The sequence below is a fragment of the Muscardinus avellanarius genome (genome assembly GCF_963383645.1).
Source record: "Muscardinus avellanarius genome assembly, chromosome: 5".
NCBI classification, from domain to species: Eukaryota; Metazoa; Chordata; class Mammalia; order Rodentia; family Gliridae; genus Muscardinus; species Muscardinus avellanarius.
Genome location: NC_137790.1, coordinates 52,809,025 through 53,962,457, shown reverse-complemented (window position 1 = coordinate 53,962,457; position 1,153,433 = coordinate 52,809,025).

Below are 1,153,433 nucleotides of genomic sequence, written 5' to 3'. Positions count from 1 at the left end.
AGCCAGAACGACCTTGGGTTCTGCTCATTGGGAGCAGCCCCTTATTATCTTTTAGAAATATCATAAGGGAGCCGGGCGTAGTGGCGCACGATTGTAATCCCCGCGCTTGGGAGGCAGAGACAGGAGGATCGCGCAGGTTCGAAGCTAGCCCCACGCGCTGGTTTAGGAGACCCTGTTTCCAAATAAAAATGCAAAAATAGGTCTGGGAGTGTAGCCCGGAGGTAGAAGGGCTTCCAGGAACCCCAGTACCACCAAAAAAAAAAAAAAAAAAAAAAAAAGAAATATCATAAGGGAGCTGGGCATGGTGGGACACGCTTGTAATCCCAGCATTTGGGAGGCTGAGACCTGGAGGATCGTGGTTCGCGGACAGCCTCAGCTACTTAGTGAGGCCCCCTGCAACTCAGTGAGACCCGGTTTCAAAATAAAGAATAAAAAATAGGCCAGGGGGTGTAGCTCAGAGGTCCAATGCCCCTGGGTTCCATCCCCAGACCCGCAAAAAAAAAAAAAAAAAAAAAAAAAAAATCATAAGGGCAGGATGATGGATCTACCCCAATGACCGACTCATTTTTTATTCTTTTGAAAATTGATGCTCTGCATTCCCATATTTTTAAAACTGTTCAATCATTGATAGTTGCATGGCCACAACAGATATATAGGGATATTGAGACACTTCTGTTTTTCATTATTCTCTGCTTCTAATGCTTTCTACCAAATTAACCAAGTTTTATGGTCTGGAGTTCTTTACTGATTAAAATGCAGAAACACTTTCTGTGCTCTTAATCAATAACCAATTTGTTATTACTACTAGTAAAAACCACTTCTACTACTATTGACTAAGACTATGACAACCCTTTGCCCTTTCAGTCCTCCTGGTATTCACTGGGAGGAAGCCAGTGATCTGGACTTAATTAGAGCCTGCTGTTCTTTACTCTGTCTTCTTCCCTGCAGTCATCACACGAAGGAGCTAATCTGAAGACAGAGCTGCTTGCTATTTCTGGTTGAGTTAGCATTCTGCCAGTGTAGTCATGACAAAAACAATAATACAGCAAATGCTGATAACAGCCATCTTCTTAGAATTTTCAACTAAAAATTAAAAGGAAAAATTCTCACCAAGATAATCTGTTGGATGATTATCATCAGGGAGAGGAAAACAATGAGTAAGGTCAATCAAATTTTCTTCAAAATAAATGTAAAGACTTAGAAACTGATAAAAGGAAACAACTCAGCTGGTCTTCATTACTTTCTTGATATAATTTATTTTATTTATTTTTTATCGTGATACTGGGGATGGAACTCAGGGGCATTCTACTTCCAACCTACACTCCCAGCCCTATTTTTAAAATTTTTATTTTGAAACAGTCTCCCTGAGTTGCAAAGGGGCCTCACTAAGTGGCTGAAGCTGGCCACAAAGTGTGATCCTTCTGTCTCAGCCTCCCAGATGCTGGGATTACAAATGTGCACCACCACTCCGGCTGATGTATTTTAAAGAAATATTGTTTCCTCTCTGTCATCTAACTTTGTGAACTCTGGCTAGAATAAGATTGCGCATGAGAGACTCTATTAGTAACAAGGCAAGATAAATACTTTTATAAAGGTCAAGCTTTTTATATAATCTTTATTAGGAGTAATAATACTCAACTCTAATATTTGTATCTAAGGTGTTAGTAAAATTTTTAGAATTTTCTGTTTTATTATGTCCTAAGAAATAAACACTATTCCATGCAATATTTTTAACAAAGACCCTTTTCTGAAATTATCTTTTTATAGAGCTATATATTCATTTCCATAAATGCTTTGCAGTTTATAAAATGTTAACTAGCATGCTAACATGTCAGTAGAATTACTAATGAGCATAAGTTAAGACAGGGTTTGTAAAACATATCCCATGGGGATTAAGTTAGTCACATATATCTCTACATATCACTCTAATACTCTCATGTGAATATTTGTATCTCTGTTTCTCCCCCCAAAATCCAGTATAGTAGAAAACTTAAAAACATAATAATAATGTTAGAAATTCATCAGCAAATTAGATGTGCCATGAGAAAAACAACCTATGGTTTTCCGTGTGCTTTCATTGAATACATTTATTACTTTAGTTCAATTTTCATGATACAGCTTGCTAAGTCTTCATAGTTAGAATTCTAATTCATTCAGCATACTGAGAAAATGGGCTAATTTCAGAATTAGACTTACATTCACTAAAGTCACAGAGGATGGTGAATAAAACCAGGATTTCAAAGTCTTATTATACAAAGAGAACTCAAGCAATAATATAGGTTTGATAATACCTTTAACAGCATGACATATTTATTTCCTTGAAAGCAGATCCCATACAAAAGCAAGCACATTCAGAAATTTGTGTGATGTGTTATAGTAGGAAACCCATTGACCCTTAATATCATCAGATATAAGTTCTGGTTTGAAGGAAACATTATGACACTCCTTCTTCTAGATCAGAATGGAATGTAGATTGGGAAGATCAATGTTATCACAAGTGTTTTTCTTTGCTTTGCTTCCTAGAATGATGATCTCCTGAATGACACTTTATTTTTCCGAAGTGTTAATATATTCCAATCAAGTTATAGTTTGTCTTAAATGTTTCAGAGGCTTTTTGTTATTGCTATTGTTGTTATTTTAGTGATATTGGGAGTTGAACCCAAATGCATTCTATCTTGGAGATATATCCCAAATCCTTTTTCTCCTTTTTTTTTGAAACAGGGTCTCCCTAGGTTTCAGATAGTCTCATTCTATTGCTGAGGATGGTCTTAAACCTGTGATTGTCCTGTCTCATCCTCCCAATTACTGGTATTACAGGCATGTGGTGCCATGCTTGGCTAGAAACATTTTCAAAAATTTCAGATGACTTTGCTGATCTTTTTCGATTACAGAATGCTCTGTCTTTAATTAAGTTTTAATTTATAGGGAATTCTCCATATTCTTATTTTAAGGTTCATATACATATATAGTAACTAATAGCTAAAACTAAAACAAAATGTTTTTTTCAATAAACATATAAAACCATCTATTTATTGCCTTTTTATAAACACTTTCTTTAAAATAATACCACTTTGTGGGGTTAAAAAAAATCCAGGATGGCTCTAACCTTGCTCATTACCATCTCGACAATGCCCACTCTTTAAAAGGTTGACTCACCATAGACACTGAATTAAAATGTATTGAATAAAATTAATTTCAATACAATTTTGATAAGATATTTGACTCTATCCATCACAGTTAATAACTAAAATGCAAGCATATTCAAATAGACCTAGGAAAACAGACCCATTCATAAATGTAGCCTGATATAAATATAATACTATTTTTCCGTGTGGCACATTTTTTTTTAGGTATTTGTCAAGTTGCTAAGAAAGAAAATATCCTCAAATAGCACATACAAAATCAGTGCAAAATTTTGTATTAAAAATAATTCATTTGTTTATAGTAGCTAAATCCTAACATTAAATTTGTTGCCTTTACCTTATTTAGACCATCTAGATTTAAGTTTCTTTAACATATGAATGAAGGTTTTCTTTTAAAATATTTGAGTTTGTCAGTGTTCCAAATGTATTACTGGGACACAGGGCATTGACATATAGTTACTTAAAGCTAAAACTCAAGCAAAATGGTCTTTTCAATAACAGTTTCTTATTTAACTGAAACTGGATAATAATTTCTATATGGGTTCTAAAATATCAATCCTTTGTGATAGCAAAATTAGCTGAATGAATCCATTTCTGCACACTATTTAAAAGAAACCACAACATAGTTTTTTTTTCTTCCTTTTTATTGTTGTAGTACTGGGGATTAAACCCAAGGGCATTCTTTCTCCAATATATACTCCCAGTATTATTTGATTTCTTATTTTGAAACAGTCTCTCACTAAGTTGTGGAAGGCCTTACAAGTTGCTGAGTCTGGCAAGGAAACTGTGACCCTCCTGTCTCAGTCTCCGAAAAACTGATATTACAAGTGTGGGCCACCAGACCCAGCTCTCCAAAACTAGTTTCTTCAGGAATAAAAATTATGATATTCTTAAAAAGTTTTAATATAATTGATAAGAGCTTAAATTTGTCTAACAATTCACTTGTGAAATACACTCAGAAATACATTTTTGGAGACTTGTATTCTATGTAGATTTTTTTAGTGTATTACATCTGGTAACTGTTCTCTAAAAATAGGAAATTATATGTATTATTTTCATTATTCTAAATCTCTTATATGTCTTTACTGATGTATGTACATTATATAGTCAATTGGCTTGTCCATAATTTTTATAACTGACTTAGTTCCAGATGACTCTTCAGACAAACATATGCCATGGCCATTATCAACTAAATATTTCTTCTGATTTCAGCAAAGGGGTCTGTGAAGATCTGTGGTGATACCTTTATAGATGCAAAACAAATCATAAAATTATGAATATACTAATTTCATATTAAAATTAATGCTCAGAGTAAAGATATTTTAAAAATTTAACAAATTCTGTTTAAAATATAACTTGTCTCAAGAGCAATATTTTCTATAAATCAGTTTACACATAGAAACTTTAAGAAAGTAGATTATAATCTTATTTAATAATGATATTCTTAGAGTAAAATAATAGATTAGTGGTTAAGATGTAGATGAGAGAGCAGGGGATGGTGTTGCACACCTATAATCATAGTAATTGAAAAACTGAGAAAGGAGGATCGAAGTTTTGAGGTCATGCTCAGCAAATTATAAGGAAAGACCCTCAGAAATGTAGTGAGACCATTTCAAAATAAAAAAGAATAAAATACAGCAATATACTATAGTAACATATGCATACCCATGTTTATAGCAGCACAATTCATAACAGCCAAAATATGGAACCAACCTAGGTGTTCATCAACAGATGAATGGATTGAAAAATTATGGGAGATACACACATGGAATTCTTCTCAGCAATAAAGAATAACAAGTGGAGGAGCTACATCCAAATATGTGTGAAAGTATAAATATAGCATGGTTATCCTAGACGCTTATGGTTGGGAGGGGGGAAGGAGAAGCAGTGAGGGGGGGTGGCCCCAAGCACAGTCTAAATGTATGCCATTTTCAATATGTTCCACATAAAAATAAAAACTGGAAAAAAAATCATGTCATTCACAAGAAGATGGAAAGACCGGGAGAACATTATGTTAATTGACATCAGCCAAGCACAGGAAGAAAAGGGACATATGTTTTCTCTAATATGCCCAAACTAGGGAGTATTATGGATACCAGAAGAACTCCAGATAATGGAGGGAAAATCTCAGCAAAGCTAGAAAGGAACGGTAGGAGAGGAAGAAGGCTGAGGTTGACCAACTGAAGGAGCTACATTTGAGTATATGTATAAGTGTGAATGTAGCATGGTCAACCTGGACACTCATTGTTGGGAGGTGGGGAACAGGAAATGGGGGGGCACCAAGCACTGTGTGAATGTATACCATTTTCACAATATGATCCACATAAAAAAAAGGAATAAAATATGGCTGGGAGTGTAGCTCAGAGATACAATACTTGGGTTCAATTCCCAGTAAAACACACACACACACACACACACACACACACACACACATACACACACTCACACACACACACTTATATATGTATGTATATCTGTGTATATATATATATATATGAATTTTATTACCTACATTTTTACTATGAAGATGTAAATAGTAAAACCTTAAATACATTCTGACTTGTATATAAAGATTCATTCCTTTATTTTCTTCATTCTTTCTGTTCTTTCTTTTTCTCTTCCTATTCCTTCTTTTGTAAAGTTTTCTTGCATAAGAGTACAGATATAAAAGAGATAATTGAGAAACTGCTTGACAGAGTTTTATTACAACTTATGGGATTTATACTAATCTTAGTAATATATTGTAATTTATTTTTTTGAGGTCCTGGGTATAGAATGCAGTGACACTCTACCTCCAAACTACACCTCCAGCCCTATTTTTTATTCTTTATTTGGAGAGTCTCACTGAGTTGTAAAGGACCTCTCTAAGCAGCTGAGGCTGTCCATGAACTGTGATCTTCCTGTCTCAGCCTCCCAAATGCTGGAAGTAGAAGCATGTGCCACAATGCTTGACTGTAATTTAGTTTTACTTTAATGAAATATACATGTTAGAAAAAGAATGGTCCCATAACTAGGTAAATTTATATAAATTATACTAATAATGTCAAGGTCATGCATTGATCTCTGTGTTAATCAAGCAACTTTATTCTTTTCTCTTTCATAGATTATACACATAATTTGATTCTTCATGTTCTGGAAATGTATTATTTTGTTTAAAGAATGACCAACTGACATATTATGACATTAATAAAAAAAGTAAATGCAATGTTCACTTGTGATATAAAGCACCATGTTTATTCAAAATGCAGAAAACATTGAGATAAGAAATTAAGATATTTATATTAAAACATAAATGTTTATTTAAATGTTATCAGATTATCTTACAGAAAACCCAATGATGTAATTTCTACTTCAGATAATTTTGCTCTTGCAGGACACCATAAAATGTGCCTGACATTCATTAAATTGCCAGTCATATATTGATTACTGGTTGTATTTGTTATTTATTGTCAATAACAAATATATAATATTATAATATAGTAATAACTATTGTACTAATCACAGAGGCTGTAGCATTGTCAGTAAATTTAACTGATCAGCAAGACTAAAAGATTAATAATTAAATTCCTTTGATTTTAGAAAATGCCATTGATAGGTCCATATTAAGACCTGCACAAAAACAGACTCATAGATTAATGGAGCAGAATAGAAGACTCAGAAACAAATTCTCATATGTACAGCCATTGGTTTATGACAAAGAATCCAAAAACACACTAGAAAAAAGATAATCTCTGCAACAAATAATGTTGGCAAAACTGGTTAGCCCCATGCAGAAAAATGGAAATAAATCCCACTTGGAAATTAGACGAGATATTTTGCAGCTTCTTGAAGAGGGCATAGGTCCAACACTTAAACACATAAGGACAAGTAAAACTTTCTCAACAAGACCTCAAAGACAAAAGAAACTAATAGGTGGATCAATATGTGGTACTGCATGAAACTGAAGAGTTTCTGTATAGAAAAATAACTATCAAGATCCTCAACAGAGAGCTAACAGAATGAGAGAAAAAATTTCCAACTATTCTTCTGATACAGTAATAATATCTAGAATATACAGAGAACTTAAAAAACTCAAAGATAACAAATAACCCAAATCAAAAAATGGGCAAGGTAACTAAATAGACACTTCACAAAAGAAGAAATTCAAATGGCCAAAAAATGTATAAAAAAAAGCTCGACATCATTAGCTATCAGAGAGATACAAATCAAAATTACTCTGAAATTTCACCTAACTCCAACCAGAATGGCAATCATTCAAAATACAAACAACAACAAATGCTAGTGAGGATGTGGAGAAATGGGAACAAATACATTGTTTGCGAGATTGTAAATTAGTGCAACAAATTTGGAAAATAGTATGGAGGATCCTCAAAAGAATGGGAACAAACTTACCATATGATTCAGCAATACCACTTCTGGGTATCTATCCAAAAGAATAGAAACCAAATTACCAAACCTATCTATGCCTATCTATGTTTATAGCCACATAAATCACCATTGCCAAACTATGAAACCAGCGAAGATGTCCATCAGCAGATAAATGGATTACAAAACTATGAAATATGTACACAATGGAATTTTACTCAGCCATAAAGAAGAACAAAATTGTGTCATTCATGGAGCAATTAATCGAACTGAAGAACATTATGCTAAGTGGGATTAGTCTTTCACAAAAAGTAAGAAATGGGATGTTCTCCTTAATATGTGGAGGCTAGGAAGAAAAAGAGTCATAGGAGCAACTCTTGATAAAGAAGGTGAAACCATAGATGAATAAATAACTGAGGGGGATTGGAGGAGGAAGAGATAATTCCCTAATGTACATGATATACATTCACAAACATATCAATCACAAAGTCAAACATGAGATGAAGGCAGGAGGGAAAGATTGGGGTGAGAACAGGGGAAGGGCTAAGTGAATGATGTGTGCAAATATGACTCTACCATCTTGTACCCCCTTAAGATGTATTATTATAATACACCAATAAAAAAATTAAAAAATAAGTTAGTTTCGATGGACTAGATAAACCAATCTTGAAACTAGTTTTTTCAATAATACATAAAAACTCAAAAAACAAGTAATATTAAAGTATGTACTTTAAAAATTGTCTATTTTGATGAGACTATTATTCACTTGTTTATGAAGGAAGGTTTTGAAACAAACACCAGAGGATTTGAATTCAAGGAGCATAGAAAAACAGGCCAGGAATGGGGCTGTTGTCAGCAATGTACACATTTTCTCTGCGTCTTAAATTCACAGAAAGCAATCTGGTGATTTTGAGTAGAAACAATTTCCCTTAAATTCAGTTATATACTTTGTATTGATATACATATATATATATATATATATATATATATATATATATATAATTTTGGCCTGCTATAGAATAAATGACATCAGTTTGTCAAAAAATTGTATTTTTGCCATTTTTAATCTTCATTTAAACTCCTTCAAAAAATAAGTGTTATTTCTTTTTGTATAATTCTTAGAAAATAGCAGTAGAATTGCTGCCTATTCATTAAACATGCACATTTTATATAAACTTCATTACTGTAAATTTCAGATGCCAAGAATAAATTTATAAAAACTACAATCATCATTTGTAATAAATTATCTCTAAGTATTTCAAGCAAGTCAATTAAATTCAATTAAGCAAGCACTCAATGAACACTTTACTCCATCTGTGCCAGGCACTGCATTTATAAATATAACTAACATATACTTTCCTAAGTTCCAGCCTAAGGGAGAGTTTCAAAGTATTTCAAATAAAAAGTGTTCAAAATAAACATAAAAAATAAGAGTAGAAGAGCATACTGACCTTTTCATGGATTCATCTTAGAATGTTCTACCAGCTAACTAATTCCTGTGAACATTAAGAAGTTTTTTTTTTTTTAAAGTTAGTATTGGCTATCTTATCTACAGAGTTCAACGTCATATATCAATGTGGCCCACAGTTATAAAATGTTGAATGGCCAGCACAAGTTTCAGAGTGTGTGTTCCTGGCTAACTTCCCACAGCATGTTTCCCTGGAGCAAAGCCTCAGGTTAGAATTGCTCTTCCTAATTTTTTGTTCCTTTTAGGATGCTTTAATTGCCTGGTGTACTAATTTGATAAAAGTAGCTCGTTGTCTCTGTACTGTAAAAAGCACAGACAAAATCAATATGGTTTTCAACAAATTTTTAGTTATAGATAGCATTACCTGGAAAATATTATGACATAAAAATAAGACCCCTAAGCTGCCTAGAGATTTACATTTTATAAAAACTCACTGTAGACAGAGATCTTAATATAACCTAAGTGCTTTATTTTATCAGTCTGTCATTTGATGAGTAGTAAAGCATAGTGTGCTCTCCTGTGTACAAGAAATAAAATTGGAATATGAAAAATATATCAGAAATACTTAACAAAGCTTATTTGCTGTCCTGTCAGTGGAAACACTAATAGATAAAACAATAGGGGAAATATGCTTTAGAATTTTTTTACACATAAAAAAACATACACCTACATTTTACCATCATTCATTACGATGACGACAATGATATGTTCTGTGTGTGTGTGTGTGTGTGTGTGTGTGTGTGTGTGTGTGTGTGTGTAGAACTCTGGATTGGACCCAAGGGCATTCTACCTCTGAGCTACACCCTCAGCTTTATTTTTTATTCTTTATTTTTGAAACAGGATGTCACTAAATTACAAAGGGCCTCACTAATTATTTGAGGCTGGATGTAAACCTGTCATCCTCCTGCCTCTACCTCCTAAGTACTAGGATTACAAGCATGAGCCACCATGCCCAGCCAATATGTTGCTTTTTATACTTGCTTGCAACCAATATTTTTCCATAGGTGTTAAGAGGAGTAAAAAATTCCATCTTTACCTTGTGCTCTGTATGCATATTCACTTGTGTATATATGCAAACTTAGAGACAGATACCTACACTCAGGTAAATATATATGGTATACTAATAAGCCTTGTTGGCTTTATGACTTAGGAATGACTATACTATTCACAGAAAGGGAAACCATTTAATAATAATAAACAGAACTGATTTGCTATTTGTCATTAGTATGATCATATGTTTTACACAAAAGGATGCTGTTTCTGGAGTCCAGTAAGTAACAGAAATTGATATTTAGTTACTAATCCATCTTTTTATTTATAAATGTACAAATGTACTCAAAAGAAATATTATATATATCACATGTTATACATAATTATTACATATTATATTATATAATATGATATATTACATATGCTTAAAGCCTAGTGGTTTATAAAGTTATAAAATGTGCTTCATAAATTGTTATATATTTGTGAATTTAAGCACATAGATCTGTATCTGGGTCATTTGCTATAAAACTATAATTAATAAATACATTATATATTTTAAGTTAAGGCCACAGATCTTATTTAATTGTTGAGACAGATCATGCTCTTATTCCAATGTCATAAATGTCCTGCAAAGCACTAATAAACTGCAACATGTACTGCAGATAAATTCCTCCATATAGAATAGTTAGAATTTATTGTAATCCATCATCCCAAGATCTATTGAGAGTTATATAATATAAATACACTATTTGTGACTAGGAAATAAAATGTGGATAAAAATTCATTTTGTAACAATGTGATTTGAAATCTGGCACCCAATTAACACACAGATACACACACATTTAAGTTTAGTATATATTGCCAGTAGCACTGATATTACTGGGGGTCAACTTTCTGAAAATAAGAATTCCCTTTCTGATGGTGGATATACATTTGCTCCGTAGCTGTGTGGGTATACACACAAACTCTTATAAGTCAACAATCATACAGACTGTATGTACACTGTTATCTTGACTATTGCTTTGCTTACCCAGGCTGCCTGTTTTATTCAGTTATTCATTTCTTTTATGTATAATACTGCCTGTTTTATTCAGTTACTCATTTCTTTTATCTATAATAAAAGTCATGAGATTTTGTAAAGTAGATACTCAGATTTTCCTAAATAGTTGACCCTTTCCATTTATCTTCATCTGGTTCTAAGGTGAGGTCAATTTGTTTTATAATCTGCTACTAATGAGACAATATAAAATGAATAAAAGACATAATGTTGCAGGGTAATTTGTTTATGTCACTATTGTAAATTACACTCTGAAATTACACTCTGCATCTCTTCCTCCATCTTTGAATCTAAAGGGGATGAGGATGAGGCTTGGAGCTGATGGCAAAAGGACTCACTTCAAAATGATGATGCTTCTGTCCTGGATAACACAAAGAGACATAATGTCAATGAAGAAAAATGGTTCAGAAACCAACTGTTGACAAGATAACGCAAGTGCAAACACAACCAATCTTTCAAATTTTGACCCAAATTTACTAGATTTATGACATGTTTTGAAATGTAATTACTTTTCACTTTAAAAATATTGTATTTAGAAATAGGAAATAAAGCTGGGTGTGGTGGTGCACACTTGTAAACCCACTCTTGGGAGGCGGAGACAGGAGGATGACGCAGGTTGTAGTCAGCCTCACTGGCTTAAGAGACCCTGTTTCCAAATAAATAAAAAAATATATAAAATAGGTCTGGGAGTGTAGCCCGGAGGTAGAAGGGCTTCCAGGAACCCCAGTGCCACCGAAAAAAAAAACAAAAAAGAAAGAAAGAGAGGAAGAAAGAAAGAAAGAAAGAAAGAAAGAAAGAAAGAAAGAAAGAAAGAAAGAAAGAAAGAAAGAAGAAAGAAAGAAAGAAAGAAAGAAAGAAAGAAAGAAAGAAAGAAAGAAAGAGAGGAAATAAAGCTAGGCATGGTGGCGCATGCTTATAATCTGAGCGTTTGGGAGGCTGAGACAGGAGGATCACACAGGTTCAAAGCCAGCCTCAGCTACTTAGTGAGGCTCTCAGCAACTTAGTGAGACTCTGTTTTCAAATAAAGTATAACATATGTCTGGGAGTATAACCTGGAGTTAGAAAAGCCTCTCAGCAACTTAGTGAGACACCGTTTACAAATAAATTATAAAATAGGCCTGGGGGTTTAGTTCGGAGGTAGAAAGCCCTTGTGTTTCACCCCACCAGAACCAAACACACACATACACACACACACACACACACACACACACACACACACACACACAATTAGGAAATAAATGTTAGCTTGTTTAGAAAAATTATAGGATCATGAAAATATCTACTTTATGTTTTATAATGAGTATACTTATAGCATACCAGTAATACTTTTTTGCATGTCTGTTAGCATTTTTTACTTTTTTTGTGGTACTAGGGATAGAACCCAGGGATATTCTACCTCTGAGCTACACCCCCAGACCTATTTTTTATTCTTTATTTTAAAACAGGGTCTTGCCGGGTGTGTTGGCGCACGCTTGTAATCCCCGTGATTGGGAGGTGGAGACAGGAGGTATCGCGCAGGTTCGCAGCCAGCCGCTCTGGCTTAAGAGACCCTGTTTCCAAAAAATAAAAAAGTATAAAATAGGCCTGGGAGTGTAGCCCGGAGGTAGAGGGGCTTCCAGGAACCCCAGTACCACCAATAAACAAAACAAAACAAAACAAACAAACAAAAAAACACAAAATAAAAACAAACAAACAAAAAAAAACCAGGGTCTCACTGAGTTGCAAAGGGCCTCATAAAGTAGCTAAGGCTGATCGTGAACCGTGAGCCTCCTGTCTCAGCCTCCCAAATGCTGGGATTATAAGCAAGAGCCAAAACACATGGCTCATGTTTTACATTTTATATGAATGACATTTATGTTCTGGGTTTTTTATAAATTATTTTCCAGGGATAACTATATACAAAATAAAAGTTAATACTTGATGTTTGGGATTATAGTTGAATCATGTGTATTTAAATTTATTCTTTTATAAAAACAACTTTTGTGTTAGTGAGTTTTTACATTAAAATATGATTTAGCTGAGTGTGGTGGCGCAGGCTTGTAATCCCCGTGCTTGGAGGCCGAGACAGGAGAATAGCGCAGGTTCGGAGCCAGCCTCGCTGTTTTAAGAGACTCTGCTTCCAAATAAAAATATAAAAAATAGGCGTCTGGGCATGTAGCCCAGAGGTAGAAGGGTTACCAGGAACCCCAGTACTATATATATATATATATATATATATATATATATATATATATATATATATATATATACTTTTTAAAATTTGGTAATAATTTATGTCGTTTGTAAGCAATTACCTGATACAACTGGATTGTTTCTATTTTATTTTAAATGAAGAAATTTTACTAATTCATAAACTTTTACTACTGGTGATTAAAAACAATAGTTTATCACATATATACACAAACACAAATTCACACATATATACATTTATATACATAGAAATATATACATGTAGACACATGGTTTTCTTTCAAATACATTCTGAATATAACATCATCCATATGAAAAAGTGACATGTTTTTTCTTCTTTTTGGTGGTACTGAGGTTCCTGGAAACCCTTCTCCAGGCTACACTCCCAGACACCTATTTTTTATATTTTTATTTGGAAACAGGGTCTCTTAAGCCAGCGAGGCTGGCTCCGAACCAGCGCGATCCTCCTGTCTCCGCCTCCCAAGTGCCTCGAGTACAAGCGTGCACCACCACTCCTGGCCCGTGACATTTCATTAAAAAAATTAGAATATGGGGAGGAAAATTAATGTAGTGGTTATGATGGCATTCCTCCTTTCTCTCTGCTTTTCAGCAAGAGAATGCACTCCAGTTATCGAGATAATCTCTAACTGATGAAACAATAATCATTTCTTACTAAAAGCTAACAATGTGAGATTCTAAATATTTTTGTTACTCTAGGAAATAAGTATATATCAGCTTTCGCAACAAGATAGCCAACCCTAGAAATTAAATGTAAAGATGGTAGAGTTCCCTTGGCCCAGGGTGGCAGTACGGCTTCCTATGCAATCAGTGTCACAGTCTCATTGACACTGTGTCTAGGGAAATCATCTACCATCAATGTCAGTGATATTAGCAGGACAAGCTATAGCTACTCTCCCCAGGTGTGTTGGCAGAAGTCTTCACTTAAAAAAAAAATGTGTAATTTTAGGAATAACTCCTAGTTAAAAAGCTTCCAATCCTGGTTTTCTACCCTTTACACAATATATTGCTTGCAACTGGATTGTTTCCATTTTATTTTAAATGAAGATATTTTTATTTTGAAACGGGGCTTCATCAAGTTGGAGAGAGCCTCACTAACTTGTTGCATCTGGCCTTGATCCTGTTATCCTCCTGTCTCAGCCTTTCATATACTGGAATTATAAGTGTGCTACAAAACCCCTGGCTTTTTAGCTACATTTTGATATGATATCACCTCTTTCTATATGATTTCCCATAATCAAGAATCGTTACATATCCAAATATTGTAAAAAATATTGCATTATTTACTAGCCTAAGTATGTCATTTTTTGTACAGTAAAAATGATAAAAACGAAAGAGATTTTTTATCTATAAATACATCTGGACAGTTTTCTCCCTGTAGAAAATCCTATTGAGTATGTTTCATTCTACCTCATTTCTGCTTTGAGATTTTAAATATTTCCTTCACATTTATTTATTCAATAAATATTTACCTCTGAAAACCAACTGTGTGACAAGCAGTTTTCTAAGTATGGGGAATAAATCAGCAAACAAAACAGTTCAATCTTCCTATGCTCGTGGAGCTTACAACCTAGTAGAGAGAAACAGGCAGTGAACAATCAATCTGTAGACTATTGTGTGTTAAATATTATGGGAGAGAAAAATCCAGCAGAAATTTCATTAAAGAGTGCAAAAGTCAGGGTATGCTTGTTAATAAGTTATGATTGTTGGTAAGACCTCACTGCCAAGGTGTCATTTGGGTAAAAGTTTTGAAGGGAAAGAGAGAGCAAGTCATGCAGAGAACTGGCTATATAACATTTGAGACTTAGCAAAGAACCAGTGCAGACCAAATCCATAAGGTGAATGCTTTCCTGATAAAGAAGCTTAGTGTGATATGGGTCAGAATGGAATATTTGACCAGAAAGGTAAGAAAGGGCAAAGAGCACAAATTCCTGCAGCTGACTTCTTGTAAAATTTTTAGCCTGTATTCTCACTGACATGGAAAACTCGGGGCTCTGAAGAATGGCAATTATCTTACAGCTCTAAAGAATCACTGACAATGTTCTGTTAAGAACAGATTGAAGTAGGTAAGAGGAGAAGCTGACACAGTGAAGAAACCTGGGGTTATCTCTTTGCAGCACTCCCTTACATTGCTACTTATTTAAAGTGGCATTCAATCCTGTTTCAGCGGTGTTCTCTGGTTTTCTTCTATGTTACAATGGGCAAAAGCCATTGCCCCTTTCAGGAAAGATAAATGACAAGGGTGACTATCAAGGTTATTATATTTTAAAAAGGCTCTGTTTATGTTTTACAAACTTTATTTCAGTTTTGTGACGTCTTCCTACAAGGTAAAAGTTACTAGGTCTATTTTGGCATGGGTGAAAATTAAGCAAGATGAAATCTAATCAATCAAAAGTGTTCCAAGATCAGAATGATTTTTATCTATAACAATTGTGTCTGTATTTTTTCTGCAGATTTAAAAAATAACTTTGTTTTTTTTTATCTGTATCACTTTATTCTTACTATTTTCCTGGTTTTATGTTTCTGGCTTATATACTTTTTCCTCCAGGAGAAAATTAGGACCTAGAATCTTATGATGTGCAGAATTAAGCTCTGAAGTTCATACATGGTAAGTGAACTGTTGGAGATTAATTGCTTACTGATGCTGTCACTGCTGTGCACGCAGGATGGTTTAGCTTTGCTGCTTTCATTAAACCTGGAGCAAGAAATGTGTTTGGGCTATTGAGAAATTATTCAAGCAGCTGATAGGAAGAGTAAGGATGTGAAGAACAAAGTTAGTTGCAAATCTCAGAGATTAAAAAGAGTTTCATTGTAAGGGACAATTTAAAATGTAAAAAACAATGCCTCTGGCTATTGATTTTTTCACGATTTTTTATTTTTTATGAAAAATGCCATGAATATGTCTCTTATATTAAGATCTTTGTTCTGTATAAGGAAGGAAACTAAGAGGAATGTAACCTAAAATCATAGTTAAGAAAACAAGAATGAAAATCTGACACCTGATCTTTAAATAAAACTTTCCTTATCCAATTTTCCTCATCCAATATTTGTATTCTCTTGTAGAAAAAAAGAAATTCCCTTGTGTCTCTTCATTCATCTATAAAGAAAAAATAATATTATATCATGTGCTTTGCTGAGTTTTGAAAGAGATAATACACATAGAAACATAATGGTATATGGTGGATATTTTTATTATTATTCCCTTCATATAAGGCATGTGGCTATTTCATGGAGTTAATCTTTTTAACTTCAGAAACTAAAGACTTTCAATGTAGTAATTTAATAAAATTATTTCTATAGAAGCTTATACTGGGAACAGATGAGCAATGTGGTGCAATGAATAAAGAATGGCATAGAAGACTAGGAGCCAAGTCTTAAAGAAAGGATTATATTAAAATTGAGGTGAAACAAAGTAGGGTGCCACATGCCTGTAACCCCAATACTTGAGAGGCTGAGACAAGAGGATTGATTGCAGATTTGTGGTCAGCCTCAGCTACTTAGTGAGGCCCTCTGCAACTTAATAAGACTCTGTTTCTAAATAAAGCATAAAAATAGTGCTGGGAGGGTAGTTCAGAGGTAGAATGCCCCTAGGTTCAATTCAAAGTATAGGAAAGAAAGATAAAAAGAAAGAGAAAGAGAGAAAGAAGGAAAGAAAGAAAGAAAGAAAGAAAGAAAGAAAGAAAGAAAGAAAGAAAGAAAACAGAAAAGAATTGAGGTGGAACAGATAAAATTTAAGAAAAATGGCCAATCAAAAGGCAGAAAGAACATGTATTAAATTAGAAAATCTGCAATGAGTTTGCACATTTTATAAGATAAAGAGGAAAGAATATCATATGCTAGGAAATATCATACCACTATGAGAAACATAAATAGCTATGTGGATGATTTTGAACATGACAGGAAAAATTGAGGAGGCAATTGGAAAATGTGAGAACTCACATGACATGAGAACTTACTTACAGGACAATGTGACAGCAGAGAGAAAGAGACAACTCTGGGCCATTAAAAGAGTTTCCAGGTATTAAAGAGCCAAAGCTACAAAGGCTGGAAAGAGAATAAGTATAGGAAGTTTACTCCAAATTCCATATATAGCAGGATGATTGTTAAATCAAAGAAAGGAGAAAAGGAGGAAGACTGGGATGAGTGGGCGTGACTCTAAAAGTTGCCTGGGAAATATTGGCAGAGACAGGGAAACATGAGGAGTTACCTTAAAGAGGGGAGAGAATGTTGCATTGGTGAACTAATATTGTAAATGCTGAGTGCATTACAACATCAAAGATTTAAGTGAAAAATACTTGCCACTGGTTTGAAATTCAATAAAAGTAATACAGATGTGAAATATTATTCGACAAATGCATATAGTTTCTAGCATTTTTTAAACCACAGTATTATTGGCATGCTTCCATAGAGTTGTCCTCCATATTGTAATATCAGGAGGAATGTGGAAAAACAGTTAAATATAATTATAATTATATTAGTAAATCAAAAATATTCAAAACTGCTGGGTCCGTGGTGACACATGCTTATAATCACAGCACTTATGAGGCTGAAATAGGAGGATCTGGGTTCACAGCCAGCCTAAGCTACTTAGTGAGGTCTTTTTCAACTCAGTGAGACTCTGTTTCAAAATAAAGAATAAAGAGGCCAGGTGTGGTAGCGCACACTTGTAATCGCAGTACTTGGGAGGCTGAGACAGGAGGATTGCACAGGTTTGAAGCCAGACTCGGCTAATTAGTGAGGCTCTCAGCAACTTAGTGAGATCTTGTTTTCAAAGAAAGTATAAAATAGGTCTGGGAGTATAACCTGGTAGAAAAGCCCCTCAGTTCCACTCCCAGTACCACCAAAAGAAAATTAATAATAATAGTAAAAATAAAGAACTTAGTGAGACCCTGTTTTCAAATAAAGTATAATATAGGTCTGGGAGTATAGCTCAGAGGTCGAATGCCCCTGAGTGCCACATATATATATATATATATATATATATATATATATATATATATATATTTTTTTTTTTTTTTTTTTTTGGTGGTACTGGGGTTCCTGGAAGCTCTTCCACCTCTGGGCTACACTCCCAAACCTAATTTTTTATATTTTTATTTGGAAACAGTGTCTCTTAAGCCAGCGTGGCTGGCTTCAAACCTGCGCAATCCTCCTGTCTCTGCCTTCCAAGCGTGGGGATTACAAGCTTACGCCACCATGCCCAGCTAGACTCTAACATATTAAGTACTTGATAAACATGTATTTAATAAGTGATTGAAGAAGTAATGGACGTTGAATTATTTCAGATGAAATCATCAAGTGAAAGCAATAAAACAAATCTTGAAGTTGCTTATGTGGAAAAAGAACAGAAGTATTCAATTCTAAAATACCCAAGGATCCAACAAATTCTAATTTAACTGAAGACATTTGAAATAAGTGAAAGAAGTTTATGAAAACTATTTTGATAATATGCTAAGGTCTATTGTTTTAGAGCCAACCATTTTCACACCTCTTAAAAATTTAAACAAAAATATTCTTTTAATAAATTGCAACTAAAATAAAATGTATGAATTTATTTGTAAAATTGTGACTTCATACTGATTACTTATTATATTTATATTATTATTTTATTCATATCTCTGCAGAGAGCTGAAATAATTGAATGTTTTATTATTATTTTTCTATTAACTAGTTCTGCCCTGTGGATTTTCAAAAGTGTTGGTGAATGAAGTGGATACAGTATTTGCACTGAAAGGTTCAACTAGTTATGCTTCTCAAGTTCTCCAGCTTGCTATTTATGGTTTCCCTTAAAATGGTTATATCTGCTCTGGAAAGTTAATGCCAATAGTCAAATTTATTATATGTGTTTATAATTAAAGTTAATAGTCCTTCAGTTGGTATGGAGGGTACTTTAATGAGGAAAGGGCATCAGATTTTCAGGTACAGACTTCATAAAACACTTCTGGTTACTCAGGCACATTTTGTACTTGATTAGAGGGAGAATGTGATGGTTCTTCAGATCAGCAGAGTGTTATTATGAACACATCAACAAGTTTCTTTGTTATTATTGTAGTGTGTCTTATTAATATGTCCTTTCAAATTTTCAAAATATTTCTAATTCCTATAGAAAACAAATATTTTAATTGATATTTAATTTATTAAGAATGCTAATTTCAATATTGAGTAATATTATTAATTGAAATAATAAAAGATAAAAACAGTTTTGGACATATTTTGAGGCAGTGAAAACTTTGCCAAAATTAATTTTAAACCCATTCTATAAAATTAAGAATGAATGACTTCTATATTATGCTGATAAAAATAAATGGAATTTCTCATACCAAGGTGGTAACTAATTTCACACATTTATTTGTAAAGTTTCAAACTTGATCTGCAATGTTGTCAGAAAACATTGACTTCAAACCTTGAAGTTCCCTCTCACACAGCTACATTGGACTATTAGAATATGCCAAGAGAAGATGTGCCCTAGACTTGGTTTCTTCACCTATTCCTGGGCTATGTTTGAGCAAAGGAATAATAATTTATATACCATCACACTTAGGGGTCCACAGGCATATTTATGATGCTTCATTTCCAAACCAGAGGTAATACTGAGAGGATGTATGCAATGATATATGTTAAATTGCACTACATTTGACCACCAGACACCTCTGCATGGGGAAAACAGTAAAAGTATTCATCTACCATCTCTCATGCAAAAAAATTTATTTATACATCCTATTTTCATAAGACTGATAGTTTCACATATTTATTTAATATGTTTGTCACTGCATTATTATAGGTGTTTCTGTTTAAAATATTATCCTATGACTTCATTACAGATAATAATATTTCAGAATTTATGAGAATTAGTATGATCAGATATAACCTCATTATTCATCTAGAGGCAGATTCTCTAAGTCAATAATTCTTAGCCATAGAGTTTTTATTCCATCAATGAGTATATCAGAATATCCAGAGCTATCAGTCAAAAAGTCATGCTGTAAAACATTGAGATTAATGGAGATACATTTACTATCATGAGATGTTTTTTCATTTCTTCCAATTCTTCAGAATTGCAAAGGCGCAATTAAAAAATAATATTAGAAACTCTCTATTTCTTTATCTATCATACATACATATATATGTATATATATATATATATATGTATGTGGTGTGTGTGTGTGTGTGTGTGTGTGTGCGTGTATACCTTTGTATGTCTTTTTATCTAGATACACAAGTGAGTATCGATGTATCTGTTATCTCAGAGGTAGAATGTCTTTGGGTTCCAAGGCAGTACAGAAGAAGATGACGAAGCAAAAGAAGAAGGGAGAGGAGAAGAAGGTATATGAGTACATGAACATATGTCCACGAAGAAGTATAAACACTGTTGTGAATTGTGTTTTAGTTATAAAAGTAAAATATGTCAGGAATTATGACAGACATTTTCTTTTATAAAAATTGAATACATTTGCTCATCTATAGAATCTCTTTCTTCACATAGAGTCCTGTTACCCATTTCTCCCTAGCTTTTTCATATTAGGGAAAGTATCCAATTTCTTATTTTTCTTGACTGACTAATCTCACTTAGCATAATTTCCTCCAGTTCCATCCATTTCTCTGTAAATGATGTAATTGTGTTTTTCTTTATGGTTGAGTAAAATTCCATTGTGTGTAATCCATTCATCTGTTGATGGACATCTTGGCTGCTTCCATAGTTTGGCTATGGTGAATTCAGAGGCTGTGAACATAGATACACATGTATTGGTTTGGTAGTTTGGTTTTTTTTCTTTTGGGTAGATACCCAGAAATGATATTGCTGGATCAAATGGTAAGTTTGTTCCCATTCTTCTGAGGATCCTCCATACTGTTTTCAAAAGTGGTTGCACTAATTTGCAATCCCACCAACAATGTTTTAGAGTTCCCACTTCTCCACATCCTTGCCAGCATTTGTTGCTGTTTGTGTATTGAATGATTGCAATTCTAGTTGGAGTTAGGTGGAATCTCAGGGTAGTTTTTTTTTTTTTAATTTTTATATTTTTATTTGTGTATTGTAATCATACATCACATTGGAATACAAGACTTGAAAGGATATACAAGCACACATCATCCAAACAGCCCTCATCCAATCCACATCCCATTCCCTCCCCCTCTCTCGAACCCATGCTTGATTGGTGATTATCTTTGATACATTTGTTTATGTACCTCATGAGTTTTAAAGAGGTTCCATCCTCCCACATCACATACCCTCTGATTGGTCACCTTAACTGCACCTTTCTACAACTTGACCCTCTCCTATTGCCCCTTTCTTCCTAGTTTTTGCTAATTAGGGGAACATCTCATTTTTTTTATTTTTTGTGATATTTCCTTGTGAATGTTGCATTGCACATTCCGATCCCACTCTAGACGGCCCCAGTAGTGGCCTGGCACCCAGAGGACTCTGATCCTGACCTCGTTGGCTTCAGCACTGGCCTTGTCTCATGGGAGGCCCCAATCCTGGCCTTGCTGGCCCCCACACCAGCCTAACCCCTCTGGTGGCTCCGATTCTGGCCTCGGAGGCCCAAACACTGGCCTTGCCTCAAGGCAGGCTCCAATCCCAGCCTTGCTGACCCTGGCACCGGACTAACCCCTCAGCAGGCTCCTATCCTGACCTCGGAGGCCCCAGCACAAGCCTTGCCTCATGTCAGGGTCTGATCCTGGCCTCGCTGGTTCCAGCACCGGCCTAACCCATTGGCAGGCTCTGATCCCAGCCTTGGAGCCCTTAGTGGCCTTGCCTCACGGTAGGCTCTGATCCTGGCCTCATTGGCCCCAGCACTGACCTAACCCCTCGGCAGGCTCCGATCCCAGCCTTGGAGGCCCCAGCACTGGCCTTGCCTCATGGCAGGCTCTGATCCTGGCGTCGTTGGCCCCGGCACTGGCCTAACCCCTTGGCAGGCTCTGATCCCAGCCTCGGAGGCCTCAGTAGTGGCTTTGCCTCAAGGCAGGCTTACATTCTGGCCTCGCTGTCCCCAGCACTGGCCTTACCCCTCGGCAGGCTCCAATCCAGGTCTTGGAGGCCGCAGCACAGGCTCTGCCTCATGGGAGGCTCCAATCCCAGCCTCACTGGGCCCAGCACCGGCCTAAACCCTCGCCTGGCTCCAATCCCAGCCTTGGAGGCCTCAGCATTGGCCTTGCTGGCCCCGGAACTGACCTAACCCCTCTGCAGGCTCTGATCCTGGCCTTGGAGGCCCCAACACTGGCCTTGCCTCATGGCAGGCTCCAATCCCAGCCTCACTGGCCCCAGCACCGGCCTAACCCCTTGGCACACTCCGATCCCAGCCTCGGAGGCCCCAGCACCAGCCTTGCCTCAAAGGAGGCTCTGATCCCGGCATTGCTGGCCCCGGCACCAGCCATACCACTCGGCAAGCCCCAATCCCAGCCTCTGAGGGCCCAGCACCGGCCTTGATCCACAGAAGGCTTCGATCATGGCCTTGCTGGCCCCGGCACAGGACAAACCCCTTGGAAGGATCTGATTTCAGCCTCAGAGGCCCCAGCACTAGCCTTGCCTCACGGCTGACTCCAATCCCAGCCTTGCTGGCCCTGAATCCAGCCTGACCCCTCGGCAGGCGCCGATCCCTGCCTCAGAGGCCTCAGTAGCAGCCTTTTTCACATCAGGCTCCAATTCCAGCCTTGCTAACCCTGGCACCAGCCTAACCCCTGGGTAGGCTTCTATCCTGGCCTCAGAGGCCCTAGCACCAGCCTTGCCTCACACTAGGCTCCAATCCTGGCCTCTCTGGCCCCAGCACCGGACTAACCCCTCAGCAGGCTCCTACCCTGGCCTGAGAGGCCCCAGCACTGGCCTCACCCCTCAGCAGGCTCCGATTCCTGCCTCGGAGGCCCCAGCACCTGCCTTGCCACATGGCAGGCTCCAATCCCAGCTTTGCTGTCCCCGTCACTGGCCTCACCCCTCGGCAGGCTCCAATCTGTGCACCATCTTCACCCAGCAGGTTGTCCCACGTTCCCGAGGGTGCTTGGTGGTAGCATTCTGCATCTGGGGTTATTTTTTCAAAAGTTCCAGCTGTAGTGCATCAGATCTCTGCCTCCCCCAAGTCCTGGCCACTGCCATTGCTGCTGCCTCCACCATTTTAAATCTTTCCCAAGCTCTTTTCCCACACTGAATGTTGTAGCATTTCACCTTTGGGGTAATTTCTTCAGAAGATCAGGGTGGGTTGGATCAGATCTCTGCCTCTCCCAAATATAAGCCTCCACCGCCATCGCGGCCACCACTGCCAACACCGCCTTCCTCCTATGTCTCTGCTAACCTCTCTCCTTACAGGTGCTGCCCAGGATTCTTAAGGATGTAGAGAAGAAGCAGTCCTCCTTTGTGGGAAATTTTTCCAAAAGTTCCAGTTCAGTTGGATATATTTTGTCTGCATCTCCAGTATCCTGGCTGCTGCTGCGGCCATCTTGACCCCTCTCCAATATTTTTATTTTCTTTTTTCTTTTCCTTTATTTTTAAATAAGAGAAGACAGTATGTTTGGTTTGAGGAGGTTGTGGGATCAGGCACTCGGTAGCAATGAATTTTTTCCTTTCCTCCCTTCCAATAGCGAAGTCCAATACCCTCACTGCACAGAGCAAACTCTGCTGTTCTAAGTGCACCGCGGCCTGGCGCAGCACAGTAGTGCCAGGTTCCTGTGTACCCGCGGGTTGGCCTCCTGTTTGGTACCAGATCTCCTGGAACTTGGGCTCCACCTCCTGACTTGCACTATGCCTTCCCAGGGGTAGGCCGGGCCGCCCGCCCCCCAGCCTGGAGCACAGGGCCTTGCGGCCAGGGCCCCGGATGTTCCCGGGGATTCCGGTGTGCCCCATGCACCTCCCCAGGCCTCCGGTCCTTCCGGGGGTCCGGCGTGCCCCACGCAACCCCTGCCTGGGTCCTTGGCCACAACCCGGGCCTCTGGTCCTTCTGGGGGTCTGGTGTTCCCCGTGCAACTCCCACCTGGGGCCCGGGGCTCAGGGTCGTTTTGAATTGCACATCTCTAATTGCCGATGATGTTGAGCATTTTTTCATGTATTTATTGGCCATTTGAATTTCTTCCATTGTGAAATGTCTATTTAATTCACTTGCCCACTTTTTTTTTTTTTGGTGGTACTGGGGTTCCTGGAAGCCCTTCTACCTCCAGGATACACTCCTACAGGCTACACTCCCAGACCTATTTTTTAACTTTTTTATGTGGAAACAGGGTCTCTTAAGCCAGCAAGGCTGGCTCCAAACCAGCGCTATCCTCCTGTCTCCGCCTTCCAAGCATGGGGATTACAAGCGTTCACCACCACACCCGGCCACTTTCCCACTTTTTGATTGAGTTATTTGTTTTCTTAGTCCTGAGTTTCTTGAGTTCTCTGTATATTCTAAATATTAGTCCTCTATCAGAGGAAAGATTGGAAAAAATATTCTCCTATTCTCCTGGCTCTCAAATGAGGTTCTTGATAGATTTCTGTGCTGTACAGAAGCTCTTCAGTTTACTGCAATCTATATATTGATTTGCCTTTTAGTTTCTTGTGCCTTTGGGGTTTTGTTGAGTAAGTTTTCATTTGTGCCTATGTATTGTAGTGTTGGACCTATGCCCTTTTCATGGATCCTCAAGGTCTCTGGTATAATTTCCAAGTCTTTGATCCATCTTGAATTGACTCTTGTGCAGAGTGAGAATATGGTATTTATTTTCACTTTTCTGCATATGGTTAACCAGTTTTGCCAACACCATTTGTTGAATAGGCTATCTTTTTTCAAGTGTAGATTTTTTGCCCCTTAATCAAAAACCAATTGGCTGTGTGTTGATTTGTTTCTGAGTCTTCTATTCCATTCCATTTGTCTATGCATCTGTTTTTGTGCCAGTGCTATATGCTGTTTTCATTACTATGACTTTGTAGTGTAGTTGAATTCAGGGGATGGGATAGAGGAAGAGGAGAATTGTCTATAGCATATGATGCACTTAAACAAACATACCAAAGGCAATCACTAAGCCAAGTATAAGAAGGAGGGAGGGGGAGGAAATGGGTGAGAATTAATCCTTGGGTAAGGACTAATTGGGCGATGTGTTCATGTATGTCTTCAACATCTTTTATCACATTAAGATGTATGACTACAATCCACCAATAAAAATTAAAAAATTGAAAACATTTCTTTGTATATAAATTTGACTTTAATGTCTTAGTATCCACTGATCAAACTTTTGTGTCATTTAGCCTTTATACACTTAAAAACTTTGACGAGTTCTAATATGATACATAATATAGTTAATATGTTATATATGCAATTTTGTAGGACTTTTGAGGGATTAGATTTAATTTAAATGTTTTCTCATATCTATATTGGTCTGCTACTTCTTTTTGCCCTCAATGTCCTAGAGATGCATACTTGATAATATAATGAGGTACCAATCTATATTTATTTATTTATTTATTTATTTATTTATTTATTTATTTATTTTGGTGGTACTGGGGTTCCGGGAAGCCCTTCTAATTCCGGGCTACACTCCCAGACCTATTATTTAAAATGTTTTAATTTGGAAACAGGGTCTCTTCAGCCAGCGAGACTGGCTTCGAACCTGCGCGATCCTCCTGTCTCTGCTTCCCAAGCACGGGGATTACCATGGTGTGCCACCAAGCCCAGCAAAGGAACCTATCTATTTTTAAAAACATCCACATGAAACTGAACATGGTGGTACCAACCTGTAATCACAGTATTTGGGAGGCAGAGACAAGAGAATCACTCTCCAGGCCAACCTCAGCAACTTTTAAAGACCCTCAGCAGCTTGACAAATCTCTTTTCAAAATAATACAGGATAAGGCTATAGCTCATAGATAATATTCCTCTGGGTTCAATCCCAGTTATAAAAAGAGAAAAACTCACATAGTATGCACATGCCACTGTTCAAGTATCCTTTCTCTAATATAAATGCACATTGATGACATCTTGAATATCACAACATTGCAAACAAGTATATTAGTGAATCTAGATTTAGATAACTTTATATGCATATGAGCCTTTAAAAAGTCCTAAAACTATAATTATTATTCTTAGTATGTATGTATTTTTACATTTAGTTGTATTGACAAATTGTTCTCCAAATAGACTGCACCACTTTATTTTCTCAGTATATAAGAATCACAGGCTTCCCACACTGCTAGCCATTATTTTGAATCAAAATTTAAATGTGTCAAGAGTGGGTTATCTCATTTTAATTCTTGAATTGTCATTAACAATAAATATTTACTTAAATCATTTAAAATATTTATTGACTATTTTTAAAATATACATATAATAATCTTTGACTAATGTCTTATTTTTTAGAACATGTAGTTTATTAAAAATCAAGAATTTCTTTTTCTGAATTATCTACTAAAAGTATTTTACCAAATCTGATGTTTTCTATAAGCTTATTAACACTATTTGAGAAAATTTTTATTTTAATTTATAGTTTAACTTTATACAAATTTGAATAACTTTGTGTATCTTGTCAAATATTATTTCTTTATTCCTAGGTTAAAAAAATAATTTCTAAGTACTAACCAGGCACAACCTTGCTTAGCTTCTGAGATCAGAGGAGATCTGGAGCTTTCAGTGTCACGGACTAATCTCAGTCGGTTTGTAATTGTCCGTTCCCGGTCAAAATCTCAGAAAGATGGGGCAAAAGGCAGGTGGAGTTCTGCAGCCTCTTGTCTGCAGAGATTCTTTCTCCTTTAGGGACTGAATTTTCTTTAGGTCCCTAAATGACGACGCTTTGGAAAGAATCTGAGGTGGACAAAGGCTTCTTGAGCCAATGACACTTTATTATGAAAACCCCAATAAATTTATACCCTTCCCCAGTAAAGTTAAGAGAAAAGGGGGGATGGGTGTCTTTCAGCTGGCTGTTGGCCTTTGAAGAATTAACTCCTGTTTCTCTCCAAGGACTTGCAGATAAGCAGTTCCAGGTGGCAGCCTCCCAGAATAGTCAAGGCTTGGGAGCTTCTCGGGGAATCTTCTTTAACTTTTCCTGGAACTTTTCCATCTTTTGGGCTCAGTTCATATAGCAAGTGTGGGGAAATGTGGTGATTCAGGTGGATGTGATGGAGTTTCTTCAGGTGTTGGTAGCTTATCTTCTAAGTCTGAAAGCTTAAGCATACTCACAACACAGTTTGGTAGACAAAATACCGCAAATAACACCACAAGGTTCTTAGTTCTAATTGTCAGATGTATTTTCTTAACTGCTGAGCACTCTTCTTTAGACAACAAGCCTATTAAAAGTCTACTTATCTTTAATAATCCACTTCCCTGTCACAAACTCTCTGCAGTCTGCTTCTAACTTTCTAATTTCTTTCTTTCCCAGTTGGGACTTTCTTATGATAAGCTCTTTTTCATGCAAAAATGCTTTTCTTATTCTTACGGTATTTCTTTTCCTTCATACATATATATTTAAAATGTCTGTCCTTTATTTTGTAATATTTATTTCTAATTATGCGGCCAGTTTTTCTATCTCCTGGAATGCTCACACTGAGGTAAAAGTTAACAGTCTTTTTCTTTGGGTCTATTGTATTTGGGCAGCTAAGTTGTTTCTTTAAGGTCACACACAAGGTTTTTCTCTGTCTCTAGGCAGGATTTGCCGGAGTTAACGATGAAGGTCGGAGGCCATTTGTGATTGCTGCAGCTGGGGTGTTTATCACAGTACCTGAATTCTGGCCAGTTTCTCATTGTTGTTGAGCAGAGCCAAGGACGTTTAGACAAATTATTAGAGAGTTTATTTCCACGGACTCAGTTTCTTTTTATAGTTCTAATTTCACATCACTGGAGCAATTCGTGTAGAAAGTTAAAAGGAATAATAGTGAAGGGTATCTAAAAGTGGGGGGTACTTTGGCCAGAGACGACACCTCCTTCTCTGGGCGTTTTTGCCGATTTAACTATGTGGAGTGGGGTCTCAACACATAGATGCCGAGGCAGCAGGATGTCTTGGCATTTCAGGATGGTACTCAGCCATAAACAAAAACACCATTACGTCATTTACAGGGAAATGAATAGAACTGCAGGACATTATGCCATGTGAGATTAGTCAGTCACGAAAAATAAGATATCAGATACTTTCCTTAATATGGAAAATCTAAGGAGAAATGGGTAACAGGAAGAACTCTAGATGAAGGAGATTATATAGATGAACAAATAAGGTGACCAAACTGAGGGGGATGGGTGGGGGAAAGAAGGAAATTCTCTAAATCACATGATGTACTTTGACAAACATATCAAAGTCAATCACTAAGCCAAGCTTTAGAAGGAGGGAGGGGGAGGAAAGAGGGTGGCAAATGGATAAGGGCTAATTGGGTGATGTGTGCAGGTATGTCTTCATCATCTTTTATCCCATTAAGATGTATAACTACAGTGCACCAATTAAAATAAATAAAGAAAAGATTAAAAAGAGTAAAACCACACAAAAATATAACTTCCCTGTATTATTTAGTACACATACATTCTTGATACTTAAATCCATAAGAACTATTTTATGAATTATTATTTTATTATCTTGGCCATATTTGTGCATTTGATTTGATATATTTTATATGTGAATTTTATATTTATGATTATAATCAGGAATTACTTTATTTTAATAAACTTCCCTCATCTAGTTTGGATATTGAGGACATACAGGCCTTGTAAAATAAATTGAGTCACCTCTATTAATTCACAGAGACGAATTTCATAGCATGGAGTTGTTTTGCTCCTTGAAGTTTTGGTAAAACATAACTTCAAAATTGTCCATTTATTGTTAAATATAATTTGTGAGTGTTTGTATAGAAAAGAGACAATTTAACAATAAATAATAAAACAATCTTAAAACCAAATATCAATTTAATTGCCTTGATCAATTTTACTCAACTAAGTTTTCTGTTTATTTAGGTGAATTAAATTTTGTCAAAGTTTTTATAAATTATTGTTCTATGTTCACAAATTTAATTATGGTTTTTAAAATCAGTACTGAACCTAAAATTTCTGAATGTTTATATTACAAAAGTTTTTAAATAACCAGCTTTAAGTGTTGTTTACAAAAATTAGCTTTTTATTTTTCATAAATAACACACAAACAATAAAGAACACAAACAACAATCATATAATATAATCATATGAATATAAATATCTTGATATCTTATGATTTTTATATAGATGGAAGTATATGTGCAGCAACATTAATAGCTTGTTAAAGTTATTTAATAAAGGTTATTAAAGCTAATTAATAAACAAGTCAAGATAGCAAAGAACAATCTACACAACATCCAATCAGCATCAACCTTACTGATGACATATTTTAGTTCATTTGATTATCATAACTAACCCATAGGGCAAATGCTAAAACAGTTTTTTCTTTACGTTTCTTTACACAAAGATACTGAAACACTCTAATTTAAAGCAATGATCATACAGGTAACAGTTGTGATTCTGGTATGTATGAGAGCATCTTTTTTTATATTAATGGCTCTTTTAATTTATTACTTAATTTCATCACTGCTGAGTATCTTTCATAGGTTGACTTTTTCCAAAGTTGCAGCATCCTGCTCTGGTTTCTCTGCAACTATCTCTGTTATTCCTTATTCTCAACCACGTCTCTATTCTCTGTTCTCCCCATTCCCAAAATTTCTATTGATTAATTATATAAAATTCATAATTCTATATTTTTAACTTTATAAATCAAAGATTAAGTTCACACTCAATAAGACTTAAAATTTGTTTTCTATGCAAAAATGATTTTCTGCTTATGAGGAATTCTAATACTAGTTACTAAAGTAACAGTATTATTTTACTTATAAAATGTGAATGTAAGTCACATTTCCTAAAAGAAAGAAAAATAGTTCTATGGGAGGATAAAGAAATATAGACATGATACTGTTATGACTCCACAGTTTATTTATCACCATAAAATAAATTTTGCATTTTATCCCAAATAATCTATACTTAGACTTTATGATAAATGGTAGAAACAGATTCTAATGCAAGGCAAAAAGAAACCAAGTTTATTGTTGTAGGATAATTCAGAATGGATAGCATTAAAAGTATTTTTGTTTAAAGATGCTAAGTAAAAAGTTCTTTACTTGATGAAGAAATAAAATAACACATGGAAAAATACAGAAAGAATTATGAGAAGCCAGAGCAATACATAAAATTGACCAAAACCTAATGCTATAGATTTCAAACATCTTTCCAGAAACATTATATTTTAATTGTCATTGTGTTATATAACAAATAAAATGTATTAGTAAAATTATATATGTTCAAATAGATAAGCACTTGAAAGATTTTCTTCAAGACTTTTTTTTTGGGTTATAGCATATTTTGAAAAAACTTTTGTATTTGCAAAATTTTTCTTAGCATAATATAAGTAATTATGATGCCTTAATTTTATTAGTTTTATTTCTCTTTTTCATTCATTAGAATTCTGCCTTCTTATTAAAATCCAAGACTTCACAATGTACTACAAGTTAGATTTTTTAAAACATTTTTGTTTCATGTGAAAAAATATATATATATTCAATGTAATATGCCACAGAATCAGGCAATAAGCTGACATTTTAAATGATAATCAAATTAATCACTTAACATTAATTTTCATTTTATAATCATTTTTACTTTTGAAATCTTATTGATACATAATATGGGTTTTTATGACTTATTGGTTTTATTTTGTGAAGTTATATGTGTGTGGGGATCATCTTAGATGTCAGTATTGCCATCAAAATGGTTGCATCTCATCATGGATCACTTGACACTTTCTGCCTTCACCTGCTTTTTCTCTCTTCCAACCCCCCGGATAAAATGTGTTAACAAATGAGTGGGCATTTCCCGTTAGCTTCCCCCATCTTCATAATATAGATACAGATACACATGCTATAGCTGCAGTGATATTTTTGATAATTATAATTTCAAAATAAAATCATATACTTTTCTGCATTTAGCTTTTTTAAGATACAAAGTATAACCACATCCATTGTCCATCTAATTTGAATACTTTTAATTCTTTCTTGTTGATGGCTGTATGTAACACAGTTTATGTCATGGTTTGTTACAAGCATTCACTTCATTTCAGGCTTTGCTTTTTATTTTGCCTTCAGAGAGTCATATTTTTCTTGTATGTAACAGTTTCAATCTAAAGGACTGATTTCTAGAAATGTAATCTTGTGTTGTCGTGATATGCATTGGTTCTAGAAAAGATGTGGGAAGAAAACCCTTCAAAAATTATGTAAAATTTTAGTTCTCACCAAGAGTATATAATATACTTTTCCCTACACCAACTACATGCATTTTAAGCTTTTTTCCAAACTAGAATTTATAATAAATATTTTATTATTACTTGCAATTACATTCACTTAATCCTAATGATTTTATCCATCATTCATTCTTTTGACCATTTGCTCTTCCATAATTTACTGTTGATATGTTTTGCCAGATTTACATTGATTTATTGTTTATAGATTGTAACATATACTTTTAGATCCTAAATTAAGCATCTTTTTCATTTTGGTTTCAACATTTTAAAATAATCTGCTATTTTTACTGATTCTGTATGGCATGGCTTGCCACACAAAAGATTTTTAGTTTACATAATCAAATGTATTCTTATTCTTTTAAGTCTTTGTGTTTTTAGCATTTCTACCATAAAGAATGCACCACTGATTTTTTGTTTGTTCTTGTAATGCATCTGGAACTGATTTTCTAAATGGTTTAAATGGTGCTCCAATTTTATAGTCTTTCAAATGGATAGCCTGAATTATTTTATTTCTAAATAAACCATTCTTATCTCACTGAAATGAAAGATCACAATCACCATATATTAAAATCTTATCTTAGGGGATTTATTTCTGGATTGTGTAATATGTTTCACAGTTCACTGGCCTTAGATCTATACTCTGAGCTGAAAAGTACAATAACCACTCATCACTTTATTTCTTTATATTTTTAACTATTTGTCATCATTTATCCTTCCATATGACTTTAAGATAGAATGTTATTTTAAAAAAGGATTTTAATTTGAATTGTTTTAGATTTATATATAAAATTTGCTGCATTGCCCTGTTAATATGACTATTATCTCATTCAAGAAAATGGTAAAATGAATACAGTAGCTCCCACTTTATCTATGCTTTCACTTTCTAGGGATACAGTTGCTGGTGGCGCATGGTGGTCTAAAAATGTTTATATTTATCTTTATATATACATACAACTTTTAGTGCATATATTGTTATAATTGATTTATTTTGTTATTGCTTATCATTAATCTTGTACTGTGTGTAGTTTATGAGTGAACTTTTATCATAGGTGATTCTGGAGAAGAGAAAACATAGCATATACAGAGTTCAATATTTCCCACTATTTCATGTACCCACTGGGGGGTCATGGAATGCATCCCCTGCAGATAAGGGAGATCTTATTTGTTATAACTAGTTTTCTATCTGTCAGTAAAATATATAGTTTTCTTTGTACACTGGGTTTAAGTCATTATGAAATTTCATTTTTAAAGACTACAAAATCTTCGCCATTATGACTGTAGTATTTTTCCTTTTTTTCCAGTCCTCAGTTTAGAATAAAGTGTGTGTGTGTGTGTGTGTGTGTGTGTGTGTGTGTGAGAGAGAGAGAGAGAGAGAGAGAGAGAGAGAGAGAGAGAGAGAGAGAGGAGAGGTACATTTAGTTTATATGTACCCCATTTGCTAAGTTTCTATTTGATTCAATCTAGTTGGGATAACTAGAACATCTTGGATTTTCTAGACTAAATTATTGAATAATTGAATATGCCAAGATAAAATGGCTACATAGTAAATTATTCAAATATATTATAAAGGCAAACTTTTGTATATATTTATGATGCCTGCTTTGATTTTGTATCTTATTTTTTTACTGACTTGCATCTATTCTCTCTTATAAATTGCATACATTTGCATCTTTCTGAAGTAAAATTGCATTTTTATAACTGTGTGTGTGTGTGTGTGTGTGTGTGTGTGTGTGTGTGCATGTGTGTCATTGGGATAGAACCCAGAGGCATACTACCTCCCAGTTATATCACCAGCCCAATTTATTTTTATTTTGAATCAGGGTTTTTGTAGTTTGATGAGAGTCACACTACTTGCTGAGGTTACTGAATTTATTCAGGTTACTGTATTAAGAATATGATAGATTTGGACAGGTTTGGTGGCATGTTCTTGCAATTCTAGAACTTCAGAAGTTGAGACAGAAGGATGACAGGTCCAAAGCCAGTATTAGCACCTTAGCAAGACCCTCAGCAACATAGTTAGCCCTTGTGTCCAAATAAAAACTAAGAGGAAAGAAAATGGCAACTGTGGGGCATAGCATATCTCAGTAGCTATAACAAATAAATATCAACTACCAAGAAGGCAGTACCTTCACAAAAAAACAAACAAAACAAAGCAGCAAAGATACATACAATAAAAACACACAAAAGGGAATCAAAGCCGAATAAAATTCAGTAATCAGAACGCGAGATAGCAAAGAGCTCGAGCATGAGACCAACCCGATGAATACCACCTCTGAGGAGGCACATGTCATATTGGGCCACCCACCCAAGATAAATCTCCTGGCTCTGAAGCCCCGAAAAAGCCTCAGCAGTGAATCCAAGAAATTGGGTGAAGTAAGAGCTGGCAGGGCTTCAACATCTTAAACGACTAGCACCATGCTTCAGGGATGGGGGAAAAAAAGATACAAAAGTTGGTGCACTCACCAGAATTCTGCACCTGCAGGGCACAGGACTGTAATGTAACTTTGTTTCATAGCAGACAACTGCCTAGAACAGTCACGGGACTCCAGTGGTCTAATGTTTGGCATTGTACCCCTGAAGTGGGTCAGGTTATAACCTACAGAGACAGGAGAAGCCCATTGTTTCCAGAGCACAGTACCCAAACAGGTTCACAGGGAGTTACTCTGAGATTACAGTGGACACCTTTCACAAGTATGGGCAGGGAGGGTCAGCCCTAGGACCCGAAAGCACAGAGCCCAAGGACGGAAAGCACAGAATGCTGCACTTATACAGAATTCATTTACAGTGATACCCACCTCCCTGAGACCTGAGTGCGAAGTTGTGAGAGGCAAGGCAGAGTACAGGCACTCAAAAAGTGGGTCCAAAAATGACTATAGATTCCTGAGCAGATGAGAGATATTGGAACATGCTCCAGAACCTATTATAGTGAATGAACATTGAATTACTGAAATTATCCATGCAGATCCAGGAGAACTGTAGGGGTCAAGTCGACCCTTTATGTGCATATTTGCAGTAATGCTTTTTTATTGTTGTTTATTGATTTATTTTCTTTGATTTTGGTTTTGATTAACTCTTATTATTGTTGGTTGGTTGTTTTCTTATTTTCTGTATATTTGTTTGCTCTTTCCCCTTTTTTTAAACAATTTTCTTCCTCGATCCTATTTACTCTCTTCTCTCAAAACTTTTTTCTTTATGTATCTTCTTGTTTTATATTCAAGCTATTTTATATTACTATATCCAAAAACTCTACACTGACTACAAGAAAACAAAACTGAAAATTCCAAATTTATGAAAATGAGAAACAGTGTGAAAATAAGAGAAATCATGAATATGGACTTACAAGAAATGCAAGGAGAATTTCAAATCCTGATCTTCAATATGATGAAAGGTTTCACAGTTAGTATACAATAAATGAAAGAGGTAGTGGAGACATTAAGAAAGAAAAAAAAAGGCCTGAAATGAAATAATGGAGTCAATAAATAAAATAATGATAGCAATAGAAAGAAATTTTGAAAGTTTATATGAAATAAAAAAGAGAATATCACTGTTAGAAGACAGTTTATTCAACACCAAAACACGGTCAACAGTATACAGAAGACATTACAACAACAGAACTTAAACATCCAAAAACTATAGGACAATATGAAAGGAAATGTACTAACTTATTAATAAAAGGCATTGAAAAATAGATAGAGGCACAGACCAAGGGTATCTGTAATCTCTTCAGAGAAATAATTTCAGAAAATTCTCAAACATGGATAAAGATTTGTATCCACGTACAGTAGACACAGAACACCCTTAAGACAAGATCAAAGAAGGATTTCCTAACACCATGTAATAATCAAAATGGCTAATATAGAGGCTAAATAAAGAATCTAAAAAACAGTGAAGAGAATAAGGGGGAAGAAATGCAAATAACAGGTGGCATTCAAGGGCAAAACAAAACAAAAAATCACTTCAAACTTTACAGCTTAAGTCATGAATACTATGAGAGACTGATACAATGTAATCTAAACCCTGGAAGAAAGCAACATCTAATCAAAATTTCTATATATAGCAAGGTTATTATTTAAAATTTATGAAGAAACAAAAATATTTCAAGATAAGCAGAACCTTCAAAATTTTATGAATACTAAGCCACCACTAGAGAAAATACTTAAAGAAATAAATCATAAAAAAGAAAAAAAGTAAATTTTATAACCTGAGAAGAGATTAATTTGATCAGCAAAACAACTAAGCAAAGAAAAAATAGCACTTCATCAAAAAAAAAAATGTAGCACCAAACCCCAAATGAGAGAAAACAAAAATGACAATTAATGTTAAGGGACATGCATAACTCACCAAATAAAATACAAAGATTAGCAATGTGGATTTTATTTATTTATTTTTATATGTGAATCACATTGAAAGTAGCATACATTCACACAGGGCATGGTGCTTCCCCACCCTCACTTCTACTTTTTCCCCCTTCCAACAATTAGAGTTTAGGTTGACCATGTTACATTCACACTTATACACATATTGGAATATAGCTTCTCTTTTAATCTTCTCTGTTAATCAACCTCAGCCTTCTTCCTCTTCTACCCTTCCTTTCTAGCTTTGTTGAGGTTTTCTCTCCATTACCTGGAGTATCTCTGCTATCCCTAGTAATCCCTAGTTTGGGTATATTAGAGAAAACATAAGTCCCTTCTCTTTCTGTGCTTTGCTGATCTCACTTAACATATTGTTCTCCATCTTCTTGCAAATTATGTGATTTTGTTCTTCCTTATGCTGAGTAGAATTCCATTTTGTATATTTCCCATAATTTTGCAATCCATTTATCTGTTGATGGAGACCTAGGTTCCATATTTTGGCTATTACAAATTGTGCTTCCATGAACATGGGCATGCATATGTTACTGTAGTTCTCTGATTTCAACCCCTTTGAAAAGATACCCGGGAGTGGAATAGTTGGATCATATAGTGAATCAATTCCCAAGTTTCTAAGGAATCTTCACACTGATTTTCATAGTGACTGAACTAGTTTGCACTCCCTTCAACATTGTAAAAGAGCTCCTTTTTTTCCCACATTCTCGCCAGAATTTGTTGTTATTTGACTTCTTTATGGATGCCACTCTGATTGGGATTAGATGTAATCTCAGTATAGTTTTGATTTGTATTTCCCTGATGGAAAATGAGGTTGAACATTTTTTCATGTATCTACTGGCCATTTGTGTTTCTTCTTTTGTGAAGTATTTATTTAATTCAATTTTCCAGTTCTTGGTTGGGTCATTACTTTTTCTAGTGTAGTCTTTTGTGCTCTTTGTATATATTCTGGATATTAGCCCTCTTTCAGAGTGGTGGCAGGTAAAAATCTTCTCCCATTCTGTAAGCTTTCTCCTTAGGTTTTTGATGATTTCTTTTGATGAACAGAAACTTTTTAGTTTGGTGCCATTCAACTTATTTCTTGTTTTAATTTCCTGTGTTTTGGAGGTCTTATTGACAAAGTTATTGCCTGTGTTTATATGTTGGAGTGTTCAGCCTAATATTTAAGGCTAGGGAGTAGAAGAATAGGAATATTTTATTTCTCCTTTTATTTGTTTTCCAACTTACAACTCTTTGGCAGAAACCTGACACTTGTGGCAGGAGTTCCATTAAAAGGAGTAATACAAAAATATGGGCAAGGGTTATTTTCATAATTGAGGAATGATGCTGTTTATATATTTATGGAATCCTGGTTGAAAGATATAGCATGATTAGATATTTTAGGACTCTCTACTTTAGGTTCTGCAATGACATAAAAAAAGCAGAAATTTGTGACTTGTTCACAAGAAAAGAATAGATTGTTAAATCAGACTCATAATTATTTGGTGATTAAGAGTACAGGTTAAAATCAACTAAATTTAATAATTTTTTCCTCACACTGTGTCTGTGTGCATTTAGGTATTTTATTATTTTCTTATACAAAATGATGTTAATAAAGTGACTTTCTCGAAGGTTTGGTTTTATAACTAAATGAGAATATTGGATATAAAACAATAATCTTCTCAGATCTCAGATCTTCTTCTTCTTCTTTGTTTTTTTTTTTTTTTTTTTTTTTTTTTTTTTGTTTTTTTTTTTTTTTTTGGTGGTATTGGGGGTGGAACCCAGAGGCTTTCTACCTCCCGGCTATACTACCAGAACTATTTTACCTATTTCATATTTTATTTGGAAACAGGGTCTCACTAAGTTGCTAAGAGCCTCAATAAGTAGCTGAGGCTGGCTTCAAACCTTTGTGATCCCCCTGTATCAGCCTTCCAAGCATGAGGATTACAAGCATGCACCACCACGCCCAGCAGATCTTCTATTTTTTTTTAAACAAATATATGAATTTTACTTGGAAAAATTATTTAGTTACAAATACCATAGAACTCTGTCAAAATTTTGATTTACATGATTGTTCTATATGTGTAGAACCTGATATTAAAGATAAAAAGAACTATAAGCAGTAGTCAAGTTGCATTTGCACATAAAATTTAAAAAGCTATAACTGCCATATACTAAAAAATAAAAAAAATATGTTAATTGCAAAATACTAATTTTTGAGCCTAAAAGTTAAGGTTGCAATGCATGAAGACAAATTAAATTTTAGAGAGTTCCCACCACTTAGTAAAATAAATGGAGACACTTAAAATTGTTCAATTTTGGTAGAAAATGAAAGAAAAAACAAATAAAATATTTATTAAAATTGAGTGGAAGAAGTTAAAATTATAAAAGCAGATAAAAAAATTAAAAATTCCATATATAGGCCATTGAAACAATTGAAAATCCTTAGGGTACCCAAACCAAAAAAAATAAAAAGAAAAGAAATATTTAATTCATAAAAAAAACTTTTTTCCAAAGGTTTCTGTCAGTGTTCATTAGAAATATAATGAAACTCTTCCTCAGTCACTGTTATTGAGATATAGATTACCCACTGAATTGCTCATCAAATAATGTTCAGGGTTGATATAATTAATTCATGATTGTTGTAATGTCATCAGGATGTGGATTAACTGGGTGGTAACCTAAGCAAGTGGGATGTGGCTAGAGAAGTTGGGTCCCTGAGGTTGTGGCTTTACGGACTGTTCTTTTGTCTTTGAAGCTTCTTGCTTTCTTTGCTTTCTGGCTTTTGACCTCCATAATGTGAGAATAGAGCCTTGTTTCTCCCTCTCGCTGCTTCCCTCCACCATTCACTGAGCTCTAAAGACCCTAGTCTCACAAAAACTGAACCCCAAATCTCCAAAAACTGTGAGCAAATAAATTGTCCATCCTCTAAATTGTGTGGTCAGTTATACTGTATTATACCAGTGAGAATGTTGTCTGAAACAATGGAGCTGGTGTTTGGAACATGCCAATGACTGAGGGTGCGTCAAGAGTTTTTTAAAAAGAATATTCACAATGAGTCTTGCTTGAGTCCAAGATAACAAATAGACAATATATTTTGGACAATGGGCATAAAATTTACTCATGTGCAAATTTATTCTCTATCTTGAAGCAAAATCTGTCTCTACAGGGGAGAGGAAAATCCCTCCTGTCCTTGCTCAAGGCAAAGGTTGACCGCTGAAGGAGGAATAATAAACACACCCTATCCCTACCTCTCATTTTATTATCACTGAGAAAAATGACCTGCCACTCAGGGATGGCAGAACAACTTCCCTGATTATATTTTGCAAATGTGAAAAGCAGAAGTCTTTGACCACTAGGAAAAAAGATCATAGTTACAATTCAACTCCTAAAGTCAATACAGTCCATGAGTAAATAACCATCTTTCATGTACTTAATTCAATTTTCTGTAGCTTCATGTGGCAATATTCCTAAACTCATCCACTTTTACATGAAGTTTAAATAAAATGGTATTTCCCTAGGTCTGGGGTCTGTTGCTTTGATATTAATTCCAAAGACACTTCCAGAAATTCACGTTGATCTTATACAAAAGAAGACTGCTTTTATTTTCCAATTTTCTGAGTTGGATATTTGTTATAGTTTGATATAGAATGGCCCCTCGAAGAATGCAAAAATTGGTCTTTGGAGTTGATATAATTGAGTAATCTATGCATTGGATAAATTCATTGTAATGGGTTTACCTGGATGGTAGCCTAGGCCAGTAGGGTGTGAATGGAGATGAGTCTCTGGGGATTGGCCAAAGTGATTATTTAGGCTTCTTCCTCCTCCCTGATCTTTCTTGCTTCCAGTCTCCATGAGGTGAGGAGCACAGCCCAAGAGCTCTCCTTCTTTCTGTTTCCAGCTGTCTGGCCCTGAGATCTGTGTTCCCTGGCCTCACATGCACTGAACTCAAAACCATAAGAAAATAAACCTTTCCTCTTTGTTATATGGTTAATCTTATAGAGTATAGCTGTATATATTCTAGAAATATATACTCTAAAACAGCTATAAAGAATTCTGAGCAGTATAGTCCTGACTTATAGAAATCCCCGATTTCTCTTTCCTACTGTCTATAGAATTCTGAATATATGGGAGGAATTATGGCAATTCAATTATTGAAGCTAGCCTAATTAACTGAGTCTATTATGATATTTATGAGAGAAATTTTGGTCTGCTTACTTTTTGGACTATGTTTCTCTGTTGCCTGAATTTTGACCATCACTACTAAAGTATGTTTTACTGGATATATTCATTATATATGTAGTATATATGCAAATATTATATAGTCAATATATATAATATATATTACATATTCATCATTCATGTCTATATATTATCAGGCTGAAAATGAGACTATATGAGGAGGGATTATGGAATAGTTTGTATTCTTCTTTGTATTTTCTCTAATTTTCTAATTTTCTAAGAGAAAGAATTGGTCCTGGTGTAAGTAAAAATAGGTTGAAAATTGATTACTGCTGTGGCATGATCCACACACAAAAAAGTTCATTAAACTCAACCATATATTAATTTCTTAGTATAGTAATAAAGAGCAATATAGCTTATCTTAAAAAGAGGTACAAACCAGATGGATTAAAAACAGAAATTGTCTGATAATTCTGGAAGCTATAAATTTGACCAAGAATGACTTATGCTAGATAGTGTGTCTCACACCTCTCTCCTCGTTTCTGGTGGTCTCTGGGCAGTTTGACATTCCTTGTATTATAGATTCATCACTGTGTTCTCTGTCTTCTTCATCACATGATGCTCTTCACATGTATATCTCTGTGTCCAAATTTCTCTCTTTTTCTAAGGACAAAATCATATTTGATTAGGATCCACTGCAATGAATCATCTTCCCCTAGCCAGTATAAAAAACTTATTTCTAATTAAAGTTATACTTATGATACTTTATATCACAACTTCAATGTCTTTTTATGGAAACCAATTAATCCCATAATAGAGAAAGAAACACTTATCAGAGCCATGGTTATCAGGAGCAATTCTACTTTGGGCCTTTTGCTTATGATATTTTAAATGCTGTTTTTATCAAAAATAAATAAATATCATTACTTTCCTCAAAATAAATAAAAATATAAAATAAATATCATTTCTATTGCAGGCCTGAAGTTTATTAGTACTTGCAATACTCTGTAAGAGACCATTCTTAGGCCCAGATTGAAAGAGTCACTGATATCTGAAAGAAGTTCTTCTTAAGTTAAAGGCAAAAAGAAAAGTGCATTAAATAAGCACATCTTAAGTCTCTGCTTATGCCATACCCACAACATTCCATTCAGCAAAGCAAATACTATGCCTACACACATAAGGTAGGGAAGTATGAGGGGAAGTTATGCTATTGTCCCCCAAAGAAGCTACAGATTTACATTCAAATAGAAGAGCCATAGGAAAGGAGGAAGAACTAGAAGCAACAGTTTAATATACCAGATAAGTGTTGGTGCAATTAATAAAATCAATCAAAACTTTCCATATATTATTATGGAGTTGAAAAACTTGTCCCTTACTAATACAGTAGCTGTCATAACTTTTTGTTGCAATGAATTTCTCCTATACTTTTCATTATTTTTCTGTAACAAAGAAACATGATGCTCTGCTAGTCATTTAAAAATTGTGTGGCATCCAAACACGGTGGTGCATACTTATAATCCCAGCATTTGGGAGGCTAAGAAAGGAGGATTGCGGTTCTCAGACAACGCAGCTACATAATGAGGCCCTTTGCAACTCAGTGAGACCCTGTTTCAAAATAAAGAATAAAAAATAAGGCTGAGGGTGTATCTCAGAGGTTGAATTCCCCTGGGCTCCAATCTCAGTACTTCAAAAAAATTGTGTGGCATATAGTATTATGTCCAGTACATACTACATTCTAGTAATAATAAATGACTGGTTTATGTATTTACTATATTGTATTTTTAAGTTATTTTGGAGTGTGCTCTTCTTACCTACTAAAAAATTTACTTTAAAAAGTTACTTTAGAACAGTATTTTACTATATAGGCAAAAGCCTCATATATGTATTGTTTACCACATAATCACCCATATCTTGAGATTATAGGCTTGTTCAAGTATACACAATAAATTTTTCACAGTGGCAAAATTGCCTAAAAATACATTTTTCAGAACACATCCTCATTGTATGCATGACTGTATTATTTTGATAGTTATCTAGAACCTTATACTTAAGAACTTACATATCAACTATAGTTGAATTCTTTATACTTTTTGTGTAGAAAGACTAACTTCTGCTTTGTATGTGGATTGATTAATGGATGTTTTTATTCTATCAAAAAATTACCATAAATCAAAAAACAACTGAAATTGATTTTTTTTGATAATGAAAGCAAGTGAAGTCTGCCATGCATTGGTATCACTTTTAATTCTTAATATTTAGATAATTTTATTTTACTTCAGATTTTTAGAAGATTGTAAATATAAACAAAAGTCAAACAGGAAGGAAGGGAAAGTGAGAAATTGAAAGAAAAGAAATAAATGTCCTAGAATTCTATAAATAACATATTAGCACCTAAATGCTAAATGAAAGACATGCGTATGTCTTTCATTATATACATTATATATTATATATTTCTGTATACGGAAGATAATTTCTCTAATAAAGTGAATTATTTATGTATATAGAAGATATTTTTTATCTGTTCTCAGGAGATACCTGAATTTATTGTTCTGCTTCAAAATGATAAGCATATTGAAATAAATATTTGTAAGCAGTATCTTGGCTATTGGTTTGTATGGTAAAGTACTGCTTTGGTTTGCTGATAGGAATATCTAATGAAATAATTTAACTGGAAGGAAAACCCCTTCTACTTGAATGATAGAGGTGATTAGCAGTCAAACAATTCATCTTGAGCAAATATTACTTTTTGAACATCTTGAGTGGAGGCAACAGAGCTGTTATTACCATGGGGAGCAGATGAATTATTATCTTGCATACCTCACAGCAAGAATTTAATGTACCCTTCTTTCTAATTCTACTAAAACCAACCTGGCTGTCATATATTTCCTTAGTTTCTTTTCAGATCCATATATATCTATAAAAAGTGTGATGTTTTTATCTGTAGATGCCCATATCACTTATAAAATTTAGCCCAACTAACAATTTTACTCTATTTTTGCAAGACAGGCAATGTAGATATATTTATCTCATGAGGATATAGGTTTTGACAGTAGTATCATAGAAATTCTGTCACTTTGTGATATAATAGGTATTATCTGTATTTTATCTTTAGTCTCTCTGCAAAAGTGCCTAGAAGTTTCTGTGATAGATATCTTATGGATGTAGGATAGAATAACCTAAAATATATTTTATATAAAAAAGATAAAATATCTTTTGTTGGCTGACTGATATCATTTCCCAAAGAAAATTCTTTTAGCTTTATCTTCAAAATGTATGAAGCATATGATTACTTTTCACTACTTTTCCTTCTGGTCCAAATAACCATCATCCCCTCACTTTTCACAATAAGTTTTTCTTTTTCTTTTTGCTGGTACTGGGGTTGAAATCCAGGGGCATTGTACCTCTGAACTACACCTCCAGCCCTACATTTTAGTCTTTTTAGTTTTTTGAAACAAGGCCTCATTAAGTTGCAGGGGGCCTCACTAAGTAACTGAGGCTGTCCACACACTGTTATCCTCCAGTCATCGCCTACCTAATGCTGGGATTACAATAGTGCACTGCGACGCCCAGCTTAGGTCTTCACCATAATTTCTTTTGGTAGTATTGGGGTTCTTGGAAGCCCTTCTACCTCTGGACTACACTCCCAGAAACACACACACACACACACACACACACACACACACACACACATTATTTGGAAACAGGGTTTTTTAAGCCTGGCTGGCTTCGAACCTGAGTGATCCTCCTGTCTCCACCTCCCAAGCGCAAGGATTCCAAGTGTGTGCCACCACACCTGGCTTACAATAATTTCTTAATGGAGTAAGTAGCCTTTGAAAAACAAGTCATATCACCTGAGGACTTTACTCAAAACACCTCAATGGTTTTGAATGTGGCTGAGAAACACAAAGAAAGTTCTTTTTAGAGATTTGAGACATTAAGGGATTTGTTTTGTTCCCACATCTTTCCCCCATAGTGAAGATTTTCTCTTTGAATTCTTATTATTTTCCCCCTACACTGTGTACATTGGGATCTTGTGTTTTTTTCTAGAAATGTCAGGTATGCTCCTGCCTTGGGCCATTTCATAAGCTATCCCTTCTCTGAAAAACCCTGTTCTTTATGCATATGAAGAGAGCTCCTTCACATATTATTGTCAAGTCTGATCAAAGTTACCTGTTCTTTGAGCTATGTCCTCATTTAAAGTACTTAAATATTTACTCTTTAAAATAGTAATACTCTTCAACTATCATAACACTTACAATTCTTCTTACTCTTTTCTTCCTTTCTTGTTCTCCTTTAAAAATAGCAGTTATTATCTCCTAATAAACTATAAGGATAACTCATTTATTATATCTTAGTATCTGTCTCCCTTATGGAAATATTCCCTCTCAAAGGTAGGCTTTTTGTCAGTTCTCTTTAAGTGGAGTGACTTCAGTGGCTAGAAAATTGATTGCAGGACATTTGGAGCTTCAGAAGAATTATTTGTCTAAGGACAAAATCAAGTGATTGGAAAAGAACCCAAATAAAAGAATGAGCAGTCGAAATAGTAGTTAATTAATGCTTTCAAAAAATATAAAATGTGGAATCTTTCTGGAAAAGTTAAATATAATGTTGGGTAAGGATATTTTCATCCATATTAAGAAAATTAATTAGAGTTAATATTAAATGAACCAGAAAGAGTTTTTATTTTTAGATTTGGCAGCTAAAAGTTGTTTAGTATGTCTGTCCTTTAGTGTAATGATAGAAAAAATGACTGCAAAAAAATGGAGCCCATCCAATAAAATAAATAATTATAAAAAGCAAAATATATATATTTTTTGGTGTTACTGGGGTTCCTGGAAGCCCTTCTACCTCTGGGCTACACTCCCAGACCTATTTTTACATTTTTATTTGGAAACAAACAGGGTCTCCTAAGCCAGCGCGCGTGGCTGGCTTCGAACCTACGCAATCCTCCTGTCTCTGCCTCCCAAGTACGGGGATTACAAGCGTGCGCCACCACGCCCGGCAAAAAAAAGCAAAATATTAGTAGAACATTAAGAACCAGATGACTATTTTAACATTCAAAGTAGCATATATTTTATGGCAAAATATTAAAATTTCAGAAAAATATAAAGTAATATATAAATAGTTTTATTTGCTTCTTTTTGGCAGCAGCATGAGCAATATCCTTTTCTAAAAACTTTACTTTTCATAAAGTCATTTGTACTCTATCTGCAAAGAGTTTTATTGTCAAATAAGAATAACAAGGTTATAATTATTAGAATGGAAACTGTATTATATCAGACAAGATTATTTTATTAAATGTTGGTGGCACTTTTGATGACTATAGTCTAGACTGTAGTTACAGTATGACTAGAAACTTTCAGTGGAAGGATCCAACTCAGGTGTTGAAAACTGACAAGGCAAATGTACTTGTCTTCAGAATATATAATATTCATAATGTAGACCTTTCCATGAGAGCACAAATATTCAGTGATTCATTTTTTAAAATAACTGTGTTTATTAAATTTATTTTAAGAAATATTCATAATATGTATAATGAAATTTTTTCTAAGTGATAGGAAATCATTGACATACACAGATACACACAAAATAAAGTAGGTGTGGTTTAGGTTTTTAATAAATCTTAAAATCAGAGCAGAGATACAACAACCAAATAAAAAGCAGAATGGTAAACCAAGTTAAAAGAAAGTTCATGATGTCATCACAGAGGATAACAGGCTTCACTTAAAAAGACTCTACTCAAAAAGATTAGCAGGATATGCTTCTCTAAGAAAGAGGACCTAAATTCTAAGCAAGGAGGGGGTATGTGCTATCATTAATGCAAAGAGTTTGAGAAAATATAAAATAAAAAAAGAAGTTATATGCAAAGACTCAAATAGGTAAAATAATTTGTTTAAGGAAGTGAATGTAGACAAAGTCAAAATACAAATTGATAATATGAAGAGTAGATAAGGGATTAATCTCATCAAGACTGGTTATGTGGGAATAACCAATCTTGATAACCAGTTGGTTATCATAACCAATTGGTTATGACGAGAATATGGTAAATAATTTAAGATAATATAAAAATTTGTTTTAAGGTTGAGAGTAATATGGCCTGAATAATGCTTTAAAAAGTTTACTTTCATGGAAAATAAGTAGAAGACAAGGATAGAATTAAAGAAAACAGTAAGGAATATATTGCTACTGCCTAGATTAGAAATATGGTAGCTTAATAGAAGGTAAGTAGAATAAAAACCAAGGTAATTTGATTGTTTTCTGTACTAGGGACCCAACCCAGGGTCATTCTGCCTTGGTTACCCTTTAGCCCTTTCTCTTTTTGTTTAGTTTGAGACAGAGTATCTCTACATTATTGAGGCCTTGAACCTGAGATCGTTTGTTTTTATCCTCTCAAGTACTGGAATTACAGGAGTGTTCCACCATGCAGTCTGATAATCATGGATTATGGTTAGAATTTAGAATAAGGACCAAGGAATATTGATAATTAGAAAGCTAGTAGCCAGTCAGGCATGGATAACATATACTTGTAATCCCAGTACATGGGATGCTGAGACCAAAAAAAAAAAAAAAAAAAAAAAAGAAAATTGCAGGTTTGAGGCCAGTTTCAGGAATTTAGCAAGACTCAGCAACTTAGTGACACCTTATTTCAAAATAAGAAATAAAAAAAAAAGTTAGGGTGCAGCTTGGAAGTAGAAGGCTTTGGAGTTACTCCCAAGTACAAGGGAAGAAAGAAGAAAGGAAAGAAAGAAAGAAAGAAAGAAAGAAAGAAAGAAAGAAAGAAAGAAAGAAAGAAAGAAAGAAAGAAAGAAAGAAAAGAAAAGAAGAAAAGAAGTGAATGGCAAATTAAGACTGCAGGGTGAATAGATGGAGGATAAAAACTAAATGGTACAGTTTCATGGGAGTTATGATTAATTTTATCCATCATTAATGAAAGATTGTGTAAAATTAGACAAAATCATGATAATGTTAAGGATATGCCTATGGTATTTATCTACCCAAATCCTCACTCCAACTTTTCAACATGTTTCTGATTTACAACCCTCAGTTGGCAGCCTTTTTCAGATATAGCTGGCAGGATTGCACATTTTTTCTAGGATCAGCCTCAACTCAGTGGCTGGGCTATTTGGAGTTTATTTTTCTATAATTTATTCAACTAGAAATTAGTCAAAAGAGATGCACTAGTTCTCAAGTTCTTGCTTTTGATTTCAGCTCAATAAGTTCTCTTTTATTCCAGACCTGATATCTTCCTTGTTTCCACTGAGATACAATAAAATTCCAACATGCTAATTCCTAGCTTAATATTGACTTTCAAGGTAACCCACACATAAATGAGTCATGATAATGGGTAGAGTAAGAGTGGACAGCAGGCTCAGATTTTAAAGTGCTCAGATTTAAAGCTGAGTCATGGGCTAGCCAGACGGCAAAGAGGATTTCATGTTGTGGTAGTTGAACACAGCCTGGCATTTTTCTGCCATAGAGAACTGGCATGGATTAAACTGTAAAAGAAAATCCACTGACAGGAACAATATTATCATTAATTTAACATATTGGGAAGTAGATTGATGGTTTTTGAATTGGATGCCTTTTGCTTGAAGCACTTTCATGAACTTTGTGGAGAAAGATAATGAAAGGTAGAGGATAATTAATTGGTCATTAAAGGCTAAATGTGAGTGCCAGAGAGCCTCGTTGGCAACATGCAAAGATCTCTTAGTCTCCTGCAGCTAGAGGACAAAGAAAGATGAGGAAAAGGTCCCAAATTAAGTTTTTGAGTAGCAGAACTTCAAAGGATGTTGCATTTTCAACTGGGCAGGTCTGCTGTGTCAAGGTCAGAATTCTTACTGGAAAGGAATGTAGCTGAAGTCTCTGAAAAGGAACATCTGGCTGGCCAGTTGAACTCTCAGATTCCTTTGAGTTCACGAATTTGCAGTGGAAGTAATGCTTCAGTCCTCCCTCTTAACGGATAAAAAACATCCTGCTTTTTTGAAGATTATGCAGAGCCCTCTGCTTTGTATAAAAACAATCCACCCCCACCAAAATCATCTCTACTTTCTTTTATGACCACTTGGTCAATAATTAGAATGAAATTCAATGTAAGAGATTTAGGTAAGTTTAGTATCCACTAATAAAGGATAGGGGCTATAAGTGCTGGATTGATTGCTTGATTGACAGGTACCCGGAGGAGTTGGCAGAGTGTCTAAGGGATATGAGATGCTGAGTCAGAGGGAAAAGAACATTTTATCATTATTGAAAAGCTTTTCCCTGGTACAGATTACAATACCCCTGTAAAAGCTTCTCCCCACCAAATTTTACTGAGATGCTGCTGGGATGTGTTTTAGAATCTTAGAGAAAATAGAAGCCCATACAAAATGAAGTATAAAGACCAGATCTGGCATAATAGAAATATGAGACAAAAGTTCTAGTATTTAGGCTTGGCAGAAAATAGGCAAAATGCATTAGGCCAAAATAACCACTAGATCCATTCATGTAGGAGGAGTTCTATTTGCCCCTAAAAAATCAACCAATTCATCCTATTCATATCTCATAATGAGGATTAATTTCAACATGAGATTAAGGAAGGACAAGCCATATTCCAACCACAGCAAGTTTTTTCCCCAAAATTATTAAAAATATACACTTATGCTGGGCATGGTGACACACACTTGTAATCCCTGAGCTTGGGAGTCTGAGACAGGAGAATCACACAGGTTCAAAGCCAGCCTCAGCTACTTAGTGAGGCTCTCAGCAACTTAGTGAAACCCTGTTTCCAAATAAGGTATAAAATAAGTCTGGGAGTATAGCCAAGAGGTAGAAAGCCCCTGGGTTCCATCCTCAGTACCACCAATAAATAAATAAATAAATAAATAAATAAATAAATAAATAAATACAAAAAACAAAAATATACACTTATTTGATGCAGATCAGTTTGTAAAACTTCCATTTTATTGTCAAAAAATCATTCATTCTCTCTCACTATTTTTTAATACATTAATTTCTATACATGTAGTAATTTACTACAGATTTGTCATCTTAAACACACATATATCAATTATTTCTCAATTTGGCCAGATCAGGAGTTGGGGCATAGTTTAACTGAATCCCATTAAGTCTAGAATGAGGATGATAAATAGAGTTTGGTTCTCATTCAGAGGCTTTATAACAATAGATCTACTTGCAAAATCACTGGAATGGCTGGTTGATTTCCCCAACCCCCAGGGTTATCACTCTTTGGCCTTGGATTTTTTACTGGATGTGATACAAAGCACATTCTATGTGAATCTCCCCATAAGCTTGTTCACAATATGGCCTTTTCAAAAACCAGGAAAGAGAGAATCTTCCAAGATGAAATATTATATATTAAAATATAATTATTGGATTCACAACTCATCAATTCTGCTATATTTTGTGGATTAGAAATAGTTTCACATCTTATACATACTCATGGAGAGGATATTTTACAATAGTATGACTACCAAGAGAAGAGAAGTGTAGGGATCTCATTAAAACTGTTTACCACAAACCATGTTAATAAAATCCCAAATCCTCAAACTAAACTATGAGTTACTATAACCATCTATGTTTCTCCTTCTTAATAAATAAAATGTAAATCAATAACTTCCCCAATTTTTCAATATTTAAAATTTCTGTCAAACATACTTTCTCCCAAGTTATTGGGGGGGGGGTTAATGCATATCCTTTAACCAAAAACTACAACCTATTAGACAATCTGCTAATTTTCTCATTTTTTACAGACTTTCTTCAATGTCGGGGAAAATGGTTTCAATAAGATCTTAATGTTTGTGGCTTTCTAAACATGAAGACACTATTTTTCACCCAATATTTTTAGGCTTTATTTCACTTCATATTTAACCAAACATTTTAATTACTTATTGCCCTTCACAAAATAATGTTCTGAATTCTTCTATTTGGTCAGAAGTTCTCTCTTTAAAAATTGTTCTACTCTTTATGATATATGTATCATAATGCCAGACAATCTCACTCAAGTATATTTTAATGTGTTAAACATAAAGTCTAAGTCTTGGGATTTACTAATTTGTTGGGAGGCAGGCTCCTCAGGTATACATTGCTTTCTTGCCCAGTCATGTCTAAGGCTGTGACTTGTTTTGTTTTGTCTGGATTAAACTAAGGGGCATTCTACCTTCAAACTATACATCCAGTCCTTTTTATTTTTATTTTTTTAATTAAAAAAAAAGTCTTGCCAATTTGCTGAGGATCTTACTAAGTTACTGAGGCTGACCTTAAACTTAAAATCCTCCTGTCTCAGCCTCCCAAGTACTGGGAGTAATTACAAGAGTGTACCACCACATACAGGTGAGGACATGGATTTTAATGTGAATTTTACACTCTTGACATCAGTTCCTTTATAGTACTACTCAAAAGAAATAAAATGCCTTTCTACTCAGAACCTCCTTCCTTCTCCAGAGATCTTTATTTGTACATTTTTGTTTCTATTTACTCAAAAATAGAATTAGTTTGCATTATGTAAAATAGACACATAGGAATCAAAAAGAGAGAAGAAACTAGCAACAGCCAACAAATTTTCTATAAAGTTTGTTTAATTAACCAATGGTATGCAGAGAAATTATGACTTTAGCAAGGGGTAAGAGATCTGATAGGAACTATGTTATATATTTTCATAGTTGCTATTTCATGAAATATTTGGCATAGATTTACATGTGGTGTTGAAATCGAGCTCTTTTCATGATAGTTTCAATTATAAACATTAAAAAGAATTAATTAGAATATTGTCAAAAAAGGCAAAGAAAAAAGGATGATACTGTAGTAATAAATACCTTTGACATTTAGAAGATAGTGTATAAACCTTAATTTGAAACAAGCTGAGTCTCATTTCTGACATCTATGAAATAAAAGCATGAACTGTATGATCTCCAAAGTAATTTTAATCTTTATTGAGCCTTGAAGCCATTTCTTTAAGCAGGACCATTTAAAAAATAAATATACTCAGAGATTACAATTGTCTATAATTACACAGTTGAATTCTTGGATCTTTTTGTGAAATCATGTATATTTCATTGAATAATTTTTAGTTTTTAAGTTCTTGCAACATAGAATATACTGTAATTTGAGGTTTTAATATAAATTCTGAGAAAAGTTATATTAATTTTTGACCAGTAGTGATATAACTAGGAAAAATTTAGTAACATTTGCTTTACTCAATTTACTTGTTTACTTAGGTCTAAGTTGAATTATTTTCTTCTGCAGTAGCCAGTAGGTGGTTTTACTCTCAAAGGCTAACTTCAGGAATATATCAATAATTCATCACAAAGTATACGTGTTAGTAGAATGTTTTCACAATAGTATGGATCAATATTTACTGAATATTTTTGCACAAGAAACAATATATTTGAAGGTGCTGGATGAAGTGTAGATTATAATAATTAAATCATGGAGAACAATTACAAATAAAATTTGTCTTAAAATATAAATTGCAATGGGCTCTATAGAGAACGAAAGTTGGAGAATATTCAATATATGACTGTTTTAAATATTATGACTATATAGGAGTAACTTTTTTCTGGATAGCACTTGAAATAGGTTCTAACAAAGGATAATTATGTTAATAGTGAAATATGGGAGAAAGAAATCAATATTAAAGGGCACAAGATAAAAAGCAGTGCTTAAACAAGGGTAAATTACTTTCTTCAGGCTCATTGAGACAAATGACAACTAAAAAATTAAGTCAACTCTCCATTTTAATGAAAAAAGGGAACATATAATTTGATTTTTCAAATATATTTTATCCAGAAATACTTTATGCCACTCATTTATACATGTAAATGATTTAAGGGATTATTTAGGCTAAATTGTCTCTAAAAATTTATCTCTAAAGTTAAAATTGTTGTTAAAACTATTTTGTTATAACTAGTAGAATTTTTATTACAATTTTGGCTAATTCTATTAAAGTATTTGACTGTTCTATGAGCACAGTGGACATGAGAGAAAGAATAATAAAGAAAGATATAATTTTTATCTACCATAATTGTGATATAACAAATTTATCTGTATCTGGTATGTTTATACCTAAAATATGTAGCCTAAAATAATGACATTTTGTCTCTTAGCTTTTCAATAAAAAATGGATATTAATATTGATTACACTTTGCTGCTTTATATTTGTTATAGTTGAAAATCCAAACCCAATCTATTCTGCATTAATTATCTGTTAAAATATATTATGTAGTCCTCATTGAATTAAGATATAAACTCACAGAAACTCAGGAGGTTGCCTGGATATTTAGAAGATAAATTTTGTTTTTATATGGATTTATTTAAAATAGCAAGTTTATCAAATACAACATGTAAATTCCAAAACATAAAAAAATAGCAAGTTTTGAATAATACTAGAAAGAGAGAATTTTGTCTTGTTTCTAAATTAAAGGGTGAAAGTATCACAAATAATCTACTTGATAGTTTCTAAAGGTATTTGCATATTTATTTCATTAAAAACAGCTGAGAGTGGGCAAGGCAATGTGTGCATATGTGTATGTTGGGAGTGGGGATACTGGAGATTGAATCAAGAGGCATTCTACCTCTGACCCACACTTCTAGCCTTTTAAATTATTATTATTATTATTATTATTATTATTATTATTATTATTATTTTTGTGTGTGTGTGGTACTGGGGTTCCTGGAAGCCCTTCTACCTCTGGGCTACACTCCCAGACCAATTTTATGTTTTTTTATAATTTATTTGGAAACAGGGACTCTTAAGCCAGTGGGGCTGACTACAAACCTGCGTGATCCTCCTGTCTCCTCCTCCCAAGCGCGGGGATTACAACCTTGAGCCACAACGCCTGGCTATTTTTTGTTTTAAAACAGGAACTTGGAAAGATACCCAGGAGTGGTATAGCCAGATCAAATGGTGGATCTATTCCCAGTTTTCTAAGGAATCTCCACATGGATCTCAATAGTGGCTAAACTAGTTTGCACTCCTATCAGCAGTGTAAAAGAGTTCCTCTTTCCCCACATCCTCGCCAGCATGTGTTGTAGTTTGATTTCCTTATGCTTGCCACTCTGATTAGGGTTAAATGGAATCTCAGCATAGTTTTGATTTGCATCTCCCTGATGGCTAATGATGTTGAACATCTTTTCATGTATCTATTGGCCATTTGTATCTCTTCTTTTGTGAAGTGTCTATTCAGTTCAGTTGCCCATTTCTTGATTGGATTGTTTGTTTTGGTAGTCTAGACTCTTTTGAGCTCTTTTTATATTCTGGATTAGCCCCCTATCAGAGTGGTGGCTGGTAAAGATCTCCCATTCTGTAGGCTTCCTCTTTAGGTTCTTGATGGTTTCCTTTGATAAGAAGAAACTTTAGTTTGAAGAGATCCCACTTATTAATTCTTGCTTTAATTTCCTGTGCTTTGGAAGTCTTATTGAGAAAGTTACTGCCTGTGCCTATATGTTGGAGTGTTGATCCTATGCCTTTCTCTAATAACTTCACAGTCTCTGGTCTAATTTCTAAGTCTTTGATCCATCTTGAGTTGATTCCTGTGCATGGTAAGAAGTAAGGATTTAGATCCAACTTTCTACAAATGGATAGCCAGTTCTCCCAGCACGATTTGTTGAAAAGGCTGTCTTTTCTCCAGCGTATGAGTTTGGCCCCTTTGTCAAAGATCAGTTGACTATAAATGTGTGGGTTTGTTTCTGTATCTTCTATTCTGTTCCACTGGTCAGTCTGCCTATTGTTGTGCCAATATCATGCTGTTTTTACTACTATTGCTCTATAGTATAATTTGAAGTCCGAGATTGTGATGCCTCCTGCCTGGTTCTTGTTGCTGAGAATTGCTTTGACTATTCTAGGTCTTTTCTTTCTCCATACAAAATTTTTAACTGATTTTTCCAGGTCTATGAGAAACATTGTTGGTATTTTAATGGGGATTGCATTGAATCTATAGATCACTTTTGGCAGAATGGCCGTTTTGATGATATTTATTCTGCCTATCCATGAGCAAGGGAGATCTTTCCATCTTCCAAGGTCTTCTTCAATTTCTTTCTTTAATGTTTTGTAGTTTTCTCTTGTAGAGGTCTTCGACATATTTGGTTGGGTTTATTGCTAGGTATTTTATTGGTTTAGAGGTTATAGTAAATGAAATAGTTTTCTTTATTTCTTTTGTTGTGGATTCATTGTTGGCATAAAGAAAAGCAACTGATTTCTGTAGAATCATTTTGCATCCTGCAACTTTGCTAAATTGGTTTATCAGCTCCAGAAGTCTTTTGGTTGAGTTCACTCCTGGGTATCTTTCCAAAGGGGTTAAAATCAGAGAACTACATTAACATATGCATACCTATGTTCATAGCAGCACAGTTTGTGATAGCCAAAATATGGAACGAACCTGGATATCCATCAACAGGTGAATGGATTGCAAAATTCTGGGAAATAAACACAATGGACTTCTATTCAGCTATAAAGAAGAATAAAATAATAGCATTTGCATGAAGATGGAAGGAACTGGAGAACATTATGTTAAGTGAGATTAGTGAAGCACAGAAAGAGAAGGGACATATGTTTTCTCTAATATTCCCAAGCTAGGAAATAGTGGTAATATCAGAGGAACTCCAGATGATGGAGGGGAAATCTCAGCAAAGCTTGAATGGAAGGATAGGAGAGGAAGAACGGTGAGGTTGTTCAATGGAGGAGCTACATACGAGTATGTGTAATAGTATAAATATAACCTGCTTAACCTGGACACTCTTTATTGGGAGGGGGAAAGAAAAATGGGGAAGGGCACAAAGCACAATCTAAATATACACCATTTTCAATATGTTCCACTTATAAATAAAAAAATCTATATAGAAATAGATTCTGATTTTGTAATGTTATAAAGCTAGGCAATGAAAGTTTAGAAATTGTTATGTAGGAAGGAATAGATAGCCTTTATGAAGAATGGCATAGATATAAATTAATTAACTTAATAACTCCCCATCTACAGTGAATGTATATTCATTTGGTCCAATACTTTATTCTTTTTTTAATAATAAAAAAACAAATTACAGAACAAAAAACACAGACTTGCTGGTTTGTTGACAGTATCACTAGATTGCTGAGCTGACCACTAACTTGTAGCCCTCCTGTCTCAGCCACCCAAGTACTAGAATTGCATGCATGAACTACCATGCCCTTGTGCAAGGCAAGATTTGTTACTATCAATTTTAGATGTCAGAACTGAGATTTATATAAGGTAAAATAACCTGCTTGATATAGATAGTTGGAAGATATATAAACACTGGAGTGAAAATCCAGGTATGGTGGTATATTCAGATGGGATTCTGATAGCATTCCATTTGAATATTGAGACTTTCATAGGACATTTACCAAAATATGAATCAAATTTTAGTTTCTTACATTCCCATTAATTTGATCACTTTAAGTATTTCAAACTTCTGATAGTAGTAATTTTTTAATCTTTATATTGGTATATTGCAGCCATAAAGCATACATATACCCATCACTCAATTAGCCTTTACCTAATTCTCACCCCATTTCCTCCCCCTCCCTTCTTCTCATGTTTGTCTTAGTGATTGATTTTGATATATTTGTGAACGTAGATCATGTGAATTATGGAATTTTCCTCTTTCCCCCTACCATCCCCTTTAGTTCCCATTATTTTCTCATCTATAGTTTCTTGTTCTTTGTCTAGAGTTTCTCCTATGACCCATTTTCTCGCTAGCATCCCCATATTAGGGAGAGTATTTCATACTTTTTGTGACTGACTAATCTCACTTAGTTTAATGTTCTCCACTTTCATCCATTTCTCTGTAAATTACATAATTGTGTTCTTCTTTATGGCTGAGTAAAATTTCACTGTGTACATATTCCATAGTTTCGTAATCCATTCATCTGTTGATAGACATTTTAGCTGGTTCCAAAGTTTACAACTTTAATTTGTGCAGCTGTGAACATAGATATGCATTCATTAGTTTAGTAGTTTGGTTTCCATTCTTTTGAGTAAATTCCGTCTTTTGAGTGGTATTGTTGGATTATGTGGTAGATTCATTCCCATTCTTCTGAGGATCCTCCATACTGTTTTCTAAATTGGTTGCACTAATTTGCAATCCCAACAACAATGCATTAGAGTTCCCGCTTCTCCACATTTTTGCCACCACTTGTTGTTATTTGTGTTTTTAATGACTTCTGTTCCAGTTGGAGTTAGGTAAAATCTTAGGGTTCTTTTAATTTTCATCCCTCTGATTGCTAATGATGTTGAGCATTTTTTATACATTTATTTGCCATTGAATTTCTTCATTTGTGAAGTGTCTATTTAGTTCACTTGCCCATTTTTTAATTGGTTTTAGTGCTGGATTTCTTGAGTTCTCTGTATATTCTAGATATTAGTCCTCTATCAGAGGAATAATTGGAAAAAATTTTGTTCCATTCTGTTGGCTCTCTGTTGAGATTCTTGGTAGCTTCCTTTGCTGTACAGAAGTTCTTCATTTTAATGCAGTCTCACATATTGATCTGCCTTTTACTTTTCTGTGCATTTTGGTTTCTGTGTTACAGTGTTGGACCTATGCCTTTTTTAAGGAGCTTTGAGATCTCTAATTTAATTTCTAAGTCTTTGGCCCATCTTGAGTTGATTCCTATGCAAGGTGAGAAAGTGGGGTTTATTTCCATTTTTCTGCATAAGATTAACCAGTTTTGCAAACATCATTTTTAGCCGGGCATGGTGGTGCACACTTGTAATCCCAGCATTTGGGAGGCTGAGACCTGGAGGATCATGGTTTGCGGACAGCCTCAGATACTTAGTGAGGCCCTCTTCAACTCAGTGAAACCCGGTTTCAAAATAAAGAATAAAAAATAGGGAAGGGGGTGTAGCTTGGAGGATAAATGCCCCTGGGTTCCATCCCCAGACCCACACAAAAAAAAATCATTTGTTGAAGAGGTTATGTTATTTCCAGTGTATGTTTTTGGCCCCTTTGTCAAAAATCAATTGGCTGTAAGTGTGCAGATTTTATTCTGAGTCTTCTCTTCTGCTCCATTGGTCTATGTATTTCTTTGCCAATGCCATGCTGTTTTTATTATTTTGTATTTGTAGTATAGTTTAAAATCAGATATTGTGATTCCTTCCATATGGTTTTTGTTGCTGAGAACTACTTTGGCTATTCTGGGTTTTTTGTTTTTCAAAATGAATTTAAGGATCATTTTTTTTTATGTCTGTGAGGAATGATCTTGGTAATTTAATGAGTATTTTATTGAATCTATAGATCACTCTTGGAAGTATAGCTATTGTGATGATATTCATTCTGCCTATCCAAGAACATGGATTTTTTTTTATCTTCTAGGGTCTTCTTTAATTTCTTTTTACAATGTTCTATAATATTTTATAAAGGTATTTTACTTTCTTGGTTAGGTTTTTTCCTAAGTATTTTATTTGATTTTTTTTTTTTTGTGGACAATCCTGAGTGGAAGTGTTTTCTGAATTTCTTTTTCAATGGATTTATAAATGTGATACTGGAAATGTTATAATTTTTTTTATTGATTTTGCATCCAAACACTTTGCTTCATTTGTTGATCAGTTCCATTAACCTTTTGGTTGAATTTGTTTGGTCTTATAAGTATAGTATCATGTTATGTTATCTGAAAAGAGAAATAGTTTTAGTTCTTTTACTATTTGTACTACTTTGATTTCCTTTTCTTGTTTCTTTGCTCCTGCTAGAGTATCAAGTACTATGTTGAAAAGAAATGGTGATGATGGACATGCTTGTTTTGTTTGTTCCTATTTTTAGGGGGAATTTTAGAAGTTTTCTCCAATTTAATATAATATTGGCAGTGGGTCTATTGTAGATTGCCTTTATGATCTTGAGCTATGTTCTATCTATCTCGATTCTTTGCAGTGCTTTTAGCATAAATGGGTGTTGGAGTTTTTGAATTTTTTTTTTTTAGTGTCTGTTGAAACAATCATATGATTTTTGTCTTTGTTTCTGTTAATGTAATGAATTACATAGATTGATTTTGTTATCTTAAACGAGACTTGCATCCCTAGAATAAGGCCTACTGGGTCATGATGTATACTTTTCTTTATGTGGTTTTTAATTCATTTAGCTACTGTTTTGTTTAGCAGTTTTGCTTCTAAATTCATCAACAATATAAGCCTGTAGTTTATTTTGAGCTGTCCTTATTTGGTTTGGGTATTAATATGATGTTAGATTCATAGAATGTATTTGAAAAAGTCCTGTTTCTTTCTATTTTACAAAACATATTGGGGAGTATTGGGATTAGCTCTTCTAAAAAGATTTTGTAAAATTCACTTGGGAAACCATTAGGTCCTGGGCTTTTGTTTGACTCTTCATTGCTGCTTCAATCTTTTTGATTGTTATAGGTTGGTTTAAATTTTCTGTTTTCTTTATTTAGATTACAAGGCTGGTATTTATATATAAAGTTGTTAATTTGTTTTAGAAATTTTGTTTTTTTGGAGTATAATTTTTCACAGTAGTTTTTTTATAATCCTTTAAATTTCTCCACTGTTAGTGGTAATATCTCCTTTTTATCTCTTCATAATTTGGAATGATTCTTTTTTTTGTTTAAATTGGCTAATGGCTTATCTATCTATCTATCTATCTATATATATATATATATTTTTTTTTTTTTTGAGAAACCAGTTTTTGGTTTAGTGGAATTTTTGTACTGTTGATAGTTTGTATTGATGCCTTCACTTCAATTATTTCAATTTTTAATTTTTTTCAGGATCTCTTTTTTTTCAGAAATACTGTATCATTTTTACTGTTAAATTTCTGAGTTTTGCTGTCAATCTCTACAGTTCTGTGTTGTCAGGTTCTGTTATTGTGGGGTTGTAGGAGCGCATTGCTTCCTTGTTTTCCTCCTTTTCATGATTTTATAAGTCTATATTCAGAAGTTGTTTTGATAGTTTTCTCTCAGTCTCTAAGTGTCAGCTTGTATGTCCAGGGGCAAGTTGTATTGTTCCCAACAGTGAAGGTTGAATAAGAAGGAATGTGAAGTTGTAAATAAAGATCAGAGTGAAGCCACCGATAGGATTGAATAGAATGAGAGTATGAGTTTGGGAAGGTAGTATATAATAAAGATTAGAAATAGTTAATATGTAGTAATATTCTAATAACCAATGTAGAGTATTTAGTATAGTGATATGGAGCAGATTTAATAAATACTAAGAAGAGAAATGAAAAACAAAGGGATGGAGAGAAGAAAGTAGGTATGTACAAGTAGGTATGAGGCTTGTGAAAGGGGAAGGGAAGAGAGCACACAAACAAGCACACACACACACACACACACAAGCAAACAAAAACAAAACAAAGCGCCGGGCATGGTGGCGCACGCTTGTAATCCCCGCACTTGGGAGGCAGAAACAGGCGTATTGCGCCAGCCACACGCGCTGGCTTAGGAGACCCTGTTTCCAAATAAAAATGTAAAAATAGGTCTGGGAGTGTAGCCCAGAGGTAGAAGGGCTTCCAGGGACCCCAGTACCACAAAAAAAAAAAAAAAAGCAAAAAGTTAATGCAACCTTACAAATATATGAATACTCAGCAGATGAAAGGTTTCGTTACGGTATTGTTGAGCACTTCTTTGGATCTCCAGAGAGTGTGGTGAGCACAGCCACCACTGCTGCAAGTTGTAGTCAGTGTTTGCACAGAAGAAACTGAGGCTTAAAGCTACAACCCCTTACTTTAAGTCATTTTTTTTTTTCCTGTGGGTCTTTGGCCATTGGGTGAGGTGAGGCAAGGTGGCACCTTTGTGACTGATGAAGGCAGTTGTGACACTTTTCTGCTTTCTGAGGGGGCTTCTAGCCTTTGTATTTTCCTGCCACCTTTCACTTGTTGTGATCTTTTTAAATTCGTGCTGTTTTTTTTTTTCTTTTGTCAGAATGCTGTCTTCATTGCAATAGAGACCTAGTGTCAGCAGGATTGATATGTGCTGCTTCCTTCAGTTGCCATCTTTTTGGAAGTCTCCCAGTATAAAATATTTTTGTCAAATAATTAGAAATGTTTTACTCAAATAGCCCAAAACTGTTTAAAGGGCTCTCTAAAGCTTTCAAATATGTAGAAAATTATTGGTAATTTAACAGTTTGAGAATATAGGAGCTTAGTATTACCAGATAATTTAAGGTGTACTTTTTGGGGGGGGTCTGGGGATGGAACACAGGGGTATTTGACCTCCAAGCTACACCCCCTGCCCTATTTTTTATTCTTTATTTTGAAACCAGGTCTCACTGAGTTGCCGAGGGCCTCACTAAGTAGCTGAGGCTGTCCATGAACAACAATCCTCCGGTGTCAGCCTCCTGAATGCTGGGCTGGGATTACAAGTGTGCGCCACCATGCCTGGCCTAATGTGTCCTTTTTGCCAATTTTTTTTCCCCACACACCATATCTGGCTGTATAGTTTTATTTCAAGATTTTTAAAGAAGTTTCATGTTCAGATTCTTTCCTTGTAAATTTCTACCATGGTTCACTAGAGGATGAAAAATTTTTTCCTGTTTCACTTTGGTTGTTTAATGCTCATTAGAAAATCTAAACACATCTTTTCTTTATACATCACATTGAAAAGTTTTATGTAAATCTTTTTTAATTAAGATGAGAATTCAGAAAATCTCTGTGTTATTTCAGATACTTTGATCTTCTAATTTTGTTTATGTTTGATGTTCTTATAGTTTGTTTTTGATGCAATGATATTAGGATCCATTTTCAATTCTTTAGTATTTTTCTCTGCTATACCTCAAAGTATGCATGTTTGTTTTGTATATTTCAAAGCATGTTTGTTCACAAAATTCTACTCTTCAGGGAATAATTTGATTGTGTTTTTTTTAAAAGTTGAGTTTATTGACTGGCGCTATTGACAATTTTGGCTAGAAATTCTTTGTTTTTGTTTTAGGGGCTCTCCTTAGCATTTCAGAATGGTTTGCATTATCCCTATCCTGTATCACTTTTCCCAGACTTTAATTGTGACAACCAAACATATCTCCACATGTTATCAAATGTCCCTTATCAAAAACAGAGGTTGTTTTCAGAAATAATTTTTCTCCAGAAAACATGTTTAACAACTAGAGAAAGAAATACTTCTAAACATGCATATGATAGTCCTCAAAACAATCGTGATGACCAAAATATCAATAGTTTTAAAGTTGAACAACCCAATTTCTTGTCCTGTTATGATTGAAATTACAATGCCATCCTGACTTCTTTGAGATATCAGTTTTCAGAAAATGTCACATGTGGTTCATTTTTGTAGTTAAAAGTAAAACAGGCCATGCCATTGTATCATATTTATTTATTTATTTATTTATTTATTTATGTTTAACTGGTACATTTTAATAATACATCATAGTGTGACTCAAAGTGATGCAATCATGAATGAATGCACACAGCACTTCTTATCTTTCCCTTTGCATCCCTCCCCACTCCCCATCTTCCCTCTCTGTACATGTTAGTGAGACTGAGACTGGAAGTGATACCTTCATATATAAACATAACAGTATCTGAATTGCTTTTTTCCTCAGTTTTCTCTTTTTCACTTCCCACCTCCATCTCCTAATCTCCTTTTACTATTCCACTAGTCTTTCTCATAATTTATCTGAATTTCCTTTTGCTTTTCATATTCTCTTTAATTTAAAAGTATGAGAGAAAACACATAATCTTGGACTTATTTAAAATTGAGTGATTCCACTTAGCGTAATATTGCCTAATTACATCCAATTTTTTGAAAATGACTAATTTTTTTTTGAGTGTATATATACCACTTTTTTTTTTTTGTAACAGAGTCTCACTAAGTTGCGGAGGGCCTCACTCAGTAACTGAAGCTGTCTGCAAACCAGAGTCCTCCATTCCTCTGTTGATGGAGATATAGGTTGGTTCCATATTTTGGCTATTACAAACTGTGCTGCTATGAACATGGGTATATGTATGCTAATGTAGTTCTCTGATTTCAACCCCTTTGGAAAGATACCCAAGAGTGGTATAGCCAGATCAAATGGTGGATCTATTCCCAGTTTTCTAAGGAATCTCCATACTGATCTCCATAGTGGCTGAACTATTATGCACTCCCACCAACAGTGTAAAAGAGTTCCTCTTTCCTCACATCCTTGCCAGCAGTTGTTGTTGTTTGATTTCTTTATGTTTGCCACTCTGATTGGGGTTAGATGGAATCTCCGCGTAGTTTTGATTTGCAGCTCCCTGATGGCTAGTGACCATCATAAAATTTAATTATTGGAATAGTGCTGCATCTTAGCCCTCTCTCTCCCAATAACTCTTTGAATATCTAAAATACAAGATAATAAAGCACCATGATCTGGGCCATCATGACCTGTGGAGTACTAAATCTGCTTGTCACCTGTGAGACTGAGAGGCATTTGTTGCCTTGAATTCAGACTTAGAACGACCCTCTGTTCAGTATTCCAGTAGCTAAACTGACTCTGGATTTTTCTCAGGCTGATACTGGGCAGTCTTTCATCAATGCGTGCTTTCTCTTTCTTTCCTGCCCACACAGCAGGCAATAGGTCTTAGAAATGGGCTAAAAATCTTCTCTATTACATTCTGAAAGAGCAGCTATCTCTCTACCAACACCCTCCCATTGGCCTGGCTGTGGTCGGCTATAGTCATTGCCTTCTGAGAATTTATGGGCCATGAAGTCATCACAGGCTCCTTAGCCAGCTCTCGACTGTGACTTTGCATCAAATAATCCTTCTAATCCTGCCAAGTGAAGGCAATGTATTTTTTTCCCTTGAGAATTCACAACTTTCTTTCTCACTCTTGCTTTAAATAAAATAATGTATCCTACGCTGGCCAGAGAGCCCCTGCCAATTCTCATTAGCTTTCTTTTCCCTAGATATTTTTATAATGCTTTCTCTGCCAAACTTGCCTTCCGATCTCACCTCTCTCCTGAATATCTATTATTATACTGTGATATGACTATTTTAAAAGCCTGGCTTGTTCACCTCCTATTTAAATGATGTTGAGAAAGCCATATATTAAGATATAAGAAAATATATATTTTATATAGTCTCATTGGTATATTATAGTCTGACATCATAATGTAGTTCAGAGTGATAGTGACATACATGCTCAGAGCACTTAGTCAGCTTCTCCTGGGCTCTCTCCCCACTCCCTCGTCTTCCCCATACATGATATTGAAATTGGAACAAAATACATTTAGATAAAAAAAAGGTCTACCTCATTTTCTACAATAATGCTTTTCCATCACATGTGTAGTTTCAGTTACTCAACTGCTTCATTTCTAACAAAAACATACATTGATAGGTTCTAAATTCAGTCTCTTGGTTTTTAAATACCTATATGGTTCTATTTTGTGTGTGTGTGTGTGTGTGTGTGTGTGTGTGTGTGTGTGTGTGGTACTGGGGTTCCTGGAAACCCTTCTACCTCCAGGCTATACTCCCAGACCTATTTTATATTTTTATTTGGGAACAGGGTCTCTTAAGCCAGGGAGGCTGGCTTTGAACCTGCACGATCCTCCTGTCTCTGCCTACCAAGCACGGGGATTACAAGCGTGCGCCACCATGCCCGGCTCTATATGGTTCTAAATTTAGCCATGTAGAAAATCTATTGTTTATTTCTGCTCATCTGTACTACTGTCCCTGTTGAATTAAGTCTGCTTCAAATTCCATTCCTTATGTATCTCATTCGTGTTGGCCTGCTTTCTGCTTTCTATCTTAGAGTGTGAGACAAAGTATGACAAGAAGAGACTGAAAATTTGTGACAGCTTTTGCAATAGTTTACCAGTTTTGCTCTAATAAAAATAATTTAAAATTATAAATATTTAGAAACATATTTGAAGAAAATATTGTGGAAGATGTGCCAAGCAAGGACAGTGATTCTTAAATGTTTTGGCCAAGGTTTTTGAAAATGATAAGACATTACTTTTCAGGAAAAAATACTTTAAACTTCAAAGTGTTCATTGACAATAAAGACATTCCATAGATACTTTAGTCATGGACACAGAGTTAGAAAACCCTGCCCTAGCAATATTCAATATTAAGAATCAAGTAGGAGGTTTTCTATGTTGTGTCTCATTTTATTACAGGTAACTTAATGCAGAAATTTCTCCTCACCTTCCAAAAATTCAATATAATGGCAATAATTTTCTGGATTCAACATGAACAAAATAAAAGTCATCAAGGTAATGCATACTCTTATATTTTTCATTGTGATATGCTCCTATGTCAAATTTATCTAGGAATTAGGTGAAAATTTGGAAAACAAGTTGATTTTCTTAATACAGTATATTGCAAGGACATCTGTGAGATTAGTATCCATAGCACAAATTGATATATGAAGACACGGTCATAAAATACATTGCACAATTAAATTCACTTGACTAGGGACATAACAATCTATTTAAAGTTAAAGAAGAGTAATAAAAGAGAGAATTTTTAAAATTGTGTTGGATAAGCTTACCTATAGTGTTAAAAATTATAAAAATATAAACAAGATAAGCAAGAATATAAGAAAATTCTTAGGTAAAAGAGAGTGGTAGGGCTTTAATGTGTGTCCTACAAAATTCATGCTGAAACAATCCCCATTGTGGTGGTATTAAAGGGTAGAGTTTTTGAGAAATATAATTCAGAATAAGGACTCTGCACTTATCTATGAATTGATGCATTATAAAAGGCCTAGAGAGAGATGGCTTAGTTCCTTTGGCCTAGTGATCTTTACCACGTGAGGATGCAGCAAGGTGTGACCTTCGAAGCAGAGACTAAGCCCTCACCAGCAAGTGACTCCATCCTGAACTTTTCAGCCTCCAGAACTCTGGTCAGTGAATATATGTAGTTTATATGTTACCCAGTTTCAGGCATTTTTTTTTTTAATCTGTACTGTGGGTAGAACCTGGAGCATCTTACCTCCGAGCTACATCGCCAGCCCCATTTATTTATTTATTTATTTATTTATTTATTTATTTATTTATTTATTTTTGTGGTACTGGGGTGGAAGCCAGAGACTTTCTACACTCCCACCCTATTTTATATTTTATTTGGAAACAGGTTCTCACTAAGTTACTGAAAGCCTCACTAAGTAGCTGCGGCTGGCTTCAAACCTGCGCGATCCTCCTGTCTCAGCCTCCCAAGTGCAGAGATTACAAGCGTGCGCCACCACGCCCAGCTATTCTTTATTTTGAAACAGGGTCTCACTGAGTTGTGAAGCGCCTCCCTAAGTAGCCGAGGCTGCTGGCAAACTCTGATCCTCTGGTCTCCACCTCTCGTATGCTGGGATTACAAGTGTATGCTACCATGCCTGGCCTCAGTAATTTTCTTGTAGCTGCACAAATACACTAAGACTGACAGGGAAACTAGAAATTAGAAAGTATGCTAAATCTTAGGCACTAGTATAGTTACACAAGGAAAAGTTTTGTTTTCAGAAAGGCCATAATGAGTGCCTTGTGCCAGAGATCATGGTGCAAACTCAGTGGCATCTGGGGAAGGGAATAGAGGGAACATGTGGGCTTAGGTTTTGCCCATACATCATCACTCATTGTGGAGGTGTCTAGAGCCCATGGTTTGTGAATATAGGCTGCATTGGGGAAAATCTTACATAAGTTTAATTACGGTACTATGTTTAGAATAGCTGGAGGGAAATTCCATTATGCAAAGTTCCCTCACTTAGATCAGCACTTGAAATATTGCTGCCTTCTGGCAAAGTTTAGAAATTTGTAATGGTGACAACCTCAATCATTAGGCCTTATTTGAGAAGGCTTTTTTTTTTCTCATACAGCATATTCAAACTCTTTTTTTTTTTTTTTTTACAGCACTGGGGATTGAATTTAAAGACATTCTACCTCCAAAGCACCCCCAGCCCTATTTTTTAATTCATTATTTTGAAACAGGGTCTCTCTCAGTTACAAAATCATTCACTAAGAAGTTGAGGGTGGCCACAAACCTTTGATCCTCCTGCCGCAGCCTCCCAAGTACTGGGATTACAAGCATGTGCCACCATACCTGGTTTCACTCTCAATTTAAAATTCCCCTTAGAATCCCAAAACTTTTGTTAGGAAAATATTACATGAAAGTGTGAACTTCTAGTGGCATGGCCTTGATTATCTCCTGTGAGCAGACCCCTCTGACCTGGGCCATATTGGCAGCTTAAGCCTTTTCTAGGCAAGATTCTCCCATCCCATGTGTTTTTTATCTGGAAAATAATCCACAAGGGTATGGGAGAATCTTATAACTGTCTTTCCTTTTGAATAATGCAAACATTTGGTAAAATTTTATTTGTTACATATATTATTATGGTATAAAATTTTCTATAGTGAGATTTGTCTCTGCTGTTTTTATTTCCCTTTTGTAAAAGTTGAAGTTATAACTGCTTACATCATTTGTAGAACAACTCTTTCCTTCTCGCCAATGTATGCTATTGGAATCAAATATCTTTTAAAATTTTATTTCTATTTGCTTTTTGTCTCAAATACTTGTCTACTCCAAATTTTACATTTAGAATTGTAGTGTAACCCACAACTCAAATGAGATTTTACAATTAGTATCTCTATACCTACCAGAATCATCTGCTATTAAAAAAAATCATATGTGTATTTATCAAAAAGTTCTATCCAGAAGGTGTGGATAAAACATTGGGACTTTTTTCAATAAACCAGCTCTAGTGAATCTATTCACTATTATTATCTGAATCTATCCACCTATTATTATTCTGACTCATTAAATACTCCATTTTACAGTTTTTGTTTGTTTGTTTGTTTGTTTTCTTTGTTCTTTTAGTACTGGGAATTGAATCCAATCCAGGACTTGTAAAAAGTAGGCAAATGGTCAACCACTGACCTTTTCATTTTATTTTGAGACGAAGTATTGCTAATTTGCAGAGGAAGTAAAAATTGAGATCCTTCTTCCTCAGCCTTGGAGCAGCCACAATTATAGTCCTGTATAGGCTCTGGGCTCTCTTAAATACATTTTTATTTGTTCTGTTTGTTTCTTCTTGTTGTTGTTTGTTTTAGTGGTACTAAGGATCAATTCTAGGAACATACAATTTTGAAACAGGATATCACTAAGTTACAGTGTGCTAGCCTCCAACCTAGGATCCTCTTTACTTAGCTTCCTAAGTACTAGAACTACTTCAAGCTTAAATAATATTTGTTATTTGTTAATTGTATTTCCTCAGGACACTGAGAAAACACTAGGATTCAGAAGGACAAAATTTTGTCACTTTGAATTGCACCTAACAATTCAATACATATTATATACCATTTTCTTGATCAATATTACTCAACATTGCTCAAAGTTTATATAAACACAGTAGATATATATCACAGCTGAAGAACCCTAAGTTTAGAAACCCTCCAACTTAAAAGACTAGCAGCAAAAGCATCCTTATCTTTGCCCAGAGGAGAACATTGTTTTTTGTGTCCTAGACAGCAAATAAATCTCTTTTCTCCTAGAGGAAAAACTGTCTTTATATTACAAGGCTATTTTCTACACAAACATTTTTGAATAGATTATCTGGAAGAAAAACTATCACACTTGTGCAGAAATTGAGAGACCATTGAAATACTGTCTATTGACAGTACCTAGGCATGACCATCAAAAGACATCCACAGAATTACTACACAAAAGAGGAAATCGAAGCCATTAAGTCAAGACCCTGTATGGTTTTAATTTTTTTAAACCACTAGTAAAACCACTCATTCCTTAAATTAATTGCCAAAATTATGTGCCATTTTTTTAAATCTCACTCAAGGAAACTATTAGAATATTTGTTTGAATATTAACTTTATGTCAGAAAATTGCAACACATCTGTCATGGTTAGCATGCTCCTGTCAAAACTGATGCAACAGAAGACTAGAAGAGAATTCTAAATCCATTGACAGCCTGGAACTCAAGAGAAGGAGGAAGGAAGGTGCTGGGATCAAGAATTTGGTTTTCCCTCCCCAAATTCTCAAATCACTAAGTGGCTTAGTCATACTCCTCCTTTTAATTTTTTTTAAGAATGTTTTTTCTATTGACAAAATAGAAATGAAGATAAATGGAAATTTATGGAAGAATTATGTTACTAAATATATAATAAAATATTTGCCTTTCTAGTCTATTGATCTATGAATAAAACTACTTGTTTCCCTAAATACTTGTCGAATGTGATTGTTTATTGGAATGAAGGAATTTGTCCTTTCCCCTTAAAATTGGCAGCACTTGGTATTATCTGCTTATTTATTTGTGTATACACACAAATAATGTGTGTGTGTGTGTGTGTGTGTGTGTGCGTGTGTGTGTGTGTGTGTGTGTTGACTAGGAATTGAACCAAGGGAACTTCTACTCTAAGCTACACCCCTGGTTGTTAATTCATTTTTTGCACTGAAACAGAGTCTTACTAAGTTGCTGAAAGTCTCTTCCTATGTTACTGAATTTGGACAAAAACCTGCAATCCTCCTGTCTCAGCCTTTTAAGTATTTAACCCAGGAGCATCTACCTCTGAGCTACCCCTCCAGTCCTGATATTTTTATTCTTTGTTTTTGTTACCATTTTTTTTTTGTGGGTCTGGGGGTGGAACCCAAAGGCATTCAACCTCAAAGTTACATCCCCTGCCCTATATTTTATTCTTTATTTTGAAACCGGGTCTCATTAGATAGCTGAGGCTGTCTGTGAACAGCGATCCTCTGGTCTCAGCTTCCCGAATGCTGGGATTACAAGCGTGCACCACCACACCGGCCTTTTTTTTTTTTTTTATTGGTGCATTATATTCATACATCTTAATGAGATAAAAGATGGTGAAGACATGCTTGCACACATCACCCACCCTGCCCAGTTTCCACCCATTCCCTCACCCTCTTTCCTTCTTTTGCTTGGCTTAGTGATTGAATTTGATGTTTATTTAAGTACACCATATTTTTTAGAGAGTTCTCCTCTTCATCCCTCCAATCTCCTCAGTTAGGTCACCTTATTTGCTCATCTATAAAATCTCCTTAATCTAGAGTCCCTTCTGTTACCCATTTCTCTCTACCTTTTGCATATTAAAAAAAAATCTGATTTCTTATTTTTCTTGACTGACTAATTTCACTTAGTAAAATGCCCTCCAGTTCCATCCATTTCCCTGTAAATGATGTAAATGTGTTTTTCTTGATGGCTGAGTAAAATTTTATTGTATATATATTCCACAATTTTATAATCCATTCATCTGTTGATGGACATTTTGGCTGGTCCCATAGTTTGGTAATGGTGAATTGTGCAGCTATGAACATAATTACACATAATTTAGTTTGGTAGTCTGTTTTTCTTTTGGGGGGGTAGATACCCAGAAGTGGTATCACTGGATCATATGGTAACTTTATTTCTATTCTTCTGAGGATCCTCCATACTGTTTTCCAAAGGGGTTGCACTAATATTTAATCCCATCAACAATGTTTTAGAGTTTCCACTTCTCCACATTCTCACCAGCAATTGTTGTGTTTGTGTTTTGAATGATTGTTATTTTAGTTGGAGTTAGGTGAAATTTCAGAATAGTTTTGATTTGCATCTCTCTGATTGCTAATGATGTGAGCATTTTTTCATGCATTTATTGGCCATCTGAATTTCTTCTTTTGTGAAGTATCTATTTAATTCACTTGCCATTTTTAATTGGGTTATTTGTTTTATTAGTGGTGAGTTTCTTGAGTTCTCTGTATAGTCTAGATAAGCCCACAGTTAAGATCATATTAAATGGGGAAAATTTTGATAATAACCCTAAAACCAGGAAGAAGACAAAGATGTCCATAATTGCCATTTCTCTTTAATATATACTTTAGCCAGAGCAATAAGGCAAGAAAAGGAAATAAAAGGAATACAAATAGAAAAAGAACTCAAACTTCTACTATTTGCATAAGACATGATACAATACTTAGAAGACCCAACAAACTCAACCAAAAGGCCTATATAACTGATCAATGAATTCAGCAAATTGTCTGGATACAAAATCAATCTTAAAATAGCACAAGTTTTTTTGTACACCAACCATAAATCCTCTTAAAGAAATCCAGAAGACACTACCACTAAGGATTTCCCACAAAAGATCAAACACTTAGGAATAAACTTTAACAAGGAGGTAAAAAGCTTCTACAAAAAATTATAAAACAATTCAAAAAGACATTGAAGATCTTAGAAAATGGGAAGATTTCCATGTTCATAAATAGGCAGAATAAATGTTATCAAAATTGCCACACTTCCAAACTGATCTACTGATTCAATGCAATACCCATTAAACTACCAAGATCATTCCTCACAGAAATAGAAATAAAAATCCTTAAACTGATTAGGAACAACAAAAAACCGAGTATAGCTAAAGTAGTTCTCAGCAACAAAAAAAACATGCAAGACAAATCACAATGCCTGACTCTAAACTATACTACAAAGCAATTGAAATAAAAACAGCATAGTACTGGCACAAAAACAGATACACAGACCAATGGAGTATACTTACATTTACAGCCAAATGATATTTTACACTTACACACACTTACACACTTACACACACTTACACACTTACACACAGTTATATTACACTTACACACACTTACAGCCAATTGATATTTGACAAAAGGGCCAAAATCATACACTGAAAGAAAGATAGTCTGTTCAGCAAATGCTGTTGACAAAACCGGTTAACCATATGTAGAAAAATGGAAATAAATCCCACTTTCTCACCCTGTAGAAGAGTCAATTTAAGATGGAGCAAAGACTTGGAAATTAGACCTTGAGGCTCCTTGAAGAGGGCATAGGTCCAACACTGCAAAACATAGGCACAGATAAAAACTTTCTCACCAAGACTCCAAAGGCACAACAAACTAAAATATGAATCAATATGTGGGATTGCATAAAACTGAAGAGCTTCTGTACAGCAAAGGAAACTGTCAAGAACCTAATTTGAGAGCCAACAGAATGGGAGAACATTTTTACCACTTACTCCTCTGATAAGGTTTTTTATTCTTTATTTTGAAACAGGGTCTCATTAAGTTGCACTCTCTCACTGAGTAGCTGAGGCTGGCTGTGCACTTGCAATCCTCCTGTCTCAGTCTCTCAAGTATTGGGATTACAGGCATGCATTTTTATTTATTTTACTTTATGTAACTATATATATGCTTATTGGAATTTTTCATTCTTTTAACAGCTCTTTTACTTCAAATATTATCTTAAAAATATTTCTATTTTTTTCTTTTTTAAGCATGTCTAGAATGATGTTATGCATAGATCTATCATATACATCCTTTAACATATTTTTATATTATTATGTCATGCATTTTGAGTACTTTTTTATATCTACATTTACTTTTGTGTCTTTTGAGAGATGTCTAAGTTGCTGCTTAACTCACTTAATATGTTTAATTTTAAATACTTTCATGTCCTCTTCATAATTTCCATTTGGTTCCATTTTTGATTGGTACTTTTTAGTAGACTTATTTATTATGATTTAATAGCTATATGTTTAAATATGCTATATATGATTATATTAATAACTAAAATTTCAAAAAGCCTGAAGAAGTTATAATACTATCATTACAAAGATTGGTTAATTTTCATTAATTTGATGGGCTTAGGTTTTGAACATCTAGTTCACTGGATTTATTTTATTTACTTTTATACTTTTATTAGTGCACTAGATTCTTACATTAAAATATTTGATTTGATGTATTTTAGCAAATTTAAAAGAAAAATAATAAGAATATTCAAATGGTCAATAAATATACCAAAAAAGTTCAATATCATTAGCCATCAGAGAGATGCAATTCAAAACTACCCTGAGATTTTACTTAACTCCAACTAGAATGGCAATCATTCAAAACACAAAAAACAACAAATGCTGATGAGGATATGGAGAAGTAAGAACTTTAATACATTGTTGGTGAGATTGCAAATTAGTGCAACCACTTTGGAAAACAATATGAAGGATACTCAGAAGAATGGAAATGGACCTACATATGATCCAGCAAGACCACTTCTGGATATGTACCCAAAAGAATGGAAACCAAACTACCAAACAAATGCATGCATATCTATTTTCATTGTTGCTCCATTTCAACTGCTAAATTATAGAACCAGGTAAGGTGTGCATCCACAGATGAATGGATTACAAAACTGTGAAGATATATATATATATATATATATATATATATATATATATATATACATATATAAATACATATATATTATATATGTATTTATATATAATATATACTCACAAATATATATATGAGAATTTTACTTAGGCATAAAGAACAATAAAATTATGTCATTTTCAGGGAAATGGATGGAATTGGAGAACATTTAATGAGATTAGTGAGTCACAAATGTAAAAATTCAGATGCACTCCCTAATATGTGGAAGCTAGGGAGAAAAAGTCATAGGAGGAACTCTAGAGAAAGAAGGAGAAACCATACATGAGCAAATAAGGAGGCCTAACTGAGTGGGATGAAAGGGAGAAGGAAAATTCCTTACTGTAGATGATATACATTCACAAACATATCAAAAGCAATCACTAAGCCAAACATAGAAGGAGGAAGATGGAAGGAAAGAGGTGAGAATTGAGGAATGGCTAAATGAGTTATGTCTGCAGTATGCCTATACTATCTTGTATCCCATTAAGATGTATGACTACCATGCACCAATAGAAAAATAAAAAAATAATATTTATCTCCAAGATGTTTTGTGTTTATTTCAGACATCTTCCAGAAATTCACAAAACACAGTGCCTTTAATAACATGACCTAAACTTATATGACACAATTAGAAAAGATATTACTCATAGACTCAGCATTGAGAAAAGGTCTTTGTTTCAAATTTTAGGTGCAGATAATATTATTGTTTATATCCTTTTTAAAAAAATTATTTATGCATTTTTGCATTGTAGTCATACCTCTTAATGGGCACAAGATGTTATATACTTATTTTTGTATAATTAATTTGCAATAAAATATGGCCTAACTAGTCCTTTGCTATGATTTGAAATTGGCAAAAGTGTGTTTCCCATGTGTTTACATGTTAAAATACTGCCCTGATTCTTTGGTATTAAGAGGGTAGTAAGTTAATCCAATTAAGTAGTGTAGAGGTAGAGCTTTTGCGAGTTGATTAGAACTAGATAAAGCTATCGGAATGTTACATAAGTGATGGAATTTGGTGGCTTAATAAGAAAACAAGATACCATAAGACAGACAGACAGATACACACACACACACACACACACACACACACACACACACACCCCTACCCCTAGTCTTTTGCCATGTGGTTCTCTATATTACCTTAGAATTCTACCAAAAAGAAAGCCCTCATTAGATGCAGCTGCTAAACCTTGAACTTCCAGAACCATGAGAAAAAAGTAAATCTCTCTTCATCAGATTCTATCCTGAGGTATGTGTTATGTTATGTCTGAGTTATGTGTTATTAGCACCAGAAAACATAGTAAAATAACTTCTTGCCTTTAGCCCTCCAGCATGCAACATTTTCTGAATCTTTCCTTTTTACAAAAGTATAGATCCTATAAATGTGGAGCACTCCTGTGCTGAGACACTGGCTCATCAGAGGCCTCCTGTCCAGCCTTGTTTGAGCTCAAGATCAATTCTCAGGTGTACCAATTAATTCATAAAACTTGCTTTCAAAGTGTTAGCTCAAGGCAGCACAAACTGCTTTACAATCTTCCCACCTTTGGAGTTTCAACTTACTCTCTCTGTTTTTTTCTTTCTATATTTTTCCTCATTTTTGTGAATTCAATAAAATACACACACACATAACTTTACATTGTTAGTGCATTTTTAATAGGGTCAGAGACTTTTCAAACATGCCATAGCCTTCCCTAACTTCATAAAATTATTTCATTTTTTTCTCAACTGGAAAGTACATTCACACTTTTTGACAAATGCAAGTATCTTCTATTAGGCTAGGCTTAGATTAGCTTTCAAAATCTGTCTTTTACTTCCATTCCACATACTCAGTTGATTTTTTTTTTGAATGAGCTTGATTTAATAATATCTTATAAAAAGCATGAGTGAGGTTCTCAAAAAAATTTTTACTTGTGAACTATGACATCAGCCTGTGCCGAAGATTTCTACTCTGCCCTTCGTCATGATAATAATCAATAGATTTGGAATTGGCCCTCCAGCCCCCCAAACAATGAAAGCCAATTTGCTGTAACAAATCTAATATAGACCTTTCTATAAAAAAATAAAATTAATTCTTGGTGTGGATGAGTCTCTTAAGACATATACCATATTCAGCATACAACAGATAACATATATATACACACACATACAGATAGACATAGATTTCTTAATATTGATATATCTCTCTATATAGTATTTGTACTATAAAGAACAGTTTAAAAGGGAGGAAACAAGACACAAAGAGCAAACACTACCTATAGCAGTTTTAAATACAATTGGGCATATCTATACTTTTAGTAAGGGCTCATTTCTGCCCTCTAGAAATGCTTCTTAGTTCTTTCCTCACTCTTTGGTTCCTTGCTTGTTATAAAAAGAATCCATGTAAACCCCACGTATAATACATTAATTATTAGTGAGGACAAAATCCTTTCCCTTAATATCATTAAATACAAGAATGTCTGTTCTCACAATTTTTGTACATAAATTATTTTACACATAAATTAAATAAGTGCTAAGAATTTGTTCCTTAAACAGTTAAAAAAAAGTTTAAAAGGCCCATACAATAAAAGGTGTCTCATATTCAAGAATCAGAAGGCTTAATATTCTTATGCTGGAAATACAATTCAAATTGTTTCACAAGTCCAACAAAAACTATATTAAATTCCAGTGGCTTATTTTCAGAAATTGACAAAACTTAAGTAAAACCAAATACAAATTTATGCCATTTACAATAGCCAAAATAATTTTGAAAATAAGAATGATAAATGACTTGTATTTTTCAATTTCAAAACTTCTTTCAAACTTATAGTGACCCAGACTCTGTGGTATTGATATAGGAACAAACAAGTAAATGGAATAAATTTCAAAGCCTAGAAGTAAATTCTCACATTTATAGTCAATTGATTTTTGACTAGTGTGTCAATACTATTTAATGTAGGAAGAACAGTCTTTTGAAGGAATATTTCTGGAAGAACTAGATACCTGTATGCAAAAGATTAAAGTTGGCCCTCAACTCATGGCATATATAATAATTAGGTAGAAATAGAAATAAGCTAATGAATATAAAAGACATAAGTTCTTAAAATACAAAATCATTTAGAAAAGATAAAAGTGTACATTATTTTGACTTTCTATCAGGCATTTTTTTTTTCTTATTTATGACACTAAAAGGGTAAAGACAATAATAAATTTAAAATATTAAGATTTTTTCTGCTTTAAAAGACATCATTAATAAGTGAAAACAGAAGCCACAGATTTGAATAAAATCTTGCAAATTATCTATCTGATAAAAATCCTTTATTTAAAATATATATAAATCTATTGTATTTTAATGATTTAAAGGAACAAATTTTCCAATTAAATAAATAATGATATAAGATCTTAATAGATAGTTTTCCCAAGCATTTCCAAATAAAATCTACAAATGAGCAACCAGTACATAAAGACACTCATTTAATTAGGGAAATAAAAATTAAGAGTACAATTAGATAATGCAACTCACTCAATATTATGGCCAAAATTAAAAACAAAACAAGGAAACAACAGATAAAAATAAGTGATGTTAAAGCTGTTAAGAAACTGGAACTTTCACACAAAATTGGTGAGGATATAAAATTGTGCATCCAAATTGGCAAACAGTTTGCTAGTTCCTCAAATGGTCAAGCACATTGTTAATAAGAAAAATAAAAGCACACATTCATACAAAAATGTATGCACCATTATTAACAATTGTTGTAACATTGTTCAAAATAGAAAATATGAAAATAATTAATAAAGCCATCTATGGATAAAAGGATAAATAAAACAAAATAAAATATTATTAGTAAAAAAAAAAGTAAAAATTGATATATGCTGCAAAATGGATGGGACTTGTAAACATTTCATTAAATGTTCAGTGCCAAAGACTCTATACCACATAATAAATTTATATGAAATGTTTGGTATAAGCAAATCAATAGAAACAAAAAAACAGATTTATAATTGCATAGGGCTGATGGAGGTGAGTGAGAGATTTGGTAGCTTAGTGACATGAGGGTCTGTTTTAGGTTGTTCTAAAATAGATTGTAGGAAAAGATGGCAGTGGCCGCGGTTGCAGTGGTGACCATGGCCGCCGAAAAGGACAAGCATTCCTTGGGGAAGCCCTGGACACCAGATTTTGGTTTAATATCAGATCAGGACAACTTAAGGAGACACTTACAGACATGACCTCCTATCTAGAATACAGGAGAGAGAGTGGATAACAGCGGAATTAGAAGCAAGATGACAAGGAGGCACCTCCCACACAAGAAAAGCAATTTTTGGAAGGACATCTCAGAAGGGATTAGAGAAAGGACCACTTCAGCCATGCATGCTGGAACTCTTAACAACATACCTTGTAAGAAAAATGACCCAGGCATTGTGGAGGGAGCCAAGCAATGCTGGGTGGGGAGCAGAGCTGTGCACCCTGGGGCACTCAGTGCGCCTGGCCGCTTTGTTCCTCTATGCTGGGCCAGTGACTGCGGTACACTCAGAACAGCAGATCCTGTTCAACGCAATGAGGCTGTGGGTCTCCGCTCTTGGAAGGGAGGTAAATTCATTGCTGCTGAGTGCTCAATCTCACTACCTCTTCAAAACACACATACTGTCTTCTATTATTAAATAAATATATTAGAGAGGGGCTAAGATGGTGGCAGCGGCAGCCAGGATTTAGGAGATGTAGACAAATTCTATCCAATTCACCTGGAACTTTTGGAAAAAAATCACCACAAAGGGGGACTGCCCCTGCTGCACATGCTTAAGAATTCTGGACTTCATATCAGGTAAGGAAGGAACTCAACAGAAAACTAGGAGGAACACAAAGGCAGCATGGTGGTGGGGCAGCGGGGTGGCAGCGCAGAGGCGCTGGCGCTGGTGCTTGGCTGCAGAGGTGGAGGCTATTATTTTGGAGAGTCAGAGATCTGATTCAACCTACCTTGATCTTCTGAAAAAATTGCCCCAAAGGTAGAATGCTACCACCGTGCATGCTCAGAAATTCTGGACAACATGCAATGTGGGAAAAGTGTTTGGGAAAGAACTGAGGTGGTGGAAGCAGCGGCAATGGCAGCGGTCAGTATTTAGAAGAGGCAGAGATCTGATTCAATCGACCTTCATCATTTGAAGAAATCGCCACAAAGGTAGAAGCTACTTGCACACAAGCTCAGGAATTTGGAGCAACATGCTGTGTAAACAAGGTGCCTGCAAGAGAACCAAGATGGCTGTGGCAGCGGCAGAAGTGGTCAATATTTGGTAGAGGCAGAGATTCAATCCAATCCACCTCATAATGTTAAAGAAATGTCTTTAAAGGAATATTGCTATTGCTGCACATGTTCAGGAATTCTGGAAAACAAAGTCTGTGTGCAAGGTGTTCAGGAGAGAAATGAGATGGCAATGGTGTCAGTAGCAGTGGTGGTGACCAAAATTTGGAGGAAATCTCCCCAAAAGTAGACTGACTGCTCCTACCACACATGCTCTAGAATTATGGACAACATGCTAAGTGGCAAAAGGGTTTGTGGGGTATCAGAGGTAGCCCTGCATAGCCAGGATGGGCCTACATGCCGCATGTTCTGGGAGTCAGCAGCTCTCATGGCCACTGCCCCCCTCTGTGCAGAGTGGGAGGCCAGGGTGCACATGGAACAGCAGAGCCTGCTTCCCAAAGTGAAGCTGTGGACCTCTGCCTTTGGAGGGAAGACAAAATTTATTGCCACTAGGCATTTGAGGAGTCTCAGCTTTTACAAAAGATGTTTACTGCTTTCTCATATTAAAAAAAAAAGTGGAAGGATGCTGGGTGTGCTGGCACCCACTTGTAATTCCTGTGCTTGGAAGGTTGAGACAGAAGGACTGCGCTGATTCAAAGACAGCCTCACTGGCTTAAGAGTCCCTGTTTCCAAATATATATATAAAAGAGATAAAGATAGGTCTCTGGGTCTCTGGGAGTATAGCCCAGAGGTAGAAGAGTTTCCAGGAACCCAGTACCACCAAAAAAAAAAGAAAAAAGAAAAGAAAGAGAAAGAAAATAAAGAAAAAAGGGAACATCTGTAGATGACTTGCTTATAGTGACAGAGAGCAGAGCAAGGCCTGTGCCAGGGACTCTGAGGCCAGGATAGGAGCCTGCTTGGTGGCTAGGCCAGTGCCAGGGTCAGTGAGGCCGGGATTGGAGACTGCTAATAGGCAAGGCCGGTGCTGGGGCCTCTTTCCAAGGTCAGGATCGGAGCCTGCCAAGGAATGAGGCTGGTGCTGGGGCAAGTGAGGCTGGGATTGGAGCCTGCCTTGAGGCAAGGCTGGTGCTGGGGCCTCTGAGGCCGGGATTGGAGCCTGCCAAGGGGTTAGGCCAGTGCCGGGACCAGCAAGGCTGGTATTTGGGCCTGCAATGAGTCAAGTCCGGTGCTCGGGCCTCTGAAGCTAGGATTGGAGCCTGCCAAGGTGTGAGGTGGCGCCAGGGCCAGCGAGGCCGGGATTGGAGCCTGCCATGAGGCAAGGCTATTACTGGAGCCAGAGAGGCCCGGATCAGAGTCTGCCAGGTGGTCAGGCCTGTGTCGGGGCCTTCAAGAGTGGGATCGGAACTTGCAATGTGGCATACACAGAGAAATATCACAGAAAATAAAAAGTCAGATGCTTTCTATAATATGCAAAAACTAAGAAGAAATGGATAATAGGAGGAGATTGACTTGAAGAAAGGCCCCTATGGAGGAGCAATTAAGGTGACCGACCAATCAGTGGGGATGGGATAGGGAAAGATGAAATCTCTTTAAAACACATGATGTACATAAACAAATATATCAAAGTTAATCACCAAATCAAGCATGGGATCAAGGGAGGGGGAGGGAATGGGATGGGGATTGGATAAAGATTGATTGGATAGTGTGTGCTTGTATATCCTCACAAGTCTTGTATTCCATTGTGATGTTTGACTACAATGCACCAATAAAAATATATAAAAAATAAAAATAAAATAGATTGTAGTGATATTTCATTAACACTAGGATTATCATGCTTGCAGTCCTAGCATTTGGGATTCTGAAACAGGAAGATCACAGTTTACATACAGTCTCAGCTACTTAGTGAGGCTTTTTGCAACTCAGTGAGACACTGTTTCAAAATAAAGAAGAAAAAAATTAAGGCTAGGGGTTATAGTTCAAAGGTAGAATGCCCCTTGGTTCCATCCCTAGTACCTCAAAAAATCATTAAATTTTATACCTTAAATGATTCAGTTGTCTTTGTGTATATCACATCTCAAAAACACTGATAGAAGAATAATTTTTAGACACACTTTTTGTTTAGGAGAAAGAGTCTAAAGTTCTTGCTGTTAAAATTTTTTTTTCCTCAAATCCCAGCATTAGGGAGGCTGAGACCGTGAATCATGATCCTCATGATTCACGGACAGCCTCAGCTACTTAGTGAGGTCCTCTACAACTCAGTGAAACCCAGTTTCAAAATAAAGAATAAAAAATAGGGTAGGGGTTGTAGCTCAGAGGTCGAATGATGCTCCTGGATTCCATCCCCAGAACCCCCTTCCCACACACACACACACAAAAAAAAAAAAAAAAAAAAAAAGATTTTTTTTCTCTGTGTGAATATGTGGCAATGAAATCCACAATTCTGTACAACTGACAAATAATAATAAAAAATTATGAAAGTTTGTCTTGTTATATCTTATTCTTTCTAAGGCATTATAAAGGATCTTATAGATATATTCTTAAAATTTTAATTAATGCATTCATGATAGTTTATAGAATTTTAGGACAATAACAGTTTGAAAATATTACTCCCTTCACTTCTTGTTTGAATTATTTACTATGTATGTATGTATGTATGTATGTATGTATGTATATATGTATGTATCTTTATAATCTTTTATTGGTGTAGTGTAGTCTCACATCATAATGTAGTTCTGAGTGATAGTGACATATATGTACACAATGGGTGTTCAGCTTTGCCCCAGTTCCCTCCCCACTCCTTTTCCTCCCCCATATATGATATTAAGATAGGCATTTGTATGCTCACATATGTATATAATGTCAATAGATGTATTTCCTTCATTAATTCCTCTTTCAACCACAACCCTCCACTAGATCACTTTCCTTGCTCCACTGGTGTTTCTCCTTAATTATCTAAGGTTTCTTTGTATTCCAACTACTCCCCAGTTTCCACATATGAGAAAAAAAATGACTCTTCACTTAATGTGACTGGATAATATAACTTATTATTCTCCAGTTCCATGCATTTTTCTGTAAATGATATTATTTTGTTCTTTTTTATTGATGAACAGAATTCCATTGTGGGTATTTTTTATAATTTTGAAATCCACTCATCAGTTTATGGGTACCTAGATTGGTTCTATAATTTGGCTATTGTGAATTGTTACTTCATTAACATCTATTGGAATGAAGCTTTTAACAGCTTGTAGGTAAACCATGTTTTTGTTCTGTAACCAATTTGTGGTAATTCTCTCATGTTCTCTAATCTTGTAATTTTTTCTATCATGTATTTGAGTGGACAATTATTTTTATTTGTTGTTATTGACACTTAACATTTATTTTCTACTGAAAGTTTAGATTTTGCAATCCCCAAAAAGGATAACTCAGCACAAATTCTCAAAGGTATTCACTCACACAACAGAATATCTAGATATAGCTTGGGTTTTAGGGTGAGTTGGAGTAGTCATTAATGTCTTTTTAGTGTTTTTATTGGTGCATTATAGTCTTACATCATAATGTAAGTCATGTTAACATTGACATAAATGTACACAGCACTTGGTACCCCCACTAATATCTTTTAAAGATCCAACTTTGTGTTTTCAACTTTTTTTTCTTTTTATTTTCCTATTTGCTTCATCCTAAGCCTCATTCTCTTCGCAACAAATACATAGATCTAAGTAACAGTAGGATATATATGTTTATAACATCTATCTACTTATGAATTATGGCCCATTGTTTGTTAACATGAATTTCTTTAATTAATTTCAGATGTGATTGTGATTAGCATAATGTTCTTTCTTCCTCGCACTACTGAGACTAGTTCAGAATTGAATCTGATTTTGGAGAAAAAAAAATATTTTATGAATATCAACATAATGTCCTCTCAGATTTTCAATGATTTTTGCATAAAAGATGCTGAGAAATTACTCATTTGAAGGGAACCTAAACTAATTGATACCTAAGATGAGAAGACCTTCAGGCTTAAGAAAATAAGATTATGTATGCTATTGCTACTGTTATGCAACTGAGGCTTCATTTTTACATACATGTAAGTAATTTTAAAAGACTGTGTGTGCATGCATACAATTGACTACCAATTGAATACTATTTAGTTGGCTGTCAGAGGTATTTTTAGCAGTTATTTTATTTCAGTATTCACAGTATAGTGACTGAAGTATGATTTGAGTGCTTTTACTGTGATTGACACTTGGTGCTCATAATTGTTAAATTGTGGTTTGCTGAATTAAAAGTAGATAATCACAAGTTCACATTTAAGTGAGATCAAGTTCTTTCTCTCTTTCTTTCTTTCTTTCTTTCTTTCTTTCTTTCTTTCTTTCTTTCTTTCTACTTTCTGGGTACATTGTAATCATACATCTTGTTGAAATTCAGGGTAACAGAGACATGCACACAGCATTCATTGGGTCTTCCCTCAGTTCCCACTACATTCCCTCCCCCAACCTTCATTCCCATGCTCAGCACAGTGATTGACTTTGATACGTTTATGTGCATTGTGTCCATTGAGGTATTTCCCTCTTCTCCTTTTCTATCTCCCATTAGATCCTCTTCTTCACTCAACTAAGATTTCTCTTCCTTTGTCTTGAGTTTCACCTATGTTTCACATTTCCCCTAGCTTTCAAATTCACATATAAGGAAGAACATCTGACCTTTTACTTTTTGTGACTAATCTCACTTAGCATAATGTTTTCCAGTTCCATCCATTTCCCTGCAAATTACATAATTTTCTTCTGCTTTATGGCTAAGTAGAATTTCATTCTGTATGTATCAGTAGTTTTATTATTCATACTGTTTATTTGCGAGAGTTTTATTTGAGAGAAACCAAGTTGACTCCTGTATTTTTACCTATAAATTTTCTCATGCAAATTCTTCAAAATAACTATTTCTCTGAATTTAAAATAAAACCAAATTGCCTCGAAAGGTGAATTAACCCTAATAATAACTATTCTTTCTAAATCATTAGGCTCTCAAAACCTTCATAAAACTAGTTTTTACCATCCAGGAACCATTAGATTTGCTATTATTAATTTGTGAAACATATCCATTTTCTATCTCTTATTTTATGTCTTTATCAAGGTATTCTGCTTGGTACACAAAAATCTGCCTGGGTGTATGCTATTCTAGGAGTTACTTATTGGGTGTTTTGTAGAATAACAGTATGTATTTATCATGTCTAAAATAAATATCTCTCTCCTTTCTTTCTCAGCTAGGTTCCTGAGAGTCCCACTACATTGCTGAGGCTGTTCTTGAAGCTGAATTTCTCCTGTCTCAGCCTCAGAAGTACTGTGATTCCAGCCATGCACCACCATGCCAAGCATAAGGCTGATGACATCAAGGAACTCCATGATATATTCACAACAATCCACCCAATTTTAGGTTGATGGGAATCTCACTTCTGGAAAATAGAAATAGGCATCTCAGTGATCACATGCCATTATTCTCAAGAAGTGTGGAACAGGAGCATGTAATAAGAGTTCATTGTTTCTGAATATATAAACTATGCAATTAAGGAAATTTGATGGTCAAAATATTCTCTTGGCTGGCATTGAAAGTAATCTTGATGACCAGATACCCAAAAGTGCCAAATGTTTTTCACTCTAATCCTATTCATTGTGCTTTAAAAATATGGCTACAGCTGGCACTAAGCAAGGTGTGACTAATGAATTTTCAAAAGATTATGTTTGCTTACCAGACTTTTTTCTCATTAGAGAAATTTCATGAGCTTAGGAAAAAGGTCTTTTATAAAAGTATTTGCTAACAAGTGATTGTACAATTCAAATATATATACAAATGAGTTTAATTCTCCCATAATGATGCATGAGAAGTCAATGGCTGAACCAGTTACATATATTAAATAATAATGTGGCAAAGCACCAAAAATGAATAATTCTACATTAAATTGTTTTATTTAAACAAGTTAATACATATACCCCTAGAACAATAACTAAAATTTTCATAGTTTTTATTATTTAATGATCCTAAAAGTAAAATATCAAAAACCTCTTTTGGAGATATAAATATATCCATAATTAAGAAATAGTCCAGGCCCCTGGCCCCAAACCTGGGCCGGTGGGCAGGCGCTGGCCGGGGTACCCCTAGGCAACCCCCTCCCTACCTGGAAGGACCATGTGGTCCTGGCCCCTGGCCCCGACCCTAGGCGGGTGGGCAGGCGGCGGCCGGGCACCCCTAGGCGACCCCCTCCACACCTGGAAGGACCCTGTGGTCTGGGCCCCTGGGCGGGTGGGCAGGCACTGGCAGGGCACCATTTGGCAAACCCCTCTCCACCCGGAAGGACTCTGTGGTCCGAGCCCCTGGCCCCGACCCTGGGCGGGTGGGCAGGCGCTGGCGGGGCACCCTTCGGTGACCCCTCCCCACCCGGAAGAAACCTGTGGTCCGGGCCCCTGGCCCTGATCCTGGGTGGGTGGGCAGGCGCTGGCTGGGGCACCCCTAGGCGACCCCCTCCCCACCCAGAAGGACCCTGTGGTCCGGGCCCCTGGCCCCGACCCTGGGCGGGTGGGCAGGCACTGGCAGGGCACCCTTCAGCGACCCCCTCTCCACCCATTCGGGCCTCTGGCCCCGACCCTGGGCAGGTGGGCAGGCGTTGGTGGGGCACCCCTAGGTGAACCCCTTTCCACCTGGAAGAACCCTGTAAAAAAGGAAAAGAAAAAGAAAAAAGAGGAGGTGGCAGATGCCAGGATACTGGAGATGCAGACAAAACTTATCTAAATGAACTGGAATTATTGGAAAAATTCCCCGCTAAGGAGGACTGCTTCCTCTATACATTGTTAAGAATCTTGGACATCACCTGTAAGGAGAGAGACTTGAGCAGAGACCAAGGAGAAAGGCAATGCTGAAAGTGGTCTCCGCGTTGGCAGAAATTGGAGCCTACCAACCTTTTTTTTTTTTGGAGAAATTACACCAAAGGTTGAATGCTACCGTCGCGCATGCTTAGGAAGACTGTACAACATTCAGAGTGGAAAAAGAGCTTGGGAAAGATTTGAAATGGTGGAGGCAGTGGCAATGGCAGTGGCCAGTACTCAGGGGAGGCAGAGATCTGATGCATTATACCTGGAACCTTTGAAGTAATGACCCCAGAGGCAGAATGCTACCACCACGCACCCTCGAGAACGTGGGACAAATGGTTAGGCGAAGAGAGTGCTTGGATTAGAGCCTGCCGAGGGGTGAGGCCAGTGATGGACACAGCAAAGCCGGGATGGGAGCCTGACAAGTGGTTAGGCCAGTGCTGGGGCCAGTGAAGCCGGGATCGGATCATGCCATGAGGCAAGGCCAGTGTTGGGGCCTTCGAAGCCGGGATCGGAGCCTGCCGAGGGATTAGGCCAGTGCCGGGGCCAACAGGGCCGGGATTGGAGCTTGCCGTGAGGCAAGGCAGGTGCTAGGGCCTCCGAGGCCAGAATTGGAGCCTGCCGAGGGGTTAGGCCGGTACCAGGGCCAATGGCCGGCACTTGAGCCAGCTATGAGGCAAGGCTGCTACTCGGGCCTCCGAGGCCAGGATCAGAGCCTGCCGAGGGGTTAGGGTGGTGCCGGGGCCAACGATCAGCATTGTAGCCAGCCGTGAGGCAAGGCCGGTGCTGGGGCCTCCAAGGCCGGGACCCAAGCCTGCCGAGGGGTTAGGCCGGTGCCAGGGCCACTGGCTGGCATCAGAGCCTTCCGTGAGGTAAGGCCGCTATTGAGGCCTCCGAGGCCAGGATTGGAGCCTGCCGAGGGGTTAGGCCGGTGCTGGGGCCAGCGAGGCCAGGATCTGAGACTGCCCGTGAGGCAAGGCCGGTGCTGGGGTCTTCAAGGCCAGAATCGAAGCCTGCCGAGGGGTTAGGATGGTGCCGGGGCCAATGGCCGGCATCAGAGCCCTCCGTGAGGCAAGGCCACTACTGAGGCCTCTGAGGCCGGCATCGGAGCCTGCCGAGGGGTTAGGCCAGTGCTGGGGCCAGCGAGGCCGGGATTGGAGCCTGACGCGAGGCAAGGCCGGTGCTGGGGCCTCTGAGGCTGGGATCAGAGCCTGCTGAGGGTTTAGGCCTGTGCTGGGGCCACTGGTCGGCATCGGAGCCTTCCGTGAGGTAAGGCCGCTATTGAGGCCTCTGAGGCCAGAATTGGAGCCTGCTGAGGGGTTAGGCCAGTGCTGGGGCCAGCGAGGCCGAGATCAGAGCCTGCCATGAGGCAAGGCCAGTGTTGGGGCCTCCGAGGCCGGGACCAGAGTCTGCTGAGGGGTTAGGCCGGTGCCTGAGCCAGCAGCCGGCATCGGAGTCTTCCGTGAGGCAAGGCCATTATTGAGTCCTCTGAGGCTGGGATCAGAGCCTGCTGAGGGATTAGGCTGGTGCTGGAGCTAGTGAGGCCTGCATTGGAGCCTGCCGTGAGATAAGGCCGGTGCTGGGGCCTCCGAGGCTGGGATCAGAGCCTGCTGAGGGGTTAGGCCGGTGCCGGGACCAGCGGCCGGCATCGGAGCCTTCTGTGGGGCAAGGCCGCTATTGAGGCCTCCGAGGCCTGTATCAGAGCCTGCCAAGGGGTTAGGCCAATACCGGGGCCATCAGCTAGCATTGGAGCCTGCCATGAGGAAGGCTGGTGCTGGGGCCTCTGAGGCTGGGATTGGAGCCAGCTGAGGGGTTAGGCCAGTATTGGGGCCAGCGAGATCAGAATCGGGGCCTCCCACGAGGCAAGGCCGCTGCTTGAGCCAGCGAGGTCTGGATCAGTCCACCGGGTAGCCAGGCCACAACTGGGGCCGTCAAGAATGGGATCGGTAATTGCAATGCGGCATGCACAGAGAAATATCACATAAAATTAAAACCAGATGCTTCCCCTAATCAGCGATAACTAGGAGGAAAGGGGCAACAGGAAGTGGTTGAGCTATAGAAAGGGCCCTATAGTGAAGCAATTAAGGTGACTAATCAGAGGGTATGGAATAAGGGAGGATGAAGCCTCTTTAAAAACAGGAGGTACATAAACCTATGTATCAAAGTTAATCACCAAACAAGCATGGGATCGAGGGAGGGGGAGGGAATGGGATGGGAATTGGATGATGTGTGCTTGTATATCCTCTCAAGTCTTGTATTCCAATGTGATATATGATTACAATTCACCAATAAAAATAAATTAAAAAAAGAAATAGTTAAATTTATTCTCTTATATTTTGCAACTGAAACACATAGGTTTATCTCTGGGTTGTCTGGTATTATAATTTTAAGACAGTATTCTAAATATGAAGTCAACACTTATAGGAATGTAAAATATTGTTATGGATGGAGATTGTGGATAAAATGCTGCAGAGAGAATGCAGTGTTAGGTACAAATGAGAGCTGGAGGTATAAATACTTTCCTATTTAATGTGGTTGCCTTTCCCTGTTAATGAATTTGGAATGTAAAGTGCATTGAAAGTAGTGATTGGTAGGAATGTTAAATAATCTTGTAATAGGTATATTGCATTCTTAAAAGGAAAGTAATGTTACTGCAATCAAATTTAGACTTTTTATTTAAGAATATAGTAAGAAATAGTGAGCTTTATTAAAAATGAAATTAATGTCCCACAATTCATTTTTTAAAAGATGGTTAGTAAAATGTACTCAAAGTATCAGCCTATTTTTAAAAATGTAGCCAATAACTTTGAAGCATTTAATGTTTCACTAATACACACATGTAATCTAAAAGCTTTCATTCTTGTGTAAGAATGAAACAATATCCAATACATTTTGTTTCATAACAAAAATGAATTGCACCATAGTTCGCTTGTTATCACTGAATTGAACTAAATCTCTGCTTGTTTATTCATACCATAAGAAATTATAAAAAGGAAAATGTGATTAGCTACTGAAGATAGGCTGTAGAAAATGATTTAAAAAGGGTTGAGAAAAATTATTTTCTAGCATGATAATATTATTAAAATAAAGCCTAAACATATATCTAATTAGAATGTTATAAGATTTTAAATATTATATGTTTTCTTCATTAACACATTAAAATGATGGTAGGAATCATTTTGTGGAAAATAACAAATTTCTGTGAACAACAGAGACAGTACACATTAGTAAGTTTTATAAATATGTACTTATACAGGATAAAAATCTTATATATTATGTATTTATATCACCAACTAACTTGAAGTGTTAAGGGAAATTCTTCTTCAAAAATATTTTGGTAGTTTTTTTAACTAATCCAGTCACATTTTAGTCAAAGATACCTTTTTCTGGTCTTATCTTAACATGAAGTGTTAAGGGATATTCTTCTTCAAAAATATTTTGGTAGTTTTTTTAACTAATCCAGTCACATTTTAGTCAAAGATACCTTTTTCTGGTCTTATCTGTGTTACCCTTCACCTCAATATCTATGTGGGTTGCTTCAATCTTCACTTTGTTACTTAAGTCAAGGTCATTATACCTTATTTAACTTAGGCTGCCACATACATGATTTTTCTGGCCTCTGATGCATAAATCTGAGGCTATACTGCCTACACTAATGAGAACCCCATGCATTGTGTACAGCTCCTATAAAGGATATCCATTATATCCTCACTTTAGGGTCAAATATGAATGCCTTTGCAAGGCTAGTTTGACCTGGCTCCAAAAATCTATGAAGCTTTGCCTAATGGCTCTTTCCTCTTATCTCACACACATACACCACACACACACACACACACACACACACACACACACACACACACACGATCACATGTGCATGCACACACAGACACACACACGAAGAAACTTTAGTTCTTGAAAGACCCTTGTGTTTTCACCATGCAACTTTCTCTGATCAGTAGTATTTGAAGGCACTCTTACTCCCAAATAGAATTCTTTGCTATATCATTCCCTGACCATCTCCAGTTCAGACTGTAGGTATCAAGTTAGTTATTTTTCCCTCTAAGAGGAGATCTCAATCAAAAAGCTTTAAGGAGATCCTTACGCTATATTCTTTTTCAACATCAATATATGTCTACATGTCCAACATGTCCAATATATGTCTTCAACATTAATACATGTCCAGCTCCAACACAGGATTGACAGTTGTTCTCTCCTATCCCCAAAGGTTAAAACATTGCTTAGAGTACAGAATATATTAAATGAATAGCTGTGGATAGTATGTTATAAGAACCCTTAATAGGTTGTGTCATGTGTGCATTTATAATATAATATTCACTTTTTAAAATTTTTATTGATGTATTATAGTCATACATATTAATGGGATAAAAGATGGTGGAGACATGCACATATCACCTAATTAACCTTTACCCAGTTCCCACCCATTCCCTCCCCTCCCTGCTTCTCATGTTTGGCTTAGTACATTGATATGTTTGTTAAAGTACATGGGAGGAAATCTCTAAGAAGGAGATTCTATCGATGAGAAAATAAGGTGACTAATGGAGATGATGAGAGGAGGGAAGAGGGAAATTCTACAATATTCACTTTAATGCTATTAAAATTTTTAAGACATGTATGCTTAAAATGTACTTAATCATGGAAATTATCGTGTAGAAAAGCTCTCTTGTACTTTTTCTTTTTACATATTCTTGTATATCTGTCTCAGGAAATCTAAAATGATTATTTGGCTACAAAATCAAATGAAAATTCTGTAAGCAATTGCACTCAAAATACTGAGTGATTACTAAAATATTTCCAGAAAAGCTCAGGAAATAACAAAAAAGAAAGAGGACACAAGTCAACATTTTGGTCCCTATATGTGTAAGCTTCTTACGAAAAGAGAAAGTTAAGAATATTACTAGAAAAATTTGACTTTAGAAAGCATTAACCTATTGAGTTTCTATGAATCTAGCATAGTAGAAAGCTAAACACATTTAAATAACCTGGACCACATGACATCCATGCTATTTTAATGCAAAATTTAGTAACTTAATGAACTCCTTGCAGTTAGGTGAAAATAATTGATGATGACCTTGGTTAATACCAAGATATATAAAAAGAAAAAAATCTGTAATATTTTTTAATGTTCCATAGAAAAGAATTCTTGTTGTGAAAAATCCTAAAAGGACTGAAGAAATAGATTTAGGATTGCACAAAGTAAAATTTTAGGGGCCTGACCCAAAGAAGCATGGTCAATAACAGCACCAGGACCTGTGGATTCCTGTGGTTTGGGTCAGAAAGAAAAGACTTATATAATGGTCAATATAAAAATGACTTATTCCAAGCAGAAATAGACCTGTTTGTTGTTGTTTTTAAGTTAATATTAAAGATGTCAGGAATATTCCTGGTGCTGATCACATCCAGGATCCAATTATAAAGCCCCACACACCATGATAATGGTCTTCATTATTCATAGCATGCTGGGAAATAATGTGGGGAAGACAGATCAGGGTTACTTAGGTGTGGTCATGGCGGTTATAACTCAAGATGGTTGCAGTCAGGTAAAGTTTAATCCCTATATTCTACCACTAATAATCAGTACTTTCAATTTTATATGCCCTTTTTCTTCCTTAATGTGTCCTGAGGCTTCAAAGGGATTTAGAATTGTGTAGGTAGCATGCTATTTGGCAATATGTTTGTATTTTAAGAAAAGCGTACAGGCAGAATAGAGATGCATGCATGAAAAGAGACAGGATAATTATGCAAATAGTAATAACAGGTTTTCCCATCATAAGCCACAGAAGCTAAGTCAACAACTTAGCATCTCTCTCAAGGATGAAGTAGGGTCAGAGAGAGCCTCAACTTGTTTCTTCCTATGTGGCATGATCTATGTGACATTATGGATGTACACTCAGCATTTTACCTTGATATCACCGCGCACTCCAGTCAGAACAGCAAAAGGAAGAAGCTATGAATGAAAAAATAAATGATCAGTACGGACTCAAACAAATAAATCTTTCCTATCCAGCAAGACAATATTGATGGAATTATCTCTGCTAGAAACACAGCAGTAGCAGCTGGAGGAGATATGGCAGTATATATCACACATTTTGGGCAGGGGAGGGGGATCCATGAGTGTTACACCTCATGGCAAGGTAAAATGCCAGATCAGGAAAGGTAACAATCAAGTTCTGGATTATTTTTTTTTTCCTGCCATTCAGGGCATAAGCTGTGGCTACATATTCAGAGTCTAACAACCAATGGGGAGAATATGAGGAAGGCTGAAGATTTCTCACACTATGACAATAAATGGCTGATGCATCCAGGAGGAACAAGCCAAATGAGTCCCTATTGACTTGTTCCCTCCTCTGGATTTAATGCTTGCAATGTGTAAAATACCATCACACTTTGTCCCTGTATTCACTTCAGCAATGTAGAATCTGGATATATAATGCTTTGGGAGGGAGTCAGGCATGCATAGGAGGCAGGCATGCCAGCTATGTGGGTGTATAAATATATTAACACTTCTTCAAGGACTTCATTTAGGTAGCCAAAGTGGGTTTATCTGATAGAAACCATTTCTAACAGAAAGCCATTCTTTCTGTCCAACAACTGGGCTACCTGTGGGTTAGTACTATGTTTATGGCCAATCTTGGATGTGTCCAGTAAATGAGTACCCTGGTTACTATTGAAGTGAGATAGGTTTCCATTTGTAACACTTCTTAAGACTGTTGATTTTAGCAATTTGGATTGCTCTCTTCCTAGAAAGACCTATATAAAGCCAGAAGCCTTATATATTATGCAATAGCTTTATATATTATCCAGTTGCCAGAAGCTGTATGTACACAGAATAAAACATGTTTGTGTGTTTTACTATTTCACAAAGGGACACTCTAATCAATTTTCCAGCCCTGCATGATTTGGACAGCTGAATGCCTCTATTCCTATATGTGTGTCAAATGAGGGGGTTTTGAGCAAGAGCATATCTGACATTGGGACCAAGCCACCATGAAGCCTCTATATTGTAATGACAGTCCTGTTCCCATGCTATGTTTCATCCTATGTTGGCACTTTCTCTCTTCTCTCTCTCTCTCTCTCTCTCTCTCTCTCTCTCTCTCTCTCTCTCTCTCTCTCTCTCTCTCTTTTCTTACGGTACTGGAGATGGAACCCAATGGCATTATCCTTTCCAAGCTACACCCCCAGCCCTATTTTTTTATTTTTTATTTTGAAGTCGCATCTCACTGAGTTGCAAAGGGCCTCACCAGTTAGCTGAGGCTGTCTCCAGTGATCCTCCGGTCTTAACCTCCGGGATCCTCGGGTTACAAGCATGCACCACCATGCCCAGCTTCTATGTTAGCACTTTCATACCTCTTCTTTGTAGGTATCCACCAGGCCAGAACTGCTAATAGGTCATGACCAGGCACTGCACCTTAGTCAAAGCATATGTCTTCATATTTCTAGGGTCAATGTTCTGTAATTGACATGCACAGGTATATAAAACATTGTTATCTGCGCCCTTGGTTCATACAGACATTTCCAAATTTGTTTCTTCACTGTGACTCCCTAAAAAGGTTTTCTAAATATAGGACACAGCTTTACTTGCCACCATAGCCTTCATAATGTAAGGCATAAGCACATTAGCCAATTGTCAGCACAAGAAAGCAGAAGCCAGGGTTCATGAGTTTCTACCAGCCATACCAAAACCTCTGCCTATTTGCTATTATGATTGTTTCATATCTCAAATCAGATAGTATCAGTGGCAGTACAGAAACTTGCACTTAGGAAATCATAGGAACTGGGGTGGCCATCTAAGTTGGTGAGGCATTTTTACAGACAACCACTTCCCAGCACTCTCTGCAGCTTAGAAGTCAATAAGCTATTGGAGAGGACAGTACATTTTTAAAAATATTCATGCCACATATTTAGAGATCTGTGTTATGGTTAATTTATATTGTTAGGCCAGTTTACACTATGGCTGAAAAAAATTGCTCACTGGCTCTATCTGGAGTGGGACATTGTACATTACTAGAAACTGCTGTTTTAAAGAGCTGCTTCTAGTTTCAGATCCCTTCCAGAGCTCTGAACCAAAACTTCAAGAGAAAATTTGTCTTTTTTCTGGCCAAAAAGTCCAACTTCTCTAATGGTGACATTAACTTGCATCAGCATGCCTGGTAGAGAGGTTCCAGAGGTAACCTGCTCTGAAATCTTTTCTTTTTTAAGAGCTTCCTGCTGAAGCATCTATATGGCTCCCTTCTTAATCATCCAGTATAGTAGGCATGGCCATTAAGCTAAATGAGGAATAAAAACTCACCAGTAACTCAGTCATCCCATAGAAATCAGTACATCTTTTGCAAAAGATTAGAATACACTTAATCTCATGGTGTGACAACTGGTATTCCAACATACAGTTCTAGGAAATTCATGGACAGACAGTCCAGGACCTCTTGTGTATAGGTGAGTACACTGTCCCAGTATAATCAGTAGAGTGAAGCCAGGTAATATCAGTAGAAAATAATAACAAAGTGAGATCCTGAGCCATCATGAAGAATGTGATGCCTCTAAAGTAGTACCTAAAATGCCCACTGTCATTCCTCCCGTATGAAGGTGAACTGATTCTCTGAGTGTATTTTTAAGGGAATACTGAAAGAAGGAATTATTAGATAAGTTCATGAAAGCATGCATGGAGCCAAAAGTGGGTGAGAGGGTTTTTTTTCTTTCTTTCAGCAACTGAATAATGTTATACACCACAGACTGTTTGGGGGGTATTAATTTGAACTCCCTGCAATCAACAATCATCATCTTATTTCCAGCCATTTTTATCATCAGCCAGGCAGGGCTATTTAAGGGACTGGATGCAGGTTATAAAATTTCAAAGTAAGCCAGGCGTGGTGGTGCACACTTGCAATCCCAGCATTCGGGAGGCTGAGACCTAGAGGATCAACGGTTCATGGCCAGCCTTGGCTACTTAGTGAGGCCCTCCGCAACTTAGTGAGACCCTGTTTCAAAATAAAGAATAAAAAATAGGGCAGGGGGTGTAGCTTGGAGATTGAATGCCCCTGGGTTCCATCTATAGACCTGTGAAAAATAAAATGAAATAAAATAAAATAAAATAAAATAAAATTCCAAAGTACTCTAACTACTTTCTTCAATTTCAGTATGCCCACCCAACAGCCTAAACTGCCTTGTATTTATGACTCTTCAATGGGTAGGGATGATAACAAAATTCCAATTTGCTTTCCCTCTCAATAGTGCTTTATTTATCAAAACTTTTAGTCAAGATTCCCCCACAGCAGTACCTAATGTATTTCTTCATAGAATATCCAGCTCTAAAATATTCTCAGGAGCTGATGACACTAATAACACAAATGGAGGAGTGGTACTCTCCTGATTCCTAGGCGCAACAATACTTACCCGCAGCTGGGTGTGGTGGCACATGCTTGTAATCCCCGCACTTGGGAGGCGGAGACAGGAGGATCTTGCAGGTTTGAAGCCAGCCCTGCTGGCTTAAGAGACCCTGTTTCCATTAAAAAAAAAAAAAAAGTATAAAATAGGTCTGGGAGTGTAGCCCGGAGGTAGAAGGGTTTCCAGGAACCCCAGTACCACCAAAACAAAAACAAAAACAAAACCAAAAAAAACCCACCACCACCACCACCACCACCAAGAAACCTACCTGCATAACTCAGGGTTCTGAATTAGCATATCATTTTGGTTGTGTCTACTAAGATGATGCCCTTCTTCTTGTCCTGGGAAGACCAATAAAGGGAGAGTTCCCCAGAAGCCTTTGTTGTTCTATAGTACTGCCTCTGGGAAAAACTTAGCCCCATTTCTAATAACAGGGAATAGAAGAGATTTACCCTATGCAGCCAGTAATGGCAAAACATGAAGATTTCTTATCCTCACCTTTGACAGGAGCAGATGGGAATGGTTGGAACTGTTTGTCAGGCTTAAGTTCCTTACAGAAGGCTACCAAGGCTGCATTAGGCTGTTTACCTATATTTCTTTGGGGGTAAAGGCATGGGAAAAATAATGATACATCTCTTTCCTAGTTATTTTAATAAGAGCCTGAATTCTTTTTTTCTAGCATCTGTACCTTTTTATTATGAGGCTTGTGACAAGGTAACCCTCTCCTAGACATGTTTAGTCTCTCCCAGGTCAGGAATAGCCTTGCCCAAATCATAAATATACAGTCTGAAAATGAAGAAAGAAGAAAAAGAAGGCTCATTTTCAAGGAGAATGTCATAATAGCTTGTTTTCAAATTGGCCATAAAAATACCAGAATTTACCTGGACCATATACTTGGTCTTACCAGATATTTCATATATCTGGACATAAATGGTATGTTTCATACCCAATTACTGTAGATTACTCTGGGCTTCTTATTGCTATTCCATGGTGCTCCTATCATTGCAAGTGTTCTTCATTTGCCATGCATTTTTTTATATCTAAGATGATTCAATCCATAAATCAATTGTTTTCTTGGATCTGGTGGGTGTTTTGTTGGCCTTTCAATGGGCCAGATCAATGGCAATATTGTTCATTTTTTTTCTCGGCTTCAGTTTGCACCAGAGATGCCATTTTTTTTTTTTCAACCTAGAATTTCTCCATCTAGATAGCTCAACTCTCTCAGGGCAGTTGTATAAACCTGTTTGCAATATCTAGCAATTCTTTGGTGGTATATTTAAGAACAGTCATAGTTTCTTTAACAGGAGGGGTCCCTTCCCTGTTTCTGCACATGCTGTGTTGCATCACATTGTCAAGCAGAAAAAAATAAGGCTCACGGCTATGTGCATCTCCACCCTCCATCACTTCAATCTCAGGTGTTTTCACTCCACTACCTCCCAGGAATGCTGATTTTTTGCATCCCATTCTGGCCACAAGACGATAGTTCACATTAGTTTCCATTTCCAGATATTTCCCTAACTCCATACAAAGCGAGACAAGCTTTGTTTCCTTCTAGACTTTGTTTCTAATATTAAATAAGCAACAGAATAATATGGCACTTCTCAAATTCTCAAAGTATTATTGTCTATTTTCACTTACATTACACCTTTAAAATCATTGTATGATGAAATTTTAAATGTTTTAACATTAAGATTTTATCTGAGAATTATTACTTGAATAAATGAAAATTTAAAGCTACTTTGGAACTATATTTGGAGAAAATAATTTTCCAAAATTCACAAGAAATCACTCTAACTCTATAACAAAACCCAGTATATTTCTTACTTTTTCTTCTATTAAATCTATGTGTTAGAAAATCTAGAAAACACAAAATTATCTAGTTCTCCATATCTTCTTTTATTACCATCTCCACTCAAAAAAATATTTACTATACAAGATTTAGTACATTTACTATGGATTCCATGTTATCATGTTTTGAAATTTTGTTCATTTCTTGTGACCTTAATCCTTCCTTACTGAACCTAAAATATGATCTAAAAGCAGATCCATCTGTATTTGTACAATAAAATCTATCCTTCTGTATCTTAATGAGATTATGTACCATGATTAATGACTTTCACATGTAGAGATCCCTAGAGCTGTGCATATGCTTGTATGTAATTAATTGTTATTATAGTATTTGAAAGTTTCTAAGGAGTACAAAAATCCTTGAAATATTTTTAGAACTAATTCTCAGTTTATATTATATTGCTCACAGTCATTTAATTAACATGAACTATGACATGATATTTGGTATAATATATGTATTTGAACCACACCTATAAAAATAAATGGCAGAAAAAATATAATATTTAGGTATCTATCTAGATTGACTAGGTGACTATGCATAACAGAACAATCTAAAGGACTTCTCTATGATAATAGTAATATATCATATCTATGATGTCTTATGGAAGCTTGAAAACTATTTTTTTCTATTGAATTTTATTTCATTTTTATTGTTTTGGAACTGGTGACTGGTGATTGAACCCAGAGGCATTCTATCTCCAAGCTACACTCTCAGCCCTATTTTATTTGTTATTTTGAAACAGAGTCTTGCTAGATTGCTGAGAATCTGGTTAAGTTGCTGAGTCTGATTTTGAACTTGCAATCCTTCTGTCTCAGTCTCCCAAGTACTGAAATTACAGGAATGTACCACTATGCCCAGCTTACTGAAGACTTTAAGTGAGGCAAGTAGGAATGAATGTCAAACTAAATTTTAATTTATTAGATTTTACCCAATTTAAATTCATAGTGCCTAACATAATGGACTGTGTGTATCAAATCCAAGAGGCCAAGATGACTTCATTAGATGTCATTAAATAATGAGTCTTACAAATAAAACATGTTACAAAACTTTTTTATTGATTTTATAACTTGTCTATGAGTACTATTGTGAATACCAATCTGTGCTTATATTCTCCCAAGGAAATATTTCCATAGGCTCCTTTTTCTTCCAGATTATTCTCCTTCATCAAAAAATATAGAGTAAAATTTATATTTTTTTCTAAAATTCTATGAACATTGGCAAAATATATTTGTGTGTAAACAAAACCCCAGATGTTAAATAATTATATCACTGAACAAAACTTTCTTTAAACCCTTTTTAGACAACTCCAGATAGCTTTCTATATTGAATGCAGAAAACATTATTTCACTTCCGAGAATCACATGTTCAAAAATATATTGGAATAAATCTCAAGAATTCCCTAAAGAACATAAAATACATCTTTGTAATTGATCATGAAGAAATATGAGAACACTGGCTAAGTGATATCTGAGGAGAGACTGCAAAGAAAGTGTTACTGGCAAAGTTGAAACCTCAAAGGAAGAGATGAGTGATTTATTTTGCACCAGGGGATGTGGTGAATCTGTATAATGGAGAGGAAAAGTTTCATTTAAGAGAATATAGTAGATAAGTGATGTGTGTACTCATTTAAAATTAATTTCCAGTATTTGGAAGATTCAAAAAAAGGAAATAACAGTGTATGTGTACATTTGACTTTCATTATTCTTAGGTTAATTACTTGAGCAAAATTTTAATGTAAAATAGAAATCCAGGAAAAAAAAATTCAAAATCTGCTTCAAGCATTTTAAAGTTAACATAATAGTGAAAATGCTGGACTAGGATCTGGAGGTCGAGGACTTAGTAGATAATGAAAGTCCTTGGAGATATTGTTTGCCTGGGGCTTATCAATATGACAAACTAATTGAATCTGAGAAGCTTATCAATTGTTTTGACAGCTTCCTGAAACTAAAATAATGAGAAATGGAAACCTAGAAATCAATGAATTGTAGATGAGTCTTACTGAAAATTCCTTCTTTAGATCAGGGCCAAATAAGAAGTACTTTAAGGAAGATTAAATACATTCTTGACAACTAACTCAAAAGGTGTGATTTAATATGGGATTTAATTTTACTCTTCTAACAACTTAGTAAGTTACCCTATTACTGTTTCATGTATAGATGATGCCATATTTCAAGGTCAGAGACAAAAATTAATATTTAGGGCACAGCACCCACGATGAACATCACATTTGTTCCTAATCTCCACATACCCAGAAGACCAGATGTGACATAAAAAATTAGGAGGAAGCTGTACAGACAGCAAGTTTCTATCACAATCAAGAAACACTGGTCTTATAGAACTCAGTTTTTTCTTTTTCTTTAAACTGAAAGCCTATTCTTTGTCCTAGAAAGAGTTGTTACCACACCTCTCATGATTTATCTATATACATTTAATATATTTGATGATTGCAACATAATCATGATGATGATTGCATTATGTTTTTAATTATTTCATTTTATAAATTTTGATTGAAGTGATATCAGATTCCTAATGCCTCAGGGCACGTGGCAGAAACATAATTTCTGTTGGGAGTGAGTTTACTTTACCTTGGTGCACAGATTAGCTACCAGACAGTTTTGTAAACATGATTTCTAACAGAGGATAACAAATAAATTTAGATAGAAGAAATATCCTTATAAAAACAAAATGAAACAAAGCAAAAAGGCCATGGTACACAACTGAAATGAACCCAAAGAGTATCCAAAACAAACTTTAAATAAACAGTATTTTGAGGGAAAAGCTGGGGTGGAACTCATGGGTATTTTACCTTCAAGGGACATCTCCAGCCCTATTTTTTTATTCTTTATTTTGAAACAGGGTCTCATTGAGTTGCAAATGGCCTCACTAAGTAGCTGAGGCTGTCCAAGAACTGAGACCCTCCTTTCTCAGCCTCCCAAATGCTGGGATTACAAGTGTGTGTCACCATGCCCAGCTCAATAAACAATCATTTTAACGGTGTTCTAAATGATAAAATATAGTGTTATAAATTCTATAGAATAATTCAAAAATTAAGAAAATAACTTGGGATTCAAGAAATAATAACTAGCTCTCAGAATTTCAATAATGATCCTAATATCAAACAAAACTCAGACCCAGATGATTTCCCACGTGATTTGTATAAAACCTTTACAGAAAGGTTGATTCCAATACTCCTCAATCTATTCCTTGAAATATACATGGATGAGCCAGGCGTGGTGGCGCACGCTTGTAATCCCCGCGCTTGGGAGGCAGAGACAGGAGGATCGCGCAGGTTCGAAGCCAGCCGCGCGCGCTGGTTTAGGAGACCCTGTTTCCAAATGAAAATGTAAAAATAGGTCTGGGAGTGTAGCCCGGAGGTAGAAGGGCTTCCAGGAACCCCAGTACCACCAAAAAAAAAAAAAAGAAAAAAAAGAAATATACATGGATGCTCACAAATGCATTCTATGAATCCAATATCACATCAATACCCAAAAAATAAAGACAGCTCAATAAAAGTATAGGCCTATAGCATTAATCAATTTAGACACAAAATTTTTAATCAATTATAACTTCCTGTTGATATCTGTTTTATTATCAATCACATGACTCATTAGGAGACAAATCTGAATAAATTAAAATGCATAAAAGGAGATCCTATAGAGGAGCAAATTAAGGCGACCTGAGGCGATGGGAGGGGGAAAGAGGGAAACTCTATAAAGCACATGATTTACTTAAACCAACATATCAAAGTCAATCACTAAGCCAAGCATGAGAAGGAGAGATGGGGAGGGTCTGGGGAGGGGATCAGGTAAGAGTTAGTTGGGTGATGTGTGCATGTATGTCTCCCCTAATCTTTTTATCCTATTAAGATGTATGACTACAATGCACCAATAATAATAATAATAATAATAATAATAATAATAATAGTTAAAATACGTAGAAATGGCCCACATTTTTTTATTTTAATTTTTTGTTATGGGGATGGAACCCAGGGGCATTCTACCTCCGAGCTATACCCCCAGACCTATTTTTAGTCTTTTTTTTTCAAACAGGTGCCACTGAGGTCCTAAGTAGCTGAGGCTGTTAGTGAACTGAAATTCTCTGGTCTCCATCTCCTGAATGCTGTGATTACAAGCATGCCACCACACCCGGTAGCCCACATATTTAAAAATAATAAAACATACCTTTAAGAACCTATGTATCAAAAAAGGAATATATTTTGAAATAAAAAGTACACTTAACATATTAAACTAAAATAATGGTGTATATTGAATATTAAAATTATTGGAAAATGTATAATTGCAAATATATGCTTTAAAAAGAAAATTATCAGAAAAGCTCATCAATAAATCTTCAGAATTAGTTGGGCGTGGTGGCGCACGCTTGTAATTCCCACGCTTGAGAGGCAGAGACAGGAGGATCACACAGGTTCGAAGCCAGCTGCGCTGGCTTTAGAGACCTTTTTTCCAAATAAAAGGTGTAAAATAGGTCTGGGAGTGTAGCCCGGAGGTAGAAGGGTTTCCAGGAACCCCAGTACCACAAAAAAAATCTTCAGAATTAATATGTAAATACCATATTAGGTATATTAAATTATATGTATATAATTTGTGTATAAATTATATACAAAATTATATATACGCACCTATATGTATGTAAAAGCAAAGGAAACAAAAACATTAAAAATTGGAGAAATTATACATAAAACATAAAAAGAATGTAAAAATGCAATCAAATATAAAATAGATAAAATAGCTTAACTTTTGTCTTTAAATGTATTTACTTATTTATTTATATAAAACATAGCACAAATGAAAGATACTCTGCAGATACTAGTCAAGTAAAAGATGATATGGCAATGAAACAATAAACATCAGTGAAGATTCTTATTACATCGTGTACAGGGAACTAGATGGAACTGGAGGACATTATGCAAAGTGGGATTAGTCAGTCACAAAACATAAGAAATCAGATGCTTTCCCTAATATGCAAAAGCTAGAGAGAAATGGGTAACAGGAGGAACTCTAGATGAAGAAGAAGATTCTATAGATGAGCAAATAAGAAGAAAACCTCTGGGTTTAATTCCCAGTACCACACATTGAAGATGATCAGAAAGTATGTAAAAATTTGTGAGCAAAATAGTAATAATAACCTGCCATAAGTGGAAATAAAGTTATTTTTAAGATAAATGATGCTATTGCAATTGTACACTCTCAGGTTAAAATAATAAAAAGGAAAATTAAACTAAACTTGACACCTTATAAAAGAGAGAAGATTCAGATGAATTATAAGAATTTTTTAAATAATTATGAGACAAGAAAGTTAAAAATCTATAGGGTGAACAGGCACCCCTAGGTGTTCAACCCCGCAGAAAGGAAACTATTGTTTTCTCATAAAGTCTTACACATGAAAGTTCATATTCCTTTTATTCATAATACTCTAAAGTTAGAATCTACACAAATATCGTCTATTAGGAAATGGTTGAAATATTCTATATTTATACAACAGAACATTGTGCTGCCATGTAAATGGATAAATCAATATATGCCACAATTTATATGAATCTCCCAAAACTGCAAATCGAAAATTATGCCAACTACATAGTCAGTAATTCCATTTATGTGACATTCTTTTTTTTTTTTCTCTTTGTGGTACTGGGGTTCCTGGAAGCCCTTCTACCTCAGCGCTACACTTCCATACCTATTTTTTTATATTTTTATTTTTTTGAAACAGGGTCTCTTAAACCAGCACCTTCAGGCTATCCTCCTGTCTCTGCCTCCCTAGCGTGGGGATTACAAGCCTGTGCCACCATGCCCGGCGTTTTGTAACATTCTTTAAAAAATATAATAGTGTATAAATTAGGAATATATTAGTAGTAACCAAAGTTAGAGAGAGGTGAGGAGAGATGGTGTGTGGATATAAGGAGAAAACTCAGTGTGTTGTTTTACTGTGGAACTGTTCTGTTTCTAACATATCAATGTCAATATCCTCATGTGATGTTATATGGTTTTATAAGATGCTGGCATTGTGATAAACTGGGTCAAAATTGTATATAAAATCTCTCTACATGTTACTCAAAACTGTAATTTTTAATTATCTTAAAATAAGCTTAATTAAAAGTTACATAAACTCTTGCAATAAATATAAAAAGAAACACTTTTGATTTATTTTCTTGATGTCAGATTAAATGCAAAAATAAATCCTGACACAAACGAGAATAATTATATGTTATCATTTAGTAGCCTGTGTATAAAAACACTCAAGAAAATAATGCCAAGATAAGCCTATAAATATATTTTAAGTAGCAATAACTTATTTTGTGGTTAATTCCAGAAAGTAAAATTGGTTTAATAAAGAAACAGTCATACAATTCACCTCAGTAAAAAAAAAGAAAAAAGAAAATATAAATGATCATTTTAATAACTATGACAAAATTATTTAATAAACTTCAATATTTATTAATGTTTAAATAGTCAAGTTATGCCGGGAGTGGTGGCGACACTTGTAATCCCTGTGCTTGGGAGGCTGAAACAGGAGGATCACACAGGTTCGAAGCCAGCCTCAGCTACTTAGTGAGGCTCTCAGCAACTTAGTGAGACCCTGTTTCCAAATAAAATATAAAATAGGTCTGGGAGTATAGCCCGAAGGTAGAAAGCCCCTAGGTTCTACCCCCAGTACCACCAAAAAATAAAAATAATAAAAATAAAAAGTCAAGTTATATACACAACAAACATCTTACTTGAAGGGTAAGTATAATAAGATGTAAAATAAAACAAGAACAATGGCAGCTATGGTTTGGACATGATGTGAGTGTCTCTCAAGGGACCATTGTGATGAAATATTTGGTTCCTATGCTGCTAATATTGTAAGATAAATCCTTTTCATCTTTATATGGAGCCTGTGTCAGGTATTTAGTTGTTCTCTCTCTCTGATGTGATGCTATGTTTTTTAGCCAGCAAAATTTTTCCTAAGTAAACTAATTGTAAGCATTAGAAAGGAAAAAATAATATGATTATTAGGTTAATATCATAAAATTCTGTATTTCACTTCCAAAAGAATATACAGGTTATTTATTAAAATTAATAAGTGATTTTCTGGGTCTAGTAGTGCATGTCTGTAATTACAGTATTTGGGAGGCTGACATCAGAGGACTGCAAGTTTGAGCCCAGCCTCAGTAATTTAGTAAAATTTTCAGAGACCTAGGAAAACCAATTAAAAATAAAATAGGCTGGGAGCATAGCTCATATTAAAGGCATTCTGGCCAATGTGCTTTTTAGTCATTGCCCATGGAAAGCAGGAGTCCATGATGGTAAGAAAGATTTTTTTTTTAAAGGCTAGCATATTTTCTCATATTAAAATTTTTATTTGTGAAAAATATATACAAGAGGGGGCAAATTAAAATTATGCAGTTCAATTATTTATCACAAACAGAACTTCTCTATCACAACACTTAGATCAAGAAATAAAACATTTCAGAACAAGATGATTCTGAATATCAACTTGATATTCTCAAGAAATATCTAAACTTAAAGATTTTTTAAAATTTCTCAAAGGGCCTTTTATTGAAGTATAATTTTTCATATTATTGTATTTAAACACGAATACAAAAGCATTTTAAATATTTCTATATTTATTTACTTAATAACAATATAACCTCATATTATTTATATTAAAATAAACATATAAATAGTTTTTAATTTTTTTGTGGTACTGGGAAGGGAACTCAAGGGCATTCTACCTCTGAGAGACATCTCCAGCCCTATTTTTTATTCTTTATTTTAAAACAGTGTCTCAGTGAGTTGCAAGGGGCCCCACTATGTAGCTGAGGCTGGCCACGAATTGCGATCCTCCTGTCTCAGCCTCCCAAATGCTGGGATTACAAGCGTGTGCCATCACACCCGGCTTAAATTTTTTAATGGTGCATTGTAGTCATGTTTTTAATGGAGTACAAGATAGTAGAGGTATTCATGCAAACATCACTCAATTAGCCCTTCTCCAATTCCCACCCCATTTACTCCCCTCTCCATCCTTCTCATGTTTGGTTTAGTGCTTGATTTTGATATGTTTGTGAATGTACAACATATGTATTAGGGAATTTCACTCTGTTCCTCTCTCAACATCTACAGTTAGGCCTACTTATTTGCTCATCTATGGTTTCTCCTTTCTTGTCTAGAGTTCCTACTATGACCCATTTCCCATCTAGCATCCACATGTTAGTAAGAACATTTTACTTTTTGTAACAGACTAATCTCACTTAGCATAATGTTCTCCAGTTCTGTTCATTTCACCAAAAATGACATAATTTTGTTATTCTTTATGGCTGGGTAAAGTTTTAGTGGGAACATATCCAATACTTTTGTAATCTCTTCATTTGTTGGTGGACATGCTAGCTGGTTTGGCAATTGTGAACTGTGCAACTATGAACATAAGTACACATGCATTAGTTTGGTAGTTTGCTTTTTTTTTTCTTTTGGGTAGATTGCCAGGAGTGATATTGTTGGATCATATGTTAGGTTCATTCTCTTCTTCCGAGGATCCTCCATACTGCTTTACAAAGTGGGTAAACTAGTTTGTAGTCCCACCAACAATGAATCAGAGTTTCTACTTTTCCACATCCTCACCAGAACTTATTGTTGTTTGTGTTTTCTTTTTATTTTTATGTGGATCATATTGGAAAATGTATACACTCACAAAGTGCATAGTGCCCTCCACCTTGAGCTTCCTCTTCCCCCTCCCAACATTGAGTTTCAAAGTTGACCACGCTACATGCACACTTATGTACATATTTGAATGTAGCTTCTCCGTTAATCAACCTCAGCCTTCATTGTTTCCAACCCTTCCTTTCTAGCTTTGCTGAGGTTTCACTCCCATTATCTGTAGTCCCTCTGATACCCCTCATACTCCCTAATTTGAACATATTTGACAAAACCTTATGTCCCTTCTCTTTCTGTGCTTGGCTGACCTCACTGAACATAATGTTCTCCAGGTCTTTCCATCTTCTTGCGAATGGCATGATTTTGTTCTTCTTTATTCCTGAGTAGAATTTAATTGTGTGTACCTCCTTAGTGGCTGAACTAGTTTGGATTCCCACCAACAGTGTAAAAGAGTTCCTCTTTCCCCACATCCTCACCAGCATTTGTTGATATTTGATTTCCTTATGCTTGCCACTCTGGTTAGATGGAATCTCAGTGTAGTTTTTATTTGTATCTCCCTAATGGCTAATAATGTTAAATATCTTTCATGAGTATATTGACCATTTGTATCTCTTCTCTTGTGAAGTGTCTATTCAGTTCAGTTTCCCATTCCTTGATAAAGTTGTTTTGCTAGAGTAGAGTCTTTTGAGCTCTTTGTATATTCTGGATATTAGCCCTCTATCAGAGTGGTGGCTGGTAAAGATCTCCCATTCTCTAGGCATTATCTTTAGGTTCTTAATGGTTTCCTTTTATGAGAAGAAACTATTTAGTTTGATGTCATCCCACTTGTTAATTCTTGTTTTAATTTCCTGTGCTTTGGAGGTCTTGTTGTGAACGTTATTACCTGTGCCTATTTGTTGAAGCGTTGAGCCTATGCTCTCCTTGAATAGCTTCACAGTGTCTGGTCTAATTTCCAAGTCTTTGATGCATCTCAAGTTGATTCCTGTGCACAGAGAGAGGTAAGGATTTAGTTTTATCTTTCTAAAAATGTATAGCCAGTTCTCCTAGCACCAGTTGTTGAAAGGCTGTCTTTTCTCCAGCATATGAGTTTGGCCCCTTTGTCAAAATCAATTGACTCTAAGTGTGTGGGAATGTTTATGTATCTTCTATTCCAATCCATTTTTCTGTATGTCTGTTATTGTGCCAGTGCCATGCTGTTTTTACTACTACTACTCTGTAGTATAATTTAGTAGTCAGGGATTGTGATGCCTCCTGCATGGTTCTTACTGCTGAGCATTGCTTTGGGTCTTCTGGGTTTTTTCTTTATCCTTATAAAATTCATGACTGATTTTTGTAGGTCTATAAAGAATGTCATTGGTATTTTGATAGGAATTGCATTGAATCTGTAGATCACTTTTGGCAGAATGGCCATTTTGATGATATTTATTCTGCCTATCAATGAGCAACAGAGATATTTCCATGTTCCAAGGCTTTCTTCAATTTCTTTAGTGTTTTATAGTTTTCATTATAGAAGTCTTTTACATCTTTTGTTAGGTTTATTCCTAAGTATTATATTGCTTTTGAGGTTACTGTGAATGGAGTTGTTTTATTTCTTTCATTATGGATTCATTGTTGGCATACAGAAAAGCAATTTATTTCTTTAAGTTAAATTTGTATCCTACACTTTTGCTGAATTGGTTAATCAGCTCCAGTAGTCTTTAGGTTGAGTTTTTTGGGTCTTCTAGATAAATTATCATGTCATCTGCAAACAAGAATAATTTTAATTCCTCTTTTTCTATTTGAATTCCTTTGATATTCTTCTCTTGTCTCTTGCTGTGACAAGAATCTCAAGGACTATATTGAAAAAGAGTGGGGATAATGGGAATCCTTGCCTTGTTTCTGATTCTAGAGAAAATTCTTGCAGTTTCCCCCCATATAATATGATGTTGGTTTGGGGTTTATTGAATATTGCCTTAATGATTTAGAAATATTTTCCTTCTATTACAATTTTCTGCAGTGTTTTTAACATGAATGGGTGTTGGATTTTGTTAAATGCTTTTTCAGCATCTATTGATATAATCATGTGGTTTTTGTTCTCAGTTCTATTTATGGGTGAATAACATGCATTGATTTGTGTATGTTAAACCAGCCTTGCTTTTCTGAGGTGAAAGCAACTTGTTCATGGTGTACAATTATCTTTATATGGTTTTGAATGCATATAGCTAGTATTTTGTTTAGAATTTTTGCATGTATGATCATCAAGGATATTAGTCTGCAATTTTCTTTCCTTTAGATATCTTTATTTGGTTTTGGTATTAATGTGATACTGGCCTCGTAGAAGGATTTTGGGAGAATTCTATCTCTTTCGATTTCCCGTAACATGTTGTAAAGTATTGTGATTGGTTCTTCACTGAAGGTTTTGTAGAATTCAGCTGGAAACCCATCAGGGACTGAGGTTTTCTTTGATGGGAAAATTTTTATTGTTGTTTCTATTTCTCTGTTTGATATTTGTTGGTTTAGTCTTGCTGTTTCCTCTTGGATTAATTTAGGTAGTTTATATGTGCATAGAAATCTATCAATCTTTTATGTTTTCCAGTCTATTGGAGTATAAATTTATAAAACAGTTTCTGATAAACCTTTGAATTTCCCCATTGTCTGTGGTGATGTCACATTTTTTATTTCTGATTTTAATGAATTGAGTTGATTCTCTCTTTTTGTTAGGCTGGCCAGGGGTTTACCAATCTTATTAATTTTTTCCAAGAACCTGCTTTTTGTTTTGTTGAGTCTTTGATTTTTTTTTCTATTTCATTTATTTCTCCTCTGATTTTAATTATTTCTTGGTTCTACTCATTTTGGGATTAGACTGTTGCAGTTTTCTAGGTCCTTGAGATGTTTCATTAGGTTGTATTCTTGGCGACTCTGTTCTTATGTGGGCACTCAATGCTATAAACTTTTCTCTTCACACCACCTTCAAAGTGTCCCATAGTTTTTGGTATGTTGTGTCTCTATTTTCATTTAATTCCAGAAATTTGTTTATTTTTCACTTATTTCTGATCCTATCGACTCAGTTTTTAATGGTGTATCATTCAATCTCCATGTATTTAAATAGTTTATTTTGGTCTTTATTATTATTTCAACTTTATTTCCATTATGATCTAAAAAGAAGTAGAGAATTATATCTTTTGAAATTACCTTTGCTTGCTTTATGGCCCATGATTTTGGGGAAGGTTCCATGTGCTGCTGAGAAAAATGTGTATTCTGCTATTCTGGATTAAATATTCAATATATGTCTATTAGGTCCATTTGGTTCAAAGTTTTTGTTGTTGTTGTTATGAAGAGTCTTTAATCATCTTTTGCCTTGAAAATTGAACTCGTAGCTTGAGAGGTGTGCTAAAGTCTCCCAATATTATTGTACTTGGGTCTATATAAGATCTGATGTCCAGAAGGCTTTGTTTTACAAAAATGGGTGCACCCACATTTGGGGCACAGACAGTTACTATTGTCATATTTTCTTGGTGAATTGTTTCTTTTAATATAAAGAAGTGCCCTGCTTTGTCTTTTCTGATGTGTTTTAGCTTAAAGTCTGTTTTTTTGGATATCACCATTGCTACCCTTTTTGGTCTCCATTAGCATGATATATCTTTTTCCATCCTTTCACTTTCAGCCTATGAATAACTTTAGCTATAAGGTGGGTTTTTTGCAAGCAGCATATATTTGGATTATGTTTCTTAATACACATTGCCAGTCAATGTCTTTTAATTGGTGAGTTAAGAACTTTGACATTCAGGGTTATTATTGAAATATGTTTTTTGTTACCTGGTATTTTGTGTTGTATCTTAGTTTGATAAAATGTTATTTCTTCTTTGCTTAATTGCCCTGCTGATCAATTTCATCTCTTTTCTGGTTCTGAAATTTGCTTCTTTATTCTTTATGATTTATTTCTTTAAATATTTTCCTTAGGGTTGGATTTTTATTCATGCATTTTTTTTGGCTGTAAGTGTGCAGATTTGTGCCTGAGTCTTCTATTCTGCTCCATTGGTCTATGTGTCGGTTTTTGTGCTAGCACCATGCGGTTTTTATTTCAATGGCTTTGTCGTATAGTTTAAAGTCAGATATTGTAATTCCTCCTGCATGGTTCTTATTGCTGAGAACTACTTTGACTATTCTAGGAATTTTGTTATTCCAAATTAATTTAAGGACTGATTTTTCTATGCCTGTGAGGTTTGAATTTGGTAACTTAATGAGTATCTTAATTTGTAAGAATGGCTATTTTGATGATATTTCTTTTGCCTAGCCATGAGGATGGAAGGTCATCCTATCTTCTAAAGGCTTCTTTAATTTCTTTTTTCAATGTTTTATAATTTCTCCTGTAGAGTTTTTTTTTATCTCAGTAGTTAGGTTTATTCCTAATTATTTAATTTTTGTGAGCTACCTGGGTAAGAAATGTTTTCTGGATTTCTTTTTCAGTAGATTTATGTTTGGCATATAGAAATGCTTCTCATTTTCTAAAATTTGTTTTGCATCCAGACATTGCTGAATTTGTTATTTAGTTTTATAAGCCATTTGGTTGAGTTTGTGAGGGATTTAGGTATAGTGTCATGGCATCTGCAAATAGGGTTAATGTTAGTTCTTTTTTTCCTATTTATACTACTTTATTTTCCTTTTCTTGCCTTATTGGTCTGGCTAGAGTTTCAAGTTCTATACTAAAAGAAGTGGTTATATTCTTGTTTGCTCCTGTTTTAAAGAGAGAACCCTTACAGTTTACTTCTATATAATATGATGTTTGCTATGAGCCTATTATATTTTGCCTTTGTGATTTTGATGTATGTTCTTTCTATTTCAATTCTTTGCAGTTTTTTTTTATCATGAGTGGATGTTAGTTTTTGTAGATGCTGAAAAAGCATTTGATATTACACTTTCATATTAAATTTTAATATAATAAATACTGTTAAGATATTGACATATAAAACTATTAATTTATGATAACTCATAGAATTGATAAGTGAAAAGCAGGTGAATAAAAGCTTTCTATGTACTTTAATTTGCATAATATAACTTCATTTTAAAGTATTTAAAATACATATTTATCAACATTATTTTACTTTCAGCCTCTTTATCTCTATTTTTATTTTTAAAAATGCATGTTTTTAATTTTTTGTTGATTTATACTCTCATGTCATTAATTAAGGATGGCTATTTTCATTATAAAATTGAGTTTTTTCACTTGAAATGACTAGCTAAATTTTCAGGATTCTATATTAAATTATTATAAATATATTAAAATACAGCAACACAAAGTTATTATAGTATAAAGTATGACTGAATTTACCACCATCAAATATACCACTTTTACATAAAGATTACTTCAAGCTAAAGTTACCTGAAGAACAAAAGATGAAAGAAAGCCATCCCATTTTCATTATTTTCTGCTTCAAAAAAGGAAGTAGAGCCGGGCGTGGTGCCACACGCTTGTAATTCCCACGCTTTGGAGGCTGAGACAGGAGGATCGCGCAGATTTGAAGCCAGCGCGCTGGCTTAAGAGACCCTGTTTCTAAATAAAATATAAAATAGGTCTGGGAGTATAGCCCAGAGTATAGCAGGGTTCCATCCCCAGTACCACCAAAAAAAAAAAAAAGGAAGTAGAGATGTCTATGTGCAAGACATCTTCATCTCAATAGAACAAAAAAAATATTTTTTTCATAGAAACAAGTGACAGAATTTTTCACAAATTTTGGGAAAATAACTATTTTCATTTAGCAATTCTGTACATTTGAGTTATTTGGCCACAATTGCATTATTCATTAGCTCTTAAACAAAAGCATGAATGTTTGGCTAATTCTGTGGCTCTTTAGTTCCTTACAAAGGTCATATGTCTTGTTAGACTTAAATTTTCATGTTTTCATTTTGTTGGTCTATCTTAATTTAATTCCCTGCCCTACCTTGTGACTCTAGTGGGTAGAAATAAAGTTTTTCATGTATAATAATCATAATACTGTAAGTTAATTGAATACAGAATTGTATGTATGTGTTTGTGTGGTGGTGGAAGTAATGAGGATTGCACCCAGGTGCATTTTACCTCTGAACTGTACCCCTAGTTCCATTTTTATTAGTAGTTTAAAAATTTTTTTAAACAGAGTTAACTAAATTGCAGAAGGCCTTGATAAATTGATGAGGTTGACTGAAAACCTGTAATCCTTCAGTCTTAGCCTCTCAGGTACTAGGATTATAGGCATACACCACCACATCTGGCCAACCCAGATCTTACAGGGCTAAAATATATGTGCTACCAGGTCTTTGTCTTTTTCTGGAGGCTTTAGTGTATACGTTGCGTTCTCACCTATTTCAGCTTCTAAAGTCTGTCAGTGTTCTTTGGCTGGTGACTCTCTACATTTCAAAAACCAGTAAATGATGGTTTAGTACCTCTAATATCTGACCTCTCTGATCTTGCTTCCATCTTCTTCTGAATCTAAATCTTCTACTTCCCTTGTGATCTTTGAACCATCATGTCCTACATCACAGCATTTTATTCAATGATGGACCACATATAAGATTTTGGTGTCATAAGATTAGAACAGAACTGAAAAACTATTATTGTTTGGAGACATAATAGCAATTCTAATACTATAGATAAATTCTTTACTCAAATGTTTATGGTCCAATTTGTAGATGCCATATTCAATTACTTATGGTACATACTTCATGATTATCATAATAAATAACCATGTTACTGGTTTATGTGTTGATTAAATTAAGTTTCCAGTGTCACTTCAGAGTATACTCCTTCTACTTATAAAAAAAATGCTTTTCTTAAAACAGTTTGCCATGTTATTTTGGCAGCAGGTTATGCATCTCAAGCTTACTGCATTTTTTCTTTATTTCTTTTCTTGACTACATGAATTGACTGCATCAAATAATTCTATGATACTATAAATATACTCTCCTATGTTTGTGCAATGAAGTAATTTCCTAACAATTCACTTCTCACAACATACTTTTTATCATTAAGCTATGTATAACTATGGTTGCTTTGGGCCCCACTAGATAATCCTTATTTCAGATCTTCTTATAAACATATTTAATACCATCTGCAACTTTAACTCCCTTTGCCATATTATCTAACATCCATGTTCTGTCAATTAAGACATAGAGATCTAAAGGGAAAATATATTGTATCTCATAGAAATACTCTATGTTAAGCAGTCCATTTACCTATCTGCTTCCTTCTGATTCCTTTCTCATGCAGATTCTGTGCATATGCCTTTGTTTTTACTGTTTTTAGACAAGAAATGTTACCATTCTCTCTACCATTAACTATTGTATTAGATCTTCTGCATCACATTATATCATCTTTAAGACCTCATTGTATTATTTACATCATATTTTATCATCTTTGAGACCTCATTGTACTATTCATCTACAACTGACTCTTCATTTGCTAAATTTCCAGAATATTCATGAACTTTGTGGTGCTTATATATGCTATTTTCCAATTATAATTATTACAAACATAATTATAAAAATAATTATTATTTTCTTCTGTTTCTTCCTAAAGGAACATGAATCTTGACGGAGTAATAATCACAGTATGCTACTCTTTCCTAGTTATGTGTTGTTCACAAACTTTGATGAACTGTCTTCCCATAATAGGATTCCATTTTATGGTTGAATGGAACAAGCCAATGTAGAGGAAGCCTGACCCTAGTGCTTGTATTATGTAAATATTTTTTGGTCAAGTAGAAACTTGTAAATTAAAAAATAAGATGATGTGATTCTAATCCAATAAATATAATACCAACCTTAGTTTTCACTTTTTATAATCTCAAAAGATGATTTCTCTGGTTATAATTCACATAGAAAACCAAAATCAAGCTTTTACTGTTTGCATTACAATTAAGTATTAATCTTTTATTTCACTTGCTTTTATATGTCTTCCTCATAGTGTCTGCATTGTGAGCCACAACAATTTATAACCACTTCAAGTAAAAAAAATGAAATCCAATCTTTTAAATAAAAATACTTGTTATATTAATAACATATTTCATTAGCTTTGCGGTTCCTTTAATAAGAGTGATCCCAGATGTTATTTTGCCTCCCCAAAATGGTGGTGATTAAAGTAGCCTCAGGATTCCCTAATCCTTCTGCACTAAGAAGAAAGCCCTTTCCCTTGCTGCACAGTAAATAGTTTAGGCTTATCATAACTACTTGGCAAGATGCCATGAGTCACTCACCTAACTTGTTCTTTGTCTTCCTTTCCATTGTAATTATTCACCCTCCTCTATAACAGAAACTTTGAGAGCCCTGTGGACTAAAACAAATACATGTTTTATGCTCAGTGTCTGGAGTTTTAAAAGTACTGAGTTCCTTCTGCTGCTCATTACTCATTAAGTATGAATAAACCTAAGAAGCCTGCAAACACAAGTAATTGCCTCAGTATGTGTCAAGATAATGGTGTATCAGTAATATAAACCATCCATAATGGACATCAGAGATTTGTTATGAACAGAAGTAATTAAATGCCAACAAAACATGCTTTATATGTATTTACAGTACTATTATGTGAAAGTACTTTATGCAAAAATGTGCTGATGCCTAATTTTAAACTGTGCCAAAGATTCTGAAGGCATTCCTTCTGAATTTTAAACATGGAAAACAATCTTGACTTTTCTATATGCCTACAGAAATATTAATTCTGTATCTTAGTGATTTGAGTACACTTTTTTTTGAGAATAATCCAACTAGTTTTAGGATATAATACAGTATAATTTTGAAATAGTCTTTTCTAAGTGTAAAGATCAATCTGATCCTGACCCCACACTTATTTAGTGAATATAATTTAAACTTTATTTTTTTAAAAACCTAATTACATTAAAATTAGACCTTGCATATTGCATTTGTGTGTGTTCAAGCTGGCAATAATTAGAGAAAACTTGCTGTAATTTTTTAGAGAAATAATAAGATAATTTCTTTACATTTTAGTTTTGTTTGTAAGTCATGAGAACACCTGCTAACATATTTCTGGAGAAGCAGAAACTGTGACTTATTATCGGGTTGTCAAGTAATAACTCAAACACACACAGTTTAGGTGAAAAACAGAAATTGGATTACCATTTAAGAATGAGTAAATTATGCTGGGCGTGCTGGCACATGCTTGTAATCCCAGCATTCAGGAGGATGAGACAGGAGGATTGTGGTTTGTGGACAGTCTCAGCTACTTAGTGAGGCCCTCTGCAACTTAATGAGAACCTGTTTCAAAATAAAGAACAAAAACTAGGGCAGGAGGTGTAGCTCAGAGGTCAAATGCTCCTGGGTTCCATTCCCAGACCCACAAAAAGAAATATATATATATATATATATATATATGTGTGTGTGTGTGTGTGTGTGTGTGTGTGTGTGTGTGTGTGTGTATTTATATGTATATATATATATATATATATATATATATATATATATATATATATTTGAGCAAATTAAAATGAAAAATATACTGGAAACTAGAGATTTATTAAGAAATTGATGATGTGCATAGAAAAACTACTTTAAACATCAGCAATTTAACTACTAGGTATATATCTAAAGAAAATTTGTGTGTCAAAGAGATAGCTGTGTCTCCATGTTTTTTGTAGCATAATCCAGAATAAGCAAGATACAGAATTTAATTAAGTATTCATCAACAGATGAATGGATAAGGGAAATACAGCACATATACTAGTGTCAGCTTTTCATTTAAAAATTAAATATTACTCATGACATTTGTGAAACAGGAAAACATATGTGAAGTAAAATAATTCAGAAACAGAAAAACAGTACACATGTATGTAAAATAATCTCACTTACATGTGAAATCTACAAAATTTAAACCCATAGAAGTAGATAGTAGGATGATTATTAACAAAGATTGTGGGATTGGGTAGTTGGAAAGCTGCTGGTAAATTTTTAAGAAGAATAAATTCAAGAAAGCTATTGAAAAATATGGTGACTATAATTAATAGGAATATGTTATCACTTTAAAAATTGCTAAGAAAGTAGAGTGTAAGTATTCTTAATAGTGAAAAATGTTTGAGGCAATGCACACACTAATTATTCAATTCAACCATTTGGCAATATGTACACATTTTAAAACATCATGTTGTATATGATAAAGAAATACAATTTTTGCCAATAAAAATTTCAAAAAGAAAGAAAAATCACTTGTCAAATCTCCTGCAGTAATTTAGAGTAAACCTGAAGCTAAAATAAGGCCAAGGATGCCGGGTGTGATGGTGCACACTTGTAATCCCCGCGCTTGGGAGGCTGAGACAGAAGGATCGCACAGATTCGAAGCCAGCCTCAGCTACTTAGTGAGGCGCTCAGCAACTTAGTGAGACTCTGTTTCCAAATAAAATATAAAATAGGTCTGAGAGTATAGCCTGGAGGTAGAAAGCACCTGGGTTCCACCCCCAGTACCACAAAAAAAAAAAAAAGACCAAGGCTGTTAGGATATACAAATTATATTTAATATGTTTTAATTTCTTGCTGGTATGATAAACATTTTATGTTCTTATTTTCACAAAACCTGTGATATATGTGTTATCATTTTAATTGTACTTAAACTTTGGTTCAGATGCTTTAAAATAATTATAATGACGGAAATGTTAAAATATAGTAGCTTATACTTATTTTCCTTATTAAAAAGTAGCAGAGTCAGAGGTCAGAAGTGTAAGAAAGAAAGTAAGAAAAATAACGTGTTTCAAAGATCAGGAAGTAAGAGTTAGATTTGAACTGAAGCTATAATTAACATAGCCTAGTTTCATTACACTTTTATATAGAGTGAATAAACAAAGATATTCTTTACACAAGAGAGTAATGCAAGGTTCTTCATGGCAACTTGACACAAAATGGAAAGTTCACTGTTCTAAGGGTTGTGATTTAAAAAGACTAAGAATTTGTTCTGTATTCTACCATTCTGTAAGGTGTGTGTGTGTGTGTGTGTGTGTGTGTGTGTGTGTGTGTGTGGTGGTAGTGGGGGTGGAACCCAGAGGCTTTCAACCTCCAGGCTATACTCTCAGACCTATTTTATACTTTATTTGTAAACAGGGTTTCACTAAGTTGCTGAGAGCCTCACTAAGTAGCTGATCTGGCTTTGAACCTGTGCGATCCTCCTGTCTCTGCCTCCCAACCACTGGGATTACAAGCGTGCGCCACCACTCCAGGCTCTCTGTAAGGTTTTAAAGATTACATAATCTTAAATACAATAGACTTCCTGGATGCTCTACATGCTGAATGTATGTATGTATGTATGTATGTATGTATGTATGTATGTATGTATTGGCTATTCGAATCACAAATTGAAAAGAACTATGTTTAAACAAAAATAAAAAACATCCCCACATGTATTAGATTTAAGAAAGAAAATGCTGTCAGTAACATTCAGCCTTTCTCTTGTCTTCCTCGCCTCTCTCCCTGCCCTCAGGTTACATTTTCTCATTTTTTACCCCAGAAATAACTGCTTTTCTAAATTTTTAATTTTTTGTTACTTCCTAGCATTTACTTATTATTTTATGGCTAATGAAATATTTATGCATTCCTGGACAACATATTCATACACTCAGAGTTTTATGTTGAACACATATAGAGATTCAGCTATACTGTGTGTATATTTTCATGTGTATGTTTAATATCATGTGGTTGAGATGCATTCGTTTTGTTGCACATATATATTATTTCATTATTTTTATAATTTAATTATGATAAATCAATACTAAATTATTTGACTTACTTTATGCAGCTGTTTACTTGCAATCTTGCACTTATTTTGTTGTTTTGTAGTTATTATTAGTAATGAGGCTGTCACTGACCACACATATAGTGGCTTCCTTACAAGCAAAATCTTCTGATTTGACATTTTTTATTTATTGGCATGTGTATAGGTACAATATAAGCATAATCATGTAACACATTCATCCACATCTTTTCTAAGTTATGCAAATTTTTTTCAACCCAGTTGAATCACAAAAAGAATATTTTAGTCAATGAACCTCGCTATTAATGTTATCATTTTTATTAGTTTTTGTGTCTTTAATTTTTTTTCTAATATGATACATAGAAAAAATAAACTATTGTATTTCACTTTACCTTTAAAGTATTATATGTCTTTTTTGTAACTAGGGAAGATTTGAATTTGTCTTTCTTCATTTATTCATATATGCTTGTAGCTTATACGTCTTGATAATTACTAATAATAGTTATTAGGTAGAACATTTGTAGTTTTTGATATTTCTAGAGTTGAGCAGTTGGAAAAAAACTTTTTTAAATTTATGCTGTTTTATATTATTATTATTATTATTATTTTTTTTTTTTTGGTGTTGGTGGTACTGGGGTTCCTGGAAGCCCTTCTACCGCCGGGCTATACTCCCAGACCTATCAGACCTATTTTATAATTTGGAAACAGGGTCTCTTAAGCCAGTGAGGCTGGCTCCGAACCAGCGAGATCCTCCTGTCTCCACCTCCCAAGCATGGGGATTACAAGCGTGTGCCACCACGCCTGGCTTATATTAAATTTTTAAAAAGTAAACACTTTGAAGACTTCTAAATTTGATGTGAATCTTATGTTTTCAGTCACTTCTTAAATATTTTAGGAATAGTTTCTCTCAACTTTTATAATATTTGAATGTGGTTAAAGAAAAGTTTTAAAGTGTTAGATTGGAAAAAATCCTTACTCATATTGTATCAATGATGTGTAAAGTTTTATCACAAATACACTGGCTTAGATTGTTGTTATACTGACAGTTCTGGAAAACAAAATGAGTCATTCAGGGCTAAGATTATAGTATCTCTACACTTGATTCCTTCTAGGGCTATATATATATATATATATATATATATATATATATATATTTTTTTTTTTTAGATAAATACAACCTTTATAAACTAAGAAGACAGAGATAATTTAAACTAGTCAGTAGCAATCAAAGATTGAAGAAGAAATAAAGAGTCTATCATCTAACAAATTCCAGGACCAGATGATTTCCCACATGAATTTTATAAAACCATTCCTAGAGCTAATTCCAATACTTCTTAATTTATTTCATACATAGAAAAAATAGGACTCTCTCAAATGCATTATATGAAGCCAACATCACATTAGTACCCAAAACAAATAGAGACAGCTCAAAAAAGAAAACCATAGACCTGTCTTGTTGATGAAATTAAGATGCAAAACTGATAAAAAAAATGTACTAGCAATACACATTCCAAACAACACCAAGAAAATCATACACCATGACCAAATAGGTTTCATCCCAGAGATGCAAGGCTTGTTCAACATATCAAAATAAATTCAAGTAGAGCCGGGGCCCAGGTCGCGGGACTCTGGGCCCCAGGCCGAACTGCGCGAGGCATGCCAGACCCCTAGAGAAACCGGGCCCAGTAAGACGCTGGGTTCTGGGTGGGGGTCGCGCACAGCAAACGCCAGCCGGCCGGGTCGCGGGACTCTGGGCCCCTGGCCGAACTGCGAGTAGCACGCCAGACCCCTGGAGAAACCCGGCCCAGTAAGACGCTGGGTTTTGGGCGGGGGTCGCGCGCGGGGCACGCCAGCCTGGGCCAGATCGCGGGACTCTGGGCCCCAGCCCGAAATGCTCGTAACACGCCAGACCCCTGGAGAAACCGGGCCCAGTACCCTGGGACCCGGGTGGGGGTCAGGTGGGGAATGCCAGCTAGGTCCCGGGTCGCCAGACTCTGGGCCCCAGGCCGAAATGCTCGTAACACGCCAGACCCCTGGAGAAACCGGGCTCAGTACCCTGGGTTCCGGGCAGGGGTCGCGGAGTACGCCAGCTGGGGCCCGGATCGTGGGACCCTGGGCCCCAGGCGGAGTAGAGCAGATCACTCTGGACCCATGGGGAAACCAACAGGGTTACAGTGCTACTGAGTGCCTGATCCCACTACCTCCTCAAACCACATATACTGTCTTCTCTTATTAAAAAAAAAAAAAAAAAAAAAAGGAACAGAAAAAGAAAAAGAAAAATATCAGAGAGGAGGTAAGAAAGCCGCTATGGATGCCAGGACACTGGAGATGAAGACAAAACTTATCTAAATGCACTAGAACTTATGGAAAAATTCCCCGTGAAAGAGGACTGCTATTTCTCTATATTGTTAAGAATCTCGGACATCACCTGTAAGGAGAGAGTTTAGCGGAGACCTAGGAGATAGGCGGTGTTGAAAGTGTTCTCTGCAATGGTGGATGAGACTTGTACTCAGGAGAAGCAGAAACCAGATCCTACCAACTTTATTTTTTTGGAGAAATTACACCAAATGTCGAATGCTACCATCACACATGCTTAGGAACACTGGACAACATTCAGAGTGGAAAAAGAGCCTGGGAAGGATTTGAAATGGTGGAGGCAGTGGCAATGCCAGTGGCCAGTACTCAGGGGAGGCAGAGATCTGATATATTACACCTGGAACCTTTGAAATAATAACCACAGAGACAGTGATCGGAACCTGCTGAGGGGTTAGGCAGGCGCTGGGGCCAGTGGCCGACATGGGAGCTTGCTGTGAGGCAAGGCCACTACTGAGGCCTCCGTGGCCAGGATTGGAGCCTGCCAAGGGGTTAGACCGATGCTGGGGCCAGTGAGGCCGGCTTCGGAGCCTGCCGTGAGGCAAGGCCAGTACTGGGGCCTCCGAGGCCAGGATAAAGACGTTGTATTTGCTTCCCTTTTAATGGTTTGAATAAGCACTGATTTTATTGAAGACAGATGCCATAGATTACAAATTAGAAATGCCTGATAATACTATCTTCCACTATAGAATATTTACGTGGTCTGGAAGACAGTTAAATTAATATTGCCCACTTTGTGGGTTTCTAGATTTATTTTCAGAATCAGAATGCAACTTGTTTTTGGTTGATAAAACCTCAAATATTTTCTCAGCAATGTATCTAAAATATGTTAATTCCCGGAGGTCCTCTACCAAGAAGCACATAATTTTGAGTTTTAAAGGTATAGCTCAGGATTCTTCCAAAGGCCCATATACTCTACCACACAGATTTCTGACTATCCTCTGCTATAAGCTCCTTCTACTTGGTGTTGACCCCCACAGATATCAATCACCTTGTCACATTTTCCTTTGTTTATTCTGCCCAACAAAACTCTTGCTGACTGTGAAGGCTGTTCTTCCAACATTCTAGGACATCTTATTATCAGAAAGCCCACAAGGATCAGCCCTGTGGGTTCAGAGCCCTGGACAGTTTGTTTTCTAATGCTTGAAAAAGTTCCTTTGTAGGGTTTGTCAAGTTTTACAATTGTTCAGAGCAGGACAGTATGTGTAATATTTGCTTTGTTATCACTGCCAAACTTAGAAGAATGCATGCTTCAACTTTTAAATATTGCTATATTTAGCTTTTTGAGTCTTTTAGAAAATAAAATTTGCTCTTATTTTTTATTATCTCTATATAAAATTTTTGTCATTTAGTATCACTACTAATATGTTTTTATTATTTAAAAAATGATGCTGTTATTTGTAGTTTTGATGTTTCTGTTTGTACTTTAATTGCACAAATTTTTATTTTCTGGGCATAAATTTTGTTGTTACTTGATACTTAGGAGTTAAGTTCAGTTAAAAAATGTAGTCGTATTTATAAGTATCAATAATTAAAACATATATATTTATCTTGATATTTTTGAGATATTTAGAACATGACATCTCCTATGTTTCTAAATTTATTAAAATTGTATTACCTCTAATGCCAGCATATTTTATAATTTTCCTTGAGCTTAATATTCATACTTAAATAATTATTAAGATTTAATTTTACATTGTTATTGGTTATAATATTAGGTCATTTTAATGTAAATAATATTTTTATTTCTAAATTGTATTAATTTACAATTCTGTAATTTTCTTTAAAATTCTGCTTGTGTAGAAATGTCATGTAAAAAGTTCATTTCTCAATAAATAACAAAATGCATATTTTCCCTTATCTCTGTAAACCAATCTTATTACCTAAAATATGCTTGAATAACATTTTATTAAACACTAATTTATACATTATTTTTATGACATTTATAGTTGTGAGAGCAGCTCTGACTCCAGAACTGTTCATCAAACACAAAGCAAGCCAGGTATGATGGTGCAAACCTGTAATCGTAATGCTTGGGAGGCTAAGACAGGAGAATTGCAGGTCCCAGGCCTGAGGAACTTAATTAGGCTCTCAGCAACTATAATTAAAAGAAATGGTTGTTGGTGTAGCTCATTGGTAGAAGCCCTTAGATTAACCTCCACATAGGCTTGTTTTTGTGCTTCTTAATGATTTACTTGTTTCTTTTCTTTTCATTTTGTTTGGTTATCTTTATCTTTGGAAAGCATGACTATCAACAGTCTATGTGTTTCTCTACAGTGAATAATCTAGTTACTTGTGGACCCGTTTTGTATTAAATGTTAATTTTTCTTCTATTTAGGATAATTTTAATGACAATTTTTATTAAGAAATATTATACCTTTAAGGGCTTGTTGAGAAAGGTTTTACTTGTGTCTATGTGTTTCAATACTGAACACCTCTTCACGGTGCTTCAAGGTCACTAGTCTAATTTCCAAGTCTTTGATCCATCCTTATTTGACTCTTATACAGGGTGGGAAAGTGGGGTTTATTTCCATTTTTCTGCATATGTTTAACCAGTTTTGCAAACACCATTTGTTGAACAGGCTATCTTTTTTTCATTGTATGTTTTTGGTCCATTTGTAAAACAGCAATTGGCTGAAAGTGTGTAAACTTGTTTCTGGGTCTTCTATTCTGCAAAATAAAGTACTAGAGAAGTGAATAATAATAGAGTACCTGAGATCTCTTGGAAAACATGAAACTATCAAATCTAGATGTGATTAGTATTCCAGAAGGAGAAAAGAGAACATGGAGGATAAAAACAAAATTTTCAGAACTAATGAAAAATATCAACTTAAGAATATAATAAACTACAAGCAGAAGAGAGGTAGAGAAAAACACCACTAAGCACAACATAGCTTAGCTGATAAAATATACAAATTTAAAAAAAAGAAGGCTAAACAAGGTCATGGGAAATATATACAATGCCTTATGAGGAACAAACACATAAGCATAATACTCTATTTGTGAGATACAATGGAAGTCAGAAGACAATGTACCAGCTGAAAGGAAATTAATAAAAGTACAATTCTATATACCACAATGAAAAAAGATTAGATGTGAAGCAAAAATATATTATTTTTTTATTTTATAAATTTTTATTGGTGCATTGTAGTCATACATTTCAATGGGTTTTAAACTTGTGGAGATTTACATGCACACATCACCCAATCAACCCCTACCCAATCTCTAACCCCTTTCCTTCTCCTCTCTCCTACCCATGCTTGGCTTCCTGATTGACTTTGATGGGTTTTAGTACATCATGTGCTTGAAAAAGTTTATCTTATCCTCCCTCTTATCCCCCCAGATATGTCACCTTCATTGGTCCTCTATAGGGTCCCTTCTTCATCTAGAGTTCCTCCTGTTACCCATTTCTCCCTAATATTTTGCACATTAAGAAAGCATCTGATTTCTTATTTTTGTGACATTTCACTGTAAGTGCTATAATTTTGTTCTCCCTATGGATGGACAAAATTCCATTGTGTACATATCCCATAGTTTTGAAATCCACTCATCTGTGGAAGGACATCTTGGCTGGTTCAGCAGTTTGGAAATGGTGAACTCTGCAGCTATGAACGTGGTTGTTCATGTATTAGTTTGGTATTTTGGTTTTCATTCATTTTGGTAGATTCCCAGTGGTGTTATTGCTGGATCATATGGAAAGTTCATTTTCCTTCTTCTGAGGATCTTCTATACTGTTCTTCAAAGTGGTTGCACCAACTTGCAAACCCACCAACAATGTATTAGAACTTCTATTTCTCCACACTTATTCCCACTTACTGAAAACCTGAAAGCCAGAAGGTGAGTAATTTTGACAAGATATCTACTCATAACCAATTTTTTCTAATAGAGGTCACTTGGATCTGGAAATCTGCTGAGAGATTAGGTGAATAAGCAGCAGCCCCTAGTGCTTCTTGGCCACACTGCTAAAGAAACCCACTGGCCCTTTGCTGTGGAGCAGGCCCCAGTTCCAAGCCTGCAGCAAAACAGGCTCTGGGCCAGGCCTACCTGGCTCCAGACCCAGCCTCTCCCCATGGCAGGCTCCAAGCCTGGTCTCACCCTGGGGCAGGCTCCTGGCCAGGCCTCACTGGCTCCAGATCCGGCCTCTCCCCATGGCTGGCTCTAGTCCCTGTCACTGTGGGCAGGATGTTTACAGAGGTATATATATATATATATATATATATATATATATATATATATATATATTTCTTTAAGTAGGAAAAAACAGCATATGTCATTTGCAGAATCTGGGAGTCCAGTTCCCTAGCAGCAATGGATTTTATCTCCCCACTGAAAGTAGAGGCTCACAGCCTCACCATGGAGAGCGGAATCTGCTGCTCCAAGCACACCCAGTGCAGTGCAGAGGAGAATGGCAGCCATGAGCTGAGGTCTCCAGGGACACCTAGCACAGGGAGCTGGCCCAGAAATATGGGCGGGGCTCCCTCCAACTTGCCCCAGACATTTTTCTTACATATTATGTTGTTCAGAGTTCCTGAGCATGTGGGGCAGGAACAGTCTACCTTTGGGGAGATTTCTTCAAAAATTCAAGGTGGATTTGGTTGGATCTGTCCACCTCTCTTATATACTGGCTGCCACCACCGCCTTCTTGGTCTCTCCTAGAGAATGTTGTTGTTAAGTATTCCTGTGCATGTGTGGCCAGAGCAGTCTGCTTTCTGATCTCTTGTGGGATATCCCTCCAAAAATCACTTTTCTTGCAGTGGTGGGTGACACACTGCCATCTTGCCTCTAATTCTACCATTTTCTACTCTCTCTCCTATATTTCAGATAGGAAGTCATGACTGGAAATGTTTCTGTGTGTTGTCCCAATCAGCTATTAAATCAAAATCTGTTGTCCAGGGTTTCTCAGAGGGATGCATGTCCTATTCAGCTGCTGCCAACCCACACCACTCTGGCCGTGGTCGCCGCTGCCGCCGCAGCCACTGCCATCTTCCTCCCTCTTCAATATTTTTTAATAAAAGAAAGCAGTACTTCTCCTTTGCATGACTTGGGGGCCAAAGTCCTTAGTAATAATGTATTTTATCTCCCTGCCAAGAGCGGAGGACCACAGCTTCACCACGGAGAGCGAGTTCTGCTGCTCTGCATGCACCCAGCCCCAGCACTGCACAGGAGCCTGGTGGCCAGGAGCGCCCTTGGCTCCCTGGGCATGGCGTTGGCTGGCAGGACTCTGCGGCGCTCCATCTGACATGCCCCGAACATTTTTCTTACATATTATGTTGTCCAGAGTTCCTGAGCATGTGGGGCAGGTGCAGTCTACTTTCAGGGAGATTTCCTCAAAAGTTCAGGTTGGATTAAAATGAATCTAACTGCCTCTCCCCGATACTGGCTGCTGACACAGCTGCCATCTTGGCCTTCCTCCTGAGCATGTTTCTTACATAGTATGTTGTCCAGAATTCCTGAGCAAGTGGGGCAGGAGCAGTCTTTTTGGGGGAGATTTCTCCAACAGTTCCAGGCATATTGGATTAGATTTATCTACATCTCTCAGATACTGGCTGCCACTGCCGCCATCTAGGTGTGTCTCTTCTTCTCATATTTTAGGTAGAAAGTCATGGCTATAAATAAATATCTCTATATGTTGTCCCAATCAGATATTAAACCAAAATATGATGTCTGGGTTTTCAGAGGAATACATGTTCTATTTGGCTGCTGCCAGCTATTGTCACAGGTGACTGCAGCTGCTGCCATCTTGCGTAGATTTCCCCAAAAATATTTTCAAAGAAGTATAAGCTCAGATAAAATGTACACTAAAAAAACACAAAATTTTTATTTTGATCAAAATAATTCTAGATAGAAATCTGCTTTCATAAAAAGGAATATCAATGAAAACTATAAATATGTAAATATGCACAAGAGAATATAAAAATAATTAGAATGTTATTGTTTAAAGCAAATATACTAATACATTATGTAATTTAACTAATACATTCATAATAGCATTATTAAGTGCTTGCATTATTAGTGCAATCACATATTATTTATTAATGTTAATTGTAATAAATTATAATCTATAGAGTAACTTCTGAAACTTCAATGCAAAAAAGGTAAGCTGAAAATACATATAAAGAATGTAACATGGAATTAAAAACCACCTAATTACATCAAGAAAAAACAGAAAAAGAGATTATCAAACAAGACAAATAGAAAAAGTCTTTGACTCATATTTTTTATTAAATAAATTTAGTTTCTCTTGGGTAGCCTATCTATAAAAGTTCAGTGATGTTTTAATTTTTTATTTTTTTTACTTCTTTTCAAAATTTATTTCTTCCATATATATTTATATAAATTTATAAATATATAAATTTATTTCTTCCATATATATATATATATATATATATATATATATATTCAGTGATGTTTTTATATTTCCAAATTCTAGAGTTTATTTTCCAAAAACTCTAAAAGAATCACATGTACTGAATTTTGAAAAACAATAATCTGAAGGTAATGGAATTTGAACATCAGAAAATTGAAGATTCATAATTCAATCAACATTTCTTATATAGTTGTAAACTACAGATATGTCCTTAAAAAGTAAGAAATGACCTTGCACTTGGTGGCATACACTTGTAATCCCTGCACTTGGGAGGGTGAGACTCTGTTTCCAAATACAATATAAAAATTATATCTGGGAGTATAGCCTGGAGGTAGAAAGCCCCTGGGTTCCACCTCAAGTACCACCAAAAAAAAAAAAAAAAAAGTATAAATTCACTAGCCTTACAATCCACTCATTAAAAAAAAGACCGGCATATCTGGAAGAAAGTAAAAAAGTCTTATATATTTTTTTTATTGGTGCATTATAGTCATACATCCTAATGGGATAAAAGACTCTTGTAGACATACATGCACACATCACCCAATTAGCCCTTACTCAATCCCCACTCCTTTCCCTCCCCATCTCTTCTTCCCATGCTTGGCTTAGTGGTTGACTTTGATATTTTTGTTTAAGGACATCATGTGCTTTAGAGAGTTTCCCTCTTCCCCACTCCCATCTCCTCAGTTATGTTGCCTTATTTGCTCCTCTATAGGATCTCCTTCTTCATCTAGAGTTCCTCCTGTTACTCATTTCTCCTTAGCTTTTGCATATTAGGGAAAGCATTTGATTTCTTAATTACATAGATTTCTTTTTCATTAAACCAACTTCCATGATTTATATTATCCATTGTTTGGTTTCTATGAGATATATACTTGTGATTATGAAATAAAAAAATAGTTTCACATTATAAAGTATGTATATATATATATATATATATATATATATATATATATATGACCCACTGCTAAATTTTAGTGAGTACATTATACTACTTCACATTTCTAGATCAAAGCATAAAAATTGAATGCATTTCAGTAACATTTTTTTCTAATACAAACCCAATTTCCCCCTGAGAGGAATGAAGAGCTCACGGTGGTGACTTATGTTAAATGCTTTCAAAGTTATGTATTGGATTTTATTCTTTTCACAACAGTGGAAAGGCTTTCTAGTGAGAAAATGTGGAGTTAATAAACCTCATTTCCAATACATCCTGTGTATCTGTAATTCTCTGTTCCTTTAGCCAACTTTCTTTCTAAACCAGAAGAAAATTGACTTCACAGGCACAAAGCAAGCACACATTAGACATATTGTAAGCAGAGCTGCAGACTGAGCTAACTCAGCTATTTGTGTTGTATATTTTAAGCAATATAAGAATATATATGTGTTTCTCAAAATCTGTTCAGAAGTTATTGATTTGTTTTTTTTTTTCTTCTCCTTCTTCTTCTCCTCCTCCTCTTTCTTTTTTTCCTCATCATCAATATTCTATCTCCTTATATGTAGTCAAAGCCTAGGGCCTGCCTATCCTTTAAAATCCTATGTTAGAGACTTCTAGATTTGTTTCAACTCATATGTTAAGGTATATATAGAGTCGCCTGTGAAATATTTGTTGAAGGACCTACAGGGGTTATTAAATTTTTACTCAACTTTTTTCCAAATGAGAATATAGCAGACATTTTGTTCTTTTTTCTTTCCACATGAAATTCTTTTATTTTCCTCAGACCAGAAAACCATTTCAGCACATACTCTCCCTCCACTTTCCAGATTTGCACAAACCTTTCTCTACAGTTTACTGCAGACATAGATGGGACATGATTCTGAAATCCATGTGCTCCGTGGCTTTGTTCCAGCTCTCAGAATCTTTCCCTTTGTTGTTGAATCAGTAGATGCATCTGGAGCTATGGGTAATGATCCATGGTATATCCAATGCACTGTTTGCTGAGTATCCACAGTGTCTCAGATACTGCAGTGGTCAAAAATAAATTTAAGCTTCATTTTTACCTTAAAAATCTTAGAAATGACTAAAAAGTGGACTAAAATTAAAACCAGTCTAAAGTATATAAGACAATAAACTAGAAGTACTACAGAAAAAAAAATCACATTACAGAAACAAGAACATTTACCTGGTAAAATTAGCGGCACATTTTATAATTTATGTGCAATTTTTGTTGCTGTGAATTACATTTAGCATGCAGGAATAGCTGAAAATAACATCCAGTTTTTGAAAATTTCTGTAAGGCATAGGACTTCCCTTTTTTATTCTATCTCTAGTCATAAATCATTTATAGTTCCATTAGAAAAGTTACACAAATTGAAGTACATATGTCATTTGAAATATTCAACAAAATTTTATTTTTTAGAATTTATTTGAATGATTTTTGTCAACTGAGTATGTTTCCATTCAAAAAACAACACAATGTTTAGAGTATTCTTATCATTGAGTTACCACAACTCAATGAAGGTCATAGAGCCCCTCCAAAAAGAGCAATGTTTTCATCCATCACAACTCGGAAGGAATTTACCTGCCCGAAGCTGAGAGAAACTCATTGTCATACAAATTCATCATTCTTCTACATCACCAGTAAGCCAGCACTTTAGTCTTCCCTAAAACAGTATGCTACACAAGGGGCATCAGAGTGCTGTGTGTGTCTTTGTGTGGTCATGATGTTTGTATTTCCCCACACAAAGACACACCAATTGTTTCACATAAACACTAATAAAAGGAATTATGATATCTGTAGCTGTTTTATTATTTAAAATAGTTGTACTTGTAACAGTAAGTACAAGAGTTGTGGAGGCAAAATCTCACCCTTATTCTCTTAGGGAAACATGATAAACATCAACAAGAAAAAAGCTTAAACAGTTATTAAATGAAGGTTGGAAGTGATGTGTGAGCTCTTCTGAAGAAAATAAAGACCCAAAGATGCAATTACAATTGAACACTTAAACATGGAATTGCAATTAATTGTGAAAATCTAACAGGACAAAGGAACTCAGGCCAGGGTGTTAATTGGATAGAGAAGTGGCTAGGAAGATAAGGGTCAGTATGATAAGATTTGTTTTTATACATTTCCCTTGGCCTCAGCTTCCTGTCTTTGATCATAAGTATGGCATTTTTTGTGGTCTGGAAGTAGAAGACATCATTGCATTAGAATATCATCTCCCACTTTTAAGAAACAACATGAAATGTCAGCCATATTTGTTGCTATTGCAACAAATGCAATAGCATTTGTTGTTTTTCAAGTGTTTTTTACTGAAAAAATTCATATGCTATAATGGCATATCTTAGGGTGGTATTCTTACTCCATTAAAAAATGAAATAAGAAACCCAATGTTCTCCTAATATGCAGAAGATAGGGAGAAAATGGGTCATAGGAGAAACTCTAGATGAAGAAGGAGAAACTACAGATGAGCAAATAAAGCAACCTAACTGAGGGAGATGAAAGAGAGGAAGAGGAAAACACCCCAGTGGACATAATGTACATGCACAAACATATCAAAGCCAATCACTAAGCCAAACATGAGAAAAAGGGAAGGGAGGGAATGAGGGCGGAACTGGGGAAGGCTAAAATGTGTGATGTGTACATGTATTCCTCTAACATCTTGTACTCCATTAATGTGTATGACTACAATGCACCAAGAAAAAAAAATTAAAAACTGGCTGGGCGTGGTAATGCACACTTGCAATCCCAGCATTTGGGAAGCTAAGGCCAGAGGATTGCGGTTCACAGACAGCCTCAGCTACTTAGTGAGGCCCTTCACAACTCAGTGAGACCTTGTTTCAAAAAATAAAACAAAAACTAAAAAATAGGAATCGGAGTGTGGTTCAGAGGTGCAATGCCCCTGCGTTTCATCCCCAGTACTGTAAAAAAAAAAAAAAGGAATAAATAAATAAATACATGCCTTCAGAGGAGGTCCACAAATACTCATTAAAATTCTTTTGAATTGGCTATGGTGGCTTGTACCTTTATGTCTAGAGCTTGGAAGGCTAAGACAGAAAGATCACAGGTTTATGATCAGTTTCAAAAATTCAGTGAGACCCTGAGCAATAAACCAGACCCTGTTTCAAAATTAAAAAAATTAAAAGGGTTTGGATTGTATCTTAGAGGTAGAATACCCCTGAGTTCAATCCTCCCTAAGTACCAAAAAACAAAAAAAGCCAGTAAGTCAATAATTTTTTTTAATAGTGGTTCCTATATGAGTGCATATCTTTGAAAAAGAGCTTAACTTTTTCAATGGATGGATTATTCAAGGGATACATAATTCAGTAATAAATAATCCTCATGAGATTTTTTATTATTTTAAAATTAATCCTAATTTTCTGCGGAATAAGAACTAGACTATGACTCATAAACTCAAGAGTCTGAGTACAATTACAGTATTAAAGAACTAAGATCATGAAAATAATCATTTGAGGTCATGGCCTAATGTAATCCTGGGGTCAGGGACCTCTTCCTTGAGAGAAGTCAGGGCAGCTCTGTATCTTTATTATGTGCATCCTTTCTATGCTGGCTTGTGACAGTATATTTCTCTTATTTGCAGTTTTCTAGTTGAAATTCTCCAATTAAGTAATTAGCATCCAATGCTCACCAAAGAGCATTCTACATGTAGTTATAGACAGATGTGTTATAAACAATATATGTGTATTTCCCCAAGATACCATTTATTACACTTAAAGACTAAATGAAAAGAAATCAGAGGCACATTTCTAGAATTTGATTCAAGATGAAAAGTCATGCAAAAATAAAGACAGAAGTACAGGTTTCAAAAATCAATAAAATAATGTGAAACATATTAAGAACATTATTTTATAATTACTTCTCAAATTGTTTCCAATAAAGGGACATGCCTTTCTAATAATATAAAGAACTTCTAATGAATAATCATAATAAATGGCTGGAAAGGATAGGGTGAGAACTAATGTAAACTCTTGACCTTTCAAGTCATGCTGTCATAAAGAAAGAGGAAATCCTCTGAAACAGGGCTGTGCTTTGCAGCTACACAACAGTCTTGTTGTTAGAATAAACTAGCCTTTTCTTGTAACTGGGTATGAGTCTCTGAATAGTGTCAGGACCTTTTAAATGTCAGAATATAAAAGGGGCTCTGGGTCTCTTCTGTCTGCTGTACATGGAACATTGTAACTGTATTGCAATAGATGGATAATGCCAAGTGTTAAAAAAATCTCCTGAATTCTCTCTTATTATCAGAGATGGCAATGGCTGCATTATTACAAAAAGAAAAGAGAAAAAGGTTAAGGGGAGCTTTAAATTACAGAAGAAGAACACAGTTAGACTTGAGGCTTTCTATTAACCTCATTAGTGGAAACGTGTTAAGGCCAAAACTCTACAATGAACTTCAAGTAAATACCTGAATTTTACTGAATGTCTTAGAAAATATAAGCACTTTTAAAAAACACTTCTCATTTTTAAGTATATATTAGTCTTTTTGTACCAAAATTAAATTATATAATTTTTATTTTTAAAAATTTTTATTGGTGCATTGTAGTCATACATCTTAATGGGATACAAAATGGTGGAGACATAAATGCACACATCACCCAATTATAGATATTAGTTTAATACATGTTCATTCCCAATATTGTAAAATGGCAGTAATTAAAGTCTAGCAACTTGATTACTTAAAAAGTCATTATTTTTCTGATTGAGTCTGTTAACCTTTCTCTTCTTCTCTTTCTCTTTTTTACAGTCTCAACTAGTTCACACATATTCACAGAGCCTTTATGGAATGCTGGTCTTGAGATTTAGATCATATAAATGTCTTTCTTTCAATCTAAATTTTGTTCAGGACACAGGATTCATCACTTGAGACAAAAAACAAAACTTGTAATATCATGGCTCTATAAATAACAAATTACAATAAAATATGATACATAGATTATGACAAGTGATTATAGACTCTAATTTTGCTCATAAAAGTCAATATATAGCCGGTTTGGTGGCGCACGCTTGTAATCCCTGTGCTTGGGAGGCGGAGACAGGAAGACCACACAGGTTTGAGACTCTGCTTTCAAATAAAAATATAAAAAATAGGTGTCTAGGAGTGTACCTCAGAGGTAGAAGGGTTTCCAGGAATCCCAGTACCACCAAAAAAAAAAAATGTCAATATATGGATGCATTAAGTTTATATTCTTCATAGCACCAAATGCATTTAAATTTATAGAATTTTTGTGACTGTCTTTTTCACCATTTTTGTTAAATTTCAATAATGTTGAATTGATCATACATTTGAACTTAGAGCACACAGATAAATATTCTCCACTCAGGAGTCCAGCTTCATTTTACCCAGTAGTCTATTAATGTTAGTCATATTTTTCTGCTCATATCATACAACAGTCTTATATAAAAGTATACTTTTCCATGTCCTTTCTTCTATCTAGGGTCTATTCATTCTCCCTATGCTAGTTCTTTACTTTTTTATTAGTAGAAATATTTTGCTAGTACGATAGCATGTATTGTCATCTTATATGGTAAAATGACCCTTCTCCTTTGCTGTAGTTTCTCTAATTTATGCATTTTGGACATTTTGAGAAAGTCAATTATTTTATTTATTTATTTATTTATTTATTTATTTATTTATTTATGTGGTACTGGGGTTCCTGGAAGCCCTACTACCTCCGGGCTACACTCCCAGACCTATTTTATACTTTTTTATTTTTGGAAACAGGGTCTCTTAAGCCTGCGCGGCTGGCTTCGAACCTGCACGATCCTCCTGTCTCCGCCTCCCAAGCACAGGGATTACAAGCATGCGCCACCATGCCCGGCCAGAAAGTTAATTATTTTAAAATAAATAATTTTGTCATCTTTGATATTTTGAAAAATAAGCTATTTATGCATCTAATTCTTGATATGTATTACCCTTAAGTCTTAAAACTTTGTCTTGTATTTAAGATCTTTATAATATTTTCTCCAATGTTTTTAGTACTGGGGATTGAACCTCGAGACATTATACCTTCAAGCTATACTCCCCATCCCTACTTAAAAAAAAAAAAAAATTAGTTGTAAATAAGGTCTTGCTAACTTCCTGAGAGCTCCACTAAGCATTTTTATTTTTGAATTTTTAAAGTTGGTTGTTTTGGAGAGTTCTTCAAATTGATATTCTGTGTGTTTCTTTTCTGTACCTAGCCAACATTCATCTCAGTTTCAGAGCTGTTTAAAAATGTGCAGGCTCACCTATAATTCCACTCTCTAATAATACCTATTATATTTATTTTAATTATTTGATCTTTCTCTGTATGTCTTCTAATTTTTATTGTATATGTACAAGCTAACCAGATACTTGTTTATCTACTTCATAATTTTTGTGGGTATGTACTGCCCATGAACTCCTGGTCTCCTGAGGATATCAAATACTTTGATTGAAAATACGTACTGAGGGGGCTACTTCAAAGTTTGAGTCTCTCCTTTTCCCGTGTGTGTGTGTGTGTGTGTGTGTGTGTGTGTGTGTGTGTAGGATTCTGCAAAGAACCACCTCTACTTTGTATTCCACTTTCTGATGTTAATCCATTAGTCCCCAAACTTCCCCATAATAAATCCTTGAATTGCCACTATATAATTCCCTAGCAAGAGTTGTTATTTTTATAGTCCTTGAGCACAAGTGTGTAAGGGTGTGTGAAAAAAAATAAGGAGGGCAAGCAAGGTGTGGTGGTGCATGCCTATAATCCCAGCATTTGAGTAGCTGAGACAGGAGAATTGTGGTTCGCGGACAGCCTCAGCTACTTAGTGAGGCTGCTTGCAACTCAGTGATACTCTATTTTAAAATAAAGGATAAAAAATAGGGTCGAGGATGTAGCTCAAAGGTAGAATGCCCCTGGATTCCATTTCCATTACCAAAAAAATAAATAAATAAGCAGGGCAGCATTACCCATCATTTGCTCATTTCCCCAGGGAGACCCTGTTTTCTTACTGCTGCTCTGCCCGGCATGGTGGGACAAGGGAAAATATTAGCCATAAGGCTCTGCTGAGACGACTTTTATGACTAGCCTTCACCAACTCACAAATAAATTTTATTTTCTCAGGATATTTTCAGTTTTAAATTCAGTCTATTATTTTTCTCTAATACTCTCACTTTTCTCTCATTTTGCAGATTTATTCAAGGTTTCATTGAGGAGAGAGCAGCCCGTCCCACAAAGTCTACCAGTTTTAAATACATATGCACACATAGACTTTCATTGTTGCATTCTACCTCACATCACAATATAGTTCAGAGTGATACTGACAGACATGCACACAGCACTTGGGGGGCTTAATTCCTTTTAAAATATGTATCTTCAACATCAAATGTAACCTCTGAAATAGCAGCGATTTTACTTGACTACATTATTTGATATCCTCTCCACATAGTGTGGCCTATATATGTAGTAACTTTTATGTAGTTCATAAGCTAATACCTAACTGTGTGGATGTACAAATATAAATATGTGAACATGAAGAAAGCCTCGTACTGGCTTTTGATGCTAAATTTTGTTTAATGAGATGTATGCATTTCTGCTTATGAATGAGCTATTTAGGTACATATCAGAAATACCCACAGTGATTTTTAGTTCCTGGAGAAAAGCCTCATTTTTATGAAAACAGAATGGGAATCTGAGTCTTGGTCAAACTCTGATTCATAGATTCCCTCTCTCTCTCTCTCCTCTCTCTCTCTCAAAGACAAATGAGTGGTGTTCTTGATGATATATCTCTTTTCCCAAATTTGTTTACTATGCCTGTATTTATAAAATTGATTGGAATATTTGTGAAGCCTAAAATCTTCTCTGGTCTATACTATCGTGTCATTTCAGTCACTTTTTCTCATTTGAATTGCAAATTCAGTGTAGGGAGATTGTTCTTAAATATATCACTAGTTTTACATTGTATTTACAAATAAATAGAAATAATTTGATTAAGAAAAGATTAACCTTTGAAAACCTGGTAGCTCTTTCTTGCAGATATTTATGTTAGAGCCCATAATGGTACCATATGGCATCCTGATTTTGTGCTTTCCGTGCAAAAACTTATTATTAAGGAATCTCTCTGCTTACTTGGATAGGTCTGTCTAGAAAATAAGATAGTCAGATACTAATGTGAACTTGTGGTTTATTACTGAGAAACTTTTGCTACTGTTTTCATTTTAGCTCTTAATAAGTTTGACAATTCTTGGCATCTCATTTTGCCTTTTTGTCATATTTTCCTGCTGTGAAACAGAGAGAGCTGATCTGCCTGATGGGGAAAGTCTGAGCATGATTAATGTTCAAGAAGAGTTGTGAGCACAAGCGCCACCCCAGTTCAATGCATTATTATTTTACTCAATCACAATTTTCTTAGTGTTCATATCAGTGGCCTATTCTTTATGCAGCAATAACTGATTCAGATTTTATTTATAAAAAAGAAAGAAAGGAGCAAAAGAAAGAGCATTCACTACACAGCAAAGAGAAATTACTGCAATATGAACTCTAACACTAGCATTCTTTCATGGTCTGGTACCTTTTAATCTTGAATCATAGATGAAAAAATAATGGAAAAAATTATAGCACAACCATTGTACAGTGGGCAAAACAAGCGAGACTGCTCAGATTAATCACTCTGAACTCCAGAAAGCGGAACCTCTGGATTTCCCTAGGCATCACTATTAGGGCTCCTTGTGGGGGCTCAACAGCCTTCATTATTAACTAAGTTATTTTAAAGACCACTCTTTTGTCTCAAAGCCTTTATTTTTGTGCTGTCATAAAAATAATTTATGGCAAAACTATTTATTTTGCTTCTTAAGAACTTTTATGATTTGTTTCTTATAGTATGGCCACTTGAATATGAAAATAAGAATCCTTAAATATAAGTAGTTATATTAGCTCTTTCCTATGCTTATTTATTCTCTCGGGTTTGTATAATCTAGTCTAATTTTTAGTTGTTTTGATTTTGTTTTCTTTTTTTTTTTTTTTTTTTTTTTTTTTTTTATTGGTGCACTGTATTCATACATCATAGTGGGATACAAACTTTTGTAGACATACATGCACACATCGCCCAGTCAGCCCCCACCCGATCCCCACCCCATTCTCTCCCCATCCCTCCCTCCCATGCTTGGCTTAGTGGTTGACATCTAGTATTATAGCAATTTATCCAAAATTAAAAATGATAATCTCACATAACAGTTTCATTTGTCTGATACCAAGCTTTTGATGACTTAAAGATAACATTTCAATATTTCTTTTTGCTTTCTTTCTTACCAGAGAATATTTTTTTCTTTTTTTTTTTGGTGAAACTATCATATATTTATTTTTCAGAAAAAAATCTATCCTGATATGGAATATGGACTCTAGATACCCAAAACAATCTCGAAGCAAAAACAAAGCTAGAAGATGTATATTTTCTGATTTCAAACCATATAAAGCTACAATAATTGAAACAGTGTAGTACTGTTCTAAAGGCAGATATATAGACCATTGGAGTTAAATACAAGCCTAGAGCTAACTTCTTCCCTATATTGTCAAGTTATTTTTGACAAGGTTTCCATGAACAATTGGTGGTGGAAATAATAATCTTTTAACTAAATATTGTTGAAAAATAATAATTACATGGAAAAGAATAAAATTGGACCCTTACCTAATCCCACATACAAGTATTAACTCAAAATAGATAAAAGACCGAAATATAAATCTTAAGACTATAAACTTTTAGGAGAAAATCTGGGTCATAAAACCTCACAACATTGAAATTGGCAGTGATTTCTTGGATATGATTTCAATGGCACAGGCAACAGAAGAATATACAAACTCCCTAAAAAATAAAAGAAAATATTGTATATCCAAAGACAATGTAAACAGAGTTAACAGTTACTAATAGAATGGGATAAAATATTTCCAATTGCTATATCTGAAGGTATATTAATATTCCAACTAGAAATCCTAAAAATTAACAACAATAAAGGCAAACAATACAATTTAGAGATAGGTAAAAGACTAACATAAATAATGAATCTCCACAGATAACCAATCTTAGTTGTCTGTTGGATGGAAACTCTTGTTTCTCTGGTTCTGGTGAGTGTTACCTATTTCTTCTTTGTAGTTAATCTCTTTGAGTATTTTCTCTAGCGCTGGTTTTGAAGACATAAATTCCTTCAGTTTCTGTTTGTCATGGAAGCTTCTTATTTCTCCATCTAATTTGATAGAAAGTTTTGCTGGATAGGAAATTTTTGGCTGGAAGTTGTTTTCTTTCAGAGTTTGGAATATGTTACTCCAAGCCCTTCTGGCTCTCATGACTTGGTTTGGGAAGTCTGGAGTGATTCTAATTGGTTTGCCTCTGAATGTCACTTGGCCCTTTGTTTTTGTTGCCTTTAAGATTCTCTGCTTGGCTTCCACATTGGTCATTTTGACAATTATATGGCGTGGGGATCCTCTTCTCGGATCCTGTCTAAAGGGAGTTCTATAAGTTTCCTGGATCTGTGTATCAACCTCTTGCTCTATATTTGGAAAATTTTCTGCTATTACTTCCTTGAAGAGATTGTTGATCCCTTTGGTATCACTTTCTTTTCCCTCCTCTATTCCAATTATTCTTAGGTTAGCTCTCTTAAGATGGACCCATATTTCTTCAATGTCAGATTCCTGCTGTTGGATATCTTTTTCTAGATTAGAAACTATGCATTCATTTTTGGATTGCTCATCTTCTAAGAGCGAGATTCTGTTCTCCATGTGGTCTAATCGGTTGTTTGTGCTTTGAATTGAGGCCTTTACTTCATTAATTGCATCCTTTATCTCTTTTTGGCTCTCTCTGAGTTCTTTTCGAAGCACCTCTATTATTTCTACAGTTATTTTCCTGATTTGATCTTCTAGAAATCTCTGATTTTCTGTTTTATCAGGTTCTGATGTTGTGGGGTTGTGCACATTCATTACTTCAGTGTTATTCCTCTTTCCCATGATTTCGGAAGTTTGTGCCTTCTCTGGGTTCTTCCCTTGGGTCACTATGGCTTCACTTAAGGTGCTCTGGATCTCGAGTCTGTATTATCTCAGACCCTACTACTCCTTTACTGGGTTGTATCACAGAGTCTCCGACCCAGGGAGTCGATAGAGGCTGCTTTAAACTATGGGGGGTGCCAGGTTGCACGCTCTCCTATGGTGTGATATCTCTGCCACCACCACTCCCTCACTGGGTCAAGTCCCAGGAGGCACAATACTGGGATTTCTCCTCTGTGGCCCGCAATTTGACTCACTGTTCTTGAGTACGTAGATATAGCTGTACTGGACTCGGTGAATTCACTGCTGCTGCCGCCGCCGGTGGCAATATGGCGCCTCTGCCACGCCCTCGGCCATGAGGCTGGCGTATTTTTTCTTCTCTGGTTTTGATTTCTACTCTGAATCCCTACAGCGTGTGCTGAGCTCAGCCACTGGGAGCTTTAAATGCTGTCTATGCCGAAAGATCCCGCCTGGCTGTTCCGCATCGGCTCACCTCGGCTTGCTGTAGCCGTCCGCTGAGTTCGCCGCTGCCGCCGGCAGTATGGCGCTGCTGCCGCGTCCTCGGGCTCGTGTGTCTCCTCTGTGGCCCTGAGCTCTGTTCTCAGTCCGCTTTCTCTCTGGAGCCTGGTGGTTTTTTTGTTTTTCTGGTGATGGTGTTTTCTGGCTATGAAAGGCGCTCTTTTTGTGGTAATGGAGATTGGTTGTTAGCGGGACTCTTAAGCCCCGCTTTTCTCGGTCGCCATCTTCCCGGAAGTCTGATTTTGTTTTCTTAAAACAGGGCTGGCAGCCGGTCATGATGGTGCATAGATGGAAACCCAGGGACATTCTAACTCCAAGCTACACCCCCATCCCTATTATTATTTTTCTTTTCTTAGTCTTTTATTTTATGAAACAGGGTCTCAACTGAGTTGTAAAGGGCCTAGCTAAGTAGCTGAGGCTTTTCTCCAACAGAGATCCTCCAATCTCTGCCTCCCAAATGCTAGGATTACAAGAGTGTGCCACCACACCCACCCTTGTTTTTGTTTTCTTAATGTCCCTGATTGGGATCTAGTGTTCTTATGCAATTTGGAAGAGTTTGAGCAAGAAATGACCAAAAAAATTAAATTAGGATGTGAGATATTGATATTCAACAAATTGTTCGAGTATGATCAATGATCATGATCTTTCCATAAAAGTGATGCCTCTTTCAGATCACCTAAAAGTTTTGGACACACACACTAAACTAAGTAGTATGTTCAAGAAATATTTCTTTTTTTTTTTTTTTTTTTTTTTTTTTGGTGGTACTGGGGTTCCTGGAAGCCCTTCTACCTCCGGGCTACACTCCCAGACCTATTTTTACATTTTTATTTGGAAACAGGGTCTTATCCTAAGCAAGCGCGCGGGGCTGGCTTCGAGCCTGCGCGATCCTCCTGTCTCCGCCTCCCAAGTGCGGGGATTACAAGTGTGCGCCACCACGCCCGGCCTTCAAGAAATATTTCTAAAGTTGGGCATGGTAATCCCAGCGTTCGGGAGGCTGAGACCTGAGGATCGCTGTTCGGGGACAGCCTCAGCTACTTAATGAGGCCCTCCACAACTTAGTGAGACCCTGTTTCAAAATAACGAGTAAAAAATAGGGCAGAGGGTGTTGCTCGGAGGTCAAATGCCCCTGCGTTCCATCCTCAAACCTGCAAAAAAAAGAAAGAAAGAAAGAAATATTTCTTAGTATATATAGGCAATTAATTTAAATTCTATATGCTTTTTTGATACATGAAACATTTTTAAATCTCTTTGGAATGAAAATTTTGACCTTGTTGCATATCGATGATAAAGGCATTTTAAAAACAGCTGTGCAAAGAGGCTTTTAGGCCAACATCAAGACTGTGATTTAATCAAGCCCTCATTGTGAAATATCACATCACTGTTTAAAATTGTGCTCATAACAAATATTTAAATGCATTGAAAATGTTCATAATATTAAATCATTTTTAAAAGCAGGCAAATTGAATGCTGCATGTACAATATGATATTAACTATAACTAGGTTGAAAGATGGAAAGCTAGATGAATAATAAACCATTAGAAATAGATGAAAAAGACAAGTAGAGAAAATGATAAAAAATAAATTAAAGACGAAAGAGGTACAGAAAAGGAGGGAAAGAGGAAGAAAAAGAGAAAAGAAAGAAGCCAAGAAACTAGCTGAAAGCAAATAAGAATATTAGGCATTGTAAGTCTTTGAGTGATCCAATCACAAACGATTCTTACTCTACTGTTAGGTGTCTTACACTTTATATATTTAGGTATCTTCATAGCCAGAAAATCAAAAAATTAACTTCAAACTCACAAAACCTTATTACTAATACCCTCTAGCGTTATGTCCCAATTTTAAGATTTAAATAGTAATATTACAAGCCCAAAGGTTATGAAATCAAGAGGATATTATACGGAAATGGTGTAGATATATTTCCTATCATGGCCCTCAATTTGGAAACTAAGTAAAACTGCATCAAAGTTATCTTAGTTTTGGCAGAGGTAGTTTTGAAATCAGTTTCTAGATTTTCAAAAACTGTTTTTCTGTGGAGTGCGACAGCTCGGTGATGTGGTAAAGTCAGAATTGTATAGTAATACGTGCATATCCCTTTTTATAGCAGCACAATTCCTAATCGCCAACTTACGGAACAAACCTAGGTGTCAGTCAACAGATGAACTGATAAAGAAAATGTGGTATATATACAAAGCAGGATTTTGTTCTGCCATAAAGAACAAAATATGTCATTTGCAGAAAAATAGATGAAACTAGAGAATATTATGCTGAGACCAGCCAGTTTCAATAAGTCAAAGGTTGTATGTCTTCTCTCATATGTGTAAGTAGGAAAGAAACTAGGAAACAAAAGAGATTTCAGATAAATAAGAGAGACCAGTAGAGTAGTGGAAGGAAACTGAGGGGGTAGAGGGGGGTAGGAAAAAGGAGAGTCGACGAAGGCAAACCTTTAAATAATGCCACGTCACTACCGACCCCATTAACATGTATGGGGGTGAGGAGTGGAAAACACATCAAGTGCTGTGTGCATTTGTGTTTGTTTCACTTTGAAACTCACTTTGATGTACAACTACACTGCACCAATAAAAATATAACAAAAGGTTTTACGGTTACTATTAATATTCTTCCTTGAGTCCCCCCCCCCAAACACACACTTTTAACAGTGAAGTACTCAGTAACTTATTTCACTGGGAAGCTTCTTTGACATAATTTCTACTCTTGCATCATGTATGTAGGTACATATATAATGGGAAAAGCAGGAGGACAAGATAAAAATGAATAAATAATATGTGATTAATAATATGCATTTAATAATATGTTCAGTATTGTAACTAACATTGACAGCAAAAACAAGCCTTTCACAAGTATATTAGTTTTCACATTTCAAATTGTTAAAATAACACAATTGATTAATTCCCCCCCCCCCCCCTGGAAACCCTTCTACCTCCGGTCTACACTCCCAGACACCTATCTTTTATATTTTTTAAATTTGGAAACAGGGTCTCTTAAGCCAGTGAGGCTGGCTTTAAACCTGCATGATCCTCCTGTTTCCACCTCCCAAGTGCGGGGATTACAAGCGTGCGCCACCACACCAGGCCATAATTGATTAATTTTAAGATTGTAAAAAGTTTCTAAAATCATTTATAGAGATATTTTACATATTCGTGATATAATATTAACTTTATTGGCTTCAATTGGTTTTTAGGATATTTGTTTTCTTTTTATAATTATCATATTTCTTCATATGCATTTTTTAAAATTAAGTTTGCCAAATCAAATACTTCATTTTGTACCTTATGATTATGCACAATATGATTATTTACAATATGGACTTCTTATGAACTTATAATGTTTTCTATCAAATATTTAATGTAGTTGAGATTTGGTTTGACATAAGTATAGCATAAAGTATGTATATTTTGCCAAATTAAAATGAATTCTATCTTTTAGCTTATGCTTCAAAGTAGAAGCTGAGTCTAAATGTAATGTCTTCATACTGTACTATAAAACTTGATAGTAATTGTATCAATTGATTCATTTAATGTAAAATTATAATCTATTTTATTATATGACAACTCATTGTTTTCCATCACTGTTCCTCACATGAATATTTACATTACATTCCTAGATGAATATAAGAATAACTGTTTCCCAGTTCCATAATATAATAAAAATGTTCATTATAAATTTAATAAATTAGTATGAGAAGCAATGCATCTTTCACAATATTGAGCATTCTTATCTGGAGACTTGCTATCACATTACAATTATTCAAAATTATTTAATGCAATGATAATTTTTGACCATTTTTGGCATATGTGTAAATGTGATTCTTTTATTTTTATTTTGGGTAAATTTTGATAATGAAATCACTTATTATTATATAGGTGGCTGTTTTAGGAAGTTGAAATTAAAATATTTTGAAACCGGCTAATGTTTAAATTGTGTCTGTTGAGCTGAATAGTTTGGCAGTGACAGAAGCAACAGAATTTTTTTGTTTTTCCATATTTACTTTTAATAGTTGGGTTTTTTGTATGTGTATCATTGACTTAGAATGGGAGTGGGAGTATTTCAATAGAAATAATTTTATCAGTGGAATATGTCTACATTAACCATGACTACTGCTTTTGGTCTGATATAATTTTTATTTTATTATTTGGAAAAAGAACTGGTCTGGTTTTATCTTTCTTTTTAACCTGGATGGATATTAAATTTGATCAAATCTATTTTGAACTTCTTTTACTCTAATTTATATATAATGAGTCCTCTAACTGGATAATATTTGGATTTTAGGGATAAACACTATGTAGTTGATACTGGTTTATTTAATTTTCATGATGCCTAATTTAATTCAAAATGTATTACAAAGCTTAGTTTGTGCTTTTTAAAATATTTTTCTCTGTGAGTTTATAAAAGTATGAAAAACACAATGAAAATATTTTTAACTATTTTTGTATTTGAAACAATTATAGTAAGGTACACTTCATCTATTACCTAAAAAATATCATGAAAATTGTTTCATCTTAAAACAGTTTCTATTTAGTATCATTATAACCATTTTTAATGGTCAATGTTTGCTATTCTTATCTAGTAAATGACAATTTAAATTTTATTTCACTGATTGATTTAGCTATGTTGTTATATTTTTAGTATCTTTCCATTTATTTAAATTTTAAATTTATAATATTCCATTTGTTATAATCTTCCTTTGTTGTTGAAATGTATTTGATCTATACAGCCATATACAATACTCACACATATAGCAAAGTACTTGTATTTTTTCTTGAATTGTTTTGTAAAGCATTCTTCAGATTATAAATCTGTATAAGGGTTATACTGATTTGTCTTTTGTGCTGTTTTCTTCCTTTATACTATCCATGCTTCCTAAATTGCTGTAACTATTCTACTGTATTCTTGTCTTTAATTCCTCATTCTTATTTAAAGTTATGATTTTCTTTGCATGTATATTTTAATCATATCTCAAAATTTTAAACTGATATTTTTCTTTTTTATTGTTTGATCTTATTTCTAATTAATATTCTTTTAATTTTCTTTCTTCACTTTTTTAAAAAATTTATTTTTGTTGCTTTTTCTTGTGCATTTTCTGTTGCTTTCTTTTTAATTTTGTAATTTTTTTGTGGTTTTGGGGGGTGGAACCCAGGGGCTTTTCTACCTCCCCATCCTATTTTATACTTTATTTGGAAACAGGGTCTCACTAAGTTGCTGAGAGCCTCACTCAGTAGCTGAGGCTGGCTTTGAAACTGTGTGATCATTCTGTTATAGCCTCCCAAGCTCTGGGGTTACAAGTGTTTGCCACCATGCCTGGCTTCTAATTTTGTAATTTTTTGTTGTCTTCATGTTACTGAAAACTGAGATCTTCTCTTTGGTTAATTAATTTCATTTTAAGATTTAAAGATATTTTAAATATACTTATTCACATTTATTATTTATATTACTTATACTTTAAAATAAATTTTTGGAAAAACTATGTTGTTTCGTATTTTACCTTAGGAGATTTTTATATTTTAATAAAATATTTCTTATATGTAAAATACCATAAAATTACATCAAATATGTTTATGTTTCAAAGTACTTTATGTGCTTAATTAAAATATAATAGCTTTTTTGGCCTACCCGATATATTCGACTCTTAGTTTTATGTTTAATTTGTATAATTTTACTTATGCTGTATTTTTATTCATAGCTGCCTATATGTGGCATGTCTTTGCCATCATCTCAGTATTTGCTTCTCCAAAATATATTTTTCTTGTTTTACTGTGAAGTGGTCATACGTCTTAATAGGGTACAAGATGATAGAGGTATACATGCACACCTCACTCATTTAGCCCTTCCTCAATTCTCACTCCATTCCTTCCTCCCTCCCTCCTTTTCACGTTTGGCTTAGTGATTGCCCTTGATGTTTGTGGATGTACATCCTGTACATTCAGAATTTCATTTTTCTCCCTTCTTGTCCCCCTAGATAAGTTAGGTTGCCTTATTTGCTCCGTTTTCATCTATAGTTTCTCCTATGACCCTATATCTCCCTAGCTTCCACATACTAGGGAGAGCATGCAAATTTTTACATTTTGTGGCTGACAAATCTCACCATAATGTTCTCCAATTCCATCCACTTCCCCACAAATGAAGTAAGTTTGTTCTTTATGGCTGAGTAAAATTCCACTGTGTACATATTTCATAGTTTTATAACCCATTCATCTGTTTGTGGACATCTTCACTGGTTCTATAGTTTGTCAATTGTGAATTGTGTGGCTATGAACATAGGTACACATGCATTAGTTTGGTAGTTTCATATTCATTCTTTTGGGTAGATAGCCTGAAGTGGTTTTGCTGGATCATATGGATTTCCATTCTTTTGAGAATCCTCCATACTGTTTTCCAAAGTGATTGCATTAATTTTCAATCTCACCAAAAATGTATTAGAGTTCCCACTTCTCAACATTCTGACCAGCATTTGTTCTTGTTTGTGATTTAGATAGTTACCATTCTAGTTGAAGGTAAGTAAAATCTCAGAATAGTCTGGATTTGCATCTCTCTGATTGCCAATGATGTTGAGTGTTTTTCATGCATTTATTGGCCATTTGAATTTCTTTTGTTGTGAAGTGTTTATTTAGTTCAATTGCCCATTTTTTGATTGGGTTATTTGTTTTTTTAGTGCTGAGTTTCTTGAGTTCTCTGTATATTCTAGATACCAGTCCTCTATTGGAGGAGAAGGTGGCAGAAATCTTTACCCATTGTGTTGGCTCTCAGTTGAGGTTCTCAATAGCTTCCTTTGCTATAGAGAAGCTTTTCAGTTTAATGCAATCCCACATATATCATTCTCATTTTTATATCTTGTCCTTTGGGGTCTTGTTGAAGAAGTTTTTACCTGGCTGTGTTACAGTGTTGGGCCTAGACCCTCTTTAAGATACCTTAAGGTCTCTGGTTTAATTTCCAAGTCTTTGATCCATCTTAAATTGACTCTTGTGCAAGGTGAGAAAGTGGGGTTTTGTTCCATTTTTCTACATTTAGTTAAACAGTTTTGCCAATACCATTTGTTGAAGAGCCTATCCTTTTCCAGTAAATGCTTTTGGCCCCTTTGTCAAAAACCAATTGGCTTTAATTATGCAGATTTGTTTCTGAGTCTTCTATTCTGCTCCATTGGTCTATATCTGTTTTTGTGCCAATACCATGCTGCTTTTATTACTATGGCTTCAAAGTCAGGTATTGTGATGCCTCCTGCATGGTTTTTGTTGCTGAGAACTATTTTCGCTAGTCTGGGTTATTTTTGTTATTCCAAATGAATTTATAGACTTATTTTTCTATGTCTGTGAGGAGTGACCTTTTTAATTTAATGGATATTGCATTGATTCTCTAGATCACTTTTGAAAGAATGGTCATTTTAATGATATTTATTCTGCCAATCCAAGAACATTGAAGATCTTTCCATCTCCTAAGGTCTTCCTCAATTTCTTCTTTTAATATTTCAAATTTTCTTTGTAGAGGTCTTTTACTTCCTTGGTTAGGCTTATTACTAAGTATTTTATTTTTGTGTGTGATGTCCTGAATAAAATGTTTTTCTGAATTTATTTTTAGTAGATTAAATAGTTCTGGGAGTGTAGCCCGGAGGTAGAAGGGCTTCCAGGAACCCCAGTACCACTAATAATATAATAATAATAATAATAATAATAATAATAAGAAGAAGAAGAAGAAGAAGAAGAAGAAGAAGAAGAAGAAGAATTGTCGGGAATCCAGCCCGACAGCTGGCGGGGCTTGGCGAGATGATGAGTACCAACGACTCGAACACAAACCCACGAGCCGGGAGTCAAGTCAAGCAAGATCTCACTTATCTCTCTCCAAGAAATCATATATATAGCACCAAACCACGAGGGGAATTTCCATGAGAAATAGCCTAGCCTATCCGGGATAAAGATCACTAGCATGTAGTTTACAGCCAATCCCAGGCCAGTACATGAGCCATTCACGTGTGCGGAAAGCTCCTTTAAAGGTAATAAGGGAAAAACCGCTCAGTCTCCCCACCCATAATGAATAGGGAAACCACGCCTTCCTAGCTTCCTCCAGGCGCCATCTTTGCCCCTTTTCTGCTGAATCACTTTACTTAAAGTTTTACCTTGGGCTGCAGGCCGCTCAGGCCAAGGAAGGCTGCATCTCCTTAGGCACTGTATGGACACACCCCATCAAATAATAATAAATTTGGACAAATATTTAATAAAAGTTTACTTAGGAAAATTTTCTAGATGCATCTTAAGAAGGGATTAACATTTTAGAAGTGAGGTAAGTCTTCCAAGACTAGGCTAGTTACTGCAGAAAGTATTTGTTTTAAAGCCAGAACACCCCACATTTTTGGTTTCTTTTGCTTGTACCCAGAAGCCACTCTTGCATGTGCTTCCATCACATGGTGCCATCCACAATGTTATGACACCACTCTGGTGCCACCTCACCAGAGGCGGTCACTATGCCATTTGAACTTTCCAGCCACAACAACCATGAGCCAAGGAAATCTCTTTTCTTTGTAAAGTAAGTTATATTATTACAGAAACACATAACAGCGTAAAAATCAAACAATCACTAATACAAAATAAATATGTCATATACAGAATAGAATAAAATATCATTACAAATCATAACATAAAATGTAATCCTATTAAGAGCTTAGATATTCCTTTGAAGCATAATTATTAAATACTAAGATACTTATATAGCTTTTAAGGGTAATAAATAAACTCTATATCAATCATCCTGGAGTTGTTTTTCTATGTAATTTATAGTAAAAGAATGTTGGAAAAGTGTCATCACCATAAAAGGAACTATTAAAGATGCTATCACCAATGAAAAGAAACTTCTAACCACTTTCAGGAATATTAATGAATGAATGAATTAGTTAATACTGTATCTTTAATTTGAGGTCTGATTATCATCTTGGCTAGATTGAAAGATGCCTATACAATTGTCTGGCAAACCTGTATTGTGTGCTTTGATCCCACAGAAGATTGCCGTGTGGATCAATGAACTAAGAAGGTCCTTTCTGTATGAAAATGACACCATCTCATATTCTGAAGGCCAGATAAAATAAAAGAGCAGAAAAGGAAAGCTCACTCTGATGTAAGCTTCACCGTTCTTTTTTTCATAGAAATTTTTTTTTCCTTATTTAGAAACTTAAGACTTGGATACATCAAATAAAACTAGTTTTTGGAGGGGGAAAATCAAAGCCCACAATTTCAAAAAAGTCAACAATGTCTGAATCCTACCAGAACCCTTTCAAATAAAAAATTCTAGGTGCTTCATAATTGACCTTTTAATACACAATGCCATATTATAACTGCAACTTGCAGTTTTTGATGTTGAGGTCTATAGGACAAGCTAGGAATTCATCAGGCATTCAGCTGAATTTTATAAGGGGTTTATTTGGTTTTTGGATCTGTTTTCTCTAGTCTACAAGGTAGCAACAGCAGCAAAAGTGCCCACCTTTTGGGTGGCTTCTTTCTTGGCATGATGTGCTTAAGGAGCAGCCACAGCTTCCTCCACCTTGGAGAGTAGAGACTCAGGGGGCTCTAGAATGTGCAACTGGGAGCTGTCAACCTCTACATTGACTGTAGATGACAGTGATGGGATAACCTAAAGTGAGGAAACTTTTGGGATATAAGAGAATTTATAAGAAGAGTATTGGTTATACTGGATTGGTTTAGGTCTATGCCAATTAATAAGCCCATGTTTTAAGCCAGACATGGTGACATCTGTTAACTAACTGCCTGGGCTTCTATTTCAAGATTCCAATGTACATGCAGGAATATGGGGTAGTTGTTGGCCCTTCTCTGTTAAGTGATTAACTTATATGTCTTTTCTTTCCTTCATCTTTAGAATTTCTTGATAATTAAATTTAGGACATCTCAAATTTTTCTCTTATCTTTGTCATAAGCACTATAATGAAATGTGTTATGCTTTTACATGAAAAATTTCTAACATATATGCAGTAGCCTTTCATGTCAGGAATTAAAAATGTAAATAACTTAAGATAACAATGTAATAATCAAGAATTGGAAAAATAGCAAAGCCAAAATCATTAATTAGTCTAATCACACTAAGAAAATCAAGAAGTCTTATGTAAGTAGCTGCATGCAGCTGGAAGAAAATAGTGAAACAAAAATAGACTGACTCTGACAATAAAGTGAAGATGAATGGGAAATGTTTCCTGTTTAAAAATCGTCAATGTGGCCGGGCGTGGTGGCGCACGCTTGTAATCCCCATGCTTGGGAGGCGGAGACAGGAGGATCGCGCTGGTTCGAAGCCAGCCTCGCTGGCTTAAGAGACCCTGTTTCCAAATAAAAAAGTATAAAAAATAGGTTTGGGAGTGTAGCCCGGAGGTAGAAGGGCTTCCAGGAACTCCAGTGCCACACACACACACACACACACACACACACACACTCACACACACACACACACACAAAATAAATAAATAAATAAAAATCGTCAATGTGTGTGCTTATGCACACAACATAAAAGGAAAACAAAGGCATTGGAAAAATTGTATTAAAGAAAAAGTTAGGTGGGCTATTTTTAAACAAATATATGTAGATGAAGACTCAAAATCAATAATTATCTCCATAAAATGTAAATAATCCCTGGTCTCTGGAGGACATAATTCCCAATGAAAAATATCCTACCCTTTGGGTTCTGTCCTATTAAAACAAAAGTTTTTTTTTTTTTCCTGAAGGTTATAGAAACTCTGTGAAGGTTATGTTCATGGAGGCTGCTATATATCTTTCTACCTGTATCTGCTACAGCCAGAAAGGTAAGGGAGAGAGCAAAATAGAATCACAAACCTTATACTTTTTCTCTGGCTGTTTCTGTATAAACTCAGAACAAATAACTTGAACATCTAAATCCTCTTTCACATTTTTCTAAAAGTCATAATGGATTCACTCCTCTTAATAACCATCTGGCCTTAGAAAACTGGTCTCATAGCTCACAATGCTCCTATTACCTCTGGATTTGCATCCCCTGGTTTTTGACTTTTGTCTCGGTACTCATTTGTGTAATCTACTGTGACCCAGGTATTTCTGTTGATTAATTTCTCATCCAATAATCATTTTGACACTTAGTGGATAATACAGAAAATTATATTGACCACACAATGGTACTGGTTCTATTCTTTATATCTTACAGAGATTCTAATGACACTGTTTTTCTTGTTTTTTTCCCTAACTATAATTTTTCCCTATAAGCAGTTAATAAGAAATGTGGGGAAGGTATATATAAATAAATTGCAAGTGATGAGCTCCAAAATATTTTTAATCTAAAATTTATCTTTTGCTTTTTTTTTTTTTTTTTTTTGGTGGTTCTGGGGGTGGAACCCAGGGGCTTTCTATCTCTGGGCTATACTCCCAAACCTATTTTATATTTTATTTGAAAACAGGGTCTCACTAAGTTGCTGAGAACCTCACTAAGTAGCTGAGGCTGGCTTCGAACGTGCTTGATCCTCCTGTCTCAGCCTCCCAAGTGCGGGGATTACAAGTGTGTGCCACCACGCCCGGCGTCTAAAATTTATCTTAACAGAAAAACTCTCACTTTGGTCCTTACATTATAACCACTACACTTATCACTTAAGGTGGGCTTTTTACATTCTCCTCAGCTATTCATGTATTTATTAACTTTGGTACTGTTCCAGCCACCGTCATGATACACCATACTAAGACTCATCTATCATACATTTAACCATGGGTAATGAGAATGTAGCGATATACAATAAGGGACATATTGTGGCTAAATGATCAAAAACAGACATAAGATCCATTAGAGTGTTGTCCAGAACCCCCACTACATGCTGTCCAGCCATAAGATGCAACTCAAACTAAAGATTCCAAACTTTAGACTGAAGATTTATAAGAGACAAGGCCACTTCAGCACAGGTGCAACGTTCTTGAACCTAAGACAAAGCTTATATTTACAGGATTAGGTTGAACTCCATTTACAAAGGAAACACTTGCTGACTGACCTGGAATGAATATTGGTACAAGAAAGGGGGGATAAGCAGGGCGTGGTGGCTCATGAGTAGAATCCCAATACTTGGAAGATGAAGACAGAAAGATCACAGTTTCAAGCTTAGAAATGCAGTGCAAGACAACTTAGTGAGACTCTTTTTAAAAAATTTAAAAATAAATAAAATAGAACTAAAAATGCTAAAAGGTAGAATAACCATGGTATTTAGTCCTAGTACCTCAAAAAGAAAAAAAAAATGAAATGGAAAGAACTCCCTCGAACTTTAAGAATGATAAGAATGACTGCCAGATGCAGATTGTCCTGGTCAGGCGGTCATCTATTCAGTCCTATCTTGCACAGCTGCTGCCATTATCCATTTCATGGTAGGTAGAAGTCTAAAACATCTATAAAGATGGTTGCCCCTTGATGTACATGCCTTGAGTAACTTTAGCTTTCAAATGTAGTGAGATACCTGCATAGGATGAGCTATCAGTACTATGATTATGATGATGATGAATTAATCCACAAGGTGAGCGATTTCTCAGGAACATCTGGCCAACGCAGGTGTGACCTGGAAAAAAATATTTAAAATGGCATGTTATATGGATGGACAAAAAAGCAAGAAAATGTGATTGGCCTCTGAATTGTGAAAGGTTCTCGCTGACAGTACTCTTAATCCTGCCAATACAACAAGAACTATTTCACAGCACTTTTATTATTTATTTATTTGTGGTACTGGGGATATAACTCAGGGGACTTCCAACTAAATTACACCCCAAATCTATTTTATTTATTTATTTATTTATTTATTTGTTTATTTATTTATTTAATTTTGGTGGTACTGGAGTTCCTGGAAGCCCTTCTACCTCCGGGCTACACTCCCAGACCTATTTTTACATTTTTATTTGGAAACAGGGTCTCTTAAGCCAGCGCGCCCGCAGCTGGCTTCAAACCTGTGCGATCCTCCTGTCTCTGCCTCCCAAGCGCAGGGATTACAAGTGTGCGCCACCACGCCTGGCCTTTTAATTTTTTATTTGGAATCAGGGTCTTGCTAAGATGCTGAAAGCCTAAGTTACTGAGGCTGGCTTTAAACTTGTGATCCTCTTGCCTCAGTCTCCCGAGTACTATAGTTACACGTGTGTCCATCACACCCAGCAACATTTTGCATTTTAATTGTGCCTCTTTATTTTTTAAAAGATGTTTTCATTGGTGCATTGCATTCATACATCATAATGGGGTAAAAATCTTCTGTAGACATACATGTACACATCACCCAGTTAGCCCCTACCCAGTTCCCACCCCACTCCCTCCCCATCTCTCCCTCCTATGCTTGGCTTAGTTGTTGACTACAATATGAGTAAGTAATTGTACTTCCTTAAATGACATGATGTATTAACTTATTTTGCTCCAACTAATGTATCCTTCCAAATAAGTGGATGACTTAAAACTTCCTGCAAAGAGGCTGTGGATTAAAAAGAGAATTATTAATATAATTCTTACAAAGAACAGGAAAATAAAAAGGTTCAAAACTCTATTTCATTAAATTATACAAGTTAAAACTATATTTAATGTCGTTATATGTAAAAATATACAAAAATTACACATTTTCAAGTGAATTATCAAAAAAGATTTAAATTAAAAAAATAAAAAATATTTTTGTTAATAATAAAATTTTCCAATGCCAGGCGTGGTGGCACATGCTTGTAATCCCCGAGCTTGGGAGGCGGAGACAGGAGGATCATGCAGATTCGAACCCAGCCACGCTGGCTTAAGAGACCCTGTTTCCACATAAAAAAAATATAAAAATAGGTCTGGGAGTGTAACCCAGAGGTAGAAGGGTTTCTAGGAACCCCAGTACCACCAAAAATTAATAATAATAATAATAATAATAATAAACATTTTCCAAAGTTACATGTTGCATCTTGAAAAACTGACCACTCACATAAATATATGACAAACAAACATTTCTATTTCTTTTTCAGCAAATACTAATTTTTTTTTTTTTTTTTTTTTTTTTTTTTTTGGGTGGTACTGGGGTTCCTGGAAGCCCTTTTACCTTCGGGCTACACTCCCAGACCTATTTTTTTTTTTTTTTTTTGGAAACAGGGTCTCTTAAACCAGCACAGCTGGCTTCGAACCTGTGTAATCCTCCTGTCTCCGCCTCCCAAGCGCGGGGATTACAAGCGTGCGCCACCACGCCCGGCAGCAAATACTGTTAATCAAGAATAAAAAATAGGGCTGGGGTTATAGCTCAGAGATAGAATGACCCTGGGTTCCATCCCCAATACCACAAAAAAAAAAAAAAAACCCATAAATTTTATTTAACTTTTGAAGCATCCTGTTTCAGAAAAATTTCGTGTTGTGGGAAGTTTATTATACCTTTTTTATAACATATCTCAATTTATGATATTTAATGGATTATTTTTAAGATATAAAACATGTGGAGATTTATGTTTTTGTTTAGATAATAAAAGAAAGGTGTGCTAGGATAGAATTTTTTAAAAATGTAGTTTTAAATAAAATAATACTTTATGAAAAAATTATCTACATGTAAGTAAAATTAATTTTATTATTTTAAGATATGATGGGGACTCAGAGGTAAATTTATGGCATATATACCAACTGGAAATTCATTCATTGTATCATTTAAAATCTAAATTTTGCATCAAAAATCACTTAACTATTGTTTGAAATGCATGTATTATATGTCAGACATGTGAAAAATATGAAAGAAATTCTCTGTATTTTATCAGAATAAATAATAGAAAATCAGAAAATAAAGGTAAATAATGAAACACTAATGGTGAAGGATTATATCAGATGCCATTAGTACATAATTACATTTTTTGTATTCTTAGCCACACAATGAAATTAATTTTCTTATCTTTCAATGTGACAGTAGCAATAGCAATTAGATTGGATAAAATGATGGATTTCTGATTAAAGAAATTATGGTAAGACTAATGTGGTTTTAGATAAAAAATAGTTAAGAGCAACCATACCTTCTCTAGGCTCTCTTTACTGTTAGTTATTTGTTATTTCACAGCAAACATCCTCCAAATATAATAGTGTAAAATGATATTTTTCTACTTCTGTTGTCTGTATAGAGAAATATGGACAGGGAACATGACAGATGGCCCATCTCTGGTTTTAATTATCAGTGTCTTTGCCTGGCAAGTTTTAAATCCTAAAGATGACTCTAATGCTGAAAGCTCCTTGTTTGGAGACTGCTTCACTGTCTTGCCTGGATAATGGATAATCCTCTATATAACTCTGTGTGTGTGTGTGTGTGTGTGTGTGTGTGTGTGTGTGTGTGTGTGCGCTCTGTGTGTTTTACTGGGGTTTGAACCCATGGCATTTTACCTCTTATGTATACCTCCAGCCTTATTTTTTTAAAAATTTGAAACAGGGTCTCACTAAGTTAAAGAGCACCTCACTAAATTTCAGAGGCTGAATGAAAACCTGAAATCATCCTGTCTCAGCCTCCCAAGTACTGGGGATTACAGAAGTGCACCATCATGCCCAGCTATTTTAGTTGTAATTTGAGAGCTAAGGTAAAATCACATCACAGAATATCTATACATTTTCTTTTCTGTGACCAGGACTTTCTCACAGCACAAATTTCGGAGGCTCCTAAGACAAACAGATTTAACTTCAAAAATCACATTGTATGACTTATTTTATCCTGAAAATCATGCTCAAACTCAAGGAAAAGAGACTTAGATTTACCTCTTGATTGAAGTGGGTCAGCATCACTTTGCAGGAAGAGCATTTGAGACGAGAAAGTTATTAAGATCATTTTTAGAAAATACTAGCCAGACGTGGTGGCACACGCTTGAAATCCCATTTTTAGAAAATACTAGACCAGAGGATCGTGGTTTGAGAACAGCCTCAGCTACTTAGTGAGGCCCTTTGTAACTCAGTGAGACCCTGTTTCAAAATAAAGAATAATAAAAAAAAAAAAAAAGGCTGGTGGTGTAGCTCAGAGGTAGAATGTCCTTGGGTTACATCCCTGGTACTGCAAAAAATAAATAAATAAATAAAATCTCAGGTTCAAGGCTAGCCTCAACAATTTAGAGAGACCCTCAGTAACTTTTAAAGACCCTGTTTCAAAATAAATGAATATAAATGACTGAGGGTGTAGCTCAGAGGTAGAATGCCCCTGGGTCCAATCCTCAGTACTCGAAAACAATAACAAATCAATCCTAAAACCAATAGAAGGAGAGAAATGATAAAGTTTAAAGCTAAAATTAAAGCCGGGTGTGGTGGTGCACGCTTGTAATCCCCGCACTTGGGAGGCTGAGACAGGAGGATTACGCAGGTTTGAAGCCAGCCTCAGCTACCTTAGTGAGGCTCTTAGTAACTTAGTGAGACTCTGTTTCCAAAAATAGGTCTGGGAGTATAGCCCAGAGGTAGAAAGCCTCTGAGTTCCACCCCCAGTACCACAAAAAAAGCTAAAATTAATTAAATAGAAATTGAAAGAACAATATGAAATATTAATGTAACAAAGAGTTTCCTTGTAAACAATAAACAATATTGATAAAGCCCTGGCCAAACTAATCCAAAGAGAAGACTCAAATTAATAAAATTAGAGATGAAAATGAGGATATTACTACAGACACTATTGAAATCCAGAGGATAATTATGGTCTACTGAAATTTATATTTCAATAAATTGGAAAATCCTGCTGAAATGGATATACTTCTGGACACATACAACCTATTCAAACTGAGCCAAGAGGATATAGAAAACCTTAAAGGCCAATAACAAGCAATGAGATTGAAGCAGTAATAAAGAGACACTCAACAAAGAAACATCCAAGACCATAGGGGTTCAGAATTGAATATCACAAGATCTTTAAAAATGTTGATAATTGCCGGGCGTGGTGGCGCACGCTTGTAATCCCAGCATTCGGGAGGCTGAGACCTGGAGGATCGCGGTTCACGGATAGCCTCAGCTACTTAGTGAGGCCCTCTGCAACTCAGTGAGACCCGGTTTCAAAGTAAAGAATGGCAGGGGTGTAGCTCAGAGGTCGAATGCCCCTGGGTTCCATCTTCAGACCCGCAAAAAAAAAAAAATAATAATAATATTGATAATCAGCCAGGCATGGTGGTGCATGCTTGAAATCCCAGCATTTGAGAGGCTGAGACCAAAGGATCATGGTTCGTGGACAGCCTCAGCTACTTAGTGAGGCCCTCCACAACTTAGTGAGACCCTGTTTCAAAATAATTTAAAAAAAATATGGCAGGGGATGTAGTTTGGAGGTCCAAAAATGCCCCTATGTTCCATCCCAAGACAGGAAAAAAAATACTATCTGCTAGACTATCCTCTATTACTAGGTAAATACTGTTAATAAAATTGGGAGAATTTCATCCTATGGATTAACACTGAATTTTGATATACATAGAAAATTACTTTTACTATGTTAAACCACTGCAACTCCTTGTGTTTTTTGTTTTGGATTTTAATTCTTGTTTTTTTTTTAAGATTATTTTGCTTGTAGTAGATACACATAATGTAAATGTTATACTTTAATAATTTTAAATATACACTTTAGAAATTTTAAGTACACTCACATGGATATGCAGTCAATCTCCACAAATCTTTGCAAAAACTGAAAATCTGTACCCATTAAACAACAACTTGAATATATTTTGAATTCAGAAATAATAGAATTGTTGGAATAGCAAAATAAGGGATTGGAGAAGAGAAGAAAGACAGGAATCAAATATAACACAAAAATGTTGGCCTAAATTTCTGAAGGATTCTTGCTGTTATAAACTGAAATGTATAAGACCTAAGAGAGTACTAGCTGGAACTGTAGAGGGAGAACAGAAGTTCAGTCAATTTAGTTATCCAATTTGGGGATTTGTTTTATTTATTTGTTTGGTTATTTATTTATTTATTTATTTATGGTGGTACTGGGGTTCCTGGAAACCCTTCTACTTCCGGGCTACACTCCCAGACCTCTCTCTCTCTCTCTCTCTCTCTCTCTCTCTCTCTCTCTCTCTCTCTCTCTCTCTCTCTCTCTCCATATATATATATATATACTTTTTATTTGGAAACAGGGTCTCTTAAGCCAGCACGTCTGTCTTAGAACCTGCATGATCCTCCAGTCTCTGCCTCCCAAGCGGAGATTTGTTATTACATATTGAAGCAGAAATAACATGTAGACAGTTTTGATTGCGTGTGTGTGTGTGTGTGTGTGTGTGTGTGTGTGTGTGTGTGTACATATACTGATGTTAGGAAAGAAACTGGGCTGGAGTTACACATTAAGCAGCAATAGTATGAATGGTATGAATTACCATTCATACCATTTAAAGCCATGATACTGGATGGGTTATGGAGAGTTTATAAAAGAGTATAGGAATATAGCATTGGGCATTCCAACATTTAAAGGTTTGAAAGATAAAAAATGCCTGTGAAATAGAGTGAGAATATGTAAAATATCTTATCTATTAGAAAGGAAATAGTGTTTCAAAAAGAAAGATTAGCCGGGCATGGTGACGCACACTTGTAATCCCCACGCTTGGGAGGCAGAGACAGGAGGATCGCGTAGGTTCGAAGCCAGCCGCGCACGCTGGTTTAGGAGACCCTGTTTCCAAATTAAAAAATTTTAAATAATAGGTCTGGGAGTGTAGCCCGGAGGGTCAAGGGCTTCCAGGAACCCCAGTACCACACACACACAAAAAAAGATTAATCTATTTTGTCTACAGTTTGTCAAGTAAAATGGGAACTAAAAATTACTATAGTTTAAGCACTTCAAAGTCACTGATGACCTTGAGAAAAGCATTGTTAGTGGTTTGGTGATACAAATTTACAACATAGTTTATTTCATAAAATAGATCCTTAGAACATCTTAGACTCATCATAATATTTTGGAATAAAAGAAGGACAATGATGAACAGTGTTTGCTTTGTACAGTGGCAGTTGATCCTGTGGCAAATTTTTTAAAGGAGTTATTGAATATATGATGAATTATGCATTTCTAAATTTACTGACCTTTTCTTTGATGACAATAACTGCCAGTAATTTGCTACATAGCAGTACTTTAAGAAAATAAACACGATTTTTTTTCCTTTGGGGTAAAGGTGACATTTTAACAATAAATGAGAAAGTAAATGCTTTTTAAAATTTCTCCCACTGAATAATTTCTCTCCAAGGGTGAACACAGGCCCTTCCATAATTACCATGACAGCACAGATAGTGACTGTTTACACATAAAACAACCTTACTGAGACCATGTGTGTAAGAAAAGGAGGTAAAAAACAATGAATAGTTTAACTGTGACATGATCTACACTGATCCAAGTGTTCAGATTTCTTTATACTGTGGCTATTGAAACCCTAAAAAACAGATAGTTCACCTCAGCCCACATTCTGCACCTTGAAGTTCCTCTGGGACAAACCAGTCCCAAGGAGGAAAATTTTTCTCCTTTAACTGAGCTTCAGGATCCCTTCCCTAAGCCCAACTATACAAAAACAAAATCACCTATTTGTTTCATTCTCAGAATAAAACCAGGAAAATGCCTATTTATTTCACTATAAGCCTGTAGTATGATTCATATAACACACGTTATATGAAAACCATAAACTGTTTAACACACATTTTTCACACCACCAATTTTATTTAATCTCTTTATAAAATATTTTTAGCTTGTTGAATAGCTATTGCCTGTCAAAAGAGACAAATTAAGTATTATTTAAACAATATTTTACTGGTAAAAGATTCTAATTTTCTGGCATATCTGCTAATATCGTTTTCTAAATCAATGTGTAATTAGAGCATTAGGTTATAAAATGAAGTTCTCAAACAGCTTAGTGATACAGCATATTGATTTAGAGGACACTAAAGTTAGTCATATTTGAGATAAGTCATGATTTCTTCATACATAACCTTTACCTCTTTAATCAACAAGTTGTTCAGCTTTAATGAGCTTTTAGTAAACACTACTTAGAAATATCACTTTAGTATTTAGGATTTAACCCCTAGCAAGCTAAGTAGTATCTAAGTAGTATCTACTACTGGTAATGCCATTTTTATCACATGGTATATTGTTTTCTAAGTAAGTAATAATTTCTCCTAAAGAGTTTTTAACTACAAAAGAAGTGATTTTTTTTCTATGTGTATCTGGGGATTAATATATCGCTCTTCTTAATTCTATTCATTCAGTCATAGTTATGCCATTAGTGAGGTCCCATATTATAAAAAACTTTTATTGGGATGGTTTTAGGAACTTTACGCAGGACCATTCTACCTCCAAGCTACATCCCTGCCCTTTTTTATTTATTTATTACTTTGAAACAGGATTTCACTAAATTACTGAGGTCCTCACTAAATTGCTGATGCTGGCTTCAAGTCTGCAATCCTCCTGTCTCAGCCTCCCAAGTAAAAGGATTACAAGCAAGTGCTATCACACTTGGCACCTATGTTACAGCTTTTAAATAATTATTTTAGTTGCATATCACTCATTATGTATTTTTGATTTATAAATATATTCCAACTCAATCAAATATATCATTTTTCTTCACAATTAAAAAAAAATGTAATATTACAGAAAGATAAACAAAGCTTTTCATGTATCATATAGTTTCATTCAAAGGGTTTCTATACTCTTTTGATAAGCAGGATCTTTTATAATAAAATGACATTCCCAAAAAACATAAAATTTTCAGATTTTGACACACAATTTATTTTGCTCGCTACATATTCAGATATTTCTCCTACCTCATTTTACTTTCCAGTAATGCCTAATTTCACACATATTCCTAACTCAACTCTATTTTTTTATACCTCCACAGCTTGGTTCCTACTGGTCCTTCTGCTTAGAATACTTGTCATTCTAGGCCTTCCTTAGTTGATTTATTTTATGTTAAAGGATGTATTAGTCTGAATCTACTCTTCTTCTCTAAGACAAAGGTAGTTATTTCTAATGCAAAAAATCCTCTTCCCCTTCCTATCTGACTTTGTTAATATTTGCCTGTAGTTATGTATCATAAAAGTTATAATTGTATAAAAAATAGAGACTTATAAAATTCTATAGTGAATTATAAAGAAAGGAGAAGGTAGACAATTTTTCTAGGGCTGCCATAATAAAAACAAGAATCCATTCATCTGTAGTTCTAGAGTCCAGATGTCTCAAATTATGGTTTCAGGAGGACAACACTACCTCTGGGGGCTTTAAGAGGAATCTTGTCTCTTCTACCTTCTGGTGGCTGAGACAGGAAAGTCATAGGTTTGAGATCAGCCTTTGGAATTTAGTGAAACTCTCAGCTATATAACATGACCCTGTTTCAAAAACAAACAAACAGCTGGGCATGGTGGCACACGCTTTTAATCCCCATGCTTAGGAGGCGAGACAGGAGGATTTCGTAGGTTCAAAGCCAGCTGCGCTGGCTTAGGAGACCCTGTTTCCAAATAAAAAGTATAAAATAGGTCTCCGGAGTGTAGCCCGGAGGTAGAAGGGTTTCCAGGAACCGCAGTACCAAAAAAACAAAAAACAAAACAAAAACAAAAACAAAAACAAAAACAAAAACAAAAACAAAACAAAACAAAACAAAAAACAGGGCCAGGCGTGGTGGCACAAACATGTAATTCCAGCATTTGGAAAGCAGAGACCAGAGGACTGTGGTTCATGGACAGCCTCAGCTACTTAGCAAGGCCCTTTGCAACTCAGTGAGACCCTGTTTTAAAACTAAAAAGACTAAAAAAATAGGGCTAAGTGTGTAGCTAGGAGGTAGAATGCCCCTCTGTTCCATCCCCAGTACTGCAAGGAAAAAAAAAAAAAAAAAAAAAAAAAAAGGCTGGGGATACACCTCAGAGGTAGAATGTTCCTGAGTTCAATCCCCAGCATCACATATACACAGAAGATAAAGAATGTAATGAGATTTAATGATTTAATGCTCATCTGAAAAACCTAGGATAATGTTATATTGATATTTATAACTTAGTAACTTCTGCAAAGGCTGTTTTTCCAAGCAATGTCATAAGTCCCAAAGATTAGGATATTTGCATATTGCCCTACAGCCTCTATTCAATCCACTAGACTGGGCATAGTAAATCAATCTGTATTAGATATCTAGTTATTGAAAAGTAACATAATATTTTTGAAATTTACAGACAATAATCTTAAGAAAGCAAAGCCATCACTAATCTGTTTTTTCTTGACTGATACCAATTGCAATAAAACAATTATGATAAAATATTAAAACATTTTAAATGTCAGAATAATGAAAATCCTCATATTGTATAAGGAACTTTAGAAATAAGTATTTTACATGAATTTTAAGGGGCCTGAAAAACATTAATATAGCAGTGATGAATTTTAACTTAATAATGTTGAAGTTTAACTTCAGAGGTGAACTTAATGGTGATAAAGTTTAATTTCAGAGGGTGGGATGATTTTCAAGCATGCACTATTGCTCCTGGACATTACCCTTGGGATTCACAAACTTCCAATTTTATCATTTCTGCATCCCACCCAAGACTGTATACATCTTAGTCATGAATCTAGGAGTGTGATTATCTCTCTAGTAGTCATTTTTAGGGGCCAGAAAACAGTCATTATTCCAAAAACCTGCAAATCTCAGGAATAATTCATATGTTCACATTTTATTTAGAACTCTCCTCAGCACAATTGCTTAGTTAGACTTCCAAAAGGGGTGTGTAAACTAATTTTATTGGTGGTTTGTGTGGGTTTATTTTCCATTCATAGGGAGTTTGGTTCCCAACAATAAAAAATATGTATGAGGTTGTACAGTGAATTATCATCACCCTCAGTACCACCCTCAGTACCACCAAAAAAAAAAAAAAAAAAGAAAGAAAGTAAGTATCAGAGAGTAAAAAATTAAAGCTAGAGTAAGGAAGGAAGGAGGGTGTGAGGCAGGAGAAATGAATAGAATTCAGCAAACAAAGTAAATATTCTGTGTTCAGTGGCCACTGGGCAGCATCAAGAGGGGAATTGGAAATAAATAAACACATGTTGCCATAGTTTACTTAAAACTGAAAACCTCTTCAAAGTTTATATGTATCAGGTATAACTAGTTTGCTATAGTAAAATAAGAACATAGAATACCAGGATACCAGGAAAGCCAGACTGGTCAAAAGTGAGAGCAATAAAAGAAAGAAGTGATTCTTTGGGGAATAACTGCTCTAATTCTTTCTCTTCCAGTCATCGCAATAGGAAAGAAAAAAAATTGACTTTCTTCCCACCACTTGAGCCTACTAATTAGTACATAATTCGGATCCTGATGTTTATTGCCCCAGTAAACACTTTCCTATACAAACCCTCCATATAGGCAAGAAACGTGAGATTTGGAGACATCCTAACAATTTTTTAAGGGCTTAAGAGATTTAAACTGAAACTGCCCTGCTATTGATGAATTGAAAAAAAAAAATTAAACAGAATAAAAGACCTCCAGTCAACAGGCAAAAATTATAGAAGAAGGTAAGAGGTGATAAGGGAGTGAGTGATTTAGTTTATAGACTTGACTGGTTTACTAACATGCAATTAAGGGCCCTGTTTCCACTTTGCTCTTTGTAAAAATAATTGGTGTGTGCCACAAGCTGATGTGTTTTAATAAGTGGAGCTCCTCACAATGCCGAAGAAGGATAGTGTGCAATGGCAGTGTAAATTAGCATAGTGAGTGCTTAATGTGGTCACCATTAGCTGCAGCATTTCTTATGACACACTGTACTTAGAACAACTGTTCAGTCTGATGAACATTGCTAAAGGTAAATGGAGTGGCAGCTTGTAGTGTCATGGGTTTGACTGAGCTAATTAATTAGTCTGCACTTCTGCATTAGCAATGTCCCAGCAGTGTTATGGCGCTGGGAAGACAGGGCTATCTGATGAAGGAAGTCACAACTAGACAATAGATGACTTACTGATTACAGTTCAACGGACAAAAGATAATTTGATTTTCTTTAAAAAAAAAGAGAATACATATAAAATGACCCTTCTATGTCATACTTAAAGCCATTTTATTAAAATGTTTAAGCTTGTGATGTAGTCAATAGTGTAATTTATTTTGAAATCCTAGCATAATGGAGTTAATGTAATCAGGTTAATTGTTCTTCTTTATTGCAATTGTTCTCAGATTTAAAGGCACATTGTAATCACTTGGGAAAAATTAAAACTACATATGCCTGGGTTTTACTCTAGGGAACTTAATCTAAATGGTATGGGCTGATGTCTTTTCATGAAGATTTTTAAAGAGATCCCCAAGTGGCTATAATGTATAACCAAGGTTTAGAACTACTATTCTATTATTTTCTGAAATTTTATCATATGAATGTCATCTAACTCTGACTACATGTTAAAACGACTTGGGAATCTTAGAAAACAAATCAGATTTTTTTTATAAGATTATGGTCTGAGTAATTAAAATATACAAAAACACCTACAATAAGCTTCTGGGTACCTCAGCACTAAGAAAATAAAAGTAAGGCCTGTGTTATCAGGAAATATAGATATATCCAATGGAGTTTGTGGTTAAAGAAAATGTGTCCTTGTCTAATAGATTGACTATTATTTTTATAGGCTGAACTCTGGTTTTTGCTCATGAGCTGTTTCCTTGGAAGTATTTGAATAAAAATTAAAACTAATTGGGACTGAATTATGATCAAGTGTTTTTGGCAAATTACAGTTCAGAGAAAGGATGAGAGAGCACAGAGAGCGTAGAGTAGGAAGTAAAGAGATCTGACACTGCCATGAACTTGTTCAGAAAATGCAGAACAGTTATTGGATTTTAGATTTACAAATTGAAAAAAAATGTTTGTTCAGACTGTCATGCGATATCGTTGTAGATATCAGACTGATTTAACAAAATATAATAGCTAATATTCAAATACATTGAATAGATCAAGATTTTAAGATGTGGTTCATGATTAATGAGCAAATGATAAATCAGATCAGAGTTCTTTGTTTGCTCCCAAGAAAATGTCAAAAAGAAAAAAATTTAATTTAAATGTTTATTAAATTTCTTATGTGAAATATTTTGCATCTAGGTCTAAAATATGTTTATAAATAGGCATTTCAGTAAGCCTTCTCACAGCCATAATCTAAAATATCCAACAACCACAACTTAGAGGATGATTTATTTTATTTCCGAGGTTTCAGTCCATGTTAGGCCACATGAAGTGGTGAAGTGTACAGAGCTCAGGGCATGATGTCCACAAGCGAAAGGAATCTACTTTCACATTATGAAGGGCAGAAGCAGAGAAGGGGATGTGGCTGGGGTGAGGGACACATATAGTTCCCAAGGCCAAACCCCAGGAACCTCTCCTCAGCAATGAAACCAGACTTCTAACATATCTCACGTCCTTGTCCAGGACATGAAATCTCAAGGAGATTTTAAATCCAAACCATAATAATAAGTCAAAATTCCTGTCCTTCAGGCAGTTTAGTCTAGTTGTTTGACATATCAATATAGATATAAACCTATACCTATCTTTTAATAGCATACATCTACATCATCCATCTAACTATATAATTTAAAATGTGAAAACTTGGAAATCAGTATGTATTAAAGGGTTAATGAGATGAAGGAAGTCAACCTCATTCTGTCAGGAAGTATTTTCATAGATAAAATTACATTCAAAATTGTTTTAAAACTAAATGAGAATTTGACAGACAAGAAGAGTCTTATAGTGTAAACAAATGGGAATTTATTGTGGCAATTCATCTGAGTATCTTTCAGTTTGGCCTCTTGCTTTTTAAGTTTTATCACCTTAAGGAATTCATTGTCCAAATGTTTAAGTCAACTTAACATATTATCTGAAGGTTTTATTCTTATCCAAATTTTTTTATTTTATTAAGTATACCTTGTAGGTTCAGTGTCTTGGTAACACCTTTCTAAATTATTTTTTAATTTTATTTTATTGGTGCACTATAGTCTCACATAATAATGTGGATCATGTTGACAGTTGCATATATTCATACAGTACTTGGTACCCTGCCCTCAATTTCCCATTTTCCCTCCCTCCTAATACCGAGTGTCCAGTTTAACAATGTCATATTCACATGCATACACATATTCAAATGTAGCTTTTTCATTGATTAACCTCAGCCTTTTTTCTCCCCTACTCCTATTTTTTGGCTTTTCTAATGTTCTACCTCAATTATATGGAGTCCCTCTGGTATTCCTAATACTTTCTAGCTTGAGCATATTAGAGAAAACATATGTCTCTACTCTTTCTTTCTGTGCCTGGCTAATCTCATTTAACATAATGTTTTTTCAGGTCGTTTCATCTTCTTCCGAATGGCATGATTTTGTTCTTCTTTATTGATGAGTAGAATTCCACTGTGTATATTTTCCATAATTTTGCAATCCATTAATCTGTTGATGGAGACCTAGGTTGATTCCATATTTTGGCTATTGCAAATTATGCTGCTATGAACATGAGTATGCATATATTACTGCAGTTCTCTGATTTCAATCCCTTTGGAAAGATGCCCAGTAGTAATATAACTGGATCATATGGTGGACCCATTCCCAGTTTAAAAGGAATCTCCATGCTGATCTAATTATCAGCTGAAATCATTTTCACTCCCAACAACAGTGTAAAAGAGTTACTCTTTCCCCACATCCTCACTAGCATTTGTTATTTGATGTCTTTATGCTTGCCACTCTAATTGGGGATAGATGGAATCTCAGTGTAGTTTTGATTTGCATCTCCCTGATGGCTAATGATTTTGAACATTCTTTTATGTATCTATTTGTCATTTGTATGTCTTCTTTTGTGAAATGTCTGCTCAGTTCAGTTGCCCATTTTGTAATTGGGTTGTTTTGCTAGTATAGAGTCTTTTGAGCTCTTTGTATATTCTGGATATTAGCCCTCTATCAGAGTGGTGGTGGGTAAAGATCCGGGAGACCATTCTGTAGGCTTTCTCTTTAGATTCTTGATGGTTTCCTTTGATGAGAAGAAATATTTTAGTTTGATGCCATCTCACTTGTTAAAACTTGTTTTAATTTTCTGCACTTTGGAGGTCTTGTTAAGGAAATTACTACCTGTGCCTATATGTTGAAGTGTTGAACCTACATCTTCCTCTAATAGCTTCACAGTCTTTGGTCTGATTTTCAGGTCTTTGATCTGTCTCAAGTTGATTCCTGTGCACGGTGAGAGGTAAGGATTTATTTCCATCTTTTTACAAATGGGTAGCCAGTTCTCCCAGCACCATTTGTTGAAAAGGCTCTCTTTTCTCCAGTGTATGAGTTTGGTCCCTTTGTCAAATATCAATTGACTATAAGTGTGTGGATTTGTTTATGTATCTTCTATTCTGTTCTATTGGTCTATGTGCCTGTTGTTGTGCCAAAACCATGCTGTTTAACTATTGCTCTGTAGTATAATTTGAAGTCAGAGATTGTAATGCCTCCAGCATGGTTCTTATTGCTGAGAATTGCTTTGACTATTCTGGGTCTTTTTTTTTCTCCATATGAAATTCATGACTGATTTTTCTAGGTCTGTGAAGAATGTTGTTGGTCCTTTGATAGGAATTGCATTGAATCTGTAAATCACTTTTGGCAGAATGACCATTTTAATATTTATTCTGCCTATTCATGAGTAAGGGAGATCTTTTCATCTTGCAAGATCTTCAATTTCTTTTTCTTTAATGTATTATAGTTTTAATTGTAGAGGTAATTTATGTCTTTGGTTAGGTTTGTTCCTAAGTATATTATTGGTTATGAGGTTATTATAAATGGAATTATTTTTTTATTTCTTTCTTTGTGGATTCATTGCTGGCATATAGAAAAACAACTGATTACTTTAGGTTGATTTTGTATTCCGCCACTTTGCTGAATTGGTTAATCAGCTCCAGGAGTCTTTGATTGAGTTTTTGGGTCTTCTAGATAAAGAATCATACCATTTATCAACAAGAATAATATTAGTTCCTCTTTTCTTATGTGAATTACGTTGATATCCTTCTGTCTTATTGCTGTGGCAAGAGTCTCAAGGACTATATTAAAAAAGATTGGTGATAGTAGGCATCCTTGTCTTATTCCTGATTTTAGGGGAAATTCTTGCAGTTTTCCCCCATTCAATATAATGTTGGCTTTGGGTTTATTGTATATTGACTTAATGATGTTGAGAGACATTCCTTCTACTCCAATTTTCTGCAGTGTTTTTTAACATAAATAAATGTTAGATTTTGTCAAATGTTCTTTCAGCATTTATTGATATGATCATGTGGTTTTTGTTCTCAGTTCTATTTATGTGGTGAATAACATGCATTGATTGGGGTGTGTTTAACTAGCCTTGCTTTTCAAGAATGAAACCAACTTGGTTGTTGTGTGTAATTCTCTTGATATGGTTTTGAATGCATATAGCTGGTATTTTGTTTAGATTTTTGCATCTATGTTCATCAAAGATATTGGTTTGTAGTTTTTTTTAAAGGTATCTTTATTGGTTTTGATATCACTGGCCTTGTAGTAAGAGTTTGAAAGAATTTCATTGTTTTTAATTTACCAGAAGATGTAGTGAAGTATTAGGATTAGTTCTTCTCTGAAAGTTTTGAAGAATTCTTCTGTCAATTCATCTGGGCCTGGGCTTTACTTGGATGGCAGAATTTTTTGCTGTTTCTATTTCTTGTTTGCTATTGCTTTGTTTAGGCTTGCTATGTATTCTTTGTTGAATTTAAGTTATATGTGCTTAGAAATCTATTGATTTCTTCCATGTTTTCCATTCTAATAGAGTATAAAGTTTCAAAATAGTTTCTGATAAACCTTTGGATTTTCCCACTATCTGTGGTGATGTCTCTCTTTCCATTTCTAATTTTAATGATTTGATTTGATTCTCTCTTTCTTTTGATTAGGATGGCCAGGGGTTTAATTTGATTAGGATGGCCAGGGGATTAATCTTATTAATCATTTTAAAGAACCAGCCTTTTGTCTGGTTGATCCTTTGCATTGTTTTTTTTCTCTCTATTTTATTTATTTATGGTCTGGTTTTAATTATTTTATGCCTTATGCTGACTTTGGGATTAGACTGTTACAGTTTTTTTAGGTCCTTAAGATATATCATTAGGGGTTTTTTTGTGACTCTCTGTTCTTCTTATGTCAGCACTCAATGCTCTAAACTTTTCTCTTAAAACCACCTTCAAAAAGTGCCATAGATTTTAATATGCTGTGTCTATTTTTTCATTTAATTGAAGGAATTTCTTTATTTCTTCCTTATTTCTGATCTTATCCACTCCTTATTGAATAGTACATCATTCTATCTCCATGTATTTAAATAATTTATTTTGATTTTCCTGTTGTTGGTTTCTCTTTTTATTTTCATTGTCAAAAGATGCAGATAATTATATCACATCTTTTGAATTTGTTGGTGCTTGCTTTGTGTTCCAGGATGTGATTTATTTTGGAGAAGGTTCCATGAGCTGCTGAGAAGAATGTGTATTCTGCTGTTTTTGGTTGAAATAATCTATATATGTCTATAATGTCTATTTGATTTATAGGCATTTTTAGTTCTGAATAGTATTTACTAATCTTTTGCCTTGAAGATCAATCTAGTGGCATAAGTGATGTGTTGAAGTCTCCCAATATTGTTGCATTTGGGTCTACTTATGATCTGATATCCTGAAGGGTTTTACAAATATAGGTGCACCCACATATGAGGCATAAACATTTATTATCATTAAATTTATTGATGAATTATTCCTTTTAATAAAAGGAAGTGCCCTGTTTTGTCTATTCTAATGTGTTTTAGCTTAAAGTCTGTTTTATTGGGTATCATCATTGCTAACCCTGCTCATTTTTGGTCTCCATTAGCATTATATACCTCTTTCTGTCCTTTTACTGTTAGTCTATGAATATCTTTGGTTATAAGGTGAGTTTCTTGCAAATAGCATATGTTTGGATTATGTTTTTTAATCCACACTGCCAGTCTATGTCTTTTAATTGATATCTTAAGTCCTTTGACTTGCAGTGTTATTGAAATATGATTTTTGTTTCCTTTCATTTTGTGTTCTATATTCTGTTTGGAATAATATTATTTCTTCTTTGCTTAGCCTCCATTGATCAAATTCATCTCTTCTCTGATTCTGAAATTTGCTTCTTTTTTCTTTGTTATGATTTATTTCTTTAAGTATTTTGTCTAGTGCTGGCTTACTGTCATACATTTTTTGAGATTCTGCTTATCTTGAAACACTTTTATTTCTCCATCAATTTTGAATAATAACCTTGCTGGATATAGCAGTTTTGGATGGGAGTTTGTTTTTTTTTTTTTTTTTTTTTTTTTCTAGAGTCTGGATTACACCATACCAGTCTCTCCTTACATTCATGACTTGGCTTGTAAAGTCTGGAGTGATTTTTACTGTTTTGACACTATATGTCACCCATTATTTTGTTCTCACTGCTTTTAAGATATTTTTCTTAGTTTCTATGTTGGTCATTTTGATTATTATATGGCATGGGGAGGTCCTTCTTTGGTCTTGTCTTAATGGTGTTCTATATATCTCTTGTATGTGAATGTCCACATCTCTTTCCATGTTTGAAACATTCTCTAAAATTATTTTTCTGAAGAGATTATGGGTAACATTGGTCTCTGCCTCTTTTCCCTCTTCAATGCCTTTTATTCATAAAGCAGGACATTTCATATTGTCCTACAGTTGTGTGTTTCTGTTCTGTTATTGTAATGTCTTCTATATACTGTTGACTGTGCTTTTAGTTTTGAATGAACTGTTTTCTAACAGTGGTATTCTGTTTTCCATTTCATCTAATATTCCAGCATATCTTTGGATTGCTGTCTTTATTTCACTTATTGACCTTTTCATTTCATTCTAGGCCTCTTTCGGATTCTTTTATAACATCTAAATTTCCTCTTTTATTTCCTGTATACTTATTTTGAGGCCTTTTATCACATTGAAAGTCAGAATTCAGAAATCTACTTTTTGCATTTTGTGTAGGTCAGTATTCATGATTTCCCATATTTTCTCACTGTTCCTCATTCTCATTTTCAGAATTGTGGGATTGTGTTTCTGTTTCCTTCATATCTTTTTCTTCTTATGTGTGATATGTAGATAACCTGACTGATCCAATCCTAGCAGTAGGGAATTAGAGGTGTCAGCTGGTTCATGTACACATAAGTAGTGTTTTTTTTTCAAAAAAATTTTTTTTTCTTTTGGTGGTACTGAAGTTCCTGGAAGCCCTTCTACCTCCAGGCTACACTCCCAGACCTATTTTATACTTTTTTATTTTTGGAAACAGGGTCTCTTAAGTCAGCATAGCTGGCTTCTAACCTGCGCGATCATCCTGTCTCTGCTTCCAAAGCGCAGGGATTACAAGCATGCGCCACCACACCCAGCTGTGTTTTTTTTTTTTTTTTTTTTTTTAATCATGTGGGTTAGGTGAGGGAGGAGAAGCTGAGGTGATGGTTACAGGTGTAAGGTAAAGTTGAACATGTATTTAAGTTGAGTAAGAATTTAAGTATAATAATGCCGGGCATGGTGGCGCACGCTGTAATTCCCGCACTTGGGAGGCAGAGACAGGAGAATCAGGCAGGTTCGAAGCCAGCCGTGTGCACTGGCTTAGGAGACCCTGTTTCTAAATAAAAATGTAAAAATAGGTCTGGGAGTGTAGCCTGGAGGTAGAAGGGCTTCCAGGAACCCCAGTACCACCAAAAAAAAAAAAAAAAAAAAAAAGAATTTAAGTATAATAAGTAGTATCCAGTTGATAAAGAGAGATGTTAATATAGTATGAGTCTTGTAGTTAGTGTAGAGTAATTAGGTATGGAGATATGAAATATCTTGAGTATAAAACAAGGAGATACAGCATAATAAAAAAGGTTTTTAAAGGAGAGTATCTAAGATAGAAGCTTATAAAAGAATGGGGGAGGAAGCAAACATAGATATAATAACAAAGCAAGTAACAAAAACTAACAATTGTGAAAATAAATATAAGACAAAAAACAATCAACAAAGCCAAAAAATATATATATCACTACTGCACATTTACATATACAGGGCCCGTAGTTCACTGTAGTAAATTCTGGAGTATATTCCAATATCTCCCATTTTGCTCCATAACCTATTGTCAGCTTTTGGACCCATTTTATGAGTGTCCATGCCCCTCTTTGGCCTCTGAGGGAAGTGGGTGTCACTGTAAATGAGTTCCTTGTAGTCACAGGATTCTGAGTTTCCTGTCTGTGGGCTTTGCACCCTGTCCCTAGGTTCTTTGGCTTCTGGCCCTTTGCTCCACACTCTCTGATCCTTTTATCTATGCTCTCGGGCCCTGGGCTCTTTGCTTTCTGCTCTGGATTCTGTAATCTCTAGCCCTGTGCTTTGTTCTTTCAGACCCTCAGCTCTGCGCTTTCAGGCCCTGGGCTCTGACCTTCCTGGGCAGAAGTTCTGTGCTTTTTGTACCTGGCCTCTGTGCTTTCACACCTTTGGCTCTGTGTCTTCTGTCCCTGAGCTCTGTGCCTTTAGGCCCTGGGCATGAATCCCCCTACCTAGTACAGTGTAGGGTATCCAGTATAGTCTTGGAGCAGCCCTCTGTGTGCCTATGCCAGGACTACACCTTGGGCACTATGGGCTTTTCTCATGTTTGTAGGTTATAATCCAATCACCTCAGGTGTGATCTGCCAAATTTCAGCATGGGTTCCCTGCTGCTGCTCAGGCAGTGGTTATCTTACTGTCCTGTGGGCCAGGTCTCTGGAGGGCACAGTGCTCTGCTGCAGGTGTTGCCTTCTGGTGCACACATGGGCTTTTGAATCTTCTCTGTTCCTGCAGTGTGGTGCTGGTTGCTAAAGATGTTGGAGTTCTGCCGCCACTTTTTGCACTTCAAGACCTTGGTTTACTTGCCATTATTTCTTGGGACTGCGGAGCCAGCACTCACTGTTCGATGATGCAGGCTGCCACAACAGGTCAGTCATGTGCTTGGGCTTTTTGTTGTGGATTTCATGATCTAAGTATTGAGTATTCTTCTGCCATGCTTCCCTTTTTAATATTTTCATTCATTAATATTTTCACTACTTTGTTTTTCTTGCCAAGGAACTGCCTTCTCAGTAGCTGATTTTTTTTTTTTTAACAGCTACCGAGATGTGCTGTGTCTCACAGTCACCATTTTCTTTCTCCCTCACACCATTCTAATTTAACTTAATGTTCAACTCTGCCCAGCTGGGGAATCCTTTTTAACACTCAAGTGAAATGATTTGGGAGACCAAAAGATAGAATCTCAAATGATGACTTCTCAAAAAATCATTTTTAATATTCACATATAAAGGGGTTTATTTCAGTCCATTGACTTTAAAATGGAATAATTACATAATTACCAGTTTTCTGTAGATAGGAATGTATAATATAGTTAGTCTTCAAATTTTTTTCAGAATTTGTTCAAGAGGCTCTTACATATCTACAAATTATATGATTATTCTATTTCATTTGAAAAAAGGATTTTCTCTTGAATGAAATTCTTACATGAAGAAAAGCATCAGCATTACATCCATGTCCTACTCCCTTAAGTTTTATGAAGCTAGACTTCTATAACTTATATAAATTATACAAATACATACTCTACCTATGAGGACATTTATAAGTTAGTTTTTTTCAATTTGCTGTTTTTAATTTATGGAATGCTTTGATGTCACTAAAAACTTACATAATGAAAAGCACTATTTCATCCTTTTTACCTTTCTGCCACTAATCTCAATCTCCAAATATGACTTTTTTGAAATTTCTTTGTTTCACACATTTTTAGTTGTACCAGAGACTGAACCCAGAGAAATTATATCTATAAGCTATACCCTATACCTTTTTATAGTTTTCTTGTTTTGAGACAGGTTCTCACTAGGTTGCTAACAGTCTTGCAAAATTGCTGAGGCTAGTCTTAAACCTGTGATCTCATATCTCAGCCTCCCAGGTATTGGTATTACAGAAAGTTGCCAGCATGTCTGACTCTTTTTTATTTCTTAAAGGATACCTGTCAATTGTCAGATAATTTTCTTATGCTAATATTGTATAATTTATCTAATTTAGATTTGATATAGAACTTTCACATTAAAGTACATTAATTTTGTAGCCATTTTCCCACCATTTTTCTTTGGATCCTATGAAGTAGTATATTTTAAAAAATTTTTATTTTATTTCTTATTACTATTTAATCATCAGATAATACACCATTGGGACCCAAGGTCCAGTTTTGTGTGACTCTGTGACCTAGTGTCCCATGAAGTCTCGAGCTGCCCTGCCTCATTGCTTGACTGGGTTGCAGTTTGAAACATCCAGTTTCCCCTGTCCTCATATTCTAAGCTGATTCCAGACATTCTCTAAGCTTCCTAGTGTTGTGAATGACATATATTTGGGCAATGATTTATCAGTTATCACTCTATGCTAGCATATTTTAAAATTATGTATAAATAAAATAATTTTTCTTTCTCCAAAAACATTTTTAATTTAGATTTTTTCATATTTGGTTTCTCATTTCTAGCTGAATGAATAGAACTTTTTCAACAGAGACATTCAGTTTGGCCTTTCAAATAATGAAAGGAGAAAATTATCAGTTGCTCAGTCTTTATAACAGCTCATGTGGGTTATAATCATGAGTCTAAGTAAGATATTACAAAATAAAGAAACATGCCTGAGCTTTGAAGACAGAAAGAATGGTATAAGTCAAAGGAAAGAGGTCAATCCAAAACATGAAAAATGAATAAGGAGATGTGGAGTGTGAAAGCCAAGAATAAAGAAAATTATAAGAATGAGGAATAGGTCATCAGTAATAATTCACAGGACATCAGAGAATATAAGATGTTGGAAGAAATCATAGAATTTAGTGACAAACAACTTTTATTGCATTCATGAGAATATATTAAGAATAAATGTGAGAGCAAAAGTCAGATTGCAAAATTTCTGAGAAATATATGACAGTAGGTTACGAAATAACCCTGCTATTACAAAAATAATAAATATAATAGTGTGCTGTCAAGTCAAGGCAGAATCATATTTCATTTCTCTACTGTCATTCTTGCGAAGTCTGGCAAACCAATTAACAGTTAACCCTCTAGACCTTGATCAACTTCTCAATAAAACCTGAAAAATGCCCATCAACATATAAATGCATTTAAAATATTACACACACAATAGATTTTATCCAACCATAAAGGATAAAATTATGTCATTTGTATGAAATTTGATAGAACTAGAAAATATTATGCTAAGTAAATTCAGCCAGTTATTTTCTTTCATATGGAAAAGCTAGAGTGAAAAGAGGTAACAAAGAGGAATTTAGATAAATGAGAGAGACCAGCAAGATGGGGGAAGGGTATTGAGAGAAGGATATGGGGGCATGAAAAAAGAGGACTGAGTAAAGAAACTGTTTAAAACATGCCATGTGTATAAATGAAGGTAACATTAACAATCTCATTAACATGAATAGAAAGGATGAGGGTAGAGAGAGCAGGGTGGCATGAGCACAGAAATATTTCAAGTTATGTGTACATATTTAAAGTTATGTGTACATGTGTGTTTTTATCACTTTTATACCCACCCTGATGTGTAATTACAATGTACCAATAAAAGTATGAAGAAATCTATGAAATGTAGTTGACATACTTTTATATATTTATATATTTATTTGTGCATTTATTTATGTATTTATTTATTTTTGGCATTCTGAACTACAACCTCAATCCTATTTTATTTTTTTATCTTGAAACAGATCTCTTTTGCTAAGTATCTCTAAGCTTCAATCTTACTGTCTCATATTCCAAAGATTACAAGGGTGCGCCACCACACCTGTCAGTGGTTAGTATACTTTTAATAAATAGTAGTCTTCTTTTGTAAATAGCATGATAGGACTTGTGATCAGAAATAACACAGCTATGCCTAAATATATATTTAAATATGTGTATATAATAACTATATGTGTGTGTGTGTGTGTGTGTGTGTGTGTGTGTGTGTGTTTATATGGAAGTTTGAAATTTCATGTAATGACGGAACATAAGCAGTGAATAGGAAATAAAAATGGAAGAGAATAAGAGTATGAAAACTGATAGAGCAAAGTGGTGTGTAAATGTATGGAATCAGTCAAATCTGTCAGCAGCTCTGTAAAGAAAAATTTATTTTCTTGTGATATAGAGGAAAAATATTAAGGACCTAAAGCACTGTGAGACAGGAAAAAATAAATTTAAGTAGCCTAATATTAAATAGCTTCTGTCTTGAAAAATATTTTTAAAATAACAATTATAAGAATCAAAGTACTTAAACAAACATATAAATCACTAAGCCAATCATGGAAAAAAGAGGGAGAGGGAGGAAATTGAGTAAGGGCTAATTGGGTGATATATGCATGTATGTCTCCACCATCATTTATCCCATTAAGATGTAGGAATACAATGCACCAATAAAAAATAAAAAAGAATCAAAGACTGTAATGCACTGATAAAATATAAAAAATAAGCCGGGCATGGTGGTGTGTGCTTGTAATCTCAGCATTCGGGAGGCTGAGACCGGATGATTATGGTTCATGAACAGCATCAACTACTTAGTAATGCCCTTTGAAACTCAATGAGACCTGGTTTCAAAATAAAGAATAAAAAATAGGGCTGAAGGTGCAGCTCAGAAGTAGAATGCTGCTAGGTTCCATCTCCAGCACCACAAAAAAATATGAAAATACAAAAATTAATGAAAGAATGGGGAGAAATTAGGTGAATAAAAATTCTGAAAACATTTTTACTTGAAGACTTAAGAGATGGAAACAATACAGAGCTTAGAAACATCCTCAAATATTACAATATAACATTAGAATCAATCAGCCTTCAAATAATACTTATCCATACTTATTGCACAATACTATAACAATGGAAGAAAATTGTAACGTTAATAAATATTTTCTTGTTCCAGAACATATTTTTTTATATTGGTTTGGTTTATTTTATGTTGTTTAAATTTCAAACAGCATAAAAATTTTATTCTATTGGTATCTGAAGTATATTACAAGCAGTTTGTATCTGAAGTATATTACAAGCTGGTACATATCAATACGTTCAAACAATCCAGCAGAAAAATGAATGATATTATGAATAAGCAATTAACAAATTTCACTAGCTACCAAAAAAAATCAAATTTAAACCACAACAAGGTTATATTTTCTATCCATTTGAGGGTTGAAAATTGATAAATCTGAGAACACTGAGTTTTGGTGAGAATATGGGGTAATGATAACTCAGATGTGGCCAGGGGAAATATTAGGTGCACAACTACCATGAGGAACAGTTTGGTGGTACCTTGCTGAGGTTGATGTGCACATCTTGCCCCAACATTATTGCTTCTAAGCACTATCCTTAGGGAAATTCTAAACCATGTATAGAAGAAGCCACATATAAAAATGGTCATGAAGCTCTTTTGTTAAGAACAAAGAGAGGGGAAGAGCTACTGTCACACCGTAGTCAAATTAATAATACAATAATACATAGAAAAAGTGACAGAATTCCATATAACTAGAATTACATGCATAAATCTTGAAAACATAAATTTATTGGTTTTCCAGTACAAATTTCTTATATGTTCATTTTGTTAAATGTAATGGCATTTTTAAGGAGAATACTATAAAAGTTGTCCTTAAATTTCTTAGATGGTAAAAGTAAATTTATATAGCAAATTGAATTCATATTTATCATGAAATATGTGTAATAAATAGCACTATAAAGTACAAAATTCAAAAGTTATATTTCATTTCATTTTTAATTTATAGATCTCTGGTGAATGTAAATTTCAAAGATTAATTCCAATTTCTCTTTAATTATTACATTAAGCAACATGAGCTATATTAGTTTAGTAACAGGTTTGTTTCATCATTTATAATCTTATGGCTACAAATGGAAAGAATAGGGTGACTTTTGAACTCAGTACCTTAGTACTTAGTGATGAAATGGAGAATGGGTAAAGAGCTTCAAAAATTAAATCTTATCTCTATCTATTCATCTTTGCTTTCTTTACCAACCTTTTGCCATTTCAAATATATGCAATGCTCTTTTTAATATATTATTTATTAAATATATTAATATTAATATTTATTAATATATTATTTATATTTATTGGTGCATTGTAATTATACATAATAATGTATAACGATAGAAAGACAGATGCACACAGAATGTGGTTTCGTTATTCTTACTACTATTTTTCCATTATTATTGAAGAGGGCTGCTCCTAATTGAAAGAGTGCCAATGATAAAAGGAAATGAAAAACAAAAGGATTTTTAATATGTCTCACGTTTGTCTTCAATATACTTTTCTTTTGCTTTGTATGTTTTCATGATACCCATTTCCTTTATTTCTTATTCTTGGCCTTGCAAATAAATTTTAAAAGATGCTTCCACATAAAAATAAAAAAGTATACAAAGCAAAAAAAAAAAAGGTCCTTCAGCTATTTCATTAAATTGCTTACATACAAAAGCATATTTCTAGTTATCTATATTTGGGATGTTTATTTTGTTGCATTTTCTCAACCACATGTGTAAATAGAAAGAAAAATGTATTGAGATACTTAATTCTGTTTTATACTCAAATTTTTGATTCTGGAACCTTGAATCATGGAGTAACTTGGCCTGAATAAGGAAGAAAAGGCAGATGACTACATTCTTCCCTACTCCTATGTTTTGGGGATGGCAGTCTGGAAGCAGGGATGCCTTATCAATGCTCCCGCATGATTGTGCTCTGCAACTTTTCTTCAGATGTGAGCCCACAGAGATCCAGGTTTCCATGTGCCCTAGATGCTTTTGAATTTAACCTCTTTCATTATTTATAATATGTGACTTTATAGAAGAGCTCTGTTCTAGGATCTTGCTGGTAGAGAAATTCCGAAAAAGAAAGAATGATGAATACATTGGAAATAAGGAAAAGGTGCATTAATTGGTTTTGTCAGTGATGCAGTTGGTGTCTTGCATCATTTTCTACATCTTTTCATTGTGTTTGTTATCAAAAATTATTCTCTTTAAATAAATGACAATTGATGAACTAAAATGAAACCAATTTATTTGCTTAAAAATGCCCATGTTTTTTATACATATTTAATATTGTCATTTTTTGTTAATCAGCTGTTTAGTTGCTCCTGGTTATTGATTTGTATTTTAGCATTTTCTTTCAAAGCATATAATATATGTTTTTATATATAAGTCTCTCTCTCTCTCTCTCTGTGTGTGTATATATATATATATATATATATATATATATATATATATCTTATCAATCCTCTCCCTCCTTTTTTAATTGATTGTAACGGCTCCAGTGAACATATTCCAATGATGTAAAATTTAACGTTATATAATACATTTCATCAAAAATTTTACTTTGAATTTTTAAATATAGAGTATTCGCTATAATATGCAGTTTTCAGAAACACTACTAAAGCACTTTAAATCTTATTATTTTAACTCATTAAATCTCATTTTATTTTCATGAAGGTTTTTAAATTGGTGAAATATAATTTATTGAGTTGGTCTTATGTGTAATATTTACTAATAAATATCCTCTTTAATAAGTTACATGAATATAATAGAATCATCTATTTGTTGACTCTAACTTTTTCTTTATCAATTGATACTTTATATGCAGTGTAACAGGAAGTCTTTATATTCTCAACCTATATAAATTTTAGAAAAATATATCTTTCTCTGTATTACTAATACTTTTCAAGTTTTTAGGGAATTTTGTGCTCTTAATGTGTGTTACTATGAACAGGTTGTTTTTATTCTCATCACTCCTACCTGTCCCAGGGAAGAAATCATGCTAGTGCTTTCATAACTTACTGAGTGTAGTGACTGTCCCTCTAAAACTATAGTTCTTAGAACAAGATTGTAGACTCAGTGGATATAGTGTGGAAGAGAAGTAGATAGTGTGGTGTAGACATACTAAAAGGGTAACTGGAATCTAGTATCTGACATGCTGATTTTCCACTTGAAATTTGCTAATTATTTGTCTTGATTTGTTTAAAACAAAAATTTTACACAGAAATATACTGTTTTTTCATTTTTTCTTATGTCTAATTAATTGTGTTCTTTTCTTTACTTTAAACTTTATAGGAAGGTATAGTACTTGATACTCTGTATCATTTATATCATTCTTATAATCATTATTGGAGTATAAACATTAATCTTTTAATAGCTTTTCTCCTGGCTGCTAATTGCTTGTTCTCTCCATGAAGAACTCATATCTCCACAGTTTTAAATATCTCTACTATTAAAAAACTTTTCTACATATCTATATGGTTAATTTCAATATTCTGAAAAATTGGACATGTCAAATCAAAGTGTAGCTGATTTTATTCACCTTAATGTGCATTATTACATTTAAACATTCTTAGAAAACATACCAGATTTACATAGATCTTGGATAAAAGAACTTTTCAAATTTTATTTTCGCCAGGCGTGGTGGAGCACGCTTGTAATCCCCGCGCTTGAGAGGGGGAGACAGGAGGATCGCGCAGGTTCAAAGCCAGTTGCGCTGGCTTAATAGACCCTGTTTCCAAAAATAAAAAAAAGTATAAAATAGGTCTGGGAGTGTAGCCTGGAAGTAGAAGGACTTCCAGGAACCCCAGTACCACCAAAATAAAAACAAATTTTATTTTAATACTAGAGACAAAGAATGGTAGCTAACATAAAAAGAGCAATTAAAGTATGTACATCTCCAGATAAAATAACTCATGTAACATATTAAAATATAAATATATAAAGTTAATTTATTTTCTAATTAGACATCCACTTTGGTTTAAATTTCAGGACCTCAGCAGTCACTCCTACCTCTATGTTGTCAGACTCTCCAAAAATGAATACAAATCACTGCTGTAATTTTTATCTTATATCTTAGGTTTCTAAGACATTTCTAACATTTAAATGTATCTAAAGTAATTGAAAGTTCATATCACAGTGTATCAGATAAAACATGTCTTAAAGCTCTGTAGAGCTCCTTCCAATCTGTTAAATAAAATAAGTCTGCTTCAATTTCTGATTGAGGCGGTCTAGTATGTGAAATAAGAGGGAGATTAAAAGACCCAAAGTTTGGATGTTTGGATAAAGAAATGTGCTTCGTTTGATGTTTGTGTGTGTGTGTGTGTGTGTGTGTGTGTGTGTGTGTGTGTTTTTATGGCATCTGAGGACAACTAAGTTATCTGGCCTGACTTCCAGCTGTACAAGAAGCTGTGACCTTCATAGCAGTTTCTTGCTCTGAAATCGGGAGTAAATTCCTAACCAGTAACACATAATCATACACATTCCAAGAGTTAGAATTGTTTGTTTTCCATCCTGTCAGGTTAGATTTCTTGGTCAGCTCAAAAGAGTCTAAATGTGTCTTGAAGCCATAAAACAATTGAAACTTCTAACCCATGATTGAACTCCACGGGGTAGAAAGGAAAAGATACAGTTGATAATGTGCTACTAGCAGACAGAAGGCACAGGGTACATGAACTAAGGTGATTCTGTATTCAGCTGTGATGTACAGCACATAGGAAAACTTTTACCAGACTTTAAAGGCCAGATAACATTACTGTTCAGCTCCCTGAAACTGCTTATGCTGAGAAAAAACAAGTCCTTACATTTCCCCCAAAATAATTATAACAATTTCTGCTTGGATGAGAAAAGTTGGTAAGAAGCAGAGCCACACATTTAGTTCCCAGTAAAGCTCTGTTCAAATCTGCTTTACACACTGTGCAATATATGAAGAAAACTAATGCTTCTCAGGACCTTAACAAAAGCTAGGAAAATTTTACCCTTACAAAATCTTGCACAGAGAAGTGCATTTCCAACTGCTGCTGAAACAAATTACCAGAAGTCTTGTGGCTCACAAATTAATTACCTTACAGTTCTGGGAGTCAGAAGTATGAAATGGGTTTTATTGGCCAAAGTAAAGATGTGGGCAGGATCATGCCTTTTTTCATACTTACAGGCCATTTACAACTTGGTACTGGTTCCCCTCCATCTTTAAAGCCTGAAGTGGCAAGCTGAATTATTTCAATGATACTTCTGCTATCCCATCTTCTTTTCTAACTCTATCTCTCCAGCCACCCCCTTTCACTTAAAGAGATTCTGTGAATACATAGTGCCCACTAAATAAACCAGAATAATTTTCCCTCTCAAAATCCTTAGAAACCACATATGCTATATCTCTTTTGCCATGTAAAGTAACACATTCACAGATTCTGGAAATTCAGATGTGAACATCTATGGGGCTACATAACTTTGCCTCAACAGGGATGTACCTGTTTTATATACAGTAAACCTGACTTCAGAGAGTTGAAGTGACTTATCACTCTTTAATTCTTGAAGCCAAAGATTTGCTTGACTGTATTACCTATGTTTTTTAAATTGTGTATGGTGTTCTTGTCCAACCACCTGGCAATTGTCTGTCTCTAGATTTTCTAAGTTGTCCAGATTTCTTGGGTGAATGTTAGAATTTCCACTGTGCTTGAAGTTTTATAATGAAATGAAAAGCCAGGAAAATTTGGAGTTCAGTCATGAAGATTTATGTGACATGCCATACTTTCTTTGAATTATTCTGACCATAGTGTTGAGAATATCTGATGGAATTCTAGAAACACAAAAATTGCTATCTCTTCCCCTATGAAATACATTTTATCAAAGTTAAGAGAAAACTAGATTCATGCCAAGATCATATGAGTAAAGTTGAAATTTCTTCTCAGTCTGTTAAAACATACAGTGGTTTTATACTGAAGTAAAATAACTAAAAGTGAGTGTAAAAGACATAAAATTGTTTAAGCATGAATTAATAATTTACCTCTTATTTGGGGTTTCTCTAATCAAGTTAGGAATAAAATTGAATTTGAAATATAGAAGCTGTTTTCATTCTGCCAAATTATAGAATACTAAAATTCTTCTGTTTATGGGTAACAGGAGGAACTCTAGATGAAGAAGGAGATCCCATAGAGGAACTCTAGATGAAGGAGGAGATCCTATAGAGGAGCAAATAACTGAGGGGTTGGGAGGAGGAAGAGGGAATCTCTCTAAAGCACATAATGTACTTAAGCAAACATATCAAAGTCAATCACTAAGCCAAGCATGGGAAGGAAGAATGGGGAGGAAATGGGGTGGGTATTGGGTAAAGGCTGATTGAGTGATGTGTACATGTATGTCTACACAAGTCTTTTATCCAATTTATGAGTACAACAAAAATAATTTAAAGAATATAAAGTACAATCAAAGTGCCATGTAATACTCATTTTGAACTATAAGACCTACAAAAAGTAAAATATAATGCAGCACAAGAAAGATCTATTTTCCTTCACTAAATTGTGAGTTTCCGTGATATTTTCAAAAGTATCATAATGAAAATGTATTAAATATTATAGAAACAAGCATGGGAATGAGGGAATGGGGTGGGAATTGGGTAGGGGCTAAATGGGTGATGTGTACATGTATGTCCACACAAGTTTTTTACCCCAATATGATGTATGAATATAATGCACCAATAAAATATTTTTTAAAAATCATGAAAAAATATCAAAATTATTTCTCAATTTGATCTCCCATATAGCAATCCTGTTAAAGTGTAAAAAATGTATACGGCCACTTTACTTCACATGGAAGTACAATTTTGCAAATGTCCTTTACTCAAAAAATTATTAAAGCCAAATTAATCTGAAGAAATCAGAGAAATATCTAGAAAACTCTGTTACACTATACTGAAGAATATACTTGTATTCATTATCTGAGTCTGAAAAGAATGTTTAAAAGAATGAATTGTAGTTCTTATACAACATCATTTACCTCTTCTTTACTACATTGGACTAGTGGTGGCATTTTCTAAATTTGAGAGGATTATAAAATATATTATTATTAAAATGAATAATGTCATCATATAAAAGAATTTGATGAGTAAATGTTTAAAAGGTGATGATGTTTTAAGATAGATTCTGAAAAGCTAATTAAATGAAACTCTGTATGCATCTAATGAACATGAACTACTGTGATTTCCTTCATCCTTGGTTCTAACTTATGCTGATGAACCATTTCAGAAGAAAAAAGTGACATATAAGAATCCTGATTTTGTATTAGGATGTACATCACTGGTTCTTTGGAGGATTAAGCATAAATTGAGCAGTTTTTTCTCCTGTTAACTGATGGTGTGCATTAAACTCTGACTTTGTCCATAAAGTTGTACTGAACACAAATTATAAAATAAATAAAAAAGGAAGAAAATAAAATTACATAATCTGTTACTCTCACTTAACTCTGAAATGTTTTCTTTTGTGACAGCACTATCCCAACTTCCAATAACCTTGTTGATTAGATTATATTTACCTAGAAATGAAATTTGTGATAACAATAAAATTTTTTTCTCATACTATCACCATCACAGTGGATTCCAAAATCATTATTATGTTTCTCATTTTTTATTTTTTCTTATCCTAGCAATGGCCTATTGCAAGATAATAAAATCTGACCCCTTTTGATACCAACATATCATACACATGTTCAACTCTTCCAGGTATCTTACCTCATCTCTCACCATTCATCATTTGCTTCCCTGCTCACATAATTTGAAAGAGAAAGCGGAGAGTGATAATGCGATGCCCCCTTTCTCAAAACATAATAAGAATTTTAAGACAGTGATAATAAAGCATTCAAACAAATGCATGGCTCTTGTAAGCACAGATTGCTCTGTTACCACACAGGTTGTGCGGCTGTGAAACTGGCCTTCCAGAGTGGTTATCAGTATCTGAAAGTAACCTCTTAATCTTTGTAGTTGCTCAATCTGGCCCCACTATTTTAAAATAACAGTTGTAAACGAAACTCTATAACTCTGTATCAGTTATATTTGTCATGTTTATTTCCACATATTTGGGAGAGCCCTTAATATAAAAATTAAATATTTCTTAGAACAATAGAAAAATTAACTGAATGAAAGTCTCGTTTTTCAATCCTATTCTTTCTGGCATTTCTCTCAGCTTTCATATACAGCTGCTCATTTGACAATCACTCACAACATACTAAATATAATATTTCATTTTTTTCTTCATTTCTCTTGATTTTTTTAAACTAACACTATGATCTTAAAATATTTGTATTTGGGTTTGCCTCTTATCAGTTTGCAGTCTAATTATCTTATTTCTTCCACTTTTCCTTAGTTACCAAAATTTTAGTTCTTAAGCCTGGTGTCCAAAGAAAATTAAAATAGCTTTTAAAATGTGAATAATGAGGTGGTTAGGTATTACCAAAAAGCTTATCCATAGGTTAACTATAAATTAGAAAGCAGATGCATTATGTCTGTGCTTCTATAATGATGGGATTCAGAAATTACCTTTCTAGTTTGAGCTCTTCAGAGAAATAAAACAAAACTAATATAAGTATATACTTTCAATTATTGTTATAATTGAAATAATTATTATTTCATAATAACATAAGTTATGGTATTATAATATGAAATTAGCTCATGCAATTATGGAAGCTAGAAAATTCTAATATTTGCCGTCAGTAAACCATAGAACATATATGCCAATTTTACAGGTCTACTTAGAGTCCAAAGGCCTGCAAATCAGAAGGTCAAATTATGTTAATGTCTGAATTTGAGTCTAAAGATAAGAGAAGGCCAATGTCTCATCTTGAACCTGAATAGGCAAAAATAATTCTATCATTCATCCTTTTGTTATATTCATGTCTAAAAGAGATTGAATGAAGCCCACCCACACTAGGGAGAGCCTTCTTATTTCCTCAGCATACCAATTCAAATGTCAGTCTCCTCCAAAACATCTGACATATGCATCCAGAATATTTAACAAAATATCCTGGCAAACCACAATACTATTAACTTGAAATCCATATATAACTATAAAATTAAGTCATAAAAGTCAAATTTTTATGTAATATGACACAGATATTCTTTATATAACTACATTGTTATAATGATGATACCAAATCATAAATTTTGTTTAATATGATACAGATAGTCTATGTAGAAGCAAGCACAATCTTCTTCCCCAGAAGAAAAGGAAAAGTTGTTTAATGATGTTTAATTTTGTTCTTGATACTTCATAACATTAATACATCAATACTCTAATAGGAAATTTAACAATAATACTATGATGCTAATCAGTATATCATGTCATTTAATAAAGAAATATAGAATGAAGAAAAAGATATTAGCTTAGCATGTGTATACAAATCAAAATAAGGAGGAACCATCATTATAGTTACATTGCTCATTTCTGTAACTGGATTTATGGTCATAGTTGTTATTTATGACTATGTTCTTCCAATGCCAATTCTATGTTCTCTTTAATCATTTACTCAGCTGTTGTGGATCTTTACTTGATAGAGATCTAAACCTACATTCCTGAAGGGTCTTGATCATTAGTAATACTGTCCAGATTTAGTTCTAAATTTTCACTGACCTCATTCCAAGGCATGGTAATGCTAAAAGATAATGTAACACATGTTTGTATTCTAGTCATCATCATTCTGACCTTTAATGTGGAATACTCATCCAATTTCCCCTAGGGTAGTCAGAATCTGTCATATCAGGCAGCACAGTAACTTCCTTCTTTTTTCTTTTTAGTAAGAATCATGAGGAGTCCACAGTATCTGAGCAGTGGTTTTATGTTCAGTTTAATGAAATCATTGTTACATCACCTAGTGGAAATATTCTTCACTTTGTAACTAAGACCAGATGCCAGCAGTGTATAAGAAAATGAAAAGAGAAATAGAAATGTTGTAAAGTATAATATTGCTAATTCTAGTTCTTCCCCTGGAATTCTAGCTGTCAGAGAAAGAGCAAATTTTATCTATCTAAATGCCTCTTTCTCAGTTTTTTATATAATCATTTTTCTTTTTTTTGACTCTCAAATATTTTTACTTTACTTTTACATGTATTGCCACATTACAATTTCAAATCATATTGATTTTATAATGATAGTGACATACCTGTATGAATCACTTGGTGAGTTTACTCCTGAGGCCATTCCCTCATTCCCCATATATCATATTAAGATTGACATTGATATTCTCAGATATTTTAAAAATGCCAATGGAAATGTTTATTTCATTAATTCTCTTTGACCCCCCACCCTCTACTAGGCCACCTCCCTCTCTCCACTGAAGATTCCCTTCAATTATTTAAAGTCTCTAGTATATCCTAGCATTTACATATGAGAGAAAATATATGAGACTTTACTTTCTGTGACTGGATAATCTTATTCAGCATAATGTTCCCAGCTCTATCCATTTCTTTTGCAAATTTCATAATCTTATTACTTATTACTGAGTAGAATTTCATTGTGTATAGTCTATGATTTTGTGACCCATTCATCTGTTGATGAACACCTAAGTTGGTTGTATAATTTGGGTGTTGTGAATTGTGCTACTGTAAACATGGATATTCATGTATTACTATAATACTCTAATTTCAGTACCCTTGGAAAGATATCCACGAATGTAATAAATGGCTCATCTGGTAGAACCATTCCCACTGATCTTCATAGTGGCTGCACTATGTTGCAATCCCGCTAACAGTGTAGAAGAGTTTTTATTTCTTCACATTCTAACAAGCATTTATTATCCGGCTTTTTAATGATTGCCATTCAAATTGGGGTTAGATGGAATCTCAGTGTAGTTTTGATTTTCATCTTTCTGATTAATAAAGTTGTTGGACACTTTTGTATATTTATTGGTCATTTAGACTTTTTTTGTTCAGTGTCAATTTAGTTTGATTTTCCATTTCTGCTGGAACAAGCTGGCAAAAGTACGGGTTCTGAAGAGAGGCGTGAGGATGAAGAACTCAACTCTAAGAATTTGACTCAGAATATTTAATTTATTCTAACGTTGGGGGAGTGGGGGCTGCCAGCCTACTATCTCTACTGGTTGATCCCTGATCCCGGGTCAATATTTCCTACTGGTCGACGACTACTCCTGGATCAGTATTCTCTATTGTGCCGACACTGGGTTTGTTTTTCCAGAGGTATTTATACAGTTACAGGTCAATCAAAATCCTTGTGCTACCACCACCAGAATACAATAAAGACCAATCCAATGCACATATATTATAGATAGGTTAATCAGTACCCTTGTGCCATCACCCTCTGATCCTCTCCCAGACCTTTTGCTTTGAACTTCCCATGACCCCAAAAACTTGTTGACTCTGGGCGAAGCACAGTCAGTTGAGTCAGAAACATTAATCTAGGGGAAAGCCTTAATGGCTCCCCACACATTTTGTGATTGGGTAATTTATTTCTTGAGTGTTAAGTCTGTTAAGTTATTTGTATATTCTAGGTATTAGTACTGGTTTAGAGAAATAGTTAGCAACAATCTTTTCCCATTCTGTAAATTCTCCCTCTAGACTCTTGATGACTCCCTTTGATGAAGAGAAACTTCTTAATTTAATGCCATCTCACTTTTTAACTCTCATTTTAAGTTCTTGAGCCTTGGTGGTCTTAGTGAGAAAGTATCTACCGATGCCTTTATGTTGGAGTTTTGAACCAATGCAATCCACTAGTAATTTTACGAATTGTTGAAAATGCATTATTTTCTCCAACATATGTTTATGGTAACTTTATCAAAAATCAATTGGCTATAAGTGTGTGAATTTGTTTCTACATCTTCTACTCTATTCATTTGTTCTATGTATCTGTTTTGTGATAATACCATGTTGATTTTATTAGTTTGAATCTGTAGTATAATTTGAAGTTAGGTATTCTAGTGCTCTTTGTGTGGGTCTTATTGCTGATAATTGCTTTGACTATGCTAGGATTTTGTTTTTCTATGAAGGTCAGTACTGATTTTTAGCCCTGCGAAGAATGACGAAGGTATTTTGATAGAGAATGCAGTGAATCTGTAGATCTTTTTTGATAGAATGATCATTTTGATAATATTTATTCTGCCTATCCAAGAGCCAGAGAGATATTTCTATCTTCTACTATTTTCAATTTATTTCTTTAGTGTTTTATAATTTCCATTGTAGAATTCATTTACCTCCTGAGTTAGATGTATTCCTATGCATTTCATTGATTTAAAGTTATTTTGAATGGGATTGTTTCTGGATTTTTTTCAGTGGATTCTTGTTTTCTTTATAGAAAAGCTACTGATTTTTAAAATTTTAAATATATATCCCCCTATTTTACTCAATTTGTTAATAAGCACTAGAAGTTGCTTTTAGATCTGATAAGTATAGACTCATGCAAATAAAGATAATCTGTTCTTGTTCTATTTATTTTATTTTTATTTTCTTCTCTGCCCTTATCACTCTGGATAGTCTCAAGTGCTATATTGAAAAAGAGTAGTGACAGTGAAAATCTTGGTCTTTTTGTTCCTGATTTTAACGGGAATTCTAACAGCTTTTACCTATTTAATATAGTATTGGGTTTGGGCTTAATGTATATTTTCTTTATGATGTTGAGATAAGTTCTTTCTATTTCAATTTTCTGCAATATATTTTAGCATAAATTGGTGTTGGATTTTGTCAAATAATTTTTCAGCATATATTGTGATAATTATATTATTAATTTTTAGCTTAGTTCTATTTCTGGGGTGAAGTATATGTTATGTTTTCAAAGGATGAACCACTTTTGTATCCCTGGAATGGAATAAACTTGATGAAGGGGTATAATGTTCATAATAAATTTTGAATGCATATCACTAGTATTTTGTTTAGAAGTTTTGCATCTATGTTCTATAGGATATTGATCTATAGTTTTGTTTTTTTTTTTGAGGTGTCTTAATTTGGTTTTTGCATTAGGGTGATACAACTCCTCATAGAAAAAGCTTAGAAAATATCCATGTCTTTTCATTTCATGGAATAATTTGTGAAGTACTGAGTTTAGTTTCATGAGCAGCTGAGATGAATTTGTATTCAGTTGTTGTTGTATTAGTTGTAATATTCTGGAATATATCTATTAGGTACATTTGATTTTGTAGTGTTCTTTAGATCTAAAGAGTATTTACTGATCATTTATCTGAAAGATAAATCTAGTGGTATAAGAGGTGTATTAAAGTCTATCAAAATTATTATATTTGAGTCTGAGACTTAATATTTAAGAGTTTGATGAGTGCTCCCACATGTGGAGCATAAATATTTACTATCATTATATATTATTTTCTTTTATTCCTTTTATTAGTAACAAGTGACCTTCTGTTTTGTCTCTTCTGATAAGTTTTGGCTTAACGTTTGTTTGTGATATGAGAGTTGTCACTCCTGCTTGTTTTCAATCTTTTTTGTGTGTAAAATATATTTTTTATCATTTTATTTAGCCTATAAATATTGTTTCCTGTAAGGTGAGATTTTTGCAATCAGCATATAGTTGAATATGTTTTTTAATACACTTTGTTGCAAATATATGTCTCTTAACTGGGAAGTTTAGGACTATGGTATTCAATCTTATAATTGAGAGATAATTTTGTTTTTTTATCACTTTATGTTGTATTCTTTAATTGACATAGTGGTTTTTTCCCTTCACTTACTTTCCCATCTGTGGAATTGACCCCTTTTCTGGTTCTGATATTTATTTGTTTTTTCTCATTGTATTTTCTTTCTTTAAATGTTTTCTCTAGTTCTGCCTTGGTAGTCATGAATTAATTTATGCTTATCTTGAAAGGTTTATATTTCTCCATCAATTTTGAAAGATATCTTTGCTGGATATTACAGTCTTGGTTGTAAGTTGTTTTCTTTCAGCCATTGTAGTACACCATATCAATCTGGTCTGACTTTTATGACTTAAATTGAGAAGCCCAGAATGATTGTTAAGGTTTTACTCTCTAGAATGTCACTTGTCCTTTGCTCTCAATGCACTTAAGATTCTCTCCTTGACCTATATGTTGGTCATTTTTATTTCTATTTGCTGTAGAGAAGTTTTTCTTTAATTCTGTCTAATTGTGGTTCTGAATGTCTTCTGCACATGGATATTCATTTGACTTTCTATGTTTGAGAACAGGGAAACACTGTGGAGTGCTGTCCTCTTGCCTCCATTATCACTGGGTCGTTGTTACTGGGCTCAAACTCACTGGGGCTGGAGATTATGATACTCTGAGAATGTGACCCAACTAGCAACCTTTGATACCCAAAGGCACCATCGCTGATCTGCTGGTTGCATTCATGTTACATAATCGTAGCCACTTGCCTGTGTGATCACCAGGTACAAACTTTGCTGCCCAAGGAAGTTGCATTCTCAGCCTGGGACACAGTTGAGTCAAATTGTTCCAGAGACACTGCTATTGCTCTGCCAGCTGAGATTCCATAAAACCCTGCAGGCCCCTGACCTCCCTGCTTTCAGTGCTCAAACTGTTTCAGGGAAAGATTGTATTGTTGTGAGGCTGAGGCTTGGGTGGCTACATTATTTAAACCCAGGGACACCACTGCTGCTCTGTTCAACTGTGATCATGTGAGATTTTATTGGCCATCAGCTTTGGTACTTTTGTTGCCCAAACACCACTCACCACTGGATCACAGTTTATAGCATTCTGATACAGAGGCATGGTTAGCTGAGTAATTTCACCCCAAAAACACCACTGCTCAGGATCCTGTGGTAATTTTTGGAGATCCCACAGGAGAGGGGTAAACTGTTGACTCTAGGTCCTGCCTGAGTGTTCCTAGGGACTGTCTGTTAATTCATATGTCTCTGACTTTAGCCCCTGCTTCCGCATCTGCAGGGTTGGTTTACAAACTCACAAACCCCACAGGTTTATTTGATGCCACCAAGTCCCTGTCATTGTGCAGGCTCTCGTGGACAGTTTGTAAACTCATAATTTTGATCAGCTTTATTGTAGTTCCTTGGGTTCTTGAAGAAAGATTGTAGTTTTGTGGTCCCAACAAATTCATCTTTACCCACAGTAGTTTTACTGGGTTATTTGGTTGCTCTGGAGTTTCATAGTGGGTTTGTTGAGGTGGGTTGTAGGTAGCTACTTTGGTCCTTGCTGAAAAGGCCTATCCATTTATGGTTCAAAGGAGTTTAGCTGCACCCATAGGAGTTTATTCAGCATTTTGGCTGGGTAGTCTGGAAAGTCCTTGAGTGAGAAAAGAAAAATGTCATTGCTTTCAATGTTCATTTTCCAATCGCTGGCTTTACAATTTTTATTTTATTTTTTATTTATTTTTTTGCTGGAGTTGGTCTTTGAAAGCCATTGGATTCCAGAAGCCACCAGCTTCAGTTCAGAGTTGCCAAAATGGTGCCCATTTCTGCTTTCCATTAAGCAAAATAATTCTGTGTAGCTCTATATAGCCCTTTTTTCTCTGCACTGCCTTCAATTCAACCATGTTATGCATTTTTTCTATTGAGCTCTTACTGCTTTTATTTTCTTGCCAGAAGTAGTCTTCCTGCTTGTTGATTTCTGAGTCTTATAGCTACCAAAATGTATCATCTTCTTCTATTCCTCCATGTTAAATTCCCACCATTTTTTAATCATTGAATTCCAAGATTTTGACAATCCAAACAAATCATTAGTTATAGCCCATCAACTGGCATATAATTGCGTGTCTGCTAATTTAAGCACAGTGAGCATCTCTACTAAAAATTCTGCCCACTGGGAGACATTCCTTCAACCAGTGTTCTTTAGGGATGTTCTAGACAGGAACTCTTGTGTTACAGATGCCAAGTTTCATGTAATATAGAATAAAACATATGTAACTATCAACTTTTTCCATTTTGCTCTCAACAAATTATAGAGACTCCTCATAAGGGCATAACTGTGGGAAAGAAATTTGTGTAGAAGAAAAGAGACTGAACAATTAGATCACATCTTGTAGCCTACATGTATCTTCAGTAACTTTTTGGGCTTGGCCACATATATATTACTTTTATTTTATGAGGAAGTGTTTTGATGTACATCAACTTTATGGATTTTGGGTAAAATGGCATACAGTTCATGACAGGATCTCCAGATCACATGGTAGTGTGATGATCCCTAATTACTCAATCAGTATCTACTGAGGCCATGAAACAGGCCAATAACTATTTCACAAAACAAAAGTAGTTCTCTGTAAATAATAGCTAGGCCTTGCTCCAAAGCTCTAAAAATTTGTAGGGGGCCTGCCTAGACTTTAACCAGCATTCCTTTCTTTCTCTGACATTTAAATTCTAGTGGCTATCATAGGGCCCTAGTGAAGATTTATCACAACAATCTAGACCTGATGAACAAAATTCTTTTATTCTGGCCCTACTCAAAACTACTATCTTTTAGAGTTGTTTGGTTAATAAATAGATGTGATATGTCAAAAAAAGGATTATATTTCCTTCCAGATTCAAAGAAACCCATTCGGCATTTTGCCTTTATTATTATTTAATGAGAGAGAATAAACAAGAGCTTGACATGAAAGGACTGACATGAAAGGACTCTTAGAAATTTTAATTAGGTAAGACATTCTTAAATATAAGTTGGCTTTATTGATATGACAACTCAAGCTCAACAAGACAGGTTGTATATTAAGTAGGATTCATCATATTATATGTAAACAACTTTGAAACAGGGTAATGTACAGAGACTTGAAGGGTTTTTGGTGCACACAAGAATTACACTTGTAATCCCAGCATTTGGGAGGTGGAGACCAGAGGATCCTGGTTCGCAGACAGCCTCAGCTACTTAGGCACTTCACAACTCAGGGAGACTCTGTTTTAAAAATAGAAAAGGGCTGGGGGTGTAGCTTGATGGTACAGTGCCCCTGGGTTCCAACCTTGGTATTGAAAAAAAAAAAAGAAATATATATGCTAAAATAAGTATAATAAAGGATATATTTTCAGAAAAAAGAGGGTAGATTATTTTTGCAATAAAATGACAAGAAAAGAGAAAACTCTTGACTGAAATATGTTCTACTATTTTTCGAAAATATAATCTATGTGAGATGAAACTGGATAGTTATCTATGAAGAAGTCTATGAAAATGTAAGAGAAAATATTCTTTCTCTTGTAGTAAAATATGAAAGGAGAGGGATAAATTGGTGAATAATTTATTTGAAAAAAAAACAGAACTTGAAAATTTAGACAAATCTCAGTCAATCTGTTATGGATATAAAAGAACAGGAAGAACATGACTGAACAAATATTTGATCAAGAGATTATGGGTACTACTCCTGAATTTAAGTAGCCATTTCAAGAGAAACTAAAAATAAGGATGGAGTTTTACTAGCAGAGACTGCCAAACTGAGAGAGACACACAGAGAGAGAGAGAGAGAGAGAGAGAGAGAGAGAGAGAGAGAGAGAGAGAGAGAGAGAGAGAAAGAGAATGAGAATAAAGGAGCTTGTAAGACTTTTGGATTTTAATGGGACCAAAGAGCTATCTGAGTGTGAATCTATGGTGTTACCTTTAAAAAAAAAAAAAAAAAAGGACAGATGAAGACTCCAGTAATAGCAATTCATAGATCATCAGGGCTACTGTTACCACTGCAGACTCCCAGAGAACAGGATCAGAAGTAGTGATGTCTCTACCTTTATTGTGAAAGGAAACAGATACTTGGGAGAGTCATCTGGGTCGTATTCTAATGCAGAGACATGGGGTTTTGGAGAAAATGCCTTAGGTCATACTCACTGAGGTGTAGGATGTTGTTGCTATGCCAGTGGGCTTGGAGAAAAGAGTAAAAAAAAAAAAAAAAAAAAAGAAAATCTCAAGCCATGAAGTCTTGCTTGAGAACTTCTCTTGCTCAGTTTGGATTTTCTTGTGACCCATTAACACTTCCTATAAATGTCTCACTATTGTATTTTGGAAGTACATACTTGTATGGCTTCAAGGTTTATGGCTATAAAGAAATTTTGCCTTTGGGTGATCAATGCATAATTAGAGGTATCTTACTTAGATGATATTTAGGTGATACTTTACAATTTAGATGTTAGAATAGAGGCTAGAATGAGTTAAGGCTTTTGGGATTCTTGGAATGTAATGAATGTGTTTTACATGTGAAATGGCCTGAATTTAGCAGGCCCAAGGGGATAATGCTATGGAATGAATTGTGTCTCCCTCCAAGTACACACATTGAAATGAATCAATTCTAAACTCCAGTGTAGTGATATTTGAAGATGGCTTTTGTGAGAAAATTTAATTCAGATGAAATTATGTACCATCAAGAAGAGATCAGAGTTCTTATCAGAAGAGAAAGAAGTCAAAATATGCACATCATTCAAATGTCCAAATGCATTAATTTAAGAGAAATTTTGCTTTGTTTTGTGGCACTAGGGATTGAGCTTAGAGGGATTAAACCTCTGAATTGTGCCCCTTGCTGATGCTGCTATTATTATTATTACTATTATTATTATTATTATTATTGTTATTATTATTTAATGTTATTATTATTTTGAAATGGGTCTCTGCTAAATTACCCAATTTTTATATTGAATTTGCACTCCTTCTGACTTAGCCTCGCAAATACTGGGATTACAGGTTTCTCCACATGTATTTCATGTATGAACCTCATGACTAATAATCCTTTCACCCAACAGTGACCATAATATACAAAATACAACAAACTATTTCTTCCTAGTTCATTTTTTCTTAGAGATAAGTAGAAAACAAAGATACATATGATACTAAGTTTCCTTAATGAGCTAATATTGTAAATAGAAAGAATAATTCATTTATTCAATGAGCAAATACATTTTTAGGCTAAATTCTTAAACAATAACAAATACAGACTACATCAAAGTCAAGTTCAAGATTTTGAAAAGAGAAATGAAAAGACTAATTCATGTTTTTTAAATATTTATAAGGGGATAAATAAAAATAATAAATCCAGTTCACAATGGAAAACATAGCTCTATTCCTTCTGAAGTGAAAATTATATAACTAATTTAAGAGGATGATCAAGTCAAGCTTGGTGATACAAACCTCTAAACCCACTGCTTGGTAGGCTAAGACAGGAGGATTACTAGTTCAAAGACACCCTTAGCAACTTATTGAGCTCGTCAGAAACTCAACAAGACCCTGTTTCAAAACTAAAATCTAAAAAGAGCTAGAAATGTAGGTAGGAGGTAGAATAGCATTGGGTTCAATTACTAGCACCAAAGTTCCAAGAAAAGAAGAGCAAGGATGTTTTAAAAAGGTATTTTCATCAATGTAGTGCTTCTATAACAAAATATCTGAGACTGGGACATTTGCAAAGAACAGAGATAGTGATTTAGTAACTTTAAAAAGTATATAAATAGTTATCACAAAACTAGTATTTGTATAATGGTCATCTAATACCTGAAGCCAAATATTTAACCTCTATTCTATATTACACACTAGTGTATATATGTAAAATTTGAATATAAGGGGAAAAAGGAGAATAACCAAAGGCAATAATGGGCTCAGTGTAACAAAAGCAGAGTACTCCCATTGGAAGTAACTGGAAAAAACAATTGAAAATCATACTAGAGCCAGATTGCCAGAGTAGAGCAAAATGCCCTACCTCTGCAAATGCCAAAGTTGTTCATTATGTTAGAAGTTAAGCTGCTGTATTCTGCACAGTGTGAAATGTCTGGAGGCTTTTCAAAGAAAGTGTCATGTGTACTACTTATCCAACTGGGAATTAACAAAGACCAACATACCACAGGGAAAACTATTTCTAAGACAAAGCAAAAGTGCATACCAGTGAGCTTTAAATGAAAGGAGGTACAATGAGTCCTGCCAACCTCTCAGGCATAACAACCGCAAGAAGCCAGTATAAACCAAAAGTAAATGCAAAATGGGAATTTTGACTTTGTGAATATCTTCCGGTGTCCTTGCCCACTGACTTTTTGCCATTTTCAGTTTTGTCATGCTATTTTGTCAAGAAATAGTGGAGCCTGCTGAGTAATTTGGGGGTTCTACATTAAAAGAGTCCAATTTGTACCTTGACTCTAAGATTTGCTAAATATATGATTTGGGGCAGGTTGGGGAAGCTTTTTGACTCTTGTACTTATTTTAAATTTATATCTTCAAAATGAGAAAATTTGTAAAAGTATTTTTTGCAGATGTTATATATGTAAAAGGCTGAGCACATTTATCATAATAATAGCAATAAATATTTTCTTTTGACTTTCAGTTTTATTAAGCTATAAAATCTAATAAAGGATTAGCAACTAATAGACAAGTTTTGGTATTAAGTGAAAGATGTTGAAAAGTAAATCATAAAAAGATTTTAGTCTCAAGAGTTAAATATATTGGAACACAATATTAGTTTTCTCAAGAAAGTAGTATCTCCACTTTAATCATATACTTAAAAGATGAATAAATTTGTCTGACAGTATCATCCTAAAATCTTATTATAAATATTTTACATGTAACTTCACTATGAAGTGGTTAAAGAAATCATGAAATCGAGGCCAGTATCCTTTATTATATAACTTAATATGATTTTATAATTTAGTACATTAAAAAGACTTATATGCAAGGTCCTAGAAAAGCTATCAGGAGGCAGGCACTAGAATTTCAATCTTCAGCTGCCTATTCCTGTATCATTTCACTTGGATGGAACCTTATGATTTGTCATGGCCAAGACTAAAATAAGACTATAGACATCTATATAACCTCTGGGAAGTTGGCACAAAGGATTTACTTCCAGCACTGACTTCATCACTACTTTCTACTCAGCCAAAGATAAAAGCCTATATTTGATAACTAATATTTTAGAATTGGTTTAAACTAAACAAACCCAGGAATAACAGCCCCAGGAAGGAAGGCAGTATCATATTCAATTTAAGATTCAAGTTTCTAGAGTCAGACTGTATACATTTACCAATACTGATTTACCATTAGGCAATTTATTTTTTTATACTTTGGGACAAGTTACTTTTTTTAAATATTAGTGTTCATGTTTAAAAAAAAATGCTATCTAGGCCGGGCATGGTGGCGCAGATGGTAATCCCCACACTAGGGAGGCAGAGACAGGAGGAACACGCAGGTTCTAAGCCAGCCACGCTGGCTTAAGAGACCCTGTTTCTAAATAAAATATTTAAAAGTAGGTCTGGGGGTGTAGCCTGGAAATAGAAGAGTTTCCAAAAGAGAAAAAAAAAAAAAAAAAGAAAAAAAGAAAAGAAAAGGGCTATTTATCTTGTAGGATTGTTTTAAGGATTTATTTAAAAGGTAAGAATAAAAACTCTGACAATAATTAGGTGCTTATGTCTTACTAACTTCCCTTATTAACTAATATATTTTACTGAACCTATATATTCCAAAAAATGATGAAATAATATTCTAAAACACTAAATTTTGCAACAGTTTTAAGTAAAGTGTATTTCTCAAACAAACCTAATGATAGGGTACACATTTTTTTTCATTATTTCTCAATTAGTGAAACATTTAAAAAAATAATTTAAAACCAATATGTAACATAAAAAATACATTCAAAAGTTTTCCATTGTCTAGGGTAGGGTCACTGATGCCTGTCAATGAAAGGTCAGTGTTTTATTAATTGTGTTTTTGCTTAGATACTTTGTATATTTCTTCAGCAAATACTTGAAACAAAAATTCAATTCAATAACTGGAAAGAATATCTTATTAATAAAATTGGAGATAAATTTAGATTTTTCAGAGGAATGAGGATCAGCTGATGAGATATGACAGCAATTATCCTTCTATACTCTTTTCACTATAAATTTAATTTCATCTATTATCTCAAAAAACAAAACACAACAGCAAGAAACCAATGGAGAGAATATATCTCTAATACCTTAGACAAAAAATTCTTAATTATACAAAAGATAAAAACAATGACGCCAATGATTTTATGGCTTCAGCTTAAAGAAGATATTACTGAACTAGTTTTTCTTCTGATGAACTATAGAAAGAAGCCAATAATCATTTAGGACATATGTCATTCAGGGCCCTACTAAAAAGCAATCAAATTAAAGGACTCCAGAGAAACTAAAAAGAATTTAACAATATAGTAATAGGTCTCTAAGAAATTCATAGGTTCATGGGAGAAGTTAGTATAAAAAGTGTGTCCTGTCGGGAGTGGTGGCACACGCTTGTAATCCCAAAATTCAGGAGGCTGAGATCAGAGGATCATGGTTTGCAGATAGCCTCAGCTACATAGCCCCTCTGCAACTCAGTGAGACCCAGTTTCAAAATAAAGAATTAAAAAAAAATAGGGCAGCAGGTGCAGCTCGGAGGTCGAATGCCCCTGGGTTCCATTTCCAGATCTGCAATAAATAATTAATTAATTAATTAATTAATTAAAAAAATAAGTTTGTCCTATTGAGGTTTATTATCACATGTCTGCGATCTCAGTACTTGGGAGGATGAGACAGGAGGATTCCAGGTTCGAGCCCAAGGTCAGTAACTTAGTGAGACACTATTTAAAAACAAAACAAAATAAAATAAGAAATAAGATCAAGGGCTGTAGCTCAGAGGTAGAGCTCTCCTGGGTTCAATTCCAAGAACCACCATAATAAATAAATAAAATTAAATATTTTCTGAATCTGATTAATATGAAAACTTTTTTTGGCCGTACTGGGGATAGAAAAAGGGGCATCTTACTTCTGAGTTATAACCCCATCCCTATTTTTTATTCTTTATTTTGAAACAGGGTCTCACTAAATTGTGGAGGGGCTCACAATGTAGCTAAGGCCGGTAGGGAAGCTTTGATCTTCCTGTCTCAATCTTTCAAGTACTGAGATTACAAGCCTGCACCATCACTGCCTGCCTAAAAATTTCTTGAATGTGAAAATTTAATCAAAATCATGCATCCGTAGTTGTTGATATAAAAAACATCAAGAAAATAAGACTCGGGTAACATGAACCAAGTTACCTGTGTTTGTGTGTACCATGCTAAAGAAAATAATTGTATGCAATTCATCCATGAAACTCAAAAAACTTGCCTGGTAAATGGAATAAAACAATCTGATATGATTGTTCCTAATATGATCCATACTTAAGAGAAAATAATCAACTGGAACTGTCTCTGAATAAGTTCATGTTAAGCAGATAAACAAAGGTGCTTGCAGGAAAATGTTAAAGAATGAGAGAAAACTATATAAAAAGTTAAAATGTTTGCAATAATTTGTCATATTGGCATTTCAATAGAGAAACATAACCACGTTTTAAAAAAAAACACTGGTTGGGTTCAACCACAGATCAAAAATTGCAGAAAAAGAAATCAATTAATTTGAAAATGATAACGATGATCTAATATAAAGAACATATTGCAAAAATATAGAATAAAAAAAACATATTCTTAGAGATATGTGAGGCAACAACGAACACAACAATAAATAGATAGTGGAATTCCCAGGGAGAAAAGAGAGTACTAAAAATAAACAAAATATTTAAAAAATTGAAAAATTAATGAATAAAAAATATCCACATTTCATTTCATTTAAATTAAGGGCAACCAAAAAAGATACTGACACCTAGACCATTATAACTAATTGCTAAAAGAAAAGGACAAAATGAAAATGATTAAAATATCTAAGAGAAAGAGAGCATCATTTATGGGGTAACAATAATAAGAGCTTTCTTTGGCCCCTCATCAGAAACAATGAAGGAGTGGTGGTGCACGCCTGAAATCCCAGTACTTGGGAGGCTGAGACAGTAGGGTCCTGGTTCATGGGCCTCAGGTACTTAGTGAGAACTTGTTTCAAAATAAAGAATAAAAAAAAAAGAAACAATGAAGGAAAGGTAGTTGTCCAATGACAGACTGCTAAATGAATGTGGTGAAGACAATCAAGAGTTCTATATCCAGCAAAATTATCTTTCAAATGGAGAGTGTTATTTGGAATATTTGCACTTTTGACCCACATGACAAAGCTGTAAAGATTTTGATTATATGAGAAAAGCTTTTTATAGCTGCTGTCTACAAATTATACCGAAACATATGCAACTCATGTTTATTAATATAGATTCATGCATCATTAACAGAATTAATAAGTACAATGTGTTTTATTAGAACTTCGTATATAGCATATGCCAAAAAGCATATCATCTATACCATTAAGCTCACTTAATGATATTCTTTTTTTACATCAAAAGTCTTTTCAATAAAGGAGGGTGTGAACTTTTATTTTTGTAAACTAATATAGTAACAGATAGTCTATGTTTTGGCAGCTGGTTTATTATACTCACATTCAATGGTATTTAATACAATTTTTGCTAATAAAATGTGTTCTGTTTTAGAAAATGTTAAATTATATCATTAGAGTAACATTCTCTGTGAAATCAATTAATATTTATAATATAACATAGTATGTTATCTTTGTATTTTACTTCTCCAAACTTTTTCAAATTTGTATTATTATACTAGGATTTTAATTGCAAAAATGATAATAATGCTTGCATTTTTTACTTTTTTACTTACATTTTTATCCAGTAAAGCTTATTTACTTCTTATACTTTCATATCTTTGCTGGTTATATTCTATATTTATAGAAGTTATAATTAAATATTTCACATTTTATCAACAATGGTATAACTCTCATTCCATAAGTCATCTATTCAGTATTTATTGAACCCTAATTGCAAATTTCAGAGTTATTACTACTGTGGTTATTGATAATTAAGTACAAAAAGTAGTATAACTTCAGGAATTCAACAATTGAGTAGTTGTGATAACGATATATAGTTAATAATAAATGTGTGTCACAGTTAAAAATTGAATGGCTTCTTGAAAAAGTTATGCATTACAGATATGTGAGGGGAATTAATAATGGAAAAATATGCAGAAGAAGAATTAAGTATTAGAATGAACAAATTGTCAAAAAATCTTCCTGATAACAGTAAGGACTTTATAGAGTTAACAAATAAGCTGTGGTTTTACATTTGATCTAACAAAATTTAGCCGTCATAAATCTACTTCATTAATTTTCCCACAACATAGTAAAGATCAAAATGTATTATTTCTTCATTGATGACTTCTATTTTTTTAACAAAATGTATGCCACAAAATAGAGGAAGTAAAAATTTTTATCCTAGCTCCCATAAAAAATGATATTCTACTTTCTAGAAAATATATTTATATTAAAATAAACACATTAATTAGCTATAGAATCAAAGACTACAATTATTTGATTTGGCATCTAAATTAAATCATGTACAAATAGGGCCAAGGAATAAGTTTTAAAAGTAGAACAGAAAAAAGGGAGACAAGGAGGTAGAGGATGGAATCATCAGATATTAAACTTGAAGCCACAAAAAAGGCATTCTACGTGTCAGGATCTTGCACTTTATTGCTTCAATTGACCTCTTTATTATTTGAACAAAAATATAACTCATTCTACTTCTCCTTTTATATATTCAACAATTACTTTAAGACTATTCCTTTAAAATTATTTGACATTCAAAATTTGTGGTTATTTATAAAACTTACATTTTAAAATATTTTGGTGCTTTAAAATTTGGAAAAATCTTTTATATCTCAAATATTTCTATTATTTATATATTTTACTCATGCAAAGTTAATACCTTGTTTTATATTAAAGCTGCATAAATTACACTTAAAATATGGATCCAGTTTGTTACATATTATCACAATTTTAGATGATGAATTGAGGATTCATACTTGCCCTGACCTAAATATATAATGAAAGAAGAATTGAGTGACATTATTTAAATATATAAGGTAAAATCAGTAACAGTTATTCATAGATATACTACAATAATTAATATTCAGAGTTCATAATATCATTAAGACAAAAGAGCAGACATTAATAGATAAAATTAATTATGAAATAAATAACCTGAGAATTTATATTTATCAAATATTATAAATTCCACCCTTTGAACATCTTACTGTTTTGAAAATTATTTATCAAATGAATAGATCCCTTTCTAGGCAAATACAGACCAAACAAAATGAGAAAGCACAGAATTTCTTCAGTCTATCACCATATAGATTTTTAGAACAGGTGTGTTTATAATCATAGAAAAATACTGAGACCATCAATCTTTAATGGCAAACTCCCATTTTCATCCCTGAGCATCACAGGGTTAGAATATAAAAATATATAAATTTTGGCAGAAAGAGGTCTTGTTAAAGTATCTAATGTACCTCCTGTGAGCATTATCTCTCTATGATCCTCCACTCACTTATTTTATTATTGTTTTAAGGCACATTTTCAAATCAACAAAATAGGCATTTACAGGAGTACAGAGTCTCTTATGTGGCAGCAAAGGACATTATCAAGCAGCCACAGGTGTACTCCACATGAAGTGGTAAAATGAGATTTGTAGAAACTTAATGACAGATCTGTCTCTATAAGGCTGCATCCCAAGTTCAGCCCTCCATCTGTTCCACAGGTCTTCATCTGGTTACATATAAAGGAAACAAAGTGTCTTTATATTGGGATCTAAAAAGTAATTAAAAATGAATTTGTTTGACAAAAGCAAAAGTGGATTTAACATACTTTCTATGATTAATAATAAAAGATACCATAAAATTAATTTTAAAAGTACTTCCTATGTGTTCCACAATTACATGAAGACTGATAACTATTCCAAATCAAAATCAGCTCATTGGTTAAGCAAATCTTAATAATATCACCAGTAATCCAATTGATTAATTAGCACAATTTTTGTTTTAATTCTTCATCTTGCCTTATGAATGGCAGAACAACAATAAAAGTACAATTTCTTTTCCAATATTTAAGGAGGTTCTTCCCTATATTAGAGCATATTTTTCCGTGTTAGCCATTCATTTGTGAAATTTTTCAATTTTTGGTATCTGAACTTTTAGACTAATTATGGTAAATAAAAAAAAATAAAAGGAGTATGGTTCAACCAAAAATCATATATTCAAATAATGAATACAAAAAAGAAATTATCTGATGATAATTTTATCTTTTTGGCTTTAGTTTCTAACTATATTCAATCACATAGTCTGACTACATATCTTATGTAGACTGATCACGAGGGCATCCATACAACTCACATGACTCAATGTTGGCCTCCCTTTACCTCCTATTTTGAATTGTAAGTATAGTTTAATAGTTTAACATTCCTTGCTTACCTATAGATAATTTATTACATGGCTGAGTTTTGTTTTCTTAAAAAATATGAATTAATGGTTTCCTTTTCTGAACTTAGTCATTGACATGTTCATGTATGGGAGAAATTAGGTGAAACTAATGTAGAGTTGAAGATACCGTGGTTAGATTTAAAGAATATGCCATTACTTTTAACCTAGACTTAAAAATTTGCTCCACAAATGTAATAGTTGAAATCTTGCTTATTACAACTAAATAAGTATAGCTAAAGTTGCTTTAAATACTATTTCCTTTAAAGAAATTAAAAAGCTTTGACTTCCCTGCTAATTTTTTTTTTTTTTTTTTTTTTTTTTTTTTTTTTTTTTTTGGTGGTACTGGGGTTCCTGGAAGCCCTTCTACCTCCGGGATACACTCCCACGGACTACACTCCTAGACCTATTTTTTTTACTTTTTTATGTGGAAACAGGGTCTCTTAAGCCAGTGAGGCTGGCTCCTAACCAGCATGATCCTTCTGTCTCTGTCTCCCAAGCACGGGAATTACAAGCATGCGCCACCACGCCCAGCCTTAAAGATTCTTAATAAAAACTTTTACTTCACAAATTTTAAAGTTTAATCTCAAGAAAAATAATTGATATGGAATTAAAAAGATAGAATGAAAGAAAGGCAAAGCAATTCAAAACTAAAGACAGAATGGAGATAAAAAAAAAATGAGATTGCTTTAGTCAAGAGCATGCCAGAAGACAAAAACTATACTAATAACTGGGAAAGAGAAAATTAATTTCAAGAATTATAAATAAGTAAAAAGTGATTAGCTGCTAAATGGGGCAAAGAAGAGTTCAAGTGGTGCTGAAGTAATAAACACACCAAGTGAATTCTTTTATTATTTTTATACTGTGCTTTTATTTATGCATCATAAAATAAATCATGTTGACAATGACATACATGCACACAGCATTTACACCAAGTGAATTCTAACTATGTCTGAGAGGAAAAGAGTAAGTAAGGAACTTAGAAACTTACAGTAAAAAGCAGACCCCAAAACTGGGAATCAGGCCTCTGGAAAAAGTGGACCATTTCCAGAAATACTCCAACTGCCATAGTAAGTAAATTTGCGGGAGCATGTGGGCCAACCCTCCAGGTGATGGAAGAAACTTTTCCAAGGGTTTGAAATGCAGCTGGTTCACAATAGTCATCTGGCAGGTTTCAGAGAGACCCACATGAGTGTTTGGGATTCATGGAACTTCATGGGCTGGTTCATCAGGTCCTCTAAGGTTAAAACTAGCAGGCTTCCCATTCAAGTCTTTTGCTAGTGATTAAAAAAAAAAAAAATAGGATGGCCCCTTTCTCATGCCACAGTTTTAGAGTCTCTCTCTAATACATTTCTTGATGAAGCTTAATACTAACATCAGTTGGCCAAGATGTAGAGTTTATGCCCAGTAAAATGGAAAAATGTATTGGCCAAGAATAAAAATCAACCTATTCCAGAATGCAAATAATTTTATTTATTTGGGGCTAGTTAGGACTGCATATGGGAAAACACATGTGGAAACAGCCTCGATTGAATAGCCATGTGAACTTTTACAAACTGGCCACTATTTAAAACTGAAAATTTCAAAGGAGTTGGCAATTCTTTTTCTTGACAAGAATTGTGATTGGTACTAACAATTGTCAAGCTATCTTATATGTAAGTGATTGAGTAGTGTTGCAGTTTCTAGGTAATTTAGTGAAGCAGGGAGGTTTCATATTCAGCTAAAAAAATAAAGCCGGGCGTAGTGGCGCACGCTTGTAATCCCAGCATTCAGGAGGCTGCGAACGGAGGATCGCGGTTCTTGGACAGCCTCAGCTACCTAGTGTGGCCCTCTGCAACTCAGTGAGACCCAGTTTAAAAATAAAGAATAAAAAATAGAGCAGGGGGTGTAGCTCAGAGGTCGAATGCCCCTGGGTTCTATCCTCAGACCGGCAAAAAATATAAATAATAAATAAATTAATTAATAATCTAGAGAATTTCAATTGAGCATAATCCAAATGCCACTATCCATCAGCAGTTCTTCAGTATGGGCAATCTAATTAAGCGGTTTAACTGCAGGAGTGTCTGAAACCTAATTAATGATGGCTTTCCATCTCCATTTTCAGTGTCTTGAACTAATTCTCTACTATTTTGATTTTCTTCCTGGATGTAATAATAAAAATAATTGATCTACTGCTCAGAGTCAATAAATTGATAACTATCATATTCTACAAAGATGCCAGGTTCTATACATACCTTCAACCAATGTCTTAACTTCCATAAAATAACAAAACAACTTCATATTAACACTCAAGATGTAGTTATTCTTTGTATAAGGTATAATATTTTTACCCTTTTCCATCATGAGACATTAAGTGCTAACTCTCAGTGTATTTGGCACTACCTATATTAGTTGCATCTCAGATCCAATCACCATCCCAAGAAATATGTTTTACCTAAAAATAAATCACAAGAAATCTCTCCAATACCAATATATAAAAGGAGAGATAAAAAAGAAAATATATATTTATAAATAAATGTTTATGCATTAAGTAAGAAATTATAACCAATAAGATAACTTCTTTAATTGATAGCCAGGCTGTACTTTTTTAATTGGTACATTGTAGTCATAAATATTAATGGGATATAAGACAGTAGAGGCATACCTGCACTTATCACCCATTAACCCCTTCCCCAGTTTCAACCCCATTCCCTCCCCCACTCTCCTTCCCATGTTTGGCTTAGTGATTAATATATTTGTGAATACACATTTATTTCTGCAAAGATTTTTTTTCTTCTACCTATTCAGTATTTTATTTTATTTCAGCCAGAGAATTAGCTAGTTCAGATTATATACCAGGTAGAATATTTCAAGCCTGTCGTAGCTCAAGGATTTGAATTCTCAATAGTCTTGTTTTCTTTGGTTGCTCTAGTTTTTTCAATTACCTTTATTATTATTTTTTTATTTTTTTTATTTTATTTTATTGGTGCACTGTATTCATACATCATAGTGGGATACAAACTTTTGTAGACATACATGCACACATTGCCCAGTCAGTCCCCACCCGATCCCCACCCCATTCTCTCCCCATCCCTCCCTCCCATGCTTGGCTTAGTGGTTGACATCTAGTATTATAGCAATATCCAAAATTAAAAATGATAATCTCACATAACAGTTTCATTTGTCTGATGCCAAGCTTTTGATGATTTAAAGATAACATTTCAATATTTCTTCTTGCTTTCTTTCTTACCAGAGCATATTTTTTTCTGTTTTTTTGGTGAAACTATCATATATTTATATATTTATTTTTCAGAAAAAAATCTATCCTAATATGGAATATGAATTCTAGATACCCAAAACGACCTTGAAGAAGAACAAAGCTAGCAGATATATATTTTCTGATTTCAAACCATATAAAGCTACAATAATTGAAACAGTGTAGTACTGTTCTAAAGGCAGATATATAAACCATTGGAGTTAAATACAAGCCTAGAGCTAAATTCTTCCCTATATTGTCAAGTTATTTTTGACAAGGTTTCCACGAACATTTGGTGGTGGAAATAATATTCTTTTAACTAAATATTGTTGAAAAATAATAATTACATGGAAAAGAATAAAATTGGACCCTTACCTATTCCCACATACAAGTATTAACTCAAAATAGATAAAAGACCTAAATATAAATCTTAAGACTATAAACTTTTAGGAGAAAATCCGGGTCATAAAACCTCACAACATTGAAATTGGCAGTGATTTCTTGGATATGATTTCAATGGCACAGGCAACAGAAGAATATACAAACTCCCTAAAAAATAAAAAAAAATATTGTATATCCAAAGACAATGTAAACAGAGTTAAAAGTTACTAATAGAATGGGATAAAATATTTCCAAATGCTATATCTGAAGGTATATTAATATCCCAACTAGAAATCCTAAAAGTTAGCAACAATAAAGGCAAACAATACAATTTAGAGATAGGTAAAAGACTAACATAAATAATGAATCTCCACAGATAACCAATCTTAGTTGTCTGTTGGATGGAAAATCTTGTTTCTCTGGTTCTGGTGAGTGTTACCTATTTCTTCTTTGTAGTTAATCTCTTTGAGTATTTTCTCTAGCGCTGGTTTTGAAGACATAAATTCCTTCAGTTTCTGTTTGTCATGGAAGCTTCTTATTTCTCCATCTAATTTGATAGAAAGTTTTGCTGGATAGGAAATTTTTGGCTGGAAGTTGTTTTCTTTCAGAGTTTGGAATATGTTACTCCAAGCCCTTCTGGCTCTCATGACTTGGTTTGGGAAGTCTGGAGTGATTCTAATTGGTTTGCCTCTGAATGTCACTTGGCCCTTTGTTTTTGTTGCCTTTAAGATTATCTGCTTGGCTTCCACATTGGTCATTTTGACAATTATGTGGCGTGGGGATCCTCTTCTCCGATCCTGTCTAAAGGGAGTTCTATAAGTTTCCTGGACCTGTGTATCAACCTCTTGCTCTATGTTTGGAAAATTTTCTGCTATTACTTCCTTGAAGAGATTGTTGATCCCTTTGGTTTCACTTTCTTTTCCCTCCTCTATTCCAATTATTCTTAGGTTAGCTCTCTTAAGATGGGCCCATATTTCTTCAATGTCAGATTCCTGCTGTCGGATATTTTTTTCTAGATTAGAAACTATGCGTTCATTTTTGGATTGCTCATCTTCTAAGAGCGAGATTCTGTTCTCCATGTGGTTTAATCGGTTGTTTGTGCTTTGAATTGAGGCCTTTACTTCATTAATTGCATCCTTTATCTCTTTTTGGCTCTCTCTGAGTTCTTTTCGAAGCACCTCTATTATTTCTACAGTTATTTTCCTGATTTGATCTTCTAGAAATCTCTGATTTTCTGTTTTATCGGGTTCTGATGTTGTAGGGTTGTGGGCGGTATTCATTGCTCCAGTATTATTCCTCTTTCCCATGATTTCGGATGCTTGTGCCTTCTCTGGGTTCTTCCCTTGGGTCACTATGACTTCACTTAAGGTGTTCTGGATCTCGAGTCAGTAGTATCTCAGACCCCACTACTCCTTTACTGAGTTTTATCACAGAGTCTCCGACCCAGGGAGTCGATAGAGGCTACTTTAAACCATGGGGGGTGCCAGGTTGCACGTTCTCCTATGGTGTGATATCTCTGCCACCACCACTCCCTCACTGGGTACAGTGAGGTACAGTACTGGGATTTCTCCGCTGTGGCCCGCAATTTGACTCACTGTTCTTGAGTACGCAGATGTAGCTGTAATGGATTCGGCAAATTCACTGCTGCTGCTGCCGCCGGTGGCAATATGGCGCCGCAGCCACGCCCTCGGCCATGAGGCTGGCGTATTTTTTCTTCTCTGGTTTTGATTTCCACTCTGAATCCCTGCAGTGTGTGCTGAGCTCAGCCACTGGGAGCTTTAAATCCTCTCTGCGCCGAAAGATCCTGCCTGGCTGTTCCGCAGCGGCTCACCTTGGCTTGCTGTAGCCGTCCGATGAGTTCGCCGCTGCCGCCGGCAGTATGGCGCTGCTGCCGCGTCCTCGGGCGCGTGTGTCTCCTCTGTGGCCCTGAGCTCTGTTCTCAGTCCGCTTTCTCTCTGGAGCCTGGTGTTTTTTTTGTTTTTCTGGTGATGGTGTTTTCTGGCTATGAAAGGCGCTGGTTTTGTGGTAATGGAGATTGGTTGTTAGCAGGGCTCTTAAGCCCCGCTTTTCTCGGTCGTCATCTTCCCGGAAGTCTCTTATTATTTTTTTAGATCATATGACAATTTTATTTTAAATGTTTTGAATACGAACCATACTATTTTTCTTAGTATCTGCATGTTTTCCTCAATTACCTTTATTATTTCAGAAAATTATTACAAGACTCTTAAAAGTACTGAGTCCTCTGTGATTATATTTTGTAGTAACAAAGTAGTTTTTCTATTGCTAGTAATAATAAATCACATTAGTCATTTACAATTTTTTAACATTAATTCTGTAGATATACAACCCCAACTGGTCAGACAAAAAGCTATTTTTTCAATTCAATGTTATCAGTGTTACCTCTCTTAAATGAAGCCTTCTTCTTTTGAGAAGTACAACTTAAAAGCAGAATTTAAAGTTTCTGTGGATAAAAACAAAAGTTATTTGATGACTTATTCAGAATAATAATGAGAGAATTCACTCAAATGATCATTCTTTGTTTTTCGGGTTCCAGTATGCTGAGTATGGCAATGAAGTTAATACTAGAATATAAGTTTGAAAATGTGAATTTAGCCAGGTGTGGTGGTGCACGCTTTTAATCCCCGCGCTTGGGAGGCAGAGACAGAAGGATCATGTAGGTTCAAAGCCAGCCTTTCTGGCTTAAGAGACCCTGTTTCCAAATAAAATATAAAATACATCTGGAGTGTAGCCTGGAGGTAGAAGGGTTCCATTCCCAGTACCACCAAAACAACAAAAAAATGTGAATTTAGTTGTGGTATTTGGGTCAACTTTGGCAAGGTAAAACTGATATAGCTGAATCCATGCATGTACCATATCTGTGTCACCATGGTAACTTTTCAACTAGGCTACTGAGAAAGAAAAGTATTGGCAAGGGAAAGAAGCTAAATTCAATCTTATTAAATTTTCATATTGTCTGCTGGGAATTGAGTAACATCATTATACTACAGGCTTATGTTCTCAAAGTTGGGAAAGAATGATCTGAAATGGGAAGAGGTGCTGGAAAGAACCAGGAGGGTGGAAATAGCCTCAGGTGCTATCAGGGGCCATTGCAAAAATGAAGGTAATTGAAAGAAACCAGAAGGAGACGACAATTTTTTAAGGGGTCGGTAAGCCAAAATGTTTGGGAACCTCTGCATAGTAAATGCCCTTCAGTAAGTATTTACATAGAAGACATAACTGTTTTTTTTTGGGGGGGGGGAGTGTGTGTGTGTCTGTAAGTCTGTGTGTGTGTGTGTGTGTGTTTAAGTAATGGCTATACATAATTAGACTATACCTTATGACTCTAAACTTCAGATATCATAGTCAATGAATAGACATGATTAGGGTTTCACTATCTACGAAGGCCTAATAGTAAGACAAAAGTTATTTTTCTACCTCAACAACAACAAAAAATAGTTATATGTTGAAGATGGCATATATTCAACTTAAAATCTTAGAAATATTAATTACAGTTCAAACACTATTATTCTCAGATATTCTTTGCACCAGAGTTGTTTGCTACAAAAAAATTGAGTACCATTGTATTTGCTGGACCATAAGGCTCCAAAGAAGAGCAACCTGCATTGAAGCCTATCCTTGCTGAAGAATATGATCTTTAGCCTATCCATCCTAAAGAATATAATCTTTATCATATCTCCTGTAAAAGCTAGTAAGCATTACAGATATAAAGCTTGGGGTAGCACACTAAAATGGGAATGGAGCGCAGTTCCTTAACAATACCTAGATTAGAGAGCTGCTCTTCTATGCAGCTCTTCACATTGTATGACGTAACAGGAGAATGACCTAGGAAATGGGCCAAAATATACTGAGGATCAGGTTATACATTTTCTTTTCATAAAGAAGCTCAGTGTAAATAAAGTATTTACATTGTTCAATACCTGGAAAGAATTGGCACACATTTTACTCCTCAGTTTTATAGTGGTTTTCAGAGAAAAAAATACATGTAAGTAAGAATTACTCTGAAATGGTTTGAAATTGAAGCTCAGTAAGCAACTGAATTTAAAATGGTCTAGCAACATTTCTACTATTAACCACTACAAGTTAATTCAGGTTGCCACAGTTTGCTCATTTTTTATAGACTCATTCACAAATTTTAAATTAGTAATTGATTACAATTTTAGAAGGTCTATAGTGACATAGTCAACTAATTTTATAAATAATGTATTTTGAAAAGAGTTTATAAAATAAATACTTTGCAACAAAATCCTACTATTAAGACTATGACTTGATAAAATTGAGCACAGAAGCCAAAAACCCAGGCAGGCATTTATCTTGCATACATACTCTTGAACTTCCAACTGCCTCAAAATCCCAGTTTTCTTTAAAAATTTTCTTGAAAATCAATGCATTTATAAAACAACCAGATAAAATCAATCTGTATAGTTTATTTATTTATTTATTTATCTATTTACTTACTTATTTATTGCAGTACTGGGGATGAAACCCAGGGACATCCTACCTCCGAGCTGCACCCCCTTCCCTATTTTTTATTCTTTATTTTGAAACCGGGTCTCACTAAGTTGCAAAGGGCCTTACTAAGTAGCTGAGGCTGTCTGTGAACTGCGATCCTCTGGTCTCAGCCTCCTGAATGCTGGGATTACAAGCGTGCACCACCAATGCCTGGCATAGTTTATATTTTTAAAAGTGTCTTTAAATTAAACACTTTCTTTTTTTGTCTTTTTAAATAAAGTTTTATTGGGACATACTACACAGACACACAGGTACTGCACATACAATCTGTAAGTACTACAACCATGTCTGATTATAATATTTATATTAAACATATATATCACATTTTTAGTGGTTAACTTTTTCCACTTTATTTTTAAACATTTTTTAATATATTTTTATTGGTGCATTGTAGTCAAACATCTCAGTGGAATACAAGATTTGTGAGGATATACAAGCACACATCACCCAATTAGCCTTTATCCACTCCCCATCCCATTCCCTCCACCTCCCTCAATCCATGGTTGATTTAGTGATTGACATATTTAAGCACATCATGTGCTTTAAAGAGATTCCATCTTTCCCCCTCCCTTCACCTCTGATAGGTCACCTTAATTCCTCCTCCATAGGGCCCTTTATTCAGCTAGATTTCCTCCTATTACCCATTTCTTCCTAGTTTTTGCATATTGGGGGGAGCATCTGATTTTTTATTTTCTGTGATATTTCCCTGTGGATGCAGCATTTCAGGCTCTGAACCCACTCTCAAAGGCCTCGGCACCAGCCTCACCTCACAGGTGGCTCTGATCCCAGCTTCACTGGCCCCAGCACTGGCCTCCCTGCCTGGCAGGCTCCGAACCTAGCCTTGGAGGCCCCAGAAACGGCCTTGCCTTATGGCATTCTTGCAGGCCCCGGTACCGTCCTCACCACATGGCAGGCTCTAATCCCATTCCTCTGAGGCCCAACACCGGCCTTGCCTCACTGCAGGCTCCAATCCTAGCCTCGCTGGCCCCTGTACTAGCCTCACTGCAGAGCAGGCTCTGATAAAAAAATATTCTACATTCTTCATTTTTAGAATTTGCATTTTCATAGTTGTTTAGTTTAGCCATACATAATTAATTTGCAGCTTAAATTGTTTCCACACTTTATTTGTAAGCTTCACTTTTGCGGTTGGCTTTCAAATGAAATAAAATTTGAAATTTGCATGTAATGGGTCTCATGCTAAGTCATCTATGATTGTTATAAAAAGAATGACTCAGCTGGTATAATGAACATACTGTAGGTCCTGAGGAAGACATTTGGCAGATCAAGTTACTCAATTATATCTGAATAGGACATTCTGATCCATAACAAATTTAATCTCGAGTCTGTCAGAAACATGGAAAAATATCAGATATTTTTCATCTTAAAATAAAAAATAACTCTATTTAAGAATATAATTCCACCATAGTGCAGTTTTAGTGCATCTACATCTCTTTCTCTCTCTCTCTCTCTCTCTCTCTCTCTCTCTCTCTCTCTCTCTGTCTCCATAGTGTGTGTGCATGCATGCACACACACTAGCATAGCAGTGTGTATACACATATGTATTTCTGACTATATATACATATATATGTATATATACATATAGTACATAATAAAAATTTATTATAATGCATACATGTCTTTATTACCTTCTGTTTGTGTTAGTACATGAATTCTTTTTCAGAGTCTCATGGAGGCCTAGCTACTTGAAACTAATGTTCCTGATTTTATCTTTTGCAGATTCTTTCTAAAATAAAAATGCTATTATACTTGATCATTTTAAGTCTACCCCATCAGCAACTTGTCTAAATCTAGTTATTCTAATCAATAGCAATGACAGTTTTCTGCAGTAGAACTGCATGTAATCTTGCTTTATATGCAGCATGATTAATACATTTTTTGTCTAGGCTACTGAAACCAGATTTCCACTAGTTTTATATCTAAGAATTTATTTAGATTTCTACCTTCTTATATATTAAAAATATGTACAACATAATCTCATTTTTGCTACCCTCTCTTTGTGTACTTTGCTGAATTAAATGATTAAATTTATTTTATCACTGATATATAAACTGTCTCAATTGGGTGATTGCAAAATTCCTATACAAATCTGTTTTATTGGTTAGAGAAGACAGATCCTTCTTTTTGTGAGTTATTTTGGCTTTGAGTACACAGTGAACGAGTAATAAAGGAAAACAATGTCACAAATATTTGCATGTAACAGTAGAAACAATGGAAAACTTTATTGAGATGTCAGTGAAATTCACTTCCACATTGGACTGAAGAAGACTCAGTAACATTCTTCTCTTTCAGAGAATAAAACAAGAGCAGATTAAAAAAAGTGTAATGTTGATCAGCAAATATTTTTTTTTAAGTAGTGGACAACAGTGAGAAGACCATTTCCAAATAAATATGTTACAGGAAAATCAAGTTACTAAATATTTTAGGTAAATTTTAAGGGAGAATAAACTTTAGTGCTTAAGTTTAGGTGACTTTGTAGAGCATGCTTCTGAGCTACTGTCAAGCACTTATGCCCACATCAAATAAAGTATCAAAAAAAATTAAATTACTGTTCTAAAAATGAAATTAGGTAGCCTTAAGAGACAAAGAAGCTCTCAAAAATTACCCTTGTAAATATTAGGATAAAGTAGATCTATATATTTATATTTCATTGTTGGTCACTCTTCCATTCATTGTGATTATTCATGTTATAAAAAAGTATATAGCATGCTTTTTTAAATTTAATTTCATATATTCATTTTAGAAAAATAGGTAGCAGAAAAAAAGAATATTTATAAGAAACAAAAGTATTTGTATTAGTTATCTTGCCAAACAAATCAAAACAAAAATGAAAGTGAGAATATATGATTTCAGGTCAAACCATATCAATAATCAAAGACTTGTAATACACTTCAGGGTTGACTGGGGGTTGTTTGACCAAGGCAAGGTTCAGCTTGATGGCTTTCCTTATTTTAATTGTTTCTTTATAAACTTGAGAGTCACATGAGCGTTATTTGCCCCAGGCTGGATTCAAACACACAGAAGTTGTTCACATTCTAGCGAGGCTGGTATCGGAAACTGCCTAGGGGTGAGGCCGGTGCCAGGGCCAGTGAGGTTGGAATCGGGGCCTTCCATGTGGCAAGGCTGGTGCTGGAGCCAGCGAGGCCGCGATCAGAATCTGCCATGTAGCCACGCCAGTGCTGGGGCTATCAAGAGTGGGATTGGAACTTGCAATGAGTCATACACAGAGAAATATCACAGAAAATAAAAAAAAAAACAGATGCTTTCCCTCATATACAAAAACTAGGAAGATATAGGCAATAGGAGGAGATATAGTTGAAGAAAGGGCCCTATAGAGGAGCAATTAAGGTGGCCAATCAGAGGGGATGGGATGGGGGAGGATGGAATCTCTTTTTTTTTTTTTTTTTTTGGTGGTACTGGGGTTTCTGGAAGCCCTTCTACCTCCGGGCTACACTCCCAGACCTATTTTTACATTTTTATTAGGAAACAGGGTCTCCTAAGCCAGAGCGCACGGCTGGCTTCGAACCTGCGCAATCCTCCTGTTTCTGCCTCCCAAGCACAGGGATTACAAGCATGTGCCACCACGCCCGGCTATGGAATCTCTTTAAAACACATAATGTACTTAAACAAAGGCATCAAAGTTCATCACTAATCAAGCATGGGCTCGAGGGAGGGGGAGAGAATGGGATGGGGATTGGATAAAGGCTAATTGGATCATGTGTGCTTCTTTATCCTCACATGTCTTATATTCCATTGTGATATATGACTACAATGCACCAATAAAAAAAATATATATATATGTGTGTGTGTGTGTGTGTGTGTGTGTATTAAAAAAAGTTTTACTACATGTCTAATGTGTGAGCAACAAAACAGGTTAGTTTATTAATAGAAAATTTTCAACATCAATAAATATAGCTGCTTCAGTTAAATGCTAAATTTAAGGAATAATCTACCTAAAGATTTTAGTTGTTAAAAATAAACAAGGTTATTTATTCTAATTTAGTAGTTAGAGTTTAGAAAGCATATTAAATCTGCCAAAAGTTATAGTTATTTGCAATCTGAGCTATGTATATACACAGTGACTAACTGAAAGTATATATATTTTATTTTTACTCGACTCATCATCCTTTTTGACTTTCCACTGAAGATAAAGTGGTATACATTAGTTGGATCCAAGCAGATAATTTTCTGTTACCTGTTATTGGTTGCTTATGTATGAAGAGGCTTGCTTTAATGCTTTGATTCATCTTTATCTTAATAACTATCAATAGTGAATTGTTAGATGTTTTTAAGATGCTCATTTATTACGTTATGGTCAATCCACTTCACACTAAGAGCAATACCACTCGATTTATTACTGTCACCTCAGGCAATGCTGTAGACATGTGTTGACCTGTAAAAGGGTATGTGCAAAAATATAGAGTAGTGTGGTTGCAGGAAATTGAAAGTCATATGTTGTATGGTTACATGATCTTTGCCCTGGATTTCCTTTTCATTTTGCCTTCTGTTGCTTGAATCTCATGTCTGGTAAAATATTTAGAGAGAGTCATGTGTCAACAATATTATTATTATTTGTGGGGAGAGATTTCTCCAAGTCGTAATAGTGGTTTGAATATCTATAGGACCTCCCAGTGCATGCCTACAATTGCTGCAGCTTTGTGTTCATGTCACCATTATAAGTTTATTCTGCAATTGAATATATATTTCTTTAGATGTGGCCCTTAACTATCACACCTTGAAAGCCTGGATTCTTATATCATTTAGGCTGGGGAAAAGAGACTAATTTCAATAGATCGAGAGCATTGGATTAAGGCTACTGAAGTTGAATATAAGTCCTTATAATCAAAACCTAAATTAATAATAAAAATAACCTAAATGCAATTGAGAGGCTGATTGGCAGATAACAACAAAACTATTTCCACACAAATGATATATAGATAAATTTAGACAAACTGCCAAATACATGCTTAAAGTATAATTTAATAATTTATGTAGCACGTTATTTGGGAGCTTAATTTTAAAATGTATGACTATGTCTAGTGAGAAAAAAGTGAATGTCATATGTGCTTCTTTCTAAAATAAGTCATTATTCTTTACTAATATTTTGACAAAAATATACTTTATTTCTATAAATATAAATTACTGATGCATAAATATATAATGTACCTTCATGTGTTCTACTCACTAATATTCTGAATTAAATTTCCCATATTTACTTTGGGTTAATAAATACCATTTGAGACATGAGCAATTAAATTTAGTGTTGCAATCTATAGCTGATGAGTAAAATTAACTTCATGAAACATACTATAAAGTAAATTGTTTAATTTTTGTTTATATTGGTATTATTATTTTAACAAATCTTTCTAATTTCTCAAATGCCCAAACTTGTGTCATTTTATCTCAGACAGAGCTACACCATCGGCCCTATTTTTTTTTTTTTTTTTTAGTCTTTTTATTTTTGAAACAGGGTCTCACTGAGTTGCAAAGAGCCTGACTAAGCAGTCAGTGATCCTCAAGTTTCTGCCTCTCAGATACTGGGATTACAAGTGTGCACCACCATGACCAGCCTAAACAATTTTTTTTTAATGCTGAAAGTATTAAAGGTAGATACTAAATTAAAAAATTAATGATATTCAAGGGAAAAATTATTAGAAAAAAGATAGAAGGTAATTTAAAAATAAAACAATTAATAGCTGGGACATAAATATCTGGGGAATATACAATTTAATAAGTTATAGAAATCAACTTACAAATTAAAATGTTTACTGAAAATTAAAAAATCAATATAAATGGCTGGAAAGCATAAAATGTAAATATAAATAAATAGTGAGCTTAAAGTTTATATCTAGGTGTTCTGTTAGATAGTAGTGCTTAAGAGGAAAAAAAAGTCTATGACAGCACAGTTCTGTGACATAGCAATGCTCAACATATCTATGATACTAAGAAGGAAAGATCAGTGAAAACACACACAGCAAGTGTGAGAAAATAAAATGCATCCTTATTTAGAGAATTGTTTGAAACTTTAAAAATAAAGAAATTCAAAATAGTCTAATTTTCTGACTTCAAACACACATTATATAAATTTCCAGATAAGTATTATACTTATTATTCTTAAAATTTTCAACTTTTAAATTTTTTATACTTTTATTCTTACATTATAGTCCCACATCATAACGTACTTCATAGTGACTGTGACATACATGCACACAACACTTGATGAGTTTTCTCTCTAGGCTCCTTCCCCACAGCATATTGTGATGGGCATTGGTATTCTAACATACATACATGTCTGCACAAGTAATTTTATTATTTAAGGATAAACAATAAATAATATTAAAGTTATCAGAGAGATGAAGAATAAGTATCTACCACCTATACTATTTAGATAATTGACTTGACAATAGGGTTTTTTTGAGAATAATGAAGTTAAAAGAAAATAGAGATAACTTTAATAGGGATGAAATTATATTTATTATACATTGGTTTTAATCAGCAACTCCACCATTCATATTTTCAGATATGTGGTGATCAAGAGTTATAAGATTTGTGGTGATTCAGTAATCAAAAGATTAAGACATAATTTCTCAAAGGTAGACTGGAAAAATAAGAAGTCAACACAATAACCAAACAAATTAACAAACAAAACAATGTGTTTCAGAGAAATGGTTAGGTAAATTATTTTGAGAAATAAACTCATATGATTTATAATTTAGGGTTACAATTGAAAATGTCATAGTAATATATAAAAAAGGATACAATTTTTTTAAAGGTTGAATAATAAAGCAGAAATTGTTCTACCTATTGAAATTAAAATTAGAAGTTATTCTCACAAAATTTTGTAGGTGGTGAGGAAGGATAACATGATAATAACATCTTATGGCTCTTGATTAGTTGGTATATCTACCTACAAGTAAAAGTGTAAAAATATCATTAAATTTTTGAAGGCAATAACTTGAAAAATAATCATAGGATATTCACTGTTAATAACACTTAAACAAAATGTGTGTGCTTTCATAGTGGTGCGTGCCTGTACTCAATATTTGGGAGGCTGAAACAGGAGGATCACAGGTTAGAGGAGAGCCCCAGCAATTTAGTGAGGCCATTGGCAACTTACTGAGATTCTATTTGAAAAAAAAAAAAAATGGGGGTGTAGATCAGGGGGTTCAATCCCCATACTAAAATTTACAGAAAAGCATTAAAAAGTGATAAATAATTTAAAAATAGCTACATACCTATTTTATTTCAGATCTTAAGTGTGCTTTTGAGGAGCAGATGGGACAACCTTGGTCTCACCATGGCACTCTTGGGCAGGAGTAGATTCTTTAAGAGGTGGGGCCCGGTGGGAGAATTTCAGGTCATTGGGGATGTATTATTTGCTTTCCATTATTATAAAAAGTATGTGATATAACTTAACAATATAAAAGGTTTTTTTTTTTATGGCTCAGAGTTTCTGATCTATCAATCCCTGGTCAGTTGGCCTGTTACTTCTGGGTCTGTGACAAGGCAGAACTGCACTGCTGGGAGTGCGTGGATGCAGAAGCCACTCACCTCTGAGCATTCAGAAAGCAGTCAGGGACAGGAAGACCTGGGGCTCGAGATGATGGACTCGCTCTCTTCCACTAGGCCCCGCTTCCTAAATGGCCCACTACCTCCCAAGATGGATGGAGACTTAGTCTTCCACACACAGAATTGTAGAGGACACTGGAGATACAAACACCACCATCGTGTGTGTCCTTGCAATGGTAGTGGGGCACCAGCTCTTTTCTCTTCATCCTTGTTCTCCTCTGTGGCCTGAGGTAAGGCTTTAACTTCATCACATGTTCTCGGACACGATGTGCTGCCTCACCACCGGCTCCCCAGATACGGGCCAATTAATGAAGGACCGGAAAAATCCAAAACTATGAGTGTAATCTGTTTTCTTTGTAAGTTCACACTTCAGATACTTGTTATAGGCCAGAAAATTAACTATGTACTTCACTTTCCCCTATCCAAACAAGCCTTTTCACTAGGCCAAAATAAGATTAACAAAAAAAGTCACTTCTCTTTATTAGTAAAAAATAAATTCCTCTCTTTTATAAAGATAGATTGTAGCCAGGTGTGGTGGCGCACGTTTGTAATCCCAGCATTCAGGAGGCTGGGACTGGAGGATTGCAGTTCAGAGACAACCTCAGCTACTTAGGCCCTCTGCAACTTAGTGAGACTGTTTCAAAATAAAGAATAAAGAATAGAGCAGGAAGTGTAGCTTGGAAGTCAAATACCCCTGGGTTTCATCTCCAGATCCGCAAAAATAAAAATAAAAATAAATTCATTAAGAGATAGATTTTTATACTTTGGGTTAAAATCCAAGCTCTATAGCCTGGCATGGTGGAGCACGCTTGTAATCCCTGTGCTTGGGAGGCAGAGACAGGAGGATCGCACAGGTTCAAAGCAAGCCTCGCTGGCTTAAGAGACCTTGTTTCCAAATAAAATTATAAAATATAGATCTGGGAGTGCAGCCTGGAGATAGAAGGGCTTCCAGGAATGCCAGTACCACCAAAAAAAAAAAAAAAAAAGAAGAAGAAGAAGAAGAAAGAAAGAAAAGAAAAAAAGCTCTAAATTTACAAAAGAGGCACTAATAACTAATAGTACAATATGATTGAAAATAACAGTATTGCGAAAATATTGTAGAGAAATTGACAGCTGAGTGCAGTGACACACACCTTTAATTCTAGTACTTGGAATGCAGAGGTAGTTCAGTGGTAGAATGCCCCTGGGTTAAATTCTAAGTGCAGGAAGAAAGGTTGGTTGACAATAAGTATTTAGAAAAATATAAATTAATGATTGTGTGTGTTGGGGATACTGGGGATTGAAATCAGGGGTGTTCTGCCTCTGAGCTGCAATCCCAGTTCTTTTTATTTTTGAAACAGAGTCTCACTAAATAACGTATACTGACTTCGAACTTGTGCTACTCCTATATTAATCTCTTGAGTACTGAGATTATAAGTATGTTATAAGACACCTGGCTGAAAAAATTATTAAATGAGAAAAGATACTTTGTCTTAGTAAAACTTATTCATAAAGAAAATACAGTATTTTATCAGTTGGACTAAGCAAAGACACAGAATTTGACCGGTTTACAATTTTTTCTTTATGTTTTTATTGGTCCATTGTAGTCATATATCTTAATGAGGTACCAGAAGGTACGTACACATATCACTCATTAATCCTTCCCCAGTTCTCACCCTATTCCATCCCTCTTTCCTCCTTCTCATGTGGCTTAGTGATTGAGTTTGATATATTTGTGAATTTAGATCATGTATGTTAGGAAATTTTACTTTTTCTCCTTCCATCCCCCTCAGTTAAGTCACCTTATTTGCTCATCTATAATCTCTCCTTCTTCGTCTAGCGGTCTTCCTATGACCCATTTTCTCGCTAGCTTCCATAAATTAGAGAGAATATCTGATATCTTATTTTGTGACTGACTAATCTCATTTAACATGTTCTCCAGTTCCATCTATTTCCCTGTAAATGATGCAATTTGGTTCTTTCTTATGGCTCAGTAAAATTCCTTTCTGTACATATCCCATAGTTTTGAAATCCATTCATCTGTTGATGGACATCTTGGCTGGTTCCATAGTTTGGCATTTGTGAATGTACGGCATTTCCATTCTTCTAAGGAGCCTCCACACTGTTTTCCATAGTGGTCGCACTAATTTGCAGTCCCACCAATAATGTATGAAAGTTCCCACTTCTCCACATTCTCCCCAGCATTTGTTGCTGTTTGTGTTTTGAATGATTGTCATGCTAGTTGGAGTTAGGTGAAATCTCAGAGGAGTTTTGATTACATATCTTTTTTTTTTTTTTTTTTTTTTTTTTTGCAGGTTTGGGGATGGAACCCAGAGGCATTTGACCTCCAAGCTACACCCACTACACCCCCTGCCCAATTTTTTATTCTTTATTTTGAAGCAGGGTCTCACTGAGTTGCGAAGGGCCTCACTAAGTAGCTGAGGCTGTACCCGAACTGCCATCCTCCGGTCTCAGCCTCCCAAATGCTGGGATCACGTGCACCACCACGCCCAGCTTTGATCACATATCTTTGATTGCTAATGATGTTGAGCTTTTTTTTTTTCATACATTTATTGGCCATTTGAATTTCTTCTTTAATAAAGTGTCTATTTAGTTCAACTACCCATTTTTAGTTACAATTATTTTAACACACATAAATATTTTAAACTACATCATTTAGTGATCATCATATTATCCAGAGAAAAATAAAAAATGGATATAAGATAATTGCAGAATGCCTTCAGTGAGAGTAATCACTACAACTACAATAAAAACTCAGAGGCAATATCTCTCCCAAAACCACCAAATTATTCATTTAAGAAGGCTAATTTTTTTTTTTTTTTTTTTTTGCGGGTCTGGGGATGGAACCCAGAGGCATTTGACCTCCAAGCTACACCCCCTGCCCAATTTTTTAGTCTTTATTTTGAAACAGGGTCTCACTGAGTTGCAGAAGGCCTCACTAAGTAGCTGAGGCTGACGGTGAACTGCAATCCTCCAGTCTCAACCTCCTGAATGCTGGGATTACAAGAATGCACCACCATGCCCAGTAAGAAGGCTAAAATTTTATACAGAAAAAATACCAAATAGATTTCATGCTTCAAAACTATGTAAATAATATTTTATGAATATCTTAATTAAAAATATAAAAAGGAAGAATCAATATTTTATTTATTTTATCTTATTTTTAAAAAATTAAGCTGGGCATGGTGGTGCATGCTTGTAATCTCAGTGCTTGGGAGGCTGAGACAGGAGAATTGCACAGGTTCAAAGCCAGCCTCAGCTACTTAGTGAGGCTCTCAACAACTTAGTGAGATGCTGTTTCCAAATAAAATATAAAATAGGTCTGGGAGTGTAGCCCTGGGTTAGAAGGCCCCTGGGTTCCATCTGCAGTACCACAAAAAAATTAAATCTAAAAATGGTAAATGTAAATAAATCTAGAGTAACAAAAGAAAATACAAAATGGTATGTAGAAATAAACAAGGAAATAAATGAACCAATCTTTTCAGATGTCAAATGATCTATAGTTTTTATAACTGTCATTATAATTAAGGAATTAGGACTATTTGGAAATTAAATAATACTTTGGTTTGCAAAAATAACACAAAATAAACACAAATAAAAATGAAATAATAATCAAAAAGCAAATAATTGGCATCATGTTCTCCAGTTCCAATCATTTCCCCACATGCATGTATGCCTGTAGGATCCTGTACCTCATTAAGATGTATGAATACAATGCCCCAATAAGAACAAAATAAAAAATAAAATAAAAATATTTAAAAAATCAAAACAAGCAAATAATAAAGCTGAAGAACAAAAAAGTGATCTTGATGTGAACTTTATTAAAAATAAATTAGAAATAATTTCATAAGATATATTCAGAGAAAGAGAAAATATAAATGAATATTATCAACAAAAGTAAAGGCTGAAGGAGTTTGTGATAATTAAAGAACTTTTTTGATAGAAAATTATAACAAGAATTTTTAAAATGGATAATTAGAAAACACAAATAATGAGAACTACCCAAAATTAAAAATACACATTTGACATAGTTTTTATTTATATTTCATATTTTTGATATTTGTATATAAATAGAGAATAAAAATTCTTTAATGACATTTTAAATAATTGATTATATCACATTGATTAATTAAAATGCTTTGAAATTAAATTATAAATACTTTTCATTGTTCTTTTTTATACTTTCTTTCATTGGAGAGTGATTTTTTTCTTATATTGCAGAGGCAAGCATAGTATAAAATGCCAAGATGAAGAAATGCAATCTGTGGAGTTTTTGTATTTATTATTTTTATACAGTTCAAGTGTCTATGGTTTGCAGTCTCATTTAAAAATGATTTGCTGAATTTCACAAGGTAGAGAGAATATTATAGATTTATTAAGGGTTTGAACTTTAAATGTATCCTTAAAAATGTTATCTAAATAAAGTAAAATGCAAGAGCCCAGAGGTGGGCAGCATAACTGTTTGTGTTGTGTTATATCCCACAAACTGCATTGTGTGTTTGTGTGTGCAAGAAACTGAAGGCATTTCCTGAATCCCCCAAACTCTCTTATTTTAATGGTTATTTTGAATATTTGTTTATTTTCCAGTTTCAATAAAATATTCAATGTTTGTCTAGAATAGGAAAAATACATCAAGAAATGTCAGAGTAAGTAATTCCATTTTAAGCAAATTAAGCTTTATTTTAGAAAGAAAAAAATCCATTTGCAGGTGAACATGTAATATTGATGTGACTCTAGATTGCTTTATATTTGAGAAGATTCTTTTGTTTTTATATAATAGAAAAATTTTAGTACAAATGCCTAAATTTATAAGATGCAACATTGCCTTTAATAGGTAAAGAATATTGGTTTTTGTGAAACAAATTCTGGTTCATAGGCCTGGCTCTACCACTGTCCAGAATTGTACAGTGGTCATTTATTCAATCCTTGTAGACTATGTGATAAACTAATGTGGTTAGGTTGTAATCATTTCTGGGATCCTTAGATCTAAGTTTCTCTCATTAATACGTTAAGTGAAAATACAATGTTTTTCCATTTTTTCTTTACTCATTGCTTCACATTTTTATTTTTAATGGTTTTATTTATCTCATTTGTGTGTGTGTCTATACAGATCATGGAGATATTCTCCAATGTTTGTTCAGAAGCTTCATTGTTGAGCCGGCATGGTGGTGCACACTTGTAAAAATCCCAGCATTCAGAAGGCTGAGACAGGAGAATCCATGTTCACGGTCAGCCTGAGCTACTTTGTGAGACCCTGTTTCCAAATAAAGAATAAAAAATTGTATTGGGAGTGTAGCTTGGAGGTACAATCCCTGGGTTCCATTCCTAGTACCAAAAATAAAAAAAGAAAGAAAGAAACTTTATTGTTTCAGACATTCGATTTAAAATCAAGGTTATTTTTGGTGATTTATATAAGGTCAATATCGAAGCTCACTTTTTATATATAAAAAGTTCTATCATCTGTTTTTGCCCATAAAACACTTTCAACATCAAGCATGTGTGTTTTTCATACCAAGAAAAAAAATTTGACTTTCTGCAGACACCAAATTTAATTTTGACACTAACTTTTCAGTTAGCGGACACTCCACAGTTTAACTGCTCACTCCTATAGGACTGTCCACCAGTTGTACATATTGGATGCCTAGGAAATATAGCCTTCTTATTGAACTAGCATCAAACATAAGATTCCCCAGTCCTCTTCCATGGTGTGACAGTTTGTTCTATTGGCTTATAGAAATCAGGAAAATATTTTACTTATAATTGCTAATATATTATATAGGATATAAAAATACTAAGAACTAGCCCTGTGTAGTGGTACACAGGATGAAGTCTGGGGGAGCACAGATCACAGGAGTGTCTTCCTGTGAATTTGGGGTGGACTATACTTCCAACATGTGAAACATACACCAACTAGAAGCTCTCCAAACTCTGTAATTTAAGAATTTTATGAAGGCTTCATTACATAGGCATGATAGATTTGTAAACTAAATTTTCATCTAAATAGAAAAGAAATTTGGGGCTGAAAGTTTCAAGCTCTAATCAAATGTTGGTCTTTCTGGGCACCAGGCCCCAACTTGAAGCTATCCAAAGAGCCCACCCAGAGTCACCTAACTGGAACAATATATAGGCATGATTGTTAAATCTTCAGCCATTAGTGAATGATTCAATATCTGCCTGTCTTCTTTCTGGAAACCAGGGGATAGGGCTAAAGATTCTCACTCTCCAATCACATGGCTTCATCCTTTGGTAATCATCCCTGTCCTAAAGCTATCTAGAGGCCCATCAAGAGTCAGCTCAGTGGTATAAAGTCAAGTGTGGTTGAAAAGGGCTTATTTATTATGAAATCAATAAACATGATCCTTTTATTTCCATCAGTTAGGAAATTAGAACTGTTTGAAGAGCTCTGTATTCAGGAAATTAGAAATGTTTTAGGAGCTCTGTATCAGGAACCAGAAACAAAGGCAGAATACATATAATTGTATTACAATATCATAGACATACACTTTTTCTAAAGTCTTGTTAAATTGTTAACATTTGTTAAATTTAAATTTTAAAAATGACAATTGAGCCGGGCGTGGTGGTGCACACTTGTAATCCCCGCGCTTGGGAGGTGGAGACAGGAGGATCTCACAGGTTCGAAGCCAGCGGCGCGTGCTGGCTTAGGAGACCCTGTTTCCAAATAAAAATGTAAAAATAGGTCTGGGAGTGTAGCCCGGAGGTAGAAGGGCTTCCAGGAACCCCAGTACCACCCCCCCAAAAAAAAGAAAATTGTTATTTGTTGATTTTGTCTTTTTATTTTTTCTACGGACTTTCTTTGGCACCTAATTTACAAATCAAATGATTACATATATAATTTTATTTTATTTATTTATTTTTTATTGGTGCATTGTAATCATATATCACATTGGAATACAAGACTTGAGAGGATATACAAGCACACATCATCCAATTAGCCCTCATCCAGCCCCCATCCCATTCCCTCCCCCTCCCTCGATCCCATGCTTGTTTGGTTATTAACTTTGACACATTTGTTTATGTACCTCCTGCGTTTTAAAGAGGCTCCATCCTCCCCTATTCCATTCCCTCTGATTGATCACCTTAGTTGCTTCACTATAGGGCCCTTTCTATAGCTCGACCTCTTCCTGTTGGCCCTTTCCTCCTAGTTTTTGCTGATTAGGAGAAGCATCTGATTTTTATTTTCTGTGATATTTCTCTGTGCATGCTGCGTTGCAAGTACCAATCCCACTCTTGATGACCCTAGTAGTGGCCTGGCTACCCGGTGGACTGATCCAGACTTCGCTGGCTCAAGCAGCGGCCTTGTCTCATGGGAGACCCTGATTCTGGTGTCGCTGGTCCCGACAACAGCCTAACCCCTCAGCTGGCTCCGATCCCAGCCTCGGAGGCCCCAGTAGTGGCCTTGCCTCACGGCAGGCTCCGATGCCGGCCATTGGCCCTGGCACCGGCCTAACCCCTCTGCAGGCTCTTATCCTGGCCTCGGAGGTCCCATCACTGGCCTTGCCTCACAGCAGGCTCCGATGCCAGCCTCGCTGGCCCCAGCAATGGCCTAACCCCTTGTCAGGCTCCGATCCCGGCCTTGGACGCCCCAGCACTGGCCTTGCCTCACAGCAGGCTCTGATCCCAGCCACGCTGGCGTTGACACCAGCCTAACCCCTCTGCAGGCTTCGATCTCAGCCTCGGAAGCCCCAGGACCTGCCTTGCCTCACTGCAGGCTCCAATGCCGGCCTTGCTGGCCCCAGCAGTGGTCTAACCCCTCGGCAAGCTCCGATCCTGACCTCAGAGGCTTCAGTAGCGGCCTTGCCTCACGGAAGGCTACAATTCCGACTGCTGGCCCTGGCACTGACCTAACCCCTCTGCAGGCTCCGATCCCAGCCTCGGAGGCCCCAGCACTAGCCTTGTCTCACGGCAGGCTCTGATCCTGGCCTCTGAGGCTCCAGCACCAGCCTTGCCTCAAGTCAGGCTCCAATCCCAGCTTTGCTGTGTCCGTTGCCCGCCTCACCCATCGGCAGGCTCTAGTCCTAGTACCCTCTTCGCCCAACCAATTGTCCCACGTTCTCAAATGTGCTTGGTGGTAGCATTCTGCCTCTGGGGTCATTACTTCAAATGTTCCAGGTGTAATGCATCAGTTCTTTGCCTCCCCTGAGTACTGGCCACTGCCATTGCCACTGCCTCCACCATTTCAAATCTTTCCCAAGCTCTTTTACCACTCTGAATGTTGTCCAGTGTTCCTAAGCATGCATGACAGTAGCATTCGACATTTGGTGTAATTTCTCCCCCAAAAAATAAGGTTGGTAGGATCTGATTTCTGCTTCTCCTGAATACAAGTCTCCACCGCCATCACAGAGACCGCTTTCAACACCGCCTTTCTCCTTGGTCTCTGCTAAACTCTCTCCTTACAGGTGATGTCCAAGATTCTTAACACTATAGAGAAACAGCAGTCCTCCTTCACGGGGAATTTTTCCATAAATTCCAGTGCATTTGGATAAGTTTTGTCTGCATCTCCAGCATCCTGGCATCTGCCATGGCCTTCTTAACCCCTCTCCAATATTTTTCTTTTTTCTTTTTCTTTTCCTTTTTTTTATTCAATAATAGAAGACAGTATGTGTGGTTTGAGGAGGTAATAGGATCAGGCACTCAGTAGCACTGTAACCCGGCCCGGTTTCCCCATGGGTCCAGCACCCCTGCCCGGGACCCAGGGTCTTACTGGGCCCGGTTTCTCCAGGGGTCTGGCATGCTATGCGCATTCTGGTCTGGGGCCCAGAGTCCCGTGACCTGGGCCCCCACTGTTCCAGGGTTCCAGCGTGCCCCCGCGTGACCCCTGCCCAGGACCCAGGGTCTTACTGTGCCCGGTTTCTCCAGCGAATTTATTAATTTTTATATACCAAATTAGTACTATCTAGATTTCTGAAGGCTATAGAGTGTTTTGTGATTAAATTATATAGATTATATTTGTTCTCCTTATTTATTTATTGTAGTACTGGGATGGAATCCAAGGGCCTTCTACCTCTACCTCCAAGCTACAACTTCAGACCTATTTTATATTTTATTATATATTTTATATTTTATTAGGAAATGGAATCTCACTAAGTTGCTGAGAGCCTCACTAAGTCACAGAGGCAGGCTTCAAACCTGCGATTCTCCTGTCTCAGCCTCCCAAGTACTGGGATTACAAACTTGTGCCACCATGCCTGGCTTGCTCTAGAACTTTTTCATAAGAAATACATTTTAAGCCTATTTTGCAATATACTTTTTTTTTTTTTTTGGTGGTACTGGGGTTCCTGGAAACCCTTCTACCCCTGGGCTACACTCCCAGACCTATTTTATACTTTTTTTTGGAAACAGGGTCTCTTAAGCCTGCGAGGTTGGCTTCAAACCTGTGCTATCCTCCTGTCTCCGCCTCCCAAGTGCGGGGATTACAAGCGTGTGCCACCATGCCTGGCTGCAATATACGTTTTTAAAACTTCTGAAATTATAAGAGGATTGTTTTGGATAAATAATTCAATTTGGTAAGAATTGACTTTCAAACAATGTTTTGTTTTCTATTTTTTTTTACCTTTCTATAGATTTCTGTTTATTTATATATTTAATGTTTTTCTTAAGCCACTGATCATATTTGTAATAATTGCTTCAGAATTCCTGCCTGCTAGTATCAATATCTGCTTTTCCTCAGTATTGCTATTTACCTCCTTGTTAGAATTTACATTTCCTTCTTTACAACTTTACTAACTTAATTATATGCTAGATTTTTGTGAATGCTTGAATCTTCTAATAGTTTTGTTTTTGTTCAAAGTTACTCATGGTTTAGATTTATCTATACAAATGTTTTGTCTGTAGGCTTTCTTAAGGCAGATCTAAAGTATCCCTCTATCTATAGCAGAGCTAGCCCTTATGATGAGGAGTGGCTTTCTAGCATGCACACTGATATTCAGAATGTACAATGTGTTTTCTTTAGCTATGTAGAACTCCTGTGTCTCCCAAACCTCTATGACCTATGCAGTCTCCATTCAGCTCAGGGGTGACTAACAGGTTTTTCTTGCTAGACCTCACAGACTCCTGGCTACTGTAGGCATACTTAGTAATGGTCCAAAAGCTGAAGGGGACTCCATTACATTTATGGAAATCTTTCTCTTTATAGTTCCATTTTCTGTGAAAATTTGCTCTCATGTCCCTAATTCCATAGCAGGACCATACTCCAGTTTTATTTCTCCTGCTCATTTAAATCATGTATTCTACTTGTATTCAATCTGCTTATATTTCATTCTGATTGTGCTTTAAGGAAGAAAGCCAGGGTAATATTAAATCTCACCTTGCTTTTTTTTTTTTTCAAAGAGACCACAGATCTATGCTGACAGTTATGTCTAAAACCTACTCCCTCAGATATTTTATCTGGTATCCTAATTTAGTATGGAAATTGTTTCATGCTACTTATTATAGTATAATAAGAAAAAGAATTGTGCTGTATTATTTATTTAATTCTTATGTATAATATTCATTATTAAATGTTGACTAAAATATGACAAATGTATGGTACAATATAGCACAAATTTTACTTTGGGATAAAAATTTACAACCACATCAGAATTAAAGCACATTCTTTATTCTAGATCAGAGTTACTTCCAAAAGAACTAAAGACAACAATGAAACAAATCAATCTGAAAGACTAGCTACTTGTCTAATAGCTTTATTGATATTTGTTCTCAAGTTATCAGTTTCTTTTAAGAGTTTCATTCTCTATTGATTAATTTTTGAAGGTCCTCTAGATAAAATCTCAGCAAGAATAAAAAAATATTGAACCTTATATTAATGTAACCATCTCTTAAATTACAGCCTCTTCATTTTACTACAAAAATCTCTTATTATGGTTTAATTAATTGTGCCAAGACCAATTTAAAAAGCTCCACCTGAATTGAATGAATTACTCTCTAATTACCTTCTGAGTTAGAGCATTCTAATATTGTAAACCACATGGAGCAGATTATAAAAAGAACAGTGATAGGAAGAAGTATTTGAGCTTGAGACAGGATTTTATTTCATTTATCATTTATTATTCTACATTTTAAAAATCTTGGTGAGCCAATGCAACTTCTCAATCAAAATACATGTAAATAGAAAAAAATGTTAATAATACTCTATTTTTTATATTAAGCCTCCACAAAAGCAGGGCTGAATGTAGAAAATATTTTCTGTCTGGATAACATAAAGCATTATGTTAATGTTAAAATAATAATATATGAATTAAATCCATTATTAGTGTAATTCTGTCATTTTAGGATTATTTGGAAATGTGCTTCGTTGCAAAATGTCCTGAAGAATTGGAAAGTAACTCCCTGATAGAATACAACTGTAAACAAAGTTATTCCATTCATAAACGTCAATTTTCTCATATAATATTAAAATTATTAGTTAAGAAAAGAAAAAATTGAAAATACTATTGGTAACATCACAATATTATAATAGCTGACACTTTTTGTCTTTCTACCTATCCTTATTATAAGTTGAAACGGAACATAACCAGCTTTTTATTTTTATTTTATTTTTATTTTTTTGGAGTACTGGGGATGGAAACCAGGGACGTTTTACTTTTAAGCTATACCCCCAGCCCTATTTTTTTTATTCTTTATTTGGAAACAGGGTCTCACTAAGTTGTGGAGGGCCTCACTAAGTAGATGATGCTGGCCGCAAACCCAGATCCTCCTGTCTCAGCCTCTCAAATGCTGGGATTACAGGCATGCTCCACCATGCTCACCATGCTTCTAAAAAAACACCTGTTTTTTTTTTTAAAGGTCTTATCTTCTCTTTTTATTATCCCTTTCTCTTCTCATCCAGGATGTATTTTTGCCTAATATTCTACATGAAGAGACATTGAAAGGCTCGTACAGCATCACAGACACACACCAAATTATGCACAATAAAGACAACAGGAAATAGGTTGTTTCCAGGTTTTCTTGACTTGCATGAACTGGCCCGTAGTTGTATTAGAGAAAGAACTTATATTACCTATATTTTATTTATTTATTAAAAGATTATTTATTTTGTGGTACTGGAGAGTGAAGCCATGATTATTCTGCCTCTAAGCTATAACCCTAGCCCTATATTAATTTTTATTTTAAAATAGGGTCTCACTGGCTGGGCATGGTGGCGCACGTTTGTAATCCCCACGCTTGGGAGACGGAGACAGGAGGATCACGCAGGTTCGAAGCCAGCCTCTCTAGTTTAAAAGACCCTGTTTCCTCTGGGTGTGGTCTCACATGCTTGAAATCCCAGAGCTTGGGAAGTGGACAAAGGAGGATCACGCTGGTTCAAAGCCAGCCCTGCTAGCTTAAGAGACCCTGTTTCAAAAAAAAAAAAAAAAAATTATAAAATAGGTCTGGGAGTAGCCCAGAGGTAGAAGGGTTTCATCCCCAGGACCACCTAAATAAATAAATAAATAAATAAATAAATAAATAAATAAAAGGGTCTCACTAAGGTAAAACAGCCATGTTAAATTTCTGAGGCTGGCTACCAATCTAAGATCTTCTTGTCTCAACCTCCCAAGTACAAGGATTACAGGTGTGAGCCACCATGCCCTGTGATTACCTACTTTTATTTGAGTAGCTTTTTAACCTTCACATGTGCTAATATTATGAGTCAAATTCTAGAAAAATACTGCCCTAGAAATAAGTATGTAATGGGTGACTTGTATATAATGTTTTTATAAAAATTGTAATAATAAATATTAGGTTTGTCATTTGATTAAAGAGCTGTATAATGGGAAATATAGTTATGTTCTAAGCTATTATTTCATAAATGGCTTAAAGGGGCTGGGCATGGTGATGTATGCCTGTAATCCCAGTACTTGAGAGGCTGAGACAGAAAAAAAGCAGGTTTGAGGCTAACCTCAGCAACTTAGGGAGACTCTGTTTCAAAATAAAAATAATAAATTAAGCAAAATAGCCCTGGGCTGCACCTCAGAGAAAGAATGTCTCTGGATTTAATCCCCAGTGACACAAAAATTAAAAAAAAACAAATAAAAATAAATAAATAAATAAATAAATAAATGCCTTAAAGTCTCCTTCCATGAAAGAATCACCTCCTTTTTAGCACATAAGATTCAAATTAGGATTTCAAATAAAAGGAAATGACTGAAGGATTGTAATTCACAAATAGCTTCAGCTACATAGTGAGGGCTTTTGCAACTCATTGAGACCCTGTTTCTAATAGGACTGGGGTTGGGGGTATAGCTCAGATGTAGAATGCCCCTGAGTTCCATCCCAAAAACCGCAACCAAAAAAAAAAAAAAAGAAAAGAAAAGAAAAGAAAAGAAAAGAAAATGACTAAAACACTTCATTTCCCCTTGCCATCAGCTTTGTAGAATTGTTTTTAAAAAATCTTTCTATGAAGCCAGGCGTGGTCGTGCACGCTTGTAATCCCCGCGCTTGGGAGACGGATACAGGAGGATTGCGCAGGTTCGAAGCCAGCCATGCTGGCTTAAGAGACCCTGTTTTCAAACTATGTATATATATATATATTTTTTTTTTGGGGGGGGGGAGTATAGCCTGGAGGTAGAAGGGTTTCCAGGAACCCCAGTACCACCAAAAATAAAAATAAATAAAATCTTTCTATGTTTTTATTCTCGCCAATTCCAGAAATGTTCTAAATCATTAGAAACACTCAGTACAATAAAGAGAGGCAAAGTCATGTGGTAGTTCACCCAGCTTGTGATTATGAACTAAGAGGTTGACAGTAGGGAAGATGTTTAAGTCTTCATAAGTCACATGCAATATTTTCAGGAAAGGTTTTAAAAAGAAGAAATAAAACTTTTTAGTTTGATGGCATCCCACTTGTTAATTCTTGCTTTAATTTCCTGTGTTTTTTGAGAAAGTTACTGCCTGTGCCTATCTGATGGTGTGTTGAGCCTATGCCCTCCTCTAATAGCTTCACAGTATCTCGTCTAATTTCTAAGTCTTTGATCCATCTCGAGTTGTTTCCTGTGCACAGTGAGAGGTAAGGATTTAGTTCCATCTTTATACAAATGGATAGCCAGTTCTCCCAAGACCATTTGTTGAAATGCTGTCTTTTCTCCAGCATATAAGGTTGGTCACTTTGTCAAAGATCAATTGACTATAGGTTTGTGGGTTTGTTTCTGTATCTTCTATTCTGTTCTACTGGTCAGTATGCCTGTTGTTGTGCCAATATTATGTTGTTTTTACTACTATTGCTCTATAGTATAATTTGTTTTTTTTTCTTTTAGCAATTTTTATTGAACATAAATAGTATACATTTAAACTATATTTGGTGCCCTCTCCCCCCCTGCCCCCATCTTCCCTTCCCCCCTCCACCAATGGTTGTCCAGGGTAACCATGTCATATTCATAATTTTACACATATTCAGATGTAGACCCTCATTAATCAAGATCAGCCTTCCTCCTCTCCTATATTTCCATTCAAAATTTGCTGACATTTCCCCTCCATTATCTGGAGTCCCACTGGTATCCTCTGTCTTCCCTAGTTTGGGTATATGAGAGGAAACATATGTACCTTCTCCTTTTGTGCTGGGCTGATCTCACTTAACATAATGTTCTCCAGAGCTTTCCATCTTCTTGCAAATGATATAATTTTGTTCTTCTTTATGGCTGAATAGAATTCCATTGTGTGTATTTCCCACAGCTTTGCTATCCATTCATCTGTTGATGGTGATCTGGGTTGGTTCCATATTTGGCTATTACAAATTGTGCTGCTATGAACATAGGTATGCATATGTTGCTGTATTTCTCTGAATTCAACCCCTTTGGAAAGATACCCAGGAGTGGTATAGCCGGATTATATAGTGGATCTATTTCCACCTTTCTTAGGACTCCCCACATGGATCTCCATAGTGGCTGAAATAGTTTGCATTCCCACCAACACTGTAAGAGAGTACCTCTTTCCCTACATCCTCACCAGCATTTGTTATTATTTGATTTCTTTATGCTTGCCACTCTGACTGGGGTTAGATGGAATTTCAGTGTAGTTTTGATTTGCATCTCCCTGATGGCCAGTGATGTAGAACATCTTTTCATGTATCTCTTGGCCCTTTGTATCTCTTCTTTTGTGAAGTGTCTATTTAGTTCATTTGTCCATTTCTTGATTGGGTTGTTTGTTTTGCTAGTGTATAATTTGAAGTTAGGAATTGTGATGACTCCTGCATAGTTTTTATTGCTGAGGATTGCTCTTGCTATTCTGGGTCTTTTCCTTCTTTATATAAAATTCATGACTGATTTTTCTAGATCTATGAAAAATCTCATTGGTATTTTAATAGGAGTTGCATTGAATTTGAGACCACTTTGGGCAGAATGTCCATTTTGATGATATTTATTCTGCCTATCCATAATCAAGAGAGATCTTTCCATCTTCCAAACTCTTCTTCAATTTCTTTCTTTAATGTAAAGCCTACAGAATGGGAGAAGATCTTTACCAGCCACTAGTCTACTAGCAGGCTAATATTCAGAATATACAAAGAGCTCAAAAGACTCCACATTAGCAAAACAAATAATCCAATCAAGAAATAGGCAACTGAATTGAATAAGCACTTCATAAAAAAAGAGATACAAATAGCCAATAGATACATGAAAAACTTTTCAACATCACTAGCCATCAAGGAGATCCAAATCAAAACTATGCTGAGATTCCATCTAACCCCAGTCAGAGTGGCCTGCATAAATAAACCAAATAACAACAAATGCTGGTGAAGATGTGGGGAAAGAAAAGCTCTTTTACACTGTTGGTATGAGTGAAAACTAGTTTAGCCGCTATGGAGATCAGTGTGAATATTCCTTTAAAAACTGAGAATGGATCCATCATATGATCTGGCTATCCCACTCCTGGGTATCTTTCCAAAGAGGTTGAAATTAGAGAACTACAGTAACATATACATGCCTATGTTCATAGCACAATTTGTAATAGCCAAAATATGGAACCAACCTAGGTCTCTATCAACAGTTGAATGGATTGCAAAATTATGGGAAATACACACAATGGAATTCTACTCAGCAGTAAAGAAGAACAAAATCATGTCATTCACAAGAAGATGGAAAGACCTGGAGAGCATTATGTTGAGATCAGTGAAGCACAGAAAAAGAAGGGACATATGTTTTTTGTAATATGTCCAAACTGGGGAGTATTAGGAATATCAGAGGAATTCCAGATAATATAGGGAAAAACCTCAGCAAATCTAGAATGGAAGGGTAGGAGAGGAAGAAGGCTTAGATTGATAAATGGAGGAGCTACATCTGAATATGTGCAAAAATATGAATGTAGCATGGTCAGCCTGGACACTCATTGTTGGGAGGGGGGAAGGGTAAGTGGGGGGGAGAGGGCACCAAGTACAGTTTGAATGTATGTGATTTTCAATATGATCCACATAAAAATTTTAAATTTCAAAGAAAAATAAAAATGAAAAAAAAATAAACTCCAAAAGAGGGTCAAGAAAAAATAAAATGATAAATTCATGGGAAAGGGAAGTGCTGGGCTGCCCTGTTCTGCAGGAAGCCTTCTCCTGTGACATTAGTGAGCTCTCTCAGTCATTACAACAGAATGCTTTTCCTGTCCTGTCTTTTACTGATTCTACTTTGGTTAATGGTATGGTGATTTTCGTGTTTCCCTTCCTACTGGACTGCTATTTGCTTACGTGCTGTATCTATACTATTAATCTCTGTTCCTCCCTTCCTATGGAATAGAATTCAATATATTTTGTTTTGTTGAATTGAAATATATTCAGGTTGAAAATTAGAATATAACAAATTAGCATATTTATAGAAAAAATACACACACACACACATTCAAATGATTACATAAGGGAGATGCATGTACATGGACACACATTCACACACAAATCAGATAAATTAAAACACTAAAAATGAAAATGTAAAGCAATAGCAAAGGAAAAATAAAAAATGGTATAGTCATTTAAAATATTAACTAGACAAACCTAATGCTGAAGATCTTGAAAGTGATTTTGACTTAACCATAAGAACCCCTGGTAATTATTCTTCAAAGGTAAAGTTTTTGTTTTATTAAAACAGAAGCAACGGTTATGCTGGGTGTTGTGGCACATGCCTGTAATCCCAGGACTTGAGAGACTAAAACAGGATAATCACAAGTTCTAAGACAACCTCAGCAATTTAGCAAGTTTCTTAGCAACTTAGTGACACTTTGTCTCCAAAGAAAAACAATAAAGTGGAATTAAAGGCATAACTTGGAGGTAGAAAGGCCCTTGGCTTTATTCCCCTAAACCAAATTTTTTACCAACAGAGAACATAGATCTTTAAGATGCAAAAGTTTAAAGATGATATCTCCTCCCTCCAGAATTTTAAAATAATTAACATTTTTGTATACATTCTCAAAATAAATATGTATAATATATAATTTTAAGGTATATATGTGTATACACACACACACACACATATATATATACATACATATATATATATATATATATATTTTTTTTTAGAGAGAAAAAGCTCAAATAAAGGATAAAGGTTTAGTTATTGGTCCATTATTCACTATTTAAAAGCATATTCTCTCACATATTCATCCTATTGGTAGATGCTTTGTTCTAAGTACTAATCAAAGAGTAATGAGTGTACACGTGAATGAAAGAATAGTGTCTCTCAAGAAAAAAATAATTGATTAATTATAATATAGTGTTTGCTCTAAAGTAGAAATAGGAACAAATGCTATTGGAGTAAAGTAGTGGAAAATGATCCTAAATAAGTCAATATAAACTATGAACAGATTATTTCTAATGCTATTTCATAAGTCATGTTATCTTTGTCATTCTTTCATGTAAAAATACTCAGCTTATTAACATGAATATTAATAATTGCACATTATTTAGTGTTCAGTAAATGGCAAGACTCTGGAAATGGTTTTACAAATAATTCAGGTTATACTCATAGCATGAGGGTCAGGTGTCATTATTTATTTTCTGTAGGTGAGAATAAAAGTATCAGAAATATTAATATTTTCAAGATCTCTCAGGTTTATTTTGCCAAAATTAAAAAAGTAAAAAATTGTTAGCATTCAAAATTGTGATCTAAGGCAGGCGTGTTGGTGCACACTTGTAATCCCAGTACTTGGAAGGCTGAGACAGAGGATCACAGGTTTTTGGGCAACCTTAGCTACTTAATGAGGCGCTGTGCAACTTAGTGAGACCCTGTTTCAAAATAAAAAATAAAAATTAGGACTGGGGTTATAGCTCAGAGATAGAATGCCCCTGGATTTAATCCCCAATACCACACACGCAAAAAAGAAAAATGTTAGTCTGGTACACTTTTTTTATATCTAGGTTATAAAATGCCTTACTGAATTTCACAGATTATTTTAATGATCAAATTATATATATATCCTGTATGATTTACTTTACAGATAGTAAAACAGAATAACTATATGTAATAATCCAATAAAATAACTATTCAAAAATGTGCAAAAATATAAAATATCATGAATTTGGTTAAAATGTTAAATAATTTAATGTCTAAAATTGCACTTTTAAAGCCGGGCATGGTGGGACATTCTTATAATCCTAGCATTTGGAGGCTGAGAGAAAATTGCAGTTCAAGGACAGCCTCAGCTACTTAGTGAGGCCCTTTGAAACTCAGTGAGACCCTGTTTCAAAAATAAAGGCTAAAAAAATAGGGCTGGGGATGCAGCTCAGAGGTAGAATTATGCCCCTGAGATCCATCTGTGGTACCACAAAAAATGAACTTTTAAATATTTGTAGCTGTATAATGTTCCATATTGAGATGACAGGCAATTATAATTGATGATTGCTTAAAAAACTATTCATCCACCCAAACTGTAAAATACATTATAGTGAATACAAATATTTCTCTATTGTGTGCACTCAAAATATTTAATAATAATACTATGAGAAAATATGCAAGTAAATAAACAAATTATTTGGTAATTAGAGACTATTGATAATCACTTTTTTAAATTCATAAGGGAATAAAATTGGATGAAAATTTCTACTTTTTGCTTTGAGTAAAGAAAACTTCACTGACCATTACATAGAATAGACTAAAAGACATATTACTTTGTGGTATTCAGAGAGCCATTGTATTTAGCAAATATTTGCATACTATGAGATGTATCACTTTCATGGTACATTATTTTTACTGGCTTTAGGATAGTCTTATAAAGACTTTAAGTAATTAATTTGATTAAGATGGTATTATATATAAAACTTAGAGCAATATAAAAGTAAGCTATACTGATTAATTTCAAGAAAGAAGCATAATCCTAAGAAAGAAAATTCTAGGTAACAAACTACTTATAATATTGATTTTATATATAACTGTTAGACAATACACAAATTAACAAATTTGAGATGGCATAAAAACAAATTAATAATTTAAGAACACTGGAAACTGGAAAGTATGATACTTCAAACTTAAACAAAAAGTACTTTGAACCATAAAAGTTTTGTGCAAAATATTAAATACTATACTTTAAGTTTTTAGAGAAATTTATTAGTATTGCCCATAAAGACAACCATATGATAAAGTATTGATTTATAAGACAAATACTATATAGAAATAGACATTTGTTTTCTAATTTGATCAAATAACATAGGATCATGTAATCAGAAATTATATTAATAAAAATCCTTTTTTTTTTTTTTTTGGTGGTACTGGGGGTGGAACCCAGAAGCTTTCTACCACCAGGTTATACTCCAAGATCCAAGTTTTTTTATTTTATTTTGAAACAGCCTCCCAAGCGTGGGGATTACAAGCGTGCGCCACCACCCTCGGCAATAAAAATTCTTCTAAAAATCAAGATCAATACTTTATCTTAGATTTTATAATATTAAAAATAGGTCAGGATGCTTTTTAGGACAAAGGCAGCTTCTCAAAAAACAAGCATTATAGGGAAGGGGATTAGTTCATTTAAAAGTTCTCTAGTTATAAACAAAAAGAAAATTTTCCAAGACCTTAAATTCAAAATCATGTAGTGAAATTTAATAGTAATTGTAACAAAGCTTAAACTCTCTGATTCTTAATAAATTGAACATAATATTACATGACAGTTCTCTTTTTTAAAAGGATGTGAATTTGAAGGATCATAAAATATATTTGTAGGTATGTATAACAAATTTGAAAAAGTTTTCTTCCAATCAAAGATGTTTATAATTTTTATTGTGGCATTATCACTTTCCATGAAAGTATATAGAATTGAATTCTAAATGTATTCACATATAATAAAACAGATGTGTACTTGATACTTTTGATGATCTCTCTCAAGCATATCAATTGCTTCTTCAATGCCGTACACTTGAACTTAATTGATCTATTTCTCCTATTTAAAATTAGTGCCTCAACTTGTGACTTTGTTCATAATTATTTCAAAGTGTATTGACATTTCAAACATTTTAAATGACACTAGAATTCAGTAAAAAAAAAACGCAACCTACTTTGTAGTTACTACTTTAGAAATATTATTCTGCTTAAATGTGTGATGTTGTAGGAAGAACAATTTTTGTATAATAGCTTTTCGCATGCCACATTATATGGATAGCTATCATCCTCTCTTCTTAATTTTTTTTTATTTGTCCTCTCTTTTGAGGGTGAGCACCAGTGATTTTGTGGATACTGGAATTACTTACAAAAACATTTTCTAGGGTTAGGAATGTGCCCTTTGAGCTTTAGCTTCTTTCAGTCTTGCTGTGATATGCAGGTCTTGCTCTGAAAAAATCTAGATTGCATTTTGGTATCAAATTAAAAATACATTTGTCATAGGTACAAGAGGAGATAAAGAAGGCATCTCACTGAAAGAGACAGATTCATTTCCTGTGGCAGATAATTTAAAGGTAGTGACATTACCCATCCTAAAGATGCCATACCACTACAGACAAATTTTGGGCTAAATTTATTCTTAATATTATTTTTTACGTTATGGGGGATAGAACTCAGGGACATTCTACCTCCAAACTATATCCCCAGCCCTATTTTTCATTCTTTATTTTGAAACAGAATTTCACCAAGTTGCAAAGGGCCTCACTAGGTAGCTGAGGCTGTCTGCAAACCATAATCCATTATTTTAGCCTCTCAAATGCTGGGATTAAGAGTGTACGCCATGATGCCCGGCTTATTCTTAATATTTTAGTGTTTAATTTCTTTCATATTTTATTTCCTCTATTCCATTTTACTTTATATTTTGCTTTCTCTTTTCTCTTATTTCTTTTTGCTTGGTTTGGCTTTTGTTTCCTTAAAAGCCCTAGATAATAGTCATCATAATAACAAAAAATTAAGATCTTCCACAAGAGAAAAAGATAACTATAAATAGACCTTCCAAGTAGGAACAAAAAGTCTTCCAAATACAACCTTGGCTTCTCATACTTTGTTCATACTATGCTAAAATTATTTTAATGTTGCTATGACTAAAGATGCTCTTTCACATCCAAAGAAATTTGCACACTAATCTGAAGATTGTGAAATCTCACAAGCTTTTTACCACTATCATATAGAAACTGCCTGACAGCCAGACATGGTGGGACATGCCCGTAATCCCAGCGGAATTAGAAGGTTGAGACAGGAGGATCACAGTATCAAAGCCACCTTAAGCAACTCAGTGAAACTTGCATCAACTTAGTAAGGTTTATTTTTTTTTTCAAATAAAAAATAAAACAGAGTTAGAGACGTAGTTTGGAGGTAGAATGCCCATGAATTCAATCCCCACAAAAAGTGCCACAAAAAGCAAACAAAAAACTTTCATAATACCTCTCTAAAATATGGTTAAGAGGAGAAAATAGTTCTAGTGTTATCTAGCAGAGTAAGTCACTGTAGTTAACAGGAATTTATCAGACATTTCAGAACAACTAGAGGAGTTTGAATTTATCCAAGACAAAAAAATTATAAGTTTGAGGAGATGAATATGCTAGGTAGACTGATTTGATCACTACACATTGTAAACATGTGTTTAATTTTATATTATACCATATAAATATGTACAAATATGTGTCAATAAAAATCCATGACCCTCAGAAAATAAGTCTTACAGTGATGGCATCATTGATAAGTTTACCAGTTTTGTTCTATAAAGATACTGATCTCACCTTTAAATATGATAAAAAGGAGAAACCATAGATTAGCAAAAAGCATGACTTAACTGAGGAAGATTGGAGGGAGAAAGGAGAAAATTTCCTAATGTACATGATGGACATTCTTAAACATATCAAATCAATCACTAAGCCAAAACTGAGAAGGAGGAAGGAGGAGATGGAGTGTGAAGTAGGGAAGAGCTAAATGAGTTATGTGAGCATGTATGCCTCTACCACTTATACCCAAATAACATGTATGAGTACAGTGCACCAACACAAAATTTTAAAAAGTAATATCAAACTCAAATCACTGCTCAAAATGAAATAAATTTTGCAGAAGATAGATGTATTATGAGGAACGGGATAGAAAAATGGTCACGCAAAGGTAATTTTTTTTTTTTTTTTTTTTTTTGGTGGTACGGGGGTTTCTGGAAACCCTTCTACCTCCAGGCTACAGTCCCAGACCTATTTTATACTTTTTTATTTGGAAACAGGGTCTCTTAAACCAGCGAGGCTGGCTTCGAACCTGTGTGATCCTCCTGTCTCTGCCTCCAAAGCGCAGGTATTACAGGCATGCGCCATCACACTTGCCTAAAGGTAATGTTTTTATTTAAAGCTATTTTGAATACATATGTATTTATATGAATATATGAATATATATGCATATGCATATAAAATTGGGAGAGTTGAATAATAAAACTTATTTTAAGGGTTGGTTGTTTTAATTCTGGTTTCTATTTTTTTTTTTTTTTTTTTTTGGTACTGGGGAAGCTGGAACCCTTTTACCTCCGGGCTACACTCACAGACTTATTTTATATGTTATTTGGAAACAAGGTCTCTTAAGCCAGCGAGGCTGGCTTCAAACCTGCGTGATCCTCCTGTCTTCACCTTCCAAGTGGGGGGATTACAAGAGTGTGCCACCATGCCAGGCTTAATTCTGGGTTCTTTACATACAAAATATTTGTGTCTGTTGATGGCTTGGATGAAATTGTGGTTAATTCTTATAATTCTGAAAGAAATAATAATAAAATAAATGTAACTATTTTTATGCTACTCAAAACTCATTTTTATTATACACCTATAGTGATGTAAATAAGTAGTACAAGAAACAAAAAATTTGAAATTATTAGGACTATAGAAATCTTGACATGTTATCTCCCAATGTTTTTTAATTTATTTTATTAGTGCATTGTTGTCATACATTTTATTGGAGTACAAGATGGTAGAGCCATAAATGCACACATCACTCAATTAGCCCTTACCTAATTCCCACCCCTTTTCCTCCTTTCTCCCTTCTTCTCATATTTGGCTTAGTAATTGACTTGAATATATTTGTAAATGTACATTATGTACATATGGGAATTTTCCTCTTCTTTCTTCCCATCCCCCTCAGTTAGGTCACCGTATTTGCTCATCTATAATTCTTAATTCTTTGTCTAGAGTTCCTTTTATGACACATTTTCTCCCTAGTTTCCTCATTTTAAAGGTAGCATCTGATTTCTCATTTTTTGTGACTGGCTAATCTCACTTAGCATAATGTTCTCCAATTTCATCCATATCCCTGTAAATGATATAATTTTGTTCTTCTTTATGGCTCAGTAAATTCCATTGTGTAGCTGGGCGTGGTGGCGCACTCTTATAATCCTTGTGCTTGGGAGGTGAAGACAGGAGGATCGCACAGGTTCACCAGCCCGCTGGCTTAAGAGACCCTGTTAACAAATAAAAATATAAAATAGGTCTGGGAGTGTAGCCCAGAGGTAGAAGGGCTTTCAGGAACCCCAGTACCACAAAAAAAAATTCCATTGGGTACATATCCCATAGTTTTGTAATGCATTCATCTGTTGAACATCTTTGCTGGTTCCATAGTTTGGCAGTTGTGAATTTTGTGGCTATGAACATAGATAGAAATGCATTAGTTTGTGGCTATGAACATATATATGAATGCATTAGTTTGGTAGTTTGGTTTCCATTCTTTTATGTAGATACCCAGAGGTGGTATTGCTGGATCATATGGTAGGTTTGTTCCCATTCTTCTGAGGATCCTCCATACTGTTTTCCAAAGTGGTTACACTAATTTGCAATCCTACCAACAATGTATTAAAGTTTCCACTTCTCTACATCCTTGCCAGCATTTATTGTTGTTTGTGTTTTGAATGATTGCCATTCTAGTTGGAATTATGTAAAATCTCAAGGTAGTTTTTGTTTTTTTTCAGTACCAGGAGCATTATACCTCTGAGTTACACACACAGCCCTATTTTTTGTTTTGTTTTGTTTTGTTTTTGCAGTACTGGAAATGGAACTCAGGGACATTTTATTTATGGGCTACACTCCCAGTCCTAATTTGTTAGTCTCTTTTCATTTTTGAAACACAGTCTCACTGAGTTGCAAAGGGCCTCACTAAGTAGCTGAGGCTATCCACAAACAGTGATTGTATGGTCTCCTCCTCTGGAATGATAGGATTACAAACATGCACCACCACGCCCAGCCTCCCACAGCCCTATTATTATTATTATTATTTTTTTTTTTGAAACAGAGTCTCACTGAGTTATAAAGGGCCTCAATAAATAGTAGCTGAGGCTGTCCATGAACCACAATCTTCCTGTTTCAACCTCCCAAATGCTGGGATTACAAGCATGCACCACCATGCCCAGCCTCAAGGTAGCTTTGATTTGCATCTTCTGATCGCTAATGATGTTGAACATTTTTAATACATTCATTGGCCATTTGAATGTCTTCTTTTGTAAAGTGTCTATTTAGTCACTTGCCAATATTTGATTGGGTTGTTTACTTAATGCTGAGTTTCTTGAGTTCTCTGTATATTCTAGATATTAGTCCTTTATTGGAGGAATAGTTGGCAAAATTTTTCTTCCATTCTGTCAACTCTCTGTTGAGGTTCTTGATAGTTTCTTTTGTGTTACAGAAGCTCTTCAGCTTAAGGTAATCCCACGTATTGATCCACCTTTTAGTTTCTTCTATCTTTGGAGTCTTGTTAAGGATGTTGTTACCTGTGCCTATGTGTTGAAATGATGGATCTATACCTTTTTCAAGAAGCTGCAAGGTCTCTGGTCTAATTTCCAAGTCTTTGATCTATCTTGAATTGATTCTAGTGCAGGGTGAGAAAGTGGCTTATTTCGACTTTTCTGCCTATGATTAACCAGTTTTTCCAACACCATTTGAAGAGGCTGTTTTCCAGTGTCTGATTTTGGCCCCTTGTCAAAAATCAAATTTGTGGATTTTTTCTGAATCTTCCATTCTACTCCTATGTGTCTATGTGTCTGTTTTTATGCCAGTACCATGATGTTTTTATTGCTATTCTTTTGTAGTCTATTTTAAAATCAGGTATTGTGATTTCTCCTGCATGGTTTTTGTTGCTGAGAGCTACTCTGGCTATTCTGAGTTTTTTGTTGTTCCAAATGAATTTAAAGAAAAATTTTTCTATGTCTGTGAGGAATGGCCTTTGTAATTTGATGGGTATTGCATTGAATCTGCAGATCACTTTTGGTAGTATGGCCATTTTGATGATACTTATTCTGCCTATCCAAGAATATAGAAGATCTTTCCATCTCCTAAGGTCTTTTTTTATTTCTTTTTTCAGTGTTTTATGATTTTTTTTATAGAAGTCTTTTACCTCCTTGGGTAAGTTTATTCCTTAGTATTTGTGTGTGTGTGTGTGTGTGTGTGTGTGTGTGTGTGTGTGTATGCGTGTGTGTATAAAATTCTGAGTGGAAGTGTTTTTTTGGATTTCTTTTTTAGTGGACTTAATTGAACATTATAAATGTACATAATAAATAATTAAGATTTGAAATTATATTGGCAATTTAAATCACAGACAATCAGAATGCAAATTGGAAATATATATCTGTATATAGACTTGCATATGGTTATCTGCATGTTGGTATATATAGTTTGTTTATGAAAAACTTCACAGAGGTTATATATTTAAAGTATAACCTATTATTTTTAAACCTTGGCAAATTTAGACAATTTGTCTTTTCAGTCTGGCAAAATTCTATGACTCTTTTAAATAAATATTGTTTTACTTTTTTTTTTCTTCTTTTATTTTGGTGGTACTGGGGTTCCTGGAAACCTTTCTACCTTCGAGCTACACTCCCAGACCTATTTTTTTTATATTTTTTTATTTGGAAACAGAGTCTCTTAAGCCAGTACAGCTGGCTTTGAATCTGCGCGATCCTCCGGTCTCTGCCTCTGAAAGTGTGGGGATTACAAGTGTGCGCCACCACGCCCGGCTAAATTTTGTTTTTCTATGATAACTTTTTGTCTGTCTTCCTTTATATCCTTATTTGGATTAGGAATTGGCCTTTTCTATATATTCTGCGTCTTTTTATTAAAATATAGAACTATTTTGTAATTATTTATTTGTGAATCTTTTCCCAAAGTGATATATATTATTTCAGTCCTTGGACAATAATTATATTCCAGAAAATAGACATATATCAAAGGGAAAATAAGTACTACTAAGGAAAAAATATAAAAATAACATATAGCTGGCTGGCAAGAATAATAGATTCAGCCTCCACCATTGTTCTCTCTCTCTCTCTCTCTCTCTCTCTCTCTCTCTCTCTCTCTCTCTTTTGGTACTAGAGTCTGAACTCAGATGTTCCACTTCTCAGCTATACCTCTAGCTCTTTTTATTTTGAAAGATGTTTTTGCTAAGTTGCTGAGGCTGGCCTTAAACCTGTAATCTTTCTGTCTTAGCCTCCTAAGTACAGCCATACACCACGATGTCAGAATAGCCTCCAACATTCATTACTCCATTTCAGTGAGGTTTTGTTTTTTTTTTTTTGGTTTTTTTTTTTTTTTTTTTTTTTGGTGGTACTGGGGGAACCCAGAGGCTTTCTACCTGCGGGCTATACTCCCAGACCTTTTTTTTTATTTTTTTATTTGGAAACAGGTTCTCACTAAGTTGCTGGAAGCCTCACTGAGTAGCTGAGGCTGGCTTCGAACCCGTGCAATCCTCCTGTCTCAGCCTCCCAAGCACGGGTATTACAAGCGTGCGACACCACGCCCAGCAGGGTTTTTTTTTCTATATCCAAACAAACTGAATGATGGAGAAGTGAAAATTTACTGAGATCCGGGTGAGTGTATCATTTTTCAGGCTTCAAAAATTATGTAATTTTTTAAATCATAATTTAAATCTCTGAAAAATTTTAAAGAACATTCTATCTAAATTCATATAATTAAAATATAATTTTTTAAAATATTTTATTATGTCCTAGTAATTTTTATTTTTCACTATCATGAAATTTCTGTAACTAACAATTTCAAATTTATTTTACATTTCAACCATTTAAATACACAAAATATTTATTTGAACACAATAACAAATATCATAATTGAAATATAATTTGTCACATAAATAGGCTTTAGGAACCACATATTATAATTCTAATAAACACCTGAAAAATCAGATTTCATTTGTCTCATTCACTAACAAAATGACCCTTAAACTAGAATATTATCAAAGATTTTTTCACTATTCTAGTCTTTATATTAACTTTTACCCAAATTTGCTTAAGTCCTAAACTTTGTAGATTTAATTTTTTTTTTTTTTTTTTTTTTGCAGTACTGGGGATAGAACCCAGGGGCATTTTATCTTCAAGCTACATTCTAACCCTATTTCTTTTCTTTATTTTGAAACAGCATCTCATTGAGTTGCAAAGGACTTCACCAAGTAGCTGAGGCTGGCGGTGAACTGTGATCCTACTGTCTCAGCCTCCCAAATTCTGGGATTACAAGCATACACCACCACACCTGGCTAACTTTGTAGTTTATAACATTCATTTTAATCTATTTTAACTTTTTTCATAATTTACAGTTTTAAACATTTCTCTGTTCCTAATTTCTCTTTCATCATTCACTTTTAAAATTCTATACCTTTACTTAGTGAGAACAGTTCTGATATAAAAATCTTCTGGATATATTTTTTATTAATTAATTGAGACATTTGCTAAAAAAATGCAAACATATTATATCAATTAACAGTGTATTTGTCTACCTTCAACCAACCGTGATCCCCTATTATTCCATCTCACCTAATTTCTAAACAACCTGGTAATAATACAGATTTCTCATGTTATATTTATCAAGCTCCTGTATTTACCTCTGCAAAAATGTTATCAATATTTTCCTCTGATATTACCTTTAACTTTTCTATGTTTTTTATATTTTTATTACATTTCAAAAATTACACAGATTACAAGAACTTGGTTGTACAGAATGAAAAAGCCAGGTGATACTATATCATTTCACAGGTATTATATGTTGATTTTCACTACATCTGTTCATGCTTAAATAACACTCCAGAGACTGTGTAGGTATTTCTCAATATGGATAGTAAGGATGCTGTGAGGATGCAAGACCTTTTAAAATTATTTGAAATTCTACCAGGGAAATCTAACAGCTAAGCATGTGCTTTGTGCTTCCCAGGACCCAGGGACACCCCAGCTGTGAGCAAATAGAAAAGTTAGGATTTGAGTTTCAATAACAGGCCTCCTGATTTCACAAGTACAATAATACACATTATCTCCAAAGAAAACCACCACATCTGTTTTCATTTAGTTTGTGCATTGGAACATCCAAAGTCAGCATAAAACTAGCAACCATTGAGCTTCATTAAAAGGTATACCTTCAAGAGGAAGAGAAATTTGAAAGTTGTGACCCTACAAAGTAAATTATAAAGTAAAACCTGATTCAGTATTTTCATTTAATTCATTGCCTCTGTTAGATTTACCGGGGTTAAATGAGAATAAGTCTATGGCTTAATGCTAATGGTATATAAAGTTATTTGGATTATAAATACTTTCACCTTTATATTTAGGGCAATTTATCTAATCCACATCAAATTCTTCTTTCTGGTTATTGATTTTTTTTCTTTTTTATATAATCTGGCCTCAACTTTTTTTCCATTTTCTTTGCCATTACATTACCCAAATCTAGCATATTAATTATTTTTGAACAGTCCTCCAGAATGTGTGTGTGTGGAGGGGTATGTGATTTTTATAAGCCAGGGGAAAAAAAGAAAGATGTGAGTTAGAGCCTATATGCTATAAGTGGCATGCTAGGCAGAAAATATTTTCAATCTGGCACTTTACTTAACATTTGTGTATATTTACCTCCCTTTTTGATTTTCTAGGAAACTATGATCTTCTTCATGCTTCTCAAAAGTTATAAACCAATCATGCTTTAAGATAAATCTCCATTCTTCATTTTTTACCATGAATAGACTACAAACTGCATAAGCTTGACTCCTATTGCACTAGTTGCTAGCACCAAGGAACAGACTTTTCATTTATGTCCACCCTTTCAGATATTTTAGTTTCCATTCCCCAAATAAATTGCAAGAATTTTGCATGATAAGAATATGTCTCAGGAAGCAAACAGCAGGACATTTTAGAGTAATTACTTATGAGTACCAACACATTGCCTTTTAAAATTATTTTCCTCTTCCCCTCTAATGTACATGATGTACATTCACAAATATATCAAAGTCAATCACTAAGCCAAACATGAGCAGAAGCGATGGCAGAGGGAATGGGATGGGAACTGGGGAAGGGCTAAATGAGTGATGCGTGCCTGTATGTCTCTACCATCTTGTATCCCATTAAGATGTATGGCTACAATGCACTAATAAATATAGTCTTTTTAAAAATAAAATAAAACTATGTCCTTTTAATCAGTGTATATAAGATAATTTTAAATATATTGAGTCTCTATCTTGTCTATTTAGGGGCTAATGACATTCTTTTTTCTAGCCTTGAGTCACTAAAAATGGTAAATCAATGTTAGAAAAATAGTAAATCTATTATCTCTTCAGGTCTTATAGAAAATATTGACTGTATAGTGTAATTTACAAAAATAATATCAATTCAAGGTTTTATATCTGTGGATTGTTTTCTATTTGTTTTTTATTTTTTATTGGTGCATTATATTCATACATCATATTGGGGTAAAACACTTGTGTAGACTTACATGTTTACATCACCAATTTAACCCCTACCCAATTCCCACCCCATTCTCTCCCCATCCCTCCTTCCTTTGCTTGGCTTAGTGGTTGACTTCACTATGTTTAAGTGCATTGTGTGTTTTAGAGAATTTCCTTCTTACCTCCTCCCATCCCCTCATTTAGGTTGTCTTATTTGCTCCTCTATAGGATTTCCTTTTTAATCTAGTGTTCCTCCTATGACCCATTTCTCTTTAGGTTTCACATATTAGGAAAAGCATCTGATTTCTTATTTATTATGACTGACAAATCTCACTTAGCATAGTGTCCTCCAGTTCCATCCATTTCCCTGAAAATTATGTAATTTATTTTTTTTTTAAATGGCTGAGTAAAATTCCATTGCGTACATATCCCACAGTTTTGTAATCCATTCTTCTGTTGATGGACATCTTGGCTGGTTCCATAGTTTGGCTATGGTGAATTGTGCAGCTATGAACATAGATACACATGCATTAGTTTGGTAGTTTGCTTTACTTTCTTTTGGGTAGATAGTCAGAAGTGATGTTGCTGGATCAAATGGTAGACTTATTCCCATTCTTCTGAGGATTCTCCATACTGTTTTCCAAAGTGGTTGCACTAATTTGCAATCCCACCAACAATGTTTTAGAGTTCCCACTTCTCCACATTCTCTCCAGCATTTGTTGTTGTTTGTGTTTTGAATGATTGCCATTCTAGTTGGAGTTAGGTGAAATCTCAGAAATCTCAGGGTAGTTTTGATTTTCATCTCTCTAATTGCCAATGATGTTGAGCATTTTTTCATGCATTTATTGACCATTTGAATTTCTTCTTTTGTGAAGTGTCTATTTAGTTCGCGTGCCCATTTTGTTATTGGTTGATTTATTTTTTTAGTGTTGAGTTTCTTGTGTTCTCTGTATATTCTAAATATTAGTCCTCTATTGGAGGGGTAGGTGGTGAAAATCTTCTCCCATTCAGTTGGCTCTCAGTAGAGGTTCGGTTGAGTTCTTGACAGTTTCCTTTTCTGAACAGAAGCTCTTCAGTTTCATGCAATCCCACATATTGATTCACCTTTTAATTTATTGTTCCTTTGGGGTCATGTTGAGAAAATGTTTATCTGTGCCTGTGTGTTGCAGTGTTGGACCTATGCCCTCTTCAAGGAGCTTCAAGGTCTCTGGTTTAATTTCCAAATCTTTGATCCATCTTGAATTGACTTTTGTGATGGATGAGAAAGTGGGATTAATTTCCACTTTTCTACATATGATTAACCAATTTTGCCAATACCATTTGTTGAACAGGCTATCTTTTTTCCAGTGTATGTTTTTGGCCCCTTTGTCAAAAATCAATTGGCTGAAAGTGTGTGAGCTTGTTTCTGGATCTTCCAGAGTCTATGTATCTGTTTTTGTGCCAGTACCATGCTGTTTTTATTACAATGGCTTTGTAGTATAGTTTAAAATCAGGTATTATGATTCCTCCTGCATGGTTTTTGTTGCTGAAAACTACTTTGGCTATTCTGGATGTTTTGTTATTCCAAATAAATTTAAGGATTGATTTTTCTATGTCTGTGAGAAATGTTCTTGATAGTTTAATGGGCATTGAGTTGAATCTGTAGATCACTTTTGGGAGGATGGCCATTTTAATGATATTTATTCTGCCAATCCATGAACATGGAAGCTCTTTCCATCTTCTAAGATCTTCTTTGATTTCTTTTTTTAATGTTTTATAATTTTCTTTGTAGAGATATTTTACATCCCGAATTAAGTTTAGTCCTAAGTATTTTGTGTGTGTGTGTGGTAGATCCTGAGTGGAAGTGTTTTCTGAATTTCTTTTTTAGTGGATTTATGGTTGTTGTACAGAAAAGCTTCTGATATTTAAGATTGATTTTGTATCCAGACACTTTGCTGAATTTGTTGATCAGTTCTATAAGCCTTTTGGTTGAGTTTTTGAGTTTTCTAAATATAGTATCATGTCATCTGCAAATAGTAAAAGTTTGAGGTCTTCGTTTCCTATTTGTACTCCTTTGATTTCTTTCATTTTCTTGCCTTATTTCTCTGGCTAGAGTTTCTAGTACTATATTGAAAAGAAATGATGATAATGGACATTCTTGTCTTATTCCTGTTTTTAGAAAGAATTCTTGAACTTTTTCCCCATTTAATATGATGTTGGCAGTGGGGTTATTGTAGATTGCCTTTATGATGTTGAGATATGTTCCTTCTATTCCTATTCTCTGCAGTGTTTTTTTTTATCATAAATGGATGTTGGATTTTATCAAATGTTTTTTCAGAGTCTATTGAAATGATCATCTGATTTTTGTCTTTGGTTCCTTTTATATGATGGATTGATTTTATACATGGATTGATTTTTGTATGTTAAACCAGCCTTGCATCCCTGGGATGGACCTTACCTGGTCATGGTGTATGATTTTCATTATGTGGTTTTGAATGCATGTTGCTAGTATTTTGTTTAATAGATTTGCATCTTAGTTCATCAGAGATATAGGCCTGTAGTTTTCCTTCCTTGAACTGCCTTTATTTTCTTTGGCTATTATCATGATGTTGGCTTCATAGAATGTATTTGGGAAAGTCCCACTTTTTTCTATTTCATGAAATAATTTGAGAAGTATTGGGGTAAGCTCTTCTATAAAGGTTTTATAGAATTCATTTGGAAAACCATCTGGTCCTGGGTTTTTCTTTGATGGTAAGCTCTTTATTGCTATTTCAATCTCTTTGATTGTTATTGGTTGGTTTAAGTGTTCTATATCTTCTTGACTCAGTTTAGGAAGGTAGTATAGTTTAGGAAGGTAGTATTTATCTAGTAAGTTCTCAATTTCCTCCAGATTTTCCATTTTGTTGGAGTCTACTTTTTCAAAGTAGTTTCTGATAATCCTTTAGATTTCTACACTGTCAGTAGTAATGTCTCCTTTTTCATCTCTTATCTTTATAATTTGGGTTTATTCTCTTTTTTTTTTTTTAGTTAGGTTGGCTAGTGTTTTATCTATCTTGTTAATTTTTTCAAGAAACCAGCTTTTGGGTTTGTTGATTTTTTTGTATTGTTCTTTTATTGTCTACTTCATCCATTTTTGCTCTAATTTTAATAATTTTGTCTTCTACTGGTTTTGGGGTTCGATTGTTCCTGCTTCTCAAGTGCTTTGAAGTATGTCATTAGGTTATTTATTTGAAAATTTTCTGTTTTTCTTATGTGAGCACTCAGTGCTATAAATTTTCCTCTTAATACTGCCTTCAAAGTGTCCCAGAGGTTTTGATATGTTATATCTTTATTTTTGTTTGTTTCTAGAAATTTCTTGATTTCACCTCTTACATCTTCTATGACACATTCTTCACTCAGAAGTGTGGTGTTCAGTCTTCACATGTTTATGTTGTTTCTCTGGGTCTTCTTATAGTTGATTTTTAGTTTCATTCCATTATGATCTGAAATGACACATGGAAGTATGTAACATTTTTTGAATCTCTATTGCTCATTTTGTGTCCCAGGATGTGATCATTTTGGAGAAGGTTCTGTGAGCAGCTGAAAATAATGTGAAATTTGCTATAGTTGGGTTAAATATTCTATATGTGTCCAACAGGTCCATTTGATTAATGGTGTTCTTTAGTTCTGAGACATCTTTACTGACCTTTTGAAGATCAGTCTAATGTTGTGAGAGGTGTGTTGAAGTCTCCCAGGATTATTGTATTGGGATTTATGTGTGACTTCATGTCACAAAGAGTTTGATTTATGAAAGTAGCTACACCTATGTTTGAGGCATAGATGTTGATTATTGTTATTTCTTCTTGCTGGATTATTCCTTTTACCAGTAAAATATGACCTTCTTTATCTCTTCTAATAAGTTTGGTTTTGAAGTCTAACTTGTCTGATATCATAGTTGCTACTCCTGTTTGCCTTACAGTCCCATTAGCATGGATTACCTTGCTCCAGCTCTTTACCTTGGGTTTGTTACTATCTGTAATTGTAAGGTGTGTTTATTGTAAGCACCAGATGGATGAATTCTCCTTTTTAGTCCATCTTGGTACTTTATACATTTTTATTGGGGGAGTTGAGGCCATTTACATTCAGTGTGATTATTGAGAGATAATTTTTAATTCCTAACATGTTAAGATTTTATTTCTGTTTTAAATACTTTTCTTTGTTGTCTGCTGTATGGAAAATCTTGTTTCTCTGTTTCTGGTGTGTGATTACCTATTTCTTCTTTGTAGTTAATCTCCTTGAGTATTTTCTATAGCACTGGTTTTGAAGAGATAAATTCCTTCTGTTTCTGTTTGTCATGGAAGCTTCTTATTTATCCATCTAATTTGATAGTTTTGCTGGGTAGGAAATTTTTGACTGGAAATTGTTTTCTTTCAGGGTCTGGAATATGTTATTCCAAGACCTTCTGGTTTTCAATACTTGGTTTGGGAAGTCTGGAGTGATTCTAATTGAATCACTCTGAATGTCACTTGGTTTGCCTCTGAATGTCACTTGGCCTTTTGTTTTTGTTGCCTTTAAGAGTCTCTCTTTTGGTTCCACATTGGTCATTTTGACAATTATGTGGCATGGGGAACCTCTTCTCTGATCCTGTCTAAATGGAGTTCTATAAGTTTCCTGCACCTGTGTATCAGCCTGTTTCTCTATGTTTGGAAAGTTTTCTGCTATTACTTCCTTGAAGAGATCATTGATCCCTTTGTTTTCACCTTCTTTTCCCTCCTCTATCCTGATTATTCTTATGTTAGCTTTCTTAAAATGGGCCTGTGTTTTTTAAATGTCAAATTCCTGCTGTTAGATTTATTTTTCTAAATTATAAACTATGTGTTCATTTTTGGTGTGATCGTCTTCTAGAAGCGAGATTCTATTCTCAGTGTGGTCTATTCGATTGTGTGTAGTTTGAATTGATGTCTTTACTTCAATGATTGCATCCTTTATTTCTTTTAAACTCTCTCTAAATTCTTTTTTAAGGTCCTGTATTATTTCTACAGTTATATTCCTGATTTGATCTTCTGGAGATCTCTAAATTTCTGTGTATTAGGTTCTGATATTGTGGGTTTGTGGGCTTTCATTGCTCCATTGTTATTCTTCTTTTTCATGATTTTAGAACTTTGTGCCTTCTCTAGGTTCTTCTCTGGATCACTATGACTTCACTTAGGGTGCTCTGGATCTCGAGTCTGTGGTAATCTCAGTCACCACTACTCCTTTACTGGGTTGTATCATCAAGTCTCAGGCCCAGGGAGTTAATTGAGGCTATGCGAGACCATGGGGATGCCAGTCTGGGTTTTTACCCACAAAGAGCTGCGACCAGGGTGTGGTACCTCTCCCACTGTTACTCCTTCACTGGGTTGGACTGCAAAATCTCAGACCCAGGGAGATTATCAAAGCTGTGCAAGTTCCTGGGGGGTGCAGTGCTGGGATTTCTGCTTTAGGGGAAGCAATTTCACTTATAGTTGTTGATTGCCCTGATCTGGAGCTATTGAGGGTGTGGTGAAATTGCTGCTGCTGCTGGCAATATGGCACTGCTGTCAGGCCCTCGGCCATGAGTCTGGCATATTTCTTTTCTTGTTTTAAGGTCTGTTCTGAGTCCCTGGAAGACATGATGAGCTTGGCCACTGGAAGTTGTAGACGTTCTTTGCTCTGAAAAAACGGCTCAATTGCACCTGAATGATCTGCAGCTGCTCACTTCAGCTCATTGTTTACCTTTCTTCTCTGGAGCCTGGTGCTTTGCGGGAAGATGGCACAGGCAGGGCATCCACTGCTGCAATGCGGGCTAGTTTCTTTTCTCATCTCTGGTTGTTCTTCTAATCTTATTTTTCTTTGTCCCTTGTATTTACAGTTTTTATTTCTCTGCTGATAGTGTTTCCTGTTTATGAAAAGCACTGATTTTGTGGCAGTAGAGATCAAGTGTTAGTGGGACTAGTGAATGCTGCTTTTTTCAGTCACCATCTTCCCAGAAGTCCTGTTTTTTATTTATTTGTATTGTGAGAAATTGGACATGACATTGATATTAGGAAAAATAACTGTCATTATTTCTTATTTCTTTCTCAATAGTTTATGATGCACTGAACTTAATGTGTGTGTTTACACACCTGCACAAGCACATGATTGCACAAGCTTCCTTGTTAAGGGCTTGATTGGGGAAGAAATGCAAGGCCTTGCACATGTAAAGTGACTGATATTCCAATGAATCACACCTCCTTGCATTTAAGGTTATTTGTATTTCAGATTAATTATTTTGTAATAATTAACAAGGACCTTGTATTTCAGGTTAATTATTTTGATGATATTATACTGCTGGTGATGTTAAAATGTTAAAATAATATTTCTTTCCTTTTTGTATTTTATTCTTTTTCTTTTGGTACTGGGTTTCCTGGAAACCCCTCTACCTCTGGGGTACACTCCCAGACCCATTGTTTGTATTTTTATTTGGAATCAGGGTCTCTTAAGCCAGCATGGTTGGCTTTGAACCTGCACAATCCTCCTGTCTCTGCCTCCCAAGCACGGGGATTATAAGCGTGTGCCACCACGCCTAGCAATTTTGTATTTTATTCTCTCAAGAGATATGTGAAGGAAGCTAAAAGACTGGAAAAATATTTTGTTTAAGCTTTAAAATATTTTCTGCTTATAGTTTTAAGGTAACATGGCATAACTCTTTAAACAACCTAGCTTCAAATCCTTGCTCTCTTATTTAGTATCCATATAGAATTAGGAGATTATTTAATGTGTCTCTGCATCAATTTTTTGAGCATAATAAAATTATCTACATTACAAGTTGATTATGAGGATTATATAGATTAATATTTGCCTAATTTAAATAGGGCCTATCAAACATAGGTATACAAAGGATAAATTGATGATTTATATATGTTTCCAAAATATAATTTTATTACTGCTATTTTTGGAAAGCATAAATAACAAAAATCTAACATAATTTACTCATTCCACATAATAAAAGATTGGTAAAATGTTCTTATGACTTCTGTTCCTATTTTCTAAATTAATTAGCTTTTAAACATGTATGTTCTACATTTTCCTGGTTAGTCTTTCAAGCTGCATTATTTGTACTTCTATAGGACTTGAATGGTAGGAAGAAATTAAGCTATAAATGATGAAGCAAATATCAATTAATTTTACAGAGTGGGTGATTGATGATCTTGGCTGTTAAAAATGTGCCCTATCCCCTTAATTGTCATAAACTAGTAGTCTAAGTTTTAAGTAATTAATCTTGATTAGATTTTTTTCTTCATCTGAATATTTGAAAACATGAAAACATGAACTATGTAATATAGGGGAAATTGAATTGAATTACAAACCAGATCATCTGAGTTGTAAATTCTGCTTATGCAATTTAGTAGCTTTGTGTCACAGATAGGTCAGTTGCACTGGGCTACTGCTTCTTCACTACTGGAATGTAGCTACAGAAAGGCTTCTTGATGACTGAGAGTTGAAGTGATACATGGAAGAGTTCATTGGAGTGAAGCTTGGCACTGGAGATACAAAAAGTATGCATGATTGCCATATTTTATTATTACAAAATCAGAAATAATTACAAAAACTTACTTTTCCTAGCATGATGACATGTGTTTTTTAGTAAAAGTAAATTTACACAGTAACTAGAAAGGCCATTACCAGAAAAGTTAAAATTTGTTTTTCTTATAGGAAAGAATTTTAAATGACTATTACTTATCAACTTCAAAATATAGAGCCTAAAGTGGAATGTAAAAGGCTAAACCAGAAGTCCAAGTCAAGTTTACACTCACATTCACAGATGGTGGATTACTACAAATATCAATGAGTTAGAAAGATAACAATGTTTCAGAGAGACAGTTCAGTCACTCATGCAGGTTTTTTTTTTCCAATTGGTTGATAAAAAGTTTAGATTATTCACTCTGAATTCCTTCATGCATATAATCATACAAATTTTTGAATAATCATGACATTTATTGTAAGAAATTTGTTCGTGCACTGTGGAGGCTATGTCCCATGCAAAATGTTATCTGCAAGTTTCACTCAGGGGAGATCCTGATGCAATTCTACCTTGAGACTGAAGGCTTGAAAATGAAGGGGAAAATAGGCATAAGCTCCAGTTGGAATCCAAAGGCATGAGAACCAGGAAATCTGACAGTGTCAGTTTTATTCTGAATGTAGAAGACCTTTATCTTCTTGAAAACATGTAAAAAGAGAATTGATTCTTTCTTTTGTGCATTATGTTTTCCTTAGATCTCCAATGAATTAATCATACCCATGCACATTATGGAAGTCAAGGATCTTTTCTCCATCTATTCACTTGAATATTAATCCCATCCAGAAGTAATCTTGTACCCTGAATAACTTTTGACCAAAAAAATGGGCACTATGTGCTCATTTGTAAAATTAACCAGAGCAGTTGACCATCTACAATGTACAGAACTGAAGTTTAGACCACACTCTTAGCCAGTGTATAAATACATCATGAAAGGACAACTAGGTAAAGCTAATAAATAATAAAAAAGTACTTCCAGTCTAATTAAGAAATAATACCTGAGTTTAAGAAGGATTACTAGAAATAAGAATATTTCAGTATTTACAATATTTCAGATAGGCAGCTCAGTCACTCATGTAGGTTTTTCCAGTTCGTTGATAAAAAGTTTAGATCATTCACTCTTAATTTTTTATGCATATAATCATACAAAATTTTGAATATCATAACATTTATTTTAAGATTTATTGTATTCCTAACTTTATTTAGAAAAAATGAAAAGCATAATTGGATTATTATTTGCAAATAAAAGAGTAAGAGGAAAAGAGGAATCAAGATTTACTTTCCAAATTACCTACAAGGGTAATTTGTAATTGAACTACTCTAGAGATAGAATATGGGTTTGCATCAGGCATGAGTCATACAACTTATGTGGTGGAGAATTGTATATCATATTATATAGTATTTCTTGAGATATTGTGATTTTAAACATAGGATCTACTACCAGGAAAGTTAGCTGAATATGTTATAAACTCTGGTATATTCATTATAAAAAAGGGAAGTGTGTAGCAATTTAGTCTAAGCTACGGAATTTAATATAAGTTTCATGAGCCATTTTCAACTCTTCAGCATTGAGATTATTAATTATATTACATAGGATATATTTCTTTTTTTATGGTACTGGGTGGAACCCAGGGGCTTTTCTACCTCCAGGCTATACTCCCAGACCTATTTTTTAATATTTTATTTGGAAACAGGGTCTCACTAAGTTAGTGAGAACCTCACTCAGTAGCTGAGGCTGGCAATGTGTATGCTAATTGCTTCTTTTTCTCACTAACTCAAAGTATCAATTCATCAGTGTTAATAATCTGTCATGTCTGAGGGAAGATACTGTTGAATATTATTGTATACTGTCAGTTTTTCCAATCTGAATGGTAAGACAGGGTGATTACTCTTCCTTCTAATGTTTCCAGGTAGTTCTATCTTTTTCTATGCTAAGGTAATGTTTTCACATGTATGTACAGAATGCCACTAAATTCTCTAAGAAGACCCTTGCTCCCTTGCTGATGTCCATATTGCTTTTTGTATATGTTGTCCTCTCTCTCTCTCTCTCTCTCTCTCTCTCTCTCTCTCTCTCTCTCTCTCTCTCTCTCTCTCTCTGGTATTCTGCCCTGTGAAACCTAGCCATGTGGCTTCCATTTTCATTTGCTTTAAAACACCCAAGATATTAAAATAATTGTTTTATACAGTCAGTATTAATATCTACTCACATTTTATCCTTTCTATACTTGATGTAAACAGGATGCTCCTTGAAAACATGAATTCAGCCCAGTAGAGGGTTCATTTATTTTCTTCCTGTCTCTTAGAAATCACTGTGCTTTGTAACCAGATGTACAATGTTTTAAAAACTATTTTTTCATGAAATTGTAAATGTCCTAGTTTTTTCAATCAGGGATAAATCTAAACTATGTTATTCATTTTGGCCAGAAGCAAATATTTTGATATATATTTTTTCATAAAAAATTTCTTCTACTTCTCCTTCTTCTCCTTCCTCTCCTTTCTCTCCTCCTTCTTCTCCTCCTGTCTTTTCTTCTCATCCTCATTCTCATCCTCCTTCTTCCTTTTTTTCCCTTAGTTGCTGAGTTTAAATCCAGAAATTTTCACAAAGAAGACGAGTACTCTAGCACTGATCTATATGCTTCAACCATGTTATTAACCATAAATTCTAATATTTTTTTTTGTTGTTCTTTAAGTATTGTATTGGTGCATTATAGTCATACATTTTAAGGGGTACAAAATGCTAGAGGCATACATGCACATATAACTTATTTAGCCTTTCCTCAATTCTTTTTTTTTTGTATTTATTATTTTTGTATTATTTTTGTATTATTTTGTATTATTTTTGTATTATTTTGTATGTATTTTTAACAATTATTTATTGAACATAAATAGTATACATTTAAACTATATTTGGTGCCCTCTCCCCCCCGCCCCCGTTTTCCCTTCCCCCCTCCCACCAATGGTTGTCTAGGTTAACCATGTCTTATTCATAATTTTACACAATTCTTTTAATCCATAATTATTTAAACTTGCTTATCTTCCAGTGTATTATTTTTTGTAGTTTAAACTTCATTTCTTTGTTATTTATTTTTACTTTTTGTTAATTGTGGTATGTAGAATATTTACATATATGTGTATGTTAGCCATTATTGATACATTTAGTTGTACATGGTAGTGAGATTCATAGATTTACATTCATATATGCACATCTATATATTTATAGTGCATTTATTATACATTTATATATTTATTGTTACTAGGTATTGAACTCATAAGTGCTCTACCACCAAGCTATATCTCTAGCATGCTTGATCTCTTTCTCTCTCTCTCTCTCTTCCTTTCCCTTCACTTTAAACTATTTTGTCTATTTGTATATATTATTTTTTAAAACTCACGATACTAAAGTCATTCATGATTTCATACTATAAACACTCAATATATATTCTTAATTACTCTTCTTAGAAAGCGTTAATGTAAATGTTTAAATATTTTATTATTTTTTGAAAGATGTATCAAATTGGGAATGAAACCCTAGTTTGGTGCCGTTTGCTAAAAGACTTTGTAGTTTATCCAGATTTTATAGTTGTGTTCACATGAAACCTTGTTGGTATGCTCCAGGCTATCTCATCTTGGAATTGGAAATTTGAGCATGTTATTTTGCTTTACCTTCATACATTAAATAAAAGAAAAAAGAAAGTTCCTTTTTTACAGTCTCATCCACAACTATTCTTTTCAAGATTCTTTTTCTCTGAAAGTAATACTATCATTCTTCTTTTACAGGACATACTCTTTTATTAGTATTATTGAAATTAATTAATTTTAAATTATTATTCATAGTAATTTTTTGTAATGCATTCTAACATTTTTATATTTTCATTGCATTAAACAATCTTCCTAAACCTCTTTATTAATTTTACAAATTTCTTAATATATTCCTTTGGGCTTTTAAATTTTGTAGTAAGATAATATTTACATAATCTATATTTACATCTTTGCAATTATTGCTCATTTTTTCTAATTTTTTATGTTTATTTAAATAGATTTTATATCACAAAATGTTCTCAAAGTAGTTTCTAAGTTTCTCATATATTGTTCCTGTGTCTTCTATTTCCTGTTTTCAAAAATTTTGAGTTGGAATTTATAAATAAATAATGTTTAAAATATATATACTTTCAAAGTCATCATCTCTATCCATTGCTTCTATCCAATGTCATATACTTTATGTTTTTTTTGTTATGTATGATTAAAGTATATAAATATTTATTATTGTTATTTACATCTTTGTATGATATTTATGGGTGAAATATCTTAGACTGGAGTTTTAAAAAGAAATATAAAGACCTTTTTTTCTGTTAAGATTTGGAAGCTCAGCCAGGCGTAATGTTGCATGCTTGTAATCTCAGTGCTTGGGAGGCTAAAACAGGAGGATCTCAGGTTAGCATCCAGTTTTAGCTACTTAGTGATCTCTGCAACTTAGTGAGATCCTGCTTCAAAATAAGGAATAAAAAAAATAGGTCTGGGAGTGTGGAGGTGGAAAGCCCCTGGGTTCAAACCCCATTTCTGAAAAATATTTACATGTATTTTAATTTTTATGGAATTTTAGCCGGGCGTGGTGGTGAATGATTGTAATCCCAGTACTTGGTTCGAAGCCAGCCTCAGCTACTTAGTGAGACCCTGTTTCCAAACAAAATATAAAATAGGTATTGGGAGTGTAGCCCAGAGGTAGAAAGCCCCTGGGTTCCATCCTCAGTACCACAGAAAATAAATAAATAAATAAATAAATAAATAAATAAATAAATAAATAATTTTTATGAAATTTTTACTTTTCCCAGATATCAAAATCGTAATCCAAATTCATACTGGGCCATGTTAACATTGGGTGTTCTTAATACTTCTTCAAAAGAGTTTACAGAGCTTTATTAGTTACAGGATGAGGAACTCTTGCTAGTCATCTTCCCCAGTGCCATCACTTAGAAATTAACTTTATAGTGTGTATCATCATACTAGGCATCTTGCTACAGAGGTGCCATTGTTCCCAAGAACAATTTCAATAGACCTAGGCAGTGTTTTGTGACACTGGAATATTCTGGAATCATCAGTTCTTTCTTAATGTTTGGGTTCAAAAAATCATCTGAATGTTTAGAGATTTTTTTTTAATTTATTTTTTATTGGTGCAATGTATTCATACATCATAGTGGTATAAAGAAAATACTTTTGTAGACATACATGCACATCTCGCCCAGTTAGCCCCTACCACAATCCCCACCCCATTCCCTCCCCATCCCTTCCCAGGCTTGGCTTACTGGTTGACATCTAGTATTATAGCAATTTATACAATATTAACATTGATAATCTCACATAACAGTTTCATTTGTCTGGTACCAAACTTTTGATGACTTAAAGATAACATTTCAATATTTCTTTTTGCTTTCTTTCTTACCAGAGAATTTTTTTTTCTTTTTTTTTTTTTAGGTGAAACTATCATACATTTATTTATTTATTTTTCAGAAAAAATCTATCCTGATATGGAATATGGACTCTAGATACCCAAAACAGTCTCAAAGAAGAACAAAGCTAGAAGATGTATGTTTTCTGATTTCAAACCATATAAAGCTACAATAATTGAAACAGTGTAGTACTGTTCTAAAGGCAGATATATAAACCATTGGAGCTAAATAAAAGCCTAGAGATAAATTCTTCCATACATTGTCAAGTTATTTTTGACAAGGTTTCCATGAACTTTTGGTGGAGGAAATACTAGTCTTTTAACTAAATATTGTTGAAAAATAATATAAATGAAAAAGAATAAAATTGGACCCTTACCTAACACATATACAAATATTAACTCAAAATAGATAAAAGACCTAAATATAAATCCTAATACTATAAGCTTTTAGAAGAAAATCTGGGTCATAAAACCTCACAACATTGAAATTGGAAGTGATTTCTTGGATATGATTTCAATGGCACAGGCAACAAAAGAGTAAATAAACTCCCTAAAAAATAAAAAAAAAAAATTTGTATATCCAAAGACAATGTAAACAGAGTTAAAAGTTACTGATCCTCTTCCAAGAGTTCCTCCTATGACCCATTTCTCCCTAACTCTCACATATTAGGGAAAGCATCTGATTTCTTATTTTTTGTGCCTGACTAATCTCACTTAGCATAATGTCCTCCAGTTCCATCCATTTCCCTGAAAATGATGTAATTGAGTTTTTTTTGATGGCTGAGTAAAATTCCATTGCGTACATATCCCACAGTTTTGTAATCCATTCATCTGTTGATGGACATCTTGGCTGGTTCCATAGTTTGGCTATGGTGAATTGTGCAGCTATGAACATAGATACACATGCATTAGTTTGGTAGTTTGGTTTCTTTTCTTTTGGGTAGATACCCAACAGTGGTATTGCTGGATCAAATGGAAGATTTGTTCCCATTCTTCTGAGGATTCTCCATACTGTTTTCCAAAGTGGTTGCACTAATTTGCAATCCCACCAACAATGTCTTAGAGTTCCCACTTCTCTACATCCTCGCCAGCATCTGTTGTTGTTTGTGTTTTGAATGATGGCCATTCTAGTTGGAGTTAGGTGAAATCTCAGGGTAGTTTTGATTTGCATCTCTCTGATTGCCAGTGATGTTGAGCATTTTTTCATGCATTTATTGGCCATTTGAATTTCTTCTTTTGTGAAGTGTCTATTTAGTTCATTTGCCCATTTTGTTATTGGATGCTTTGTTTTCTTAGTGTTGAGTTTCTTGAGTTCTCTGTATATTCTAGATATTAGTCCTCTATCAGTGGTGTAGGTGGCAAAAATCTTCTCCCATTCTGTTGGCTCTCGATTGAGGTTCTTGATAGTTTCCTTTGCTGAACAGAAGCTCTTCAGTTTCATGCAATCCCATGTATTGATTCTCCTTTTAATTTGTTGTGCCTTTGGGGTCTTGTTGAGGAAATGTTTGTCTGTGCCTATGTGTTGTAGTGTTGGACCTATGCCCTCTTCAAGGAGCTTCAAGGTCTCTGGTTTAATTTCCAAGTCTTTGATCCATCGTGAGTTGACTTTTGTACAGGGTGAAAAAGTGGGATTAACATCCAATTTTCTGCATATGGTTAACCAGTTTTGCCAACACCATTTGTTGAAGAGGCTATCTTTTTTCCAGTGTATGTTTTTGGCCCCTTTGTCAAAAATCAATTGGCTGAAAGTGTGTGGACTTGTTTCTGGGTCTTCTATTCTGCTCCATTGGTCTATATATCTGTTCTTTTGCCAGTACCATGCTGTTTTTATTACAATGGCTTTGTAGTATAGTTTAAAGTCAGGTATTGTGATTCCTCCTGCGTGGTTTTTGTTGCTGAGAACTACCTTGGCTATTCTGGGCTTTTTGTTATTCCAGATAAATTTAAGGACTGATTTTTCTATGTCTGTGAGGGAATGATCTTGGTAGTTTAATGGGCATTGCATTAAATCTGTAGATCACTTTTGGGAGGATGGCCATTTTAATGATATTAATTCTTAGAGATTTTTATACTATATATCTGTATCTACCATGAGATGTTCCTACAGCCACAAATGTTATCCAAGAAGTGATGGATAGTTAATTTTGTATTTCAGAAAATTATCCAGGAGTTCTGGCACCCCTCTTACAAGGATACTGTCATTTCTCAAAGACCTCAGATACCTCCTTTCATAGAATACGATTTTTCTATGCTGTTGAGTTACTGAAGTTCTGAGTCCTTAGAATTTTTCATATTTTATTGTTTGTAACATAGAAACCTTTTTGTTTCTTGAGGTGTTAGGTGTTTCTAAGTCAGAATGAATCACTCAATTTTCCATCCACCTGTTTGCTTTGCACAGTCCTCTCTCTGAATAAACAGTGGGCATGGCAAGGAGAACTTAGACATTCTGAACAAAAATTAAATTATCAATTAATAGTTAAAGTATTTTTTGTGGTACTGGGGTTCCTGGAAACCCTTCTACCTCCAGGCTACACTCCCACACCTATTTTTATATATTTATTTGGAAACAGGGTCTCTTAAGCCAGCGCAGCTGGCTTCAAACCAGCGCGATCCTACTGTCTCTGCCTCCAAATCGCGGGGATTACAAGCATGTGCCACCACGCCTGGCCAAAATATTTTTATTTAATTGTGTATCTGATTATACCTTAATTTATATATGTTTCAATTTTATTTCATATATTTTATTATATCATTCAGTTTTAGATATGCTTTTTAAAAATATAATAGAACAATTATCATCAAAATCATTGTCACTATTATCTACTTAAATGTCTATTTTGAGCCGGGCGAGGTGGCACACAATTGTAATCTCCACACTTGGGAGGCGAAGACAGTAGGATCGTGCTGGTTTGAAGAGGCCCTGTTTCCAAATAAAAATATAAAAATAGGTCTGGGAGTGTAGAGTGTAGCACGGAGGTAGAAGGGCTTCCAGGAACCCCAGTACCACCAAAAAAAAAAAAAAGTCTATTTTGCTTTATAATTTTAAGTACTATGCAGATACAAAATTTTATCTGAAAATCATCACTGATGAAATATTACATATATGTTCAAAGTTAATACAAAAATAATGTGATGCTAATGTTTTATATATTCTTGAAGGGCCTTTGCTGTTGTTTTATTTCCTATATTTTCTGGTAGTTATAACTTTGTTTTCTTTACTCTGACACATTGAGAGGTATACTTTCTTTCAATACACTGTATATTTGAAAGTTTTTCTTTATCTTTATTTCCCTACTTAAGAGTTTTTCCATTCCTTTATGAGTAGGAAGAAATTTAGCAAAATTTGACTTTAGTCACTTTAACCCCAACAGGAGCCAATTACTGTTTGTTAACATCAGGCTTTTGAGTCACTGTTTTACAGAGTCTACTGTATATTCATTTATTTGCAATTTAATTAAATGTTTCTTCCATAGAAAGCTTTTTGTATAGTTGTCTTTATTTTATGCCATTTCACTCTTTAGTAAAAGCACTATCATCTTTGGCTATATTATTTCATTATTTGATTTTTAATTAAATCTAAGAGTGAGATGAGTACCATTTCAAATAATATCCTTTGGCAAAACAACAACAACAACAACAACAACAATAACAACAACAACAACAACAACAACAACAACAACATACTTTTGGATTGTTTGCAGTACTGGGGATTGAACCCAAGATCATTCTTGTTAGTTTTTATACTGAAACAGGGTCTCGCTAAGTTTCTGAAGGCCTAAGGTGCTGATGCTGGCATTGAAGCTGCAATCCTCCTTCTCAGCTTCCAAGTACTAGAACTACAGGGGTGCATCACTATGCCTGGCCCCAAAGGTACTTTTTATAACATTTCAAAATCACACATAAGATACGTTTACATTTTGAGTTCGTAACTTTCAAAACACTGTTTCTGCATACTTGTTTTCATTGGGTATTTACCACTATAAATGGGACATTTAAGAATAATCTTTTTAACAGCTTTTATTTTTGTGTATGAGTAATGACATATGTTTTCTTCCACATTTTTAGTTAAAACTATTGCTAATTAGGACTGAAACCTTAGTTCAGGTAGTGGAATGAATAGAGGCTTCTGGAGTTTTTTCAAATCCTTATCAATGAAACCATGAATATGTTACTTAACATGGTAAAAGAGACTTTGCAAATATGACTAAGTTAAGGATCATTTGCCTAGAGAGTTTATTCAAGTAGGTTATTCAGGTGAAAACAATGTAATAAAAGGAGTGTTGATAAGAGGAAGAGGCAAGCAGAAGAATCACAGAAAAGAGAGGGAGAAAAAGAGAGAAAGAAAACTGAGTTTCAGTGATGCTCTTCTTAGCTGGCTTTGATGTTTAAGAAAATGTCCATATGACAAGAAATATACACAGCCTCTAAAGGTAGGAAAGTGAAGGAGGTGGATTTTTCCTGAGCCTTCAGAGGCAACAGAGTTCTGTTAGCACCTTGACTTTAGGACCTCTGAACTTCAGAAATATAAGAATTTATATTTATGCTGCTTAAGACACAAAGTATGTAAAATTTTGTTAAAACAGCAGAAAGAAACTAATATTGGAATATTCTGGGAATATTGTGATACTTTGCTCTATAAGCTTAACTTTGTGTGTGTGTGTGTGTGTGGTACTGGGGTTCCTGGAAGCCCTTCTACCTCCAGGCTACACTCCCAGACCTATTTTTACATTTTTATTTGGAAACAGGGTCTCTTAATTCAGAGCGGCTGGCTTCGAACCTGCGCGATCCTCCTGTCTCTGCCTCCCAAGCTCGGGGATTACAAGCGTGCACCACGACGCCCGGCTAAGCTTAACTTTTTTAAATGTCTATAAAACACTGAATTTATTATATTTTATAATTTTACTGGTTCATTTTTTCTCCAATATGAATGAAAACTTTAATATTACTTCTGTTATTAGTAATTTTCTTACTTGTAGCATAGACATATTACTCTGTATATCTGAATTTCCTATGATCCTTTATTTTCTCCAGTTTTTATTTATTTATATGCTTATAATCTTATAGCAATATCACATCGACTTTTTCATTTGATATATCTTTTTATGGATATCTTACTCTTATTTTGAAGGAAGTAATTTATGTCAATTCATGCCATTCAATTAGGTGTGCAGATCACTGGAGGATTTCAACAAACTAGTTGCTGACCATGAACTATCTGAATGCTAGAGGAACACTCAGTTGGCCAGGTGTATCACTTCAATCTCATTAAAGACACTGGCAAAATATTCAGTGAGAACTGACTGCTTGAGAAGACCAGGTGGTATGCATGCTGCAGCTACCTTAGTGGAAAGAGTCTGTTCTTGTCATCACACACCAGTGAGCCCCTGCCTCTGTACTCATGGACCTCAGGCTCTGATCCAACACAACAGAGAAACAGCAAGAGCTTTGCCATCTGTGCTACCAAGAAGGGCCCTACAGCTCACTAGACAAGTGGAAGTAGGTGTGAATCACAGAATGAATTTGCTTCTCACCAATGGCCATCACTTAGTTCATATCAAAATGGCAGTTAGTGTGTCTTCTACTTCCACACCAGGGTCCTCTGCGGCCCCATGAATAGCTATGGGGGACCTGTATTTGTGCCTGCTGGATTCTTGACCAACATTATTTAAATATGGATGATAGAGATACTTTGTCACTACTTGATCCTTCACAAGAGCAAAATGGTGGGCTGTTTCCATAGCCACAAGCCCTGGATCAATTCTGTGGTATTTGATCTTTATTTTACATAGTTTAAGTGGTTGCTGGCAGGCAGTTGTGACCAACTGAGAGTGAGGAAGAGAAGTAACTTGAAGCTAAGTACACAGTCTGGGAGGTCCCAGCTCTCTCTACTACCCAAGGTTAGTTCCATCATTTACCACCTTAGCACCAATGGCCAGCACATGATCTCTGTGAGTCTCACTAAAGGTGCACCTTGTCCTCACCTGTTGTTGTCTCACCAGGCACTTTCACCTGAACTCTTACCACACTGCCAGCCCCTAGGAGCTCTTAACATGGGGACTCTCATTCTGATACCCTGAACCATTGGCACTCTGGCTGAGATAGCCTTAGCTGTCTGTTTCTAGGGAATGGCAGCAACTGGGGGAGACTGAGACAGGCACCTCATTCATGATTATCTTGAACATAATTAGCCCAGGCTGTATCATTGGTGGGAGCCAATTTATTGGTATGGTGTTATATTGACACAGTGTTAAGTTGCTGCTGCTTGACCTTCCAGCATAGAAGATCATGGTAAAAAGCTCAGGGACTTCTTGGAAAACTGAACTATTACTTTCTACCTAGAGAGAATATTTTGTCTTTAGATGGTTTCAGTGGTTAAGAACTTTATACATAAGGAATCAGAGCCCAAGGTCACCCAAAAAAAACAGTGGCAAAGGATACTTCTTCCCATCAAGGTAACTCCCCAACAGCATTTTGGAGAGAAGCAAGGATAAGTTTCCACCCACACCTCAGCCTCATTGGTTGACCTTCTAATGAGACTAATAATGACCAAGAAAAATTTTGCTTCTCCACTTTGCACAAATTGGGAACAATGGGAAGAAGTTTTTCTGGTCTGGCCTAGATAGACAATGGGGGTGTACTGTAGCGCTACAGCCTTGCCTTGTTCTTACCCACTAAGTACAAAGCTTTTTTCCTCAACAGCATCAGTCTTAGATTCTTCCATGCCCTCAGAATGAGGCTATTCACTACTACAGGAGAAAGTACTCAACCATCAGAGACCCCAGCTCTCTAACATGTACCTCTATCTGTCTCAGTGGGCTATCCCAGTGGGTAGACAAAAGGGTGCTCCATCATTCCTCTGAGCTCTTCCCCTCCTTTTTTAAAACTGTGCTTTGGTAAATTATGGAAGTCCCTGTAAGTTATCTGCTCCCAGGGCCTCTTGTTAATAATGAATCTCATAGTCTTTGAAATTGTCTTTTTTTTTTTTCTTTTCATTTCTTTCTTTCTTTCATACTGGGGTTGATTCAGGAATATTCTATCTCTGAGCTATACCCCCAGTTATTTTTATTCTTTATTTTAAAACAGGGTATCAGTAAGTTAGCAGCTGAGGCTCATGGTGAAATTGTGATCCTCCTATCTCAGCCTCCCAAGTACTGAGAATACAGGCATGTGCTACCATGCCTGGCTTGAAATTATATTTCTGATGTGAGGTTCCTCTGACTTTTAAGATGGTATTTTCTTCCTTTATGCTTCAGTTTCTCATAAGCACTTATTTAAAGAACTTGCCAACAGATTAATAATTGAGGTATTCTTTATAAAAGCTCAGATGCCAGGCGTGGTGGTGTACACGTGTAATCCCAGAGCTTGGGAGGCTGAGCCAGGAGGATGGCACAGGTTCAAAGCCAGCCTCTGCTACTTAGTGAGGCTTTCAGCAACTTAGTGAGACCTTGTTTTCAAAGAAAGTATAAAAGATGTCTGGGAATATAGCCTGGAGGTAGAAAAGCCCCTGGGTTCCACCCGAAGTATCACAAAAAATAAATAAATAAAAGGGCTCAGAGTCTACTTGTAATAGCATTTATTTTGTAGCAAAAGAAAAGCTCAGTGTCAAAAGTTCAAGTTCATGTGCATATTTAGAATATTTAGGAGCCATTCGCACTGATTAGCTTCATATGCTCAAGGACAGATCTTCTCTAGACTGTTCTCACCCTATGTCAATGGATTGTTTACATGAAAAAGAAAGAAAGAAAGGACGAGAGGAAATTATTATATTCTAGAAATCTTATAGTAATTTCTTTATCTCTAATCTACAAATATCATTATGGAACACAAATGTGCAATAAGTGATGGGCTTGGAGAATTAAACTATTCAATCTCCATTAAATCTTCTAATACTATTCCCCAAATACAATCCATATAAATATAGTGCAATATCTTTCTTTGAGTAGCTCAAAACAAAATTATAATCCCTAACTTTTTTTTATACACACATCAAAAAAATCTTAAAATTCCATAGCAACTGTGGCTTATTTTATATATATAATTTACATATGTATATGTATTTATATTTTATATTATATTTATATTAGATATAGATAAAATTTACTTATCTGTAGTACCTGTCCATGCTAGTCCCATTAATCATGCTAACCTGATATTCTATAATTTATTCCCTGTTTAGGCATTTATAAATATGTAATATATTGTAGCAATTAGGATCATACATTTAATTAACTTGAGTGCTAGAGAATAAATATAGATCATTATATTAATTTTTATAATAAATATATTTTCTCTTATTGGAAAACTACTTTGTGATTTATTCAAAATAAATTAAAAATATGTTAAATATAATTATATGGATTATTTAGTTGTTAGTTATATTCAAATATTTTCAAAGAGAAATATCTAAATTAAATAAGATATCTGCCTTTACAATAGCATATTTGCAGAAAAAAAAGACTACACCTTAATATCCAGTAGTATTTTAATTGTTATGATACCTACTTGCCCTCTGTTTGGTCTAAGGTTTGAGTTCTTATGTGAATTGAGCAGAGATAACCTTTCTCTACTAAAGGGAATATCTGTGTAGAGCTTGTCCTTTTTAAATCTGTTTTGTCCATGGTCAAAACACAAACTCATAAAATTTGAATTAAAATATTTTGAGATAATTTAAAGCTACAATAAACCCCATGCTCCAGGGAAACATAACTAGGAAAAAAATTCTATTGATTTGATTTTTCCCTTTTAATACTAAATAATTTAAAAATTAATATCTTAGAAATGTTGCTAATTATTGTTTTGCATTCTATATCATATTGAATAATGGATTTACCAAGAACTTGTGGTACTTAAACTAATAATTTTTTCTCTGCTGTTTGATATGCTATTCTCCCTTAGACAATTACTCCCTAAATTATTTGCCTCTATATTTACATCTTGTTTCACAGTTTATCATTAAATTAATTTAGATTAACATCAATATTATGTGTATAGTGTTGGTGGGAGTGCAAACTAGTTCAGCCACTATGGAGATCTGTGTGGAGATTCCTAAGAAAGCTAGGAATAGATCCACCATACGATCCAGCTATACCACTCCTGGGTATCTTTCCAAAGGGGTTGAATTCAGAGAACTACAGCAACATATGCATACCCATGTTCATAGCAGCACAATTTGTAATAGCCAAAATATGGAACCAACCCAGATCTCCATCAACAGATGAATGGATAGCAAAACTTTGGGAAATACACACAATGGAATTCTATTCAGCCATAAAGAAGAACAAAATTATATCATTTGCAAAAAGATGGAAAGTTCTGGAGAACATTATGTTAAGCAAGATCAGCCAAGCACAGAAGGAGAAGGTACATATGTTTCCTCTAATATGCCCAAACTAGGGAACACAGAGGATACCAGTGGGACTCCAGATAATGGAGGGGAAATACCAGCAAATTTTGAATGGAAAGATAGGAGAGGAGGAAGGGTGATCTTGATTAATGAGGGTCTACATCTGAATATGTGTAAAATTATGAATATGGCATGGTTACCCTTGACAACCATTGGTGGAGGGGGGGAAGGGAAAACAGGGGCAGGGGGGAGAGGGCACCAAATAATGTTTAAATGTATACCATTTATGTTCAATAAAAATTTTGTTTAAAAAATATTATGTGTATATAAGTGCACAAATGTAAATATATTAGAAGCCTATTTAAGCTATGATTACATTTACAATAAAATAATTTTATCAAGCACAAAAAATTTCTAGATTTTAATACCCAATCAGTAATTCTTTCTAACCCAATAACACATCCTTTACCAAGTGTTCAAAATGAAGTGCTGTTTTCCGTTAGAGACCCTATTCTGTTTCCATGGTTATCTATAATATAGTTTTACTTTTGGTTCACAGTAGTTATTTGTAAATATTTTATTGGTCCCATTTTCAAATGAGAGATTTTGGTTAGTTTACAGTGAAACTTATCGTGCTCATTTGACTCACAAACACTGGTTTATTTTTCTAGTCTTGACTTGATAAAGTTTGGTTCGTTTTTCCCTTTTTTTTAAAGGCACAAACTGAGAAAGATCTCTGGGAAATAGCTTTAAAAGATTTGTTTGGGATCCTTGTATCTGAGTACCATGACTCACCAAGTTCATTGCAATCATTGTCTCTTTACTATCACAAATGCACAGATCAATTGGGTAAAGAATCATTTGGGTAAAGAATTAAGAGGTTTTGTTGTTGTTGTTGTTAGATGCCACTAAGAGGCATAGAAAGGAGAAGGAGAGTAAAGGGTATTAAGAAGAGAGAAAAGGGAAGAGAAAAAGGATGAATCAGTCAGTGAGTAAGAAAATAAATATACTTGGGAAATAGCAAAAGAAACATCAAATGTGTCTATAAAATTTGTAAATAAAATTAACCCAAAATATAAATGAGTAAAACCTCAGAAGGAATCAACATTTGAGACACAATAACAAGCAAACTTTTTTGTTTTTGATTTTTTATTTCTGTAGTGGAATTTGATTCCAAGGGTACTTAGCCACAAGGCAACATTCTCAGCTTCTTAAATTATTTAATTAATTTTATTATTGAGATAGGATCATGCTAAGTTTCTGAGGCTTGCCTTGAACTTGTGATTCTCTTCCCTTAGTTGTTTTTTAAATTTATTTTTATTTTTTTTCCTTTTAAATTTTTTTATTGGTGCATTATATTCAAACATCATATTGGGATAGCTGCACAATTCACCATAGTCAAACTATGGAACCAGCCAAGTGGATTACAAAACTGTGTGATTACAAAACTGTGGGATATGTACAAAATGGAATTTTACTCAGCCATCAAAAAAACTCAATTACATCATTTTCAGGGAAATGGATGGAACTGGAGGACGTTATGCTAAGTGAGATTAGTCAGTCACAAAAAATAAGAAATCAGATGCTTTCCCTAATATGTGAGAGTTAGGGAGAAATGGGTCATAGGAGGAACTCTTGATAAAGGAAATCCTATAGAGGAGCAAACAAGACAACCTAAAGGAGGAGAAAGGTGGGGGGAAGAGGAAAATCTCTAAAACACACAATGTACTTAAACATATCAAAGTCAATCACTAACCCTTAGTCTTTGAAGTAGCCAGTATAACAAGCTTGTTCCACTGTGCCAGGCTAAGCTTCCTGCTTTTATGGCTAATTGTCTTTAGTAAATTGATGCAGAGAGGACTATTTTTCTGTTTCTGTACAGATGGCATAAAAGTAGAAAATTAGGCAAAGTTAGTAGATGTGATGTCTAGGATTTTCAACAGTGTGTCTGTCTTCTTCATACCAGTAATATATCCCTGATGGCTTCACAGTGATGATGGATGATATCACTAAAGTCAGAAAACAGATGCACATATTCATTCCAAAACTTAATGCAAGTTAAAAAATTCAAGAGGAGCCAAACTTTTGGTAATTCAGCAGTGTAGTACACCTTTGAGAGAGGACAAAGTGATTGAGAAGAAAAAGTAAATCTTATGATAATGTATTTTTGAAGCCTCTTACTGCTTTTTTTCAAAACTGTAATTACTCATTACAGCAAAACATCCATTTTCTTAAGATATTTATAAGCTCTGAAAATTTTTCCCACGTCTTCCTATCTAAAAAATTCACCTGGCACTTTGCAAACTTCAGGCTATTTGTTTTAACTACTCCTCCAATGAAGATATTCTTAGATCGGATGACACAAAGTTCTCTGGCAATTTCATTTCACTATGATGAAGGCTAACACCACTTTGAAACCACAGCAGGAGTTGGATGAAATATTATCATCTGGCTTGGAAGCCAGAATCTGGAGCTAAAATCATCCGATATGTTGAAAACAATATCAGGTCTAAGGAATATAAATAAATATTTTGTATTTAATTAATTATCAGCCAAACTAGCATATTCTAACTAGAGAGGAGAAGCAGGTGTATTAGTATTATAAATGGTGCACCTGTACCTTTTAAATTTTGATTACATCTAAATATTCTTAAAACATGTTTAGAGATTTCTATCCATGAATATTTTCTTTATAAACAAATGTTAAATAGTAATTTTATTGAAAGGGTACATTTAAGTTTTATACCATAAAGACTATGGCAAATAATTTAGTGGCATATTTTCAAGTTTTTTGTTTATATTTCCCAACTTGGGCCAGCAAATAAAATTTTGTTTACTTATAATGTAATGTTTACCTGTAATATTCATGTTATATCTACATTTACTAATCAAAAAATGATATTAGAATGCCATTTTGTCACCATTGACTACTGCTTTTCCATGAAACTACTTTTTATTGAATTAATGAGACCATTTACTTTTTTATGTAGATTAACATAATTTTGCTAAGCAAAGATTATTTGACATGAGAAGACATACCAGAAATAGAGAGGATCAACAAAGTCAAAATACACTGATTACTATATCTAATACATTTTTATTCATATTAAGTCTTTTAGGACCTGTAATCCACTGAAATATCTTTTGCAAAAAGTTATATATAACATTTTTGGATGTATGTCCTTAAGATTACCTCTCTCTTGACCTGGTCACCTATATGGGTAAATAATCTTTTTCTTCTGCCCTCTGAAGGTTATTAATGCTGGAATAAACTGACAAAAATAGATTAAATACATTAAATACATTGAGAACACAGAAACAATTATACAATGCCATTCCCCAATCCTCAGATGATTCAGAAGCTCATATGCCTTATTTCTACAGGAGAGGGGGAGAATGAAGCACTTGGACAATTTTGAGAGATGAAACATTTTTAGGGGAATTTAATGGGCTTGGATATCATACATAGCTTGCGACAGTCTTTGGGCCTACAGAATGGGCAATAATTTGTAAATGGTTCTCCTTAGGACTAAAATATAAAATATTGGTATGTGCCAGGTGTGGTGGCATATACCTGTAATCCCAGTACTTGAAAGGCTGAGATAGGAAAATCTCAGACTCTTGGATACCCTCAGCAACTTGATCAAATACTGTTTCAAAACAAACTAAAGATCAAACAAACAAAAGTAATGGCTGTGGTCATAGCTCAAAGGTAGAATGCCCTGAATTTAATCCCCAGTAATCAATCAATAAATCAGTTAATTATTTTTGGTGTGTGATAAGTCTGTCCAGTTGTGTTGATAAACTTGAGTATTTTATACTACTGAATAAGTTTAGTTAGTGAAAACTCAGGGAAGGAATCGATGAAAATTGTTTTGTGCCTTAGGTGTCTAGACTCTAAGCAGATACAGAACATCATTTCTAGCATCCACCACTTCCTAATTTTCTTCAGTTTAAAGCAATTATCATGCCAGGGTGACATATCTTAGGATGACAGTTTCTGAACTCTTTCTCAATAAAAAGAAACATTTTTATAGTGTTAAGACTTTTGGTTTTACCATGCTGGAACAGAGTTTGATATTCATTATTCATGAAACCAGAGTAAGTTTTAAACTAGATGAAACACATTCTTGCCTCCTTAATTAAAAACAACTTTTTTTCAGCTTCTATTTCCTGTGTTTATATTGCAAAATATATGCTGAACTACGTCTTACTTGGTTATGTTATGACTATTGCAGTCTTCTTAAACATGCTCATTAAATTTATTTCCTCATTTAATGTCTATTATAACATGATCACAGCAGGTCTCCATGGTGTTTTCAAGTTACATAATAATTTTAAACCACAATCAATTTCTTATTCCCCAAAATCAAGAGAATGCTTCTGACAATATCACAGCTACACTCCACAAGTAGAACGGCAGATATAAGCTGTTCTCAGAGAAGCTGTCTCATTTGTGTCTGTTCTTACAGAGACTGCACTTTTCTGCCTATAATGAACTAGGGCATGTGGTTGGTTATTGTTCATTGACATGAGTGAGACAGCCCCCCAGGAAGCCATTTTGACTCTCTTGCTTCCTTTTGTGTAGACAGAAAAATCTAATTTAGGACCTAGAAGTAAATGAGTCCTTGTCATTTTATTTCCTGATTCATCATCTTATATTAGATAGGCTAAGAGTTATATTCAAAATGATATTATGTAACCCAATGAAGCACAGTATAACCTGTCATATCTTAATATAATAAGATGTGATATATTAGAAATCATTTAAAGCAATCACTTCACTTCAAGTTGGGTACCTACTATTGATTCATGTGGATTCTTATCCTAAATTAATTTTGATAAGATTGAAACAATGTTATTAGGATGAAAACTGCTCTGAAATTTTTGTATGTTGACTGATTTTTCCCTTGTATTTGCTACAACTTTCTTAGTCTTTTGGAAGGACGGATGTTAATGGATGCATAAATCCTCATTTTAATAGATATACTTTGCATATATTATTTTTGTCACCTTTTCTTGTCTGTTGTACATTTTTATTTGTATTAATTTCCCATAAATATTTGAAGTGAACCTGCCAAAAATTCAGTTAAGAAAACAATGGGCACATGTCCTATATACAAGAATACTTTTCAAACTATGCCATCTCGGTGGAGTCAGGATGACACTGAAGAAGCATGTCATATCCACAGGAGCAGCTAAATGTTGATGAAATAATACATTCCTCTAACCAAAAAGGAGATGGTATAATGCCGTTCTCCTGCTTAATTTAGATATAGATGATACAGATACTCTGAACAACTTAGCATCCCATTAAAAATTTGTGTGTGTGTGTGTGTGTGTGTGTGTGTGTGTGTGTGTGTGTGTTTTACTGGGGACTAAACCTGGGTACATTCTACTTCTGAACTACACCCCTAGCTCTATTTTTTATTCTTTGTTTTGAAGCAGAGTCTCACTAAGTTGCAGAAGGCTTCACTAAGTAGCTGAGGTTGGATGTGAACATGTGGTTCTCCTTTCTCAGCCTCCTAAATTCTGGAATTACAAGCATGTTCCATGATACCCAGTTTAGCATCACATTTCAGGCAAATTTCTTTTATAAACTATTAAATTACTTTGTTATAAGAATGAGACTTAGAAACTTTTTAGGTCTGGTATTTGCAATGTGAAATGAAAGTGCAAAATAATGCTTAAGGAATAGGGAGAGTCAACATTAGTTTTTATTTGTTTTCTATTTGTTTATTATTTGTGTGTGTGCTGTTGGGGATTAAACCCAGGGACATTCTACCTCTGAGCTATACCCCAACCCTATTTTTTATTCTTTATTTTGAAACAGGATCTCACTAAGTTGGGGAGGGCCTCACTAAGTAGCTGAGGCTGGTCCTGATCCTACGATCCTCCTCTTAAGCCTCCCAAGTACAAGTGTGTACCACCATGCCGGGCTTGCTTCATTTCTATTTGTTAATTTTTCTTTATTCTGCATAAGCAGAGAAGAGATGTTATTTCCGTATGTGTGAAATTTCCAGATAAAGTTAGGTTTTTGAATTTCTGAAACTAATCCTAAAATGTGGCATAATTATTTCAACTAATTCTTGTTTCTATTTTTAGTAGTATTCTTTTGATACCCTCAAAGACAAGGATAAATGTTTAATAATCATGGAGTTGGGAATAGCATTATGTCTATATATGTATAGGCTTAGAACCTAAAAGTTCATTGCGTTTGTTCAAAATGACACATTCTCATGTGCAGTGGCTCATGCCTGTAATTCCAGGCATGGAATAGCATTATGTCTATATATGTATAGGCTTAGAACCTAAAAGTTCATTGCGTTTGTTCAAAATGACACATTCTCATGTGCAGTGGCTCATGCCTGTAATTCCAGGCATGGAATAGCATTATGTCTATATATGTATAGGCTTAGAACCTAAAAGTTCATTGCGTTTGTTCAAAATGACACATTCTCATGTGCAGTGGCTCATGCCTGTAATTCCAGGCATGGGGATTCGGGAGGATCAAAGGTCTGAGGCCAGCTTCAACAATTTAGCAAGAATCTAGGCAACATAGCAAGGCCCTGGTTCAAAATAAAAAGGACTGGGGATGTAGTGTGTAGATAGAGCTCTGCTGGATTTGATCCCTAGTACCAAAATAATAAAAAAATAAAAGAAATTTTATACTTTTGTTGTTGTTCATGACACCTGAAAAAAAGACCATGGTCTCTATACATAGTTCCTTATCCAATAAAATTATATAAAATGAGTTTGATTCATCCTGTATTATCTATTTAGCCTTAAATTATCTAAAGGCCAATTATAGTTCAGCTTTTTAGCATAAATTGTCAATATTGTCTCAAGGGCTTAGTGTGAAGGCTAAGCATACTTTTACAATTTTGGAAATTCAAAAGGACTAATTGAAGCCGGGCAGTGATGCACGCTTGTAATCCCAGCATTGGGGAGGCTGAGACTTGAGGATCACGGTATGCAGACAGCCTCAGCTACTTAGTGAGGCCCTCTGCTACTTAGTGATACCCTGTTTCAAAATAAAAAAATAAAAAATAGGGCAGGGGGTGTAGCTCGGAGGTCAAATGCCCATGGGTTCCATCCCCAGACCCGCAAAATTAAAAAAAAGGGCTAATTGGGTGATGTGTGCATGTATGTCTCTACCATCTTTTATTCCATTAAGATGTGTGACTACATTGTACCAATAAATAAACTAATAACAAATAAAAATAAAGAAAATAAATATACAACCAGAACAATAATGCTGAAAACAATAAAAAGATATAGAGGCTTTTTCTTAGAAATAAATGCCAAAGGCCAAACAATATTTTTATTATACAATAAACATATGATATCTGATAAACTGGAAAAGCAATTTAATTTTTCTAAGTTTCAGTTTTATAATTTATAATATGTGGATAACATTGTTACTTATAAACAAAAACTATTGTGATGTTGAATTAATAGGTATGATCTGTAGTAAATAGATATAAAGCATAATGAGTCCTGGAACTTATGAACTCTACTGAAACTAGTAATTATAATAATGATAACATTTATTATTTAATGTAGTAATGACTATTATAATTTTATTAAAGTGATTTTTATTCTATAGTCAAATGCAAATAAGGTATTATCAGAAGTTCTCTGAAAATAAGGAAATTTGATTAAATGAAATATATCTTGAAAATAACTATATTCCATTAGAAAGCATAACAGCATTACTCTTCTCAATGTGTGCATGTATAAGCATATATGTATACATATATGTTGAGAGAGAGAGAGAATGTAATCATCATTATTTTCCCATCTCTGTGATTATTACAAAAAAAATCCAGCCCAGAAGCATACATCTTAAAACACTGCAGCATAGAGTTGTGGTTTTACACTTTAATCAGGTGATCAGTTTTGAACATGCTTTATGAACTATAATTAATTCTTAGCTAATTATTTGTGTTAGTTTAGGGAGAAATAGCAAGTGTATTTGCAATGCTTGCATTTTTAATTGAACTATTTAATCAAAGTAACATTTTCTATGCAAGTATAGTTGTTTAAAAGGTATTGTTTTTGTGGTTCTTTGTTTTATAAAGCAACAATTTTTTCTATGCTTTTTAAATTTTACATTTTTTGGTTTAGGAAACCTCAACGATGCTCTATAAAAGTGTGAAAATTTTTATAAATGCAGGACTGATAATGCTGCCAGAACTGTGAAGTATTTAATGTGCTTATATCTTAACAATAAAATATGTATGGTACATAACAAGATTTGCTGTGTTGCTGCAATCTCATCGACACAAAAGGGCCCAAGTTCAGCAGGTAGGTCAACTGATGGATGAGGTTTCTAGATGAGAAGGTTATCACCTCAACAAATCAGAGAAAAAAATTTGGACTGTTTTTATTCTTATGAAAATGTTCAAATAGCTTCACTTTGATAAGATGTCCTCAGTTCCACTTTAAGTTTTAATTTCCAAATTATGTTTTCTTATTTAACAACTTGCTGCCCTTTTTTCAGCCCTGCAATGTTTGATTCTAAGGGTTTTTACAATACCCTGGATTTTATCATGAGTAAAATTCTATCAGGTCTGTTAGTTTTGGAGTATTTATAATTTATTTAAATTTTGTATTACTTTTGTATTTTATACCTTTTAGATGATCAAAGATGCTTTTCTCATGGTTGAGAAAAATACTACATCGTCTTTGCCTGTACAAGATGGTTTGAACTATGCATATTGCAGAAAACTTATGGAGAAAAAATTAATAAAAGTGACATTTGAGGTCTGCCTTTTACCATAGAAATAATACTATATCCAAGTATTTTTATTTCCTACAATCTAAGTTAATGTTATAAAGTTTATATTATCATTCCCATTCATTTTTATTTAGCACTGTAAAATGTTATGGGACTTTCAACATATAAGATCTTATTTGTAATCTCTCATATTATCTCATTAAAATATATACAAAATGCCGGGCTTGGTTGCACACGCTTGTAATCCCTGCACTTGGGAGGTGGAGACAAGAGGATCGCGAAGATTTGAAGCCAGCCTCACTGGCTTAAGAGACCCTATTTCCAAATAAAAATACAAAATAGGTCTGGGAGTACAGCCCGGAGGTAGAAGGGTTTGCAGGAACCCCAGTACCACCAAAAAAAAAAAAAAATGTACAAAAATACAAATATAAGCTCAGAAACTCAACTGCCAAAAAATATAAGAATGGTAGTCAATTATATCCAAGAATTATGAGAAAATTTGAGTCAAAATTATATTCGATGTAGCTAAAGTTGTAGCTTTTGGAGAAAAGTGATAGAACTTTAACAATATCCTATGAAAAATTAATCTCCCAACTATTACCTATCACCATTTTACCCAAGGAATTTTTTTTTTTTTCTGACTGAGAAAAGATGGAGATTTTCATTAATGTTCACAATGAGTTTCCAAGGTAATTAGGTCTTTTTCACCATGAACTATATAGTACCTTCCCCTAAAAATATGTAAGCATAAATGTTAGAAATGTTATTGAGGAATTACATGAATGAGTAATGAGTACAAATACAAAACTGAGAAAGTTAACAAAGAAAATGTGCTAAGCCTTACAGACCCATTAGGTCATAGAATAATATTGGAGACATGTTGCCCTACATGTATTCACCAACATACAGAAATACCATGCAAAAACTACTTCAAATTCTAAGTCTTACAATGTTATACTAAGAGGAAATATTTGCCTAGGTTATCACATTCCTGAGAACTAAGTGATACTAAACAACAACATCAAAACTGGAAACTTGATTGGGGATATACACAAAAGACTGAAGCTGAAGCTCTAAGGGGAGGATCAATATTCTAGGGACTGTAGAATTAGTTGACAGCTGTTAGGGGCTATGGATTCTTGAAGGAAAGAAAAAATAAAGCAGAGAATAATTACCTATCAAATAAAGCTAACTTTAAAGGCCAAATGGCTGCTTTGGTAACATAAAATCTTATTTTTTTCTAACTAGTGTGCAAAACAGGAACATTCCAAAATACAAACTTCACCATAAAGGTAGTCAATCCCCATTGATGGTTGCATTGTCAACCTGTAAGTCATAGATCCCATGAAGATACTGGCCTTTGAGACATGGTATAAATTCCCTGAAAAATCTCAAACAACTACTTTCCTTTAATCTTCTGATCTTGAAATAGTAGACTATGGCTTACTTATAACTCCCACATCTGCACTTCCTTAGAGATAGAGGTAAGAACCTTCTCTAAGAGAGAGTTTTATTAAAATATGGAAGCACTTTCACTTTCTAAAGAATTTGATGTATTGAAAATGGGACTCCAGGTCATGGTGTCCCCTCATGGTTTAGATGACCCTTAGAGTAAAATGGGGCTTACATTAAGCAAAGTCCAAATCTCAGTACCTTATTACCAGAGAAGAAATCAAATGTCTCAGAGAGTTTGAAGAAACATATAGCATATTAAAGTTCACTAATTCTATCCTTCTTAGATGTACTAAACAACCAAATGAATAAAAAAGAAACAACTGATTGTGTTCAGTCACCTTACATCATCAGTCTGCCCCTCTGGGAATAGCCCAAAAGACACATGAATGCAAGGTGGCTATACTTAGACCCAACAGTGCAACCTCTCACTCACTGGTTACTGATTTACTTATTGTTCCTGGTATTAGTTTTCATTTTTTGTGTGTGTGTGAATGTGTATGTGGTACTTAGAATTGAATGCAGAGACACTCTGCCTCTGAGCTATAGCAGCATTTTTTATTTCATTTTATTTTTTTGTATTGAAACAAGGTCCTGAGGCTAAAATTGAACCTGAAATCCTCCTGTCTCAGCCTTCCAAGTACTGAGATTACAGGTGTGGGACACCAAGCCTCATTGTGTTAATTCATTTTTACAGAAAGAAACTGATATTAAGTTGGTGCAGTTGTGCACATCTGTAACATTAGTACTCGGGGTGGGGGGTAGGATGAAAGAATTGCAAGTTCAAGTACAGCATCAGCAAGTTAGCAATGCACTCTACCAATTTGTATCAAAATAGCTCAGAGCTAGAATCCATTGCATTTAATCCCTAGAACCAGCAAAAGAGGAAAAAAAATCAAAAAAAGAAACTGACATTAAGTCATTGATTGGAAAATATCACTTTAGTATATCAGTCAGATATATCTAGGACTTGAGGACTTTGGTTCTTTTCATCTCTAAAAAAGGAAGTGATTTATTTTTACTGAAATGTGTCTATATTCTAAGTGTGGGCATACCTATTTTTTTTTTATAAAACTTCACACAACTCTATGAGGTTTTGCAGAATGCTTGATCAATCAACATGGGATCCCTCATAGCTTATCATCAATTCAAGGTCTCCTTTCTACAGCAAAGGGTTTGTAATAGTGACCATATGACTGAATCATCTCATGATTTTATAAAACAACACACTACCAAGATGTTTCCAGACAGAAAGAACACTGGGATAGCTGGTGAATGTTACAGCCAAAGGGAAAGCTTGGAAATAACACTGAGAGGAGAGGCAAGATGTCATCATCCAGAATGGAATATCATTACTAAGTCAACATAATTATATTGTGCTGTTTCTATAATGCAAAACAATAGAGCTGTATCTAAGAAACTAAAATAAGAATAACATCATTTAACATTCTTTTAGTTGTGTTGGGAATTTGTGCTTCTTATGGTCACAACTTTTGACCTGCAGGTGGGATTGTGCTTGTTCTTAGAGGGGAAATGATTCCACAAGGAAAATTATTTCCTACTTATCACTTCAGAATATCTCAACAGATCGGCAGACAAAAAGCAATCTGCTTTTTTTTTTTTTTTTTTTTTTTTAGCATAAGAGTCAACTTTGGCTAGCAGATGGAGTTAGAGCTACTGTTACATAGCTGTTACATAGTGGAAGCACATAAATTGGGACCAAGGAGATCCAATGGGAGTGTCTTAGTGTTGTTCCAAGTTTGATGAAAAATCAACAAATAAAGCAACTATTTTGAGAAACTTGTGATATTCATTGAAACATGGGCTAGATCAAACAATGAGGTAGGTTAGATAAATGATCAGATGTTCAAACTGAAGGCTAGTGGAATCTAGAACAAAAGTTTGAGTAACTGATGAACCTGTTGAATCTCCAATTCAGGTGCATTTATGAGGGCTTTAACTTGTGTCACTAACCTAACTTTTTTCAGTAACATTAAAGAAGCAAAATAATTTTTCTCTATAAGGTAAAATGTCAAAAATATAGAATGATTTACTCTATTAAATTATTTGTATTTCTAGATAACTTACCATGGTTGACTCAGAGAAAGATCTTGCAGGGTAAGTGGGAGGGTATTACCAAAACATAAATTTGGAATATATATTTACATTAAACAATGATCTTTAATCATTTATTACTCTGGCATTTGGAATTAGTTCTCTCTGAAAAATATTAGATACTCCTAAAGAAGGCAAATTTGCATATATCAACAACTCTTATTTGAGTTTGTCTGAGTTTGCCACAGAAACAGAACAAATATAATAAGTATGTAAATATATATAAATATAAACTATTATTTACTAGAAATTAAGTATTGCTAATTAAAAAATTTCAAAATGTTTTTTGAAGTACTGGGAATTTACACCAGGATATTTTACCTCTGAGCCACACCCACCTCAGCCATTTCTATCTTTTTATTTTGAAACAGGATCCCACTAAGTTACTGCATGCTAACCTCAACCTGCAATCCTCTCGTCTCTGCTTCCCAAGTACTGGGATTACAGGAGTGTACAACATGTCTTACTACAATTATTTAAAGTTATTGTTATTATTATTATCATTATCATTATTATTATTATTTTGTGGTACTGGAGATTGAACCCAGGGGCATTCTACCTCCGAGCTATACCACCAGCCCTATTTTTATTCTTTATTTTAAAACAGGGTCTCACTAAGTTTCAGAGGGCCTAAGTAGTTGAGGCTGGGAATCTTTGATCCTCCTGTCTCAGGCTCCCAAGTACTGGGATTACATGTGTCTGCTACCATGCCTGGCTAAAATAATTATTAAAATAGCAATTCAGTGGAGGATGAAAATGGTGACTGTGGAACTCAGCACATCTAAGTAGCTGTAACAAACAAAAGTCCACTACCAAGAAGGTAGCTCCTTGACCAGTAGCTCCTTGACCAGAAAAACAAAGCAGTGAAGATACATATTAATGAAAGCACAAAAAAGGGAACCATGGAGAAATTAAATTTTAGTTGGAATGTGACATTAATAGAAAAAAAGCCCTCGCATCCAACTGACCTGGTGTCGCATCCGGCACCATCTTGGGCCACTGGTTGGAAATGTGACTTCTGGCTCCACAGTCCCAAGAAATTCTGACGAGGAAAAGATGAAGTGAAGTAAGTGGCCGAAGAACTCCAACATCATTTTGTTGTTGTTGTTGTTTTGGTGGTACTGGGATTTCTGGAAACCCTTCTACCTCCAGGATACACTCCCAGACCTATTTTATACTTTGTTTTTTATTTGGAAACAGGGTATTTTAAGACAACATGGTTGACTTTAAACCTGCGCGATCTTCCTGTCTCTGCCTCCCAAGTGTGGGGATTACAACAGTGCACTACCACACCCGGCAGAATTCCAACATCTTAAGTGACCAGCACCACACTCTAAGGATGGAGAAAATATTCCCAAAGCCCGTGCGCTCACCAGAAGTTGGCACCTGTACCGACACACTGTGCCCTCCAGAGACCCAGGCTGCAGGACGGTAAGTTAACCATGTCTCTCAGTGGACGACTGCACAGAACAGCCCCAGGGACCTCAGCAAGCTAAGGTACAGAGCCCAGGGTCCAAAAATGCAAAGCTCAGGCCCAGAAAGTGCAGAGCCAAGAGCCTGAAAATACAGAGCCCAGGGCCAGAGAGTGCAGAGTCAGGGCCTGAAAATACAGAAACCCGCACTTCCACAGAACTCATTTACAATGACACCTGTCACCCTGGCATCTGAGTACAAAGCAGTGAGAGGTGAGAGAAGATCACAAATACTCATAAAGTGGGTCTAAATACTGATAATGGGTTATGGAACAAATGAAAGGTATTAGAATGTGGTCCAAAATCTACTATAGTGAACAGACATTATACAAGCTCTATATGTGTAAATTGGCAATACTGTTTTTATTTGATACTTTCTCATTGTTGCAATCTTTTTGGTTTCGTCTTTAATTTACTCTTATTATTGTCATTTTTTTTTGCTTGTTTTGTTACTTTATGCATGTTTGTTTGATCCATCTCCCATTCCTTTTTTAAGCTTTCTCCCTCTATCCTACCTACACTCTTCTCTCAAAACTTTCACCCTTTCTCTATCTTCTTGTTTTACATTCAAGCTATCTTATATCTCCATACCTAAATACTCTATACTAACTACAAGAATCCTACTATATCACTATTCCTCATCTCAATCAGAGATGAGAACCTTATTATACTTAAATTCTTATTCAACTTAATCATATTCACTACTTTACCCTATTCCTGTGTTCATCACACCAACTCCTCACCTCTCATCTAACCCTCACTATTGAAAACAACACTACTTAACCCATGCATGAACCTCTAAGTCCCTGTGACTAAGATTGGATCATAGAGGTAATCCACAGGAAAGGACAACCATACAATAAAGATAAATTAACCACAGTCAATAGAAGGACGCACTCAACAAACCACACATCATGATTTAAAAAATGCATAGGTCACAAACTATTCTACCCACACCACTGAGCTGACTCCTAATATAGGTTGTGGCAGACAGAACATTTGACCTTAACACCTGACACCCATCAATGCCACCATTAATAGCAAGCAGAAAATACCCGAAGCAACTCAGTTCTGATGATCTACAGGTAGAGCAACAGTGGAGTAATAGTAGACACGGTCTTTTAGGTTAATATCAAAGTGTGAGAAATAGCTGGAACCATCTCTCCCAATAGAAGTCTGGAATAGCACTTATCAATGACTCACACAAACCAAAATCTAAGATGACAAGACAACAGAAACACAGACCTGAGCATTCTGAGAATATGAGAATGAGGAACAGTAAGGAAATAAGGGAAATAAAAAATATGGCCTACAAGAAATGCAAGCAGGAGAATTTTGAGTCTTGGTCTTCAATATGATAAAAGGCCTCACAATAAGTATATAGAAAATAAAAGAGGAAATTGAGACATCAAGAAAGAATCAGGAAGAGACCTGGAATGAAATGAATAAGTCAATAAATGAAATGGAGATAGCAATACAAAAAATTCTGGAAGATTGAATACAATGAAAAATAGAATATCACTGTTAGAAGACAGTTCATTCAAAATGAAAAGCAGAATCAACAGTATACAGAAGACATTATAACAACAGAACTTAAACATCCAACAACTCTAGGAAAATATGAAAAGTCCTAACTTACCGAAAAAAGGCATTGAAAAAGGGATAGAAACACAGACCAGGGGCACCCATAATCTCTTCAGAGAAACAATTTCAGAGAATATTTTAAACATGAAAAAAGACTTGAACATCTATGTACAGAAAACATACAGAACACTGTTAAAACACATAAATAGAACTGAGAACAAAAACCACATGATCATATCAATAGATGCTGAAAAATCATTTAACAAAATACAACACCCATTCATGTCAAAAACACTGCAGAAAGTTAAAATAGAAGAAATTTAACTCAACATTATTAAGGCAATATAAAATAAACCCAAAGGCAAAATCATACTGAATGGAGAAAAACTGCAGGAATTTTCTATTAAATCAGGAACAAGATAAGGATGCCCACTAATACCACTCCTTTTCCATGTAGTTGTCAAGACATTTGCCACAACAATAAGAGAAGGATGTCAAAGGAATTCAAATAGAAAAAGAGGAATTAAAATTATTTTGGTTTTCAGATGACATGATCCTATACATAGAAGACCCAAAAACTCAACCAAAAGACAATTGGAGCTGATTAACCAATTCATCAAAGTATTGAGATACAAAATCAACCTAAAGAAATCAGTTGCTTTTCTACATGCAAAAACCGAATCCATAATGAAAGAAAGAAAGCAAACAATTCCATTCAAAATAATCTGAAAACCAATAAAATACCTAGGAATAAAGCTTACCAAAGACTTAAAAGATCTCTACAATAAAAACCCTAAAACATTATAAAAAGAAATTAAAGACAACCTTGGAAGATGGAGTGATATCCCTTGAGAATGAATAAGCAGAATATATATCATCAAAATGGCCATTTTGCTAAAAGTGATCTGCAGATTCAATTCAATTCCCATCAAAATACAAGTGACATTCTTCATAGACCTATAAAAATTAGACATGCATTTCATATGGAGAAAGAAAAGACACATAATAGCCAAAGCAATCCTCAGCAATAAGAACCATGCAGGAGGCATCACAATCCCTGACTTAAAATTATACTACAGAACAATAGTAGTTAAAACATCATGGTATTGTCACAACAACAGGCATATAAACCAATGGAACAAATTAGAAAATATATAAATAAACCCACACACTTATAGTCAATTGATATTTTACAAAGGGGCCAAATTCATACACAGGAGAAATGACAGTCTTTTCAACAGATGGTACTGGGAGAAATGGCTATACATTTGTAGAAAAATGGAACTAATTCATTACCTCTCACTGTGCAAAGGAATCAACTCTAGATGGTTCAAAAATTGGAAATCAGATCATAGACTGTGAAGCTCTTAGAGGAGGGCATAAGTTCAACCCTCCAACATATAAGCAGAGATATAACTTCTTCACCAAGATCTACAAAGTCTAGAAATTAAAACAAGTATTTATAGCTAGGGTGGGATCAAATGCAAAAGTTTCTTCTCATCAAAGGAAACCATCAAGAATCTAAAGAGAAAGCCTACAGAATAGGAGAAGATCATACCAGCCACCGCTCTGATAGAGGGCTAATATCCAGAATATACAAAGAGCTCAAAAGACTACATTAGCAAAACAAGTCAATTGAGAAATGGGCAACTTAATTGAATAGACACTTCACAAAAAAAGAGATACAAATGGCCAATAGATACATAAAAATTGTTCAATTTAATTAGCAGAGAGATGCAAATCAGTACTACACTAAGTTTCCATCTAACCTCAATCAGGGTGGCAAGCATAAAGAAGTCAAATAACAACAAATTCTAGGTAGGATGTGAGAAAATAGGAACTCTTTTACACTGTAGGTGGAAGTGCAAACTCATTCAGCTGCTACAGAGATCAGTGTGGAGATTCTTTAGAAAACTTGGAATGGATCCAACATACAATCCAGCTATACTACTACTGTCTCTTTCCAAAGGTGTTCAAACCAGAGAACTATAGTAACATATGCATATCCATGTTCTTAGCAGCACAACTCGCAATAGCCAGAATATGAAACCAACCTAGGTCTCCATCAACAGATAAATGGATAAAAAATTATAGGAAATAAACACAATGTAGTTTGACTTAGCAATAAAGAAGAACAAAATCATGTCATTTACAATAAGATGAAAAGACCTGGAGAACGTTATGGTAAATGAGATCAGCCAAGCACAGAAAGAGAAGGGACATATGTTTTCTTTACTATGCTCAAGCTAGGGAGTGTTAGGGATACAAGAGGGACTCCAGATAATGGAGGGGAAACCTCAGTGAAGCCAAAAAAAGAGGGCAAGAGGAGAAAGAAGGCTGAGTTTAATCAATGAAAAAGCTATATATTCTCTAGGTCTTTCCATCTTCTTGCAAGTGACATGATTTTGTTCTTCTTTATTTCTGAATAGAATTCCATTGTGTATATTTCCCATAATTTTGCAATCCATTCTTTATACATGTGAATATAACACTCTTAACCTGAACATTCAGTAGTGGAAGAGAGGGAAAGAGAATGGGGGCACCAAGTACTGTGTAAATATATGGCATTGTCAACCATGACCTACATGATGATATAAGACTATAGTGTACCAATAAGATATATATTAGCAACTCAAAATATAAAAGTTAGGTATAAATATAACAAGGTAATGCAAAGTATTTGTGATGGAAATATTAAATAAGAAGCTTTTGTAAATTGAGATATACACATTGTCCATTTATTGGGAAAGTTTATAGAATAAGGGACACAAAACTACTTCAGGAACTTCTAAACAACTTATTAAGACATACTAATTGTACAGAGCATGGGCATAACCTGAAAATCTCATAAAGCAACTTGTTTAGACATGTGAGCATATGGCTCAGCCCAACATGCCTGTGTTGCAGTTGATAAGTCCTGATTCTGATGAACTTTTGTCATCAATACATTTGTGGCTACCAACAAGTGTCTTGTAAGGTTCTATAAGTCTGGCAAGGACAATTAAAATTACCTAAAGAAGCCAAAAATCGCAGTTTTTTTTTTTTTTTTTTAACACACAGCATTCTGAGCCTTAGCTCATGGCTCAATGAGTCTACCATTTGTACATGTCTAATCTAGGGACTTCAGCCCTGCTCTTTGCTGATAGAAGCCCCATTTGACTCTCCAGCCTTCTTGGTGCCTGGACCAACTTTGGAATCTACTCTTCCATTCCTGGAGTTGGTTTGTTATCCCCTTTTTTTGCTTGTACATGGTTATTTGCTAATTATTTGAAGTTTTTTTTTTTTTTTTTTTTTTTTTTTTGCAGGTCTGGGGATGGAACTCAGCGGCATTCAGCCTCTGAGCTACACCCCCAGCACAATTTTTTATTCTTTATTTTGAAACCGGGTCTCACTGAGTTGCAGAGAGCCTCACTCAGTAGCTGAGGCTGTCCGCGAACTGCAATCCTCTGGTCTCAGCCTCCCAAATGCTGGGATTACAAGCGTACGCCACCACGCCCGACTCTATTTGAAGTATTTGAGTGAAAGAATCTGTGTATTGTCTAGCATACTTACTTAACCTAAATTGTTAAAATTTTGATTGTGTAGTCTATCATTTGGTGTTCATTCTTATTGAATTTGCTGTGGCAAAACAGCTGCCCAGCATCCAAAACTAACAAAACTTTATAAAATTTTCTAATAATTTCCTGTGTGTTATAACCTTCTCTTGTTGAATAAACTTTATAACATTGTGGAAAGACACAAATCATGTGTGACATAACTTATTTGTCTTAGGACTTTGCAGACTATTACTTACTACAGGAAGGCTCAGCATTGTAAATATATCAACTGTACCATGCTGGGCTATAGACCCAGTGTAATTAAAATTACAATATTTAGAACAATGTCTTATTTTAAAAATAAATTGATTTTTAAATTTTAATAAAAATTAGGGGCTTGAATGAACACTTTATTATATTCATCAGCAAAGCCTCATTTTAATAATGCCTGTAAAGTATTAGTCATCTAGATAGCATTGTAGCAATAAAAAGTCAAAAAGGAATAGAAAGTTTGGAGACCTATCTTGACTTACCTAAGGAATTAATTTTTGACCATTGTGAAAAAGTTATTCAATAAGAAATAATCTTTTTAACTAGTTATATTAGAAAAATTATGAACAAAATGTTAAAATAAGAAAGAGGTGAAATATTTGTCTTTTTCAATAAAATTTTGTATAGCAAAGTAGCACTTGAATATTTTCTTAGTATCTTTTGTTTAAAAATCTAAAATAAAATCAAAGAAAAATATTATATTATCATTAAAATTGCTAAAATAAAACAAAGCATAAAAGCTAATGTAGCAATTATTGATCAACAAGAATATATGACAATAAAATTATTGTTCTGAATTCGATAATACAATGCATAAAGTCCTTCAAATGTACATATAAATTTTTATCAAAGTTTCATTCACAATTTCCAAAATAGATAATCTGAGTTATTATTGATACACACTTATAGAATGGGATGTTATTCAGTAAAAGAGGCAATAAAGTATTAATATTGACAATACAGTTAACCTCCAAAGCATAATGCCATGTGAAAAAAATGTCCAATTCAGAAGTATTGGATTTAAAAGAAGACCTTTTTTAGGCCTTTGTATTATTTTCCTAGTCCAGGTCTACCAGATTTTAAAACACTAGTGATTTAAAAACAAATGTGTTATCCTACAGTTCTGCTTGTCAGAAGTCTGAAATGGAGCTTACTAGGCTAAAACAAAGTACTAGTAGGGCCACATTATTTTTCAGAAGCTCTGGGCAGAATCAGTTTTCTTTTTCCAGGTTTTACCGGCCAAACATATCCTCTGTGGTTGCCTTCCATCTCATTCTCTTTCTCTGACCACAGTTTAACTGGTTCCCCACTGTTAAGGGCTCATGTGATTAGGCACATCTGAATATTCCAAGATAATTGTTTCATCTCTAGATTGTCTCTGCATTTTATGTTGCTTTGGTAAAATACCTAAGGTTGAATGATTTATAAAGAAAGGAAATTTGTTTAGCACATGATTCCGGAGGTTCAAGAGCAAGACACCCACATTTGTTCACCTTTTGTGAGGGAATCGTGGTGTATAACATCACATGGAAGAAGTAAACATGAAAGTGAAAAAAGTAGAGCATGTGTGAAAGAGACAGAAAACCAAGAGTGAAGTTGATTTGCTTTAATTAATTAATTAATTAAATTTTGTGGTACTGAGGGTGAATCCAGAAGCATTCTGTTTCTTTCTTCTTCTTCATCTTCTTCATCTTCTTCTTCTTCCTTTTCCTCCTTTTTTTTTTTTTTTTTTTTTTTTTAGTATTGAGGATGGAACTCAGGGGCATTTTACCTCCAAGCTACACCTCCAATTCTATTTTTTTATTCTTTATTTTGGAACATGGTCTCACTGAGTTGCAGAGGGCCTCAGTAAGCAGCTGAGGCTGGCTGAAAACCCGGATCCTCCTATCTCAGACTACCAAATGCTGGGATTACAAGTGTGCGTCACCACACCTGTCAAAGGCATTCTATTTCTGATTTACACCCATTCTCTTTTTATTGTTATTTTGAAAGAGAGTTTTGATAAGTTTCTATGGGCCTTGTTAAGATCTGAGGCTGACTTCAAACCTGTGTTTCTCTTATCCTGGCCTCCCAAATACTTGGATTAAAGATGTGAGCTATGGGACTCAGTAAACATGATTTATAGTAACACATTTCTGGGGTAAATAATTTAGTTCCTAGAGACCCAACTCATTCCCTTGAGATCTATTTCAGTCTATTAAGAAAGATGCGAATCCATTTTTGAAGATTAGCCTCCATAACCTAATAATCTCAATATTCACTTCGTCATTGTTACATGGGAAATTGAATTTAAATATGAGTTTTGGTGAGGTGAAACATCTTCAAACCATAAAAATACTTAGCATTATTCAAGCTTGCAGTTTATTTTGCCATGTTTCCATTAAAAAAAAAACACATTCACAAGATTAAGAATCATGCATTAGAGGAAGTATAACAATGAACACAATTATTACCAATGCTTAAAATGGGCATGTAAGCAAGCCAATTCAATTTAAAATTTCATAGAGAAAATTTTCAACTAAAATAGTCAAACATATTTTCTAAATAGTCAAACATATTTTCCAACATTTTCTAAGACTATATTATTTAGAAGAAAATATTTATTTTTCTAAATATGAATATTCTGTTTTGCCAAAATCATTGTTTGAAAAAGTTTTTATCTGTGCCTATATGTTGAAATGTTGGACCTATGCCCTTTCCATGAGTTGCAAGTTCTCTGGTCTTATATCCAAATATTTGATCCATCTTGAATTAACTCTATTGCATGATAAGAAAGTGGGGTTTATTTCCATTTTTCGGTATGTAGTTAATCAGTTTTGCCAATACCATTTGATGAAAAGGCTATTTTTTCCAGTGTCTATTTTTGGCCCCTTTGTCAAAAATCAATACGTGTAAATCTGTAGATTTGTTTCTGAATTTTCTTTTCTGCTCCATTGGTCTATATGTCTGTTTTTGTGCCAGTATCATGCTGTTTTTATTACTATGGCTTTGTAGTATAGTTTAAAGTCAAGTATTGTGATTTCTTTTGCATAATTCATAATGCTAAGAACTACTTTGGCTATTCTGGTTTTTTTGTTGTTCCAAATGAATTTAAAGACTGGTTTTTCTATGTCTCTGATGAATAACTTTAATAATTTAGTGGGTATTGCATTGAATCTATAGATCACTTTTGGAAGAACGGCCAATCTAATGATATTTATTCTTCCTATTGAAGAACATGGAAGATCTTTCTATCTCCTAAGGTCTTCTTCAATTACATTTTTAATGTTTTGTAATTTTATTTGTAGAGTTTTTTTATCTCCTTGGTTAGGTTTATTTCGAAGTGTGTTCAATACCATTGTTTGAGAAGTCTGTCTTTTTTCCAGAAAATGCTTTTGGCACATTTGTCAAAAGTCAATTGGCTGTCCCTATGTTGGTTTGTTCCTGAATCTTCTATTCTGCTTCCTTGATTTATTTGTCTATTTTTTGCTGATACCATGCTATTTTTATTACTATGGCCCTATAGTATAACTTGAAATCAGATATTGTGATGTCTTCTTCATGGTTCTTATTTATGAGAACTGTTTCAGCTATTTGGGATCTTTTGTTGTCTCATAAGAAATTTGGGGTTGATTTTTTTTAGATATGTGAAGAATGATCATGCTCTTTTAATAGGGATTTGCACTGAATCAATAGATTACTTTTGGTAAAATGGTCATTTTGATGACACCTATTCTGTCTATCCAAGAACATGGAACATCTTTCCATTTTTTGAGTTCTCCAATTGTTTTTATTTAGTGTTTCATAGATTATTTGTTTAGATCTTTTACCTCCTTAGTTAGATAAACTTTTCAACAAATAGTATGGCAAAAGTGGTTATCCATATGTAGAAGAATGGAAATAAATTCCACCTTCTCAATATGCACATGAGTCAACTCAAATCAAACCTGAAAATTAGGCTACAGACTTTGCAATTATTAGAAGAAAGCATAGAAGTAATGCTCCAACATATAGGCACTGGTTAAAAAAAATCCTCAATAAAACCCAAAAGGTACATGATATTAAAATGATGATTAATAAGTTGGATTGTTCCAGGCATGGTAGTGCACAATGCAATCCCAACACTTGGGAGGCAGAGACAGGAGGACCGCGCAGGTTTGAAGCCAGCCTCACTGGTTTAAGAGACCCTGTTTCCAAATAAAAATATAAAAATAGGTCTGGGAGTGTAGCCCAGAGGTAGAAGGGTTTCCAGGAACCCTTGTACCACAAAAATAATAATAATAAGTTGGATTGCATTTAATTAAGGAGATTTTGCGTAGCAAAGAAAACTATTTAGAACCTTAATAGAGAATGGACACACTGGAAGATCTTTGCCAATTACACCTCTGATAAGAGGACTATATAAAGAATATACAAAGAACACAATAAAATTACCACCAAAAAGGCAATAAAAATGGGCAAGCAAACTAAATAGACCCTTCACAAAAGAAAAAAATACCCAATAAATATATAAAAATATCCAATATTATTAGCAATCAAATCATGCAATTATTTAATGCAAATTAAAACTAAATTGGAGTTTCACCTATCACCATTGGAATGGCATATTAAGAAATAATAATAAATGGTGGAAAAAATATAGGTAAGTAGGAACTCTGGTATTTTTGGTAGGACTGAAAATAAGTGCAACCACATTGGAGATCAGTGTGTTGCAGCCTCTGAAGAATGGAACTGAACCTACTATATTACTCAGCTATATGACTCCTGGGTATCTACCAAAAGGAACCGAAACCAGATCACCATAGTAATGCATGCATATCTATTTTTTTAGCTGCACAATTCTTAATTGTCAAATTATGTAAGTAGCCTGCTGTCCATCAACAGATAAATAGATTACAAAATTATGTGATAAACACACAATGCAATTATATTTATCCCCTAAAGAAGAACAATATCATGTCATTTGCAGGGAAATGGATGAATCTGGAGAATATTATACTAAGTGAGATCAGTCACAAAAAGTGAAAGTTTGAATGTTTCCCTTCAAATGTAGAAGCTAGAGATAAATTGGAATCAGAAAGGACTTTAGACAAAGGAGAAGAAACCTTAGTGGAGAAATGGAAGAGGCTTGAGATAGGGAGGAAGAAGGGAAGGAGATTTAATGATTTAGATAAAGGAGAAGAAATCTTATTGGAGGTGGAGGGGGCTTAAGATAGGGAGGAGTTTAAGATAGGGAGGAGGGTGAGGGGAAAGAGATTTAATGAATAAAACACCAATGGACATTTAGTACATACACAAATTTATCAAAGCCAATCTCAATGTCATGCACTGGAAAGGTAAGGATGTGGGATGGGAGATGGGTAAATCTCACTGAGCCAGGTACATGTATGTTTCTGTTACTCTTCATCTTGATGTATGGTTATAATTCACCAGTAAAAAGAAAAAAAAAGAAAAAATGTCTATTACCTAAAGAAAACTCAAAGATATTAAATATTTGAATTAAAATTTCTGATTTAAGTCATTAAAAAGTAGAGATTTGTTTTGAACTGTATTACTAATTTGTACAACATATAGGTTTCTTTCAGCAAGACTTAAATAAAGGTGCAAAAGTTTTCTCTGATATGCAGGAGAGTCATCTTAAAAATATTTTTTAGGTATTTCTGGATAAAATAAGTGGAATGCATTTGAAGGCCTTCAATATAGTTTTAAATATACTTGACATCTATTTATTAATGATTTGCAAACTTTAAATTGAAGACAGTTCATCTTTAAGCACAATTGCATTTACAAAACAATTACCTGAATACTAAATAAGGATTTATCAAAGAGTAGTTAATAGAAATTAATAATTTACTTTCAATTAGTTATGTCTTAAATTCTTCTAATAAGCCTCTTCTAAGTTTTTCTAATGCGGGTTACAAAAAATGATTCATAAATTCACTGTCTACTGTGTGTTAGGGCAGACTGTTCCATTTTAATTCATTGAACAAGTATCTGAGATGTGACAGGGTGGTGTTCTAATTGTGTACAATTTGAAGAATTACTACAATGAACCTAAACAGTGTATTGCTGTGTCAGTACCCTGCTACAAATTTTATGCATGTATCATTGCCTCCTACACTTTGCAGTTATTTTGAGGATATACATGACAGGGATGTAAGACCACAATATGTTTTAACTAAGGTGAAAGCAGCATCTGCTCATCACTTCTGAAATTTGCTGAATTTAGTAAGTAGAACTATTTTTATAAAATATTGATAGTTTTGCAAATGATTGTGGCCATAAAAAATGAAGCCAATTACATCCAGATCCAAAAACAGCAATGAAATTTAAGACTTGGAAAACACAGTCATTATCCAAGCTACTTCTGAAAATATCTTTGCTTGGCATGCCAAAGGAAAGAAATTATTTTTAACAGGAAACAGATAAGGCAGACTATAAAAGAATTTGGACAACAACTGACTAGATGTCTGATTTATTAAGAAAATTGCTCACCAGAAGTGAAAGGGGCTCATGAAATTTTTGGAGAGATACAAATTATGTGAAAACATTACTATGGCTTTAGGGTAATTGAGTGAAGTAGAAGCTGAACTTATGCTAATCCAAACAGCTGAAGAAACCGGAAACATCAAAGATTCAGTCAATTTTATTAAATTTAAATATATTTCTTGTCAAATTCACACATATTTACTTGATATGAAACATAGACACTAAGAATCAGGCCTACAGGGCTATATTGACAGAAAGAGAAAATCCAGAGAGAAGGGAAACTTTTGAACTTATATTTTCAGTTTTTATATCAACTAATTTAAAAATACTATATACAACGGCTAGCTAGAAGGGTGCCATTTTGCTTAGATTACCTGTTATTTCTCAGAGTGCCATTTTGTAATTTGTAAAGAACAAAGATAATCTTTGAAAGTTCAACCTCTGATTATATGCTGCTAAGGAAATATTTTACAAGGAAAATGATACAATTCTCATTTGATTTTGTAGCATACTGTGCTAGAAGTCATGGAGCTATTTAAGAAATTAACCCGTTTACTGTTTCTATAAATACATTCTTGCTGGCAGGTGTTCTATGAACCACATGTTTTGTTGACTGCCCCAATATAATTTAAAATTACCTGCAAAGAAAATATAATTACTTATTTAACTCTTTTCCATTTCAATATTCAAGATTATTTTTGATATTGCAACAATTTGAAGCTCTTTTAATCATATCAATTATTTTAACAACATATTAAATTATTTTTGGAAACAAAATTTGACTCACTTAAAACTTGCTAATATTTTATAAGACATAAACTGGGGATTTAGATAGTTTTTCAGAGTTTATATTTGCAAAAATATGAGTATAGACTTAAAATATATTTGATATTAAGATCATTAGTATGATCTAAAGATACAGTATACTCTTCAAGGATAGGTTTAAAAAATATATGTTAGCCAGATGTGGTGGCAACAACCTGTAACCAGTATGTGGGAGATTGAGATAGAAGGATCCCAGGTTTTAAACCAGCTTCAGTAACTGAAACCATAAGCAATTTAGTGAGAATTTATTTCAAAATAAAATTTTAAAAATAGGTATTGAGGCATAGTCAATCCCCTGTACCACACACACAAAAAAAATTATATGTATTTATATATATACTATTTTACACAAATATATACTACTTATATTTACTGCATATATGGGAATGACTCTTGAAAATAATTTTTAAGCTGGGCATAGAGTTGCATGCTTGTAATCCCAGCATTTGGGAAACTGAGGCAGAAGGATTACAATCCACGGACAGCCTCAGCTACTTGGTGAGGCCCTTTGCAACTCAGTCAGACCATGTTTCAAATTAAAAATTAAAAAAAATAGGGCTGGGGTGTGGCACAGAGGTATAATTCTTTTGGCTCCACACCCAGTACTGCATATATATATATATATATATATATATATATATATATATATACACACACACACACATATATGCATATATAATATATATAAATATATAATAAATATATATAATAATATATATATATATAATTATATATATATAGGCAAAGAAATTACCATCATAAAATCCCATTTCTAATCATTAATCACAGCAAAAATATGAAATGAGGTGGATATGCTCGCATATGCCTATAATCCCAGTACTTGGGAGGCTGAGATAAAAGGATTTCAGGTTTGAGGACAGCCTCAGCAACATAGCAAGGCTTTCAGAAAACTAGTTGAGACCCTATTTTAAAATAAAAATATAAAAGAGTTGGAGATATAGCCCAGAGGTAAAATGCACCTCGTTTCAATTCCCAGTAAAATACACACACACACATATATATGTTTTAATGTTAGGTGTGTACATAATGAATGTATGTAGGTATGTATGTATATATATATATATATGGTGTTTGTATATATTACATATATTTGTAATAATTCAATGCTTAAACTATTTAATTATAATGTAAAACTCATCTAAATTAAAAATTACAAATATTGCTAAGAGTTAATTCAAAAGAACCTCCAAAACTTCAAAGATATTAATTAACAGTAAAACTCAAGATGGTTAAAATGTAATATTTTCCAAACTATTTAAAATTATCTCAAATCAAATAAAAGCCACAGTGTTTTTATTGAAAATCAACCAAATATTGCTTAAAAATGTTAAGTCGATGTACTCAAATTACCTAATTTTGAAGATTCCTCAAAAGCTTCTCACATACACAAATATACCCACATCAGTGATGTTAGATGGAAATATGTAGGTTGATAGAATAAAAAATGCAGAAAATACACATATAATTAGTCAATAAATTTCACATAAAATAACAAGGCAATTAAATAAAAATATTTTAATAAGTAATGCTGAAACAAGTAGTTAAACATGAGTAAACATTACCCTCAAATCCTTTGTCACACCATATGCAAAATAATTATTTCTAGTGAAATATAGAACTAAATGTAAAAGATAAAACTTAAGTGTCTCTAGAGGAATACATAGGAGAATATATTTTTAAGCCTGGGAAGAAAATATTGCTTAGTGTGCAATGTTAATTAATATTATTGTTGTAATGGACTTGGTAAAAATTAAAAACTTTTCAAATGATACCACTGAGGAAATGAAAAGCAAGCCATAAAATGGGGAAATAAAACTAAAATGTGCAGATATGACAAATGGCATACACCAGGATATATAATGAACTCATTTCAAACACTTAAAATTATTAAATTAAAAATGAGAAAAATTGTAATCCCCTAGCTTGGGAGGCAGAGACAGGAGGATCATGCAGGCTTGAAGCCAGCCTTGCTGGCTTAAGAGACCATGTTTCCAAATTAAAACACACACACACACACACACACACACACACACACACACACACACATATATACATATGTATGTCTGGGAGTGTAGCCCGGAGGTGGAAGGGTTCCATCCCCAGATCCCCAGTACCATCAAAAAAAAAAAGAGAAAAATTTAAACATATTAGACCTGAAGTTAAAAATAGATGCTAAAAATATAAAAATGTCCTCAACTTCATTAGACTTGCTAGTTTTTATTATTTCTCAGCTCTATAACACTGGTGCTCCAACTAGGCATAGATATTGATTGAAAGAAAATATATAAAAATGTATAGTGTATAATCTTATATGAATTTCAAAAAGAATAGTAAATAGCTGCTAATAGTTATTAAATAATGAATATAATGGACAAGAGACCATTTGTTTGATTAATTGGGGTTTTGGATAAAAGAGTATATATTGTACTCATTGTACACTCAATACTAGTTGTATTTTACTGTGAATAATCTATTCTTCAATCTTAAAACATTAGAAAGTGGGTAAGAGCCAATTGGCTGATGTGTGCATGTATGTCTCCAACATCTTTGTATCCCATTAAGATGTATGACTACAATAAACCAATAAAAATTTTTAAAAATAGAAGTATGGAAGCTGACGGAGTGAGACCCAAATATATATTTAATTTAAAAAAGCAAAATACATAATCAGACATATAGTAGACTCCCTAGTTTTTTTTTGAGAAAGCGGCTTTCCCGGTGTAATTTAAAGACATCCTGGAATTACCTTGACCTTTTCAGAGTCAATAAAGATTTTTTTAATGTATATATGAGGAGCCAGGTGTGGTGGTGGTGCACACTTGTAATCCCAGCATTTGGGAGGCTGAGACAGGAGGACTGCAGTTCATGGACAGCCTCAGCTACTTAGTGAGGGTCGTTGCAATTCAGTGAGACCCTGTTTCAAAATGAAGAATAAAAAACAGGTCTGGGGTGTAGCTTGAGGTAGAATGCCCCTGAGTTTCAGCCCCAGTACTGAAATAAGATAAAATAAAATAAAATAAAATGCATGCATTGAATATGATTTTTTAATAAATGTTAACCAAAATAATATACAACTCAGTAGACTTCTACAGAAGCAGTTATGACAACCCAGTGGTCTTCTTTTAAACTAAATGTTAAGAACTGCAAAAATGCACAACAATGTCACACTTCTATCTTTGGAATTAGGTTTTATTTATGTCTACATTACAAAGTGTTATTATGAGATATTTAATACATATTGAAAATGCCACAGTTTTCATTTCTAATAAGGCAAAGATAAACCTTCATAAGCAAAAGATCCTTGAAGTTCTTGATAAGTTTTTGAAGTTTAAAAAGGTCCTATAACAAAAAAGATTTAAACTAGTTCTGTAAAGAAAAAAATATAGGAGACAGTTAACAAATGAATGCACATATAGCTTTAATATTTATATTTACTTATATTATTTGTAATATAGACAAAATGCGCCTGAGTTAGACATAGAGTTATTGCTATTAATATACAGTGGTAATTATACCAATTCCTCGGTGCTGTGATCTACCTTTAACCAGGCAAGAACCCTCTAAGAGCCAGATGCTGTGCAATGTACCATAGAGTCCACACTATCTATTAGGAACCATAAATTGTGATTCTGTGGGGCTTTTATAAGAGTTGCTGGTACTGAAGTTCTCTTCTTCTACTGAGAGATTCACAAACTGTATTTCCTAATAGAAACAAATCTCTGTGGAAAAGAGTGGGAAAGTATCCTTGATTTTTACCATTTGAGTATAAATACTTGTCTCCTGAGAAAGACGACAAGTGTATCCAGGTGGATGACCCTTGGGTCTTATCCAAGCTTGAAATATAGCTATTTACCTTCTAAATGCTAAATCTTCTACCATCTATTCAGTTACTTCCAAGACTTTTTATTTATCACTCAAATGTCACTTTCAGACTGCAGTACATATAAATCAAAACCATATTTTCTTTATGGGCTAAAAACAATGTGTAAAAGTTTCTCCCATAATATAAAAATTACACAAGAATGAATGATATAAAATTTTAATAAAAGAATAGATTTTGAAAATAAAGGGATAACTGAATGTTATTGAAAGGAGTGGAATAAAAGTATAAGATATACAAATACAATTTATTATAATTTAATAGTAGATCCATTTATCTGAAAAAAATGTCTCCACAATATGTAGACTTTATTATGCTGTGGCATATAGTTTCTAACCCTAATTTGTTGATAGCATTTACATAAAAAGATGTTAAAACTTGATAGATGTTTTTTCTTCATTCATTGAAATCATTATGTTTTCTTTTCTTTACCAAATTAATGTAATAAATTGTACTTATCAATTTGCATATGCTGAACTATTTTTGCATCTTTGTGATGAACCCTACTTATTCATGATGAAATATTGTTTTAATGTGCTGTTGAATTTGGTTTTCTGGTACTTTTTCAGAATTTTTACATCTATGATCATCAGGCATATTGGCCTGTGTTTTCCTATATTTGGTATATCCTGGTCTGATTTTAGTATCAATATAATAATACTTTCTTTCCTCTTCAATTTTTAAAATATCATTTCAGGTGAATTGTTTACTTGACATTTTTCTACTTTTTTTCAACTAGACATTTAATTCTATAACATTTCTTCAAGAATTTCTCTATTTGTGCTCTATAAGTTTTGGTAGGTTGTGATTCTATTTTCATTTGTCTTCAAAACTTACATTTATGTTTTCATTTCTTTATTTACTCATTGTTTATTAGAGTATGTTCATTAATTTAATGTATTTGTAAAATATTCTGAAATTTCTTCTGTTATTGATTTTTAGTATTATCCCATTGTGACTAGAAAGCACTTGACATATTTAATGTTTAGGCTTGTTTTGTTTTTGTTTGCGTTTTTTTTTTGTTTGTTTTGATTTCTGCTGTACCCAGGGGCATTCTACTTCTGAGCTACACCACCAGCCCCATTTTTTATTCTTTATTTTGAAACAAGATCTCATTGAGTTACAAAGGGCCTCACTAAGTAACTAAGGCTGTCCATGAACTGTGATACTCCTGTCTCAACCTCCCCAATGCTAGGATTACATGGTGCACCTCCATGACAGGCTAATTAAGTCTGCGAGCCCCAGAAGAGTTGAAAGATACTAGAAAACTACTAGCACAAACTGTGGAGAAGTGAGGCTAAGGCTCAGGGAAAGGTCAACCAGCACAGGAGTCCCACAATGAATGTACCTGGAAGCTGCTTGGTAGAACAGTTATAGCAACAGCTCCTGGACAAATTGCTCCCTGGGAGAAAATACAGACCAGAGACGGAGAGTAAATAGACATGCCCCAGTGATTTTAATCCAATGATTGCCTCCTAAGCAGTATGGCATGTATAAATCCCCCACAGCTGAGAATATCCTGGGGTTGGACATGTTAGAGAATGACCATGAGGACAACTATCAGAGAATTCTGACTATGGGGGCATGTAGAAAAAAATGATTACTAGAGGGCACCCCAATCATTCTCTCTTGCAACTACCCAAAGCCATGAGGATTGTGAATGCATGGTAGTACAAGTTACCAGAGGAACAACAACAACAACAAAAAAAAAAAAATTGGACAAACAATACTAAAGCCAGAAGATGCAAATGTAATCTTCCTGACTCATAGCCCATTCACCTCTTCCCACTCATAGCCCATGGTTTCTGGTGCATGACAGTGGACTATCAGGAGTTAAATATAGTGACACTCTCTTTGCATGCATTGGTATCCACAATCTCAGAGTTGAGGGATTGCCCAATGTGTTGCTCTCTTAGTCAAGTCATGCACTGCCACCCTGTCAGGGGTGGAGAGTGGGGTGGGCAAAGGAAGTACAGATTGGTGGTGAGGACATGACCCAACTCACGTCACACAGCCAAAGATGTACCCTTACTTATATATGCTTGACTGAACAAAATGCAACACATTGACAGGGGCAAGCACTGTTTTTCCTAGAGCCCTATATGAAAGCTGTGTCTGAATAATGCTGTTGTTTTTTCTCCTCCTAATAGCAGCTTTGTGTGCTTTATTTTTACTGGGGATCTCACTGCTGAAACCTTCCCTGTATCCTCAGTTGGCCCTTGATTGGGATCCTGAAATGAGGACAGTCTTGAGGACTGAATGATCAACCTTTGGGATCTGATGCTATGTTAAAGGAGAGACTGTTAGAACTAAATTGAATTACAAAACACACAATAGGTATTCACAGTTTCATTGCTTGCTTTGAGGTTAGAATAAATCCCCACACTTTCTGAGAAAAAAAAAGATATTCTGTATTTATTGACTGTGGTATGAAGGTAGATGAAAAATATACCTCTTTTTTTATTAATACATAATAGAGCATTCACAAAATATTAACAACCATTTAGTCACAAAGAATTAATTTAAGTATATTTTGTTCTCTTCTGTTTTATTAAAATAAAACTCTAAAAGAAATAATATAAAATTCAAAGTGAAGAATAAAAATTATCTCAAGCCTGAAAACTGAAAAGAAAAGGACTACTAAAACATTCAAAGGTGTAAAAGAATCTTAAGGTAAATTGAGATATATGTGTAAAAGTGTACACTTAACAAATAATGTAGTGATAAATCAATATGTATTAGTTAGAATTGAAATAGTAAGAAATGTTGACTTAAATAAAATTATTAGAAAGTAAGAATTGCCGGGAGTGGTGGCGCACGCTTGTAATCCCTGTGCTTGGGAGGCGGAGACAGGAGGATAGCGCAGGTTCGTAGCCAGCCACACTGGTTTAAGAGACCCTGTTTCAAAAATATAAAATAGGTCTGGGAGTGTAGCCTGGAGGTAGAAGGGCTTCCAGGAACCCCAGTACCACCAAAATAATAATAATAATAATAATAATAAATTTTTTAAAAGAAAGTAAGAATTAAGAAAAAACTTTAGAAGCCGGGCATGGTGGCGCACACTTGTAATCCCCGCGCTTGGGAGGCTGAGACAAGAGGATCTCGCAGGTTCGAAGCCAGCCTCAGCTGGTTTAAGAGACCCTGTTTCTAAATAAAATTTAAATAGGTCTGGGAGTATAGCCCAAAGGTAGAAGTCCCCTGGGTTCCATCCCCAGTACCACCAAAAAAAAAAAAAAAGAAAATCTTCATATAAATTAAAAATCATCTGATTATATAAGATTATATAATAGGAAAAAAGAGTAAAAAAGGCTTTCATACAAACAATCAAATGCAACCAGAGTTGGATGTGATAGTATATGGTAATCCCAGTACTTGGGAGGTTAATACTGGAGGATCGCAGTATGGACCAGCAAGCTGGGATCAATACTTGGGAATATACAAACTCAAATTCCAGCATGTATTTCAGGGAAAATTATAGAGTATAGCATAAAAATACCTCATGAGCACAGGGAAACAAAGACTTGTTAAGTGGAACACAAGTGATACCAATAGATGTTAAAAAATATACTGTTATTTGAGAGTATGAAGTAATCATAATAAGCCACAAAGCAAGAGTAATTATAGTCATGCATTAAAAAAGAACAATATTTAAAGAAAATCAGACAAAAAACTGTAAAAAGATAGAAATTGACATGTTTTTCAAAGGATATTTGAAAATTGTATGAAAGTGAGTTCAAGTATTTAGGAGACAAATTAAAATCACAATCTAAAATTATTATACTAATTAGAAGAATAGCTAAAAACAAATACATAGAACTATTACAATTATAAAATAATAAATAAAGGACTAACATAACAAATAACATCTATCACTAAAAATCAAAATATTAGAAACTGTAATAACACATATTATATTGTCAATAATGATAGAGCTATATAGGAATTAAGGAATACGTAAGACTATTGTTAAAGAAATTTACTGAAATAAAATCATACAAAAACTATTCAATTAATTTAAAAAGATCTGGATATCATATATACATACATATATATGTTATACACACATATATATATATGCTATATACATGTATGTGTGTATATATATTCAACTAATTGTGTGTGTGTATATATATATATATATATATATATATATTCAAGAAATTGTAATAAAATTCAATAATACCTGACATAAAATTTCTGAAATACAGGCAAACATTTATAATCCTGTTTTAAGAGAATAACAATATGTATTACCAAAGCATCTTAATTATAATGTTGAATTATAAGCAGGACTGGAACTTCTTAGAATAATTATTCACATATGGTAAAGACACAATTTTCAATATGTAATCCTTAGACTAGCACATGAACATCTCCTGGGAAGCCTTTCTGTGTGAAGATACCAATCCTATCCAGCAGACACTAAATCAGAAACTGGCATTGCACTCCATAACTACAATTTTAACTAATTCTGGTGTCTTTTTAAATATCTTATCACTAGTTTGAACTCATTTACTAGAATATTCTTTCCTGAATGTTTACATTAAAGGGGAGCCAAAACAGAGATTTCTGTGATGAGATTCTGGAGTATGAAATTGAAACAGCAGCCACTTCCTGGCTCAGACATTTTGTCTCTGACTTACTGGCTCACCTCATTCTCCTGAGGCAGTAACTGGGTTTGAAGCTGCCCTCTCTTCTCCTAGATTATCCTTTAGCTACTTCAACAAAAGACAAGTGTTTCTTATACATCAATTCTCTTTGATCTCCTTTTGCCTCATCTGTCCTCTCTCCTTTCCTCCAAGAATCAAACTGTGTATATCTATTTTTATAGTAAACACTATGTCAATTATAGTAAACACTAGAAAATTATTAAAGTCAGTTTTATAGTAACCTCAATTTTATTCCCAAAATAACTTTGCAGCAGTATCTAGATTAGTGTTTGATTGAATAATATGGGAAACTTACTACTGGGAGCATCTTTGGAATTCTATGAACCATTGGCATGCAAAATATTAGCAAAAATTAAGAAGGCCTGGCCAAATGTGTCATAACATGAACTTTCAAAGTGTTTCTGAGGAGTATAACTGCTTATATCTGATTAGAAGAATAATTTTTTATTTTTATTTGACAACAATGAACCCGATTGGATTTTTTTTTAATAAATTTTTATTGATGCATTGTAGTAATACATCTTCACGGGATAAAAAACTTGTGGTGATATACATGCACACATCACCATTTAGCCCTTACCCAATCTCTAACCCATTCCCTGCCTCTTCCTCCTTCCCATGCTTGGTTTCCTGATTAGCTTTGATATATTTAAGTACGTCATGTGCATTAAAAAGTCCCCCCCCCATCCCCTCAGATAGGTCACCTTAATTACTCCCCTTTAGGATCCCTTCTTCATCTAGAGCTCCTGTTACCCATTTATTTCTCCCTAGTTTTTGTACATTAAAAAAAGCATTTGATTTCTTATTTTTTGTGACATTTCACCGTAAATGCCATAATTTTGTTTTCCCTTATGGATGGGGAAAATTTCATTGTATACACATCCCACAGTTTTATACTCTGCTCATCCGTTGAAGGACATCTTGGCTGGTTCCACAGTTTGGAAATGCTGAACTGTGCAGCTATGAACATGGTTGCTCATGCATCAGTTTGATATTTTAGTTTACATTCTTTCTGGGAGATACCCAGAGTTGATATTGCTGATTCATATGGCAAGTTCATTTTTCTTCTTCTGGGGATCCTCCATATTCCTTTCCAAAGTGGTTGCAACAACTTGCAAACCCACCAACAATGTATAAGAGCTTCTACTTCTCCACATCCAATCAATTACAGTGTCTTTTTTCCTTGGAAGTCCTTATTTTAATTTTCACACTTATTTCCACTTACTGAAATCCTTAAAGCAAAGAAAGTGAGTAATTTGATAAGATAATCCACTCACAACCATTTTTTTAAAATAGAGATCACTTGGATCTGGGAATCTGCTGTGAGATGAGGTAAGACAGCAGCAGCTTCTAGTGCATCCTGGCCACACAGTTGCAGAGACCTGCTGCTGACCCTTAGCTGTGGAGCAGGCCCTGGTTCCAGCCCTGCCATGCAATAGGCTCTGGGCCCGGCCACAGTGGTTCCAGATCTGGCCTCGTCCTCCCCACCCCAGGAAGACTCCAGGCCCAGCCTCCTTGGTTCCAGACCCAGCAATGCAAGCTCCGGGCCCACCCCCAGCATGCAGCAGGCTCCAGTCTCTGTCCCTGTGGACAGGATGTCTACAGAGGTTCCCACATATATTTGTAGGAGGAAACATGTGTCATTGGCAGAAGCTGGGAGCCCGAATTCCTAGCAACAATAAATTTTATCTCCCCACCTAAAGCAGAGGCCCACAAAGAATGAGATCTGCTGTTCCAAACACAGCTCTAACCCCAGCACAGCACAAAGCAGCATGGTGGCCATAAGCACAAACGTCTCCCAGGATGCCCAGCACAGCAAGCCAGCTCAGCCATATGGGCAGGGCTCCCTCCAACTTGCCCTGGACATTATTCTTACATAGTATTTTGTCCAGAATTCCTGAGTATGCGTGGCAAGAGCAGTCTACTTTCAGGGAGATTTCTTCAAAAATTCAAGGTGGATTGGATTGGATCTGCCTGCCTCTCCTGAATACTGGCTTCCTCCACTGCCATCTTGGTCCATGTCCATGAAGCTTTCTTACGTAATGTGTTGTCCAGAGTTCCTGAGCATGTGGAACAGGAGAAGTTTACTTTTGGAGAGATTTCTTAAAAAACTCAAGGTGTTTTGGATTGGATCTGTGAGCCTCTTGTGAATACTGACCACCAGGACCGCTGCCTTCTTTGTTTCTCCTAAAGTATGTTGTTATTAAGAATTCCTGTGCATGTGCAGCAGGAGCAGTCTACTTTCTAATCGATTCTAGGATGTCCCTCTAAAAATCACTTGCCTCTAATTTCACCATTTTCCACAAAGATAGAAAGTCATGACTGGAAATATCTCCATATGTTGTCCCAATCAGCTATTGAACCAAAATCTGTTGTCCAGGGTTTCTCAGAGGGATGCATGTCCTATTTGCCTCTGTCACCTGTCACCCCTGTGGCCCCAGTCGCTGCTGAGGCTGCTGCTGCCACCATGTTCTTCCCTCTTCAATATGTTTTAATAAAAGAAAACAGTACGTGTCCCTTGCAGAAGTTGGGGGCACAAGCACCTAGCAGCAATGGGTCCTATTTTCCCATCAAGAGCAGAGGCCCAAAGCTTCACCAATGAGAGCACACCTCTGCCCTCAGCACCGGACATGTGTCTCTAGATTGCTTGCCTGGTGGACTTAACAAGCTTTTGGAATTAATTTCTAAAGCAAATTTTGTATCCCTGTATGATATGACTTAGTCTTCTGTAACTTTTTTTCCAGTAAACAACCTTGAAGCCAGTTTTAAAGAATTATTACAGACTTTGGGGTCTCCCAATTTCATTGCCAAAATTAATCCTCTATAGACTATCTACATCTATCTTTTTTTGTTACATACAAGCAAACCTCCAAAAAGCATACCATTTAATGTTGTTCATATACCAGCAATTGAAAAAACAAACATTTAAAAGACTTAACTGTTACTTTAAACCTTATGAAGTTAAGAGCATTTTAAACATTGCATTTGGCATTTTTCTAACTTAAAAATTGAACTATAGATAACATGAGAAATTAAGACATTAGATAAATACCACTAACACCTTAAAACCTTAATTTTGCAAAAGGAATAATATTAAAGACAATGTATATCTTATTTAACCACATACCTTAAAAAAAAAAAAAACTGTGTTGTAAATTACCACAGAAATCCACATCATAAAAACATCCCTGGTGTCTTAAAACATTGATTTTGTCAAAGAAGAAAATACCTTTATTTAATCACCTCTCACAGGAGTCTAATTGGACAACTTTTCTGAAATAACCATTTTAGCTGAAACTGATTGAGATTTAAAAAATGTATCTTTGAGCAATAACTTTAGTGCAGTCAGCAAAAGGGAAAAAAAAATAAAAAACTTTTGTTAGCAGAAGAGCTGACAACTCTGGGATGTCTAGGAATGGTAGACGGGGAAGGTCACCTTGGATGCAGCAGGCTAAATCTTGAGTAAAGAGATGGCTCAGTGCTAGCCTGTTAAGCCCCCACCACCCTGGCTAAGCTTTTGGACCTTGGGTCAGGAAAGAAGGGCATCCCTTAATTCTGGCCTCTGAGATTTCACTGCCTGATCACCTAAGGCTCTTTTAGTCAACTCAGGTGGTGGTAATTTACTGGGAACATAGGTCTGGGGACCCCAGTTCCCTTTGGAACTGGGGGCGCTCAGCCATAGAGGGCCTTTTTGGCCTCCTGGTTGAGAGCATTACTACAGAGATGCCCTTACTTTCCATCCTGAAACAGACTTGAGCCTAGGCTTCTATGCTCAGCCAGAATTCTTAAATGGCTTTTGCCTGTCTGTCCCTTTTCAAGTCCCTGTTAAACCAAATTTGCAGCCTGCAGTCTGAGGATGGCCTCCCACTCTACTGAGTAAAGACTTAATAATGCCAACACCTATTGTTTTGAGTTGGTGATATCACGTTAAACTCAGCCTGTAAAAAGAACTGCATATGGACAGATTGAATTTTAAACTCTCCCTTTCCACACTAACTTAGCCAAGGCTGCCACAAATGTCTCAACCCTGCAATCATTAAAGAAATCTGGTGGTCTCTGAAGTTAAAGAACAGCTGAAAATAAGCTACTTTAAACCTCCCTGGTTGGGCCACGTGTCTTTGTTACCCAGCACATACTGTAGCCATACTTGGGTGCAGAAAAAAAAAAAAAAAAAATCACGAGAGCTTTCTTAGCATTTGGGATCCAGCTTTTTTCCTCCGCTTTGGAGAACAACATGCAAGTGGAGATCCAACACTTTCGATTGCTGGGATCCCCCAGAGAGAGAAAGGGTGTGGTTTTAGTGGCCTGTCTGGGCAAGATCGCCTCCACCCCCCAGAGCTTACCATTTAAAACCCGATGGATTTGCCTAGCATTTAGGACATTACTCCTAAAGCCAGTGGTCCAGCTGGGGGCGTCCAGCGTGGACCGCATGGAGCAATACTGTGGCTATATTGTCCACCAGAAAACTAGTCCAAGCTTGGAGTTGTAGCCACCTCCCTCCTGCCTTGGATCTGCTTTCACTGTGCCTGTCCTTTCTCTCAATGAGGTTTTCTAGCTGAAAAGATTGCCATTTTTGAAAAAAAAAATTGGTCTTATTAATTTGCTTCCTTGTATCTATTTCACTTCCAAGGGGCCTCTAGCTCCCAGCCCCCAGCAGCTGGGTGTGGCCTCCTCCTTGAGCTGCCTCCTTCCTGAGGGCTTTTGTTATGCAAATGAAGCTATAACTGCCTGCTGAATGCCTGACAATACCTCCCAGGTGTGGCCATTACCCAGCAGACCTGTCTGGCAAAAACTTTTAACAGGTTTTTTTTTTTTTCTTTTTGAGCTTTTGGAAAAGCTTACCCATTATGGCTTCCACTAGTTGCTGGTGACTACAACCTACCATAGCAACCAAAAGGGTGCAGGTGGCCGCAGTTGCTAATGGCCACGCTTCCTAGACCTTGCCGCTAAAAACAAACTAGCTTATCTCCCTAGAACTTGTTTTAACCACTGAAAAAAACTTACTACCTTTTGCTGGCTTGCATCTCCTGTTTGGAGAGCTCTATCTGTCCATTTACCCTCCTTTAGATTATTTCCTTAGAACCTGTTTCCCATTGCCCGGTAAAAACTCACTGCTATTTAGAAATGAATGCTGGCTGGCGTTTCCTGTTTGCAAATTTTTCTGGAGGTGGGCCATGGGCATTTCTCTTAGATTTAACCTTGTATAGGGATTTTTAAAGTGTCCCATCTATGAAGTGGGCAGAATGGATGGGCACTCATTGGGCCTATAAAGCCTACACTATTTAAAGGGGTTTCTTCCTGGAGGGGATTCAGCCGTGGGCTTCTCCCTTGGTCAGGGGTTCCCCACGAGCCAGAATTGCCTCCCAGACGCCGGACGATCACAGTCATTCTGGGGAAACTCCTTATCGCTCCAGGAAGGTACATACCTTTTGGGGTGCAGTGGTACTAAGACCACCGAGATGCCCTGGAACTCACTTTCAGAGATGCCGTGGCGCAAAGGCTGCTCTATAGTTGTTTTAAAGCTCAGCAGCTCAGCAGCTGGAGCTAAAACTGCCACTGTCCACTGACCCACTGGCTAAAAAAAAAAAAAAAAAAAAAAATCCCGTGAAAAATAGAGCCATGTGCCCCACGAAATTGGGCACCAAAAATGTTCTGGATTGGGAGAATATGGTTTGAGGAAACTGTTCCCCGGGAAACCATGCGAGGATCCCGGACACACTTTCCCCCAACCCATAACAAAAGCCCAAATGACCAAAAACAGAAATAAACCGCGGGTTCTTGTCCTAAGCTAAGAATAAATATGCATAGCTTGGACAGTTGCTGAAGACTTAAAGAAGTTTATTAGAAAGATAGAAATACAGAAAATAGAAATACAGCCTCATGCCAAAATGGCATGGGGGTTGACTCGAAATTAATACACCAAAGGGATTGCATGTGGACTCGGCCTTGTATGCCCATGACCTCCATCTTGTTTGCGTGACTCTGACATAGTGAATGTCCCTGTAAGGTACCTCCCCTTAACCCTGAAAGGTACCTCCCCCAACAAGGTGTGGCAAGGTGTCTCCTTTCATGAAGGGCAAGGTCAAACCCTGCTCCATCCTCCCTAGATCACCATGTAGATCTGTCTTTAGATAAAAGCCTAGTTCTCCTCTCTTAAGATCTGTCTTTAGATAGAGAAAGGCCTAGTTCTCCTCTCCTATTGACTGGTTAATTACTTTGAGCTAGGTTAATTTACATTGGAATGGCTGCCTGTTTTAGGCAGAAATCAAGTCCTTTCTTTACCCATGTCTGCCGCCATTTTGACACAACTATTTTGAAATATGCCAATTATTTTCTTTGAAAGATATTAATAATCAGAGCTTTCCCAAGTCTTCCTAGGCCATTCCAATACTGGTACAGTTCCAATCAAATATTAAGCCAAAATATGTTGTCCAGGGGTTCTTAGAGGAATACTTGTCCTATTAGGCTACTGCCCACTGTCACTGCTGCAGCAGTGGTTGCCGCTGCAGTCACCACCATTTTCCACACCTCCTCTAGAAGAATATTTAAATCCTCTTTGTTTTTCATAGATGCACACATGTACCATATGTGTATATGGGAAGCAAATATGGAAGATATGTATGAATTGTACAATATTGTACTCTTATAGCAGATAAGAAATGAATAAAATAAAAAATAAAATATAAGAAGAATTATGGGCATATGAAACAAGTGTGCCTTGAACTGAAAAATGTGGTCAAAACATTCATGTGCGTCAGAAATAAACCTTTAAAGAAACAAAAACAAATATCCCGGGGATTATAAAATAACTAGGAGAAAAATGTGATAACTGATAATCATCTTTTTAACATTTTTTTCTCCATCTCTTGTCTTTCAATTTCTCTTTCTCTCAATTCAAATATATATTTAATCCTGTGATCATAACCCCTTGATGTATAAAACAGATGAAAATCAGAATTTTCTATTATAGTATTCTTTGCCTTTCATTACCTACAGCACTTTTCTTGAGTTCAACTGGGGTAATATGGAGAAAAAGGGACAGATTTCAAAGGTGTACAAAGTTTGTTTTTTTGTGGGCTTACGTAATATTCCTTAGGAAAATAAAAAACATAATGAGAAAAATCTTTTCTCTTAAACTTTTATATTTTTTTTCTTCTCAGACAAGAAGAACAAGATGAAGAAAGCAAGATGTACAAAAGCTAAAGAGCATAGGAATACTTGGAGTTGGGGGTTCCTGAAATGCTTTTTTGCAGTCCAAGAAGATGTAATAAGATGTTCCTTGCTCACTGCAATCAGCCTCATAACATATCCTATATATCATATATATATATATATACTCTTCTCAAGAAATGCCACCTTTGCAAAGTGCATGCAACAAATGTACAATTCTAGAGGGATTAGCCAGAACAGAATAAAAAGAATAAATGAACTTAGAATTAGTGAAGAAGTAAATGAACTTAGAAGCCCAGAAAATGAGTGATACAGTCTGAAAGCAACAATAAATCAAGGGTGGGTAAAATAAATACAAAAAAGTGTTTGTTATAGGACAAAGATGGAAAAGGGCTATCATCAAAAATTGTGGAGAAGTTTGTAGAGCTTAAGGAGAAATCTGTACCTAATTTAGTTAGAAATGAGGGAGCTTCAAGGATTACTACAAGAAGAAATCATAAAAGAACTACAAATTGGCACAATTATTCCTGCATTATTCTGCATAATTATGCTCTGTACAATCACTTGGAATTCATACCTAAATCCCAGATATAACTAAATTAGTATAAAGGAGTAAGATAAATGTAAGACAGATTGTTGAAAGAAAAAAAAATGTAATGAGATCAAAAAATAAAGGTACAATAGGTAAAGAAAACTGAACATAGAATACAACTATTATTCATCATAAGATGACAAATATGTATCTAATCAGTAGTAGCTAATCAGCAAATAAAATACATGGTTTATACAAGTAACAATTATGTTTAACTTATTAATGACACAGGCTTAGAGTTTATTGGCTTGTTTCACCACGATATCAATCATGACTAAGACAGACAAATTAGCCTTTTTAATTTTTGTGTATTTCTTTTTGTAGCTCATGCAATTTCGATTTTATGACTGTTGCTTCTAGGATAATTTGTGCATGAATATTCACAACTGTTATATCTTCATCTTATGAATTGAACCCTTTAGCATTATGAAGTGCCCTTTTCTGTTTTATTCAATACCATTGCTTTGACTTTCATTTTGCTATTATAAATTTTACTTTTATCTTTAATATCCCACAGTTTGTATCCTTTTGAAATAGTCACTTCTTATAGGAAAACTAGGGTTTCATGTTGTTTGTGATTTAACATGAGAATTAATTTTATGGAGCTTGAGGGCACTTACATTTTAAATGCCATATATTTAGTTTTAGTTCTGTCCCCAAAACTATTTTATGTTGTCACATGCCTGTAATCCCAGGACTTGGGAGTCTGAGAAAGTAGAACTAGAATCAAGCCAACCTCAAGAACTTAGACTTTGTTTCAAAAATAAAAGATAAAAAGGACTGGGGGTGTAACTCAAAGTTAGAAGGTCCCTGAGTTTTATTTCTGGTAACAACAGCAACAACAACAACAACAACAACAAAGAATAAAAGAAAAGATAATTTTAAGTTAAAAAATATTATCTTCAAATAGAATAAATCTGCACCATTTTGAGCCAAATTCCTACATCAATATGGGCCATATATAGCCCATATGATAATTTATGAAATTGTCATATATGCATGTCTGTATATTCCACAATAAAATCCACTGTGCTGTATAATTCATAGACACCAATAAAAGTATCTTAATATATAGTAAAAATAAGATAGGACTAGCACAGTGTAGCTAGATCAGATGTGAAAGAGAAATGATTGTCTGGTAAAAATTAATTACCTAAAATAATCTAAAGTGAGTTAACTATTATTGAAATAAGATTTTCTGAGCAAAAAAAAAAAAATGTATGGATGGATAGGAATGACAAAGTACTTGAATTATGTTATTACATGTCCTTTGTAATGGTTTACCACACTTTAATGACTGCAATTGAGATGAAGCATATTCTGAAAGAACTAGTGAAATAGTATCTTTGTCAAGATACACTATCAAAAATGATTTTTAAGATTTTAAGCTATGTTTAGCAGCTTAAAATTAAAATCATATTAGAATTATCAATGTTTTGTGTTTTCAAATACCAACTTTAAAAAATTTAAAGCAAATTTATGTTTAAAATGAATCTAATTATTCTTCAACTAATATGAGAACTCACATCTTTTGTGGCTTGTTTGAATTGATAATTACTTATAATTATTCATAATTTTGAGAAAAATTAGCTTAATCTCAAGACTTTCTCTTTTAATTGTACTTTTAAAATAGCACACTTTATTTATTTATATAGAACAATGACTCAGTTCTTTCTAAAATTGATGGTTTGTTTTTTTTTTTTCATTAAAAACATGATCCTACAGTGCTAGATTTTTTTTTTTTTCCCCCTGGTCTGGGGATGGAACCCAGGGGCATTCAACCTCCGGGCTACACCCCCTGCCCTATTTTTCTTTTTTTTTGGGTGGTGGTACTGGGGTTCCTGGAAGCCCTTCTACCTCCGGGCTACACTCCCAGACCTATTTTTACATTTTTATTTGGAAACAGGGTCTCCTAAGCCAACACCCACGGCTGGTTTGGAACCTGCGCTATCCTCCTGTCTCTGCCTCCCAAGCGCGGGGATTACAAGCGTGCACCACCACGCCCGGCGTGCCCTATTTTTTTTAATCTTTATTTTGAAACAGGGTCTCACTGAATTGCAGAGGGCCTCATTAAGTAGCTGAGGCTGTCCACAAACTGTGATCCTTAGCTCTCAGCCTCCCAAATGCTGGAATTACAAGCGTGAGCCACCACACCCGGCTCAGTGCTAGATTTACATTATGATTTTCTTTTTTAAAATAGTAATTGTAGCCAGGTATGGTGGTACACTATTGTAATCCTAGTACTTGGAAGGCTGAAACAGAAGGGTCCCCACCTTGAGGCCTGCTTCAGAGACTTAGTGAGACTTTCAGGAACGTATACAAATCCTGTCTTAAAATAAAAAATTTAAAAGGCTATGGTGTAGTTCAGCAGTAGAATGCCTCTTATTTCAATCCCCAGTACAAAAATAATGATAATAATAATTTATAATATTATCATAACTAACAGTAATACTGCTATTGTTTTATTTGGAGTTGATACATCAATCAAATGATCACTATCTCTCCTTCCTAGTCTAATATGTCTTTTACTATTTATCTGATTTTTGAAATTTATTAAGGTCTAATTGTTTTTACTGTATATTGAAACATTACTTTGATGAAAGATTTGTTTCTTTGGAATTAAAGATACAGAACTAAAGGAAAATATTACACAGATATATGAACTCACATATGGCATATATACATATATTAGGTACATGTGTATACATACTTAAAAATGCATACACACAAAATTCAGTGTTGTGATTGTTGTTGCTCTACAGTTTTTAAGTCCAATCATTTTACCTGTGTCTCAGGCAACTTCTTCACTGCACTTTTGTAAATCAGGCCTCTAGGAGACAGATTATAGGGTGAGCATCCAGTCTATTGAGATTAGATTACAATCTCAATAGACTCAATCATTTTGTCACTTTTTTGTAAGTAACAAAAAAGGAGAGCCGGGTGTGGTGGCGCACGCTTGTAATCCCCGCGCTTGGGAGGTAGAGACAGGAGGATCATGCAGGTTCAAAGCCAGCTGTGCTTGTTTAAGAGACCCTGTTTCCAAATAAAAAAGTATAAAAATAGATCTGGGAGTGTAGCCCAGAGGTGTAAGGGTTTCCAGGAACCCCAGTACCGCACACACACACACACACACACACACACACACACACACACACACACAAAAAAAAAAAACCAATTAAACACAAAAAGGAGGAAATGAAGATATTAAGTAAAACATAATACCTTTTTGAGAATATTCTAACCTTACATTTGTAAACAGTTTAGTAAGTCTTCTTTGATTTTGTTTTTGGGAGATGCATGCATTATAGAACTTTTCATCACCTCCAAAGCTCTTAAAAAATATGACCTCTACCATGTACTAATTTTGCATCTTTATCTGACGTGTGAAGGCCCACGTTGTATAAAACAGTAGTTATTCTAAATTCTTCCTAGTTTATTAATCATAAATGTGATCCTCACTGTTGTCACCTGTCCATCAAGCAGTGAGGTAAAGAAAGTGGATGTGTCCACCAGTGACAGATTTGAGATTTATATGGCTGTGTAGTTTTCTAGTTAATAAGATGACACAGCAGGGCTGCCAGCTGAAATCAAACTGAAATAACACAGTGTACCCATCATATTTTCCAAATGCTGCCTGGGCCTGGCAAAGGAATTAAATATTATTAAAGGAATCTGTTTTGGACAAGCTGAGAACAAAACCCAGACGGGACCGGCTCTCCTTTTTGACCCATCTTGTCTTCCTTTGGCTTTGACACAGGTGAACAGCAACACTGATATGACACAAAACAAGCCCAAAAAAGAAAAAAAAAATGGCTTTGAGTGATGAGGAGACAAAGGCTTTGAACAAAATCTATTTGTTTAAATTTCCTCACTTCAAATTCACTCATTCACCACAACTAAAAGGCTTCTTTCTATTTAACAACTGTCACCATATATTGTATTGATGAGAAAGGGAAAACAAGGGGCCTGAACATTCTTATTTGCGAAGGAGAAAATACAAACCATTTCATGTTACACTATATTTTGACAATAACAAAAGCTCAACCTCTCCATCGGAAAACGTTAAATAAAAATGAAGATACAAAACTTGTTCTTAAATCTCCAGCCCCATTGTCTCTGAAAGTCAATCTCTGAAGATGCTTCAATGCTATTAGAAATGAATTCTTGAACCACACTGATTCAATAAAAATTAAAATGACTGTTATAAATATTTCCCACAATGTGTAAAATTAAACTCACACGTGTTTTTATATTGCTGAAAAGTCCATTTGTATCTTTTTGATGTTTGGAGAACAGTATTAATATTTTTGGATTCAGAGATAAACTACTACACCATCTTGTTTTTGTAAAGATACATTTTTTTTGTATGGTTAAATTGTATTTTTAAAATAAATTTTAACATTTGAGAGTAATTATTCATTAAGTGAAATGAGGAATATGGCTGGGTGTGTTGGCGCACACTTGTAATCCCCACACTTGAGAGGCAGAGACAGGAGGATCGCGCAGGTTCCAAGCCCAGCCTCGCTGGATTCGGAGACCCTATTTCCAAATAAAAATATAAAATGGGTCTGGGAGTGTAGCCCGGAGGTAGAAGGGTTTCCAGGAATCTCAGTACCACCAAAAAAAAAAAAAAAAAAAAAAAAAAAAAAAAAAAAAGAAGAAGAAGAAGAAAGAAAAAAAGAAAGAAAGACAAAAAGAAAGAAAGACAAATGAGGAGCATGGTTGTAGTTAGATATAGAATGGCCTTTTGAAGAGCTAATAGATTGATATTTGGAGTTTATGTGACTGAGTCATGAAGGTTGTCATTCTAGCAGTGAATAAACCCATTATGATAAATTTTTCTGGGTAGTGTCTTGGCTGGTAGGATGTGGCTGGAGAAGATGGGTTCCTGGAAGTGCAGCTTTGGGGATTATACTTTTTTCTCTCCTCCCCTTGTTCTCACTCTTCCTTCCAGCCACCATGAATTGAGGAGCACAGCCTATGTACTCGTCCTCTCTTTGCTTCCTTCTGCCATGCCCTGAGATTAATGGTCTCTGGCTTCACATGGACTAAACAGTAAGTAAATAAATCTTCCTCCCTCTAAGGTATATGGTCAAACCTTTAGATTATAGCTGTAAACATACTGATGAATACAATATTAAATCTAGTCAACAGCTTCTATGGCTTGTATTTACATTCTCGGGTATAATCATTTTTATTTTTTCTTCACAGTTAGTATTAGAAATTAGAAGAGTATGTAGGTAGAGTATTACATAATTTACTTCATTTTTTCAAAGTAAGCCCATTGAAGCTACATAATTATTGAAAGTAAAATAAATTTCAACAGTTTTCTCTTTTTCTATTTATATTAGTTGACTTATTTTGTAAAGTGAATATGTCCCTTATCATTTTTAGTAGCCTAAACTGTCACCAGTATTTTAAATTTTTTCCTCTACAAAAAAAGTGAAGTAAAAGAGAAACCTTTCAATGGAAACAAGACAGACTTTAATATTTTGAAATATCAACATTGACAATGTTAAAATATTTTTATACCTGATATTAATTTTCATACTGTTATTTCCACATATGTGTAAAAATTCTTGTAAAATGTGTTGTCTTTGTGGTTGTACAAAAGCAGATATTTAATATTTCATTTCAAAAAATAAATCTAATTATATATCATTTATTAGCAAGTATCATTTGAATGTAAGAGCTTTATGCTTTTTTCCATACTTATGAATTTAGGGTACCTTAGTGTTCAAAGATATAGTGAATGATTGCTATAGAAGTTTAATGGTTTCAGAAAAATCCAACTTGATTTTCTGTATTCCTATATTTCATTCATTTCCTTCTATGGTAGTATTTTTATCATTAATGGTACATCTTTCTGCAAAACAAAATACTATGAATACTCATTGATAAATAAAAATAGCACTAATTATAAATTCAAACAAATTTTCCCAGATTGACACAAATACTAGAAATGACTGCTGTAGTGGACTTGGGGAAGTTAGAGTTTCCAAATCTATTCCAAATGAACATTTGTCCATGTATGAAGTTGCGACTAGTGAGGCCCTCAAGGGCAGTCTTGGTGCATCTCAATGCTTCAGAGGGTCTCAGAAGATAATTCTTTAATTGCTTGTTATGAAGCCTATCAAATGTGAGCAAGACAATTAAAAGCATTTATTTTTAATAAATAATTTGAAACTGGTCATAGAATCATGAAAAGTCAAATAATGTGAATGAATTTAGGAAAATATTTTAGAAAACATGTTATCCATGACCATTATTTTGTACCTGAGAGATAAAAAGTGAAGAGAAAGTTTAATGTAGATATACAGTAAACTGAATACTAACATCAAGAAATATATTCCCCATTTCCCACAGTGTAAACTCTATTGATATTGAAAGCTATGCTGAGTAAAAAAGGTTCTATAAACAGATTCATGGCATGTATTTCTCATTGTTACTTTCTGAAAAGAATGGAGAGATATAGTTAATGGTGAGATGGATTGCATGATTTTCTTTTCAGTCATTTACACAGCATGAAGTGGATTTTTCGCATTACTATATTTAAGCTAAACAAAACGTTATACTGTCAGGACTAAATAAATTACTTAATGCATTAATAATGCCATTCACTAAAAAAAAATGCCAAACATTGGAAAAAATTGATACAGCTAATCTGTGAAGAAACTGAGTTTGCATTGGAGCACTGGTTTAAAATGGTTAGGTCTTAGATTTTGCAGTTTTTAAGTTTTTTAGTTTTAAAATATCTATACTTTTAGAAGGTTTTATCTTAAAACAGTATTAATTCCCCAGAAGTGGAAATCAGGTGAATATTTATAAATTATGCGTCATAACATACACACATGAAAATTTTATTTTTTATTGATACTTCTATTTGTTAAATAAGTTTTCACTATAGAATCAGCCAATGAAAAAAGTAATATTTGGATTGGTAATCCCAATCTCAGGTGATTGAACATGGCTCCACAAATGTTTCTTTATTAAAAGCACAATTGCTATATGTGTGCGTGTGTGTGTGTGTGTGTGTGTGTGTGTGTGTGTGTGTGCGTTGCTATATTTAGAAGGTCAGTTAGGAGGCTTTTGATTTAATCAAATGAAACCTTACAAAAATGACAAAAAAGAAGGTAGACATTAAATAATAGAAGCATCTGCTGCTGAGGATCAGTTGTTTCAGCAATGGATCTACCACATAGGCAAGAAAACATTTGTTGTATTTACCTTTCCTCTGCCTTTCATAGATGAGAAGCAAACATACTGTCAAAAATTCAGTACTATACTGTCTCAATATATTCAACTTGATATAACAGAATGCATTCCACTGAGTTTCTTAAACAATCATACTTATTTCTCATACTTCTTGAGGCTGAAATGTCTAAATAATGGCACTAATAAATTTAGCACTCGTGAAGTCTCACTTTCTGGTTCATGGAGGGCACTTTCTTGCTGTGTCCCCACATGTAAAATTTAAAACTGCATGATTCTGTATTTCTATAATGTCAACAAGGCTGTCCATTTTCTCTAGAGAAACAATGAGGTTCTACTGTGGGATGATGGTATATGATAGTGTCACAATGAGCTCATATTGGGTTTATCCAATCTTTATTATATGATATAAAAGTAAATAAAAGGACATTGGAATTAGTAATGGTATTCTTCAATACAATATTTTATAGACCCAGAAAATTAAATTAGGTCTATATAAAAATAAATATTGATAAAGTATATGGTCTAAAATGCATGAATAAGGTATATTCTTATTGACAATGATGAAGAAGAAAGTTTATTTGTTCAGGTAATCAAACAAGTAGAAATGATGAATTTTTAAGAGTTTTGAGAGAAGTTGAATTAACAAAAATTTATGAAAATATAGAAGAATCTATTTGTCTACAGACTACAAAATTGAGCATAAACATAAGAAACGTTAGTGAATTGGAATATTCAGTAATTTATTGAAAGAATCCAAGACATTAAAAAAGATTTTATTTTAACCAATATTCCTCCATGAAACTACATTCCTTATTTTACTGTATTCATTATATGTGTGTATCTACATATAGTTGAGTAGTATTACATAAGAAAAATGATATACTATGTATTTTGTACTTAATTTGAAGAGATTTTAAAGGGAGCACTGGACTCTTTTTTTCTTAGTGAGTAGCTATCCAACAAACCTCATGGAAGAAGCAATTCAACATACAAATTATTTCTAGAACTTGTCCTTCCCTTTCTCTTCTTTTTCAGAATTCATCTGCCTTATCCTACATATTTTACTAAAAAAGTTAAGCTCTGAAGTCTTAAAATATTAAGCATATGTGGAGGCTTCTGTTACTAGAGCATAATTAAGTGTTTCTCCCCAATTCCCTCTGTATAAACAGTTTATCAGTTTAAAAAGGAACAAATCCATAGCCGTTTGGAGAGCCTATGGGACATACAGAAAGCACAATAAAGTAATGTAAAATTCTTACAACGGTGACACATTAGTATTCTTTAATAGAGTTAAGTGCTAAGCTTTGTTAGTGTGGGACTGAATGAGTATAAGGGTGTATTTCTAAAGAGTTATGCATCACTATCAATTTTTTTTTTTTTTTCAGATCTGGGGATGGAACCCAGGGGCATTTGACCTTTGAGCTACACCCCCTGCCCTATGTTTTATTCTTTATTTTGAAACCCGGTCTCACTGAGTTGCAGAGGGCCTCACTAAGTAGCTGAGGCTGGCTTTGAACAGCGAACCTCCGGGCTCAGCCTCCGGAACGCTGGGATTACAAGCGTGTGTCACCACGCCCGGCTCACTATCAATTTTTAATGTATATTTTATCTGAAAAAATATATAATTATATGTATATAATTTTACATATATAGTAGTCATGTTAGTATACCTTATGAAGAGTTTTTATCAATAAGATGTAAGTGAAATAGTAATGTTTTCTTTAAACCCTATTTGACCATCTTGCCCTTCACCCTGTGATATATGTGCTGTACGTAATCGTGCAGACCATAAGATTATGGGAAAATAATTGTAGTTCATTGAAAGGCTACTATTTACTTATATACTTGCTTCCTAAAGTATTTGTTAGCTTTAGATATTGAATACAGGGGCATTCTGTTTCTGAGCCACAGTCCCAGACCTTTTTTTATTATTATTTTTATTATTGAAGCAGGGTCTCCTAAGCTTCTGAGGCTGGTCTTAAACCTGTGATCCTACTATCTCAGCCTCCCAGGTACTGGAATTACAGGCATGTGCCACCACACCCAGCTGAGTACCCTTTAGTATTCAGTTTATTTCTCTGCTCCCTCTCTACACATATGGTACTGTCAACTAGTGTACTTCACCATGGCTATTTATGTACATCATAGCCCTACTCCTAAGGAAGAAGAATTTCTGAAAAGAATATGCATGTGAAAAGAGGAATTCCAACTATATTCATGTACCTGGATTCTCATTTACGAATACAGTATAATCACCAACAACTATGGGCTGAATACATTCTAACTCCTAAATGCATATGTGAAAGCATAATCCTTGATATGATATTTGGAATTGGGACCACTGGAAGATAAAAAGGTAGAGCCCTTATTAATGGGATTAGTACACTTAAGAAAAGAGACACTAAAGATAATTGGCTCTTGCTTCCTCTCCTTCTCTTTCCATCCAACAGATTAGTACAAATAAAATTGTACTGATAAGCAGACTGTTGTTCTGACAGATATCTTAAAATGCGAAAGCATTTTATGAACTAGGTGGTGGATAGAAACAAAAAGAGATTTGAAGTACATGCTAGAAGGTGCCAATATTGCCATAAAATGATTTTAAAAAGTGAATGGTGCAGGGTCTGAAAGAAAATAGTCCCAGTAGGAAGCAGTTCTTGGAAATTCTTTTCCAAATGATATCCTTTGCTGCAGATGTATGCTGCAAAATAAGAGTCAAAAGAGAATGGCAGATTACTAGAGTTCCATTTAGCCATTAACAGTTTGTCCGGTTCATCAACATATCATATAACCAGAATGTCTCCCGGAGTGATACAACTCAGGGTTTCAGGCTGCCGTTCATCCTGGCCAACTTCCAAAAGTATGGGTGGTCTTGGCAAGCGTGCAACCTCAGCCTTCCTGGCATTCAGCATAATTGTGCTGAGAAATAACATTCTGCTGCTCGGAGTCTCTCTCAAGATATTAATATAATGTCAAATTTCCCTCATTGCATAGCCTGCTTAGCCATTCCTTTACTCTAAACTATTATTTCTCATTTCTTCATTTGTCATATGTTTTACCTAAAACTTCACTTTTGAAAAGTATGTTAGGTGCCTTGTTATTAAATCATTACTCTGAAGATGATATCTAACATAATGTGTCATTGTGATGTGATAGCTATTTTCCCATTTTGGGGGAAAAATAGGCTGTGAAATATGTTCTTTGGTTTAATGAAATAAATGGAAGTGCAAAATAGGTAAAATATCTTGTTGCCTCAATTTTTGAAACGTTTTGATAATTTGCATCTACTACCTGGTATGCAAATCCAAGTAAATTCTGACCAAGTAAGACAATAAACTGCTAAGTTAAGATAATACTGTGATAATACAGTAAACATAAATTGAGATCCTTCTAATATGAAAGTTAATTGCAGTTGGCTCTTGGCCAAGACTGAGATACAGAAGAAAAGATTTAGAAGATCAATTTTAAGTATCCATCTCCTCTAACCCACGGTATTTTTTTTTCATTGTAGAAAGTGTGTCTAGAACTTCGGAAGCTACATGTGGTAAAACTTTACTGAATTTTCCATAGTCTACTGTTATATTTTAAGAGCTATTTATGTTTTTATAAATTATATTGGGATTATTACAATAATTATTTGATACTGACAGTGCAGCTTATAACATGCAACCAGACATTCCATGCTTTTGTTTATATTAGCCACTTATGTGGACTAGTGCAGGATACATATATAGGTTACCATTTCACACATTAAGACTATTCTGACAGTGTATTTATATGCTTTCTGTTTCAAAATATTGGGTAGAGAAAACAATTTCCAATGGGACATAATATCCATTCCAATAAAACATTCAGATGAAAAGATGTGGCCACTTGTCAAAAACATCCATTCAAATATTTCAGTTTTACGCAGACTCCCACCTAATCCTATGAATTTTTTTTTTTTTTTCTGTACTGGGAATGGAACCCAATGGCATTCTACCTTCGAGCTATACCCCAAGCCCTATTTTTTATTTTTTATTTTGAAACAGGGTCTCACTATGTTGCAAAGGGCCTCACTCAGGATAAGCTGAGGCTGTCCTCAAACCACGATCCTCCTGTCCCAGCCAAATGCTGGGATTACAAGCGCAAGCCACCGTGCCCAGCTTTATGAACCATTTATGTCCATTTTCTCCCAATCTAGCCTTAGTTCCCATTAAGAAAAGTACATGCATGTACAAATATATAACAAGGAATTACATTATTGTGTATAATCATAATGCAGCAATAGAAGATGTAAAAAAGAGAAGAGAGTTATATATGGAAATCTAACAACAAAAAAAGGCAATAGAGACTTCAAATAATGGTTTTAGAATCCTAATGCATGGAGGTATTGGGTCAAGGAATATTTAATAAATATCTTTTCTCCTCTTCTTTCAGCTATTTCACTCCATTTGTGTATATAACTTTGGTCCCTGGCTGGAGGTTGGGCCAGTAAATATTGGCCTGTCCATCAGTATTTGATTAATCTGTCTTAATATCACCCAAGGAGATTCTGAGGAGGGTTTCTTTTATTTTTTGCCTCCAGCTTTTTGTGTTTTTCCAAACAGAGATAGAATGGAGTTCTTTGGGATATTTAATGTGGGAATGACTAAGTGGTGTCATCGGTTCATCTGGCTTTGATAGTGGTGTAGAAATGCCTTTCTTTCAGCATCAATATCTGTCATATTCATTCCCTTATTCAGTAACTGAACACTCTTATCCTACTACTTTTAGTTCTTTGACTCTCCCTCTATCTCTTCCCATTTTCTTATTACTTTCATTTTTTAAATCAGAGAAATTCATATAAGAAAGCTAAGACAAAATCTGCTAAGGCTTCTCAGATCATTGTTCCATTCTGTAGCAGTACAGCTACATATAAAGGGGGCCCTCCTCATTAAGACATTTAGCAAAACCTGGGTAAATATTCAGGAGCTAGCTGCTTCATCTGTGCTGTTCACTTGGCTTTGAAACTTGAAATCAAGCAGACTTTTTCTTCAGGGTAAACACGTTTTAAAGTGTTATTACTGTCCATCCAGCTAGCTATCTCCTTAGAAAAAATGTGTGTATATGGATCACAAACAGCCAGTGCTCTAGGGTTGTTAAAAAATGAGTTATGGGTCCTTTTCAACCCAAACATTCTCTTCCACTCTGAAACATTAAAACCCAAACCATGACCTCTAAATGTATTACTGTAACAATCAGTTTCTACAAGGTTTATTCCTGAAGTCAATGATACTAATTCACAAAATGAGATAATTTATTCACATTATACCCCCTCTTGTTTTGGTATTTTCTTAGGTTACCCCTCTAAGTACATTAGTTATTTTCTTGGTAAAACTTAGACCATCCAAAATTTGAGTTTGTTCTAGTACAAAAGTCCAACATAGCACTTTCCCCCTTTCATCTAAGCTGTTATACTAACAATAATGCAAGGATCAGGTCTATCCAACATTTCAGAATTTATTCAGTTACCTTTTACATTTAGTAACTGAACACAGCACAGCTGCAATTTCATACTAGGCTAGGGATCAAATGTTTCTATTCCCCTGAATTTTCATTCTTTCTCTTCCCAAACCACAGATGTCCCTGGGTTAGCAAATAAGTCTTCAAATAGGAGAGTTAATTGACAGTATATAAGTTAATACATAAATAGAGATAATTTTCCATAAGAAAAATATCATATGAGAAAAATTAAGAGTATTTTACCTGTGCTTTTGGACTGAGAATCCAAAGTGGAGTGTTTAATGATAGAACTGGCTACTTCTCATTATTTATTTTACCCAATTAAATCCCTATATTATACACAAGGATTAAGATTAAAAACATAAAGCCAGATTCAAACCTGATCTATATGGCCAGCATGCTCTTCGACTTCACACTATATACTTTATCCCTATTCTATTAGTTTAATTTCTTGAAAAGACAAGATTTGCCTAATAAACAAATGTGAATTTGGAAAATAATTATATAAACCAGCAAAGTTTTTTTCCCCCAGATTGTAATTCCTAGGTCCACTTCAACAGCCTAGATTATCATGGTTAAAATTTCCAAGTTTAATTCTCCTTGTGGTTAATATTAAGGCTAAATGATATACTTATATCTCTGTTTATGGATTCATTAACTGCAGAATCAAGTAGTGGTAGTTCAGAATAATAAAGCAGAGGAAAGTACCCTTATGTTACCTCTTATATTTTCTCACATCTACTCATGTAAGGAAAACATGTAATAAAAACCCCCAGCTTTTTATTACATGTTTTCCTTATTTAAAGTTGTTTACATTTACTATTATAAATCATTCTTCTTTCTGATTCATCTTCTAAAGAATATTTTACATTGTAATACTTTATAACAATTTCACAAAATTTTATTATCAGAATATAAATATAGCACTCCCTCCCATCAACTGCTTAATATATGCTATGATTTCCTAGCCTTTTGCCCATCCCTTCTGCCATCTGGAAATTATTCTGTGGCTCCAGTGGAAATTACATCTGTGTGCTGATGGCTTCCCTTCCCCAAGAACCTGCATAGATGGAACTGAAGAACATTATGCTAAGTGAGATTACTCAGGCATAAAGAATAAAAAATCAGATGTTCTCCCTAATATGTGGAAGCTGGGGAGAAAAAAGGGTCATAGGAGGAACTCTAGACTAAGAAGGAAAAACCATAGATGAGCAAACAAGGAGGCCTAACTGAGAGGGGTGGGAGGAGGGAAGAGGAAAATTCCCTAATGTACATGATGTACATGCACAAACACATCAAAGTCAATCAATAAGCCAGACATGAAAAAGAGGGAAGGGGCAGGAATGGAGTGTGAATTGGGGAAGGCCTAAATTAGTGATATGTGCATGTATGCCTCTACCATCTTATTCTCCATTAAGATGTATGACTACAATGCACCAATAAAAAATAAAAGAATGAAAGAAAGGAAGAAGGAAAGAAAGAAAGAAAGAAAAAGAAAGAAAGAAAGAAAAGAAGGAAGGAAGGTAGGGAGAAAGGGAGGAAGGAAGGAAGAAAGAAAAACTTGCATCTCTGTTTCTCTTCCTGAACATGTTCTGTAGAACTCACTGAGCCTGCTCAGACTATGAAATAGGCCTCAGGGAACTGGGGGCATTTAGCATGGAACTCAGGGGCATTCAACCTCTGAGCTATACCCCCTGGCCAATTTTTTTTTTAAATTTTGAAACAGGGTCTCACTAAGTTTCAGAGGGCCTCACTAAGTAGCTGAGGCTATGCACTGTTGTACTGACAATCTAGTTTGAAAGGACATAGCACCAAACTACTTATTTGTGCTAAATCTCATTTTTTTTAATTTTTTTAAAATTTATTGGTGAATTTTAGTCCTACATCTTAATGGAGTACAAGATGGTAGAGGCATCATGCACACATCACTAATTTAGCCCTTCCCCATTTTCCTCCCAGTCCATCCTCTTCCCTCCTTCTCATGTTTGGCTGAATGACTGAATTTGTTATGTTTGTGAATGAACATCATGTACATTAGGCAATTTCCCTTTCCCCACCCTCCTATCCTCTTTAGTTTGATCACCTTATTTGCTCACCTCAGGTCTCAGATTTCTATGGGTAAACTTATCGAAAGAGGGTCATTAGATTGGGTTGTTCTTTAAGATTATTAGGTATTTTTTTTTCTTTTCATTTTTGCGCTTTTATTATTGCATTATAGTCTCACATCATAATATAAATCATGTTGATAATGACATACATGCACAGGACAGAGGCTGGAGGTCAGCACTCTGCAGTTTAAGGGCTCAAACTCAGCAGAGCAGCAGTGGTCTCTGGAATGCATGAAGTTTCAACTAGTAGGCCACAGGCCCTGAATAAAGATTCGTAGTCTCTGGCCCTGCGGAGTTTGGGCCAGGGCAGCACAGTGCTCTGCAGCTAATCAGAGACTACTGCTTACTTGCACTAACAAATATATCTAGTTAAAGAGTGGGTAAAAAACTCAAAAGTTTGAGTATTTGCCTCAAATAGGTATATTTTTAAAATATGATTTTAACTCCATTTCTACTTATTTGCATTTTGTATTATTGTTAAGTTTATTTTTTTTCATACAGCCAGATATAGACTAGGCAACTGTTTCCTTTTTAAATTTTATTTTTCCTTATTTCAAAATTAATTTAATTTTATATTTTATGCAATCATATTTCATATTATTGTATCTTAAAAACTCGGGAATACACACACACACACACACACACACACACATGCACACACATGCACACACACAACAGAGTCATGGTCCTATCTTTTCAAATAATTTCAGTACAAGTTTTTGTTTGAGCATTTGACATGATTAATAATATAGAAAAAAGTAAATAATAAAATCCTACCCAGATAGAAACAAAAATGCAATCAAATTATTTTCTAGTCTATTATATATTATATAGTAACTCTAAAACCTCGGAGCAGTCTAATAATGCAGCAGTAAGATCACTTACATGTAAACTTAAATTGCTTCATAAACTTTCATTTATAATTTATGTATTTATATATTAAAATCTCAGTATTCACAAGAAATTGTGTTTATGTGCATTGAAATTTATTATGAGATCAGAAGAAAATTAGAAAATTCTAATTCTGCTTCAGAGGAAACAAAGTTTTATTGTATTGAAAATTAAAGTTTATATAATAATCATATTTTTGCTTAATCTAAGAAATTACTAATATTTGATATCAAACACTAATGTTAGAGAAAGATGTATGTGTGCATATGTGGTACTGCGGATCAAACCCAGGAATGTTGTACCTCTGAGCTATGCCTCCAGCCCTTTTTTTATTTCTTTATTTTGAAAAAGGGTCTCACAAAGTTACTGTTTACTGCTCTCAAGTTTGCTGTCCTCCCTTCTCTGCCTTTCTACTTACTTTTACTACAGGTGTGTGTCATCTAGACTAGGTGAAAGATAGGATTAAAATAGTCCCATAGTCCATCACTTCATAGAAAAAGAATAGAGACAAGTGGAATAGTGAAAGGAGATTAAGGTAGAGGTGAAAAAAGGGAAAAGGAAGATTGATAAAGAAAACTGTTAAAATAACATTATGGCCATATATGAATTTATAAATATAAGTATCATTAACATGTACAAGGAGGAAGGAATGGGTTGATGGATAGAATGTGGAGTAAAGTACACTAAGTGCTGTGTGCAGATGTGTTCGTGTCCTTTTGAATCTCACTATGATACATGATTACAATGCACTGATTAAAAATCATATATATGATTTTATATGTTTATTAGTTCATTATATATATATATATATATATATATTAGTTCTTGTACTTATTTGGACTGTATTTTAATGACTCTTCTCAGACACTTGTAAAATTCTCTACCTCTCATTCATTCTTGGTAAAAGTTCAAGTCAGATGTCTTAATTACTCTGTTGTTTAACATAAAATTTTAATTATAATTTTTGTAAAGGTATGTTTGTGAATACAAAATAAGTGCAAATCTGTACATTTACTGTCTATTTCATTCCATCTTATTCTTATGTACGTCTACAAAATATCAAAATGCTGCCTGAAGTAAAATTTTGGAATTGTCTTCTCCAGAAATATAATGAGCAAATATCTTGACCTTATAATAATTGCATGTATTTTTAATATAAAGATATATTCCATAAAATTTTGGCCATCAAAGAGAAGCATCACACTTTCTAAAATCATAAACATTCGTCTTCTAATCTACACAAAATGGTAAAAACAAAATTTATAACATCATCACACACTCATCAGTATAACCAGTCTACGCCACACTAGATTACCTTCAGGAAGAATGAAGGTAGCTCTCGATATCTGGACGGTAAGGACAGAACCGGTACAAGCCACAGAGAAGTGTTAGAAAGGAGTCCAGCCAATGAGGAACAAGGCACCAGCAATCCCCAAAGGGCACTCAGCACATGACAGAGATTTCATTGCCAAGAGTGAGCCCCAGAACAGCCCTGCAGGCAGGGTAGACACAGCAGCCACAGATGTCCTGGTGGGGATGTACAAGGAAAGTTAGAAAGAAGACACCTCAAGCTTCGAGATTCCACATCATTGCAGCCCAGCACAGGGACAGCTGCTCTGTACAGGGACAGCAAACTCCAGGCGAGCCTGTGCCCAATGCATGGCTATGACAGGAGCCTGGGGCTGTAGGGAAGGAGGGACAGATTCAAGTTTTGGGTGACAGTTTTAGTAGCACCAAGACCAGAAGACATTTAGGCCAAGCTGGGAGGTGAGGTGTGTGTGTGCGTGGCAAGAAGGGAGTGTGAGTGGATGGGAGGAGGGAGAGATGTTGTGGTTGTTTCTTGAGACACTGAGGGGAATAGGAAGAGACAGCTTCATTTCTGGACACAATAAGGCAGCTTGGAAGAGAATGTTGAGGAGAGAAAGAGAAAATAAAAAAATGGTGCGAAAAAATCCTTACCCCTATAAATAAACTATTTATACACTTTAAGAAAGGAGAGCTTGATCTCAGCGGGGAACCAGGTCCACCATCCACCCTCCTGGGAGCTGTCAAGACTTAATGATGCTGGAACTAGCGGAAGGTTTTCATCCTGGGAGAATGGCTGCTAGACCTGAGGGCAGCGGCTGGGGCACTCCCAGGGCATCCGTCACACCATGGCTCAGGCTTACTCCACTTGGACATGGTAGAGGATCCTGCAAACAAACTCTGCATGTGAAGACCACAGTAGACCTGCTGGTGTATGGAGGTCCACCAGCATCCTTACCCCTCTCCAGATAAGGCAGGCCCTAGTATTGCTATACTTAGTGGAGAAAGAAGCCTTGTCCTCACCGGCTGCCCTTAAACGCAGCTCACGCCACACCCTTCATACACATGGCTGCCAATCAAGATAGTGCCAAGGATGTAAGGTCCACAGAGAGGAGGTGGGTATACTACAGATGCCTTTGGGCTCCAAGAGGTCCAGACCCAGCCCTCCTGGGGGCCATAGGATCCTTGTCTGTCCATCAGAGTCACCCCAGTGGGTAGGCAGGCTCAAGCCTGGCCAGATAAGGAGCCCTTGGTCTTAAGCACCAGCCATAGGTCTGTAATGTCTCTCAAAGGGGTTACAGTTTGGGTCTGTAATGTCTCTCAAATGTTCACTCTAAATCTCAAAGCACCAATATTCAGAGGTTGGGGTTTGGAATGTGAATGGCTCTGTTCTCATCACTGGAATAATCCATTGATGGATCCATAACTGAGTCTTAGGAGGTGATAAAAAACTAGATGTTGGAGCCTTGGTTGAGGAAGTAGTTTACTGGAGAAGGAATGTCCTGGAAGGGTGTGTCTTGCCCCCAGAGACTTCCTCTGTGTCTCTGGGTCCTAGTCATGATAAGGTGAACAACTTTGCTCCAGGACCCTCCCTTTGCCCTGATGCTCTGCTACAGGCCTAGAATAGGGTCATGTGGTCATGAACTAAAACCCATGCACCTGTATGCCACAATAAAAATTTGCTCCTTTACAGTGGTTTATGTGAGGTATTTATCGCAGTAATTGACTGGTGAATACCACAGGGACTATAAATAGGTTTACATTCTGCAACAAAAACACACCTTTTCTTAGTGATGGCTTTGAAAATACGTTTATCCAACATAGGAAAATATAAAAGGGAAATTTTGTTCATAACTGTACACCAAGACAAAATTCCATTCAGCATTTATCAAACTCATGAATAAACCTTTTGATCAAAAATTTTTGTACAGGAAGAGATAAATAATATATCTGACTTGCTTAGATATTTTATGAGTCAGACAAAAGCTTAATTTTGTAAACCCTACTATTTATGTAAGCAAAATTGCTATTTTTCATTTTTTTTTTGAAAATGGAAGTAAAAGTATAACTTTACATATTAAAGTAGTCCAATAAAATTATCTATTTTGAAGTAAAATTATCTAACTGAAGTAAAATTTTAACTCTACTTATATAAAGATATTACAATAGTTCAATAAAATTATTTATATTAAAAAAACTTTTAATTGAAGTTAGTCATATTTCAGAAGGAGAAAAAATATTTTCAAGGAATTTTTAATGTATGATTTTTTCATTATGGGAAGGAAAAATTGGGGTATACATAGTTACTTGCAGTGATTGACAATTAATTTCACCTTCAAATAATTACATAAAATGAGTTGATTGTATATTTATCTTTTGGTTTTGGACTAGTGTTGGTGCTTTCACTTTTATTTTTAATAAAATGTTTATATCCAAAGAATAGTTTACTATTTTATTCACTCATTTATACCTTCCTATAAATAATGAATATATAATTAATATTTTTTTATTCACACTGACAAATGATTTATAAAGAGACAATAGGATTTAGGGAGGGAAAAGAGAGATAAGAATAACCAATTTCCAATAAGGTACACAACGGTACAGAGAAAACTCATAAAGATGGGTTTTCTTATTTCACAGTATTCCTGAGTGTTGATCCTGATTCCAGAGAAAAGAGCATTCTTATAAAATTTGCTATTAAATTTATGGAATAAAATATGAAAAATGAATTATAAAGTTTCCTATCATCTCAACATTCAAAAAAACATATTCTTTTACTTCACATGAATAAATGCAAAGAGATAGGAAGAAAGAAAATAATTTTAAAATTTGTGTATATATTTTAAAAGGAAAAGCATTAAGCTCTTTTTCTGTTCAACAGTCCTTAAAGTGTCTAGGGCGATAATATGTGATAGCAATTGTATTCATTTTTAGTAGGAAATAATCTCCAAAAACTAGATTATCCAGGATGCCTTAATAGAAACTTTTATTTTATTTTCTCAAAATTTGAAATTTATGTGCAATAAAATTCACATCATTATTGAATAGTTATATATTTATATGCATATATAAACTTTTAAAAGCATTATCACACACAGAATACAGAACAATTCTAACATCTAAATAACTAATTTTTTAAATAAATTTTTATTGGTGTATTGTAGTCATACATCTTAATGGGATAAAAAGAACTTGTGGAGATATACATGCTACATCTCCCAATCCTCCACTTCCCCTATCCTGTGCGACCATTTCTTTTTCTCCAATGCTATTTTTTTGTATTTTTCATCATGTTATATGAACGGAGTCATAAAGAAGGTAATGTTTTGGAGTTGGTCTTTTTTATTTAGTATAATGAAACTAAGAATGATCTATTTTGCACATATCAATAGTTTTTTTATTGCTTATTGTATTGCAATAGTGGGATTACAGAAAAGAATATTCAGGACATTTGTTAAAGAAAAGAATTACTTTATTCAGGAAGAAGTATCATGATAATTGTAGATATCATCACAATGGGGAGGGGGCGTTAAGAGGGAGAAAGACTGGCAGTAGGATCACAGGTTCAAGGCCATCATAAGCAATTTGTGAGGCCCTTGAAACTTGAGACACTGTTTCAAAAGAAAGGATGAAGCCTGGCACGGTAGCACATGGTTGTAATCCCAGCATTTGGGAGGCTGAGACCTGGAGGAGCGTGGTTCGCGGACAGCCTCAGCTACTTAGTGAGGCCCTCTGCAACTCAGTGAGACCGGGTTTCAAAATAAAGAATAAAAAATAGGGAATAGGACAGGGGTTGTAGCTCGGAGGTCAAATGCCATGGGTTCCATCCCCAGACCCGGCAAAAAAAAAAAAAAAAAAAAAAAAAAAAAAGGATGAAAAATAGGTCTGGGGTGTAATTTGGAAATAGAATGCCCTGGGTTCAATTCTCTGGTACCATGGGGTGGGGGGATTAAGGAGGATGCTGGTTAAGCCTTCTTGACAGAATTCTTGCTAAATGTAGGTCAGGATTATATGATATTAAGAGAGAGGCAAAAGAAATTTAAACAATTGCCAAAGGTTTGAATATAAAAATGGGTAATTAATTAATTAATTTATTTATTTATTTATTTTGGTGGTACTGGGGTTCCTGGAGACCTTTCTACCTCAGGGCTACACTCCCAGACCTATTTTATACTTTTTATTTTCAAACAGGGTCTCTTAAGCCAGCGCGGCTGGCTTCAAACCTTTGCGATCCTCCTGTCTCTGGCTCCCAAGCACAGGGATTACAAGCTTGCAACACCACGCCCGGCAACAAATGGGTAATTTTTGCTAAACTGACATAGCAGGATTCTTTCTACAAGTGGACTAAATAGGCAGAGCCATTAGACTATGTAGACACCTATCTACTTATTAATACACTTGCTAGAGGATATCTGAATTTACAATTTTTGCTAGTAATGACTAGGGCTACCAGGAATATCCCTTGGAATATCTTTGTGTGTGTAAGCTTTCCTTTGTCAAGAATAACTAATAGCTGGATTTGGTAGCACACACTTGTAATCCCAATATTTGAGAGTTTGACACAGAAGGATCACAGGTTTTTGGTCAGCCTCAGTTACTTAATGAGGCCCTCTGCAACCTATTTCCGAATAACGAATAAAATAGAACTGAGATTGTAGCTCAAAGGTAGAATGCTCCTGGGATAAATCCCCAGAATACAAATAAATAAATAAACAAATAAATAAATAAATAAATAAATAAATGAATGAAAAATAGACTAGCTAGAAGGGGCATTGCTAGGCCAATTGATTTGTTAATCAATTAATATAAACAGTTGCTTAATTATTAATGCATATTTTCATAAATGAAAAACATATTTTTATGTTAAGTCATAGAAAAACAAGCTTTGAAAAATTCAGCATCTATTTATGATGCAAATTATCAACAAACTGGTTTCTGATTAAATCAGGATCTATTAAATGTAGCTCTGATTTATGAGACAAGATGGCTGGCTCTCTAGAGATGATATGTTTCCACTCATATTTTCACTTCTGTTTCATGAGTTATGATGTGCAGAGAACTTCAGAATTAAATCTGTTATAATAAATGTTAAAAGACAACTTGGAACAACACACACACACACACACACACAGAAATGGAATTTTCTGTTTTAAACTAGATTGTGGAATAGACATCTAATTTACCTTTTTGTCCCCATTTACAGCAGTGAGGATTTAATTCAGGGGCATTCTATCATTGAGCAACCTCACCAGCTCTCTTTGTTCTTATTTTATTTTTTTTTATTTTAAGATGGGGTCCTCCTAAATTGTTCAGGCTAACCTGAAACTTGTGCTCCTCCTGCTTCAGTGTTCAAAATAGCTAGGATTACAAGCACTTGTCACTGACCAGGATAACCTGCCTTTTGGAAGGTATATATATGTTGCTGGTTTAGAAGGTCAAAACTAAAAGATGCTTTGTTAAGCTAGCTGTGTGACTATAGGCTTTTATTCCATTACATCTCTAGTTTAGCACCCATCTACATATTGTTAAAAATAAAAAACTACATATTTTTACATCATTAAACAGAAAAAATGACAATGTCACTTAGAAGTAGAGGATTTATTTTATTCACCTAAAATATTACTTAATGTGTAGTATGTGGTAAGACTAAGCACTAGCATATTTGTTTTCTGAATATAAGACATTTGGTATTACATTTTATTTTTTCAATAGCCTTTAATATTGTCATTGTTGATACTGATTATTATAAGAATATATATATATATATATATATACATATATATATATATATATATATTTAGCTATATATTTTAATACATTGTTCAATTTAATCACCAATGGACACATATTTATATATTCAGTTTTATAACCATCACTAATTGTTTTGCCCTATTTTGAAGAAATCTCTACACTTAAATCCCCAAAAATCAAATTTTGCAGATTCTTTTGCCTACCAGATTCTGGTTTATGTTGCCCATTGGGAGAAACTCAGATTTATTTGTTTATTCATTATTCATTATTTTTTTTTAGTTTTTTTTGGTGGTGGTACTGGGGTTCCTGAAAGCCCTTCTCCCTCTGGGCTACACTCCCAGACCTATTTTTACATTTTTATTTGGAAACAGGGTCTCCTAAACCAACACGCGCGGCTGGCTTTGAACCTGCGCGATCCTCCTGCCTCTGCCTCCCAAGCGCGGGATTACAAGCGTGCTCCACCATGCCCGGCTATTTTTTAGTTTTAAATCAATATATTTTCACAGTAAATTACAAAATAAGCAGAAAAGGTTCAGCATATCCTTCATTCAGATATTTCTATTATTAATTTTTACACAATTTGAATGCAGTATCAAAGCCAGACACTTGACATTTGTATAACATATGTATAGCTGTCTTTTATTCTACCATGTGTACAGATTGATGCAATCAGAACTGTAATGAAAGTAAAAAGAGTGACTTCATCATCAGAAAGATTCTCCCCATTTATCCCTATGTAACAGGTCCCCTTCTACTCTTTCCATTCCTGGCTTTACCCCTAGCCACCTCCTAATAGATTTTTATTGTGTGGGGGTGGGGTGGGGTGGGTGTGGTATTGGGGATTGAATTTATAGTACTACCTGTGAACTACACGCCCAGCTCTATTTTATTTTATTTTATTTCATTTTGAAGCAGGGCCTCACTAATTTGCTGAAGGCCTCCCAAAATTACAAATGCTGATCTCAAATCTCAAATATGTGATCTTCCTTTCTCAGCCTCCCAAGTACTGGAATTACAGGCATGGTGACTCACTTATCTAAATGGAATTTTACTGTGTGTGAACTTTCAGAATTTGTTGACTTCACTCAGCTAATGTTCTTGAGACCACTGATAAGATTCTGACAGGAGCAATAAGATTTGATAGAAGTAAGTGGTATCTGATAACAGTGCTTGTGACTTTCCAGAAGTGATTGGAAATCTCTCAACAGAGAGTTACCACCAGCACTGACTTAGGCCACAGGAGCACAGTTAAGTACAGCCTCTGCAGCCTTTGGAGGTTCTGACTTGGGTAATTTTCATCGGGACCAGTGTCATAGGTGCCTTAGACTCCAGAAATATCATTTCCCCTTTATTGGTGTTTCAGTTCTCTAGGGTAAGAGAAGCTTCTTGAAATTATGAAACTCTAAATTCAATATTTCCAATGTATTTTACTATTCTATCACCTTTGCTACCTGAATTTTAACTTCTATTTAAATTATCAAACTGGATGTGGAGTTGCATGCCTAAAATTTCAACACTTGTGAAGCTGAGACAGAAGAATAATAGGTTTGAGGTGCCAACATCAGTACCTTCATGAGACACTATTTTAAAATAAAAATTAAAATATAAAAGGTATGGAGGTGTAGTTTAGAAGTAGAATTTCTCTAGATTCAGTCCCTAATACCACATACAGACAAACAAGAACAAAATATAAATTACTAAGCTGGGCATTTGTTTTCCTGGCTGCTGCCTGCCAAAGTTACTATCAAACAACACTAATGGTAAATGATCTGGCCTTATTGATTATTGTAAAATCATACTGATGGTGTCAATAGTAATACTAACATTAATAATAATTTTTCTCTTTCGTTGAGAATCTATTTTGTGCCAGGAATTTTCTATTCGTACATCCTTTCAAAGAGTTTACACAGAAGAGGCAATTCAAACTAAAGTGAAGTAAGCTAAGTAATCTTATGCTGGCTTTGAACATAATCTTTTTTTTTTAATTGTTAAAATAGCATTTTCTATGTGAATAGGATGATTAAACAATTAGAGTCAATGTTCTGAGTCAACTGTTTTGAAGTAATCAGTCTCATGAGATCACTCGCGTAGGAATCTAATGGTCATCCAACTGTCAATATGGTTAAGTTTTTTTTATGTTAAATGATGGAACCAGTCTGTGCTGCCAGTAAAATGGTCTTGTGCTCCGGCACTCACACTGTGATCTGCTGCCCTGTCTAACATTTCAGATGCCAGGGCTGGTTAAGGATTCTTAACTCAGGAAAATATTGTTGGAATTATATTTTATTTTGCTGAAAAGTCACTTACGATACCAGCACTTTGGTGTTGGCATTTGAGGCCTTGGGCAGCTGGCAAGTTTTGTTTCCTGCAAAACTTAGAATAACAATGATGTCAGTGGCCTAGTTTAATAATTTATGACTTTTTTCAAACGAACTTTGTCTCTTGCTACATATTTTAAAGCTTTCTCTAAAAGAAAGAAAACTCCATAAAATCATTTAATATAATAAAAAGCAAGGCCTTTATTCCTCAAATCCCAAGGAAAATTTTACCTGATATTTTAATTATTTTTATTATCTAATAAAACATTATTATGTTGGTGGGAGTGAAAACTAGTTCAGACACTATGGAGATCAGTGTGGAGATTCCTTAGAAAACTGAGAATGGATCCACTATATGATTCAGCTATACCACTGTTAAGTATCTTTCCAAAGAGGTTGAAATCAGAGAATAATAGTAAAATATGCATACCCATATTCATAGCAGCACAATTCATAATAGCCAAAATATGGAACCAATCTAGGTCTCCATCAACAGATGAATGGATTGAAAATTATGGGAAATACACACAATGGAATTCTACTCAGCTATAAAGAAGAACAAAATCAGGTCATTTACAAGATGGAAAGACCTGGAGAACATTATGTTAAGTGAGATCAGCCAAGCACAGAAAGAGAAGGGACATATGTTTTCTCTAATATGCCCAAATTAGGGAGTATTAAGGATATTAGAGAAACTCCAGATAATGGAGGGGAAACCTCAGCAAAGCTAGTCAGGAAAAGTAGGAAAGGAAGAAGACCAAGGTTGATTAATGGAGGAGTTACACTTGAATATGTGCATAAATGTGAATGTAACATGGTCAACCTGAACACTCATTTTGGGGTGGGGGGAAGGGGAAGTGTGTGTGTGCGGGGGGAGAGCAGTCTGAATGTATTTCATTTTCAATATGTTGAAATTTCATACAGCTTGAAAGTATGCCATTTTCAATATTTTCTACATAAAAATAAAAAATATATATAATGAAAATAAAAAGCTTTTGCACAAAAATTAACCAATCCTTGTAATACAGAGAACCTACAGAATTTGAGAGATTATTTGCAAACTAATACTTGACAAAGTTATTTTGAAGAATATGCAAAAAACACTAATACCTCAATAGCTGAAAATCTAGTCTAATTAAAAATAGAAAATGAGCCCAACCTAATTAAACATTTATCAAAACAAAAAATATAAATGGTCAACAGAAGATGCATATACGAATGAACGCATTTATCAAAATGACAAAAAAAAGTGCTGCAAAAATGTGAGGAAAGGAATCCTTGTAAATTGGAAATATAAGCTAGTTCCTCCATTATAAAAACAGTATGGAGGGATCTTAAAAACTGAATAAAATTGGAGATCATTATGTTAAGTGAAATGATCCAAGAACAAAAAGCTCATTACCACACTCATTTTGAGAGTCTAAAATTTGAAATCAAGTAAAAAAAGAGAACTATATGCTGAGGAGAATAAGAGGAGGGAAGGGACTTGGGGTAAGTAACCAATGGCTAACTAATATTCCTACAAAATAGGAAGCTTTGGTGTACTATTTCACAGGATGGTGATTATAGATAAAATGTAACATACTTTTTATTTTAAAAGACTAGAAGAAATTATTTTGAAAGTATTTATTATAAAGAAATGATAGTCTGGTGTGACATCTTACACCAAATAATTCCAGTAGTTAAAAGGCTGAGGAGAAGAAACCAGAATTGAGGCTCAGCAAATTAGCAATACCCTTTAAAAAGAAATTATAGTTAAATCAGCGATGAGTACATGTTTGTACACACAAGTTTTTTACCCCAATAAGTAGTATGAATATAATGCACCAATTAAAAAAATGAAAAAAAAGAAATTATAGAGGTGTGAAACTTTTTTAGGAAAGCTATCAAAACAAAATATTTTAAATTGGATAATTTAGAACAAAATGCATTTCTTTCTCACAGTTCTGGGGAATAGAAATTTCGGGAATGACTTGCCAGTAGATTGGCTTTCTGGTGAAGACTAGCTCTTGCTTTCATAGAGCATTTTCCTAGCTCATCACATGGTGAAAGAGAAGAAGCAGCTAACGTGAGCCTCTTTTATGACACTGATTAACCCATAACAGGGCAGCCTCAAGGGTTATCAGTTCCTAAAAGCCCCTCTTCTCAATATGATCACACTGAGTATTGAATATTAGGTTCCAATACATGAATTTTGGAGGAGACATGGACACTCAGATTATAGCAAATATTAGTTAAAAGACACTACTGAATTTTCTATGTTTTCCAGTTTAAATGTTATTCATTTTACATATATATATATTTAACTTATAAGTAGTATAGATTTCTTTATTCAGTAAAATTAATATTTTTAAAATTAATATTTTAAATTATAATTTTTCAATATATGTTATTAGGTTTTGATATTTTACAGTTTTAATAAACCATTTATTTCCTATTTTTCTCTTTTTACATATTTATTTTTATTGCTTATTCAAAACCTATATATTGATTAATTAAAAGTAATTATTCAATAATCTATTCTATAACCTTTATAATTACCAAGCCTTTATTAGGAGTTTTCTGAATGTATGATATTGCTATATTTTAATAAAGTCTAAGAAAAGATATATATATATATATATATATATGTATATATATATATCTTATTTTGAAAATTTTAAATTGTTGGACCATATTAACCTTATTTACCTTTGTATTTATATTATTCTGCTCTTATGTATCTTAAACATTTTAAATTCTACTATATGTCATTACTGTTTCAAATAGGTAATTCATTTAGATTTATGAAAATATTTCTATTATGTGTACTTTAGTATTTCTCCAATATCTAATCTATGTTGTGTCCATTATAATTTGTTGTAAGATAATTATATAATTCTTTATTATTTGGTATGCTGGAGATGTATTTTTGCCAGACATATATGTGTATGTGTGTGTTTGTGTTGTGTGTGAGTGTTACATGTGCATGTCTGCATATGTAAAAATACACCACTCGATGGGGCAGATATGGTTTGATAAATGCATTCTTAGATCATTTCTCATTGTGTACATATCATAGAGTATACTTAAACAAAACTTAATGTCATAGTCAATTACAAATCTGGGCTATATGGTTTCTGTACAAATGTTGTATGATCTATTGCTCCGGGGCTTTCAGGAACAAACATCATTGAGTTAATCAAGCACAAGAAAAACTAGTGCAATAAACAGAAGCAGTAAAAACAGATATATGAAGCTTCTGGATACTTAAGATTGTATATTGCTTAAACTGTTTTTTAAAAAGTAGAGACAATGTACTCTAAACAACAATAGAAATATAACAGTTCATACATAAAGTAATAATGGTTTATGTTATAATTATCAAATATTATGTAACTCTACACAATTGTATGCACTATATTCTTATAAGACTGGCAGCATAGTAGTTCTGTTTATGCCAAGATCACCATAGGCACATGATTAATACAATATGCTTTAACATTATAAAGACTATAATGTCACCAGTGATAGAGATTCATTAGCTTCATTATAATCTTATGGTTCTCCCATCATTTACATAGTCTATCACTGACTGAAACATTGTATGGTGTATTATTGTATGTGTATATATAAAATTTAGTAATGTTATCTTCAAAAATTAAGATGAAATATATATGATATATTTATATATGGTAAAACTATATATTTCATCTTAACATAAAATAACATAACTTATATCTATATTTAATCTTGATTTTTAAAGATAACTGCCAATTTTTTAGGCACAGTTTCTCTCCTGACAATTATTTTTAAAAATGTACATTTATTGATGAATAAATATATTTATCATACTCCATAATATAGTTCAGAGAAATAGTGACCAATATGCCCACAGTAGTTGGTAAGCATCTCTTTGACTTTCTCCCCCTTCAGCATACATAATTTTAAGATTAGCATTGGTAATTTTATATTTGTAAGTGATATCAGTGAAAGTACTTCTTTCATTAATTCTTGCCACTGCTGCCACCCTCCCTGACACCCCTCCATTGCTCCACTGGGATTACACCTCCATTATTTAGATTCTTGCTCTCTTCCATATATAACCTAATTTAATATAATGTTCTTCCAATTCATCCATTTTTCTGCAAATGACATAATTTTGTTCTTCTTTATTGCTGAGTAGAATTCCATTGTTTAGATATCTCATAATTATGTAACTCATTCATCTGATTATCTACACCTAGTTTGGATCCATGATGAGGCTAGTGTGAATTGTACTATGAACATCAGTATGCATGTACAACTATAATATTCTTATTTCAAATTTTTGTAGTATATTAAATAATGTTATTGCTTCTTTTGTTTTCTCTGATAAATTATTTGTTAATATCATTTATTCACATGAACCTCAAGAACACTTTGTACTCTTCTATATTTCTTTTATATGTTTACTCGTGAGAAACACCAATGTCATTATTTTTGCTGAGGCTCTTCTGTTTAGTCTCTATCAAATAACATTTTCTATCTTCTGAACAGTGATTCTAAAGTGCCTGGATGGGGATAAATTAAATTCAGTGTTCAAATTTAATTTTCCATTAACTATTTATCCTTTGCTGATGATACAGTGAACCACACTGAGTCATTGTAGTTTAAACTTACTTATTTTACCTGTAACTTAAATATATTCACAATCGCATGTGAAAAAACTGTGAAATTTAGAATTGGAATTAAATAAAAATCACTAAAGAATATTTTATAAATTACATGCTTTGAAATATTCTTTTCATTCCTTCTATTCTTTGTAAGGATGTAGAATGACTCTATGGCCTGTATGTTATATGGTGACAAATAGAAAAAATAGACATTTTAAAATTATACTTTTATGTGAGTGCTAGATTCAAAAAGTCTTGAGGAACTGAATTTCAGAGAGGAGCACATCTTTCATAGGAGAACAGAGATACAGAAGCTACTTTCATATCTGTGAGGAACAACCACAATGAAAAAGAAAAACATCTTTTTTCTGAGAATGAAAGAGAGAAATGATAATTGGTAGTAGTAAGAAAGATTAGAATTAAAAGTGCTTCAATGGAATTCTATTCAGCCATAAAGAAGAACAAAATTACATCATTTGCAAGAAGATGGAAAGCCCTGGAGAACATCATGTTAAGTGAGATCAGCCAAGCACAGAAGGAGAAGATACACATGTTTCCTCTAGTATGCCCAAACTAGCAAACACAAAGGATACCAGTAGGACCCCAGATATTAGAGGGGAAATACTAGCTAAGTTTTAATGGAAAGATAGGAGAGGAGAAAGACCGATCTGGATTAATGAGGGTCTACACCTGAACATGTGTAAAATTATGAATAAGACATGGTTAACCTGGACAACCATTGGTGGGGGGGGAGGGGGAGGGGGGAGAGGGCACCAAATATAGTATAAATGTATACTATTTATGTTCAATAAAAAATTGTTTAAAAAAAAAGAATTAAAAGTGCTTAAAAATTAAAAATAAGTCATTCCACTGACATCTCTTTCCTTTCTCAATGTTGCTGAAGAAATAGCAGTCAAAGAGTGACTGGAAGTCAGAGAGAATTTAAATAGTCTTGCTAACTTTCAAAGAAATTGGTTTTATGGTACCTAGTACAAAGTTCTGTGGAAGATCTCCAAGAGCATCTCAACTCCAATATTTCTAAGACTAAAGAGAGCAGTCCCTCAGCAACTGTAATGGGAGAGGATAATTTTATATTAACAAGGAGACAAAACAATGGAATTTAAGTGAACCCTCAGTTGGCATAATCTACGAGTTTAGTCCCTCCTCCTAGCTATTGGGAAAAAGGAAAAGCATACAAGTACAGTGATGCAAATTTTTTAAAAAGTTATATTTTATTTTTCTCTGCATTCCTGCTTTATACTCATTTTGAAGAAAGAAAATAGAAATTGGAAACTGAGAAACCAGGAAATTTGATTTATAAGTAGAGAAAAAATATTCAATATAATCATATATATATATATATATATATATATATATATGACTCAGATATTGCTAGTATCAGTCAAACAGTGATTATAAACTGTATATCACAACCTTAAGGAAAAAAGCAAATTGCTTTTTTTTCAGGGCTGGGGCAATGTGCTACCCATTAATGCTCCTTTTTCTCAGTAGTAAATGTTTTTCTTCTTTATTTTGGTTTCAATTATAAAATTATATCCTCTACAGATACAGAAAGAATAGCATTAAGATCATATGTAAGAAAATTAATAAAAAATATCTTTCAAGTAATAAGAACAAAAGCTTTCAACACTAATGAAGTAGTAGGAAAGGGCAGAAATTGTATCAGGACAAGCATGTAAGGAGGAACTATAATTCTTATCCTTGGGGTTTGAGAAGCTGACTCTGAAAATAATCAACTCTGTGTAGAAAAACGACCACTGGTCCTTCATTGCTGGAAGATTTATCATCAATTGGCACCATTGGCAGAAGGAGTAATTTATAGTAAATTTTATAATATAACATACTTGCAACAAGTGGCCAAAAATATCAATTAACACTAAAATATTAATTACTATTATTAGTATGACTACAGTGCATTAATAAAAAATTTAAAAAGAAACTTTAAAAAACATTTAAAAAAAGAAAAAAAAGCCAGTCATGGGGTTGAATGCTTGTAATCCCAGCACTTGAGAGGCTGAGACAGGAGGACTGCACAGATTCAAAGCCAGCCTCAGCTACTTAGTGAGGCTCTCAGAAACTTAGTGAGACCCTGTTTCCAAATAAAGTATAAAATAGGTCTGGGAGTATAGCCTGGAGGTATAAAAGCCCCTGGGTTCCACCCCTAGTACCACACACACAAAAAAGAAAGAAAACATAAAAAACAAATAATTTGATAAAAATGGTCAATTAAACTTAGAGATTTTTTGAAGGAAAAAACACATGACCTACAAATATATGAAATATCAATATTACTAGCAATCAAAAATGCAAATAAAAATGCACTGAGATTCAATTTAATTTTAGTTAGAATGAAAAGCATCAAGAAACAAACAATAATAAATGCTGGCAGGAATAGCAGTAAATCAAACTTCTTATGCAATATTGCAGGACTGTATATTACTACAACCACAATGAAAATCGGTATGGAGAAGTACCATATGACCTAACTATACCACTCCTTAGTATCTTTTCAAAAGAATTAAAGTTACAGTACCCCAGTGATACTTGCATATCCATGTTTAGAGCAGCACAATTCACAATAACCAAATTATGGAACCAAATTAGGTGCTTGTTACCAGACGGATAACAAAAATGTGGTATATACACACAATGGCATTTTACTCATCCATTAAAAGAAAACAATTCTGCTATTTTTAGAAAAAAGTGAGTGAAGCTAGATAAGAGAGATCAGACAGTCTCAGAAAGTCAAAGGTCAAATATTTTCTTTGATATGTGAAATCTAAAAAGAAAAGAAAGCAGGAAAGTGATTTTAGATAATTAAGGATAGATACCAGTAAAATTGTAGAGGAGATTGGGGGGAATTTTCATTTGATACCATTCCATTTAATGTTTTGTAAGTGAGTCAAAAAATAAAACAATGATATTTTAATTAATAAAGTGTTTTATTTGTTATAATCACTCAGAATATGAAATAGAATTGAGGAAACATATTCTCTGGGTGTTATGCCTGTTCTAAGATCATACCTATGGAAAAATTAAGCTAGTAGATTCAACAATTCAGGTATCAAAACAAGGGCTAAACATGGGACTTCTCTATAGTAACAACTATGCTTGTATGACAATATTAATGAGCTGTGGAGAGAGAAAACATGGCAGTGTTTAAAAAGGCTCATCAGGAGATGCTCAGCTAGGAATTGGAGAAGAAATTTACTTACATAACACAGACTAAATTTAAGTGCAGAAGGATGTTAATTTGGAGAGCTATAGATGGGAATAGTCACAATTTGAAAATGCCTCTATGTAAGCTATTTGTATTAAAAAATATAAAATATGCCTGGGCAATGTTATTCCAATAATACACTCCTCCTAATAAAATATCTTATGATTTCTCATCAACCTGTGCATTGAATAGTAATATTTCTGATATCCCAATATGTTGATTATTTTTCCCTCCAAGTGCTATAAACTATAGGTTTATAGCAAAAATATAAAATATGCCTGGGCAATGTTATTCCAATAATACACTCCTCCTAATAAAATATCTTATGATTTCTCATCAACCTGTGCATTGAATAGTAATATTTCTGATATCCCAATATGTTGATTATTTTTCCCTCCAAGTACTATAAACTATAGGTTTATAGTAGCTAATATAATTAATTGTGAGTCATCTAATAAGAAAAACCTAAAAGAAGTAGTAAGGTAGAAAAGGTAAGAAAGCACATAATTCATGTTTTTATCAAGGTAACTGAGACATAAAGAAACTCAATTATTTACTCAAGTTAATAAAGGAAACCAATGATGTTAATTAAAAATAAAGAATGATTATGACTTTCACAATTATTTTAGCACCAATAAAACTAATCAGCAACTATAGATTCAAAAATTAAGCTTACTATTCCTATTATTGATATTTCTGTATTCAAATCATGTTTGAGTGATCAGCTAAGAACTAATGAACAAAAGACATTTTAATAGGCATTTTTACAAAATTTGTCCATTGCCAAACCTACTAATCTTCAAAATTTGAATATACCTCACTTATACCTGGCTTCCACCTTCAAATTCAACTTTAATTTTGACTAATGTATTTCTTTTTAAAAATTCTGTATTCTTCTACACCCTTGCTATCACATTTTGTTATTTTATACTAGTACTAAGATATACTTTTTTATTCATGGCAGGTATCAGAAGAGTAATTTTCTTTTATTTAATTGTCTTCCTAATTTTTTCTTTTTAAAGATAAAGACACCAAATAAGATCAGGCCATGATGACCTAGTGATTAGTTCATGGAATACAATCAATGTAATCAGGCAGCTGCTGAAGTTCAATGAATGTTGAAGAAAATCCCTATAAAAAATAGAAAGTAACTATTCTAATAACTTGACAATTCTTTGTTCTTTTAAAGATCTAGATTTTAGTTTTTAATGTCTCTGGCTAATACAATATTGAAAGAAGAACAAAATTATTGTCTTTTTTTCTTCCTAGATTAACCCTGTTGATGAAAACACATAATGTTTAAAGAAATACTTACATGTTGTGTCCACTGTTGTTGAGATCAAAGCTAGAAGACTGCAAATAAAAAGATAATTATCAAACTGTTTTCTCTTAAATCGCTTATCGTACTGGGTGAAAAAAATTAAAGTCAAGTGAGCTTAAATTTTAATCCTTTACAAAGGAGGCTTTTCTCTACATTTAGGTCACTTTTATTTTTCTCCAAGTAAGCATGTATAATAAAAGTACTTGATTTTAGAAGAAATGATTCAATTATCCACAGTTATATATATTTTCAGTAAGCACTGTGTGTTAAAATTAATAAATGAAAGTTTAGTGTCATCTATTTGAAATGCTTGGAACCAAAAGTGTTTAGAATTTTAGATTATTTCAGAATGTGTACTACTTGTATTTTTTAAATTTTTTATTCTTGCAATCTAGTCATACATCTTAATGAAGTCCACTGTAGCAGAGGACATATGCACAAATCACTCATTTAGCCCTTACCCAATTTCCACCCCATTCCCTTCCCCCTCTCTGAGGCTACTCCTTCAAACACCTCCAAGAGTACATGCATCCTTTACTTCAAGAGCTATTGTACTTGCAGGCACTGGATTGACTGCTATGGCAGTTATTCTTTCACCTAAAGGGTCTAATGTTGTTTATAATGAAGTATCTTGAGAATAAAATCTAAGTATGAACACAATATAAATTTATGTGAAGCATAAGTTTATACTTCACATAAATTTATACATACACCCAGAAGTTAATTTCATGCAATATTTTTAGTACACCTACTTTTTTACTACAAACCAACAATCAAGGTTCATGTGTAAAATTTTCTACTTATGGGATTACATTGGTGCTCAAAACACTTCAGATTTTGGAACATTTCAGACTTTGGATTTGTTTTTTTTTGTGTGTGTGGGTCTGAGGATGAAACCTAGGGGCATATGACCTCCGAGCTACACCCCCTGCCCTCAGTTTTATTCTTTATATGGAAACAGGGTCTCACTGAGTTGCAGAGACCTCACTAAATAGCTGAGGCTGTCTGCGAACCACAATCCTCCCGTCTCAGCCTCCCGAATGTTGTGATTACAAGCATGCGCCACCATGCCCGGCTTCAGATTTTGGATTTTTAAGTGACGGATGCTCAAATTGCAATGTGATTAAAGGAATATATTTTAGATTTGCAGATAATATGTGAAGTTAATAACATGCTCAGATTTTTCTATTACTAATATTTTACATTACTATGTAAAATAGTAGATTTGATATGATTGAGAAACTACTAAAATAAACTTATTATTGACTAAAGTTATATTTATCAAGATATTCTTAGTTTTTTATTTAATTTTTCTTTCTTCTGTTTCAGGATTCCTACTAGCATTACATTCGAATATCATGTCTTTATGCTTTTCTGGTGTGAGAGCTTCTCATAGTTCTCTTATTTCTCATGACCATTTTGATAAGTACTTATTAGGTATTTTGTAGACTGTTTCTGAATTAAAATTTGCCTGATGTTTTTCTCATGATTACACTTAGATTATGGGGTTTAAGGTAAGAAAAATCCAGAAGAAAATGTCATTTAACCACACAATTCCAAGGACATGTTCTAATAACATAACTTATGACTGTTGCTATTGATTTGATCAAATTGTTGAGGTAGTATTGATCAGACTTATTGTAAAAATATTCTTTCCTCCCTTATTTTACCTTAAGTCACTGTTTACAATCCACAATTATGAACTAAGGAGTTATGTTCTACCTTTCTGGAGACAGGATTTCCCTCTAACTTTGTCTTCTAAAAGCAAAATAAAAAGAACAAAGGTTCTTCACAGTCTTCTCTCAGATATTAACAAGCCTGAAGTTCAGAAGATAAAACAGGTCTCTCTCAAATATAAGCAAAACAGTGATAAAAAGTAAAATAATATGATGAATATAAAGATTAATTCTTTGTCTGTTTCTGTCATCATGCTTATGTTAGAAAACATACATTTCTTGCATACCCCTCTCCATCCAATATTAGGTAACCAAATGTATAAAAGAGCTTGCATGTTCAGTGTTCAGGTGCTCACTCAGATAAGAAGACTTGCTTTCTGAGACTTCACTCATGAATAAAGAAAATGGCTTTTCAACTATGGTCTCTGTTTCTTGACTTTGGGGGACCTAGTTTTTTTTTTTTTCAACACTCTGAGAAGTAGAAACTGAACATAAATTGTTTGCTTAAGAGATTTGTGTATTTTTAGCCATGTGATTATTTAATCACTTATTTGTATCAGTAGAAAATTAAAATATTTTATACTTTGTTTTATAATAAAATATTTATGTATTTATTCCATTGCTCAAAATATCTAGGTTGACCAGAAAGAACTCTTAAAATTAACTTTTACATGAGTGGAGCTTTATTTAGTTAGTTTTAATTTTTTTAGAACTTTATCTTCTCGCATGATAAAGTATTCCAGGTTTATCTTATAAATTCTATTCTTTAATTATTTACTTACAAAAGAGCCTCAGTTTCTTTAGAGAATAGCATTATAAAGCATGGTCAGAGAATTAGGTAGGCATGTAGTTACTTATAGCACTTCTTTCAAGGAAATATATGTATGTATTAATTAATGGGATTAGACCATTTTTATTACTTGAAACTGAGTAACTCTATAAAGAAAAAAAGTCTATTTAGCTCACATTTATGTATATATAGGCATGATCCTCTGGTGAAGACTCCATGGCAGATGGTTTTATAATGACAAGAAGTTGTGCAGGAGTAAGATGATCACATTTTGTGACAGGAAGCCAGGGAGCAATCCAATGGTCAGACTCATTTTTTTTTTTTTTCCTGTGATACTGGGAATTGTACACAGGAATATTCTACTTTCAAGCTATAGCCCCAGTCCTATTTTTTATTTTTTTAAAACAGGTTCTCAGGTTGTTGAGAATCTAGTTACATTCCTGAGACTTGCATCAAATCTATAATCTTCCTGTGCCAACCTCCCAAGTACAGGGTTTACTGGCATATGCCACCACACACAGCTAGGCTCATTCTTGTAACAACTCATTTTCACAAGAAGTAGCTCAAGTTACACAATAAATATATAAGGTCTTCAGTTCTGGGGATTGAACCTAGAAATGTTCTACCTCTTATCTATATCTATAGCCCCTTTTTATTTTATTTTGAGATAGGCTCTCTCTAAATTGTAAAAGTTGGCATTGAATTTATAATCCTCCTGCCTTAGCTTCTAGAGTAGTTGAAATTATACAGGTCTGCACACTATAATAGACTCCCCAGGAACTATCTCAAATCCTTTTGAGGTCATGCCCCCAATGACCAGAGAATCTTCCCTTTTCAGCTTTGCCACACTGAAGACTTAGCTTCTGATACACCAACATTTGGGGAACAAACCATATCCAAACCACAGCATCATGTAAGTGTCCATATATCCAAATATCTATCTGTAATTATTTATATGTTAAGCTAAATATGAATATTTATGTTTCCAACTCTAACCCATAACTATGTGAAGTTATTCTGACATTCTTCCTTTCTTATAAATGAATTACCATCCTAACAAAGAGAAACTTAGCCCCAACACTCCATCATGAATTTACCTAATTGTTCAATTTCAGCATAAAAGATATCAGAGTTATTAATGCATATCCCTATAAGAAAAAAAACCTTATCGATCAAGGTATGGTGCTTGTATACAATTACTTTAGAATCCTTGGCACCCATGATGTTTTTATTACCACTGTAGTTTCACTTTTTCTGATTGCCATATAGCTGCAATAATGACACAATTATGTAGACTTCTCTGACTTTTTACTTGGAAGTTCACATTTGAGATTCATTCATATCTTTCTATACCATGTACCACTCATAGCTTTGTATCTCTGAATAACATTCTATTGCATGAATGTACCCCATGCATCGATCCATTCACCTATGAAAAGACAATTTGCTTGCCTCCAGTTTTAGTCGTTACATAATTTTTATATCATTTGGTTGACTGTAGAGTATGAGAGTGATACCTGGAAGGACCCAACTAATTTAACATGATACTTTTATCCAAACTTTCAAACATTTTTTAAGTTATGTTTACTTTGTAGGTGATGTTAATATTTATCTGGATTTTGTCTCACTGTTTTATGCTTTGCATTAATTTCATCTGGTACATGGGGACCTCTATATTTCTGATTATAACCTTTACTTATCTTTAAATTTTTTTTCTATTTTTGGAAATAATTTTGTTTAATTAATTCTATTATTTTATTTAGATTTAATAATTAGCCTCAAAATACTTTTTCAGCCGGGTGTGGTGACGCATGCTTGTAATCCCGCTTGGGAGGCAGAGACAGGAGGATGGCGTAGGTTCGAAGCCCCTCACTGGATTAAGAGACCCTGTTTCCAAATAAAAATATAAAAAATAGTTCTGAGAGTGTAACCTGGAGGTAGAAGGGTTCCATCCCCAGTACCAAAAACAAAAACAAAAACAAAACTTTTTTCAGAATCTATTCTTGATAGACCTTCAGGTCAAATCGACCTGCTTTTAAATCAGTCATTAATTACGAAATTACGTTGGGCAACTTAACTTCTTTCAACTTAAATGTCCACATCTACAGCCTCCATTTTAGTATTCCTGAAAAATGCTTAGTTAAATTTATATTAAAAATATTCTTGAGCCAGGCATGGTGGCGCACGCTTGTAATCCCCGCACTTCGGAGATGGAGAGAGGAGGATTGGGCAGGTTCGAAGGCAGCCTCGCTGGCTTAAGAGACCCTGTTTACAAATAAAATATAAATAGGTCTGGGAGTATAAACCAGAGGGAGAAGGGTTTCCATCCCCAGTACCACCAATATATATATATATATATATATATATATATATATATATATATATATATATAAAATAGAAATCTATATTATAGAAATCTATATTATAGAAATCTATATTATAGAAATATATATATTATAGAAATATATGTATTATAGAAAGATATATATTATAGAAAGATATATATTATAGAAAGATATATATTATAGAAAGATATATTATAGTATTCATATATATATATAGTATTCAAAGATATTTTCTAACCACCTTACCTAATTGGAGGTTGTGCCCTTGTTTTCTTATTTAAATTCTTCCTTGAAAACATATAATAATTTGAAGAATTTTTGTTTGTTTTTCAAATGTTTATAAATGCATTTTGCTAAGAATGAAAATGAAGACATTTTATTGTTTCTTTCTCTTCTCTCCTCCTCATCATCTTTCTCCTCCTCCTCCTTCTTCTTTTCTCTCTCCCCCTTTCTCTTTTCTTTTTTTCCTCTCTCTAGCCCCCAACATTCCCATTAGCTAATACAATTCTGAAAACTTAGTAGGTGTTTAATAAACCTGAATCACTTAATAAATATATATTTACATTTATTATAAAATTATTCACTTTACTATACTGTTAATCTTATTTTTGTTAATTTCTACAGTTTTAATTTCTCTAATGATCCAAATTTGTTTTTACATTTTCCCTAACTCTGGCAGATTTCTCATTACTTTATATCTACTCTATTATCTTTTTATTATTTTGAAGGGACTATAAAACATTGTCAAAAATACATATGTTTTGAAAATATAATTTCTCCTTTTCCTATATGGCTAAATTATTACCTATGTTATGTCTTAACTTTTTCATAAAGTATATATTATATTTTGTTATAATTTACTCATTCTTAAATTCTTAAATGAGTATACAGGATGTTTTTTTTTTTTTTTGCCTGAGTAAACTGCAGGACTAAACTCTTCTAGTATCTTTTCACTTTTTATCTGAATATTGTTAAACCCTTCTTGATATCTTAATCCTATCTATCTATCTATCTATCTATCTATCTACCTATCTATCTAATCTATCATCTATCCTACCATCCATATATCTGATCTTTCTATCCATTTATCTATCATCTATCTATACACACAAGCCCAGTTTAGATTGTAAAAGTTTTAGAAAAGAATAAATGTAACATACTTTCAGTAATAGACACTGGGTTTGTCTATTTTTCTCTCTTGTTGCCTCTAAGATCTTTCCAAACATAGTATAGAAGGACTAAATTTTTATAGAAAAAGATACAAAATACATCTATAAGGATCTTGGCAATCTCAGAACTGTAGTTTTCCAGGTTTGAAAGTTTCAAGACATCAGAGGCTATTTCTATTGCTATTGCTACACATGTACTAGATAATCCTCTCTGATCCAGTCTCTCCTTTATCCACAAAGCCCTTTGTCTTGAAGTATTGTATGCGTGGATTATACAGAAACGATTGTCAGCCCTCTGATTTCTTTTTGGAGTTTCAGAGGAGAACTTTATGAAAATTAAAAGGAGAGAGAAGAATGAGATTGAGGGTATTTATTTCCCTGAGCCTTACCTATTGGGTGGCATTGGTCTGTTAAATCTGTTCATCTATAGCTCCCTATGTATAACAAATTATCTCCTGAATTCTGGTAACAGATTTCTTCCTTTGCATCTTTAGGCTGTAACTCATTATGTTAACTTTTGGATCTCACTGTTCAGTGGAGGGATTATTTCACACATATACTACTGAATTCTTTAGCTGGCAAAACTTGGGATTTGATCTGCCATCAGGGTAGCAACTGCCAATTGCACTTTCAATCCCCCCATCCAAATTTATCCTCCAATTTGGCTTTTATAGCTTGGCAAAAAATTTCCGAGTTTAAGCCTTATTCCGTCTAATCCATAGTTGAGGATGTTCATCCCACAACTTGTTATAAGATATCTCGTCCTTAGCCAGTATGGCTTTTCATAAGCCTGTGGTCTCCTGCCAATAACTTTCCCAATTCACCCCATGGTGTTCAGAGATCACTGGCATCTATCTAAAGCACAAGGAAGCTGAGGATTCCACATTTTATGAGGGCAGATAATGTAGAGACACTTAAATAAGTAATACCCTATATTCATTTAGAAACTACTACCTGAGAGGTACAACTTTGCTTTAGTCCCATAACAAGTCCAGAGACTTTTCTAAATTAATTCAGTTTTTTCTGGATTTTATTAGAGGAATTACTACTTTTCAGATCCTTCTAACCATCTCTATTCCAACCCTTTTTTGAATATATATATATATATATATATATATATATATATATATATATATATATATATATATATATATAATCTATTTTTTGTTTTCTGTTTGTCTAGATAAACATTATGCTAATGTATAGTCAGTTTTCTTGGTTATTTTTTAGCCAACTTAGAGTAAATAGAATTTCCTCATTTATCTGAAGTTTCATCACTCAATTAGTATCTTTCCTAACAGTTTATTCCTGTTATTATGGGAAGAAATATATTCAGTTGCAATTCTTGTTCGTACAAGTGATATTGTAATGGCTTCCTATTCATTTATGTTTCTCTGTTTTTGTAAATTTGGTTTATAAGGATAAATATCTTGTAATGTAGAGATATATGCATATTCTATGTTACAGCTAGTACTTTAGACCTCACTCTGCTATTCAATTTAGGATAGAACTCACTAATACCTGGGTTATTTCAAATCCTTAATGGGAAGCCAATCAGTATAAAAGCCAGCTACCCGTAAACTTTTGGAGTCTTACAATGATGTCCTTTCACTGGAGCAGAAGTGAATCTATTGAATAATTCATATTTCTCTGTTAAATACTTTAACCATTATTAACCTGTATCCCTTCAAAATGTTTGCCAAATTTTCAGATTTTAGGGTAATGTTCCTCCATCTGTTTCACATACCTTGAAATGTTTTTTGCAAATATGAGAAATGAACATGGGCAATTAAAAAATTCCTGCAATATAATAACACATCTTGAAGAATTTTTTCTATCCAGTATTGAATTTTGAACATATTCTAAGTTTAATGCTGAAGAAGGATCTTGGCTCTCCTTTTCATTTGGAATATAAACTAAATTTCTACAACAGTAGTTTTGAATGCTAGTGTCTTTCCATACCCTTTTTGAAAAAAAAAATAGCTTGATTTGAATGAATGAGATTAGGAAGAAGAGAAGTTTTGAATAATCTCCCCCCAAATATTATTAAAAACATGCAAAGTCTCCAAAATGAGTTATCTTAGGTAAATTATTTTTGGCTTTTATTCAGAAAAAATAAGAAAGGATTTCAATAACAAGTGTATATATGTTTTAAAATGCTAAAAATAAGATGGGCGTGGTGGCGCAGGCTTGTAATCCCCGAGCTTGGGAGGCGGAGACAGGAGAACCACGTCAGCAGCGCTGGCTTGAGACCCTGTTTCCAAATAAAAATATATTAGAAAATAGGTCTGGGAGTGTAGCCCAGAGGTAGAAGGGCTTCCAGGAACCCCAGTACCACGGAAAAAAAAAGCTGAAAATAATAAGCTAGTTTACTTATCATGTAATAAAAATATTCAATAATTTAGTAGATTTATTGTTCATAAATTTATGCAATAAAATATTTACCAGCTTTGAATTTATATATGTAGGTTAAAACAATCTCTACTTCAACCTATATACAATAATTTTCTAAAATTATATATGTCTGCATTTCTTGAATAAAAATACTTTTTAGAGCCAATAGTGAATATGCTGGATAAGGTAATGAATAAGTATCACAATATAAATTTGTAGGGAAATTTGTAGTGAGGACTGACACAATAAAGAGAATAATTTAACAATGTCCAATATTTGAAAGGCATCTACTCACCTAGTAGGAAATTTGCTGTGTAAAGAAGTACATGATTTTTCTTATTCATTCTCATAGAAGAACTTAAAATTGCTTTGTGAGGGTAGACAGCTCCTTCATAGTAACTGAATTTTAAAAATCTTACTATTAAATTTTAAAGAAATTACCTCTTTTTAAAAGTTTTGATCACTAGCACGGATATTTCTCCTATGAAGTTTTTGGAAATATTATATTATAGTATAGTATATTTGATAAATAAGAATTAAGTTTTTGTGTTTCAGTTCCTGAACCTTTCTCATTTACCTGCCTCTTCTTCACAATTCTCTGTCACATTTCATAACAGGATAAATAGCAAAAAAGATATTATTCTCTCCCAAGTATGCTGCATCATTTCTTTTGGGAACACATGCTGTTTTCCTCAGGAATTGAATTTACTGTATTGTATATACATTCTGGATCACAGAAAGAACATATCTCACAGTTAGATATTGCATGTAAATGGAGGACTATATTTTACCAAAAAAGATACATGTTTAAGCTAGTAATTACTCTTTGTTTTACTGTCCTTAAAATATCTAACATCCCCTGAGATAGACAATACCATAATTCATGTTAATTCTCAGACAAATTTTTCTAATAAAAACAAACTAAATATCTTTCAACATGGTTATAGAGGTTTGTGAAACTATAAAAATCATTAAATTAACAATGATAATGTTGTGTGCATGGACATATGCTAATCCCATGAATCTTTATCACTTAGCAACAAGAACTCAGCATGCTATGTAAATGACAAGCTCTCTGCAGTAATCTGTTTTATGAAGAGGAATAGACAAAGTACTAGAAATGCTAAGCAACCATGCCATCAAGATCATACCAACACAGCCTGTATATTACCAAAGAAATGGCCCTACTAATCTGTTTTCACTTTTGACAATATAGAGATCAAAGGACTCATTAGGTATTGAAGGTTGAGGGAAATTTCTAAAGTCTAGTTTCATGTAGAAATTTCAGTTTTCTTAGCATATATGATTATCTTGTATTTTATTTTCAAAGCCAGTCATATTTTATTATATGATGTTGTCATTACTATGTTTTATTATGTTTTAGTGAATACTCTCTAATAGAATTGATATTCCACTAATCTTTACAGAGACAAAAATTTTGTCCAGGTCCTGCATTCTCTTAAATCATACTTTATTGATGATTTATAGAGATTAAGTTATTATAATGGCTTTGGCTTGTTCAATAGTGCTTAGGGCATTGTCATGTGACAAGGATGGCTTATTTATAATTATCTAGCTCTTTAATACTGAACACCCATATCATTTATGAGTTTCAATTCATTTATTTAATTTTTTCTTTTTTTGGCACTGAGGATTAAAACCCAGAGGCATTTTACCTCAGAGTAGCAACTTCAGCCCTATTTTTTTGTTGTTTAATTTGAAACAGGATCTCACAAAGTTGTATAGGGCCTAGCCTAACTAAATTCCTACGAATGTGTTATCCTCCTTTCTCAGTGTCACGAGTACTAGGATTTCAGGGGTGTGACACCATGCCTGGCTTAGTCTCAGTTCTCTTAACCATAAATTTAAAGTATTGAAGATACCCGCACAATTATTACTATATAATTGCTTTGTCCTATTTACTGATCTCTATGCATCACAACTTTACTGTTTGTGAACTATGTAAACTTAAAAAACATTTGTCAACATTTCTGTAATTTTATTATTTCTTTACGTAGTATAGAAAATAATTGAAATCTGCTTTTAGAACATCTTTAGAGGAATTAATAAAGGTCTTCAAAGAAGTGAAATTGATAACTGGCAACTGAAAAATATTTAATACCATTCAGTTTTAGTTGTAGTGATTAATAGTAGAAGAATATTATTTAGCCATAAAAGATAATTTTATATTCTTTTAGGCATATGATTTTTATGAGTTTATACTTTATAACTTTATTATTATATTACATATTTTATGATTATATTTATGCTCTTATTGGCATATAATTATTTTCTGACTATAAATTTATGCTTTAACTTATATAATATTAAATAGCATGTAAGTATTTAGTTATGGAAATATAGCATCTTAATTATCTTCTATAAAAGAGTTTTTTGATAGCTCTTTTCAATAATATTCAAATCTTTTTCATATTCCAAGTTATTACATCTAGTTATACTTCAATTACTTACTCCACATTTATATAGACACATAAGTGGAATTATACTACACATGAAGCAAGAATATATTTAATTACAATTTATTTATTTATTTTTGTGTTGAGAATAGTTTATTTTATTTTATTTATTTTTTATGTTTTATAAGTGGAACACATTGAGAGTGGTGTACATTTACATTGTGCTTCATGCCCTTCCCCCTCCTTTTCCCTCCCCCCCAAATTTGGGTTTATCTCATCATCTTGTTGATGGCATAATGAATATAATGAATACATTCCTTACATTATATTTGAGATATTTGTGTTATTTTTTAAATTCATCATATAAAAGAAAAACAAATCACTTTTTTTGTATTTATTTTTGAGTACATTTGTAGATAAATATACATGAGTTTTGTTTTTTTGTGCTACTGGAGATGAAACCCAGGGACCTTATCCCCCTGAGCTACACCTCCAAAACTATTTTATATTTTATTTTGCTAAGAGTCTCAAAGCTGCTGAGGCTGGCTGCGAGCTTGTGATCCTCTTGTTTCAGCATCCCAAGTACTGGAATTACAAGCCTGCACCACCATGTAAACTTTTAGAACTTGCACATTAGGGAAAAAACTATTTTCATATATATTGAAAAGATGATGTTAAATTAACTTCCAGAAGTAGCTAAGGAAAAATCTTGTCAAAACCATTTTCTGGTGCCTGTTTTGGTCTATTCTTTTTTTTTAAATTAATTAATTAATTTATTTATTTTTTTATTGGTGCACTGTGTTCATACATCATAGTGGGACATAAACTTTTGTAGACATACATGCACACATCGCCCAGTCAGCCCCCACCCGATCCCCACCCCATTCTCTCCCTATCCCTCCCTCCCATGCTTGGCTTAGTGGTTGACATCTAGTATTATAGCAATTTATCCAAAATTAAAAATGATAATCTCACATAACAGTTTCATTTGTCTGATACCAAGTTTTTGATGACTTAAAGATAACATTTCAATATTTCTTTTTGCTTTCTTTCTTACCAGAGAATATTATTTTTCTATTTTTTTTGGTGAAACTATCATATATTTATATATTTATTTTTCAGAAAAAAACTCTATCCTAATATGGAATATGGACTCTAGATACCCAAAATGATCTTGAAAAAGAACAAAGCTAGAAGATATATATTTTCTGATTTCAAACCATATAAAGCTGCAATAATTGAAACAGTGTAGTACTATTCTAAAGGCAGATATATAAACCATTGGAGTTAAATAAAAGCCTAGAACTAAATTCTTCCCTATATTGTCAAGTTATTTTTGACAAGGTTTCCACGAAAATTTGGTGGTATAAATAATAATACTTTAACTAAATATTGTTGAAACATAATAATTACATGGAAAAGAATAAAGTTGGACCCTTACCTAATCCCATATACAAATATTAACTCAAAATAGATAAAAGACCTAAATATAAATCTTAAGACTATAAACTTTTAGGAGAAAATCTGGGTCATAAAAACCTCACAACACTGAAATTGGCAGTGATTTCTTGGATATGATTTCAATGGCACAGGCAACAGAAGAATATACAAACTCCCTAAAAAATAAAATACTGTATATCCAAAGACAATGTAAACAGAGTTAACAGTTACTAATAGAATGGGATAAAATATTTCCAAATGCTATATCTGAAGGTATATTAATATTCCAACTAGAAATCCTAGAAATTAACAACAATAAAGAAAAACAATACCATTTAGAGATATGTAAAAGACTAACATAAGTAATGAATCTCCACAGATAACCAATCTTAGTTGACTGTTGGATGGAAACTCTTGTTTCTCTGGTTCTGGTGTGTGTTACCTATTTCTTCTTTGTAGTTAATCTCTTTGAGTATTTTCTCTAGTGCTGGTTTTGAATACATAAATTCCTTCAGTTTCTGTTTGTCATGGAAGCTTCTTATTTTTCCATCTAATTTGATAGAAAGTTTTGCTGGGTAGAAAATTTTTGGCTGGAAGTTGTTTTCTTTCAGAATTTGAAATATGTTACTCCAAGCCCTTCTGGCTCTCATGACTTGGTTTGGGAAGTCTGGAGTAATTCTAATTGGCTTGCCTCTGAATGTCACTTGGCCCTTTGTTTTTGTTGCCTATAAGATTCTCTGCTTGGCTTCCACACTGGTCATTTTGACAATTATGTGGCATGGGGATCCTCTTCTCCAATCCTGTCTAAAGGGAATTCTATAAGTTTCCTGGACCTGTGTATCAATCTCTTGCTCTATGTTTGGAAAATTTTCTGCTATTACTTCCTTGAAGAGATTGTTGATCCCTTTGGTTTCACTTTCTTTTCCCTCCTCTATTCCAATTATTCTTAGGTTAGCTCTCTTAAAATGGGCCCATATTTCTTCAATATCAGATTCCTGCTGTCGGATATTTTTTCCTAGATTATAAACTATGCGTTCATTTTTGGAATGATCATCTTCTAAGAGCGAGATTCTGTTCTCTATGTGGTCTAATCGGTTGTTTGTGCTTTGAATTGAGGCCTTTACTTCATTAATTGCATCCTTTATCTCTTTTTGGCTCTCTCTGAGTTCTTTTCGAAGCACCTCTATTATTTCTACAGTTATTTTCCTGATTTGATCTTCTAGAAATCTCTGATTTTCTGTTTTATCAGGTTCTGATGTTGTGGGGTTGTGGGCATTCATTGCTCCAGTATTATTCCTCTTTCCCATGATTTAGGAAGTTTGTGCCTTCCCTTGGGTCACTATGACTTCACTTAAGGTGTTCTGGATCTCGAGTCAGTAGTATCTCAGACCCCACTACTCCTTTACTGGGTTTTATCACAGAGTCTCCGACCCAGAGAGTCAATAGAGGCTGCTTTAGACTGTGGGGGGTGCCAGGTTGCACGTTCTCCTATGGTGTGATATCTCTGCCACAGCCCCTCCTCCACTGGGTCAAGTTCCAGTGAGTACAGTACTGGGATTTCTCCTCTGTGGCCCGCAATTTGACTCACTGTTCTTGAGTACGCAGATGTAGCTGTACTGGATTTGGTGAATTCTCTGCTGCTGCCGCCGGTTGCAATATGGTGCTGCTGCTACACCCTCGGCCGTGAGGCTGGCGTATTTCTTCTTGATTTTGATTTCCACTCTAAATCCCTGTGGCGTGTGCTGAGCTCAGCCACTGGGAGCTTTAGATTTTACCTGCGGTGAGAAATCCCGCCTGGCTGTTCTGCAGCGGCTCACCTCAGCTTGCTGAAGCTGTCCGGTTAATTTGCCGCTGCCGCCGGCAGTATGGCGCTGCTGCTGCATCCTGGGTCGTGAGGCCACTTATCTCCTCTGTGGCTCTGAGCTCTGTTCTCATTCCACTTTCTCTCTGAAGCCTGGTGATTTTTTTGTTTCTCTGGTGATGGTGTTTTCTGGCTATGAAAGGCGCTGATTTTGTGGTAATGGAGACTGGTTGTTAGCGGGGCTCTTAAGCCCCGCTTTTCTCGGTCGCCATCTTCCCGGAAGTTCTGGTCTATTCTTGTTAAGATAACAAACCACTCTTCTTTGACATAACTTATTTGATAGAAGATAAAAATAATTCTATATTTTTATCTTTATTGTGTTTGATTAGTAATGACTTTCAATAAGTTTTCATGTATATTATGGTTATTTACATTTAGTCTTGTGAATCACTAATTACTATGCTAATTTTTACATTTAGTTATATTTTTCTATGATAATTATATATGAACATATATTTATAAAATTACCACAGATTAAGTTAAAACCTTTTAGTTTGTTTCTTACTCTTAATCTCCTAAATGTTATCATTTTTGCTTCTGAATATTTGACAGTTATAATAGTGATGAATATATGTTAAAGGCAGAGAAGTATGTTTGTGGTCAGGAAAATCAAAATAGTATTGAATGATATTTAAATAAAAAATTTAAAAATTCTATTCATCTTTTTTATACCCCTATTTACTAGAATCAAATTTTTTCATATAATTTTGTTCTTAGTTATTCAATGGTTACCAAGATAACTCTAAACTCTAAATTGTTGTAAAGGGAAGTCCCTTTACAACAATTTCTAGAATGACCACCATTTACATGGTAATTTACATTGGTAATTTTTCTTAGTTTATTTGTTTGTTTGTTTTTGGTGGTACTGGGGTGGAACCCAGAGGCTTTCTACCTCCAGGCTATACTCCCAGACCTATTTTATACTTTATTAGGAAACAGGGTCTAAGTTGCTGAAAGCCTCACTAAGTAGCTGAGGCTGGCTTTGAACCTGTGTGATCCTCCTGTCTCAGCCTCCCAAGCACGGGGATTACAAGTATGCGCCACCACGCCCTGCTTTTCTTAGTTTAAATGCTGTAAATATTATATCTGTATCTCAATATAACTTAAAATGTGGTGTACTTTATTTTTATTTCACATATTAGTCTTCAAGTTTAATTATTTTAGGAGCTCAAATATGTCATCAACAGTCCAGTTTCTTTTAAATTTATTCTGCCATTGCAGAATTAATTTTAGTTTATAGTTTTCCAATATAACATGAGAGAATATCATCTATAATTATCTTATTTCACAAATAATTTTTAAAGGAGACATTCTACCTATGAACTACACTCTTAGTTTCTTATTTTAAAATATATTTTTAAACAGTCTTGCTAATTTGCTGAGAATCTCACTGAGTTGCTGAGACTGGCCTCAATCCTGCCATCTTTCTGTCTCAACCTCCAAAGTATTGGGTTTACAGATGTGCACCATCATGTCTGGCTGAACTGATGTGTGTTTTGTTTTCTTTTGCTTCTGCCATCACCCTCAGACATGAGACTCCATATTCTTTGTACTTTTGAGATAAACTTGCAGCAGAGTTGCCTCATTGGCCTGTCTTCTGAAGCTGTCAGCTTCTTGGACTGAGCACCTAGAAGTTTTCCAGGCTTTCTAGTGTGCAGATAGCTGACTGTAGGACTATCCAGCTTCTGATTGTATGAGCCAATCCAATAAATCCCCTTTTATAATTATGTATACATTTTATGCATTGGTTTTGTTCTAGGGAATCTTAATGCAACTTTATTAATTCTTTTTCACTGTTTATAAGATTGTCTCTTTAGTTCTCATGGTATGAGAAATTAATACACTTACCTTAGCATTTACTTCCTCATTTTGAAAATCTGCTCTCAACTTCCCTCTCTCTGCTATTTCATTTGCCTTTGCTTGGTTTATAATGCACTACTCTCTATTTGTTAGTCCTTCATATATTTGTCTAGAACAGAGAAACTAGATGAGCAATACTAAGCTCAAAACATGTAACAACTCCATCTGTAGTTCTATATTTCTTGGCAAACATTTATTCAAATTAGGGATTTTTTTAAAATTAAAACATTTTTACTACTTAGAAAATTTTTTCTCCATTAACTTTCTGAATTGATGACAAAAAAAATCTGTTATTCAAAACCATTTGAACCAGATGTCTAAATTCTTGCAACATTAAATTATTTGCCCTGCAATAATCTGACTTTTATCTCTATTTGATAAATTTATAGGTGCCTACTTATATTTTTGATATTTTAGAAATTACTTGTCTTTAATATTTATTTGAGTCTCTCTTTCTCTTTTAAATTTATCCTTGGAACATTTCATCCTTTCTTAAGGACTTATACATCATCTGGCTGTTGACTTTAAATTAACTTCAGCTAGACCTCTCTCTTCTGAGCTCCATCTGTGCACATTAATTTTATTACTTTAAATTTATCTTAAGCTTAGTTTTTCTAAAACAAAACTCTTGATTGTTTCAATAAAAAATAGCTCTATTCCATTCTACCCTGTAGCAAATTTTATCACAATAATTATTTTATTCTCAATGATTTCACCATTCAATTAAGCAAAAATCAAAATAGGCTTCAAATTTTATATCCAGAGTATTTACTGATTTGTTCAGTTTGATCCCTCTTCTTAGTTAAATGGCCAGTTCAGGTCAGAATCATCTTCCCTTCTACTCAGGCTCACCCAGTAATGAGTAATGCACTGACATTCTAATGGTCATTTTTTTGCGTTTCCTCTACATTGTCTGCTATAAAAGAGTAATTTACTTAAATCAGATCCTGAGTGTTGGAATAATTTTCCAAGGATTTATTGTATTTTTGCAATGATAGGCACTGATATCCTTTCTTTCTAGATCATTTTTACAAGTATAGTGTTAAGCACAGAATGAGTCTTCAAAAATAAATAAATCTTTTATCTAGATCCAAAAATACAATGCTTACTGTTCCATATAACAGATAATGTCCTTTCTGGAGAAAAGTTCAAATTTTCTTATTATTCCTTACAATAGATTCAGTTCCCTCAGCTCAAGGTTCCTTTTCTTCAACACCAGCCATTGCTTGTCTCTGGTATCTGCTACACTTGTGTAGAGTTATGAAACTTGGAGGTAAGAGGAAATGGCATAGACATGTTGATACTCATGCTGTCTGCAATCCTATGAAAAATAATCTCTTTTATTTCTGACTTAAAAATCTTACATCTTCTAGCACACTGACTCTGCATGCTAATTGATAAGCTTGCAAGCAAGGTAAAATGCCCACTCTTCCTATCTCTTAATTCTATCTTTTTCCAGCCACAGTGTTTTACAATAGTACCTTAAAGAAAATATGGTGACGTAGGACCTGAGATGCTGTGCTCCAAATTATTACTCCAAATAATTCCCTAATATCACTCTTTTATATACTTACTGCAGTTTAACACACAGACCTTCTTTCAGTTTTTCATATATACTGTGTTTTCTGATCCTGACTCACCTTATTCATAGCTGGGAATCTGCCTTGTCATGTTTTAAGGAAATTTGGTCTTTACCAACTTATTTCTCCTTCCTCCTCATATTATCACATAGCTATGATATGAATGTCAGTTCCCTGGTATCTTTCCTCTTATTTCTACACACAGTGGGGTTTTTTTTGTTTGTTTGACTGGTAATTTGTGTTTGTCTTTTTTCCCCACTAGGATATATCCCTTGTATGAAAGATTTGGAGTACCTTAGATTTTTACTATATGTTTGTCATACCCAATGTGACTACGACATGTAAAGTTTTCTACATTCATCTTATTTAATTAAAGATGAAAGTCCCTGATGACCCAATACATTTCTCACACATGTACTAATCATGGTTCCAGAACACAAAAAACACCACACATGATATAAATAGCATATTTTTGTTTTAGTTGTATGTTTTATAGTACATGAAAATAAACATTTAGTTATATAGTCAATATATTTTTATCATTTAAAAAGAAATGTAGCATTTAAAAATACACAACATGTAATAAATACATTTTTCTTTCTTGTACAAACTCATGGGAGTTATTCTATTGCTAAAGTAAGTGATAAACATTTGTTAGTGGGTTATAGTGACATCTGCTTGTAATCCCAGTACTTGAGAGGCTGAGACAGAAAGATCCTAGGTTTATAGCTGGTCTCAGAAACTTAGGCCCTTCCCAACTTAGTGAGACCCCAGTACAATCAATCAATCAATACAATCAATATATTTGTTTTAATTGATTGAATATTTACACAAGAAGTTCACTGTAAAGAAAGTATAGAATGAACTAGAGTTTATAAGAAAAATATTAAATATATTTGGAGCCAAGTATTGTGGTGCATACCTGAAATCCCAGTACTTGGGAGGCTGAAGTAGGAGGATTATAGGTCCAAAATCAGCCTCACCAACTTAGGTAGACCACATTTTAAAATGAAAAATAAACAAATAAAATAGGTCTGGGGATGTAGGCCAAAAGTAAAATGCTCCCGGATTCAATCCCAGGTACCATTCACAGATACAAATAAACATTTAGTACACTTGGAACCAAAGAAAATGTTTACTTTGATATCATTGGTTTATTTATTTGTACTTGTTATTCTATATAATTTAATTTCAAATTGATTTAATATCTGAGCCAAGTGAGTTTTCTAACAGTTTTGAAACTGAAAACTCACATGTCTGAGTTAAAAGTCATTCTTAAAGCAATAGTGGAAACTCTCAAGTTAGTCACAAATGCAACTTACTGTTCAGTTGATGGTGGTGACAGGTCGATGTATCATTCTGCAGTAAATGTTGGCTCCTAGGGATGGTCCTATAAGACTGAGTGTGTGATATGCAACTTCTGAGTGGTCATCTCTCTGATAATAGCTCCCAAACTGCCAGTAAAGAGATAGCTCTAAAAGGGTGAGAAACACAGGTCACCAGTAGTTGCAAAAAGAATAACTTGGTTCTGTTTTTTTTTTTTTTTGAGAAATATAGTTTATCAAGTTAAAGTGATCGATGCAAAGATTTCTGAGTTATGTGAATAGTATTTGTGGAGAAGTGACAAGTGCTTTAAAGTCTCCATATTTCTGCTGTACCTAAAGCCAGCACTTACTGCTTCCGTTTTCTCTGGGGTCCACTCACCCAACTAAATGCAAGTCTGTTCTAGGAGTTCCAGAGTTGAGTGCTTTTCTGAGTCTTTGAATAATAAGAGACACTTGACCTGGGCTCTTTATTAGAGAATTGTGTCTATAAAAGTAGAAAGTATAAATATTACTTTATTGTGGATTTTGTCTTAAAGAAAGTCAAATATCACAGTGTTCAGGGCTATAGTAGTCTCTGATTTTACAGTTTCTATAATAAGAAGTTACAATATGAGAATACAAAAATAATGTTACTAACACATGATAAAATATGAATAATATATTGCATATTTGAATTTAATAAAAAATCAGAAAAATAAAACTATAATATATTCATTTTTGTGTGTGCAGTACTGGGGATTGAAACTTTGGACATTCTACCTTTGAGTTATATTCCTAGCCTTATTTTTTTTATTTTTTATTTTGAAGCAGAGTGTCATGTTGGCCTCAAACCTGTGATTATCCTATATTAGCTTCTCAAGTACTGGGATTACAGAAGATTGCCACCACATCCAGCTTCAAAATATATTTCTTTCTTTTATACTCATTAAAATTTTCTTCAAGTTCCCTTGAGATTTTTGAACCAGTCTGTCTCATCATAAAAAGTGGTTATTGTACACCTGTTCTGGTGTAATAATGTGTTGGTGTATGTGCATACACATGCATACTACTCATGGGAGAAGCAAATACCAAAGAACTGAGTAGATAATAGTATGTATGTGGAATCATATTTTTCAGGATATATGTCTAGAAAAATTAGGACAGTCAAATATATTAGATGATTAGAAGTGAGAGAAAGGAGGAGCCCTAGGGAAACTTAGGAGTCCAGTTAAGTATACTTTCCCATATTTAACTAGGGATTTTCCTACTGCATGTTTTTAAAAGACTTTCCATCCTTTTTTTTATCTGTGTAAACAATGACACAATTATTTTATAAGAAGAGAAATAGATGTTTCTATGGCACTATTATTTTAAATAGAGTATAAATTAAATTAAGATTTGAAACACAATTTGGTATCTGTGTGTTTCTCATAAATTTTTGTTCATACTTGAGGAGAGTAATAGAAGTGCCCCAACAAAAGTTGCCAAAAAATAGAAAATATTAAGTTAAATTTGAATTAAACAGATAAATATGCAAAGTGATGTGTATATGAATGTTTGTAGCACTTTGAATCTCAGTGTGATATATAATTATATTGCACAGATAAAATAATATAAAGAAAAAATGCATTACATATTATGTCAAACTTTTTAGTATGAATATGTCCAAATCTTGCTTGAAGTATAATCATAGATAAAATAAATTACATATTGTTTATCTGCAATTTAAATTTAAATGATATTCCAGACATTAGTTATTAAATTTTGCAAAATCATGTGTTGGGCACTAAGACTTCAGTATGAAGCCTTCAAGAGTATTGTGTGAGAGAAAGAATAAAGTGAGGAATATAGGTGATTCAATAAACAGCATATGGAATTTGTCTTGGATTAGTCTAGTTTACAGAATCTCCAAATATGTTTTTTGTTTGTTTGTTTTTGTTTTTTTTTTTTTGGTGGTACTGGGGGCTGAAATGCAGGGGCTTTTCTACCTCCTGGATATATTCCAGACCTATTTTTTACTTTATTTGGAAACAGGGTCTAAGTTGTTAACAGACTCAGTAAGTAGCTGAGGCTGGCTTTGAATCTGTTATCCTCCTGTCTAAGCCTCCCAAGCGCTGGGATTACAATAATCTGCCGCCAAGCCTGGCCAACTATGGTTTCATAAAATCTGAATTTATTGGACAGATAAATATTACCAAATGATCCATTCTTAAATAGAAATTTAACTTGAGTAGTTATTTATTACTATTTATACATTTTAAGTACTATTTATCTGACTGTAAGAACTCATATCCTTTTGAGTAACACAAATGTAAAAAAGCTTTCTTTTCATTAAATTATAGCTTTTTAGAAATTCAGTATTTGAGTATATATCAAGATATTTAGCAATTTTTTCATATGGGTATTTTTACAATTTGTTAGTAAGTAAAGGATGCATCAAGAATTTTATCTTATTTGTTAGATATTTTCTTGCCATTTTGGAAGATGGTGCTTTTAGATTCTGTTGGGTATTATACATTCATTCTTTTTCTGACTATGGATATTAAACTCTTTCCCAGACTGATAAGACGGTGAGAAATTTAGCTTTATAGCCTAGATTGTCTGGTTTACTTTCCAAAGATTTATTTTGATTAATATGTTATTCAGATAGTAAGATAGATGTGCATATTTAATATGTGGATTGATTAACTTATTAATCAACTATTGAATAAATTCTTTTTAAGCCATTGGTTGAATGGAGTAATAAATAACTATTAGAAGTAATTCCTGTTTATTAATAGTCACTCTTACTTATAACTCTTATTTTAAATAGTAATTCTTATAATAATTATAAGTAATTCTTATTTGCAAATATTTCATGTACTAGGAACTTCTCTAGATTCTAAGGATACAACAATAGAAAAAACAAAAAATTATCTTACGGAATATATGTTTTCCAGTGGGTGTCAAACTATGAATAATATAAATGGATAAAATAAATATATAAAATATATATTTCATGAGAAAATATAAAAGAAGGAAGACGAGGAGATGAGTTTTAGCATTAAGGTAGAAAGAGAGGCTCACTGAAAAGGTAACAAGTTAACTAAAATATGCAGAGGGTGAGGTTATAATCAAGTAGAATATCTATGGAAAAGCTTCAAAAAGAGGACTGGTATGTGCAAATCCCTGAGGTAAATGCATCCTTTATGTCCTCGGGACAAAGATGAATTTAGTAGGGTTATAATGGAGTAAGTTGGAGAGAGTTGGAGAGGTCACTGGAAAAAAGAAAATCACAGGCCTGATTGAAGAATTGGGTCATCAGCATGATTTTTAAAATTGGTAAGACAATGTCAGTATTAATGGAGAGACACAGTCACTAGAAATTAAAAATGCTAGGAACATGAGAAAGTATTCTTAGATAATTTCACAAAAGAAGATGGAAGTTTGATGATAGGCTAATCTTTATGTCTAAGGGCTTCAAAGAATGGCTGAAAAACAATTTGTGTTAGCTGGATTGGGCAATTTTTTCCTTTGTGGAAAAATGAAGTTCAAATTTCTTAAAAGAAATAAATTTATTAGAGCACATTGATGCTTCCTGTAGGCGGAGTAGAAAGTTTCAGGAATTCACAAGAAAGAGAAGGTAACAGAGAAGTGAAATACTTTAGGTTTATACTTTAGGTATGAGCAGAAGCAGAGTCTTGCATTTTCTTCTGTGGATGAATGATTGATCAAGGCAGTGGGCACAATGATATTTGTGCAGATAGAACCAAGGCAGACAATGGTTGTGAAACCATGGGTGTTAAGGAAATATTGAGGTGTTGTTAGAACTTTTCATAGTTTGGGCCTCTACTGAATCTGACCTCTGGAAGGAATGAATGAAAGCAGAGAAAAGGCCTCTGGGCTGCCAGTGGACCCTCTAGAGGGGACTCAGACCCCATGACACAGGCTTTCCTGTTATGGTGGCCACCCCAGGTTTTTTTTTGTGTGTGTGTGTGTGGTACTGGGGTTCCTGGAAACCCTTCTACCTCTGGGCTATACTCCCAGACCTATTATATATTTTATTTGGAAACAGTTTCTCTTAAACCAGCGAGGCTGGCTTCAAACCTGCGCAAACCTCCTGTCTCCACCTCCCAAGCGTGGGGATTACAAGAGCACGCCACCACTCCCGGCCCCACGTGTTTTTTTTTTTTTTTTAACTTATTCTAGAAAGTAAAATTTACATTTCTTGCATTATCCTTCTTTTAAATTTTGTTACTTTTGGATCTATACACAAATAACATCATTCATTTAAAAAATGTCATCATGAAAGTAGTTCATAAATGGAAAGTATATTAATTACATAGTAAAAGTTAGATATAAGAAGTTGTTCTTTGTGTGTTTGTGCATGTGTCTATATTAAAATACAAATTAAGGCCGGGCGTGATGGCACATGCTTATAATCCCAGCGCTTGGAAGGCTGAGACAGGAGGATCACACTAGTTCGAAGCCGCCTCAGCTACTTGGTGAGGCTCTCAGAAACTTAGTGAGACCCTGTTTCCAAATAAAGCATAAAATAGGTCTGGTAGTATAGCCCGGAGGTAGAAAAGCCCCTGGGTTCCACCTCCAGTACCACACACAAAAAAAATGCAAATTAATTTTATATGTGTGTATATATATTTTTATATATGTATACCAATATTTATTTTCATCTTATATAAGCCGATATGTCAGAAACTTTCAAATAAAAATGCTTTGATTAAGGACCTATAAAACTACATATTTACTCTTAGGTTAAATCCAACCTTGATCATATACAGAACATAAATCATTTTTGAAGTTAAATTTGGAGATTTAAGTGCCGCTATTCACTTTTGATATAACTGCAACACACAAGTTGATTATATTTTATTTTTCTCTTGTTTGAACAAACATATCTTGGGAAGTCATTAAAACCAGCCAGATACATGATACTAAACTGTAACATTAAGGTCTTTATGCAGGTATTATTATATTTGCATAATGGATTCTCTTTAAATTGGTTGCAGAAACATTTATTACCTAGAGCTTCTACAATAGCAAAGTATAATGTACCACACTTGAAAACATTGTTCCCATATGGCTAAAAGATTGCCAAATGGCATAATGATATGTGTGTCTAGAAGATTTAGGAAGTATATTACATGGCTTGAAAGACACTTAGCTTTACAGGTTTCAGCAGGAATATGATTGCTAGAACTCACTTATGGGGTCCTAATCTTGTTTATACTCATAACTTGCTGGGAAATACATTTTGTCTTAACCTTTATGCTGTAAAAGAAATATCTGCATGTTACCTTAGTGGCCTTTAAGAGCAACTCGGGATTTCCTCTTAGTACTATAACTTTAAACAAAGAGAGAACATAGCAATTATGATGCACGTTTATTTCATGGGCTTACTGTGTGGCCCCAGGTAATAAGAGTACACGTTATTTTTCAATGAAAGCCAAGTGAGGAGAATATTTTTTAAAAACCATTGGCATATGTTTGCAGTAAAACTAAAAAAAAAAAAAATAAGCTGCTTGTAAATGACCACAGTTCATTCAAAACAAGAGTAAGGATTTGGTTCCACATCAAATTCTAAGTAGCTCCTTTCTCTGACCAACAGAAACTAATTTGAAAGCAATTAGTGTCTTTCCAAGAAGGCTTAACTTCTTTTAAGACTGCTTAGAAGACTGACTTTTTTGAGTTGAAATAAAAAGCCAATTACCTTTTATTATACATTTAAAATTTACTTTCTGAAAGTTTCTATTTACTCACCTATTTTGTCAGACATTCTCTCAAAGGAATAGATGGATGCCTCTTCCTCACACCTTGATCCACACCTTCTCTCAACAATGACTTACACATCTATAGTACTTATCCATGTGTCATTTTTTTTTTTTTTTTGGTGGTACTGGGGTTCCTGGAAACCCTTCTACCTCCGGGCTACACTCCCAGACACCTATTTTTTTTAATTTTTTTATTTGGAAACAGGGTCTCAAGCCAGCAAGGCTGGCTTCGAATATGCGCGATTGAACTGTCTCGCCTTCCAAACGCTGGGATTACAAGCGTGCGCCACCACGCCCGGCCATATGTCATTTTTAGACGACAATTCCTCAGTCCTCTACACCTTTCCTATATGTTCACCGAACTAGAAATCATGCCATTTTCATGTCCTGATAGATCATCAGTGCTGACTTTGCATATTTGTTATTTTACCTGCTTCCTTCACCAACTAGTCAAAACTAGATCATTCCTCTTATCCTAACACTGACTAATTTTATGATGTTTTTTAGAAAACTAAGCCTAAAATCTTAATCCTTAACCCTTCATTTTTTATCTTCCTATATACAAGTGGATATCCTATCAACATTACATAATAATTGCTGGTTAATGATAACTTGCATCTCACATGATTATCTTCCTACTCTCACTGCATTTAAGAACTTTAAGTTCTCATGACTTTATAACCATTTGTTTAGTATATTATAATTTTCTATCTGGCACACATAATTTGACACCCTGCAAGGTTTTGACTGACTTATGCAATATATCTAGTTATTCCCAATGCCTTCATAATCATATATCTCAGCTGTTTAATTCCTATCATTTGTTTTCTACAACCTGCATTATCCACCTTTGCCTATCAGTAAGGACTTTATACAATCTGGTCTAATTTCATATTTCTATACTTTTATCAAAATTATTTTATTTATATGCAACATATATATTAAATTAGACTACTCACCGGGGTTATACATTAGTGTTATGTCTTATTTATTTGTCTTTGCTTTTTAACTGTTTAAGAAACAATCTTAAAAACCTAGACATTCTGTAAGTTCTAAATTAAAGATGACTTGCTAAAGACAACCATTATTGATCAATTACATATAATTATTCTCTTATTCAAGAAGTAGTATTTATTATAAAATAAGCAACTCAGTAGGATAAAAGCTACAATTACTGCCATATACATTCTGACATTTTGGTGCTTCCTGTTGATGATAATTTAAAAATTTTACTTGCTTTCAAGTAGAAATATTTCTTCCTAATTTTTAAATTTTTCTAGGAAAGAACTTTAGAACTCTATTTATAAATTTATAAAAAATACATGCCCTTCATTAGAAAAAAATAAAATAATTACTAATTTATTCCTTTATGCATTCTATCTTGAATTAATATGTAGATTAATACAAATTTTCTACATAATTGGGGGTGGTGGTGCACACTTGTAATACATGTGCTTGGGAAGCTGAGAAAAGGAGATTATAGATTCCTGGCCCACATCAGCAACTTAAGCCCTCCACAGTTTAGTAAGACCTTTTTTTAAAATAGAAAAAAAAATATTGATCAGAACTAGATGGCACACCCTTTTAATCCCAGTACTTTAAAAAATAAAGAATAAAAAATAGGGTTGAGGGTGTAGCTCAGAGTTAGAATGACCCTGGGTTCGATCCCCAGTACTGCAAACAAACAAAATAAAATACTAATAAACATAAAGATAAAAATAAAATTAAAAAGCTGGAGTATAGCTCAGAGATAAAATATTTCTGGGTATAATCTCCAGTACAAAAAGAAAAAAATGAGAGAAAGAAGCTGGGAATGGTAATGCATGCTAGTAATCCCAGTATCACAGGTTTGTGGCCAGTCTCCGCTCTTTAGTAATGCCCTCTGCAACTTAGTGAGATCCTGGGTCAAAATGCTAAGTGAGATTAGTCAGTCACAAAAAGTAAGAAATTGGATGCTTTCTCTAATATATGGAAGATAAAAAGAAAAAGAATCATAAGAGAAGCTCTAGACAAAGGAAAAACCAAAGATGAGCAAATAAGGTGACATAACTGAAGGGGATGGGAGGGGGAAGAGGGAAATTCTCTAATTTGCATGATGTACATTCACAAACATCAAAGTTAATCACTAAGACAAACATGAGGAGAAAGGTAGAAGGGAAATAGGTGGGAATTGAAGAAGAGCTAAATGAGTGATGTGTGCATATATAGCTCTAAGTTCTTGTACTACATTAAGATGTATGATTATAAGGCACTAAAATTTTTTTTTTAAAGAATATAAAAATAGGGCTGGGGATGTAGCCAGAGGTAGACTGTCCCTAGGTTAATCTCCAGCACCGCATCAAAACAAAACAAGCAACCAAGAAAGAAAAACAAATAAAGAAAAGCAAAAATGATCCACATAGTCAGACCCTAAAAATCCTGCATAAGCAAACCATAAATTATCTGTTTAGCTGAGAAGAAAATAAAAAAAAAACCCTTGGTAAAGAGGACAAATTATTTATTTCTATTTTGTCTACAGCTATTTTTTTTAAAAAAAAACACACGCCAATTTACTCTAATTTCATTAACATTGCAGTTAGATAAAATTATATGATTTTATTAAGGAATGTGTTAGCCTGTAGTATGGAGGAGCATTGCAACTTACAGAAATAGGATAAAATATCATTTATTTTGTGACAAATTTTAACTCAGTTAAAGTTTAACAATGGACAAATAGCTTTCATTCAACTTATTTCTATATTTGACTTTTTAAGTATACTCTTAATGGTGCATTGTAATCACACATCATAATGAAATTGAGTGATGGAGATATTCATGCAAACAGCACTTTCTAAGCTTCCTTCTGGATCCTACTCCACTCCTCTTCCCCATACCCTAGTTTGAGATTAGCATTGATAATTTTTAATATGTACAGAGTATCAACTGAAGTGTTTCTTTCATCAGTCCTACCTCCTTTCTCTGATCCCCCGCATTATTTAATTGAGGTTTCTCCTCCTTTGTCTAGAGTCTCACTTGTATCCCAATTCCTCTCTATCTTCCACATGAGAGAAAACATGATTTTTAAATCATTCATTTCTTTAGCCCTCGTTTTTCTAAAAAATATTTTTCTATTTTTTACTAGTATAATATCTTAAGAAACTTTCCTGGTTTGTTTTCTTTAAGAGAAAAAAGAGTCCTACTAATTTCTAAATACAAGATCTTATTTTAAGGTTGTATATAGAGAATTTCAAATTAAAAATACATTTAAACAAGAATATTATTAATTAAAAATACATTTAAACAAGAATATTATTAATTTTTAAATGGTTGACATTTAGTTTTCATAGAAAAAGTGAAGATGGCATTTAGAGATGTATTCAGTCTCATTGAGCTACATTATTAAAAACATTTATTTATTTTCATGTATATTTTATACAAGATTAGGCCTTCAGGAACTTGCATATCAATGCAAGTAAGTAGCTTACAGGATATCTATTCCTAGAGCAATATAATAAACATGAAACACTATAAATAAAGCTTTTAACAAAGATAAAAAATACTCATGTATGAGATGATATTTAATGTATGTTTTCTGTTTCAACGTATCTGACAATTTTGAGTGCCAGTAAATACCTTGAAAATGCTTCGCAGTGGGACAAAAGACTTCAACTGAGAAGAGAACAAGAGGGATACTCATAATCTCTTGATCCCAGAAAAATGTAATCAAAAGTGTCAGTATTAACTTTTAAATAAGAAAAAGAAGTTATAAACTAGATTCCATTGTTTGATGAAACATTCCCCATTCCAGTATATTTGCTGTTTTATAAAACCGCATGATAAAGGAGGCCAAATAAGTCTATGAAAACACTTGTGAACCGTTCCTACAATAGTTATGTTAATAGCATTGAATTGTGAGAATGGTAGTGATCCGTATCCAGGGCTTGAGGGTATGTGGGTGCGCGGATGGCTTCATGAAATCCCTCATAAGTCTAAATACAAAGCATTCTCAAATCGGTACGTATCCTCACTCATGTAATCAGTCCACATTAATTATTTAAAACGCTATTTATGCCAGGCGTGGTGGTGCACTCTTGTAATCCCCGCGCTTGGGAGGCTGAGACAGGAGGATCGCACAGGTTCGAAGCCAGTCTCAGCTACTTAGTGAGGCTCTCAGCAACTTTGTGAGACTCTATTTATTTTATAGAAATTTTGATTTCACAGCAAAACTGAGAGGTACAGAGATTTCCTTTATATTTTCTCCCTATTATGCATAAACTTCCCTCATCACAACATCTATAAAAATGACATATGAACTCACCCTCAGAAATCATTCACATACTGTATATTTTCAAACATAATGTCAAATATTTGAATAAAAATTACCAGGCACAGAAAGGGCAGAATATAAAAAAATTAAAAGAAGAAAAGGAGAAATACTTATGATAGAGATATTATAAATCATAGAAGAAAATATGGAGAAAAGAAAAAAGGACGAAAATTACATCAGATAGTGAAAACTATACTAAATAGAAATTCTAGAAAAAAACCTCTATAATTAAAAATAAATAGCTCAATTTTACAGAATATTAGACACACAACAGGAATGAGTAGGTTAATGGACTGTAACATATAGTAATACAACATTTCCGAAATCAAAATTAGAAAGGAAAAAATGGCAAACGCACACAACATATCATTAAAGACATAGATTCAAAGAGCTTCTGTGATTATGTCAAACGCACCCAGAAACTAAAGATCAATGGATCTGAGACTAAAATTAGTGGACTAATACTTCATAATGTAGATGATCTTCATTCAGAGTTGAAAATCTTAATTGTAAAGACTTAGACTTCTTAAATACATAGCAGTACTGCCTGACTACTGCAGCATAGAAAGTATAAGTTTACACCTTACTGACTTTTCCTGTATTTTTTTGAGTCTCGACTGTAACAAAAAGAACATTAACTTGAACCACCAGTCATTTCCTAATGCTAAAACTAGATATATCAATAGATACAGGGACAGGTAGAGAAACAACTAGAAGAGAGGAACAGGGAAATAAACAAATGTGTGTAACAAGTAATAAGTATTTCTAAATATTTGTAATTTGATCTGTACAATGTGTAGAACCTGAGGCAATGACTTTTCATCAGCAAACAAAATTTTCAACACTATGTTCTTACTACAAAAATCTCACTTCTTACTCCTAGGAATCAATACCCTTTGCAGAAATAGCAAAATTTAATCCTGAGATTAGAAAAGTGTGTGACTGTAATGAAATATTTTAATCTTATGATACTTAAAACTTCTTAAAGAGTGACAAGAAATTAACAAAGAACATAGTTTTTTTAATCTAAAAATGTTTGTCACAAGTGCAATTGGGGGAATCTTGAAGATGGAACTAAAGATAATTGTGGGATTTAATGCACTGAATAACTGATATTAATAAAGAATAATAAATAATCTTTAGAAAAGCCCTTAAAGAAAAGCCCTTACTTATACTTAAGTGACAATTTGAAAATTGATAAAACAATAAAACTAGAAAAAATCAGTGATTATTAAAATTTATAATTATTTTATTTTAAACAGATATTTTCATAATCCCAAATATTTTATTATTAAAATAATAATTACAGGTTGCATAAAAGATTATTCTTTACTCTGTCTTTATGGAAATGCAGTCTATAATTTTTAGTCATAAATGCTATGCTGTGTCAGTGTATTCTCAGCTGTAAGATTTATTTCATGTCTAATTGTGTCCATATTTTTGTGGTTTTTCTTTGAGAGTCATCTGAATTTCCTGGAGTAAACCTTGAGAAGGGATGAAAGAAAGTAGTAAGAAGGAATGGTCTCCTCTTAAAAACTAGCTATGGTTATTTAATTGATTCAGTGCTCAAATGACACCAGCCATTATTGGAAATTCATTAAATTGGATCTAGGATGTTTTCTAGATTAGTTTTTTCAGCTGTACCGTATAACATAAAATATTCACAAGAAAACATGTATGCAGAAACTCACCCTTGAAGTATTGTTTGTAGGCAGTTCAGACTAAACCTATATTTAGGTTTTTTTTTCATATTTTTGACATATCATGTTAGAGTATGCCACCTCGGTGCTAAATTGACTACACTCTAAGGTTTAAAACTGTATATGGCTCTTTAAAAACAAATCATCTGGATAAGAGAAGGCAATTGTCATTATTACCTGCCAGTTATATAAGTTAATTTTCATAGACAGAACCCCTTAAAAAAAAATAAGCTAAGAACAAGCAAGGGGCCAGGATGTAGCTCAGTGGCAAAGCGTCTGCTTTGCAGGTGTGGTGCTCTGGGTTCGATCCCCGGATCCAAAAAAGACAAAAAAAAAAAAAAAAAAAAGAACCCCTTTAAAAAAATAAGCTAATTTTCATAGATGAATATATTTTCAGGAGAACAACGGCAATTGCCCCTTTGTTAAATTTAGAAGATTCAAAAATGTTATTTTGTAAACCATTGCTGGTCTGTTTATACAAAGTGTATTACCATATTTGTAATTAGATTCAAGTACAGAATTGAGCACCACTTGCCTAAATTCATAGACCTACATCCAATCTAGAGGTTTTCAGTTTAATGAATGTTTCATCCTTGACAAGCCCATCTATTGGCATATAGAGGTAATGTAAAAAAAATTAAATGTCACATAAGTAAATTATTTTATTTGTTTATTGGCACATTCATAACCTTGACAAAAAGGTGGTGAGGTTTTTTGCAGTTTATCTTCTATCTGCTGTGAAACAACAATGCAATTAATATGAATAGAAAAGCATAACATTGTGTGTCACAGTATCTTGTGTGAACATGTCTACAATCATTGAAATAAGGAATTTTTTAATATAACAACTTTTAAGACAATGTAAATTATCTCATATACACTATTATTATTACTGACAAATAATGACAATAGCAATTTACAACTCTTTAGAACCTTTTTCATCTTTTATCAACAGATTTCATTTTAGAGTAGATGATGTACAGTTTTAACTTGTCAGTTTTGCTTAAAATTTGTACCTATAAATTGTAACAGTTCACAAAGAGGAAGTCATTTAAATCTCCATTACACTTTTAAAAGCACATATTTTTTTTATTACAATTTAGAAGCCAGGCAAGTGATAGATGTTCATTTTCTCTTTATCTTTTGTTTTGGAATTAAATGACTGTACTAAATATTTCTAATATATAAAATTATATAATAGATGCTAATGATGTGTGTGTGTGTGTGTGTGTGTGTGTGGGTGTGTGTGTGTGTTACTGAGGATGAACCAGAAACATTCTAAATCTTAGCTATACCCATAGTCATTTTTAGTTTTTTTTAAAGAGGATTGCACAAGATTGTTGAAAGACTCACTACATTTCTGACACTATCCATGAACCTGTGATTCTCCTATCTTACTCTACCACGTACCAGGATTACAGACATGTCTCACCATGCCCAGTTTAATAATATCTTAAATAGGGTCTATATTAATTTCTTCATCAGTGTCCCTAAATGAAAGTATCACTACCAGTCTCACTATCAAGGATAAAGAGGGGTGGAACGAGTTAGAATCAAAAAGGAATCACACCAAGTACTATGTGCATGTAGGTTTACCTAACACATTCAACCATATCTGACTTATAATTACAATGCACCAATAAAAGTATTATTGAGAAAATTCTGTGAAACTTTATTCCATATAACTAATGGTTAATAAATATCAACCATAATTATATTCATGACAGTAATGTAAAGGACTTAAGCTCATAACTACATATGTTATGGCTTTAGTAGATATCAGAAACAGTTATTTTTGAAAGTTTTAATTTGAAAGATTTCATCTTCAATATGTACTTTATCCCAGTGGTTCTGGTATCATAGAGGTTTTTTAAAATAAACATATTTTTTGTGAGATATTCAAATCAATAATTTTTTAAATTTTTTAAATTCTAAAACTAAAAATTTGACCACTGGTAAGATGGCAACCAAGGGAAGAACACATATCAGTCCTGCCGACACTCAATCTTTATCACCATGAAAACAGCTTCTAAAAAAAAAAAAAAAATTAACCAGTATGAATTTGAGCAGAACATCAAGAATTGAAAGGTGGCAAAAACAAAGCTAGAAGTCAGAAAAAAAGAGTAGAAAAATACTCTGCCTACCTCCAGCTGCAATCATGGCAGCCAAGCAGCACCATTTTGCCTCACTGCAAGAAGACTGCCAGGCCTGCACCTTCAGAGAGCTCCCACAAAAAAGCCAAAAGCCAGGGGTGGTGGCGCACACTTGTAAGCCCAGCATTTGGGAGGCTGAGACAGGAGGATTGCTTTTCGCAAATAGCCTCAGCTACCTAGTGAGGCCATTTGCAATTCAGTAAGACCCTGTTTCAAAATTTTTAAAAAATTAAAAAATAAGATTTAGGGTGTAGCTCAGAAGTAGAATGCCCCTGGGTTCTATCCCAAGTATTGCAAAAATAATAATAATAATAATAATAAAAAATATGCAATAAATTACCAGATTAAATTCTATATTTAGCCTAACCTAGCCATTATTGCAAACCACCATTGTAGTATTATTCTAAGCATTCCTGCTTCAAATAGAGAATGCATGACCTTATTTTCTGATACTATGTTAGATAGTTTAAAAGTTTAAGCTTTTATTGATTACATAGTTTTGGTGATTAGAGGCTAGGAAAAGGAAGCAATTGCTCAGTGAATACAACAAACAATCATACTTTGTCTCATTCGTCCAGGGCAGCAGGAGTAACCAAATAAAATCAATCTAAAAATATAGCTTAAAAATCTGTCCTGACTTTAATTTTGTAAAAACTGATAATTTTAATTTTTAAATAACACAAGTCAGCCAGGCATGGTGGTGCATGCTTGTAATCCCCACGCTTGGGAGGCGGAGACAGGAGGAATGTTCAAAGCCAGCAGCGCTGGCTTAAGAGACCCTGTTTCCAAATAAAAATATAAAAAACAGGTCTGCGAGTGTAGCATGGAGATAAAAGGACTTTCAAGAACCCCAGTACCACCAAAATAAATAAATGAATAAATAATAATAATATAGGTCAAACACGTTTAGCTATGATGCAGAATGAAGGACACAAAACCTAAGAAAATAAATGTATTATTGTATGCCCTTAACATCTGCAATTAATACTTATTATATATATGTATATTATATATATAAATTTTATATATAATTAATAGTTATTTTAAGATGCACTTTATACACATACTTTTTTTTCCTTTTTGGTGGTAGTGGGGATGGAGCCCTTCTACCTCTGGACTACACTCCCAGATCTATTTTATATTTTTATTTGGAAACAGGGTCACTTAAGCCAGAGAAGCTGGCTTCGAACCTGCACGATCCTCCTGTCTCCTCCTCCCAAGCGCGGGGATTACAAGCGTGCGCCAGCACACCAGGACCACATATGCTTCTTATATTTGGAAATTAAAGTAATGAAGATCCCACTAAATGAAACAAAGATAGAAAAGGAGTTGGAATTGAATAATAAAAATTATGTGTTTAGCCGGGCGTGCTGGTGTACCCTTATAATCCCAGCATTCGGAGGCTGAGACCAGAAGATCGTGGTTTGCAGACAGCCTCAGCTACTTAGTGAGGCCCTCTGCAACTTAGTGAGACGCTTTTTCAAAATAAAGAATAAAAAAAAAAATCGGGCAGGGGTATAGCTCGGAGGTCAAAAGCTCCTGGGTTTTATCCCCACACCCACCAAAAGAAAAATGTGTTTTTGTATAATGTGTGTGTGTATATATATATTATATATTATATATATTATATATATAATATAGGATTATTTATTATAGAGATACATAAATAACTACCCCAGTCAAACAAGTTAACAAAACTATCTTTGTAGATAATTTAAATTTATAACTAAATATTAATTTTATTCTATATTTATAGTCTTCTATACATATTTTGAAAAAACTCTCAATAAAACCTCATGAGTTTTGTTTTTAGCCAAAAATTTTATCCCATACATTTAAAAACAATATCCTGACTCATTTGCTATTTAAAATGTTTTCACATCACTTCTCATCCTTTTGGCTAAGATGAAGTATAAAATGTTTTCACCTTGGCAAAATGTGTATTAATTTGTCGAATCTCAACATAAACTCAGCCCTGTCATTATTGTAAGCAACTATTTACCAGTGTGAAAATTGAAAAACAAAGAGGGTATATAATTTTCCTAATATTCTATAATTAACAAGTGACACATCTTTGATCTTTGTCTTTCAGATTTATACTTCCAACCCTTACATTATTCAGAAACTGATGAATGACCAGTGCTCTTTGTGCATGAGTTAATACTAAGTAATACAAGTATTAAGTCATTGATATGGTTAAAAATATTGGTACTACCAGTACATTTAAAAAACTAAGAGGGCCGGGAGTGGTGGCGCACGCTTGTAATCCCTGCTTTTGGGAGGCGAAGACAGGAGGATTGCGCTGGTTCAAAGCCAGCCTTGCTGGCATAAGAGACCCTGTTTCCAAATAAAAATATAAAATGGGTCTGGGAGTGTAGCCCGGAGGTAGAAGGGTTTCCAGAAACCCCAGTACCACCAAAAGAAAAAAAAGAAAGAAAAAAACTAAGAGAATATATTACAAGGTCTCCTTATGTAAAATTTATAATAAATAAAAAATAAAATAAAATACTACAGTTTGCCTTATCACCATATTCTGGAGCATATGAACCTCTCTATCCTATTTCTCTTAGAAAATATTCAAAATACAAATAGAATGTCCATATTCTCCATTACAGGTTGGCCTTACCCACAGGAATTTATTTTTTTTTACATTGTCACTGCTAAGGAACCTCTCACAGAATCACTGTACAGCAAGGTTTTAAAAGGTAGTGAAACCTACCTATCATTCAAAATCTCAGACTATACACCTTTGCTTGGTGTACAGAAATTTAAGCAATTAATTGACTGAGTTATGACATTCTATTAGATTGAGTTGCTTTAAAAGTTAGAAGATAGAAAAGTTAAAAATAAAAGAAGGCTGGGCGTGGCGGCACATGCTTTTAATTCCAGCATTTGGGAGGATGAGATTGGGGGATCGTGGTTCACAGACAGCCTCAGCTACTTATTGAGGCCCTTTGCAACTCAGTGAGACCTGGTTTCAAAATAATGAATAAATAAAATAGGGCAGGGGGTGTAGCTCGGAGGTTGAATGCCCCTGGGTTCCATCCCCAGACCCACACACACACACACACACACACAAAAAAAAAAAAAAATTAGAAAAAAGTTAAAAAGAACTGATAATACAAATTATTAGCTGTGTTGTAAGCTCTGAATCTTTACTCTTCATTCAAAACTTATTTAACTAAAGCAGATCTATTGTATATTCAAATGTGAGGAAAAAAAGTAATTTTTTTTCTGAATCCCAAAAGTAGTGTGGGTGATGAGTGCTCAGAGATGAGCATTTAAAAGGCAAACTCACAGCAGTGATGCTGTACCCAGTTATATGATGAGTAGCATGCTGTCAACTTTTTTCTGACAGAAATTGACATGAGCTTAGGAGGATGACAACTCTTTCAAGTCTGAGGTCTCTGAATTGGGCCTGTTATGCAGGCTGCCTCTGTAATAAATTGAAAAAGGCATCTAATAGTCAGAGAACAGAGCTGACTGTTAAGAAATATAAGGACCTTGGCTCCTAATCCCCTTTCAGAGAGGAACCATTTAACCTACTCACTGATGCAGAAATCTTGATACTTAAGAGTTTTCTCAGGTAAGAGTTTTAAATCGGTCTGAATTCTGAACAAAGGTTGATATCTATGTTACCCAGCTTACAGAAAAGTGCTTGTATCCGAACTCCCTTAATTACAGCATCTGACTGGTCCCAGCTTCAGACCCGAAAACACTACAATATAATAAAAAAGAAAAAAAATTTATTTGAGGAGCTCTGCCAATTAATTATTCATGATACTTAGTATCTGACAAAATGTGCTTTTGTTGGTAAGTTTTCTAATTGGTTGTTCTCTTTGCCTTAATCAGAATCTAACTTCATCTTGAACAGGCACTATATGTTGACTTATTTTATCTCCCTACTTTTCTGATGCGCTGACTAAAATAGTTCCTTTATCCAGATAGCTTAGTGTGGGCCTCAGTCACTGTCTTTGGACTCTAACCCTAGTAACTTATTAAACTTTACATGAGTTAGAGAAGTCAATGTTGTCTGATCTACCTGGCAATGAAATTTAAAAAGCTAGTTCAAAGAGGTCAGTTTGCCAAAATTTGTGTGGTCTTTTATATTTGTGCATGTTCTGTGTGGAATAAAAATGTGCAACTTTAAAATGACATTGGAAACACCATAAGGAGTTAGAAGAAAAAGTAGATGAAAAGAAAATGTGTGTATAAAATTAATAATAATAGAAAAGTGAGACAATCTGTAAAAAAGATATATAAATATGCTGGAATATTTTACGGTCAAATATGATCAGGACAACAGAGAACAGAGGTGAACTTTCCTTGGGGACTAGCTAACATCAGTAAAACAGCATCCACTGTCTGGGAACAAACACAGACCTTATAGGTGGAATCTCAGTTTTTATTACTTTATATTTTCTCATAGATGAGCCTTCTGAAAAATATATTTGACCTAAACTAGGTAAAAAATTTAGGTCTGAGAAAAAATATCAAGAAAGAAACTGCTGAAAGTGAATTATATATGGTCGGATAGAAGACGAATTTATTTGAATCAATTAAGACTTTCTCATTTATGGTAGTTTCACAGCCTCTACCCTTGTTTTATTTACTTATTTATTTATTTTTTTTGGTGGCACTAGAGTTCCTGGAAACCCTTCTACCTCTGGGCTACACTCCCAGACCTATTTTTATATATATTTTTTATTTGGAAACAGGGTCTCTTAAGCAAGCATGGCTGGCTTCGAACCTGCACGATCCTCCTATCTCCACCTCCCAAGTGCGGGGATTGTAAGCATTTGCCACTACACCCGGCTCTACCCTTGTTTTAAAAAAGAAATCTACCTGAGAAAGTTGCTAACACTTGCAGATTAACATCAGAAATTTTTCAAAGGCTTTTTTTTTCTGAAAAATTGAATTTAGATTCATTTCTTAAAGATTAGTTCTTTACACTAAATATGCCTCAAGTGGCTATGGTATCATTTATATCAATTATAAGCCATATTTCTTTGAACATCATAAATGTTCATAGTGTCCAGAAAAAATTATCATGGTGAAAACCACCACAGCTCCAATACTAATACCTCAGAATCACATAGTCTTCTACTTGGCTTCAGGTAAATAAATTGAAAAAATTTGAGAAAGACAATTAGATCCAATTACCATTTACTTGACCTAATTGATGTCAGCAGTTAAGAAAGAAGTCATTTAAATTAACTAATTATTTCGAGACTATACAAACATGTGTTCCATGCATATTTTTGGAATAAAACGTTTTTGGAGAATAGAAATGTACTGATTGATATAAAATAATAAAAGAGAAACAATTTAACATAAACCCACTAAAATATGATATTGTCATATGACTGGTATTTATTCATTATTCTATTCATTTATTTATGTTTTTACATTTACTATTTTCCTGTAAATATAAAATCCAAAATTTTATTTCTAAATATCCAACCCTTGGTATATTCATTTGATAAGGCTATTAGATGAGCAGAGGAATAAATCAATTCACCTACTCCAGATTTTGGTCAACATGTTTAAAATGGCAATTAAATGCAAGTTATTTTCCTTGATTTTATAATTTTAGTTGGTTAACAAAATTCACATTAAATCATCATATAGATGATTTCTAGAGTATTGTTGAACCAAGATACACATCCAGACATACACTCTGAGCATGATGGGGTCCTCATGCAGGCATGAGCTCATAGTAAAATATTTTCAAGAAAAAGTTGATAGACACATTGAAGATGATCCATAGAAACTCTTTTCTCATTTATTTAATCACTCCCATTTGCTGATAGGAAAGTAATTCTTCTGAAGCAAAGAAATGCTATCAAGATCCTCTGAGGAATATTAGAGAATGAAAAAAATTAGAAGATAGAAAATTAAGATCTTATCTTTCAACTTTACTATACAAGAACATAATAATGGCGGGAATAAAAAGGAGAGACAATTTCCAATTCTAAGTCTCTTTTAACATCTCTGGGGAAGATAGCAAAGTGCATTGCTCTAAAAGTAAAAAGGAAACCCTCCTGACATCATGTCCACTATGTCTCCTGAGAGTTAGTCAATGACACATTCAACAGCAAAGAAAAAGTTTCTAATCTACTCACCTAATGCTAAGACAGAGAAGAAAGAGAGAAGTAATTGTCAAGTTGGGTCCCTCCCCGGAGGGGCGGAACCCTAGAAAAGGAGGAGGAGACTCTACTGGGTGATATTGTGAGGCAGGTGATGTCGCAGAGGAGTGATGTTTCCACGCGTAGCCCCACCCTCAAGACATAAGCCTTAAAAAGAGAGGCATTTTCTCTCCAGTGGCTGAGGGGTTCGCAGGTCTCCTGGGCGATCCCCAAGAGAGAACCACATTAAATTCTTTCTGCGCACCCGGTCTCTCATGTCTTTTTACTGCACAAACCTAACATCTGGTGCCGGGACGATTTGTTTTTTTAATTTAATTAAAATGTTTTCTTTTTTAATTCCCTGCTGCCGCCGCTGCCATGGCGTGCTCTGGGCAGCCTTGGCAGAAACCTCTGCCTGGATCTGCCTGGGTGCTCTGATCCACAGGGACCGCTCCCACCCCACCCGCTGCTCCAAAACCGCCACTTCCGTTGCCTGCCCACCCAGATCGGAGACCTTAAGCCACCCTTTTCCAGACCCACACTCTCCCTGAGAGCTGGAGGCCATCTCCCCTGGCCCATGCTCTCCTTCACCGATATGGGCTTAAACCCATTATTTATTGTCTCCTGGCCCAGGGACTGCTTATTCCTACTAATTTCCTCTTATAATATCCCCATTCTCCCAGTTAAAAAGCCTAATGGGACTTATCATTTAGTCCAGGATCTCCCTTTAATTAATGATGCGGTGGTCCCAATCCACCCAGTTGTTCCTAATCCCTATACTCTCTTATCTCAGATTCCCTCCTATACCACCCACTTTTCAGTTCTCGACTTGAAGAATCTGTTTTATACAATTTCTCTGCATCCTGAATTGTCCCTCCTTTTTGCCTTCACTTGGGAGAACCCCGATACCCAGGTTGCTCAACAACTAACCTGGACTGTCCTCCCCCAGGGTTTTCAAGATAACCTACACCTCTTTGGACAGGCTCTTGCACAGGACCTGCTCCAGTGCCCCTCGGAGACTAGTTCTCTGTTACAATATGTGGATGACCTTTTACTTTGTAATCCCTCCCTAGAAGTGTCCTAATGGCACACTGCCCTTCTCATTAATTTCCTTGGAAGCAGGGGTTACAGGGTGGCCCCACATAAAGCCCAGTTGTCAGTGCTTGAGATGCGGTATTTAGGCCTACATCTCACCCCGAACATCCAAGGAGTAACTGTTGACTGGGTCAAGGCCTTATGAAACTTGCAGGGGCCCACCTCAGCAGACCAGATTCAATCTTTCTTGGGTTTTATAGGATTTTTCCGACATTGGATCCCCAACTTTGCCATTCTAGCTAAGTCATTACATGAGGCAATTAAGGAAACCTTGGTTGGCCCCCTCACTTCACCCTCGGTCATTTGCTGAGCCTTCCTGGCTCTCCAGGAAGCCCTTATTAAATGATCCCCCCCCCCCCCCCGCTGACACTCTCCAATCACATTAAGGCCTTCTTGTTATATACTGATGAGAGGCAAGGGATAGCCACAGAAGAGCTCACTCAACCCCTGGGACAAACCCAGGCACACTAGCCTATTTATCTAGCTTGATCCTACCACTCGTGGGTGGCCATGCTGCCTCTGGGCTCTGGCCACACTAACAAAAGAGGCTCTTAAAATTTGTCTCCAGATGCCCCTGCAGGCTTTTTCCACACATAGACTCCAGGATTTGCTCTCTCCCTCTTCTGTCACCTTCTTGCATTCAGAAACTTTATTTTTTGTTCATGGAAAATCCAGATATTAAACTGTCTCATTCCCTGGCCCTTAATCTGGCCACTCTTTTACCAGTGAGCCAGGGTTCAGACCCTGATTTGTGTTCAACTAACAATGTTCACTCGTGTTGATATAATTGAAGCTTTAGCTAAACCTCGGGTGGACCTCCAAGGACACCCTCCTTCTTAATCCAGATGTTACTTATTTTGTTGATGGCAGCTCTATTTCTGACGCCAGAGGTAAGAAAAGGGCAGCCTATGCAGTGGTCACCCTAACTCAAGTCGTTGAGGCTGCCAGGTTACCGGTTGGTACTACCTCTCAAAAGACTGAACTGATTGCCCTAACTCGAGCTCTACACCTGGCAAAAAAAAAAAAAAAAAAAAAAAAAAAATGGGTAAACATATATACCAATTCTACATATTCCTTTTTAATAGCACATTGCCATGCCTCAATTTGGAGAGAGAGGGGATTTATCTTCACCAAGTGTTCACCCATTGTTAATGCCACCTTGGTTAAGAAACTCCTAGATTCCTTTACTTTACCATCTGAGCTGGCCATCATCCACTGTTGGGGCCACCAGACAGAATCTTCCTTAGTGGCCAAAGGAAACAGTAAAGCTGATTATACAGCAAGACAGCTGACACAACAAGCTCAACCAAGCCCACCAGCCTCTATACTATTTTTAACCCTCCCCTTAATGGTGCCTAATTACAACCTGCCTGAACAAAAACATCTCATCAAACTTGGGTTGTCCAGCACAGGGGATGGTTGGGTCATGATACAGGATAAGATTGCTCTGCCTGAGGCTCAGGCCAAAAAGGTCATTAGCCCAATACACAATTCCCTTTATGTGGGACCTATGGCGCTAAAGCATTTCCTAAGCCCCTCGTTTTATTCTCCTCTCCTGCAATAGCTGATTAGTAAAGTCAGCGCCTCCTGTTCTACTTGCACTGTTGTGTCTCCCCAAGGAGGACTTTTCCCCTCCTTTCCTACCCACCAAATGAGAGGACACTTGCCAGGACAGGACTGGCAAATCGACCTCACCCATATGCCCCTCATAAAAAACTTAAAAATCTTACCATGGTCGATACCCTAACAGGTTGGATAGAGGCTTTTCCCTTAAAGGACAAGACAGCTAGCATGGTGGCTGACGTTGCTTGAACATCATCCCTTGGTTTGGACTCCCTAATTCTTTCCAGTCTGATAACAAACCAGCTTTTATTTCTAAGGTTACTCAACAGGTGGCACAAGCTCTTGGCATTTCATAGAAGCTCCACATCCCATATCAACCGCAGTCATCAGGAAAGGTAGAAAAAATGAATGATATCCTTAAAAACCACCTAACAAAACTCTCTAGAGCTGCAAATATCATGGCCTGAACTCCTGCCACTAGCTCTGGCCTGTGTGAGGGCCACTCCTTGAAACCCCACCTTTATGAGCCCCTTAGAATTGCTATATGGTCGCCCTTTCTTGCTTAATCACGCTCTCTCTTCGGATCCCCCTTCTTTGTCTTCCTTTCTTCCTTACTTGTCTTTTCTCAGGTGCCTTCTTATGGAACATGCTCACTGGTATCTTCCCCAAACTCGGACTGAAAAAGCAGCTCCACACCCTGCAGTCAAGGCTCTTAAGCCAGGGGATCAAGTCCTCCTCAAGTCACTTCAACCAAAACATTTCCAACCATGGTGGACTGAGCACTTCACAGTGATCCTCACCACACCTACTGCAGCCACTGCTGGGGGACCCCAACTGGCATCATCTTACCCAGATAAAAAGAGTTCCATTACAGCAGTCCCGTGACAGGTTCTCTTGCACAGTATTGGGGCCTACTAAGCTTCATCTTCCTCGGCATAATTTTCTTTGATGTTTTATTTTAGCAGATCCACTTGTTCACAAACTACGGTGCTCTCCCTCTTCGGATGCCATACTGTCATAACTCCTCATCTGCTAAAGTCTCCTCGAGCACATACCACCAAGCTGTCCAGGGTAACCTCTGATTCATGCCACAGCTATACTCCCACCTGCCCACTTCTGGAGGACCCGACCTCTCCAGCCGAGGGGCTCCTGTAGGATGCCCCTTGACAGCAAGAAGTAGTTTAAGATTCGAATCTCCACCCAATATTACCAAATGGCTGGGATGACAATTTGGGTCCCTCCCTGCAGGGGCGGAACCCTAGAAAAGAAGGAGGAGACTCTGTTGAGCGATATCGCAGGCAATATCATGAAGCAGGCGATGTCACGAGAGGTGCAGCTTTCCCACACATAGCCCCACTCACAAGATGTAAAAAAAAGAGGCATTTCCTCTCCAGCAGTGGAGGGGCTCACAGGTCTCCAGGGGTGGCCCAGCCCCTATCCCTGAGAGGGAACCACATTGAAATTCTTTCCACGCATCTGGTCTCTCTTGTCTTTATACCGTGCAAACCTAACAGTAATGCTCTAAAATAGGAAGCTGTGCTATCATTTAGATTTAGAACATCCTTCTAAACTTCATGTAGACAAGACAGAAATGCTGGATGTGGGGTCTGATTGCTGAGGAGGGGCTTTCTGTATGTGGTTTTGGTGATTATGTATGGCACCTCCAGATATGGGGCTCCTCCTCCACTTGCTCTCTCTTGCTTCTGACCTCCATGATGTAAGAGCAGAGCTCCTGCTTGCTTTCTCTTTCTCTTTATCTTCCTCTGTAAATGTCCTGAGTTCCACAGTCTTTACGTGACATAACAGGGACTGAATCCTGTGAATTTCTAGAAGTATGAATAAATAAATATTTATTTCTCTGTGTTATCATGGTCAGGTATTTTGGATTGCAGCAGTGTGAATGCCAATCTAAATATTCTGACTTGATCCTCTCAACGTCATACTTTCAATTGGATATTCTATACTTTTTATGGGTGCCCCGCAATCATACATCTTGATAAAGTTCAGGGTGACAGAGGCATACATGCACACAGTATTTGTTGAGCCCTCTTCTAGTAACCACCCAACTCCCTCTCCTTTCCCACTTTCCTGTGCTCAGCACAATGATTGGCTTTGATAAGTTTGTGTCATGCTCATCATATATGTTGAAGTGTTTCCCTTTTCAAGTCTTCTTACATCCTCCCACCTCCCTCAGCTAGGTTCTTCTTCACTCTCCTGAGGTTTCTATTTCTTTGTCAGGAGTTCTTTCTGCATCCCAACATTTTTTTATTTTCTGCATATGAGAGAGAACATCCAAACATTTCCTTTTTGTGACTGGCTAATCTTATTTAGCATAATATTCTCCAGTTCCATCCATTTCCCTGCAAATGACATAACTTTATTCTTTATGGATGACTTTTAAATACTTTTAAAGGGCCAGTAACTCTGCAACATTTAAACCATCATCAGCCTTATTATTTATAAAAAATGAGAAAGTGAAAATGTGTATTTTGATAACATAAAAGTTTGCAAGACAGTAACATTAACAAAAATATAGAAATTGCAAAAAGAGAAAATGAAAAATTGAAACCACTCCTTAGCCAGTATTAGCTATGTCTTAGAAGCTTAGAAGATAAGACAAAGAACTTAGTTATTTGCATGAAGGAGGTCATGAATCTACTCATCTATTTCTTTACCCTACTTTGCCAAATAGCACAGAACTGCTTGGGACAAAATCAACTCTGATATGTTTATTTCTAACCCTAAAAAAATTGAGTAAAAATGTATGTATTAATGTTAACTGAACTTTTTCTGTGTTGCTAAATTAATAAAAAATACTTGATATTACATAAATAAGTAACATTTAATAAAAATCTATAAACCTCATTATAAAAACAAAGAAACCATGACAATGTTGCTAAATATATTTCATAGAATTTGTCATAAGTTATATAAGTCCTGTCAATCTGATTGAACACATAAACACATGTTTATAGCTTTACTTTGACATTTTATGTATTAAAACACAAAAATATCAGACTTAAAATATAAAATGTTAATCCATAGTTAATTAATAAGAACATTTCAAAAATTTTAGAAATATGTTTATCTGACAAATGATCAGTTAAAATTGTATTAAAATTAAGATGGCCTGTTACTACACTTAAAACATTTATTTTTCTTCATACATTAGATTTTTTATGTTTTCATATTAGATATAAATTTTCAGCAACATAATTTTGGCTCTGAGTCATTGTCAGAAAATGGACCAGCAGTTTCTTTGATCTGATCAACTAAGTGGGCTGGCACAGATGGGCTTCCCTTGCCTCCTGTCCTCTTATTTAGTAAATTAATGTCAGGCCCTAGGTCCAATTACATGATGCCAACACCATGAACCTTTCTCTTCTACAGCGTGTTCTTTTGGAAATGTGCACATTAGCATTTTGTCTCCTGGTTCTGGAGGTACTCCTCCTGAATAGACCACAGCTATGACTTTTAGCACTGAGGTCAAGCTCACAGCATCCTTTAGAGATCCGTAGCAGCACTCAGCAACACCATAAGTGAAACCAGCTTACCCCCAACACTGAATCCTCATTTCAGCTAGGGCTAGGTTGGTCTAATTTCTCCTCTTTTGCCATAATTTATTTGGCTGTGGTGATATCCAGAGGTCCTACTATGGCTCTGAGTTGCAAAGATCACCAGAAAAGCAAATAAAAAATTTATCAGTAGAAATGATACAAGATATCTGAAAAAAAAATTAAAGAGAGCCTGAAAAAATAAATAAAGAATTTAACTACCCAAACAGGAATCAGAAAGAAGCTCTGAAAGAAGGAAAGGATGCAATTATTAAAGTGAAGGGGTTGATTTAAACTACAAAAAATAGTTTATATCACAAAGAAAATATAATATCGCTCTTAGAATATGATCATTCCAAAAATTAATGTATAGTAAATATTATTGAGAAAAGCAATTGAACAACATGAATTGGACATCAAAGATATATGGGTCCATCTTAAAAGAGCTAACCTAAGTATAATAGGTATAAAAGAGAGAATATATGGTGAAATAAAAAAGATCAACATTCTCTTCGAAAAAATAATATCGAAGAAACTCTAGGCAAAGAAGTAGAAACTATAGATGAGCAAATAAGGTGACCTAACCAAGGGGAAGGAAGGGAAAAAAATTCCCTAATGTACATGATGAAAATTCACAAACATAACAAAGTCATTCAGTAAGCCAAGCATGAGAAGGGAGGGAAGGGGAGGGAATATTGTAGGAATTGAGGAAGGAATAAATTAGTGATGTTTGTATGTATGCCTCTACCATCTGCTAGCTCATTAAGATATATGACTACAATGCACCAACAAAAATTTAAAAAAATTAAAAAAAAACTTATAAATAGCTATTAATATAAAAAATAAAGACAGTAAGTGTGTATAGTGGCATAATTCTATAATTTCAGATAGAAAGCTGAGACAGGAGGATTACAGGTTCATGTCCAGCATCAGCAACTGAGCAAAACCCTCTTTCAAAATAAAAAAAAATACAAGGGTTGGAGCTATAACTCAGAGGTAGAAGGGTTCTGAGATCAATTCACAATACCACAAAAATACTGTATAATTATACATATCTATATGTCTATATACTTAGAAATAATATACCAGAGATATAATCAAATAAATAAAAATTATTATCTAGTTACTTAGATGTATGCTGCCTCATATTTTGTTTTTCATGTTGTTTGTAATTTGCTGCTTTTATTTTTTCTATATTGTAACTTTTTGAGGGAATTACATATCCAAAAAACAGTGGAGATATAAATAACAAATGTCTAGGTAACTGTACTAAACCTTATTAAAAACAAGTAAACTCTTGGGACATACTAGTCTTTTATATACTGTCTTATGTTATTCAGAATGGTTGACTGTAGTTTAAAAATAAGCTTTACCTCAACAGATAAAAGGATTGCAAAATTATGGGAAATACACACAATGGAATTCTACTCAGCTATAAAGAAGAACAAAATCATGTTATTCGCAAGCAGATGGAAAGACCTGGAGAACATTATGTTAAGTGAGATCAGCCAAGCACAGAAAGAAAAGGGACATATGTTTTATCTAATATGTCCAAACTAGGGAGTATTAGAAATACCAGATGGATTCCAGATAATGGAGGGGAAACCTCAGTAAAGCTGAAATGGAAGGATAGGAAAGGAAGAAGGCTGAGGTTGATTAATGGAGAAGCTACATTCGAATATGTGCAAAAGTATGAATATAGCATGGTTAACCTGGACACTCATTGTTGGGAGGGGGAAGGGGAAGTGGGGGGGGGGCACCAAGCACAGTCTAAATGTATGCTATTTTCAATATGATCCACATAAAAATTAAAAAAGAAAATTCAAAATAAAACAAAAAAGAAACAAAAAATACCTTTATAATGTGAAAGCATAAAGTATTAATATTTTTAGGAAAATACAGATTTTCCAAATGTAGCTTATTGAAATTAACTACAGTCCTAGAATATATTAAAATAAGTTTTAATAAGTAAGATTTTTGAGTAAGGTTTAATTTCTGTTTGAATTAATTAGGTAGAAATACAGTCTTAAACAAAAAGTAGTTACATACATAAATACAATAATAAAGTTTCTACCTTTACTTTCCTATTAATCACATTTTTGAAACTTTTCAAATGAAACAAATACCAGAACAGAAAGAAATAATTAAGAACCTGAACATAGAAACTAAACTACTTTATTCAAACCTCAGACCAGCTTCTCACAGATGTCTAACACTGGCAAATTACCTACCTTCTCTCTGCTTTATTTTTCTCATTTGTAAAATGAAGAAAATTATATCTCCTGCCTCACAAAAGCACTATGGAGATCAACATTTTAATATTTTTCAAACACTTGAAGCATTATGTAGCACATTGTGAAAGCTTATAGAAGTTTAATGAAGCATACTGCTTCTCGTGAAACTAGCAGGATTTAAAATTTGACTCTCATCACATTTTATTATTAGATAAAGGAAAATTTTATGTTTAGAAATAAGAATAACATAATTATTTATGTATCTACCTATCATCTATTATTGCCATACCCTAGAAATATTGTGGGTTCAGTTTCCGATCAACAACAAAGCAAATATGGCAATAAAGTTAATCACTCAAATTTGGTTTTTTTTCTCTACTTCATATGAAAGTTCTATTTATACTAAACTGTAGTCTATAAAGGGGACAATAGCATTAGGTATAAAATTCAATGTAAATATCTTAATTAAAAAGACTGCTAAAATGACAAGAGTTCTTAGAGCTTTCAAGCCAGTCATAATCATTTTGCAAGTGTTGAAGCCTGCTTACTGAAGAAGAAAGTGGTTCCTGGTGGTTGGGGTGGCTGCAGAAATGCTAAACATAAGACAACAACTAAGCTAATTTCACGGATTAAGTCTTCTCTTTGTAATAGATTACTCCATAGCATGAAGTTTTGTCTAGCAGCATTTTATCCAAGAATTTTTTTCAAAATTGAAATCTATCCTCTCGAACCTGCTATTACTTTATCAAATAAGCTTATGAGATTGTCTAAGTTCTTGATTGTCACTTCAACAATCTGCACAATTTCTTCCCTAGGAATAGATTTAGTAATGATTTATCTGGATTATCAAATACAGCGGACTGAGAGATGTCTAGAACTGGGAGACTTTGGGGTGTGTTGATGAAGTGATCTTTCTTCAATTTATTTTGTGCAGATCCTTCAGAAGAATTCTGCCTCTGGAAGGTTTAGTATTACAAAATATACTTTTTAAAGTCAAAGTTACTCCTTGATCTGTGAACTTAAAAACAGATGTATACAAAATGATAAAAATAGGGTTTTTTCTTTGAAGTTATGTTCTGGTTTTGTTTTGCTTCCCACCAGTCCAGGCATATATAATTTATTCAGATAGAATATCAAATGAGAAGGCTCTAAAAATTCTGAGAAATATCAAGAAAGCTGGTGACTAAACAATATTAGTAAGTAAATGGTAAATAAGAAAAAAGTTTGCTAGTTGTGTTATAATCATGTAAAACATTAATTACTCAGAAGATGTTTTAAAAATAAGATATAACATAGTATCTAAAATTAACTTCTCACCAAACATTTCTATTTTTTCGCTTTATAAAATAAATATTATGGCAAAACAATTTGTAGTAGCCAAAATATGAAACCAATCTAGATCTCCATCAACAGATGAATGGATTGCAAAATTATGGGAAATACACACAATGGAATTCTACTCAGCTATAACGAAGAGCAAAATCATGTCATTTTCAAGAAGATGGAAAGAACTGGAGAACATTATGCTAAGTGAGATCAGCCAAACACAGAAAGAGAAGGGACTTATGTTTTCTCTAATATGCCCAAACTAGGGAGTATTAGAGATACCAGAGGCACTCCAGACAATGGAGGAGAAACCTCATCAAAGCTAGAATGGAAGGATAGGAGAGGAAGAAGGCTGAGGTTGATTAATGAAGGAGCTACATCTGAAATTGTGTAAAAATATAAACATAGCATGGTTAACCTGGACACTCATTTTTGGGAGGTGGACCAAGGGAGAGGGGGAGGGTACCAAGCATACTCTGACTGTATTCCATTTTCAATATATTCCACAAAAAAAGAAGGAATCAGATGCTTTCCTAAATATGTGAAAACTAAGAAGAAATTGAAGGAGATCCTATAGAGGAGTAAATAAGGCGACCTGACTAAAGGGATGGGAGGGGGTAGGAAGGATACTCTCTAAAGCACATGATGTGCTTAAACATATCAAGGTCAATCACTAAGCCAAGCATGGGAAGAAGGGATGGGGAGGAAATGGCATGGTGATTGGGTAGGAGCTAATTGGGTGATATGTGCATGTATGTCTACACATTTTATATCCCATTAAGATGTAAGACTACAATGCTCCAATAAAAAAATTAAAGAAAATAAATATTATGCTGGGATGGTGACGCATGCTTTTAATCCCAGTGTTTCGGAGGTTGAGAACAGAGGACAAGGATTCACAGACAGCTTCAGCTACTTAGTGAGGCCCTCTGCAACTCAGTGAGATTTAGTTTCAAAATAAAGAATAAAAAATAGGTGTAGCTTGGAGATCAAATGCCCCTGGGTTCCATCCCCAAACCTTCCATAAATAAATAAATAAATAAATAAATAAATAAATAAATAAATAAATAAATATTATGTATGCTAATCGTGTTTTAAAAGTTACATGCTGGCATAGTGGTGCATGCTCATGGTCCCAGCTGGTTGGAAGAATGGGATATCTCGAGCCCAGAAATTTGAAACCAGCCTTAGCAAGTTAGTAAAAACCCATCTAAAGAAAAAAGAAATATATATAAAAATACACACACACACACACACACTATATATATATATATATATATATATATATATATATATAGAGAGAGAGAGAGAGAGAGAGAGAGAGAGTCATTTTACCCCAACTATGAAAGATACACTAACATTGAACTAAAATGCAGTTCAGTGTTCAAAGCATGTTTTTTCTCTAAGGAGCAGAAAAAATCATTTTCGCCAGGTAGCAGCACTATGGATTGTATAATACAGATTTTCTTCAAGTCTCATATTGTTCTTATCCCCTCATCTTCCCACCCTCATATGTCAATTGAACACAAACACACACAATTTTTGTTTAGTTTTGTTTGTTTAATATTACCTAAGTTGAACCCAGGGTTGCTCTATTTCTGAGTTACACCTCCAGTACTATTAATAATTGTTGAGGCTGGCTTTAGTATGATCCACATCATTTGAATTTTTGAACTTCCAATACCCAAATATCTTCCACCAAGAAAAATCTTAGGTCTTAATAAAAATGCCCATTTTAACAGTTTCCTACCTGGCTCTTAATTCCACATTCTTTTAGCACCTTAAATTTTACAGGAGTATGCCTTAGCCTTATATAATCATTGCAAAGTTATTAATTTTACCTCTTCAATACTGATCTCCCTACTTTGCATAACTTAACATTTTTATTTATCTATTAATAGCTAAAATTTAGTTAACTACATAGAAATCTCTTTTACAATGAGTTAAAATACATTTTATCTTTATAAATCACTATAAAATTATTTTTCACTAATTTTGTTGATTGCTTTTTCTTGCTCCCTCCTTCTTTTTAAAAATTTTATTACTGTTTAATTTACTGTAAGAGAGAAAAGTGAAGTGAAAAATACTTTACTATCATCATCATAGCAGTTTTGTAAAGTAGTTTTTTTTTTTTTTTTTTTTGGTGGTACTGGGGTTCCTGGAAACCCATCTACCTCTGGGCTACACTCCCAGACCTATTTTATATATATATTTTGGAAACAGGGTCTCTTTAACCAGTGCAATCTTTCCTGTCTCCGCCTCCCAAGCATGGGGATTACAAGCTTGTGCCACCACACCCCGTGTAAAATAGTTTTAATGTCTTAGTTATGTGTCTTTTTAAAAAAAAAAAATGTTACTTTCACTTACATATATTGTGTTAGTTTGAATAAAATTTTTTAAAAATTGTACTAACAGTCTACTTAAACTCTTTTTTTTGGGGGGGGGGTCGGGTCTGGGGATGGAACCCAGGGGCATTCGACCTCCGAGCTACACCCCCTGCCCTATTTTTTATTCTTTATTTTGAAACCGGGTCTCACTGAGTTGCAGAGGGCCTCACTAAGTAGCTGAGGCTGTCCTCAAACCGTGATCCTCCAGGTCTCAGCCTCCCTAATGCTGGGATTACAAGCGTGCGCCACCACGCCCGGCTACATTTACATTTATACACATAGTCAAATGTAGCTCCTCCATTAATCAACCTCAGCCTTCTTCTTCTCCTACCCTTCCTTTCTGGTTTTGCTTGGTTTTAACTCCATTATCTGGAATCACTCTGGTATCTCTAATACTCCCTAGTTTGGGCATATTAGAGAAAACATATGTTCCTTCTCTTTCTGAGCTTGGCTTATCTCAATTAATATAATGTTCTCCAGGTCTTTCCATCTTCTTGCAAATGACATGATTTTGTTCTTTTTTATAGCTGAGTAGAATTCCATTGTGTGTATTTCCCATAATTTGCTATCCATTCATCTGTTGATGGAGACCAAGTTTGGTTCCATATTTTGGATATTGTGAATTGTGCTGTTATGAGCAGGGATATGTATATGTTACTGTAGTTCTCTGATTTCAACACCTTTGGAAAGATACCCAGGAGTGGTATAGCCAGATCATATGGTGGATCCATTCCCAGTTTTCTATGGAATCTCCACACTGATCTCCATAGTGGCTGAAATAGTTTGCACTCCCACCAACAGTGTAAAATGATTCGTATTTCTCCACATCCTCATCAGCATTTGTTGTTATTTGACTTCTTTATGTTTGCTACTCCAATTGGGGTTAGGTAGAATCTCAGTGTAGTTTTAAATTGCATCTCTCTGATGACGAATGATGCTAACATATATTCATCTATCTATTGGCGATTTGTATCTCTTTTGTGTGAAGTGTCTATTCGATTCAGTTGCCCATTTCTTTTTTCTTTTTTTTTTTTTCAGTACTGGGGATGGGACCCAGGGGCATTGTACCTCCGAGCTACCTCCCCAGCCCTATTGTTTAGTCCTTTTATTTTTGAAACAGGGCCTCACTGAGTTGTGAGGTGCCTTGCTAAGTAGCTGAGGCAGTCCATGAACCGTGATCCTCCAGTCTTCTCCCAAATACTCAAATTACAAGAGCGTGCCACCATGCCCGGCCTTGTCCATTTCTTAATTGGGTTATTTGTTTTGCTAGTGTAAAGTCCTTTGAACTCTTTGCATATTTTGGATATAAACACTATCACAGGGGTAACTGGTAAATATCTTATCCCATTATATAGGCTTTCTTTTTTTGAAGAGCAGAAGCTTTTTTGTTTGATACCATCTGGCTTGTTAATTCTTGTTTTAATTTTCTGTGCTTTGGAAGTCTTGTTGAGGAAGTTATTATCTGTGTCTATATGTTGAAATTTTGAACCCATGCTCTTCTCTCATGTGATTTCTATGCACAATGAGAGTTAAAGATTTGGCTCCATCTTTCTACAAATAGCCAGTTCTACCAGGATCATCTGTTGAAAAAGCTGTCTTTTCTCTAGTGTATGAGTTTGGCCCATTTGTCAAACATCAATTGACTATAAGTATGTTGGTTTGTTTCTGTATCTTCTATTCTATCCCATTGTTCTGTGCACCTGTTGTTTTGCCAATATGATGCTGTTTTAACTACTATTGCTCTATAGTATAATTTGAAGTCAGGGATTGTGATGCCTCCTGCATGCTTCTTTTTGCTGAGAATTGCTTTGGCAATTCTGGTTTTTTTTTTTCTCCATATGAAAGTCATGACTCATTTTCCTAGATCTATGAAGAATGTCATTTGTATTTTGATAGGAATTACATTGAATCTATAGATCACTTTTGGCAGAATGGCCATTTTGATGATATTTATTCTGCCTATCCTTGATCAAGGAAGATCTTTCTATCTTCCAAGGACTTCTTCAATTTCTCTCTTTAATGTTTTATAGTTTTTACTGTAGAAGTCTTTTACATCTTTGGCTAGTTTTATTCCTAAGTATTTTAGTGGTTTTGAGGTTATTGTGAATGGAATTGTTTTCTTTATTTCTTTCATTGTGTATTTATTGTTGGCATATAAAAAAGCAACTGATTTCTTTAGGTTGATTTTGTATCCCGCTACTTTGCTGAATTGGTTAATGAGCTCCAGTAGTCTTTTGATTGAGTTCTAGATGAAGGATCATGTTGTCTGTAAACAAAGATAATTTTAATTTCTGTTTTTCTTTTTGAATTTCTTTCATATCCTTCTCTTGTCTTTTTTCTTGAGGACTATATTGAAAAGGAGTGGTAATAGAGGGCATCCTAGTCTTGTTCCTGATTTTACAGGGATTTCTTGCAGTTTTTCCCCATTTAATATGATGTTGGCTTTAGGTTTATTGTGTATTGTCTTGATGATGTTAAGATACATTCCTTCTATTCCAATTTTCTTCAGTGTTTTTTACATGAATGGGTGTTGTCAAATGTTTTTTCAGCATCTACTGATAGGATCATGTGTCATTTGTTCTCAGCTCCATTTATGTGGTGAATAACATGTATTGATTTGTGTATGTTGACCCAGCCTTGCTTTTTAGGGGTGAAACCAAGTTGGTTGTGGTATATGTCTTGATATGGTTTTGAATGCATAAAGCTAGCATGTTTTTGGATTTTTACATCTATGTTCATGAAAGATATTGGTTTGTTTCTTTTACTGAGCTATCTTTATTTGGTTTTAATATTAATGTGGATACTTTAGATTTTTTTTTTCTTTCTTGCATTTTTTTCTGACAAGAAAAATACTCTAAGCCAGGCATGGTGGCACATGCTTGGAATCCCAGCATTTGGGAGGCTGAGACTGGAGGATCACATTTGGCAGACAGCCTCAGCTACTTAGTGAGCCCCTTTGCAACTTAGTAAGACCTTGTTTCAAATAAACAAAATAGGCCAGGGCGTGTAGCTCTTAGGTAGAATGCTCCTGGGTTCCATCCCTAGACACACACACACACACACACACACACACACACACAATAATAATAATAATAATAATAATAATAATAATAATAATATAAATAAAAATAAAAGAGAGAGAAATGCTCTAATTTTTCTTTATTTATTTACCTTTATGGTATCTTATTATTCTCTTTTATCATTTTATATTTTCTATCAATCAATACCAGAAAATTCAATATAATATGTCTCAATATGTTGTGTGTTTTTTCTTCATTTATATTTAAACTTACTATTGTTCTTTAAACTTCTTAAAATTGTAAGCTAAAGTCATATATTTTTTTTTGCAAAACCCCAGGTGGTGCATTATACCTCCAAGCTACACCCCAGCCCTATTTTTTATTTTTATTTTTAAACAAGATGTCACTAAGTTGCAGAAGGCCTCAATAAGTAGCTGAGGCTGACCACAAACCTGTGATTCTCCTACCTCAGCCTCCCAAGTACTGAGATTACAAGCATGGGCCACCACACCCAACTTGCCATTTATTATTTTTCAGAAAAATTTTGAACAATTGGACAATTTGAATATTTATGTCATTATCTTATTTTTCTCTTCTCAATGTAAGATTCCAACTATGTGTTGGACTTTGATATCTCCCCATAATTCTTCTATGCTTCTGTATTTTTGTTTTATATTCACTTTTCATTTTTTACTGTTTATTTTGTTCACAATTACCTATCTTCTAGTTCACCTGAAGTTGAGCATCAAATCTTCCATTGAGCCCATTAAAAATATTCTTTAATACAACTAGACTTGCATTTAAATTTTTTCTAACATGGCTTTTCTTTTTCTTTTTGCAATATTAAGATGGAATACAAGGATGCTCTATCAATAAACTGCATTCTCAGTTCTTTTAATTGTTCATATTGAGTCAGAATCACACTAAGTTTCTTAGGCTGGCTTCAAATTTGCAATCGTCCTGACTCAGCTTCAGGAGTTTTGGGGCTTACAGATTTATGCCACCACATCTGACTGCCATGTAATTTTGATGATTACTTATAATTTCCACTATTTTGTTGATATTCCTTATATATTTGACAGCTTCTATTTTTATATTACTCTTGAGTATTGTTTATAGTATTCTAAATTTCATATGTGAGAGTATCAGTATTTCAGTCATATTTAAGTCTGTTTCAGCTGATTTCTTCATCAATTTTATCTCTTGTGTTGTAATTTTGTCTTATAATTTTTGAATGAAAATAATCACATGTAGAATAAGAAAGATAGGGTTATGCAATGCGCAGAACTCAAAATGGGCATGTTGCTTTGCCTGGGACTTTAGTATAGAGCTTTTTTTTTCCCCCCAATATAGTCAGGAATTCAGCTGGGTTAGAATTTTATTGTTGTTATTAGAATCATTATACCACTAACTTTAAATTTCTCACAGTTGCCACATTCTTATTATTTTTCTGTTAATTTTTCTGCCTCAGAAAGTTTCTGTATACAACCCTTGTCCCTGTCTTCAAGGATAAACTGCTAGTAATGCTTTCTAGTCTTGGGATGTGGTGAAGAAGTGACATTCTCTGCTACTATTTTCAATCTCAGTGTTAGGTTGTTTGTGTATCACTAGAATGTGAATTTGAAGCCTTCTCAGAGTCTTTGTCCCAGCTCCATAGGAATAATATCTCTAACAGTCCTGGATCAGGGCTGTTTTTGACTTTCCTATAATTATTAGACTTTATTTGTTCTGCTATTACCCAGGTTAGCTGGGGTATTTTTCCACTTCAAATACTGCTTTCCATAAGAGTGAAATTCTATGCCAACTATCTGCCATGATCATAAGTTAAAATGTAAAATAAGTCCATTGTCTAAACAAGTCATGAATTCTATTAACATATAAGTATTTTACTTACCTGAGCTTTTGTGTGTGTTTTTGTGTGGAGAGAAAAATTGACAGAAACAAGGAGAATTACACTGACAAAGCCTCCATCCAAAACAGCACTGAAGAAAGGGTTATATAGCAAAAATGGTTAAAATGTAAATAAAATCTTTAAAAACTATGAAATGAATACATTTATTGTGTATGAATAGATAAAGTCCATCTTAGTGATTTGGTATACATCCTAATTCTGCAGTGTGAAGTATGAGGTAAAAGAGTCTCTTTTTGAACCGTGATTACATTTTAAGGCATCATATCAATAATTACATAAATATCCACTTACTATTTTGAAAAAAGTATTTTGGGTTTGTTTAATATCAAAATGCATAGGATTTTGAAACCTTCAGTATATGAATTGGAATTGATTTATATGTCTTAATGTCTACTCCTTTAAGTTAGCAAGTAGGGAGTCGTTTCAGTTATCACTTAAGACATTGAACCCAGGGACAGTCTACCACTGAGATACACCCCTAGCCCCATTTTTCTTTTCTTTTTTTTCTTTTTTGCTGGTCTGGGGATAGAACCCAGGGGCATTTGACCTCCAAGCTACACCACCTGAACTACTTTTTATACTTTCTTTCTTTATTTTTTTGGTGGCACTGGGGTTGGAACCTCTGGGCTATACTCCCAGACCTATTTTATATTTTATTTGGAAACAGGGTCTCACTAAAGTTGCAGAGAGCCTCACTGAGTAGCCGAGGCTGGCTTCAAACCTGTTTGAGCCTCCTGTCTCAGCCTTCCAAGCGCGGTAATTACAGGCGTATGCTACCATGCCTGGCTTCCCAGCCCTTTTATTTTATTCTTTATTTTTGAAGCAGCGTCTCATTAAGTTGTGGAGGTCCTCACTAAGTAGCACAGGACAGCCATAAATTTGGGATCCTTCTGTCTCAGCCCCCCAAGTACTGGGATTACAAGCATATGCCATTATGCCTGCCATGCAAGAAATCTTTACATTGTGGGTTTTGTTGCCTTTCACTTCCTGATTGTTGCTCTGTAAAAACAAAACAATAAAAAATTGCACTTTCAGCCAATCCTAGGAGTTTAGATTTTTTAGGTAATTGATTGGTCTTGTGGTTCTCAAAAGATTTTTTAATACTTTGTTGCATGCTTTTTTTATTTTTATGTGGATCATATTGAAAATGGTACACACTTGGACAGTGCTTGGTGCCCTCCCCGTACTTCCCCTCACTCCCTCCCAACAATAAGTGTCCAGGTTGAACATGCTACATCCACGCTTATATACATATTCAAATGTAGCTCCTCCAAGTTAATGAAACTCAGCTTTCTTCCTCTCCTACCCTTTCTAGCTTTGCTGAGGTTTCCCCTCTGAGGTTTCCCTTGTATTATCTGGAGTCCCTCTGGTATCCCCAATGCTCCCTAGCTTGGGCATATTAGATAAAACATAAGTCCCTTCTCTTTATATGCTTGGCTGATCTCACTTAACATAATGTTCTCCAGGCCTTCCCATCTTCTTGCAAATGACATGATTTTGTTCTTCTTTATTGCTGAGTAAAATTCCACTGTGTGTATCTCCCATAATTTTGCATTCCATTCACCTGTTGATGGAGTTCCATATTTTGCCTATTATGAATTGTGCTGCCATGAACATGGGTATGCATATGTTACTGTAGTTCTCTGATTTCGATCCCCTTGGAAAAATACCCAGGAGTAGTATAGCCAGATCATATGTATTCATTCCCAGTTTTCTAAGGAATCTCCATAGTGGCTGAACTAGTGTTTAGTGGTTTTTTTTTTTTTTTTTTTTCTTTTGGTGGTACTGGGGTTTCTGGAAGCCCTTCTACCTCCAGGCTACACTCCCAGACCTACTTTTTATATTTTTATTTGGAAACAGGGTCTCTTAAGCCAGCGCGGCTGGGTTCGAACCTGCGCGATCCTCCTGTCTCCGCCTCCCAAGCGAGGGGATTACAAGTGTGCGCCACCACACCGGGCTTGATGGCTTCCTTTGATGATCAGAAACTTTTTAGTTTGATGCAATCCCACTTGTTAATTCTTTCTTTAGTTTCCTGTGCTTTGGAGGTTTTGTTGAAAAAGTAATTGCCTAAAAATTTTTAAAACAGTAAAATTTGGAGTTGGAGTACTGCACAATGAAATAGACAAGATGATTTAAGTTACTAAACACACCAAATAAGGTGATAGTTGACTCCCTTACTCAAGGTGAGATTAAAGTATTTTAACAAGATTCTTTTTCATGCCGGGCGTGGTGGCACACGCTTGTAATCCCAGTTGGGAGGCTACGACCGAAGGATCGCGGTTCGCGGACAGCCTCAGCTACTTAGTGAAGCTCTTTGCAACTCAGTGAGACCCGGTTTCAAAATAAAGAATAAAAAATAGGGCAGGAGGTGTAGCTCGGAGGTTGAATGCCCCTGGGTTCCACCCCCAGACCCGCAAAAAAAAAAAAAAAGATTCTGTTTCATACTATGGCAATCTCCATTTTTTTTCAATAGCAAATTAATTGTGGATATTATGTGGATCTCTTGGAGGTCTCTTTGAACTTAGGTATCATTTCCCATTTTAATATTGTGCTTAATTTATCAGTTTTTCTCATTTACAATACGTTTTCAAAGAATTATAGGGACAATAAATTGAAAAAAGCTACCAAATTAGATAAACTGTGTTTAAAATAAAGATTTTATTGATGCATTGTAGTCATGTTTATTGGCATACAAAATGGTAGAGGCATACATGCACACACTATTCATTTAGCCCTTCTCAATTTCCCAATCCATTTTCTCCCTCCTCCCTCTTTCTCATGTTTGGCTTATTGATTAATTTGATATTTATGTGAATAAAGTTTTAAAATTAAGATCTATCCTATATATACTAAAAAATCAAAACTGAATTGAAATTCACTGAAAACATAGTTTAATGCATCCATCTAAGTGATACATAAGGCACACCTAGTAAAGCAGAGCTGTAAGTTTTTTATATTTTAAACTAGTATAATGTGTATTGATTAAACTAGTTAGGAATATTACCTTAAATTGGAAAGATTACCGTTATTTTTCTGGATTAATTTAAACCATAATGATATGCAGTATTTATCAGAAGAACCAGGAATATGTTGCTAATGTTTAAGTGATGTTATAATTTATGTCATAACAATATTCTTGTTGGCCATTTTTTACCATTTCATAGAAGCAGAAAATAAAAGATCTTGTTAATTTTGAGCTTATAAATAGATTTTACTCTCTTCAAATTTTATATTTGTTTTAATCTTTATGTAACATCTTTCACACAAGCATTTTACAATCAAATAAGTTATACACTGGGTATATTTATTTCTGCAAGTATGAATTAGTAGAAAAGGAGTCAAATGGCCAAGTGCATAGTTGTAATAAAATTATAAAATTTTATAAATATATTTATAAATAATCTATCAATAAAATAAAGATTGGATTAATTATATTTCAGAATTAAGAATTAAAGCACGAATGTTTTCTTATCATGGCTATACTGATTATATCATTTGTTAGAAAATGAAGATATAAAATTATTTTAAATGACTGAAATTGGTGTTTTTAATTTGAATCATGTGCTTGGATTTATCTTAGACTTTTTGTTATTTTTTATCTTGGATTTTATTTTGCTTCAAACCTTCAATCTTACTGTTTTAGCTTCTTAGTTACTGGGATTAAACATATGTATCACCATGCCTGGTTTCTTGTTATTTTTTGTTTTGTTGTTTTTAATTTTTTAACATCCGATTGTATTACAAAACATAAACTACTTCATTTTATTAGATTCTAGTTGAAAGAATCAGAGTTTAGAAGTATAATATATTCTGATAAAAGAAGCCAAAATCTGAGACAAAAAGTTGAAATGAGCCGGGTATGGTGGCGCACGCTTGTAATCCCTGCGCTTGGGAGGCAGAGACAGGAGGATGGAATAGGTTGGAAGCCAGCTGCGCAGGCTTAAGAGACCCTGTTTCCAAATAAAAAATATAAAATAGGTCTGGGAGTGTAGCCTGGAGGTAGGAGGGCTCCCAGAAACTCCAGTACCACCAAAAAAAAAAAAAAAAAAAAAAAAAAAGTTGAAATGAGAAAAAGACACTGCTCAAACAAGTTTATCCATAGATCTGATACAATTTCAATTTTAATGCTGATTTTTACATACCTGTAGAAACTGTTCTAGAAGTTTTTCAACTATAATTTTTGGGGTAATTTTAAATTATTTATTCATTCATTTCACAAGTCTTATAATAAAATATTTGCTTGTATAAAATATACACACAATGGAAGTCTATTCAGTAATAAAGAACAGCAAAATTGTGTAATTTACAGGAAAATAGATGGATCTGGAGAACATTATGGTATGTGAGATTACTCATTCACAGAAAGTGAAGGATCATTTGTTTCCTCTTCTATGCAAAAACAAAGGACTAAGGGGGATCCAAGAGGAACTTCAGATAATGGAGGAAGATACTCTAGTGGAGCAAGTTAAGTGGTGTAGGGGAAAATTGGGAAGGGGGAGAAGGAAAATTTATGAGAAAATTACTTCCATTGGTATTATGCACATATGTGTGAATACCAATGCAAATCTCACTATCACATCTGGGGAAGGGAGAAGTGAGGAAGAATCCAGGGGAAGTTCACCGGTATCACGTGCCTGTACATCACTATCACTATGAATTATATTGTGAAGTGAGACTACAATACGCCAATGAATATAAAAATTAAAATCAATAATAAAATAATAAGGGCTATGGGTGTGGCTTGGAGTTAGAATTTCCTGAGTTCAATCCCTAGTAACAAAACTAAAATAAGAGAGTATAAATGACTTTTTCAAAAGAACATTTTTGAGTTTTAATTGAATAATCTTTCCAAAATTGCATTAGTGTGCTTTTGTAACTGAGAGAAAAAAATCTGATAAATTGAAAAGCAGACTGATAACAGGAATCACAGAATGGTTTTATAACTTTATTAAAATAAACTAACATTTTTAATGAACAGCTATTTCCTTGTTCTAATGCACATGGTTTTTATAATTTAACATTTTTAAAACTATGATGTGTCTGATAATAATTATGTCTAAATAATTTGCTTTTTAAAGTCATAATAATGGTTCATTTCCAGTATGTCAATTTAAAAAACTAAAGTTTTGTTACTGTTAGTCATTTACTCTCAAATTAATTGGAATTTTTTAAAGAGACTTTTCTCCTTAAATATAAGTTTTAGAAAATTCTATAGGAGGGGTGGTGTATAAATTAATGTTCGGAAGCAGCAACTTTGGGTAAATTTACTTGAATGGATTAAAAATTGCATTTTTGAAGAGCTAGAAAAATTTAAGTATAAGAATGATAATAGACTTACACTGAGTACTAATGATATTTATAAGCATGTGAAGATGTGAGCATGTGTGATGTGACTTGTATAAAAAGTATATGTACATATCTTTTGAAGTGTTGAAACATAATACTTTATATATTTTTTATTTTTTATTGGTACATTGAAGTCATACATTTTAATGGGATAGAAGACTTATGTAGCCATACATGAACACATCACCAGATTATCCCTTAACCAATCTCCACCTCATTCCCTCCCCATCCCTCCTTCCCATGCTTGGCTTAGTGATTGATTTTGATATATTTGTATAAGTATATCATGTGCTTTAGAGAGTTTTCCTCTCCCCCCTCCCATGCCATCAGTTAGGTTGCCTTATTTGCTCATCTATAGAATCTGCTTCTTCATCCAGAGTTTTTCCTGTTACCCATTTCACATTAGCTTTCACATATTAGGAAAATCATTTATTTCTTTTTTTTTGTGACTGACTAATCTCACTTAGCATAATGTCCTTCAGTTTCATCCATTTCCCTGTAAATGATGTAATTGTGTTTTTCTTTATGGCTGAGTAAAATTCCATTGTGTACATACCTCATAGTTTTGTAATCCATTCATCTGTTGATGGACATCATGGCTGGTTCCATAGTTTGGCTATGGTGAATTGTGCAGCTATGAACATAGATACACATGCATTAGTTTGGTAGTTTGGATCCCTTTCTTTTGAGTAGATACCCAGAAGTAGTATTTCTGGATCAAATGGTAAATTTCTTCCCATTCTTCGAGGATCCTCCATATTGTTTTCCAAAGTGGTTGCACTAATTTGCAATACCACCAACAATGTTTTAGAGTTCCCACTTCTACACATCCTCACCAATATTTGTTGTTGTTTGTGTTTTGAATGATTGCCAATCTAGTTGGAGTTAGGTTAAATCTCACAGTAGTTTTGATTTGCATCTCTCTGCCAATAATGTTGAGCATTTTTTCATGCATTTATTGGCCATTTGAATTTCTTCTTTTTTGAAATGTCTTCACTTGCCCATTTTTTGAGTGGGTATATTCTTTATCATATAACTTTTTGTAAGTATTGGGTGTATTTCTTTTTTTTTCCTCTGTTTTGTTTTGTAACCTTAAGAAGTGTTTCAAACTTATCTGAATGTATAAAATAAAAGTAATGCACTACACGGTGTGATGCTGCATTATATATAAAGCTGCACATTAATTAAAAACAAACTGTCAATTATTGTTACCAGTGAGTTTAAAAAAATTCTTAGTGCTGGGAGTGGTGGTGTGCACTTGTAATCGCCACGCTTGGGAGGTGGAGACAGGAGGATCCGCAGGTTCAAAGCCAGCTGCACTGGCTTAAGAGACCCTGTTTCCAAATAAAAATATAAAATAGGTCTGGGAGTATAGCTCCGAGGTGGAAGGGTTTTCAAGAACCCACAGTACCACTAAAATAAATAAATAAATAAATAAATAAATAAATAAATAAATAAATGCTATAAAATGTAATAGTATAAGCCGGGTGTGGTGGCCTATACTTGTAATCCCAGTACTCGAAAGGCTAAGATAGGAGGATCACTCAGGTTTTAAGCCAGTCTCAGTTACTTAATGAGATTCTCAGCAACTTAATGAGACCCTGTTTCTAAGTAAAATATAAAATAGTCTGGGAGTGTAGCCCAGAGGTAGAATTTCCTTGGGTTCTATCCTTTGTACCACACACACGGACACATACACACAAATGTAAGAGTATACCTTGTAATCAATAATGATTTAGAAGCCTGGCGTGGTGGCGCACGCTTGTAATCCCCGTGCATGGGAGGCGGAGACAGGAGGATCGCGAAGGTTCGAAGACAATCGCGCTAGTTTAAGAGACCCTGTTTCAAAACAAAAAATAAAAAATAGGTGTCTGGGAGTGTAGCCTGGAGGTAGAAGGGTTTCTAGGAACCCCAGTACCACCAAAAATAAATAAATAAAAAAATTAATGACTTAGATTCAGTGAACACAGCAGTCCATTATTTTGTTTCATCAGTAAATAGAAAAGTGAATTAAAATATATGTATTCGATTACAATAAAATCTGAGTGTGAGTACTGTTTATACAAGTGAATAAATAAAATAGTAAGTAATGTTAGTATTAGTAGCATAAATGTGTAATATGTTAAGGTGATAATACTCCTTCATATGTGTCAAATACCAAAAGAAAGATTTATATCAATATACATGTAAAATATTTTACAATATTTTACATATGTAAAATGTAAAATATTTTATATTTTACAATGTAAAATATATAAAGCTTATATGTATAAGAAAAGGAGGGGGAAATCACTTGGATCCAGCACACACACACAAAATAAGTCCTAAATCAAAATAACCAAAGAAAGAACTGGAAAAAGAAATTATAAGACCAACTAATTAAATCACTTTCCTTAAAAATGAAGAAATTAAGTTGCATATTGATAAGCCTAAAGGGCATCTTTTATCCTGTATAAAACAAAAACAAAAATATGGTTCTAGGAATTTCATTTCCAATTTTTCTACTTCTTGCCGTGACTTTTATACTGTCAGGTTATAGCCTCCTATCAGTAGGTAGTGAGGTGAAGAGATTCAGAACAGCATGGAACTTACATGGAAAGGTAGTAAGGACAAACTGAGTACTTAGAGTTCACAAAGCTAAGAAAGCTAACACAGACTTTAAGGCTATTTTGGTGAATCAAATTATAGGAATTTTTCTGTCCTTTTGTAAATATTATGAAGCAGAAGTGAAAAAGAAATTATAAAAGTACTTATAGTAATAATTTGCTTTAAGTAGGCAATTTATTCTCCTCTGCAGACATAGTGTTATATGACAAATTTTTTGCCTTGAGCGTCTTTCAAAAATTCTAAACAGGTTTTGAAACATCTTTATAACTTCTCAAACTAGTATTCAATTTATTCTATTCACACAATATGCTTTACAATGAATAATAATATTAAAATTATATTCCTTGCATTTTACAGTCAGTAAACATTTTATGTACATATTTTTTAAATTTCCACAACATCTGATGTCAGGACAGATATTACAGCACTCATATAATACAAATGAATGAAAAAAACTCAACTGAAAATGATTAAAGTATTTCCTCTTTTGATACATGTGACATTATATTGACAGATACATAATTTTTTTAGAAGTGAGTATTAAAAGAAATTTTTATTTTCAATTGGCATATAATTATCCACAAACAATATGTAAAATTGTCAATTGCTCTACATTCTTATCAACACATGCCACGCCATTTTTTTTTTTTTTTTTTTTTTTTTTTTGCAGGTCTGGGGATGGAACCCAGGGGCATTTGCCTTCCAACCTACACTCCCTGCCCTATTTTTTATTCTTTATTTTGATACAGGGTCTCACTAAGTTGTGGAGGGCGTCACTGAGTAGCTGAGGCTGTCCTTGAACTGCGATCCTCTGGTCTAAGCCTCGCAAATGCTGGGATTACAAACGTGCGCCTCCATGCCTGGGTAACACATTCTGTTTTGTTATTTTTTTATTTTACTTTTCTAACATGCATGCCATGATAACTAATTGTGATTACAATTTATATATCTGGTAAGAATGCTGATGAGCACCTTTTTATCCATTTATTTGTTATCTACATATCTTCTTAAATGAGTGATGTATTCAAGTATTTTTTATTTTAATTGTTTTGCTTAATGTTATAATAGGGGCTGGCAATGGAACAGGGATAGAATGTACATGGGATAAGTGAGAATGGATACAATCAGTGCATGTATGGAAATATCCCACAGTATAAGCTATTTATATGCTTTAATAAACTGGGGGGTACATACCTATAATCCCAGTTCTTGGAAGGCTAAGAAAGGAAAATCACAGGTTCAAGGCCAGGAGCACGTGGTAACTTAGACCCTGTTTCAAAAAAAAAAAAAAGTGGGATGGGATTGGAGGTGTATTTCAGAGGTATAACACTGTGGATTCAATCCCCAGTAACACACACACACACAAACACACACATACATACGTTAATAGCAATAAAAATGTGTAAAAATTATACTGATAAATTGTTATTGATAACATTGTTAGCATAGTGATAAAAGTTATCTATTAGGATTCTAGATAGATTCTGTAAATAAATCATTTATCAGACATAACATTTGCAAAAGTCTCTGAATTGTCATTATCATATGACAATTTCTTGTAATAGTTTTTGAAGAGCAAAACATTTTAATTTAGAAACAAATTACTTGTTAATACTTTCTTTTATTCTTGGTGCTGTTTTTTTTATCATCTATAAAATGTATTCCAATCTTTTGTAGACAAAAATATTCTCTCATGTTTTTGTCTAGCAGTTTTATAACTTTAGTCATTTTATTTAGGTTGAGAATGCATTTTGCATTAATTTTAATATAGATTAGAAATTAAATTTGAGATTCAGCTTTTCAAAATTGTTATATAGATTTTCTAGCTTTACACTTCAATTTACAGAATTGACCTATTAGTTAAATTGACAAATCACAAAATCAGCTGGCAATATATGTTGCTTGTTGACATAACATGGAAAAAAATCAGGCCTGGTAACACAGTCTGATAATCCCAGTAGTTGGGAGGCTGAGACAGGAGAATACAAGTTAGCAGCAAGCTTCAGCAACTTGGCAAGTTCCTCCATTGCTTAGTGAGACCCTGTTTCAAACTAAAAAATAATAGCAATAAAATAAGTAGGGCTGGATGTGCAGTTCAAAGGTTTAAGGGACCCCGGGTTCAATACTCAGTTACAAAATAAGCAAATATATCATCATCATCATCATCATCATCATCATCATCATCATCAACAACAACAACAACAACATGTGCATTAGTTCTTTTGTTTGCTTTGTTTGCTTTTTTTGCTTAATTGCCAAATCTGGACTCAAATTCACAGGATCATAGGATGCCAGCACATAAAATTCTACTGTATATTATAATATTTTTGTTACTTATTAATTTTTACACTTAGTAATCTCTAAAAATTTTCTTTGTAAATAATCATAGCAAATGAACATATAATTTTTGTCTTATTTTCTTAGTTTTATTTTCTGAACCAGGTAATATTTCCTGAAAAATGTTTGGCAGATATAGTAAAAATGAACACATAGGGATTTTGCCTCATCTCTTTTACCATTCTCTAGGAAAACAATTCACCATTGAATATTATGTTAGATATAGGTTTTGTATAGATGTCATTTTTTAAATATAGTCCTTTTTTATTTCAGGTCTTCTTAGTGATATTCTTTTTCTTTTTTCTATTACATGAGGTAGTGTTGAATTTTATCACTTGATTTTCTAGAAAAAAATGAAATGAGCATTACTTTGTTACAGTGGTTAATTATTTTGAATTTTAAATGTTTAATAATTTTTATACTTTTATTGGTGTATTATAGCCTCAGAATATAATATAGTTGTTATTTAATAGTGACATATATGCACACACATCTTTTCCCCAGGTCCTTTTTCCCCTCCCTTCCATATGTAGAATTGACATTGGTATTCTCACATATGTACATATGTAGGTGACTAATATGTACTACTAATTTTCTGGCTCCATTAGAACTTCTTCTCCACTATTCAAAATTTCTCTTGTATCCTAATTACCACGTAGCTTCCACATATGAAAGAAACATAAGACCCTTTACTTTCTGTTACTGGTTTATCTCATCTAATATAATGTTCTCCATGGTCTTCTATTTTTCTGCAATGACATAATTTTGGAATTATTTATTGCTGTGTAGAATTCTATTATGTATATAGCCTATAATTTTGTAATCCATTCACTTGTTAATGGGTACCTAGGTTGGTTCCATAATTCAACTATTGTGAATTGTGCTACTATAAATATGGAAATGCATGTATTACTATAATATTCTGATTTAATTCTCTTTGGAAAGATACTCAGAAGTGATATAGTTGTATCATATTGTGAAATCATTCCCATTTTTTTAAAGAATCTTCACAATTATCTCCATAATAATAATGATATTATTACTGAGATTACAAGTGTGTGCCACCACGCCCAACTCTTATTGGTTTCCTTTGATGAGCAGACACATTTTAGTTTAACACCATCTCATTTATTAAATAATATTTTAATATACTAAGCTTTTCATATTTCATATTTAAAATTTCTTAATTCTTCTTTCTAAATTTTCTGCAGCTCAGTATTGGCAAACTCCCTTGCAGTGAGTTGTGGGAGTTTATTGCTTCTTCACTGAATTTCATTCTCATGCTTTCAAAATTCTCAGATATATATTGCTGTTGTCTTGACATCCTCCCTTTTTATGTGAAAGTCCTATTCCTATTTGTTTTTCTTTTAATATAAGGTCTGGGCTACGGGTATATATTTGCCTCAAAAAAGATGTCTCATATAATCAGGCTTTCGAGTTTGTTCTTCAGAACTTCTTTAACAAGATATAGTTCTTAGTCAGTCCAGGCAAATAAGAGTCTCTGCTTGGCTATAGGTCACTGTGCTCTTGCAGACCAAATTAACAAGACCAAAGACTATGATATTTTGTTCAGAGCTTGTGTCTTGCTGGTTGGGATTTAATGCCTCTTAGATACCACCACTTCTCTGCTGGTTACAAACCCATGAGATCCTTCCTAATGTTGATTTCTGGACTTTGTGGTTACTAGATGTGAGTTCAGCATGGCCAGAAGTTACTATATTCAGAACGCGTTACATGGTGGGTTGAGCTTTTATGGCCCAGAGACACCACCACTGATCTACTGGATGCAACGATGGGCATCCCTGTCAGACACTGGCTTGTGCAATCTGCAGTCACAAATTCTGCTTGTGGACAGTGTTGCATTCCAAGCTTATGGCTGTGATCATTGAATCCCCGATGGCCCACGATCTCCCTGCTGTTAAAGCTCCATCTTCCAAAAAGAGATTGTACCCATCTGAGACTGGTGCTTGAATGCTGTTATTAAGCTCCAGGGACATTAACTGCTACTCTGAGCAGCTGTAATCACATAAGAACTTTTGGTCTCTCACCTTGGTGTATGTAGTGTCCAAACACCACTTGACATGAGTTTATATCCTTCCAAACCTGCAGCATGGTTAGCTGAGTTATTTTTACCCCAAAGACACCATTGCTGATGGTCTTGTGGTGATTGCTATAGATGCTGCAGGGGTTCAGCAAACTCCTGACCCTAGGTCCTACCCACCTGTGTTGACAAACAAAGGGGAATGTCTGCAAATTCACATTTCTGCTTTGTTTGATTATAGCCACTAACACCACTTTGCAGGGATTATGTTTTAACTCACAGATCCCTGAGTCTGTTCATTGCTAGGCAAGTCCTTGTAGCTACACAGGCTCCTGCTGGGACAGTTTGTAAATTCAAGGTTTTACAGAGTGCCATTTGGGTCCCTGCAGGAAGGGACAAGTTTAGTCATAGCCATAGGAGTTTGCTGGGTGGCTTGGCATGGCAGTCTGTAAATTCTCAGTGGTTTTGACAATGTGAGATATAGCTACTGGGGTTACAGCAGGAAGGTGCTGTCATTTTTTGGTCCTCCCAAGTTCAGTAGCAGCCACAGGATTTTGCCTGGCAATTTGTCTGGTGGGTAGTCTGGAAAGTCACTGTCTTGAAGTCTTTAATTATTACAGCAAGAAGAAAAAATTGTAATGTGATTGCTTTTTTTTTTTAAAATCACTGGCTCAACAAGATTTTGTTTTTCTTTACTGTAGTTGGACTCTGAGAGTCCCTAGACCTAACAGTTGCTAGCCTCAAAGTGAGCTCCTCGAGATGGTATCAATCTCTGCGTTCCAGCCACCAAAGACAGGTGAGAGCTCTTTTCAGTCCTCTTCTCTCTGTACTGTGTCCAGTCCCACCAACTTTTGTCCTATCATTCTCTTGTTGATTTCTGGTTGTTTTTCTTCTCTTGCTCAAAAGCAGTCTTCCCGATAGTTGAGTTTGATGTCTTTCTCTATTCTGTCATCTTTAATCACATTTAACAAGCTTTCAGTCTTAGGGAGAAAAGAAACTGTTGACCATGATATACTACCATTTTAAGATACTAATTCATTATATTGGCTGAATTTTTCAAAAGTTATTTTCATATACAATGAGTAAGGTCAATTGTTGTATTATACAAAGTCTATAATTTCATATAAGGATAGTACAAGACTCAAATAAAATGAAAGATGTTTTACTTTTCTAGTTTCTTAAAGATATTTATGAAATTGATTTGATTTCTTTAAAATGTTAAAATTTAAAAGAGAAGCCATTTTGACTGAGAGTTTGATTATTGAGTTTTTTCTAAATGAAGAGAATTCATGACACATTATGGCATGAGATTACAATGCAACAATAAAAGCATATTATAAAATATATAAATAAATAAATAAGTTAGGATCTTTAATAAATATAGCATTGATATAATTATCTACTTTTTCTTGAATTAATGTTGACTAATATCTTTCAAAAACTGTCTAGTTAACAAATTTATTGTCATTATGTGTTTAAATTTTTTCTTATGTTTGTCTTTCAGATTTCTTCTGAATTTATTCATAGTTAAGCAAACTAAAACAAAATGAAAACACTGAGGTCACTGAAGTCATCTAGTGTCTGAGAATATTCATTTCCCAAATAAACCACTTCAGTATAAAAATTTATTTTACTTAAATAAAACTAAAAAATAGCTGATTCAATAAGAGTATTCTAAACTCTTTTTTCTATCTGAAAATAAAACTCATGTAAAAGATGAACTTATTATGTTAAGAAAAATTCAATAGAGAGTTGTAATAGAGAGAATTATGTACAAACAGATTATGTTTGAAAATATTCTGACCACCCATTAGCCTATATCACATAATTTAACTTATTTTCTATAGTTGTCTCATAGTTAAATCTAGTAAAATGTACGTTTCCCTTCTTTGTGTCTGTTTTCTTGTTAGTACTTGTGTGTGTGTGTGTGTGTGTGTGTGTGTGTGTGTGTGTGTGTGTGTTTATGTGTGGGGGGGTATCGGGTATTCTACCTCTGAGCTATACCACCAGCCCTATTTTTTAATTCTTTATTTTTGAAACAGTATCTCACTAAGTAGCTGAGGCTGTTTGCAAATCATGAACTTCCTGTCTCAACCTCCCAAATCCTGGGATTAGAAGCATGTGCTACCAGTGGCTAAGTACTTTCATGTCATGAATGCTACATTAAGTTTATATGCTTTCTTCTGTTAATCGACATCATGGTAATTATTTTAGGCCTATCTGGGATCCTAAGAGAGTAAAGGTAAAGTTCTGCCTCCCCTGCAGTCTCTTTTTAAAAATTTACTTCCTGTAGAAGTGTTTGCTTTAATTCAAAGTCTAGAGCACTACATAACTGTTTGTACCTTGCTCAGAACGTATTTTCAGGAGGATTTGTTTGTTAGAAAGATACTCATATACTATAAACATTACTTCTATTTAGTAAATTTTTAAAGTTAACATATCACTTGGATATACACTTCAGAAGAGATAAAGCACATAAAATTTACGTAACTGTTAGTAAGAATTTGTGTTCCTATAAATGATAAATTTATACATTCAGGATGGTCTTAACTAAACTTCAAGAGGCAAAAATATGCCACCTAGTATCATAGTTTCACTTATTTATTAGTGAATAGGGTATTTCATGCTTTAGGGTTTAGACTCTCCATTTTATCCATAAAATCCAAGACTTAGAAAAGCAGTTAACAACACCAAGCCAATCCCAAATTCAATTCAAGAAGAATTGAACACAATTTGTATAAGCTTTGGGGAGTAAATAAAAAGTCAAATTGTGAATATAATTTCACCTGAGGTAGATAGGAAGTCAGAAATAACATGTTTGTAGTTAGTTAAAATGAAAAGAACAAAACTCTATTCCTAATGGAAAGGCAGACACAAATGAAGAGCATAAACAAGGCACCCAGTTCTTAGTTACTGCCTAAAACTGAGGTTGACTCATAACTTCAAAGAAAGCACTCCTTGTCTAATCACCTCTGGTAACAAATGTTTAAAAAAATAACAGTAATATTGTTGGATTCGCGTAAGAAAGTATATTTTCTATGGGGAACAAGGCAATAAAAATGCAGCTGTAAGTTTTGAGATAAAACAATATATTCCTAGAGTATTTTTAAATATCCAGAATCCATGGAAACAAAGAACATAAAGCTCAGGCCTGTTGATGACTTAGTTAACCCCACAATGGAAAAAAAATGCTAATGTCCAAATTTAATAGAAAATATTTGTAAAAATAAAATAATTTAGCAATTAGAATTTTAATACATAAGCACACATACACACAGTTTGTGAATTGAATAATAAATACAAAACAAATGTATTTACTTTTTTAAAACATGAATGCTTAGGGAAATATAGAAGTAATAATATATGTTTTATTTATGCTTTCCAAAATATGTGAAAGCTAAGGTGAAATGGGTAACAGGAGTAACTCTAGATGAAGAAGGAAATTCTATAGAGAAGCAAATAAGGCAACCTAACTGAGGGGATGGGAGGGGGGAAGGAACAATCTCTCTAAAGCACAAGATGTACTTAAAAATATAAAAGTCAATCACTAAGCCAAGCATGGGAAGGAGGTATGGGGAAGGAGCGAATGGAGTGGGGATCGGGTAAGGGCTAATTGGATGATGTGTGCATGTATGTCTCTACAAGTTTTTATCCCATTAAGATGTATGACTACAATGCACCGATAAAAAATTTTTAAAAGCATATTTGAAAATAAAATGTTTAATAGCAATGACAGAACCATAGAAAAGATTGAGAATAAATAGTTTTAAGGTCCTTGCAGATAAGTTCAGACTATTTGGACATGTCTACTGAAAAGGTCGACCTCAACCAAAACCTTTTTCTTATAAAGGAAATATAAATTGGACATGATGGTGCATTCCCATAATCTCAGTATTTGGAAGGCTTAGATGTTTGGGAGGATTGCCGGTTTGAGGACAGTCTCTGCAACTTGTTGAAACCCTTAGTAACTTAGTGAGACCTTATTTCAAAATTAAAAACAAAATAATAAAATAGAGACAGGGGTATATGTCAGAGGTAGAATGCTTCTGAGTTCAATTCCCAGTTTAAAAAAATAAATAAAAATAAGGAAAGAAGTTATCTATGAGAGATTTTTAACATATAAATCTCTATATTTAAATGAATATGAACTATAAATTTTAATTCTGAATACATTAAAGAAAGACAATGTAAGAAAGTAATTAGAAAAGTAGACATTTGAATTATTTCATTATTTTTGAATGCTAAAACTATTTAAAACTATTTTTTCTTTTCAGTGTTTTTATTGATAATACAAATTACAGTGTCATACTGAAAATGGAATATGAGATGACTCCGTGGTTGGATAACATAAAAAAGAATCAGCTGACTATGTTCGCTCATACCTGTAATCCAAGAGGATTGGGAGGCTGAGACAGGAGGATCATAGGTTTGAAGCCAACCTCAGGAACTTAGACGAATCTTTAAAATTAATTATTAAAAATAATTAATTAATTGATTGATTGATTAAATAGGACTGAGGGCGTAGCTCTTATGTAGTATGTCCTTGGGCTCAATCCCTTCCTCTGCAGAAAAAAAATAGTATTATAACAAAGATAACATTTCTTTCAACACACACACACACACACACACACACACACACACACACACACACACAAATTCATCCCTTCCTATATATGGGGATGAGTTTCAAGGACCCCCAAGGGTAAAAAATTCACTGAGACTCAAGTGGCTTGCTTATATAAAATGAAGTTATATTTGCATATGAATGCTACAATCCTCCTGTATACCTTACATCATATTTAGATTATTAATGATGATAATAAAATGGAAATGTTCTGTAAATAGTTGTAATAATGTACTGTTTAGGAAAAATGATAAAGAAAAGATATACACACAATTCTTTTTCAAATATTTTCAATTATAGTTAGTTGAATCTGGATCTTAAAAATAATGGGCACTAATTGTATGCAAAACTGAAATTATACACACATATAAATGAATGTATATACATTTGCTTTTACATGCATGACTTGATGTCGATAATCACTCCTTTTTTTTTTTGATACAGGGGTTCCTGGAAACCTTTTACTTTTGGGCTATACTCCCAGACCTATTTTATACTTTTTATTTGGAAACAGGGTCTCTTAAGCCAGCGTGGCTGGCTTTGAGCCTGCGTGATCCTCCTGTCTCTGCCTCCCAGGCATGGGGATTATAAGCGTGTGCCACCACACCTGGATAATCAATCCTTTTTAAATATCATTTTTAACTTTTTTATGTCAAGTGACCATTATTATCACAAAAAATCAGCTAAGTAAAAGATGGAGTTTCTGTATGTAACTTAACATAATAGCTTCTATTTTTACCAAGCAAGAACTTTGAGAGCATTTACCAAATCAAGATTAAATCTCAGTAGTTTTTATAACTATAGAAATAAGAGCTGGAAGAGATTGAGGGTGGAACTGGGGAAGGGCTAAACGAGTGATGTGTGCATGTATGCCTCTACCATCTGTGCTTCATTGAGATGTATAACTACAATGCACCAATAAAAAAGACAAAGAAATGAAAGGGTTGGACTTAGAGAACTAAAGTTCTCTATTAAAAGTCTTGGTACAGAGCAGAAACAAAAATTTATTGATATAAAAACTTTTTAAAGATTGAAATAATAACCAAGTGGAACTCCAACCCCAGAAACATCTAGGAAGCATTTATTCTGCTTTGATTTGGGCCATCCTGAGAAAAGACATCAATACCCGCATCCCAGCAGTAATGATGTCATTGAGAAGTGAGATTAAAACTCTGAACTGTATGCAACAAAGCTTTAAGAATGATACAAAGATTGAGAAGGAGAGCACCAGAGAAAAAGATGTGAATCCATTTGACTAACTTTGCTTCTACTATTTTATGAAGAATACATTTTAAACAAACCACAAAATTGTCAATTATTGCTATTCTCATCTATGAGAATTCTATTCACACCTATAATAATAAATTTTGAGTTTTATTATGGCAGTTTTATTTACAAAATTATTGGAGTTATGAAATCTATGATAATACTTTCAGTCAATTTTTACTGAATAGCTGTTTACTCATCACTGATCACCATTTTTCTGTGCAACTACAAGATTTCTAAGACAATACATGAATAGGGTAATAGATGTAGGTATTATAATGATTATTTAAAATTAAAAAATTTTGCCGGGAGTGGTGGCACATGCTTGTAATCCCCACACTTGGGTGATGGATACAGGAGGATTACGTTTGAAGCCAGTCACGCTGGCTTAAGAGGCGCTGTTTCCAAATTAAAAAAAAAAAAGTATAAAAATAGGTCTGGAAGTGTAGCCCAGAAGTACAAGGGTTTCCAGGAACCCCAGTACCATAAAAAATTACAATTTTTTTTCATAAATATTAGAATATGTTATTTATGTTTTCTAAGTCTCAGGGTGGTCCTTTTCATGAAAATAACTGGATAATATTTATTTTGTTTTGTTTTGTTTTTCTCCTTTGCAGACTTAGGGAATCCCTTTGTCTATTATTGGGTGTCCTAAAAATTCATTGGAGATGAATGTTTGACTCGGAAATTTTCTAATGTACATGATGTACAATCACAAACATATCAATCACTAAGCCAAACATTTTGTTTTAATATGTGTTTTGTATTAGCAAGCCAGACATATGAAACAGAATTCAAATGGGCATGAGATTATTCCATGAATATCAAGACCCTCTTTTTCTGTCTCTTCAGTCAGTTCTTTAACTGAAATGTGTTTTATTTACTGTTTCATTTTTTGTAATCTCTTCCATAATTATTCTATTTAAATACAAACAAATATCAACTATTCTTTCATTTTTCACATATTTATTTTGTATATAGAACTCTATGTTTTGTTTTTTAATTTAACAATGTACCTTAGAAATTAATTCATAGTAGTGCATAGTTACTTCATTCTTTTAATGCCTACTTAATACACTATTCAATGATTATCATGATATAATTCATAGTGTCCCAATTAATGCATCTAAATTGTTTCCAAGCAGTTGTGTAAGACCCCCGCCAAGGGGAGACCCTCAATCAGCCTCGGGATAAGCGACGACAGCAAGAACACACGAGAAACTTTAATTTCCTTGATGCAAAAGCAAAAGGTAAAAGGTTTATTAAGGAGCCAGTGCACTGGGGCCGACTCGTATAGGAGTTCGGCCCCGAGCCACTGAAACTGAGGGTATTTATAGGGAAAAGACCATTAGTTAGGGGGTTTTGGGCTAAATTGCATGCGTTTACAGAAAATTACAGAATCATTTGAAAAGTACATTCTGTAGTCAAGTGTTAGATAAAATACCAGGTGTAGTCAGTAAGCTCCCGGGTCAAGGCGCTCTGGCCCAGACAGTATAGATAAGATGGGGTGGGCTTATCGCATATCTTACATTCCTAAGCTGTAAGCTGCAGTAAAATATACTTTTTCTTTTTAACTATTAGCTGGCTGTTTTAACTATTAGCTAGCTGCTAGGGGCTTATGATTTTCTTCTAAATGGAGCCTTTCAGTTGCTGCTACAATTTTGTACAAAATACACTGACACGTATTGGAAGTATAGTTTTTCTAGAATAAATACTCCAGAGAGTTATATGTATTTCAAATTCAATAGGTTTTGCCAAATTGTCCCCCAAAACATGCTATAAATTTTTATTCCACAAGAAATATATAATAGGATATGTTCCCCAAAAGAATATTTTACTTTTTTTTCTTTGCCAATCATTGCAGCTGGAGTTTTTGTGCTTCTTATATGTATGAACTGAGTGTCTTTCATATGTTTATAACTCCTCTCTTTTTTCAGACTGAAGTGTTAATCTCTACTTTATTGATTTATGGGTACTTTGTACTACTCACTTGAGGCCCTAGTATTCCACTTTGGTACTGCAGAATTTGTTTTAGCTTGGAATTTTTTTTATAGATTTTTATCAGTAGTGCTAGTAGCCACAGAAAAACTCAATTATGCTCATGAACCGTATCTGACTCTTTGTAACATTAAACTTCCTGATGTGCTTCAGTTGTTGTTAAGTGAACAATGGAGCATTTTGCCTGCTTGTGTTCTAGGCTTCATTGATCACAAAATTGTTTTGATCATATTTCTCCTTCCTTGGGATAATGGAAATTAATAATGGTATGCAGTAAAATTACAAAGCCTGAAATAAACTTGTTTCACATATAAAATATTGGTTCCAAAGCCCCAAATTTGCAGTAGGTTTGAAAGTGGTCATAAAGTCAGTTTTCTTACAAATAAAACTTTGGAGCTGATAAAAGTTTTTTTATTATCAGTTTTACTTCATAAGCTTCCAGGTAACCTCTTTTATATTCTATTTTTACATATTGCATCTTTATTTTAGACTATGCTTATTTTATGTCTCCAAATAGCTTCAAGTAAGCCATAGCTAACAGGACAAGGCTCAAATATGCCCCAAAATTGAAACAAACAGAACAACTGTATTTTTTAAAAAAATATTTTCTTTGAGGTGACAGAATGAATGCTAACAGGACAGAGTTTGCATAGAATTTATTTTGCAAGAAAATACCTACATAATTTGAGAAAGTAGCCATCTACTTTTCCTAAAATAATTGGAATTGCAAGTCATTACTGAACAATATAAATGAAATATGTCAGACAGTACTATTTTTTGACTTAATATTCCATTCTATAATCACACACAAATACCCCCCCACACACATACACACAACCTTTGTGTTTCTTTCTCTTCTGTAAAACTGACAGTATCTGCTCTTTCTTTCACGATTTTATTTTTTTAAGAGAAAATGGCAGAGATTTATTAAGGAAAAAGTGAAGATACACATTCAAGGAAGAGTAGAGGCCAGCTCAAGAGCAAGAGAGGAGTGTTTGGGATTCTTCTTTTCTAGGTGTCCTGGAGGGGGTAAAGAGGAGCATGTGAGTGGGGTAGAGGTCTGGACTTTCACCTCCAAAAATCCTTGAGTGATGGCTGGCTGGCATCTGACACTCCTAATGAATCCTTTATTTACTAGGCTTCTCAGAAATCCTAGGTGGGGAGAGGGGTTATTGTGATTAAGGTATGAGCTCACTGAGGCTTACACCTAAATAGAACACATCCTATAGGAGTGAGCTAGAGATTATTAGCTTTCCAAATTTTAAAATTTACTCGCATTGCTTCAGTTCAGACATTGGTATCTCTTACCTGACTTATAGCAATAGTATTTATTTATTTATTATTTAATTTTTATTGCTGCATTTCAGTCAAAGATCTATTCTTTATCCTATTTTTTATTCTCAAATACATACTTCACACTCCCATTAGAGTTATTTTTCAAGTAAGTCTTTATACAAAACCTTTTATTAGCCTACACGCGCACACACACACACACACACACACACACACACACACACACATCAGAATTCATTGGATTGACTTTCAAACCTCCAGGTAGTTTGGCTCTAAGTTGACTTTTCTATTTTTTTTTTTTTTTTTGTGTGTGTGTGTGTGTGTATGTGTGGTACTGGGGTTCCTGAAAACCCTTCCAGCTCTGGGCTACATTCCCAGACACCTATTTTTTATATTTTTATTTGGAAACAGGGTCTCTTAAGCCAGTGCAGCTGGCTTCATACCTGCGTGATTCTCCTGTCTCCACCTCCCAAGCGCGGGGATTACAAGCGTGCGCCACCACGCCCGGCTACTTTTTCTGTTTTTCATTTAATTGTAACTTACAATCAATCCCATTAGTACAGGTTTACTAAACCACTTAGCTGATCACTTTGTCTGACTTCTTTCCTATTTTGAACTTATACTCTATTTGCCCAGAAATCCCTCATCACTTAGTACATTTTATTTATAACATAGTGGAAATATTTTTGATGGTTTACTATATATCAATGACTATTTTAAGCACTATTTTCTCACTATTACCAAAAAAATCATAGGTCCTATAGCCATGTTACACATTTTAAGATTGAATAATTGAAAGATTAAGTATTTTGAACTTAACCATGAAGCTGCTGAGGCCCTTTGTAACTCAGTGAGACCCTGTTTCAAATTAAAAAGTAAAAACTAGGGCTGTAGGTATCACTCAGAGTTAGAACTCCCCAGGGTTCTATCCCCAGTACCACAAAACAAACACAAAGCAAACAAATAAAAAACATAAAGTTGTATTTCAAACTAGTTATTCTATCTCCACAGTTGGGACAAGAAAAATTGTCTTGATTATGTATTTTTTTCCCACCATATCATTTTAAATATTACTTGCATAGAACAAGTGTCAAATATATGTTTGTTAAATTGAATGTTTTATTCAAATTATAGTTTGAACTTGAATGTTATGGAAAATTAACTTAATCATCTATTGGAGAATGTTAGTGTTAACTGGACCTATTTTGTTAATAATGATTTCTTCCTTTCTTTCTTCAAATTGTCTATTTTGATATTTATATTTACAACAGGACTAATCCTAAGAATCTAAACAAAGTCATCACAACAGTTATTTAGAGACCAGTATATGTTTGCCTCACATAGTATCAGTTGTGTCGTGTAGCTACAGTTTTACTGTCTCTTTTATTACTGACATACAACCAGTTTACTTTCCTTTTAAGAAAACTGAGGAAATAAAAGTAAAAACCTACATTTAGGATAATTGATATTAAATGTTCTAGAAGCTATGTACATGTATGTTTCTAACACATTAAGCCTCAATAGGAATCATATATATAATACACCAATAAATGTACATTAAAGAAAAATTGTAGAATACATGCAAATTTCTGCTTTGTTGAGTTGGTTACAGAAAGTTTTGTTAGAAGAGATAGGGAGATTTAATTTGTCCATATAGTAGCACTTATTTGATAAAGCTAAACTCTTTATCATATTAATAACCCCTTATATTTAATTGCAAACTATAAATAACAGAGAAAATTGTTCAGAAGCTTATGAATACTTGTGTCAATTGAGGCCAGATTAAAATTTCAAGTATAAATTAAACTGACTTTATGGAAATATAAATATAAAATTAAAAAATAATAATAATGGTAAAATTAAATTCAGTGAGTTGTACATTTAAATTTTAGTATTATATCCAGGTAGCTTTTACAAATATATATTTGGTTTGATAGAAAATTTATTTCAATGTAGTACTTTTATTGTGAATCTTTCTGAAATACTATTTAGAATATAATTATCCTGTGGTAAAATTTTATGATAGCTGTTTTGCACTAAGGATCCTGAACATCTGTAATATTAACATAGTGGGTAACTCTATTGTGGTAGAATCTTCTATAAATTGTAATATGCTTAGCAGTATCTGGCCTTTAATCTCTAGATACCATTATCACCTCTTCAATTGAAATAGACAAAAAAAATAGAAGAAAAGAAACATCATTAGCAATCAGAGAAATGCAAATCAAAACTACCAAGAGCTTTCACCTAACTCCAATTAGAATGACAATAATTTGAAACACAAACAACAACAAATGCTGGCAAAGATATGGAGAAGTGGGAACTCTATTACATTGTTGATGATATTGCAATTAGTGCAACCACTTTGGAAAAAAGTATGGAGGATCCTCAAAAGAACGGGAACAAACCTACCATATGATTCAGAAACCACTTCTGGATATTTACTCAAAAGAATAAAAAATCAAACTACCCAGTTAATGCATTTATATCTATGTTCATAGCCTCACAATTCTCAGTTGCCAAACTATGGAATCAGCCATGATGTCCATCAACAAATGAAAGGATTACAAAACTATGGGATATGTATACAATGGAATTTTACTCAGCCATAAAGAAGAATAAAATTATGTCATTTGACGAAAAATGGATAGAACTGGAGAATATTATGCTAAATGAGATTAGTCAGTCACAAAAAGTTAGAAATTTAATGTGGTTTCTAATATGCAGAAACTAGGAAGAAAAGGGTCATTGCAGGGAATGCTAGACAAAGTAGAAACAAAAGTGATCAAATAAGGCTGAGAGGATGGGAGGAAGAAGAAGAAAATTCCCCTAATGTACCTAATGTACATTCATAAACATATCAATGTCAATTGGTAATCCAAACATTAGAAGAAGGGAGGGGGGAAAGGAATGAGGTGGGAATTGAAGGGCTAAATGAGTGATGTGTGCATGTTTGCCTCTGCCATCTTGTACCCCATTAAGATGTATGACTAGAGTGCACCAACAAAAAATTGAAAAAAAGAAAACTAACCTTTAAATATTGACAAATAGTCTGAAGATGAGGAGGCAGGTAACCAAGACCTTTTATATTATGGGAAATATAATTATATATATGTATAGATAGATAGATATATAGATAGATAGATTGATTTGCCCATAATCAACACCTACTATATCACAGACCTACAGTTACAAGAATGCTGGCTGAACAGGCCCTCACAAACAGACTACAGGAGGTGCCAGGCGGGATTCCTGACACCTTCAGCAGCTTATATTCTTATACTTAAAAAATCAAGATATGTATTATTCAAGTATATATTTCACTAGTTTGTACAGTTCTTGGTTTTTATTATCTTCATTTTAAAATATTGATTTGGTTTTTCTTCTTTTTTTTTTTTAACAGCATGCATAGCATGTCTGTCATTGTTGAGCACTTAAAATGCTATCAGATCTCCCAGCAAATTAGTGCTCTCTGAATGGCGCATTGACATTTCCCATTTTAAACCTCATTCCCTTAGAGAAGACTCTATCACTAGGGTCATTAACTGGACTCCAGATCTAAATATGGCACCATATCATCTATATCCAGATGGTATAAAAATGGAAATTTCCATATTTTCAGATGACTTTTAGGATGAAAACCAATTTCTTTCGTTTTATTTTTTAACCCATTTTCAGCCTTTTGTTCTGAAAAGTCATCCTTTCCAAGAGTTAAAGGCAATGTAGTAAGTTACAATAGCATAAAACATGTTTACTACCTGATGAATTCGTCAGGATGAATCATTTTCTTCGTGATCACTATTATTTGATTACTCATTGTCTTTCATAGACTATGAAGTGAAATAGTCTAAGAGACTCTACTGATCACATTTTATACCTTCGGTTTTGAAATATTTTTAATGCAAATTATTTCATATGTCTTAGACTTTCTTACCACGTGCTTGCTTTTATTATCTTAGCCAATTCAATTACAAATGAAAATCAAAACATATTTACAAAATTAGGTAAAAAGAGGGGGTTCAATATACAGAAATCAGACCCAGAAGCTTGTGCTAATACAGTTTAACCACTTAAGTTTTGTTCGCTTTTAGGCAAGTTAACTGTTAACTATGGGCTCTATTCTTTTTTTCTTTTTTTTTTCTTTTGTGGTACAGAGGATGGAACCCAGGAGCATTCTACCTCTGAGCAACATCTCCAGCCCTATTTTTTTATTCTTTATTTTGAAACAGGGTCTCAGTGAGTTGCAAAGTGCCTCACTAAGTAGCTGAGGCTGTCTGCAAACTGAGACCCTCCAAGTCTCAGCTTCCCGAATGCTGGGATTAGAAGCATTCACCACCATGCCTGGCTTCCATTTACTTTTAGGCTGAATCCACATTGCATTAGGTAACTTTAAGTACCAGTATAAGTTTCATGGGACTTAATCATGAAATGTAAAACACATGAGAATACTAAGCTATGTTTTTTTTAAAGTCAAATCTATATCCACTATTCAGTTGTCTTTATGTTGAGCATACTTCAGTTGAAGGAGTGTTAAAAATTCCTAATACCTGTTCCCACACTAAGCTGACTTAACCTAACATCCCAGGTGGTATCTGGACATTATATTTTAAATTATTGCATTGAAATTATACATCAATTGAGGTTCAGTTTCATTAAGAACATATATGTACACAGATATTGGTTCTCATTTACTTTAGTACAACCTAGATTATTTTCATATATAGCCAGTAGTGAAAAAAACTGATGTAGGAAATATAGGATTATGCATAAATTCCTCTGGTATAAGTGAAGGCATACTGATTAAATATAAGTTTAAAAAGTTATTTGCTTAATTCCATTTTAGTGGATACAATTGATATGTTAATTTTGCTTTTCACTTAAAAGTGCAATCTGTTTGAAATTGTCATAGTTTAAGTATTTTTGTGAATCTAATATATATATATATATATTAATATATATATTATATATAATATTAATATATATATATATATTACTGCTACTGTTTCACTACATCTATCTCCACTCTTACTTATGCAAAGCTGTGTCTACATTTTGTTACATTTCAGCCATTACAACTGATGCCATCCAAATCACTTTAAACTCTTGGTATTTGTTCCTTCCAATTTACTATATTTTAAGCTGCAAGAGTAAGATTATTGGATGTAAAGATGAAATTCCAATTTATCATTGAGAAAAGTAAATTAATGCATAACTTATTTTTGACATTTCTACTTTATTGCAGATAAGTATGTGAATTCAATTAAATGCAGTTATGCCATACATCTAACTAATGTGCTTCCCAAGGATCATTTTGTTTACACACTAATGTGCGAGCACTGCAGCTTGAGAGAGTCAATTCTGTATACAGTAAGACCTCCAGGTCACAGTAAGAAGCTGGAGTTTATGAATTGCTGAAATATTTTCTAGAGCCTTATAGTATTATTTGAATTGTAAAAAATATGGCTATGTAATTATTGATTTAGCTTCAGGATGCACATTTTGTTGAATCATTAGAATTATTCTTTGGCATTAGAAAAACACTAGAGTTTTAAAAATTTTTTTAAACTGATTTAATCAGACCACAGCAGAAACAGATGCAAGCTGATATAAAATATGAAAATAATTTGTTGTATTTAAATTGCACTCCTTTTGCTAAAAGCACAGAGCAATTTTACATGCAGTATTGTGTTATAAATCCTCCCAACATTCCTCCAGGGCAGGGACTCATTATTTTTCTCATTTGACAAGTGGAGGTTAAACTGAGGTTTTAAGAAACTCACCTAAGGAAATGCAATGTCATTGGTGGAGTCAGCAGGCTCCCTTGCCTATTTGAGAATTATTCTCTCTTTTTCTCTGTACTATGCCACTGAAGGCACATGTTCATTTAACAAATATTTAATAGGCCACAGTGTCTTCTAGCAGAAATGTTCTGAGAAAAATTAAGAAAAGACACCACACACACACACACACACACACACACCCTCACCCACACCACACACACCACACACACAACACACACACACACCACACACACACACCCATTCACAGAAACGTTATTTCAAATACCCTAAACTAGGTAACCTACTGATAAATAGATGAGTTTTGATCTATCTATACCACAGAATATTATTCAGCAATAAATATGTTACATAGTAATTAACATACAAAAATCTAGATTAATTTAAAAAACATTAGACCAATTGAAGTAAATTAAAAGCAAATAATACTGCTATATGATTACATTTATCAGAAATTATAAGAATGCAAAACTGACAGGAAGCATGTGAGTGTTTTCTTAGGGTAGAATATAAAAGGAAGCAGTCAAGGTAAATGGTGTCCAAGGAAGTCTCTGGCTATGCAATTTTTCTGTTGATTGGTTGACACTTCCATTGATTTTGTATATTTGTTGATCATGATTGCATAAAATTGCCTAAATACTTAATTTTGATAATTTTATTATAATAGCTCAATTTTTAAAAAAATTAAAATGCCATTTGCATTATATTCTCAATGTATATAGTGTATGGCTAGATTAAATTTCTTGTTAACTAACATTCGGTCACTTACTTTTCTAATCAGTCTAATCAGAGGTTTCTAATTTGATTATTTTGTTCCAAGAAATGTATTTTAAATTTGTTGATCATCTTCATTATGAGTGTTTTTTATTGATGTTTATATGAGTTGTTTTTTGCTTCTATTTTCTTGAGGTCATCTTGCTATTTTTTGAAATGTCTCGACATAGATGATTATCTCATTTTTTCTTTACTCTATACATTTTAAAGCAATTTCTTCTAAACATATATATCTGCATTTCATAATATACATTTGTAGAATATTTATTATTTTCATGTTGATACATTTTTGAAGCATCATAATCAGAGTTTAGCAAAATATTAAAATACAGTGATAGAAGAATACACAATTTTTTTTTTATTTTTTATTTTTGCAGTACTGGGGATGGAACCTAGGGGCATTCTACCTCCGAGCTATACCACCAGCCTTATTTTTTATTCTTTTTTTTTTTAATTTTGAAACAGGGTCTCACTGAGTTGCAAAGGGCCTCACTAAGTAGCTGAGGCTGTCCTTGAACTGCAATTCTCTGGTCTCAGCCTCACAAATGCTGGGATTACAAGTGTGCGCCACCATGCCCTGCTCATCATTATTTTTATACCTACTTAATTACAACAAACAAGCTTCTATCAATTTTATTCTCAATTTTTAAAAATCAGGTTTATTAAGATATAACTTAAATCCAATAAAGTTCCCCCTTCTAGTTCAATAAGATTTTTCAAGTATATGATGTATACCTACCGCATATCAAAATGTTGGACATTTCCATCACTCCAAATTAGTCCCTGGTACCCTCTGATGGTAGACCCTGCCAACTTCTAACCAATTTACTCTCTTTTCTAATCTATTTTTCTTGGCCTTTGCCTTCTCCAGAATTACATATAAATAGAATCATGCACTATATACACCTTTTCCTCTGTCACTTTTCACTCATGTAATTTATCTGTGTTTTGTTCACTTTACTGATGTGTAGTGCCTTATGGAATGAATGGATTTTCGCTTGCTGATTTAGCTATTCACTTCTACTTTAAAAATTATAATAGATTATGAATAAAGCTGATGTCAGTACAGGTCTTTGTGTAAAGGAATGTTTTTCATTTCTCTTGTGTAAATATGTAGGAGGAGAAGTCTGGATTGCAATAAGAGTATTATGTTTAACTTCTTAAGAGGCTGCTGCACAGCTTCCCATTATAGTTCCAACACTCTGCACGTACACCAAGAGTGTCTGAAAATTCCACTTGCTTAACTTTCATCATCATCATCCATTCTTTTTTATGTAAAAGTAATGATTCAATGACTACAAGCAAGACAAAGCAATAGAATTGTGCTTTTTTTTGCAGACTGAGGACAATAAAATGTTTAATTACAATTTTCCATACAAATGTGAAACAATATTCATATAGAATAAACACTCTCACACAATAACTGACTTTCAATTGTTTTAATTTTAGACGTTTTTATAAGCATACAGAGATATCCCATTGTTTTCATTTGAATTTTCTCAGGGTTCAAAGATACTCAGCCTCTTTTTATGTTCTTATTTGCCATTCTTATATCTTCTTACCAGGGTCTGCTTCATTCTAGGTCTTTGCTTCATTTTTACTGGGCTGTTTATTTTTATGGTTTACTATTTTTATTCTAAGGATTCTTTATATATTCTGTTTTCAAAATCTTTGTTGAATATGTGTTTTACAGGTATCTCCATCTAGCCTCTTACTTGATTTTCATTGTCCTGTGAACAGCAGAAATTGTTTTATGAAGTCATATTTTCCGTATGTTTGTTCCATAATTCATGCATTTTCTGATGAACCAGTAATCAGTTGCCAAACCCACTATTTCCAAGATTTCCTCCTGTAATCTAATTCTAAAATTTCTATAGCTTACTTTTATTAAAGCTTATGTCTCTGTTGTTTAAATATTTCAGCATGTGAAGCAAAGGTCAAAGTCAAAGTGAGTTGTTTTTTTTTTTTTTTTTTTTTTCTAGCCTGGGACTTCAGGCAGGCTCTAGGTATCTGAGAATTTCTAGCAAGGCTTTGTCAGCTTTCCTTCCTATCTTTCTTTACTATCCTCACCGCTACCTTATTTAACTCCCAAATCTCGGTATTGAAAATCTGCCAAGGGTAACTTCTGCAACCTTAGGCAGGAGTACAGAAGGAAAAGCAAACTTCTGGTCTTTCCCACTAGCTGGACCTTTGCTTTCACACCTCACCAGGGCCAGCAGGCCTTTGGACTCTGAGGACTGACTTTCTAAAATAAAAGTTGTAGGAACAAAGTAATATTTGGTATCTTTGTGCCAGAGAAACAACTAAATTTGTCCTTTCTCCTGGCTCATCCCAATCTTTTCATCAGTGCCGGCAAAAGTCGATAGATGAGAGCTGTTGAGGTGATTTCTTTGTGCTGTGGAAGAATCTCAGTCTCTAAAACCTGGGAAACATTCAGACATTTTCTTCTCAAATACCTTTTCGGCAGTCTCTGCTCACTCTTGAATTTTTCCAAAGGTGAAAGTTTCTGTGTCCTCTCTCAGAAAACCTTGCTGTTGTTTAGTTTGGGAGTCCACTCATCTTGTTAGCTTGCTCTCTGATGTGCTTCTGAGTTTGTGCACTTAGCATCCAAGACCTTCTTCATTCTTAGCTGAAGCGAAAACCTAGTTCTACGCACTTTAATGTAGTAATTAAAAACCTGGTTTCTACATATTTTAAAAATCTAGTTTCTACATATTTTAATCTTCAGTTATACTTTGCTTACTCAATCATATGCCATTGAAAAGTGTGTCTAGATTTCTAAAAATATAGGAATTATTTATTTTGTTGTTTTGTTGTTGACTTCTGGTATAATTGAATAATTGTCGCAGAGCATATGCTATGTTATTTCAAATATATAGAGTTTGTTGAAACTTGCTGTGTTTAGAAAGTTGTATCGTCTGCAATTTTGAGTTATTAGATTCTTAATTATTTTGTTCCAATTCTTCATATACTTATTAATATTTTGGCTGCCCAAATTGTTGGAACAAATACTTTTGGGGGTAAGCTGCAAGTACTTTTAAATTTTCACAATTGTCAGACTTGTTTAAATATGACTTATCTAATTTTATATGTAGTATTGAATTTTCTTTAGATATTTGAAGCCTATATAATTTGATACATATAAAATTAAAATGAAAGCAGCTTTCTAGAAATTTAAATACTTAAGATTTATAATTTTTTTTTTTGTGTGTGTGTGGTACTGCGGGTGGAACCCAGGGCCTTTACTACCTCTGGGCTATACTCCCAGACCTATTTTATATTTTATTTGGAAACAGGGTCTCACTAAGTTGCTGAGAGCCTCACTCAGTAGCTGAGGCTGGCTTCGAACCTATGCGATCCTCCTGTCTGAGCCTCTCAAGCGCTGGGATTACAAGCGTGTGCCACCACGCCCAGCTATAAATATATTTTTGTCTAAAAATATTTTCACCTTAGTGTCTATTTCATATTATTATATTGTTACTACACTCCCTACTGGTTTTCTTTGGGATACTTTGTAAATCTTTCCATTATATATGTATATATTAATTTCTAGTATGTATATTTTATATATAATTTTCTTTTTGTCTAAGAAAGTCATATTTTATAAAACTAATATGCAGAACTGTTAGTTGAATTTGACACATTTGCTTTAATTTTTGTACCAAATTAATTTTTATTCAGTGTAACCACTGACAGTTTAATATATGTCTTATAATATTAAAATCTGTGACCTAACATCAATTTTTTTCTCTCACTTCTTGTAATTATTGAACATATTATGGACTTATGTCATTTCTATAGTTCTTTATGACTTTGGAAGTCACATATCATATTGCTACTCATAAAAAATTGAAAAATTATAAAATAAAAATATAATTTACAAAATATAAATTTAATCTTTGAATTTACCTACTTCAAATATAAATATTAGGATATTAAATATAATTCTGTTTATCTGGATTTTGCATTCCTTTTTTTTGCCAAATATTTTAAATATATTATTTTCTGCTGCAAGTTTTTGGTGTTATTATTTTTGGGGGAGTACTAGGGGTGGAACCAAGGGGCTTTCTCCCTCCAGGCTATACTCCAAGTCCCATTTTATATTTTATTTGGAAACAGGGTCTCACTAAGTTGCTGAGAGCCTCACTAAGTAGCCGAGGCTGGCTTTGAACTTGTGCAATCCTCCTGTCTCAGCCTCCCAAGCGCGGAGGTTACAAGTGTACGGCACCACTCCTGGCAAGTTATTGGTATTTAAAATCATCAGTGCATATAAAGCCTCTTCATGTAATTACCATTGTCTTTGAATCTTTGTAGTTTTTCATCAGAGATAAACTGTCTATGATAACATTCATCTCTCCTATGTTATACATTACAGTTGTCTTTCTAATGCTGGCATAGTCATACCCAGTTTTTAAAAATCATAGGTATTAAAGCTTTAGCCAAAAATTGAGCTCAATATATAAGCAGAGTGAATAAAGAATTCCAAACCTAGATATATAATGATTAAGCTATAGTAAAGCATTATTTCTGTGGATAACTATGAGGATGATTCTGGAATAAACTGACACTTAAGTCAGTGCCCTGACTGGGTAATATCTACCTTCACCCGGTATAGGTTGGCACCATTCAATGGGCTGAAGGCATATGCAAAACAAAGAGGTAGATAAATTCTTTCTCTTCTTATGCTGAGACCCTTTTTTTTATTGGATATTAGAACAAGGGGTGCTAAAGGTGTAAGTTTAAGGCCAAAGGCTTGAAACACTGACAGTCTGCTTGTGCAAGTCAAAGAATCAGGAGGCTGAGATCCTGGAGCCCTGATGCTTTACCAGCTGTGGAGGTGTCCTTAAATTAAGACAAGTAGACACTTTGTAAACTTCCCCATCATAGTATGCTATCTTAAAAAAATTTAGTTGTTTTCTACAGAAGGATTGGATCAAATAATCAAATTCAACCTTATCTTTAATAAAAAATTCTTAGGGGAATGAACCTGGAGGCACTCTATTTCTGAGCTACACCCAAGCCCTCTATCATCATTATTAATTATTATTATTACTACTACTACTACTACTACTACTACTACTACTACTCTTTTGAAATAAAGGCTCACTAAGTTGCTGAAGTTCTAACTATATTTTTGAGACTGGCCTTAACTGTATAATCCTCTGTCTCAGTCTTCAAAGCACTGAGATTTTAGGCATACGCCATCATGCCCGGCCATGATTTTTTACTTTGAATTAAATTTTGTCTATGGCTTTCAGACCTTAGATTTTAAAATATTATCAAATATAATATTTTAAACTAGTACTTTTCAATTATCCCAAATACTCTTTTAATCTAGATGTTTCCTTAGATACATTTTGTAGTATTTCATTCTAGACTTACATGAGTAAGGTCTGCTTTTCACTTCTGTACTATCAAAGCTCTGCACATACTTTCAGGTATCCTGAAAGCCTAACACTGAGAATATTTTACTGTTTTTTTTTCTTTTTTTTGGTGGTACTGGGGTTCCTGGAAACCCTTCTACCTCCAGATACACTCCCAGATACCTATTTTTATAACTTTTTTATTTGGAAACGGTCTCTTAAGCCAGCAAGGCTGGCTTTGAACCTGAGCAATCTTCCTGTCTCTGCCTCCCAAATGCGGGGATTACAAGGGTTCCACCATGCCCGGCTATTTTTTAGTTCTTAGTTTTTTATTGGTGCATTGTAGTCATACATCTTAATGGGATAAAAGACTTCTGTAGACATACATGCACACATCAGCCAATTAGCCCTTACCCGATCCCAACCCCATTTCCTTTCCATCCCTCCTTCCCATGCTTGGCTTAGTGATTGACTTTGATATGTTTATTTAAGTACATTATGTGCTCTATGTGTTTTTGTTTAGTGGCAAGTACATTATTTTCCTGAGTCTGCTCCAGAAATCATAGTAAGTTATACAGAAGCATAAGTAAATTATACAAAAATGGTTACATACTATATCTACTAAATGATTACATATTATATCTCTATAGTATAGGACCATAGTTGCTTTTTGCATTTATAAGAAATTCTAAAATGTTACCCCAACCTTCCAAAAGTCCAGCCTTATCCTTTTACTCTAGGAAAACCAGCTCAAAAAAAAAGAAAAAGCTGCAATATTATGGAGACAGAAAGGAAAAGTTAAGGAACCCTGAAGCACCAGCCATACCACAGAGAACTAAGTGACATTTCAGTCTGTCCTAGGTGCCCCTTGTCAGCCGAGGAATCCCTGTTGATAATACACAGAAAAAGAACACCCAGCAAGTTCTCTGAAAATGTATTATCCTGTATTTGAAGAAATAATCAATTTCTGTACTCTAAGCATATTGTTTTGTGAGGGATGCTAGCACAAAACACTACAGATTGGGTGGAAAATAAAAGTTTATTTATTTTTTTTTTACAATCTGTTTTCTAGAAGTCCAAGGTCATGGAGCTTAGAGTTAATTTCCTTTAAGGACTCACCCCTTGGTACCACTTCACATTGTTATCTCTGCATATGCCTCTTTAATGTCTCCCTGTATGACCCTTTCTCATCTTTACATAAGGATAAGGGCACAATTCAGATTATATTAAAGCCCAACCTAAAAGTCTGACTGTATCTTAATTACTGCTTGAAAGGAGCTACCACTAAATACAATCACAATCTGAGATACTTGCAGTCATTGTGTTAGCCTATAGATTTGGAAGACAAAGATATAATTTAATGTGTAACTCTAAGTCACTAAGTTTTGGAGATAATTATTATGAAGAAACAATACCTGAAACAATAAGTGAAATTATAGATTTTAAATAATATTAATAGGAACTGGCATTTGAAGAAAGGGAACAAAATAAAGACATATTTTAAATATATCTTTAGCTGAGTACGGGGACATGTCTATGGTCCCAGTATTTGGGAGACTGAGACAAGAGGATCACAGGTAGCAGCAACAAGCCTCAGTAATGTATTGAGACCATGTTTCAGAATTAAAATAAATAAAAATAGGGCTATGGGGAGTTCAATCCCTGAGTTCATTCACAACATTATACAGCATCAACCATGGTCTGAAAGTATTGAAAGAAAAAATCCAGAAATCAACAATATTGGGATCATCATAAACCACCCAAATGTCATAAATGGGGAGAAATTAGACCAGACCAGTCCTAGCTGTGGAGAACAGAGACTCTTACACTGGTCTTGGTCCCAGAGGCATCTGCCATCTACACAAACAGGGAAAGACTCAGGCTCTAAATTGTGGAAAACCTGGAATATGACCTTCACTTAATACCAGATCCAGTCCCACTGATACTGGCCATCTGCATAGACTTAGAAAGACTCAGAGAACCAGGTTTGCATCAGAAAAGGTGCTGGCAGCACTAGATTTCTACATAGAGAAAGACTGCAGAAGCCCATAATGCTAAATATTTATATATTTGAAGGGCTGTCGTATTTTGCGGTTGTTTTGGGTTTTTTTTGTTGTTGTATTTTTATGTGTGTGTGTGTGTGTGTGTGTGTGTGTGTGTGTGTATACTTGTTTGCTCTCTTCCTAACCCCTCTCCCAAGCTTCTTCTCTTGCACATACCTACTCTCTTCTCTCCATCCCTTACCTTTTTTCTTTCTCATTTTTCCTCTTTTTTGTCTTATATTAAATCCATTTTATGTCACTATACTAAAGACTCTACATTGGTTATTAGAATACTACAACATAGTCAATATCTCTAATCTCTACTATATACTACCTTACCAAACTCATATTCTCACTACTTGATCCTATATGTGGCTTTATCCTACTCTTGCATTTACTACTTCACTTTCCTCCTCACTCAACCATCACTATTTAATACAACACAACTTGCCCTTGGATATGCCAGCTGACCCCTAGAGACTGAGAGAATTCTATCAAAAGCCATATATACAGACTTCTGAAATAATGAGAGGAGTAATAACAAGGACACAATAAACTTCTGCAAACCCACAATAACAGAACCTGGCAACACAGAATTGCAGATATTGCCAGAAGGATGAATCAGAAACTCAAATTATATAGGACTTCTGAAAAGAATTTAGAGAGTCTGAAAGAAATAAAGGATGCAGTCATTAAAATGAAGGTATCAACTCAAACTCTAAACAAGCAATTAGACCACATGGAAAATAGAATTTTGCTCTTAGAAAATAATCACTCAAAAAACAAACACATAGTATATAACTTAGAAAAAAAAAACAATTCAACAGTATGAATTGGACATTGAAGAGGTATGGGCCCATCTTATAAGAGCTAATCTAAGAATAATAGGCATAGAAGAAAAAATAGATGATGAAACCAAAGGGATCAATGATTGTTTCAAAAAAATAATATTAAAATAATTTCCAAACATAGAACAAGAGGTCAATACATAGGTACAGAGAACTTATAGACATTTAGACAAACTCAGAAAGAAAATGGTTCACCACACCCTATAATAGTCAAACTTACCAATGTAGAACTCAAGGAGAGACTCTTAAAGGCAACAAAAACAAGAGACCAAGTGATATTTAGAGGCAAACCAATTAGAATCACTCCAAAACTTCCAAAGTAAGTCATGAAAGTCAGAAGGGATTAGAATAACATATTACAAACTTTGAAATAAAATAACTTTCACCCAAACATTTTCTACCCAACAAAACTATCTCTCATATTAAACAGGGAAATAAAAATCTTCCACAACAAATAGAAGCTGAAGGAATTTACGTCTTCCAAACCAGCAATAGAGAAAGTCCTCAAATATATTGACTGCAAAGAAGAAGTAAGTAATACATGCGGAATCAGAGAAACAAGAATTTCTCTTAAGAAAAGAACCAAGCAAAGAATATCAAACACTACCTCAAATAGAACTTATAACTCAAAATGTTAGGAAATAAAAATTTTCTTTCAATAATCACACTGAACATAAAAGGCCTCAAGTCTCCAATTATAATAAATAAGGTGGCAAAATGAATTAAAAACCAGAATTTTTCTATCTGCTGTCTGTAGGAAACACATCTTATGAGTAAAAATATTATCGAACTTAAAGTAAAGTGCTGGAGTAAGGTAATCCATGACAATGGAACTTGAAGACAAACAGGAGTAGTAACTATACTATAACATAAGTTAGACTTCAAGCACAAGCTCATTAGAAGAGACCAAGCAGGTCACTTATTACTGGTAAAAGAAACAATTCAGCAAGAGGAAACAACAATAGTAAACATTTATGCCCCAAACATAGGCACAACTACTTTCATAAAACAAATTTTATGACATTAAGTTACACATAATTCGCAGTACAATAATATTGGGAGAATTCAAAACCCTTCGCACACCATTAGACTGATCTTCTAGACAAATGGTCAGTTAAGATGCCTTAGACCTAAATAAAATCATCAAGCAAATGGACCTATTACACACATAGAGAATATTCCATGAACTACAGCATAGTTAAAATTTTTCTCAGCTGCACACAGAACCTTCTCCAAAATAGATCACATCTGCTTCAATCAGAAATATCTAGAAAGCCAGGCATGGTGGGTCTCAATAAATTAGCAAAGTCCTCTTCTCAACAATTAGAAAGATTAAGATCCTCTTTCAAAATGTAAAAATAGAAGCTGACTAGGGGGTATAGCACAAAGGTAGAATGCCCCTTAGGTCAATCCTGAGTACCACAAAATAAAGTAAAAAAAAAAAAAAAAAAAAAAAAAAAACCTACAAAAAGACAATCAAAGTAAAATAGAAGGTATATAAAAAGAATGAAAAATCATAAATATCAGATTTTAAAACAATGAAATAAAAAAAGGAATAGAAAATAATGGTGTAACAAAATGCTGATTATTTGATTGAATAAAAAAGATTGATAATTGAAAAATACATTAGTTTGGCTTGCTTTTTTTTTTTTTTTGAAAGTTATCCAAAAGTGGTATTGCTGGGTCAAATGGTAAATTTGTTCTTATTCTTCTGAGGATCCTCCATACTATTTTCTAAAGTGGTTGCACTAATTTGCAATACCACAAACAATGTTTTTGAGTTCCCACTTCTACACATCCTCACTAATATTTGTCGTTGTGTTTTGAATGATTGCCAATCTAGTTGGAGTTAGGTGAAATCTCAGGGTAGTTTTGATTTGCATCTCTCTGATTGCCAATGATGTTGAACATTTTTTCATGCATTTATTGGCCATTTGAATTTCTTCTTTTGTGAAATGTCTATTTAGTTCACTTGCCCATTTTTTATTGGAATATTTGTTTTTTAGTGTTGAGTTTCTTCTAGATATTAGTTCTGTATCTGAGGAGTAGGTGGCAAAAATCTTCTCCCATTCTGTTGGCTCATGATTGAGGTTCTTGACAGTTTCCTTTGCTGAACAGAAGCTCTTCAGTTTCATGCAATCCCATATATTGATTAACCTTTTAGTTTGTTGTGCCTTTGGGGTCTTATTGATTAAGTTATTATCTGTTCCTATGTGTTATAGTGTTGGGCCTATGCCTTCTTTAAGGATCCTCAAGGTCTCTGGTTTGATTTCCAAGTCTTTAATCCATCTTGAATTGACTCTTAAGCAGGATGATAAAGTGGGATTTATTCCCATTTTCTGCATATAGTTAACCAGTTTTGCCAACACAATTTATTGAACAGACTGTCTTTCTTCCAGTGTATGTTTTTGGCCTCTTTCTCAAATATCAATTGGCTGTAAGTGTGTGGATTTGTTTCTGAGTACAAACCAAACTACCAAACTAATGCATGCACATCTCTGTTCATAGATACACAATTCACCATTTCCAAATTATGGAGCCAGCCAAGATGTTCATCAGCAGATGAATGGACTACAAAACTGTAGGATATGTATGTACACAATAAAATTTTACCCAGCCATAAAAAAAACCAATTACATAATATTTAGGGAAATGGATGGAACTGGAAGACATTATGCTAAGCAAGATTAGTCAGTCACAAAAAATAAGAAATCAGATACTTTTCCTTATATGTGAAAGTTAAGGAGAAATGAGTCACAGGAGGAACTCTAGGTGAAAAAGGAGTAACCTAACTGAGGGGATGGGAGGGGGAAAGAAGGAAACTCTCTAAAGTACGTAATATACTTAAACATATCAATGTCAACCACTGAGCCAAGCATGGGAAAAAGGATGGGGAGGGATTAAAGTGGGGATTGGGTAGGGGCCTACTGGGCAATGTGTGCATTTATATTTACACAATTTTTATACCATTATGATGTATGAATACAATGCTCCAATAAAAAATTAAAAAAAGATTGATGAAACTCTTGTCAGATTTACAAAGACAAAAAGACTCTTGAGATTAATATCTAAAATTAAATAGATGCTTCAAAACACATCCTACAGAAAATATGACATTATCATGTAAATATTAAAATTAATTTCTGACAATAAATGTGTAACTTTGACATTTATAATTTGTCCAGTCTGTGAGTGCCAAATTTCAAAAGCTTTATGAAGAAGAAATAACTTGACTAATATTGATTTTACTAAATTAATTAAATTATGGATAACAAACTTTCCTGTAAGAAAAACATCTGGTGTAGGTGGTTCCATTACTTTGAGAAACTGAAAGTTTTGTGGAGAAGGGGAAATAATATATTATTATTATTTTTTTACTGAAGATTGAACTCAGGGGCACTATACTTATGAGCTCTTTCCAAGTTCATTTGAATCAGGGTCTCACTAAATTGTGGAAGGCTTCACTAAATTGCTGAGGTTGATCTCAAACTTTTAATCCTCCTGCCTAAGCCTCTCAAGTACTGGGATTACAGTTCCCAGCTATTACTACCTTTTTTTTTATTATTTAATATGCCAGCTTTTAACTAACACAAAAACATCCTCCTAAATTAACAAGAGGCAGCTATATGAAGAGAAAATACTAAGTAAAAGGTGAATATCTAAAGTTGGAATGGAACTGTTGTAATGGAATGGAATTGTTGTACCTTTTGGCCACAATTCCCAGCTATTACTACCTTTTTATTATTTAATATGCCAGCTTTTAACTAACACAAGAACATCCTCCTAAATTAACAAGGGGCAGCTATATGAAGAGAAAATACTAAGTAAAAGGTGAATATCTAAAGTTGGAATGGAACTGTTGTAAATAATAAAGGAAATATTCAAAGCACATACATAGAGACAAAAATGTAAAGCAATAACCTGGGGGTTAACTCACCAAGTGCTGTGTGTATGTATATTTCTATCACTCTGAAACTCATTATGATATATAATTGCAATGTACCAATGAAAGTACATTATAAATAAAATACTGAATTTGTAAAATAAAAATAGGTTACCATAGGAAATGGAAAAAAGTATCCAGTCTAAAAGATAATAAAAGAATCAGATTAATATGAGCCAATTACTGTTTCATGAACTTTTGTGGAGGAAATGGTTTCTGAAGAAATTGATCTCCAGTGTAACTAAAGTCAGTAGGATGAGCACTGATGAAGTTGCTAAATTATCTGGAATGCTTCACTTCATGTCAGTCTATTATTAAATGTGAAACTTGGAAAAAATCAGCTTGTAGTTATATTTGAAATTATTTAGACAATGTGTCCCCAGGTATGCTGAGTGCTTCTCCCTGGACTATTTTGCAGTACCTACAGTCATACAAATCTTTAGGAAGACTTACAAAGTAAGGCTTTAAGAAACTTAAGCCTAATATTCTGGTACTCAATATCAAAGTTATCCTTGCACCTTTCCTTTGTTGTTGTTGCTTTGAATTTGCTTTACCTTTTACCATACTTCTCTATGCCAATTTTTGTTGACATAGTGTACCTGAACTTCCATAGGAGTCTAATATTTTTACATAATTTTTATGGAGAAGATAAAAGTATGGGGATAGAGATGAATAACACTATTTCATTGGTTTCTAAACCAAAATAATCATGAGAAATGTTGGATTTTTAAAATATTCTGATTCAGTACACCAACAAAATGTGACATGACAGGTGTATTCATTTCGAGCCACCCCCCCCCAATGCCATTTTGGCATGGGGCTGTATTTCTATTTTCTGTATTTCTATCTTTCTAATAAACTTCTTTAAATCTTCAGAAAAATGTGACATGACTCCTTTATGAATCATGCTAACTTTAAGTGATTACTATTTTATCCTCTAAGTATTATTTAAGTATTCTTTGAAAAATTATGATCAGTTTATTGGGACTCATCTCTAAATTCTCAGAAATTTAAGAAATGAGTCCTCTATCCCTCTTCTTAGCCATGTAGAATGACTGAATACTATTTGCCTTTAGACTTCTAGCATCTTTTGCATTCTGAAAGATTTATAGTAATTTAATCACATGCTATAATCTATAACTCTCAAATCATATAAGCCTCCAAGTCATTATACATATACCTTAGATAGATTTTAATATTGTTTAAACTAAATCAATAACCATTTCTATAACTGAAAAATATATTTTCACCCATTCTTGTAGACTTTGTCTTTCTATATGAGAAATATAATTCTTATTTTACTATATTTGACAAGTTAATTATTTGATTCAAATCAGTGTAAAAAGAACTAATGTATGATAGTTTTTAATAATAATTTTAAGTCATTAAGTATTTCAGATCTCTCTCTCTCTCTGTCTGTCTGTCTGTCTGTCTGTCTGTCATGAGAATGGCATGCCCAAGATAGGGACATTACTTGGGTTTAGATTCTAGACTAAATAGGCATGGCAAGATTCATAATAGTTCCACAAAATTGCTCACATATAATATTGTAATACAGGTGAGAAAAATATATTTGTCACTATAAGTTACTGATATTTGGGATATATTAAAATATCATAGATTAATAATACTTCCACAATAAAAAAACCATCTTTCAAAACTATATGAGTTATGTTTTATGCTATTGAAAATACCAACTTTTGGATTTTGTAGCTAATTATGTCCCACAAAGATCTTACTTGGCATGTTTAGACATTCTCCTCCACTGGGAAACTATTGAGAATGTGGCTGCAGTAATTACTTCTTGCTTACACTTGTCAAATATTTTAATAAAATACCACAAAATTTTAAATTTTATTTGAGAGTTGCAATTAAATTTAATATGAATTAATTCATCTTAAACAAATTTTGAGTATTAGAGTTAATATAACTATATTTTTAGTCATTTGTTTCTTTTATATAGAATGCAGATGGGATTTATTATCTTTCTGTCCTGAAACACATATATCTTCTTTTTTAACTGTAGATAAGAAGAAATGGAAACAGAAATTTGGTTGGTGACATTAACAGCCATTCTCAAAAATTTTTTCTCAGCATTCTAAGTCCATGTTTAACTGACTGAAGAAACTCAACTTTGAGTCATGTCAGCCTCTATAGTCTGTTCTATATACTCTCATATACTATATAACTTATGTATCCCTATATTTTCCATTACTCTTGTTTGGATATAGATTATCTCCTGGACAAATTCATGTATTGGCAATAAAAAATGCTTAAAGGTGATATCATTGGAATCATGAGTGTTCTAATTTTATTACTGAGTAAAATCACTAATGGATTAATAATTTGAATATAGCAGGGTGTGGTGGTGCACACTTGTAATCCCGGAGCTTGGAAGGAAGAGACAGGAGGATCGCACTGGTTCAGAGCCGCCTCACTGGCTTAAGAGACCCTGTTTCCAAATAAAAAAAATATAAAATAGGTCTGGAAGTGTAGCCCGGAGGTAGAAGGGCTTCCAGGAACCCCAGTACAACCAATAATAATGATAATAATAATAATAATAATAATAATAATAATAATAGTAATTTAAATATATTTATTGATTAGTAACTTGAGCAGGTAGGGTGTGGCATGAGAAGGTATGTCACTAGAGAATTGTCCTTAAGGGATTATATATTTCTCTCCTCTGTTTCCTCTCTTTCTCTGCTTCTAGCCTCTTTGATGTAGGAGTAATAAATATCCTTTCATAACTTCTGTCACTGCTGCCAACATTTATTCATTGGAAATGGCCCTATGGACTGAGATCTCTGGAAGCATGAGCCCCAATAAAACTTTCATACTCCAAGTTGTTCTTGTCAGGTACTTTGACTCATATCATATCAAACTCTGGTCATATCAATGAGAAACTGATTAAAATCCACTAATCATCAAAATTATATCTATCAAAAATAAGTGTTTTTTTTCTATCTATATGTTCATTCCTTCCTTCCAGCTTGTCTTTAACATTACAATTATACACTAAATGCCTACATTTTTTAAAAATATTTTTCTGAGAGTAGTTGATAAAAAAACTTAGGATGGAAAATGAGGACAACATGGTATGAGACAGATTCCTGCCCCCTAAAATAATTTAAATTGCAGTGAATTGTTTTCCAATAAGCGAGATTAGTTATATTTGCCCCTATAGGCTCATGAAATCATTGAAGTTAGTAGTTCTTGAGCATCCTCTATAGCATATGAAATACTAGAGATGATTTTCTTATTGTCTTCTATACTCTTCTATAATTTCTTTAGTATATTTTATTTTATGTATATTCTGTACTAAAGTACAATATGCACTGGGAATAGAATAATTGATAAGATAAAATTATACCTCTACAGGAAAAATGTATATTAACACAGGAACTAAACTTATCTATAGATTCAATTATGTTTCTCCTAAAAACATATATTGTAAATAATGAAGTTTCTCAGAACAAATATAGTTTGAAAAGAAGTCTGAAAAAAGATAATAGTTGAGAAATATACTGATATGCTAGAAATGGAAAGAAACCTGAAGATAGGAGTAGGAATAAACAAAAACTTGTGATTAAGAAAGAGAATAAGATTAGTGTGGACAAAAGTATCTAATATGGTCAAGGGTACCCTATATAGGATTTTTGATTATGCTCTGAGAACATTCATAAGTCTTTAAAATAATTCAAGAAAGGCAGTAATATAAAAATTTCTCAAAGTTTGTGTGATGAATAGAATGGAAAGTAAAAGTAAGAAAAATGATCATAGTAAGGATGTGGTTAAGAAGTAACCTAACTCAGTGTAGTCATGAAAAGCATTTAAAAAGACAAAAAAAAAAACATTTATAGGGACTCTACTGACATATTCTAGTTATCTTTCAAAAGTTCCACTGTTAAATATCATCATATCTGGAACAGTTTTAACATAACAGGTCCAGGAGGCACATTCAGTCATTCCACAATTCTTGATCCTTTTGCTCTTATGCCCACCACTGATATGAAAACTGCCTTAGAATAATGTGACAAAATTTATTTTGCATTGAAAAATAATAATAAATTATTCATACCAGTATATATGCTCTAGTGGTAAATCAATGAGGCTTGGAAAATATTTCCAGTGGTAAAAATGAAAAGTTAACTAAATTCACATATCTTGCTCATAATCAGGAAAAAAAAATTTTCCTAAAATATTTTCACAATCCATAGGTTGTAAGCACATAATAAAATTTATCAGTAAGCCAATTCTAGCATCAATTGTGATAATTAGCAAGCCCATTTGAATATTCATCATCACAATAAATGAAACCACTTATTGTTTTGTATATATAGCTAACAGCATTTGCTGTAGCCCAGTGTCAATATTTGGAGTATAGAGTTGCTGATGTTCCACTAATCTGACACTACTGGAAAGTTAATTTCTGATTAGGAAAACTCTCAACCAATGGGCATGACTTCCCATAAGTGGTAATCCTAAGTCATAAAAAAGTCACATATTTTTGTTTAGATATTTCAGGATTAAATTTTATCTATAAAACATATAGATGTTTTTTAGATATTCAGTAAATAAGAGATGAAACTAAAAAGAGTTGAGATATAGGTATATTGAGATTTGACTACATTTTCTAAAACTTAGTAATATATAAAAACTGAATTTCTGTGCCCCCTCCCAATTCATATATTAAAATTTTAACCATCAATGTGATGGTATAATGAGGTGAAACTTTGGAAGTAATTAGTTCATGAGAGTGCAACACTCAAGATGAGATTAAAGCCCATATAGGAAAAGACAAAGAAGAGCCTACTTTCTCTCTGCTCTCTGCCTTCCATGTGAGTAAAGGAGAAGATAGCTTTAGATTAGGAACCAAGCCCTAGCCAGACATTGGCTATGCTGCTCCTTGAAATTTGAGAAATTAAATATCTGTTATATGCAACATTATATATATATATATATATATATATATATATATATATATATATACACACACACACACACACACACACACACACACACACACACACACATATTATTGGTTTGTTTTGTTTAAGCTACCTATATGTGACAATTTTCTGTAGCAACCCAAATTGATCAGGGCACCAGAAAAAACCAGAGAGGTATATGATGAAGAACGCAAGACTGTGAGTTTGAATTGCTGATGAAAGAAAATAGGATTAATTATTTAATTTTTTCTTAGATTTAATACAAGGTCCAAGTGTAATAACTGTTAAGATATGGATAAGTATGAGAGATGAGGGTGGATCAGGATTCCTCCAAGCATACTAGTGAACTTAATCTATATTTGCTACCACAATTACCAGATTTTCTCAGAGCCACTTTTGTCAATATTTTGCAGAATCATACATACATATATGTATGTATTATGTAATGAAATATGCTTTCAAAATTCTAGGTGTAAAGAAATTTGTGTGAGTTGTAGGTAATGTTCTGTTGAGAGATAATATTAAGTATTTCTTAACCCTTAATTCCCTTGATATTTTTTCTCCAGTTAAATGAATTGGATTCAGTCTGGCCTTAGGACTTCTTATCAATGACCTTGTTGTTTCTACATTGATTTATGTGGTTTCAAAAAGAAACTGGAGACACACCAACAGAGATAAATAAAATATGTCAGTATGAAGTACTATAAAAGTTTTATTGCCACTTGTTGGAGAGAAGCCCACATAAAAACAAGGTATTATTCCAAATGCACAGAAATAAATTTTTATAGAAGTGTGCATGCATAAACTGTCAATGTTACAGATAGGGAGAATATGGTTTGTGAAAACTGTTTCCCAGGAACCCCTGCGAGGGTCCCGGACACACTTTCCCCCAACCCATAACAAAATCCAAACGACCCCAAACAGAAAAAAAACAAAACATGGATTCTTGTCCTAAGCTAAGAATAATATGCATAGCTTGGACAGTTGCTGAAGATTTAAAGAAGTTTATTAGAAAGATAGAAATACAGAAAATAGAAATACAGCCCCATGCCAAAATGGCATGGGGGGGGGTGTGACTCGAAATGAATACACCCAAGGGCTTACAGGTAGACTCGGCCTTTTATACCTATGACCTCCATCTTGTTTGAGTGACTCTGATGTAGTGAACGTACCTGTAAGGTACCTCCCCTTAACCCTGAAGGGTACCTCCCCAAGAAGGTGTGGCAAGGTGTCTTCTTTCATGAAGGGCAAGGTCAAACCTTGCCCCATCTTAGCTAGCTTATCCAATCATGTAGATCTATCTTTAGATAGAGACAGGCCTAGTTCTCCTCTCCTATTGACTGGTTAATTGCTTTGAGATAGGTTAATTTACATTGGAATAGCTGCCTGTTTTAGGCAGAAATCAAGTCCTTTCTTTACCCATGTCTGCTGCCATTTTGACACAATTATTTTGAAATATATCAATTATTTTTTTGAAATATATTAATAATCAGAGCTTTCCCAAATCTTCCTAGGCCGTTCCCAATACTGGTAACAGTCAAGAAACAGAACATTTATGTATGCATATATATATTCTAATAAGATTGCAATTTTACCTCTTTACTCTTAATATATATATATATATATATATATATATATATACATATATACATATACATATATATACATATATACATATATATGTTATATTTATAAAGAATTTTCTCTTGAACTATTAAATTTAATTCAAATATTTTATTAAAGTAATATTTTTTGTGTGTAGTACTGAGGAAGAAACCCAGGGGCATTCTACTCCTGAGCTCCACTCTTATTCTGATTTGATTATTTTATTTTAAAACAAGGTCTCACTAAGTTACAGAGTGCCTCAATAAATAGTTGAGGCTGGCCATGAGCCTGTGATCCTCCTGTCTCAGCCTTCCTTCTAAGTACAGGGATTACATTTTAGCCACTAAGCTTGGCTAAAATAATCTTTTGTATTGTCAACTAATATTATCTAGTTACAAAATACCTAGTTGCTAGTATAACATCTGAAACTTCTATTTGTATTTATTCTAAGTGGTGTATTTATTTAGAACTTTTTAAAGTCCTGGATGACTACACTCTCTTGTGATTTGATTTTTGTATTACCCTAAGAAGAACAAGAGTGATTATACAATGTGTCTGAATAAAGCCTATTGATTTTTAAACATGTAAAAAGCTGGATAATTACAAGAAATTCCATTCATATTTCATCTTGGATTGAGCATTGATTATGTAAAGCCACAATGCTTAAAAATGAATGGAGCTTATAAGCTGCAAATGATACTTTTTAATGAGTTGGAGCTTGTGGCTCTGGCTCATGTATCTTAGGAAAATGAATGTAAATCTTACATAGATGAATATAGCAAAAATATTATTGATTCAAAATAAATTATAAGTAACTGTTTATAATCCATTCTCAGTTCTGCATATTTTGTTATTTCAGATATGGAAGTCTTTTTCTCTCAATAGAAGAAAATGAATAACTATAAGATTAATGGTATTTCATCTTATAACATTTTATTTCATCTTTAAGCATCATTGTTTTAAATAATGCTTTTGTTGCAAAGTTTTAAGGCTTTGGTTTTCTGGCAGAATTGAGAAGAAAAAACTTTTTAATTTTCATTAATAGTAGATGATAGATGGCAGTCGAAAACAGAATGGTTTCTACATTATGAATTCCTTAAAATACATTTACCTATTTATCTTTATTTTCTCAAGACTAAATATGGTAAGATAATATAAATAAAAAATAATCAAAATAATTTTATATACCATTATGATATTAAAATGTCTATCCACCTTGATCATATTATCCCACATAATTATCTCATATTTTCTACCACTAAGAAAGAAGAAAATTATCATTTTCTTGAAATATATCTCTTACTTTTCTATTTCTTAAACATCAATTCTAATTTTTGCTCTCTGTTTTTTATTGTACTACCAATTTTACTCTTTGGCTTTTTGTTTTAATTTTTTGAACTACAGACTTTATAATTATCCTTAAAATATCCAAAGTTCCAGGGCTCATTATGTGGTATTTGATGTTCTACTGATTTTAAATGTTTCCTCATTATTTTTATACTTAAAAAATTTTATTGGTGATTTTAGTCATACATCTTAATGAGATAAATTGTGGAGACATACATGCACACCACCCAGTTAGCCCTATTTTATACTTTTCTTGGTGCATTACAGTCATATAATGTAGTGTAGAGTGATAGTGACGTACATGCACACAGCACTTCATGAGTTTTCCTTAAGCTTTTTCTCCATTCCCCCTTCCCCTATACAAGACATTGAGATGGGCATTGGTATCTTCACATCTATTCATAATGTCAGTGGAAGTTTTTCCTTCATTAATTTTCCCTCTCCATCTCCTACCTTCTGCAAAACCACCTCCCTCTCTACACTGGAGTTTCTACTCCATGAACTCAAGTCCCTCTTATATCCCAATTACTCCCTAGCTTCCACATAGGGGAGAATACACATAGCCCTTCACTTTCTGTGACTAGCTGATCTCACTTAACATACTAACGTGACACATATGCATGTATATGCTATAATATTCTAATTTTAGTCCAATTGGAAAAATGAGATCACATTAAACTAAAGACTTTCTGCTTCTCAAAGGAAACCATCAAGAGTCTAAAGAGGTAGCCTACAGAATGAAGAACTTTAGAAGCTATTCCTTTGAAAGAGGAATAATGTCAATTACTTAAAAGACTTAGCACTAAAAATACTATTGACACAATTAAGAAATGGACAATTGAAATAAATAGACACTTCACAAAAGAAATACAAATTACCAATACATACAGGAAAAAATGTTCAACATTATTAGCAATCACAAAGATACAAATTAAAGCTACACTGAGATTCCATCTAAACCCAATGAGAATGACAATTGTCAAGAAGGTAAATAACAATAAATGATGCTAGTGAGGATGTACGGGGAATAGAACTCTTCTATATTGTTGGTGGAATTACAAATTAGTGCAGCCCCTATGAAGATTAGTATAGAGATTCCTCAGAAATTATAACTCTTTAGTAAAATCATTATTATTATAGTTCTGAGTTGACAAAATGGTTCTTCCTCTTCAGATGATCTTGAATGGGCCACGAGATGACTAAACATCTTCCAAAGCATCTTCTTTTCATGGCTGGCAATGTTGGCATTAGCCTACATTTGGGCTTTATCTGGCTGTAGGATTTCATTTTATGTGGACCTCTCCAAACAGCCACATTGGCATTATCTTAGCAAGGATTCTAACACAAAATGTTCTAAGAGAACCATCTCCATAAACAAGTGCTTCAAGTATTCATTTATTATACTTGTTAATGTCTTAGTCGCCAAAGTTGATCATACTCCAATCGTCGAGTCAATGTGGGAGTATGTGTGGTTCATTTCTGAACACTCAAAAATATCTATTGTAGTCTAAGTTCTGTCAAATTCAAAGTACAGTAATTTTAATAGACTGACATCGGCAGCTAAGGAATAACTGATTTTAAGGGTTTCTTAATATAAATAATTTGGACAATACTCTCAAATAGAAATATATAGTAAATTATCAGGACACTATATTACTCATAGGGAAAATGCTATTAAAGTGCCACATTTGAAATAATGTATCTTGATTTTTTTCTCCAAAAAGTAGTTACTCAGGTTTTAATGGTTAACTTATAAATTTAAGAAATTAAAAGAAAAGAGGTAGTATTTCTGAGTTATTTCCTGTCGGCTGTATACCCAGTAATATCATAGGTTTTCATAAAAATTGTGAAGTATTCTTATTTTATTAAGAGAACATTGAACATAGGAAAAATAAACATTCCATGGTTTAAAAGTAGTAAACAATAGACTTAGGAATAAAATCTTTGTGTTCTAAATCTTGGCATAGTTCTTGCTATGATGCCATTTAGTTTAATTTTAGAAGAAGGTACACAAGTCTATATCTAATCTGTCATTGGCTTTGACTAAAAGCTTGTTTACCAGGTGTGCCTTCAATATTTTTTCTTCCTATACAGTCTCAGGTGATGATGGTACAGGTTTAAAACACACTAGATAATTTATGCCAAAACTAGCTTCTAACAACTAAAACACACATGTGTGCTTGTTTTTCTCTATGCCTTCCTAATTCTTACCTATGTCTATTTACAGTCTTAGATTTTTCAAATATAGTATTTAAATGTATAATGAACATTTTTAAAAATACAACAGCAAATTCAGTCCAAGATAAGATAAAACAAAATAAAGAAAAAGCAAAAGAATAACCCAAAGAGCAGTATCATCAGAATTCTTACTCATATTCCATATGGAACTTCAGAGTTACAGACACTACTTTTAAACTAAACACACAAATTCCATTTCTATCGAGTGACAATATCTATTCATCTTACGTGTTTTTAGTGTTTATGAGTAAAAAAAAATTCAAATGAATTCTGAAGTATTTCATCTTTTCTAACTTAAAAGTAGCATTAGTGCTTCAAAGGAGAAATTAAACTCTTGGGGAAGTAGCTATTCAGAATTTTCAGTTTTTTTGACTTTCATAAGGCCATACTTCATTGAAGAATAAACTAAAAAGCTCCAACAAACTGAAAGCTTGAACTAGAAGCTGCAATAGTGAAATAACACTGGAGCTTAGAATATAAATGATCTTCTGATAGCTTTTGTTTGGCTACCTTCCAGCTAAATAAGAATGTAGCCAAACTAAACCTTTAGGCCCTTAGATAAAAATTTCACTGGCCTGAGAGATAGAATTAGTATTGTTGAATAGGATTGTAAAGAAAACAGGTCTTCTCTGTTATTTTGCTAAAATGAAAACAGGTTTTACTGATTACTTTTCTGAATTAAAAACTACTTCATGCTTATGGCAATTTACTGAAAGAAGTAGGTGAATTTTGCTTTTATAGTATTGTATTAATTTTCTCCTGAGTTTATTCTCTTTTTTAAGAGGAAAGAGGAAAAGAATGGAAAGGGAGTTACTAGGCTAAAGGGAAATATTGGCCTTTGACATTTTCTGGATTTGTGTTCTGGTTGCATTAATGCACAGAAGGTGATAAAATTTATTTGCATAAGGCTAGCTCTGTACTGCTCTCTGCTGTCTAGACAAAGCAATAGCAAGAATTTTGACTATGCAATCCAATTTTAGCAATTCTAACCCTTTAGGTGATTTCCCTTATTATCCCCCACCCACATGGAAAGGATAAGATACTAAGATTACGATTACAATGCTAAGCAATTTTAAATATTAAGTTATTTTATATATGACCCAATTAAGTATGTTCTTCATGACAAAAGCAGCGAAATTTACTGGAAAAACTTTTAGAGATAAACAAGAGGTAAATCAGAAAAACTTTCCATATTAACAAACAAACTTAGCTTATTTTGAAAAACCATCTAGCAATAGTGACGAAAGAACAGGAAAAGGCAGAATATTAAAAACATGGTTACCAGAAACAACTTACAAGGATTGTTTCTTGATTTTCAAAGTACTTGCAACAAGCCATTGCTAATACTAAATTACATGTGTATTTACGCTTGTATTATTTTGACTATCCCTATGATGTACAATTATAATGTACCAATAAAAGTATAAAAAGATGTTATTACTTATCAAGTAATTCATATGTATAACTAGCTGCAAATAGGGTATTTTATGTCCTATCCTAAACAGTAGCACGTGAAAAATCTTAAAATTTTTAAAAGGAGAAAAGAAAATATATTGTTAAATATCAAATGTACTTAAAAAGACTGGGAATATTGAAAATTCAGAAATCTGCTTTTTACTTTTAGTGGTATTTGACCTAATTATGCATCTTTCTTTAAAAGAGCAAACCCCAGGTGCAGCATTGAGCTTCTACAAGCAATAGCTGTCCTGAAAGCACATCTGGCACTAACAGGAAAGCTCCAATGTAAAGAGGTTTACATAAGATGACACATCTTAACTCTCACAACATTCATTACAAAAGAATTAAGCTCTATGATAGCTGATGAAAAAATGAATGCTCATTATCAAGTTTCTCTCCTGAGGGAAGTGAACAGATTCTGGAAGGCTCTTGCCTTTATAAGAGTCTCAAGAGTCCATAATGGGTACTTACTGGCAATCACAAGTGGTTGAAAGCTACATATCTTTATAGAGGAAGCTTCAATGTACTCTTGTCCATAGGAGTTTTATAACAGAATTAGCTAAGACGTTGAACAATTTACTGTCATTGCTAGAAAATAAAGGCACACTTTATTATAGTCCTCACCTCTTGCCTGACATTGAATTTCTCTGAAAACAAAGGAAGACAGACATTGTTTCTGAGTTAAAAATTCAAGAATTTTCTTGAGAAATATATTGTTCCTAATTTTCATATTTTGAACATAACATATAAAAAGTGCATAGATTTTGTGATCCTTGGAAGTAAACATTGTGATAGATAAAACAGATACATATACAGCATATCCTTTTAGCAATAAGAAGTGGAATTTCTCCTTTATACATCTATGGTGGAACCGTATTGGTTTAAAAAGTACATAGCTAGCTGGGTGTGGTGGTGTATGCTTGTAATCTCAGCACTTGGGAGGCTGAGATAGGAGGATCCGAGTTCGCAGACAGCCTCAGCTACTTAGTAAGGCCCTTTGCAACTCAGTGAGATTCTGCTTCAAAAAAATAAAGAATGAAAAATAGAGCTGTAGCTGTAACTTGGAGGTAGAATGCCCCTGGGTTCCATCCCCAATACCGCAAAAAAAAAAAAAAAATACAAAGTAAATAGTTAGAAAAGAGCCAACAACTAAAAGTGTGTCTTATATTCATAATTATTATTAATATTTGACCCCTGATCTCTGAGTAATTACTTGTTCTCATAATCTAATTGTGTATTTTCTCTGATGTAATTAAATTCTGTTGAGTAAAATATTATGCATCTGTCAAGGCAGAAAGAGAATGCCTTTTTTATATACGGCATACAACTGTGGCTAGCACATTAATAGGATTAGTAAATAATAGTTCTAATTATTCTTTTTCAAACCCTCTCCCAAGTGATAAGAAGAAACAAACTTAATCAAAAAGTATCTTTGGGATCTGAGAGGTATAGATCAGTGGTAGGATGTGTGCTTAGATTTCATGAGGCTCTTTATTCAATATGAACATCAAAATATAAAAAGATAATTATCTAAAGTAGAGCTTTGCAATGACCATAAATGGGAGTTAGTGGAAGCAGATAAATGCCAACTGAGATACAGAGCTTTAAACATTACAGTAAGTGGTACTAATTCAAAGAATATACATTGCACTGTATAAGATTTTGTTTCTTCAAACTGTATACTTGATGTCAATTATACTGCTTTTTTAAATCGTGCAACATTTCAAAGGAAAACAAGAAATGATGACAGTTGAGTAGAAATATCTATATCTGTATTTGTGCTAGATATATTCCACTGCTACATTTCAGTTAATTTTGAAGTCCATGGACAATATAAGGAATTTCACACTTGCTCACATTTCATTCTGGTGTTTTCTTGAAGACAATCTTCACTTCTGGTGAAAATGATAACTTCCTTATGTTTGGGTTGTCCACAAAGAACAAGCATAGAAAATAGACCACTATAAATAATCTATGGCCTAAATAAAATCTGATTAACTTTATGAATGTATAATTTGAAATAAGTAAAATAATAATATCCCTCTAATCAGTGCCCAGATCCAATTTTTAATAATATTCTCTCATTAAGAAAATGGATAATTTTAGATTTAGAAAAGTGAGATGTTAGATAAGCCTGGGTCATCTTGTAGTGCCAAAAAAGAAAGAAATAACATGCATGATTGTTCATGAGCACACACACACACACATACACACACACACACACACACACACACACACACACACACATACACATGGAATATCAAATGAAGTAAAATGAAAGAGCTCTCAATGAACCAACTGGAAAAATTTAAGCCAGGAAATAAGTATGAAATAATCAAAATCAATCAGTAAGCCAAGAGAATGGGTTGGGAATTGGGTAAAGGCTAATTGAGTGATATGTGCATGTATGCCTCTACCATCTTGTACTACATTAAATGTATGACTACAATGCACCAATAAAAAGAAAAGAAAAAATAAGTATAAATATGCAAATTTAGATTTTACCCCAAAGTATAAAACAATTATTCATGATTCTATACTATCAATAAATGATTGAATGAATAAATGTATCAGTAGAATAGACAAATTTGTAGAGAAAAATTTCAAATAATTTTACTAGATACCTCACTTGCAAAAGGTAAAGCATACCTTTTCCTTCTTTATGTGTGATCTTTTTATTTTTCCAAAAAATACAATATAAAAAGAGGATAGGCATAACACCACCAGGAAAATAGTATCAGATACTTTCTTAGCCAGTAGATAAGGTTAAAAGCAATGGCGAGCTTTGTTGATCCAATGTACCCTTTATGTAAATGTTGATATAGGATCAATGCCATTTATCTCTTTCTTGCAGAAACCTATAACCCCAATGTAAGCCTGGAAAAAAATTAGACCACCCAGTTGAGAGATACTTCTCACAACTGCCAAGTTCACTATAAACAAAGAAAGTCTAAAAATTTGTTAAGCCTGGAGAAGCCTAAAACAATATGAGAAATAAATATCATGTATCCTGGATGTTAACCTGGACTAGGCAAAGAAAATTAGGAAAAAAAAAAGAAAACTGAATAAATGATAAATTTTAGTTAACAATATTTTACAAATGACTCATTAGTTATGATAAATACACAATACCAGTGTAATATTTCACAAACAGAAAGTAGATAAGGAGTATATGGGGATTCTTAGTTCTTTCTTCTTTTTAAATAATAAGCTATTATAAAGGGCTGGGTATAAATCTCAGTGTTAAAATTCTTGCCTAGCATTTGCAAGGCCTTGGTTTGATCTGCAGTAATACACACACACACGCACATAAACACACACATACACAAAAGAAATGAAGAGAAAAGAAGGAAGGAAGGAAATAGAAGAAAGAAAAGAAAGATTCCATTTATTTTTACAAATGGAGGTCATGTCAGAAAATTATCTTATTAAAGAACGAAGTAGTAAGGCTGATTGAAAGATAAAATAAAGGTATCTATAGTCAATGAAAAAAGTAGCCGGGCCTGTGGTGCAAGCTTGCAATCCCAGCATTCTGGAAGTGGAGACCAGCGGATCGCAGTTCTCGGACAGCCTCAGCTACTTAGGCCCTTTGCAACTCAGTGAGACTCTGTTTCAAAAATAAAAAGAAAAGAAAATAGGGTCGGTGGTGTAGCTCGCAGGTGCAATGCCCCAAAGTCCCATCCCAGTACCGTAAAATAAAAAAAAAAGAAATTTGAATAGGATTATTACTTTAGATAGAAAGTAGAATATACAATCGAAAGCAAAGAAGATAAAAACTCTGGCATTATTTTATTCTATGAGCCATTCATGCCTTTACCAAATAAAAATGAAACAATTATTTGCATTGCTATCCGATTTCTATAAGTTAACATTTTTTCTTGTTGGGTTGTAAATACCCTACTAAGTAAAACAAAAGTCAAACCTTGAGACGGTCCTTGAACTTTATATAAAAATTCAGATGTCATTCCTTGCCCTATTTTATACTTTTGGTGTATTTCTATAACAGTTTGTTGACTTGATTACACAGACAGAAATTATATTATACAGTCCAATTCTTCATTATGGAATCTTTATGTCTTCAAGCATTTTTTTGGAAAATATTTAAAAATTACTTTTATTAGTTCATTTTAAATCAGGATAATAAGTCAACAGTTTACTTTTTAGCCTTTCAAATAAGATACTATTAGCACAGAAACAAAAAAAAATGTGGTCTCTATATAAATTTAGTGATAAAACCATAAAATATAATAAAGAAATAAGACCATGACTCATTCACTCCAACTTCCTTCAATCTTCTTAAAATAAAAATAGTACCTTAAGAACAAATAAAATTTTCATGGAAACATATTGTTTAGGAAGCCACAGTTTTAGTTGAGTAAGCATTGATAATTACTAAGGTTTATGGAAGGATGACATGAATAGTTCTATAGGATACAGAAACTCATATGCAACAATTCTTACAATTATAAGATCAGAATATTTCAAATCTGTATGGTCTACTAAATTAAACAAGTAATAGGAGAAATTAAGACATAGAGGTTTATTACATTATAGAAATATTTGGAGACAGTTGTGTGAGAGCAGACAAGATCTAGGTATAAGAAAATATTTTAAACCTGGGATTTTTAGTTTAGTTCTGAAAGGCCAAGTGCCTTTTCTTGCACTAAAACTGTAAGTCAGCTATTTCCTGACAGATATGTATTGTCCAGGCAAAACTACCTGTGTGTCTAATTTAGCCTGCAGGTGACCAGTTGCAGGTGCAATTGAGTGTCTAATTTGTACTTTTGGCATGAAGTTCCAGTGGCTAATTATGCATTTAGTTGCTGTGGGTGCAATTTAGTTTCTTGGCATTTTTTATGCCTGTTAAGTGATTGTAGGCTCAAACCTTAAACTCATTTGGAAGGCTGCTGTGACTGAAAGGTCAGCTTAAAAATCCAAGGAAACCTGGCTACTATTGTAATAACTGGAGAAACAATTTGTAGATTACTAAATTTTACAAATTTGTCAGCATGTGGAAAACACATAATTAAAAGAATAATCAACCTCATGGAATTACATAATTTCTTGAATTGTCAAGTATATAATTTTCTTTCATTTTTGTATTCCAATGTACATTAGTTATTGTTTGGCTAAATGAATGCATTAGAGTTGACCAAGACTTGTATCATTGCTTAATACTTTAAGTCAATCTTAGTAAAGTAATAAAAATGATTAAAAATGTATTATGGACATTTTAATTTTATGTGTGTGGCAAAATGAAAATTAGTAAAGTATATAGATGTTTTTATCTTATTCCAAAATGGTACATTTTCCTTTTTTATTGCTAAGGAATTTACTAGTTTGGAGAGATTATTCAATATATATATATTTCTCTTGGTACCTACTTCAGATTAAGAAATCTGTATATGCTCAACACATATGTCTTGTTTCATTGTTCATTTAGTAAATATGTAAACAGCCATTATTTATAAGCATATCTTTTTAACTTATTCATAACTTTGTGCAAAAGTCACTTAGAAAAAACTCCATTGGATCTTTTTGTGGAAGTGGTATATAAAGCTATCATTGCTAATATCATGTATAAAGATAAATCAGTTTTTGGAAACTGGCAGGTCATTGTTAACATAGTATAACTCTTAGGTATATGCAGTATACTACCACTCTGTCATCTTTAATTTCCTTTGTTTAAGTTGTGTTTTTCTTATAAATAATTCAAGGGAGAAACTATTTGATTCTATAATGGGTAAATCAATTAATTTTTGCCTCATAGTATTATGCGTATTACATTCACAACAAATGTCAGTAAATACTGAGAAATTATCAATTACCTCATTTTGACTATATTATAGAACAATAGATATTTATTCTATGAGTATATAATCAACAATTATTCAGGTTTGTAGCTGAAAATTATAATGATATATACTAAAAGGGGCTTTCCAATTATCTTCTGATGAAGTATGCAATCCAGTTTTAGGGAAAAACTCTAAGATTACATGTATTAAAAAAATAAAAACAATGCTGGGCGTGGTGGCCCACGCTTGTAATCCCCACGCTTGGAAGGTGGAGACAGGAGGATTGCAGGTTCCAAGACAGCAGCGCTGGCTTAAGAGACCCTGTTTCCAAATAAAAAATATAAAAACTAGGTGTCTGGGAGTGTAGCCCAGAGGTAGAAGGGTTTCCAGGAACCCCAGTACCACCAAAAATAAATAAATAAATAAATAAATAAATAAATAAATAAATAAATAAAATAAAAACACCTTAGAGATATTTGTTCCTGTAGAATGAAAGAATAGATGGCTTCCATCTATACCTTCCCAACCCATGTCCCTACATAGTAAGAAAAAGTAGGAGTATTCAAGGAAATTACAAAAATACAAAGTAATTGTTTAAATTTAAAAAAACATTTTTATCATTTTGAGCACAGTTAGGCTTTATTTGACTGATTGTGTTCAAAGCCTTTTCTGCCAAATAAGCATGGCTGCCTTCCTGTTTTAACACTATTCTTTCACTTCTAAGCTTGCATTTTAAAGAGTATATGCACAAAATTCTCTAAAGTCACAAAAAATAATCTAACTGCAATCCTTTCTCTAATTCAATGTAAAAACTTGGTATTCATTCATACCAAATGTTTCTAGTTTATTATTTACTTATTTATTGCTTGGCATTTTGAAATCATTAATTTAAGATTTGTTTCTTAAACTTATTTCTCTTAAATTTTCACTGACCTTCCAAACCTGCAACTAAAATGTTGAGTCTAGAATCAGACAACCTTATAGGTATGTTGAGCATTTCATAGAATAACACAATGCCTGACACATGATAGAACTAAAAACTTTTTTTTAATTGATTGAGATGTAAAAATCTAAGAAATTGAAATTCAAAGTAGAATCTAAGTCTTGTCTGAAGCATGAATTATTTTTGTAAAACCAAGAAGTTAGCATACTTTGGCTTGAACTCCTCTGGTAATAAAGAATATATTCTTTTTGATCGGACTTTAATTGGATTAGTAAATACAGTTGCTAAGTTTCAGAGACTCTGACCCCCAACCTCATGGCATGCCCAGTGACAGGAAGTCATGGTCTGTAATCAGAGAGATTTTCTTTTCCCTTTCTAAACCTGATTGAGCACTAACTCTCCTTTTTTTCTTATGCAAATGTCAGCAAAACTAAGTAAGATTTTTTTATTTAGGACACTAATATTAAACATTTACTATGTGATTGGTAACCTCATGCTTTTACCAGAATCAGAGAATAAGATAAGATTGTAGAATGTGGATAAATTAAATAAGAAAAAAGATATACTCTAAAGTGCCGTGGTAAATAGTATAACATAATCTTATAAAGTAGAGTAAGTGAACTCAGGTTGTCAAGTTGGCATGATATTTGAGCAGAGACTTGAAGAACCATAAGTTGGTTTTAAATTGAAGAAAGAAGTGTAATAAAGTTGTAAGATGAACTATGGCAAGGGCAAATGCACAGCTCTGTAAAGAGCTGCTATGAAAGATAAAATTAATTTTGGATAAATGGTCAAAAATTAATGAGGAGGAAGAGCACTATTGGAAAGAAAGCAGAATAGCAGTGCTGAAAAGGATTCTGGAAGATTTTTTTTTGTATTATGCTTAAAATTTGTTTTATTACAAAAATAAAAGTAATCATGTTGTTATATTCATATATGTACACACAGTCGATGGTAATATTTTTATGAATGAAACTCAGTCTCCTTCCTCTCCTTTTCTTAGATCATCTCCTTGGCTCCACTGAGGTTTCTTCCCTATTATCTGTAGTCCTTGTATATTAATTACTTTCTTCTTTGGACATATTAGATAAAATATATGAGACTTTATTTTCTGTGATTTACTAATTTCACTTAACATAATGTATTCCAGGTCCTTCCATTTTCTTGCAAATGGTATAATTTTATTCTTTATTATTGAGTAAAATTCCATTGTGTGCATTTTCCATAATTTTATAAAACTTTATCTGCTGATGGACACTTAGGTTTTTTCATAACTCGGTTATTGTGAGTTCTGCTACTGTGAACAATAGGTATACATATATTATTGTAGTTCTCTAATTTTGGCCCCTTTAAAAGACACCCAGGAGTAATATAGCTGGATCATATGTTGACTCCATTTCCAACTTTCTGAGGAATCTCCACACTGATCTCCATAGTGAATAAACTAGTTTTCAATACCACCAAGTATATAAAAGTTCCTATTTTCCTATTTCCCCATATCCTCAACCACATTTATTGTTGTTTGATTTCTTGATCATTTCCATTCTGATTGGGGTTAGATAGAACAGCATGGAACTGGCACAAAAAAAGAAACATAGACCAAAACAATAGAATAGAAGATATGAAACAAATCCACATACTTATAACCAATTGATTTCTGACAAGGGTGCCAGACACACATTGCAGGTTGCAGAATACATTGCCTCCTCAACAAATGGTGCTGGAAAAAGTATATTCTACCTTTCACCCTGCATAGGAGTCAACTTGAGATGGAACAAAGACCTGGAAGTTTGACCAGATACTGTGAAGCTTCTAGAGGATGACATAGGTTCAAAACTTCAGCATATAGGCACAGGTCGAAACTTCCTCAGCAAGATCCCCAAAGCTCAGAAAATTAAGTAGTTTAATAGTTATTATAGAATATTATAATAATTTATGGTGTCCAGAAAAATGTTGCGAACAGTTAAACAAGCATACAAACAAAAGCCAACCTGTTATAAAATGTTTAGCAAATAGGATGAGGAAATCTTAAAGTTAAAATTTAACTAAACAAAAATGAGGGAGGCTATGTTAGCAAACTTTTATTTTCTTTTTATTGGTTTTATCAGTACATTATAGTCTCACTTCATAATGTAGATTATGTTGGAAATGGTATACATGCGTACAGTACTTGGTGCCTGTCTGCCCACCTCCCCATTTCCCTTCTTCTTAATACCAAGTGTCCAGACTAACAATGGTATATTCACATTTATACACATAGTCTATGGTAGTATTTCCATTAATGAATCTCAGTCTTCCACCTCTCCTATCCCTCTTCTCTGACTTCATTGAGGATCTCCTCCATCTAACCCCATTCAGAATGTCAAGCATAAAGAAGTCAAATAACAATAAATATTGGTGAAAATGTGGGGAAATAGGAACAATTCTACACTGTTGGTGAGAGTGAAAACCAGTTCAGCCACGATGGAGATCAGTGTGGAGTTTCCTTAGAAAACTGAGAATGGACCCTCCATATGATCCTGCCATACCACATCTGGGTATCTTTCCAAGGGGTTGAAACAAGAGAACTACAGCAATATATGAATACATATGTTCCCAGTAGCACAATTCACAATAACAAAACTATGGAACCAACCTAGGTGTCCATTAGCAGATGAATGGATTACAAAATTATGGAAAATACACTCGATGGAATTAGGACCCTTATTTTCTAGCATGGCTGACACATGGAATGATGATGTCATTCTCTATGTAGAGAAGACAAGACAAGTATATCAGGACTGGTATTAAAAATGAGTTCAGTTTGCTACATTTTCGTTTGAGAGACTGCTAGGCCAGCTAATTAAAATGAAAAGATTCTTATAATGCTATGGAAATATACAAAGGTATTACTACCAGTTTAACTAGCACAGGTGTGAAGGGGAAGGAAAAGTATGGTAGGCTGTGTAGAGAAATACACCAGGAGCTATGTGCATGTATGTTTTTTTTTTTTATCACACTGAAACTCATTATGGTGTGTAATTGCAAGAAACTAATAAAATACTTTTTGTAGTACTGAAGATTAAACCCAGGGGCATTCTACTTCCCAGCTATACCCTCAGCCCTGTTTTTTTTGTTTTGTTTTGTTTTTTTTTTTTTGTGTGTGTGTTGTTGTTGTTGTTGTTGTTGTTGTTTTTGGTTTTGGTTTTATTTATTTATTTATTTATTTTTGGTGGTACTGGGTTCCTGGAAATCCTTCTACCTCCAGACTATACTCCCAGACACCTATTTTTTATACTTTTTATTTGGAAACAGAGTCTCTTAAACCAGCGAGGCTGGCTTTGAACCTACGTGATTTTTCTGTCTCTGCCTCCCAAGCACGGGGATTACAAGCATGTGCCACCACTCTGGGCTCAGCCCTGTTTTAAATCTTTATTTGGAAACAGGGTCTCATTAAGTTTCAGAGGGCATCACTAAGTGGCTAAGGCTGGCCATAACTGTGAAACTGCAATACTCCTGTGTCAGCCTCCCAAGTACTGGGATTACAAACATGTGCCACCATGCCTGGCTGAGAAAATAATTTATTAAGAAAGGAAGAATTCGCCGGGGGTGATGGCACACGCTTGTAATCCCTGTGCTTGGGAGGCGGAGACAGGAGGATCCCTCAGGTTCAAAGCCAGCAGCGCTGGCTTAAGAGACCCTGTTTCCAAATAAAAATATAAAAAATAGGTGTCTGGAAGTGTAACCCAGAGGTAGGAGGGTTTCCAGGAACCCCAGTACCACCAAAAAAAAAAAAAAAAAAAAAAAAAAAAAAGAAAAAGAAAAAGAAAAGAAAGGAAGAATTCACCCAGGCATGGTGGCACTCCTCACTCCTCTTTCTCCTAATACTTGGTAAAATGAAACAGAGGTATTAGAGGTTGGTGGTGAGCAATACATGGTAACTTGCTAAGACCATTTCAAAAATAAAACATAAAATAGAGCTGGAGTTAATATTCAGAGGTAGAACACCCCTGGGTTCAAGTCCCAGTATTTAAAAAAGAAGAATTTACATTTTAAATAACTTAAACAATGGTGCAATAAACAATCAGAGGATTCTTTTCACCTAAAAATATTATGTTACAATATCTGATATAGGGCGAATAACTTTGAATAAAGAGTGTAGGATTATCATCAGAAAGTCTAATTACTTTAAGGCTGTGCAAGATTTAAAATGTAGTAAACACTTAACTTTCAAAGCTCAGGTTTTCGTCATCAACTTCTGCCCCTTCTCTCAGTACTAGTTCCAGACAGACAGATTCTCTTCTTTTATTGTCCCCAATGTTTCATGATCATGCTTTGTTATTCTAAACATTTGGAAAGTTCTGCTTTTTCTTGTTCTCTTTTCAGACTATAATTATTTATGAGCCCCACTCAGGTTTTTTATGTCTCTTATAGTTCTGAATTTATTTCCATTTTCACATATAGCTTTATGTATTTAAACACCATTTGCAGCCCGGTGTGGTGACGCACGCTTGTAATCCCAGCATTCGGGAGGCTGAGACTGGAGGATCGCGGTTCACAGACAGCCTCAGCTACTTAGTGAGGCTCTCTGCAACTCAGTGAGACCCGGTTTCAAAATAAAGAATAAAAAATAGGGTAGGGGGTGTAGCTCAGAGGTAGAATGCCCCCTGGGTTCCATCCCCAGACCCGCAAAAATAAAATAAAATAAAATAAAATAAAATAAACACCATTTACTAAGGAGGGTTTTAAAATATACAGACTATAGATTATCTTAGATGATAATAAGATGATAATGATGATGATGATGATGATGATGATTTTGGTAGTATTATCTACTCAACCCAACGGTGTTCTACCTGAGTTAGAATCTCAAATCCATTTTATTCTTATTATTATTTTTTTTTTATCTTGAGACAAGAGGCTAAGGGCCTTGTTAAATTTCTGGGCTAGCCTCAAACCTACCTTCCTCCTGTCTCAATCTTCCAAGTACTGGAATTACAGGCATACACCACCACACCTGACTATGGACTATCTTAAAAATCTTTGTGTCCTCTTAATGGATTCATAGATCTAAATATCTAGTAAATTTTGAGTAATTATAGCTAATTTTTAAAAAATGGACTAATTGCCCAGAAATAAAAAATTTAAAAGCCAGGTGCGGTGGTGCATGCTTGTAATCCCAGCATTTGAGAAGCTGAGACAGATGGATACAGGTTTGCAGTCAGCCTCAGCTACTTAGTGAGGCCCTTGGCAACTGAGTGAGAACCTGTTTCAAAATAAAGAATAAAAGATAGGGCTGGGGGTGTAGCTCAGTAGAATTCCCCTGGGTTTTATCCCCAGTACCGCAAAAAAAAAAAAAAAAAAAAAAAAATTAAGAATATAAAAAAGGATATCTCACAAAATGAATCACTTTATATCACAAATTTAATTATCAGTAGAAAATATGTGTACACCTTTATAAACTAATGGAAAGAATTTTGACAGTCATTTAGCAAAATGTTGTTTGTTTGTTTGGGGTTTTTTGGTAGTACTGGGGTTCCTGGAAACCCTTTTACCTCCGGGCTACACTCCCAGACCTATTTTATATTCTTATTTGGAAACAGGGTCTCTTAAACCAGCGTGGCTGGCTTCGAACCTGAGCGATCCTCCTGTCTCCGCCTCCCAAGTCAAGCGGGAGGATTACAAGCATGCGCCACCACGCCCAGCTCATTTAGCAAATTTTTGCTTGAGGTTTTTTTTGTTTTGCTTTGTTTTTGTTTTTGTTGTTGTTTGGTGTTGCAGACAAAAGAGAATTGGTACAGCTTCCAGAGAGGCTGACAAGAGAACAATGGAAGCAAGTGTAGACAGGACACTTCAATTCCTGTACTCCAGAATATTATTCTTCAAGAATAACACTAGAGAAAAAAATATATATGTAAAGTAGAAGCCAATGGCGCATGCCTGTATTCACGACTTTGTAGTGTTCCATTCTGTGCTGTCATAAATTATGTGAGGAGCAGAGGTATTTGTTTTCTTCTTTACACAGCAAGCTGCTGAATCTTTCTTTGATTTGATCAAGGTCATAAGCTACTGAGAGAATATAAAATCAACAGTGGTATTTTCATAAATTTGCTTCTAAAAACTAAAACTTTCTTATATTTGTGCTTTATACGTGTTTAGTAATCTGTGAATAAAAAGCAAACTTTTATCATTCCAAATGTCAATATATTAATAACAACAAAACAACAACAACAAATATTTAAATTTGCTTTTTAAAAATATTTGTTCCTAAAAATATGATACTCCTGTCTGGATTGTAGCTGAAGCATATTTTTATAGTGCAAAATAGAAAGCACTAAAATCTAAGAGGATATAATAAAAACTCAAATATTTATTATAAGTAGTACAGATTTCAAGTACATGAAACTAACTTAAAAAGATTAACCAGAATGATCTTAAATATAATAAAGTGTTAAGACTAGTATACAAGTTTAAACCTATGAATAACAAACTAAAAACATGTAACTAGAATAATATTGCTAAAATTTAGGTGAGCATCCATTATACTACATAGCACAAATAACTAAGCGCATTTAGTACCTTAGGCTTTGAGCTTCTTCTTTATTATAATTAAGTAAAATATTATCCTAAAGTAAACATATATGAAAATTTATTCTTTTATTACATATGTTTCAATTACTGTACCTAATGACAGGTTGAAAGTACTGCGGGAGCCTGTTAAATTAAAAACAGGGCCACCTAAAGAAAAATGGTTTATAAAATGCTTTTTGAGCAAATTATACTTAGAAACAATAGATATAATTGTTATATTTTACTACATCAAAATTTGTGCTTGTCTCTACATGAGACCTAGCACTGTTATTTACTTTAGACTCAGTTTGTGAAGAATCCAGTGACTCAGATGAGAAAACTGTCATTTCTTGAATTACCACATTTTAAGGTATTTATATTTTCCCTAAAGACTTGGTGTTTAATTAGAGAGAACATGATGATTATAGCAAATGGGGATTAAATGATATTTAATGAGGAAAAGGGTAATGAAGGTTTGTGAAAGATCAGACATTATTTGCAATGATTCCGATATAATCTCAGATGTGACAGAATGATTACACGAAGCTTGTGCCTTGGAATTTCCATTTCACATCATTTTACCCGTGATCTAATTTATATCCCAATTAGTCAATTTTTCAAATGCCATAAGGTGATGCATGCCAGGAGACTCCTTTTTATATATGCATCTGTCCTATTTAACATTTGGAATTTTGTTATGAATTTGTTTGGCAAGTTACAGATCTTTTCAGATGTTTGCTATAGTTAAAATGTGTCCAAGGCAATTCCTGTGTTAGAAGCAATCTCCATGTGTCTGTCCTGAGTCTTCATGGAAGGTGTCTAGGTCATGAGGGTGCAGTTCTAATCAATACATTACTTTAATTATAGATAGGGCTCTTGGCTGTGAGTTTGTACCATGCCCGTTCTTTGCCCTTAACTATCTGGTGGTTCAGTAAGGAGCCCCGCTTCATATGACTTCTTAAATTTGAATTTCCCAATATCCAGAAACGTGAACAAATAAATTTTCATTCATTAAAAACGACCCAGCCTATGTCCATATATGAAAGTATGCCTATGAATCTCAAACATATTCAGGAGAAGGGACTAGTGGGATGGGATCTGAAACATACCAAGTGCTATGGATGTCTATATTTGTGTCACTTTGAACCTCACTGTCATAGTTCAGTATAAAATGTCTCCTAAGTGGCTCCTTTTATTAATAATCGGGGTTGAAGTAATTAAGTCAGGAGGGTTGTAATCTCATCAGGACGAGGTACTAATTTAGGCTGGTAGGGCGTGGCTACAGGTGAGTCCCCAGAATGTGGCCTAAAGGACTGTGCATGTGTTTTGAATATTCCTGCCTGTTTGCTCTCTTGCTTTAAACCTCTGTGATGTGAAACCATCCAAAATGCTCTCCCTCTGTTCACTTTCCACCACCATCCCTTGAGATCTGAATATTCTGCCCTCACGTGAACTGAATACATGATCTCTAAGAAACTAATTCCAGTTGGGGAAAAGTGTCATCAAAATTATGCTTTTAATCCTCAAGAACACAGCAATGTCAAATCTAAGTTGGGATCATTCTATCCTTTGTTATCTAGAGAAGATTAAAGGAAATCTGATACCATAACCTGTGATAAAACACATTGTATATTCTCAAAAAATATGTTTTCTAGTGTCACTCTGGATCTGATATCTTTCTTCCATTGGCTTTAATTAAGAATGTGAAAATCTCAACAGAAAGCTGTTGCTTTAATCATAGGATTATTTTTTGTATATACAAAATAAATTATTTGCTTATGCCCTTTGTCATTGTGAGTCATTGTTGAAACCTATGGCCTTTGGCCACACAAATTACTTAAAACTGAATATTTCACATCTCAACTTCTTCTTTTTTTTTTTTTTTTTTTTTGGTGGTACCAGGGGTGTAACCCAAGGGCTTTACTGGCTCCAGGCTACACTCACAGACCTATTTTATACTTTATTTGGAAACAGGGTCTCTCAAAGTTGCTGAGAGCTTCACTCAGTAGTTGAGGCTGGCTTCGAACCTGTGTGATCCTCCTGTCTCATTCTCCCAAACACTGGGATTACAGGCATGCGCCTCCATGCCCAGCCACATCTCAACTTCTAAGAGGACAAAATGTGAAAACTTTTGTAGTTTTTGTCCACTCTATTTCTCAACCCTTTATTTCTTTCCCTTGCATTAATAGAAGAAAAACAAACCAAAAAGAGAAAAAAAAGTCTCAATTTTTTAGAAATTGTGTTTTTCTTAGGAATCCAGCCCTTGTTTAACTTTAACCTCTAAAAGATCCAAGCCTCAGATCTAATGCCTTTCTTTTCATACACAAATACTTTTGTATACATGGATAGTTCTTTCTAAGAGGAATCTGACATCAGGAGAGAAATCTACTCTATAATTAAATATTAACCATTGATATTTAATGATCACTGTCTTGCCTATATATCTGCCAGATCTCACAAGAGTCAATTCAATTGAACATGAGTTCTCCAATCCCCCTGTCCACAAAACAATTACAACTTTTGACATGTAAACGTAATAAATTGTTTAATGATGTAGTCTCTGAGTAGATGAAATGACTTGAAGTCAACTGTAAAAACATACCTATGTTGTATGCACCAGTGTAAACAGCAAAACTGAATCAACAAATCAATATTACATGAGTATATAAGGCATAATATGAAAGAGAAGGAAGGAAATCATACTGTAACTCCGTAAGTCTTTTTTAGAGAAACACAGATTGGCAGTGTCTTTGTTTTTCTGATTCTGCATCATCTCCTGAATCCACACGACTTCAAAGCTCCCCTGACTCAGAGTTCCCTATTTTCCTGTGATTCTAATATTCTACCAGAATTCTAAATATTTGCTTCTACTTTCCTCTTCCTTATCTTTTAATAGGGGGATTGGTCTACTCCAAAGTATTATAATATATTGTGACATACAATAGGTTAATTTTGGAAAAAAAGAATACAAAATTACAAGCAGATAAGTAATGTGAATTCAGAGGGAAGAAAAGGGAGGACAATGTGTGTAGTGGCATTGACTCTGATCCTTCATTCAGTAAGTTTATATCTAAGTTTGCAAAATACAGTCTCTGTATCTCCTATTTTATCAGTGTCATCATTGCCTTTTACTTCCATAATGTCAGCATTTCTCCAAACTAAGTGCAATTATGGTGTTAATCCAGTGTTTATAAAAAGCTCTTTTCTCTAGGGCATGTAACCCATGAATCACAGGGTACAGTGAAGACCATGTAGAGAAACCATCTGTTCATATAAACATTTGTTATATTGGTTGTAAAAAGTTTGTATTTATTATGCAGAAAATGTTGAATAATTTAAAATGGATTTTAGATTAATTTCTAAATATAAAGCAACTAAAACAATGGATTGCCAAAAATTAGTGATTAAGTAAATACAAAAGTAAAGAAAAAGTTCATTGCATCAAACACAGATTCTGAAGCATTTTCTAAAATGACTTAAACTATTTTAATTCTTGTTCTGTCTACTGCTTTTACCTGACATTTTAGATTCCTTAAATCTCTTCTAAAGTCAATCACTTTGGAGTTCATGATATTTTTCTTTATTGTGTCTCATATGTATGTGCATATGGGTGGATAAAACCCAAAGCATTTAAAACATTCATAATCTCAATTTATGAATCAAAATATAAACACAAATAGAAATACATGGGCAAAATAATCTATTTTTTAAGTAGTGATTTGTTTTTCATGCCTATGAAACACACCTCTTATGTAAGGGATGTTTCAAATTTTGGTGGCAAGAAGGGGGAGAAAGGACAGAGGTTACTGAATTCTGATAAAATGAACTGATGCTGGAAAGAAAGCCCACAAGTCTAAAATATAAAGTGTGTGAAGCCGACAACACAGAAGAGCAGCAGTGACTGGACCAGATGCAGCAACTTCCTCTCCATTGCTCACTATAATATGATTACAAGGAGAGTGCTGTTTTACTCAGTGACATGCATCTAACAGTGTATAAGAGTACTTAGCATATATCTGATGTTCTGTAACGAAAAACTGATGAGGTTTAAAAGAAAGAAAGTTATTTAAAAGAAAGAAAAATAGACACCAGGCAGAGTATAATTTGCCTGGAGGTTATGGAAAAGAAGATAATCTTTACTCTCCTTTATTTGTTCTATTACAAAGTTCTGTTTATATTGTGTCAGATATGATGTTAGTTTAATTTTAACATGTGGCATTGAAAGATGAATCTGTCTTATTTCCAGGAAATCATTGTTTCAGATGTCCTTCTACCTTGTCTCTGATACTGGTAGGATCCTTTCCTAGTTGCCCGATCTCAAAACTTTTTCTGTTTATCCCAATTTTCTTTTTTTAATTTATTTATTTTATTTTATTCTTTTTTTTTGTGGGTCTGGAGATGGAACCCAGGGGCATTTGACCTCCAAGCTACACCCCCTGCCCTATTTTTTATTCTTTATTTTTTATGTATATTTTATTTGGAAACAGGGTCTCACTAAGTTGCTGAAAGCCTCACTAAGTAGCTGAGGCTGGCTTCAAACCCGTGCAATCCTCCTGTCTCAGCCTCCCAAGCACAGGGATTACAAGCGTGCACCACCACGCCCAGCTTTTTATTCTTTATTTTGAAACCGGGTCTCACTGAGTTGCAGAGGGCCTCACTAAGTAGCTGAGGCTGTCTGCGAACCAAGATCCTCCAGGTCTCAGCCTCCCAAATGCTGGGATTACAAGCGTGTGCCATCATGCCCGGCTTAATTTATTTTTTTATGTTTAATTTTTAAAAAAATTTTATTGGTGCATTGTAGTCATACATCTTGATGGGATAAAAGATGGTGGGGACACATATGCACACATTACCCAATTATCTCTTACCCAGGTCCCACCACACTCCCTCCCCCTCCCTACTTCCCATACTTGGCTTAGTGATTGACTTTGATATGTTTATTTAAGTACTCATGTGCTTTAGAGAGTTTCCCGATTCCCCCTCCCATCCCCTCATTTAGGTTGTCTTATTTGCCCCTCTATAGATTCTCCCTCTTCATCTAGAGTTCCTCCTATTACATACACATTTTCTCCCTAGATTTTGCATATTAGGGAAAGCATCCGATTTCTTCTTTTTTGTGACTAACTTCATTTAGCATAATGTTCTCCAGTTCTATCCATTTCCCTGTAAATGATTTAATTGTGTTTTTCTTTATGGCTGAGTAAAATTCCATTGTTAACACATTTCATAGTTTTGTAATACATTCATCTATTGATGGGCATCTTGGCTGGTTCCATAGTTTGACATGGTGAATCGTGCAGCCATGAACATGGATATGCATGCATTCGTTTGGTAGTTTGGTTTCCTTTCTTTGGGGCAGATACCTAGAAGTGGTATTGCTGGATCTAATGGTAAGTTCATTTCCATTCTTCTGAGGATCCTCCATACTGTTTTCCAAAGTGGTTGCACTAATTTGCAATGATTCAGAGTTCCCACTTCTCCACATTCTCACCAGCATTTGTCATTGTTTGTGTTTTGGATGATTGTCATTCTAGCCTGAGTTAGGTGAAATTTCATGGTAGTTTTGGTTTGCATCTCTCTGATTGCTAATGGTGTTGAGCATTTTTTTATGCATTCATTGGCTATTTGAATTTCTTCCTTTATGAAGTGTCTATTTAATTTGCTTGCCAATTTCATCCACATATAATATGCTAACAATTCTCAAAATGTCATGACCATTTTACCTCGTTACCGTTTTCTCCATAGCTGTTTAAACTCAGTTAAGTAATTCAGCATTATTAGTAAAATATTTTTCAGCCGGGCGTGGTGGCGCACACTTGTAATCCCTGTTCTTTGGAGGCTGAGACAAGAGGATCTCACAGGTTCGAATCCAGCCTCGGCTACTTAGTGAGGCTCTCAGCAATTTAGTGAGACCCTGTTTCCAAATAAAATATAGAATAGGACTGGGAGTATTGCCCGGAAGTAGAAAGCTGCTGGGTTCCACCCCCAGTACCACATACACATGCACATAAAGATTTTTCAATTATACAGGCTTTCTTCATTGTTTTTTCAATTAATTTCTCAGTGTGGGTTGTTAGATATCTTTCTTGCTCAGCATTTTATTGTATTCTACTGTTTAAAGCCTTTAATAATTTTTTATTTTTCCATACTAAACTTATTTTAAGCACCTTTTTAACATCAGTTTATCATCCTATTTTCATGTCTACTAGTAGAGTACTATGTAGTTATTTTCCTAACCTTCAATACAATATATACTTCTCAGTACCACACCTTGAGCTTGGATAAATGACCTTTTTAGTAATGTCCATGGAATGGGTCTATTTCAAGAAAAAGTAAAGAAAATAATATTTACTATAATTTTGTTTTTAACAATTATTTAAAGAGTGGAATACATACCATATATTATTTATACTAAAATTGTCACTCTCTTTTTTTTTTTTTTTTTTTTGCAAGTCTGGGGATGGAACCCAGGGGCATTCCAACTCTGAGCTACACCCCCTGCCCTATTTTTTATTCTTTCTTTTTTTTTGAAACAGGGTCTCTCTTGAGTTGTGGAGGGCTTCACTAAGTAGCTGAGGCTGTCTGTGAATCACGATCCTCTGGTCTCAGCCTCCAGAATGCTGGAATTGCAAGCATGCACCATCACACCTGGCCTGCCACTCATTTTTTTAAAGTTTAACACAACTTCTCTCCTGTTTAGATATTAATATTTTAAATCACTCAATATATTGTCACCTATTCAACAAATACACACGTTTTGTCATGTATAGGTGTTTTTCAAGATAAGCTTACATTTTAGCAGAAGACAATGGCAGACAACTTCCGGGAAGATGGCGACAGAGCAAAACGGGGCTTACGAGCTCCGCTAACAACCAATCTCTATTACCACAAAATCAGCGCCTTTCATAGCCAGAAAACACCATCAGCAGAGAAACAAAAAATGTAATTTTAAGGGACAGAGAAAAAGAGGGCTGGAAAAATGAGACACCAGAAACCAGACTGCAGTGCTGCAGCCAGAGCCATGGCGTGAAGCGGCGGGCGCCATTTTGCCTTGCAGCACCAGGCTCCAGAGAGGAAGGTAACTCATAACAGAGCTCAGAAACCAGAGAGGAGACACGCCGGCCTCACACCCGAGAACACGGCAGCAGCGCCTTACTGCTGGCGGCAGCGGCGAGTTCACCGGACGGCACCAGACCAACTCACTCAACAGCCCACCAAGCTCCAGAGAGGAGCGGCGGACAGCGAGCCGAGGTGAGCCGCTGTGGAACAGCTGGGTGGGACTCGGCAGATCTCTCTGCGCAGGGAGTAGCTAAAGCTCCCAGGGGCTGGGCTCAGCGCACCCTGCAGGGACTCAGAGTGGAGTTCAAAAACAGAAAAGAAATACGCCAGCCTCACAGCTGAGGGCATGGCAGCGGCGCCATATTGCTACCAGCGGCATCAGCAGCAAATTCACCGAGTCCATGACAGCTCCATCTGCGCACTCAACAGTGAGTCAAATTGCGGCCCCTAGAGGAGAAATCCCAGTACTGTACTCCCAGGGATTTGACCCAGTGGGGGAGTGGTGGTGGCAGAGATATTACACCATAGGAGAATGCCCAACCTGGCACCCCCCATGGTCTAAAGCAGCCTCAATTGGCTCCCTGGGTCTGAGACTCTGCGATACAACCAAGTAAAGGAGTAGTAAGGACTGAGATACCACAGACTCGAGATCCACAGCACCTTAAGTGAAGTCATAGTGACCTAGGGAAGAACCCAGAGAAGGCACAAACTTCCGAAATCATGGGAAAGAGGAATAACAATGGAGCAATGAATACCCATAACCCCACAACATCAGAACCTGATAAAACAGAAATTCAGAGATTTCTAGAAGATCAAATCAGAAAAATAACTGTAAAAATAATAGAGGTGTTTCGAAAAGAATTCAGAGAGAGCCAAAGAGAGATAAAGGATGCAATTAATGAAGTAAAGGCCTCAATTCAAAGTACAAACAACCAATTAGACCACATGGAGAATAGAATCTCACTCCTAGAAGATGATCATTCAAAAAAATGAATGCATGGTTTCTAATTTAGAAAAAAAAAATTGACAGCAGGAATCTGATATTGAAGAAATATGGGCCCATCTTAAGAGAGCTAACCTAAGAATAATTGGAATAGAGGAGAGAAAAGAAGGTGAAACCAAAGGGATTAACAATCTTTTCAAGGAAATAATAACAGAAAATTTTCCAAACATAGAGCAAGAGGTTGATACACAGTTCCAAGAAACTTATAGAACCCCTGTTAGAGAGGATCAGAGAAGAGGATCCCCACGCCACATAATTGTCAAAATGACCAATGTGGAAGCCAAGCAGAGAATCTTAAAGGCAACAAAAACAAAGGGCCAAGTGACATTCAGAGGCAAACCAATTAGAATCACTCCAGACTTCCCAAACCAAGTCATGAGAGCCAGAAGGGCTTGGAGTAACATATTCCAAACTCTGAAAGAAAACAACTTCCAGCCAAAAATTTCCTACCCAGCAAAACTTTCTATCAAATTAGATGGGGAAATAAGAAGCTTCCACGATAAACAGAAACTGAAGGAATTTATGTCTTCAAAACCAGCGCTAGAGAAAATACTCAAAGAGATTAACTACAAAGAAGAAATAGGTAACACACACCAGAACCAGAGAAACAAGAGTTTCCATCCAACAGACAACTAAGATTGGTTATCTGTGGAGATTCATTATTTATGTTAGTCTTTTACCTATCTCTACATTATATTGTTTGCTTTTATTGTTGCTAATTTTTAGGATTTCTAGTTGGAATATTAGTATACCTTCAGATATAGCATTTGGAAATATTTTATCCCATTCTATCAGTAACTTTTAACTCTATGTACATTGTCTATGGATATACAATATATATTTTTTTAGGGAGTTTGTATACTCTTCTGTTGCCTGTGCCACTGAAATCATATCCAAGAAATCACTGCCAATTTCAATGTTGTGAGGTTTTATGACCCAGATTTTCTTCTAAAAGTTTATAGTCTTAAGATTTCTATTTAGGTCTTTTATCTATTTTGAGTTAATATTTGTATATGTGTTAGGTAAGGGTCCAATTTTATTCTTTTTCATGTAATTATTATTTTTCAACAATATTTAGTTAAAAGATTATTATTTCTTCCACCAAATGTTCGTGGAAACCTTGTCAAAAATAACTTGATAATATATGGAAGAATTTATCTCTAAGCTTTTATTTAACTCCAATGGTTTATATATCTGCCTTTAGAATAGTACTATACTGTTTCAATTATTGTAGCTTTATATGGTTTGAAATCAGAAAATATACATCTTCTAGCTTTGTTCTTCTTCGAGATTGTTTTGGATATCTAGAGTCCATATTCCATATCAGGATAGATTTTTTCTGAAAAATAAATAAATAAATATATGATAGCTTTACCTAAAAAAAAAAAGAAAAGAAAAAATATTCTCTGGTAAGAAAGAAAGCAAAAAGAAATATTGAACTGTTATCTTTTAGTCATCAAAAGCTTGGTATCAGACAAATGAAACTGTTTTGTGAGATTATCATCGTTACTATTGGATAAATTGCTATAAAATTAGATGTCAACCACTAAGCCAAGCATGGGAAGGAGGGATGGGGAGGGAAAGGGGTGGGGATCGGGTAGGGGCTAAATGGGTGATGTATGTCTACAAAAGTATTTTCTTTGTACCATTATGATGTATGAATACATTGCACAAATAAAAAAAAAGGGAGAAAAAAAAGAAGATAATGGCAGGTGAATAAGTAATCAAGGTCTTTTTAGTAGAGGTAGTTTTATTCATAAGTCAGAGTTGATTTGGAGTATTAAATATCTTAGATGGTAAAATATGCAACTATTTTTTTTCCCTTGGCTCAAATTGAGCTAAGATCTGAATGTACCTGAAGGATATCCATGATAGACAATGACAATGACATGCTGTGAGGTTGGAGGCTCTGGAGGGCATGCACATGGATGCAGAGCTATATGAGCCTTATAGAGAGGGGAATGAGTTTATATCTTAGTTGAGGTTAGATAAAAAGTGATGAGACTAACTGTACTGATAAAAGCACTGTAGGTTCAGTGTTGCTAAAACATATAAAGCTATCATTTTAAACTTGACTTTCATAAATAGGTTATACTATCTCACTGCTCTGTTTATGGACATGTGATACTGAAAAAGTATAAAAGGCAGAATCTTGAGACATGCCATGATTTAGAATTTGAAATAATTCAGATGCAAAAAGATAAAAAAAAAATGGTAAAGAGTGAGGAAGAGCTATGAGGTAAAAAGGAAATTATAGTAGTGTGCTTTTACATTAACCAAAATTCAAACATATTTCAGGGGAATAGAGAATGTTCAACTATGTCAAATGCTGCTTAGATGTGGGGTTAGTTACAAACAGAAAAATAAATATTGAATATTGTATTATGAGTGCCATTGATGATTGTGACAAGAACAATTTCATTGAATTGGAAAAAATGAAGTGAGAAAATAAGAGACTAAAAGAGAAAAAAGCCACAGCCTGACCATGCACAACATGTTTTCTCTTTTGAATGTTTAACTGGTAAATAGATAAAAATTTATAAAAATAAAAAGAAGAGAAAACAAGACAAGGCTAATAAATTTAAACTAACATTTAAGTTTATAAATAGACATGACCTAAATAAGTAAAACATATGATTTTTTTAATTTCATCTGTAGATGAAATATAATTGCTATCACCAAGATACTGAGTGTTCAATAAGAGATGAAATTCAAAAATTAAGTTAATTAAAGTATGGAATAGAGGGATAGAAGAAAAGAAAAAAATGTTGGGTAAAGATGTAGTTAACAGAATTGATTATGCGAAGATACAGACTTTCTTTACTTTTTTCTATTTTTTTCTTTTTTTATGACTATGAGACAAAATCATGAGGTAAGAGAGTTGTTAAGGAATTTGGATAATTTGAAAGCATAATAATGAATTCAAGTGAAAGTAGTGAACACTGGTATGTGAGTTTTTCTTTTCTATTGTTTTTGTTTTTAGGGTTTTGTTTGTTTGTTTGTTTGTTTGTTTGTTTGTTGGGGGGTGGTAGTGGGGTTTCTGGAAACTCCAGGCTACACTCCCAGACTATTTTATACTTTTTTAAAAAATTTGGAAACAGGGTCTCTTAAGCCAGAGAGGCTGGCTTTGAACCTGAGCGATCCTCCTGTCTCTGCCTCCCACGCGAAGGGATTAAAAGCGTGCACGACCGGCAAGTTTTTCTTAAGTAATAGTACCCTGTAAACATGGATTTAGCAGAAACTGAAGATTTAAGACACAGGTAACGATAGATTTTTTCTTTTTTCTTTAAATTTATATCTTGATGACACATACTATTCCCAATTTCAATTACTCATATGTTTCTCATGATTATACTATATAAATGGATGTTATAATGGTTAACTTTATGTTCTTTGATATTAGAATAGCATAAGCAAGAAATAGAAAAGTAATTATTAGTGATAGAACTATGAATTATTTTCTAAGAAAGCATTTCATTAATTAGTCTTTTCTCTCCATAAATCGAATGAAATAGACAACCTTAGTTAGGACTTGGATGTAATGAATAGATCCCATTATTCTCATATCCTTTCTTTATTTCTATCCTCTTCTGTTTTTAAAATATTATATGTTTTAGAAGACTATGAACTTGGCATAAAAAGAGACTATTTTAGTAAGATATATTAAATTAAATTTCATGGAAATAAAATACCTTAAAGTCTTTTGGAAGCTTTTCCTAGTCCTTCTCTACCATGAGCACACAAATGTGCAACCCATGAAAACATATATAGAAACAATTGTATGACAAGAAGTCATTTAGAAGGGATCTTCACAATTCTGTAATTGATATTAATAGAAATACAATAGTGGTTCTCAGAACTGAGGTTAATAGGTATTTTGGTAAATGAGAATTGAGTCACAACTCACGTAATCTTAAGTTAGTATTATTTGTGCTGCGTTGTCATCTTATAATCTTTACTTTGTGTGTTTAAATTTTTAATAAACAACCTTTATTTTTAATACTATCTTTTAAGAAGTGCTTTATTAAATGTAGATATGCTTTGTTTTAAGTTGTTTTAAGTATTTAATTTCAATCATAAATATCTCTGAATTTAAACACTTGATTACTCATTACCTTCGATTAAATTAGCAGGCTCTATAAGACCTCTGACTACATATTTTTATCCAGTGCATTTTAGATAAGGCCTGAGTTTGCCAGTTTTTATGTCAGTGATAAGTAATATGTGAAAGTCAATAAATTATGACTTTTATTTTCTTAATTTTATAACTGAATTATTGCGTAAAAGTATAGGTTATTTTAAAAGATAGCGATTTGGAGGTATTTTATCAGATAGGCTTGAATAGTTCAAAATTAAGTTCACCCAAAAACTATTGAAAGATTTCTGACTCAAGACTTTTTACAATGATAAGCCAATAGTTTCCAACGTCTAATTGATGAGATTATTACATGAAAAAGATAGAATGAATGCATCCTCCGGAATAAAAGTGGTAAATGCATACCTGATACTTTTAACATTTAGAGTCAGCTTTAAAACTGCGTTTTCATGTTTGATTTCAGCATCTTTCTTTGGTTTGTAAGACTACCTAACAATGTTTCATTCATTTTTATCTTTAATTTGTCAGTAACACCATAAAGTAAAGAACAAAGATGAATTTATGTGTTTGAACATTCTCAACACGAAAATAATCCAAATTCTCAATATATAGGATAAATAGGTAATGTAAATTAAATTAAAATAATATTCACATATAACCTTGCATTATATTATTTTTCAAACATTCTTATTTTGTGAGAGAAGCAATCGATTGCTTACTGAAATAATTTTTGGATATCTCAATTTATTTATTAAATCAAAAGTGACATAATAGTTTTAATGGCTATGTTTTAAATGATGTATTAAAATCAATGATAAGTAACCAGTCCAATAAATCAAGCTTTTAAATATTCGTTTTCCTGGTTTCTATCTGCATTGTTTCATGCCTGTGTTAAGTCCAAATGTTCATCTATCTTTTACAAATAAGCCTTTTCTTATATGTGCTTTTAATTTATACTCATATCACTATTTTTAGAACTACTTTTATATTTTAAAATATTTTAAATTATTCCACTATTCCTCTAATACAGGTATGTAACACAACATAAAAAATGCAAAATTATTTCAAATGCAAATATAAAAGATAAAGTATATATTTTCTAATTATATTTCTTTATTATGGTTATTTATTATTGTTCTTTATTATTTGCTAATTTTGGTTCTTAAAATTTATGAAGTCTTTTGAAAACAATCTTAAAAATGTATCTCTGTTAAAATTATAACTAGCTAATACTTTAAAATATATAAAATAATATTCAAATTGTTTTAATACTTTTTCCTCTGCATTTATCAAATGATTGAAGTATTGTCGCTAGGAATCTCTGTGATTGCAGATTACTGTGTGTGTGTGTGTGTGTGTGTGTGTGTGTGTGTGTGTGTGTGTGTGTTACTGTGGATGGAACACAGTGATTTCTACTTTCTACTTCTGGGCTATATTTTCAGACCTATTTTTTATATTTTGTTTGGAAACAGGGTCTCAGCTAAGTTATACTGAGAGACTCACTAAGTAGCTGAGGCTGGTTTCGAACTTGCATGATCCTCCAGTCTCAGCTTCCCAAGTACTGAAATTATTAAAGTGCACCGCCATGCCCATCTTTGCAGATTATTTTTTTAAGAAACATTGATGTTAATGTAGTGTTTTTCAAATGTAAATAATTATTTGTACTCATTAAAATAACTCAGTCTTTTTCTATAGTTCTACTCTGTGTGACTATTAGTGAATTTTTATTGCTTATGATTATAAATCGTATATTTTGCACTGAGAATAATAAGTACATGTATTTTTAGAGTGTAAGGCAGTAATTAAAAATAATACATTTGAAAAGTTTATCTCAGTGTCTCAGAGTAATGGCTTAATAAATATTTAGTGCTCTTTTTTTTCACTTTTATCACAGTTTAAATCAATACCTGTTGAGTTAGTACTGACCATTGTATAAATTAGAGTCACTTCATCTTGAAAATTTCTTTTTTAAACTTTTTCTATGAAACCTATACACTCCTTTCTTCAGTTTCTTTGTACACTACCGTTACTTAGCCCATACATTTTATGTGCTTATTTTTCTTTCACTCTTCTCTCAAACTTGTCTTCATCTTCTAAATATAGTCCTTAGGTCATCTCATTCTAAGAACCGTAGCATCTTCATTTATGACTTTGATATCTTTTCTATATCAGTATCTGGCTACTTACTATTTCTAGTTAGTAATCTTTAAGTCAGTTCAAAACAAATAAGTGTAATTACCTCATCAATTTCTCTTACTGAACTCATTCTCCTTTTTTTTTTTTTTTATTAGCGTCTCCTAAATTATCTACCTGTCTATACAAGTCTGATATATAACCATCCACCTTTGGCTAATTTTTTACCCATCATTTACATCTAACCTACATCTAAAATAGGGGACAAGGTTTTTTGCTATTGTTTTTATATTTATTTTATTTTGCTTATCTTTTATTCCTTGTGATGATACCTAAATTCAGGTACTATTACCTCCTTACTTAGACTACAAACAAAAATTTGTAGCCAGTATCTCTGGCTCTAGGCTTAGTTCCTCTTAATCTATCTCTGTATTATTATCATAATTATTTTCTTAAAACACAGATATAATGTTGTGGTATTTTTTCTTTATATTTGTCTTATTTTTCAAATTTTTTATATCTTCTAAAAGCTTTATAACCCAGGTTCAACTCTTGATATAACTACTTTTAAACTTCAAGCACCATTTATATCTCCTCCCTTTTTTACCTAATTCTCATTTATGATTTTTTATGTATTTAATATTGTCTCTTCAGAAATAATACAAGGTCTGGCATATTACAAAATTTCAAAGTGGTGGTAGACAGAGGATTTGATTAGCAGAATGAAGTCTTCCTATAATCTTAAATATTGATTTAAGCATTTCTGCTCACTGCACTTTCATTTCTAGTTCAGTAGCTCTAATTCACAAGAATGAAAATCATGCACAGTAACTTAGCAAGACCCTGTTTCAAAATAAAAAATAAAGAGAATAAATGGTATTCAGGTGTAGCTCAGGGATAGAATGCTCCTGAGTCCAATCCCGAGTCGCACACACACACACAATGTTCTGTTGTGCTATCACATTTTAAATTGAGTAAAGATAATGATAATATGATAATATACTTTGTGTATATAGATAGATGTGTATATATATATATATCTTTTTAAATTTATTTTTGTAAATATATGTATATATATATATATATATATATATATATATATATATAGACTATATATATATCTTTTTAAATTTATTTTTGCATTAATGGGGATTGAACCCAGGGGAATTCTACCTCTGAGCTATGCCACCAGCCTTATTTGTAATTTTTTAAATTTTGAAACAGGGTTTTACTAAGTTGTATTTTTTTTAAAGTCTAGAAAATATTTTGAGTGTTGTTTTCACCATTAATACATGATAAATGAGGTGAGGTAATATGTTTAACTAGATCTGAACATTACACAATGTATAACTTTATTGAAACATATTGTTTCTTAAATATGTGTATTTTTTGTTTTTATGTATAAGCTAACAAATTTAATTAAAGAAAAACCTTACAAAACAGAGATTATATGTATTTAATATAACAAATCAAATGTAGTCTATAAAACTGGGAAAAACAAAACCAGCATAAAAACATAAGCAGCACTTTAAAAAGACAAGGGCCTTATAATCTCAGTGGTTTTACAAATTTTTTGTCTTACCATTCACCTAAATCTTCCCTAACCCCAGTATAAATTTGTGGATCCTCTATATGCAATTAACTAATTGTAAAATATAAATAAATGGGTCCTGAGAGGAACTCTAGGTACATTCTAGATAGTTATCCTCTAATTCAAAGTTTTAATTTTTATATTGAAATGGACTATAAAAATGTTTTGAAAAAACTTTGTTGTTACTATAAATTTTATTAAATAAACTGCAAAACAAAGATCTTAATAGATATTAGTGATACATTTAAAATATAATATTAGAGCAATTTATATTTTTATTGATTTTATGTATAAACTTTTGAACCAAACAGCCAAAGAATGAATAAATATATTTCCCAATTTAATTCTTTCTATTGAGAAAAATATCCTAAGTAAAACTCTATAATATTTAGACCACAAAATTCTAAATATTACATAAAAAATTGATAATAAATGGGTTGTATATAATTAAAATCCCAGTGCTATTTGTCTTTATTACAAAAATATAAACAAGCTGAAAGTTTCTTAAACATAAGTGAATTTCTTACACTGTGTACTCATTTTATTACTACATCCTGCATGATACAAGCTTAAATACTTGACTTTGACAAGTGAAATAGTTTACAGCTCATCTACCATGAAGAATTCAGTTAAATAAACTTTAACAACACGATTTTTACCCAAAGATGAGCTTTTATTTATTCCCCACATTTATCTTTTATTTATTGATATACTCTATGTAAATCAAAATTTTACCTAAGGCTGAAGAGCTCATGCACATACTGGAAATTCAACCTTCAACCTGAAATCAATTCTCAGTTATTCATTGGATGGCAACTAAGTCCAGTGCAAGGATAAATCATGCCTCTGGCTGCTTCTCCATTCTTGCCATGCTTGCATTCTGTTTTCCTGCTTCCTGTGATTTTTCTTCCTTAGAGGATTAACAGTGATGGAATACTCATGTGCATCACTCTGACAGCCTCAACTTCAAATTATAAGCTTCAAGTATATACCCAAATCAATATTGTGGGTAAAGATCTTACCTTTGCTGTTACATACTCTCTTACTCAGTTATGTCCCAATTTACAGCCTAATGCAAATCAACCACATGCCTTGAAAAGGGAACCAGATTTCCATGTTTATAACTCCTGTGCTTGTCACTGCACGGGTCTCTTACTAAATTCTTTCTTTTGGAATGTCCTATAGTCATAAATATTTTAAGATTGTTTTTGATGGGCTTTCCTATTTGTTAGTAGTTATTTTAAGTAGTAGTTGAATAATGATTTTATTCAACATAATTACTAGAAATTTGGTGGAAGAAACAAAGCAACAGAGAAGTAAGAAATTAAAATAAGTATGGCTTCTTCAACTTCTCTAATAAGCAAATATTTATTTATTGAATGATTTGAAATATGAAATAGATAAATATTTATAATAGACATTCAATATGTTATGCTCAGTCTTTAAATAATTTTATAACTTATTTTTTTAACTTTTAATTGGTGCATTATAGTCATACATCTTAATGGGGTACAAGATGGTAGGGTCATACATGCACACATCACTCATTTAGCCCTTACTCAATTTTCACCCCATTCCCTTTCCCTCCCTTCTTCTCATGTTTAGTTTAATAATTGACTTTGATATGTTTGTGAATGTACCTCATGCAAATTAGGGAATTTACCTCTTCCCCCCTCATCTTTCTGAGTTAGGTCTACTTATTTGCTCATTTTAGGTTTTTCCTTCCTCTATAGAGTTCCTCCTATGACCTCATTTATTCCTAGTTTCCTCATATTAGGAAGGGCATCAGGTTTTTTACTTTTGTGACTGACTAATATCGCTTAGCATAATATTCTTCAGTACTATACATTTTCCAGCAATTGATGTAGTTTTGTTCTTCTTTATGGCTGAGTAAAATTCCATTGTGTACATATCCTTTGCTAGTCCCACAGTTTGCTAATTGTGATTTGTGCAGCTATGAACATAGGTATGCACACATTAGTATGGTAGTTTGGTTTCTTTTGGAAAGATACCTAGAAGTGGTATTGATGGATATATGGTCGAATGGTAGGTAGATTCATTCCCATTCTTCTGAGTATTCCCCATATTGTTATCTAAAGTGGCTTTACTAACTTACAAGTTAACCAACAATGTATTAGAGTTCTCACTTCTCCACATCCTCACCTGCATTTGTTGTTTTTTGTGTTTTTAATGATTGCTATTCTAATGGGGTTAGATAAAGTCTCAGGGTAGTTTTGATTTGCATCTCTATGATGTTAAATATTTTTTTAATAGGCCATTTGAATTTCTTCCTTTGTGAAGTGTCTATTTTACTTTTCCATTTTTGGTTGGGTTATTTGTTTTCTTAGTGCTGAGTTTCTTGAGTTCTCTGTATATTCTAGATACTAGTCCTCTACCTGAGGAGTAGGTGGCAAAATTTTTCTCCCATTCTGTTGAGGTTCTTGATAGTTTTCTTTGCTGTACAGATGCTCTTTAGTTTAATGCAGTCCCACATATTGGTGCTTCTTGTGCCTTTGGGGTCTTGTGGAGAAATTTTTTACATGTGCCTATGTAATGAAGTGTTAAATTTATGCCCTCTTAAAAACCTTCAAGGTTTCTGATTTCCAAGTTTTTATCCATTTTTAAATGACTCTTGTGCAAGATGAGAAGTGAAATTTATTTCCATTTTTCTGCATATGGTTAACCACCTATTGTTGAAGAAGGTATCTTTTTTTTCCCAGAATTCATTAATTATATAGCAACATGTAAAACTTGATATAATATTTTATCTATAGATTTAGAATTTAAAAAGTATATAAAAAAGAAAAAGCATAATCTCAACTACTGAAATGATAGTTTTTATTTGAATCTTTACACATCATTTGTCCTGCACAAGTGATATAAATTTTTGTAAAACATTCTGCAAGAGGATTAGTAAAGATAAGGTTTAGATTTTACCAGATTCTCAAGCATATTAAAGTTACTTAATGCTATTTGGTTTCAAAAATAATCCACTGGGTTATATGAAAAAAAAATTGCTGGAATAAAAAATTAAAACATTATTCTAAGTTATATATTTTAAATCCTAAATGAGTAATTCCAATATATTATTTTATCTATAAATAATATATAAGGCAGTAGTTACAGATATCTATTTTAACTTAGTCTTTTTAAAATAATGAAGAAAACTCAAAACAGTATTTTTTAGCACATTTACTGAGTTCTATAGCAACTTTATATAACACTTGAAAAATCTATGTCACGGGAAGGTCGAATGCCCCTGGATTCCATCCCGAGACCGGCAAAAAAAAAAAAAAAAAAAAAAGAACTGGGCACATTGGGCACATATCATGAAGAAGTTGATACAACTGGGTAAAGATAAAGAAGGACGTGAGATCTTTTGAATCCTTCAGTGAAAAGTAAAATGAACACACTAATCCCAGCGACTAAATGCCAGTATAGAATATTTTTTCAAGACTAATTTGATTAAAGACCTTCAAAGAGAAATTAGAGTCACCAATACCTCTAAAGAAACATATTTTTTTTTTCTGTACTAGGGAACAAATTCAGGGGCATTCTACTTCTAAACTACACCCCCTTTCCTGTTTATTTTGAAACAGGATCTCATTAAGTTTTGGAGGGCCTTACTACGTAGCTGAGTGGGGCTGGCCAAAACACTGTGATCCTCCTGTCTCAGTTTCCCAAGTACTGAGATTACAAATGTGCACCACCATGCTTGGCTTTTAGAAACACACAGTTCTAGCAAATTATGTAAAAGCAAATTATCCCAGTGAGTTTGAATCTAATGGAATTTTTATGTCTGCACATGTTGCTAATTGATTAGATGATTTTAAAATATCATGTATAAAAAGGCTAATGCAAATAAATGATATAAATACTAGCAAGTGGCAGTGATAACAGTTTGGGTAAAGACAATAAGGAAAAATTGAGAAATCAGATTCTAAAACAATCTAAAGGAAAAATTTATTAGTTATAAAATGTATTATAACAAGAAAGATTAAAAGAGGATAATAAAAGAAATATTTTATTAGAAGAAAACATGAACTAATTATAATAGTAATTCTGAAATAAATTTTGAGAAAGACTATTTTCTCTTCAAATGAGAGACTAGATATTCTTATAAAAATAAAGTTTTGGTTTAAAAAGTAAAATTTAATTTAGTATATATTTCTCTTGAATGTTTATTATTCATTTGAAGATAATAGAGATTCAGAGAATATTTCCAATTTAGAAAAACTGTTTTTAATCTTATATACCAAAATATTACAATTTTTTACAAGCTTCTCTTTAGTTTTATCTGATATTTTAATGCTACTTCAAAAAGTTAGAAATATTGTATTAAAGGATAATTATATCTTTCTAGCAGTATTTTTTTTCTTCAGTGGGCCACCAACTCATTAGTTGAATAACAGGAACTCATAGATGTATTACATGTTAAAAACGGATGACTTTATAGAAAAGATGTGAGAGAGTGCCCTTGACCAAGAGAGAAGATGACATCTCTGAACACAGAGGGGTACCTCCACTAGACATTAAATTTCCGAGTGCCTTGCTTCTGAGCTTTCCAACTTTCAGAGCCATAAGACATAAATTCCTTTTCTTTATTAACCACTCCTCTTATGGCATTTTGTTATACCAATTTGAATAGTTTAAAACAAAGAGAAAAAGCAAAGTTTAAAAACACAATAATGTCTTAAAGTATCTTTAAAAAAAGTAAAAAAGAGACAGAAAAAGGCAGTAAAATAGAAAAAATGTCCAGTTGGAGTAATCATGGCCAAATATTGCTGTTTTGATTAATTTTATGTGTCAATTTGTTTACAGAATCCCAATTTTTCAGAAACAAATTATTATGTCTGTAAATGCACAAGTTGTGATTGGATTAAGAGTGATTGGCACAGAGTGATTGGATTAAGCACTGTTGTGGTGTGTCTATCAGAATTTTTTTTTTTGATGATATTAGCATTTGAATTACTGAACTTAGTAAAATATTTAATAAAATAAATTATTGGGCATCATCCAAGCCACTGAGGATACAAATGAAACAAAATAACAAAATATGAAGCAAAAAGGAATTCACCCCTTTAATTCTTAATTCATTTAGCTGGGACCTCTCATCTCCTTTTTTTCTGCACCAAGACTGGTATTTACATTTGTATTCTGAGATTCTTAGGCCTTGAGACATGGATTGTATTACAGCAATGACTTCCTGAAACCCCAGCTTGCAGACTGCATTCCCTTGGCTTCAATATCTACATGAGTCTGTTTCTATAATAAATATCCTCTTGGTTCAGTTTGTCTGGAAAATCCTAATACATTTTTTTTATAATATCTTTTTTTAACTCTTTTTTTATTTTATTTTATTGGTGCACTGTATTCATACATCATGGTGGGATACAAGCTTTTGTAGTCATACATGCACACATCGCCCAGTCAGCCCCCACCCGATCCCCACCCCATTCTCTCCCCTTCCCTCCCTCCCATGCTTGGCTTAGTAGTTGACATCTAGTATTATAGCAATTTATCCAAAATTAACAATGATAATCTCACATAACAGTTTCATTTGTCTGATACCAAGCTTTTGATGACTTAAAGATAACATTTCAATATTTCTTTTTACTTTCTTTCTTACCAGAGGATATTTTTTTTATTTTATTCTTTTAATTGGTGCATTATATTCATACAACTTATTGGGGTAAAAAACTTGTGTGTACAAACATGTACTCATCGCTGATTTAACCCCTACCCAAATACCACCCCATTCCCTCCCCGTCCCTCCCTTCCTTGCTTGGCTTAGTGATTGACTTCGATATGTTTAAGTACATTGTGTGCTTTAGAGATTTTTCTCTTCCCCCTCCTTTCTCTTCCTTTAGGTTATCTTGTTTGCTCCTCTTTTCTCCCTAACTCTCACATATTAAGGAAAGCATCTGATTTCTGACTAATCTCACTTAGCATAATGTCCCCTAATACATTTTTTTAAAAAAATTAATGATTTCCAAACAGCATAAGCTCAAAAGAACCAAATCTCAAACAAATCTCACAACCCCACATCCATACAAACTAAAGTTTTGAAAACCAAAATGTATGAAAAAACCTTCAAAACAACTAGAAAAAATGACAAATACAAAGCAACTCAAATGACTTCAACCCTCACATCAAAATCACAAAAGCCAAAAAAATGACACTACATCTTTAATGTGTTAAAAGAGAAAGTGTCTAATTCAGAATTCTATCCTGAGAACCTAAATTACAGAAATGAAAGTAGAATAGACATTTTCAAATAATGAAAAAGTGTAAGAATTCATGAATAGTAGAACAAAAATTTTGTTCAATGCTTTTCTTTAGCCTACAAGAAAATAATACAAGAAAAAATACATAGAAACACATATGTATACATACATATACCAGCATACTCAGAAAAACAAATATTTATGTATACACATAAAATATACATGTAAAAATCTTAAGTTTTACAGTGAATACAAGAGTATATATATAAAAAAAAAACAGGCAGAATAAAAGAACCTGTATGGCTGTAGGTTCTCCACAATTTAGTCAAAATGATACTGAATGGCCAATGCTCTGTGAAAAGTTTGATATAGTTGTTGCAATTCACAGAGCAACCACATTTCATAAACTAAAGTACTATTTAAAATTATTTAAATAATATAGAAGATAGTAAAAATATTAAACTGAGGAGCAAACATAAGAGTGAGAAATAAGGAAAAAAGATAAATAAATATAGGATACCTAAATCTCAGAGCAATCATATTTCATAAACTAAAGTACTATATAAAATTATTTAAATAATATAGAAGATGGTAAAAATATTAAACTGAGGAGCAAACATAAGAGTGAGAAATAAGGGAAAAAGATAAATAAATATAGAATACCTAAAATCCACTGCATTGGTAATTGTATTAAAGAGGAATGGTCTATATATTCTAATTAAAAGGAAAATTTCACACTCAATATTTCACATATTAGACAGAAATTAAAATGTGCTGCCAACCAAAAGACATGATTTATATATAAGGACAGAAAAATCAAGAGTAAAGGAGCAGCAAAAGATATAACATGTAAACACTGAGCATAACAAAGCTAGACTGATTCTTACAATACAGTAAAATAAAACTTTCAAATGTCAACTTCAACCATAAATAAAATGTAATACATTATGACAAAAAGGAAAAAAAGATAAGATTTAACAATCACAAGTGATTATGTCTGCAATCATAGAAGCTCTCATGAATCAAAAATTGACAACATAAAGAAGAAATAGAAAATTCTAAATTTATTGTTGAAGGTTTTAACAACTTGTGCATTTACAGACATAATAATTTGTTTCTGAAAAATTGGGATTCTGTAAACAAGCTATGTAGAAACTTGGGGGTTGAACTAAAAGAACAAGGCTTGGAGGGTAATTTAAGAGTAATTAGTGGGTGAAAAACTCTAGAAAAATTTACCTCAGAGGGATTACGTGTTTGTATTTCAAGTGATGATGAAACCTAGAACTTCCAAAGATATATTTGATTTGTAAAGCTGAAGTTGTAACTTTATATATTGTTTTTTAATTAATGTTTTTGCAATGTATACCTGTGTGTGCTTGTGTGTATGTTTGTGTGTATTGAACTCAGGGGCATTCTACTTTTAGCTACACCCTCAGCCCTATTTTATTCTTTATTTTTTAATAGTGTTTAGGTTTTTGCTAAGTTGCTGAGGCTGGCCTCACACCTGTGATGATCCTCCTGCCTCATCCTCCCAATTACTGAGAATACAGGCATGTTCCACCACAACTGGCTTTTTATATATGTTTCTATATAGATGTGCCTGATAGCAAAGAGACCTTGACTTCTCTGTCAATCAATAACTCAAAAATGTAAATATTAGTGTTTACATACAATTGACTATTTGCTTATAAACAGAGGATTTCCTATGCCATTAAACACTGATACTCTAATGGGTGAGGTTATCAGAGTAAAGGAGGAAGTCTGAGTAACTAATGTTTAGAAGAACTACTATAAGAAGGGGAACTATTTATACAAGTATGAACACATATAGGTGTGTTGAACAATTACCAAAATAATTACATAAATATTTAAATAAAAATATATTTCTCTTTCATGACTGGAAGACTCATCTTGCATAACAAATGGTATATTCTCCTATTTAATCATTATACTACATAAATTTTATCCAAGAAAAAGAAACCCTTTACAGATATGAAAATGAAATGTGCAATTATTGTTATTTGGAGCCAGAAGAGAGATTTAAACATTAATGTTAATTGTAAACACACATGCACACAAACACATGAAGTCAACAGACTGAAAGCACCTAAACTGAAGAGACTAAACTGAGAAATTTGAGACATACATAAACAAATAGATATATTTACCATCTGAAGAACTTTATGATTAGTAAAAACAAAACTATCAGACATAAAAGCTCCAAAGTACAGTAGAGAATTTGTACTTTCAATAAGAATTTTGAATCAATAAAACAATTTCAAGAATAACCCCTGTATTCTGCTTAAACCAATATATAAATGAGTATATACAGTTTTATATATTTTTTTAAAAATATTCATTGATTGTTTTGGTATTGTCTATCACCTGTTTTTTTCTTAAGATCTTTTCAGCTAAATTAAGAAAGTACTCATAATAGAAAAGGAGTCTTATAGCATCATATATAAGAGCACAGTTTCAAAATATTACATTAACTATTATTCTCACACTTTTTTCTGTATTGGCTTGTAGAAAGCGTAACACACTTCAGATATTAAAAGTCCAGTGCACAAGAGTATATTTTTCTTTGAATGTGTCCCTTTTGTCAAGATTTGAGTATTTTACTGATTCATAGGTTGATTATTGCTAAGAAGAAATAAGGTAACAACTGGAAGTGATGGTACATGCTTGTAATCCCAGCATTTTGCTGAGACAGGAAGATCAATGTTCATGGACAACCTCAGCTACTTAGTGATACCCTTCACAACTCAGTGAGTCCCTGTTTGAAAAATAAAGAATAAAAAATAGGGCTGAAGATGTAGCTTAGAGGTAGAATACTCCTGAGTCCCATCCTCAGTACCACAAAAAAGAGGGTATCATATTGGGCTATTAGCTTTTTAATCTCATGTGCTATGTGAGCAAATAAGATTAAATTCTGTCAACAAAGAGGAAGTGAGAAATGGTTATTATGCAAATAAGCGATAACAACCTGTTATGTGACCAAAGCATTAATTCATATATAAAGATTCTTGTAGTTCATACCCAGGTAGAATTTTATGGTGAAAATGCAACACAGAATTATGAAAAAGAGAATTAAATATTGAAATCAAAATGTGGCCACTAAAAGAGAATAATTTAATAATTACAATTGAATAGAAATTATTTATTTATTTATTTATTTATTTATTTATTTATTTATTTGGTGGTACTGGGGATGGAACCCTTCTATGTCCAGGCTATACTCCCAGACCTATTTTATATTTTTATTTAGGAACAGGGTCTCTTAAGCCAGTGAGTCTGGCTTTGAACCTGTGTGATCCTCCTGTCTCTGCCTCCCAAGCATGGGGATTACAAGCATGCGCCACCACCGCCCAGCTTGAATATAAACTTTTTTTTTCCATTTTATTTTTTTTTAATTTTATTGAACATTTAAACTATACTTGGTGCCCTCTTTCCCCCTGCCCCTGTTTTCCCTCCCCCCTTCCCACCAATGATTGTCCAGGGTATCCATGCCATATTCATAATTTTACACCTATTCAGATGTAGACCCTCATTAATCAAGTTCAGTCTTCCTCCTCCCCTATCTTTCCATTCAAGCTTTGCTGGTATTTCTCCTCCAATCCTAAGAAAGCTAGGAATAGAGCCACCATACAATCCAGCTCTATCACTCCTGGGTATTTTTTCAAAAGTGTTGAACTCAGAGAACTATAGCAACATATGCATACCTATGTTCATAGCAGCACAATTTGGAATAGCCAAAATATGGAATAGAAACATTTAAATCTCAGTTGTCACCCAACATGGTGGCACATGCTTGTAATCCCCGCACTTGAGAGGCTGAGACAGAAGGATCACGCAGGTTCGAAGTCAGCCTCACTGGCTTAAGAGACTCTGTTTCCAAATAAGAAAAAGTTTAAAATAGGTCTGGGAGTGTAGCCCAGAGGTAAAAGGGCTTCCAGGAACCCCAGTACCACCACCACAAGATAAATAAATAAATAAATAAATAAATAAATAAATAAACAAATAAATAAATAATCTATCTCAGTGGGAAACTCTCTAAAGCACAGGATGTAAACTGGGTGTGGTGGCATAAACTTGTAATCCCAGTGCTTGGGAGGCTGTGGGATGCTGAGACAGGAGGATCACACAGTTTCAAAGCTAGCCTCAGCTACTTAATGAGGCTCACAGCAATTTAGTGAGACCCTGTTTCCAAATGTAATATAAAATAGGTCTGTGAGTATAGCCCAGGGGTAGAAAAGCCCCTGGGTTCCACTCCCAGTGCCACACACAAACAAAGCACAGGATGTACTTAAACAAACATATCAAAGTCAATCACTAAGCCAAATATGGGAAGTAGGATGGGGAGGGAATGGGGCGGGGATTGGGTAAGGGCTAATTGGGTAATGTGTGCATGTATGTCTACCGTAGTCTTTCATTCCATTAAGATGTATGACTACAATGCACTAATAAAAAAATTTTAAAAAATATAATGCGAGGGGGTTGGAGTCATAGAAAGTATAAAAATGGAATATTTTATTCATTTCTTCTTGTTTGCTTGTTAATTTGTTTGTTGTGGTATTAGGGAATGGACTCAGGCGGCTCTGTTGCTCTGTAGCCCTTTTTTTTTCACTTTTTTGCCCATGCTGGTCTATAAATTGTGATTCTTCTTAATCAGCATCTCAAGTAGATGGAATTGCAGGCATGTGTCACTATGATGGCAAAAAGGAGATATTTATGTTTATTCATTGATTTATATAATTACAAAATATTTTTTTCTATTTTTTAAAAACTATTTTCTACGACACCTAGTTTATAAGAGAGATATATTCTATAGTTCAAGTAGTCAATGATAAAAAAGGTATGCATTGTCTCTGCCTCATTTTTGGTCTAGTTGTGAACAAAATCTAAATAAAAATGGAGGAACGAATACAAAATAAGTCAAAAAATTTAGGCAACACATAAAATGCTATGACATACAGATGAAGAACCACTTTAAATAACAATGTCCCTGATAATTGCTCAAAGAATGTGAAACATATACTCAGATCTTACCAAATAGAAGGTATCAAGTCTCCAAAGAACCAGTGAATTTTTTTCAGAAAAATAAAATACATGCCAGAAAACCAAAGGAAAAGTAGCTTACAGAAACAAATAACTGAATAAATTTAATGGCAAAAACATGATGATCCAGAAGAATATTGATTTATCTATAAAAAGTAAAAATTTCTATAGTCTCTAGGTCATTAAAAACATATAGCATAAGAATCAGTTTGGGTTTTATTCTAATCTAGTAAGAAAATGGAAGTGATATGAATTTAAGATGGTACATTGAGAAATAAACAGGATTCTAAAAGTTAGAAAACTAGGTATTATAAGTATTTAGGTCAAAGTTAACTTCTCCCCTCCTATTTTTCTTCCTTTCCATATTCTATTCCAACCATTTATCTCTTCTCTAACATTTTCTTCTTCTATGAGGAATGAGCCTTCACTGGACATCAGTACCCTGGAGACTGAACCATAGACATCTCAGCTTTTTTTTTTTTTTTTTTTTTTTCCTATACTGGGGTTCCTGGAAACAATTCTACCTCCGGGCTACACTCCCAGACCTATTTTATACTTTTTTTTTTTTTTTTTTTTGAGACAGGGTCTCTTAAGCCAGCGTGGCTGGCTTTGCAAGATCCTCCTGTTTCCGCCTCCCAAGCGCGGGGATTATAAGCGTGCACCACCATGCCCAGCTCATCTCAGCTTTTTGAACAGAAAGAAATAATTTATTATTACTCACAAGGAAACTAGCCTGTGGTAACTTGTTATAGGAATTCAAATAAACTATAGTAAGTATTAAAACACTTATTCAAGTATAACCAGAATAACTAGGCGTTTCAGTTTGCATTCTCACTGCTGTAATACAAGACACCTGACCACAAAAAAATTAGAGAAAAGAAGACATATTTGCTCCCAGTCCTGGAGATTTCAGAGTTTTCAGTTCACATGAGGCCGAGTGAGGTCTGCAAAGTTCAGAGCATGGTGGTGGGAAGCAGAGAGATTATGAACTGAAGGACACTGTTCTGACATCATGAAGGCCAGAAGCAAACCCCACCACCAATTTGGCTTCTTTAAAGTCTGGGGAACATTCTTAACCCAAAACATAACATCAGGGGTAACAAAATTTCAAATGGCACTTTTTATTAGTAAATAGACAGTGGTAAACATCATTTATCCAACATACCTTAATCAAAGGACCAATAAAAATATATAAAGATAATGTGGAGATCAAAAGTTTATAAAAATTATGAGTAAGCTTAATTATATGAACCATTCAAACTGTATGCAAAAATTGGTATGGACTAACTTCTGTCATTTAAGTGCATGATTAACTCATAATGTGGTATACGTACTTAGTAATCCATTAGAATTATAGTTGCAATATTTTTCTCACATTTTTATGTGAATATGAAATAATATATTGCTGTCAATGAATTAAGTTATGGTAAGCAATTTGCCAGCAATAAATTTGGATAATATAATTCAAATGAGTATTCAGCTTTACAATTCACTTTTGAAGCACAATTAAGTCCATAATGAAGCACTTGATTTACTTGATCATAGTTTAATTTAGTATCTACACCTAAAATAATTTATATATAATTGAGTGATTCATATTATAATATTGATACTAAATGAAAATTCAGATGCTTCTGCATTAGCTTTTAAAAGACCTAATTTATACATTCAATTCATGATGTGTATATCAAAGGCTGACTATGTGTCAAGTTCTGGGGAAATAGTAAGTTCCAAATACTCAAAAGCATTGAAAGATTGAGAATGTAATACATTAGGGACATTTATGGAAATAATGTATGTGCAATTCTGAGTAGGGCGAAAATTAAATAAAATATTACAGTGCTAGTCTTCTTTAGATCATTTTTTTCCTCTAAAACAATTAGCAAGGATTTTCCCACTATTCACTACATTTGGTAGTTCTTTCTTTTTTTATTGGTGCTTTGTAGTCATACATTTTAATGGAATACAAGATGGTAGAGGCATATACACACACATCATTTATTTAGCCCTTCCTCAATTCTTACTCCATTTCCTCTCTCTTTATATTGATAGAGTTTTGGGTTCTGATGCATAATTTCAAGGATTATAGAAACTCAATATATGCCATTCTTATGTTATAATAGAAATAACCAACTATAGACCCATGTAAATTATTTTGAATATAATATATTACGCATAGACAAAAGGTGCTTTGCCAAGGTATGTTCAAGAGTAAGTTTATGAAATTTCTGGGGACACCAGAGCAAAAAAAAACTATAGACTGAATGGTTTAAACAAAATATTCTCCAAGAGTTTAGAAAGACAGAAGATCAAGATCAAGGAGTTGTCAAGTTTGGTCTTTTTTCAGGCCATATTTTAGCTTGCAAAATACCACCTTCTAGGTATGTCTTCACATGATCATTCCTCTCTGCAAACACATCCCTGGTGTCTCTTCATATGTCTGTGTTTCCTTTTCTTGTAAGTATAAAAGTCAGATTGAATTAGAATGCACTCTTAATGGCCTAATTTTAGCTTAATCATTGAACTAAAGGCCCTATCTCTAAATAAATTTCCACTGAGAAACAAAGATTAAGGTCTGAACATGTAAATGTGAAGACAGGCACAATTCAGGCGTGATAGTAAAGAACCATAATTTTATGTAAAGCAGAATTAAGTGTGATAGAACAGCTGACTCTAACTTTCCTAAGCATTTTCACTTATAACATCAAGTCAATTTTGTCTTCTAGTCAGTCTTTCATATTTGTTAGTCTGTATTAACTGTTTTAAGCAAATGTGGGTTGAAATATTTGAAATAGTTGCATTATACTCATCATGTACATACAGTTTTTCTTTATACTTTATACAATAAAGTATAAAATCTATTTATAGCAATTACATATTTTATTATAAATATCTAGAAGTAATCTAAATTCTATAAGAGAGTGTGTATAGGAACATATAAATATTATATAAGATGCCTCAGTATCCTTGAATTTTGATATCCAAGAGGAGTTCTAGAACAATTTTCGGTGAATACTGAGAGATGATTATATATATTTCAATAAACTTATTTGGATTCATGAGCAATAATAATGTATGGAGACTTATATATCTTCTATCTATTTATAGATATGCATATTCAGGTTATATATACTTCTTTTAATTGTTTAATCAAGGCAAGGCATCATGCTTAATGTAAGAAATAGTTTTCCTCAATATAGAATTTTAATAGGCAATGGCCTCATTATTTGCTGATTTAATTTACTTAAAGCTGATATTAGATTGTTTGTACTCTAAAAATTGGCATTGACATCTTGCATACATACTTATATTCAAAGGTAAATATATCATAAATGTAGTTTCTTTCTTATTTATTTATTTATTTATTTATTTATTTATTTATTGGTACCGGGGTTCCTGGAAGCCCTTCTCCCTACGGGCTACACTCCCAGAACTATTTTATATTTTTTTATTTGGAAACAGGGTCTCAAGCCAGCGAGGCTGGCTCCTAACCAGCGCGATACTCCTGTCTCTGCCCCCAAGCGGGGATTACAAGCATGTGCCACCACGCCCGGCTAAATGTAGTATCTTTAAACCTGGGCATGGTGTCTCACGCTTGTAATCCCCGCATTTGGGAGGCAGAGATATGCTGGCTTAAGAGACCCTGCTTCCAAAAAAAAAAAAAAAAAGTATAAAATAGGTCTTGGAGTATATCTCAGAGGTAGAAGGGTTTCCACGAACTCCAGTACCACCAAAAAAAAAAAAAAAAAAAAAATGTAGTATCTTTATATATTCTACTGTTCTTATTCTTTCTTTCCTATTTCTATTTACTAAGAAATATACTTGTTTACATTTTTATACTTTTTCACAGAATGTTTTTGTTTTCTTTGACTGTTCAAATAATAGCTAGACATAAACACATCCCCTACAGCCTAGAGGAGAATCTCTTTTATGTACCAGAATCCTAATTGTCATATTGTATTGTGCTATCCATATAAATATAAAGAAACTATACATAAATGTTACCTTTTTCTTTTTTAATTAATTAATTAATTAATTTTGTGGTACTGGGGATGGAACTCAGGGGCATTCTACCTTCGAGCTACACCCTCAGCCCTATTTTTTATTCTTTATTTTGAAACAAGATCTCACTGAATTGAAAAGGGCCTCACCAAGTAGTAGCCGAGGCTGTCTGTGAACCGCAATCCTCCTGTCTCATCCTCCCAAATGCTGGGATTACAAGGTGTGCCACAATGCCCAGCTGATGTTAACTTTTCTAGTGAAAGATTTTTCTTCATTTTTAAATTTGCAAAAATAATAATGATAATATAATTACACATATTTTCACAGATGTTATATGTATAACATATACACAACATATATTTATGTAATACATATGATACACATGTAAATACATATGTATATAGAAAAACTCTAAAGTAGATACACACATTAAGTTCTAATGTCAGGTCCCAGTTACCTTTCTAAAATTAGTATATATATATATATATATAATATATGATATATATATATATATATATGTACTATAGAAAGTATATCTATATATATTATATAAAGGTATATATACCTTTCTATAATTAGTATATATAATTAGTATATATTAGTATATATTGGCTACTATAAACAAAGAGTAATTAGAGCACCGACTCTGCTCTATTGATTAAATTTTTGCTATGTGCTCCATTTCATTCTTTCTTGTAATATGCTTTTACTGGTGCATTATAAACTCAAATCATAATGCAAATCAAGTTGATAGTGACCCGAATGTACAGAACACTTGCTTCGATCTCCCCATTTCCCCCTTCCCTATACAGAGTACTGAGATTGGCATTGGTATATTCACATATGAAATTCTACCCACTTCATTCTTTACCCACATAATTTTTTCTAAGATGTCTTGCTTTTCATTTGCTATTTTAATTACTGACCTGAAAAAAGTATTAACTTTGGCTTGTTACCCCAAAGAGTGCTTTGTTAATACTGTATTTTGTTTCTTCTAACTAAAGCACACTAACTCTGTTCTTTGTTATTTGCATTCAATAAATTTTATCTGCATTTTCTTTAAATCATGACATTAGGGTAAGCTTAAATCCCCTTTATAGCATAAATCTAATTCTGTTAGATTTTGAACCTTAATTTTTTCCCTCAGCATTAGATACTTCTCATATACTATTATAAATATTCACAAGTACCAGCAATTTAGGGCATTCCCCTTGAAATATTTTCTATCTAGAGTTCTTACAAAGGAAATTGACTATATTATTATAATTTTAGAGAGAAGCCACATAAACAAAATATCACAGACCATTTAAAAATTTTTCTAAAAAGTTGTAGTAAAGAAAAAAGATTAAAAAAACTCATTAGCATTATTAGACATGGCTCTCAAAAGCAAAAGCTGTGCTGATTTGTAAATGGCCACACCTTTTAATAATAAGCTGCAACCCAGAATTACATAGTAAATATTTTTCCCAAAAAAGTCTATTATAGTGGAAGTATATTAAATTTCAGAGTATAAAAGAGAGTCCAACAAAGTGAAGACTGATGAGAAAAATATATTCTTCCTAGAAGAACAAGGATAGCATTCATTTATCCCCTACATCTGTGTGAAGGGACAGTGTTTCATAGTGGTTTTTCTCTCTGCTGTCATCAATACAAGGTTTCTATCTTTTATCTTTTATTTCAAACAACCTGAAGAAAATAATTATGCTATATGTTAGAATATTTGAGCCATGTTTTTCACAGTGAAACATTCTTTTAAAGTTCCAATAGAAAATTAATTGATAATTCATTAATTTGGAGCAAACAGAAGCTTAAAGAATGCCTGAGTACCATTTTGTAATGATGAACAGTCATGATCATTAAGAGAATGACACCATAGAACAGTTCAAGGAACAAAACTATTGCAAGTTGTGTACTGACAGTAGGTGTTCCTGTTACACATACTAAAAGTCCAACTCTGACCTTGAGACATGGCAGCAAACATTCATGTTAAGATAGTGAAGCCTTTGCTGTTACTGATCTAAGCTGTATGCATAGACTCTGATTTGGGAAGTCTAAGTAAAATTTATGCATTCTGGCAGGAGAGGCCAGTCTCTCCTTTTCCCTTTCAAGATTTTCCAAACATAAACAAACAAACAAACAAAAAACCAATTAGGGTATGTTTCCAAAAAGAATAAAAAATGTTAGTTTCTTAAAGACATCTTGATAAATTTAATTACTTCTTTGAAGCTAAACTTTCATGGGAAAAAGATAAACAAAGTAAAATAATAAATCATTCTAATATATTCTAAAGAGACAAGGGAAAGAGGAACCACAATAAGTGTTCCCCACAGTTATAGGAGGTAAGCAGCACATTCTTGAAAATAAACTCTGTGTGTGTGTGTGTGTGTGTGTGTGTGTGTGTGTGTACGTAATGACATTTTCCCCCTATGAATATGGTTATTTTTTAATACTGTCTTTTTCACCTTCTTTCTTAGAGTAAATTTTTTTAATGTGGAACATATTGAAAATTGCACACACAAGAGAAAAATATAAAAAATAAAGAACAAAAATAAAATAAAATAAAAAGAACTAGCAACAGTGTGAGAAAACAAAGCAAACAAACAACCAAACCAACAAACAACCCAAATAAAAGAAAAAAAAAACAGAAAAATAAAACAGTCCTACTAATTCACAAATATGGGGCTGAGACCGTATAATATCTGTGTGTCTGATCACTGTGGTAGATTCTGGCATATATTCCAATATCTCTTATTTGCTCTGTACCTTATTTTCAGCTTTTGAACTCAGTCTCTGCTTAAACCCCTCTCTCGCCTCTGCCAGCTTTGAGTGGACGTCATCTAATATAGACTTGGCCCTACCTTCTGTGACTCTGTTCAGGTACTGCACCTTGAGCACTTTTCCTGTGTCTCTAACTGGAGGTTCTACCTGGGCTAGCCTACCAGGCCATGTGGCAGGTCCTATGTGGCTTCTCTGGGCACACAAGTTTACCTGGCTGGGTCTCTGGAGAGCTCACTGTGCCACTGGGTCCTGTGGCTTTTCTTGGTGCACAAAGTTATCTGGTACTGCTCCAGGTCTCTCTAAAGCTTGCTGTGCTGCTGCGGGTGCTACCTTTGATGAGCACGCGGGGTTTTGGTTTTGGCACCAATCATCACTTAAGATCTTAGATGTCTGTGGCCTCTTTCAAGCACTTGGATTAGAGTCAGAGCCCAGATTCATGGTTTGGGCCATGTCCCATGGTGGCACCAGAGACTGGTATGCAGCAGGTCTGTCATGTGCTCAGGATTTTTTTCAGTGAATCTTGCAGTTCAGAGTTATTGGATTCCTTTGGCCATAGTTTCTGTTTCTGTTTTGGTTCGTAAGCTGTCTTTATTTTGGTCACCTAGACATTGCCTTCTTGGTAGTTGAACTTTATTTGTTTCAGCTACTGAGATGTACTGTGTCCTGTAGTTGCCATTTGGAATCTCTCCTTAGAGTAAATATTTTAATTAATGATGAAAAGAACATATTAAGAAGTTAGTTCTAGAGATTCCTATAATAATTTTATTATAGATGAATGCTTAAATTCCTCAATTCATAGAATTATATTTTATAGGAAACTATATTTGAATTAGCTTTGTTCTATAACCCATTTGGAGTCAGATGAGATTGTGGTCACCTATACTGAATTCTACTGTCTTGAGAAGTGAGTAAGAAAGATATGGAGTACCTTAATAAGATAAAATAGACAAAGTACAAAGGCTCACAAGGTTTAACAGCTTTCTATCCTTCTGCTTGAGGTAGAAATAATTTATAAATGTATGTATGTGTAGAAGTTCACAGGCATGTATATATGCATAATAAAATATATACATATTAATTTGAATTAAACTTATTTTAACCAATATATTAAAAACAAAAATTATACTTATATATGGGTGCCACATGTTGTTTCTATACATGCATATATATTTAATAATGTTTAAGTCTGAGTAAACATGGCTATCTTCTCTAATGTTTAACATTTACCTATGATTAAAATATTTAAAATATTTTCCAGGTTTAGCAAATATATAGTATATGATAATTATAAGATTATTTTTACCAAGTAATTTCCCTAGTATGAGTAAGACCTCAGATAAGTTTCATCTGTGCTTTAATCTGTAGTAACTCTATTGCCTTATTTATTTGCTGCTATATTAGATATTAAGTTGATATAACTGGTTAATATAAGGAAGTCACTGATTTTAGTTTCATTTTAAAGGACATCTTTATTTTATTAAATGCATACAACAAATGACCCTTTGTGGAATAGTCAAGAATATTTTTTCCAATCAAAGTTAACAATGATACATCGTGTTGGCACCAGAGAGTCCAACAGAATGTCAAGATAACATACTACATGATATGTGAAGTAGTACAGAAACACCATTAGAGAATAATTTTTGGAAGTTATGTTTTTATGCTTAAATGTTATTTCAAGACAATTTATGTCCCCAATGCCTTTTTCTTTGCTGACTTAAATTGCATCAAATTTTCTATACTAAGTAAAATAAATAATTCTTTACTTCTTAGTGTTCCCATACAACCAAGAAAGATGTCCCTGGGCATACATGCAGAGTTTTTTAACCATATATTTCAACATTCTTTTTTTACCTCAAGCATATGATACAATGGTACATAAAATTTCCACACAATATCATGTTCTCCTTTAATATGATTTCTTTTTTATTTTTAGAATATTATTAGTGAAATGTAATTATGCATTGCAGTATTTGAAGTGAAACATTCATGTATGCACACAATATTTTTTGACAATTATTTTTTTTAATTTTTTATGGTGCACTGTAGTCATACATCTTAATGGGATACAAGATGGTGAAGACAAACAAGTACACATCTCCCAAATAACCTTTACCCAATTCTCACCCCATTCCCTCCACCTCTTTTTTTCTTATGTTTAGTTTGGTGATTGACACTGAAATGTTTGTTCAAGAACATCTTGTGCATTAGAGAATTTTAGAGAATGTTCCTCTTCTCTCCCCCGAACCCCTCAGTTAGGTTGCCTTATTTGCTCATCTATAGAATCTCCTTTTTCATCCAGAGTTTCTCCTATTCTCCTATGACCCATTTTCTCCTTAGCTTCTATATATTAGGGAGAATATCTGATTTCTTATTTTTGGTGACTGAATAATCTCACTTATCATAATGTCCTCCAGTTCCATCCATTTCCCTGTTAATGATGTAATTGTGTTTTTCTTTATGGCTGAGTAAAATTCCATTGTGTATATATCCCATAGTTTTGTAATCCACTCATCTTTTGATAGACATCTTGGCTGGTTCCATAGTTTGGCAATGGTAAATTGTATAGCTATGAACATAGATATGCATGCATTAGTTTGGTAGCTGGGTTTCCTTTCTTTTGGGTAGATATCAAGAAATGGTATTGCTGGATCACATGGTTCATTCAAATTCTTCTGAGAATCCTCCATACTGTTTCCCAAAGTGGTTGCACTAATTTGCAATCCCACCAAAAATGTTTTAGAGTTCCCACTTCTCCACATCCTCACCAGCATTTGTAGTTGAATGGCTGCCAATCTAGTTGGAGTTAAGTAAAATCTCAGGGTAGTTTTGATTTGCATCTCTCTAATTGCTAAAGATGATGAGCATTTTTTCTTGCATTTACTGGCCATTTTATTTTCTTCCTTTGTAAAGTGTCTATTTAGTTCACCTGCCCATTTTTTTTTTTGATTGGGTTATTTGTTTTCTTAGTGCTGAGTTTCTTGAGTTCTCTATATATTGTAGATATTAGTCCTCTCTCAGAGCAGTAGTTGGAAAAAAATCTCCCATCCTGTTGGCTCTTGGTTGAGGTTCTTGATAGCTTTATTTGTTGTACAGAGCTCTTCAGTTCAATGCAATCCCATGTATTGATTCACCTTTTAGTTTCTTGTGCTTTGGGGGTCTTGTTGAAAAAGTTTACCTGTGCCTATGTGTTGCAAAGAGTTTGTACTTTAATGTGTGTGTTCAAAATATATAGATTTAAAAGTTTGTTTCAAAAAACAGATTAGATAGTGTATGACTGTAATTCTAGTACTTAAAAGGCAAAAACAGGAGTGTTTCAGAATGAAGGTCAGTTCAGGGTAACGTAGCAAAACTTTATTTCAAATTAAAAATGAAAATAGGGAGAATGGTGGAAGATGGTGGCAGCCATGGTCGCAGTGGCGACTGTGGCCACGGAAAAGGACATGCATTTCTCAAAGAAGCCCTGGACACCAGATTTTGGTTTAATATCTGATTGGGACAACTTAAGCAGACATTTCCAGCTGTGACTTCCTATTTTGAATACAGGAGAAAGAGTGGATAATGGTGGAATTAGAAGCAAGATGACAAGGAGGCACCTGCCATTTAAGAAGAGATTAGAGAAAAGACTCCTTCACCCGTGCATGCTGGGGAACTCTTAACAACATAGCTTGTAAGAAAAATAATCCGGGCCTGTTGGAGATAGCCCAGCAGTGCAGGGCAGGAAGCCCAGCTGTGTGTCCAGGGGAAGTCAGTGTGCCAGGCCACCGTGTTCCTCTATGCTGCTCTGGAGGCTGTGGTATGATCAGAACAGCAGATTCTGCCCTACGTGGCGAGGCTATGGGCCTCTACTCTTAGAGGGGAGATAAAATTCATTGCTGCTGAGTGCTCAATCCCACAACCTCTTCAAAATACACATATGTCTTCTCTTATTAAAAAATATTGGAATCCGGGCATGGTGGTGCACACTTATAATGCCCCTGCTTGGGAGGTGGAATCAGGAGGATTGAGCAGGTTCAAAGCCAGCCTTGCTAGCTTAAGAGAACCTGTTTACAAATAAAAAATATATATTAAAAATAGGTGTCTGTGAGTATAGCCCAGAGAGGGGCTAAGATGGTGGCGGTGGCAGCCAAGATTCAGGAGAAGCAGACAAATCCTATTCAATCCACCTTGAACTTTGGGAAGAAATTCTCCATGAAGGGGAACTGCTCCTGCCACACATGCTTAGGAATTTTGGACATCATACCATGTAAGGAAGGTGCTCAGTGGAGAACCAGGAGAATGGTGGCAGAAGCAGGGGTGGAGGGAGCCAGTATTTGGGAGAGGCAGAGATCCAATCCAATCCAATTTTAACTTTCAGACAAATCACCCCAAAGGTAGACTGCTACCACTGTGCAGGCTCAGGAATTCTGGACAATATGCTGTGTAGGAAAGATGTTTGGGAGAGAACCAATATTGTGGTGGCAGCCAGTAGTTGGGAAAGGCAGAGATCTGATCCAATCCACCTTGAACTTGGGAAGAAATCTCCCCACAGGTAGGCTGCTAAGGCCATACATGCTCAGGAATTCTGGACAACTTGCTGTGTGGGAAAAGTGTTTGGGAGAAACCTGAGATGGTGGTAGAGGTGGCAGTGGTGGTGGTGGTGGCAGCTGAAGTGGTGGTGGCAGCAGAGCCCAGTAATTGGGAGAGGCTGATATCTGATCCAATCCACCTTGATCTTTTGAAGAAATCTCCCCAAAGGTAGAATACTACTGCCACACATGCTCAGGAATTCTGGAAAACATGCTGTGTGGGAAAAGTGTTTGGAAGAGAATTCAAGATATCTGTGGCAGCAGCAGCCAGTATTTGGGATAGGCAGAGATCCAATCCAATCCACCTTAAATTTTTAAAGAAATCTCCCAAAAAGTAGACTGCTACTGCTGCACATGCTCAGGAATTCTGGAAAACATGCTGTGTGGGAAAGGTGTTCAGGAGAGAACTGAGATGGCAGTGGTGGCAGCGGTGGCAGGGATAACCAGTATCTGGAGGAAAACCATGCAGGAGGAATCACAATACCTGACTTTAAACTATACTACAAAGCCATTGTAATAATAATAAAAAAAACACAGCATGGTACAGGCACAAAAACAGATACATAAACAAAAGAAGAATAAAAGACTCAGAAATAAATTCACACACTTACAGCCAATTGATTTTTGACAAAGGAGCCAAAAGCATAGACTGGAAAAAAGTTTGTTCAACAAATGGTGTTGGCAAAACTGGTTAATCATATGAAGAAAAATGGAAATTAATTGCACTTTTTCATCCTGCACAAGAGTCTATTTAATATGGATCAAATATTTGGAAATTAGATTATATACCTTGAGTCTTTTTCTTTTTTTCTTTTTTTTAATTTTATTTTATTGGTGCACTGTATTCATACATCATAGTGGGATACAAACTTTTGTAGACATACATGCATACATCGCCCAGTCAGCCCCCACCCGATCCCCACCCCATTCTCTCCCCATCCCTCCTTCCCATGCTTGGCTTAGTGGTTGACATCTAGTATTATAGCAATTTATCCAAAATTAAAAATGATAATCTCACATAACAGTTTCATTTGTCTGATACCAAGCGTTTGATGATTTAAAGATAGCATTTCAACATTTCTTTTTGCTTTCTTTCTTACTAGAGCATATTTTTTTCTGTTTTTTTAGGTGAAACTATCATATATTTATATATTTATTTTTCAGAAAAAAATCTATCCTAATATGGAATATGAATTCTAGATACCCAAAACGATCTTGAAAAAGAACAAAGCTAGCAGATATATATTTTCTGATTTCAAACCATATAAAGCTACAATAATTGAAACAGTGTAGTACTGTTCTAAAGGCAGATATATAGACCATTGGAGTTAAATACAAGCCTAGAGCTAAATTCTTCCCTATATTGTCAAGTTATTTTTGACAAGGTTTCCACGAACATTTGGTGGTGGAAATAATAATCTTTTAACTAAATATTGTTGAAAAATAATAATTACATGGAAAAGAATAAAATTGGACCTTTACCTAATCCCATATACAAGTATTAACTCAAAATAGATAAAAGACCTAAATATAAATCTTAAGACTATAAACTTTTAGGAGAAAATCTGGGTCATAAAACCTCACAACAATGAAATTGGCAGTGATTTCTTGGATATGATTTCAATGGCACAGGCAACAGAAGAATATACAAACTCCCTAAAAAATAAAAGAAAATATTGTATATCCAAAGACAATGTAAACAGAGTTAACAGTTACTAATAGAATTGGATAAAATATTTCCAAATGCTATATCTGAAGGTATATTAATATTCCATCTAGGAATCCTAAAAATTAACAACAATAAAGGCAAACAATACAACTTAGAGATAGGTAAAAGACTAACATAAATAATGAATCTCCACAGATAACCAATCTTAGTTGTCTGTTGGATGGAAACTCTTGTTTCTCTGGTCCTGGTGAGTGTTACCTATTTCTTCTTTGTAGTTAATCTCTTTGAGTATTTTCTCTAGCGCTGGTTTTGAAGACATAAATTCCTTCAGTTTCTGTTTGTCATGGAAGCTTCTTATTTCTCCATCTAATTTGATAGAAAGTTTTGCTGGATAGGAAATTTTTGGCTGGAAGTTGTTTTCTTTCAGAGTTTGGAATATGTTACTCCAAGCTCTTCTGGCTCTCATGACTTGGTTTGGGAAGTCTGGAGTGATTCTAATTGCTTTGCCTCTGAATGTCACTCGGCCCTTTGTTTTTGTTGCCTTTAAGATTCTCTGCTTGGCTTCCACATTGGTCATTTTGACAATTATATGGCATTGGGATCCTGTTCTCTGATCCTGTCTAAAGGGAGTTCTATAAGTTTCCTGGATCTGTGTATCAACCTCTTGCTCTATATTTGGAAAATTTTCTGCTATTACTTCCTTGAAGAGATTGTTGATCCCTTTGGTATCACTTTCTTTTCCCTCCTCTATTCCAATTATTCTTAGGTTAGCTCTCTTAAGATGGGCCCATATTTCTTCAATATCAGATTCCTGCTGTTGGATATTTTTTTCTAGATTAGAAACTATGCATTCATTTTTGGATTGCTCATCTTCTAAGAGCAAGATTCTGTTCTCCATGTGGTCTAATCGGTTGTTTGTGCTTTGAATTGAGGCCTTTACTTCATTAATTGCATCCTTTATCTCTTTTTGGCTCTCTCTGAGTTCTTTTCGAAGCACCTCTATTATTTCTACAGTTATTTTCCTGATTTGATCTTCTAGAAATCTCTGATTTTCTGTTTTATCAGGTTCTGATGTTGTGGGGTTGTGCACATTCATTACTCCAGTGTTATTCCTCTTTCCCATGATTTCGGAGGTTTGTGCCTTCTCTGGGTTCTTCCCTTGGGTCACTATGGCTTCACTTAAGGTGCTCTGGATCTCGAGTCTGTATTATCTCAGACCCCACTACTCCTTTACTGGGTTGTATCACAGAGTCTCCGACCCAGGGAGTCGATAGAGACTGCTTTAAACTATGGGGGGTGCCAGGTTGCACGTTCTCCTATGGTGTGATATCTCTGCCACCACCACTCCCTCACTGGGTCAAGTCCCAGGAGGCACAATACTGCGATTTCTCCTCTGTGGCCCGCAATTTGACTCACTGTTCTTGAGTACGCAGATGTAGCTGTACTGGACTCGGTGAATTCACTGCTGCTGCCGCCGCCGGTGGCAATATGGCGCCTCTGCCACGCCCTCGGCCATGAGGCTGGCGTATTTTTTCTTCTCTGGTTTTGATTTCCACTCTGAATCCCTGCAGCGTGTGCTGAGCTCAGCCACTGGGAGCTTTAAATGCTGTCTGCGCTGAAAGATCCCGCCTGGCTGTTCCGCAGCGGCTCACCTGGCTTGCTGTAGCCGTCCGTTGAGTTCGCCGCTGCCGCCGGCAGTATGGCGCTGCTGCCGCGTCCTCGGGCGCGTGTGTTTCCTCTGTGGCCCTGAGCTCTGTTCTCAGTCCGCTTTCTCTCTGGAGCCTGGTGGTTTTTTTTGTTTTTCTGGTGATGGTGTTTTCTGGCTATGAAAGGCGCTCTTTTTGTGGTAATGGAGATTGGTTGTTAGCGGGACTCTTAAGCCCCGCTTTTCTCGGTCGCCATCTTCCCGGCTTGAGTCTTTTTCAAGAGGGCATAAGACCAACACTTCAACACATAGGTAAAGATAAAAACTTTTCTCAACAAAACCCCATAAGCACAATAAATTAAAAGACAAATCAATACATGAAATTTCATGAAACTGAAGAGCTTCTGTACAGCAAAGAAAACTGTCAAGAAACTCAATTGAGAGCCAACATAATGGAAGATTTTTGCCACCTACTCCTCCAATAAAGGACTAATATCTAGAATATACAGAGAACTCTAGAAACTCAGTACTAAGAAAACAAATAACCCAAGCAAAAAATGGCAAGTGAATTAAATAGACACTTCACAAAAGAAAAAAATTTAAATGGTCAATAAATGCAGAAATAATGCTCAACATCATTAACAATCAGAGAGATGCAAATCAAAACTTCCCTAAGATTTCAGCTAACTCCAACTAAAATGAAAGTCATTCAAAACACAAACAACAGCAAATTCTGGCAAGGATGTGAAGAAACTCTGACACATTGTTGGTGGAATTGCAAATTAGTGAAACCACTTTGCAAAACTGTATGGAGGATCCTCAGAAGAATGGGAACAAATTTAGCATTTGTCCCAGCAATACCACTTCTAGGGTATCTGCCCAAAAGAAAGGAAACCAAACTACCAAACTAATGCATATGTAGATACTTCTTTCATAGCTGTATATTTTCTTTTTCTTTTTCAATACATGTATCTTTCATAGCTGCACAATTCACCATAGCCAAACTATGGAACCAACCAAGATGTCCATTAACAGATGAATGGATTACAAAACTATGGGGTATGTACACAATGGAATTTTACTCAGCCATAAAGAAAAACACAATTGCATCATTTACAGAGAAATGGATGAAACTGGAGGACATTATGCTAAGTGAGATTAGTATTCACAAAAAAGAAGAAATTGGAGCCAGGCATGGTAGTGCTTGCTTGTAATCCCAGAATTTGGGAGGCTGACACCAGAGGATCGTGGCTCACCAACAGCCTCAGCTACTTAGTGAGGCCCTCTGCGACTCAATGAGATATGGTTTCAAAATAAAGAATGTAATATAGGTCAAGGGATGTAGCTCAGAGGTCAAATGCCCTTGGGTTCCATCCCCCTACCTGCAAAAGAAGAAGAAGAAGAAGAAGAAGAAGAAGAAGAAGAAGAAGAAGAAGAAGAAGAAGAAGAAGAAGAAGAAGAAGAAGAAGAGAAGAAGAAGAGGAAGAAGAAGAAGAAGAAGAAGAAGAAGAAGAAGAAGGAGGAGGAGGAGGAGGAGGAGGAGGAGGAGGAGGAGGAGGAGGAGGAGGAGGAGAAGGAGGAGAAGGAGAAGAAGAAGGAGGAGAAGGAGAAGGAGAAGGAGAAGAAGAAGAAGAAGAAGAAGAAGAAGAAGAAGAAGAAGAAGAAGAAGAAGAAGAAGAAGAAGAAGAAGAAGAAGAAGCGGCTTTCCCTTATATGTGAAAGCTAGGGAGAAATGGATGACTGGAGGAACTCTAGATGAAGAAGGAGATCCTATAAAGGACCAGATAAGGTGACATAACTTAAGGGATGGGAGGGGGAAGACAGATACTATCTAAAGCACATGATGTACTTAAACAAACATATCAAAGTCAATCACTAAGCCAAGCATGGGAAGGAAGGGTAAGGAGAAAATGGGGTGGGGATTGGCTAAGGGCTAATTGGGTAATGTGTGCATGTATGTATACACAAGTATTTTATCCCATTAAGATGTATGACTACAATGTACCAATAAAAATTTATAAAAAGAATTTTGAGACTTTTATTTGACATATATAAAAATTGGTTTATGTGCATAATTATCTTCTGAATATATTTTACAATGTTTGTCAACTGCATAATTATTTCATTAAATTGTGCATGTTTATTACAAAAACTAAGAAAAGACAGATGACAAAAATAAAATTGTTCTAATGATAAAAATTTACTTTAACTACTGAGCTATTTTAAGGTACATTCATACTATTGTATGCATGTTTCATTTTTTAAATTTTAGATTAGTAATCCATATATGTGGAGTTAGTGGGTCAGCCTTTTACTGTTAATATAAGCAATATTAAAAATGCATTTAATTTTTTAATTTTATTGGACTACACAGTTTTCTCTTAATATATTTTTATTTATTAAAATTTATTATTTTCATAATTTTCAACAACTACACTCAAAACTTGCGTATTCATTACCACTTTTGTAATAAAAACCTGAAAAATAAATTACTCTAATAAAAATAATGCAATTTAAATATTTTTGACATACTTTTTTTTTAATGTGCTAATTTATACTCCTAAACCATCAAATCCCATTTAAATGACTTGTGATTGTTTTCCTCTCAGCTTTCTCCAGAGACAAAATGTCCTGGTTCATTAATTAAACATCCATGCATTTGAGAATTCTTGCTGTGCACTGTATAGGGTTCTAAATTACTTTAAAGATATGTCCTTTCTAAATGTGTTACTGCTTAGGAATATAAAAGCACTAACAAGTAGTTGGGAAGCAGGTAATAAAGGTGAACAGAGAATTCATCTTCTAATCCTTTAAAGTGAAGTGTAAAATGATATCATGATTAAAAATTATTTTGAAGAATAAAAATGTTAATGCATTTTGAAGACCATTTATAAACTCAGGTTGATATAAAGGACTAAAGAGGACTATCCAAGAAGCATGAATGGCAAAAGAAAGTTTTGAGGCAACAATGAATGTATACTAGGATTCCTATAGAGGTAGACAGGTATAGAAGAAAGTTCCTAAAGCAATTAGAGAACAAATTAGAACAGGAGTGTGCACGTGAATTTTGTTTCAAGAGTGGGTAAAATCTAAAGATTTGTCTTTCAGAGATCAAGGATGGCTATTAAATCTTCCTGTGAAAGAATAAAACTGGAAGAAATATGATCTCAGAAGACCTGCAGGCTAAAACTAGATTGAAAAAAGGAGTTATCAAGGAAGTAGGTTTATGTCCATATTAAAAAAAAAATAGGATGAGATAGAAAGACTACAGGTTTGAGGACCATCTCAACAACTAATCTCAGCAATTTAAATAGGACTTGTCTCCAAATAAAAATAAAAATAACTGGGGTATAGTTCAGAGGTAAAATGTTCCTGGGCTTATTCCCTAATATAAAAAAGTAACAACACAACATTTTCATATTTCTTTTCTTACTGATAGAGAGAGCTTAATGCAGAATAGTCATGTTTAAAAATTGTTGTCTGTCATATGTGTGCTACTAAGGATTCAACTCAGAAGCTTTCTACTTTTGAACTATAGCCATAACACTATTTTATTTTCTATTTTAAAAAGAAAGATATTTGTAGGTTGCTGAAAGTCTTGCTAAGTTGCTGAGGATGGCCTCAAACCTTAAATTATCTTGTCTCATCCTTTCAAGTACTTGCATTTAAGGGGTACACCATTATACCCAGCTTGTTTTCTTAATCATCTGCAAAGAAAACTGATTCTACTTCAAAATTTTAATTTGTAAAAAATACCCAGGAGGGATGTAAAAAGTGGATATCTGAAAAGATGATACATGTCCTAAAATTTAGAACAAAACATCAAATCTTCATGTTATATTGTAAAATTTAAAAAATAATAGTACAATGAAGGTAGAGTTTTTTTGCATTTTTATCACGGTTCCCTGTGATATGTGGTATCTTTCTTATCTCAATTTAATTTTCAAAAATTTTAATTATTTTTATTTATGCACTATAGTCCCACATCATAAAATGTATTATGTACAATGGTATATATTCACACAATACTTGGTGCCCTTTTTCACTTCTCCTTTATCCTCCCTCCCAATACTGAATATCCAGGTTAACAATGTTGTATTCACATGTGTACACACAGTCACATATAGCTTTTTAATTAATAAACCTCAGCCTCTTCTTCCCTACCCTTCTTTCTTGATTTGCTGAGTTTTCCCCTCTATTATCTGAAGTCCTTCTAGTATCCTTAATACTCCTTGGCTTGAGCATCTTAGAGAAAACATATGTCCCTTCTCTTTCTGTGCATGGCTAATCTCACCTAACACAATGTTCTCCAGGTCTTTCAATCTTCTTAGGAATGACATAATTTTGTTCTTCTTTATTACTGAATAGAATTCCATGGCGTGTATTTCTCATAATTTTATAATCCTTTCATCTGTTGATAGAAACCTAGGTTGGCTTCATATTTTGGCTATTGCAAATTGTGGTGCTATGAACATAGGTGTGCATATGTTACTGTAGTTCTCTGATTTCAAACCATTTGTAAAAATACCAAGCAGTGATATAGCTGGATCATATGTTGTATCCATTCCTAGTTTTCTAAAGAATCTCCACACTGATTTCCATAAAGGCCGAACTACTCTGTAGTTCTACCAACAGTGTAAAAGAGTTTCTATTTCCCCACATTCTCACCAGTGTTTGTTGTTATTTGACTTCTTTATGCTTGCCACTCTGGTAGGAGTTAGAGGGAATCTCAGTGTAGTTTTGGTTTGCATCTCCCTGATTGCTAATAATGTTGAACACTTTTTCATGTATCTATTGGCCATTTGTATCTCTTTTGTCAAGTGTCTATTTAATTCAGTTGCCCATTATTTGATTGGGTTATTTGTTTTGCTAGTATAAAGTCTTTTGAGCTCTTTGAATATTTTGGATATTAGCCCTCTATCAGAGTGGTGGCTGGTAAAGTTCTTTTTCCCATTATATAGACTTTCTCCTTAGATTCTTGATGGGTATTTGTTTATTTTATTTATTTATTTATTTATTTATTTATTTATTTATTTATGGTGGTACTGGGGTTCCTGGAAACCCTTCTACTTCCGGGCTACACTCCAAGACTGATTTTTTAAATGCTTTTTTTAATTTGGAAACAGGGTTTCTTAAGCCAGCACGGCTGGTTTCGAACCTGCGAGATCCTCCTGTCTCCACTTCCCAAGCACAGGGATTACAAGTGTGTGCCACCATACCTAGCTTGATAGGTATTTTTGATAAGCAGAAACTTTTTAGTTTAAGGCCATCCCACTTTTTAATTCTTTTCTTAATTTTCTGTGCTTTGTAGATCTTGTTGAGGAAGTTACTACCTGTGCCTATATGTAGAAATGTTGAACTTATGCCTTACTCTAATATGATTTCTGTGCATGGTGAGAGGTAAGGATTTAGTTCCATCTTTCTACAAATGAATAGCCAGTTCTCCCAGGACCATTTGTTGAAAAGGCTGTCTTTTCTCCAGATTATGAATTTGGCTCCTTTGCCAAAGATTAATTGACTATATGTGTGTGGGTTTGTTTCTGTATCTTCTATTCTGTTCCATTTGTCTGTGTGCCAATTTTTGTGCCCAAACCATGCTGTTTTAACTAATATTTCTCTGTAGTATAATTTGAAATCAGGAATTGTGATGCCGCCTGCATATTCTTATTGCTGAGAATTGCTTTGGTATTCTGGGTCTTTTCTTTCTACATATGAAATTTATAATTGACTTTTCTAGGTCAATGAAAAATGTTGGCATTTTGTTAGGAATTGCACTGAATCTGTAGATCACTTTTGGCATAATGGCAAATTTTTTATTTTCTATCTTTGGTACTTGGGATGGAACTCTGAGGCATTCTACCTCCAAGCTACACTCCCAGCTCTATTTTTTATTCTTTATTTTGAAACAGGGTCTTACTGAGTTGCAAATGGCCTCACTAATTATCTGAGGCTGTAGGCGAACCAAGATCTTTCTGACTCAGCCTCCCAAATGCTAGGATTACAAGCATGTGCCACCATGCCCAGCTTTAGAATGGCAAATTTGGTTATATTTATTCTGTTTAATCTCTGAGCAAGGGAGATCTTCCCATACTGCAAGGTTTTCATCAATTTCTTTCTTTCATATTTTATAATTTTTATTGTAGAGGTCTTTTATGTCTTTGGTTAGGTTTACTTCTGGTTTTTTTGTTTTGTTTGTTTTGAGGTCATTGTGAATAGCATTTTTCTGTATTTTTTTATTTGTGGATTCATTGTTGGTTATAGAAATACCAATGATATTTTTAGGTTGATTTTGTATTTCACCACTTTGCTGATTTGGTTAATCAGCTCCAGTAGTCCTTTGGTTGATAACTCAATTTCATTAAGACTATAAAGTAGCAGATGCCCAATGTAAAGAGTTTGGAAAATATAGAAAATTATAAGAGAAGATGTAAATTACTCATAAAACCACTACTAAAAGTAGAAAATGATAAAGATTTCTCATAATCAAACACTATTTACCAATGGGCTTAGTACAAAGCTTAACTAAATTTATTTACTTATTTATTTATTTTGCAGGTCTGGGGATGGAACCCAGAGGTACTTGATCTCTGAGCTACACCCCCTGTCCAATTTTTTATTCTTTATTTTGAAACAGGGTCTCACTGAGTTGCAGACGGCCTCACTAAGTAGCTGAGGCTGTCCATGAACTGCGATCTTCCTGTCTCAGCCTCCCAAATGCTGGAATTACAAGCTTGTGCCACCATGCCTGGCTAGCTTAACTGAATTTTAACACTTCACCATAACTCTGGATGCTAATCTAGCTCCTTTAATGATGAAGTCAAGATTAGATTATGCCTGTAAGATTTATTGTAGAAAATGTGTTAAGAAAAATTGTATAGCAAACTAGAGGAGGTTAGGAGTGCCTTTAGACAACGATGTAATTTGAAACCTGTAAAAACTAAAGGAAAGGAAAGACAAAAGAAAAGAATTCCAGAATTTAAAGTAGAGTGTTAGAGAGTTTTGGCAAGTCCAATATGGAATCATGAAGTAAAAAGTTGTACCTGTGTCATGTTTTCTAAGCTCAGGTCTGCAGATTCAATCTCTGCTGAATTCAGTCACTGTCTAGTGGAAACTGTGGTCTAAGCACATACCCACTGGCAGATTTCAAATTGCAGTAACTGGAACAACAGAAACTCAGGTGCATTTTTTTATGGTAATGCTTTACAAATTTTTTAGAATAACAAAAATTGAAGTGTAAATTGAGGTCTTCTTTAGAGATATCACTCTAGTCTTTTTTTTTCACTCTCAGAGAAAATAACTAACAAATTTTTGGTAGCAACAACTTTTAAAATATTTTAAACTGAGTGTGGTGGCACATGCATGTAATCTTAGTACTTGGTTGAAACAGAAGATCAAAAATTTGCAGCCAGCCTCAGGAAATTGTGAAGCCCTCCACCACATAATGAGACACTATTTCAAAATAAATAAAATAGAGCTGAGAGTATAGCTCTAGGTAGAATGTTCTTGGGCTCTATCCCTACTATCATCAACAATAAAAAATTAAATAATATAATTTTAATATGTTGTTATGACTCAAAGTATTATATCCTAATGTTTTGCACATTTTATTATGTAAGATTCAGGATTAATATTTGCAATTCTGGCTCAATAATTTTATGTTAAATGACTGTTTATCATATTAAAAAAGTAAAATTTATAGATTTAGATTGATTCTAATATTTTGATTGTTTATAATATTTCACACAAACAAAAATGCTAAGCAAACACTCTTCACACATTTTGAGCATAATTTGTAATATTTTCCTTGTGTATAATTTCAAAGTAAAAATCCAGAGTTTCAGTTAATAAATATATTTTACTTTACAAGGCATGATAAAATTATAAATGTATACCATTTCAACAGAATAAAATACATTTTTACATTCTCATCATAACTTGTTCTTCATTTTTAAGATTATTTTTCTGCCAGGCTCCTGGTTAAAAATTATTATCTAAGCCCATAATATATACCAAAAATTACTACATAAATAACCTATTAACAAACTTCAAAACCTTTATAAAAGAAATTGTTTAATGCCAAACCCAGTAGAAGATAGGATATTACTAAGATAAGAGCAAAAATTGATAAAGTAGAATATAAAAAATACAAAAAAACCCAATAAAATCCAAAGCTAATTTCTAAAAAAATAAGAAAGATAAATCACTACAAATGTAACCAAAAAATTAGAATCAATACAAAAACTAAAAGAAGAAATGGAAAATAAAATATTACTGACAGCATGTAAATCCAGAGGATTATCAGAAACTACTTTGAAAAGTGACACTTCAACAAAATGGAAAGTCTAGAAGAAATCGACAAATTTTTAGATACATACAATTTTTTAAAATTTACTCAAGATAAAATACAAAATTTAAACTGACCAATAGCAATCAAATAAAAAATTTTGGAGAAGCAATAAAAGCCTACCATCAAACCATAGCCTATGACCAGATGGTTTTCTAAGTGAGTTTTATAAAACCTTTATAAAAGAACTAATTCCAAAACTCCTCAAACTATTTAATGACATAGAAAGAAACAAGACTCTCCAACATACATACTAAAAGCCAAAATCACATTAATACCAAAACCAAATAAAGACAGTGCAAGGAAAAAAGAAAACAAACCTCTAGCCCTATGTCATTGATAGACAAAAAACTGGTAACAAACTACTAGCAATACATATTCAAAACCACATAACGCTGGGCGTGGTGGTGCGCTCTTGTAATCCCCGCACTTGGGAGGCGGAGACAGGAGGATGGCGCAGGTTCGAAGCCAGCCACACAGGTTTGAAGCCAGCCGTGCTGGCTTAAGAGACCCTGTTTAAAAAAAAGTATAAAAAGTAGGTCTGGGAGTGTAGCCCGGAGGTAGAAGAGCTTCCAGGATCCCGAGTACCAAAAATAAAATAAAATAAATAAATAAATAAATAAATAAATAAATAAATAAATAAATAACATAAAAAAAACATACACCATGACCAAATTGGGCTCATCCACTGGATGCAAGGCTGGTTCAAGATATAAAAATTTATGTAATTCACCACATACAAAAGCAAAGACAAAAATCAAATGATCATTTTAAAAAAGACACTGAAAAAGCATTCCATAAAATCCAGCACCCATTTATATTGAACATACTGCAAAGTATCAGAATAAAAGAAGCATACCTCAACATCACAAAGGCAATATACAATAAGCCCATGGCCAACATCATATTAATTGGGAAAAACTGTGAAAGTTACCCCTAATAACAGAAACATAACAAGGTTGTCCATTATTGTTACTTCTTTTCAATAAAATACTTGAAACTCTAGCCAGAGCAATAAGGCAAAAGAAGAAAATCAAAGGAGTACAAATGCAAAAAGAAGAAATAAAACTATTTCTATTTGCAGACGACATAATACTATACTAAGAAGTCTCAACAAAGTCAACCAAAAGGCTTATGGAACTGATTAATAAATTTAGAAAAGTTTCTGGATAAAAAATTGATTTAAATAATTATAAGCTTCCCTCTATGGTAACTATTAATCCACTGGGAAAAAAAATCTGAAAACATTTCCACTCAATATATCTCACAAAAATCATACTTAGGAATAAAACTAACCAAGGAGATAAAAGTCCTCTATAAGAAAAATTAGAAAACATTGAAAAGAAAATCAGAAAAGTCCTTAGAAATTTAAAGGCCCTCTATGATCCTGACTAGGCAGAAAAAATATCACCAAAGTGGCTATTCTTCAAAAAGTGATCTAAATCTTCAATGCAACGCTCATTAAATTACCAAGGTAATCCCATCCAAACATAGAAAAATCAGTCTTTAAATTCATTTGGGATATGCTGGGCATGGTGGCACATGCTTGCAATCACCTCACTTGGGAGGCAGAGACAGGAGGATTGCGCAGGTTCAAAGCCAGCCTCACGAGACCCTGTTTCCAAATAAAAAAAGATATAAAAATAGGTCTGGGAGTGTAGCCCAGAGGTAGAAGGGTTTCCAGGAACCCTAGTACTACCAAAAAAAAAAAAAAAAAAAAAATCATTTGGGATGACAAAATCCAAGACTAGCCAAAGTAGTATTCAGCAATGAGAACCATGCAGGAGGCATCACAATGCCCTACTTAAAACTAACTACTAAGGGATAGTAATAAAAAAAGCATGGTACATGGTATTTGCACAAAACAGACACGGAGCAGAATAAGACTCAGAAACAAATCCACACACTTACAGCCAATTGATTTTTTTTTTTTTTTTTTTTTTGGTGGTACTGGGATTCCTGGAAGCCCTTCTACCTCCAGGCTACACTCCCAGACTTTTTTTTTTTTTTTGGAAACAGGGTCTCTTAGGTCATCGCAGCTAGCTTCAAACCTGCTCAATCCTCCTGTCTCCATCTCCCAAGTGCGGGAATTACAAGTGTGCGCCACTGTGCCCTGCGCCAACCAATTGAATTTTGACAAAATGACCAAATCATACACTGGAAAACAGTCTCTTCAATAAATGGTGTTTGCAAAACTGATTAACTATATGCAGAAAAATAGAAGTACCCCCCCCTTTTTTTTTACCATGAATAAGAGTCAATTCAAGATGGATCAAATATTTGGAAATCAGATCAGAGACCTTGCAGTATAAAGGGACAAATAAAAGCGTTCTCAACAGGACCCCAGAGGCACAAAAAATTAAACTGAAGAGCTTCTGTATAGCATAGGAACCTAGGGGTTTGCTACCTCTGGGCTACCCTCCCAAACCTATTTTTTATTTTGTTTGGAACAGAATTTTGTTAATTTGCTGAAAGTCACACTAAGTATCTGAGGATGGTTTCATATGTGCACAATTCTCCTGTCTCAGCCTCCCAAGTGCTGGGATTACAAGTGTGCACCTCCATGCCTGCCTATCTTTTCTATTATTAATTTTTTGTTTGTTTGTTTGTTTGTTTGTTTGGTGGTACTGGGGTTCCTGGAAACCCTTCTACCTCCAGGCTACACTCCCAGACCTATTTTTATACTTTTTAAATTTGGATACAGGGTCTCTTAAGCCAGCAAGGCTGGCTTCAAACCTGCATGATCCTCCTGTCTCTGCCTCCCAAGCGCGGGAATTACAAGCGTGCGCCACCACGCCCGGCCCTATTATTAGTTTTTTAAGTATTTTTTTCTATGTGAAATACCAATTGATATTTCATGTCCAAAAATTTATCATTTATATTCTTTTAATTTTGATTTTTTCTTAACTTTGAAGAATATCCTTCAAATGATTTTTACTAGGCATATTTTCCTATTCTATCATTTTTTACAGTGTGTTGAATCACAAAAATTTATATTTAGATAAAGTAGTTTTTCATGTATTTTTGTTACGTAATATTTTCTGAATTGTTTTATATTAAAGATATAAATTATTTTCTTACATATTCTATGTGTTTTTCTTTTTAAATATTTTTATATATTCCCAAGTAATTTATGTTTCCCCTCTTCAACTTTATTTTAAATGTATCTCATGTTACTTTGAAAATTCTAGTTCCTCCACACGTTGGCACATTTTAAAAATTTTAAATTTTAAAAATTCTCTTTAGATTTGAGATTTCTGTAGTAGAGAAATGATATCTGTGATATTGATAACTAGACATTTTATGAGAAAAAGTTTATATAAGTCTCAGAAAAAAATAAAGGACTGAATTTACATGAACATCTTTGGATCCATATGCCAGTATTTTATTCTACTGAATTATCCACAAAACCATATTCTTTCAAATATTAGAAATAACATAAGACATGCATAAATTTTCAAAATATTTTAAATGGTCATAGTGTAAAACATGTTCATTCTGAAACATCAGTGATAAAAGGTTAGAAATCAAGATAAATAATAAAATAAAATAAAGGCTAATACTTTTTGTGATATAAGAATAAAAGACTTCTGAAATGACAATGAACAAAAGATTAAGTGCTTTTATCAAAGAATGTAGCAATTGTTAATATTTTAAAATTTTAATGTAACTAATCACATGTCCAAGTTGAAAGAAAGAAATTACACATAAAAATTCACAAAACACAAACACCTATCTGACCTCATTTTTCCCCTCTTAGAATCAGAGCCCTTAATGTTAAGGATTGAAGGGTTAAAGTGCACTTTCTATACCATCCTTAACACTGACAAAAAACAAAGTCTCTTTCTAGCCATGGATCAGAAGTCTCATCTTCAAAATAATGACTGCAGGACACAGCACATCTCAGTAGCTGGAACAAATAAAGTTCAACTACTGAGAAGTCAGTGTCTTTACAGACAAAATAAACCACTGGGAGATACTCATGAACAAAAATTAATTATGATGGAGGGAAATCCATTTCTCTGATCATGAGATCCGCTGCAGAAAGCCTGAGTGTGACTGACCTGGCTTGGTAGCCAACACCATCTTGAAGGCCCGAACTGCATTTTCTGGCTCTGGTGCTTCAGCCCAAAGAAATTCCAAGAATTATTCCAAGATCTGGAAGTGCAGGAAGTGGCCACAGAGATTCAACATCTTAGGCTACCAGTACCATGCTTCAGAGCCGAAGAAAAATATCCAAAAGCCTACACGTTGTCCAGAGGCAGCAACTATAGGGATGCCAGGGAGACCTGACCTACAGGACAGCAAGGTAACTGGGTCTCCTTACTTGGCCCAGAGTACATAACATAGCAGCCATGGGACCCAGGTGGGCTAGAAACTGGGAGCCCATCACAGTGGTAGTTCAGTTGGAACTTCCAGACACACAGGAAGTGCTAATAGTGCTATAGGTACAGTGCTTGTGTGGGGACTCAGAGGGTGGCTCTAATACTACACTGAGCTCCCTCTGTCAGTGCAGATAGAGAGACACAGGACCAGGATGGGCAGGCACACAGGACAAGGCCCAAGCACAGAGCCCAGGTCCAGAGGGCTTACAGAGAACTCATTAACAGTGACACCAATGCCCTGACACATAAACTTATAGCTGTCAGAGGCAAGAGAGGGGCACAAACACTGATAAAGTACGTCCAAAAGCTGACAATAAGTTACGGGGCAAATGAAAAACATTTGAGTATATTACAGAATCTACCACAGTGAACAGAAATACAGATATTATACAGGCCCTGGCCCTATATATGTAAATTAGCAGGACTGGGTTTTTTTTTGTTGTTGTTGTTTGTTTGTTTTGGTTTTGTTTTCTTTCTCACACATTGTCGCTAGTCTGTTTTTTTTAAATCATTGATTTATAATTGTTAGTTTTTGTAATTTGTTTTGTTACTTTATGTATGCTTGTTTGCCCCTTCCACCATTTCTTTTACCAACTTCCTTATTTGAGCCTATCTAATCTCTTCTCTCATAACTTTTTTCTTACTGTATCTCCTTGTTTTATATTAAAATTATTTCATATATCCTTACCTAAATCCTCTACTAACTACCAGAATCCTACTATCTAACTTTCTCTCATTTTCAACCAGATTATAACTTATTATACTTAAGTTCTTACTTAATCCTATCCTCATCTTTATCCAACTCCTGTACCCATCACCCCAGCTCTTCTCCCTTTACCCACCCCTCACAATTGACAAAAGCACTGCTTTCTCATGCACAGACCTGCTGACACCTCTAATTTCTATTGCTAAGGTTGGATCAGACAGATTACCCACAGAGTCACAAAAACAAAAGATGGCAAGACACTAGAAAAACAAGTCTGAAAATATGAGTAGGAATAATAAGGATATGAGGGAAATATCAAATACTAACCTACAAGAAAGGTAAGAAAGAAATTCCTGAATCCTGATCTTCAGTATGATGAAAGGCCTTGCAGCAAGTTTACAGGAAATAAAAGAGAAATGGAGACATTAAGAAAGAATCAGAAAGGTTTGGAATAAAATGAAATAGTCAATAAATGAAATAAGACAGCAATAGAAATAAATTTTGGAAGATTAGGTGAAATGGAAAACAATATCACTGTTAGAAGACAGTTCATTCAAAACCAAAAGCACAGTCATCAGCATACAGAAGTCATTATAGCAACTAAACCTAAACATCCAACAAATATTAGAAAACATGAAGCATCCCAAGGCACTGAAGAAGGGATAGAGATACAGACCAAGGGTATTCTTAATCTCTTCAGAAAAATAACTTCAGAGAACTTTCCAAAAATGAAAGAAGTCTTAGACATACATCTACAGCAGACATACAGAACTTTAAGATAAGATCAAAGAAAGACCTCCCTGTGCTATGTAGTAATCAAAATGACAACATAGAGGTTAAGGAAAGAATCTTAAAAAGCACTGAGAACAAAAGAAATGGTGATATACAGTGGCAAAACAATAAAAATCACCCCAGACTTTACAACCCAAATTATGAATGCCAGAAAAGACTAGTATGTTATAATCCAGACCCTGGAAGAAAACAAATTCCAACCCAAATTTCTATATCCAGCAAGGTTATTATTCAAAGTTGATGGAGAAACAAGTCTTTCAAGAAAAGCAGAATCTCACGAATTCATGAATACAAAGGCAATACTAGAGAAAATGCTTAAAAAATACACGTTAGAGAAGAAAAAGAAACAAATTTTAGAACCAAAAAAGAGATGAAGTTGATTAGCAATACAACTAAGCAAAGAAGAAATAAAATTATATCAAACAGAAGATAGAACACAAAAGGGTAGGACACAAAATCATATTTTAATAATAACCCTGAACATCAAAGGTCTTAACTCACCAATTAAAAGACATAGAATGGAAAAACTTAGTGAGGACTTCTGGGAAGATGGCGACCGAGAAAAGCGGGGCTTAAGAGCCCTGCTAACAACTAATCTCCATTACCACAAAATCAGCTCCTTTCATAGCCAGAAAACACCATCACCAGAGAAACAAAAAAATCACCAGGCTCCAGAGAGAAAGCGGAATGAGAACAGAGCTCAGAGCCACAGAGGAGATAACTGGCTTCACGCCCCAGGCCGCAGCAGCAGCGCCATACTGCCGGCGGCAGCGGCGACTTCACCGGATGGCTACAGGAAGCCGAGGTGAGCTGCTGCGGAACAGCCAGGCGGGATTTCTCACCGCAGGTAAAATCTAAAGCTCCCAGTGGCTGAGCTCAGCACACGCTGCAGGGATTCAGAGTGGAAATCAAAACCAAGAAGAAATATGCCAGCCTCATGGCCGAGGGCGTAACAGCGGCGCCATATTGCCACCGGCGGCAGCAGCAGAGAATTCACCGAATCCAGTACAGCTACATCTGCGTACTCAAGAACAGTGAGTCAAATTGCGGGCCACAGAGGAGAAATCCCAGTACTGTACTCCCTGGGACTTGACCCAGTGGGGGAGGGGCGGTGGCAGAGATATCACACCATAGGAGAACGTGCAACCTGGCACCCCCCACAGTCTAAAGCAGCCTCTATCGACTTGCTGGGTCGGAGACTCTGTGATACAACCCAGTAAAGGAGTAGTGGGGTCTGAGATAATACAGACTCGAGATCCAGAACACCTTAAGTGAAGTCATAGTGACCCAAGGGAAGAACCCAGAGAAGGCACAAACCTCCGAAATCATGGGAAAGAGGAATAACACTGGAGCAATGAATGCCCACAACCCCACAACATCAGAACCCCATAAAACAGAAAATCAGAGATTTCTAGAACATCAAATCAGGAAAATAACTGTAGAAATAATAGAGGTGCTTTGAAAAGAACTCAGAGAGAGCCAAAAAGAGATAAAGGATGCAATTAATGAAGTAAAGGCCTCAATTCAAAGCACAAACAACCGATTAGACCACATGGAGAACAGAATCTCGCTCTTAGAAGATGATCATTCCAAAAATGAACGCATAGTTTCTAATCTAGGAAAAAATATCTGACAGCAGGAATCTGATATTGAAGAAATATGGGCCCATTTTAAGAGAGCTAACCTAAGAATAATTGGAATAGAGGAGGGAAAAGAAAGTGAAACCAAAGGGATCAACAATCTCTTCAAGGAAGTAATAGCAGAAAATTTTCCAAACATAGAGCAAGAGGTTGATACACAGGTCCAGGAAACTTATAGAACTCCCTTTAGACAGGATCAGAGAAGAGGATCCCCACGCCACATAATTGTCAAAATGACCAATGTGGAAGCCAAGCAGAGAATCTTAAAGGCAACAAAAACAAAGGGCCAAGGGACATTCAGAGGCAAACCAATTAGAATCACTCCAGACTTCCCAAACCAAGTCATGAGAGCCAGAAGGGCTTGGAGTAACATATTCCAAACTCTGAAAGAAAACAACTTCCAGCCAAAAATTTCCTACCCAGCAAAACTTTCTATCAAATTAGATGGGGAAATAAGAAGCTTCCACGATAAACAGAAACTGAAGGAATTTATGTCTTCAAAACCAGTGCTAGAGAAAATACTCAAAGAGATTAACTACAAAGAAGAAATAGGTAACACACACCAGAACCAGAGAAATAAGATTTTTCATCCAACAGACAACTAAGATTGGTTATCTGTGGAGATTCATTATTTATGTTAGTCTTTTACCTATCTCTAAATGGTATTGTTTACCTTTATTGTTGTTAATTTTTAGGATTTCTAGTTGGAATATTAATATACCTTAAGATATAGCATTTAGAAATATTTTATCCCATTCTATTAGTAACTGTTAACTCTGTTTACATTGTCTTTGGATATACAATATTTTTTTTTTATTTTTTAGGGAGTTTGTATACTCTTCTGTTGCCTGTGCCATTGAAATCATATCCAAGAAATCACTGCCAATTTCAATGTTGTGAGGTTTTATGACCCAGATATTCTCCTAAAAGTTTATAGTCTTAAGATTTATATTTAGGTCTTTTATCTATTTTGAGTTAATATTTATATATGGGATTAGGTAAGGGTCCAACTTTATTCTTTTCCATGTAATTATTATGTTTCAACAATATTTAGTTAAAAGATTATTATTTCCACCACCAAATGTTCGTGGAAACCTTGTCTAAAATAACTTGACAATATAGGGAAGAATTATCTCTAGGCTTTTATTTAACTCCAATGGTTTATATATCTGCCTTTAGAATAGTACTACACTGTTTCAATTATTGTAGCTTTATATGGTTTGAAATCAGAAAATATATATCTTCTAGCTTTGTTCTTTTTCAAGATCATTTTGGGTATCTAGAGTCCATTTTCAATATTAGGATAGATTTTTTTTCTGAAAAATAAATATATAAATATATGTAGTTTCACCTAAAAAAATAGAAAAAAAATTCACTGGTAAGAAAGAAAGTAAAAAGAAATATTGAAATGCTATCTTTAAGTCATCAAAAGCTTGGTATCAGACAAATGAAACTGTTATGTGAGATTATCATTTTTAATTTTGGATAAATTGCTATAATACTAGATGTCAACCACTAAGCCAAGCATGGGAGGGAGGGATGGGGAGAGAATGGGGTGGGGATCGGGTCGGGGCTGACTGGGCGATGTGTGCATGTATGTCTACAAATGTTTGTATCCCACTATGATGTATGAATACAGTGCACCAATAAAAAATAAAAATAAAAGACATAGAATGGAAATATGTATTAAAAAGCATTATCCAAATAGATGCTGCTTTCAAGAAACTCACCTTACTGCCAAAGACATTCATAGGCTGAAAGGATTAAAAAGAAATATATCATGTGAATGGAGACAAAAATGGGCAGCAGTAGCAATACTGATATCCAAAAAAATAGACTTTAAGCTAACATACATCAGAAGAGACAAAGAAGGGCACTTCCATTTATTAAAAAGCAACAATTCACCAAAAAGATATATTGATACTATCTGTTTATGCTCCAAATGTGAATGTACCCACATTTGAAAACAAACCCTTCAGGACATCAGATATCAAGTAGACAAAATACAATAATATTTGGAGACTTCAACACACCACTCAAACCACTAGATCAATATTTAAGGTGAGGATAAGTAAATATTCTTCAAAACTAAGGAAAACTATAAACCAAATGGACCTAATAGACATATATAGAATACTTCAATCAGGAAAAGCAGAATACACACTCTTCTCAGCAGCCCATGGAACCTTCTCCAAAATAGATCACATTCTGGGCCACAAAGCCAGCACCAGAAAATTTAAAAGATGTAGTATAATTTCCTGCACCATTTCAGACAATAATGGAAGAAAAGTAGAAATCAGCAACAGAAAGACCAAGAAAAAAATACTATTTAAGTACATAGAGATTGTACATATTTAAGTACATAGAGACGCAACTTACAAAACCTATGGGACACTTTGAATGCTGTGTTAAGAGGAAAGTTTATAGCATTGAGTGCTCACATAAGTAGAACAGAGAGTCACCAAGTAAACTACCTAATGACACATCTCAAGGACATAGAAAGACTGCAAAAGTCTAATCTCAAAGCCCTCAGAAGGCAGAAAATTATTAAAATCAGAGCAGAAATAAATGAAATAGAGAATAAAAAAATTTAAAGAATCAACAAAACAAAATGTTGGTTCTTTGAAAAAATTAATAAGATTGACAAACCCCTGGCTGGCTAATCTAACCAAAAGAAAGGAAGAATCAACTAAAATCATTAAAATGAAAAATAAAAAAGTAGACATCACCACAGACAGTGAGGAATTTCAAAGAATTATCAGAAACTATTTTGAAAATTTATATTACAATAGACTGGAAAACATAGAAGTTGATAGATTTCTAAGCACATATAACTTACTTAAATTAAACCAAGAGGAAGCAGCAAACCTAATCCAAACAATAGCAAGCAAAGAAAGAAATAGCAATAAAAATTCTGCCATCAAAGAAAAGCCCAGGCCCTGATTGGTTTCCAGCTGAATTCTACAAAACCTTCAGTGAAGAACTAAACCCAATTGCATCAAAATTAGGAAATGGCCTAAAATATTTGAAAACAACGTTTTGATTATTAAAATATATATTGGGTTATAGAAAATGGAGCTTATATCTGTAAAGAAGAAGGACAGTTAGGGCTTGGTTCTTGCCAGGCAGTCAGGAGCAGCTTTAATGCAAAGTACCCTTGCATTTGACCTCCGAGCTACACCCCCTGCCATAATAATTACAAATTGTATTTCTATCTTTGTAATAATAAACTCATTTAAGTCTTCAGCAAGAGTCCAGACTAGTGTATATTCATCCTGAGTCTAGACAAGGACTCGTAGTTTACAGAAATAGTCTTTGACAGCCTAACAGAGGTCCCCGAGGATAGTTCACCCAAAAAACATAACAGTTGCAAACAACAACCACAACAACAACAACAACAAAACATAACACCAATACTTCACAACTTGTTCCAGGAAATTAAAAAAGATTTTTTTAACTCTTTCTTTCTTTCTTTCTTTCTTTCTTTCTTTCTTTCTTTCTTTCTTTCTTTCTTTTGTTCTTTCATTCTTTTGTTCTTTTGCTTTCTTCTTTTTTTTTTTTTTGGTAGCACTGGGGTTCCTGGAAACCCTTCTACCTCTGGGCTACACTCCCAGACATATTTATATATATATATATATATATATATATATATATATATTTATTTTGAAACAGGGTCTGTTAAGCCAGCGAGGCTGGCTTTGAACCAGTGTGATCCTCCTGTCTCCACCTCCCAAGAGCGGGGATTACAAGCATGCACCACTATGCCCAGTTTGTAAACTCTTTCTATGAGGCCAGTATCACTTTCATACCAAAAGCAAATAATAATGATACCTCAAGAAAATTACAGACCAATATACTTGATGAACAGATACAAAAATTCTAAACAAAATAGTAGTTATATGCATTCAAAACCATATCAAGAGAATTGTACACCATGACCAAGCTGGTTTCATCTCAGAAAAGCAAGGCTGGTTCAAAATATGTAAATCAATACATGTTATTCACCACATAAATAGAACTGAGAACAAAAATCTCATGATCATATCAATAGATGCTGAAAAAGCATTTGACCAAATCCATGTTTATGTTAAAAACACTGCAGAAAATTGGAATAGAAGGACATATTACAACATAATCAAGGCACTATACAATAAACCCAAAGCCAACATTTTATTAAATGGGGAGAAACTGGAAGACTTTTGGCTAAAATCATGGACAAGACAAGGATGCCCACTATCACCACTCCTTTTCAATATAATCATTAGGAGACTTTTGCCACAGCAATAAGACAAAAAAAGGATATCAAAAAATTCTAACAGGAAAAGAGAAATTAAAATTATCCTTATTTGTAGATGACATAATCCTTTATCTAGAAGACTGAAAGAACTCAACCAAAAGACTACTCAAGCTGATTAAGCATTTTAGCATATTTACAGGATACAAAATTAACCAAAAGAAATCAGTTGCTTTTCTGTAAGTCAACAATGAATCCATAATGAAAATAATAAAAAAGTCTATTCACAGTAACCTCAAAACCAATAAAATACCTAGGAATAAATTTAAGCAAAGATGTAAAAGTCCTCTACAATGAATATTATAAAACATTAAAAAAAGTAATTGAAGAAGACCTTGGAAGACAGAAAGATCTTCCTTGCTCATGACTAGGCAGAATAAATATCATAAAAATGGCCATTTTACCAAAAGTGATCTATAGAGTTAATGCAATTCCTATCAAAATACCAATGACATTCTTTATAGACATAGAAAAATCAATCATAAATATTTTATGGAGAAAGAAAAGACCCAGAATAGCCAAAGTAATTCTCAGCAATAAGAACCATGTAGGAGACATAACAATCACTGACTTCAAATTATACTGCAGAGTAATAGTAGTAAAAAACAGCATGGTATTGCCACAACAACAGGCATACAGAAAAATGGAACCAAATAGAAGATACAGAAATAATCCCACACACTTATAGTTAATTGATTTTTGACAAAGAAGGCAAATTAATGCACTGGAGAAAAGACAGCCTTTTTAACAAATGGTGCTGAGAGAACTGGCTATTTGTAGAACTTTTGGAACTAAATCTTTATCTCTCACCATGCACAGCAATATACTCAAGATAGATCACACATGGAAACCAGAGACTGTGAAGTTATTAGAAGAGGACATAGGCTAAACACTATAGCATATAGACACAGATAGTAACTTTAAAAATAAGACCTCCAAAGTGCAGGAAATTAAAACAAGAATTAACAAGTGGAATGCCATCAAACTAAAAAGTTTTTTCTCATCAAAGAAAACCATCAAGAACCTAAAGAGAAAGTCTACAGACTGGGAGAAGATCTTTACCCATCACTATTCTGATAGAGGGCTAATATCCAGAATATACAAAGAGCTCAAAAGACTCTACACTTGCAAAAGAAATAACACAATCAAGAAATGGGCAACTGAATTGAATAGACACTTCACTAAAGAAGTGATACAAATGGCTAATAAATACATAAAAATGTTCAAAATCATTAGCCATCAGAGAGATAAAAATCAAAATTACACTGAGATTCCATCTAACCTCTATCAGAGTGGTAAGCATACTGAAGTCAAATAACAACAAATGCTTGCGAGAATGTGGGGAAAGAGAAACTCTTTTATACTGTTGGTGGGAGTGCAAACTAGTTCATGCTGTATGGAAATCAGTGTGGAGATTTCTTAGAAAACTGAGAATGGATCCACCATTTGATCCGACTATACCACTTCTGAGTATATACCGCTTCCGACTATACCACTTTCCAAATGAGTTAAAATCAGACAACTACAGTAACTTATGCATACCCATGTTCATAGCAGCACAATTTGTAATAGCCAAAATATGGAACTAATCTTGGTCTCCATCAACAGATGAATGGATTGCACAATTATGGGAAATACACATAATGGAATTCTACTAAGCAATAAGGAAGAACAAAATCTTGTAATTTGCAAGAAGATAGAAAGACCTGGAGAATATGTTAAGTGAGACCAGCCAGGCTGCCCAAACTAGGGAATATGTGGGCTATCAGAGTGACTCCAGATAATGGAGGGGAAATCTTAGCAAAACTAAAAGGAAAGGGTAGGAAAGGAAGAAGGCTAAGGTTGATTAATGGAAGAACTACTTTCAAATATGTGCATAAGTGTGAAAGTAGCATGATCAACCTGGACACTCATTGTTACAAGAGGGGAAAGGGGAACCGGGAAAGGGAGGACACCAAGCACTGTGTGAATGTATGCCTTTTACAAAATGATCCAAATAAAATAATAAAAATAAATAAATAAATAAATGTCTCATTCTAACTGACCTAATTATTTTAAAGAGTTTATTTGGAGAATTATGTACACAATATTCTAGAAAGATGAGAAATTTTAGAGTTGTTAATAGCATATTTTCTAAGTTTATGCAAATAAAACTAAATGAATAAGTAGTGCTTGGTAAATTAGACAATGAGCTTCAAGAATAAAAGCAAAGAAAAACACTGAGTAGACAACATAAAGTGGTTAAAAGACCAGTTATCTGATTAAAAGTTTTGACAATTTTCATGAATAGTCAAGGTGGAACATTGATGTATTAAATTTTTATTGATTTTCTATTTCTTTAATATTCATTCTACATGTTGAACAATACAAATAATGTATTCCCAACAACGGACGTCAAGTTTAAACTTGCAAATATAAGATGATCTCCTTTTAGAAGAAAATGCAATTTTAACAACAATAATATTAGATTTTACTGATATTTTTCACAAGTTGTAGAAGAAAAATGAAGGCGCTTTTATAATAGACAGTGCCTTAAAAAAACTAGAAGGCCAAGTTAATTTGCCATGGAGACTGTCAAATATTGAATTATTCTCCTACAATTATGCCTCTGCAATGCATGTGGGTTGCTAGATATTTCTTAATAGAAAAGACAATGGAGGTCAGATTCTCCTTGTCTTTTATAGAACAGTTACACCATTATGAATTGAACTGAAAAATTACAGTCATAACTAAATGACCACCTCATAACTACCACAGGCCTGATGAGGATGGTGATGATCATGATGATTAATATAAGATTATTATTTCCATAGCTTCCTTTGGATCTGTTTTAAGCATTGGGTCTGGCTATATACTACAGTTGGTTGTTATACTGTAATGCTAATGAAGCACCACTTGTGGATCTAAGTCAGCTCTGCAAAAAATGAATTTCTCAGTTTAGGGTTAGAGATTTCAATCTTCTACCTACCAACAGTTTTGCAGTTTATTACAAGATACATCCATTAGATAAGAGATCGTTTTTAAGATAAATTTCAGTGAATGTATTTTTAAAAAATGGTCCATTATTTTTAAAGTTCTCATAGTCTTAAAGGGTCCATTTGCCATATATAAATTTTGTTACAATGAAATTCTATACTTTAATCAAAAACTTAAACATGTAAAATATAAAATATTCTTCATATTTGTTTATATGATTCTGTACTTAAAGAGATCATAATTTTGGTCAGTGATTTAAACTAAAGACAAAATATATGTGCATATGTGTGAATAAAATCTGAAGAATAAATTTTTATGTACTAGTGCAATATTCAAAGACATCTCACTGATCTAATTTTGTGTGTGTGTGTGAAGCTGGGGATTGAACCCTGGGGAAACCTACATCCAAGCTACATCCCAGCTATATTTTATCTCTTATTTGGAAACAGAATCTTGTTAAGTTGCTGAGAGCCTCCCTAAGTTCCTGAGCCTCAGTTTGAACCTGCAATCCCTTAATCTCAGTCTCCCAAGTACTGAGATTACAGGCATGCACTACCATGCCTGGCTTAAAATGAAGCAAAATAAAACTAGAATAATTTACATGAGAATCAAAGTAAAAATACCGTTATAAGTCTACAGAGTTATAGAAGACATTAGAGTAACAACGGAAAAGATGCAAGCAAAGATCCTCTAAATAAATGGATACTAAGTCAAGCTTAAACTTGAGACAGACCCTTAGAAAATTGAGATGCATGTGAAACTTACATTCAAGTGAAACCTACATCCAAGCCACATCCCCAAGTCTTTTTATTGTTTACTTTTTTATTTTATTAATTTTTATTGGTGCAATGTAGTCATACATCTTAATAGGATAAAAGGTGGTAGAGACATACATGCACACATCACCCAATAGGTCTAAGATATAGCTATTTTCAAGAAAAAATTTTTGTCAATAAACATTTTGTGAAGCTAAAATGCATTCCAAAGTATTTCTATAAGTAAGCCCTTACCCAATTTCCACCCTATTCCCTCCTCATCCCTGTTTTCCCTAATAAGCAAACGCTAGGAAGAAATGGGTAACAGGAGGCACTTTATATAAAGAAGAATAATTCTACAGAGGAGCAAATAAGGCGACCTAACTGAAGGTATGAGATGGGGGTGGGGAGGATAACTCTCTAAAGCACATGATGTATTGTTTATTTTGAAACAGAACCTCATTAGGTTGTAGACTCTCTCTATATTGTCAAGGCTGTTCTCAAACATAAAATTCTCCTGTCTTTCCTTACCAGGTACTGTTATTACAGGAATGCGCCATTATGTCTGGCTCAAATTGTGTCATTTTAAAACTAAGCTGTGTGTTATAACTTATGTAGACCAAATATTTGAATGACCCTTATGTACAAAAGATACTTTGTGAATACTAAAAACAATGATTTTGAATTATACAGTTTCAGTTCAGCATAAAATTGTTATATGCAAATATATCTAAACTTTTATTTTAAATTTTATAGATTTTTTTGTAAGGTGTGCTGATCTTTCCATTCCTGAATAAACTTTTTTATTCAATAAATATTGATTAGTAGGCACTATGTTGCCTGTACATTGTTTATCATTGTAAGAAATAATATCTCTGCCCTGAAAAAGCTTAAATGATGATGGAAAAACTATTCAAAAATACTTTTTAGTGCAAAATACTTCATACAATGGAAGAGGAGAAAGAAAACCTAAGGTATTTATCAGCTCTGAATTCTATGATTGATAATGAAAGCTTATAATGTGTTTCTTATGTTTCTTTGTTTTTGTTGGGTATTTTTCCTGAGGTTTGAAATAAAAAGAATGCTTTGAACTCAGTGAATAAAGGTGAAAGAGAAAAAAAAAAAAGAAGAAGAAGAAGAAGCCCAGAATCTGAGATTTTTGATGATTTGATCTGTCTATGTGTTTGTGCTGCTGGTGAACAGCACAAACAGAAAAAGGTGAACAGGAAGGCTAAATTCCTTAGGCTACATCGAACTCCAAGGTTCCAGGAGAATGATTATACAAACACCACAGGAAAGAACATTATTTTAAAAAATAACATTTTAAACCAAATGTTAGAAATGCTTTCTTTGAAGAGGTAACTTTTAATACTTTCCCTACCTGGAATGAAAATATATCTATTCACATTTCAAAGTAAATAAGAATAATTTAAGTTATATGTTAGAAAATATGTTTTGTTGTTCTATATAGAATAATTTTTTCTGTGATAAAAAATCGGTAGGTCTAAGATATAGCTATTTTCAAGAAAATATTTTTGTAAATAAACATTTTGTGAAGCTAAAATACATTCCAAAGTATTTCTATAAGTAAGCCAGAATTTGCCCGTTAAGAGTGGTTTTATTTTCTTTATGTTGGCATGTCTTCACTGCATGAAAAGAAATATAGTGAAAACTTTTGCCAAATAACACACTGTCACCCATCCATAAAGAACAGATCTTGGAATATCATATCCAAAACAATCCTAGAAGGAGTCATTTGGAACTGACGAGAAAACAGGAATGAGTCTTTGCTTTCTGTAATTCTTTTCACTTCTCATCATCTCTTTCTTTTTACTCCAATAATCTCTAATCATTCTTCAAATGGATGATTACAGAGGAGGTAAGGGCATTTGCCTCTAATTTATTGGGATTTCTGGAGTTTTTAAACTTTTAAAAACTGAAGAAACAAATACTATGTTCTTAAAAGTTTGATCCCAATACCAGAGGCATTGGAATCACCTGTAAATTTACTAGAAATGAAGAAACTCAAAAATAGATAAAAAAAATAAATGAGGATATGTAGCACTTGTTTCTAGGCGCCTGACTTATTTCACTTGATCTAATGTTCTCCAGTGTCACCCATGTTCCCACGAGTGACAATATTTCATCCTTTAAATGACTAAATAATATTCAGATCTGTGTATAGATAATGTTTTTGTCCATTCAATTGTTAATGGACAGCACAGTTGATTCCATATTTTGGTTATTCTTAAGGTAACTATAGTCTACAACAGCTTAGCTAGACACTCCAAAATAACTGGAAAAGAAGATATTGAAGGTTCCAAATGTATAGAAATAATACTTGAGGATGCAGAAATTCAATTTACACTAATTTAATCATTACACATTGTATACATCTATCAACTTATCATACTGTGCCCCATAAGTAAAGATAAATATTATGTACCCATAATTTTCAGTTTATCTTCATTTTAATGGGATTTCACTGAAGTTTATGAAGTAATTTTCTAATCTGTGTCTCTTTTTTTTACCAGTTGATGAACAATGTCATATAATTTAGAGAATTCGAGGAAGTTGTGTGCATAAATAAGTTTTAGTAACTTGAATTGATTGAGTATTTAAAATGACTAGGTAATCCTTGACATTTTTACAATCTTACTCATATATTCTTAATTAAAACTACTATGTTTTTCATTAATTCATCAGTTGATGGAGGAATGGATATATATATCCATTATAATAATGTATGTATATATGTATACATATATGTATATATTCATAAAAGAGTAAAATTCTGTCATTTGTAACAGTGTGGAGGAACTGAAAGTCATTATATTAATAAAATAAACTAGATGAAGAAAGACGAACATTAGTTTTTCACTTCTATGAGAAAACAACATATATTTACTTCATAAAATTTAAGAGTAGAACACTGTTTACCAGAATCTAGGGAGAATAGATGGAAAGAAAGGAAGGGTAAGGGCACATCAATAAGTTCTAGGTTATATTTAGGAGAAAAAAATTATAATATTCTATTACACAGTAGCATGACTATGGATAACAGCAATATATGGAATTATTTTTGTGTGTGTGTGGAGGTGGAACCCAGGGTCTTTCCTACCTCTGGACTATACTCCCAGACCTCTTTTTATATTATATTTAGAAACAGTGTCTCACTACATGGCTGAGAGCCTCACTAAGTAGCTGAGTCTGGCTTCAAACCTGTGTGATCCTCCTGTCTCAGCCTCCCAAGCTCTGGGATTACAAGCGTGCACCACCAAGCCCGGCTCATACAGAATATTTTTAAAAGCTAGATAAGAATGCTCCCAGCACTCCTAATAACACAATGCCATCTATAAGACTCAAGTTAAAAGTCCTAAACTAAGTAGAATAAATGGTTCTTTGCTAATTCAGATATCAAACTTAAAACATAAAGATATATTGAGTGCTTCCATTCTATTATGTTAGCCAATAAAATATCACTCTTTCAGTAATGTGACCTATGCTGTTAGAACCAAAAATCTTTCTCTTTAGATAATTTTAAATTTATCTGCCTTAATGATCAATAGGTCACATCCGACTTCATAATTAGATAAATTCTATTCTTCAATCTAGTTTTCTATTATTAACAATTATATTATGCTGGTTGTGGTTGTGCATGCCTTTATTACCAGTATTTGAGAGATTGAGACAGATTTGAGGTTACCCTCAGCAACTCCGGGAGACCCCCTAACTGAAACCCTGTTTCAAAACAAAATCAAAGAATATGTATAGCTCTTTAAATTTAAATTAAATCAAATAAAAATCAGCTGCTATCATATACAAGTTAGGTTCAAGTTTTCAGTTGCTAGTGGCTACCTTATTGGGTAGAATATTTAGAAAATGTTTTTATTATTGCAAAAAGTCAATTCTATTGGACGGTGCTGCTGTATAAGAATAATCAGAAAAGGAAATGAACTTCAGGTCACTGCATATAACTAAACTGAATCCAATCTACGCCTCAAAGGGACACATTCAGAGAAGCTGAAGCCACAGTATAATTTCTAAGCGTGATTTTTCTTTTCAGATTTACCTAAACTAAAATAGATTTATGTTAGTCTGTTTTAGCTAAGTAAAAAGAATAGTTTGGAATATGCTTTTCTTTTGCTTTTGAAATTTGTGGCACTGTACCTACGTATATTAGTTTTCATGCTGTTTGTTATGAAAGCTTTAATTTGTAACTGAATAATACTGCTCATTCTTTTAGTAAAGATTGTTCTGTTTTTTAAGAAAAAAAATTTACTCCATTTTTTTATTTTAAAAGTAAATTGTTCATGGTAAAATATTCAAATACATATAATCATAAGAGTTAAGCCAATTGTAATTTCATCATCCATAGATAAAATTATTAATGTTTTGATGGATATAAATCAAGATTTTTGTATACATTTCTACATATGAATAAATTTAAAATAAAAATTAAAAAAACCTGAAAGAATTTTGTATATTTTCACTATAAAGAAAAGGTTGATGCTTGAGCATATGGATATGTTTACCCTGACTTGAACATTACAAAACATACACATGTAGTCTTTATATCAGATAAAATATATAAAAATAAAGTGTAAATATGTTCATTTCACTAATAAAGTAGCTAATACTTTGGAAGTTAAGGTATCTTGCATGACTAATAGGAGTCATAATCAGTCCTGAAAGTTCCTTTCTGCACACAGTTATCACACTATAGAGCTTTAAGATGATATTTATCTCTCTTTCTCCTTTTCCCCATCTATAGTTTGAGTAATTGTACAATCTTCACATGCTTGCCTTCCTGTGCAACCCGTTTGATTAGATGAAAGAATGGTCACCTTAGAACTTTCACAGGTTGGTAATATTTTTTTTCATTAGTTTTGTCTTTGTACTAGCAGTATGTCAAAGTGAAATAAATTATGAAAAAATTAATTCTTCAGAAATATGACCAACAACAAAAGTTTTAGTTAATTTTAATACTGATCTGTGATTGAGATTACATAGGCCACGATAAATAAGCCTCACTAAAAATTGTTTTGTGTCTAAATGTTTTCTGGCATAAACAAATACCAATTGCAATTCAGCACTTAAATGTTAAAGGAAATTAATAAGTCCATAGGATACTTAATGGGTTTCAACAACATAATCACTAAGACTTGAACAGGAGATATTTGAAAAATTTTTTCTCCTTTGTAAAAATATAAACTCTTTGTAACTATGGTAAATATGCAATTAAATGGCGTTTAACTACAAAACATAATATGGATTTTTGTCATTTTGTTCTTTCTGATTTTTTCATTCTGTTGAGTATAATATATTCCACTGCTAAGACTGATTAAAGAAAAATACATAAATAATACAGAAATAGCACATTTTTCCTCAAATAAAATACAAAACTTCTATTCAATTTAAAAAAAATGCAGTTACTAAATTCACTAATTTCTACATTCTGGGTCACTTCAATATTTAGTTTACTTCAGAAACTAAGAACTTTATTAAGTTCTATAACATTATTAAGGTACTCCCAATAGACACTTCAATATATTATGTATGCACACTGATTTTTGCCCTAAACAATATTTTTGGGTAAATAAAGATGTGAGAGGGCAACACATCTAAACAATCAAGGGTAGTATTTAAAACCAACATCTGTCACACCATTAATGTGTTCAAATTCATAATATTTTTAATATTGTATTTAAAGTGTGCAAAATATATTCTAATTACAAGCTGCTGAGAAGGTCTCTAAGTCACTGCAAAGACACATTTTTCCTTTCAATTTCATTACTCATATTTTTATACTTAACTTTTTAAAACTTATCTAAGGAACACACACATTCATACACATCCATTTGAAACATATACTTTCATTTTTCAAGCTTAGAATTTCTCAGATTTTTAGTTGTTGAGTTATCAGAAATGAGACAATAGACTGTGGTTACTGAGTAGATACATGTTTAAAGATACTAAATGAAAAGGTTTAATATTAATGCATTCTGTTGAATATTCATGTCAATCCTATTAAAGCTATTCTGTTAGCTGTTTTTTTTTTTAAATAAATGTCAGAAATTAAGATCAGAGCTGGGTGTGGTGGCACATGCTTGTAATCCTCGTGCTTGGGAGGCCGACAGGAGGATCAGGCAGGTTCAAAGCCAGCCTCAGCTACTTAGTGAGGCTCTCAGCAACTTAGTGAGACCCTGTTTCCAAATAAAATGTAATATGAAATAGGTCTGGGAGTATAGCTTGGAAGTAGAAAGCCACTGGGTCCACCCCCAGTACCACCAAAAAAAAAAGAAAGAAATGAGACCAGAAAAGATTTTGAATAAGTCAAGGTTTTACAGCTATAAAAAGAACATTTGAATATATCAACAATTTCCTCTTAACAATGTTTCAAGTATTTACTAACAAAAATTTCAAATGCCCTTACCAATAATTTTAAATCTTTGGCTTCTTTTAGCATGATTTCAGTGACTCTCATAAAATCTGTCATCAAACAATAGAGTAGAAATCTAATTCATTTCTCAAATGTAAGGGCTCAGCATTCACAGTTTCTATTATCCTGGGACCTCAGAATGCCAAAGGAGATCACCAAGCTCTAGTGTTTTATGAAAAAGAAAGAGACAATTCATACATAAACAAGAAGAGAAATAGAAGTAACGTATAAAAGTGTTAATCTAGTTTTTTATACTTTATAATAATATCACAGAATATTTTAATAAAATTGGGTTTTAGACCATTTAGGTCTTAAAACAGGCAAAGTCTATTAAGATAAGTTGACAAACTGGAAATAAAAGTTAAAAAATAGTCTCAAAATACCATAATGTACTCTTAAGATTTGCTCTAACAAACATTGTACTTCAACATTTGAAAAAATTAATGCATACTTTCAGATGAATAAATATAAAATATAGAGTGCTTTAGTTGCAAATATGATTATATTTTTAGTTTTTCCAATATTACAAGCATAGTAAATAATAATGAATATATAAATTATTTACCAATAAGATATATGCCTTAATAATGTAATCCCTCTTTTTCTACACCATTATATTGCTTTCTGTCAGCAGAAAACAATTTGAGTTGGCCTCCTAACTTGGAAATGATTTTGCAGTTTGATCCACTCAGGAGTCCTCAGAACCACAGTGTAAAGCCAACATTGGCAACTCCAAATATGTACTAATGTCTCACCAAATGCGCAGTTTTTGAAATATCTCCTTTTTGTATTCAGTAGTGTGAATTTTGGGAAAAATCTGCATTCAATGTTGGAGAAATTTGAACCATAGGATAAAATTTGTTTTCCAATAGGCAGCACCTTATATCCATATGATTTACTTAAAAAATACTACAAGGCAGTAGTACTAAGATTTTAAATACAATTAAAATGAAAATTTAAAATTGTTAGGTAGTATTGAGAAGTACATATTTGATAATGTTTCTAACTTATGAGAGAATAAAATATTGCTTAGGATAAAAAGTGTCGAATGTCTCTAAGCCCATACAGAGATTTGGAGAATTATTCCCTAAATATATACGTGCCACTCCTCCTCAGCAAGTAAAAAATACCATGAATTTTTTGTATATTACTTGGAGTGTTTTTCTCTTAGGGATATTTTGTTTTATTTTGTTAGACCAAGTCCTCACATATGCTAAGCAAGTTCTTGGACCAAACTCCACAGTCAGCTCTATTTATCTCATACATTCTTTCCTCACTACTATATTATTTATTTTCTTACATGTTGATTGTTATATGTATATGAAATTAAAATTTTTAATTCTATTTATTTTAATTGTTTAATTATCTTAATTGTTTAATTGTTATATTTATGGGGTATCATACAATCTTTCAATGCACATATATCTTATGTAAACACAAATATCTCTTCAAACATTTATGATTTGGGGGTATTAGAGACAATCAAAATATTTTCTAACTTTTTAAAATATATAGTACATTACAATTATGTACTCTACTGTGTAATTGCATACTGTAACTTATTAGATCATCTGTATTAACCTTCTAAAAATGTTTTGAATTCAACATTTGAAGGTGATAAGAGAATATGTACATAAGCAAGTCTCATATAGAAAAGTAACCTGCAGATAGTGGAAGACAATTCTGCATGTGTCTCTTAGGTTTTTATATATCTTATGAACAAAGCACAAACTGCTTTTGTTTTTAGATAATTTTTATTTCAAAAACATCTGAAATCCTGGAGGATTGAAATATTGTCATATTTCATACCAAAGTGCTTGCATATTTACCCTTATTTGACTAAGATAGTAACTTCATAATAAGCAAAGTATATGCTTATTCATTGACGATTTTAAAAAATCAGATTTCAATAGCTCAGTTTCTTTCCTAAAAAAATTACTGTATGAATGGACACCTTCAGAATCTATTTGAGCTACTTGTAGGGACTAGAGTAAGTATGATGATGTTATATATTCTACTGCTGATTTGAATAATAAATGATTTGTGTCCTATCTAGTATAATAGATCATATAATAATATATGTAAAATTATGGCAGGATAAAATTTACCTAGTATGGTTGGGTAAAATTTTGGAGCCTTTACAGTTCTTGCCAAAGTAAAGCAGTGCTCTGAGTATTACTATCTCTGAGCTCCCAATACCCCATGAGAGATAAGAAACAAGTGCCAAGTGCCGTATACACAATGATTATGCTACAGGAGTGAAAATGAACTATTCATCTACATTTTATTTAGGTGGTACTGGGGATTAAACCCAGGGGGAATTCTGCCTTTAAGCTACCTCTCTAGCCCTATTTTATTTTTTATTGTGAATCAAATTTTCACTAAATTGCGAGGAACTCCCTAATTTTATTAAGCTTCTTTCTTAGCAGCCCAACTACTAGGATTACAGGTGTGTGCCACCAGGCCTATCTCCTCTTAATAATTTTAGAGGGTAAAAGTATCTGTGTTAATGAAGTGGAAAAGAACCCTTTAGCTTAAGTAAGAGCAGCTCAGTGCTGAGAACAGCACTGGCCCTAAGACATGGGACAAAATTGTCACCAAAGTACCCTGAAGAGCAGCAGTATTCGTTAGTCCTTCACATTATTATTTCAAATTTATGCTTATTTGTTCTTCTGAAGTTCATTCATTCTCATTCTGGCTTGTATAATATTGTATTATTAAATTACATTTATATATTCTTATCTCAGTGGAAATTTAGTTTCTAGCTTTTTAAAAATACTTCAAACATGAATACAGTAAATTTTTTTTTTTTGTGGCTATCAAGATAAAGACATGGGGAAGAATTCATCCAGGAAATATGCTAATAAATTGAAGATATTTGCATCTTAGCATCTATACATTTTTTCAGATTTATGAGATACAGATATTTTTCCTAAAAAAGACAAAATAAGTCAGTAAAGACATAAATAAATATAAAATAATTGAGAATATGTAACAAATATAGGTGTCATCATAACCACATTATTAATTATATTAAAATTATAGCTATAACATCAGACTCCTGGAAAGACCTTCACAAATACTTCTTCATAAAAATCAATGAAATTTTTGAAATATTATAAAAATAGTTTTTTAAAGAACTCTAAAACTTGTCCAAAGTTTTTATAACTATCTGAAGGGAATCTATTCAATGAAATCTATTGAACCTCAGTAAGAATGGTGGGGTGATGACGTTTAATTTAGTCTGCTCACGTTCCTTATCCTCCTCAAAAGTAGTCTTGAAAACCAACATGCAGCCTTAGTGATAGTGAGAATCAACACCCTCTCAGCTTTGGAGAAAGAGGCCAGGCTTTAAGATGCTTTAAAATCCTCATCTCCAGAGTATTGTCAATACTTCCTGCTTTATACGGCCCCTTGGAAAAGCATGTTTAGATGATATTTTTGTCATGTGACCTGGTTTTGAGTACCCTACATTGAGGAAACATCATCCCTAGAGCAATTAGTATAAAGGGACAGAAATAATGATCACTAAAGCAACTAGAAGCTGGGATACAAACTAGAACAAGCAAAAGCCCAATGAAACTAAAAGGAAGATCTGGAAAGTAAAAGTCTACAAGGGGCTTTAAAAAGTTCTTGAGAAATTCTTTTAGATGTCTATATGTTATGCTATATGTATGTCCAAGAAAGACACACAATGTTCCCAATTACTAATTTCTAAATGGATGATTTGGGACTTTCTGCAAGCAGGAAGTGAAGGCTAAGACTAAGGACTGAGGAGCAGCCTGAGCATAGAACATATACTCTCATAAACCTACACACAGATGTTTGGCTTAGGTGGGATTTATTGGCACCAAACCCTTAGGAAAATATAAAACCAATAAACTAATCAACTAGATATTCAGCAGCTCAATATGACAGAAAACTCAAATTTTCTGGTTTAAGCTTTGTGTTTTTTAGCTTGATAGAGCTAGTCCCATACAGGTATTAAATAAACAACAACAACAACAACAACAACAACAACAACAACAACAAAACATGATATGAAACACAAGCAACAATCCCTGAAGAGGGGAAAAGAATTTTATTTCTAGAGTTTTCCACTATTATATTATCTAATTTCCAATCAAAAATGTTATGATATGAAAAGGAATAGGAACATCTTAAATAAGAAAAAAAATCAGTTAATAGAAACTGTCTTGATGGGGACCCAGATGTTGAATAACAATGCTATTTTAGATATGTTAAAAAAATCTAACAAATATTTGTTGTCGACAAAATACATATTTTATATTAAAAAACTGAAAGTAAAAGGATGATTAAAATATGTCATGTGAATGGCAAACTAATGATAGATTGGTTATTCAAATGTCAGACAAGAATAGACATTTAAGCATTCATTCTTGAACAATAAATAAGTTGCAAGTGAGTAATGTAGTGAGAATTATTAAGCTATTTGTATTCCAAAATTTATCTTACATATATATATTTTGCATACATTCTTCTATATGCCTATTGTAGTTACAAAATAATACACTAGAAATTAATGCTTTATTTCTTCAGGAAAAATAAAGAAAAAATGGAGGATTAGGTATCAGCATGAAAGTGCAATTTTCCTTGTAAACTTTGATGCTTTTAAAATTTTATAATATTTACAAGTATTACACTCTCGAGGTGATATATGTGTATGCACATGTATAATTAACTATTGAATAATTCATATGAAAGAATCTTAACAGAATACAACTACGAAACAATAAAATTTAGCTGATAATTTATGATTTTATGAAAGCCTGGAAAACTAGAGTGAGAAGTACATAGAAAGGAAAATATCCTAAAGATCTTATTTAATTCTGAGAAATTATTAATAGTGTTTTCCTGCACGCTTTTATGTTTTAGAAATTAGAAAAAGAAAATAAACTAGAACCCTAAAGCAATTAGTCTAACAGAGAAAAATGCTCTTTCTTCTATACTGATTCATTTAAAATGGCTTGTGATACTTCTAACATCTTGCCGGTTACTTCATTTTTCAAAATGATGCATTGATATTTGCCCTATCATTTGTTATATTTTTCTTGTTAAATTCTTCTTTATCTTGTTTGTGGTATTATCATTTCTTATTTACTACCATGTACCTGGTTATATGCTTACATTCTTTTTTTTAATCAAAATTTAAAGCCATTTTGTTTTGTTGTATCTTTGTAAACTTTTTTATTTTATGTTTTTCATTTTTAAATAACTACCTACCTATGTATATTTTATTTATAGAACATAAAAAGTTTACATTTATTCAATAATTCATATATTTGAATTATGTATTTTCTTCTGACTCTTCTTTATTCTCATTTTTCCCTCCTTTTTCCTTCCATACTTTTGCTGTATTTGTTTCTTTGCTTTTCTGGTGATTTAAATGTATTATCATTTATTATATTCTGTCAATTTGAAAACAATTGCAAAATGAAACCGTGTCAACTTTTAAATTGTGCTCATCTAAGAGTGATATGTGCATGTATGCCTCTATTAGCTTGTATCCCATTAAGGTGTATGACTACGTTCACTAATAAAAATAAAAAAATAAAAATTTGTGAAGTAATAAAATAAATAATTTGTTAAATAAAATTGACTTACATTAGAATCCAATAATCTTTTGGGATTCCAAGTAGAAAATATGTGGAAGATTATGTATGATTCACATTATGATTTCTTTTCAATGCAAATAGTTTTTGCCTTTACATGTGTTTTACCAAGAAAAAAATATGTAAGCTAAGTGCAGTGATATGTGCCTGTAATTTCACTACTTGGGATGCTGAGACAGGAGAATTATAGATTCAAAATCAGCCTCGATGCTTTAGCATGGCCCTGTTTTAGAATAAAAATAAATAAACAAATAAAAAGGGCTGGAGGTTTCTCTGAGGCAGAGCATCCCTAAGTTCAATCTCTAGTACAATAAACAAATACTAAAGTAGTTAAATACATTGATAAATGTTTTATAAAAATGTAAGAAAAGCAATGATACAGATATCAAATATGATACTGTAGTTACAAGACCCAAAAAAACTCAACCAAAAGGCTCACAGAACTGACCAACAAATTCAGCAAAGTGTCTGGATACAATATCAATTTTTTAAAAAATCAGAAGCTTTTCTGTTTAACAACCATAAATCCACTGCAAAAGAAATTCAGAAAGTACTTCTACTCAGGATTTCCCACAAAAATATAAATTACTTAGGAATAAACTTAACCATAAAGGTAAAAGACCTCTACAAAGTAAATTTTAAAACATTGAAAAAAGAAATTAAAGAAGACATTAGAAGATGAAAAGATCCTTATGTTCATGGATAAACAGAATGAATATTATCAAAATAGCCATTCTTCAAAGGTGATCTATAGATTCAATGCAATACACATTAAATTACCAGGGTCATTCCTTACAGACATAAAAAAGCAGTCCTTACATTTATTGAAAACAAAGACAAAAAAAAACAACAACAGAATAGCCAAAATAGTTCCTAGCAACAAAAACCATGAAGGAGGAATCATAATACCTGACTTTCAACTATACTACAAAGTCATCGTAATAAAAATACCATAAAATGAGCTAAAAACTAACATTCTGGTAAGAAATGACCTTAATAACTGCAGCACAAATACAGTTAAATACACCTTAGATTCAATGTTACGTGGCCTATTACAAGTTCACTCAGGGTTTCCTTCATAGACTCGCTAGGAAAATAACATGACGAGTTGATACAGTATAATCATTTAGAATATTGTTTTTAGATTATTGATAAAGTTATAGTTCCGTATTTGTACTTAAGAAAAATAAATTTGTATGTAATGACATGATATATCACGTAGAAAATTAAGTAAATGGGATTTTTTCCCATAAAAATTTCAGTGTTTAGATGCATATAAAATTACTTCTTCGGAGAATAACTGGGTTTTAAATCACTTGTATGTCAAATACAACACTTGATTATTTTAAAATATTAAATATTTAAAAATACAAATGAGATTAAATCCTTGAAGGGGGTCACAACTATTGTTAAACTTCATGATACTTAAGACATATGGAGATTCTGAACATAAAAGTACCCTTAGAGGTGTAATATTAATACACTTTAAAATGTTTCAAACATTCCAGGACTCTATTTCTGTGTCTTGATTCATTTTTGTTTTTTTCTGTTTTTTCTTAAAATTTTTGTAAAATGATTTTTCCCTTTCACTCTTACTCATACTCCAATACTCAAAAAATGTGAACTTTGTTCAATTATAAATACAAAAAAAGCCCACACTATGTCTTAAACAAATTGAGGATTTATCACTTTTCTCGTTTAAAAGAAATATTTGGTCTTTATCCAAATTTCTAATTAGCCATCTTTCATGTTTTTGTTCACCATCTCATAATCCCTTCAAATCTCACCTCCATTATGGTTCTATATTCCCAACAGAGAGAAAGACCAGGACCATGACAAAATATTAGCTAAACTTTTCTTTTCTTTCTCTCTTTCTTTCTCTTTCTTTCTTTCTTTCTTTCTTTCTTTCTTTCTTTCTTTCTTTCTTTCTTTCTTTCTTTCTTTCTTTCTTTCTTTCTTTGCGGTACTAGGGATGAAACTCAGGGGCATTCTACCTCCAAGCTACACCCCCAGCCGTTTTTTTTTTTTTTTTTTTGAAACAAGGTCTCATTTGAGTTGCCAAGGACATCACTAAGTAGTTGAAGCTGTCTGTGAACCATGATCCTCATGTCTCAGCTTCCCAAATGCTGGGATTACAAGCATGTGACATCATGCCCAGGTTTAACTTGTTTTTAGTATAAGGATCTTTAGTGAGAGTCTTATTAGATACCATCTACTAAAGTCTCATAGGTCAGAATTATTGGATCACAAATATATTTTTAGCTACAAATAATGGTGAAAATATAGTCAATTAAATTAAGCACAATGTCTCCTAAACTAAATGCAAATTTCACTAAAAAAAGTAAATTAAACATTTAAAAGGAATATGTCAATGAGTACAGTAACATTGGATGTAAGTGAAAAATCGAGTGGAATATTTTAAAGATAAATTTGTTTCCTTCCTGAGTTTTTCTTTTTTTGCTTCTGCTACAGTAGTATAAGTATGGATTCTTGACACTATTCTTCTTCACCATACATATCTTTGCTAAAAAAAGAAACAATCAAAAAATATGCTGATAGTACATATAGTTATGTGTGTTGCCTGGTTTTCCCTCTGAATTCGCCAACAATTAGTTTGAAATGAAAACTGTTAAATAAGACATGTATAGGCTCTGTTGCAAACACAGAGGGGGAAAAATCTCTTTTTTAAGCAAACTCATATAGCATTGTTATGATTTCCTTTTTTAGAAAAGTAATATATCTGAAAAGTTATCAACACAATTTGTCTTTGTTATGATTAAATTAAGCCCCTAAATAAAAAAAAGTTAAGAAAGAAATTGCTCATATGAAACCATGCTAAAAATCAGAAGCTTTCCTAGGATAATTAATGTAGCATATCACCATGCAAGAAAAATGAATATTAAAAAATAACTCACTTCAAGGAATTGAGTATTATTATAGTTTTGGCTCTTTTTGGTTTATTTCATTGTAGTAATTTAAAAAATCAAGCTTTCTTATGAGCATCTGGTAAATTTCAGAAAGTTACTTTTTAGTATGGTTTATAAGAAATTGACATAATAATGAAGTCAAAGATATAAAATAATTATGGGGTGTGTATCTTTGTATGTATGTGCATACCCCAATAATAGATACTCTATCTTCAATCCTTTCCCCAAATCTTTAGAAATAATATTTTAGTATACTTTTATTAGTGCATTTTAATTATATATCATAATGAGGTATAGACTGATAGATACACATGCACACAATATTTGGTGTGTTTTCCTCCAAATCCTATTTCTTTCCCTTTACCTTTTTATTTTTATAAAGATTCTGAAACAGATAAATTATGTAATATTTATTTCTATCTCTATCTATATATCATCAATTAATCTGTTTATGTTTGTATCTACATCTATATATCTAAGTGTGTATATTTCTTATTGGTAATTTAACCACAAAATAAGTAATAACAACCACATTACCAGTAGTTCTCCAGTAAAGAAAAATGTCTAATAATACTACTAAATAATAGCTTGTGGGGCTTAAATAATCACATATGAAATCTAAAATTTTATCCTTTCAATAATGAATGCCAAAACTCATATAGTTTTGAATGGTAATGTTTGACAATAAAAATATTGCTTATCTTTGGTATTGTAAAAGAACTTGAATATTTATGGCTTAATATATATTTTTATCCACATTCATAGTATGTTAACAGATTAAAAAATAAAAGTGGGAAGATAATACAGATTAGCAATCATAAGAACTAAAGAGAGAAAAAATGGAAAAAATGATACTGAACATCTACACATAGAGAAACTTCAAAACGGCATCTGGAATAGTTGCTAGTAGATAAGATAAAGAAAAAAAATTGAGCTAGGTATGGTGGTTCAAGCTTTTAATTCCAGCATTTGAGAGGCTGAGACAGGAGTATTGCAGCTCCTGGTCAGCTCTGTACTTATTGAGGTCCTCTGCAACTTCATAAGACCTTGTTTCAAAATAAAGTATAAAAAATAGAGCTTGGGGTTATAGTTCAGCGGTAGAATGCCCCTGGGTTCCACTCCCCATACCGCAAAGAAATAAAAAAAGAAATTAAACTTGACCATAAGGATTTGGGGATATTAACTAAGATAAGAGAAAGAGCAATTTTCATAAGAATGTAAATGTTTTTTTTTTTTTTCCAGTCGTTCAATACACAGATATACAATGCAAAGTCAGGGAATTTACTTGAGTTGGATTTTTATAAATAATCATTAGAGTTATAAAGTAGTGTAGATCATAAATAATAATACATGACTTTATTTAAGTTTAAATATCATTTTAAATGGATATTCCAGATACTTTCTGCTTCTGTGGTTACCTTAAGTGTTGCTTGATTGATAGTAATTGTGGAGGAGGCAAGAGTATATAAAACTTTAGTTTGCTCATTACAATATTGCAAAAGAAATTCTACTTATATTAAATGTATTTACCTCTGCTTTTTGTGATTTTATTGGGGAAAAAGTGAGTGAGAGAGAGAGAGAGAGAGAGAGAGAGAGAGAGAGAGAGAGAGAGAGAGAGAGAGAGAACAGGAGAGAACAGGAAGAAAAGAGAGAAAGAGGGGAAGGAAAGAGGATAAATAAGACAATCAGAAAGAGGAAAGGAGAAATGTAAGGAAAGAAGGGACCTGTGCTTGTACATTTTGATTTTTAATTTTTATTGTTCTACTTTATTGAGGCATTGTTGGCAAATTATGTAAACTTAAGGTGTGCAATACACAGGTTTGTATTATTTTATTGTTGTACTATTATGCAGCCTGATTCTGAAGGTTAATTTCTTATTCTACTTAAGGGTTTTAAAGTTTCCTAATATAATATCAAATTCAGTATCTCTTTCATATTATTTATTTAGAAATATTAATAATGCTATAACTTTTCTTACTTAAAAACAAACTTGTTTTGATTTTCAATGAAGAAAAAATGTCTCTTGTCAATTATAATCTATATTGCCTATTGCTAGGCACTTGTCTAGCATTTGTCTAGCTTTTAAACAATACAAGGGGTAGATTTGTTGAGTAACAAATTTTTATGCATGACTATGTGGGAGAAAAACATAGGACATACTAAAAATTTGGGTCAAGAAATGATTCAAGAAGATCAATTAACAACCACTGAGAATATTCTGATGCTTATTTCTTTACTTTTGTTTCAAGAAGTGAAAAAGAAAAATTGTTTGAATCTAGAAGAACTATAGGTGGGTTAGGTGGCTTTCTATCAATATAACACATTTCAGAGATAACCAACTTTAAAATGAAGGTTTATTTTGGCTCACATTTTCAATGATTCCAGTCAATGATTTTTTGTCCTTTTACCTTTGGGTATATAACAAGGCAGTATATCATGTTGGTAGCACACAGCAGGGCAAAGAGTCTCATCTTGTGGTTGGGGAGCAAAAGAGTGAGAAGAAAAGTTTAGGATCACTCAACCCCTTCACAACCACTCTCTTTCAGACTTAAAGGCATCTTCACTACGTTACACTTCTTAAATGTTCTACCATCTCCCTATAGAGACAAACTTTCTCTACATGGACCTTTGGGACATTTAAAATTAAAATTAGAGCAGAATGTAAACTCTTGAGTGACATATAAGGCAGAAAATTTCTTTTCAGGGTAGGGAATAGTAACACGACTCATCCTGTAACATTTTTTCTAATTCCTAATTTATAAGTAAAAATTACTGATTTTAATTTTCACTCTAGTGCCATAATTCAGATAAAAGTCTGAAAGTACAAAAAGGAAAAAAAATATGAAGAGGAAAAGTATTTTACCACCTTAATTTATAAGAATTTTAAACAAGTGACCCAGAATTATCTTTGTAATCCCCAAACGTTTTCTTGTATGCTAATTTTCTATGCCCCTTGCCTACAACTTACTCTGTTAGAACCTGATTAAGGGAAGACAGATGGTCGAATAACTTTTAAAACTCAATAGTTTCTTAATATAGATCCAGTCAGAAACATTGACCTGAATACTGTCTTTCATTTTTAACAGCGAAGTTAAAAGTTTTTTCAGGGAATCTTTTTCTCCCATTTAGTTATACTTATATTTAATTAATTCTAAATAATTCAGCTAATTTCCATCCTTATAAAGTATTGTTTTAGGCACTCAAAGAATAAACGGATTTGATTATATTTGAAGGAAAGAGAAAAAGATGTGTTGCTGAATCTTTATATTAAAGTATAATTCTACTGAAAAAATAGCTACAAAATATACTATGGCCTTGTTTTTCCCCGGATTATTTTCAAATAACCAGCAATTGTCTATTCCTCCAAAGCCTACGTAGGCTAATTGGTCCTTTCACTTTTCTCTCTCCCATTATTAACTTTACCTTCTTGTTTTTCTTTCTTCTTGTTTTACATTTCACTATATGCACAAAATCCTTTTCAAGTTTCTCATAAATTCTTCTTTGACATATGTTTTCACCACCCTGATCTCAAATAGACCATTTATCTGAGATGGTGTCTTGTGTTCCTGAGCTATTTATATTTTCCAATTTTCAACTGTCACAAATTCAATATGAGAAATCATATGCCCATTTTAACTATTTATTATTGTATAAGAATTGGTCTATAATGAGATTTAGGGCTATAGCGGAAACACATTTTCAATGGGAAATTAATTATCTACAAAAATGTAAAAATTTTATAGTGAACATCAGTGATAATAGTATATATAATTAAGATAAATATTGTTTTATTAAGTTTATTAAGTACCTCTGTGAATTGCTTATCTCAGGTTTACTATCATTTTGTAGCATACATGGGACGAAAGTACATTTATCCAATTGGCATTAAAATTTTGTAGTTCAAATAAAAATATTTGAAAAATTAAATCATGTGATTATAACTAGAAGAGTTACATGGAATTTAAAACAATCTTGTCTATTATATTCTGTACTCTATTTGCTTACAAAATAATATATTGATCATATTTTTACATGCATAAAAATGAATGACATAAGTATTTTGTTTAGTATAAAATAAGTAAATGTTATATTTTGGACTTCAGTCATTAACTATTCATTTAATAAATTTGATAAAGCAATACAGTTCAACCTAACTTCAAGTAAGTAAGACAGTTTTCAGAGATAACTTGTTAAAATTAAACTTTGAATACTGTTCATAGGAAAATTTTTGGTTAAAGTTAAGTTATAAGTATTCTAAATTAGCAAATATATTTGAAAGTTATGGATATATATATATTTCAAATATATTTGAAAGTTATGCACAGTATACCCATGTTAATAAGCCTTTTCTACCATAATTTTACTAAAGTCTAAGTGAAAATAAGAATAAATTCAGATTGATACTGCTTTTTTTTTTTTTTTTTTCAGTAGTGGGGATTTAACCAAGAGACATTCCACCTCCAAGCTATACTACCCAGTTTTACTTTTTACTTTTTATTTGGAAATAGGGTCTCACTAAGTTGTGTAGGGCCTTGCTAGGTACCTGAGGCTGGCTGTGAATCTATGATACTTCTGTCCCAGTATTCCAAGTACTGGAATTACAAGTACGAACCAAAACACCTGGGTGAAGTTTTTTTTTTTTTACTTCAAATTCAAAATTGTCTTAAAAAACAACAAAAATATTACAAGATTAAATAATGTACATTAATTGAATTTGGCTGATTTTGTACATTTGTTTATATTTAAAGTGAAATTGGTGTCACTGTTTAAAAGTTATATTAATAAGTGTCTTATATAAATTTTGTCTAGTTTATTTTAAGTAGCATTAAAATAAATTAAACATATATTGGCACAAAACCTAATATTAATTAAATTCACTCAGATATCATTTAAATTTCAGTTATATTAACACAAAGATTGTAGATAACAGAATTTTCAATCTTTGGTTATGCTGACTCAATAACTAAAATCAACTTATATTTTTATTCATCATCTAGTATTAATATTTTAGTAAAGATCAATATATATATATTTTTTTTTGCAGTACTGGGAATGGAACCCAGAGGCATTGTACCTCTGAGCTACACCCCCAGGTAGCCTTATTATTTAGTCATTTTTTTTATTTTTTGAGAAAGGGTCTCACTGAGTTGCAAAAGGTCTTGCTAAGTAGCTGAGGCTGTCTGAGAACTGCCATCCTGCAGTCTCTGCTTCCCGAATGTTGGGATGACAAGTGTGTGCCACTACGCCTGGCTAAAGAGCAATAAATTCATAGGAACAAATGTAAATGATATGGCTAGTATGCCAAGAAACATACTTTGTAATTCTAAAAAACATACGAAATAGCATTTTGATCATTATCTTTTATGCTTTTTTTGGGTGCATTACAGTCTCACATTATAATCTAGTTTGTAGTGTTAGTGACACAAATGCACACAGCACTTGGTCAGTTTCCCCTGACTCCTTTCCTATTTTCCCCTTCTCCATACAAGATATTAAGATTGACATCAGTTTTTTCCCATATGTATATAATGTCAGTGGAAGTGTTCTTTTTTTTTTTTTAATAAATTCTGCCTCTACACCCACCCTCTACAAGACCACCTTTCTTCCCCCAACCCCTGGAGTTTTTCCTGCATTATCTAAAGTCTCTCTGATTACTCTCTAGCTTCCACATAGGAGCAAAAACATGACCATCCACTTTCTGGGGATGGCTAATTTCAACATAATGTTCTCCAGCTCCATCCATTTTTTTTTTTTTTTGCAAATGATATAATCATTACTTTCAAGTCATAATAATTTTGGTGTCAAATGCCTATTTTTTTTTTTTTACAAATTAGTCTAGACAATAAACTGAAGTTAGTTTACAAGGCTGCCAAAATGTTACTTTTTTTTTTTTTTGGTGTTACTGGGGTTCCTGGAAGCCCTTCTACTTCTGGGCTACACTCCCAGACCTATTTTGACATTTTTATTTGGAAACAGGGTCTCCTAAACTTCGAACCTGCGATATCCTTCTGTCTCTGCCTCCCAAGTGCAGGGATTACAAGCGTGCGCCACCACGCCCGGCTAAAATGTTACATTTTAATTTATTTAGAATAAAACAATTTTATTTATTTATTTATTTATTTTTAATTAATTTATTTTTTAAATTGGTGCATTGTAGTCATATATCAATCACATTGGAGTACAAGACTTGAGAGGATATACAAGCACACATCATCCAATTAGCCCTCCTCCAGCCCCCATCCCATTCCCTCCCCCTCCCTCCATCCCACACTTCTTTGGTAATTTACTTTGATACATTTGTTTATGTACCTCCTGCGTTTTAAAGAGGCTCCGTCCTCCAGTATTACGTACCCTCTGATTGGTCACATTAGTTGCTTCACTATAGGGCCCTTTCTATAGCTCAACCTCTTCCTGTTGCCCTTTTCCTCCTAGTTATTGCTGATTAAGAGAAGAGTCTGATTTATATTTTCTGCGATATTTCTCTGTGCATGCTGCGTTGCAAGTACCAATCCCACTCTTGATGGTCCCAGTAGTGGCCTGGCTACTCAGTGGACTGATCCAGATCTCGCTGGCTCAAGCAGCGGCCTTGCCTCATGGGAGGCCCCAGTTCTGGTCTCGCTGGCCCCTGAACCAGTCTAACCCCTAAGCTGGCTTTGGTCCAGACCTTGGAGGCCGCAGGAGTGAACTTGCCTCACGCCAGACTCCGATGCTGGCCATTGGCCCCTGCACCGGTCTAACCCCTTGGCAGGATTCCAATCCCGGCCTCGGAGGCCCCAGCACCGGCCTAGCCTCATGGCAGGCTCCAATGCCGGCCTCGTTGGCCCCAGCACCAGCCTAACCCCTCGGCAGGCTCCGATCCCGGCCTCGGAGGCCCCCGCACTGGTCCTGCCTCAAGGCAGGCTCTGATGCCGGCCTCGCTGGCCCCAGCACCGGCCTAACCCCTCGGCAGGCTCTTATCCTGGCCTCAGAGCCCCAGTACCGGCCTTGCCTCACGACAGGCTCCGATGCCGGCCTCGCTGGCCCCAGCACCGGCCTAACCCCTTGGCAGGCTCCGATCACGGATTTGGAGGCCCCAGTACCGGCCTTGCCTCAAGGAAGGCTCCGAGGTCGGCCTCGCTGGCCCCAGCACCGGCCTAACCCCTCGGCATGTTCCGATCCCGGCCTCGGAGGCCCCAGCACTGGTCATGCCTCAAGGCAGGCTCCGATGCCAGCCTCGTTGGCCCCAGCAACGGCCTAACCCCTCAGCAGGCTCTTATCCTGGCCTCGGAGGCCCCAGTACTGGCCTTGCCTCACGGCAGGCTCCGATGCCGGCCTCGCTGGCCCCAGCACCGGCCTAACCCCTCGGCATGCTCCGATCCCGGCCTCGGAGGGCCCAGCACTGGTCATGCCTCAAGGCAGGCTCCGATGCCGGTCTCGTTGGCCCCAGCACCGGCCTAACCCCTCGGCAGGCTCTTATCCTGGCCTCGGAGGCCCCAGTACCGGCCTTGCCTCACGGCAGGCTCCGATGCCGGCCTCGCTGGCCCCAGCACCGGCCTAACCCCTCGGCAGGCTCTTATCCTGGCCTCGAGGCCCCAGTACCGGCCTTGCCTCATGGCAGGCTCCGATGCCGGCCTTGCTGGCCCCAGCACCGGCCTAACCCCTCGGCAGGCTCTTATCCTGGCCTCGGAGGCCCCAGTACCGGCCTTGCCTCACGGCAGGCTCCGTTGCCGGCCTCACTGGCCCCAGCAGCGGCCTAACCCCTCAGCAGGCTCCGATCCCGGCCTCAGAGGCCCCAGTACCGGCCGTGCCTCAAGGCAGGCTCCGAAGCCGGCCTCACTGGCCCCAGCACCGGCCTAACCCCTTGACAGGATCCGATCCCGGATTTGGAGGCCCCAGCACTGGTCATGCATCAAGGCAGGCTCCGATGCCGGCCTCGCTGGCCCCAGCACCGGCCTAAGCCCTCGGCAGGCTCCGATCCTGGCCTCGAAGGCCGCAGCACTGGTCATGCCTCACGGCAGGCTCCGATGCCGGCCTCGCTGGCCCCAGCACCGGCCTAACCCCTCGGCAGGCTCTTATCCTGGCCTCGAGGCCCCAGTACCGGCCTTGCCTCAAGGCAGGCTCCGATGCAGGCCTCGCTGGCCCCAGCACCGGCCTAACCCCTCGGCAGGCTCTTATCCTGGCCTCGGAGGCCCCAGTACCGCCCTTGCCTCACGGCAGGCTCCGATGCCGGCCTCGCTGGCCCCAGCACTGGCCTAACCCCTCGGCAGGCTCTTGTCCTGGCCTCGGAGGCCCCAGTACCGGCCTTGCCTCACGGCAGGCTCCGATGCAGGCCTCGCTGGCCCCAGCACCGGCCTAACCCCTTGACAGGATCCGATCCCGGATTTGGAGGCCCCAGCACTGGTCATGCATCAAGGCAGGCTCCGATGCCGGCCTCGCTGGCCCCAGCACCGGCCTAACCCCTCAGCAGGCTCTTATCCTGGCCTCGGAGGCCCCAGTACCGGCCTTGCCTCAGGCAGGCTCCGATGCCGGCCTCGCTGGCCCCAGCACCGGCCTAACCACTCGGCAGGCTCTTGTCCTGGCCTCGGAGGCCCCCGTACCGGCCTTGCCTCACGGCAGGCTCCGATGCCGGCCTCGCTGGCCCCAGCACCGGCCTAAGCCCTCGGCAGGCTCCGATCCTGGCCTCAGAGGCCCCAGCACTGGTCATGCCTCACGGCAGGCTCCGATGCCGGCCTCGCTGGCCCCAGCAACGGCCTAACCCCTCGGCAGGCTCTTATCCTGGCCTCGGAGGCCCCAGTACCGGCCTTGCCTCAGGCAGGCTCCGATGCCGGCCTTGCTGGCCCCAGCACCGGCCTAACCCCTCGGCAGGCTCTTGTCTTGGCCTCGGAGGCCCCAGTACCGGCCTTGCCTCACGGCAGGCTCCGATGCCGGCCTCGCTGGCCCCAGCACCGGCCTAAGCCCTCGGCAGGCTCCGATCCTGGCCTCGAAGGCCGCAGCACTGGTCATGCCTCACGGCAGGCTCCGATGCCGGCCTCGCTGGCCCCAGCACCGGCCTAACCCCTCGGCAGGCTCTTATCCTGGCCTCGAGGCCCCAGTACCGGCCTTGCCTCAAGGCAGGCTCCGATGCAGGCCTCGCTGGCCCCAGCACCGGCCTAACCCCTCGGCAGGCTCTTATCCTGGCCTCAGAGGCCCCAGTACCGCCCTTGCCTCACGGCAGGCTCCGATGCCGGCCTCGCTGGCCCCAGCACTGGCCTAACCCCTCGGCAGGCTCTTGTCCTGGCCTCGGAGGCCCCAGTACCGGCCTTGCCTCACGGCAGGCTCCGATGCAGGCCTCGCTGGCCCCAGCACCGGCCTAACCCCTTGACAGGATCCGATCCCGGATTTGGAGGCCCCAGCACTGGTCATGCATCAAGGCAGGCTCCGATGCCGGCCTCGCTGGCCCCAGCACCGGCCTAACCCCTCAGCAGGCTCTTATCCTGGCCTCGGAGGCCCCAGTACCGGCCTTGCCTCAGGCAGGCTCCGATGCCGGCCTCGCTGGCCCCAGCACCGGCCTAACCACTCGGCAGGCTCTTGTCCTGGCCTCGGAGGCCCCCGTACCGGCCTTGCCTCACGGCAGGCTCCGATGCCGGCCTCGCTGGCCCCAGCACCGGCCTAAGCCCTCGGCAGGCTCCGATCCTGGCCTCAGAGGCCCCAGCACTGGTCATGCCTCACGGCAGGCTCCGATGCCGGCCTCGCTGGCCCCAGCAACGGCCTAACCCCTCGGCAGGCTCTTATCCTGGCCTCGGAGGCCCCAGTACCGGCCTTGCCTCAGGCAGGCTCCGATGCCGGCCTTGCTGGCCCCAGCACCGGCCTAACCCCTCGGCAGGCTCTTGTCTTGGCCTCGGAGGCCCCAGTACCGGCCTTGCCTCACGGCAGGCTCCGATGCCGGCCTCGCTGGCCCCAGCACCGGCCTAAGCCCTCGGCAGGCTCCGATCCTGGCCTCGAAGGCCGCAGCACTGGTCATGCCTCACGGCAGGCTCCGATGCCGGCCTCGCTGGCCCCAGCAACGGCCTAACCCCTCGGCAGGCTCTTATCCTGGCCTCGAGGCCCCAGTACCGGCCTTGCCTCAAGGCAGGCTCCGATGCAGGCCTCGCTGGCCCCAGCACCGGCCTAACCCCTCGGCAGGCTCTTATCCTGGCCTCAGAGGCCCCAGTACCGCCCTTGCCTCATGGCAGGCTCCGATGCCGGCCTCGCTGGCCCCAGCACTGGCCTAACCCCTCGGCAGGCTCTTGTCCTGGCCTCGGAGGCCCCAGTACCGGCCTTGCCTCACGGCAGGCTCCGATGCAGGCCTCGCTGGCCCCAGCACCGGCCTAACCCCTCGGCAGGCTCCGATCCTGGCCTCGGAGGCCCCAGCACTGGCCATGCCTCACGGCAGACTCCGATGCCGGCCTCGCTGGCCCCAGCACCGGCCTAACCCCTCGGCAGGCTCTTATCCTGGTCTTAGAGGCCCCAGTACCGGCCTTGCCTCACGGCAGGCTCCGATGCCGGCCTCGCTGGCCCCAGCACCGGCCTAACCCCTCGGCAGGCTCCGATCCTGGCCTCGAAGGCCGCAGCACTGGTCATGCCTCACGGCAGGCTCCGATGCCGGCCTTGCTGGCCCCAGCACCGGCCTAAACCCTCGGCAGGCTCTTATCCTGGCCTCGAGGCCCCAGTACCGGCCTTGCCTCAAGGCAGGCTCCGATGCAGGCCTCGCTGGCCCCAGCACCGGCCTAACCCCTCGGCAGGCTCTTATCCTGGCCTCGGAGGCCCCAGTACCGGCCTTGCCTCAGGCAGGCTCCGATGCCGGCCTCGCTGGCCCCAGCACCGGCCTAACCCCTCGGCAGGCTCTTATCCTGGCCTCGAAGCCCCAGTACCGGCCTTGCCTCAAGGCAGGCTCCGATGCAGGCCTCGCTGGCCCCAGCACCGGCCTAACCCCTCGGCAGGCTCTTATCCTGGCCTCGGAGGCCCCAGTACCGGCCTTGCCTCAGGCAGGCTCCGATGCCGGCCTCGCTGGCCCCAGCACCGGCCTAACCCCTCGGCAGGCTCTTATCCTGGCCTCGGAGGCCCAAGTACCGGCCTTGCCTCATGGCAGGCTCTGATGCCGGCCTCACTGGCTCCAGCACTAGCCTAAGCCCTCGGCAGGCTCCGATCCCGGCCTCGGAGGCCCCAGCACTGGTCATGACTCAAGGCAGGCTCCGATGCCGGCCTCACCAGCCCCAGCACCGGCCTAACCCCTTGGCAGGCTCTTATCCTGGCCTCGGAGGCCCAAGTACCGGCCTTGCCTCATGGCAGGCTCTGATGCCGGCCTCGCTGGCCCCAGCACCGGCCTAACCCCTCAGCAGGCTCCGGTCCCGTCCTCGGGGGCCCCAACACTGGCCTTGCCTCACGGCAGGCTCCGATGCCAGCCTCGCTGACCCCAGCACCGGCCTAACCCCTCAGCAAGTTCCGGACCCGACCTCGGAGGCCCTAGCACAAGCCTTGTATCATGGCAGGCTCCAATGCCGGCCTCGCTGGCCCCAGCATCGGTCTAACCCCTCTGCAGGTTCCAATCCTGGCCACGGAGGCCTCAGTAGTGGCCTTGCCTCACAGCACGCTCCGATGTCGGCCACTGGCCCCGGCGCCCGCCTGACCCCTCAGCAGGTTCCGATCACTGTCTCTGTGGTTATTATTTCAAAGGTTCCAGTTGTAATGTATCAGATCTCTGCCTCCCCCGAATATTGACCACTGGCATTGCCACTGCCTCCACCGTTTCAAATCCTTCCCAGGCTCTTTTTCCACTCTGAATGTTGTCCAGTGTTCCTAAGCATGCGTGATGGTAGCATTCGACATTTGGTGTAATTTCTCCAAAAAAATAAAGTTGGTAAGATCCGGTTTCTGCTTCTCCTGAATACAAGTCTCCACCACCATCGCAGAGAACTCTTTCAACACCGCATTTCTCCTTGGTCTCCGCTAAACTCTCTCCTTATATGTGATGTCTGAGATTCTTACCAATATAGAGAAATAGCAGTCCTCTTTCACGGCAAATTTTTCCATAAGTTCCAGTGCATTTAGATAAGTTTTGTCTGCATCTCCAGTGTCCTGGCATCCATAACGGCTTTCTTACCACCTCTCCGATATTTTTCTTTATCTTTTTCTGTTCTGGGCCCGGTTTCTCCAGGGGTCTGGCGTGCTACTCGCAGTTCGGCCCGGGGCACAGAGTCCCGCGACCCGGGCCCCAGCTGGCGTGCCCCACGCGCGACCCCTGCCCAGAACCCAGCATCTTACTGGGACTGGTTTCTCCAGGGGTCTGGCGTGCTACTCGCAGTTCTGCCTGGGGCCCAGAGTCCCGCGACCCGGACCCCATCTGGCGTGCCCAGCCCGCGACCCCCGCCCAGATCCCAGCGTCTTACTGGGCCTGGTTTCTCCAGGGGTCTGGCGTGCTACGCGCAGTTCGGCCGGGACCCAGAGTCCCGCGACCAGGGCCCCTGCTGGCGTGCCCTGTGCTCGGGCCCCCGCCCAGAACCCAGCGTCTTACTGGGCCTGGTTTCTCCAGGGGTCTGGCGTGTTACTCGCAGTTTGGCCTGGGGCCCAGAGTCCCGCGACCCGGACCCCATCTGGCGTGCCCAGCCCGCGACCCCAGCCCAGATCCCAGCGTCTTACTGGGTCCGGTTTCTCCAGGGGTCTGGCGTGCTATGCGCAGTTCGGCCGGGACCCAGAGTCCCGCGACCCGGGGCTAAAACAATTTTATAAATACAAATAAGTCACATATTATTTTTATCCTTGATGAATATTTTGATTTCTCTACTATGTCTTATGTTAGTGATAAGTTCTTTTCCTAGCATTGGCTTACTAGAAAAAATGAGCACTCTAATAGAATTTAACTTTAATAACATAAAACTTTTATTTTTATCCCTTATTTGAAGATTTAGTCATATATATTAAATTAACTTTCATGTGGAATTAAAAAGTTGCATAGACTTTTACAATAAATAACATTTTCAGCTGAGGTGTTACATTTTTCTGTTGACAGCTGGTTTTACTTACAGAGAAATGTGTGTGTAACCATAAATATCATTTTAAATATGCTTTAACAGATTTAAATATTTATTATCATCATAGATTGTTGTTATATCAAGAAATAATGAGTGATGCATGCAATATTTATTCAATTATACAAAAACATCTGTCAGGATTAAATTGAAATAGTAATTTTGTCATAAGACTGAATAACAAACACACAAGTGAAAAACTAAAGACGAATTGAGTAGGATGTTAAGTTAATAGAAATGATAGAAATGATGTTAGCATCCAAAAGAGCTGAGATTTGAAGCTGGTTAATATGGTTTGGGTCTGGAGTATCCCCAAGAAAGCTAGTTTGTTGAGAGAATATCCCCAAAGTATCAAGGTTCAGAGGTGGGAAGTGGCCAGAGAACATGGGTAAATAGTGGTGAAGACTCTGGGAGCATATATGTTTCTAGACCTTTCATCTTGCTCTCTGTTTCCAGTTGCCATTGCCTCCAGCCTTAGAAGCAATTATGAATGGAACCCCTGAAACCATCAGATAAACCTTTCTTTTCTAAGTTGTGTTTGTCAGGTATTTTGGTAAAGGCAATGGAAAAACTGACTAAAACATTGGCACATTTGGTGTGGGTTTATGGTCACAGGAGCCATAATATATCACAGTATTCCCACTGAGATAAGGAAAATATGTTATCCTAAAGAAAGTTCTTCATTTGGAAGTAGAAGATGAAAATTTCTCTCTGGGAGGATATTAACATGAAAGATAATGGTTTAATTTAAAATAATAAAAGAAGAAAATTGAGTATATGCTTAGCAAATAACAATGATTTGTAAGATGTTTTTCAATATTTTATCTTCAGAAAAAAAAAGTAATGTTTGGAACTAGTACATGAAACAATAATTTATTAAATTAAGTCTCAAGTGAAGTTTGTGGCCATCCTCAGCCTCTATGTAGGCCTTCTATAAATTAGTAAGATCTTATTTAAAAATAGAATTAAAAGTATTGGAGGATTAGCTTAGAGGTAGAATGCCCATGGGTTGAATCCCCAATACCACAAATAAAATAAAATAAAATAAAATAAAATAAAATAAAATAAACAAAATAAATATGAGTTTCATGTTACTTAAATTTTATTGTTGTTTATGGTTATGGTTCTGGTATTACAGGACAACCTATTTCAAATTTTCTTATTTTTGAAATTATTAAAATTTGTATAGAGTTTTTTTAATTGTTGCTAAATGAAGACATATTCTAGGCCATTAAGGCAAGCAGGCATTTAAAGTATAATATGTACAATTGAAAGAAATTCTTAATTTGAAATCATGGAGAATTGTATAATAAAAATGTTTCTGGCTACTTGCGTGTTAAACATTGAAAGAGAAATTTGAGGAGAATGGATGTATGTATGTATCTTAATACAAGTGTGAGGACAGTATTGTACAAATGCATATGGCATTGTTCAATGAGTTCACTTTTGCCAAAGAGAAAAGCTCTTTTCTTTTGCTAGCAGAATACTCAGAAAGCAGACACATAAAAATGAAAAACGGAAAACAATAAATGTAAATAAGGCGTTACGCTAGCCTTTCCTTGTTTCCTTTTCACCACTTCTGCAGTCAAGACTAATGACAAATGGTAGTTTCATAGCCGCAATGGAAAGTGGAATTGCTTTTCTTTAAAAAAAGTTAGTTCTTGTGAGAGTAAATTTTTAAAAGTCAAGAGCCAAAGTAAAGTCTAGAAAAGAGCATGTATATACTTTTTATTTGATATAATAAACCTGTTCAAAATATTTTTCTGTTTAGGAGATTTTTTAGTACAACTTGTAAATGTTATCGTTCAATATGGCCATTCCTTTTTGCAATGCCAGAAAAAATTCCCAATGAATTGAAAATAGGAAAGTCACATCCCTCCTTTAGTATATCCCCTGGAGAGTATTTGAGTCAATAGGGGCATACAAATTTGCTTTTTGAGTAGCAGTTGAACAATGCTTGAGATATAACTTAACATGTAAAAAACATTAATTCTTACAACAACACAAATGATTCTTGTTCATGGCAATGCAAATGAATTTTGTCCTGAAGAGAATACAAATCTCAGTAATTAAATTCTCATTTAAACTGGTTTTAGTGTTTATTTTGCTCATTCATTAATAAATGAATTGACTAAAGTCTTTAATTTTATATTTGTATATTAATCAAAATGTGTCTTCATTTATGATTATATCTTAGCCTTATTAGTAAATGAACTAATGGCCTGAAAAATAAAAAAAACAATATGTTAATACCAGAAAATGGTCTTAATACATGTTGAGGTAAATTACTATATTCTTTTGGGCTCAGTATTGCTTTCTTTTCTCTCTGTTAAACATTGAATGAGATTGCATTCTCATTTAATTGACATAAGCTAGGCTTTTAAATTTTAGAAGGCAAGCATCTTCCCCTCTAGAGTGATTGAACTCGCTTTGCAAAGATTTAGAACTATTTATTTAGGTGACTATGGAGGTGGAGGAATTAGATAAGAGTGGGTGTGCTGGAAACTTGGAAAAATATGGGGGAAAGAATGACTTTTGTGGGTCCAAATCACAGTAGTGCTGTCTCTGGTGTCTCCATTCTTGTTCATCATTCTGCTTTGTTTGTAGCTGCCAGAACAATTAAAAGAGTGTAGGAGTAGGTTCTGTTACTCTCTTTTGCTTTTAAGCTTTGCACTGGGCTTGATTAATGCTTTCTTTACACTTGCATTGGGCTGCTCTACATTTCTTTTGTAAGTAATGCTAATTAGGTTGAACAAGCAACCAGTGCTTACAGAGCTGGTGTTTTAGTGGAGGAACTCCTGGGACATCATGATGCTTCTGGATGCAACTAAACTGATAAAATTAGTATGCAAAGAGCATGTTCATTCATTTTTTATTTAAGAAAATATTCATTTGAGAAACTAGTATATGCAACATTGCCATCTAAAGAAGAAAGAATATTTATGCAAAGCCTCATATATGAAAGTTTTTGTTTTGTTTTTACATTTAGGAATGGCAATTAGATGAAAGTGAATGGAACTAAGTAATAAGGAAGAGAGTAGCAGATGAAGTCAGGGAAGTGGAAGGTGTACATATTCTGCAGAATTTGACACTACATTGTCCAAGCTCCTTTTTCTCTCTTTTCTTATTTATAGGGATAATATTAGACAGTGCTATAAAAATGATGCATGATCTCATATTCTTAAAAAAGATAAACTTGTTACTATATTTAAAAAAAGATATTAGAGAGCAAAAGGTAAAGTTGGAAGACTTGTAAATGATAAAAGAGAGTTGACTATAGATTTGACCACAATATCAGCAGAGAAAAGAGTGAGAAGTGGCCAAAAATTTGATTTAGTAGTAGAAATTAATGTTGCTAATATGCTTTTTTTTCACCAGAGGAAATAGATAAGTGGAGCTGCCATTTGCTAGACGAGGTGTAAGTTATAAGAGAACTTTTTAGTAATGGGAAATCAGGAGGTTGGTTCTATATATATATTAAATTACCCATTGTCATCCAAGTATAAATTTTGAGTGAGACTTAGATATAAGAGTCATATTTAGGTGTGAGTCAGAGTGGATTCTTTTTGCCAAATTATAAATTACCTACAGAAAAATGCGCAGTTTTTAAGTTCAGTGAGTTTTGACAACTGATGATATCTATGTAACCAACATCTATAACAAATTTTATAATATTTTCAATATTACAAAAAGTTCTTTAGTGTCCTACCAGAAATTATTGTTTGTATTCCCTCCCCTCCACCAGGATAATTATCTTCTAAAAACATTCACTATAGATTGGTTTTGCAAACAAAGAAAAGAGAGGTATTTGGTGTTTAAGATAAAGGAGAGGAGATAAGACCACAGAGGTATAAGTAGAAAATAAAAGCACATTTCTCCCCTCTCACTTTTAACATACTCCTTAGATAATATTTACATACCCGATGAAATGTATAAGAAAGAAAGATCACTGAAGAAAGATAAAATGTATTAGAGATCAGAATGTTGATTTTCTTAATTAGATGAAAACCCTTCAAACCTAGAAGCAAAAGCTCTGCCTTAAGACTTTTTATGGTATCTTTCTTCAGTTCAAAAGTCTTGAAAGTTATACAATTATAAGCACTTATGAGTATAAAGCTATTTCAGTTAATGAAGCTGGTACATGTAACTTTTAAAACAAACTGGTCAGTTGGAGTAGTTAAATAAGCAAATGTTCATGAACAACTCCTGGAGAAAACAATAACCACCTGAGTTTTGTACAGGTAGACATTAATGTCAATTTTTAGAGAAAGAGGGGGAATAGGGAGAGCTAAAGTAATATAGTAAAAAATTGTAATAAGAAATAAAATAGAAGTAAATGGGTCTGGACAAATCTTATAGGACATCAATAATTTCTCCTTGAAATTGACACTGGATCCATATTTTAGAAAGCTTTTAAAAGCATAAACCACTAAATTTAAACAAGATTTTGAAGGCAGTAAGTTGACACTCTATTTTTAGAATATTTGCATGGTGCTTGAAATATCATTTTAGGATGAATACTGTGACAGGAGTGTTCAGAATTATTCAAGAGGTAGAATTTGAAATCAGTGACATTAGCTGGGAAGCCAGTTGAATATCCTAAGTGTAGTTCAAAAAGTCAGAAGAAATGGAAAGCAATGGATAGCTTTAAAAACTTAGAAATTTGCAAACAAACAATGACAAATTATTAAATAGCAATGTTAGAAAAATAGTGATTATTTTTTGTTTCTTAATTACTAAGAGAATTTTAATTTTATATGATTTTTTAAATGAGCATATACTTAAAGAAATGTATATAAAGATGTAATATTTTACTATGGCACTATGGTTTCAACTTTTTGGTAGATGTGTACAAGTCCTATTTTAGGTTTCATTCCCATTCTTCTGAGGCTTTTCCACACTGTTTTCCAAAATGGTTTCACTAATTTGCAACTCCACCAACAATGTATCAGAGTTCTACTTCTCCACATCTTTACCAGCATTTATTATTATTGAGTTTTTAATGATTGTTATTAAAATTATGGTTAGATGAAATTTTGATTTGCATCTCTGATTGGTAGTGATTTTGAACAGTTTTCATATATTTATTAGCCATTTGTATTTCTTTTTTTTTTTTGAAGTTTCTATTCACTTGCCCATTTTTTAACTCAGTTATTTGGTGTTTTTTTTTGGCAGTAAGATTCTTGAGTTCTTTGAATATTTGATATATTAGTACTCCATATGAGAAGTAGCTAACAAAGTTTCCCATTCTATTGGCTCTCTCTTAAGGTTCTTGATAGTTTCGTCCCACAAAAAAAAAAAAAAAAAGAAACCAGAGTACCATAGTAACGCATGCATATCTATGTTTATAGCAACACAATTTACAATTCCCCAATTATGGAATCATCCTAGGTATCCATCAACAGATGAATGAATTATATAATTATGAGATATAAAAACAGTAGAATTCTGATTAGATGACAAGAATACAATTATGTCATTTGCAGGGAAATGGATAGAACTTGATAATATTTTGCTAAGAGATTTATTCAGTCAGTGATTTTAGTCCGTGAAAGGTCACATGTTTTCCCTCATATAAAATTAAGATACATGAGGGACTCCAGACAAAGAAGAAAAACCCTTAGTGGAGTGAATGAGGAGACTTAACTGAGGGAGGTAGGGGAGGGAAGGAAGACTCAAGGAGGAAAATATTTAAGTGGCCATAATGTACATAAACAGATTTGTAATTGCCAAACACAATGTCATGCATGGGGAAGTGGAGAGGAGGAGAGAGTGGGATAGAGTCTGGGGAGGGCTCACTGAATGCTGTGTGTTTGTATGGCTCTATTACTTTGAACTTCATCATGATATGTGATTATATTGTGTCAATAAAATAAAAAGATACAGAAAGTTATTTTAAAATTCTGTTAAGCTTTATTGAAAACTGGTTTACACATCCATTGTTTCCTCTTCTTTGTCTATAGCAAGTAAGGTTACCTAACTGAGGGGAATGGAAGGGAAAGAGGGAAATTCCCTAATGTTCGTAATGTAATGTACATTCAAAACGTTATCAAAGTCAATCACTAAGCCAAACATTAGACAGAGAGGGGGAGGGAATGATAGGGGAATTGGGCAAAGGCTAATTGGTTGATATGTGCATGTATGTCTCTACCATCTTGTTCTCTTAAAGTTCTATAAATACAAAGCACCAATGAAAATATTTTAAAAACTGGCTTACACGTAGAGTTGCAATATATATTCCTGGAGGAGAATGTGAGCTTTACAAGTAATAAAACAAATGGAATACTTATTTAGAAGCTACAAGGATACAATACAAAATAAAATATGTAGTATTTTTAATTCTATGAAACTTCTCTCAAACAATACAAAATAAAATTTAGGGTACAGTATACTCATCTTGAAAATAATCCATGTCAATTTAGTCTCTAAATTATTATGCCTACCACAGAGTCTTGAAAACACATTTTCCCTTCATAGGTTGGATTTACTTATGCGTCAATGTCATGAACCTCAAAAAAGCTTTTAAAGTGAGGCATGTGATATAGTCTAAATCTATCTTACTTTTACTTTTATTTACATAAACAACTCTATCTCTCCATTTATCTGATAGATACCTTAGCCATGTATGGATAGACATATTTTTATATCGTTACATATTTATTTCTTGGTTTAACTGCTGGAGATGCAAAAAAAAAGACTTGTAGCACAGTTTAGACTGGAAATAAAATAGATAAACAATTATAAAAGAATTTGTAAAAAGTGATGTGATGGAGTTATGTGCAGAGTGCTATGGGATTGTACAAATGGTTTCCAAACCGAGATTAGAAGATCAATGTTTGAAGAATAAATAGGAATTAGATACATGTGAAGTTGAAGGGACTGTAGAGAAAAGAACATTTTTAATGTAGGAAACAAACTGCACAAAGGAAGTAGAGGTGTGTTGAGAATTTCAAGTAGTTAAGTGTGCCAGAAATGAACAGTGGATATGATGCATGGTAGAATATAAAGGACCCCATGGTACTTTGAACTCTCTTTTATTCACTTTGCCCGTGTTCCCTCCCCTATACATTTCCTGTATCTTGGAAGCTTCAGTCTCTCCATGGATTTTCTTGACCAACCAGAAAAACAGAATTTGTGGAAAGCAAAAAATATTAAAATTGTAATGGGATTTTGAATATGGTATATTAAACCCCTTAATTTTCAAATAAATACCTTTATATACTTAAAATTGAACTTTCAATTTTTAAATAAAAATAGATTTCAAATGTGACTAGAATCTAAGGCTTTTCACTTTAAATTCAGGTTTCCTGATAAAGAACTAGTTAATAGTCTCATATTTTTCACTCAGATTTATAACCATCTGGAGAGTTTGCCCTATTGAAGCTTAAATGCCAGCCGGCTACTGAATATAAACTCTTTTTAGAATGAAATGGTAAACTTCCAGGTTCATTCTACCTTATGCCAATTATTTAGATATAGAATCTCTGTTCTAAATTCCTTTACAAGACATGGATGATGAATACTTTTAAGACTTAATAATTACAATTATAATATTCATATTTTAATCATACATATGAATGGAGTGACCATATATTCTGGTTCTCTTATATATAGCTCTGTTTAATAAAAGCCTTTATTTCATATTCTATATTGATAAAATTTGGACAACAAGTTATAATATCACCTTTTTAACAGTCAGCTGAGTAACTTTTATAATTTGTATCATTGTAGTTAAAATTGTCACATACTATTTAAGCATATCTCCATTCTATAATTAATGTATTTGTTTTAAGTATATCTTCTATCATCCTATAATCAAGATGTATGATCAATAAGATGTAGGACATAGATGAAACAGGCATGTTTATCTCATTATTAGAAAACAAGGAAATCTCTGAACTTATCAAGCCAGGAATATGTACTCTTTCTACATCTATTCTAGAAAAAGCTTATGGGGTTCATTTATTTATTTATTTATTTATTTTTGGTGGTACTGGGGGTGGAACCCAGAGGCTTTCTACCTCTGGGCTATACTCCCAGACCCATTTTTTTTATATTTTATTTGGAAACAGGGTCTCACTAGGTTGCTGAGAGCCTCACTAAGTAGCTGAGGCTGGCTTTGAACCTGTACGATCCTCCTGTCTCAGCCTTCCAAGCGCAGGGATTACAAGCGTGCGCCACCACACCCGGCTTAAGCTTATGGGATTCATGACCATAAGTTAGGTCTGAGACCATTTTAATGGGAGATTTGGAAAGGCAATATGGTCTATGATCACACTAGTGTACTTTCAAAGAATTGACTATAGATCTAAAAAGGTATATATTTGTGCTTATATCTTAGCTAAAATATTTCTCCTTGCCTTTTATCACACATTGAGAGAGAATTTAGCAGAGGGTAAAGATCCTCAGATAGCAATCTACAATCAGTCTAAAAGCTCCCACATAAGTTATATTTGTTTAACCACAGAGCTGCTCTGTGCTTAATGTCTCCTCTGACTGAGAAACCAAATTGAATCTCCTCAGAGCCATGAAAAAATTTTTGTGAGTGTATCTCATTTCTGGGTGACTTTATCTGGTACAAAAGCTATTGAGCTATTTCAACACCATTAATTTTCAGAAATGCGATTATCTCTGTTTTAGCAAAGGAACATGAAATCCTCACCAAAGAGACCAATCAGTTATACATTCATATTTGTGTCCAGATAATTAGGGTAAAAAATAAATAAGTAAATGCAAACTTGATCAGAAAGTTTTCTTGGAACCCTTTACAAATTTGTCAGTTTAGGACCAAACTTCTGGCATATGTGTTCAACAATATTTCCACATTAAGTAAATCTATGTCATGTTATAGTTGAAATAGTGGCATATTTAAATGTTCACAGAATTTTTAAACAATGATAAATCACATAGACTTGAATGAATTAGAACAGGGTCTTCAATGATAATGAATATTTGTCTAATCTATATGAGTTGCTATAATTTAGATGTAGTTTGTTCTCTAGATATTCATGTGTTACAAGCTTGTCCTCAGTATAGCACTTTTAGAAAGTTCCTCTCCAAGCAGTAGGGCCTAGTGAGAAGAGATTGGGCACTGCTGTGTGTGTGTGGTGGGGGTTCTCTAGAAACATATTAATGTTGCTCTTTTGGGGACTCCAGTTAGTAATTAGCAGAGTTATTATCACAGAGCAAGCCTGGTTCCTCCCCTGTCTCTCTTCTGCCTTCCTGTCTTACCAGATCATTTCTCTCTCTCTCTCTCTCTCTCTCTCTCTCTCTCTCTCTCTCTCTCTCTCTCTCTCTCTCTCTCGTTCTCTCTTATTCTCTCACTGTGATGCCATCTCTGCCATAGCAAGATTCTGTCAGTAAAGCACTCATTAAAGCTGGTGCTATGCTGTATGGACTCTCAGCCTTTAAAACTATGAGCTAAAATATGTATAACATAATACCTAGAACCTCAAATAAAAAATCTATGCAAAGAATATACTTAAAAGCAAGATAGAAAAATAAAAATGGAATTAAAAATACTCAGGTAAATTATAGAAAGTATTAAAATAAAAAAGAACCACAAATAAAATCGTTGGCAGGATTAAGGTCTAAAATATAATTTTCAGTATAGTTTAATGGAAATTATAAATTACATTAAATGTAAAATGATTAAGTATAAGAAGAAAAATCAGAGATTGGTAGATTAGATTATAACACAAGTATATACTCTTGTAAGAAACTAACTTCAAACATAGCTGATTTTCATTTTCACTAATTCTTTATTTGCAAGTGACCCCAACTACTTTGCAACGGGTATACAAAAACAATTTTTGAAATAATATTGTTTCTTTGATAACTGGTATTTAACAGTTGATAATCATATGGTTCAGAAAGTTTAATTTAAAATAAAAAAGAATCTTTAAAATATAGGTAGGTGAAAATTGTCAGTATCTAGGCTTAAGCAACAAATTCTTTGATTTAGCACTAAAGGCAAAATCCAAAAATTAAAATATGGGAAGATGTATTTAACAATATCAAAAACTTTTTCTGTGAAGAGAATACAAATAAGCTACAATCCTGATAAGAATATGTTCAAGCAATATATCAAAAAAAACCCATAATGCACTAGAACTTAGTAAAAAAAATACAAAACATTGCAAAACATTGAAGGAAATTATAATAATTGTTATATAAATTAAATTATATAAATATAATAATTAGATTAATATATATTAATGAAAATGTGAAATTGCCAAATAATTAAAATGCTTTAGACATCATTAACATTACACAATTTTAATTAAACATATGAATAAATAATTCTACTTATAAAAATGACTAAAATATTGACAACACAAATGAGGTTGAGAATGTAGAAAACCTGTATCACTCCTACATTACTGGTGAAAATGAAAAATTGGAAAATCACTCTAGGAAAGCACTTTCTTTCATTTATTAATCATCCTGGAAGGATTTTGGTATGGAGGATAATAGGATAATAATAACCATGGCCTCTGGTGCTTTGGCAAAATCCTAGATGTGGGATGTTTTGTCTTTGGTTTCATATCTGGGGATCATTTATTTTCTCTCTGGGGTTGCAACTCTATAAATTTGGTGTGGATAAACCAAGGAAAAAAAGCATATGTAGAGTTCTACAGAAATTATGATTCCATGAAAGATTGAGGAGATTAAAAAGGCTGGTATCATTCAGACTACAAAGTGATGTTAGAATATAAAGAATTTTTTTGGATTGAGTTCCATAGAATTTGTCACTGACTTGTGTTCTTGAACTATGAAATATGAATATGGGCTATAAAGAATAGTTTCTCTAGTAAATAAACAATTTAAAAATACTGTAAAAAAAAAAAAAACCTTCTGAGATTTTTCTGCCCCATCCATTTCCTTCTAATCCTGACCCTCAATTATCCTCCTCGTCCTACTCTTTTTTTTGTTTTGTTTTGTTTTGTTTCTTGGTGGTACTGGGGTTCCTGGAAGCCCTTCTACTTCTGGGCTACACTCCCAGACCTATTTTTATATTTTTGTTTAGAAACAGAGTAGCTTCAGACCAGATTGATCCTCCTGTCTCCGCTTCCCAAGCGCGGGGATTACAAACCTGCGTCACCACGCCTGGCTATCTTCCTCCTCTTGCTACTCCTCCTCCTCCTCCTTCTGTTACTCCTTCTTCTATAACTTCTTTCTTTATTTTCTAGTCATTTATGTTTTCAATGAACTAGATGATGGAAATAAAATATTTTTACATCTCATAAATCAAAGTTCAGTAAGGTATAGTTTTTATTTTTGAAATAATGTCCTATTTTTACAAAGTATAAGAAAATATTTTGAAAGATCAAGTTGATATTTGACACCTGTCCCATAATAATAGTTTTCTGAAGCTCTTTTTTTCTCAAGAAAGCACACATACACACATATATTATACTATACATATATGCATATATCCCATATAAATATTATATATAAACATATATATATAATTCATCTATAATAAATATATTTCCACACACTATATATATATATATATACAAATACATGAAGTATGTATACATATTAATCTTTTGCTGCTTTTCTACCTATGAGGCCTACTAAAAGACTCATATTCTTTTAGTAGGCCTCTTTCATATTCTAGTCACAGAAGATCAATTAGATGTAAATCAGGAGTTATAATTTTATTCACATGAGACTGTAACTATTCTAAATCCAGGAAAAAAGAAAATCATCATTTACCTGAATTCAAAGTTCAAAACAAATTACAAAAAATGTGATAAATCAAAATTTTAAGAACTAAATTAGAGATGGAAAAATTTAAAGAGTAAACTATAAAATGGTTTTAGAAAAATTAATCTCCAAATTTCCTTTTGCATATATATTAAATAATTTCTCTTACTTAGTATGTTAGCCACTGGTTTCTGTTTTTTTGGTGGTACTGGGGGTGGAACTCAGGGACTTTCTACCTCCGAGCTATACACCTATAGCTATTTAATATTTCATTTGGAAAGAGGTTCTCACTAAGTTGCTGACAGCCTCACTAACTAGCTGAAGCTGGCTTCAACCCGTGAGATCCTCCTGTCTCAGCCTCCCAAGCTCATGGATTACAAGCATGTGCCACCATGCCCGGCTAGCCACTGTATTTTAGTCTAATGTTATGATAAAATATCACAAACATTCAGTAATAAAAATACTATGGTTCTTTCTGAATGTTCTTTTAAATTGTTCTATAGTACCATTAGGAATAAAATGTAATCTTAATTTTTTCTGCCATTTCCTTAAAACTATAATACACCGCTTGAATGTGTGAGCTATGTAAAATTGTCAATTTAAGATTATTTTTTTAAATTTTATTTTATTGGTGCACTGTATTCATACATCATAGTGGGATACAAACTTTTGAAGACATACATGCACACATCGCCCAGTCAGCCCCCACCCTATCCCCACCCCATTCTCTCCCCAACCCTCCTTCCCATGCTTGGCTTAGTGGTTGACATCTAGTATTATAGCAATTTATCCAAAATTAAAAATGATAATCTCACATAACAGTTTCATTTGTCTGAAACCAAGCGTTTGATGATTTAAAGATAACATTTCAATATTTCCTTTTGCTTTCTTTCTTACTAGAGCATATTTTTTTCTGTTTTTTTAGGTGAAACTATCATATATTTATATATTTATTTTTCAGAAAAAAATCTATCCTAATATGGAATATGAATTCTAGATACCCAAAACGATCTTGAAGAAGAACAAAACTAGCAGATATATATTTTCTGATTTCAAACCATATAAAGCTACAATAATTGAAACAGTGTAGTACTGTTCTAAAGGCAGATATATAGACCATTGGAGTTAAATACAAGCCTAGAGCTAAATTCTCCCCTATATTGTCAAGTTATTTTTGACAAGGTTTCCACGAACATTTGGTGGTGGAAATAATAATCTTTTAACTAAATATTGTTGAAAAATAATAATTACATGGAAAAGAATAAAATTGGACCTTTACCTAATCCCATATACAAGTATTAACTCAAAATAGATAAAAGACCTAAATATAAATCTTAAGACTATAAACTTTTAGGAGAAAATCTGGGTCATAAAACCTCACAACATTGAAATTGGCAGTGATTTCTTGGATATGATTTCAATGGCACAGGCAACAGAAGAATATACAAACTCCCTAAAAAATAAAAGAAAATATTGTATATCCAAAGACAATGTAAACAGAGTTAAAAGTTACTAATAGAATTGGATAAAATATTTCCAAATGCTATATCTGAAGGTATATTAATATTCCAACTAGAAATCCTAAAAATTAACAACAATAAAGGCAAACAATACAACTTAGAGATAGGTAAAAGACTAACATAAATAATGAATCTCCACAGATAACCAATCTTAGTTGTCTGTTGGATGGAAACTCTTGTTTCTCTGGTTCTGGTGAGTGTTACCTATTTCTTCTTTGTAGTTAATCTCTTTGAGTATTTTCTCTAGCGCTGGTTTTGAAGACATAAATTCCTTCAGTTTCTGTTTGTCATGGAAGCTTCTTATTTCTCCATCTAATTTGATAGAAAGTTTTGCTGGATAGGAAATTTTTGGCTGGAAGTTGTTTTCTTTCAGAGTTTGGAATATGTTACTCCAAGCCCTTCTGGCTCTCATGACTTGGTTTGGGAAGTCTGGAGTGATTCTAATTGGTTTGCCTCTGAATGTCAGTTGGCCCTTTGCTTTTGTTGCCTTTAAGATTCTCTGCTTGGCTTCCACATTGGTCATTTTGACAATTATATGGCATGGGGATCCTCTTCTCCGATCCTGTCTAAAGGGAGTTCTATAAGTTTCCTGGATCTGTGTATCAACCTCTTGCTCTATATTTGGAAAATTTTCTGCTATTACTTCCTTGAAGAGATTGTTGATCCCTTTGGTTTCACTTTCTTTTCCCTCCTCTATTCCAATTATTCTTAGGTTAGCTCTCTTAAGATGGGCCCATATTTCTTCAATGTCAGATTCCTGCTGTTGGATATTTTTTTCTAGATTAGAAACTATGCATTCATTTTTGGATTGCTCATCTTCTAAGAGCGAGATTCTGTTCTCCATGTTGTCTAATCGGTTGTTTGTGCTTTGAATTGAGGCCTTTACTTCATTAATTGCATCCTTTATCTCTTTTTGGCTCTCTCTGAGTTCTTTTCGAAACACCTCTATTATTTCTACAGTTATTTTCCTGATTTGATCTTCTAGAAATCTCTGATTTTCTGTTTTATCGGGTTCTGATGTTGTGGGGTTGTGCACATTCATTACTCCAGTGTTATTCCTCTTTCCCATGATTTCGGAGTATCTCAGACCCCACTACTCCTTTACTGGGTTGTATCACAGAGTCTCCGACCCAGGGAGTCGATAGAGGCTGCTTTAAACTATGGGGGGTGCCAGGTTGCACGTTCTCCTATGGTGTGATATCTCTGCCACCACCACTCCCTCACTGGGTCAAGTCCCAGGAGGCCCAATACTGCGATTTCTCCTCTGTGGCCCACAATTTGACTCACTGTTCTTGAGTACGCAGATGTAGCTGTACTGGACTCGGTGAATTCACTGCTGCTGCCGCCGCCGGTGGCCATATGGCGCCTCTGCCACGCCCTCGGCCATGAGGCTGGCGTATTTTTTCTTCTCTGGTTTTGATTTCCACTCTGAATCCCTGCAGCGTGTGCTGAGCTCAGCCACTGGGAGCTTTAAATGCTGTCTGCGCCGAAAGATCCCGCCTGGCTGTTCCGCAGTGGCTCACCTGGCTTGCTGTAGCCGTCCGTTGAGTTCGCCGCTGCCGCCGGTAGTATGGCGCTGCTGCCGCGTCCTCGGGCGCGTATGTCTCCTCTGTGGCCCTGAGCTCTGTTCTCAGTTCGCTTTCTCTCTGGAGCCTGGTGGTTTTTTTTGTTTTTCTGGTGATGGTGTTTTCTGGCTATGAAAGGCGCTCTTTTTGTGGTAATGGAGATTGGTTGTTAGCGGGACTCTTAAGCCCCGCTTTTCTCAGTCGCCATCTTCCTGGAAGTCCTCAGTTTAAGATTATTTTAAATGCTGGTCTTAAAGACCCTGTTTCAAAAAAAAAAAAAAAAAAATATATATATATATATATATATATATATATATATATATATATATATATGTCTGTGAGTGTAGTCAGGAGGTAGAAGGGTTTTTCATGAACTCCAGTACCACCAAAAGAAAAAAAAAGATTAGTTAAAATGAAAGAAAAATATTATTTTCTTAAAATGCATATTTTTATTTATTTATCTCCATGAAGTTATTTTTATTTGGACATTTATGTACAATGAAAACTTATAAGCAAAAGTAAATATTTTATTCTCAGAAGATGACATCTTTCATCTCATGTATAGCTACAGGCTAAAATTTAGTGAAATAAGAAATGGAAAGAAATCAACTCTCAGTAAAGCTATCCATGAGATTCACTGCATTGCCCCATAGACTGTCCAGAATTCAGTAACTTGGCAGATATCAGGAGTATACCGTATATGAAAAAAAGTATCACCATACTTCTTGAATAAAGTTCCAATAAGACCTATAAACACAAGGATCTTTTATACTGAGATAAGGAACATTTTTCTAATATACTAAGAAATAATTTAGTTTTTAGATTAAGCAAAAAGAAAGTAGAGGAAGCAAGAGCTGACATGTGCTCCCATCCACATTCTGCTTGCTGACCTTGAATTATGGGCTTATATTGCAAAGACAGTTTAAATCTTGCATGCTCTTCCTAATCTACTGTGTCCTTATACCAAAATCCCATGGTGGTTTGCTAACATTCATTTTTCAGTCCCCAAACAAAGTTATTAATACTGAAGCAGAATCTTCATAATTTTTATACGTTCCACAATGTGAGAATTGCTTCCCTAAACATCTACAGCCCCCTGGGTAGTTAGCATCTTGAATCACACCTGGAAATGAGTACATAGCTGGTCCATAAGGCATCAATAGCAGATGTCCTGCACTCTGTGCAAATGAAGTTCTTTCCAGAACCTAAATCTATGACTAAGAAGTATGTTTCTTTCATTTCTTACGTTTTCATTCTATCCTGCTAGGAACAGTATGTTAGTTAGCAGATGGAGAGTTAGATCACCCTTGTCTTCTTCTTATCAATAATTTGTTTTATCCTTAGAGGTATGCACAACTGTTGCATTGCTTAAAATAAAAATAAAATTTTATCATCAAATTGGTGTTAAAATCAAACATCTCTGCCATTTTCTTCCCTGTAGAGGGTGTTCAATGAGAGATTTATAGGTGCTTATATGATCTACTTTGTGACTGTTTATAGAATGGGATATTCAGAGCATAATTCTTTTGGTCATATATTGTACATCACAGAGTTTAAATAAAAGTGCATCTGCTCCACTATGTAGTAAATGATGCATGCACACCACTCCACAGTACATACATATTTCATGGTATAATTATGCATTTCACAATCTAAAGTATGCATTTAATTAAACAGAAAAGTTATATGATTTTCAAACTTGGTAAACACAGATGGAAATGGTAAACACAATTTTTTATAAAGAGAAATTAAGGGACTGAAAAATATGGGTCTTTTAAATAAGTCATATTTGAAAATTAATCCTTCTTATGCGTCAACTACTTTTATGTTTAGAATCATACATTTTATCCAAAAGAGCATTTGGATTATATTAACAATATAGAAATCTTCAACATATGACCAAAGTGACGATTTTGAAGATTCTTGTCTATTACAAATTCAAAAGCATTTTCTATAAACAGGAAAATACTTCAAGTTTGTGAAATTTAACATTAACATATTAAAATATGCCTTAGCAATGGTGAATTGTGCAGCTATGAACATAGATATACATGCATTAGTTTGGTAGTTTAATTTCCTTCATTTTGGGTAGATTCCCAGAAATGGTATTGCTGGATCATATGGTAAGTTCATTCCTATTCTTCTGAGGATCCTCCATACTGTTTTCCAAAGTGGTTGCACTAATTTGCAATCCCACAAACAATGCATTAGAGTTCCCATTTCTCCACATCCTTGCCAGCATTTGTTGTTTTGTTTTGAATGATTGCCATTCTATTTGGGGTTAGGTAAAATCTCAGGGTAATTTTGATTTGCATCTCTCTAATTGTTAATGATACTGAGCATTTGAAATTGGATGCCCCCTAATATGTAGAAGCTAGGGAGAAAATGAGTCATAGGAGGAACTCTAGATAAAGAAGGAGATTCTATAGACATGCAAATAAAGTGAACTAACTGAGGGGATGGGAGGGTGGGGAAGAGAGAAATTCTCTAAAGCACATGATGTACATTCGCAGACATATCAATGTCAATCACTAAGCCAAATATGAGAAGCAGAGATGGGGAGAGAATGGGATGAGAACTTGATAACGGCCAACTGGGTGATGTGTGCATATATGTCTCTACCATCTTCCATCTCATTAAGACATATGAATACAATGCACCAATAAAAAATAAAAAAAATAAAAAATATATGCCTGTGATTAGCTCTTTTATTTTTAAATGTTTTAGGTGTTCACTTAGAAATCTTGACATTATTCTATCAAAACAATTTTTCTGGAATGAACCTAGAATTTAGTATTTACAAAGCTGGGCATGGTGGCACATGTTTATAATCCTAGTTCTTGGAAGGTTGAGACAAGAAGCTTGCAGAAATCAAGCCCAGCCTCAGAAATTTAGTGAGGACTTGCACAACTTACTGAGACCCTGTTTCAAAATAAAAAAATGAAAAGAACTAGAGTGTAGTTCAGATGTAGAATGTCCCTGAGTTCAATTCCTGGTACCAAACACACACACACACACAGACACACAGACACACAGACACACACACACACACATGAATATTGCAATTACAAACTACTTACCTGAATAGACTCTATGAGAAAGTCTTAATATGTCACCATTAATAAGTTAATACTGGAATACAAACTTTTCTTTATTTATATACCTAAATTTTGTATGTTGTCTTTTAGTCTAATTGTTGCACAATTGGAGATAAAGTTTTTCTTTTGTTACTTTTAAGATTTTATTTATTGTTGATTTTTTAATTTACTTATAATTTTCTTATATGTGCTTTTATAATTTAATCAACTTCTATTTATAGAGTATGTAAAGTTTTCTTCATACCATGCCATCTTAGGTTTTGAAAATAGTCTATTCTAGATGGGAAAAATATTTTGAATCATAAATATATAAAATATCATATCTAAAGACTCAAATATTTTATTAAATATATTCAACATTGACTTAAAATTAGAATGCATATAAAAAAAGAAAGACAATGAAAAATGATTTAAGAGGTGATACACATCTTTCAGGTACAAGACAGGGTCATGAAAATAAAGGATTAATGTACACATAAGAAAAACTTTCAAAAGAGAATTAGTAACTATTTTTAAAGACTCCAATAACTGAAGCATCTATATGCTAAATGCTTAAATGAAACACATTTTAAATACAAACACACAAGTAGATTAAATGTGAAATGATCTTTAGATGTTCTATAGTATTCCTACAAAAAAGAAAGATTGACTGGATATATCTGTCTCAAACAGAATGAATTATAGTGAAAAGATTATTACTAGACAGGAAGAGAGTCAATACATTATTATAAAAAGTCAATTCACAAAAATCCTAACAGTTTTAAGCATTTATACATCAAATAGTATAACTTAACATTATAAAAAGCAGCTGTGAATGGTGGGACATGCTTGCAGTCCCACTACTTGGTAAGCTAAAAAAGGAGAATCATAGGTTTGAAACCAGCTTCAGCAACTTAGTGAGGCTCCTCTGCAACTTACTGAAACTCTGTCTCCAAATAAAAAATAAAATAGAGTGAGGTGTAGATAATAGGTAAAATTCCCCTGGGTTTAATCCCCAGTAACACACGCACACACACACACACACACACACACACACACACACACACACTCACACTCACACCATACAGCAAAACCTGCTAAAATCACAGTAAGATGCAGCTATATCCACAAATATTATCAGTAATTATAGAACTCCATATTCAATAATTGATTCTAAAAATAGGCAAATAAGATGGAAGACTTGAAGAATACTGTCAATCAATCTAACTTAATTGACATTTATTAAACAGGCTAATGCAATATAAAAACACATTCATTAGGAATGCAATAATATTTATCAAGACAAATTTATTTTTATAAGCCATACAACACATCCTAATACATTTTTAATTATTATGATCAGGGGAAAATAGCTTCTTTGATCACAGTTGATTTTAGATAGACATCAAAAACAAAAAGATATAAACAATATTCACAAATATTTGCAAGCTGAATAAAATACTGGTAAATAATTTGGGGAACAATGAAGAAATACAATTGAAATTAGGAATAATATTATACTAAATACCAATAAACACACAGCACATAAAATTCTTTTTTTTAACAATTTTTTTTATTGAACATAGATAGTATACATTTACACTATATTTGGTGCCCTCTCCCCCCCCCCCGTTTTCTCTTCCCCCCTCCCACCAATGGTTGTCCAGGTTAACCATGTCTTATTCATAATTTTACACATGTTCAGGTATAGACCCTCATTAATCAAGATTGGCCTTTCTCCTCTCCTATCTTTCCACTGAAAACTTAGCTAGTATTTCCCTTCTAATATCTGGAGTCCCACTGGTATCCTTTGTGTTTTCTAGTTTGGGCATATTAGAGGAAACATGTGTATCTTCTCCTTCTGTGCTTGGCTGATCTCACTTAACATGATGCTCTCCAGGGCTTTCCATCTTCTTGCAAATGATATAATTTTGTTCTTCTTTATGGCTGAATAGAATTCCATTGTGTGTATTTCCCACAGTTTTGCTATTCATTCATCTGTTGAAGGTGATCTGGGTTGGTTCCATATTTTGGCTATTACAAATTGTGCTGCTATGAACATAGGTATGCATATATTGCTGTAGTTCTCTGAATTCAACCCCTTTGGAAAGATACCCAGGAGTGGTATAGCTGGATCATATGGTGGATCTATTCCCACCTTTCTTAGGAATCTCCACACAGATCTCCATAGTGGCTGAACTAGTTTGCATTCCCACCAACAGTGTAAAAGAGTTCCTTTTTCCCCACATACTCGCCAGCATTTGTTGTTGTTTGATTTCTTTATGCTTGCTACTCTGACTGGGGTTAGATGGAATCTCAGTGTAGTTTTGATTTGCATCTCCCTGATGGCCAGTGATGAAGAACATCTTTTCATGTATCTATTGGCCCTTTTTTATTGTGGAACTAAAGTAGGTCTTAAAGAGAAATTTATAGCACAAACTGCCTATGTTAGAGAAAATGTAAGATCTCAAAACGATTACATTTTTAAATTTAAAAATTAGGAAAAACACACTGATGCAAATCTCATAGGAGAAGTAGCAGTAAGCAGAAATCAATGAAATAGAAACAAAACAAATGATCAAGAAAAATTCAAAATCTGGTTCAATGAGAAAAGCAATAATATTAGCAACCCTCCAGTCTTCTTGATCAGAACAAGTAAAGTCACAAGTCAGTTTTATTCAGGAAAAGAGAAAAAAGAACAGTAAATTAGAGGAAAGAGTTAAGGGATGGAGAAGAGGTAGAGAAGGGAGAGGAAGTAGAGAATGATATTGAACAAATGATGTTATGTGTATGTACAAATATATCACAATCCCACTAATATGAATACATATAATGCAATACAGGTATATGAGTGAAAATTTATTACCAAAAATAGCGTGTATTTTTATGAAGAGTACATTGTTGCCATAATTAAACCAAATGACATTATCATATCAGCAATTAAAATCATGCAGATATGTGATCATCTCAATATATACTGAAAGAGCAATTGACAAAATTGATCATCTGTTTCTGATAAAAATTCTCAGCAAACTTATAATAGAACCATTCATTCTCTACCTCGTAAGGGTCACATATAAAACACCTATAGCTTATATCATACTTAATAGTGGAAGACTGAGTATGTAATGTTAAGATCAAGAAGAAAAATAGTTTATTATTACCACTTCTACTCAATATTAAACTGCAGGATTTATCCAACACAGATAAATAAGTCAACTATTTTAATGAGTTTAAAAATTATTTTTGTACTAATATTAGTATATTAGAGTCTCACATCACAATATAGTTCAGAGTGTTGGTGACAGACATGTATACAGCACTTAGTGAGCTTTCTCCAAGCTCTATCCCCACTCTGACCCTTTCCCATACAAGATTCTGAGATTGGCATTGGTATGTACACATGTACATAAATCAAAATATCTGTAGTTTCAGATGAAAGAACTATTTATGTAGAATTGTGATAAAATTAACAAAGGAGCTATTGTGACTGTTTTGACTATCTCCAGACCAATATAAATATTAAAAGAGCATCAAATTTATTTTTAATTAATTAATTAATTTTTAATATATTTTTATTGGTGCATTGTAGTCAAATGTCTCAATGGAATACAAGACCTGTGAGGATATACAAGCACACATCATCCAATTAGTCGTTATCCAATCCCATCCCATTCCATCCCCCTCCCTTGATCTCATGCCTGATTTAGTGATAAACTTTGAAATATTTATGTGCATCATGTGCTTTAAAGAGATTCCATCTTCCCCCATCCCATCCCCTCTGATTGGTCACCTTAATTGCTCCTACATAGGGCCCTTTCTTCAACTAGATTTTCTCCTATTACCCATTTCTTCCCAGGTTTTGCATATTAGGAAAAGCATCTGATTTTTTATTTTCTGTGATATTTCTCTGTGTATGCTGCATTGCAGGTCCTGATCCCACTCTTGAATGTCCCAGTTCTAGCCTGGACACCCTGCAGACTCTGATTCTGGCCTTGTTGGCTCCAGTTCTGGCCTTGCCACATGGCAGGCTCTGATCCTGGCCTTGGAGGCCCCAGTACTGGCCTTGCCTTAATGCAGGCTCCTATCTCGGCCTCACTGCCTCCAGCAACGGCTTCACCACATGGCAGGCTCTGATCCTGGCCTCACTGGCCCAGGCACCAGCCTTACCCCTCAGCAGGCTCCGATCCTGGCCTCTGAGGCCCCAGCACCAGCCTTACCTCACCACAGGCCCCATCCTGGCCTTGCTGGCCCTATCACTGGCCTCACCCCTCATCAATCTCAGATCCTGAGCTCTGAGGCCCCAACACTGGCCTTGCCTCTTGGTAGGCTACAATTCTGGCCTTGCTGGCCCCGACACCGGCCTCACCCCTGGGCAGGTTCCAATCCCAGCCTCAGAGGACCCAGCACCAGCCTTGCCTCATGGCAGGCTCTGATCCTAGCCTTGTTGGCCCCAGCACCGACCTCACCCCTCATCAGGCTCCAATCCAGGCCTTGGAGCCCCAAGCACTGGCCTTGCCTCATGGCAGGCTCGATCCTGGCCTCACTGGCCCCGGCACCAGTCTTTCTGTGCATTTTGCTCTTGTCTCTGTCACTATGAGCAGATCATCTACAGATGTTCCCTTTTTCCTTCCTTTTTATTTTTTATTTTTTGGTGGTAATGGGGTTCCTGGAAACCCTTCTACCTCTGGGCTATACACCCAGAGACCTATTGTTTTTAATATTTTTATTTGGAAACAGGGTCTCTTAAGCCAGTAAGGCTGGCCTCGAACCTGCACGATCCTCCTGTCTCCACCTCTCAAGCGCAGTGATTACAACAAGTGTGAGCCACCACGCCTAGCAAAAGCTGGGACCCTAAATACCTAGTGGCAATGAATTTTGTCTTCCTTCCAAGGCAGAGGTCCACATCTTCACTTTGGAGAGCAGGCACTGCTGCTCCATGTGCACCCTGGCTTCCTGCTCTGCACAGAGAAACGTGGTGGCCATGAGGGCTGATGTTTCCCAGAACACACAGCATGGCAGCCCATCCCAGCTATGCAGATGTCCCTCTGATACCCCCCAAAACTTTTTACCACTTAACATGTTGTCCAGAATTCCCAAGCATGTGTGGCAGGAGCATTGTACTTTTGGGGAGATTACCTCAAAAGTTCAAGTTGGGTTGGACTGGATCTGTCTGCTCCTCCAAATACTGGTCACCTCCACCATTGCGGCCACCACTGCTATCTCGGTTCTCTCCTGAACTCCTTTCCCATACAGTTTGTTTTCCAGAATTTTCGAGCATGTGTGGCAGTACCAGTATATCTTTGAGGACATTTCTTTAAAATTTTGAGGTGGATTGGATTGGATCTCTGCCTCTACCAAATACTGACCACTGCTGCCACTGCCACAGCCATCTTGGTTCTCTTACAAGCACCTTATCCACACAGCATGTTGTCCCAAATTCCCGAGCGTGTGCAGCGGTCACATTCTACCTTTGGGGTGATTTCTTTAAAAGATCAAGGTGGATTGAATCAGATCTCTGCCTCTCCTGAATACTGGCTGCCAACATTGCTGCTGCCTCCACCATCTCAATTCTCTCCCAAACACTTTTGCCACACAGCATGTTGTCTAGAATTCCTGAGCATGTGAGGCAGTCACATTCTATCCTTGGGGCAATTTCTTCAGAAGAGTAAGGTGGATTGGGTCAGATCTCTGCCTCTCCTAAATACTAGCCTCTGCAGCCACCACCGCCACTGCTGCCTTCCTCGTGGTTCTCTGTTGAGCTCCTTTCTTACATAGTATGATGTCCAGAATTCTTAAACATGTGCGGCAGGAGTAGTCCCCCTTCACAGAGATTTTTTTCTAAAACTTTAAGATACTGGATACAATTTGTCTGCATCTTCTGAATCCTGACTGCTGATGCCACCATCTTAGCCCCTCTCCAATATATATATATATATATATATATATATATATATATATATATATATATTTAATAAGAGAATACAGTATGTGTGTTTTGAAAAGGTTGTGAGATTGAGCACTCAGCAGCAATGAATTTTATCTCCCTTCCAAGACTGGAGGCCATAGCCTCACTGTGTAGAGCAGGATCTGCTCTTCCAAGCACACCACGGCCCATGCGCAGCATAGAGGAGCACGGCAGCCAGGTGTGCTGAGCTCCCCAGGACATGTGGCTCAGCTTCCCACCTGGCACCGCTGGGCTCCCTCCACCATGCCCGGATCATTTTTCTTAGAAGGTATGTTGTTAAGAGTCCCCAGCATGCATGGCTAAAGTGGTCTTTTCTCTAATCCCTTCTGGGATTTCTTCCAAAAATCACTTTTCTTGCATGGCAGTCACCTCCTTGTCATCTTGCTTCTAATTCCGCCATTATCCACTCTCTCTCCTGTATTCTAGATAGGAAGTCACAGCTGGAAATGTCTCAAGTTGTCCCAATCAAATATTAATCCATAATCTGGTGTCCAGGGCTTCTCCAAGGAATGCAAGTCTTTTTCTGCGGCTGCGGTTCCCACCGTGACCGCGGCCGCCACCATTTTCCATCCATCTCAACACCATCAAATTTTGAAATACCTATTTATAAATTTGTATCAACATTTGTATGACTTTATTAGGGAATCATGGTTGAAAATAATTTGAAAACCTAAATAAATGGGGCAATATAACATATTTGTGTACTGGAAAAATATAGTGAAACATACTCAAGTTAATCAACACAATCAATTTAATAAAGAATTAAGGAACAAACCCACCCATATAAGATAATATAATTTTGGAGAAATATCTTAAAAAATTCAGTTTAAAATTAATAATTTCTTCATTAAATTCAGCAAAATTGTACATGTCTATGCAAAAAAACTTGAATTTATAACTATAACTAAAAAAAAATGCTTTACCATGCCCAAATGTCATTAAGTTATAATTATATGTATATGTATAAGTATAATTATATGTATTCCAAATATATATGTATATATATAAATATATATGTATATGTATATAATATGTATACATATTATATATGTATAAGTATAATTATATGTATTCCAAATATATAAGAAATGGTAAAACTCAACAATAGGAGAGCAAACAAAACTGAAAAGTGGCAACCATCCTAAACAGACACTTTACCAAGAATGACATAATCATAAAAACCAAGGACACAAAAAGATGATCCATATCATGAGTCATTAGAAAAATGCTCAGTAAAACCACAATAAATAGCATTTTATATTCATTAAAAAGGTTCCCTCGATAACATATAGATAAACCTGAACAATACTTTGAAAACTCTAGCCCCACGTAGTTTCACTGAAAAATCCTTTCATGCACTTAAGAAAGTAATAATGTTTATAATTTACAATAGTTTGTAAAGCAGAAAAAAAGAGCATCCCCAAATTTTATTTCCCAAGATATTTTACCCTAAGCCAAAAATAAAATAAAACTAAAAATCAATGTCCCTCATGACCAAAAGCATTAAAGATATAAAATACAGAATTAAAATGGAATCTAACAATAATATTAAAAGAGTTATGCCTTAAACCAAGTGAGGCTAATCTCAGGAATGCAAGATAGTTCAGTATTTTAAAAATCAATCAATTAACAATGTCAACAGGATAAATAAAATATCCCATTTTATCTCAGTAGATACTTTAAAAGCATTTGACAGAATTCAACATCCATTCAAAGAAAAAAAATAAAACTTTGTTATGGCTTGGATTTAGAATGTCCCCATAGACATCATGAAGTCAAGGCAGCCATATTAGAGATGGGGCTTGGTTTCTAAGGGTTTCTGGACTAAGGCCTTAGAAATTATATATTTTTCCCTTATTTTATTTTGCTTATGGCCTCCATGATATGAAAGCAGAACCCTTGTGCTCTTTCTTTATACTCCCTGTGCCATGTCCCGAGCTCTGTAAACATCACCTGTCCTAATGTGGACTCAATTTATAGAATCTCCTGAACTGTGCACAAATAAATTAATCTTTCTCTGAATTGTGGTGGTTACGTGTTTTGGATTATAGCAGTAAAAATGCTGACTCAAACCCTCTTACTAAAGTAGCAATAGATAGATATGTTCTCAACCTAATAAAAGGCAGTTGTGTATAATCTACAGTTATATCATATGCACTGGTGAGAGAATACTTCCTAACAGGAATTAAAAAGGGTATTCTTTCTTACCAGTGCTAGTCAACCAATGTAGTACAAGAAAAGTAGATAACATTACAAAGATTGAAAACAAAGAAGCAAAACACCTATACTAACAGATGACATAAATATATATTATGATAAAGAACTTCTAATTATTGATTTTAGGACAATCAGAGGCATCAAAGTAAACATATAAGAATTGTCATTTTCTTATGTTTAAGTGATAAAACAACTGAAGTGTAAAATTTTAAAAAATGCCACTTTAGGTATTAACTCAAGAAAAATAAAATATCTATATAAGGACTTGTACACAGATGTTCATAACAGATTTATGTATAATTCTAAGAAGCTGAAAACAACTCAAATGTCTATTTGGTGAGTAGATGGACAGATTTTGACATATCAATGCAGTGGAATAATACTATTCATCAGCATAAATGAAATCACAACTGATACATAGAAACAATGGCTAGACCTCAGAATAAGTATACTGAAGTATGCCAGAGAGTGCTGGGGCATGTGTACCTCAGGAGTACAGTACATTACTAGAAATATACAAGATCCAATGTGTGACCCCAGCCCTACAAATAATTCAAAATTAAAACATAATTCAGATAAAATGATTGATTCTTTATTGTACATTTTTTTTGTGGTACTGGGGTTCCTGGAAACCCTTCTACCTCCGGGCTACACTCCCAGACCTATTTTATATTTTTATTTGTAAACAGAGTCTCTTAAGCCAGTGAGGCTGGGTTCAAACCCGCGTGATCCTCCTGTCTCTGCCTCCCAAGCGCAGGGATTACAAGTGTGTGCACCACGCCCGGCTTTTATTGTATAATTTACATAAAATTTTCATAGAATAATTTTTAGTAACAAAAAGAAAATAAATGGCTAACTAAAAGTAAGGGTAAGGGTTGAAGGTAGAAAAGAGTTTTTAAAAAGGGGAATGTTATTATTATTATTATTATTATTATTATCATCATCATCATCATCATCATTATCATTATCATTATTATTATTATTTTGTGGTACTAGGGATGGAACCCAGGGTCATTCTACCATCAACACATGCCCCCAGCCCTATTTTTCAGTATTTTTTTTTTTATTTTGAAACAGAGTCTCCCTGAGTTGTGAAGAGACTCACTAAGGAGATGAGGTTGTCCATGAACCGCAATCTTCCAGTCTCTGCCCCTTTTTCTCCCCTCCATGCTGGGATTACAAACGTGTGCCATCACTCCTGGCACTATTTAATTATTTTTAAGGATTAATTATCATTGTTTTCATTGAAGTCATGATTTCATGAGTGTAAGCATATAAAACCTTCACATTCTATAGATGTAAAGATTATGATTAGCAAACTTGATTGCTGTATTTTAGTTACAAATAAAAATAAGAAAAATATGCAAATATCAGTAGCTGATAGAAAAATATGTTCATCTGCAGATGGGAATGAGTCAATAAAAGTCAAATACTGATGATGGATTGTAAAGTTTAAGGGAGATATTAATAAAAGGCAAAAATGGATTCAAGACACAATTGGAAGAATTGCTATCAGTGTAAAAGACTTTATGATAGAAAGAGAGAGAGGTGGACTAAAATCTTGAGATTAGCAAATGAGAACATTCCCCTCTAAAATAAATTTAAACTTTGTGAAAATATGAACATCCAAAGAGAAAAGAGACATATGACATATTTTTCATAAATATCTACTCAAAAGAAAAGGAAACCAGACTACCAAACTAATGCATGTGTATCTATGTTCATAGTTGCACAATTCACCATAGCCAAACTTGGAACCAGCAAAGATGTCCATCATCAAATGAATGGGTTACAAAACTGTGGGATATGTACACAATAAAATTTTATTCAGCCATTAAGAAAAACACAATTACATCATTTACAGGAAAGTGGATGAAATGAAGGACATTATGCTAAGTGAGATTAGTCAGTCACAAAAGAGAAGAAATGGATGCTTTCTCTAATATGCAAAAGCTAGGGAGAAATGGGTAACAGGAGGAACTCTAGATGAAGAAAGAGATTCTATAGATGAACAAATAAGGCGACCTAACTGAGGGGATAGGAGGGGGGAATAGGGAAACTCTCTAAAGCACATGATGTACTTAAACATATCAAAGTCAATCACTAAGCTAAGCATGGGAAAGAGGGATGGGGAGAAGTGGGGATTGGGTAAGGGCTAACTGGGTGATGTGTGCATGTATGTCTTTACTATCTTTTATCCCATTAATATGTATGACTATGCACCAACACAATGTACCAATAAATTTTTTTAATTACTACAAATTAGATAAAATTTATAGAAACTCATATATTTCAGGTCAGAGAAAAAAGCTAGAGGAAATGCAAAAGACTTCAGGATGAAGAGATATATATATGCTCTAATGTGAAGAGGTTTCAAATATACCAGTACTTACTGAAGAAAAAATATTTTTTAAAATAATATTGAAAGAATAGCAGTTATTTTGTCAAATTAGAGTGTCTTTTTCTTATTCAGTCGGAGTAGATGAATAGAAATTAATATGCTGATTCATAAATTGGAGCTCATTAGCTTTTATTTTCATCATTATTTTTTACACATATGACATATTATCATTATCCTCTTGCCAATTCTGCTGTCAGAACATAGACCGGAATAAGATGGACAAGTGTTATAAGACTTCTCTATGAATAGTTAAAGTTACACATTTTAAATTTGCCCATTATAACTGAAGTCAATATTTATAACAGATGCTATGTGTAGCAGAACAGTAAAATCATAACATTAGTGATTATCCTGAGGCTATCACTACGACAGGAAGGAAAATGCTATTATTCACAAGACAGAGTTTATTTTTAGAAAATAATAGGGGAAAATTAGAAACTAGAACCAGGAAAAAATAGAAGCTGTGCTGAGTGCTAATTATTTGGCAATATTCATTCTTCTTCCTTTGTGTTAGACTTTTGGCTCCATTGCGTTTTCTGATTGCTAGGTGTGATCATGTAAAAGGCTTTTGGTTAATCGGATACGGATGATAAAATCCTTTCTGATTCCAGAATTTATTTAGAAAGTGATTAAATATTTAGTAAAGTAGTTCTTACCCCATTCCAGTGGCAGAAAAATGACAGAGTTTGGCATAGAGAATTTGACCCAGACAATGGGAAGATTGCCGGAGAGGCAGAAATAGCCTAAATATGCTTCTCTTTCCAGAGTAGCCTGCCTCTACATTAAGCCACTGTATTTTGTGATCTTCATGTGAAAGAAACTCATAAAATGTGCTCAAATAATTCCCTGATATCTTATAATCTCAATGGCTGCTTTTTTTCAAGATCTTATAATAAGTCAACCTTACTTATTATTATTTATCATTGGGAATTGAACCTAGGGGTATTCTAACCCACTCTCAGCTTCTATTTTTTCTTTATCTTGAAACAAGTTCTCCCTAGATTGCTGAGTGTCTGACTAACTTGCTAAGGCTAGTTTTGAACCTGTGATTCAACTGTCTCAACCTCTCCAGTATTAAGGTAGGAGATATACACCATCATGCCCTACTCAGGCATTCTCTTATATTGTTTATATTTTTAAAAACCTATCATTTGAGAGAGTTAGGCTACAAAAACGTACATGCCACTATGATACATAATTACAATGCATCAATGAAAGCATAAAAAAGGAAGATCCAGTGTTGTAAATTGAGTAAATTCCTAGAATTATTATAAGTCTCAGATAAACCCATTCTCTTTTTCTTATGCCCAAAGGATACGAGTGGAACTGACTTAACGTTGCTTTATTTTTTTAAAAAAATTTGCTTCATTTTATTTTGTTTTATTTTTTGATAAGAGTAAGGAAGCCACGAATTGAACTAAACAATGACTTGAAGAGATGAAATTTCAGAGTAAATTACTAAAACCAGGCTTAATTATTTTTTAAAATACTGCTTTGAGAAAAAATAATGCTATAATGTTCACTATTACATTTTCTTCAAAATAATATAATTTATATCTCAGCTAGTTGCCTTTCCCATAAGTTACATCTTCTCTTCTTATATAAAAATGGCTTTTCCCACATGAACCTGTTACTATCTTTTATAGGAAACGGTAACCATCAGAAACACTGATTGAAGAAATAATTAGAAATAAAGAGATGTCTGTGTGGTCTCTGTATATTTCAGCTAACACATTTATTCTAGTACTCAGAACCAAGCATTGAATGGCATTAAATATCAGACAATTTTAGAAGAACTCCCAGTGTACCTCCTTCCAGCACAAATATATGCACACATACTATTCTTTTAGAAGAGGATGCTGGCCAGGAAAACTGAGATTACAACTCATTGAGAAGACTAGCATTAAGGATAATGAAGCTTACTTTTATATAAAATGAGTATATACTTGAACAATATTGCTCTTTGCTTACACAGCACTACCTTACCAAATACTTTTTCAAGTATTTGAAAAATTTTAATATATAAATTTGTATATATTCATAGGAGAAAAAAGAGATTCCAGAAGCTAAAATTTAGTCATATTTCTGAAGATTATATAGACATCAATAAGTTTCAGCAAATTTTAATTGAACAACACTTATGTGAAGAGTAAGACAGACTTTTTTTCTTTTATTAGAATTTTTCTAAAAGACACATTTTAATCAAATACTTAGCAGGATATAAACTACTTGAGTTTAGAATTATCTGCTTTGGGCATTTTATACAGTATACCTGGAACAGTGTGCCTGGCACAGATTAAACACTCTGAAAATACTTATAAGTGACCCCTATCTCTATAAGTGTTACCAACTACTTAGTAACTTACTGTATAGCTTGCTTTGTATGATCAGAAAAGACTCCTTTGACTTCTTTGCAGAAACAATATTAAAATTTAGATCTAGATTTTATGAAGAAGTGAGGGGAAGAAAGTAAAGAGAACATTCAAGTACATTATCATGGTAAAGTTTTTAAGAAATTAGCAAGATGTTATGTTGAAATAAATGGAAGAAGTCTAATAAGGAAAGCAAAGAAAAGAAGATGGTCAGAAGATTGGTGGAGAATATATAGGATGATGTTCTTTAAGGGCACCATAGAGATTTTGTCCTAAGAGTGACGGAATGTCACTGTTGCATTTTAAGCAGGAGATTATGTTCTGTTTGTTTTTCTGTTTTTAATTCTCAAAACTGTTTTAATACTACAAGAAGTAATATGAACTCACAAATCTAATATTATATCCATAGCTTTACCATCTAAGGTAAATCACATAACTTTCTAAAATGAGTTTTATCAGTGGCAAATACATTTTAAATGTTTGAAGAGGTTTTCACTGATCTTCTATTATCTAAAAGTCTGCACCTCTATAATAGTGTAAATGCTCTTGATGGTTTTCAATTTTGGTGAGCAGGATAGTTGTATAGAATAAAGCAATTTTCACTTTTTGACATTGTGCCCAAGAGGATAAATTGTTGTTTTAGTTTCAGTTTTCTTAAAGCAGAACCTGCCAGGCATGGTGGTGGACCTGAAGTCTTAGCTACTCAGGAGGACAACATAGTGAAACTCTGTAACAACAGTAACAACAACAAGAACAACAACAACAAGAAAGATAAAATAAGCAAAATCTAACAAACAAAATTATGGATGTTAAAGTAGAAGTGTTTTACAAGAGGTCCCAGGAAGAAGAGGGATTAGGAGGGAAGATATGTCAAGAGGATCATTGGTGGACTGGTTATCAAAGTAGACAACTGGCAATCAGTGTTTCTTGAAGGCACTTTAGAGTCACCCTACCATATTATTAGAATAAGGAGTAAATAACCAAGTGATGTGTACCTGTATATTTGTATCTTACAGTGGTGTATAATTATAAAAATTAAAGTGTATATTTATAAAAAGTGGTGAATTATAAACATTCTATGGACTTCTCCTCTTATTAATTGAGAACAGATTCTAAGGACATTAACTTAACCACACCTCCAGGCTGCATCAACACATTGAGAAGATTTTTCTTGTGCAGAAGACATCTCTAGAGCAGAAACACACACACACACATGCACACACACACACACACACACACACACACACACACACACACCTGCCCCAATGTGTGTCTTGAAGGCTCTTTGTGAAGAATCAAAGGAAGTTGTACAGAGACAGGGAGGCATCATAGGGACCTTGACTGCCATTTTTTTGTGTGATGAGGAGTCCTTATAGGGAACTGTGGTGAGAAGAAATTGTCACATCTGCATTTTAGACCAGTTCATCTTGCTGCATTGTAGAAGTGGATTTGAAAAGTAAGTAGAGGCTGGTTACTGTTTGAGAGCATAGTCACTTCCCATAGAAAAGTTCATAATCCCTGAAATAGCAGAAAAATTTCTGTATATTTTATTTGTAAAGTAAACAACTTTAATGGTGTTATTAGTTAAATGGTAGAGGTAGAGTAAATGCACTCTGCTGTGAATGAACTTAAGTGTATTTGAGGGCTGAGTATAGATGACAAAGCAAATTAGCTAGAATGATTCTAGGTGTCTGGTATGAATGAATAGGTATAAGTTAGCAACATTAACTCATATTGGGGATTCCACAAATAAACATTCGATGTGTTTTGTTATAACTTTATGAGAATAATATGAGTTTTAAGTGTACTCAGTTTAAAATGGGTATGCAGCATCTATTAAATATAGTTGTTTATAGTGCTATGAGTAAATTTTTAGCTTGGACAAACAGTAGAGTTTTGAAGCCATTTGCATATCACAATATTTTCTACTTAGAGTGACTAGTGCTTGTGAAAAATATGTTTTTCTAGGCCTAGAATACTAAATTTTATCTAGTATATCCTTAGAATATATTGAAAATTTATTCTTTCTATAAAAATTTTTACCATGCAGTAACATATAGAAGTAAAAAAGAATATTATATATATATATATATATATGTAAAAAAGAATGTATATGTAATATGTATACATAATACGTATATATAATATGTATATATAATATGTATATTATATATATATTATGTAAAAATTATTGCAGAAATTAAATCTCTTAATTTTGTAACTACAATGAACTAATGGAGTAAGGTCAAATATTTGTTTGAGGAACTGATATTTTGGCTACAACACAATAGATATAAGCACACTGGTCATAAACTTTAAAACATAAGCCAATATTTTCCTCTGTTATAAAACCCCTAAATATCATCTTTATTATAAATAAAAAAGAATAGACTTTCAAGAGAAAATAGCAAAATAATCTTGATTGTTTTATAGTGATAACTCCTATTTCAAATCACAATTTAAAAACAAAGCTTAAAAATAAATGTAAACTGAATTTAAAAAAAGCTTATAGTAACATGGATATGTGTGAAAAATTAAAAAGCTGACTGATCCCTCAACACAAAACCAAATCCAGTTAACTGAATTCAAGTTCATCTTTATTTTATACCTGTCTAATAACACCCCTTATGATGAGAACTTGCTTCTTAAATCCGAAATTTCGGGAAACAATATAGGCTTTTTTGATACTATAATTATTTATCAAAGAATTATTTCAGTAAAATGTAAGATAATTTAGCAATATGTATCAGCCAGCTATTTTATAGCCAACTGTCAAGGGAACTGGGGATCTGGATGGTATGACGACATATTTACAATAGCAGACCATCCATGGGTCACCGGTAGACAAGAATAGGTTAGAGTGGAAATGGGATTTCATTTGGTTATTCATTAACCACCATACGCTCACCATGCAGAAGAGTGCTATGTAATATACAATACAATTGTCATATTTAGATGCTTGACATTTTAAATATATAATTAGGTTATTAATGTGGCATTTCAAAACAAAAATGGTTATCATAAAAAAGTAAATTATTAGTTGGGGAAATTCAGAGAATGTTGGTACCTTTTAGAATACAGAAAAAAAAAAGTTATATACACTACACAAATTTGCTCCAAATGACAGATCTGTGATAAAGAACAATGTGGTTTTAAATCAGAAGAACATCATGGCATACTATGTGATAGTTCTAGTTTCATACTCTTAGTTTCTCTTTACATCAGAGAGAAACTGTTTTTCAAGTTGCTGTTGTATAACTATGGGTAAGTAAATGTAAGAATACACAATTAGGATGTAAGTAATCACCCAGTAAGATCACTGAGTATAATTCATTATCTTGTTAGCATGACACCTGTTTGCCAATAATAAATGGGAAATAAAAATTAAATAAAATTGCTCATCATCTGTGCATCATATAGATTTGGGTACCTAAATTATTTATCATGATTGATAAGAATCATAGATATACAATTCACCATGTTAAAGAATATTTATAGGTGCTTATCTTCAGCTAGAAAATATCCACAAGAACACTAAAACGTTCCCAATTTAAGATAATATATTTTATCTTCCCTTTGTATTTATAAGTGCAATATCACAGTGCTGAAAACTATTTATGTATATATTTTCTATAAAAAGAACTTTTACAGTGACACTATTATACTGATTGAAATATGACCTTTGAAACTGAAACAATCAGGAAAGCTCTCATATGTAGCTAATTTGATATATGATGGAAAAATATAGGGTACTTAATTAGTGTGAATTAATTAATATGATCACACAGAAAAATGAGTCTATGTAATACCCGATAATTAGGAAAAAGAATGAACTCAACTTAAGAGGAGTATATTCTTAGGGACATAATTAGAGTATGCTTACCTAAGAAATTACCTGACCTTCATCTGTTCAGTTGACACTCTAATTCATGACAGTATCTTATAGAGTTGCATGAGCATATTGATACTTATGACTTCAAATGGGGATATACTCTATTCTCACTGCTTATAATTTCCTATAATTTAGAAAATGTTTGTTTTTTTCATGCATGTAATAAACTATATGACACACTGCAAATCTGAATGATGCTGTGCATAGTCAACAGGAAACAGCAGTTTTCAATTGCAGAAATCAATAAAAAATAATCTACTTGTGCAGAAAATCGGATTTTAATGAAATTGTCATTAATATTTATGCAAAATGTCATCTAAGTCTAAAGAGACATGTTAACATCAGTGTCTGAATATACTAGAATTGCTTGAAATCACATTTCAAAAAAAAGATTCTGTTTTCATTGAAAAGCCTTCTGATTTCTGCTCAGATGTTTATTGTTCTATTTGAAAGTGCTTTATCATTTTTGTTCCAGATGTTCACAGAGCAAACACAGAACACAGTAGATAAATGTCATATACAGCTGTAAGCATAAGCTGTGGGTTTCATTTATTAAGTTTCTCTTACAAGACCTTCTGATGACTGAAAAACAAAACACTCTCTTAACCTGACTCTGACAGTCTACAGTATCCTGTGCTTGCTACAGGCCACTTGGGTCAAAATTTCCTCTTATCCAATAAATGTGTATTTCTTTTTTACTTTTTTTTTTCTGGTACTGGGGATGGAACCCTCTACCTCTGAGCTATTCCCACACCTATTTCTTTCTTATACTGTATTTGGAAACAGGCTCTTTTAAGTCAGAGAGGTTGGCTTCGAACCTGCTCGATCCTGCTATCTGTGCCTTCCAAGTGGGGGGATTACAAGCGTGCACCACCACGCTTGGCTACATTCTTTACTTTTAAGAGATCATTTTAGAATTCACTATTATTTTATTTTATTTTATTTTATTTTATTTTTTTGTGGTACTAGAGGTGGAACCCAGGTTCTTTTCTACCTCCGGGCTATACTCCCATACCTATTTTATACTTTATTCTGGGTCTCACTAAATTCCTGAGAGCCTCAGTAAGTAGCTGAGGCTGGCTTTGAACCTATGTAATCCTCCTGTCTCAGCCTCCCAAGTGCTGGGATTACAAGCATGTGTCACCATGCTCATCTATTATTTTAAAAATATATGTTTAGCCAGGAGTGATGGCATGGGCCTCTAACATCAGTATTTATGAGACTTGAAACAGGAGGATAACAGGTTCAAGGCCAGCCTCAGCCACTTAGTAAAACCTTGTTGCAAAGTAAAGAATAAAAAAGGATGGGAGTGTAGTTCATGTAGTTCAGAGATAAAATTCCCTTGATTTTAATCCTGAGCACAAACATACATATGTAAATGTGTGTGTGTGTGTGTGTGTGTGTGTGTGTGTGTGTGTATAGAAAATATATAGGATTAAATTAGTAATTTGGAGAGCTAAAGTAAAAGTCTTTTAAATATATAGCTTTTCAAAAGGGTGGTGCTGTAATAAAATTCTCATAGCATTTATAATATTTAGGTGCAATTACATATTTATCATATATTTCATATAACACATAATTTACTATATGATTTTAACAGTCTCTTTTTCTGTAACAACACTAAATTTGTATATATTTCATTTTAATCAAGCAACTACTTAGGGTTTTTTGTGTTTTTTTTTTACCTTTTTTAACTGGTAAAGTGAAGTCATACATCTTAATAGGGGTACTGAATGGTAGAGGCATTCATGCACACATTTGCATGGCAGACACATACATTCACACATCATTCATTTAGTGCTTCCTCATTTCCCACCTCATTTTCTCCCTCCTCCTCATGTTTGGCTTAGTGACTGATAAGTTTGTGAATATACATCATGTTCATTAGGGAATTTCCCTCTTCTACCCTGCAATCACTCTCAGGTGGCCTTATTTGCTAATATATGATTTCTCCTTCTTAGTGTTCACAAGAGTCAATTCAAGATGGATCAAAGAATGCAAATCAGAACAGAGACCTTGTAGCTCCTTGAAGAGGGGATAAGTACAACATTTCAACACATAGGCACATGTAAAAACGTTCTCAACCAGACCACAAAGGCACAAGAAATTAAAAGGAGAATCCAAGAAATTAAAAGGAGATTCCATATGTAGGATTGTTGTAACCTGTAGAGCTTCTGTACAGCAAAGGAAACTATTAAGAACCTCAACAGAATACTGACAGAATCGGAAAAAATATTTGCAAACTATTCCTCTGATAAAGAACTAATACCTAGTGTGTGTGTGTGTGTGTGTGTGTGTGTGTGTGTGTGTGTGTGTCTGTCTGTCTGTCTGTCTGTCTGTGTTACTGGGGATAGAACCCAGAATCATTCATTCTACCTCTGAGCTACATGTCCAATCCTATTTTATTATTTTATTTTGAAAAAGAGTCTAAGTTGCAGATAGCCTCACTAGGTTACTGAAGCAGGCCACAAATCTGCAATCCCTGTTTCAGCCTCCCAATTACTTGGATTATAGCATGGGCCACCATTCCAGGCTTAGTGTTTTCTATTTCTAATACACAATTATTTCAATGCAGTTTTCATCAGATGTGACAACATTTTTTTTTTCCATTCTTAGAGTGCCAATATGGAACCTGTTCCAGATATTGAGTAGTTTGTCATATATGGAAAAAACAAGACAATGTGTATTTACAAATTAACAAAAGACAAATAATATTTTCTGTGTATTCAAATTTGAAGTTTATGCATTGACCTTATCAGTAATGTCATTTGTCAAGATAATTCTAGAAGACCTTTTAATGTATCTTTAAAACAAATCTACTAGAGTAATAGAGAGCTCATCGTTACTTCTTGTTTCATTATTGAATATCCAATTCTCTCACTTAGGCTTTCCTATTAGATTGTCATTATTCCTTTTTATTTTTTATATTTTTTGATTAATTTTAGTTATGTGTGGAACATACTGAAAATGGTATACATTTAGACTGTGCTTGGTGTCCTCTCCCCCTACTCCCCATTTCCCCTTCTCCCTTCTCATCAATGAGTGTCCAGGTTAACCATGCTATATTCATACTTTTACACATATTCAGATGTAGCTCCTCCATTAATCAATCTCAACTTTCTTTCTCTCCTATCCTTCAATTCTAGCTGCTGAGGTTTTCTCTCCATTATCTGGAGTCCCTCTAGTATCCCCAATTCTCCCTAGTTTGGACATATTAGAGAAAACATGTGTCCCTTTTCTTTCTTTGCTTGGCTGATCTCACTTAACATAAGTTCCCCAGATCTTTCCATCATCTTGTGAATGGCATGGTTTTGTTCTTCTTTAGAGCTTAATAGAATTCCATCGTGTGTATTTCCAATAATTTTGCAATCTATTCATCTGTTGATGGAGACCTAGGCTGGTTCTTGACTATTACGAATTGTGCTGCTATGAACATAGGTTAGGTATGCATATGTTATTGTTAGGTATTTAAACTTTGTACTGGTTTGTAAAAATATCATAAAAACATTCTATTTATTTATTTATTTATTTATTTATTTATTTATTTTGGTGTTGGCGGTTGACCCCAAGGACATTATATCTCTGAGCTTTACTCCCAGCCCTTTTTTTTTTTTGAAGCAGGATCTTAATAAGTTGCAGAAGGCCTCACTAAGTGGCTGAGACTATTCACAAATCTGTGATCCTCTTGTCTCAACTTCCTAAATACTGGGATTACAAGCTTGCACCACTGTGCCCAGCTGAAAGCTGTTCTTTCAATTATCATATTACTGGGAAGACTCACATGCACAGAAAAATGTGTAGAATCAATAATTTCTAAGACTCTTCCTGGTAGTGCACACCTGTAATCCCAATATTTGGAAGCAGAGACAGGAGAATTGCAGGTTCAAGGCCAGCCTCAGCAACGTGAGGCCCTCCATGACTTTCAAGCAAAAACATAAAATAGGGCCAGGGGTACAGTTCAGTGGTAGAATGTTCCTGAGTTCAACCCCCAGTAGCACTCACACACACACACACACACACACACACACACATGAACACATATGCATGCACACACACATACACACATTTACACATACACACACATAGATACATAAACACACAAGTAATAATAATTTCTAAGGTAGCTGATGTTATAAATTTTTCCTAAATATCAGGAAAAATAGAAGTACATGTAGAAAATATCCAATTAGGTATTCTATAGATTTATCACTAAAAGCTGTGGACTACAAGTAAAAAGAGACATGTTTTAACCTCTATTAGTTTATTTCCCAAAAGTCTTTTTTTCATTTGTTTGTTGTACTTGGAATTGTACCTGGGGGCATTCTACCTCCAAGCTACATCCCAGCCATTTTATTTTGTTTAAAACAGTATGTCACAAAGTTGTTGAGGCTAGCCTCAAAACTGCAATTCTCATGTGTCATACTTCCAAATACTGGTACAGACATATGCTACCATGTTTGGCATTTCAATCTCCATTCTACTCTGAAATTATAAAAGCAGCATGCTTGATTGCACAGAAATAGTAAAAATAAATATTTAAATTCATAAATGGCAAGCTTTTAATGACTATAATAGAAATTAAAAGTTAGCTGGGCGTGGTGGCGCATGCTTGTAATGCCAGCATTCGGGAGGCTGAGACCTGGAGGATCGCAGTTTGCGGACAGCCTCAGCTACTTAGTGAGGCCCTCTGCAACTCAGTGAGACCCGGTTTCAAAATAAAGAATAAAAAATAAGGCAGGGGGTGTAGCTCAGATGTCAAATGCCCCTGAGTTCCATCCCCAGATCCGCAAAAAACAACAACAAAAAAACCCTAGAATTTAAAAGTTAAATATTTTTTGGTGTAGCACTTTCATTTTCTATCCTACATATCTATTAAAACACTTTTGGCCTGGAAGAGGGTGCTAGGATTAGAGCCTGCCGAGGGGTGAGGCTGGCGACGGACACAGCAAAGCTGGGATTGGAGCCTGTCCTGAGGCAAGACCGGTGCTGGAGCCCCCAAGGCCGGGATTGGAGCCTGCCTAGTGGTTAGGCTGGTGCTGGGGCCAGTGAAGCCGGGATCAGATCATGTCATGAGGCAAGGCCGGTGTTGGGGCCTTTGAGGCTGGAATCAGAGCCTGCTGAGGGGTTAGGCCAGGGTCGGGGCCAACAGGGCTGGGATTGGAGCCTGCCATGAGACAAGGCCAGTGCTGGGGCCTCGGAGGCTGGGATCGGAGCCTGCTGAGGGGTTAGGATGGTACCAGGGCCAATGGCCAGCATCAGAGCCAGCTGTGAGGCAAGGCCGCTACTCGGGACTCTGAGGCCAGGATCAGAGCCTGCCAAGGGTTTAGAGTGGTGCCAGGGCCAACGACCAGCATCGGAGCCAGCCGTGAAGCAAGGCCGGTGCTGAGGCCTCCAAGGCCAGGATTGAAGCCTGCCAAAGGGTTAAGCCGGTGCTGGGGCCTCCGAGGCTGGGATCGGAGCCTGCCAAAGGGTTAGGACGTTGCCGGGGCCAATGGCCGACATCGGAGCCTTCTGTGAGGCAAGGCCGCTATTGAGGCCTCCGAGGCCGGGATTGGAGCCTGCTGAGGGTTTAGGCCGGTGATGGGGCCAGCAAGGTCGGGATCGGAGCCTGCCACAAGGCAAGGCCGGTGCTGGGGCCTCCAAGGCTGGGATTGGAGCCTGCCGAGGGGTCAGGCCGGTGCCAGGGTCAGCGTGGCTGGGATCAGAGCCTGCTGTGAGGCAAGGCTGGTGCTGGGGCCCCAAGGGCGGGACCAGAGCCTGCTGAGGGGTTAGGCTGGTGACGGGGCCAGTGGCCGGCATCGGAGCCTTCCATGAAGCAAGGCCGCTATTGAGGCCTCTAAGGCTGAGATCGGAGCCTGCCGAGGGTTTAGGCCGGTGCTGGAGCTAGCGAGCCCGGCATTAGAGCCTGCCGTGAGACAAGGCCAGTGCTGGGCCTCCGAGTCCAGGATCGGAGCCTGCTGAGGGGTTAGGCCGGTGCTGGGACCAGCAGCCTGCATTGGAGCCTGCCACGAGGCAAGGCTGATGCCGGGTCCTCCGAGGCCAGGATTGGATTCTGCCAAGGGGTTAGGCCGGTGCCAGACCAGCGGCCAGCATCGTAGTCTTCCGTGAGGCAAGGCCGCTATTGACGCCTCTGAGGCCAGGATCGGAGCCTGCCTGCCAAGGGGTTAGGCCAGTGCTGGGGCCAGCGGCCAGCATCGGAGCCTTCCGTGAATCAAGGCTGCTACTGAGGCCTCCGAGGCCTGTATCGGAGCCTGCTGAGGGGTTAGGCCGATGCTGGGGCCATCGGCTAGCATCGGAGCCTGCCATGAGGAAGGCCAGTGCTGGGGCCTCTGAGGCCGGGATCGGAGCCAGCTGAGGGGTTAGGCCAGTGTCGGGGCCAGCGAGACCAGAATAGGGGCCTCCCACGAGGCAAGGCCGCTGCTTGAGCCAGCGAGGTCTGGATCAGTCCACCAGGTAGCCAGGCCCCAACTGGGGCCGGCAAGAGTGGGATTGGTATTTGCAATGCAGCATGCACAGAGAAATATCGCATAAAATTAAAACCAGATGTTTCCCTTACTCAGCAATAACTAGGAAGAAAGGGGCAACAGGAAGTGGTCGAGCTATAGAAAGGCCCCTATAGTGAAGCAATTAAGGTGACCAATCAGAGCGTATGGAATAAGGGGATGAAGCCTCTTTAAAAAGCAGGAGGTACATAAACATATGTATCAAAGTTAATCACCAAACAAGCATGGGATCGAAGGAGGGGAAGGGAATGGGATGGGGACTAGATGAGGGCTAATTGGATGATGTGTGTTTGTATATCCTCTCAAGTCTTGTATTCCAATGTGATGTATGATTACAATGCACCAATAAAAATAAATTAAAAAAAAAACATTTTTGGCCTGGCGTGGTGGCACACACTTGTAATCCTAGCATTCAGGAGGCTGAGACAGGAGGATCATGTTTCATGGGCAGCCTCCACTACTTAGTGACGTCCCTTGCAATTTAGTGAGACCCAGTTTCAAAAAATAAAGAATAAGAAATTAAGGCGGGACTCTCAAAGGTAGAATAGCCCTAGTTTTCACCCCAGTACCACAAACACACATACACACACACACACGCACACACGCACACACGCACACACGCACACACACAAAACAACTTTTTATCCACCATAAAGTAAGAATGTCCTTTTATAGTTCTCAATGTAGAGGTGTTTTATATCTTTGGTTAGGTTTATTCCTAGGTATTTTATTGCTTTTGACCAGTGGAACAGAATAGAAAATAAAGAAACAAAACTCCAGATGATGTAGGGGAAACCTCAGCAAAGCAAATGGAAGGATAGGAGAAGAAGAAGGCTGAGGTTGATTAATGGAGGAGCTACATCTGAATATGTATAAAAGTATGAATATAGCATGGTCAACCTGGACACGCATTGTTGGGGGGGGGAGGGGAAGTAGTTGTGGGAGAGAAGGTATAAAGCACAGTCAGAATATATGCCATTTTTAATATATACCACATAAAAATAAATAAAAAATAAATGAGGAAATAACACAAAAATACATGCTTTTATATTAAAATGAGTAAAACATGTCACTAACCTGTTCGATTTTTAAATTACCTTTAGTTGATGAGCACTCTCTAAAGATTAGATTTCTCATATTTGGTAACCAGGTCAGCAAAATATTTTAGAATACATCTTCTGTGTAATGTGTCTAAAACAACAGTAACATGCATCACATTTTTGTTGTGCTCTGCCTTTCAATGGAAGGATTATTTACATTTTACTGAAAACAGGGGCTGAACCTGTGGAAGGAATTTAAACAGTGGTTTCTCCTGGTTCATGGACTGGGAAGGGTGGCTTACTCTGCAATGCTTTTTCATTTCTTCATCCTCTCATTCTTGTCTTCCTGTCCTCCTACAAGTTTTTTTTTTCCCCTTTAAAATTTTCAGATAAAGTAAATTTGTATTTACTTGAGGAATCTGTATAAAATAATTAGAAATCAACCACACCCTTAATCAATAAATATATCTTTCAGCTGAATAGAGGTATGGTTGTGAAAAAATAATAAAATAGATTGGGTAAATAAAAAGAAGCTACACTGAATATGAATTGATGTATCTCTCTTATTGATGTATCTCTCTTCTCAAACATAATAGCATTACTCTAGTACCTAAAGATAAGATTATATATATATATATATATATATATATATATATACACACACATACATTTATATGTGTGTGTTGACATAATATATAGATACAGGTCTTTTAATGTATATAGTTGTATCACTATATTTATATGTTTATGTAAATTCTATTCTATTTAACTTGCTAGTCAACAGATGCTTTTGAGCACTATGAAACTGTCCTTCCTTTGTCATGTAAATGGTACATGTTAAAAGAGTTAAAGTTTTTATCTTAATTCTGAGTGCTAGGTAATATTTTATTTACTGTATTCGGTTCTCACTAAGATTATAATGTACATAGAAAACCTCTGAGACACATTTTGTTTTATTCAACTTTTTTTTTTTTAATTCCATTAAAAGCCGGACCTGGTGGCGCATGCTTGTAATCCCATTTATTCAGGAGGCTGAGACCAGAGGATCATGGTTTGTGGACAACCTCAACTACTTAGTGAGACCCTGTTTCAAATGAAAAAGAATAGAAAATAAATATAAATAAATAAATAAATAAATAAATAAATAATAGGGCAGGGGGGTGTAGCTCAGAGGTTGAATGTCCCTGGGTTCTATCCCCAGACCGCAAAAATAAATAAATAAATAAATAAATAAATAAATAAATAAAATTCCATTAAAACATGTGACCTGATTCGTCTTCTTTTTTAGTTTAGCTGACTTATAAATCTTTTTTTAATTTTTTATTGGGGCATTGTAGTCATATATCTTAATTGTGTACAAGATGATAGAAGCCTACAAGTCCACATCACTCATTTAGCCCTTCCCCAAATCCCATACCATTCCTTCTCTCCTCCCTGCTTCTCATGTTTGGCTTAGTGATTTAATTTGATATGTTTGTGAATGTATATCATGCACATTAGGAAATTTCTCTTTTTCTCCTCCCACCCTCCTGAGATATGTCACCTTATTTGCTCACCTATGGTTACATAATTTGTAAGGAAATGGATGGAACTAGAAAATATTAAGCTAAGTGAGATTAGTCACTCACAAAAGTAAAAATCAGATGTTCTTCCTAATATACAGAAACTAGAAAGAAAAGGGGTCAAAGGAGAAACTCTGAATATTTGAAATATTTTTCTTTTAATGATGTCTTTCTCCAAAAGTGCTTATTTTATTAAGTTTTTAGATGCCTACTTAGTAGATGATAGTAAGCATATCCTTATGCCATTCAATTCATTTTTTTTATTTTTTTATCCAGATAGCATGAATAGAAATATTTCTTCCTTATTATGCAATGTTAATGAACAATTGTAGGTTGCATCTTACCTTTACACACTAACAATTTCTAGAAAAGATCATATATAAATTGCTTTTGTTATTGGTGTGCTTTGCATTATCCATTCTTTAAAAAGGTGGAGGTAACTCTTAAAAAGTTTTATTTTCCTTCTTATGTAGTTTCCTCATTCACATATCTATGTTTATGTGACCCACAGCGACATTTACAGTATTAACAATTTGAGTTTATTATCTACTTGTTTAAGTCTTTAGAGGTAATGATATTGGTAATATTGAAAAGAAAGAACCTCTAAATAGAGAAAAAGGTGAAGGGGGACAGAGGCGAGGGAGCAAAGAGAGCAAAGAAAAAGGAAGGAGCTGAATAAAGGGAATGTGAGAGGAAGGAATAAGGAAGAAAAAGAGGAAGAAGGGAGGGAAGAAAGGTAAGGAAAGATGGAAGGAAGGTAAAGGGAGGGAAATAAGAAGATATCTGCTCTTATTTACAAAAAAAGGTTATTTTAGTGGTTTTTGTGTTACTAGGAATGGAACTCTATAACCATGCAACTATTTTATTTTATTTTTTAATTTTGAAACAAGATTTTCTTTCATTGGGAAGGGCTTCCCTAAGTTGCTGAGGCTGGACTCAAAAGTGTGATATTCCTGTTTCAACCTCCCAAATACTGAGGGTTACAGGTATGTGTCACCACAACCCATCTCACTTCACTCTTTTTTTTTTTTTTTTTTTTTTTCCGGTACTGGGATGGAACCCAGGGGCAGTCTACCTACTAGCTACACCCTCAGCCATATTTTTATTGTTTATTCTTTATTTTGATACAGGATCTCACTGGGCTGCAAAGGGCCTAAGTAGCTGAGGCTGTCGGTGAACCGCAATCCTCCTGTCTCATCCTCCCAAACGCTGGGGTTACAAGCGTTGAGTCGACACTGCTGGCTTCATTTCACTATTTAATCACTCAACCATAGAAAACTGTCCCTCTCTTCTATTCAATTTAGCTGTATGCAATGCTATTTCTATAGAATGTCAGCATAGTTAATAATTACTAGCATTGACCTCAAGACTAAAACTATGTGTATGGAGTCAGATGTGGAAACTTGGAGAGAGTAGCTTACCTTTAAGTGAAGGGAACATTTTTCCTATGTGCACCCTGTTCATGTATTGATGTGTTCTACAATGTCTGATGTTTTCATGCATAAAAAATCTACTTTACTCTGCTGTTTTCTCAGTCTGGCAAGCTTTTTTATGTATATGCTTTTTATGGAGTCATTCATTAAGAATATTTATGGGTATAGAAGTATTTATTTTTTATTTATAAATTTTCTAAACACAGAGAGAAAGCCATTATCTAGTGTTAACCACATAACCTTTTAATTCTAATTTTCCTGATAAATACAAAATGATATATCACTAAGCATTATGTAGTGGCCTGAGAAAATAAGATACATTTTAATTCTGTGGCCCAAGGATGACTCTCATTACTTTTATTAGAAATCTCTAAGTTTATTTCGTAGTCTGAAGTCTTCAGCCTTAGTAAAAAAATATCTCAAAAACTAATTTTATTACTATCTTATACGTGATAAATGGGAACCAAAAGTCAGGCCAAGAAGAGTAATTTGAATATTTCTCTAATTATCATTAGACTTAAGCAGCTGTAAATCACTTACAGTTTCTTATTTGTACTCAAATATTTTCCTTTGAAAAGACCTATGCTTTTATATAAATTTGTAAGAGAATTTATGTGTTTCAAGACATTGAAATGGTTGCAATCCTTTACCAACATTAATTCTAATAATAATATTCAATATATAACCAAACATTCAAAATATCAGATATTTTTTCATATATAGTAAAATCTACTTTTCTTTTGTAAATTCTCTAGTTTCAGGTAGAGTTATGAACAGAAACTTATAATAGTATAAGCTTCATTGATCAAACAGTTTTGCAATATTTTAATAGAGGTGTTAAAGAACTCCAGCGTGCAACAATAGCTTTCAATACATAAGACTCGCAACAGATACAGTTTACATACATAATTGGCCTTCAGTTCAGCAAAATCTATGCCATTACATTTGACACACCAGAGACTTATGTTTGCGTTGTTCGTCCACACTGTAAATTATAAATGAAATGAAAGAGCAAAACTCATGCTATAAATCATTAATTTTTAGTTACATGATAGTAGGAGAATTGACAATCGTGGTTGTTTTTTTAATTTAAAAATTCGATGCAGAGAAAGATTTTGGAACAATTTATCATTTAAGGAGAACTAGAATTTGTTTTTACAGGAAGGGAGATGAAATTTAATAATTATCATTCAAATAATGAATCATTTATAAAATATTGATTCTTTGTGTGTGTGGTACTGGGGGTGGAACTCAGAGGCTTTCTACCTCCGGGCTATACTTCCAGACCTATTTTTATATTTTATTTGAAGACAGGGTCTCACTAAGCTGCTGAGAGCCTCACTAAGTAGCTGAGGCTGGCTTCAAACCCGTGCGATCCTCCTGTTTCAGCCTCCCAAGTGCAGGGATTACAAGCATGCTCCACCACGCCCGGCTAATATATTGAATTTTAATGACTGCAGATATCACATTCATCATTCAGGTTGAAAATATTTTATTATTAAATTAGTAAACATGTTACAAATGATTGCATTCAAAATGAGAAATTATTCTGTGCAAACTCTTATGTAAGGTTCGTAGATAATCAGCATATGATTACTAATGCTAGTTTATTCAGTCCTGTACTTTGTTATCTTTTTTTTTTTTTTTTTTTTTTTTTGGTGGTACTGGGGGTGGAACCCAGATCTTTCTACCTCCGGGCTATACTCCCAGACATTTTTATTATATTTTATTTGGAAACATGGTCTCACTAAGTTGCTGAGAGCCTCACTAAGTACCCAAGGCTGGCTTCGAACCTGCGCGATCCTCCTGTCTCAGCCTCCCAAGCGCGGGGATTACAAGCGTGGGCCACCACGCCCGGCTCTTTGTTATCTAAAATGATGAAAGTTAATAGAAAATGTGTTATATTAAGAAAATGCCTGCTGATTATCTAACATAAGCAGAGTTCATAACCACATACTACTTTATAAGAATACTATTTAATTATAACATTCATTTTTTGTTTTACACTTAAAGTCTATTCCTGTTGTTTTTGATTAATATAATTTGTACGAGACCCCCCCAAATGGGATGGGTCATATTGTCAAATTTTGGAAGAATTCTAAAGATGCTACCATAAGTCATGAAATAGTTCACAGGTTTGACTCAGTGATGACCTCATCTTGAATTCGTATATTAAAATAGGAGGATTTACTTAGTATCAATTCATTAGTGCAGAAGACAGAACAATGGTCTTCAATGATGTCCATGATCTAATTCCAAAAACGTGTGACTTATGTGACCTAATGAGGCAAAAAAAAATGTGCTTTGAAAAAATAACTAATTAAGAATCTTGCATTGGGCAGGCTGCACTGGATTCTTTTATGGACTCAATGTAATCACAAGGAACCTTAGAAAAGTAAGAGACTTAGAGCAGTTATAGCATAAATAAGGCAAGGTACCATGGCTGAAAGAGGACCATAAACCCCCAAATGCATACAGTGTTTGTAAACTGCTTAACAAAGTATGAAACAGATCTTCCTTAAAGTCTCCAAAAGAAACATAGTCCTGATGATACCTTGCTTTTACCTCATAGGATCAGTTTCACAAAGCTAGAAGTTGTAAGAGAATAAATATGTGTTGCTGAAATCACTAAATGTGTGGTTGTTACAGCGGGAAATAGGTAATGAATATACCGACTTATAATGTATAATTTTCTTTACTCTTTTTGTCTTCAAATTAAACATTATTGTTAATCATTTAAAACAGCTATAGTTGTAGATCATTCATAAAAGAAAATAAATACAAGTGGGTCAGCAGATAAGTAACCCTGCTCACGATGATCAGTGTTACTCTTCTGCATTCTATGATTATGCCTAAGAAAGAATATATGCCGGCATAATTTTCTCTGTAGTTACACTATGCTTTTGTTTACTTAACTATTGTTCTTTTGTAATTTTGTCTATCATTTTCATTAATTGTAGAAATTTATAAAGATAACATCAACTCAGGATAATTAGTAATGACATCTAATTTTTCAATTTGAGTCATTTACTTTTAGCCTTGCTATGTTGCAGGGAAAGGAATCTTAGTCAAAGAAAGACAAAAAATGTTTTTGCCCACCCCTCAGGAGCTCTACAAAAGAGCTTTATTTTAAACGTTTATTCACTCTTAAATTTATGTTTGATGTAGTTTTAGATTCACATGCAGTTTTTTAAAATAAGAAATAGTAAAGAACAGAAACGTGGCATCCTCATCAGTCAATGGTGATATCTTGCCAGGAAATTGATGCTTTGGTATAGTCTATCAACCTAAGATTTCATAATTTTATATACACTTATACATGTGTGTGTTGGTGTGTGTGCACACACATGCATGTGCATGTATAATTTCATACAATTATTCACATTTGTGAATTTGCATGGTAATGGGTATAAGTAATTATGTAGTAATTGTCCTTGCTAAATTTCATAGATTTTTTTCTTACCTTCTCCTCCTACCTTTCATTATTTATAAAATCCTGAATATCCCTATTTCTGAAATCACACAGAATATAATCTTTTATGAATATATTTTGTTCTCAGCATAAATTTGAACTTGTATCCTGCCAAATTGGTGAATTCACTTATTATTTCTAGGAATTATTTTGTAGATACTTTGGAAATTTCTACATAGTTAATCTTTTCCTTTGGATATAAAGTTCTTCAGCTCTCCCCTTATAATTTGCATGGATTTTATTTGATTTTTTTAATTGACTTAGCTAGAACTCCTACTTTATAAGAAATAAGAGGAATGAGAGTGGACATACTTGTTCCCAAATCAGAGATAAAGGAATTAGTCTTTCACCACTAAGTATAATATTATCTGTAGTGTTATTATAGGTGCTATTAATAAAGTTTCTATATATTAGTAATGATTCAAATATTCTGTTTAGAATATGGGTGTAGTTTTCTGAAACATTTTCCTGCATCAATTAGTAATAATATATCTTTCTCCTTAACTTGTTGTCAGAATACTATGGTTATCTTTTCAAAGGCTGAAACTTCCTTGTATACCTAAAACAAATCTCACTTTATGTTGATGCATAATTGTTTTTGCAGTATATAAATAGCTATATTTGCTTAATAATTGTTGTATCTAATTTCATGAGATATTAATTTGTAGCATTTCTTTTTTAACTGTCTTATTTTTTATGTTAGGATAATAGCAATATCAACAAATGAGTATAAAACTGTTCTCTCTTGTGTTTTAGGGAAAAGATTGTATAACATTGGTTTTATTTCTTCTAATGATTGAAAATTTTTATTGATTTTATCCTCTATTCTTTCAGTCATTAATTTTTTATATAAATGAAATAAAATATAAAGGAATTTATGTCCATTATGTCTATTACTATCTTTCATTTTGCTTTGAGATTTTATCTTTTAGTTTCTTTGAAGTAGGAACTTACATTGTGGAATTCAGATCTTTCTTGTTTTTGAGAAAAAATGTTTAGTTCTATATGCTTTCTTCATGTACTATGTTAGTTGGAAATCACATATTTTGACATTTTTTACACTCAGTTCTATATGTTTTATCATTTCATTTTAGGTTTGCTCTTTGATTTATGGACTACATAAAAGTATGTTAACTTTAAGTGTTTACAAAATTTTGTGTCCTCTTATTGGTTTTGAGTTTCATTAAATTATGACAAAAGAATATATCTAATATGATTTTAATTATTTTACAATTCTTCTGGTTTATGTTAGAGTCCAGAATATTTTCAGTTTCAGTGGATATTTCAATGAGAATTGAACAGCATATGTACTCTGCTATTGGTTGATGGAATGCACTAGATTATCAATGTGTTCGCTGATGAAATTATTTTGATGCATATTTTTTTACTTTTATTATTGCATTATAATTTTATGCATACAGCATATGGTGCATTTCCTTCCACATACTACTCCAATTCTCCCCTTCCCTCTCCCCATGCATGTTAGACAGATTGGTAGTGATACCTTCAAATACGAGCATATAATTAATTGAACTATTTCCTTCTTCAATATTTTTTTATCCTTCCACCACTCCCTCTTCAAGTTCCCTTCTTCTTTTATATTGGTATCTCTCCTCATTTATTTAAAATCCCTCATACTATCTATTATCTCAATACCTTCACATATGAAAGAACACATGTGTTTCTAAGTTTTCTGAGACTGGCTGATTCTAGTATTTTCTTGTTCCATTCACTTTTCTGTGAATGACATAATCTTCTTTATAACTGAGTAATATTTTGTTGTGTGCCTTTCAAAAAATGGTACCAGAAAAACTAAATAACCATGTGTAGAAAAATAAAATTAGAGCTGTTCTCTCACTCTAAATAAAATACAACTTAAAATGGATTAAACATCTAGGCATTAGACCTGGAGGTTTTTAATTATCTAAATAATATATAGGACAAACTCTCCAACATATAAGCACTTGTAGAGACTTTCTACCTCACAAAATAAAACTGAGAATAAATAAATTTAAAAAACTTCCATGTAAAAAATTGAATAAGGATCTGAAGAGAGAACATACAGAATGGGGGAAAAAAAATCTGTGCCAGCTACTCCTCTTATATAGGACCAATAATTAGAATATATAAAAAAAACTCACAAAACTTAACACTAAATAAAAACCAATAAAAATGAGCAGCTGAATAGAATGGATACTTCTCAAAAGAAGAAATACAAATTGCCAAAAAATACATTAAAAAAAGCCGGGCATGGTGGCGCACGCTTGTAATCCCCGCGCTTGGGAGGCTGAAGCAGGAGGATCGCACAGGTTCGAAGCCAGCCTCAGCTACTTAGTGAGGCTCTCAGCAGCTTAGTGAGACCCTGTTTCCAAATCAAATGTAAAAAAAGGTCTAGGAGTGTAGCCCAGAGGTGGAAAGCCTCTGGGTTCCACCCCCAGTACCACCAAAAAAAAAAAAAAGTTCATCATCATTAGCAATCAGAGAAATTAAAATCAAAACTACACTGAGAATCCATCTAACTCTATTTAGAATAGCAGTTATCATGAATATAAATAATAACAAACATTGGTGAGGAAATGGGGAAGTAGGAACTTTATGACATTGCTGGTGGAAGTGTGAATTAGTACAATCACAATGAAGATCATATCAAAGTTCCTCAAAAACAAATTAGGAAAGGAAACATTTTATGAACCAGCTATATCATTCCTCAACATCTTTTTCAAATTAATCAGAGTCAGAAAACTATAGATATTCATGTATCTCCACATGTGTTTTCACATTTAGAGCAGCACAATTCGTAATAGCCAAATTTTGAAAACAACCTAGGTGTTTATGAACATATAAAAAGTTAACGGCTTATTCAATTATTTCCTTTTGTTTTGATTTTTGTTTTTGCATTACTGGGGATAGATCCCAGGGGCATTCTATCTCAGAGCTACACCCCCAGCCCTATTTTTTATTCTTTATTTTGAAACAGGGTCTCACTGAATTGCAAAGAGGTTCACTAAGTAGTAGCTGAGGCTGTCCACAAACCACGATCCTGTCTCCCAAATGCTGGGATTACAAACTTACACCACCATGCCCGGCTCAACTATTTTCTCTTAATCCTCATTCTCAATATGCAGTTAGTGCTCAATTTCTTTCCTATAAAGTAGAAATAAATAATTTTCTATGAAGCATAATTCCCACAGAGACTATTGCAATGGAATTTAAAAATTTTATTAATACAAAAGTGTCAAAACATAGATGTCTATTATCATCACTGAAATCACGAAACTTATCTTTGGATTCTTGAAATTCAACATTAAAAATATTTTGGCAGTTATAAATTGAGACAGGATTGTGAAAAAACAAGCGACATATGCTCAACTCCAGAAAAATCAAAATATAAATACATATTTGTGCTCCATATACTTTCTGTCTTCCATAAGCATCACATACAACCAATACAAAACAGACAAAACTATATTTCACTTTAAATGAGCTATAAAGATAAAAAGTTAACAAATATCTTATAATTCCATCTCAAAATATATAAAATTGTAATTATTAAAATATCTATTAAAGCAAATCATTTCCATCTTTATTACTTCTCTCTTCCAACTATTCTCACTAATTGATGTTTACTTTATTAATTGATTGGTGGAAAAATTAAAATATTTAGACACAAATCATTGTGTGCCATCTTCAAATTGAACCAATATAATAAAAAGATAGGGCTTTTCAAACTATTCCTGGAAATAAATTGATATTTTTTCAGATGAGTTGTTAAGACATGTTCCTTACTGTCTATGACTAATAACGAACATTATATGTTAAATCACAAAAGGTTTCTAACACTTAAGTCGCTCTGCAATCTACTTAGATTTCCAAATATTACTATAAATTGTCCAATGCCTATCTAGCGTGAGCTGTTGATAAGCAATTAGCTAATAGTCTTTGAATAGACCAAACCCAAAGGAAGTCACCTATCTAACCCACCAATTTTTTTCAACCCCAATGGCCAAATAAATCAGTAAAGATGTATAATACAAAGGATGTATATTTATGAAATAAATTTGTTATACATTTACAAATTTCATAGTTATTTAATAGAAATTTTAGTGTTGACATGTGTATAAACTTTAGTATTATCAGATGATTTTTCAATTGTTCTTATGGAATCTGAGATATAAAAAAGTTGGTAGGTTACTAGGCACTTTAGGTTGCATTGATTTTTTTTCAAATAATAGGTTTAGGTAGCTGGAAGTTCATGGTAGGATGGAAGATTTGCACAACAGATACAAAATAAATTGTAATTATTGCGGCATAACCATATATCATGGAAACTACACAATAAATGGGGTTTACCCAGAGGGTAAAGATTTGGAAATTCAGAATCTATGAGCATTCTAACTCTCTTACATAAAGAAACAGACATAGTCAATCATTTTCCACTGAGAATGTAATGTAAACTAGTTTATTAATATATATATATATATGGGACAGGGGTTGCAACAACTCAAAGAGTACTTGGCCAGCAGTAATAACTTCAATGGAATTCAAAGGCAAAGTACATTCTCACTGGTATCCCATTCATGCAATTAAAAATTAACACTCTGAAATAGATTATGTATATTTCTGTTTTATGAGGATTCTAAGCTTTCTGAGGTATCACAGAAGATTGAATTAAAACAGTTTACCTTTATTAAAATAGTGTCTTTATGGTTTTCTTATAATTTGCTGGTGATAGAAACTTATTTGGGCTTAGAAATGTCACTCAATGGGAGAGTATTTACCTGTATATAAGTATAAGGTAATAAGTTTGATCCTCAGTGTCACAAGAAAAAAGTTAAAAAGAAAAAGAATATAAACTGATATATATATATTTTGCAATACTGGGGTTCCTGGAAGCCCTTCTACCTCGGGGCTACACTCCCAGGCCTATTTTCCTTTTTTTTATTTTTGGAAACAGGGCCTCTTAAACCAGCAGGGCTAGCTTTGAACCTTCGCCATCCTCCTGTCTCCGCTTCCCAAGCGCGGGGATTACAAGTGTGTGCCGCCATGCCCGGCTTGGAGATATATATTGTAAAAAACCAAAGCATCACTAAAATTTTTTAACAGGAATATATAATAAAGAAATGGATTTTGTTTATTTATTTATTTATATTGTATTGTTGTACTGTAATCACACATCTTAATGGGATACAAGATGGTCCAGGCATATATGTACACATCACTCATTTAGCCATTCCCCAATTCCTACCCCATTTCCTTTCCCCTCACTTCTCATGTTTGGCTTAGTGATTGACTTTGATATATTTTAATGCCAAAGTACAACCTTTGTTTTTTTTATTAAAAGCATAAATACAATTCTACTAACATTATAATCTACTTTTATTGAATAAAAAATTAAAAAATAAAAAAGAACAGTATCATTGAAAATGGTTAAGTCTTGAAAGCGTGAGCGTAATCTGCAAATATCTGATTAGATTTCTTGAAGACTTTTTATTATATTTTATTTAAGAAAACTGTATTAATGAATATTTTTCTGTAGTCTCTACTTCTCTAATTTAAATGGTTTTACAGTGCATTTGGGTATGTAAAATGTGGTGCTTGCTTTATTTACAGAGATTTTCTTGAACTTGTAAGTTATCTTAATCAATTAATAAAACAAAATAAAAACTATAACATTATATTTTAGTAAAAAAAATTAAGTATTAAAACTACATAGAAACTTCACTCTTTTAATTCTAGTTTTTCTACATTTTACTAAAATCTTATTTTTGACTTTTCAATTTTCACTCTAAGTCAAGTTTAATGATGTAATACACACAGAGATGTAGATAATGCATATAAACCTACTTTTATTATTATCATTATTAGTATTACAACTTGTTATATCTTAGTAATAAGCTTAAAGTTGTATAGTAAAACATAAAATATTCCGGATTATGTGGACTTCTACTCTTTTAATTTTCCAAGATGAATACTTTACCCTCTCTTCTCCTATCTTACTCATTTCTTCCTAAGAAGATTTAGAAAAGAAATTGATCCTGTGAATAGTGTCTTAAGATTTCTTCCTTTTGGTATACCGTGTCCTTGTTATCCCAAGTTCTCCTCTCCTCTGTGATGTCAAATTGTCCGGAAAAGAACTAAAAAAGCTAGAGCTAGAGGCAATGTCTGAAAGCATCTGAGGTTGTAAGAAAGAGTTCAATTCTGGAGGCAAATGGCAGGATAAATGATCATACGTTTGTTATTTTAACTCTTATCTCTCTTGCTGTTATTCCTCATTAGACGTAAAATATATAAAAGGAAATGAGTTAGTCATTTGTCCCTTTGAGTCTCAGTAAAGCTAAGATTTTGACTGTGAGAAATTCTTTTCTCTTGCAGGCTCATGTTCCCAATCTCTAGGATGACATGAGCTATATAGCCTGTTTTAGTGTCTTGCCTGCAAGTAGAACAAAGGTACCAACTTAGTGCCAGGACTCAGATCTTCATAGCCATTTCCAGGGACTACATGCCTCTTCTTTGGCTCTTGACTTACTGATGACAACTCCTACTCTTCAGTCTCATACAGTAGTCAACTCATAGCTATGTGAAGCTGATGAAGATTAACTTGCTGAAGATTAACTACAATGAAAATTATCAGTTAAAAGCTTATCTGAGAACAATATAAATTTTATAGGGAATCCATAAGTACAAATTTCACACACACACATACACACCACATTAAGAAGATACGGATGTATTCTAATTGTACATTATTTTTTGAAGTAGTAAAAAAGCATTTACATCTTATTACAAAAAACCACATCCTACTCCTTATGCTTTTATCTCATTGCCTTCTTGTACTTAATTATAAATAGTTTTGTCATTTGGCTTTATAGGAGTGATGATCTACTTGTTTAATCTTATTTTTGTCCTAAGTCATCTGCCTTCAGTGTCTCTTTCTCCCATTCTACTGCATATATTTTTCCTTCAGTTACTGAGTACAATACAAGGCTAATCAATTTATTCCATGCTTCTAAAATATTTAAAAAATTTTATAGCCTACAGGGTGATGTTCAGATTCTTCACTTTCTTTATCTGGTCCATTAACACCTATGGACCATATATTGCTCTTATTTTACAATTCAGAGATGGTGTAGTCATTGAATATCTTCTTATTAGGTTCCTTTGCAAATTCTGTGTGGCCTACATGGATTATCTGTTTTTTTCTGTACTGATTGTAGAAATCTTAACCATTGTATTACTTAACATGTATTTCTCTATAAAGAATTTCACAGCTTTTCCCAGGTGATCTGTAATAAACCTAATGTTCTGAATTTTTATTGCTCCCTATTATAGGTCCTTTGCTGTATTTTAATTGTGTACGCAAACATTTTCCCACTTGAATAACTTAATCATGAGCTTTTAGAAGTCATTTACATCATTTAAATATTTTAATTTCATAAAGTCAATAAGAGAAAGAACAAAAAAGGAAGAAGGGAAAGCTATAAAATTCTTAATAAACAGAGTAACACAAAGTAAACAAGCATCTTCTTGGATAAATTAAATCGGGATTTTCAGAGGAAAAAAATACCCTCATACATGCTTCATATACTCTCTTACTGACTCTTCCCCTCTCATTCATTTATCTACACAGCAAGTCAATCAGTCACAGGAAAGACAAGTTGAAATAATAAAATTAAGTTTATTTTCTTTATTTAAAGCATCAATTATAAAACCATGTACACATTGGAACTTTATTCACCCATTAAGAAAAACAAAATTAAATCATTTACAGGGAAATGTATAGAACTGAAGAACATTATGCTAAGTGAAATTAGTCAGTCACAAAAGGTAAAAGATCGAATGCTCTTCCTAATATTCAAAAACTAGGGAGAAAATAAAAATCCTAGGAAGAACTCTAGATAAGAAAGGAGAAATCATGGGTAAGCAAATAAGGTGATCTAACTGAGGGGAATGGGAGGTGAAAGAGAGAAATTCCGTGGTATATATGATGTACATTTACTAACTCATCAATCACTAAGCCATACATGCGAAGAAGGGTGAAGGAGGAAATGGGGTGGGAACTGAGTGATGTGTACATGTATGGCTCTACCAACTTGTACTCCATTAAGATGTATGACTGCAATGCACCAAAAAATTAAAACAAAATTAAACAAAATTAAACAAAAAATCAAAGGCTCTTCATATTTACAGAACACTACCAGAGTTTTGGTTTATACGATAATAAATATCAAGCCAAACTTTGAAGTCCTGTTTATTGATCAATTGATTTGATAACCTATGTGGTATTTTTATCTATTCTGTGGTAAGTGTTTTAGAAAAAAAAAACATATATGGCACAATAGGTGATCGCATTGATTGGATTACATGTATTCTGATATAAAAAATAGCTCTGGCCAGAAATGGATTGTGCCATGCAAAGATTAGAAATGTATTTCGGGAGAAAAGTGAGGGAGATAAAGAGAAAAAAAAAAACTTAACTTTCATAGATACTACAAATACATGGATGAAAAACACAAATAATTGTAGTAAAAAAGCACAGAGAAGAGAAAACAAATATCATTTGTTATAAAAAGAAGTGCAAATTTTAAAATGAGAAAGTGAGTAAAATTTTATAGGTATCACCAGTACTTAAGGTAATGACATTCATGAATACAAAGGACAATGGAGGTGACACTTTTAAAGAATTGAGTCTTTTGCAGGCACTTGCTTAGTGTAACATGATTGATACAGATACACTGTGGAAGGCATGTAACTTAGTATAAAATTAAGATTTACCACAAATAATTTGATAGAATTATAATTTCTATTGTGAGATTAAATTTTATTTTATTTTAGATTTTTTTATTTTAGATTTTGAGATTAGATTTTATTTTAAAGAAAATTTTAGAAATACACTGAGAGAAAAGCCAAGAGAACATTTAATGCTTTCAAAGGATTATGAAATAACTAGGTAACTAAATAACTAGGTATTCAAATGGAGATTTCACAAAGGTTTTAGTTTACTGTAATAATGAGGGCAAAGTACTGAAGCTTTTACTTGATTAGTTGATCAAGTAGTTAATTTATTGACTTGATATTTTATCAGAATCTAAAATTAAATATTATCTGTTAATAGTATTTGTAATGTTGTAATCATATCTTACCTTAAACATACACTAAAAGCCAGTCATATTGGCAAGAAAAACATTCTGAATGATCAACTATTTCTTCTTTTGTACTACATTTTATAATGAATAGAAATAATATAAAATTTTGGACAAAAGAAAATAAATTAGAAGAAATATTTCAAAAGAAATGAAAAGGAGCCGGGCTTAGTGGCACAGGCTTGTAATTCCAGCACTCAGGAAGCAGACACCAGAGGATCACGGTCCACTGATATCCTCGGCTACTTAGTGAGGCTCTTCGCAACTCAGTGAGACTCTGTTTCAAAAACTAAAAATAAAAAAGGGCTGGGGGTGTAGCTCAGAGTTGCAATGCCCCTGGGCTCCATTCCAAGTACCACAAAAAATAAAGAAATAAAATGTATTCAGGAAAATAATGCTGTGCAAATAGTTTGAAATGTATAAAAAACTAAATATCTCTATAATTATTTGGAGTAAAAATTTGAATTAGAATATAAAATGCAATTTTGGAGGGTTTATATTTTCCTATTAGGCTCCCTTGAATAATGCCCTAATATATTTATAAAGATTTTGAAAAGTAGTCTCTAAAGATATTTGTGCATTGGGAATACATGTGCACAGAAAGGCTAAACTTTAATGATCCAACTCCTTTGTGAAAGAACCACTTACTTAATCAAGTTTTGAATACACTTTGTCTTCCACTTTATGATATAATTTAAGGGATTTATTTTAAGCAGTCTTTCTCAAAGTTTATGAATGTAAGCCCTGGTGTGTGACTAATCTGAAAATTATTCCTGGTTTTATTTTTTTCTCCCTGATATTTTAAGTCAAAATTCAATAAAGTCTTAAATTAAAAAATCTAAAAGAAAACAGAAAAGAGAATTTAATAACATTAACTATGTATACTCAAGGAAATGAAAAAAACCCTTTATAGGTAGGAGACAATTAAAATAAATTCAAAGGAAAATGACATAAAATACAAATGTGTGACACAGTCTCAAATGAGGAGACAATGGAGAGAAAATGTGAATTACATCAATATTGAAATAAGAAAAAACTTTTTAAAGCAAATGAGAAACAAAGAGGTACAGTATTAAAAAGAAAAAGATGCATATGAAAGAAAAATAATACAAAATATAAAATTTATGGCTGCCTTTTGAATTTTGTATAGGAATTCAACTTAACTTTCCCCTTGTTTTCTTTTTCTTTGGTACTGAGAATGGAACTGAGGGAGCATTGTGCCTACAAACTACATCCCCAGCCCTATTTTGTTAGTCTCTTTATTTTGTTTTTTGGTACTGAGGATGAAACCCAGAGCCATTCTATCTCTGAGCTACATCTAGCCCTATTTTTTTATTCTTTATTCTGAAACAAGGTCCCACTGAGTAGTGAAGTGCCTCCCTCATAGCTGAGGCTGTCCACAAACCATGATCCTCTGGTCTCAGCCACAAGAATGCTGGGATTACAAGCATGTGCAACCAGGCTTGGCTTCCTTGTTTCCTTTTAATAAAATTATATTACCTTATCTCTCATTGGAATAAGTTATTATTATCAAATCTACCTATTTACGCTCACTATAAATTTTCTATGATAATATTTATGTAAAACTTATAAAATATGATCAGTTTTTATTTTTTTAATTTATTATTTCTTTCTTTCTTTCTTTCTTTCTTTCTTTCTTTCTTTCTTTCTTTCTTTTTTTTTTTTTTTTTGGTGGTACTGGGTTTCCTGGAAGCCCTTCTACTTCCGGGCTACACTCCCAGACCTATTTTATATTTTTTATTTGGAAACAGGGTCTCTTAAGCCAACGCGGGTGGCTTCAAAGCTGTGCGATCTTCCTGTCTCCACATCCCAAGCGCGGGGATTACAAGCATGCGCCACCATGCCCGGCAATGATCAGTTTTTAAATGTATGTGAGTTATGACAAATTGTATGCACTGCTTTTAAATTTTGTTTTTTCACTTAAAATTGAGATTTCTTTAAATGCACCATTTTGATACATAAGCAATCTATATAGTAAATCTGATCTGTGCAATATTTCTTTATTTTCACTCTGGTGTTTTACCAGATCAGTGGGATACTTAATTTTATATTCTAATATTTTCTTAGATTACACATACATGTGTATGGACTTAATTTTGAAAAAATAACTCTGTAAAGTTTCCTTTGGACCTAAGATATGGATAGACTATATGTGAAATATTATTATATATGTGACAGTGTTGTGTAAGATGAGGTTGAATTGTAAATTGCTTTTATTTCCAAAAGAATGCAAAAAAATTGAAACAACCAGGATATGTAAAGTTAAGAGTGTAGACTAGCTATATAAAAATAAGGTAATGAATTTAATATAGGAAAATACAAATATGAACTCAGAATAATGTCATTTGAAATAGTTATTATAATTGTGTGCATTTTAAAAAGGAAGAAACAGGAGCACAAATAATTCATATAACTTGCTTACATTTTATAGCCAGTCATTCTGGCCCAGAAGTTAATGAGTTAAATAAACACATTATTGGAATTGGAATTTGAGCCAATCTTTAAAGAGACCCTATTAAAATAGATTACAGCCTACGTGGTGGCTCAGGCTTGTAATCCCAGTGTTTGGGAGGCGGAAATAGGAGGATCATGCAGGTTCAAAGCCAGTCTTGCTGGCTTAAGAGACCCTGTTTCCAAATAAAAAATTATAAAATAGGTTTGGGAGTGTAGCCGGGAAGTAGAAGGGTTTCATCCAGAGTACCACCAAAAAATAAATAAATAAATAAAAGAAAGAAAGAAAGAAAGAAAGAAAGAAAGAAAGAAAGAAAGAAAGAAATTACAAAAGTGCTACACAAAAATGTGAGTTGAAAAATCATAAATAAAAATTAAAGATAGAAAAAAAGCTCCATGAAATTCAACATATGACTGCAGTGTTCAAATTAGTAAAGTAATAAATTAATAGAAAGATGTTATTTGAAGAAATCTTAACTGAGAGCTTCCTAGGACTAAGAGCATGAGTCATGAAGTTTCAAATCTTAAAAAAATTAGCTTGATTGAAGTCAAGTAGCAAATACCTCTAACTATGGTCATATCCTATTATTTTAGAAAACAATGATTATATACAAAAAAAAATGGTTTGAAGCCCAAAGAGAATTTGTGTTCTTAAGAAAAGTAATATAAAACTGGCATTTGCTTCTTCATCAGCAACACTAAATGTCAGATGAAAAAGAGGGATATCTTAAATATTCAGTAAAAAAAATCTTTAAATCTACCGTTTTGCCGGGCGTGGTGGCACATGCTTATAACTCCTGCGCTTGCCAGGCTGAGACAGGAGGATCGCGCAGGTTCGAAGCCAGCCATGCTGGCTTAAGAGACCTGTTTCCAAATAAAAAAGTATAAAGTAGGTCTGGGAGTATAGCCCGGAGGTAGAGGGCTTCCAGGAACTCCAGTACCACCAAAGAAAGAAGGAAAAAAAGAAAGAAAGAAAGAAAGAACGAAAGAACGAAAGAAAGAAAGAAAGAAAGAAAGAAAGAAAGAAAGGAAGGAAGAGAAAAAAAGAAGAAAGAAAAATAAAAAGCTACAGGTTTTTTGTTTGTTTGTTTGTTGTTTGTTTTTTTTTTTACATAGGCCAACTATCATTAAAGAGAGAAAGGGAACAAGATCTGTCTTGGTGGTGAACAAGAAAGATGTGAAATCTTCCTTGCCACTACACACAAGTTTAAAATATAAAAGTGAAGCTCACCAGTGAGAAGTTCAAGATACGCTGCTTATTGGGTGACTGGTAGCTAAACCTGTTAGAGAGCAATGAGCCTCCTGGCACTGGGCAAAGTGAGTGGGTATGAAACAAAGCTTCTTGTGAAAATCCAGGAAGTGGACAATTGTTGCCATTAAGTAAAGATTACCACATGATATGTAATTATCTTTTAATTAACATTTTTATTTCAAATTTACTACTTAGGAATCACACATGACTTGTAATATCGCAACTACTGTTTAAAAATGCTTAAGAGCCAGGTGTGGTGGCACAAGTTTGTAATCCCAGCATTTAGGAGGTAGAGACTGGAGTATCATGGTTCATGGACAGCCTCAGCTATGTAGCAAGGCCCTTCATAACTCAGTAAGATCCTGCTTCATAACTAAAAAGACTAAGAAATAGTGCTGGAGGTGTAGCTCAGAGGCAAAGTTCCCTGGGTTCCATACCTAGCACCACACACACACAAAAGAAAATGCTTAAGATACATACTACCATTTAAAGAAATTAGGTTCAATGAAAAGATTGTCATGTGCAAAATCTGGAAAATCCTCAGCTATTAAAGTAAATATTGTACTGCATACTCAACCATATAGTGCTGAGGTAACTATTCCAGAAGTCCATTAAAGGGAATATCTGAATTAAGCAATATTTTCTATGAGACTGTGTAGAAAGATATGAAAAGTATAAAAAATATATTGGCCTGTAGAGATATTTAAAAATATGATTTAAAATACAATCTATGAAGCATAGCCTTCAATCAGACTCACGCTCTCTCGTTTGCTCTCTTTCCTGTTTCTCTGGAGAAACACAGAGAAACTCATTAATAACAGAATCTAATGCTTTAGTCTATAGTTTCAAATAATACAATTCTAATGACTGAACATTTGGAAAGTAAGACTTGAATGTAAAAGCGGAAGAAGAAATTCATAATAAAGAAATGCATAATAAAGCTTAAAGAATCGATAGAAGTGTTTCTCCAGCTACAGTGGCACACTGACACTGCAAACTTCCAATTTCCTTAATCTTTTTTTCTACAAACACTAGCTTAAATTCCTGACTCATCATTTTAATCAGTTTTTCCCAGTACCCTGCATTTTCTTTGATATCCTTTGCTTTTATGTACATACCATTTTTGTATAGATTTATCTCTTTTTTAACAAAATCTGAAAAATTACTATGATGTCATCTCTATTGCCATAATATGGTATCTTTTTCAGTTTTTATGGTCACATCTTCATCTTTTTTGTTGATTATATCAATTATCCTTGTCAAATTTCTGTCTTCTGTACGTACACACACACACACACACACACACACACACATTCAACTTTCAGAAAAAGGCCATATCTACTATTCGATAAAATGGAAATCACCATAGAGAATCTCCCTAAATGTCCCACCATCATATCTAAAATCTAGTATGAAAACATGTCCATTTTCTCTTTTCATTAGCAACAATAAAGATGATTCTTTCTTTCCGGCCCATTCCTTACATTTTTAGAACTCATAAATAGAACAATCAAAATCAAGCTAGAAAACCGTTAAATAAAATATACCCTATTCAAAATTGTAAAAAGAAACTTTATTTATTTTTTTATGGATTTTTTTATTGGTGCACTGTATTCATACATCATAGTAGGATACATACTTTTGTAGACATACATGCACACTTTTCCCAGTCAGCCCCCACCCAATCCCCACCCCATTCTCTCCCTATCCCTCCCTCCCATGCTTGGCTTAGTAGTTGACATCTAGTATTATGGCAATTTATCTAAAATTAAAAATGATAATCTCACATAACAGTTTCATTTGTCTGATACCAAGCTTTTGATGACTTAAAGATAACATTTCAATATTTCTTTTTGCTTTCTTTCTTACCAGAGAATATTTTTTTTTCTATTTTTAGGTGAAACTTTCATATATTTACATATTTATTTTTCAGAAAAAAATCTATCCTAATATGGAATATGGACTCTAGGTACCCAAAACGATCTTGAAAAAGAACAAAGCTAGAAGATATATATTTTCTGATTTCAAACCATATAAAGCTACAATAATTGAAACAGTGTAATACTATTCTAAAGGCAGATATATAAACCATTGGAGTTAAATACAAGCCTAGAGCTAAATTCTTCCCTATATTGTCATTATTTTTGACAAGGTTTCCACGAACATTTGGTGGTGGAAATATTAATTTTTAACTAAATATTGTTAAAAAATAATAATTACATGGAAAAGAATAAAATTGGACCCTTACCTAATCCCATATACAAATATTAACTCAAAATAGATAATAGACCTAAATATAAATCTTAAGACTATAAACTTTTAGGAGAAAATCTGGGTCATAAAACCTCACAACATTGAAATTGGCAGTGATTTCTTGGTTATGATTTCAATGGCACAGGCAACAGAGGAGTATACAAACTCCCTAAAAAATAAAAAAAAAAATTGTATATCCAAAGACAATGTAAACAGAGTTAACAGTTACTAATAGAATGGGCTAAAATATTTCCAAATGCTATATCTTAAGGTATATTAATATTCCAAATAGAAGTCCTAGAAATTAACAACAATAAAGGCAAACAATACCCTTTAGAGATAGGTAAAAGACTAACATAAATAATGAATCTCCACAGATAACCAATCTTAGTTGTCTGTTGGATGGAAAATCTTGTTTCTCTAGTTCTGGAGTGTGTTACCTATTTCTTCTTTGTAGTTAATCTCTGAGTATTTTCTCTAGTGCTGGTTTTGAAGACATAAATTCCTTCAGTTTCTGTTTGTCATGGAAGCTTCTTATTTCTCCATCTAATTTGATAGAAAGTTTTGCTGGATAGGAAATTTTTGGCTGGAAGTTGTTTTCTTTCAGAGTTTGGAATATGTTACTCCAAGCCCTTCTGGCTCTCATGACTTGGTTTGGGAAGTCTGGAGTGATTCTAATTGGTTTGCCTCTGAATGTCACTTGGCCCTTTGCTTTTGTTGCCTTTAAGATTCTCTGCTTGGCTTCCACATTGGTCATTTTGACAATTATGTGGCGTGGGGATCCTCTTCTCTGATCCTGTCTAAAGGGAGTTCTATAAGTTTCCTGGACCTGTGTATCGACCTCTTGCTCTATGTCTGGAAAATTTTCTGCTATTACTTCCTTGAAGAGATTGTTGATCCCTTTGGTTTCACTTTCTTTTCCCTTCTCTATTCCAATTATTCTTAGGTTAGCTCTCTTAAAATGGGCCCATATTTCTTCAATATCAGATTCCTGCTGTCGGATATTTTTTTCTAGATTAGAAACTATGCGTTCATTTTTGGATTGCTCATCTTCTAAGAGCAAGATTCTGTTCTCCATGTGGTCTAATCGGTTGTTTGTGCTTTGAATTGAGGCCTTTACTTCATTAATTGCATCCTTTATCTCTTTTTGGCTCTCTCTGAGTTCTTTTCGAAGCACCTCTATTATTTCTACAGTTATTTTCCTGATTTGATCTTCTAGAAATCTCTGATTTTCTGTTTTATCGGGTTCTGATGTTGTGGGGTTGTGCACATTCATTACTCCAGTGTTATTCCTCTTTCCCATGATTTCGGAGGTTTGTGCCTTCTCTGGGTTCTTCCCTTGGGTCACTCTGACTTCACTTAAGGTGTTCTGGATCTCGAGTCAGTACTATCTCAGACCCCACTAATCCTTTACTGGTTTTTATCACAGCATCTCCGATCCAGAGAGTCGATAGAGGCTGCTTTAGACTGTGGGGGGTGCCAGGTTGCATGTTCTCCTATGGTGTGATATCTCTGCCACCGCCCCTCCCCCACTGGGTCAAGTCCCAGGGAGTACAGTACTGGGATTTCTCCTCTGTGACCCGCAATTTGACTCACTGTTCTTGAGTACGCAGATGTAGCTGTACTGGCCTCGCTGAATTCGCTGCTGCTGCCGCCGGTGGCAATATGGCGCCGCTGCTACGCCCTTGGCTGTGGGGCTGGTGTTTTTCTTCTTGGTTTTGATTTCCACTCTGAATCCCTGCAGCGTGTGCTGAGCTTGGCCACTGGGAGCTTTATATGCTCTCTGCACGGAGAAATCCCGCCTGGCTGTTCCGCAGTGGCTCACCTCGGCTTGCTGTAGCCATCCTGTGAATTCGCTGGTGCTGCCGGCAGTATGGCGCTGCTGCCGCGTCTGCCGCGTCCTCGGGCATGAGGCTGGTTATCTCCTCTGTGGCTCTGTTCTCAGTCCGCTTTCTCTCTGGAGCCTGGTGATTTTTTGTTTCACTGGTGATGGTGTTTTCTGGCTATGAAAGGCGCTGATTTTGTGGTAATGGAGATTTGTCGTTAGCGGGGCTCTTAAGCCCCGCTTTTCTCGGTCGCCATCTTCCCGGAAGTCTCCAAAAAGAAACTTTAAAACAACATATACATCAGATTTAAATTTAAATTTCTAAACACCTCAGAATTTTTTTTTCCAGGAATTTATAAAACCAATGGCATTAAACCCTTAATTGCCATAAAACTGGTCCACCTATTTTTACCTCTTAATCCCCTCTCTACATCAACCTTTATCAAGACTATGCATGTGAATAGAAAGAAATGCATAGATCCAAGTTTTGCCTACATCTGTACAGAGTTATGTCTTAACTGTGTGTATGGATGTACCTTCTGAGGCATACAGGCCATGCTGTTCATTCTGAGGAGGTAAGATGTAAAAAAGAGACCTATGTAGCCTTGAAGAAATGTTTTAATGCATATTTGAAGGGAATTCTAGAAGCTCAAGGTTTTACAGGGTCTGGGCATAGACTTGACATGAATATGTCCTTTTTGTTATACACTCTTTATCTTGTGTGATCAAACAATGCCAAGAAAAGCCTATTAAGCAGCCAGGTAAAGCCTAGGAGAAGCAGGTCTTTGTTAAGTTTTCCAGGCAAAATTCAAACTTTCCAGTTATATTTGAATTTATAGAAAATGACTACATCTTTATTATAAAAGATATAGATCAAGAACAACCAAATGAAAAAACCAACATGCAAAAGTTACAGAAAGATCTCAAAGCAGAGCTTCCCCCCTCCTTTCCCTATGAAATCAGGGAGCTCCTTCAAGCCTAGGTATACAGACTTTTTATTTGGATTTCATTATGTAGGCAGGATTAATTAAAATTTTGCCCATTAACTGACTGAAAAATCCCCGTCCCACTTCTCCCTGGAGATTGTGTTGGCTCAAAACTCCAGTTCTCTAATCATGTGGTTGTTCTTTATGGTGGCCAGCTCCCATTCTGATTCATCATTTTAGCATAATGTCAAGGGTGATCCAAGGGACTCATGAGTAAACATGACACAACTATCATATGTGAAGAATCTAATGTTTTAGAAGTTGTGTTTCAGAAGGTTGGGAAAAAGACAAGACAAATTATTTATTATACAATAGATAGTTAGTAATAGAATTTCTGTTTTAATGGAATGTACACCCAACTTTTTAATAAGCGCTGAACCCTCACCAAAATGATAGTAGTTTAGTCAGTAATAGTAGTACAATTTCTTTCTTATGCATTTGCTATTATTATGTTTTTCTCTTTTTTCTTTGCAAGTTTTTATTTCAAGTATATATATTTATTTTCTCATGTATTTATTGGTACATTATCGCTTCACATCATAATGTAGTTAATAATGATAGTGTCATTCATGCACACAACACTTGATGAGCTCTTCTCTAGGTCCCACTTCACTCACCTCTTATCCATACATGTATTAATAGATAACCTAGTTTGGTTCTATAATTTACTATTGCGAATTGTGGCACTATAAGCATAGATATGCATGAATTAATATAACAATCTGATTTTAGTTTCTTTGAAAAGATACCTAGCAGTGGTATAGCTGGATACAGTTTTCTGAGGAATCTCTACACTTATTTCTAGTATGGCTGCACTAGTTTAACAGTGTAGAAGATTTCTCCTTTTCCCACATCCTTTCCAGAATTTATTGTTTGACTTCTTGAAGATTGACATTCTGATTGGAGTTAGATGGAATATGTTGAGATAACTATTATGCAGGGTGAGAGGCAGGGATTTGATACCCTGTTTCTATAAATGAATAGCCAGTTTTTATTTTTCTGGCTTATGCTTATACTGGATATCAAAGTTCTGAATTTACTTGGAATTTTCTGCAGCTGAGTATTGGTGATCTTGTTGGTAAGTTGTGAAATTTTGTTGTTTTCTCTTTGGTCTTCATTATCATATTCAGAAATCTTCATTTTGTACTTTTGTTTTCTTAGCATCTCCTTCATGTTTGTTTCAGGGTATTGTGTTTATTATCCATCTATAAGAAGGTCTATCCTAAAGTATATATTTGCCTCAAGAAATATTTCATATGACCAGACATTTAAGTCTGTCCCCGATAACTCCTTTAAAGATAGAGTTCTTAGTCAGTGCAAACAGGAGTCTATGATTGGTTGCATACCACTATACTCTCCATGCCCAAACTCAGTAGGTCCAGAGACTATGAGATTATTTTCAGAGCATGTTTCCTATTGTTTGGAATTTAATGTTACACAAATACCACCGCTGCTCTAATGGAATCTGTTGCTCTCTTGCCAATCCATGGAACACCCAAATTGATCCTGAGACAACAGTCAGTTGGCTGAGCTTTGATGGTCTAGGAACTCCACCACTAATGTGCTAGTTGTTATCATGTGAAATAGTATAAAATGCTGATTTGTATACATGAAAAGCAGATGCGGCTGGTGGAGTTTGCATTCTATCCTGTAGCTGTGATCACCTGAAACACTGACCTCCTTGTCTTCAGGACCCAAACTCTCACAGGAAGAAATTGTATTGCTCTAAGCCTGGGACTTAAGTGGCTCAGTTATTTAGTCTCAGTGACACTGCTGCTTCTCTTGGTATCTGTGATCTTGTGACATTTTACTAGTCTGTGTTTTGGGCAATTGTGTGCCCAAATACCTCATAGTTCACATTTATAGTCTTCTAAGCCTGCAGCATGGTTGGTTGGCTGAGTTATTTTACCCCACAGACACCACTTATTGTGGTACTGTGGTGATTGTTTGAGACCCTGCAGGAGTTCAGTGAACTGCCTATCATAGGTCCCAAACACCAGAATATCCCTAGGGACTGTGTGTTAGCACATGATTTTGGCACATCCGACTGTAGTTTCCTTTCCCACATCCACAGGGATGATTTGAGAAGAGACCCATGGGTCTGTTTGTTGTCATGAAAGTGCTGGTAGCTGGACAGGCTCATACTGTGACAGTTTGTAAAGTCATAGTCTTGAGGAGTGATTCTTGGTATTCTGCCAGAAGGGAAAATTTCAACTGCAGCCACAGGAGTGTTTTGGGTGTTTTGGCTCATTTATCAGTAGATTCACAGTGGGTCCTGTGGAGGGACATAGCTACTGGGTTTCCTGCAGGTAGGTCCGGTTATTTCTCAGTCTGAGTTTACCTAGATCTGTAGCTGCAGGAGTTCGCTGGGTGATTTGGTTGGGTGATCTGTAGAAGCACAGTCTTGAGGTATTTGAACATGGAGAGAAGAATGCTATTGCTTTTGGTGATTGTTTTCTATGATCGCTGGTTCAACAAGTATCTGCTTTTTGTAAGCTAAATTTGGTCTCTAAGCCCTGATGTGTGCTCACAGAAATGGTACCTGACTTTATTCTCAGTTTACCAGATGAAATTTATGGAGCTCTATTCAGTCCTCTGCTCTCTGAGCTGTATTTAATTCCATCATGTTACAATTGCCTTTCTTCTGTTGTGTTCTGACTGCATTTCTTATCTTGACAAAAAGTAGTTTTATCACTAGCTGAGTTCCAAATCATGAAGTATTAGCAATCCTTAATCCCCTATTCTTTCATTTGAAAGTAATTTTAGAACAGGTTTTCAGGACTTGAATCTTAGTGTTAAACATTGTCCATTTTAAATGAAGATATTTTATCCTTCTAATTATAATTATTTAAACTATCTAAATTTTTGATTAAAAATTAAGATAATTAAGAGTGATGAACTATGATTCTTCATAATAAACACAGCTGAAGACCTGTTTTACTGATTTATCTTTCTGAAATGTAAGTTATTTGGGCATTATTAAGAAAAATTATATTAGTCATTTATGGGCAAATGATGCATTACTCATATAAAAGAGAAAATTTTATAGCTATTTAACTCCCTAAGTATTGTACTTTTCCTGAATAAAAACATTCATGCATGTGCTTATGTATACATACACTCACACACACATAAAACCACAGATGATTGTGCATATACATATAATTCACATAAGTAAAATCAAGTCCAAGGAAAACCTCAGAAATTTATTATAATGCTATTGTGAAAAAATAAATAATATAAGGTTGGTGTTTATAGCTCAGGGGTAGAATGCCCCTGGGTTTATTCTCCAGTAACAAAAAATAAAAAAATATTATACATATGTTTCACAAAGTACAAAGGGACAATGTCCAAATAAATCCATCATAAACTGAACATATTATGTGAAAAATATACTTAATGCTGTAATCAACAAAATGTAATATCTTACAACACAGTGTACTCTATAGTATCAATTGTATATCCTTATGGTTTCTTGGCTGACTCAGAGCTGCCGAAGCCTAGAGTGAAAAGAGAACATAGTATGGCCTATTAGTATGTAGAAAAGTACCAAAATGCAAAATTTAAACAATGGTTTCTACTAGATGCATAGGTTTTTGCAGCCTTCTAAAGTTAAAAAGATAAGTTCAACTACTGTAACTTAGAAATTATATGTCAAGACATAATTTGAAATATGGGGATAACTCAACAATACAGTACATGCTGAGTATTCATGGGACCCTACATTTATTATCCGGCACAAAAAATAGAAAGAATGAATAATAGAGAAAAGGAATAAAAGAAGGAAGAATAAAGAAAGAAGGAAAGAAAGAAGAAAAGAAATTAAGAAATAAGGAGAAAAGAGGAAGGTAGGCAAATTAGGTCTTTGGGTTACATATTTATATTTTAAACCTTATTTCTAAATTCTCTATATCAGAGGTTATATATATATGATATATATATATTATATATATAGAGAGGTTATATATATATGTATATATATATATATATTGATAAAATATGTAGATAGTGATATCTTGTGTTGAAACAATGGCTTACTATCCAACTGTTTTATTATCCTGCTAGGTTTAGTTTTCACTGAATTCCTTTCTTATTTTCATAATCCCCAAATGACCATTTTAAAATTAAAATATAATAGTATATCCTTCTTTTAAAATAATCTCACAGATATTTGTGGCATATCACAATAAAGTTCAAACTCTCTAATACTACAAGAAGCCACAGGCTCCCTGACCATATCTATGTTTATACTCAACATGTGAACTAGGCTAAAGTATCTGGATACACCTGGCCCTCAGTGAATGCCATGAGTTAGTCTCATCTGATCTGGTACATTATTCAAATCTCTCTTCAGTATTACCTCCAGTGGAGAAAGCTCTTTATGCTTCATTGTTCTTCACGTAATAGTAACTTCTATAATTTACTGGTGAATTTCATTATTCTATCTTTAAACACTAATTATTCATAATATCTCCAGTACAAGTGAAAAGAAAATTGCACACAAATAGCTTCTGATGACATTTGATGCATTGATTTTACTTAAAGTAAATGTTTCTTATATAATTATACTGTCAAAATAAATTTTATTAACTTTGAAATACTACAATGTGTCAAATAAAAAAGTATTAAGATGAAATCATTGCTGAAACAATCATAACATTTTATTTTATTATGTGACATAGATTATTTTACCATAAACAACATAGCCACATTTCAAATATGAAATTATAGAGTGGAAAACTAACTAAGGAATGTCCTGCCTTCTCCTATAAAACATTTTAATTTTTATTTAATAACTTGTACAATGTTCTTATGAAATATAATTATAAAATTTTTGTTCACAATTACTAAATAAATTGTTTCTGAGAGACTTAAAATCATAACTCATACATTAAATTTCAATCTAGAATATTAATGAAATATAATTGCAGATTTTGCAGTCATTAGATATGCTAGATATGAAGATTTTCAGTAGGCAAATTTTTATTAAGGAATAAAGAATTCTTCAGAGAAAAACATTTTATGTCGAAAATAGCTAATGTATAACATGCAAACAGTTAACATTAAAAAGATGATAAGCTATTATTAATGTTATTGGTTTTATAAATAACAAGATCATTGAGATTTTATACATAAATATTTTGGGGCTATAGTAATGCATTTTAAAGGGAAAGATTCAATTGCAGATGAGCCAAATCTTACTTGGATAAAATAAAATTTTTATTCATATATAAGTCAAGGGGACATCTTTATGTTAATTAATAAATTCCTAATATTTAATTTGAATGAAAAATACCTAAAATTTTCTAGACTAAATGTACAAAGGTAAACAGCATTTTCTGGAGTCATTCCATTAAAAATCTTTTGCTTTTCTGTTTCAAATTGTACAAAACACATTCTATGAATGAGATTAATATTATTAGAAAATCTAAAGATTAGTAATGATGTTACTTATGCAATGTTTTCGATTAAAATAGTTTTTTCCATGTAAAAACATAATTGATTCCTTGAAAAATAAACCTTTTAAAGTAAATTATCTCATAGATTGTGAAGTACATGCATGTAGAGAAATTAGACAAATGCATATTATGTACATTTTCTATAAAGAAGGCAAAGATTTCTAGAAATAAAGTATTATGCATATTTACAAGAACATTTTCAAAGCTCTAATTTAGAAAATTTAGATATTAACTAAATAAATGTTTTTATAATATTTTTATAATAGTTTTTTATAATATTTTTATGCATTTTTATTTCTAAGAGCATTGAAATTATCATTGCTAGATTTTGGTCATCCATCACAAATACACATGGTAAAATATAGTCATATTAATATTTGACACTTATGAATGCATTTCTCTTACCAATCCTGCTACTCTTATTTCAAATAAAATAATCTATGATAACACTGAAGAAATTAAATTCACATTTCCAGTAGAGGAATAAAATGAGAAATTTTTCTGTACGATATTTGTCTTCATAGCTCAATGAAAGACAACAATAATTTTTTCTATATATATTTATTTGTAGAATACTTATTGAAAAACATAAAATGACTGAATCTACCCGGTGCACTCTGGTTTCTCAAAAACTTAGAATTCTACAAATAAATTTGAAAAACAGTTTCAAAAGTGTTTTCTGGGTTGGGCGTGGTGGCGCACACTTGTAATCCCCGCGCTTCGGAGGCAGAGACAGGAGGATCACGCAGGTTTGAAGCCAGCCTCTCTGGCTTAAGAGACCCTGTCTTCAAATAAAAATATAAAAAAAAAATAGGTCTGGGAGTGTAGCCTGGAGGTAGAACGGTTTCCAGAAACCCCAGTAGCACCAAAAAAAAAGAGTGTTTTTTTTTTTTGTTTGCTATAAGAAAGTTGTAATTGATGTATTTTCTGCTCAATCTCTATGCCTAAAATGGTTTAATAATGTATGCGATATTGTCATTATTAGCAATGTCAGGATTACTTTGGTTTCCTAAAAACATCACTTCAGAGTGTCTTCAAATTTATCCATCTTTCTTTCCCTTTTCTTCCCTTCAATATTTTACCTTTATGTTTTTGCTTTAGATTATTTGTATGAAAATAAATGTAAAAAAAAAACAAACTTTGTGTCATGATCTTAGTCTACGGATGTTTCATGGCAACTTTTTTTTCAAATTCATCCTACTCTGAAAAACTCATAGGAATTTCAGAAACTCTAATCAAGAATTGCTCCAAGGCTACATTATCCTGTGAGTCCTAATATCTCTCCTATCCTTCTAGTTATTCAGGATACAACCTTGGTGTAACTTTTGCCCAGTCTTTTTGTCATGCCTCTTATTCATTGCATCAGGAAGTTCTTTTCTCTGTGATATATCAAAAAATATCCCTTATCATCATCTCTCTTAGTATATCCTATACCAAGTTACTATTATTTCTATCATATTTCATTACATGTTACATTGCTCCTCTATTAAATTATTTCCATGAAAACAACACTGGCGTAAGATCAATGACTACTCATAAATCTGCAATGACTTCTAGTTCTCCTACAAATAAATTCCAAAGTTTGTATCATTCCTTCCTGGGTCCTTAGTGGACTTACCTCAGTTACCTGTCTTTTCTCTTGTTCCTCCAACTGCTCCAAATGCACCCATGTGTTTGACTTACCTTGAACATATTAGTTATGCTCCTATTAGAATAACTTTTTGTTTTGGCCAATATTTTTATGAGAAAACTTTAGTCTCAGAATACTAAATTGTTGATATCTTGGTTTACACCAAGTCTTCTCAGAAAACACCTTGTCACCAATATTGCTTTGAATATGCTGCTTTGATTTTCAACCTTCTCCTTTTCTCTTTTTCTTCCTCGCTTTACTTTTATTTAGCATTTATTATCAGTAGATATATAACTTTTATTTTGTTATTTATTTGAAGTCTTCTTTCACTAAGAAAAAGAGTGAAGGGGAAGGAAATGTGTCTAATATGTTTAATGATGTATCCTAAACACCCAAACTAGAGACTGTTGGTATATTGCTAAGTGTTTAGGAATATTTGTTAATTTTAAAGTGGAAACAATTTGGTTTATATAAGGTGTGGAAATATTTATTCTCAATGCCCTTTGAAATGCCTTTCATGCTGTGTAACATTCTAATAAAACAATCATTTTTGACTCTGAGTTGATGCAGTGTGCTGCACCAGTTGACAGTTAACCTGTGCAAGTGGCTACCATGCCAACCCAGGACATGAACTGAGGGGAATTTAGATAATACAGGGCATCATTAAGACAGTGGGATCTACACATGATATAACAATATTTGAGTCATAAAACAGAGCTTTGGGAATGATAAACTCAGAACATAAAGAGTAGGTTTGTAATTCTTTGCTAGTAAAAGCTAATGTTAATAACAATGACCACAGATACTAAAAGAAAATAAAAGCTACTACTAATATTTATTTCTTATTTATCTTTAAAAGAAACACTGAGTAGGCTTAGGATCCTATTATGTTACATATGGAAAATTTGAATTGGTGTGGGTTGAAATCTTTACAAAATCTCTTTATATATGATAGCTATTTAAATGACATATCTTTTCTAGTGACTAATAAAATTAAATATTTATTATTATATAATCCTGAGTTGAATATTAGTATCACTGAGCTAATTGCTTAGTGATAAAATTATAGGAGAAATATTAAATGACCTGCCCAAGGACAAATGGTGCCTCAAGGAAGGAACAAGAGAAAGATTAATTTTTTAAATATTTACATGTATAAAACTATAAGACATTTTCTTCCTCTCAAATCTATTAACACTTTATTTTTAAGCCATTAAAGGAATTTACATTGCTAATGTCTTTCTGTTTTTAAACTGCTTTAACATATAAAAAGTAAACTGAAGTTTAAAGGAGATTTTAAAAGTCAGGATTTGAAATATGTGAACTAGGTTTTGTTTTTTAAGTGTTTGGGTATTTTCCACATGGTAATGTTATTGCCAACCTGTGAAGCTGTTTGTCATCAAGTTTGAAAAGGTTACTGCATGACCACTCAAAGTAAGTGTAAAACACTTAAACCTGTGCTCACTTTTAGAAACAGAAAGCTATTCGTTATATTTCACATTTTCTCTCTCTCTCCACTTGTCTTCAAACACAATAATCTCAATGGATCCAACATCAACTGTATTCTATGAATATTTCTGGAAAGTAAATGCGGCAATACCAGGCAGCTGCTGCTTAAGGGCGACTTCACTTCATCTTTCTTCCTATTACATTTTTCTGTTTTTTTTAACATAGGTATTACTTTTATGGCAGTACTCAATGTAAAATATTACTTTACAGTACTGAAAGCAGAAAGCTCAATATAGCTATTTGATTTTGAGTTTTGCCATGCAATACATGAGACCTCCCATGAGTCACAACTTTCTAGCTCTCGATAGTTTTCAGAAATAATTCAGCATGTATATGTGGAGGACTCTGAAACTAGCCTGCATACATGATATGATCTCTATTTTATTTAATTTTTCTTCAAATTTAATGGGTTGCAAATATTCTGATTTCTCACTCTCATACAGTAACCAATCATATTGTTTTTGTTTTTTATTTTTATGTGGAACATATTGAAAATGTCATCTATTCATACTGCGCTTGGTTTAGAGTTAATAAAATTGTATGGATATCTGACTTCAAAAATCATTACAATCTCCTCTTTTTTGATACATTTGTTAGTGTACTGCAATTAAACATCATAGGTTTAATGTGTTCAAAGTTTTACCCACACATTTCCTACTGTATACTCACCTCCCTCCCTGTATATTCTTGGTAAGACAGTAGTAATACCTTTATATAATACCAAAGCATAATTTGAACTCTTTTGTTCCTCCATCTTCCCTTTTCCCCTCTCCACCCTCCCCCAACCCCCTTACACTATTCTACTGGTCTCTTTCCACATTTATCTAAAGTACCTTATGCTTTTTGTGTTTGCTCCATGTTGCACAAATGAGAGGAAACAAAGCACTGGACTTTCTGAGACTAGCTAATTTCTTCATACTTTCTACATGTTGCTGCTAATACTTGGCAACTCCCTGCATCTTTTTCTATATATCTGGTCTTTATTATAGTTCTGAGAGATATTTAATTAACATTTTTCAGCATTTCTTTTGGCAAAGTAATAGTTCTAAGATTACCTATCACAAAAGTACATAAGTAAGAATAAAATGTTTTCTGAGTTGTAATATTATCAATACATGGACATTTAAAAAATATTGTAATCTTCATTATTTTGACATAGATAAATGTCTCTAGAAATATTTTTAATCAGTTTGTAAAAATTACTACCCAAACTGGAATACTTCAATTAACTTTACTTCTGGAACTACAATTAATCCTAATATTTTTATTTTATTCGAACCAGAAATAAAATGTTGTTTGTCATTGGAAAATGGATCCTTCCCTTAATCAAAAGTTTATTGAAGAGTTTAAAGAGTTTATTTTACTCCCGTTCCAATACTTTTATAAATAAATTAATAAAAATATAGTAATCTAAAGTTTGAAGAGAACTTCAAAAGAGAAAATCTGGAATCATCAATTTAAAGGGAATAAATCTGGCACTCAATTAAGGAATATACTTTTCAAGGTCATAAAGGTAGGTAGAGGCCAGAGCTAGAACAAATTTCCCTCATAAAGTTTTAAATTTTGAACTTTATTGAATCTCACTTTATTCCCTACAAAAAATTGCTCAAAATAGTATTTTCTCTTATTAAATATATCAGTATCTCTGGTTTCAGTCAGCTAGTAGAAACTATTTTAAAAATGTTATTGCCAGGCATGGTGGTGCACACTTGTAATCCCAGAATTTGGGAGGCTTGAGACAGAAGGATTGTGGTTCAAGGACAGACTCAGCTACTATTTAGTGAGGCTCTGTGCAATTCAGTGAAACCTTATTTCAAAATAAAAAATAAAAAATAGGGATAGGGGTGTAGCTTGGAGGTAGAATGCCCCTGAGTTCCACCTCTGGTATTGCAAAAAAAAAATGTTATTATAGTATAAAATGTGCAAGTTTCTTAAGTGTTTTAATAAGCTTTCTTTCACTAAAAAATAATATCTAAGATAAATCAACACAAGAAGATAAAAGGTTGAGGTCCCATATTGCTCCCTTCCATAACAATTCTATAACTTTTAAAGGGTATTTTTTACTTATAGGAATTTTCTAAGGTAATTCCCTACACTAATTTGTTGGTATGCTACTGCATTTAGATATTTCAAGGTAATTATAACTTTTCTGAGGATTAAACTCAGAAACATTCTACCTCTGAGCTACACCCGCAGCCCTTTTTTTAACTTTTCTTATTTTGTAACAGGGTCTCACTAAGTTTCTGAAGGCCTTGGCAAGTTGTTGAAGCAAGTACTCAGATTATAGGTATGTGCCACCACACCAGGCTGATAGAAGGATACAGTCTGTGAAATGTTTTATTAGGCAAAATCTGTTATTCAAACATAATAGAGTGCACTTAAAGAGATCTCTAGGCAATATAATCTTATGGGATTACCATCTATGATCACCCACTGAGTGAAATATTGTTATATAATAGATGACTAGTACTTTGCTATAGTAACCCAAATGTACTGACACATGATATAGCATAAAATATTGACAGTTTCTTTTGATTCGAAGGTGTGAATCTTTTAAGACTTATTATTTTGACTAACACATAACATTGTACAGTCTGTAAATGCCAGTTAGAAGTAATATACTAAAATAGTTTAGCAAGTTTCAGGTATAGTCCACAAAGGAAAACAAAAAGAAAATTATTTCAGTAGGCATAATTTCAAGCAATATATTTGTTTCTGATTTGGTATGAATGTTTACAAGCCCAACAAAGTAGTTACATATATATTTGCTAACATTTCACCATGTACTAATGTAATTTAAAAATTTCCTGATTGGAGCCAGGCGTGGTGGCTCACGCTTGTAATCCCTGAGCATGGGAGACTGAGACAGGAGGATTGCATAGGTTCAAAGCCAACCTCAGCTACTTATTGAGGCTCTCAGCAACTTAGACCTTGTTTCCAAGTAAAATATAAAATAGGTCTGGGAGTATAGCCCGGAGGTAGAAAGCCCCTGGGTTCTACCCCCAGTACCACACATACACACACAAAAAATTTCCTGATTGGAGAATTCCTTAACAAATTGGTCAGGGGAAAGATTTATAAGTATTTTGTTCAAATTTTGTACAGAGTGAGTATGTATCTAAAATAACAGATAATTATATCCCAGGCAAATTTTATTTATATCCACAAACATTAATTATGTAATAAATCATTTTTTCTTAGACATCCAGGTACTTTCTCAATAAGCCAGTATCTTAAAGGGGCCATGATGATGGAGATGCAGCTTCCACCTGAGTTTAACATGAACTGCCTTTCACCATGCCTGACTGCATTAACACAAGGCTAAATGCTGAGCCTGTGTGCAGTGCAGCCTAACACCGAACCCAGCGAAATAATGTATTAGGCAATGAGAGACTTTTATGGTATTAATATCAAGATGTTTGTATTAAATTTATCAAAACACAAAGAAAACAAAAAAAAATTCTGAGGACTACTCAAGATCTCCTTACACAATATCTCATTCTAATAAGCTTCTTGTGTTTTATGTGCCCTCACTGGAGAAACAGCACTCCAGAGCATGAGGAATAGTTCTCTGTTGTGAAATAAAAAAATTGGTGTTTATTATTACAAAGCCATTTTATCATATAACTGATAGGCATTAATTTTCTGCACTTCAAGTGATATATTAGATTAAAAAGTCAAAGAAAATCAAGCAAACTTACCCCATTTTTTAATAGCACACAGAAGCTCTAAGCTATCAAACTGGAGAATGATCATGACAATGAGGTCTTTTCAAAATTTACTGTAAATGCAAATTATCTGTGGCATTTGTTAGGATTCAGGAGTCTGGGGTAAAAATTGAAATAAATAATTTTATAAAAGTTCCCATATATCACTGATGTTGCTAGTTAAAGACTATACTTTAAAGAACATCGATGAGGATGATAATAATATAATGATGCTATTGCTGCTGCTGCTACTGCTGATGATGATGATGACAATGTTTTTTGTCATGAATACATGAGAACCTTAAGCTTTCTATGATGGATATTTTTATGTTTCCTAAATATAATTTGTATTTTTATGGAAATCTTCAAAAGCATATTCATTGTTTTATTGGTGCTTAATATTTTTACAGAATAGCAAATTTTATTAAAGCATATTAATGTATTTCTGCAATTAATTTTTTACTTATGATTCAGAGAGTAGCTCATAATAAGATATTTTAAATTCATTATTATTTAAAAAGCCACTTATGAAAATGTTAGTGATAAAAACAGATATTAAACTTATGTCAGAAAATAACCATTTTAACCAGGTTTATCTAATGAACATAAGAATGAGCGAATGCATTAATTAAGTTCAATAGTCTGCATGATTTAATATTGACAATTTACCAAAAAAAAATAAAAGGTAAAGCTATAAATTTAGTTTATATTCCAAGTTTCATCTTCATATAAATCTTGTTTAAAAGCTTAAGTTTGGGGTTTTGCTATCTTACCCCACTGATTAGGGGTTTCATCTCAATTAGCCCATTTTATTCAGAATAACTATCTTCTACTTCTGAGACATAGAAGTACTAAGTTGTGATAATGTGTTACTTGTTTTACCAAAAATAACTCTTTACTTGGGGTATTTCCTGTAAAATGAATCCCTTGGCAAGGGACAAAATATCAGAAACGACTTGGAAAATGGCACTTCTGTGCAGTGCTTTTTACTTTTAAAAAATCTAGTTAGCGATACAATGGCTATGATTCTTTGTATACTCCATGAATCACAGCAAAATATTACAGAAACTATAAATGTGCCATTGCAATACATTTGAAATTGATTTTTTTTTCTCAGGTATTTATCACACTACAGAGACAAATACCAGATATAGGCTTTTCTTCAATCAATAAGTCAATTTATTATTTAATTAAAATGCACTAAATATCTTAAATTCTTAATAAAATACTGATATCTATATCTACATATCAAAATTCATCTAGGAATCTAATTGGCCCTCTACTTTTCTATTTTGGAAGCCTCTTTATTGCTGTTTTAGTCTTTGTCTCTGTCTCTGGGTTCGTTCTCTCTCTCTCTCTCTCTCTCTCTCTCTCTCTCTCTCTCAAGGTAATGTGTTTAGGTGATCAAGTGAGATTTCTTCCAAGTATGTAAGAACGTTTCAAGATAACAAAATAATAAATGTGACATCACATTAATAGAAATAAGGACAAAAATTTTATGATTACCTCAATAAATGCAATAAAATGCTTTGAAAAAATCTCAACAATGTAATATTAGAAGAAACAGGGTTTGTGGACAGCCTCAGCTACTTAGCAAGGCCCTTCACAACTGATTGAGACCCTGTTTCAAAATAAAGAATAAAAAATAGGACTATGAGTGTCGCTCGGAGGTGGAATGCCCATGGGTTGCATCTTCAGTACCGCAAAAACAAAAAAAGAAGAATAAGAATAAATGTATCTCTACACAATAAAGGCTGTGTACAACAAGACCATAGCTATTATCATATGTGGTGATAAAAAGCTGAAAATTTATCCTCTTAAACCACAATCAAGGATATTCTCTTTCCCCTTTGTTTATTTAACAGTAGTGGAAGTCTTAGGAAAATTAATTAGGCAGAGAATATATAAAAAAAAATCCATGTCAGAATAAAGATTTTAAATTGTCTCTGATTTCAAGTGAAATCTAAATTCATAAAACTCTGAAGATTTTACCAAAATTTCTTAGTAATGACCAATTAATTCAACTAATATATGTCACACAAAACCATCACTTAAAATTAAAATATTTCTGTACTCTATTAATGAACTGTCTGAATAAGAAATCAACAAATGATACCACTTACAATAATTATAAAATAAAATACTTAGGAGTAAATTTAAAAAAGGAAGCAGCTGGGAGTGGTGGCACACACTTGAAATCCCAATACTTGGGAGACTGAGACAGGAAGATAGCGGGTTCTCAACCAGCCTCAGCTACTTAGCTAGGCCCTCTGTAATTTAGTGAGAATTTGTTTCAAAATAAAGAATAAAAAATAGGATCAGAGGTGTAGTTTGGGGATAGAATGTCCCTGGATTTAATCCCTAGTACTGCAAAAAAGAAAAAAAAAACAATAGAAGAAGGAGGAGGAGGAAGAAGAGGAGGAGGAGGAGGAAGAAGAGGAGGAGGAGGAGGAGGAAGAGGAAGAGGAGGACACCAGGAGGAGGAGAAGGCATAGGAAGAGGAGGAGGAGGAGGATAGATTTGTCCTCTTAAATAATATAAAGCATTGCAAACTATACAAAATTAACATACAATCAAATGGAAATTTACTTGGATAACTGAAAGCTAATATTACCAAAATGCCCATATAACTTAAATATAATGCCTAACTGAATACCAATAGCACTTTCACAAAAACAGAAAGAACAGTTCAAAACAATTCATAAAACAGCAAATGACTCCATATAGCCAAAGAGTTCTTGAATAACAACAACAAAATCACAATCAAAACCATCATATTGACTCATTTTCAAATCTACCACAAACTTATAGTAATAGTATGGTATACTGACATAAAAAGAGATCCACAGACCATTGTAGAAGAACAAAAACCCTAGAAAAATCTCCACATATTTATGGTCAATTGAGTTTTCACAAGATGTCAAAAACACAAAATAGCCCGGCATGGTGACACGCTTGTAATCCGCACGCTTGTAATCCCCGCACTTGCGAGGCGGAAACAGGAGGATCGCGCAGGTTCGAAGCCAGCCGCGCGGGTTTAAGAGACCCTGTTTTCAAATAAAAACAGTATAAAAAATAGGTCTGGGAGTGTAGCCCAGAAGTAGAATGGTTTCCAGGAACCCCAGTACCACCAAAAAACAAAAATAAAAATCAAAAAACAAAACAAAACAGAAACACAAAATAGACAAAGGTAATAGAAAAAGTATATAACAACATAAAGAAGATAAAGTTAAATATTTATCTGATGCCATACACAGAAAACACTTAAATTTATACTTATTATTTATTTTTAAATTTTTATTGGTGCATTTTAAGCCATACATCTTAATAGGGTACAAGATGGTATAGGCATACATGCACACACCACCTAATTCTGCCCCATTCCCTCCCTCTCCTTCCTTCTCATGTTTGGCTAAGTGATTGATTTTGGTATGTTTGTTAATGTACATCATGTGTATTAGAGAATTTCCCTCTTCTTCCTGCCCACCCCTTCAGTTAGGCCACCTTATTTACTCATCTATAGTATCTCCTCCTTCGTCTAGAGTTTCTCTTTGACCTATTTTCTCCCTAGCTTCCGCATATTAGGAGAGCATCTGATTTCTTAATTTTTGTGACTGACTAATCTCACTTAGCATCATGTTCTCCAGTTCTGTTTCCCTATAAATGATGTAATTGTGTTTTATGCCTGAGTAAAAGTCTACTATGTAGAATTTTATCCCATAGTTTTGTAATTCATTCATCTGTTGATGAACATCTTAGCTAGTTTCATAGTTTGGCTAATTAAATATTTAAGTATAAGACCCGAAGTTGTGGACTTATGATAAAAAAGGGAAAATTTGTCTGCTAATAGTTACTGTTTGGATATGACCACAAAATCACAAATAACACAAAAGCAAAATTAGACAAATACAGTTTACAAAGCTTTTGTGCAACAAAGAAAAGAACAGATTAAAAAGACAACTTATAGAATAGAATACCTTTATAGATCATGTATCTAATAGAAAGCTAATATCTAGAATATATAAATAACTCAAGACACTCAATATAAAAATAAAAAAGAATGATCACAAGATAAGATTAAAATTTTGTCATATAACTGATACAGGAGGATTTCAGATTAAAAAACTACCTCAGTAACCTAAAAAGATTCTCAACAACTTAGAAGACCATTTCCAAAACAAAAAATAAAAAGGCCTGGGACTGTAGCTCAAAATAGAATGCCCCTGAAGTTTTTCCCTAGTAATACACACACACACACACACACACACACACACACACACACACACACACGCATAATGATAATAGGTATGTAGAAATGGTCAATTTCACTAATCATCAAAAGAGTACAAGTTGAAACCAGGAGACATCAAACTATAACTGTTGCAATAGACATGATAACAAAGAGGAAATATAGTAAGTGTAAGAATTTGGAGAAAAGATAATTGCATATATAGTTTTGAGGAATGTAGATAGATATAGAAATTATAAATAAAACAATATAAAACTTCCTGAAATTTTCTTAAAAATTACAATTACCATGTAATTCAGCAATCTTACGATTGAGTATATATTTAAAGGAGGTGGAATCAGTATAATAATTACCATACTATTATTCCATGTTCATTGCTATATTAATTTTTTATTTACCAATCCTCAGTAACACCTTTCTACTGTTTCTCTGACATAGAGAATGCACATATAAGAGATCATGTATTTATATTTCTGTGATTGAGTTATTTCACTTAGCATAATGTTCTTCAGATTTACTCATTCATTTTAATTGCCATGAAGCTGGCAAAATTTACTTATTTTTAAGAATTAATAATATCCCTTTGTTTATATGTAACACTTTTTGTGTTATATGTGATATGGTATCAAATCCAAGATCTTACATGTGCTAGACAAGTGCTCTAACACTGAAATACATACAAACTACACAATTTTCTTACACACTGACAGGCATTTCAGTTGTTTCCATACCTTGATCACTGTGAAGAAACATTGTTTTTCTTAATATTCTATGTAGACAGTGATGCTATTTGTAAATAGAGGTAGTTTTATTTTATTTTGTACTTTCATTTATTGAAATTATTTCTTTTTCTTACATTATTTCAATAGTTAAAATTTTCATTACTATATAAAATTAGGTTGGTGAGAAAATACATTCTAGCCTTCTTCTGAGTCTTAGGAGGAAATCATTCAGTCTTTCACTAGTATATATGGTATTAGCTACAGGTGTTTTGTGTTATTCAAATTATGAAACTTTCTCTTAATATCAAATTCTGAAGACTTTTATCATGTGTATTATATTTATCAAGCACTGATTCTTTGTTAACTAATATCGCTTTTTATGTCATCGATTACATTAATTTATTTTCAAATGTTGAATATTTTATATATATGTAATAAATCCTACTTTGTATTTTTGTGTAATTATTTTTATACATTTAAAATTTTGTTCATATTTTTTGAGTATTTTGTATATAAATTCATGAGAAATATTGACCTAGATATTTTTTGCATCTTTTTTTTTCTTTCTACTATTCTAACCTGGTTTACTGGCCTTACAAAAAGTAGCCTCAAAATTTGGAAAAAAATATTTCTTCTGTATTGTAAAAGAGATTATGTAAAAATGTTATTTTTTTGCATTTTGGCTTAGAAAGTTTTTATTAACCCATATTTAAATTAATTGATTCTTTCCTTGGCCTGACTCTATCTTTTGATGCATTTGTCCTTTTCAAACTTTCTTAAGTCCACCATTTTTTGCTTACATTATCTATTTCTTATTGTATGCTATATATATTTCTCTATCATGGCTCTTAACATATTCATCACAATTATTTTTAAATTTCTTGACTACTAGTTCCAAAATCTCTTTCAATATCTGAGTATGTTTTCATTGATATTATCTCTTCAGATATTTTTACCTTATCATGCCTTTTTACTTTTCAATTGACTGCCTGATGCATTGCATTGGGTAACAGAAACTGAGTTGGATAGACTGATAATAAAAAGAATCATTTCTGTAGGGATTTGGCTCTGCTAATTTTTTTTTCTGTAGCTATAGGTGTCTGAGGCTTCAGATTTCTTTAGTGTTCTTTCAAATGTCCCTTTTCCTAGCTTTAGGCTTTCTTAAGTACTTGTCAGAGAGTCTGGATCTTATAGCCCTTGAGTTGTAGTCCACAAGAGGAGTCCTTCCTGAATTTGAGGAGTAACTGAGACTGCTGGAAAGTACAAGCGTTTGTATTTAGAATATCCCTCTAAACCCTCACAGAAACAAGGTGACAATGTTGGAAGTGGGGGTTGGTTTTTAAGGAGGGGTTCCTGAAGCTGTGGACTTGGGAATTAAAGTTCCTTCTTCCTTTATTCTTTCTCTCGTTTCAGGCTCCCATTATGTGAGAGCAGTCTTGCTTTCTCTTTCTCTGTGCTTCCCGTCACTATATCCTGAGCTCTACAACCTTGGCTTGACATAAACTGTACTCAGAAATCTCCAAAACTGTGAGAAAATAAATCTGTATTCTTCTAAGTTGTGTATGATCCTGCTTATTAGATCGCAGTAGTAAGAATGTTGACTGAGACAGGGAGCATTTTATAATTAATTCAGTATCAGTGTTTCAGTGGGGTTTTGATCTTCACACTATTTCTCAGGTATTGTAGCTTTCTCTCTCCTGGCCCTTCTCTGGCAAAAAGGTTTTCCAATCAATTTCCCAGAACTGTTAATCTCTGATGACTATATTTTTCTTTATGTGAAACAGAAAGTTTGTAACCAGAGCCAAGAGAGAATCTTTATCAAATCTTCACTCTGAGATCTTGCCAAAGTTTCTGGAAGCAAAGCCTAATAAAGCATATAACCATCTCTCAGACTGCTCTTCCTAGTAATTTCATAATCAAAGGTTGAGCCACACTTGGCTTCCAGAAATTTATCTAAATTGCATTTTAAATGCTTTTTATAATGTTATTATTTTCTCTGTACATTCCTTTCTCTCAAGATTTCCAGATAAGAGTTTTTCCTTCAACTTCAGTTCTCTTATGCCCAAGAGTGTTGACTTTCAAGTACTTTAAAGTCTGAAACTAAATTTGAAGTCTTCTAACATTAAAATTTAAGTAGAAAAAGTTTCATAATAACAAAAGCATTTGTTCTTCATTATATCTCTTAAAGTTATCTTTCAGAAGCTACAGAGTACAAATTTTTACTAAAACAAACAAATACACATTTTGTAAGAAACACGCTATGAATAAATAGTTATTATAAGCCTTTTGGAGAAAGTTAAGATGCTCAGAACTACTCTAGAAATTTGTTTTTGAACAGTCTCTAATTTGTGTAATCCACAGAACCTAACTTAGCCTTTAATTAATACTGTATACAATCTGTTGCACATTTTATTAATTTATAATTCTTTATAGGTAGTATCTACTAATATATTTTACATGTCACTTAATGCATTAAAAGGTTACTGAATGCATCATACAATTTATAATTTGTTGGAAAAATAGGTTATTAAATAGTAAACCTAGATATATGTCTGTTGGGTGTCAAGAAAAAGCAAAGGTATATTTTCTGAGTATTTTCTTAGAAACTTTCTTTCCCATGTTTTGGTTTTTAGAAAGCCGTGACTGATTCTTTCCCAAGTTTTGGGTTTTTAAAAAAAAACAGCTCTAGTCTGTTCACATGTGAAGCATCAGGATTTTTTGAACCGAGATGGGTCATGAACACAAGTGTTGCTCAGGACATTGAATCTGGCAGTATAATGTGACTCCTTTTGTTCAAGTCATGAGTTCAACTGAAAATTATTAAAAATAATTCTCAGCTATTAAGTTATAATAACCTGATCACTTAAAGCAGCATAAGAATAGGGTAGTGGGATAAAATAAGATAAATTATCAGATAATTTATCTCATATTTTATTCTCATTTCTATCTATTCTACTAAAATACATGTTAACCAAACTCTTTTTTACATATCCTTGGTAAAGGTAAATTTGAAATAAATATCCCTAGCTGGACGTAGTGGGGCAGTTTTGTAATTCCAGCATTTGGGAGACTGAGACAGGAGGATCATGGTTCATGAAAAGTCTCAGCTACTTAGTGAGGCCCTTTGCAACTCAATGAAACCCTGTTTCAAAATAAAAGATAAAAAAATTTTCAGGAAAATGGATGTAACTGGAGGACATTATGCTAAGCAAGATTAGTCAGTCACAAAAAGAAATTGGATGCTTTGACTAATATGTGAAAGCTAAAGTGAAACAGGTCATAGGATGAGCTCCAGGTGAAAAAGGAGAACCTATAGAGGAACAAATAAGTCAATCTAACTGAGGGGATGGGAGGTGGGAAAAAAGCTCTCTAAGGCACATGATGTATTTAGATAAACATATCGATATTAATCATTAAGCCAAGCATGGGAGGGAGAGTTGGGGAGGGAAGGGAGTGGGGATTGGATGGGGACTGACTGGGTGATGTGTGCATGTATGTCTATACAAGTTATTTTTTATCCCATTATGATGTATGAATACAATGCACCAATAACAAATAAATAAATAAGTAAATAAATAAATAAATAAATAAATAAATAAAAATAGAGCTAGGGGTATAGCTTGGAGATAAAATGTCCCTGGGTTCCATCGCCAGTACCACACACACAAAAAGAAAGAAATATCCCAATTTTTAAAAATCTCTATTTCTCCTTTATTTTATTATATTAAAATTATCTTCAATTTCTTCATTTTTTGTATATATAAGTTAGTAGTAGTAATTGTTCTGAATAACAAAATGGAATATTCTAAATATCTATCAAAATCCAAGCTGCATAATTTGCAACAATAGTAATAAAATACAAGGCTAATTTAAATCTCCTAAAGCCATGCATATGGAAGAACAAATTTATCCACTAGTTTTCATGTAAATAACTATTATTGGTTTGATGTGTAGCTCAGTGGTAAACTGCTTACCTAGTATGTGCAACTGTCCGCACAGGAAAGCAAATGCCTACTATTGCTTAATTCACTTTTATTATGTATTTAACATACTTATTAGCACAGATAATTTTCTTTTTCAATCTTTTTCATCAAAGTTTCTATATTAGCTTCACAAAACTTCCCTGAAAGGTAATATTTGATTAAAAATGCTAAATATTTATCATTTGCATATAACTCAGACAAATAATGCAAATGCAAAACTCAGTTTGGCAAAGCAATGGAGTGTTTTACTCAGAAACTAAGTAAGTATAGTATCAAATTGTACTATTACTAATTGTCATTAGAAGATGTGCTGCTTGTAACTTGATTAATGAAAAATTATCTATTTTTTCATCATAGTTCCCTAGATTATTTTGTTTCCAACAGAGTACTAAAATTTTCTTACAAAATAGAAAGCTATTTGATGTAATATCATCTTGCATATTTTAGGGTAATTCTGCATAGTTAGAAATCGATTAAAATATAGATCCCGAGATGTCTCACATACCTCACTTGGCTTTTTGGCCCTATTCCTGAAATTTTGGTGATGAGAATAGTGAAGAGGGGTTGGACAGAAATCGGAGAAGCATTGAATGTGTAGCCTTTCAATGATTGTTCATATCTTTTAAAATTTTGTGTTTCTGATTTGTCAGACATTTTACAAATTTTTTTAGAAATGTTTCACATCAAGAAAGTGGTTGAACTGGTTAAATTTTATTCAGAGAGAAATGAAATTAAAATTATGACTTTGAAAACACTTGAAAGTCTATCAATACTGATAGAATATCTTAAACTGAAAAATATATCAACAGCAAATATTTATTTGCATTTGTGGACACTAGAAAGTACAGAATCTATACTGATGTATTTATTGTCTGGTGAGGTTTCCTTCCTTCTCCATGGGACTTCTGTGCTCTCATAGTGCAGATAGGAACAGAGAGCTCTCTGAACCCTCTCTCTTTTTTCTTTTTCATGGCACCAGGAATTGAGCCCAGAGACATTATACCTTTCAGCTACACACCCATGATCTTGCTAAGTTATTGGAAGTCTCATTATATTGTTGAGGCGATCCTTGAACCTCCAATTCATCTGTTTCGGCCTCTCAAGTACGGGTATTACAGATGTCTGCCACCATACTTGACTCTGAAGCCTCTCTTTGCAGTGCTGTCTTTTTGTCATTCAGAAGAGCTACCCTCATAATCCACTCATCTCTTAGAGGCCTCTTCTCTTAACATTATCAGCTTGGGGGTGGAATATATTTCAAAGTATAAATTTTGGGTTATATTTGCATTCAGATCATGGTAATATAAGATTTAATAATTACATGAGAAGCAATTAGAAAGTCTGGAACATTTACTGTATGCAACAACTATATTTCTTAAGCTTTTCACAATATTTACATAGTTAAAGGATGCAGCATTAAGTATTTTTTATACATATGTGTTATGGTTTGGGTTTTGAGTATTCTCTCGGACCTCTTAGAAAAAAGGCAGCACTTTTGGAGACAGAGCTTGGCTGCTGAGGAGGAGTTCTCAGGGGTGTGCTTTTGAGAGGATATATGATCCCCCCTCCTCTTGCTTTCGTTTTCTTAATTCTAGTCTCCATGTTGTGAAAGCAGAGCCCATTTCTCTCTCTCTCTCTCTCTCTCTCTCTCTCTCTCTCTCTCTCTCTCTCTCTCTCTCTCTCCTTCTGTTTCTCTTTCTCTTTCTCTCCTCACCCCATCAGGAGATCTCCCCAACCTGGCATGAAAATAGTGAGAACGCTGATTAAAAGATTATGTACATATTTAGAGAAAACATATACAACTTCTTGTACAGGAATGTTTTGTAAGTAATTTTTGTTTCCACCTAGATTTCCTCTGACCTTCTTAACAACTATAGTTTTAGTACATACATATATTATTAATTAAATCATCATATAAAAATTTAAGTGTTTTCCTGAATTGTACTTTGAAAATATAGAAATGGTATGGGAAACATGTTTTCCTAAATAAATTTTAAAATATCATTTCTAAATAGCATTAACTATTAAGTAAAATTGTCCAATTTAAATAAGACCAGGATTTTGGAGTACTTCTTTGGATACATATAACTGAAATCATTGGAGGGTTTATAATGAGTCTTAGTATTTACTATGTCTACTGGAACATTTTATCCAAAAATATCTTTTTTTGTCCAAAAATGTCTATGGTGTATTTTGACTAAAAACATCTATGGTATATTATTTAAATTTAAGTCAAAGAGATGCATAATTAGATAAGAATTTTATTACAATATTTTCCTATCCTATTTATCCTAAAAATAAACTCTTGAAATCCATCTAGTCCTATTTAAAGATTAGTGGTAATAAAGTTATATAACTTCAAGAGGCAAGTAGTAAATAAGATAAATGAAATAAGACAGATCGTAGAGAAATTGATGTACAATTTCTGGGTATATAGTTATTTCTGGGCATATAAGGTATATAATACGTGTTTTGGTATATAATTCATGAATAACTAAGTAGTGAAGCTGGACATGGTATTCCTAAACCAACATATACTTTCATTAAAATATGATATTCTTCCATGTGTAGTGGCCTATACTTGTGATCCCAGTCCTTTGGAAGATAAGACAGGATGGACAGTCACAATTTTGAGGTCAGCCTCAGCAACTTTGTGAGACCTTGTTTGAAATTTAAAAGAATTATAGTAAAATAAAAAGGACTGAAAAATAAGTTTGAGGTAAAATGCCAATGGGCTCAGTTTCCAGTACCAAAAAGCAATCACATACAGGCATGTATATACATACATTAGTTTGGTAGTTTGGTTTCCATTATTTTGGGTAGATACCCTGAAGTGGTATTGCTGGATCATATGATAGGTTCATTCTCATTCTTCTCTGAATACCCCATACTGTTTTTGAAAATGGTTGCACTAATTTGCAATTTCACCAAAAATGTATTAGAGTTCCCACTTCATCCATCCTCATTAGCATTTTTAGTTGTTTGTGTTTTGAATGATTGCCATTCTAATTGAAGTTAGGTGAAATCTCAGGGTAGTTTTTTTATTTTAATTTCTCTGATTGTAAAAATGTTGAACATTTTTACATAATTATTGGTCACTTAATTATCTTCGTTTTTTTCTTTTTTATTTAGTTCATTGTCTCATTTATTGTTGGGTTATTTGTTTTCTTAGCAATGAGTTTCTTGAGTTCTCTGTATACTCTAGATTTCACCTAACTTCAACTAAAATGACAATCACTCAAAGAGCTGCAAGTTCTCTGGTCTGATTTTCAAGTCGATTCATCTTGAATTAACTTGTGCGGGATGATTCATCGTAAATGAACTCTTGTGCAGGGTGAGAAAGTGAGGTTAATTTCCATTTTTTCTGGAAAAAATATGGTTAACCAGTTTTGTCAATATCATTTGTTAAAAATAATATATTTTATAGTGTATATTTCTGGTAAGTTTATAAAAAATCAATTAGCTTTACTGTTGGTTATTTCAATGTTAAAACTATGCACTAGCTAGAAATTACATAAATATCAGGTGTTCAAATCTATTACTACTGAAAACATAGCTGTAAAGCAGCAACCATGTAGCAAGATGTTTTATATAAAATACAATAATCAAAAATTAAAATCCTGATGAGTGTTGAGAAAAGAGATCCATAATGTTACAATACTATTCCTGCCTTGTACCATGGATTACTATTTTTTGTGTAGAGCATGGGTCAATGTTGTTCTTAAAAATTTGTTATTAATTTTGTTCATACAAATTTATCTACCTGAAATTAACTGAAGTATAGATCTTAAAACTCATTTCTCTGAACACATATTATTCAAAAACACCCAGAAACAAAATAAATTAAGTTTTCTATTGCCATTGTTAATGAATTATGTTTATGAATGAGCAATGTTTATGAATTCTAGAGAACTTAATCTTGTTACTAAAGTAATGTCTGCATTACAAAATATTTGCTTAATAGATAGTATCATTTTAAAAACAATGTTTGCAGGGATGAAGATAATTCCCAGCATAGTATTAATCTGATTGTGGTCCTTAGGTTTAAAACCTGTTAACAGATTGCCTTGCATATATTTTTAAGTTGTCTGGGCAAGGTAGTCCTCCATCAAGTTCTATGTAGTATATTTGATTTGCTTGAAATAAGCCTATGCCCTTAAATACAAACAAATTTAAAAAAAACAAAAATTTAGATGAGGGAGATATAGTTATTTAGTTTGGGAAATTAGTTCTACTTAGTTATTTTCTGTGAACATTTACTTCTTAAAACATTTGCTGCTATTTTAAAATTTTACTCTCAAGAATAATTTGAAAGATGCTCAGAAATTCTGTCCTTTCTGTAATCTTTGCTTGTGTAGTTAAAATGTCAGTGAGCCCAGGTTGTTTTCAGAGTTGGAGATCCTATCAGCAGCTGCTGTCCTTATAAAATGTGAGTAGTTTAGTATGTTTTCCTAAAATTCTCTATGATAGTACTCTCCTCTTTCATGCTGAGCCTTGTTGTTGACTTTGTATGAATTTGAATTGCTTTCAATGAAGTCATTCTTATGGACAGGCAAAAAGATGAAAAGCACTTTGAATATCCCTCATTTTAGAGATATAATTTGCTCTTTTCTTAGGAAAACTTTTACCAATAGATGAACAAGAGAAAAATATTAAAGATATCCCCAACATAAATCTAGGATTTGGCTAGCCTTTTAGGCCACTAGATTATCTCAGTTAAGTTTATATTAAAATATTAGTTTTCTCTTTTATAAAATGATGTCAGTAAAAATATATTGGATTGTTGAATCTGATGCCACTTGAAAATGTACATGACATATTTTTAAGTATACAGAAGAAAAGAAGGTCAAGTTCAATAGATGTGCAAATAAAAGATATAAGGGCTTTCTGAATGAGGTCACAAGGAGACCAATAATAAATATCCCACCTCACAGATTCAGGGGTCTTACAACATAAGTTAGTGTTTAGTAAATATTTTGGTGGCTTTTTCCTTTCCTTTACTCTCAGGTTTGAGAAGTATTATCACACTGGCATTTAGCAGAAGCCCTGTAGATGTTGAGTATCATTTAAGATGATAGCAGTGCTCTTCTGCCTGAATTTTAAAATGTCAACTCACAAACCCCTCATCAGTATATATTCAGGACCATTTGCTGCCCTTTTGAAAAAATAGACTAAGGCTAGAAATATTGGCAGGTCTTAGGATGATATCCAACAGCAGAATGCCTCATAGATAACACACTTTTCACTTGATTGGCTCTCGCTCTCTGATGACATTGTACAGACCTTTAGGTTCTCAGATGCTGTATGGGGAAAGGCAGTCATGGCTTCACCAGCATTAAGGATTTTTATTTTTGCCCTTTCACTGTTCCCTGCCTCTATTTCAATGCATATTTTAAGAATCCACTGGGAATTTTCTTTAAAACCAGAAAGGGTGTGATTTATCCAAGGGCTAGTCATGTTTCAACTAATTATGGATATTTAGTCTAAGAGCTATTTTTCTTCATTGATTTATTTTTATTTAGTTTATTTTTGTTGTGGCAATAAGGATAGAACTCAAAGACACTCTCCTGCTGAACTACATCTCCAGCCATTTTAATGTTTTTTGTTATTATCAGATAAGGTCTTGCAAAATTGCTGAGGCTAGCGTCAAATTTGTGATCCTCATGCCTCAAACTCAATAGTCCCTGGGATTACAGTTATGTGCCGCTGTGCTAGACTTCCTTAGTGTTTTATATGGAATAGTTTTATTCTGAATAGTATTACTATGTTGTGACACAAACCACAAAATACAATTAGTTAGAAATATTTAGTTTTCAACCAGGCATCTTGGCATACACCTGTAATCCAAATACTTGGGAGGTTGAGATAAGAGGAGCACAAGTTCAAGGGAATCTCAGTAAGGAAGCAAGACTCTCAGCAACCTAGCAAGATCTTGCTTCAAACAAAAATAAAAAATAAAATACACATAAGATTGTACTTTGGAGGTAGGATGCTGGATTCAATCTCTAGTACCAAAAAGAATGCCACACAATAAAACAAAACAAAAGTATTTTATTTTCACTGCAATATAATGTCCAGTATAACTTTTTAGAAAGAAGTACAGCTTTAATTTTCAAAACAAGCACAAACTAAGAGTAAAGAGAGGAAGCAAATTTATGATCTGAGAATGACTTACTATTATTCTTGTGAATATTTGTGACGCTTTCTTTCAGTATTTAATCTGTGCCCAGTACTGACCTCAGTGCCATTATGGACCCAGAGAAAGAAAAAGAGGAAGGAAAAAAGAAAACATGGTTTGGCCAAAAGAAAGTTTACCATTTAGCAATTAAAACACCTCATAGCCAGATAAAAGAACTTGAGAAAATCCTGGTATTAGTAAATTCTAGTTTTATTCTTGATGTTTATTTTATTGTCAATTTAAAACAATCACAAACTGTGGCTTTTTATCCATGCATAGTAGAGTAATATATCACAAAGAACAAAAAATGGAAGTAATTCTAGAAATAACAGTGGGGTTATAAGTATCTGTGGATACAAATGCTCCTGTTCAAAATAAAGTTAACATATTTAATTTACTTTTCCAATACTGAGGCAGAGTTATGTGGCAAGGTGTTTATAGTAATGCATTACCCAGGTTTATGTGCATGTGTTTCTGTATATTTTTGTTTAGGAGAGTGTTTGTGTGTATTTCTGCATACATCAACTTTTGACAATACAAAATGTCACAGACCTATCTTATACCCTTTGAACAACTGCAGTTTTTTTTTTAATCCTCAACTTGCCTTGAATGTATATAGCAGTTCTAAGTCAATCCAAAGTTTAAGTTTTTTCACATGCCCCAGATACAGCTTCTTAAGGAAAAAATGATTGACATTTCAAATGTTACTGTCCTGCACCTCTCCATCTTTCATTTCTGAAATAGTATCCAAATAATTATTGAAAAAGGAAAGATGTAATAACCAGACATATACATAATTATTCAAAAATATTGTGAAAAATTATAAAAAAGATATATCATAATCTTCTCAGGCATTTAAAAGTAATTAGTGGGGCAAGTGCTGAACCAAGATCAGGAAGCTTGTCACAATCCATTGCAAATATCCAGGGCTTATATCTCAGACCACAGCAAGATTAAGTCAATGCCTACAGCAAAACTTTTAGCTTGGCGACCCTTGATGAATGCCCTAATCTTAACTTCGGTGGCCTGAGCAATTTCCTCTCACTGAATTTGTTCAATTGATTTTTAAATAACTAGTTAAATAGAATAGAGATTTTTAATAACTTTAAGTACTATAAAATGAGTTAGTACATTCACACTGAGTACAAAATATAACTTTTATTCTCCAGTTGTAGGCATATTTTATTTGTATAAATTATCCTTTCATTTTTATAGACTTTCCTATGATTCAGGTGGGTACAGAACAAGCAAGGTATGAATGCAGCAAAAGTAAGAGAGACTTGTATTAATTATTTTATTGTTTGTTACTTTATATTGAATGTTTCATCACTGGAACAGGAAAATATAGTATTATGTATTACACAGATAATTTGGGACAACAGTCAGTAAAGACAATTTTAATAAGATATGGAGCCAGGTGCAGTTGTGCACACCTATAATTTCAGGACTTGAGAACCTGAGACAGGAGGACCACTGTTTCAAGACTAGTCTCAGCAATTTAGAAAAACCTTCAAAATAAATACAAATAGAATAAAACAGGGCTGGGGGTACAGCTTGGAGGTTGGTTACCCTGCATTCAGTTTCTATACCACCAAAATAAATAAATAAATAAATAAATAAATAAATAAATAAATAAATAAATAAGTAAATAAATAAATAAATGGAAAGGGAAAGGATGGGAAAACCTCCATTAGATGAAGGAATAAAAATTCTATGTAAGACTATTGAGTGAAATAATCTGGTGTGATGGCTCTCACTAGATGAAAAGCAACAGGTCTGCAAGACGTATTGTTTTGTTTGGTTTGGTTTACTTAAGAATTCATGCTCATTAGGCACAGCTCCAGATCTTTTAGAGACTTCTTTTCTGTTAGATGAGGACACATGGCCAACTAGTGTCATTGGTGATTTATGGTACTCAAATGAGATAATCTATGCCGCACAACAATACTTTCCCTGCCTATGAGAATATTTCCACTATAGATAAAGTTATGCTGTATAGAGTAGTAGATACTGACAAAGGGTATTTGCTAAGATATATTTGCTTTTTTAAAATTCACACAATTTTTTTCTACTTGGGTCATATAGATGTAAAAATTCCAAAACTTTTATAAATATAAAATAATAGCTTGGTAATTTCCACTCTCATGTCAGGTTTCTTTTTCTTTGTTTTATGTATTTATTTAATTGATGCATTGCATTCATTCATCATAGTGAGTTTCAAATTGTTAACAAACATTCAGTAAGATATTTACAGATTTCCTTCCACAACCCACCCTGCTACCCCCCTCCACCACTGCACACATACACACTACTTCTTTCCCCTCAGGAATTACCTATGTTGGTAATAATACCTTCACATACTGCTATAGTGTTATGTGAATTGTTTTCTTTCCCAAATAGTCCCCCCTTCCCCCCTCAATATTTACCTCAACTCCCTGTAAATACTTTACCAAATATTGCATTATTTAAAGTTTATTATGTTTCTTTTTTCTTTTTATCTTTCATAAATAAGAAAACATATCACCACTGACTTTCTGAGACTGGATAATTTTAGAATATTATTCTTCAGTTTCATTTGTTTTCCTGCAAGCAACATTAGTTTGTTCTTATTTATGCCTGAATATATTTGATTGAGTGTATATACCACAATTTCTTTATCCATTCAACTGTTGATTAACACATATATTGGTTCTGTAATTTGTATATTAGTGAATAGTGATGCTAAAACATGGGTATGCATATTTTGCTACAATATTCAGACTTTAGCTCTTTATGAAATATGCCAATGGGTGGTATAGTTGGGTCATGTGGTGGCTCCATTCTTATTCCTTTGTGGAACTTCCAAACTGATATCCATAATGGCTGTATAGATTTACAATTTCACTCATCACAGTGATTAAGGGTTCCTTTTTCCCACATACTGACCTGTACTTGTTATTATTTATATTATTGATTATTGCCTTTCAAACTGGAATTAAGTGAATTTTCGTTGTAGTATGAATTGCATTTTCCTGGTTGCTAGTGATGCTGATTTGTATATATTTATTTTCTACTTGTATTTCTTCTTGTGAGAACTATACATTAATTTTGATTGGCCATTTTGATTGGATTACCTGCTTTTATAATATTAGGATTTTCTGGTTTTTAATATAATATAGATATTATTATTAATCAAAGGAGTCACTGGCAAAAATTTTCTTACATTCTGGCTCTCTTTAGGATCTTAAATGTTTTATTTTTTGTACAAAAGCTATTAATATGGTGACATCCCATCTATTGATTCTCAGGTTAATTTTCTGAGCTTTAAATTTTTAATTGAGAAAATTTCTACCAGTGCCTATTTAAGAGTTTGTTTTATGATTTCTGATAATTGCATAGTTCCTTGTCTAATTTCTAGGTCCATTTTAAGTTGACTTTTGTGCATAGAGATAGTGGCCTAATTTCTATATATCGATATCTATTTTTCAATCACCATTTGTTTAAAAAAGTTGTCTTTTCTCCACCATATGACTTCAGCCTAAGTTATTAGTAGAAAAGAAAAATCCCCTAACATATTCATGTATGCATGAAAAGATAAGACTCTTTGTGGGGATACTCCATTTTTATCTCATTTCTTTCAGGCACTGACACTCTATTTTTCTGACATATAACCATGTTATAGTTTGTTATTAATTCTGTGTAGTTACTACCCAACATTCTTCATAGTTTTAAGAATAATTAGTTTTAAGAATAATTTCTGGAGACCAATGGTCTATTGAGTTCCTACTGAATTCCTAAAGGTAAAATCTGAAGCCCAGTTACAATAGTTCAGAAAATATTTTTGCAACATGAGGTCCTGTCTCATGTGCAGCCTTCAGATTTTATCATGTGTTTATCCTATACCTTCTGATTGCTAACTTACTGTGACATCTAGCTTGTGCTTTGTTATAAAAAAATGTTTTCTATTAAGGAAATTAATATTTGCTGTTGAGCTGGTGCTCTCATATAATTCTAGATATATATTGCTAAGATTGATAGAATACAGGAATTGTGGTGTTTAAGAAGTATAATTTATTATTTAATGTAAATTGAATTTAATGTCAGGCTAATATCATGTATCAAAAACTACTTTACTTGGGATTTAATATTGTTATTTATACTATGTAACATTTGTTCTTGCCTTATTTTTTATAATGTGCCTCTTTCTTCTCTAATTGACTATAGATTATGGACTGAATACATATAATGGTTTTTGTCCAACAAAATCTTGAGGGATATATATATATATATATATATATATATATATATATATATATATTGTCTGTATTATATATAATCTGTATTATATATACACATATATATAATTTTGGAACCTAGGGGCATTGTACCTCCCAGCTACATCCCAAGCCCTATTTTATTTAGCCTTTATTTTTGAAACATGGTCTCACTGAGTTGCAAAGGGTCTCTCTAAGTAGCTGAGGCTGTCCACAAACTCTGAGCCACCATGCCCAGCCAGCCTTATACATATTAAAGGTAACTATTAGCACCTTTTACTAGCAGTAGAAAGTTAGCTTGCCATCGTTCCCTTAAAGTACAGAATCATTCTGTGATCTTGAATTCTCAATTGAGAGTATACTTATTTTGATTTAACTTGTTGATTTTCTTGTTGTTCTGTATTGCTAATTGGTTGCATAAAATGGTAGAAATGATTTTATTTACTTGCAAACGTTGTGCCTCTTTCATGATTTAAATATGTATTTAGAATGTTCCAACAAATAGCATACCTTTAGGCTATGATACTGAACATAATATCTTTGAAAAGCTTATTTAAAAATCACATCATGGTTTCTAATTTATCACATGCTTCTGGGTAAATAAAACCTTTAGATTCTCACTTCTGAAAATAAACACAATTTCTCTCTGTGACTTAATTCTATTCATAATTCATATGTTATTTTTAAGGGTAAAAATTTAATAGAATGAAAGATTTTGTTTTAAGCTATATTTACATGAGAAAGCACATTATTTTAAGCTACCTATGCATGTATATATACATACAATTAAATATAGTAATAAGATTTATAGTATTTTTTTTTTTGGTGGTAATGGGGGTGGAACCCAGAGGATTTCTACCTCCGGGCTATACTCCCAGACCTTTTTTATATTTTATTTGGAAACAGGGTCTCACTAGGCTGCTGAGAGCCTCACTAAGTAGCTGAGGCTGGCTTTGAACCCGTGCGAGCCTCCTGTCTCAGCCTCCTAAGCGTGGGGATTACAAGCGTGTGCCACTACGCCCGGCTGATTTATAGTATTTTTAAGATATTTACTTTATGAAAGCCTGAGAAAACATCACTATTCATAAAACATATTTTATTTAGAATAGCTTTGGAAAAACTAATCAGTGCTGGGGAGAAAAATCTATCATTTTATTTCACTTACCTATTCATAACAATTACTTGATAAAATCTTGCTGAAATGTTTTACATATCTGACTAGCATAGGCTTTAAGTCAGGTTATTTGATAATACTTCTCCCTGCCCCAGCAATTATGAGATTTAAATATAATGTTAAGAAAAATTTCTTTTAGAAAAAGAAGAAAGTAATATTTTAAAAGTTACTACATATGCTTTTGTGTATTTGTTAATTTCTTAGATCTCATTTAATAGTTCACTATATGTGACATGTAAATAGTATACAATTATTCTTTTAGTCATGGAGACTATTAAGAGTACTTTTAATTATTTAACAAACAGTCTGAGGACATGGTTTACATAATCAACGTATTTAAAATGGACACTTTAGAGGAAAGTTAATGAAATCAATTTGGGGTTAGTTTAAATAATATATGTAATTTAATTTAAATCACATTTTAATTTGAAATTGGTATTGATTTTAGGATATAGTAATGATAGTACTGGGTCTTTTGCATACACTTTGCAACCTTGTTTACTTTACTATTGAATTCCTTTTTCCTAAATAAAAAAATCAAATGCAGTACAGTTGATCTTCAGGAACTTCCAATTCTGTATTCATTCATTGAATCTTCTACTTGCTAATATTTACTTTTAATCCTAAAATCAATGCTGACTACGCTTTCAGAGTCATTCAAGGACAGTGACATATGCAGAGCAGCAAAACATTCTAGTTGCCCTAGAAAGTCTAAGGTTAAACAAAGTGATCCAGTGGGTTCTTGTTTCCACATTTATTCTAAGTAATGTCCATTAGTGCCACGTCTTCTGGTTTTCTGTATTTCTCTGTATTTTGTCAATGACTTCATTGTTTAAAAATCCCTGCAATCATAGTGATGAATCGCTCTCTAGTTTTTTCTAATATGAAGAAGTTTCCAATGTGTCTTATAAAGAAAGTATGGGTGTTAGATAAGTTTACCGCAGACATGCATTTCAATGTTGTTGGTTGAGAATCTAATGTTAATGAATATAACATACTCAGTATTGAGTCTTTAACAAAAACATATCTACACATACACATATACACCATACACACACACAACACACACACACACACACACACACACACACACACACACACACACACATAGGATAATTTGGTGAAAATGCCATTAGTGGCTCTCAGTTCCTTAGCACTCTATGCTTCCCAAGGGTGAAAATCTCATACACACTAATTCACTGTTCAGAAACGTTGTCAACTATTACTACGCAAATAATAAAGGTTACCTATATGTGGCCCAAGATACTAAGCAGCAGAAAATTATGTTGGCATTAGTTTTCATTATGCAATTTCCTATGCAAAGCTTTTGTGGGAGCATATTAAGTTTAATATATGTGTTACAACTGACACTGGTAGCTTCTTATAATCATAGGATAAATAAAAGTTTTTAGTTTGGTTTATATTTCTTAACTTTCTGTTTGATCTCTTTATATTTTATCACAAGAAAGATTAGAGATAAGAAATGGAAAATGGCCTCAATTCTATAAATTTTACCTGTAGCTGCACTTGGTAGAATGAGTTTTATAACTTAAGATATAAATTAATAAATACCTGGAGTGAGAAAGGTATTTATTACTTTTCTAGTTTATAATATACTTTAAATAGTTTTATGAGCAAGGGAGGTGGTTTCTGCTTTGTTTGAAAAGTTTTTATAGGATCATAGTTGTGATAAAACAAAAAAATTTTATATGGTCAATACTGACATTATGTTTACTGGTTCATTTTCTTCCCTGAATGCATTATAAATAGCAAATGCTTTTTTTATAGCTAACTTTCATCTATGAGAAGGGAAAGAAAGATACTAAAAAATCATCCATCTTGTCTAAGACTCAGCAATGAAGAACTTATGAAGCACAAACCTTAGAACCTCTTCATTAGCTTTGCTTTGGTAACTGAATCCATCCAACCATCAAAGAAAAATCTTGCTGATTTTACAAATGATCCATCACTGTAGATCTGAAGTCAGAGTTGTATTTGTAGAGCTACATATGCACTCAGATTTTATGCTTTCTTTATTGGTACCCAAATATTGGTTTGTAATTTACTGATACCTTTTCTGTCTTACATCAGATGTCTGGAGATAAAATAAGGAGCTGGAGTTATAATTTCTTCTCTAAGATTTTGGAAAGCAGTTTAGTTACTCAATTCCTTCTGTTTCACTATAACACTAAAACCATCTGAAGAAAAAAGATAACTCATAAAAAACAAATAATGAAATGGCCTCAACCTAAGCCACTTCAACAGAAATACTAGTCTGTCTATATGGCTAGTATGTGAAGTCTAAGCATCATAGCAAATATTTTGATGAAACATAAATTTGCTACATTCTTTGGTCTGGTTAAGATATTTTGACCATAAATATTATTTTTTCAATTGTTTCTATAGAACTATTTAATAAGTTAATATTTATTTATAATTTTAAGTTGAGTAGTGCTCCAAACACTATCATTTAAAATTTCTTTCTAATGATTAGAAAAATTGTTCTTACTTTCTTTACTTTCATTTTTGAGGTATTGGGGATTGAACCTAGGGACATTCTACCTCTGAGGTACACCTCTAGTCCAGTTTTATTTTATTTTTTTTATTTTAAAGCAAGGTCTGGCTAAGTTGCTGAGCTTTGTTTTCAACCTGTGATCCTCCTATTTCAGCCTCCCAAATACTGGTTAATGGATGTGAGCCACTGTGACCAGTTATACTCCTATCTTGATATTTTGATTTGTCAACAGAAAAAAATCTCTGTGCAGATAGGACCAGGTGACTATTTAATAACATTTTCCTTTGTGACTATTTAATAACCTTTTCCTTTATGTGAGGTCATATGAAAACTTTTCTGGAATGCTAATGTGGACAATAGAAATGCTGAAATTTATCAAAATTTACATTGTAATTTTGTCTATAGCCATTTAAAAAGTAAATATTCTGCTTTCCAGGTATCTTTGGCATTCATAGGCTGCACTGAAATAGAACCCCCTGTGGCTCACCATTTGTAAGAAGATATGCTCAGTCATTAAAATTTTTTGAGGATTACATCCCAAATATTATCGATATGTTTAAGTAAATATGACAAGAATTAGTAATGAAAAAGTCTATGGAGACTGGCAAGTCTTCATAAATCTGAAATGTCATGAGTGTTTTAGTAAGATTTCTAATTGTATCTTTATGAGGCAATAATGTAAAAGCCAATCAAAAATAGGCAAGTGAATTAAATAAACAATTCATGAAAGAAGAAACTCAAACGGGTAATAAATGTATGAAAAGGTGCTCAATATCATTAGCAATCAGAGATGCAAATAAAACCACACTGAGATTTCACCTAGCTTCAATTAAAATGGCAATCATTGCAAACATAAACAACAAATGCTGGTGAGACTGTGGAAAAGTGAGAACTCTAATATATTGTTGGTGGCATTGAAAATTAGTCCAACCACTCTGAAAAACAGTGTAGAGGATCCTCAGAAAAATGGCATTGAACCTATCATATGACCCAAAAATGTTACTTATGATTATATCCCCAAAATAATGAAAAATAAAATATTGCAGCAATGCATGTATATCTATCTTTGTATTTGCACAATTTACAATTATCAAACTGAAACCAGCTGAAATGTCGATCAACAGATGAATGAATTTAAAAAATATGTGCTTTATACACAATTGAATTTTATTCACACATAACAACAAAATTATTTCCTTTGCAGGGAAATGAATGGAACTGAAGAACATTATGACAAATGAGATTATTCAGTCACAAAAAGTAAAAATTCAGATATTTTTCCTAATATATGAAAGCTAGGGAGAAAATGGGAAAAAGGAGAAACTCCAGACAAAGGATATGAAACCTTAGAAGACTGAAGAAGGTGCCATAACTGGGGGAGTGTCAGGGGAGAGAAAAACACATCAATGGACAATATATAAGAGGCATACATGCACAAAGCTCTCATTGTACCCTCCACTAATTTCCACTTTATTTTCTCCCCTTCCTCTCTTTCCTAAGCTCAGCACAGGGAGTGACGTTGAAATATATATAATGTTCTCCAGGTCTTTCCATCTTCTTGCGAACGACATGATTTTGTTCCAAATGGGTTGAAGTCTGAGAACTACAGTAACAACTGCATTTGTAATAGTCAAAATATGGAACCACTGTAGATCCCCATCAACAGATGAATTGATTGCAAAATTATGGGAAATACACACAATGGAATTCCACTCAGGTATAAAGTTTTGCCTCATTATATCAGAGGGTTTTCTATTCCTTACTCTACACTTTTATTTGAATTCTAAGTAAACTCCAGGGTTGTTACACAATGTTCATGACTTAATCTTTCTTTCATCAGTAAGAAATTCTTTGCAGATGTTCACCTGAATTGCTTTTTTACTTCACTGAACAATTTTAAAATAATATCTTCTATGATCACACCTTATATTTTATCACATTGCCCTAAATTATTTTAATTGATAAAAATTTCATTACTTTAAAACTATTATTTATTTCTTTATTTATTGTATGCTTTGCCCACTGGAAGGTTATTTTTTTACAAATATAGAAATAGATTTTTTTTTTCATTTTGCATCTCTTCCATTATATCTCAAACACCAAAATTTCACTAGTACCTAATGAGCACCTAATAATATTCATTGGATAAGAGAATAAATTTAAGGTTAATTGTTTTGCTTTTTTATTTCTTCATTTTTATCAATTACAGGACATAAAGATATTGTGAGTTGAAACAAGCAAATATGTTTTAAAATTATAAAAAGTCAGCCTATGTGTAGCTTTAGACTAAAAATGCTGAAAAGAGAAGAGAGCCTTGCCAGATCAAATACTGGCTCCTGTGCTTGTTAAATGTGAAAACCTAGGCAAATTACTTAACCACACTGTACCTTATTTTTTTCTCTATAAAATGGAGTTAATAATAGTACTTAAAATTATTCTCATTTAATTATTTTAGTGATTAACTGGATTAAGATAGGTAAACCCTTTAGACAAGTGCCTAGTTTACAAGTACTTATTTAGTCTTGGCAACAATTGTTAAATTCTTGGTCAAAATATTCTGACAAGAAAATAGGCTCCTTTTTGAATATACTAGAGAACAAAGTTTTTATAATAAGTGTAACCATGTGGGAGGTGATTTCCAGTAGGGTGGTGTTGAATGGAAAAAATTTGGTGAAAATATATAATTAATTTCTTTTGCAAGTCAGAGAGCTAACCAAGAGCCATGGATTTTGTTCCAAATCATCTAAATTCTTCCTCCTGTTGAAGTGAACCAATAATTCTAAGAAATTCTATTTGTCAAAAACTATTAGCACAGATTTAGTGTTTTTTTTATTATTTTAACTCTATAAATTAGTCATTTATAAAAATTTTTTTAGGCCGGGCGTGGTGGCGCACACTTGTAATCCCCGCGCTTGGGAGGCTGAGACAGGAGGATCACACAGGTTCCAAGCCAGCCTCAGCTACTTAGTGAGGCTCTCAACAACCTAGTGAGACCCTGTTTCCAAATAAAATATAAAATAGGTCTGGAAGTATAGCGCAGAGGTAGAAAAGACCCTGGGTTCAACCCCAGTACCACCAAAAAAATAAAAAATAAATAAAATATAAACTTTTTTTAGGAAAAAGGTTTCCTCTTATTTCACTCTAGAAGATAAAATAAAAGTAAACTTGAAAGTAAGAGAAAACAGAGGAAAATATTAACAATGTGACACTCCATGTCAAGAAAAAATAAAAATCAACATCTCTAGGTTGGGCCTTTCTCTCAGGGAAACATACACATGATGCATGCACAGATGCCAACAAAAAGGTGTGAATTCAGTGGATAACACTGTGAAGCAATTGATTTGCCCTTTCTGGAGAGATAAGACAGCTTTAGAGTTTTTCCTGGTGCAGCATTCCAAGCACCTATTCCAACCACTTAAAACTGATGTAGGATCGCTCTGAGTGTGAATTTTTATCTGCTCAATTTACTACCACGTCACAGAAACCCCAAAACAATCCTGGCAGAGGAAGCCTCCAGTAAATATTTGCTCTAAATATTTTGAGTTTTAGATAATAGACACAAACACACATATGTATGTATGTATGTATGTATGTATGTATGTATTTATTGGTGGTATTGGAGATGGAACCTTTCTACCTCCGAGCCACACTCCCAGACTTATTTTATATATTTTTAAAATTTGGAAACAGGGCCTCTTTAACCAGAGAAGCTGGCTTCAAACCTGCGTGATCCTCCTATCTCCGCCTCCCAAACTCGGGGATTACAAGGTTGTGCCACCACACTCGGCAACAAATTTATATTTTAAAAGAAAGTCTTTTTGTCTCAACATGCACATCCAACAGGGATAACAGTGAAAAGATCTTAACCCACTTCTTTTATTCCATTATTGCTAAAGGTTTTATATGACTTTGGTCAATCCCATTATGTTAATCTACTCACTTTTGTACTTTGTTACCAGTTCTAGCTATAGCTCAGTTTACAACAGTGGAAATAAATTTAAAAATATTTCCAGAAGCTCTCCACCTCATTCCAAGTTATTTTTTTCCCATTGTGGACATAGCTAATGATCATTTTTACATTTATTCAAACTTTCTTGATTTCCTACTCTCACTCACATCTTTTATTCTTCTTTCATGCCTGTTTTCTAGATTTTCAAAAGTATTTTGGATTATTTACATTGCTCTGATCTATAATTCTCCTTCTCTCTCTCTCTCTCTCTCTCTCTCTCTCTCTCTCTCTCTCTCTCTCTCTCTCTCTCCCTCCCTCCCTCCCTCCCTCCCTCCCTCCCTCCCTCCCTCTCTCTCTCTCTCTCTCTCTCTCTCTCTCTCTCTCTCTCTCTTTGCAGTACTGGAGATGAAACCCAGGGGTATCGTAACTCCGAGATACAGCCCTAATTGTTAGTCTTTTTGTTTTTGAAATAGCATTTCACTAAATTGCAAGGGCCACTTAGTAGCTGAGGCTGTTTATGAACCACCATCCTTTTGTCTCAGCCTCCCGAATGCTGGGATTATAAGTGTGCACCAGCTTATATTTTTTTCCATTTGTTCTATTCTCAGATTCTGTTCTATTTGCTTCTGGAAGCCATAAACACATTGCTCAAACATAGATGACCTTATCTTGGCAAGGTAATATATGCTTGTAGTGCCAGTACTCAGGAAGCTGAGACAAGAGGATTGCAGGACAAATGCCAGCAACAGCAATTTAGTGAGGCCTTCAAAGAACTTTAGCAACTTAGTGAAACCCTGTTTCCAAATAAATGATAAAATAAGAGCTAGGGTATAACTCAAAGATAGAACTGGGGTGCAGTCCCTAGGACCACACAAAAACATAAAAGTTAGTCATCCCAGCATATAGGCCAGGAAGTATGTGGCTATATTTCAAATTTTATCTTCTTCCAATAAACTTAGAAATAGTTTAATAAAATTATTCTCAGGACACAGGCATATGTGCACATGCACACACACACACACACACACACACACACACACACACACCTTGATTTTCATAGTTTCAATATCCTGCAAAGTAATGACAATAATATAAATGTTAATATCATGGTTCTACTATAACTTATATACAAGCTGATGTCTTCAAGTTTTTTTCTTATTAGAGAAAAGGTTATAAAATGAAGATATTTCACTCTTCAGCTCTCAAGTGGTCCTTTATTTTAAAGGCCCATGGATTAATAATAATCTAAGTTCTATGTTGAGTTCATAGTGAATATATAGTCAATTCATCATTAAAATATTGAGGGAATTTCTAGATATATTGCTTAGATCTTGTTGGACTTATTATTTGCATTTTTCAATAATTTTGTTTTGAATGATAAATTGTAGATTGGTACTTTGATAAATTGTAAATAAGCTCAAAAGTATTTAAACAAGTAGGTAGATTTATTGAGAAAAAAGGTATTGTGTTAGTTTTTTGTTATTTTAATAAAAAAAATCCTAAGTGGTCTATAAAGAGTGGGGTTTACCCTTAGTTCATAATGAAACTTCAAACAGTTTTCTACAACTAAATTTGCAGAATATAAATTCAAAGGGGTAATTTTCTCTAAATTACAACAGAATTTTGTTTCTTTGAGTATAAATTTGTGCTATAAGAGGAACACAAAAAAATCAAAGACTGTTTTAAGAGCTACTTATATTCTTCTCTAAACATTTCATTTTGAAAATATAAAAATTTTATTTTACATATTATGCTTAAAAAGAAAGAAAAACAAAGTATAAAAGAGTTATGTAGCTTGAAGTGGAGGACCGGCACACATTCCTTAGTTTTCTTTGGTATATTTATATCATGAGATATAAAGTATGCCAGAACCCTGTGGTTAATGAATTCTTAAATTGTAGGCAAATAAAACTAAAGAATAAGGAGCATACCAGATCCACCTGATGAAAACAACATATGGAGAGAGAGAGAGGGAGAGAGAGAGAGAGAGAGAGAGAGAGAGAGAGAGAGAGAGAGAGGAAGAAGAAGAAGAAGAAGGAAGAAGAAGAAGAGGAAGAAGAAGAAGAAGAAGAAGAAGAAGAAGAAGAAGAAGAAGAAGAAGAAGAAGAAGAAGAAGAAGAGGAGGAGGAAGGAGAATGTAACACTATAACATTAATTACATTTTACTCAATCATTAAGACAATAATGAAGAGTGAGGCCTATCATATGGGATTTTATTTGACTGATTATTCTGAAGATAAAAACACAAATAAAACTCAAGGAAGATATAGAAGTTTTTGTTTTGTTTTGTTTTTGTGGGTCTGGGGATGGAACCCAAGGACATTCTACCTCCTAGCCACAACCCCAGCCCTAGTTTTTATTCTTTATTTTGAAACAGTATCTCACTGAGTTGCAAAGGGCCTCACTAAATAGCTGAGGCTGTCGTCAAACCTTGATCCTCCTGTCTCAGTCTTCCAAATGCTGGGATTACAAGTGTGCACACCACGCCTAGCTTAGAAATTTATTTGTTTTTAAGGTTTTTTTTGTGTGTGTGTGTGTGGTACTGGGGTTCCTGGAATCCCTTCTACCTCCAGGCTACACTCCCAGATCTATTTTTACATTTTTATTTTGGAAACAGGGTCTCCTAAGCCAGCGTGAGCGGCTGGCTTTGAACCTGCGCGATCCTCCTGTCTCTGCCTTCCAAGCGCGGGATTAAAAGCATGTGCCACCATGCCCAGCAATTTGTTTTTAATAAGGTACAAACTTGATTTGTTGTTTAGAACTTGCAACATAATTTGTAGGGTCCAGGTAAAATTTAAATGCAAGCTCTTTGCTAAAAGTTATTGTGAATTTCAAAATGCCAAAAGTAGAACCTTGAACCAATATGCAGCCTTCTACTTACAGGTTTACTATGCAGAACATACACACTCAAAGCTGGATTTATTCTGTAAAATAGTCAGAAGCAAACTAGATATAAACTGAACTCAAATCTCTTAGTACACAAAAAATAATAGAGTGGTTGATATTCAATTATCTTTACCTAACAAACAAGTGCCGTGTATCCATTGTTAAACAAATCAAACTGAAGCACTATACAGTCATTGAAAAAATAATCTACAACATTCTGCATTTATGGTTTAAAAAGAGATGGGAGAGCTATTCTCCAATTAAACAGTGACTTTAGACAGACAAAACCTGATATAAAATTTGGCAACTAAAATGAATTCTTAAACATTTTAAGTTGATCAGAGTCTAATTTTCTAGTCTTTGGACAATTTTGAGTTGACTCTTATTCAGTGTGAGGTAGTAAGTTTATTTCTTTTTTCTACAAAAGAATAGGCAGATTTTCCAACACAATATGCTGGAAAGGTTATCATTTCTTTAATATATGTTTCTGGCACCTTTGCTGAAAATCCATTGGCATAAAGTCTGTGTGGACCTGTTTTTGTACTTTCTATTCTGTTCCATTGTTCTTTGCATCTATTTTTGTACCAATACCATACTGTTTGTATTACCAAATCTCTATAGTATAATTTTAATTCAGGAATTTTGATGCCTCCTACTTAGTTCTTGTTTCTGATAATTGTTTTGCCTATTTTGGGTCATACTTTTATGTTTCCACATAAAAATTAGAACTGATAAGCCAAGTAGAAATTTTCTAAATTAGATTTCCAAAATCAGAAGATTAAAGTTAGGACTAATAAATAGAACATCATTAAAATAAAAAGGATTTCCTCATTAAAAAACATTAAGCGTCTTAAAAAATCTATATAATAGGAGATCTTTGTCAGCTATTCCTCTCATTGAAGACTAATGTCAACAAGATACAAATTATTTAAAATACTTAACAAAGCCGGGCGTGGTGGCGCACGCTTGTAATCCCCGCGCTTGGGAGGCGGAGACAGGAGGATCGCGCAGGTTCGAAGCCAGCCGTGCTAGCGTAAGAGACCCTGTTTCAAAAATATAAAATAGGTCTGGGAGTGTAGCCCGGAGGAAGGAGGGCTTCCAGGAACCCCAGTACCACCAAAAAAAAAAAAAAAAAAAATACTTAACAAAAAACTAATAGCTCAATCAAAACTGGGCAACTGAGCTAAATAGACACTTCAGAAAAGAAGAAATATAAGTAGCCAATACATACTTGAAAAAATTGTTCAACATCATTAGCAACAGGGAAATGCAAATTAATACTATAGACCTATTTTATTGATTAACTTACAGCTGAGGCTGTCCCTCCACAGTGATTCTCCTCTCTCAGCCTCCCAAATGCTGGAATTACAAGCATGTGCCACCAGGCCTATCTCTGTTTTTATGTGAGCACTCAATACTATAAATTTTTCTCTTAAAGCCTCTTTTATTGTGTCTTAGAATTTGGTATGTTATGTCTCTATTTTTTTTTAATTTCAGGAATATTTTTTTTTCTCCACTTATTTCTGTTCTAATACATTCTAGAGTTTATCATCCAAGCTCCATGTATTCACAAAATTTTTTTGGTCTTTTTCTTGTTCATTTCTTCTTTTATTTTGTTGTGATCAGAAAAGATGTAAGAAATTATATTACATCTTTTGGATTTGCTAGTGCTTGCTTTTTGGCCCAGCTATGATCTATTTTGATAAAGGTTCCATGAGCAGCTAAGAAGAAGGTGTATTAGCTGATGCTAGTTAAAATATTCTGTATATGTCTATTAGGTCCATTTGATTTATAGTATTCTCTAGGACTGAAGAGTTTTTACTCTATTTTTGTCTTGAAGTTTGATCTACTGGCATGAGTAGTCTGTTGAAATTCCCCAATATTATTGTATTAGGGTATATTTGAGGTGTTATATCCCAAGAAGTTTTTTTTTTTTTTTTTATAAATGTGGTGTAAATGTTAATGATATTATATCTTCTTGCTTGGTGATTACTTTTATTAATACAAAGTTCCCTGCTTTGTCTTTTCTGATGTATTTCAGCTTATAGTCGGTTTTATTAGATATCAACATTGCTACCCTTGCTTGTTTTTGGTCTCCATTTGCATGCTATAACTTTTTTCATCCTTTTATTTTTAGCCTGTGGATATCTTTGGATGTAAACCGAGTTTCTTGCAAGCAGCACACATTGCCAGTCTGTTTTTTTTTTTAATTGGGGATTTAAGGCCTTTGATGTTCAGTGTTATTGGTAAAATATGATTTTTATTTCCTGTCATTTTTCTGTACACTGTTTGATGTAGTGTTGCTTCTTCTTAGTCTAATCGCTATGGTGATTGATGTAGAGAGTCCTTAGAAAACTGGAAAGAGATTCATCATATAATTCAGCCATACCATTTTTGGGTATATTTTCAAAGGGGTAGAAATCAGAGAAGTACAATAATATATGCATACCCATGTTTTAGCAGCACAATTCCCAATAGCCAAACTATGGAACAAACCTAGGTTTTTGTCAACAGATGAATAAATTACAAAATTATTGGAAATACACACAATAAAATTCTACTCAGAAATAAATAATAAAATTACATCATTTTCAAGAAAATGGAAGGACCTAGAGAATATTGTGAGATTAGCTAATCACAGATAGTGAAAGGTCGTGTTTTCTTTAATGTGTTCAGGATAGAAACTAATTGGGATACACAAGAGACTCCAGATTATGGGAAGAAACCTCAGGGTCATAAAGAAAATATAAGGAGAGCGATGGAGGAAGACTTAGGTTTATTAATAGAAATACTACAATAGGCTATGTGTATACATGTGAATTAATACCAACATCAATATGGATACTCTGTATTGAAAGGAAGGAAATGAAAAAGGGGATAACCAAGAGTGTGTGCATGTGTGTCATTGTCAACATATGAGAATCTAATGCACCAATATAAGCACAAAAATATTTTTTTGAACAACACAAAACCCAGGATAGCCAAAGTTGTTCTCAACAACAAGAACCATGAAGGAGGCATCTCACTATGTGATTTTAAACTATACTACTAAGTCATAGTAATTTAAACACAATATTATTTACACAAATAAAGACACATAGAACATTGCAGCAGAATAGAAAACACATAAACAATTGTTTACACTTACAGTTAAGTGATTTTTTTTTTCTGTTGTACTGGGGATGGAACCCTTCTACCTCCAGGCTATACTCCCAGACATATTTTATATTTTACCTGAAAACCAGGTCTCTTAAGCCAGAGAGGCTGGCTTCGACCCTGCGCAATCCTCCTGTGTCAGCTTCCCAAGCGCGAGGATTACAAGTGTGTGCCTCCATGCATGGCCAGCTAAGTGAGTTTTGATAAAGGGGTTAGAAACATGCACAGAGAAAAACAAGGTTTTTTTTTAACAAATAGGTTTGGCCAAAGTGGCTAACCATATGCAAAAAAAAGAAAGAGAGAAAAAGAAAAAGAAAAAAGAAAAGAAAAGAAAAGGAAAGAAAGAAAGAAGAGTAAATTCATGGTGGATCAAAGACTTGGAACAGATCAGAGACCATGCAGCTCTTTGAAGAGGACATAAGTCAAACACTTCAACACATAGACATAGACACAGGTAAAAACTTTCTCAACAAGACCCCAAAGGCATAAAAAATTTTAAAAAAGGATCAATACATGGGATTGCATTAATGAAGAGCTTTTGTTCAGTAAAGGAAACATTAAAAAACATGAACAGAAAGTCAAACGAATAAGAGAAAAAATTGCCAACTACTCTTTCAATAGTGGATTAATATCTACAATATATAACAATTCAAAAAATTCAACACTAAGAAAACAAATAACCCAATCAAAAAATGAGAAAGTGAACAGTTTCAGCCGTGAATGCTGGGGAACTTTTAACAACATACCTTATAAGAAAAATGATCCAGACATGTTGGATGGAGCCCAGCAGCACTGGGTGAAAATCCAAGCCATGCAGCCCTGGTAACTCAGCGCACCTGGCCACCGTGCTCCTGTACACTGTGCTGGGTGCTGTGGTGGACTCAGAACAGCAGATCCTGCTATACGCTGTGAGGCTGTGGGCCTCCACTCTTGGAGGGGAGATAAAATTCATTGCTGCTGAGTGTTTGATCTCACAACCTCTTCAAAACACAGATAATGCCTTCTCTTATTAAAAAAAAATATTGGAGAGGGGCCAAGATGGTGGCAGCGGCAGCCACCACCATCTTGAGGAGTGCAGACAAATCCTATTGAGGAGACAAATCCTATTGAGGAGATGCAGACAAATCCTATCCAATTCACCTGGAACTTTTGGAAAAAAATCCCCATGAAGGGAACTCTGCTTCACATGCTTAAAAATTCTGGACATCTTATCATGTAAGGAAGGAGCTCAGCAGAGAACCAGGAGGAAGGCAGTGGAGGCCAGTATTTGGGAGAGGCAGAGATCTGATCCAACTCACCCTGATCTTCTGAAGAAATTGCCCCAAATGTAGAATGCTATCACTGAACACGTTCAAGAATTCTGGACAACGTGCAGTGTGGGAAAAGTGTTTGAGACAGAATTGCGATGGTGGACCCAGCAGCAATGGCAGAGGCCAGTATTCAGGAGAAGCAGATATATAAATCAATCCACCTTGATCTCTTTTTTTTTTTTGTGGTGCTGGGGTTCCGGGAAGCCCTTCTACCTTCGGGCTACACGGCTGGCTTTGAACCTGCGTGATTCTCCTATCTCCACCTCCCAAGTGCAGAGATTACAAGCGTGCACCACCATGCCCGGCATTACCTTTATCTTTTGAAAAAATCACCCCAAAGGTAGAATGCTACCACTGCACACACTCAAGAATTTGGAACAACATACTGTGTGAATAAGGTGCTCGGAAGAGAACCGAGATGGCTGTGGCAGTGGCAGCGGCGGTTAATGTTACAGATTGGAAAACTGTCCCCAGGGATCTTTGTTAGACCCCTAGGAATAATTTCCCAAAACTCCCCAAAGAAACAAACAAACAAAAAAAAAAAGACAGAAAAACAGAAAAAGAGGAAAGGATAGAAATACAGAGATAGGTACAGCTCCATACCAGACTGGCAAGGAGGGATGACTCGAATGAATACACCAAAGGGATCACACGTGGACTCGACCTTTTTATACCCATGACCTACATCTTGTTTGTGTAATTCTGACGTAGTGAAAGTCTCTGTAAGGTACCTCCCCTTAACCCTATAAGGTACCTCCCCCAGCAAGGTGTCTCCTTTCATGAAGGATGAAGGTCAAACCCTGCTCCATCCTCCCTAGATTATCATGTAGATCTGTGTTTAGTTAGTAAAAGGCCTAGTTCTCCTCTCCTAAGATCTGTCTTTAGATAGAGAAAGGCCTAGTTCTCCTCTTCTATTGACTTGTTAATTACCTTTAGTTATGTTAATTTACATTGGAATAGTTGCCTGCTTTTAGGCAGAAACCAAGTCCTTGAACAGATTTGCCCCTCACCCAATTTTTGAAATATATTAATAATCATAGCTTTCTCAAATCTTCCTAGGCCATTCCCAATACTGGTATTGTTAGTATTTGGTAGAGGCAGAGATTAAATCCAATCCACCTCATAGTTTTAAAGAAATGATCTCAAAGGTATATTGCTACTGCCTCACATGCTCAGGAATTCTGGAAAACAAACTGTGTGGGAAAGGTGTTCAGGACAGAACTAAGATGGCAGTGGTGGCAGTGACAGTGCTGGTGACCAATATTTGGAGGGGCAGACAAATCCAGTCCAGTCTACCTTGAACTTTTGAAGAAATCGCCCCAAAAGTATACTGCTCCTGCCACACATGGTTGGAAATTCTGGACAACATTTTTGGTGGTATAAGGGTTTGGGGGGTTTCAGAGGGATCCCTGCATAGCTGGGATGGGCCGCCATGCTGAGTGTTCTGGGAGACATCAGCCCTCATGTCTACCATGTTCCTCTGAACAGACCGTGAGGCCAGGGTGCACGTGGAGCAGCAGAGCCTGCTCTCCGAAGTGAAAATGTAGACTTCTGCCTTTAGAGGGAAGACAAAACTCATTGCCACTAGGTATTTGGGGTCCCAGCTTTCGCAAAAGACATGTACTGCTTTTTCATATTAAAAAAAAAAAAAATGAAGGAAGAATGCTAGGCATGGTGGTGCAGGCTTGTAATGGCCCTGCTTGGGAAGCTGAGACAGGAGGATCTCGCAGGTTCAAGGCCAGCCTCACTACTCACTAGCTTAAGAGACCCAGTGATATATATATATATATATATATATATATATATATATATATATCCCTGGGAGTGTAGCCCAGAGGTAGAATGGTTTCCAGGAACCCCAGTCTCAAAAAAAAAAAAAGGAAGAAAAAAGGAAACATCTGTAAATGACCTGCTCATAGTGACAGAGACCAGAGCCCAATGAACAGAAAGTCCTGTGCCAGGGCCAGGGAAAGTGAGGCCAGGATCGGAGCCTGCCATGCGGTGAGGCCTGTGCTGAGGCCAGCAAAGATGGTATAGGAGCCTGCCTTAAGGTAAGGCCAGTGCCAGGGCCAGGGAGGCCAGGATCCCAGCCTGCCTTGAGTCAAGGCTGGTTCTCTGGCCTCCTAGGCCAGAATCAGAGCCTACCAAGGGGTGAGGCCAGTGTCAGGGCCAGCAAGGCCAAGATCAGAGCCTGTCATGAGGCAAGGCCAATGCTGGGCCTATGAGGTCGGGATCAGATCCTGCCGAGGGGTGAGGCTGATGTCAGGGCCAGCAAGGCCAGGCAAGGCAGGTGCTTGGGCCTCCAAGGCCATGATCGAAGCCTGCTGAGTGGTGAGGCTTGTCCTGGAGTCAGCGAGGCCTGGATAGGAGCCTGCCGTGAGGCAAGGCCAGTGCTGGGGCCTCCAAGGCTGAAATCGGAGCCTGATGAGGGGTGAGGCTGGTTCTGGGGCCAGTGAGGCTGGGATCGGGGCCTGCCATGAGGCAAGTCCAGTGCTGGGGCCTCAGAGGCTGGGATCATAGCCTGCCAAGGGTGAGCACGGTGTCAGGGCCAGCAAGGCCAGTATCGGGGGCTGCTGTGAGGCAAGGCTGGTGCTGGGGCCTCCGAGGCCAGAATCGGAGCCTGCTGAGGGGTGAGGCCAGTGCTGGGGTCAGCGAACTTGGGAATGGATGCTGGGGTCCAAGCCTAGCAAGAGTCGGGGGTCCGTGAGCAGTGGAGTGACGAGTCGGCAAAGCTGCTCTCTTTATTTTATATTTTTGCTCTCTCCACTTTCAGTTTGGGCAAGACTTTTATACTTTTTTTTTGGCTACATTTTACTCTTTCATTTTTTTTTAGAATTAATACATCAGTAAGTATACAAAGAATTAATATATCAAGGCAAGGTGACAGATGGCCAGTTTCTTTTTAAGGGAACATTTCCTCCTATAAGCAACCATGGAAAACATCAGAAGTTTATTATTAATGTAATATCAAAATAATATCCTACACTAAGCATTATACTGTCTGATTAATTTATATCATTTTTAATCAATAGAAACTATTAAGGAGAGGAATTTTTATACTTTCCCATGTCCCAAGGTTGTGCCTGGGTACCCATCTATTCTGCTGCTGTCCTCATACCCATTATACAACCAAAAGGGGTAGGGTTATGGGGGGTCAGTAGCCACTCTACCATAGCCTACCTCTGATTAAATATGCTGGCTTTTTAGAATTTATGATGGTGGGAACAACTTGTCTTGGCTCTGTTTTAGGTGTATTGTTAATATTTGCTTGGGAAAAACCTGGGGAGGATCGGCTGCCTTTAAGGCTTGTTCTACTTGTTATTGTCTGCATCTTTATAGAATTCTTGTTAGATCAGTCATTTGGAAATTTAGGTGCAACTCATACATAAATGTTATAGCTTCAGGGAGTAAATCTTGAATTATTTTAAATAATTTGAAGCCATTAATAACATAAGTCTCAGGTATCTTTTTGGTAACAAGGCCAATTTTACAAAAATTCCCAAATACCCATGCCAAATACCATTCCCCAGAAGGAGATGTTGCTCGCCCATTCCAGGGAATGTCTGCCCTGCAGCATTCCTGCTAAAACGAGCCTTGCTCAGTTTTAGACTGGGAAGAAGGCATGGCAATCGGAGCCTGCCCTGAAGCAAGGTAGGTCCTGGGGCCTCTGAGGCTGGGATAAGAGCCTGCCAAGGGGTGAGGCAGGCGCTGGGGCCAGTGGGGCCAGGGTCGGAGCCTGCCATGAGGCAAGGCTGGTGCTGGAGCCTTGGAGGCCAGGATTGGAGCCTGCTGAGGGGTAAGGTTGGTGCCAGTGCCAGTGAGTCCGGGATTGGGGCCTGCCTTGAGGCAAGGCTGGTGCTGGGGCCTCTGAGGCTGGGATCAGAGCCTGCTGAGGGGTGAGTCCAGTACCTGGGCCAGGAATGCTGGGAATAGAGCCTGCCATGAGGCAAGGCTGGAGCTTGGGCCTCCAAGGCCGTAATCGGAGCCTGGCAAGGGGTGAGGCGGTTCTGGAGCCAGCGAGTCTGAAATCGGAGCCTGCCATGAGGCAAGGCTAATGCTGGGGCCTCTGAGGCTGGGACCGGTACCTGCAGAGAGGTGAGGCCAGTGCTGGGTCCAACATGGCCGGGATTGGGACCAGCAGTGAGGCAAGGCCAGTACTGGGGTCTCAAAGACCAGGATCGGAGCCTGCCATGTGGCGAGGCCGGTGCTGGGATCAGCAAGGCCAGGATCAGTGCCTGCCATGTGGTGAGACAGTAGCTCGAGCAAGAGAGGCTGGATAGGAGCCTGCCATGAGGCAAGGCTGGTGCTAGAGCCAGCAAGGCCAGGGACAGAGTCTGCTGGGTCGCCAGGATGTTGTTGGGGCCTTCAAGAGTGGGATCAGAACTTGCAATGTGGCATACACAGAAAAATATCACAGAAAATAAAAAATCAGATGCTTTCCCTAATATGCAAAAACTAGGAAGAAATGGGTAATAGGAGGAGATCAACTTGAAGAAAGGGCCCTATGGAGGAGCAATTAAGGTGACCAATCAGAGGAAATGGGATGGGGAAAGATGGAATCTCTTTAAAACACTTGATGTACATAAACAAATATATCAAAGTTAATCACTAAATTAAGCATGGGATTAATGGAAGGGGAGGTAATGGGATGGGGACTGGATAAGGCTAATTCGATGATGTGTGCTTGGATATCCTCACAAGTCTTGTATTAAAAAAAAAAGTTCAACTCTCAAGAAGGCAGCATCTTCACAAGCAAAATAAACACAGCTCACCGACCAAAACAGAAATAGAAACCACGACAGAAGGAATACAATAATCCTGAACTGTGAGATTGACTGCAAGAAGCCCGAGCACGTGAGTGACCTGCTGTGGACTGGCCACCAGCACCATCGCAGGCAACCAGCCATGAACCCAGCCCATGAACCCTGGTGCGGCAGCCTCAAGAAATCCAAATAATCCAAGGGCTTGAACGTGAACATAGACCTCAAACATTTTAAGTGGCAAGAATGCCAAAATCCCTTGTGCTCACCAAAGGCAGCACCTGTAGCAGCATAGCTCTCCAGATACCTAGGGGAGGAACACTGCACACAGGAATGCCTATGGAGCCATCAGCACAGCAAGCCTTCCAGTTACCCAAACCACAGCAGGCAAGTAATCCTGTGCGCCCAACCAAAGAAGGGATTCATAAAGTCACAAAGGGGCATACCAAGTGTATATTAGATGCCCCCTGGACAAAGATGTCAGAGGCAGAGAAGAGATCCTGCAGAGACTGGGTCAAAAGCTGAAAATAGGGTACAGAGCAAATAAGAGACATTGGAATATACTCCATTATGTACCAGTGATCATACATACAAATATTATATGGGCACAACCCTATATGTGTAAAGTAGAAGAATGTTTTTTGTGTGTTTGCTTGTTTTTTTTTTGTTGTTGTTGTTTTATTTTGGGTTTTTATCTTTTTCCTTCACTTTCTTTTATATATATATATATATATATATATATATATATATATATATATATTTTTTTTTTTTTTTTGTTGTTGTTGTTGTTGTTGTTTTGCAGGTTTGGCCTTTTTTTTGCTTTGTTGTCTCACATGGTCACTAGTTCTTCTTAGTTTATTTCATTTTTGTCCTTTCTTTTATTTTTTCCTTTTTTCTCTTTCTTATTGCCTTTGTTCTTTTTTTATTTTGTCCTTGTAGTATAATTATTGGCTTTTGTATCTTGTTTTGTTACTTTATTCATGTTTGCTTGCTCCTTCCCCTATGCATTCCTTTTACAAACATCATCACAATAGCCTATCTACTCTTTCCTCTAAAAACTTAATTTTTCCTTACTGTATACTCAAGGTATTTCATATCTCCATACTTAAATACTCTACTACTATCTAACCTTCTCTCATTCTCATCCAGATACTACCTTATTATACTTAAATTCATACTCAACCTAATCATATCCTCTAACTTACCCAAATCCTGTACCCATCACCCCAAATCCTTCCCCAGTACTCAATCCTCACTATTTAAAAAAGCACTGCTTACCTGTTGACATATTTAAATTTCTACTACTTAGATTGAATTAAAATTAATACCCACATATGATGGGAAGACATGAGAAAAATGTCCTGAAAACTTTGAAAATATCCAAACTAGAAATAGTGATGAGACAACAGAAATACTGAACTACAAGAAATGCAAGAAGGGGAGTTGCAAATCTTAATCTACAATATGATGAAAGTCTACAAGAAATAAAAGAGAAAATAGAAACACTAAGAAAGAATCAAAAAGAGGTCTGGAATGAAATAAGTCAATAAATTAAATGAAAACAGCCATAGAAAGTAATTCTGGAAGATTAGATGAAACGGAAAGAAGAATATCACTGTTAGAAGACAGTTCATTCAAAACTGAAAACACAGTCATCAGCCTACAGAAGTCATTACAGCAACAAAACCTAAACATCCAACAACTATGAGACATAACTTATGAATAAAAGCCACTGAAGAAGGGATAGAGTTAAAGACCAAGGATATTCATAATCTCTTCAGAGAAATAACTTCAGAGAATTTTCCAAACAAAGAAAGAGAGTTGGATCTTCATGTACAGGAGACATACAAAACACCATTAAGACAAGATCAAGAAAGAACCCCCCAAGCCATATAAGAATCAAAATGACCAACATAGAAGCCAAGGAAAGAATCTTAAAAGCAGTGAGAACAAAAGGTGGGTGATATATAGAGGCAAAACAATAAAAATTACCCCAGATTATACAACACAATTCATGAATGCCAGAAGAGACTGGTATGATATGATCTAGACCCTAGAAGAAAATAACTTCCAACCAAAATAGCCATATCCAACAAAATTATTATTCAAAATTGATGGAGAAACAAGTGTTTCATGGTAAGAAGAACCTCAAAAAATGCATGAATTCAAAGCCAACACTAGAGAAAATACTTAAAAAAAACCATAAAGAAGAAGAAAGTAAATGAGAGACAAGATGAAGGTGATCAGCAGGGCATTTAAGTAAAAAAAGAAATAACAGGATACCAAACAGAAGTTAGAACACAAAATGACAGGATTAAAAAACATAATCCAAATATATGCTGTTTTTAAGAAACTCACCTTATAGCCAAAAACATTCAATGACTGAAAGTGAAAGGATATAAAAAGATATACCATGCTAAAGGAGACCAAAAACAGACAGGGGTAGCAACACTGCTAAAACACCTCAGAAAAGATAAAGCAAGACACTTCATTTTGTTAAAAGGAACAATACACCAAGAAGATATGATAGTAAATATTTATGCCCCAACTGTGGAGGCAGCTACATTTGTAAAAGACACCCTTCTAGACTTCAGATCTAAAAATAGATTCAAATACAATAATATTGGGAGACTTCAACATGCCTCTCACACCACTAGATCGATCTTCAAGACAAAAGAGTAAAAACTTTAGAATTAAAGAACACTATAAAACAAATGGACCTAATAGACCTATAGAGAATATTTCATCCAAGAACAACAGAATAAACATTCTTCTCAGCAGCCCATGGAACCTTCTCCAAAATAGATCACATCCTGGGCCACAAAGGAAGCACCAGCAAATTCAAAAGATGTAATATAATTCCCTGCATCTTTTTAGACTATAATGGAAAAAAAAGTAGAAATCAACAACAGACAACTCAAAAGAAACTATTTTTTTCAAATTATTTTATTTTATTTTATTTTTTATTGTACATTGACTTTATTTTTTATTTATTTTTTCTTTTAACAATTTTTTTTATTGAACATAAATAGTATACATTTAAACTATATTTGGTGCCCTCTCCCCCCCCCCGCCCCTGTTTTCCCTTCTCCCTTCCCACCAATGGTTGTCCAGGTTAACCATGTCATATTCATAATTTTACACACGTTTAGATGTAGACCCTCATTAATCAAGATTAGCCTTCCTCCTCTCCTATCTTTCCATTCAAACTTTGCTGATATTCCCCCTCCATTATTTAAATGCATGGTGATTGAGTGATACACTATTCAACAATGAGTGGGTAAGATCAGAAAGTAGGGAAGAAACAAAGAAATTTCTGCAATTAAATGAAAATACAGAAACAACTTACCAAACTTTATGGGACACTTTGTTTTGTTGTTTGTTTGTTTGTTTGTTTTTTGTTTTTGTTTTTGGTGGTACTGGGGTTCCTGGAAGCCCTTCTACCTCCGAGCTACACTCCCAGGCCTATTTTTATATTTTTATTTAAAAACAGGGTCTCTTAAGCCTGAGCGATCTTCCTGTCTCTGCCTCCTAAGCGTGGGGATTACAAGCGTGAGCCACCATGCCTGGCTTATGGGACACTTTGAAGACAGTGTGAAGTTGAAAGTTTAGAGCATTGATAGTCCACATAAGAAGAACAGAGAGTCACCAAGTAAACAACCTTATGACACATCTCAAGAACCTAGAAAACTTGCAACAGTGTAATCCCAAAGCCAGCAGAAGGCAGAAAATTATTAAAATTAGAGCAGTAATAAATCAAATGGAGAACAAAAAATAATTTAAAAAAATCAACAAAACAAAAGGCTGGTTCTTTTAAAAGATTAATAAGATTGACAAAACCATGGCCAACCTAACCAAAAGAAAGAGAGAATCAGCTCAAATTATTGCAATCAGAAATGAAAAGGGAGATATCACCATGGACAGTGAGAAAATTCAAAGGTTTATCAGAAACAATTTTGAAAATTTATAATCCAATAGATTGGAAAACATGGAAGAAATTGACAGATTTCTAAACACATATAACCTACCTAAATTGAACCAAGAAGACATAGCAAACTTAAACTACCCAATAGCAAGCAACGAAATAGAAACAGCAATAAAAATTCTACCATCAAATAAAACCCCAGGCTCTGATGAGTTTCCAGCCAAATTCTACAAAACCTTCAGTGAAGACCTAATATCAATACTTCACAAATTGTTTATGAAAATTAAAAGAGATGGAAGTCTCCCAAATTCTTTCTATGAGGCCAGTTTCACATTAATCCCCAAACCAAATAAACATACCTCAAAAAAGAAAAATTATGGACCAATATCTTTGATGAACATAGATGCAAAAATTCTAAGAAAAGTACTAGCTATATGCATTCAAAACCATATCAAGAGAATTGTACATGACAACCAACTCGGTTTCATCCCAGAAGAGCAAGGTTGGTTCAACATATGCAAGTCAATATATGTTTTTCACCACATAAATGGAACTGAGAACAAAACCCACATGATAATATCAATAGATGCTGAAAAAGCATTTGACAAAATCCAACATTCATTTATGTTAAAAAAAAAAGTGCAGAAAATTGGAATAGAAGGAATGTATTTCAACATCATTAAGGCAAATGACATTTAATAAATTATATACCTGCAAGTATCATATTGTATACCTTGAATATATATATATATATATTTAATTATGCATTATAATGTGGGGAAGATAAGAAAGTGGATACACAGCAAGAGACAAAATATTGTCTTATATTTTATAATGTTCCTAAACTTTAGCAATCTTTTTGCTAAAGGTACATTCAGATATCCATCACTACATACTTATTCATGCCCTTGAAGGTTGCTGATGCTTCACTCTATATAAAAGGTTATTATTCTTATTGTACTCATGGACATATAATAATGTGCAATATGGACCCTAAAGAGTTCCACTCTCTACCATTTTGATAATGCTTGTTCACACAGTACTTCAGTGCTAATTATTCTAGGCCTGATGCCCCTTTACTCTCTCTCTCTCTATGAAGTCAAGTGGCTGCTTGTGGTTTTTGCTGGTAGAGACTGTCAGTGAGAAGGAAGCAAGGACTTGGAAGTGTTTTGCAGTTCTGTAATGCATTTCTTTTGATGCATACACTATGTCACACTTCATTTCTTTATACTTCTGCTAAACAATTGTTTAAAAATAGGACACGGTTAATTTGAAATAATAATAAATATTATTATTTTCTGTAAAAACCCATATGGTTAAAAAAAATAGCCTCATGGTAAAAAAAAAAAAGCCTCATGATTAAGAAAAGCCTCATGGATTAATGTCCTATTTTTATCCACACCAAATGTTTTACAAGACTCCTATCAACCATGGGGATAAAATCCATTTTGACTTATTGTGTATTGATAACACTGCTCACTAGAGATTTAAAGATCAGAGCTGCTGTTTGTATTTAGCTCCCAAGAGATGAACCATTTTACTTTTTTTTCTGTAATTTCAGCTGTTGTAATTATGTGCTCCTGCAGAGTAAAGCACAGAATGGAACTCTCAATAGATCAAGTACTCAGCTCTACTAGTACAGCACTCTAACTGAAACAAATTTTTAATTTTTAATTTATTTATTGTGTGTGTATGTTTTCCCTGAAGGAATGTAAGCATGTATGTGCTTCTTACTTTCTTTTTCTCCTTTGTTTTTTTCTGCATCCCTATTGTATTAACTTAGATGCAAATTAATTTATATTTGCATTAAACTTATTTTTAATGGAAATTTTATTTTTATGATTTGACTTTTCAAGATAAGATCTAGAGAAATTAATATTATTTTTTCTTTTCTTTATTTTCTATAAAATTGTATCAAAAATCCATTTTTTTTGGAAGCGATTTTTCTTAGGATCTAGAAGCTTATACCTGTCTTAAAAAGACTGTAGTATAAAAAAGCCAGAATCAAGTGAAAGATCAGATGCAATAAGAAATCAAGAAATGCAAACTTTTACCTCTGCATTTAAGACAAGACTTGAAAGGCATGGTACTTTCATAAGCACAATCAACTTGCAACATGCATATGTATATTTTTATTGCTATTGATCTTTTTCTTCTGTGTGCTCTTTGGAAACATCATACTTCAGTAAATTATGGCAAGTTGACATCTTTTTTTTTATTTTGAAATAGGTTCTCACTAAATTGCAGAGGGCCTCACAAGTTGCTGAGTCTGGCCTCAAACCTGCAATTCTTCTGTCTCAGCCTTCCAAGTACTGGGATTACAAGTGTGTACTTTCACACCTGGCTTCAAGTTGACATTCTTTGTTACTGAATTTTCAGACTTTTAAAACCTTTATTTTTCATAAAAAGACACAAAGTAATAACAAATGTTCTAAGAACCATAAGCAGGGTAAACAAAGTTTCATTTACTTAAAAAACCCAGGAAAAATTTCTCCCCTCTAAAAAACCAATAAAAAAACCCTTTAATTTATCCTTAAGTATCTCCAGCTTCAAATCTTGCAGCTTCCCCCCCAAAAAATACATATATTATATATTTCATTTTTTTCACAGTCCCATGAACTATAGGAGATCTGATATATTTAAATAAAACTTCATAGAAATAATAATTTGCACCTTTTCCCTGATGTACCAAAGACCGACAGCTCCAATTGTATACATATGCTATTTTTTAAAAGTTTGTAAGCTGAATATTTGAATTTGAAACACATTCTATTTCTGGAGGAAAGAAGGGAGGATGAGGAGTTCCATAAGATGGTTAGGTCTCTAGGTCAGAAAATGAGAGCAAAACGTAAGTGAAGAAGAACTTGTTTTGAATTTACTGGAAGATGATCTTCAAGCAACTTGCACATCAGAATCTACCTTTATAGTTTCCTTAAAAATTTATTTCCAAGCTGCCATTTCTTCTGTTTTATTCCAAATCATCTTAATATATCCAGAGAATAGTTTAGTACTGCCTGATTTTTAAGAGCTTTTACAGAAATTTTAATATTTTAATGTGAAATATATTGTATATACCAAAGAGTGTATATTATAAGATATAAAGTTAAGTGAAGGCTGAGTTAAATTCCTTGCACACTCACTCATTTAAGAGGTAGGGGAAAGGAGAGAGAGAGAGAGAGAGAGAGAGAGAGAGAGAGAGAGAGAGAGAGAGGAGAGAGATACTATTATTTATTTATTTATTTATTTATTTATTTATTTATTTATTTTTGGTGGTACTGGGTATGGAACCCTTCTACCTCCAGGCTACACTCCCAGAGCTATTTTATATATTTTATTTGGATGCAGGGTCTCTTAAGCCAGTGAGGCTAGCTTCTAACCTGTGCAATCCTCCTGTCTCTGCCTGGCAAGCAACGGGATTACAAGCATGTGCCACCACACCCGGGGAACCATTATTATTTTTTGAAACTTTATATATGACTCTTCCTGGTCTTTCCCCTCTTACCTCAAAAGTAACATAAGTCTGAATTTTTTCATAGTCTTTTCTTGATTTTATAGTAGTACCAACTGTACATTTATATACCTGAATAAATGGATTGACACATATTTTTGTCTGTTTTCAAAGATACGTAAATAGAATCATTTTCATGTGCTTTTAAATGATTTATTTTAGATAATGTTGTATTTTGAGATTCATGGTGTTTATCAGCAATGACTTATTCATACTCAATATGTCAATATGCCAATATTTATCAGGATAAGTAAATTCTGATCAATTTTTATTTGTTATAGGTTATGGATACATTAATTTATACTGAATTATAACCAATGTATTTTAAAATCTATTTAGATATATATTATTTTCTTGTAAAATTATAAAAATGCAGCAATATCTTTTAAATCATTTTTTATAGTTTAAAAATATTACTTAATGCATTTATCTGTTGAGGAACATCTTGGCTGATTCCATAGTTTGGCAATTATAAATTGTGCAGCTATAAACATAGATATGCATGCATTAGTCTGGTAGTTTAGTATTCTGCCACTGCCTCGTTTTCCTCGGCATCTGCGTGCATGACCCTGCACGCCTGACGTGGCAAACCTCAAGGAGATGAAGCCCTAAGGGGGCATTGTCCCTGGCCAGAGCACTCCTTGCTCTTAGATATTCTTTTATAAGCTATTGTTCTTTTGGTAATGATTCTATGCTAATGGCTCCAGTGATGTAAAACGGGGTCCCAAAATTCAGGACTGTGGGAGACACTGAGTCTGTGGAAGATAAATTTTCTAGTAATATGTCTGGGCCTTTAGACACCCTCTGCCTTGCTCCAAGCTATGATAAAATCTAGTCAGAGTTTAGGTGCTGTGAAAGCATTCAAGTTGCAGCAATTACAAATGCAGAGTTCCTCTCTATCTTTGACCTTCATTCTAATCATTAACCTATAGTAAAAGCCTTAAGAGTCAACTGTGACCATTAGCCCTAAAAACTGCAAGGGAGGCAACCAGTGCCTCTGTTTACCTCCTCTCCTTGTGATCTGGCCTAGATATAGGGAAGATAAACTTTGTGTGTGACTTCAAAGCAGCCTAGTTGATGAGCAGAATACTGCCCAATATGATAGAGCCAAAGGCTATGGAGATTCTTGACCCTTGCACCTAGTATGTGCACCGCCTGGAGACAGGGAGGCACCACCTGGTTAAGAAATTGTTATGTCAGAACAAAAGACAGATATAGTAAGTGTGCAGGTATGGAGTTTTGATGGAGATAAAGAAAGAAAATCTTGTGAGAATAAGAAAGCATTTTGAATGAAGAAAAGTTTATCCTAAGATTGTCCCAAAATGGGAAAGAAAAGATCAGGATAAAAATCAGAAAGATTAAAAGCAACTTGCAGAAGGATTGTGGTATGAAGATGGATTATTTAAAGAGGAATAGGTTTCTAATAAGCCTACCGCTAGTATGCTCAGCAGCAGCTATCAGCTAGAGGAGTACATCTGACAATTGAATCTAAAGACTCCAAAGTCTGCAATGATATTTATCAAAGAGTAGTTATATCAACTCACCTGTGCTTTTTGACCATGTATGCTAAAATATATTTTAAGTGATGTTATATAGGATTGAAGTTTTCAGGCATCAGACTGTGTTACAGACAGACATCTAGCAAAGCCCTTTGGACAGCCATAGAGACGTACTCGCTCATCTGACTCCCTCACCATCCACCTGCATTCCTGTACCCTAAAGCCGGGGCCCCTGATTTCATCCTCGGCCAACTTACTAGACAGAGGAGGACATGGGCTAAGCCCTAGGAACGGAAGATTCCAAAAGGGTTAAAGAAGATTCTAAAAACAAAATTCCCTCAAAAAGCCCTGGGCATGCTTGTCCCTTATGGAATTTGCCCTCTAAAACCACCCATCTGCAAGGCCAAGGGGCTGACTTAAGTCACAAGATCTGGGGCTAATCTTAATTACAAGACTAGTGTCCTTTTACCTTTTTTACATGTCCTTCACTATTGTCCTTTGGTGTTTACACTCTTCTACTATTAACTTCACTGGAGAAGAATATAAATAATCTTGGTTTTGGGAAATAAATTGTCAATTGCACAAGAGGAGGCAGTTGTCCATGTCAAATTATTTCAGATTTCTCCCTTCTAAGTCCTGGAAATTGATCTCCACAGTTTAGGGCCATGAACAAGGACTTGAAGAAGCCTAGTTGGTAAGCGGGAGGAATCGCTGCAGAGAGGCCTCTTTAGAACTAAGCTGAATTCCTTTGCCCAACTTCTAAGAAATAAGTCTCACAATGGTATCTAGTTGCTCTGGCCGAGCTTGATCTGTCACAGTACTCTTTTGGGTAGATACCCAGAAGTGGTATTGATCATATGATAGGTTCATTCTCATTATTTTGAGGATCATTCATATTGTTTTCCAAATTGGTTGCACTAATTTGCAATCCCACCAACAATGTATTAGAGTTTTAACTTCTCCACATCCTCACCAGCATTTGTTGTTGTTTGTGTTTTTAATTATTGTCATTCTAATGGGTTAGATGAAGTTTCAAGGTAGTTTTGATTTACATCTCTCTGATTGGTAATGATATTGAACATATTTTTATACATTTATTGGCCATGTAGTTCTTTAATAAAACTTTACTCGGCAATAAACAAAATTATGTCATTTGTAGAGAAAGGGATGGAAGTGGAGAAATTATGATAGACTAAGTTAATCAGGAAAAGTGAAAAATCAGTTGTTTTCTCTGCTATATGAAAACTAGAAATAAAATGTGACATAGGAGGAACTCCAGACAAAGAAGGACAAACCTTAGATGAGTAAAGAAGCTGAGCTAACTGAGAAAGATGGAATGGCAGAAAAGGGAAACACCCTAACACACATGACGTACATTCACAAACTTATCAAAGTCAATCTCTAAGCTGAACAAGAGAAAGAGGGAGGGAAAAAGGGAATGGGATGGGAATAGGCAAAAGCCTAAATGAGTGATGTGTGCATGTATGCCTCTACCATCCTGTACCTCATGAAGATGTATGATTACAATGCAACAGTAAACATAAATAAATAAATAAATAAATACTATTTATCAATATTTTCTTAGAAATTGTTAATTCTGTCAGCATGATGACACATGCCTGTGATACCAGTACTTTGGAAGGTGAGAGAGAAGGATCACACATTCAAGGCAGCATCAGTAATTTATTAAGACTCACATCAACTTAAAGAGACCCTATTTCAAAGTATAACATAAGGCGTATATTCACAAATATGTCAAAGTCAATCACTAAGCCAAACATGAAAAGGATGGAGGTGGGAGGGAATGGGATGAGAACTGAATAAGAGTTAAATGAGTGATGTGTATATGTATATCTCTACCATCTTGTACTCCCTTGTATGACTGCAATGTACCAATAAAAAATAAATTAGTAAATAATTAAATATATAAATAAATAAAACATTAAAAAAGGATTGGGGGTTTAACTCATAAGTATTCTGCCACTGGGTTCAATCTTCAGGACCACAAAATTTTTTTAATATACATTATTCTTATGTTTCCTTCATATTTTTCCAACACTGATTTGACTGGCTCTACTGATTGGATATGAAAGCACATTTCTTAGGTTTCTGAGCCCTGGATCTCTTACATTTGTTGAATTGAGACTAACTTAACTGGTTTTTCCAGGTTGATCAGAGCCTTCTGTTGTTTACACATTTACTGTTTCTTACAAATAATTATATCTCAACAGCTGAAACATTTTTTGTTGTTACATTTTTTCTTGGACTATAATCTCATGAAATGCAGACAATGTGAAAACACAGGTACTTTATTGAAATAAAAGAATGAAAACTTAGTGTGAAAGAATTATGATGGTAGATTTAAGGATAGTCACAGACCCAATAAAAAATAACATAGGTATAAAAGTAAAGATCTTAATTTGTGTTCATTTTCTCAAAGAAATAGAGTGATGATAGCTTTTTCATTGAACATGCAATAATTCAGTTGTGGAAGATCTGGTTATGGCATAAGTGTCAGATTTTCAAATTTTATCATTAAAAGCTGCAAATATGAAGAGTAAGAGTAAAATTACTTTGTCCTATTCTTGTATTTCTTTGTCCTTTTTTGTGGTACTGGGGTTCCTGGAAACCCTTCTACCTTCATGCTAGACTCCAAGAACTATTTTATAGTTTTATTTGGAAACAGGGTCTCTTAAGCCAGTGAGGCTGGCTTGGAACCTTCACAATACTCCTGTTTCCGCCTCCCAAGTGCAGGGTTTACAAGCGTGTGCCAACACACCCGGCTTTGTCCTTCAATTCTGTCACTATATGTCTCTAGTAGTCAGTCTAGGTGTCATAAGACACAGGTGTTGAAGATATTAAGGTGAAGTAGACAGCTATGCTGAGCATGATAAACTAGAAAGAATGAAACTAAATCTAAGGGAGAAAGATTGCTCTTCTGGTGCTAAGCAGAAGGTTAAACCCTCTATCCTGGCCATTTGTACACAAAGAACCCATAAACAAGTAGAGATAAAAACAAGATTGGTGATAATTTTAACTCTACAGGATCTCTTTTTGAGGGTCTTTGTGTGTTTGCATGCATATTAATGATATAACATAGCAACATTCTCATCAGCAACAATAAATACATTTAAAAAAGTATTTTAAAGTGTTATTAGCATGTTTTAACATCAACAATTCAACTCATTCCCAGCAGGCATTACACATATTAACCTTTAGTTTTAACTGTGATTAAGTAAAAAAACATGTCAGGGAATACTTTGCTCTCATGATTTGGCTTTTTTTTTTTAGAGTAGATAAAATGATCAAGAAAAAAATGTAATGTGGAAATGTTAATACATAAAACCATCAAAGAATGCAGAAGTCATCTGGAAAATACTACAACTGAATGATAATGAAACAAGAAGAAGAAATACTAGATCAGTCTTATCAAGTTATATTAATATTAACAGAGGGTGGTAAAAACAAATCATTTTAAACATCACACTATAGTTTATATGGTCCAGTTTTATAACTTCCCCTTCAATTTCGTGTAGGCAAATCTTCTAAATCAGTGAAAAAATTCATTTTTAAATGGCAATTTTATTTTTGTTCTCTGTATTTGGCTTTTAAATTAAAAAAATTTGGATTGTTTATATTGTACTGACATCTGGTGGACCTTGGCCTTGATACAACCAGCCAAAAAAAAAAAAAAAAGAAAAAGAAAGAAAGAAAGAAAGAAAGAAAGAAAGAAAGAAAGAAAGAAAGAAAAAAAGCAATGATTGGAGACATCCATCAAGGTCAAGGGAACACATTTCTGGCAATGTTCAAGTAACACATGAAATGAAACAAGAATTCTGTCATCATCTCCTTACTTCCTCCCATGGGGATCAGCTCCTGACCACCAAAGGAAGCTGCTCTACTTCCTAGCCCTGCTAGTTTTCTAAGTTTTCTAAGATTCCTTAGAAAACTGGGAATGGATCCACCATATGATCCAGCTTTACCATTCCTGGTTAACTTTCCAAAATTGTTGAAATCAGAGAACTACAGTAACATAGCATACCCATGTATATAGCAGCACAATTCATAACCTAGGAACTAACCTAGGTCTCCATCAACAGATGAATGGGTTGCAAAATTATAGGAAATACACACAATAGGATTTACTCAGCAGTAAAGAAGAACAAAATCATGTCATTCACAAGATGGAAAGACCTGGAGATCATAATGTCAAGTGAGATCAGCCAAGCACAGAAAGATGTTTTCTCTAATATGCCCAAACTAGGGACTATTAGGAATATCAGAGGGACTCCAGATAATGGAGGGGAAACATTAGCAAAGCTAGAAATGAAAGGTAGGAGAGGAAGAAAGCTGAGGTTGATTAATGGAGGAGCTACATTTGAATATGTGTATAAGTGTGAATGTGGCATGACTAACCTGGACACTTGTTGTTGGGGGGTGGGAAGAGGGCACCAAGTATTGTGTGAATGTATGCCATTGTCAATATGATCCATGTTATGATGTAAAACTATAGTGTACCAATAAAACTTAAAAATTAAAATAATATAATAAGAGAAGAAATTCAGTTCCATATCTTCAAGATATTTATGGAGAAAAATTTAACTCAATTGAATGAACTTATTTAAATGAATATTTACCATATTAAGTCATGTAGTGTTTGTAAAGTGTCATAAACTTAAGTATGTATGAATTTTATGTGACCTATATGCAAATGTCAATATAGTACATGCATACATAACCCTAAGGTTGGAAATTGCTTGGTTAATTTCATTAATGTAAAAAGCTACTTTGGGCTAAATATGCAATTGAGTTAATCAGGTAGCTGCAAATTTGCTTGATCATTATATTTTTGCAGCTATAACTTTGTATATTGTATACTGATATAAACCCTACATTTTCTTTTATCTCACTAAATTAGTTCAAAAATACAATTCTATTTGTCTTTTCTGAAATGGCCATTTTATTGTTTTATTGCTTTCCATTTCAATGCTTCTCAACATAATTGTGACAATTTTCTTCCTTCTCATTTATATTATTCAATTCTTATGAAAAAATCTATGATGGTACTGCATTTTCTGCCTTTTATGCTCAACTATGAAATATTGAAATATTATGTGAAGTTATTGGCTTAGAAAAAAAATCTAGTGATGGCTTTTCAAAAGCCATTTTAGGGAGCTAGAATGCAGCTCTGTGGCAGACACTTGCCTAGCAGAAGTAAGGGCCTGGGTCTAATCTCCAGTACCAGAAAAACAAAACAAAACAAAACAACAAAAATATCTGAAGACAGTAAGCATGAGTTTCTGAGAGATAAAGGGTACTCGCATAGGTTTAAACATTTCGTGCTTCTTGAAAAAAAGGAAAAATATATATATATATATATTTGTACTGCTGTAGTTAAGACTAAAGATATTAGTTCATGTTAGTATATGTGAAAGATAGAAATAATCATGTGTTTCTTCACTTTACTTAGAGAAAAATAATTTAATATTCACTGTATATTTTTCTGTGAATAGTGATGTGTATTTTTGAACTGGCAGTGGGTGTTTACACTGGATCAGAGTCCACTTTAACTGGAATCATTGCTGTTTGTCTTCACAAACTGTATGGAAGTCTGTTCCTTTAGAAAATAAAGGCTCAATATTGCTGAAAGAAATATTTTTCAAAGGCCCATGGACTATTAAGTCCTGTTTTAATATTGAGTCACTAGAAACTTTGCAAAGTGAGTTATCTCAAAAATATAAATATAGAGAGATGGCATTACTTGCAGAATGTGGTTAGAATACCATGAATTTTGTAACCTTAGGCCCCCTTTCTAATTAATCAACTCTTAAATAGCCATTTCTAGAGTCAAAGAAATAGGATCTGGTGCAACAATTAACAAGCGCTTTAAAAAAATAAATAAAAGATTATAATTATATTAAAGTTTGGTTGCACTAAAAATTCAAAAGGATTTATATCTATTATGTATAAATTCTGATCTTCCACTAAAAAATGTGGGCATATATGAGTCCATAAATATCAAGCCTCTTTCTTTCCTTTTTTTTCTTTTATTTTTTACTTTTTTATTTAGGATAAAAGATAAAGGACATAGTTGACATATTGCTCTTTTGTGTATGTGTTTTACTGGATATTTGACTCAGGGAATTTTCTACAACTGAGCTACACTGCCAGTCTTATTATTTGTTATTTTTCAAACAGGATATTGATAAGTTATGTATGCTGACTTTGAAACTTCTTTCCTCCTCTCTTAGCCTACCAATACCAGATTACAGGCATGCACCACTGTGCCTGGCTGTGTTATTTTTATAGGCAGAAACAGAATAAGACAGGGAACCAACAGGAGGATAGTAAAGGAATGATTTAAAAATTCAGAAAAAAGCCAGGTGTGGTGGCGCACACTTGTAATCCCTGCGCTTGGTAGGTGGAGACAGGAGTATTGTGCAGGTTCGAAGCCAACCGTGCTGGCTTAAGAGACCCTGTTTTCAAAAATTAAAAAAGTATAAAATAGGTCTGGGAGTATAGCCTGGAGGTAGAAGGGCTTCCAGGAACCCCAGTACCACCAAAAAAATTAAAAATTAAAAATAAATAAAAAATAAAAATTCAGAAAAAATAAGTGAAATGACAATAAGTAAAATATTTCTGCACATCAAAGAAAACAAGGGTCTATAAAGAAAGTTCATGGAATAGGAGAAGAACTTTACCAGCCTATTTTTCTGACAGAGAATTAATATCTAGAATATTAAAATCAATTAATAAGCCAAACATGAGAAGGAGGGACATGGAGGAAATGGAGTGGGAATTGGAGAAAGGCTAAATGAGTGATGTGTGATGTATGTCTCTTCCATTTTGTATCTCATTAAGATGTACGAGTACAATGCACCAATTAAAAAAAAAAGACATTATCCAGGTATGGTGGCACATGAGTGTAATCCCTGTGCTTGGGAAGCTGAGACAGGAAGATCACACAGGGTTGAAGCCAGCCTCAGCTACTTAGTGAGGCTCTCAGCAACTTAGTGAGACCCTGTTTCCAAATAAAACATAAAAAAAGGTCTGGGAGTATAGCGTGGAAGTAGAAAGCCCCTGGGTTCTACCCCTAGTACCACCAATAAATAAATAAATAAATAAATAAATAAATAAATAAGATAATACATTAAAAACAAGCAAGAAATGAGCAAATACATTGAATGAATAAATATTTCACATAAAAGAAATTCAAATGGCCAATAGATGCATAAAAAATGTTCAAGATCACTAGCAATCAGGAAGATGCAAATCAAAACTACACTGAGATTTCATCTAACCTAAATCAGAATGGCAATTGTCAAGAAATAAAATAACAATAAATGTGAGTATATGTGGAAATAAGAACTCTTCTACACTTGGAAGGATTGAAAACTATTTCAGCCACAATAGAGATCAGATTCCTTAGAAAACTGGGGATGAATCCACAATATGATCCTGTTAGACCACTTCTGATTATCTTTCCAAAGGAGTTGAAACCAGAGAGCTACAGTAATATATGTGTACCCATGTTCATAGCAGCACGATTAACAATAGTCAAACTATGGAACCAACCTAGGTCTCCATCAACAGAAGACTGTATTACAGAATATTGAAAATGCACACTATGGAATTCTACTCAGCAATAAAGAAGAACAAAATTATATCATTTGCAATAAATTGGAGGGACCTGGAGAACATTATATTGAGATTAGCTAATCACAAACTAAGGGTCATGTGTTTTCTTTAATATTTGCAAGCAAGAGAGTAATTGGGATATGAAAAAGACTCCAGAAAATGGAGGAGAAACCATTTGAGCCAGACAGATGGTTTAAGGGAAGTGGAGGGGGGAAACCAAGGTTTATTAATGGAAATAGTGCCATCAACTATGTGTACAAATGTGAATATACCAACATCAATCGCAGTACTTTGTATTGGGAAGGGGGGAACTTGGAGGCAGGAGGTGGAGTGAGGCCCACAAAGTGCTGTGTGCATGTGTGTTACTATCGTTGTGAACTACATGATAATGTGAGAATAAAATGCACCAGTGAAGGTACATTATAATAAAAGAAAGCTCAAAGTATGATCTCTAGCCTTTAACCAGTTCCAATCACATAAATTAAACTGTTTGAAAACTGTAAATACCACGAACATAATATTTTCATATAAGTGCCCAAAATGCTCTGAATTATTCACTGTGTCACAATGTCCACACTTAACCCTTAAACCCTTAGCAAGGAAAGTAAGTTCCCACAAGTGCTTTTAACAGTGATCTGCTCAACACAGAAAGACTATTGTATCAAAATACCAGTACCCAGTGAATGTATCAGCCACTTGATCAAACTACTAGCTAAAATAGAAGAGGTAAGTTGAAAGAGGTTATGGTTTTCCAATGTAGATTATCCAATTTTACTTTGCTAGCCAAGATGTTATATTTCCCTCCACTACTTAATGCTATCCTGTTACCTAAAGTGAATTTTGTACAAAATAATTACTCTTTTGCATTTCCAATTCTAGTCAGCAGAAATATGCCATCTAGGCTGCTATCATCTGAGCTCTGTGTATTCACTTTTATGTATTACAGGATCACAATTTATTTATAATGTCCCTAAATCCATTTTTAATGAAGATATTTACTTCAGGTGTTGAGATAGAAGTGTGAGAAATTAGGACAAACTGCAGAATTCATTGTGTGTTGGGGGGGGGTGCTGAAGATTGAACTCAGGAGAATTCTCCTTCTAAGCTACATCCCATCCCCATTTTTTAAAATAGGGTCTCACTAAGTTGTGAAGAGCCTCACTAAGTAGCTGAGGCTGGTCATGAACCTACTATCCTCCTGCCTCATCCTCCCAAGTACTGGGATTACAAGTGTGCATTCCTGCATTTAGATTTGTAAAGTCCATTTTTAAACCTCATAGCTCTGGTTATGTAAATGTTTGATCACTGAAATTGGACATTGAAATAAGAGGACTACAATGAACCATTTTAAAGTTAAGATCAGATATTCAAATCAAACAATTTACATTTACTTTCTGGATCATGCAAATAAAATATTTTCTATCATTGGGAAGGTAAAACATGCTGTTAAATTTTCTAAACACTAAAGTACAGTGTGGTTTAAAGCCAAGATCAGATATTCAAATCAAACAATTTACATTTTTTTAAATCATGTAAATAGAAGATATTTTCTACCACAGGGCAAGTAAAAATATACAGTTATATCTTTCTAAACATTAAAGTCAAGTGTAAGACAATGCCTAATTTGCAGAGCAGGAAATAATATTTAAAATAATCCGTGCTTTGCCTGCCAAGGGGTAAGGCCGGTGCCAGGGCCAGCGAGGCTGGCAGTGGGGCCTGCCTTGAGGCAAGGCCGGTGCTAGGGTCTACGAAGCTGGGATTGGAACCTGCCGAGAGGTGAGGCCAGTGCCAGGGCCAGCAAGGCCATGATTGGAGCCTGTCCTGAGGCTAGGGAGATGCTGGAGCCAGCAAGATCAGGATCGGAGCCTGCAGTGAGGCAAGGCCAATGCTACAGGCTTTGAGGCTGGGATTGAAGCCTGCCAAGGGGTAAGGCTGGTGCCAGGGCCAGCAAGGCCTGTATCGGAGCCTGCCATGAGGCAAGGCCGGTGGTCGGGCCTCTGATGCTGGGATCAGAACCTGCATAGGGGTGAGGCTGGTGCCGGGGTCAGTGAGGCCAGGATCAGAGCCTGCCATGAGGCAAGGCCAGTGATGGGGCCTCCAAGGCCAGGACTGAAGCCTGCCTAAGGGTGAGGCCAGTGCCAGGGCCAATGAGGCTGAAATCAGAGCCTGCCTTGAAGAAAGGCTGGTGCTGGGGCCTCTGAGACCTGGATTGGAGCCTGCTCAAGGGTGAGGCTGGGGACGGGGCCAGAAAGGCTGGGATCGGGGCCTGCCATTTGGTGAGGCTATAGATGGAGCCAGTGAGGCCAGGATAGAAACCTGCCTAAAGGCAAGGCCAGTGCAGGGGCCTCTGACATGGGGATCAGAGACTGCCATAAGGCAAGGCTGGTGCTGGAGCCAGAGAGGCCAGGAACAGAGTCTGCCCGGTGACCAGGCTGGTGCCGGGGCCTTCACAAGTGGGATCAGAACTTGCAATGTGGCATACACTTAGAAATATCAAAGAAAAATAAAAAATCAGATGTTCTCCCTAATATGCAAAAACTAGGAAGAAATGGGTAATAGAGGGAATCTAGTGGAAGAAAGGGTCCAATGGAGGAGCAATTAAGGTGACCAATCAGAGGGGATGGTAAGGGGGAAGATGGAATCTCACTAAAACAAGATGTACGTAAACAAATATATCAGTGTTAAACACTAAATCAAGCATGGGATTGAGGGAGAGGGAGGGAATGGGATGGGGATTGAATAAAGGCTAATTGGATGATGTACACTTGGATATTCACACAAGTCTTGTATTCCATTCTGATGTTTGATTACAATGCACCAATAAAATTTAAAAAAAATAAAAAATAAAATAAAATAATCTTTGCTTTAATTATAGCCCCATTTTTGACATCTTGGGGAATTTATGTAACCTTTCTGAAACTTGGTTTTCTCCTATGTAAAGTAACACTGAAATATTTCTTTATCTTCCTCTCAGGTTTCTGGTAATAATCGTACATTGTAATTCTGTTAATTTTCTAATGTTGCATAAAAAGTTGCCTCATACTTAGTGACTTAAAAAAATACATCATTATTATTTTCTAGGTTTTATGGTCAAGAATTCAGGTATGGATAAAGTGAAATCTTTGGTTAAGGTCTTTTGCAAGATTGAAGTCAAAGCTTATGGCTAGCATCACATCTGATGATTCAATTGAGGAAAGAATTATTTCAAAGCTGATGTGGTTGTTGATAGAAATACTTTGTGTTGATGGACAAAGGGCTTCAGTTCTATGTCATAGTGACAGAAGAATGTCCTCAATTTCTTTCCAGATGGGCCTCTGCATATGGCAGCTTGCTTCATCAAAGCCAGCTAGGGACAGAGACTGTTAACAAGACATCTGTTAAAATCCCTTGTAGTTTAATCACAGAAGTAACATCATATCACCTTTGCTATAACATATATTACATTGATTGAAACCAATTTGCTAGATAAACCAACATTTGAAGCTGTGATCATTGGGGCTGTTTTAGACTCATTCTATTGGCTGATATAGGAAACTAGGTAAGAGTAAGGAAGTTTTTAAGAATTCAAAGATATAAATTTATAAGTTCTATTTATGAGAAATAAAACTGTCTTTACTTAAGACTGTGATAAAAGCAAAACATGGTCTAAATATTCACATTTCTGATATTTATCCTAATAAATTTACCCTTTAGGTAATATGTATAACCTTAGACTTTATAACCTAGAAATAAGATATCGGTATCTTTTTTTTTTTTTTTTTTTCTGTATTGGGAATGGAATCTAGGGGCATTCTACCCCCGAACTGCACTCCCACCCCTATTTTTTTTTGTTTTTAGTCTTTTTAATTTTTAAACAGAGTCTCACTGAGTTGTGATAGGGCTCGTCACTGAGGTTGTCCGCAAACCGTGATCCTCCAGTCTCTGCCTCCCAAATGACGAGATTACAAGCATGTACCAGCATGCCTGGCTAGATATCAGTATCATTTAATTTAATAGTTCAATGTTTAGGCCTTGAGATCAGACAAATCTGGATTGAAATTTTGTTTCTCTCACTTATTAAATATTTAGTAGTAAGTTGTTAGAGGGTACATCAGTCTCCTCATCTGTAATATTTCATTATAGAAGTTTGCCTATTAAGGAGAATAAGAATTATTAAGAATTAAGTAATACTAGAGTGTTTTATTATATTTTAATAGTAATGTTAAAATTTGATCTAGTAGTGAGTTAAGAAGTGATGCTGTTTCTTATGCAATCACATCAAAAACTATGCTATTAGTAGCCAGAATTGCTAAGGGAGTAGCATGGAATGAGCTTCTCTACTCCAAATCTTTCTACAAGGCTGAGTCAGGTTGAACCACCAACTTTAGGTACTAAGAAACATTCTAGCCTTCATGGAATTCTTATTTTAGAAATTATAGACACACACACAGCCTGTCCTATACAATTTAACATCTAAGTATATAATATATCTTTTTTTTACTATAAAAAGTGAACTCTGAAGGTATTTTATATTACCTATTTTATAATTTATAATTGTCTATCACTATAATTTTATGGAACTTATATTTACCTATTTTTAGCTTTCCTCATGGATTATCATGAATCATAAAAGATCAAGCTCTAAAAAAGTACTAATATGCTAAATTCCTAAAAACCTAAATGTAGCAAATAATTAAAAACAAAATGTTCACTTTTGGTTTAAACTCTATGGGAACTGATTAAGTCATCTAACTAAAAAGTCAAAAAGTTGTGTAGATTTCAGTATTTTTTTTGTCAAGAAGGTTCAATGATGTTATTAAAAATTTAGTGGTGCTTTTCAATATTTAAAGGAAGAAATAAAAATTTTACCTTGAGAGGGAAAGAAAGAAGAGGAAAATTCCATAATGTACATGATGTACATTGACAAACAAATGAAAGTCTATCACTAAACCAAACATGGGAAGGAGGAAGGGAGAGAGAATGGGTTGAGAACTGGAGAAAAGATAAATGAATAGTGTGTGCATGTATGCCTCTACCATCTTGTACCTCATTAAGATGTAAGACTACAATGTACCAATAAAAAAATAAAACTTTATCTTGACCTTTGTGTGAATTAGATCACATGCTCAGTCATATACCTGTAATATAGTCAAGGGAATTAAGTATATGAATAACCATATGAATGGTCATATGAATAACCATATGAGTAACATGTGGGTTTAATTCAACCCATATGTTTTCCTTGGAACTGGCATAAATATCTAAACCTTTCACTATCAATGCAACTTTCTGCAATAAGAGTATTTTTCTACTTAAACTGTATTTTTCCACTTACACTGACACTAGCCACCAGTCACACATGATTATCAAGCACTTGTAAATTACCTGGTATTATAATTATTTCTTTTCAATCAATTTATATGTTCATTATATTTTTGTCATAATGACAACATATTCAGCATAAACTACTTAGAAGAAAGGATTGCTTAGGGCTCACCTTTTTAAAGGTTTCAGTATGTGGTATACTGGCTCTGTTGCTTTGGGCTTGATGGGAGGCAAGCATCCTGTTGTTTATTTCATGGCAGCCAAGAATCAGAGAAGGAGCTGGACAGGGCTGCAGATGAGATGTACCCTTTCAACGGACACACTTTCTCCAGCTAGGCTCCACTTCTGGCAGTTCCCATCAACTCCCAATTACACCATTAAATTATTAATCTCTAAATAGCTTAGTCCACTCATGATCTACCTATTTCCCCAAGAGCCATACCTCTGAGCAGTGCTGCCCTGGAAACCAAGACTTCAACACATGAGCTTTGGGGGTTTACCACATCCAAAACAAATAATTTATTCATTCATGTGTTTATTTATTGTTAATTTAAATCAAACAGAGGGTTTGTTATATTGCATAAGGCAGGTTTAAAGCATACTTCCAGAAACTATTTAGGAAGGCCTATGGGTAATACAGATTATATTTAAACAACCAGTACTACACAAAACATATCAAAACATATACTAAATTGGTTACTTAAAATCACTATAAAACTAATTAATGAATTCATGGTGGTGCACACTTATAATCCCTGTGTTTAGGAGGTGGAGACAGGAGGATCGTGCAGGTTCAAAGCCAGCCTCAGCTAGCTTAAGAGACCCTGTTTCCAAATAAAAAATATAAAATAGGTCTGGGAGTGTGGCCCAGAGGGATAAGGCCTCTGGTTTCCATCCCCAGATCCCCGGTACTACACACACACACACACACACACACACACACACACACACACATATATTATTGAACACTTTATCCTCCATGTCCTATAGCTAATGCTATAAGTATAAAATAATAAGCATATATAAAATTTTAGATCACACCACTTCCCAATCAAATATAAATTAAAAAAACATGGAGTATATAAGTTTTCTACTCCTCGCTACATAAATTTGTAGTAGTAAAATAAAGAAAATTTTATTATTTGGCAAAATTTAATAAATAAAATCAGACCCCAAAAATGTGCTTCCTGGATCTATTTTAATTAAAGAAGCCTGATAAATGTGAAATCATACTTTTACTTTGTACCATATTTTAAATGGCCTGTCAATAATATGCAGCTTGAGGAGAAAATCTATTAGTTTTTGTGTGCATAGATTTAATATTTTCCTAGATTTACAAGAAAAATAGGTGAGGTATAAATTTGCCTTTGTGACAATAGCTAAGAAAGATAACTAAAAATTATTTGGCTTAGAACTATTAATGACGAACAATGCCAACCTTAATGTTACATTAAAGCAGTATTTAGAGGTTTTTATAATATTTAATCTTGTTACATGTGGAATGGTAAGTTTAGGAACATGTGGCCCCTTGGAATTTAAATGGATCTGCCTTTGATGGTCTGCACAATGCTTTTCCAGTATATGTTGCATTTCTTCATTAATCTCTAAACTGACACATGCTGTACAGAGCATTAAGCTTGAATCCCACAGCATTGTTTAAATAAGCACTATTTTAGCTGGGTGTGGTGGCACATGATTGTAATCCCAGCATTCAGGAGGCTGAGACAGGAAAATCACGGTTCGCTGACAGCCTCAGCTACTTAGTGAGGGCCTCTGCAACTCAGTGAGACTCTATTTTAAAAAAAAAAGAATAAAAAATAAGGCTTGGGATGTAGCTCGGAGGTCAAATGCCCCTGGGTTCCATCCCCAGACCTGCCAAAGAAAAATAATAAGCACCATTTTAATTCTACATCTTATAATGACTACAAGGCACACATGGGAAGGAGACAGTGACATATAGCCTAGCTCTGGATTCCTCTTGTATATGAATTGAATCGCTTCCCTAGAGGCTTTGGATGCAGCTTCCACCACGACATTCAGCTTCTTGCATTGCATAGGTAATTGCACGATAGACTTTTACTCTCTAGACATCATGATCAGAAATATAAGCTGATAACACAAGCATAGCTTGCTGAACTGAATCAACAAATACATTTTTCAGTCATGAGATTGAAAAGGCTTAGAACTTAAGATTGTATCTGTTTTAGATAAACCTATAGAGGTTACCAAAAACAAAATAATCATAACTGGTACAAAATATAATTTGAAACTTTTTTTCCATTTTTTAAGAATTAGTTTGCAAATTCATTAAAAGTCTTGGTGGAGGATTTTCTCATGTTGAGTGAAGACAAAGAATATTATAATATCCATCTTCAAACACATTAGAAATAGGCAACAGGTGTTTGTTAAAAATAAATTTTATTTTATTAAGGGTTTAACCTCTGCTTCTTTCGTAGGGTGATCTCTAATAGTTCTTAATGTGATGAAATAGCTGCACACTCTACTGCAATTGGATTACTTCCATTAGTATGCTCATCACTATGGAGAATAAAATGAAGCAAAGCCAATGTCTCTGACCTTTATTTGCTTATTGTATTATTAGTGAGCCAAGACACTCAATCACTTCTTAAAAAATTTCCCCTGCATCCTCTTTATCCCTTAAAAAATTCTTTATTTTTTATCCTACTCCATGACAGCATAGAAAAAAAAAGTCTCAGAATGCCTCATTTGTATTCTTCAATACCACATTTATCAAGCTCAGTAAGCTTAAAATAGTTTCTGTTATGTTACTATAAGCTGAAAACACTTTAAGAATTCCTAATTGGATAAGAACATTGAAATGTAGAATAGTCTGCTTTGGTGGTGCACACCTGTAATCCCGTAACCTGGGAGACTGAGACAGGAGGATTGAAAGTTGAGGTCAGCCTCACTAACTTAGTGAGGTGCCTCAGAAATATAGCAATACCCTCTTTCAAGATATAAATAAAATTGGACTTGGAGCGTAGCTTGGATGTAGAATGTCTCTGTGTTAAACCTCCTATAGAAAAAGAAAAAGAAAAAAATAAAGAGAAGTAAAGATATGAGAATAGTAGGAAAACTTAAGGCCTATAAAATTTTGAGCAAAAAGAAAATGAAAGAGTTTATAGACAAATCCCCTGTAATTTTATAAGTGAAAAACTGAAGTACAAGCACAGTAAATACATTGGTTCAAATCATCCACCAAGTCAACCACAGCCCAGTATTAGGCATAACTCTCCCGACTACCCCAGCCTCTTAATCACTTTAGCTAATTAGAGTGCCTCAATTGCAGATGCATACATTTTAATACGTTTATTGGTACACTGTAGTCTCACCTCATAATGCAGTTCATAGTAATGGTGACAGGCATGCACAGCATTTGGTGGGCTTTCCCCAGCTACCTTCCCACTCCCCCCTTTCCCCATACAAGACATTGAGATTGACACTGGCATTCTCACATATGTAGATATTGTCAATAGAAGTCTTTCCTTTATTATTTTACTCTCTCCTCACTACCTCTTCCCCTCGACACCTCCCTGGCTCCACTAGGGTTCGTCCTCAATGATCTAAAGTCAGTATTTCATTCTGATTACTCCATAACTTCTTCATTTAAGAGAAAAAATGTGACAACATATAACACAACATATGTGACTGGCTAATCTCACTTAACATAATGTTATCCAGGTCCATCCATTTTTTTGTGAGAAATGACATAATTTTGTTCTTTGTTGCTGAGTAGAATTTCATTGTGTGTATATCTATAAGTTTGTAATCCATTTATCTCTTGATGAACACCTGGATTCCATGATTTGACTATTGTGAATTGTGCTGCTATAAACAGGGATATGCATGTATTGCTCTAATATTCTCATTTCAGTCCCTTGGGGAAGATACTCAGGAGTGGTATAGCTGGATAACGTAGACGAATCATTTTCAATTTTCTGAGGATTCATAACATTGATCTCCATAGTGGCTGCAATAATTTGCAGTCTCACCAATTGTATAGAAGATATATATATGTGCAAAGGATCGAACTCAGAGGTCTTCTACCTCTGGTTTACACCTCAGACATTTTACATTTTTATTTGGAAACAGGGTCTCACTAAGTTGTTGAGAGCTTCACTAAGCTTCAGAGGTTGGTTCCAAAACTGCGGTTCTCCTGTATTACTCTCCCATGTACTGGGATTACAAGCACTTGCCACCATACATCTGGTGAGATGTTTACTTTTAAAGCAATCTAGAGACATATGATCAGTATTTATATTTTCATGTGCCAAAGTTAATAAGAAATTGATTTCTTACTCAGATATAAATATATTTACTCTGCCATTTTATTAAAATGTTCCCTGTTAAATATAATAACTAGCCAGACGTGGTGGCACATGCTTGTATTCCCCGAGCTTGAGAGGCAGAGAAAGGAGGATCGCGTAGGTTCAAAGCCAGCCGCGCTGGTTTAAAAGACCCTGTTTCCAAATAAAATTATAAAAAATAGGTCTGGAAGTGTAGCCCAGAGGTAGAAGGGCTTCCAGGAACCCCAGTACCACACACACACACACACACACACACACACACACAAATGAATAATTAAATAAATAAATAAAATAACTATAATTTAGATTTAATAGCATTTTGTTGGAAGAGTTCTGGTCGGTCAGTTGAATTATAGAGTAAAAATGAATGCAAAGTTTGAAACTGGAAACTATTCCAGTTCACTGCTTTTGCTTCATGTTTTAATCAACTCCTCTTTAAATTCACAAAAGCAGAAGGTTCTTCTATACAAGGCACAGTCTGGACATATATTAGGTGTTCAGTGAATACAGGTTCAATGTAGTTTAATGAATCATCTCTGTCTGATCACTACTGCAATCTCAACTTTATTGTTTTGGTCTTTATGCTATTTTCTGTGATAGTGTGATAGCTGAGATGTATTCTAAAGTATCACCTGCCATGTCTAGCATTAAAGATATAATGGCATATATCTTATTACAAAGAAAATACGTGCATCAAAGAAATTGCCTAAAGTTATAGAACATAACTGACAAAAGAAGGATTAAGCTGATATAATTTGCGTTCTTATTTCTTTACTTAGACAGGCAAACAAGTTGCAAGAACAAGCTTGGTTCAGTCTCCAGCCTGAAACTTCAGGAAGTAAACATTAGTTAATTAAGTAAAATCATGATTTTTATCATGATCATTTAAATGTTTCATAAACCAAGTATCCTGCAGACTTTTATTTTTGTGCTACTGGGGATTGATCCCAGGGGCATTCTACTTCTGAGTGACACCCCCAGTTTTTTTTTCTTCTTTATTTTGAAACAGGGTCTCACTGAGTTGCAAAGGGCCTCACTAAGTAGCTGAGGCTGGCACCAAACTTGCACAATCTTCCTGTCTCAGCCTCCCAATTGCTGGGATTAAAGAGTGTGCCACCATGCCTGGCAGAAACAGATTATTTTATTCTTCTCAATTTTTACCTTTAGTTCTACCCCTCTTCATTTTTTTTAAATGCAAAATTTTCTAGCAATTGTCTATTCTCTTGTAATCCTTTAAACAGGTATATAGCTTTCAATAATTAAACCTTATGGTCCTTCTTATTGAGATTTTCCCATTAATTAAAGCTGAAACTTTTATATTGTGGAGATTACTGCCTCGTTTTATGAATTTAGCCTCTATTATTAGGGTCCTGGTGTAATAAGGAAGTTTTTAATACATGCATGGAAATATTTCTTCAACAGCCTATGGGAAATTTGCCCCAAGTTTCTGATTAATCCTATGGCAAGTAAAATTATTGTTAATATCAGTGTAAAATATTAAAGGTGTAAACCTATGATTACAAGAAATGTATTCTTAATGCATGTGACTGGGATTTTCTTAACAGGTAATTTATATTTATATTTATATTCAAATAAGACAGTGTGGCAGAGTGAAAAGTAAATTAGATTAGAAGTGGAGAGTACAGGAAATGTATTTCTAGGGAGGCTTAGTTATTAAGCTCTTTAATGATTTAACCATATAAAAGGTTAAAAACTTTTACAAAATGCTTCCCTTGGGCATTAAGTTGTTACTAAGGATTCATAATTCATGACAGAAGATAATTTTTTAAGTTATATTGTCAAGTAAGAGGGCTGACATCTCATTGTTGGCCTTGACCAAGCAGTTAAAACTTTCTCTCTAGGAGGACCCAGGGGCAAGATGGCAGCCGCCAAATAGGACATGCATTTCTTGGAGAAGCCCTGGACACCAGATTTTGGTTTAATATCTGATTGGGACAACTCAAGGAGACATTTCCAGCCATAGCTTCCTATCTAGAATACTAGAGAAAGAGTGGATAATGCTGGAATTAGAAGCAAGATGACAACGAGGAGCCCATCGCAAGAAAAGTGATTTTTGGAAGAACATTTCAGAAGAGATTAGAGAAAAGACCACTTCAGCTGTGCATGCTGGGGAACTCTTAACAACATACCTTGTAAGAAAAATAATCCTGGCATGTTGAAGGGAGCCCAGTAGTGCCAGGTGGGAAGTCCAGCCACACATCTTGGGGAACTCAGTGCGCCTGGACACAATGCTCCTCTATGCTGCTCTGGGGGCCATGGTGCACTTGGAACAGCAAATCCTGCTCTACGCAGTGAGGCTGTGGGCCTTCACTCTTGGAGGGAAGATAAAATTCATTGCTGCTTAGTGCTCAATATCACAACCTCTTTAAAACACACATACTGTCTTCTCTTATTAAAAAATATTGGAGAGAGGCTAAGATGGTGGTGTCAGCAGCCAGTATTCAGGAGATGCAGACAAATCCTATCCATACCACCTTGAACTTTTGGAAAAAATTCTCCCTGAAGGGGGGCTGCTCCTGCAGCACATGCCCAGGAATTCTAGACAACATGCCGTGTGGGAAAAGTGTTTGGGAGAGAACTGAGATGGTGGTAGCAGTGGCAACAAGCATTTGGGAGAGGCAAAGATTTGATCCAATCCACCTTGATCTTTTGAGGAAATCTGCCCCAAAGTAGAATGCCCCACCATGCATTCTCAGGAATTCTGGACAACATGCTGTGTGGGAAAAGTGTTTGGAAGAGAACTGAGATGGTGGTAGCAGCGGTGGTGGTGGCATTGGGAGAGGCAGAAATATGATCCAATCCACCTTGATCTTTAGAAGAAATCTCCCCAAAGGTAAAATGCTACCACCGCACATGCTCAGAAATTTGTGACAACATGCTGTGTGGAAAAGGTGCTTGGAAAGCCAGGTGTGGTGGCCCACTCTTGTAATCCCTGCATTTGGGAGGCAGAGACAGGAGGATCATGAAGGTTGGAAGCCAGCCTCACTGTCTGGGAGTGTAGCCCAGAGGTAGAAGGGCTTTTATAGGAACCCAAGTACCACACAAACACACACAAAAAGGGTGCTCGGAAGACAACCTAGATGGCTGTGGCAATGGCAGCTGTCGGTGGGCCAGTATTTGCGAGAGGCAGCAATCCAATCCAATCCACCTTGAACTTTTGAGGAAATCTCCCCGAAAGTACACTGCTCCTGACCCACATATTTGGGAATTCTGGACAACATGCTAAGTGTTAAAAGGGTATGGGGCATATGAGAGAAAGCCCTGCCTAGCCGGGTTGGGCTGCCACTCTTTGTGTTTTGGGAAACATCAGCCCTCATGACCACCACACTCCTCTGCACAGCACTGGAGGCCAGGGTGCATGAGAAGCAGCAGAGCCTGCTCTCTGTAGTGAAGCTGTGGACCTCTGCCTTTGTAGGGGACACAAAATTCATTTCCATTAGGTATTCAGGCTCCCAACTTTTGCAAAAGACATGTGCTGCTTTCTCATATTAAAAGAAGAAGAAGAAGAGGAAGAAGAAGAAGAAGAAGAAGAAGAAGAAGAAGAAGAAGAAGAAGAAGAAGAAGAAGAAGAAGAAGAAGAAGAAAAAGGGAACATCTGTAGATGACCTACTTACAGTGACAGAGACCAGAGCCTGCTGCACAGAGAGACCAATGCTGGGGCCTCTGAAGCCAGGATAGGTGCCTGCCAGACGGCAAGGCCAGTGCTGGTGCCAGTGATGCTGGGATAGGAGACTTCCATGCGATGAGGCCAGTGCTGGGGCCAAGGAGGCCGAGATAGGAGCCTGCTGTTAGGTGAGGCCAGTGCTGGAGCCAGCAAGGCCAGGATTGGAGCCTGCCATGTGGCAAGGCCTGTGCCAGGGCCTTCAAGAGTGGATTCGGAGCCTGCAATTTAGCATCCATAAGGAAATATCACAGAAAATAAAAAATCAGATGCTTTCCCTAATATGCAAAAACTAGAAAGAAATGGGTTATAGAAGGAAATCTAGTTGAAGAAAGGGCCCCATCAAGGAGCAATTAAGGTGACCTATCAGAGAGTATGGGAGGGGAGGAAGATGGAATCTCTTTAAAGCACATGATGCACTTAAACAAATATATCAAAGTCAATCACTAAACCAAGCATGACATCAAGGGAGCAGGAGGGAATAGAATGGGGATTTGATAAAGGCTAATTGGGTGATGTGTGCTTGTATATCCTCACAAGTCTTGTATTTCATTGAGATGTTTGACTGCAATCCATCAATAAAAATATATTTAAAAAGACAGAGTAAGAAACAAAATATAATAAATAACATTTGGGAAAAATTTAAAAGTAGAATTTTTTTCTAATAAAATTTAGATTAGAAGTGAAGAAAACTAGATTCCAGTCTTTACTTTGTGTCTTAGACATTGCTTAATTTATCTGAAAACATTGAAATAACAGAAAGTAATAAGGACAAGAAAAATTAGCTCTCAGTCAGGTGTGGTGGTAAATGCTGGTAAAAGAGGCTGAGACAGGAGGATGGCAAGCTAATTGACAATATCAGCTACTTAGCTAGATCATTAACAACTTAGCAAGATGCTGTTTCAAAATAAGCTAATAAAAAGGGCTGATAATCCATCTCAGAAGCAGAATGCCCTTAGGTTCAGTTCCCAGTATAAAATAAAATGTAATGTTATGATAGCATAGAATATGAAGTGGGTATCCAATTTACTACTTAAAAGTCTTAAATGAAGAAGATGTCTAAATTGACTCTTGAAGAGAATAAATTAAAAAAAAATAGGAAACAAGAGTATTTTAGGTAAAATTGTATGCATCACCAACAGTTTTGGTGGCATGGAAAGTAAGAAAAATAAGTACAAGTGCATGTATTTGCATAAACAGTGTGGACTAGAGGTTATTAATGAATATAAAGTGGCTCATAGTATACTTGAACACAATAGCCAAGAAACTTTATTATATCTTATAGGTTATGTGTATGATTAAAGAGTTTGAAGTTTAATTTGACATCCTATATTAGAAGCTGGGCATGATGGTGCACAGTTGTAATCCCAGTACTTGGGAGGCTGAGGCAGGAGAATCCCAGGTTCATGTCCAGCCTCAGCTACATAGAGAGGTCCTCTGCAACTCAGTGAGACTCTGTTTCAAAATAAAGAATAAAGTATAGGGCTGTAGGTAGCTCAAAGGTAGAATGTCCCTGTGTTCAATCTCCAGCAACAACAATAACATAAAATATATTGAAGTTTATTTAAAGTATTCTAATATCAATTTCAATATATGATTAGACTTAGAGAAAATAGAAATTTATTTTTATATAACTAAAGTGGTTTAGAAATAAAAGGAATAGATGACTTCAAAATGCTCTCTAGAACTAGGAAGTGAATAGTTCCTCACCAAACTCTGGGGCAGGTACCTCAAATACTTCTCTGTATCTTGCTTTGAAGAAAATTTATTTTGCTCCACAAGGAAGATGATATCCCTTTGGAAAGTTTATACTTTTTTAAATGCTCTGGATCTATATTTTACTTATGAAGCTAGGAGTCTGACTTGGATTTCAAATGCATAAATAGACTTTAATTAGCAGAAGTCATTTTATTCCCTTATAGGTCCTGAAACATTTTTAAGAAACAAATGTGATCATCCTATTTATAGCTTAATATTTTTTAAAGAAATAAGTGTGATTCAGCTGTGGCACATGCCTATAATTCTAGAACTTGGGAGGATGGAAAAGAAGGATCACAGGTTCAAGGCCAACTTCAGCAACTTAGTGAAGCCCTTAGTAACTCAGTGAGACCCTGTTTCAAAATAAATAATAAAACAGGGCTAAAGTTGTAGCTCAAAGGTAAAATACCTAGGTTCAATCCAAAGCACCACAAAACAAAAAAACAAAGAAAGAAGGAAGGCAACTTATAGAAACCGAGAACAGCAGCAAAAGCAAAATATGAGTAATTCAGTCCTACTGAAACTGGGTTTTGCCAGTGATCAGAATGAGCAAGAAAATGAACTTTCCCTTTGACTATTTAGAAGAAATACAGCCTGGGAAGATCTATGGCAGATATCTGGAACCATAAGATAATAAGTTTATATGGTTTGAAGTTTTAAACTTTATGATAATTTTTATAATAGTATTAAAAATCACAAATGAGTAATATATATTTATTTAAATTAACTTTTGAAGTTCTAATAATAAAACCTCACATGAGAAAATCTATCATATTCACCATTTATTCCCTAATATGAGATAAAAAACATTTTAATAGCAAAAAGATATATAGCTAAATTTGTATTAAAATGGTTTTTTAAATGGCCAAATGTGTGATAAGCTAACGTAGGCCACCAGAGATTCAATAATGCAATGAGGAATGAAAATAAAAAACACTGCAATCAATGTATCATGGCATTGCCTTGGTAGCAAGTCAAGAAAAGAGATTACTGTAAAATCCAGATAAAGAAAAAAATACACAAAATGATGAAAAAATAATTAAAAGATTTAAAACAGTACAAATGAATTGACAGATGATGAAAGCTAGAAGAGAAGAATGATGAAAAGTGTAAAGAGAAAATTAGAAGACAAATTATAAAATATTCAATAAAAGAAATAAGGAAAATTTAATTTGTGAGACCCTCCTAGTAAAGCAACCCATAATTCTGCACATTCTTTTTCCAATAATTCACATATAAAAGCAATAATCTTTCCTTCTTAGGCTTGCTGTTTTTTTTTTTTTTTTCATGAATGCAAGAGGAGCTGCATCTTATCATTGCCTCTTCATTCTGGCTTAGGTTTTGGATCCATATTCCAAACTCTCCTTGCTACTTCTCTCCAAGCTGCCACCTTATTCTTAAATCTTCTGGAGGAGGATTAAGTTTTCAATTTATTTCATTATCACTTCACCTTGTGACTTTTCTTGCTCATGTGTTTTTGCAAGAGAGAGATTTTCTTTCTTTCTGACAACAATCTCACTTGTTGAGAGTGGATCCATGAGTACCAGGCAGCTGGGGTTTGAAAATGAAAACCATAAATGAGGGCAAATCAGGGTCATATGAAACATCAATCCTCTGTATAGACAGATAATTGCAGGTGGTTTCATTTTTTTTCATTCTTACCTCTTGAAGCAATAGAAAACTAATGAAATATACTGCTTGGGAAAGAAGATAGATAACAGCAGCTCATTTCAGTGAAGAGAAAACTGAGTGCATTGATCATGAGATCTAGGTTTTCTGGGCAATTATTAATAATGTAGAGTTGCAGTTTCAGTTGGAATTAAGTACAAGTTAAATCTTATATGCCAAATATTTTGAAATTAATACAGTCTAAAATATAATAACTAAAATTACTATCAATTTTTGTGTTAGTAATTTGAAAAGTCATTTGAGAATATTCTATATAAATAGTAATTTTCATATTATGGGTAAAACAGTAAGCAAAGAACATTTTATGTTCCAAGTGACAATCAAGTAACCTTAGAATTAGACAAAATTTATTTTATCTGATCTTGGCTTTTATACTGATACTCTTTGTACTGCTATTTAATTACATGTATATTATGAATATGTAAATCAAACATGTGTATTAAAGTATTTCAAACAATTATTTATTTTAAGACAAAAATCATTCTAAAGTAGGCTTAGATTTTTTTGAATTGTGGTTAAGTACAGATAATATAAAATTTACCATTTTAACCATTTCAAATATTCAATTCAATTACATGAAGTACATTCAATTATTATGTAGTTAACAACACCATCTATTTTTAGAACCTCATCTTCCCAAAATTTATATCTACTAAATAATAATCTACTAAATATATCTACTAAATAATAACTCCTCAACCTTTCTCCTTTCCTCAGTCTATGGGCAAAAACCATTTTACTTTCTGTATTCTGCAGTTATGGTAGTCTAGTTATCTCATTAATATAAATCTTACGATATTTGTCCTTTTGGGCTTAATATATTTCACTTAGCACAATATCTTCAAGTATAAACCCTAGCATGTGTTATAATTCCATTATTTTTAAGGTTGAATAAGTTTCCACTGCTTGTATATACTAAATTTTGTTTATCCCATTATTCATTGATGCACAATTGGGTTATTTTGATGTTTTGACTCTCAACAAAAATGCTACTGTGAGCATGAGTATACAAATATCAATTCAAGTGCCTCCTTCCAAGTCTCTTAGAAATGGAAGTGAAATTGTTGGTTTAAATAAAAATTCTATTTTTGTTTTTTGAGAAACTTTGTAGTACTTTTCATAGAGACTGCACCATTTGTATGAACACCAGCAATGTTTAAGGGTTCTTATTTCTTCAAATTCTACCAATACTTGTTATTCTCTGCTGTTTTCAATAGTTATTTTAATAGATGAGAAGTGGAAACTTTTGTGGTTTAACACTTGCATTTTTAGTACAAAAATGTAAATAACCACCTAAATTTTTCAATGGAGAGTTCCTGTATAGAAATAACAAGAGGGGAGCAGACTGGGTGATAAGCTTCAGAAACAAGATCATATGTATTAAGACCCAGATGATATGTATTAAGATCTAGTCATAACTTCACAGAAGACATTTCATATGGAAATTAAATATTAGCATACAATCTGCTGCTTTTAAAATCTGGCTTCAATTAGCATCCTGATTTTTGTCAAATCTATTTATTTATTTAAATTTTTATTGACACCTGTAGTCACACATCTTAATGGAGTACAAGATGGTAGAGGCATACATGCACACATCACTCCATTTACCCTTTCCCAGTTCCCACCCCACTAACTCCCCATCCCTCCTTCCCATGTTTGGATTGCTGATTGGCTTCATTATTATGATTTTACATCATGTACATTAGGAGACTTTCCTTTTCACCCTCCACTTCCCCTTAGTTAGGTCACCTTATTTGTTTCTCTCTGATTTCTCCTTCTTTGTCTCAAGTTTCTCCTATGACCCCTTTTCTTCCTAGCCTTTGCATATTAGAAAAAGCATACAATTTCTGAATTTTTGTGACTGACAAATCTCATTTAGAATAATGTTCTCCAGTTCCATAAATTTTCATAAAATTATGTAACTTTATTCTTTATGACTGAGAAAATCTTATTGCATACATATTTCATGCTTTGTAATCTATTCATCTGTTAATGGACATCTTGGCTGGTTCCGTAGTTTGACAATTGTGAATTGAGCAGGTATAAACATAGGTAAGCATACATTCGTTTGGTATTTTTTGTTTCCATTCACTTGGGTAGATACCCACAAGTTGTACTGCTGGATCATTTGGTAGGTTTGTTCTCATTCTTCTGAGGACCCTCCATTCTGTTTTCCAAAGTGATTGCACAAATTTGTTGTATTCCAAATTGATTGCACAAATTATAGTTTTCACTTCTCCACATCCTGTCAGTTTTGTTGATAAGTTTAATAAGCCTTTTAAAATTGTTATTTGTAGGTAGAGATAGTTTTAGTTCTTTTATTTTCTATTTGTACTCCTTTGACTTTCTTTTCTTTCCTTATTGCACTGCAAAGAATCTCAAGTACTATATTGAAGAAAAGTGGTGATAATGGACATTATTGCCTTTTTTCTGATTTTAGGGGGAATTCTTGCAGGTTTTTTGTTTAACATGATGTTGGCTGTGGCCTATATGATGTTGAGGTTTGTTCCTTCTATTCTGATTCTCTGCAGTGCTTTTAGCATAAATGTGGGTTGAATATTTTTGAATGCTTTTTAAGCATCTATCATGTGATTTTCGTCTTTGGTTTTGATTATGTGATAAATTATATAGTTTTTTCTTTGGTAGTGAACCAGTCTTGAATCCCTAAAATAAACCCTATTTGTTCATGGTATATGACTTTCTTGATGTGGTTTTGAATGGTTTTTGCTAATATTTTAGTATTTTTGCATACAAGTACATCAACAAGATAGGCCTATAGTTTTCTTGAGTTGTCTCTATTTGATTTTGATATTGTCTCTATTTGAATTGGAATTATATGCCCATGATGTGGTCTATTTTAAAGAAGATTCCAGGAACAGCTGAGAAAAATGTCAACTCTGATGTAGTTGGGTAGAATATTCTGTATGTGTCTAATGTGATTTTGGCTTTGTAGGATGTATTTGGGAGAGTCTCGTTTATTTCTATTCTGCAGAATAGACTGAGGAGTATTGAGATTATCCCTTCTATAAAGGTTTTGTAAAATTTACTTGGGAACCTATCTAGTCCTGTTCTTTTGTAGGCTTTTTGTTGTTTCTTTAATCACTTTGATTGTTTTTGTTTGATTTAAATTTTCTATATTTTTCTTAGTTCTACTTAAGAAGGTTAAATGTATGTAGAAATTTGTCAATTTCTTCTAGATTTTTTTTTGGATGATAATTTTTCCGAGTAGTTTCCAATAATCATCTGGATTTTCTTGCCTTCAGTGGTAGGGTTTTTTTAATCTATTTTAGTAATTTGGATAGAGTCTTTCTTACTTTTGTTTGGGTTGGCTAGCTTTTATCCATTTAAAAAAGAAACAGCTCTAGGTTTTGTTAATTTTTCTAAATATTTACTTCATTGATTTATGCTCTGATTTTAATAATTTATTGTGTTAGACTATACTGATTTTTAAGGGCTTTGAGGTGTGTCATTAGGCGATTTATTTGGTGATTTCTGTTATTCTTATATGGATACTCAGTGCTATATATTTTTCTCTTAATACTGACTTCATGGTGTCCCAAAAGTTTTGATGTTTTGTCTCTATTTTCATTTGTTTCTAGAAATTTTATAATTTCACCCCTTATTTCTTCTATGACCCATTCTTTCTTCAGCAGTGAGGTGTGTAGTCTCCACATGTTTATGTGGTTACTTTGAGTCTTCTTATATTTAATTTTTAGTTTATTCCATTGTGTTTTAAAAAGACACAAGGAAGTATGTGTCTTTTGAATTTGCTAGTGCAAATTCAAAGATTTCATAAGCAGCTGAAAGAAAATGTTAACTCTGATGTAGTTGGGTGGAATATTCTATATATGTCTAATAGGTTTATTTGGTTTATTGTGTTCTTTAGGTCTGAGGCATCTTTACTAAACTTTTGTCTAGAAGATAAATCTAGTGGTGTGAGAGGAGTATAGAAATCTCCCAGTATTATTGTATTGGGATCTATGTTTGACTGAATGTCACAAAGAGTTTGTTTTATGAAAGTGTCTGCACCTATGTTTGTGGCAAAAATGTTGAATATAGTTATTTCCTATTGCTGGATTGTTTCTTTTACCAGTAAAAGATCACCTATTTTGTCTCTTTTGATAAGCTTGGGCTTGAAGTCTAATTTGTCTTATATCATAGTTGCTATTCTTGCTTGCCTTTGAATTCTGTTATATGAATTACCTTGCTCCTGCCCTTCATCTTTAGTTTGCGACTATCTTTACTTTTAACATGTGTTTCTAGAAGGCAGCATATAGATTGATTCTGGATTTTTTTTTTTTTTGTGTGTGTGTGTGTGTGTGTGGGTCTGGGGATGGAACTCAAGGGCATTTGACCTCCGAGCTACACACCCTGCCCTATTTTTTTTATTATTCTTTATTTTGAAACCGGGTCTCACTGAGTTGCAGAGGGCCTCACTAAGTACCTGAGGCTGTCCGCAAACTGTGATCCTCCGGGTCTCAGCCTCCCGAATGCTGGGATTACAAGCATGTACCATGATGCCCCGCTTGATTCTGGTTTTTAAACCATTTTGCCATCTTATGTCTTTTTATTGGGGAGTTGAAGCTATTCATGATCAATCAGTGTGATTATTGATAGATAATTTTTAATTCCTAACATTTTGTGTTTTAACTTCTGTTTGAGATCTCACAATCCCACAATAACAAAGCAGGACAAAACAGAATTTCAGAGATTGCCACAAGGACAACTCAGAAATTTGACAGTAGAAATGACACATGATTTTTGAAAGTATTTAGATAGAGCCTGAAAGAAAGAAATTAAAAAATAAACAAAGAATTTGACACCCTGAACAGAAATCTGAACTAAGTGAAGGATGCAATTAATGAAGTGAAAGGAATCTATATAAATCATAAACAATAGATTAGACCACATGAAGAATAGATTCTCACTCTTAGAAGACAATTACTCCAAAAATGAATGTATAATATAGAATTTAGAAAAATAAAACCAATTTGACAGCATGTATTGGACAAAAGAAATATGGGCCCATCTTAGAAGAATTTTAAGATGCCTTATAAATAATCGGCATAGAAGAGAGAGTAGAAGGTAAAACCAAAGTGATCAACAAGCTCTTCAAATAAATAATATCACAAAATTTCCTAATTATAGAAAAAAATTCTATACATATGTACAGAAAACTAAGTGAACCCCCTTTATACAAGATCAGAGAAAAGGTTCACTAGGCCACATAATAGTCAAACTGACAAATGTAAAAGCCAAGAACAGAACCTTAAAGACAGCAAAATCAAAAGACTAAGAGACATGTGGATCCAAACCAATTTGAATCACTCTGGTCTTTCCAAACCAAGTCATGAAAGCCAAGAGGCCCTGTAGCAACAGATCCCAAATTCTGAAAGAAAACGACTTGCAGCAAAAAAAAAAAAAATTACTCATATTTGATGGAGAAATAAAAATCTTCCGCAACATACAAAAGCTGAAAGAATTTATGTCTCTGAATTTAGCACTAAAAAAATTACTCAAAGAGATTAACTGCAAAGAAGAAATAATTAATACATGCCAGATCCAGAGAAAAAACAATTTATATTAAACAAAAAACAACTAAACAAATAAAAACATTTCATTTTTAAAATATTCTTTTATTAGTAAATTGTCATTTTACCTCTTAATATAATTCATAGTGATAGAAACATACATGCATCAGTACTAGGTAAGCTTCCCTCTCCACTTACTTTCTTTCCCTATACATGATATTGAGATTGGTATTGGTAATTTCTCATAAGTATAAACTTCAGTGAAAGGTTTCTTTAATTGATCCCCCATCACCAGGGCCCTCACCTAAAACCTCTTCATTCTTCCACTGGAGTTTTTCTTCAATTATCTAAATTTTTTCTTTTATCCTAATTACTCTTTATCCTCCTCATATGAGAAAAATAATATGACTCTTTACTTTCTGTGACTGGATAATCTCACTTAACATCGTGTTCTCCAGATCTATGCATGTTTTTCAAATAACATAGTTTTGGTTTTCTTTATTATTCAGTAGAATTTTAATTGTATGTATTCCCTACAATTTGTAATCCATTCATCTGTTGATGTACATCTAAGTTGATTCCATGATTTTGCTATTGTGAGTTGTGTAACCTGACTTATAATGCTGTATGATGTTCATAAGTAGAAATAAAAGTAAATAAGTAAGAGTTTCAGTTTTATAGATTCAGACATAGGTCAACATAAATAATCATAACAAAATCATTGAGTGGAACATTGGCCACCAGGTCAAATATTGGCCACCAGGTCAAATAGAGAACATCTTATCACTGGAAACATTCTTGAAATATTCAGAGACAGTATTAGAGAAAATTTCTGCATTGATTAGAGACTACTTTCAATAAATATCAAAGCCTTTTTCACCTCTCAAATTCTACATGGATGAACTTACTTTGTGTTTTCCACATTACACTCCCAACCTGAAAACTAACCTACAATATAGTTTATTTCATGTCTGTGGCATACATTTCATCTGCTCTCTTCAAGCATGTATATTTATGTCTTACTCCTTCCAGACTTGGAAAATATTGTGCTTTATTATCCTTTTTTTCCTTTTTTTTTTTTTCTTTTTCTTTTTGCAGGTCTGGGGATGGAACCCAGGGGCATTGACCTCTGAGCTACACACCCTGCCCTATTTTTTATTCTTTATTTTGAAACCGAGTCTCACTGAGTTTCAGAGGGCCTCACTAAGTAGCTGAGGCTGTCTGCGAACCACGATTCTCAGGTCTCAGCCTCCCAAATGCTGGAATTACAAGCATGCACCACCACGCCCGGCAACTTTATTATCCTTTTGACATGAAATCTGACTGGTTCTGGTGAACACATTTTGGAGTAAAAAATGATACAAATTACTTCCATATTAAAATATTCAATTATATAAGAGATATCCTGTAGCCATGACCTTTCTATCAAGTGAAGCTTCCATCCTGCTGTACACCTGAGTTCTCAAAGAATCATGCTCACTAAACTGGGGTTTGTGGCACAGGCTTGTAAATATGTGTTAGTCTGAGAAAGGAGGATCTCAGGTTTGTGGCTAGCCTTAGACTCTCTACAACTTAATAAGATCCTGTTTCAAAATAAAGAGTAAAAAAATAGGTCTAGTGGTATATTGTGAAAGTAGAATGCCCTTGGATTCAATCCCAGCACCACACACACAAAAAAATTTATGCTCACTAACCCCTCTCCCTACCCTCTGCCACTCAGTACAATGCAATGAACGGTGTGTGTGTGTGTGTGTGTGTGTGTGTGTGTGTGTGTGTGAAATACTTATTTTAAGCCACTACATTTGAAGGTTATTTTATTTTTCATCACAACAAAATCTATTTTATGTTGGTCAATACATTGTATGCTTAATATTTGTTGTTTGTTTTTTATTCCTATAGTACTATATTCTGATTTTCTTGGTATAACCATATATTCTAAGTCATACTTTAATATCAAAATTCTAAAAACACAAAATCCAAATATATGACCTTGCAATAAGTTATTGCCCATGCATCTCACAAAAATATCTTCAATTAATACCAAGCATTGTATGGTATCTGGTTAAAATGGTAGGAAATTCCTTAGACATACCTTATCAGAATGTTCTAATGATAAACGTGAGATTTGAAAAAGAACATCAAAAAGAAAATAATTTTACTTAGGTCTCATTATAGGACAGTGGCAAATATAAAATGTTTATAGTTTTTACAGTCTTTAAAATTGTAGGTGAAAATAATTAAGATATTTTATCCCAAAACAATTTTAAGAATAAAAGAATTTAATATATAATCACTATAAATATTCTATGATGCAAAAATATATTCTGGAAAACTTTTAAAATTAAAAAATATCAGCGGGATATGGTGGCACAAGCTTGTAATCCCAGCATTTGGGAGGCTGAAACCAAAGGATCGCCGTTCACGGACAGCCTCAGCTACTTAGTGAGGCTCTCCACAACTCAGTGAGACCTGGTTTCAAAATAAAGAATAAAAAATAGGACAAGGCCTGTAGCTCGGAGGTCAAATGCCCCTGGGTTCCATCCCCAGACCCGCAAAAAAAAAAAAAAAAAAAAAAAAAAAAATCTAGCTGTGCATACAAAAATAACTATGGGAAAAATTAAAATTAGTTTTCAAAATCTTAAAATTTCTCTAGAAGTAATGTAATATATGAGTGTTCCAAATATGTAAAATTAATTCATCATATTTTAATATTACAATAGTACAGCATGCACAGATCCATATAATTTCTGTAAAATAGAAACAATATAGTGTGCACAAGTGTATGCCCCAAGGAGAAAATTCATACCAATTTAATAGGCTGATAAAATTAAATGACGGGACACTAGTAAACCTCTACACTGCAGTGTTGCTTGTGGAAGAATCCATTAAGTTTAAATCATCACTATTAAAATCATGAATAAAGTACCTATCTATGGAAAATATTTTATAGTATGTTTGCTACTGATGTATCAAAGCGTAGGATCTTATGAAAGCATTAAACACTACATTTAAAATAAGAAGTACTCTATTTCTTAGAACATTCAATTTGCTGCCTGAATTTGTCTCTGTAAAGTATTTCCATGGCTCCAACTGAGATCTTAGTCATTCTGAGTAAAGAATGTCCCCTGCATCTGACCTCACGTATTAGGCCCAATGCTGTAAACTGCTACTGAGGTATAATGATCACTTACCCTTTTATTAGATACAAAATGAGCATCATTACTCAGCCTATAATTTTCCTTATTGAATTTGAGAACTTGAAGACAATTGATGAGAGATGTTCTGTTGCTTGTATGATGTGACAAACTTTATATTACAGAGCCTCTCTATCCCAGACACAGAAAATTTTTTTAGGGGAAATGGCTTAAAATTAGCACACTCTAAGTGTAAGTGAATTTCTTAGAACAAAAAAAAAAAAAAACAAAAAACAGATAATTACAAGCATGGGTTGAAAATACCTAGTGATGATTTGCAGTTAGGCTTAAAATATCCAATTTTGCATTTAAAATATTTATATTTGTGAACATTTGTTCATTATTTTAAATGTAATACTTTAGAATATAAGGAGAAACATAATATATTATTTTAATAGAAAAATAAGTAAATGTCTATTAATATGGTCAGATATTTCTATAGAAATTTTTACTTTATTTTTAATTTTTATATTGGTGCATTGTAATCACACATCTTAATGGGGTACAAGATAGTAGAGGCATACATGTACACTTCATTCATTTTGCCCTTCCTCAGTTCCCACCCCATTCCCTTCCCCTTCCTTCTTCTCATGTTAGGCTTAGTGAATAACTTTGATATGTTTGTGAATGTAAATCATGTGTATTAGGAAGTTTTACTTTTCCTCCTTTCTATCCCCTTCAGTTTAGTTGCCTTATTTGCTCATAAGTTTTTTAGTGTTGGACCTATGCCCTATTCAAGCAGTTGCAAGGACTCTGGTATGATTTACAAGTCTTTGATTCATCTTAAGTTGACTCTGGTGCAAGTTGAGAAGGTGAGGTTTATTTTTGTTTTTCTGCATATTATTAGCCAGTTTTGCCAGCACCATTTGTTGAACAGACTATCATTTTTCCAGTGTGTTTTTTGGCCCTTTTGTCAAAACTTAATTGACTGTAAGTGTACATATTGGTTTCTGAGTCTTTTATTCCACTCCATTGATCTAGGTGACTGCTTTTTTGCCAATAATATATTGTTTTTTTTTTTAATATGGCTTTGTAGTATATTTTGAAGTAATGTAAAAACTTTCTCAGCAAGACCCTAAAGGCACAAAAAATAAAGGAAGATCAATTTGTGACATTGCATAAATTTGAAGAGCTTCAGTACAGAAAAGAAAACTATCAAGAATATCAACTGTGCCAGGTGTGGTAGTGCATGCTTGTAATCCCCGCTCTTGGAAGGCTGAGACAGGATGATTGCTCAGGTGTGAAGCCAGCCTCAGTTACTTAATGAGGCCCTCAGCAACTTAGTGAGACTCTGTTTCCAAATAAAGTATACAATAGCTCTGGGAGTATAGCCCAGAGGTAGAAAAGCCCCTGGATTCCACACCCAGTACCACCAACAATAGAAAACAAAACAAAACAAAAAAGAACCTCAACTGAGAGTCAACAGAATGGGAGAAAATTTTGCCAACTATTCTTCAGATAGAGGAGTAATATCTAGAATATACAGAGAACTCAAGAAACTTATCACTAAGTAAACAAATAACCCAATAAAAAATGGGCAAGTAAACAAAATAGACACTTTACAAAAGAAGAATTTCAAATGGTCAAAAAATGTATGAAAAAATGCTCAACATCATTTGCAATCAGAGAGTTTCAAATCAAATGACCCTGAGATTTCATCTAACTCTAATCAGAATGGAAATCATTAAAAATACAAACAACAACAAATGCTGACAAGGATGTGGAGAAATGGAAATTAATACATTTTTGGTGGGATTGCAAATTAGTGTGCAACTATTTTGGAAAACAGTATAGAGGATTCTCAGAAGAATGATTACAAACATACCACATCATCCACCAATACCACTTCTAGGTATCAAAGAATGGAAACTAAATTAAAAAACTAATTCATAAGCTGGGCGTGGTGGCGCACGCTTGTAATCCCAGCATTCGGGAGGCTGAGACCTGGAGGATCGCGGTTCGCGGACAGCCTCCAGCTACTTAGTGAGGCCCTCTGCAACTCAGTGAGACCTGGTTTCAAAATAAAGAATAAAAAAAAATAGGGCAGGGGGTGTAGCTCAGAGGTCAAATACCCCTGGGTTTCATCCCCAGACCTGCCAAAAAAAAAAAAAAAAAAAACAACTAATTCATGCATAGCTATTCTCATAGCTGCACAATTCACAGTTTTCAAAAGGAACTAGCCAAGATGTCCATCAATGGATGAATGGATTACAAAATTATGAGATATGTAAACAATGGAATTTTACTCAGCCATAAAGAACACAATTATGTCACTTACAGGAAAATGGATGGAACCAAAGAACATTATATAATTTGAGATTAGTCACTCATAAAAAATACAAAATTGGATGCTTTCCCTAATATGCACAAGCTAAAGAGAAATGAGTCATAGGAGGAACTCTAGATGATGAAGGAGAAACCATAGATACCAAATAAGGTAACCTAACTGGAGAGGATGAGAGGAGGGAAGAGAGAAAGTCCCTAATGTACATGATGTATAAACATAAACATATAAAAGTCAATCACTAAGCCAGTCATGAGAAGGATGATGGAAACAAGAAATGGATTGAGAAATGGGGAAGGGCTAAATAAGTGATGTGTGCATAAATTCCTCTACCATCCTGTACTCCATTAAGATGTATGGCTACAATGCACCAATTAAATAATAAATAAATTAATTAATTAATTTTGTATATTTTAGTGAAGGCAAGTAAAAGGTATTAATCATACAAAAAGGTAATTTTTTTTTTTTTTTAGAAAATACCTTGAGAAAAAAACAATGATATATTCTGGCTTCCTTACAAATTTTAATTTTAATGTGTATGCTTGGCATTGTTTTCTCAGATATGTTATAATAAATCACATCTCCTTATAAACAACAGAAACTTACTATCTTATAGCTTTAAAAAGTAGAGTTTGCTGAACATGGTGTCTTATGCCTGTAATACCAGTACTTGGGAGGCTGAAAGGAATGAAGTTTCAAACCCAAGTTCAGAAAAATTGTGAAACTCTTGGCAACTAATGAGACTCTTTTTACAAAATGAAAATGTCAGCCTGGAATGGTGGTGTATGCCTGTAATCCCCGCGCTTGGGAGGCGGAGACAGAAAGAGCGTGCAGGTTGGAAGCCAGCCTTGCTGGCTTAAAAGACCCTGTTTCCAAATTAAAAAAAAAAAAAAAAGTATAAAATAGGTCTGGAAGAGTATCCCAGAGGTAGAAGTGTTTCCAGGAACCCTAGTAACACCAAAAAAAAAAAAAAAAAAAAATGTCTCGGGGGTGTCTTTAAGGTAGAATACCCCAGTGTTCAATCCTCAGGAACGAAAAATTTGTCAACAACAAAAAAATATAGGTAAGAGTTTGAAATCAAGGTTTCCCTGGAGTCATACTCAATACAGCATTATTTGGGGAAGATCCTTCCTGGCCTAAAGTCTTATGACCTAAGATGTTTCTGGACCTGGAACTCTGTAACTCCAGTCTTCACCTCCAAATTCATGTGATGTATTCCTCTGTGTTTCTTCTTCCCAAATGCCCCTAATGTCTTAAAAGGGCACTCCTACCAATAGATTTTAAACCTGCTTCATATTCAGTATAATCTACATGCAAAGGCTAAATTATATCTGAAAAATTCTTTTTAAGTGAGGTCACATCTTTCTTTTTTTATTTATTTATTTTTAATTAATTTATTTTTTAAATTGGTGCATTGTAGTCATATATCAATCACATTGGAGTACAAGACTTGAGAGGATATACAAGCACACATCATCCAATTAGCCCTCCTCCAGCCCCCATCCCATTCCCTCCCCCTCCCTCCATCCCACACTTCTTTGGTGATTTACTTTGATACATTTGTTTATGTACCTCCTGCGTTTTAAAGAGGCTCCGTCCTCCAGTATTACATACCCTCTGATTGGTCACATTAGTTGCTTCACTATAGGGCCCTTTCTATAGCTCAACCTCTTCCTGTTGCCCTTTTCCTCCTAATTATTGCTGATTAAGAGAAGCGTATGATTTATATTTTCTGCGATATTTCTCTGTGCATGCTGCGTTGCAAGTACCAATCCCACTCTTGATGGTCCCAGTAGTGGTCTGGCTACTCAGTGGACTGATCCAGACCTCGCTGGCTCAAGCAGCAGCCTTGCCTCATGGGAGGCCCCATTTCTGGTCTCGCTGGCCCCTGAACCGGTCTAACCCCTAAGCTGGCTTTGGTCCCGGCCTTGGAGGCCGCAGGAGTGAACTTGCCTCACGCCAGGCTCCGATGCTGGCCATTGGCCCCTGCTCCGGTCTAACCCCTTGGCAGGATTCCAATCCCGGCCTCGGAGGCCCCAGCACCGGCCTAACCCCTCGGCAGGCTCCAATGCCGGCCTCGTTGGCCCCAGCACCAGCCTAACCCCTCGGCAGGCTCCGATCCCAGCCTCGGAGGCCCCAACATTGGTCATGCCTCAAGGCAGGCTCCGATGCCGGCCTCGCTGGCCCCAGCACTGGCCTAACCCCTCGGCAGGCTCTTATCCTGGCCTCGGAGGCCCCAGTACCGGCCTGGCCTCACGGCAGGCTCTGATGCCGGCCTCGCTGGCTCCAGCACCGGCCTAACCCCTCGGCAGGCTCTTATCCTGGCCTCGAGGCCCCAGTACCAGCTTTGCCTCATGGCAGGCTCCTATGCCGGCCTCACTGGCCCCAGCACCGGCCTAACCCCTCAGCAGGCTCTTATCCTGGCCTCAGAGGCCCCAGTACCAGCCTTGCCTCAAGGCAGGCTCCGATGCCAGCCTCGCTGGCAGCACCGGCCTAACCCCTTGGCCACATCTTTCAATTGTTAGAAAGTAGGTATGTATTTTTGAGGGAAAGCCTATTCTATTCATTGTATTATTTTAAAATGTTTTAAGCATATTTGTTGATTCAGATGACTGTTCATATAAAAGCTATAAACAATTTCAGTGTTGTCAGCCTGATGTATAAACTGAAGTGACTATTAATTTGCTTACCTCTATTAAAGGAATTAAATAAGAATAAAATAAAATGAGATTTACTAACGGTACAAAAATGAAGCAGTAGATATGAAATGTGTTCTTCAAAATATGCTGCCTATTATGAAATACATAGTTTTTTTTTTAGTAAAGATTTTGTGAGAAATATTCTAACTTCAGTGATTTGAAAAAATTCTAAGTTGTCTGTTTACTCTGGCAACTTAATTGAAACTGTGTAATTCAACCCAGAATCCTTCATACTGCTTAGTACAGGTAAATAAAATTTAATATAAAAGACACAGACATTTTCATTCGCCGAAGAGAATGAATTTCTAATCTACACATTCATATAAAGTAAAGGGTAATATTGTGCTGGCAATGTAAAAACACAATATAAAGCTTATCTATAGAAATTATTATCAGTTCATCAATTGGCCATCATTCAAAGTAACATACTTTCTTGGTTCACTGTAATTTTTTATTATAATGAGGTTCACTCTGATATAAATATCTGTACACGGTACTTATTTTTTCCTTTGGGTCCCACGCATCCTTTCTTCAATGATAGAATGGCTTCATATATCAACATGGGATTATTTGAACAATTTTCTTAAATCTCTACTTTCACCTCTCCACTTTTCTCCCCAAATGCCCTTCCACTATTTTTCTAGTTTATTTATTCATTTAAAGTCCGTTTGGTTTATCAATTTCTCTCTAGCTTCTACATATGAGTGAAAACACATGTCCCTTAACTTTCTAGGAATGGGTAATTGTGCTTAACACAATATTCCATACTTTTTCTCCTGTGGTTTTTCCACTTAGTCTCTGAAGATTCACCTGCTCATAGACACTAACATTCTTAAGTACCTCACACTTCCATCTCATTTTGCTTTAGTTTAACCTAACACTTTTGATATACTTTGCATTCTGAATTTTTGGTAATCACGACTCTGTGCTTCTATAATTATCAACTCTATCCTTAGTGAAACTCAGTGATATATGTAGGAAGATGTAACAGTTTGCTTTTCTACATCACTCTGAAAAACCATGCCCTTTATTCTGGCTTTAACATTTTAAAAATGTTTGAAATTTGAAAGAAAATTTGGTGATTTTCCCAAAATACTTGTAATTTATGTAATAAAAATATTCTAATTGCAATAAGGTAAATTAGTAGAAAAATATGATAGAAATTTGCTTTTTTATGTATAAGCCTGTATTAATTTTCTTATGTGCAACCCCCCCCCCCACGTATGAGTTGGAATAAGGATTACCAAGATAAACACAATACTATTACCTCCAATTTTTTTTTTGAGAAAGTCCTAGTTGAAAAACAAATATAATTAATATGGCACATTAAAGATCATATAATTTACCTTGTTTTATATTTTTATTGGTGCACTGTAATTATATCTTATAGTGAGGTTCAAAGTGATACAAACACTCACGCATATGGCACTTATGTTTCCCTCCAGATCTCTACTATTCCCCCCAATATGTATTAAGCCTCTTTTGAAGTTAAAGTATAGGTGTAGGAGATAAAATAGTGCCTATGACCCTAACAATCTCTACTATGACTTCTAGATAAGAGAAATAATGAGAAAAATAAGTGAATGAGCTAATCATCTTTCTTATTGTATCAATAGAAAGAAAATCAGCATAATTCTGACACTATTGATAAGCGAAGAATTTACATTTCAATTATTGTTTCTAGTATTTTATAAATGAACAGTTCATTCTTTTAAAATCTCCAAACATCTCATACTTTATAGGAATCCTAGAAATCAAGCTTTGAGATATATGCTTTTCTTATTGAGTCATACCAAGCAATGGAAGTAGATACTCTTGCAATATAAAATTCTTACAAGCCTCCCGGTTATGTTTCAGGCAGCCAGCCAGTTTTTTATCTTTTTTTCAGTCACTCTTGGCAGCTGACATGCTATTTCCGTGTCTCCTCTTTATTATGGTTCAGGAAATATGAACTCTATCAAGGTTGAACTGTGTGATTGTCTGCTCATCTAACTTATTAGTCGAATCAGAAGAGATGTGCCTGTAATGTGCACAAAAGTTTTATGACTGTGACATGATAAGCCGGGTTTGGGTTTCCATTAATGATCTCCTGAATTTTGACCTATGTTCCTTTGATGCTTTCTCGAGTGATGGCAAATCAAATAGTGCAGACACAGAGACAGGCACCAGTGAAGAAGCCAGTAGGTATCTTTAACTCCTTCCTGAAACAATAGTTTATTTATTCTATTATTTTGGAGAAATACAGAAAAATAATATTTAATGTATAACTCAATAAAATCTGCCTCTAAATATAAAATCATAGTAACTGAACAGCAGATACACTATATTGCTGCTTCTGCAAATTAGTAAACCAAAAGCTACAATGTTGTATATCTAATGTAATAATATACTATACTAATATTAATTGATATTAGTATTAATAAACTATTTTAAATAATGAGATATTCTTGTTCAAATAGTGTATTTAAACATGTACTTTGTGCTAGTGCATTTTTATGTTATTTTTCTGCATATTTGCTTTTTTATTTTAAAATCTATATTAACCTTTTCCTAAATATTTGTTTGATCTTTCAATTAGGCTGTCTTCTTTTTTTCTCTCTCTTCCACTAACAAATGATTTTAGAGTCGCTGCTATTTTTCAGAAACTCTGATGTGCCCTGAAGAAACCAGGTTGTCTAGGGTCTAGGATATAATCCTTGCTATAGAAAGTCAATTACTGCAGAGTCTAAGGAAGGCATTGGATGTTGGTCATCTTTATAATTCATATTGAAACACACACACACACACACACACACACACACACACACACACACAAAGAAAAACACATGTGCAAAAAGAGAAGTACCTTAGCTTGGGAATGGGGCTGTTTTTAGTAATATAAAATTACAAATACATAAAACAGGTACAGAGATTTGAAAGAGTATGATCCCATAAGAGCCCTGAAGCTTAATTTTTTGAGATTCCTGGTAAATATACTTTTGTATAAGTTTGTTTGTGTGTGTGTATTGTGTGTGTGTGTGTGTGTGTGTGTGTGTGTGTGTGTGTGTATGAGAGAGAAATAGAAAAAGAGAATGTTTTGCTAAATCTAACTTTTCTTAGGGTAAAAATGACTATAGTATTAAAATTCTTAGTTGTAATATATTATAAGCAGTGAACCCTTAGAAAATACAGGCTATATTATTAAACATTAAATATGGCAGCTGAACAAGTATTTCTAGGGTAAGTATATGCAACCTTAATTTTGCTTAATGAGAACTCATTAATTCTTTCAGCTTCATTAAGCAAATAATTTAAGAAAAAAATAGCTCAACACTCTAGAATATCTGTCCCCAACCAAAGGATTTTATATTTCCTTGCAGAAGCACCAAAGCTCATTGTATTCATTTATCAGGCCCATCATAATAAAGTACCACAGAATAGATGGCTTAAACAACATAAATGTATTCTAGCACAATTCTGAATAATAGACCTCTGAGATCCATGTGTTGGCCCATTTGGTATTCTGAGGTCTTCCCTCTTGGGTTGTAGTTGGCCATATTCTCTCTGCTTGTTTACCTGGCCTTCCCTTTTATATCTGTGTATTTCTGATAAATAGAGCAATTTATTGGATTAGGCCCTCCTTAGTGACCCCATTTAATTTATTTATATTTTTAAAGACCCCCCATCTTCAAACATAGTTATATAATAAGAAAGAAGGGAACATAATTCATCCAGAAATACTCTACTCTGAGATCTGGTGGGAACCTGTTTCCACTGAGGCAATCTTAACCCAGATGCAAGGTCAGAATCTTGATATTTTTTCCTGAATTTAATTAGTAATTAATCACAACTCTTCAAAGTATTGAAGCTCCTTCAGTTAGAATTTGTAGGAATAATGATCACATAAATTCATCCATCAAACAACATAAAAAAGCGAAGAAGAAAATTAAGAAGCAATGCTAATGGCTAGAATCTTGGCAATCGTAAAATAATGGGTAGAAAAAAATTTTTATTTAGAGGTCAATTATAACCACTAAAATTCCACCATATTTGGAATAACTTAGAAATAAGGGTAAGGACAAGCTCTTCTCTCATTAAATTGGAGAAAGTCACCAATCCTATAGGATGCCTAGGTAAGCAAATAAGTTATAATTTTAATAAAACTAGGAGCATATCAGATATCATAAATATTTATACATTATGGCTTATTTGTGCCCAACTCTGCAATTAATTCAGGTTAAACCTGCACTAAAAACTGCCCTTTCTATAATAAGGTGAAGGATGAATTTCCTCTAAAACCAATATTAAGGCTCAATTATAAGTTTCACACGATATGGCAAGTGAAGTCACATCACTCAACCATCTGTCCTTTTATTAATGATATTTGAGTAAAATTATTGACATGTTTCAAGAATATATGATAAGATCATCATGTTTATGCCCATATTATTTCAATCTTTTCAAAATAATTTTATAAACCTTCATTTGCAAATATATTTAATAGCTGTTCATGTGAAGAATCAGCATATATGTTTATATACACTGGTTGTGTATAAATTATATATATATGTATATATATATATAGTTATTCTATAAAACAGAAAAATATTTTTATTGTGCATTTTAAATTTTATAGTCTTGTGGACATTCTAGATTGGCTAACTCAGCTTTATTATATTTTTAAACAGTAAAATAGGTTTCTTCTTTTCAATGAATTTGTGTGAGATATGAAAGGCCAAGAATAAGGAAGAAAAGAAAGCATCTACTTGTTTTGGGATGATTCTTTTTGGTTTAATTTTCTGGTGGTTCTAGAATATGTAGATATTTCTGGAGTTTGAGTTTAAGCTCACTTCTCCTCTAGTATGCTGAGTTATGAAAACATTTAATTCTCTTGATTAAAATATATGACTCCTGTTGCTTACTTTGTATTCTAAATGAAAATAATATTTGGTAAGTGAGCACCAGCCTTTAAGAAATGGCATGAAATTTGATTGGTTATGATAGCAGAAGTTATTAGCTTAACCATGAAAATCACATAGTAGTAATGAATTTCATGTAGAAGCCACCTGTTTACTGACATTATCTACTAAGGCTATGTGGACTTTTTTTTTTTTAAAAAGAAACTTTGGATAGAAAACTGGCAGAATTATCATTTGGTCAAAAACTTTTATGGTGGAAAAAAATGAAGACAACAGTTAAGCGAAGCTTAAAAGTCTGAAAAAGAAACATTTTGATAAGAAAAATAAGGTTTTAAATTCTTAGATAAACAATTGTCAGAATATGAGAAAGTTTCACACACATGTACATACACACACACACACACACACACACACACACACACACACACGATATTCACCTATTCATTTTATAGGAATAAAGTGAGCAAAACACAGACAGAATTAAATCATGTAAGTTTGATTAAATATACATATAATTTTTATTCTTTTAGGTTATTTGAGTTAAAGTACAGATTTAGAAGTAATACTGATATTGAAATTAAGAAATACCAAATTATTTTGAGTATTCCAACCTCCTCAAATAAGTAACCAAAGTTCTGATTCCTATGCTGGCTAAATTTGTTCCTGCAATGTTCTGAGATTTTCATGTATGCAGTATTTTCTTTCTTTCTTTTTTTTTTTTTTGTTTTATTAGCAAGCTGGTAACAATTTTCCTGATAAGTATCCAAAGGCAGGCTGCAAGTGTTGCCATGTGATCATCTATCTGAAAACTGTATCTCTAAGAATGTTCAACAAACATTCTCTTCAGCAGGCCCAAATTTCTGTGCCTGTATTTTGTAAGAAAGAAACAAACACATGAATATTTTTTGTTGAAATACTATACTTTATTCTAACAGTGGTTACATAATTCCTCTATAAGAGAGAAACGCATTTGTATAAACCACCAGGTACTCTGATTATCATAATAAGAAGCAGAGACAACACTGCACATAATACTGCTACATGCAATAATCTTTGATATATCTAGGAAAATATATTTTTAGTAGTACAGAAATAGATGAAAGGCTACTAAGGGCATGCCTGAATGTAAAACTAATGGTGCACAGTTTTAATTCCAGCATTTGAGAGGTTGAGACTGAAGGATTGAGGTTTGTGGACAGTTACTTAGTGAGGCCCTCTACAACTTAGTGAGACCCTGTTCCAAAATAAAGAATATAAACTAGGGCAGGGGATGAAGCTTGGAGGTTGAGTACCCCTGGGTTTCAAACCCAGACCCCCCCAAAAAAAACCCTAAAGTTAAAAAAAAACTTCTGAACAAAGTTTTGAATTGGGTCACTATGATGGACTTCTATACCTTGTTCTTATTGTTAGACCTGACTCATTTCATAGACTTGACTCAATTTCACAGATTTTTCAGGAAAGTTGTAAATATATATATAGAGAGAAATAAATTTTCTTTCTTTTTTTTTCTTTGTTGTGCTGGAGATTGAATGCAGGGGGCGGGGGGTACTCTACCTTCAACCTATATCCCAGCCCTAATTTTATTTGCAAACAAGGGCTCACTAAGTTGCTGATGCTGGCCTTGAACCTGTGATCTTACTGTCTCAGCCTCCCAAGTACTGAGATTGCAGGCCACTATTCTGGGCTTCATATAAAGCTCTTAAATTGCTTTAAGTTTGTTCCTATGATTTTTCCCCCAGAGCTACCTAATGGAACAGATTCGATCTACAGATATGAGTGTGTATTGGGAAAAGAAGAGACAACTGGGAACTGGTTCTCAGCAAATGCCAATTCAGGGTCCTCAAACCCAACTATACCACACTGGTCAAAGAGATGTCTTCTGTGGGGTCAGTGGTCCAGGTTTTGCCAAGTTAACGTAATCCAAAAGACTGAGTCTTATTTTCCTAATTCTTGGAATGTTTTTGTATTATTTTATTATATGCCAGGCATATTGCACCTTTAAAATGAGTAGTCAGCCTGCCGCTCCCTGCCTCCCTTGCCCTTGCCTTATTTATTCTATCATTCTTAGGAGATTATAAAAAGTTTTCACCTAGAAGAGAGATTGAGAAACTGATCAAGGTAACCCAATCTAGAGCCAATCTGCTCTGAGGCAGGGTTGCAATTTAATAACTTTAAGACAGGCTTTAGAATGCAAGCACACAAGGGTATTCTTTTTTTAATTTCAGCCCAGTACCAAGTTTTGAATATCTCTACTAGCAAATATCACATTTTTTCTTTTATATGTGAAATCTAGAAGGAAAAATAATAAAAAACCATAACAACATAAAAGTAGAAAGGGAGAAGGGAGAGCTATTAGAGAAGAAAGGATAAGAGAAAAAGGAGAAAGAAGAGGACATAATGGAGGGGCAGACATGATCAAATTATGTTATAATAATGTAGGAAAATGCCATAATAAAACCCTAGAACTCGATCATTCCTGTAGAAAGTGGTGCCTTTAGATGTTTTTATTTTCATAGCTTTCTTATAGTTTTAAACAGGAGTATTTTTTTTTTTTTTTTTTTGGTGGTACTGGGGGTGGAACCCAGGGGCTTTCTACCTCCGGGCTATACTCCCAGATCCATTTTATATTTAATTGGAAACAGGGTCTCACTAAGTTGCTGAGAGCCTCACTAAGTAGCTGAGGCTGGCTTCGAACCTGCACGATCCTCCTGTCTCAGCCTCCCAAGCGCAGGGATTACAAGCGTGCGCCACCACACCCGGCTAAACAGGAGTATTTTTTAAGTATCTGCTTATAAGGAGGAATTCAGGTCCACTTATTTCCTAATTAGAATGTAAAACATGTACTGTATTTTAATATCTGATAGTAATATTAGTCTTTTTTTAGTAATATAAGAATTGTTTAGAATTTTTTACTTTTCTTCTTTTATCTTTCTTTAAAAAAAGTGGTTATAAATAAATAATATATGACAAGTATCCCCCTAATAAAATTTTTGAACATTATTTTGGCATGAATTTCGTTGTCACTAAATATAATGTTTTTGTAACTGATAGTTGTTTCTAGATAAAAAAATATCCAATTACTAAAATATCTATTTCATATTATTTCATATTTCTTCTTTTCTTTTCTTTTTTCTTTTTTTTTTTGTGGGTCTGGGAATGGAAAACAGGGAAATTCGAACTCCGAGCTACACCCCCTGCCCTATTTTTTATTCTTTATTTTGAAACTGGGTCTCACTGAGTTACAGAGGGCCTCACTAAGTAGCTGAGGCTGTCTGCGAACCGCGATCCTCCTGTCTCAGCCTCCCAAATGCTGGAGTTATAAGCGTGCTCCACCACGCCTGGCTTCATATTTCTTATTTTAAAACAACCTTGGGAACATTAACAAACTTTGCGAAGTATCAGTTTATCAAGTGCTGTACATAAACTGAAAATTTATAATCACTGCATCGGCCGGGCGTGGTGGCGCACGCTTGTAATCCCCGCGCTTGGGAGGCAGAGACAGGAGGATCGTGCAGGTTGGAAGCCAGCCGCGCGCGCTGGCTTAGGAGACCCTGTTTCCAAATAAAAATGTAAAAATAGGTCTGGGAGTGTAGCCCGGAGGTAGAAGGGCTTCCAGGAACCCCAGTACCACCAAAATAAATAAATAAATAAATAAATAAATAAATAAATAAATAAATAATCACTGCATCAATTTAGGGACTCTTAGGGGCAGATAGTCAGAAGCTTTCCTTGTTTACAGTATAAGACAGTAATTATGATGGTGACATTACAAAGATGATGACCAGAGTTCAAATTTGTACACCACAGCTATGCATCTGATCTTAAAATTTTCTCAAATCCTAGAGAGTCCTTTTTGAAAATTACTTTTTAATATCAGAAATTATTACAATTGTAATATGATTTGTCAAGGTACATTTTAGTGCGGGACAGTGACATATAGTATTACTTTGAGTATTCATCTTCAAAGGAGAGAAAATTAGGATTTGGCATAAAGTCTGTGCTGTACAGTTTACCTGAAGCAAGGATTATAATCTTTGTTCTCTTTTCTCCGTGGGTAGAAAACTCAGGGGAATTCACAGCCAAGCTCAATGGATGTCACCGATGCTGAAGGCACAGCTTCATCAAAGTAATGTGCTGGCCCTTGTCACCAATTGGGCTATAAGACAATTCTGCCTGAAGTGCACAAACTGAGCTTGCTGTGTGACAACCAAGATATGTGAATCCTATACAAATGTGACTATTCTCCTGTGGAAGAGATGAATGATTCCTTCTTTTCATTTTGTGAAGTAAGCAAGATATTAAGATTTGCCTCAAATACATTGTCAGTATTTCTGTTTTGTTCCTTCCCTGACCAGAATTTTAAAACATTATTTAACCTACAATTCAAGGCATAGTCAACATAGTTATTCTTATTTTTGAAAAATAAAACCTGTCAGCTGATTATACTGTAACATTGTGAATGTTTGCACATATATGTGCATAAAAGGAAACTCCTCTCATGAAAGAAATGACTATTAGAGAGCATAAAATATTCACCTTATAATGGCAAATGAGTTTTGTGGATCAAGGACTTGGGAATTATAACCATTCGAGTCGTTTGTCACATATGGGCTATGAAATATATATTGCTTTCCTTTTTGTTATTGAAGCTCTTTTTCATACATTGGATTTCTGCAGAGTAGGCCTCAGTATGGTGATCAAAAAGTAACATGATCGTGGCTGAGTTCTCTCTCTTGGGAGAAATAACATGTTATTTATTACTGTGGTCACAGAGGGAGTGGACGTTAGTATAAACCTTTGTGTTGCTTGAAGAGATCAAAACACACAAATAAAATATTCAATTATTGATTTTGGCAAAACCCAAAATATTAGGGGTCTTGAATATATGCTTATAGAGTTGAAGTCTATTCTCTGATTTTATCACATTGTTTAATGAGTGTATATGTAAACAATAGCAATTTATTTATATTGCAAATATTTAATTAATGTTTGAACTATTGAAAGTGTAAAACAGGGAAGATAAAATAACTCACATTATAGTTTGGTATGTAAAAATATCCTTAAATATTATAATAACATTCCTTCTTAAGGCACTATGGAGTATGTTCTACAAAGACCACTGTTGAAATCTGAAAGTTGATAGTGCTAAAGAATGTTCTGAAAATAATTATACACCCTCTCCCAAATTTACATATCATTGCCCTTCTAAGCCCTAGTGGAACTTTACTTGAATACAGAACTTTTAAGAAACTAATTTAGGTTTAATGAGGTCATAAGTATGGGGCCAATATAACAAAAAGTTTATCCCAAGAAGAACAGATACCAGGAATATGCTTGCACAGAGGAAAGACTGTGCAAGAACACAGTAAAATCACAACCATCTGCAAGTGATAGAGAGGGACCTCACTAACTAACCAACTCTGGCAGTTCATTACCCGGACGTTTGGAATCCAGAAATGTGAGAATGTAAACATGTTATTTAAGTAATAGCTCTCTGATTTTAAGTTCTGAATCCTAATAAACTAATTCAGATGATATAGTTCTGAACAAGGAAGGGATAAAATACAATCAAGGCTTGTGAAAAAGAACAAGCACAGGAGACTCTCAGTATATTTCTTGTGTTGTTTTCCCCATAGATACCCTCAGTGAGAAACCCTTAAAAATGAATACTATTTTCTCTGTATACGTCAGTCACCCACATTGTTACCAGATTCTGATGAAACACACTCACAAAAAACTCAGATTTCATAACTTTCCAGACATGGTATTCCAGAATCAGCTTTAATCCAGTAGATTACAGTAGGATATGAGAAGGGTCTGTAGTTAAGATGGGCTCATCTTAATTAACACAAAACAAAACCCATTTGCTTCAGCATGGATTTTCTGCTTATAAGTAGACTTTCATTTGAGATCTTTGTGTGTGTGTGTGTGTGTGTGTGTGTGTGTGTGTGTGTGTGTGGTACTGGGGTTCTTGGAAGCCCTTCTACCTCTGGGATATACTCCTAGACCTATTTTATACTTTTTATTTGGAAACAGGGTCTCTTAAACCAGCGCAGCTGGCTTCGATCCTCCTGTCTCTGCCTCCCAAGCTCAGGGATTACAAGCGTGCCCACGCCCAGCTATATGAGATCTTTTAAGTGTGAAACAACTGGACCTAAAGCAGGTGCTTTTTGAACCAAATTTAGATGCTTTATAGTTAAAAGTATACTGTAGTCATCATCTTGACAAAGACAGAAAAGTTGTGTGTAGCCCATAACCTACTATTTGATGGAGAACTTGTTCCTACTTCCTTAGAGTCCATATTTGCAGAGGGTATTTAGCTTTGGATTCTATGATTCTTGAAAATAAAGATAAAGAAAAGTTAACAATTGTTCAAGTCAAACCTGAAATTAAATATAAAATATGTAAGATATTAACTGAAAAAGATGAATTCATCATTACCTTCATTATGCCTACTTTTATTTTTTTTCTTTCATGACTGTTAGAGACCTTTTTTATTTCTTTGTGTTTACAAATAGAGACATGGACACAGTATTCATTGACTCTGATTATATTATTTGATTCCCTTGATGGTTTCGCCTGTTTAAAATTTTATTTATGCATTTTACCAGGTACAGTGTGTCCTATAGCCTAGATGCTCACTAGAAACTCAGAGTTCAAACTCTACAGTGCAGCCAGACATGGTGGCACACACTTTTAATCCCAGTGCTTGGGAGGCTGAGACAGGAGGGTCGCACAGGTTCAAAGCCAACCTCAGCTACTTAGTGAAGCTCTCAGCAACTTAGTGAGACATTGTTTCCAAATAAAATATGAAATAGGTCTGGAAGTATAACCTGGAGTTAGAAAGTCTCTGGGTTCCACCCCCAGTACCACCCCCCCAAAAAACTATATATATATATATATATATATATATATATATATATATATATAGAGAGAGAGAGAGAGAGAGAGAGAGAGAGAAACTCTATAGTGAATATTTTGTAAATATTTTTCTATACTAATTTATTTGAATAATTTCTCTAGAATAATATAACTACATTAGAAAGTCTCACAGATAAATATTTAAAGAGCATTAAGAGGATGAGAAAGTCCAGTGGAGGTAGCAAGGGAGACAGTCTTGGGCAGGGTTGGGGGAAGGAAAGAGATAATTAATGAAGAGATCACTTCCACGGATGTTATAAGCATATATGAAAATACTAATGTCAATCTCAAATTTTGTATGGGGAAGGGGAGAGATGGGAAGTGAACCAGGGGAAAACTCAACAAATACTGTGTGCATATATCATTGTCATTAATTATCCATTATACGATATTTCTAAAAAATAAATGGAATAAATAAAACTACAGAGTTTATAGGAATATAGGAATAAGCCAATCTATTTAAATGCGCCCAGGGCAAAATCATAATGGTATCAGACTAACCAATATAGCAAGTCATTTGCATTTGAAAAGATAAAATATGAGCCAAGATGGGTCAGAAAGATTATCCTTCCTTTCCATTTTCTGTTGCTTCTCTATTATCATACAGTGATTCTAAATTCTGAATGAGTAGTGGAAAGTTGGGGTCATTATAATGTTAGGAAAGGGGTCAACTAGCTATCATTTTCCTCATATGGCCACATGGTTTCTGACACAAGTAAAGTAATTACATAAGTTGTTCTTTGGGCATCTTCTTGTTAATCCTCCACAACTTGCTTCTCACACTACCCCATCAAAGGGAATATTTTAAAAATTTAGTTTTTCATAGTTATGTCCATATTTAAGTCCCACAAATCTCCATTTCTCTAAGGATGAAGATGTAGAACTTGAACATGCCCATCATTACATGCCCAAATAGTCACATGCTATTTCCCCACATTTATCTTACTCAGACACCATCTTAGCACTACATACTCAGCCACACTGAGTCTATTTTTATTCTAGTAGTGTGTCTTCAGCTCCACTCTGCCACGAGGCCATTTAACACGATGTCCTACACTAAAATACTTACTCAGCTTTTGCACCTTTCCTTCTTTATTGCTCAGTTCCTTCAAACCTCAGCTTATAATGTAAACACATAGGAATGACTTTTGTGAACTCCCAGTGTAGGGCATTGGTCGTTGTCATACTGTCTTATGAAATTTAGGCCATTTCCTTTATACACAACAGTTTGTGTTTGTATAAAACTTAGTTACTATTTAATAAATTTTCTTCTTTTATAGAACTAGTCATATCTAATTCTGTAGCTCTGTCTTCTTCACAATTAGCATTTACACAAAGGAATTTAAGAAATATATAATGGAAGAAATGAAATGATTGAGTGAGTGAATTTATACATTAAAAGCTCATGCATTGTTGGATGAGGGGGTGCACACATGTAACCCAAGCAGCCAAGACAAAGAAGATTCCAGGTTTGAGGCCGGCCTCAGCAACTTAATGAGTCCTTCAGCAACTTGGGGAGAACTTGTATCACAATAAAAATAAAATAGAGCTGTAGCTGTAATTCAGGGGTAGAAAAAAAAGTTATGTATAACAAAGCATCAAACAGGACAAGTTAATGGGGGTGAATATGTTTGTTATAAATAGTAATTTCAGAGAAATATCTTAATATGTATGCATGTGAGATTCCAAGTGATGAATTATTGAAGTAATAAAACACAGTTGTTCATAATTAAAATGTTGGAAAATTGATAAAAAACATAAATTCACATATTATTACTAATGTCAAAATTAATAAATGTTGAAGATAAGAATAGAGAATAGTTATACACCTGGGTCTTAATATTGACATAGAATTAATAAAAATATATGCAATTACAGACTATAAGATTTGGAATAAAAAATTTCTCATCAATGATATATTTTTAGACAGAAATTGTTTATAGGTGCTTGAAGTGACTTTTTAAAAAATTTATCAACTTCCTGTAATTCGCTCATGCAAAAAGAAGGAGAGCCTGGCTCAGAGTCTAAACATATTGTGAGTATAATTTCAAAATTTGTCCATTAAACAAATCTAGAGCAAGAAATACATCGTTCTTACACTTGATAACAAGCAGATGTTCAGAGCAGCTTGTGTCCAATTATGATACAAATATTTAAAATCTGCATTGATGTACAGTCTTTAGTCTTTGTAATCAGAGGCTTCAATGAATGTGCTTTTCCATGAAATTTATTTTAATGATGCTTTAGTAGTTCATACAAGCAACAATGAATAAAGTAAGGCAGTGCTGACAGGTGGTAAAAAATCCCAAGATGAATTATCCTTCCATATTCCACCATGAGGGTTTCGTGGTTACATTTTATTCACGCTTCTTTTCAATACCACTTAACCACAATGGCCACAGCAACCACATGTCACCTCCAATGTTTTTCTAAGTTATATTAAGAAACTAATAGGTCATAGTAGGATCTCTCCTGCAAAGCAACTAAATAGCACAGGATAAAATAGGTTACTCTGGAGAGCAAATCAATTACCTAAAAAAACAAAAATATCAAAAATTAAGAAAATACTACACACACACACACACACACACACACACACACACACACACAAAGTGTCTTTAGGATTTTTCCCCAACATTTGTTTCTGACAAAGTATGGGTTATCCTGAGTGAATGGTGTTTGTGGTTTATGGGGTTTCTGGATTTTGTAATAAGAATTTTAAAATATTTTTGGTTTAGAATTTTCTTTACCAAGAACTTAGTCAAAATATTGTATATAAAAATATTGTGCATGGTGTTTAAAACCAAGGACTTAATTTTTTTAATTTAAGGTATTTATAATTTATTTTTTATTGGCTTATTGTAGTCATACATCTTAATGGAGTACAAGATGGTAGCCATACATGCACACATCACTTATTTATATAGAGCTCTTATATTTAATAATGAGAAAAGAGACAGCTTTAACAGTTAACACTTATAGAAAATATTTTCAAATCTATGTCCATTTGTAAACTAATAATTCTTATTAAATAATGATTAAAATTATTAAACTAATAATTCTTATTGAAACAAATGACTTCAGACTGATTAGAATTTTTATCTGTTTACGTATATAAAAATAATGCCTTAATAGGCTTTTTGTCTTGACACTTCTATGTTTATATTTATAAATACATTTTAAAAAATTTCTTAAAGGTGATATATCTTTTTCAGTGTAAGTATAAAGCAAAAGTACTAATTGTTTGATATGATAATTTTTTCCATTTATAGATATCTGATAAATGTTTTTACATAATACTTTATGCACTATTGTATGGCTAACTATTAAGCTATAGAACATATGTTACATTTCATTATGAGAGCATTTAATGTTTCCTTTCAACAGTGTCCACATAGAAATTGAAGAGAATAATTGAGTACCTGCTTGAGTGATCATCCTGCTAATAAGTTGATCAGTTTGGTAAGATTTACTGAAGAATACCATGAACCACTAAAGGTATAAAATGTATTGATTGGCATGATAAGGACAAAAATTATTAGTCTGTCAGTGTTCTTTAGCATCTGTTTTTCTCTTTAATATAGTATTATGCCTTGTCTAAAATGGAATAAGTTAAAAAATAAGAAGAAATATAGGAAGATGTTTTAGAATGGAGTTGAAGCTACATAAGAGGGCTCTACAAAACTGTGAAATAAAAAAAAGAAAAAGAAATTAAAATTAAATAAATAATAAGTCTAATGTGATCATTAACCCAAAGAGGAAAATGGGAGAATATCTTTGCCAATTAATCCTCAGATAGAGGATTAAAATCTAGAATATACAGAGAACTCAAGAAAAAACAAACAACACAATCCAAAAATGGGCAGATTTTAAGGGAAGTTTTAAGGATACTTTTCAGAAAATAAAATTGTTTTAATTCTCATGTCCTCAAGGAATTGTTTAAAAGTTAAAATAAGTTGTAACTAAATTTTCTTGTCTTATTTTACTTTTTTGAAATTATGGTGTTTAAGGACTAGGTAACTTGGATATCTACTTAAGTTTTGATTTATATGTATATACATATACATATGTTTATAATAGTATCTAGGCATATATCTTCACTGAGTGGTACATTATCAAAAGTAAATTATTTTTTCTTAATTCTTATTTTATATGAATTCTAATTCATTGATGTTGTTTTTATATTAAAATAAGGTTTGTAAAAGTTTTCTTATAGCATTATATAAAGAAAATCAATATACGATGACAGAAAATTACAGTCCTCTACTATGCTAAAATGATTACAACAGAAATATACATTTACAATTACAAAATATTTAAATAAGGTCAAATAAATGAAAGTTTTTATAATAGATAAGGAGCTATGAAAATATCAATATAAATAGGCACTTATTTATATAATTTGTATGTATAATCAATATACTATCTACCCATGTACTTTTTGTAAAAATATCTCAAAAAAGAATGTCTTATCATAAAGAAATAAGTATTATTTAATTAATTCATAATAGAAAACAATATAGAAGGCTTTGAAGAGTGTGTTAGGGGCTTCAGGTATAAATCATCAGTAGAACATTAACCTATCACTAATAAAGCCCTAAAATCAACTCTTAGCACAGTATAAAATATATTAATTCTGCAGCTATGGATATAGATTAACATGCATTAATTTGGTAGTTTGATTTCTATTCTTTTGGGTACTGAGAAGTGGTAATGCCAAATTTTGACAAATTTTCACAAAAGCCAAATTTTGGAACCAATATAGGTGTCCATCAATAGACAAATGAATTACAAAATTATGGGAAATAAACACAATGAGACTCTATACTATAAGAAGAACAAAATTATGTTATTTGTGAAAAGATGGAAGGACTGGAGAACATTCTGTTAAATGAGATTAGCCAGTCACAGAAAGTAAAGGGTCATATGTTTTCTCTAATGTGCGCAATCTAGGAAGTAATTGAAAGAGCAGAGGGACTCCAAAAAATGAAGGAGAAAGCTCAGTGGAATCAGGAGGTAGGGAAGAAGGAAGGCTGGGGTTCATTAATAGGAATACTATCATTGGCTATGTGTATACATATGAATATGCCAATGTCAATTTGTGTACTCTGTATTGGAATGAAGGAAAATGAAGAGATGGGGATGGTGGCGGTGGCACCAAGTGGTACCTGTATGTCATTGTCAACATGATTTACATTATGATGTGAGACTATAATGCACCAATAAAAACATAACAAATAAAAAATTTAACCAGTAATGGAGTAGGAAGACCATGAGAGTGGTTATCTGGGTTCAGTTTGAATAAATTATACCAAAAGGTAAGAATCACCATCTAAATCAAATAGCACCTGTAGGTCAATAAAGAATAAACATCATGCTGGGCATAGTGGCGCATGCTTGTAATCCCCTCGCTTGGGAGGTGGAGACAGGAGTATCATGCAGGTTTGAAGCCAGTGTGCTGGCTTAAGAGACCCTGTTTCAAAAAAAAAAAAAGAATTAACATCATAAATATGTAGAACAATTAGTGAATAGAAAAATGTGCAAATATTGCATACTTGTTAAAAACTAGTTTTATCAAATTTACGTAAATTAGACATCAGAAAGTAGTATGAGGAGATCACCAATCTTAACTCTAGAATCATTTTTATGAAATTTATGAGTAAGAAAACAATACCAAAAGTTGGCAGAACTTAAGATAGCTGCAAGGAACACAAATGCCTTCAAAAGACAGTATAATTTCTGTTAGGAAAACTTATGGGAATGATCAAACACACAACTTGGGTATGAGATACCATCTATATCAGAAAGCAAAAGCAGAGTTACATGAACTAGGCAAGAATGGAAAAAGAGGACAGAACAAAGTATTTAAAAATCATTTGGATATTAAAAGCAAAATGCAAAGATGACCTAGAGGTCTGGGTCTTCTTTAATTGAGAGATATAAAAGGATTAAATATATGATAATAATTTAAAATGGAGTCATCTAAAAACATTTTAATATCACATATATACTCATGTATATCTATCAATTCTTTATTCCCTATTTTCATCACAGCTGGATTCTGATTATTCTCTTTTTATAATGCCAATTCCAGAAGCCAATCATCTTTCAAGTGCCCTATAGCTTCCCCAGAAGAAGGAATACATGTTACTTTCTCTCTGAGTGATTGCTTCTGATATGGCACTTTCTCACTGGTGCAGAGCCAAAGCTGAGGGAAATGGCTGTTTGTATTGTTCTCCCTTTGTGAGCCAAATGGAAAATAGCAGTGTTTTTAAACACCTGTTTTGAGATTTCTCTAGTTACAGGAAATAGTTGAGCATGATACAGATGAGCAGTGAGAACAAACTGAACCCTTAAAGAATAATAGAATGATACTCAACTGTGAAGCAAAATTAAAACAAACAGAAAAATTGCCTGGATCTTGTAGGAGAAGGTACACTGAATGTTAAATAAAACACTTTCTAAGCTACTGCAGTTGCCTGCAACCCTGGATGCCATCTGTTACTGGAAGTGTTACTCTGTTTTCAGGCACATTGATCAGAATAAACATATCTAGGTAAATTTCCTGTGACCCAATTAATCAAAATTTCCATAAAACCTTGAGGGAAGCTGGAGAGTTGGAGGAAGGAATAGATTTTAACTACGTAGTTAAAATCTATTTTAACTAGGTATGTTAAATGTCTGGGAGGCATATATGTGTCCCAAATATTTCCTATAAGTCAGTTGAGTATTTATCAAATAAGAAGCACAATTTTAAAACTTACATAAATGTTCCTCTAATAAATACAATCAAAACATGATATACAATGCCATTTAATTTTTAGATATTTTTCAAGTGTGAATTTTCACGAAAACCACCTTTAAGAATGTGATATCTGATATTTTATACATATATGTAGGTATTCTGGACATGGTGGTGCATGCCTGTAATCTCAGTACTTGGGAACTTAAGAGAGGACTGCAGATTCAAAAACAGCATCAGCAATGCATTGAGACTCTCATCAACCTAGCAAGATCCTGTTTAAAAATAAAAATAAAAATAAGATAGAGCTGGGGTGGAGCTCAGATGTAGAATTCCCCTGTGTCCAATCGCCAGAACCACACACACACACACACACACACACACACACACACACACACACACACACACACACTGTACTAGATAATAAACCCAGAGGTAGTCTACCTTTGAGCCACACCCCGAGCCATTTTTATTCATATTTTTAAATGGGGTCCCACTAAATTGGCTTCAAACTCACAATCCTCCTGTCTCAAACTCCAAAGTAGTGGGAGTACAGGTATGAGCCATTATTCCCAGCTGTAAATATATGTATTTTTTAAAGTATGTATGAAGCTCTTTGGGTGCACCTACTTTTCTACCATAATCTGCTTTTATGACTGCTTAAAAATGAATGTTAAAAAATAAAATGACTAATAAAGGGAGTGCTTGTTCTTTGGTAGAAGATGGCATCTCCACTGACCATATATTATGAGCTAGTATTTTGCCTCAACTTGATCATTATTAAATTTTATCTCTTCTGAAATTTTCTAAATAGGCAAAAATTAATTTTATTAAATTCCATTATAACATATGGATCCAACCACCCACAGCAGTCTTAAATTCATCCAGAATGAACTACTGTTCACATCTGTCATTTCATCAGCTGCGTCCAAACCTCACTGTGCCTCATGAAGACATACTCCTAATTTCTATCCTATATGCACCATAGTAATTCCCCAGAGAAGCCTCATTATGTGGAAGACCTTCTAAATGATCCTAGTGTGCACTGAAGCTGTAAAGCACTAATATAAATGATGTAAAAATGTTTGTCTTGAATAAGTGAACTTTCAGAAGAAAATGTGATGCATGTGAGCTATCATTTTTAGTTATTAATCAGCTCAAAAGTATAATTATAAATTTTCAAATTTCATACCTCAGGTTGAATTAGTTGCTAAGTTGCTTATTACCTGAGAGTTGCTCTTGGTTGGCAGAATAAATATTATATAGTATAGCATAAAGAGTGGATTCATATATGAATAAGGAGACAGAAATAAGCCAAAAAATTCCATGTTTTCATAATTCTCTATGCAACAGCTCATTGTAAAGAGAGGAGAGGGGTGCATATAACATTCAGTGGTACCAGTACTTGTTCAACTTCATTATACTAAAATTTTCAATTCAGAATAATGACCAAGATATCTATGAGGGAAGGAAGGCTTGCTGGTTGCAGAATTTCCTGAGTCTTAAATAAACTGAAATTATCACAAGTGATTTTTCCTTACTCTTGACCATGTTGTATTTATTCTCAGCAATCAAAAATAATAATTTGTGATGGACCCCAGTAAATTGAATCAAATGCCACTGGCTAATTTGTCAGATCACTAATGTCATATTTTTTGTCTGGGTTACAAGATATTCTTATGCTTAAGCAACATACACAGAGATATGGAGAGTGAGGCTGGATATGAGCCTGAAAGTTCACTATCCAAATCTGTCTCCTATTGAAGAATTCTGAAGTCTCATGGTAATTTTTGATGTCATTACAGGAGCTATTCTCATCTTTATATTTTCAAATAAATGCAGTCTGATGAGAAGTACATAACTTCACTTTTTGTATGAAATAATTTATGCATATTTCTGTTTGATTGAAGAGATAAGATTTGAGCACATGGTAGAAAATAAAACAAAATATTAAAAAGACAAAAGACACCATTTTTATATTGATCCTTTCTTCTGAGTTGTTTTGTTTTGCTTTGTTTTCCTTGATTGAGTATTATCAATAATACTCATCTGTCTAAGTAGAACAGCATAGATCTGGTCAATGCTACTCTCTAAGGATATCATAATTCAGATCCCCAAATAATATCAAATATGGTTTTCTATGTTCTTATCTCATTAAAATGATGAACTGTGATTTTTAGAAAAATATTCTTCAAAACAAATCTTTTGAACTGATTATCTCATAGAACAATTCTGATATATATTTCATTCTGTATATTTGGCTTTTTTTGTTTGTCTATTTATAAAAAATGATTTCTTAAGTAAAAAATAATATAATTAGTAATTTGACATTTTTGGTAGTATTAAAAAACAAGAATAATGAAACTTTCTACATGTTCTATGCACTGGAATTTGATTTAAAAAAGTATGAAATGGTGGACAAAGAGGATCATGCAAGAAGGCACACACCGTTCAGCTCAGAGGCAGATATTTTTATCTGAACTAGCAGATTGTTTTCAGAAAGCAAGGCTCAGGCTGCCAGATCCTTGCTCTGTGTTCTGTGCCATTCTAGGCAGGGTCAGTGGGTAATTGCTTCCCTCCCACATTCTCTAATCATGGGTGAGCTCTTTGCCTTATTGCAATCACTGTATGGATGACAGAATACAGCGAGCATCAGTCAGCTCCTTGGACTGGTAATGTGATGAGCCAGAGTGAGTGTTTGCTTCATGAATTTGGCTCAATAGTTTTATATATGTGACATAAAGCATCTTTTCTTTTAAATCAAACTTCTGATTGGTTCTTTGTAAATAATGGTGATGAGAACAAAATGTTAATAGTTTAAAGCAACTGTAATGTTTTACATTCATATTTCTAAACTGAGTTCCAAAACTCAGTATTCAGATATATTAAAGACTTTAAATAATACAATAGTTTATTTTCAGAATGTATGTTGGGGTTTTACTTATTCTAAGGACTAATTTTGTGTCGCATAAAAATGTAAAATAAAATAAAGGAAAAAAGTTTGGAAAAAGTGCTCTGATCAAATATTACTAAACTTCTTGATGGATATATGATGATAACACTGATTTCCTGGCATTTATTGATTAAAGCACATGGTCCAGTATAATAACACAAATCACATTTATTTTTTTCAATATTTTCTACATTTTTACCATTTTGAGAAATTGCTAAATGAGTGATGTATACATATATGCCTCTACCATTTGTACCCCATTGAGATGTATGATGTATGCCCCAGTTTGAAAAATAAGAGAAAATACTAAATTACTCAGTAAAAATAAGTTCATATAATAAAATGAAACAAATCAATTTTATTGTATATTTCAAACTATATTGGATGATGTATCTAATGCTGCACATTAGATTTCTATGCTTAGCTCTTCTAAATAATTGAAAATCATTATTTGGCCTCCATCTGTACAAACTCTCCTCCTTCTGCCTTCAAACACCTTTCAATTCTGCTTAAGTATATTTGAGGTTTTTGTTTTGTTTTTTTATATTGAACATATAATAAGATCATGTGGCATTTTTCTTTCAGCATAAGGTCTTTTAAGTTCATCTATATTGCTGAAAATGTCAAGATTTTCTTCTTTTATGAGAACAGATAATATTCCATTATATTCATAAACAGGGACCCACAGAGAGAGCTCTCACAAATTCTTTATCCATTAATTTATTGGCAGATATGACATTTTGGTTGTTACAATTTCTTGACTGTTGTGAATAATGCTAGTGAACATGGGTGTGAGTATATCTATGTGTGGTGGCTATCTCTTTCCCTTTGACTCTGTACTCAGAAAGTGGATTGCCTCATATGACAGTACTATATTTAATTCCTTTAAGAATTTTCAAATTTCCACCAACCATACATTTTTTTCCTCCACATATTTGTGAATATTCATTGTCTATTGTTTTTATGTATGATGTAGATTATAATTTTATTTATTTGCATATATATTAGTTTTCCCAGAACCATTTATTGAAGGGACTGCCTTTCTTCATTGTGTCGTCTTTAATTGTGGTAAAATATTAGTTAATTTCATATTTTGAGCTTATGTGTGGGCTCTCTGCTTTGTTCCATTAGCATGTATGTCTATTTTATGCCAACACCACAACATTTTGACTAATAATGCTTGGTAATAAAGTTTAAAATCACAAAGTATGATATCTTCAACTTTATTTTTCTATTTTAAGATTGTTTTGGGCAATCTGGATCTTTTTACTTTCATATAAATTTTTAGGATTATTTTTCTCTTTCTGTAAAAATACAATTAGAATTTTGATAGTCTGTATACCACTTTAGGAAGTATGCACGGATTGGTAAAAATCCATGCACATGTGCTATCTTTCCTTCTATTTGTGTCTCTTTATTTCCTTTTTCTTTCTTTTATACTGGGAATTAAATTCAGGTGCATACTTCCACTAAAATACACTTTCTTTTTTATTTTTGTTTTTGTTTTTTTTTTGCTTTCAGAAAAGGATCTTGCTAAGATGGCTTTGAATCTGCCACCTTCTTGTCTCTGACTTCCAAGTACTGGGATTATATGCAACAGGCATCTTGTTTAGTACTTTTATCAATACTTTATAGATTCAGTATATAGATTTCTTAGCTCCTTAGATAAATATCTTGCTAAGTATTTTATTGGTTTTGATACCTTATAAATTGAATTTTTTTTTCTTTCTGACAAATAATTATTGGTGTTAATAAATACAACTCATTTTTATTTTGGTTTAGTAATCTGAAGCTTTAATGACTTTATTTATTAGTTATAACAGCTTTTATGGAAGGTTTTGTTTACCATTCCCTGCATATAAAACAATACTATCAACAAACAGATAAAAGGGTATTAAAATTATTATGAACAATTGAATGCCAAAAATAATCTAAAGGAAATTAATACATCCTAAAAACATGTAGGCTACCAATGTTGAATTAAGAAAAAATACAAAACCTGAACATTCTACTTACAAATAAAGACATTAAATTAAGAATCAATACTGGGCATGGTGGTGCACAGTTGTAATCCCAGCATTTGGGAGGCCGAGTCTGGAAGATTGTGGTTCTCAGACAGCCTCAGCTACTTAGTGAGGTCCTTTGCAAGTCAGTGAGACCTGGTTTCAAAATAAAGAATAAAAATAGGGCAGGGTGTGTAGCTTGGAGGTCAAATGCCCCTGGGATCCATCCCCAGATCTACCAACATACAAAAAAATTAATAATCAAAACTCTGATCAAGCCCCATGATCTGTTGATTATTTAGGTGTATTTGCTCAAAGATTTAAGAATTACTGTAAGACTATAATGCATTATTAAAAGTGTATGAAAAATAATAAATACTAGTTTTTCTTAAAGTATTTCTAAGATCAGAATAGAATACTTTTAAACTTCTTTTATGAGGCCAGCATCTCTCTGATACTAAAATCATAGGAAGACATTCCCCAAAAAAAAAAAAAACTACTAGTCAGTATCTCTAAAATCCTCAATAAATTCTGATAAAATATATTCAATTACACATCAAAACACAACACATAAATCCTGTGACTACATGAGATTTATCCGAGACACAAATGTGGTTTAACTAATAAAAAAGTCTCTGTAATACCCACATTAACAGAATAAAACAGGAATATCACATGACATTTCCTGTAGATAAAAAAAAAATCAGAGAAATAAGGTAAGAAAAGAAAATCAAAGAAGTACAAATAGAAAAAAAAAAACTCAAATTTTACTATTTGCAGATGACATGATACCCAACAAACTCAATCAAAAAGCTTATATAACTGATCAACAAACTCAGCAAAGTATTTGGATATAAAATCAATCTTAAGAAATCAGAAGTTTTTGCTGAGCATGGTGGTGCATGCTTATAATCCTCACACTTGGGAGGTGGAGACAGGAGGATAGATCTGGTTCAAAGCCAGCCTTACAGGCTTAAAGAGACCCTGTTTCCAAATAAAAATGTAAAATAGGTCTGGGAGTGTAGCCCAGAGGTAGAAGGGTTTCCAGGAACCCCAGTACCACCAAAAAAAAAAAAAAAAAAAGAAATCAGAATTTTTTCTGTACATCAACCATAATCCACTGGAAAAGAAATCCAGAAAACACTTTCACTCAGGATTTTCCACAAAAAAGTAAAATAATTAGTAATGAATTTAACCAAGTAGGAAAACAATATCTACAAAGAAAAATATTAAACATTGAAAAAAGAAGTTAAGAAAGACCTTAGAAAATAAAAAGATCTCCCATGTTCATGGATATGCAGAATAAATATCATCAGAATGGCCATACTTCCAAAAGTGATCTGCAGAGACACATGATACCTATTAAATTTTCAAGATTATTCCTCACAGACATAGAAAAATTAGACCTTAAATTTATTTGGAACAACAACAAAAAAAAACAAGAATAGTCAAAATACTTCTTTTGGACAACAAAAACCATGCAGGAGCAATGCCTAACTTTAAACTATACTACAAAGCCATAGTAATAAAAAATCAGGATGGTACTGACACAAAAACAGGTACATAGACCAATGAAGAAGACTTAGAAGACTCAGAAACAAATTCTCACACAGTCAATTGATTTTTGAGGAAGGGGCCAAAAACATACCCTGGAATAAAGGTAGCCTGCTCAACAAATGGTGTTTGCAAAACTGGTTAACCATATACTTAAAAATGGAAATAAATCCCACTTTCTCATCCTACACAAGAGTCATTTCAAGATGGATCAAAGACTTAGATATTAAACCACAGACCTTCAGGCTCCTTGAAGAGGGCATCAGTCCAACACTGCAACATATAGGCACAGATAAAATCTTCCTCAACAAGACCCCAAAGGCACAACAAATTTGATGGTGAATCAATATGTAGGGTTGCATGAAACTGAAGAGCTTCTGAACAGCAAAGGAAGCAATCAAGAACCTCAACTGTGAGCAAAGAGAATGGGAGAAGATTTTTGCTAACTATATCTCTGATAAAAGATTAATATCTAGAAAACATAGAGAACTCAAGAAACTCAGCACTAAGAAAACAAATAACCCAGTAAAAAATGGGCAATTGAATTAAATAGACACTTCATGAAGGAAGAAATTCTAGTGGCCAATAAATGCATGAAAAAATGCTTAACACCATTAGCAATCAGAAAGATGCATGTCAAAACTACCCTTAGATTTCACCCAACTCCAACAAGAATGACAAGTGTTCAAAACACAAACAATAGCAAATGCTCACAAGGATGTGGAGAAGTGAGAACTCTTCTCCATAAGGGAGGGAATTGGTTGGGAATTGGGTAAAGGCTAATTGGGTAATGTGTGCATATATGTCTCTTATCATCTTGTACCTCCTTAAGATGTATGACTACAGTGCACCAATAAAAATTTAAAAAAAAATTGTCAAAGTTCAATACTCTTTCATGACAGAAAATCTCACCAAAATGGGCAAATAAGAAAACTTACTCTTATCCTGGCCTCGGAGGCTCCAGCACCAGCCTTGCCTCACTGCAGGCTCCAATGCCGGCCTCGCTGGCCACAGCACCGGCCTAACCACTTGGCAGGCTCCAATCCCGGCCTTGAAGTTCCCAGCATCAGCCTTGCCTCACGATAATCTCCGATCCCGACCTTGCTGGCCCCAACACCAGCCTAACCCCTCAGCAGTCTCCAATCCTGGCCTCGAAGGCCCCAGCACCAGCCTTGCCTCATGGCAGGCTCTGATCCCGGCCTCACTGGCCTAACCCCTCGCTGCTGGGGCCTCCGAGGCCAGGATTGGAGCCTGCCGAGGGGTTAGGCTGGTGCTGGGGACAATAAACAGCATTAGAGCCTGCCCTGAGGCAAGGCCACTACCGGGGCCTCCGAGGCCAGGATTGGAGCCTGCCAAGGGGTTAGGCCGATGCCGGAGCCAGTGGCTAGCATCAGAGCCTGCCGCGATGCAAGGCCGGTGCTGGGGCCTCCGAGGCCGGGATAAGAGCCTGCTAAGGGGTTAGGCCAGTGCCGGGGCCAGCAGCTGGCATCAGAGCCTTCCATGAGGCAAGGCCGCTTCTAAGGCCTCCGAGGCTGGGATCGGAGCCTGCCGAGGGGTTAGACTGGTGCTGGGGCCAGCGAGGCCAGCTTTGGAGCCTGCCACAAGGCAAGGCCGCTACTGGGGCCTCCGAGGCTGGGATCAGAGACTGCCGAGGGGTTAGGCCAATGCTGGGGCCAGTGAGACCGGGATTGAAGCCTGCTGTGAGGCAAGGCCAGTGCTGGGGCATTCAAGGTCGAGATCGGAGCCTGCCAAAGGGTTAGGCCGGTGCCAGGGCCAGCAAGGACAGGGTCGGAGCTTACCGTGAGGTAAGGCTGGTGCTGGGGCCTCCGAGGCTGGGATCAGAGCCTGCTGAGGGGTTAGGCTGGTGCCGGAGCCAGTGGCCAGCATCGGAGCATTCCGTGAGATGAGGTCGCTACTGAGGCCTCTGAGGCTGGGATCAGAGCCTGCCGAGGGGTTAGGCCGGTGCTGGGGCCAGCGAGGCTGGTATTGTAGCCTGCTGTGAGGCAAGGCCGGTGCTGGGGCCTCTGAGGCAAGGGTAAGAGCCTGCCGAGGGGTTAGGCCAGTGCCGGGGCCAGCAGCTGGCATCAGAGCCTTCCATGAGGCAAGGCCGCTTCTAAGGCCTCCGAGGCTGGGATCGGAGCCTGCCGAGGGGTTAGGCTGATGCCGGGGCCAGCGGCCAGCATCAGAGCCTGCCAAGGGGTTAAGCCAGTGCCGGTGTCAGCGGCCAGCATTGGAGCCTTCCGTGAGGCAAGGCCGCTACTGAGGCCTCCGAGGCTGGGATCGAAGCCTACCAAGGGGTAAGACCGGTACTGAGGCCAGCGAGGCCAGCATCGGAGCCTTCCGTGAGGCAAGGTCGGTGCTAGGGCCTCCGAGGCCAGGATCAGAGCCTGTCGAGGGGTTAGGCCGCTGCTGGGGCCAGCAAGGCCGGAATCGGAGCCTGGCGTGAGGCTAGGCCAGTGCTGGGGCCTCCAAGGCTGGGATCGGAGCCTGCTGAGGTGTTAGACCCGTGCAGGGGCCAGCATGGCCGGGATCAGAGCCTGCCAGGAGGCAAGGCCACTACTAAGTCATCTGAGGTTAGGATTGGAACCTGCCGAGAGGTTAGGTCGATGCCAGGGCCAGCGGCTAGCAGTGGAGCCTGCCGTGAGGTAAGGCCTGTTCCGGGGCCTCCGAGGCCGGGATTGGAGCCTGCCGAGGGATTAGGCCGGTACTGGGGCCAGCGAGGCCAGGATCGAAGCCTGCTGTGAGGCAAGGCCGATGCTAGGGCCTCCAAGGCCAGGATAAGAGCCTGCTGAGGGGTTAGGCCGGTGCTAGGGCCAATGGCCGGCATTGGAGCCTGCCATGAGGCAAGGCCACTACTGGGGCCTCAGAGGCCAGGATCGGATCCTGCCGAGGGGTTAGGCCGATGCCGGAGCCAGCGAGGCCAGGATCGGAGCCTGCCATGAAGCAAGGCTGGTGCTGGGGCCTCTGAGACTGGAATTGGGGCTTGCTGAGGGGTTAGACCGGTGCCGGGGCCAGTGGCTGACATCAGAGCCTGCTGTGAGGCAAGGCCGCTACTGAGGCCTCCGAGGCCGGGATCGGAGCCTGCCTTGAGGCTAGGCTGTTGCTGGGGCCAGCGAGGCCATGATTGGAGCCAGATGAGGGGTTAGGTCGGTGTTGGGGCCAGCAAGACCAGAATCGGGGCCTCCATGAGGCAAGGCTGCTGCTTGAGCCAGTGAGGTCTGGATCAGTCCACCGGGTAGTCAGGCCACTACTGGAGCCGTCAAGAGTGGGATCAGTACCTGCAACGCGGCATGCACAGAAAAATATCACAGAAAATAAAAATCAGATGCTTCCCCTAAGCAGCAAAAACTAGGAGGAAAGGGGCAACAGGAAGAGGGGGCACCAACGTTGATGATATAAGTTTTTGCTCTATAAATATTACTGTTAAATCTCCCTCCCAAAATCTTTGTCCCCCTCCCAGGTTAATTTTTGTTTGTGGTGATAGCATTGCATATGGGTGTTTGCCCCCATCATGGACAGGTCTTTGCACCCTTGCCTCCCTGCTCCCCGATATAAATATTATCCTTGGGGAGGAACAAATGCCCACCCCCCCCTTTTGATTGGGGAGGGCAAAAAAGGAGAGCAGTACAAGCCATTCTGCTCTTAATCGGCCTGGAGATTACTGCCAGAACTGCCATGGGTGCAGCTGGCCTTGGGATGGCCTTTGAGTTACATCAAAAACTCCCTCCAAATGATCAATGGTATTAAGGCCATCTCAGAAACTGTCCGAGAATCACAAGCCCAATTAGATTCCCTAGCCTATATGGTATCACAAAAAAGACGGGTATTGGATTTATTAACAGCCGAAAAGGGAGGCATCTGCTTATTTTTGCAGGAACAAGATAAGATTAAGCAGCTCCAACATGATCTGGAGAGGTGGCGAGGAGATCTTCAGGAGAATCCGTTCTGGACCGGCTTTCATGGACTTTTGCCCTATTTTATTCCTTTGTTGGGCCCCTTGCTGTTTATCATAGTTTTGTACATCGTAGACCCCTGTGATTTTAATAGATTAGTCCAGTTTCTGTTAAAATCAACCAAATAGAAGTGCATTACCAAAGGTTTGCCAGCAAAGAAAATAAATCTTAGGATTGGCGCTCTGAATATGACCGCCCCTCTCCTGCCTTATAAGTTCCCCAGATGGGGAAAAATCGCAGCATGTTGAAGGGCTGGTGGCCAATGACAGGTAAGATTCCCATAGGTCAGGCTAAGACAGGAAGTACAGCATAGATCTGTGCTATCCAATGACAGGTAATCCCTGGTACTCGATGGGGACAACCTAAGACAGGCCCAGTCCCGACAAAATAAAAGAAAAAGGGGGATATGATGGTGTGTGTCCATACAGCGCCTAAGGAGATGCAGCCTCCCTCGGCCTGAGCGGCCTGCAGCCTAAGGCAAAACTTTAAGTAAAGTGATTCAGCAGAAAATGGGCTAAAGATGGCGCCTGGAGGAAGCTACGAAGGCGTGGTTTCCCCATTCATTATGGGTGGGGAGACTGAATGGTTTTTCCCTTTCTACCTTTAAAGGAGCTTTCTGCACACATGAATGGCTCATGTACTGGCCTAGGATTGGCTGTAAACTACGTGCTAGTGATCTTTATCCCGGATAGGCTAGGCTATTTCTCATGGGAATTCTCCTTGTGGCTTGGTGCTATATATATGATTGTTTGGAGAGAAATAAATGAGATTTTGCTTGACTTATCTCCCGGCTCCGTGTGGTGATCAGGACGTCGGTACTCATCATCTGTCAAGCCCCGCTGCTTTTGGGCTGCATTCCCAATATCCCTTCTTGTATTTCTTGTAGGTCAGTATTCATGATTTCTGTTGTCTCTTCCTTATTCCTGGTTTTCATATTTTCAAGGTTCTAAGGCCTGTTTTTCTGATTTCTACCCATATTTTGTGAGTATTATGTTTAATCCAATCTTAGTATTAGAAATTTAGAGGTGTCAGCAGGTCAGCAGTACTTTTTCCAATTGTGAGAGTTGGGTGATGGGTAAGGAGCTGGGGTGATGGGAATAGGAGTTGGGATAGGTAGAGGACATGTTTAGATTGAGTAAGAATTTAAGTATATTAAGGTAATGTCTTGTTGAAAATGTGAGAGAAATAAATAGTAGGACTCTTGAGGTTAGTAGAGTATTTAAGTATGGAGATATGAAATACTTTGAATATGAAACAAGGAGCTATAGCAAGGGAAATGTTTTGAGGGAAGAGAATAGATAGGTTAGACTGGGGAAGCTTGTAAGAGGAATGGGGAAAGGAGCAAGCAAACACAAATAAAGCATCCACACAAGATACAAGATACGAAACCTAACTATCATATGATCAAAAGAAAAAAAAATGAAAAAGAAAAAAAGAAACAGAAAAAAAAGAGTAAGACATATGAAATAAGGACAAGAATAAAATAAAATAAAAAGAATTAGCGACCATGTGAGAGCAGAAGACAAAGCAAACTATCAAGTATATTAAAAAAAATAAAAGGAAAGGAAAGAAGGGGGGGGGAAACACCAACACCAACACCAACAAAATAATTTAAAAAATTTAAAAAACAGTCCTACTAATTTACAAATATGGGGTCAGGTCCATATAATATCTGAATGTCTGATTGCTGTGGTAGCTTTCAGAGTATAATCCAATGCCTCTTAATTTGCTCTGTACTCTATTGTTAGCTTCTCAAGCCACTCTCTGAGTGCTTGGACCCCTTTATGCCTTTGACAGCTTTGGGTTTAGTTGTCAGGGCATCTGGTGTCACTGTTAATAAATTCTGTACAAGACCTGGGTTCTGTGTATTTCTAGCCTGTAAGCAGTGCCTCTGCACTCTCCACCCTGGACTCAAGCCTGTGCTTCCCTACACAGAGGTGGAAGGTGTCCAAAGTAGTCTTGGAACTTTCCCCTGAGGGCCTTGTAGGTATTGCACCTTGAGGACTTTTTTCCTGTGTCTCTGGAAATTCTAATTGGGCTTGCCCATGGGTTCCTAAGGTGCACTCTGGGCAAAGGGTTTCTGTCGGGTCCTGGGGCACACACAATTACTGCCAGAGTGCTGGCAGATCCAGGACACAGATTGCGTGCATGGCTATAGATGGTCCCAGGGTGCAAGTGGTCACAAAGGCCTAGTGCATGGTTCAGGGCTCTGGCAAGTTGCACAGGGCTAGTGCTGAACCCAGGGTGCAGGCCGGGTGCTCTGAGTCCTGGGGCACAGGGTGGGTGCAGACAGCTAGTTGGTTCTCGGGGCACGGGGCAGGTGCTGTCAGCTAGTGCTGGGTCCGGGGGCGCAGGCGGGGTGCAGAAGCTGACACTGGTCTTAGGTTCAGGGAAGTTACAGGAGGGTAGTGCTAGGTCCCAGGATGTTGGCCCAGCATACATGGCTAGTGCTGGACCCAGAACACAGGTTGGAGGCCCACAGCTAGGACCCAGTCTCGGGCACACACAGCTAGTGCCATCCTGAGGAGTGGGCAGGGCCCTGAGCTTAGCACCGGGGCTCAGGCAGGGCACACAGGCTAGGCACACAAGGTGAGCACTGGTTCTAGGGGTGTGGGTGGCACAGACACTAGACTAAACAACTAGCATAGGTGCTGGTGCGTGAGCAGTACTCACAAGGAAAGTGCTAGGTCTTGGGGTGAGAGACAGGCATCCAGGGCTAACACTGGACCTAGGGTGCATGCTAAGACCTGCAGCTTCTCTGGGCACACTCAGATACCTGACTGCCTTGATTCAGGTGTCTGGAGGATTCGCTGTGCCACTGTGGACCCACCTTTGGTGAGTGCATGGGCTTGTGGCTTGGGGGCCACTCGCTGCTTAAGATGTTGGAGCTCTATGTCTGTTTTCAAACTCCTGGGTCATTTTGCCACGTTGGTGTCATTCAGGTCCCAGGATTGCAGTTAGGGCTGGCTGGCAGCCTGGGCTGGCATGGCAGCTCAGCTGTATCTGCAGCAGATCTGATGCTTGAACCTTTTTTTTTTTTGCAGTGGATCTCGCAGTTCAGGGTTTCTAGATTACTTCTGCTGAGGTTTCTGGATCTGTTTTTGGTTCCTGAGATATATTTATTTTGTTGGTTAAGACGCTACCTTCTCAGTAGTTGAACTTTATTTATTTCAGCCACTGAGAAGTACTGTGTCCCATGGTCGCCATTTTGAATCTCTCCTTCGTGTTTTGATAAGAACAAATCTGATATCTTAGTACAGTGTTATGTGTCATCATCAACAGTTGGCCACATTCTTGATGGGTTGTTGGGATGATCTTGCACTGAAAATAACAAAATTTACCCCAAGAACTCACATTTGCATCACCCCTTCCAAGGTGATGTATATAATTTTTATAACTCTTTACTTTTAAAGAGGCTCTTGTAATTTGTACAGGTTTCATCTGTAACAAAACAGATTTTCCCCTGCAAATATTGGAGCTTGGATTCAGTTAACATACAGTAATGGCAAAAAAAAAAAAAAACCACAATGTTGCCATCATTGTCAAGTGCTTAAGCTTCTTATCCTTAGTGTTATTCTATCTCCACGTAATAAAGCATTTTGAATCCATTTTCATCCATTTTCAAGGTGTTTTGAATGTCTTTACAGCTTCTCTGTAAGATAGAAAATGAGCTGCTATAATTGCTTTTAGATCACGCTCATCAGGAATTGTTCACAGAGTTGAATTGCAGCAGCGCTGTTCTTAGTTCGAATGTAAGCAGGTCTTCAATAAGCCATGATTTTAGAAGAATGTTTCTAACCTGGATAAAAGCATTGCTACTTTATAATAGGTAAAATCTTGAGTTCATTAAATGAAAAGTAAATTTAGCTTGTGGTGCTAAATTACACTATTATATATATATCGAATAAATAGCAACTGATGGCTTTACTACCCCCTGCCAGTGTGTGTGTGTGTGTGTGTGTGTGTGTGTGTGTGTGTGTGTGCAAGTGTGTGCATTTGTTGGGGACTAGGGGTTGAAAGGAAGGAAAACAAAGAGCAAATACAAATAGGTTAGGAAATAAGACAGGAGAAAAATAGAGAAAGTAGAAATGTTAGTTTTCAACTGCTGAGGTAATTTAGATGCTACTGTTAGTTTTGTATAATTTTAATATGAGTCCTGAGGTCTTTGCTTCCACAATCCTATTGCTGAATAGAATCTGCATGAAAACTTGAGAATCAGTTTGAACAAAGTTTTATGTAGGTCCAGGGAATAAATCTACACTGGTTTTAGTACTCAATACTTTCCTCCTCAGAAGATTTTATTCAGAGCCTTTTCACTGATCTGGATATTAAAATGAAGGAACATGTTTTAGAATACAAGAAAGATATTTTTCATCAATTACTAAGAAGATTAATTATTTATAATGTTATAAGTTAATGTTTTCTGTGCATCCTCTTACATTATCTTTAGTATGAATTTTATATAGAAAAAAGAAAAACTGTAGTAATTTCAGTATTGCTTCATTTACAAAATATGTGTGGACATAGTTCTTTTCCAATGACATAACATGGGACTCATTATCATACAATATGCCAATGACTCATATTTTGCATTTTCCTCTCTGCTATTCACTATATATTGTATATATTTGAGCTAAGTTTGAATTATGCTCGTTTCCTAGAGGTATTGCACATTCCATATTTTACTATATGCATAAAGATCCTGGGTGTACATTTGTTACATATAAAAGATTGCCTTAAATGGATGTGGGCCTCAGATGGTCTTTCTTCATCTCTAGTGGAGAGATGCCGTTATATGTTTAATTCTTTCCTAGCTTAGAATGTTTGTTTTCATCCTAAATTGCATGTTGAAATTATAAGATTCAAAGTGATGTTATTAGGAGTGGAACATTTGGGAGGGGAGTAAGCCACATAATGGCAGAGCCCTTGTGAATGTCATTACTGTAATTAAAAAAAGAGCCCAAGGAAATATGTCTGCCTCTTCCACCAAGAAGACATAAGCAAAAAAAAAAAAAAAGCTTTCTTCTCAACAGACACCAAATTTTCTAGTACCTTGTTCTTGGTTCTTGGGCTTCCTTGCTTCCAACATGTTCAAAATATAAATTCATTGTGTATAAAATACCCATTTTATTTTATTTTATCAGCCCAAATAAACTAAGAAACCCAGCTAATGTTTTGCTTCACCGATTATATAATTTTATTACAGTATCTTTAATTATGGACTTCTGTACATATTTCACTATAATTAGTTGACAAAAATCTATGATTAATGTCAAAAAACAGAGACACTATCTTATTTGTTTTTGTATCAATTTTTTTACCTATTATCATTCTTGTTCTGATTAACTTACTTTTTTCTAAAACTAAAGATGATATTTAATAATACAACATTACCTAAATTATAAATTATGTATTTTAACATTTGGCCTTTTGTCCATCTTTTAGTTTTTTTTTTTTTTAACTCAAATCTATGCTTGTAATCCCAGTATTTGGAAGACTAAGACAGGAGGATTGCAAGTTCTAGATCAGATTCAGCAACTTAGATTCTCTACAGCCTAGTGAGATCCTGTTTCAAAGTAAAAAATAAAATTGTTTGGGGATATTGCTTGGGATTAAATGCCTCTGGGTTCAACCCAAATTACCACCACCAACAAAAAAATCTATGCATCATATATGTATTCACACTTTTCATATATGAAAACTTAAGGATTCTCAGTGAGGTTATATGATCTAATAAAATCCACCAAGTTGGAACATAAATGAGCAACATTTTCCATTGTAGCTTCACTAACACCAAAGTCCCTGAAATCACCATATTCTGTCAAAAATAACACATTTACGAATACTTAACCATTAATCTCTATCCCTGCACATCAGTGCTCTCAAATTTAATAATTACTAATTGGAAAGAAAAAAATTGTAAATTCAGATGTAAATAAGTTACTTTATGTATGATTACTATCCATCTAGAAAGGGTTAATATTTTGTTTTGAAATCTTATCACATGCCTTAATTTTAATATCTTACTTGAAAGAGGTGGATGGACAAGGATCTATTTAGTTAAATGAGGTCTATTTTCTTTAATTTATCATGTCATTAATTATTCAGTAATAATCTATTATATACTACTCACAATGCATTTGTGCCTGTTCAGATTTATATATAATTTATCATTCTTTGAGAAAAGAACATCAGATTAAAGCTTATTACTTAATTTCTTTCTTATTTAAGGAAGTAGGACACTAATTTATGGAAATATGCAAACTATATCATATGCTATTCTTTAAATATTTAGATTAAAACTTTTTTCATGCATAGGCACTTATAACTACCAACTGCATTGAGGCTGGAACATGCCCAGAAACCCAGAAAGTTCTCTAGTGCTTCTTCCTTTACAGAAGTAATGTACATTCTGTCTCTTGTGGCCATAAATTACCTTTATCTGTTTTGAAACTTTAAACAAGTGGAATCATACAGTGCATTTTTTATTTCTCAACTATTATCTGTTATAACCATAAATTTATCATATATTACATTTTTATCATTTTCTTTTTGGTCTACATTGTTTTCAAGTTTTTGAGCATTAGGAATAAAATTGATATTATATATATATATATATATATATATATATATATATATATATATATTTATAGTACTGGGGATTAATTAAACCCAGGGACATCCTACCTCTGATTACACCCCAAACTACTTTGCATTCTTTACTTTTGTAAAAGGGTATCACTATGTCTTAGAGAACCTCACTTACAAGCATGCACCACCACATATGGCTTAAACATGTTTTTAATATACATATGGACCTATGTTTGTATATATCTCCAGAAATAGAATTGCTGAATCATTGAGAAAGCCTAAAACTAAATTGTAATTTAACATTTTAATGGAAAGACTATTATATTAATGGGAAAACAAGCAATGCTTAGAGCCATATATTAAAAACTCTTTAGGTTTGAATTATCAGTTTCATAATAATGTTTTGATAAACCATTTTTCTTCTCTCACAGAGGGTTGAACACAAAATACTACCCCTCTGTTTAGGAAGATATATGTAGGTCTTTCTCCCACCAACACCAACTCTTTCTTCAGAGAACACCAACTAGGTGTCTTGTAATTCAGTTTGATTCTATATACATGGAGTTAAAATCAGATCCCACAGGTTAAAGGCTTAGTTACTCAAAATTGTTCCCATTTGAGATGCCAGCCTCAAGTAGTAGATTGTCACCTATACTTCTCGCTAACTGCTCTAACTCAGAATTCCTTTAGTTTAATTAATTTGGTGAGATGCATGCTTTTAATAATGAAATTACAGAGTATACAGATAGACAGCCAGATGAAATAGTATATTGGGAAAGGTATATGGGAAAGGGTATTTATTATCCATGCTTTTATCTTGTGTACACCTCCAGCATCTTCAGGAACTTTTGGGTGTTCAAAAGTTTAAAAACTCTCATCTTTAATGGAGATTTTGCAAACATGAGGACTGGCCATGTTGATAAACTCAACCATCAGCCCTTCTCTATTCTAGATTGGGGTGAAAGTTGAAAGTTCCAACCACCTAATCAATTTTTTTTCTTGCTGGGGTCTAGCCCCTTATGTAGATAATACAAAAATCCACCAAGTGTGACCTCATTTAAAAAAGTTATTGATTTTAATTTTTGTGACTGACCAATATCACTTAGCATAAAGTTCTCCAGTTCTGTCCATTTCCCTTTAAATGATGTAATTGTGTTTTTTCTTTACACTGAGAAAAATTTCATTGCATACATATCCCATAGTTTTGTAATAATGCAGAAGATAGGGAGAAAATGGGTCATAGGAGGAACTCTAGATGAAGAAAGCTATACAACAGATGGACATATAAGCCGACCTAACTGAGGGAATAGAGGGGGAAGAGGGAAATTCTCTAATGTACATGATGTACATTGTCAAACATATCAAAGTCAGTAACAAGCATGAGAGAAAAGGAGGGGAAGGAAATGGGGAGGAAATTGGATAAGGGCTAATTGGGTGATGTGTACATGTATGCCTCCACCATCATTTATCTCATCAAGATGTGTGACTAAAATGCACTAATAAATAATTAAAAAGTAAAAAAAATGATAACAAACAGAAAAATGCAAGGGATTTATGTTCTGAGTGCAACATCACAGAGCATTTCATGTAGAGTGGAATGTGTTTGTCAGACACTTGAGGCTGCAGGTGGCATTGGAATGGTAGCATATTCACATATAGAATTTGATTGAGAAGGTCACCACATGTCACAATGCATCTCTTCAGAAAAGTCATCTTTCAGGATCTCAGAACAAAGGCACTTTGTTGCCTTGGTAATAGCTGAAGTGATCTTATAAGAAACAAAAGCAGTGTCAACTGCAGATTATGGGAATGCAATGTCTGGTAAGTTTCAGAGTATCCCAATAACTACAAAAGAGTTAGTCTAATCGACCTTGGGGATTGGAAAGGCAAGTTGAAAAGCCAAGAGATTAGGTAAATAATGGTGCATACTTTAACAGCTGGGACAGATGTTTACACAAAGATTTAAGTATCTTGATTCAAAACTCAAGAACAGTCTGAGATAAACAACCATTTATGAGCCAGGGTCCTTAATGCTATAGGCTAATGTTTGAATGACAGTAAAATTTCAACTTTAAAAAATTACACATTTTAAAGAAAATGCTGAGGAGAAAATGATAAGAAAGGTCAATAATGGAGATTGATTTTTACCCAAAATAAATTTTTAAAATTTCCTTCTAATCTAAATATAACTGGGTGTGTTGGTGAAGGCTTGTAATTCCAGTGCTTGGCAGGCTGAGACAGGAGGATCACACAGGTACAATGCCAGCCTCAGCTACTTAGTGAGGCTCTCAGCAACTTAGTGAGACCCTGTTTCTAAATAAAATATAAAATAGGTCTGGGAGTATAGCCCCAAGGTAGAAAGCCTCTGGGTTCCACTCCCAGTACCACCAATAAAAAAAATTAAAATAAATAAATAAAATATAACTGATATTTGCTATTTAAATACATATTTAAAAGTATTTAAGATAATATAATATTTATTTTTATTATTTCTTATTTCATTCAGTTTGTTTATTTAGATTTTTTAACTTTTATAATATGTAACTGTATTTTTAATTTTAGACCAAATGTAAGTTGAGCCTCCTTGTATGATTATATATAATTGGCAAAATGCCCAGTTGTGATATTCAAGGATGATTTAGAGGACAATAAATGACAAAGTAAAATGTGCACATCTTTTAAATAAATGAAGAATCTTTCAAATAAATGAAATAGGAATTAACTGATGACTGCAAAGCTTTAAACTGTGTAAAAAATCCTATGTTAGAGAATTCCTCCACGGGTTTCTTTATACGCTTAAATAGCTCAAGAATTTGTTATCACACAACATACCTAGAGAGGGGCTTAGATCTTTGATCCTGTTCAGGATATCAGGAATATAAGAATATACATTAGCTTTTTTTCTGGACTCCCTGAAGGAAAGGTCATCACATGTCACAACTTATCCTCTCCAGGAAAGTCATTTTCAGTATCTCAGACAGAACAAAGAATACTGAAGCTCTCATGTGTGCCACTCATTTCTTTTTTGTCCAAAATTGTGTTATGGAAGATTTAAAATATACAAAAAAGTTGAAATAATTGTAGAACCATGTCTCACATACAATCTACTCAACTACTATTACACACTTTATTACACATATTCTGTCCTTTACAATACATCATATATTCATAGTTTTATAATTTGAAGTAATGTAAAATTGAACCTCTGAATTATGCATACCACAGGCCAGAATTAAGTCAATTCTATTATGCCCACTTACTCTAACTCAAATTTTTATGAATTATAAAATACTTATATCAAAGCACTACTGTACTAATATCTATGTTGAATCAACAGCAAACACTTGTCCTGAGTACAAGTTATGTTCTTACTCTTTGTGTGTGCATGGAGGAGTACCAGAAATTAAACTCAAGTGTCTTATACCACAGAGCTACACTCCTAGCCTAACCTTTTTCTTTTCTTTTCTTTTCTTTTCTTTTCTTTTCTTTTCTTTTCTTTCTTTCTTTCTCTCTCTTTCTTTCTTTCTTTCTTTCTTTCTTTCTTTCTTTCTTTCTTTCTTTCTTTCTTCTTTTTTTTTGGTACTGGAGATTGAACCCAGGTGCATACTAACTTTGAGCTATACCTCCAACACGCTTTGTAATTTTTTTAAGTTTGAAATAGGGTCTTGACAAATTGTTAAGTCTGTCTTTGAACTTGAGATCCTCCTGTCTCAACCTCCTCTCCGATGCACTGAGAATACAGGCAAGCACTGCCACATGCTGCTAGCCCCTTTTGATTTTTGAGATAGAGTCTTACTAACGTGTAGAAGCTCACTACAAATTCATGCCTCAACATCTAAGACTCTGGGAATACAAGTATAAGCCACCATGCCAAATGTCTTTAAATAACTATACATACTTCTAATTTTCAAATAGCTTTGGAAATTTCTCTGTCCCATTTCAATTTCTGAATCATCTTATATGAATGATTTCTTGCCTCCATTTTATAGCTTCAGTTTAGAGAACACCTAAGCCATAAGAACACAAATTTATGTCCTTTCTTCTGATTCTACATTCTGTGTTGTTTAATTAAATGCTACCATTGCTACAACTTTCCTTAGTGGATTAAAAATAAAACTTAGTGAATGTAAAATATATTTCCCATGTTATTCTTTGTAAAATCCATTCACACTCTTCATCTTAATTTGATCACTTTGTTCATATTTCTACTATAATAGTCTGTAGATCTTACTGAAAAGCACTTGAAACTTCCCACACAAGAATTACTTTTTAAGTATTCTATAAAGTAGCTTTACTAAAGAGTATCCTGCCTAGAATTACCAGCTATTTTCTACCAATAATTTTTTTTTCAAATTGCCCTTTCCCCACAGAACACTGCTTTTGGATCCTGCAGACAGGCTGTCTTATCTTTAAAGTTAAAGGAAGACATTTTTAAAAAAAGAACATGGGGAAAGTTTAAAAAGCTAGCATTTTGTCAATGTAAAGTAGAACACTAGCATTAGGAAAAACTTCTGTTATCTCTTCCACAGAATAAGTCAAGCCTCCAAAATTACCATAAAAAGAAAAAGAAGTTGCTATCAATGTTTGGTACATGGCAGGGAAGTAAGCCACAGTTTGTCTTCTAGAAGATACCTCATAGAAACTTTAGAAAGAAGTGTTTCTGGCAATACCAAATAACAACAAAAAAAAATCATTTCTCCTGAATAACAGCAGAATGTAAATTTGTTAAGAGAATAAAGAAGAAAGGAAAATAATCCCAAAACAATTGTGAGAGTTTCTCTAGGAACAAGATCACTGGGTCAGAAGTGAGTGGCACACACAAAGATTTTATGAATAGTCAATTTTACTTATTTTTTTATTTTTTTATTTTTAACAATTTTTTTTATTGAACATAAATAGTATACATTTACACTATATTTGGTGCCCTCTCCCCCCCGCCCCCATTTTCTCTCCCCCCCCACCAATGGTTGGCCAGGTTAACCATGTCTTATTCATAATTTTACACATGTTCAGGTGAAGATGCTCCTTAATCAAGATCGGCCTTTCTCCTCTCCTATCTTTCCATTAAAACTTAGCTAGTATTTCCCCTCTAATATCTGGGGTCCTACTGGTATCCTTTGTGTTTTCTAGTTTGGGCATATTAGAGGAAACATGTGTATCTTCTCCTTCTGTGCTTGGCTGATCTCACTTAACATGATGCTTTCCAGGGCTTTCCATCTTTTTGCAAATGATATAATTTTGTTCTTCTTTATGGCTGAATAGAATTCCATTGTGTGTATTTCCCACAGTTTTGCTATCCATTCATCTGTTGATGGTGATCTGGGTTGGATCCATATTTTGGCTATTACAAATTGTGCTGCTATGAACATAGGTATGCATATGTTGCTGTATTTCTCTGAATTCAACCCTTTTGGAAAGATACCCAGGAGTGGTATAGCTGGATCATATGGTGGATCTATTCCGACCTTTCTTAGGAATCTCCACACAGATCTCCATAGTGGCTGAACTAGTTTGCACTCCCACCAACAGTGTAAAAGAGTTCCTCTTTCCCCACATCCTCGCCAGCATTTGTTGTTGTTTGATTTCTTTATGCTTGCTACTCTGACTGGGGTTAGATGGAATCTCAGTGTAGTTTTGATTTGCATCTCCCTGATGGCCAGTGATGAAGAACATCTTTTCATGTATCTATTAGCCCTTTGTATCTCTTCTTTTGTGAAGTGTCTATTTAGTTCATTTGCCCATTTCTTGATTGGGTTGTTTGTTTTGTTGGTGTAGAGCCTTTTGAGCTCTTTGTATACTCAATTTTAAAAGAAAGGTCAAATTGTATCTTAAAGGGTTTACACTGTTTAAATCTCTGCCAGCAGTGAATATTGTTCAAATTTACCACATTCTTGGTGTCACTTGATGTCACTGCATAGTAAAAAATATATATATATCAGTCTTTTCATAATGAGGGCATAGCTTTACCTTTCTCTGGTTCTATTTTACATTTCCTACTATATGTGTGTAAATTCATCAATTTAGGCATAGAATCATCTTCATGGTTGTATGCCATACCAAGCAAGCTCTCTAAGAAGATGTATGCACTTAGCAACACTATTTCTTATGCCCTTAGGTTCAGTTCCTAGTTAACGCCTCATCAAAAACATGAATGTTTAGCTAATAATACACAATGCATAAGAATTAGCAAAAAATATTGTTTTATTAGCACTTCATTGTCTGAATTTCCCAAGGGAATAGTTACAACAGGAAACCTCAGAAGAAATAAGTTAGAGATATTTGGATTTCTCCAAATATTTTTAGTACTCCATCAGGAGATATTGGATGAATGCGTGGTACATACAATAATTCCAGTACTTGGGAAACAAAGACAGGTGGGCCACAGACTGGAGACCAGCCCCAGCAATTTAATGAGAACCTGTGTCAAAAAATGTATAAAAGTTGAGGGTATACTTCAGAGATAAAATGTCTCTGGGTTTAATCCCAAGTACAAAAAAGGGAAAGGATATTAGGAAATAGAAAGCCACATTTGTAGATGGCTTAACTACATCTTGACTTCAATCTAAATTAATTGTATAATAATCACCCATTGATAAAACAAAACCAAATAACACTCATCTGTATTTACATTATTCTCCTTATTCTCCTTACTCTTTATAGTATCACAATATATTAAAGATTGCATTTAGAAATTAGCTCATTTGTAAATTGCTGAGATTATTCAAAAGTCAGTGACTGGGATGTGCTTGAGATAAAACTTCCTTCAGGGATTTAAATTAAGATGATTTTATTTATTTTAATATTTTGAAGTTGTAAAATAGTAAATTAAAGCACAATGAATTTAACAAAGATATTAATTTTGAACAAATTGAAATAAAGTTTTAATTATAATTATTATTATTATTTTGGGTGGTGGTGGTACTGGGGGGTTCCTGTAAGCCCTTCTACCTCCGGGCTACACTCCCAGACCTATTTTTTATATTTTTATTTGGAAACAGGGTCTCTTAAGCCAGCGCGGCTGGCTTCGAACCTGTGCAATCCTCTTGTCTCTGCCTCACAAGCGCGGGGATTACAAGCGTGCACGCCCGGCTAAATGTTTAATTTTTAAGGGCATGTTTTCTTGAATATGTTTGCTTATATAATATATCTTCTTAAATTTCAACTGTCAGTTTTCAGAAAAACTATTGGATTTTATAAAATAGCTTATATTTACATATAGATATATATTATACTTATCTACCATTTATTTTGCAGTACTGGGGATGGAACTCAGGGGTATTCTATCTCCGAGTTACAACACTAGCCCTATTTTTTTTTATTCTTTATTTTGAAACAGAGTCTTACTGAGTTGCAAAGGGCCTCACTAAGAAGCTGAGGCTGTGTGCAAACCTCCATTTTCCTGCCTAGCCTCCCAAATGCTGGGGTTACAAGTATGTGCCACCATGCCCTGCTTTACTTATCTGACAATTAAAAAAAAATCCTAAATACCAAATATATGCTTTATTTGGGGGGGATGAGTGTTATATTACTTACGTTATATTATTGACTTATATTTGAGCATATCTAGCAAATATTATCATGTGACATGTCAACTGGTCATTCATTCCAATCCCTGAAATAATTACTGTGATGGGTTAAATTTTTGCTGAATAGTAAAAAACCCAAATATTTGACCAAATACTATTTTTCACTTTCTGTAAGGTGCTTTGTATGATATTAACATTTATTTTAAAGGTTATTTAATTTTGATTAACATTGTTAATGGGGGTCAGAGTAATATTTCAACACATGTATATAGCATGCACTAATGAAATCTAGTCTGAGTCTCCCATAAAGATTAACACTTAAGTGAGTGGATTTCCAGAAATACAGTTTATCGTCTTTCATATAAAAATCCTTTTTGACAAACAGGAGGTCAGACAGCAGCCACTATAACTCATATAATCTTTAGTTAATCAGAATATTCTAGCATCCTCAGCTTTTTTGACTCGCACTTTTTGGCTGACTGGAATGTTCTAAAATATCAGCTATTTTAACTCACATAACCTTTGGTTGAATAGAATCTTCCAAAATTTAAACTTCACTTCAAAACTCCCACTTGTCATAGAAACAATGCAGTTGTACTTTAACCCTTGTTTCTTTGCCAAACTTTGTTTCAGAACACCCACCTCTCTTAAAAAACAGTCACATAGAGATATGAATCAAAACTCTCACCAATCTAGGCAAGGGGCAGGATCACCTTAGGGATAAAAACAAAAGTTTTGTTTGTTGCACATCCTTCTACACAAATAAAAAGATTTTGCCTTGCTGAGCAACTCTCAAGTGTTTTATTTTTATTGCTAATTTTCATGCCCAGCACCTCTTCAAAGCAAGGGAGAAATTCACTAGCCAGCTGCCTTTGGATTTCATTCACCATATCAACTCTTCCTGGTTCTGTAGCAGAGGCATTGGGACTATCAAATAAGAATAATTAATCTATCCATTACCTCACATGTTTATTTTTTGTGGTAAAAACACTCAAAATATGCTCTTAATTTAAATTTGAAGTATTCAATATATTAGCACTAACTATAGTATTACTAAGGGCAAACATATAGTTCTAGATTCATGAATCATTTATTTCCATCTACAACTGATTATATCATTAATTCAATAATTTATAATCAAAAGTCTAATCAAACATGTTTAGACCTGTTTTGCTTATATATTTTAAGTGTTTCTCTCTAATATTGTTTTGTCAAAATACAGTAATATGATTTAAGAAACCCAAAATATGATATATTCAAGGCATACTTACTCAACTTTTGCAATTTAAATGCTTCAAAATGATAAAAAAAAAAGCAAAAGGAAAAAAAAAACTATATTTGTAATCATGTGATAGATATATTTTCATGGAAATGACTTAATTATTATCTTTTTAAAATAATGCATTTCAATATATTTTTATAAAATTAGGAGGACTGGAAATATAAGGCTATTTATTACTAAGGATATCTATAGTGTCCCTGCTCTTCTTCAGAGTGAGACACAGTAAACCTAAAAACTGCATTCATCCCAAGACCTAAAGAATTCATAGGAACATTTAATATAAATAAAAAATTGACAATTTCTCAGTATCAAATTCAATCTGAATTAGAAGAGTAATGATACAAAATACTTTTCCATTCTTAAGAAGTGCATCTCGGTCATTTCTACTCAATAATTGAAAAAAATAAAAAAAAAAAAGAAAAAACACAAAAGACACGAATTTAACTGCTGAATTGAAACTTGAAGAGGTTGATAGCTATAACTAGATGCTCACACACACACACACACACACACACACACACACGTGTATATATATATAGGCATATATATAGTTTATTATTTATGTATTTATGTATTTATGTATTTATGTATTTATGTATTTATTTATTTATTTGGTGGTACTGGGGTTCCTGGAAGCCCTTCTACCTCCGGGCTTCGAACCAGTGCGATCCTCCTGTCTCTACCTCCATCCAAATCATGGGGATTACAAGCATGCACCAGCTTTCTCTTGTAGGTATGTATTCAAAGCAATAAATAAAATATAGAAAGATAATAGAAGTCATCATCTGAGGATACAAAGAGAAAATAAAATTTAATCACTATATGAGATAATATATGATTTTGAAGTAAAAAATGGATAGAAGAAACAATTATTGAAACAGATTGAAAATATTATCAAATAATTACTTATTTAGTAGACACACAAAATACTATAATTTTAAAACAATAATTTATCTTGAGAAAGCCAGTGTAATTCTATTAAAATAAAGACAAAACAAACAAACCAAAAAACAATGTAACATACTAAGAAAAAACAAGCAAAGCACCTCCCAGGTATAATATCAATTTCAACTTTGTCTTTTCCATATTAACGTTAATTTTCAGAAGACTGGGGGGTAAACATGAATATTTGAATAGTAAAAGAGGAGGAGCTTATTTTTGACTTTTATTTTTTATGTAGCTAGAAAAAAATCATTTTGAATTATACAAGAACTTCTATTGGGAAGAATACAAAAACATTTACCAAATGACAAAATTCAACTAAATAAACACAAAATCACAGAAAATAATTATAACTATTAAACAGGAAGTTTAGAACTAAGTAATTCAAAAGCCATTGGAGCACAAAGGATAATATTTAACAGCTTCAGCTACTTGGTTAAGCCCTTTGTAGCTTGGTGAGACCCTGTTTCAAAATAAATAATAAAAAATAGGACTGGGGGTGTAGCTCAGAGGTAGAATTTTTCTGGTTTCCCCCTCTAGTAGTATAGCAAAAATAAAAAAGAGAGAAAGAAAGAAAGAAAGAGGATAGAATTTGAGAATGGTGATTTCTTCAATAAACATTTTTAAACTATAATTTTTCACAACTAGTATGTGCCATATAAAACTTTATAACAATATATGTCATGCCTTTGAAGTCAGAGAGAAGAAGTTCAAGTTTTGTAGGACTTTAGATGATTTACTTGAACTTTCTAAATTATAGATTACTCAAATAAAATAATGAAAATAAAAGCACATACCTCAAAGTAAACTACCAGGTAGGATTAATGAAAAAACATTAAATTTAAAAATTTATGTAAATAATCTAAGCATTTATATATTGTCACAAAATAAATTTGTAATCATGTCCACTCATTTATTTTTTTGTTTATCTCACTCTAATAGTGAATATAAAGAAAAAAGAACTTGAAGGACCATAATAAGTGATGAGACAGACTTTCCTTTGATTCCATTTATGTGCTGAAATATTTAGTTGATAATTTTAGAGTGTGAACTGTGATTTTTCTGTAAAATTACACCATTTTTCCTAGAATAAAATGATGAAATTGTCTTATTTTCAGCTTTGAACAAAACCATATTGCATAAACTGGTCTAAAACTTTTTCTTTAACCCAGATTTTTTTCTCAATCATCAAAGTACAGCAGCAAATTCAATCTGTTTAGCATCATTCTTCTCTAATCTAGATCACTTAGCACGACCAAGCAACGTTTTATTTTCTAATCATAACCCTTGAAAAACAGGAACAATCTAACTCCAAAGCCAGTTGAAGACAGGAAATTGTTAAAATCAGAACAGAAATAAACAAAATAGAGAATAAAAATCAATACAGAAAATTAACAAATCCAAAACCTGGTTCCTCAAAAAATAATTAACAAGATAGATAAACCATTAACCAACCTAACTAAAAAAAAAAAAAAGAGAGAGAGAATCAACCCAAATTATGAAGTAAGAGATGAAAAAGGAGATATTACTACTGACAGTGTAGAAATCCAGAGGATCATCAGAAACTACTTTATAAAACTATACTCCAACAAATGAAAAATCTGGAGGTAATTGACAACTTTCTAGATAAATACAACCTTCCTAAACTGAGTCAAGAAGACATAGAAAATTTAAACCAACCAATAACAAAGAGATCAAAACAGCAATAAAGAGCTTACCATCAACAAAAAGCACAGGACCAGATGCCTTCCCAAGTAAATTCTATAAAACCTCTATAAAGGAGCTAATCCCATTACTCCTCAATCTATTTTGCAAAATAGAAAGAAATGGGACTCTTTCAAATATATTTTATGAAGCCAACATTAATACCAAAACCAAATAAAGACAGCTCAAGGAAGGAAAACTACAGGCCTATATCTTTGATGAACTTGGATGAAAAACTGCTAAACAAAATACTAATGACATGCATTCAAAACCACATCAAGAAAATTATACACCATGACCAGGTAGGGTTCATCCCAGGGATACAAAGCTGTTTCAACATAAAAAAATCAATCCATGTAATTCATCATATAAACAGAACCAGCCGGGTGTGGTGGTACACACTTGTAATCCCCACGCTTGGGAGGCAGAGACAGGAGGATTGCACTGGTTCGGAGCCAGCCTCGTTGGCTTAAGAGAAATGGGCAGCTGAACTGAATAGACAATTCAAAAAAGAAGAGATACAAATGGCCAATAGATACATGAAAAGATGTTCAACATCACTAGCCATCAGAGAGATGCAAATCAAAACTATGCTGAGATTCCAGCTAACCTCAATCAGAGTGGCAAACATAAAGAAATCAAATAACAACAGTTGCTGACAAGGATGTGGGGAAAGAGGAACTCTTTTACACTGTTGGTGGGAGTGCAGATTAGTTCAGCCACTATGGAGATCAGAATGGAGATTCCTTAGAAAATTAGGAATAGATCTACCATATGATCCAGCTATACCACTCTTGGGTATCTTTCCAAAGGGGTTGAAATCAGAGAACTACATTAACATATGCATACCCATGTCCATAGCAGCACAGTTTGTAATAGCCAAAATATGGAACCAACCTAGATCTCCATCAGCAGATGAACGGATTGCAAAATTATGGGAAATACACACAATGGAATTCTATTCAGTTATAAAGAAGAATAAAATAATATCATTTGCAAGAAGATGGAAGGAACTAGAGAACATTATGTTAAGTGAGATTAGTCAAGCACAGAAAGAGAAGAGACATATGTTTTCTCTAACATGCCCAAGGTAGGGAGTAGTGGTAATACAAGACGGACTCCAGATGATGGAGGGGAAATCTCAGCAAAGCTTGAATGGAAGGATAGAAGAGGAAGAAAGCTGAGATTGTTCAATGGAGGAGCTACATAGGAATATGTGAAATAGTATAAATATAGCATGGTTAACCTGGACACTATGGGGAGGGGGGAAGAGAAATTTGGGGGATAAAGGGCATGAAGCACAATCTAAATATACACCATTTTCAATATGTTCAACCTATAAATAAAAAAAATGGATCATGGGTCATGATCATGGATCTATATGTAAAAGACCGAATTAAGAAAAAAAAAAAAACCTCTTAGAACTTGTAGAAAATCTAGGTGCTCTTTGATATAACACTAGAAGCATAAAGCCATGATTAAAAAAAAAATAAGTTGAATTTCATTAAATGTAAAACTTGTGTATTATATAATAAACTAAGGCAATAAAATGTCAAGCTATGTGGGTAGAAAATATTTTCAAAAGACATATCTCTTAAAGTAGTCATCCAAAATATACAAAGACTTCTTAAAACTTAACAAAAACAACAACAACAAAAAATCTGAATAAAGACAGGCATAATATCTGAATAGACCTTTCTAAAAAAGATAAAAAGATAATAGATAAGCATTTCAAAAGTTTCTCAACAGTCTGTGATATCAGGGAATTGCAATGTAAAATAAAACAGCATTAGTGTGGAGATTCCTTAGAAAAATGGGAATAGATTCACCATATTATCTGGCTGTAACCACTCCTGGGTATTTGTCCAAAAGGGTTGAAATCAGCAAACTATAGTAACATATGTAAATCTATGTTCATAGAAGCACAATTTGTAATAGCCAAAATATGAAACCAACATAGTTCTCCATCAACAGATAAATGGATTGCAAAATTATTGGAAATACATACAGTTGAATTATATTCAGCTATAAAGAAGAACAAAATCATGTCATTCACAAGAAGATGGAAAGGCCTGGAGATCATTATGTGGAAAAACTTGAAGAATGTTATGTTAAGTGAGATCAGTCAAGTACAGAAAGAAAAGGGACATATCTTTTCTCTAATATGCCCAACCTAGAAAGTATTAGGGATATCAGAGGGATTCCAGACAATGGAGGGGAAATCTCAGCAAAGCTAGAATGGAAGGATAGAAGAGGAAGAAGGCTGAGGTTGATTAATGGAGGAGTTACATCCAAATTTATGTAAAAGTATAAATATAGTATGGTTAACCTGGATACTCATTGTTGGAAGGGTGAGGGGAAGCAGGAGGGGAAAGGACACCAAGCACAGTCTGAATGTATGCCATTTTCAATATGTTCCATATAAAAATAAAATTTAAAAAACACCAAAGTGTTAGTATTCTTTTGTGGTTGTGTATGTGGTACTGGGAATGGAACCCGGGGCATTCTAACTTTGAGCTACACACCAGCCCTCTTTTTTACTCTATATTTTGAAGCAGGGTTTCACTAAGTTGAAGAGGGCTTCACCAAGTAGCTGAGGCTGTCCATAAATCATGAACCACTTACTGCAGCCTACCAAGTACTGGGATTATAAACATGTGCCATCATGCCTAGTGTCTTATAGTGATTTTTATATTAAAAAATTTATTGGTACATTGTATTCATACATCTTAATGGGATGCAAAATGGTGGAGACATAGATGTACATATCATCCAATTAGCCCTTACCCAGTTCCCATCTCATTTCCTCACCCTCCCTCCGTCTCATGTTTGGCTTATGATTGACATTGATATTTGTTAAAGTACATCATGTGCATGAGAGAATTTTCCTCTTCTTCCCCCTTCCAACTCCTCAGTTATATCACCTTATTTGCTCATCTATAGAATCTCTTTCTTTTCCTAAAGTTCCTCCTATAAACCATTTCTCCCTACCAGGGATAGTATCTGATTTCTTTTTTGTGTGACTGCCTAATCTCACTTAGCATAATGTCCTCCACTTCCATCTAGTTCCCTGTAAATGATGTAATTGCTTTTTTTTTATGGCTGAGTAAAATTTTACTGTGTACATATCCCATAATTTTGTAATCCATTCATCTGTTGGTGGACATCTTGGCTGGTTCCATAGTTTGGCTATGGTGAATTGTGCAGCTATAAACATAGATATATGTGCATTTGTTTGGTTGTTTGGTTTTATTTACTTTGGGTAGATACCCAAAAATGGTATTTCTGGATCATATGATAAGTTTGTTCCCATTCTTCTGAGAAATAAAGTTTTCTTCCTTTCTCTTCAGCTCTGTGGTAGTCTTGAAAATCATCTGACTTACACCATAGGAGCCCAGCAAGCTTTTTATCATTAGAAAGAGCAAAATGAGATTTTATTTCCCTTTAATGTCCTATATACTCTACAAAAGTTTGCAACAATATGACCTGTCTTGAAGAAACCTGAAAAAGTTTGGATAATCAGGTAGGTATTTATTAAACTGTCTGAGGATGTAGAAAGCTAAGTATACAGGCAAGGATGCATTCCAATTGAGGAATGAGAAAATATTTGAGACGAACATGAATAAAAATTACTTTAGGATTGACAAGTATGTTTTCATATTCAGGAAGCATGGTGAATCACATACTAAATAAAAAAAAAAAAACTAAGCCCACATCCAGATACACATAATGGCAAAGCTTCAGAATCTGTAAAAGACATAAAATTCTAAATGTAACTAGAGAAAGGGAGTACAAGTACACAAACACAACAACACAACAGTGAAAACAAATAAAAAAACAAATTGGTCAACAGCTACAGTAAAATCAAGAAGTCTCAGAAGTAATAGTTTCTACATTTTGTAATAGAATTCATATTATATTTGTGTACCAAAATAAGTATTCTTTTAGAACTAAAGCACTATTACATTATTCTTGGACCAAAGTAGTTAAGGTATGTTGAGGTGTGTGTGTGTGTGTGTGTGTGTGTGTGTGTGTGTGTGTGTGTGCGCACGCACATGGGTGCTGGGAATTTAACCCAAGGGAGTTCTGCCACTGATGAATACCCCTGTCCCTATTTCACCTTTTTATTTTAAATAAGGATCTTGCTAAGTTACCAAGTACTGGCCTCAAACCTGTGATTCTTTGAAGTACTGGGAGTACAGGAATGCACCATCATGCCAGGTTGCTTTTACACAATCTTAAAGTAAAAAAAATGTGCTAATTGTATTATCATAAGCCATGGACTGTCTGTATATGTATAATCATTATTGTGCATATGTGTGTATTCTTAACTGATGAGATTACTTGGTGTTTTAATATGGTTATGAGCTATATAAATTTATGTATTTGTCACAAATGTTTAAGTAGAATGTTTAATATCTGAAATTTTACTGTTTTATAGATAATATACAATAATCATATCTATTTTTTATTTTTTATTCTAAGATTATTATTAGTGTGGTATGATTATATGTAATAGTGAAAATGTTTGTTACTTATTTTTATATGTACATAACTTAATTTGGTCAATTGCACCAACATTAAGAGAATTACTTTAGAAATGCATCAATGACCCACTAATCTATATAATTAATTTACATTGATAAAAATAAATGTAGATTTGAAAATAAAGTGTCATTTGTGCAGAAGTATGATCAGTCATTTATGAGAATTGGATTTATGACATAAGATGTGATATAATTGGGGAAAAGTTACTTTTTAGTGGTATGAGACAAATATTTATTTTGAAAAATACATACACATCATACATATACAGAAAAGCAAATCTCAAATTGTTAAAAGATATCATTTATTAAATTTATAAATTTTATAATAAAATAGAGAAGATATATAAGGCTTTATTAATCATAGCAGAGTCTGAATTTTATTCTAGATAAAGCAGTGCATTCATTAACAATTTTTGCAGATTAATGACATGATGGCATTACATTAGAAAAGGTTTACTTTTGTGCTCTATGAAGAAGTGGTTATACAAGAACAAAAGAAGAAACAGTGATGATTTTTAAATTTTGTATAGTTTTGGAAAGGTCACAGTGAAGTCATTTTTAAACACCCAGCTGTGGTACTTAGCATATTTATATAATGTGACGCTTTTAACTCTTTACAATGCTATTGTTATAAATCAGAAATATTCAAGAATAGGTACCTTAAAAGACCATTTTAACATTATGCAGTAATATAAATAAGACATTTTAATTACCATTATATATTTTCTTCCTCAAGCTAAATGCAAGCCTTTCAATTTTGTATTTGAATTATCTTGTGATAACATTTTTACTATGCAAGTATTTTCATTAAAGTTGGTATCATTAAGCCAGATCTTTTTTGTCTTCTAAATAAGTACATAGATTCATTAACATCCCTAAGAAGAAGATATCTTGATTTATTGGGACATTGAATTACGCCCTACCACTCCACTCAAGCTTTCTTTGTCTCTTCAAGAAAGATTTATCATCATTGTATTTGTTGTTGTTATTATTACTTTGTCAGAGTACATAAATCTGTGGGTGACAGTGACATAAAGTCACATCATACTGTTGAGATGAAGAGTCCGTCAAGATGCTTACACTCAATAGCTTTGTTCTTTGCCACTCATGGGAGCAGCTTGAGAAAATGGAAACTTGAACTCAATTATGTCTTTTATGATAATAAAACACTCTAATTGAAGCACAACTTTTTCAGTCTTTCAGATAAAATTTGTACTAGTTGCTTTCCAACATCCTCTGACACTATCCTTGTTTTTCCTGTTTTCTCAATTATTCTAGTTATTTTCTCAGGTGTTCATACATTTAGAGATGAAGACATTACTATTTCCTGGGGCCTGTGATAGGATATATGCAATTGGAAATAACAAAAAAACACCAATCCAAGCCCTTTCTGAGTACATTAGCATCCCCTGTCAATTATCTCTTAATCAGCCACCTTTCAGCTTTATTCCTGCATCAAAACTTACTAAATAAAAGATGAATGTTAATTTCTCAACATTTGATGTACATTTGAAATAGTATTTTATTGTTCTTTGATTCATTTAATACTTGTCTTTAGTGGAAAAGGTAAAACTTCTATTAAAGTACATCAAATGTATTTTACAGTAAAAAAGATTAGTATTTTTATTTATTTATTTATTTTGATGGTACTGGGGATGGAACCCAGGGGCCTTCTACCTCCAGGCTACACTCCCAGGCCCATTTTATATTTTGTTTGGAAACAGGGTCTCTTAAGCCAGCTGAGTCTGGCTTCGAACCTGCACGATCCTTCTGTCTTAGCCTCCCAAGCACGGAGATTACAAGCATGTGCCACTACGCAGGGCTTAAAAAGATTAGTATTTTTATAGTGAAGGTACATATGCAAATATATCTTAACAAGATGGCTTTTGGCCGGGTGTGGTGGTTCACACTTATAATTCCAGCATTACAGAAGACTGAGACAGGAGAATTGTGGTTCGTGGACAACTTCATCAATTTATTGAGATACTTTGCAACTCAATGAAACCCTGTTTCAAAATAAAGAATAAAAAATAGGGTTGGGGATGTAGCTCAGAGATATAATGCCCCTGGGTTCCGTCCCTAGTACAGCAAAAAAAATAAAAATAAAAAAATAAAATAAAAAATAAAATAAAAGCTTTTATTCAGGTATTCTTGAAACATTATCCTAAATTTGTAAGGCCTCAAAACATAACAGTCAACTCAATATGGTCTTCCCTTTCTTCACATATAATAGTACATTATTTGATATAAAGTTTTTTTATAGCTCCCAAGTCTAATAATTTTATTAATAATAAAAACTCAGATTATGGGCTTCTTGAAATAAAACTTTAGAAAGTATGCTGAGCCAGTTAGAAATAGTATGTTTATTATGCCTTTGAAGCAAAGGTTATGGTGGCTAAAACATTCTTCTTGGATTATACTCAAATCAGAAATAATATGTGAGAGTGACCACATATAATTAATTACCCCAATAGAAGGGAGCAGGATAATGGCAGATGCACATGTAAATATGCCACATTGGGTGTTGTACACAAGTTGTCTATTGTACTTTTAATTTTAAATAGAAGAAATATGATCTAAATTATGTTTAAGAAAAGTGTAATTTTCTCAAATATTCCTATAGAAAGTCATGAAAAAGTTCATCAATTAAGTGAGTATAACAAATTTTCTTTGTTTACCAATCATATTGACCTGTCTGGAAAGGTGAAGTCATTTTACTAACAGGTTCAATAATCAGATTATTATATATATGAGTCCTTATTGATTTTTTTGGAGGGCTGTACTGGGAATTGAACCCAGACATTCTACCTCCAAGCTACATCCTTGGTCCTTTATTTACTTATTTATTTAATTGATGTATTAAAGTCATAAATCTTAGTGGAGTAAAAAATGGTAGAGAAATGAATGCACACATCACTCATTTAGTCCTTTCCCAGTTCTCCCCATTCCCTCTTTCCTCCCCTAGCCCTTTCAATTTTTATTTATTTATTTATCTATTTATTTATTTATTTGGTGGTACTGGGGTTCCCGGAAACCCTTCTACCTCCATGCTACACTCCCAGACCTATTTTTTTACTTTTTTATTTGGAAATAGGGTCTCTTAAACCAGCGAGGCTAGCCCCGAACCAGCGTGATCCTCCTGTCTCCACCTTCCAAGCGCGGGGATTACAAGCGTGCACCACCACACCCGGCATAGTAATACTTTTGATTACAAAGATAGAAGAGATCATAAAGATGACTATCAATTTATTTACATACTGAAGATCTTTACATTGAAAGGATGTAACGTTCATCCTTGTCCGCCATAACCACTTATAGCTAGAGACAAAACAGAACACAAGTTCTTCATTCATTAAAAATAAAATTTTAAATAAATCATCAGGGTAAGTTCATTTCCATTCATCTGAGGACCATCCATAATGTTTTTCAAAGTGGTTGCACTAATTTGCAATTCCACCAACAATGTATTAGAGTTCCCACTTCTCCACAACCTGGCCAGCATTTGTTGTTGTTTGCATTTTGAATGATTCGCATACTACTTGGAATTAGGTGAAATCTCAGGGTAGTTTTGATTTGCATCCTCTCTGATTGCTAATAATGTTGAACTTTTTTTTTATAAATGTATTGTCCATTTAAATTTCTTCTTTTATGAAATGTCTATTTAGATCACTTGCCCATTTTTTACTAGCTTATTTGTTTTATAGTGCTAAGTTTATTGAGTCCTCTGTATATTCTAGATATTAATCCTCTATTGGAAGAAAATTGCAAAATTTTTCTCCCATTCTATTGGCTCTTTTGAGTTTCTTGATAGTTTCCTTTGCTGTACAGAACCTCTTCAGTTTAATGCAATTCCATGTATTGATTCACTTTTTAAATTTCTTGTGCCTTTGGGGTCTTTCTGTGTATCTAACAAAAAAATGGAAACCAAACTACCAAAATATGCATATATATATATATATATATATATATATATATATATATATATGAAATTCATCATTGTTAAACTCTGAAACCAGTCAATATGTCCACCAACAGATGAATGGGTTACAAAACTATGGGGTTTGTACATAATGGAATTTTACTCAGCCATTGAAAAAAACACAATTATGTCATTTACAGGAAAATGGATAGAACTGTAGAACATTATGCTAAGTGAGATTAGTCACAAAAAGTAAGAAATCAGATGCTCTCCCTAATATGCCCATAATATGCTGAAATTAGGGGAAAAAAGGATCATAGGAGGAACTATAGTTGAAGAAAGAGAAAATATAGATGACCAAATAAGGCAACCTAATTGAGGGAAATTGGAAGGCAAAGGAGAGAAATTTTTTAATGTATGTGATGTACATTCACAAACATATCAAATTAAATCACTAAGCCAAATATGAGAAGAAGAGAAGGGGGAGGGAATGGGGTGGAAACTGAATAAGGGCTAATTGAGTGATGTGTACATGTATGCCTCTACATCTTGTACTCCATTAGGATGTACGACTACAATGCAACAATAAAATAATATGAAAATAAAATCATTATATGCATTTTTATTATATGTTTGCATAATAAAATTATTTATAATTCAGCTTGCGTTAGTTAATGAGAAGCCTATTTAATTTTAGGCCTGTGTTTTTATGAATACCCATAGTATTTCCACATTAAAACATAAGTATTCCAGCTTATTTCATTGTTAGGAAAATATTTATTGTACTCAATAATAAGGATTATTTGATTTGTTTTTCTTAGCTTTATCTTTTTTCCTCTAAAAATTATATCAGTTTGAACTCAGATACCAACATAATATTCAAGTTTGGAAAAGGATTTAGTTTATTACAGTTTCTAAGGAGATGAACTCCATACAAAGACAGTGCACATTGTATAAAGACAGTTTTATATATATGTATATGAGAAAGGAAATAATACAAATTTAATCACCAACAATCAAATTGTCCTGAAAACATATACAAAATATGGGTTCGTTAGAATTGTATTTACATACAGTGAACAAGTAGTAGTAGGAAAAAACAGTAGTTATAAGCATATAATTTATTTGATATTATATATTAGTATATGTAATATATACTAATTTCATAGTATAATACAAATAGTATATATACATATTAATTATAGTGTATATACTAATTTTATCTAAGAAGAATCTTTTGTCAACTATATCATATTTATAAATATACCAACTTTAGGCATAAATCAAGGTTATTTTTATTTCTCTCTCTCTCTCTCTCTCTCTCTCTCTCTCTCTCTCTCTCTGTCTCTCTCTCCTCCATCTTTCTTTTTGGTACTGGGGATTATACCTAGAGAATTTTTTCCTCTGAGTTATAGCCCTATTTTCTTATTTTATATTTGAAACAGTTCACTAAGTTAAGAGATAGAATCATATTTTTATTTTAAATGCCAAAATCATGGATTGAGATCTACATTTTAACTTCCTTAAATTTAAGAACCTTAGAAAATAAGAACAAGCAAATTCTGAAATCACTTAAATAAATTATCTTCTTTTATCACAATTTTTATTGGTGCATTATAATTATAATGAGATTCAGATTGACAAATACATAGATACAGATACACAGCATTCACAGTGTGTTTCCCTCTTGATTCCATCATGCAACCCCCACATAGATAATCCTTACATTGATACATATAACTTCATATATGAACAAAGGTTATTTGAATAGTTTCCGTCATAAGATCTTCCCTTTCTCTGCCCCAACTTCCTTCTTGGATCTCCCTCCTCCATTCCACCAGTATCTCTCCTCATTTATCTGAAGTCCTCTTTGTTTCTCAGTGTCTCCTTAGCTTCCACATATTACACTTTTAATAATGAAGAAATAGAAATTAGGTTATTAATTTTTATTCATTCATATAAGAGCTATAAATATAAGATAACCCACCTTTCTATGGTACAGGGGATAAAACCCAAGGGCATTCTATATTTGAGCTACATCCCCAGCTAATTTTATTTTTTATTTTGAAACAGAGTTTCAAAGTTGCAAAGGGCCTCACTAGGTAGCTGAGGCTGTCTGTGAACCACAATTCTCCTGTTTTACCTTCCCAAATGCTGGGGTTACAAGCGTGTGCCACCACAATGAGCTATTATAACCCAAATTTTGGTACCATTTCACTAGGACATCAGTTATTGCAATAATGAATAAGCCATTAACCAATAAATTTTATCAAGTCATCTTTATTTTTTATTCAACTGAAAGTTGTCTTAGTTCTGGCTTTAATATTTTAATTCATATCTGTCACATCTCTGGAGACTTTTCTGGAATGCCTCAGATCATTGTGACCCATATGGTCTTTCCTATTTCATTAGGGTACTCCAAGTTGTTCAACTAATACAGGTAGTATTATAAAAGAATGGCTAAATATATACAAGATGTCTTGAGTCCTCAGTTTCTAATTCACACATTCCTCTTCTGCTTTAAATTACCAGGCCAGTTAAAATTCAGAGACCAAGTAAATACACTTTGCAATCTACTTACAAAAGAAACAATGGCACATTGCAAAAGTAGACAGAAAGAGAGTTAAGATAAAAACTCAACAAGACCTCAAAGACACAAGAAACTAAAAGGTTAATCAATTCATGGGATTGCATTAAACTGAAGAGCTTCTGTACAGCAAAGGAAACAATCAAGAACCTCAACTGAGAGCAAACAGAATGGCAGAAGATTTTTGCCAACTGCTCCTCTGATAGAGGAGTAATATGTAGAATACACAGAGAAGTCAAGAAATTCAGCACTAAGAAAACAAATAACCCAACCAAAAAAGGGGAAAATGAATTAAATAGACGTTTCATGAAGTAAGAAATTCAAATGGCCAATACATGCATGAAAAAGTGCTCAACATCATTAGTAATGAGAGAGATGCAAATCAAAACTACCCTGAGATTTCACCTAACACCAACTAGAATGGCAATCATTCAAAACACAAACAACAACAACAAATGCTGGTTGTGAAGAAGTGGAAACTCTAATACATTTTTGGTGGGATTGCAAATTAGTGCAACCACATTGGAAAACAGTATGGAAGATCCTCAGAAGAATGGAAATGAACTTACCATATGCTCCCACAATACCACTTCTGAGTGTCTACCCAAAAGATAAGAAACCAAACTACCAAACTAATGCATGTATATATATATATATATATATATATATATATATATATATATATATATATATTCATAGCTACACAATTCACCATTGCCAAACTATGAAATCAGCCAAGATATCCATCAACAGATGAATGGATTACAAAACTATGGGCTATATACACAATCCAATTTTACTCAGCCATGAAGAAAAACACAATTACATCATTTCCAAGAAAATGGATGGAACTGGAGAACATTATGATATGTGAGATGAGTCAGTCACAAAAAATAAGAAATCAAATTTTCTCCCTAATATGTGAAAACTAGGGGAAAAAGGACATAAGAGGAACTCTAGATGAAGAAGGAAATTCTATAGATGGGCAAATAAGGTGACCTAACTCAGGGGATGAGAAGGGAGAAGAGGGGCATTTTCTAATGCACATGATGCACTTAATAAACATATCAATGTCAATCACCAAGTCAAATATAAGAAGAAGGGAGGGGGAGAGAATGGGGTGGAAATTGAGTAAATTCTAATGGGTGATGTGTATTTGTATGTCTCCACCATCTTGCATCCCATTAAGATGTATGAATACAGTGTACCAATAAAATAATAAAAATAATCTGGTCATATTTATAGCTATTCCACTACAACTATCAGAGACCTGTACATTTTCTTCAAGTTCTATCCCTGGAAAGTTTTCTTCATCCTCATCTTCAAACACAACTTTCAACTGCTATTATCCATTCCAACTTTTCTGCATTTTACTAGCATATGCAGTTCTACCAAATTACAGTCTTCCTATGCTTTTGATTATGTTCTATAAAATGATCTTACTGGCGATTTTATTTTTGTTCTACATATACAGTGTGGTCACTATTTTACTATGTGACATCTGGTTAGTTAACACACTGTGATGAGATTATAATAAAATATTAAAAAATATTTTAACAAAAAAGGTGAAGCAGAGCTTTTCCAAACTGGAATTAGTCTGAGCACAAGGTCTTCTTCAAAATGGAAAACAAGACTAAACTTTATTTAGTTATCTCTATCTTTATAATTAGCATTGATGATCTTATTGCCTAAATATAATTCTCTTGAATTTCTGTTTATTTATATATGCCTCAAAAATAAACTTCTCAGTTTTACAGATTACAGTCTAACAGAAAAATGACAATAAAAATATATTATCAAGTAGTTGTAAATTCTATAAAAGAGAATTGTATTAGTGAAAATACAAAAATCTCATTTTTTCAAAAATTGGCTACTATGATAAGACATGGGGTCAGTTAGAAAGCTGTAAGACCTATAAGAATATTCCGTATCATTATAGAATTTCTCAAATATCTTTTTGTAGTTAGAAATCCTAGAATTGAAACCCAACATCATGGCTGACTGGGCCTATTACCTTATAAACCTCATATAACCTCTCTGAAACTTCATTTTTTAACTCATAAAATTTATTTTTAGAATTTTTTTGTAGGATTAGGGTGGTGCCAAAGCAAGACAAAGCCAAAGTATACTGATTAGATAATCTAGTGGAGTCCCTTCATTATGTCTGAGGCTTCAAAACTGTGTGCCAGTTTATAGACTGCATTAGTGCTCAAAACTAGGTAACACTGAAGCAAATATAGTTTCTCTTAATGGGTGGCTTGAAGATTTTGAATATATTTTATTAGGGAATGGAAGTACATTTATAAAATTCTAATTTGTGTTTTTCCTTGTGTTAGAAGCAGTATTTACTTGTTCTAACACAACTCTCCCTAAAGCTTTTCTGATATGAATGAATAGTCAGTGTCAATGACTAGCTCTTTCCTAAACAGAAAAAAGGGAGAAAAGTCGTACATAATTTATACAGCTGGTAAAAAAAAAAAATTAACTCAGTGTGCTTTAAAGGACTTAAATTTGTATTTTACATATTAAGAGGATTCTATATTGTATTGTCTTAGTAGTTAAAATTGAAGATTTAGAAGTCAGAGTTTGAGGAGAAAGGTATAAAACTTGTTCTGGATATGCTGGTCAAATGATCATAATCATATACAACACATGTTGCATTCAGATATTAAAAATTTAAACCATTTTCTCATTGGTGGTTAGTGGTTAATAAAAATGTTGTTTCTATTTACTATACCTTGATCATTAAGTTACAAAATTTTAATAAGATTTTATTACTTTTCTTTATGTTCTCTAATATATATTCCAGGGTAACTTTTCTCTTAGTTTTATAGTTCATAAAAAATTCAGTGTTGACAAGTCAGAATGAACATGCATTTGACAAATCATGATGAAGTGAATTCATATATGTTAGGATGTGGGTAAAAGTCAGTCCTGAAGAAGAGGCACCATGCATATTACTAGAAGGAAGAAAGGATGTAAACATAATGCTGTGGGATATAAAGGCAATACATGTTAGTCACTTCTTCATTGTTATCGACAAAGTACCTGACCAGAATAAATTAGAGGAGACAAGATTTATTTTGCTTCACAGTTACAAAGGATTCAATCCCTGTTCCACTGATTCCTATGGAAAAATATTAGCATAAAATAGCAATAGATGCTGCTCTGCTTATCTCAACCATAAAGAAAAAGAGGGAGAGAGAGAGAGAGAGAGAGAGAGAGAGAGAGAGAGAGAGAGAGAGAGAGAGAGAGAGAGAGAGAGAGAGAGAGAGAGAGAGAGAGAGAGAGAGAGAGAGATCCTTTTGCTTTTGGGGGAAACAATCAGGGCCCTAATTTCTCAAACTAAGCCCCACCTGCAATGGCCCAATTGGCTATCAGTGGGTTAGCTCATTAAGCCACTGATGTAATCAGAAACCTCATGATCCAGTTATTGTCTAAAAGCTCTACCTCTCGGTCTTGCTGCATTGGGGACTATGCTTTCTTCAAATGAGCTTTTAAGGGACATTCCAGATCTCAATCATAATACCGTACATATTTTATCTCCCCCACTTATTATAAATATTTTCATTACTAATGCATTGAATGCATATAAGAGGCTTCAGATAATGGGCAGGTTGGACAAAGCACAGGAAGGAGTATTGTAACATTTAACCTTGTCTACTATTCAGTCATGTCGGCTTGGCACTCTCTGGACTATGGCACACTAGCCAGAGAGGAAAGGAGAGAGGCATAAGTAAGAGTTATTCTGAATTCAAAAGGTAAAGGCAGCAGCAGAGAAAACAGAGATTTCAACAAAAAACACATAAAAAAAAAATCAATTTTTTTAGTTTAGTTCAGAGAACAAGTTGAGGGAAAAAGTCCAAATTACTCTAATAAGTAGCTATTCTACTTTGAACTACTTACCATATAGTTTCCTCCAGCATTTACTTTTTATTTTCTCTTTCATAGGTATAACACTTCTTAAAGATGTGTTTTCTGGGCCGGCGTGGTGGCGTGCTTGGGAGGCAGAGACAGGAGGATCGCACAGGTTCTAAGCCAGCCGCGCTGGTGTAAAAGGCCCTGTTTCAAAAATATAAAATAGGTCTGGGAGTGTAGCCCTGAGGTAGAAGGGCTTCCAGGAACCCCAGTACCACACACATAAAAAAAAAAGATGTGTTTTCTGTATCGACTTGAGAATAATTTTTTTTCTATTCATTCTGTTGCCATTTCACATTTTGCTCAATTGAAGGGGATGGGCCAGATTTCTGACAGCTCTGCCTGACCAGCTGCTTGTGTGGCCATCTACATTCAACTTTGATTTTGATTTCCAAGGGTAGAATACTCAGGCCATTTTCTTCCAGAAATGGCACAAATTTCAGCTCTCAGATGTTATGATAGGACACTTCCATGTATTCACAACAATAAATAGCAAAGAATAAATAAAAACCTCTAGAATTGAAAAAAAATCAAAGTTTTTCCATAGATATCTAACAAAATGAGCTGTCATTAGCACTCAAAGTCATAGATCAAAACAAATAATATAGGAATTTAAAAAGGGAAAAAATAAACAAGTTAGAAAAATGTGAGGCAAATGAGAATATTAAACCATTGGGATAAACTAACTTTGATAATCATATAATATTATAAATATATTTGAATTCTAACTTCTAGTAAATTTTCCAGCTTCTTTGGCTGTGGAAAGATAGCTTAAAAGCCTTTAGTGAACATTAATGATGATGGAGCACATTGAAAACACTGGAAGGAGATGGCCCAGCATAAACAGAAGAGAATGAACATTTATGTACATATATAACTTCCATTAATGCTAATCAGGACTCCCTACATAAATCTGAGAACATCAAGAAGATGTATATGTTTGTATATGTTTACTTTTGAGCTTTTACTAAGAGCATATTTTAAAATGATGTTAAATAGGGCCTCTCCCTAGGTCTCTTATAATTTAAATACATTAATATTTAGGGCATATAGCATTTGAAAACTTTTAGATCACTAAATCATTAAATTCTTGGGTGGAATAATTTTTAATCTGCTATAAATCTACAGATTTTTCATTGCAGATGAGACTATCATATTTAAATTACTTGTGTCTGATAGAGAAATCTAATTCTTATTTTACCAGATGTTAGATATTAGCTTTACCCAAACCTAAAAGGAGGGTAAAAAGAAATCTGGAGAAAACTGGAAGTTGTAAATGAGGAGAAGGGAGAGAGGGCAGAAGAAAGAAATCAAGTCTAGCAAAAGCACAGCCAAGTAGCTTGTGAGAATTGTCAGAATGGCTATTTTCTGGCTTTTTATTTTCATTATTTTTTTTTAAATCTACTGTATCATGAACAATGTTAGGTAGTGACAGTGAAGGTGAGCAATGAGTGCTGGAAAAATTAATCAAAATGGAGAGGATGTCAAAGGTTATTACTAGTATAGATAATAACTCCCCCAGTTTTAGTACTCTGTAGAGATTTAACAAAGAAGTAATTCTTTAAAAATTATTATTATAAAAGTTTGAATTTAAAATTCTTAGAAATAGTTTAAAATAAAGTGTAGTATATTAGAATGTTAATTATAATAATGCTAAGTTTACCTGGAGGTTGTGGTCTTAGGATAGTCATGCTACTGATATTAGGAAAACTTGAATGTTGTATACTTATATCCTATTTATTTTATTTTTTGAGAGTACTGAGGCTTGAACCTAGGAACATTATAACGTTGAGCTACATCTTCAGGCCTATTTTTAATTTCTTTATTAGTGCATTGTAGTCATATATCTTAAGAGAATACAAGATAGTAGAAGCATACATGCACACCTCACTCATTTAGCCCTTCCCCAATTCCCACCAGAGTCACCCTTCCCTCCTTCTCATATTTGGCTTACTGATTGACTGATATGTTTATAAATTTATAATATGTACATTAGGGAATTTCCCTCTTCCCCCCACCCATCACCTCCAGGTAGGCCTCTTGATTTGCTCATCTATGGCTTCTCCTTTTTTGTATAGAGTTCCTCCTATGGAGTCTTTTTCTTCCTAGCTTTTGCATATTAGGGAGAGCATCCAATTTCTTATATTTTGTAATTGACTAATCTCACTTAACATAATGCTCTCCTCTTCCATCCATTTTCCTATAAATGAAGTAATTTTGTTCTTCTTTATGTCTAGCCCTATTTTTTTAATTAATTAATTTATTTATTTTTTGTGGTACTGGGGTTCCTGGAAGCCCTTCTACCTCCGGGCTCCACTCCCAGACCTATTTTTACATTTTTATTTGGAAAAAGGGTCTCCTAAGCCAGCGCGTGCGGCTGGCTTCGAACCTGCGCGATCCTCCTGTCTCTGCCTCCCAAGCGGAGGGATTACAAGCGTGCGCCACCACACCCGGCTTTTTTTTTTTTTTTTTTTTTTGAAATAGGGTTTCACTAAGTTGATGAGGGCCTCATTAGGTAGCCGAAGCTGGTCATGAACCTGAAATCTTCCTGTCTCAGCCTCCCAAGTACTGGAATTACAAACATGCACCACCATTCTGACAAATTATGCCCTATTTCTGAAGCAAAGTAACATACACACAGTATTTATAGACTCTTTTTAAGGTATTGCAGGTAAATTTAAATTTTTATGGTTTGCAAATATCAAGGTAAAGAAAGGTCTTTTATTTCATCCTGATGTATAATTAGTTTTGGAACTATATGACAGAAATGTGAGCCCTGGCACCTCTATTATTATATTATCTATAATCCTCTGGTTATTTACTAATCTTGCCCATTCTCTCATAAGTTTCTCTATCTTTGTTTTTCACATTTATTTAACTGAATTCAATCAATAGTCTATGAATTTTTGTGTCAAAATGCTCAAAGCTAACAAAATATAAATATTAATAAAATATTACAAATTGTATTTGCTGTGATGTAAGAAAACAAACCATTAATAAGAGCAGATAATTGATTGGCTAAAGACTCAATAAAGAACTAAAATTAATTTTTTAACATTTTCTTTTTTTTTTTTTTGGTCGTACCTATTTTTATCCTTTTTTAAATTTGGAAACAGGGTCTCTTAAGCCAGCACTGCTGGCTTTGAACCTGTGCAATTCTGTCTCCACCTCCCAAGCACGGGGATTACAAGCGTGAGCTACCACGCCCAGCCTGACATTTTCAAATGTATAATAAAATTAAAAAACAAAACAAAAGTGCAATTTATTTTTTAATAATTTCATAATTTAATTTTGAACAGAAAAACTTAGAAAACCCCAACATATGGCAATAAGGTACACCAATCTTCAAACACAAAGAAAGATAATATGTATCAGAATTTTAAAACAATTACTCAAAGTGCTATAAAATAATAGGAGAAAGATTTTATTCTCATGGAAGGAACAACTTGTTGACAAGTACAATTAATGGGAAATCAGAAAGCATTCAGAGCTCACAAATTGTTCCATGGTTGACTAATCTTGAACTAAGAATATCAGAGAAAGGTATAGTAATTCATTTTTTAACAATCATCTGAGCCTACATCATAATTTTCTTTAGGCTAAATTGTAACTAAAATTTAAATATATCCACAGATTATAGATAGATAGAGGATAGATAATGTGAGTATACACGATATGTGTTTGTGTGTATGCACTTGATAATTTTTTGCATACTGTATATATTTTTAAGGGGAGAGAGAGAAAAAGAGAGACTAGATTTATAACATTTATACCTAACCTTTATATATTTACTAGAAAATTTTTGAAAGTTTTATGAAAATGTTTTAAAGCTACTAGAATTTTCTTAGGACCAAGGAAACTGATAGTTGGTTGACAATATTTTAATATTTTTTTGTTTTACAGACATATATTGATCACTAAGAAAGAGCAAAAAGTAAAACATTTCTGATAGTGATTTTAATTTTTATTACTGCTGTTTAAGGTAAAGAAAAGAACTAATTATTGTATAGAACAATTTATTTTGGAAGAACTGGTAATATTCATGAATTTGCTCACAATGGTTAAATTATTTTAGCTAGTCAGTCACAAAAAACACACACACTCAAGATCTTCAGTTCCTCATTGATATGGTATCAGTATTTTTAAATTTTTCAGTCAGGTTTATTATTGACATTTAAATTAGTTCATATAAAATGATAACCTGATAGTTACTTGATTTATCTTAATGTGCTTTATTTTTGCCTTATAATCTCATTTTACAATGCAAATATTTCTATCAATTGCATAGATGCACATAGCACTTAGTGAGCCCTCTTCATTTCCCCACTTCTTCCCTTCCCAATACAGGGTACTGAGATTGATATTGGTATATTCACATATGTACACATAAACAATGGTAGTAATTTTATTAATGAACCTCAGTCTTCCTTCTCCCCTAATGAACTTCAGTCTTTCTTATCCCCTTCCTTAGATCATGTCCCTGGCTCCACTGAGGTTTCTTTTTCATTTGTCTGGGGTCCCTCTGGTATCCCAGTTACTCCCTAGATTGCACATATTAGAGAAAACATATGACCCTTCACACTCTACGATTGGATAATCTCACTTAATGTTCTCCAGAACATTAAGAAAATGGTCCTTTCATTTTCTTGCAAATGACAATTGTGTCATTATTGCTGAGTAGAATTCCATTCTGTGTATTTCTGATAAATTTGTAATCCATTCATCTGTTGATGGACACCTAGATTGTTTCCATAATTTGACTATTGTGAATTATGCTGCTACAATAATGAGTGCACATATATTACTGTAAAGCTATGGAAATAAAAGCAGCATGGTATTGGCACAAAAACAGACACAGACACCAATTGAACAGAAGAAATAAAAACAAATTTATATACTTAGAGCCGACTGAATTTTGACAGTTGTGCTAGACACATACATTGAAAAAAACACAACCACTTCAACAAATGATGTTTGGAAAACTATCTATTTGTAGAAAAATGGAACTAAATTCTAACCTTTCACCATGCACAAGAGTAAACTCAAGATAAATCAAAGACCAAGAAGTTAGGACAGAAACTATGAAGCTAGTAGACGAGGCATAGGACCAACTCTCTAACATATATACACAGATAGAAACTTCATCAAAAAACCCCTAAAGCTCAGGAAATTGAGCAAATTGGATGCTATTAAGCTAAAATATTTCTTCACATTAAAGGAAACCATCAAGAATCTAAAGAGAAGCCTATGGAATGGGAGAAGGCCTTTACCAGCTATCCCTCTGAAAAAGAACTAATATCTAGAATATACAAGGAATTAAAAAAAAAACACTTTATCCTAAAAAAAAAACTCAACCAGAAACAGGCAAATGAATAAAACATATACTTCACAAGATTAGACATATAGTCCAATAGATATATAAAAAATGTTCAACATTATCAGCAATCAGGGAGATGAAAATCAAAACTACACTAAGATTCCATCTAACCCCAAACAATCAAAACTACACTGAGATTCCATTTAAACCCAATCAGAATTGCAATTATTGACATGTAAAAGAACAATAAATGTTAGCAAGAATGTGGGAAAATAGGAAATCTCCCTCAAACTGTATACTTTTCTTGTAACAATATTATTTTATATATTTTAAATTTATAACATACAAATACTATAAGAAAAAATTATTCAGATAATAATGACTTTGCTTTCTATTATAAAATAATTATGCTCTTAAAATTAGGTTCCTTCTTTTGGACTGATTGTTTTAGCTTTTCTTTGTAATAATATGTGCCTTGATCTAATTATTTTTATATCATGTAGTTAAAGAGGAAGTTAAATATACATGAGACACTATAAAATTACATTGCAAACTGATATAAGATGGAATATACAGAAGTATAAGAGGGTTTTATTTCCTATGATACCAAATTATTTTGTCAGAATTTTATAATTTAAATACTTTGATTTACCAAACTATTTGTTATGAATAGTAAATATTGCTTTTTTTCTATGTAGTATTTCTTTATTTTGCCCACTACTCTTATTCTAGAATTCTGTTTAAAAAAAGGAATGAACCAACATGGCAAAACAGAAATAGCAGTTACATAATTGTACTTGCTGAGTACAAATTGACTTGGAAAAGGCAAGAGTATTTATCAGCAAAACATTATAATTTTGGAGCTAGGTCATACTGTGACCTTAAATGGCTCAGAGTGAAAAAACATTCTTGAAGTAGACGCACATGTTGATCACTGAAAGTAGTTTGGATAAGCTCATGCTTCTGAGCCATTTTGCCAAGCTGTATAAATACAATCCCTAGGTGTAGACCAGTAATGTGTAGTTATTTCTACTTATTAATGAGATAACTGAAGCCTAGAAAGCTGAAGTAGCACAGTTAGCAAACGAAGCCTGACTTTTCAATCCTCACAAGAGCAGTCCCAAAGGAAAACAGTGCCCAATACAATACTAGACTTAAGTTTTCTATCTGAAGAGAAAATATTAGAATTTTTAAAGAATGATTAACTCCTACATCATACTACCATCACTATTTTAATCAATTCAAATTGATTAAGCCCCTGTAAGTCCTACCACAAACAGATCTCCACTGTAAAAGACAAACTCTTCATAAAGATCCTTCATGCTTAATCTGTAACAAATGTTGTTGACTACATATCTACTTCCCCACATAGGTGCCTTAAGAGACCCTGTTTCCAAATAAAAATATAAAAATAGGTTCTGGGACTGTAGCCAGGAGGTAGAAGGGTTTCCAGGAACCCCAGTAGCACCAAACAAATAAATAAATAAATAAATAAATAAATAAATAAATAAGTTGCAGAAGAAGTCTGTTTTGCTCTCTGATTTAAGAAAAAGAACAGCTTTTGCTATTTTGTGACTATACTTCAGTTCTTCCAGGTGTCCCAGGACCAACTGAGTCTTTTATTTCTGAAGTAAACTCTGCTTGAAAATGAATACCATCTACTGTTTTTCATGGCTTCAGATAGAAAATGAGCCACAATTTGATGTTTATAGTTTAGATGGCTTTTTCTTGGCATTTTCTTTATTTCTTACCTTTGGAAATTTGGGCACAGTATACTATTATAAGGCTCAACAATCAATAGTGATTTCTTAATGGTCTTAATGTCAGGGATAAAATAAAATCGTGACCCTTGGATACAAATATTAGCCACCACTGCTTGAAGCAACAATATTGTGAACTTTTTCCTTTTTTAAATTTCTAGGGAATCGTGGTAGCTTAGATAATACCTGATTGTATGCATTTTCACAACAGAAAATCATCTATGCAGTTTTCTATAAGACCAGAAGGATAACCTCACACAATGGAAACAAACCGGTTCTGAGCTACAAATATCAGAAACTGTTGTGAAATGGAGGTCACATGTTGTTCCTAACTGAAGCAATTGCTTATCTACAACAAATTGCTACATGAGGAAAGGTTTATTTCATACTATCAAAGAGTGGCTGGAAATCCAGAAATCTTGTATGTGTTTGCACAAAATTAGTTTAGAATGAATTCAAGTGGAACTCACACATTTCTCTTTTCTTCCATACACATCCCATGGTACCGACTTGGTCTTTTATAATCAACTGAACTTGGGTCATCTTTACAGTGGCTCCTGTTATTATGTTTGGGGATGATTAATCACATTGATTCTAATCCATAATGTCAACTTTGACTTAACTTGCATCGATGCACTAGTATGTAAAAATTATTCTTCTAGGTGTTATGTGTTAAATGAACAGCAAGACTGAAATATGATTTTATATGTTCCTACACTCTATTATGTTGGTAAATAATATTGAAGACAGAACCCAATAAAAGAAAGATACCATTGCAGACAAAAAAAAATTTGATTTAACTTACTTCTCCATGTCTTTTTCTTTCACGGTTGAAAATGTATTTAAATTCTGATTCTTATTTTTCCTATGTGTAAATTACTGTTTTATTTTAAGTCAACGAGAGCTGAAAAGCTTTAAAAACAGTTGATAAATACTAGACAAAATCCCCAAAACAGAAACACAAAAAGCAGCACTCTTGTTAGAGTTGCATTAAGAGAAATAATATACATAAAGTACAAACTTAGTACATAAATTAAGTGCTTAATAAATCACAGTTTCGGGGATTATTATGACATCTAAATATTACAGATTTTTAAATGTTTAGGTAAAATATTTCATCAAAAGGAATTCTTTACATGGAATGATACATTAAGTGTGTTTTTTAGTTTTAGTATCTTGAATATATTAGCTATATAAATTTTTAAGGAACATTTTTTCACTATAATAAAATCAGGTAACTATTTAGTCATCAACTGGGTACTGTTATTGTAGGTAAATTTCTGCATTATTGCAAGGTACTTGGCAGGCTGAATAAGACAAATTTTTGAGTACAGATATTTTATTTCTGAAAAATTATTTCCAAAGAAAAGTAACATTCTAGGTTCGCATACATGTAGAAAAGCTTTTTATTGAATTCAAACTGAAATAAACAGAAGTTTAGAGAACTATTTATCATTTTATTATACCCATTATAGGAATAAACTCACCTTGAAATCAGATTTTCTAAAATATTTATTAAGTACATTTGTTTTATAAAGCTTTCAATAAACACACATTTTAGATTTTCTATCTAAAAGAGAAAAACATAAACCTTCAGGTTTATAGAAGCCTTTTTTCCCCAGAAAATTCTCATTGCCAATTAGAGACTGATATATATGAAGTATAACTTTATATTATGAATCCTGACCATCAGTAAATCAGGACTGGGCCAGCCTGGGAGGAAAAGTGATACCAAAGCCCTATCTAAAAAAAGCCTTCCATAGTTTGAGTCTTAAATCTTGGAACCATTAGCAAAAGTGCTCCAGAGGATCAAAAATGTTCAGCGGTTGCAATGGGGTTTTATTTATTGTACCATTTTCCACATTGAATTTCAATTCTCAAGAGCATTTTTTTTCACACTATCTGTTTTTTAGACACTCAGGGAAAAGTAAAATATAACATCAAAATAAGGTGACTCTGTACCTGGATGAATCAGACATGCTTCATGGACTGCCTAATGCAGTCTTTGTTTTACCAAATTCCAGTTAGTATTTCACAACTACATATGGTTACACACATGACACTGTAGAGTTCTTTACAAATTGCTTATGTTGAGTCATTGTGCATCGGTGTGTGTGTGTGTGTGTGTGTGTGTGTGTGTGTGTGTTAGAAAGAAAATGTATTTGTGCACACATACATATATATCACATACATTGTGTATCCCTGTAATTATTCAGAGACAATTATACTGTGACCATGTGCACAGGCAATATCATTTTTAATAGTGCTGTATGAATTTTGCTCCAAAATCCTGGGTTGCTGTTATCTTGGCAGAAGACACAAAGGTGCCTGAGGAAATGAATGTCTCTGGGGGTTGTGCCATCTGTGCATGAATTCCAACGTTAATCTCCAAGAATTAAATATTTGCTCTGTACTTAGAAATCAAACACTGATGATCAGAATCTGAGGTACTGAGGACTGTGCTATTTCCAAAATTAAATGACACAGAATGTTGAGTACTTTGAATGTTTTTAAATTTAATATCATAATTTTAATAATAATTTATTTTTAAATACTAAAGTTGTGCTTACACACTGTGAAAACAGAAATTTGAAAGTACACAAATGAGAACAGGTCGATGCCAGCCACCCACCACTCCTCATTGCCAGGGGAACCCGAAGATTAAAAGGAAGTTCAGACTTTCCCTGTGCAACCCCACCTACCCCCTATTCGGGGTTCTATAAAAGACCTAAAAATGTCACAAAGACTCTTTTGCCCCGACATTCTCCTCTTAAGGTGGCCTGGTTTCCCCCTCAAATCCCTCACTTTTCTAAATAAGACCTCTGTCTTTTTTCTGAAAATAAAATAAAAGTTCACCACAAATGGGACATTGCTTCTTCCTACATTTTTAATCAGCATTTTATTTACAAACTTAGAGTTCTATTATAGAATTTATACTTTTTATATTATAAAAGTAAATATGAGATTTTCATGATATCAAATTGTTTAGAAACTTTAAATGAATACCTAGAAATGCTAAGTTCCTATCATGTAGATATATTTTACTGAATCTCTATATAAATTAGCTTTTGTTACCTTGAGAATAACAAACTGTAAAAAACACGGTTTCATAATTTCACGAAAAGATATTTGTTCAAAATAAATCTCTCATTAGATTATTCTTGATAAAGATAAGCTAAAATAAAGAAAATGTAAATAATTGAAAAAACAATAATGAACATGATTTTACTAATGTAATTAATTAGTTAAATTGAGCCTTCTGTAGCGGTTTATGTTACCATATAAACCTAATACGTGGGAGCCTGAGACAGGAAGATCACATGTTTGATGCCAGCCTCAGCAAGTTAGCAAGACCTTGTTTTAAAATTAAGTATTCTCTCTTTTTTGGTTAAGTTGGCTAGTGGTTTATCTAATCTTGTTAATTTTTTCAAGGAACCAGTTTTTGGGTTTGGTGATTTTCTGTATTTTTTATTCTCTACTTCATTGATTTCTGCTCTGATTTTAATAATTCCCTGTCTTATACTGGCTTTGGGGTTAGAGTGTTTCTATTTGTCAAGAGCTTTGAGGTGTGTCATTAGGTTATTTATTTGGTGATTTTTCTGTTCTTATGTGAACACTCAGTGCTCTGAATTTTCCTCTTAATACTGCCTTCAAAGTATCCCAGAGGTTTTGATATGTTATATCTCTATTTTAATTTGTTTCTAGGAATTTCTTGATTTTTACCTCTTACTTCTTCTGACTCATTCTTCATTCAGCAATGTGGTGTTCATTCTCCACATGTTTAAGTGGCTTCTCTGGATCTTCTTATAGTTGATTTCTAGTTTCATTCCATTATGATCTGAAAAGACACAGGGAAGTATGTCACATTTTTTGGAGAAGGTTCTGTGAACAGCTGAGAAAAATGTTAAGTCTGCTGTAGATGGATGAAATATTCTATATGTGTCTAATGTGGTTGATTGTGTTCTTTAGGTCTGAGACATCTTTACTGACCTTTTTTCCTACCTCCAACTAGAATGGCAATCCTTCAAAACACAAACAACAACAAATTCTGGTGAGAATGTGAAGAAGTGGGAACTCTAATACATTGTTGGTGGGATTGCAAATTAGTGCAATCACTTTGGAAAACAGTATGGAGGATCCTCAAAAGAATGGGAACAAATCTACCATTTGATCCAGCAATACCACTTCTGGGTATCTACCCAAAAGAAAGTAAAACAAACTACCAAACTAGTCCATGTGTATCTATGTCTATAGCTGCACAATTCACCACTGCCAACCTATGAAAAAAGCCAAGATGTCTATCAACAAATGAATGGATTACAAAACTATAATATATATAATTTTCCTCAGCCATAAAAACAAACACAATTATATCATTTACAGGGAAATGGATGGAACTTGAGGACATTATGCTGAGATTAGTCAGTGGCAAAAAGTAAAATAGAATGCTCTCCCTAATACAAGGAAGCTAGGGGAAAAATGGGTGATGAGAGAAACTCTAGATGAAGAAGGAGATACTATAGAGAACACATAAGGCAACCTAACTAAGGGGATGGGAGAGGGGAGGAGGAAAATTCTTTAATGCATATGATGTACTTTAATAAACGTATCAATGTCAATCACTAAGCCAAACATGAGAAGGAGGGAGCAGGAGAGAATGGATTGGGAATTGAGTAAGGGCTAATTGGGTGATGTGTGTATGTATGCCTCCACCATCTTGTACCTCATTAAGTTGTATGACTACAATGTACCAGTACAAATTTTTTAAAAAATAAGTATTAATTAATTAATTAATAATTAAAAAGGACAGAGAGTGTAGTTCAAAGATAGAATATTGCTGAGTTCAATTTTCATTATACAAAAAAGAGGAGGGGATAAGAAAAGAAAAAAAAAGATGAATTGAGACAAGGTATTTCTGTACTTCAGAACACACAGAAACAATATTATCTACTACTGAATTGTTAATAAAAGTATCAAAATGACAAAATATGTCTATGTTTAGAATTCCTAATAATATACTAGAATACTTAGTTATGGCTAGAAATAGGTTGCAAAACCAAATTATGATCAGGACTGCACTGGGACAAATTTGATGTAATTATGGAATTTCCCCTCACCATTCTTTTGCTCTTTCTCATATTAGTGGAATGATTGAAAGATGAAATCAATGAAAGACGATTCATTCTTTTTTAAATTATCTAGTGAATTAAAATAAAGTGACATACAGATTCTGAATAAAATGTGTTACTTCATAGGTAGTTACAAAAGATATTTATTGCCAATACTTAAACAATAAGCAAATCAACAGATAAATTATTATGAATGGTAAGGCCTATTTTTTTTGCTTTATTTGGTGCATTATATTCTCACATCATAATATAAATCATGTTGAATCCAGCAACCTATTTTTAATTTGTAAATAATTATATCTTGCCATGCTTTAACAGGAGGACTCCAGTGTAGGGACTACATTAATCTACTTAAAGGGTATTCCTGGAGACTATACCCAAAAATCTGTGGATATATTTCACTGACCACCCCAATCTGCGAAAGATATTAAAATATATTTGATATAGATACATTATTTCTATCAATAAGAAGATTCCATTAAAATGATAAAATTATAATGAATTTTCAATATAGATATCAGATACTGGATGAATATCTAGTAAAGTAAAACGTTGTAAATATAGTTAAAGTTCCCCCAAGTCGCTGGGCGTAGTAGCACATGCTTGTAATCCCCATGCTTGTAATTGGAGACAAGAGGATTGCACAGGTTCAAAGCCAGCCACGCTGGCTTAAGAGACCCTGTTTCCAAATAAAAAGTATAAAACAGGTCTGGGAGTGTAGCCCTGAGGTAGATGGGTTTCCAGGAACCCCAGTACCACCAAAATAAATAAATAAATTAATTAATAATAATAATAATAATAATAATAATAAAATAAAGTCCCCAACTTAAATTTCTTTTATTTCACCCAACTACCTGCTGAATATTTCCACATAGATGTCCAATAGGTGTTTTACTCAAATGTAGACAAATTAAAATCTTAAGTTTTAATCCACTCTCTTGTTCTTAGTTTGATGCACTTTTGTAATTTATCCAATTTATTGCCCTTAAAATTTGAGTTCTCGCTTGACTTTTTTTTTAACACAGAACCTACAATTGGCTAGCAAATTTGTCTGTAATAAAAAAATAACACCTTAAACCAAACATTTGTAGCACCAATACCAATATTAACTCTCGTCTAGACTTCCATTCTTGCCTGTAATGTCTCTAATACTATTAAAAAGTAAATATGATACATCCCTGCCTAAAGTCTCTCAGCATCATTCCTTCAAGAATAAGTCTATGCCAGTCTATATAATCTAAGACTAAAAACATTTCTGAAATAAGTAACTTTACTTCAACCTCTCTGCACCCCCAACCTCCATCTATTTCAGCCATAGTGCATTCTTTACTATACCTAAAATATGCAAGCCACGTTTCTGCCTCAGAGCTCTGAAGTACATTATTTTTCTTTGTCATAAATATTATTTTCCCAAATATGCACAGGTATCTATAGGACTCATCATTTGAAAGCCCTTTCTTACCACAGTCTCTTAAATAGTAATCGCACAGCACTCAATCTTGGAGACACACATTATGTCCTCTCTGACTGTCCATTTTAATTTTCTTCCTATTATTTACTTTTATTCCATCTTTTGTGGGATTCCATTGAATGGTTTTAGACATGAGGTAACATAATCAAAATTTGTCATTATATTATCTATGTTTTCATCAGCTCTAGAACTATAAAAAACTAATAATAACATAAATGATAATTACAAATATGTATCACTGTAGTCAAATATAAAATATTTATATAACTGAATTATTCAGATACTATGCATGCTCATTTTATTATACATTGTGTGCATCACTTAGCCCATGGTGGGTGTTAAGAAATAGCTAAATTATAGCAAAGGCAAAGATGAACTGCACATTATGCTCTATTTTTTTTTTTTTTTTTTTTTTTTTTGCAGGGCTAGCGATGGAACCCAGGGGCATTTGACCTCAGAGCTGCATCCCCTGCCCTATTTTTTTATTCTTTATTTTGAAACAGGGTCTCACTAAGTTGCAGAGGTCCTCACTAAGTATCTGAGGCTGTCTGCGAACTGCGATCCTCTGGTCTCAGCCTCCGGAATGCTGGGATTACAAGTGTGCGCCACTGTGCCCGGCTCTATTTTCTAAATGATATGCAAAATCACTTATATTAAATAGTTTTCAAATTGATTATTTACTCCAAATATTGAATTTTGTAGGAATTCTCTATATTCACAGTAATTCAAATTTTAATCTTTGATTTAGAACTACTTTTTAAAATGTTGCTTTCATTAATATCCTATTGGCTTAATATCTGGCAAGGCTTAATCACCTAACTTTTTTTCATTACAAACTATTTATGACTTTGATTTTGGAAGTATAATCTAAATATATCTAAGCAAATTGGATATACAGCATGCAAAAATAACTCTGGTATTTAATTTACATGATTTGGTTTGAAGCAAATCATACAATTTATATGAATATATGAAAAAAAGTCCTATTATCTTTTGAAAAATAAAAATTAAAAAATCACAACAAATTAAAAAATCAAGATAGCCAAGTTTAACCATTGCAATCAAAGTATGAAGTTTTAGCCTAGACCTAAATATCACATTTTAGCTTAGCCTTAGATGTTTTATATGGATAATATGTCACCTTTTAAATATTAGGAAGAAATGTTAAAAATTCAGTTAAACAACACTACCTCTTTCTATAAAATGAATATTGCCTGAGAATCTAAAGTAGCTTTGATACTCTGGGTTTAGTATTCTATTTTAGTTCATCAAAAGTCATTCTACCTACAAAATCATAATATATATTATTTAAGATGGTGAAAGGTAAGCAGGTTTTAAATAAAAGGTGTTTCTTAGACAATTTGACTCCTATAATAAACCATCATAAACAGAGAAGGTCATAAACAATAAGTATTTCTCATAATTCCTGAGTCAGAGAAGTTCAAGATCAAGGCACTAGAAGATTTGGTTCCTGTGTAGGGCCTACTTTATTATTTCCTGTGTTCTCACATATTGGTGCAAAACAGCACTCCAGCTATTTCCATTCATGAGGCCTCTGTCCTTATAAGATAATCACCTTTAACAAGATACTACCTCCTAATACCATCACCTTAGTTTTAAGAGTCAAAAATGTAAATTTTGTGGAGACACAAATATTTATACCATAACAAGTTGTATCTAATTATCTATTTATATCTATCATTATCTATCATCAATCAGCTATCTATCTATATATATATATATATATATTGGTATTACAAGTGGTTGTTGAGCATTCTATAAATTAGTGTAAAAACAGACTCAACATATAATTAAAATTTTATTTGTTATAAAATTTACCTAAGTATGGATAAATATACCTATTATATATATTTGTGTGTATATATATATGCATATATAATACATATATGTTATATATGTGGTACTGAGGATTGAACCCAGGGGCATTCCACCTCTGAACTTCTCCTCCAGGCCTACTTAATTTTCATTTTGTAACAGGGTCTTAATAAATTTCTGAGGCTGGACACAAATCTGTAATTCTCCTGTTTCAGCCTCCCAAGTAGTGAGATTACAGGTGTAAATTAGCATGCCTTGTTGTAATGTACTTTTATTATGATCTTTTAACCAACTCATGATTCATGTATTTGTACCTGAAAAAATAATTATAAAGTTCATGATCACTTAGAATATATAAAATATTATTTTTTATATAACACCAGACACTCTTCATAATCATACTATCATTGTAGGAAATCAATAAAAGTAATTTACAAGGATAATGTTCTTATTAATTCTACAACATGAGTAAACTCCAAAGAGCTCCTCATTTGTACACAATACACACACTCACAAACCTAATCAAAAAATGCTAAAAATTACAAAATAAAAAATGTGTAAATGTTATCAGTACTATACCAAAATTAATTTCTATTTGAGTTTCAAGTATATTATACAAGTACTACTAACATTTTTTAACAAGTGAAAGTATTCATTAGGTTCTGTTCTGTTGTTTCACAACTTTTACCTCATGTGCTATTAGCATTCTTTAATTTTGAAAGCAGTACTTTATACCGTTTTATTAAAAGAAGAAATTATTTGAGCCAGTTTTGTCATCATACCACAGAGGAAAAGATAAAAGCAGTGAGGTTGATAACAAAAGTTTACCCACACCTAAAAGCAGTGGACCAAAAATTGAGTTAATGATAAGGTATCATATATTGGATGTTTAAGAAAATACTTCTTAGTGTTTTCTCCACCCACACAGGTAACCATGTGCAATAACAGATTATTTAGTTTGATTGTACTAATCATTTCACAATGTGACACATATCAAAACCCCATGCTGCAAAACTAAAGTACATACAATTTTTATTTGTTAATCATGTTTCAATAAAATCAGAAAAAAAAATAAAAAACAAACACTAGATCAGACCATTAAACAATATTTTGGGTGTAGCTAAATTTTTCCCAGTAACCTAAAATATGACTACTTTAACTGGTCTTTGGTGGGCTTTCTTCCTTGAAGAGACTAGCTTTGGTTAATGAGGCTGTAGTTGATTGTTATTGTCACAGTCTTCTGTAATCCTAATGTGAGCACTTCTTCAATATGGGATGACTTTGATACTTCTACCTGTGACCCAATCTACTTAGCCATCTTCTTCACTGAGGCTTGCTTGATGTGTTTTATTTAACAGACTGTGGCAGACTTTATAGATAATGACAGTTTACAGAGAATTGTCATCAAGATGCCTTGCCACTTCTGTCTTCTTCATTTTGAAATGCTGTACTAGGAAGGCTATGTAAAACTGGGTGCTATGTCCCGTGCCTGTAACCCAAGTTACCTGAGAGATGAACCCGGAGAACTATAAATTCAGGGCCAGTCTGGACGACTTAGCAAGATTTAGTCCCTATATTCAAATAAAAAAATAAAAAGAATAGAGATATTGCTTTGGAGAGTGCCTCAGGACTCTATTGCCAGTACTGAATAAGAAAAAAAAATCCATATAGAAAGAAGGCCCATCTTACTGGACGATCATAATCTGCCTGCATTGACTGGCCTCGTGTGGGACACCATCATGGATTTTCCATACCAGCTGAATTTTCAAGTAATGTGACTTTCCAGTGACAATGAATCAGGCACTGTGAAGGAAGCCAAGGAAATACGTAGACAACTCCAAGAGTCTTGAGAAATCCTGTTTTCATGGTTGTTTTAAAACTAAGTTTTGAAGTAATTTGTTATAATGCAGAGCAATCTAATAGGTGAGCTGGTTCTTACAAATGGGATGCTAGTAAAACAAAACTACCAACAACATCCTAAAAGCTTGAAACTGGTAAGATATATAAAAAGTAAAAGTAAATAAAAGTTGCTTGTTGAGTAGTCAGAAAGAGCCATGAGGAAGTTTAAATCAGGGGTAAGAGACAGGACAACATGCATGACGTAGTGGTGGAAGGGATTTCAAATGCTTACGTGTGGTATGCTTATGGAAGACAGACATTATGCCTTGTGACTCTGGCTAAAAAGGTGTCAGGAAGAATGTTGAAAGAATCTTTTTACCTGTTTTGAGTTTGTGCCCATTTTTATGATAAGAAGAAGACAGAAATAAGCTGGAGAAGGAATTATTCTGTTTGAATTTAGTTGAAATAGAGAAGGCACACTTTTTTTTTTCAATGTGTATTAATTATTTATTAAACCCATTTTTGTGACTGATGGGACGGCAAGATCCTAAGAGCAATGAGTCACATCATACGCCTTCTGTGTATTTCTACAAATGCGGCAAGGTCTATTCAACACTGAAGGTTATAGCACACAACAATTTATCAGGGAATTGTCTCTGTAAAGTTTAGCTAAGTTCTAGGTTCAAATGCTAGTTAGCTGACTTACCAAACCAATTAGCAATGAATGAGTATCAAATAGTACACTTCAACCAGGCGTGTAATCCTAGTGCTTGGGAGGCTGAGACAGGAGGATCACACAGGTTCGAAGCCAGACTCAGCTGCTTAGTGAGGCTCTCAGCAACTTAGTGAGATCCTGTCTCCAAATAAAGTATAAAAAAATAGGTCTGGGAGTATAATGGCACACATTTTTTTTTTAAATAAAACTGCATACTGACCTTAGGTCTATCCAACAAAATACTTTCCAAAAATAGAATTGATTTAGGAAATGGACATTTAACAATATGACAGTGAACCAATTTATGAAAACTTTGCCCATAGCAGAAATGTGGATAACTTTTAGACAGGGAATAGAATGTAGTAGATTGTTAAAAGGCTAATATCTTTCACATTCCAGTGTACACACTCCTTACATCTGAAATTTTGTTATCTATTTCTTTGACTTCCATCTTCCTGGAGTCTTAATTGATCTTGTGACTAGCAATGATGGCTGCTGGGGATCAAACCCAGGGACATTCTACGTCTGAGATACACTCCAGTCCTAATTTGTGTTCTTTATTTTGAAACAGGTTCTCATTGAGTTGCAAATGACCTCACTAAGTAGTATCTGAGGCTAGCTGCAAACTGCAATCCTCCTGTTTAAGCCTCCCAAATGCTGGGATTACAAAATGGCGCCACCACACCCAGCACACATGATGTTTTAACATATACCAGCATTAACTTTAAGATGTGATAAGGGTTTACTATGAAAAAAAGAAAAAAATTGCTCTATGGGGAGTCAGTAAGTATTAAAAGGGCTTGAAGCATTAAACACTGTATGATATATTTAAAACAGAACTAGTCCAGACTAAACTAATTTAGTTTGAAGAATAAAGAAACAAGATCGAAACTAAAATAAAAGATAGATTTCTAGCACTTAACTGAAACTCTTTGTATTTCATTTATATAGTTTACAGTGCTGCTAAAAGATATTAAATACATCATCATGATTTTTCAAAAAATAAATTGATAGCAGTATGCCTGTTCTGTTTATGAAATAAGTACTTATGAAAGTCATATGAGGCACACTAAAAACATCCAGAAAAATATAAAAAAGACAATAAAGGGGGAAGGGTAGGTAAGGAGAAAAATATACAGTTCCTGAGAATGGTTATTAAGATAAAAAGCAAGACCTAATAATTTATTGGATATCTGTTAGGCAAATAGTTTATAATTTATTTTACTCAGATAATTTAACTCATCTTGCTTTCTGGATTTCAATGTGGAAGAAATCAGAATAGTCCTCCAAAGTATCTGGCCAAGCAAATTGGAAACTAAAAACCTGAGAAAACAATTTTGCCAGGTGGGTTTGAATTTTTTTTCTTGAAGTGGTATAATACCAGGAGTGTGCTATATTGTCTATTGATATTTGGCTCTTATGGCTTTATATAATGATATAAAAATGCATACAGAACAGGCTGGTTTCCAAACTGGAGGGAAAGTTGTGTTATAAATACAAGTGTTATCCAGGCGTGGTGGCGCACCCTTGTAATCCCCGCGCTTGGGAGGCTGAGACAGGAGGATCGTGCAGGTTCAAAGCCAGCTTCAGCTACTTAGTGAGGCTCTCAGCAACTTAGTGAGACCCTGTTTCCCCCCCAAAAAATATAAAATGGGTCTGGGATTATAGCCCGGAGGTAGAAAGCCTCCAGGTTCCACCACCAGTACCACTAAAAAAACAAACAAACAAAAAATAAATAAATAAATACAAGTGTTAACTCATTACTGCAACTAGTCTCCTGAAAGAAGGATATCTGAGCTGTACATGCTTGTAATCCCAGTGCTTGGGAGGATGAAAAAGGCTGAGAGGTTTAAGGTCAGTCTCAGGAGTTTAGCGAAATCCTGCTTCAAAATAAAAATAAAATAAAATAGTGCTGGGAATATAGCTTGGGGATAGAATGCCTCTGGTTTCAATACCCAGAACCAAAATAAATGAATAATAAATAAATAAATAAATAAATAAATAAATAAATAAATAAGGGTGCCTGCCTTTCTTTGTCCCTTCTCTGTCACTACCTTTCCTATAATAAAAGAAAATTCTGTAGCCAAGAGGATGTGCCCACACAGGCAACATATCGACTTTCACAATTGTGTTTTGGGTACCTGGAATCTTGGATTTCTCTAGCTATATAGGTGGTTTTATATCTGTCCCAGAACTTGCAGAAGAATCGTCCCCAAGGTTTATTCTCTTGAGAGCATACTAGACCCTGCTACTTAAAGTGGAGAATCTGTAACTTTCAGAAAATAAGGGGACACATAAAATATTTAAGCAGATAGAAATGGCATTTTCTCTCTCTGACATAATTTCTAATACAAAACCTTCAATGTTTTATATTAGAATTCACCATTCAACAAATTTATGAATTTGTGTTTTTCAAGATTTGAAAAGTTATTTATGTGACACATTTTTTAGTTTAAAGCTTGACTTAATAGCTTTTAAACTTTGGTTAGAAAGTGGTAGAGAAATGGGAATAAGAACAACTACAACTAGTATTTAGTGCTGGTTATCTCATACTCTCCGAAGATTTCTAACATTTACAAGTATCTCTACAATTATTTACCAAATTTTTCTAGGTTCCAGGGCCACCAAAGCTACTTTTGGAATTAAATACTCTTGCAGGCATCATTTGTATACATATTTAAGAGCAATAGAAAAGGTTTAAACATGTGTGCATTGAAGATTTATATGAAACTTTTGTGTTTTTAAATGAACAGTTATTTATGTATTTTTAAATTAACAGATATCTTTTGTATTTTAAATGAACAGATATGACACATCTTACTTTAATGTCATTTGTAGTAGAACAGAAAGTCAATGATCATGTATGTCTTTATTTCTTATACCTAACATAATATTTATTATGAAGTAGATAGCTATAAAAACTTATTATTTAATTAATAACATATTGTTAAATAAATGATAGTACTTCAAAGATACTGGGTTTCAAACCCACATGTATGTCCCATCAACAAATGTCAAAATTTTATGTCTGGTCAATCTGCCAAATATTTAGATTTATGGTCATCACTTTATTTTTGTATATGCATTTCATTACATAATATAATTTCAATCTACAACCTTCTAAAGAGAAAACTTGCAAAAAAAAATTTGATCAACTATTTGCCTTTAAGTACAAATTAACTTTTGGAAAAAAAATAGCTACTTAGTACAATCAGAATAGAATATAAAAACATACAAGTTTTTCAAATTACTAAAGCACCACTTTTGAATTGAGTAATGAAGAAGTGATATTCAAAATATTAGTTTCTGCAGGAATCAGATCTGCTAAATTTGAGAAGGATATAAGTTATCATAAGGCATATATTTTAAGATTGTCAGTGTAATGTATATGTTCTTGTATTTTTCTTTACTTTTTTATTGCAGCTCTGAAGATCAAACTCCATACTACTAGACAAGCATAATACTAGAAAAGCACTCTATCATTGAATTACATTCTTAACCCACATATTTACATTTTTGTGCAACAATTTGCAGGTAATTATAAAAGGATGACATTATCACTAAAATATATTAAAGAATATATAAATGTCTTGTAAATTTTTTGAAAATGATTTAAATCTAAACATGATTCAATATTTTGTTTAAACTAAGAAATACCTTAATTCAATACTTAATTGATATTCTTTGCATTGACTTTTAAATTTATATAAAAACCATACATTTACTTCCAATATTTAATTTTACATAAAATCTCTTGAAAGATTATGAAGGCATAATTTCTAACTAAATTATAGTTAGTATTTTACAATCAGGACCATAGAGAATAGTTTAAGGTACTTTTGAAATTTTAATTTCTGACCTTATTTTGGATGAATCAAATCACAACCAATAATTTTACCAAAATCCCACATCTAAAGTCACTATTTTATGTTGACATTTTCCTCAAACTAGCAAAGCAAAAAAGAACTAATTGGGTGATTTGTGTATGTATATCTCCACCATCTTGCATCCTACTAAGATATATGAATATAATGCACAAATACAAAAAATAAAAAATGCATTATGGTTCAAACCAAAATTTATTCAAGCTAATAATTGTTAAAGTAAATATTTTAGCTAGGCATGGTAACACATGCTTGTAATTACAGTACTTGGGAAGTTGAGAAAAGAGGATCCTAGGTTTGCTGTTAGCCTCAGCTACTTAGTGAGGCTCTCCACAATATAGTGAGACCCTGTTTCAAAAAAAAGAATAAATAATATGGCTGGGGGTGTAATTCGAAGGTATAATGCCCCGGGGTTCAATACCCTGTACTGAAAAAAAAAAAAAATATATATATATATATATATATATATATATATATATATATATATATTTTTAATACCATATTTAAAATACTTTCCAGCTGGATGTAATGGTACACACCTATAATCACAATATCTGGCAGGCTAAGGACAAGGACAACCTCAACAACTTAGTAAGATCCTGTGTCAAAATAAAAATCAAATATAAATAAAATAGTCCTTGAGATGGAGCTCAGAGATAGAATGCCCCCAGTACCACACACATACACAAAATCCTTTTCATAGTTTAATTTTTTTAGATGTTTAAAATTTTTATATACAATCTTTTAAAATGAAAAGATGAGCTTCAACCACACTATATGATTTAAACTATACTTGCAGGTAGTATGGTTAGGAAAAGACTTCAGTTTAAATTCTACATTGTCAAGTACAGTTTTTTGATTCTATTCTAGAATACTATGTTAACACATTGGTAGTAAGAATAATGTAACTAAAAAATGACTATTTTCCAGTGAATAGGCATGTGAAGGCCACAATCGTAGAGCAAATAAAATGCATTCAAGTGAGCTATATCCAGTTGAAGGCAGCAGCAAATAATTTTGGGGGAAAAAAGCTCAAAGTTGTTGTTCTTCTTGTACAATTTAAAAAATAAACTTTGAATTTTATAATTTTAATTATTAACATTTGCATGTCTATTTGCCCTAGTAACTGTAATGATTGTGGCACTTTAGATTTCAAATAACCTTGAAAAAGCAGATAAATGTGACAAACTTCTTTTTGCCTATTATTTATGAATCTTACAGGATATATGTAACCTATTCAAGTTCACAGTAACCTTATGATGTATTGTATACATGCATATTCCTCAGAAGACTATATTGACATTGGTTGGCTTAGCCAAGACAAGTTAATTTACTCTTTTAGATATCAATTTCTTCATCACAACTGAGGCTTAAGACAGATCACTCGTTTTAAATGCTTTTGTCATATTTTATAGGAAATTCAAAAATATAAAGCCAGTAAAATCTGTGGTAGCCCTGGTTAAAGCATAGGTTAGGGATTCATCAGATACCTCTTAAGTACCAACTGAGACCTTCTTGGGCTCACCTATTTTGGGGTTGAGGCCTCCTGGAGACTAGCGATGTGAGAGTTTCTATTATCCTCATGTAGACCTACCTGCAAGGCTTGCCAAAGATCATTTTCTAAGTGACTAGTATCCAATTCTGTAGCTTCCCTGTTGGTGCTAAGTGGTGAGCAACCAAGAATAAAATTTTTAATTCTTTAATATTGAAGACACAGTTTGAATTCTTTTGTTTTTCTTGGGGAGAATTTACATAAAGAATCATTTAAACAGACATTAGGTTATCTCTCTTTTTTCCTGATTCCTGCTGACTTTCTCTCACTCCTTCTTCCAAGGATTGTATTCTCTATGGATTAGAACACACAACTATGTTTTAAACACTTTTCAGGGTAATTTTTGCTAAGAAAAAAACCTGTCCCAGTTTATCAGTCCAAGCTATAGCTGCTTATCTACCCCTGTACAAGCAAATCATTCTTGGAATAATCTTTACTAACATTTTATATTTGACATAATTATAATGGATTAATATACCTATCTTATGATTCTCTCATATATGACATTTATTTTAGTTTTTCTCCTTCCAGTAGAAGACAAATTCAGTAAAGTCAGTGACTTGGCGACTTCTATTTTATTCACTTTGGTACTCTCAGTGACATGAGATACTCTCATTTACATTTGTTGAATGTGATTTTGACAGATCTATGAAGAAGCAGTATACATTTTCTTGATATGAACTCTGAGGCTGAATATATGGTTTAGTCAAGAGAGAGAACCAAGCTCAAATACTAGGTATTATATAGATCTGGGTCAGAGGGTGAAAAATTATTAAGATATAGCTTTAAAACTGGTTACTCTCAAGCTAATTACTAAATGTTATTTTAAACATTTTATTACTTTCAATCTCTGGTAAGAAATGTTTCTTATTTCTTGTTAATTTTTAATTAAATATAAAAATAAAAAATGTTCAAACTTACAAATAGATATTATTTGTATTGTCAAGCTACTGACTCATATGCTGTTAGTAATAATAGGACATGTGAAAAATAAATTAGCTTAAACTGTGAATACTCCCTCGAGTGTTTCTAAAAATGGCAATTTTATGTTGATAGGTCAAAGTATTAAGTAATGTGTTTTGGTCTTATGTGTGTGGTTGGTATAATTTAGAACCCAAACTATGACTTGAATTTCATAACAAACTATTTAGAGGTACTTAATTCAGAGAAATCTGCTTTGGGATTATTGTATGATTAATTCTAAGGAAGTATGATATCTGGAGAAACTGTTGCAGATAAAATGCACTAAGTGAAAGGCTTCAAACAATTTGTTTTCATCCTACTGATGCTTTGGCATTTGTTATGGTTTGGATTCTGAGTATCCCCAAAAGCTCACATGTTGAAGGATTGATCCTTTCCCCAAGCAACCATGTCAGAGGTGGAATTTAGGGAAAGTTATTGAATTGTAATAGGAATATATCTTATTCCTTATCAGGAGACTATATCTTGTCTCTGGTCTCTTTTTCTTCCCTCTGTTTCCAAGCCACTTCAAGATGAACAGCTATGCTTCCTCATGGCCTCTGTGCCATGACATTCTGCCTTTCCACTGGCCGTTAGCAATGGAGCCATCCAACTATAAACTAAAATCTCTGAAACCTTGAGCCAAAATAAGCATTCTTTCTCTGAGTTGTTTTCCTCAGGTATTCATCATAGGAACAAAAAGGTGACTAACATACAATCTAATTCATTTTACTTTATGCTTTTGAGGAATTAAGAGTTTATATATGTTAATTCATCCTTTATAAAATTATATTGACAGAATATTTCAGTTGATTATTTATAGAATGCCATGTATTAAACAGTAGGTCTCTTTCTCAAGAAATCCAGTTGAAAAGAATATAGAAATGAATTAAATGCACTCTATATTATCCAATATATTGGAGGAATCCAGTGGAAGGGCAAATATATAAAGGAAGAAGTACTTCTCATTGTCACTCAAATGCTCTTTTGTTGTACTGTTTAATTAGATACCTCTCACCATCTCAATTATAGACCAAAGTTCCTAACTTCCTAATTTTATTTCCCCTCGCCCTTTTTGTTCATTCTGATCTAGCAACTGTGAACGTCTTGTTTTTATTTAGACATGCCAGGCCTCCTCCTACCATAAGACCTTTGTACAGATATTTTCCCTAAAAAGGCTATTATTTTCTCCTACCCCACTTATTCCACAAATATTTGTTAAAACCTTTGCTTCTCAGGAGGCGAATTCTAGCTGTTTGAAATTAAATCAGCTTTAACACACCTTCTGATAGTCTCCATTTTCATTTTTATCTTCACTAATTCCTAAAATATCACATATTTCACTTACACATTTTACTTTTTTTCTACCTCCAACAGACCCTAAACACTGTCAAGCCAGAAGAGCTTGTTTTCTTCATAAATATCCTGTTTCTTGAAATATTTCCACTGTATGAAAAGTTCTTGACACAACAGTGATATTCAATAAATAAATGAGAGTATGAATGTGAGTAATTAAAACTAAGACGCTTTGGTTGAATGAATGATAAATCAAATAACAGAAAACATTTTGAGCTGGGCTTGATTTAAAAGTTTTCTAAGAACAAAAAATCAAAACAAACAAACAAATTTAAAAAACCTGATTAAAGCTATGGATAAAATCAGAGCCTCGATAGATAATTTCCCTATAGATAATGAGAAGCAACAAGCACTAAGTGGAAGGTTTGTAGGATCAGGTTTTTGTGTAGGATCAAATCTTTGCATGGACGTTTGCAGCAGTGTAGAGCTTGGCTCTAAGGAAAGGAAGTTCCAAGGAAGGAAGACTACTTACAGAAACGTATCCAATGTGAGGCCCTGAACCAAGGTGGTGGCAAAAAAAGGAAAATATAAACTTTTCTACTAAAAACTAACAGTAGAGATTGACTGAAAAGTCATGCTAACAGTTGATTTTACCAGGGCAGGACTTACATTTGTTTTCCCAGGCTTTGCTGCTAAGAATGTGAGGAGCAATGGACAGCTTATGATCTATGAAGAACTCTGTGAAATTCTGGTCCATCTTATATAAAAATAATCTTAAAGTAGGCATAAATTAATATTAGTGCTTTAGCAGTGGTAATATATTTATATTAATTGGGCAAGTAGAGTAATTAAAGCAGCACAAATAGACTCCATACCAGAGAGACAAGTTTGTATATAATAAATAATTGCCAATGAAGAATAGGCCTTTCCTCTTACTATTGAAGAAGTAAGGATTGTAGATACATTGAGTCCTAATATATGATCTTATAAAGGCATAATTTTGCCTTCTTATAAAATTACAGAAAGTACTGAAGAATAAGAAATGCCCCAAAATAAAGATATAAGACATATAAACGAGTCCATTCAAAAGCCTTCTTTAATTTTTATTTTTTTCTCTGAGGTTTAATCCAATAATGACTTGGAAACATTGCCCCCCAAAACCCTACATATCCCCCAGTTGATTTAGAAGCTGACACAATGTAGCTATAATTTAGTGCAATTGTTGATGTATAGATATTAGTTATTTTTACATTGCTGTGACAAAATATCTGTTATAATCAATTTATAAGGAAGAAAGTTGTGTTTTAGCTCATGGTTGTAGATGTTTCTGACTATAATTAATTGACCCCATTGCTTTCAGGCCTAAGGTGAGATGAAATGCCATGATGAGAATGAATAGTGAGAAAACTGCTCATCTCATAACTTTGAGAAAGTAGAGAGGAAGAGAATGAGCCAGAGACCTAATATTCCCTTCAAGAGGACTTCAGCAATGACCTAACTGCCTTTCCTAGGCCCTTTCTGAAGGTTACACCACTTTCTAATAGTGCCACAAGCCACAGGTTGGGAATCAAGACTATATAACACATGGACATTTAGTAAACTGTCAAGACCCAAACAATAACAGGTACCATTGAGGTAAATACTCATTGTGATACCATGTTTTAAATCACAATGTGAAAGTATGTAACAAAAAGTACTAAATATTTTTATAAGTTAGAATAAACATTGAAGGAGTTAGATTTGCCATATTTTCAAAGGCAAGAAGATAACATTATCTGAGTGATATAAATTTCTTCTATGCATTTGGAAATTTGTAGTCTGTGCAAAAACTCTGTCTACTATGAGGGAGCTTTAGGCCACTATAAGATGTTAGGTGACAATTACTTGAAATGTGTTCTATGGAAGGATAAGTTTGAAAAACAAATATATTCCATTATAAATTTTAGTGGAACTTTATAATATTCATTATACATTAGTGTTTCTGAAAAATGGTATGGAAGAAAACCAAACAAAGATAAGTAAATAACACTTAATCTCTTTACATTTGCTTAACAAATATTTTACAAATTTACCTGACAATGGAACCCTTTTTGTCACATAACATAATGGTTTCTCCAAGAAACATAAAATGAAATCATGCCCTAGATCAGTCTGTTGTTAAAACTTGCATTTTCCTTTTTCTTTTACTTATAACACTATTCATATGTGTGGTATAAATTCACAGATGAGGAAACATGTTTCCCACATATCTTACCTATAATTAGTACATTGTATTATGAATAATAAACATTCTCTCAATTGTTTTGGTTTTTATTCATCTTTTTTCTCTCTCACTTTTTTATGCCATTTTTTTTTCCTGCAGTACTGGGAATGTAACCCAAGGACATTCTACCTCTGAGCTACACCCTCATCCCTATTTTTCAGTTTTTAAATTTTTTTATATTTATTTATTTATTTATTTATTTATTTATTTATTTATATTTTTTTATTTATTTATGGTGGTATTCGGGGTGGAACCCTTCTACCTCTGGGCTACACTCCCAGACCTCTTTTATATTTTTTATTTGGAAACAGGGTCTCTTAAGCCTGAGAGGCTGGCTTTGAACCTGCCTGATCCTCCTGTCTTGGCCTACCAAGTGCTGGGTTTAAAAGCATGTGCCACCATGCCCGGCAGTTTTTTTTTTATTTTGTTTTTTTAACAGGGTTTCACTGAGTTTCAAAGGGCCTCGCTAAGTATCTGACGCTGTCTGTAAATCCCATTCTCTGGGCTCCACCTCCCAAATGCTGGAATTACAAGCATGCGCCACCACCCCCAGCCTACCATTTTTAAAAAATAGATTATGAAATAGATAGAAAAAATATATCACTTTGGTGTTTCATACACAAAGTTATATGCAACTATCCAACTTAAAGAATTTAGAAAAATAGGAATTAAAATTTTGTCTGTAAGCCGGGCGTGGTGGCGCATGCTTGTAATCCCCATGCTTGGGATGCAAGACAAGAGAATCGCTCAGGTTCGAAGCCAGCCTCTCTGGCTTAAGAGACCCCGCTTCCAATTTTTAAAAAAATATATAAAAATAGGTCTGGGAATGTAACCTGGAGGTAGAAGGCTTTCCAGGAACCCCCCAGTACCACATACACAAAAAATTGTCTGTAATCTTAAAATGAAGACTAGATATTAAAACGTAGCAATGCTGTGTAACATGTTACTTTCATTTAATATTTATTAAGTTAATTAAAACAGTAATAGCAGCCGGGCATGGTGGCGAATACTTGTAATCCCCTTGCTTGGGAGGCTGAGACAGGAGGATCGTGCAGGTTTGAAGCCAGCCTCAGCTGGTTTAAGAGACCCTGTTTCCAAATAAAAAATAAAATAGGTCTGGGAGTGTAGCCCAAAGGTAAAAGGCCCCTGGGTTCCATTCCCATTACCACCCCCCAAAAAATAAATAAATAAAACAGTGATAGCAAATTATACAGTTTACATACATATATATGTAATGTGCAAATATAAATAAAAATACCCCAAGTTTTTACTATTCTCAAAGATATTCACATAATTTATTAGGCTCAGTTATGATAACTAAGAGGTTTGTATGTTTTACAAACTAAAGCCAAGGCTTAAAAAATTACATTAGTTTGGCCATATTTAAGTATTATCAGAGACAATACAAGTACATGAATAATTTGTACCACCCCATAATTGGAAAAATCCCAGTTTACTCATTTACCTGCCATTATAATTAATACTACTTCTTTTTATTGTTATTGTGTCCAATTTAGATAAAATTAACATTCAGTGGAGTTTTAAGTGAGAACCACTGTGTATTGTATTGCAATGAACACATAACTTAAGACTTTAGAGACCCATTTCTTTTTTTTTTTTTTTTTGGTGGTACTGGGGTTCCTGGAAGCCCTTCTACCTCCGGGCTACACTCCCAGACCTATTTTATATTTTTGAAACAGGGTCTCTTACGCCAGCGCGGCTGGCTTCGAACCTGCGCGATCCTCCTGTCTCCGCCTCCCAAGCGCGGGGATTACAAGCGTGCGCCACCACGCCGGCTAAGAGACCCATTTCTAATTCTCCAAAATCACAATGAACATTCCATGTTCTCTTAAAAACAAAATATCAGCTCTAGATCTACACTGAGTAACTCAAGGTCTTTTTACTTAAATTTACTTGATTTAGAAATAATTTTCACTTCTAAAATTTATGGTAAGAGAGAGGGAGAGAGAAAGAGAAAGAGAAGAGAAGAGAGAAGAGAGAAGAGAGAGAGAGAGAGAGAGAGAGAGAGAGAGAGAGAGAGAGAGAGAGAGAGAGAGAGAGAGGAGAGAGATCACACTTTCTTTCAAAGGCTAATCTGAAACTTGTTCATTTCATTAATGGGAAGCAATTAGATAATTTTATCTTTCTTTTCTGAGAAGACATTTCTGCAATCAGAGTGAGACAATTTCCTTGATAAATATGAACTTTATTTCAAATACTTTAGGTCCTTTTAATTAAAGTAAAAAAAATCAATTAATTCTACATCTCAGAGCATAGGTAAAAATGTTATTGAATGATATACTCTTCTGAAATATTTTATGATTATTAGCCTTACAGAAAAACTTGCTCACGCTAAGTGTACATTTTGTCTACTTAGTAACAAATCAAAATATCTTATTTATTTTTATTTCTTAAGGAAATTTTGAAGAAGGCACATTTTTGTGGAAAATCCCAGCCTATATATCTATACATGTTTTTTAAGCCTTGAATGATCCTGTGAATCAAGGTTTGGTTCACTTGCAGCCAGATGTTAGGTATTTGCCAAATATACTAGAAGAAGAGTTTAAGATAAAACATTTTAATTGGTAATAAGTCAAGTTAACAGGTATAATGCAAATGTCAGTAAAAATGGCTCTAAACCAGTTCTTTCCTCTAGTGTCTGTCTTACTTCCCTGTTCTCCATTTTAATAACACTCTCTGATCATAAATGATTCTATCAACATTTCCTCACTGTCCACTCAACCCTGAGCCTAGGCCAACTATCTTTCTGTCCCCATTACTTTCCTGAATATGATCTCACTAAAAACAGTTACTTTTTTATTACATCTCTCAGAAATAGGTTAATTTCCATATAATATAAGTGTTGGAAGATAAAGACAAGTATTTACTTCTTAAAACACTCTTATTTATATAATATAAATAACTATGCATTTTCTTTCTTCACTAGCTGCTCCACCAGTATATTATCTCTTTATTGTTTCCTTATATATATATATTTTTATCAAAGTTTATATTGTTAGGTATTCGAAGATTTAAGACATCATCTCTGTAAAAACATAATAAGCAAATGACACTCAACTTTATATCTCTAGTTTGTTGTTAATTTATATGTATTAAATATCTGCTATCTTTCAAGTATACAGTGATGGTCATGCCAATATGATTTTGCCTTTGTTTTAGTGCAACAACATATTAAATCTTCAAATTAAAATATAACAATATGCTAGAATTTGTGAATTAAAGTTATAACATACTATAAAATAGTATAGCAAAACCCTACATTATCTTTACAACATTTCTCAAAGTACAAAAGTTTTTCAAAATATAAGATTTTTAAATGGGCAAGCAAGCAACCTGATATACTAAAATACATGTTAAAGTTAGTAGTATTGCTGGGCGTGGTGGCGCACGCTTGTAATCTTCGCGCTTGGGAGGCGGAGACAGGAGGATCGCACAGGTTAGAAGCCAGTTTCACTGGCTTAGGAGACCCTGTTTCCAAAAAATAAAATAGGTCTGGGAGTGTAGCCCTGAGGTAGAAGGGCTTCCAGGAACCCCAGCACCAAGTTAGTAGTATTATTATTCTAAATAAAACCTAATTTTTACTTGAAAATTATATTAGAGTAAATGAATAGGTTATTGACTTTTAGAATAAAGAAATGAATGATTGGTAAATATTTCAGAATAAATAATGTACAAGCAATTGTATATCACACACACACACACACACACACACACACACACACACACATATATATATGTATTTATTTCAGAGGACACACACACACACACACATATATATACATATATGTATACACGTGTGTGTATGTGTATATATATATATATATATATATATATATATATATATTTCAGAGAAGGAATCCCACCCAGAAATAAATTTTAAGCTGAACCATTAATGTGGAATTCAATGCATACATTAGTAAATTTTTCTCCCTATTCTAATTTAATAATCTATTATTTTTTATTTTCTGTATCCAATGTCACAAACAACTTTTCAGAAATACTTCAAAAATATTGTCATTTATCTTTTCATCATCTTTTATATGCTATAATATATCCATCCCTTGAAATTTTTGCATTTATTTTAAAACCACCCATTTCTCTTTATACTCGGTCTACCATCACTAAAACCTCAGTGTACTTTCCTTTAGCTTTCTGTAAAATTTTCTATATTTTTATCTCTAGTACAGTTCTCTAACAAATATTTTGTCTATGAGAGAATCAAATTAACTTTACTAATGTGATCCTCAATATATCTTTCTTAAAATTACTTATAGTTCTTAGTAATGTTCAAAATTCGTATGCTGGCCTCCAAAGGCCAGATAATTTGGGTATTTGTCTTAGCTATATTTCCTGCTACTTTCTCCAGGAACTTTATATTTTATCTATTTTTTTTTCTAATTTATCTTTAGTTTGTTTTCTGAACTCACCATACTCTTCCATATTGTATAACCTTCAGAAAAGTTGTTCAATTTGCCTGCAAACTTGGTAGCTAGAAACAAACCCAGTTATTTCCTCTGGCTTGGTTCTAGATTCATAAATAACTACCCAATGTCCAAAGAATGGAAATTGACGAGATAGGATGAGATGGTCTGAAACCACTCAGGCTCTATCTCAATCACTATCCCCAGAAATATGATGTCTTTCAACTCTTTTGCCAATTTGTCATGCAGCCTAGAAAATAAATTCTAGTTTGGGCTGCTTTTAATCAAGGCCATATTTGCCTTATCCAGATGATTTTTATAAACCTTAAGAAATAATGCTCAATGGATTCTAGGCTTATGTTGTTCCATTCTCCCCAACTAACTGTAAATACTAAACCCCATATTTAACTCATTGTATATGCGAGGTTGGGGGGAAGATGTCAGCCTCATCAGACTCAGATGAACTGGCAACCAATATATAATGACCTGTTCTATATGGGGACTCATTCTTTTTATTTTTCAATTTTCTAATTCCTCACTTATTAGAAACTCTTTCTAACTCAACTCAACCCCAACATCTTTAAGTAAAGAATCTGTATTATAGACTTTTTATAGCATTATCTATGTTTTCTTTTTATTACACTCAATTTTTAATTTGTTGTTTAATTATAACATATTCAAGTAAAGAATATGTTTTATAGATTTTTATAGCATTATCTCTGATTTCTATTTATTATTAGTCTACATTTTTAAATAATTTGTTGTTTAATCTAAAAATACTATTTGACCAAAACAATTGAGCCTTATGCATGTGAACACATCTCTTTTTTCATTCTACCCCAAACAACTATTAGAGAAAAAAACATTTCAAACTCTAATTGTGTTTTGTTTCCACTAGAGGGAAGGATGGCATGACATTAGGATAACTGTCCACCTAAAGTTTCTCTGAGGCAGTTCAGAAATTCAAAAGTACATTCAGGATAACAGATAATAGTCCTGAAAAACAGTAAAAACGGGACATACAGAACATAGAGGTATGTGTAAGTTTGCATTGTGTCATTTTTACCAAATATCTGACAACAAAACTTTGAGAAAGAAAGATTTATTTTGGATCACAGTTTCATTAAGCTCATAGTTTCTTGGTTGCATTGCTTTGGCCCCAAGATGAGGCTGAATATCATGGAGAAAGAAGAGAGTGGAGGGAAATTGCTTAGCTCACAGAAGCCAGAAAGTAGAGAAAAAGAGAAAAAAAAAGCTAGAATAAAGATCAACCCTTCCAGGACACACCCAAAGTAACCTACTTCTTTCAGCAAAGTCCAACCTTCCAGTAGTTTATTTGTCCATCAGTGGGTTAATTCATTGATGAAGTCAGAGCCTTTATAATCCAATCAGTTCCCCAAAGCCCCATCTTTAAACACTGGAAACTTTGGGGAATGCTGCCGGGGTCGAGGTTCGTGTGTTGGTGAGAAGAGAGTCCAGGTCGTGAGAGAAAAGACACTGGCACAAGAGACCAGATGGCAGCTTCTCGAACTTTATTCTGATGGAAGCTTCTCTCTTACTTCTCTCCTTTTAGGATTTGTTAAAAATCTTTATAGTCATGCAAACAGGGACTTCAAGGACAGAAAAAGTCTTTAACAGACTTCAGGGCAGTGTGCCAAATATTTAAAAAATCATAGAAAGTATGCTATGTCTCATCACAAGGCCAGCTTGAACTTAATCTTATATATTGGCCCAAACTAAGGTCAGTTTGAACTTAATCACTGACCCAAACTTTATCCTTGGGAAAAAAAAAAAATTTGCTGCATGAGTCTCTCAGAAGCTTCTGCCCATCAATTTTAGTTAAAATGCTTATACATAACATTACAATTATACATATTGGTCCAAATAATCCTAAAATGATTTTTGAAGAAGGAAATGCTAGACATACTTCAGGGGGTATTTACACCCTTGCAAGTCCCCTGACCGAGCTTTCTCAAGGTCTGCATGAGATGCTGTAGCAGAATGCTCCAAATCCAAACCATAAAAATGTTCAATAACAAAATGTGTGTGACCTAAAACATAAGCAGTTGCCATATGTCAAAATTTAATTGTAATTTTAAACTCTTTCAGACAGGGCAACCCATAATGACCCATAATGGAATTTCAGAACAGATAACTGGCCACTATCAACTAGACTCAAGTTTGGTATCCGTAATTTAACTTGTGGGGACATTGAGAACATAGTATTAGTTAGCCTCCCTTATCTCCATTTCTGCAGTGACCCATCTTTTGTCAGTTGCATAGTGTATATAATGACTAAGTTCAGATCCTTTATCCCAGGGAGAGAGAGGGAGAGAGAGAGGGAGAGAGAGAGGGAGAGAGAAAAGAAGAAGAAGAAGAAGAAGGAGGAGGAGGAGGAGGAGGAGGAGGAGGAGGAGGAGGAGGAGGAGGAGAGGAGAGGAGAGGAGAGGAGAGGAGAGGAGAGGAGAGGAGAGGAGAGGAGAGGAGAGGAGAGGAGAGGAGAGGAGAGGAGAGGAGAGGAGAGGAGAGGAGAAGAGTGGAGTGGCTGGCCAGGACTGAGTGAGAGGCACTTGGCAGTCAGCCTTTGAGGGGCATAGGCATGCCCTAGACATGGAATGAAGTGGATTTGGAGTACAATCCAGTTCAAAACTGGAACAGTGGAAGAGATTTTTTATAAGTATAGCTTATACTGGGTGGCTGGGGCCTTAGGGTGGGTCTTTCTTACACTCCTCTGTGCAGAGATGGATAGTGCCCTTTAAGAAGCAGCCTGTGCAGCAAAACTCCAAGAGGAGTTGGAAGTAGAGTAGCAGCTGCAGCAGACATTGAAAGACATAAGATATTTGTTGGAAAAGGAGGTGAATTCAGAACTTCAGAAGCAGCTGGAAGCAGATAAGCAGCTATGGTGGGTGTTGAAGGAGACAAAATGCTTGCTGGAAAAAGTGAAGGGTTCTGGTCACCCTGCATGCCAAGCCAAAGATCACATATAAGGTGAAATTTCAATAGTCGTAGGCTTCTGTGGAAACACACAACTGGAAAAATGGCTGACATATCTCCCATAAACCCAGATGAAGCTAGTGAAATTAGGCAGGCAGTTCTGCCAGAAGTTCACTCAATTGTTAGCTATTTGGTTTGCTAAGTTATGAGATCTAGGGATGAATGGTATGATCCTTAGTGGCTAGGAGATGGTAAAGCTCACCTCTGTGACAACATATCCATCAGTGCAACAGAGGCTGCAAAATAACTATGAGTATAAACAAGAAAATTATTCCCTACTCATTAGCTGATGGCTGCTGTTCACACAGTTTGGACAAATGCAGGGGATCTCCCCAGATCTTCAAATAAGTGACAGAGTTAGGCTGAGTTCCCTCAAATGTTGCAAGCTGGGTATGCTATATTCCATTTACAATATAGATGCTAGAGGACAAGATGAAGAATAGTTTATGGCAGGGATGAACGATTCAGTGTTACAGAGTACTTCCCCTACTCCCCCACTTCAGATCCCTGATTCCTCTCCTTAAGCCCCATAAGGGCCATGCCATGAATTATTTAATCACTATGCTTACTCACTTAGGAAAACACAAGGACTACCACTTACAGAAGGAAATTGAGGTGGAGACAAAGGTCATGGCAAAAGATCCCAGAAAGGGCAAGGGAAACAATTAAAGGTTTCAGTCTCAGATGTGGTTAGATCACCTGGCACTAAGAATAAAGCCAAAATGGACAGAAGAGAAACCTAATCTGGTTGGTGAAATTGCAGGAGTACCTCTGGGAGATAGTTGTCTGCTTCTGTCTCAATCTATATGGATCAGAAACAAGTGACCTGTGTGCAAGTGGGTTACAGAGTCCCCAGCTATTACCAAGCAGCAAGAGGCCACCAAGTAGGTTTGGTTGTCTGTCTGGAGCTGCTGGAGCCAGGTCAGCCAGTTGATGCCACATTTCTTTAGAACCACAGGTTGTTCTGAAAAAGTTATATATGGCAACTGGTTCCAAGAAGATGTTTGTAGGTTCTGAGCTCTGTTGAGCAGCAAGCAGAGAGATGGACCTGGCTGGGATGTAAGAACAAGGAAAGCTGAGCAGGTGGCCACATTTAGAGGAGGCTCAGGCTGGCCTGCTTGGTAAAAAAAAAACCCAGGCAAGATGGGCACTTCTCAGCTTTATGTTAATCCCCTCCCATGGACCAGGATATTCTGCCCACCCTTATACCTATCCAATTCCAACACTGGCTAGTGGGCTATGATACAAGCATCATACAGGTTATGACACTGGCCTCAGAGGAGCCTCATACAGGGCCAGAGAGAAGTCAAGATGTACTTCAGAGACATGGCTGCCAAAAACACAGCAATGGAGTCATTTTTTGTGCATATGTGTGTGTATGTGTGTGTGTGTGTGTGTGTGTGTGTGTGTGTGTCATTGGGGATTAAACCCAGCAACATTCTACCTCTAAGCTATGATATTTTATTTTGTATTTTATAATAAGTTCTCACTAAGTTGCAGAGAGCCTCACTATAAATCGGGGAGTCTACCTAGCATTTCTCTGGTCTCCACTTCTTAAGTACTGGGAATACAGAGCAGGCACCACCATACCTGTGTAGAAATGGATTTCGAAGTGTGTTCCTGGGATTCATCCCTGCAAAATGAATACCCTAAGATGGGAAATAGGCCTTAGGCTTTGGCTTGGAAAGTGTGTCTGCTGTACTGTGTCCCCAGGCAGATATGGTTACCACATGTGAGCAATATACTACATGTTATAGACTATAACCCCAATGTTTGGCAGCCACCAATGAACAAATTGTGCAGGGCAGAGATCCCCTCAACTGGCAACAAATGGACATTATAGCCCCCCCGCCCCCCCGACTCTGAGTGGTTCAGGTATGCTGTCACTTGCATGGACACTGCCACAGGCTTATTGGTTGCCTTCCTGGTATTTTTACACTTTCTTCAATAAGTTTGTGGTGAATGGGTACACATGCCTTCCCTTGTGCTAGAAAACAATAAAAGCACACATTTCACTGGTGCTGTGTTGGATCAATTGGCCTAGAACTTGGACAATGAATGGCGCTTCTATATGCTCCATGGAAGTGGGCATCATTGAAAGCTACAACAGCCTTTTTTTTTTTTTTTTTGGTGGTGGTGGAGCTGGGGTTCCTGGAAACCCTTCTATCTCTGGGCTACACTCCCAGACCTATTTTATATTTTTATTTAAAAAACAGGGTATCTTAAGCCAGCGAGGCTGGCTTTAAACCAGCGCAATCCTGTCTCTGCCTCCTAAGCGCGCGGGGATTACAAACGTGTGCTGCCATACCCGGCTTTACAACAGCTTTTGAAGCAAGCCTGCAGGCAGCTGGGCTTATACCATATTTGTTGGGTTGGAAAAATTTGCTGTGATTGTTTAGTGCTCTTTGAGTGAATGAAGCCACAAAGGAGGCTTGGAGAAGCATGGGAAGATTTTGCTTCCAAAGGCAGAACTTGGCCTGAAAGATCAAAGCCTGCCACCCACCGTGGGTGGCCCTTATGTCTCCTTGGGAATGGGGCCTACAACAAGTAGCCCCTTGGATGACAGACAAATGGCCCTAATGGTTAATCTTACTTTCCCAGGTCTAGCAGGTTGCATCTCCTATAACTAGACATTGGCTAGGCGCTTCTGGTGGACCAAGCATACACAAGTGTTCATCTTGTGTCTGAACATTTGGACGGCAGTGAAAGCCTGGAACTTGCCAGTAAAGTAGACATGTATGGTTATCGCTTGTGAGCAGTACATTAGTCTATTGTAGTTTGTATTGCTATTCCTCAAACCTTACATAGGTGTACTAATGAAAGATAAAAACCACATAGATTGTGTTGTGGATGAGAATCCATGAAGGGGTGTAGTGTGGGGACCATGAGATCATGTTGTTAATTAGGCTCCCTCACCTTCCTTTCTGTTAAATGTCACTGTTGCATGAAAAGTAACTAAAGATATGTTTGAAGATTTTATAATTCCCTGACACGGGACTCTGGCATGGTGCCACCTTTATTAACTCTGCACATGGACAACTTTGTTAACCCTGGACCCTAGCATTCTGTCTGCTTTACTTTGCTTTGCTTTTGATATATAAATTCAATAGAGAATGCCCACACCATAAAAGGCCCTTGCGGAAGTCTCTTGTAGAGCATTGTTGTATTCAGCTGGCCACCACTAGGTACTAAAGACTTAGGCTTCCTTTTTCAACATGCTACAGTTGGAATAAAAGCTATGTTGCATCCTGTCTCAATGCTGAACTTGTTCTATATATGGACAAGATTGAACCTGTGACTTATCAGCTTTGCTCAGTTGCACAGTGTACCTTCTAAAGAAACTAATAAAACTCTAGGAACTAAGCCAATGGCCATGATTAAAAACAGAAACACAAAGTAGTTGGTGATGAAAGAAAAGTTGAAGATGACAAGTAGGAACATAGAGATTTGCTTATCAATCAAGAATTTTACAATCAAGAACAAGGGAGATATGAGGATGGAATAAAGCTCAGAAACAACTTGCTGGATCAAGGCAATTATATCCCATTACCTAAAATCTTAGAAAGGAATATTTTCCTCATATTTATTGACCATTCCTTCCAATATTAACAGGATATTAAATTTTTACTTAATTCTCTTTTTCATACTGCATGATCAATAAATCAAGATACTTAATGGGGATAAAATGTGAACTATATGCTTCTCATTATTGCTGCTTTTACCATCTCATCTGATGTGTTATATCTTGCCCTTACTGGCCTCTCAACTTTTACTATTGCTTCTCATGAGTATATTATTAACAGAATAGAAGTGAATATTTTAAAATAAAAGTCTCGCTAACCCTTTTTTTCAACCCTTGAAGTACTCATTGTACCAAAAGTACATTATTTCCAGCTCCTTATTGGGAGACAATTTCATGGATCCTCATGTGCATACAAATAGTCTTGAAAGATAGAGATAGTAGCCCTAGAACAAAAAAAAGATGTGTTTATAAATGTCTTCTTTCCTTGCAAAACTTGGCTAAGTTTGCTTGCTGTTATCTTAAATTTAGGGTTATGTTAATTAATTTGGGCTAAATTTTACTGAGTCTTGGGGTATCAGATATTGGCTAAACATTTTGCTGTTGTTGTTTTTCTACAATGATGTTTCCAGATGAAATTAGAATTTGAATTAGTGAGACTGAATAAAGCAGACTGCCCTTACCAACATGAATAGACACTATCTAATCTTTTGGGGGCCTGATGAAACACAAAGTTGGAAGGTAGAATAATTTACTCTCTGAATGATTCATAACTAGGAACATTGGTCTTCTGATTCAAACTGGAACCATAGTTCTTCAATTCTCAGGGTTCCCACTCACTTTCAATTATAATCTCTGATTTTAGGCTTATAGTTTTTAGGAGGAAGATTGTAAACCTTTACAGTATGCATAATTGTATGAGCCAATTCCTCTTAGTTAAAAAAAAAATATATATATATGTGTGTGTGTGTGTGTGTGTGTGTGTGTAAAATCATATATGTAAAATAATTAAATAATTGTATATATAAAATTATTTACACAATAACATATATATACAACTAATATATATATATGTGTGTGTGTGTGTGTGTGTGTGTTGTGTGTTGTGTGTGTGTGAGTTTTCTTATATTGTCTTCATAGATTTCTCCCAGCAGGGTGTTTATTCTTTAGGCACTATAGCCCCTCTTCCAGACAATATTGACATTAGGGTCATGTAGAATCATCTCTCGAAAAACAAATAAATAAAGGTTGAGAATGAGAAACAAATAAATAAAGGTTGAGAATGAGAAAAGGTAAGAAATGCAGGGCAATTATAAAGAAAATGCAATTGGGAACTATTTTATCTCACATTTTCAGATAGCATTATTGAATTAAAAGTGCTAACTTCAAAAGACAAGTTAATAATAGAGTCTTATTTTCTTAAGTTATCAGAGAAATTTTCTTAATCAATGCAACACTTTTTAACTCAGTCGTTAACAGACTTCTATTTAAATAACCTAATTATCTCTGCATTCTTAAGTTTTTTAACCCAGTGAGTGTCTTTCTAAATTAACTTCTTTAGATCTTTAGACCTGAAATCCAATGTCTTCCTTTGAATTTGATCTAATTCTTTAGGTCAATGTACCAACGAGCTAATAGGGACTTTGATTAAGATATTCTTAGAATGGATAGTGCTTATTAGATGTCTTCATATTATTCAATAGTCTTTCATGCTCATATGTTTCCTAAGAACTAATAAAAAGCACTGCAATTAGACCCCAAAATGCCAATTAGGGTAAAAAAGAGAACAGAATCTGATTTATCTGAAAATATGGTGACAAAAGACGAAATCTATTATAGGAAAAGACTTTGGAATGGAACTCATGGAAGAGAAAAGAATAATGATTAGGGAGTGAAAACTGAAACAATTTAGTATTCTTTAAAATACTCAGGAAAAAAATTTACAAGGGCAATTCTTAAAGAAAAACAGTAAAGCATTCAATATTTGAAAATTCTTAGAGTATTCCTTATTTTTTCAACCTAATTATGTATAAGAATTACAAAATTAATGAAGAGGCATATATGCAGCTGCAAAATAAAAAACTCCAAAAATAAAAATAAACTTATTTTTAAGATAGCTGAGTTCATACACATTTAATAAAGTTCTCTGGTAACAACATAACTGCCAAATCAAATTTTAGTTTTTTAGCTAATATGGTTCAAAGGTTTTTGTTGCTTTGGTTTTGTTTTTAATTTTCTTTTTTCTCCTCTTTTCAATGGAAGGGAAGTTAAATACAATCCCCACACCTCCTCCCCCCAATCCTAAAATCCCTACTCACATAATATGTTGGAATAACTGTGAATAGGAATTGTCAGTTTAACAATAGTTTACTTGTCAGTAGTTAGTTTGAAAAGCTGCCATCTAGTTTGTTCTTGGTCTAGATTATTATGTGATAGACCAAGAGATAATTGCCACTGTCCTCTTTGAAATAACAACTCTCTGCCCACTTCTGCAGTAGATAAGAAGACAGTTTCTGGCTATCACCTCTTTGAGGTTTTGACTCAGTAGTAGAGAAATGACTTACCCAAGAGTAACCAGTACTGTGACAGAGTAATGCAGGGAAAGAAAGGAGAGACTTACAAACCTATTCTGCAAAGGGACAGATATAAAAAGCTTTAACACACATAAGATACAAAGTTACTGCCACAAATACACAACTCTACTAGTGTAGCTCAAAAGCAACCAAAGATAATACATAATGGATGATCCTGGCTGTGTTCCAAGAAATTGTACTTATGGACAATGAAATATGAATTTCACATAATTTTCAAATGTCATGAAATATTATTCTTTTGAATTGTTTCAATTTCAAAATATTAAACATATTCTTAGCTCACAGGCCATATATAAATAGATGACATATGACCATAGTTTGCCCAACACTGAGATAAAAAGCCCTTAACCATTTCAACCTATATGGGAAACCTCATAAACTATCATTAATCCAGAGAGCCTCATTAAGTATCTTTAGAGATTGCTGGGCCGCTGAGATACTTCCATTTTTTTTTCCTGCTAAATCTAATTCCACTCCATCCCCTATCCTCTTTTAGGTGTTGCCTTTAATCAACATCTTGAATTCAAAAGTCAACTATCTGTTTAGACTTCGTTTAGATTCCTTTTTAGACATATTTTTAGTCTTTTTAGACTCTTCTTTCCTGGACCCCAAAATGGGACACATATATAATAATATCCTTAGAAAATTCCTCCTCTAAAGATGATAATAAACATTGATTTCATGAATCATTGAGTCAAAACAAGACAAGGATGCCCACTATCACCACTCCTTTTCAATATAGTCCTTGAGACTCTTGCCATAGAAATAAGATAAAAGAAGGAAATCAAAGGAATTCAAATAAGAAGAGAGGAATTAAAACTATCCTTATTTGCAGATGATATGATTATTCATCTAGAAGACCCAAAGAACTCAACCAAAAGACTTCTGGAGGTACTTAACCAATTCAGCAAAGTTGCAGGATACAAAATCAAACTAAAGAAATCAGTTGCTTTTCTTTATGCCAACAAACCGAACCAAAGATGTAAAAGACATCTACAGAGAAAACTACAAAACATTTTTAAAAAATTGAAGAAGACCTTGGAAGATGGAAAGATCTCCTTTGCTCATGGATAGGCATAAAAATATATCATCAAAATGGCCATTCTACCAAAAGTGATCAATAGATTCAATGCAATTCCCATTAAAATACCAACAACATTCCTCATTGACCTGAAAAACTCAGTAGTTATGTTGTATGGAGAAATAAAAGACCCAGAATAGCCAAAGCAATTCTCAGCAACAAGAACCATGCAGGAGGCATCACAATTCCTGATTTCAAATTATACTATAGAGCAATAGTACTAAAACAGCATGGTATTGGCACAACAACAGGCAGACTGACCAGTGAAACAGAATAAAAGATACAGAAACAAACCCATACATCTATAGTCAACTGATATTTGACAAAGGGGCCAAACTCATACACTGGAGAAAAGACAGTCTTTTCAACAAATGATACTGGGAGAACTGGCTATCCATTTGTAGAAAGTTGGAACTGAATCCTTATTTCTCACCATGCAAAGGAATTAACTTGAAACAGATTAAAGATTTAGAAATTAGACTAGAGACTGTGAAGTTATTAGAGGAGGGCATAGGATCAACACTCCAACATATAGGCAGAGGCAGTAACTTTCTCAACAAGACTTTCAAAGCACATGAAATTAAAACAAAACTTAACAAGTGGGATGGCATCACACTAAAATTTTCTTCTCATCAAAAGAAACCATCAAGAACCTATAGAGAAAGCCAAAAGAATGGGAGATCTTTACCAGACACCACTCTGATAGAGGGCTAATATCCAGAATATACAAAGAGCTCAAAAGACTCCACACTAGCAAAACAATTAACCCAATCAAGAAATAGGCAACTGAACTGAATAAACACTTCACAAAAGAAGAGATACAAATGGCCAATAGATACATGAAAAAATTTTCAACATCACTAGCCACCAGGGAGATGCAAATCAAAACTATGCTGAGATTCCATCTAACTCCAATCAGAGTGGTAAGCAAAAAATAAATCAAATAACAACAAATGCTGGCAAGGATGTGGGGAAAGAGGAACTCTCTTACACGGTTGGTGGGAGTGCAAAGTAGTTCAGTGTTGATATTCCTTAGAAAACTGAGAATAGATCCACCATTTGATCCAGCTATACCACCCTGGGCATCTTTCCAAAGGGGATGAAATCAGAGAACTACAGTAATATATGCATACCCATGTTCATAGCAGCACAATTTTTAATAGGCAAAATATGGAACCAACCTAGGTCTCTATCAACAGATGAAAGGATTGCAAAATTACTGGAAATACACACAGTGGAATTCTACTCAGCTATAAAGAAGAATAAAATAATAGCATTCACAAGAAGATGGAAGGAATTGGAGAACATTATGTTAAGTGAGATTAGTCAAGCACAGAAGGAGAAGAGACATATGTTTTCTTTAATATGCCCAAGCTAGGAAGTAGTGGTAATACCAGAGGGACTCCAGATAATGGAGTGGAAATTCTGCAAAGCTAGAATGGAAGGATAGGAGAGGAAGAAAGCTGAGGTTGATCAGTGGAGGAGCTACATTCGAATATGTGTAAAAGTATGAATGTAGTATGGTTAACTTGGACACCCATTATTGGGAGGGGAAAGGGTAACTGAGGTTAGAGGGCATGAAGCACAATCTAAATGTACACCATTTTCAATATGTTCCACATATAATAAAATAAAATATGAAAAAATATATATATAAATTTCAAAATGCTGAACTACCCATAGGAAGAGCAATTATGTGTGTAGAAATCTAAGAGAAAAGGGAAAATATATTTAATATCTCTACCCATAGGAATATTTAATCTCTCTAATGTTTAATCTCTCTACCCATAGGAAGAGCAATTGTGTTTGTAGAAATCTAAGAGAAAAGGGAAAACAATATTTAATAAAAAGGCAGCCATTGGTAAATATTGACTTTTTAATTGTATTTTATATATTCGCTTCAGATTAATCTCTTCAGATTTATTTCTTTTTAAAATTATTTTTGTACATTGTACTCAAAAGTCTTAATGGAGTACAAAATGGTGGAGGCAAACATGCACACATCACTTATTTAGCCTTTCCCCAATTCCCATCCCATTCCAGTCCCCCTCCCTTCTTTTCATGTTTGGCTTAGTGATTGACTTTGATAATGTTTGTGAATGTACATCATATACATTAGGGGATTTCCCTCTTCCCCCATCCCATCATCCCTAGTTAGGCCTCCTTATTTCTTCATCTATGGTTTCTCCTTCTTCATCTAGAGTTCCTCCCATGACCCTTTTTCTCCATAGCTTCTGCATATTAGAGAGAGTATCCTATTTCTTAATTTTGTGAATGAGTAATCTCACTTAGAATAATGTTAAATTATTCATTTCATTGTGTACATATTCCATATTTCTAAATTATATTGTGGATCTCCCAAAAAGTTGGCTCCATTTCAAACCATGCTCTTAGTATTCTATTTCCACCAATATTATTTGCTTCTAGTATACTTTTATTAAACAGCACCAGTTAAAGCTGTAAAGTTTGTCTTTTTCCATTATCCTCATTTTTATAGTAATAGCCTCATACTCCTTCCCTTATCTTCCCTACATCCTACCTTTGCTAGCCTATTAAAGCACTTCCGACTCTCTCTCTCTCTCTGCAAGTTGTCTATCTAAGTAGTTCCAAGTGAGTTATTACTCTTGACTTCAACCACTTGCAAAGTATTCCATATATTTTGATTATGTATAAAATAGAGGCAGTAGGTTTTTATTTGCTTTTTTTCCTTTTATTTATATTGAATTTTATTTCAGAGGAAAGAACCTTCACTAATAAAATGTGTAGTTACTTGGCACATACAAAAAAAAGGTTATTTTGAACATGAAAAGCTATCTGATGACCCTCAAACACATTGCTTGTAGACTTGAAAACAGGAAAGAATAACCCTCTTAACAAAACATTTAATCATATATTATTTGACTCAAAACTCTGAATATGCCATTTATTTTATTGGTAGCCATAAATCAGATATCTGAAAGTGTAATGAAATATGGTGTTCATTGTCAGCATCCCAAAATAATTTCAATTTAACAATAAGACCTAATTTAAATGGATTGATATTTGCATATTAATATTTTTCATTCATTGATTCTGAAAACTGCATATAGATAATTTTCAAATAGTTTATTTTGCTATCACACATTGCTATACAAATTTTGAATATGCCCATTGCTTTTTTTTTGGTACCTGTTGATTAAATAGGTTTTCCATTCTCATTCAAATCTTAGTTGTCTAACACTTTCTTCCTTTTATCCTTCTTGCTATGTTAAATAAAAATATTCAAAATATGTGCTAAAATACCAACATTTGCATTTACACTTTCCCCCTTGCTTTTGGTAAAAATCACTGGAGGTAAACAACATTGCATGGAGAAAGTTTGATCAACAAGTGCAGCAGGAAGCCATTTTCACAGTCAATTAGAGATACAAAAAATGTGAAACACTTGCTTCCTGCCTCTTCATCACCTATTGTTCCCAGCTGGCCAGGCATATTACTCCTATATGTAAAGATCATTGTTGTATCCTGGCACATTGTAGTGTGATAGACTGAAATTTGGCCTAGGTGCCAGTACAACTACAAACAGTCTTTACAAATTCATGAAAGTCCCATGGTAAATTTTGAGAAAAACTCTTTATAAAAATTTATTATGAAAAATTAGGGCCTTAATAGTGTTTATTTTCTTGGTTAAAATTGTACACTCATTTATTGAAAAAAATATTGAAGATCTATTAGTAAACAAAGAAGATAACAACAATGTCACAAAAGACCATAATAAAATCAATACCTTATGTGTTTATGTATTGGCTAGTACACATGTGAATTTATATTTATATATACATAAAGACACTACAGAAGTCACTCAGAGTATTTATTTCTTAAGTTAATATCTAGTCTACCATGATAAATTAAATAGACTCATCTGTATGTTATATTTGGGCAGCTAAGTTGAATTATCTGAACATCAGGCAAGTAGAAAAAAAACAAAACATATAAGAGAATCTATTTATTGGATGGACAAATTCTTTAGTTTTTCACTGTTTGTTGATTTTTTAATTAATTAATTAATTAATTTTAAATATATTGACCCATCATTGCCTCTAAGCAATTTTTTTTCAGATTACATCAAGGTTAGCAATGTACTGGTGATTTTCCCAGACTTTCAAATACAATCAGGAGTGCAGTGAATATCTGAATAAATGTGGATAAATGATTGTAGCAGAAAAACAGCTTTTCAATGTACTGGGGGTTGATATGGACTTTGTAAACCCACCACTTTATACTATTGGGAAACTATTTTTAAGAAAAAAATGAAGACATGAAAAAAAAATTGGAATGCATCTTCCAGGAATCAGAATAGATATATTCCAGGGGAAAAGCCCTGAAGCTTAAGCTTTACTGGATTATTGATAAATTCATCCTTATTTCTGTGACATACACTGTAGTAGTATTTAATAATTTTGTATTGACACAATCTGTCCTTATCTGTTTTTATATGTGCATTTTTGGTATGTAGGTATATTGTTCTATTAAAGATTCTTTGTGCATGTGAAAACTATAGTTCATAATATGAAATTTGATTTGGTATTCTCATGATGTCTTCTTACAAATTGTATGTTTTCATGTAATTGGTAATTACTTTCTGCTTTCTCTATAGATAGAATATAGTAAGACAGTTTGAGAAATGAAGACTAAATCTCTCTGATATTCTATTATTTTCTGACCTGAGTACTCAATTCAATATGAAGGACTGAAATATTAAAATATATCAATCTTATTTCATTAGATATCTGTGTTCATTTTTCTCATTTCTACAACACCTTGCAGTTTCTTGGAAGCCATGTTCTCACCCCATGCCTTCCGCCAAAATTCGCTATTCTGTCTGGAGTTAATTCAGGGCAATTTCATTGTTTTTGGCTTTCTAATGAAGGTATGTCCAATAGAAATATGCTGTTAACCCTTTATATATTGATACTGTTCTGCATCTGGAGATTCAATTAGCCAATATTAAAAACTAAAAATTATTCTGGGGAAAGAAGTGCATCTACTGACCTTGTACACAGTTTTTTCTTATTTTTATTCCCTAAAATATAAAGTATAATGACTATGAACATAGCATTCTCATTGCAACAGGTATTATTAGTAATCTAGAAATGATAAAAAGCATACTAGAAGATGCATGTAGGTTAAACGCAAATAATGCTGTTTTTACGGCAATGGAGACCCAGTGTAAGCAGGAATAATATGTGCCACATCCTTCAGTCACTATCTTTCCTGAAGTATAATTTTATTTTTTAAATATTTATGTTTAGGTTGCCTAAAGAAGAGACAGCATTGTAGACATAGGATCGGACAAAGGGTGTGATTGACTGAGGGACCAATGAAAAGGCTTCTTTGTTCAATTTTTTCTTAACAATTTTTCTTAACCAATTTTTAACCATTTTCTTAAACAATTTTTTAAACCATTTAGTTAGCATTCCTTCCCCTCCACCTCTATTCTCCTACCACAAGTATAACGGAGAGATGCTCTGGAATGAGGGCCCATGACCTACATGCAGGCAAGATAAGTCATAGATTTTTCATATGGACACACTAGAAGGAGGGGAATGGTCAAAGAGACCTTGCTTTTGAGGTCTTCCCAATCTTTTTCAGTTCAGAATACTTTGAAATACAATCTTTTGATTCCTGGCAATCACTATTTTACAAATAAATTAAGTAAAGATTATAAATCTCAAACATCTTGTTCAAATATACAAACTTTATAAGAGCTTTAGTTTTATATTATTCTAATGCCCATTTTCTTCTAAACTTTCTGAATTCTTGCTCTTCCCTTATTTCTATTTTTAACAGTTCCAAAAATAAACAAAAAGGAGAAAGACTTGGATTCCATTGCTCTTGTTCGGAAACAACTTAAAATTATAATGTAGAAAATTGTGAAAATGAAGCAAGGTAAAAGGGAGAGAAGCACCTATCTAGGCTAGGTTGAAAAAAAGGTATATTAATATAACACTAACATAAAATGTATTTATCTTAATATTTATATTTAAATATATTTTAAAGCATTTTCACAAAAATGTACATAAAACAACATTATAATTTTAAAAGAAAGTTAAGGCAGATAAATATTTATAGTAATGTTGCCTGAAAATGTGAGTTATTTTCATTTTGTGTGTCCAACCTATTCTCAAAATGTGTACTGCTCAATCAGATCACTATTTTAAATGTCTCTTTTCCCCCATGAATAAGATTCACAGAGTAGCATATCTTGAATACTGCCATTAATAATATTTGGTAAAAAAAACAAATGTAGACAATTGAATGGGGGAAAAACCAGAAAGTAATAAAAGAAAAAAAGAGGAAACTGGCAAAGTAAAACTGAGAAAAAGTAGAAAAATGAGTCTGAGCAACATAATTAAAAAAGATCCACACTCTGAAAACTGGGAAAGTAAGAATCATATTCCATTTTTTTATTTCTAGATATATTTTGTTGATATTAATTTTTCAGAAGAGGCCACTTCTCCTTCCAATTGCTCTGCATTTCCATGTCCCTATCTTTTATCACTTTAATTTTATAAGTCAATGGGTTAACAACTATCTCAGCTGCTTTCATGTAGATTATTTGATGCTACTGGTGTTACTATGGGTAATAGCTAGGTTGCTGATGAGTCCTCCATTTATTTTAATTCCTACTGTAAAAACAGGAATTCTTTGCCCAAGCTGCTAAAATATATTTTTTCCTTACTCACAAAAATTAAACTCACCATTATGAGCTTTTCTTTCCAAGTAAATAGAAGCATAAGAAACCATTGACAACTTGTCAATAAAGTTTTCACTCAGTGGCCAATTAGTCTCCAGAATGTAAGTACTCCTGTTTTTCTACATCATAACAAAGCAGTAGTTGTAAGTCACTGATTGCCTCTTTGTACCTTAAAATGTTACCTGACCTGTATTTTCTGAACAAAACTTACATCATTTTATGTAATAATGGTTTCAGTCTTTTAACAGAAAGGTATAGAAACACTTAATGGCATTTGGACATTAATCTATGTTAAACTGTGAAAGAAATTCTTTTGGAATTGAAAATTGCAGCCATATTAACACTTTTCTCTTGTGCTGTGCACAATAAATGCCAAGAGGCTTTTTTTTTTTTTCCTTCTTAATGATTAACTGCTTTTGGGAAAGTGCTGCCATTTACATCATGCAAATTTCTTGCTTTGTAGATCAGATGTGTCTAAGAACACTAGGTGGTTGGCTCTTGCGAATAGAATTAGGAAGTACTAATTATTAGACTAACATACCACAATCATGCTTAATTTGTGTTACTCCCTTAATGCAAGAGAGTGAACTTTGTGTAGCAAATTGAGATGGCAACAAGAGAATTTTTACCTTTTGTCTACTCACTTTCCTGTCTGATAGGATTAAAGGCAGGAAATATGAATCTTTTAAATGTACAGTCTTAAAAATAGTTATTTATTATAGCCATAAAAACTGCTAAATTGAAGGTAGACTTTCTGTATTCCTTAAGTTAAAATGGTTTTCAATTTAATATATTTTGAAAGAACTTTGATTTATAGGGTAGATGACTAGAGTTGTAACCACTATTATAGTTTAAATAAAATTTATCTCATGTCTCTTTTTTAAGGGGCACAATACTAATACATGTATTTTATGTTATGGTCAAATACATATATATATATATATATATATATATATATATATATATATATATATTTGAAATTAACATTACTAATTGAAACAGGCTAGAAATGTTTTGAAGTTTAGATAGAATTTTAGTAGTTATATATTATGTCAGTTAAAAGAGAAGAAATTGCAGCCAGGCGTGGTGGCGCACACTTGTAATTCCAGCATTCAGGAGGCTGAAACTGGAGGATCATGTTTCACAAACAGCCTCAGCTACTTAGGCCCTCCACAACTTTGTGAGACCCTGTCTCAAAATAAATAATAAAAAATAGGGCAGGGGTGTAGCTCAGAGGTCGAATACCTCTGGGTTCCATCCCCAGACCCTCAAATAAAATGAAATGACAAAAGAAGAAATTAGATAGAGAGGTAAGTGTTCTGAATTGGGGTTCTATCCATACTCATTAGGTATTTCTATATCAAAAAAGAAGTGAAACAGAAAGAAAGATCATTTAAGTTGGCATTTAAAGTTTCAAAAAATGACAAATTGACTAAAACTTAGCCTGCAGGAAATAAAAAGTATGTTTTACTTCAGATGAATAAAGGCATATATTTTTATGTTATAGAAATTAAAATAAGCACATGAAACTCTGAATGCATTTCAATAGAACTAAAGTTCTGAGCATGGATGGATGAATGCCAAACAGGCTTTTAAAAGCAATCAAAAGAAAGCTGAACAATTGGTCAAATTGTTCAAATGAGAAGATACCAAAATAACATTTAAAAAATATGATAAAAATGACATTTAATGAACTCAAAGAAGAAATTGTTAAAAAAATAGTACTTAAGCAAAGAAAACACACACACACACACACACACACATATTTTTGTGTGTTTTTGTTTGTTTGTTTTGTTTTGTTTTTGGTACTAAAGATGGAACCCAAGGGCTTTCTACCTCTGGGTTACACTCCCAGACTTATTTGTATAGTTTATTAGAAATAGGGTCTCACTAAGTTGCTGAGAGCCTCATTAGAGTTTAATGTCTTTTGAAACAATTCAACAACTCCTTTGGAATTTTTTTTCACAATAAACAATGACATAATAGGATGTCTAACTACACAGTTAGAATAAAAATAACTTTAAAATGATGATTTGATCTTAAAGATAATCAGAACTTTTAAAAATATGTGCCACATAAAAGAACTGTTTTAGAAGTTATATAGTGAAGCAAGGAGGAATGTAAGACTTACTTGCTTACTTTTTAATTTCCTGAGTTCTTGATGTTTTTCTTTAAAGATTATTTCAGAGACATAATAATTTACTTAGTATACATTAAACCAGAATTGTATGTGTTATAGTCACTATGCTAGGTCGGTATAGAATGCAAAAAAGAAATAAGACATAACTACATTCGATTAAATGTATTAGGCATCAAATATGTGCTAACCATTGTGCTAAGAACTTCATACATTTATCTCAATAAGTTCATTTTATTTTACCATAATTTTGTATACAGTAGTCTTAATTATGTACACATTTCAATAAAAATTAGAGCAATCCAATAACTTTCACAAGATGAGCACCAAGAAGAAGCCACAATAAGAAACATGGATCAGGACCACATTTTAAAATTTTAAAGCAAAAAAGAATAGGAAATAAAGGATCTAAACAAATATATTTGAAGTATAGCTATGAGTATCAAAGTATAAAGCAAGAACATTATTAACTTCTTTAAAATAAAACCATTTTTGCACTATCATATACAAACTCACCATTGGTAAATGTTTTATTTTAAGGCTTAAGAATATTTTTCAGACCACCAGAGGGATTAGTACCCCTAAACAATGTGCCCTCTCAACATATAGGAACTTGTCTTCTAGTGTCTACAGAAAATTCATACTTTCTAGGAAATAATTTATTCCAGGTGTCTGGAGTTTCTCAGCCATTGAGTGTGAAAGTTCAAGGCTCTTTCCATCTGGTCTACAACTGAAGGAGGAAGAAGGAAAAAGGATACTGAATGGTTCACAATAAAGGAAGGTGGACACACAGGTTTGCCAGGCTCTCAACAGAATCACTGTGTTATCAGCTTTAGCTCATTTATCTTATATTAGCAAGCACCTCAACCTCACCTTGTTCTTCCTTAGGCAGCCTGTAATTTGAGAAGAATTCAAGTCATTACTGACCACTGCATCTTCCCCAGCTTGTAATCAGTTCTTTTTTCAACTGATCTGACATTTCCAGCAGCAGAGTACATTCCGTAGAGTTACGGAATAAGAACAGAAGAATTTATTACATATAAATGTATAGATTAAAACTGACACTCATTGAAAGATAAGGTAAATTCCTATTAACAGACTTTCACCAATTGGTACTGAGTATATATCAAAATTTTAAAGTGACTTAATTTAACTGTTTTACACACCACATGAAATGGTAGATGGTCATCTCTTAAAATGTTTTAGCATTGAAAGGAGAATCTGTGAATTTAATTAGTGAGCAGAGAAGAACAAACTATAACAATTTATTTAATAAAAATGAATGCAGACAGATTCTTTTTATTTGTGGGCAAGTGAATGGATAGGGCAGATGCTAATACTTGTGTCCTGAGTGGGCTTATGACACCAATGTACATGAATGGAAAGAAAGTTTTATTTTCAGGTATTAGGCCTTTAAGATTAAGCTGAAAAAATTAAACTCTTTTATGGAGTAATACAGGATGTGTATTCCTCTATAGTTATTTATCCACTTAAGAAACATGACAATTTTGAGAGGTGCTCAAACCATCATAAATATGAAAATATTCTTGAGCACTATAGACATTACTTATTTTTCTTTCACTAGTTACAAAATAATTAGCAAGCAACCTAAAAATTTTAATGTATTGGAGACCATCACATTTTTTTCTTTTTTGGTGTTACTGGGGTTCCTGGAAGCCCTTCTACCTCCGGGTTACACTCCCAGACCTATTTTTACATTTTTATTTGGAAACAGGGTCTCCTAAGCCAGCGCGCATGGCTGGCTTCGAACCTGCGCGATCCTCCTGTCTCTGCCTCCAAAGCGCGGGGATTACAAGCGTGCGCCACCACGCCTGGCGACCATCACATTTTTTAATATTCATGTAGTATCCTTTGATTTCTTATTTGGAAAATATATCAGTATATACAATATTTTTAGCTCTTAATGTTAGAAGTTATATACTGCCAACATTTTTATATTTTGCTTTGTCATTATTTTACCAAAAACATGTGAAAAGGCAAATATTTTACATTAAATCAAGTTCAAATGACTAACATCATGCCATAATATAAAGCTTCTGTGTATTTTTTAATGATCAAAATATAGATTATTAATCCAACATATATAAAAGTGAAGATATAAGAAAATCCTGTAAAAGAATCATTACAAAAAATTGTGAGATGACTGAAAATTGTGAGATAACTGCAAATAATGTGTACTTGTGTCTAGTACCACTATGTAGATGCCAGTTTTAAATTTGAGAGATTTTATACCCTTGTAGCTTTTCTTGTCTTTTTGCCCAAACTACTTTGTACAATTAACTCATTAAAACATTAGTTTGGCACAATATTGATTACAGAAAACTGTAACAAAGGGCTTTTTTTTTTTACTGTTAGAGAAACTTTAGAGAAAACTATTTTATTTATTTTGTTTTTATTTCAATTTATTTTTCCAAATCACATAAAATATTAGCATTATATTGTCTTTCTGTTGAAGATTTGACTATTTTTGAAGCCCAACTTTTGGATTCACTAAGGTTATGAGGTGGGTGTACTAAATTTTCTTTGGTTACTGAGAAAGTTAAAGTATTTCAGGATTATTAACTCAGGTTAAAAACAAATGTTAGCTAAATATTCTTTATTTTTCATTTATGTGAATAAAATTTATAATTTAATCTTAACAGAATCAAAATAATAGTTATTATAAAATTTTAAAATAAAAAATATGGTCTTATGGATGCAGTTTCTAAATGGTGATCTAGCAAATATGTATAGTATTCTGATATTACAAGATAAAGGATTACATAATGTCCTGTTTTCTGTGTCCACTATTTTATATCATCTACCTACATATTTTAGATCATTTAACCTACATATTAAACCTGACATTTAAAGTTGAGAGAAGTTACACAGATAATAGAAAATGAAAGAATTTTTTTTAAATTTTGTTGTGTGAACTTTCAATATCAATTTATAGAGGTATGAATAATGTAATTTAAATGTACATTCATGTAATTTAAGACAATTTTACTTCGTAGCATTCAGATGATCATAGTGTATCTTTCAACATTCAGCACCCATTCCTATTTATCATGTACTTATGTCCAGGCCAAAAAAAAAAAAAAAACTTGCACATAGCTTTAAATTCCAAAGTAAAAGCTGGGCGTGGTGGTGCAAGCTTGTAATTCCCCTGCTTGGGAAGCAGACACAGGAGGATCGCACAGGTTCAAAGTCAGCCACACTGGCATAAGAGACCCTGTTTCCAAATAAAAAATTATAAAAATAAGTCTGGGAGTGTAGCCCAGAGGTAGAAGGTTTTCCAGGAACCCCAGTACCACCAAAATATATAATAAATAAATAAATAAATAAATAAATAAATAAATAAATAAATTCCAAAGTAATATGAGACATTAATATTTATTCTACAGTGTTTTTAGAAATACAAATAGTTCCTTCTTTTTAGTTTTTATTTCATTTTAATTAATATTATGAGATTTTAAAAGAATTTATTTAACTTGTATATAAAAATATAAAAGCTATACATATTAATAGGGTAACATAATTTTTTGAAACCTATATGCACTGTGCAATGTTTAGGACAGGCTAAACATTTTTTTTCAAACATTTGTCATGTGATTGTAACAAAAACATTCAAAACCCTTTCTTCTAGATTTTTTAAACATATAGAATATTATTGTTGCTTATAGTCACACTTTTGTGCAGTAGCATACTATACATTTTATTTCTAACTATAATTTAGAGGCCTTTGATCTTTTTCCCATTTCTTCCTATCTCCTGTTTTCATTACTGTTATAAAGATTTCTGAAAATATGCTGTTATTGTACTTTAAAATCAAATTTTCTTAAACCTTGAATTTCACTATAAGATATGATAGTAAGATTTCTCCTTTATTTCAGTATGCAAAATTTGCCTAATATTTGTTTTACCCTCTAAAACCATGTACTACAGACTTAAATGATCACAGAAAATATACCATATGAATAACAATAATTTAATAAAATTTAATTTCTACCTAGGATTTCAGAGTAATATCCACTGGCATAGCAAAAAATCCATACATGCAACATTACCTTCTTATACTTAATATATATTGTTAATACTAGAAATACATATTTTTTTTTTTTGCAGGTCTGAGGATGGAACCCAGGGGCATTTGACCTTTGAGCTACACCCCCTTCCCTAGCTTTTATTCTTTATTTTGAAATCGGGTCTCACTGAGTTGCAGAGGGCCTCATTAATTAGCTGACCGCAAACCGCTATCCTTTGGTCTCAGCCTCTGATATATTGGGATTACAAGCATGCGACACCACACCTGGCTAATACTAGAATTATTAAAAGGACCTTCAGTATGGTATTAAAATAATTCTTGTTCAATGTTATTTCCATCAATGATTATTTACATTTATTATTTCTTTCATTAATTTATAACTCTTTAAGGGACATTAAAATATATTATTTACTATTTGTGCAGACTAAAACAGAATGTTCCAAACATATCACAAAACAACAAAAAGGTAAAACCTTAACATTACAGCAGTTGTTTTTGTACAATCCCATCATGGTATACTTGATTAAATCTTATTTCCTTGGAAAGTTAGAAATATGTGAAGAACTTGGCCTGGTGTATAAGTGATAGTTTAGGTGGATTTCATCTGAAGAAAGTTTCCATTGTATACATTATGATGCAAAGTTTTAAGGTTGTCGAATATAGAAAGATAGCATATTTTGGCTGCTCTGAGACTTGGAACTCAACCAGTGGGAAGACTGCTTCTTGGCAAGATAAGAAAAACAGTCAGAACTTGACAGAAGAAAGGCAGTGAAAATGTGGTGGAAATGAAGGCAACACAGAACAGAGGACTGAAAAGATATCTACATGTATCATATGGTGAGCAGAATGTGGTTATGGTACCATCTCAGCAAGACTTCACTGGAGCTGGAGGCTGCCAGAACCTGTTATCGCTCAGAGACCAATTTCAGCAGGGAAGAAGTTGAATCTCATTAAGCCAATAATTAAAAAAAAAAAAAAAACATCAAAAGAAATCACATTGAGTCCAGGCATGGTGGAGCATGCTTATCATCCCAGCATTCAGGAGGTGGATACTAGTGGATACCGGAGGATCGCAGTTTGTGGACAGCCTCAGCTACTTAGTGAGGTTTTTTGAAATTCAGTGAAACTCTGTTTCAAAAATACAAAGACCAGCTGGGCATGGTGGCGCAAGTTTGTAATCCCCGCCTTGGGAGGCAGAGACAGGAGGATCACGAAGGTTCGAAGCCAGCCATGCTGGCTTAAGAGACCCTGTTTCCAAATAAAAAAATATAAAATTGGTCTGGGAGTGTAGCCCGGAGGTAGAAGGGCTTCCAGGAACCCCAGTACCACCAATAAATAAAGAAATAAATAAAAATACAAAGACTAAAAAATAGGGCTGGAGGTATAGCTCAGAGGCACAATGCCCCTGGATTCCATCTCCAGTACTGCAAAAAAAAAAAAAAAAAAAAAAAATGAAGAAGAGGAAGAAGAAGAAGAAGGAGGAGGAGGAAGAGGAGGAGGAGGAGGAGGAGGAGGAGGAAGAGGAAGAGGAGGAGGAGAGAAGAAGGACATCATCACATTTTTCTCTCCAAGCTCCAATACTTCAAGACAGTGACTCCTTAGGTTGCCCAGCAAAACTACCCAGTGAATGCCTGTGGCTTCAGAAAAACATGGACATAAAAACAACAAACCTATCCTGCAGGGACCTTCGTATCTGTATCTCACCTCCTCGATACCACTGTGAATCTACAGACCAACCAGCCAAATCATTCAGCTAACTCCTGTGACTGCAGCTAAACTCATCCTTTCCTGTAGAAACCTGAGCAGTAGCACTCTCAAGACCTTTAATTTACAAACTTCCCCAGGGACCCTCGTATCTGTATCTCACCTCCTCGATACCACTGTGAATCTACAGACCAACCAGCCAAATCATTCAGCTAACTCCTGTGACTGCAGCTAAACTCATCCTTTCCTGTAGAAACCTGAGCAGTAGCACTCTCAAGACCTTTAATTTACAAACTTCCCCAGAGGAATGCTACAGGAACTTGCCTGGAAATTAATAGATGCACTGAGTCTGTGAGTTTGCAAAGCATCTCTGCAGAGCTGAGGGTTTGGCCTATATTAGGATATAACAGAGCTATGAATTAGAAGACAATCCCTAGGGACGCTTAAATAATTAGATTTAGGGTCAATCGTTTGCCATGGTGCTCCACAGTCTCTAGTATTCAACACAAGACCACCAGCAGTGATGTCTGTGAGGTGAAGTAACTCAGCCAAACATGCTGCAGGCCTAACACTTTACATATATGCTCTGTAGTATTTGGGCACCCACCAGCACCAAGGCCAGAGGACAATGGACCTAATAGACATATTCAGTATATTTCAATTGGGAACAATAGAATACACATTCTTCTCAGCAGCCTTGGAATCTTCTCCAAAATAAGTCAAATACTATGCCGCAAAGCAAACACCAGCAAATTCAAAAGAGATAATATAATTTCCTGCATCTTCTCAGACCACAATGGAATGAAAGTAGAAATCATCAACAGGAAGACCAAAAGAAACTATTTATTTATTTATTTATTTATTTATTTATTTATTTTTGTGGTACTGGGGTTCCTGGAAACACTTCTACCTACAGGCTACACTCCCAGACCTATTTATTTATTTTACTTTTTTTATTTGGAAACAGGGTCTCTTAAGCCAGTGTGGCTGGCTTCGAACCTGCGCAATCCTCCTGTCTCCACCTCCCAAGCATGGGGATTACAAGCGTGTGCCACCACACCAGGCCCCAAAAGAAACTATTTAACTATACGGAGATCGAATGATACACTATTGAATGATGATTGGGTAAGATCAGAAATAAGGGAAGAAATATGAAAATTCCTGTAAGTAAATGAAAATAGAGACATAACATACCAAAATCTATGGAACATTTTGAAGGCAGTGTTAAGAGGAAAGTTTATAGCATTGAGTTCTCACATATGAATAGAGTCACCAAGTAAACAACCTAATGACACATCTCCAGGAGCTAGAAAACCTGCAACGGTCAAATATCAAAGCCAGCAGAAGGCAGGACATAATTAAAACCAGAACAAAAATAAATGAAATAGAGAATAAAAAGCAATTCAAGGAATAAACAAAACAAAAATTTGATTCATTAAAAAGATTAATAAGCTTGACAAACCACTGGCAAACCTAGCCAAAATAAAAAGAGAATCAACTAAAATCATTAAAATTAGAAACAAAAATGAGACATCACCACAGAGGGGAAATTCAAAGAATTATCAGAAACTATTTTGAAAATTTATACTCCAATAGACTGAAAAACATGGAAGAAAAATATTTCTAAGCACATATAACCTATTTAAATTGAACTAAGATGACATAGCAAGCCTAAACCAAGTAATAGAAAGCAAAACAATAAAAACAGCTATAAAAATTCTGCCATCAAAGAAAACCCCAGGCCCTGATGGATTTCCAGCTGAATTCTACAAAGATCTTCAATGAAGAACTAAACCCAATACCTTAGAACTTGTTCCAGGAAACTAATAGAGATGAAATTATCTCAAACTCCTGCTATGAGGAAAACAACCCCACAACCAAATAAAGATACCTCAAGAAAAAAAAATTACAGATCAATATCCTTAATGAACACAGATGCAAAAAATCTAAACAAAATATTAGCTATATACATTCTATACATTCAAAACTATATCAAAAGAATTGTACACCACGACCAAGTTGGTTCTATTCCAGAAAAGCAAGGCTGGTTCAACTTATGCAAATCAATATGTATCATTCACCACATAAATAGAACTGAGAACAAAAACCATATGACCATATCAATAGATGCTGAAAAAGCATTTTACAAATCCAGCACCCACTCATGTTAAAAACACTACAGAAAATTGGAATAGAAGGAACTTATTTCAACATCAGTAAGACTATATACAATAAATCCAAAGCCAACATTATGTTAAATGGAGAAACACTGCAAGCATTTTCTCTAAAATCAGGAAAAAGACAAGGATGCCCACTATTGCCACTTCTTTTCATTATAGAGCTCAAGACTTGTCATAGCAGTAAGACAAGAGAAAGAAATGAAAGAAATTCAAATAGAAAAAGAGGAATAAAAATTACCCTTATTTTCAGATGATATGATACTTTATCTAGAAAACCCAAAGATCTCAACTAAAAGACTACTGGAACTGATTAACCAATTTAGCAAAGTTGCAGGATTCAAATCAACCTAAAGAAATCAGTTGCTTTTATTTATGCTAACAATGAATCCACAATGAAAAAAGTAAAGAAAACAATTCCATTCCCAAAAACCTCCAAACCAATAAAAATAACTAGGAATAAACCTAACTAAAGATGTAAAATACCTCTAGAGTGAAAACTATAAAACATTAAAGATAGAAATTGAAGAAGATCTTGGAAGATCTCCCTTGCTTATGGATAGGCAGAATAAATATCATCGAAATGGCCATTCTTCCAAAAGTGATCTATAGATTCAATGCAGTTTCTATCAAAATACCAATGACATTCTTCACAGACCTAGAAAAATAAGTTATGAATTTAATATGGAGAAAGAAAAGACCCAGAATAGCCAAAGCAATTCTCGGCAATAACAACCATGCAGGACGCATCACAATCCCTGACTTTAAATTATACTGTAGAGCAGTAATATTAAAAACAGCATGATTTTGGCACAACAACAGGTATACAAACCAAGGGAACAGAATAGAAGATACAGAAACAAACCCATACACTTATAGCCAATTGATGTTTGACAAAGAGGCCAAACATGCTGGAGAAAAGAAAGCCTTTTCAACAAATGGTACTGGAAAAACTGACTCTCCATTTGTAAAAAGATGAAACTAAATCCTTACCTCTCATCATGCATGAGAGGTAACTCAACTCAAGATGGATCAAAGACTTGAAAATTATACCAGAGACTTTGAAGCTATTAGAGATGAGTATAGACTCAACACTTCAACATATAGGCACAGGCACAATATCTTTTTCAATGAGACCTCCAAAGTGCAAGATAACTAAAACAAAAATTAACAAGTGGGATGCCATCAAACTAAAAGTTTCTGCTCATTAAAGGAAACCATCAAGAACCTAAAGAGAAAGCCTACAAAATGGAAGATCTTTATCAGCCACCACTCTGATAGAGGGCTAATATCCAGAATATAAAAAGAGCTCAAAAGACTCCACAATAGCAAAACAAATAACCCAGTCAAGAAATAGGAAACTGAATTGAGTAGACATTTCACAAAAGAAGAGATACAAATGGCCAATAGATACATGAAAAAAATTTCAACATCATTAGCCATTAGGGAGATGCAAATTAAAACTACACTGAGATTCATTCCACCCCAATCAGAGCGGCAAGAATAAAGAAGCCAAATAACAACAAATGCTGGTGAGGATGTAGGGAAAGAGGAAGTCTTTTGTATTTTTGGTGGGAGTGCAAAGTAGTTCAGCCACTATGGAGATCGGTGTGGAGATTTCTTAGAAAACTGGGAATGGATCCACCATATGATCTGACTATACCACTCCTGAGATAGTATCTTTCCAAAGGGTTTGAAATCAGAGAACTACAATAACATGTACACCCCTGCTCATAGCAGCACAATTCATAATAGCCAAATATGGAACCAACCTAGATATCTATCAACAGATAATTAGATTGAAAAATTATGTGAAATACACACAATGGAATTCTACTCAGTAATAAAGAAGAACAAAATCGTGTTATTTACAAGGAAATGGAAAGACCTGGAGAACATTATATTAAGTGAGATCAGCCAACACAGAAAGAGAAGGGACATATGTTTTCTATAATATGCCCAAACTAGGAAGTATTAGGGATACCAGAGGGACTCCGGATAATGGAAAGTAATCTTCAGCAAAGCTAGAAAGGAAGGGTAGGAGAGGAAAAAATCTGAGGTTGATTAATGGAGAAGCTACATTTGAATATGTATGTAAGTGTGAATGTAGCATGGTTAACCCAGACACTCTTGCTGGGGAAGGGTAAGTGAGGAATGGGCAGCAAGCACTGTGCGAATATACGGCATTTTCAATATGATTCACATAAAAATAAAACAAAAAGAAAGTTGCCTTGATTTTATAAATAAAGATTTATTTTTTGGTATTAGAGCCTAAATTTATTTTTTATACATAAGTTATATTTGTGGTATTTTATTTAAGCAAAGCCTTTTCTATTAAAACAGCTTTGTAATGATATAAACAATTAAAAATGACAAATTTTTAAAGTTCTTGAATATTTTACAGAACAATAAATTTCAAGCTGAGCAATGAAAAAAAGGAGAGTTTTCCACTATTTCAGACCTGGAAAATTTGCTCTGTATCACACAGAGCACCAAACTAATGCATTTTGGATCACTTATCTTTACAATTGCTTCTCCAATCCTCCAAGTACAGGTCCATGTATAAGCATAACAGATGCTGATATCTGTGTTTGTGAAGTAAATTATTCTCTGGTCCTACACTATAATTATAAAAACGTGTTCATATTTTATACTTTTTTTTTTTTTTGGTGGTACTGGGGGTGGAACCCAGAGGCTTTCTACCTCCGGGCTATACTCCCAGACCTTTTTTTTTATATTTTATTTGGAAATAGGGTCTCAATAAGTAGCTGAGGCTGGCTTCGAACCCGTGTGATCCTCCTGTCTCAGCCTCCCAAGAGCGGGGATTACAAGCGTGCGCCACCATGCCTGGCATATTTTAAACTGGAACTTTATTTTTGACTAAAAATCCCTCCTCCAAACCAGGCATCGTAGTGGCATACCTCTCCAGTAGTTGGGAGGCAGAGATGGGAGGATATTAGATCTGAGGCAAGCCTTTGCTACTCAATGAAATTCTTAATAACCTAGTAATTCCTGTTTTAAGACAAATGAAAATAAATTTTAGAAATGACTGGACTGAAGATGTAGCTCAGATATAGAGTGCTCATGTGTTCCGTCCTCAGTATCACACACAAATAAATTCTTAGTCCTACAAAAATATATTGATATGTAATTTTTTTGGCATATCATACCCAGTGTTTATAAATCAATGAACAAAGTATACAACTTTACCCTTTCATGACAGTGTTAGCTCCTAAATTTTTATCTTTGTAAATCTCTAAGTTTTATGATATTGGACTATTTCCCATGTTCTTCAACTCTCTCCACAAATCTCACTCAACTCTCAAAAACTCTCATCCTTTGATTAACTTTTATCATTGATATCTCTCAGAAACTTCTTCAGTTTGGTCATAAATAAATTTTTATGAACCTTAAAGATCATTTTCAAACAGCCCTATGAAAATGTGTTTATTTTTTTTTGTCCTGATACTTCAAGACTGAGAATAATGTCTTAATCACTCTCTAATACCACCTTGAAATCACTACTTCATTAAAAATCAGAAAAATATCTCTCCTGGGAGTTTTAATCTACAACTTCTCTTCATTTTGAGAAATGTCAACCTTAACATAAATACATTACTAACACATATCCACCTCTCAGCTCCTTGACGTCCTCATCTCCAATGACTTTCTCTTTATGCACAGCTACCTGCTTCCAATCCAACCCTGAAAGAAGTTTCACTGTTTTAAGAATTGCAAACATCCCACTCTCTTACCATAACATTCTCTCCCATTCTTATTTGCCCAGCTACTTATTCCAACTGCTTCTTAACTTGTCTAAAGCACTCACATTTCTCCCTGGATATCACTCTTAATGCTCATTTCAAGGTTGAATATCACCTTTGCCTTTTCATTTTAACCAATTACCAAACCATTTTAAATGACTAAATGTAAATACTTAATCATCTAATTTTCTGTTTTCATGTTCCCCCAAATGAGAAACATTTTTAATAAATCAATCACACCATGAGACTGATTTCTTCTACCATATATTCATTCTTCACTTTATGCAATGATAAACCTTTTCATGTTCCTCACACATCCAACTCTTCCCCATCCCTCACTGAGAAAAAATATCCTGTATTCAGAAATAAAAAAGCTACCAGATGGGAACCCCTTCAAGCTTCCTATCAAGAGTTCTGCCTCTACATCTCACTGTTAAGTAATCTACAAATTATTTATTCCTTGATGCTGGAAAGCCTTGGATGAACAAAATAGACCCAATCCTTTTTCTTATAAACTCTACTTAATAAAAGAGATAAGACCCATATAGATGAAAAATACACTTTTTATTTTAAGTGTAATGCCTATGAAATATAGGTTCTATAGAAGAGTAACATGCAATACCATTTTTAATGGTGGGTAGTGATCTTGTAATTTTTTTCTAGAGAAGTGACATTTAAGTTGAATTCTAAAGGATGAGTAAAAATAACCATGTGGACAGTGGGAGGGAAAGCATACCAGGAAAATGAAATACCATGTGGAAAAGCCTGAAAAGGAAAGAAGCTTGGCACATGATAGAAATATTTAAAATACCAGTGTGGTTAGAATGTACTGAGTAAGAAGGAGAGTTGTATTTGATGTCCATGAAGAATCAAGCTGAACAAAAACCTGGGTAAAAACCTTAGAATTTATATTGTCATTTCTCCAGTTTATATTTGAATGCTGACAGTAGCAACTATTACTTATATGATCATGAATGAGTTAATAAGTCTCCTTGTGCTCATTTTCTTTATTATGATATAATAATAACATACACATACTATTAAGCATAAGGTTGACATGAAATATCAATTATTTAGTACCTGCAGATAATCACCTCAAGAAACAAAGACAGTAAATGTTAATTGCTTTTTTTGTATGTGGTGTGTGTGTGTGTGTGTGTGTGTGTGTGTGTGTGTGTGTGTGTGTTATTTCAGTGCATGTTTAAGAGTTTAGTTTTTACTGCCCAAAATGTGAGTATTCATCAATAGGTTTAAAGTTGGAAAGTGACATGCAAATTTATCATGTCATTGCAATTTCAAATACAGTGTGAACTGCTTTTATTGACTGGACCAAATGGAAAAATAGTAAAATCTGGAAGAGTACTTAGAAAACCAAAACAACAATGTAGGAATAAAATATTAGTAAATTTGCTAAGGTTAATAGTCCAAGGGAGAGTGTAGCATCTGTACAAATGGAGAAAATTTAATTAATTTGATTTTTATTTTATTGCTAATAAGTATTAAACTGGGTGACATCTTAAATTTAGGACTTGAAGAGAGATAGTGTCAAAAAATGACTTGAAGATGTTTTGTTCTTGGAAAATGTATATGAAATGGGAAAAGAATGAGAGAACTTTTATGTTATATTTTGTACTAAACCATCTCTTTGAAAGCTGAAAAAATGATTATTTTCTATATTACTTTCTAATTTTGATCTTTTATCTTTTATCTTCTGTTTGGATCCCAGTATGAACTAATCTAGCAATCTACCATTTACCTGTATTATTAAAATGTAATGTCCTCTTTAATTGCTGAATGATTGCTGTTATTCATTTTATCTCATCTCAAAACTATGCACACTAAATATAAAAAATAAAACCTCGCAGGGCATGGTGGCGCACGCTTGTAATCACCACGCTTGGGAGGCGGAGACAGGAGTATCGCGCTGGTTTGAAGCCAGCCTCACTGGCTTAAGAGACCCTTTTTCCAAATAAAAAAGTATAAAATAGGTCTGGAAGTGTAGAGGTAGAAGGGCTCCATCCCTAGTACCACCAAAAAAAAATTTTTTAAATTAATAAATAAATACATAAAACCTCAAACATGGTCATTCACATATTTTAAAATACATGTATTTTAAATGTTTTAAGCAATGATTTTAGTTTCCTCTAGTACTTCACTGCTAACCTCTAACCAAGAAAACCAGAAACCTAAAAAAATACATAAATGGGACAGATAAATAGTGAGGAAACCTTTAAAATCATTCTAGATATACCTGATGACATTTGTATACTTAGAAAATACTGTATCAGTTGGATCAAACTGAGAGCTTGAAAGCACATAGAAATTTGTATGGAAAAAGCTTAATATAAGAAATTAGTACTTTAATAAAATTTTATTAATGAAATATTGGATAAAATATTAGCCAGCATTTCCCAGAAATATATCCAACTAAAAAATACTTTAAAAAGACAGAAATTTATCTTAAGCAGTTTCATCATCAGATTATGGCAGCTGGCAACTTCAAAATCCATAAAATATGTAAGTGGTCTAGAGACTCAGGTAACAGTGGTATTGGTGTTGCCATCTTGAGTCCCCAGGCTAAAAACTCTGGCACAGCTTACTAGGTAAAACTTGAAAGAAGCCCATTCACATTATGGAAAATAGTCTCTCTCCCTTAAAATTAAGTAATTGAAAATTTAAAAACACTTTCTGGCAATATCTAAAGTACTATATGACCAAATAAGATATTATCATAGACTGGCCAAATTAGTATTAACTATCATGACTAGAAAGAAGGAAAGAGAACTTGAATTAATATAATTTGAATGAATAGAAAATACCTCACAAGGTAGAAGAGAAGTAGCTGTGCTGTTGGATCTGAGAACTTTTTGGAAATCAATCCTCTATCTTACCTACAAAGTCATTCCACACTAGCAACACTCTACTCTGGAGCTGCTGAAGTACAGTACAGTGGAGACTACTGTTAACTGGTTCAGCTGAGTGCATGGAGTCCAGAAGTGGGGCACAGAGCAGTAACCTGTAATGCAGGTACTTGATGCTGGGGATACTGCTCACATCAGGCAGGTGTCAGGGGATGGAGAAGACAAGTACATCACATAAGTCCAGTGCTAGAAAAGCTGTTTGTTCTGCAGAGCCAGGCACTAGAAAACTGTCTACTTTGTAGGGGTAAACTCCAAAGAAGCTGTGAAGAAAACATCTGAATCAGGAATATAGGCTGATTCTTTCTGTATTATCTCTCCATAATCATATACCCACAAAGCTTTATGTTTTGCCAGTTGACAAAAAAGTATTTAGAGCCAAATCTTTCTTTTCAGTAATAAATGATTTACACTATCATAAGTTTTGGATGAGGTGACTTAAGGAGGCTATACCATGTAATTGGACCTTCAGTTAAAAAAAAATTTAACAAAGATTTACAGTGGAATTGTGTAAGTAATTATGCACCTTCTAGTTCTGTCCTCATGTCCATTGGACATATGATGGATCTGTCTATGGGTAAAATATTGAAGATCATCATAAGTGAGAATGTCATTAGAAGTAGCTCTGTATTTGAAAATATTGCTGTAGGCAGGAACAAAGAGCCAAGACTATTAAGCTCGAAGAACTAATTGTCTTTCAGATGGGGATTGTCTATCAGAGTTAGAAAATGCATAGTAAAGGTTGCAGTATCACTCTTGTTTAATTCTGAGTCAAGACATGGCCGTGAACTTCTTAATAAAAGACTAAAGGAAGCTGTTCTTAATTTATTGCAGCTAAAGAGAAATTCTATTAGTGTGGGGGTCATTCTTAAAGAAGCAAGTAAATTGAAATGAGATTGAAGAGGCAGAAATTGAGCAGTCCCACACGACTGAGTACAAGAGTACAGTGTACATTGAAATTCTCCTTTTATGTAGCCTCACATCCCTTGGCAAGCAATGGAATATGCCTTCAACATTTTAAGTTGAAGATGTCTTAGGAACATAGTCACAATACTTAGTATAGGAGCTTCCGATCTATATATCACAGTATCCCAATGAAAAATATTATAGACAATGCTGGCTTCTCTTTTATCTGCCAACTATTTTGGTATAAAGATACTGTTCTTATTGAGCTAAGGTTAGAAATATGCATTCAATTGAATTTTTATGGATTATTTTAAAATATTAAACCACATCAATAGACTCCTGTAAAGAGAATGGAGTATATTTAGTATTTCCTATGATTAACTTTAGTATTTGCACAACTTGTTACATTAGAAACCACCAGTTCCTGACACCTGAGGATTAATTCCACAATTACCAGCTACACTTATCTCATAAGCATTTAGAAGAATAACATAAAATCCTGCACAGCAGCAGTATTTTATGGGCTTCAGCACAACACCACTTTCTTTTACTGCGAAGTAAATGCTAATTCAGTTTTTCTTGCCTTGTGAAATTAAGAAACTTTATTAAATGGAACATGAATAAAGTCATCTATATTTTAGTTTACATTGGTTTCTGGTTGAGAACTGCTAGCATTTTAGATAGTATTTGGCAGACTTTCCTCCAAGTGGATCATAGGTTTTTCTTTCTTTCACTTTCTCTTGAATATCATTTTATTCATCAAAACACTCTAGTTGTAAAGATCTGAAATTATACTCATTGAGGCTCCACAGAGTGAAGTGAGAAATAGATTGTGAAATCACTCAACAGCACATAGAAAAGGGTACAGATGGGGCCGTGTAACAATAAGAAGCAATTTTAAAAGCCAGCACTCAACAATCTATTTTTTCTTTGCCCAGATTTTGGTTACAATAGGAGTTTGTATTGATGAGATTTTTTAAAACTTTCTAATAGTCTATATAATTTTTTATTATTAAATGTTATGACTCTAGTATAAAGATGAACGAACATAATAACTAAGGAAATAGTAACTTCTAATACATTGATCTGATTTTTGATATCTAGTTTATAGAATATGATAAGAATTAAGGTAGTTAACATGTTTCCTGTTCCCCCAATGGTGGTAAAATATAAGACACCATCTTGGGCATTTTGATAAATAAATTTTCTTCTTTATCAGTGTAATTATTATTGTATTTTTAAATTCTGAACTGCTACTACTCATTAATGTGCAAGGTCTTTAAATTTGTAGTCACAGTAATCTCAGATTTCCAGGAACAAAATAAAGGAGTGTAGTCTCAGTCACTTCAAAAAAAATTTATTGAGACTTTGCAGAGGAAATCCAATAGCTCTGGAATATTTTATGATTTTTATACACAATTCTAGACAAATATGAATCCATGTTACAAGGATGGATTTCCTTTATTCTATTATCTGTTTCTCCTCTATTGCTTCTTCCATGGTTTCTTTTTCCCTCCATCCATCTTTCCCTCTCTTTTTACCTATTTTGAGCCTAATTCTAATCAAGCCCTTTCCAAGTTCTATATCTTAGTTCTTGATTAAGAGCCAGTCATTATTTTCTTCTCATACATATTGTACCAAGGCTCAGAGTGAATAATCTTCAAATCTTTTTATTCTTATGACTCACCTCCTGGTGAAACTCTGGTGCCCACTACTTTTTTTCTAAAATTTCCAATTCACATCTTTTATATATTCCACATAAAATATTACCATTTTGACCAGAAAATATAACTCAAAGTTATAGTTCACACAAAATAGGTATTGTTAACAAGCCAAAGAGTGTGGCAGTTTCAATATAGTAAGTGCTTTCTTAATCACTATATTTATGATGCCTAACTCAGTTTCACAATACTTTTTCAATAAAATAGTATTTCTCTGAAATAACTTGTGGAAAGAAGTTTTATGGATAAAAATTGGGGTGAAAAACCATGTCATATCTTCCTCTGGAGATTCATAATGTATATTAAAGCCTCTGACAAATACTGAGTTTAATTATTTTGTCCCAAATTCATGTGACTGTGGAATTTTTCCTGGATAATGCCTAGATGTAATACGTTAATCATTTCATGCATTTTTACCTTATTTGATCCTTATTGATTTCCTGAAATATGGCTAATACTGCAGCCAATTTATAGATGGAGATTAGAATGAATATATTTTTATAATTCTTTTCAAGGCAAACCTAATAAATGGGGGAGGCAGGATTTGAATCCTGGCATATATAATTTTTATCTTTTATATTGTCTTCAAAGCAACCAGAAGTTATAATGATCACATGGAAGTAAAATGTAAGACAATTTATTTTTCTATGAATAGATTTTGCAATATAGTAACTGTGGGTACCAGATGTATATTTGTTTCTATTCTATATGCCAGGTTCACATATCTCTTTCCTTTCTTTTCCAGCAGCAAGATTCACTAATCTAATTAGTCAGACCCCAACACACTCTATGAGCCAGGTTTAAGAGTGAGTAATTACAGTATTCTTTAAAAAGGAGAAAACATTTTACCCTTTCTCTAAAGATATTCTTGCTCTGCTTCTCAGAGTGGGTTCTGGCCTCCCAAGGTAGTTCATTCAGGCATCTTTATTCATGAAGCTGATTAAATAAGAAGCTAGGATAGCCTCTATAAACCTACTCATCTCACGTTGAAGGATAATCTCTTATATTATGAGTTCCTGTAAGGCTTAACTGATAAGTCTTGTACAAGTAGTCTGTGGAGGGCTTCCATGCACAAGTGTTAATAGAGACTATGTCATTGTCTTGCCTTTTGATGATTGCTCATTGTTTTGATGAACACAATAAATAGGAGATAGTAATATTTGATGTACAAAAGCACCCTCTGATACCATACTGGTGAATAATACTAATCTGAGCACATTCTTATACCAGGCAATGTGGCCCAGGATATGACAGAACTGGGCATCATAGTCATCATAATTTATAATAAGCACTTACTGTTTATTGTATATGAAGAAACATGCTAGAAACTATAGACAAATTCATCTATTTAAATAATAGACTATCAGTACCCTGCTTATCAGGAAGATCAGAAAAGGTTTAGAATATGCTGAGACCCAGATATAGTGTGTCCCAAAATGATTACACTGAACATTGTATTTTTTTTTTTTTTGGCAGGTCTGGGGATGGAACCCAGAGGCATTTGACCTCCGAGCTACACCCCCTGCCCAATTTTTTATTCTTTATTTTTGAAACAGGGTCTCACTGAGTTGCACAGGGCCTAAGTAGCTGAGGCTGTCCGCAAACCGCAATCCTATGGTCTCAGCCTCCCAAATACTGGGATTACAAGTATGCGCCACCACGCCCGGCTGAACATTGTATTTAAAATAACCAGTCAAATACACTTACATATAACTTTGGGAAACAATTTTACTTATAAATTATCAACGTATTTCCAAAGTGACACCACTGAAGAAAATTAGTTGCATTCCCAGGAATATTTTACACAAAAAATTTATATAGCTTTAGTTACCTGTACATTTTCCTCAAAAAAATTACTATTGAGTCAATCAGTAATTTTGAACACTATTGACTTGGGTTATATTTGAAACACTGCTGAAGAGTTAGATTCTATTTTTCCTGTTAAAAAAAGTCCCTGAGTTTCAGAGTCCCTTATTGGCAAATTTCAAGTACTGGGATTTTACAATAACAATAAAAAAGTTGACATGATTCTATTCATTTTGTTACTTACAAAATGCCAAGAGGGTTTCTAGTCATAATAATATTACTGTGAGGCAAAGTAGGCAATAAAAGAAGATTTTATTGTTTCAAAAACAAACAATTTTACCTCTGTAAACATAAAAGTCTTATATTATTTCAACAAAAATGAAAGACAAAGTTGCCTACTGCCTCTGAAATAAAACAGTAGACATTATGGTCTTGAAACTGTACATTTAAATAATATATTTCAGTATATAAGCATTAAAATAGTAAGTACATTAATGTAAATAGTTTCCTTCAAAGCTAATGGTATTTTATTCACATTATTCTATATTACATTCAAGCTGCATCTGAATTCAACTTTTCATTATTTAAACTAAAAATTCAGGTAAATATGTTTCATCTGTGTATTTACAAAGAGATTAATGATGTCAGAGAGATAAAATTGAAACATTTATTTGAAAAATAACACAACAAAATAAGCATTAATGTATGTGTGTAGTGTGTGTGTGTGTGTGTGTGTGTGTGTGTGTGTGTGTGTGTTTCAAGTTACTCAGAGTTTAAACAGAGCATGGAGGCACACACCTATAATTCCACTACTTGGGAGGCTGACACAAGAGGATTAAGGTTCAAGACCTGTCTTAGCAGTAGTGAGACTTTCATTAACCTACCAATACCCTGTTCCAAACTAAAAAACAAATTAAAAAAAGGATAGAAATGTTCCTCTGAGATAGAAATCCCCTGAGTACAATCATCAGTACCACTATCAAATACACACACACACACACACACACACACACACACAATGGATATTCAGAATTTAGTTATTATATCTGTCAACATTCTTGCAGGTATAATCTCAAAGATTAAACATTTAACTTAGAGAGGAAAAAGATTAATTTTCTTAAAGTCCATGTGAGGCCAGGGACCATGGATTTCAGGGCATGGTGACAAAAGTAGATAAAAGGAGAGTACAAGAACTGTACTCATATTAAGTATTTTAAAATATTAAGAATGATTTACTTTTATAGGCTCTCCTTTACTAGTTAAGTTATAGATTTTATTAAAATATCATGGTATTGCTAACAATTTTATGATTACAATTATATGATTTGCACTGAAAATTGACAATTCAATAAGCTATTGCTTAGTCCTTGTTCACCTATAATCTTCACATATGACATTTCCCCTATACTTTCTTTTACCCATTACCTGTCCCTATTAATTATTATTATTTCTTCCTTGTTGAATGTATATCAATTGTTTATGTTCTAGGTTTTCATTTACCAGTAAGATATGTAGTCATTAACAGTCTAACGTGTCATGCAACCATTAAGCATATAATGAACTAAACAACTATCTAAAACTTGGCAATTATTTTGCAGTAAAGGCTGACGTGAGAATGTGTAACAAGGAGTTCTTAGTTCATCAAAAGTTAGGAGAACTGCTGGACATGGTGGCACACGCTTGTAATCCCAGCATTCGGGAGGCTGAGACCAGACTATTGCAGTTCCGGGACAGCCTCAGCTACTTAGTGAGGCCATCTGCAACTCAGTGAGACCCGGTTTCAAAATAAAGAATAAAAAAAAAAAAAAATAGGGCAGGGGCTATAGCTCAGAGGTCGAAGTTAGGAGAAGCTTGTTTTAGAACATAATATTTAAATAAGAGCCCAAATTATGAGTTGACATTAGCTATTTAAATCATAGTGAGAAATGGGAGTGGTGAAGTCAGAAGATGGCACTGTCAAAGATCACAGGCCAGGAAGTAGTTTTGGAAATTCTAGAAGCTATTTGTAAAATCAAGATGTAGCTAGGATGCAGCAGATGGATGCATGGCATGAGCATGAGACCACAGGGGAGTGAAAAGGACCCTGGTGACAACAGTCTGCAGGGTTGAATTCATTACTCTATTATCACAAAAGCAGTATGACACCATTTCTGGTTTCAAGTGAAGAAACAACAGGTAAAACCTAATTTAGGACACAAAATTAAAACATTAAAAGTAAACATTATCACTTTCTTTTGAAACATATTGGAGGCGTAAGACATAATGAAAACTACCTTGAGGAATAGTTGTATATTGGACTGGAATGATAGCAATATGTTTCCAGAAAGTGCATTAATCTTAAGGGGACCTAGGGATCAGAGGTAAACAATCAGCTAACATCCCACTTTCTCAGAGTGGTCATCTAGAGATAGAAATCAAAGCACTAGAGAGAGAGAGTGATAATCTCAGGAAGGATTATGGTGGAGAAAAAAGCGAGTCTCTCAAAGGCCCAGCCCAGTTTTGGCAGGGCAGTAGGGTGGGTCGCAGGCAGGCCAAAGCATGTGCCCAAAGACAGAGTCACGATTTATTGTGAAAAGCTTGCAAGAGATCGATGCATGATCTAAGAGAGCAGTGGCAACAGGCAGAAGAGATAGCACCTCCACTCCTCAAGGTTCTTCACCAAGCAGTGCCTGTGGCCCTCACTGCTCTTTGTCCAGTGATGGCCAGAGGAATGAGTGCATGTTCCTTTAGACGGTGCGCACAGTTCCACAATAGTCCCCAGGAAGCCCAGGAAGGAGTTTTGTATGTTAGGATGCAGAAACATGGACATTGTCAGCCTCAGTATGGTTAGTTTGCTTATCTGACCAGCATCCCAAGAAGTAACTGTGCTGGATTGCATGCAAGAAGATAGCTTTCTACAGATAACACTAACTTGTTCCAGTTTCCAGTGTGCATATGAGAAAACCAGTGACCCTCAAGATGACAAATTTCTGGATATTTTAGCACAAGCTTACTCCCATTGTTCCCTTAAGTTCAGAAGGTTTGGGAAACAGAAAAGGTGCATGAAGGGACATGGTGCTTTACTGTTCCCCTTTTTTGTAGGAATGATACAGTCTATGATTTTTAATTTAGACATTGAAATACTCATAGGCAGAAGATAAGGACATTCCATGAGAACAAACAGAGAAGAAACAGATAGCAAACTGAGAAAAATTTGTAAGATGGGTGTGTGATACAGAAATGAGTGATGAATGTCTTTAGAGAAAACTGCAGTCACACATTTTTAGTACTAAGAGCAGTTACCAAATGTTCAGAGCAATGTCTCTCAGATTTACCAAGGTTCTATTTATTGATGATGTTAAATAACTTTTTAGCCCAAGGTAGTGGCTCACACCTGTAATTCCTGTATTTGGGAGGCAGAGACAGGAGGATAATAGGTTCAAGGCCAGCCTCAGCACTTCACCGAGACCCTCAACAACCTAGAGAGACCCTGTTTCAAAACAACTAAATAGATAAATAAAGAAAGAAAGAATTGGGCTTGAGTACAGAGTGGAGATAGAATGTCTCTGAGTTCAACTTCCAGTACCAAACAAATTCAGAAACATATTTTTGAATGCTTATGCACATAAGTAATGCACACAGAAGTGAGAGGAAGAAAAAATAGAATGTGTACATGGTAATAGGGGTGAATATATTGCTAAATTACTGAGTACAAAAAGATAGCTAGAATAATAGTTTTATCAGGATAGAAACTTTGTGATTTTTTTTCTTTTCAAATGGAAAAGACTTGAGTTTTCTTAAACAATAAGGAGAAATAATTTAAAAAATTTAAGATAGATGTAGAAGAGAACATAATTGATCAGAGTACTTTAGGGGATTATTATACACAGCACAACACTGGTGATAAAACAAAGAATTACAAGAGAATTCTAAAAGGATGAATGGTGAAAAACTAGATGCAAATGCAAGTATTTAGTGTATCTGATTTAGTGGTTAGTTAAATTCCATAATTAAAGTAGATAAGATATTATGCTCATCTTTATACATATTATATATATGAAATACCACTAGGTGAATTCTGTAGGAAAATATAATGGTAAGTTTTTTCTAGGATAATATGCATAATTTATCTTTGAACATGAATATTTTGGGTAAATTTCCTATAAAATACTAAAATAATGTTAATGATCTTATTATATTTTTCTTGTAAATATGTAAAATCTTAATATGTTTGAAAAATATCACATTTTTGTGACTTTTTCATATGCAATTAGCTGCCACTTTAATATTTATGATTCACTTTACTTTCAGTCAATCTTTCCTCCTACAAAGTTTTCCTTCTAACACATGTACTCACATATTTTCAGACAGAAAAATGTTTCCCTTGACTGACTTTGCTGAAACTCATAGGCTAAATTGTTGAGTAGTATATTTACATATTTAAGAAACAGTCATGTGGAGTGTTGCTGAAAGATGATAAATTTCATTAAATAGAAATGGTGAGTATAATAAGCAAATAATGGCAAGAATGGATTAGCAAATAGAAAATGAAAGTATTCATAAAACCCTTCTAAAAATGAAAATTTTTAAAGCAACTTGAATAAATATATTATTAACTAGAGTGGTACATGCTCTTAAGTACAAAAGAAAAAGAGAGGTAAAAGTATAATTTTTTAAAATTTTTATTGGTGCTTCATAGTCATATATCTTTTTTTTTTTTTTTTGGTGGTACTGGGGTTCCTGGAAGCCCTTCTACTTCTGGGCTACATTCCCAGACCTATTTTATATTTTTATTTGGAAACAGAGTCTATTAAGCCAGCAAGGCTGGCTTCGAACCTGTGTGATCCTCCTGTCTCTGCCTCCCAAGTGTGGGGATTACAAGCGTACACCACCACTTCCGGCTAGTCATACATCTTAATGGAGTACAAGATGGTGGAGGCATACATGCACACATCACTCATTTAGCCCTTACCCAATTCTCACCACATTTTCTCCCCCCTCCCTCCTTCTCTCCCTCCTTCTCATGTTTGGTTTAGTGATTGATTCTGATATGTTTGTGAATGTACATTATGTACATTAGGGAATTTCCCTCTTCCATCCTCCCATCCTGCTCATTTAGGTCACATTATTTGCTCATCAATGGTTTCCTCTTTCTCATCCAGAGTTTCTACTATGACTATATTTTTCCCCTTAGCTTCACATATTAGGGAGAACATCCAATAAAATTTTAACTTGCTATCAATTTTAACAAATGTACATGAAAGTTTCTATATTAGACTATTTTGTATGATCAGAAGTATTCTGGAGAAACTAGAGAAATGGAGGAACCAGTAGGTGCTCAGTCTAAGAAACTGGTTACTGAGAACAAGACAGACCAATTATTCGGATCCAATTAGAAACCTAGGTCTGGAAACTTCCTGAAAATATCTGGTGAGCATCTATCTTGAAAGAGTGAAGGGCCTGAAATCCTTTATGCTCAGGTAATGGCAGCAGCAAAGACCTGACCACTCAAGAAGAATTGAGCTTGCACTCACTCGGCTTCTCCCTCCCTCCAACTGTACCCTGAGTGTGCTGGACAGTGCTGCCTACATTCCTGTTGGACCTTCTTCCTCCGGTAGCTCTCCCACTTGCCAGTCATGGAAACACCTTCATCAACACACCTAGGAGTCTCATAGTTCTAAACATCTCTCAATTCAATCAACCTGACAATCCAGATTTACCATCATATTCACAAACTAATCAATCACCAAAGGTATATAAAATTTCTAACTTCTCTTAATTACTTGTTACTTATATTTTTGAAGGTCACTATCCTAATTTTAAGAAGTGATGTCTCATGATTTTCATTTGTGGTACACTAGTAATCAGTGATACCGAACATCCTTTATATGCTATTAAATATTCATATATCTTCCTTAGATAAGTATCTATATTCAAATTATTTGCCTGTGTGTGTGTGTGTGTGTGTGTGTGTGTGTGTGTGTGTGTGTGTTACAAGGATTGAACCCAGAAGCATACTACCTCCAAGCTAGATCCCCAGCCCTATTTTACTTTTTTTTTAATTTGGAAAGAGGATCTCACTAAATTGCTGATAGTATCACTAAGTTGATAATGCTGGCTTCTAATCCTTGATTCTTTCATCTCCAGTCTCCCAAATACTAGGATTATAGGCATGCACCAACATGCCTGGATCCTTTGCCCATTTTTTAATTGGGCTTTCATTTACGATTGCTGTTATAAATTTGTAGGTGTTCTTCACATATTTTGACATTATGTATCTTCCTTTATGAGAGATACAATTTTCAAATATATTTTTATAACAAGCTGTGGTGGCCCACATTTGTAATCCCATTTGTAATCCCCGCGCTAGGAGGCTGAGACAGAAGGATCGCACTGTTTCAAAGCCAGTCTCATCTACTTAGTGAAACTCTCAGTAACTTAGTGAGACTCTGTTTCCAAATAAAATATAAAATAGAGCCGGGTGTGGTGGTACACACTTGTAATTCCAGCATTCGGGAGGCTGAGACCTGACAATAGTTTTTCGTGGACAGCCTCAGCTACTTAGGGAGGATCTCTGCAATTTAGTGAGACCTTGTTTCAAAATAAAGAATAAAAAATAGGGCAGGGAGTGTTGTTTGGAGGTCAAATGCCCCTGGTATCCATCCGCAGACCCGAAAAAAAAAATATATATATATGTGTGTGTGTGTGTGTGTGTGTGTATATATATATATATATATATATATATATATATATATATAATCAGGGAGTATAACTCGGAGGAAGAAAGCCCCTGGGTTCCACCACCAGTACCACCAAAATCAACCAACCAACATATATATATGTATGTGTATATATATATATATATATATATATATATATATATATGTATGTATATATGTATATATGTGTGTATATATATGTATATGTATATGTATATTGTATTATGTATCCTATGTATATATCATGTATATATATATTATATATATATATATATATATATATATATATATATATATGAAACAGTGTGATCCTTCTGTCTCAGCCTCCTAGCGCAGGGATTACAAATGTGCGCCACCACAGCTTGCTATAAATATATATATATATATATATATATATCCTATGTATTTTTTCACTCTGATGAGAGGTCCTTTCATACACAAAACTTGTATTATTATTTTTAGTGATACTTGGGATTAAACCCAAGGGTATTTGGTCTTTGAGATATGCCCCCAACCCTTTATATTTTTGTTTTGATAAAAGTATTCACTAGATTACTGCGAGTCTTGCTAAATTTCTGAGGCTCATTTCAAACCTCTGATCTTCTTGTCTTAGATTCCCAAATACTAGGATTATTAATGTGAGACACAACACCTGACTAGTTTTTAACTTTATTAAGTCTAATTTAACTATTTTTGTTTTGCTGTATATGTCTTTTGTCATATTAAGGAAGTCCTTGAACAATACTATGTCATGAGGATATTTTCTCTACATTTTCTTCCAAGATTCTTTAAGTTTTAGTGCTTATATTTAGGTCTTTGATTCATTTTGAGTTTTTTAAAATATGAAATTGGTTAAGAGTCCAACTTCACTTTTTGCATTTGAATATCCATCTCTTTTAAAAATTATTGACCATCTATATGGCAATTTATTTCTGGTTTTACAATTCTATTCAGTCAGTTAAATGTCTATATTTATGCCAATGGCACACTAGTTTTGTTAGTGCTGATTTATAACAAATTTTGAAATATGGAAATGTAACTTTCTGCTTTGTTCTTATATGGAATTATTTTGGCTATTTAGTTTCTGTTTAGATTACATATAAATTTTATGATATTGTTATATTTCTATAGAAAAACATGTATCACTTTAGGTAGTTTTGAAATCTTAACAATATTAAGTATTCCACTACATAAACATAGGTGATCTTTTCAATTATTTCTGATTTTATTGGGCAATATTTTATATTTCTCATAGTCAAATTTTTTACATCATTATTTTGTGGGAGTTGCTTTTGTATTATTTATTTGCTGAACTTAATTTATTACTAATAATTGTGCTTGTGTGTGTGTGTGAGCGAGAGAGAAGGAGAGAGAGATCTTATAGTTTTCTACATATGATATCATATAATCTATAAATAAAGATAATTTCCTTCTTATTTATTTTTCTCTATCTCTAATTCCTCCAGTACTTTTTAGATTAAAAGTTGTGAAATAAGGCAGATTTGTCTTCTTATTTATCTGAGAATACTTTTAGTCTTTTTTCTTGGTGTGGAATGCTATATTTGGATTTTTATTAGTGTCATAAATCAGACTTTTAAAGTCTGCTTAAATTTCTAGTTTTGTTTTACTATTTTTATGATAAAAGAGTGTTGAATTTTGTCAAATGTTTCTTCATTGAATTAGATGGCAGTCATCCCCTTCATTTTGTTATGTACATTTGTGGTGTATTATGTTGACAGATTCTTACATGATCTTTGCCTTCCAGGAATAAACCTTACATGGTTCTGGTATATATGAGCTCCTGAAATATAAGTTTCCAGGATTTTGGTGAGGATTTTGTATCAACAGTCATGAGGGCTAATTCTCTAAAGTTTCTTGCCTTATATTGTCTGTACTCCAAGTCTTCATTTGCTTGTTTATAATTTGAAGAGGATTGATGTTAGTATTTCATTATTTTTAGAAATTTCCAGTGAAATCGTCAAGTTCAGAACGTTTTTTGTTGAGAGGCTTTTTTAATTGGTTTATTTTTATTTTCCATTTCATTATGATTATTATAATTTAATCTGCGTACGTTTATATTTTGAGGAAGAATTTGTCCACTTCATCTTTGTCATTCATTTTGTTAGAATAAAATTGTTCCTAGTGTTATCTAATAATACTTTTTATTACTGTAGAATTTGTGGTAATATGCTCATTTTTATTTCTTATATAGTAGTTGAGTCTTCTCTTTTTCTTTCAGATGATTTAGATAATAGTTTGTCCATTTTTTTAACTCTAAGTAAGCAACTTGGTTTCACTGACTTCTTAATGATTTTCTATATTTTATTTTATTATTTTTCTTTAATTTTTATTACTTCATTTTTGCTGCTTTTAAATTAAATTCATTTTTGAATTTTTAAAGTATATACTTTGGTTATTTTTTCTTTATTTTTAGTATCTCCATTTATTTTATTTTACTTTATTTTAAATTTTTTATTGGTGCATTGTAGTCATACATCTTGATGGGATAAAAGATGTTGGAGACATACATGCACACACCACCCAATTAGCCCTTACCCAGTTCCCACTCCATTCCCTCCTATGCACTTAGGTTATTGATTTGAAACCTTTCTTGATTTTAGTGGAGACATGTATAACTACAAATTCCCCTGTGAGCATTGTATTTTCAGCAAGTTACAAGTTTCAGTACTTATATTTATTTGTATGCACTTAATAGTATTTTCTAATTTTCCTTGTGAATTCTATGTTTGGTGTTTACTTTCAACAAATTTGTGAATTTTCTGGCTTTATTTGTCATAATGTTTTCTAGCTTTATTTTTCTATAGAAAGATACCTTACATTATATTCATCATTTTAAATTCATTGACTTTTATTTTGTTGTGAAATATAACCTGCATGTGTATTTTATAATTGTTAGAGTTTTCTGTTATATATCTATTAAATTTAGTTGTATATTAATTTGTGTGCAAGTCTTCTAGTTTATTTTTTATTTTTTATTGGTTTATTGTAGTCATACATCTTAATAGAATATAGGATAGTAGAGACATACATGCACACATCATTCACTTAGCTCTTCCCCAATTTCCACCCCATTCCTCTCCACTTCCTCCTTCTCATGTTTGGTTAATGATTGACTTTGATATGTTTGTGAATGTACATCATGTACATTGGAAAATTTTTGTCTTCTCTCTTCCTATCACCTCCATTTAGGTCTCTTAACTACTCATCTATGGTTTTATCTTATTTGCTAGAGTTCCTCCTTTGATCCATTTTCTCCCTAGCTTCCACGTATTAGGAAGAGCATCCTATTTCTTATGTTTGTAACTGACTAATTTCACTTAGCATAATGCTCTCCAATTCTGTCCATTTCCCTGTAAATGACTTAATTTTGTCTTTCTTTATGGCTGAGTAAAATGATATTGTGTACATATCCCATAGTTTTGTAATTTATTCATCTGTTGAACATTTTGGCTGGTTCCATAATTTGGCAATTGTGAATTAGTGTAGCTATGAACAGAGATAAGCAAGCATTATTTGGTAGTTTGTTTTCCATTCTTTTGGGTAGATACCCAGAAGTGGTTTGTTGGATCATATGGTACCTATCTCCTATCTAATTATTTTATCTATTATTGGCAATGGTGTACTGAAATAAATATTCTGGATGTTTTCTCAGGTGCAGTGAGAGGGCCTTAGAACAATATAAAATCTGATTCTCCAATAATGGCTGCCTACTTCTGTGTCTACAGGTAGTAATCAGAAGTAAAAATTAATAATAAAAACACATACCTCTCCTGTTTGGAATGAAATATCTTTATTTTCCATACTGGCTTTTTGAAGCTGCATACCAAACCCTCCAGGAATGCCTGAAAACCTCCCTGTCATAGAAATGAGGCACGGAGGGCCAATTTGGTTAAGAGATCAATTTGAATAATGTTTTACACAATTTACTGTTCAAACCTTCCATTTAGATGTGGCAAAACCTTTCATTGACATCAGAGTCTCAAAATAGGTACAGAAGATAGATTCTGCCAGTGCTACTTGCTCTTAGGTGGGAAGACATATTCTTGGTGCTTCCTACTCTACCATATGCCTAGAATCTTCTCATCTGCTTTTAATCTTATGAGTAAGGAAATAGACATTGAAGTTTGGTGAGATAATAACCTATGACATATTCTTAAGTTGCCATTTAAGAAACTAAAAGGCCAAATATGTTTTGCCAAAATTTATAATTACATATTTTGATGAAAATAATATTTATATTAGAGCAACAAATAGAAACAAATAATATAATTTTCTCCATGAGTTATTTAAATTCAAAATAGACATTTATATGCCCCAAAGTGGGTTATAAATCTTATAATAAGAACTTTCAAATATTCTGAAGTATAGTTTATATCAAGTTTCATCAAGGAATAATTCTGTGTTATGTGGACTGGAGTAAAAATGGTGAAAAAGAACACCCACATTGGCTTTGAAGTTTGCTTTCTAAAAGGCAGGTAATGCTGTGGTTTTAATGCTTTCCCCAAAGCTTATATATTGTAAAGTGGCCCCCCAAATGTTGGGAGATGGGGTTAATGACAATATCATTTGATAAGATGGAGCCCTTGGAATTGTAATAATGTTGTTATTATGAGAATTAATTACCTATTAGGAGGCAGATTACTATAAAATGAGTCTGCCCCCCCACTATGTTCTCTTTTACATATGCTCACTCACCTCTGTCCTTCTGCCATAAGATAATGCAACAGAAATTTCTTTACCAAAGCCGGGTGTGGTGGCGCACGCTTGTAATCCCCTCTCTTGGGAGGCAGAGATGGGAGGATGGCTCAGGTTCGAAGCCAGCGGCGCTGGCTTAAGAGACACTATTTCCAAATAAAAGTATATAAAAAAAATAGGTCTGGGAGTGTAACCCAGAGGTAGAAGGTTTTCCAGGAACCCCAGTACCACCAAAAAGGGAAGGTCTTTACCAGCTTCCAAGCAGATGCCAATGCCATATACTTGGACTTATGAATTTCCAAAGCCACAGGCAAATAAAATTCTTTTCATATTAACATATGAAAAGCAGTGCATATTCTTTTAGAACAGCACAATGTGGACTAAGATAGAGAATTGGTACATATTAGTAGAACTATTGCTATAATTATATCTGAAAATAGAAAAGTTTGGAGGAACAAGTTGAAAAGAGTCTGTATTGCCATCAATGGTTCATTAAATGAGAAGCTGGCAAAAGCCCAGAAGAAGAGAATAAATGTGGAATGAATCCAGAATTCCTTAAATAGTATAAATAGTCATGATGAGAAAGTTGGTAGAAACATGACACATAAATGCTATTCTGATTAATAATCAATTGGAACTGAGGAAAATGGTATTGCAAACCAACATGAAGACTATTCTTGGTATACAGTTGCAAGGAGCTTGGGAGAATGGTGTCTGTGTCCCACGATTTTATGGAAGACAGAATTTATACTGATAAATGAGTATCTGGTGGGAAAAGCTTATAAGCCAAATAACTTGTGGCTTTTAAGTGTTTATGATAAAATAAAAGAGGAAAAAATGATTAAAAGGCAGAATTTATAATTAAGATAGAAGCATAACAGAAAGAATTGGATAACTCTCAGTTTAGCCACATAAAGAATAAAAAAAAAATGTTAAAGAGAGAGAGAATACTAAATGTATGCCCAAGAAAAGTTTTCTAAAGATACTAGTATAAATAAAAAGAAGCCAAGTTGTACCCCTCAAGACAATAGGAGAATGACCTCAAAGGCATTTCAGAGATATTCAAGGCTTCCTAGGCCACCAAAGGCCATTTTAGGAACACAGGATGGTTTCAGAATGGGTTGACAATATTCATGGATGTGCCACACAGGGCTGCCTTGAGTCTCTACGTCTTGCATTTCAGCACAGCACTTGTTGGGTGTCCCAGATATGAGTCAAACAAGCCCAGATATTTCTCAGAATACTGCTTTGAAGTGTGAACACAAAAATTCTGCAGATGTGTGCAGAATGTAAGAGCTGTAGGGCATGATTTCCTCCAGCGCAATTTCAAAGAATGTCACAGAGGATCTGGAGGCCCAGGCAGAGGCTTGTTGCAGAAGAGCCATTAAAGATAACTTCTGCTAGGGCAACACCAAACATGAATTAGAGGAATCACAAAAAGCCCCCACTAGGGCAATGTCTAGCTGTGGAGGTAGGGGTATTTTTTTTTTTTTTTTTTTGCAGGTCTGGGGATGGAACCCAGGGGCATTTGACCTCCGAGCAACACCCCTGCCCTATTTTTTCTTTATTTTGAAACCGGGTCTCACTGAGTTGCAGAGGCCTCACTAAGTAGCTGAGGCTGTCCGTGAACCGCGATCCTTCAGGTCTCAGCCTCCCAAATGCTGGGATTACAAGCGTGCGCCACCACACCCAGCTGGTAGGGGTATTTTTGATATCTCCAAATTATATCAACATTCAGGACTAGTGGGGGAAAGATGCAGGGATGAGACTTCAACCTTTGAGAAATGCTCCATGGGCTATCCAAAGTCATGGGAATCCAAACACTTCGGTGAGCAGGAGGTACACAAAGTGAAAATTTATTATGGAGACTTACAATTTAAGTTTACTGAGTTTTGGACTTACCTGGAATCTATTATCCATTTCTTCTTGTCTATTTCTTTCTTTTGAAATGGGAAAATATACCATATATTTGGGCTACCACTGTCATTTGAATATAGATAAGAAGATAATTTCATAGTATTGTGGCTGCAAGAAAATTGGCAGAAGAAAAAATAATGTTTAGAGTTTCACTCATAACTGATTTAGAAGAGACTGGATTTTAGACTTTTGAATTGATTCTGGAATGAGTTAAGACTTTGAGAACTATGGTAATAAATAAATATGTTTTTTATTTTGAGGACATGAATTTGGGGGGCAAAGATCTTCCGCTATATATAGTACATTTTACTACCATAATTTAAATGTGTCCCTAAAGTTTCTACATTAGAAATCTTCTCCGAATGCAACTGTATTAGAAGACAGATCCTAAAGGGGGTAATTGAGAAATGGCAGGGAGTCCTGTTGGATGGTTTACTGGTGTTATTATGAAAGCAAGTTAGCTGTTGTGAGAGTGGGTTATAATAAAAAAGGCACTTCTTTATTTTTCTCTTGCATGCATTTCTTCACCCTCTCTCCTTCTGCCATGAAATAACATAGTAAGGAGGCCATTGTTTAATGCTGATGCCATACCAGCTCCATGAGCTTGTACTTCCAGCTTTCAAAACAAAAAGAAAAAGAAATTAACTTCTTTTCTTTATTAATTATTTAGTCAGTGGTGTTCTTCTATAGCAACACAAAAATAGATTAAGACAGAAATCCCATACTTTTTTCTTTAATAGATTACATCAGAGGTGGATATTTATCATTTTTTCAAAATATATAAACTGAATTGTAATTTTTCTCACATTTATCAATATGATTGATTATATTTATAAATCTCTTTTTGATCCCTTTTTGCACTATGCTTGTGCTATTTTTTACTTTTAGCACTCTAGAATTTTGTCTTTTTTACCTAAATATTGCATTATTCTATAGATTTTGGTAAGGAATCTGTGCTTCTGAAGTTTTAGCATAGATTTGTTGCTAAGATCTAAAGTGGAGTTTATCGGTGTTTTCAGGATCATTCTATGATGTACAAAGTTTAAGCATTTGGAATTTCTCATCCTTCATAGACTTTAATTATGACTATATTGGATTTAATCCCATGGGAGTTGAAAATCTAGGATATTTTTTGTCCCTTTTAAAAAAATCTCATATTGGTTAAACATATTCCTGGAGTATTCGAGCTTTGTTTTTCAACCTTGTTACATCCCAGGCAGAGCATGATCCTCTGACTCCAGAAGGCCCAAAACCATGAGAGATGCAAATGTTTGAGGATCTACAGAGGATCTGACAGGCAGGAGACAAGAAGGTGAGAATGTCAGCTATGTGTCTCAATATACTTTTAGCAAAGTCTATTCATTCTTGGTTCCCTTTATCCTTCCATTTATCTTTCAATATTGTGACAATTTTATCTTTGTTTCTTTCTTTTTTCTATTTTTATGCATGATTGTTGGACTACTAAGTTTGGTGCTCAAACTACCTGAATGTTGTCTTTCAACTTAAAAAATTTCAAGGATAGAAAGTGATATAAGACATTAAAATCTTTTCTTCTTCTCTCACACTTTCCACCTTAATTCAGGGAAAAGAAGTTCTTCTCACTTACTTCTTGACACCAAGTTAATTTCTCCCATCCTCTAATATCTAGTCTTCTCTTTCAAAATAAATTATATCAGGTAGTAGTTTAGATATTTTTATTGGTGCATTGTACTTATAAATCATAGTAAGATTAAGAGTTATAAATATATACATACACACATGTATGCAGCACTTGCTGTGCTTTTCCCTCTGACTTAGATTTTTTAAATATAGATTTACTATTACCCTTTTCTGATTATTATGATATAATAATTCACTAATTGTATAATATGCTTTCACTAATTGTATCATATGCTTTTTAAAATTTTATTTTGTGGTACACTATAATCTTACATAATGTGAATGATGATGACAATAATATATTCACACAGTACTTGGTGCCCTTACCCCCCTCCACTTCCCCCTTTTCTTTCCCTTCCAATTTTTTTTTTGTGTGGTACTGGGGTTCCTGGAAGCCCTTCTACTCTGGGCTACACTCCCAGACCTATTTTTATATTTTTATTTGGGAACAAGGTCTCTTAAGCCAGCATGGCTGGCTTCAAACCAGCACGATCCTCCTGTCTCCACCTCCCAAGTGCGGGGATTGCAAGCATGCGCCACCACACCTAGCTTCTCCCTCCTATTTCTAAGTGTCTAAGTTAGCTATGTAATATTCACATATTTTTACATATTCAAGTGTGGATTTTCCATTAAATAATCTCAGCATTATTTCTCCCCTACCCCTTCTTTGTTGGCTTTGCTGAGGTTTCCCCTCCATTATCTAGAGTCCCTCTATTATCCCTAATACTCCCTAGTTTGGACATAATAGAGAAAACATATGTCCCTTCTCTTTCTTTGCTTGGCTGATCTCATTTAAAATAATGTTACCCAGATGTTTCCATCTTCTTGTGAATGACATGATTTTGTTCTTCTTTATTGCTGAATAGAATTCCATTGTTTGTATTTCCCATTATTTTGCAATTCATTCATCTGTTGATGGAGGCATGGGTTTGTTCCATATTTTAGATATTGCAAATTGTGCTACTATGAGCATGGGTATGCATATGTTACTGTAGTTCTCTGATTTCAACCTCTTCAGAAAGATACCCAGGAGTGGTATAGCCGGATTATATGGTAGATCTATTCCCAGATTTCTAAGGAATCTCCACTGATCTCTATAGTGGCTGAACAAGTTTGCATTTCCACCAACAATGTAAAAGAGTTCTTATTTCTCCATATCCTCACAAGCATTTGTTGTTATTTGATTTATTTGTGCTTATTGCTCTGATTGTAGTTAGATATGGAATCTCAATGTAGTTTTGATTTGTATCTCCCTGAAAAATTAGTTGCATTTCTATATGCCAACAATAAATCCATGAAGAAAAAATAGAAAAAAAACAATTCTATTCACAAAAACCTCAAAACCAATAAAATACCTAGAATAAACCTAATAAAAGATGTAAAAGACTTCTACAATGAAAACTCTAAAACATTAAAGAAAGAAATGGAAAAAGACCTTGGAAGATGAAAAGATCTCTCTTGCTCATGAATAGGCAAAAAAAAAAAAAATATATATATATATATATATATATATATATATAATCATAAAGATGGCCATTTTACCAAAAGTGATCTAGAGATTCAATGCAATTCTTATCAAAATACAAATGACATTCTTCATAGACCTAGAAAAATCAATCATGAATTTCATATGGAGAAAGAAAAGACCCAGAATAGCCAAAGCAATTCTCAGCAATGAGAATCATGCAGGAGGCATCACAACCCCTGACTTTAAATTATACTACAAAGCAATAGTAATTAAAACAGCATAATAGTGGCACAATAGCAGGCACACAGACCAATGGAACATAATAGAAGATACAGAAACAAACCCACACAATTTTAGTCAATTGATCTTTGACAAAGGAGCCAAATTCATATGCTGAAGAAAAGACATCCTTTACAAGAAATGATGCTGGGAGAACTGGATATCTATTTGTAGAAAGATGAACTAAATCCTTACCTTTCACTGTGCAGAGGAATCAACTCAAGATGGTCCAAAGATCTAAAAATCAAACTAGAGACTGTGAAGCTATTAGAGGAGGCCTTAGATTCAACACTCCACCATAAAGGCACATGCAGTATCTTTCTCAACAAGACCTCCAAAGCACAGGAAATTCAAACAAGAATTAACAAGAGGGATGACATCAAACTAAAAAGTTTCTCCTCATCCAAGTAAACCATCAAGAATCTAAAGAGAAAGCCTACAGAATGGGAGAAGATCTTTACCAGCTACCACTCTGATAGGGGGATAATATCCAGAATATACAATGTGTTTAAAAGACTACTCTAGCAAAACAAACAACCCATTTAAGAAATGGGAAACTGAATCGAATAGATATTTTACAAAAGAAGAGATACAAGTGGCCAATATATACATAAAAAGTGTTTGCTGGGAATGGTGGCACACGCTTGTAATCCCTGCACTTGGGAGGCAGATACAGGAGGATCCTGCAGGTTCGAAGCCAGCTGTGCTGGCTTAAGAGACCCTGTTTGCAAATAAAAATATAAAAAATAGGTCTGGGAGTGTAGCCAGGAGATAGAAGGGCTTCCAGGAATCCCAGTACCACACACACAAAAAAATTTCAACATCATTAGACAACAGGAAAATGAAAATTGTAGGATATACTCTAAACACAATTATTTCTCTCCATTCACATTCTACCAGCCAACACTAACTTCATCAACTTCTTCTTAAGCCATTTAAATTATTTCCTAACACTTCCTGTTCTCAAAATTTCTCTTCCTAGAGTATATTTCAATACAATATGCAAGTGATCTTAACTCTGTACTCAGAACTTTTCAGATCTCATCATAACTTAGAATGATATCCAAACCTATTTCCATAACCTATAAGTTTCTATATGCCATTCTTCTGGAATACTCCTATAGTTTGTTCTTCAATTGTCATTGAGATAACTTTATTATTTTGTGACTTTCTGTATATATAAATTGCCAGCTCATTCTGAGCGGTGATGAGAAATATCAACAGAACTAACATGTATTATTCTTGTAAGATTTAAGTGATAAGACTTTTTTTCATGACATGTTAACCACTGATATTCCACAAAGATCTAAATTCTAGAATTAAAAGAGCATTAAGCTGGGCATGGTGCATACCTTTAATCCCAGCACTTGGAGGCTGATACAGGAGGGTCATGGAATCAAGGTCAGTCTTAGAAATTTATCAAGGCCTTTTAGCAATTTGTGAGACCCTGTTTCAAAATTTAAAACATTAAAGTGAGCTAAGAGTATAGCTCACTTGTAGCATGCCCTAGGTTCATTTCCCAGAACTAAAACAAACAAGCAAACAAAATTCAAAGCAAAACAAAAGAGCAGTGAATGAAGGTACACCTAATCTCTCACATATGTATATTGAATGATTGTGACCCATCATACAAGTATAGTGAATAAACATAACCCTCGTTGATGTAAGTCACTGTAAAATATAGTATATCATGATTGAATAACCACATAAAAGTCATTTCTCAGAAATATGAAAAACTAGAAATGGTGGTGCATGTCTTTAATGTCAGCTACTCCAGAGGTTGAGGCAGGAAGTTTGAGATCAGCCTAGGAAATTTAATGAGACATTGTCTCAAAATAAAACAAAAAATAAGCTGGAAATATAGCTCAGAGGTAGAGTGTCCAGGATTCAATTTCTAGTATTGGGGTTGGGGGATGAACACACAACAAGCAGATTGTCTAAAAGATAAAAAAAGACATTGAAATATCCCTAGATGTCATCATACTGTGTCCAGTGCCAAAGGAGTATGATATTTTTCACTTTTTTCGTTTTGTATTTTTTCTGTGCTATTTTTTGGTTCATTATAGTCTCACATCATAATATAAATCATACTGACAATGACATACATGCATACAACACTTGATTCCCTCCCACCTCCCCACTTTTCTCCCTTCCAATGCAGAATACCAAGATTGACATTGGTATATTCACATGTATATACACGGTTGATAATAGTATTTCCATTAATGAACCTTAGTCTTTCTCCTCCCCTAACCTTTTATCTCCTCCCTGGCTCCACTGAGATTTTTCATCCATTATTTGGAGTCTCTTTTATATCTCAGTTATTCCTTATCTTGCACATATTAGAAAAAAGCATGTGACCCTTCACATTCTGTTATGGCTAATCTCACTAAACATAATGTTTCCTAGGTCCTTCCATTTTCTTGAAAGTGACATAATTTTGTTCTTTATTGCCAGGTAGGGCTCCACTGTTTGTATTTCTCATAATTTTGTAATCTATTCATCTGTTGATAGACAACTAGGTTGGTTCCATAATTTGGATATTGTGAATTGTGCTGCTACGAACATGGGTATGCATATATTACTGTAGTTCTGGTTACGATCCCTTTGAGAAGATATTCAGTAGTAATATAACCAGATAATATGGTGGATCCATTTCCAGTTTTCTTAAAAATCTTTACCCTAATCTTCATAGCAGCTGAACTAGTTTGTAATCTCATCAACAGTGTAAAAGATTTCCTTTTTCCCCATATCCTCAACAACAGAAAAGCACAGTTAATAATATTAAGCCAACAAAAAAATTATTCAGTAATCTGACAGCTAAATTTTGAATCATAAAATAAAAAAATTATAGAAATTATTAGGTCTGCCTTAATAAAAATACTAAACTCTAAGAATAAATGCAATTTAGAGGTTTTTTTTTTCTTTTGCGGTACTGAGGATTGAATTCGGGGGCATTCTGCCTTTGAGATACAACCCCCCCCAGTTTTAATTTTTATTTTTTATTTTGAAACAGGGTCTCACCTAAGTTACTGAGGCTGGCTGTAAACCCCCTATCCTTCTGTCTCAGACTCCCACTGGGATTGCAAGTATGTTCCACCACACCCAGCTAGAGATAAATTTAAATGAAAAACACAATATAAAAATGTTCTAACAAAATGACTAATGAAAATGCTTATTTATTTTAGTATGAAGTTAAAACTAAATTTTGGACTTATGATTTCAGAACAAATTGCTTAAATTTATTAATTTTTAAAATATAAAAATTTTTAAAAATTGATACATGGTTAAAAGATGATGGCAGGAATTGGACAGTGCTATGTAAATTATTCTTTATTTTAGAAAATCAGTTATTCTTAATTTTATAAGATATTATTTCAATGTTTATTTTTATTATGTATTTCTATTTTTAGAAGTAACATCTGTTTTTGAGATGAAAGTAGAGTTAATTAAAAGTTCAGACTTTCAATGACATCAAGTCTTTTTCATGTTAAAGTTTATAAACTTAAAGTAGCATTTTATGGCCAAATGTGGTGGAAAATGCTTGTAATCCCAATACTCGGGAGCTGATACAGGAGGATCACCAATTTACAACCAGCCTCAGCTATTTAGTGATGCCCTCTGCAACTTAGAGAGACTCTTTCAAAATAAAGAAAAAAAAATAGGGCTGGGGGTATAGCTTGGATGTACAATGCCCCTGAATTCTATCTTCATTACCGCAAAAAAAAAAAAAGCATTTTATGATATATTTAACAGCACATCTATATGTTTTTCTCTGTATCCATTTTTCCGAAGTATGGAGACACTATATAGATGATATATTATCAGAATTGGAGTATTTTTTAAATGTTTTTATTTTCTCCTTAAACTCTTTATAAAAAGAGAAATGTTTCCTTTTTATAAAAACAAGTGATATTTTAATCAGAAGAAAAGAGTGAAAAAAGTCATGTGAGTTTAATCCTCCTCATTCATTCTGGTTACTAGATTTAGTACTATTTCTGAAAAGAAGACTCATGATAATGACAAAGCATTGAGCAATAAACTATTGTTCATAATTATTGCAGTAGTATTTGATTTTTAAAACATGGACAACTGATTTATTTTTTCATAAATACTTCTTTCTACCAAGATATTGAACATACATTTCATCCTATCATAGTAAGCATAAATAAAGAGTAAATTACTTGATGAAATAGTACAAAAGGAAATTATATTCAAACACTCTAATTAATACTCTGTCTAAATCTGTAAAATAAAATTAGTTTCTCTAATGGTGAGGATTATTATTATTTATTTATCATTCTCAGTTATCCTGTAGCTAAACCTAAGTTTAAGATTAAGAATCATTTAAATTTGATCCTATGAAAAATAGTGATCCACTCTTGAATCTGACTTTACTATATTTAGATAGATAGATACTGACATATGACATATATAATAAATATATTTAATATGGTACAGTATGTATATACTTGAAAAACATTCTTAAATATATGAATATTAGAATCATATTCAAAAGTATATTATATTAGCACTCCTTTTGTTTAAAAATATTCATATATGAGTGTAGTGAGACCATATATTAAATAACAAGAAATTCCCACAATATATATCAATACTTGCATATTGACTGATTGGCAAATTTACTTTATTAATTTTATGCCAAATATAATTTAGTTAGATATTAAAGAAAAGTACACAAAGCAGAATAATATGCACAGGCCCCCCACTGTTACAGAAAAAAGGCCATTCACTGAAATTGAAAGTGCAAAAACACAGTATTCAAGAGGGGCAGAGGATCAAAAAAAGAGCAAGCTTTCCCTATGACTGCATCACACACGTAGTCACAAGGCCTACTGTTATTCATTAGAAGTTATTATTGTAATATAATGTTTTGCTGCTAATCGTCACTTTGATTCTGTTTTATCCATTAGTCACAGCTAAGAATGACATAAAAGCCCAGGTCCTTTGACTTCAGAGTAACTAGTAAGCATGTTCTCTCACTATCTATCCTTTTGTGACAACCTCACAAAAGGACAACGAGTAGGATCTTTCTCCTAGAATAGTAGATAATGCTTTTAAAATATGATAATGATATTGAGAGTGTCTGAAATGAAATATGGGGTCACTAACAAATTTAATAATGCCTCTGGCTGCTCTTTGCCTGATCTTCACTTATTAGGACAAAGTGAACAGTGCTACAGGTCAAACCAAAATGAATTACAATTTGTAATTCATTACTATTTGTACAATTACAATAGCAAGTTTGCAAACCCATAATTTCCTGTAATAAATAGAGATTTTAAAAATGTATATGGTATACAGGCCACTTAATGATCAAAATATTGTCTAGAGGAGGCCACGTAGGAGCTGGATTCAAGTAAGTCTTATCTGAGTATAGCATCAAGTAAGAGCAATGGTGAGCTATTACTGCTAGTCTTACTTTCTCAGTCTCCTTCCTATTACTCTGTATTGTATGGATTCTGCCCAATGAATTTGACAAAAAAAATTCCTTTCTTCCTGCCTTCCTCTTCCTTCTCCACATATCCTTTCATTGTGTGTGTGTGTGTGTGTGAGTGCATGTGTGTGTTTGTATATATAGAATTATATATAGTTATATATACTTAATGTAGTATATAATATGTTATATAAAATTTTAAGACAGACCTATTGCTCTATATTTATTATTTAATTTGTGAAACATGTTCTCATCCTTTTTTAATACCAAATCACGTTTGTCTCATATTTTATACATATAATTATTATAGGGTTTCCACTTTAATAAAATAATGTCTGTTAATCCTGACTGTAGTTTATTTTTCTCCAAGGTAAGAAAATATGATTAATGTATAGAAATGAAAATTTTTTTCTTATAATATTTATAAAGAAAACCTGGAGAACATTATGTTAAGTGAGATCACCCAGGCACAGAAAGAGTAGGGACATATATTTTCTCTAATATGCCCAAACTAGGAAGTATTAGAGATACCAGAGACTCTGGAAAATGGAGAGGAAACCTTACCAAAGCTAGAATGAAAGGGTAGGAGAGGAAGAAGGCTGAGGTTGATTAATGGAGTAGTTACATCTGAATATCTCTGTGGATCCAACAGGAAGTAGAAGCTATCAATCTTCCTTGCCCTCCAAAGATGCCTGTTATTGAAGCAAGGAGGGGTTGAGACTTACTCTCCTACCAACCATCAGTAAATGCAGGCAGTGACTTTCAGCCGAGAACAAGTTGTGCAGAAGGATACACTTATGAACTATCAGTAATGTGGCATTACTAATTTTTATTTGCTTAACTAATCATTTTATATGTTAATTAACAATATTGTTATCCCATATGTATCTGAGTTCAATATCATAAATGTACAGGGGCTATGAGTATAGTAGTCAATAACAAATAATCAAACCACCAATTATCTCTAATGAATGGTTTCACATTTACATCTGAGAAACAGGAGGGGGATGGATAAGGACAGGTAAAGCATCTATTCATTGGTGACTTTTTTATATGTCCAATTTAATTAATTACATCTGATTCTAGGGAAATGTAATTTCCCAACAAACATAGGAACATTATTTTAAATAAAATATTTCATAATTTATAGATATTTACTCTGTCTTAATTGATATATGCCATGCGTTATAAAAAGTATGTGAAGAGAGAGGAGCCAGAATGAAAGTTATATGTTTCCCTTATGTCCTACAACATCTCCAATATATTCTTTATCGATTAACCCAGCTAGCTCTACAACACAGAAATAATATTTAATAAAAATGTTATTTCTTTTCTGAGATTTTTTAACTCCTTATATTTTGTAACCAGACAGAAGGAACCCTGAAGGATAATAAGACTTCAGGGTTTCTCTCAATTGCACATGCTTTATAATGGGAAAATTAATGTAGCTTATTTGTGTGTGTGTGTGTGGTACTGGAGATTGAACTTGGGGGATTCTACCTTCGAGCTATAACCCCAGACCTATTTTTAATTCTTTTTTTTTAATTTATTTTTAATTTTTAATAAGTGGAACATATTGAGAGTGGTGTACATTTACATTGTGCTTCATACCCTTCCCTCTCCCCCCCCACCCCAGTAGAGAGTATCCAGGTTAACCATGTTGTATTTATGCTATTACACATATTCGTATGTAGCTCCTCCATTGAACAACCTCAGCTTTCTTCCTCTCCTATCCTTCCGTTCAAGCTTTGCTGAGATTTCCCCTCCATCATCTGGAATCCCTCTGGTATTACCACTACTCCCTAGCTTGAATATATTAGAGAAAACAGGGTCTCACTAAGTTGTGGAGAGCCTAAGTAGCTGAGAATGGCCACAAATTTGAAATCCTCCTGTCTCAGCCTCTCAATTATTGGGATTACAAGTGTGCATCACCACCCTCAGTTTTTAATGTACTTTCTATTATAATAATTTCTTAATATGTTTTTGTGTACCCTCACTGAACATACTTTCCTGGCATTTTTCATTGCATATCATTACTTTAAAACTCCAGATTATTCACAACCCCAGTAGCCGAGCAATGTTTCTTCAGAACCATAAGGTCATTGTATCAAATTTTCTTACTAGCATATTGGCAGTCATGGAAGCCTGGTGACAGAAAACATTGGCAAAATATTAGAATGTGGTACAAGAGTTCCAGCCAAAAATCTTTGGGTTTTTAAGCTTTGCAGAATTAGTCATAGAATTCTAAGAGATTCACATTCAGTATCTTTGTAAATAAGCCAACATAAGTTGCATTTATTTACTACTTTGTCAACTAAAGATACATTTCCTTTAAAATCAGAAATTAACTGATTTTAGTACCTAATGTTCCTTGCTCATCAAAAAGCTTTTGAAACAATGTTCTTGTTCTTCTTAACATTATTAACTAAAATTAAAGAAAGCTTTTGTTAAATAAAATCATACTGTGATATATATGATACCGTATTTATTTTTATTTTGTGATACTGGATATTAAACAAAGGGGAATTCTATCTCTGAGCCATGTTTTGAAACAGGTACTCACTAAGTTGCTGAGGGCCTTGATAGATCACTGAAACCAGCAAAGAACCTGCAATTTTCTTGTCTTGGACTGCCAAATATTGGGATTACAGGTGTCCATCTCTTATTCATTCATATTCATTTACTTATATAAAAAATTTTCTGAAGCTGGGCGTGGTGGCGCACACTTGCAATCCCCGCGCTTGGGAGGCGGAGACAGGAGTATCGCGCAGATTTGAAGCCAGCCTGGCTGGCTTTAAGAGACCCTGTTTCCAAATTAAAAAAATATAAAATTAGGCCTGGGAGTATAGCCCGGAGGTAGAAGGGCTTCCAGGAACCTCAGTACCACCAAAAAAAAAAAAAAAAAAAAAAAAAAAAAAAAATTCTGTACCTTATTATTTGATCTGCTAGATTATAGGAATAAGAAAATGTTTATTTTTAATATTCTTATATACAAGTAAGGATGTTAGATGTGCTTATATAAATAACATTAATACATACTATGATTGATGTCCAGAAATAGCACAGAAGAAGAGCTATCTAACTTTAGATTTTTTTTTTTTTTTTTTTGGTGGTACTGGGGATGGAACCCAGGGACCTTCTACCTCTGGGATATACTCCCAAACCTATTTTATATTTTATTTTGAAACAGGGTCTTTTAAGCCAGCTGAAGCTGGCTTCGAACCTGCACGATCCTTCTGTCTCAGCCTCTCAAGCATGGGGATTACAAGCATGCGCCACCACACCCGGCCTAAGAAGGGGTATTTTGTATGAGGAAAAGTATACAACTTTCCAGGACATATATTATTGCCTAAGTTCTTACTCACATTTTTCTTTCAAGGGCAATAAGAGATTTCCCAGATCAAGTTCCCAGTATCCCAGTATGAAACTAGCTGTTATAGATTATCTGCAGTACAGATGAGAAAGTTCAGGGGCTTTGATTTTTATTATTTTGTCCCTCATATTTCAAAATTTTTGTGACAGTATCAAATCACAAAAAAAATAAGTAAAGTGTTTCTTTTACTATGAATTAATCTGGATACTCTTAAACTTTAAAAATTTTAGATCATTGCTTGTGAGGAGAGTTCAAATATTTTCAAGAAAAATATGAAATATGATGTAAAAGGACAGATCAATATGCTTTTACAAATTCTGACTTTTTAAATACTTAACAGTATTTGTGTGTGTGTGTGTGTGTGTGTGTGTGTGTGTGTGTGTGTGCTGTGTGTACAAGTTCTTTATTTCCTCTATTTTCTCAAAACAAAAGCTCTGGTACAGATAAGATCTCATGGAAAGTCCTTAAATTTCTGTGAACATCCATATTCTGGAATCCAGTTAGTTCCCAGATGGTTTATCCAAATACTTACTGTAACATTCTTCAGGAGTCTATCTTTAACAGCACAGTAAGCAGTTATTATAAATGTAAAACAGTATTAGCTGGCAACATATAAAATATTATTTTTATGAAGAAGCATTTCCATATTAAGCATGAGGATAAGTCAAAATATTATATGTAATAGTCTCCAAAAATATAATTTTTATAAAGATATTGTATCATTCTAAGAATCAATCCCCCAAATTAAAATCTTATATATAATTCTAATTTGAGGTACATTTTTTTAAAAATTGAAATACGCTATTGGTATTCCCCCCGGAAATGGCATTCTCATTTTGAATATTAGATTTTTCCCATGATACTCTAAAGATCCCCTTAAATCTGTAGTATATGTTTAAACTTTGTGAACCTTACCCTAGAAAACAGTGAGAGCTTCTCACTTTGTATCATTTTTAAAGTCATCTAAATCCATGATTTCACTTACCAATGGTAAACAGATAATTTTCAAGCTTTTCATCTTTTTATAAATTTTAGTGGTGCATTATAGTCATACATTATAATGGAGGACAAGACTGTAGAGGCATACATGCACACATCACTCAGTTAACCTTTACCTGATTCCCATGCCATTACCTCTCCCTCCCTCTTCTTCAAGTTTGGCTTAGTAATTGACTTTGATATGTTTCATGTACGTTAGGAAATTTCTGTCTTCCCCCCTACTATCTCCCTCAGTTAGATGACCTTATTTGGTCATCTATAGTTTCTCCTTCTTTGTCTAGAGTTCCTCCTATGACTCATTTTCTCCCTAGCTTCTGTATATTAGCGAAAGCATCTGATTTTTTATTTTTTGTGAATCACTAATCTCACTTGGCATAATGTTTTCTGGTTCCATCCATTTCCCTGTAAATGGCGTAATTGTGTTCTTCTTTATGGCTGAGTAAAATCCCATTCTGTACATATTCATTGTTTTGTAATCCAGTTTTCTGTTGATGGACATCTTGGCTGGTTTCATAGTTTAGCAATGGTGATTGTGCAGCTATAAACTTAGATACGCATGCATTAGTTTGGTAGTTTGGTTTTCATTCTTTTGGGTAGATACCCAGAAGTGGTATTGCAGGATATATGGTAAGTTTGTTCCTATTCTTCTGATGATCCTCCATAGTGCTTTCCAAAGTGGTTGTACTAATTTTCAATCCCACCAACAATGTATTAGTTTCCACTTCTCCACATCCTCACAGCATTTGTTGTTTGTGTTTTGAATGACTGCCATTGTAGCAGGAGTTAGGTGAAATCTGAGGGTAGTTTTGATTTGCATCTTTTTGATTCCTAATGCTGTTGAGCATTTTTTCATATATTTATTGGCCATTTGAATTTCTTTTTTTGTGAAGTATCTACTTAGTTCACTTGCCCATGTTTTTACTAGGTTTTTTGTTTTCTTAGTGCTGAGTTTCTTGAGGTCTCTGTATATTCTATCTATAAGTCCTCTATCAGAGGAGTAGGTGGCAAAAATTTTCTCCCATTCTTTCAGCTTTATGTTGAGGATGTTGATAGTTTCCTTTGCTGTACAGAAGCTCTTCAGTTTAATGCAATCCCATGTATTGATTTCTTGACTCTGAAATGTCAGGGATTAGTTAAGGTACTGCATAACCTGCTAAAAGTTTCAGAAGATTAGTCATCAAATATAAATCATAAAAAGTAAACTCATCTTATTAACTATTGCAGGTTATGTATAAAAGTGTTTAAAATTAAGTCAACAGAAATAAATAAAATGTGACAATTATGGAATGCCTCTTTAAAATTGAATGTAAATGTTGCACTTAGACATCATATTATATTCATTTATATATTTATAATATCTAAAATTATATATTATACTATATCACATATACATATTATCATATATATGATCGCAACAGAGTACATCACTCCTCATGGGTTTTCTGTTTCTACCACTTCCTGCCACTGAATTCACTAGGGAAGGTTAAAAAGTGCAGCCTCTAGTACATTTTTGTTCTTCCTGTGTTGAGTCACTGGGAGCTACATTTCAAAACTGGTGTCAACTATTTGCTTTCTCAGACTGGCTAATTTTCTGTACATGACAAGTATGGGGAGTGGGAGAGCATTAGAACCTGGAGGGAAATGTTCCAAATATTCTGTGCATGTATATCCCTATTACTCTATATCTTGATATGATGCATAATTACAATGAACCAATAAAAGTGTTTTAAAAAAGAAAAAAAAAAGTGTCAAAAGACATTTCTCTCCACCCTCCATTTGCTTCCATATACTGTTTACTTATTTATTTTTAGCTCTACTCTCTTATATTCATTACTTCCCCATATCATAAGCTTTCCCATTATTCAGAGATCATAATCCCTATTAATTCTAGGATGCCACCCAGTCTTTAAGGGCTCATAAAAATTATTTATTCTATATGATTTCCTATGACTGATACGATGCCATCACCATATATTTTGATCTATTATATTCATAAATATGTTAATTATTTCAAATTATATGCTCTCATTAAACACGCATATAAGATAGATAGAGGTAAATATATAGAGATATGTATTATGCTTCCTGTTAGGTGAAAATAAAAATAAAATGCTTTTAAAAATAAAATAATTTTATATTTTATTTGTACAGGTCACTGACAAGTTATCCTACATGTACCAAACAAAAATACTTATTTATTAAAGATAATAATCACTGTAATTATTTGATTAAATACTACCATTTATTTACTTTTCTAAATGTTTCATGTGCTTTACCTCAGTCTCTCTCTGTCTCCCATATGAAAGGACTACACACACACACACACACACACACACACACACACACACACACATCACTTTTATCAAATACCTGTAAACAGACAACTGAGATTAAGAATATTCTTTAAAATTCATAGTAAATCAGCAGTGGAATGAGGACTAAAAGACAGTAAATTTAAACCAAATACCATGATTTTATTTGACTTGCCTACAGAATCCTTTTTATTTATTTATTTATTATTTTTTGTAGTACTGGAGGGTGGAACCCAGGGGCATTCTACCTCTGAGCTACACCCCAACCCCTATTTTTTATTCTTTATTTTGAAACAGGGTCTCACTGAGTTGCAAAGAGCTGCACTAAATAGTTGAGACTGCCCCCAAACTGAGATTCTCATGTCTCAGCCTCCCAAATGATGGGATTAAAAGTGTGCACCACCAAGCCTGGCTCCTGAATCATTATTAACTTAAATTTATTAAGAAAAATGTAGTAAAATAAAAATTTGTGATTATATTTATTCTACTAACATTATATAGATTCATAGACACTCATAGAAAACAAGATGCCAGTTTTCTCTTTGCATTACAGACTCCTCTCCAAAAGAGGTAATATCAGTGATTTGCTTAAGAAAGATCTAAGATATGAATTGAGATTCTCTGACTCTCTGACCAGTTTTTATAATATCACAGATTTAACATAATAAAAGTATATTTTATAGCAATCATTGATGATATAAGAAAAATGATTTGGAAGAACTAGAACCAGGGATTTGGAACCATTTTAAGAAAAAGACATTTGAATTCAGTTTAAAAAGAAGAGTTTTCTGACACTTGGAAAATATCATTTAAGAAATACAGCAACAAGTAATTAGTAGAGAATATAGAGTTGTTTTTAAGTATATATATATATATATATATGTAGGCTTGTGTTTACCTATTTATAATATATATAAAAATAGACATATATGTATATATATATGAGAGACATATGTATGGTAAATATAAATATATAGTATATATAGAGACATCTAGGTGTTTAAACACACACATACACACACACACACATATATATATATATATATGTATATGTGTGTATATCTATCTATATGTATATATATATATATATATATATATATATATATATATGAGAGAGAGAGAACATTAATCAATAAGATATATAGTATCATCCTTGAAATCAAAAGCATATCCAAAGAAACAAAGCCATTTACCTAACTCAGCATGTGGGTACAGAAAACACTTCAAGGTCTTTAAAACTCTAAATACATCTTTTTTGATAATACCAATAATTATTGGAACTCTAAGATATTTAAATGTTGGAGAGAAGTCTATGGGAAATAAATGCTGTATTATAAAAATAGAGAATGGTTTCCTATGAAAAGAATTTTCAGCCTTTTGTTAAAAAAAAAGATTTTTCAGCTTGCTTTAAAATAGTTTTTTAAACCAAAGTAAACCTTTACATAATTAGAAAACTCCTCACAAATCACTCCATCTGATAAAAGCAAAATTTTATTATTGTTCTAAATGTCTCTGAGGATTTTTTCTTTGGTAAAATTATATAATTATCACAATTTACATCTTAGACTGACTTCTCAAACTAAACACAAAGACAACATTCAAATGTTTTACCATTAGAAAGTTCATAAACATAACATACTAATTTCAGAATTCTCATTATAGAAAAAATATAAGCAAAATTTTCATATACTTAACCCCTCTTTTTTTCTTTCTACAGGGTAACACTGAAATAGAATTTAGTTGGAAGACCCCCTAGGAATTTAGAAATGACTTCTGGAAAATTTTACTTATTATAATTTCTATTGAGAATCTCAATATAAAAACCACAGTTATTTTGTTGTTGTGTTGTTGAATAGAGTAATTTAAAGTCATTTCTTATTCCACAAACATACAAAGTAAAAATACAGTAAGACTGCCTTTATTTTAAACTGCCATTCTTATCCATTAAGTGATTTTGCTTTGAGAATATTAAATAATAATGTATTATTCTAAATCACATTATGTATTAAAAATCATGACTTACTTGGACACCCTATGCATGAATCAGAATTAAATTAAATATATAGAAATTAGTCTAGAGATTTTTTTTCCTGAGGAAAATAAAAAGGAACAAGGACAAGTGAGATGGCATCAAACTAAAAAGTTTCTTCTCATCAAAGGAAATCATCAAGAACCTAAAGAGGAAGCCCACAGAATGGGAGAAGATCTTTACCAGCCACCACTCTGATAGGGGCAGCCACCACTCTGATAGGGGGATAATATCCAGAATATACAAAGAGTTCAAAAGACTCTACACTAGGAAAATAAACAACCCAATCAAGAAATGGGCAATTGAACTGAATAAGCACTTTACAAAAGAAGAGATACAAATGGCCAATAGATACATGAAAAGATGTTCTACATCACTAGCCATCAGGGAGATGCAAATCAAAACTACACTGACATTCCATCTAACCCCGGTCAGAGTGGCAAGCATAGAGAAATCAAATAACAACAAATACTGGCGAGAATGTGGGGAAAGAGGAACTCTTTTACACTCTTGGTAAGAATGCAAATTAGTTCAGCCACATTGGAGATCTGTATGGAGATTCCTTAGAAAACTGGGAATAGATTCACCATATGATTCAGCTCTACCACTCCTGAATATCTTTCCAAAGGGGTTGAAATCAGAGAACTACAGCATACTTATGTTCATAGCAGCACAATTTGTAATAGCCAAAATATGGAAACAACCTAGGTCCCCATCAACAGATGAATGGTTTGCAAAATTATGGAAAATACACACCATGGAATTCTATTCAGCTATAAAGAAGAACAAACTCATGTCATTTGCAAGAAGATGGAAAGTCCTGGAGAGCATTATGTTAAGTGAGATCAGCCAAGGACAGAAAGAGAAGAGACATGTCTTTTCTCTAATATACCCAAACTAGGGGATACTAGAGGGACTCCAAATAATGGAAAGGAAATCTCAGCAAAGTTTGAATGGAAAAATAGGAGAGGAAGAAGGCTGAACTTGACTAATGAGGGTCTACATCCGTATATGTGTAAAAGTATGAATATAGCATGGTTACCCTGGACAATCATTGGTGGGAGGTGGGAAGGGAAAACAGGGGTCAGGGGGAGAGGGCACCCAGTATAGTTTAAATGTATACCATTTATTTACAATAAAAATACGTATAAAATAAATAAATAAAAATACCTAAAAAATAAAAAAATAAAATACAGGTGTACTGTGCCTCATTTTTTTCTGATCTCATAAACTAAGCAGGATTGGGCTTGGTGACTACTTAGATGCTAACAAAGTGGCATAGAGTATTCAAAAAAATATGAGGATCCAAGTGTTTTTTGGCCCAATTCATCTGCAGAATTTATTATTTCCCTATTGGGTTTCTGATTCTCTGATTCTGACAGAAGAGACATATAGAGGCTATATTATAAAGTTCCTATGATGTTTCTTTCTCTTCTGTAAAAGCAGGGAATAAATTTTAGCAGTCTTCCATGAACACATCTGAGAAGGAGGCCTTCTTAAAAGCTGATAAAGATGTTCTCTGGCTTCCATGAGATGCTTTGAATTATGTAGATGACTGATTTTATCCAGCTAATTTATGTTTTTAATGTTTCCAGAACAGTTAACAGAAACCATACTACTGTGTACACCTTATATAATTGTCTCTTATTTGAAGTGCTACTGCTTCCATATTTATTTTTTGCAATATATTTTTCTTTTGACGTCTAATCTCAATCATTTCAGATTAAAAAGCAAATTTTGGTAAAACCATAAGAATATGAAAATAATCTATATTTTATTTACTAGTGAGATATGAGACCTCATTCTAAATTTCTAAGTGAGAATATGTCATTATCTTACCTGAAGTCAGCCAACTGCCTTAGTCCATGTTCTTGCGAAGGCAAATAAAAATACTTATGTGAAGACTGAGTACTGGTGATTTGATCTCAGAATGTAGATCAGTGGGATTGATAACCTAGAAAGAGAAAGACAAGCAGGTGAAAAAATGTCATGTAGAGCTCTTCACTCTATGGAGTACAGATCCTCAATTCTATGAATTATTACAGGATTCTTGTGAAGTGAATCTGAGGACCTGACTTTATAAAGAATAAAATGGGTTATATTTTTTCTTTAGCGTGTGTCCCTCATTTGTTAAAGCAGTCCTGTGCATTAATTCCCATGAACATTTATATTTCAGAGGTATGAATATCAAATGATGTCCTTCAGGTACCCACATCAAAACAAACAAGAAGCACTTTGAAGAAAGCAAGAGGTACATAATGTGCTGTGAGCTCACAGTGCCAGGGCTAGTCATATTTTACCTATGTAAAGCTCATTAGAACCTGCATGGAATTTATCCCCAAACGATGGCTCAAGTTACAAAGTGAAACTGAAAGGTAATTAATTAAACCTTAAGATAAATTTATGATGCAACATTTAATCCTTAGCATAGAAGAGGAAGTTGATACACACTCTTTTTTTGTGGTATTGGAGATGGAACCCAGGTAAATCTACCTCTGAGATACACCCCAACCCTATTTTTTATTCTTTGTCTTGAAACAGGGTCTACTTGAGTTGTAGAGAGCTTAACTAAGTAGCTAAGGCTGGCCGTGAATTGTAATCCTCCTGTCTCAGCCTCCCAAATGCTTTGAATGAATAAATGAAGCTCTATGTTTGTTTCTGTGTGTGTGTGTGTGTGTGTGTGTGTGTGAGAGAGAGAGAGAGAGAGAGAGAGAGAGAGAGAGAGAGAGAGAGAGAGAGAGAGAGAGAGAGAGAGAGAAAGAGAAAGATCCTTGGAGAAAAGGACAGAAAACACCCTGTCCCTCAAATGCCCTCTTCCATTCTCAAAAACCCAGCCACATTAAAGGAAGAATAAGAGTAAGTCTGGGCCAGAATATCCAGATAAATATTATCTCAAAAGACACTGGTTTTCTCTTAGGTCCTGGGAATACAAAATTAATTTCTTACACGCAAGGAGAGTTCCTTGAAATGTTGTTCATAAGCCTCATGAGAGATGGAGTGGACGGCTATTTTCTTTTTTTTTTTTTTTTTTTTTGCGGGTTTGGGGATGGAACCCAGGGGCATTTGACCTCCGAGCTACACCCCCTGCCCTATTTTTTATTCTTTATTTTGAAACCAGGTCTCACCGAGTTGCAGAAGGCCTCACTAAGTAGCTGAGGCTGTCCGCGAACTGCGATCCTCCAGGTCTCAGCCTCCTGAATGCTGGGATTACAAGCATGTGCCACCACGCCCGGCTTGGAGGGCTATTTTCTAATGAAGCACAAGAAAATCCCTGAGAACCAAAGGTGCATTTGTCCGGTCCATCACCACTGTATCTTCCCCCAAAAGAATTTTTCAATAAATTTTGCATTTCACAGTTTCTCTAGGTATCTTATTTGGTCCATAGACAACCTATTCCACTAGTCTACAACAACTGGTCTGTGAACCACATTATGTGATGTAAAACATACTTAGTGCCAGCATGTTGTATGCCTATAACCCCATACATGAGAGACTGATACAGCAGGATCATATGTTTGAGGACAGCTTCAGCAATTTGGAGAGATCAACTTATCAAGAACCTGCTTCAAATTAAATAGATTTGGATGTAGCTCATGTAGAATGCCCCTGGATTCAAGCCTCAGCCCCACAAAAAATAAAAATAAGAAAAAATGTATTTAATGATCACATGGTTTTAGGATAGAGCTATTCATATAGATATTAGTTAAAGAAACTATTGCTAGCATATCAGTGAATACAATACTAGTCTGTACATTGCTATATTCACATACTATATTATTTAAGCAAAAATAGTACTATTTTGTGGTATCAGTTGTTTGATATATATATTACAAATTTAATTATATTTATTGACAAAGGTTAAATTCAAAATTGGATTCTTGCAAATAGTTCTTTACTCATGTTTCCCTTACTCTTACATCATTAATAAATTCTCTACTTTGAAATTTCTAGAAGCATTGCTAAGAAAACCAAAAATTAGCAGGGCATGGTGGCGCATGCTTGTAATTTTCTGGCTTAAGAGACCCTGTTTCCAAATAAAATAACAATAAAAAAAAATAGGTCTTGGAGGGTAGCCAGGAGGTAGATGGGTTTCCAGGAAGCCTAGCACCACACCACCAAAAAAAGAAAAAAAAAAAACAAAAAAAACAGAGAGAAAGAAAAAAAAAGAAAACCAAAAATTATTTAAATATTTATCCTAGGAAAAAATATCGTGTTCATATGCTGAGCCTTTTTCTCTATGCAATGTTACATTGCATCTTTGATTTTTTTTGTGGACAGCTAAAATATTATTTAGAAATCAGTTTATTGTTTTCTTTGGTAGAATTTAAATATACTTTGGGACTTTGGAACAGTGGATATGAAAGATATCTAAGCATGAAAAAAAAGCTCAAGTCATCAGCTCCTAGATTCATGACAAAATACTTCACTCTTTGAGGACATTTTATATTTTGGGATTACAAATATTTTCATGAGAATGCTATATATTCTCTCTGAGATTCAAGATTTTTAGAGAGGATAAGTATCTTAGATTTTTGTTGCTGTTATAAAATGCAATGTCTTTATGCCTTAGGTGTAAAATTTGTCAACAAAGAGTTTTTCTTTTAGTAGCATTTAACTCAACTTTCACATTTGGTTTAATTGACTTAGCTATCAGACCAGGACATTTTACTAAAACACAGGTAGATGTTTATTTATTTCTGATGAATATTATTTGCAATTGGTTTTCATATCATAGTATTTTCAAATAAATATTTAATGGTAATTTAACTGCCAATGTATTTAAGCCAGAAATTATTACTTCTTTCCTAAAGATTATTTTAACCAGTCTCTTAATGTTATATACAAGAAGACTTTTTTCATACAAAGCAGGTATAAGAAAGAGCTTCCTTCCTCATTTATTTATATAGTAAATATGTGCTTAAAGAACTATCATATCTTGGTACCATCTTAACCACTGTGATACAGGAAAGATATACCTATAACAATGTAGCATTAAGCAGCTTTAAAATGGAAAGAGTATATGGACTTATCTCCAAAACATAATTAACTAAAAGAAGGAAAATACAGAACCTTGTGGACTGCATGTACCATTTTTGTAAGAAATTGTAATATATATGTACACACACATATATAATGTGTACATAATATCTGTGAACAAAAAAAGATAAAAATACTAAAAGTAATAATGAGAGCTTTATTTAAAAGAATAAAGGAAAGAGAATGAAAATGAAAGTAAATTCTGTGAATATATTTGTAATATAATTTTTGTAGTACTTAATTACAAAAATAATATACAGAGAGAAAAGTGAATAAAGCATGACCCTAAGGTTTGAATTAACACATTAGCAACATAGTCATGTAAATGCCATCTAATCTAGGGATAGAACAGAAAAAGTACTGCAAAAACCCTTCATACCTACTATGGATCAGTGGCATTCCATTTAATCTACAACAATATTATGTTGACTCTTGCAATATCATTCTCTCTCTCTCTCTCTCTCTCTCTCTCTCTCTCTCTCTCTCTCTCTCTCTCTCTCTCTTTCTCTCTCATGGTAGTAGTCCCATATTTTAGCTTTTAGTTAATCTTAAACATATATCCTATCCTTTTGGATCTGTGTTTATTTTTGTCAACTGAATGGTTGTGAAATTCAACCATGTTATATGTAACAAACGTTTAATCTGTTTCATAATATGTTAAAAAGATTTAGGATTTATACTATATTTACTTCTAATGTAGGAATAAAACATAATTTTTCATCCACTCTACTGTTGGGATCATCCTTGGGTGTTTTCAGATTCAGGCAATTATTAACAGTGTTGCTATGAGAACCTTGTATGTTGATGCACATATGCATATTATTCTTTCAGATTTCCATTAAGAGTCACATTTTTGTGTAGCAGGGCATGGACAATTCAACTTGAGTAGATAGTGGCAGTTTAGCCATCTGGTTGTTGTAATTTACAACTATACTAGCAATATATGAGTTCCCATTGCTCCTTTTTCTTGCTAACAGATGAGATTGGCACATAATTATATTTCCCTTTTTTATTTAATCAATTACTGAAATACAATTTGCACACAAAAAATGCAGTTATATACATTATCGCAGATTCAACAAGCTTCTGAAACTGCTACATCGATCAAGATATTTAAGATAACAGCCTCAGAAGTGATCTCATGATCTATAGTGGGCTTAATAGTGCCCCCTCCACACACAAATTGACATTTACCCAGACTCTATGAATTGAACCTTATGTGGAAATAGGGTCATTTCATATGTAATGAACTCACCGAGAATTAGAGTAGAACCGAACCCAAAGGCTCCTGTCCTTGTACTAAGAAATGTAGATGCAAAAAGAATGAAATGTGAAGGTGTAGGCAGAACCTGGAGTAATACATCTCAACTCAAGAACACCAAGAAGTTTTGGCCACCATCAGATGAAAAAGACATAGGTATATTCTTTCTGAGCACCTCCATGAACAACCAGCTATTCTGATACCTGAATTTCCAAAATCTACCCTCTAAAATTGTAAGACAATCAAGTTTTGTAGTTTTAAAATAGTTTTTGGTATTTTCTTATAGCAGCATTAAGAAACAAATATATGCCCCCCTTCACCTGTCCAAACTTAACACTTGGCAGGATTTTTGTTAACTGAATTATACAGTATTTATTATTTTTATTTAGGTTTATCCCTGAGCATATTTGCAAAATTATTCATGTTTTTTCACATCAATAGTTTGTTATATTCCATTGCTATATAGGATTCCATTGTGTGATTATGCTACAGTATTTATTATAGTATGTTGCTTAACCTCTCTTTGTTTTTATTTTGGTTGCAACTATTTTTTATATTTGTTTAGTTTCACATTAAGAACTTTGGCCATGTAGTTATGAGGATAATTACTGGACATGAAAGTAATCCAGTTATTGTCTCTGAGCTTCAAATCCATTTATAATACTTTGTTTTATGGTTCAGAAAAAGGAATTCAGCATATTTTTCCCTTTGTTGGCTGACTTCTGTTAACTTCTTCAAAAGAGAGCACTAGATAAATACTGCAAGGCAGAATTAGAGATCATAAATGCTATCACTATTTCTTGCTTGCTATTTATTGCTTTAAACATAAAGACAGTGATAGTTCTTCATCCCAGAAAATCTCGCTAACTTACCAGCAATTCCCTCTTTTCCTCCTGCATTGCACCCTTTTTAGTGTTAGAGTATGTTCTCAGCCCTTATTCTAGGATTCAAACTTATCTTGACTATTCATAATATTTTATGTCTATGTTTTAAAATTGCATTTTGGGGGTTAGGTACTAAAAATTGAACATAAGGGTGCTACATCGCTGAGCTACTTTCCTAGTTATTTTTTTCTTTTTTTAATTTTTTGTTGATGCACTGTGGAGTTCATTTTAATGGGTACAAAATGGTAGAGGCATAAATGCACACTTCACTTATTTAGCCCTTTGGCAATTTCTGCTTCATTCTCTCCCTCATCCCTCCTTCCCATGTTTGGCTAAGCAATTGACTTTGATACTTTTATAAATGTACCTAATGCACATTCGAGAATTTTCCTTTTAGAAGATGGAAACACCTTTCATGTTCTTGGAGAGGCAGAATAAATTTCATCAAAATGGCCACTCTTTCAAAAGTGATCTACAGATTCAACACAATACCCATTAAATTACCAAGGCCATTCCTCAGAGAAATAGAAAAATCAGTCCTTAAATTCATTTGTAACAATAAAAAATTTATTTAGAATTTCTATAGGTGCATTTGGAATGGTAAATAATTGCTTCTGTGATAAATGAAAAGATTTTTTATTAAAATTTAGGAATAAGCTGGGCATGGTGGCGCACGCTTGTAATCCCCACGCTTGGGAAGCAGAGACAGGAGGATCACGTAGGTTCAAAGCCAGCTTCACTGGCTTAAGAGAACCTGTTTCCAAAAATAAAAGTATAACATAGGTCTGGGAGATTAGCCCAGAGGTAGAAGGGTTTCCAGGAATCCCAGTACCACCCCCCCCCAAAAAAAATTAGGAATAACAATGAAGCTGTATTTATTTTCAAAGTAGATGTATAAAAAAGAATGCACACATTAAATTATTTCATTTTTTGTAGCTGAGTAAAATTCCATTTTGTACATATCCTATAGTTTTGGAATCTTTTCATCTATTGATGGACATATGCTGGTTCAATGGTTTGACAAATGTGAATTGTGCATCTATGAATATAAATATGCATGCATTAGTTTAGTAATTTGGTTTCCATTTTTTTGGGTAGATACCCAGAAATGGTATTGCTGGATCATATGGTAGGTTTGCTCCCTATTCTTCTGAGAATCCTCCATATTATTTTCCAAAATGGTTGCACTAATTTGCAATCCCACTAACAACATGCCAGAGTTTTTACTTCTCTACATCCTCAGCAGCATTTGTTGTTGTTTGTGATTTGAATTACTGCCATTCCAATTGGAGTTTGGCGAAACATCAGAGTAGTTTTGATTTACATCTTTCTGCTAATGATGTTGAGCATTTTTTTCATACATATATTGGCCATTTGAATTTCTTCTTTTGTAAAGTGTCTATTTAGTTCACTTATCCATTTTTGATTTTTTTTTACAAGTGAGTTTCTTGAGTTCTCTGTATATTCTAGATAATAGTCCTCTTTTGCAGAAATAGTTGGCAAATGTTTTTCTCATTCTATTAGCATTATATAGAGGTTTTATGGTTTTTTTGTTTTGTTTTGTTTTGTTTTGTTTTGTTGGTGGTACTGGGGTTTCTGGAAACCCTTCTACCTTTGGGCTACACTCCCAGACCTATTTTATATTATTTTTATTTGGAAACAGGGTCTCTTTAGCCAACAAGGCTGACTTCAGATCTGCACAATCCTCTTGTCTCTGCCTCCAAAGCACAGGGATTACAAACATGCGCCACCATGCCCGGCACTATATTGAGGTTTTTGATAGCTTTCTTTGTTGTACAGAAAATCTTCATTTCATGCAAAAACGACATATTGACCTTCCTTTTAGTTTCTTTTGCCTTTGGGGTCTTGTTGAGAAAGTGTTTACCTGTGCCTATGTGTTGCAGTATTGGACCTATGGTCTCTTCTAGGAGCTGCAAGATTTCTGGTCTGATTTCCAAGTCGTCTATACATCTTGAATTGACTCTTGTGCAAAGGGAGAAAATGGGGTTTGTTTCCATTTTTCTGCATATGTTTAACCAGTTTTGCCATCACCATTTGCTTAAGAGACTATCTTTTATTCAGGTGTATATTTTTGGCTTCTTTGTCAAAATTCAATTGACTATAAGTATGAGGATTTGTTTCTGAATCTTTTATTCTGCTTCATTGTTCTATGTGACATTTTTGTGCTAATGCCATGCTATTTTTATTTCTATGTCTTTGAAGTATAGTTTGAAGTCAAGTTTTGTGATTCCTCCTGCATGGTTCTTGTTGCTGAGAACTACTTTGGGTATTCTGTTTTGTTTGTTTGTTTGCTTGTTTGTCTGAAATGAATTTAAGGACTGATATTTTAATGCTTTTTGAGAAATAAACTTAGTAATTTAATGGTATTGCATTGAATCATATCTTCTATTTTTTCTTTCCTTTTATTAAACTTCATTTGTTTGTTTTTCTTGTTTTTTATTTTTATTTTTTGAGACAGTGTCTTGCTAAATTGCTAAGCCTGTTCTATTGCATTAAATTCTGGAATAGCTGGGTTTGCAGAATTTTGCTACCATTCTTTGTTATGTTATTTATTTCTAAGTAAATGAGAATTTATTCTTATTTGGTCTACATTGAAAATACTGATAATTTTTAATATAATTTATATCTTTAATGTTTTAGATGTTTATTTCAGTGAACCAATATAGTACTCACATATATTGGTGACTAATATTAATATTAGTATTAGTATTACAATACTAATATTTTTTTGGACAGACAACTGTTGGTTAATTTTCTGTTGTTTTTCTGAAAATGCCAATGAGTCTCTTTACTTTTAAAAACAAATTTCAGTGGATACTGAATTCTAAATTGGCTATCATTATTATTTTATTTGACTTCAGGGTTTATGTTTATTGATTAATCTTATTTTTCTTTAAAGCTGATGCTGCGTCTCTCTGCTTGATCTTAAGAATCTTCTCCTTTTGTGCTGGGGCTCACTTGTGCTTGTCTTGCTTTTGCAGTTTTTACCATGATGTATTCAGGTTTTGCTTTCTTCCTGTTTGGTTTTGAGCCTTTTGGTTCATCCTGTTGGTTCAATCTGTCACTTTGCACTTCTCACCACCATTTAAATGCTCTAAAGTATTTTGTCCTTAAAAGTTGTCTGTCTCTATTCCAACTCTTTTTCTCTCTGGCTCTTAGTAAAGTACTAATAGAATTTGCAAAGTATTTTATATGAATTTTAATATTTCAAAATATTTTCCATGTTGTGTTTTATCCTTGTTTCTCTCTTCAAACTATACCTCCGATTTCTAATTCCCCTCCAGTAGCACCTACACTATTCTTCAAACATTTCAATGGATTACAAGTTTCAGGTAAAGAACCACATATTTGTATTCAATAAATGAATTTTGAATGACTCTATAAAAATTAATTTATTCACTGGACAACAATTGCATTCAATTGGGCCAAAGAAATTTTATTTACATGCACAATAATTACCTCCATTTCTTGTACTTTTGCAAAACAGCCTAGTCAAAAAGTGCATGTCTCAATGACATCTAATATTCCCAGAATTTGCAGCATTCCATTTAATTAACAAAGAGTAATCTCTTTTACCAGTTATAAGCTTTTGTTTTGTTTTGTTTTTTGGTGGTACTGGGTTTCTTGGAAACCCTTCTACCTCCGGGCTACACTCCCAGACCTATTTTTTTATATTATTTTTACTTGGAAACAGAGTCTCTTAAACCAGCGCAGCTGACTTCGAACCTGCGTGATCCTCCTGTCTTCACCTCCCAAGTGCAGGCAATTATAAGTTGTTAACTGTTATCTGTGGCTAGATAGTATAAAAGTATAACAAAAAAAAGAAATTTAATTTTATTGAATATAAATTTTTTTTAATGCGGTGCTGAGGATGGAACTCAGACCCCAGGGGCATGCTACTTCTGAGCTACAACCCAGCCCTATATATAAATTTTTTAATTCTTTATTTTGAAACCGTGTCTGACCAAGTTGCAGAAGGCCTCACTACGTAGCTGAAGCTATCTTCAAACCATAATCCTCCTGTCTTGACCTCCCAATGCTGAGATTACAAGCAGGTGCCACCACACCCAGCTCAATAGAATTTTTATTGAATAATATTCACACTTTTATTTTAAACTACCACCTGGTATTATAGACTACACCAAATAATAATTATAGTAAACATAAATAGTGAAGAAAATGTTCTACATAAAACCAAAGAGATTTATTGTTTAAAAGTATAATAATTTCTAACAAGTGAATCTTTTTCACATCTTATCCTCTTTCAAAAATTATACATAAGCTGGGCATGGTGGCGCATGCTTGTAATCCCCGGCTTGGGAGGTGGAGACAGGAGGATCGCGCTGGTTTGAAGCCAGCCTCGCTGGTTTAAGAGACCCTGTTTCCAAATAAAAATATAAAATAGGTCTGGGAGTCAAGCCCAGAGGTAGAAGGGTTTCCAGGAACCCCAGTACCACCAAATATATATATATATATATATATATATATATATATATATATATGCATAAAATTATACATAAAATGTATTAGTTGTTCAGAAAATTTTCATTCTTACTTGATAATTGACAAACATATAAATATTTTAGTTTTCTTAGAAATAATCATAATAATTTACTTATGTAATTAAAAGTTTTTTTTTAAATGGATAATGCATTATTTAATAATGTAATGCTAAGTTGTCATGAATTCACTTTAAAGCATTCCAACAACAAACTGTATAAGAAAAATACATAAACATGGCAAAATGTTAACAGTTGTTGAAGCTAAGTGTTAAATATAAAATGTACATTGTTTTTGTTCCTTTTTCAGTAATAGTTAAATGAAAGTAAATTTATATTTGTTAATGAAAATATTTAACATATTATTTATAGCTGCATGAGATGTAAGCAACTTTCAGAGTTATCATGTTAAAACAAATGAGAATATATAGGCAATTAATAGAAATTATTTTAAAGTTATGTCTACAATTTAATGCAGAGTTATGTCACTTGTTTTAATGTTTCTTAAAATTGAGTAATTGTTTTTATTTCATATTTGCACTACTTAAAATATGCAATTAATTCAAAATTACAAATATTAAATTCAAGTCCAAATTCTTCAATGATAAATTAGTTAAAATTTTGACAGTATTCCTGATGTCAAAAACAAAAATCATGTATAAACTTCTGTTTTTCCAGGGCACAGTTCTATGTGTGTAAGTACTACTTACTTCTTAAATTTTGGCAGAAAAATAATGAATACAGTTCATGAAGCCAAAGCCTTATTTATCATTCTGCTACACATCAGTGCTTGTTTATTCATGGTAAAAATATATTGTAGCAAGATCAACAAATTAATAGTGTATGGTACACATCTACTAGTGCATAGAGGCAGTTATACCAATAAGGACTTTGTCTTGCAAAGCTATTTGTCATACTAGGTGTTAGCCTGAAGTATCGATGTTTATTATGTGAGTTGAAATAAAACACAAAATGAACCTTGGGATTCTATTCAACCAGGGGTCCAATAATCAAATTATATGGAGATGGTTCATTATGCATTTCTTAAGAGAAATGGGAGAAATGAAGGATCAAATGGTTTCTTCAGTAAAGAAGCCATATGTTGTTTATTTGTAACTCTAATATGAGGACTAGTTCTTAATTTTTTTTTTCTTTTGCATGTCTGGGGATGAATCCCAGGGCCAAGCTATACACCCTGCTCTATTTTGAAACAGGGACTCACTAAGTTATGGAGGGGCTCACTAAGTAGCTGAGGATATCTGAAAACCATAATCCTCCAGTCTCAACCTCTGGAATTCTGGGATTACAAACATGTGCCACTACACCCAGTTTAAATTTTTGATATTATATTCCACAAAAATATATAAATCAATGATATCAAATATATAACCAACAAATTTAATCAAAATATCTATGGGATTAGCTTGCATCTTTTTGAAAAGCTCATCATTTTCTTTTAGCAAGACCAAAAACAAACAAACAAACAAACAAAAAAACCACCAACAATCTAAAACTTAAAAGTTAAAAATGGTACTTGGAAGGAGATTCAAAATGGCAAATGTGGGGCATAACACATATCAGTAGCTGAAACAAATAAAGTTCAACTACCAAAAAGAAAGTTTCTTGACAAATAAATAAAATAAACAAAATATTGGAAAATACTCATGAACCTAAACACAAATGGGAACCACAGTAGAAGGAAATCCAGTACTCTGAATGCAAGATTCACTGAAAAAGCCCAAGGATGCGACTGACCTGGAGTGGTGGCTGGCCCTATCTAGAATCGCTGGACAGAACTGTGATTGCCGGCTCTGGTGCTGCAGCCTCAGTAAATCCCAACATATAAGTAAATCCCAACATATAAGAACTAGAAGTTCAGAAAGAAACATAAGAGCTCCAGAATTTTAGGCAACCAGCACCACACTTCAGGGATGTAGAAAAAGATTCAAAAGCCTGTGTGATCACCCAGAGCTGGTACCCCAGTGGTGTACTCTGCCTTCCAGAGACCCAGCCCACAGGACAGCAAAGTGTGTTGCATTACTCATTACTTGGTGCAAGACCACCCAGAGCAACTGAGTAACCTAGGTGGGCTAAGTTCTTGCAACCCATCCTGGAGGTGGTCCTGTTACAACCTCCAGAGAGAGGATCCAAAATGGTGACCACGGGATGCAGCAAGTTTCAGTAGCTGAAACAAAAAAAAGTTCAACTATTGAGAAGGCAGCATCTAGATGAGCAAATAAATACAGCTCAGAAGCCAAAACAGAAATAGGAACCATGGCGGAAGGAATCCAAAAACTCTGAACTGTGGAATCCAATACCAAACGCCCAAGCACGTGACTGACCTGCTTTGGACCGGCCACCAGCACCATCACAGGCCCCAGGCTGCAGGCCCAAAGAGCAATGCCCTGTGCAGCAGCCTCAAGATATCCAAATACATAAAGCAAGCGCTTGAAAGTGGCCACAGACCTTCAACATCTTAAGTGGAAAATGGCGCCCAGGCCAAAACCACGTGTGCTCACCAAAGGTGAAACCCTCAGCAGCACAATCCCGGGTGAGGAACCCTGTGTGCAGAGGAAAGCCTCAGGATTCAGCAGCACAGCTAGCCTTCCAGTGGTCTGGACAACAGCACCCGGGTAATCCTGTGCATGTACAGAAAGGATTCGGTGGGTTAGTCCAGTTAAAATATCCAGTGACACAGGAAAGGTGCTCAAGGTGCAGTACCTGCACAAAGTCACAGGGGGGCATGCCAAATCTATATTAGACACCCTGTATAAAAAGCTGTCAGAGGCTAGAGAAGAGATCACACAGAGGCTGGATCAAAAGTTAAAAAAGGCTACAGAGCAAAATTAGAGACATTGGAATATACTTCAGAATCTACCAGTGATCAGACATACAAATGTTATATGGGCTCAGGCCCATATTTGTTAATTAGTACAACCTCTGTTTTTTGTTTGTTTGCTTATTTTAGTTGTTGTTTTTCCTTTTCCTTCCCTTTTATTTATTTATTTATTTATTTATTTATTTATTTATTTATTTATTTTTTGCTGGTTTGGTTGTTTAGCATTGTCTCACAGGGTCACTACTTCTTAGTTTATTTGTCTTTACTTTTTTCCTTTTCTCTTCCTTATTTCTTTTCTTCTTTTGTTCTTTTTTGTCCTTGAACTATAAATGTTAGCTTATATATCTTGTTTTGTTACTTTATTCATGTTTGTTTGCTCCTTTGTTTTTTACAAACTTCCTCACACTAGCCATCTACTCTCTTCTCTCAGAACTTTTATTTTCCCTTACTGTATCTCTGTGTTTAATATGACAGGTATTTCATATTTCCATACTTAAATATTCTACTAACTTAAATATTCTACTAACTACATGAGTCCTACTATCTAACCTTCTCTCATTTTCATCCAGATACTACCTTATTATACTTAAATTCATACTCAACCTAATCATATCCTCTACCTTACCCAATTCTGTACCCATCACCCTAGCTTCTTCCCCAAGACCCAACCCTCATCATTGGAAAAAGCATTGCTTACCTGCCGACACCTCTAAATTGCTACTACTAACATTAGATTAAACATAATACCAACAAACTATGGGAAGACATCAAGAAAAACAGGCCTGAGAACCTTGAAAATACAATGACTAGAAATAGTGAAGAGACAACAGAAATCACAAATACGGACCTACAAGAAATACAAGAAGGGGAGTTCCAAATCTTGATCTACAATATGATGAAAGGTTTTAAAACAAGTCTACAGAAAATGAAAGATCGCACAGGTTCGGAGCCAGCCATGCTGGCTTAAAAGACCCTGTTTCCAAATAAAAAGTTAAAAAATAGGTCTGGTAGTGTAGCCCGTGGGAGTAAAGCATACAGAAGTCACTACAGCAACAAAACCTAAACATTCAACAACTATGGGAAAATATGAAGAGTCCTAACTTACAAATAAAAGGCATTGAAGAAGGAATAGAGGTACAGACCAAGGGTATTTGTAATCTCTTAAGAGAAATAATTTCAGATAATTTTCCAAACGTGGAAAGAGACTTGGATCTTCACATCCATGATACATACAGAACACTATTAAGACAAGATTAAAGACTAATCTCCCCATGCCATATAATAATCAAAATGACCAACATAGAGGCCAAGAAAAGAATCTTAAAAGCAGTGAGAACAAAAGGACGGGTGACATATAGAGGCAAAAAAATAAAAATCATTCAGACTATAAAACCCAAGTCATAAATTCCAGGAAAGACTGGTATGATGTGATCCACACCCTAAAAGAAAACAACTTTCAAACAAAATTGCTATATCCATCAAAACCTTATTCAAAATTGATGGAGAAAAAAAATGTTTCAAGATAACCAGAACCTCAAAAAATTCATGAATTCAAAGCCAACACTAGAGAAAATACTTAAAGAAATAAACCATAAAGAAGAAAATAGAAGTAGACTTCAGAACCAGAGAAGAGATGAAGGTGATCGGTCTGGCAACTAAATAAATAGAAATAACAGGATACCAAACAGAAGAAAGAACACAAAATGACAGGAAACAAAAATCATATTTCAATAATAACTGAACATCAAAGGTTTTAACTAACCAATCTAAAGGCATAGACTGGCAATGTGGATGAAAAAACATAATCCAAATATATGCTATTTGCAATAAATTCACCTTATAGCTAAAGACACTCACAGACTAAAAGTGAAAGGATAAAAAAAGTTATACCATGCTAATAGAGACCAAAGAGCAGGGGTAGCAATGTTGATATCCAACAAAACAGACTCTAAGCTAAAGCACATCAGAAGAGACAAAGCAGGACACTTCCTTTTGTTAAAAGAAACAATACACCAAGATAATATAACAATAGTAAATATTTATGTCCCAAATGTGGGTGAAGCCACATTTGTAAAACAAACCCTCCTGGATATCAGATCTAAAACAGACCCAAGTACAATAATATTGGGAGACTTCAACACATCTCTCACACCACCAGATTTATCTTCAAGGCAAAAGATGAGTAAAGACTCTTAAGATTTAAAGAAAGCTATAAACCAAATGGACCTAATAGATGTATACAGAATATTTCAACCAGGAACAACAAAATACACATTTCTCTCAGCAGCCCATGGAACCTTCTCCAAAATAGATCATATCCTGGGACACAAAGCAAGTACCAGCAAATTCAAAAGATGTAATATAATTCCCTGCATCTTTTCAGATCATAATGGAATGAATGTAGAAATCAACAACAGGAAACCCAAAAGAAACTACTTAAATGAATGGAGATTGAATGATACACTATTGAACAATGAGTGGGTAAGATCAGAAATAAATAAATTTCTGGACTTAAATGAAAATAGAGAAACAACTTACCAAAATTTATGGGACACTTTGAAGGCAGTGTTGAGAGGAAAGTTCATAGCATTGAGTGCCCACATAAGAAGAACAGAGAGTCAAAAGGAAACAATCTAATGACACATCTCAAGGACCTAGAAAGACTGCAACAGTACAGTGTAAGCCCCAAACCAGCAGAAGACAGGAAATTATTAAAATCAGAGAAGAAATAAGTGAAATAGAGTACAAAAAAAATTCAAAGATTCAACAAAACAAAAGTCTGGTTCTTTGAAAAGATTAATAAGATTGACAAACCCCTGGCCAACCTAACCAAAAGAAAGAGAGAATCAACTCAAATTATTAAAATCAGAAATGAAAAAGGAGATATCACCACAGACAGTGAGGAAATTCCAAGTATTATCAGAAACTATTTTAAAAATTTAGTCTATACTCCAATAGACTGGAAACATGAAAGAAACCAACAGATTTCTAAGCACATATAACCTACCGAACCTGAACCAAGAGGAAATTGCAAGCCTACACCAACCAATAACAAGCAGCAATAAAGATTCTGCCATCAATGAAAACTCCAGGCTAAGATGGGTTTCCAACCAAATTCTACAAAACCTTCTGTGAAGAACTAATCCCAATACTTCAGAAATTGTTCTTGGAAATTGAAAGAAATGGAAGTTTCCCAAATTCCTTCTATGAGGCCAGTATCACATTAATCTCCAAAACCAAAAAAAGATACCCCCAAAAAAGGAAAATTACAGACTAATATCCTTGATGAACATAGATGCAAAAATTCAAAACAAAATACTGGCTACATGCACTCAAGACCTTATCAAGAGAATTGTACCCCATGACCAAGTCAATTTCATCCCAGAAAAGCAAGGCTGGTTCAACTTATGCAATTCAATACATATTATTTACCACATAAATAGAACTGAGAACAAAAACCACATGATCATATTAATAGATACTGAAAAGGCATTTGACAATCCAACACCATTCATGTTTAAAAAAAACAGTGCATAAAATTGGAATAGAAGGAATGTATTTCAACATCATTAAGGCAATATACAGTAAATTCAGAGCCAACATAATATTGAATGGGGAAAAACTGCAAGAATTTCCTCTGAAATCAGGAACAAGACAAGGATGCCCACTATCACCATTCCTTTTCAATATAGTCCTTGAGACTCTTGTCACAGCAATAAGATAAGAGAAGGAAATCAAAAGAATTCAAATAGGAAGAGAGGAATTAAAACTATCCTTATTTGCAGATGACATGATCCTTTATCTAGAAGACTCAAGGAACTCAACCAAAAGACTACTGGAGCTGATTAACCAATTCAGCAAAGTAGCAGGATACAATATGAATCTAAAGAAATTAGTTGCTTTTTTTTTATGCCAACAAAGAATGCACAATGCAAGAAATAAAGAAAACAGTTCCATTCACTAAGACCTCAAAACCAATAAAATACCTAGGAATAAACCTAACCAAAAATGTAAAAGACCTCTACAATAAAAACTATAAAACATTAAAGAAAGTGAAGATGACCTTGGAAGATGCAGATCTCACTTGCTCATGGATAGGCAGAATACATATCATCAAAATGGCCATTCTGTCAAAAGTGATCTATAGATTCAATGCTATTCCTATTAAAATACCAATGACATTCTTCATAGACTTAGGAAAATCAGTCATGAATTTTATATGGAGAAAGAAAAGACCCAGAATAGCCAAAGAAATTCTCCACAATAAAAACTATGCAGGAGGCATCACAATTCGAACTTCAAATTATACTATACAGCAATAGTAGTTAAAAAAAAAAAAAAAAAAAACAGCATGGTATTGGCACAACCACAGGCAGACTGACCAGTGAAATAGAACAGAAGATACAGAAACAAACCCACACAATTATAGTCAATTGATCTTTGACAAAGAGCCTAAATTTGTATGCTGGAGAAAATAAAGCCTTTTCAACAAATGATACTGGGAGAACTGGCTATCCATTTGTTGAAAGATGGAACTCTACCACTCCTGGGTATTTTTCCAAAGGGGTTGATATCAGAGAACTACAATAACATATGCATACCTATGTTCATAGCAGCACAATTTGTAATAGCCAAATTACAGAATTAACCTAGGTCTCTATGAACAGATGAATGGATTGCAAAATTATGGGAAATACACACAATGGAATTCTACTCAGCAATAAAGAACAAAATTATGTCATTCACAAGAAGATGGAAAGACCTGGAGAACATTATTTCAAGTGAGGTCAGCCTGCACAGAAGGAGAAGGGACATATGTTTTCTATATTATGCCCAAAGTAGGACGCACTGGGGATACCAGAGAGACTCCAGATAATGGAAGAGAAATTTCAGCAAAGTTTCAATGCAAGGGTAGGAGAGGAAAAAGGATGAAGTTGACTAATAGAGAAGCTACATTTGAATGTGTATAATTGTGAATGTAGAATGGTCAACTTGGACACTCATTATTGGCAGGGGAGGAAAGGGGAAGCAGGATATGGGAAAGGAATCAAGCAATATGTAAATGTATGTCATTTTTAATAAGATCCACATAAAAGTAAGAAAAAAATTCACATAACTTACCTCCCTAGTAAGTGTTCTTAACAAAATTATACTGGAAAATAAAATAAACTTAAAAGTTACTCGGTATATGTTTAGTGAATTAATATATAATATCTGCTTTTGATTTCATGAATAACAGTGTAACTATATGGAAATATAAGCAAATGACAAATACAAGGGTAAGAAACTATATTAAACTTAGATGTTAAGTAGTTGGTAATAACTTATGACTTTTTGTGAGTAATACCTAGTTATCACTCAAAATTATTTCATGTAAAGTATAATAAATTGATAAGAAATAAATTGATAAAAATTTATGTTTCAACTTATTTTGAAACATATAAAAAGGAAAGTACAAATACTATGCAAAATGCATAATTTAAAAAAGATTGATATTCTAAAAATTATCACTCTATTAATCAATGCTAGTTACTTTATACTTCTTCAAGGTATTTTTTCTTGTATTGGAGAGGACCAGATAGTAGACACTAGTGTTATAATAAATAAATGGGAGATCAAGATGCAGGCACTGTTTTTTAAAAAAATGAGACCATACTAAATGTATAATGGCCAGTTTGAGCAGGAGATGTTTATTTTTTATGAGGAGAGAAAATCATATTTTTTAATAATTTTTTTTTACTTTGCAACAGAATCTCAATAATTTGGAGAGGGCCTTTAGGTACATTTTGAGGATGTCTGTGAATCTGAGATCCTCCTCTCTAGCAGATAAGTTTTGTTGAGCTTATACATCATTTTATTTTTGTTGTTTTATTTATTGCCTTTGGTTATGAATGTGTTAATCTGTTTCTGAGTCTTCTTTTGCTCTCTATTTTTATATACATGCTCTTACTAAGTTGTTATCATCTGGCTAGTACCTAAGCAATTAGTTTTTTTTCTTTCCTTTTTTTTAGCTTGATGTTTAAAAATACTTAAATGAACATTACTGAGTTATTGGGATTGATGACTAAGAACCCATGTCAATGTGATTTAACCTGTTTAGTTTAAAATTTTGTAAGGAAGTCTAGAAACTAGTAATTTATTTTAATAACTTGCTAATATAAGGGAAAAAAGTTAGAAAAATGAATAGCTTAATAATTTTAGGAGCTGTGCCTGGTGGTGCACACTTGTAATTCCAGTATTTGGGAGGCCGAGACAGGAGGATTGCAGATTCAAGGACAGCCTCAACTACATAGTGAGGCTTTCTGCAAGTTAATGAGACCCTGTTTCAAAATAAATAATAAAAATATTGGGCTGAGGATGTAGCTTAAAGGTAGAGTGGCCCTGGATGCCATCCCCAATACCACAAAACATAATAATAATTTTAGAAATGCAAAAATATACATATACATATGTTTGTGTGAGCATATATATCTTGGATATTTTCACTGTTAAATTGTTTCAAATTTTCAAAAAATGACTCATTCTATTTTTTTTTAGCTTATGGAATAAAAATTTGTTCTCTTATAGTTCTGGAGATTGGACGTCCAAGATCAATGGGTTAACAGGGTTGATGCCTCTTGAGGACCATGGCAAAAGAATGTGTTCCAGGCTTCTCTTAATTGACTTAAAGATGGCATTTCTCAAAATTGTATCTTTAAGTTGTAACTTCCAGCACCTCAGAAATAAGTATTTCTTATTTGCTGCGGAATAGATTTAGATAAATAATCACCCCAATTTATTTTATAAAACTAGCATAAACTGCATCAATATGAATGACAATTATTATAACACAAGAAATATGTAGAATTGTATCATTTATAGAACAAATATATAACATTTGGGCTAATACATATTTTATTCCAGTGGCTCTTGAATTTATGCTAATAATTAAAATTAAGTATATTGTGACAATAAAATTATAGATATCTGATAGAGAAAAATGCATACATTAGCTTTCTTCCTCTTTCTTTGCTACTTCAAATTATTTTAATGTGTTATTTTGGGCACCAGAATACTCACTTATTGGTGATTGGGAGATCAGCACACTACTTGTTAGAAGTAGATGGCAGTAAAGAGGAAAGGTAAACAAGAGAAGCTGCAGTCAGCTAACAAGCTTCAGACCAGACATCTCTGTGGAATGAAGATTTTAATTATCAGTCTTTCTGAGCTATTTAATGATGATAATGCCTGAACTTTAAAAACAGATATTAAGCTCATCTAAGAGACTTAAAAAAAAAAACAGTATGTTATCAATATCAAATGTGAAACGAGGTCACTTGTGTATCCAAAAACAGGATCTGTATTTAAAGTATAAATATGAAATAATTTTCTGCTTTAAAAAGTTTGACAGACTTCAATTCACAATGTAGAATTTTTTTGTTTTTAATGTAGTTTACCAAAAGAAACCAGAAGAATATTTCAAACATGTGCAGTTGGTAGCCAATATACTTTTCTAAAATTACAAAAATAATTAAGTCTTTGAGGAAATAAACTAATTAGCATTGTCTACCATTACTCAGGAGCAGACAAAAGCATTTGAGGAATATGGAAAAAAAAAGCTTGAATTGTATCATGTTTTAGAAAAGAATTAAACTTGGAGTGGTGGCTCACCCTTGTAATCCCAATACTTGGGTCACTGAAACCGGGGTTCCTGCAGGTTCAAAGTCAGCTTCAGCTAGTTAGTGAGGCTCTCAGCAATTTAGTGAAACTCTGTTTCCAAAGAAAATATAAAATAGGTCTGGGAATGTAGCCCAGGGGTAGAAAGCCCTTGAGTTCCATCCCCAATACCACAAAACAAACAATCACACAAAAAAATAGAAAAAAATAGAAAAGTGTTACTACAAAAATGAACCTAGAAAATCTGAGCTTTTTTCTCCTGAAATTAGGTTAGGAGTAATAACACATTACTACATTTCCTAATATAAAATAATGAATCAAAAATAGCAAAAATATTTTAAAAAACCTCTTATGTGCTATACAAACATTAAGTACTATTATTAAGTAAAAATTTGGCAGTAATTAATGTTTTAATTACTGTCAAAAGAATCATGACATTAAATAGGGATATGCTACATTATATACATTATACTATGCTAATATTTCACATAAATTTCTTCTTTTTTTTTGCAATATGAGGGTTGGAACCCAGGGGCATTCTACCTCCAAGTTATATCCCCAGCTTTATTTTTTATTCTTTGTTTGTTTTTTGGAATAAGACCTTTATTTCAGGTAAATATGGTTCTTGTTTTATGTTAATAATGTCATCATTTTTTCTCAGACACTCAGAGAGTCATTGTCAACCTTTCTCTCTCACCTAGGGAATGGGTAGGCCTATTACCCTGTTCTTTCATTTGTCCAGTCTTTTCAACTCCCTGGGCTTCCTCCCAGATTTATAACTTCACATTTCAGGGCTTCAAACTCATGGCATTCTAGAGTACCATTCAACCTCCACTCATTCCCCTCTTCAAGATATCCTTCCAATTACTATTTGATCACATTTTCACACATAGATCTAGATGCTTAGAAATCTTTAAAGCTCTCCCTTAGCTTCAGAATATAAACTAAATATTTCAATTAGCCTCTAAAGACCTTCACTATTTTGTTTCAATCCATCTTTCTAGTCTTCTGGTCCATGATACCTGAAAGCTGCCTCAGCCACACTGGATACACTTCAGGGTTTCTCATTATTTGAATTAACTCATGCTTTATGGCAGGGTTATATATATTTTTTTCAAATTTATATCAGTTAAAATCTTATTTGGAAGACAGTTAAAATATCATTCTACCTTAAAGCCATCCCTACTTATCTGTTCTTTTCCTACTTTATTACTAATGCTCTTGTCACACTTTTCCTTATATCATTTATGGGTTTTTGTTTGTGTTTTTCCCTTTTTTATTTTATTTTATTTTATTTTATTTTATTTTATTGGTATAATATAGCTTCATATCATAATGTGAACAATTTTGAAAATGGCATACATTCACACAGTACTTGTTTTTTCCACCTTGCTTTCCCTCCCCCCGAACAATGAGTGTCCAGGTTGACCATACTACATTCACACTTATACACATATTCAAATGTAGCTCCTCCATTAATCAACCTTTGCCTTCTTCTTCTCCTACCCTTCCTTTCAAACTTTACTGAGGTTTCCTCTTCATTATCTGGAGTCCTTCTGGTATGCCTAATACTTCCTAGTTTGGGCATATTAAAAAAAAATGTCCCTTCTCTTTCTGTACTTGGCTGATTATGATATTAACATAATGTTCTCTATGTCTTTCCATCTTCTTGCAAATGGCATTATTTTGTTCTTTATTGCTGAGAACTTCATTGTGTATGTATCCCATAATTTTGCAATCTATTCATCTGTTGATAAAGACCTAAGTTGGTTCCATATTTTGGCTATTGTGAATAGATATGTGAAAAAATACTCAACATCATTAGTCATTATGGAGATGCAACACAAAACTACATTGAGATTCCATCTAACCCCAATCAGAGTGGCAAGCATAAAGAAGTTAAATAACAACAACAACAACAACAAAAAAAGGCTGCAAAGGATGTGGGAAAATAGGAATTCTTTTACACTGTTGGTGAGAGTGCAAACTAGTTCAGCTGTGATGAAGATCAGTGTGGGGATTCCTTAAAAAACTGGGAATGGACCCGCCATATGATCTGGCTATACAACTTCTGAGTATATTGTTCTTTATTTTGAAACAGGGCCTCACTAACTTGCTGAGGCTGGCCACAAACCTACAATCCTGTCTCAGCCTCCCAATTACTATGAATACAAGCATAAGCCACCACATCTGGCTCCATAAAAGATGTTTATCTTTTAACATTAACATATTTTAAAGATTTTTTTGTCTTCAAAATGAGATTAAAATTATTTGCCAGGTCTAAAACAGAAAAAATAATACAATACCAAATACAAAATACCTCCTAAATGATCTATATTATTAAGCAAAGAGAAAAAATCAGTGTAAAAAATGAAAAAATAAAAACCTATATGCTTCAAAGCAAAGAGTAGGGTGTTTTTGTATTCTAAAGATACATATACCCAGGAAAAGGAAGCCCTTTATCTATCATTCTTCTCCTGTTTCTTAAATGCTGCAGCTTTTATTAGAGAGAATTTAAGATTGATGAATGCTTTTACAGTTTGTTATTGATTTTAGTTATTTCAGTGCCCATTAAAAGTATAATGCATCCCAAATGTTATTTCCACTAAGCTATCCTGGGTCTTGTAAATGAAATAAACAATCTATCCTGTATTTGCACTCCAGAGACATGCAGGCATGGCCAATAATGAAAATTCCTTTTCTGTTTTGGTTACATTTAAGTCTATCTAAAATGTTCAGTATAACTCATAAATCTGTTGCATAAAACAGGCAAGCATTGAAAATATTAGAAGTGTTATTCTGCATAGAATATTATTTTTATTAACAATAAAGAAATGTACATACAGGTATGTAAATAAAAATTATTATAAGTTATTTAACATTAGTTAAACAAATCTCATATATATATATATATATATATATATTTTTTTTTTTTTTTTTGGTGGTACTGGGGTTCCTGGAAGCCCGTCTATCTCCGGACTACACTCCCAGACCTATTTTATTTTTGGAAATAGGGTCTCCTAAGCCAGGACGGCTGGCTTCGAACCTGCGCGGTCCTCCTGTCTCTGCCTCCCAAGCGCGGGGATTACAAGCGTGCGCCACCACGCCCGGCCCCTCAAAAATAATTTTAAAAGCCTCTTGTAAGCCAGGCATGGTGGCACATGTTTGTAATCTCAGTACTTTGGAGGCTGAGACAGGATCAAAGGATCATGACCAGCTTCAGCTACTTAGTGAGGCCCTTCCAAACTTAACGAGATCCTGTTTCAAAACAAAGAATAAAATATAAGGCTGGAGATGTAGCTTGGAGTTAAAATGCCTCTAGGTCCAATTCCTAGTACCATACACACAAAAAAGGCCTCTTTTAAGCTGTATTTGTTTTAAGTTATAAAATACAGATAAATCAGTAAAATAATTCAGTATTGAAAGGCTACATATTGCCAAGCCTGAAATTCTTATCAGCAAAATATAATAAATCTGATTTATTATGCAATATATTTTATTTAAAATATTAAAATGGTTATAAGGCCAAGTTTTGGCCAAAGTTTGCTTCATAGAGACAAAAGAAGTTATTTGTTGGGAAATATATTCAAAAAAATATCTCTTTGTAATGCCTTAGGCAATTGAATTCTATAAATCCCTTTACTTAAATCTTTTTACTAACCTTCTACTCTCACAAATAATACTGAGAGAATATAAGTATTCCTTTAGACTCAAGGGCTAAATCTAGCTGTTTTAAGTTACAAGTGATTAATTAATCACCAAGTTTAAATACTCAGTGAATTTCATACTGATAGAAAGCCTTCGCCAGCACAACTAGTTCATCTGCTCCCTCTCATCGCCTTGTAAAGCTCTAATCTCTCTTAATCTTGTTCTGAAGTCTATTTTCTTAAAATAATAACTCAGGCTTGGAATACTTGGCACATCAATTCAATTAACCACCTCATCCTACCTTTCAGGAAGTCTTCTTAGAATGATTAGAGGGGAATATAGCAAAGTTCCCTCTTTCCAGGTCCCTCTATGTGTATTGCATGTCCCACCCAAAAAATTGTGTAATACTTTGATGTTCAATTTTAATATATCTACAAAATGTATAAATTAGAATCTGCCTGACTAACTTTATAGTATTTCCAGGTATCCTTTTAATGACATTTATTGCACATCTTCTTATTTTCTGTTTAAGATATTTACTTTTTTTCTGTATATATTAAAAGAACCTTCAAAGCTGGGACATAGTTTACTTTGTTTCACTTTATACAGTTAACTAGTGAAATTATAAACAAATTATGACTTACTACTATGTGATATAAGTAAAACACATTCTTTTTACGATTTTTAAGATAATTTGATTATGATGTAACAATTTCCATTATTTGAAGAAATCATTTCTGTAAGTGGTATCACATATTTTTGTGTGTGTGAGAGTGGTTCTGGGGTTTCCTGGAAACCCTTCTATTTCCTGGATACACTCCCAGATCTATTTTATATTTTTTATTTGGAAACAGGGTCTCTTAAGCCAGCATGGCTGGTTTGGAACCAGTATGATCCTCCTCTCTCTGCCTCCCAAGCACGGGGATTACAAGCGTGGACCACCACCCCCAGTGGTATCACATATTTTTAAAAGTTTAAATCTTGACTTTCCTAAAAAGATATAAAATTGATTTGAAAAGTTTAGAGACACAAAATGCTCACTTTCTATTTAATATGAAGTTTTCTAAATCTCCCATTGCTTCAGAATGAAATGGTCAAAAAGAGGCATAAAATTTGTCAAATTATCTAAAGAGAAATCCATAAGGCAGTGAGTGAGGACTTAGGTTTGTTAAAAAAAAAAAAAACTCAAAAAATCACAGACTATGTTATCAAACAGATTTAAGTTTAAATTCTGATGTTACACTTTTATAAAATAATTTTTTTACTAATTCTATTTCTTTATCTAAAAATGTTGATAATGAATGCCTTTCTTTCGGTTGTTGGGGAAAACAGAGTACTATGCCTACTGGCAGTTATTTAACACAGAATTAGACATCTATTAGCCATATGAACATCAAAACGTGTGTAGATACACTGCATGTGTACTAATGCATTTGATTCATAGCTAAAAGGATGTAGAATTAGAGCCCATATTTTTTACTTTGGCATTTGATTATATATACTGCACCCTCTAGCATATCTTCTCCCTATTCACTGCATCTTTTTAAGGTTCTCTTTATTCAGTGCATTGTATTCAAACAACTATCCCTTCTTTATCAAGAAAGACATTTATTCCTTTGTATTGTAAGCCATTTATGATGAAAGTATTCAGTATTGTTCATAGAATACTAAACCTAAACTAGAATTTCCTATGATATAAATTTATAAAATCATTATTAAACTATTGAAAGGAATAAGACAAAAATCCTTTCTAAAATTTTAAATTATAATATTTTATTACTTGAGGCATGGTAAAGAAGGCAAATTTTGACAGGTCTTTAAAAACTAAAAAATCAGGATTACTTCCACATGAGGTAAGGAAGAAATGAAATAAAAAAGTGAAATGTACTGAGTTAAATAATTTCCATTGTAAAATGGAATAAAAATGTATAAAATGTGATTTACTGTATTCTTAAAATTTATAGCATGAAATATGCAGTGTGATTTAATTTTCTGAGTAAACTATTATTGTATGCTGTAATAAGATTGGAATGAGATAGCACCCTTGCAATTTTAAGGTAAAGCTACTAAACAGAAACTATATACAAATAAAATTATAAAGACAATTATTACATTTTAGGAGAAAAATGTATGCTAGCTACTTAAAATGACTATTTACAAATTATTTTTATTTATTAATTAAAACAATTTTCAAAAATATTAGTTAAATTTATCTTTGGCTACATTAACATGTAAGTTAAATATATTGTACTTCCTGTTTCACAAGTGCTCTATTATGAAATTATTTTCTTAATATCAAATTCTTTGTTAACTTAAATTTTATTAGTTCCTTCTGTTCATTTATTAGAAATTATGTGAACACAGTTTCTAAGCTACTTTTTATTTAAACCAAAAACTCTAAATTCTTAACTCCATAGCAAAATTTATGAATTGAAATGGTTGACTTTAACCTATAGAAAGACAATTTTATGAGACTATAATTTTTGTGCACCAAAATTCATCTCAAAATATCATTAGTTAAAAATTGTGTCTCCTTAAATTAAAAACAATTAATTTAAATATCTTCAAAGAAGAAAATAATGGTGACATTCCTAATTAAGATACAGCTCAAGAATTAACATTTTGGGTGCTATTAGAAAAATCTCACTCACGTTTTTGAATGGGAACAGATTTTTAATGCATTATTCACGCAGCAGACTGTAACCACTCCTTCTGTGTTCTCTCAGTCTTTTTCATCAGTGTTCATAAAACTCATTTTTCAAAATACATATTATTTTTCCCAATAAATCAAGAAAGCTCTATGGGAGCATATTATATCCTTTCATGTAGAAATAGTACAGGGAAACAATATTTAAAACTTACCAAGTGTAACTGAGAAACTCTTCACTGCTGTAAATTTATAATTAGATAGTTATGGTTGTTTTCTGAACCATGTTTCAGCTTATCCAACTGCCACTGTTTTATCCAAACCTCACTATTTACTATTAGGACCTCTTGATTCCTTTGATATATATATATTTGGCATCTTGTAAAAAGTGTCCATTAGTTTTAGACTTAAAATGTGGTAAAGACTTTTGAGATATAGTTCATGATAAAAATTTATATGGAAAAATGAAATAATTTTTTATTTTGAAAGTTATAAATTTTTCTTCAAAATTTGAAACCATTCTAACTCAAGTTCCTTGATTGGATCCAGGTTTCATAAGGATTCTGAATAACTCTGCATGAGGTCTGATGATTTATCCTGGAATGACAAAAAACTCACCAATGGATCTGAGCTTGATTCCCTCTCTTAGGCATGATTTAATTCTCACTCCATCATGAGGCAGTAATGGGACCCACACTGTGAGCTTCTAATTTTTATCAGCTTAGTTAAGGACTTTGATTTTATATTTGCTACTGGATATCTAAAAGAAAAGGGGACATTGGTGATTGTTATATGAAGGAAAATAAAGAAATTGGTAGTAGATGAACACAGCCACCTCATTAGATGTTATAGTTAGATATAAAATGCCCCCTAAAAAGGCTTGTTTATTAATATTTAGGATTGATATAGTGGAGTCATGAGTGTTGTAATACCATAAATAAATAAATCCATTGCAATAGATTTACATGAGTGGCATTAGTAAGTTTTGGCTGGAGGATGTAATCTCCCTGTGCAGGCTTGGAGATTATATGTGGTCCCTCCTCCCCCTAGCCTCAGAAGGATTGAACTATTATTCCTATAAAATCAGTCATGTCTTCTCTATTATGTTTAGCCAAAATATGTAGGGCTAATGTAAAATCTAATTTCATGACATGGAATAACTTTTCAGGAAAGTTTGCCAATCTAATCTATAAACATTTTTTTCATTTTTACCTAATTAGAATCTCTATGAAAATATTACTTACAATGAGATTTTGATCATCTAATATTGATGTTATTGATGTTTAAAATCTAATACATGAATGGGTACAAACAGTGATGAAAATGGTGTCTGTGACAAACAGGAAAAAAATATAGGAGAATGCTCCCTTCCAGAAGACCTAAAAGTTATAGCCTGGAAACTCTTAGAAAACATATGAGCAAGTGTGAGGTATAAGATCCAGAAAACTGGGAATTAAAAATACTTCAACTACTTCTTTGAAGCTCATTGGTTTCATTATAGTCCTTAGCATGTGCTTTTGGCCTAATGGCAATAATAAAAATAATCTCCTATCATTAGAGAAGAAGAGAATATCATAATAATTTTCTTTATGAGAATTTTTAAACTGTGCAAATAATTTTTTAGCTAAAATCTAGCATCATCAATACCTACATGTTATTTTTAATGAGTATATAGGAATCTGACAGAGTCACAATCAATCAAAAGGTCACAAAGTTCATTGTCACAGATACTACTCTCTCCTTGCAATAGTTTCACTATAATCTTGAAGTTAGAAAGAATTAAAAAGTGAAGATGACATCTATGGTTTGAATATTTTGTCCCCTCTAAAATTTATGTTGCAACTTAATCCTGAAAACAGTAGTATTAAAAGTTGTGACCTTTGACTGGTGATTGAATCATGAGAGCCCCAGCTCTACCTTCCTGGATTGGAGTACATGTCTTTAGAAAAAGTCATGACAGTAGGGATTGGTCTTTAGACCCTTCTCCCTATGCCAAGTAAGGACTCAGCATCTCTCACTTCCAAGGATGCAAAATTCAAGCCATCATCTTGAAGCAGAGACTAAACTCTCATAAGGCAACCAATCTTTTTATCCTATATATCCCAAATACAGAACTGTGGGGAATTAACTTTTGTTCTTTGCAAATTGCAAAGTCTCAAATATTTTGTTATATCAATATAAACTAAGACAGTGCCTCATAATAATTGTTTCCTAAATGGTTATAATTCATGATAATTTCATTCAAGACAAATTTTATTCTTTCGTTCAAAAATGTATTTACTTAAATTTTGAACATTTTCCATACCAATAATGTTAGGAATTAATAATAAAATTTATAAAGTAACATCTGAGATCATACATTCTGGAACAAGATTATTTTTATTAAATCTCGGTATGCTACTTACTAGTTGTGTCACCTCTGTGCTTCAATTTTTCATCAATAAGATATATGCATTTTATAGATATTAAGTAAGTTATATTTTATAATAATTAAGCAATTTGAACAAATATAAAATTGACAATCAAAGTACAAAATTAGAAATAAACTAAAATTATAAACTTAGGTTTAAAGAGGTTTTTAATTTGATGCCTATTTCTGTGGTCTATTTTCTTTTCTTTTTTTATACTTCAATGAGCAGTTTGTTTAATAAGAAAAAACATATTTCATTTAGTTTAGTATAAACATGGAAATAGTTGTTTGCTAACAATGAAAGTAAAATTTAAATATCAATAGTCCCGTGTTTCATAGTCCCTGTAGAAGTTTGAGATGTTTGTTTTGAATTTTTAAATTATAAAAATTTAACTTTATTTTTTACCCTCTTATTAGTAGGCAAAGATTTATATTTATACAGATATAAATATAAAAAATAGATAAGTAATATGGGAAAATTAAAAGATAAAAGACATAAGCTAAACATTTTTGGGTCAATATTCTCTATTACTTAGTTAAATATCAATGAGAATTATTAAAAATTGTTTTATGGTTAAAGAAAATTAGCTTTTGACAATTTACATGAGTTGTATATTTAAATTTAATTTAATTACTAACTAAAAGTAAACAAACTCAGACACAAATGAGTTAGTTATATTGGCATATAGTCCTAATGCCAGAGATTTATAAAGTAATCATAATTGTAGTTATTAAAACTATATAAAACATAATGATTCATATTAGTAAAATATATACTGACATATGACTTTCTTTTTTGTCAAAATAACATAATAATTAAAAGCAGTGTGTTCATCTGCCAACAAATGCATAGTCCATAATCAGTCTGTATAATTTTTTCTTTGCAATCTCAGCTCAACAGTTCAATGCTTGCTCTGTACTATAACAGAAAAAAAAAATACAATTCCAAGAACAAAACCGGCAATTCTATCAGAAGCTCATCAGATGAGAAAAGTCATCATTAAAGTTTTGAATTACTAATGGGAAAAGACAACCAAATCCAATTCCTGCTTCAAAATTTACTGGAGGAAATTGGATTTTTTCGATAATTGATTCTCTAAGTGCTCACATGTCATGTGTTAGAAGACTTTCAAAAGCTATCATAAGGAGACTCAGCAAGAAAGAGATTATACCTATACCTACTGTCACAACTGACTTGAATGCTTGGTACTGCTCATGTGCTACTTATTATCACTTCACTGGCCAAAGTTTGCAAATGTATAAATCAAATAGCTTTTTCTTTCTTGCTTATCTTGTTAATGCTAAGCTGCCTTCTGTTCATTTCTTGATTGTGATATTTGGCTCCAAATCCATAGGCTTTAAGTAGTTTATTTGCAAGAAATATATTTTTATTGAGTTATTATTTGAAAACAAAAATATGATGGTTATAATAAAATTTATATTATCCATCACAAGGAAGACTGACACAATTATGCAGTAACACATCAGGAATTAAATTTCCTTTTCATTCTTAACAAATAATTATTTTTATGTTTATACTGAACTAATTAAAATAGTGTTTTTTTATTAAACTAAATTCCCACTTAATTATAGTAAAAGGAAAGAAAACAGACCACAAAAATGGGAATCTAAAACTTGTTTTAATTCTAAATTTATAAACAGTATATTCCAGGTGTTATATTCTGATATCAAATATTTATTTTTTAAAATTATTATTGGTGCGGGGCACGCCAGCCAGGGCGTGCCGTGAGGCAAGGCCACTACTGGGGCCTCCAAGGCCGGGATCGGAGCCTGATGAGGGGTTAGGCTGGTGTCGGGGCCAGCGAGACCAGAATTGGGGCCTCCCATGAGGCAAGGCCACTGCTTGAGCCAGCGAGGTATGGATCAGTCCACCAGGTAGGGTAGCCAGGCCACTACTGGGGCCGTCAAGAGTGGGATCGGTACTTGCAACGCAGCATGCACAGAGAAATATTGCAGAAAATATTAATCAGATGCTTCACCTAATCAGCAATAACTAGGAGGAAAGGGGCAACAGGAAGAGGTTGAGCTATAGAAAGGGCCCTATAGTGAAGCAACTAAGGTGACCAATAAGAGGGTATGGAATAGGGGAGGATGGAGCCTCTTTAAAAGGCAGGAGGTACATAAACAAATGTATCAAAGTTAATCACCAAACAAGCATGGGATCGAGGGAGGGGGAGGGAATGGGATGGGGGCTGGATGAGGACTAATTGGATGATGTGTGCTTGTATATCCTCTCAAGTCTTTTACTTCAATGTGATTGATATATGACTACAATAGACCAATTTAAAAATTAAAAAAAATAATATTATTAATTTTTTTGGTGGTATTGGGGTTCCTGGAAACCCTTTTACCTCCGGGCTATACTCCCAGACCTATTTTTATACTTTTTTTTAAATTTGGAAATAGGGTCTCTTAAGCCAGTGCGGCTGGCTTCGAACCTGCGCAATCCTCCTGTCTCCACCTCCCAAGCATGGGGATTACAAGCGTGCGCCACCATGCCTGGCTCTGTAGAATTATTTTATTATCCTAAAATATATTTAAGAATATGTAAAATACAGGATGTAATATTTTACAGGTAAAAAATCTGAAGCACAGAGAGTTTAAGTAACTTGTATGAAGTGACAGAGCTAGAAGTAGCAGTACCAATATTATGTGACAATTTTCAATTTCATGGTATAGATTAGGATATTACGATTCTACATCTTCTGATTTACCATTATATTCCTTAATATTTCAAACACTAGTGATAATTAGAAGATACAAGAGAAAATTGTGGAAACCTTTCTCAAGTAACTATCTCCTCTAGTAAACAAAAGAAAATACCTTTCATCATAGATTCAGAATCAAAGTTATTATATCAATAAGGAAACAAGTGATCCTCAGATGAGGGAGATGTAAGGAGCTTGCCATCACACCATTTTACAGAACACATATGATTATTCAAAAGAGAAAAATGAATTGATGAAAATAAAAAATAGAAATGTCAATAACTCAGATATGCCTTGATTATTCTAAAATGAAGAACAATCATAGTAGAAAGCACAGAGTATACACACTTGAAAGCAGTTACTTGCAATGGATAATCTGTTATACTGCTAGCAAAGAAATGCCAGAATGTGTCCATGCTAATGAATATGAATAGGTTTTAGAGAAATTAGAAAAATATTCAAAATACTTGTGGTTGACTAGAAATTATGTTAATAATGGGAGTAGGATATATTATTTCTTTCAACTCAGTTGGTATTTGAGCAAACAACAAATCTTTGCTTATTAAAAACAGATTGATATCTCAAAGGCATATATAGGCACAGCAAATTTTGAAAATAAAAATTAAAAAGTACTCTTTTTCATTGAATATTCAGAAGGAAAAATTTAATTATTTACTTATCAAAGAGTATGTATTTATCTAAGGGCATTACAAGATCAATATTAAATATTTTTCCCTTCCTAAGTATATTTAACTTCTAGAACAGTTAACAAAATTATGTTTTGTTATGCCAATACCTCTATTAATTAAAATTGACAATGATAAATACTTAATAATACTTTCAGTGTCTAAGATTTTATTTTACTTTCAAGTGAGTAAGTTTGTCTTAGATGAATACTAGAAGAAGCCATACATTTCTGTGTTAGAGATAGTAGCATATTACTTATGGCAGAGCAAACAATAGGACTTTCATGATCCCACTGCTTAATTTTTTTCTGAAATCTCTCAAGGATTTATGTAATTGCAAAGATAGTTCTTGTGAATATAATAGGTTTTAAGAATAGCTGAAGGACAGCAACCTTAGTAAATGCCATTTTGAAACATGGCTTCTAGCATACCAGCCCAACTTTTGCATAGGAGAGATATATCTATACTCTTGGATACTAAAAATATCTACTTCCTATCCCAGACAGAGATACTCTTTCACTATTTCCATAGCTCTTTAATATGAATACATCACTGAACAATCAGTTCATGAAAAACAAACAACAAAAAAAAACTGTCAATATCTTTGCTAAGAAAACAGTATAGAAACATAAGAGAATCAATAAGAATTATGCTACAACATATTTCTTCTCTTCTTTAGTTCTTCACCATCCAGGCTTCTGGTAAAGTTCCCATGAGTATAGCAGTCCATCATCTACTTTGATATTTTACCAATGGACTGAGACAGAAGTTATTCAATATTTTTATGTAGCATTTAATTAAGACTACTATCAACAGAACCCAATGTGGCAAGATACCATCTTGACCTCAGCTATGTCACCCATGTTGCAACTAAGCATATTCCCACAAACCCTCAGAATCTACCTTAGAATGTGAGATAGTTTCTTATGTTTTTTTTTTTTTAACCAATGTTTCCATTGGCCTAATATATAAAGTAGGTTTGACCAGATATGTTAGCAAATGCAAATACTCTGCCTTAGTCTGAAAGAAGGAACTTGAGTATCTCAACCATAAGGAGCTTACCCAGTGAGCTCAAGCTGGCTTGAGTGACTTCTGTAGCTGACCTGGTGTTTCTTCAACACTGGAAAGTGTCTTCGGTTTATTCCTCAAGTGACAATGGTTGTGAGACAATGTGTGACTGACTGCTACTGAAATGTGATCTCAATGGCACACTCAGTGACCCTGGAAATAAAATTGTGTACAATTACTGTAGCTTTCTGATAAGTCGGGCTCCCTCCCCCACGAGGTTCCTCCCACAGGTGACCTCCTACCCCACATGATATGTGAGGGCAGGAAGTGGAACCCTAGAAGCAGAGAGTCTGCCCCGCAAGCAGTATTTCCCAAGAGGGATGGTGTTCTCACGTCTAGTTCCACCCCCAAAGTACTGGTTTGGACTACTTCGTCCCTGGAACTCAGATGACTGAGTTGGATCCCTTCCAATGGCCTGTGGATCCATCCTGAAGGGCGCTGAAATAAAACAGGTCCCTGACAGTTTGTCTCTTTCACAGATATTTTTTACATCTGGTGCCGAACACATGTTGGACTCATATCCTTTAATCACCAGGATCTGCCTAAGTCACCAGGATCTACCTGCCGCCTGGGCAACCTTTGGACAGTGGGCCGTGGAGGAACCGCCACTTTTTTTGCTAGACCACCACACCTGCCACTGAACCGCCGTTTTTGGTGCTTCCTGCTGCTTCTATGCTCACAGCTTTTGACACTCCCTGCACCGGCATCCCGCTCTTCCTGGCTTCTGCTTCAACCTGGACTATATGCATTACCTGGACCCCAGCCCGGACTCTGGCCCTCCCGTCTGCCTAGTCAGATCCATGGGGCCATGCTACAGCATTTCATGCAGATCTTGAGAAAGCTTCATCAGGGGATCCTCAACGGCGTAGATCCCCCATGAAGTATGTCTAACATTCCTTTCTTCAAAAAATTATTTTAGGATTATTTGGATTAATATGTTTAATTGAAATTTTATGTATAAACAGTATAACTAAAACTGATGGGCAACGGCTTGTGAGAGACTCAGGCAGCAAAGATTTTTTCCCAAGGATAAAGTTATTGAGCCAAACATTAAGTTCAAACTAGCCAATGTATAAGATTAAGTTTGAGTCAGCCTTATAAAGTGAGACAAAGCATGCTATGATTAATTAAATGTCTGACACCCTGCCCTGAAGTATGTAAATAATAACTTTTCCTATCCTTGAAGAACCTGCTATCATGACTATGCCCTTGCTTTTCTGCCAACAAAGAAAGTATAAAAGTGGTAACACATCCTGAATAAAATGGAGAAGTTTGAATCTAATTCATGTGGTCATTCTTCTCTCATTGACCTCGGCTTCCCCTCACCAACACATGAACCTCAACTATTGCTAGAGCTGGAGCCCGGCAGGGGAACATGCCACATGGCCCAGTCTCAGAGTCTGCCGGGTGCCTGGCACATGGACCTGGTAACCACACCATTCAACTGGCTGCCTAGGAGCAGAATCAGCCTGCAGCCCTTTTACCCAGGCACATGCTCACCCTGGGAGCTGGCAGCCCCAGGAGGTGGCAGCCATCTTAGATCCTCCTACTAGACTCCCAGCCAATCCTCGGAGCTGGCAGCCATCTTAGATCCTCCTACTAGACTCTCAGCCAATCCTGGGAGCTAGCAGCCATCTTGGAATCTTATCCACCCCTGATTCTATCGGACAGCTCCACAGTGTGCTCCAGGCTCTACAGCCTCTCAGCGCTTACACTGCAGTAAACTTCCCCTTCCTTTGGCAAGCAGGTTTTGGCTTTCAGCCTTTTCTTTACTTTGGTTCTCGGCTGTTAAATAAATCCAAAATTTTGGTGTTCAAATTCTCTTGGGTGGCTGGGCCTCCCTACAATTGTGTAAAAAGAAACTGAGACGTACTTTTTCAAGCACAGCCCCATTGTTTCCAGACATTGGGCAGGGTTTGGGATGCCGAGTCCCTGCTTTCATCCTCCCCCACTGACCAGTCATGGGGGGAAGTCAGTCATCAAAGACTGACTCCCAATCTGCACTAGGCCGTGTTCTGGTTAATCTCCAGACTCTGGGTTTATCTGGGGAACTGTGCCCTGAGAGGCTCATTTTATTCTGAACAAAAGTTTGGCCGAATATGAATTAGGTAATAATTTTGAATGGCCTGAGATAGGTACATTGGATCTTAGAATGTGGCAATTCATAGGCGCCATCTGGTGATCTTTCTAGGTCACAGGCCCGCAATTCTGCAGACTTACAGCTGCCATTTTGTGACACATGGATGCCAGAGTCTGATCCAGCTGAGTTACAGGCCCCATTTCCTGATGACCCTGACCCACAAGACCTTTCCTTACCACCACAGTTGCCATCTTATTCCGGGGCAGCCTCACACTCTAACCCACTCCTTTCCCCCCACCTTACTCCCTTAAGGGGCCAACCCTTACATCCCCTTTGTCTACCCCTGTAGGTCACTGGACCCATTCCAGAGACCTCTCTTCTCTCTTGGCCCCACTTCCTGAGGTGGCTGGAGCAGAAGGCGTGGTCTCTGTCCATGTTCTTTTTTCCCTTCCTGACCTTGCCAACTTGAAAAGAGACTGAGTTCTTTTTCTGCCAATCCCTCCAGTTTTATTAAGGAATTCCAACACAATGTACAAGCATATGATTTAACTTGGTGGGATCTTCATGTCATTTTAACCTCTTCTTTAGCCCCAGACAAACGCCATCATATTCTGAAGGTGTCCAGGGAATGGGCCAGCCAGGCTCACCTAACCAATCTACAGCTCCCTACCGGTACAGCAGCAGTTCCCTCCGAGGACCCCCACTGTAATTACAATGATAGGGGTGAGGGAATTAAAAAGAAAAATCACATGATACAATACCTTCTTGATGGTATGCAAAAGGCCTCCCATAAAGCAGTTAATTATGATAAGCTTAAGGAAATCACCCAGGGTCCAGATGAAAACTCAGCTGTTTTTCTTAATCGGTTACAAGAGGCTTTTACGCACCTAGATCCATCTTCTGAGGCAGGCTTGCTTGTATTGGCCACCAATTTTATTGGGCAATCAGCCCTCTATCCAAATTTGGTGAACATGGCATTTAAAGTTTTTAATTCCAGAGAGGAACAGGCAGAAGTGGAGCATACTTAAAAAAAAAAGAAGTGGAGCGCTAAAAGTGTAGATTCCTCTCCAGGAAAAAAAAATCTGAATTGATTGACATGGACAAATGACTCTTGTTCAGTTGACTACTTTATTCTAGACACAAGATTTTTTATATTTCCCTATTTCCCTGTGATTCCCTAGTAGAAAAGTGCAAACACCCAAAAAACAGCAGTGAAATACACATGTAAATCACCAACCCTGAACAAGACAAAAGTAAGGCCTGTGACATCACAGGTGTTTGTGATTGAAATCAGTTCCATGACCCTGCAGGTGGGTCTTGTGCCTTAAGTCAGCCCCTTTGGCCTTGCCTTGGCCTTGCAGCTGCAGAGGCTTTTAGTAGGCAAATTCCAGAGGAACAAAAGTCACACCCAAAATCACTTGAAGAATTCAGTTTTTAAGAGTTTTCTTTAACCCTTTTGGAACTTTTATTCCTAGGGCTTAGTCCAATGTCCTTCTCTATCTAGAAAACTCCTGTGAGATGAATGGGGACGAAGTTGGAGAGTCCAGCTTTCATACATGTAGTTGGCGTAGGGAAAACTGTGTACATTTATGATGATTTAGAGGATTTTGATGAATGTCTGCTGGATTTTGTCTGCAATACCATCTGCTGTCTCAACCCTTCACACTATTAAACACTAAAAATATATTTTAGTAGACAGGGCCCAAAAAACAAAATGAAGTTTTTATTATATGTCTTTTGTTCTGTCATAACTATTTTAACCAGGTGATGTCGCCCTGTTTCCAGGCAGTGCTATCACTAGGTGCAAAGGTCAAGATTCCTCCTAGCCCTCAGCTCTATTGTAATGATTAGAATGAAGGTCAAAGATAGGAAGGAATTCTGCATTTGTTAATTGCTGTAGCAGGAATGCTTCCACAATATCTGAATTCTGACTAGAATTACATCTTGAACAAAGCCAAGGATATTTAGAGGCTTAGACAAATTACTAGAAAATTTGTTTTCCGCAGACTCAGTTTCTCCCACAGTCCTGACCTTATATCACTGGAGCAATTTGTGTGGAAAGTTAAAAGAATCATTACCAAAAGAATAATAGTTATGAAAGAATATCTAAGAGTGGGGGAGTACTTTAGCCAGAGGCAACGCTCCCTCGAGGCTCCTCCTTGAGATGCCACATTAGTCATGCATGGGGGGACAGGCAGACATCAAGGAAAGTGGGCCGTGGCAATGTATAAATACAATGCATTAATAAAAAATTTAAAAAGAAAATATATGATAATAACCAAAACAAAAAAAATGATGACACACAGGTTGATAGGAGAAATGCAAATTTTAACATGCAAAGACTAAAATTTATAGATTTCAGTATCCCTTGGAAACGAAGGAAAAAGCATTCTATACTTAAATTTCTTTCTATTCTAATCTTAATGCACTTAGTTTTCTACTGTCAGTTTCTCATTCTGAAGGATTCCTCAAAGCAAAAGAAATTTAATTTAAAACTTGACACTGAGAGCCATCAAAATTAATTAATATTGTGATCCTTCTAATTTCCCATTATATACTTAGATCTGCTCTAAAACCTAAAAAATGTAAAAATATCATTGTAAAATCATAAATTTATATGCAACAGTTTCCTCTTATATAAGAAGCTCTATTATGAACAAATTTTAAATTCTAATATTATATTATCAGTATTTATAGAGAAAATGAAAAGTTTTCTTAGGATAACCAAGTGCTAAACTATAATTCAATAATAGTCAGTAGTTAGAAAAATACTGAATGATTTGTACCTTATTGGAAAAAATACTGCATTTGAAAATATCAGATTGAATTATGGCAAGGCATTAGAATATTCAGAATATAAATTACCATTGTGGGAAAGACTAAATGGAAAAAACTGTGTAGAGCAGTAATGAAATTGCTTTAAGCAAAATAATAAATATGACAAAAATATGTTATAAAATTATTGAAAGCCTCAAATTTTTTATATGGGTTATACTTATCAGTAGTTACTGAGTTAATTTAAAAATAAGAAAATGTTTACAATAATTATTTTTCATTTTCTTAAAAATAAAAATGAAAAAATGAAAAAATAATAAAAACATAAAAATGAGGCAGTACATACAAAAGTTAAGTAACAATCATAGAAAATAGTACATTTTTAAAAATAAATGTCTGAACATGTGAATTATGTCATTCTTTGCTATTTTTGCAAATATATAAAAGAAAGCAGGATTCTCACATTTGCTTGTGAGTTTAATTTTTAATAATCTTTTTGCAGAAGTTTATAAAAAAAATCTTAACTCAGGCATATGTCTACCTGTCCTCAGCTCACTCTTTGAATGAATGCTATTTCCCTAGATTATAGTAACATAGCAGAATTTGAAAAACCATAAACTATTACATGATGTTCAAAATACTTTCATTACAGAAAATGGAGGCCTATGAAGATGAGTTTTTTCAGGTTGTATAATTTATGATACAGTTATAACTAAAGGTCCAAGACATTTTTTAATAACACATACAGGCAGATACCAGCATTTCTTCTTCATCTAATTGATGAATAATGTGATTTCACAGACTTTAAAATAAACTATCTTCCTATAATATTGCCTTTTTATTCATAATCCTTAATTCTGCAAAGTGAAGTTAATTTATGACCCCAAACTGGACTGTAACCTTTTATTGTCCTGTTTTCCTTGTTCAATACAGCATATTATTGGACTTAGTTATTAGTGAACTTTCCTATCATGCACTTATCCTGTTTTTTCTAAACCTGTATTCTTTTCAAATTACCTACAAGTTTTTAGAATGGCTGAGCTATCAATATTATATAAAGCAAACCTGAGATACTTTTTATAGACACCCAACCATCGTATCCAACATTATTATTTACATGACATTCAGTCAGAGAGTAACAGAACACCAGAAAAGAGATAAAGTATAGGGAATTGATGCAGTGCCTATGTTCAGTTCTAAAAATAATTAATAATTATAATGCTACGTTTACATAAGAAGCTAAAAACTTTTAAGATTTTTAATTTTTTTTCTCATGACAACCACATGATACAAAATATATTTTCCCATTTTTAGACGAGGAAACTGAACAAACAGAAGGTGCTTGCCCACCATCATGATATGATAAAAATTCACTAGCCAAAAGACCAAGATGCTAAACCTCAATTCACAATCAATGAATCATTGTACTAAATTGTCTTCTAAAAGAAAATGCATATTCTAATTTATTTATGAGTTAATATAAATATAACTTACTTGTCACATTTATTTTTAATCAAAAAATATGAATATCCTTATAGCTTGTCCATCTAAAATCTACAGATATTCCACTTGCTATTCTGTCTCCATTAGGAGGAAGCAGTGTATATTTCAGCTGTATCTCAAAATTTAAAACCATAAGAAATTTTATGAGATGATAGCATGTTAGAGGGTATATTAATAAACACTTATCTTATTTTTAATAATGTGAAGGTTTATACAAGTTAGAAGTACTGAACTTTAAATTAAAAATGAAATGCATAATAGATTGGGTACACTGAAAAATATTCATTTAGGGAATTAATTTACAATGTCGAAAACATAATTACTGTCTGATTGAAATATACTTTTTTCTTACGGACATTTATTTTTAACTTATTAATTTCAATGCTCATTACACTCTGATTATCCTCTCTCTTTCTGGAGGAAATAAGATTTGAAGTGCCTTGCATTGTGTTCATTATTTTTTATACAGAAACTGTAGATTTGACATGTACTTGATTCCATTGCACATTTACTCTTGTCAGTGTCTATTTTACGTTGATTGTATTTGGAAGAAAAAAAAAAAAGCAAGGCCACTCAGTTACAAATCAGACCCTGAATGAAGAGTTCTTATTGAAAGTGATTGGTACATCTACCATGAAAGCTTTTTTTTTTAACGACATGGCCTTTTGCCTTGTCAGTCATGGGGGGAATGTAACACAGATACCTGCTATTCATAACCACGTTAGAGTCATTTCTTCTCATAACTTGATACTGATAACTAAGAGTAAGTTGATTTTAGATAAATCAATTATAAAGGACCTTAAAATAAAAGCAAACTTGTTACATTTTAAACTGGACTCTAAACCAGGCATGGTGGCACACACTTGTAATCTCAGCATTCAGGAGGCAGAGCCGGGAGAATCATGGTTCGATGACAGCCTTAGCTATTTAGTGAGGCCCTTGGCAACTCAGTGAGACCCTGTTTAAAAAAGTAAAAAAGACAAAAAAATAGGGCTGAAAGTGTAGCTTGGAGGTAGAATGCCCCTGGCTTTCATCTCCAGTACTGCAAATAAATAAATAAATAAATAAATAAATAAATAAATAAATAAACTGGACTCTCCCACAACCCTCTCTTCTCTACATTGTGCATATAACAGACGTTTGTCATATGCAATATTTGGGCTTCCATCCTTCAACTGAGCAATGGACTTTTTGAACTATGGCTTTATGTTACCATTTAACAGTTGATGTGCTCTTGTACATTTTTCTTTTTATAGAACATAACTATGAGTTATATGCACTGTGTAGGACACAGGCACATAAAATTTTATGCACTATGGCACACAAAATTATATACAATATAGTAATTTGTAATTCTATGAATTAAAATGGAATTAATAAGGATAACTAAGAACTAAAATAAATTTCAAATAATTTTAGTAAATTGTTTGGAAAGCTGTCAGACAGATCTTGTTAAGAACTGAGAAGATATAGCACTATTTACAAAGACCAAATGATGTGAAATCAGAAATATAGATTTAGAAAATAATGGAAATAAAAGAAAAAATAAACAAAGAAAAACCATAGGTATTGAAAAAATATCAATAACCAAGACCAGGTGTGGTGGAACATACTTGTAATCCCAGCATTCAGGAGGCTGAGACCTGAGTATCATGGTTCACTGACAGCCCCGGCTTCTTAGTGAGGTCCTTCACAACTCAGTGGGACCCTGGTTCAAACATTAAAAATAAAATGACTAAAATATAGGGATAGAGGTGTATTTTGGAGGTACAATGCCCCTGGGGTCCATCCCCAGTACCAAAAAACAAAACAAAATAAAAAAAACTCAATAACTGATGGGGTGTGCCCATACAGTGCCTAAGGAGATGCAACCTCCCTAGATCTGAGAGACCTGCAGCCTAAGGCAAAACTTTATGTAAAGTGATTCAGCAGAAAAGCAGTAAGATGGCGCCTGGAGGAAGCTACAAAGGCGTGGTTTCCCCATTAATTATGGGTCGGGAGACCGAGCAGTTTTTCCCTTTTTTACCTTTAAAGGAGCTTTCCGCACACATGAATGACTGGCCTGGGATTGGCTGTGAGCTATATGCTAGTGATCTTTATTCCGATAGGCTAGGCTGTTTCCCATGGGAATTCCCCTCATGGTTTGGTGCTATATATATGATTTCTTGGAGAGAAATAAAAGAGATTTTGCTTGACTTGACTCCCGGCTCGTGGGTGTGTGTTCGAGTCGTAGATACACATCATCTCTCCAAGCCCCGCTGCTGTTGGGCTGGATTCCTGACAAATAACCAATACAATGATATTTTTCTTGCAAAAGAACAAAAGGAGAAAAACTCAAAAATCACTCAGTACACAATTTTTAACAGAAGAAAGAAAAATTACTTTTAAATGTGTGACTTTAAACCTCTTGATAACCATGTTAGTTTTGGAGTACATCCTTCTTAACCTGTACCTTGTTCCATGTAGGACTGGTACTGGGAACAATAAGATACAAAGTTAGCTTATTGTATTATCTTCCAGAAGCCAAGTAGCCACTTTGAAGGCCACTAGAAAAATAATTAAGCCTGTATCAAAGGTTTGAGTTTTCATCATAAAGTACATAGTTGCAGGAAGACCTTTATATTTGTAATAGTCTCACAATTTTATCTGCCCTCAAAAATCAAAGAATGGCAAAAAGGTAAGGAGTGGGTTGGTAGTGGATTAATTAAAAAATCATGGCCTCAAACTCTAGGTAAAATTCTCAGTTTTTTTCTTTTTCTTCCTCTTAATTGGCATTTAGACATTTTTACATTTATCTTTAAATATCAAATGATTCAGGACTTCTATACAATTTATATTTGGGAGTATTGTATCACTTCTCAATCTTCATCTGATAAAATTTAAATAATTATATAGAACAGTGCATTAACTATGAAAAAGTTCTAAACATTTATGAGATAGAATTATGTTACTAAATGACATACCATGATAAAATCACATTACACAAGGCCATAACAACACACATATATGCAAAAATGCCTGTGTAGGTTTAATAGTCATATGCATATTTTAATCAATATACTTATAGTATATAACTCTTATTTGATTTCTCCATCCAATAAATATGCATTTGTGTCATATTTTGAATAATCCTAAATTTAATTCATGGAAATAAAGGAATTTTTTTCTTCTAAAGCTAGTCTAAGAAATATATTTCCAACTCCATATTATAAAAACTATAAGATAAACAATTCACCCAGGGCATGGTGGCACCCATTTGTAACCCCAGCATTTGGGAGGCTGAGACAGGAGGATCACAGTTACTGGACAGCCTCAGCTACCTAGTGAGTCCATTTGCAACTCAGTGAGTCCTAGTTTCAAAATTATATATATATATATATATATATATATATATATATATATATATATGACTTGGGGTATATCTTGTAGGATGAATGTCCCTGGGTTCCATCCCCAGTACCGGTTAAAAAAATAATAATAATAAGAGGAGGGAGGAAGTAAGCATTTTCCTACTGCCTTCTTGGTACCGAGCAATATGTCTCAACAATGTCACCTCTTCTGTGATCCCAGGTGGGTGCCTACACTGCATCTGGTCTTTCATGGGAGACCTCAGTCCTATGCCCCATTAAACCTCTGCCTTCTTTTGTCCTTCAAGCCTTGAGGCTTTGACTCAGTGCTGCTGAGAATCTGGAGTCTGCTTGGTCTCCTGTGATTTCTCAGCTTCCTCATCAGCGTAGTTCCCAGTAGTTCATTTGTTGTTATTTCTAAGGGTCTTTTCAGTTTTCCTGGATAAACCCATATTGAAACACCATTGGTGAGGTAAGCATTGCTTGATATTTTCGAAAACTCCATTTTTGTTATCCTTTTTAAATCTGTAAGAGGCACAGTGGAGAGATGAGAAAAACTGAAGCCCACACTGCATAAGTAACTGTGTGTGTGTGTGTGTGTGTGTGTGTGTGTGTGTGTGTATGTGTAACTGGGGATCTACTTCCAAGCTACACTCCAAGCCCTTACCTTTTTATTTTAATCAGGGCTTTAGTAGGTTGTTGAAAATCTCCCTAAATTGTTTAGGCTGGTCTTGAATCTGAAATTTTTATGCTAGGGCCTTCCAAGTACTGGGATTACAGGCATGCACCAACATACCCAGCTCAACTTAATTTAGGCCACATAATTAAATAATTTAATCTGAAATAAACTCTTTATGAATAGCTTAAGAGGCTTTAGGAGGTGAACTGCACTATACTATAGAAACCTTGATTTGTTGTTTTTTAGTCTATATAGTTTTATGTATATATATAGTTTTAGTATATATAGTTTATGTTTGGGGTAAATAAACCTTTTACTTTGTTGAACTCCTAAAGCAACCCCAAATTAAGAATAATGATAATCAGCAAGTTATTAGCAAAGACAGTTTACTACCTAATTCTTAATACTCTAGTTTGATGCTGACATCAGAATAATGCTTCCACTCCTTCTACTCACAAATAGTTGTGTTTATCATCATCAGTGTTATTTTGATTGGTCATGTGAATAATTCCAATAGATCATACTTTAGGTCCCAGTGCCAGTATGCTGGTTTATAAATGATGAGATTTCTGTGTGGGGGTGTGTATCTTTTTTTGTAAAGAGCAAACATATTTTTGCTAGGTAGCACTTTAATTGAGAATGATTCAGTGGATGGAGGAGTGAGAAAGAATATTTATATAAAATTAAGATAACTATATTAACAAAATGTAGAATGTCATTTAGAGCATTTTATTAAACTAGTGAAGATAATATTAAAAAAGAATACAATTCACACATAAATACTAACCAGCAAATAAATTATTAACCAATTAATTATATTTATTTCTGTTTATTTTTAAAAGTTTTAAAAATTGAGTTAATTTGGTGTATATACTCATTCCCAATTCAGCTTTTGCTGACCCCTTGTGTATGTTAACAATATTTTAAATTTAGTGTTTGGTGGAGCCAGCCAGCAAAAGTATGGGTTCCAAAGAGAGGAATGAGGATGAAAGAATTCAATTCTAAGAATTCAATTCAAAGAATTTAATTCAAGCATGGAAGGATCGCCAGTCTACTGGGCTGATATCTCTATTGGCCTACTCCGGGTTTATTTCTCTTGTGGTATTTATACAGTTTCTCACTTCAGGTTACCCCGGAATACAAGAAAGACAAGTCCAAAGTACATACATTATGGGCAGGTCAATCAATACCCTTGTGCCATCATGAACAACACAAACCTAATCTTAATCTCAGACAGAACAATAGCATCAATAGTTTTGAGAGAGTCTTAATTACTTTGAAACCTCCATGACCCCAAACCTTGTTGACTCTGGGCAGAAGGACAGTCAAAACTATCCTATTAGTAAAGATAAGGGGAAGACCTTAATGGCTCCCCAAAAGTGTTTATAATTCCTATTGTTTGTGACCATACCATAATCAATGCAGAATCAATGTATACCATTTTGTCTGCTTAATGCCTTATTTAAATAACATTATGTCAAATGTATCAGCATGTAATTTTCTTTAAAAATATGTGTTTATGAGAAAAATCCCTGTTGATAGATCTTTTTAATTGATATGGCGATTTTCATTTATCCCTGAGCATTTAAGAACTTTTTTAAACATTTTTTCTTTATAAATAGTGTTCTGTAACCTCAGTCATGTGTATGTGCATGAGCATAATTTTACATGAGTTCCTAGAACATATATCTAGTAATGGAAATCTATGACTTAGAATTGATGCATCTTCAGAACTGACTGATATAGCGGAAGGATTCCCAAAGTGTTTATACACCACCACCACCACCACCATGGAAACATACAAAAATTTTCTTTTCTAGCATATACATAGTATTAAAAGAGTTTAATGTTTTCTAATAGATGAATTTGAAGTGATATTGCACTAATATTTCAATTTTTATTGTTCTGGAAAACTAAGCATTTTTCATATTTCCATTGCTCCTTAGTTCATGATTTCCAAACATGTCTTTTTTCTTTTTATTCAACTGTTAATCACCTAGTAATGGAGTATTTAGGTGACTTTAATGTATTCTAAATAGTATTAATGTTGCCAAGTATAAGTTCCAAAAACTTTTTCTAGACTATGTCTTCTTGACTCACATTTTATGTTGCCTTCAGTCATACACAATATTATTATCTTCTAAATTTTTTCTTTCTATTCTAAATTTCATACTATTCATGTCTAGTTTAACAGTTTTCTCTGTAGCACAAGCTTTTATTCAAAATGATTCAAAGTTTTATTTTTAGTATATAATATTTAAATTCAATAAAATCAGTTTTGTGTATAGTATGAATACCCAATGGTACTTTTTAGCATATGAATATAGTAGTCTCAAAGTCATTTCATGAATGAGTTAATGTTCTCCAGTGATTCAGGAAGTGATGTAGGTCATACATAGGCCTTCATAGATGATTGAATTTATTTCTAGATCTCTATTCTGGTTCATTAAATAGTTAATTATTGTGCAAATTCCACACTATTATACTTGATAGTACTTGTTATTTATATTATTGGTATAGTGAGACTTTTTTTGGTTTTTTTGCAGTGTGTAGGATGGAACCCTGGGGCATTCTACCACTGAGCTGCACCCTCAGGCCTATTAGTTATTCTTTATTTTTTGAAATGGGTTCTTACTGAGTTAAAAATGGCCTCGCTAAGTAACTCAGGCTGTCCTCGAACTGCAATCTTTCTGTTTAAGCCTCCCAAATGCTGTGATTACAAGTGTGTGCCACCATGCCTGGCTTGGTGAAATTATTTTTTTAACTGTTTTTCTTTTGTTCCACTAAAATTTCATGATCAGCTGGCCAGTTCCTTTGAGGAAACTTGTTGAATTTGAATTAGGTTTAGTAAATTTAAAGATTAATTTGATGTGAATAGTTCAATATTAAAATTCATAAATACAGCATATACAAATTTTCTTTCAGTGTTTTGTGTGGTTGTATCTGTAAATAAAATATTGTAACACTTTTTAATCTAAGGTTACATACAGTATTTTTCTGTTTTTATATATTGGTAACTCCTAGTTTTTGCTTCTAAGGTCTTAAAATTTATGTTTTCAAAGTATATTTTGCATATAGAAATAAAATATATTTAGTACATAGAACCAAAATGTATTTAAGCAGCAAAATTTTTATTTTAAATGGTTTTATGTAAATTTTCACATATCAAGTTCAATTGTACAAATCTGCCACTTTTATTTTTTTGAAAATCAGAAATGGTTGAATAAGAGCAATTTCATCTTGTTCGTCTTCTATGTACATAATAACCATCTAAGAAAATACCAGTTTCCTTTCTTCTATTCAAATTTACATGTTTCTTTCACAATTTCATGTATTTTACCATAAAAATTTAGGTATAATCATTTATGATTGCATCATGATCTGTCATATACTAATATTTTGGGGGGCTGTGCTCATGATTGAACCTAGGGATATTTTACCTCTGAGACATAACCTCAGGCTATTTTTGAATTCTTTATTTTGAAACAGGGTTTCAATAAATGGTGGAGAGCCTCATTAAGTAGCTGAGGCTGCCACCTACCTGCAATCCTCCTGTCTCAGCCTCCCTTACTGGGGATACAAGCATGCACAACCATGCCTGACTCTAGTATCTCTATACATTTGAAGTGTTCTTTTTTTCCATGTAAAACCTAGGTTCAGTCATATATTTGCTGATGCTTTCCTCTTGATTTATTCATATTGTCTGATTTACTTAATTATATATGCTAATTTTTAATGCAGAGATGTCCAGTCTTGTCATTATTCTTCTATCCTGTCTAATTTCTTTTAAATCTCTCAGTGATTTTTCTTGTTTTCATGATGTATCAGCCATTAGTTTTAGCCTTTCTTATTTTTCCTATTAAATAGGGAATAACATTTTCTTAAAAACATTATTACAACCTGATTTCTCCAATTGTGCCATTAATTAAATACCATTTAATTAAAATCTAAGTCCCATTTTCTAAATTTCAGTATGATTCTGTGGTATTATTTAGTGTATCCTATCAGTATTTTGAACTCGTTTTCCTATATATTTGTTTCCACAATACTTTCTGCGGTTTGAATGTTTTCACCAAAAATAGTGTTTAAATTGAATCCTCACTGTGAAGTATCCAGATGTGTGGTATTATTTAGTGTATTTTATTCTTATTTTTTATTTATTTTTTATTTATTTATTTTTTTTTGTGTGTGTGTGTTACTGGGGATGGAACCCAGGGGCATTGTACCCCTGAACTACACCCCCAGCACTATTGTTCAGCCTTTTTTAAAATTTTTATTTTATTTTTGATATTTATTTATTTATTTATTATTGTCGTGGTGCTGGGAATGAAATCTACCTCCGGGCTACACTCTCAGACCTTAAGCCCTCGAGGTCTTTTAAAGCAGCGAGGGTGGCTTCGAACCTGTGTGTTCCTCGTGTCTCCACCTCCCAAACATACGGATTACAAGTGTGTACCATCATGCCCGACCTTTTTAAATTTTTTTTAATTTTTAATTTTTAAAACAGGGTCTCACTGAGTTGAGAAGGGCCTTGCTAAGTAGCTGAGGCTGTCTGCCAACCGTGATCCTCAGGTCTTTGCATCCCGAGTGCTGGGATTACAAGCATGCACCACCATGCCTGGCACTCTATCAGTTTTTTTATTTTTTTATTTACTTACTTTTTTAGTGGTACTGGGGTTCTTGAAAGCCCTTCTACCTCCGGGCTACACTCCCAGATCTATTTTTATACTTTTTGAAATTTGGAAAAAGGGTCTCTTAAGCCAATGCGGCTGGCTTCAGACCTGCACGATCCTCCCATCTGCCTCCCAAGAGCAACTTAAAATTTTTGATAAACTTCCAAATGCAGCACCATTTATAAAACCAACAAACATCAATTTCTGTCCCATGTCCCATAAAGAAAATCAGTCAATTTTTACTTGACCACACCTTAATGAAATTTACTTGTGCACTTTTATCCTGAGAATACAAAAAAATCAAATATTTTCTGATCTAGCCAATGTAGAAATGAGGAAAAATAAAACCTCTCTTGATTAAAAAATATACTAACCCTTTACTCAAGGAAACATATCTAGACACAATAGAAGCAATGTCAGTGCTGCAATGGTATAGGTTCATTTTACACTATGTTCTTATTCAAATACAAAGAACATCAACTGGCCACTTCTTAAGTCAGGTAGTTATGTTAAACACATGAAAAAAGGGTTACAGAATTAACTTTTGCATGAAGAAATGTGAAGGTGAAACCTATTTGTGTCTTTTAACTAGTGTCCACACACAGTGCCAGGTTTGCCTGCCCAGGTATATAACATTTCTTTAGGTAGTAAGGAATTCCCAATTTTTTTCATTTACATCTTACAAAATGTATTGATCCTGCTTTCATCCTTCAAATCGTTTTATAATAAAATTCTTACTAGGGAAGATGGATTTGCCCACCCCCTTCTTCTTAATTTTTAATTGTCAAAGGAAAAATATTGTATTATATTTTTGATTGGAAAAAGAATGAATTTGGCATTTTGAAATAGTAAAGATTTAAATAGATTGTGTATCTCATCAAGATTAATCAAGCTTTTCTAATATGCATGGCCCAATCAAAGTTCCTTCTTGGTCTAAATAATTTTAATTAAGCAATTTTACCTTCTGTAGCGGTCATTACCAGGAGATAATTGACTGAATCAGTAATGAAGCATTGGGCGAATGCTAAACAAACAGCAAGGTTAATTATCTGGCAGAGATGTCTGTTATGGAAGTACAGTGCTGGCCTTCCAAGTTTTCTAATCCCCTGCAGTACTTCTTAGTAAATTATAATAATCCTCATTCAGATATGTTTTGCAAGTTGCTATGCACCATGCAGGGTCAGATCAAGTGATCGAGAACCTTATTTAAATATAATAACAGTGAAGTGTGCTCTTAAAATTAGCCTATTTCTCTCAGGCAACCTATTTTCTTTCTCTTATTTATTTCTTCCTTCAATTTCAAATTTTGGAATGACTTTTCAGATTCTGCATGTGGTAGTATCAGAACTGAAAGCAAAGATTTATTTAGCTCAGAGACACAGTCCAGAATGTATGTATGATGCAATATCTCATAGATTATTTGGTAGCTTTATATTCACTATGCAATTGTTTTTCTCTTTCTTTTCATCTTGCCAATAAATCTGTTTGTCATGAGCTATCCTATGAACCAGCTTGTTTTCAAGAAGCACAGTAGCATCTTGCTTTAGGTACATTTTGCATTTAATTTCCTTCACCTTATTTTATCCTTTAAAAATATCAATTGAGTAAATGTTTTCACATAATAAAATGAGCTCTGAAGTTCATATCAAAACAATTCCTTCTTGAAGGTGAGAGTGAAATAGTAATAAAAATATTCTTGAGCCTGTGCGATTTGCTCTTTGACCTAGAGAAATGTCAAGAGTCTTTCTTTCCTTTTCATCATATTTGCCAAGATTCCCAGCATAATTTTCTAAACCATTTTATTAAATCACTGGATGTCTGTTTTGTTTTAAGTTTTCTAAACTCTTGCATAATTTTGACATCATAATTGATTCCTATTATTTGAATATATAAAAAATACAACTAAGGGGTATTTAAATTTTATTAAGATTTTTTCAGAAAGTATTCTGAGCATTTTCTTTTTCCTTTTTTCTCTGAATATGAAAGTCAAAGTAATATATGCGACTCTTATTAATGTGGAACAATACAAAATTATTTGAAATATATCCATGTGGATTATAATTGAAATACATTCCCTTAAGCACACATTTTTTCTAGGCTTTAAATAAGTTAAGGCACATTTTCCAACACATAGTATGTGTTAATTATCTACCAATGTTACTATTATTGCTTTCATTTATTATGCAAGTGTCAGTACATGATGTGAAAATTACAAAGAAAACCAAATTTTTAAATCTATACACCTTTCAATTTTTTAAAAATTTTAGCTTTTTAGCTTTTTTTTTTTTTTTTTTTTTTTGGTGGTACTGGGGTTCCTGGAAATCCTTCTACCTCCGGGCTACACTCCCAGACCTATTGTATATTTTTATTTGGAAACAGGGTCTCTTATGCCAAGCAAGGCTGGTTTGGATTCTGTCCTATCCTCCTGTCTCCTGTCTCCGTCTCCCAAGCCCGGGGATTACAAGCGTGTGTGCCACCATACCTGGCAAATTTTAGCTTTTTTTTTTTTTTTTTTTTTTTTTTTTTGCTGGTACTGGGATTCCTGGAAGCCCTTCTACCTCCGGGCTACACTCCCAGACCTATTTTTACATTTTTATTTGGAAACAGGGTCTCCTAAGCCAGCGTGCACGGCTGGCTTCGAACCTGTGCGATCCTCCTGTCCCTGCCTCCCAAGCGCGGAGATTACAAGCGTGCGCCACCACGACCGGCAAATTTTAGCTTTTTAATACTCTAGTAGAAGGCAACATATTATCATGTTATTTATAATGCATAATACCATAATATACAATATATGAATATTACATAGAATATGCTATATTATTATCATATTATATATCATGTCAATATATGTATTTTATATATTGCATGCATATATATTTTACATGCATATATTAGTATGATATTACATTATATCCAGTTGTATCCAGTCTTGAAATTATTTTGACTGAACCACCTTCTTGGTTATCTGGAAGGTAAAAAAATAATTTGTTTATAAAAATTAAAATGTTAGCTGGGCGTGATGGTGCACACTTGTAATCCCAGGACTTAGGATGCTGAGACAGGAGGATCTGGGTTTGTGGCCCATCTCAATTACTTAGTGAGGCCCTCTGTAAATTAGTGAGAACCTGTTTCAAAATAAGTAATAAAATATAGGGCTGTGGGTGTAGCTTGGAGATACAATACACCTGGAGTCAATCCCCAGAATCACACACAAAAATATGTAAGACAATAAAATGTTGGGATTTTTTGATAGATAAATCAACATGATATAAATTTCCCATGGGAACAAAATTATATGGCAGTTTAAAGCAAAAGAAACACATATACCTACTAGAAAAATGGTACAAATTGTTTTCTTGAAGTGAAGATTAATAAAACAAATCCTTACACCTGCAATAATAAGAGTTCTCATGAAATTTAAAAGAGATTTTTACCTTTGAATATGACCTCCTTCTTAGGAGAAATACATTGTGATATGAATGATATAAATATTTGATAGCCATATTTTTCACAAATATTTTGCAGATTATATCTAGGAGTTCTCAAATTTATACATCTAGTAAAATAACCAGAATTCATCTGTAGAATTCATCTGTAATTAAATCAAATATATTTATGTCTTAAATATTTTTCTTCTTTTTTTATTCTTCTTGTTTTGATAGTACTGGGGATTGAACCCAAGGGAATTTTACCTCCAGGGTACACTCTCAGTCATATTTTATTTTATATTTGGGAACAGTATTTCACAAGTTGCTGAGGATTTGCTAAATCACTGAGGCTGGCTTCAAATCTTTAATCATCCTGTCTTAACCTTGCAAGTACTGGGATTACAGGTATGCACCACCATATCTGGAATCCAATTTTTAAAGAATAAATATTAGTAAGGATATAGGGATCTCAGAGATGCAAATCAAACTAATAACATTTGATGTGCAGAAAATCACATTTTGCACAATGAAAAACATGGAGACCCCAGGTTTTCACAGTACCCCATTTGATTAGATCCCCAGCTCCACTGTGGGTCATATGTGGTGCTGGAAGAAGTCTCCTCCAAGAATTCTTGCTAGGAGCAGTAGTGAGAGAGTCTCTGAAGATAAAAAGAAAATAGGCTATCGTGTTCTCAAAGTAACATCAGGAAGAAAACAAACCCTGAACAATTAGCACTAAAACAGGCAACAAGAAAGAGAGCATGTAAGAAATAATATAATAAAGGATTTAAAACATTTTATCTAATGGGGTTGACTTTAGAAGCTTGACATTGGTCAGATGTAGTTCCCTTTAAAATCACATACTTGTTTTAGAGTCCTTCATTTTTATTATTGAAAATTTTATGACCTTAAAACATTATTTTGCTAAAAAAAGGTCTTCATAAAACATAATAAATTAAAGTGTTGAAACCTATTTAATTGTTTTGACCTAAATACAAAGATTATAGAAAGATGTAAATGTTTAAAATCTGCCTAATTGTAAAGAGAGGTGACCAATCTATCTGCTCATGTTCATTCCAATGAGGAGATAGTGGCATATTTTCACTGTACTCCATAAATAAGAATTTTATGGCATGCCCCAAATTGAAGTAACCCACCTATATAAAACTCCACTTCACTGGCATGCCTCCACATGTATACACACACACACACACACACACACACACACACACACACACACACATCAAAGGAACTTGTTTCAAATGACAGCTTTCTCAGTTCAGAGAAATGTTTATTAAAAATCCCTGATTTAATTCTTCTAAAAATTTAAACCTTATTAAACTTAGCCAAAGCAAAAATATCTATTAGCTTTGTTGATGTTTGCAATGTATTTATGATGGGAATTAACACATATTATTTTCTTCTTATAAATAGAGAAATAAAGAAAATGTCTTCAAGGGCCCTCAAATACATTATTATACTAAAATAGATACAATGTACTTATCCATATACTTTTTCAGTATCTCAATCATTTAAAAAATATTTAGCATTTCTTTAGACTGAATTCAGGAAGAGAAACTCAATCAGTTTTAAAGTTGAATTCAAAAGACACATTAGTCCTGCTTCTTGCAAAGCTATTTGAAAGTGTTTTTATTCCTCTCTGAATTCGACAAAATGGTTAAGAAGATCTCAGTAAAGGTTAATTTTATATAATGAAATAAAACCAATTTTAAAATATTCAAAACAAGTCAAACCTCTTATTAAGCAAAGAGAATGTTTCTCCTTTTTTAATGGTAGTAAAAACTACAAGGAAATTTCAATATTCTTCTCTTTAAAATTTTGCTCTTGTGTAGAAATTGCTTTATATGTTTTCCATCTTACATTTTTGTGATATATAAATAATTATTAATTATGCAGTTAAATATATAAAATGAAGAATTAGTATTTTTACAAATTAGAGTGACCATAGTTTAGGAATTAGATATACCTTTCATTTCTCTTTGCCTATGTTATGACTAGTCAGGGTTTGTCATATAGAGATCCCATTGTTAATATATAATTTCAGAAAGCATATGTACACCAAATCATTTTAATTTGAAAACATATTTATGCTATAAGTATTTATTTGAACATCTCAATTATTGTTCATTCCCAAATACCTACTTACTACATGCCAGTAGTTGGTAGTATAGAAATGAACAAAATAACTATTCACAAATATATTATGGTGTGGTAGAGAAAGATGAAAAGTCCCAAATCACCAAAATATATGAGATGTGTTTAAATCAGAGTATGCTAAGGAGTGCTGTGGTTATACAGATGTGTGACTATCCCAGGATGGCAAGGGGCAGGTGAGGAGAAAGTAGACACAATCTTCCTAGTGAAGGAGCTTGTGTCTGCTTGAGTTTAGAGAACACAGAGTATGATCAGGAGTGTTAAAGTATTTCAGGCAACTTGTGCTAAAAATGCAGTGGCACCAACGTGTGAAATAAAAGCGCAAAAGAGCATATTCTGGGAACTGTGTGTAGGTTGATATGATAGGAGCATATGAAGTGTGTAGGGGAAATTTTGGAGTTGAAAATGAAAACACATATAGGAGCTAGATCACTAAGATTTCTATATGTGATTCCAAGGAGTTTGGACTTTGTTATAAAGGATGCTGCATTCTCTTTGTTGTTTTTGTCTTGCTTTATTCTAACAGTCTAAGAGGTATAGCTGCTTATAGCTGCTGCTCACCTCTGGGTTGGCTCATGGTGTTTGTTTTAGTTTTTTTATTCCTACTCAACAGTAGTTTGTTTTTTTTTTCTTAAATTTCAAGTATCCGTACTGAAACTTTGATATAGGCTCTGCCTTACTAATTAATCTTTGACTAATGTAGATTATTAAAAAAATGTCACTCTGAACATCCTTGTGCATGCTTTATGATTCATAAATAAAAGAATTTGCTAGGACTGCATGCCCAGTATAACAGACAGTGGACACACATGGCCACTGAGATTGATGTAGTTATACTGGTATGGGATGAGATTTTAGTCTCATGAAATTATTAGTATGATTATATGTTAAAAAGGTAATATTTTAGATAGCAAAATAAAATGCAGCATTAAGCTTTATGTAATCTATATTTTTAAATATTGGTAATTTAAATTTTTAAATTTATATCTCGTATTTTCATTGCATACCCATTCAACAGAATTGCTCTAAGTTATATGATTAGAGGTAGATTTACTAATTATGAGTGTTCATGTACCCTAAATTTTACTAGAAAATGTCATTTTTTAATTTCACCAACAAAGCATAAAGTCTCAATTTGTTCCTTATCCTTTGCCACATTTTTACTATTTTTATACTATTTTTTCTAATCCAATGAATATGTAGTGATACCTGAATTCATTTACCAGGTAGGTAATGACCATGTGTCTTATCATGTTTGTTAATGTATATGATTTTTTGTGGGTGTGTATAGTACTGGAGATGAAACTCACCGGTATTATACCTCCAAGCTACAACACCTACACATATTTTTTATTCTTTATTTTGAAACAAGGTCTCATTAAGTTGCAAAGGGCCTCACTAATAGCTGAGGCTGGCTAGAAACCTGAGATCCTCCTGTCTCAGTCTCTTAAGTACTGGGATTACAAGTGTGTGCCATCAGGCCTGGGTATATGACATTTTTGTATAGCATCTTTTAAAAGTTATTTGTACACTGAAATTATATATCATAGCAGTGCTCAATGTGTTAAAAATATGCATACACATAGGTCTTGGTGTATTTCCCTTCACATTCCACAAATAGTGACAGGTGAATATTTTTTACAGAGCTCTGATGAGGAGAGATATGTACACATTTCAAACTTTGATGATATGTGGTCAGATTTTTACTATAAATAGCTAACGAATCTCTCAAAACACTAAATAAGCCGGGCGTGGTGGCGCACGCTTGTAATCCCCGCGCTTGGGAGGCAGAGACAGGAGGATCGCGCAGGTTCAAAGCCAGCCGTGCGTGCTGGCTTAGGAGACCCTGTTTCCAAATAAAAAAGTATAAAAAATAGGTCTGGGAGTGTAGCCCGGAGGTAGAAGGGCTTCCAGGAACCCCAGTACCACCAAAAAAAAAAAAAAAAAAAAACCACTAAATATACAAATATTTTAGTGTCATTAAAATGGAAACAACTAATTATTTTTATGATGTCATTTGGATGTATACAGTGTTAGATTTATATTGAGCCACAATATATATCCCAGACTACATAATTATATTCAAAACAGTTCTGATGTTTTTATACTTAAAGGAAAGAAATGTCAATCTTTTATTGAAAAGAACAGAATGAATGAGATCCTTTACATTACCAAAGCTTTGAAATATAGCCAGAGTTTTATTTCACCTGTCTCAGGACTTCAGATACAGAGGGCAGATGTTTGCTGGAGAGGGTGTTTGATAGCAAATCTTTGTTTAGGACATGCTGAATCTCTTATTAGAAAAATAAAGAAATTTGGATATATTAACAATGGAAAAGAGTGCTTACAATTTAAAGCTATCAGCAAATTATCTTCACACCCATCATACATTCAATTTATTAAAATACACCCTATGCTTACTTTCAGACTTGTATAAGTTTAAATTAAACAATTATTCAAACTAACGGTAGAGTCCATAAAGGAGATGTGAATCCAATCACAAATCACTTGTTTGAAACTTGCACTTAGCCTGCTACTGCATCTGACACCCCATTTTTGGCAAAACACACACACACACAAAGTATTTTTCTTCTGGTTGTTAAGCATACAAGAACTGGGAAGAATGACAGTTAACACTGACGTTTGAAAAGATAAAAGTTGATCTCAGTGTGAGTATTTGAAATATTCCCTGAGGGAAAAATTAAAATGGATAGGGTAAAATGTGCATGTTTATGAACACCTAAGACACGAGAATGGTGAGTAAATATAAATATGAGAAGAAAGATAATTTTTCAACTTTTATCTCTACCAATGTGGATATTAAGTATTAAATTTAAAACAGTGAGAGTTGGCTGTGAACATTATTAATTTTTACTCCTAACTTTTTGAGTTATGTGAGGCACAAAGAAACATAATAACTAAAATTATGAATTCCAGATTCTTAGCTTTAAAAGTAAGAAAAATGCATCAAAACTAAAAGCATTTTCTTAAAATATTACCCTCTCAATATTGCCTATAAATCATTTGATACTGTTTATGAGATGTAAATTGAGCAGTAAAAATAAGCAACCAGACTAAATTCAGCAATCAATATCCCACGTAAAGGAAACACATTTTTCTATTCCTCTCAGAATTTTTATGGAAAGAAAACTAGGTAACAAGAAAGAATTAGAATGCTCTTATCTCAATCTTTGATATGCTTCAATGAAATAATTTGGAATAATGCATTTTTTATCTACCTGCTAGCTTCCTTGAGCTAGAGCGGTCCATTCAGCATAGAACAATGAGTATGGTTTTTTTTTACTATATAGTAATTTAGTTCCTGCGAGTCTCTGTTTTGCGGTAAGCAATGTGTCCTCTGAAATCAGGACTGTGTTCAATTCTCAGCTGACACAAAATAAAATTTCAAAAACAAAATAGAAAGTAAATGAGTAAAAGAAGAAACCATTTAGAATTCATGTAGCCAGTGATGTGCTTTTTCCTATCTGAATTTAAATATCTATATATTCTTTTCTGTTTTCATATATTTTGCATAGGCTTTTTTTTTTTTTTTTTTTTGATGGTACTGGGGTTCCTGGAAGCCCTTCTACCTCCGGGCTACACTCCCAGACCTATTTTTACATTTTTATTTGGAAACAGGTTCTCCTAAGCCAGCGCGTGCAGCTGGCTTGGAACCTGCGCGATCCTCCTGTCTCTGCCTCCCAAGCGCGGGGATTACAAGCCTGCGCCACCACGCCGGGCTTGCGTAGGCTTTTTACTTCTAGTCATGACATGAACAAAGAGACTTTTTCATGGATTTAATCCAGTTACCAGATCTGCAGGGACAGTCTTGAAGGTTATTTTATACTTTGGCTTTCAAACACATGAAAAAATAAAAGACACTGAATGAGATTCCACATCATAGACACCCAAGAAAATAGGACATATTCAAAAGAAGTGGAAAATGAAGTGATGTTACTCTTAGACATAGAAAAGAAATTATCAAGCTTAGTCTGATTACTAGATGTTAACTATAATATATCACACACATGACTAAGATCAAGGATTAAAATTTCTACCATAATATTGCTCAGTCACTACATAAGGATTCAGAATGAAAACCAGTTTGAGCCCTGTCCTAAACTTCCACACATTCTCCACTAAAACAGTGGAAACAAACATCTTTTTATATTTTCCCATTGTTTGGCTACTAAGATATTAAAAGTTTTAGATAAATTGATACTATAGAAAAAGGAGATAAAAAGAAAAAATCATACATTAAAATTTTGGGGTAGAATTAAAATTTATAATTTAGATTAAATTTGAGTGATTGTTGTCTTTGAATTTGCTTATATAACATTTCAGATATTTCAAAAGATATATTTCAGATTATAAATATATCAGTAGATAATATTTCAAATTATTCAACAAATCTAAGTAAGACATTTACATAATGCTTTCCCCATATTGTAAGACCCCAGCCGCCCCGGCATTCGGGAATTTCCGCCCCAGTGCCCCTGTTTACAGGTACTGGGACTTTCCCTTGCTGGGACTTTACTTCCCTGTGTTCCAGGAACTGGCTCAGCTCAGAAACTGTTGCTAGCTGCAACTGTTGCTAAGTGCCAAAAAGAATAATACCCAATCCTAGTAAAGGTCAGAAGTAAAAACCAATGACAATGAGACACCTAATGCTTAATGTTAACTGTACTTTCGTGTTTTAAGAGTATAAAAGCTGTAAGCCCTGGTTATCAGGGGTCGCTTCCCTCTTGTTTGAGGGCGACCCCAGCGCTGGCCGAAATAAACCTCTTGCTGATTGCAGCGACTTCTGCCTGTGAGTGATTCCTGGGAGGGGTACGCACTTCCCGGCCGTCAGTTCCAACAATATCTCATATATAGCCAACTTTCATAAAGTTACTTAGAATACAGAATAAAAATAAAAATCATTTCAGAAACTATTTGGAATCAATTTAAAGATAAAAACTATGCATTATAAATGCATTGTCTGAGCTGAGTCAAGTATTGCTAATGAGGTCAAGAAAGCAGTACAAACTTACCATTCTTTGCACAAATCTATTTTTTTTTTTTTTTCAGTACTGGGGATGGAACCCAGAGGCATTCTACCTCTGGGTGACACTCCCAGCCCATTTTTTTTATTTTTTTGATTCTTTATTTTGAAACAAGGTCTCACTGAGCTGTAGAGGGCCTCACTAAGTAGCTGAGGCTGTCCTCAACCCACGATCCTCCTATCTCAAGCTCTAAAATGTTGGGATTACAAGTGTGTGCCACCATGCCTGGCTTCTATTTTATTTCTAATGATTGAATATCTGATATTCTTTTCTTCCAAGGCAGAATTTTAGTAAATGGTTAAGTTAAATGACCATTTGGATAACTTTAAGCTTTAGAGATTTTATTTTAAAATTTGGAGTATATTCCAACAGATGTTTTCCACAATCACTACCTCCATGAATTAAGTAAGTATCAATGAATAAATAAAATACTGACAGCACATTTAGTTAAGCCAAATAATGAATATTCCACATTATAAAAATCATCATTCTGTACTTGACGGCACATATCAGCATGCCATACATAACAAGTTATTTCTGTTTATATGAAAAGGCACATGAGTTCAGCCATAAGAATATAAAACTTGTAAGAAAATAAATCAAATATAATAAGTAATGTTCTCTAGTGTTCAAGTATTTTATCATAGTATTTTTCATAACTCAAAAATACTCTCAAACAGATTTAATCACCATGTAAAAAACATCATATGCCATAATCAAGTTTGCTTTATTCCTGGGATGAAAGGATGGTTGAACATACTTAAATCAATAAACAAGATAAGTTATATTAGTAGAATGAAGATTAATTCATAATATCTTAATATGCAGAAGAAGCACTTGACAAATCACTATCATTTATGATTGAAAGTAACTAGTAATAAATTAGGTATAAAAGAAATGTGTTTCAACATAATGATGACCATATAGGACATGCCCATGGCTAACTTAATAAAGCTAAAATCTTTGTCTCTAAAATTAGAAATAAGACAAGTATGTCCAATCTTTTCATCTTTATTCAACATCATATTTAAGATTTAGCTAAAGCAATTAGACAAAAGAAAAAATAAAAGGCATTAAATTTTAAAGGAAGAATTAAAATTGTCTTTTGCTACATGACACAATCTTTTATAGAGAAAATCCTATGTACTCTGCCACAAAACTGCCACAAATAAAAAATGAATTCAATAAATCTTCAGGATACAAAATCATGCAAATACCAGTTCCTAAACACTATCTGAAAACAATCCATGTATAATGCATCAAAATAATTAAAAATAACCTATTAAAAGATCTTTTATTGTCAACAAAAAGTATTAATGAAAGAAACTGAGGAAGAAACAAATAAATGAAAAGATATATCTTGTTTATAAAAATATTAAAATTATTAAATCAATCATTGACAGATCCAAAACAATTGCTATCAAATTTCAATTCCATTTTCACTTCCAATTTCACTTCCATACAGAAGTGTTAGAAGCAGTACTAAAATTTTTTGGAGTCACTAAAGATCCTGAATAAATAAATATTGAACATTAAGAACAAAACTGAAGGTATCACACATTGTATTTGAATTAATATTATAATGTCATAATAATTAAAATAGCACAATACTAGCATCAAAATAGATCTATAGGACAAATGTAAACAGAACAGATGAAACTCAGGGTCATTCGACCTCCGAGCTATTCCCCTGCCCTATTTTTTTAATTCTTTGTTTTGAAGCAGGATCTCACTGAGTTGCAGAGGGCCTTGCTATATAGTTGAGGCTGTCTGCGAACCCGGATCATCCAGTCTCAACCTCCAGAATCCTGGGATTACAAGAGTACGCCACCACGCCCGACAGCTCAGAATTAAATAAAAACAGTCATGGGCAATTCATCTTTCACAAAGTCGCTGAGGATGGGAGACATAGTCTCTTAATAGTTTTTGGAAAACTAGGTATCTACACGCAAAAATATAGCCACCTCCTTATTTTACACCATACCCAAACTCTGCTTATTTCCAATTCCAACACCACCTTTTTGGGTACTGATGTCCTCAAATTACATGTTTATGTATGTGTACCCAGAAACAATTATATTAAATGCAAGAGTCTCTTAAATTATGTAGAAAACAGAATATTTACAAAAGTTATAGCATTAGCTAAAGGCTAATAATTTTAAACAATGTTTTGCTCTTTTATATCATGTCTGTGGTGTCCTTTCATTTCACTTTTAAGATCTCCCTTGAGCATTTCTTTGCAGACCTTGTCAAATGATAATGAACTCCCTCAGCCTCTGTTTATCAGGGATCTCCTGTCTCCTTGATGTTTGAAGGACAATTTTCTCAAGAAGAGGACTTTCACTTGACAGTGTTTCTCTTTAGCACTTTGAATTTATTAGCCTATTGTCTTTTGGCCTCCAAAATTTCTGATGAGAAATATGCTGAAAATTGTGTTGAAAATCCTCTGTGTAGGATGAGTCACTTCCCTCTACCTGGTTTCATTTCTTTGACTTTGCCTTTTAAAGTTTGATTATAGTAGCTATTGATATGCATCTCTGAGTTTATCTTACTTGGAGTTTTTTGTATCTTTTGAAATATGTTCATTTCTTTCAAATTTGGAAAGTTTTCAGCCATTATTTCTTTAAATGTTCTCGCTGCTTGTTTTTTCTCTCTTCAATGACTCATAGTACCTATGTTGGTCTACTTGATTGTGTTCCGAATTTTGTCCTAAGTTTCCTTAGGCTATGACCATTTTTTATTATTTTTTTTTCTATTCTTCAGATCTGGTGATTATTCATTATCTCATCTCTAACTTGACTATCTTTCTTTGACCGACTCAAGTATGCCATTGAAGACCTCTAGTGATGTATTTTCTCTTTTTTATTACAATTACCATACTTTTCATTTTTAGACTTGTCTTCTAGAATTTCTATTTATTGATATTCCCATTTTGTTCATACAACAATTTCTTGAGTTTCTCCACATACTGTTTTAATTTTTTGTAGTACTTTTAAGACAAATGTTTAAGGTTTTATCTAATAGCTTTTTTCCAGGGGCAGTTTGTTTTTGTCTTTCCTACAAATGGGCTATACATTTCTTTCTTTTATCTTTGTCATTTTTTTGAAAACTTAATGTTTAATCTAACAATGAGGTAACTCTAGAAATCAGATTCTTATTTTTCCTCAGATTTTGATGTTTTGTTTGTTTATTATAAGCTGCATCTGTGCCACTGGTCACCCTGAGGTGAAAGCGTTATATGCTCCCATGTGATATATTTTCAAATTTCAATTTCTCTCATGATTTGTTCTCAGTTTGTAAGTTGTATCTCTATACACAATCAATTTTGAATCCTCCTGTCTTTAATCTATCGTTTATATAAAAGAAACAAGTGAGAAAAAAAGGATGTGAAAAGACAGAGTGTCCAGTCCTTTAAGTCCCTTGGACATCACTTCAGGTATAGGAGGACAGACTTCCAACAGTGGGCATCAAGCTCTCTGTCTGCTCTTCTGTAATCAGAAAAAACAATCACCTATCTAAATACAGATAATTAACATTCAGACGACAAGTTTTTTATTTTAATTTGTTTTGTGTTTGTCTTTCTGGCTCCCACATACTGTGCAAGCAATTCCAGAAAACACACACATCATCTTGCCTTCATTCCAGGAATTATGAAGAGAAAGTTACTATTGTCTTTGAAGCTAATTGATTTTTAATCTTGATTGTCCAATCCTTACCTTCTAAGTTATAGGATTTCATAGAATCCAGAGTCCAAAATAGTTCAATCAGATAGATCCTGCCACTGCAATTATTGTCTTGGTGACCAGACAGATTTCAGCAGCTTCCTCTTTCATCTTCTTAGAATTTTCTTCTTAGAAATAAATCCTAAGTCTTTTCCTAAGCCTGTGGTTTTTTTTTGCCAGGCCTAGAAAGATTAATTATGTAAATTTTTTAAATAATTCAATAAAATTGCAAGTTATTTTAGAAAACTTTTGGCCTTATTTTATTTTTTTCTGGCCAGTGTACATTTATATAGGAAAAGTGTTTGGTTGCAGATTTTCTATGTTAGTGATAAATATAACCACAGTGATGGCGATACATTATCCAGGTACATTATCCAGTAACATTTTCTTTGTCTTTTTACATATGCATTCATTTTTTCCACAAACTAAAATTAAAAAATAATTTAGCCCAAAGCCATTGACTCTTTTTAGAATTTTATACCTCTTAATTTCCTACAGCTGTAGGAGTTAATAATAAAATGGAGTAGCAAAGCATTTAGACAGCTAGAAATTTGGGCACACTAAAATTTTAATACCATCAATTTGGTTCATGAACCTGATTCGTCCTTCTTCTCCTTTTCCTCTCCTTCCATCTACTCGTAATCCTTCTTTCTTCTTTTTTTCTTTCTTCTTGTGGCATTAAAAATCAAACCCAGCATGTTCCTATCCCATATTGTAACAAATGCATTACCACTGAGTTATATCCTGAGTCCCTAAATCTAATATTTTAATCATTGCACCTATTTATGGTATCATTTAGTAGCTTAATATGCTCTTTTATGTTTTTATTTATTTATTTATTTTCATTTATTTATTTATTTTTTGTGGTACTGGGGTTCCTGGAAGCCGGTCTATCTCCGGGCTACACTCCCAGACCTATTTTATTTTTGGAAACAAGGTCTCCTAAGCCAGCGCGGCTGGCCTCGAACCTGCGCGATCCTCCTGTCTCTGCCTCCCAAGTGCGGGGATTACAAGCGTGCGCCACCACGCCCGGCCTCTTTTATGTTTTTATGATCTACATTTGCTTTGCAATTTTGGATACTCTAACCAAATAACAAATAGCCAATACTTTTCTTGATAATAACTTCTTAAATAATATGTATATAATATATTTTATAAATAAAATAATATAATATATACACATAAATATGTATATATACACAAAGCCAGGTTTGTAAATGTTCTTTAGACCAACTTAGCATTCCTCTCTTTTAATTGACTAGTTAATTACAACATTTGAAAAGTACCAATTTATATTTGACATTTTGACATTTTTTGGTACTAGAAATTGAACTCAGCATCTGGGCTAATCTCTAAGCCCTATTTTATTTTAAAACAATGTCTCACTAATTTTCTAAAATTCTTGTTAAGTTGCTGAGACTGGCTTCAAACATGAGATCATCTTTTCTCAATATTTCAAGTACTGAATTACAGGTATGTGCCATGCCTAGCAAATTTTTAACTCTTTGCGAATTATATAGTAATAAACACATATTTGAAAATCATACAAGCACATAATAGAAACCATGTTTTCTTACATGAACATACTCAACGTGTTTTAAAATGGCTATTTCTTAAGATATCTAAATATTTACAGATTATAGAAAAATACAATCCATCAAATGTAATACAAGTCCAATAAGATACTACAGAACAAATAATTTGTTGATATTGATATGAACATCATATATAATATAAAATAGAAGCTAACAGATATTTTAAAACTGAAAATATACTTATTTCAAAGATGCAAAGATTGGGATTAGAAAACATTTAACATAAATAATCGGCAATAAGATGCCAAAGAAAAACAAATGATCTTAGTATCTTAAAAATATTTGATAGCTGGGCATGGTGGTGCACGTTTTTAATCCCTGGGCTTGGGAGGCTGAGACAGGAGGATTGTGCAGGTTCAAAGCCTGCCTTGCTGGCTAAAGAGACTCTGTTTCCAAATAAAAATATAAAATAGGTCTGAGAGTGCTCAGAGGTATAAGGGTTCCATCCCCAATACCACCAAAAAAAATAATAAAATAAAATTGATAGAATTTAGAAAACATTCATTATAAAAAACTAACAATGAAAGTGAGCAAAGCAATATTTAATAATAATAAACATAAAATTGAATTTACCTTAAAATACCAGTACCATTAGTCTTTGTGTGTGTGTGTGGGGGGGATACTGGGGTTCCTGGAAACCCTTCTACCTCCAGGCTACACTCCGAGACCTATTTTTTATATTTTTATTTGGAAGCAGGGTCTGCTTAAGCTGGCTTCAAACCTGCACGATCCTCCTGTCTCTGCCTCCCAAGCGTGGGGATTACAAGTGTGTGCCACCACGCCCAGCCCCATTAGTCTTAATAATAAATATATATGAATATTTCAATTACAACAAAAACATTTTTCATCATGACTACAGATATTTGAAAATTCTGGTAAACATGACATTAAATAAAAGCACAAGTATTACTTCTAGTAAAAAGCAACATATTCCTTGTTGATTATATAATGGCTAATTTATTATTACCAAATATATTTGTATAATATTTAGACATAAATACACAAACATTTTTTTACCCTTTAAGTGAACAATGACATCTTTGAGAATGTAATGGGGAAAAATATTACAGCAATAATACCAAGAAAACATCTACATATTAGTTTATAAAGTAAAGTATAGACTCTAAAAATTATGAAGCATCTGCATAAATCAAGCATTAAGTACAACAGAAAAGCATATAATTATTATATTGGAATATTCCATTTTAAAAGAATGTCAGTTACCCCAAAATTATCTATATTTAAAGTGCTCTCTTACTTGAAATTTGATTTGGTTATTTTACAAAATAATAAAAATTCTAAAATAGAATGGTATAAATAAATAAATAAATAAAGATTAAAAGAAACAATAAAACATTAAAAATAAATTTGGGGAACAGCATTGTTTTCACCATAATTATAACAATGTGATGATAGCACAGGAAAAGAAAGATATAGCAATTATACATTGTAATGTTCTTATAGCATAAAGTTACTATATTAAATAATATCAAGACATAGAGGATTGTTTAGTTTTTAATGACTTAAATATTCAATCTAAAACAAAGCTGTTACTCTGCTTACATGTAGAGGGTCCAGATGCAAGATCTCAACCAACCTTTAAAGCAGTTGGTGCATTGAAGTTTGACATCTACTATGGTAAAATAAAATAAAGTAAAACAGTAATACAGTTTTTTTTTGCATAAAAATCATTCAGTACAAGGCAAAAAATATGTAGAAATGCCAATTGGTTGAACCAGGATCTGAGGCCGATTCTGCCCTTTGACCCACCCTACTGTGGATGTCACCTGAGAGGTTTCCATCACCAGAGGTGAAAGCTGCAAAAGAACCAAACTCTTTAATGAATGAATAAAGGGAATAATAGGATCAATGGATGTCAGTAAGGTGAAAGAAGAGGTGAACTGCCTTCAGCTGTAATGAAAGATTATTTTCAAATTGGAAAATGTGATAAGTGGAAAGAGCAAGCAAGATGATGCTCAACTCCACCTCTGACCTATCACTTAACTTCATTTTCTTCTTCATTTTTTGCTCTCTATTTTGATTCTTTTTCAGTTGTCTTTTTTTTTTTCAAAAGAATCTACCCACTCTAAGTTATAAATTGTTTTTTATAGCTAGGCATAAAATATAATTACCAAAAATTCCAGTTATCTTTCTTGGGTTGTTATTTTATAATTTCATGCCTCTTTTAGTCTAAATCATAAAAATTAATTATTTATGAATCTAATTAAATACAAACCAGAAAAAATACTGCAACTCCTCTAATAAATAACTGGTAAAGAAAGCAAATGTTTATTCTAAAAATGTAATGCAACATGTGATATAACAAATATTAGTATATAGTAACACTAGTACTACAAAATACAAACTATAAATATGGTTTAATTACACAAAGATAGTAAGGGTAGCCCTAGATATAGAGTGTAATGTAACTTGAGTTACATATACATTCAATAGAGTCCATTATAAAGCAAATAATCAAAAAACACTCCAGTAAATATTTACTATTCCAGTCAAAATATATTCAGCATCATTTATTTTTCTCATCTCTATTATGAGGAAACATTCTATTAACTTTAGAGATTATCTAATATGCAGTTTCTACATATGAAACTTTAAGCTAGGCATGATGAAACAAGCCTGGTATACATGCTTCCCAGTACTTGGGAGGCTGAGACAGGAATTATGGGTGTGAGGCCAGCCTTAGAATTTTAACAAGGACCTCAGAAAATTTATGAGATTCTGCCTCAAAATAAAACTATAAAATAGTCTTGAGGGTATATATCAGAGGTATAATACCCCTAGGTTCAATTCCTAGTACCAAAGGTATAATAATACCCCTATACTCAATTCCCAGTACCAAAATAATGAATAAACACTAAGAAAATGAAAAAGAAAAGACAGACTTGATAAGTAATAATGGCATATACATTATTTTCATTTATTTTTCTGAAAGAAATGTTACAAGTTATTTCAGATTCAAGTTTTTGGATATTCCAATGGCAAAGTTTTTGGTGGGTCTGGGACATATTTCTTTAGTCTATTTTCCCTTTCATATGTAGATGGGGGTTTAGTTAAATAGCAAGCTTTATACTATAATGGGAGAAATGTTACAAATTCCTCTTGGAAACCAAAGATGTACTCTAAGGATAAATTCCCACAGATAAACAAAGTAAATTGTGTAAACACAAAGTATAAAAAAATGAAATTACCTGAGTTGCTTTCGTTTGTATTTTCTAATTATCATTTGACATCATTTTGGATAATTTACTTAATACTTCAAAGTTACCTTAATAAGCTATAAATTTTTATAACTACATATCTTTGATTAGTGCCCAAACATCTAAATATTATCTTCTAAAGATTAAAACTTATAAAAATTAAGATATTACTTTACCATATTACTTACTTTTCATTTTACATTTAACATTTTATAATACAACTTCAAGGTGCTGACAAATGAAACATTTGTAAAACATGTACAAGGTAAAAAAATTATGCACTTACAAGTATAGGGTTACAAATGTAATAAGATTAATAGGAAATAAAATATGAAAGATAAATAGCACAATATATTAACTTTTTTGAAGATTTAAAGAAGTTTATTAGAAAGATAGAAATACAGAAAATAGAAATACAGCCCCATGCCAAAATGGCACGGGGGGGGGTGGGGTTAACTCGAAATGAATACACCCAATATACTAACTTTTAGAATTATGTTTATCAGAAATTGTTTATAGCAGTTATTTTTTATTTCATTAGAAAGTTACTTATTTAATAAGAGTCTATAGAGTTAAATGAGCCTAGACTTAATAGATCACAAGTAATTGAAATTCTCTATCTTAGTCTCTACAAAAGAACTTCCTTACATCATGCACATGACAACTACTACTGGCCTGTCTCCTGGAATCATCAGCTCAGGGTCCCTATACCCTCTCTGGACCCAATCCTAAAGAAGAGGGCCTTGTATAATAACTTTCCATTACATGTGTTCTTTATACATTAATGGTCAAAATAATACCATTATTACATCTTTGAAAAAATAACTGATTTAGAATATAACATTCAGATAAAATAAATCATTTAAACCAACCAAATAATTTATGAAAACTATATAAATTTACACTTGCAGATCTGAAGAGATTACATCAAATTCAGTTCCCATAGACTTGGGAGAAATATAAAAGAACGTAATACATACAATTAATATCTAAGCACCAAGGAGTAAATAATTCAAAAACCATTATGTACCTAGTTTATGTAATAATGAAAGTCAAATCAAAGCCTAATAAATAATAGCATTATACTACAGAGTTTTTAGGGGAAAATATTAACAAGGAAACAAGGGAGGCTTTTGTGTTTGGAAGTTGTTAAGATTTGCATCTTCTCTTTTAAAATAAAATTACTGGCTGTGAGTAGGAAGGGAGTATTTTTTATTAAACCAAAATGAAAGAGAATATTAAACTGTTTAATTTTAATGTTGCAATATGCCAGCTCAGTGTTCTATATGTTGATGTCCTGAGATTTTCAGGACACCATAAAAGTATGCTTTTTTCAATGTCATATGACTTGGTAATTTATATTATGAATTTTTCTACTCTTAAAATTAAAGCAAAAAATGTCATAAAGGAAGTAATTAATATGCTCGATATTTCTCAGAAGCATCATGATTTATGGATACAGGCTAAGGTGTGAAATTTCCTGGTTCACATTCCTCTATTTTACAAACTAGGTATGTGGCCCAATTACTTAACTTTTCAATTATAAAATGACATTTTAAAGATTACCTATTACAGACAGTTTGTAGAATACGAATGAAAGAATGTAGGTAAGAGGTTGATGGTAAATAATTATCAACCAATTTTCTACATTATGTAGAAATGAGAAATTTAGCCGGGCGTGGTGGCACAGACAGGAAGATCGCGCAGGTTGGAAGCCAGCCGAGCTGGCTTAAGAGACCCTGTTTTCAAATAAAAAAGTATAAAATAGGTCTGGGAGTGTAGTTCGGAGGTAGAAGGGTTTCCAGGAACCCCAGTACCATCAAAAAAATTAAAAATAAAAAAAAAGAGAGAGAGATATTTAATTGTGAACACACTTATATGTTACTTATATGTTTTGCTTTTATAAAATGTTTGGTTTGGAAAGATAAGTAAGATCTACCTCAATGACTTACTTACCTACACAAATTTTATTGATTTATTTTGCTTTTTTTGTATGTTGTACTGGGCATGGAACCCAGGGGCTTTCTGCCTCCATACTACACTCCCAGACCTATTTCATATTTTATTTGGAAACAGGATCTCACTAAAGTGCTAAGAGCCTCACTAAGTAGGTGAGGCTGGCTTTGAACCTGAAAGATCCTTTTGTCTCAGCCTCCCAACTACTGGGATTATAACCATACACCACCACGCCCAGCACTTTTTTGCTTTTTAAATGAATATTTAAAATTAAATTTAGTTTTAACCTATATGTAAATGTGCAAGATGTGTACATACTAATGAGGTACCTTTGATGTTTCACACACTGTGTAAAATTGATAACCAGATTGCATAAGAATGCATACATATATACACTTACTTTTTAAATTATTTTATTTTCTATTATTTTTAATTATTTAAAAAACGATTTTTTTTATTTTGAAGCAGGGTATACATATTTGCCTCCTCAAATATATACCACTTAACTGTGGTACAAATTTAAAGTTCTTTCTTGTAGCTATTCATCATTCATCCATTCATTCATTCATTTGTATTGGGGATTGAACCCAGGTGCATTGTACTTTGGAACTAGATTCCCAGGTCTATTTTATTTTTTATTGTGAAACAGGAACTTGCTAACTCCTAAGGGTCTTGCTGAGTTGCTAAGGCTAGTCTTGAACCTACCATCTTCCTCTCTCAGCAAGTGTGTGCCACCAATGTGTTATAGTTAGATATAGAATGTCCTGTGAAGCACTCACAAATTGATGTTTGTAGTTGATGTAATTGAGTCATAAGGATTGCAATCTCAGCAATATTCTAATAGATAAATCTGAGTGGTGTTCTAGGCGAGAAGGTTGTGGCTGGAGAAGGTGGATCCCTGAGGGTGTTGCCTTGGGGATTATATATGGTTCTTCTTTCTTTGTTCTTTCTCTTGCTTCTGGCCTCCATGATGTGAGAAGCACAGCTCCTGTGCTCTCCCTTTCTAGTTTCCCATTGCTGCCATGTCCAGAGACCCATAATCCCTGCCCTCACATGAACTGAATCACAGTATCTCCAAAGAAAAGCATAACTTAATAAATATTCGTTTCTCTAAGTTACATGGTCTAATATTTTGCAATATAGCTGTGCAATGCTGACTAAAATACCAACCTATCTTTTTCTTGCTTTTTGAAATTTGCAGTACATTACTGTTATCTGTGGTTATCCTAATGTGAGCAAAGCCTGCTTTTTCTATCTATCTAACTGTAACTAAATGGACATCGATCAGCCTTTCCCCTTTTCTCCTTCACTTCTATTTTCCCAGCCTGTGGCACCACCATCTACTTAATGGTTTTGGTGACTAAAATTCTAATCTTAGTAACTTTAGTATTAAATAAACTTAAAGAGAATACAATACTATTGTATTGCTCTTGGACTATTATTCATAAATTTGGAAGAATTATGAGAGAGTGAAAAAGTCACCTTGCAAAACAACTTCAGATCCTAAGTTAATTAAGGAGTTACTTCAGAGAGGACAATCTTCATGATCTTCATTCAATATCATAATCTAAATTTGGCAAAATTATGATTTACTCTTTATGTTAAGGCCCTTAATATCTTCATTTTCAGACAGCAGTAACTGCGCTCATTTCAATTGTTTTCATTTTGTTCCTTCTACATTTCTTGTGAAATATGTAATGCATTACTGCCTGGTATAATTATATGTGTATATATATAATCTCCCTCTTCCCATATGAAGTTATTTAGAACAGTAATTTTATATTCCATATTGGATGAAATTCAATTACTAGACTAAATATGAAAGTCCTATGAGAATTGAATAGATGAATACCTTCCCAGATGGTTTTAGTCCAAAACTGCCTAAGTCAGCTATAATATATGTTTGTTCTTTTTCTAATAATTACATTTATGCTAAAATAGACTCAATTATTTATTTTAAGTGTCAAGTTATCTGTCATAGGGGCTCATGAGGTAAAAACATAATTTAATAAGTTTCAGAAAAGTAAAATCACTTATCTTTAAATTGATTTCTTGTCTTCATTGTCAACCAGAAATCTAATGATTTTCTTCAAAAACTTGCTTTATATAAAAATAGTTATGAGAAATTTTACTATAATCTTATGCAAATATTTTGAAAATTAATTTAACAATCATAACTTGTGCTTAATTACAAAAATTTATTTTATTCAAAAATTTTCTAACATGAATTCAAACTGTTGGTTCAGGTAATGTTCCTTTTATTTTCAAACTTAAAAAATAGAATATCTGACTCATGAGAAAAGAAACTAGGATCAAAAAACAAAAAGCATAGAAGAAAAAATTAGCTCCATTTAACATTCATCCTCTTCTGATTTGAACCAAACATCGGAATGTTTGTATGTCTATGATATATTCAAAAAGAGCTGAAAATTAAAAGCTCAGTCAAAGCCCAGAGTAGTGATGCATGCTTGAAATCCCAGCACTTGGAAGGCTGAGACAGAAGGGTCACAGTTTCAAGACAAGTCTCAGTAATTTAGCAAGGTCCTTCAGTGAGTTTTTGAAATCTCTTTCAAAATAAATAAAAAGATCTGGGATCTTTTGATGGTAGGAGGCCTCTGGGTTCAGCCTCTAGGATCCCCCCCCCCATTTTTCTACAGTCAAATCATCAGCCCTATATATGGGTCGAATGATTTAAGATTATTTTTAGACGGATATGCTCTATAATCACTTTCATATATGCAATTATGTTTTACATTTTTTATTTTATGTGAATTTTACCAATTTTTGGTTCATGTATACAGTATTAGTAATTTTGTCTGGTGTGAGGAAAATTAGTTTTTAAACAACTGCAACTTCCTATTATAAATTATGTATAATCACCTTTATTTTTCACAATATTGTACTAGTATGACATTTTTCCTTAAAGTACACTATAGTACATTATTATTGAACCATTTTTTAGCCAAATGAGTTAATAGAAGTCTCAGTAATAATGATACAGAAATTCATAGGAGAAAAGTACCAATTAGTGTGTAGCATTGTGGTTTGATATATTTAACTAGTAACCTTTAAATTAAATTGTGTTTTTTCTTGAATTCATGTATTCTAAATCGAGGAAGATTCATTATTACTAAAAATAAAAGTATTATGGGGCAATAGAAAACACTGTAATAATCAACATTGTACTTTCAGTTGTAGGAATATGGAGAGGATTAAAACCATAATTAATATTCATGCAATAAAAAGATTGTCATGAAATTATAAATACAGAGGAATTGAGATAGTTCTATAAAATATACCTTCTTTCTTTGAAAGTTTTTGATCATAAATACCAATGATTTGAGAAAGATATGTGGATATAGAGATATATATTAAAAATAAAGCAAATAATTTTGTTTTTATAACAATATCAATTTATCTCTATTTTGCGGTTCCACTAAAATAAAAAGTTATTTTATTCAGTAATTTCAGTGCGTTTTTCCATTTTAATTGTATTTAGCAAAAATTAATTTTATTTCTTCAGGGTACAAAATAATGGGCTTGAGGTGCAAAGAAATACAAGTGCATTGATGCTCCTCAGCTTGTAACGGGGATATGTCCTGATAAACCCATTGCAAGTAAAAATGCATTTAATACATGTAACCTACCAAACATCATGCCTTAGCTTAGCTCACCTTGAATGTCACAAAACACTTTCTTTATCCTTGGGCAAAATCATCTAATACAAAGCCTATTTTACAATAATGTGCTGAATATCTCATGTAATTTATTGAAAACTGTAATTCAAGTGAAAAATAAAATGGTTGTAGGTTAAGTTTTCATCATCATGAAGATGAAAAGTAATCAGCTAAGTCTCATAAAACTGAGAACTGTCTGTATAAGACAAAGTATTTACCACCTCTAAATCTTGCATTCATGTTGGAGAAGGACAGACATTTGTTTCTATGACATGTAGTAGCAAACCATTTTGAAGAGAAGGAAATAGAACTCCCATCATCTTTTATATGTTTTTTTTTTGTTGTTGTTGTTCTTTCTTTCTTTCTTTTTTTTTTTTTGACTGTTGCAAAGTGTCACAAATAGGATAATTTAAACAATAGAGGCCGGGTGCGGTGGCACACGCTTGTAATCCCAGCGTTTGGGGAGGCGGAGACAGGAGGAGGATCACCCTGGTTCAAAGTCAGCCTCGCTGGCTTAAGAGACCCTGTTTCCAAGTAAAAATATAAAATAGGTCTGGTAGTATAGCCCGGAGGTATAAGGGCTTCCAGGAACCCCAGTACCACCAAAAAAAAAAAAAAAAAAAAAAAGAAAAGAAAAGAAAAAGAAAGAAACAACAACAACAACAACAACAACAACAACAACAACAACAACAATAGACATGTCTCACAGTTCCAGAAGCTAGCAGTTTGGAATTAAGGTGCTAGAAGAATAGGTTTTTGCTGAAATGTGTGAGGGAGAATGTTTGTTATGGTTCTATCTTAACTTCTGGTAGTTTCCTGGCAATCTTTGCCATTGTAGATGCATCACCTCTGTCTTCATCCTAATATAGCATGCCCTCTGTAGCTTTCTACATTGTCATTCCTCTGATTATTTATGTCCCTGTGTCAAAATTTCTCCTTAAAAAAAGAAAGTAACAGTCATATTGGATTAACATTCATCCTAAGGACCTCATTTTAACTTGATTATCTCTCATTTCTCAAGGTTAGAATTTCAGCATATCTTTTTGTGTGAGGAGCAATACAACACAACATCTACCTACCTATATTTTGTTTCTTTTTCCTTTTGAGATTTCCATTGTACCTGGTAACACCTGGTCATTTTGTACCCTGACATTAATCTATTGATATGAGGATGAAGGAGCTTCCTGGAAGTAACCATATACCTAGAACATACTAAGTGAAATGATAATAGTTTCTATCACTTACCAAAAAATTGTCAAGCAGCTTTAAATCAGGAGGGTTCTCTTGTTTTCTGTTGATACTAATACAATATAAGCCTTCTCCTTCTGTGGGAATCTGGAAGGAGTGATAGGCACTTTCATCAAAGTCGGAGAGCATTGTGAATTCTGGACAAACTGTATTTATTCCTAGTAGAAACAGCAAAAGTATCCAAGGTGCATAGCATCCGTGCCCAGAGGAAAGGAAAGAATAAAAATGATAAGAAATGGGGAATGTTATATGGTGACTTTTAACCCAAGATAATGGAAAATATCTGATGGAGATGCCCATAAATAGGACTTTAAATAATAGATTCAGGCAAGAGGTAGTAAAAAAAAAAAAAAAAGAGGCTCCCCCACAAAAGTCAGACTATATCGTTAGTGTGATTTTAAAAAGTTCCTAAAGATTAATGAGCAAATAATATGGAGAATTAGATCTGTTTTAAAAGCCAATTTTATGTCAAATCCTAGCCAGAAGGAGGGTTGGAGGGTGTCAGTGCTCATCAATAGGTCTCTGTTTACATTTTACACACACTGTTTTATACATTTGAACTTGATTTTTCTGGGCTAAACCTTTATGCCAGATAGTACTGGAAATAGATTTAAATTTACAATTAGAACCCTGACATGAATGCTTGCTTTACTACCTTCTCCTATTCAGTCTTTGAGAACTGATTCAAGTCTTGCCTCCTCTGCAAAACTGTCCTGGCTTCATGTCTTAGCATTATGAGCTGCCTATGTGGTGTATTCGCACAGTTCCATATACTATTAAAATCTTTATCTCTCTCAGGAGAGTATGAGCTTTGTGAACACAAGGAATACATCAAGTTTGCCTTCCAAGGCCTAGTAACTAGAATAGGGACTAATAATTATTGAATCAATTCTTGCCAAATAAATGAAGATAAGGGTGAATAAAGCTTGGTGATGAAATAGCTTAGAAATTGAATGAAATTAAGAATTTGTGAAGGGCTAATGAGTGATATGTGCCTGTATGCTGTATCATCTTTTATCTGATTAAGATGTATGACAACACACCAATAAAATTTTTTTTAAATACAAAAAGTGTTTCCTGGAATATATTTTATATATAGGCTTTCTTTCATCTTAACTACCTGTGGATGTGAGGTTAAGTCATAGCTCATGATATAAATGGAAGTGACGGAGAAACTATTAAATATATATTGACATATACATATATTAGATATATACATAAACATGGATATATATGTGTTTATATAACATCTCCCACCTGCTTGTAATTGTAAAGCAATGCTACTTATCACTGTAGAATTCCCAATATACCATCATTTGAGTCATCCATATACTACATATGAGAATATTTAAAAAAACATAAATATTTATTTCTGTTATTAGCCTGGCATGGGGGCGCACGCTAGTAATACCAGCATTCGGGAGGCTGAGACCAGAGGATCGGGGTTTGCAGACAGCCTCAGCTACTTAGTGAGGTCCTTTGCAACTCAGCAAGACCCGGTTTCAAAATAAAGAATAAAAATTGGAGCAGGGGTTGTGGCTCAGAGGTCAAATGCCCCTGGGTTCCATCTCCAGACCCATATATATATATATATATATATATATATATATATATATATATATATATATTCATTTATTTATTTCTGTTTATTTTTTGGTGGAACTGGGGTTCCTGGAATCCCCGATGCTATTCTCCTGTCTCCTGCCTCCCCCTCCCAAGCGCGGAAATTACAAGCATTTACTTCTGTTTTTAAAGTAATAGTTATGTGTATACCATTTTATAGCTATATAATAGAGGACTGAGAACATACAATTTTCCTATGGTAAAAGTAATATTTATCTATTTATTTATTTGAACACAACAAACATATTTAAATTACTATTAATATTCTTATTAACAGTCATGATGTCAGTTAAATTAGCAGATGGCATGGGGCAGTGTCCTATGATGCCTCATCAATACTTTTATCTGAGGGGAACCGAATGCTGTGTTATCAATCATGACATACATTTGCAGAGTTCGATGCCATTGATTTTGTCAGAGGTGCCAAAAACATACACTGAAGAAAAAATAGCCTTTTCAACAAGGGATGTTGAGAAAGTTATATATCAATATATAAAAGAATAAAATTAAATGCACATAGTATACTTTAACAAACATATCAATATCAATCACCAAGCCAAACATGAGAAGAAAGGAGGGGGAGTTAATGGGTGGGAACTGGGTAAGGGCTAAATGATGATGTGTGCATGCATGTCTTTTCCATCTTGCATCCCATTAAGATGTATGACTACAATGCACTAATAAAAAAATAAAAAATGGGAAGTAAACTAAACAGACAATGACTGCATGAAAAAAAGCTCAACATCAAGCAGAGAGATGCAAATCAAAACTACCTGATATTTCACCTAACTCCAACTAGAATGACAATCATTCAAAACACAAATAACAACACATGCTGGCAAAAATGTGGAGAAGTGGGAACTCTAAGACATTGTTGGTGGGATTGCAAATTAGTGCAACCACTTTGGAAAACAGTATGTAGTATAGTTTTTCAAAGTAATTTCTGAAAATTCTTTGGATTTCTAGACTCTCAGTAGTAATATCTTCTTTTTCATTTTCTATTTTTTAATTTGTATTGAATCTCTCTGTTTTTGTTGTTGTTGTTGTTGTTAGGTTGTCTAGTGATTTATCTTTCCTGTTGGTTTTTTTGTATAGAAAACAGCTTTTGGTTTTGTTGACTTTTTTGTATTGTTTTTTATTCTTCTTTGATTTCTGCTCTGATTTTAATAATGCCTATACTGAGTAAAAAGATGTAAAAATTTAAAAGAACAATAGCAGTCAAAGATATTGAAGCAGCAATTAAGAGCCTACCATTAAACAAAAGCCCAAGACAAAATGTTTTTCTAAGTGAATTGTATATAACCTATATATAAGAGCTCATCTCAATATTCCTCAATATAATTCATAACATAGAAAGAAAAAGGACTCTTTGAAATACATTCTATGAATACATTTATCACATTAATAGTAAAACCAAATAAAGACAGCTCAAAGAAAGTAAACTCAAGTCTTATAGCATTGATGATGTTATACTGAAAATTGCTAAACAAAATCCTAGCAGCATGCATTCAAAACCACATTAAGAAAATCATACATCATGATCGATTGTGTTTCATCACAAAGATGCAAGAATGGTTTAACATACAAAAATCAGTCCATGTAATTTATCACATAAACAGAAACAAAGACAAAACCCACATGATCATTATAATAGATACTGAAAATATATTCAACAAAAATCTAACACTTTTTATGTTAAAAGCACTGCAGAGAATCAGAATAGAAGAATCATACCACAACATCATAAGGCAATATGCCCACAGCCAACATCATATTAAATGGAAAGAAACATGGAGAATTTCTTCTAAAAACAGAAACAAGACTAAAATGTCCAGTATGTCTTCTTTTCAATATAATACTTGAGACTTTAACCAGACAATAAGGCAAGAAAAGAAAATCAAATAAGTACCAACAGAAAAAACTAGCTAAAACTATCACTATTTGCAGATGAGATGGTACTATAATTAGAAGACCCAATAAACTCAACCAAAAGGCTTATAGAAATGATAAATTCAATGATTATATGAGTACAAAATCAATCTTAAAAACTCAGAAGATTTCTTGTATGCCAACCATAAGTCCACTGAAAAAGAAATCCAGAAAATACTACCATTCAGGATATCCCACAAAAAAAAAAAAAAATTTAAAAACTGAGGAATAAAACCTAACCAAGAATGTAAAATACCTCTACAAAGAAAAGTATAAAACATTAAAAATACCAAAGAAGACCTTAGAGGATGGAAATATCTACCATGTTCATAGATAGTATAAATAATAATAAAAATGGCCATACTTTTCCTAATTTTAGTAAAATGCTCTACTCAGTCTTGGTCGCCTTAAACTCAGATCTTTTATTAATTTGCTACAGATGGCATTGTAAAATACACAATCATTACACTTAACAGACAGAAATTTATTTTCTCACTATTCTGGAGGCTAGAGATCAAAACATGGACAGGTTTGGTTTCCCTGAGAATTCTCTACTTAGTTTATAGACAGCCATATCCATTGTTTTTTCACAGGGTTTTTCTGTGTGTCCATGCCTTGTACATCTCTGTAGGTTTTAAATTCTTCTTATAAACATATCAGATAAGGACCTAGCTAAAGAGTTTATTTAACCTAATCAATCTTAGCAACCATATCATCCAATATAGTCTTATTTTGACATACTCAGTGTTAGAAATTCAAAATATAAATTTTGAGAGATACACAATTTAGTCCATAATAGATCCTTACCAAAAAGAGTAATTCTAGCTGAGCATGGTGGCTCACACCTGTAATCTCAGTACTTGGGAGGTTGAGGTAAGAGAATCCCAGTTTTACACCAGTGTCAGAACTTTAGCAAGGGGAATTCAAAATGGTGACTGCAGGGCACAGCACATCTCAGTAGCTGAAACAAATTAAATTCAAATAATGAGAAGGTGAAAGGCTCCATTTAGAAGAAAAAATCATAAGCCCCTAGCAGCCAGCTAATAGTTAAAAAGAAAAGTATATTTTACTGCAGCTTACAGCTTAGGAATGTAAAATATGCGATAAGCCCACCCCATCTTATCTATACTGTCTGGGTCAGAGCGCCTTGACCCGGAAGCTTACTGACTACACCTGGTATTTTATCTAACACTTGACTACAGAATGTACTTTTCAAATGATTCTGTAATTTTCTGTAAACACATGCAATCTGGCCCAAACCCCTACCCCCCCCACCCCCAGGAACTGGTGGTCTTTTCCCTATAAATATCCACACTTTCAGTTGCTCGGGGCCGAACTCCTATACAAGTCGGCCCCAGTGCACTGGCTCCTTAATAAACTTTTACCTTTTGCTTTTGCATCAAGGAAAATAAAATCTCTCGTGGTACTTGACGTCGCTTATCCCGAGGTTGATTGAGGGTCTCCCCTCGGCGGGGGTCTTACAAAGGCAGCATCTTAATAATCAAATAAATATAACTCATGACCCAAAACAGTTCCAGGAACCACAGCAGAAGGAATCCAGTAACTCTGAACTGCGAGGTCCACTGCAAAAAGCCCGAGCATGCAAAAATTCTAACCAAAAAACTAGCTATACACATTCAAAACCATATTAAGAGAATTATACACCACAACAAAGTTGGTTTCATTTCAGAAAAGCAAGGATGGTTCAGTGTATGCAAATCAATACATGTTATTCACCACATAATAGAACTGAGAACAAAAACCACATGATCATATCAATAGATGTTGAAAAGCACTTGACAAAATCTAACACCCATTTATGTTAAAAAAAAAAAACTGCAGAAAATTAGAAGTAATGTATTTCAACATCATTAAGGCAATATACAATAAACCAAAAGCCAACATCATATTGAATGGGGAAAAACGTCTAGAATTTCCCCTAAAATCAGGAACAAGACAAGGATGCCAGCTATCACCACTCCTTTTCAATATAGCCCTTGGAGTCTTGTCAGAGTAATAAGACAAGAGAAGGAAATCAAAGGAATTCAAATAGGAAGAGAGGAATTAAAACTATCCTTATTTGCCGGGCATGGTGGCGCATGCTTATAATCCCCGCACTTGGGAGGCTCTTGCAGGAGGATCATGCAGGTTCGAAGCCAGCCTCAGCTACTTAGTGAGGCTCTCAGCAACTTAGTGAGACCCTGTTTCCAAATCAAATATAAAAAAATGGGTCTGGGAGTATAGCTTGGAAGTAGAAAGCCTCTGGGTCCCACCCCCAGTATCACCAAAACAAACAAACAAACAAACAAAAATAACCAAAAAACTATCCTTATTTTCAGATGACATGATCCTTTATCTAGAAGACACCAATTTGATAGAGGGCTAATATCCAGATATGCAAAAAGCTCAGAAGACTCTACACTAGGAAAACAAATAACCCAATCAAGAAATGGGCAACTGAAATGAACAGCCACTTCACAAAAGAAGAGATAAAAATGGCCAAAAGATACAAGAAATAATAATGTTCAACATCATTAGCCATTGAGGAGATGCAAATAAAACTAAGCTGAGATTCCATCTAATCCCAATCAGAGTGTCAAACATAAAGAAGTCAAATAACAACAAATGCTGTCAAGGATATATTAAAGAGTAACTCTTTTACATCGTTGGTAGGAATGCATACTTGTTCAAATGCTATGTAGATCAGTGTGGAGATTCCTTAGAAAACTGGGAATAGAACCATCATATTATACAGCTCTACCACACCTGGGTATTTTTTCAAAGGGATTGAAAAGAAAACTACAAAGAGAACTACAGTAACATATGCATACCCATGTTCATAGCAGCACAATTCGTAATAGCCAAAATATAAAACCAACCAACCTAGGTCTCCATCAACAGATGAATGGATTGCGAAATTATGGGAGATACATGCTGGTCTCACTTAAGAAAATGTTCTTCAGATATTTCCATCTTCATGTGGATCGTATCATGATTTTTTAAATAAATTACTAGGAAAGTATGAAGTGACTATTCAAAATCAAGTAAATTACTTAAATAGCACAATAGTAAGGAATTAAATTTATATTATTTTAGAATAGAAAGGTAATTTTAAGTTACAGCAAGTAGAAGATGCCAAAGGGGTCATTTGAACACAGGCCAAGTATTAATTAAATGACATTTCCAGGGGCACAAAAAGCCACCTCTTAATGTGAGTTCATAACATTGGGCTACATGTGTTCACGCCTATTGAATTGCCCATCCCATTACATTACTTTTAGTAATTTAGGTTCACTGGAGCACAGAGAGTTTGACTTGAAAAAAATAGTAGCCCCAAGAGAAGGTTATTTCTGTGTTCCATTTTCAGGTTTAATTTTTGATAAAAATAATAAATTACAAAGAAAAATTTACTTTCACATTAGAATAATGCTTAAATATCTCAATTGACCTTAAAAAGTTATCTACTTTACTGTAAAAATAGATGATGAGCATTTTTGTACTAACTTATTCTTTTATTATTAGTTTTTTACTTAAGAATGTGTATATAAGACAGGCATGGTGCCATATGCCTGTAATCCTAGTGCTTGGAAGGTTGAGATAGAAGGAAGGATTGCAAGTCTGAGGTTAGCCTCAACAATTTAGTGAGGCCCTTAGCAATTTAGCTAGACCTTAGTTAAAAATTCAAAATAAAAAGGGAATGGTGATGTAACTTCGATGCAAAAAATACCTACTTTCAATCTCCATTAAAAAAGAATGCATTTGTATGTGTGTGTGTGTGTGTGTGTGTGTGTGTGTGTGTGTGTGTGTGTGTTACTGAGGGTGGAACCCAGAGGCTTTCTACTTCTGAGCTATACTCCCAGACCTATTTTATATTTTTATTTGGAAACGGTCTCACTAAGTTGCTGAGAGCCTCACTAAGTAGCTGAGGCTGGCTTCGAACCTGCGCGATTCCCCTGTCTCAGCCTCTTAAGCGCAGGGATTACAAGCGTGTGCCACCACACCCGGCCTAGAATGCATTTTTATATTGAGTGTTTTAATAATTTTCTTTGTAAATGAGAGAAATACTAGGAAGTAAACTGTGTTACTTAATTTGTCTTGACATTTAATATACTTTTAAGTACTTTCCATTTTCTGAAAAACAAAAACATCTCAATGCTTTTTCTTAGACTTTTTGGCTCCCATTTACATATTTAATGACCTAATATATTTGAATGAATATTTTAAGGAAGAGTTGAAGAAATCATAACACAAGCATCATAATTATAGAAAACTCATTAGTTAGGTGACATTAGAAACATTGCTATCTATGAGAAAAAATGCCATGTGTACATGTATGCATTCATAAAAATAGTTATTTATTTTGTATTTAAATGTATAAATTTTATATTAACATGCATAGGTCTACATATATATAATATAATGCACAGGCATATATAGATGCTTTTATTTATAATTTATGTACCTTATAAATAATTGTGTATTATTGATATACATTATATAATTTAAATAACTTATTTTTATACATAAATAAAAATACATAAATTTATTTATACTTTGTTAATTACTTAATACATGTTGATACACTTTCTGTATGTTTACTTTATGGTATTTTTTTCTTCTAAATTTAGAATTATATTGGTCAACACTGACTTTTCTCTGCTTGTTTCCTCCATTTATCTTAGAATGTGTTACTTAATATGTCTTGACATTTAATATACTTTTAAGTACTTTCCATTATCTGAAAAACAAAAACATCTTAATGCTTTTTCTTAGACTTTTTGGCTCTGGGCGTGGTGGTGCACACTTGTAATCCCAGCATTCAGGAGGCTGAGAACAGAGGATCGTGGACAGCCTCGGCTACTTAGTAAGGCCTTTTGCAACTATTGAGACCCTGTTTCAAAATAAAGAAAAAAAAGGGCAGCAGGAGGTGTAGCTTGGAGGTCGAATGCTCCTGGGTTTCATCCCCAGACTTGCAAAAGAATTTATACATACTAACAGTAACTACATTAATATCATTCATGAAAAAATTGATAAAATGGTCACCTATACAAAAATTTAAAAAAATAATTGCCTATAATTACCGTACCAACTCAAAATCTCTTTATGTTTGATCCTATTTGCTACTTTATTCTTTCATTTACTATTTCATTACTTTCTTCTTCACTCAACCCTCACCATTGTATACAACACAACTTTCCCTTTTATATAACAACTGACAACTACAGAGTGAGAAAAAGCTATTAAAAGCAACAATGATACTTAAGAAACCTGAAATCATGGAATGAAGATCAAGGAAGCAAAAAGCTCTCATAACCCCACAATAATAGAAACTGACAACATAGAATTGTAGAGATCACCAGAAGTACAACTCAAAAATTTAACAGTAGAACTGATACAGGATATTTGAAAAGAATTTAGATAGAGAATAAAAAAATTAAACATAAACACAGAATCTGACACCCTCAACAGAAATCAGAAAGAAGCTCTGAAGGAAGCTAAGGATACTATCATTGAAGTAAAGGCATCAATACAACTATAAACAATAGATTAGAAAACATGGAAAATAGAATTTTGCTCTTAAAAGATTACAAATATAAAAATGAAGGCATAATGTATAAATTAGAAAAAACATTCACCAGCATGAATTGGACTTCAGAGACATGGGCCCATTTTAAAAGATAACCTAAGGAATCAACAACTTTTTCAAAAAATAATATAAAAAATTCCAAATATAGAAGAAGAGGTTGATACACAGGTACAGAAAATTTATAGCACTACCTTTAGAGAAGGTCAGAGAAAAAGTTCACCATGACACATAATAGTCAAACTGACTAATGTAGAAGACAAGAAAGAATCTAAAAGGCAACAATAGCAAAAGACCAGATGACATGAAGAGGCAAACCAATGAGAATCACTCCTGACTCCCCAAACCAAGCCATGAAAGCCAGGAAGGCCTGACACAACATATTTAAAACTCTAAAAGAAAATAACTTGCAGATAAAAAAATTTCTACTCAGCAAAACTATCTCTCAAATTCTATGGAGAAATAAAAAATCTTCCATAAAAAAACAGAAGCAGAATTTCTGTCTTCCATATCAGCACTAGAGAAAATAGTGAAAGAAATTAACAAAAAAAAGAAAGAAGTAATAAACACCAGACCCAGAGAAACAATAATTTCTATCAAGCAAATAACTAACCAAAGAACACATGCTACCTCAAACAGAAGTTAAAACTGAAAATTTGAGAATTTAAAAGTCATCTTTCAGTAATCACATTGATTATATATGGCCTCAACTTCTGAAGAAAAAGATATAAAGTGGCAAAATGGATTAAAAATCAGAATCTATCTTATGCCTGCAAAAAACACACCTTACAAATAAAGATAGCAATAAACTAAAGAGAAAATCTGGAGCAAGAAAAACTATGCCAAAATAATTCAAAGACAAGCAGGAATATCAAGTATGATATCAGACAAACTACACTTCAAGCCCAAATTTATCAGAAGAGGTAAATTAGGTCATTTTTTGTTAAACAATCCAGCAGGAGGAAATAATTATAGTTAATGTTTATGCCCTAAAATAGAAAAAAGACCACTTAATTTTTAAACAGTAGCTGAGAATCTACCAAGAGCAATAAGGCAAGAAAAGAAAATCAAAGTGGTACAAATTGAAAAGGAAGAACTAAAACTACCAATATTTGCAGATGGTTTGTTACTATACATAGAACAATCAAAAAATTCAACGAAAGAGCTTACAGAATTGATCAACAAATTCAGCAAAGTTTTTGGATACAAAATCAATCTTAAAAAAACAAAGAGGTAAAATAAACAAAAAGATAATCAAATAAAAATAAACAAATAAACAAAAAAAACAAAGAGGTAAAATACCTCTATAAAGTATATAATAAAACATTGAAAAAAAATCAGAAAGTCTCTGGGTTCCACCCCCAGTACCATCAAAAATAGAAAAAAAAAAAAAAAAAAGAAAAGAAAAGAAAAGAAATCAAAGCGCACTTTAGGAGATGAAAAAGTCTTTCATGTTCTTGAATAGGCAGAAAAAATATCATCAAAATGGTCATTCTCCTAAAAGTATTCTACAAATTCAATGAAATATCCATTAAATTACCATAGTTACACCACACAGACATAAAAACACTCAGCAATAAAATTTATTCGGAATAACAAAACTTAGAATAGCCAAAATAGTTCTCAGCAATAATAACCATGTAGGAAACATCACAATACCTGAATTCAAACTTCATTGCAAAACCATGCTAATAAATTCAGCATGCTACTTGCAAGGAAAAAAAAAAACCCACATATACCAATGGAACAGAATAGAAGAGTCAGAAATAATAGCCAGGCATGGTGATGCACGCTTGTAATTCTCGCACGTGGGAGGAGGAGACAGGAGGATTGCGCAGGTTTAAAGCCAGCCTCGCTTGCTTAAGAGACCATGTTTCCAAATAAAAATATAAAATAGGTCTGGGAGTGTAGCCCAGAGGTAGAAGGGTTCCATCCCCAGTACCACCAAAAAAAAAAAAAAAAAAAAAAAAAAAAAAAACCCGGGAAGACTCAGAAATAAATCCTCACACTACAACTATTGATTTTTGACCAAGAGCCCAAAAATATGCACTGGAAAAGACCATTCATGGTCTTCTTCGGTGTTTCCAGGGAAGCACTTTGTCACTGAGCTACATCCCAGCCCTTTAAACAATTTTTTTTTTTTTTTTTTTTTTTTTTTTTTGGTGGTACTGGGTTCCTGGAAGCCCTTCTACCTCCGGGCTACACTCTCAGACCTATTTTTACATTTTTTTAAAATTTGGAAACAGGGTCTCCTAAGCCAACGCGCGCGGCTGGCTTCGAACCTGCGCGATCCTCCTGTCTCTTCCTGCCAAGCGCAGTGATTACAAGCGTGCGCCACCACTCCCAGTTAAACAACTTTTAAAGAATAGTTTATTCATATTTTAAAACTTGTTAAGTAATCTCTTTAACATTATAATAAAATTTTCTTCAAATTTTAGTTCAACTTTGGCATATCTAATATTTGATATGGAAAAATTCACCGTGTATTTCATTGTACCATGTACTACACATAGCATAACTAGCTTAAAAATCTGTTATGGATGCTAATCACATAGAAGAAATGAACTATGCTTTGTCAAACAGGGCATTTCTGTTATTTATTCCTTTACTATTTTATAATGTTTAAAATATCATGCTCCATTGAGTGTTTGCAAATTTAGCATAAATATACATGGGTAAATTTTATAGTAAAGTCTTTTGTTTTAAAGAGATACATCAAGTATTTAAAATTCCTATATAGAAAATTTAAAATAAATAACCTATGAATAATAGTAATGACTATTGCTGATATGTGTAGGAAATTTTATCAAATATTCCTATGCCAAACATAAAAATTTAAATGATAGGGTCTGTGAATCTTAAATTTGCTTGGGAGAAGAAATGGTTCTTATATTCACAATGTGATCTCATTTATCTTATTCATTTTGATGCTGGAGTAAGTTCTGTATCATCTGCTCTCCTTTATTTTCTCTAGCACACCCACGTTAGTCCTGCACACTGAGCCTTTCTTCCCAAATTGACTATATTTTCCGCTTAAAATGACACTGCATATTAGACATGCCATTTTTTTCAGAATATTCTGCTGTAAAAGTACATGTAAATTTTGCTAGCAGCCTATTTTATACATTCATTATTCATCTGATATTTTACAGAGAAACTGCACGAAGAAAATATATATGTAAGGATATAAGTTTTAATATCAAATACTGTACTTTCAAGAACTGACTTGACAGGTTAGCTAAAGACTCAAGTAATATCCATAAGGTAACAGCTTTGCTTATGAATCAGTATTGATTCTCTACAATTTAATTAAATAAGTCACCTTTACATTTTATGTGCAATGCATGTCACAGAATACACATCTTAATGACTGTTTCTTTTACTGTCATAAAATGGAAGGTTGCCCTGAGTATCTTAATTTTTAAAAGCAGTAATCCCAATGGTATGACTGCTGATGAAAGAAAAATACACATTTCATCCTTCAGAATTTTAAAGAAAGCAGTTGCTGAGTTTAACACTTCATTAGTCACCTCGTACATCACAAGCTTATTACTGGGATTTTTTTCTTTCCATATCAAGAAGAATTTTCATAGCAGGTAAAAAAAAAATCCATAAAAGAATATTAGGTATTTGTAGCACACATGAAAGAAAAATGTATATAAGGAGAGTGGGAAAAAGAAATAGGATGGAAGCAACACTTCAATGACACAGTGATAATGATTATTAACATAGTGAGAAGGTACTGTCTGTCCAGAGAGTCTGCATAGCAAACAATTTCAAGGGAAAGAAAATACTTAGGAAACACAATACTTTGTTCAATTTTTATTAGAAGCCTTTCAATGTTCATAGTCTTTGTACATATGATATGAGATCATCTGAAACTAATCTGCAATGTGAGATCTTGAGGGGCTCAAGGTCCCATCCAAACCCTATTGGACAGGTTGACAAGAGGTTTGTACACACATGAGAAAGCCAGAGAGAGAGCCTTGACAAAGTCTTTTTCAACCTATTTCCTGAACAATCTAACATCTGAAGACTATTCCTTGAATAGTGTAAGAAGGAAGAAAGGATGTCTCTATTTATACTCAGAGCATACTAGTAATGTAGTAGAAGTATCTGAATAGACCTGGGACAAGAGAATTCACCTCAGCTTTTTTTGCTGGGGGCTCACCTAGAGCTTGGTGATATATATATATATATATATATATATATATATATATATATGTATATGTGTGTATATGTGTGTATATGTGTATATATGTGTATATATGTGTATATATGTGTATATATGCATATATTTTTTTTGTTTGTTTGTTTGTTTTGAAGTACTAGGGATTGAACACAGCAGCATTGAACTTCTGAGTTACATTTTCAGTCCTAATTTTTAGTCTTTTTATTTTTTGAAACAGGGTATCACTGAGTTGCGAAGGGTCTCGCTAAGTAGCTGAGGCTGCCCAGGAACTGCAATTCCTAGGTCTCCTCCCAAATGCTGAAATTACAATTGTGCGCCACCACCCAACCAGGGTTGGTGCTATTTACCTTAAGTTCTTGCTGACTTAAAAACCATCATCCCTGCCCTTCACCATTAGGCATTTTTTGCCTTAATATTTGTTTTGCTTCGTTTTGTGTCTGTGTGTGTGTGTGTGTGTGTGTGTGTGTGTGTGTGTGTGTGTGAACCAAAATATCTGGGACTGGGTAGTTCGTATAGAACAGATATCTATGTTCTCATACTTCTGAGGATGAATGTTCAAGATGAAGGTGCAGGTATTTGGGGGCGGGGACATTCTTAAGGTGCCTGAGGAGGGCTTCTTACTGTGTCATCAAATGTCAGAAAAGCAAAAGAGAAAGAAAGAAGAAATGGCCTTGCTCTCTTAAAATTGTATTAATTCCACTTGTGGAGTTGGAGCCTTCATGGCTTTAATACTTTATGTTTAAACTCTTTATACTGTTACAAGGACAACATAAGTATTGGAGGGGACACACATTCAAACCACAGCAAATCTATCTTTCCATTCTAATAGGTTCATGTAAAAATATCCATCTGCTTTAACCTGCATTTATCTAATTCTTAAGCCATTTCCTTCATTTGACTGGGATATAGTATACTCTTGTATAACCTTGAAATACTGGCTACTATAATATATATACTTCTAAATGTCATTGATCTTCATGTTATCACAGGCTTCACTCAATACTGTACCCTAGAAAATCAGTTGTCTTTTTCATTTGTCTTCCCAAATATTTTTCAACTATTATTTATTTTTATTTTGAAAAATGTCATTGATTCACAGATAGTAGACACAGTAGTAGAGAGAGGCTGGTTCTTCAAATGATTGTATTTTAGGTAACTGTAGCATGATATCAGGATGAGTACATTGGTATTAGTACAAATATCGTGGAAAAATTCTGTGTTATTTTATCATCTGTGTAGATTCATGTACTCATGAAAAATTAACACATGGAATTCATCACAAAAAATCCTCTCTGATAAACTCTTTTGTCTTCACACAAATCATCCTGTTTACCACTATCTTCTCCTCCTTAAATTCAAGCAAACACTAATGTCTTCTCTATATCTATAGTATTGTCAGATCACATCCTGGGAAACAAAATAGCAAATTCAAAAAATTTTACATACTTTCCTGTGTCATTTCAGATCATAATGGAATGAAACTAGAAATCAACTATAAGAAGACCCAGAGAAACAACATACACATGTGAAGACTGAACACCACACTTCTGAATGAAGAATGGGTCATAGAAGACATAAGAGGTGAAATCAAGAAATTACTAGAAACAAATGAAAATAAAGATACAACATATCAAAACCTCTGGGACACTTTGAAGGCAGTGTTAAGAGTAAAATTTATAGCACTGAGTGCTCACATAAGAAAAAAGGATAATCTTCAAGTAAATAACCTAACGACACAGCTCAAAGACCCTGAAAAGCAGGAAAAATCAAACCCCAAAGCCAGTAGAAGACAGGAAATTATTAAAATTAGAGAAGAAATTAATGAAGTAGAGAATAAAAAAAGAATACAGAAAATCAATAAAAGCAAAAGCTGTTTTCTTGAAAAAATTAATAAGATCTAACTAAAAAAGAGAATCAACCCAAATTATGAAGATAAGAGATGAAAAAGGAGAGATTACTACTGACAGTGTAGAAATCCAGAGGATTATCAGAAACTACTTTGAAAAACTATACACCAACAAAATAAAAAATCTGGAGGAAATTGACAACTTTCTAGATAAATACCACCTTCTAAACTGAGTCAAGAAGATATAGAACACATAAATCAACCAATAACAATCAGAGATTGAAACAGCAATAAAGAGCTTACCATCAAAAAAAAAGCCCAAGAACAGATGGTTTTCCAAGTGAATTCTATAAAACCTTTGTAGAAGAGCTAACCGCATACTACTCAAACTATTTCATGAAATAGAAAAAAGTGGGACTCTCCCAAATACATTCTATGAAGCCAACATCACACTAATACCCAAACCAAATAAAGACAGTTCAAGGAAGGAAAACTACAGGCCTATATCTCTGATGAACTTGGAAGCAAAACTATTAAACAAAATACTAGCAACATGTATTAAAAACCACATAAAGAAAATCATATGCCATGGCTAGGTAGGGTTCACCCCAGGGATGCAAGGCTGGTTCAACATAAGAAAATCAATCCATGTAATTCATCCTATAAACAGAATCAAAGACAAAAATCACATGATCATTTCAATAGATGCTGAAAAAGCATTTGATAAAATCCAACATCCATTTATGATAAAAACACTGCAGAGAATTGGAATAGAAGGAACATATCTCAACATCATAAAGGCAATCTACAATAAGCCCACAGCCAACATCATATTAAATGGGGGAAAACTTCAAGAATTCCCCCTAAAAACAGGAATGAGACAAGGATTCCATTATCACCACTTCTCTTCAATATAGTACTAGAGACTCTAGGCAGAGCAATAAGGCAAGAAAAGGAAATCAAAGGAGTGTAAATAGGAAAAGAAGAACCCAAACTTTCACTATTTGCAGATGACATGATACTATATTTAGAAAACTCAACAAACTCAACCAAAAGGCTTATAGAACTAATCAACAAATTCAGCAAAGTGTCTGGATACAAAATCAATCTTAAAAAATCAGAAGCTTTTCTGTATACCAACTATAAATCCACTAAAAATGAAATTCAGAAAATACTTCCACTCAGGATCTCCCACAAAAAATAAAATACTTAGGAATAAACTTAACCAAGGAGGTAAAATATCTCTACCAAAACATTGAAAAAAGAAATCGAAGAAGATCTTAGAAAATGGAAAAATCTTCCCTGTTCATGGATAGGCAGAATAAATATCATTAAATTGGCCATCCTTCCAAAAGTGATATACAGATTCAATGCAATGCCCATTAAACTATCAAGATCATTTCTCGCAGACATATAAAAATCAGTCCTTAAATTTATCTGGGATAACAAAAAGCCCAGAATAACCAAAGTAGTTCCCAGTAACAAAAACCATGCAGGAGGAATCACAATACCTGACTTTAAACTGTACTACAAAGCCATTGTAATAAAAACAGCATGCTACTGGCACAAAAACAGATAAATAGACCAATGGAGCAGAATAGAAGATCCAGAAACAAGTTCACACACTTTTCAGCCAATTGATTTTTGACAAAGGGGCCAAAAGCATACACTGCAAAAACGATAGCCTGTTCAACAAATGGTGTTGGCAAAACTGGTTAACCATATGCAGAAAACTGGAAATTAATCCCACTTTCTCACTCTGCACAAGAGTCAATTCTAGATGGATCAAAGACTTGGAAATTAAACCAGAGACCTTGAAGCTTCTTGAAGAGGGCATAGGTCCAACACCGCAATACATAGGCACAGATAAACACTTTCTCAACAAGACACCAAAGGCACAACAAATTAAAAGTCAAATCAATATATGGGATTGCCTGAAACTGAAGAACTTCTGTTCAGCAAAGGAAACTGTCAAAAACCGAGAGCCAACAGAATGGGAGAAGTTTTTACCACCTACACCCCCAATAGAGGACTAATATCTAGAATATACATAGAACTCAAGAAACCGAACACCAAAAAAACAAATAATCTAATAAAAAAATGGGCAAGTGAATGAAATAGACACTTCACAAAGAAGAAATTCAAATAGCCAGTAAATGCATGAAAAAATGCTCAACATCTTTGGCAATCAGAGAGATTCTAATCAAAACTACTCTGAGATTTCACCTAACTCCAACTAGAATGGCAATCATTCAAAACACAAACAACAACAAATGCTGGTGAGGATGTGGAGAAGTGGGAACTCTTAAACACTTCTGGTGGGATTGCAAATTAGTGCAACCACTTTGGAAAACAGTATGGAGAATCCTCAGAAGAATGGGAACAAATCTACTACTTGATCCAGCAATACCACTTCTGAATATCTACCCAAAAGATAGGAAACCAAACTACCAAACTAATTCATGTTTATCTATGTTCATAGCTGCACAATTCACCATAGCCAAACTATGGAACCAGCCATGATGTCCATCAACAGATGAATGGATTACAAAACTGTGGGATATGTACACAATGGAATTTTACTCAGCCATTAAAAAAAGCTCAATTACATCATTTTCAGAGAAATGGATGGAACTAGAGGACATTATGCTAAGTGTGATTAGTCAGTCACAAAAAATAAGAAATTGTTGCTTTCCCTAATATGTGAAAGCTAAGGAGAAATGGGTCATAGGAGGAACTCTAGATGAAAAAGGAAATTCTATAGAGGAGCAAACAAGACAACCTAAATGAGGGGATGGGAGGAAGGAGGAATGAAATTCTCTAAAACACAACAATGTACTTAAACATATTGAAGTCAATTACTAAGCCAAGCATGGGAAGGAGATATGAGGAGGGAATGGGGTGGGAACTGGGTAGGGGCTAAATGGGTGATGTGTACATGTATGTCCACACAAGTTTTTTACCCCAATATGATGTATGAATATAATGCACCAATAAAAAATAAAAATAAAAATAAAAATGTTACATAATTGAAAGCTTACAGGATGTGTTCTTTTGGTTTTGGTATTCTGTTTATTTTTTTCTGGTTATGGATTGACTGTTTGGGTTCTCCCAAAATTTATACAAGAAACTTTAATCTTCAGTGTGATAGTTTGAGATGAAACCCTAGGAAAATAATTAGGATTAGATGGAATCATAAGAGAGTGGTACTGTCATAAAAGTGTGAGTGTTCTTAAAAGAAGAGCCAGCAGAGAATGTGTTCTTTCTTTCTTCACATGCACAAACTACGAGAAAACCATGTGTGCACACATGAGAAGGTGGCTATGTACAAGTCAATAAGAGCGCCAGTTGCCACTATGATTGAAGTCTTTTCAAACACCAGAATTGTATAGAACAAAATAAACTTGTGTTGTTTAAGGGTGTTTGTTTGTTTGTTTGTTTGTTTGTTTGTTTTGTGGTACTCGGGTTCCTGGAAGCCCTTCTACCTCCAGGCTACACTCCCAGACCTATTTTTTATATTTTTATTTGGAAACAGAGTCTCTTAAATCAGCAAGGCTGGCTTCGAACCTGCACAATCCTCCTATCTCTGCCTCCCAAACACGGGGATTACAAGCATGTGACACCACGCCCGGCTTGTTTAAGCTTTTCAACCTATGCCATTTTACTCTGGCAATCTAAACAGAGTAACATAGCTTCTGAAATCCACCTGAGTTGTATCTACTGAGAGTTTCTTTCTTCTTGTTTCTTGCATGGTTGTACTATAGCTTCTGTAATTGTTAGTGTCCTGATAGACATTTTATTGTGTACAGATTGGGGTTATTAAATAAAAGCTGCTGTGAACATTCCTTCAGTGTGTGTGTGTGTGTGTGTGTGTGTGTGTGTGTGTAGGCATGCACATGTGGGCACATCTGTGTTGAAACACATTTTCATTTCTCTGGTATAAATGCTCAGGAGTAAGCCAGGCATGGTGGCACACGCTTGTAATCCCTGTGCTTAGGAGACTGAGATAGGAGGATCACACAGGTTCAAAGCCAGCCTCAGCTACTTAGTGATGCTCTCAGCAACTTAGTGAGACCCTGTTTCCAAATAAAATATAAAATAGGTCTGGAGTATACTCCGGAGGTAGAAAGCCTCTGGGTTTCACCACCAGTAACACACACACACACACACACACACACACACACACACACACACACAAATGCTTAGGAGCATGGTTGCTGGGTTGTATGCTCATAGTACATTTATTTACTTATGAAATTGTTAAATGATTTTGCTGACTGGATATTTAAGTTTACGTTCCCTTCAGCCATGTATGAATAACCCACTTTGTTTACATTATGGCAGACTAGTATTACATATTTCTAACTTTAGCTATTTTAATATGTCTATAGTAATATCTCATTATGGTTTTGGTCTTCACTTCTCTAATGACAAAAATGGTGGACCTTTTTCCTCATACTTCCTTGTCATCTGTATGACCGGTTTAGTAAAATGTCCTTCCATTTCTTTAGCACTGATTTAATTGGACTGTTTTGCTTATCTCATTTACTGTTGGGTATTAAGAATTCATTACATATTCTAGAAAGGAGAATGTTGTCATATATGTAGTTCCTTCAATCTCTAGCTTGCATTTTAATTTTTGGAGGGTTTTTGCAAAGAAACTTTTTTTTTTTTTTTTTTTTTGCGGGTCTGGGGATGGAACCCAGGGGCATTTGACCTCCAAGCTACACCCCCTGCCCTATTTTTTATTCTTTATTTTGAAACCGGGTCTCACTGAGTTGCAGAGGGCTTCACTAAGTAGCTGAGGATGTCTGCGAACCGTGATCCTCCAGTCTCAGTCTCCCGAATGCTGGGATTACAAGCGTGCACCATCACTCCCGGCTCATTCATGGTTTTACAAAGCTCAAATTATCAATTTTTATTTTATGTATTATAGTTTAGATATTTTATGTAAGGACTCTACATTAAACCTAAGGTCCTAAAGATTTTGATCTGTTTAACTCTATGAGTTTTAGAACTTTTTTTCCTCTTCCTCTTCTTCTTCTTCTTCTTCTTCTTCTTCTTCTTCTTCTTCTTCTTCTTCTTCTCCTTCTCCTTCTCCTTCTCCTTCTCTTTCTCCTTCCCCTTCTTCTTTTTTTTTTTTTTTTTGGTGGTACTGGGGTTCCTGGAAACGCTTCTACCTCCGGGCTACACTCCCAAACATATTTCATATTTTTATTTGGAAACAGGGTCTCTTAAACCAGCGAGGCTGGCTTCATACCTGTGTGATCCTCCTGTCTCTGCCTCCCAAGCGCAGGGTTTATAAGTGGGCACCACCATGCCTGGCTTAGTTTTAGAACTTTTAATAAGCTAATTTGCCTGTGATACCTAATTATCATGCCTGTAATATCCAATTGCTCCTATTTATCGAAAAGTAGCCTTCTTTTCTTTAATTAATTTTGCACCTTAAAAAGAATTATCTACATACTTTTGTAGATCTTCATAAAAATCTTTTTATGTGTGTGTGTGTGTTTGTGTGTGCCTTTCGTAATAATACAGCATCTTTGTAATAGGTCTTACTATTGGATAGACTCATTCTTTTAAATTCAATTTTTTTAGAATTAGATATTTTATCTTTTTAATTTTTGATATTTTTTCTTTTATTTTTACGTGAATAATATTAAAAATGGCAAACATTCATACTGTGTTTGGTGCCCTCCCCCTCCAAAAAAAACCGAGAAGGGACATATGTTTTCTCTAAATTCTTCATTTAAAATATTCCTTTAGATCTTTCAATTTGCTTTTCAACATGAATTTATACTCATCAATTTTATGTGTATATATATATATATATATATATATATATATATATATGCTATTATATTTTTTTGTTTTTGTTTTTGCTTTTGTTTTTGTATTTTGCAGTACTGGGGATTGGACCCAGGGGCATTCTACATCTGACTACCACCCCAGACCTATTTTTATTCTTTTGTCTGAATTAGGGTGACACTAAGTTGAAGAATGCCTCAGTACTGCACTGAAGGTGGCTGCAAACATGGTATCCTCTGTCTCAGGCTCCCAAGTACTGGATTACAAGTGTGAGTCACCACACCTGGCTTGTTGTTAGGTTTTTAATAGTAATTACAGTAAACTTATATATCATTTAAATACTATTAATTTTTGTTATGCTAGATCTTCCATTTTATGAATATAATATTTATTAAATATATTTTTATAATGTATATCATATTTTGTAGTTTTCAGGATACAAGTTTGGCTAGATCCTTGTCTTAGGTTTGTTAAATTATGTATCTATTAGCTTTATATAAAATTAAATTGTATTATTTTATTGGTGTTCATATTTTCATTGCTAATACATTCGTGATCTAACTAAATTCTCTCTATATTGTATAACATTTGTATAGATTACTCAGATTTTATACATATAAAAGCATGACATCTACAAATATAGTTTCTTTCCTTTTATCTCATACATACATATGGAAACTAATATTATAATACAATATAATTTTATAGAAATCTAATAGATACATAATATAACAAACATAAGACAAGGATCTAGTCAAACTTGTATCCTGAATACTACAAAATATTGAGTCTTCAGCCAGGCGTGGTGGCTCAGGCTTGTAACCCCAGAATTTGGGAGGCTGAGACTGGAGGATAGTGGTTTGCAAACAGCCTCAGCTACTTAGTGAGGCCCTTTGGAACTCAGTGAGACCCTGTTTCAAAATAAAGAATAAAAGGAAAAAGCAGAGAGTGTAGCTTGAAGGTAGAATGCCCCTGGGTTCCATCCACAGACCCACAAAATAAATATTGAGTCTTCTTTATTCTGAATATAATAAAAAAACACTGGAGTCCAATTTATGTTCTCAGATTTTACTTTCTAACTAATTTTATCTTTGGATGATGGAAGGTAGGGACTCAAGAAAGGGTAATTTAAATAGAGGCATATGACTTAACAGTCATCAATTTCAAAGCATGGAACCCTTCAGGCCCTCAGCAAAGGGCAAAGATGCTAGAAAAATCATGACTGACGATGAAGGGAATCTTTTCATTTTCTGTCTCTGTTAATATTGAGACTGATTTTTCTTCAACTGCTCTTCAATATTTTAAGCAGCATCACTCGCATGTTATGCATGTGGGCTACTTTCTTAGGAATACTTATTGAGCCCAAAGCATTGTATACTAATTATGCAAAACATTTTTTATTGACTGACATAATCATCTTGTAATTTGATTCTCTTTCATCTATACACAAGTTTAGGATGGCCTGACCATTGTAGCCTCATAGTCCACAAAGCAACATCAACAAGCTATGAATGTTTTAAAAAATAGATTTTGATAAATGAATGTGGGTTTATAAAGAAATAAACAAAAGGGCCGAGTCAATTATCTGCACTCTATTCTTAAGAAAACAAGCAAGCTAAAAGCTTAGATTGTTTGTTTGACAAATCAAAAAGATAGGGTTAAAGCCATTACTTTGTATGTGATTCATAGAGAAGAAAGCCTGATCTAAAGGGCTACAGATTTATGCAAGCACAATTTCAACTGATGAAAAAAGGCTCTAAAACTTAGATGCATAATTCTTTCTTAAAACAGCTTGTGGGTATCTCTAACATGAGAAATAATGATCTACATACTTTTTGTCCACTATATGTGTATGTCCAAAGTGATTACTTCCAACTTTCCATGACTGTTCCTACAAAATCAGTGACCTGCAAGAAATCCAGTGTTTTGCAGTTACAGTAAGAATTTTCACCATTGTTATCTAAGCACCTGACAACCACAATTTAAATGAAGGAAGGTTTATTTTCTCATTGTTTTGGTGATATAAATTCATATATATGTAGTCTACTTTATGCTGCTTGCTGAATAGGAACCAGAGCTACAGGTCCCTAGAGCATGATGGCAGAAAGGAGAGAGAGCAAGGGTGAAGGACATATATAATCTCCAAAACTGCAATCCCAGGGATCACCTACAGCCTTGTCCTGCCTTCTGAGATACAAGAGACATTTTACTTTTAAGCCAGAATGTCATGACCATCTCATAATTCACAAAGGTATTATCTTGCAAAATAACATGTGTATTTATCATTTGATCCAGAAATCTAATTGCTAAAATTCTTTTCTAATTATATTTATACTAGATGAGTATCATGGTACACACCTGTAATTCAAGTACTTGGGAGGCTGAGACAGAGAGTCAAAGGTTGAAGGTCAACCTCAGCAATTTAGCAATACCCTCAGCAACTTAGGAAGACCCTTTTATCAAAAAAAAAAAAAAAACAATAATGAGAGCTGGGGCTGTAGCTTGGAAGTAGAGTGAGCCTGTGTTTAATCCTGTGTTAAAAAAGATGCTTCTTATTTTTAAAATGACCCCTGTATAAACTGTGTTTCATTTGTAAAACACTCAAAATACCTATCAACAAAGACTTAAGACACAAGAGAGCATATTTCTATGATTCCAATTACATGAATGTCAAAACAAGCAAAATAAAAGTCTATGGTAATTATAGTAATCAAGGTAAGAATAATAATCACCTTTGGGGAAACAATGGCCTGAAAGTGACATGACTTACTGGGAAGGCTAGAAATGGTAGGTCTCCCTCTGACTTATGGTGAAACAAATTTATAAATATTGATTGAAATTAGCATTTCATATTGATGTCATTCACTGTATATGTTATAGTTCAATTGTGAATGTATAAAAGGAGGAGGAAGAAGCCAGGTGTGGTGGTACACACTTATAATCCCAGCATTCAGAAGGCTGAGACTGGAGGATTATGATCTGCACACAGCCTCAGCTACTTAGTGATAATAAGTAGCTAATAAAAGATAATACGTACTGCTGATAATAATATGGCACAGCCTCTTTGAAAAGCAGTCCAGTCATTTTTTGAAAGATTAAACAGTGTCACTCTATTACCCAGCAATTAAACTTTTTTCATTGATCATACATATTAGTTGTTATATATTTTGTGATATTTGTTGTTATATATTTTGAACATACACAAGATAAATGAAGACATCCATCTAAAACCTTGTAGACAAATGATCATAGCTTGTAATCCCAGAGTTCGGGAGGTGGAGACTGAAGGATTGTGGTTTGAAGACAGCCTCAGTTACTTTTTGAGGCCGTTTGCAACTCGGTGAGACCCTGTTTCAAAAACTAAGAAGACTAAAACTGAGGGCTAAGGGTGTAGCTCAGAGGTGGAATGTCCCTGGGTTCCAACCCTAGTACTTCCAAAAAAACAATGGTCATGACATTACTCAGAGTAACTAAATAAATATTGTTGGAAGCCATTAAGGTTTTCCCCTAAAAGAATATTTCTGACTTAGCTGACTGTCCTTCGCCCAGGGTCAACAAGGTTTGGAGTTATGGAAAGGTCAAAGTAAATGTTTGAGAGAAGATCAGGTGGTGATGACACGAGGGTACTGATTAACCTACCTGTAATGTATGTGGTTTGGATTGGTCTCTATTGTATTGCGGTGGCGATAGCACAAGAATATTGATTGACCTGTAACTCTATAAATACCCCAGGAGTAGAGAGGCCCGGGAGAGAGATGATATTGACCCAGAAGTAGGTGTTGGCCAGTAGGTTGGCCAGTAGGTTGGCCCAATAGAGAATACTGACCCAGGAGTAGTCGTCAACCAGTAGGAAATATTGAGCCAGGATCACGGGTTGGCCAGTGGAGATAGTAGGCTGGCAGCACCCCACGTTAGAATTAAATATTCTGAGAATCAAATTCTTAGAGTTGATTCTTCATCCTCATGCCTCTCTTCAGAACCTATACTTTTGCCAGCTGGTTCCAGCAAAATATATCCATTGTTCAACAATAGATAAATAAATAAAATGTACAATGGGATTTGTTCAATAATAAAAGGAAGTGAAATACTAAAACAAGCTACAATTTAAATGAGATTTAATATCTTACTACATTAAGTGAATAATAAAATATAACATTGGTGAATTTTATTTAAATGAAATGCACAAAATATGAAAGTCCATACAAACAGGAGAAAATAGTTGCTATCAGAGTCTGAGAGGTTTGGACATAAAAGAAGATCCTCACTAATGTGAATGGAGTTATAGCACCCCATGTATTTTATTCTGCAACTTGTCCTGCTCTCTACACTCCCCCATTCATAATATTAAAATTTGTGTTGATAACTTCATGAATGTGCATATGATTTTTGGACAATTTCATTCATCAAGTTCTTTCTAATTTCACATAGTCCTCACTAGAGTTCTACATATGAGAGAAAACATATAACCTTCACTTCTAAGACTGGCTAATCTCATTTAGCATATTCAAATTTTAACCAGGGCCTTATTTTAGTAGGAAGGTTGGCAACAGGAATAACAATCTTGGCCAATGTTTCTCTGACATAAACCCCATCTCATCTCATCTCAGTTTACCAAAGCCTGTTTAATATGTTATTTAAAAGCTCTGGTATAAAATATTATATACAGTGTAAAAACTCTAAAAATAAAACAATTCAGTGTAGTCCTGTTTTAAATGATTCTTAGACCTCCAAACACATCTTGAAGTAGAGCAACACTCCAGGAATTACTTCCATTTGACAAATAATTGTTTCAACTATTTTGCTCTTACCTTAGTTTTTATTTTATTGCATTCAATACAATTAAATAAGATGTAAACCTAGTCATCATTTAAAATTAAGATAGTGAATGATATGTGCATGTATGCCTCTACCATCTTATAGTAATGGCTATCTGCAAAACTATGTTCCTAAAATTCATCTTTATATTAACACCTAAACAGTATGGATAACTGTCCATCTTATCTTGCCTAAGTGTAGCACTATATAGAGGAATTAGTCAGATAACTTAGAGGAAAACAGACAAAACATTAGGTACTTATGATGTTAGTCCTTACTCTGGAGGTCAAAGCTGAAAGGCATCATAAGCATAATTATTTCTATCACTCTGATGGAGATAATAACAATAATAATGTTTTTAACATTTTCTGTTTTCAAAAAATAGAAATGAGTCCAGAACTTCAGCTGATTTGGTTTATTTTTGTTTTATTTTGAGTGTATATGACAGTCATAAAATTTACTTTAAACCTTGAATATCCCCCAATTTTAGACCCTTTAAGATACTAATATATTTTCAACACTGTTAACATTCTTCTAATTCAGTTTGTTTTTAACATCACAGAAGTGGACAGCTGGCTGATGGTTTCAGAGAACCTCCTACTCTAATTAAACATGAGGTTATTCTTTTCAATGGCACAAGTTGCTGTGTTTAATATCATCAAATGACATTCATGATGACCTTTTACTCTTGTGACAAAAAGTACTCAGAAAAGAGTTCAACTACCTACTATAAGTAGCGGGTCCTACATGTAACAAGAAAATGATTTTTAAAAGAAAATCAATAGCTTTTTCAAATATTTGAATTCAAAACTCTATCTACAGAGTAATAAAATACAATTTAAATATTTGAGAAATTATTCAAATATGGAACATTTTTTGGTGGCACAGAATGCAACTCAGAGGCATCTGCCTCCGAGCTATTCCCCCAGCCTTATTTTTTATTTTAATTTTAATTTTTATTTTAAAACAGTCTTGATACATTGATGAGAGTTTTCTTTGCTTTTTTTCCAGTACCCTGGGGAATTCTACCTCTGAATTACACATCCCTAACTCTTTTTTATTCTTTATTTTAAAAACAGGGTCTCACTAAATAGCTGAGACTGGCCACTAATAGCTATCATCCTGTCTCAGCATCCCAAGTACTGGGATTCCAAATGTGCTCTACCATACCCACCATGTCTCTTCTTTTCTAATATAATCTCACTTAAAGTATAAATTTAAAATAATTATCTTCTTATATTCCCTTTGTTATTGTCTTAATTATATTTGGATTACTTTTAAAGGGAATGCTAGTTCTTAATGCAGTACTTTCATCAAAGCATATGTTACCAGTGTTTCCAATATGCATAAGCAGCTAAACTTGTCTAAACAGATCATATGATGTTAATATATACACTTGGCTCATTCCTTTGAGAAAAGTCAAAACTATATTGATGTGTTTTATTTGCATGAGGGTTTGGGATAAATAAATTGAAATAAAAGTATAAAAAAGTAGAGGAAACCAATATGAAAGTGTTCATGTAGCAGAAAATTAAAATCTCTGAGTAATTTTTTTTATATTTTAACAGAATGTTATTCTTTATATAACAGGCAAAAAAATTAAGATTTTATCCAAATTATTTGGAATTATCCTCAATTTATTTTAATGTCTTTTTTTACATGTGCTTCTTTACACTAAATCTAAAGATTAGCAATTAAAAACCCACCACTTTTATCATAAAAAGTGTGTTAAGATGTAGACACTAGTTGTCAAGTAAATTTAGCTTTTTTCTTTATGCATGTCTGATAACCAAATAACACACTTTCATTTTCCCAACAAATGATGTCAATCCAAAATTTTAAATTTTTGCCTGTAATTCTTAACTGATGATTTGAAACAATAAGTCAGAAAAAATAAAACTACTAAAAAGAATTAATAAACTCTATTCTAAGAATTTTAAAAGTTAATGTCAATCTTGCAAAATTTTCCAGAGGATACAGAGAATAAACTAGACTTGTGGGACAAAAGAATAACTATGGATAATATTTTTTTAAATAATTGAACTCCAACGTTTACATTTTTGATGAATGATTGCTTTTTCTTGCCTGAGTTCATCATGTGCATCTGGGTAAAATCAAAGATTTAAAGAAAAAATGTTGATGAATAAAAGTTATCGCAAATAGAAGCACACTTCTGATGTTCACATAACTAACAATGACAACGACCTTTTGTTAAGTGTTTCCTTTATAATCTTCCTCTACTCCTACAAAAATTTATACAATGATTACTTATGCTCAAAAGAATTGATACCTTGTCTCTGATATTTGGGATTAAAAAGTACTTTTGAAAAGCCACATTGCATGTAAAAATCTTGCGTTAGTATTCTCCCTATTCATATTTCTAGCAATAGCACTATTGTATAGAATATATGTAAAGCTTCTCAATGGGCAAATAATTCTAAAGTTTATATCTTCATTACACAATTAAATTAATTAAATTAAAAAGATCAAAATTTCTTCCAGCATTAAGCATGTTTTACAGTTTCATATTTGACTACCATAGGATTCAGATTGCCACTCAGTATTTATCTAAAAGAATCAAAATCATTATACATTAGGGAAACATACATACAGATGTTTATTACATCACAATTCACAGTACCCAATATGGAATTAGCCTAGGTGCCTATTAACAGATGAATGGATGAAAAAATGTGGTATATATTCTAAACAAAATTTTATTTATCCACAAAGAAGAATGAAATTATGTCATTTGCAAGAAAATAAATAGAATTAAAAAGCATCTTGTTAAATGAAAAGCCAAACTCAGAAAGGTGTTTTCTCCCATATGTGGAAGCTAAAGAAAAATCAATCAATAAATAAAAGTAATAGGAGACCATTAGGGTAGAGGAAGAGGAACAGGATGAGGGAGGAGGAGAGGTATCAGAAAGTGAAATTTATCAAATTATATTATATGAACATACATGACACAAAACCACCTATTCCATATAACTAGTATGCACCAATATAAAAGAAAGTACCTGAGATAATGTATAGATTATTTTGGTTCCCAGTTTTGGAGGATTCAGTCTATGATCATTTGACCCTGTTGCAATGGGCCTATTATGAGGTGGATTTTCATAACAGAAACATGCAGGGGACCAAAAGCTAATAAATTTTTGTTTAAAGGAAAACATGAAGGGAGAACACTGGACTCCTAAAATATATTTTAAGAGCCTGTTCCATTTCCCTGGACCTAGAGACGTTCTATGAGGTCCTACTACCTCCCAGTAGTGCCAAGCTAGGAACAAGCCTTCATCATATGGGTCTTTGTAACTCAGAAGGACCAATCAGTGGTCTGTCTTGCCTGATATCAATGGTGATATTAAATTATTTCCTTTATATGTTTTCATACACAAAATTTAAACTCCTTGCATGAAAATCATTGTATTTCTTAAAAACAAAAGATCTGATCTGTTTACATGGTTCTAAGTACGCAGACTCAAGGAGTAAACATAGTGTCACTTCTTGGAGAAAAATTAATTTGGATAAGAAATGTGACAATTTAAATAATGTAATTATAGAATACATCATGGTAAGATTTGTAGATAAGCATCTATCAGAAGTGTTGTAGTGTTCTATATCAGCTGTAATACATTTGCAAACAGAGGATTAAAACAAATACATTTCCACATAGTACTGTAGGTCAGAAGTCCAACAAAGTTATCTTTTTATGAGGTCAGTGAGTCTGTCTACATGTCTACAAGACAAAACTTCTTTCTGAAGGTTCAAATAAAGAATCTATTTCCTTTCCTCTTGCAGATTCTGGAGGCTTCCTCTATTTTTTTTTAATGTAGCCTTCATCCTCCAACCTCAAGGATAGCAACATGATATTTCTCTATTTTTTTCTAATTGATATGAAATTCACAAAAAAAGAAATTAGCTAATTCAAAATATAAATCCTGTTGATAATTAGTTAATTCATAATGTTTGTTTTACAACCACACCTCTACAGAGTTCCCAAATATTTTTTATCATTCCAAAGATAACCACATATTCATAAAATAGTCACTTCTATTAATGGAGATTATCACTCCCCATTTTTGAAAATCATCAATCTTTTTTTTCCTATGGATAGACCCATTCTGAATATTTAACATAAATGGAAACATAATATGTGACTGGCTTCTTTTGCATAACAAATTATATTAAGGTTTTTCAACATGTTAACACATATCAGTACTTTTTTATTAGATCGTATATCCTATGCATTATCACAATTATTTACTTATTCATTTATTAATGAACATTTTGAATGTTTCCATCATTAGCTGTTATGAATAGTTTTTTATAAATATTTATGTATGTGTATATTTGAGTAAATAATTTTAATTTTGGTGTATTTATGTAGAAATAAAATTTGTGGTGACATGATAATTTTATATGTAATTTTTTGAAGAAGTGCCCAACTGTTTTACACAGTAGCTGCACAATTTTAAGTAATGGAGAAGATCTTCAGTTTCTGCCTAATCTCAGCAGCACTTGATTTTGTTGTTGTTATTATTATTATTATTATTATTATTATTAGTAGTAGTAGTAGTAGTAGTAGTAGTAACTAGTGGTTTTGCTTTTCATTTCCCTAATGATTAATGATATTGAATATATTCTGTTATGCTTGATGGTCATTTGTACTTTCTGTTTAGTGACATGATTATTAAAGTTTTCACATTTTTATTACATAGTTTGTCTTTATTGTTGTTGAGTTATAAAAGTTTCTTAAATATTTTCAACTACATTCTTATCAGATATAAGATAAGTAAATTACTTTAATCTATTGGTTATCTTTTAATTTTCTTCATAATATATTTGAAATATAAATTAGGCTTTTGGAGGCCGGGTGTGGTGGTGCACACTTGTAATCCCCGCGCTTGGGAGGCAGAGACAGGAGGATCGGCAGGTTGGAAGCCAGCCACGCACGCTGGCTTAGGAGACCCTGTTTCCAAATAAAAATGTAAAAATAGGTCTGGGAGTGTAGCCCGGAGGTAGAAGGGCTTCCAGGAACCCCAGTAGCACAAAAAATATAATAATAATAATAATAATAATAATTATTATTATTATTATTATTATTATAAATTTGGCTTTTAGTAAAGTCGATATAATTTTATTTTTTATCATGCTTTTGGTATCATAACTAATGTTCCAATGCATAATCCAAACTCATAAAAAAGTAACATCATTTTTCTTCTAAGATTTTTGTAATTTAACTCTATATTAGGTTCTTTAACCATTTATACTTTATTTTTATGTGAAATGAGGTAGGATTTTTATTTTTATTTTCCACATAGATACCTGTTGTTTTTACATTCATAGTTTTACAGTCAGTTTTGAAATAAGAAAACGTAGGTCTTCCAACTTTTTCTCATCTTTGAGTATTTGTTTTGCTATCCATGTCCCTTCAATTCCATGCCAATTTGAAGATCTGATTTTTGTTTTTACCAACAAACCTGCTATTTGAATTTTAATATGAATTACATTAAATCTGTAGATCACCTTAGAATTGTCATCTTAAAAATCATAGATTTCTCCGATTCATATAATGTACTTCCATTTATTTATATCTTCTTTAACATTTTTAGCAATATTTATAGTTTTCAGTGCACAAATATTATATATCCTTGGTTAAATTTATTGCTGTAGATTTAATTATTTTTAATGCTAAATAAAATTGCTTTCCTAATTATATGTTATTTTATTTTATTTTTTGTTTATTATTTATATTTGTTTATTATTATTTTTTATTTGATTTTAATTTATTTTTATTGCTAGTTAATAAAATTATAGTTGGTTTTTATGTATTTATCTTGTATCTTCCAACTTATTGAATAGGTTTATGACACATAATAGTGTTTATGTAAAATTTTCAGGATTATAAATATTAAATATTAAGATCATATGGTCTTTGAATATAGAGGGTTTAACTTCTAGCATTCAAATTTTTTGTTTTATTTAATTATTCTTTCTCTTCCCAAATTGGTCTGAGTAGAACTTCTCATGAAATATTGAATAGAATTAATTAAAACAAGCATATTTGTCTTGTTTTGGACTTACAGAAGAAGCTTTTGACTTTTTCACAAATAAAGATGTTAAGTGTAAGTTTTTCTTTAATATTTCTTTATATTCCCAATATTTTTCACATGATATGATGTTATACCTTGTCAAAAAGTTTTCTTGCACCAACTAAAGCTAGAACTGTTGTATGCTATTTTCTTCTTTCTTATATTAATATGGTATACTGTACTGTTTAAAATGTGGGTATTAGAGCCGGGCGTGGTGGCGTACAATTGTAATCCCCACACTTGGGAGGCTGAGACAGGAGGATCGCACAGGTTCGAAGCCAGCCTTAGCTACTTAGTGAGGCTCTCAGCAACTTAGTGAGACTCTGTTTCCAAATAAAATATAAAATGGGTCTGGGAGTATAGCCCGGAGGTAGAAAGCCTCTGGGTTCCACCCCCAGTACCACCAAAACAAACAAACAAACAAATAAATAAATAAATAAATAAATAAAATGTGTGTATTAGGCCACTCAAACTTATACTTCTACTATTTTTACTGAAGTTTCTCTAGTAAGACTCTATAATTTTTTTAACATCATTTTTGTTATCATGAACAATTTGTTTACAAGTTGTGATTGAATGCTTTTTAAAGAAGTTTAAATTTATTTTTTTAATTTTTTTATTGATGCACTGTAGTCATACATTTTTATGTGCTACAAAGTGGTGATTGGAGTCATACATGCATATATCACCCAATTCTGCCTCATTTTCTCTTCTCCCTTCTTTGCATGTTTGGTTAAGTGATTGACTTTCATATGTTTGTTAATGTAAATCATGTGCATTAGATAATTTCCCTCTTTCCTCCTTCCATCCCCTCAGTAAGGTCGCCTTATTTGTTCATCTATAGCATCTCCTTCTTCATCTAGAGTTCATGCTATGACCCATTTTCTCCCTAGCTTTCATATATTAGGAAGAGCAACCAATTTCTTATTTTTTGTGACTGACTAATCTCACTTAGCATAATGGTCTCCAGTTCTGTCAATTTCCTGCAAATTATGTAATTGTGTTTTTCATTATGGCTGAGTAAAATTTCATTGTGTACATATTCCATAGTTTTTTAATCCATTCCTCTGTTGATGGACGTCTTGGCTGGTTCCATAGATTGGCAATTGTGAACTGTACAACTACGAATATAAATATGCATGCATTTGTTTGGTAGTTTGGTTTTCATTCTTTTGGGTAGATTTCCAGAAGTGGTATCGCTGTATCCTATGTTAAGTTTGCTCTAATTCTTCTGAGGATCTTTCAAACTGTTTTTCAAAGTGGTTGCACTAATTTGCAATCTCATCAACAAGGTCTAAATTTAATCGCCTATGTGCCTCATAAATTTTTGCAAGATGCAATGTTTGTCTTCTTAGAGTTTTCTCCTGTCATCTAGTTTAAAGGCTGAATCAATTCAGTCATGCTATTTCTGGGATTTTTTTTAATGTTCTATACTTAGTGCTTCCAGCTAAGATGCAGATTTCCAAGCTAAATTTAAACTTCAATTACGTCACAAATCATTTAGTATTTGTATGTTCTGTGCAATACACAGATATTTCTAATAAACTAATTAGTAAAATTGAAATGTAACTGGTTGTTTTGTATTTCTACCAACTAAATTTGAGAACCTTACTGAGTTTAGATCAATAGGTTTTTTATTTTACTTAATTATAAGCCATGGTCTGACGACATCCACTCAGTTTTTTGTAACCAAATATTTGAGGAAGACTAACTCTATAAATAAAAATATTTATTTAGCTTATAGTTTGGAGAATTTAGTGGCATGGTGCTGGCTGGCATTGACTTAGTTTTGGTGAAAATCTAAATTCTGCCAGAGACTCAAGACAGAATATGACATCATATGATAACAAACATGGAACATGCATGTCAGCGTCTGTGTGTGTGGCCTTTATACTTCTTAGTAAGCCACCAGTATTTAATTATGGCAGATTATTCTAATAATCTTATCTAAACTAGTCACTTTCCAATGGCCCCACCACTGAACACCATAGTTGAATTAAGTTTATATTCTCTTAATAATATTAATATGACTTTGGAGATTAAAGATGAATTCTGGGAACAAGCCATTTTAAACTATAGCACTTGGTTTCTGTTCCTAAATTCCTATACGGTGAAGGTTGAAAACTTTTGAACAAAGGCTCAGACAGTAAATATTTTAGACTTGTGGAACCACCACATGCCACTTCTTGCATATTCTTCATTGTGTTATTTTTGCAACTCTTTAGAAATGTAAAAAAAATATAAATTAACTTATAGATTATATAAACACAGACTGTAGTTTACCAGCCCCTAAGAGTAGAATTATTATTAGATACTACCTTTGCTTCTAAGAAAGAGTTCTTTGTTTATTCTCCCATCAAATGTTACCTCTTTTTTGATTTGATGAGCTGATCTCATAGAATCATTGCAAATGTCTTTCTGACAGCTCCTAAATTCTCTAATTCCTTCTTTCTGGAATTAAAAGCATTTCTCTACTCACTCTCATTACATAACCCTACTTCCTCCTACATCTATGCTTCATCTTCCAACTGAGTAAATGAAATTATACATGTTTTATTTTAGTTCTTGTCATCCAAGAATCAGATCCCAAGATAGGAGTAGGTAACAAAGATTGGCTATTATTGATCTCAGAAACAAAAAAGAGGTAACTAGAGCTCTGGGCCATCTATTTGAAATTCAGGTCTGATCAGTGTGAAAGAAGAGAAGATAGTGAGAAAAAAAGTACTAGAAGCTACAAAGAATGCAGCTCAGATACAGGAATATTTAGTAGGACTCACAAAATGCCCCGAACCCAAAGTGTGTACTCAGAAATACCTCTCAATTCCTAGGAATGGGACAACGTGGTATCTCTGCCTTGCTCAGTTCTTGCCAAATAATTTCTGTTGTGTCTTCAAAAGATTAAAATAATACATTTTAGGACACAGTAGCTGGGGAAGTCAATCATTTATGTTTCACATGGTCAGAGATCATGCATTTTTCTGTGCATTTTCCTGTGGTATATGCTAATGCCACTAGGACTGATGGAAGTCATGATTAACAACTGATGAGCCATTGATCTTTTTCACCTATGAGGACACTGTACTATATCCAGCTAGCTGGATAAATAGATGATACATTAGGTAGAAGGCAGATTAGATGATAGATAATAGATGATAGATAGATAGATAGATAGATAGATAGATAGAAGATAGAGTGAATGATTGATAGATTTAAAGTTTTACTTTTTTGCCAGAATATCCCTTCAAGAACATCTAACATATCAAGGTCAATCACTAAGCCAAACATGAGAAGGAGGGAGGAGGGAATTGGGAGGAAATAGGGGAATAGCTAAATGAGTGATGTGTGTATGTATGCCTTTACCATCTTATACTCCATTAAGATGTATGACTACAATGCACCAATAAAATGTTAAAAAGAATAACTAAAGAAAGCCATTTATTCAAAGAGCTAACAATTTTCTGTATCCTATTAAAATATATTTGTATACATAATCTCATTTTAAGTAACCCAAGACATTCCTGAATCTTTAAGGTTCATGTAAAGTGGTATTTGTAAAGTGTTAAATACTGATTTGAGCAGTGTTGATGCCTTAAAAACACTACCAGACACTACATTTGTAAAGATAATTCAAAATTTTCCAATCTTCTTAAAACAACCTCAAAATTCTGGCCTGTCTCACCCAATAATATTTTTAGTTTTAGTCCTATGAAATTAAAATTTTAATTTTTAAAATATCTCAGTTTTCTAGCTCATACAATAATAGGACCTACAACTGTGTTTACAAACTATAGAAATGCTTGCAAATTTTTAATGAAAATTAGCATTTCATAAAAATTTGCTATATGTTAAGTAATTAAAGTAAAACTATTCAGATAGAGATAGTAGCTTAATATTTATTAAAATATTACTAAAAACAAATTATTTATTGAGTATATATGTTTTTCTATAAGACTCTTTTCTAAAGATGTTACTGAGGGTGGAACATGTTATGTATCCATCTCTTACTTTCCTTCATTGATTACAGATATGATAAGCATAAGGTAAGACTGAAGGTCACAAATAGGAACAGAAATCACCAGTGGAAAATACTAAACAAAACAAAATGATTAAGCATTGAAAACTTGCTTTTTAAGGTGAGCCTACAAAGTCATTTTACGAAAAGAGCTGTATTGACCATCTTTTGTCTAGGAGTCACATCCAGCATTTCATATCTATCCTATATATTGTCTACCATTCAGTTGGTACAGAATTTTATTGTCCTTTAACTATTTTTTGGTAAATTAAATCTCTTTACAAAATAAAAATTTATTTTAGTAAAAACCTACATCTTTGTGTCTTAAAAAATTCTGTGTGAGTTGAAAAATATTGGAATTTGATTCAATTTGTCAATAATGCTAATAGTTTACTCTTGGCATTAATCATTTCTATTTCTTCTCCATACCTCATTCTCATTTGGTAGAATATAAGAAATTTTTTTTCATAATCTGCTTCACATTTTCAGTAAAAAGGAGCTTCTTACTATTTCTGTCATATTTTTCATATTATGATTTTGACCTATTAATTTTCACTTTATCAACATATCTTAATAATTTTATGTATAAAAGAAACATGTTATTGTTATTAACTTATTCCAGCTTAAAAATCCTCAAGAGTGTATATACTTTCTCTTAGGATTTTTTAAGTATTATGTAACTTTTAGTAACATTCTTTATAAGACAAATGACTTGTTTATGCTTGCTTATGCTTATGCTTGCTTATGCTTGCTTGCTTATTTGTGCAGATTTTAATTCAAGTCTTTCTTCTATCATTCAAAACTGTGAAATCATGAGAACTTGGGTCAACTTCTCCTATGATCTATTTTTTTCATTGATAAAATGATGTTTGTAATACTTAGAAAGTAAGGTCTCTTCTATAATACCTAGCAACATATAGAACAATCTTAACTATGTTTTGGTATTTGGCTATTTTAAACTATTGGCTATTATGGGTTAAATCAGGTTTGATCAGTATCATGACTCCAAGAATATAGAAATTAAATTCATAAAATTACAATTAAGTGTTCATCACTACTTGACCATACCTTCTTGAGTATTTCTGTGAGTCTTTAATCTGTGTTAGGCATAGGAAATCTTGGGTTGGACAAGAGAAGTAATTTGCCACAAAATGTCCAAATGGTATAATTAAAAGGGAAATAGAAAGAATAACTGTGAGGCTAGGCCAATTATTCCAGACAGTTTAAAGCATTAAAATATTGTATTAAACCAAAAATTGCAAAAACATAATATAGAAAGCTCCTATAACAATTCAAGGAATTGGTGATATAAAGAACCCTTCATTACTTTTTTGGGTGTCTGCTGTAAAAAACAAAAGTTTCTTCTAAATGCACATGATTTAGAATGCATTTGTTATGGCTTTTATGCATATAAAATTATTTAATCTTTAAAACATTCAAAATGTATTTGTTGACTTAATTTACATGTAAGAACACAGGGCATCTAGGTTTACATACTTAGCCCAAAGTCACAAAGGTGAGACTCTCTTTCAAACCCCATAAAACATCTAGTTTTGTGTGTGATGTCCTAAGAGCTAACTTTAAAAAGTCCATTGACAAAAAAAGAAAAAAATATCAGATATGAAGGAAAATTTTAAGAACATATGGAACATTTGTATGGAATGTTAATCTGATTTTTTTCAAATCTATTAAGAGTTATAGATAGAACTATATTCCAATAACAAATGAGAAGTTTAAAATAGCCAAATACCAAAACATAGTTAAGATTGTTCTATATGTTGCTAGGTATTATAGAAGAGACCTTACTTTCTAAGTATTACAAACATCATTTTATCAATGAAAAAAATAGATCATAGGAGAAGTTGACCCAAGTTCTCATGATTTCACAGTTTTGAATGATAGAAGAAAGACTTGAATTAAAATCTGCACAAATACCTACATTTAAGTCCATATACAATAACATTCCTGAAAACACTCTTATAATTTTTTTTGAAACAGATTCCTATAAAGTTTATATGTCAATGTGTTAATAATATCTAAAAGTAGAAATTCGATATATTGGAGCTTCCCAGTACCCCTTTTGATTTTTATTATTTTCTTATTCCAGAAACCTTGTCTTATGTTTGCACCTATGTTTCAAAAATGTAAATTGAAAGTTACAGGTTAGAATTTAAAGTTACAGTTATTAAGCTATTTAAAACCAATTTTACATAGGTTTCATGATAAAAAAAATGTTAACCACAGTATATGTTAAATAGATAAAATAAAGCTAGTGGAAGCTTTATGCAATGAAAGCATAAAGTTTCACACATAGATTATTACCAGAGTTTCTTCAAGCCATATAACAGATTAGACCATTGAGAAGTTAAAATATTGGTTTTTACATCAAAAAATGAGGGCAAATACTAGTAGGAAATGAAATTAAACGAAATAATAGTTAAATCACAAAAACTATAAAAATATAAACACAAAAATGTTTTTACATTTTTAAAAGTTTTGATACTCAACAACCTTGACCATCTGGAGTACAACTAAAACAGGATAATCAAATCAAAATTTTCTATTAGCAATAAAATAATGCATAATTTTTTGTGTGATTTACTCTTAGAAAAGGTCTCCAAAGAGACCATTGTACACAGTTGTTCCATGTTGATTATTTCTTTTCTCAGGCTAGAGGACATTGGAGCGGGACAAATCAGCAAGTGCAGAAAGAAGAATTTTTCTACAGTACCAAGAAGTAAAAATCCACAGCCTGAACCTGTAGTGAGAGAGTAAATATCTGTAAATATACAAAGGAATTTGTGAATCATACCTATATATTATAGAGCAAATAGCTCAGTATTTCTCAATAGACTCTGAGGATCTTCTATAGCTATGATAATTTATGAAGAAAAATGTGCTTGTATAAATACCTGTGTCATTAGAATAAGATAAATTATACTCTGGTTACAAAAACAGGAAAACATGGAATATTTTTAAGAGAACACAGTTCCCCCCTCTCCAATCAGGAATGTCTAAATTGGGAAGTTAATAAATAAATACTCCTTCTAATTTTTACCTTTAAAAGACAAGCCTCAGTTAGCAAAAAATGCACTTAGAAAATTAGACATCTTTACAGGAATGTACAATGTGCAAACACATATCAATAATTATGAGCAGAGTAAGAAGGTTAATGAGATATTAAGATGCAGTGGGTCATTTTAAGTAATAAATCAAGATTAGTCACATTTAGTACATGGCTATTAAATGTTTCCTATGAGATTTAAAAAATAGGAAAAAGAAGAAAGTTTTTTTCTTTTACCTAGATTATTTTTCTCATGTTTTTTTTTTTTATCACTTGCCTGTGCAGCCACTCACCTGCCTTGCCTTCCTTCCCCTCTTTAGTCATTTTATAGCTGTTACCAGCAAAGAACTGCACAAAACCCATAGAAAAATCCATCCTTTCAATGATCAGCTCTTCTGTCAAGCAAGCTGATGCAGTAAATCTCTCCAGAAGATAAATCTGTTAGTTATTGCTGAAACAGCATGTGAACCCTATACTGAGAGATTCTAAAGAATCACAAAGAGCTCAGGGAAAAGTTAAATTTTAAAGTTACCAATATGGGAAATGAATTAGAGAGAATCAGGTCAGAGAGGTGAAAATTCAATTATAATCCCCATGATTGAGATGACAAAAATCTCAACTAACCCATTTTTTCTGGATCCTACCCCTAGCTCTATTTTTATTTGAAATTGAGTTGAAAGTGGAGCTGTGCTGTCAGCCACACACCTGCTCCCTCCTTTTCCCTTGAGTGGCTGAAGTAATTACTCACCTCTACCTGCACTGGCTTAGAATCTGTGAAATGTTGGTCATGTAGAGTCAATCATTCCCACGTTCCCAGGTGCCAAATGATCATCTGTTAGTCAGAATTGCAGCACTGCTGGCCGGCAACTCTATGAGTCCTTCCATCTCTGAATCTGGTCAGGCCCCAGTTTTTGCTGGTCAATTTGCATTTGTTTTCTACACTATAAACACTATCAAAAGAATCATAATTTATTTGAACTAAAGTTTCTATAGATCAGCTTTTACAATGATTTTACACATAGTTACATTTTAGAAATGTCCTCAATTGGTCTTCAAATATTGTCATGATTTTCACATGACAGACATACACACACTGAATACTATTGCTTCACTTTATATGCACCCATTTGTGCCAACTCTATGAAACATTTATCAGATTAACCATGGCAGACTTTAATTTATAGTTCAGACCTCAGCCATAAATCTGTCCTACCTGGGCAAAATCATGAACAGGAGGTACAGCCAAATTATAACATCACTGCATATCATTGTGAGAAAAATATCTAAGCAGAAAATTATTAGAACACTGTTTTCCAGTGGCATACAGAATTACTATGGGAAAATGCTTCTTGTTCACTGTTTTATTCCACAGCCTTGACTGGTTTAATGAAATCATTATTTCTCATAAGAGATTATTGTGTAGTTTACATGAACACTGTGAGCAAAACTTTTTTTGTTTTCTTTATGTGGGTAAGAGGCAAAAATGGTTTCAAGAGCCTAGAACATAAGTGCAGAAGTAAGGGTGATGAGATGATAGCCTGAATTTGAAGAAGTTGTATGAAGATCACATCATGTTATTGTTTTATATAAAAGTTATAGTAATCCCATCTGATGAGATGAAGAGAATCAGTATTGGATCTCTTCATCACACAAAGCAAGGACCAGCAAACTCAAATCTTTTCAGGCCATAATGGAATGAAAGGAGAAATCAAGAACAGGAAACCCAAAAGAAACTATATAAATACATGGAGATTGAATGATACACTATTGAATGATGCGTGGGTAAGATCAGAAATTACGGGAGAAATAAAGAAATTTCCGGAATTCAATTAAAATGAAAATAGGGAAAAAACTTACCAAAATCTATGGGACACTTTGAAGGTAGTGTTGAGAGGAAACTTCATAGCATTGAATGCCCACACAAGAACAGAAAGTTGCCAAGCAAACAACCTAATGACACAAGTCAAGGACCTAGAAAGACTACAACAGTCTAATTCCAAAGCCAGCAGAAGGCAGGAAAATATTAAAAATCAGAACAGAAATAAATGGAATAGAGAAAAAACAAAAAATTCAAAGAATCAACAAAACAAAAAGCTGGTTCTTTGAGAAGAGTAATAGGATTGACAAACCCCTGGCCAACCTAATCAAAAGAAAGACTCAACTAAAATTATTAAAATCAGAAATGAAAAAGGAGACATCACCATAGCAAAGCTAGAATGGAAGGATAGGAGAGGAAGAAAGCTGAGGCTGTTCAATGGAGGAGCTACATAGGAATATGTGTAATAGGATAAATATAACATGGTTAACCTAGACACTCCTTATTGGGAAGAGGAAGGGGAATGGGGCGTAGAGGGCATGAAGCACAATCTAAATGTACACCATTTTCAATATGTTCCAAATATAAATAAAATAAAATATGGAAGAAAAATAAATAAATAAATAAAACCATTGAAATGTGTCAAATATTGCATCAACACTATACTAAAGACTTCATTATAATTCAGTCAACTTGACACATTTCCAAAATCAAAACATAACAATTAAACCAAGGCCTTGAATAAGATGTTAGTCCCATATCTAACTCAGCCAAAGACATTGTTTATGCCTGTAAGAATTTGAGTAAAATTATATAGGCAGATCCATATATGGAGGGAATAAAAATAGTATATAATTAGCCCTTTTAACACATGATTATTAAATAAAATATTGGGCCTAGCCCTCCTATATGCATTAGTATTAAAACATTTCTTGAAATAATATATGTATTTAAAGAAATTATTCAAAAATATTTAAGAGGGAAACTCATTAAAGCACATGATGTACTTAAACTAAAATATCAAAGTCAATCACTAAGCCAAGCATGAGAAGGAGGGAGGGGAGGGAATGGGGAGGGAGCTGGGTAAGGGCTAATTGGGTGAAATGTGCATGTATGTCTCCACCATCTTTTAACCCCATTAAGATATATGACTACAATGCACCAATAAAAAAAATTAAATAAAAATAAATAAAAATATACTCCTAACCCCCCAAAAAACCCAGAAAATAAAAATACAAGATTCAAAATTATATTCCTCCCATTAAGGAAACAATTAAAGCTGCTAAGGTATCATGAACCTAACCCCATGAGAGATGCATTTCTTAATTCATAGAAAAGAAATAGCAAGAGTCATTAAGTGAAATATTTTGTGAAGAATAGTTAATTATTGTACTTTAAGCCTTTGAATTGCTTACTGATAAAGTGCTTTCAAATATAAGCAGCTAAATAAAAGTTTAAAATATCTAATTCAAAATTTGTTCATAAAAATAAGTATAATGAAATGTTCATATTATGTTTCTATAAATAACTGTGAGATATTTGTATTTGTATTCTGTCTCACCATTAGTCACAAATTTTAAGATTGTAATTATTGTAATCTTAAATAAAATGGTAATTCTTATCATGTATATGAAAAATATAATAAAATGGTAGGTAATGTGACAATATATATTTGCATCTATTAACGTATACCAAATATAATAGGTATTGTGAAAAATGTTTTAAAATTTTATTTAGTCTAAAAGGGTTATTGAACAAACTTTAATTTCAAATATTATAATAAAAGTACTATCATAATAAGCAATACCCATTTATTCTATTTTCTTGGTAAATTAACCATCAGAATGAAGTTCGATGTGTTAAAAACAACATGCGCAGCTCTCTGAACACTTCCCTGCACATCTCACCGCACTCTCCACTCTTCCCTCCTCTTATGGTCTATAATAATATCTATATATATATATTGCTGTAATATCATTTGAATTGCTTCCTTCTCCATTACCCCCAAATCTCACCTGTAACCCCTTACAATTACTCTACAGATCTATCTTTGCATTATTTAAAGTGCCTTATGTTTCTATTTTCCAGCTCAATCCATTTTTCTGTAAATGCCATAAGTTTGTTCTTCTTTTTGGCTAAGTAATATATATATATATTTATATATTTAATAATCCATATATATATGGATTTATTTAAATATATATTTAAATATATATATTTAAATATATATATAAAATATATAAATATATATATTTATTTAAATATATATATTTAATAATTTATAAATTTAATATTTATATATTTAATAATCCATATATATATATGGATTATTAAATAAAATATTGGGCCTAGCCCTCCTATATACATTAGTATTAAAACTTTTCTTGAAATAATATATGTATTTAAAGAAATTATTCAAAAATAACTAAAAAAATATATATATAACATTTTCTTTACCTGTTGATGGGCACAATTTGACTATTGTGTTTGCTTTTCTATAAACATGGGTATTCTTCTATTACTATAGTATTTGACTTTAGTTCTTTAGGAAAGATACTGAGTGGTAGTATATCTGGCACATACTGTGGTTCTATTTCTAGTTTTTTGGAAAACCTCCAAATAATACCTGTTCTTAAGGTGTCAACTATGCACTGATTACTAAGTCATATACTAAAATATAATTTGGTGTGCATTGAGTATTAGAGTACTTGAGATATTCTGTATGAACATAAAATAATTTATATTAGTTAAAGCCTTCCAAATCAGGAAGATATAAAAAAAAAAACCCAGGAGTTAGATTTGGAGGGGACATTAATGGATAATGGCATGCAATAATAAGTTTCCATTCATCTACCTGTTCCTTGTTTTATTGGTACATTGTATTTTTACATCTCAATGGCATGCAAGATGTGGAGACATACATGCACACATCACCCATTTAGCCCTTAACGAGTTGCCACCCCACTTCTCCCCCTTTCTTCTCTTCTTTTTGGCTTAGTCCATTGACTGAGTTTGGTCTCAGAGGTATCAGTCACCTAAAGAGGCAGAGAGAGGCTAAGACTCCACATCTGTGGAAAGCACAGAAGGTAACCTATGCTTAACACTAGATCTGTTTCTTCACTTATCAAATATACTTTAAATATCAATTATGCAAGAAACATTATCATCAGTGTTTTGATAAATTTGTCTTTAAGGACTATTATGGATTATGTGGTTTTAAGTAAGAAAGTGTTTCATAATAACATCTTAAAGGGGAGGCAGGTTAAACAATATTGGATAAAATGAAAATTGTCTAATCTCTGCATTTGGTCTAACCTCTAGGTTGTTCATATCAAACAATACCAAGGATCACTTTAACTGTGTTTTTTCCACTACTTATTTAAGGTTGTAAGTCATTTATTTCTTAATTTATTTTCCATGAGTTTTAAGATTCTGATATTTTATATTTGATAGAGTCATTGCTAGACTATTGATCAGAGTTATATTATTTAAATTCATAGAAAAATAAAAAAGTCTTCATATAGATTCTTCTCAAATATTGTAAATTGAATGTATTGTTCAATGTATATATTTACAAAAGAAGTAATATGATATTACTAAATTTTTAAGGTCTTAACATATTTTTTAGGTTAAAAGAGTATATTATAAACCACTTTTGCTTTTTCTCAGTGATTTTTTTTAAAAAAGAATGCTGGTGCATGAGATAGATAATATACTTAGAATATGAAAATAAAAATAACTTCCAATTTGGAATAATTGTTGTCCAGAGGAAAGTCTCTTACAAGATGAAGAGACTCAATATCTCTACTTGATCTTTCCCCATTCAATTGTGTTTTGATGGATTTAGATTAGAAAAAAAGATTATGCATTTAATAAATTTGTTTTTAGCAAAAGATTTGTGTAAATACATGTTTAAACTTTATAATAACTATAGATACATTAATATCCATTTACATGTTATACAGATGAAGAAACTCAGACGCAGTGAATTTTGAACATGTATTCAAGTAGATAGAACAATTAAATGTTAGAGCACAATTTGAATTAAGATATAATAGATATTAAGTCATGCATTTGAAAAGTATTGGAACATAAGTGCATGGGACAGTTGCAGTAGGGAACTATAAAAACTACTCCATAAAAGCAATGCAGTTGGTTGTGGTGGCACACATCTGTAATCCCAGTACTTGGTAGCAACAGAAGAGTCAGAAGTTCAAGGTTATTGTTCTGGGTTCACTCAGCAATTTAATGAACCCTAAACAATAATGATATGCTATTTTTAACTTTAAAATAGAGCTGGAGGGGTATTCAATTTTTCCAGTTTAATTAAAAAAATGAAAGAAAAGGGTTAAAATAAAATTTTTAAACTTTGGAAATTAAAGAATTTCAGAAATCTGGGTCACACTTATTAAAAAAAACAGCAAAATCTTTGCAAAATCTTTTTTTGTGTGTGTGTGTGTGTGTGTGGTACTGGGGTTCTTGGAAACCCTTCAACCTCCGGGCTATACTCCAAGACACCTATTCTTTTATATTTTTATTTGGAAACAGATGATCCTATTTTTTTACATTATTTATATTTTTATTTGGAAACAGATGATCCTATTTTTTACATTATTTCTAAGTCTTTAATACAATTTTGTAGCTAGGCACTGTGGCACGCACTTGTAATCCTAGTACCTGGGAGGCTGAGAGGATCACAGGTTCAAGGACAGCCTCAGAACGTAGTAAGACTCTCATAAACCTAGTGAGACAGTTTTAAAATAAAAATTAAAAAATTGTGGTAGGGGTGTAGCTTGAAGGTAGAATGACCCTGAGTTCAATTCCCAGTATAAAAAATTGCTTTATTTTGTTCTAAAATCTTAAAATAGGAAGATTAAACTTGGGCCATCTTCTGATCATTTTTCTTCTTCAAATACAAGAAATGAGAAAAGAAGTTGTTTTTCAAAACTAGTATTTTTTACATTAAACACTTAAATCATATATGTTCACAAAATATTTTAATGTGCATTTATTGGTGCATTAGAGTCTCACATCATAATATAAATCATGTTGACAGTGATATACAAGCACAAAGGAGTTGGTGGGTACCCCAACCTCTTCATTTTTCCCTTTCCAAATACAGAGTACTGAAATTGACTTTGGTATATTCACATATGTACACATAATTGATGGTAGTATTTCTATTAATGAACCTCAGTCTTCCTCCTCTTCTTCCCTTAGACCACCTTCCTGGCTCCACTGAAGTATTTTTTCATTATGGAGAATCTCTCTTGTATCCCAATTACTCACTAGCTTGTGCCTGCTGGAGAAAACATTTGATTCTTCACTTTGTAGAATTGGCTAATCTCACTTAACTTGTTCTTTAGGTCCTTCCATATTCTTGCAAATGACATAATTTTGTTCTTTATTTCTGAGCATAATTCCATTATGTCCATTTTTCATTTTGTGATTTTTATGTTTTACTTTTCTTTTTAAATTTTTATTGGTTCATTGTAGTCATACATTTTAATGGAGTACAAAATGGTGAAGGAACACATACACACATCACCCAGTTAACCCATACCCAATTACACCCCCCTCCCTCCTCATGTTTGGCTGAGTGATTGACTTTTATATGTTTGTTAGTGTGCATCACGAACATTCACCTCACAGTTTTAAATTTTATAATCCATTCATTTGTTTATGAACACCCAGGTTGGTTCCATTATTGGGCTATTGTGAGTTGTGCTGTGATGAATGAACATGGGTATACATATATTACTATAATTAGGGTTTCAACTTCTTTGAAAAGATATGCAGCAGTGGTATATTCAGATCATAGGTTGGATCCATTCCAGTTTTCTGAAGAATCTCCACAGCAGCTGAACTAATTTTCAATTCCACCAACAGTGTAGAAGAGCATTTCCCCACATCCTTGCCAGCATTTATGGTAGACTTCTTTATGATTTCTATTATGATTGGGGTTAGATGGAATTTCAGTGTTTTTTATTTATTTATTTATTTTTTTTGTGTGTGTGTGTGTGGGTCTGGGGATGGAATCCAGGGTCATTTGACCTCCAAGCTACACCCTCCCTCTGCCCTATTTTTTATTTTTTATTTTGAAATAGGGTCTCACTAAGTTGCAGAGGGTCTCACTAAGTAGTAGCTGAGGCTGTCCACGAACCGCGATCCTCCGATCTCATCCTTCTGAATGCTGGGAATACAAGCATTCGCCATCATGCCTGGCTCAGTGTAGTTTTTTTAATTAAATGGTTTTTATTTTTTCTATTGGTGCATGGTAATCATACCATTATGAGGTACAGAATGGTAGAGGCATATATGCACAAATCATACTTTTAGCCCTTTCTCAATTCTCACCCCGTTTTTCTCTCTCCTTCCTTCTTGAGTTTGGCCTCGTGACTAATTTTGATTTAGTTGTAAATGTACAGCATGCACATTAGGGCGCTTTCCTCCCCCAGCTAAGATGTTCATCAGCAGATGAATGGATTACAAAATTATGGGATATGTGCACAATAGAATTTTACTCAACCATAAAGAAGAACAAAATGATGTCAGTGTAGTTTCAATTTGCATCTCCTTGATTGCTAAAGATGTTAACATTTTTATGTATATATTGATGATTTGTATCTCTTCTTTTGTGAAGTGTCTATTCAATTCAGTTGCCCATTTATTGATTAGATTATTTATATATTTTAATGTAAAGTCTTTTAAGTTCTTTATATATTCTAGATATCAGTCCTCTGTCACAGGAATAGCTGGAAAAGATCTCCCATTCTATAGGCTTTCTCTTTAAATTCTTGATGAATGCCTTTGTTTTGTAGAGAGTTTTTAGTTTAATGCTACACCATTTATTAATTCTTGTTTCAATTTTTTGAGCTTTGGGGGTCTTGTTGAGGAAGTTTCTATCTGTGCCTATATGTTGGAGTTTTGAACCTCTGTCCTACTTTATTAGCTTCATAGTCTTTGATATAACTTCCAGTTCTTTGATACCTCTAGAGTTGACTCCTGTGCAGGGTGAATTTATTTCCATTTTTCCACAAATAGATAACATTTTTTCCCAACATCACTTGTTGAAAAGGCTGTCTTTTCTTCAACATATGTGTCTGGCACCTTTATTAAAAATCAATTGTCTTTAAGTGTGTAAATTTGTTTCGATATTTTCATTGTTTTATTGGTTTATGTGTTTATTTTGTGCTAACACCATGCTGTTTTAATTACTATAGCACTGTAATAAAGTTAGAAGTCAGGAATTGCGATGCCTCCTGCATGGTTTTTATTGCTAATTGTTTTGGCTATTCTGAGTCTTTTGTTTTTCAATATTAAATTTATGTCAAATTTTTCTAGGTCTGTTGAGAATGACCTTGGTATTTTTATAGGGATTTTGATAGGAATAGCATTGACTCTGTAGATCACTTTTGGAAGAATGGCAATTTTGATAATATTCATTCTGTCAATTCAAGAGCAAGGGAGATCGTTCCATCTTCCGAGATATTTTTTAATTTCTTTCTTTAGTGTTTTATAACTTTAATTTTAGCTATGTTTTACCTACTTGGTTAGGTTTATTCTTAGGTATTTTATTGGTTTTGAGATTATTGTGAATAGAATTTTTCTGGATTCTATCTCAATAAATTAATGGATGGCATGTAGAAGAGCTACAATTTTTTTTTTTTTAGGTTGATTTAGTATTCTGCTACTTTGCTGATTGTGTGTGTGTGTGTGTGTGTGTGTGTGTGTGTGTGTGTGTTACTAGGGATAAAACCCAGGGGCATTCTTCCTCCAAGCTACACCCCCAGCCCTATTTTGTATTTTTTATTTTTGAAACAGGGTCTCACTAAGTTGCAGAGGCCTCACTAAGTAGCTGAGGGTGTCCACGAACAATGATCCTCTGGTATCAGCCTCCCAAATGCTGGGATTACAAGTTTGTGACACCACATCCAGCTTGCTGATTTTTTAAATCAGCTCTGCTAGTCATTTGGTTGAGTTTTTTTTTTTTTCTTTTATCTTTTAGGTATAGGATCATGTCATATGCAAATAAAGATAATTTTAACTCTTTTTCTATTTGAAGTTTTTATCCTTTTCTTGTCTTAATACTCTGGCAAGAATCTCAAAGACTATATTGAAAATAAGTTGATAATTTATTATATATTACTAGTGATGGAAGTTTAAAAATATTTTTGTAATAAATGTCTTTAGTACCTATTACTGTTTTACTTAGCTATCATGTTGTTAATTTTAATTTTCAAGTAATTTTCAACTAAGGGTATAACATGGTCTGTAAAACTGTAGATGAGTCAAAAAACAAAATTTTACAAATTTAAAATATCAATCTGTTCTTAAATTTTAACAGAGTTTTTGGAAAATTATCAAAACTCCATAAATTTATTGCTATTGAGTTTCATAGAGATCATGAATAGGATTATCTATGTTTAGGTCAGATTTTTGCCATTATTTAAAATTTTAATTTAAAATAAATACAAGCTTTTGACAAGAAATTGTAAAATAATCTTTAAATTTTAAAAATGTTAATATGCTTGATATTTTGAATAACTATTCATATAGTTATAAAGACTATGGTTCTTATTAGTTATCTGCAATTATTTCAGAAGCAGAATGGTATTATAACTAGAAATCTTAACTCCTAAAAATATTGAGGCTACTTTAATTCAACCAGGTAAAAAGGTTGGATATTTTATAGTATTTCAGCTAATTCTAGTCTCCCATCTCTGAAAATGTCTCTAAATTAAGTACTTAGAATCTGAAAATCTAATATGGATATTTAAAAATTATTAATGCTCAAAAGAAAAAACTTTTCCAGGACTTTTTTTCTATGAGAAAAAGTTGTATCATCAGCCTCTTTTTTTCTTCTCTTAGGTGGAAATGAAATCTTTTTCTTATTTCTCTTTATTTTTTCTTTCTTTTCTTTTCCTTCCATTTAATATCTCTTTTTTTAAATTAAATTCAGAGCATTGTGTATGTTAAGTCAACCACCTCTGGTCAAGAATTTGTGTTTCAAATAAATTAATATATAGCTTTACTTTAAAAAAATGACATTAACAGTTCAAGGTATTCCTAATTTTCCATTTCAATATTCTTGGTTGTGTTCAATTTAAGAATAAAAAAGGTGTTGAAAATACATCTTTGAACACAGGCATATTCTGCTGCTAATCTATAAACCTTAACCCTTTTTTTAAATTTTAAAACACTATCTCACTAACAGACCTCTACAGCTTTCTCTCTGTGCATCTTTCTCCTATGACGTATGAGGTCGTGTGGACTCAAGCAGCCTCGACTTCCTTGGATTTCCATTCTGGTTTTTCACAGTTGGAAGATTATGGGATCTACCTGTCTGTCCTCGCCAATAAAACGGTGGGCAATAATTTTGAGAAAAAATAATTCCTTTCAATGCCTTATAATTAATATATTTAAAATCATTGTTTCGGATATTGTGTATATTTGTTGTTTCAAGCAGAAATATAATTCTGGTTCTGTACTTAGGACAAAAGAGAACATAGGTAGGCTGTCAAAGTATTCTTGTTATTTTCATTATATTAAGAATAGAAGAAGTTGATATTTGTATTATCCTCCCTTCATATAATAGCTAATCTTTTAAGTATTGTAGTCCTTTTTGTTTTTGTTTTAACTGATATTTTCTTTAGAATTTTAAACATATCCTAAGATGAAAATGAGAACCATTTGAATGACTACTAGTTTCAATTATCATGAACTTTCAGAGAAAAAATTATGAGCTTCTTAACTGTAAAGTTTTTCATTTTAAAGTAAGAGACAGTTTTAGATTTAAATTTTTTTTCATGGTGGTTGTTCCAGATAAACAAACAACAAAATAAACTGAGTGATATGTGCATGTATGCCTCTACTATCTTGTACCGCATTAGCATGTATTAGCATGTATGACTATAATGCACCAATAAAAAATAATTAAAAATTTGCAGAAACCATTAAAGAAAACAAAAAAGAAAACAAAAAACTTTATTTTCTTGCTTTTGTTTGTATCTATTTCAGCCTATTTTAAGCCCATTATATATATGTAAATTTACAGCTATTTCACAATGAATAATTTTAACTGTATAATTGTAATTACACACATTATTTTTTATTTGTTTGTTTATTTATTTGTTTGTTTATTTATTTATTTATTTATTTTGGTGCTACTGGGGTTCCTGGAAGCCCTTCTACCTCCGGGCTACACTCCCAGACCTATTTTTAATATATTTTTATTTGGAAACAGGGTCTCTTAAGCCAGCACAGCTGGCTTCGAACCTGCGCCATCCTCCTGTCTCTGCCTCCCAAGCACGGGGATTACAAGCGTGTGCCAACACGCCCGGTGTAATTACACACTTTAAAAAATGAAGAAGCTTATTAGTGAAATTTGTATGGGCCTATGTGATACTGAGAAAACTGAAGTGATGTTACAGAGCATGAATGATGTTTCCAGAGGACGTTTCCCCAAGATGTGCAGATTGGGCTATATGGAATTTTATAAATTTTACTGACTCTTGAAAATAAAAGTCTATAAATCACTAAACCAGTGCAAATTAACAACGAAAAACAGATATAATTTTTCTAGGATCCTAAACTTCAAACTCCATCCTCTAAAGAGTCTTAGAATTTGAGTAATGTATTTCAATTCACCATTTAGGTTAAGAACGGTAGTAAGTACGTCAAACATTACATAGCTACAGTTCACTTCTTAAAATATAAAATAAGCCAGGCATGGTGGCACAGGCCTGTAATCCCAGCATTCAGGAGTCTGACACTGGAGAATCGCGGTTCGTGGACAGCCTCAGCTACTTAGTGAGGCACTCTGTAACTTAGTGAGACCCTATTTTAAAATAAAGAATAAAAAATAGGGCAAGGGGTGTAGCTCGGAGGTGGAATGTCCCTGGGTCCCATCCCCAGACCCGCAAGAAAACATAAATTATTAAATTTAGATATATTAAAGACACCTTCTTATGAAAGACCAGAAGCATATTAAGAATGGGGAATTTTGCTCCCAATTCCAAATAAATTTATTCTTACTCTCTCAAAGGGCACCCAATAAATATCTTTCCTTTATTCAAGATTTGAGCAAAATGAAACCTTAATAATAAAAAGTCACATGTAATTTGAAGTGTTATTACTATGGCTGGTTAAGTAGAAATTGATGACATAACGTTTAAATTTGTCCCCCATTGTAGTTGGTTTTAATGGACACTGGCAGTTGTTACCAAAAGAAGTGGCTTTTCAGTTTAATCATATATGCACCTAAGCAGAGAATTTCTCCTTTTTACCATTACAACTTTTTTCTCCAAGTAAAAATAGCAGGATTGGATTAGTAACTTTTTCTCTCCAGGGATGGGGTTACCAAATGAGGAATCATTTGGAAGAACACAGAATTATTTTATATACAATTTTATTATATTTAATTTTTATATTAACTTATAGTTTTATAAAACATCAAATACTATACAATGAAGAATGCTATAGAACACTGTACATTCATAATATGCTACTACCAATTATTAGTGAAGTGTTATACAATGATAAAATCATAAAGTAATAAGAAATAGCTAGTGCCTTAAGGATGATACAAAATCTGTACTCTTTTGATGAGAAGTTAAAGCACTTGCTATTTAATTTTTTCTAAATATTTATACTAATTTGCTTATTTTTACCTATTACTTTTTTATAATATTGGGGATTTAACTCAGGGGCTTTCTACCTCTGAGCTACACCTCCAGACAATTTTTTGAATTCTTTTTTATTTGAAACAAAGTCTCACTAAGTTATAGAGGGCCTCACTAACTTGCTGAGGCTAGCCTCGAACCTAAAATCCTCCTTAATCAGACTTCCAAGTACTGAGATTACAAGTATGCACTGCCTCGCCCAGTTTATTTTTACATATTCTAACTAGCATTTTTCTCTAAAACAGAAACCCTGCAGTTCTTAATTTTAATGTAATGTGAATCTTATCTAATGTTTTTGAATGTTATGGGCATATCACACTGATAAATAGACTTAAGTTTCTTAGTTTTCAGTCTCTGGACAAAATATAATAAAAATAAAATTTATATTATAATATGAATAATTAATAAACAGTGATAAGCATATTAATAAGAATCACTACAATGACCTCCAGGATGCAAAAGTGGCAAATGGTCCAAAGGTCCAATAGAAAATAACATATTCTAGCATCACTTCCACCAGAAAAATCAAGTTTAAGTGAAGTTATTCTAGGAAAACAAAATGTTACATATAGAATTAAATTTTAGTGTTAGGATTGTCTTGTTATCCCTATAAATAAAGAAGGTCTATTAGCAGCTATCCTGGGAATATAAAAGCTGAGGAGATCTTTTTTAAATATAGCTGACCTTCATGGTATGTAAGAAAGATATTTCTGGAAATAGTAAATTTTTGCTATTTTGACAAAGTTAAATTTTCCCAATTTGTGCTGAACAAGTGAAAGGGAAGTTGGACCTTGATACCATCGCTAGTTATTTTTAGAAGAAAGCCAATGAGTTAGAAATGACAATTTTTCCAGATTGTGTCTCTGATTATAAACCTTAAAGATTTTTTTTCTCATATTGAGTTAAAATCCACTATTCCATTGTCCTCCCAGTAACTTATTTATTAACTGCATTTGGAACTGCTGCTCCATGTTAGACTTCTTTACTTCACTGACTTCTACAAGAGATGGTAGTTATCTTCCTCAAATTAAATGGTCCCCATTCTTTCCATGAAAGCTACTATATCAAGGTTTGTTTGTTTTAGTGCTGATAATTCTCACAGAAGATGTTATAATATCAGCCCATTACTCAGTTCCAAAGTTGCTTGCATTTTTCAGATAGAGTTATAGGAATGACCACCCCTGTTCAGTACCAATTTTATGTATTTGTTTTCCGTTGTTGTAACAAACTACTCAAGGTTGGATGCTTTATTTAAAAAATTGAGGTTTATTTGTTTTACAGAATTAGAAGCCAAAGTTTACATTCATTTTGCAGATTTATTCCAACAGCATAGCATTAGCTATAATGAGGACTACCCTGACAAAATCATCTCATGGTAGAAGTCATCATGATAGAATACATGTGTGTGTGAGGGAGTGATCACATGGTATGAGAAACCAGAATGACACACAAGGAACTAACTGTAGCCCCTCAGGACCTATATGTTATCCCTTTTTTAGATAAATTTCCAATGATCAAAATCCCTCCCATGATACCCTGACTTTTACAGGTTCCTCATCTTCAACATTATCACATTAAGAAACAAGTTCATAACACAAGAACACTTGGGGACATACTCAAGTCATATGCAAACCATTGTCTCATCCATTTAGCTTCTAATTCAGCTATTTATATTATTAGTGCTGATTATCAAATATTCTTGGCTTTCAACCTTTTGGTATATAATAACAAAATATTTGTGAACATGTGATTTTCTTTTGCCAGCACAATTTAGTTTGATGTGGCCTATGTCTCTTCTGAGTATAATCATAAGGTGTCAGTGTTTTCTGGGTTCTTTTCTCCTTCATGAGTTCTGGAAAGAAAATTCCTGGACAAAATATCTTTAGTCTTAGCCTCATATGCTAAACTGTTCATTCCAATATAGACAAAAATTTTAACTGTGGATAATATTATTGAGAAAAAAAATATCTGTGTTTCTATTTGTCTTGTGACTATGTTGGTTTTAGACTACCCTTTCAGAGATTTTGTATAGCAAACTTTCTTAGGTAATATTGTCACAAGAATCATAATTCTGTGAAGAGTCTTGATGAGTTCCCATGATTGAGGAAAGGAAACTAATTTTAGGACCTTGGGGCCTTTTACTTCCATGGCAGAAAAGAATTTCGGCCAGTGCCAGCCATAGAGAAAGACAGAAATTTATTTAGGAAAGTGAAGGATTCATGTTCAAGGGAGAATGCAGGCCACCTCAAGAGTGAGAGAGGCATTCAGGTTTTACAGTTCTTATTTTGTAGGAGATTCCTGGAGTGGATGGGTAGGGGCAAACAGCAGGGATGGAGATCTGGACTTCCTCAGAATCCTCAGGTTCCTGAAATCAACCAGTGCAGGATGACAAGGTAGCCCCTGATTTTGATCTTCCTTATGGAGCTTTTATTTACCAAGAATTTTTTGAAACTCACCTGAGAAAATGGGCCATTTTGATGAAAAGTGTGAACCTATTGAGGATTTTTCTCCCATCTTACTTCATTATAAGAAGTCTTTCCCTTCAGGACAAATGAAAAAATTTTGTTTTGAACATGAAAATAAATTTAATGTTTCACTTCAGAGCAATAGTTGAACAGTTTTTTTTTTTTTTGCATCATTTTAAATCCCTTTACTTTAGGGCTTTTTAAGCTCAGATATTATCAAGTGTTGCACAGACCCATTGCAAATGTTGCATACATGTGAGACATTTGCCAACATCTTCTGTGGATTTTCAAGAAAAAGGGAACTAGTGTAAGGATGTAGTCAATGCTGCCTGCTGTGCATTGTGTGATCTCTTTTGTCCCTGAACTAGGGATATTGCATTTTCTGCCAGAAATTTTTTATCTTCTGCAAGCATTTTAAAACTGAAGTAGACTATTTTGTTAATAAATATTAAAAAATCCTCAGCCCCTTCATCGTTTTTTACTCTTTTGTCTTAATTTCAGAAGTAGCAATTTGTGAATAATTGTTACTTTAAATTAAGTGTTCTGAATAATACAATAACTACTTGTATTTTCTTTAGTCTTTATTTCTGTTCATGTTGATAACATGAAGTTAGGCATTTTTATCAGTAGCACCTAAGAACAAATGAGAGAGAGAGAGAGAGAGAGAGAGAGAGAGAGAGAGAAAGAGAGAGAGAGAGAGAGAGAGAGAGAAAGAGAGAGAGAGAGAGAGAGAGAGAGAGAGAGAGAGAGAGAGAGAGAGAGAGGGAGAGAGAGAGAAGAGGGAGGAAATTTTCAATTGTACAGCACAATCTAACAGAATGATGGGAGGGGGAGAAAGAAATCGTATAATGTACATGTCATACATTCACAAATGTATCAAAATCAATCACTAAGCCAAAAATGAGAAAGAGGGAGGGGGAAAGGAATGGGGAGATTAGAGATGGGCTAAATGAGTGATGTGTGCATGTATGCCTCTACCTTCTTGTACCCCATTAATATGTATGACTGCAATGCACCAAAAAAATTACATTTTTTGGTGGTACTGGGGTTCCTGGAAACCCTTCTACCTCCGGGATACACTCCCAGACCTATTTTTATATTTTTATTTGGAAACAGGGTCTCCTAAGACAGCACGCGTGGCTGGCTTCAAACCTGCGCGATCCTCCTGTCTCTGCCTCCCAAGCGCGGGGATTACAAGTGTGCGCCACCACGCCCGGCCCAAAAAATTTACATTAAAAAAAGAAATTCAGAACGACCTTTCTAAATAAAAGTGCCATGAAAGATGCCCCAGAATGTATTTTAACTTGGAATTTGAGTAAGAAAAATTAGTTGACACTATTAATCAGATATTGTGAAGTCCATTATGTCTTACTCTTACCTTAAGTTTTATAATTTAAGAAAAAAAAGGACAAGTGTTTTCAAACCAGGAAAATTAAAAAAAAATGCTTGAGCTTCAGGTACGTTAGAGATAGACTAAGTTTACAAAGGTCAAAAAAGTAGAATCTCAAGAATTGAGAGAGCTGGACATGGTGGTGCACACTTGTAATCCCAGCACTCAGAAGGCTGAGACAAAAGAGGATCGCGGTTCACAGACAGCCTCTGCTATGTAGTGAGGCTCTTTGCAACTCAGTGAGACCCTGTTTCAAAATAAAGAATAAAAAATAGGGCTGGGGTGTTGCTCAGAGGTATAATGCTCCTTAGTTTCATCTCCAGTACCGCAAAAAATAATTGAGAGATTTTTTATGGATTATTACAGTTTTTAGATAACTATTAATTATCAAAAGTAGCTAGCCAAGTAACCCGAACATTAGTCATAGTACCTATCTCATGACATGACTGCCTTTATTCCTTTCTATAATTCCTTCATTTGCTCATTTAAGGAGTGTTCTTTTATTGAGGAACACCTATATGCCAAGTTCTGTGATAGGCATGGGAATAAACATATTTTCATTGTAAGAAATTTTTGTCACTGGTCTTTGAGCTGGAGGCATGTTTCTGCAATTGGCAGTCAAGGACCTTCACAACTCTACCTCGCAAATGATTATACCAAAAGTTAATTGTTAAGAAATTGTCTTGTGGGAGGTTGATTGTATAATCTTATTCTTCTACATAAACTCATATCATTATTAAAACAGAATAAAATAACCTGCAATACCAGTATTTTGGAGACTGACACAAGAAAAGGAAATGTTCAAAACAACTATGAAAGTCTGTTTTGAACTTAAAAAAAAAAAAAAACTTCTGGAGTAAGAGAACATTCTTGGATTCAATCCCTAGTACCACATACACACACACACACACGAACTTTATATTATTGAAAATTCATTTGGCTTCATAACAATAGTAACATAATATATACTACTTGAAATTAAATGTAAATTATTTTCCATGTCACATATTGGTCTATTCAAAAATAATTCTAGAGCCGGGCGTGGTGGCGCACACTTGTAATCCCCGCGCTTGGGAGGCAGAGACAGGAGGATCGCGCAGGTTCGAAGCCAGCCGCGCTGGCTTAGGAGACCCTGTTTCCAAATAAAAATAAAATAGGTCTGGGAGTGTATCCCAGAGGTAGACGGGCTTCCAGGAACCCCAGTACCACGAAAAAAAAATTCTAAAACATATAATATATAGTAGAAGAATGAAGAATGAGAATGATAATAAATTTGAGAATGAATGAACATGGATGTCTACGCTATAGAGGTGAGAGGTTATCTCTTGAAATTTCATTGTTTTCATAAGTAAATGGAGATATACTCAACTTGTAAAGATTAAATAATAAACAATAGTTGGTATATATTATAATCTGAACACATATTAACTTTCTTTTTTTATTTAAGCATTTTTTTGGTACTGGTGATTAAACCTAGAAGCATTTTACCCTTTTTATTTAGAAACAAGTTCTCACTAAATTGTTGAAAGAAGTTGCTGAAACTGGCTTTGAAACTGCATTTATCCTGTTTCCAACTCTCAAGTATTGGGTTACAGAAGTGCAACACCAGGCCCCACACTACTTTTAAGAAAAAAAATTTGCTATTATATATTCAACATGTAGTTAAGACATTTTGGTCTATTTTACAATCATATAGTCAATCATACTTTAAAACATCTTTCATAATTTATTTTACTTGACATTCACAAAAATGTGAAGATCAAATAATAATGAGGATGCAAAATATAGAAAATAAAGTAATTGAAGATTATACATTTTCTGTAGACCGTATGTCTAAAAATAACTATGACACATAACAGATAAAGAAAATGATAGTAACAAAAGGCCCAGAAGTCCAGATGAGGGTGAGATATCTAATTTGGCCACAAAGATTCTTAAGGTCTACACCCAAAGAAACTTTATGAAATATCTAAATGTTTATTGTTTGCTTACAGTGCCCTGAAGTCAGGTGTGCTTATGTCCTGAGTGGCCAAGAAAGATAAAAGGGGTACAGGTATTAGCCAATAATACCACAATTATTTTATAGTACAATATAAACTTGAAATTTAAAATTCCAAATCAGTTTTTGTTGGTGTGCTAAATAAAATTACCGATGTAAGTCATGCAGGGTTTTCATAGGCCAAACAGATATAATAGCACAGGTTTAAAAGGCTTCTAAAAAATATGTGACTTATACTGCCTGCAATGGCAAATAAGAGATTCAGTATTGGCCATGATATGATGGTGTACAGCAAGTACAGAAAAGATTGTTGTGAGTGAGGACATAAGATGCTTCTTAGGAATCTTTAAAAAATAGAAAAAATATTCACATAGATCTCTTTATGTGTATAAATATTAGAAACAAGTAAATTAGTCTACCTTTATAGTTCATAAACACGGATGTTGAAATATTACTGAGTATACTGGAGTTGTGTGTACTCTTAAAATTAACTATGGAAGACTGCTTAGAAGAGATGAAGCTTGAATATAGAGACTGCATACATCTTCAGAGACTGCTGCATGAGTTTGGTGATGGTAATATCACTCATTCTTAACAGCACCTTTGTCAATGTTCAAGCTAGGTGGATAAACAGTACTGTGTTTATTTGTATCCTCCCTGATTTCTTAAAAGAGTTAAGAAGCCGGGCATGGTGGCTCAGGCTTGTAATCCCCGCGCTTGGGAGGTGGAGACAGGAGGATCGCGCAGGTTCCAAGCCAGGTGCACTGGCTTAAGAGACCCTGTTTCCAAATTTTAAAAAAAGTATAAAATAGGTCTGGGAGTGTAGCCCGGAGGTAGAAGGGTTTCCAGGAACCCCAGTTTAAAAAAAAAAAAAAAAAGAGAGAGAGAAAAGTTTTTCTCTTAAAGTTCATGTTAGGTAATTATAAAGTCAATATTCATTGAAATAAAAAAAAAAGCAGGTAAAATAGTTGATGAGAAAGGGCAAATCTGTGAATCTTCCCAGCTGTCTTATTCTTCAGGGATGAAAGACCAAAAGAGTCAATGCAATTTTGAGAAGGAATTTACCACTAATGTAAATACTAATCTTTTTTGTCCCCAGAGACTATTTCTCTTGTGGGTATTATCACTGAAAAAGGGCCTTAATTTAGACAAGTCTAATTACACTGTAGGTTAATTCTATTAGCTAGAAAATCTCCAAAGGACTTTAACATTTCTGATTATTAAATAAATTTAAGTGGTCTACCCAAATTGCTAATGACTGCTTTTCATTGAAAAGTAAGAACCATTTGATAAATCTGTTACTTCTCTGGAACACTGGAACAATGACTTGATTTGCATGACAACCACAATTTTTGTAATTACACTTAATGCATAATAACAATGGTAATATTATATATAATCCGTATTTTTTCTTGTTTGCTTTTTTGGCTATTACTATTCACATGTGCCAGCACAAAGAGCCAACTATTAGTAATAAAACAAATAATGTTTAAAAGGGGGGCTCCCTTATTTTTAAATACAGGAAAGGTTTATTTCCAGTGCTGATGGAGTCATAAGAGTTTCTTTCCAGGGAAGGAACCCTATTAGATAAGACAAATATTAGATTTTTATACATAGTGTGAGATTCTCTGAGTGATTTTTCCACTTAGAAGTATACGTATTGGTCTAGACAGAATGGAACAGTTAGAATGGTTAGGATTTATTAAAGCTGTTTATTTTAGCTATGCATGAACATTTAATGAACTCTTACTTGTATTTAAAAGTTACAATTCTTATCCTTCTCACATCACTAAAAATTTTTCTTTCAGTGTTTTGTTCAGTTGTTGTCATTTTGTAAAACTGAATAAAAATTTAGCAGAGTGCAAATCACTAGGGATAAAAATATGAATAAAAATAGTGTCTTAGCTCAAAGAGGGTACAGTTTTTTTAATTAGACTTGCACAATTATGATATAGGAGCCCAGGAAATATTTAACTTACTACCCTGAGTTGTACTTGCAACTGGAGCTTATGCTCCATTCATTTAATCAAATAAATTCAGCAGAAGGAAAAGTTAAACATATTGTATAGGATTACCTGATAATTCTATATGAAAAAAAAATTGGACAAAAATGGAAAGTTTTCATAGTAAGTTGATACTTTAAGCTGTATGTACAAAGAGAGCACTGGGGAATCAGTATTCAGTTCCAAGTAGAAAATGGGTGAGCAGAATATTCAGGACTAAGGGGTCAAGTGGTGAGTTTAACAAAAAAGAAATAGAAAGTGGCATATAGTACAACAAATAATTGTAGAGGTGGCTCTATTAAGAAAAAGGAAGACAAAAAAAACAGGAGTGAGAATAAAGAATGGGAAGGATATTTCATTGAAGAAATATGAAATTTTAAAACCATTTATGTAATTTTGCTAAGAAGCATAGCTTATCCACTAATTAGCCATATCTCCCTAATATACCTCTTCCAAAAATGACAACAGGTAAAATGTAGAGACTATAATGAATATATTAGCTGGGAGTGGTAGCACATTCCTATAATCTCAGTACTTGGGAGTCTGAAACAAGATGATTGGAGGTTCCAGACCAGTTCCAGCAACTTAGTGATACCTAGTTCAAAATTAAAAAAAAAAATTTTTAAAGGGGCTGGGGCATAAGTGTGTACTCAGAGGTATAATGCTTCTAGTTTCATTCTCTAATAAAAAAAAAGAAATAATTTAGCAAATGTGAGATCTTGATCCAGTATCTCATTTTTCTCTGTTGTTTTTCTGTTCTTCATTTTATATTTGTAATGTCAATATAAATGTGAGAGTAATGGTCTACAGCTTTGATCAATACTCAGAGATAAATAATTAGAAAAAATAAAGTATAAAAGCATGCATGTAGTGTCTCACATTGTCGAACTTTAAAAAAAAAGTAAAATAATTTTTCCAGGACCTCTAATTTCACTGCGGGTTTTAAGCAATGGCCAATATGTACTGAAAAATAACTGAGAAGTAAAATTTCAAGTATTCACTAATCTAATTCAAGTATAAGAAAGAAAGTCTAGGTAATAAAAAGGAAAAAATAAACTAAAGGTGAATAGGTATACACAAACTCGTGTTTGGGGTATTATTCATATCATTACTTCAGGATTAATAGTTTGTTTATGACAGCCCTTAGTTGTCAAATATTAAGTTTCTTTATAGATTTGGTATGTTGTCTTACACATACCATTTTCTGGAATTTAGTTTATATGCATTTTGTCTATATTCACTAGCATCATATGCAGTCAGTCTATTTTCTTCTTTATTTTTTAAGCAAGAGTAACAATCACAATAATTATCATTTCAAAAAAGGGTGTATGTAAGGAGGTACTTGGAATTGAACCTCTGAGCTATATCAACAGCCCTTTCTATTTGTTTATTTATATGGAATAGATTCACTAGGTTTCCATACACTGTCCTTAACCCATGATCCTCCTGTCTCAACCTCCCAAGTACTGAAATTACAGGCATGCACCACTGCATACAGTTTCAATATAGTACATTTTAAAAAATTTATCTCAAGTTTGCTCACTATTAAAAAAAATGTATGCACTTAATCATAGTAAATTTTTCATTTGTAATTGTCTCTGTAGTTTGTGCCTTCTCACCTCCAACTCTCACTTCTATGGTCATGAAGAATCCAACATTTTCTCTCTGATAGACAGAAAGGAACACTCCTAGTCTAGTATTACTAATTCCAGTGTAACAGTCCTGGAGAGAATCACAACAAATGGTCCCAACCATTCCTAATTGACTCAAAAATATGTGATGTCAGTATCACTGTGGTCAAGTCAGCTTTTGGCTTAGCTTTGGGCAGCAAGGTAATAGCATCTCAGTCAATATTCCCATTGTTGTCCTCTGAAATAACTGACCACACAAAGTAGAGGAAAAAAGATTGACTTGGTCACAGGTTTTGGAGATTTTAAGGTTCAAATGCATTTGAGGCTAGTGTATATGGAGCTCAGGGAATGGTGACAGAAAACAGAGAGAAGGAGTAAGGCTTTCCTCTCACATCACAAAAGCCAGAAGCAAGAGAACAAGCAAGCACAAAGATCCAAGACAACTCAACAAAGACAAAAGCATTGTTCCTAAGCCCATATTCCCAGGAACCTTCTCCAGCCGCACCTCACCTGCCTAGATCTCAGCCCAGTAAAACCATTATGATGAATGTATCCACTGATGAGATTGCAGCCTTCATGGCTTAATTACAACAACCCTGAACATTTTTCCTTATCTAACCAGAATAGCATAGTGTATGTGTATGCAAGGAGACATGTCACTGTTTACTGACTTTGAGGCATGCCTCATGGACCACTACAGTAGCAAGTAAGAAAGAGAGAAGGGGGAAATAAACTGCCTTTACTCTCCTTGGCTCCCATCTCTCACTGCCTTTCTTTCTTTTCCAGATCTGTCCACGTTCACCTTCGCAGTCCCCAATAGTTTCCTTGGTAATTTCATTATATGCAAACATTTAGCTTCCAATTGATTGTATTGCCTTGTAAATCTATTATCTATTTGTCACCTATCTACCTATTTATCACCCAATCTCTACCTTTCTCTCATGCATCTTTTCTGTGCATTTAAATGTATTACAATTAAGGCTTGGGAGAAATAGTTTTATTTCCCACTTATCATTGTTATTAATATTTCTCAGAGAAAAACAGGTTCTCTGTATTCCAGACAAAGGAGAAAAAAAAATCCCAGGGGTAAAAGGGATAGAAGTGGGGAATGATACTTGATAAAGGAAACATTCCAATGGATACTATGTACATATAAAAAATTAGCAATTACAATTTCAACATTATGTGTGGAAAAGCAGAGGGAGTAGAGGGGGAGCAGGGAGAGCCCATCAAGGGCTATGTGTATGTATGTTTCTATCACTCTGAATTTCATTATCATGTATGTTTACAATGCATCAATTTTAAAAAATGTCCTCAAAGGCATCTATACTACATTAAAAATAGGAGGAAAATAGAATAGCAGGGCATAGTGGCACACTCCTGGAATCCAAGAACTTGAAAGCAGAACCTTGAATCAAAGGTTCAAGGACAGCCTCAGCAATATAGTGAGACTCTCAGAAATATATCAAGACTCTTATTTCAAAACAAAAAATAGAGCCAGGCATGGTGGTGCATGCTTGTGATCCCCGCGCTTGGGAGGTGGAGACAGGAGGATCACGCAGGTTCAAAGCCAGCCGTACTGGCTTAAGAGACCCTGTTTCCAAATAAAAAAAAGTATAAAAATAGGTCTGGGAGTGTAGCCTGGAGGCAGAAGGTTTTCCAGGAACCCCAGTACCACAAAAAAAAGAAGAAAGAAAGAAAGAAAGAAAGAAAGAAAGAAAGAAAGAAAGAAAGAAAGAAAGAAAGAAAGAAAGAAAATAAAAAGGGGTGCAGGTATATCTTAGATGTCAATTATCTTTGGGTTCAATCCTCAGTACTATAAACAAATGAAGAAGCTCTATGTCCAGTTACTGCATCCAGATTGGACATATCTAGTTTCTCATGAATCAGTCACCAGAATATTCAACAGTACAATTATATTTAGTGTAGGTGCCTATCCAGATGATTTGAAAGCATGTTCAAAGAAACTATATCTGAAAAATTAATTTAAATATTTTTTACTCTCTCTATCAACTTCCTAGGCTCTGTTACTTGTGGCGGTGGCATCAGTTTCCATTGGTGTCCCAGTAATCCCTCTCTCACTGCTGCCATTTCATCTAAATGGTAGTTCAACACATTGGCTTAAGCTCCCATCATTTTTACCCAAATGCTTATAATGTTGTACTTGGATGTTTCAAAGGGAAATGAACTTTGCACATGCAGAATCAAATTCATGAATCTTTCCACAAACTTAGTGTCTTCCAGTATCCTCTATTTTGGTGAGTGATTCCAAACAGGCAAGACTGAAATGTAGAAAGGTTTTAAGCTTTATCTCAGAGTTTACAATTATTTAACTTTTACTAGATAGCACATAGCACTTAACAAATGTGAGACATATTTTCAAATTAATTACATATGTTATCATAGCTAATTTTTATGCAAATAAAAAGCAACTACTACTGTTAAATCTTTCAAATAGAAAGATAGAACATAGATCAGACAATTTGCCCAAGATCTCAATGGTAATAAATGATAGAATTACAACACAGATGTGTGAAGTCAGGCTCCAGCCCCCTTGCTACTGCTCACTGGACTCCATTGACTCTCCTACAAGCAGCTGTGTTCACCATGCCCCAGGCATTGCACTAAGTGCTGACAGATACTTAATGTCAAACTATTAGTTTTTATGGTTATTCTTGTTTTACTGATGAGAACATCACTATACGCAGTTTCTTGTTTTAGAGTTGAAGACTTTGCAGAACAACTTTCACAACAGTCCTTAACTACTTTACATGGTGCCGCAAAACTCTGTCATTTGATTTCCATATCTCACATTTTATTTTGTTTTGTTTTATGGTATTGGTGAACCCAGGGGCATTTTACCTCAGAGTTACACCTTCAGGGCTTTTTTTTTTTAATTTTGAAACAGGATCTTACTAGGTTTCTGACACACTCAATACACCGCAGAGGATGCCCTCAAAACTGTGATTCTCAAGTACTGGGTTTACAGGCATTCATTACCATGTCTGCGTGTCCCACATTCTTAACTGCCAGTGACCTTGACATTTAATATCATTGCATTTTATAACTCTTACTTAAAAATACAAATAGGCTAGTTATTTAGCAGATTAAAATTATTTTTGAAGATCCAGGCGTGGTGGCACACGCTTGTAATCACCGCGCTTGGGAGGCGGAGACAGGAGGATCACTCGCGCAGGTTCACCAGCCGCGCTGGTTTAGGAGACCCTGTTTCCAAATAAAAATATCAAATAGGTCTGGGAGTGTAGCCCGGAGGTAGAAGGGCTTCCACGAACCCCAGTACCACCAAAAAAAAAAAAAAAGTTATTTTTGAAGAAAAAATGGTATGTGTAGGGAAAGTTTATATTTTTAATTATATTGTTAATTATAAAAATAAATCTAAAAGAAAACTTGAGTTCTCTCACCCTATACTCTAAGTTTGGCTAATGCCTTAGTATGACCTTGTACATACCTGGCTTTATTCTGAAGAAACTGGATTTTCCATTAGTAGGCCTAAATTAAATCATAAGTGATATTATTTTAATTTTATTATTTTAATTTGTAGTATTATTTTATTTCCAACAATTCAACTTTTATCTCTCAGAAATTTGACTGCTGTGGCAACAAATATTCATCTAAATTTTGGAACAGAATTGAAACCTTTAGTTTTTTTTCTCTATGTTATTCTTTAAGTGGAATAGAATGCTGAAAATCTCTGCATTCTAAACATCGAAAAGTAAATTACAGTGCATATATTACTCTGGAAGCACATTTTATTTGAGTAATAATCATTCTCTTTTGACAACATATGCCATTTTTTTCAAACATATCATTAAAAGGCTAAGGTATATAATAGATATGATAAAAATTTATCCAGGTATATTTTTATTAATAGAGATAAAATATACATGTTTAGATTTTTTACATGAATGCTTTTATAATGAGATCTAGTTCCTGGTTACCTCAAAAATAAAAATGCTTCATTTGGGGGATGATGATGATGATGATGATTGTGGTGCTGAGGAATGAACTTAGAGGCTATTCCTTCAGCCCTTTTTATTTTTTAATTGTGAAAAATAATTTATTTTTGAGTCTCCATTACTGCAAACCTGTGATACCTCTGTCTTAGCCTCCCAGTTAGTGTTTAATATCATACAAATTCCTTACTTTAGAGTTAAAATACAGACCATTTAAAGTGTAGGTGTTAGTTTTACTTTGATAATCATAATGATGTTTGAGTGTCCTAAGATAGCTTCTCTGGATTTTGAAAATGTAAAAAAATGAATTCATGGTCTTAATATGAATACTTACTTACTTACAAAAGTGAAAATGTGGATGTAATTCTACATTATGGTGATGATCAGTTTTGTTTTAAAAAAAGAATGCCTAAAAGCAAGAGTAGTTAAGGTGACAATGTTCAAAATCCAAATTAATTTATTTGGTACTTCATTAGCTGCCTCAGATATAAAAACTGTCACTGTGAGAACACGTTAAAGGAGTTAGACCCCTTTCCCTGGTGCTGTTAACAATGTAGGATTCTGCTCCAGTGATTTTAGTGGTGAGAGAGAAAATGAAGGCTCCAGAGCCTTTCTGGAAAGGGCAATAGAATGATAGGAGCTTTCTCTCCCTTTTAATTTATTTACTTATTTATTTTGCTATTTACACAAATTCCTCTTTCCAAGAGGCTTCCCTGTAATTAGTGTAATACAAATGAAGGAGGGATTTGTTTTCAAACTCTCAACAAGGTTAGATGACAGCTTATTACAGACTCAGGGTTTTCTGCCCTACAGAAAGTCTAGAGGGCAATAAAGAAAGATGGGCATCTGGGAAGCTCACAACCCTTTGAGAAGAGAATTAAGGCCATTAGAAAATTCTAACATTTATAAAATTCCTTTCCTTCCTTTCATCCTCAGAGTGCTTTGAAAACATTAAACTAATCAAGTGAAAGCAATTTGTGAGTTAAGGCATCTTTATAAACAACTGTCTGTCACTGGCAAGAAATATGTGTTCTTGTTTGTTTATTATTTCATTACTAGAGTGATGGGCAGCTTTTTAATTTTAATAGCATTATCCAAGACACCAAGGCCATAGGAATGGAAAGGCTATTTTGTTGTGCTATAAAATGACCCCAATATACCCCTCGCTAGCAAGGTGTCCCCACAGGACTTTATTAATTTGATATGAGCTATAGGAAGAGGATTAGCTGAAGAAAGTGGAGTTATTTACAAAATGAAAATCTTCCCAAATTTATCTCTTTTTATTGTCAATATTTTGTAAAATAATCACAATAAAATTAGATTCTTTAAGCAGACTACCCATTTTACAAGTATGTTAAAAATAAATGTAAAGCCTCTAACCTTTCTTTATAAAATGCTATAAAAATTAATAGGAAATGTGAAGTGTTTCATAAGGAAGCTTTATATGAGCATACAAAACTTTCAAGACTTTAAATATCTTTTTCAAAAATTATAAGATCACAGCCAGGCGTAGTGGCGCACACTTGTAATCCCCGCGCTTGGGAGGCGGAGACAGGAGGATCACACAGGTTCGAAGCCAGCCTTGCTGGCTTAAGAGACCCTATTTCCAAATAAAAAGTATAAAAATAGGTCTGGGAGTGTAGCCTGGAGGTAGAAGGTTTCCATACCCAGTATCACAAAAAAAAAAAAAAAAAATATATATATATATATATATATATATATATATATATATAATCTTGAAACCTTGATAAAATTGTTCACCTTTTGGCAGTGTGATCATATACCAATGCCTAAGTAGAAATGGATAGGGGCAACAAAACAATAAAATAATAAGTAGTTTATAATTTACCATCTAAAAATTTCTTCAAAATAAAAACATTTTATAAATACATTTTGAAAGATTAAGATTTTGTCCGTGTAAAATTTTCATATGATCAAAGTGACTTCTGAAAAAGAAAGTAAAATGCTCAGGCCAGGCATGGTGGCGCATACTTATAATACCAGCATTTGGGAGGCTGAGACTGTAGAATCACGGTTCGAGGACAGCCTCAGCTACTTAGTGAGGCCCTTCTTAACTCAGTCAGACCCTGTATCAAAATAAAGAATAATAATTAAAAATACTAGTGCTGGGGGTGTAGCTTAGAGGTAGAATGCCCCTGGGTTCCATCCTCAGTACCACAAACAAAAAAAAAGAAGAGAGTTAAATGCTTCAGGCATAAACCATGAGCTGATCTTGGAAGAAAACTGCATTAATGGTTAATTAATAGTTGGAATAACTTAAGATCTATCTACTTAATTTTAGGTAGATGGGTAATAAAGCCACTGTCTTAAGCCACTTGATTATACTAGGAGTTAAAAAATTATTCAAGAAGTTATAGACAGCTAGAGTAAAATTTTAGATCTGGAAGAGCAAAAGCATACAATTTACTCATTACAAAATTTATTTATTTATTTGGTTATTTATTTATTTATTTATTTATTTATTTATTTTTGTGGTACTGGGGTTCCTGGAAGCCCTTTTACTTCCGGGCTACACTCCCAGACCTATTTTTACATTTTTATTTGGAACCAGGGTCTCCTAAACCAGCGCGCGTGGCTGGCTTCGAACCTGCGCGATCCTCCTGTCTCTGCCTCTCAAGCGCGGGGATTACAAGCCCGCGCTACCACACCCGGCTCATTACAAAATTTAAAAAATAAATTCTGAAAATTTAGTCAAGCAAAACAAATACAGACTTTGGAATAGAAGTTATACTATGATTCTGCCAGGTGATCTTTCTACCCCAAAAAGCTGTTTTGTACCTAAGTTGAGGAGTCTACAAAACAAGCACTATTGCAGCATATTTTACAATGATGATACGGGTATATTTTTTTGTGAGGAGATGCCGTTTGGCATTTTCTAGTCTTAATTTGCTTGTGTTATAAAAGAGGATATTGTCAGCAAAGAATCTGTGCTGATTACTTATTAGTGTTACAGCTTTGTTTGGCCTTGACTTCCTTAGTCTTTGCAAAATATTTTTTTTGTTACGTATGAATCAGAAGTTTTTAACTTATTAAGTGCTATTTAGTTTTTGGTATTCTATTGAAAGCTCTGGAATTTCAAATGTCTGTCTAAATAATTTACATAAATGCTCAAAATAAATTATGTATGACCACAAAGGAACCAATCTAGGTTAAAATGCAGTTACCAGCTTATTTTTACATTGCAGTTTGTATTATAGGTGTATATTTCTTTCTTCTTTTTTTTTTTTTTTGTGGGTCTGGGGGTGGAACCCAGAGGCATTTGACCTCCAAGCTACAACCCCTACCCGATTTTTTATTCTTTATTTTGAAACCAGGTCTCACTGAGTTGCAGAGGGCCTCACTAAGTAGCTGAGGCTGTCCACGAACCACGATCCTCGGGTCTCAGCTTCCCAAGTGCTGGGATTACAACTGTGTGCCACCAAGCAGGGCTAGGGGTATATTTCTTTAGTAATATTTTATAGTGAAGATATAAAAGGTTTTATTTCAGTGGTAGAGTTTTTGTTTTGTATGTGTGAAGTCCTGTGTTTAACTTCAACATTAATAAGGTGATATACCTGAGGGTGATGGGAGGAGGGAAGGAAAATTTCCCTTAGGTACATGATGTACATCCACAAACATATCAAAGTCAATCACTAAAGCAAACTTGTGAAGACAGGAGAGAGAGGGTATGGGATGAGATTTAAGGAAGGGCTGAGTGATGTGTGAATATATGCCTCTACCATATTATATCACATTAAGATGTATGACTACCATGTACCAATAAAAAATTTAATTACATTAATTCTCCAAGTAACAATAATGCAAATGATCTACTTAAGTATCTACAACAAAGTATAATGAATGAAAAAATATCAATAATTTCTAAGTTAAATTTCTTCTATTTTCAATGTTGGGGATCAAACTCAAGGACTTGTACATGCTAAGTAAATGTTCTATCTCTGAGCTACATCTCCATTTATCTATGATGCTACTGATAGCAAAGTTATAGGCACTGTTATGTATTATGATATTTCTATATTCTCAATGAAAACAAATGATCATTTTAACTAGAGATCACTATAAGGAAAAATACATTTATTTTTCTGAAATTATTCTCTAAAATTTAACCTCACAGATGGCAAGGTTATCACAGGCTCAAAACTTCAATTTTTGATGGTTTATGTTTCAGAGAACATAATTTGTTCCATTTAATTTCTTTGTCTCAGATCCTGCTTTTTCCTTGTGATCCAAGATTTCAGAACTCCCACATTCTTACTCTAGTGAAGTTCCAGGTATTCCACTTGAGCCTTGACTGTCTACCAAAGTCTCATGCATTCAGAGGTTGGGCTTTGTGGAAAGTCATTGGATCACTTAGATTATGACCACACCTGTGGTTTAACCTGTTGAGGGCTTAATGAACTACTGTGCAATAAAGCTTATTTGGAGAAAAGAGGTCACTTAAGATGTGCCCTGAAAAGGTTTACCTTCTCTCCAGCTACTTCCTCTTTCACTCTGCTTCCTGACTACCCTAAACTGAGCAGACCTCCTCTTCATCCATAACCTTCCTCCATGATATTCTGCCTCAAGTCAGGACTACAGTCTTGGGGCCAGCTGACCTAGGGCTGAAACTGTGAACCAAAATAAATGTTTCCTCTTCTAAGTTATTTTTCCACTGGTATTTGCCATAGGACACAAAGCTGACTAGCACACTGGGCAACCACTGAACATAATATCCTTGAACAATTGATCTTGTTTCACAACATTGCAGCAATTTGCTGCCAGCCTCGTTAATATCTCAAGTTGCCAGAGACACTTTTGTCCTTTTATAGAAATAGCAGCATTGCCAACTCAAACTCTTTTGAAATGCAACAGCATGATAATGACAGCAGCCACTAACACTGCTAAGCTGTAACAAGTTATGATGGTAAATCAGAGCTGTCTGAATATCTTAAACTCAATATGAATCTTTGCATGTGGCTATGTTATAATCTGTTTCCTAACCCTGACAGAGAAGACTGAGGAAACTATACAGCCAGGTTCCATACCAGGCAAATGGACCTCAAAGCATCACATGCTCATTTCAGGGAACAAAAGTTGCTCGTTTCATTTTAATTTAAAGGATCCCTTGCCCTTATCCCCAATACCAGCTTCCTCATCTGTGTGCATGTTATCTTAATACAGACTTTTATGATGTTTTAACTATTGTGGTTTATTATTGCTACATTTTAATTGTGTATTCAATGCCCCCCAGCACCTTGATCAGCAGAGTATAATAAAATAAAATTATCTCCACACATAAAGACTGCAGGTGGTGTTTAAATTTGTTTTTCTTGTCTCTACATGAAATTATAGAGGTATTTAATTTATTTTCTTTTCTTTTGCTCACTTTCTTTTTCCCCTATGACACTCAATCCAGAAAACACCTGCAATTAACTCATATTTTTCAAGAAACTTCTGTCTTTCTACCTGAAATATATCTTTTTAAGAGAACATAATTTGCATGGATCTTTAAATATGCATGAAAGGTTTTGGCCAGATTTATTTTTCAAGTAGTTTCTGCCTTCTCTAGAGACAAAAGTCTTTCATAAATAGACATTATATAATTATATTAACAACATCACTTTTAAATACCTTACATTTGATAATATATGTGTATATACAGCAGGGAGTCTCAATAGTAACCATGGAAACAAGTAGACTCCAGCATGGCTTTCATAATTTACGTTGTATACTCTATGCTAAGTGCTGTGGACCTAAGAATGAAAACCACCAACCATCACTTGAGTTACATTCTCACTTAGAAAACTAAAATAGTTGAAATTACTAACCTGATGTCCATTATTTGTAAGGATAGTATGTGCATTATTTATTTTATTATGTTTTCTTAATCATACTAGAAATGCCATTATATTTTAGTATTTTGTAGATGAGACAAATGGGCTTTAGAGTGGGTAAATAATTTGAGATCATGCAGTAGTAAATGGTGGAGACCAAATAAAATTATTTTTTCATTTTTTATTGGTGCATTGTAGTTATACATCTTAACAGGGTAATAGATGGTAGAGGCATTTAACCCTTTTCTACCTCCCTCCCAATTTCCTTCACCCTCCCTCCTTCTCATGTTTGGCTTAGTAATTAACTTGGATATGTTTATGAATGTACATTATGTACCTTAGAGAATTTTCCTTTTCCCCCCCTCCCATCACTTTCAGAATTATGTCACTTTAGGGAAATGGATAGAACTGGATAATATTATACTAATTGAAAATAGTCAGTCACAAAAAGTAATAAAAATTAGGCCCTCTTCCTAATATGTGATGCTAGGTAGAAAATGTGTCATAAGAATTCTAGACAAAGAAGAAATCATAAATGAGCAAATAAGGCAACCAAATACAAATTCTTAAAGTTATGTTCTCTCCACCCCTCCGCTATTCTAAACATGCCTTCCAGAGGTCAGGGGAGGCCTTCATCTCATGGGAGTGTTGTAGTTTGGTAGGAAGAAACTGAGAAATTTTCAGTTGAACTAGCACATCCTCTTCACATGACAATGACTTCTTTTGGTAAAGGCATATTTTCTTAAGGAAAGCTCTATTGGAAATCAGAAAATACTTTATTTCTAAGAGTTGTTTTATTTGCATCTTCTACTATTTTAAACACAGTTGTCCTAATAAAGTTCATAAGAGCTACATTCTGTTAAAACAACAACAAAAACAATGAGCACAAAACAAGATCAGTTTGAGGGAACTAGATATATATACGTTCAAAGACCTCTATAGCTGATGCTTTTCTGATAAACAATTTGGGCATGTTAGAAAAATCACTCTTCAATGATGATTTTTCTGAAGGCACTGCATAAGGAATTTTTGTATTAATCATTGCTTCCATATAAGAGAAAAGATCAATAAAAGTGTTATTTATAATAGATTAGTAAGTGAGCAGATAGTCTTGTGTAAAGGTAAAATAAATTTTTCTAGAGAAGGAGAGAGAAAAGATCATCAAAGACATCAACACAGATGGTAAAATAGAAGGCAGAAAGAAAAACACAAGTCTTTTAAAAACTGGATGTTTCTAAGACATGGTGGCACATGCTTGTAATCCCCACGCTTGGGAGGTGGAGACAGGAGAATCACACAGGATCAAAGCCAGCCTCGATGGCTTAAGAGAGCCTGTTTCCAAGTCACAAGGACCAAAACCAGGGAAGTTAATAATGTAACTCTAGTCTGAGACCAAAGTCTGTGGACCTGGGAAGTCATGGCCATACATTCAGGAGACTAACGGCCAGAGAAGGTAAACTTAGGATGTCCAAAAACAAGAGTGGCCCAGCTCCAGAAATAAATAAAAGAAAAACATCATTTTCTTTTGACATTTTTGTTCTCTCTGGGCCCCTAACCTATAGGAAATGAATCTTTCTGACACAGTCCACTGAATTCCATGCCAGTCTTCTCTGGAGACACATTCAGAGGTACACTCAGAAATAATGTTTTTATCCATTCTCTAAATATTTTATAATTCATTCAAGTTTGCACTGAAAACTCTCACCAAAATGATAGTTAGTTGTGAAGCTAAATCCTCTTTACCTTCCTTCAGGCTCTGATAAAATGTAGCTTCATGGTAGATGCATTTGGACTAAATTCTTCTGGGATCACATTTCCTAAAAAGTACAGTAAGGCTGTTTTAATAGGAAAAACTCGAGATAGAATTGATCTATTGCAAGTGGGAGAGACTTGCTCTACCCTTAACTGTGAAATGAGCTCCTGAAGGTCAGTTTCCATAGACTTCAAAGTGTAAGGAATCATTGCTACACAAAAATTAAGATTCCAAATTGTCTGCTTACATAGCACCATGTATTTCTACTGATGTCACACCTGTCAAATGATGTTGGTCATTCGATCTCATTTCCTTAAATTTTCATGCAAGAAGAGCCCACTCAGTACTTAAACCAACTGTCTAATAACCATGCTGAAAATAGGAACTTTCTAAAATTTTATCCAAAAAAATATTGAAATGTTATCTTAAGTCATCAAAAGCTTGGTATCAGACAAATGAAACTGTTATGTGAGATTATCATTTTTAATTTTGGATAAATTGCTATAATACTAGATGTCAACCACTAAGCCAAGCATGGGAGGGAGGGATGGGGAGAGAATGGGGTGGGGATCGGGTGGGGGCTGACTGGGCGATGTGTGCATGTATGTCAACAAAAGTTTGTATCCCACTATGATGTATGAATACAGTGCACCAATAAAAAAAAAAGTAAACAAGAAAAAAATAAAATAAAATTTTATCTAAATTATAGTGAAAATATTATTCACTTCAAAATATATACTCTTTAAATTATTTTGTTTTGTGTTTATTTTTTGTTTTTATCTGTACCAAAAATATTTCAAGCTAGGTCAAGCCTGAAACTGTTTCTTTCTTATTATTTTTTTTTCTGACCCATTCTTTATTGCATCTCTTAGTACAAACAAAAGCTTCTATTTCTCAGTTTTATACATCTTCATAATCAATACAATATTTGTAAATATGACCAATGTGATACTATTAAAAATGTGTATTGAAACACCAAAGGCACAAGAAAATAAAAGGCAGATCAATGTGTGAGATTATATTAAACTGAAGAATGTCTGTACAGCAAAGAAATCTATGGAGAAACTCAGCAGAGAGCCAACAGAAGGACTGATATCTAGAATATACAGAGAACTCAAGAAACGCAGCAGTGAGAACACAAATAACCCAATAAAAAATAGACAAGTAAACTTCACAAAACAAGGCACTTTTATACAGTTAACAGAAAAGAAATTCAAATGGCCAATAAATGTATGAAAACAATTCTCAACATCATTAGCAGAGAGATGCAAATTAATACTACCCTGAGATTTTTACCTAACTCAAACTAGAATGTCAGTCATTCAAAATTCAAACAACAACAAATGCGGATAGGGATGTGAAGAAGTGGGAACTCTAGTACTGTTTGGTGGATTGAAAATTAATGCAACCATTTTACAGTATGTAAGATTCTCAGAAGAATGGAAACTAACCTACCATATGACCCAGCAATATCACTTCTGGATTATCTACCCAAAGGAATGGAAACAAAACTATCAAACTAACGCATGGGTATTTATGTTTATAGCCACACAATTCACAATTGCCAAACTGTGGAACCAGCCGAGATGTCTATCAATAGACGAATGGATTACAAAAATATGGAGTATGTACATAATGGAATTTTACTTAACCATAAAGAACAAAATTATGTAATTTATAGAAGAATAGATGGAACTGGAGAACATTATGCTAAGTGAGATTATTCAGTCACAAAAATTAAAAAATCAAATGTTTTTCCTACTATGTGGAAGCTTGGGAGAAAAGGGATCAAAGGAGGAACTCTTGACAAAGGAGGAGAAACCATAGGTGAGCAGATAAGGTGGCCTAACATGAGGGAGGAGGAAGATAATTGGGTGGAAACTGAGAAGGCTAAATGACTGCTGTATGCATGTATGCCTTTACCATCTTGTGTTCTATTAAGATGTATGGTTAAAATGCACCATTAAAATTTTTTTAAATCAATATTCAAAATGAAGCCTTTTGACAGAATATATTAATTGTTGGCCAGAGATTAGTACCAAACTATTTGAGCTGTGGTCTATTTTCTTTGTAAAATTATGTTCTATAGACTGTTCTTTATCTTCATAAACATATTCAGTGTTTAAATCAGCACTAATCACAAGGCATGGTGGCTCCCAAATACTGGGAGGCTGAAACAGAAGGATCACAGGTTTGCAGCCAGCCTCAGCTATTTAGTGAGGATCTCCACATATTAGTAAGATCCTGTTTCAAAGTAAAAAATAAAAAAAAAATGGGAATGTAGCTAAGAAATAGAATTACTAAGGTTTAATCTCATTACTTAGAAAAAATCATCACCGATCAAAAGAACTCATATTGATGTCAGTTTCACAAACATGAGAAATTTTGACTAGCTTTGCAAAGAAAGAATAACCACATCTTTTCTTACCAATAATATTCTATTCATTTTCACTTGGAAACATAACATTTAAATATGAGGCACCTCTCTGTCAAAATCAAGCTATTTACACTTTTATGGATATTACCACTGAGGGTGAAAATATTACTCAGTATGAAGTATTTCCTGACCCCATGTGAACCCAAAGAAAAACATACTTATATCATGAACATTATACAATAATAAATATGCAGTTGTATATAGCACTTCTAATTTTCTTGCTTATGCCTTTTAGATTGCATTAGGGAACAAGGTTTATTCAACCAGCAGGTTGAGTTGTCAACAAAATGTAACTAACTTTTCTGTGAAATGCCACTTAACAGGGTACTTACAAAAAATAATAATAGCTCCCTCTGCGGCCAGAAAATGCATTTTGCCCTTGTTGAATTAAAATTCACTGCCCATTTTCTCTGATATTTAATCCATAATTTATATTCCTTATAATCACTACCTGATTTTGTTATTTTTAAATCACTTTAAAATTGCACTATTTTTTTAAGCTAAAGCAAGTCAATTAACTTTAATACTTGATTATTTTAAGCAACTAAAAATTGTTCCTACTTAAATAGTAATTGCAAATAATTCTTTGTTGTAAAACCAGAACATCAAAGTGCTCAGAACTGCATTAATCTCAGGAATGTTACCATTACCTAAAATTTCAGATAAATTATTTCAGCACATATCTTTAGAGTCTAAAATATGAACTTTTCTTTAAATGAAGTTTATATTCTGAAGTTATTTATAATAAACTCTTTACATTCGTAGTGTGCATATATTAGCATGTTTTCTATAATTACAAAAACTTCAAACTGTATCTTTCTAAAATTTTACAGAGACTAAATCATGTGTCAGTGAATCTGATAGCATGAATTTTATTCTGAAGATATTTCTGCTATTAAACACTTATTTCAAAATAAATATATGAACAGCAAGAAGGAACATAAATGATAATGAGAATGATGATTGATTTTGTTTACTTGTTTTTTCACTTTTTTTTTTTCTTTGCAGGTCTAGGGATGGAACCCAGGGGAATTCAACCTCCAAGCTACATCCCCTGCCCTATTTTTTATTCTTTATTTTGAAACAGGGTCTCACTAAGTCGCAGACGGCCTCACTAAGTAGCTGAGGCTGTGCATGAAGCGCGAGCCTCCTATCAGCCTCCTGAATGCTGGGATTACAAGCATGTGCCACTATGCCTGGCAGTTTTTTCAGTTCTTGAAGTTCAAATTCTGCTTGAGCTAAATTATAAATTGCTTTGTATCATGGAGCTTTGAGATCACCAAAGTAGATAACAACCTATACTAAATGGCAAATTATATTACACTTGAAATTTTATTGATGATTCTATGAGCATTATCAATAAGAAACGTCAATGTTAACATTAATTTTGATGATAATTCAAGAATAACCTCAAAGAAAAAACTGGTCTTGAAGGGCATGTGAATTATTTTTCCAGAAAGCACCAGGAATCAACACTTCCCGTGTTAGACATGAGAAGCTACCTATTGTTCTCTGCCATCACAATTACATACACATGTCCTCAAAGAGGTAGCCAAAATCTTTTCATCTGAACCAGTAATGTCATGTGCACATTATATAAGATTTACCTTTAGGATAATTAGTATATTTTACATTTTGCTGTGTTAACAAAGGATTTAAAATACAAATTTTCTCAATATTGGATTATATAAGTAGCACTCAACCTAAACAATTCAGATTTATCTTGCCCTTAGAGTAAATCAAAACTAGTAATTATGGATAGCAAATGATTATCAATTAAAGGCAACCTAGCAACTAGCCAAGACCTCAGAAAATTTTAGTGCAAATTTAAAGTAAAATATATAAGCTATTTGGGTGGAACCAAAGTCAGTAAAAGCATTCAAGAATAAACTTAAGAATAAATGTTAATATGTTTACTATCTGTACAATAAGTAAAATAATAAAAATTCAGTTATTGCATCTTGACTTTGATTTTTTTTTGCAGGTTTGGGGATAGAACCCAGGGGAAGTTGACCTTTGAGCTACACCCCCTGCCCCATTTTTTTATTCTTTATTCTGAAACAGGGTCTCACGAAGTTGCAGAGGGCCTCACCAAGTAGCTGAGGCTGTCCACGAACTGCGATCCTCAGGTCTCAGCCTCCCGAATGCTGGGATTACAAGCGTGTGCCACCACGCCTGGCTTTGACTTTGGTGTTTTTATATAATGCCAAAAATAAATTTTAAAACAGTATACAAATATGCAAAAGAAATATGATGATAAGCAGGGAGTTTGAGCCAGATAAATTCTGACATTTGTAGGTATCAAAGGTTGATAGAAAAGACAATAAAACTAAGATTTTATAACTGAGAACATTTTGTCTAAAAATCCTCAGCCCACAGAAATAAAGATTTTTATGAGATTATATATCTCTTACTTCTTTGTGTAGTGAAATGACAGATTATTTTCAGCATTAATATAACTACATTTCAGGGAACAATATAAATTTCTTGAATGTGTTCAAAATGAGTAAAAGAAAATTTGTTGCTATAATGTGTTGAGTATCACAAAGTAAATTAACTTTAAAAGATTTTTTCCCTTTTGCAAAATTGAAACAAAATAACTGTTGAGGTTTGAATGCCAATATCTTTCTAGGTGGAGAGGGAATGTGTCCAAGATTCATTTCAAACTTTTGCAAAAAAGAAAAGAAAATGGTGTTATATTTTACAGTTACATAAAAATAACACTAGTGTTAGGTTAAGGCAGTTTTCATTTTTAACTTTATGTTCCTTCTTCTGTTGTATTAAAACATCTGTTATTGACACATTTGATGCAACTGGGCTTTTGTATCTTTTTTGTTTCTTTTTCTCCATTTCATCAAATCCTGTTTTATATCTATGTCTTTATTAGAGTATAAGGTTTGAGGTAGGATAGAAGACATATATAAATAGATAAAAAGAAGATGTAATTTCAGAAAAGGAAAAATGTAACTTTAACATGAAATCCTGTTTCAGCTCTTGTTTTAAATTTCTGGAAAATTTTCAAGTCTTTAATAATCACCCTGAGCACTGTTGACTGTCGTCAATGGGCTGTCTATTAAATACACAACAGAGATCACACAAAAGATCCAGAAAGGTGGCATGACACCAAACTCACTTACAAAATATCTTAAACTGTGAATTATCCAATGTAGGAATAATTAAGCTGAAGAAATATCTGTTAATCAAATAACAGAGATTACACAAGAGAGCAGTCTCCTTGGGCACTGTTAGTCATCTCACTTTAAAGAGTTTAAACAAAAGAGAATTTCCTTGGGCATTGTCAGCCTTCCTTGAATAGTTTAAACAAGAGTGTTACCTACTGAGAAAATACTGAAGGTCCCTTCAGGACTCCAAAGATGGCAAAAACATTTTAAATTATCTTGTGATTACTGGACTGATGTCATCATCACATACCTTTTCCTGTCCACACCTCATGTAAAAGAGCCTTGAACCTCAAAAGAACGTCTTTCACTTTTTGGTATCTCATAATCTTTCTTGAATGCGTATTTCTTACTTTCCTAAATAAATCTCTGTTTCTGTCTCTGATGATACATGATGTAATTTTTTTCTGTTACATAAGCCAAGGAACTCACTGATCCTGAGTTGAAGAATCAAATCTTCTCCTACAACATCTTCATTTCCTATGTTATGGCCAGTGCTTCATTAGCCAAATATTTATTGAAATATTTGATTTATCTATTATATAAGATAGATGATAGATTTGTTTTTTGTTATCCTATAAACAAGTCATTAAGAAACCATTAAGTGTATAATCCCAGTATTTGGAAGGCTGAGACCAGAGAATTACAGGTTTGAAGCCCGCTTTAACAACTTAGTGAATCCCTATTTAAAATTAAAAATAAAATAGGACTGAGAATGTAGTTCAGAGATAAAAACCCCCTGGGTCCAACACCTAGTACAAAATAATAGAATCTAGTGATTAAATAAATCAATTTCAAATTACTACAGTAAGGTAAATTAGTGCTGAATCATGACTCAGTAACTTGGAAGATGAAAGAGAGATTTGGTTTGCAGAAATGAGACACATATCTCATTGAGCAAAGTGGGAACAAAAAGACATTAAAAACATCAATCAGATCCCCAAAAAAGAAGAATGTATATTCTAAGTCTAATAAACAATTTTTAATTTTAGTAAAATTTATTCCAAAATAGAGCAACACTATAGGCTTAGAAATAGTTTGCTTTAAAACTTTATATTGTGAATAGAGACCTGACAAAACCACTATTAAACTAATCACCAGATATGTCAATAGAAAATACAACTGCTTATTTAAAGGTTTATGAGTGCCGCATGCCTATTGCAGTGTGGTGTTTCTGTTAGCATACCACCTCTCTTGATTCACACCCATTAAAATTTACAGATATTACAAGTTATAAGGCAGAAGCAAGAGAAGCTCTTTTTAGAAGAAAAAGAGGAGACATCAAGTCAAGCAATAGAAATAATCTACTTCTACTTGCATGGCTGTTAGCAGGGAACAACCTCTCACTTTGATAGGCTGGTCAGTATAGGATTTGCATGCAATGATTTTGCATGTCAATGAAAAATTGTCTTTGAAAGAGTTGAAAAGTAAACAAAACATTGCAGTACATAATGATTCAAAATGTTTTCATCTAATTTTGAAACTTTTGTCCTATCTTTCCACTGCCTCAGATTTGTATACTGTATTTTATTATATTATTTTATTTTGTTTTTCAGTGTTAGGGATTGACCCTAGGGTTGTACACAGGCTAAGCAAGTTCTCTACCATTGAGATACACCAGAAATCTCCATTAAATTTTTTTTTATTTTAAGCACTTTTTTTGTATCCATTTTGCACAAAGCTAAGGAGAGCATAAAAGAGGAGGGGGAATCACCTCTTTTCTGTAGCTCTCTACATATTTCAGTCTATGCTCTAGATGCTTTGAGGTATGATACCCTCTGTATCACTAAGCCATGCACTCTTTTTACAGTATATTGCTATTCCCACCTTTTCCTACTTTCATCAGCAAATTTATAAATACTTTATACTAAAATAGTTGTTAATCTATTATAGAAATTTCTCCCAAACTATTCACTAGGTGCTAAGTCTTCTTTATTGTGTCTACATTAACCTATAATTCCTTTTCTCTTAGTATCATAATCACATTTAAACAATGCAGTGACATTTATAATTTAGAAAGCATGTAAGGTGAAATGAGTTTAATTGGAAAAAATGCATATGGAGCCTTAGAGAAGGCATGTGACAGCCAAGTTCAAAATGCACATAGCTAGATATTCCACAGTAGTAGCAGAAAAGGCAACATCTTGCATTAACACATAATCATGAAAATGCCATAGCCTATCCAAGAGAGACAGGTGTTAAATTATAGATCTTTGTATTGCTCATATGGTAGTTATATCTTTCAAGTTTGTTTGACATTCTCAAGACAATGTGACTAGAATTCATGAATAAAATTGAAATAATTTTCTCTCCTGTTTTATTTAAACTTTTTATTGGAGCATTGTAGTCATACATCTTAATGGAATACAAGACAGTAGAGGCACACACACACACACACACACACACACACACACACACACACACATCACTCATTTATCCCTTCCCCAATTTCACTCCACTCCCTCCTCCATCCCTTCTTCTTATTTTGGCTTAGTGATTGACTTTGATATGCTTGTATATGTACATCCATGTACATTAGGAAATTTTTTCTTTTCACCTCCCATTTTTCTCAATTATGTCACCTTATTTGTTCATCTATAATTTCTTCTTCTTCATCTTTCCTGTTTCATAATTGTTTTTTTTTTAATTTCACTTTCATTGGAAATAATAATGGTGAATCCATCTTCACATCTTATGAACACCAAATAAGTTATGCATAAAGAAACCAATTAGCTAGGTGTGTCATGAGATAAGGGTTGATTCCTCAACCCAGTATCAGCAGGTTCCTTGGTTTATGTGACATAAAAGAATTTCAGCACAAGTCCATCAGAGATACAGACAGAAAATTCTTTAGAAAGGTAAGGCATAGAGACACAGACATGTGCACTATCTCAAAAGTTAGGGGGGCACCTTTAGAGACTCATCACTTTTTTTTTTTTTTTTTGGTGGTACTGGGGATGGAACCCAGGGGCTTTTCTACCAGGGTATACTCCCAGACCTATTTTATATTTTATTTGGAAACAGGGTCTCACCACTAAGTTGCTGAGAGCCTCACTAAGTGGCTGAGGCTGGCTTCGAACCTGTGTGATCCTCCTGTCTCAGCCTCCCAAGCGCGGGGATTACAGGCATGTGCCACCACGCCTGGCCAATCACTCTTTTATTAAAAAGAAAGTTTTGTGAAGGGTGATTATAGGATGCTCTATAAAGATGACCTTAATCTGATGATCACAAGGTAGTTATGGTGGTCTCATTTCTAAAATCTGCAGGCTGAATTTGATTTCCTTTATTTGATCAATAAATAAGCTACAGAGTCTCATAAATTAGATATTTATTTTAAATTTGCTAACTTTTTTTTTAACACTGCAAGGGGCAATTAGTTTTTGTTTTTGTTGTTGTTAACTTTAAGACATACATTTTCAAGAAAATTGGAAGAAATGGACCTGAAAATGAAAAATGGTTAGAGAGTAAAAATATGAGAAACTTTAGAACTAGGTCCTCATATTAAAAATCCATTTTTTACCTTTTGAAATTTTCTTCTGTTCTATATCAAATGCAAAACACATTTTACACTTGTATTTTCATATTTTTCTTTTCTGATTTCCTAGTTTCTAGTGATAGAAATTTGTTCAGTTAGCCCGGCGTGGTGGCGGATGCTTGTAATCCCTGCGCTTGGGAGGCAGAGACAGAAGGATCACGCTGGTTCAAAGCCAGCCTCGCTGGCTTAAGTAACCCTGTTTCCAAATAAAAAGTATAAAATAGGTCTGGGAGTGTAGCCCGGAGGTAGAAGGGCTTCCAGGAACACCAGTACCACCCCCACCAAAAAAAGAAATTTGCTCAATTATTTTAAGAATAAGTGACTTTATTTGTAACAGTAAACAAAGAATGATAAAATAATATGGTGATAATGGAAAAGTAAAAATAAATAAGTAAATAAAATTTATGTCTACAGAAACATTTTAGATATTCTGAAGTGATAAATTTATAAGACAGCTTACTTAATAAGACAGGAGTAAAGTGTGAATTTAACCCGCTGAAGTTTTTAATGAAGTCATTGTTTTTGAAACTAAATAGATCAAACATGTGCTTGTATGCACCTAAAGTGGAAAAAATACTTATCTTTAGTAAATGGCTCTTTCTCTCTAATACACATATTTTGTTTTTCTTTTAATCTAATTTTATTAATTAGATGAGCTTTGCCAGAGGTATAGGCTTGAAGAATTTTAATGAGTTGATTAGTTGATTATTTTTAAAAGAGAAATTTATTGTATAGAAAACTAATATGGTACTATAACATGTTCTACATATGTGATATGTTTGGGGTGAGAGTGTCTGTTTCCATGGACACAATACAGTTTATATCTACATATATTTTTATTCACATGCATGACTTAAATATATTTATTTAAATGTATTATGCCATCACTAATTATAGTCTTGGTAATTTAGGACAATACTGATAATGTTACTAATAAATAATGTGACTATATTGTATTTAAATGCAATGACTAGTCTTCAAATCAGTATTCAAGCTAGAATAAATTAATTTTTGTGAGACTCCAAGCCCTAAGTTATAATCAAATACTAAACCATTAAATGTTATTTTACAAGTATTTTAAAGTATATTCATGCATTTTCTATCATAAAAATGCAAAGAAAGCATAGTCTTTTTCTATAAGAAAATAAAAATTACATTTGAAACAACATGTATTTGGAAAATAAAAGATAAATAATGTCAAAATCAAACCTTGTACTAACCTTAACAAAAACAAAAAGGTCAGGAGGTTGTGCAGGAAAGATTCTTAAACATTACAGCCTGATAGAAACTATCATAAAGACTCTTGGAATCACAGGTTTGTATAAAGGCCACTGAAGCCCTATACCTAAAGTTCTAGTGCAAGGACAGTTACCTAAAAACCATCTATTCAACCTCATATTGATTTAATTATTGTTACTAGTTATTGTTACCTAGGATAATTTCTTCAAAATATCTGAGATGCTCACTTTCAATTTTGTCTTTAAAAGATTTCCCTTGCCTCAACTTCTTTGAATGTGGCCTTAGCTTTCTATGGTTTCCATATGCCCACTGCAGTGCTCTATCTTTCCCAAATAAATATCACTATTCTCTAGAGACTCTCCCTAATAATAAAAAATAGAGGTGAGATCATATAAGTAAATTAGGTATGTATAAGTAATACTAATATTATTATTATTAACCCAGTATAATTTTAACCAGTAGAATTAATTAATTAACTAATTAACCCAGTAGAATATTAACCCAGTAGAATTCTACTTGGCCATGAAAAAAAAAAAACAAAATTTTGTCATTTGCAGAGAAATGAATGAAAATGAAGATTAATATAAGTGAAATTTAAAAAATTGAAAGGTCAGATGTTCAATAGCCAAAATATAACTTATAATATTAGAGATGACATTAGTTACAGAACTTCAAACATTACAAAAACAAGTACCAGTAGTATATAATTCTGAAAGCTTCAGAACCAGAAAAACTGATGATACAGGCCTTGGGTTAAGCACACTATCTCTAGAGTCTCCAAGGGTTAAGTAGTACAAGTTCCAGAGCCCAAGTCTGAAGAAGAACCTGTAGCTTTGATGTCTAAGTTCAGTAATAGAAGAGCAACCCCAAAATTGAAAGTGATGCACACAAGCCTATATCTTTACTTTTTTGTTTATATAAATTCTCTGAAAAGGATTTGATGCCCATCCACATTGAGAACAAATATCCAATAAGAACAACTTTAATGAGAAAGTGTTGTGTTTTTTTTTTAACTCATGATTTTAGAAGTTCAGTCTATGTTTGATTGGTTTCAATACAGAGACATCATAATAAAAGAGCACTGACTAATAAAACTTTAAAATAATAATATGCTTTAAGCCAGACTTGGTGGCGCACACTTATAATCCCTACGCTTGGGAGGCAGAGACAGGAGGATTGCGCTGGCTTAAGAGACCTTGTTTCCAGAAATAAAACAGTATAAAGTAGGTCTGGAAGTGTAGCCTGGAGGTTGAAGGGCTTCCAGGAACCCAAGTACCAAAAAAAATTAATAATGATAATAATAATAATAATAATAATAATAATATGCTTTGCAAACCCAAGATAATAATCAACAGAGTGAAGACACAACCTTCATAATACTATAAAATGTTTGCAAACCTTATATTTGGTAAGGATCTAAAATCAGAATTATATATAAACCTCTACTCAACAGTAGGAAAATGTCATAATAAAAAAATGAGCAAATGATCGGAAGAGACAGTTCTCAAAAGAAGGCATACAAATTATCAGTAGCTATATGAAAAAACCAACATTATTTGGAGGAATATATTTAAAATAAAGCCATAATTATATATCAATTCACAATTGCTAGGGTGGCCATTATAAAAAAATAATAAAATTAGTGCTACTGAAGATGTGCAAGAAAGTGATCCCTTGCACACTATTGGTGAAAATGTAAATCGATACAGCCACTGTAAAAAATATTATGTAGTTTGTTCAGAAATTTAAAGATAAACTTACCATATACTCTAGCAAACATTTTACTATGTATATACTGTACTCTCCAAAATAAAATGAATATGTAAAGTTATCATACTATCTTGATCTTTACAGAATTATTCAAAAGAAACAAAATATATCATCAATCTAAGTGTCTATCAACAAATGAATAAAAATGGTGGCATACATATATAATGGAATGTTGTATATTTTTAAAAGAGCAGAAAATATTACTAATTGTGAAAAAACATGGATGAACCTGAAAAATATTATGCTAGATGAAATAAGCCAGGCTCAGAAAGGCAGATATTACATGGACTTTCTTTTATGTGGTATTTAAAATAGTTGAACTCCTGGAACATTAGATATGACAGTCATCAAGGATGGCATAGAAAAGAGATGGGATAATGTTGGTCAAATAATACAGAGTTTCACTTAGTAGGAATAAACTAAAAATGATATTTTATGAAATGTTAATAACAACATATTATATTCTTGAAAACCATGATAGTGAATGCAGGAAGATGACAATGGAATAAGACTCTAAGGCAAGCTTGCCTCTAACTCAACTCAGAAACTTTGAGTAGGACAGCCTCCCACATTCAAGACCACTTTGAAAAACAATGTAGAGGGTCCTCAAAAAATGGAAATGAATTTACTATATAACTTAGTTCTACCACTACTTGGGATCAACCACAAATAACTGAAACCAGACTATAATGTTAATGCACATCTATATTTATAGCTGGACAATTCGTAATTGCCAAAGTATGAAGGCAGCTGATATGTCAATCAACAGATTAATGAATTACAAAAATGTGAGAAATAACTCAGTAGAATTCTACTTGGCCATGAAAAAGAACAAAATTTTGTCATTTGCAGAGAAATGAATGAAAATGAAGATTAATCTAAGTGAAATTTTAAAAAATTGAAAGGTCAGATGTTCTCCCACTTATGTGGAAGCTAGAAAGAAATTGGGACACAGCAGGGACTCCAAACAAAAAAGAAGAAATCTTAGTGAGGTGAAAAAGGATAACTTACTGAGTGAAAGAGGAGGAGGAAGAAAGCCATGAAAAAGAAAATATGTCGATAGACATAATGTGCATGCGAATTTATCAAAGTCAATCACTTTATTAAGCATGTAAAGGTGGAAAAAAAGAGTGGAATGAAAACTGGAAGAGAGCTCAAAATGCTGTTTGCATGACTGCCTTTATCACACTGAAATCCATCAAGATGTATGATTAAAATAAAGCAACAAAAGAAAAAAATGTGTGGAGTGAAAGAAGCAAAAGTAAAAAGAAAAAATCACTGATAGAACACCAAAAGCCAAATGAACCCTGACACATGCAGTATATTTCATCCACCTACAGCAGAATACATATGTTTTTCAGTTTCTCATTGTAGCTTCTCCAAACGATAAACTCTATCTTGGTTCACAAAACAAGCATTAGCAAATTCAAGAGTCACTTAGAGGAGAGAAAGAAAATGATGACTGTGGGATGCAGCATATCTCAGTAGCTATAACAAAAATTAACTACCAAGAAGGCAGCTTTTGACAAGAAAAACAAAGCAGGGAAGATATTTATGAACTAAAACACAAATAGGGAAGGAAGGTGGATGCATATCCAATACTCAGATTGTGAGATCCACAACAAAAAGCCTGAGCCTGTGACTGACCTGGTGTGGCAGTGGCACAATTTTGGGCCACTGGCCCAAACTACATGTGCCAGCTCCACAGCCCCAGGAAATTCCAGCAGATAAACCACAGAATTGAAGTGCAAAAAGCAGCGGCAGAGCTTCAACATCCTAAGCAAACAGCACCATGTTGCAGGAATGAAGAAAAGACTCAAAAGCCTGTGTGTTCACCAGAAGCTGGCACCTGCAGCCATACAATGTGCCCTCCTGAGACCTGGGCCAAGGACAGCAAGATAACTGCCACCCAGAGCAGGTGCAGGAACCCTTGCAGGCTAAGATCTGACGTCCCACCCCTCAGGTCATCAGGTTATAACCTACAAACACTAGAAAGGGCCATAATGAACAGGGTATAGTACCAGCACTGGATCACAGGGGGTCACTCTGATATTAGACTGGACACCTTCCAGCCAGTATATGTAGGGAGGTGCAGGTCCAGGACCAGAAGGCACAGAGCCAAAGACCTAAAATCACAAAGTCTAGGCCCACAAAGTGAAGAACCGATGCCCAGAAAGCACACAACCCATGCCCCGAAAATTCAGGACTGAGGGCCTGAAAGCACAAACCCATGCCTGGAAAGCTCAGAGCCAAGGGCCTGAAAGCACAGATCATAGGGCCAGAAATCTCAGAGCCTAGGCAAAGTGTACAGAGACCAGGGCCCGAGAGCACAGAGTCCAGAACCAGAAAATGCAGAGCCCCGCCGCTACACAGAACTCATTTACAGTGACATCCACCACCCTGACACTTCAACACAAAGGGGTCAGAGGCAAAAGAGGGGCACAAACACTCATCAAATGGATTAAAAAGCTGACAATATGTTACAGAGCAAATGAGAGATATTGGAACATACTCCAGAATCTACTACAGTGAATAGACATTATACCCACCATGTATATATAAATTAGCATTACTCCTCTTTTATTATTTTTATTTATTTTATAATTGTTAGTTTGTGTTGTTTTTTGTTATTATATGCATGTTTGTTTGCTCCCTCCCTCGTTTTTTACAAGCTTCCTCTCTCTATCCTATCTACTCTGTTTTCAAATCCTTACTGTATTTTCTTGTTTCATTCTCAAGCTATTTCATATCTTCATGCCTAAATACTCTATACTAACTACAAGACTCCTATTATATCACCATCTCTCATTCTCAACCAGACGCTGCCGTATTATATGTAAATTCTTACTCAACTTAATCATGTCTTCTACTCTACCCAACCCCTGTACCTAGCTCCTCTCCTCCTCATCCAACCTTCACCATTAAGAATATTGCTACTTATCATGCACGAATCTGCTGATACTTCTAAATCCCTACTGCAAAGATTGTATCAGACAGGTTATCTGCAGACTCACACATAAAAGTAAAAAAGATGCCGAAACAATAGAAACACAAACACAAGAATTCTGAAAATATGAGAATGAAGAACAGTGAGGAAATAAGAGAAATTATGAATAATGACCTATAAGAAATGCAAGAAAGAGAATTTCAAATCCTGATCTTCAGAAATGCCTCACAGTAAGTAAAGAGAAAATGGGATGTTAAGAAAGAATCAGAAAGAGGCCTGGAATGAAATGAATGAGTAAATAATTGAAATGAAGACAAGCAATAGGAAGAAATTCTGGAAAATTAGATAAAATGAAAAGCAGAATATCAATGTTAGAAAACAGTTCATTCAAAACTGAAAGCGCAGTCAACAGTATACTGAAGACATTACAGCAACAAAACCTAAACATCCAACAACTATGCGGCAATATAAAACATCCTAACTTATGAATAAAGGGCACTGAAGAAGATACAGAGGCACAGGCAAAGGGTATTTCTAATCTCTTCAGAAAAATAATTTCAGAGAATTTTCCAAGCATGACAAAAGACTTGGATTTCCATGTACAATAGACATACAAAACACTGTTAAGACAAGATCAAAGAAAGACATTTCCAGGCCATGTAATAATCAAAATAACAAACATAGAGGCTAAGGAAATAATCTTAATAGTAAATGTTTATGCTCCAAATATTGGTGCACCCACATTTGTTAAACCCTTTAGGACATCAGATCTCAAATAAACCCCAATACAATAATACTGGTGACTTCAACACAACTCTCTCACCACTGGATCAATTTTCAAGGCAAAAAATTAGTGAGAACTCTTCAGAACTAAAGAATACTATAAACTGAAGGGAACTAATAGACATATACAAAGTATTTCAACCAGGAACAGCAGAATACACATTCTTCTCAGCAGCCCATGGAACTATCTCCAAAATAGATCACATCCTGGGCCACAGAGCAAGCACCAAAAATTCAAAAGATGCAATATAATTACCTGCATCTATTCAGATTACAATGGAATGAAAGTAGAAATCAACAACAGGAAGACTAAAAAAAACTATTTAAATACATGGAGATTGAATGATACACTATTGAATGAGAAGTAAGTAAGATCAGAAATAAGTGGAGAAATGAAGAAATTCCTGAAATTAAATGAACATAGAGACACAGCATACCAAAATCTATGGGACACTTTGAAGGTGGTATTAAGAGGAAAGTTTATAGAATTAAGTGCCAACATAGTAGAATAGAATAATAGAATAATAGAATAGAAGAATAGAGAGTCACCAAGAAACCTAATGATACATCTCAAGGACTGAGGAAAAACTCCAATATTCCAACCCCAATGACAGCAGAATGCAGAAAATTATTAAAATTAAAGGGGAAATAAAATATAAAAAATTCAAAGGATAAACAAAACATAAAATGTTTCTTTGAAAATATTATTAATATTGGCAAGTCCCAGAAAAACCTGACCAAAATAAATTAAACAATTCCATTCACAATAACCAACCTCAAAACCAATAAAATATCTAGGAATAAACCTAACCAAAGATGGAAAAGACCTCTACAAAAAAAATCTATAAAATATTAAAGAAAGAAATTGAAGAATACCTTGGAAGATGGAAAGATGTCCTTTGCTCATGGATAGGCAGAATAAATATTACCTAAATGGTCATTCTGACAAAAGTGATCTACAGATTCAATGCAGTTTCTATTAAAATACCAACAACGTTCTTAATACACCTAGAAAAATCAGTTATGAATTTCATATGGAGAAATAATACACCCAGAATAGACAAAGCAATTTTCAGTAATAAGAACCTTGCAGAAGGGATCATGATCCATGACTTCAAATTATACTACAGAGCAACAGTAGTTAAAACAGCATGGTATTGTCACAATAACAGGCACAATGACCAATGGAACAGAACAGAAAATACAGAAACAAACCCATACCCTTGTAGTCAACTGATCTTTGACAAAGGGGACAAATTCATACATTGGAGAAAAAACGGCCTTTTCAACAAATGGTGCTGGGACAAATGACTATGCACTTATAGAAAGATGGAACTAAATCCTTACTTGTCACCATGCACAGAAATAAAGTCAAGATGTATCAAAGACCTGGGAATCAGACCAGAGACTATGAAGGTATTAGAGTAGGGCATAGTTTAAACAAGCCAACAGGTGGACACAGGTAATAACTTCCTAAATAAGACTTCCAAAGTGCAGGAAATTAAAACAAGAATTAATAAGTGGATGGCATCAAACTAAAAAGCTTCTCATCATAGTCAACCATCTAAAATCTAAAAATAAAGCCTATGGAATGGAAAAATATCTTTATCAGCTACCACTCTGACAGAGGGTAATATCCAGAATATGTAAAGAGCTAAAAAATCTATACACTATCAAAACAAATAACCCAATTAAGAAATGGGTAACTGAATTAAACAAACAATTCACAAAAAGATATACAAATGGCCAATAGATTAATAAAAAATGTTCAACATCATTAGCCATCAGGGAGATCCAAATCAAAACTATGCTGAGATTCCTTCTCATCCCAGAGTGGCCTGCATAAAGAAGTCAAGTAACAATGAATGCTGGGAAGATGTGGGAAAAGAGGAACTCTTTTACACTGTTGAGGGGAGTGCAAAGTAGTTCAGTCACTATGGAGATCAATGTGGCAATTTCTTAGAAAACTGAAAATGGATCCATCCTATGATTCAGCTATACCACTCCTGCATATCTTTTTAAAAGGAGTTGAAATCAGAGAACTGCAGTAACATGTACATACCTATTTTCATAGCAGCACAATTTCAATAGCCAAAATATGGAATCAACCTAGGTTTTACTGCATTGCTATGCTTTCTTTACTTTTATAATGAGCATTCTGAGAATAAGAATACTTTTATAACAAGAACTTTATCACATGAGAATAATTTCTAGGCCTCATAATATCTGGAGAAACAGGTATTATTATTCTGGAACCAAAATTTTTCACATTAATTTAATGTCTACTTTTCCCACAATACAGTCATATTTTAATAAGTTGCTAGAAATGTTGTTTTGTATGTGAATATGTGAATGTGTATATGTGTTTTCTTCTTAAAGAAAGTGTTCCCCTCTCTCAACTTGTAAAGCAATAAATAAATAAATAAACAAAATTTAAAAGTAAAAAGTAAAAAAAAACATAATAGAAAATCCAGTATTCTATATCAAGAGTATATGTCCTCCATATCTTTTAATATGCATTCTTCTAAAAAAATTTGATTCCTATAGCCTTATGAATTTCATTTTGTCTTGAGATGAAGACTTTAACATTCTTTTACTTTGTGTGGAAACTCAAAGTTTTAGATAAAGATGTCACTTTTATCCACATACTATCCAAACCAAAATAACTATATTTCAAAAGTATTTTGTGCTTTGGATATTTTAAGAGCTTTGGATTTATTTTTATTTCTTGTAATCCTATTCATAATTTTAGTAATCATATCACTTAGGCATAATTTTTGTGTGTTTTTAATTCAGGGGATCTGTCTTAACTCATCTTGCAATGTTCTAAAAATGAAAGCCTCGATATGTACTTGAATGTACATTTTAACTACATAGCTCAGAATCTCTTTCCATATTAATCTACTGACCTTTCTTCCAACTGTTTGTGACTAAAATACATTTCCATTTTTTAAAGAACTTACTTATCCTGTTTCATGTTCGTCCAATGTCATGTTGTGTTTTTCTTTCTTTCTTTCTTTCTTTCTTTTTTTCTTTCTTTCTTTCTTTCTTTCTTTCTTTCTTTCTTTCTTTCCTTATTTCTCCTTTCTTTCTTTCTTTCTTTCTTTCTTTCTTTCTTTCTTTCTTTCTTTCTTTCTTTCTTTCTTTCTTTTTTTGCAGTACTTGGGTTTGAATCCATAGGCATTCTACCAACCTCAACCCTACTTTGTTCTTTATTTTGAAACAGGACCTCACTAAGTACTGAAGCTTGTTGCTAACCTGAGATTCTCCTGTTTCAGCCTCCCAAGTGCTGGGATTACAAGTGTACACCACCAGGCCTGGCTCTGTCATGACTTGCCTATTCACTTTTTAATTTCTTCTATTCTCATATCACATTAATTATTCTTATTTTAATAAAATATAATTAACATAAGATCTACTATTTATCAAATTTTAACTTTGTAGTACAATATTGTTAATCATATGCCTATTGGTGTATAGCTGATTTATAGAGCTTTTTTCAATTTCATAAATGAGCATCTTCCATACTGATTTCTAATTATATTGAATATTTTTATACATTTATTGGCTATTTAAACTTCTTTTTTGTGAAATGACTATTTAGTTTACTTGCCCAGTTCTTTGATGGGGTTATTTGTTTTCTTAGCTTTGAGTTTCTTGAGTTCTCTGTATATTCTAGATATTAGTTCTATGTTAGAGAAATAGTTTGACAAACTTTCTCCCATTCTTTTGGGTCTTTGTTGAGGTTCTTGATTTACAGAAGCTCTTCAGTTTAATGCAATCCTATATGTTGATCCACTTTTCAGTTTCCTTTGCTTTTGGGGTCTTGTTGAGAACATTTTTACCTATGTCCATATGTTGTGGTGTTGGACCTCTTCCAGGAGCTATAGTCTCTGGTCTAATTTTTAAGTATTTTATCCATCTTGAATTGATTCTTGTACAGGATGAGAAAGTGGGGTTTATTTCCATTTTTCTGTATATGGTTAACCAGTTTTGCAAATGCCAGAGCAGAAAGAAAGGAAATAGGGAATTAAAAAAAAAACTATAAAGAAAATCAACAAAACCACAAGCTGGTTTCTCAAAAAAAAAAAAGACAGATAAATCACTAGTCAATATCACCCAAAGAAAGAGAAAATTAATCCAAATTACTAAAATAAGAGATGAATATAGAATATATTACCATAGAAATCCAGAGGATTATCAGAAACTACTTTGAAAATAATATACCAACACAGTGGAAAATAAAATTCACATTTTTCTAGACTCATATAATAATACTAAATTGAATCAAGAAGATAAAATATTTTTAACCAACCAATAGAAATCAAAGAGATTGAGGCAGCAATAAACAAAAGGACCAGATTGTTTCCCAAGTGAATTTTTCAAAATCTTTATAGAGGACCCAATTCAATACTTATCAACCAATTTTGTGAAATAGAAAGAAATGGCACTCTCCCAAACACATTCTATGTAAATGACATCATATTAATACCAAAACTTAGTATTAAGATAGAATAAATTTTTAAACTTAGTTAAAATTTATAACTTCTCAGATTTTAATTTTAACTATGTGCATTTTTAAAATATTTTGGTGTCTGGTAGTCATATATCTTAATGGGTTATAAAATGCTAGAGGCATACATGCACAAATCACCCAATTAGCCCTTACCCATTTCTGCCCCATTTCCTTCCTCCTTCATCCTTCTAATGCTTGGCTTAGTGGTTGACTATGATATATTTGTATATAAAAGACATACCTAAAGAAATAATACAGAATTTAGGGGAATAAAGTCAGAGAGGGTTCCATGCAAATGCCAATAAAGTTGATACTCATGTACAACTGATGAAAACTTGGGAATTTGAGGGACTGAGATTCTCCTATCTCATTTTCCCAAGTACTGAGATTACAGGCAAACACCACCTCATCTGACTTCAGCTATAAAAGAAATAGGACACAGTAAAAACAGTGAATATGGAAAGTCTACCTATTTCCTCTTACTTCCTTTACATGTGCATCACTGTTAATGTAAAATATAATAGGATCTAGATGACAAAAAGCATGAAGCAAAGTAGGAGATGAAAGGGTGGTAATGTATGATTTTAAATTTTCTGGTTTTTTTTTGAAGAACAGAATATTGCTTCTAACTATTTAGTATAACTTAAGAGTGTATATATAGTTTTTAGAGCAATCTGTGAAAATAACTTAAAGAGAAATTTAAAAAGCAAACAAATAAAAATAAAGTTAAGTACATGCAGAACTTAAATGAAATGAAGAAATGTATGAAAGGAACAACAATAACACTGACAAAGACACAGATGGGCAAGTAGAAAATCACTCCAACAAATCAATAAAATAGATTAAAGAGCAACAGCGTAAACATCTGAGTTAAATGAAGTACATCAGAATGGATAAAAATAATGACCTGTCTATATGCCATTTATAAGAACACAATTTATATATCAGACATACATTAGTGTACAGTAAATAGATAGAAAAAACACACCAGAAAATAGTAGGCATAAGAAGAATACAATGATTATTCTAATGAAGATTTGGCAAAGATGTTGAGAGTATTTTAAACAGCCTTAAGTATCTGTGGAAACTTTGAACTCCCAGGAACAGGTCTTTCTAAATATCCCCACTTTAATTATTGGCAAGGACTAGCTTGCCAGAGACATGACGTTGGTACACATACTACAGTAAATTTCAAAGTTCAGTGCCTGAAGTTTGTGGTCAATTATAATCTCTGTAGTAGAAAGTTTGTGAGACAAATTTTTATGACTGCAATAAGAATCAAACATTGTGATCAAGTGGAGGTGGTAAGCAGAATTCAAAGTTAGTTTAAAATGAGCAAAATGATTGTTATTAATAATATTAAAATAAAGTATATTTGACATTTAGAAATTAATCAACGTAAGTCAGTCACAAAAATTAAAAAATCAGACCCTCTCCATAATATGTAGAAGCTAGGGAGAAAATGGGTCAGAGGAGGAACTCTAGATAAAGAGAAACCATAGATGAGCAAATAAGTCAACCTAAATGAGGAGGATGGGAGGGTGGAAGAGGGAAACTCCTTAACATGCATTAAGTAAATTCCTAAACATATCAAAGTCAATCATTAACCCGAACAGAAAAGGAGGGAACAGGAAGGGAATGGGGTGGTAATTGGGAAAGGGCTATATTGAGTGTGCACGTATTCCTCTATCATCCTGTACCCCATTAAGATGCATGACTACAATGCACCAATGAAAAAAGCAGTAAGATTAAATAAAATTAAAATAAAAAATAAATGTAAAAAGATGTATAACAACAATACACCATTAAAAAAATAAAAAGTAAAAAGTAAAGTTTCCCCTGGCCTTCATTTCCAGGGCAATGCAATAAGTAAGTAATTAAGTAAGTAAGTAAATAAATAAATAAATAAATAAATAAAAGCAGCTATTTATACTAAACACTTTCAGCAAATTTCTCAATCAGATAAGAGATATCTAACAAAAACCTAGAATAGACATTGCATTTAAAGGTGAAATATTACTTTTTTTTGCTATGTTTGATAACAATAACACAAGACACAATCTCATTTAAATCCCATATATTTAGCATTATATTGGAAGTCTCAGGCAAACAGGCCTGTGTATTGATGTAGAAGGTCTTAAAAAATTCACAAGCCAGATGAATGAATAAGTGAAATCTAGACCATGAGAAATACAGCTAATACAGAAAATCTATTGTATTTTATATACTAGTAGCAACATTTGGAAAATGGCATTTTGGAAAGTAGTATTATAACATCAAATACATAAATATAGAAAAGCAATTTTAATAAAAGAATTGTAAGTTTTCTAGGACATAAATGTAGAATGTTTAAAGAAGATAAAAATAACTAGAAATATAACGTTTATAAATTTTAAGACTTAAAATTGTGAAATTTCTTTCTATCTAAAGCAATGTATATATTTAAATTATTCCACTGAAAATTTTGAAACATTTTAAAGAAATTAACAAATATTCCTGTAAAACATTTATGGAAATATAACCTAGAGGAACCAAAACATAACTTTAAAAAGAAAAAATTTTGGAAGATTGATTCTACCTCATTTCAGACTTACAACTACTGCTATGGCTATAAAGCTATTATGATAAAGATATTATAGTGTTGCTAAAAGATAGAAACATATAAATAACTATCCTAAAATCTCTATAAATGTACACACTTATACATTTATTTTTAAGAAAGGGTCTAAAGCAATTCAACAGAAAAATGAAATGGCTTTGTGAGCAAATGGATATCCATATAAAAGTATACAGTGAGAATTATTTTGAAATAGTTCATAGAACTACACATAAAAGCTCAAATCATCATAATACATCAAATATGTAGAGTTTGATATTCACTGCTTAAAAACATTATTTTAATCTCAATCTCAAATAATTGGAACAAAAATTTCTCAAAATATTTGAAAACCATTTCCCTGCAAAACACATCCTCTGCTCCTACTGAAATTCTATAAAAAATAGCAAATGAACCATTAGAAAAACTACATACACACAAACACACACACACACAGTGCTTAAATTTAAAGTTAGTATGTAAATGTGGAAATACTAAGAAATGAAAACAAAAGTCCTACCCATCAAAATCTGTAGGGTATAGCTACCTCATGTTTAAAGGACATTTAAAAACTTAATCTTAGTTTACAAAAGAAACATTAGTGTTCATCTCTTCCGCATTTGATGTAAGTTAGAAAAGAATGTGTATGTATAGTATATACCATTTAATAAACTTACCCCAAAAAGATGATGAAATAGAAAAGAATATAAGGATGAAAATTCAATAAAGCCAAGGGAATAGAGTTGTAATGAGCATACAAACACAAAATTTAATATATTCCATGATCTAGTACATTTACAATCTCTACATAACATAAAGAATATTTTATGTTCATGGGTATACTTAGAGAATAATTATTTTAGTAGCAGTAGTATTAGGAAAATAACTTTATCAGAACTAGAGTGTTGAGCCGGGCATGGTGGTGCACGCTTGTAATCCCAGCATTTGGGAGGCTGAGACAGGAAGATCGCGATTTGTGGACAGCCTCAGCTACTTAGTGAGGCCCTCCACAACTTAGTGAGACCCTGTTTAAAAAATAAAGAATAAAAAAAATAAGGCAGGGGATGTAGCTTGGAGATCAAATGCCCCCGGGCTCCATCCCCAAACCCGCAAAAAAAAAAAGAAAAAAGAACTAGAGTGTTTATTTTGTTACATAAAATCTGCTATATTCCTTCTGGGAACATTCAGTCTGGAGTTATCTCTAGTGGAAAGAGGAGGAAAGAAAGACAATATTTTTTTAAAGTATCATCATTTTTATTTTTCAATTATTCTTTAAACAATAAATAAAATGGATTCAATAAAACTACATAGTGAAAGGATTTTGGATGTATTGTATTTATCACTATAATAACACTTCCATTATATAGTTTTGAGTTATATAAAAATTACATGCTGATTGTTAATAAGTATAACTAGGTAAAAGTATAAATTAAAAAGTAAATGCCAACTGAATCCCTACTTCTTGAGAAAAAAAAAAACATTAGCATTTTTTGGACTATACTTGAATACCTCTCTTCATGTGACAAGTTGTTCCTTTCTATATAAGCTCATCCTCTCATTAGTCACATACCCGGTGGACACTTGTTGAGAGCCCAGCACTAGGAAAAGCTGCCTCAGTTATCTTCGTTCTTGCACTTTATTCCTCCCTGGAAAGTCTCTCAGTTCTAACATCTGTAACACTGAGTAAGTACTTATTTAATGCATATCTCTTTTGAAATACCCACAAGTCTTCTGTTTAAAGGAACATAAACAAACTTACGTTTTGGCCTGAAGCTTCAAACATCAACTCTCTGAAAGCACAAGCAGCAGAAAATCCTAACATTGGGGACATTCCATTGAAAGTGCCCTGCCCCTGGGTACATAAATTGAAATTCATGAACTGTCAACATGAGCTTATCTTCACTGCCCTACGGGAGAAAAGAGAAGGGAAAGTAATGGTAGGGTAATGAGCAAAGCAAAGACTCAATAATAGAAAAAGGGTAAAATTGAGCTACGTTTTCCTTTCGTCTACTCATATAAGTGTATGTATGTATAAGGGTAGGTGAATAAAAGTGTGTGTGTGTGTATGTGTGTGTGTGTGTGTGTGTGTGTGTGTGTGTGCGCGCGCGCCTGAGTAAAAGGATGATCATCTTTAAATTTCTCACATAAAATTAGAGAAAATAGTTTAAATAATTATAATAATGATAATAATAGCAATTCTATTTATAGATTTTAAGTCATTGAATTTGTGCTTTCATATTTAATCCACACAGTATCCTTCTGATGTGATATAGTATTATTATTATTTTTAAAAAGAGTTTAAAATCTGACACATAAAATTTTTTTTTCTGGTGGGTGACTTTTTCAAGAACACAAATCTGCTTTATTTTCACTAGAACTAAAACTAATACATCAAGTTTGCTAACATATATTTTATAGTTATTACATGCTGAGGAACATAAATATTTTTACATCAAATCTTCAAGGAAAGTACAATAGCGTATAATGAAATGTGTTTAATTAGAGTTCCATTCCAAACTTACCCATATATTTAAAATTTGAGGCTATAAACTGAACCAAGAAGGTGTTGCATTTTAAATATTTGGCAAACAGTTTATAAAAACATAGGTTACTTAGTAAACAGATTTTAAATGATGAGAACTTTACAGATGTCAATATAATTCCATTTAAGTTGAGAACAAACTTTAGAGTTTAAGCTTTTCAGGGTTATGTAGATTTTCTTGGAAAACTACTTAATTGATATACAATTCAATATGAAATCTAAAATAAAATATATATGCTTGTATAGCTCAATAATTATATAGCATTAAGTAGACTAATGATTTATCTACCCTTTGATATACAGTTATTTTAATTATTTACTTATACATAGTGATACTTTTAGCTCCACTGAGATATAATATACAAGTAAAAATTGTATACATATATACAAAATTGTATATATACATATATGTGCAGTGCTCACAGTGATATTTAGATATATGTATGTATTGTGGAATGATAAATACAATCTAGCCGGCCGTGGTGGCGCACGCTTGTAATCCCGGTGCTTGGGAGGCAGAGACAGGAGGATCGTGCAGGTTCGAAGCCAGCCGCGCTGGCATAAGAGACCCTGTTTCAAAAATATAAAATAGGTCTGGGAGTGTAGCCCCGAGGAAGAAGGGCTTCCAGGAACCCCAGTACCACCAAATAATAATAATAATAATAATAATAATAATAATAATAATAATAAATAAAAATAAAAGCTATGTATCAGCCAGGATTTGTGGTGCACGCCTGTAATCCCAGAATACTGGAGGCTGCCACAGAAGAATTATGGTTCTAGGACAACCTCATCTACTTAATGAGGCCCTTTGCAACTCAGTGAGACCTTGTTTCAAAATAAAGAATAAAAAATAGGGTGTATATCAGAGGTAGAATGCCCCTGGGTTCCACCCCAATACCGCAAAAAAAAAAAAAAAGCTGTTTATCCAAATATATAGATAAGAAAATGAGGCGTCACAAATTGAAATAATATATATATAATAGAAGATTGTATTTAGAACTTTTACAAATAAAATGTATAGAGTTAATTTTCTCCTCAAATATGTACACAAAATGGGACAGAATACTTGGGCAAGAAAGCATTTACATTAGAAAATGTATGACTTACCAAAAAATGTATGAAATAATATTGAACATCACTAGTAATGAGAAATTCAAATGTAAACCTAGTGAATTCCCTAACATTTTTGATAAAATGACTAAAATTAAAGATCTACAATAATAAAAATGGATAAGAAATTGTAATTTTTTTATACCTTTCATCACAAAACAAAATGATAAAAATTAATTAGGCAAGTCTTTGGAAGTATTTTGTTGTTTTTGTATCTGTGTTTATGTGTGTATGTGTGTGTGTGTGTGTGTGTGTGTGTGTGTGTGTGAATGAGGGTTGAAATCAGGGTTGTTCTTTCTCTGAGCTACACCCCCAGCCTTTTTCTTATTTTTTTTTATTTTGAAACACGGTTTTACTAATTTCCTGAAAGTCTTGCTAAGTTGTTAAGGCTGGTCTTGAACCTATGGTCCTCCTGTCTAAGCCTCCCAAATTCTTGGATTTCAGGTATGTATCACCATTCCTGGATCCCTCTGGAAGTTTTTAATCAAACGTACATCTGTCCTATGATCCAGGGATTCTACCCACCCTACGTTAGTCAGCTTTCTATCACTGTGACAAAATGCCTGAGAAAAACAATATACAGGAGGAAAGGTTTATTTTAGCTCATAGTTTCAGAGGTTTCAGCCTATAGTTACTTGAGTCCATCAGTATCCTTGTGACAAGAAACAACATCAAGGTGAGGATACTGTAGAGGAAAGCCGCTAACCTCAGGGCAGCAGGTAAGCAGAGAAACAAAAGAGAAGGTGCATGGTTATCTCAATAGACTCTTCAAAGGCATGGCCCTAGTGACCTTCTTCTTCCAATCTGCCCAAACTCCTAAAGTTTCCACCACCTCCTAAGAACGCCATGGCCCTTGGGAACATTTAAGATTTCAACCATGACACACACTTTTGGGAAGTAACCTAAGAAAAATATTTTTGTTCATTGAAAGACGTTAGAAGAATGTTCTTAGCAAATTTACTCAGAATAATTAAAATCTAGAAGCCACACAAAGGTTCATTAACAGCAAAATAATTAGACAAATTGTAGTGTATGGAAGAATAAACAACAATAATAAAAGAATATTGACATACACAAACAGGATGCATCTCAAAACATTTACAGTAAAAGAACTGAGATGGAACCAGCTGCTCTCTGCTCCTATTTACATGAAATTCAAGAACTGACAATATATCATCTATTGGAATAAAAGTTTCAACAATTCTTCCTTCTGTAAAAGTGGGTGGCATTGACTGGAAAGTCACTCAGAAAACTTTCTGAGTTGATGGAAAATTTGAATGTGGTGGTGATTATATGTGGTATACAATTGTCAAAACCCTTCAAATGATGTATGTGTTGCACTGTATTTTTATTATGCCTTAATAGAAAACAAAAATAAAAGGCAGTGGAGATACTTTGTGAACAAAAGAGGTAATGGAGTTTCTATCCTTTTTTTCTCCATCATAGGCTTGGGCTACTTTGAATACTTTAAAATAGAGGACGTTATTCAAGTTGTTTGTCAATAAGAAGTTAAATCACTGTCATCTATAAAACTCAAATGTTCTGAATATTTTGTTATCATTTTGGCACTATTGCTCCTGTCTCAGGCTAAGAATATATATTTGCCAGAATCATTTTTCCTATACTGTTGAGATTATAATTGCAAATTAGAGGAACTCCTATCTGATTTGAAAGCCTCAGGAATGCAGAGGTCATTTTCTTCAGATGATTGTGTGAGTCTTACACAGAAAAGGACTAGCATTCCCTCATAAGCCTCAGCATGTTCTTGCTTCCTTGTGTCCAGATGAACTTTCTAGATGCTGGCCTTGCTGACCAACAGCAATTCCAGCCTGACCTAAGACTTACCTAAGTAGTGGGTCCCACACACAAAAATAATTGTGGTTGCCACAGTGGGAATAAATTTAATCAAAAGCACAGCTTCCTACAAACTACCCTTTGACACCACTTCAGTTTGTCTTCATGTCCTGTTTTGCCTGAATATGCCTGTTTTGTGTAGTATGGTGATTATTTATTTTACTGAGTTGTTCCAAATTCTAGATATTCATGTCCTACCTTTTGCCACATTCAAGCTAATCTAATGTGTGTGTGTGTGTGTGTGTGTGTGTGTGTGTGTGTGTGTGTGTATTTAAAGTGCTATACAGCCAGGCATGGTGGCACATGTTTGTAATCCCGAGGCTTAGATAGGAGGGTCATGGTTCAAAGATAGCCTCGGCTACAACTTAGTGGGGCCCTTTGCATCTCAATATGATCTCGTTTCAAAATAAAGAATAAAAAATAGGACTGGAGGTGTAGCTTTGAGGTAGAATGCCCCTGGGTTCCATCCCAGAACTGTAAAAAAAAAAAATGCTATATATCATTTCTATTATTTGGGCTCCCTGAAAGAACTATAGCCCATAAAATAGGGTATGGATTCCTGAATCTGGTTACCAAATACCCATGGCTAGTTTGTCTTCCCCCATAGCATATACCCATTTACACCTGGGCAGATAACCTAAAATCCCATGTGGGTTCTCAATTCAGGTTTCATATTCTCTCTGTCTCTCTGTCATATATATATATATATATATATATATATATATATATATATATATAATATTCCTGGAAGATCTGGCAGAGATTTCTTATGTTCCTTTCCCTCATGGAGTCAGAAGCAAGATTTTAATACCCCTCTCATGCAAAGTGGTGTTGTGGGGGAAAAAAAAGCACAATAAAAATTTCCATTTGAAAAAAATGATGATAGACAACTATATATCACTGATTCAATGTGGAAAAGCAATTTTAGAAGAAAAATCTGGAAGGGGGATATTCCTTTACAAGGGTTCCTGGGAGGAAGCCTCATGACTATTGACCTACTAGACCTCAGCTCCCAGGCTCTGGGTGCTTCCCCTTTATCTTCCATTATTACATCAAAGATGAGTGTTTTGGGAATGTGTCTCTTTGGCATCTTACAGCCTGTCTTTGTAGGCCAGAGTACTATATTAATAGTCAATCATTCAAAAAAAATTTTGGTCAGGTTTAAGAATTTTGAAAATGTCATTTCTTCAGAATCACAGTGACTTCTGATTTTATTTTACAAATATACTTTTATTTGGTGCATTGTAATTTTACATCATATTAGAGTATGCAGTGTCAGAAAAATATATGCATACAACTCTTGGTACACTTCAAACCAGACCCCCGCCCTACACCTCTCCCATGTGTTTGAGATTGGAATTGGTAATTTTGTATACATTCATAGCATTGTTTCAATTATTTTATTATTTATGACTCCATATCTACTCCCTTCCCTAATCTCCCTTAATTACTCCCCTGAATTTTCTGCCCATCTACCTGATGTTACCTTTATTTCCAAATATCTCTCTAGCTTCCACATACTGGCATAGTTCTTAAACCTACTTGAATTCTTTGATACTATGCCTTCTTCTGATAAGTTACACTAATGTCACAGCTGTGCCTGGCAACATGGTGCTATACTATCCCTGATTCTCTGTAGCATCCACCTTTAAATAAACTATTAGGTAGTCTAGGTCATGTGCCAATCGACTAGTTGCAAGAAAAGACATGAGAAAATCTATCAATTTTAGTGTTAGTCACAGCAGACAGTGTTGCTCTCTGTTAAGGCTCCCAAGCCAGGGAATTACCTAATAAAAGAGAATGAGCATGGCTATAAGCCCAACAATAAAACATTATTTTACTTTGCATATGGCATGACTTTAGATGTATACATATTTGTCAATTACTGCCACCTTTCTTTAATCATATATACATTTGAATTTAATAATTCTCTTCAGTCATTTCCTAAATCATTTGATAAGTAACTCACAGAGGTAAAAACAATAATATATTTTTCAGCAGAAAAATGAGGCAGTAGTAAAATTACACTACACACACGCACACACACACACACACACACACACACACACACACACACACACATATATATATATATATATATATATATATATATATATATATATATATATATATATGTATGTATTTGGTTATTGTTGTTTGGCTGTTTTTGTAACCCTATTTTCAATAGGGAAAATTTCATTTTGCTGGTATTCTAGTGTGTTTCTATTTAAAACATTTTCTTGCTGAATCTTCACAGAAGTGAACAAACGACGTGTTAAAACCATGAATACTTTTTAGTATTTATACATTTTAGTTTTTTTGTAAAGGCAGACAATATACACTTAAAAATAAAAACATAGAATGAAAATTATCTGGTTGTAATGAAAAAGCTAAAGATAGTACAATTAATTTTTTTGGTCATCTTGTCTTTAATATTCCAATAGTAGTTTTATGAACCTTTAAAAAGTTTCAATAAAAGTGTATTTAAAGAAAAGTCTGAGAAAGGTAAGCATTTTTAATTATACAAATAACAGAGAGTTAAAAAAGCAAAATGCAATATTATATATTTTGGCAACCTCAAATTTATAAAACCTATCCCACTAGGAATTTAAAAATGAAGAAATGCACAAAAATGATAAAAAGAAAAAGTAAATGTCCTATTGGTCTTGATATAATTATAACCTAATTTGGTCATTTTTCACAATATTTGTTTTTTTAAAGAAGTGTATAACATTCTTATTTCACTAAATACTGCTTTGCCTAATTAGTCCCAGGCTACTTGTTATTCAATATTTAATAACATGCATTTTATTATATGTATTTTTTCTTTCTAAGTAAATTTTGCACAGGTACCAGAAACATAAAAATGTAAATGGAATAAAATAAAAAGTGTGACAAATATTCATTAAATTTATTTCCTATTATAGCAACAATTATGAGTTTTAAATCCAGTTTAAATTTATAAACATCAAAACATTCATGTAGGATAAAATTTATACACATTGCTAAGATATCCTGTTCTTAATAAAAAGAAGTTTCAATGAGTTTACTTTTTTTTTTTTTTTTTTGGTGGTACTGGGGTTCCTGGAAGCCCTTCTACCTCCGGGCTACACTCCCAGACCTATTTTTACATTTTTATTTGGAAACAGGGTCTCCTAAGCCAGCGCGCGGGGCTAGCTTCGAACCTGCGCGATCCTCCTGTTTCTGCCTCCCAAGCGCGGGGATTACAAGCGTGCGCCACCACGCCCGGCGAGTTTACTTTTTATAACAGGATTTTATCTTGTTAAGCACATGAGAAGGTATAGCCTATAAAGCAATGAATACCTGGCTTTACCATCAGAAACCAGTCACCCCTAGAAAGAAGACCTAACCTAAGATGTATACAGGTTCGAATTGTTTCAGACAAATCAATCCCCAATTTTAACTGTGTAGAATTTCCAGTGCTTACAGAATACCCTGAATATAGAATATCTTAAAAAATTATTTGGCAAGTGATTTTATTTATTTTTTGCATTTTTTATTTTATTGGTGCATTATATTCATATTTCATAGTGGGATAAAAAAGAAAAACTTGTGTAGACATACATGCATACATCACCCAGTCAGCCCCCATCCAATCTCCACCCCTTCCCTCCCAAACCCTCCCTCCCATGCTTGGCTTAATGATTGATATCGATACATTTGTCTAAATACATCATGTGCCTTAGCTTTTTTCCTACCTCCCATCCCTTCAGTTACATTGCCTTATTTGCTCTTCTATAGGATCTCCTTTTTCACTCGATGCTCCTCCTATGACCCATTTCACTTTAGCTTAAAATTATAAAATATTGAAAAAAGAAATTGAAGATCTTAGAAGATGGAAAGATCTTCCATGTTCATGGATAGGCAGAATAAACATCATCAAGATGGCCATATTTCCAAAAGTTATCTACATATTCAATGCAATACTCATTAAATTACCAAGATCATTCCTCACAGACATAGAAAAATCAGTCCTTAAATTCATTTGGAACAACAGAAAACCCAAATTAACCAAAGTAGTTCTCAGCAACAAACACCATGCAGGACAAATCACAATACCTGTCTTTAAACAAACTACAAAGCCACTATAGTAAAAACAGCATGGTACTTGCATTTTGTGTTTTTATTGGTACAGTATAGTCTCACTTCATAATGTTAAGCATATTGCAATGACATACGTGCACACGCTCTTGCTGTCCCCTCTCCCCATTTCCCTTTCTCCCAATATGGAGTACCAAGATTGATGTTGGTATATATACTCACGTGTATACACATAGTTTATGGTAGTATTTCTATTAATGAACCTAAGTCTTCCTCCACTCCTACCCTTATATCTTCCTTCTTGCTTCTTTGAGTCATCTTCTCATTTTCCGGAGTCTCTCTTGTATCCCAAACACTCCTTATCCTGTACATATTAAAGAAAGCATATTACTCCTCACTCCCTGTGATTGGCTAATCTCACTTAATATAATGTTCTCTAGGTTGTTTCATTTTCTTGAAAAAGGTGTAATTTTATTTTGCTTTATTGCTGAGTAGAATTTAATTGTGTGTATTTCCCCTAATTTTGTAATCCATTCATCTGTTGATGAACACCTTGATTGGTTCCGTAGTTTGGCTATTTTGAATTATGCTGCTATGAACATGGATATGCACATATTACTGTAGTTCTCTGGTTTCAACCCTTTTGGAAAAATACCCATTAGTGGTATGGCTGGATCATATGGTGAATCCATTCCCAGTTTTCCAAGGGCTCTCCATACTGATCTCCATAGTGGCTAGTCTAGTTTACAATCCCACCAAAAATATAGAAGAGTGCCTATTTCCTCACAGCCTCACCAACATCATTGTTATTTGACTTATTTATGCTTGTCACTTTAATTGGGATTAGATGGAATCTCAGTGTAGTTTGGATTTTCATCTCCCTGATTGTTAGTGATGTTGAACATTTTTTAATGTATCTATTGGCCATTTGTATCTCCGCTTTTGTGAAATGTCTATTCATTTCAGTTGCCCATTTCTTGATTTGGTCATTTGTTTTTCTAGTGTAAAATTTTTAAGTTCTTTGTATATTCCAGATACTGGACCTCTGTCAGAAGAATAGCTGGTAAAGATTTTCACCCATTCTGTAGATTTTCTTTTTAGACTTCTGCTGATTTCCTTTAATCAGCAGAAACTTTTTAGCTTGATGCCATAACACTTACCACTTCTAGTTTTAATTTCCTGAGCTTTGTGGGTCTTGTTGAGGAAGTTTCTACCTGTGCCTATGTGTTGGCGTGTTGAACCTATGCCCTCCTCTAACAGCTTTATAGACTCTTTTCTAAGCTTCAGCTAATGTAGCTTTTATTTTAAAGGTATGTCTTCAGCCGGGCATGGTGGTGCACTCTTGTAATCCCAGAACTTGGGAGGCTGAGATGGGAGGATCGTGCAAGTTTGAAGCCAGCCTCAGCTACTTAGGTGAGGCTCTTAGCAACTTGGTGAAACCCTGTTTCCAAATAAAATATAAATAGGTCTGAGTGTGTAGCACAGAGGTAGAAATACCCTGGGTTCCATTCCCAGTACCACAAAAAGGAAAAAAAAAAAAAAAAAGAAAGAAAGAGAAAAGGAAAGAAAGAAGAAAGAAAATAAGTAAAATAAAGGTATGTCTTCCATGACTATCAAAAAACAGAGTGAAATTATAAAAGTACAAAAATAATTTGCATAATTTCAAAACATTCATATGTATACTATTCAAACTGAAAACATCAAGACAGAAAATAAATGTATTAGGCTATCGTTCTCCTGATACTTATTAGGAACTTTTCTGTAAACATCTCATTCTCAGCAACAAGTGCTTCACCTTTCTAAATATTTTCCTTCATAATTAGTTCTAGAAAGGGTTACTAAAGATGAAGCGCAGTATTGGTGCAACTAAAATGCAGTAACATTGAATTTTAAAAAAGCTTTATAGAAATATATGTTACACTGCCAACTTCAGTGCCAATTTTGTACAAAAAACAATAGCTTAAAAAGGAAAGTAATATTGCCAAGTATAGTTTAAGCATTGTGAAATAAACCCTGTTTTTAAAGTGCATTATATATTCTACTCCATTCTCCAAAATCAAATAACTACTCAGTTAATAATACACAATTACATTAGGTTAATTATAATGTATTTGATGCTTTAATAAAATCATGATGTAAAACATTAGAATTACATCTTCACAATATGCTACTTAAATACTTTATTTGCCAAGAATTCTAAACTACTAAAATTTTTGGAAATATTACAGAAAGCATATAAGAAACTATATTTTATGTAAATTATCTATTTTCTTTTATCTTGGACAGAGAAGGCTTATATATTTTATATGCCTGACAAATGCCAGAAGTTGAGTATAGTTTCATATATTTTAAAAGGACTAGAAATGTGAGTTTATAACCTTATGAAAATCAGTATGAGAGCTTCTCAAGACTAGCAATAGAACAACAATATGACCCAGCTATACAACTGCTGGACATCTATCGAAAAGATTTAAAATTAGAATACTAAAGTAATAAATTCATGCCCATGTTTATAGCAGCACAATCAACAATAGCCAAGTTGTAGAAACAGCCTAGATGTCCATTAAAAAACTAGTGGGTAAATATACTATGGTATAAACACACAATGAGCCGGACGTGGTGGCGCACAGTTGTAATACCCGCACTTGGGAGACGGAGACAGGAGGATGGCGCAGGTTCAAAGCCAGCCTCACTGGCTTAAGAGACCCTGTTTTCAAAAATTTTAAAAAAAAGTATAAAATAGGTCTGGGAGTTTATCCCAGAGGTAGAAGGGCTTCCAGGAACCCCAGTACCACTAATAATAATAATAATAATAATAATAATAATAATAATAATAATAATAACACAAAATAGAATTTTACACAGCAATAAGGAAAAACAGAATTCTGTCATTTGCTGGAAACTGGATGGGACTAGAGAAAATTATGCTAAATGAGATAACTCAGTTTTAGAATGTCAAGAGTAATATTTTCTCCTCATATGTGAAAGATGGAGAAAAAAATGGTAAAGAAAAGGACTTTGTAAAAATGAGAAGAGAGACCAGGATAGTAGTAGAAGGAGATCAGGGAAGAAAGAAGGGAAGGGGAAAAAGAGACCTTGAGGAAGCAAACAGACCAAATGTTAAGTTTTCATATGATGGTGTCACTAAAAATGTCACTAGCACTTATGGGGAGAAAAGCGAGGTTAATGGTGTGGGATGCAGAGAAAATCTCATCAAGACAGGTTGTGGGTATGTATGAATACATTACTTTTAATTTTGTTATGATGCATAATTACATTTCACTAATAGAATTTAAAACAAAGAATTAATATAAAATAAAAATTCTAAAGAGAAAGTAGCATTGTTTTCTATAAAATTCACTTATTTTAATTTGCTGTCTGTACAACAAATAATATTCTCCAAATAAATGGAAACAAATGTAAAAATAAAATCATTTTTAATAATAGCATTCAAAATCTTTGATTTTTTAAGGAAAATTACAACTATATGATATGATGTGTTGGTGGTTTATTTTGTCACATCTATTAAGAACCATCATTCTTACTGAGCTCTTAAGAAATTAAAAGATAAGAAATAAAACAGAGAATAAAGAGAGGTCTACATAGATCTAAGAAGAATTACATTAATAAAAGGAGATCACATACAAAAAAATTTAGATAAAGCATGTGAACATTTTGAAAAAGGTGGAGGTAACAGTAAATGAAAATAATCCTCCAGTCACATAAAGAATTAATTCAAGGACAAGCATGAAGAAAATCAGCTCTTACAATTGTAGAGAAGTAGAGGTCTAGTTTTCATTTACCCAACATCATTTATTGAGAAAAACTGCCTTTTTCCCAATGCATAATCTCAGCACCTTTGTAAAAATAATTTGCATAGGTGTGGATTTATTTCTAGGTTCTCTATTCTGTTCCATGTCTCTATGGGCTTATTTTATGAACCTGCCATATTGTTTTATGACTATAGATTTTTAGTATGTTTTTAAGTCAGGAAAAAAATGCTTTTTAATGTTTAGCTAGTGAGGTTCAGAGACAACCTTTGAGGGGCTGCTTTATATAAACTAATGAGAATAGATTAAGAGAGGTTTATAGAAGTTTAAGAGGAAACATTAAGATATTATTCTCTTTTTGCTTTGTTTTTGTTACTACTGCTGCTATTGTTGCTTGAGATTTCATTGGCTATTCAGGACCTTTGTGATTGAACACACCTTTTAGGATTTTTTTTTTTTTTAGTTCTGTGAATGTAATTTCTGTCTATCCATTTATATTTATTTATTTATTTATTCATTTATTTATTCTACTGGAATTTAACACAGAAATATTCTACTTCTGAGCTGCAATCCCATCTCTTTTTTATTTTTAAATAGGGTCTTACTTAATTGCTAAGGCTGCCCTTGAACCTGATATCTTCCTATCTCAGCCTTCCACACACTGGGATCATAGACATTTGTTATCGTGTCCAGCTTGTAATTAAAAATTTTTTAATAAAAATTACATTGCATCTGTAGATTGCTTTGGGTAGTGTCAGTATTTTAACAATATCAAAATCTTCTTTAGATGACTTTCCTAAGTCCAAACATTGCTCTCCTCCCCACTCCTTTCACTAGTTTATAACAATCCTTTTTCTATATCACTAGTATACTTTAAAAGTTTTTAGGTCCACAAATTGATTATCACTATGAGAGAGATATTATGCTGTGTGTTAGGGGAAAATATTTATATTAAATATAATAAAAGTGAGTAGGAGGTTAAATTTGGTGCTATACAAGCTTAGAAAAGGCAGCTGAGTCTGTTATTGGATTTGTGAAGGGTCCATGACAAATTGCTACTTTTTGGCTAACTCAGTAAAATAGTCTAAGAATTACCTGAGAATAGGAGATAACTGGCCAATCCTTACTAATAAAGCGAATTGAAAAGAAATACAATGAAATGATAGAATAAATAAAAATCAGAATTGAAAAGAAACAAACAAACAAAAAAAACTAAAAAAGATCAACAGACAATTGAGAATTTTTTAATATGGGCTGCTTGTAAGTAAGGGAGAGCTGAGAGAAAGGGCAATCACCTGGGTTAAATAAGCATATTGAGTCCAGTTATGTTAATCCCAAACTTCTTCTCATATTCTGGTTTGTTAATTAAATATATCTACTAAAAATTATTTTATTTTATACATCCTATTTTTTAGACTTTTAAAGATTATAATTGAATTCTTTTTAATGGGACTTTGGTGTGGGAGGGTAAAACAGAGGACACAATATGTGAGGAGATAACCAGCTTAGCAAGTAATATACAAAAGATTTCTGTAGAGTAATAGGCTTTAGGATTTGAGTCTCTCCTTAACTTTTATTGTTGTCTGGTATTAAAATAGACTTTATTATTTCTTTGGTTTAGGAATTGGTCTGTTTCTGAAATTGAACATAAAATTTCATGTATCTGTGAAGTTAGATAAGAAATACATCAAATGACTTTTTTTTTTTTTACATTGGATGGTGAGAACATTAGTCATCAGGACAAAGGGTAGTATGAAGCATTAGAAAATAAGTAAAGGATATTCAGAAAAAGAGAAAAAAATTTACGTATAACAATTTCCTCTAAAACTTGAATAAAGGAATGAATAAAGCTAGACCTAGAGAAGCATTAATATTTCATAAGTTTTGAAAAATAGTTTCCTAGGAAATTCAAAAGAAGGTAGGAGGCAAGAGCAAGAAAATGAGAAGCTATTTCACTTAAAAATAAAAGAAGATATTTCAAAGAGCCTCAAAATTCAACATAAGAATATTTAATTGAAAGTAACTTATTGTAGTATTTAAACTTATTTCTATTTTTACATACAAGTATAGTATGCATACATATATATGTGCATATATATGCAAACATACAAAGAAGAAAAATTAAATATTAAAATGTACATCATATATTCATATGCACTCTATTAGTCAGTTTTTCATCATTGTGACAGAATATCAAATATAATCAACTAAATAAGGTAACAGCTTATCTTGGTCAATGGTTTCAAAATTTTCAGTCAATGGTTGTTTGGCTCTCTTACTTTGAGCCTTGACAGGAGTGCATGACAGAATTTGTTCACCTCGTGGTGGCCAGGGAGCAAAGACAGACATAGATAGGGCTAACATCTCAATATCAATGTTAAAGCATAGCTCTAATGACCTAACTTTCTTCAATTAAGTCCCCACCGCTTAAAGGTTCCACCATGTCTCAATAACACCATGAACTGGGCACCAAGGATTCAACACATGGGCCTTTGGTGACCACTTCAGATACAGACCCTAATATGCATGTACATTAATGTGTATATATATATATATATATATATATATATATATATGTGTGTGTGTGTGTGTGTGTGTGTGTGTGTGTGTGTGTATGTGTGTGTGTGTAGTCTTACTGGTTACACTTTTATGTTTTGTCTATCAGAATTGACAATATTAAAAAGTGTGATGTTGTAAAAATGTTTGACTGACAATTCAATATTGGTTTATCTACTTTCCCCTTCCCAGAAGAACTCGAATTGTGCTTAAAAATTCCCTTTAAGTAAAATGATACTAATCCAATATTAAGCCAATGAAAAAATTCTATTTCTTTTCATTGGGATTATTTTGGAGATATAAAACCTTATGGAAAGTTTGCCATTAATGTCTTATAAATGAAACCCAGATTCTTATAAAAGGGACTAGAGGTAAAGATTTCTTCCTTTTATTTACGTTGTATTATATGTAGATATTGTGTTTAGAAAGGGTTGATTCAGGAGACCTAACCTGGGAAATCTTGTACATTTGTAAAACAGATCTGCTTTCACTACTTATCTTTGGCTAGATTCTGTTCACTGATCTGTGAGCCCTTGTTATGTTCTTCCCCAGAAGACAGTTTACTTTTTTGGGGGGGTAAAATATTCCCGAAATCTTGGGTTGTATTGTACCAGTTTAGCCAAGTAAATTAATTTAACAATAATTTATGGTGTTGAGTCTGTATAGTTGATGTTAGCTACATTGGTGCTGCATGGCAAACATGACTGATTCTTAATAAAATTTCTGGACATGAAACCTTGAGTGAACTTCCTTCATGAGCAGAACTTTAGTTTGTGGTATTACATATTCTACAGGGAAAACTAAACATATTTTTGCAATCACACTGAGAATTGTGCCTAGTTGTGGCTCATGTCTGCTAGACTATTCCCCATGTGCTTTTCTTTTACTGACTTTAACCTACATCGTCTTGATGTAATAACTTCTATCCATTAATTATTATAGCTTCTTTGGCCTATGAGTCTTTCCAGTGAATCACTCAGCCTCAAGGTGGTATTGGGGATCCCTGAAATAAATATATCTGACACAAGTTCACATGGGGAAAATAGAATATTGTTAAACAATTTCAGAGATGATCTCTTTGGAAAATTTATTTTTCTAATTCTAAATGTCAATTCACAAAATAATTACATCTTATTATCCCTAATATAAAGTAAAAAAGATTAATTGCTATATTTAAAACATATTTTAAGCCAGGCGTGGTGGCACACGCTTGTAATCCCCGCGCTTGGGAGGCGGAGACAGGAGGATCGTGCTGGTTCGGAGCCAGCCTCACTGGCTTAAGAGACTCTGTTTCCACATAAAAATGTTAAAAGATATTAGTCCTCTATCAGTGGTGTAGGTGGCAAAAATCTTCTCCCATTCTGTTGGCTCTCGATTGAGATTCTTGATAGTTTCCTTTGCTGAACAGAAGCTCTTCAGTTTCATGCAACCCCATGTATTGATTCTCCTTTTAATTTGTTGTGCCTTTGGGGTCTTGTTGAGGAAATGTTTGTCTGTACCTATGTGTTGTAGTGTTGGACCTATGCCCTCTTCAAGGAGCTTCAAGGTCTCTGGTTTAATTTCCAAGTCTTTGATCCATCGTGAGTTGACTTTTGTACAGGGTGAAAAAGTGGGATTAACATCCAATTTTCTGCATATGGTTAACCAGTTTTGCCAACACCATTTGTTGAAGAGGCTATCTTTTTTCCAGTGTATGTTTTTGGCCCCTTTGTCAAAAATCAATTGGCTGAAAGTGTGTGGACTTGTTTCTGGGTCTTCTATTCTGCTCCATTGGTCTATATATCTGTTCTTTTGCCAGTACCATGCTGTTTTTATTACAATGGCTTTGTAGTATAGTTTAAAGTCAGGTATTGTGATTCCTCCTGCGTGGTTTTTGTTGCTGAGAACTACCTTAGCTATTCTGGGCTTTTTGTTATTCCAGATAAATTTAAGGACTGATTTTTCTATGTCTGTGAGGAATGATCTTGGTAGTTTAATGGGCATTGCATTAAATCTGTAGATCACTTTTGGGAGGATGGCCATTTTAATGATATTAATTCTGCCAATCCATGAACATGGAAGGTCTTTCCATCTTCTAAGATCTTCTTCGATTTCTTTTTTCAGTGTTTTATAATTTTCTTTGTAGAGATCTTTTACTTCCTTGGTCAAGTTTATTCCTAGGTATTTTATTTTTTTGTGGGAGATCCTGAGTGGAAGTGTTTTCTGAATTTCTTTTTCAGTGGATTTATGGTTGGTGTACAGGAAAGCTTCTGATTTTTTAAGATTGATTTTGTATCCAGATACCTTGCTGAATTTGTTGATCAGTTCTATAAGCCTTTTGGTTGAGTTTGTTGGGTTTTCTAAGTATAGTATCATGTCATCTGCAAATAGTGAAAGCTTATACAGAGAACTCAAGAAACTCAACACTAAGAAAACAAAGCATCCAATAACAAAATGGGCAAATGAACTAAATAGACACTTCACAAAAGAAGAAATTCAAATGGCCAATAAATGCATGAAAAAATGCTCAACATCACTGGCAATCAGAGAGATGCAAATCAAAACTACCCTGAGATTTCACCTAACTCCAACTAGAATGGCCATCATTCAAAACACAAACAACAACAGATGCTGGCGAGGATGTGGAGAAGTGGGAACTCTAAGACATTGTTGGTGGGATTGCAAATTAGTGCAACCACTTTGGAAAACAGTATGGAGAATCCTCAGAAGAATGGGAACAAATCTTCCATTTGATCCAGCAATACCACTGTTGGGTATCTACCCAAAAGAAAAGAAACCAAACTACCAAACTACTGCATGTGTATCTATGTTCATAGCTGCACAATTCACCATAGCCAAACTATGGAACCAGCCAAGATGTCCATCAACAGATGAATGGATTACAAAACTGTGGGATATGTACACAATGGAATTTTACTCAGCCATCAAAAAAAACTCAATTACATCATTTTCAGGGAAATGGATGAACTGGAGGACATTATGCTAAGTGAGATCAGTCAGGCACAAAAAATAAGAAATCAGATGCTTTCCCTAATATGTGAGAGTTAGGGAGAAATGGGTCATAGGAGGAACTCTTGGAAGAGGATCAGTAACTTTTAACTCTGTTTACATTGTCTTTGGATATACAATATTTTTTTATTTTTTAGGGAGTTTATTTACTCTTTTGTTGCCTGTGCCATTGAAATCATATCCAAGAAATCACTTCCAATTTCAATGTTGTGAGGTTTTATGACCCAGATTTTCTTCTAAAAGCTTATAGTATTAAGATTTATATTTAGGTCTTTTATCTATTTTGAGTTAATATTTGTATATGTGTTAGGTAAGGGTCCAATTTTATTCTTTTTCATTTATTATTATTTTTCAACAATATTTAGTTAAAAGACTAGTATTTCCTCCACCAAAAGTTCATGGAAACCTTGTCAAAAATAACTTGACAATGTATGGAAGAATTTATCTCTAGGCTTTTAATTAGCTCCAATGGTTTATATATCTGCCTTTAGAACAGTACTACACTGTTTCAATTATTGTAGCTTTATATGGTTTGAAATCAGAAAATATACATCTTCTAGCTTTGTTCTTCTTTGAGACTGTTTTGGGTATCTAGAGTCCATATTCCATATCAGGATAGATTTTTTCTGAAAAATAAATAAATAAATGTATGATAGTTTCACCTAAAAAAAAAAAAAAAGAAAAAAATATTCTCTGGTAAGAAAGAAAGCAAAAAGAAATATTGAAATGTTATCTTTAAGTCATCAAAAGTTTGGTACCAGACAAATGAAACTGTTATGTGAGATTATCAATGTTAATATTGTATAAATTGCTATAATACTAGATGTCAACCAGTAAGCCAAGCGTGGGAAGGAGGGATGGGGAGGGAATGGGGTGGGGATCGTGGTAGGGGCTAACTGGGCAATATTTGCATGTATGTCTACAAAAGTATTTTCTTTATACCACTATGATGTATGAATACATTGCACCAATAAAAAATAAATTAAAAAAAATAAAAAAAAATAAAAATGTTAAAAAAAAAATAGGTCTGGGAGTGTAGCCCGTGGGAGTGTATCCCGGAGGTAGAAGGGCTTCCGGGAACCCCAGTACCACCAAAAAAAAAAAAAAAAAAAAAAAAAATTAAGTACATTAGTAGAGAAATATCCTTGAATAATAAAAAACAGACTCAGAATATACCATTCTTATTTATGTATATTCTTGCATAATAAGTTTTAACAAGTCCTGTGCTACTTTTTTGGTATTCAATTATATCTATCTATATCTATATCTATATATATCTATATCTATCTGTATATATATATATATATATACATATACATATATATATATATATATATATATATATATATATATATATATATATATATATCATGATCAAGTAGGTTTCATCACAGGGATGCAAGACTGGTTCAACAGAAGTAAAAAAATACATTTAATTCATTACATAATCAAAGACAAAAATTCACATAATCTATTCTATAAATGTTTTTAAAAAGCATTGGACAAAATTCACCCATTTATGCTAAAAGTTCTGAAGAGAGCATCAATAAAGGGAGCACACCTCAACATTATAAAGGCAATATAAAATGACCCACAGCCAACATTATGTTAAATACAAAATATCTGCAAATATTTTTCCTAGAAACAGGAACAAAATCAAAATTTTCATTATGACCACGTTTTTTTTTTTAATATAGTACTTGAGACTCTATCCAGAGCAATAAGCCAAGAGAAGAAAATCAAAGGAGTACAAATAGGAAAAGAGCTAAAACTATCCCTATTTGATTATTACATGATACTAAGAAGACTAAAGAAACTCAAACAACAGGCTTATAGAACTGATTAACAAACTAATCAAAGTGTCTAGATAAAATATCAAATTTAAAAAATCAGAAGCTTTTCTGTATAGTAAACATAAATCACTTGAAAATAAATCCAAGGCAGGTGTGGTGGCTCGTGCTTGTAATCTCAGCATTTGGGAGGCTGAGATAGGAGGATCGCAGTTTGCGGACAACCTCAGCTACTCACTGAGGCTCTTCGCAACTCAGTGAGACCCTGTTTCAAAATAAAGAATAATTTTAAAAAATAGAGCTGGGGTGTATCTCAAAGGTAGAATACCCCTAGGTTCCATCTCCAGTACAGAAGAAGAAGAAGAAGCAGAAGCAGAAGCAGAAGCAGAAGCAGAAGAAGAAGAAGAAGAAGAAGAAGAAGAAGAAGAAGAAGAAGAGGAGGAGGGGGGGAAGGGGGAGGGGGAGGGGGAGGGGAGGGGGAGGAAGTATTAGTAGTCTGGACAACACTTCCACTCAGGATGTTCCACAAAAATATAAAATACTTAAGAATAAACCTAACCAAGGAAGTAAAAGACCTCTACAAAGAAAGTTATAAAACATTGAAAAAAAAAATAAAAGAAGTCCTTAGGAGATGGGAAGATCTTCCATGTTCTTTGATAAGCAGAATGAATAGCATCAAAATAGCCATTCTTCCAAAAATCTGTACATTCAACACAATACCCAATAAATTATCAAGATCATTCTTCACAGATAAAAAAAAGTCCCTAAATTCATTTGAAACAACAAAATACTAATAGCCAAATAATTCTCAGCAACAAGAACCATGCAGGAGGCATCACAATACCTGACTTTAAACCATAGTAATAAAAAAACAAAGCATGGTTTTGGCAGAGAAACAGATACATATACCAGTGGACCAGAATAGAATACTCAGAGGCAAATCCACACACAGCTAATTGATTTTTTACAAAGGGGGAAAAAGCATACACTTAAAAAAAAAAATGGAAATAAGACCCACTTTCTCATCCTGCACAAGAGTCAATTCAAGATGGACCAAAGACTTATAAATCAGGCCAAAGAACTTTCAGCTCCTTGAAGAGGGAATAAATCTAACATCTCAACACATAGAAACAGGTAAAATCTTTCTCAGCAAGTCCTCAAAAACACAAGAAAATCAGATTTTAAATTCAAGTCTATCGCAGTGTGTATCCATATCATTTGCTTTACATAATAATTTTTTTTTGCTTTATTTCCATTTCAGGATTTCTTTGTGCCTTATCATATTCAATCATTTAGATACCCATGTTGTTACGGATTTGGGAGAATATGGTTGTGGGGAAACTGGTCCCCGGGACCCCTGTTCGGGTCCCGGACACAATTTCCCTTACACCACAACAAAACCCAAAAGGACCAAAAACAGAAAAAAAAAAGAAAAAAGAAAAAAAAAAAAAACACGGGTTCTTGTTCTGAGCTAAGGATAAGTATTCATAGCTTGAACACTTGCTGAAGATTTAAAGAAGTTTATTAGAAAGATAGAAATACAGAAAATAGAAATACAGCCCCATGCCCAAGTGGCATGGAGGGCTGACTCGAATGAATACACCAAAGGTGTCACACGTGGACTCGACCTTTTTATACCCATGACCACCATCTTGTTCACTTAATCCTGACTTTGGTGAACTTACCTGTAAGGTACCTCCCCTCATCCTGTAAGGTGCCTCACCCAGCAAGGTGTGGCAAGGTGTCTCCTTTCATGAAGGTCGACCCCTCCTCCCATCTTAGCTAGCTTATCTAATCATGTAGATCTGTCTTTAGATAGAGAAAGGCCTAGTTCTGCTCTCCTATTGACTTGTTCATTACTTTTAGCTAGGTTAATTTACATTGGAATAGTTGCCTGATTTTAGGCAGAAACCAAGTCCTTGCACAGATTTGCCCCTCACCCAATTTTTGAAATATATTAATAATCATAGCTTTCTCAAATCTTCCTAGGCCATTTCCAATACTGGTACACATATTTCCATATGTATTAGTTTTTTTAGATGGTAAAAAGTTTGCAAGTGTATGACAAAAATAGTAAACTAATGCATTGTGTATACTTTGTGTTAAAATCCTTAGAAAATTCAAAACTTAAAACCACTTAGAAAGTGAAGTTATTAAAATCCTAAGCTTTTTAGATTTGTATATCTGACTCTTAGGTTGATAAGATAGAAAGGGAAAGGATTCTAAGAAAGTATGTTCTTATTTAGAAGACATTTTCAAATGATAGCTTTTGTTAAGTATGTGTGTGCAGTTTATTCATTGCTACAGTGTTTATAGTGGGAAATAAGTACTTGTTGGAAACATCTAGGCTTTCCAAATGTTTTAAACAATACATGGCACATGGTAAAAATAGAGGACTAATGTTATGCTCTGCAAGGATTTTTGTTACTTCATAGGAATTGTTGCATTTGGGGAATGGAATTACTAAACTTGATGTACCAGTATTAGGAATGGCCTAGGAAGATTTGAGAAAGCTATTGAAGGTCCAAGAATCACCCACCAACCCAAATATCGAAGGACTCAGAAAAGATGTAAAATGCAAGAAAGGTTTATTGTGCTGCAGCTCTGTCCCGGCTAGCCAGGGGTCGAGACCAAGACACTAAATGGTCGAGGCTCGACCCCTCCCCACTCCACTCTCTGAATTTTATAACCCTACGAGGGAGTGGTTACACACGAGGGAGTGGTTACACATGTCAGAGCCCGCCAAAAGTTCGAGCCCGCCAACCTTAGAATACAACCAATCAGATACAAGGACAAACAAGTACAACCAATAATTTTAAAACATGCATCCACACTCTTCAGAGCCTGCTAAGGACTGCTTATCTCCCTTATGATCTGTGTTCATTCCCTAGGGCTGCCTTTCCCACCCACCTTGGCTGGGCCAGGATTATCTCTGCACTGAAGAATCTGCCTGGAGAGCAGATTAGCCTGGCCTTGTTTGCTGATCTAGCTCAGAGATATGGGTTGTGGTCCCATTTACAAAGACCTTGGCCGGCAAGCTGGAGATTAAAGGCTTTGCTGGAGATTAAAGGCTTTGACCTTGTGGGTCCCATACCCTCGTCCTTGAATCCTGCAGCCTGGGCAGTTGGGTTTATGGATCTTCATTCTATTTCCAATCCTACCTTACTTCTATATCTTAACTCTATATTTTAATACCTTATTTCTAATCCTAATATGGAAGAAGACTTCTCTAGTTAACTTCTCATACTGGGGGGAAAGCGCTTCTTCTAGCCTGCTTTCCAGCACCCCTACACTATGATTATTAATATATTTCAAAAATTGGGGAGGGGCAAATCTGTACAAGGACTTGGTTTCTGCCTAAAATCAGGCAACTATTCCAATGTAAATTAACCTAGTTAAAAGCAATTAACCTGTCAATAGGAGAGGAGAACTAGGCCTGTCTCTATCTAAAGACAGATCTACATGTTTGGATAAGCTAGCTAAGATGGTAGGAGGGGTCGACCTTCATGAAAGGAGACACCCTGCCACACCTTGTTGGGGAAGGTACTTTACAGGGTAAGGGGAGGTACCTTACAGGGACCTTCACTATGTCGGGATTACATGAACAAGATGGAGGTAATGAGTATAAAAGGCCAAGTCCACGTGTAATCCCTTTGGTGTATTCATTTCGAGTCACCCCTCCATGCCAATCTGGTATGGAGCTGTATTTCTATTTTCTGTATTTCTATCTTTCTAATAAATTTCTTTAAATCTTCAGCAACTATCCAAGCTATGCATATTTATTCTTAGCTTAGGACAAGAACCCGCGGTAATTTTCTGTTTTTGGTCGTTTTGAGGTTTTGTTATGGGTTGGGGGTAAGTGTGTCCGGGACCCTTGCAGGGATTCCCGGGAACAGTTTCCCCAAACCATACTCCCAATCCATAACAATTGATGTCTTGGAGAGTATGGTGTTTGACTCTGGATAATGTGTGGATTCAGGAGTACACAGAGGGAACCTCTCTCTGCCCCTTAGATTAGTTCATAATTCCTAGCCATCTTTATATGTACATTTTAGTTACTATCACTGAGTATCAAAGGATAAATTCTAATGCCCAGAGTATTTTAGAAGCAGGAAAATAATCCACATAAAATTGTACTTTGTTAGATTTTAGGAAGAACTCTTTTCTGGGGTGACCTTTGTTAATCTAGGTTTGGGGGCTAGGAGAAGTATTGTACTTAGTGTACCAGTATTGGGAACAGCCTAGGAAGATTTGGGAAAGCTCTGATTATTAATATATTTCAAAATAAAATTATTGATATATTTCAAAAATAGTTGTGTCAAAATGGCAGCAGACATGGGTAAAGAAAGGACTTGATTTCTGCCTAAAACAGGCAGCTATTCCAATGTAAATTAACCTAGCTCAAAGTAATTAACAAGTTAATAGAGGAGAGCTAGGGCTTCCTCTTTCTAAAGACAGATCTACATGATGAGCTAGGGAGGATGGGGCAGGGTTTGACCTTGCCCTTCAGGAAAGGAGACACCTTGCCACACCTGGCTGGGGAAGGTACCTTACAGGGTTAAGGGGAGGAACCTTACAGGGACATTTACTACGTCAGGATTACGTGAACAAGATGGAGGTCATGGGTATAAAAAGGTCGAGTCCATGTGTGATCCCTTTGGTGTATTCATTTGAATCACCCCTCCATGCCAGTCCGGTATGGAGCTGTACCTATCCTCTGTATTTCTTTCTTGTAATAAACTTTATTAAATCTTCAGCAAGAGTTCGGGCTAATGTGTATTTATACTTAGCTCAGAACAAGAACCTGTGGTTTTTCTGTGTTTGGTCGTTTGGGATTTTGTTGTGGTTTGAGGGAAATTGTGTCCGGGACACTAACAGGCATCCCTGAGAACAGTTTCCCCACACCATATTCTCCAAACCATATCATTTAGTACATGACTCTAGCTACATAAAGTATATATGGTGTGTGTGTGTGTGTGTGTGTGTGTGTGTGTGTGTGTGTGTTTGTGTGTTTGCTTGTGTGTGTATATTCATTATTATTTAGGTACCAAGCTAAAAACCTGAAAGTATGATGATAGAAAAAACTTCCTGGTTTTCAGGGATGTCAAGCAAATTATCACTAAATACAAATGTATAATTTTAAAACTAAAAGTGTTAGTAATGAGAGAAAAATGATTTCATATATTAAAAATATATTAAATGTATTATATAGAAGATGTTTTTGAAAAAAAGAAAGTACATCAGATGAAATGACAAAAATCATTATGAATTAATCAGAAAAGAATGTAGAGCTCTTTCATACAATATAATTATAATTAACTACATATTAAATACTTGAAATTTTAGTCCAAATTTTACATAGTAAGTGTGAAATATACTTTGAAGTTCAAGACTTGAAACAAAATCAAGAATCCCTGGATTAATGTTAGGTGCCTATATGTGAATTAAACAGCTTGCCTGTTTATTCACTAAGATAGTTAGTGACACAGCATTAGCTTTGGCAGCTACAACCTAAACTGTATTGTGAGTTTTGTTTCTCATAGGCTTGAAGTGTTCAAACTTCAGATGGTGCTAAAAATGGAACCAAAAATGAACATTTAGAGCTGGGTGTGATGGTGCATGGTTGTAATCCCAGCATTTGGGAGGCTGAGACCAGAGGATTGTGGTTCACGGACAGCCTCAGCTACTTAGTGAGGCACTTTGCAAGTCAGTGAGACCCGGTTTCAAAATAAAGAATAAAAACTGGGGCAGGGGGTGTAGCTCAGAAGTCAAATGCCCCTGGGTTCTATCCCCAGACCCAGAAAAAAAAAAAAAAATTATTGAAGCCCTTTGGACGGCCATAGAGATGCAAAACACTCACCCATCTGACTCCCTCAAAGCCAAGCTGCACGCATGTAACCTAAAACTGGGGCTTCTATGTCATCCCTGTTGTTCAGCTTGAAGAATTTAGATTGAGTTAGCATCCTTACTCCTTTGTTATGGGTAAAGGCATATAGTAAAAATAAGTGGGGAAATTTATGGGAGTTGAGGTAGTATTAATAGTTAAGAAGAATTGTAAAAATCAATACGTATTACCTACATTTACCTTTGGCCTGACAGGTATCAGGAAGTTACTAGAAAGAGGGGGGAAAGTACCAGTATTAAGAAATGGCTTAAAAATATTCAAAAGAAGTTTTGGTACTAATATATATATATATATATATATATATATATATATATATATATATTGGTTTATCAAAAGTGGGGTTTGAGAGGTACAAAAGAAAAGTAAGGGTCTGGTTATTGGTAGGCGCTCAGGTAACTGTTATAATGCAAAGTACCCTCACTAAAAGTAATTAGCAAGTGGATAGAGGGGTGGGACCTAGGACCTTCACATTCTAAAAGCACTGAGGTAGCTGTTGTAATGCAAAGTGCCCTCACTAAAAGTAATTAGCAAGTGGATAGAGGTCCTAGGACCTTCACATTCTAAAAACAGATTTACATAATAAATGGCATCTAGCAAAAGCTAAGAGTCCCCCAAGAATGTGGGTGGAGGGTACTGACCTTTGTGAAAGGGGAAAAGATACAAAGTGTCCCCTGATCTTGTGAATAATTCTGGTCCTAACAAAGAAATCTAGAACAAAAGACCTGCCCCTGGAGATAGGGCAGACTTAGTAGGGTCAGAAGACTGGTTATAAAGATACTCTGTATCCAGGAATCTTTGGTGACTTTGTTTCAGGTCATCCCACTATGTCACTTTGTGGCATAGATCTTTTCTCTAAGTTCTATCTTTACCTCTTTCTAATGGCCTCATAACAGTCACAACCTCTATTTCTATCTTTGTAATAATGAACTCATTTAAGTTTCAGTAAGAAAAAAAAGCATGAATGTAAATTACAGTGCTGAAAAGTCAAATATGATTTCTCAAAGATTGGCAGCTGCATTCAACAAAAATTATTGGTTCCTTCCTGGAAATCAGAATAATTCTTAAATATTTTTCTGAAAATATTGAGCACAGGTTTTATACTCATTTTTTAAAGAGGAAGTATGCTTAAGAACTATGAGCTATAAAGTTACTCAGAGCCTAGAAAACCTATTTATTTGAATAAAGGGACATTTAAACCAATTTAGAATAGTTTAAATATTGAACAAAATGCCAGAAAAAGTAGATAAAAGTACAAACAATACACAAATATTTTAACCAATATTACTGAGCTAGAGAGGCAACTGAAGAGTGTCTAAGAAACGTTTTTGTTTTTTTATTTGTTTCTAAGATAAAAGGAAGAATTGTATTTGAATATGAGAGAGAGAGAGAGAGAGAGAGAGAGAGAGAGAGAGAGAGAGAGAGAGATGAGATGAGAGAGTTGTATGTGAATAATGCAGAAATTAAAAAGATAATAGCTGAAAATGTAAGTGTAAATTTTCAGGGATAAGTTGTCATGTTTTTCAAAGTAAAATGGAAGGATTAGACTACATTATCATTGTTTAAAGTTATAAATTTACCTCCACTTATTTCCGTCACACTCCATGTTTAGAATACACACACAACATACACACAAATAAACACACACACAGAGGCTTATGTTATTGTCATAAGAATGCTACTCTAATGCTGTCCCATATAGCTACAAGTATGTTCCCATCCTAAGACCTTGAATTAAGCATATTCTTTAGAATATTTAAGTGAAGAGTTTATATCTAATGCTAGATGATGTTTGGATGGCATACGGTACACCTTACTTTTATGATTCAGCCCTGTGCCTTCTAGTATATGACTCATCCTAGATTTAGTAACATGAGGGCATTAACACAAATACAACTGAATTTTGAAGTTCTTTGTTATATACTTGTTTTCTTTACGTTATGAGTTCTGATTAAAGTAGAGGCAATCACAGGGAGCCCATCTATGTATTATGTACATTAGAATTTTCTGCAAATACTTTTGATTGCAATATTCTTCTTGCTTGCTATATTCTATAATTATTATTTAATCATTCATTCAACACTATAACAAACACCGCCTCAAAGTTCTGAGTGTTTTTTTTACATAATTAATACCTAGAAGGATTAATTTTCTCAGTATTAACATTCAGGATTGATTATAGAAATCATCACAAGTATTTCAAACATTATGTAATAGTTAAGAAAATAAAATAAAAGTAGTTACCTGTTTAATGACAGAAAAAAATAAATTTTAGAGTTTTAGGTGAAGTGCGTGCGCGTGTGTGTGTGTGTGTGTGGTGAGCTACACCACCAGCCCTATTTTACTTTTATTTAGAAACAGTCTTGCTAGGTTAATGAGAGTCTTACTATTTTCTGAGGCTGTCCTTTAACCTGCAATCTTCCTGTCTCAGCCTCCCAAGTACTGGGATTATGTCGCGTCCCTAGGGCTCTGACCAGCAGAGCCTAGGGAAGAAACACACGAACGCTGACTCTGTTGATGAAGCTCCTTCCTCTTTAATGCTCTCTCAACGCCCTCTCAGGTAAAAACAACATCAGTCTTCTCTCCCCTCCTTCATCACTCCTCCAACCCTCCGCACCCACCCGCTAGGGCATGCGCGCTTTTTTAACCTTCTCCTGGGCAGGCCGGTGGTAGCACGAGGCGCTGCGTCACTAATCATCTGTAAGTCGCCTGATAGGGCTCACTGCGCAGACTCAGGGCACCACCAGCTTCATGAGCCTCGTGACTTGGCTGCAAGCCCAGGCGCCATCTTGAGTCCACACTGGCAACAAGCCTGGGTGCCACCTCGGTCCAGCCGAGTGGGCCCCGACAGGATTATAGGCCTAGATTTGAAAGTTGATTATAATAACTAAATGTTGTTTTTATCTATTTGGAAGGGGAAAGAAAGGAAACATAATTTTTAGCATAGCTCTGAATGTTTTATCTATTTTATTACTTGAACTCACAATGTTCTTTTTAATTTTTTTTAGTGGTACAGTTAGTGGTATCATATATCTTAATGGAGTACAAGATGATAGAGGCATACATGCACACATCACCCCATTAGCCCTTACCCAATAGGTTCTTTTAGCAGTTAATGAGTCAGTTGAGTTGATTTTAACAGTGATTCTCAAAATATCACCACATTTGTAGTATATCACTATGAAAAAAAAGAGATGTTTTAAAAGTTTCAACAGTAATTTGAATACAACTTCCTCCTGATTTGCATTTTCATTATTTTTATTAATTAGTGTAATAAAGATAAAACACAGTTTTATGAAAGCATAAACAAAGCTGGGCATCGGAGTGCATATTTATAATCTCAGTACTTGGGAGGCTGAGACAGGAGAATCACAGGTTAACAGCCAGCCTCAGGTACTTAGTGAGGCCCTCCGCAACTTAAGATCCTGTTTCAAAATAAAAACTACAAAATAGAAATGGTGGTATAGATCAGAGGTTCCACCCCAGTACCACACATACAAAAAGCATGAACAATTCTCAATCTAGAAGCTAGAAATTTTAAGATATTTGGAGAAATGCCTAAATAGCAAAATTATTACTAATTAGAGCTGATATTTAGTACATGATTAAATAACCCAAAATGACATGCCAGATCATCAAGAATATTATCATTAAATATTGATCAAGCCTATGGGAAAAACAATGTTTAGGTGATATAACTGAGGGAATGGGAGCGGGGAAGAAGAGAATTCTCTAATGTACATGATATACATTAACAAACATATCAAAGTCAATCACTTAGCCATACATGAGAAAAAAAAAATGGGGGAGGTAATGGGGCAAAAATTGAGTAAATGCTAATTGACTGATATATGCATTTATGTCTCTACTGTCTTGTACTCCATTAAGATATATGACCATAATGCACCAGTAAAGTTTTTAAAAATTAAAGAATATGCCGGGCGTGGTGGCGCACGCTTGTAATCCCCGCGCTTGGGAGGCAGAGACAGGAGGATCGCGCAGGTTCGAAGCCAGCCACGCGCTGGTTTAGGAGACCCCTGTTTCCAAATAAAAATGTAAAAACAGGTCTGGGAGTGCAGCCCGGAGGTAGAAGGGCTTCCAGGAACCCCAGTACCACCAAAAAAAAAAAAAAAAAAAAATTAAAGAATAAGTTTTCAGCATTTTAAAATATACTCATGGCTTAGAAATCAAACTAATTGAACACCTACTACACTAAAGTTTTCCCAAACAAGAGCACTTTGAAAAACAAATTTCTATTGATCTCCTGCCTTTCTTCTATGTTATACCTATGTTTTGTTTTAGACTCTTTTCAAGAAGACTTATATGGAATATGGCCTTTAAAAGAGATACTATATCTCTATGCAGGAGCAGATTAGAGGTAATTTAGCTTCTAACACAGTGTTGCTGAACTATAATGCAAACCCATCATGTAAAGAGCATCTACCAACCTGGAACACTTTATGCTGCCCTGTAGAACTTGGAAACCAGTAAAATGGAAGGGACTGTGACCTTAATGCTATTTGCTCTGCTGTGATAGTAAAGCCCTTTACTGTGAACCACTCATTGCAGGTGTCCTGTCACCATCGCTAACACTGAGGCATACAAAACTGTTAGTTTTCTGTATCTCAAATCTTCATAGTCCTGGACTATGCAACAGATTCCAAATTTCCATTTGATCTCAATATTTGGATACAATTTCTCAATCACTGCGATTTCTGAGTTGTGAATAGAAGTTGATTTTTACAGTCACAGAAATATACATTTCTAGATTTATTGATTATTTTCTGTTTTTTACTTATAAAATCATAGTGAGGCCTATTTATTTAATATAATCAGTGTAATTATAAATACTAACTCTATAATAACCCCCCCACAATAAACTACTTTGAAGTTTCTTCTTCTGACCTCCTACTTATAAAGTTTGTTGAGCAAATAAGCGTAATTGAAATATGCCTTTTTTTTTTTTAATGGTACTAAGATTTGAATCTGGAGGCATTTTTGCCTCCAAATTTTACTCCCAAGAATCTTATTTTGTATTTTGAAACAGAATCTCACTAAGTTGATGAAGGTTTCATGAAATTGCTAAGGTTTGTCTTATTTGGAGATCTTTTTGTTGTAGCTTCCAAAACATCGGTATTACAAATATATGTCACTGTGTCTATTTTATATGTAACTTTTAAACTTCCAAAGATGAATTTACACATCTGAACTAGACTTGTTATCTCTTGTTGCTAAGCTTCTCCTCCTCTTGGGTTTCAAAAAAAAAAAAAAAAAAAAAAATATATATATATATATATATATATATATATATATATATATATATATTACTAATGACAGGCCCTTTCTATAATTACAGTTTTCAACATCAAATTTACTTATTGTAGAGCTTCATTTATGCTCTTACTTTTTTATTTAAATAGCCTGTTTTATTTCTACTATATTCACTATAATTCTACTAAAAATAACACAGCAGCATACTATCCATGTGTGAAAAGTTTCCAAAATTGAATGATAGAAAAAGTTTAAAATGATTATCTTTCCCAAATGAATATAATTTATTTTTATTTTTTCACTCTTCTGACATGTTTTATAAAATTATGTTGATAGTGAAAACTATCTCAGATTAATTTGTTCCTTATCAGTCAAGAGCAAGGTGAAAGCTGACTGTAGATGTTATATTTATCTTTTCTTTTTAGACTCCAAGAAAAGCAGATTACTTGGCACTAAGATCTAAAACTTACTCATGATTTTATTTCAAGAATTACAAATAGAGGAGATATCAACTTTCCTATAGTAAATGAGAAATAGTTCATAAAATATGATGCTTAGAGGATATATTAAAACTTCTGAATTCATAAAATTAAAATTTAGAAATTAAGGAACAACTACTTCTCTTGGTTGCTAAGTTTATTAAAGAAAGACTAGAATCTGAATTTAAAAAAAAAAACCTTGATTCTATCAAGCAACAGCAACAAAGTTAAAATTTATTTTAACTATTTTAATTATTTTTTCCAATCTAGAATATAGTAACATTTTACTCCATAAAAGGTTTTTTTTTTTTTTTTTTTTTTTTTTTTTCCAGTACTGGGGATGAAACTCAGGGACATTGTACCTCTGAGCTTTACCCCCAGCCTTATTTTTTAGACTTTTTTTTGCAATTTGTTTTTTTTTTTTTTTTTAAACACTGAGTCCCAAAGAAACTTGCTAAGTAGCTGAGTCTGTCCACAAACCTTGATCCTTGGGTTTCAGCCTCTCAGATGCTGGGATTACAAATGTGCAACACCATGCCTGGCCTAAGAAAGAATTTTTTAGTTTATAATTTTAGGGCTTTTTATTTTTTATTTTAGGGTTTTTATTTTTTAATTTTAGAAAAGTTCTAATAAAGAAGGGGAAGCAAAGGTGGGGGAGAGGGCTATAAGCAGAATCTGAATATATGCCACTTTCAATATGCAACACATAAAAATAAAAATAAACATTGCTTATCCCTAAATTAATTGAAAACAAAATAAAATTGACAAACCAAAAAAATAAAAGAATCAAAAACAAAAAGTAGATTAGTGATTTAAACTTATTTTTCTTGTCAGAAAGAAATAGGGAGACCAAATTAATGAAAAATTAGCTGATTGGTTAACATTAGATTACTGCAGGTTTCTTTTTGTAAGGATTAAAAATTATGCAGGTTAAAACAGAAAGAATATTGTCACAATTATTTGTCTGTTTAGAAAATTTGTCTATTGCCTTCTGATTTCTCAGAAGATCAAATAATAACTTTATTTATCCTTGGTGGTATGACACCTTAGTATAGGTGACTACATTTTGGCATTAGACTGCGACTCAGTGCATTAATTTAGTCCCCAAAATGGTCTCTTTCAGTTTTATTTTAAGACACATAGTATCTGTTTTATAGCTCCTCTTATCTACTACACTTGTAACCCCATTTCTCTTGTAGTTTTATTGCTGGTTTTTAAATAACAATAAAAGGGTAGCTTGTCCAAAGTACTGGTAAAGTGATGGGGTGTGTCTATACAGCACCTAAGAAGATTCGGCCTGAGCAGCCTACGGCCTAAGGCAAAACTTTAAGTAAAGTGATTCAGCAAAAAAAACGGTCAAGATGGCGCCTGGAGAAAGCTAGGAAGGCGTGGTTTCCCCATTCACTATGGGTGGGTAGACTGAGCGGTTTTTCCCTTTCTACCTTTAAAGGAGCTTTCCGCACACATGAATGGCTTATGTACTGGCCTGGGATTGGCTGTAAACTACGTGCTAGTGATCTTTATCTCGGATAGGCTAGGCTATTTCTCATGGAAATTCCCCTCGTAGCTTGGTGCTATATAGAGAACTGCTTGGAGAGAAATAAATGAGATCCTGCTTGACTTGACTCCCGGCTCATGGGTTTGTGTTCGAGTCGTCCCGGTACTAGTCATCTCACCAAGCCCCGCCAGCTGTCGGGTTGGATTCCCGACAGTAAAGGGAAAAGGGAATTTATATATGAGAAATACTTTTATTTTCAACACAAACACCTGCTTTTGTGAGAACATTTTCTTAAGGGTATTTAACTTTCAGTGTCATTCCATTCACTATTTAAGCTGGATATTTTCCTCTGATGGTTCTCTAGATTTTTCTTCTTTAAAACAAAGACATATCAATGGATAGTAAAACATTCTATTATATATACGCATATGTGATATATGTTATATATATTTATACCTATATTTATATTTATTTTTTGGAGGGAATAAAGATGGAAGAATAGAGGAACAGTGAATGAATTCCAATTGTTCCAAGACTCAGAACTCAACCAGATAAATGCAACTTAGCAAAAATAAAAAATAAATAAATAAATAAATAAATAAATAAATAAACAAGCAGTCAGAACTCAAGAGAAGAATGACAATAGAAATGTAGACATGAGGTGGAATTGAATGCAGGACTGAAGAAGTGCTCCACAGATCTCTGGTGAGTGGAGAGTGAAGGCTGCACCATCTTGGCAATCCTGTGCCAAGGCTGGCAGTTGATGGATTTTGAAGGCTATCAGAGCACAATGAAGAAGCAGAGAAGAAGTAGTACAATCTCATTGAGCCCACTAATGCAGAGAACCATCATCAAAAGAAATCACATTCTTCTCTTGACACTTGAATATCTTAAGACCGAGACTCCCTGGACCACTCACACAAATCAACCAGTAAAATCCTGTAACTCCAGCTAAGCACATACTAAAAGATGACAGGACCTTCTTTCAAAGAACCCAGTGGCTACAACTCACCTCATTAAGACCACTGTGAATATACAGATCAACCAGTAAAACTACACAGTGAACTCCTTTGGCTGCAACTGAACTCCTCTTTTTAAGCAGGGAAATAAGCAATACTCCTCAAAACCTTGAGTTTATAAAGTGTCCCAGTCAGGGACTGCTTGGCTACAGGGACTTGTCTGGCAATGAACATACCCATGGAGTCTGTCCTTTAAAAAGTCATTCCTCCAGAGGTCGTGGCAGAGGTTACAGTTGGACACAGAAGAAACATGAACTAGCAGACAGTCCCAGGGACACTCAGGCAGGTTGGAACTAGAACTGTCAGTTTACTGCACCCCTGCATATTCTCCAACAATTACTAGGTCCATCAGCGAGGTTACTATAGGATTAAATATTTCAACCCACCATGCTTTAGGCTTAGAAGACTATAAATTTGCACCTGATGGTACACAAAGACCAAGGCTGAAAGCCAACCAGGTCTCCTGTGATCTCAGCTGCCAGAGTAACAGAATTGTTTCTGAAGCAAAATAACTGAGCCACTGAAACCATGGGTCCAGAATGGCAGATCTCTTCCTGCCAATGTTTGGGTCCTAGAAACAGGGAGGACAGCAGCCAGCAGGGTTTAGGTGATTGTATCTACAGTCTGAGCAAGCAACATTGTCTCTGCCAGCAGAGATTGAATCTGTTGATCCCCACATGAAAGACTGACAGTCCTCCACCTGCAATAAGCAGATCTGTGATGGTGACCCTGGGTCTTTAAAGCTCCGTCAGCCAAGCCACAAGCTCAGAACATAATAATTTCTGACCCTACTGAACTTTTGCCCTATGACCATAGAAACTGGAGGTTTACACTCTTCTGTGTTTCATAGATTTTCAACAGGTAGAACAGCAGGGTTGTCTCTGGGGCATTGGATCCCAATCAGACTGAAGACTCTGATTGGAACATAATAGTTGCTGACATTGCAGAGTTTGGAGTGGGAGAGTATGGTGGCCTACATCCAAATACAGTGTTTGCTTACACTGACTAGAAACTACATCTTGTTAAGGAGGTTCTGGAAAACAAAGTAAAAAATCTGATTGTATGAGACAGATTCATTGAGGCAAAAATATACACCTAGCAAAGGCATTATTATAAAGCGATAACAAATAGAGGACTCTCAAACAAAGAGGAAGTGGATGCCATGGGAAAAAATACAAAACTGAGAACTCTGAAAACATAAGAATATAGGTCAATAAGAAATCAATAAACTCACACAATTCAACAACCTGAAAGACCACCAACATTGAGCTGCAGAAAATGCCAAAAGGACTCTCTAATATGCCCAAACTAGGGAACGTAGAGGATACCAGTGGTACTCCAGGTAATGGAGGGGACATATCAGCAAAGCTTGAATGGAAAGATAGGGGAGGAGGAACACTGAACTTGATTAATGAGGGTCTACATCCGAATATGTGTAAAATTATGAATATGGCATGGTTACCCTGGACAATCATTGGTGGGAGGGGTGAAGGGAAAACAGGGGCGGGGGGGAGAGGGCACCAAGTATAATTTAAATGTATACCACTTATGTTCAATAAAGAAAAAAACTAAATAAAAAATGCCAAAAGGAGAATTCAGAATTTTGATTTCTTTATAATTAAAGGCTTCAGAAATAAAATCAGAATTATTATGCCTCCTTCATCATTCTAATTGTTGAGAATTGCTTTGGCTATTCTAGGGTTTTTGCTTTTCAAATGAATTTAAGAATTTATTATTATTGGATGCTGTCCCTAATATGCAGAAGCTAGGAAAGAAAATGGGTCCTAGGAAGAACTCCAATGAAGAAGGAGATACTACAAATTAGCAAATAAAGCAACCTAACTGAGGGGATGGGAGAAGTGAAGAGAAAAATTATCTAATGCACATGATGTACATTCATAATCATATCAAAGTCAATCACTAAGCTAAACATAAAAAGAAGGGAGGGGGATAAAATGGGGTGGAAATTGGGTAAGCTCTAATTGGGTAATGTGTGCATTTATGCCTTTACCATATTATACCCCATTAAGTTGTATGATTGCAATGCACAAATAAAAATTTCAAAAAGCAAATATAATAAAATAATCAAAAGAGTTAAATAATATTCCATTTAAATGAAGTTCAAAGTCAAACTAATCTATAGATGAAATAGAAGAATGATCAAATGTAGGGTGGGGATGGGATTTCTGGGAAAGGGCATGAAAGAATCATCTAGAAAATAGTCTATGTTTATGCCTAAACCATCGGCAGGCTCCAATGCCGAGGGTTTAGGCCAGTGTTGGGGCCAGCAAGGCCAAGATCGGAGCTTACTGTGAGGCAAGGCCGGTGCTGGGGCCTCCGAGGCTGGGATCCGAGCCTGTCGAGGGGTTAGGCCAGTGCTGGAGCCAACAGCCAGCATCAGAGCCTTCCGTGAGGCAAGGCCGCTATTGAGGCCTCCGAGGCCGGGATTGGAGCTTGCTGAGGGGTTAGGCCGATGCTGGGGCCATTGGCTAGCATTGGAGCCTGCCATGAGGAAGGCTGGTGCTGGGGCTTCCCAGGCCGGGATCAGAGCCAGCTGAGGGGTTAGGCCAGTGTCAGGGCCAGCGAGACCAGAATCAGGGCCTCCCATGAGGCAAGACCGCTGCTTGATCCAGCGAGGTCTGGATCAGTCCACTGGGTAGCCAGGCTACAACTGGGGCTGTCAAGTGTGAGATTGGTATTTTCTACGCTGCATGCACAGAGAAATATCACAGAAAATTAAAACCAGATGCTTCCCATAATCAGCAATAACTAGGAGGAAAGGGGCAACAGGAAGTGGTCGAGCTATAGAAAGGGCCCTATAGTGAAGCAATTAAGGTGACCAGTCAGAGGGTATGGAATAGGGGAGGATGGAGCCTCTTTAAAAAGCAGGAGGTACATAAACATATGTATCAAAGTTAATCACCAAACAAGCATGGTATCGAGGGAGAGGGAGGGAATGGGATGGGAACTGAATGAGGGCTAATTGGATGATGTGTGTTTGTATATCCTCTCAAGTCTTGTATTCCAATGTGATGTATGATTACAATGCACCAATAAAAATAAATTAAAAAAAGAAAAAGAAAAAAAAGAAAGAGAAAGGTAATATATCTTCTCTCATAATGCAGTGAAGCCTAGGTATGTCCTTGGATACTACTTTTGGCTAAAAGCTTAGAAACAAGATAGAATAACAAAGCATTCTTTGTTATTATCAGGCCCTTTCTGAAGTGCACAAAGCTGAGCCTACTCCAGTAGCCCATAAAATAAGGCAAAGATTTGCTAGAGATAAGAGTAACAATATACAAACTGTCGTTTTGCTTCTATATATTGCTTATACAAGGCAAAACAAATCTTACACATCCAGCCCTTCTGAAAATTAAGTAAGCAAATGCATAAAATAACTTGTATGTTCTGAGCCTGGGGCTCAGACCCAGCACTTTTTTTGACTGAGGCACATCGCTGAATAAAGGGACCTACTTTTTCCTACTTCAGCCCCTATTTCTCTTTTCTCTGAGGATCAAGACTCCTGAAAAAAAATGCAAAAGCTAGGCAGTAATTAGGATATAAAAAGGACTTTATATAATGGAGAAGAAATTCCAGTTTAATGGGAGAGGTAATCTTGGGGAGTCGTGAAAGAGAGAGAGAGAGAATTAATGAAAGAAACACTTCCACAGAGATTCTGTACATATCTGAGATGTCAATCGCAATATCTTTTATGGGAAATGTGGTAAATGGAGGGAACTGGGGAAAAACTCACCAACTGCTTTGTACAAGTGTGTAACTATCATTAACTGTATTATGATGTGAGGCTATAATGTACCAATAAAAATAAAAAAATAAAAAATTTTGTACTGGAAATTGGACCTAGGGGCATCCTACTTCTGAGCTTCATCCCCAAACCCTTCCATTTCTTATTTCAAAACAGTGTTACTAAATTGCTGAGTGATTGCTAAATTGCATGAAGCTGGTCCTAAACCTTGAATTATTTTTTCTTGGATCCCCAGATACTGGGATTATAATCATTTTATTTTAATCCTTAATAGAGTTGACTTGAATACTATTGCAAATAATTTGTACCTAGCTGCTTCTCTTTTTATTTCTCTCACTTTTGATATTTAGGCAGTCAGTATAATATACAGTATGATGCTAAAATATACAATGGGAAATTGGGAGTTTGGAGTCACTTTCCTTTTCTATGATACATTTAATTTTTACTTTTCTTTGTATTGTGTTCTTATTCTCATGAGGATAGGTGTACTTCTACTGAGTAATTTTTATGCTACATCATAGTTTCAAAATTTCTTCAACATTCCAATTTAACCCACCTACAATATTTTAGTGAACACAATTCTGTGTTGCAGTGATAAAAATTAAGTATCAAGAAAAACTAGCAACATGCTAAAATTTTTTTGGCATATGCCTATCAGGTGCCCTGGGCCATATATGTAAATTAAGTCACATGATGTTTCCTGGGTGTTTTTTCCCCCAAGGTAAATATGTTAAGGATACTGTAATAGATAGTGACCCTAGGTTAATTGCATAAAACATGTAATCTATTTATATTTTGTCAGTGTATCTAAATGCCTTAAGCTTGAATTAAAGAAAATAAAAATAACTAAAAGGCTTACCTAGAAAGAAGCAAAAGTATAAATTGCAAAATACTGTACTTACTTTTGCATAGGATGTCAAAATATACATTAAAATATATAAAATATTTTGTCTACTTTATATTAAAATTTTAAATATGTTAGAAATGAATGCCAAAAATACAAGTAAAAAAAATCTCTAATGATTAGTTTCAGTCAACATTCTCACTACTATAATCACTGCTGCAATTATATGCTGACAATTGTGGAGATTTCAGGGGTTTAGTCCATGTCAGGCTGGGATATGTGGGTAGAGCAAGGTGATGGTGATGAGAGAGTTCACATGCATATGAGTGCTATTTTTCACATCAGGAAGGCCTGAAGGAAGAGAGAACAAGCAATAGAATTCAAAGACACAAGCACAGTTTTTCCAAGGACAATTCTCCCAGTGATTCAACTCCATCTTCCTAGGTTACTACCCAATAAATCCATTACAAATGGTTTATTCACTGATGAGATTTCAAGCCTCATTAGTTACCTTAACTTTAAACAATCATGAGCTCTTTCAGGAGACATTCTATATCTAAATCATAATAATATAATTCCAAGACAATCGTAGTTAACATCTGAAATATTTTCTTGGCTTCTTCTTCTTCTTCTTCTTCTTCTTCTTCTTCTTCTTCTTCTTCTTCATCATCATCATCATCATCATCATCATTATTATTATTATTATTATTATTATTATTATTATCATTATTATTTTGGTGGTACTGGGGTTCCTGGAAGCCCTTCTACCTCCGGGCTACACTCCCAGACCTATTTTATATTTTTGAAACAGGGTCTCTTAAGCCAGCACGGCTGGCTTTGAACCTGCACGATCCTCCTGTCTCTGCCTCCCAAGCACTGAGAATTACAAGCGTGCGCCACCACACCTGGCTTCTTGGCTTACTTTAATGCAAATAACTAAAGAAACAATGTATTTATTATTATGATTTTTCATTTAAACAATTGATCAATAGCTATTTAAATTACTATATTTAATTCTGTATATTATTAGACATTATTTATAAAAACCAATTTGTTAAGCAAGGTGTGGTGGCACACGCTTGTAATCCTGATGCTTGGGAGGCTGAGACACGAGGATCACACAGGTTTGAAGCCAGCCTCAGCTACTTAGTAAGGCTCTCAGCAACTTAGTGAGACCCTGCTTCCAAATAAAATACGAAATATTAAATAGGTCTGCGTGTATAGCCTGGAGGTAGAAAGCCCCTGGGTTCCACCCCCAGTACCACCAAAAAAATACTGTTACATTTTTCTTTAAAGTTGAAATTATTTTCAATATTATATAAATAGAAAATTTTATCTAAAATAATTTTTAAGATACGTATCTATGTTAAATGATTTGAACAAATAAAAAATTTGAAGATATTTAATGAATTTTTATCTTCTTTATTCATGTCTTCACAGAAAACTAGAATAGACTTGAAAGTCACCCAGAGCTTATGAAAGTGATTTATCATAGTTGAATAATGTAAATATTTGTTTTATTGGCATGTCAATGTTTATTTTAAATATTTTAGTACATGCAAAATGAACTTTACATTTATTAACTTACAATTTAATCTATGTTAAATTTTGCTTCTCCAAATCCACACAGTCCTAGGATTCATACCTAAGAATTTGACTTTATTGGGAGATAAGGTTATTATTAATTTATTTATGTTAGGATGAGCTCATCCTGGAGCAGCATTGGTTTTAATTTAGTATTATTGGTGTCTTTACAAAAAGGTAAAATTTGTATACTGGTACCTCACACAAACAAGAAGAATACCAAGTGAAGATACAAACATAAAATCAGACTAATGCAGCAGAAACAGAAATGTCCACAATTGTCACACCACAAAAGCTAGGAGCAAGGCATGAAACAGACCTCTTCACTATGATGTTCAGATGGAACCAACTGTGCTGGTATCCTAATCTTGAGCAAATGGAGACACAATACATTTACATTGTTCTAAACTACCTAGTTTTTTATGGCATCCTCCTCAAACTAATACACTACCATTTGTATTTTTTTCTTTAATAAACATACCATTTGAGTCCTTTACTCATTTATAGATCATGCTTTGTATGCTTTTCTTTTGAATTTTAGTTGCTTCTTTATATCATGGTATATGCTATCACTTTTAATATTTCAACTGACACCAAAAACCATGATGATTTTTAATTAATTCTGCTTTTTATATGTAAATTTCTAGTAGTTTGATTAAGTTGTTTTAATTATCATGGTCAAAAATAAAATGTATTATCTAGGAAGACTCAGTTTTCTCTTTGTTTCTCTTCTATGTAAAAAAGTAATAATTTCAGTTTTACCTCTCTCCATTTTTTCTAGATTTCTTCTCAAGATTTTATTTTATATATAAATCTGTTTCAGAATTGATTAAATATTAGCCTGAGATATGTATAAGCTCAAGAGAAAACATTTTTTCCAAAGAGAGAAATGTATCATCAGTATCAAAACTAAGACAAAAGTTACTTTATTATATTATTCACATGCACATAAATTAATTTTATTTACATATTATAGTTGGATAGAAGTAATATCTATGTGTGCATTTAAAGAAAAATTATAATAAAGTTTAGAGAGAGAGTTAATAGCACTGCATAAAATATAGATTATCAATTTATAATTTTGGAATATAGAAGAATATAAATTTGTTGCAAACTATAATTTTTTTCTTAATGCATGTTAATCAGTTTTTTAGTTCATATTTCTTTCAGCTATGTGTTTAACATGACATACAAAATATGCCACTCTTTTTAGTTATTTAGGTGTCTGGAATTGTGAGATTTATTTTTTGTTTAATTTCAGTTACAGAAAATAAATATAAATATCTGTGATTTACTTGATGGATAAATGTCCTATCCAGTTTGCATAATTTTTCACGTCTTGGAAAGGTGATCCTGCATCCTGTTGAAAGTTTACAATAAAGGGCTTGTTTAGAGTGATATTATTGTGATGGCTTGAAACATTATAAAATATGAATGTCTTATATGATTACAAGTTATTATGTATGTAAAGTATAAAGTGCAAAGTAAATCTTATTTGGTAAAGGTCCTAACATTGAGTTTGCATTTTAAGGAAATTTTCTAATAAAAATAAATTTAAAATATTGATGCAGATTTAGTAAATAGCAGATATTCAAACACTTGATATTCAGATGTAAACTTGTTTTAACAAAACTCCAATCAAAGACCAGTCTCTAATTCACAAAAATGAGTGTCTTACAAGAAATCTCATACAGTGACATTTGTTTATTAAATGTATGTCCTGCTAAAAACACTGAAAGTCAACATTTCAACAGAATATACCTTTTATCTAGCATAGGCACTCAATTTCTTTCTGAAGCTCATAGTTTTTTAGCTTGATATGATCTAATGAAACCTAGCTTTTTTTCTACACTCTCTAATAAAAACTATATCCATCCAATATATAGTGATAAATTATATTCAATATAAAATCTGAAAGGACAAAATGTACACCATCAAAAAGTCAATGAACCAAATTGTTTTATGCAGCTGTTGCAAACCAATTTTACTGGAAAACTTTAGACCATATTGTATGGTGATTTTTTTTTCTCATATGTTTTCTATCTTTTGGTTTTGTTACATTTCACATTTTGGTTTCTTTTTATACTTTTCACAAAAAAATGTTTAGATGGAATCTCATGACTTTCACACTAGATATAAAGAACAGGGTTTGAATTTATTTTTCTTAGTTTTGAATTTCTTTCTCCCTATTCATTGTATTTTGTAACTTAAAACATTCCATAGGGTCTTTAATCCTTTTCAAAATATAAATAAAGTATTTATATTACTCCATTATTCAACCTACTGATTCTTATGGTAACATTTTAGATTGTTCTAACCAATGGGATAATCAATATTACAGATTATCCAGGGGCTGTTCCTTTAACTCCAAAAACTATTATGAAGGGCCAATGAGAGAATTACTGTAGTAACTGGTAGTTTGGGGATTTGTTGTTATAGGATCATCTGGTGCTTGAAACATACTAGTACAACTTAAGGCAATGAGGTTTTAAATTTTAGAATTAAGAATTCTTTTCATGTTCTGCTTTTTGAGGATCATTGGCAAAGGTAGCAGGCTACCCTGTTCAAAAATATACTATGTGCCCTATTTTGGACTGGACTTAGATTTAGATGTGCTCTTTTGATCATTTGCACAGAGTAAAATTTCAAGATATGTAACTCATTTTTCCATTGTCCAGGAAAACAATCTGTCAGCTGAATAGAATAATTCTGTAAAGACATACTTAGTAATTGTTCTTGTAAGCAAGCAGTGGACCACAGTGCAATCTCACTTCAAAAACTGAAAAGGCCAGTACCTACAGACATAATTGTACTTTATAGGATAAGTGCCAGTGTGTGATGTCCTTATATTTCACAAGAGATCAAAGCAATATGAAGTTGGCCAAGGCCCATTTTAATGGGCCCATTCTAGGCCTATTCTAAAGAAAGCATAATTTTTTTTCTGGTTATTTTGTTCTGATTCCTAGTTTTCTGCCTACAAAATGTCCTGCATATCATTAAACTTTAATATTGCTTAAATCTGAATCTCTGTCAGCTTTTGGGAACTATTCATTTAGGAAATAAGATTTTGATTTTTTAAAGCTATATCAGACAATTGAATCTAAAGAATTGTCCAATTAAATTATCAATCATTAAGATGACAATTGTCATTTACCAAAAACAATGAAAAAGAAAATCGCTTAGCAAAAACAAGGAATTAGGTTGAATAAAGCTTGTGTTCTCTTGTAACTCTAGAGGCTCAGAATACATCTTGGCTTTATTCTTCTTCCTGAAATGAAGCCTTGTTATCTCTCACTAATTGTGTTTTCTCTAAGGCCAGATATTGAGTGGCTTCCATATATTTCAAACTTTAAAATGAGGGTGCTAGAGATTTGCACTTTTGCTTGTGAAAGAAAAATCAAATTACCTGATAGAAGATGAGTTTTAAAATCATACAGAATCAATGCGATCGCTATGAAAATATCAACATCATTCTTCACAGCAATACAAAAATTCTAAAATTAATATGGAATAACTAATGACCCAGAATAGCAAAGCAAAACTAAGCAAAAAAAAAAAAAAACATAAAGGCATCATAATACCTGACTTCAAAGTATATTACAAAGCTATAGTAATAAAAACATAATGGAATTGGTACAAAAATAGACACATAAGTCAATGGAATAGAATAGAAGATGGAGAAACAAACCTTCACTCTTATAACAGCTTGATCTTTGAAAAGAAGGCCAAAAATAGACTCTGAAGAAAAGAGACTCTTTTCAGCAAATGGTGCTGGAAAAACTAATTAATCATATGTAGAAAGATGGAATGAAACTCCAACCTCTCACCCTGGAACATAGATAGATAAAAGATCTAAAAATTTGACCAGAGACTTTAAAACTACTAGAAGAGTCATAGAAGAGATAAGCCTTGTAACACATAGGATTTGGTGTAGGCTTTCTCAGTAAGACCTCCAAAGTCCAGAAAATAAAAACAAAAATCAATAAATGTAATTACATAAGATTAAAAACTTCAGCGCAGCAAAGAAACATATTAAGAACCTAAACCGAGAGTTTACAGAGAGAGAGAAAATCTTTGCCACCTACTCTTTCAGTAGATAATATCTATCTAGAATGTATAAGTAATTAAGAACTAAATACTAAAAAGAATTCAATTAAAATGAGCAATTAATTAGAATAGATCCTTCTCAAAAGAAGAAATACAAATGGACAAATAATCCTTTGTTCATAAATAAAGTTATGTATATTGTTGTAAAGACTATCTCTGGGGAGAGTGGGGAATAGGGTAGGACCTGGAGGAAAACACACAAGGATGTTGTATGTATGTGTGTATTTGTCATTCTGAATCTCACTATGATGTATAATCACAATGCACCAATAAAAATATTATACTAATTTCAAGATATACCATTGTTGGTGCAAATAATCATTCTTAATTCTGTTTAGTTATCATAATTTATCTTATCACAGCCTCTCTATTATTGCTTTGTATCTTACAGATTTATCTTTTGCTTTATTGTATTTTTCAGTAGTTTTTCAAGAGGGACTCATGAGTGCTCTATTCCCTGGGTTTCTAAGTACAAAATGTCTTTCATTTTACATTTAGAGTCAAATTTTATTGGAAATATGATTCATAAAACTCATCTTTCTCCAAGCCTTAGTAGAGTACATATTACTGTCTTCTGTTTTTTTTTTTTAAGTGAGATAATGTCAATTGTAATTTTTCTCTTTTTACATGGCTTTCTTTTTTCTGAAACAACACATGTAATTTCTGATTCATCCTAGTGGTAAATTTATTCAGATATGTGTTCATGTTGCTTGTACTGCTATACATTTTCTGTATAATTCTGTATTTGAACACTAATTCACATTTTTCTTTCAGAAAATATTTATTATTTTTAAAATTATTTGTTTTATTATTCAGGATCACCATGGGTAAGTCATATCACATCTACCTGTATTTTATAACCATCATTATTTTTTATAATCACTGTTATTTCCCATTTTACTCTAAGTGATTTATTCAAGGTTGTCCCCATATCATTTGTTATGTTTCTACTCCTCTGCGCTCTCTCTCTCTCTCTCTCTCTCTCTCTCTCTCTCTCTCTCTCTCTCTCTCTCTCTCTCTCGGTTTAAGGCATGTTTAACATTGCAAAATTTTTTCTTCCAGTTTTTCTTAAGTATGTTATTTTCTTTAAAGATCTTCTTGTCTTACTAATTTTTCTATAACACTTAGATTCACTTTATAAAGAGCATATCATTCCTCATTTCATGGAGCCTAAATACATATGCTTGTCTGATTACTTTATTTTGGAAGTAATTTAGCTGATGATTAGGTTTTGCTTGTATCACTAAGTTACTGTATGTGATAGTATGTATACAGGGCTTCTTTATAATCTTTGGTTATTAGAATAAAAACAATTATTTTTAAATATAAATTATTAGGAGGAATAAAGTAGTGAATTAATGTGGTTTGCAGATGACATTCTGTCTTTTTTACAAACTCTCAAAAACTCTATTTCCTTTCCTTTGGCTACTTCTTTTGTCCATCTTTGCATTTTCAGAGTATGGTACCACTCACACCAAACATTTTTTCATAGTTTATTCCATTGCTATTTAGCTGTTGCTGTATGATATGTAGCACTGCTTGCTCCATGGGCCTCCTGCAATTATATAATAAGCTAGAAAGCAAACATTTTAAGTATATTTATCTGCCCATTAAAAATTACATTTCACATGTTTAACTTTTATATTCATGCTGCTTCTTTATAAATCCAAATCGTCATATGATCACAAAGTTTGTATAATGTAGGAGAATCTTATGTGGAACTCCTTTAACAGCATTGCAAGCTCAAAGTCAAGAGGCTTGCAAGGTCCTCTTCTCTCTCCTTCGTGCTTCTTTGATCTCATTTCTTCCTCCTCTGGCCCTTAGCTCACTTTGATTCAGCCTCACTGATCTTTTTTAAACATCCATGACAGACCTCTGACTCGAGTATTCTTTGTTTTCTATTTTCTCCGCTCTCCACATGGCTCACTCCATTACCTCTTTCATATCATTATTTAAGTGTTACTTTCTCAGGACTTCTCTAGATTCCTTATCCAAAGCTCCTAACTACTGATTCCTATTTCCACCAATACTATCACACAGAATTTTCTTTCTTTTTCCCTTAGTTTCATTTTTCTTCACAGTACCTAAGTTCTTTCATAACATGTATTTATCATATCTTTTTAATTATCTGATTTTATCCAATATACATTTTGCTATTTCATTCATAGATGATATTTGAATTTGTTTATGGTACCTGATAGTTGATAAATAGTTTTGAATGTTGTGAGAATATAATGCACCAACAAAAGCATATTTAAAAAGTAAACAAAGAAAACAAAGTTCCTTCATTAACTTTGAACAGATTGTAGTATAATGTGTGTAAAGCTTAATTGGATTTATCCATTGTGCTATAAAATTTTAACTAAGTTCACCTCTACCAAGTAGAGTTATGTAGAAAGGTTCTACCAAAGTAGCTAATCGACAGTGATAGTGCTGATATTAAAAAGATTAACAAACACAAAAACACTAGAGTTGAAATTTTTTACTTCAAGAATAAGTATGTTATTACTCTTTTTTTTTTTTTTTTTGTAGTACTGGGGTTCTTGGAAACCCTTCTACCTCCGGGCTACACTCCCAGACCTATTTTTTATACTTTTTTTTTTTTATCTGGAAACAGGGTCTCTTAAGCCAGCGCAGCTGTTTTTGAACCTGCGGGATCCTCCTGTCTCCATCTCCCAAGCCCTGGGATTACAAGTGTGTGCCACCACACCCGGCATTTTTATTCTTATTATATGGTAATATTAATAAAAATCTAAGATTTAGCAAATCTCAACTTGGCCAATTGAAACAGTTTATACTTTATACATTTTTATTGAGACACACTTTGTGTTTTTCTTTATGAGTTGCATCATGGTAATTTAATACATATATGCAATGTGTAATCTAGTCAGCGTAATAAGAATTTCTATTTCTAACATTGATCAATTTTATTTGGTGGAAATTTTGTACTCTTCTAAGTCATTTTGAGATAAATTGCAGAATGGTTTGACATATATTTACCCTTTTGTGTAAAATAAGAACCAGCAGTATTTATGCCACTCATGTGATGTCCTTTCTTGAACTATTTCCATCCCTCTCTTCTTCCCTTCACTATCTTCAGTGACCATTATTCCATCCTATTTTTCTACAAGCTTGGCCTATTAATTTTTACAACTGAATGAGAACATGCGGTATTTGTATTTACATGTCTGGCTTATTTTACTTAAGACCACAAACTCTAGTTTCATATAGGATGCAAGATATCATATAGGATATCATACAAGAAAATCATATTAATAATAATCCATTGTGTATATGTACCATATTTTTCTATTCATCCATTGAAGGGCATTTAGGTTGACTACATAGTTTAAATATTGTGAATAGATCTTCAATAATCATAGAAGTTCAAGTATATTTTTTGCTATGAATCTATGTTTCTTGGGCATATTCCCAGAAGCTAAGTTCCTGGATCACATGGTAGTTCTATTTTTTTTTAAGATTATATATAATGTTTTGAATAATGGCTATACAAATTTACACTCCCACCAGCAGTATATAAGAATTATTTGCCTCTACATGTATTTATTTATTTATTTATTTATTTATTTATTTATTTATTTATTTTTGTGGTCTGGGGATGAAACCCAGGGGCATTCTACCTCTGACTTATAGCCCCGGCCCTTTTTTAAATTCTTTATTTTGAAACAGTGTCTCACTGAGTTGCAAAGGACCTCACTTAGGAGCTGAGGCTGTCCATGGACCATGATCCTTCTGTCTCAAACTCCCAAATACTGGGATTACAAGCATGCACCTCACCCGGCTTCTCTTTATTTTCTTTTATTTTGTCTTTTTTATTATGTCATTCTACTTGGGGTGAGATGATATATTATTGTGTTTTTTATGGTACTGAGGATGATATCCAGGGATATTCTACCTCTGAGCTACATCCCCTGCCTATAATTTAGTCTTTATTTTGAAACAGAATCTCACTGAGTTGCAAAGGGTCTCACTAAGTAACTGAGGCTGTCTATGAACCAAGATCCTCCTTTCTCAGCCTCCCCAAATGCTGGGATTACAGATGTGTGCCACCATGCTCAACTCTTATTGTGGTTTTTATTTTCATTTCCTTATTGATTAGTGAGATAATTTTTTTCATGTATTAAACACATATATGTCTTTTTTTTTTTTTTTTTTTGGTGGTACTGGGGTTCCTGGAAACCCTTCTACCTCCGGGCTACACTCCCAGAACTATTTTAACATTTTTATTTAGAAACAGGGTCTCCTATGCCAGCACGCGGGACTGGCTTCGAACCTATGTGATCCTCCTGTCTCTGCCTCCCAAGCGCAGGGATAACAAGTGTGCCCCACCACGCCCGGCTCATATATATGTCTTTTAAGAAGTATTTGATTAAACATTTTAGTGTTCATATTTTTTAGTTTCTTGTAGAATCCTGATGCCAATTTCCCTTTAAATGAATAGTTTGTAAATACTTTCTGCCATTTACTAAGTTGTTTTTTCTATTGAGTAGCTGTTTATTAACACTGTTAACATTTCTATTGATTAACTGTTTCTTAGCTTATATAATCACATTTTTCTATTTTATATTGTTGCCTGTATCACTGAGGTATTATTTAAGAGGTCATTTTATAAAGCAATGTCTTGAAGTGATTCCCCCATGTTCTCCTGTAACTGTTTCATAGTTACATGTTTAACATATAGATCTTTGATTCATTTTTAGCTTGTCTTTATATATATATATATATATATATATATATATATATATATATATATATATATGGTGACAGGACTGATATAGTGCCATTCTGCATACGCATATTCAGTTTTTCCAACATCATCTATTAAAGTGAACATATTTTTTTCACTGTATGTTCTTTGCATTTTGTCAGTCAAGACTTGGATGTATGAATTTGGAATGTTTGTGAGTTTTATAGCTTGATCCATTGATTTATGAGTCTAGTTTTAGTTATTACAATGTTACAGAATGTCTTAAGTCAAATGATGTGACAATTTCTGCATTTTTCCCTCCTGAGGATTGCTTTACCTACTCTGAGTCGCTAGTAGTTTTATATGAGTTTTAGAATTTTCTCTTTACTTCTGTGAAGCAAATTACATGTTCCTTTTCTTCACTTTTTAGCTTTATTTTTTAAATTTTTTGGTGCTTTGTAGTCGTACATCTTAATGGAGTGCAAGATGGTAGAGGCGTACATGCACACATCACTGTTAGCCTTTACCCAATTCCCACACCATGTTCTCCACCCTCCCCCCTTCTCATGTTTGGTTTAGTAATTGACTTTGATATGTTTATGAATGTACATCATGTACATTAGGGAATTTTTCTCTTCCTCTCTCCCATCCCACTCAGTTAGGTCACCTTATTTGCTTATCTATAAATTCTGTTTCTTCATCTAGAGTTTCTCCTATGACCCATTTCACCATAGCTTCTGTATATCAGAAAGAGTATCTGATTTCTTATATTTTGTGACTGACTAATCTCACTTTCCATGTTTTCTAGTTTTATCCATTTCCATGTAAATGACAATGGAATTTTTCTCAGCCACAAAGAAGAATAAGATTGTTTGTATTTCAATGAAAATTGTATTGAATCTATAAATGAATAAATTGCCTGGTAATCATACTGATTTTTTCTAATTCATTAACAAAAGATGTTTTATATTTGTGTGTGTGTGTGTGTGTGTGTGTGAGAGAGAGAGAGAGAGAGAGAGAGAGAGAGAGAGAGAGAGAGAGAGAGACAGAATTTGATCAGTCTTTTGTATTTTGTTATAATTTTTTTTTTTTTTTTGGTGGTACTGGGGTTCCTGGAAGCCCTTCTACCTCTGGGCTACACTCCCAGACCTATTTTTATATTTTTATTTAGAAACAGGGTCTCCTAAGCCAGCGCGCGCGGCTGGCTTCGAACCTGCGCGATCCTCCTGTCTCCGCCTCCCAAGCGCGGGGATTACAAGCGTGCGCCACCACGCCCGGCGTATTTTGTTATAATTTTTACTTCCTTACTTAAATTTATTTCTAAATGGTGGGTGTGAATGTGCGTGTGTGTGTGTGTGTGTGTGTGTGTGTGTGTGTGTGTGTAGCAATTGTGAATGTGATTGCTTTCTAAATTTTTTTTAGAAATTTTATTTGTTACATAAAAATGCTACTGCTTTTTTTGTATGTTGATTTTTGTATCCTGCGTTTTTACTAAATTTGTTTCTATGTTTTAACTGGATTTTGTTAGCATATTGCACTTTTCCTATGTCATCTGCAAACACAATTTAACTTATTTCTGTCAAATTTTCTTGCCCTTTATTTTTTTCTTTTGCCTAATTGCTCTTGATAAGCCTTCCAATGCTATATTAAATAGATGTGGTGAATGTAGTTATTCTTATTTTGTTCCTGATCTTAAAGAAACTGTTTTCAGCTTTTCTTCATACAGTTTGATATTGGCTATGTATTTTTAATTATACCTTTGAATATTTTGAGTTATGTTCTGGCTATAGCTACATTCTTGAGAGTTTTTATCATAAAAGAACATTGAATCATGAGAGAAGGATGTGTTTTCTGATGCTATTGCATGAAATGTTCTTTAAAATATTTGGTAGGTTCATTTCCACTGTAATAAAGTTCAACTTGAATATTTCTGTGTTGATTTTCTGTATAAATCATCTTTCCACTGAGGAAAGAGAAAAATATACTGTTAAATATACTATTATGTCATTAGACTATATCTTTTTCTTTAGAAAGAAAAGTATCATATATATTTATGTATAAATACATGTATATATGTCATATGTTGGTATAAAACTATTTAAAATTATTACAAATTTTGTTTAACTGTTTCTTCTATTAATATTTAATGGCATTATTTGTCTCCATTTACATATTTGAAATCAAAATCTGATTTATCTATAAATTAACTATTACTAAACATTTTTGGTTTCCATTTTTATGATAAATTTTTTAACTCTTCATTTTTAGTTTATTTGTATACTTATAGCAAAGTAATTCATAGACAGGATAATGATGTGTCTGAAGTGTTCCTTTATTTCAGTGAGTCTATTATTTTTGGTTGATGAATTTAATCCACTTCTGCAATTATTTACTTTTTTAATTTGGCAGTTTTCTGTCATGCTAAAATTTCTTCTTTTTAGTATATGTTCTTTTAGTGAGATGTGTATATTTATGTATTTTGTGATAATAATCATCCTTAATATTTACATTAAATTTATTTAAATATTTCTTTCAGGTATGACCTTGTGGTCATAAATTATTTTGATATTTTATTATCTGGAAAATATTTGTTTTTATTTTGCTTATCATAGTATTCTTGATTCATAAGTTATTTTTTATACTGCCTTTTGAATATATTTTCTCATTCTCTTCTGGCTTGCAAGGCTCTGAATATAAATATGCTGGGAATTTAATGGATTTTTTTATATTTGGTGCTTTTTTCAAGATACAAGATGACTGAGGCATAAATATATACATCACTTATTTAGCCCTTAACCGAATTTCATCCCATTCCCTCCCTCCTTTCTTTTCTTCTTGTTCAGTTTAATGATTACTGTGATATGCTTGTGACTGTACACCATGTGCATATGGGATTTTCTTTATTCCTCCTCCCATCTTCCTCATTTAGGTCACCTTCTTTATCTAAGTTTTCTTCTTTGAAGGTTTCTCCTTTATCTAGAGTTTCTTATATGGCCCTTTCTCTCCCTACCTTCAACATATTCAGAAGAATATCCAATTTTTTACTTTTAATGAGAAACTATTATCACTTAGCATAAGGTTTTCCAGTTCCATCCACCACCCTGTAAATAACATAATTTTGTGTTCTTTATGGCGGAGTAAAGTTTCATTGTGTATATATCCCATAGAGTTGTAATCCATTCATCTGTTGAAGGACATTTTCTTTGGTTCCATAGTTTGGCAATTGTGAATTGTACACATATGTATTTGTCTGGTATTTTGTTTTTTATTCTTTTGGGTAGACACCCAGAAGTGATATTGCTGGGTCATATGGTAGATTAATTAACCATTCTTCTGAAGATTCTAGTTACTCTTTTCCAAAGTGAATGTGCTAATTTGCAATTTCACCAACAATGTATTACAGTTTCCACTTCTCCACACCCTTGCCAGCATTTGTTGTTGTGTTTTTAATGATTGCCATTTGGATTGAAGCTAGGTGAAATCTCAAGGTAGTTTTGATTTGCATCTCTTTGTTTGCTGATTATGTTAAACATTTTTTATATATTTATTGGCCATTTTTATTTTTTCTTTTATAAAGTGTCCATTTAGTTCACATGCTCATGTTTTATTGAGTTTTTTCTTAACAATGAGTTTTTTTTTATACTTCTTTGGACATTCTAGATATTAGTTCTCTATTGGAAGAATAGTTGGCAAAAATTTTCTCTCATTTTGTCTGCTTTCTGTTATGGTTCTTGATAGTTTTCTTTGCTGTACAGAAGCTCTTCAGTTTAATCCAATTCCATTTATTGATCCTCTTTTAATTTCTTGTGCTTTTAGAATCTAGTGAAAAAAGTTTTTACTTGTGCTTATGTGTTGAAGCATTGGACATATGCCCTCTTCAAGTAGCTACAAGGTCTCTGGTCTAATTTCCAGATCTTTTATTCATCTTAAACTGGCTTTTGTGCAGAATGAGAATGTTGTATCTACATCCATTCTTTTTGTATATAGTTAGCTAGTTCTTCTAACACCATTTGTTAAAGGGCTACCTTTTTCCAGTGTATTTTTCGCCCCTTTGTCAAAATTTAATTGGCTGTATTAGTGTGGATTTTTGAGTCTTCTATTCTTCATTAGTCTGTGGAGTCTATGGTTCTGTTTTCTGTATAAATATTATGCTGACTTTGTTATATGGCCTTGTAGTATATTTTGAAGTCAGAATGTTGCTATTTTTCTAGATCCTTGAGATGTGTCATTAGGTTGCTTACTTGGCGACTGTCTGTTATTCTCATGTGGGCACTCATTTCTATAAACTTTCTTCTTAACAACACCTTCAAAAATTTTGGTATGTTGTGTCTCTCTTTTAATTTAATTACAGGATTTTTTATTTCCTCCCTTATTTATGATTTAACCACTCATCATTCAATAGTGTATCATTCAATATCCATGTACTTAAATAGTTTCATTTGGTCTTCCTGTTGTTGATTTCTACTTTCATTCCATTGTGGTCTGAAAAGATGCAAGGGCTTATATTACATCTTTTGAATTTGCTCGTGCTTGCTTTGTGCCCAGGATGTGATCTATTTTGGAGAAGGTTTCATGGGCTGCTGAGAAGAATGTGTATTCTGCTTTTCCTGTTTGAAATATTCTGTATATGTCTATTAGGTCCAATTGGTTTTTAGTTTTCTTTAGTTATGAAGCATCTTACTCTTCTTTTGCCTTAAAGATCAATCTAGTGGTTTGATGAAGTCAAGTGAGTGGTTTGTTGAAGTCTCTCAATATTATTGTATTGGGGTCTTTTGATATCTGATGTCCTGAAGGGTTTGTTTTACAAATGTGGATGCATCCACATTAGGTGCATAAACATTTACTGTCATTATATCTTCTTGGTGAATTGTTCTTTTTAATAAAAGGAAGTACCCTGCCCTCTCTCTTCTGATGTTTCAGCTTAAAGTCTGTTTTGTTGGATATCAGTGTTTCTACCCCTGCCCAGTTTTGGTTTCCATTAGCATGATATGTCTTTTTTCTTCATTTTACTTTTAGCCTATGAAAACCATAGTTTTTAAGGCAAGTTCCTGGAAAACAGCCTATCAATATTTGGATTATGTTTGTGTGTGTTTGTGTGTGTGTGTGGCACTGGGGATGGAACCCAGTGGCTTTTCTACCTCTGGAATATACTTCCATATCTATTTTATACTTTATTTGGAAACAGGGTCTCACTAAGTTGCTGAGAGCCTCACTAATTATCTGAGGCTGGCTTCAAACCTGTGCAATCCTTCTGTCTCAGCCTCTCAAGTGCTGGGATTTTAAGCATGTGACACCATGCCCCGCCTGGATTATGTTTTTTTAATCACATTGCCAGTCTATGTCTTCTTATTGGTAACTTAAGACCTTTGACGTTCAGTGTTATTATTGAGATATGATTTTTGTTTCCTATCACTTTGTGTTCTATATTCTGCTTAATATAATGTTATTTCTTCTTTGCTTAGTTGCCCCACTAATCAAATCTATCTCTTCTCAGATTCTGAAATTTGCTTTTTTTTTCTTCTTTATGATTTGTTTCTTTAATTATTTTCTCTAGTGCTGGCTTGGTATTCACTACTTTTTTGAGATCCTGCTTAGCTTGAAACATTTTTATTTCGAATAATAACTTTGCTGGATATAGCAGTTTTGCTTGAAATGTTTTTCTTCCATGGTCTGGATTACATCATACAAGTCTCTCCTGACATTCATTACTTGGGTTGTAAAGTCTGGAGAGATTTTTATTGTTTTGCCCCTGAATGTCATCCATTCCTTTGTTCTCACTATTTAAATTTTTTTTTCTTAGTTTATATGGTGGTCATTTTTATTATTACTATTACATGGTATGGGGAGGTCCGTCTTTGGTCTTGTCTGAAGGTGTTCGCTAAGTCCCTTGTGGGTGTATGTTCAAGTTTCTTTCCATGTTTGAAAAATTCTCTGAAATTCTTCTTTTTACATTTCTTGTATTCTTGTAGGTTGGTATTTGTGATCTTCCTTATTTCCTTGCTCTTCCTCATTCTCATATTTTCAGAATTCTCAGGTTTGTGTTTCTGTTTTCTTGGCATCTCCTTTTTTTTTTAAGTGTGAGTGTTTGGATAACATGTTTGATCCAGTAGGGATTTAGAGTGTCAGTAGGTTCATGCACAGGTAAGTAGTGTTTTTTTTTTTTTTTTTTTTAATGGTAAGGGTGGGGGAGGCCAGGGTAATGGGTACAGGAGTAGGATAAAGTAGAGGATGTGAATAAGTTGAGTATGAATTTAAGTATAATAAAGTAGTGTCTGGTTGAGAATGAGATGGTGATATAGTAGGATTCTTTGTGGTTACTATAGAGTAGGTATGGAAACATGAAATAACTTGAATATAAAACAAGGAGATACAGTAAAGGAAAATAAGAAACGTTTTTAGAGAAGAGTAGGTTAGATAGTGGGAGAAAGATTGTAAAAGGAATGGAGGAGAGATCAAACAATCATACATATAATAAAACACAAGCAACAAAAACTGACAATTATAAGAATAAATCAAGGACAAAAAACAATAAAAAAATCAGAACTGCTAATGTACATATAAAGGGCCCATATAAAGTTGGTCCATTGGAGTATGTTCCAATATCTCTCATTTGCTCCATAACCTATTGCCAGCTTTTAGACCCACTTTAGGAATGTTTGCGCCCCTCTCTTGCCTCTGACTGCTTTGTGTTCAAGTATCAGGACAGCACATGTCACTGTAAATGAGTTGCATGTAGGTGCAGGGTTCTCATTTTTCAGGCCCTGGGCTCTAGGCTCTCAGTTCCTGGGCTACCCATTCTATGGTCCTGGGCTTCCCAATCTCTGGCCTTTGGATCCATACTCTTTGGCCCTGAGCTCCTCACTCTCTGGCTAATGGGCTTCATACTTTCAGGCTCTGGGCTCTGCGCTCTCTGCCCTAGGTTCTGTGATCTCTGATTCTGTTCTCTGTGCTTTCAGGCTCTCAGCTCTGGGATCTCAGATCTTCAGCTCTGAGATTTTGGGGCTTGAGTTCTGTTCTTTCTGTGCCTGGACCCTATGCTTTCCAGCCCTTGGTTCTGTGTCTTTTGTTTCTGGGATATGTGCCTTCTGCCTTCCAACTCTGGGTCTACGCGTACTTCCTATCCACACCCTTGAAGGGTGTCCAATCTAATCTCAGAGTGACACCCTGTGACCATGTGCCAGTACTGCACCCTGGGCCCTATGGGCTTTTTCTGTGTTTTGAGGTTATAATTCAGCCACCTCCGAGGTGGGCCACAGGAATCCCTGCAGCTGCTCTGGGCAGTCATCTACTGAGAAATGTGATTAACTTACTGTCCTGTGGGCTGTGTCTCTAGAGGCCACAGTGTGCCACTGAGGATGCTAGCTTCTGGTAAGCACATGGGCTTTTGGTACTTCTTTTCTGCAGTCTGGTGCTGGTCACTTAAGATGTTAAAGTTCCACCACTGCTTTTTGCACTTCAAGTTTTTGGTTTATTTACTGCAATTTCTTGGGGCTGCAAAGCCAGCCATTATGGTTCAAGCCATTGGCCCAGGATGGTGCTGGCCACCACACCAGTCAAACTCTCAGGCTCTTTGCTATGGATGTCACAATTTGAGTAATAAATATTTTTCCTCCTTGGTTTCCTTTTTTGTATTTTCGTTCATAATTATCTTCACTGCTTTGTTTTTCTTGTCAAGAAGCTGCCTTCTTGGTAGATGATTTTTGTTTGTAACAGCTACTGGGATGCATTTTGTCCCACAGTTGACATTTTCTTCCTCCACAGAAGAGCCACTTTTAGACCAGTCAGTTCTCCAGACTCTATTTAAAACTTAAAAATCCAGTAAAATTCTCCTGAAGTTAGGACCGCTGGTTTGCTGCTATCATTAGGGTGACTGGCATTTTCTCTTTTAGCTTATATGGTGTACTAGTCAGCATTTTCACAATTATTATCTAAAAGCTCTGATTAAATTAGAGGAAGGAAGATTTTAGTTTAGTCAGTGAGAGGCCAGGTACCACAGATCTCAGGGCATGATGGCAGGAGGCTGGGAGAGGGGATCACATTGGCTGTGCTTCTCAAATCTTAGAAGAAGGAAGCAAGAGTGAGACTGAGGGAGGAGGAACCATATTCTCCAAGGCTGCATCCCTGGGACTCACCTTCTCCAGCCACAGCCTACCAGCCTACCAGCCTAGGACACCACTGCTGGAATTACAACCTTGGTGACTCAATTACATTAACTCTGAAAACCAATTTATGAGATCTTCAAGGGCCCTTAATAAATCTAACTATGACATATAAGCAGTACTCACCACCCTGCTGACTGGGGAGCTACAGTTTAAGTTGAAAATTGCTTTCTTTTTTTTAATGTTGCTTTGATAACTCAATATTGTTTAAGGTGTCTGTCATTTTTTTTTTTTTTGCAGATTTCTATAGTTCTCTCACTTTCCTCAAAGTACTGTTTTCTGTGACTTTTCTCTGACCCCCTTTCAACCTAAGTATTATATGTCAAACATAACTATAATGTTTCTAGAGATTTAATTATAGGAATATGTATAGAAAGTGAATGTAATATCCATTATATTGACAGTGATACCTGTTTTTGAAAGTAGGTCATCAGCAGAACTTGTAAATCGACTTGTACAAAATCTTAATAATGACATTAATATTAAATAATAGTAAGTATAGTAATAATCAGAATTTGTCTTTTTCTCTATGATAGTAAGGCTCTGAGATTCTATAGTTAACCATATTATATATGTCTTACAGTTTTAAGAGAAACTGTAACTGAAGTGAAATAACTTGCTCAAGTTCATACACTTAAGCTAATACCAAAGCCCAAATAAAAACTTTAAGATTCTTGATTAAAAAGCCACTCTTTCAAAATATTTCAAAATTATTTTGTAAAATTAATACTAATAAAAACTATATCTATCCATACCGAAATATATGCATCAATATGCATGGAACTAAAAAAAACTCAATATAGTTATGAATTTATGATTAAATTACTTAAAATTATCTCATAGAAAATATGTTTCCTAAAAGTTAATTATATCTAAAGTTAGATAACATTATTTTACTAGCACTTATGTCTCTAATAAAGGTAAATAATATAGGCTCCTCCATTGTTCATCTTGTTAGCAGTAGGCAAACACATTCTGTGGAATGTCATTTGTCCATGTTTATTAGATTAGCATTGGAAAGTATTTTATCAGTCACTACAGTCATCAACTAACAGGACATATTTTCAAATTTTTGTTAAATGTGATACAAATTACTACTAATATTTATTTCCAGAATATTTTATTACATTTCTATTTTTGCTTTCTGTATCTTGATTTTAAGAAGAAGTCTATAAACAGATGTCAATATCTACCACCAAGGGCAGATTTTAAAAGTAGGCTTTAAACTGGATAAACAAACTCCTTAAGATTTAATGTTACCACAAATAATATTTTATAAAATATGACCACATATCCTCATTTTAAAACTCATTTATTAATATTTCTTTCTCATCTGTATGTCAATCAATGTTGAATGCTTATATTTCACCTGAAATGACATGTCATTCTGTACAATTTTACATCCCTTTTCCAAAAAATACATATAAAACCAATTTCCTAGAGGGAAATCCAACTTGATAGTTCTGTATAGACACTTTATTCCTATAATAGAATCCAAGCCTACTCCTTTGTGCTGGCTTAGAAATTATGGATACTCATATTATTACTAAATTTTGGAAAACAGGAACAAGATTTGGCTCCTTTTGCCTCCCTAATACTGAACATAATATTTTGTTCATACTAGACTTTCAATAACTATTGAATTAAAATTCAGTTTCTTTAGCTGTTTATTTTTAATAATAAAACTTTCTCTTTGGGACATTTATACTTAAGAAAACTTTGTCATTAAAGTTGGACAAGCCATTACTGATAAATTAATGTTTTTACTTTGCCACAGCCCAATTTTTTGTAATTGGATTTTGGAAATAACAAACACAAGCAAAGCAGAAAAATAATTTTATTTTAATATTGTTTTTCATGCCTCTGTGGGCAAAACAATAAAAAGAGTGAATCATCATTTTCAATAATGTTTTCATTAGAAAAAAATAACAATTTTATTGGGATTTATAATGACCTGTAACAATGTGACTGAATGAGATTTATTATAGTTCATTGTTACATTTCTCTAACAACATCTATGCTAATTTTGAAAGCAAAATCGCAATTTTATTAAAAGAAAATACTTGTATATGTTAACTTCTCTTCAACTTGTAGAGATGATTTAGTGACAATGAAAATATCAAAGAATTAGGAAATTTTGATCAGAATGTATAAAACTGAAAGCCTTATTAATTTTTCCATGTAACTAAATGATGACAGACATATTATTTCTGATAATAAGAATTAAATGTATTCCATTAGAAAAAATGCCCAATAATTGACAAGGTTATGATATATATATATATATATATATATATATATATATATATGTATATATATATATATATATATATATATATTAGGTTTTATTTTATATTTATTTATTATTTATTTATTTATTTATTTACTTATTTTATTTTGCAGCACTGCGGATGGAACCAAGGACGATTGTACCTCCAAGCTACACCCCCAGTTCTATTTTTTAATCTTTTAAATTTTTGAAACAGGGTCTCACTGATTTGCAAAGGACCTTGCTAAGTAGCTGGGATAATTTACTTCAACTTAACATTAATTTTAATTTCCTTCACAAGTAATTTATTATAACTAGAAAACTTAAAGATAAGACTTATTTTTATCTTTAATTTGATTATTATCTTTTTCCTTTTTTATTTTTTTTATTGGTGCATTGTAGTCTTACATCTTAATGGAGTACAAGATGGTAGAGGCATACATGCACACATCACTCATTTAGCTCTTCTCTACTTCACCTTTATTGCCTCACCCCTCCCTCCTCATGTTTGCTTACTGATTGACTTTGATATGTTTGTGAATGTACATCATGCACATTAGGTATTTCCCTCTTATCCTTCCCATCCCCCTCAGGTCTCTTTCTTTGCTCATCTATGGTTTCTCTTTCTTTGTCTAGTGTTCACCTATGACCCTTTTCTTCCTAGCTTCTGTACATCAGGGAGAACATCTGATTCCTTAACCTGCTTATTATTTAAGCATGAAAGAAAATTAAAAGCCAATATCAGTAGGTAATAGGTCAATTATTCAAAAACAAACATTATAAAATATGGAGCAACAAAAGAATTATTAAATCATTATAAGGTTTTAGTAGATTTGAGTCAATATACAATATACCAATCATCTAGTGAATTATTGAAATTTAAATATACTATGCATTTCATTTGTAAATAAGCACCATTTTTGCACCAATGACTATATTTCCCTGTTTGTTTTTTATTTTGCGGTACTGGGAATTGAACTCAGAGGCATTCTATCTCTGAGCTACAGCTACACTACTTTTATTTTGAAACAAGGTCTCAATATGGTGCTGAAATCCTCACAAAGTTGCCGAGTCTGTCCTCCAACCTGTGAGCCACAAGTCTCAACATCCCAAATATTGGGTTGGAGGAGTGCCCTGTTATTTCTCTAGATTTCAAAAACACATAGATAATAAAGATTTTTTATTAGTTCAATTTTCTAATGTGTGTTAAATGGATTATTAATTTATTATTGTCATGAGATGTAAACTTGAGTAGTAAAACAGACAAAATTAATGAGTATAGCAACATATCTAAGTGCTTAATTAGGAATTTGCAGATAATTTCTCATAAACCATGATTTATCAATTTTAGTGCATTTGAGCTTTTATTTTTGCACTATTTGTTGGCCTTTTGTTTTAATTAGAACATTTAACAAAAAACTATGAAATAAATAATATTAAAGGTTACATATGCTTATGCCACTAATGCTAAAAGTAGTATACAAATGACTAAAATACATCCCTAATGTTCAAAATTTGCTACTATATTAGAATTAAGGTAGTCTTCAAAATAGGTATTTTTCGATTCCTTATTAATATTAAACAGGGAGAAAATTTCAGTTATATGCAAAATGGTGAATACATACAATATGACCAACTTTTTTGAACTAAATATCTTGAATTAATTCATGAAACCAAAACAACAATGAAACTAAAAATAAAACTACCATTGCAATCACCAGTAATAGAAAAGATAATGTTATTACCATGAACACAAATAAAATAAAACAAAAATACATCTCAGAAAAATTAGAACTTAACTAAGTACACATCCTGGCGAGTTATTGGCCTCAACAGGTCCAAATCTTGGGTTTCAGAACCTACCTGACATCAAAAGACCAACCCATGGTTCTGTATGAAGGCAGAACTCTCAAAGACTAGCACATTCAGTTTAATTGTGACTATGTAGTCTTATCTAACAGGCTGAGATGCACAATAAGGAAGTTCTAGTTGCAGAAAACATATTTCACTGGGAAATAAAAGTCTTGATTTAAACCTCAAATGTCAGAAGACCAAATTTACTCCTACAGATTGGTTTAAGAAACTCTAAGCTAAGATTATAATATAAAATGGATTCACAAACTAGTATCTCTTAATATCTAGCAGATTCTTTGAATGAACCTCACCTGTCTTGCCTGGTCATAACACCTTTTGAAACAGAAAAAGCATCACTGAGAATGAGCTCACACATGTGTATGCACATACATATAAAAAATTACAATGAAGAAGAATCATTACCAAAAAACAAATGGGGGACTAGCCTCATAAGCATTTATGATGAGAAAAGAGTAAAATAAAAAGCAACTTTTTGTCTAAGCAACTAACAGTGAAAAGTAAAACAGAAAAGGGGAGAGATGAAACTCTAAATAATTAAATAGTTCAGAAAAACTTCTAGATGTGAAATTAAATTATAATGACAATGAATATGTTAAATTATATACAACTGAAAAGAGAACAAGTGAATTACAATAATGACAACTGATAAAATGTTCCTTAAAGCAGCTCAGAGTAAAAATGTATAAAACATTAAATATTGTTAATATTCATAAAAATGGAATGTAAGCATCCAACAGACACTTGAAAAGAAATTATTGAAGAATAAAATTATAAAATTATGAAGTGTTAATCAAAGAAAAAGTAGCTAATAATTTTTCAGAATTGATGAAAGACACAAATTCTCAGATTAAGAAATATTAAAAATTTTTACCAGTGTAAACTTTTGAATAACTCATAGTAAAAAGGAGACCTTGAAATCAATTTAAAGTGAAGAATATATATGAAATAGCAATTCTTATAAGAAAAATTAATATGAATAATAATTATTAATTGTCATATAAGAGTATAATTAAATTTAAATAAAAAGGTAAGCATCCAGGTAGATTTTTAAAAATAAACTATTACTCAAGAAAGTAAAAAAATATGTTTTCTTAACAATTGAAAATTTCCACTCAAACCTTGACTGAGGTAACTACAAAATTATGTCCTTTAAGGTTAAAAAAATTAAAAATCTATCAAAAATAAATAAGTGAAAAGCATGTAATTAAACTAGAGAAAATAAGGCTTTATAAAAATAAAGTAAAATATAAACAAAAATAAGATGCAAAAAATAATAAAAATAATGAATCTGAGAGGCAAGCAAGCATGACATCAGAAAGAAATAACAAATGTTTGAGGAGTTAGACATGTTTAATTTGTTTAAACATTAAGTAATTTATAGTTTTATTGAAACATTTTATGGTATCACAAAAACATGTACAATGTTAATATTTTTATGTAGAATTTAAAATTTAAGTGACTGACTAATCTCACTTAGTATAATGTTCTCTAGTTCCATCCATTTTCTTGAAAATGATGTAATTTTACTCTTCTTTATGACTGAGTAACATTTCATTATGTACCTATCCCATAATTTTGTAACCCATTCATCTGTTGATGAACATCTTGGCTGGTTCCCTAGTTTGGGAATAGTGAATTGTGTATCTATGAACATAGATTGCATGCATTAGACTGATAGTTTGTTTTCCCCTATTTTGGAGAAAAGGGGTCTTAGGAGGAACTCTAGACAAAAGAGAAACCATAGATGAGCAAATAAGACAACTTAACTGAGGAATATGGGAGGAGGGAAGAGGAAAATTTTCTAATGTACAAGATGAACATTCACAACATATCAAAGTCAATCACTAAGCTAAACATCAGAAAAAGGTAGGGAGGAGGGATTGGGGTGGGATTTGGGGAAGGGCTAAATGAGTGATGTGTGCATGTATGTCTTGACCATCTTGTACCCTATTAAGATGTTTGTCTATAATGAACCAATAAAAATAAAAATAAAAAAATAAACTAAGTTAAAATTTTAAAAGCACTATTTTGACATAATAGATTAAGGTAATGACTAACAAATAGCTGTTAGTGTCACAGAAAAAAAGACATCTCATAAATCTCTTCATGGAAATCCTATGACTTATTACTCAGTTATACTTCAAGTAGACGAGATGATAATAAGTGTATAAAAATTTATGAACATCAATCTTCTTGTAGTACATACAATAGAAGACTTCACCTAATACTTAAAGAATATACATTATTTTTTATCTCACATGAAACACTTACAGAAATACAGAAATTGCCAAGGAACTGAGCTATAATTAGAGGTTCAAAAATAGCAATGAATCAATATCACAGGGATGACATTCTCTGATCCCAAAGAAACAGCAAACACTCTTTATTTAGAAATATCAAAATATGATTCTATATAGCTAATTGGAAATGGAAATCATAGTTGAAATAGTATAAATAAATAGTATAATAAGGTATAAATTGTATCATTAAGGTCTCTCTCTCTCTCTCTCTCTCTCTCTCTTCTCTCTCTCTCTCTCTCTCTCTCTCTCTTGCTCATTTACATTCAGGAGTAGCTAGAATAGTTACACTTAGTAGCACTTTTTTGTTCTTTAGTTAACCAATTCTTAAACCTGATCAAATATATTAGCTATTTCATAAGCAGACTTGCACTGGTCCAGGTTACTTCCTCTTCCATTCTTATTAAATATATCATCCCTTCATCTTTCATTCTCAGGTGGCCTCCACTATTAAATTTTAACAAAATATAAGCTTCAAAGGAAAAAGTGAGGCTAACTCTGTATTGAATACACAGGATACATTTTTCTTTATTTGTATATAAGATGTAAATTATACATATATATTTGTGTGTATATATACATATATATGTGTTAAAACATTATATATGTTGTATGTATATTTATGTATACATATATGTATAACACGTGTATAATGCGTACATATATACATGTTATAACACCCATACATAGCGCGCGCGCGCACACACACACACACACACACACACACACACACGTGCGCGTGCACACACGCATAGCATACATTACAGGTTGGATTCTCCAGAATGGAAAGCAATACAGAGTTTAGAGTTTAAGATATGTACTGGGAATCATCTGGACATGTGAAGGCTTATAATCTCACTTCTTGAAAGGCTGATGCAGTCAGATTCCAGGTTTGAGGGCAGCCTCAACAATTTAGGAAAATAAACCCTATTTCAAATAAAAAATAAAAAGGATTGGGAGTGTAGCCGAAAGGCATCAAGTCCCTGGGTTTAATTCTTAGTATTTCCTCCCCTTCAAAAAAGATGTTTATTAGGAATCAGAAAAAGAAGGCAAAGGAAAGGAAGCAGAGTCAGGAAATCAGCTAAATGAGGACGAAGGATTGACCAACCCTAAGTAACTCAGAGGACAGCCAAGCAGGGTGCCCTTTATCAGAAGGAAACCTCTGGACCTTCCTGCCCTACCTTGCACAGGCTGCTGAGGAAGCGCATATGCTGAGGCGAAGAGGCACTTGCAGCTGGGGCAGAGAAGCTGGCAATACCTTTTATTAAGGAGTTGCAGTGAACAAAATTGCTTCCTATAGTTTATAACTCTGTAGAATACCATTAATAGAATTAGCACTTATAAAAAAGGACCCTACTTTTTGTATCCGAGGATATCATAACATAGAGGCATTTTCAAATCTTGCCTTTGATTAATGACTATTCCTTCAGAACAAAGGCAAACAAATAAGGGTGAGTTAGTTCTTTATTACTTGATAAAACTCTGTTTTCCAATATAAAAGTTTAGTAAACTAAGCAGAACAAATTGAAATATTTCTTGTGAAACCATGTATGTCTGGGGGAATTAGATACAAAGTTTTTTGCCTTGTTCTCGACAAATAACCAAACTGAAGCTCAAATATTATTACATAATACTGAGAAAAATAAGCAAAAAATAAAAACTAATTCCAGTCCTTAGTGCACCACTCACCTGAGACTCCCCGACTCGCTACGGGCACATTGGTTGGAATTACAGTCATAAAAGCAAGTTTATGATGAGAGAGCATGCTCATGTGCTTTCTCAGGTCCTTGCAAAGCTCCAACTACTTAAAAGTTCCAAGCACAGAGCTCAATTTTGTCTTGATACCAACAGTTTGGATTTATAATGGTCCAAAAGAGGAAACAGTGAAGGAAGGAAAAACTATTTTATTCTTGCAAAGCAAAGGAACAGGCTCATCCCACACCTCTTTAGGTTTTGGTTCATCCTCTTGAATTGTGACCATTAATTCCTTTGAGAGCTCAAAGCCCTGTGATTACAGCGCCTTAAATTATTCTGGCATTTGGCCAATATTGATTTGCAGTTTTAATCTACAGTGATGGAATTGGGCTGAAAGAGGGCAAATGCTTCCTCTCAAGATTCTTAACAAGATTGTGAGCAATTAAAAAGAATATGGCTTTCTAACGGACACTTTTATAAATTACTGTAATCTACAATTTCTCTGAACACTTCTGGTCTCCTAAGAATCCTTTCACTGTTATGTCACAGTTTCTAAAACTTTCAATTTTAGGTACATTTTTACTCCTCAGTACACTATAACTCTACTTGTCAGCCACCTACATTTCTACATGAATTATGAAGGTTAAAGATGGCTTTGTCTTTTCTCTCCTTTAGGCTGAGAGAACAATAAATGAAATAAGTAAAATTATGACCCTTCTCAGTTAATTCTTTTTCCCTTTCTAACAGGTACCTGGGAAGATCTTCCATTGCCTCTGACAACTCTCAAAGAAATGAAATTACACGAGAGTCAGAGTAGTAACTACCAGAGGAGCCTGATGGCCGAAATGTGTCTCGTATGAATGGTTTATAGCCATTGGCACTCAAAATGTTCCTCTTGGTCTTGTGCCCACAGTGTGATAGGAGGACTTGGGTTTCAGACAAAAGCACACTGTTTAGTTATGTTATAGGCTCAAAGAGGTTTGAGGTTCAAAAAAGTGAATGCCAGCCCAAGCTCACTTCTTTTTAACTTATTAATATGGCCAAGTAAACTTTTATATTATATTTCAAGGAACCTATATATAAGTGTGAAGTTTGAAAGCTGAAAGGTACAAAAGTTGTGTGTGTGTGTGTGTGTGTGTGTGTGTGTGTGTGTTGTTGTTGTTGTTGACTCAAGCAGTTGGGAATTAGGTGGAGACAGGCAGTAGCTACAGCATAAGGATAAGTTGATGTTTTGGAAGACTTGAATGAGTGTGCCAATGTGTTAAGACATTTGTGGTTTATGAGTTAAGAAGAGAAATTGATTCTTTGCTGTAGTTTAAGTTCATGTAAACAGTTTCAGTGAGTGATACAGAAGAATAGAGGGTGTATGACATGAGACTGTGAGACTGCGCTAGACTTTACAGCCTAGGTTGTAGAAAGTCTAGAAAAGCAACACACTCTTAATTTGAGACTCAGAAATCAAATGAGGTGATTATTGTTGATGTAATCTGGATCCAAATTCCAGTAAGTACTTGAGAAACTGCTCTGGAGGGATATAAGAATAAAAAGTTCCCTTTCATTTCCAGACTACTAAGAAGGCTTAGTTGGGGAATGAAAGGAAACTTTAGAAAATGAGGAGTAGAGAGCCTGGCATGGTGGCACACACCTGCAATTCCGGTAGTGAGACCCTGTTTTTAAAATGAAATTAAAATGTTAAAAATGGCCAAGAGTGGGGCTCAGTCCCCAGTACCGCACACAAAAATAGGGAGAAAAAAGAGTGTTGGCTGTCTGCTAATAAGAAATCCTGCTTGCTGTTTTCAGTCTCTCAACCTTTCCTGTTGCCTCAGGCAGCATGCTAAAGAAACCTTTGAAAATCTTATGGCAATTGATATTTGCTTATTCTTTCAAATACCAGCCTCTAAAAATATATTTAAGCCACAATGAAAGAAAATGTGAAATACATATAAGGAAAGATAGAATATTTTCCCTCTCATTATCTATCCTTTATCTTGGAGTTTTATTGATATTTGATTGTAGGAGCAATATAATTTTATGTGTGTGGGGGTCACAGGTGGCTATGATTTTTCTAATTTTATTTGTTCTCTAGGAAAATGTTAGGGACGAGTATTATAAAGGACACCGGAGAAAATATGTATGCTGTTGTGGGTCTGTATGACTTTGAAAATACGATAGATATAAGTATAGAATTTTAACTTTAACTAAGTCTAAATTGACTACTCTTGTTTTACATAATGAGAGACTGAAATTTTCTTAATATAGACACTTCTTTCTTAGAAATCATAAGAGCAAAGTATATAGATTGAGAATTACTGGACTTCACATAGTTGCTGATGCTGGCTGGGAACCAGCTGTGGTCCTGTCCCAAGTCTCTCAAGTACTGGGATTACAAGTGTGTGCTAGCACACCTAGTTAATACTTTGAATTTTATATTTTTTCTTTCATCTCAATTGAGTATGATAATACTTATGACATTTAATTACAGTAATACGTAGGTAATTGTAATAAGTATAATAGCCAGTATAGATGGCATTCTCTACAATATAAAATATTCAATCTAATAGTTCACTGCAAAATAAGAACAATGTATGAATAATGTAAACACTAATATGAACAATAACTAAATAATATATACAAGATTTACATTTTTAAATCTCATGTAAAATTATTTTAAAATTCTTTATATTAAATTCATTTGTCAGAGATTTTAATTACTAGCAGCAGGAAGTGCCTCTGATTGCTTCAAGCAGAGAACGATGTATTAAATAGATAGTAATTGGCTCACAGAATCACTGAGTTCTCTGCTCTCATTTCAGGATAAAAAACTAAGCCAAGGCCAGGTTTGGACAGTAGAGGTAGTGTGGTGGGACCACTGTTCCAGAGCACAGAAACACTCACCGTAAGCTATCATTGACAAAATCTTCTGCTACCTCAGGAGCTTTCTTTTCTTACAACTATAAAATCACTTAAAAAGGATTCTTGTGGCTCCTTTCTGTTCTTCTCATTATTTCCTATCTTAATATTTGGGATTGATCTATCTTGAGGGAATACAGCTACCTGAACCCTAGCTATAATAGAGACTAAAAAAATAAATATTTGGTGTATTCAGCATCTAAACTCAGTGATGGGCTGTGTCACCTAGCAAGAGTCCAAAAGTACCTGGAACTAATCAAGGGACAACAATTGTATCTGGTAAAGATAAAAGAAGAGGCAAGTTGATTATATGAAATTTTAATACATATAAGAGTACAGTATCTGTTTGAGTTTAGGTTATACTCCTCTTTGTTTTTCATTCAAAATTATTTTGTTTTTACGATATATATTTATGGAGTACAGTGTGAAAATTCAATACATGTATATAATGTATAATAGTCAAAGCAGGATAGTTAGCATTTGCATCTTTTAAAACATATAATTTTCTTATGCTGGAAAACTTTGAACTCTCCTAATATGTAATAAAATACATGTAAAATTTTTTAAAAACCATACTCATCCAACTGTAAGCAATACTACACATTCCTCCTATCCAACTGTACTTTGGTACCCATTACCTAGCCTGCTTCTATGCTACCATGGTAGTCAACTTTCTGTCATGGTGGACAATATACTTGTTAAGAACAACTTAGAATATTTTTGTTTCATGGTTTTTGCAATTTAGTCCATAAATGGCTGGCTCCAAGATAGAAATCGTGTGGGAGCAGGGAGTGTTTGAAAGCAACTCAGCTCCTGACAGCTCCAAATTAGAGAGAGAGAGAAAGACAGGAAAAAGCCAAGGCCAGGCCTCAGGACCTGCATCCCAGGGATCCTCCTCTGGACATTGCTGCACCAAGCTTTCAACACTTGGGCTTTTTTTGGGGAGGTGGGGGGAAGACATTCTAAGACCATAATACTCTTTTACCCTTCATGGCCTCTAGTGTCCACTATTCCATACTCCTCTATGAAATCAGCATTCATCGCTTTCACATATGGGTGACAACATAAGGCTTTGTCTTTCTGTATACCTCTTTTTTTTTTTTTTTGAAGATCTGATTTTCATTTGTGTGCTTCCATTATAATTTGTGATAATGATCTATACTTAAATACCATTTTGTCTGGATATCTAATTACTAGTTACAGAATGTGTCAAGCCCGTGTAATTGCTTAAAATTTATTTTATGCGCACCTTTTATCTATTAATAACTATTGAGGTTGGCTAACTTCAATTAGCTTGGGAAAATGATGGCTGTGTAATTTGCATTTCAATCTAGAAATGACAGTATTTTTCAGCCTAATGACTTTCTCTATTTTAGTGTTTTACTTGGATATTGTCAAAATACATATCCCTGGGTCCACATATAAATTCTGGCATATTAAAATCCAAAGATGTTTTTGATAGTTATTTGGGCATGCTCAGTAATTTGAGAAATACTGGCTAATAATGAGTGCCTCCTACTCTGTTTATTTTTACTGATTTTAACTAAAGAAAAACTTTTATTTGTTTGATGAGGTTGATGCTGAAAATATATTATTTATTGAAGGAAAACTAATCATGTATTCTGCTGTATTCTATGTAGGATCACCAAATTTTCCTGCCTCATTGTAAAGCTCAGAAGTTTAGAACTTATATGAACAATATTTTCCAGAATCCTTAAAACATACTTTAACTCAGTGACAAAATTTATATATTACATAAAATTATAATTAGTAATAAAGATTAATTGACCCTTTTTTGTGTTTCTGTGAATGGAATCCCTAGTTCCATATATTTCCAAGCTATGTCCTGGCCTTATTTTTTTATTCTTTAATTTGAAACAGGGTCTTACTAAGTTGTGGGGGGCCTCAAAAGTTGCTTAGGCCGGCTGTGAACCTGCAATCCTCTTTACTTAGCCTCCCGAGTACTGGGATTACATTTTATAAAACATGTCATTAATGCAGTTTAATTTGTAGTTTAGTTGCAGATAAAACCTAGTATCTTTTTATTTCTCCCCTTGCCCTCTGTACCAACAATGGTATAATTTTTAAGCTTTGACAAAGTTAAAATATTATGAAGGTGGGAAGCTTTCAAATATGCCCCAAATATTTTCTTTTTAAATCATAATATGTAATGCTTCTATATTCTAATAACTCATATTATTGTATTTCATAGAAAAATATAAACTTAAAACAGTGAATTCTTAATAGAATGGGATGGCAAGAATTCAGTGCTATATGCCTTATTCCTATTTAGTGAAATTGTGTGGCTATGTTGTCTATTATTTTTAATTTTTTTTAGCATCTCTTTTGGAAAGGTGGTTCCCAAAGGTTTTTGCAGAGTTAAAAGTGTGAATTCTTATCTGACACCTCTCTGAGTCTCTCTCAAATCACTGTCAGTATGTTAGAAATACCACCAAGGAAGAATTTATCTGAAATGTCTGTCACTTCCACTCTTAGTGACCAGAGTTAATAGGAAATGTTAGTGGGGATAGAGAAGTTTGGGAAGCCTGCTTATCAGATGATAAGACATAGAAAATAAGAACCTGGTACACATACTCAGTCGAGGGATAGAAATGTTATCTAAAGTCCCTTTGCAAGTTGTCTTCGTTTTTCTCACCTTCTTAATACTTCTTCTAAATATGCATTTGCTGTGGTTTGTGCAGGCGCACACTGTCATGCTCTTCATCACAAGAAAAGAACAACATAGGCAAAGGAGTGGCCAGGAGAATAAGACTATTTACAATTTGAAGAATGATGGGAATTACCATAAAATACTTTATTTCTCAGATATCTACAACAATATATAATTTAACAGGAATGAAACATTTTAGCGTCCTTAACATTTTCAAGTTCCTAGCAGAGCTGCTGAATCCCTCAATTTAAAGAAAAGACTCTAATCAGTTTCATTTATTCTGTAGCTCCTGCCTGCTATAAGATAAATATTTTACACTTTGAAGCAATATTCTAACAGATGGACAATCTTTCCTTTGTCACCACAAGAGAAAACATAGCTTTGTCTGCAGGACCAAAAGAAGAGAAAACAAATAAATAGAGAGCATTGTAATTCTGAAAATGAACACAGAGCCTTTATTAGAGTAAGGGAAAATAAACATTATGTAAAGGCTGAAATACAGAAGCATGATCAGGTTTGAATTTGATAGGGCTAAGAAGTTAAGTATCCAGTGTTTGGATTGCATTGTATCTCATTCTGTTATTTCTTTCTCCAGTTCAGCCCAGATTCAGAGAGCACACAGCTGGAAAGAAAATAGAAATCCGTGACTGTAGAGTTAATGCTCAACAGATGTGGAAGTTAAAAAGTGGTTTCACTGTTTTTTTTTTTTCCCCAGAAAAAGGATGGAAGGAATGTGAAACAATTCCAGAAAACAGGTACTGGAGGTGAATCTGTCCAGCACCAATTAGAGAGGTTACACTTATGTCAGTCATTGATAGAATCAAAACTATTAAGCCAAGTAGTTAGGACTCAATAGATTTCTCATTTTGTTGCATTCTCTGATCTTATATATTCATGTTTATCTTTTTGTTCATGAGGCTTTATTTTCTAATTTTATCTTTTTAAATACATGTATCCAAATTTCTACAATTAGATGTTAAAACTATGTCACTATCTTTCCTTATGTTATGCTGACTTGATTAAAAATATTACTGCTGAATTAAAAAGCTTGCTGAATTTTGCTCCTTTTTACCTTAATGCTGAAAACAGTACATTTAATTTTTTAGCATTAAAAGTTTAATATTCCATAATTTTGTAATTCATTCATTTGCCGATGGACATCTTGGCTGGTTCCATGGTTTGGCAATGGTGAATTGTGTAGCTTTGAACATAGATAAGGATGCATTAAAAATAAAAATAAAATAAATAAGTTCTAAAATATTTAAAGATTAAGATAATACACAGGATTGTTTTAGAGTATGATTTTAATACCAGAAAGATTCTTGGGAAATTTACAAATATGTGGAGACTAAAGATCATGTTTCTGAACAGCCAATTGAAAAAAGAAAAATTGAAAAGTAAAATTAAAAATATAGCTGGGTGTGGTGGCGCATGCTTGTAATTCCCGTGCTTGGGAAGCAGAGACAGAAGGATGGCGCAGGTTCGAAGCCAGCTGCGCATACGCTGGTTTAGGAGACTCTGTTTCCAAATAAAAATGTAAAAATAGGTCTGGGAGTGTAGCCCGGAGTAGAAGGGTTTCCAGGAACCCAGTACCCCCATATATATATGGGGGTATATATATATATATATATATATATATATATATATATATATAATCTTGAGACTAATGACAATGGAAACACAGCATTATATAACCTTGTGATGCAGAAAAAGCAATTCTGAGACCATAGAAAATTATGGAATATCTTATTATTAAAAAACTTTTACATGACTCAGAGATCCCTTTATTGTTAGTACATGCAAGGAAAATTAGTTCTTCATTTTGCAAAGATACCTGTACTTTTACTCTCCTTGAAATTTTACAATAGGTAAGATATAGATTCAACTTAATTAACCATTGATGTGTAAGTGAATTAAAAAGTTGTGATACATATAAACAAGTCTTATAACAGAAAGAGTTATTGCCATTCGCTACTACATGGATGACCCTAGAGGACATTATGGTAAGTAAAATAAGCCAGACACAGAAAAAAAAATATTGCATGGTTGTATTTATTTGTGGAATCAGGAAAAAACTCAAATATACAGAGAAAAAAAACAAAATAAATGTTGTCAGAAAGAGGTGTGAGAGGAGAGATGTAAGCCAGAACATATAAATTAGCCATTATATGATATCAGAAAGTCTAGAAGACTAAACTTGTGAACAGCATGAGGACTATAGATAATACCCTTGTGCTGGGTATGGGGACATGTCTGTTGAATAAGTGAATGGTCATAGTAAGCTCTCAAGAAAAGTTAAACTTATACCAAGAGAAATGGATAACTTATTCAAGTCCATATCTGTCAAAGGAGCTAACAATAATCTTCCAAAAATGAAAATGCCATGTCCAGGTTGTTCTACTGGTATACCAAAAGTGAAGAAAACCATGCTGACAGTGTATATACTTGATATGATGCAATTAAAGTGGCTTTTTACATTTGTGGCTTTCTTTCTAAATATCCACAAACTCAGTTTACTCTTAAGTAATGTGTCTGAAAAACCCCAATATAGGAACATTCCACAAAGTAATTATTACCCCTCAAACATGTCAAGGTCATCAAACGAGTCAAGACACTGTCCTTATCAAGAGAAGGCGGAGACATGGCAAATATATCTAATATGATAACCTAAATAATATTCTGACAGAAAAATAATACTATGTAAAAAACTAAGAAAATTTGAATAAAGTATGGATAAATTTCAGGTAATAATAATCAGTTATTAATATTGTTTCTCTAATTATAAGATATATATCACACAAAAGTGAGAAACTAGATATAGACTATATAGAAATATTATAAAATATGTTAATAAATATAAAAATTAAGTTTTATTTTTAAATAAGAAAAAGCTTCAATTAATAATTTAAATAAAGATATTTTTAAAAGTATAGCAAATTATACCCAAATAAAGTAGAAATATGTATTAATAAAGGAAAGTATAGTGATCTATACAATTCAAAACATGACAAGAATAGAAAATGAGTGAAACAAAACTTGGGATTTGTGTTTTAAAACTAACAAAACTAAAAAAGAGGAAGACAAAATTACCAGTAGAAATTAAATAGGTACAGATTTTGCATTCATTAGAAGTATAATAAAGAAGCTTAGTCCATTTGGGCTGCTATAACAAATCACTATAGACTGACTTACATAATGAACTTCTTTTTCTCTCAGTCTGAAGGCTAGAAAGTTTAAAAATCAAGACAGTGGAAGATCTGTTGTCTGTTAATCATTCATTTCTGGTTTGCAGAAAATTGTCTTTAAGTGTATCATTACATGGTAGAAATAAAAGAAAGAAAACAATTTCTGTTGATTTTCATAATATAAACTTATAATTTCATATGAGAGTTTCACTTTTACTATATAATACTTCCAAGAGAAAAGAGATTCAGTTAACGTAAAGAACATTACAAAGATGTTATGCTTATGAATTTAACAATCTAGAAACTCTAATAGACCACTTCTTTTTAAAAACTTAAAATACATACTTATATTTGTACATTATAACTATCCATCATTACAGGTTCAATGTGAAACAACAAACATACACATGACGCTTGGTACAATTCCCTTTGGATCAAAATTGTTCAAAAAACTAAATGCTACCAAACGCAACCAAGGCTAGCTTGAAAATTGGAGTAGTTATATTGCATTCTAAAATATTGAATGTTTAACTAGTTTCCAAATGAGAAATCTCTAAGCCCAAATCAATGAATCTACTAAATAATTAAAAAACATTTACTACCCAATTTTATACAGTTTTTTTCAGAGAATATAAAAGGATAAAGACACTTTTGATCCCATTTTATCATATTAGTATGAACAATACTAAAAGGAGACAAAGCAACAACCAATGGCTACAGATTGGTATTTCTCATGAACTCTGATTCAAAATATTTTCACAAAGTACTAAGGAATATGATCCAATAATAAATGAAAATAATGATACACTATTCCAAATGTCTGTATGTAAAGCTGGTGCAATATTTAACCACCTTAACACAAAATACTATTCAGCAATAAAAGGAACAAATTATTGATAAACATAATGTAGAAAAGTTTCAAAGAATTTGTGTACAGATGTAGCAAAGCATATGCTAAAACTAATTCCAATCATGTAACATTTTAAAAATAGAGTCATTATAGAAACAGAGATTACTAGTAGTTATGGTATGAAAATCAGGGGCTGGAAGGAGATGAGGAGAACAGTTTTATACCTTGACCATGGTGGAAGATTGATGATCTTACACATGACAAAACTGTATACAGTAAATATGCATAATAAGTAAATGAGTGCAATTACAATGGGGAATCTGAATAAGACTGACAAATTGTATCAATATCAACATGCTCTTTATAATATTTTACTATCATTTTTTAAAAAGTTATCATTGTAGAAAATAGTAAATAGTATAGTGTGTATTTCATTATACAAGGATTCAAAATAATCTAATAAAAAACACAGAAAATTGGCCAGGTGTGGTGGTGCATCTCAGCATTTGGGAGACTGAGACAAGTATCACAGTTTGTGGATAACCTCAGCTCCTACTTAGTAAGGCCTTTTGCAATTCAGTGAGACACTGTTTCAAAATAAATAATAAAAAATAGGGCTGGAGTGTAGCTCAGAGGTAGAATGCCCCTGAGTTCTATCTCCAGTACTGAAAAAAAAAAGGCAGAAAAATAAAAGATTCTGAAAATTATTCTGGCAAGTTTTGAATTGCTCTAATGTTTGCATGTATTTTTCACTTGCCTAAACCTATTTTTATGTAAAAACTTATTTGAATACATGCAATGAAGTTTGTGAGGTTTTATTTTATAAAATTCTATTGTTTCATAACAAAGTATATTTTAAATGGCCCCTGAAGTTATGATAAAATTATTAGTTAGTTAATACTTTGTTTGGGAAAAAGAAACATGAGGAAAATGGGAAAATGGAAATAAAAAATCAGTTTGTCATTAACACTACCCTTGATTTGAGGTCACTAAACTATCTATACCAGTAATAGGGGTAAAATTATGAATAAAATCTAAAGGAGTTTCAACCATAGTGAATAAAAGAGTGTAATGAACTACAGAAGACATTTATGCTGATGGGAAGTTGGCCAATAATTTACTACTTTGACTTTTTGGTGAATATAAAATTAATAAAAAAGGATGAGAGCTCCAGGTGTGCTGAATGTGGACTCCTGACCCTGTCTACCATGGTGTGGGACATGATGCCAAAGGGTTGCTCAGATCTGTGTTGAATCTGACTGTCTTCCTAGATGCAGAATGGTAATCACTATATATAACTAGAAAAGGAAATGAAGAGACAAATGAAATGGACAATTGTCTGATCTAGTATTTAAGTTGCTTTGTGCACCCATATGAACTGATCTGGGAAAATCCAAGGCAAACATGAGTTTTCTATTTTGACAACCTAAGAGTTACTTCACTTGAATTAGCTGTTGCCAAACACAATGGTACAGTTATTATCACTCTTGATCCTTGTTGTAACTTTTACAGTAATGTATATAACATGTTCATAATATAAAGAGTTGAATAAAAGTGAGGATGCTAAAGCTTCTCTTAGAAGATGGAAGTCTCTTAACTCCATCCTTCTCAATGATATATTATTTCTGAGGTCACTGAAAAGTTGAGAAAACAAGTAATTTTAAGTTCAATATAATAATAATCATAAGATATCTGCTAACTCTATGTGATTAATATGTGTGAGGTTTGGTGCTTTCTTACAGTGGGTTCCAGTTGGTACATATGCAGGGGTTTCTGCTTTTAGTAAAGGAGGATGATGATGATAGAATCTACCAGAGACATACCTATTCTTCCTTTCAAATAGGGTGAGTAGCAGAAACATATGATCATTCAGACTGAATACCATAAAAATAAAAAAGAATAGAAAAATCTTAGGACTACCAAGGTACATAAAATATTTATGTTATTAATTAAAATGAGTTGAAAAATGAAGAAGATAGAAGAATAAGTGTGTGTGTGTGTGTGTGTGTGTGTGTGTGTGTGTGTGTGTGTTATTAGGGATGGAGACTTAAATCAGAGAGACATTCAACATCTGAACTATTCCATCAGCTATATTTTTTAAATAGTGTCTCACCAAGTTGCAAAGGGTCTCACTGACTTGGTGAGGCTGGCCACAAATATGTGATCCTCTTCTTTCAGCCTTCCAAGTTCTTGGATTATGGGCATGTGCTATCATGCCCAGCTGAAAAGTGAAATCTTTTTTTTATTTCTTATTAAATATATATTTTATTGGTACATTATAGTCTCATATTGTAATGTAGGTCATATAGACAATGGCATATATTCATACAATACTTGATGCCCTCCCCCCCCATCTCCCTATTTTTCTCCCTCCTGATACTGAGTGTTCAGGTTAATAATATTAGAATCCCACGTATACTCATAGTCACAGGTAGCACAATTCACAATAGACAAACATGGAACCAACCGAGGTGTCCATCAACAGAAAAATACATCACAAAATGATGGGAAATACACAGAATGGAATTCTACTCAGAAATAAAGAAGAACAAAATTATGTCATTCGTAAGAAGATGGAAAGACCTAGAGAAAACTATGTTAAGTGAGATTAGCCAAGCACAGAGAGAGAGGGACATGTTTTCTCTAATACGCTCTAGCTAGGGAGTATTTGTGATGCCGGGTGACCCCAAATAATGGAGTAAAAACCTTAGTGATGCCAGAGAGGAAGGGTAGGGAAGGAAGAAGGCTGATGTTCATTAAGATTAAAATCTTAATATATCCTTAGCAAAGGTGAATTGTTTGCTCTATCAAATCTTCAATTATGAAAAAAACATGATTGTTAATTGATTAATAATTAAATATGGTTTTTCCCCCTCTGGCTAATCAAGTACAAAAGGATATCTGGTAGAAATTTAACTCAATTTATAAATATGTTTGATGATTAATGTTTGTGTCATAAATTGTGATGATAAATCAAATTGCTCATGTCTATTATCACTACTAAATAAATTATTTTGAAAATCAGTTGATATCTTCAAGAAAGTCTAAATTTTATTTGTTAAAAGAAGTAAAAAGCCTGGTGTGGTGTCACATTCCTATAACTCCAGTATTTCGGAGGCTCAGATAGGAGGGTCACAGTTTTGAGGATAGCTTCAGCAATATAGCAAGACTCTGGGATTACAGGTACAGGCTACCACACCTGGCTAATACATAACAAAGTTTTGAATTATTATTAAAAATGTATGCTGACTTTTTTATAAACTGAAATATCACTTTGAACCAGAGGTTGACCAAGGTTTTTATCATAGACCCAGATAGTAAATATTTTGGGGCTACCTGCAGTCTCTTCCATATATACATTGTTAATTTGCTTTGGAACCCTTTTAAATTTTTCAGAAAAACCCTGTATTCTTATATCTAGTGCTATACTAAAACATAGCTATCATTCAGATTTGGACAGAGATTCACAATTTATACAACCTTGATTTAAAGCAATATTTGCATCTCATTGACTGTAACATGTGATTGGTACTCTGGTACTTATACTTCTGCTTTTTTTGTCTTAAGAATGTTATAAAAATGTAGAAAAAAATGATTAAATAAGCTGGGCATGGTTGTGCATGCTTGTAATTCCAGCATTGAGTGGCTGAGACAGAAAGATCTTGGTTCAAGGACAGATTCAGCTACTTAGTGAGGCCTTTGCAACTCATTGAGACCCTGTTTCAAAATAAAGAATAGAGAATAGGGCTGGGGATGTAGCTCAGAGGTAGAATGACCCTGGGTTCCATTCCCAATACTTAAAAAAAAAAAGATTAAATAGGCAAAATAGACAGCATGATGTTTCTTTACCTTGCTGTAGCCATAGACTTAGTAGCTTAGAATCAACAAGTAATAATAAGATAATATACTGGAAAAGCTATAAATGCCTTCAAATCAGTTTTAATATTTATTCAGAATTAATGGATAATCGCATATGGCACTGGGTATGCCAAAGTTCCTGTTACTTTTTAAACTTTTTCTTGGTAAGTAAGTATGCACTCTGCTTTTGAAACATATCTCTTTGAAGACACATAATTCACAATTCTGACACAAAAATCTAACCAGGGTAAAACATATAAGAGTTCTTGTTTCAGAAACTTTCAAAAGCACTCCCAGAGGAAAGGGCAATGTACAGTTCATGTTACTCAAAGATACAGGTCATGCAGAGGTTAGTTTTGCATGGTGTAGAATTTGGGAGCAACACTGATTTTATATGAGTGGTGCTAGTGTTAAGAGAGTTATGTGTTTAAGGATAGGATGGATGATGAAAACTCATTAAATTAAAAAAAAACAGAATTCAGAATAAAACAAACTTTCAGCAAAACTAAACAGAGGCAAAAAACTTAGCATTCACAAACACATTGTTACAAAAAACAAACTCCAGCTTAGATATTTTCAAAGTTGTCTTTTCATTAAAATATTTGTTCTGAAAGTGTAGATTTTTCTTTTCTTTCCTAACAATTAACCGAAAATTATAACTTGATGAAGCCTAAACAAGTTGAAAACTATTTGAAACAAAATACCATATAACAGTTGAGATGAAAATAAGTTCAACTAAAATTGTCTCTAAGTATTTTACAAATTATTATGCCGTATATCAGTCAATTCTGAGCTCCCAAAATGGAAAATTGGAGAGTAGGTGATTTCTAAACAAAGTTTTATTGGATTACAACTTTTTTTTATTGGAGGCAGGGAGGTCAAATACCAGTGTGCCAGTTGCTTCAAAGGTCTGCTGAGGCACAAGTCTCTTCTAAGACAGTACTTTTTTGGAAGAGGAATTGGGGATTGAACCCAGGGCATCTACCTCTAATCTATACCCCAACCTTATTTATTTTGGGATTGAACACAGGGCACCTACCTCTAAGCTATACCCCAACCTTATTTATTTATTTTTTTTTATTGGTGCTGTGTAGTCATACATCTTAATGGGTTAAAAGACCTGTGGAGACATACATGCCACATCCTATTTTTTATCCTTTGTTTTGAAACAGTCTCACTAAGTTGTGGAAGGCGTCACTATGTAGTTGAGGCTGTCCAAAAACCTGTGATCTTCCTATCTCAACCTCCCAAGTATTAGCATTACAAGTGTGTGCCACCATGCCAGGTTTAAGACAGCACTTTGAATGTTACATCCTCACCTGGCTGAAGGGTAAAGAAAGAAAGAAATTCTCACCGGGCGTGGTGGTGCACGCTTGTAATTCCTGCGCTTGGGAGGCAGAGACAGGAGGATTGTGCAGGTTTGAATCCAGCCTCGCTGGCTTAAGAGACCCTGTTTCCAAATAAAAATATAAAAATAGGTATGGGAGTGTAGCCTGGAGGTAGAAGGGTTTTCAGGAACCCCAGTACCACAAAAAGAAAAACAAGAAACTCTCATCCTGAAGTCCCTTTTAATCAGGTATTCATATACTCAATAAAGCAGAGCCTTCATGGCTTAATCACATCTTAAGGGTCCCACCACTTAATATTTTTACAATGACAATTAAATTTCAATTTGAGTCCTTGGGTGGAGAAATAAAGATTCAAACATAACAGGTTATTTGATATATGTTTCTTAGTTTCTCTGTTTTCCCGTAAGTATCTAAACATACATATATCTTTGGCCATGCATTTTATTGTTGCTCAACTATAAAAATTATGTTGTTGATGAGTAAATAACTCAAAGAAGTTTGATTTTGATATTAAAATTTGCTCCTCAAAAAATAAATTTCATCCTACTTCCTACACAAAATATACTTATTTTAGCATGTTCATTTTAATGACCAAACACTACTCTCCACAACAACACACTGCAAATTTAAGACTTAATTTTGTTGCAGAGAAAGTTTACAAAGAGATTGAATAGGTCTCTTAATTTGTTCTTCTATGGTTTTTCCTTTGTCTTGAATTCTTCCTATTACCCTTTTTCTTCCTAGCTTCTGCAATTTAGGGAGAGCATCTGATTTCTTACTCGTGTGACTGATTTATCACACTTAGGATAATGTTCTCCAGTTCCTTTCATTTCTTCACAAATTTCTTCTTTAAGGCTGAGTAAAATTCTACTTTGTACATATCCCATAGTTTTGTAATCCACTCATCTGTTGATGGACATCTTGGCTTAGTCCGTAGTTTGGCAATAGTGAATTGTGCAGCTATGAACATAGACACACATGGATTAGTTTTGTAGTTTAGTTTGGTAGTTGAGTTTTCATTCTTTTGTGTACATAACAGAAGTAGTATTGCTAGACCATATGGTAGGTTCATTCTCATTCTTCTGAAGATCCTCCATATTTTTTTCCAAAGTGGTTGCACTAATTTTTAATCCCACTGAAAATGTATTAGAGTTTCTACTTCTTCAAATCCTTGCCAGCATTTGTTATGTTTTTAGTAATTGTCATTCTAGTTGGAGTTAGGTGAAATCTTAGAGTAATTGTTTTTTCATCTCTGATTGTTAATGATGTTGAACATTTTTTCATATATTTATTGGCACTTTGAATGTGTCTTTTGGGAAGTGTTTAATTAGTTTACTTGCCCATTTCTGATTGGGTTAATTTTTTTCTTAGTGCTTAGTTTCTTGAGCTCTCTATATTCTAGATATTAGTCCTCTATCAGAAGAATAGTTGGCAAAACTTTCTCCCATTCTGTCAGCTGTTGATTTTTTTTTTCTGTACAAAAGCTCTTCAGTTTCATGCAATCCTATGTATCAATCCTTTTATAAAATTTCTTGTGCCTTTGGTATCTTATTGAAAAATTTTTACTTGTGCCTATGTGTTGAAGTATTGGACTTATGCCCTCTTTAAGGAGCAATTTTTACTTGTGCCTATGTGTTGAAGTATTGGACTTATGCCCTCTTTAAGGAGCTTCATGGTCTCTGGTCTGATTTTTAAGTCTTTGATTAATCTTGAATTGACTATTGTGCAGGTTGAGAAGGTAGGATTTATTCCATTTTTCTGCATATCCTTAACCAGTTTTGACAACACCATTTTTTGAAGAAATTATCTATTTTTCAGCCTTTATTTTTGGCCCCTTTGTAAAAAATCAGTTGGCTGTAGTGTGTAGATTTTTTCCTGAGTCTTCTAATCCGCTCCATTGGTCTATGTGTCTGATTTTGTGCAAAATACCATGCTCTTTTTATTACTATAACTTTGTAATTGTTCTTTTTGAGTGATGATGAGAAATGATGTGAAAGTCCTTTTCAAATATTTTAAATTATTCAATCTTATGTAAAATGGGAGATAAACCCCCTCTTTGATACTGGGAGTTGAACCCAGGAATATTCTATTTCTGAGCTATACCTTAAACTCTTTATAATCTTTTCTTTTTTCTTTGAAAGAGAGTCCAAGTTGCTGAGTCTGAGCTAGACCTTACATCCTATGTCAACCTCCCAAGTACTGGAAATCCAAATATGTGCCATTGGGTCTAGCAACAACTACTTTTTGATGTCCATATTTTTAATTAGTACCTTGTAGATATGAGTAGAATGCCTTTATATATTTCTCTATAGTTCTAAAGTTAATTGGAAGCTTTTCAATTGTTTAAAGCAACAGAAACAATTCCATATGCTTAAGGAAAAGTATTTTTTTTTCTTTTTTTGTTTCTACCAAAGAAAATGGAATATAGAGAAATGGAGGGAAACAAGAAAGAAAAAGAGTTGATGGTGGCTTTAAGAATAAAAAATGTGTAGACATACACTGCTTTTTTTTTTCTTTCTTTTTTTTTTTTTTTGGTGGTACTGGGGTTCCTGGAAGCCCTTCTACCTCCGGGCTACACTCCCAGACCTATTTTTTTACATTTTATTTTGGAAACAGGGTCTCCTAAACCAGCGCACGCGGCTGGCTTAGAACCTGCCCGATCCTCCTGTCTCTGCCTCCCAAGTGCGAGGATTACAAGCGTGCGCCACCACGCCCGGCATACAATGCTTCTTTAATCTCCCCCATTGTTAATGATGCTTGTGGATACTATATAAAGTGCCTCTATTCTCCTCAATATTATATAATAAGTTTAGCTTTAGCAAAAATATATAGTACAAATTTAATAGTTTCCCTATATAGTCAATCTATAATTCATAGCATCAAGAATGGAAATTAAAACATATCATCAAAATTCTAAGGATTCTGAAAATATAATGGAGTGGATTGTACCACAGATCTTTCTGTAAATCTAGAAAACAACTGCACAGAAAGGATCTCTTTTCAGTAACTACTTTGTAACTGGAGTTTATTAAAGACATGAAACCTCCAAGGAAATCCTAGATGACAAGTTGAGATTAACTTTGGTTAATCTTAGTTCTCACACAAGTACAGCTACCCATCCCCTACACCTCAGCCTCATGGCATACAATTAACCCTGTTCAGGAGTGGCTTGCACACACAGCTTAGGCATCTGCCAGGGTTATGGACAAAAAGAAGGCTCTCCTCAAAAACTGGGGCGCTGGGCTCTGAATGCTGACCATAACTTTGAATCTCAGAGGTGCAGATAGAGACAGTCACCACTATTGTAGCACCTTCTCCTTCACTTTAAAGAAAAATATGTCCAGTAGACTTAAAAGGCCTATACTCCACTTCATTTTCTGCCTTTCTTCTTTGCAGAGCTTCATATTGTAAACTAGGACATTAAAAAAAAATCTTACTTATGTGGGAAATTAAAAAGTCTACATTCATTCCCAGATTCAGAAAAGACATGAAGTTTATACTCAGATGATCCGCAGAATAGACACAACCCAAAATAATGTTAAAATCCAAAAGTGAGAATAAGCAAACTCTAGGGTGAATAAAAGAAGATGGTTTCCATGGTTTATTTTAAGATTCAAGTTTCTAGTTTTCAAGGAAAAAACATACACATAAAAGGAAGAAAAGATGACTTTTTTTTTTTTTTTTGGTGGTACTGGGGTTCATGGAAACTTTCTCTCTCCAGGCTACACTCCCAGACCTATTTTATACTTCTAATTTGGAAACAGGGTCTCTTAGACCAGCGCAGCTGGCTTTGAACCTGAGCATCCTCCTGTCTCCACCTCCAAGGGCAGGGATTACAAGCGAAAAGATGACCTTTTAAATGAACACACACACACTCCAATGGTAAGTATTCATGAACAAGATTTGTGTGAATATTAAACAATTTTTTTTTTTAGTGGTACTGGGGTTCCTAGAAGCCCTTCTACCTCTGGGGTACACTCCCATGGGCTACACTCCCAGACCTATTTTTTAACTTTTTTTATGTGGAAACAGGGTATCTTAAGCCAGAGAGGCTGGCTCCGAACCAGCGCGATCCTCCTGTCTTCGCCTCCCAAGCTCAGGGATTAGAAGCGTGCGCCATCACGCCCGGCTAAACAAAGATTTTAATACAATTGACAAATATTAGTGAACTAAAGGCAGACATACAGAAAGTCAAGGTAACTACGAATAAACAAAATAAGATTATATATAAAGAGAAACAAAACTAAAACAAAAAGATATTATAGTACTGGAAAATACTATAGCTTAAGCAAAAATGTTACTAAGGAGAGTCAATGGTAGATATGAGCAGGAATACACAATATTCAGCAAACCTGAAGACAACAATATAAATCATAAAATCCAAAAAGGAGGAAAAAATTTGAAGAAAAATGAAGATAGCCTAATGGGCCAGTGGGACATTAACAACCAAACTGCCATGTGCATTGTGGGTATTAAATAATTAGAAGAGAAAGAAAACATGAGACAAAGATAAATTTAAAGAAATAATGACTCGTTTGATGAAAGATATGAAATACAAATCTCCATGAAGCTCACTGGAAGACACGATTTCAGAAAACGCCTGAGAAGACCTTAATTTTGCATCTCAGATGATTCTCAGAACAGAAACAACCTAAATAATAATAATGTGTTTCTAATCTATGGAAGAAGGAGATTTATTTGTCTAGCATTATCACATTTTTATTTAAATTTCCAGCTTTCAGTAAAAAAATCATAAGCTATATAATAAAGTTTGGTATATCTGAAGAGTAAAAATTAAAAATTTTAAATCTCATGTAGGATATACTTATAGGCCTACATTGACACATGTTAGAATTAAACTGTGAAAAGAGAGAGGCAAAGAAAAAAAAAGCAATTTAAAAGTAGTGAAAAATAGAAGTGACTCTATGTGCAAGGTGTCCTCAATTAGATCAATGCAGATTGCTCATTACAAACTTTAGAGGTCAACAGTTAAAGCTATTCATCAATGATTTATACCTGGTAAAACTTCTTCAAAGTTGAGAGAGCCATTAAAAAATTAACTATTCTCAAACAAACTAATGCTGAGCAAGCATAACTGCTACAAATGTACTGCAAGAAATGTTGAAAGGTGTGTTTCAGGTTGAAATAAAAGGATAGTACAAAACAGTGGAAGGATGAAAATGATAAAGACCAGGACAGAGACAAACAAAAGGGAGACCAGACCATAAAACAGAAAAGCAACAAACAAAAAAATGAGTTCTTCAAAAAGACTGACAAAATTGAAACATTTTGGGTAAGTATATACTAACAAATTAGATAACCTGGATGAACTAGATTAATTCATGGGAACACAAAGTCTATCAAGACCAAAACCCAGAGAAATAGAAACATTTTGGTGATTTACAACTAGAAATAACATTGAATCAATAAAAAAAAAATCCTCACCCCGCCCAAAAAATACACCAAAAAAAAACTGGAAGCTGATGGCTTTCTTCATAAAGAACACTAACATTGCCATACATTTGTATGTTGGCATACAAATGTACTCCTAGTTCACACACACACACACACACACACACACACACACACACACAATCAACTTTTCTCAAACTTCAAAAAAAACTGAAAAAAATATTAATTTTATGAGGGTAGAATAACATCATTTCCTAAAATAACAGAAATGGAAATCAATTCTATCTTCAAATGACGTGCTTATTAAAGATCTTAACATTATTTATGTGCTGGGGCCTTAATGGTAAAATATTTTTATCCATTGTTTCTTTTCATTAGAGATCTAGGCATAGGTAGCCCAAGTTTGTCCTTCTAACTAAAAATACATGGAGGATGTGTACATATACATACAGTATTAAAACATGGTAATGTGACAAGTAATTGCATATTTCTGATGATATATAAGGCAGAATCCACCACAGAAAACTCAAGAAAATATATATTTTAGGTTATTTCTAGATTTGTTTAGGCAACTGTATTCTTTCTGTGTGCTCAGAAAATTTCTCCTGGTAATCGACCTACCAATTGCAGAAGCATTTAAAAACTTTCAAGTGTTTTTACTTGACTTTTATATTTTTTAATGGTCCTGTTAATCATAAGTTTTAACATAGTTTTACTGTGTGTTTCTCTTCCTCCTCTGTCTCTTCAGCCTGCACTCTTCATTCTTTCTCTCTCAGACCCTTTTTTTGCTCTTTCACTTGTGATACACAGCTCCTCGTGGTGTAACATTATATGAGTCATTGTACTTTTGCATGAGATATAGTATTTAATGTCATAACTTTACCTTGATCATTGAAAAAATTCCCTTGCCTTACTGCCATAAAATGAAAAAGTTTATTTTACAAAGATTTATCGTTGTATTTTGCATTTGATATTGCCTTTCTGCTCTAACATCTAAATGTTCTGATGCCCTTTATTTCTGAGAAGTTCAAGCACAGAAAAAAAGTGAAGCATTTTAAATCTTAACTGCTGAAAAAAGTAATTTAGAAAAAAACTGATTTAGGAAAAAATGCACCATATATGAACAATTGAATATGCATTTTCAATTGTATGATAATTATCTGGTAATACGTTACATCTTCTATGGCTCTTTTCAATCAATGTTTCCTTCTAGCATGTGACTATTGTAGGAGTTTGCCTATTAAAATTCAAATTAGGTAGCAAGGTGCAAATTGCCTCATGAATGGTTTTCTTTCTCTTTTGCAAATTCTTCATGTTTATAGCCCTCTCAGTTGCTAAATTTTCCATGATGCTGAGTTTTCATACAGAATCACTCTGCAAATACCAGAGTGAGAGTTCTTAAGTGAGAAATGTATACATTTCTATCATGTTGCCTTTGAAATGGAAACTGAAGTGGTTAGCACATTAACTAGAGCATAAGAAGCTAATTAGGAATACACCCAAATCCTGAGGACAAGTTCTGTAGAGAAGCATAAGTCCTTTTTCAAAGTTCTTAATATCATTTAAGAGAAGTTTTTGATGGAGGCAATGTGGTAATCTCACTCCTGAGGCTTGTAGATGTAGCCTGACTAAGTTACTTATGAAAATGTGATTTCTCAGGGCTTTGGGCAAATTTGATTTAAGGAAGGGAGCCAAGGAATTTTTGATAGAGCACTGAAGTGACAGGTTAATATTGGGAAGAGAGAGTGGAAATCTTCACTTTTTTCATTTCAGTATTTCGATTTTGTCAATAGGATTGGCACTATAATTATCTCTGGATTAGTCACAGGCCTATCTATATACTTGTTAAAAGTGAATATAAAGTAAACTGCAACTTGATAGAAAATTTGTTTTAAAAGGTATGACGAGAAGAGGGCGAGAAGTTCAAGCACAGAAAAAATGTCAAGCATTTTAAAACTTAACTGCTGAAACTTAATATTATTTTTGAAAAGATGTTGTTGATAAAGACAGCTGTCAGCAGTCTCCACTTTGTCAGGATGTGGTAAATACAGAAACAGGCAGCTTTTAACAGTGACGATTTCAAAAGTGTCAAGACATCAGCAATTCTCAGGTTCTTCCAACCCTAGAATTCGCCCCACCTGCACCTGATCATATGGGCTTTAGCTACTGTAAAGACGGGAGAAGGAAAAAGCAAAAGCATCCTTCCAGCGCAGGAATAAGAAGAGACTGGTTCCTGCTTCGTTTTTTTCCCATCCTTTGATTCATTGCTTATTTAGAGATTTATTTCATCACCATCTGGTGAGCATATACAGTTTTTTTTGGTAGGTGAGAAGTGTTTGCTCTGTTTTGTTTTACTCTTTATTTTTTAAATTGAATTTCTTCTTCAACAGCAGAAATCTTATTTAAAGATTTCCATTGAATTAACAATTAAATCCAGAACAAAACTAGGCCAGATGAACACACCTATGAAAAGACCAATTTATTTTAAACAAGTTTTTGATAAAGCCAAGTTCTTTAATTTTTTTACCCATATATATTTTTATTTATATGTGGATCATATTGATAATGGCATATGTGCTTAGCACCCTCTCCCCCCCTTCAGTTCTTCTTCCCCCTCCCAACAATGAGTGTCCAGGTTAGCCATGCTACATTCATATTTCTACACATATTTGGATGTAGCTCCTCCATTAATCAACCTCAGCCTTCTTCATCTCCTACCCTTCCATTTCAGCTTTGCTGAGGTTTCCTTCCATTAAGTTAATAAATGGCCAAGACAAAAATTTTGAAGAGAATTAAATCATTGTAAAGAATGTGTAGAGGTGAAGTATGGAAAGAATTTAGAAGGCATCATTCCTTGAGGAATTTATAATCTGTAGCAGCCAAAGATACATAAAAGGAATGTGAAATTTTTAAGAAAGACATAAAACCATGATTCTACTTTTGAAAATATAGCCCAAAGGAATGATTATTTACATAAGAGATAGACAAATAATTAAGCACAAGATTGTTATAAGAATGTTTTTCATAACACATTCTAAATAAAAATTAAATGTTCAGCTGCATTATATGCACTGAATAAATCAAGATGTGTCTACAGACATAAAAAAGAGGTAGCAGAATAATTATTGATGTTAAAATATATTCACATTATACTGTGTTGAAAACACAGGATACAAACTATTTTATGGTATGATTCTATTTTTATTCAAATATAAGTATACATAATATAAATTATAAATACACAAATTATAAGTTATTATAAATTATATATAAATTATATATAAGTATATGTGAGTCTAAAACTAATATATCTGTATTTTTAATTCCTAATGATACCACCTTATCTCTTTATTTTATTTTATTATTTTATTTGACTTAGTATTGAGGATTGAACCCAAGGCATTTTATCTCTAAGCTAAACCCCATTTCTCTTTTTTTCTTTATCTTGAAATATGATTTCCTTATGTTGTTGAGGTTGGTTGGCCTCAAACCTGGGATCCTCTGGTTTTAGGAGATTTTAGGCACACATCAATCACCACATGGAACTGCTGCCTTACCTCCTTTAAATTATATTTGCCAAATTAAATTTTTTCAATCTTTATTTTCAAATCCTAATCAGGATAAAGTCAAATAGTGACAAATAGATTAACAAGGTTCAAAAAAATTCCTCTCATCTTCAATTCTTATATTTATACATGGAGTCCCAACATTTTATCTGGCAATTTTAAAGTGAGAAATCAAATGAAATTGTTATGTCAGGCACCTTATATCATGCTTAGAACATGCTAATTAGTATAGTTATAGCAATCTCAACACATGGTAATCATTCATTGTTTTTCTCTCTAGAATACTTTAAAAAAATTAAAACAGGGCTCTGTGCCAGCTTAATTAACAATGATATATGACTTGGTCACCACAAATAAATACTATCATTGACCTACATTGGGGTAGTTTTGTCTTTTGTTTGGTTATACAACAGCAGGTATTAAGATGTTTACCTAAATTTAACCAAGTTATTGAATACTTAAGCTTTAATATGCCTTCTGCAATGTGTTACAGATAACAGAGATATGTATGCCAAAGATTCTGCTCTCAGAGCAGATAATGCAAATACTTAAAATACAGTGAAAAGCATAAGCATAGACATAGATACAAAATTCTAAACCAGTGCAAAGCAGGGCTTGAATAACCAGCTGTCTGGATAGAAAGATGTAGCAGCAGCTTTCCTAAATATATGACTTCTGTCCTGGGTTGGAAATTATGATATGGTAGATAAAGGGTAGCAATTATTACCCCTAAAAAACAGCATAGAAGGATACAAAAAATCACATTCTGGTGTGAGACTACTTCTTTCTTTAGGAAATTGGACAGTGGGCAATAGATAAATAGGCTGTGTTTAGTGTTCTGTGAGACCCTTGGAAAATCCTAAAACTCCCTGGAATCCTGCATATTCTATATATTTTTTCTCTTGAGAAGTAGATGAATTTCAAAGTTGCCTATATTTTCTTAGGCATGTTACAAGATGTAACACGTTTCAAGAAGATCAACTTGACCAAGGAAGTAGAAAATGTATAATCCATGGATTATAGCTCTAAATTATAGCTTGAAATTTTGTTTGGAAATTAAGCTGAATTACTTTCTATGTTTTTATATTTATGTTTTTCATATGAAACATATGACGGAACTCAGAGACCTTCTATCTCTGAGCTACACCGCCAGCCTTATTTTTTATTGTTTTTTAAAAATTTTTAAGCCGGGCGTGGTTGCGCACACTAGTAATCCCGGTTTGGGAGGCAGAGACAGGAGGATCGCGCAGGTTCGAAGCCAGCC